General features: G+C 37.9%; 64 protein-coding genes, 8 long non-coding RNA genes and 1 other non-coding gene across 196 annotated transcripts; 35 read left to right on the forward strand and 38 right to left on the reverse strand.

Annotated features, from left to right (window-relative positions):
• Positions 1-6,939: 6,939 nt before the first annotated feature.
• On the reverse strand, positions 6,940-16,235 carry LOC105837957 (late secretory pathway protein AVL9 homolog). 2 transcript variants are annotated; one of them, XM_028191365.2, is made up of 10 exons: positions 14,628-16,235; positions 14,319-14,516; positions 14,003-14,231; positions 13,719-13,908; positions 13,361-13,511; positions 12,983-13,282; positions 12,763-12,897; positions 12,297-12,685; positions 12,072-12,160; positions 6,940-11,798 (listed from the first exon to the last, which is right to left on the reverse strand). In XM_028191365.2, the coding sequence occupies exons 1-10, from the start codon at positions 14,694-14,696 to the stop codon at positions 11,593-11,595; spliced, it is 1,956 nt and encodes a 651-aa protein (XP_028047166.1). In that variant the 5' UTR covers positions 14,697-16,235; the 3' UTR covers positions 6,940-11,592. The 2 variants fall into 2 exon arrangements, with proteins under 2 accessions (XP_028047166.1, XP_012538627.1); XM_012683173.3 differs by having other exon boundaries at positions 12,983-13,511.
• Positions 16,236-16,393: 158 nt separating this feature from the next.
• Positions 16,394-18,744, reverse strand: LOC105837956. The gene is made up of 4 exons (XM_012683172.3): positions 18,201-18,744; positions 17,712-17,776; positions 17,335-17,509; positions 16,394-17,257 (listed from the first exon to the last, which is right to left on the reverse strand). The coding sequence occupies exons 1-4, from the start codon at positions 18,723-18,725 to the stop codon at positions 17,066-17,068; spliced, it is 957 nt and encodes a 318-aa protein (XP_012538626.1). The 5' UTR covers positions 18,726-18,744; the 3' UTR covers positions 16,394-17,065.
• A 4-nt stretch (positions 18,745-18,748) lies between these two features.
• LOC105837953 (VPS35 endosomal protein sorting factor-like) lies at positions 18,749-23,760 on the forward strand. Its single transcript, XM_012683167.2, has 18 exons — positions 18,749-18,887; positions 19,002-19,089; positions 19,205-19,417; positions 19,520-19,682; positions 19,815-20,023; positions 20,116-20,246; positions 20,365-20,541; positions 20,612-20,956; positions 21,036-21,136; positions 21,230-21,411; positions 21,499-21,642; positions 21,724-21,887; positions 21,953-22,115; positions 22,225-22,417; positions 22,501-22,640; positions 22,704-22,865; positions 22,962-23,228; positions 23,315-23,760. The coding sequence occupies exons 1-18, from the start codon at positions 18,871-18,873 to the stop codon at positions 23,396-23,398; spliced, it is 2,943 nt and encodes a 980-aa protein (XP_012538621.1). The 5' UTR covers positions 18,749-18,870; the 3' UTR covers positions 23,399-23,760.
• LOC105837954 (4-aminobutyrate aminotransferase, mitochondrial) lies at positions 23,265-28,397 on the reverse strand. Its single transcript, XM_012683168.3, has 10 exons — positions 28,334-28,397; positions 26,447-26,571; positions 25,966-26,133; positions 25,656-25,742; positions 25,374-25,569; positions 25,120-25,292; positions 24,895-25,035; positions 24,649-24,806; positions 24,305-24,573; positions 23,265-24,149 (listed from the first exon to the last, which is right to left on the reverse strand). Exons 1-10 carry the CDS (start codon positions 28,395-28,397, stop codon positions 24,034-24,036), a joined length of 1,497 nt encoding a protein of 498 aa, XP_012538622.1. The 3' UTR covers positions 23,265-24,033.
• Positions 28,395-36,688, forward strand: LOC105837955. Of its 4 annotated transcripts, none has more exons than XM_028191356.2 (9): positions 28,395-32,780; positions 32,901-32,966; positions 33,421-33,547; positions 33,647-33,777; positions 33,939-34,048; positions 34,137-34,282; positions 34,906-35,107; positions 36,194-36,310; positions 36,452-36,688. In XM_028191356.2, exons 2-9 carry the CDS (start codon positions 32,907-32,909, stop codon positions 36,567-36,569), a joined length of 1,011 nt encoding a protein of 336 aa, XP_028047157.1. In that variant the 5' UTR covers positions 28,395-32,780; positions 32,901-32,906; the 3' UTR covers positions 36,570-36,688. The 4 variants fall into 4 exon arrangements, with proteins under 4 accessions (XP_028047157.1, XP_036149326.1, XP_012538623.1 ...); XM_036293433.1 differs by having other exon boundaries at positions 28,395-32,703; XM_012683169.3 differs by having other exon boundaries at positions 28,395-30,093.
• A 3,296-nt stretch (positions 36,689-39,984) lies between these two features.
• On the forward strand, positions 39,985-102,777 carry LOC105837949 (MICAL-like protein 1). 5 transcript variants are annotated; one of them, XM_028191348.2, is made up of 12 exons: positions 39,985-40,104; positions 81,941-82,267; positions 87,459-87,637; positions 91,723-91,811; positions 98,822-99,133; positions 99,233-100,554; positions 100,663-100,888; positions 101,207-101,539; positions 101,702-101,837; positions 101,917-102,145; positions 102,249-102,361; positions 102,442-102,777. In XM_028191348.2, the coding sequence occupies exons 2-12, from the start codon at positions 82,116-82,118 to the stop codon at positions 102,630-102,632; spliced, it is 3,282 nt and encodes a 1,093-aa protein (XP_028047149.2). In that variant the 5' UTR covers positions 39,985-40,104; positions 81,941-82,115; the 3' UTR covers positions 102,633-102,777. The 5 variants fall into 5 exon arrangements, with proteins under 5 accessions (XP_028047149.2, XP_036149318.1, XP_012538609.2 ...); XM_036293425.1 differs by lacking the exon at positions 39,985-40,104 and adding an exon at positions 60,110-60,390; XM_012683155.3 differs by lacking the exon at positions 39,985-40,104 and adding an exon at positions 73,028-73,584.
• LOC105837950 (regulator of G-protein signaling 9) lies at positions 43,637-60,700 on the reverse strand. 8 transcript variants are annotated; one of them, XM_012683164.3, is made up of 18 exons: positions 59,059-59,938; positions 52,751-52,983; positions 52,505-52,601; positions 52,367-52,417; positions 51,176-51,282; positions 50,963-51,079; positions 50,799-50,870; positions 50,464-50,658; positions 50,198-50,373; positions 50,036-50,109; positions 49,825-49,954; positions 49,519-49,740; positions 49,192-49,434; positions 48,936-48,992; positions 47,271-47,608; positions 46,934-47,189; positions 46,463-46,846; positions 43,637-46,241 (listed from the first exon to the last, which is right to left on the reverse strand). In XM_012683164.3, exons 2-18 carry the CDS (start codon positions 52,832-52,834, stop codon positions 46,181-46,183), a joined length of 2,664 nt encoding a protein of 887 aa, XP_012538618.1. In that variant the 5' UTR covers positions 52,835-52,983; positions 59,059-59,938; the 3' UTR covers positions 43,637-46,180. The 8 variants fall into 8 exon arrangements, with proteins under 8 accessions (XP_012538618.1, XP_012538617.1, XP_028047155.1 ...); XM_012683163.3 differs by having other exon boundaries at positions 50,464-50,664; XM_028191354.2 differs by having other exon boundaries at positions 51,176-51,285.
• Positions 102,674-105,293, reverse strand: LOC105837952 (protein-lysine N-methyltransferase EEF2KMT). 3 transcript variants are annotated; one of them, XM_028191355.2, is made up of 6 exons: positions 104,911-105,293; positions 104,147-104,297; positions 103,920-104,063; positions 103,662-103,850; positions 103,044-103,542; positions 102,674-102,966 (listed from the first exon to the last, which is right to left on the reverse strand). In XM_028191355.2, exons 2-6 carry the CDS (start codon positions 104,225-104,227, stop codon positions 102,860-102,862), a joined length of 1,020 nt encoding a protein of 339 aa, XP_028047156.1. In that variant the 5' UTR covers positions 104,228-104,297; positions 104,911-105,293; the 3' UTR covers positions 102,674-102,859. The 3 variants fall into 3 exon arrangements, with proteins under 3 accessions (XP_028047156.1, XP_012538620.1, XP_036149324.1); XM_012683166.3 differs by having other exon boundaries at positions 104,861-105,292; XM_036293431.1 differs by lacking the exon at positions 104,911-105,293 and having other exon boundaries at positions 104,147-104,434.
• A 2,181-nt stretch (positions 105,294-107,474) lies between these two features.
• LOC105829943 lies at positions 107,475-111,104 on the forward strand. Its single transcript, XM_012669030.3, has 7 exons — positions 107,475-107,683; positions 108,125-108,540; positions 109,224-109,444; positions 109,526-109,581; positions 109,668-109,893; positions 109,987-110,195; positions 110,504-111,104. Exons 1-7 carry the CDS (start codon positions 107,610-107,612, stop codon positions 110,580-110,582), a joined length of 1,281 nt encoding a protein of 426 aa, XP_012524484.2. The 5' UTR covers positions 107,475-107,609; the 3' UTR covers positions 110,583-111,104.
• On the reverse strand, positions 110,311-135,488 carry LOC105829942 (cerebellar degeneration-related protein 2). The gene is made up of 7 exons (XM_036293429.1): positions 134,887-135,488; positions 116,702-116,814; positions 116,268-116,416; positions 115,409-115,613; positions 115,040-115,308; positions 114,667-114,820; positions 110,311-113,261 (listed from the first exon to the last, which is right to left on the reverse strand). Exons 1-7 carry the CDS (start codon positions 134,960-134,962, stop codon positions 111,975-111,977), a joined length of 2,253 nt encoding a protein of 750 aa, XP_036149322.1. The 5' UTR covers positions 134,963-135,488; the 3' UTR covers positions 110,311-111,974.
• LOC118647823 lies at positions 118,252-134,880 on the reverse strand. Its single transcript, XR_004964963.1, has 2 exons — positions 128,898-134,880; positions 118,252-121,188 (listed from the first exon to the last, which is right to left on the reverse strand). It is a non-coding gene; the product is annotated as an uncharacterized LOC118647823 (long non-coding RNA).
• A 9,371-nt stretch (positions 135,489-144,859) lies between the features above and the next one.
• Positions 144,860-154,655, reverse strand: LOC105838819 (inositol-trisphosphate 3-kinase homolog). 2 transcript variants are annotated; one of them, XM_012684668.3, is made up of 5 exons: positions 153,853-154,655; positions 146,582-146,905; positions 146,273-146,481; positions 145,703-146,174; positions 144,860-145,614 (listed from the first exon to the last, which is right to left on the reverse strand). In XM_012684668.3, exons 1-5 carry the CDS (start codon positions 153,967-153,969, stop codon positions 145,411-145,413), a joined length of 1,326 nt encoding a protein of 441 aa, XP_012540122.1. In that variant the 5' UTR covers positions 153,970-154,655; the 3' UTR covers positions 144,860-145,410. The 2 variants fall into 2 exon arrangements, with proteins under 2 accessions (XP_012540122.1, XP_036149497.1); XM_036293604.1 differs by having other exon boundaries at positions 146,582-146,921.
• An 8,123-nt stretch (positions 154,656-162,778) lies between these two features.
• LOC118647853 lies at positions 162,779-165,976 on the reverse strand. Its single transcript, XR_004964991.1, has 2 exons — positions 164,535-165,976; positions 162,779-164,459 (listed from the first exon to the last, which is right to left on the reverse strand). It is a non-coding gene; the product is annotated as an uncharacterized LOC118647853 (long non-coding RNA).
• Positions 165,977-166,143: 167 nt separating this feature from the next.
• On the forward strand, positions 166,144-170,027 carry LOC105838821 (probable nuclear transport factor 2). 4 transcript variants are annotated; one of them, XM_036293605.1, is made up of 6 exons: positions 166,144-166,233; positions 166,345-166,572; positions 166,676-166,747; positions 167,443-167,541; positions 167,948-168,068; positions 168,892-169,555. In XM_036293605.1, exons 2-5 carry the CDS (start codon positions 166,465-166,467, stop codon positions 168,059-168,061), a joined length of 393 nt encoding a protein of 130 aa, XP_036149498.1. In that variant the 5' UTR covers positions 166,144-166,233; positions 166,345-166,464; the 3' UTR covers positions 168,062-168,068; positions 168,892-169,555. The 4 variants fall into 4 exon arrangements, 3 of the variants coding, with proteins under 3 accessions (XP_036149498.1, XP_012540125.1, XP_012540126.1); XR_003625974.2 differs by lacking the exon at positions 167,948-168,068 and adding an exon at positions 169,889-170,027 and having other exon boundaries at positions 166,232-166,572; positions 168,892-169,093; XM_012684671.3 differs by having other exon boundaries at positions 166,232-166,572.
• On the reverse strand, positions 169,728-173,731 carry LOC105838820 (4-hydroxyphenylpyruvate dioxygenase). The gene is made up of 12 exons (XM_012684669.3): positions 173,274-173,731; positions 172,965-172,991; positions 172,764-172,826; positions 172,351-172,455; positions 172,029-172,154; positions 171,750-171,839; positions 171,571-171,671; positions 171,213-171,290; positions 170,667-170,901; positions 170,301-170,423; positions 170,099-170,215; positions 169,728-169,957 (listed from the first exon to the last, which is right to left on the reverse strand). Exons 1-12 carry the CDS (start codon positions 173,274-173,276, stop codon positions 169,883-169,885), a joined length of 1,143 nt encoding a protein of 380 aa, XP_012540123.1. The 5' UTR covers positions 173,277-173,731; the 3' UTR covers positions 169,728-169,882.
• Positions 173,732-174,441: 710 nt separating this feature from the next.
• Positions 174,442-182,456, reverse strand: LOC105838818. 2 transcript variants are annotated; one of them, XM_012684667.3, is made up of 12 exons: positions 180,812-182,456; positions 180,385-180,619; positions 179,669-179,899; positions 179,431-179,525; positions 179,196-179,265; positions 178,907-179,074; positions 178,374-178,768; positions 178,096-178,257; positions 177,599-177,927; positions 176,873-177,411; positions 176,500-176,726; positions 174,442-176,155 (listed from the first exon to the last, which is right to left on the reverse strand). In XM_012684667.3, exons 2-12 carry the CDS (start codon positions 180,613-180,615, stop codon positions 175,981-175,983), a joined length of 2,622 nt encoding a protein of 873 aa, XP_012540121.1. In that variant the 5' UTR covers positions 180,616-180,619; positions 180,812-182,456; the 3' UTR covers positions 174,442-175,980. The 2 variants fall into 2 exon arrangements, with proteins under 2 accessions (XP_012540121.1, XP_012540120.1); XM_012684666.2 differs by having other exon boundaries at positions 175,981-176,155; positions 181,354-182,456.
• Positions 182,457-182,689: 233 nt separating this feature from the next.
• Positions 182,690-201,205, reverse strand: LOC105838816 (nucleosome-remodeling factor subunit NURF301). Of its 5 annotated transcripts, none has more exons than XM_036294151.1 (24): positions 200,096-201,205; positions 199,274-199,556; positions 198,967-199,175; positions 198,488-198,850; positions 197,140-198,303; positions 196,818-197,008; positions 195,160-196,633; positions 194,918-195,053; positions 194,018-194,292; positions 193,739-193,876; positions 193,550-193,657; positions 193,193-193,401; positions 192,702-192,938; positions 192,292-192,499; positions 191,820-192,137; positions 191,439-191,642; positions 191,062-191,298; positions 190,357-190,684; positions 187,291-187,498; positions 186,420-186,679; positions 186,020-186,187; positions 185,426-185,621; positions 185,082-185,166; positions 182,690-184,891 (listed from the first exon to the last, which is right to left on the reverse strand). In XM_036294151.1, the coding sequence occupies exons 1-24, from the start codon at positions 201,174-201,176 to the stop codon at positions 184,689-184,691; spliced, it is 8,283 nt and encodes a 2,760-aa protein (XP_036150044.1). In that variant the 5' UTR covers positions 201,177-201,205; the 3' UTR covers positions 182,690-184,688. The 5 variants fall into 5 exon arrangements, with proteins under 5 accessions (XP_036150044.1, XP_036150045.1, XP_036150042.1 ...); XM_036294152.1 differs by having other exon boundaries at positions 193,265-193,401; positions 194,018-194,325; XM_036294149.1 differs by having other exon boundaries at positions 191,439-191,627; positions 194,018-194,325.
• A 1,696-nt stretch (positions 201,206-202,901) lies between these two features.
• LOC105833486 (probable aminoacyl tRNA synthase complex-interacting multifunctional protein 2) lies at positions 202,902-205,487 on the forward strand. Of its 3 annotated transcripts, none has more exons than XM_012675266.3 (4): positions 202,902-203,140; positions 204,351-204,500; positions 204,657-204,867; positions 205,028-205,487. In XM_012675266.3, the coding sequence occupies exons 1-4, from the start codon at positions 202,949-202,951 to the stop codon at positions 205,393-205,395; spliced, it is 921 nt and encodes a 306-aa protein (XP_012530720.1). In that variant the 5' UTR covers positions 202,902-202,948; the 3' UTR covers positions 205,396-205,487. The 3 variants fall into 3 exon arrangements, with proteins under 3 accessions (XP_012530720.1, XP_012530729.1, XP_012530737.1); XM_012675275.3 differs by having other exon boundaries at positions 202,902-203,122; XM_012675283.3 differs by lacking the exon at positions 202,902-203,140 and adding an exon at positions 203,539-203,676.
• A 339-nt stretch (positions 205,488-205,826) lies between these two features.
• LOC105833506 (protein sidekick) lies at positions 205,827-250,504 on the reverse strand. Of its 4 annotated transcripts, XM_036294153.1 has the most exons (34): positions 248,458-250,504; positions 221,890-221,985; positions 221,186-221,365; positions 220,891-221,104; positions 220,577-220,750; positions 220,226-220,434; positions 219,925-220,075; positions 219,674-219,801; positions 219,211-219,321; positions 218,292-218,411; positions 217,919-218,074; positions 217,669-217,795; positions 217,087-217,388; positions 216,634-216,819; positions 216,215-216,520; positions 215,802-216,128; positions 215,429-215,625; positions 215,088-215,297; positions 214,450-214,704; positions 214,085-214,313; positions 213,495-213,797; positions 213,099-213,279; positions 212,613-212,828; positions 212,334-212,530; positions 211,959-212,155; positions 211,579-211,818; positions 211,173-211,370; positions 210,915-211,056; positions 210,314-210,592; positions 209,948-209,968; positions 208,619-208,776; positions 208,279-208,441; positions 207,789-208,111; positions 205,827-207,710 (listed from the first exon to the last, which is right to left on the reverse strand). In XM_036294153.1, the coding sequence occupies exons 1-34, from the start codon at positions 248,555-248,557 to the stop codon at positions 207,468-207,470; spliced, it is 6,639 nt and encodes a 2,212-aa protein (XP_036150046.1). In that variant the 5' UTR covers positions 248,558-250,504; the 3' UTR covers positions 205,827-207,467. The 4 variants fall into 4 exon arrangements, with proteins under 4 accessions (XP_036150046.1, XP_036150048.1, XP_036150047.1 ...); XM_036294155.1 differs by lacking the exon at positions 219,211-219,321; XM_036294154.1 differs by lacking the exon at positions 209,948-209,968.
• A 442-nt stretch (positions 250,505-250,946) lies between these two features.
• LOC105832240 (DNA topoisomerase 2-binding protein 1) lies at positions 250,947-262,676 on the forward strand. 3 transcript variants are annotated; one of them, XR_003626012.2, is made up of 27 exons: positions 250,947-251,456; positions 251,577-251,716; positions 252,144-252,279; positions 252,359-252,466; positions 252,969-253,175; positions 253,674-253,890; positions 255,003-255,140; positions 255,207-255,283; positions 255,370-255,539; positions 255,840-255,981; positions 256,235-256,352; positions 256,551-256,736; positions 256,878-257,059; positions 257,594-257,760; positions 257,939-258,144; positions 258,423-258,547; positions 258,700-258,924; positions 259,013-259,075; positions 259,335-259,513; positions 259,717-259,832; positions 259,916-259,980; positions 260,548-260,673; positions 260,748-260,948; positions 261,145-261,374; positions 261,452-261,515; positions 261,812-262,029; positions 262,543-262,676. XR_003626012.2 is itself a non-coding variant. In XM_012673019.3 (26 exons), exons 1-26 carry the CDS (start codon positions 251,346-251,348, stop codon positions 261,968-261,970), a joined length of 3,858 nt encoding a protein of 1,285 aa, XP_012528473.1. In that variant the 5' UTR covers positions 250,947-251,345; the 3' UTR covers positions 261,971-262,132. The 3 variants fall into 3 exon arrangements, 2 of the variants coding, with proteins under 2 accessions (XP_012528473.1, XP_012528474.1); XM_012673019.3 differs by lacking the exon at positions 262,543-262,676 and having other exon boundaries at positions 261,812-262,132; XM_012673020.3 differs by lacking the exon at positions 262,543-262,676 and having other exon boundaries at positions 252,147-252,279; positions 261,812-262,132.
• On the reverse strand, positions 262,133-265,649 carry LOC105832241 (cytochrome P450 6k1-like). 2 transcript variants are annotated; one of them, XM_012673021.3, is made up of 6 exons: positions 265,001-265,649; positions 264,558-264,790; positions 264,208-264,441; positions 263,780-264,060; positions 262,920-263,121; positions 262,133-262,676 (listed from the first exon to the last, which is right to left on the reverse strand). In XM_012673021.3, the coding sequence occupies exons 1-6, from the start codon at positions 265,405-265,407 to the stop codon at positions 262,519-262,521; spliced, it is 1,515 nt and encodes a 504-aa protein (XP_012528475.2). In that variant the 5' UTR covers positions 265,408-265,649; the 3' UTR covers positions 262,133-262,518. The 2 variants fall into 2 exon arrangements, with proteins under 2 accessions (XP_012528475.2, XP_012528476.2); XM_012673022.3 differs by having other exon boundaries at positions 262,920-263,109; positions 265,001-265,648.
• Positions 265,650-266,828: 1,179 nt separating this feature from the next.
• LOC105832242 lies at positions 266,829-276,447 on the reverse strand. The gene is made up of 12 exons (XM_036293834.1): positions 276,325-276,447; positions 275,238-275,809; positions 274,414-274,638; positions 273,765-274,039; positions 273,147-273,327; positions 272,349-272,507; positions 269,588-270,047; positions 269,144-269,382; positions 268,766-268,999; positions 268,338-268,618; positions 267,736-267,925; positions 266,829-267,195 (listed from the first exon to the last, which is right to left on the reverse strand). The coding sequence occupies exons 1-12, from the start codon at positions 276,381-276,383 to the stop codon at positions 267,038-267,040; spliced, it is 3,033 nt and encodes a 1,010-aa protein (XP_036149727.1). The 5' UTR covers positions 276,384-276,447; the 3' UTR covers positions 266,829-267,037.
• Positions 276,448-278,128: 1,681 nt separating this feature from the next.
• On the reverse strand, positions 278,129-310,998 carry LOC105832237 (helicase domino). 11 transcript variants are annotated; one of them, XM_012673016.3, is made up of 34 exons: positions 309,298-310,601; positions 307,637-307,842; positions 306,377-307,190; positions 304,811-304,939; positions 303,785-304,008; positions 303,081-303,407; positions 302,348-302,558; positions 301,728-301,942; positions 301,421-301,558; positions 301,250-301,334; positions 299,966-300,162; positions 299,587-299,688; positions 298,640-298,955; positions 298,020-298,194; positions 297,572-297,758; positions 297,262-297,398; positions 296,917-297,103; positions 296,489-296,813; positions 295,637-295,723; positions 294,815-295,072; positions 294,316-294,629; positions 293,785-294,077; positions 293,204-293,576; positions 292,762-292,958; positions 292,420-292,534; positions 291,744-292,103; positions 291,354-291,575; positions 284,934-284,969; positions 284,231-284,396; positions 283,250-283,740; positions 282,771-283,055; positions 281,792-282,613; positions 281,310-281,678; positions 278,129-281,007 (listed from the first exon to the last, which is right to left on the reverse strand). In XM_012673016.3, the coding sequence occupies exons 2-34, from the start codon at positions 307,829-307,831 to the stop codon at positions 280,597-280,599; spliced, it is 8,763 nt and encodes a 2,920-aa protein (XP_012528470.1). In that variant the 5' UTR covers positions 307,832-307,842; positions 309,298-310,601; the 3' UTR covers positions 278,129-280,596. The 11 variants fall into 11 exon arrangements, with proteins under 11 accessions (XP_012528470.1, XP_012528469.1, XP_012528463.1 ...); XM_012673015.3 differs by having other exon boundaries at positions 281,792-282,640; XM_012673009.3 differs by lacking the exons at positions 278,129-281,007; positions 281,310-281,678; positions 281,792-282,613; ... (3 more) ...; positions 284,934-284,969; positions 309,298-310,601 and adding an exon at positions 310,631-310,998 and having other exon boundaries at positions 286,196-291,575.
• Positions 310,977-314,067, forward strand: LOC105832236 (DNA repair protein RAD51 homolog 4). The gene is made up of 6 exons (XM_028191579.2): positions 310,977-311,099; positions 311,640-311,797; positions 311,933-312,040; positions 312,411-312,623; positions 312,838-313,011; positions 313,260-314,067. Exons 2-6 carry the CDS (start codon positions 311,654-311,656, stop codon positions 313,584-313,586), a joined length of 966 nt encoding a protein of 321 aa, XP_028047380.2. The 5' UTR covers positions 310,977-311,099; positions 311,640-311,653; the 3' UTR covers positions 313,587-314,067.
• Positions 314,068-314,249: 182 nt separating this feature from the next.
• Positions 314,250-316,102, reverse strand: LOC118647956. The gene is made up of 3 exons (XM_036294072.1): positions 316,086-316,102; positions 315,053-315,708; positions 314,250-314,500 (listed from the first exon to the last, which is right to left on the reverse strand). Exons 2-3 carry the CDS (start codon positions 315,680-315,682, stop codon positions 314,300-314,302), a joined length of 831 nt encoding a protein of 276 aa, XP_036149965.1. The 5' UTR covers positions 315,683-315,708; positions 316,086-316,102; the 3' UTR covers positions 314,250-314,299.
• Positions 316,103-316,951: 849 nt separating this feature from the next.
• On the forward strand, positions 316,952-321,119 carry LOC105836936 (U6 small nuclear RNA (adenine-(43)-N(6))-methyltransferase). The gene is made up of 7 exons (XM_012681328.3): positions 316,952-317,075; positions 317,146-317,291; positions 317,577-317,793; positions 318,115-318,255; positions 318,355-318,712; positions 318,854-319,049; positions 319,143-321,119. The coding sequence occupies exons 1-7, from the start codon at positions 317,066-317,068 to the stop codon at positions 319,626-319,628; spliced, it is 1,554 nt and encodes a 517-aa protein (XP_012536782.1). The 5' UTR covers positions 316,952-317,065; the 3' UTR covers positions 319,629-321,119.
• A 791-nt stretch (positions 321,120-321,910) lies between these two features.
• On the reverse strand, positions 321,911-335,166 carry LOC105829127 (clustered mitochondria protein homolog). Its single transcript, XM_012667785.3, has 17 exons — positions 334,538-335,166; positions 328,267-328,541; positions 327,510-327,935; positions 326,897-327,263; positions 326,601-326,737; positions 326,150-326,430; positions 325,946-326,072; positions 325,677-325,851; positions 325,402-325,604; positions 325,130-325,286; positions 324,668-324,873; positions 324,326-324,532; positions 324,142-324,240; positions 323,620-323,964; positions 323,152-323,424; positions 322,858-322,983; positions 321,911-322,684 (listed from the first exon to the last, which is right to left on the reverse strand). The coding sequence occupies exons 1-17, from the start codon at positions 334,647-334,649 to the stop codon at positions 322,043-322,045; spliced, it is 4,158 nt and encodes a 1,385-aa protein (XP_012523239.1). The 5' UTR covers positions 334,650-335,166; the 3' UTR covers positions 321,911-322,042.
• LOC118647978 lies at positions 329,556-333,390 on the reverse strand. The gene is made up of 2 exons (XR_004965122.1): positions 331,469-333,390; positions 329,556-330,875 (listed from the first exon to the last, which is right to left on the reverse strand). It is a non-coding gene; the product is annotated as an uncharacterized LOC118647978 (long non-coding RNA).
• Positions 335,167-335,362: 196 nt separating the features above from the next.
• On the forward strand, positions 335,363-337,169 carry LOC105829128 (density-regulated protein homolog). The gene is made up of 5 exons (XM_012667786.3): positions 335,363-335,624; positions 336,153-336,237; positions 336,305-336,487; positions 336,814-336,953; positions 337,029-337,169. The coding sequence occupies exons 1-5, from the start codon at positions 335,523-335,525 to the stop codon at positions 337,071-337,073; spliced, it is 555 nt and encodes a 184-aa protein (XP_012523240.1). The 5' UTR covers positions 335,363-335,522; the 3' UTR covers positions 337,074-337,169.
• Positions 337,095-338,427, reverse strand: LOC105829129 (DNA-directed RNA polymerase III subunit RPC9). Of its 2 annotated transcripts, XM_028191719.2 has the most exons (5): positions 338,280-338,427; positions 337,950-338,192; positions 337,765-337,860; positions 337,428-337,692; positions 337,095-337,312 (listed from the first exon to the last, which is right to left on the reverse strand). In XM_028191719.2, the coding sequence occupies exons 3-5, from the start codon at positions 337,770-337,772 to the stop codon at positions 337,202-337,204; spliced, it is 384 nt and encodes a 127-aa protein (XP_028047520.1). In that variant the 5' UTR covers positions 337,773-337,860; positions 337,950-338,192; positions 338,280-338,427; the 3' UTR covers positions 337,095-337,201. The 2 variants fall into 2 exon arrangements, with proteins under 2 accessions (XP_028047520.1, XP_012523241.1); XM_012667787.3 differs by having other exon boundaries at positions 337,950-338,391.
• A 43-nt stretch (positions 338,428-338,470) lies between these two features.
• On the reverse strand, positions 338,471-338,542 carry Trnaw-cca. Its single transcript has one exon. It is a non-coding gene; the product is annotated as a tRNA-Trp (tRNA).
• Positions 338,543-338,585: 43 nt separating this feature from the next.
• LOC105829124 (structural maintenance of chromosomes protein 4) lies at positions 338,586-346,102 on the forward strand. Its single transcript, XM_012667781.3, has 8 exons — positions 338,586-339,766; positions 339,881-340,072; positions 340,170-340,346; positions 340,958-341,250; positions 341,363-341,642; positions 341,779-342,375; positions 342,481-344,843; positions 344,981-346,102. The coding sequence occupies exons 1-8, from the start codon at positions 339,518-339,520 to the stop codon at positions 345,117-345,119; spliced, it is 4,290 nt and encodes a 1,429-aa protein (XP_012523235.1). The 5' UTR covers positions 338,586-339,517; the 3' UTR covers positions 345,120-346,102.
• Positions 346,103-346,489: 387 nt separating this feature from the next.
• LOC105829125 (putative inorganic phosphate cotransporter) lies at positions 346,490-354,930 on the forward strand. Of its 5 annotated transcripts, XM_012667783.3 has the most exons (8): positions 346,490-346,694; positions 350,241-350,374; positions 351,841-352,138; positions 352,652-352,908; positions 353,175-353,324; positions 353,665-354,042; positions 354,234-354,407; positions 354,777-354,930. In XM_012667783.3, exons 1-7 carry the CDS (start codon positions 346,613-346,615, stop codon positions 354,399-354,401), a joined length of 1,467 nt encoding a protein of 488 aa, XP_012523237.1. In that variant the 5' UTR covers positions 346,490-346,612; the 3' UTR covers positions 354,402-354,407; positions 354,777-354,930. The 5 variants fall into 5 exon arrangements, with proteins under 5 accessions (XP_012523237.1, XP_012523236.1, XP_012523238.1 ...); XM_012667782.3 differs by lacking the exon at positions 354,777-354,930 and having other exon boundaries at positions 354,234-354,732; XM_012667784.2 differs by lacking the exons at positions 346,490-346,694; positions 354,777-354,930 and adding an exon at positions 346,703-346,784 and having other exon boundaries at positions 354,234-354,732.
• A 762-nt stretch (positions 354,931-355,692) lies between these two features.
• LOC114254717 lies at positions 355,693-359,414 on the reverse strand. Its single transcript, XR_003626043.2, has 3 exons — positions 359,282-359,414; positions 358,163-358,380; positions 355,693-356,141 (listed from the first exon to the last, which is right to left on the reverse strand). It is a non-coding gene; the product is annotated as an uncharacterized LOC114254717 (long non-coding RNA).
• LOC105829122 (putative inorganic phosphate cotransporter) lies at positions 356,013-361,762 on the forward strand. 2 transcript variants are annotated; one of them, XM_012667778.3, is made up of 7 exons: positions 356,013-356,136; positions 357,892-358,025; positions 358,101-358,401; positions 359,301-359,539; positions 359,949-360,098; positions 360,685-361,062; positions 361,176-361,762. In XM_012667778.3, the coding sequence occupies exons 1-7, from the start codon at positions 356,055-356,057 to the stop codon at positions 361,383-361,385; spliced, it is 1,494 nt and encodes a 497-aa protein (XP_012523232.1). In that variant the 5' UTR covers positions 356,013-356,054; the 3' UTR covers positions 361,386-361,762. The 2 variants fall into 2 exon arrangements, with proteins under 2 accessions (XP_012523232.1, XP_012523231.1); XM_012667777.3 differs by having other exon boundaries at positions 357,892-358,401.
• On the reverse strand, positions 361,428-363,630 carry LOC105829123. Its single transcript, XM_012667779.3, has 3 exons — positions 363,007-363,630; positions 362,794-362,923; positions 361,428-362,447 (listed from the first exon to the last, which is right to left on the reverse strand). Exons 1-3 carry the CDS (start codon positions 363,138-363,140, stop codon positions 361,986-361,988), a joined length of 726 nt encoding a protein of 241 aa, XP_012523233.1. The 5' UTR covers positions 363,141-363,630; the 3' UTR covers positions 361,428-361,985.
• Positions 363,631-364,305: 675 nt separating this feature from the next.
• LOC105828141 (nucleoporin Gle1) lies at positions 364,306-375,353 on the forward strand. 4 transcript variants are annotated; one of them, XM_028191444.2, is made up of 9 exons: positions 364,306-364,780; positions 365,261-365,563; positions 365,825-366,271; positions 366,510-366,600; positions 366,679-366,954; positions 367,171-367,475; positions 367,681-368,059; positions 368,295-368,590; positions 375,044-375,353. In XM_028191444.2, the coding sequence occupies exons 1-8, from the start codon at positions 364,739-364,741 to the stop codon at positions 368,555-368,557; spliced, it is 2,106 nt and encodes a 701-aa protein (XP_028047245.1). In that variant the 5' UTR covers positions 364,306-364,738; the 3' UTR covers positions 368,558-368,590; positions 375,044-375,353. The 4 variants fall into 4 exon arrangements, with proteins under 4 accessions (XP_028047245.1, XP_036149527.1, XP_012521808.1 ...); XM_036293634.1 differs by lacking the exon at positions 375,044-375,353 and adding an exon at positions 371,235-371,368; XM_012666354.3 differs by lacking the exon at positions 375,044-375,353 and adding an exon at positions 368,947-369,260.
• On the reverse strand, positions 369,198-375,014 carry LOC105828138. 3 transcript variants are annotated; one of them, XM_036293631.1, is made up of 7 exons: positions 372,491-374,998; positions 371,576-372,199; positions 371,165-371,402; positions 370,594-370,727; positions 370,316-370,445; positions 369,849-370,031; positions 369,198-369,523 (listed from the first exon to the last, which is right to left on the reverse strand). In XM_036293631.1, exons 1-7 carry the CDS (start codon positions 373,460-373,462, stop codon positions 369,357-369,359), a joined length of 2,448 nt encoding a protein of 815 aa, XP_036149524.1. In that variant the 5' UTR covers positions 373,463-374,998; the 3' UTR covers positions 369,198-369,356. The 3 variants fall into 3 exon arrangements, with proteins under 3 accessions (XP_036149524.1, XP_036149523.1, XP_036149525.1); XM_036293630.1 differs by having other exon boundaries at positions 371,576-372,193; positions 372,485-374,998; XM_036293632.1 differs by lacking the exon at positions 369,198-369,523 and having other exon boundaries at positions 369,889-370,445; positions 371,576-372,193; positions 372,485-375,014.
• An 8,491-nt stretch (positions 375,354-383,844) lies between the features above and the next one.
• LOC105829908 (zinc finger HIT domain-containing protein 3) lies at positions 383,845-385,004 on the forward strand. Its single transcript, XM_012668990.3, has 2 exons — positions 383,845-384,039; positions 384,403-385,004. Exons 1-2 carry the CDS (start codon positions 383,966-383,968, stop codon positions 384,734-384,736), a joined length of 408 nt encoding a protein of 135 aa, XP_012524444.2. The 5' UTR covers positions 383,845-383,965; the 3' UTR covers positions 384,737-385,004.
• LOC105829907 (beta-glucuronidase) lies at positions 384,842-395,251 on the reverse strand. 4 transcript variants are annotated; one of them, XM_012668987.3, is made up of 11 exons: positions 394,521-395,251; positions 390,566-390,757; positions 390,059-390,157; positions 389,680-389,856; positions 389,105-389,337; positions 387,758-388,037; positions 387,300-387,574; positions 386,836-387,097; positions 386,324-386,512; positions 385,667-385,805; positions 384,842-385,357 (listed from the first exon to the last, which is right to left on the reverse strand). In XM_012668987.3, the coding sequence occupies exons 1-11, from the start codon at positions 394,602-394,604 to the stop codon at positions 385,176-385,178; spliced, it is 2,112 nt and encodes a 703-aa protein (XP_012524441.1). In that variant the 5' UTR covers positions 394,605-395,251; the 3' UTR covers positions 384,842-385,175. The 4 variants fall into 4 exon arrangements, with proteins under 4 accessions (XP_012524441.1, XP_012524440.1, XP_012524443.1 ...); XM_012668986.3 differs by lacking the exon at positions 394,521-395,251 and adding an exon at positions 391,492-391,824; XM_012668989.3 differs by lacking the exon at positions 394,521-395,251 and adding an exon at positions 391,492-391,509 and having other exon boundaries at positions 390,566-390,753.
• A 3,731-nt stretch (positions 395,252-398,982) lies between these two features.
• LOC105832008 (matrix metalloproteinase-2) lies at positions 398,983-570,060 on the forward strand. Of its 2 annotated transcripts, none has more exons than XM_036294032.1 (12): positions 398,983-399,340; positions 412,078-413,273; positions 464,583-464,684; positions 465,945-466,114; positions 534,839-534,985; positions 535,513-535,655; positions 543,177-543,335; positions 565,771-566,171; positions 566,640-566,938; positions 567,194-567,297; positions 567,587-567,853; positions 568,270-570,060. In XM_036294032.1, exons 2-11 carry the CDS (start codon positions 413,166-413,168, stop codon positions 567,844-567,846), a joined length of 1,893 nt encoding a protein of 630 aa, XP_036149925.1. In that variant the 5' UTR covers positions 398,983-399,340; positions 412,078-413,165; the 3' UTR covers positions 567,847-567,853; positions 568,270-570,060. The 2 variants fall into 2 exon arrangements, with proteins under 2 accessions (XP_036149925.1, XP_028047240.2); XM_028191439.2 differs by lacking the exon at positions 398,983-399,340 and adding an exon at positions 406,450-406,642.
• On the forward strand, positions 484,110-492,059 carry LOC114254667. Its single transcript, XR_003625987.2, has 2 exons — positions 484,110-486,452; positions 488,877-492,059. It is a non-coding gene; the product is annotated as an uncharacterized LOC114254667 (long non-coding RNA).
• On the reverse strand, positions 547,125-550,675 carry LOC105832010. The gene is made up of 3 exons (XM_012672580.3): positions 550,283-550,675; positions 548,889-549,173; positions 547,125-548,575 (listed from the first exon to the last, which is right to left on the reverse strand). Exons 1-3 carry the CDS (start codon positions 550,342-550,344, stop codon positions 548,299-548,301), a joined length of 624 nt encoding a protein of 207 aa, XP_012528034.1. The 5' UTR covers positions 550,345-550,675; the 3' UTR covers positions 547,125-548,298.
• Positions 570,061-570,185: 125 nt separating the features above from the next.
• On the reverse strand, positions 570,186-571,706 carry LOC105832011 (phosphopantothenoylcysteine decarboxylase). Its single transcript, XM_012672581.3, has 2 exons — positions 571,281-571,706; positions 570,186-570,971 (listed from the first exon to the last, which is right to left on the reverse strand). Exons 1-2 carry the CDS (start codon positions 571,704-571,706, stop codon positions 570,807-570,809), a joined length of 591 nt encoding a protein of 196 aa, XP_012528035.1. The 3' UTR covers positions 570,186-570,806.
• Positions 571,707-571,720: 14 nt separating this feature from the next.
• On the reverse strand, positions 571,721-573,684 carry LOC105832012 (cytochrome c oxidase assembly protein COX19). Its single transcript, XM_012672582.3, has one exon. The coding sequence runs from the start codon at positions 572,555-572,557 to the stop codon at positions 572,294-572,296; it is 264 nt and encodes an 87-aa protein (XP_012528036.1). The 5' UTR covers positions 572,558-573,684; the 3' UTR covers positions 571,721-572,293.
• Positions 573,685-573,959: 275 nt separating this feature from the next.
• LOC105832014 (sulfotransferase 1C4) lies at positions 573,960-576,723 on the forward strand. Its single transcript, XM_012672584.3, has 6 exons — positions 573,960-574,312; positions 574,814-574,913; positions 575,245-575,410; positions 575,705-575,831; positions 575,920-576,014; positions 576,363-576,723. The coding sequence occupies exons 1-6, from the start codon at positions 574,084-574,086 to the stop codon at positions 576,639-576,641; spliced, it is 996 nt and encodes a 331-aa protein (XP_012528038.2). The 5' UTR covers positions 573,960-574,083; the 3' UTR covers positions 576,642-576,723.
• A 420-nt stretch (positions 576,724-577,143) lies between these two features.
• Positions 577,144-601,188, reverse strand: LOC105832009 (restin homolog). Of its 8 annotated transcripts, none has more exons than XM_028191431.2 (17): positions 601,039-601,188; positions 600,308-600,445; positions 591,614-591,682; positions 590,503-590,655; positions 590,169-590,360; positions 588,669-588,864; positions 587,660-587,894; positions 586,928-586,972; positions 585,443-585,583; positions 584,996-585,160; positions 584,265-584,285; positions 582,230-582,413; positions 581,444-582,115; positions 581,040-581,158; positions 580,653-580,965; positions 580,379-580,530; positions 577,144-580,296 (listed from the first exon to the last, which is right to left on the reverse strand). In XM_028191431.2, exons 2-17 carry the CDS (start codon positions 600,417-600,419, stop codon positions 578,113-578,115), a joined length of 4,953 nt encoding a protein of 1,650 aa, XP_028047232.2. In that variant the 5' UTR covers positions 600,420-600,445; positions 601,039-601,188; the 3' UTR covers positions 577,144-578,112. The 8 variants fall into 8 exon arrangements, with proteins under 8 accessions (XP_028047232.2, XP_028047233.2, XP_036149921.1 ...); XM_028191432.2 differs by having other exon boundaries at positions 600,308-600,440; positions 601,039-601,174; XM_036294028.1 differs by lacking the exons at positions 600,308-600,445; positions 601,039-601,188 and adding exons at positions 596,232-596,436; positions 596,738-597,330.
• A 14-nt stretch (positions 601,189-601,202) lies between these two features.
• On the forward strand, positions 601,203-603,565 carry LOC105839686 (histone H3.3). Of its 4 annotated transcripts, none has more exons than XM_036294034.1 (5): positions 601,203-601,294; positions 601,511-601,739; positions 602,044-602,074; positions 602,279-602,436; positions 602,845-603,565. In XM_036294034.1, the coding sequence occupies exons 2-5, from the start codon at positions 601,714-601,716 to the stop codon at positions 603,014-603,016; spliced, it is 387 nt and encodes a 128-aa protein (XP_036149927.1). In that variant the 5' UTR covers positions 601,203-601,294; positions 601,511-601,713; the 3' UTR covers positions 603,017-603,565. The 4 variants fall into 4 exon arrangements, with proteins under 4 accessions (XP_036149927.1, XP_036149928.1, XP_036149926.1 ...); XM_036294035.1 differs by having other exon boundaries at positions 601,215-601,276; XM_036294033.1 differs by lacking the exon at positions 601,203-601,294 and adding an exon at positions 601,330-601,415.
• A 2,419-nt stretch (positions 603,566-605,984) lies between these two features.
• LOC105839687 (NAD(+) hydrolase sarm1) lies at positions 605,985-709,122 on the reverse strand. 8 transcript variants are annotated; one of them, XM_028191437.2, is made up of 11 exons: positions 707,830-709,122; positions 705,997-706,190; positions 627,382-627,522; positions 622,529-622,779; positions 620,916-621,162; positions 619,945-620,112; positions 611,322-611,423; positions 608,191-610,200; positions 607,752-607,918; positions 607,191-607,415; positions 605,985-606,115 (listed from the first exon to the last, which is right to left on the reverse strand). In XM_028191437.2, exons 2-10 carry the CDS (start codon positions 706,039-706,041, stop codon positions 607,223-607,225), a joined length of 3,324 nt encoding a protein of 1,107 aa, XP_028047238.1. In that variant the 5' UTR covers positions 706,042-706,190; positions 707,830-709,122; the 3' UTR covers positions 605,985-606,115; positions 607,191-607,222. The 8 variants fall into 8 exon arrangements, 7 of the variants coding, with proteins under 7 accessions (XP_028047238.1, XP_028047239.1, XP_012541624.1 ...); XM_028191438.2 differs by having other exon boundaries at positions 705,997-706,193; XM_012686170.3 differs by lacking the exons at positions 705,997-706,190; positions 707,830-709,122 and adding exons at positions 648,818-649,043; positions 650,944-651,320.
• On the reverse strand, positions 672,227-680,826 carry LOC105839684. Its single transcript, XM_012686166.3, has 5 exons — positions 674,820-680,826; positions 674,224-674,534; positions 673,703-674,019; positions 673,225-673,467; positions 672,227-673,069 (listed from the first exon to the last, which is right to left on the reverse strand). Exons 1-5 carry the CDS (start codon positions 675,248-675,250, stop codon positions 672,776-672,778), a joined length of 1,596 nt encoding a protein of 531 aa, XP_012541620.3. The 5' UTR covers positions 675,251-680,826; the 3' UTR covers positions 672,227-672,775.
• Positions 709,123-725,672: 16,550 nt separating the features above from the next.
• LOC105835168 (serine/threonine-protein kinase NLK) lies at positions 725,673-808,952 on the reverse strand. 5 transcript variants are annotated; one of them, XR_004965091.1, is made up of 11 exons: positions 807,086-808,949; positions 762,449-762,578; positions 761,674-761,729; positions 747,732-747,838; positions 735,462-735,547; positions 735,024-735,233; positions 734,555-734,743; positions 733,857-734,058; positions 732,561-732,654; positions 729,943-730,173; positions 725,673-726,484 (listed from the first exon to the last, which is right to left on the reverse strand). XR_004965091.1 is itself a non-coding variant. In XM_036294038.1 (11 exons), exons 1-11 carry the CDS (start codon positions 807,403-807,405, stop codon positions 726,430-726,432), a joined length of 1,251 nt encoding a protein of 416 aa, XP_036149931.1. In that variant the 5' UTR covers positions 807,406-808,948. The 5 variants fall into 5 exon arrangements, 4 of the variants coding, with proteins under 4 accessions (XP_036149929.1, XP_036149931.1, XP_036149930.1 ...); XM_036294038.1 differs by lacking the exon at positions 729,943-730,173 and having other exon boundaries at positions 726,430-726,484; positions 807,086-807,153; positions 807,352-808,948; XM_036294037.1 differs by lacking the exon at positions 729,943-730,173 and having other exon boundaries at positions 726,430-726,484; positions 807,086-807,159; positions 807,352-808,948.
• LOC114254666 lies at positions 736,664-739,976 on the forward strand. Its single transcript, XR_004965092.1, has 2 exons — positions 736,664-737,489; positions 739,403-739,976. It is a non-coding gene; the product is annotated as an uncharacterized LOC114254666 (long non-coding RNA).
• A 667-nt stretch (positions 808,953-809,619) lies between the features above and the next one.
• LOC105828643 (ubiquitin-protein ligase E3B) lies at positions 809,620-819,688 on the reverse strand. The gene is made up of 17 exons (XM_012667101.3): positions 819,605-819,688; positions 818,105-818,727; positions 817,462-817,614; positions 817,056-817,383; positions 816,792-816,980; positions 816,519-816,710; positions 816,266-816,455; positions 815,898-816,140; positions 815,650-815,821; positions 815,444-815,562; positions 815,216-815,331; positions 814,798-815,000; positions 814,289-814,589; positions 813,676-814,068; positions 813,201-813,365; positions 812,960-813,071; positions 809,620-812,833 (listed from the first exon to the last, which is right to left on the reverse strand). The coding sequence occupies exons 2-17, from the start codon at positions 818,266-818,268 to the stop codon at positions 812,661-812,663; spliced, it is 3,213 nt and encodes a 1,070-aa protein (XP_012522555.1). The 5' UTR covers positions 818,269-818,727; positions 819,605-819,688; the 3' UTR covers positions 809,620-812,660.
• A 253-nt stretch (positions 819,689-819,941) lies between these two features.
• Positions 819,942-823,433, forward strand: LOC105828644 (protein deltex). The gene is made up of 6 exons (XM_012667102.3): positions 819,942-820,143; positions 820,669-820,861; positions 820,972-821,238; positions 821,317-821,611; positions 821,862-822,180; positions 822,538-823,433. Exons 1-6 carry the CDS (start codon positions 819,971-819,973, stop codon positions 822,887-822,889), a joined length of 1,599 nt encoding a protein of 532 aa, XP_012522556.2. The 5' UTR covers positions 819,942-819,970; the 3' UTR covers positions 822,890-823,433.
• Positions 823,434-823,734: 301 nt separating this feature from the next.
• On the forward strand, positions 823,735-828,278 carry LOC105828642 (PR domain zinc finger protein 5). Its single transcript, XM_012667100.3, has 6 exons — positions 823,735-825,652; positions 826,119-826,311; positions 826,395-826,531; positions 826,609-826,771; positions 826,940-827,200; positions 827,395-828,278. The coding sequence occupies exons 1-6, from the start codon at positions 825,573-825,575 to the stop codon at positions 827,533-827,535; spliced, it is 975 nt and encodes a 324-aa protein (XP_012522554.2). The 5' UTR covers positions 823,735-825,572; the 3' UTR covers positions 827,536-828,278.
• Positions 828,279-828,424: 146 nt separating this feature from the next.
• Positions 828,425-838,566, forward strand: LOC105828640 (BUB3-interacting and GLEBS motif-containing protein ZNF207). 2 transcript variants are annotated; one of them, XR_003625983.2, is made up of 7 exons: positions 828,425-828,637; positions 829,756-829,882; positions 829,964-830,364; positions 830,738-831,101; positions 831,330-831,792; positions 832,887-832,968; positions 836,668-838,566. XR_003625983.2 is itself a non-coding variant. In XM_012667098.3 (6 exons), exons 1-6 carry the CDS (start codon positions 828,597-828,599, stop codon positions 836,778-836,780), a joined length of 1,509 nt encoding a protein of 502 aa, XP_012522552.1. In that variant the 5' UTR covers positions 828,425-828,596; the 3' UTR covers positions 836,781-838,566. The 2 variants fall into 2 exon arrangements, 1 of the variants encoding a protein (XP_012522552.1); XM_012667098.3 differs by lacking the exon at positions 832,887-832,968.
• Positions 838,567-842,875: 4,309 nt separating this feature from the next.
• Positions 842,876-859,194, forward strand: LOC105835385 (protein yellow). 2 transcript variants are annotated; one of them, XM_036294044.1, is made up of 6 exons: positions 842,876-845,772; positions 853,926-854,203; positions 854,579-854,991; positions 855,574-855,751; positions 856,154-856,365; positions 856,842-859,194. In XM_036294044.1, exons 1-6 carry the CDS (start codon positions 845,627-845,629, stop codon positions 857,184-857,186), a joined length of 1,572 nt encoding a protein of 523 aa, XP_036149937.1. In that variant the 5' UTR covers positions 842,876-845,626; the 3' UTR covers positions 857,187-859,194. The 2 variants fall into 2 exon arrangements, with proteins under 2 accessions (XP_036149937.1, XP_012534071.2); XM_012678617.3 differs by lacking the exon at positions 842,876-845,772 and adding an exon at positions 848,526-849,460.
• Positions 859,195-860,582: 1,388 nt separating this feature from the next.
• Positions 860,583-866,371, forward strand: LOC105835382 (cytochrome b5-related protein). Of its 6 annotated transcripts, none has more exons than XM_012678612.3 (7): positions 860,583-860,743; positions 861,732-861,857; positions 863,426-863,673; positions 864,004-864,271; positions 864,533-864,824; positions 865,006-865,221; positions 865,570-866,371. In XM_012678612.3, the coding sequence occupies exons 2-7, from the start codon at positions 861,812-861,814 to the stop codon at positions 865,844-865,846; spliced, it is 1,347 nt and encodes a 448-aa protein (XP_012534066.1). In that variant the 5' UTR covers positions 860,583-860,743; positions 861,732-861,811; the 3' UTR covers positions 865,847-866,371. The 6 variants fall into 6 exon arrangements, with proteins under 6 accessions (XP_012534066.1, XP_012534067.1, XP_012534069.1 ...); XM_012678613.3 differs by having other exon boundaries at positions 860,583-860,733; XM_012678615.3 differs by lacking the exon at positions 861,732-861,857.
• A 261-nt stretch (positions 866,372-866,632) lies between these two features.
• LOC105835380 (myosin heavy chain, muscle) lies at positions 866,633-914,239 on the reverse strand. Of its 28 annotated transcripts, none has more exons than XM_012678610.3 (26): positions 910,998-911,204; positions 906,937-907,080; positions 904,952-905,108; positions 904,378-904,610; positions 903,909-903,972; positions 903,153-903,251; positions 902,543-902,646; positions 896,114-896,251; positions 895,424-895,693; positions 892,451-892,621; positions 887,763-887,942; positions 887,259-887,677; positions 885,606-885,723; positions 883,597-883,860; positions 880,185-880,394; positions 875,210-875,583; positions 874,701-874,929; positions 874,074-874,357; positions 873,007-873,085; positions 871,769-872,498; positions 871,289-871,650; positions 870,766-871,161; positions 870,331-870,675; positions 869,783-870,031; positions 869,037-869,104; positions 866,633-867,421 (listed from the first exon to the last, which is right to left on the reverse strand). In XM_012678610.3, the coding sequence occupies exons 1-25, from the start codon at positions 911,202-911,204 to the stop codon at positions 869,063-869,065; spliced, it is 5,868 nt and encodes a 1,955-aa protein (XP_012534064.1). In that variant the 3' UTR covers positions 866,633-867,421; positions 869,037-869,062. The 28 variants fall into 28 exon arrangements, with proteins under 28 accessions (XP_012534064.1, XP_012534063.1, XP_012534061.1 ...); XM_012678609.3 differs by lacking the exons at positions 869,037-869,104; positions 885,606-885,723; positions 892,451-892,621; positions 902,543-902,646; positions 906,937-907,080 and adding exons at positions 884,687-884,804; positions 891,359-891,529; positions 898,544-898,647; positions 907,149-907,292; positions 914,174-914,239 and having other exon boundaries at positions 866,642-867,421; positions 910,998-911,409; XM_012678607.3 differs by lacking the exons at positions 869,037-869,104; positions 892,451-892,621; positions 902,543-902,646; positions 906,937-907,080 and adding exons at positions 891,359-891,529; positions 898,544-898,647; positions 907,149-907,292; positions 914,174-914,238 and having other exon boundaries at positions 866,642-867,421; positions 910,998-911,409.
• A 102-nt stretch (positions 914,240-914,341) lies between these two features.
• Positions 914,342-916,372, forward strand: LOC105835384. Its single transcript, XR_004965094.1, has 2 exons — positions 914,342-914,573; positions 915,415-916,372. It is a non-coding gene; the product is annotated as an uncharacterized LOC105835384 (long non-coding RNA).
• Positions 916,373-920,697: 4,325 nt separating this feature from the next.
• Positions 920,698-923,169, reverse strand: LOC118647948. Its single transcript, XR_004965093.1, has 2 exons — positions 922,802-923,169; positions 920,698-921,991 (listed from the first exon to the last, which is right to left on the reverse strand). It is a non-coding gene; the product is annotated as an uncharacterized LOC118647948 (long non-coding RNA).
• Positions 921,034-925,717, forward strand: LOC105831105. The gene is made up of 2 exons (XM_012671012.3): positions 921,034-921,239; positions 921,303-925,717. The coding sequence occupies exons 1-2, from the start codon at positions 921,057-921,059 to the stop codon at positions 921,957-921,959; spliced, it is 840 nt and encodes a 279-aa protein (XP_012526466.1). The 5' UTR covers positions 921,034-921,056; the 3' UTR covers positions 921,960-925,717.
• Positions 925,718-926,601: 884 nt separating this feature from the next.
• Positions 926,602-930,629, forward strand: LOC105831102 (ubiquitin carboxyl-terminal hydrolase 30 homolog). Its single transcript, XM_012670998.3, has 6 exons — positions 926,602-926,985; positions 927,388-927,543; positions 927,780-927,943; positions 928,042-928,455; positions 928,710-929,048; positions 929,155-930,629. The coding sequence occupies exons 1-6, from the start codon at positions 926,886-926,888 to the stop codon at positions 929,404-929,406; spliced, it is 1,425 nt and encodes a 474-aa protein (XP_012526452.1). The 5' UTR covers positions 926,602-926,885; the 3' UTR covers positions 929,407-930,629.
• A 1,545-nt stretch (positions 930,630-932,174) lies between these two features.
• LOC105840498 (mediator of RNA polymerase II transcription subunit 18) lies at positions 932,175-934,240 on the forward strand. 3 transcript variants are annotated; one of them, XM_028191661.2, is made up of 3 exons: positions 932,175-932,647; positions 932,729-933,015; positions 933,126-934,240. In XM_028191661.2, exons 2-3 carry the CDS (start codon positions 932,807-932,809, stop codon positions 933,604-933,606), a joined length of 690 nt encoding a protein of 229 aa, XP_028047462.1. In that variant the 5' UTR covers positions 932,175-932,647; positions 932,729-932,806; the 3' UTR covers positions 933,607-934,240. The 3 variants fall into 3 exon arrangements, with proteins under 3 accessions (XP_028047462.1, XP_036149699.1, XP_012542944.1); XM_036293806.1 differs by having other exon boundaries at positions 932,175-932,567; XM_012687490.3 differs by having other exon boundaries at positions 932,175-933,015.
• Positions 934,241-935,519: 1,279 nt separating this feature from the next.
• Positions 935,520-944,654, forward strand: LOC105840662 (RNA-binding protein 1). 4 transcript variants are annotated; one of them, XM_012687979.3, is made up of 5 exons: positions 935,521-935,777; positions 937,213-937,429; positions 937,814-937,906; positions 943,209-943,295; positions 943,761-944,654. In XM_012687979.3, the coding sequence occupies exons 1-5, from the start codon at positions 935,765-935,767 to the stop codon at positions 943,762-943,764; spliced, it is 414 nt and encodes a 137-aa protein (XP_012543433.1). In that variant the 5' UTR covers positions 935,521-935,764; the 3' UTR covers positions 943,765-944,654. The 4 variants fall into 4 exon arrangements, with proteins under 4 accessions (XP_028047142.1, XP_012543433.1, XP_012543371.1 ...); XM_028191341.2 differs by lacking the exons at positions 943,209-943,295; positions 943,761-944,654 and adding an exon at positions 938,833-939,110 and having other exon boundaries at positions 935,520-935,777; XM_012687917.3 differs by lacking the exon at positions 943,761-944,654 and having other exon boundaries at positions 943,209-943,558.
• LOC105840587 (SET and MYND domain-containing protein 4) lies at positions 944,583-949,436 on the reverse strand. The gene is made up of 7 exons (XM_012687594.3): positions 948,253-949,436; positions 947,446-947,983; positions 946,811-947,136; positions 946,263-946,468; positions 946,022-946,146; positions 945,619-945,828; positions 944,583-945,302 (listed from the first exon to the last, which is right to left on the reverse strand). Exons 1-7 carry the CDS (start codon positions 948,560-948,562, stop codon positions 944,981-944,983), a joined length of 2,037 nt encoding a protein of 678 aa, XP_012543048.1. The 5' UTR covers positions 948,563-949,436; the 3' UTR covers positions 944,583-944,980.
• A 302-nt stretch (positions 949,437-949,738) lies between these two features.
• LOC105836461 (aquaporin AQPAn.G) lies at positions 949,739-978,532 on the reverse strand. Of its 3 annotated transcripts, none has more exons than XM_012680506.3 (5): positions 978,038-978,532; positions 976,219-976,345; positions 965,517-965,710; positions 952,318-952,461; positions 949,739-951,080 (listed from the first exon to the last, which is right to left on the reverse strand). In XM_012680506.3, the coding sequence occupies exons 1-5, from the start codon at positions 978,131-978,133 to the stop codon at positions 950,682-950,684; spliced, it is 960 nt and encodes a 319-aa protein (XP_012535960.1). In that variant the 5' UTR covers positions 978,134-978,532; the 3' UTR covers positions 949,739-950,681. The 3 variants fall into 3 exon arrangements, with proteins under 3 accessions (XP_012535960.1, XP_012535961.1, XP_012535962.1); XM_012680507.3 differs by lacking the exon at positions 978,038-978,532 and adding an exon at positions 976,571-976,749; XM_012680508.3 differs by lacking the exons at positions 976,219-976,345; positions 978,038-978,532 and adding an exon at positions 967,730-969,160.
• On the forward strand, positions 970,616-991,800 carry LOC105836462 (aquaporin AQPAn.G). 3 transcript variants are annotated; one of them, XM_012680510.3, is made up of 5 exons: positions 970,616-970,790; positions 988,949-989,206; positions 989,648-989,932; positions 990,200-990,409; positions 991,469-991,800. In XM_012680510.3, the coding sequence occupies exons 2-5, from the start codon at positions 988,949-988,951 to the stop codon at positions 991,508-991,510; spliced, it is 795 nt and encodes a 264-aa protein (XP_012535964.1). In that variant the 5' UTR covers positions 970,616-970,790; the 3' UTR covers positions 991,511-991,800. The 3 variants fall into 3 exon arrangements, with proteins under 3 accessions (XP_012535964.1, XP_012535965.1, XP_012535963.1); XM_012680511.3 differs by lacking the exon at positions 970,616-970,790 and adding an exon at positions 984,787-985,045 and having other exon boundaries at positions 991,299-991,800; XM_012680509.3 differs by lacking the exon at positions 970,616-970,790 and adding an exon at positions 984,787-985,045.
• A 1,098-nt stretch (positions 991,801-992,898) lies between these two features.
• LOC105836463 lies at positions 992,899-1,000,710 on the reverse strand. Its single transcript, XM_012680512.3, has 2 exons — positions 1,000,148-1,000,710; positions 992,899-998,932 (listed from the first exon to the last, which is right to left on the reverse strand). Exons 1-2 carry the CDS (start codon positions 1,000,298-1,000,300, stop codon positions 995,612-995,614), a joined length of 3,474 nt encoding a protein of 1,157 aa, XP_012535966.1. The 5' UTR covers positions 1,000,301-1,000,710; the 3' UTR covers positions 992,899-995,611.
• Positions 1,000,711-1,000,946: 236 nt separating this feature from the next.
• LOC105836458 (sodium/potassium-transporting ATPase subunit alpha) lies at positions 1,000,947-1,008,422 on the forward strand. The gene is made up of 9 exons (XM_012680502.3): positions 1,000,947-1,002,556; positions 1,003,078-1,003,390; positions 1,003,844-1,003,972; positions 1,004,276-1,004,682; positions 1,004,986-1,005,249; positions 1,005,468-1,005,782; positions 1,005,922-1,006,345; positions 1,006,549-1,006,837; positions 1,007,128-1,008,422. The coding sequence occupies exons 1-9, from the start codon at positions 1,002,290-1,002,292 to the stop codon at positions 1,007,696-1,007,698; spliced, it is 2,979 nt and encodes a 992-aa protein (XP_012535956.1). The 5' UTR covers positions 1,000,947-1,002,289; the 3' UTR covers positions 1,007,699-1,008,422.
• Positions 1,008,423-1,008,925: 503 nt separating this feature from the next.
• LOC105836459 (protein obstructor-E) lies at positions 1,008,926-1,012,132 on the forward strand. The gene is made up of 4 exons (XM_012680504.3): positions 1,008,926-1,009,215; positions 1,010,377-1,010,685; positions 1,010,894-1,011,290; positions 1,011,923-1,012,132. Exons 1-4 carry the CDS (start codon positions 1,009,182-1,009,184, stop codon positions 1,012,041-1,012,043), a joined length of 861 nt encoding a protein of 286 aa, XP_012535958.1. The 5' UTR covers positions 1,008,926-1,009,181; the 3' UTR covers positions 1,012,044-1,012,132.
• A 1,736-nt stretch (positions 1,012,133-1,013,868) lies between these two features.
• On the forward strand, positions 1,013,869-1,017,455 carry LOC105836460 (protein obstructor-E). The gene is made up of 5 exons (XM_012680505.3): positions 1,013,869-1,014,419; positions 1,015,203-1,015,397; positions 1,015,760-1,015,944; positions 1,016,643-1,016,875; positions 1,017,276-1,017,455. Exons 1-5 carry the CDS (start codon positions 1,014,371-1,014,373, stop codon positions 1,017,310-1,017,312), a joined length of 699 nt encoding a protein of 232 aa, XP_012535959.1. The 5' UTR covers positions 1,013,869-1,014,370; the 3' UTR covers positions 1,017,313-1,017,455.
• A 1,635-nt stretch (positions 1,017,456-1,019,090) lies between these two features.
• LOC105836476 (protein obstructor-E) lies at positions 1,019,091-1,021,346 on the forward strand. The gene is made up of 3 exons (XM_012680533.3): positions 1,019,091-1,019,602; positions 1,020,559-1,020,976; positions 1,021,220-1,021,346. The coding sequence occupies exons 1-3, from the start codon at positions 1,019,353-1,019,355 to the stop codon at positions 1,021,245-1,021,247; spliced, it is 696 nt and encodes a 231-aa protein (XP_012535987.1). The 5' UTR covers positions 1,019,091-1,019,352; the 3' UTR covers positions 1,021,248-1,021,346.
• The last annotated feature ends 2,325 nt before the right edge of the window (positions 1,021,347-1,023,671 follow it).

Genomic DNA, 1,023,671 nt, shown 5'->3' on the forward strand with positions numbered 1-1,023,671 from the left:
ACAATTTTCATGTAAAACGGGGGCAAGGCTATTTTATTCGTAGTGCCTGGGATAGGCGGCGGACGGCGAACGGCGGACTCGCCGGCGTAAGAAGAGATAGACTCGTCGAGGCGCGCGGGTTTTTAATTGTGCAATCGAAAACAATGCGCTTTTACGACACGTACACACGTACACGGGCGTCGGCGAATCTGTGAGGGGGCAGGCACTTCGATTTCATCGCTCAAAAGTTGCGTGACATTACCGGGGGCCGACGTGCTTAATAATCGTACGCTATGTGTACGTGTGCGCGCAAATAGCAACTTCCCCCAATTGAGAGATTTTTATCTCCGCGAGCGGAGAATAACCTGGTAGCAAACACCTTCCGCGTCGGCTTCGCATAACGCGCGCAATGTACGAACGTACGTACGTACGTACATTTACATCGGGGAAGTGTCACGGCAGAAGCCGACACAACGGCTGGAATTTCATTCGTTCTACAAAAGGCGCGGAGAAAGCGAGGCGCTAGCAACAACAATGTGAGACGTCGCTCGGGATATTTCGCGAGCGGCGCGGCGAATTGCATGCAACGCGTCCGCGTCCGTCCATGCATCGGCCGAATCCGCTCGCATCCTCTCCGAGTAAGTGTGCCATCCGCACGCCGGACAAACGGACGGACGGACGGACAGACACAGACAGGAGGGTCTCCTCTTTCGTCAACGGCGGCATCGCCGCGCGATCCACTTGTTGTTGTTCGCCGGGCAACGGCGACGGAGGTCGTCGTCGGAGAGCGGTGCCATCGGGTTCCATCGCATGACTGGCGACATTCGCGGAGGGATGACCGATTAGACGAGTGCAGATTTCGCGACGGAAATCTCCGCGATGATAATAATAATAATAATAATAAATAAAAAGAAAAAAGCGAGAAAAGCGTTTCATCGCGATCGGTGGACGGCCGAGCGCGCAGCGCGGATTTACGCAACGCGGGGATAATCATCGCGTTTCCACACGAGCGAGTAGTATCTCTGTCCGCAGAAATATACTTTTGTTTCCAACTGACTGTGTCTTCTACCTTTCCCCCCTCCGTTTCTTTTTTTACCATACGTACGAGCTTGCATTTTTCCCCTCCGCGGTAAAACGCGGAACGACGTGCGATAAACGCGCACCGTACGCACGCGGCTAGCGTGCGACGTTGTTGGAAAGTTATCGAAGTTGCCGGTGGTCTTACTCCCGACAATTAGCGGAGATTCTTATTTCCAGCGGGGAGAAAAAGTGACTTTTTCCCGCGGGACGTCCGTGCGGAAAAGAAGGGCAGTTCTTTTGTTTTGAGAGGACGTTGAATATCGAAATGAGAGATTGCATAGCGTTGGACGGACGTGACTCGTTTAGAAGAAAAATATCGAATGTAAGAAGATAACAATATCAATTTAACACTATTATTATCGATTATATGTATTGCGCTCTTTAGATGGCTAGTATAATATTAAAAGATATTTGCTGAAATTTAAGATAGTTAAATTCTTTGAAGATTAAATTATCTCTAAATAAAATGTAAAAACATGTAAAAAAAGGTATGAAACGTATGCACAAAATTGTGATTATTTCTTAATAATCACAAATTATATGATCACATTTATACACGGAGGAAAAAAGTAAATGATTCAACAAAATGTATAATTGGTATTAACATTTCAACAATTATACAAATGTATTATTGTATTAAGTATAACAGTTATACTTAATACAATAATATATGCTCTTGCAATATCAACATACTTGCATTAACAGCAAATATTATTGTATTGAGTATCTGTAGTTGGCAGCCCGCAACCACACATTTTATTGGATCAATTACTTTTTTTTCTCTGCGTATAACACAAGTGAAATGTATTTTTTTAAAAGTATTAAATCTTAAATTGCATTAATTAAAAATAGAATACGCATATATACTTTTTTCTAAATAGCAATCAATATATTCACTGATTATTTGGATATTTAAAATTGATAATTAGTGATAATTCATTGTTTTTCAGCGATTTTGATTTAAGAATTAGTGTATCACTGACACAAATCAGTGTACTTATTTCGCTGATTGATAACAGTGATCAGTGAATGATTGTAAGCATATCACGATTGTAAGCATGAAAATCAGTGTATTTTCACTGATTTCGTCGATTGTATCGATTGTAATTTAGAGAGATTCTTGTACACAATTACTACTTTTAAAAAATATTGTCAAACTCTCTAAAGAAAAATTAAATTACACATAAGCAAGATTATAATTTTTTTCATACATATTAAAGTAAATAGATACTTCTCTTAACTTATACGAGAACATATTTTTCTCGATAAAACTGTAGAAACAAAATTCTTCTTGTTAACACGTTATATCCGTCTAACGCTAATCTCATTTTGAAAATAAAGATTCTCAAAACGAAAAATTTTTTTTTCCGTGTACCCATGCCAAATGAGACTCGCAAACCCGTGATTCATCGAATCCTTCGTTACTCTGGCTATCCTTATCTCGTAACAAACTCTCGCAACAATTGTTCGAGTGATAGCGCGGCCGAAGACAGGGGGTCACAACTGAGACCTTCAATATTATATCTCAGTGGATGCCGAGAAGCGCGTGAAAGATTCGCCGCAACGGAGGAGGTGGCGGAGAGTTTACGGAACTGCCAACTGTAAACTCGGTATAAAAGCGGATCAAAGCGAAAATAATAAAGGCGGCAAATTTAGCGGCGAGATAATCGTTTCCACTCGATTCGCGCGGCGACGAGAGAGAGAGAGAGAGAGAGAGAGAGAGAGAGAAAGAGAGAGAGAGAGAGAGAGATCGATCTCGCGGGGAGAAAACGACGTTATCGCCTTTTAATTTTTGCAACAGCGAGAGATTTCAAAACAGTTCTTCCTCCTATCGCCTACGAACGTTCTCAAGGCTATTTACGTATCTCCGCGCGTATTTTTGCGCGCAAGGTGAATAAAAAGTTACTGCTAACAGCTAAACGCGCACCGCGTACATACGGCACAATACTCGTACGGGGAGAGACAAAATAAGTTTTTGCGGTTGCCGAAGTGGCGGTGTAAGCAGCGCGTCTCGCGTCTCGCTTCGCACAACGTGTGTATATATATATGTATATATATAATATATATATATGTATATGTATATGCATGTAAGTGTAATTGAGCCGGGGCCGAGTGCGTCCGCGCCGCGGTTGATTTATCCTCTCCGCGTTACTTATCTAATCTCTCTCGCGTATTATAAGAGACCGAAATAACATCCGTATTTTCATACACCGGGCGTCCCGATAATCCTCCGTGTAAGCGTGCTCCGGAATTCCTGCGTGCCTCGGGGGAGTCTTCGGCCGCCCTCGTCGCACACTCTCGTTAGTCCGTGTGCGGCGGCGAAAGGGTTAAAAATACAGTGTCGCACCGAGGAAAAAAAAGTTCTTTCTTATCGGGCAAGTGTATTTATTTCACCGTCGTTATCCCGCGTTCAAGTAAACATTGGTGCAAAATAATTCCTCTGCGAATTTAGACATTTCTTCAAATCGAGAAAATGACTCCGAGGCAATTACATTTACAAACAGCAAGTAGCCACCGCCGAGAATTTTAAAGCCGAAGACGAGATTGTTTTGCATCGATCCTGGTGCCGCGTAATAATAATAATTTCAATTTAAAAATACACTTGCCCGATAAAACAAAAAAGAATCCCATTTTTCAGTGCGGGAAAAATTGTAAAAAACAAAACGTCGACACTTACCACCACCAGAGTTCCAGCAATTATCAGTCATCCCTGTTTATCCATCTGCAGAGTTGGCACTACATTATTACGATCGCACTGATCCAACTCGCTCGAATGTCCCGCGGCACGTTGGTCCTTGACTCCTGCGGCGGCAGCGTCGTCGCGCTCGCCGGATACACCACTTTTCATCAGCCCCAGTGCCGCCACAGGAACAAAACTCTCTCTTTCTCTTTCTCTCTTTCGTTCTCTCTCTCTCTCTCTCTCTCTCCTTCTCTCTCAGCTCCGTCGCATCGTTTTACTACACTACCAATGAGAGCACCTGTCTCATTATTGATCTCACACTACACACACTCTCTCGATCGCGGCGATATGTACCGGGTGGACCGCACCGCACCGCACCGCACCACCGCGAAGACCATCCGCAAGGTTTTCGCGCACTCCCGGCCGATCGCGCGCTGCCCGGCCACCCTCGGGTGAGCGGGAGGCGGGGGTGGTGATGGTGGTGGTGCTGCTGCCGCTGCTGCTGCTGCTACTACTACTGCTGCTAGGGTAAAACTGGCTGGATGGCTGGTTGGTCTTCCGTTGAGAAGGTTGGATCCCTCTCACCCCTCTGTAACAGGACGCGCGGTCTACAGCGAAACTGCGTTTCTCGTCCGCGTCCGAACGCGACTGTCGTCGTCGTCGTCGTCGTTGGCGATCGGCGCCGGTTTCGGCTCGGACGCCTCGTCCCGAATCGAAGGTACACGTGCGCGCGCTATTACGCCACGGTTACGAGAACGGCACCGTTATCTTACGATCTTATACGCATAGTCGTAGCCGTCATCGTCGTCGTCGTCGTCGTCGTCGTCGTCGTCGTCGTCGTGGACCCGCGAAGGAAATCGAACTTGGCCGAACGGGATCGATCGTCTCGACGACGGAGGCGAATCGATCGATCCGCGAATCAGTCACGTCCGCACGGTCCGTTCGCCGCGGACGATGTCCGTCTTTTCCGAGGAGTACGTCAACACACCGGGGAGAGAAAATGGGGAAAAGAGACTTGGAGGACGATCGCGGAGGAATCGCGACGCGCGCCACTTCGCGCGATCCTCACCCGCGAAACACGCGCGAGATTTTCACTTCGGGAACAATTTCTCCGCCGCGCCGCGGCCGGCTCATCCGCCGTAATATCGGGGGAAGGAAAGCGGAGGAGAGGCGACCGAGGCAGCGGGAGGAGGGAGGGAGGGAGGGGGAGGAGGAGGAGGGGGGAGGGGGGAACGGACAGGCTGACGTGCCACGACGTAAGAGAGTATACCAGGTGCAGCAATGCGCATAATGGCGGCATGATAAATCAGGGGACCCGTTCCGGAGAATGTGCGAGCGCGAAATTCGAATTCTTTAAAAAACTGTAGCGCACGCGACGCAACCGGATCCCCCCCTCCTCTCTCTCTCTCTCTCTCTCTCCCTCCCTTTCTCTCCCCGTAACGGGCGACCGAACGTCCGCTTCGTTTCGAAACACACGAAATGTAAATCAACTTTGATCTCCAGGTTTCTCCTTGTCCCTTTTTTCTCTCCTCTGTAATTCCCGGAACTAAAATGAGATACGAAGTCGGTTAAACCGAAGTTAAGGTTGGAAGGATGACGGCCCGAGACCCGTCGCGAATACACACGCGAACGAATCCTTACGAGTGAATGTTTCAAGGCGCACGGAACATACCCGAGCGATAAGAGAAACGACAGTTTGGAGTTTGCTGTCGTTTAGGTTTAGGTTAACGCACGAAAGTTCTTCCGACTACGATTGGCAGGCGTTCGCTCGCCGCGACGAGTTTTACCGCGTGCCCTAAGGGCGCCGTTAACATCCGTCGTACCGACGAAACGGCGAGAGAGCCATGACACACAAAAAACTTGCGAGACGTAAGGCTGAGATGAGGTTAGGTGCCGCGGGAGATGTAAACCAAGGGCGCCGGCATTTTCCGCCGCTCCGCTCATCGGAGAGGCGCTTTAAAGCCCGAACTGCGCGACGACGAATCGCAACGGCGCGGCGCGGCGCGGCACGCGACGTCGTCGTACCTTTAATCGATTTCGAATGGAATCTCCGTCGCGTGTAGCCGGGAGTTACGTGGTAACGTAACAGCCGCTCGAATCGGACGAGGAGATCCCCGCATTCTAAAATCTTAAAGATGGCGTTGATATGCCGATAATTGGAACGCCTCTTTCTTTTTTCTCCACCTGCGCCGGGACACGTTTCTTCATCCTCGCGTAGGATCCGCGTTGTAACTCTGTCGCGTTCCCTTATTGGCTTCCCCGATATCGCGGCGTGTCGACAAAATTACAGCGCAACAATACCGACTGCGTAGGCGGCCCCGGCTCTGGCCAAAAGAGCGAGAGAGCGAATTGATCGGTCGTCCGTTCGATCTCGCCGATTTCCCATTTGAATCCCTGGATCCTCGCGCAAACCCTCGCCCGTGCGAGATTCGAGAATCCGCAACACAAGTTCTCGAGCTTCGTCCCCGACGGTACCCTCGACCCGCACTCGAAAGACGATTCGGAGTTTCAGCCCGGCGGTGGACGACGCGTGTGAGAGAATCGAACGTGTGAGGGACGAGAGACGAGGGGGGACGGGACGGAATAAAACAAGGCGAGGCGAGGTGAGGCGAGGCGAGGCGACAACAACGGCAGCAGCGGCGACGACGACGACGACGACGACGACGACGACGACGACGACGACAACAAGGCGATGGCTCGGGTCGTCGAGGCCTGCTTGCCTGTGTTCGCCCGCTTGCCTCCCTCCCTCCCTCCCCCCTTCCCTCCCTCCACCCTCCTCCTTCCTCCTGGCCACCTCCCAGTCTCTCCTCACGATGTCCAGCCGGAGACTTGGAGGTTACACACGGCGGAGTAATCGATTCTCAGAGAATCGAGAGAAGAGACGACATCCCAACGACGACGACAACGACGATGATAAAGGCGCGCGCGACTCACTTGTTTCTTTCTCTTTTTTCTCTGAATCCTCCTCTTACGTACTCCTCCTTTCCTTCTCTCCTCCCTCGTTCCGGTCTTCGCCGCCGGTCTCTCGCGCTCTCGCGAAACCGACGCGATTACGAAGAGGAAAACGCGCGGCGATAGGGGGTCAGGTCTCTCCGTGTTCTTTTCACTTCCGTTTTTCGTCCCCCGCACGCGGTCTCTCTCTCTCTCTCCCTCCGTCTTCCGCTCCGGTTCGCCGTACCGTCCCTTCGGTACACTCTATCTCCTTCCTTCTCTCTCCTACACGCGCGGCGACGGCAGCGGCGAGCAGCGCACTTCCTAATACGTTCTCCGGTCTCTCTCTCTCTCCTTTTTTCTCCTTCTCGCGCTCGCGAAACGAGTAAAGGCTGCCGCTGGTCAAAGCGACACGCGTTTGCGTGAAATTTCGTGGTCGAGCAGCACGCGCGCACCGCCGTTCACCGCATCTCCCGTCACGGCATATGATAGACGGATAGACGCGGACAAATTGTTTCCTTCCTCTTCTTCGTCTCGCGTGCTCCCGTTCTCTCTCTCTCTTTTCTTTCTCTCTTACGATTCTCTCTTCTCTTCTCTTCTCTCTCTCTCTCTCTCGCGCGCGCGCCTTCGCCTTCCGTCCTTCTTCCTCACGGCATAGCGCGCGCCTCGTTTATCGGAAGAAAGGAGGAAAAACTCATCTGGAAGATGGCCGCCGCCTGCCAGTCACCGATTTATCCCTCTCTCGCATGGCGCACTCTTTCGCGAGACGGGGGCCACCGCGCGCGAGCCACCCGGGGAGGCACGCCGCGATTACGATGCACCGGGTCGTTAACTGAGTCGACACTGAGAGGCACCGACGGGGGGACCCGATGCACACGACGTTGCGCGACGATACCACGAAACACGGATCACGGACCACGGACCACGACGGCGACAACGACGACAACGACGACGACGACGACAACGACAGGGAACGATGACACGGGCGAAATCCTAGATCGGCGCCGGTAAACGCGCGAGCGCCGCACTCTCGCTCGCTCGCTCGCCCGACGACGGTGCTCGTACTAAAAAGCTCACCTCTCGCAAGTAGGAACCGTAACGCACTCTCTTCTCGATACACAGAAGCGCAAACACACACGCACACACACCTACGGAGAAACGGAGGAGACACGCGCGCGCGCGCACGCGGCCTCGTACGTGTATGTATGCGCACACAAACACACACACACAACACAACACAACACACTGCACCGCACCGCACCGCACCGCGGCGCGAAGCGGAACGGAACGCAGCGGCGACGGCGGCGGAGCGGTTCCGCACACGGGACACTTTAAAAAGGGCGACTCGCGCTCCTTTACGTATATGTTTTCCTCCTATCTCTCTCCTTCTCACTTTTTTTTTTTATTTACTCACTCTGCCGCTCGCTCGCGCCGAGTTTGTCTCCGCGATCTCGCGCGTCGAATTCGCGACCGACGACGACCGTACACACGCGCGCGACGCCTCGGGGGGGAAGAAGCGGCGGCCCGTCCCGCCTCGACGTCGTTCTCGGCCTGCACTCGCGTCGACGACGGCGACGCGTGTATTTAACAGCGGCGACGACGGCGGCGGCGACGGCAACGACGACGACGACGGCTGTGACGTTGCCAGTCACACACCATGGCGTTCGCAGCACACGGTTCGTTCTGCCTCAGTTCTGCGGGTTCTGCCTCTGTCTCGCTCCCGCAAGCCGAGCGGCACCTTACGGCGCTTCGGCTATTATCGGTGAGCTACGATGTTTATTCGGCGCGGCGCATCGGCCGACCAGTCACGGCTCGCGGCGAGATCATCCCCGGTTCTCGCTTTCGTTTCCCTACACTACTACACTAGCCGCCCGCTCGCTCCTCCGCTCCTCTCCGTGACGCGCGGCATGATTTTAAGGGTGCGTTCACACCGCGCACACGGACGGATAATTAAATTTATTAAATTTAAGAAAATCAAACGCGTAACGTGAACGTATAGATCCCCCCCCTCCCCCGTGTTCATAAAGACGTTGGCACGCTTCCCATCGTCCATTTGAACATAAAACAAGAATGATTTAAAAAAAAAATAAGCGTTTTGAATTACACATAAATTACACAGCAATTTAAAACAAAACTATGCTATAATCAACGAAACGGATTTGATAAATACGCGATTAACGTTCATTCTTCGCGCAAGAAGGAATTACACATTCAGAATTAGATATATCATTTCTTCTTAATATTTTGTGGTGAATGCTACAATCATTAGGATACAATACATTACAATAAGTCATTTCTCAGATCGTCACGCTCCGTCTCCTTACATTTTCGTTAACTGTACAAACTTTCGTTTTATAAATATAGAAAACATTTAATTATATTCAACGTGAGGAGGGGAGGGAGGGAGAGGGGAGAGTCTGAAATAACTTCCCCTCACATTAATGTAATTTTAAAGCTGTGCAAAAGGACCACCAAATCGTTGTTTTTTTTTATAACTATTTTCATATATATCTATCGATCAGCGGATAAATCAAATACAATTCGTGTTTCTGATACTTTGAACGCGTTCGTAATTCGATCGCAGAAAATCTTAACGGCTACAAAGTAAGAGCTTGTAGTCTTTTTTAAAGACGCCGCTGAAAAATAGACTTTGTAATAAATAAAATGTATGTACATGTGTTATGTATAAGTGACATTAAATAAAAATATCTACAAAGCATCTATTTTTTCCTATTTTTTTAAATTTTTTAATAATTTTAAAAGTAGCGCGAGCAAAATTCATTATCCACGTAATTTTTTTTCAACAAGGAATTAAAAAAAAGCCTGTTTATTAACGATAATTTTATTGAACGTTTAATAAACGTTTAATAATATTATTAAACGTCCAGCGCCGATTTCGTTTGTTAGCAGAGCTTGGTCGTTTCGTCTGCATCTGCGTCGCGCCGTTCAACTGTGAAATACACTTCGCCCGATACATCAATATACTTTTTCTAAAAATGTACACGTTCCACATTTGGCACACCTTATTTATATAAATAAAGACATACCCTAAAACTGGATCTCCAGGGAATTTAATTCAAAGATAACAAGATAAACTAAATATCACAAAGACGTACTTACAATAATACTTAATAAACTAGACTGGCAAGAGTGAACAATTTATTCTGAAAACGGTGGTAGTTTTGTGTGTGTGAGTACGCGTGCGAGAGCACAAATTTAAACGAGATAAAATTTGCCACTGAGATTAGATATTCTCAATCGCTTTCAAAATAAACAGCTTTCGCATAATTTCTACGTGTATATCGCCTTCAATTAAGTAACGGCTTAAGATAAGACTTACGATAAAATTTTGCGGATCGATTCTATGTCTGTAACGAAAATCGTTATTTAGCGCCAAATGTGGCCGTTTGAGATTCACTTATTTAAACATAAAGGTGGTGTAAAAATAGAGAGTATTAAGTACGATTAAGCTCTACAAAAGAGGATCGAATCGTAAATTAAGGATACTACTAACGAAACGTTTTTTTTTCCGTGTAATTCTACAAATATTGTGACAGAGAAGAACCTTCTTACTTTAATGAAATATACGTATGTTACCATAATGACTACGCTAGTAGCGCTATATATAAATGATCTACACGTGTGCTCTAAGCTTAATTGAATCGGAATTCTTGCTACGATTTAACGGCAGCTCTTCGTTCCACGAATGATCGTCCACGATCTTGACAATAAAGTTAACAGTTTATTCCGAAGGCTATAAGGATACAGTCAGCTTAACAACTATCTATCGTGATTTAAATCTCTCGTGATTTGCCGATCCATTGAATTGCAAGGGATCGTCGTGTTGTATACGGAAACTAATACGTACGGTGTAATCTCGACAATAAATGGAGGTAGCAATATTGTCAATAACAGGATTAGCCTTAGTGAAATGAATTATGGAACAATGTACAATGTTTACGTCTTGTTACGTCGGATATCGGCTGTCCCAGTTTCGAACTTTCCGCGCATCATCCTCTACATGCAAATCCATCTATTCGCGACAAATACAAAATAGTTGAAACCCCGCAGACGGAAATTTGCCACGATCGATAACGTGCGACGTGGCATAAGTGTCAAACATGCCACTCTCCTCTTGCGTTTCCTTTGCGCGTCCAAAGGAGAGGATACCTCTTCCTCCATCCGAGCGGTAAATTGAGATTTCGTATTAAATAATATATGAAGCTCGCGCCGAGAAATTATAACAATAATACGTGACGTAAATACGCTACATTTTTATGTACAAAGGATACAGGTACTTCTTAAGCCAGAAAATATCTCTATGTATAAAACAATATTACCATACGTAGTACATATGTATATAGCCTTTGAGAGCAGTTAAATTTACGACTGAAAAAAAAAACGCTCTATTATTTAGAGTTCAAAATTGACATTTTTACAGAGCGTCGCTTGATTGAATTCAACACTGAAGTTGGAGATTACTGGCGATAATTACGTCTTTTTGTATATAACAAAATTATATCACATATTTTACAAATATATAAACTATATAGAAATTATATATACAGAATATTCGCGTGATGAAAGCTACAAAAACTTGTACTTAAATTAGCGATATATCGACTTGATTCCTGCAGCGTTTGCCCGGCGGCCTAAAAAAAAATCTCTTCGCGAAGCTGTGTATCACATTAATTGTAGTCTGTTGTACGTACGTGGTTTTAATTTCTTCGTACCTTCTCACGCTAAAACTGAAGTGTTTTAAAAAAGTTCGGCCGTTCGACAAGCACGTGCCACACAAATTTCGCAAGAAACTCTTCGTTTCGGAGTTTTATATGTTTTTCTATTATGCTCCTTGTCCGTGTTTTTAACTTTCATTGTCGTGAGTGTTCTTTCTGTTTGTCTCTGGCTTCTATATTTTCGTATTAGTCAAGGTCTACAGTGAGATCCGCATTATTGGCGGTGGAGATATTCATTTCCTCGTCTTCGACGGATTCTTTATCCGTGACGCTGGACGTGTGATGGTTGTTTGTCGTTTGATTGTCAATCTTTGCCTCATCAACCGGCTGAACTGTCGTCAGCGTGCTCCACCAGTTTGAGAATGCCCCTTTCGCTTGCGACAACGCTCCCCCTTGTAAATTGTTAGTTTCAAAAATAATATTTCCACGTGCACGATTCTGATTGTGTTAAGCAAAATTAAGCTGGACCGATTTAATATTCTTGACTATTTTCTTTACATAATTAGATTTAAAACTGTACGTTTGTAAATATGAATAATATATAATAAATATGAAAAAATATAACACTTAATTACTTTTTAAATAAATATTACAGTTCTTAATGTGAAAAGAATATTCGTACTTAGGAATTGCTTGTACTTAAATCAATAAATTTGCAACCTTACCCACGGCTTTCCCAGTGGTGGCCACTGCGCGTCCAGTCGTCGCCATCGCTTGATTCAACTTTCTGCCGCCTTCTGTATTTTGCATTGTGCTGGAAACAACAGACATTTTTATTATCTAAGCATTATATAATTTTGATCAAATAAAGTGAAGCATAAAAAAACAATGGACTTGATTTGTCTTTTTATTCCTTACACACTATAAACTTTTGTTTTTATTTTACTTACTGCGACAAGCGTAATTTCATATCTTGCACTGACAGCTGACCAGCAAAGGGATGGCCGGGTTCGATGTTGAGTATCTCCGGTTTACTCGTGCTACACCACATTTTGTAATTATTCGTAGTGCGCCATGCGGACATGAATGCCGCATTGTAGTGGTCCGACTGACGAGTATCCTGCTGCATAGAGGTGCGCAGCATGCTCAACAGGTATACCCGAAACTGCGTTCTAATCCACTCGTCGCCGCCCTCCCATCCAACACCATCCAAAAAAATGTCCTTCCGAGGCTCGGCCACATGCCTCACGACATAATCAGCGAACCTCAAGTCCTCGGTGGTGAGATGCAGCTGCCGTCTCAGTTCGGGATCAGTCGCCTCAATCCGCGTATTTTCGACCTTTTTTTTTAAAAAGTATGCAATTTATAGATCAAATAGTTTTGTATTCAATTCTCATTTTAAATATTTATGCTTACCTCAATTAGCACATCAATGAGCTGTTTCTTTTGTTTAAACAACACGTTCGTAGCGCCTACTATATATCCTCTGACATTAATGTCCCCCAAGAGATCCAAGTAGGGTAAAGACAGGTAAGGTAGACAAAGATATCCCTGGAACAAATGCATATTTTTGCAATATGCAAAATGTCTGAATCTAATATGTCTATAATAATAAAAACACATCGGGTATTATTACCTTCGTAAACAGGTCCAAAGGTAAGCCGCACAATTCTGGATTGATATGCGCGATTTGCGTAATGCTATTCATTAATCTCGCGTCGGAAAGCGCGTCGCTACTCGTATCACGTGGTAAACCGTTATCCGCGTCGCCTGTGCTTAACGTGATAGCGTTTACACTGTGTACCCTGTGCACGTTGTCGTTCGGCTTCGGCGAGTACTTGGAATTGCTCTCCTCCAGATAGGACTCGGTGCACTCATGCGCCGATTCTATCTCGATAACCTTCATGTTCAGAGTTTCATTGTCATTGTTATTCTTCTGCAAAGTCATGTGCTGTAATCCGTCCAGGCATTTGCCTTCCATCGACTCCATGGTCTTGTTGTCATTGATGCATACCGAGTTTCTGTTGTCGTTGCACTGCTCGTCACTCGTCGCGTTCGACACGTCTTTCACGGTACAGACTGACGACAGATTGGAATCGTCGACGTTATTCGTCGGGATATCCTCCTCGTCGAAAGTTGGAATAGGAGACATCGGCCTGGATGGTCTAAGAAAAGAAAGATTAGTTGGACTGTTATTTATCTTAATCAATTTACTAAAACAGACTCTTAATATATTATTGCACAATATTTGAAAGTTATACAATATTATTGATCGTTTGGAGGCTATATTAAGTTTGTTCTCCATATCTAAAGAAATTGAATATTATTGAATAGGCGTGTTAGCAGCCACTTAATAATCTGCCTGGTGGTACCTCACACAAGCCGCTTGCTGGAGACCATGTTCAATCATGTCTGGAAACAGCGACAGTAGGGTCAATATTGTGGCACACAGTGGCTGCACTGGTGATTGATAAAAAACTACTCTCTTCTCAAGCAGAAGTAATTTGAATAACAGTAATACTTTGTGACGGAATTGCAAAATAAAGTCTCTCGCAGATAAACCTGTAAACCATTTAAATTTACATATAATATTGGTAAATGTGGTAAGAGATGGAGTTTAATTTTATTAAACAGAGATTCATCAATGGATAATTACCAACAAAGATTTGCGGCGGTATCTGACTCTCGGCGCTCATACACGAATTAAGATGATGATAAGTATCCTCTAGTAAGGACACTTTGCTGAAATCCCCCTCCTCAAAGTATGCATGCGTTATCAGGGCCATTTTCACTTGAATGTGCCCATACAGAGGCAGCGTACTTAGCACGCAGACTGACTTTTGAACGGTGCCTCTCGTTATATCGGACGTGCGATTCTTCAGTTTCTGCAAGTACAGTGACATTTGTGACTTGCTGTTCATCCCGAGTCAAAACACACATGACATCAACATGAAAATAATACTTTTGTATACCTCCACGGGAATCTGACGGAAGCACGAGATGCCATATATCGTGCGTTTCGGATCGTTCAGACTAGGCAGGTGGAAATAGACGGTGTCCTCGTCGTAGTTGTGTGAGCCGTCGGGCAGAGCGAGGGTGGGCAGATACTTCCATCCCAACGGGCACTCGTTGGGCGCGCCAGGCACCAGAGGCGGAAACGAGTATTCTACCTGGAACGATGACATTAACGTCAGCGTCGCGTCATTACAGGACTACGCGATCGGGAACGCGCGCGGATGCGTGCAACGAGCAGAAGGCAAGGTAGGTTAATGTCAGCCTACCTGACAGCCTTTCTTGTGATGAAACCCAACGACGATGACGTGAAGGATCGGCCCACTCGATTCCGCCATCCTTACGACACCGGTGGCGCGACAGCGACGGCGGCACTTCTGGCACCCGAACGCCTATTTCCGCGGACAGCTCATCTCAAAACCGCGCGAGAGATATCTGTCCTACGGGCAGACGAGCTGATAGCGGCAAACGCGATCTGACATGCGCCATTACATACGTACACATGTGTTTGAGCATGTGTACGTGCGCATACATACGCGCGCGGCATTATCACGCTTGAGCGGCAATCACTCAACAATGTAAATTCGTTTCTGGAGTACGGGTAGCCCTCCAAAAGGGAGTTTCCGTCAAGATTTCGTAAATTGAATTGATCATAAGTCGAATTACATTTGTAATTTATATGAATAAAACATTACTTGAGAAAGAATTGCCTTATATTATTATTAAAACCAATTATAAACGTACAATTGCGAAATAACAAAAATTTTCTTAAAATAAAATAGATAAAAAATTAGGTAATAATTCTTGACTTTCGAGATCCATGTTTATATTCATCTGTGTCCGACAGATTTTTATCCTTGAAAATTTTCTCGAAATTTCGCGTAAAAAAATTCTGAGAAACAATGTAAAAAATTCTCTAACAAAATTTCTGAAAAGTTTCAATTCATATAAAAGTTCTAGGAAAATTTTTTACTGGGATAGGATCAGATCATTATCCATAAGAATGTTTGACGATACACAATTAATCAACAAAAGCGCGTTTTAAGAAGAAAGGCAAACATGTGCTTAATAAATATCAAAAATTTTGTATACATGCATTTATGTTGCGTTCCTACTCGGTATTTTACTCATAATCTAACATTTCCTTATTTTTCTCGAAAACCGTAAGTGATTTGAAAAGAGATTTAAGCAAAAGTTATTTGTCTTCTTAAAACTTTAGTCAACAATACTTTAGAGCGAGTTTCGTTTCACGCATGATGCGCATGGTTCATCGGTCATCCTTGTTGTTTGTTAAACGTTAAACAAGGATGAATGACATCATTATGCTTGAACGGAATGTACCCTTACTCAACCTATGTTCGTGTTTAAAATTTCAAACTTGACCCAACAATGCTCTATTTCTGAAGAACTAAAATGCCATTATTGATACAGATGATTCAGATTGACTTTGACAACGAAAATCTTTAACCTGACTCGGCAACTTCCATTGCCGAGAAAAATAAAATACATAGTACAGATGGTCTGCTACACTCCGTATTATATACTGTTAATAAAACTGATACTTAGTTTAAACACAGATTAACTTCAACAAATAATTAACAATCATATTGTTTCTTAGAGAAATATAATTCTTAGTATATTTATAATATAAAATTAATTTTTAATTTAGATTATGCACCGACTAACGATTGTGCTTAATCAACTTTGTTATATAATCTACTAATTAATTTCTTCACACTTGAAGAATACTATCTACATTTTTAAACATTTATGAGCATGACTATCAATTAATTCGGAATTATATCTGTTCGGAACAGCAGTTGAAAAAAATGTAAGCAACGTATGGTACAAGAATTTCAACAATTAAAACGTGTATTTTATCCTTATTAGATTGTATAGCAATTTAGTAAATACGTTCGCCTCAATTTATATTATTTAAAATACGATTTAACATAATCTATTGTAAGAATAATTTTCTCTTTGTCACATTTGTACTTTGTCGTCGTGAACGAGAAAATGATCAACAAAAAGTATCTCCGTTTAAAAGTATCTTTGATTTAATAACAAAACATTTCATATATCGCATACAATCGTCTTACTTGTGTACACGTATATAATGTGTGTATATATATACAGAGTCCTTTTATTACACAGTCAAAAGATACTTATTACACAATCCATTAGATACTTCGTGTTATGATACAAGTTATTATACAACTGGAGCGATTAATCTTTCTTCGTTTATCAGAAATCCACACTTCCATTCTATTGCATTGTTCATGTCGCAATTCCGATTTTATATATATATGTATTGTATGTATATACATACGTAGAAAAAACAATTATATCTGTATGTAAATACATATATACACATATAAACATATAATTATTTTTCTCTTTGTGTTTCTTCTCTTTTTCAATATATAATATAAAAGCATTGCAACAGAAATGCAGCGTTACATTGGTATTTCGTTTTCGCTCAGACAAGTCCATGTTCTCTCTCGATTCTCTAGGCTGAGTCCACGCGTGGTGACGAATCGTAGAACGCAGCTCCGAGTCTGATACCTCGTTATTCATCCTGGTCGGCAGCGCAGGGACGCTACTCCTACCGTATCGACGGCCTCATAGCCGTTCTCCTTTCCCATGGCAGCGAGCAGGAAGGAGAAGAAGATGGGTGGAAAGAGTCAATCGGAAGAATACGGGTACGCTACCTGCGTACGTTGAAGCCCCGGGTGCCATCTGGGCCAGTAGGCATGCGAATGACATTGCTGGGGAAATTATTGCCATTCGGCGTGCTCGACTTTGCCTGTATTTTATTGATCTCTTGCACAGTCTTCTCCTCTGGACTCTTCTCCTCTCCCAGGATCCTCCTGCGTGCCTCCGCATATTCCTGTTCTCGCTAGGAGACAAATTGTCACCTTGTCAGACACGTTTGACAGAAATGAGAACAGAGATGAACAATGAGCAATTGCATACCTGTTTCAGAGATTTAATAGGTTGCTTAGGCTTGTCGTCTGGACCGTCGCCACTGCCCCGTGAGTTTGCAGTCGGTCTTTTTAATATCTTCACCATGGGTTTTGGAGGTACGTACTGAGACCTGATACCATCTTCCCCTAATATGATCATTCTTGTGCCTGCATCATGGCTGGTCCTATATCCAAAGTCATTAAGTACGTAATGTGTATATCAACCTTAAAGATATTAACACTTTTCTTTCATTCCATCTTTGTTCTACATCTAATGAACGACAAAAAGATAGAATAACAAAAAGGAATGCTAACATCCTTAAAAGTTTTGAATATAATCATTGTATATAATGATAGAGATGTTCTAACTCTGAAACGTTTGCCTACCTAGAAGATTCTAACTCATCCTCCACTGTGTGCAGCCGCAGGGCCTCCAGTCTTTTGTCGAGTGCCTAAAATCCATCATAACTTTACATCCCTCTTCCATGCCATGACGTGGCAATATAATAAGTGGTAATTCCAGAGAAACGAGATCAAGCGATAGCTTCGTAAACCAAGGAAGCGGGAAAGATGAGAGAGAAAGAGAGAGAACCGTTCCATGCTCAAAAGCTCAAAAACTCCGTATGCGAAAATATGTCCTTATGGTAACGGCAGGTGCTGCGATTAACGGTCGCGAGTGCGTGTTTTACGAACGCGGGCGCGAAAGAACGAGGAATACGGGAACGCCTCGACGCGGGAAAACGCGACGCGACGAAGAATCTCTCGGATAATCATTGGAGAAAACTCGCAGCGCGAGGAAGAGGTTATAGGTTAGCGCGAGGTTCGCTCTGTCCGATGCGCCTCTCTGGAGAAACGGGACTCTGGAACACTCCTTACACCGGACTCCTCGATCTGCTCCCAGCTCTCGAGAACGTCGTCCATGTGGGAGTCCGGGTGCGGCGCGAATTTCCGCAAAAACTGCCGAAATTCGCGTGCAACGTGCGAACAAACGGTGGCGTGCGGCGAGAACTGCGGGGGAGGGGGGGGGAGCGGTATGTACGCCTCCCCCCCCCCGTGGTCGGAAACGGTGGAAATGAGGACGACGGTGTGTTGCCCTCCGGAGCAAGCAGAACCTGGCAGTTCATTGAAACCTCCCGCCAACGCGTGCGATTTTTTTCGGCGCCGCGCCGGAGATGATTTTCCACGAGACAGGCTCGGAATTTGACCGCGGGGTAATGCGCGGGACGAACCTGTGCGCGGTCGAAGGAATATTTCATGGGGAATTGTCCGGGATTTGGTAAAGTCTCTAGGAAGCTTCCGTCGGGCAACCAATAAGCGCGCTGGGCGAAATTTACTCCGCTCGGATCTCTTTCGCTCCGAGTGCTCCGACCGACGTTGCACGAGGATCAGTTGACGTTTCATTGACGTTTGACTTAATTTGTGTTTGTGCGCTTTTTCCAATGTCAAATATTGGAGTCACGCGATGAACCGCGCGATATCGCCGTAATAGCGAAGGATTTATGATCCTATTTGTAACTTGGAAGAGGTGTCTCGGCGCGCTGAAAATATGACGGAAGTAGAATGGTAAGAGAATTTGTTGCCATTCGAAAGTCCGGTCTCTCATATGCTAATATCATTATTATAGTAATAAGACTTTGCTTACAACATTAAAAATACTATTATATAATCTTATCGCAGGATATCAAAACCCATGGAATATGGGAGCGTGAAGTTTGCCTGCCTAGAAGAAACTACAGATCATCCTTTGAAGCCAGTCGTGATCACTGTAAGAAATAATCTTGTTAATCTGGAGTAAACATTGTAAATGTAAACATTTTAATTTCTGGCTTGTTGAACATATGAACAAATTTCATAGAAATATTTTTCACATTTTTTTGTAGCTAATTGAGGGACGTGGTGCGACTAGGCGCAATGCATTACGAAGTACAAGTACTGGTTCCTCTACTGGAACACCTACACCAACACACACGCCGGTTCCTACAAATCCCCTGAGTGATCCACTGTTAAGTCATTCTTCCCTGGATGGTTCTGACCCACTCACACAGTTTGCACGAGAAGAATTGGATCCTCTCTCTAAAATGGCCGCAGATGAAGTAATATAGAATTTAATGTAGACTTTACAATATATAGACTTATATTTATTATTTTAGAGTTTTCATAATATAATATTATTGTTATAAAATGTTATGTTACAGTGGGACTATTCTAATGTTGCACCTGCAAATGTAAAAAAGTCAAAGGACACGGCGGAGGAATTGGTAGAGCCTTGGTCTGTTAGACGTTCCGCTATACTGAGTAAATATACAACCTCTGAGAAACTATCAATCGTAACTAGTTTTCTGCCAGGTGGAGAGAAAGGTACTTATTTTCCTCCAAAAAATAAACGATTAATTTTACAAAGTAATCTGTTCAAATACAGTATTGTTTATTTCAAATTGCTTGTTGATAAATAGCTTTTTAAATTGCTATCTAAGTGTCGCTTTATCACAGTTGTAGTGAAAGTTCAGCCGAGCGGTCCCATGGTCGACAAGGTAAAAACGCGATTGGAACAGTTGGACGATTTTGAGGAAGGTTCGGTAAGGCAAATGCTGGACCTGTCACAGCAACAGTATACCGCACGAATCGAGCAATTAAACAACGAACTGGTACAAGCGTGGCATTCCGATCAGAGAGTAAAGGCGCTCAAAATTGCAATACAGGTTTAGATTAGTTTTTATTTAGTTCTTACTACAAGAGAGTCTAGGGCAAAGAACTTACAAAATTAACAGGAATTAACACTAAATTATTTCAGTGTGCCAAATTATTAGTAGATACGTCTGTAATGTCTTTTTACCCGAGCAAGTTTGTTCTCATCACAGATATTTTGGATATCTTTGGTAAACTTGTATACGAGAGATTAAAAATGAAGGCTGAATACTACAAGTAATTATTATATAAAAAGATCTTATATTCTTTGATTGCATGTACTTTATATTTTTCTAGCTTTTCGCACAGTTATGAATATTGTTTGCAGTTGTTAACAGTAATGTTTATTTTGTAGACCAGGTAGTAAAGTACCTACGAGCTTGCCTGACAATTTTACGCCAGACATGGTTCCCGAGAACGCGAAGGAAACCTGTCAGAATTGGTTTTACAAGATAGCTTCTATACGCGAACTGGTGCCGCGTCTCTATGTAGAAATGGCAATAATAAAATCTTATAGTTTTCTAACGACTAGGTAAGAATCTCATAACAGACATTAATATCGTAGTGAAAGTTAAAGTATTAAAATGATACATTGATTTTAGTGAATTTAATACTGCTTTGTTACGTATAACTCGTATGATAAGAGGCATCGGAAATCCCTTGATAGCGGTTTACGCAAGGTGTTATTTATGTCGCGTGGGACTCGCGTTGAACAAAACGTCAGATTTTGAGTTTGTGAGGGAGAACTTGTACGATTTTCTTTTCACGTACCAGCAGCTATTTGGGACTGCTGTGAAAAACGAAATAGTGAAACAAAATATCACCCTGCATTCGTATCTCAATTTATATTCGCCAGCTTTAGATTGGATCGTACAGGTTTTGGTGGCGACGTTGTCCGAGAGTCTTCTCGAAGAGGTTTTATCTCGATGTAAAAAACAAGAGAACGGGTATATATATATATTTTTTTTAAACGCGTGTTTTTAATTTGTTCTCAATCTTTAATTTTTACTTGACATATGATTTTAGGTCGTTATTATTAAATACAGTATTGACTGCATTTAAACCGACGTACATTGCTGCACGTGCTATGGATTTTGTTAATTTAATAGTAGCAAGTGAAGACGATGGTATTGAGATTAAAAAATCAGAAAAAGTAGTAGTAGTAGTATATATATATATATATAATTTAGAGATGTTGACAATTTTCTTTATTTTGATAGGATATCCTCAATATCTTTTATATCGAAGTTTGGGAGAGTGTCTTGTACGAGAATCTCCGCCGAAAGAAGACTGTCAGTCGGTGCTTAACGTAATATGGAAGTACATGACAGACCTCACAGATCCCAACAAATTTATGCATTGCATTGAAATCTGGATTCAATTCACTGTTATACACTTTTCTGTAAGTTGTACGAATAATAATAATATTATTATTTTACATAAAATTAAATTATTTTATATTAATAGTATGCGTTTATATGTGTTATAGGTAAACGAATTAAATTTATTTTTTGGAAAAATAATAGACCGGCTACGACCGAACAAAACTTTCGAAAATTATTATCCACAATTGCAGAATATTATTGAAAAAATAGTCGCTCACACACAAGACTTTGAGTCGCTGCTTGCCATGGTAACTATCTGCATATTTTTTTATTTATTTAATAAGTTATTTTAAAGCATCGATCTATTGTAAACGCTTTCACATTTGTAGGACAATTTTTTACCGCTAATTGACTTGTTTCACAAGGAAAGTGTTAAGGTTGAAGTTTGTAAAACTGTTATAGAAGGATTAAGTGCGCAAAGCGGCCCTATTACGGATCCTATTATTATAAACGCTCTGATGTTTATCGCGAGAATAATGCACGATTCCGTTAGGTATGTGAATTTAATTTTGCGATTAAAATTTATCCTGATCTCTAAAATCAAACAAATTAATGCAGCGCTCTGACTGTCGAAGATGAGAAACGACAGATCGGACAGCTAATATGCAACCTAGTGCAACGAGTAGATTATGGTCGTGATTTTGAGAAACAGCTTAGTTTTTATGCAGAGTCCAGGGCGGCGTTTCCTAATCTCGATAGCGTTCACATACAACTTGTACAGGTAATAGATATATAATAGATATACAATAGATATACAACTATTTTCTTACAATATTAATTTATATAATATAAAGTGAGAACATTTAGCAATAATTAAGTTTTTTTTTCAGTGCGTAAATAGATTATCAGTTGATACTAGAAAAATAGTACGTGGCCACCACACGAGGAGAACATCGGCGTTTGTACGTGCCTGTGCTGCGTTCTGTTTCATTACTATACCGTCGTTAACTTTGGTTCACACACGCCTTCAATTGTATCTATTATCCGGCCAAGTTGCCCTTTTGAATCAATGTCTAGGCCAAGGTGCGAGTCGAATTATTACTTTTTTTACGATATTGTTTTATTTATTTGGTTAATTTAACGTGCGTAAACTAGCACATTTTCAGCCGATGCCTGCTTCAAGGCCGCTTTAAGTTTACTTCCGGAAATGCCGAAAACCATCGATATCGATGGAAGACAGAAGAGCTCGCAGCCATATTTGCTCTCATACTTGTCGAATTTCTTGTCAACGTTGTTAGTAGTTCCTGTAAGTATACAGATGTGCTAGATTTTCATTTTATGATTTTAATTTTACTTTGTTGTGCGTTAGGATAGCCCAGAGCATGGTGTCCTGTATTTAATGAGAGGCTTGCTCAACGCGGTTCAACGTTGCTTCGAGGAGAATACCTCAACCAAATCATATTTGTACTTACGTGTACTCGATCTTCTTTCGACGGTGGCACAGGAAAATTATCCGTATCATATCGATAAGGTATTTCATGCATATTTGAAGGAATAAATAAATATTTATGATACTTCAAAATTAGAGAAATTATAAATAAACGTCTATCACATAATGGCTTTTCAGGTCGACTCTAATGATAAATTATATGGATCTGATCAGAAATTCATTGGCGAAGTCAATAAAATATGTTCAAAGATTGTTGAAGAAATCTTAAGTCATCTCAAGTATCTTGGATCTACCGAGCAATTTGACAAACAATCGGCTTTGGCACTTGAATTGTTTAATTGCTTTATTATTCGTGCAGATTTACGGGATGCCGCATTAGCGAACATGGCTGTAAATTTGTGGCACTTGTCACAACGACATGGTTCAGTAGATTCTAAAGTGATGGTAAATATGCATTTGCAATAAATAGTTTCGATTTTTTAATACATTCTTTTGCTTTAATCTTTAATTATTTTGGATATTTCTTTTAGATGAGAACAAAGGCTTACATGATACAGAAGAGTCATCATCGAGAATACGAACATTTTACTGAAATACTCAAAAAAATGAAATGAGATGAATGATATTGGATAACTTGTTGATAGTAACCAAGACCCAGACTTAAACATTTTTTATTGGCAGTTTTTTTTATTGGAAGACATTTTGTAATTGTGCAATAATTTTTCTGACCATGTCAATCAGGTCAAATAGCAAATAATGGCAGAAGTGACAAAACGGAATATAAATTGTAACGATTAATTGTTACAATTTAATAAAAGTTAATATACGTTATAACAATTAATATCGTTATGCATCACTTTATACTATATTTTCCAAAATATACCAAATACTGCTAAAAAAGATATGAAATATATTTATATATATAAATAATCAATGTAAGAATTTATACTCAATAAAAATGCCAATCGGACTTTTACATTTGTACAAGGAATATTTTCCTATTATAATTTTGCACATTTTCTGGAATGTATATTGACGTATATTGAAGTACAAGACAATCAAGTCGATCAGTTTGTCATGCTTCATTGTCATTAATTCGACATTTGTCATAAACTATCCTCATAATGTAACTGCCATAGAAAAATAATGGTTATTTATAGACTTCATGAATCACGCGATGCATCTTTCCGACTACTCCGTAGTGGAAGATGTATCATTTGGAAGACACAGAAAGTCGCCAAGATCCTTCTTATTGTTTTAACACAGAACGAAGTGCATCCAGAAACATGTCAGCGTGACGCTCCGTGAAAGTCAACGCGGGTCTCAACCGCACGGCCTGGTTGCCGCATCCACCTGTCTGAATACCTAACAGCACGAGAAGTACGAAGACGTGAGAGAGAGAGAGAGAGAGAGAGAGAGAGAGAGAGAGAGAGAGAGAGAGAGAGAGAGAGAGAGAGAGAGAGAGAGAGAGATATTCTTAGCGATCGCATTTTACTTCGCAATTACTATCACCATCTTACCTTTCGCCAGAAGTCTCTTGACGACGTTGTCTCGCATTTCAGGCGAGGGACAATTAAACGCCATAAAAGTCCCACGTCCGCGTACCGCGCTGATCACATTGGAATGCTCCTTTTGTACATCCATCAAGTGCTTCAACAGGTAGTCGCCGACGCGCGTAACCCGATCCAAAAGCTTCTCCTTCTGAATCGTCTTCAGGACCGTCTCGAGCAATATCACTTTGCTGGGATCGCCCATCCAAGTATTGAACACACGATACGACTGTTTCGGTCTACAGGACGATCAATTAAACGTTAATGCTTAAAACGCGACATTATCGTTTTATCATGAAGAAACAGAAATTTACTTCAAATCAGCCGAATGATAATAACCGCCCAGTTGCATTTTCTTGCTGAAAGTCATCACGTCGGGTGGGCTGTCTAAATTAAAGTGCTCGTGGCACCACATTTTCCCTGTTGGTCCACCACCGGTCTGCACTTCGTCGATGAGTAACGCGGCTCCGTGCTGAAACAATTTTTTTATATACATTTTTTTAAATATATCGCAATATACTTTTCTCCTTTTCGCACAGTAAGATAATTGGAAGTTTTACCTTGCGCGTCACGCGTTGAAGCTCCTGAAAGAATTCCGGCGACGCGTGATTGTCGCCGCCTTCCGATTGAATAGGCTCGATTATCACGCCGGCCACCGGTGTTTTCTTTTCGTTTTTGTACTTCTCGAATAGTTCCTCGACCTGAAAGATCGTCACATTCTTAAAAATTTTCTCTTAAGTGCGAAACGCTCGAGTGACATTTTAAGAGAAGCAACTTGACGATACCTCCGCGAGACAACGCTTATCTTCCTGTCTGTTCTCTCGCACGTTCTCTTCTAAAGGATATTTGTACTCTGGAAAGGAGGCGATAGGCCAGTCGAAGGCAGGTATATCCAGCTTGTGAATGTACTTGCTGTGAGTTGTCGAGAGGCAACCTAGGGTTCTTCCATGAAAGCTACCTGTCGGTATTAAGCACTTCGTGAAGATCCTCCTAATTAGAATGGAAACTTGCCTGTTCGCTCATCAGACAGTTGACTGACCTTTAAAGGACATAATAGAGTATCGCGGCGAGCCGGGGATTTGGTTCATCATACACGATTCTATCTCTTCCTTCGTGAACGGCGCCCCGTGCCTTTGTTTCTCGGCGTACCAGATAAAAATATTTTTGAAGGCGTTCTCGTTGGAACAAGAGCCGCACATCATCGTTGTGATATGCGTCAATCCGGGTGGCGCAAACTGAGTAAAATAATCATTCCTATTTAAACTGCGCGAAAGAAGGACAGATGATAAAAAAATAGATACCATGTATTACAAAGTGTTACCTCTTTTTTAAGTAGAACATTTTTTAATCTACTAGGCCAGTCTTTTCCTGGAAAGACGCCTAACGCAGGTCGGTTCGCTATAATTTTCTAGAAAGAGAACGAAATTTTTTTTATCTTTCATACTCGAATATCTAAAGCAATAACTCACAATATATCTCAAGAAAGTCGGATTATTGGAATTTTTATTTCGAATCGAGTGTACACTTAGAGTTTAAGTGATGTATCTTGTAAAGGAGATTAGCATGCAAATTCCGCATGTATGAAAAAAGATACGGTACTTCACGGCAGAGAGTGCCTTTATATCACTCACTTGATTAACGGGATCGGCGAGAGCCTCCAACATCGCCGGATGATTGTACCCTAGGGGCATTGATGAGATTTGCATATAAACGTCCAGCAACACGTTCCCGTCAACGTCTATTATGTAATTACCGGCGGATTTTTCATAGTCTGCGAAGAATTGTACGGAAGACGCTTGCTGAAGTCACAGATTTCAACATTGTAAGAACCCATTTCGTTCTCTGGCATATTTACAAAAGATTTCACATTATTACTCATATCTTGCACGTGTACACCTTGATTCTACCTGTAGCGAGTATTTTAGATATCAAATAAATTCTATATACATAGAGCTACGTGGCGCGTTAAACTGAATCGAAATTATGTAGTACGAGGTGAAGCGAGGTTCAAAACATCGCGCAAGATAGCAAGCGGTTTAATTGATAAATTACTACATCGTGGCCGTGACGTCACAACCCAAAGAAGAAAGAATCAAGAGCGCCCTGACGTACTTGTATCGCATTCAATTCCTGCAGCAGGCCGCGCGATCGAGGGCCCGGCATTTCCGTCGTAAGTACCGGCCCTTCTGGTTCCCTCGGCACCGAACCGGTTAAGCATCTCCTCCACGTTGTAGCGCCTGCACGACAACATTATACTCTTATATCTAAACATGTATTCCTAACGCATGTATGCAATTTAAATATATGGTTTCCTTTCGTAGAGAATATATGTGTTTTTTTTTTCGCACTTTCAGATTTTGACATATCATACCGGAGCAGAAAAACAACTTAACTAGCTAAATTGTTCAACAACTCTGGTAATCACTTCTATTGGCGGTAGTTAAAGATGATTACTTGATATATAACTGCGATTTTACGCGTATCTGAACCCCCCTCGTAAATCATTATGTTGCAAATTGCAATTTGCAATGACGTAGGAGACGCGAGCAAAAAAAATCAGGAGACTGAGAGCAAAGTTTTCCAGACATCTCAAAATTAAAATTGAAAAATTAAATTTTTATTTTTATTTAAGATAACTGCGGGATATACACAGAAAAAAAAGCAAGTGTCAAATTAACTCTTATATATTCATATGAACGCATTCATTGTTTTATATTATAATGTTCGATTGGAACATACAGTATTTTCTATCCAACATTTTTTCATTTTCATTCAAGAAAATTATTCCTAAATAACAAGAATATAATTTTCTTGATTAAACTATATAAAATCTTAAAATAAATCTTCATACTTCAAAGTAAATTTTTTAAATTTAACGCAATATAATCTTATTTCAAAATTTTCATTTTGAAACCAAAGGTATTGTCAAAATAACAATATCATTTTTTTCTGTGTAATAAACGTAATTCACAACATGTTTTGGATGAACTCTCTTATCTCAGATCTCAGATATCAGACGACTGGCTTTTGATTGTGAGATACTTTATATCACAAGATAGAAACCAATCGTTCAAATTTGTCAAACAATACAAAGCTGACGATAAGCGTAACAAATGTCTACTTTCCTTATTGTCAAATAGATTAAAAAATACTTTTCGTTTTCTTTCTTTCGTTAAAGACTTTTGTTGATTATTTAAATTTTTCAAGTACAGCGAATATTGACTCCTTGAATCGTTTCGCTAACGCTTCTCGTTTAATTTCTTTTATTCAAAAAAGATCCAAAATCATTCGAAATATTTGGCAATTACATTAATATATACATAACGTTATTTGTGTATCAATATTTGCGATCCAACTTTTACTGGCCGTTACGGAGTAAATACAAGAATATTTATCATTAAACGTTTATTATTAATTAAACTTTATCAAAATAATTAACAAATTCGTTAAAACATCATACATTTTTAAATTTGGAAACAGTTTTCTTTGCGAAAATATGAGAAAGGAAATTTCGTAGTTTTGGTACGCAAAGCAGTGTTTTGTGCGAAGGAGACTTAAAATTAGCATTAGGTCACGACGAACGGAAAGTAAACATTCTTTTCTTAGTTGCGTGTTAAAATTTCGGATAAGATAACGAACGGAACATATTGAAAGATCAGCACTTTTTACTGAATGCGTTGTGTTAAGAGTATCTATCAAAGGCGCACTGGTAACAGCACTGAGAAAGAGAAAGAGAGAGACCTAGTACATTAATTCCTTTTTCGTTAATATATTAATTTCTCGCTGCTCCGCACACACAAGAGATTCAAGATTCGCGGGGAGCGGCAAAGCAGCTGGCAGCCGACATGAATTTATCGATTTTGTGTCCGCACGGTTGTCCACGCAGCAGCATCCGCGAGCACAGAGCGGCATGCTCCCCGGAGCGGATTCCTCGTCACCCATTTTATGTCAACTACTGTGAAACCTGACTGAGGAGAGGCCACGAAGTAGTATAAATACCGTTCAGCAGCTGTCGGAGCGTGGTCCGGCCGCTCAACGCGCGCTGGCACTTGTTAACGAACATTTCCGTCCGGGACGAGAGCACGGGATCCAAGGGCGGCAGCAAACGTCGTCTCCGCCGAAGGGATGGAGCCGTACTGGCCGCTGATACGCGCTGATATCGTTCACCCAGTGAAAAAGAGCCGAGAGTCTCGTGGGGGCGCGAGTTGCTCGAGCAGCCGCTTCTGCTCAGAGAAAGAGAGAGAGAGAGAGACAGATAGAGACGAAGAGAGAAAGAGAGATACTCCTCTCGCGTATCGCTCCTCGTCGTAGGGAATTACGGATTTAATTTCGGAGCGCCGAAATACCACGAGTATCAATATTCCGCTCGGTATTGCGCGCGCGAGAAAAAGAAAAAAAGAATTTTCAGCACGTACCTGCGGCAGCGCGTGTGAAAGGAAAAAAAAAGGGGGAAAAAAGAAAGAAGCGCCGCGTCGGTCTCTCTTCTGACTGCGAATGCGGCCGCCGATTAATGCGAGGTATCAAATTGTCCTTGCTTGCACAACCGTCGGTCGGCCCCGTATATCTGTCTCGTCGTCGTCAAATGTCCGAATACCGTTGCGCTTCGTGTCGGGAATAGTACTGCAGGTTGCCACCCAACGGTTCCACGTGGCGCGTTACGGTGCGAAAGTGAAAGTACAGATACTTTTTCCTCCTACAAATTCGATCGCGCCACCCGAACGACACGAGAGATCGTGCTTTATTTCCCGGGAAGAAGAAACAAGAGGTTTCTTCCCACCTTCCCCAAATGCCCCGCGTGCCTCATCATCGTTTCTGCCTGCGTGTCCTCACGAGCGCGCGTTTTTATTCGCGATCCCGAGTTATAACGAGCAACTAATTTGCAATTTGACGCTAACTCAATGTTAATTGGATGTTAATTAAATCGGTGTACATGATTAATCGAGATGAGCGGGGATTCTATTATCGTCGCGCGTACGTCCATTATATCTTTCGCGAGAGTCGTCGAATTTCGCGGGCGATCGTTATTCGGCTTATTCGACCATCGCCAAACGTTATATGTACACATATATTATAAACATGTATATATCTCTACGGGCACGTGCTCTCTCAGGATAATTCATACAGTTGAAAGTGTTTGCGCTGCGCTTGACCCCCTTGCACAAACGGCGGAAGGCAAATACAACCAGTTTAACGATCTCGTGTCTCTCGTAAAGAAATCGATGACCGGACAGGTTTCGGACGAAAGTAACGATCCCATCCGTCAGCCCCGATGGGTTCCGCGGTAATTTTCTCGAGGCAAAAGCGATCCCGACCTCCGGTCGATGCGATTTCGAGCGGCGGCGGCGACGCGTTTCACGATGAGGATGGACCGACGAAGGATTTTCCAGCTTCCACTCCGATCGTCCCCACTATGTGAGCCGGGGAGCCCATCCGACTTACCTGGAAACCACGCCTCAAGTCCTGTGCCCCACGGATTGGATGGAGGTGGTCGTGTTTTTGGGCAGCTCGGGCCGCGCTCGCGACACATTGTCACTCGTGCGCGTGCACGCACTCGAGTGGAACCGTCAGTCCGTCCGTCCGGTCCGTCCGGAACCGTCCGTCGTGCGCAGGAAACTTCGTCGTTGTCGTCGTCGTCGTCGTGTCTGGGTCCTCCTGGTTGACAGACGAGAGAGAGAGAGAGAGAGAGAGAGAAGGACTGCACCCGGTCTCCGTTTCCACCTGCTTGACAATCCGAACACAGCCCGAGCACGTGCACTCGCGTGAGTATGAGACTTTGCGGTACACCTCTCTAACGCGTCGTCGCTTTGTTTTAACCGGCCAGGCTCTTGGTATCGGAAAAGGCGATTTAGCTTTAAGGATGATTTATTAAGGATTTCCTCCGCCTCCCCGAAAAGGGGGAAAACTAATACAGCTAATTACCGTTGAGTCTACCGGTCATCTCGCGTACATTGTTGCTCCGGGTCGAAGCTGATTGCCTGAAATTGCCCGTCTTTGAGATTCGATTGTATTTGCAATGTCCAGCCTTTAAACGAAATTTGTCCCGCGGCCTTGGCTTCACGTGGAAACAGGAGGCGCCTCGGATCTCCTTTTTTCCTTTCTCTCTCTTATTTTGCTATTCCGAAAACCGGTGTAATCCGGCGAACTCGATTTTAACGATTGAATTTCACGGTTAGGGAGGGTCGTCGAGCCCTCCGCTCGTCGATATCGGCGATAAATCTCCCGTTTTCTTTTTGTTATACCGACCGTACAAGTGATAAGCACGATTCAGCTGTTTATCGAGTTACTAGTAAACGTTTATTGATCGTAAATAATTTTATACCGATATACACATTTGCGCAATTCCTTACCGCGAGGTCTCACGCTTGAGGTTTCCGACCGACTGATATTGGCAGTTAATAAAGCCCATATTAAATTCAGGGAAACAACGGTCTTATATCACGAGAGTTTATTAACTGATTAAGCGAGCTGCAATTCGCGAGTGACCCGCGTAATTTATGCCCGCAACTTTCGAATTGTGCGAGCGACCCAATAATACCCAAGAGAATACGACACGAGGAGGATTCAAATCCCGATAATTTACGATCGCCCGTACGTACGCGGCTTATCCTTACTTTTTTTTTCCGTCCCCTTGACATATTTATGAATCGAGATAATAAGCCGGTCAATAAAAATGTCGCTAGACTCGGTTCGGTACTCGAGTTCGGTAACGGGAGGATCTTGTACAGTTAGAATATGATTCAGAGAGAGAGAGAGAGAAAGAGAGAAAAAATAGATTAATTCTATAAATCTACAAAGTCTAACGGAAGAATGTGGATTCCCCCTCATAAATTCGAGAAGGAATTGATTAATCGTGAACGGCGTTCGGCGCTGTCAAGGTAACGTGAGATCTGAACCGGGAATTGCACCTTCCCGGTCATTCGCTTCGCGAAGGAATCCGTTCGGCTCGATGTTTATCCCCGAAAGCCGGAGTTCCATTCATCTCGCATTTTACGACCGCGATTAGCGCCGCCTGTTTTTCTAAGGATCGTGGGCGGGAATTTCGGTGCTAAAAATCGGCGAAGAAGCGGCGCCGAGGGACATTGTATCGTCCAGGGCCTAAACAGCCTTGCGTTGCGCCGCCCGTTGGATTTACGCCTTCCGTCGTCATCCCGCTGTGTCGTTTTGAATTCCGTCGTCGGACATTTGCCTATCTCACGTGGAATTCCTCTTTCTCCCTTCGAAGGGAATCGGCCGTGTTTATCACTGCGATTTGATAGCACCGGCCTCACGACGAAGGTCAACCGGCTCTCTGTTTTTACATTTCAATGAATCTTTAATTTTATTTGGACCACAGAGCGAGCCTGGATCTCCGTGGATCCCGCGATTTGCGGAGAGCCACTTACGATTGTCGATTCAACCAACGCAAGCGGCAGCTACGTTATACAATGATATAACAATCATAGGGATCATTGTATGTCATATTCATAATTAATAGAATTAATTTGCATATTAATATTAACCAATTTAATGTATCAATGTTTAATATCGATTAATACTTTGGCAGCGTGATAATACATTAGATATTGCATGATTCATGCGTTTGGGGGGGTACAGTTACATCATCGCGTGGAAGAAGGAGCTCATGGGACGTATTACCGTTATCACAATTTTCAAATCGAAGCATCTGTCGCGAATGACGAATCCGCCGGTTCCACCTCATCGGAATTCAGCTTGCGATTCAGCAGCTGATTGAAAGATTGCGACACACTCTAAATGAGCTCCTATTTGAGTCCCAGGCCTAATGGTGGCCGTCACTCGAGATCGTCACCCTCGTATCTCGTCGCGTGTCAAACAGCTGTCAATGACACGTGTAAATGTCAGAGAATTCCGCGTCCGTTCGATATGCTAATCAACGCGACGATAAACGGCGATAAATTTCCTTTATATGAGCGGCCGTTAAACGCAGACCGGACGTTTATTTTAAGCCTTGATACAAGAGTTTCGGTTCTCTCAACCCGAGAGGAAAGAACGATGCCCTTGGCGCCGATCCTAATCCTACGCTACGCGTATCGCTTAATAATACGTGACGTAAGGCGGCCAAACGACACTTCTCGCCATTATTGTTGTCGTAACGACACCATTGGCACAATACGCGTTGCTTCACCTTCTTACGCAAGATTCGGCATCTACCAGCTGATTCAAGGACGACATCCGCCGCGATTTCATTTCATTTCATTGTCAATCTCTTCCCCCCGCCGTTCGGAGGCGGAATACGTTACGACTGGAGTTCCGAACATGAATTCGGCGGGAGCGCGTCCGAAGCTAGACTCTCGTGCCCCTGAAAACACTCTACATAGCACTCGCGAGAATGCGAGACGAGTGCGAAGCTCGTAATTAAGTCAATATATTGTTCTACGTTGACAACTGTCTTATTTATTTCAAAACTTTTAACAAGAAATTTCCATTTGTAAGAATTATAATTTTTTTCCAGACTATATTTTACGTATGTCATTTAAAGATCAAAATTCTCGAACAAGCAGGAATATTAACTAATTATTGTAATATTATAATTTTATTTATATTTCAGGAGAAAATGATCACCAGGCATCGGCGAAACAATATCCTGCTCGTGATATTATACTTCTGCATGCAAGTAAGATTATATACCTTTTAAAAGCGTAATTATGCAAAAACGAAATTATGATTATTAACCGAGAGGATTACCACTCTCTTTTCGATCGCACGGACTTTTACAAATTTACGTTTTAAGCCCCTGAAAGGCCCCTTTTCCTTTTTTTTTTTTTGCCACCGGCAACGAAAGTCCGGCCAACTCGTTTCTTCAATAATGCTCCTTAAATGCGCCCAATAGCCTCGGACAATTCGCCACTTCGCGACAAGAGCACTTTCCCGCAGACGTGCGCCCTTAATACCTCACGCGAGTAAAAGTTAACGAGGCCGCCCATTTAATGGGCACCGTGTAGCGCGGATCGAGGAAGAAAGGCGCGGACCGACGCAGACAGCCTCACCTTCGGTCGCGATTATTTTCGTTCACGCTCTCGCTCTCGCTCTCGCAAACGCCTTACCTTTTGTCACGAACCTCTGAAAAGGTGCCCGGCGCGATCCACGGTCATGGAAGATTGATGGACCCGCCGTCCAGGAACGCCATGTGGAGGTTCGGCTATCCAAACCCCGTCAACTATAACGACAACGAGCTCTTCTGCGGCGGATACGCAGGTACGTCCTCGCCTTTCAGTCCGCCGGCTGTGTAAACCGCTGATTAATCGCGGCTGCTTGACGTTACAATTAATACAACCGACGATTATATTCCGGCAGTGCACTGGCAGCAGAATAAGGGCAAGTGCGGAGTCTGCGGGGACGCGTATCACCTGAGTCAACCGCGTCCGCACGAGGCCGGTGGTGAGTTCGCAAACGGGATCATCGTTCGCCACTACACCGTCGGCCAGGTAATGTTTAAACCAACGTTCTCTGTTACCCTCGTGCAAACCCACGCTCTCTGTAAACAAGAGCGGCGATCACGTCGCTCCTGCGAGACGCGAAAGGAGGACACGCTTCTGAGAGAACTCGTAATAACTTAAGTACAATGTCAGTATAATCTGTTTTGGAGGAAATCGAAGTGGAGATCGAGCTCACCGCCAATCACGGGGGCAGATTCGAGATGTACGTCTGTCCTAATAACGACCCGTCGAGCGCGGCGACCCAGGAGTGCTTCGACTCGTAAGTGTGCATTCCCTACACGTATCCCGATCCCGATACGGTACGGCCGCTCTGTGTCTATCGCTAATGCACCTTAATCGCACCCCAGCTATCCTCTGTACGTGTCCGGCACGCAGGACGTTCGCTTCGAGATACCGCGCGATACCGGAAAGAAGGGCATCATTAGGTACACGGTTACGTTGCCATCGTACTTAACGTGCTCGCAATGCGTCGTACAGTGGAATTATTACACAGGCACGAACGTTTTATCGTGTATTATTAGGTGCAAAAGTTTCGACGGGCTTTCCATAGACACACACACACACATACGTTGTAACCAACGTTTTAACGTTTAATATTTATGCGTAATATAAATACGAGCGTGTAAAACATTACATTTTTGTTTAATAACACATTTTTACGGTTCATTCACTTTATCCATTATCAAAAGTTAAATTTATTTTTAAAAATATATCAAACTTTGTACACGTACTTTAAATATTCAAGATATTTTATAAATAATTTTTGCTTATTTACAATCTGTAAACATTGCAATGAAGCTTTTTACACAAATTTCATCTTGAATATATACTTGAAATATTTATATTTAAAAAATTCAGATTTCTATCATTATTTCTTAATTACATTTTCATCAGAGCACAGTTTTATTTCTTATTAATTTTTGATACGGATAGAAAATTAAAAATGCAATATTTGAACAATTAAAAGAAATTACATTAATATAATTATAATCTAAACGTTGTCTAATATCTTTTTTCCGCGGTTACGTCTATTGATATAGCCCATAAAAAACTTTTGCATCCAATACTATCCGTCTCCGTACGTCGCTCCCGATCTTTCATCTCGATCGTTTTCAGGTAACATGTGGGGCACGTGTGAAAATGGTACGGAAGCGGTCGGATGCGGTAGGCCGGAAACCTTCCGCAACTGTGCGGACGTGAGCATCGTCACCAGCACCGGTGGGATACCGCCGCGGTTTCTGTATCAGAATATTATTTACGAGCTGCATTATTCCGTGGCGCCGAAATACTCGACCGCGCCGCTCGCGCGGCCACTCAGGTGAGAAACGCAACACGTGCTTAAAAGCCCTGCTTGAAATGTTGAATACGATAGAAAATCGGTCTGTCATAATCTACAGTGATTTCGATTCGTGCATTTCACAATTCACTTACAAAGTGATATAATTGCCCGTGATTGAGAAACATCATTTAAGGATTTAAACAATAATCAAAGTATTTATATATATAAACGATTCTTAATATTAGAATAATATTAGTTGATTTTTATCCTTTATGCTCCGGTTTTAGTAATATTAGAAAATGGGAAAAAGTTAAAAACAAACAACAAAGCGTCATGTTTATAAGGATTAATTTCCTAATTATGTGATTAACGGATTAAGAAAATTATATACTGAGGATGGCCGAAATAAAGGCGCCGAAACGTATTGAAAATATAGAATCAAATACATGACAAGCAAATAACAACCTGCTCTGGTTCTATCAGCATTTATCCTATCAAATATCATATAGCTATATAAATTTTTATATTCAAAATGATAGACGAGAATAGTAATATACGATATGGTTGAATCACATAGATACTCTTTTCGTCTACTTTATCCGTAGTTGTCGTGATAGAATAGTATAAGCATTTTTTTCACAAAATAATGATAAAACACGATTCAATATTTTTAAAAAATATGAATTTATTATCCATATTTAGCATCACTGAAAAAAAAGGATCACTAAATATGATCAAAATACATAGAATTTCTATGTCGTGTGACTTCGGTGTTCGACAGAACACATAAATCAATATGGAAATTCTATTCATGTTCAATGATTTTCTATCAAAAATTCAAAGCAAGGAAGAGCACGTGATGCGTGTCGACGATCCTCGTACACTGAGAAAAAAATATTGTTAATTTGACAAAATTTTCCAATTAAATTAAAATTTTGTCAGTTTAAGAAATTATGCATTTAACTTAAACGCACAAATTTCAATTCAAGTATTTATATAATGGTTAATTAAAGTATATATTTGAATAGACAAAATTCAATTTAGTTGGAAAATTTAGTCAAATTAATGTTGTACACTGAGAAAAAATTTTTTCTTAGTGTACTAATTCGGATTTCACGATTTCAGGGTTCAAGTGTGCGAGCCAACCGCGGCTTATCGATACAGGCAGAATATGACCAATTGGTGTCAAGTGAATTGCATTCGCGTCCCGTCCAACTGTCCGCCTGGCGTCTGCCACTGTCTGTGAGTATTAAATTTTGATCGGCGTGCGCGAGCTCAAACGATACCTATATGATAGACCGTCATTGATTCGGAATCGTATTAAAGAATCAAACGGTGCCTGACTTTCATGCGCCTCCCCTTTGACTCCCGGTGTGATTGCAGAAACACATGCGACGCTATTGGAGACATTGCCGACAAACCTGGAGCGGACCAATACTGTCTGCGACGTTGCATGCGCTATCCGTCAAATTGCCCGGCTGATCGCTGTAACTGTTATTGAAACACTGCAGACACTGTGTGACCGGTATTACATTGACATTTCACGTGCAGCGTCATTTCAAGTGTGACGTGTGAATATGTATGTATCGAATTAATAAAAGTCTATATTAATACGCGTAATTTTGCAGCTTACCCACAGTACTGTGGATGTCTCGCCTGTCACTCTATGCGACAATATTTTTCTTACCTTGTCGTGGATGTTTCTTCCTGAAAAATCCTCGAGGAGATTTGCTAAGTGTTAAGTTCCACTTTAGACGATCCATGACTCGCGTCGGACTTTTTAAGACTGAATTCATTTTAATATATATTAATATAACATTTTTTAAACGTATGTTCGGAATTCTTCAAACGTTTTTTTTTCTCATATTATGTGGCGTACAGAGCTGTGAATAGAATTCAATCGCGCGACGTAACGCGAATCGATAGATCGTCGAGAGTGGATTTTAGGATAATGAGACGGAAATGATGCGCAAATATCCCTGCTCCCCGTGAAACGCGAGAGAGGTGAGTGACGGAAAAAGAAACCCGTGTAATGGCACTATAATATTTAATATTAGGACATTCTATTGACAGCTTAAAATCATTTCACGCGTATATCACATATTATATACGTAATCGTCAACGTTTCCCCGCGTTTGCCTCACGCACTATATGTGTGTGTGTGTGTGTGTGTGTGTGTGTGTGTGTGTGTGTGTGTGTGTTTAACGAAACGATGACGGTTCACTAATTTTCACGCGTTTTTGATCTCGCCAACTCAGAGCATTCATATAATAATAATTAATAATACCAGTTTTTGGGGGAAAAACGTACGTTTTCGCAGCGATGCATTTTTTTTTTATGTATATATTATACATACAATCATAAATCTCTCCTCGCTATAGTTAACACTTTACAAAACTATATACACTAAAGCCAGCTTTTTTGTGTGTCGTCTACAACGCTAGCTAGCAACACTTCCTCTTTCCTTTCGTCTCTCATATATATATATAACATATTCTTCTTATGCTTGTATTTATATATTTATATCGGCGCGTCTTCCACGCGCGCATTATATTAATAATAATGATAATAATCGTCGCCAAAGTGCGTCAACATTAGCGCGTCAAGTTAAAACTCCGTGCTACGCCAAATTTCTAGCGCGAGGTGTACGATGATAATACAAAGGTATCGTCTACCTGTCACTTACTGCTAATCGCTATGCAACTAATTAACGTCCGCGATCGGCTGCGGCTTTAATTTTATTCGTGTACTCTCTCCTTCTCTCTTCCTTCCGTTATATTTTCCACACGGATCCTCCGTTTGTTTGCTTAACGTTAATCCTCTCATCCCCGACGCGATACGCATTGTTATGCAATATATATTAGCGGAGCACTTCTCATTTCGACGGATTATTTTTCATGCATCGATAATGAGGTAAAATAAACCACCGTTAAATTATTGTCTTTATTTTGATATAGCACTTAAATCGAAATTAATAATATTGTCTCGGCGTGTTTTATTGCGCTAATTAAATCTAAACTAAAGCTACTTAGATGAAATTAGAGAAAGAGAGAGAGAGAGAGAGAAAGAGAGAAAGAGAGAGAAAGAGGTATAATTTCTAAGAGTGGGAGGATTAATCGCGGAAAGCCGCTTCGGGCTTCGATCTCCTCGTCCTCGGGACACGATGACAAGAGGAGTCGCGTTAACTATTCGCGTCAGAATATACAAAAAAGAAAGAGAAAAGGGACAAAAAAGAATCGCTTAAAGCTCGAACCCTACAACTTGGCGGGAAGTCAGTAGGAAACGATGCCCGTCTCCCCGCAGAACTGCGGAACAGAAGGAAATCCCGAGTACCAAGTGCACGGCGCGGCGTGCATAATTTTCTTCCCTTGTTTCATTAAGCAATAACGTCAAATCATCACGACTGGGCGATGGTAACGGATGCCGTTGCCTCCTCGCCGTCAACGAGGTTCCGCTCCGCTCGAATAATCGGAGCGATCTGTTTTAAAAAATTGTTCGATCACTCGAACATACTTGGCCCGTTCTTTTCCGCTGTGCTGTCGCACTGGTGCGGATAAATTAGAATGAGAAAAAATATATTTGCCTTACTCTAACCTGTTGCATCAGTTGCTGCAGTGCAGCGAAAAGGGACAAGCCACATCTTCCTGGGCTCTCTCGCCCGACGCACTTGGAATGCAACGCGGAAAATGCATGTCGAAAAATTCCAGAGAACCCTCCCCCTCCGTCGACTTTACGCGCCCGAAATGCAAAAGCGGTGGGAAGAGGAAAAGCAGATCGGAAGATATCAATAGAATCAGGTAAGAGTGTTTACGTGTAGATAAAAAACAAATTCGAAATCTTCTTATCGTCAGATATTCAAATTTGAATTAACACGGCGTCGATAAGCTTGTCAAATCGCACAACTAAAGTGACTCTTACATCACATAATACAATTTTTCCTACGTGGACTTCTCTTTTCATCCATATATTAAAAAACAATGTAGCAATAATTGTTAATTAAAAGTTACTTATTTCATCCGGGGTGAAACTTTACTCAATTGGATTCGAGACGTGAAAACACCGTTATTCGCACACTGCTATTACGGTAGATATATCGTCGAAAGTTCAAACGCAAAAGTTAAAATTTTTAATCTCGATGCATTTCACCTATGCATGTAATGGAATTCACTTGAAAAATACCAAGTTATTCCGAGAGAATTGTTTCCGCTCGACCACCATCCTATTATCCGAATTAAATGATAGCGAGAATTTTCGTTCCGGTCGGCCTGAGCGCGCGGCCGTGTTTACATCGGCTCGCGTCGCACAACTTCGTCCAGTGACGATCGCGGGGCAGAGGAGAGAAAAAGGGGCGGGGGGGGAGGGGTATGGGAAGCCGCGCGCCGACACACACACACACACGCTCACTCACACACCGCGCGCCGCTCGTCACGCGTGATCTTCGAACCTCGCGGACGGTGAGTCTCGCGCGCGTTCCTCGCGATGTCGAAGAGTACCCATCCGCGAGTAGACGACGGCGTATCCGGAGTATCCGCGATCGTCGTCGCCGCGAGGCAAGGTCGCGCGTAACCGGTGTGTGAAGTTGCCGTTCGATTCGAACGCTCCCTCCGTAACGGACCGCGCGGAAGTTCGGCGAGTGACCGCGCGCGCGTGCGCGCGCGAGTGGGCGATATCTCCCGTTATTCATCCTGGAGTTGCGTCCCAGAGTGCGTCGTGAACCTGGGTGGATTTCGAGTGGCGAATCGATCGACGGATTAATCGGAGTGACGGATTAACCGGCGCCGCGGCGCCAGCGTCGGTGATCGACGTCGAGCGACGCTCGTTACGTTTCGTCTCCCGATATTCGAGATGGCGTGTGTTAACGGTGCTCGCGGCCGACCGTTGTCGCGTTAATTGGCGAAACGATCGGAGATCTCCCGGGGTGTGCCTACGTCCCACGTGCCCGACGAGGGAATGGAGCCGACGACGACGACGACGACGACGACGACAGCGGTGCAGATCGACGGCAAGGTAGCGGAGGAGCTTCCCCTCTACGGCCGGTGAGTGACTTGACGATTACGATTACAATTTGCGAGCGACCGTTGCGTTTTATTCCGCCATTTTTTTTTTGTCGCTTACGAAATAAGAAATGAGAAATACAGTTTCGCTCTTTTTTATTTTTTGCCTCTTGTCGACTATCGCTCGGCTGGCAGTGCAATTTAAACGCGCGTTTGTGTGTACTCCTTCTAAAAGCGCACATTTTGCATTTCCTGTATTTAACGTAGCAAATAATCGTCGTCGCTCGTTAGGACGCTCGCGGTGAAAGGTTTCTCTAGGCTTTTATCGAAAAGCGTATCGCAGTTTGCGACTCGGTTTCGCGATTTCGAGACTGATCGCGGTCGGCGGAGGCGGAACAATCGGAAATGACATCGATTCTCTTTCCAACGCGACGAGTTAAACGATTTCAGGAAACGAGGAGGGGACGGAGGAAGCGGTCTCGAGAAGAATTCTCGTGTGTATGTGTGTGTGTGTTTTCTCATCATTTTTCCGTTTTTCTTGCAATTTTGAACGACGCAGACTCCCACTAGTATCATCACTAGTGCATTTCTCTTAGCTTAGGCTTCCTGTGAACACTGCGCCGCGTCGTGTGTCGTACGGAATGCAATTTCGGAGAGAAAGAGAGAGAGAGAGAGAGAGAGAGAGAGAGAGAGAGAGAGAGAGAGAGAGAGAGAGAGAGAGAGAGAGGACAGGGTAAAAATGTGTGATCGCGAATCTACGCATGCACGTTTCCGGTCACCCTCAGGTCACCCCTGGCAGATCTCGAGACCGATTTCCTAGAGATCGAGCACCGAACCGACGGAACGATCGTCAACGCCCGTAGATCCGAGATCCCCTCCCCCCACTTCGCTCAGGAATTCGACCTCTCACGAAAAAAGAGAACGCCCGCGTTTTCGGAATATCTTCGTTTTTAGAAATGTTAACTATTGAATCGCAACGACATAAACAGGCATAATTTACTTGGATGAAATTTTGTGCAGTTTTATCTAGAAAAATACATAGTCTCGTTATAATAATAGCTTTTATAAGTTGGGAGAGAAAAAATATTGGAGATAGAAAATAATGAAAAATGAAAATTGTTTAATAGTATTAGTATTAAAACATTGTCATATATATTGTGCTCTTTAGATAAGTATTATAATTGGAATAAATATGTGATATTTTGCCGAAATTTCAAAAAATATCAAATTCTTAAATTAAATTAAATAATTAAATTATAATTGAATTAAATATATAAGCAAGAATATATATATATATATATATAATTTCTTTGCTTATTAAATGGAATATATTAATTTCAATCTGATAACAACTTTTGATTGCTAATTTGATTGATTTAATAATTTGATATCTACCATTTTTTTTCTGCGCATAGTTGTCCGCGAACTTTAAAAAAGCATTTGGATCTCAGATCTAGCACGCGTAATAGATCAACACGCGCAATTTTCACCCGTTTATCTCGCGCTTAGGCTGCGTGTGATAATACGCACTTTGGACGATCGCTTTATTGTGTAACAACGCGTAACCAATTTCGCAATTCGAACAATTGCAGAATCGTACCGCTCGACCAGATCGCAGATCGCACGGCGAAACTCACTCGAGCAACTAGCTCTTAAATTCAGCATAGAAGCGACTGGTGCACGCTGATATCTTCTTTTTCTTTCTTTAATTGGTGCACATTTGTCGTCTAAGTCCCGTCAATGTTTCACACACATCTGACGGATCCGTCTAGATTCTCTCTAATAATAAAAATATCTCGTATCTTATAGTTTTATACCAATCCAAGGGAAATCACGGGCCATACAGTTTGTAATTCGTAGTACATTTGTTTTTATTTCTTCTTTTTAAATCCTTTTACGGCGATAATAATATATTATTATATTTTTCGAGGGGTTGCGAATCGCACAAATAATAATTTTTCGCGCACTTTCGATAATAAACGCGAACGCAGCACTGCGTTTATCACGAGAGCGCCGCACAATTGCTCATCTTTTATATCTAGATAAAAATATAATTGCAATTTATAAATGCATGCGACAGACGCTACATAAATACTATTTCAACAATATTTACAATTCTCTGCTCAAATCGCGAAAACATACTATAAAACGAAAAACGCTTAGAAACGCTGTATAAAATAATGTTATAATATACATATACGGTGGCACCGGATCTTTTTGCAGACTTTTCAAAAAGTGCAACTTGCAAAACACGAATAACTTATGCAAGTTAATTTCTCATTGCGCAATAATATTTTAGCAATATATATATGTATATATATATATATATATATATATATATATATATAATATATTTTAGAAAGATACTCTTGGACTTTTTTTTATTCATTATCTACCGTTTCGCCTACGTACGCTAATTAATTATGCAAACTAATCACATTTCCGCTCCGTTCTACATATCGTACAGTGTACACCCCTTCCGGATTGACCTTCGCACTCGAAGTATAATTGCATTCCCTTCGCTGAGAGGAGTAGTTAATCGCAGTTTTAATCGGAATAGCAAAGAGATTATTCACTTGTGTGTTTCAGAGCTTCTTTTTTTTTCAAATATATATATTAAATGTTATTTAACGATGAAAACTTTCCGACTTGAGAGCTGAACTTGAATAATCTTCCGACAACATGGTATGCTAAAAAATGTAATCGATGTAACGATCCAGAAATGTCGCGGATTCAAGTTTTTATACAAAATGCGGTACGACGGATGCGCTCGAGGTCGGTCGGTCGGTCGGTCCATCGTGCTCCGCTGCCGAAACGAAAGGACGCGTGCGGATGAACGGATCGTGATTCGATCACGATGTGGAACCGAACGATGTGGCTGGTATTACGGCGTGCGATTACTACAATCGCGATTTAACGTACACATTTGAAAAAAGCGTATACGTTTCATTTTGTCACACGATTATGTCATTTACCCGTCCAGCGTGGTACTGTGATTGATTATGACTCCTAAGGCTCTCTCCGACAAGTGTTATTTTTCGCACCAGGTAATTTAAACGTCTACGGTGATCGTTCGTTGACAGTAAAATTGATAGCGGTAAGAACTCTGTCTGTCTCATTTGATTCTCGTTTCTGCGAGGCGTTTCGGGATAAAATTCGTCGTCGGCAGCAGAGCACGAGGAACGGCTCTTGCGAAACTTTTCGCACGCAGACACCTCTGGTTACGTTGTGCGATGCGATGAGAAAGAGAGAGAGAAAGAGAGAGAGAGAGAGAGAGAAGAGAGAGAAGAGAGAAGAGGTCTTTGGCTTTTGCGCGATGAATATAATATATATTTCTCCAAGATTCTTCCTCTCGAAAGAGAGCGAATATTTATATATGTACGTACGCGATGATATCGGAAATTATTTACACACAGAGAATAGCGTCCTCTTAGGCGAGTAACGAGTGTTTTTTTGATTTGCTCCATGGCTCCTCCGCTGCTTAGAATTCGCGTTTTAGCCCCCAGCACTTTTCCGAGTTCTCCCGTCTTCCGTATCTTCCCTTAACAAAAGATCGGACTACGGCGCCGCTCTCTTTTTTTTTTTTTTGCGTCTCGGCTCGTACAATAGAGCTTTTGTTTTTGTCTTTTGCGCGGGCGAATCGAAAAAGTAATTCGCGTTACCGCTGTGACGCGAACGAAACTTGTGAGTCGGTAACCGCGGGTAGCAAGTGTACCACATATTTAATCTCGATAATTATTCCTCAATCCACGGGACATGTGTGTTGTGTTATTATTACTCTAGCCTTATTATCGACTAATAAACCTATCGTAAGAACTTTACGATACTTAATTTGAGCTGCTGAATTTAACAGTACGATCGTCGTGAATACTTGTTTTTTTTTTTTTGTTATTTATCTTTAGAGTCCTTATGAAATTACACACTCGCGTGTCCAGACCGTCGTAACTCCGCGGCGGCTCGTTGCACTCAAAATGTAAATTGTCAAATGGCGTATATCTCGCGTTTTCTTGCGCTTTGTACTCGTACTATTGTACGTAGAAAATAAACGCAGGTACATCCTTAAAATCGAAGGACTTTCAAGATGAATCGTCACCTAAAAATTCGATATTCAGTCGTTAGAAAAAACTAGCATGCATTAGAATCACCACGATTTTTTTTTTCACGTTCGTTCGTTCGTTCGTTCGTTCGTTTTTCATCTTTTCGTGTAAAGTGCGGCATAATTAGGCAATCGTTCTTCATTTTTCCGTCAGTTAAATTGTCCTTTCCTCTCGTTGAGAAAAAAACGAGGATTTGGCCGTCAGAATCGTCGTAAAGTTCGTGATTGAACGCGAGACGAACATGTCGTCGGCAATTAATGCAATAATTGTGTACTATTTCTTTTAATCTTAAAAACTATACACGAAAAGACATCGATAAGATATAAGAGCACGATGCATTTAACTTTTAAGTAGCCTCTCCTTCGATTTTTTTTTTTGTTAGCGTCAGATCGGAGATCCTGGGGCAGTAACAGAATCAGAGATCCGACACATTCCCACATAAATATTAATTCTTAGATTCTACTTAGATTCGCGCGAATATACTTTTTTTTTTACTCTTTTTTTCTCCCCTTTATCGCTAACTCGCTCGACGAGCGAAACACCACAGAATCGCCGTAATCGCTGTCGGTTAAGTCAATGCGACGCGCTGATTACGACAAACTGGCGTGTACTATAACGTGAAAGTAGACACTTAAGTTTTATATCAGGTCACGATAATTTGTCAATAATTAATATCGAACGCTCTCGTAAGACACTGGCGTAAGACACGCTAACTCTAGGCGGTAAATCTAAGAAGTAAGAGACGTGCATTTGAATAACCGTGCCGCGGGATTGGGATGCACGGTGCTGTATACCTCGAGAGTAAACAAGGTAATTGCGATCGCGGTGTCTCGTCAATGACATCATTAATCGCAAAGTTTGGTTAATTAGAGAGAACCAATTGCGTCTCTAGGGATCAAGTCGCGTTCTGCAAAGTGTATACGACGGGTTAATCGGAACGTAAAGTTTCGCGAGTGTGCGTGTGTGTATGTGTGACTTGCGGAAAATGGAGTATCCGGGAAAAGCACGACCATAGAGAGCGGCCAAGGGGCTCAAACTCGGCTGGCACCCTACGAGCGCGCGTTTGCACGTGATACGAACTGAACGTAACGAGCTTCCCAATCCGCGTCGTCGAGTCGATGGCCGCTACTTTGTTGCTCGGCGTCGCCGTTTTGAACATTTTTACTCAACACAGATAGAAAGAGAGACACGATCTAACGCTACCTTGTCACGCGACACATCTTCTATGGTTTCTAAGGTTTCTACGTTAGTCTACGTTAGTCTACGTTGAACTACGAACAACACGCTGGAGACTGCGCTGCTCTAAAATTTTAAACAATAAACGCCCGATTCCCCTCCCCCCTTTTTTTTCCACGAACGATCTTTGCGTAATGTCCTTTTTCCTTCAACGTGACTCGCGCATACCAAGGGTGGTACACAAAGGGTGGTACACGGCAGAGATTAATTAACTCTAGTAATCGGAAAGGAGGACGAAAGAGCTCCGAGTCCACGATCGCGAGTCGAGATCTGCAGGAATCCGTCGGTGCGGATCTCGTGCGAACGAAATCGGATCGTCATTAGGCCATACGTGTAATATAAATAGTGACTCGATGCAAAGAGTTAAAGAGACTAGACGTCGATGCTCGTTTTTTCGTCCCGCGACGCACATATCTTCCGACTATCGGTCTTCTTATCGAACGAACTGCTCGTAATCCTGCCATTGCACGCAATATGCCGTGAAAAATCCGCCCGGTAGTACTGTGAATACTGTCAGTGTATGTACACTTCTCGTGTGACCGCGAGTATGCCCTCGTCTTATTAAAACCTACCACGCTTCCGCGCGAGTATAATAAAAACTTTGTCGCGTCAAAGGATGCCTTGTGTCTTCGCTCAATTCGATCGAAGATGCCTCGTCGCGCAAGGGTCTGGACACGCGAGCTCAGTAAAGTGGATTAAAGTGGAAAGTTCGAATTGTTTTTTTTTTTGTGTGTTTGAATGTCTGCGAATGCAAAATGCAAGATTTTTAATTATCAACGACAAAATTACAGGTAACCTAAAGTCGCATAGGTTTTTACATAGGTTGCATCCACTCTACAGTTTTCCCTGAAACAGACAGTGAGCGTACTCCGTACGAATAAGAACATTATTTAGAACTTGAGGTTTATTACTTGAGTAGCACAATGTGATAAGAGGAGAGAAAGAGAGGGGGTGAGAGAGTGGGGAGGGGGAGAGAAGGAGAGAAGGAGAGAGAGAGAGAGAGAGAGAAACTTTTGGTCGCGACAGCTTAGTAAGCGTGTATAAGCGGTTTAGGGTCGGGTACTTACTCGTCCTCCCACGGGCATACTTCGTTAACATTATTGTCACGCTTCTCCCGAGGCGCTGCCTGCGCCGCCGCCGGTCGGTTCTCCGCCTGTTCCTGGGCGTCCGGTTCCCAGACAGGCACGACCTGCGCCTCATCGGGTAGCCCCCCGGTCGTCGTCGCGGCCTGCTGCGGCTCCTCGGCCACCGGCGACACGTCCGCCCCGGTGTCGGTCCGCGATGCGTCCTCGCCTTTCGCTCTCTCCTCCTCGGAGACGGCGATCTCCCCCGCGTCCTTTGCCGTGCAGCTCTCGCTGGCGTCCTCGTCGGCGTTCTCCATCGTCGAATTGTCGCTCGGTAGATCGCCCACGATCGCGCTGATGCTGATCAACGGCGCTTTCGCGGTCGTTCTGGGGGAGGGGAAAGACGAGAAACTCGGAATTGTTTTCGTTTCTCAGCCGCGTAGTCCCAAGTAGAGAGCCCCGCGAGTAACTTACTTAGGACTCGGCTGGCTCTCCTTGACGACAACGGCTTCCGCAACGACGACCTCCTCCTCGGGCACGATCCTCTCGAGGGACGATCTCTCCTCAACCTTTTCGACCACCGCGTGGGAGTACTCGAATGACTGCTGGGGCGACGGATAGTTGCAGGACGACACGGACGCGCGACCTATCTCGGCCAGTCTGATGCGAGCGCTCGCCGAGCAGGTGGAGTAATTTCGCGTTATCGTGCCGGGACCTGAAGTTGACGTACCTGTGCGCATTTCACAGAATGATAGGAGGGATGGTATTTAGGGATTAGACGATACGCATTGCGACGCTCAAGTGTACTGACCTACGCTACCGCTATGCTGCAAGCTACAGGACTTTCGCAGCCTCTCGGAGACGTCGGTGATAGCGAGGCTGACGTCCGACGACGAACTGCACGAGTCGAGCTGCGCCGAGTTTTTCCGGGAGATCTGCGCGATCGTCGTCGTCGTCGTCGTCGTCGCTGTCGCCGCGTGGCCGCCGCTGTCCCACACGTGTCGGGCCTGATCAGCTGACACTGTCCTGCCAGAGGACACGCCGTCCCCCGGGGTTCCTCCAGGTTCCGTGCTCGGTCCCGGCACCGCCTCCCACGGGCACACGTCGTCCGTAGGGCGAACTGCCGCCACGTCCGTCGCGCCAGCATCCCTGACAACAGGAACTTTATTATATTTAGTTTTCGCCGTTTCCTTTTCGCAGGAGACAGAGGTACCACGCGCTTTTCGCGTGTGCGTGTCTCGTGTGTTCTGCGTATATGTATGTGTCTTTCACCAACAACGGTCGGGTTGGTACATGCATGCTGCTCCATTCAACGACTATAGGGAAAATGTAGAGGTCTTTGAACATATAAATGTTGCGAGGTTGTCCCGGAATTATCGCCGCCTGTAAAGTCCGCGGCGCAGCAGTGACGAGTAATTCCGGGGCATCCGCGCAAGGATCCGGGGCGTTTTGTTTTTCTGTCGTTCCGATGTCCTCAAAGTCCTCAAAGTGTCGAGCGCGCTCGAGTGTATAGAACGTATAGGGTTTTGACATTGTGGAAAAAAAAAACACTCCTGCGAGAGAGACATTAGAGAATGTGAATCTCGAGGGAGGGGAAAAAAAGAAATTTTACAACGTGGAAAGAGTCGGTACATACTTTTCTTGCTGTGCAAATAATGTGCTCGACAAGTATCATATCATATCGTACGTATATAGGTAGAGTGTGTGTTACATAAAATATTACAGAGAGATATATATATATACGAGTATAGGAGGTATAGTAAGCTTGATACGGACGACACAATATCGACATCAAGACAATTATACAGAGTGTCTCAAAATACAGTAACAGGTCAATAGCAATTGTTTTCTTTGCAAAGAAGTAGAGTTGTGTACGTTTATAAGTAATCAAAAGAACGTAAGATTGACGAGCGTCTTTGAGACACTCTGCGGGGTGATGGTATTTGATGTAGTATTCAGAAACATTGAGACTGAGATGGAGGAACAACGGGTACAATATACCATCATACTATTATTAATATATACACGCTTTACACGCGCGCACACACGCGCACACACACACACACACACACACACACACACACACACACACACACACACACACACATTTTGGTGAGCTTTATCGTAAAAATGATCTCTTTGAGAGAAAGAGAGTGCTAGTTTTAAAAACACACCGAGAGATAAGAGGGTTTGCCAAAGTCTGATACGAAGGTACAGGATGGAGCCACGCGGTGCGACGCGGAACGCGTTAATAAACAATCGTACCGGCCTCCCCCTTCGTTATATCTCGGTGTACCGGGCTCGGGTTACGCGACGCTCTCGATCGTTATTTCGAGATACGCCCCGAAAAACCGCCGGCACACGCGAAGGGGGCGCGAGTAGGAGAAGCGCTTTTATTAAGCGTTCCGCGCGCGCCGCGTCCGCTCCTACACTTAATTGAGACAACCGTGGTTGAATTGTATCGGGGGTGACTTACTGAATACTACGTGGACTAGGCCTCGAAGGTATCTTTACGAGTCGTGGTAGATCTCCCCTGAAAATACGACGCGCACGAATAAGCCTGTCATCCACGGTTATCGTTCACCCGCGATATACCGCGCGCGAGTATACGGATAGCATGCTAGAAAAGCGCGAGAGTGTAGGCTCGCCGGATGGAGCGTACAAAGCGTAACGAATTGTTTTTCTTTTCCCCCTCTCGGGGACCGCTCACGGGCCTCCAACCCCGCACATACCTGTATGGGATGTCGGTGAGATTCGACTGGCTGTGGGAGTGCGGGACCCGCGGCGCGCTGGTGACGTCGCGGACGCCGCACACCGCGAGCTCGTGGGCGCTCCCGGACAGACTTCGGTCGCTTCCCCGTCGTCTGCCGCCGCCGCCGGCGCCGCCGCCTATACTAGCCTGCTGCAGGGTGCTGGACGTTGGTGTCGAGGTGGAGGAAACTTTCTTCTTGGCTTGGCCGCCGAAGACGAAAAATCTGAAAGGACGTGGATCGAAATGCTCATCATTTTCCGGCCGTAATACCGCGTGGGCGTAATTCCGCGACGAAAGGGAGCTTTACCTCTTTTTCTGCAATGGTTGCACGCCGGCAGCTAAGAGATTACGATATTGATCGGAACGAATAAATCTAGGGTAACAGTCCTTCTTCAGCAGTAACGTATATACATGCTCCGCGGCGGAATCAAACGTAAATCTGCTCGGATTTTTCATCTCCTGATGGACTTTCTCCATCGTTTTCCCGTCTATGTTGATCTCGCAGGGAGCTCCAGGTGCCAGGAATTCTCTGCGTGACATTTTCCAGCGTTATGAATAGGTTTTTTTTTTTTCTTTTTAAGTCGAGACCAACGTAGCGTGCGGGAATACCTACCTAAAAATTTCGTTGACTTTGTCAGGTATTTGTGCTTGAAAACTATGCCTGAGATCTTTGACCGCCAGCCAAAATCTTATATTCTCATGGCTGTACTCCTTTCTTAAATAATTTGTGAATTCTTGTAAACCTGTTGCGGAAGAATAGAGGTTGTGAGTTCGCTAGCTAGGAATGAACGTAATGTTCTATTAATGCGATCGAAAAGTTTTACCTGTAGGATCAGACATAAGTTCTTCCATCGACAGCGCCCATCGTTTAACACGCTTCTCCGTAGGAACTTCCACTCTAGACACGTAGTGTACAAAGTACGTTATTGAATTTGCCCTCCCCCTCGCGTTCTATAAGCGAGGCCTATCAGATTTTAATTACTTACAAGGGGCTATTCAGCTGCCAAAACGTATGATCGTCGGTGACCCATGGATTGGAAGGTTGCGGCTGTGTGAACATCGGGTCCCATTCCACGTATGTTTCGAAGTACGATTTCAAATTTTCGATCGCGGTTGAAACCTTTATTCTCGTGCGTATCAAACTGTTCCGTAGTAGGGCCACCTAAATTCAAATTACACAGGGACACATTGCGTTAAGTCGAGAGATTCGGAGATTTACGCGATCGACGTTGAGAGAGACCGGCGCTCTCACCTCACGTTGCAGATCGTTGAGAGTGCGTTTGCGTGACGGAGGTCGTGGAAGTCCAGGACGTAGACGAGTGGGTACGGGCACGACTTCCAGGCTACTGAGGCAACCAGGTGGCGGCCGATAGACTCTCCAGAACGCCCGTTCCTGCGAGTCGCTCACGATCTTGTCCCCCTTCTTGCGTTCCTTGGATATGCGTACCTGGACCCACACAATCAGTAGCATTTCAAGGAGTCACGTGCTTGAATGTGCGGAATTGGCGCTTACGCGGGACAATACGCTCTCGGTACGCCATTGTGGAAATTTAAACGCGATATAAAGTATACTAGATAGCTATTCACCTGTTCTTCCGCTTGCAATTGTATGATGTCCCATTTGTTCTGCAGGTTCTTGCGCAGGCTGTTCAAAGCTTCCTAAAGATAGCAGTACGGTTCTCTTTTACGAAACGGAATGTTCAAATGAATTTTTCGATAATTTTCGCGTTAACAACGTGAAATTTACGTACGATCTCATAGTCCTCGAGAGCGTGACGTTGTTTGTTCCTCAGAGTTCGTTTCGCCAGATAGATCGCGTATTCCACGTTGTCGGGGGTTCTATGTTGCCACGGCCAATAATAGGGTGTCTACGCGTATCAATTTTTCAGATGAGGATTGAAAGAATTTCCGAATCGCTTTGGAAGTGTTATTCTTTTATTATATCTTTCGTATACGACACTCACCTGAAACCTATAAAGAGAGCTATCGTCCTTAACAGTAAGTGTCTTGGAGTCGTTCACCGGGAAGAAGTAGCCGTACTGGCATAGTTGATTAGCAATATGGACCGCCTCTACTGTCAAACACAATAATATACGTTGATATCTGAAGAAAATACGCGACTTATATCGACAGTTGTGTCTCTAAGGGTTGCACTTAGTGTTGCCTAGGGTCGTGCGGATCACTCGAACGATGCCACATTGATCTGTATGTCGTATTTTGGGTTGAGTTTGTCTGTTCGCATGGTTTTTCTTGCGAACGTACGTCGAAAGAAATAACGTCCACAACATACGGTTTTGTTATTCTTAGAAAATTGATTGCGTGCGTTGACGATGTGCTTTCTTCGGGGACACCAGGCTCGCTCTCCCTCTACTTGTCTATCACTCCTCGAGTGATTATTAATGAATGACTAATTCGCTCTTTTTTTTTTTTCGCAAGCTCGGTTAATCTATCGTAGATAAAAATATCGATCCGTCCGGTATCTTCGTAAATACTAACTGCGAATTTCCCCCGTTCATTTCGCCGACAATGAAATTACGAAGACATTTATTCTCTGAATTCATTCGACGCGCGCGAGTTGCGCTCACCTCGCGACGAAACGGGACTGTAATTTACGGGTCTTCATTTGCACAGGCCGCGCGCACGCGAGCACGAGGGAAAAAGAAATTCGCCCGGAGGAGTGGGAGAAGGAGGAGGAAATCCAGAAAAAAATCCGCCCGAAATATTCGCCCGTTTCTCTCCGTGAAACAGCTGCAGGTTCGCGCGAGTTCTCTCCTCATTTAATCTCTCATCTCTTTTCAATAACCGGCAGCATAAATAATTCATATTTGAGCGAAAAAGAATATCCTGTGTGTAGTGTAACGTGTTAGAGAGTATGTAAATCGATACTCTTTAAAGGCACCAAGCGGGAAGTATCGATGCAAATGTGCGGATCGGATACTGCGAAGCGAAACCATCGACAGTGTCGTTAGCGTTATCCACAGGCAGAGAGAGCGGTTGTGGTTGCGCGTGTCACGAGGAGGGTGAGAGACGCCCGAGTCGAGCCGAGCCGAGCGGGCTAGTAAACAAACGAGCGAACGAGCGAGCGAGGGAAAGAACAGCAGCGGAGGGCACAGCCGGCAACGGTCAGTAGTAGTGGACATAGACGAAGCCCGTACCTGATTCTTCGATGGCAAGCCGCTCCATCAGCCACTCGATGAGGTCGTAACCTGCAACACGCAGGCAGCCTACTGTAGTGCCCTGGCCGTGATGGCCGCTTACGCTTACGCCACAACGCAGGTACCGATGGCACTCACCCATGAACGCTGAGGGGATCGAGGTGAGAAATTGTTTTTGGCTGCGCACGGGTACCCCGCTCTCAGGGTCTTGCATCTCCCGCACCAGCCCCTCCATCTGCGCCAAGAGAGGGATAGATCAACGATCGATTATTATTACGGCCCGTTACGAGTTCCGGCGAGTCATTTACGTCTTCAAGTATATTAGCACCTAACTTGTTGGGCTAGGGAAATGAATTGTCCGCGCGCGTGAAAAGGAGTGTATACCTTGTCGAAGGCGTAAGGCCTGTGAACGCGTGGCTCCTTCTCTTTTTGTTGTTGTTGTTGTTGTTGATTGCTGGAGGCCTCCATCGCGATCGAGGCGGCCCTCTGCGTCGCTGGCAGGAGCGGTGTCGATATCGATGGCGGAGGGGGCTGGGGAGCTGGGCCGGAGACGGGTCTACCCGAACTCCATGGGGCTCTGGCCCCATCCCATCACTCCAGTCACCCCCGCACGCCCACTGAAACACATCCCGGAAATTGTCCTTTTTACCTCTTCCATTCATCACGTTTAAATTACAGCTAGATGTAGATATAATACAGAGTATATAGACACAGTGAATTTAATTACAAACTGAAAAAACTTTTTGTTCGCGATATCGCGGTACATACAGGTACAACGGCGGTATAGACATGGCAAATCGCTAATTGCGATTCTCGTTTTGAAAGTCGCGATTTTTTTATGCCAAGTTTTCTACCGAGCTTAGCGGGAAAGCTGCTCGTGTATAATTCGAAATTTGCTTATGTCGAGTTCTCTCCAACTTCCCATTTAATTATTTCGTGCTTGTCGTTCACTCATATACAGGCCGCAATTAGACCACAAAGTGACTTTGCAAACAGGATCGCATATATTTTTGATTAAATAATAATTTTGAATTTCGTTGCAGGTTATATCGGGATACATAATGCGCGAAATTGTAATGAATTTTCTCAGGGCTCGAATTTTTAAATTTTACTTCCCCCCTTTCCATTTACACTCGCAAATCTCGCAATTTTAGGAATACTTACTTGACGTTCTTAAATAACTACCTTTCTTGTACATCTCTCTATATATTCGATCAATTTTTAATGCTTTGTCTTTTGATACACTTCGCCGACGAGGAAAACGCGTCTTCGCTCTCTCATTATTTATCAAAGCATATCGGATTAAGGAAAGTCGACGGAAATATCGGGCATTTAACTCGCAAAAACAGAAACACTCGTTCGTATATTAAGGCACGTTTACGTAGGTTATTTTTACAATCTATCAATGGCAAAATAATTTGCCGAAATGTCATTGGCATTGATTGATCCAACACCCCTGTACGGCCGATTCTTTCTAACATTTGGAATGAACGCCGCAGAATTCGGTAGGTCATTTATGAATTCTGGAACCGAGATAAAAATTTTCATGTTGTCAGTGTCAGCAGATATTCAATTTTTTAAGGGGTAAAATGTTAAATTTTGCAATTCAAAATTTTTAACTTGCGCAATTCGAACATTAATAATTTATAATTGCGTTACATTTTTTTTATTCTGGCGGGAAAACCAGCACGAGCTTTTTTAATCGACGGATATTGAGTCAATTATTGATGCAAAAATTATGGAAATTTTGTCGATTAATGCGTTTCAACTTTGCAAGCATCGATTTATTTTTCGCGTCTGCGGCAACGTACACGAGACACTCGACCTGGTATCGCGCATACAAAATCGTTATATGAATAAAGGCATTTTTTGGACAGATCATTTAGCTCGCGTAAAAGGAAGTCGGGCGCATTCTACCGGCATTCATTCTACTTCCGCCTCTCCGCGCGGTTCCGCGCATCGCGCTCATGCAACAAAGTGCGACAATAACAAATAGCGAACGGCAGAATGCGCGCCGGATTCGACGCTGTAAACGCTTTCCCGTCAGTGACCTCTCTGTGCGCGATGTTTTGGGTTGCGAATGAAGATTCACTTCCGCCGCTCGTAGTCGCGGAATGAAAACCCCCCGCATTGTTTCTCGTAAATCCGAAAAAAAAAAAAAAAACGTTTCCCTCGACTCTACCGAATATCAGGAGATCCATAAGACAAGATATAATCTGGATTTTATGATCGGTTTCTTTTTTTTTTTAACGGGAAATCTTCCAGTCGAGAGATTCCCGTCGAGAGAAGAAAACGAAGAGGAAACTCTTTTGCGAAAACTTGTGAGGAGAAAAAATCGGGGCATTATGTTCGGTGCTAAAAGTGTGCCAACGCGGGGTCGCCCGAAAAAGTTTTCACAGCGGCGGAAACGAATGACTCGCGGAAATGATACGGGCTCAAAGTTCAAAGTTTTGTCGTTAAAAATGACGTGGACACCATATATCGCGTTACTAATGGTATCGCGTTACTTGTGATATCGCGTTACCATCCGACTGATCTCTCTCGAACGAAATGCAAGGTCAACGCAAATCACCATCAAGGCCGCTGTGGCGCGATGAAAAAACAAGTGCCGTCCACAAAACGGAGAGACATGGTGCTTTGTGCATGTGCGATCAGGTGTAGCCGGACAGTCAGTTGAAGCCGCTGTCGATATATCGATGTATCTCGGGTTAACGAACCCGGGCCTATTCGACTGACGATAATGGAGGTAGTGTTCTCGTCTAGAGCTAAAGAGAAGGCGTGTTTATGTGTTTGTGTGTGTATGTGTGTGTGTGTGTGTGTGTGTGGTTGTGTGGACGGCGAAGTACAGGGGGAAAGGAAAACGGGATGCACACAAACACAATCATCGAGTCATGCAACACCATGCTGATACTTTTTCGCGCGCGCGTCCAACTGTTGAAATTACTTAAACCAACGTTTTCAAGTTGTTCGTTTCGAGTTGCTCCCTTCGACATTTTCCGGCTGTCGAATTTTTCACGTTTTCGACGAAACAAGTTGTTAAGTCGGTCGTTCTACGGCATCTGTTACAAAACTTTTGCCTCTTTCTCTCTCTTTCTCTCTCTTTTTCTCTCCGTTCTTACTTCCGAGTTTAAAATTGGAGTCGGTTTTTGAGAAGGTGTCGACGATACACTCGAGTTTTTCGGGCGGAGTCGCAAAGGCGCGAGAAATTTGAAAACGCTCACGGGAAAAATAGAGGAGCGGCTGAATTCCGCGATTGGTAAACGCTCGATATAGAAAGGCAGGAAATAGCCAGAATATCAAAATGAATCCCCAAATGACCCGGGGACAAGCAGATGCGTGGGCGGAAACACGTCCCTCCCCTGCACCCTCGCGAGGCCTGCACCCTCCCATCGCCTGCCAATTTACGTGCTAATCTGAAATCGATAAGTTCTCCGGCACGTCCTGAGACTTTGGGGACGTACGTTTCTGCGAATTATTCAGTACGCGGAGTTATTAATGTCCTGCTCAATTACAAGCGAGTTTTCAACGACTGGAGGAAATCAATTAAGCACGCGTGGAGGAAGGAAGGGAAGGGAAAACTCCCTAGTCGCGTATCGTTAACCCTTGGCCAGCCACCGAGGGGCTACAACGGTCTCATTTTCTCTCTGTAAATAATCGGTGTAACGCGCCATTAGTTCGTGTCCGCGAATCTGACATTTTATTCCGTCTATTACTTTGATTCGCGCATCGAGATTTATTTGATTTGCATTTACATTGTGTAATCTCGCGTTTATTTAAAGGATTCCGCGCTGCCCTTCCGTTCAAATTGATGGCGCAACTTCGTTATTTCGTGTCATCGATAACTGATACCAAATACGAAATCCAATAAGCCATTTATTAGTGTTACCCTATTAAAGGAAAAACTCTAACTGACTGTGCATGGGATTCTGTATATCCCATGCAAACATCGTTTCGTAGTACCAATAGTTTATAAATTAATTGTTTCATTCCACAGAAAACCCAATTAACCATTTTATAGTTTATGTCTGATAAGAGATCGATATGAAATATTTTTTAAAGACTACTTAGCAGTTGTACGCTTTTTTGAACTTTGTAAATTATCGAATATCAACATTTTTTACAGTCACTAGTAGTTACATTAACAAGTTGTTAAACGGCTGGAAGTTAAATTAATAAGTTACCAAACTACAAACTGCACTCCGTTTTGCCAGATGTGCTCAATTATCGTCGAATCGTATATTTTTCTTTTCTTTTTTTTTTCCCCTCGCAAAAACGCGATGTAAATTGATCGTACGAAATACACGCGGTACACACATCGGCCAATGTTGTCATACAGATGTCATGTAGGCTTTAGATAAATAAATATGGGAATAATGTGTGCGGCAGTTTCCGATAGTAAACGAAAAGAGAGGAAATATTAACTTTTTATTCTAGATTTTTAATGCACGTTTCATATTTGTTGTTTCGTATTAGCACAATCGCCACTCGACGTCTACGAGACGATAAATGTCACTCTGAAGTTTTATACGGGCTATCGCAACAAACAACCACGTCGTGGAAAGTGCGTGAGGGAAAAATCTGGAAAAATCGTGGCTTCGGGCCAATTCCAAGAAAAGCTCGAATAAGGAATATCACTGGGAGAGAAATAGCCGTCTTGGATGAAGGCCGTCATAAAATTCTAAGGGAAGCGACACTAAGCTCGCCTTTCTATGGGATTAACTCTTGCGGAATTCTCTCTCTCTCTCTCTCTCTCTCTCTCTCTCTCTCTCTCTCTCTCTCTCTCTCTCTTTCTTTCTCGTTTTCCTTGAGAAGCTTTGTATGGCTGATAACGAATTTCCTTGTTTCCTATTCAGACGCGGGACATTCAGGAAACACAGGGAAAGCGTGCGCGGCATTAACCCTTTTCAATTGTAAGAGGAGGAGTGAAATTGTTGGCTCTTCTTGGATTTCTCGGATTCTGGGATACTTGAATTCTCGGAGCCTTGGATTCTCAGATGCTACGCTCGAGTCAGTGCGGGGCCCTTTCAAGAGAAGTCGCGTCGCTCGGTCTCGTCTCTAGCGTAACGATTTAATTCGTCGTGTATACAATTCCGGGGCACGCAGGGTGCACCACGAGCGAGTAGCGACAAGAGCCTAGAAAGATACGGCGGACAAAGGGGATAAAAATAAATAACGTGGTTAGCGTGCCTTTGTCCTTACGGGACCCGCGGTATAATCGGTCAGTTTGCCCGAGTGACGAATCCGGGGGCGAGTGTCACCCCCGAAATAGTCCCTAAATTGATTGAATGAACGGTTTCGCGGAGACGACGCGATTTTAGTCTACGTCTCCGCGAGAGGATCGCGCCGCCGCCGTGCCGGTAAATAAAACGAGGTGAAATCGGAACTCGGCGCCCGAAAGCGCCCAATCTCGCGCCTCGCGGGACAATAGCTGCGATAGATTGAAATTTTAATTGAGTTTTCGCACCGCGCAGCTCCACGCTGCCGGGCAAAAGCAGCGCGATAATCGAGCTTCTTGAGTCGCTCGCAAGCTGCGCGGCTTAGCAACGATCGCAACGTGCGCAACGTTTTAAATCGTAATTCCCTTTTCGACGACGTAAATTTTCGTTCCCACAATAGAATCGGAGGAGAAGCGAAAGCGCATTTCCACGCGCTGTTTTCTCCGGCGCGGAGAGTAAAGTCACAATGCGGCAGATCTGTGAACGTCTTCGGACGCGGGACGCGAAACCCTCCCGGGAGTCGCTCGTGATAGTCCGGCTAAGTGAGGGGATGTAACCTTGACAAACCGTGAATACCTGGTCATTTTAATCCCCTCGGCGTTACACGGCTTTCTCGTCTCTCTCGCCTTTCTCTCATTTCACAGATTGCATGAAAATTATTCATACCGCACGTGCGAGCAGTTGAAATTGTAAACAGTCACGGCACAACTATTACGTCCGCAGCTTCCTTCACCCGCGATCGTTTTTCATCTGTCGCAAATTTAATTCCGTGATAAGCTACGAGATGAATAATCGTGATATATCTTAAATTCCGAAACGTAATCGCGCATAAACGAAAATCGGTTGATGGTCGGTAGTCATCCGTTAATAACGGGCCGCGCGCTCAATCGGGCATGAATTATCAGCCCTTGAAAAGTCACGCAGCAGACAGGTGGATTCCAAAACGGGCGCGTCAATATTGCACGATATCGCGAATTCCAATTATCATCGTTCTATCGACGCTATCCATGTCGATACCAACAAATTAAAACGCGCTTGCACAGCGAATAAAAATCGATCGACGTCTGCGGGATATTCGCCGGTTTAATTGTCGTGCGTTGGCGTCACAATGTCAATCGACGACCGAATTTGCCTCGACCACGATCCGGTCTGACTATTGGATTCCCCGAAATACGAAACGATGCTAACGAGCAATATACTCGGCATGCAAATAAGGAGAGTAATGGACAACGAAAAGACTGACGACACGTGATAAATCGCGCGCGCGCACGCACACAATTTTGGCGCTGACCGAATTTATTTTCTACGTACTTGGGAACATTTTAACGTATTATCTTTGAAGATTCACCCTCGTCTACGTTGGTGATTTGCATCATCCTTGATCGCAGTAAGCGATTGTCGTCGGCGTTCTTTGCGCTCGGCATACGTCTAGCTGGGTACAACTACCGTGTAGGATTACTCTGAATGTAGACGTACCTTAATATGTTAATACTGCGTTAGCAGTGCGGTAGGACATCCGAAAAGTGCAACGCGGCGTCGCATGAGCACCTCACACTGTCACTGCGTCGGCACTGCCATGAGTGCATCATCGTACTACCATGTGTCATCAGTGATTCCGAGGGAACGTCCGTCGACGACGTACACGTTGAAATACCGGGAGATCCACGCTACTACCGATACCTCGAGTAGCACTGCTATAGATGAACCGGCCATAGTTCAATATGATTCACGACAGGAACTATAGAGAATTGATATTATACGTATTTCCACGTATAACCTTCCCCCGAAATGCTATATTTCGTATAGCCGTCGCCGCGCAGCTATAGTCGCACCTTTTTTTTCCACCCTCGCACGTTTTCCCCAGCCCTCGCCCACTCAGCGATTTTTCGAAACAGGAAACCCGCAACGAAAACCACGACGTCCGCCCCGCCGCGCGGTACCGCACCGCACCGCACCAGCGCGTCTCGTCTGAATCGCGCGGAGGAGAACCCTACCTTGCGGCGACGGTCTCGGCGCAAATCTGACCCAGGGGTGCGGGAGAAGGGGGAGGGAGGAGGGGGGCTCCGCGCGCGCTGATAATCGGAAGCGCACGAGTCACCCCTCACCCGGGAAACGCGCACATGTCGCGGTCGTAATGCATCTCGCGCGCCTTTTTGACGACGACGACGACAACGACGACGCCGGGCGCGCTACGAGATATGACGTGGCCCGATCGAATGGTCCACTTTTCGCATCGCTAAGCCTCCACTCCCGTGGTCGATATTTATTGCGCCTCGGCCGAGGCCGAGGCTCGCGGCCGCACCGAGGAAGAAACCGACTTGATCGCCTCGCGTCCCTCGGGCCAACTGTTAATCGGCCTCGAGGAGGAAACGCGCTCTCTCTCTCTCTCTCTCTCTCTCTCTCTGTTTCTCTTTCTCTCCCTTTCTCTCCCTCCCGCCGTTCCCTCCGCCGGCTAAAAATCGCCTCCTCCTCCTCCCCCCCTACTCTCCCCGGCTCTCGATCGACCCACGCCGATTTAACGGCCGCCACGAAGGAGGGACGATCGCAGCACGACTGGGTTGCTGGTGGTGTCGCGCCACTGACGGTCGTCCGTTTTCGGGGACGTGGACTCGCTTGCCTCGCTTGCCGTCCTCGTCCTTGTCCTCGTCGTTGCCGTTGTCATCGCGGTCAGACAATTCACTACGTGCGCTTCCGCACCGCACGGAGAGGCCACTCTTCGGGAGAGGAAGGGAGAGCGAGAGACCGAACGAGCGAGCGAGCGAGTGAGCGAGCGAGCGATCGAGCGACGGGGTACGACACGGCGCGTCCGTGAGTATTTCCCTCCCCTGTATCCTACTACCGTCACCCCGCTGGCTTTCGACGCTGCCGACAACCGTCACCGCGGCGCGAGGACCGAGCGATGAAATGTCACAAACTCTCTAACTCTCTACTCACTCGACGAGTCAGGGCAGTGGAGCTTCATGAATGCGTCTCGCAGTACGTATCAGGCCATCGGAGCACGGCCGAGCTCGCGGCCCTTCTTCCGCAGCTTCGAGTCTAAAGCCACCGTCCGCACCGATACGCCGTTAAGGCAGCACCGCGCGCGCACGCACCACCAGCAGCAACACCGCCGCCGCCACCGCCGCCACCGTCGTCGTCACCACCACCACCACCACCACCATCATCATCACCGCCACCACCACCATCACCACCTCCACCTCCACCTCCACCGCCGCCACCGCCGCCGTTGCTGCTACGTCGAGCATATTTTTGCGGGGGTAGGAGATGCAGGAGGGAGAGATGGGAACGTAGAGAGTCGGACGAGGACGAAACGTCAGTCATGGGTAGGGGAAGAAGCACGAGAGCACGGCGTTTGCGCGAGAGAGTAGAGCGGCAGCGGTAATGGGTGGGTCAGAGGGGCCAGCACGCGGAAAACATGCGCGCGCGAAAGAGAGGAGCGCGAGAGGACAGCCGAAGGGTCGAGCGAGAAGGACCTAATCTATGTACGTGTGTATGTGTGGAGGGGAAAAACGGTCGGGGAACTCGTTGGTGGTGCCTCCGGGCCTCTCCGCCGCATCCTGCATGCATGCATGTATGTATGTACGTACGTATGTGGGAGTTTATATCTGCGTTCGCGCGCGCGCGCGCGCGCGTGTGTGTGTGTGTGTATGTGATACGCGCGCGTGAAAGGATGTACGCGTGTCTGAGTATGGTTGTCTCCTACTCGCGTGCGCTCCCTCTTGCCGGAGGCGAGCGAGTTGGGGGAGTGAGCTGAGAACGGCTGTATCCTCTGTGTACAAACGCAGAACGCCCGCGTGTATTACGCATATGCGCTGGCCCGAGTCCGAGAGAGGGCGAGAAAGGGATGAGAAAGAGGATCCCAAAATACACACGTCTTTCTCACTTTCTCTATCCCGGTCCCTCTGCGGAAGTTGAATCGCTTCTGATCGCTCGTAAAACATACGCCGACCCTGTGCGTCCCTTCTCTCGTAACCGCTCGCCACGTCTCGCATCCGCGCATTCGACCGCACCCTCTCCGCTGGTCGTCGTTTTCCCCGGTCATCCTGTCCGCCTTGTCGGAGAGGGTTGCGCGCGACCGATCGCCAGCGAAGATAGCCGAAGGCGAACGAGCGCGCGAGAGTGGTGGCTGGATGTGGCGGAAGAGGATGGTGAGAGGACCGAGGTCGTCGCGGACGTGCTCGCTCACGGGGGTGAGAGTTTCAAGTTCCACGTACCGTTCGATGTCGTCGGGGCCAAGTTTCGGGGGCCGGTTCTCGTAAACTCTCCAGCTATTGTCCTTCCAGTCATTGGGCAGGCCCGATGGTTCGGGAACGGACGCTACGAATAACTAATATCAGGGTCGATAGAATGCAACTCGACTCGAGTTGCGAACTTTACCCGAAGCGTTAGATAATGGAAATTGCACCAAGAGGAACATCGATACGATCTCGATCGGGGGGGGGGGGGAGGGAGCGTCGATATATAATGGTTTACGCAAGCTTGCGTATACATGTTATGTAACATTTTGGTCTTATCGAGATATTCTTCCGACGAGGGTAACATATGTCGAACATTAGGAGACCGGAATATTAGGTTCAGCCAGAGAATCTTCAACGCCACAGAATCTAGAGAGGGACACCCCGCGTCCCTCTCCCCTCCACCCATTTTCCGCCCTCCTTTCGTCTCGCGCGTCCCTCGTCTTTTCCCTCTCGTACGACTCCAATTTCACCGAGTCTTTTCATTCCTCCCTTCATCTCCCTGCCGATCAACGCTTCTCTCCTCGGTATTCGCCTCCTCTCGAGCCTCCGCTCGCGAGAACAGCGGTATGTTTAATTCATGCCGCGCGTTATGCACGCGAGCCGGAGACCTCCCTGTTTTTCCCCTCCCGTCGCCCTGACCCTCGTGTTTTGATTTCCCGGCACGACGACGATGAACCGGCCCGCCCTCCGCGTGCGTTCCTCCGTCTCGTCCTTCTCGGCCTTTGTTTGTCCGCGACCCTCCTCGACGTACGCAGTTGTGCGACAACCGTTCCCATTTTCTGTCGCGAGTCTGAAATTATTGCTCGCAGCCACACCGCTCTCGTCCCTCCTCTCTCCCTCTCGTACTACCTACATTGTACATTTTGGACAAAGTTCCTCCCTCGTTCTACCGGCCAGGAGGCCGTGCGGTGGAATTCAAGACTCGGAATTCAAGCTTCAGGTGGCTAAATTTTCGTTCGAGTTTGCCGCGGCAATTTAGGGAACGCACGGAATACCGGGATGTTCTTTGATGTTAGGATATTCCGCGGATCGGTTTCCAATCGCGTGACCGAGTCGGAGAGCGGAAACCTTTGCGTGCGTGCCGTCCAATTGCGAACGAGCGAATATGCATATAATTACACGATGCGTTTGCGCTTTCTTTGCGAGCACGCCAGCGGTGGATGGTTACGCTTGTTCGCAATAGCACTACTCTTTTCGCAACAACTCGTCGATATCTCGAGAAGGCTGGATTTTACGATTTGCTGGTATAACTTGATTAATTTTGCGATCGCTGGTATTCGTTCTCGGTCTAAATATCAGCGGCGGGAGCGCAACGCCTCTCGCTATTAATTAAAGATCAGAATTTTCGAGGACCATCGACAATTTTCCCAACTTTAGCGGCGCATATAATGCATAATTTAAACCCCTAAATAACTTTACGCATTATCATGCAATGCGTTTGATGGAGGAGGTAGGAAGTTCCTAAGACCAGGACTTGGTATCGAATAACATGAGTCGCAATTCTAACTGCATTAATAAGTACGTGAACTGCGATACATCATCTCTCGTCTAATATTATAAGTTTTTAACATTTAGGAAAGTGTGCTAACAGTGGCTTTTTTTTTTTTATTAGGTTGCTCTCTCGGTAACAGTGAAACGGAACGAACGGAGGGGAATTCCGGGTATAGGGGAACAAAAGTGTAACACTAGTACACAGGTCACGAAATAATTTGCAACGCATATGATCACGTATTATCATGCAGATAGCGTCGGGTCTTTTCGGTTCAACATTATGCATGGAATCTCATTATTGAGCGCTCTCATATATCAAAGCCTCTAATCGAAATTTCGTCAAGATAAAATTCCGTTTAAAAATAGAAACGCTCGCGTATATGTGCTCTGTATTTGCCCGGAAACGTAATGGTCCATTCGTGGGTCTATTCGATGCCCACGGTGATTGAGAGGCGGCCGTGCCACTTTAGGACATGATTTAAATCTTAATTAACGAAATTCTTGCAAATCCCGCCTGAGAGCGATCGACCGTGATCCTTCGGTAATGGGAGGCAGGGAATTAATTTTCCACCGGGTGGCTTCTCTCCTGCGCAAAATTCGTCCGATAAGGTGAAGCGAGATAAACGCGTATGAAATTCAAATTAACTGTAAAACTCCAATTAACTGTGATTTTACGCAACTATTTATAGTCCCGGGGCGTTCCCTCTCACCTCTTCCAGCTTTAAATAATGCGGGTGACGCAACAAAAGGCCATTAGGTTTACGAGAAACGATAATATCCTGGTTTTAGTCAAGGTTTGTTTACCACGAGGCGTTTATCATAGACGCGGAAACCCCCGATGGAATCTCTCAGAGAGGTCCATCACGCTTCGCGACCAGGAAGATTAAGGATTCCCCCTTCGTCGCATTGGACGATCGAACATATCTTTCCATTTTGTCGTCATAGAAACGGCGTATGAAAGGAGATTTCGCCGATTCGGTTTTCTCCGAGAATAGCAGCAACGTTACACGCGATCGCGCCGAGAATGAGGACGATGTTATAGACAAGAAACCAAAATGACAAGAGTTCGCGATTGATGCATCTTCCGTATTGTCCGCATTAATCTTGTCAAGAGAGAAAAGGAGACACGGGGAGAAACCTTTCGCTATTCTTCTTACCAGCGAAAATCCATTTACCGAAATGGACAACGAATAGAAATTTGAAGTGGCGTGCATCGTATTTTATCTGGAATTCATAGGCAAAAGCCGCACAGTTTGTATTGAATTACACCTCGTAAAGCTCGCTCTACCGCGTATCGCCCACCTTCTCGGGAAGTCGTAATTTCGGCGGAATAAAATGGCGTAACCGTAGCTGCGACATGATCGGCCGTAAAGCGCCGCTGAGAATTGTCATAACGCCGTCGCCCGGATACGATCGCGGGGGATGCGCGCATCCGCTCGGATTTTCTCGCGCTTGACCCATTTTTGTCCCCGGCTCCCGAAGAACGCGCGTGTACCGGGTATTATTATTTCTTCGGAATTTCATTAATTCCCACCTTCGTCAGATTTTCCCAATGGTTTCCTTCGGCGCATTGCCCTCGCGCTTCCTTTCTCCCTTTCGCTTCGCCGATATCACATTTTCATATTTTCTTTTTCTTAATCCCGTTCGATTTACAGCCGCGTTCGATGTACAGTATTATTCATGGGATTTCATGAACTGTTTGCAGGTACTGCATTTTAATTACACTGAGATAAAAAAAAGTTGTTGATTTGACTATATAAATTTTTCAACTTGATTAAACTCCTTTAATTCAACTATTTGTGTATTTTAGTCAAATATATAAATACTTAAATTGAAGTTCAAGTATTTTATGTATTTGAGTTAATTTACGTAAATACTTGAACTGGGGAAATTTAATCTAGTTGAAAAATTTAGTCAGTCATCAATTTAACAACACTTTTTCCTCAGTGTACAGCGATACTGATGAATGGTGAAACTCATCGAGTTCAGTTTCAATCCTTAAGCCATTACATTCGTTTTGAATCGATGAAATTTGTAGACACAAAATTAGCTATCCACCAGTATGGCTTGTGATTGTCATCTGTTAAATACACTATCTACATAAAGTCCTACATTTTGTCACATTTGAAAAAATTTATACTTAACGATAGACGCAATACGTTAGCATCGACCGTGCGCCACTAGAAACTTATTCGTTCGACTATCATTTGTCACCCAGTTTCCCATCATTAGGGGTCGTATATTACGTAATCGGTCCTTTTCCCGAGAGTGACAACAGATTATCGCAAAAACATTTGTAAAATATAATCGCGATCAAAGTTGCTCGCGCGAAAAATACGGATAATATATCATTCGCATTTTTCGCGCTCCTTTCAAATTTTATTTAACGCTGCACAAAGTGCTCCAATTAAATTTAAATCGTTGTTGTATCGGAGGTTGCAGTATCATTTCCCGCAGGCGAGCGGGAACCGTAATGACACGCAACAAAACGTGGCATTATGTACCGGCGCGGTACCGAGATGTCACAATACGGACACGCGGAAGCGCAATAACGGCCTTTTGAATTTACTTCCGGAACGGAAACGCACCAGCTGCACCGAACGGGACGCGAGTTGGGAATTGGAACGAAGGAGAGAAAAAAAAGCATATCAAAGCGAATGCAAACGCGCAGAAATAAATTTATAGAACGGACGCACGTAAGAAAGGCGGGTTCTTTCCCCTCCCCCCCCCTCCCCCCAAGAAGATCTGACGTAACTCGACATTGTAAGTCGCGGCGATAAATCTCGTGAGAGAAAAATAATCGGAAACTTCGAGACCACCACTCTCGCCGAGTTGGCCGGCGGATTAGAAAGCTACGCACACTATAACGCTATACGCTTGCGTTCTGTTGTAACGCGTGCTCCAGTTTGTTCCATTTCGCTCGGCGTGCGCGCGAGCGAGGAATGGAAATCGACCGCGATAACGATCCTATTCGCCGGCCGGCCGGTATACGCCGGTCACTTCCTCGGGTACGTTTCACGTTCCTAGGCAGCCCTTAATAAATTATGCGCGAACTGGAACTGGATAGAAATCGGGACAACTATATCGGGGTATAGCCGGCGCGGCGCGCGCGTGATCGATTAAAAGTAGAGAAAGCCGGGAGCCTGAGAGTCTCTCGGTCGCGCCGTACGCGTCATGCGTGCGCCCCGCGGTTTTCGGCTACGAGGGACGGGAGGACGGGAGGCGATCCTTCGGGCTTCCGTTTCGAAAAAAAAAAAAATGGGCAAATATTTTCAACGTCGGTTCATCGAGCCCCGGGTGCTCGAAACGTCTGAAACGTACGAAAGCCCTCAGCGGCTGTAGAGACTCACCCGGCCCGGAATAATGCATGTCTTTATCTATCGCGCTATAGCCTTACGCAAGCCCGCGATTTATATTCGAGGCTTTTCGTTCGCGACAAGCGCGATTAGCCTTATCAGATATCTCCCCGACCCGCGACGCCGACAGCGAGTTGTCAGATCGTATTTCTCGGTCTCCTCAAGCCGGTCGCCATTTTCATACGTCTTGTACTGTCGCGCATTCTTATTACCGTCGCCATCGGTAAGCCGCTTTTTGCACGCGTCTTACGATTCACGCGCGGAAATTTAATTAAGACCCCTCTCTCGGTCGCGGCTTGAGGTCGGTACCGTGTTTATTATCAATAAATGCAACGCGGCGCCCGATCGGTTCTCGTTTATTTAAAGCCAATTAGGTTCCGAGTCAATTAGGTGTTTGTTCGAAAATTGAAGGGGATGGGGGCGAAACTTTAGCCGGAGAGGAGCGCGCGCGCGAGAGAGTTCGCCCCCGCTCCCAGGGGTTAATTCACTTGTCGCTCGCAGGACGTATAATAACGTAGATGGAACATCGGCGGTGACTTTTAGCGCAATTACGATAGAGCGAGGCTGGAAGAGACCCCGCATCGCCTTTTACTATCGATTCTGCCGGCGTCGTTTCCGCGGAGCGTGTCCGCCGGCTCGTCTCTCTTCTGACCTTTCACAAGTTACGTGCTAACAATACCCCCGGAGTTGCCGGTCGAATTCCAAAGAACGCGAAGGCCTTTCGCTCCTGGAAGAGCGTAGCTTCGCGCGAAGAAGAGGCCACGGACGTTCTCTTGCTCTTTCTCTTGCTCCCGGAAACTTCATTACCGCGCTACGTGCAATTTATTTCGATCTCACTCTGGTAATTTAGAAAGAGGAAAGAGACAAAGGGGTTTGTGTATAAGGGGGATAACAATCGGTAAACTTATCGAGTTTTGTAAACACATGCGTCAGAGAGGGATTTCTTCCGAGAAGAGGTTAAGATCTTTGAATCATCAATTGTCAACTTGCAATCTTACACGCGTCACACTTACTGAGAAATCGCAAGATCTCTCTCTCTCTCTCTCTCTCGTTATCTTTTCTTAATCGAGCTGGCGTTGCGAGTTTCGGATGAAAAATTTCCAATCTTTTTTCTTTGCTACCCTCTTGCGCTTTTCTAACTGCGAGCTGAGAAGCGGACCGATTTTTGAGATAATATTGTTCGAAAGAAGTGTTGATTATCATAATATTACAAAAGGGAAGCGGTCCGCGTTCGTACCAGATTAACGTCGCATACCAAAGGGAATAGCCATTAATGAAGTAGCAATATTTTTCCGTTGAACTCTATCGGCAAATTGCTCCAGACGTATTTGTTTTATAATCACGTCTCCCGTCTCCATCTAGCCGGCACGTGTCTTTCGACACGTGCAGGCAGCATGCGGCACAGAATGCATCATCTTTTTTTGTAGGCCCACAGTCAACGAATTATTGCAGCGCGGGTTTGCAACCTTAACGACGTCGGTTTTTCGCGCGACCATTCATTTTCATCTGCTATCTCGTACGTATGCGTTTTCTGCAAGAAATACAGCAAAGAAATATTTGAACTGATCGTTGACTTTCAAATCGCCGTTATTATCTCCAGTCGTAATTAATCCGTCGATCGACAGGGCTGCACTTGTAATTAGAAAACGCGATTATTCCGTGACACCCTATATATACGAGATGATAATTAAAGAAATATCTCTCGTTTCGATTGGCGACTACCGGATATTAATGAATCCGCTCGACTGGAAACTTGTTATCTGCCTGGTTAATTACTCTTATCATTGATTCCTTTTTAATGCTCCCGATGTATATTTATACACTTTCGAATCCTGTCAGAGCACGACCCAGGTTGATACATTTAATTTTCTCTAAGCTAATATAGCGTGAAGAGAGAGAGACGGACTTTTTTATTATTTGTTATCAAGAGTGTCGTTTCTTTCTCGTTTCGAGAAATCACTCTTCAGATTTTGTTGTTTTTTTTTTTCGAAAGTAAGTTTGCGCTCAAAGTCACTTGGAGACGATCTCTTAACGGATCCGGAAATGCGAGACCCTTAAAATTTTATCGTACGTCCTGATATCGAATCGATACGATATCCGAGCCGCACGCCGTGTCGGAAATGGGTATATAGAATCGTTAGAGCGTCCGAAATAGCTGCGGGAAGTGGGAATTAGAACGTCCGAGCGCACGAGTACGTGCAAATCGATTCGCGCCTCGATAGAGAGCAACGGAGAATCCGAGAGGGAGACCTCGACGATGAATCCGATCGGCGAATTCTTCCTGTTCCTCTCCCGTACTTAATCTATACCCGAACGTGCGAACACAGCCGGTCACGTTTCCGCGAGAGGCGCGCGGAATTACGGCAGGTCGCATCCGTCAACGACGGCAGACGCGAACGATGAGCGTAATTAACGTCGTCGTCGTCGAGGGGTTAAGTGGCCGCGGGCCTAATAAGCGTCGACAAATGGGCGAAATTATGGACGGAATATCCGAGCAATTGCGACGAATTACGAGCAACGCTCTCCGAGAGAGTCTCCGACGTCTCCCACGCGCGACAACAACGGGCACCGAGATCTGGGGCGCGCAGCTGCCCGGTTTTCCCGGGAAAACTCTCGCCTCTCGGGCACACGTCGTCGTTTCCTCTTCCCTTCCTTTTTTTTTTTATTTTTCATTATTCGAGGGCTCGAGAAGGGAGAGGGCGCAGAGATGAGGCTCGCTCTTCGCGGGAACCGCGTGGCGAATTTAAAAAAAAAAAAAAAAAGAAAGAAAGAATCGTCCCGCGTGGTCGCGCGCTTTCGCCGCTTTCGCGGCTTCGCGTCGCGTGCGGCTTATCGTCGCGCGGACGGCAGAGTATTCGCGGTATACGATAAATCACCGGGTAGGTTTCCGCGTAGCGACGTTTACGAGTTAACCTTGTTATCCTGTCCTGGTGCCGAGCCAAATTGACCTCGTTTCGATTTCGCCGTTTCTTTTCATTTCAATACACGCCGGGCCGGATCACGGTCACGCGCGTGCATCGCGCGACAATCGCGATCGCGGTGAAACGCGATCGCGCGACGACGACGACGACGACGACGACAACCACGACGGGGTCACACCGTGCGCGTCACACAGGCACATGTCAAGGTATACATGTATACTCTGTATACGGGAAACGAAAGCCGTCCTCCGCGATCCGTAAAGGAAGTCGCGGCGGGGTCGCCGTTCCGGGCTGCTGTCAAAGGCTCTGCCCGCTTCCTTACGAGGACGACGAGGAGGAGGAGGAGGTGGAGGACGCGCGAGAAAACGGACGAGAATCGCCGCGGGGGCCCCGGTGCGAGGGGCACCCGGAATAGCGGGAAATTAGAGCGGCATAGAGCAGCGCTGCAGCTACTATCGATCGCGCGCCCGGCTCGGAGAGGAGGAAGGTCTCTCGCGTCTCTGATTTAGCGGCGCGAGATCTCTCAAGCCAGCACCAAATTATGCGCGATTCATGGTGATTCGCTCTTTGAGTTCGCTCGAAGAAAAATAAAGGAGTACTCTGCCGGGGCGAACGACGAATGCCGCGCTCGACGAACGTGTCCGCGCGCGGTATTCACGACTTTTTTATTCACGGATATATAGCGAAATATATGAATCTCTCACGGGGTGTCTCGAGGCGAAAGGGAAGAAAAGGCACGTGCAAATTCCGAGGGGAAAACGCCGAGACTAGTTTTCGCCACCTGATGTAAATTGATTTCAAACTCGGTCTATTTTACCTCTTGCTCTTTTTCCATATAATTCTCTAGAAAATATAATTCTCTAGAAAATATAATTCTCTAGAAAATATCGGGGAGTAAGTTAAACGTCGAGTTTAAAGTTAACACCCGCGGTGTAATTTTAAGCCCGGCGTCCAACTTATCTTCCAACATTTTCTATTTCTGAGAATTAGAAGAGGACGGAGGGTAAACCGAGTTTCAAGTTAATCTACGGCCGATTATCACGACGCGAATGGAAACCGCGCTACGGCGATCGATCGATCGTTACTATTAAAAGTATCCCGCGGCCGGCCCGGAGGGGGTGTTAAACGGCCGACAAGCGCGAGCCAGCCCGAGATCGTCCCGATTATCTCGCGCGACGTTACGCGAATAATAGCGGGGAGGGGGGGATCGACAATTGACCGGTATATAGATATACGCGAGCGGCCCGATAGCTCGCGGGTGGGATTTACAGAGCGGCCAACGTCGACCTACACCCACGCCCTGACGCTTGTCCGCATGCCGCGACAACGAGTCACGATCACGCGAGGTGAATTCGATCGGACGGATCGGACGGACGGACGGACGGACGGACGGACGGACGGACGGACGGCGGCGAAGATCGCGGATTCAGATTGGGTGTCCGTTATAACCGTCGACCCTGCGTGTTACCATCGCGAACGCGTGATTGACGGCGGCGAAAGTGATTTGATCGGAGCCGAAACTAGGCGCTCTGTGGCGCGCACACGACGAAAGAAAGATATTAGATATCGGGAATAGAAGTCTCACGGGAACACTCTGAGTACAAGCTACTGCTTGTAAACTTGTTATTTACCTGTAGCGTTTTTTTAATGTCTAATATCTCATTCGTTGCGCTTTACGTCACTTGCCGCGGTATTTAATTTTTCGGAAGGAGGACCGCTCTGTGTTTACCGTCGACTCGGAGAATATTGTAACGTACGTTCGTAACACCTGGTCCCCCCTATAACACCGACGGCATAACGAGGCGGCGTTTTTGCGGGGATTTATGCGGGCACAAAGGCACATCTCTCTCCCGTTTTTCCCGGGAGCTCAGCTACGAAGCAGCTGAGAGAGATCTACGCCGCTCGTGGGCAAGATCTCTCTCTCTCTCTCTCTCAAGATATTCCTGACATCACGCATTGCAACGGCATTTTTATGCATGCAGAACAGAAGTGGAGCGTGTTGCGTCATCCGTGCGAGAGAGGTGATGAGCGGCGAATACTTGTAATAATCGCGTAATATTCCTCCGCGCGTAATGAGATAAACGTAATGAGATAAACGTAATGAGATAACGCGCGAAACACAAGCGCACGTCGGAGCACTCAAAGTCATACGCGTGGTTTCTGATTATCTATCGATAAACAAAGAAATATTTGCGAAATTGAGATCTTTCAAAGTAAATGTCCCGGTAAACCGAATGTGTCGATTTGGTGATTCAACGTCGATTCCATCATCATTTTTTCCTGTCATAATGATGCTGAGATAAGACTATTGAATTTTTTAAACGATTTACTATATAAAATAATGTAATTATTTATTATTATATGAAATATGAAATACCAAATGATATTAATGTATACAAAAAAAAATTTATTATTTCAAAAATAATGAAATCAATATCCGGATAAAACGAATCTGAAACTTGTTTTTAATGTCCTAAATATTTGTTCTTAATTGCGTTGTAGTTAGGATTGAGTAAACTAATGTATTTTTTAATCAAATTAAGTTAAAGTTTTGCAATGACAAAATTAATTTAATCACATTAAAATTTAGTTACACGAAAAAACTAACTCGGTTAACAGTTACATAAAAATTAAAATAATTAAAAAGTTAATTTAATTGTATTATTCTAATTAAAAAAACAATAATATAAATTGAATCATCAAATAAATTGAACATTTTATTTGTACAAATTAAGTTTACACGAAACAATGAAGTAATATTCTTTTCTACGTGAAAATGTATTTCTTTCCATTATGGTTTTATGTAGCAAATTTTAAACTTGGGAAAGAAAATTAATACAATTAAAAATTTGTGTTTTAAAAACTTAACTAGTTAAAACTAGTTAAAACCAAAAGTTATTCGCTCTTTAATTTTATTATTTAACTTTCAACTTTTTAACACTACAGTTACCACCCAACCCTAATTGTAGTTGTATTATTCGTACTGGTTATAGAATAAAAATACAAACAAGTTGTCTCGACAAAAAAATATATATTTAAGATTAATAATGACAGTTTCCAATAGTCAGTATACATATTCGATATGTTGGGATATTTATCTTCCGATACCCGGGAACAGTTTATAGAAGTTCAACGATCGGAACGAAAACACACGAAATATGTCCAACGAATTCAAATTACATTATATACACAGTCGATTTGTATATACAAATTCGATAACGCCGAATAGAGCTACCGGTCGCGTATCGAGGCATGAGTATCCCGTGAATGTATCTAATCTAAAAACCGCCGCAGCAGAGAGGAGGAGAAGAGTCTCTCGCGCGCTGGACGAACGGACGGGGGCATCCGGGGCGTGCGGTGCGAGCGAGAGTCTCGCCGACGAGGACGACGCCACCGCCGTCCGTCCGGCCGCGCCGTTAAAACCGTGCACGCCGCGCGCGGCGTCTCAGTCGCAGCATCGCGCGCGCGCCGTGAACGCGAGTATTACGCGCGCGCTTCTCACCGACTAACGTGCACCGACGTGCAGCACACGGTTACGTATATCGTATACACGGAATACGCTTCGCTGTCGCGTGCGCGCGCCGTGCGCGTCCGCTACTACCAGGCGAGGGAGCGTGCGATAACCCGCGCTCGCTCGAACGAGCCAACGGATCCTGCCGTCACACGGGGTGCCGTTGGGGTTGAGGTTGAGGTTGAGGTTAGGGACGTCGTTGTCCGCGTGTGTATGCGCGTGTGTGTGTATATTCGCGGTTTGCGCGGAGGATCCGCACACGCACGCACGCACGCACGCACGCACGTCGGTGACTGGAGCAGACTGCGCTCACGGTCGCGACTGTCAGTTTCACATTCAACTAGCGGAGGAACCCCGGGGCGAGTCTAAATGGCGTAACGACGACGCTCGTGGACGTGGACAACGTGTTGGAGAAAGAGAGAGAGAGAGAGAGAGAGAGGCTCCGGAAGAAAGGAGTTAGGTCTCTCGCGCACGAGTGACGTAAGGTGAGTAACGGGCCACCTCGCGAATGCGTAACTTTTGCGGGAGGGTGGAAGGGGAAATGGTGCGCGCTCTTAATTTTTGATTGCCTTGCGATTTTTTTATTCGCCGACGCACACTCGCGTTGTTGACGCGGAATCATATTGTATTTGCGCAAGTTTCGCGATTATGTCACTGTGCATATACAACCCTGGCGCCTTATCGTAATTGCCGTTTACGCGTATTTCTCGACGGTAGGATAAGATGTCTCGTTTCTTACGCATTTCGCGCTTGTCCTTTCCTAAATTAACGATCTAGACGACTTTAATATTGTTGCATATATCGTTATTATCGATCGTCGGGTGGAGGCCCGACGTTGAGTTTCCCCGAATTATCTACATGCAACGTTAATGTTGCGCAATATTGTCCAGGGGGTCAACTTAAAACCGAAGAGATCGTAACACACGATAAATGACCGTTGCGCGAAATAAGAATATCCATAAAAAATCAATGAAGGTCGATACTGCACGCACGGATGCACGCTGGGCTGCGTGGTGAAACACGGTGGAAAAGGAAGAGAGAAAGAGAGAGAGAGAGAGAGAGACGCGACTGTCTTACTACCTGTTATGCCGGGACCCGTTCCCACGGTATCCTCGGTTCACGCGTACGTGCGCGCGCGAGCGTGTAGGCGCACCAGGAGGAAGAACAAAGTTATAGAGGCGCACCGCGCCGAATATTGTTCGGCTCTCGCGCACGCTGCACGCGCGGCCTCGCTAGCTCGAGACTACCAAATATACCGGTTTTTTTTCCCTCGACGAGCGCGTTCAGGGAGCTAGCTGGCCACGATCCTCTTCGTTTTCTTTTTAGACGCAGGAGCTTAGGAGAGATAGAGATAGGGAGAGAGAAAAAAAAGAAGAAACCTCGCGTCGTTTCCTCCTCGCCTGTCTGTCTGCCAGCGTGTCACCTCGCCGCTGACGCGGCGCGACGATCTCCGTTCCTTGTAATGGATTTCTCAGGTGACTCGTTTCTCCTCCTTCCTCTCCTCTCTCCCTCCCGGCAGCAGAATTTCCCATGCGTTGATAAATCCATTAGCGGCCGTTATTCGACGTAATCGGTTTTCCAGGAGGGAATATAAGTCTTATCGCGCGTCAGAGAGAGAAAAAGGGAGGGAGAGAGAGAGAGAGAGAGAGACATGGGTCTGGGTATCACACTTTAATTACACGACGTAGCCATACGTATATATTCATATGTCGTGCGTTATGCCGAGGAGGAGGAGTACGTCCGGTATCTTGCAGTAGCTGTGTGTAGAGGATTAGCCTCGCGCGTTTTGCGTCGCGACGCAAACGAGGTCGCCGTCCTCGCCTCGCGACAAACAAAACCAGCGAGTAGACGGTACGTACGCGGCGCCCATCTGGCCGCTGCGCGCGCGCGTTGCTTCGCGTGATGCTAAAATCCCCGCACGCGAGAGATAAATCCTCTCTCCTTTTCTCTCTCTCGTCGAGATCCGAGGAAGAAGATGTCCGAGGAATTTATCGATCGTTGATGCTGCTCACCGTCGGCTCACTTGACGTCTTAAACCGAGTTTCTTCTCTCTCTCTCTCTCTCTCTCTACTCGAACGGTCCCTTTCTACATAATAATATGCGTCTACGCGTTTGGAGAGGCGCCTTTTAGAAACGTGCCGAATTAAGGGTAGACCGTTGTCCAGCGGGGAGCCCGTCCGCCGCGCTATCGGGGCCTTTTCACGGTGATCGGTCGAATCTCGGTTGCACGCACGTCGTCGGAGCGAAAGAAGAAGGTGAGTCACGCCAGCTAAAAACCCGTCTAGGGCTCGTTTGTGCGAGCAAAACGACGAGGAAACCCCGGTTCGGCGGAAATGAGAGATAAAAGGACTAGGCGTGTATGCGTGCGTGCGTGTGCGGTTTACGTCGGAGCCGGTGGCTCCCCGTGGCTCGCTTCGCGCGTGACGATGGACAGGTTCGGTAGGTAGACGACGTGGTGTATCTCTGCGTGAACCTGCGTGAGTCACCGACGCTTCTAAAAGTAGTCGTTGATAAACAGCCTCTTTATGGGCAGGAACGATACGAGGCGGCGACGACGACATCCTTGGTCCATCTCTTCCTCTCTCGTCTCTCTGTCGTGTCGGTACGTCGGTTCCCTCTCGGCGCCTCCGGTCCCGGATGGGCGGATTTTTCAGAGGAGGGAAAGTCCATCTCTCTCTCTCTCTCTCTCTCTCTCTCTCTCTCTCTCTCTCTCTCTCTCTCTCTCTCTCTCTCTCTCTCTCTTTCTTTCGACCCAACACACTACAGCGCTTTCGGACAGGTAGTCTTTAACTCGGTCCGATGCGGAGGATCGGTTCGCTTTGAGCTCGGCTCCGCCGTCTCCTCCACGTGTAGAGACGCAATCGCGTGACCACCTATACCCGCCGCGAACGGGTTGAAATTACCTTCCTGGAAGGAAAGACTCGGCGTTCCCACACCGACGTGTTCGATCGCTCGCCCCTCGCCAATCATTTTGGCCTCCTCCCTCGCCCCCCCTCCCTCCCTCCCTCTTTCCTCTCTTCGGGGATCTTCGGCGCCCTTTTTGGCAGGCGAGCGCTCGCCTTCGGTTCCAGCGGATGTGTCGTAAGTTCTGCAAGCTTTCTTCTTCCCACCTCCCCTCCCTCTCCTCCTTCTTCTTCCTTTTCCTCGTGGCTCGCGAGACGCGCGGGATCGTTCTTTTCTTTTTACGAGATATACAGGGAAAAGTAATCTTGGCGAACAATGGCGCGCGCGCACACGTCGCTGCCTCGTTGCCTCGTTCGACGGGATCAAGGTCGAGTCTCTCGCGGTCTCGGAACTCGCGATCTTCTCCCGTGGATTTCCGCACGGAGGGAAAATGGAACGGCGCGGCGCTTTTATATATATATTTATATACGCTCCTCATGAAAGCTCTGCCCCGGAATTTACGAGCGCGCGGCGGCGGCACAGCCGCCGCCGCCTTCCCCGTTACGTTACGTCCACGCCACTTTGTACCCATATCGTTAGCGCTAACGACGGCGCGTTATTCAGGCGCTTTATGAGGGCGCTTTAAACCGCGCCGGTCTTCAGCCGCGCCAATCTCGGCCGCTCCTCGTTAAAGCTCAGCTCCCGCAAGCTGCGCTTCTCTCCACTTTTTCGCGCCGGATGATCGATATTCCGATCTACTTTGCGACGTACCACCGCGCTCGTCGTGAATTCTAACGAATAAGACGAGAGGACAGAAGTAGGGGGAGGGAGGGAAGGATCCATTTTTTTGTTCTTGTGATAATGAGACACACGTCTCGTTACGACGCATCTGTATGATCGATGCTGTCGCTTGAGTCCGCGCAGCGACGCGGTAATAAATTTCGCACCGCCGGCTGCGCGACGGACGGGCTCTCCTCGATTCCCGTCTAACCGTATTTTCGAGAGAGAACGTTAGCTTCTTGCGACGAATTTTTTTTTTGCGATCGGCTTAATTGCCACGGAGAGACGCGCGAGTTTATCGCCGCGCAGCTCTTAAGTCGTGAATCCGCGACGATAACGGGGGATTTGCAGGGATTAGCAGAGTTCTCCGTAATCCGCGACATTTAAGCTCTGAAAATCAATAGGCGCGAGACTGTGTAAGGATGATTGCTCGAGCAGGTTAAATATTCATCGGTGCTCCTATACATTTAAGAAGGCACATTTGCATGCGCTAGATCGTTGCATATGCCGCCCAGGATTTGTAGTTTCGGACTTGAAATTGAAACTTGTCGGTAATCGTGTCATCTTGTTACCTTCTCGACTTCTTATTAAAATTTTAGAAGCGTTTTTTTTTTTTTGTAATCCCTTGTGAATAATGCGGAAAAATATACTAGACCGTTTAGATAATACATTATTAATATTGTATATTTTTTATTTTTTATCATAATTATAATAAATTTTTATATACACGTACTAATTATCTGATGTATACTGAAAACATACGAACGAATTTGTTTTGTATTTGTTATCACATATATTCATGTATTTATAATATAATTTTATGCGTTAAGAATGATAGTTATCTCGCAATAATAATAATAATAATAATAATATACTTCTAAATAAGAGAAATAATACACGTCAAGAACTTTTAACGATCTCAGACGACTCTCGTCCTTGAGAACGGGCGTTATGAGAGAACAGCTGTAAAGTGAAAAGTAGGAATGGCAATAGGCATGAATTACCGATAATACATTTCAATTTCAAGTTGGAAACTACAAATCCTGGACGGCACTTAGATTCTTGTCGGCGACGCGAGTTAGGCAGGTTCTTTTTTTTCTCCCCGGCGCGTTTTGCCGAGTGAATTTGTATGTCGGTTTCTCTAACCGCGTAATTTAACGTAAGTAGACGCTAACGACACGGAGACGGCGGCGGCAGGCAAATGGTGGAAAGTTTCTCGGCGCTGCTCCGTCTAAATGTCTCTCCCAACTCCCCTCGCGCTCTTCTCCGAAGTGTGCAGAATCGCGTTCGTGGGATTAATCGCGAGCACGTTGCAACATTAACGCTTATAAACATTATCACACGCGCGTTAACTACGGTTAAGAGTTTCTCGCGCGCGCTAGATTCTCCCGGCAAATTAACCGTGTAAGCCGGATCCTAATAAGCCGCGGACATTTAGCGTCTCCACCGAGATTCGGTGCGACTTTCGTCCTCCCTGTAAAAACTACATTGTTCGACATTATTTTCAGGTAAACGAGACAGTTCTGTAAAAGAGATTTAAAGCTACTCTAACAATAAATGCTCTTTGCTTTCTTGCTTTTCTGTTTTATTAGCCATCGTGCCTCTTTCTTTCTCGCCTCTTTCGTCAATTTTTATCTTTCGATGGCGAGAGACAGAGGAAGCGAAGCGCACATTGTAGATTAGCCTTTGGAGCTCGGAGAAGAGAGTGGGTAAACAGTGCGCGTCCAGCATCATGCGTTCGACATTTCTTTTCTTTTCTTTTCTTTCACCTCTACGAGCCAGCGACTGCGCAGTCACAGATCGCGTGTGCGCTTTCGCGCCGAGTCGCGAGGAGCGTCACTCAAGTGTAGCGTCGGAACGAAAGCTTCCCGAGCTTTCGCGTCCTGCTCCCTTGCGCCTCTCGTATCGCCATCGTCCGCGTCAGACGCTCGAGGAATGACGCCGATTTGCGAGGCGCGCGGTTGACGTAACTCGACGGACGACGAGAAGTAGAGCGAATTAAAAAGATCGAGCGTGCTCGCGCTCGACCTCCTCCTCCTCCTCCTCCTTCTCCTCGCGCGAGAAAGTCAATTCGCGTTTCAGACGGCGCGTCGTCGTCCCCGTGACTTATCCTTAACCGTGTCAACCCGGCCGAGAAAAAGGCGTACAAAAGCCGAGACACGTACAATCCACGGGGTTGGGTATGGTAGGCAGCGAAAACAACAGAGCTGGAAGCCCCGCCGATGTCCGTTTCCCTCGATTCCGGGACACGCGGCTAACTGTAAAAATATCGGGGACGTCCTAATCTTCCGTGAAACTACAACTATATTCGGTGGCGCAGGTTACCGCAGGTGTCTCGCAGCGCCGCGGGCCGTCTTCCTCGCCAGCATGAATCTTTCATGAGGCCTCCTCCTCTCCCCCCCCCCCCTCTCTCTGTCTCTCCTTTTCTTTCACGGGGCCATATAGATGCACCTTCACTTTTGCCCGAGCCGATGTCTTTCGAAAGGCTCTCGCGCTTTACGCGCGGCGGCGAGCCCTTCTTTGATACGGCAAGAGAGCCGTGTATGTGTGTGTGTGTGTGTGTGTGTGTATACCTCTAGGCTCAGCCCCGCGGACACACGCGCGATATCCCGTCTTCGCACACGTTAAATATTAGCTTTTCGCGAAAGCCGTACGAGCCGGTGCTCGGTCGCAGCGAGATGTAAAACTCGCGCGAAAGCGATGTATATCCGTCGAATTGTTGAGGAGGAGGAAGTTCTCCTCGATCGCCTCCCGGCGCTTAATATAATTTTCGCTTTTATCTTGTATACTTTTTACTTTCACTTGAATTGTTCTTCGCCGATTCCCACCTGATTCTCCTAGAATAATGGCTCGTAACGCGCGCGCGCGCGTAGCCGTCCGGTTTTCACCTTGACGATCTTATCGCGGGCGTTAACGATTAAACGAGAGGACCATGCTACTGGGTGGGGTCGTCGCGACTTGTCGCGAGATCTACCTATCGGGGAAACGAGCCGTCTCTGATCTTCGCCTGTTTCTTTCGTCGGGGGCTGCGTCCTCGCTTCGCCGGGGACATCCGCCCCCTCTGTCTCGCGGTGCCTCCTCACCTGCTGCAACGCGGCGACGACGGCCTTTGCAGCCTCGCGGCTGCCTGGTTGGCGAACGGTGAACAAGGCCGACCACTTTGCCGCATGTAACTTTTACTTATTTCTGCGCACTTACGTTTCACTCACGGCTGGACCATTAATCACGGTGCGCAAACGTTGTCGGGGGATACCGTTGCAAACGTCGGAGGAGCTTAACGAGCGAGCGGAGAAAAGGCGGAGAGGAGGACAGCGCACGCGGGGTTGTGTGCTGCTTTCCGGAAAACGCGACTGCGGAAACTTTAAAGCTCCCACGGACCTCTAATTGCATCATAATTCATGCAAAACCGTCCGTCCGTTCGACGAGCGGCCGCGGTAGCTCTCTGCTCCTCCCTCCTTTTCTTTCTCTTTCCCTTACGGGAGCGGAAAAGCGAACAGGTTGCGAGGCCTCGGACGGGACTTGTGCTGACTGCAAAACGTTGACGATTTTTGTCCTCCGGTGAAAGCCGACGCGAGAGAGACAAGTGTGTCGCGGACTTGTCTCCCGCGTAGAGAGAAAAAAGAAAAGAAGAGGTGACTACAAAAGCGACGTGGTAACCCCGATGCGTGGTTCCGAGGAATGAGAAAAAAAGTGCGTCGCGACAAAAGCGCGCGTCGCAACGATACAATGAAATCGCGTGGCTAACTGCTTCTTCTCCCCTACTACGATCTACTACGCGCGCGCGCGACAAATAACAGAATTCACCAACCATAGAGCTGCGGCCGCAAAAACTGGAAACTGACGTTTCCCTCCATCCCCGCGCGCGCGCGAGAAAGAGACCCGTGGGATAGTTGGGCGAATAGCGTTGTTGTTACGGATAGAGGAGAGGCCGTCGTAGGTTTAGTAGAAACCGGTCGGACTAGGCTAAACGCGAGGATCGACCGCGAGCACTTTCCCGTTAACTGCCTATCCGTTCCAGTTTTTCACGCCCGTGTGATATCGCGCGCGCGTTGTCGTAATGCGTAATACACGCTGCAACGCGCGCGCGCGCGCACTGCTTTATTGCATCTTGCAGCAATTACGAATCTCATTTAGATGTCGGTGTCGCTCCGGTCCACTTTCGCATTTGCGCTAAAACCGAGCGCGAGGGAGACCGAGGGGGAAGTGGGAAGGGGGACACCTGCCGTTGATCCGCGCGTCACGTGCGGAGCAAGATGATCCCGAATGGATTTCTCGGGAAAAACCGCCTTCTTTCCCCCCTTCCCGTTTATCGACGCGGCGATTCGCGGGAAAGGTGAAAATAGAGTATCAGCGCGATTTCTTTTCAACTTGTAAATATTCCATGCCGTATCCGGCTTTCGCATTACATGGAGCGTCGGTTCCTGAATTTTTAACCGGCACGCGAGATATCGTAACCGCGCGAACCGTTACGACATTATTACTCTCTTCCTCCCCCTTCCCTTCTCATCGCGGCGTTTTTTTGTTTTTTTTTTCGTCGATTTCGGCGAATTGTCTTGGTCTTCGCGGATTTTCCCCTCGGCGCAAGCGACGACGCGTGGAACACACGAATTGGTGTCCGACGCGTGAAACACGCACGCGCGCGCGCACGCGGTTTCACGCTTGATCCGGCGCGCGGTTTCACGCGTCGCTCCCGCGGCCACCCGCTTTCACGTTACGCAAAACATCACTCCGGTCTCTTCGCCGAGTCCGTCGACGAACGGCGCTTGCGATTTTTGTAGCTCGCGCGAGCTTTTTGTTACTCTTTTCTTTCCTAGCGGTCAGCTTTCGAGGACGGCGCGGCGCCGCGGCCCGTTATGACGAAACGAACCGCTCGATCATTCCGGCTCGGCGCCACCGATTTGCGGTGACACTCTGCTTTTCTTCCCTTCTTTCTCACTTCCCCCCTCTTTGTTCTCCCTCTTTTCTCTCTTTCGACGTCCAACAAGTGACGATCGTGACGTTGCAAGAGAGCGCGTTGAGAAAATACCGCAGAGATTTATTTACACGTAACGGGAGCGCAGTTGACGGTTGATCTTGGGACGTAATACGTAACTTTCTGATCGCGTCGCTAGGTAATAGAAACGAGTTTTGCAGCTGCGGATTCTACTACATACGCGAAAATTTGTTTCTCTTTTTCAGAAGCCAGATTATCGTGCTGACGTTATAGAGGCGCTCCATAGAGGAGCTCTGTGGCCGCGAGTGAAGGAAAGGTGTTCGGAGCGACCGCTAAGAGGAAGTCGTCTCTCTCTCTCTTTCTCGCGAAGCGTGAAAGGGGGAGGAAAAAAAAAAGGGAAGAGGCCGTAAGCATCGTAAGATGGGCGAGAGACGCGGTACGAAGGCGCTGGAGCTTTGGTGCCGTCGGATAACCGACGGTTATCCGGGTGTAAACGTGCAAAACATGACCACCTCCTGGAGAGACGGACTCGCCTTCTGCGCCATGATTCATCACTTTCGGCCGGACCTCATGTAAGTTTATAGCGAGTATGTAATCGCCGTTGTAACCGCGGTAAATATCTCGGGGGGAGAGAAAAAGAGAGAGAGAGAGAGAGAGAGACGAGATATTATATTACGCGGATAACGACGTGAAATCATTTTTCCACCGTTTATCGGGCGTGAATTTTATTGCTGCGCTCTTTCCCCCGGACGGTAATAATCCGTGGGAAACGATCGACGCCAATCGTCGATCGTGTTGTAACGTGCTCTTAAAAAGTGCGATTTAATCCGCACATCGCGCTCGATTCTTGACGCGGCTTTGAATTGTCCTCGTTAAGCCGATTGTCTCGTAAATTAAGCGAGAGAGAGAGAGAACCTCCCTCGAGTGCTTGTGCGCCTCATCATCCGACTTGGCTGTGTTTCATCTTAATTATGCGTAAATTAAGTAACAGAGAGCTCGGGTCCTCACGCGTCTCGTCCGACTTGGTCGTATTTCATCTTAATTGGGTGCCATTGGACGATTCTCGCCGGGTTCTTTTTATTCGTTATTTCAACACGATTATCTCACGATTAGGTGTTACACATTAGGCGAGCTGGGAAGTAATGCTTTTTATAAATAAATATAAATGGCGTTTTTGTTAATGTAATGCATTAATTATTCAATTATTTAATTTCTTAATTCCTTCCCTCTCGAAGAAGCTTTTATTCTGCAGCTTGATGCTGCGCAAAATTAGAAAGTGATCACAGAAAATAATGGCGGCTCCATTACCGAATAAGCAATAAATTATATTAAACGGAATGACATAATATTTCCATCGTTTGTAGTGAACGATATTATTATCCGAGATCCCCCCCAATATAAGGTGTAACAAGAAAAAGTTGAAAAATTTGTCTTGGTATCCAAACACTTTTAGTGCCCGAGGAATTATTGAGATACCCGGGAATCTCTGGGGATCCGAAAGATGCAAAGATCCGGAGATTCCGACGCATCTCCGACGAATTGTCCCCCTTCACAGTAATCCCAGGATTTCGCGTCGCCGGCGCTCTCTCGGGCGGCGAAGGAAGGTCCTTCTAAAAATAGAAGTTCAGTGAATTGACGATCGATAAAGCAACAGCAGCCTGCACCCATCACGCGGGGGGGGGAGGGGGGAGGGGGGGAGGGGATGTGGCCCCGGTGTTTTATAGGTGATAACGGAATGCAGAGACCGGGGAATTGTGTCGCGTTACGCAATATGATCGGCGGTCTCGGGGGGTCCTCGGTATTTCCTTCGACAGCTTCGCTCTCTTTCTCCCTCGGAAATATTCTGCTCTTGACCGTGTTCGATAGTGTCTTCGAAACATTTTTCGTTAAATTACAGTCCGTCGACGATACGTGTTAACCCAGTTCCATATTGCATAACGGCGGGGCTCAATGTGTCACGGAATGTAACCTGCTTTCTTCACCAGTCGGACGCGATCAACCTACCCGCTGTCGGCGTTTGCACTTCTTCACCGAATAATAAAATTCATTTCGATTTGAAGTTTCAATTTCGAGAGAAAGAAATCGACAACAACCACGAGATGTTTGAGTCGGCGACGTTTGTTTTTTTTTTTTTCCTTCCGCGTATCACTCTTTTGAACGGATAATCGATAAACCGGGGGGCAAAACGCCGGACAGCATCGCGGACGTTGTAGAGATTTGTCTTCAATTATTCATGAAGACAACACCTCGAGCTTTCCTGGCGGCCGTCCAAATAAATATCCCCTTGGTGCTCGAAAACATGCTGATAATTATTGCAATTCGTTCGATACGTTAACGCGAGCGAATAAACAACAGAATACATTTGTGCCGCTTGCATACACGTGCCACGGAAAATCTTCGCGGGGAAAATCGCAACGTTCGCGCGATTAATTTTTCGATAAGATTAATAATTTTGCGGCTTATTGCGATTTTGAAATAACATTTGAGTTATAAATCGCGAGGAGGATTCACTCGCTCTCCTCGTATCCCCGATATACACGTCGTGCGATAAGATGTGTTCTGTTACAGATTAAATGGCGTTTTTAAAAGGAAATGTGCTCTTGTGTTCGTCGAAATAAGAGATCCCATCCCACGGCCTTTCTTTATCGTCTTTCTACGAAAAGCCTCTTCGTTCCGGCTTCTTATCGAGGTTCATCCTATCCACTTCGGTTTTGTGTCAGATAGAATTAGATACTTTCGCAGTTTGATAGACGCAATATACACACACACACACACGCGCGCGCGCGCGCGTCTTTATCCGCCTTTATCTACCTCGACGAGATGGAGAACGTCGTTTTTAAAAATTATTTGAAGAGGTATATATTAAAAAGAAAAAAGTCGCGAGAGGAAAAGCGAGACGTTCTCTTTGTAGGCAGAGATGTTTGTTCGATGTACGAGTATTCCCTTCAGAAGAGTTCGCTCCAATAGTCAAGGTCTCACGACAGAGGGAATTCGCTTTTTATCGCGAACGAGAGATCGTTGCGGGGCCATTCTTCATTTCTCCTCCTCTTATTGTCTCGGTCAGTCGCCGGCAAAATCTACTCGGACGTAACGCGGCGGGGTGCAATAAAACGGCGAGAAGTTTTCCTTTATTACCTTCCGTTCTCGCGGCGCGAAACGAAATTTCCTCCCTTTTTTTCTGTCTTTCGCTCTCCTATCCCCTCCTTCTCCCTTTCAAAGCGAAACTTCGGAAACTTCACGTCGAGTTATTTTAACTCTTCCGACGAAAGACAAAGAGATTCCGTGTCGCGAAACGCGTATATAATGTTCCCCTGATGGTTATTGTCTGAGTATCCGCGTTTGAAAATTAAGGAGATCGCGTCTCGGTCGAGATGTCTTATTGTGTCGGGCAGGCACTTCGCGAGTCGCGAATTAAGAAGTGCCGGGTACAGAGAATAGTCCGGAAGAGGCGAGTCACGTGAGAATATCTGGGCGATCTCCGACGCGAGTGAAAGTGAAACCCACAGGCACAGGTGTGCACCCTAAATAACCGATCGGCGAGGAGGCAGCTCATAGAGGGGATCTTTGGTAAAATCCGTCAGGGATTACGTTAATTCTATATATATGTATATAATAGATGCGCGCACGAGATATATAGGCGCGAGAATTTATGGGTACAACGCGCGCGCGATGCGCGTTTGAACTTTCGCTCGCTCGCTCGCAGCATTGCGTTGAAAATTGCGGCTGATGCCGCGCGATAATGCGACTCCAACGCTATCTCCGCGTTGTTGGATATCATTCGTTTCAGCTTAGCGCGATTTCTCGCGCGATGTGTAACGTCGCCGCGCTAGATTTCCATCCTACAAGAGCGGAGATCTCGCGAGACCTCACGGCGATTTATATAGCGCGGAATGACGTGCACGCCCGCGAATGAAATATCACCGATATAAGCCGAAAGACGAGTCGACCCTCGTGGTGGTCCTTTTGCGGCTGCGACAGAGAAGGAGATGAGGACTGGGGAGACGAGAATAAAAGGGGTGTGGGTGTGGCACCGGCCCGGTGGAACTCTGACTCATCGTGACCTCGTCCCGGTGAGATGAGAGACCGTCGTCGTCCATCAGATCCCGAATTTATCGCGACGAGTTGTGAGACGAGTCAGGAGCCAGGAGATTATTACAGGAGGAATCGAAGAAACGATATCCCATTGTCTGTGTTATTGGCGATTCTCTCTCTCTCTCTCTCTCTCTCTCTCTCTCCGCGTTCTCGATACAGATCACTTGGAATTTCACGCCGCTTCGATATCCCTGTAACATAATCACGACGCAATTTCGCAATTCTGGAATCTCCGGACGTGTGCAACAATGCGCGAGCGAGGGGAGTGAGTGACGCGTCGATTTCACGCTCTACATAAATCGTAACAAAAGTTTCAACATTTCGCCATGCGCGCGGGGGTTGCCCATATCGCGCTATCAATCGAGCAGCCGAACTCGAGCGTCGAACAGGTGCTCATCTTCCGACCTAGAATTTCAAGTATTACTTCAACCGCCGGGCGAATACGGCCTGTGCCGATATCGATTTACCTAAAAGTGGAGCGCTCGTGGAGCCCGACGTTATAGACAGTTGCGTCAAAAAAAAAGAAAAAAAATGGTCATCGACGCGTCGTCGAAAAAAAAAAAAAAGGAAGCGTCAGGACCGACTGGTAATCCTGTCCACGATAATCTACTGTAAATTACAGGGAAGAAGGACACGCTTGTCCGCCGAGTAGAAGCCGCGATATTGCATTTTCGGCATCCGAGGTTTTCGATTATACCGCCGTTTTCCGATCGGCACTTAAGCTCCCCTTTCAGGCTTTTTGATCCTCGGTCACCTCTCTTTGAAAGTGCCCCTCTGAATAGATGCCGAGACGCCGGGGAAATTCCGTCGGCAATATCGCGGCTTTACTACGAGCCGCGGCAAGTCGGACGGTGGGAGCGTCTGAAACGAGCTCCTCTTAATTTCGTTCATTTCCGTTTAATCAGAATTCCATTACGATTTCATTTCTTTTTAAATAATGCACATCTCGATGAAACGGCCGCCGTCGTCTCTCCTCGTGGCTCACGCGCGGAGATGAATTACACATTCGTTTTGGCACCTTTTCACTCAGCGCGAGAATTTAACTCGCCGTCACATTCCCCGATGCCATCTGCTGATGGCGGTCGCCTACACACGTTTGTATCTCGATACACATACGTCGCATACGGCACGACCTCGATAAGTTGGAAAATCGTACGCGTGTGTCTGTGTGTCTGTGTGTGTGTGTGTCGCCTGTAAAAATCATAAAGTTTTCTTTTTTTATTTCGCGGCTTCATTCCTATTCGATATTCAGCGTCACATCCGCCGTCTATTTTTCAGTTTTATTAAGAGGGCTATAATCTTCGCTCGTCCTTTCTCTTTAATAAGGACTCGGGGGAGTATACTTAACCGCGTCTACAACGAATCGCATATTCAGCGCTTATTTATACTCGCACTTAATGAAAAAAGCGATTCTTTGTACCATACACGCCCACACCCACACACACACGCGCGCGCGCGCGCGCGCCGGATAATCAGCGGTCTGATTTATTCAGGGATTCCTTTTTACGCATTCGACGTTTTATCGAGTGGCCTTCGAAGGGAATAAATGTGACCGAGGGAGGGATCGCGGGCCGAGTGGGGTAACCGATAGTAGAAGATTAATCCTCCTTAGCGGGAGAGATAAAAAAAAAACTCACGGGGGTCGTTCCCGTCTTCGCCTTTCTGTTACAGCGACTTCAACAGCCTGAACAAGGACGATGTGTACGGGAACAACGAGCTGGCTTTCACGACGGCCGAGCAGCACCTCGGGATCCCCGCGCTCCTGGACGCCGAGGACATGGCGTCCTGCACGGTGCCCGATCGATTGTCCATTCTCACCTACCTCTCGCAATTTTACCAAACTTTCGGAGGTGAGTATCCTTCTTTCTCTCTCTCTCTCTCTCTCTTCATGCTTTGGTATATTTCTTTGTTGAAAGCGCAGAGCGCCCGGCTTTATTAAAGAAAGCAACATTGAGAGAAGCTCATCTCGCGATCAGACATCTTATTAAACGTAGAGTAAAACATTCTCTGGAACACGCTTTCGGAACGCGTTGAGGGATTTAATTAAATTCATTCCTCGATTCGCTCGCTCTGTCTCTCCCTCCCCTCCCCCGTCATCGGTTTATTAAATCCCCGAAACTGAAACAATTCAAGCGCGCCTAACATCGGCTCGCTCGCTCGCTCGCTCGCTGGCCTCATTTTTCTTTTTCGGAAAGATATTCGGATCCGACCTAAATAAGCACGTCGCGAATAATCCGAGGAATACACGATGGCGGCGATTGCTAGTGCCAGTTTTTGTTTCCAATCTGACTATCGACCGCTCTTTTCATCTGCTCTTCTTTAGACGACTCTATCGGAGTCCCGCCCCGGGGAGAACAGCCGGAGATATTTTTTTCCTCCCCCTGGTAGAAGAAGAAGAAGAAGAAGAAGAAGCAGAAGGAGCTTTTTTTGTACACTCTCGTAGTCGATCGTCTCTTTTATCATTCAACGTGAATTTTGCGGCGGGAAATTGGTATGCAAACCCAGTTACGCAAACTAGTCTGCGTAATTCACTTTTCTTTCGTCGCGGAAGATCGATCTCTATATAATTTTTACATCGAAACGATGATAAAGTGCAAGTAGATTCGATTGTATATTTACTCGGGCGAACGGTACTTCGCGGAAGGAAAAAGAAAAAGGAGTATCGAAATCCAAGAACTGAGACGACATTTTTCAATTAATTAATTTTTAGCTTCGGGGATTATGGTCTTTCATTGCGCCGTCACGTCTTCGAATGACGTTCCGATTGGTGAGGCATACGGGCTGCGAAAGAAGCATTTTATCGGCACACACATCACGTTCGTTTTCAGGTCGAAATCAAGCGAGTCCGATCGACAGGCGTGTGACGTTCGAAACGTCGCGACGCATTAATGTCTCGCATACACTCTCTCGACACGATCGCGCAGCCCGTTATTAAATGGGCCAAATAGGCCGTCTGTATGTGTGTGTGTGTGTGTGTGTGTGTGTATGCCGATCGACCTCGTGTGTCAGCGATTGGTTTCTAGCTTTCTCCTCAGCGGGCCGGCGGCGTATCTCTCTCGTCGCAATTGTCCCTTCGATTAATATCACGCGCGTGACGTCTGTCGCGGAAGTTGCGCTATACAAGTCGCGCGCGCGCGCGCGAGGTCGTCGGTATATCTGCCTCGACAGTGCGAATCTCCGGTGGTGCGGGTCACGCGCGATACGACCGATCATTTTCGAAATTGCGAGTTAACTTTTGTCTTTCCTTCCACGTGACCCAAAAAACGCGTGTCGCGTTTATTTCGGATGGAATTTCTTTCGTCCGTTCAAGCGAACGCAACCAATAACCACGCCGCAGGTTCCAGAAGCTCGCGCTTCTCCTCCGCAGCCGGTGCCTTCTGCAAAAAGCAAGGCAAACTTCTGTCGATGTTTAATCCGTCGTTTTTATCGGCCCCGCCGGGGAGCTCTGACTATCAGAGGCGCAATTAGCCGTCTGTCCGATCGCGAGGCTGTGGCTTTGAAAATTTGAGTAGCCACTTGTTGAGCCGTTTGCCGTCGTTGCCGCTGCCGCAAGATTTGCATTCCTTTTTCCGCGGCTTTTTCGCCGTTCCCATCTCGATCGGAAAATAGCTGCCGCTAGCGGCATCGACCCTTTAACGTTGTCGTTTACAACCACTTGTTGAACGGCGAACGTTTGTTACGTCGGTTCTCTTCGCGCGATTGTTACGAAATTCTCGTTCTCCTTTGCGACGAGTCAGAGGTTTGCCTCGCGAATTTTATGAAATAAGTGCGGATATCAAGAATGATATTTTACTTTTTTTAACGTGCATCTAAATGCCGGTTTGTGACATAATTATTAGAATTATTAAAATATTGGAAATATCGAACTTGCCGACACGATGCTCATCTATCGAAATATGATCGATACGATTTTAGCAAAAAGTGACTTGTATTATTGAGACCATAACAATTGTTGAAATTTTTACACTATGAGACTCTTGATTAACTAGTAAAATAGAATTTGAATAACTATTGATTAAATTTTTTTGTTTTATTGATGTGATAATGTTGGACGTAACTTGTCGGACAATTAGACTGCAATTAACCTGCCATTTTTCAATGGTTGCCCGTAACTTTTATTAGTTTCTTTGTAGTATTCGATATGAGCATATTAGAAAACTACAATAAAATACAATGCAAACAAATACCCCCAAAAATGCTGTAACTATTTATATAATTTTTGTTTATCGCGTTTTAAAGAGTAAGTGAAAGTAAGATGCCATATAAATCTCTAACTCCAACTTTTTCTCAATTTTCTCAGAAGCTTTCAGTCAATTTCCGGTCAATTTCCATTTGAACTTTCAATATGATATTAGTTTCGCCTCAAATAATATTCTATGTAATCTTTAAACAGATTGAAGCATTTCGATCATAGAATTTCCTCTTTAAGAATTTCCTAGAGTTATACGGCGATTCGATTCTCTCGTGTCAATTATGAAAGCGCCGCCATTCGCGCGATATCTAATTCCCGCTGAAATTTTTGAGAGTTAAACTTCAACGGTAAATTGAAAGGATGTTTCATATATATATATATCGCAATCTTTGCCCGGCCTGTGCCGAGAAGATTGGCGTGAATTATTCGATTTCCAGCCGCTTTGAAACCCGGCGGCGTTTCGTTACGCAAAGTGTCGATGTTATAACGTGCCTCTCGCGTCGTGATCTCTAATCTCTTCTCCCCCCCCCCTGCCCTCCTACCCCTCCCAATCGCGCTCGCCGCAGTCGCGAGAATAGGAGGGAAGCGCGCGATTTGCCCGGGAATATCATTCGAGGGTATTCGAGCTCTATACGCGTCGCTAGAGAGACGAGATATCCGCGCGCCGGATAATCTATTAAAAGTCCGTCTTTTTTTCTCTCTTCCCCCCTTCCTCCCGTCGGTTTCTAATCTCTTGGCGTCTCAGCCTGCAACGTAGATTAGCCGTATACCGTTAACCTTTGAACGACAGTTAATCCCCCGATCCGGTAGGAAGACGATCCTTTCCTCGGCCGCGCGGCGGGAGTAAAACGCCCGGCCGGCCGCGAATTAACGCGATCGTGAGGACCTGTACCGTTCCTGAAATCACTACCTGCAACGAGGAAATTGCCACATTGCACCGGTAGTCGACGTCCTGTCCGCTTTTATAGCTACATTAGGCCGGCGAGGCTCTCTCGGCGGCCGGGATTAGATAGGCACTCTCGGACGATAGCGCGCGTTGGACGTTTGTCTTACATTAGCGCGGCGATGTGAGGGGCGGGGAGGGTGATGGGTACACTGCACTTATCGAATCTCGCCGCTCTGTGCGGAGGATAACATTTCAACTGTCCGTATTACTCTTGCAAGAGCGGTATATCGGCCGCAATAAAACGAAAGAATGGAAACCGAGAGATAGACGATGAGCTTCCTCTCGGGCGAGGCCTGGTTATTATTATTGTAATCCCGTCGCGCCGAGGGGAAGCCACGCGGAAGTGTCACGTGAATTTACACTCTGTATGATCGGCATCCCGGTTTGCCGAGCAATTTCATGCGGATACGTTCTATGTTGAATAACTTTCCTTCGCCTACCGCCTTGCAAAAAAAGTTTGTCAATATTGTCGTTCAAACAGAAACGTATTTCCGCCACCGCTCGCCGGCCGCAATAGCGGTACTTATAGCTCCCCCCCCCCCCGGTGCATAAATATTCACCCCGCGAGGGAAACTTCCAACGAAACGTTTCATAATTCACAACATAATCCGTGCCTCACCGAGAAAACCAAGAGAAATTGAAAGATCAAAACAGAGCCGTTAAATTTCTCGTCTAAAACAAAAGGTCTTTTTACGGCTCTAATCCATCGTAATCTCGTAATTTCATTTATTTTAATAATAATACGAAGCGACTTTTAATCATCGGAGAAAAAATACACATGTTGTGTTTCATCGCAGGATCATCGCCCAGCCGTCTGGCGACGAACCGAACGACCGAAACCGCCGACGAGAGGATCGCCCCTGTCCCGGAGCCTCCTAAGCAAAAGGTACGCATTGTGAATTACGATTACAACACGATCAATCATCGGTCGATCGTTCGTTCGTTCGATCGATCGATCGATCGCGGCAGAATGCTTCTCGTAATTTTCTTTAGCTCCCCGCCCCTCCCTCTCTACGAACGTTATTATGTAATTTTATAGTTTCGTAAGTCCCGGGGACTTGGAAGCTCCCTCAAGCTTTTCCAGAGCGGAGAACCGTCGAGTCGTAACACGTTGAGTGATAACCCACTCCTCTCGTTAACTTACGCAATCGCCGCGAGTCACCTTTACGCGAAGAAGACACGTACCGTGTGTATACCGCGAGACGACTATTCTCGTAAATCGCTTTATTCCGTCGTCGCGCGTCTCTCATCATCTTAACTCATAAACGGATGCGATATCGTGAATTATAGCGGCGATTGGACGGCGGACTCGCATGAGTCACGTGTTTACGTGACTTCTTCGACGCCGCTCAACGTGTTAATCGATCATCTCTTTCTTCCTCTCCTTCTAATTTTTTTTTTTCTCCTCCCTCTCACTAATCACATATTGCGCGTTTATTGCGAGACACCGGTCGACACCCATGAAACTCCGCTGTTCATTCGTTAACTTTTTTTTTTCTCCATAGACGCGTGCCTTTCGAAGCGGAAAAAATCGGATTCAGATTTTCCTCGCGATCGCTGCCGCCTCGAGAATCTCGAGGAAAGTATCCTCGAGTGTGCGATGTATCATGTATCGCCCGTTCACGCGCGGTTTACCTTGACACCGGCGTCAACAACGGCGACGTTGCAACAACAGACCAGCGACAAAATGCCATCGCATTCGTCGCGTTTGCGTAATCACGCGCGCATTATCGACGGGCGTGCGCGCGCGCGTGTCCCCCTTTTCCCATTTTTTATATGTTCGAAAAAATATATACGTATATATATATAAATTCGCCCTTTCTCCATTATCAAGCTCGATGGCAGGTCGAACATGAGAGCGTAGGCGGTGAGAGATAGGTCTGACGCTCGTCCACACGATCGCACACAAGTACACACACAGAAAAATATCACTCTCGTGCCGAGAGGAGCAGTTACTCATTTTTTAGTTTTCTCCTTTTTTTTTTCAAGTAACGATCATCTTCGCAAAGAATCGAGCATACATCTTCTTGACGAATAGTCTTAAAATACATTTTTCATTTACTTGATACAAGTTATAATATTTAGCTGAAATAAACTTCTGTATATACGCGGAGGAAAAATGTGCACTTGAATTAAATAAATGTCGTTTATATTATGTGTCAGATAATTCACAAGTTCATACATCCGTAAATCTATGGTACGTTTGTCACAGGTATTCAAAATATATTCTTGAATCTTAGTAATACTTAATACTTTAATAAAAAATATTGAGCCAAAATAAAAATACTTATGCATTTACTTATACAGTTTTACAACATTTTTCGAAAGAGTATAAATTTCTAATTTTCACGTGTATGATAATGAGTTTCAAGAATTTGTGACAAGTACATCTCAAGACTATTATCGAGAAAATTCTTGGTCGACGATAACCGTTACGTAGAAGAAGAAAAAAATAAATTCAGTAATCGCTTCTCTTGACAAGGAGAATTGATATTTTTCGGTGTGCACGTAGTAGTAACACGCGCACCCCGCACGGACAGTCGATTACATTTTCGTGTCGATTGCATTCCGGTATTCGTCGTTTTTTTTATTTTATTTAATGTGTTTGAGAGAAAATCGATAGCAGTGTTTATGCAATGCGGAGCTGTACGTGCTGTTTGCCTTACGTGGAATACTTTGCACTCTCCGTGGCTTGTGCCTTCTGTGAATGATCAATTGCGGCCGCTCGTTTCAAAATGTGTTTAGTAGTACCTTTTGTATGTGCGAAAAGTTTTGTCCTTCTGTGTCAGTTCATGAGAGTTTGTGGCGTCCGAAACTTTTGCGCGCGCGCTTTTTTTCCCCCTTTTTTCCTCTCGGGGTTTCGTGCGGCGACTCGAAAGAGAGGGTCGCAGGGTCTTCTCGCGGAGATACTCGTAACTGGTTCGCGGGCTCTTCCGTGTGGAAAACGACTCGAGCGGGACACGACGAGGAAGCCGAAGGTCAGCACGGCGGCGGCGAAGAAACGCTTCGCGCGGTTAGGGTTGGCGTGCACGGTATCTATCTGTCTCGGGGATCCGATTTAGCCGGTGATTTCGCGGCCGGCAATGATGACCGCTTCTGTCAGTCATGCCGGCCGCCTTCGTGATTCCGATTCCGGATCCTCTCCTTCTCGCGCTTATCGACTATAGCGTCCGCTATTGCTACCTAGACCGATACGGACCGATCGTCCTTAATAAGCGGTCGGCGGAGAAAATTTGCATTCGCGCCAACGGCGGAGCGAGTACATGAGAAAAGGAGAGAAAGAGAGAGAAGTATATCGGGGGGGGAGGGGGGTCCCCCTGATTTCGGGTCAAGTGAATTGCGGGAAAACGAAGGAGCCCCGTAAGAAAATGTTCGTCCGCGATATTTTTGCGTTCTGCCAGCTCGGCAGATAGTTATCCACTCTCCTCTCTCCTCGCCCTCGCCGGCCCCGAAACCGCCTTTGCCCTCGTCTTCGTTTTCACAGGCACGCGAGCGAACGCTTGGCCTCGAGACACTCGTGCGGCAAGAAGTTACCGTTGTTACCCGGAACGATCGAGGCGTAGTTTGCGCGCTCGCGAATTTCTTCAAGGTCCCCCCCCTTCCCCCCCCCCGTCGACATCAGCGATGCTCCCGAGCGTTATTTCCGAACAGCCGCGCGAACAAAAACTCTCCGCCCTGTCGGGAGCCTAGGCCGCTCCTGGAAATGTTGCCCGACTGCTACTGCTACTACTACTACTACTACTACTACTACTGTTACTACTACTGGCCCGTAGAAGTCACGCGAAACGTAGGTCGGACTTCCGACTTCCGTTACGAAGTTGCGACAATCCCGATGACAAGACGGGGCAGGACAGCGCGGGCGTTTCGCAGGCAAAGTTCGCGTGTCTGGTCCGCCGGCAATAGGGCGCGACGCGACGCGAAATTCCGGTTATTACGAGACCCCCGGTTGTTGTTTCTGCGATACCCAACGCGCATATCAAGTCGGCGCTAATTAGTTGCTATCGCTGCGGTCTCCGCGTTACTCGCTCGCATCGCTCGCCTCGACACACGCGCCGGCTGGCCTCCTCGCTCGAGAGAAGATCGACCCGAACGGTCGTCCGCGCCGGTGCTTCACGCCCCAAGTTGCCGAAAGGCCGGGGCGAGGAAACGACGCGTTTTAACGAGTCGTAATTTCCCACGAGGGGGAATTCACGTCGAAAAGAAACGAGCGCGCGTATCCGTTCTCGCGTGGGTCGAGTTTCGCTCATTACGGCTCTCGCATAATCGCCGCCCGGCCATAGTTAGAGCGGACACGCGTGAGTCACGGCAAACTCACGCTCTGCGTAGGCTTACGCAAGGCGAAACGCTGCGCGGAACGAGAGGCCAAAACAAAGAAAAACGAAAGAAAAATCGTGCTTCCGCCCAAAGCCGCGCGCCCAGGGGTGTGAGGTGAAACGAAATTAACCGAGACGGTACGTGTACACCGCGTGCAAACAACCGGGACACCGCGGTCCGCGCGTTTTTTAAGCCAAACTTCCCCCCCGGGAAATTGTCTCGCTCGTCGTCTCTGTGTCAATCCCATCTCTCATCGTTTATTTTTGTTCTCCAGGAGGAAAGCTTGGACTTAATGGGGCAATATAAACCTGAAATATTCTGCTAGAAGGTAATTTCGCTTTGTCGTTATTGTTTTGCTTGCCTATGGTTGATCGTTGTTGGGTAACTGCATGCTGGCATGCTCCGACATACGCACGCACGCACGCACACACAGAGAGACACATACATACATACATACATACATACATACACATACACGCATGCACGTACAGCGCGAGGATTTAATAATAACACACACGCGCCGTGCAATTTGGAAAAGGATTTACCCTAGCCGGATTATTTGTTTTTTTTTCTCTCTCTTTCTTCCCCGTTGATAACGGCGGAGGAACGTAGAGGTAGCACCGCGATCAGACGCTGAACTGCAAAAGTCCGGAGGCGGAGGAAAAGGGGAGTTCAAGTTCGAAGCGAAAAGCTCCTCATGCAGCCTCCACTTTATATATACGTTTCTGCACACGGTGGACAGCCGGGAATGTCTTATTACTGCTACTCGTAGAAATTGTTACGTTTCCTCGTGTCATGCTAGCTAACGACACTGACGAGCGGTATGGCGTTATTATTCGTCGTGCATTGCGCGCTTTTTTCTTTTTCCCATACAATACCACCAAACTACGCATAGACGCGCAGGAGTCGTCCAGTCGTCGGATCCGTCTGCGTTTTTTTTTTCTCTCTCTCTCTCTCTTGATGGAGAACAAATTCGTATCGTGGAGGGGAAAGGGGCGGCGCAAAAGCCTCGCGAATTTCAACGAGTTGCAGATGCGAACCGTCGTCGTCGTCGTCGACGTCGCGGAAGTCCCATCACGTTCCCCACGGTCGAGCGAGGAGGGGAAGACTATCGTCGGTCTGTCGGAACAAACGACCCATACGATTGCGTACCGAAGCGTTTCGTTTCTCCGCCCGTGCTACTCCGAACGACGACTCCGTCGCACCTTTCGATCTCGCTGCGATCGTGAGCTCAGGCCGGATGAATTCCGATGCCGGAAGCGACCGGGACGAAGAAAAAAAAAAACGGAGAGAGACGCGCGCGCGTCCAACAATAAGCCGAAAGCCCGACCGTCTGGCTCGTCAACCGGTCGGCCCATTTACAAAGTCAATACGTCATTACAAAAAGATACCCGGTGAACGTGGAAGGTAATTAATCACGGGCGGCGGACTCGCCGGTGCGCAACGTTCTATTTATATGTCATTGCCGCCGCTCGTTGCGTGCGTGTACTCGGTGCTCACGCACGCACGCACGCACGTAATGGAAATCGGACGCGCGGTCAGCAGCCTTTCCACCGCGAGTTCCACGCAGTCGAATCGCATCACCAGCGTTTCCCGTCGTGCGAGGTACGTACTACGCGTGCAAGAAAAAAAAAAACGGTAAGGGAACGTCGAAAATTTACTCTCGATTTCGTCCCGTTTCTCGAGACAAAGGCATTAATTAAGGAGATTAATTCTCACGCACAACGATTCTCTGTGCGCGATAAGAGAAGCTCCGAAAAAAAAGAGAGAGAGAGAGGAGCACAATGACGAGGAATACAATAACAAGGTGTCCACGGGGGATTTTCAACGGCGAAAGTTGGCGTTGCACTTAATAATAACAACGCTTATCGCCGATCAAATTAATTAATTCGCGCGCTTAATGCCGCTCGAAAAGAAAAATCGATAGCTCGCGACGGGATTTCTACTTTCCTCGCGAGATAATCGGCGTTTAATTAATCCGCGTCTGATCGCGCGCTAATATGTTGCAGTGGATTTATTAATTCTCGCTTGCGATAACGCCGCGTTGAATGAATGCGTCTGTTAGTAATTGACATATAATATTGCGTTTAAACGCAATGTTTACTTAAAATGTGAGGAGAAAGTGATCGCAATGGAAATCGCGAGGCGAATCCCCCCCACCTTTTTTTTTTGTTGTTCCAACTCGCGGATCGATCGCCGCTTTATTTAACCGCCTATGGAAAACTCATGCACGTGGCGTCGATGAAAGTTTAATGGGGGATCGATCTTGCGGTTAGCAACCCATCATCCACGCAATTTTTCAGCGAGAAGGATTAGCGTGAGGATTTCAAGTCGGATGAAAAAGAAATACTCGCGGAGATATGTAGCCTGATTATTATTCATCGCTTTTTAATTAAATCAATTTTCCTTCAACACGAGTCTCATTTCCATGCGATGCGTAATAAATAATCGATAATGAATTTTTCATTAATTTCCACGCGTCGGCAAAGAGGGTGGAAGAGAGAGAGAAAGATTTCTTTAAATCTTTTATGTTATATACTGAATCAATTTTTCTGTCGGATAATGTCAGAATAACGTTCAATAAAACGCCCGCGTGATATTGGAATATCGTATATAAATTGTTCAGTGCATTGCCGAATGAGCTACGGGACCACCGCGAGCTGCACAAAGAGAATTTCGCTTTGGAGTCTCTCTCTTTCTCTCGCCTTCTGTCCTTGCCTACGTCAATATCTGGAAAGTTCAAAAGGGAATTCTCCAGGAAGAAAATATTCAACACGCAATCGCACCGTATCCCTTTCAGTCCCCATTTCCGGCGAACGCAACGCGCTTCTTTCACTTTTCCGTGACAAGGATTTAACGTGACGCGCCGTTCTTCTCTTATCCCGTTCTCTGCGCGTAGCAAAACGTTATTCTCATTATTACACAGGCGCGTGATACACTACTACTACTACTACTATTACTACTACGTAACCTACGAGACACGTATTCCGTAATAGAAGTCAGACCGATCCGATGCTGCATTATTGGATTCACCGGACACTAGATGCATACCGCGATAATACGGGAGAGATGTATGGCCTGCCGCGCGGCTATTGTGGAAATTCGCTAGCTGTGTAAAAGACCGACACAGCAGTAGCGAGTAGTAGCTCGATATCCAATGGCTCGTTACAAATGCGCGCGACCTACAATTTGCCAATATTTATCTCCGTCTGTGTGTACGCTCTTCCGACCGAGAAGGGAAAACGATTTCCGCTCACCGGAGTGATAACGTCGTGAATTTTCGCGCCACATAAAAATTTATGCCTCCTAACGATTTATGAGGCTCGCTTCGGGTTCGAGAGTAATTATGGGCGAAAACTAATTTAGGGAGGGAGTCTCCGATAAAATCGGTAGTGCAGGTGGTGATGGTAGAGGTTGGCACTAAAATCGCGTGTACTTTACTTGCTGCTACTATCACTACCACTACTATTACTACTATTACTACTATTACTACTATTACTATTATTGCGCTAAAAAATATAATGGACGAAGGAATAATGATGAGGAAGGCCTCGATTCATGTTCTCGACCTGATGAACGCAGGTGGGGTCGCGTCTGGGGATGCGGAGGGATCCGTGCGCCGCATGCGGGCTGCCGGTCTTCCTGGCTGAGAAGCTGCTGATAGCGCGCGCTCCTTATCACCGTACCTGCTTCCGGTGCGCCCGCTGCTGCAATCAGCTGACACCGGGCAACTACTACGAAACCGAGGAGGGCCAGTACTGCTGCGAGACGTGTCCGGACGAGGAGGAGGAGACCGATAGCGCGCGCCACGGATACGCCGAAACGGCGATGTCACATGCGGCGGAAAGGGAGAAGTCGAGGCCGCTCAGTGACGAGGAGAAAACAGAGAGAAAGGTCAGTTTTTTTTTTTTTTTTAAATAAGCTTTAAATTCGAACAAGCTCTTATGTTGAAGGAGAAGTCGATTGACACGTAGCTTCTCGTTGTGTGCGCAGGGTGTACTGGAGAACGCCGCGGTGCCCGATTTGATCTCCCATACGTCGCAAATGCGCAAGAGCTTTATGACCAGCCAGCTTCTTTCCGAGAAGCTTGACGATTCTGTCGCGAAGGACACGAGAGACATCACGATCGATTCGGATCGTGAAAAAACAAAAAGCAGGATCGGCTCGGCATTCCCAGACGACGACGAGAACGAGGAGGAGGATGAGGAGAATGATGATGATGAGGAGGAAGAAGAGGAGGAGGAGGAATCCCGTAGCTCCGTGACGGATTCCCCGGAGGAGTCCAACATTGAGCGATATAATGTACATAGCGCGTTAAATAGCTTAAACATTAGGAGCGACGAGGATCAGCGATCGACTGCCATTTCATTCCATGACATAGGAGGTAAGAAGAGAAGTGAGGAGGATACCAAAGAGTCGCCAGGACGCGCCGGTGAACGAGCCAATCCCGAAACGAAATTATCGTTAGTTCAGATGAGACTCCAAATGTTTGAGGCTCGGGACAAAAGGGATCACGTCGATGGGACGGATCGAAACAAGCAAAGAAGTCCAGTGGTTCAGGGTGACTCCTGGGACCTATCACCGGACGTCGTTCTTCCAGTGAATGAGGAAGAAACAAAACGTCCGGAAAAGAGGCTCGAGGAAGACTCGATAATTAAAAATATTAATTGTACAGACAGCTTTGAGAATGTCGGTAAACAGCAAAAAGAAAATTCGAAAATCACTAGTAGCGAACAAAGCGAGGAAAACTTTTCAAAAGACATTGTATGGGCGAATAACGAAGAGAGTCTCGATAAAGGTAACCCGCTCGAGAGTAGCTCGAAAGTCAAAAGTATCGAAAGACAGAAGGAAAGCTTCGCGAAGATCGAGGACGAACGAATCGAAAGCAATAAGATTAATGAGGAGTGTTGTTTCAAGAATATCGTGGGTAGCAGCGTGCTGACCGCGAAAGGCATCAATTTAAGTGACAACGAAGATTATCCGGAGGACCTGAATCCCTTCAAGAGCGACGAGGAAGGCAACGTTGTGGAGGATAAACTACGGACTGTGATAAACAGCTCTAGAGACAACAAAGTATCGACCAATCCATTTGACAGCGAGGACGAGGACGTCGAGGAACCGGAACCGCCGAGGCCAGCGGCGAGGAGTAAACAGGAGAATCAGGAAACATCCGTGACGAAGCGGGTCCTGGCTGCACCGCAAATTAATCTCAATCCATTCTGGAGCGACGACGAAGAGGAGCACGGTAGCGACGAGGAAAGACGAGACAGAACGCCGCCTGGAAATCTACCTGTACCGAAACCGCGTACTATCAAGTAAGTTTTTCACTTTATTCTAGCAGTGCTATATACAAGAGTATCTCGCTATAATATAAATATATACATATATATATATATATATATATTTGTTTATTGTACGAATAGGACCACTCCCGACGCAAGTGTCGTGTCACGGAGAGTCGATTTAGATCGTGGAGGCGTATACGCGTCCAACAGTTCCTTAACTAGTTCTGAATCAACCACAACTCCTGGTGGGACGTACAAAAAGAAAAAACCTGCACCGCAGCCACCAGTTGCAAAAGAACTGTTTCCGACTAATCAGCGCGAATCGCCTACACTTAAATCGTATAACAGCACATCAGTCTATCAAGTAAGTTTCAATGTATATTTTTTCAGTTTAATTTTTTTTAAATTTCAATCCAGTATTTCAATCCTTCCATTTGATATTAAAAAAACATTATGAAATTAAAAGCATATTAAAGTACACATAGTAAAGTATTATAACGTTTTATAACATATAAAAGTTCATAAAGATATTGGTACGCTTTTTTGTCATTCTATCTTTATCATTCACAATATAAGACCCGAATGATAAAAAATCTAACTTTTCACAAGCGTGTTTTAAATGATCTATATAAATATTGAAAAGGAAAACGTGTTTATTGTTCGATTTCTTTTTCTGATAAAGGATTCATCGTCTCGTACAACTCTACGAACTCGAAAAACCAAACCGGCTCCTCCACCGCCAATGCCAACCAGCACGCCTAGCAAGATATCGATCGGTACGCCAAGTTTCGATGAATCTCCCATAATCAAGCTTCGCAGCGATGACCGTAGTTTGAACATGTGGGAGGATCAGAAGACAAACAAAGACGAGGCGAATCGAAACAGGCAGAGCTTGAGCAGCGTTTCGTGCACCGACACTTCCTCTTATACGTCTTATGTCGATAAAAGCGTGCAAGGAAAATGGAAGAGGAAAAAGGGACCCGCTCCACCGCGACCAATTCCACATAAGAGAAAGGTATGATCTTATCTTTTAGTGTAAAACATTTAGCGTTTGTAACGTAAACTAAATATAAACTTTGTGTAAATTTCTTCGCGCAAATGTTTGGACATTAAAATTTAAATTTTTTATGAAGGACGTAAATATAAAAAAAGGTTTATACATTGTGTTTAATTGCAGATCAAAGTGATATCTATGAAAGACGTGAAATTAGAATTAGATGAAATAGAATTACAACAACAAGGTTTAGAAAGGCAAGGTGTACGATTGGAACAGTTGATACGAGATAAATGCGAATCTGGACCTAGAACAGATGGTAAAGAAACACAAATAAATACGAATAACGTATATATAATATCACAAAGACATAATTTACATTTGATCATTTTTGACAGACTCGTCGCTTGATGCAGAAGTGGAAGAACTGGTTTTAGAGTTATTCGCATTAGTGAACGAAAAAAATGAACTGTTCAGGAGACAAGCCGAATTAATGTTATTACGGAGACAACAAAGATTAGAGGAAGAACATGTTGAAGTGGAATATCAAATACGATGTCTCATGTGCCAACCAGAAGCTACTAAAACAGACTTTGAAAAACAGAGGGAAGAAACATTGATACAAAGGTATTTCCAAAAAAAATATTGTATTTAAGAAAGTATTAAAATGTTAATGAAGAGAGACACGTGAACATATAAATAATATAATGTACTTCTCTTTTTTTTCTAGATTAGTAGAAATTGTAGAAAGAAGAAACGAAATTGTCGAATGCTTAGAGATGGATCGTCGAAGAGAGGTAGAAGAAGATAGGAGCATAAATAAGCATATGGGTTTATTTGCTGGTGAGCACATGTGACAATAGATGTATTAGTGTTACAACATATATATAATTTGTAAACTTTCCTTTAAATTTGTCTTTCAGCGAGGAACAAGAACGGGCTGTCAGGTAAAGATAATGATTCTTCTAACGTGGGGAAAACGAAAAAAGGAAAAAAAGAGAAGAAAGAGATGAAAGAAAAGAAATTGAAAAAGACTACAAAAAAGGATGCCGATAAGGATGTGGATGAGACTGAGGTAAAACTCAAACGCCATGGCAAAAGAAGATGGTTTTGAGTTGCGATAATGTTAGCAGTTAACGATTATGATAGATATAGAAAATATTTTATATTTAATACTTTTATATGTATTTTTAACACTTTGTTATTTATATATGTAAGAATTTATGCTAAGATTATTAATAAACTCTCCCGTTTAATTACTCCTGCTGATTGGTTCCTAATTAAATAAACAAAAACGTCTGCCAAATTATAGAAATCAGCAAGTTTAGAATTAAACTAATGTCAAATCTTCTGAAAAATCCTCAATATTCGAACAGGAACATCAATCGATTGTATCAACATAATTCGTTTTGGTAAACTGCATTCTTCAAAAGCAAGATCGTAATTTACTAAAACAAAAAACATTTTGACATTTAATATCCGTATATGGAAACTCCCAATTTTTAATTGACAATGATCAAATTACCTAAATGCTCCAAAAACTGTGAAATAGTGTCCTCATTGCGAACTGTTGCGGCGAAAATAGCATAATTATTTAATGTTAAGAGACGCTTTAATCCCGACGTCAACGAGCCGAACGAATTGCTTTCGTACAGAATATCGGCAGCAATGATTATGTCAGGCTGTGACAAACATTCTGATAGGTATTTTTCAATATCCTCCCATCTTAAGTCTATCACTTGAACATTGGTTTGTTCGTGTTTTATTTGCAATTGTAATTTCAACATTGCCTCAGATGCATTTAATAGTTGGCATCTCTCGTTTGATAAGAAATTGAGTTTTACATTCTCACAAAGCATATCTAATACTATTGGATGACAATCGGAGAAAATGTATTGCTTCGGAGTACATACGCTAATTACGCTCATCCCAGTCAAACCAACTCCACAGCCAAGTTCTAATACATTTTTTCCACAAAACTGTCCTCTGTTTTCTATGCACCATTGACTCAACACTACAGCACCCTAGTACAGTTGCAACCAATGTAAATACTTAGGTTTTGAATAATTAAAAAAAAGTATTTTCAAATCAGTTTAAGAATATATTTTGAAATTACAAGAAGATATTCGAGAAGATAAAATACCTGCCAGCTACACAAGCCTGTAGTACCTTCGGAGATTAAGTTGGTGCTCTCCTTCAAAGTGATGCAATTTAACATTCCATTTTCTATCAAGAAATGCCGATAATGCACAGACTCATCATCTGGCAATGATAACAGTTTACAATATGCTGTGTATAAATCATCGTGAATTTCATTACCACCTTCCTCAATCTGAATTGCATAATAAAAAAACAATTTCTATCTTCTAATTTTGTATTTTTATAGAAATTAATTATATACCTTTTGCATAAGTAATTTCAAAAATGCTTTCTGATATGAGCCTTTTATCGGATATCGTTTGATCAAATCACTATTTATTGTATTATCCAAAATTTGCTTTTGGACCTCTAAATTGAGATTACAAATTTCGTGTTCATCTGATGCCTGCAATTCATATTATTTACATTGCTAAACCATTATTGTGTAACGATAATTAGCGAAACACAATAACAGTGATATTTATGTACCATAAAATTCATTTTAATTAACGCAGTACAGCAGAGAAACTGCTTTGTCAAATAATTTACAATGCAAGTATCGTAACTCATGTTGCTATTCGTCAATTTTTTAACAGGAAGCTTAAAGTGATGGTCACACACTATTCCCCTCTTTAGATTACTGTAAGTAAGAAATTGCTTGTGAATATATTATTCTTGTAAAAAGAATATATCTCCTAAATAAGAAGCAAAACAGGGAGCGAACACTAAGGTATGCCATGTTGTACACTTGTACAGGCACCGAATCACACGAGGCCTACATTCTTTTCAGATTACATACTTTATCTTGCCTTCCTTTTTTTCTTCAGCGGAGAGAAAAAGAAAAAAGTTAAATTGTGTGCAAGAAATATAATTAAAAAAACATTTCTTATCAAACCACGCATGAAATTTTTTATGTCTAATTTTCCTTTTGACATTTTAACATTCTGCAGTTATAGCATTTTGAAAAATTCGAATACAATTGTCGCTTGTCGCTTGTATGTACAAATAGCCTCAAATTGAAATATATTATATGGACAAAAAGATTGAAATATTTCTGATAAGTATTGAAGCACAGTTGATACTTCTTAATTAACAGGAGCAGAGAGAATTTTCAATAATAATGGAATTTTTAATTAAAGTCATTTAAGCTATCCAACTCTAAAATTGTTGAAAATTCGTCAATTATTAGAAAAAAATACGTACGTATAATACGACAGAAGGAAATTAAGGGGTATCAGGAAATTACGTTGTACCAGAGAGGAACCTGAGAACGGTCATCGCGTCGTTTTAAGAGGTTTGTTCGCGTTGCTTGAAATCCCCAAAATTTTGTGCACTTTCAACGAGATAAATATCTACTTAAGCGCTGGAGAAAGAGAAAGCGAAAATGTCGAGTTCAAAAAGTACAAGTAACGCGAACAAGTCCAAGGTGTTTTTATACATTAGCGCCTCTATGTGCACAAAATGTGCACATTGAACTATGTAGTCAAATACCTATGAATCCCATAGGTAATGTGTATGACTTTTTGGGTCTCTTCTATGCTATGTCCACGTTTATTTGGTTCTGTTTCATGTTATACCCGTAAATTTTACAATTATATGCATTCATATTTTAAATCTGTTTTATGCAAATGTGCATAATCGTGTTCTTTAAATGTGCAATACCACATATACATGATATAAATTTAAATAATTAATTTGATAAAAATTCACTCACCGATATTGCTGTCGCTGCTCCTGCTGATGCTGCTGCTGCTGCTACTACTACATTCCTTTTCCGGTTTTGATTCTGAAAATGTGATAAATATTATTCCTAAACTCAAACACAAAAGCAGGTAAAGAAATGTATCACTTGAAAAAATAGTGTATATTTAATACCTCGAGTCGCTCCGTGGGTGTCGCTTTCTGCTGACATCATCTTGCTATTCTCGAACCGTACATTAATAACGATCGCCCGATACTTTATTCGGCACTTCCGATATTACGGATAATATATCACACACGAGTAAAACGTAAACCACGCGCGAGAATTTCACTTGGCGCGACCGTTACATTTGAGAAAATACGTAAAAAGAACGGCTCGTCTGATTGGCGGCGAAAATCAACATGGCACGAAAGTGCAGGCACGACGTCACGTAACTTCGTGGAAACGCAGGCCGAGGAAAGCGGTCGAATAAAAATTACGCGCCGAGATACAACAAACGGAGACAAATTCGTTTCGAGAATTTCGTGCTTGCACAACGACTAGTAGCACGTACTTCACTTTTAATTGGCACTCGCGATTATCTACCGAACGTCCCCTTCGAGCAAACACTTTGTTCGAACGCGCACGCGACACTTCACTCGTACGCGCTTTACACATACGACCTCTGTTACGTACTCTGTTACGATCTCACATGGCTCGCGACGACACTCTCACAATCTCAACATCGTAGCTGCGCACAATTCGAATTCTGAATACGCGAGAGACACACGCGAGACACGCACGAAGTCGACAGAACGTCCGATGCGTCCGACCGGCGCTGGAGCGCGGAGCAACATGGCGGCGGCAGCGGCGTACGTACGTGACTCGGCGCTACTCGGCGCAGGCGCGGCGGTCAACCGCCGAGTGGCGCCGACTAGCGCCGAGTACCGCCGAGTCTGCCGGCCAACGGTCACGTACGTCCCGTACGCTGCTGCCGCCATGTTTCTTTGCGCTCCAGCGCCGGTCGGACGTTCCTTGAGTCCGTGCGTGTCTCGTGTGTTCGGATTCGAATTGTGCGCAGGTACGACGTAGTGTTGAGAGTGCCGTGGCGCTAACAAACGATACGCGAGCCTTTTGACGTATTTTTTCAAATGTAACGTTCGCACCAAGTGAAATTCTCGCGCGCGGCTTACGTTTTATTCGTGTGTGATATATTATTCGTAATATCGGAATTGCCGAATGATCGGGCGATCGTTATTAATGTGCGGTTCGACAATAACAGGATGATGTCAGCAGAAAGCGGTATTCATGTGGAGCGACTCGGTATTCTGGAAAAGGAATGTAAGTAGCAGCAGCAGCAGCATCAACAGCAGGAGCAGCGACAGCAATCGGTGAGTGAATTTCTATCAAATCAATTAATTGAATTTATATCATGTGTATGTGGTATTGCACATTTATAGAACACGATTATGCACATTTGCATAAAACAAATTTAAAATATGAATGCATTATAATTGTAAAATTTACGGGTATAGCATGAAACAGAACCGAATAAACGTGGACATAGCATAGAAGAGACTCAAAAAGTCATGCACATTATCTACGGGATTCATAGATATTTGACTACGTAGTTTAATGTGCACATTTTGTGCCCATAGAGGCGTTGATGGATGAAAACACCTAAAATGACGCGATGACTGCTCTTAGGTTCCTTTCTGGTCCGTACTCTCGATTGCTCTCGATTAAGAGAAATTTGGAAAATCATTGGAAACAGTTTGTTAATAGAAACACAAAATTTACAAGTTTATTACACTTTTAAGAATATTCTGCATCAAAATATCGAAAAGTTTTTTATTGAAAAATATTTATTTTGAATTAACAAAATTTAAAGAATTTCCTGTTTTTTCAACTAATTAAAATACGTATAGAAATAAAGAGGACAAAACGCGGTTTCAAAGAGCTAATAACAAATATTTCTTTTAATGAAAAGATTTTTTTGTTATAAAATCGAAAATTATTATTTGCATCGACTCTTGATTCACCATTGCGTGAAATGTTTGTTACTCTCTCCGCTGAGTGTCGCTGCGTTTATGCGTGCGCGAAATTATTTCCGTAAATTCCCTAAACCCGCGCGTCCAATGGCGTCACGCCGACAGAAGAGAGTGTCGCCGCAGGACGTGTAACCCGAAATTACAGTTCTTCAAATTTTGATTTGACGGTTCTCTGCGGTGTGCCGTATCTCGCGTACATACACGGACGAGTTGTTTCGTTATGGCCGATGCAGGCCTCAGCCTAGATGATATAATTAAAAAGTCGAAATCACTGGGAATGAGGGGCAGAGGAGGGTGAGGCAAAATTCTGTCGTTTATTGTATCCGGTATAGTGCACCTATCGCTCGGCCTTTACGTTCACGTTGCGTATTTATAACCTTGACGCTCTCGTTCTCTCCCTCATGGAGAAATATGTGCGTGAAAATCCGAATCCGGAAATTCTCGTTCGGATCAATCCCCCCCCCCCCTTTCGATAAATCCCGCGTCGCAAAGTCGTTGGAGTAAGCTGGTGCGGATTTTGTTAGTGGTTGCGTATAACTCTGGAGCAAAATCTGCCGATTGCTCCGCCTCAGTCGGCGTTACGTCCGCCCGGCTCGTTTAATAAGAAATTTGCTCCACGACTTCTGGACGCTAGAAAGACGTTTTGCCACGTCTCCCTGCGGTTTCCGTTTAGCAACAGTTTTAGAGCTTGGATAAAACCCAGAAAATTTACATGTATCTTATGATTCTACACAGAATACGCAGGGGCATCAGCAGAGGGGCACGAGCGAACGGTTCTGTGAGAGGACGTGGCAGCCAGGTGATCACGGATGCACGCTTCAAGATAATACAGAAGAACCGGGAGAAGCTGACTGATGCCAGGGACAAGCTCGCTGAGATAGCGAAGCAGAGCGACGCACGGCTCAAGCTGGACAAGCTTCGCGCGTCTCATTACAAGAAGTTGGACACGCTCGCGGGAATCTCACGCAAGACCGGCCGGAATGGCAGGCTCTCGCTGTCTACGAACAAAGTGCCACACTTGATGCAGCATGTGCTACCGCCGAGTATACCACCAAACAATTATATATCGCCTCCAACAAGAGCGGTCGGGTATAGACCACCTCTTGCCGAACCCCATTACTTAGGAGATATGAGTATGGATTATACTGATGGTATGTGAAGAATAATATGGATCTGTTGCCATTTAGCCGTTATTTGGCAGAAACATTAGGCATTTATATTTTTTTAATATTTGGAATTCTTTTAGCTGTATCATTTTCTGTTGTTACTGGCATTACATTTAAAGGGTTCTTAAAGGATAAAATACATTTTAATTTCTGCTTAAATCTCTGGTTAAAAGTATTTTACGAAATAATTTTAGCGTGAAACATTCGCTCAATATTGGAGGAGTAATGTAAATACAATTTTTGCAATTTTGGTCCAATGTTATAAAGGGGATGCTTTATCTTATTTAACTAATTTGTTTAAACATATTGGATATTAATTGTATCTTAATTTGCAATTAATATTTTATGACCAATATTGATGTCACATAGCGAAATATTTGGAAAACAATGCATTCCCAATATAATCAATGTGTAGCCAATATTAGCCAATGTACTATCAATGCACTTTGCTAGGGAAAGTATCTAATATTTTTGGCCAAATTTGTATTTATATATAATTTTATTTAATAAAAATTTATTTACTTAACGTTAATGTATGTTACATATATTTAGAGTAAAATCCAGAAAAAATATGTTTAATTTTTAATTAGAAACATTTTAAAGTTTTTATTGAAATAATAACTATTAAAGGGAATATTTACATGTTAGCTTATTCTTTATCCTTTTAGATTATCTGACGGATTCTTCTTCGTTGAGGAGGACTGTGAGTAATGAATATGCACCAACACCTCCACCTCCACCTCCTGTATTCAGCATTAATCCGATTTCTCCTTACACTTGGGTCAAGTCCAGGAACACTAATGTAACTAGGGTTCCAGCTCGAAAGTTGGAACTAGAGAAGGAACGGGAAAGGCAAAGAGATTATAAACTTGCTGCACGCTCTGCGATGGTAATTCCATCGCCTTTCATGCAAAATTTATATATAATTTTTGATCGATTTAATTGATATGACCTTTTCTTTCTGTTACAGGTGAAAACTGTTTCACCTCCTTATAAGGAAGATTGGAGTTTTGGCATGAAGTCAAGGTGAATATTTACAGGTTATTTTACAGGATATTATCATAAAGTCTTATTGCAATGTAAATGGACCCTTTTTATGATTTTGATTATAGAACAATTGTAGCAGAGGAAGCAGCCGATTCCAAGTACTACGATTCGAGAAATCTTCGAGAAGTAGGAGTTAAATCGCGTCTCGAATCTTCTGCTGCGAACAAGGCGAGAACGATGGGCGTTTTGTCGCGGCCGAAGACAAGTTCCAGTTCATCATCGACGCAATCGAACGGCTATCGAATTGTAGTATCCAACTTACAAGCTAATGTCACACAAGAAGATATCAAGGTGCGGTAAAAATAAAGAAAAATAATTTCTGAAACTTTTCGCATTTGTGCTGCAAAGTGTTGATTAAAACAAAAATAAAAAATGTCTCTGTAGGAATTATTCGAAGACGTCGGGGAGTTGCTCGTATCGAGACTAGTACGTCCAGGTACAGCAGAAGTAATTTATAAAACACTGAAAGACGCGACTAAGGCAGTTGAAACTTATCACAATCGACAATTAGATGGTCATCCAATGAAATGTCTTCTCGTTAATCCACGACCAAAAAATAATCCAACTGGGCCAGCCGTCCGATCTATCACTGAGTAAGTATTGAAGTATTTTATATTACTGTATGTATTGAGCGTACAGTTTCTGCCGTATTCTACGAATCTATTCTATTGTATGATGGATCGTGTGATTGGTATATGAAAGTCGAAAGCAGCGCAAATTTATTTATTTGGATCAGTATCACATGAAAATCATTATGTGTAATTTCTCACATCTTAATTTCATAATGTATCGTAGCTGCAGAAATTAATTCGGAGTTTTGAAACAGCTGCCTGGAAATATGTCGTTTATAAGCGTTCTCTTGGCTTGAGGGCTTTTTCACGATGCAATTTCTTCTCTACAGGTCGAGACGTAGTATCAGCTCGAGTTATGTACAACCAAGTTTAGGAGCGGTGCATCGCGCATTATTCGACGATTCTTAATCGAACCGTATCCATTTTGATATAAGTCAATACAATATGAAGAAAGAAATGTCTTGTATGTACGTGTAATGGACATTATGCTTATTAAGAAAACGAACGGAGAAACGACGAAACACAGAACACACGCGTTCAATATACGCAACTCCAATTCCCAACTGTATTAATAAACTTGTACCATTCATTATCTTTAGTCTACACGGTCTATGCGACCAATAACACTGGAACGCACGTAAATTTTCATTATTTTTTAGACAATATGAAATATGAGATATTTTAATTTTTTTATTATTTAATTTTTTTTTAATGTTATACTTTAATATACTTTGAACGTAATAACTTACATTAAGAGTCTGAAATAGAGAAGTTTTGATATTAAAGGAGCGTTAACAGAAAAAAATTTAGGCGTTCTGGTGTTAGAATATAGAAATATTCAAAATTAATACGATCGCGGAACCGCGAAAGTATTAGGTGCAAGTTGCTTTTTGTCATTTAATATGTCCGAATAAAAAGTAGTACTCATTCAGAAACTTTGATATTCTTTTCAAGATGTAACAGATATGATATAGATATTCATATATAGTTAACTACGCGCGCGCGTGCGTATTATATGATCGTAGATATAACTTATTTAGTTTTTTTTTATGGATATGTGGCCTTTATAGTTTTAAATATTTCTAAGATTATATTCTGTGTATGTCTATTGATGTCATAATTTTTCATGTTCATACGATAAACTTACACAGGAGCAAGTACCGGATAAATTCGTTTTGAGGATCCATTTTATAATCATATATTTGATAGAACGCGAAAAAGGGAAGAGCGACTTAATATATGATAAAGAATTTATTTATTTATACGTACAACATCATCACAATATTCATACCTATAAAATATAAAAGCTAACACCATGCATGCTGCTGCTGACATGCACTACAAGTTCACTTTCCTGGGGAGAAGGTATAATACGTTATCGAAGAATAGTGCGGAGTTCTTAAAGTTGGGAAGTTGATATTTTGACACGGAGAGTAAATGGCACATGAATGGATTTTTTTTCTCCGTTTAACGACTAATGACGGGGAGAGCGGGGAGGGGGGGTTTATTACTCTTCGTCGCATGTTCACCACGTGGAAGGAGAGGGATATACAATGAAAAATACGAAATATTCAACTTAAAACTAACGCGGACGTGTTAATTAGTGCCTAGACTTATGTCGCTATACATATCCGCGTTGTCAAATATTTACAAGAAAGTACAAAAACAATACTGGATCTCACCGCAGGATGAATAATGCAGGTCAACGCGTGAGATCTCTATCCTACTCAGGGATACAATCCAAATATAAAACTCTACATCTTGTACGCGCGCTTCGCTCCGCCCGTTCACTCGTCCCGTTTAGTTTCTACGGTAGTGCTGATGATGTTGATGATGATGATGATGGTTATTGGCTCTGGATTTATTGTTAGGCGTACGAAGAACCTCTGCGTAAGACAACTCTAATCGCTTCAGCCGAGCCACCTCCTCCGACGCGGTGCTGGGTTTGAAATCCTTGTACTCGAAATTGTTGTGCTGTGGTTGCTGCTGTTGCTGCTGCTGCTGTTCGTTCGAGCCACGTGTGAAACCATACATTTTCCTATTGTCCTTCGATCTCGCGTATACATTGTGCTGACCGTTCCACGCACCGGAATGCTCGTGCTCGGCAGGATTGAACGGTCTGAATCTTCTTCGACCACCGCCGTTAGACTTGGGTGGCACAAATTTCGGATTCGTCGTGGGAATAACGTCCGGCGTGGACCGTTCATAACTCTGCGGCTTTTTAGCAAAGTTCTTCTTCGACGAGGGCTTCTTGCGGACGCGCAAATTAAGAGACATGTAATCCATTTTGCAACTCGCATCCTTCGCAGGCTGCTGATTCGCAGCGGTGCTGCCAGGCTTGCTATCGGACTTTGCTTTGCTTTCTTTTGGATTAGCCGGGCTAGCGGTTTGCACCCTGAAGACCGGTTCCGACACCACCGACGACACCATTGAAGACATGATGCTTTGATTGTCATCCGTCGCTTCGCTCTGCAAGTCTTCCTGAAACGACGCGTCGTACTTGGTCTGCGACGTAGTCGAATCGTCCAGTAACGGTAGCTTCTCGCCTTCGTCCTTCGCCTCGGCCGCCCGTTTCAGAACGCTGAAGATCTCGCTGAAGAGCTGTCGGTACTCAGGCGTCTTGCGGAACCTGCTCTCGAACGGGCTGTTGTCGTCATAAATACTGAACTTGCAATCCTCACCGTCGGCGATGGAGCATAAGAACGAGCCCGGTCTGTCGTCTGTTTGTGTCGCTTTGTTGCTGGTTTCATCCGAGAAACCCGAGGACGATGTCTCGGCTTCAGAAAAATCTGTTGGGGTGGCTGAGAAGGGCTTCTTGCCGGCGCTCTCAGGTTTAGTTCGCGAGGCGGTCTTGATCGTTTCCGGAGCGGTAGCCTCGATCTCAGAAGCGGCGGGATAGAAATTGTTAAACTCCCCAGACATCTCCAGCTCTTCCTGCAACGACATACACGTTGCGGGCGTGGTATCCTTGCGACGAGGCTGACAATGTCTCTGCACCTCCAACAAAGCCTGATACTTCTCTACCAAGACTCGATAGGGATTTGCGCTGTCCACTTCGTCGGTAGTTTCGTTCTTACTGCCTGTATCCTGTGTGCAGGTAATTAATGTGTGTGCAATTGAAATTTGAATATTTATTATATGATGTATTTGATTACGAATATTTAATTGAAATATTTAACTGAGGGAATTTATACGTACGAAGAAAAGCGATCAGCGTTCAAATTTTTCTATCTAAATCTAGAATATCATTACAAAATTATGTATAATTTTTATATTAATATAAAAAATTATACAGAATTTTTACTTATTTTGTCATTTCAATTTATGTTAGTAATTATATGAGACGTTGCGCAGAAGTGGAAGATGGAGGCTGGAAGCAGAAGGGCAAAGGACCTGCCAGATTTATAGGATATTAAAGATTGCAAAAAGTTCCATGAGAAAATGTATTTTATTTAAAATCTTATAAATCTGGCACTTATACATTGTACAAAGTAAATTAATTAAAATTATTCGACTAGACGCAGCGATTTCAATAACAAGAGCCATCATGCTTAAAACAACAGCACAAGCACAGATATTTACATATACTTATTCTAGATTCTTAATATTGCCGAAAAATGAACGCAGTCTTAATAATCTTTGGAAATTAAGCAGTCAATTTAGTCGCAGTATATCAGACACATTGTAAATCCCTTGACATTGATTAGAAAGGCATTTTTACGCTCTAATAGTCTAATAGATAATTAGACAGATAATTTTGTTTTAATAATAGATTGATTTTTCAATAAAATAAAATTATATGAAAAAGGAATAAAATTTTTAATACATATATATGTATAGATGTATGTATATATACATGTGTATACATATATATTAATATTAATATTAATATATATAATTATATAATTATAATTAATATATTATCTATTTATCCTATTAAAACAATATAAAATTCTATAAAATATTAATCAAACGTTAATATTGAATATGTAATAGCAAAGGAAGTCAAGATTATCTTTAATCAATCAAATTAGCATAAAATTGTCGAATTAAAGAATCTTCGATTTCGGATGTCCGAATAGCCAAAGCCTAAGGACAATTAGTGACATTTTGCGCAGAACGAACAACGGTATTTGAAAAGGTGCGAGCATTATCGGAACGATAAAGTTAGCTCTAACATAGACGATCGCTTTGGCAAAATGAAATAACAACAACGGTACTTTCATATAAGTAAATATCCTCCACAACAACCAACTATACCATCTACGTTCTGTCTTTGGCTTGGATTTTGCGAAGTTTGTCACTTCCTAAAGCAGACAAAACATTTATTACTATTCTAGGCGAGCATAACTGACCAAAAGAAGCGACAACGTAACGACAGACTCGAGCAAAAGGAGAAACTCGATTCGTGCAAACGAAAAGATTCACTAATAAGCAGCAAAGTTCGTAAGGATAAACTACGAATTGAAACTAAAAAGAAAAGAGGAAGTACCTGTACAACCAGCTCAGAATCCCGCTGATTCTCGCTGATTAACGACTCGGCCACACTTATGTCGTCGTACTCTTCCTGATCCAGCATTATGGAGATTTCATCATGCGTCCTCGTGTCCATACCGCGCAAGCAACGCCCGCATAACTGACCTCGTCTATAATAAAGATATTCGCGCTTGTTTCACAAATATTGCCACTTTGACATCGTCACGTGGAATATTTTCGTGCCAACGATTACGACAATGCGCAACTTTTTACTTCAATGCTTACTTTTATTCGCGTTAAAGCAAATCTCTTCTCGCAACTTTTAATTGGACATGTGAGGCAGTGTACGTTTAAGAGAGGGAAACGAATGAAAGGATCATCTAACGCACCTGACTTCCTCCAAGGTGTTAATCTCGTCCTGTAGACTCTTCACGTCTTGCGCCTTGTTACGCAACTCCGTTAATTGCTCCTCCAATGCGCTGTTCTCCTGCAACAAGGTGGTCAGCTGCTGGCTAAGCTCGGACACCTTCTTCTGCTCCCTGGCCCTTTGATTGCGCGCGTCCTGCAGCTGTCTCAGCAACTCGGTCATCTCCTCGTCACTCGCCGTGGTCGCCTCAGTGGTCTCTTGGGAGGGCTTCGGCGAACATGGGGCAGCTCTCTGGATACAAAAAACGTAAGTGTTACTGATTTCTTTTCTGAAAACTTGTAGAAGAAGCGAAGAACGATGTTATACATTAGAATGCTCGAGCTATTTGTACCTGTTTCTCGTTGCCACCTTGCGTGTCCGAAGTCTCCCAATTGATACTCTGTTGCTGCTGCATTTGTTGCTGTTGATGATATTGCTGTTGCGCATTATTCCTAGACGGGCTCGCGGCATTCTGGCGCAGTTGTTCGGTCAGGTCGTCAATCTTCTTCTGAAGCTCCTCGCATCTTATTTCCAGATTCTCGATAGTCACGGATTGGCTAGTCAAATTGCGCGCAAATCGTTAAATAATCATCAGTAGGAGTCTCCTTTTACCGCGGAACGTATTACGCTACGCGGTATCGCAATTTCTCCGACGGTCGGACATCTGTTCGAAATGTCGCCCCGTTTGGGAGAAATGCGCAGCGCGTCTCCGGCGAAGTTTCTCCGGAATTTCGGGTCAACCGCGAAGCGATCGAAAGGCGCATTGACCACGAAATCCCGACGGAAATTTCGCGGTCACGCCGTATATCGTTAACAAGAGCGCTTGTTATTATCCGGAGAAATAGAATCCATTAGGGAGATTAGGATGGCGTTAAAAGGGGGAAATTAATACTTAATAACTTTCCATGAACTTTAATTGTATCAGACGGTGCATGAATTATGCATTTAGAAAGGTGAGCTTAGAACGGTTCACATAGCCGGTACACAATACGGAGAGCCTAACAAGATATAATAGCAGATCTCATTATAAGCCGGTACGTTTTCGCGATACAGAATTTTATCTGGTATAAGTTATCTCAAAGCGGATCAACCTTTCTTTCGAACGAGATTGCCAAATTTTTCTTTCTCTTTTCCCCTCCGATTCGAAGATGTTTCGTCCGGAAGATGGAAGAAACGGTGTGAACAAGAAAAGCAAAGATGACGCGCCCTACCTCTTGATCAGCTTCTTGTCGCTCGTGTTCTCGATGACCAGGTGATGATTCGCACGTTCCAAATCCTGCACGCTCACTTCCAGCTGCTCGTAGACTTTCAGCCGCGTATTGTTTACCTCCCTCAGGGCGGCAGTCTGCTTTTTCATGTACTGCGGAACAAACAGGCAACATCACGCGTATTCATCAGGCGGTGCAATTTCGAGGTTGAGCGACTCCGCAAATTGTTGCGACTCGAATTTTTCTGCGCCGCGCGAATTGACGCTCTGTTCTTATATATAATAAAAATGCTCGAATATACGGAAGATGCTGCCAGTAAAGAGTTTTTAGAGAGTAATTAGGAGCGGAGGGGAGGGAAAGAAGAAGGCGATCAGTTTGCCGCGGGTGATAATTATCGAACTATAACGCGGAGAATTTATTGTGGGATTTATAGTAACCTCAATTTCTTGCGTTTGCTCCTCCACGGTAGCCTGGTGCAGCTTGATGATGTTCTCCAACTCCTTGTTCCGTTCCAGCAGGGTCTTGCCGAGCTCCGCCGCCAGTTGTAGATCTGCGCAAAACATAAGACATATTTTTGCATGAGCGCTTCTCAGGCCTCGGAAGTGATACCCCCTACCCCCATTGCGAGCGCATTCTTCGTTTTTGATCCTCCCGGATCTCCGATATACGCGCGGGGACAATAAGACAGAGGGAATCGAACGAATCGTGTGAACGTGTAGTTTTGGTTTTCCGTGCCGTCGGCGAAACCAAGGGAATTCGAGGGAACATCTACGCTGACGGAATCGAAATCGACCCGGACTCGCTCGCGGAATGATAATTAGCCGCGTGAACCTGATGCCGAACGTCGCAGGTTGCAGGTTGCGCTGCCCGCCGAGCGCGAACGCGCTCCGGTTCACTCTCGCGGCACTCCCTCGTTCTGACACCGGCTAGGGCCAAGGACCTTCGCAGCGAGCAAACGACCGAGCTACCGCGTTTCGCGGTACTCGGTGTTGGGGCAACGTGACCCAAGTTCATGGACGGAGTAGGTTGAACTCTTTAACGCAACGGGAGCACGGCGGTGAAATTGTCTCCGGATTTCAGCGAGCGTGATAAATGTGATAAAATAGATTAAAGCTGTAGCTGTCCTTATCGAATTGACCTTTTGGCGAAGTAAAGATACTTTTTATTATCCCCTTTTACTCCTTTTTACCCTCTTCTACTCTTACAACAGTTATAATATTCGACCGCGCAATAATAATTGCAACAATCTGCTGTCTCTTCTGCAAAAAGTTATGCACTTCTTCCGTACGGAACACTATCCTCTTGACCACAACACCACACGATTGTCGACGGCATCGATCAATCTTTTCCGCACGGATTCCAATCAATCTCCTTTCACGTCCGCGCTTACTTACTATTTTCAGAGGAGGATCCCTTAAGGCTCTTAAGGTACGCGAGCTCGATAGAATAATCCCAGCCCTCTAACGAGTTGGTCTGGGTCTGCGGGTCCCAGACCATGTCCACGCTCTGCCCGCTCATGGCTCGCTCGTGGTGGGACCCGTGCCAGCAGTTCCCGTCGTTGCTCTTTCCGACACACACAACCGGTTCCGTCGGAGGCAGCCGGTCTTCTGTGGTACCGTGGTAGCCAGCCCGATCGAAACGTCGTGCGCCCACCGAGAGCGGTAATCCAACTCCCTCCTTTCCCGTTCTCGTCTCTCCCCCCGTCCCCCCCTCTTCCTTTCATACGCTTCTGGGCCCGACTTCTGTCCCCGTCGCCGTTCCGATCGAGGGGGGTCTCACTTCACCACCCGACCACTTTCCACCTTTTTAAATTTTGGACTAGCGCAATAAGACTCGAACTGGCGATTGGACTAAGTTAAATTCCGTCGAAACAGGGAAGAGCATTGACCCTGGGAAGAGTAGCGCTAAATGTAATCGTAAAAAAGAAGTTTGTTCTCTGATTAGTCCGACGAAGAACGATAAATCAAATCTTTCGCCGTTCTCTTTCTTTCTTTTTTTCGAACAGCATTTAGCTCCCCTAAGTGCTCCGGTACTCTCACTCCGGCGAGTCCTCACATCCTTTCCCTTCTGCCTTTCTACGTGGCTCGTTCCCGTCGTTCGCGGGATGCTCCGGCGCGATAAGAGAAGGTGTCCTACTTCTGAGATCTTTCGCGCGCGCGCGTATCTTCCCACCGGAGGGAAATGGGGGCTGTAGGTTGGCGAGACAGGGTGATCTGACGGATGATGAATAGCGATAATCGTCGGATTTATCGCTCGTTTTGAAGACACGGGTGAGCAGTGCAAGCTCGCTTCGGAGAGACTAAGGGGACGTAAGCCACATTCCTATTTTCCACCTCGCTAACAACAGTTCGAAGAATGACGCGCGAGTTTTCCTGATAAGACTAATCATCGTGGTCGTTGCATTGTTTCGAGGTTATGATGTTAATTAATTCGGAGCCACCGGTCGAATAATAGCGATTAAGCCGCACCGTTCCTGTCTATCAGCATTTAGTTACGTTACGTTAATAGCCGGCAAAACCTTGATCCACTTGGACATAATGGCGAATGGCGACAATCAGCGACACGGCATGTAAAAGTTTTATCCGATGTTGTTTGACACGTTCACTGTTCACGATTACATGCATTGAAGAAACAAGTATAAAGGTTCATACGTACATCTATAACGTGTGATATAAAGTTTCCCCCTTTGTCTGAACTTATTCTACATATAAAAGATTGTCAAATGTCGATTTAGGACATCTGGGCAAGTGTTATGAAACTGTTGGAAATGGATTTTAATTGGAATTATACCGTTTTCCCTGGAAAACACGACAGAAATGTGGGAAATGACTGAGTAATTTTGATGGGAATTATTCAGTTATTAACAATCGCCATTATTTTCTCATATTCTTTACTTATTCCTCATTCATTACGTATTAATTACAATATATAACGTAGCATGGTCAATTCACATAAATTTAAACATACTTCTACCGACGAAAAGATTCACAACAATTTTATGTTTGGCAACATCAGATCCGATTAATTCGCGATCGTGAAACGACGAATTATGATTTCTTTTTATATTACGACCTTTCCCACATTACGACTTATCTTACATCTCATTTTACTACGTTTAACAATTATAACTTTATAGTACTGTGTCGCGAAATATTATTTGCACGACATCATTAAATTGTAAATTATGTAATTGTAATATGTAAATTAAGTTCTCAAGTTAATATTCACGCTGAAAGAGATTCCGAGGCGTCGTTCGTTGTTTGTTTAATATTACGAGAAATTGAAGATACCTTTTTTTTAATTATTTATAACTATTCGCTTATGCTGTTGGCCTAAATAACACTTGATTTGTCGATTCTATACGAGCTGCTTAATATTCTTGTTTGCGGGATTATTCCATTCCGAAAAGTTTCGCGATACGCGATCTGATTCGTACCTTTCACGGACGTTCGTGCAGAGTTCGAAATCCGCGAAGTTTGCAAATCATTTATACATTTCGCATTCTATCCGACCGCCGTGGAGCGAAAACCCTATTGTTTCTAATGGACCCGCAATCAGATTGAACCTAGCGCCGCAACGACCTCCGAAAAACATCGCGGCCCGGTGCCCTCGTTACTCGCACACAATCACACACATTACCGCGCCGTAGCATCGCGATCGGCCAGCCGAAAGAAGAAAGAGGAATTCTATTCTATTCCATTTCCCCCTCGCCATTTGACGTTTCGTCATTACGTCGACTTAATGACACGGTCAGCGGTAAACCAACCGTTACGACGCGGAATCGCGCGAGCGATATCCGAGAGGAGGCACAAGCGTATATATGATAAATTTCCGACGTGTGTTTCGTTGACCCTTTAAGCCTTCACCTATTAGCATCAACAAAGCCGTTTCTCGCGTAGGAAACGGGTAATGTGCATGCCCGTATGCACATGTGCGTGCAGGAAAAGTGGTACGCGAGAAATCGATGACAGCTCGTCCAGAAAACGCTCGCTTCTCGTTTCTCGCCTCCTCGTTCCTCGTCCGCGCGCGCGCGCGCGTGCAGGCGGAAACAGGCGCCTCGTCGTCGTCGTCGGGTTCGCGCGCGGGGTCACGGCAGAAGCGAAATTAACGAGCTCATCGTCCTCGTCATTACGCTCGACGAGAGTCCTCATTATCCGGCGTGACTGTAAGGTAAGGGGATCCGACTCGCCGCCCGCGATTAACTCCCTCGAGGGACTCTTCGATAACGATACACTCGATTCGTTTTACTCGCCCGCTCCCGGTGAAAGTCTCCATACATTTTTACGCCGGCCCGGGAGAGAGATTGCGCAACAGAATTTAGAATTTTTCTCTCCTTTCTTTTCGACGGCGAGTTTCCGCGGACGTGGATAAATCGTATGTGCGTTCGGTGAAAAGGCGATCGCACGCCAAATTGGATCGTTCGCCGCCGGCGACACGCGCGAAACGTGTTTCCGCGCGAAATCCGAAGCAGGCAACCAACACCATGGACGTTTCGGGGCTTGCGCTTTCCTCATGCGCTCGAAAGGTCAAGCCGATGCGCCTGCAGTGCGCATTCAGCAACAATAGGTCCCTCGCCTCCCTTCCTCTTCTTCCCTTTTTTTCCGCCACCCTTTCGCCTCGCACCGGCCCGTGCCAGCTCCCCCGATGAAGAGATTAATAACATTTTCGCCCGGAACACTCTCGGGAGAAAGTACCGGTGGACGAGGGGAGGGATTTAGATTCTATTCCCGGGGTCGCCGGGTCATATTCCAGTCGAAATATCATCGGCGATCGGCTTCTCGCGCACGTCGTCCACCACGCGGAACACGCGAAGACCCCGGATCGAGTTCCCTCTCTCTCTCTTTCTCTCGAGTCGGATAACCGTCGTTTCCGACTTTTGATTTTGCCGCCGTGGTTCGCTTCGTTAACAGACAAACTCTTCCGCCTACGTGCCCCGATACCGGTTCATTAGCTCCGCGCACCACGCCCTGCGACCATACCGTACCCATTTATATCGCATGAGAGACAGAACGATCGGTGGGAAATTGAAAGCGACAAAACGTTACTCTCCCTCTCTTTCTCGAAAAGCGATAGTCAACGCCGAGAAAAAATGGTACGATTATATCAACAAGACACATTGACTGAGTACATTTCGGTGAAAGCAAGTAGAATTTATTATCATAATGGGACTCGAGATTTTTTTGTAACTGGAACGTTTGAAAGACTTTATTAAAGTACAGTAATTCCTATAAGATTTCTGATTCGTTTGTTTTTGTTTTTTTTAACAGATAGGTTGCATTCGTCAGATTTTTAATTAATGCAATAATTAAGGCTCCTTTTTCAATAAACAAAATTTTATCGATTTGATTGTCGCTAAGAAGAGGAATCTCAGACATAAAGTCGAACATTATCTTAGAGATATCTAAACAAACGTTGTAAATGCGCTTTACAAAAATATTATTCTAAAGACACATTATGAATCTGACTTAGACTTTGGCCGGTTACTCACAAATCGATTATTATCTTCAGACCGTCTCGAGTAATATCTTAAGATAGTAATATACTCTATGACTGACTGATTGATGACATCTTAAGACAGTAAAGACCTCAAAACGGTCTTTAAATACTATTCAAGTTAAACAGCGGTTTTTGTGTTGTTCAAGATTCTACGTGGGTGGAGAGTGGAGGTCAGACTCGATCTTGTCAGTCAACCGGAGCTTTTCTCTTTACCGGGGACTTTCGCGTTCCTCGGGCGATAATATCGCTAATGCGATAATTAAAGCGCGCGTCGACGCGAAGTTGGGTGCGGGTGCACCACGTGGGTGGAGAGAAGGCGAGAGCGTGACAGACGACATTCGAATATCTCTATATCCCTCTCCCCCCCCCCCCGTTGAATTGCAGTAGCACAATGCCATTCATGCGCGCGTCCGCTCGCTCTCGCCGGGTTCCTCTCTATCTCTCTTTTTCTTTCCTCCTTCGGATCTTTTTGCCCGGTATACGAACCAGTAACTAGAGCCTAGCGGCGTTTAAGCATCCCATGTGGGCCGTGTTCTCGTCATTGTTTCGGGTCGAGCGTAAAAACATTCGGACGACGCGCGCGAGGTTCAACGACGCCGACGTCGCGAAAGCGCGCGCTGAATGAGAGTACACGAGAGTACACACGTGAAATTTCGAGCGGAAACGTGCGCGGAAGGAGAGAGAGGAGATTCCTAAATATACATTAACAGGGAGATTCCGAAACTATCCGATTTTCAGAGCTGCACGAGCTATATAGCGGCTCTTCAAGAACGTGTCTTTAAAATATCAGCTTAAAAGTTATCGGAATTTCAAAGTTGTAGACTTTTAAGATTTATTCCTTTTGTCGAATCAAGAAATGACAAGCAACATTAATGATAAATATTGGAACTTTGACTTTGAAATTAGCTGCAAAGAAAAAAAAAACAGCGAAAAGTTTAGCTTGTAATGGCTTATGCAGCAAAAACGACTATATTTTATATAAATAACTTTTAAACGAATGAGTAAATCTAAATAAATTTTTAAAATATTTATACAAGTTTTATTAGTACATACGTACAAACCTTGATTTAATTTATATATTAGTTTCTCATCAAATTGCAAATACGTACTCGGAAGTGCGAGTTTACATAAGAATCGAGAGTAAACAAAAATGAAGTAACTTTTAATTTAATAAGAAAAACATATGTTCAAAGATGGTTTGGGAATGCATCTTTTGCACAAAATTCTATGTTAAAATATTCTTTCCCCCCCCCCCCTCTCTCTCTCCCTCTCTTTCATATCATCAGATATTCATAAATTCCTATAGGCATTTTTATTGCCGGGTGGTCTTTAAGTGTATTCACCGAAGGCAACGGCTCTCTGCGCCGGGCCGACGAAGTTCTTGACCGGTCCGACACGGTGTACAGTAACGACTACCGGTGTAATAATAACACCGCATAATTTGTAATTACATGTTATTATAATTCCCGAGTAGATACATACGTTTATTGGTGAAACGTATACACTTTTACGATACTCCCGGTGTAAAAGGATTAATTCTCGACGAGAATTTATGCCGTCGTGCTGTCGAAGCACGGGGCTGCAGAAATATCGGCGCCGCACACGCAATTCCGCTGCACAAAACAGAAACTACGAGATCTCCGCATCTCGTGAAGGAAAAGTCAATGCGGGCGAGGGTATATCCGCCTTCGCGTTACCGTGCGTCTGTAACTGCACACTGGTCCAGCTCGCCGACTTGAGTTTCAGCCACCCGGGAAACAAGCGAGCCGCGAGATAGTCGGCCTTTAAACATCTCGTTAGCTGCACTTCTCTGAAGCTGCAGCGTTATGAATCGTCCGAGTCAAAGGCGATGACCGGTCCAATATCGCGCGGCAAAGTTTTTCTTCGGGGAATCTTTTATTTTTTTCCTCTTCGTTCTTTTTTTCGGCAAAACAAGCCGGACCGTGGAGGCGCGCCGGATGTGCCTCTTTCGACAGTGCTCACTCGGCGGAAGCCGAGTGAAAGTATCTCGGGCACTTTCGATCGTCGAAAGAACGACCGGCCTTGGCTATTTCACACATAATTATCAGTCATTATCCCGCATTCGTTCTATTAAGACGTAACCGGTATTGTTGCGCGTGTCGCGCCTCTCTTGTCAGCACCTCTAAACGATCGATCTTATCCCGTCGACGAGGTCCAACGCGAGGCTACGCGCCGCGAGTTATTCTCCTATAATAACGCTAATCTTGTTACGATAGGATTAACACGATTAACGGGAGGGTCCAAGCGGAAGCTGAATTCCCTCCCGATCTACGATCGAATCGATCCCATCGCTCAAGGCCACCCCGATCGTCCGTTTCACCTTCGCGGCTTAATTGGGAAAAAGTGGCCGTCTCTCGCGATGAACGAGGGACGAGATCGCGAGGAAAGCGAACGGAAACTGTCGCGCGGTTTTTGCCCGCGGGTTTTCACGGCAATTTCACATCGTCTTTTTCCATCGTTCCGGCGTCGGCGTCGACACGAGGAAACAGGCCTAAGTAACAACGTGCGAATCTGCTCGACATGTCTGTCGACAGGCCGAGCAATTAGCACGAGACGATGACTGCCGATTTCCCGCGGCGCGCGAATAAATCAAGGAGCAAATCGAGATCGGGGGGTGAGATTTCCAGCGTTACGAAGGACGAGCGCGTATCCCGCGAGAGGTTCCGGAGTAGGATATCGTAAACTGCGCTTCGCGCGGCCGCAGGAAGGAAGGAAGGCAAATTATGCATATTGATATCGTTCCGCGAAATAAACTCTCTCCCCTCGAGAGGGGGGTTTCACTTCCCGGAGGAGGCCAAGCTCTCCGCTCGAGGCGTAGGAGAGGAATTGGAATTCGCTGACCCCGCGAGATTCTGGAACGGCTTTGTAGATCGCAGATAATGCGTATCGCGCGGCCGGTGTGTAACGCTATCGGAAAGCGGTATAGGTATAGGAATAGGCGTATATCTTCGTGGAGGATGAAGAAAGAAGGTCAACGTTACGGGACGCCCGGCGGGCAACGTTACGGGATGCGGGATATTAGACGTTCAGGTCTCGGTATAGAATGTAATCGCTGGATTACCCAGCGATGAGATGACTATCTTCGCGATATGCTAATTCGATTTTCACGTCGGAGGCATTATCAGCCGCGCGCGCGCGCGCGCGCCCGGTAATTAATCCGCTGGTTAACTAGTCGTGTATACGCGGATACCCGCGGTTTGCCGCGGCATCCTTCTTTTTTACTCGCGGGTTTTGTAAGCGAGACGATTGTGTTTGAAACTTGTATATACGGCGAGCATATTAGCGGAAACTCTGTAGAAAACCTCCCTACCGCGCTCGCGCGCCATTTTCCACGCGCCAAGGTAGAATTTAATATCGCGTCTTCTTTATTAGGAGAGGAAAAATGGGGAGGGGGGGGGGGGGAGAGGGGAAGATAATGGGCGGTGCGCGAGAATGTCTCGCGCAATTTGGCACTTCGTTACGGTTGGAGGTCGACGAGATGTGTCTCTCGCAACGAGGAGAAAGAGCGCTCGTTAGCGCGGCGCACACATCCTCTTCGCACGACCGAGACACCTTCCCACGGCGCACACGGCGGTTGCGGGGAATAATAATACCGCGCGTATAACGAGAGCCGTGATTATATTCGCCAACCGACGTCACTCTTCCTCGCCGGCGATCTTCTATGTCGATCTCCGTGTACGCAACACGTGGTGTAACGTCGTCGTCGACCGAGGGAGGTCGTGCGTGCGTGCGTGCATGCCACGCTAAAATCGAGTCAGTGTGCCAAACGTTGATTTACCGGCCACGCGTGCAACGTGTGTTCGCGCGGACTCGAATTCCACGCCGTGGTCTTTTACTTTCACAAAAATTCGCGGGGATCCGCGTGGGACGCGGATCGCGCTCGCGCCGACTGCACACGCGGACTACATACGCAAAACGAGGATTTTAGAATCCTCCCGAGAGCTAGCTTGACCGTTTTCGATTCAACGAATGGATGATAGAAGGAGGCAAGCGCACCCTCGTGACCCTCGTACCCGTTCTACGAAACGATGTAAAAAAGTTATGTAAGGTTACGTAAATGGTAATTTGTAAAATTGCACAATTTACGGCGAAAATGAGCATATGCAGTCTTTGGCGAATAACTTCTGAACAAGTATGTGGGTCCAAGTAAACTTTTGCACGAGCATTTATTAGCGCTTCATTAATGTATGCGTACAGAATTTAATTCGTAATGCTGCTTCCTCATCAAACTTGCAAATAAGCGCCGCGGACCGTGGTTTTACATAAGAAAGGGGAGTAAAAACTTAAGTAACTTTTATATTAATAAGAGAATTATGTTCAAATTTTACAAAAAATATTCAAATGTATATTGTAAAATAATCTATGAAATATGACACATATAATAAATTTTATTAAAGCTAAAGAAATATATATATAAAATTTATTAAAAACGAGAAATCGTGCTTTGAAATAGTCGAACAAAGTTTGTTTATTAAATCTATAAGAAATCATTCTCTCTGTGTACATTTTTAACTGTGTTTGCCTGTTGCAATATGATCTTACGGAAAAATACATTCTCAAAACGGACAGTCTCGCAGCTGAGAATCGTCGACCGTTTAACGAATAACAGATGTTCGGTAGATGCACACAATGCTACCTTGTTTCCGGAATGGAATCTAACGCATCCCCGAGACGCGTCTGCCGAGACAATTAGATATTCCGACAAAAACAACCGTAACAATCCGCGGGCCCGAGGTACCATCACGCGGTATTCATCGTGCGTGACACGACGGTATCTGAACCGAGTCGGAGGATGAGTAGGAGAGAAGAGATTCGCGCCGCGTTTTGCGCGTGGTTTGCGCTCGACAAAAATCACATACGCGAGTGACCGCGTTGCGTGCGAGGATGCACGCGTCGTCGGTAACGAGAGAAACGGGCGTAACAATGGCAGTCGCGGCGAATTATGGACGTGAAATTGCAAGGAGAGAAAAAAAAAACAGTGCGCCGGCACTTCATTTCTTTCTCTATCTCCTCTTTTGTGCACGCGCACACTCGCGGAGCGCGCGCGCGCGCGCGCGCGCGTAAAGCGACGACGACGTCCGACCGAATTGCATTCCGGACTCGATGCAACCAAGAGATTAGAATCAGGGCACGTATTACGGAATTATTCGATTGCTTCCGAGACTTCTGTTGCGTTTTCCGGGGATAGTAGATCCCGATTGGAATTCACTTTTGCGTCGCGCGCGAGATTGACAAGTAAGGGGAGAAAAAAGAACCCGATCGAGTAATTGCCGCTACTGATTTACGGCGGATATCGTGCGTGAAAGAGCGCGAGAAACCGGCGCGGCATTAAACACCGTCCGGAAATGTAAATTGCTCCCGCGAAAATTACATCGGTTTTCCACGCGCGAGGAGGCGAGAAAGCGTTACCATTTCGTGCGCGCTCGCATCGCGCGCAGCCTTGGGACTTTTCTTTTTTTCGCTTTTTTTTTCGCGCGAGACGTCAGGACGGAAAGGCGCGACGTAATCCGGACGTCTCCTAGCGTCGGCCGGCGCCGCGCAAACGAAAAAGGGAAAACAAAAGAGAGAAAGAGCCATCGACCACGATCCCATTATTTACCACGCGCCCTATTACGCGCGTGCGTAATTCCTCGGTTCGCGCAACGAATTCGCGCGCGGCGTACGCCGAGCGTGACCTTCGTGCGTTACGAGGATTTTTTAAATAATTCGTTACACATTCGGCCTTTTCGCGCTGATGTAACGCAACCGCCACACGTACGGTCGGGGAATGTATCATATATATTATACGCGTCTCGCGTGATGGCACGTGGAAACGATATAACGCCCGCGGCGTTGCCTACGTTCGTGTAAGAGAGGTAATAATATGCGCGATTCCGCGCGCCTTTTCGTAGCGCCTGCGAAATCGCCCGTCGGGGACTCCCGTGGAGATACACGCCCAGGAAAACTGGAACAAGTATGCGAGCGGTAACGTGCGAGGTAACGCGCCGCGGGAATGCAACAGGCGCATACCGTACGCTCACCCAGTGAACCGAGTATCAACCCGATGAGGCCCGCGAAGAGAAAAACGTTCGCCCACGTCGCGCGGGTAACGAGGCATGGCGACGACCGGTATTAATAGAGAAGAAGAGGATGTTGGGACCCTCCACGTTTACATCTTGTTACAACAACTTCGTTGCTAATCGATATTTTAAATTGAAACTCCGCGGGATTCAAAATTGCTTCAATAGATTCAAAATATCCGAGACTCCTGTAGCACAATATATTGGCAGTAGATTGTCTGATATTGGCTAAATATTGGTTACATTGGGAGTGCATTGATCAATGTTTTTCCAATGTAACGCCAATATTGGTCATAAAATATTGGTTCTAAATTAGAATACAATGAATATCCATCGTGAAAACATTGGTCCAATTAATGTTGAATCGATATTGCTGCTTGGGCAAATTGGCTAAATAAGTTGAAGCGTCTACTTTACAATTAACATTGGACCAATATTGTGAACATTGCCTTTATATTACTTCCCAATATTACACTAATGTTTTGTGATCAGGATTATTTGTAAAAATATACTATGTAAAATGGATCGAAGAAACAGACGCAGTGATGATAATGTGGTCCCTCCACTAAAATATATTTCAAAAAAACACAGTGTCTCATTATAAAATTGTTACAAAAAACGTTACGTTTAAAGCTGAATGAAATAGTTTCCCAATGTAAATGAACTTTGAGCTAAAACTACAATGCGACATCCTTCCAACCCAGCACCTGCAGGGGTCACAGTACCGCGGTTTTCTCCTCTAACCGGTAGGTGAGGGAACCGATCCGCTCGGGAAGCCGCGATGAATAGCCGTGCCTTACCTCGCGGAGGAGAGGATTCCGCGCGATGAATAATACGTCGTCGCCCGCCGGGTCGCGAGGAGGTGCACGGTCAACGAGAGAGACCATGGTGCAACTGGGTCAGGCTGCGGTCAGTCCGGTCATCGTCGGAATTCGACACGCGAGAAGAGAAAAAAGAAAGAGAGAGAGAGAGAGAGAGACGTATTCTAACGGCCGTTCTCCGCGACGGCAAGGAGGGATTTACTTATTCGCGGGAGACAAATCGACCATATACGCACAGAATACGGTAATTGCGGAACGTGTTACGAGTTGCCGTAACGCGACGCGACGCGCCAGGATAATCGCCCGTAATAATTCTCGCACGAGAGAGATCGTTTTGCGGCCGCGTGGTTTTGCCGATGGGCGCGCGCGATAATATCTGGCTAAGCCTATCACCCTTGTCGGCTTAAGAGACGAATAATTACGCGGGATATATTGTCAAGTTTTATTATGCGCGCCAATCAACGTGTGGCGCGCTATTCTCGTCGCGCACCTGCATCGACTTTCTATCTTTACGGTCTGTCTCTCCGTGCAGGTACTCCCGACCTCTCCCGCTCCTCTCTCTCTCTCTCTCTCTCTCTCTCTCTCTCTCTCTTCGTCGAGTCGAACCGCACGTTATCGAGACGCGGACGTTAAATAATTTCATCGGCGAGTGTAACGGTTACGTTATACTCCGCGGGGAGGGCCACCGAGGCGGGGCAAGGATCTTTGTTGGGCTTAGAAAATAATCCACGCGATCGATCGAGCGATCAACGAGCGATCGATCGGCAGATCCTACGAGCGTAGGATGGTATCCCTTGATATTCCAGACGGAGGAAATTCGTAGTTTCCGTTCCAGGTCACGGAGATTCGCCGGCTATGCATATCTCTCTCTCTCTCTCTCTCTTTCTTTCTATTCGCGAAGATAGGCATCTCTCCGCGAGGAGGGTCCCTCTCGGTCATCGCGCGAGTGCGCGCTGCTGCACCTTGTACCGTTACCGGGCATATAATCGCGGCGCGGCGAGCGAGGAGTCGACGTCCGATCGGATTCCGTGCCGGCGCGGATTAAAATCCAGCGGCTCTCCATCGCTTCCTCCGCATCCCCTGTACATACGACGCCGCCGCCGTCGCAATGTAGTTTCGTCGCCCGGCTTGGACGGAGCGCGGAGTTTCTCACAGCGACGGCGAGCCGCTCACGTCGATCGGCCCCGAAGTGTTACGCGAGCGTAACGATTCCGCTGCGTCTCCCCGTCTCGTGTTTTTAGCCGGCCGATCGACCCGCTGGGTCAGGATCGTGATGCCGAGTTTTAGAGGCCCTCGCGCGTGTTCCTCTCTAAACGCTCCGATTAATCGAGCCGGCATACGCGCGAGAAGGGGAAGGCTCTCACACGCGATCGGCTATGTATACTACATCTCGTTTTTTTTAATGACGAGATATCTCGATGGAAACGACGACGAACGACGTAAAAAAATGCGACGTGAGAGCGCAATAAGCTCACCATGACCAAACGTCCCCGAGGGTCCTTCGATGCGGAGAGGGGGAATCCCGGAGAAATTACGCGTCAAAGTTAATTATACGTCTACCGCACGATTTGACAATAATTCCAATGATTTTGTAATTTGACGTGCGTTAGATGGTTAAAAGTATAGATTACTCGGTGGAACCCCTCTTCCCTTTCCTCTCGCGCGTCATACAGGAAGAAAACAATGTTCGCACAGCAGAGAGAGTCCGGGACTCTCCATCACTTCCAATTGCGCGAGGGAGAGAAAGAGAGAGAGAGAGAGAGAGAGAGAGAGAGAGAGGAGGGGGGAGAGACAGTCGCCCGGAGGCGATAATTATAATCGAATCAAGTCCTCGTCAAAGAGACGCGACTCTCCTCGCGATTAGATAAACATTGCTTCGCCGATCGCCTGTCGCTCGGGAGAACGCTATCGCTAATTAACGGCTTAATCGACAAAACGACCGTATTTATCGCGCGTCAAGATGCGTAGAATGTGCACGTGTTGTACGGACGCTCCACTTGACTTGCCCGCCGCCGGGCAAACGCGAGGGGGTTTCCCGCGACATTGGAAAGTTCGATGGGGGGGACATTGGGGACCGAAGCCTACGTACGACGCGCGATGTCAACGCAGCCGCCGGGTTTATTTTTCTTTCTTTCCCGTTCCGCGTGTTTCTTTTCTTTTTGCGGCCGTTCGAACTCGCACTCTCTCCGATTTCAATAACGCCACTCGAGACGCACCACCGGAATTCCGGTTTAATCGTGTGTCGCGTGTGGGACGTATCTCTGTCCCGGTGTCTTCAAGTCTCTCGCTCCTGACCGGAGAGAAGCTGCAGGCATTTCCTATAAAACGGAACTAACGCGCGTTCGCAGCAGTCTCCATGAGAGAGAGAGAGAGAGAGAAAAAAAACGTAAAAACATATATACCTCGCTCTTTCACTTTATCGATCGATTTTGCACGCGAGTTCCCCGACATTTTCTAAATTTTCGATCTTCGCGCGATTTGCGCCGGGCATTAGAACGCTGAGCAATTGTTTTCGCACTTTGAAGTGAGTCGCTTAACGAAAGTGATGCACGCGCGGCGGCACATTCGGTTTTGAGGGATCGTTTCTCGAAACTAGATCACCTTCCCCCTTTCACCGCGGGTAGCAGCACGAAAGCTCGTAAATCATTTACCGTCACCGATATCAACGTCGTATTTCAGCAAATAATAATGCAAATGCGCGCGCGCGTTGTTGAAGGTGTCGTGCGATTTTGAGAACTTTCTCGAGTGAAAGACTTCACGATGTTCGATTATGTTTCGATTAGCATTGAACGAGCTCGGTAAGTAAGTCAAAAATGATTCGACACTCCGCGGCCGCCGAGTTAAGGGGCCAACTCCGTTGGAAACATTCTTATCACAGAGCGCGGCTTTCACCATAGAAATAAAGGTAGATAGCGGCTGGACCGAGTGCTAGCGACAAAAACACGTTCCGTGCGACGGCAAAAAAAGTGAATCGGACCTAAATACGGGGGATTAAAACCAATCGAGAGGTATATCGGAAGAGAAACGCGACAATCGCGACCAAGTTTAACGTCGTTCAATCGGGATCAGTTTCGAAGTTCTCCGCTCCGTAATATTGTTACAGATCTAAGGAGAGTTGGGCGGGAGGCTATCTGTCTGTCTGCCCGTGCGCAAAAGTCAACAAGAGATCGCGTGTCGGAGTCGACGGCAATAAGCGTGTATAATATTTTGATTACAGGCGACGCGCGACGAGAAAGTTTGATTTCCTTTCTCGTGTTCCGAGAGATTCTTTCCGAGGCGGTGCTGCTGCCTCGACAACAATAGGGACATCCGTATCGCCTAGGTACCTATTGAGGTGTCGGGCTACAGAGGAGAAGATTGCAATATCGATCCTATTACCCGCGAAGCAGATTGCGCGACATCGCTTCGTCTATATGTTAATCGTCAAGGATCTACGGGGAGGTTGTTATTTAGGTGACCTACGTCGCATCGATCGTACATTTAATTAGAAACTCGTTAAAGTGAAACGACTGTAATTCTACGAAACTTTCTCATTCAAAAATTATTATTCGAGCCACTTATTCGTCGGACGTCGTCCGAAAGGATCGATTCGCCGTTTCCGCGACAGCCAGTTGCGTTTCGATCAAACAAAAACGGATGTTCGAGCGCAAATCGTTACGCTGGAATTGTATTGGGTGTGGATATCGTATATTAGGACAGCGTTTGGCAATTTTTCTTCTAAATACTCCCTCACGTGTACAACAACACGGCTATTCATCGGGCCCTCCTCAGTCTAGAAACCGTCGAGACGATCGATACACGCGATATGTATGGAAAACATCGAGAAGGGTGTTTCATGGCAACCTATCGAGTAGGGTTTCGTCCCTTAAGGTGATTAACCTATAGATACACGCTATATACTCACTTTCACTCTTGCAAAGTTTTCCTTTTTATGTTATTACCTACGTACGCAACAAAATGGAAGAAAGTTTCGAAGAGAGATGGAAAATGATGGAGGTAATTTAGATTTGATTGGAGACGTAGGTGAATGGAACAAATTCGCGGAGGCCCTATCCCAGTCAAGAAATTAAAGATACGTACGCGTGTGTATGTGTCTCTCTTTTTTTTTTTTCAACCTTCTCCTAAATGTCAGCTCTCAATCGATCAGCACACTTTTCTGAAGCGCGGCTGTAATTGTCGATTAATCGTCTGTCACTAGCGCGGGCGCCCAAGTCGGTCGGGCCGCATATTATTTGTGCCCCACATACCGTCATTTTTTAAGCCGCGGAGAGCTGCATGCGCGAGTGCCCCGAGCGCCGAGTGGATGGATATAGTCATAAATATGCGCGACCGTCATTTCCTCCAGCCGGTCCGCGAGAGGAAGGAGCACAACCAGAACGCGACCGGCAATGGCGCGTAGTCGTTTGCATAAATCATCGTCCTTTATTTATCTCTGTAGCGCTCCATTATCCGCGTGCACTTTTAATGACTTAATAGCGCGCCGCGGACGAGCGAACGGGGGGCGGGGGGGGGGGGGGGGAATCCCGGAATCGTCCAAGACGAGACGAAGAAACGTCACCGGCGAGTCTCCGTGAATCTCGTCGGTGTTTTCCTGTACACGTTAGGGATTCCACGACGAATTCCGCGGAGCGCGCCGCGCGCAGACTCCGCGATCTAAAATACTCCCGCTGATCAATATCCACAAAACTCGCTCGCGTTTCTGGTGTCTACACGCGATCCTCCCCGCCGCACGTCCCGTCGCGGGGACCTCGTCGACGCGGGTTCGTGCCGACATTTCATAAGGATCGCGTTTTTCCACGAGCGGAGCACGCAACGCGGCGAGGAATCGCCGCCGGGCGTCCCTCGTGCTTCTCGACAACAAAATCCACGGAGAAAGAAAAGAAAAGGAAAACAATTTGAGTTCGACGCGACGGTGAATCGTATTTGATTACAGTTCGCCCGAGGAAAGGTATACGTACGCCACGCTGTCCGACGAATCGTCTGTTGTCGATCAGGTGGAAATCGCCGACGAAAATAACACTAAGGTCACTCGCGGCGATAAAATTTAATCGCGCGTAACGGCGGCAGCTTTTATATCTAAAGCCTCTCTTGTACTTTCTTCGCCGCGATTAAAGGTTGCTCGCGGGCTCGAGGGTCAACGAGAGCGAAAGTTTGGCCCAAGTGCGGGATATTCGCGTGAGGAAAGAAAAAATGCATCGTTCTGTTTTTGGAAAGCACTTTCTCGTATCAACGCGGAGGTCATATGTACATACAGATAATATATATGGAAAGAATCCAGGAAACGTCTTGCGGATATCTAAAAGATATTTTATTAAAAGTGTCTGCAAGATAAATTCTAGAAGAATTTTAGCTTAGGATTTGAAAATAATTTGCATAATTTTATTAGGCCCCATTATCTTGATGGCCCAATGTAAATGTAAATTCTTAAATGCGCGAGCGAAATTATTCATATAAATTCATATAAATACAGATAGAAAATACAGATGAGATTCAGTCCCTTGGCAAATCATTGGATTCCTGGGAAGTGTCGTCTCGAAGACATTCGCAACGATCTGGCGAAGACGCGACCGCAAGGGAATACCTTCAACAGCCGACGAATGTCTTCCACTCACAGCGCCCACACGAGCGCAACGGGTGCGCGTATCGCGCGACAAATCGATGAGTCATGCCGCTCCGTCCCGAGGTGAACACGCGAGAGCAATTCCCGTCGTTTCCAAGGGACGGAGGGACGACGCTCGCGGAGGGGAGGGGAAAAGCGACATTAACGTTATACATTAACGTTCCGTGATCAGCGGCAACTTTTGCTTCGCCGGACCAATTTTTTCACGTACGTTACATACAAGTCTCTGCTGACTTGCGGTTATTGCAATTATGCAAGAGGTGTGACGCCCGATTACGAGTGGACTTTGCGCGTGATCGAAGTTCGCGTTGATTTGTTTCCGCTCGTACGCTTATAATGCATACATGCGCGCCGCCGCACATCTCATCGATCCTCCTCGCGGAGCGACCGTCCATCGAGATCGACCCCGAAAACTCTCGCGACAATTCCGGCGCCGCCGGTCACACCTGCGCGCATTCTTGGCAGCCGCGGCCTTGACACCGGAGCCGCGTCCTCCGCGAGGAGGACGCGACACTTTCGAAGGGCGAGATCTCGCTTCGCCCATTCGACATCGCTTTTTCGAAAAATGTAACGAAAACCGGAGAGGAAAAAAAAGCGAGATTTACCCTGGAGCATGTTCTGGTCGGCGTCCTCGTCCGCGTGGTAGCGGACGCCGCCGATCGAGGAGGACAGTAGGCTCATTCTCGCGACGACGACGTTGGCACCGACGACGTTGGTCCTCGATACAGCCTACCGGCACGCCGGCGGCGGCGACGCGCGTGGGGCCGCCTGGCCCGCACGTTCGCGGGGGCTTAAGCTATTGGCGCGCGCTCGCCGCGCGGCCCCGGCCGAGCCAATCGGCGCGCGGGAACCTCGGGGAGTTCCGTCCGGGCCTCACGGACCCCGGCGAGCTCGCGGAGAGCCGCCGGCCATGGGCGACCACTGCCGACTCCGGAACGTCACTTTCTCCCGACGACGCCACCTGCGACGGCGCAACGCGCCTCCGTCGTCTCCCCGGGTTCGTCTTCCTCGCACCCCGTCCTCCCACGTATACGTCTCTCGGACCAGGCGGCCGTGGACCCGAGAATCACCAGGATGTACCTCGGCGTGGCCCCCCCCCCCGACGCACCACGGCAATTTGACAGCTCGCGCGACGAGACGCGCGGCCCACTCTTGCTCCGGCGTTGTCACTCCGGCTTGACTGGCACCGCTGCTGGCACTGCCCCACCAGGCCGCGGAGTCGGCGTCCAGGCGCACGGCGAGCGTCCGCGCCGCGTCCCGCACCCCCGTTTTGCGCCCGTGAAACACGGCGGCGCACGACGCGCGATCAATAACAGTCGCCGCCGCCGGCGACTGCGCTATCGCGTCATTATCGCCACGCCGATTCAAGATCGGTAAAAGACATCATCCCCCCGAGCTCTCTCCGTCCGGTTACCTTCGTCACGAAATATGAATTCATGAATTTCATGAATCTCTTGAATGAATATGCGCGTTCGAATTCCGAGGAGGCGTGAAGTAGGCTTCTCGTAAGCGCGTGTCCGTGTTTGCTTCTCCACTACCCCCCTCCTACCCCTTTTCTCCTGCGAAATCGCGTTGCGTTGACGCAACGGATTAATACGCCTGTCGAGCGACGTATGAAAATATAGGTAGAAACGTCGTCGATTCGTTTATTATTTCATCGTTGGCATAACTCGCATTGCGCGCAACTTCCGCGCCAAATCGTTTGTTCCACGCAGCGCAAAAGAGATCCTTTGCCTCGCGCAAAGAGATCGGATATCGGAGAAAGTTTCGCTGATCATTTGTTCATTTTGACATTTCGCACAATGAACGCCCGCGTGTATATGTCGTTCGCTTTGTGCTTATACGATTTATGTAGGTCCTTCGCTCCTTAGCTCTCGCGCGCTATATGTCGCATTGCGTAATGTGGTCGCGCATCACCGATTTCTACTACGACTGCAAAATAACGAGAGCCCGAAGAGACTTAGCCTCGAGAATTCTTCGCTACTTTTTATTTTGTACCGCGTGACCTATTACTCCATGCAGGATAATAAGTCATCGAAATTTAACGCTCAGAAATACCTGATGATGAACAGTTTGAACGGTTCAAACTGAAATTTTATAAATGTACACATATATTTAAAATTATTGTACAATTAAGATAAAATAGTTTATAGGGTAAATAATGGAAAATGAATAAAAGTGCAAAACATTTTGTATACAAAAATATAGTTTTTACAAAGAAAATTTATATTGTAGTAAAATATAAAAAATTTTTAAAAATCAAAAAGTTAATAATACCTATATTTTTTCAAACACTAAAAGTCTATGTAAAAAAGACTATGTAAAACTGAAATTCATAATTTATACAGACTAACGTTCATTTAATTTTGTTATGGATTTATGCATTTAATTATGCGTCGTTTCGAAATCTCTATTTAAAGGCATTTTGTTTAATATTGCATCATTATAAGATATATTAAAGTAATATTCATATCCTCTAATTGCACATATCTTTTACATATTTCCTAATTGAATTTTATATATATATATATATACACATATATGTATTGCATTTTTGGTCATGTATTACGTTGTACAATATTTAGTACATCTTTATATCACGTCAGTTTTATATTTGCCTTTATATATTTTCCCGTAGAATGTGCTTTTACATTTATATTTTAACGTAGCGCGGGAGGGAGAAAGGAAATGATTTAGCAAATCGGCGCGTTTTCACCGCGACTTCGACGGCGTTTCTGCATGCAGGCAGCCGGCACCCATTACGCGCTGACATCGCGGCGGCGGCGCGTTGCGTTGTGCGGCGCGTGCATTCATGCATACGCGAGCGTGTCCGTTTCGACCGGGTAATACTCGATAAGTAATTCGCTTGTCCCGTTATTCGGCGCGCCGAACGGGATTAACCGTCTTATCGCATGCCGGCGGACCGACAGCCCGTCTAATCTAATCCCGAGGGAGTCGACGATCGACGACGTCCTTTCTCCCAGCTCGATTGATGATCACGATCTCGCGATAAAAGGTCTGTGATTGTAAAGATCTGGGTTTTCAGGTTTCTTTCGAGAGCACGCGCCGACAGTCTGATAAGCCTGGACAAAACCGGATGCAAACCCTTCCGCGCGAAGCCGAAAAATCGAAACTTTCGAATTCCCGATAAGGAAATCGGCATCGGCCGCGTGTAAGCGCATTTATTATCCTTCGCGTTAACGGTGTGCGTCGCGCGGGACCCGTCTAAAGTATTAAATGAAGTATCGTTTTAATCGCGGATAACCCGCGCGATTATCGCGGGCTGTATCGGATGATTAACAAGCGCCGCGCGCGTAAATAACTGGCGGCCGTCGCGTGCGCGAGTGCAGGTTCGAAAAAAACCTGTCGCCGCATTTAAACGCGTAGGGGACCTCGCGAATCCGCTCACCAGGCGCCGGATAGTTTTAATTAATTGTTCCACCGCGAAAAACCGGCTCCGTCCCACCGGAGACCGATGCCGCGGTGTCAAAGTAGCGTATAACGTGTATTTATTACGTGTGTCTCCGCTGTGCGCAAAAATCGCGACGCGGAGTCACGGCGATCCGTCTTCACCCCGCCGCCTATCGGATGCCGTTTCTTTTTTCTTCCTCGCCCGAAAAGAAAAACGATCCCGGGATTTTCTTTCGCTTCTCACGTCGAGATAATCCTACGCGCGCATCAATCAGGGCTGACGAAGTTGCTCACACAGACAACTAACAGGATTATTCGTGATTACTCGTTCGCGCACTAGTGTTCCTAATTTTTCAAAAGATTAGATTCGAGAGTAAAAAATCGTCTTTCCGTTTTTTTCCGAGCAATGTAGAAAAGACAACTGTTACAATGAGATACTAGTATTTCTAATTAAAAAAAAAAAATAAAATTGAGAATAAAATCAAATTCTTATTTGCGTTTTTCTCCAAAATACATGGGAAAGCGATTGTGATAACGAGAAATTCCTAATTACCAGAAAAAAATTGAAGAAAAACCGAAGCTTGTTTGTTTTCTTAAAAAAAAAAAAAAAAAAAAAAGGGAGAAAAGCCAATGTTATAACTGTATTAGTCCAAACATTTTTTTAAGCCTAAGAACATTGATGCGCACCAATTCCCATCGTCGAAAGTCCAAATCATTATCGTTCACCCAATTTCACGCCGTGTACACGAGTTGCTGGCGCTTCCGGTCGAGCGGCGAGCACGAGCGGGCAGGTGTTCAATCATTGCCGATAAGAGTATCTCACGGATTCGTTTCATTTTCCACGGGTGGGCGGGCTGGGAAGCCGAGGGCACACACCGCAACCGATGTTTACCCGCTCGCTCGGGGAGATTGCACGTTTGTAATAACAATATCTACAATGTAACGTACACACAGTGCAGAAGGAAAAGGGGGAGTATCGAGTTTCAGAGACTCAGGGTTCGAGTCTCTCGCAATTATCGGTAAACGCGTGTTGCCTTATCTCTCTTTCTCTCTCTCTCTCTCTCTCTCTCTCTCTCTCTCTCTCTCTCTCTCTCTCTCTCTCTCTTTCTCTTGCCATATCCCATATTAATAATATACTGGGAGGGGGAGGATCGAGCCCACCCTCCTAACTTCCGCGATCTCCTCCCGGGACTCTCCTTTCGTTGGTCTCTTCCTCTACCGAAGACATGGACCCCTCATCGACGAGATGCGGGAACATGCTAGCTTCCTGCTATTAGAAGAAATTACTATTCCGATACCTGATACCGCGATCGCCGCGCGTTCTCAGGATCGATAGACAATTAGGATTGCGATAGACGAAGGGGGAGTACAATGGAGATCCTCTCTCCGCTTATGGGAACCCCCCGCTTCATCTGTCGCCGAAATTACACGCTTCCCCTACCCTCCCCTGGTATCCCGTAGATTGAGATGGATTGGACTCGATTAATGCCGAATCGCTCGTTTCGATTTGATGAGACAAGCACGCGTTCCCGATCGGTTTCCGTTTCTTCCGATACAGACAGGGAGCTTCGAGAGGAGAGACGAAGGGATACGCGTTTCCATTTCATCTCGCGGAGAGCCGTTTCCACAGGTCGCGGACGATTCACCTCACGCGCGAGCGTGATTCCACGGCGAGAGTCGCGGAAAAGTCGGCCTTCCGTTTCTGCGGTTAGAAAACGATTTCACGTCGCCGCACCGACGTCGGCGATCTTGATCCATCGGCCTCTATCTATCCGTCTCTATCTATCGCGAGCCGCGAACTTTTACCCGAGAGTCGCCGCCGCTCGCCTCTCATCTCTCGACGACCTCTCTCGCGATCGATAGTGAGATCGGGATATCTTTTCCTTCCCCTCCCCGTCTCCTTCCCCCTTGGCGCGGAGGGGAATCCCACGCGCTTTCGATCAGCCGCCCGGGGGAAAAATCGCCGTTTTTTCCGTTTCACCGTTATCGCAAGCGCGCGTGTGCATCAGCTGCGTCCGGACATTTTTTTCTTGTACCGCGCGCTCTTCTCGATCGGTATGCGAGACTAATCGTCGTGGCGGAGCTACCTAACGACCCGTTGCGATCCGATACCGTAATGTTGATGCTGATGCTGCTGTTGTCGTCGTCGTGTCGTCCCGCGGTTACGCTTGACGCTCGCACTATTCAGTATTTATCTGTTAAGCACGTGCATCATCTGGAGCGTGGTTCGGTGAAACACTTAAATGAGGGCAAGATATATTTTAGTTACCTCAATAATATTAAATCTTGACGAGGAAGTATAAGAGTAAAATTGTTAATTATTTTTATAACTGGCGACAATAAGGTTTAGTCTCATTTTTGAATTATTGAATTATAAAATGATTTTAATAGATATTTATACTTTAAGTAATAAAAAATAATTCAATTGATTAATATCCAAGTAATTAAAAAGTAATTATTGTGCGAAATGAAATATAAGATAATTTAAATTAAAATTTACAAGGTTATTTAGTAAATTAATAAATTAAAATAATATAAAAATAAAAATTATGAGAAAATTATCAGGATAAGCTAGTATAATGTAATAAATTATTAATAAGAAAATGTAAATATAAAATATGAAATAAATAAACTAGTTTTTAAATTAAATTTTGAAGATTAAAGGAATAATATGACTTCATCTTTTGAGGATAATTTTTCAGGACGACGAGAAGCTGCGACGCGATCTATCAGTTTTATTGAATCTCGTCTTTTACAGCTTCATCCAGTATCGTACATTGTATTCTTTATGCTCCACTTAGTTCACGTTCTGTTCTGTGAGCTGTATACTTTTCTTGTGCTCTGTTCGCCGTTCGTTTTTGCTTTATAATTTATTTACCGTGTGCTCCAATCGTCTCGTTCTTATTACAGGTAAGGCGACAGCTTCGCTCTGGCGCCTTACATCTTCTTCATTCATGCCGCTTGCAGTTATCCGAACTACGCAACCGTATAAATCAATCTCGTACATACGCCATTAAATTGTCATTATTATTATTTAGAGCGGCCGCGATCGTATTCCGATTAATATAATAGACGATTTAAATTAAATTGAGTTCAATCGAATTCAATTTGCTTACAGCAAAATCGCTTCTGTAAATCATCGCCGTCTCTAATCTAATCAAACAATTAGCAGCTCTATCCATATTAATGAAACGCTGACAAACTTTATTCAGCAAATTAAGAGAGCGCTGAAAAGTCTCAAGTTCTCCGCAAGAAGAGGTAATTCAACCTTAATGTCGGCAATCGCGAAAGTTCATTTCCCGGCGAGGATTTTCCTCGCGCGCCGCTTCGCCCAGTCCGAACGAAACGCTCTCTGTCCTGACTCCTGGTTGACCTCATCGAGGTAACAACGGGACAGGACGGCACGCCGTAAAACCTCCGGAAATCTCCGGCCCGATGAGAAAGTATGGACCGAATATCCGACGACGCGATGCTCTCGTTAGCGAAGGAAAGTCGCGAGCGGGTTCGATCTCCCCGTCATTCGATCTGTCAATTATCCGACGCGACTTGGCAGCGCGAAAACTCGCCGCCGCTGCGCTCGCACGGTGCGAGCCATATTCGTCGGGTTCCACCGAGGGAAAAGCGGAATTCGCGCGAGCGAGCGAGCGAGCGAGCGGACGTATTTCGCGTGACAGAAGTATTCCCGCGAGATCTCTCGTGGGCGACCCCGGGACTTTAGCGTGCTCGTCTGCCCGACACGTACTCGTCTCACCGTGTGAACCATTGTAGGCCTTTTTTTCATTGTCATTAGCATGGAACCTTGTGCAATAATTACTGTATAAGAAATAATTCTTTAATTAAAAACATCGTTTCTATTTTGATATAAACGTTATGCTATATTTATGTAAATATAACACTTCAGCAATAAAAGTTTTACTCAATGTTAACTGATTATCAAGAGAAAAAGATCAAAGGGAAACAGTTTTATCGAAAAGAGACGGCAAGTCAATTAAAAGATAAAGTTTCGAGATTCTATGAACTGATTTTCAAGAGTAAAAAAAAAAAAGGAAATTCCCCGTTCAGAGTCCAAGCCTCCCCGGTTTTCCCGGCGGCGAACCGCGAACCGGCTTATTTCTTTTACGAGCGTTTTCACTCAGCGCGGAGCGCTTTGTAGACCACGCGGGCCGCGCCTTACGCAATCACGCCGGCATAATTTTCAACGTGGAAAGTATATATGCGTAATCGCGACATCCACGGCGTGAGGCGGCGTTGCGGATTATGTGTATAATAAACAAGACTTCGATCGCCGCGCGATTTCGAGGTCCGACCGTCCTTTCCCACGTACGACGCGCGCGCGCGCGCGCGAGGAGCGTCAGGATCCTCCTCGCGTCGCGCCGCGTGGTGCGAAACCTCGCGCCGCGAATGACCGGTCTCTTCCTCTATTAATCGAAAAGAGAGTTACGGGTCCCCGGCGGGCATTAACGGTCAATGCGTCCGATAAATTCCTGCGCGCCTTCTCTTGACTCCGTTTTTTCTTTCCTCCGTCGCGAATCCTACATAGGAACCTTTTACAGCGAGTACCGACGGTATTATTGACCGTGTAAGGTTTCTATATTAAAACAGACAATATGATAGAAGGGGGATACCGTTGTTATCGATACCCTGGGATCAGGTCTTGGGAACGGATGGAACGTTCGAGACTCGTTTTCGCGAACGTCGAGACGTGCGGAACCGAGATCGCCGACTCGTCGACAGTCTCGTTAGAGCCCGAAATGTCACGACGCGCTATCGCACAGTCGCTTTCGTAACGAATGTCGTAATACCCGCGGCTCCTCGTACAATGTCTCGATAATCAGCCGTTTCGCCGAGGAGGAGAGCCCCGTCCCGCGTTCCGACTCGGCTCGAGCGACATCAAAAAGTACCGCTTAATTAAAGAAGGTCGCCCAATAAGCCTCTTAAAGTGACATCTCCTTACATCTCGGAAGCTCTACATTGATATTATAGTAATAAAAATAACAACATTTGCTTAGATAATTGAAGAAGTAAATCCGTAGTTTACGGATTCATGACTTTCTCTCTGTACGAAATCTATTAAAAATTAATCTAACGTAATTTAATCTCCGTACACGTTTAGTCGCGTTACATGTAGTGCCTTGCGGAATGACATAAGATACTTGTATAATCGAAAAAAAGTTTTATATCAAAGTGAAAGGCTTCTAGGCATCTTCAAATACATTAACGTCTAAAGTACAAATAATTAAAATGTTTTTAAAAGGGGAAGAGAAAAATATAGCTTTGCTAATTCAGTTGCGGGACCCAATTTCTCGAATGTTCATTTTATCATGTTACGGAAACATTTAATTATAACAAAATATGAAATGGTATTATAAAAACTGCTGTAACATCTGACAAAAGTCACCTTCTAGTTTACATTTATATTTTCAAAGTTTTAATTTTAGCTTTTATTCTAAAGAAACGCTATCTAAAAACAAAGCGGTATTGGTGACCTTCCTCTGGATCACCGTTCGTGCTTCGCCTCACCGTTCTGCGTCCAGCTGTCCGGATCATGGCAGAGGATGGTCCAGTCGTCCTCCAGGTCCTGGGAGGTCGCCACGACACGCTGAGAGTGGTCCTCGTCCTCGCTGTCGCGCCACGGCATCGCCGATCGCGAGGAATTCGTAATCGCCGGATACATTCCACTTGTCGCGACGAGTCCTGCGACCAGGGAAATTAATCGGCGACTTCACGCACGAAGATCCGCAAGAATCGCAGGAAACGCGGAGGTCGTCGCGCGAGAACGTCAGCACACAAATGAAGGGCCGCAAGCCGAGGTTGGAGTACGTACGCGTTAAAAGCGACACGCGCCTTTCCACGCGGCCTGCAGGAGCACCTGAACGCGAGAAATGCGGCTCGATTCCACCTCTGCTTCGTTCGCACGGTCGCCGAGCGTTTCGCGTTGTTTATTTTTGAAACCGCGTCCTCCGCCTGTCAACGCACGTTTGTATGTATGCTTCCAACACGCGCGACATACGCGTTACATACAGAGTCCAAGAATTTTGCGCCCAAGAATATAAGAAAAGTGATAAAAAGAGAATGAATTCATCACTGCTGATAGATTTTCTTTCACGCAAATTGAAAAATTACTTTAAATTTGAAAATACAAAAATAATCGCACTTAAAAGCGAAAAAAGTAAAAAAATAGCAGGATCTTAGTACCTAAATAATATTTCTTATTTATTTTATATATTCTCTTGGTCGTTTCTCTATTTTATAATAATTGTGTTGTACATATCGCTTATTCCGATTGTAAAAAATAACTATAAGTGAAAAAATAATCACTATGTGTTATATAAGCTATATTAAACTATGATAAAAGAATTTTGAATCTATGATAAAATTTGCAGTTGAATCATTGACAAAAATTATAATTTTTTTTTAATGGCGTAGAAAAATTAATTCGCCGTTCTTTTAACATAAAAATGTATTGCAATAAAATCCGAGATTACATCGAAAGATAATTTTCTTTTATTTTATGATCTTTTTTATAACCTTGGATCAAAAGTTTGTAATCTGACTTGTAAAGGACATCGCTACTTTTGTCACACGATGCCTAATAAGACAAATCGCCTGACAAAACACACCCACTTGTTGCTTCACTATCATTTTTCATGTATTTATTATATCGTTAAGTTTTAAGATTAATTTCTTTTCCCTTGATCACACGTGAAACATTAATGTGCAAAGAATGACATGATAAATGGAAATGATAATGAAATGACAAATTTCCCCTAAAATTTCATAAACAACTTGTAGTCGTAAATCGCGTGATAAAGTTAAATATATTACATTATATGTAATTCATTGGCATGCAACAGTTGTGAGATACAAAAAAGATTTTTGCAAAATTCTCATTTAATCGATAAATTATACAAAAAATATACTATCTTTTTTTCTAAATGTCTTTTTAGGAAATATAATTGAAAGCAAAGATGCTTTTGCGAATTGTTTAATCCAATATCCGTAGATAGACCGTGACTTTCGCATTGAATGATTTTCACCATTTATTATACTTTGAGTATATGTAGAATTAATTATTTTAATTAAAAAGTTCTTGATCTGACGACACGTCCATGTATCTTGTCACAGGATACGTAGTGGTTAAAAAAAAAGTCTGTAGACACAACTACATATATTTACGAAGATTATTTATTTATTTCTACAAGTTCAAACACGAAGCGATTCGAGATGACAAAGTACTCTTTAAAAAAAGTATAAGAACATTATTATTACTCGATGTAAGCACTTCTCATAAATAAGTTTCGCCTAGCTTAGCACGTTAGATTACTTATCGCTATCTTAAAAGCTATTTTTGTACATTACGCGTTTGTACACAGAGTAATGTGTCGCGGATTTCGTTTGGAGATAAGTCTCTTAAAAAATGCAATAGAAAGCAGTCTTTCACGTTAAATGTACATAACAACGATATAAATAACGACGATGAACTTACGACAAGACCGAAAGGTGAGCAAAATATATCACTTTTCAGCGATCAACACTTCACTCACTTGCATGACATCTTCACTTCTCGATATTTTAGTGATACTGGCGCACTTACATTTAAATAAAAATTACTTACAAACGATGGAGTTTGAATACTTTTTCACTCGTTATATGTACATGAGTAAATAATGTTTCGTAATGTTAGAAGTTTGCGAATTTTTTCAATCGTCGACCATGATTTATGGAGAAAGGCGCGCCTCTTCTATGGTCGAAATTAAATTGTCCAATCCGTATAGGAAACCCTCTTCGTGATTGCCTTCCTCCCAAGGACGTCTGTGCGTAAGCTTCCGTCCGTCCGGCACCTCTCGTGTCTTTGCGAAATCTATCAGCCAGACACCTACCTTTTCGCTGTCGTAAATCATAAAAATACTACTGCCGATTATCTGAAAAATAAAATAATAGGATCGAATAGAGACAAATGTGTCAAATAGATTTTATAAAGGTTGAAACGCAACTGATATGTGTTCGTACCTCATGAGTTTCAAAATACTTTGATTGCTCAATTTTGATTCGCAGGTTCCTCAGGCGCGCGAGGATCTTTTGACGAGTGTCTTCGTGCTTGCCGAGGAACTGCTTTATGATGTCGAGCACCTCCGAATGTGACTTGACCTTCTTGAGATCGGTGATCGGTGGCGCGCCTGGCAGCTTCATCGCCTCGATGCGAAAACCGTGGCTGCAGGTCGAGCTCTGCTGCTCGCGGAACTGCATGTACCGTAATTTGGTAACGGCGCGTTGCTCGTGTTCGAGCTCAGTCGGCGCGTCCGGATCGACGGCGATCATCTTCTGATAGAGGTCCGGCCTGGCGGTGGTTTTGGACACCTCGGACTCGAGGAAGGTCCGCGTGCCCATCTTGATGTCCATCACATGCGGATCGCTGAAACCGAAGAGCAGATCCTGCAGCTCGATGAACGTGTCGCCCTTGTACTCGACCTCCCGGTAATATCTGCAAAGGAAGAAAAAAACGATGATTGAGTCTTGTGGTCTGTTTTTCTACTATGATTTACGTCGTCATAAAAGACAGGAAAGGATCATTAAGCAAACCTCGGAATGCAATCCCGCAACGCTTCCTCCTTGCTCAGGGTCTCGTAAACGATACGCTCCGTGTTCTCAGTGCCACCCGTCCGCCTCTTCCAGACGGTGCCAGGACCGGCGGGCGCAAAGCCGTCCGGGTGGCCCGATAATTGAAACCAGGATTTCAGTCGATTTTTCAGGAGCACGTCGCTGGCTGGTGCCGTAAGATCCAGAGCATTCTGTAATACCGGGGAATGATCAATCATGACGCTATCGATTGAATTGTTTCCCGGGAAAATGTGCACGTGTCAGACCGATTAAAGTGCATAAGACACGTACCAGAGCGAGGAATTTCAAAGACAGATCCTCGTCCGGCATCGTCGTGTCGGACAGGACCAGGGGGAATTGCTCCATCTTCCGCAGGGTGGCCGGGTCGGTAGGCAGCTTGGCGTGCGAGCTGGACGATCTGGAGCCAGCGCTGCTGGACCGGTTGCTGTGGGAGCCAATCGAGGTGCTCCGTCGCCATTGACGGAAAGCGTTGTAAGTGCTGCTGCCGCCGCCGCCGCTGCTGCTTCCGGAGCCGGAGCCATCCTTCTGTCGACGGTGATCCTTGTTGCCCATCGAATCATGACTGCTCAATCGCGTTTGCTCCTTGCTCGGGGGCTGCAACCAGAGATGTCTACTAAGAATTTAATCCAATCGGGATTATAGTGCGTTACGTTGTCGGACGCGCCGCCTCGAAATTTCAGTCGTCCGGAACTCAGGAAACCGATACGATGGATCGTCACAGTCGACTGGATCTCGAGATCTCGACAATCAATAATTCTTCGCGAAGAATCCGAGACAATTCGAGTTTTCTCTCGTTACCTACTCCGAAGCTGAGAGAAGTCGCCGCGCGCGAAGGCTATTTATTGTTATTCGCGCTAAGTCGCGTCTACTCCGCGCTTTTCGACTCCGTGAATACTCGATATCGCGATACACCATTCATCTTAATCGTCCGCGGCAAGGTCCGCGGCGCGCATCTCGTAATTCGACCGTGATATCAACCTCGATCGGCGATCCGGCGCGCGTTATCGGGGCGCGCGGCTCGTGTGCAGTAAATGAGCAACGTGGGCAACGACGAGTCCAATTAGTTATTAATTAAGCGGTCGACAAAGATCGTGGGAAAGATATGTCGCAAACACATTAAGCGCCGTGATTTATTCGCGGATCTCGTTACAAAGTCGGCAAAAACGGTGAAACAAAAAAAGAAACAGAAACCACCGCGCGACGATGCCACGCGGCCACCCGGTGTGTGCCTCTCGGGCGCGACAACGCAGCTGGAGGGGCAGGGGGGTGGGGGGTAGAGGGAGGATAGGAAAAAAAAGCAGAACTCGATTGTTTCATAAATACGGTTCTTGTCTACCTATTGACGTCAGTGACTTTTATTCGAGTCGAGCCACTTGTCGCCGCAGGGCCCCCCCGATTCCGAGCGCGCGAGCGGTTCGCGGCGGCGAGCGATCGCGGGGCAGCTGGCTGAGGGGGATGCGGGGAAGAGACGATCGCGAATATGTCGAGGCTCTTTAATGCGAGGCAATGCGTGCGCCGCCTATTTTGTGCGCGCGTTTAAATTTAGATCGGATTTCTTTCTCTGCATTTTTTCGCACTCGATGACGAATCGGTTACAGAAAAAGAAACAGTGTCGAACATCAATATCAATTGATACTAACGCGTTCTATTTTAAATTAGATTCTTGTTTGTGTATGTGAAACAACGATAATTCTATCTTTCCTAGAGAAGTTGGTAATCTTAAATTTTGAGGGAAGTGTTATATTTTTATTTAAAAATTACAATAATCATCTAAACAGCATAATGTACACGATAGTTTGATAATAATAGTGTTAACAAATTCTCTTATTCTTGGTCCGAAGATAATTATTATCCGTTATTTTTTCTCTCAACTCACGACAATGATTATTAAACAATATATATTTTTTTACTATCCATATAAATTTCTTCGTTAAATAAATTGCTTCTGTTTAAAATTATATAATTTCATTTGCAAGATAAAAATGTTTCTTTTTCTGTGATTCTGTCAACTTAATGCCTTATTAATGCGCAGCACGACGTTCACAGGGTCAGGGCAACTTTGTTGAAATTTAATCGGTGACTAACTGATCAAGAAACACCTGTACTATTATGTTAACATAGCATTATTAATATCTTGTTGCTTAACGTGTGAGAGAAAAGAACGAATTATGTGATTAAAAAATTTGTCACTTTCTTATATCTTAAATTAATAAATCGGCGATTAATTCAGGAATTTGATCAAAGTTACCCTAAGAGGAAATCGTTAAAACTTCGTCGCAACTTGTCGTCATAGATTCTACGAGTCATATTGCGAATATGTCAGTTGCGAAATAATAACAGCGATGTTCACCTTTAAAATACATTTGTCGACGATTTTAGAATAACAAAATGTAGTACCGGTCAGTTTAAAGCTCGAAGCAGCTTAGACTTTCCATCCCATAAATTTTTCCCATTTTCAATTAACGCGGTCAAGCTAATAATTTCTGTTTTCTGATTACAATTTCTTCGTTTCTTGATTTCTCTTTACGCGTGTGACGCGTAGTAAAGGTAAACATCCCAGTGAAATGTGGCTACTGAGAAAACAATTTTTTGTTTTCAAGTAAGTGTATTTATTTTACTATCATTTCCCATGTTTAAGTAAGTATTAGCAGGTGTAAAATAATTTCTTTACAAATACTTCTTTAAATTAAGAAAATGACGCTGAGATACATGTATTTATTCGATAATAAAATTTCTTTTCAGTCATGCAAAATTTAATTACGCAATCTTAAATATATTAAAAAATCTTAATAATTAAATTTCAATATTATAATAAAAACAGCATTTGTAAATTGTAAATGTCTCGATATAGGTACATCCGGTCACTGGGATTACCTTATCACAATTTGAATAAAAGGAATTTTTTTGTCGTTAACTTTATCGATATTTTATTATGGGCCATAATAGTCATAGTTACAGCCAACGCACAAAGATCGACATACATACTAGGTATTACGATCAATCTACGATCGATGATAACGGTAAGTCTTTCCGCTCAGGTCCCATGAATAGAATAAATAGAATGAAACGGAAAGTACAGCAATTTACAAATTGCTATTTCAACCGTACGATTTCTCTCTACATTTGGAACTGAAATGTGTAATCTTCTTATCGCACACAACGCGCTCCACCGTAGGTTACCGTAAAATAATGCAAACAGAGAGTGATTGTTCAGCGACTTGATAAGTCGCTCTGCGACGTTTCCATTTGTAAACCGGAGTAACGGAAAAAATTGACGAGAGTTAAAGTGTGTGCTAGTGTGCGGAAAGAGAAAAATAGGCTGAAAAATGTGCCTCTGGAAAAATACGGCGCGGGTACACGATAAGTACGTGAGGTCCGCGTTCGAGAAGGAAAAACAGGCGTAAATGAATGTTAATTGCGCGTAACGACGGCGAGTTTAGCAGCCTCCGTCCGTTAAGTTCCGCCGGACACGCGTTTCGCCTAATACTCGCCGGCTCATCCCGCCTCGAATTGCCGCTAATGGCTTTCGCAAAAAACATCTCGTGAATGTAAGCCACGAGTAACGACACCTTTAAGAATGTACGTACGCGTCACGTTTCAAAGTATATTACGAACATTTTTTTAATCCCACCGATTGCTCTACACCGAGGAGAAAAATGTTGTTAATTTGACTAAATTTTTCAACTCGATTAAATTTCTTTAGTTCAAGTATTTGTTCATTTAACTTACATACATAAAATACTTGAATTTCAAGTCAAATGTTTATACATTTGACTGACGTACATAAATATTTGAATTAAACAAATTTAATTCGGTTGAAAAATTTAGTCACGTTAAACTTTTTTTCTCAGCGTATTATCACATTTAAATATTATCTCTGTAAAACTCGAACGCAAATCCCTTATTTAAAGGTCGCTTAATTTTTCATTCACTCTTGACTCTTATCTGTAAAATCAAATCTTAAAAAAGTAGTATTATAAATTAAATCATTTCTTTACTTGTGCTAATAAAACCCTGATTAATATTCGCGCAAAAGTTTATAACGCAAAATATAATCGTTTCTCATTGTCCTTTTCTCGGCAGCTGGGTTTTCGGAGCCAAAATTCGGACATTTGCGACCAAAACTTTTTGTCGTTAATTCGGGGAAGGGGGGGGGGGACCCGAGAATATTGCAGCTTTCACGTGTCGACGACTTTTGACCGGCATCGCAGAGCTAAAACATTCCTCCGTCTGTTACCTGCGTGTTAGCCGCGCGTTACTACGAGCGCCCGCGATTCCCGTTATTAAATTTACCACGGCGAGATCGTTACCAGCGGCGAAGCGGTGGCTACGAACTCGCGCTGGCGGTTTCGCGAGCGCTCGCGCGAGACTCGGTAACGAGCGTATCCGCGCGCTGAAAACTGTGTCACCGCGCGCGCCTCGAGCGATCCGTCGCAGCCGCGTATCGCTCCACGATAATCGTACGGCATCGTCGCGTTCCTCGCGCGAAGGTGCCGGCGCGCGCCTTTAATCCCCTTCGGTCCTGCCTGAGGTCGTGGCCAGGGTTGCGCTGTAAATTTCAAGATTACCCTCCACATCGGATCGCTTACGTTACGTTCGCACGAGTCTCTCTCGTGTAGATGCAACACGAGAGCAATGGAAACTTTAAATTGTAATATAAAATACTCAGAAAAAGTAATTAATTTATTTAAAAAAAAAAAAATGTTAGTACGTATGATAAAAATATATACAAAAGTAAAAAAAAATAAAATACATAGTTTCCACTATTTCTAGTAACTCTGAGTTTTCTTCGAGCTACTCTCTGAAGTAAACGTTTTTTACGTGAACGACACGTAAAGACATAATTCATAATTATATATACACGTAATAAAAAGTTATTTATATTTTACGCGTAAACGCCCAACCCTGGTCGTGGCACCACGTCGGCGGACATCCCCGTCCATGAGATCGAGACTCTCTCCTCTCTTTCTCTCTTTTTTTCTCTCCCGATCGGCGCCGCGCCGCGTCAGTTTGGTTTTCCAACGGTCCAGCGACATCCGTGTACCAAGTACGAGTATAATCCTCTCTCGGCCGTTCTTTCCTCCTTGTTTTCTCCGCGTCGCGAGACGAGAGCTAGGCGCGAGAGACCGCGCGCGGCACGTGGACGTATATTAATGCCGCTACGTATCATCGTCGACGATGCGATGACTACTTACGCTTGACCGTTGGTAATGCGCGCGTGCGTCATTAATATGAAAACCTATCATTATTTTTCACGCGTATCCCCCGTATATATATCGTGACTCTTCATCATGATTAATCGTCGGTATCCGCCTTTCGCGATTATCGGGGAAGGCGAGAGGACGAGGTGAGGGATTCATCCGGGTCTCAGGTTGGAAAGGAGGGGGGGGGGAGATTAGTACGAGGAGGGAACGAGGCGAGGCGAAGAAAGAAAGTTGGAGAGCCTCGAAAGAGGTACGAAAGAAGGTGCACGTACGTCACTGCTCGAGCGACCTCCTGTTGCGCCAGATGCATCGAGTGCGTTTCTCTCTCTCTCGTTCTTTCTTTCGCGTGTAAAGAAAAAAAAAGTTTTATGCACACGCACTAATGTTTATCAACAAATTAAAAACAGGAAGAGACAGCTGATTATTCGTCACGTTGACCGCGAGCAAAAACGTTGATAAAGTCGCGAGATTACACGGGTTTTTTGCGACGGTGAAGAAAAATGAAGTGTGTTTAGTGCGCGCGCGCACGCGGGAGATATTCATTATATATCATTATATTTTCCGGTTTATTATATATTATCTTCGTGAAAAAAGCCCGTCATTTTTTAACGCTTCTTTGGTTTCTTTGGAACGTTCGGCGGCATACCGCGAATCCGTATGGAGAACGGAGAGGCGAGTCGCGACGGGAATTATTCTTCATCAAAAGATTAATGATTTTCTTATTGTTCTCATACGTGGAGACACGAACGGATGTCATTATTATATTTTGAAGGATTTCTTTTTATCTCTCCTTTTGATTTATCGCCGCGCGCTTTTTCCGTTCTGCCTACCCTTTCTGATGTCTCTGGCGAGCATTCCCGTTTTCCGTCTTTCATTTTACTGTATTTTCTACACGGAAACAACGTTTTTTTTTTTTGCTAAAGTATCTAAATTATTTGGAAATAATTTTCTTGGATGTTAAAATAATTGAAGAACGTTCGAGGGTAATGAGCGACGCTGCAAAATGTTTGGGCACTTTTAGCAATCCGTTTGACGATTTAACCAAATTATCAGATTTGCATTCAGCTCAATTTTTAGTTCACTTTACTTTTTAGTAAAACAATTCTTTCCGTGATGCGTAAGATGATCAAAGCATAAATTAAAAAACTCGCTTTCTACAAGAATTTTGCTGGACACATATCTGAAAACAATTTTGTTGGACCGTTAAAATAATTATGTACACTGAGAAAGAAGGAATTGTTAGTTTGGCTACATTTTTTAACTTTTTAAATATATATATTTCTTAGTTAAATACATAAATATTTGTCGTTCAAGTTTTATGTATTTAAATATTAAGTATTTTACGTTTCAAGTTGAATACTTGAAATGAAGAAAATTTATCAGAAAATTTTGTCAAATTAACAACTGTTTTGCAACAATAGTAAGTTAATTCGACCGATAAATATTTCAAACATAAAGTTAAAATTGTCTATTTCTGTCTGCAGCGGATCTTGATGTGCTGAATATAATCTTTCTATTAATTTAACATCTTTATAGCTCATGAAAACTGCGCGTCGACAACTTTGTCAGTCTTGAAACACATCGGTTACTAGCTAGACATCGATGAGAAGTCTCTTTGAGATTCTCTTTTTTCCCGAAAAAAACAACAATAACTGTTTTCTTTCCTCAGTGCAAAACGTACAAGCTAATACAGTGGAATATTAAAATTGTTTGCGATGACGCTCGAACGCCCTTAAAAATTCCTTTTCGGATTCGGTAAAAAATTTGTAGAAAACTTGGAGAAAACCGTTCCCTCCGTGTTCCCATGTCAGAAATGTGAATTACGGCGTTTCGTCGATGGGCACCACGCCATCAATCCCCGACCCTCGACCGGCGAGCGAGAATCGTCCCGAACGGCGGCGTCCGGCGCAGCCTTCGTTCGGGGACACCCTGTGTATGATACACGGTCTCTCGTCGAGCGAGATGAAATCGTGGGCCTGGTAAGCAAGTGGAGTGCGTGCACAACGTGCAGCAGGTCAATGATCTTCCGTTAGAAACTGACGGGTGGTTGGTCGGTCGTACGGCTTCGACTCAACCGCGCGTAGGTTAGGGCCCTTCGCTCAGGTGTCGCGTGTGTACATTTTGCAAATGACGCGGGCCCGGGTTTATCGTCGATTACGCCAATCTGTGGACACAGCTGCGTAGGCGCCGTTAATCTCACGCTCCGCATTCCGCATTCTGCATTCCGCCATCGGCGGCATCTCGCGCTAGCAGCGATTCAACCGCGAATCCCATCCTCCGAAGAGGAAAACGAAGAGGAAAAGGGAGAAAAGGGACAGGCGCAGGGGGAGTCCGTACCTTGTTGAAGTGCGTCTGCAGAAGCCGCTCATACTGATCGACCGCACGCAGGCAGAGCCTCGTGGTGAACGCTTCCATTCGTGCTGGCAGGGGCGCGTGACACACGCTGCTCGACATTATTTATCCGTTTTGGAGGGCGCGCGCCGCCGCCGCCGCCGTCGTCGTCGTCGTGGACACACGCACGGGAAAGGTACACGGCGCGAACTTCAGGACCGTCGCGCGGAACGCAAACCTAACCTCCGCTGGGCGGGCGGGAAGCCGTCGATGGGCAACGAAGCCGAGCTCGGCGCGGCGCCGTGGCCGAGAGGCGAATCGACGAATGACGCGCGGCGGCGGTGAAACGTCGTGAAACACCACCCTACACGCCCGGTAGACGCGAGCCGCGCGCACCCGATTGGCCGGACTCGGTTGCCGCTACAACGACGACGAGTCCCTCGCTCTCTCCTTCTCGCTTCCGTCGCATTTTCTCTCTCTCTCTTTCTCTTTCTCTTTCTCTCTCTCTCTACGTTCTGCTCGCTTCTTCTCGCTCCCGTTTCAGCTCCGACTCGGTTTCGTCTATCCTTCTTCTGCCCGTCGCGTTACACTTTGTTACACTTCCCGTGTCGCTCTCCCCTACCCGGTCGCCTCATCATTCTCTCTCTCTCTCTCTCTCTTCGTTCGCGCGCGCGCAAGTGCATACGTCACCGCTTCTGAGTGGAACGCTACACAACTATGCGAGACAGCCGGAACTTCGCTCCGTTGCGTTGCGCCCGCGACGACGTCACCGCGCGATGCGTTCGCGTACATATAACACTGAGGCGACGGTAGAACGCGAATGTAGTTTTATCGCCAGCGTTCTCCTCCTCCCGCGCCGCTCCCCTTCGCCCTCCTGCTGCTCGTTGACGTACGGGACGTAGGCGATTCGCGGTTTAGGAGGAGGCCGCGAAATAAATAAATAAATTCGGACGCGTCTTCTTCGACGCTTAGCGAGAGAGACGTGAAGCTTTGAGAAAGTATCCCTTTTCTCAGATCCTCCATACTTTCTTTCTTTTCTTTAGATTCTAGGGAGCGATAATGAGAACGCATGCAAGGACGGGATGCAAGTTCGTCCAAGCTCTGGCTAAAGTAAATATTTCATGTGTCGTACGACACGTAAAATATTAGCCTTACTCGATCCAGTTTTACAGCTTGGTTTAACCGGAGTTTGACCAACAATGTCCAGTAGAGGGATTTGTTTTATATCAAAACAATATCGGATCAATTCCTTCAACGGTGAAGTTGCCCGCAGGCATTTCCAATTCGCCGTCTCTGATCTAATCCTCTTTCTTCTCGTGTTTCAATATTTTGTAATTGATGAAACGGTAATGATGTTGCTTATGTCACTAATACACTTGTTACCTGACACTTAAAGTCAATCGTCAATCACGTATGTTCGTCTTTCTATCAATGTAGATTAACCTTAATATCTTATACTTTATCTTCTAATGATTCTTAGAACTTTGAAAAAAAATTGATAACTTAATAATCGCATTGCTTGATAAGTTAATCGTCAATCAAGTGTACGGGTTTCTCTTCCAGTACTGTAGTGTTACAGCTCTGATCTCCGTTTAGCTTACTCTCTTTATCTTTTTATAATTCTTAGAAAACTAGAAAAAAAGATAACGAGCTATAGAGATTAAATAGACGTTAATCAAGTTAATCAAATTAATCAGAGTTTCGTTGAAACCGGATCGTAATCAAACATCGTGGGGAGGGATAAGAGAGTTGAGATGAAAGGCACGCAAAAAGTTGAGTTTGAATCGCGAAGAACGAACTCATTGTCCGACCCTTTTCCCGCTATGCACATGCGTGGAATGAAAACGTTACGCGAAGAAGATGCGCGCACGCTGGTCTCGCGGCGCCAAAATACGAAGAGGGTAGAGTATGGAGCGCGAGGGGAGGAAAGCGAAAGAAATAATCCGAATCTATCGAGATCGGGGCGGAATCGAGCGGCGCGTTTTTCGCGAAATTCGCAACGTCAACGAACGATCTGCCCCACGACTTCGCCCGGCTTTCCCACGACCTCGCGCGCGTTTTTGCGCGTATCCGAGCGACACAACGGGTGACTCACAAGTGACGCGAACCGAACGCCGGCTTCGAGATTTTTCGTTTACTTGACGTAAGAAGCACGTAAGCTCGCGCGGTCCTCGTCCTTCGACAAGGAGCCGGACTTCGTCGTAATCGAACCGTGCCCGGGACTTTTCGAAATCACGCGCACGGCTGATTCGCTTCCGGATTCGCAATTCACGACGTGAATCGGAATAAATCGAGGAGGGGCCCGCCGCGAGGCACGTGCCGGCCACGGTCAAGCGTGAAACGGAACGATTTTATTTCGGGGTCGCCGTCCTACATTTTTTTCCCCCCGAGAGGATCGCTCCACTCCCGCTCGCTGGGAAACGAGCGTCCCCGAATCTGTTTGTCGGACGCGCCGATACCAATCCGGCTCGAACATTCGCTACCGATCTGCCGAGACCCCCTGACAGTCCTTGCATTGAGAATCTCGGATCAAACTGCGCGACTGATTAATCGATTGATAAATCGATGGTTTAATTGAATTTAACAGAATTGCCGTAGAGCAATAAAACTTTCAAATGTAACCTTAATCTAACCCTAGTAGCGCAAAACATTGGCACAACACTTCCCCTTGGAAAGTAGTGTAAATGCTATATTCCCAATATTGGTCCAATATTGTAAAGCAGACGCTTTACCTTACTTAGTCAACTTGTCTAAGCAGCAATATTGGTTCAATATTGATGCAACATTGGATCAATATTAAACCAATCAATTTTTAATATTGGACATTAATTGCATTCTAATTTGGAGCTAATATTTTATGACAGATATTGGCGCTACGTTGGGAAAACATTGGGAGAACAATGCACTTCCAATATAATCAAATGTTATATTAGCCAATGTACTGCCAAATGAATTCTGCTACTAGGGAATTTTCCTTTCCACGTGGCGAACAGCAAAGAGTTGATAATTTCATTGTCCATGTTACTAAAATAGTGCAGGTATTATCTTTCGATAAGCTAATCGGGGACTTCAGCCGAAGTTACCCCGGACGGTCGATCGATCGGCCGCTATCTCTTCGCGCGATTCCCGGTCATCGGTGCCGCTCGGTGCTGACGTAAGCAATCGCATTATCAGGGAGAAAGTCGACGCCCGCTGATGCCCGACTGTTTTTTACGGTCGCCTTCACGTTGAGTTTTTGGAGAACTAGAAACACCGAACCTCGATATCTCTCTCTCTTTCTCTCACATAGAATTTCTCCGACGTTCGTCCATCCGCCAGAAGAAAAGGAGAAAGACACCGGGCTAATTCTTATTCTCGGCGTCGCGGAAACGTGACGAACGGCTCGCTTTTATTCGCATTCGGCGACAGGGCAGGGGTGATCGACCGTGGAAATACGAAAAAACATGCGTACCTCCGATCGAGGGGTGAGTGCATGCGCCGATCTCACGCGCGTTCTCACGTTCCGCGCGAGGAATTCCGTGAGCCCGAATTCGTCGATCGAGAGGTTCGCCGAAGCAACATCGAAAATCTCTTCACTGACTATTCCTGCTGAAAACAGACGGCTTGCGTCATCTGAAACTACGTCTACGTCTCGGAGCAGCATTTGTGTTTCCGTTGCTTATTTCCGTGGAAATATGTTTCCGGTGTGCTTCTCGATGTTTCTCATTCCAGTCGCCAAAGAAGAGAGGCACAAGAGTTGCCTGATTCTCTTCCATACATTTCCATATAGAAGCGATAAAGTTAAGGGAATTGCGGATGACACTCCGTTTCTTAAACTTGTATATTGCTCGAGTCTAAACGTCCTGTCGCGAAAAAGATAACTTTGTTGACCTGATCTAATAGTAAGTTACGAAAACTTGTTTCCAGCAACAAGAAGTTTTTTCTCTTCTCGATTGGTAAATGCGTAGCTGAAACTTGTATTTCTCTTCCTGACAATTAGAAACATGAAGAAGCATACTGGAAACAGGCGACACAGATGTTTCCGTGGAGCAACAGTTGTGTAAACGCTATGTTGCTCGATGTTCCTCGATGATGAAAACGAGGAGCAGCGAGAAACGTACTGGGACCTTTAAGGAAATCAATTACGAGATAATAATCACCGGAAATTTTTTGCAATCGCGATATACGCACGATTCACGGAACGAATTGCTACGAATGCGAGTCATCACCCTTTTGGAATAAACTTTTCGAGCGTTGCGTCGGCGACACTGTGTCTCATACCCGGTAAAATACAGCTGTGCGTTGTATGAAGACAGACATTTCTCAAGAATTCTATTGTCATTACAGAAAAATGTAGGAATAAAAAGCACAAGTCTTACGACACGAAAGTTTGCCTCAAGCACATTGAGTTTGAAAGAACACGAACATGAAAATGCGTACATTCGTGATGTAAACTGTTAATTCAATTTAATTTAATTCAATTTGTTGCGTATTCACGATAAATCACAACAAAAGATAAAAAAGAAAAATAAAAATATACGCAATAGAATGAAGCTTCGTGATTCTGCTGTTGCAAAGCGCGTTCGAAAAATATGAAGTAAGTTAGGTAATTAAAACAACGTGCTCAAGCTTGGACGTCAACATTTTTTACAGCATTGCTTATCGTGAACATTCTTTAAATTTATTCCAACGATCGTATAAAAATATTTTCAGATCTGTATCTGACTAATGTATTTTTAGCTAAAATATTCTAGCAAACCTTAGCAAAACATGTGAAATACACTTAAGTTCGATAGATTATAATGATACGCTTTAATAGGCTTATTGAAAAAATACATATGTATATTCATCTGCAAAAAGTATAATATGTATTTATATGCTTACAAAATATCTGCATTAAGTTAAGAGAAGCAACCGCATCTCGCTCACATGTGTATATTGTTCTTACACACTTTCTTTCATGAGCTGCAATATTATCCTTTACAAAAAGAGTCCTAGAACTCTAGCCTCTCTCTAGAAAAACCGTTGTTCTTTTAAAATAAATCAGTATTATCGAAATATGCAAATAATGGAGGAGAATATAGAGTTTTCCAAGAAATGTACTTAATTTGTCTCCCATTGTAAATGCACTCGATGTGCATGAATATATACATGCATTTTTTGTCCGATTTGTATCATTCAGGTATGTACGTCGTCTCGTCGTCGCTTTTTTCGTTTTCTTCTTTGCAAAATTCGGGGAATTTTATTGTCGCTTTGGCCTCTGTATTTACATTCGAATGTATTTATAAAATACCTGAGCTGTTGTATAAGGTTCGCTTTTAAATTTACCACTCGAAAACGCGTTTTATGCCTCGGGTATATGTATGTTTAAAAAAATGTGTCATAAGAAGAAGGCAAAGAGCGACCGGGGAACCGATAGAAACTCGTCTGTTTATTGCAAGAAAAACTTGTAAAGGCAGTATGTGAGCATTTTTATAAAAAAAATTGCAATAAAGTTTATTAAGCACGCATTATTTTTAGATTAAACTTAACTTCTTTTCATTCATAAGCGTAATGTAATAAAGCCGAATGTCAGAATTAGAATTCTGTTTAATTTATTTATAAATACTCAATGTGGAAGACGCATCTAATTTTTGTGAGCGGCTAAAAGAAACATTTTATTTTCTCACTTTGGTTTATTTTCAATACCTCCATAAATACAGTTTAAAAGACGAAATAAATTGGGCGGGCCTTATTCGGCTCATTGAGAAAAATTGAACGGCGCGTCGATCCCGATCGGGATCTTTTCGTCGACGTTTCGGTCCAGGGGGAATTAATAAAGCGTCTTTAACGGGACTGTGCTCCCTCTCGAGCGTTTAATCGAGCGCGATTTCTCGGCTCGCCCTTGGACGAGCACACGCCCACGCGTGCAGTCGACGATGACAATAACGATGTCTCCGATCTAGGAAGCGTCCTGTCGAAGCGGGAACACGTTTCGTTCGCCAGTCAATTCTTGCGAAATTAAAATTGAAGATGCAGACAGAGTGACGACGTTCCGCCGGCTGGTCTTAATTTTTTATTCCTCTTGGAAATGTCGTCGTCCATATTTTAAGTTGAATTTTAATACTTCAAATAACGGCATCACGTGGAGGACGGCGATTCGAACGAATCCCCGGAGATGACGTGCTCCAGCATTCCGATGCCGCCACCGTCAAGACAACGCCGGAGGGGGAGTTTAATTAAGGCCTGCGATCGAAACGCAACGATATCAGCACTGACGTTTGTTTTCGAAGAAAAAGAGGCTCGGGGGGAAGAAAAATTATAATAAGGTCGACCGGAACTGATCTCTTGCCGCGCCTATCTGCCGATCGTCACGATGACGACTGTTTCATAATTAACCGCGGTAATAATTACGATTCCACTACTGCCGACCTAATGACCCCCTATATGTGTTTTCACCACCGTTTCCTCTCTTCGACCTCGCTATTATCGAGGGTATACCGGTATGTCGGAGAAGCGAAGTGATAGAGAGATACCCGTAATTTGCGTGATCCGACCGGAAGTTACGTGGGCGGCGGCCAACCGTAAAAAAGTCGCGCGTCTCTTTTCGCGATTGCGTGGGTTCGCGGCGTGCATTATCGCATCGCGATGCACACGGTGCGCGAGCTTATCTTCTCTCTCTTCCTGCCCTAACTTTGCCTTCCTCCCGTTTTATCTAATTCCCCGCGTGAGAGAGAGAGAGAGAGAGAGAGAGAGAGAGAGAGAGAGAGAGAGAGAGAGCTAGAGAGAGGTGACGGAAAACTGACGTACGTGATAAAGCGCTTCCTCCCGCGCGTTTCCGCTCTTCCGAGATTCAGAGCTCTGTATCAAAAAGTAGCAGACTTTCAAAATCGTCGCGTCTGTTCCTAATCTTTTTCTCTCTCTCTCTCTCTCTCACCTCCCGGGGATCGATCGACTGATCGCCCAAGTCGCTCACAAATCGTCGTCGATTCCGCGCGCGTCTATCGTTATTCTTATACGCGTTCAACATGTTCGCGCGCGCGATTAGCAATTTAATGAGGCCCCGGTGGATCGTTGCATCGAGGATGTGTTTTAAAAATAAAAAGCCCCGTAGATCGGAACAGGTTTCCGGGACCTCGAGCGTGCTCGCGCGCGTCGGTCTACACACGTCCGTCCGCGTGTTTCGCGAGCGGGACTCTCGAGGACTCTCTTGGTCGTCGAGATATATTAATAACGGTCACCCGGATGGATATCGAGGAACATTACAAGTTCCGTGGGTACGGGTGGTTATTTATTACGATTATTATTTATATGGAATATACGCGCAATACGTACGGATGCGCTGAACGATAAGGCGCGATCGCGGTGCCGATTTCCGATTCCTATGTCGGCGCCGATACGCGACGGGGTCGCGCGGATAAACCGGCGTCGCCATCGTTGTCGTCGTCGCTAATTACATCCATTGACGTCGATCGCTTACTATTTTTCCTTATTTTTCTCGGCATTATTCACTCGTCTCTATATCTCTCTCTCTCTCTCCCCGTCTCCGTCTCCGTTCCGCGATAAGCGGATCCGCGCGCTGAGCTCGAGAGGGTAAAGCGGATCGCGCGACTCGTCGAGTCGCGAACGAGCGCTAACGAGCGCAAACGCTGGAAATTTTCGAGTGACCGCGTTTTGGGTCGATGGCCAACAACTGGCCGCGCGCGATCCCGTTGACTTTGCCGAAAGAAACGCGCAGTCCCCCCGGAATTTTCGAAAATCGTCCCTTCGTTCCTTGATCGGTTCGCTTGTTCGTAAGCCCGCGAGCGCGCGCGCGTGCACGCGCATAACGCAGCGGCGGCGGCCTGTGGGCGGGCGAAGCGGGCGGGCGAGCGAGCGAACGAGCGAGCGAGCAGGCGGCATGGTATGCGTTGGCCGCGGAGCGCGAGCACTCGGAGGTCACCATTGACGCAAATCTATCCGAGTGTCACGTGAGCGGCGGCCGCTGGAACACAATATACACACACGCGTGGTGGACGACAACGGCCCGGCCGGCCGCGCGCTCCACCATTCCATTAAATCCATGCCTCCTCCGACCGTCCGCGTACATGTATTTATGCGGCCTAGCGATGGGACCGAGCCGGCGACGTCGTCCGAGCGAGATGACAATCTTTCGGGAGGAGAACGTCGTCGACCGCCGCGGTGGAAAATACGAAAGAAGGGTAGAGCGAGGGGGAGGGAAAAGAGGTACCGACGAACGTGTACTTCCACAGGGAGAACAGGGTCGAGGGGCTCGTTCTCTCGCCCTGGACTCGGAGGGACTCGGGAGTCGCGACGACGGTGCTTCGTCGCCCGGGTGTTTCGTGCCCATCGCTATTTCGACGAGGACGTTTCGCCGGACAGAAGGAAGAACGGGGAGAAGCGGAGGTGAATACTGCACTCCGCGGCCCACCCACGTTACGATATAATGGGCAATTAATGGCCCGGTGGACTGGGCCGATCCTCGGCTGAATGCCAATCGGCAACGGGAAGCGCCACGAAACCTGTTGTTTAACCCTTCGCGCACTCTCCTGTACGCTCCATATGGCGACGTGCGATTCGCCGGAGAGCGTCTCTCTTCTCTCTCTTTCTCTCGGCTATAATTAGAATGCCACACTCGTGCAAGGCGCTAAGTCTTTTTAATGCTGTCGACTCGACCTTTAACACGTCTTTCGTCGATGATTCCTTCGATCGGCCCGCGTGCACATTTCTCTGGCGCTCACGTTTTTCTCAGCGTTTCATTTCACTCCTTTTGGAAAAAATCGTTAAAAAGACTCGTCCATACGTATCGCTATAACACGTCAGCAAGGACCTTGCGCTAGCCTAGTTTCCGTCCTGTGAGATAGAACGGGCGAATGTAGCGCGTGTTCGTAATTGCGCGTGCGAGAGGGAGAGAGAGAGAGAGAGAGGAGAGAGAGAGAGAGAGTACCCTCCATTTCTTATCATTTTTTAAAAATTGGGTCAATGTCGCTGCGCGACGATCCGTCGCTTTCTTTAAACAGCCTCGTAACGTCGTTGCGCTCGTCGATCTATAAGTTGACTAATTGATTCGTAAACAAACAAGATAACTTCTTTCATTTAAAATGCACGACGTCTTTAGCATACCCCCCAACCCCCCCAATCTCTCCCGCGCATATTTAACAAACCTAGATATCTATATATGTAGGTTTTTTTAAGTTCTTTGTTATATTTTAAGACATTATTGACGTCAATATAATTAGAGGTTCTTGTTAGCGTCAGTACGATTAAATTATTATCAATTTCATGTTGTGATATTATTCCGATTCGGTTTAAGAACTACGTTCTGAAAAAGTACCGTTGCGCAGCTTAAAGAAACTAAAAAAATATATATAAAATAACATAAAAATTTGTATTGTTTGCAATAAAAGATATTTGCAATTTATGTTAAAATAAGTCCTTACAAATTTTGTGTTAAATTTTTGACACATTCAAATATTGATTTAACGTAGCGAAATTGTGTCCTTTGAATTTTGTGTGTTAAATCGATATTCACAACATTTCTTAGTGTTACAATAATATTATTTATGAGCAAATAAACATGATATAAAACTAATATATAATTCTGAAACGCAGAAAAATGAAATAAATGAGTCCCTGCCAACAAATTATAAATGTTAATTTCACTGAAGAAATATGCTTCTACGATTTATTTCCAAATTATGTCAAAATGTACATTTTTCACATAATATTTGCGTTACTTTCTAACGTATTCATATTATGTTAAATTATGCTAAATGTATACAAAACTTTTTACTACGTGGAATTCTGCTGCGACTTTTCTTTCTCTCCCTCTCCTCTCCATTCTGTTATGCATATCGGTTTTATATCAATTAATATTTACTTTCGTCTCCTCCTCTCTATATATTTTTGCAATTCTCGTCTTTCAGCTTGTTCAATGTCGCACTATTGTTCGCCGATACCGATGCAAACCGTTTAACCCAAGACGATGCGCCTCTCTCTCGAGGAGTCGCGGCTCTTTTTCATCTTCGTCCGCAACTCGCTCATCGCGATGGAACTCTATTAAAGTTTCAGTATTAATAGCTCTCCCGAAGAATGCTCAAGGCAAAAACAAGCGGTGCCGCCGCGATGCAACAATGCCTTCGGCGTTAATGACGCGGATGGCACAATGGTGTTGCAACCATTACCGGGAGGATTATGCAACGATCAACGTTATCGCGTACACGCACACATACGCGCGATTGCGCTACCGGTATTCAGGCTTGTCTGCGGCAGCGAGAGACATTTTTGCAAAACGTAAACGGTAACCGATTGAAGATGACCATCGAAGAGACAAACAACAATTAACGGTGAAAAGGGGAGAGGAGAGAAGATTCTTTTTCTCCGATTCAATTCTGCATGGAGGAAAAGGTTCGAACTCGGCGCGAGTCGGGAGAAAATGCGACGAGCTTAGTTATTATACTTATTCCTTCGTGGATAAAAAAATTATAGTTGTATACGTTTACAATAAGTTGTAAACGTACGCGGGGGACGTACACGACTTAAATCTCGTCGAACGCAACGTGACGATACGCGCGATGTGTCGCACCGCGCGCGACCAGCCAGCTTTGCGCGCTCATCGTAGAAATTAAGTCGCATTATCTTCAATCGTCGTACGCCTGCAAATGAAATCCGAGGAGAGCGCGCGTGGCGAAGGGAGGTCTATTATCTTATTTATTCGTGTGCTTACGTACGATTACGATGCCGCGAATATTCAGCGGCCCCCGCTGGCGATGTTGGATGCGCGCGAACATCACGCGCGCGACTTCCTGCCGCCGCGGAGGAAGAAAGTTCGCGGCGAGATGATCTAGCATGACAAAACGCCATTAGAAGACGACTTCATTACGATAAATTGCATAAACATACCTCGTAGCGGCGAGGAAAACAGACGTGTTTACAAAAAATTATATAATTCCCTTTAATACCTAAGATTTTGTTACGCAAAATAGTAGCATAAATTGCAGATTTTTTTTGTTATTTACAATATTTGTGAAACAAATTCTGTAAATTGAAAGCAAGGTAAAATCAAGAAAAGAGAAGCAAAAATTATGTTTTACCGTGTTACGATACGTCAGAATACAATATAAAGTAACTAAAAATTTCCATTATATAACAATAAAAAGAATTTTTACGTAAAAGAAGTAAAATTTATTTTGTATATTTATTATTCATATTTTACATCCTATCGTAGAGATCTTAACATTCAATAAAATCCAAATTTGATTATTAAATTTTTGTAATCTTCAGCATGTAACTTTAAGAGTTAAATGTAAATTGTTAACAATTTTATCGAAAAATTTATCCATTGCTCGGCAAAATTCGTGATAAATTCTTTAGATTCTGTTTGAAAAACTTTTAGACGGTACAATCGATATGTCGAAAAGCTAAGTCGAAACAGACAATATCGAATCTCATCAGCGATTCGATTCTTCGAACTCGATTAGATTCGATTTGAGAAGAATTCCGAATCAAACGGCGAGCTCTCGAAACGTTTGAATATTCGCGCTTTTTCAATTGTTCGTCTTGCACTTCTAATACATAGAACAAAAAATATTTTTATTGTAATAAAAGAAGAGAAGAAGAAAGAAAATAACGCTCTAGGGGCCGATTTCACCAACTCCGGTTACTTTAACCGGCCGGTTATTCCATTGGAATTGACTAATCGTATTTGTCGTTAAGCAAAATTAACAAATGCGATTGGTCAATTCCAATGAAATAACCGGCCGGTTAAGGTAACCGGAGTTGGTGAAATCGGGGCCTAGCAGTTTTCTTTCAAACGTAAGCTCGAAAGGATATAGAAATGATTTTGTATGAACAACCACATGGCATTACACAAATGGCTCTACTATAATAAATAATAAATAATAAACAACAAGTAAATACCATAAACGTTTCATCCAAAAAGAAGTCGAACGATCGTCGAAAATGTCGGAATGCTGCAGCTGATCGCACCACACCAGCTGATCGTTCGCACCTTCTGCGAGAAAGAGTGCGGCAGAGTGCCGCGGAGTGCAGCAGCTGCGCTGTCGAACGTTCGAGAAATCCCGCGCGGCGTTCGATGTATCGCGAGAGAGGATGACTCTCCCGCCGCGGAACGACCGCTCGCTCGTGCGTTTCCTGCTCGTACGACACGAGGGTTGCCAGTCCGTAACCGTCGGTCTACCCCAGCATCTGGTGGGGAGTCCGAGTCCAAATCGGACAAGCTAAGGAATCTCGATGTCTATATGTACTGAAAGACTAATAAAACAATATTTTTGAAAAATATATTGAACTAAATTTCAAAAGAATCCTAGGCTGTCCATCTAGTGGTCAATAAGCGATTTACTAGACAATGGCCGATATTCATAGACCGGTATTCATACATAGTCGCTTCTTATTTGAAGACCCTTTCAAGTAATGTCTTAAAATGATAATACGGATATTCTGCGATTGATTTTTATGACATTTTAAGACTGACAAGGCAAATATATATATGTCTCATCTTAACTTATTGCACCGACGTAGCAGTGTAGCGAAAAAGAACAGACTAAAGTCAACACGGAGTACACGGGAGCACGACCTAATCCTTATCCCTGTGGTAGTGAGGGCAGTCAGCGAGTCAGCCACACTGCCACAGTCAGCACCATGGCGATGAACGTGCCGTATGAGGCGATCGGCAAGGGCTTCGTCCAACAGTATTATGCGATGTTCGACGACCCGGCGCAGCGGCCGAACCTCATAAACATGTATAATGTAAGTCGCGCGAGCAATCCCGGTCATGCCCTTGTTCCCAGGGCTGACCGATCGGCCGACCTCCTCGCCCGGTCTCGCGATTGATCGACATAACCTGTTTCAGGCGGAGACGTCCTTCATGACGTTTGAGGGCTTGCAGATCCAGGGCGCTATCAAAATAATGGAAAAGTTAACTGTGAGTAAAGTTTCCTCCCATCAGACTAGAATTGCGGTATTTATTCACGTCAATCTATCTCGCGAGAGGTACCTTCTTTCGGACCCGCTTAAAAGGTGCTCTCTCGCAATCAAGTCTATTCTTTTTGCTAATGGATTTTTATCAACTATTGAGATTGCACCAGTAATAGGATTTAAAAGGAATTTATATGTTCAAACAAACAGTCTTTATAGAAAGTGATAATTTTTATAACTTTTAGCAGGCTTGTGTAGTCATCATAGCAGACATAGGTAGATCGAAGCGAATTAGATCACAGGATATATCAGATTGAAATAAGTATTGAGATTATGTTTATTATATTCTGATTGAAACTTGTTATTCTGGCACGTAAACTTCATTCCTTTTTTCCTGCATCTAAAACCATAAACTTAAAACCATATTGATTAATCTTTATTTTAATCCAATTTGCCTTAGGCTACCCTATGCCTGCTATGCATATATATATATGTATATATATATATATATATATATGTAAATACATCACACTTTTTGTATTTGTACTTTAAAAGGTGCTTTTAAAAGATGTTTGGCTTGTATGTTTATCTTTCTATTTTTATTTTTTATTCTTAATTTATCATTAATTATTATTATGATTCTTGAAAGAATTGATACATTAACACATTATGTTGTTACATTAACGTTCTTTTCTTTTTTAGAGCTTATCTTTTCAAAAAATAAATCGGGTAATAACAGCGATTGATTCGCAACCAATGTTTGATGGAGGAGTTCTCATTAATGTATTAGGAAGATTGCAGGTAAGAAAAGTACAGTTAGTAACAACGAATATTTAAAAAGCATTTAAGTCATATATTTTGATTTTAAAAAATATTAAAATTTTACAGTATACATATGTAAAATTTAGGTTTCATATTAAGCCAATCGGTTCAGTGATTTAATTTTCAATTTTTTTGTAGTTCTGCTAATACAGTTTTTACATATATACTTATACAAAAAGAGAAATTTCTAGATGATGTAATGTACCTATTAGAATTATAATTTTTATTTAAATAAGGCGAGTTTTAACATATGAGTAATATAGAAAATGGGAAATATAATAAAATTATAGTAGACATAGACAGAAAATGAGTTCTGTAGTAAGCAGGTTTTGTCAATACTTCTAAACTATTGAAAGATATTTAGTGATTATTGATGATCGTACAGACTGACGAGGATCAGCCTCACGCGTACATCCAGACATTTGTCCTGAAGCCAGTCGGTACCAGCTTTTACGTGCAACATGACATCTTCAGACTTGCGTTACACGACACGGTTTAGGCATCAGGTACCACAAAATATTTGTTGCTCTGTATACCGTGCTTACAAGCAAGCCTTAATCGATGCTTTGCTGCATATAACTTTTGTTTCATCTAGCATATTCTGGCATAATAAAACTCCTCAATAATGTGTCTCTGAATCCCCATAAGCAGTAAAAGTGTTTAAGACTAATAATGATAATTTGAATTAAAAATTTTATTAATATCTATAATTTTCCAGTTCTTACAGTTTGATTTTTTCAATATCTTTGTTACCAATTTTTATTTTTAATTGATATGTATTTCCTTGCATAAAATTCTTTGTATCAATATAACATTTTGCTTTAAAAAAGCATGTACTATATTTAATCTAAAAAGATTAAGTCATAAAATAGTATGAGGCAATTAAATTAGCGTCATTAGTTATATTATTTTATGTTAAAAAATATAGACATATATTGAGAAGCATGAAATGTATATTTAATCTCTCAGAGGTCTCAGACGCACAAACCACAAATTACAGTTGGTTAACTCTTGTGAAAATTGTGCAAAGTCTGGGATTGCTGATTTAATTGAACGTATTACGAACAGACATAGCTTGATAAAAGATTAAATTGCTGAACAAATTGGAACACAATACTTAAGATTAACTGCGCACGCAATACAAATTAACATTTTAAAGAACCACACTGAATTTTTAAAATCAAAACATTAACATCGACATAAATATTAAAACATTGAATCACATAATACATCATTAATCGATGTAATTAATATTGACTGTTTTATCCTTTTATTATTATGTGTTCTTTAATACATGTTGTGTAATATACAGCTTGCGTCTAATTACAGGCAGACGAAGATCCACCACACGCCTTCTCGCAATGTTTTGTGCTGAAGCCATTGGGTAATTCATACTACTGTCAGCACGATATCTTTCGCCTTGGCATTCATGATATTGCATGAACGAAGGAAAATTGAGCTGATTTTCGCGACGAGCGTGTGAGCAGACAGGTTGTCGAGTGACGGATGCTCCGGAGATCACAATTAATAAGTGAGCCACCTAATTTCATCGATAATCCTCTCGTCACAATCGCATCCTACCTATCCTCATTCTTTCCATAGATAATATTACAAGTTTTGTATGAAGAATATATCTTTCCACTTATATTTTGGCCACAATAAAAAAAAGAAATCGAAAATCATCCGATATATCACACAGTTGAAGTAATTTTTCTCCGTACAACACACACACACACACATACACACACACACACACACACGTGCATATATGTGCATATTGTTTCAAAAAACAAACTTACATTTCTTACATGTACTAGCACAATACAAACACATATATAAATGTCTCATTGATCAAAAGATGATTTGATTTCTGGTGACAGATAATATCTTTGCATTACTACGCTTTGAAATGTATTGTAACATATTTTACATTAAAAATGCTGTGTATTTTTGTAATACGAAAATGTTGGCCATTAAATACAAGAATACGGAATTAATTCGGACAAGTTGATTATCTATTCCACAGACGAAAACAAAAAAAACCTTGATATTTTCGTCGGTCGCGACAAAGCATACAGCTCTATTTTAATGTGAACGAATTATTATTAATAATAGTGATGTGTCTAGTAGGATGTTAGACGGTGCTGAATAAATCTCAAGGCGGATTTTATATACATAATGTACTTTTAATGTGATATCTCATTATATAAGTAGAACGATACAATTAAGTACAAAGATACTCGTCCTTTACTCTTTCATAGGATTACTTTATATCGGCTAACGGTTTTAATTTTGCAAATATATCAGGAATATTGATATTCTACAGATTCCCACGTTTTGCTTGCTCCAATTCGATCGCTTCAAACAACGCTTGGAAATTGCCGGCGCCGAAACCCTGAGAAAGAAATAGCAAATTTACGATTACTTAAATATCAGTTAATTTTTTGAGTTTTTTTTAGATACCATATAGTAAAATACCAATTTTATACATTTTTATAGAAAATAATTAGATGTTAGAACTTTTCTCGATACTTACGTCATGGTTGCGTCTCTGTATGACTTCTATGAACAGTGTCGGCCGGTCTTGCATATTTTTCGTGAATATTTGTAGAAGATATCCATTCTCGTCGTAGTCTATTAATATCTTTAATCTCTGCAAAGCGACAGCGCAATCGAATTAATAATAAACACATTGCAATTTGTATCAGTTAATTTTAGTTCGTTATCAATAAAGGTACCTGTAATATATCCAAATCCTCCACGATGGTCACGCCACTGGCTTTCAGGCGGTTTCTGAGCATATCGTAATAACTATCGGGCACGTCAAGAAATTCCATCCCCCTGGCACGCAGATTCGTTATCTGCAAAATGGAGCGCAAAATGGACGTGCGAAGGAATTACTGCGAGCGATATTTTTTTAGATAAATTAAGAATATTAAGCTATATGTTAATTATTATTAATTAGAATAAAAATTATAGAATAAAGTTATTAAAAAAGTTATGACCAAAAAGTTGGTTTTTTTAAAACTGCTCTTTTATACTGCACAGTCGTGTCTTGCAGGGTGTAAACACAAATGTAATTAGGGCATTCGATTATTACTCACTGCTGTAATAATGTCACTGGTATTGAGGGCGATATGCTGTACACCGGCGCCGCCGTAGTACTCAACGTATTCTTGAATTTGGGACCGTTTTTTTCCCGGTGCGGGCTCGTTGATCGGCATCTTCACTGTCTCCTCCCAATTCGTCATCACGATAGACCGTAGCGCGGAGTATTCCGTGTGCAGCTGCGTGTCGTCCACTGACCAGAATCTATGAAACTGTAAACACTCTTCATACCTAAGAAAGACAGAGAAAAATTATTTAACGTAATACTTTATTTTTTTAGCTTAAGAATATTTTACCTGCGAGAGATAGAAATTTGAAAATATTCAGCTTTTATTTAAACTTACGAATCTCATAAAATTCGATAAACTTTATATACTATTACACATTTTATTATATTAATGTAGTAACATACTGATGTCATAGTGAATTATAACAAACGCTACTATCAACTATTATTTAAAATTATGAGGAAAATGAACTAAATATACGATTTCTCGTTAGCATAAATGTGTTTACGTTCACAAGTAGATAAATTTACATACCACTTCGCAACAGGTTCCATCTGTTTGTCAGACTGATTACCCACCACATGGTCCACGAAATTCAAATGTATTTGCGGCCTATAATAATTAAAAAAAATGTCGATATAAACATTTATTCAATTTTCTATTGTCGAGTTTCTCGTTTTTCTTTTGCGCTTAATGTATCATAAATTAATTCTGCATTATTTTAAATATATCTTGGAATTTTAATCAATTAATATCCTTTATTTTTCTAAAGAATAAAGTATATTTTTTTCAACAAGGACAGATATATTGCAAGATATTATTATTAAAATATTCTAGTTTTTTTTTGTAGTTTTGTAGTTATTGTATGAAGAATCGCTTTTTGCATACGTACAATTGTTGGAGAAGAACGTCTTCCGACGCTCTTACGAATCCTGGCAGAAAGAAACCTTTGTATCTTGTCCTATCGATAAGTGTATGGTGCGTATCGCCATACTGAAAACGATGAATGTTAATCAATATCTAAAAGATGATGATATGATAAGTTGTGTAGGAAAGTATTTTTATACTTACAGTTTTTAGAGTGACCATTCTCACGGTACCGTATTCGTCGCTTTCCTCCCATACATCGCGCACTATTTGGGCACCCCTTTTCTTAGCGACCTTTACACGTACAGTTAAAAATATTAATGAGGAGAACAACTTGAAAGTTAACTTGCCATCATTTTCCGATAGGACAAAATAATTAAAATTTAATTATGCTTATTTTAATTTTGGAAAGGACATTTCATCTTGTCACTGGAAATTCTACTAATATTTTCAGATAAAGAGAAAAAGCCCTTGTTTCTTTACCTTCACAATGGTGTCAATATCTTCGACGTTGAATGCTACATCTCGCACACCGTCGCCGTGTCGGGAAAGATGCTCCGACATCTCTTCGTTATCAGGCTCGTATGGAGATTCAAACACAAACACTATCTACGATTACAACATTTGATGATTAGAAAGTTCTTGTAACAGTTCTTGGACATAATCTTCACAAAAGATTATGTCCAAAATTTCAAAAAATCCTTTATTATTAAATAAGTTGTTAAATAAAGTAAATCTATTGAAGATCTTTTTACTAATTATATTTTACTGCTTATATTACATTCGTGTGTGAATTTAACGTTACTTTGTTCTGTCTGACAACGTGCGCGGCTATTTTTCTGGAGCTAGTTTCCAAACCGCGATATCCAAGTGGTTGGAACCCCATTCTGCATCGGTAGAAACTAGCGGCCTATAAGCGACGTAATTGAGTTTTACTTTCACGTATAATCTATATTTTATTTTATTCTATTTTTTTAATATATATTTTTTTCTCTATTTTCTTTGTAAGTGTGTAGCATTTTTTGGTAGAAAATAATCAGAACATAAAACCAACGAAGTTTATGTACATAATGCCTAATTTGATAAACTTGATAAAACTTATAGAGATATAGATAAAGAATAGAATCATTGAATACCACATATATTTATGATTCTTTTTTATGTCGAAACTTATTCTTATTTCTCATATTAAGAAACGTTTTACATATAAAAATTTACCTGCTTCGCATTTCCGACCCAGAATTTTATGTGATCGAAACTGAGGAATTTTCCTCCAACGGGCTGAAAAATGCAGATATTGCATCACATTTTTAATAATAATTCTTTTTATAATTTATATATTTTAAATAATAATATTAATTCTAAACAAAAAAAGAATCTTCTCTCCTCAATAATTTGACAAGGATTTAATTAATTTACCTGAGGTCCTTTATCAGTGTAAGTCGTCTGGAAATAAACGCAAGAAATTTATTACTTAATGAATGAAAAATAATTAACTAATGTTGGATAAACTAAAGCAATTAAAAAGAATATTTGTTAAATAAATATTTGTTAAACGCTAACAAATATTTTACGTGTGTCATATAGAAGCATTTTACAAAAGTTTATCTTATAGCGAATTATATATATTTTTTGAATAATTACGTATTAAATAAACAATTATTCTGTGCGAATAATAGTCAAGTTGAATTGTAAAAATAATTATTACTAGATAGTTCTCCGACTTACCATGATTCGACTGAAATCGAGGAAAACGGTAAAAATTACCTCCTGTGATGATATCGAGCATTCGATTATCGCTGGACGCACATCGGGTTCCGCTTTAAATATCGGGCCCACCGACAGTCCACAGGCTCGTCCTGTTTTTCTATTGGTTTACGACGAGGGCTTGTTTGTGCTACGCATTCTCTGATCAGCAGTTCATAAATTAAACCGGCAACGACGACAGGTTTTTTTTAATTAAATGCGTCATTAAAGCTGTGATACGCTCAACGACACGCATTCGAGGTAGGCTCGCCTTCCTAATTAACACAAAAGAACACATTTCTCTTCGAGTATATATGCATATGAGCAAGGTCTCTGAAGATCCCCAGAATTACGCCACAAAAGTTTCCACTCTATGGAATTTGTAGAGATAAATATTTTTCAAAAATTCAATTATTATTATCAATAAGAAAGACTTCCAGGGGCTTTATATGTTACAGTTAATTGTTACACGACATAAAATTATATGACAAATATATGTCTTCTAAAATATTTGCGATTTTTTAAGTTACAATAAAAAAATGTACAGTTTCAAAATATTATAGTAAAAAGAAACGTAAAGAGAAATTTGTATAAAATTTTTTCTATATTAAATGGAAAAATTAAAAAGTTTTTCGGCATTTATTACATAAAAATCATGATATAAAGAGTGAGCTGTGTGCTAATAATAATAATAAAAATCTCTTCTTTAATATTTCATTCGCTTTGAGGAAATTGAAAAATTTTTGTCACGATAATTTGTATACCTTCGGTATATTAAAATTATTCCTTTAGCATAAACATCTCACTTTCCGTAATAAACATATTTACTCGTGCCTGATGTTAGAATGTAGTTTTTCTGTACACACCCTCTAATGCATTTATGTATTTATACTACGTAATATTAGATTGGAACTTTTTTGCTGTTTACGTTAAACGTTAAGGTGATGCAGTAGCAAGTGTCGTGCATACCTACGTTGTTGTTAATTTTAAATGTCATTTATTAGGAATACTGTAGTATTTAATGAGTTATTAATTCGCAAATAAATTAATTTTAAGCAAATTAAAACTCTCAAGAAGGATGTCTTATATAATAATTATAATTATTTAATAACTGCATAATATAAAAAAACTAAAATTATTTTAAATATAATTATTTTAATAATTTTAATAACATTACTGTGTACAGGACAAGTTTAAAGATAAGATCAAGGAAACATGTAAAGAATGATAAATCATTTATTATTAGACTTCAATCTTAAATAAAACGCAAAACCTATCAAATATAGAGAAAAAGTCAGCGGAGAATGCACGCAATGCATAATATAATATGATTCAACTCTCTGTTCGCCAAAAAATCAATGCAATATGTATAAGCATAAACGTTTAAATTAATCATATAAATCATATAAATATTTGGAAATATTGCAATCACGTATCACGTTGTCAAAAAACCTGTCTCACGGAAGATTTCAACACGAGATTATCGACATTTTTATTTAAATATTACGAGATAAAAAACGGATTTAATATAGAGACAACGATAACATGGCAAAAAGTAGCGCATAAAACGTCGCATAAAATATCTTTACATTAAAATTGACAATGTCGAGCAATCGATCTTTGTAATATTATTATCGTTTCTATTATTTTTCTACAAAAGCAATTCGGGCGACTAGAAGTACTGGACGCAGCGAAATACTGATCTCCGTCTTTCTTCTCGTGGAGAATATATATCTTTAACTATTCTCTATAAAACAACGTCTAATTCGCGTTGACTCGATTAAAATACAAATAAGTTACTAATGGCTCGTTATGCGTATATGTATATACAATAAATTGACTATATATACAGGATGTCTAAGAATCAATGAAGATGCACTGTCGTATCTCATAAAATTTGGTGTCTATTTTTTTCAGATATCAGTACTCTACATTTTAACTTTTAGATAATACAATTATTTTTACAATAATTTTTATAATATATTTTTATAGCAATTGATATAGACGGCAAATTATAATCAATCAAAATAAAAATTTGGTTGATATAAAACTTAAAAATTAAGTTATAAAATGGTTACACTTATTTATCTTTATTTTTGAAGCCTGATTTCCAAAAGGGAATTTTTCATTTCTAATGATTTATAAATCGGAATCTAATGAGATATGCTCCATGATATATTAATAAGTTAAAACTTGGAAAGATTATCTCCAAGTTTTAAAAATAATAATACTATTCATTTTCCGTTGATTCTAAGACATCTTATATACAATTACACATATATAACACAAATAACATTTGCTATGATATCGATTTACACGATTGATGAAACGGTAAAGTACAAACTGGTTGGTCGATTCGCTAACGTAGAAAATGTTTTTCGACCGGTATTACACGCGAGGAAATACATAACTATACTGCAGTGGTATATAAAAGCTCTTTGATCGTAGCCGATCTTCCGGAATTATACTCGGTATATCGGAAAATCACAGATTACAAAAATACACGTAGAAAAACATATATTTCATGTTGTTAAAATTATTTCGTCAAAATTAATTCGATTCTTCTCTCTTATTCTGGATATGATAACTTCTCTTGTCGAGAGTAAATAAGCGAAATCGTGAACATATGCATTATCCTCCTCTCTTTTTTCTGATAAAAAAGAAAAAGAAGTAACGCGCGATCCCAAATTTATAATAACACTATTCCGTGATCTCTTTCTAATCGACGTTTCGCCTTGAGAGCCACGATTCCCATCAGATCCGCCGGGGTTGGAAGCGCTGCAAAAGTACTCGGTGCCACAGCTTGCTGATAAAAAACTTCGACTCCTCCGCTCTGGTTACCATAAACTACCGTGTCCTCCGTTCTGTTCAATAAAAATATTCTTTGATGCCTTTAATTAATCGAATTTGACCTGTGCTATTTTGATATATTCATTTGTCAATTCATGTAATATTATAAGATTTTTAAACTTTTTTCTTAATTTGTATTATAAACTGACAAAAAAACAAAGCACACTACAAAGATCATATTTTAAAACAATTTGAATCATCTGTTAAAAGACATTTGTTTTAAAAAGTAATTCACACAAAACTAAAATTAATTCGTGGATGAGAAAGGCCAAGTCTTTTAAGTAATATACAAATTAAATATAAAATAAAAAGTAAATTTTTTTTCGATTTGTTATAAATTAAGATCTTCGTAATTTACCTGACGATAATGTCTGTCAAATTGCTGGCTTGCGTAAATCTGTCATGAAGGCAGGACACGATGTCTAATTCGGTAACGCCCCACAGCCCAGAACGCTGCACCGTGTCCCACTGCGGATCTACATTCAGAATACTGTACAACTCCTTGTTCTCCGTGGATGGCAACGGTTCCAGACATTGTTGTAGTCGCGATTCGAGTTTACCTAACGTGCTTACGCAAGTATGCCACTGTATAAACAAATCGATTATTATTAGTCTTTATAATTGCGTTTTTATATAAATATGTAGGAAAATATTTTAGATTTTAATTTTATTTTTTATCGTAATTTTTTAAATTCCTAAACCTAACAAATTCCACTTTATAAAACTTTTACCAGAGCATGTATCAAATCCGGATTGTTTGCGGTGCCGTTCTCCATCAGCAACACCAACACCATATTCTGATAGCCACAGAGAAAGAGCTCGGTTTTCACAAGACAGGCAGAAGGATCATCCTTGTTGATCCAGTCTTCGTCCAGCTCATCCTCACCATCGCTCGCCTCCTTCTCGACAAATTCCAGTTTCTGCCTGATCAGTTGATTCGTCGTTGTCGTTGCGGCAGCAACTGTTGCGCCACCAGAAAAACCAGACAAATCGCGAAATTCGCTTGGCGTAGTCTCGCGACTGCAAAACCCACTAGTTCGTTCATCGGCAAGTAGACTGAGCTTCGACATCAACGGTGTCAACTGTAAACCGTCCAACTTTCTCCTCTGCGGAAATTCGAACGTGCTTCCACCACCACACTCCGACGTCGATTTCCGCCGATCGTCGCCGTCAGACACCTCAGCGACGACGTTGAGCGGCTTCAGCGGCAGACTCATTGATCTCTTGTACGTTTCTTGCTTGCTTTTGTCGTACCCAGGCTTGGAGCACTCTAAAAGATTTATATTTAAAATAAAGATTTTAAAAATGTTTCGCATAGAATATTCACGCTATTATTGCTATTGCTATTTTTACAATTATTACTTCTATTTTCTGCAATATTAAACATGCATTCTTCTTTTATATTGACAAAATTTTTTCAGAACTTTTAGTTCACGATTTAAATAACGATTAAATACCTTCACGACCATTCTTCGTAACCGAGTTCTGGCTATTGTTTATCGATAGTTTCACGTTCATCAGGTCACTCGGCAGACTCTTCGATTGCAGATTGTTCTCATCGTCACGATGCTCGTGAATGCCGTCGCTGTTATCACGCAACTCCTCGCAATGCGAGGCGACGTATTGCTCATACAATGATTGCGAAACCGGTAGACCGTCGTATCGAAAAACGGGATAACAAGGATCGACGATAGTGCGCGAGTGTCGCACACTACCTTTGGTCATCTTCCGTCGGGGTGAATTCGGATTGCGATCGTCCGGTGAGGCTTCATTTAATTTGCACAATCTATTGTAATAATAGGAAGTAGTGGTAAAATAAGATAGTATCTATAAAACATTCAATTTATAGAAATTGAATTTGATTACCGTTATTCACTTTTTACAATTTTAAAAATGAGAGAATTACCAACTCAATAATTATATTCGATAATCGGATAGTTATAATATTAATTACATTTTGTCCAATTCTGGCTGATGAGTCCTAGGAATACCATTCAAGCGTGGCTTAATTGATGACGTCAAGTCTGGCAGGCTCACGCTTTTCCTATCAGGATCCTTCTTTTTCATCAATTTCTTCTTCGACGTAGCGTTTCTCAGCTTGTTCAGGCGTTTGCATCTATGGTATATAGTCAAAATTTGATTACTTTATAACTGGAAAATTGACACACATCGCCAAGCCTTACCATAACTTCGACAAGAATTTTTAAAAATTGAAAAATTTGAAACACATACCTGAGCGCTTCTTTGACAACGTCGGGAATGTCATCATCATCGCTTTTCGATGAGCTTCTATGTCCCTCATTTTCACCACCGCTTTCAGATGAGCAGATGAGCATAGCATTCCCAAGTAACACCCGGTCGACGTCTTTTAATGGAGTCGCGCAAACACTGGGCGTAAGTGGATTGGTAATAGCACTGCCTTTGGGACGTTCCGACTTAATCTCTTGCTTGCGTCTGATCGGTGACTCATGACTGATGGCGAGCGGCACGGACGACACGTATTGCGATACCGGCGCGTAATTCGTGGAGTCCAGTTCGCCTTCCTCGGGAACTGTAAAAATCTTCGATGTGTCCCGTTTCATACCGGACGAAATAAGCGGTTCCTTGACCCCAGACTTGGAGACGGTCTGAAAGTTCATCAAATCGAACGGAAAACAGTTCACAAACTGTCAGTTATTACAATTTTTATCAAGATAACAGAATATTTAGAATAATATATTGTATACACTTGCATTTTTATTATCTCTTTGCGCACTATGTTTTACCTTTCTCTGTAGTATCTTCTTGGTCATAGTATCTAGACACGAATTGTAGTAACGCTCGTTATTCGCCTCTTGCATTAACTTTGTAAATTGCTTTCGCTCTATGTACACTTGTAACAATTGAACACCGATCGGCAAATGAAATTCTGTCGAGATCCTTTCCGCAGGAGCCTACAAATTTAATAAATTATGAATTCTTAAATTAAGTTAAATTATGAGTGAATAAATAAAACCTAATACGCGTATTTATTTATTTAAATTTATTTTTTTATAAATCCGATAAAAGAAATACCTTTATCCTGTAAGGATCAGTTATGACTATTTGTTTCGTTAGATCTGCTCCCAGCTGTGTAGAGACTATCCTGAAAGAAAGACAATAAAGATCAGATAATTTGAAAAGATCAAAGTAACTAACAGTAATTAATAACATCAGAATAAACAATAGTCAATATTAATATTTTAAAAAAATATTAGATATCGCGATATTGCAACAACAATATAATTTTACTTATGGATTTGTTTCATACTTGTTATTATAAAATAATGCTCCACCCAAAATGCCATTTATTTCTTGACAATGCTGCAACACTTGTATTCCTTCCAAGAATATGTTGCTGGCACTCTACATTAAAAAAAACACACTGTTATACATTGCAAAAATATATAAAATCATATAAATTCACAATCTTGATATTCATATTTAGCATATCTCTTTCTATCTCTATCTCAACAATATCTTAGTATTTAATATTATTCTGCACTAACCTTTGGAAGTTTAATAACAGGAATGTTGGAAAACAGATTGGCACTATGTTGAAGAATTGGCAGATAGGTCTCAAACATCTGATACAATTTCTCGGTGAATCTATTGCGATCATTGTTGAGAGACTCCAGTATCTGGATGAGATCGCAGTGAAAGAATTTCAATAATGATTCCAGAGTGTCGGCGCGTCTCTCAAGTATCCAGTCATGTATATTCCTATCAGTCCCCACTGCCTAACAAAATTAAGCATACATAATTTATAATTTTTAATCTTATAAACTACCATTGAGTTGTAAAGTACAATGTGTATATTAGCTCTTTATAAATATTGTGTCACCAGATAACATTTCTATCTACTGAACGATATAAAACATAGTTGTATATGTAAAGAAAACATCACGAAATGTGTATGTCTTAACGGAATCTTGAGAAATAATAGGTAACTTTGAAGTTTAATATTAATCCTAAAGTGTTGAAGACTGTGGGTAAATTTTTACCTAAAGGCTAATATAAAAGAGTATGATAGCACTTAGAATTAATACTGATATTTTTGTTTTTAAAATTAATATTATTTAATTTACAAACACTATATTATATTACAGAGATTGTCTTTTTATATATAAATTTTGTTTTTATAAGTTATAAATTATCTTATCTAAAATAGTTCCATATAAATGCAAAATTAGATGCATTTATATTCTTAGTGAAATATACCTACCAGTACATACTGCCCAAACTTTTTTATCACAAACTTTCCACCTTGCAATGTGATAGAGCGTGGCGGTGAAAACGACGTTGTCAGGAAGTGATGCACACCCATCAGCTGTCCTGCCAGAGCCAGTCTCTGTGTGAGAGATACCCAGGCTGGATGAAAATATAGAACTGCTTCGGCAGGGTCATCCTCCTCTTTACAACACTTGGCAGTGTCGTAAATGAATACTATCATCATCTCTCTGAAAGCAAAGGCTTTATTTTGAAATCCAGGACAAACATTGCAATTTAATAAAATGAGACAATACAGATGCACTTTTACAAATAAGCATAGCTTGTAATGAAAGTAAGCTTGTAGATGTGACAAATTATACTATGTAACTTTCATGAGACCAATTTTTTGTTTCAGATCACAAGATTCACATAGCTCTTACCCAGGTCTAATCTGTCGAAGTACACCGGCAACGATCGCAAAGATATTCTGAAGTATTTCATTGTAGAAAATTATACTGATGACAATGTAGGAGAAGTGTGAAGTGTTTTAGTTTTAACGCATGACTGAGTGAATCACTGGCAAATGAATAATCGCCGATTAAGCCCAATAATAACCGATATGGCATCGGCCGGGGGGAGATAAGATTAAATTGCAAGTCGCATATGTCGATTCTCGTAATTCGTGGTCAGTGCTTGCGGAGCATTGAAGCAGCGATTCGAGCTGTTGCTCTAACGGGTCTAAATTTAGAGAAATTTTCGAAGGACAATTTTTGGAAAATCCGAGAGCTCGAAGGAAATATTTCGCGTTTTCCTTCACGTGCCTCGAGGAAGCGACGTCATCGTTGCGCAGTTGCGCGCCAACGTTCGCGAAGAATGCGGGGAAATAGTAAACAGAGAGAGCGTGTGTACGTGCGTGCGTGCAACGTGCGGTTGTGCGTGCTCTAATTAGATAAGACAATGTGATTACGCGCGCGGGACATACTTCGCCATGATGAGGATTATTAATCGTCGTCTCGGCGCGGTGCGTGGTCTGTCAACCAGTCCTGCCTCGCTGTCGAGGTCCCCCCCGCTGCTATCTTGTTCTCCCCGAATTGTTAACGCTTGTTCCGTCAACGTGAAAATGGGGTGCGATCTCGGGCGATCCTCGGCTGTGATCCGGTGGTACGACTTATGGAGATCCGCCTTGGCCGTGTCGTCGACCGGCAAGAAACGTCGCGTGCCATTTTTCCTCTTCTCTCTCTCCGTTAACCGTTGACTACGGACGTGGACGGTCGCACCGTGCAAAGCCGCTCCTCCCGCGCCATACCGATATTGATCTCCTCTGATGATCCGTGTGCGTGTGCACGAATACAGCAGCGGTTCCGTGTGCGTTCGCGCACACTTGCATAGTCTCTACATTTTCTTCCCTCACATGTGTGCACGTAATACGAGATGCATATATTTTTGTTTCTTGTAAAATAATTTTGTGTGTTCAATTTACTAGAAAAAAAGACATTATAATTTTATCGAGTGTGCAAACACGCACGCGCGTGCTCAAATAAATGTGATTAAATTGTAATATATATGTATAATGTTATTATACTCTTATTAAAATGAGATTTTAATAAGGTAAATATTATCAGTATTTACCTGCAGTTGTTACAGAAACATCTTCTATGGAGTGATGGATCCATTTAGCACAACTTGGATTTAAACTCCGATTTCGATTAATCGAAATTTAAATTTAAATTATCTATATATATTACTATTCACCGATAGAATTACTTTTTTGTAAAAAGAAAGATGAGATTTGAAGTAACAAATTCACACAATTAGAAACTTCAATTAAATAATTTTGTTTGACTGAATTGCCAATTAATCAGTGATTGATTACCAAGTAATTTATATTTTGTTAAATCGAATAAAATCATTAATTTTTGTCATGTATGAAAGAAAAAGATCTGATCGGGAACAATGAATTGTAAAGCTAAAAATTTTACCTATATAATTTGAAATAATTACCGATTAATTTGATAAAAATAATATTTCAAGGTTTATAAATGATTAACAGAAATCGTCATTGATTATTCGCTAATTTTCTCACAATAAAAGTACAAGACAGATTATTAATTATAATGTTAAATACAAATAAAATGCTTTTGCATTTTTACTATTAATATATCTGTCTTGCACAATTACATTTATATTACATACATATTTGTTTAACATGCTGAATTAAAGTGTGCTTTTATGAGTTACATGTTTTTATTAATAATACAGCTAAAATATAAACGATAGCTTCTTTCATTATTATTTCATTTAAACGAACTCCTCTGTACTTTTTACTGACTTTTTATTTTCTCCTTGTTTGAAAATCAAAGAATTCTACAATTGCCTTTCTCTTTGAGATAAACTTTTCTTTTTCTTTTCACATCTGTGTAGTTGTGTGGTGTTGTGTATATATACATAAGCAGTCTTTGCTGCCTGTTCCTTACAATCTAAACGCCTAAATGTGAGTCGTCGATTATAAACAATTTCATAGAAAATTTATTTATGTGATTAAAACAACGCATAAGTAAATAGAATCGTAATCGCTAGCTTGTGTGTGAGCACGAGACGATAAACGAATTTGTACAATTTATTATGCGTGTAATCCTAAAAAATAGTCTTACGGCTATACGATGACACAACTGCTTGCTCCTTTTTTCCCCTTTCTTTCGCACATCGGATACATTATAAAGAAATAGTTTAATATGGGATAGCGGTTTTTTTTTCGACCATCTTAAATGTATTCAACAGATGGCCGAGGAGTTTATCCTCCTTTATTACGCGATTCGGACCATCGGATGTGAAATCACGGTCGCACATTGTATGTACATACATAAATAATAACGTAACATGATGTGAATGGCGCGCGAATTCTGAACCACAACTTACGACTACAGCATGAACTCGAATGTGATGTTTTGCGCACGAAACAATTTCTACCTCTGTGGTAATGTATCCTATATAAATAAATATATGTACACATATATATTATACATATATTCTGTATATAGGAAAAGATTTTCAATATACAAAAAAATAATCTTTTAGATATATATCATAATATTGAGGATTAAACCTTCTGTTTCGAATTCCGCCTATTCAAGCTCATATATATTTTGTTAGCTACATCGGTGTTAGATAATCCGTCTTCACATTTTTGAGGGGGAGACTGTTACACGACTTATTCGTTGCATAGAAAATGATACACTTCTGCGTATCGCGAGAACTCACTTTTGTTAAAATTCACTTTTGTTGGAATAAATAATAAAATAAGGTCAATGTTAAAGATGACTCAAAGTGAACATGTTACGATTTTATCTCATCATACTATAGCTACGAATGAGATAGCTTCGTACAATTCAAAAAGTCATCGTTTTTGTCACTTTATATTCATGATAGGTCACGTGTTACAAATTTTTTATTTTTTTCCTTTCTCGAATCGAATTTTTTCATAAAAAATACAAATAGTTGTAACGCGGAAAAGAGGTAAGTTTCATATAGTTTGGATACAGTTTAATAATAACTGTTTATTAATAAATGTTTCACTGTTCGTGAGACATATGCTTATCAACTTATTCTCATCTATACATCCTCATAAAACGCAAAACTCTGGATGTTATTTCGACTTGCCTGAGGTAATTTTTAAAAGGAAATTCTTTCATTCGAAGTGTTGCAGGAAGTGTAAAAAGGGTTTGATGCATTAACTGTGACAGGTTAAATTGGACGGTCAATGAACATGTAAAACAAATCTTATAATCTATCAAACCCTCCATTTTCACATGTGTAAAAAAAGAATAAAAAAGGGCTGATAAACAGAAAAATTATGTTACATAATTATATATTATATTTCAATAACGTAATTATTAAAAAAGTAAACGTTAATTGTGCTATATGGCTTACTTCTTTTTTTCACGCAATATTATAGACGGCAAAACAAAGATATATTCTCGTGGATAAAATCAAATAGCGACATGAGCGCGGTAAGTTCTGGTCTAAAATTCACACTTCGTACAGCACAACTGGAACTGAGAACTCAGTAAATTGCAGTGAGGGAGTGAGAGGGGAAAGAAAAATGTTCACACAACTATAATAAATAGCGGAGACCAGTGCCTTCTCTACTTTTACATATTTAAGTCTATTCCGAGAGTTTCAGTTTTTGCTACGTGTACTGTACTGGCACAAAACCGTTCCGTTTTCTGTTTTTCATAAAACGCACTGCACTAAATTAATCCTTGAGTACTTCCACTTCAATTCGATTTCACATACGACTACATCGATTTTTTGATTGAATTACTTCCCTTCTGAGAACTTCTCCCTCAGACTTTTAATCTTGTGGACGAAGTACGTTTCCAGGGATTCGGCGCATTTGAAAAATGGCGACTCCTTCGGGTTATAATACCGACAATTATCGAATATTTTTGTCATGTCACCGATAAACTCGCTTAGTTTTTTGTAGGATCGATCATTTATCCTCAATTCAATAGTCTGCAAGTCTAATAAAACAATAAAATGCGCATAAATAATTAGATTATGTGTACATTATACTGCTATTAAAAAAAAAAATATATATATATATATATATATATATATATATATATATTCAGCTAAGAGTAACATATTTCGTATTAAATAATTGATGTAAAAAGAGAAATAAATTATTGAAGTAATAGTTATGATACTTACCCATTGGTTCCTTTATCACTTTGTAATAATCTGGCGCTTCGTTGGGATCTACTGGTTCCATAAACGGCCATGCACTTTTATGAGCCTAAAACAATATCGTCTTAATGTTTCCTTTTGAATAAAATTTTTCAAATTGAATAAAATATTTTATTTCAATATATAAAATATTTCCTCTAGTTTTTTGTTTTATTTTTTGAATAGAAATAATAAAAAAAGATCATAAATAAAATTTATTATAAATTTCTAGTATTATTTTAGAATTATCGGAAATATTTTCCGCCAGAGATGAAAAATTAATTTATAGGAACCGTCGATAATAATCTTTTAATGAAGATACTGCATACCTGTATTTGTTTAATTAATTTCTTTAACAAATCAAGGTCTTTTAAGTTAAGGTTCTTCATATTAGCGAAATTGACGGAGGAATTGCGTTGGCAATTTGGACAAACATATTCGTCGATGTTGTCAGCTTCTGATTGAAGTATACCGACGCATCGGCCGTGGAACCAGTCTTGACATTTGTCACAGCATATGTAAAATCTTCAAAAAAGATAAACACATTACTTTAAGTGTATAACTCTAAAGTAATAATGCTTAACTAATAATACAGACATAATAAAAAGAAAATTACCTAATTGTACATAATTTAAGATTAGTATTGCATTTATAAATATACATAGTAAACTTGAAAGTTATTTTACATTATTAAAGAATAGAAATAAAAAAAGAGCAATTAATTTCATTTCTAACTATAATATTATTTTAATTATATTTAAATTATTAAACACATTGTATTATCAATACAACTTTCGGGGAGGTGACACATAATTCTATATAGTATCTATTCTATAGTAGTAATCGTGCATTATAATTCTTTCTCTTTCTTTCATTTTACTTTTATTATTAACATATTTCTTATCTGTACACAATGCACTTACTGAGATTCGTCGTAAGGTTGTTTACACAGACAATATAATTCTTGTGTATCTCTTGCATGTCTGCATTCTGTGCAAACAAATTCCGACAGAGTTTTACTCATTTCTTCCGTTATACCCACGCAGTCACCGTGGAACCAATTATTGCATAAATCACATCCCACGTAAAATCTTTAAAGGAAAAACATTATTTGTGTGATTTGATCAACAATAAAATTTATAATCGATGTCAATATCTAAAATTATTTTTAAATTTAAACATAGAATTAAAATACATTATTAAGATTTTCATTTTTTATCATTTTTTCACAAACACAGACCATAAATTTATCAACTGTATTACATAGATAATCGATATTACATTGATAAAAATTTAATCGAGCTTCGTATAATAAACTCTTACTTGGTCTCGTCGTAAGGAGTTCTGCATAAGCAGTACAATTTCTCTTTCTTGATACGACTTGTAGCTGTTGAGCCACCAGGAGGCGTTGTACTATTACTTTGACTCTTGTGTTTTTTCGGTCTGCTACCACTTCGACTAGTCGGGCTGACCTGTTGAGCTGCTTGAGCATTAGCTTTTCGCTTCGCGCTGCCAACTTTTACTTCATCTTGCTTATGTCTCTCCGCTTTCGTTCTAGTGGCGAGCTCTGCCGACAGATCCTTCTACAAGAATATTTATTGAAATTTTACGAAATCATCTGGACAGTGCTATGGTTCCGAAAGATCGAAATTCAAGATCTCATCTACAAATCACTTTAAATAAAATTATGTCTTAAATAAAAATTCTGCATATACAATGTTATACCACACGATATTCATTCTTTCCTAAGTTTTTAAACATTTAAAATTAAAGCAATTTGATTCTAAATGATTTAATAATAAAGTTATTTTCTTTTTTTCATCTAATACTGAACTATTTACATTATTAAATTAAACTATATTGCAAATATTTTGACAAACATTTTGATATTGCCGTGATTCAGTTGCAACAAGCTTAAGTTCTATAAAGTTATGTTTTGCTAAACGTTACGAAATAAAGTTACAAATTTTATTAAGCACTGTAAATCAAATCACCAACCAACTAAACAAACACATAATTTATAGTAAATTGAAGAAATATTTCAATCTATACTGAAGCAAGATACGATTGATTTAATTCAATAATGTGAACTTGCACGGTTTTAAGTTATTATATTATATAAAATTACCTAACATGTGTAAAATGTATTTATTATTTATTATTTGTTATTAGATATTTGTAATTGGCTAATTACCTGTATATCAATTTGAAGTTCTTTCTCAAGTAAAGCTCTCTTTTTAAGAATGTCTTTTTTAAGGAGTTCCTTATGCCGGAACAATAAAACCTGCATTCGAGAATATACTTGCTGTTTTCTTCGCTGCTCTTGAGTATCTTTCAATTTTGCTGATCGATTTTTAGGTGACGACTCGACGTTATCTAATGCCTCCGATAGTTTCGGTATTCTAGAAATTTTAATATTATTTACATTATACAAGGTGTATCATTGACAAATAATTATTAAAAAATGTTTATTATTTACTTTTACTATGTTTATTATAAATATATGTATGTGTTTGTTATTTAGGTATGTAACTTATTTTAATACTTTCTATTCCAAATTAAAACAGAATACAGTGTTTAAGATTATCCAAATAATAAAAAATTTTGTCATATTCCTAATAATCCCCCCTCATCTACATATAATATATTATATAGATATACGATTATTGCTATGGTTATATACAAATATTGCTACTTTCTTTAAAAAAAAGACATTAAACAAAAATGGAGACAATATGAAAATTGAATGAGAAAAATGAAGATTATAAAGATATAAAAAGTATTAAAAGTTGACGGAAAACTGATAGAAACAAACTGTAGTTGAAAGGATGTATTTGGTAGATTTGAAATATTTTATACCAGCTCAACCACTCTCTGATCCTAAAAGATTTATTTTTAATTAATAATTCTCAATTCTATCAATATTCTTCTATTATTACTTACAAATCTAAAACTTTGTCCAAGTTTTCTCTATTTACACAAGTATTATATTATACACAATTACATTTTGTATTTTTTTTCCTTTCTAAATTTGTTCGTATCGATGCCTTGAGGCCTCTTTTCCGCGACGCTGATTGGTTCTCTCGCTTGCCTCGCTTCGCGTTGCGAGAGTAGTTGTCAGCACGATTGAATTTTGACAGCTGTGAAGTGTTTAATTTTGACAGTCGCGTGACAGTTCGTTAAAAAAGTTAAGATTGTCGTTATAGAAGAGGAAGAGCCTCTTTTCCGCGACGCTGATTGGTTCTCTCGCTTGCCTCGCTTCGCGTTGCGAGAGTAGTTGTCAGCACGATTGAATTTTGATAGCTGTGAAGTGTTTAATTTTGACAGTCGCGTGACAGTTCGTTAAAAAAGTTAAGATTGTCGTTATAGAAAAGAGGAAGATTCTTTTTGGAAAAGGAGAAACAAAAAAAGAAAAAAAGAAATGAAAGAGAGAAACAAATAAAGAAAAAAAGGAAGAAAATTAGGTAATAAATAAAGGTATGTACATGTATGTTTATACATGTATGTATGTATGTATGTATGAGAGAGAGAAGTGCGTGCATCCGTGCGTGTGTACACTGTGGAGTATCTTACTCGAACAAAAATTTTTTAAAGTTAGTTTTCTGTATTGATTTTTCTATTTGGTTATTTTTTAAATTTATTAATTTCTATATGTGCACGCGCACGTGTTACATTATCATTTTATAACTAGCAATAATAGTTAATTAATTAACTATTATTGCTAGTTATCATAACTAATTAATTAATTAATGTATATAAAGTTGCAGTTGCAAAAAATGTTGATCTCATTTTATATAGAAAGGTACATATAACGTCAAAGTATTTAATAATTTATTAACAATTGTAATTTTGTTTTTGTACACTGTGGAGTATCTTACTCGAACAAAAGATTTTCGAAAGTTGGTTTTCACCAGAGCTGACAATTTCAGTGTCAAAGTCATACTGCTTTAAAGAAGATTTATGTATGTTGTATATTTTGTTTTTCTTTTTTTCTTTTTTTATGTGTATAATGTTTTTAAAGAGGGAAAAAAATTAGGTAATAAATTAATGTATGTAAGTATGCTTTCTCTCTCTCTCTTTTTTTTTCCTTTCCTTCTATATATATATATATATATATTTATTTATATAATTATTATTGCAATTATTATTTTCAAAAAGTAAAAAGCTAAATAGCGCGCGTGTACCGTGCGCCTGTACTGTTCTAGTAAAATAAAAAGAGGGATATAGTGTATAAAAAATGCGAAACATTAATGCAAAAACGATAGTAAATAAATGTGAATTTATAATAAGTTTCCTGTGAATAAGTTCATAAGAGTCTAGCCAGGTAACATTAAATAAATAGATTTGAGGAAGGAAGGAGGATGGGTGGATAAGTGATTATTTGCCAAGTCCCTTCTTTGCAATGCAATGACTGAAATAATCAATTTTATTCTAAAATAAAGAGACGGGTTATTTTAATCTCTTGTTTGTATCTGTTTTAAGATATTTTTAAACATAGTTTAAAATATATTTTTTATGCATAAATATATAATGTTATGATGACTTGAATTGTATCTCAAATATAAAAATTGGTTAAAAAGCAAAAAATGTTAGTAATTATGATTATAGTGTTGTTGTGTTCTAAAATGAGCAAAGCGAGTAGATCCAAATAAAATTAATAGTACAGCACAATACAGTATAATACAGCATACAGCGTAATACAGCAGCACAATTTTATTTATTTGAGAAGCTAAATAGAAAAAGATATAAATAAAGAAGATAAGAAAAAACAAAGAATAATCTATATTAAATGTACAAATACAGCATTATTATTTATGTAACAAGGCACTGTAAGATTTCAATTTAGCTCGATCATTATATCAAATTTTTGTGATAACATGATCCTAATAATCATTTTCGAAAAAATTCCTTTCTTAACAATAATATCTGATTAGTAATAAATTCTATTCTCTTTTATTCATCTTCGGAAAAAAAAACTGTGCTACTGCGTTACCGTATTAATACTTTGCGGTCCACATGTATATTACACTAAAATAAATGACTAAACAACTTATGATTACGATACGAATTAAGTAGGTTTTTAAACATTTTATCGGTAAGTCTACCATCTAATAGTTTTGTTTATCGATAAAAAATTAGTAATTTTAATGATATAACAATTAAAATTTGCGCGATATTATTATGCTATTGCAAGTGGACAGCAAGTTAATAGTTCTCGATCATATACTATTTGATCTGCATTTGTTACGTGTGCTCTTACTTTGAGGGAGTTTCGCGATTTTCTTGTTTTACTGCAGGTCTTTTCCTTGGTGTCTCCACCCAATCTTTATCATCTTTATCGTCGCTGGATGATTGCGTATTTATTGGCGTCGTCGTCGTTACCGCTGTTGGAACGTTTGACGATGGCGCTGGCCGTTTGCGCGATGGCGGACGCGGCGTCGTCGCCGTGGGCAAATTATGTGTCTGATTACTAGTCACCGAATTTTCTACGCCACCCTTCATTTGCTTCTCCTGATAACGTTGTAATTGCAACAATTTCTCCTCTATCTCCGGATTCAGATTTTCTTGTTTCAAAGCATTTTTAATCGCTAAAATAAAAAATAAATAAGAGCATTTAGAGCAAGAAACTATTCAAGAAATTTTTCCCGAATAAAAAAGAAAATTCTAAAAAATATTTTTTAACAATTTATACAAAAATCTTTAAAGATTTCCTTGCATAAAATTCATAAAAATTAACTTTTTTATATAAGAAATACTTGGAAAAACTTATGTGTATTACATGTTTTCAAGAAAATTTTATGACACAAAAAATATTCTTAAAACGTTGGCTGTGTTTCAAAATTGCTGTCAATACTAAAAATCTATAGTTTCTGTTACGTACACTATAGATTTTCGGTTGACAGCAATTACACAGCGTTTGTACAAAAGCACACTTTGCATGTATTTTATTTTTTTGTATACTAACTTTGTTGAATATAATCTGGAGTGAGTACAAATTTATTTGACGAAGAATCGTTTCCTTCTTTTGTGGATTGTGACGTTGGTTGCTGACCATTAGCTATATTCATTTTTTGCACATCCTCCTCTGCCGCATTTGCCACACGTCCTACTTGTTGAACGACTACTTTCGGTTTTTCCGATGATTTTACTGGTGTTGTTGGTTGTGGAGTTTCTGGAATGGTTTCGGTGATGCTTTGTGGTTCTAATAAAAGACCAGTGTATATAATATTATAAAATATCAATAATTTTGTCAAAAATATTGAAATCTTTTTAAAAACTTTCAAATATTTGTTTATCATTATTCTTTCAAATAATAATAATAAAAAATAAAAGTTTACGTACCACTGGTAGACGACGGCGGAGTTATAGACTGTTGTTGCTTTGTAATTGACGATGCTGGAGTATTTGTAGCTGGAGAAGCTTGCGAAGTCTGAGATTGTTGTTGCTGATTGTTGGGCGATTGAGCTGGTTGAACGGCCAAATAGATCTTAGTAGGTCCCAAGACACCTTGCTTGCCGGTCGCTGCATGCGCTGATTGATTTAAAACTTATAATTTAATTTAGAACATTGTTTTTGTACAAAAATATCAATTACCAATTATCGTATACCTATCAGTTACCAATCATATACAAACTAACATTTTAGAAACAAAATTTTGTTTCTAATAAAAGAACAAACAATAGAACTTGTAAAATTACTTTTATAAACATTATAAAAACCAACCTTTCAAAAGTTGCTGCTTAACTTGTTGCTGCACCATATTTAATTGCTGCGGCGTGAACTCCGATCCTTGCAAACCTTGTAGCACAATTCGCGGACCCTCAGCTGTATTGATAACTTGCGCTGTTACGCACTTGATTATGGTGCCGGGAGGTTGTCCTGCTAATAAAGAAGCTTCAATACTACCCGGAGTCGGAGTCGTGGCGGAGCTCTGAGTTGTCGTCACTGGTGATGTGGTAGAGGTTGCAGTGGTCGTTGTTGGGCTCGCGTTTACAGTGGTGGTTGATTGTGCAACTGTTGAAGTTTGCATGGTTTGTGGAGCTAAAAATATAAATTTATTCTCAGTGCACATATAAAATTTTTTAGAGTTAGACTTTACTAAGCACTTTTTTGTTAAAATGTAAATTTTTCAATGAGTTCTTAGTTAACTTTTCTCTGAAAATGTGCAGATAATTAACTAGAGTTAGTTACTAACCTTGTTTATTAGCGGCAACGGTACCTTTCACGATGAATCCGCCATTAGCCGAGTTTACATGCACAATTTGGTTGGACGCGTTTCGTATCACAACCTGATTGCCAATCGTAGTCAATTGTGCTTTGCCTGTTGCTAATTGTTGAACGAGGTTTGCGTTCGTGACCATTATCGGACTGCCGCTTATTACTTGTCCACCAGAAGATATTACCTACAATATTTTTATATAACTGTAAATAATGTAAATATATAGATATTTACATTTTCATAATTAATTCTAAGTTATGAGTGCTATAAAAACTCTGCAATATTTATCTTTTCATATGCCTTAAATATTTTTCAAATTTCTAGATAATTTCCAAAAATATTACAACTTGGATATCGGACGGCAAGTTAATCAGAAGAATTATTACCTGCGCGGTTTGCCCTGTATTAGTGACCACGATGGCACTCTTCGTCCCTTGAGTCGTTGTGGCAGGCGTCAGAGTTACAGTTGCAGGTTTAACGCGTTGAACAGCAACTTGTGTTTGTTGTGGCGTTTGCACTTGTTGCACTGTCGAATTTACCGTTGCCTTTGCATTCGGACTGGATTTAGTCGCAGTCGTACTCTCCGTTACCGTTTTAGTGCTAACAGTAGTCACAGTCTTCGCCTAGAATACATCAATCATAATAAATAAAGTTGTTGTATAAACATTTGTATTTGGGAGTTTATATTAATTATAATTCAATTGATTGTAGGTTTCTATAAACGCGAGATTCAATAATTTTATTACTGATTCTATTCAATTATTAATTTCTCTACTGTGTGTCAATTAATATTATATCTTATTTTTATATTCTCTTTTACATTCTGTTTTACAATTTAGAATATTGTTTTTGAAAAATGTGTTTTTGAATGAATTACTTGTGGAGTGGTTGTAGTTGTCGAATTTGTTTGAGCGCCTTGCGCAATTGTAGTGCCTGCAGTTTGGCTTACATTCAGTACATGCAGTTTCCCATCCGGCATCTGAACCAATTGCTGACCAGGTAACAAACCGCGTACTTGCAACTTTCCATCTGGTCCTCTGAGAATTTGCACTCTCTGTTGCACTGGTACAGGTGAATTAGTAGTGCCTTAAAAATACAATTAAAACAAGACATTGAGATAAAACCTTTCAAAAAAGAGAATTTGTACATTGTAATTCAATTTTTTAAAAATGAAAATTTTTTCATAATATAATTTATTGTTATTGTTAAATATAATTAAATAAAATAAACTTACTTGTTGGCGTCACCCTGATCAAGGATTGCTGGTTTAATCCTGGGGTTTGTGGAGTTTTTGGTAAAATACTGGTGGGGCCGGTCACAACTTTGGTAGTTCCATCAGCAGCTAAAACGAAATAAAGCAGTTCGAACAAAGTTAACTTCATCATATGAGCTTCGTGTCCGAATATAAAAGTAAATAGCTTACATTTTGTCATATAAATTCGTCGTGTACCAATGAAAGTTTTATTTTGTGTCGGAGTTGTTAGAAGAGAAGTTAACTGCGACTTCGTGCTATTTGGGTTTGCCGGAATCGGAACTTTCGAAACCAATTTAACTGTACCATCTGAAAGAATTGATTCTTTTAATATAATTACTGTCTTGGTTTATATTAATTGTTTCAACATGTAAAATCAGATAAATATTGCTGTGTATATTCTTTTCTTTTTACTTAGATTTATTTTATGTAGAGTCTTGATCGGCTTACCGTGGGAGGAATTAGCTGTAACTTTGACGAGTTGGGTAGCAGGCGACGTCGAGTTCGTGGATTGATTTTTGATTTCCAAAGCACGCTTTTGCTGGTGAGCTGCTCGTTGTATACGTAATTGTTGTTCCATCTTTTCCTTAATCTCCTCTGGCGTCGCTTTGCCACTGACCAACTGGTCACCAGTTAGACCGACTGTGCCACCCGCGGAGGCGGCATTCGTGGCGGTTTTATTTCCACCGCTGACGACCACCGACTGCGGAGCTCCTGAGCGACTCCTAGTAATAATCTGCGCATTAGCCTTCTCTAACCTGGAGACAGGACAGACACACCAAGCAAAGGGTTAGTTCCCAATGGAAGAAAGCAAGCGGTTAAAGGTTCAGCAGGTTCCACACTTAAGAATATTATTCTCGATATAATAAAAGCCTAAACAGAGACATTTCACACGTTAATTTATTGTAAAATTGAGAGAGATACAAGTAAAATGCATTTTCAAGATTTGATAAACTTACAGAAATACTTTGTAAAGATTGTACTATTGGAAACAATCTCACAAAAATAAAAGTGATAAATATAAAATTTGGTATTTTAAATCTTTCTTTTAATAATCAACTTTTGATTTTCAAACTTAATCAAATTTAATAAACTTTTCATTACAATTCAAAATCTAGATTATGCATTAAAATTAATTAAAGTTTTCAATTTTTTTTACTAAGAATAATATAAAAATCGTTACTTCTAAAATCCTGTAGCTAAAACTTAAGCAGATTCAATGAAATCAAAATGGAATAGAAATTAAAAAAGAGGAATTCAGAGAGAATTTTGCAAACGTTACACAAAAAAACATGCAATGAAATACTTCGTTATCAAACACACGTTATACTAATCGTTTTTTATCTGTACCTGTCACCATATTGCTTAATCTCCCATAGCTCTAGTTTATCCTCGTCAACCCACTCTTCAGTGACTTGTGGTTCAGTACTTTGTGGAGATTCCGGACGCTTTCTTTTTCTCAGACCACTCCTTATAGAGGTTACTTCTGCAAAAATGTTTGATTTAACTTTTAAAAAAGTACTTAATATATAACTATAACAATCTATTAATAAGTTTCTTACAATTAAAAATTTATATAATATTATACAAACCTCTGACTTGCTTTGGAAGTTCGAGTGGTATAACAACCTTTCTACGTAGATATTGAGTCCTATCGAGAAACTGTCCAACGTGTCGATGTTTTAGTATCTCCAGCGACATAATCTCTGTGTCAGTTGTGATCTGATTCTTGCCATCAGTAGACAATGGCTTGGCCGCCATGTCATCCCATCTAAGACACCCCCAGAGTATCCTCAGCTGAATCGCGGCAGATGCCAGAGACTTTAAACCGACTGTTCTGTACAGCCAGCAAGTCTTGAATAAGGGCCTGGGGCAGGGATACGGCCACACCGACATGTTTGCCTTGGCTTGATGATGGAACCCTTGCACGGGTATCTTACCACCAACACGGGATAATTTCCTCAATTCGTGCTGAGGAAGTACCAATATACTGCGCTGCTTGTTCTTTGTGCAGAAGGTCGAGCAGAGTGGATATTTGACTGGTGTGCGTTTTTTCTTACGATCAGCCGTCGTGATTGCCACTTTTTTCAAATACACCTTACCCTCCGTCGACGTTGCTGTGTATACTCGTTCGGTCCCGTCAGCATGCAATTCCTTAACGAACATACTTCGCTGCACTGTTCTTCCTCTACGATTCACGATCATCACTGTTTTAGCACCGCTCTTGTTAGTCATTGTGGTCGTAGTTTCCGATGAGACGGTCATCGAATTACGATTAACGGAAGAATGCTCCTGCGTTACGCCGTCCGCATTCTTTATCGTCTGTTGAGTCGTCGTAATCGTTGTGGTGGTTGTAACGACGTTACTCGTTGTGACAGTGGTCACACTGCTTTTCTCATTAGTATGCTCATTATCTAGCTTGATCTTCTTTGGAGAAGGACTGGCGTCCTTCGTTTCTGTCGCTGTTTTCTCGTGAGTGGTTGATATCGCCGCTGATTCCCGTTTAATCGTATTCTTTGATTCATCTGGGGTTTCCGTTTTCACAGAAGCTGTTGTAACTTGAGGTGACGATAACGAAGAAGACTGATTATTGCTCAGAGTATTTGCCTTACGCAACAATATGATTAAATCGCGCTTGAGTCGCATCTTTCGCATGCACAAAGGTGAATAACAAATATCGCCGATATTCGGAGTGATAACCTGCGCAGCGTTAACTTGTATGGCGTTGTTCTTGTTAGTGTTATTCATATTACAATAGCGCGAGTAACAACCGCCGTTTTTGCAGAGCTTCAAGGCAGCCGAGTATTGCAAGCGCACTTGCTGGATGCGCTTGGTAATTGACAGCATTTCCTTGGACGCAGGGATAGCTGTTACTGGTATTTTTTTCGCTTGCGGTTGCTGTTGTTTGCCAGTGGGCGTAGACAAAATACCTTGCAGAGAACCGTCCCCACCGCCACCAATGGTGCCACTACTATCGTTTTCTTCGTGATTTTCCGTATCGACTTCTGCGGAATCGCCATCTCCACCTTTTTTATTTGGTGTCTGATTTGCTTCTTTTGTCTTCACCTGCAAAACATTGACATGCTGTAAAAATATTTTTAAATAATAATACGGAATTTATATTTTACATTACATATTAACATTATAATTATGAAACCAATATAGATTTTTTCAGATTTGTACATAAAACAATTGCTAAATAAGATATATAATTATGCATATTATTTATATATAATAAAGATATACTCACAGATTGTAATAATCTTCTTTCTTCTAAAAACTTCAAATGTGTTCTACGTGCTAGAAAATCGTCGATCTTCGTCTTTTTTGCAACTTTTGGATAGTGCAATCTTCCAGAAGTGGTTAGTGCCTTATTGATGTTGATCTCTTCAAATTCAGTAATTGGGGTAAAAACTTTTTCGATTTTCATGCCAGCTAAAACTGGAAAAAAAAATCAATTTAGTTCTTCTTACAAATAAAATACAAATTTTAAAACGTCTCTAAATTATTTCAATATCACATTCTTGAAAAATTTATATTTTATGTAAATTTATCTCAAACTGGCTACATACATGACAGATTTGTCTTCGGTTCCTGTTTAATCGATTGGGTTTCTGGTTTTATCGACACGGATGGATTAACGCCTTTAGTTTCGCCATCAATTGTAGGCTCCTTTTTTATATTTTCCGCATTACATTCCTGTTTTATTGTGTCTTTTTCCACACCTTCCTCTTTGATCTCTTGTTTCACAATACCATTCTCTGTCTTACTTGGACAGTATTCCTTGATAAGAAATTCATAAGTGGGTGGATCGAGTGCGAGTATTTTCAAGCCACCTTGATCCTTGATCTGCACCATAATTTTCTGTGGACCGGCACGTAAGCCCATCTTTGTCATATCCGAGAATCGATAACGGCGCCTGGACGACACCCAGAGCCAACCCCCCTGACCGTGCACTCGATACTCTTCACCCTTCTGTTTCCACACTTGATGCTTCAAGCCGAGCGTATACTTGACGAAGTTGAAGAGTCGATTACGCTCCTCCTCGTCCTCTTTCTCTTTTTTCTCTTTCTTATCCTGACGTTTTTTCTCCTCACGCTCGAGCGCGGTCACCCGTTGGAGTTTCACATGACCAAGCTGATCGTGCCACACGCTCGCAAACACGACAGACTTGATGCACGCTTGCAAGACGATAAGAGTACGCGCAAAGTCCCGTGGATTTACACATGCTCCCACCGCCGAAGTCCATGGTTTGCGCAATAGCGGCCAATTGGTATGCATAAATGACGCCTGAATATTGCTCTCGAGCTGTAGAATTGTTTGACGCAGCGTACTGACTAACAAGGCACGGGTACCTGTCAGACTGCCCACCCATTTGAACTCCGACGCCTGCGTAAGCGAGAACTTGTGCGACAAGTGACGTTTCTTATCGCGTTCTTCGTTTCTCTGTGTCTTATTTAACGCGACGATATTAGTGCTGTATTGATTGACGTACGACTTAAAGTTGTTGTCCATGCCCAATTTAAATAAATGTGTGCCGGACGCGATTTGATGTGCTTTTTGACGCGTTACTCTAATATTACTGTCGCTCTCGGAGTCTTTTAGACCCTTGTCTAATTTTTCTTGTTCCTCCTTCGACAATGGTGCCATGCTCCGTCTTTTCACCTCATCCATGTTAAAAGTTCGCGGTTGCAATGAACCAGTCTTCGATCTTGTCACAATAGTATGTTTTTTACCTAAAAGAAAAAATTATTATTATACACAATACAAATAAAATACAATTAACTAATGTATAAAGAAAAATGCGCTTATTCTATAAAAATATATGTTGTGTAGAAAATACACTTTTTCATAAAAGAAGTAATGCTTTTATCAACAAAGTTCACAACAATATTACAATGTTCTATTGTAAAATCTCACCATCTTTTCCAATTTTCTCCTCTCCTTCTAACGTCTCTTCGTCAATATCTTCAGATGACGACGTAGAAGTGCTATTTTTCGTAGTTTTATCCGTATTTGTCGCGGTCGATGATGCTTCGGTAGCATCGACTTCGACAGTTTCGCCGACCACCTCAGGTACTTGAGTAGCTGGAGTCGACTCATCACCAGATGTCTTCGTTTCACTTTGTTCCATCGTTCCTGTCGTACGCTCATCAAAAGCATCTGCATTCTCATGCATCTTGCGTATCATTTCCTCTGCTTCCTGTCTCTGCTTTTCTTTTTTCTCCTCCTCCTCTTTCTCCTGTTTCTCTTGTCGTTCTTTTTGTAACTTTTGTATAAGATCTAAAAAATATTTAAAAGAATAATTATCTTTTAAATATTATTTAATACATATAAACTTTGATATCTAATCAAAAGAGATTTAAAAGCTGATGTTAATTGAAGAAGATTGATCTTACTGTTTTCTATTTCCAAATACGATTTCTTGTTTCCTTTAAACTGATTAGTGAGAGTCTCTGTGAGCTCCATTTGACGAATTATCTCCTCCTTGTAATCGGACAATTCACGATAAAGCGCCACTTCCATTTCATTTTGATCTAATCCAAGCATCAGTTCTTCTAATTGCAAGGGTGAGCTATAATACCACACCTCGCCTTCTTCGCTCTCGCTAAAAAATAAAATTATAAGAAAAAAATTTACCTATCTACACACACGTTTGCCTCTTGTTTCTTATCTCTTGTGTATAGATATATAAAAATGTCTTACACAAAAACTCTTCTTGCGAGAAACCAATATTTTCTGCCATGTCTATCAAATCCTAAATGCTCTTGTCTACATAATGATCCGTTCTTTTCGACATCGGGAATACAGTCTATGACGCCCATCACTTTGTGGGCTTTACATGTACTACACTGCCAATCTTCAGTAGGAACATCGACCAGAGGTGGTTCTACGCATTCTAAATGAAATACAGCCGGGCAAGTTTCACAACACAATAGATCTCCTAGTCGATGGCATACTCTGCAGTGATCATCGTAATGCATAGCTCCTGCAAAACATACATGTTGTCTATTCCATAGTCTCCTCTTTCTCAACCAATTTTAAGCATTCTTTATCACTTTAAAACTCAATTTTATAAGATTTCAAAAACTATACAAATGTATCTATCACACATATATTTAAACAAATAATTCTAATTAATTTAAATAAAACAAACTTTGATTTGAAAATCAGATTTAGAAATTAAAAAAATAATTTTAATTTATAAGAAATAAATTTCTACAAAATAGATAAACTAAATTCTTTGTAAATCTATTGTAAATTGTTTGATAATTAAACTATTGAAACATCAGGCTTGTTAAATAAATCAGAATTATATATTTCTTAATAATGTATATTTTAAATATAAAGTATAAAGTTTAGTTTCATATTTGATTAAAGATATTCACTACTATAAGTACTATCAGCATGGACATAGCAAATTTTTTCCTTGCTGATTTTAAATATCAAGCTATATTGTGGATAAACACATGCAAAAAACTATACAAAATGCTAAACTATTAATTGTAAAATGTATTTTTATTGTACCTTCATGCAGTAGATCCTCTCTCACAGGATTTGTAATTAAGAATTGATCAGTTAAAAATTGTAGGACCTTGATTCTATCCTCGATGGCAGTAAAAGGATATTCAGTAGTAGCTAATATTTGTAAAATGTTCTGATCGAAACTTTTATCACTCTCTACATACGAACGTAACACTTCTGGCCATGTCAGAGAGTCCACAAAGTACAAGCTAACATTCACCGAGTCTTTCTGGTCCAGTGGACCAAAATGTGTCTGTTGTGAATCCTCTTCTCGCAACAGCGCTTTGATAAGCATGATGTGAATCTCCGCCAATAAGTTTGTCTGATCCTCACACATAAGCGCGGCGCAAAAGTCCTCAAATCTAAAGCAGGAGAGGCGTACCAGAGTGCGAAAGTGCCTGAGCACCTCGTAAATGGAGAGCAATGGCATGACCAACTCTTTGGGGACCAACAAATCGTCTGAGGATTTAGGTAACACCAGTGGCGGTAGTTCTCTGTCCTGCAGCCACAATGGTTCCGGGCTGGGTGGTCGCTGCTGGGTGAGTAGCGTTTTTCTAGGAGTGCCGCTGGTGGTGCTGTAACTAGAGAGTGAAAAGTCGCTGTCACTCGAAGGATCAGGTTCCTCCATGCTCTCGGAAGAGTCGTCGTCACTCTGTAATGGTTCCTCTTCAGGTTCGCTCTTCTCGCTGGACTCGTCGCCGAAGTCGGACCCGTAGTGATACTCGGAATCGTGATAGTCCACGTTGGGATTGTAGCCGCGACGCTGGTAAGCACCACCTGTGGCTCCGGAGTGACCGCCCTTCCGTGAGTGTCGATCGCGACCGGTCCGCGATTTACGCTGATTCCTCGTGTTGCGCTTATTGTTGCTCTCCTCGTTCTCGACCGACGGTGACGTCGGCCGCGATGCCGTTGGCGTGCTCGGCTGCGAGCCCGGCGTTTCGGCGCCGCCGAACAAGCCGCCCGTCGTACTTCGATTCTGCAGGTACTTAGGCTTCTTCATCAGGTGATACTGGAACTTTTTCGGCCGCTCCATCACCACAGACTTGGGCGGGCGCCCCCGCCTCTTCGAGCCCCTGCCCGTCATTATTGTCGTATCGCGTCGCCGTGGTCCTCTCGACCGCCAACGTCGTCCACGTTCTCGTCCTCGTTGTCGTTAGTGTGGCCGCCGGCACCGGCGCCGTCAACGTCGTTTTGGAGCACGGACCCCGCCACGCGGGGGACTGCCGATGGGGGACCTACCTGCTTGCTCTTGCCAGCACCCTCCTACCGCGCACCTCGCCCGCCACCACCTCGCTTTTCGACACGCACCTCTCTTCTCCTCTCCTCTCCCAGTCACCTACGTTGTCTCACTCAGCACGTGGCGCGCGTGCTCGCACGCTTGTAAACAAACACAAGTGACATCGCCGCGGCAACGAGCTGGATCCGTCCATGATGTCCGATGCACTCTGATCTTTGCGCCATTTCTCACGGCCCACGGTCGGTTTCGCGCGGTCACGTGACCAAACACAATCGCCGCGACGCGATGCTACCGCGGCGTTCACGCGTCACCGCCGTCGTCACACCCGCCTGCCGTTCCTCGTTCACCGCGCCGTTCGTGCGTACCACGGAAAAAACCACACTCGCCAAATTCGAGATAGCGAAATCGGCGACGCGAATTACGCCAGAAGGGGGTCTCTAGCTGCGCGGTGGTAGTTGGCGGCGATGGAGGGTTGTCGTTGTCGTCGTTGAATGGCGGAGCAGCGCGAGAAAGCGGAGCGGCGATTGGCTCATCGGCGCACCGCCATGTCGGTCGTTTGAGGGCCAGCTTGGATGAAAAGGAGGCTCGAGCGGTCGTGGAGGCACGTTCCACGCGACCGGGAGGGCTTTGAGCTCCTCGGAGGACGTCCTGGTTGATGCGGTTGACGCGGTCGTGGATCGCGTGACGCCTGTCTGCGTGAATTCGCTCGATTCAGCCGAGACGCTCGCGCGCGCCAATCACCTTCACCGTATCTTCCCGTCGCTGATCCCTGTCAAATCGACGTACGCGATAGGTGGCGACACGCGTGTTCGAAAAAACGCAAATTCTAACCGCAATCCAGCGGTGCGAGACGGTGCGGCGATGGAGCTATGCGAGATGCGCATCCGAATTGAATGTGAAAAGTCGTCGATGACGGACAGGACCGGCGTCGATAGCGGCCCGTCTCTTCCCGCGAGCGTCGCGACCGTAAAAACCTCGGAGGCACACGAGTCCGGATGTCGGATGCGCGGCTCGCGAGAGCTCGTTGCCAGAGGACACTACCGACGACGCGACGCCGCCATTTTGCACGTTTCTCGATCGATAACAGTCTCTCGCCCGCGGTTGCGAAGTCGCGTTTCCCCGATCTCAGGAATCTCAATTTTGACAACACAAAATCGCATAATTTCTGTTTCTCTTCCTTTTAACTTCCTCGTGCGATCACTCACGCGGAACGCGTGGTTTCTGAGGCATCCTTGTCGCGCCATCTACCTACAAGGCTCGAATCTCCTCGCGGGGGTGTCTCGATTCGATGGATCGAAATAAACAAATCAGAAAAATGATAATTTCGCTAGAATCTCGTCAATAACAAGAAAATCAAATTCAAGAAAAATGAGAAAAGCGAAGAGAGCGCGCTGACGAATGACAAGACGGAGGTTACCATCGAAGAGTCAATCGCGCGCCATCTGGCAATGCACGGCGCGATTACGACATTCGAATGAGACGCGAGAGGGCGCGAGCGAGCGGCGCGTGTAAGAAAACACAAGTATCTCGACCTCACGTGCGCGGAATTGCTCTCGTTGACGAAAAACGGATACGCGCTGACGACGATAACGATAACGGCGGCGGCGACCTCGACGAAGATGTATTCGATGCGACCGGTGGTTACTCTACCCGCTAAGTGCTCGCCCTCGACGTCCATGTACGAGATGCGAAGCATTCACGAGGACAGGCGTGACGACCGGCGCCGTCGCCACGACGCCGCTGACCCCGCCGCCGAGACGGCCAACATGCCCGACAATGCTGTTGTCACGCAGGTTATCAGCCTTCTGCAGGTTTCCGTTTCGTTTCCGCTTGACCGGGCGACTCGCGACCGACGTATGTACCGCCCGTACTCGCCGCGCGTGGCCGCTGCGGCCGATGACCGCGGCCCACAATTGTCCGATTGTCCGAACGAAAGTGCGACATGACGAACACGTCCCGAAAATTTCCGCAGGCACACTGATCCGCGGATCGACCGTGGAGCGACGTGCTGCGGTTCTCTCTCTCACTCTCTTGCTCTCTCTCCCTTTCTCCGTTTCGAGGGACTTGATCGATGCGTCCCTCCCATCCTGGGATCTTTTTGTGAACAACTCGTGAAAATTGGCCCAAGAGGGCGGAAAGAAGGCACGTCGATTGAAATCAACGATGTGAGCGCACGAGATGAGTACGGGCGAGTATTTCGAGCTGATAATTGTGATGCGATCGCGACTGTCAAAAAACCTCCGAAAGTCGGGCGAAAGTTTTGAAAGCGTTACACCGTTAGAAACGAGAGTTAATCTGATGTCATTTAATGATATGTCGACCCTTCAGGTTTTCGCTCGCCCGAGCAGTTAGTATTCGATATATGGCTCGCTGGATTTTATGTCATGTGATCGTATTTAACAAAAATTTTTACTGCATGATAATTTAGTATAGGGCAACTTGCATGTAACTATTTGTAATATTGCATCAGATGAGCTCCCCGAAGGATTTTGTTCTCCTTATTTCTTGTTGTTTAATAATATTTGTGTATATTACAAGCTTAGACTGTGTTCTATTCCATGCATGATATATCATTCATCCTTGTTGTTTGTCTAATGTTAAACTAGGATGAATGATGTACTATATGGATCATATGTGAAATAGAATGCAGCCTTAGAACGTGTCTTACGTATTCAGCATAAGCGTTTAAACTTTTCTTCTTTATATTTTTCATAATATTAAAAAAATTTTACAGTAGATTTTTAATTATTACTGTTAAATGTAGGTTTTATGGTGAATATCACACATAAATCTAGTTATATTTGCTATACTTTAGGTCTGTATATTATAACGCACTTCTTAAATTTATTGATGCGATGTAAATTTTTTATATATAAATTTTATTTATATGTATTATGAATGTTTGATTAAAATATTGTTGGATAAATGTCCCTATGTAAAACAAAATAAAAACTATGTGTATAGCAAAATGTAGTATAATATAGCAAAGCATGTAACAATTAATGTTTTCTTTTTCTATAGACACCTTTGCCAGAATACGGAGCATTGGAAGCTAGGCAAGAGAAAATTCTTAGCCAATTAGCAGAACTGAAAAAGCAAGTCTCTACATTATGCCATTTCCTGAAACAGTCTAATAAGGCAGAGGCTACAAAAGATTTTGTAAAAGTTCTGGTTAGCAATTAATGCATTCTGTAATTCCTTGTTTTATATTTAATTAATAATTGTAGTTAATGCATTAATTACTATGTCATTTATAATAAAACTGCATTTTTATTTATTTAAAAGAATTGTATCAGAGATTAGTAAATAATTGTTGTGTATTTACAGAAACCAGGCATTATCAGACTGGTGTTGAATGTAAATCCAAAAAAACCGCCATATTGCATACTCGCTTTGCAGAAGCTTTGGAAGGACACCAACATCAGAGTGATATCATACATTCATTCTAATACTAAGACTGATGAAGCGCCTCTTATTTTTCCTGAAGTTTTTATATCGGCCACAAATGTTATAGAATTATCATTGATATGGAAGGAAGGTAAGAAACGAACATTGATTTTCATTAGTTTTAAAAATAAAGACGTCCTTAAAATAATTTATTCTATCTTCTATAATTTATATATTCAAATTTTGGAAAAATTAGATTTCTTACAATCTCGAGCTCTTTACTCCACGTTTAAATTGATTTTTTTTTTCAGTTTCGGATATGGAAATGATTGTGGACACGCTTTCTTACCCCATAAAAGGTGAAGTCAATTTTCTTAGATATTTAAGTAGATTGCTAGAATCACATAATTACGAGAGTACGTGCCTACAACCACACACACTGGACTTTGCACTTGACTATGTTAATTTGTTACATCATGAGCAGTGCATAGAAAAGGGGTTGCTTGTACTAGCTGATAAATTTGAGAAATGGTCATGCAAAGGTGGATTCAACATTGTAGACATTGCAGTGTGGTCTCTAATTAAACAGTTTCCTAAAACAAGATTGCCACCAATTTTTCATGAATGGTACGCATTATGCGAAAAGACTTTTATAGACGAATCTTTTATTCATAAGTAAGGCTTGTTGACAAGAAGTTATTTCTCTTTTATAAAATATTTGATATGTTGTTAAATGTATATAAATACACTGTTTTTCTCATGCATAAAAAAGAGTATTATTAATTTTATACCTTACGTATGTTCATCTGATATAGGAATTTTTTTGCTGGCAGTGTATAATCGATAAAAAAAATAATGAATTGATAAGTGAAGAACTAGGTGTATAAAAATTATAAAAGTAACTTATGGCGAATTTGGTTGGATGCACCAGTGCGCCCTCATTTAGTGTTTTATATTCTGTTAGTTTGTATTCAGAATGGGAAAAACTAAATTGCACTTAACAAGGGTGCACTCAGTGCGCACTGGTGCATCCAACCGAATTCGCCATTAGTCATGTATAAATACATAGGTTTTAAGTAGATTAATAGATCGGCTTGCTAATACAAAAACTTTTCCAAAATGGCATAAATTTTTATTAAAAGATTAACAGAGTTTCTTCTCAGTGTCCTATGCGATTAATATTACGCGCTGATCTTTATATTTTTACGTCGTTATTAATACACGCATGGAAGTATATAGTATAAATAAAATTAAAATTTGCACTAAACGTTCACTGGCAGTGTCGCGGAAACGTCGAGGTGGTTTCCGTGGAAACATTTCTCTAAAAGAGGATCGCTGCATCGCGCGACGTAGAACCTTGTTTTTTTAAGTAATAAAATTATATCTAAATACTTATAGCGCGCGAGCGTAAAATGGATAATCTTATGAAATACAAATCGGTAATAGTCTTACTTTATAATTAACAACTAGATTAGGCTTCTTTTTATCCTGTCTTTCCTCGATTTTTAATCAAGTTCGTTATCCGCATAGTTACGATAAATTTGATATATGCAATCGCCGTAACTACGATTTCTTTTCGACTTTGAACATCCATTAATAAAACTAGAATGTTTAAGAAGATATGAATACTGTATCTCAGTAGCTATGATATATCTACGTACAATAGAAGCTCCATATATATTTGCGCGTATTTGTTATTTGCAGGCTTAAACTTAATCTGCTTATAACAATGAAAATAAAGAGAATAACATTTTTTAACAGTTCTGAAAAGTAATTCTTATTTTAAAATTAAAACAAATTAAAAAATACATACATACGGGTGTGTGTGAAAAATATGTTTATATATGTAAATTATTTCACATTTGTAAAATTTATGACAGTTTAGTAAAATATAAGTCTCAAAAATATGGAGCTTTTACTGTATATCACAAAACGCGAATGCAATAGATATAATTGAATGTATATAGCAGAATTATACAAAATCTACATTCTTATGGAAAGTATATAACATATTTACACGGGTCTGACGTAATGCGAGTACGTCATCGTAAAAGCAGTTTACACAGTGTCCCATAACTCACATTATATCTTCATTATAATCTTCAATGAATTGATAAAATGATATGATAGGCCAACGATTGCAACGTTAAATCTGATATTTTACTTTTTTTGAAAACTTCAATATTACGAACACGCACAATAAGGCGACTATCGTCCGCAAATCGTATCCGATGATAAGTGCCAATTTTTACATCAAAAAATGTAAAAATTGAATTAAAGTGAATTAATCTATATAATCGTGTACCTATAATCGCGTACCTGAATGGTAGAACGAGGACAAGACCAAAATATCTGCTGCAAGAAACGGAATGATATTTAGACTTACACTCCTCTGTTCCACAGGCACGAAATTTGCAAAACGTTCGTACGAGATCCGTATGCTAGCTGTTTGATTCTTAAACTAATCTGAGAAAGTACAAAAGTCTATTAAATGCACTGTCTAATCGAAAATTATAAATAATATATATATATATCAATATATCACAATACAAAGATGCCTCAAGCTTCCTAGTTTGTTATAAGTCTATACCGTCGGCACGCACGAAAGACGTGTTCTCGACGTAAGTCTTTCGCTCTATATATGTATAAAAAAACTTCACTCAAAGCGAAGCAGCTGCGATAATTTTGATATTAATATACAAATAAAAAAGGTTTCTCTGTATCTCGAAGAGAGATTGATAATTCGTTTAATTATACGAATGACGAGAAACCTGGCAGCGGCGCTCTCGATCTGGCCATGTTGTTCATGATGATCTGACCGCCGTTTAGACTGACTACTGCGCTGCCTTCCGGTTCAGAGTCCGTATACGACGAGTAGTTCCGGACGGGTTTCTGCCGTTTCCATGACTGCCTTAACGAGTCGTTCACGTTCGCGTAGTGATTCACAAAGGAATGTGGATCGGATTGCACGCTCTCGTTCTCGCTCTCAGAACCCTGTGACATAAAATGAGATTGCGTGAGATTTTATTTATCAAAGATGTGCACTATCTTATGCTTTACGAAGAATTCTACCTGAGAATCAGTGGAACTAATTTCGGAGGGCTTCTCCGTGACGCTGCTGTCGTCGGGATTTTCGTCGTATCCCTTGAGGCTCTCTTCGTCACTATGGTAGGCGACTGATGCTGGAGAAGGCCTGGGAGGCGATTTGCCCAGCATTGTGGGTGGTGGAGGATGCATCGCTTTCCGGGCTAATGTATTCCTCTTACCCAGAGTGCCGCTTGCCAGATTAACGGTACCGCCTGCACCTTGACGCGATCTGTACAATTCCAGATCCGATTCCTGCCTATCATCCGCATCCATCGCCATCGACTCTTCTAAAGTCTTTTGTGCCTCTTCTGTAATATCATTTATATAATTATATAAGTGATATTATATTAATACATAAATTATATCAAATTATATGTATCAAATTGTATATTATAGATAAATGGTCTACCAACACAATTTTTCATAATTGAGAATCAATTTATATATACATATATGTACATTAAACTCAACTTACGTTTGTATTTGTAGCTTTTACTCTTCACGCATAATATTGCTATAACCATAATAATAATTATAATTGATATAGCAGCTAAAGTGACCATGAACCAAGTCTGCCTATAAAATGGCCTGTGTTGTAGGTATGCGTATTCCAGGTATAGCTTCGACGGCGTTAAAATCTAATAAAATGATATGATACTCTTTATTAGTAAAATATCCTAGCGCTCTCTATAAATTATGTTTTCAAATAAAATAAATATATAAAAATTAATATTATAAATTAACAAATATCCCAATAAGGAAATTAAATGTCCAAATAAACAATTACTTCTCTTCAAACAGAAAAATAAACTTACCGTTTCAGTGGAATACGCTGGATAACTAATTCCATAACGATTGTATGATATCACTCTGAACAAATACGAAGTGGACGGCAGTAAGTTTTGATAAGACACAGAATATTCTGTCAGGGGTCCGTTGCTGGTACGAATTATTGTCTGCCAGCGTGAATCGTCTACAATTATATATATAAACCATATTATAATCTTTGAATTAGTGTCATTTTTTGAAGGAAAAACACGTTATGTTTTATATATACGTATATGTATCACGATATATAACCAAATCTTTTTATACAGGATATCCCATTTATATGACACTTATTTTCCAATAACAGATTCTTCAACTAATTTGAAGTCGATTCCTTAACTATCATTTCAATATTATTTTATAACTATAATTAATCATAACTCAAATTCTGTATCAGAATACAGATTTGTCGCTACTTGTGCATCGAAAATTCGCCTTCAGCTCGTGCGTCCATATTCCGCACTTACGAACAATTAGTCGACTCACCGCACTAGTTGCACAAATATCTATTATATTATCACAATAAAAAAATTTATTTTTTTTATTACGAACTGAAAGATGTAATTAAATTATTCATTTTTTTCGAAAACTATTCGTCAGGAATCTTTCACTTTTAATCGTTAATTTAACAATACATTAACCCTAATTTTTTGTTTAAAAAAGTTGATTTTAAATTATCCGAAGAATGTGTTGTTAAAAAATAATGCGATAAAAATGAGATATTATGTATACAGATGGATATAGGAAATCGTATTATTCTGATGACTAATTTAACACTTTGAGTGCCGGTCATTTTCCGCATGAATTATTTCAAGAGTAACAAATCGATTTATTTTTGGGATTATATTAATCATTTTTATATTGCTATTATATGGCACATGGAAAATACCATGTTTGCATACATCACCTGCACGCAAAGTGTTGAAAAACGAGATTAATTGCGAAGGAAGGGGCTAAACAACAAAAAATTGTTGGTGGTACCAACGGACAATACAACAAATCATCACGCTAATATGACGACTAATCACTGAATCGTTTCTTTGTAAGACAATGTACACGGTATATTACAGCGCTACACGAAGTTAATGTATCTTGAGTGTAATCCTGTTTGAATAAAATGGATTTCTGGCAATGTCATGCTATGACGTTATCATGCAAATTATTAGAAATACCAAACGACCACATTGTACGTGGTACACGTATAATGTACAACGGACTGTTAAAAGCGATATTGTTACGCTAACAGGGGATTTCACTATCAAAACCATCTAATGCAATGACTGACGCTCAGCGTAGTTACGTGCGTTGACACTTACAATGCTGCCATTCTTCCATTGCTATACAGTTATAAAAAAAACGGTATTAGTGTTAGCAGAACCGATGGTCGTTGATCGCAAATGTGAAATGATAAAACAAATTACGCGAAATTTATTTTATAAATTACTCTACAGTCATATTTTGTTTCGAAATTGCAACGTCAATAAATGTTCACAACACAATTATCGAATTTACTTCGTACACTATGATAAAAGAAATTGGTTGTACTACAGTTTTAAATTTTCTGCCTGTTGCAACTTCAATAAATAATGGTGAAAAATGATGAAAAATTTATAATAGGTGCCTTAACAGGTTTTCCTGCTGTATAAATATGTAATAATCGTGTACAAAGATTGTGTATTTACCTTTACGACGAGTCTCAATGTAATAACCGAGTATAGGACCTTTGCCAGAAGCCCCGTTGGTCCAGTCTAGTTCCACACTGGAAACTGTTTTGGTTACACCGAGATTGCTGGGCGCCATCGGTGAACCTTCTTGCGGACCGGTTGTAACATTGCCGGATATCGGCGGTCCGAAGTCAATCGTCTGCGCGCGAACCATGAAAGTGTATGTCACTTCTTCTTCCAGTGGTTGAATCAGGAGACTTGTCTCCGTTACTTTTTGCTTAACTTGTTTACTGAAACCTAGAGAGGACAACGAGTTAGTTCACTTGGCAAGTTAATAAAAGTAAAATAGAAATATATCGTAACGTAATTGCAAAGTAGTTTTAACATGAGTTTTTCTTAGAATAAAATTAGTATATCCATTTATAAAGAATAAGATATATATATAAAAACATTTAAGTATGTGTTAATTTTGAAGTACAGAATGCAGTAAAGAATGACGATTAAAAAGCTGATAATAATACATAAAAAGATAAGTCAAAAACATAAAATAAACTTTTTACGTTTATAAAAACGTAATATTTTTACTTTCTATCGCGAGATGTATATTAATTTATCTTACGGTCGTTCTGTTCTGCCGTTTCATATGTAACGATGTAACCGACTATCTCGCCATTGCGCAACTTTGGTGGTTTCCAAGAGACACGCAGACTGGTCATAGTAATTTCATTAAATTCTAAATTATACGGTGGTCCTGGTATGTCCTGCGATTAATTACAGAATAAGGCTCGTTGTATAATAGTTTAAATATCGTTTGTAAATATTCGTTGAAAATATTATTCGTGGAATATTTACAACATAAAGTCTACAGAAACATTACCTGTTTCGTTCTCACAGTAATTGGCCGAGATCGCGGACCATCTCCGGCTGGATTAAACGCTAAAACTTGTATGCGATATTCCGTATACTTGTCAAGAAAGACTAAGTTGTGCGCCAAACAAGACGCCGGAACGACTTCTATCTCTTCTTCCTGTTTTTTCTCTAAAGCCTGAGGAGAGTTGGTTACTAAGTAAAATATCTGTAATAAAAACAAAAATATCTATTATAATAAACGCACACAGAATCAATACAGACTATATCGATGCAACAATTTGCAACAATCTATCATTTAATAAGTAACGTAAATATTTTTTAATTTGCCGTGATTATAATCTCTAATTGATTTTATAAAACAAAGTTAATGTAAACAATTAATCTATTGCTGATATAACTAAAATAATTATTACCTTATATCCTAATAAATCGCCATTTTGCATATTGGCTTGGGGAGGTTTCCAACGCAATTGAACTTCGGTGGAAGAGATGGATTCAGCTTTTAGATATTGAGGCTCTCCCGTAGGAACTGCCTCGCCCACGTACACAGTAACCGGTGGACTTGGCGGGCCCTCGCCTTCCGAATTAAATGGCAGTACTACAATCTCATAATATCGGTCTTCCGTCAAGTCGCTTAAAACCATTTTAGTTTCCTACAACAAAACGAGAACGAATTTCGTTAGTTTATTTTAATTAGATAAAATGTTACATAGAATTAATCTCGACATTACATTATAAATTTAAATATTATGAAAATAGATATATCTATATTTCAAAAATGTATTACGCGCACCTTAATCCCCCGAATCTCCTCTTTCGGCGTTGTCTGAAGAGGCGTTGGAAAATCCGACACTGGTTGATAAACGACACGATAACCACCAGTTTCATGATCACCGCTCCAATATACCTCGTCGATCATGCTCCAATGAACCTCGACACTGGATGTTGTTATTGGTACAGCTTTCAAACCGATAACACCTTTTGATGGTGCTGTAAAAGATATAATATTTTTGTTAATGTTGAAAAATTTATTCAAAAATGAAAAAAATAGATTTTACAATTATTGAGAAAAATTTCGATTTTTGCTTGTAATCTTGATTTTTTAAATAAACCTTTTCTTTTTAATGTTTCATTAGACGTCTCGAGATGTTTTATTTTTGATACACACCTGCAGGCAAAGTTTGTACTTGAGCTGACTCATTGCTCCATTCTGAAGGACCTATGTCATTGGTAGCCTGAATGCGAAATTGATAGTTTGTGTAAGGCTTCAAATTGTTAGCTGTATAAGACGTCAGTGTGGGCTCCACTCTCTCGGGAATAATTTGGAATGGTCCGGAATTTTCCGATTGTTGCACCGTGTAATATCTATCGGAGCAAAAGATGGAATTGATATGCAGTTTAACAGATAAAAATCGATTTATATGCAAAAAAAGAAATATATTTGTACCTTAACGGTGCAAAACCGTCTCTGCCTGGAGTCCAACTAAACGTTATCTGACGACTTTGAATCTGCGACTTGCTCACTTGCGGTACCGATGGCGCTTGAGGACGTTCTCTGTTGTTCGTAGTAAATACTAGCGCGTAAGCCGTCTTACCCCAACCCAATCTTGTCTGTGCCGTCACAGAGAACATGTAATACTGTTCAGGCTCGAGTCCAGTAGCTCTGCAAGCGACAATTATCGATATTTAATTCAAGAGTTTATTTATTTTTTTGTTAGATATATCTGACTCAAAATAATACTTCAATTTAAAATGCGGAAATTCTGTATTTAAATCGTAAATTGGATATGTTAGAACAAATTTTCAGTTTTATATTTTAGAACTGTATTATATTTTAAAAGATTTTTTTTTATTTTAAATCTATAAATTTTTATGTAAATGTAACGTATCGATAAAGTTTCAATAAGTAGAGATAAATAGAAAGTCTTTGTACCTAAACGTTCTGTCTGATGCAGGAAATTCTTTTGAAAATTGTCGATCTTGGCTGTTGTTTAAATGAAACATCACTTTATATGCGAGTATCTCTCCATTAGGATCCTCTGGCGTGTCCCAGATAATGCGGGCTGTAGTTAAACTCACGTCGGGGAAAGATACATTAGACGGTGGACCAGGAGCTATGAACAAAATATTATACAATATTATGTGATATCATAATAATAAATATATAAATTTTTTAGTTTTACTATATGTTTTACTATATGTTGCATCTCATTTGTATATGTGTAAAATAACTTATTATATTATAATAATTGTATCATTAGAATATAATTTATTTGACATTATATCAATTGTTATTAGCAAGAGATTAAATTGCAATCAATCCACTTACTATCGTCAAAGGTCTGGACTCTCACAGGTGGGGTACTCAGCGCTCCATCGCCGAGTCTCGTGTAAGCTAAAACCTGTACGTGATATTGGACAAACTTGCGAAGCTCCGTCAAGGTGGTTGTGAAAGTGGTGTTACTGGGAATATTTTTGTATTGGAAAGTCGATCTAGAATTAGCGCCGTAATACACTTTAAAACCCTCGATTTGCCCATTTTGATGTTCCACGGGTACGTCGCCCCATCGCACTAAGATAGTTGTAGAAGACGTTGCGTTTGCTTCTACGTTAATAGGTCCCAGAGAAGGAACTGAAAGATACGTTACATATCTTAAAAAGTGTACAAAATGTTTAAAATGACTTTATGCTATCTTTGCAAATATCTGAGTTTTAACAATATAAAATAATTATTTTAATATTAAATCAATTAGAAACAAAGATATATATTAAGAAAAAAAATTATTTTACTTTTAGTTTAAGTATCTTAGACTTTTAGTTCTAACGTGCTTCTTAAATAATTGCATCTGAAAAACTGCATTAAAAATTTTTTTCTTTTTATGAAATTATATTCAATATTATTATGTATGAAAGGCTTACCTGATTCACGAGTTCGTTCAATGGCCTTTGGACTCGTCGCTGAAGAGCCAACATCGTTGAACGCTTGCATCACTATCTCGTAATCGGCGTATTCCTCCATGTTTTCCAAAACATATGAGTTTGCGGTATGATCTTCGATAATACTGCTCTTCGAAATGTTCGATCGCACTTCTGTATAAGTGACATTATATCCTCGTGGATTTCCATACCATTCTATTTGCTGTAATGGCTACATACACAAAATAACATAACTTACATATAAACTCTATAATTTGTAATTTGATCTCTTTAATCGGTATTCTTAGTAGCAATAATTAAGAGAAATTTTTCATAATTCTTTTACATAATTCGATAATGGTACTTACAATCCATCTAACACGTAATTCGGTCGCACTCATCGCGCGGACCGTGACATTTTTTGGAGGATGAGAAGGTGGTGCCTGAATCGTCTGAAATTCTTTGGTCGGTTCGGAAGGCTGCGAGGCACCGACAACATTATTTGCAATCAAACGGAGCTTGTATTGCATGAAAGGAGTCAAACCGTCGACTGTAATCGTACTAGCATCAGGATCAGATACTTCGTAGATATTATACCACGTCGAGTTTCGCGCCGTTTGTGCCTAAGAAATCGACAATACGCATGTTGCTTCTTTCATTTTATTTTGTTTTTTGTTTGTTATATCGTATATATCTTACAAAATTTATTAATTTAGGATTATCCAGAACGTAATACTTAGATGTCAAAATATAAGAGCAAACGGATAATAAATATTTTTAGTCGCGTATATGTTTATTGAATAAATTATATAGTATTAAGAAGATTTGTCTTGGCTCGATATATCGTATTATTTTTGTTTAATAAATATTCGATGTAAAATAAATTGTATTCTAATAAAACTCTCTCATTATATACTTGCAGAAGTTTTATCATATATGAAAAAAATGTAACAATAATAAATAATCTTTGGCTTAAAAAAAAAATATTGACTATTAATTGACCAACCTGCACTGTCCACTTCGTGATGGATGAATTTCCATCAAATCCTGGCGTGAACTGCAATACAATAGAGAATGCATCTATGTTGGATAATGCTAACTTTGTAGGCGGTTCTGGTAGCACTGGTTCAACGCCTGATTGTATGGTCGCTATTTTTGCTTTGCCAGATCCAACTGATGTCCAAGCGGTTACTTCAAATTTGTAGTGAGTCAGTGCCTGAAAAAATAAAAAACAGAAGTATATAATAATTATATCTCTCCTTTTAAATAATCTTTTCTACAATTTATTCTAATTTTTTAGATGTCTTTATATGTCTTCTTAGAATTTTGTGTTGTTTGAAAGGTTACCTGAAGATGCTCTACTTTGGTCGACAACACATCGGCTGTGAAGTTTTCGACGCGCAAAGATTCCGGAATGTCTTTAATCATGTATTTCAGTTGATAATGTGTCAATATTCCGTTGGTTTCTTTGGGGGAACTCCACTTAACCGTCAGCGCACGATCGCTGATATCTTCAAATTGTAGATTTTCCACTTCCTCAGGTACTGTAACAAATCATAAATATATAGATATAAATGTTTATAAAACTTTTTTATATTTATTTATTATTTAAACTAGAAATTGGAAATACGCTAAAAATTATTTTTTATTAATTAGAATTATCTTAAAATATAGCAATATAATTATTAATTTTTAACTAGTTATTATTAAGTAAACGTACCATCTTCGCGAGTGCGAACTTCGACGGGTGAACTCCTTTCACCGTCACCTGGATCGGTGAAGCAAAGCACCGTAATATTATACAGAGTATACTTTCTTAAACCTGTCATAATAGCGTTCTGTTCGGCGAGCGGATCGAATAAACTCGGTGGCACAGTCATCGATTTGTATTCATTCGCTTCTGTAATATTACCACCGATCCAAGCTTGCAATTTGTATCCCTGATTAATTCCATTGATTTTCTGAGGATTCGGTGGCTTCCACCAAACTTTCACCGCCGTTGAATTAACTGCCTTTGCTTTTATGTTTGTCGGAGGTGCTTCCGGAACTATAAACAATTATTTTTGTTATCTTTGACTGATTTATAACATTTAAAAATATAATTTATTTCCTACGTTAATTAACATTAATTACCTCCTTCCTTAGTTTTTATTTGCAAGCCCTTTGAATATACACCCACACCCTTCTCGTTATAAGCGGCTATTTGTACTTCATAATCTTTCCATGTGATTAAATCTGTAATGAGATAATTTCTTTGTGCTTCGTTGGTGATATTTTGCATCGTCCACGGGCTATCATTGTATCCGAAAAGCGTGTATCTCAGTATATATCCCAAAATGTGACCATTTCGGTATTCTTCTAACGGAGGTTGCCATTGTGTTATGATTTCTGATGATGAACGTGCTGAACCGACAAAGCCGATCGGTGGACCACTGGGTGCTAAAAGTAAAAATAAAGCATAAAATACAACTCAATTCACAAATCAGTTCATAAGTTCACTCGTATTTTGACGAAAATGCAATACAGAGTGACTAATTTTTTTCATCACTTACGTTCTTGGGGCAAAACGACGATGTTACTGGGTGCTGATGATGGACCCTCACCGACGCTATTTTCGGCGCTAACACGAAATTGATAAGACGCCGCGGCTTTCAAATTATTCAATAATACCCATCGACTGGTTGCGGATACATTATCGCGTTCCGTTACCCAGTTTAAGTACGGGTCGTGTATAGGTCCTATTTACAAACACATCATAATATATCTTACAAATAAATTAAATACATTATTAAAAAATATAAAATATATTTATTTATATAGATAATAAAATATTTGTAATGTTTCGATGCACATAAGAATAATATTTTTATGTAGTACAATTTTATAATATAACATTATGTATATTCAAGAAAATATCATATGTATAAAAAATACAAATTATAATTTTTAATTATATTATACAGTATAATAAAAAATTTTTATTTCACTTATTTTCTTATACTTACCCAGATCGGACACCTCTCGTCTTTGGACTATAAATTTTTTTGTAGGACTGTTGCCGTCGAAACCGGGCACCCACGTAACGTTGATTGTGCGCGGCGAGATCCTTTCGACTCGTGTGGCCACGACGTTGATCGGTGGGAAAGGCAATTCGATCACGCTCAGACGAGCGGATCGCGTTTCGTTACCACCTGGTGACACTACGGAGCATGTATATTCGCCAACATCAGAAGCTCGAACGGTAACGATCTCAAGAGTACCGTCTGATCGCATCTTCACTCTTTGGCTTGCTTGTGTGTTTATTACTCTGTAACAAATACAAAACGCATTACTTTAGAATCTTCAAGTGCCGAAATAATTCCACTTGATCCAAATTATTCTTTGGAAATATGATCTAATCAATAATTACATTAATAAAATTACCAAATTCAAAGATACGTAAATAAGTCTTAAATCGATCAGATTAATTCGAAGAAAAACTTTAACTATAAGTAACTATAAGTTTAAAAAAATATTATATTTATTAAATTTTTAATCTTAAAACTTTAAACTGACGGCATTTGTGTTATATTTCTCCTTATACGTACTGTCCATTGTGAAACCATGCCATATCATACACGACGGTGGGATCATTCGAGACTTTACACTGCAATTCGGCGGTGCGCCCGAGAAGCACGGAGGTATCAACAGGTGGTTGGACAATTTGAGTTCGTACTGTAACAGATGCAGACAATATACGACAAACTGCGCAATGCACCCATAACTACAACTTAAACAAAAGAACTGATTCTTATCGTTTTACTCGAGTCTTTCATAAATATTTGTCTCAATAATCACCCATAACAATTAAGTATGCCGATCCGTTGACAGATCCAGCCTCGTTCGCGCGGATGCAAGTATATTTTCCCGCGTCGTACGGTTTCACAGCCGCAATTAAAAGATCGCCGTTATCCAAGACTTGTACTCTTCCGGCGATTTCCACAGGTATCGTATCTGTTGTAATCAAATGTAAACATTTCTCATATAAACGCACGAGATAACACTTTATAATGATATATATTAATCTTGTGTCTTATTTTTATAAAAATCACACACAATTTTAGCAATCTAATTAAAATTTGTATAATATATGTATGTAATTTACGTTACATATTTGTATACATATAATATTACATGGAAGATAATAATTGGTTTAATTATTATTAATTACCGTTATAATACCAGGTGGTATTTGGTTTGGGAGCTGCGATCGCGTAACAACTCAGAGTCGCATCTTTGCCGTCTAATACTGTCAAATTCTGTGGTCCGTTCTCCATTATTGGTCCAGATGCTGTAAATTACAGCAATTTCCTCATTAACATCAGATCTATTTTCTTACATTTTCTCACAACGTGCAGTGAAAGAAGGGTGATCAATCGTCGTTTGCAATATATATATTAAACCCATTTATAATTCTCACCTCTTCTCTATCTCTTTATGCTGATGCCAAAAAACAAGCTTTCTTTTAAGCACAACACAAACACATATTTAATAGCAAAACTACGCAAACTTATAACTAAGTACAGTCACGTTTCAAGATAAATGCCAGAAAAAAAGTTTAGCTAAATGCTGAATGTCAATGGCACTTATCATGAGACATCCGTAGAATCCAGAAAAATAGCTCTTATTTGAAATATATTTCTTATATATGGAAAAAAACAAGACGTGCATGTCAGTGTTACTTGCAATGTCGCAAACGCGTGCTAGAATTATCATTTCATTACGTCAAAATATGACAAATCGTTCCACTTAACATTTTTTTTCAAAATATCGTACATTATTATTATTACAATACATCACTACGAGAGATATAGAAAAATACTAAACTATATATAATTAAGATCACTAATTACGTAAAAAAATCGCATAATCGGCCAATGCCTTCTGCTAAAATTCTATCATGGAATAATAATAAATAATTTTCTAAAACGTCGATTTAATATGGTGCTGTTTGCCTTATCAGAATTATGCAAAAATTTGTCACTAGAAGCAAAAATCGTGAAGTGAAATTTATACGCAATCTTCAAGCATGTGCCGAAAATAATAATAAAAAAGAAAAGTGTGGAAATCTCGCTGCAATATATTCTTACTGTTTGTATATTGAGAGAACATAAAACGGCGATCAGACTGGCGAATTCTGACTACATTGTAGCCAGCCGCCCATCGGGCAACTCTGTTTCTCAATCCGCTTCCTAATCCTTCTGTGCCGCACACAAAAAACACGTCATTTATATTAACTCTGCTTGCGACATTATTACGCGAAGTGTCCGCGAAAAACGCGATCAGCTTTGAAATATTTCCCTTCAAATAATATTTTATAACATATTTATGTTGTATATTTTAAACCCACTTCAAATTCAAAACTAAATTACATTTGTAAACGTTATATTTATTTCCCCAATATTTTGCTCATGAAAATCTTGACTTATATAAAATAAAAAGGATTGTATCGGTATTTTAGTTGCGTGTTTTGCGAACACTTTATGTACGGACTAAGTAATACTATTTCTTGAATTTTGTGGAACATTACAAAAACTGTAGAAAATTACTCACTTTTCGCTTTCAGCCAAGTATAACTGGACGATTCGCCGGCTTCATTGGAAGCGAGACACTGAAACATCCCCGAGTCATCCATAGTTAGTTTCTTAATCGTCAGCGAGCCGTCTTCCTCCATCAAATATCTGTAACAATAATTAAAATAAAAATAATAAAAAGAATTTTTTCTATTTCCCTCTGTCGTCCTTCCCTCCTTGCTCCTTTAAATTCTAATAATTCTACAAAGACAAATATTTGTCGAAACGTACCTGGTTTCCAGTAATTGATCGACAGGTTCGGCATTACGGAACCAAGCAATTTTAGGAGGCGGCACGCCATTAGCGTCACACGGTAATGTTACCATAGATCCGTAATCACTTAGAGTTTCCCTTTTTAATTCTGTTATAAATGTCGGTTTTTCTAAAAAAAAGTAACAAGAATTTTAAAAAAGGTTCAAGTCTGTTAAAAAATACTCATTGTATTTTAATTTTTTGAAATGTAGTTACAGAGGATTATATTATCATTATTTTAAGTTACGTATTTATTATGTTTATTATTGTTAATGTTTACCATATACAACAATTTTAGCGCTCGCATTTACAGTTGGATAACCGCCACTTCGCAAGTCCACGTGGCAGGAATAAATCCCTGTGTAAGTTATGTTGGCTGAGATCAACGCAAGCGTTCTGTTCCACGAATCGTTAAAGCTATAGGATATCCTGGAGTTTTCGATTGGAATGCCGTCTTTCATCCATAAAGTTCTTAGCTCGTGAAGCGATCTGAAACGATGTAATATCGAATACTAAAACTTCAATTTCGAATCTTTTCGAATTGAGAGAAAATATTCAGAGAAACATTGTTCATACATTAAGAAGAAAAATCATATGCAGTAAATGATAGGACAAAGAGATTCACGAATACCTGGCATTCGCGATGCAATTTATGCGCGTGACATCTTGATCCTTGATTATCTGCGTGTCCTGCGGCTTGACGATTATGGTAGGGGCTACCTCCGCGTATGGATCGCCGGTGACTTGCAGTTTGAAAAACGGACTGATCTCCTCTCTGCCCAATTGAGTGTTAATAGCCTTTGCTCTGTGTCGTCGCAAAGAAACGTCAGAGAGATATAAGTTTAAATCTCGTTTGTTTCGAAATTTTAAAAGTGTGATTTTATACGTCGCGCAATCGAAACATTATTAACCGTGACGAGCTGTTGGCGCATCAATTATACGAACCTGTATGTGCCTTCGTCGTTTTCCGAAGCGTTTAGTATGATCAATGTGTTTTGAGTCGTAGCGTACTTTATACCGTAAAGAAGAGTCCCGTCCGAGGAGAACCACGTTACGTCAGGACTTGGGTGGCTTTCAATCGGGGGTAGTTCCAAAATCGCGGCGCTACCCGACTCGACGGTCACCACTTTCTCCGTGAGATCATCGAACGTCCCCATATCTGCAAAGCAACGAATTGGCAGCGTTAAATCCATAATCCGCAATGCGAACGTACTAGTGCGGTGTTTGGCTAGGTACTTACAGGCTACGGCGAAGGCGAGACGATCGCTGAATATGGATCCCACGTCATTCGTCGCAACGCAATGATACACTCCCGCGTCCTCCCGCCGGGTACTGTGAATACGGAAGTAAGGCCCCGAGGTGAGCTCGTTGCTGAGAGGCATCCCGTCTTTGAACCATTTGTACTTTGGTTGAGGATTGCCTACGAAGATGAAAGTTGCTCGTGTATACTTGAACAGCTTTTGTTAATTGTGTAGCTTGAGCTAATTTAAAAAAATAATTAAAGAAGGAAAAGTATCTAAAAATTGTGTAAAAAAATATCAAGAAACAAGCTCTGTTTCATTAATGAGTATTATACTTCCTTTGAAATGCGATTATTCAAACGATTTTGAATAAACGTGCAATTTAACGTAAAGAAACTCGTGAATGATTCAATACAAAGTCACGGACGTTCGGGACAGCTATCTAATACCATTAGCACAGGGTCATATGATTGAATTACATGGCGTTGAAGCATTGGTACGGCTTCATCTGGCCAACGTCTCATCCGCCTGTTACCCGATATTTCTTGCAGGACAATAAAACGCCATGCGGCAAACCTTATCCTCGATTGCGCTGTTGCGATCCTTAACTTTCTCTTTCGTTCTTTTTATATTTTGTTGCTTCAATATCAATGCAATATCGATTGTCTGCATAAGCACTAAAAACTAAGGATGCGATCCTTACCTCTCGCTTGGCATTGCAGAAACTTGGTGCGATTCTCGCTAAGTATATTGCCACTGCTGGACGGTTGATTGGTGAAGCGCGGCTCTTGAAGTGGTTCTGCGAACAGAGAGAAGCGTTTTCTTCTTCAGCTCGATCTCGCAGCAGAGGCGAACGGAAGCCCTTTGGCATCGCGCTTGCAGATTACAGATTAATCTTATAATTCGCATAGGTCGCAGATTAGCAATATCGTTTTATGAATAATAGTGATAATGATAATTTTATCGAGTAAGATTAATTTATAAATAGTTTGACTAGTTATGAAGAACATAAATAAAAGGTGATATGCCAAACGTAAGATACAAAGCTGTTGCCATGATGTCGTCTATCTGTGGTAAAAACAACAACAGCAAGATCAGAGCGCGAGAAGAATGGATCATAAAACAGAAACACCATAAATAGAACAAAAAAATACATCATAGAGCAGAAATATAAATGAGATAGCTTAACAGAACCTAAATAGGAATATTACAATAATACAACGCTGATAAAATCTATAAAAAAATAAGTTCGGTAAAATAGCAAAAAAAAAGGGGAAAACAGATCTAACGTCAGAACATAGTATATGTATTAAAATATTTAACTGCAGCGTAAGAAAAGGCGGATTTGAGCGCGCGATTTGATTTCCGAATTTGACTTTCGAGCTTCGTGCACGCGCGCAGGGCTAATTTCGACGATAATCCCGTGCGATTACACGTGAAATTCTATGACGGCTGACCGAGTCAGTGAGTCTGAATCATCGTGAGCGCGCGTAAGAGGAGACATAGTAATTTACGGCGCGCTCCAAAAAGCCCGACGAACGAGAGGAAAGAATGCGAGCGAACGGCCGCGGATGCCAAGGTGCCGAGTCACATGCAACGCACGTAAAAGCCGACGCACAGCACACGTGCACCCGCCCGTATCCACCGGACGTTCCACGCTCCGGTGATCTTGACACGCGGGTACACCGGTGTGTCGCAACCTCTCCTCGTCCTCCCCTCCGTCCCCAGTCTGATCGTGAACAGAAAGGGGCAAACGATTCGAAGTCAAAAGAGAAGACTTTGAAGAAGGTACGCTCTGCTATGCAATATTTCAGAGCTGTAATATTCTCTAAATAGAGCTTAAAGAATCTCTGAAGATGTTTGTATGATTATTTTTACAGTAAGCCATCTCGATGCCTTTTTACCGTTAGAGAGGAGCCTTGAAGAAAATACGTTTCCTGATTTTTAAGACATTTAGTTGTGATTATAGTTCATTGAGTAGAACAGCTTAGAAAAAATCTCCGAAGAGATTTGGGTAATTAGCTTTAAAAAGCAGAGTACTTCTATCTATTAAAAATTATCTGTAAATCGAGAATTGTGCTCGAGACAAAGAGTGAACGTTCAGGAAAGTTACACTTAAAGGAAGTGTGTAAGTATCATGTTTCCGAGTGTTACGAAAGCATTATTGCCAGTGTATGCTAAGAGAAAATCGTATTTCTTTCATGTTAATTCGTGTAATTAGATTTGTACTAACTTTGCACGAATTTACAATACATATTTGTGATCTCTGTATTGATCTGAAATATAAATTTACGATTTATGGTTTACTCTCTACAATCAGTGAAAAATCAGTGAAGTCAATGATAGACTTATAACTTATCAGTCAGTTAAATAAATACACTGATTTTTCAGTGATAATATATATATAATATACTAATATCAAAATCGAAATCACTGAAAGACAATGAATGTTCACTAATTATCACAATTATAAGTCTATCACTATAAATCAGTAATAATACACTGATTGCCATTTAGAAAGTATCTGGAGCATTCTTTAGGAAAAAGTTCCTACGGATGTGTAAACAATAACAATTTACGGGTCGTTGATGATCGCGAGCGACAAATGGCAGTTTGTCGCACATAACTCGTCGTTATACCTATGTTTCAACCAATAATTCATTCCGACCTGATGCACTGCGTGATGCACGGGTCCGCGTTCCGATCGCACATACGCAATGCAATCAGTCACGCCGCATCATAGGCAGATTCTAAGAACGAACGATCGTGTAATCATGTCGCACCTGGGCCGCTATAAATATCGATTCGGCCCGATAAGCACCGTCGACGAAAGGTACTTACACATGATATGCCATCACCGTCATGTATGTCATTGTATGTCTCGCGATCATTTCAATTTTTTCCAATGAAATTTTTAGACGACCAGCAAAAGTAAATTTAGCTGATAACTGCGCTAATAGAAAAAAAAACATAAGAGTGACAGAATAAAAAATTAGTATTTTTCCTAAAAAGATCTGTTTCGCATGTTTATTATTCAACTTTTTATATTAAACATCTAATTTAATTATTATGTCATTTCCAGTGTTGTAAACGATCTAGATCATTAATCTAGATCAACTTCTATGATCTATTGATCTGGTAAAGATCTTTTTTTTTACGATAATCTTTGATCTGATCTAGATTTTTTAAATTATATGATCTTGATCTATAAAAAATTAGATCTTTTTATTACTTGACTCGATTTTAGAGAATCTCTATCTATACTGTAACCTCTACTCTAGGTCAATAGTTTCTGAGGTTAAAGTCCGCGATGCTAGAACTTGGTCCTTGTGTCCAACTTTTTCCGAGTTAAATTTTTGTTTAATATGTTTGTATGATTTTTCCGAATAAGAATCTGCAATAAAAGTGCCTCTTACGATTTTTTCTCGAAAAAGTTTAATTTCTTTGTACTATTCAAGTTCACGATCCGGGAAATGTGTAGCCAATCAACTTGCAGATTTTAATTTACTTATGTATAATTATATATGTATACTTATAAATAATTATAGTATTAAAGTTAACGTCACAAATAGTTCCTATCTAAAAAAAAGGCATGTAAAGTCGATTGCTCGCATTTCTCGAAGTTCATTGTTGTCGCTTTTCCGCGATGCCGATTGGTTCTCTTGCTGCGCTTACTTCGTGTTGCAAGAGTAGCTGTCATTGCAATTGAATTTTGACAGCTGTCAAATTTGTATAAATATTACCTATACATTTATTGTTGTAATTTATTTTTAAAAGGTAAAAAATAAAAGGTTAAGTAGCGCGCGCGAAGCGCGCGTCTGTGGTGTTTAGTGGTATATAAACTTAAAATATTTTTTTTATTCTTTGATAATAATGATATAAATATTTATTTTAAATATTTTCATAAATGTTTATCATAATTTTTTTTATATCTGACAAACTCGGACATAAAATATGTACAAAATATTTGGCTTCCGAAAACGACCAATCTCCAATTTAGTTCAAATTTTGGAAATTTCTTCTAGTCAAAAAAACATATGCAAGAAGGATTTTTGGCAAAGAGTGAGTGAGTGAGTGAAGAGTGAGCCAGGAGTGAGCCAGGAGTAAGCCGGGAGTGAGCCGGGAGTAAGCCAGGAGTAAGCCGGGAGTGAGCCGGGAGTGAGCCGGGAGTGAGCGAGGAGTAAGCCAGGAGTGAGCGAGGAGTAAGCCAGGAGTGAGCCAGAAGTGAGCGAGTGAGTGAACGAGGAGTGAGCGAGGAGTAGGCCAAGAGTGAGCGAGGAGTGAGCGAGGAGTGAGCCGGGAGAGGGCCGGGAGTGAGCCGGGAGTGAGCCGGGAGTAAGCCGGAAGTAAGCCGGGAGTGAGCCGGGAGTGAGCCGGGAGTAAGCCGGGAGTAAGCCGGGAGTGAGCCGGGAGTGAGCCGGGAGTAAGCCGGGAGTGAGCCGGGAGTAAGCCAGGAGTAAGCCGGGAGTGAGCCGGGAGTGAGCCGGGAGTGAGCAGGGAGTAAGCCGGGAGTGAGCGAGGAGTAAGCCAGGAGTGAGCCAGAAGTGAGCGAGTGAGTGAACGAAGAGTGAGCGAGGAGTAGGCCAAGAGTGAGCGAGTGAATGAGCGAGGAGTGAGCGAGGAGTGAGCCGGGAGAGAGCCGGGAGTGAGCCGGGAGTGAACCGGGAGTGAGCCGGGAGTGAGCCGGGAGTAAGCCGGGAGTAAGCCGGGAGTGAGCCGGGAGTGAGCCGGGAGTGAGCCGGGAGTGAGCCGGGAGTGAGCCGGGAGTGAGCCGGGAGTGAGCGAGGAGTGAGCGAGGAGTGAGCGAGAAGTAAGCAAGGAGTGAGCCTAGAGTGAGACGAGAGTGAGCCGGGAGTGAGCCGGGAGTAAGCCGGGAGTGAGCGAGGAGTAAGCCAGGAGTGAGCCAGAAGTGAGCGAGTGAGTGAACGAGGAGTGAGCAAAGAGTAAGCCAAGAGTGAGCGAATGAGTGAGCGAGGAGTGAGCGAGGAGTGAGCCGGGAGAGGGCCGGGAGTGAGCCGGGAGTGAGCCGGAAGTAAGCCGGGAGTAAGCCGGGAGTAAGCCGGGAGTGAGCCGGGAGTGAGCCGGGAGTGAGCCGGCAGTAAGCCGGGAGTGAGCCGGGAGTAAGCCAGGAGTAAGCCGGGAGTGAGCCGGGAGTGAGCCGGGAGTGAGCAGGGAGTAAGCCGGGAGTGAGCGAGGAGTAAGCCAGAAGTGAGCCAAAAGTGAGCGAGTGAGTGACGAAGAGTGAGCGAGAAGTAGGCCAAGAGTGAGCGAGTGAATGAGCGAGGAGTGAGCGAGGAGTGAGCCGGGAGAGGGCCGGGAGTGAGCCGGGAGTGAACCGGGAGTGAGCCGGGAGTGAGCCGGGAGTAAGCCGGGAGTGAGCCGGGAGTGAGCCGGGAGTGAGCCGGGAGTGAGCCGGGAGTGAGCCGGGAGTGAGCGAGGAGTGAGCGAGGAGTGAGCGAGAAGTAAGCAAGGAGTGAGCCTAGAGTGAGCCGGGAGTGAGCCGGGAGTAAGCCGGGAGTGAGCCGGGAGTGAGCCGGGAGTGAGCCGGGAGTGAGCCAAGAGTAAGCCGGGAGTGAGCGAGGAGTAAGCCAGGAGTGAGCCAGAAGTGAGCGAGTGAGTGAACGAGGAGTGAGCAAGGAGTAGGCCAAGAGTGAGCGAGTGAGTGAGCGAGGAGTGAGCGAGGAGTGAGCCGGGAGAGGGCCGGGAGTGAGCCGGGAGTGAGCCGGGAGTAAGCCGGGAGTGAGCCGGGAGTAAGCCGGGAGTGAGCCGGGAGTAAGCCGGGAGTAAGCCGGGAGTGAGCCGGGAGTGAGCCGGGAGTAAGCCGGGAGTGAGCCGGGAGTAAGCCGGGAGTGAGCCGGGAGTAAGCCGGGAGTGAGCCGGGAGTAAGCCGGGAGTAAGCCGGGAGTGAGCCGGGAGTGAGCAAGGAGTAAGCCAGGAGTGAGCGAGTGAGTGAGCGAGGAGTAAGCCAGAAGTGAGCGAGTGAGTGAACGAGGAGTGAGCCGGGAGTGAGCCGGGAGTGAGCCGGGAGTAAGCCGGGAGTGAGCCGGGAGTAAGCCGGGAGTGAGCCGGGAGTAAGCCGGGAGTGAGCCGGGAGTGAACCGGAGTGAGCCGGGAGTGAGCGGGAGTAAGCCGGGAGTGAGCCGGAAGTAAGCCGGGAGTGAGCCGGGAGTGAGCCGGGAGTGAGCCGGGAGTGAGCCGGGAGTGAGCCGAGAGTGAGCGAGGAGTGAGCGAGGAGTGAGCGAGAAGTAAGCAAGGAGTGAGCCTAGAGTGAGACGAGAGTGAGCCGGGAGTGAGCCGGGAGTAAGCCGGGAGTAAGCCGGGAGTGAGCCGGGAGTGAGCCGGGAGTGAGCCAAGAGTAAGTCGGGAGTGAGCGAGGAGTAAGCCAGGAGTGAGCCAGAAGTGAGCGAGTGAGTGAACGAGGAGTGAGCAAGGAGTAGGCAAGAGTGAGCGAGTGAGTGAGCGAGGAGTGAGCGAGGAGTGAGCCGGAGAGGGCCGGGAGTGAGCCGGGAGTGAGCCGGGAGTAAGCCGGGAGTGAGCCGGGAGTAAGCCGGGAGTGAGCCGGGAGTAAGCCGGGAGTAAGCCGGGAGTGAGCCGGGAGTGAGCCGGGAGTGAGCCGGGAGTGAGCCGGGAGTAAGCCGGGAGTGAGCCGGGAGTAAGCCGGGAGTGAGCCGGGAGTAAGCCGGGAGTGAGCCGGGAGTGAGCAAGGAGTAAGCCAGGAGTGAGCGAGTGAGTGAGCGAGGAGTAAGCCAGAAGTGAGCGAGTGAGTGAACAAGGAGTGAGCCGGGAGTGAGCCGGGAGTAAGCCGGGAGTGAGCCGGGAGTAAGCCGGGAGTGAGCCGGGAGTAAGCCGGGAGTGAGCCGGGAGTAAGCCGGGAGTAAGCCGGGAGTGAGCCGGGAGTGAGCCGAGAGTGAGCCGGGAGTAAGCCGGGAGTAAGCCGGGAGTGAGCCGGGAGTAAGCCAGGAGTAAGCCGGGAGTGAGCCGGGAGTGAACCGGGAGTGAGCAGGGAGTAAGCCGGGAGTGAGCGAGGAGTAAGCCAGGAGTGAGCCAGAAGTGAGCGAGTGAGTGAACGAAGAGTGAGCGAGGAGTAGGCCAAGAGTGAGCGAGGAGTGAGCGAGAAGTAAGCAAGGAGTGAGCCTAGAGTGAGACGAGAGTGAGCCGGGAGTAAGCCGGGAGTGAGCCGGGAGTTAGCCGGGAGTAAGCCGGGAGTGAGCGAGGAGTAAGCCAGGAGTGAGCCAGAAGTGAGCGAGTGAGTGAACGAGGAGTGAGCGAGGAGTAGGCCAAGAGTGAGCGAGGAGTGAGCGAGGAGTGAGCCGGGAGAGGGCCGGGAGTGAGCCGGGAGTGAGCCGGGAGTAAGCCGGGAGTGAGCCGGGAGTAAGCCGGGAGTGAGCCGGGAGTAAGCTGGGAGTAAGCCGGGAGTGAGCCGGGAGTGAGCCGGGAGTGAGCCGGGAGTCAGCCGGGAGTGAGCCGGGAGTAAGCCAGGAGTAAGCCGGGAGTGAGCCGGGAGTGAGCCGGGAGTGAGCAGGGAGTAAGCCGGGAGTCAGCCGGGAGTGAGCCGGGAGTAAGCCAGGAGTAAGCCGGGAGTGAGCCGGGAGTGAGCCGGGAGTGAGCCGGGAGTAAGCCGGGAGTAAGCCGGGAGTGAGCCGGGAGTAAGCCAGGAGTAAGCCGGGAGTGAGCCGGGAGTGAACCGGGAGTGAGCAGGGAGTAAGCCGGGAGTGAGCGAGGAGTAAGCCAGGAGTGAGCCAGAAGTGAGCGAGTGAGTGAACGAAGAGTGAGCGAGGAGTAGGCCAAGAGTGAGCGAGGAGTGAGCGAGAAGTAAGCAAGGAGTGAGCCTAGAGTGAGACGAGAGTGAGCCGGGAGTAAGCCGGGAGTGAGCCGGGAGTTAGCCGGGAGTAAGCCGGGAGTGAGCGAGGAGTAAGCCAGGAGTGAGCCAGAAGTGAGCGAGTGAGTGAACGAGGAGTGAGCGAGGAGTAGGCCAAGAGTGAGCGAGGAGTGAGCGAGAAGTGAGCCGGGAGAGGGCCGGGAGTGAGCCGGGAGTGAGCCGGGAGTAAGCCGGGAGTGAGCCGGGAGTAAGCCGGGAGTGAGCCGGGAGTAAGCCGGGAGTAAGCCGGGAGTGAGCCGGGAGTGAGCCGGGAGTGAGCCGGGAGTCAGCCGGGAGTGAGCCGGGAGTAAGCCAGGAGTAAGCCGGGAGTGAGCCGGGAGTGAGCCGGGAGTGAGCAGGGAGTAAGCCGGGAGTGAGCGAGGAGTAAGCCAGGAGTGAGCCAGAAGTGAGCGAGTGAGTGAACGAGGAGTGAGCAAGAAGTAGGCCAAGAGTGAGCGAGTGAGTGAGCGAGGAGTGAGCCGGGAGAGGGCCGGGAGTGAGCCGGGAGTGAACCGGGAGTGAGCCGGGAGTGAGCCGGGAGTAAGCCGGGAGTAAGCCGGGAGTGAGCCGGGAGTAAGCCGGGAGTGAGCCGGGAGTAAGCCGGGAGTAAGCCGGGAGTGAGCCGGGAGTGAGCCGGGAGTGAGCCGGGAGTAAGCCGGGAGTGAGCGAGGAGTAAGCCAGGAGTGAGCCAGAAGTGAGCGAGTGAGTGAACGAGGAGTGAGCGAGGAGTAGGCCAAGAGTGAGCGAGGAGTGAGCGAGGAGTGAGCCGGGAGAGGGCCGGGAGTGAGCCGGGAGTGAGCCGGGAGTAAGCCGGGAGTGAGCCGGGAGTCAGCCGGGAGTGAGCCGGGAGTAAGCCAGGAGTAAGCCGGGAGTGAGCCGGGAGTGAGCCGGGAGTGAGCAGGGAGTAAGCCGGGAGTGAGCGAGGAGTAAGCCAGGAGTGAGCCAGAAGTGAGCGAGTGAGTGAACGAGGAGTGAGCAAGGAGTAGGCCAAGAGTGAGCGAGTGAGTGAGCGAGGAGTGAGCCGGGAGAGGGCCGGGAGTGAGCCGGGAGTGAACCGGGAGTGAGCCGGGAGTGAGCCGGGAGTAAGCCGGGAGTAAGCCGGGAGTGAGCCGGGAGTAAGCCGGGAGTGAGCCGGGAGTAAGCCGGGAGTAAGCCGGGAGTGAGCCGGGAGTGAGCCGGGAGTGAGCCGGGAGTAAGCCGGGAGTGAGCGAGGAGTAAGCCAGGAGTGAGCCAGAAGTGAGCGAGTGAGTGAACGAGGAGTGAGCGAGGAGTAGGCCAAGAGTGAGCGAGGAGTGAGCGAGGAGTGAGCCGGGAGAGGGCCGGGAGTGAGCCGGGAGTGAGCCGGGAGTAAGCCGGGAGTGAGCCGGGAGTAAGCCGGGAGTGAGCCGGGAGTAAGCCGGGAGTAAGCCGGGAGTGAGCCGGGAGTGAGCCGGGAGTGAGCCGGGAGTCAGCCGGGAGTGAGCCGGGAGTAAGCCAGGAGTAAGCCGGGAGTGAGCCGGGAGTGAGCCGGGAGTGAGCAGGGAGTAAGCCGGGAGTGAGCGAGGAGTAAGCCAGGAGTGAGCCAGAAGTGAGCGAGTGAGTGAACGAGGAGTGAGCAAGGAGTAGGCCAAGAGTGAGCGAGGAGTGAGCCGGGAGAGGGCCGGGAGTGAGCCGGGAGTGAACCGGGAGTGAGCCGGGAGTGAGCCGGGAGTAAGCCGGGAGTAAGCCGGGAGTGAGCCGGGAGTAAGCCGGGAGTGAGCCGGGAGTAAGCCGGGAGTAAGCCGGGAGTGAGCCGGGAGTGAGCCGGGAGTGAGCCGGGAGTAAGCCGGGAGTGAGCGAGGAGTAAGCCAGGAGTGAGCCAGAAGTGAGCGAGTGAGTGAACGAGGAGTGAGCGAGGAGTAGGCCAAGAGTGAGCGAGTGAGTGAGCGAGGAGTGAGCGAGGAGTGAGCCGGGAGAGGGCCGGGAGTGAGCCGAGAGTGAACCGGGAGTGAGCCGGGAGTGAGCCGGGAGTAAGCCGGGAGTAAGCCGGGAGTGAGCCGGGAGTGAGCCAGGAGTGAGCCGGGAGTGAGCGAGGAGTAAGCCAGGAGTGAGCGAGTGAGTGAGCGAGAAGTAAGCGAGGAGTGAGCCTAGAGTGAGACGGGAGTGAGCCGGGAGTGAGCCGGGAGTAAGCCGGGAGTAAGCCGGGAGTGAGCCGGAAGTGAGCCAGGAGTGAGCCGGGAGTGAGCGAGGAGTAAGCCAGGAGTGAGCGAGTGAGTGAGCGAGGAGTAAGCCAGGAGTGAGCGAGTGAGTGAGCGAGGAGTGAGCGAGAAGTAAGCCGGGAGTAAGCGAAGAGTGAGCGAGGAGTGAGCGAGTGAGTGAGCGAGTGAGTGAGTGAGTAAATAAGAGTGAGCGAGCGTAACTAGATGAATATGTAGCTAGGTAGCTAGATAGCAGTAAGTATGCAAGTAGGTATGTATGTTGGTTTGTATGTATGTATGTATGTATAATTAAACTTTACATTTTTTTATTCAAAATTGCAGAAGACGTTTGATTAATGTAAACGGAAGATAGAGAAGATCAAATTGCAATTATTATTATTTTTAAAGTAAAAAGTCAAATAGCGCGCGCGCAGCGCGCGTCTGTAATGTTCTAGTGTTTAATTAATTCAAATTTTTGTTTTGAAAGTTCAACGTGAATTGTGCAATTTTCTATTGCGCATGTGTATCACTAAATCTTCGAAAAAAAAATCTCCGACGGCAAGAACTTCCTTTTAGAGGCGTACTAGAGTGGGGATAATAAGATGAAACTATCGAAGATTTTCTTCTTTAAAGATTTCTGGGACATTCCTAAAAGCCCATTAAAGAAGCTTAAAAAACTTCGATTCCTACTCCTATCAAATTGTCAAGTAAAAAAAAAAGAAACGATCTTCGATCTAGATCAAAATTAATGTAATCTATGATCTAGATCAAATGTATGAAAAATGATCTGTGATCTGATCTAGGTTTAATATTTTGATAAAGATCTTGATCTGATCTAGATTATTTATTTAATGATCTATTACAGCACTGGTCATTTCCTATATATAAAATCTATTACAAATTTTCTATTTAGTTAAAATTAAATTATTTTCTATTCACCATTTTTAATAAAAATGTTCAATTTTTGCCAACTTTTCCCCCAAAATATCGACTTTTCCACTGGCATAAACTTCATAGAAAAAAAAGAAGTTTTGTTAACTCTGTTTTATAGTAAACTTAGAATTTTTTCAGATAAAAACACAGATCGGTTTTTACTCCAAAGTAACATGATATACTTGCGTTTCTTTTGACATTTTTGTAAAAGAACATTTCACTTCGGATTGGTTACAGTATGTCCCGTGTTTCCCCGGTGTCTCTTGCATTTCTCACCTCGTTAGTATAACGGAGTACTGGAATCTTTAAGAGTCTTTTGGACGTGAACAAATTAAATTTCTGGTATACGAGACAACTCGTTTATCTCAGCAAAGAAGACAGTTTTGTGAGGGAAACGAGGTTTTATTTTACTAAATGTCACCAGCATTTTAGATGTCTCATGAAATACGAATATTTATTTAAGGGATCCAGATTTCCGGATCTTATCGCCTTATCGCGCGTCTCGTGAAACCGCGATAAGACGACACCATGGACACTAACTGCGTACTCTGCAGAAATGCACAATTCATAAAACACACGTGTAAAAAGACACCTAAGAATAAATTCCACGTTTTGCGCATCGCTACTTAACAGCTGTTATTTATTTCAAGCTCGACCGTGATAAAGGGGCGGTAGATTAGAGCCAAAACGCCAGAAAAACTCATGGAATGTGTGCACGCAGGGGCTGAAATAGATTATGCAATTTACTTTGTTAACGTATCGCTAAATGCGACAAAGATAAGATAGGTGGGTGCGATAGATGTTAATGCGAGAAACGGTACACTCCAAACGAGACTCATTTGCGGTCGACTAATTACTGCAGAGGTAAGCTTCTTGAACATTAACAGGTGCAGTTGCTGCAGCACGTGCTGCGCCTGCAATCTAAGCCTTGTGTGGATTTTAAATTCTTTGCACGTGTCCGAACAATTGCTACATCGCAAACTGATATTAGTAAATTCTTTAGCTCTGTTAAAAAAGTCTTTTGTTACAATAACATTCAATTATTATATAAGTTTATTTTATATAATAAGAATTAATAATTTTGAATTACCAATTTCAATATAAATAAATTATTCATTAATTTATTTTAAAACAATACTATTGTATAATGATAATAATGTAATACAGAGAGATTATGACATTTTATAAGTGAAAGCTAGAATCTTCTTCCAAAAAGTAGGAGAAACAATTTCAAAGTTAATAATCAATATTAATCACGCTCGCTTCCAATATAAATATAAAACTAGCGATTAATTTCAGCTGGAATGTAATCGAATCAGATTCTCTCGAGCGAAGGAAAAGTACGTGTTACTCAACGCTTTTCAAAACCGTTCCAGATCCTTCAGATAGTATTGCAAGCAGCGTGGAAAGTTCGAGCATCGTCGAGGATGCAAATCGCGGGCTTAATTAGAAGTAGACTTTTGTGGAATTTTAACGAGAGAGCAATTTTAACGGGGGCATCTCGGCGGAAAACGTTTTGTAAAATCGCTTTCCAAACGAGATTCATGAGTCGAGTTTCCGCCAAGTATTCGATGAGATTCCAGTCACTGCAGCATTTGCGAGAAAAGAAATGAATGTCGATTTCTGCGGTGCGGATATAAAACATGCATATCGCGACATAAAACAACTCTACGCTTTATTTGTCTTGTCAATAAACTCTAAATTTTAACTTTTTCGCTTTCTCTATATTTGCAAAAACCATTTAAAATATAAGGCTTTATTTATATTAATTAATTCACTTACAAATAATAATAAATAAATACATTCTTGCAACAAATTTAGCCTCATTTGTATTTATCCCATGACTCGCTGAAACGAGTAAAGATTATAATTTCAAAATCAATCATACTTTAAAATTACGTTTTATACTCAAAAGGATACATAATACTAAAAAAAAAGACGTTATCTTCTGAAGTTACGAAACTTTTCCGCGAATTTCCTTTCAGACAGGAATATTTCCGTGTTAAATATTTTATGAATATTTAACGTAGGCAAATTTTAAGTGTGTGCTGTACAAATGGTATGAAACTGGGCCTTCGATAAAATAACTGTGATGGCAATCACCGCATGATTCGTCGTGCACGCGAACGTACAAACATACCCAGTACGCACACACATGCACGTGTACAATACGCGCAAGCCGAGACCGCTGAAGAAACCCCTATTTTAAGCGACGCAGCTGTCACCAGGGGTAAAACGGGGTGGCACGTTTACAGAGGGGCGTGGACGCAGGTCGCGAACGAAAGGCTTTGGTCGTCCGGTAAAATGAAGAAACTTCTATTTTTTCGCGTTTACGTGACCCAGAATCCATTCATCTTTAAGCGGTACCCCGTGCCGGTACAATTTTCGTTCGCTGTATGGTAACGACGCGAAGGACATGTGTAATAAACGATATCCTTGCGGGAGGACTCGGAGCCGCACCGGTTTCGGTTAGCGCGGAAAAGTGGAGTTTTATTAGATAGATGAAAAAAATATGAAAACATATTGGAAATAATTTAAAAACTTGAAATAGACAATACAACTGACTGCCAATTAAATATCAACGCAATAAAAGATATAAATGTGTAAAAAATAAGAAATATATTATTATATATAATTAATAGAAATAGAAAAATATTTTACATATTTTTGGTGTTTATTCATATCTCTCTAATTATAATGACGACATTACGTTATTTTGGTGCGTAACTTTTTTTGCAAGGGATTTCTCATTGTCAGTGCGACAATTGGAGTGCGACGGAAAGAAGAAAGCGTTTGAAGAATGAGCGCGTAATACGGAGACAAGCAATTTTGTAGGTGCACTTCCCACGGACTTCGAACGAAGTAGATAGCCAGATAATACACGTCGGTCGGTGGGCGGGGAGAGGCACCGCAAAACGTTGCGCATTGCGTCTTACTGCACGCAGCTAACTATATTGCAGTCGTTGGGGTGCACGACTCCCTCCTCCTCTTCCTCTTCCACTGCAGTCTGCAGGTGGCCAACCTCGGAAGTTTTCGGGTCGCCGTCACTTTGCGGATATTTTCCGCTGTCGGAGATTCTTAAGGAACTTTATCGGCAAACTTCTAACTCCTTTTTTATTTTCCAATTACAAGGTTTTATATTTAAATGCATAAAAGAAATATCACTATATGTGTAAAACTTAAACTCATATGTCAAAATGGTTGTTGTATTTTATATATGTACAAAATATATTTTATATATTTTATACATATATACATTTATACATTTATAAATATATGTTACATATATATTTTATGTATATGATAATTTTCAATAAAATAAGAAATATATATAAGATATATCTTTGTAATAAAGAATTGAAAATATAAACTTATTGGTTTTATTTTTAAGATATAGCATTTGATTATTAATATAAAGAGTCAATCTTTATTTTTCACCTAAATTGGTATTATAATTAAATAACTAAAATGATATTATAATTACGTTTTTCAGGTTTACTCGAGTGACCGATAAAAAAGGGTACAGAAATGCTACAAATTAAAATGCGGTTCTTCAATTACTTCAGGTAGCTATTCGACGTTCCTTTAAAATGACGACAATGGTGGATGCGTTCAGTCGTTTTAAATGACGTAACACGCGAAGAACTTTTCTCGCAACTTTCCAGATACAATGTTATACGGTATCTCAGGCAGAAATTGCATGACGTTACTTCTTGCCAAGTTCCAAATTGATTTCTCTGAAAAACGTTCACATATTTCCGTAAAGTTAGTGGCTCATTTTTAAATTTATTTCCATATAATTTGATGGTCCTTTCGGCTCTTACTCAAAGAATTCGAAAATTCTAAGAATTCAATTAAACATAATGAAAAATAAAGATCCAAATGCATGGAATGTCAACTTTATACCTAGTTATTAAAATGAATAATAATTTGTTTATATCTCCCGATTGTTTTGCCGATTCTAGGATTGCTTTTCAATAAAGGCATCTGAAGTTATGTCTTAAAACACTATCGAGAAAACTCTAAATTGCTATACTTCTTAAAATAAATTTAGAATATTTTTTACCATAGAAACTAGAAAAAACTATTCATTCCTAGTTTTACAATCTCGACTGATGTAACTACTGACGATCTACCTGAAATAAATTCATGTTTCAAAGAAACATATTATCCTGAGACTTTCTGTGTCCATTTATTTCCCACTCGCGAGACGTCGCTCGGTGTAACGCGCTCGAAATGCAGCAATTGCGGTGCAACTAGCATGTGCATGAAAAGTCGGTGGCGACTCAGACACAACGCTGCCGCGGATATTTGGCCATTCGCCAATAAGTCGAAAACCCGAGCGAGTTTCACGGTCGAGACTGGAATCTAGACAGCATCTTTACTAAGAGGCCGTGACCCCACAGGAAATTAACTCCGCGCGAATTTTCCATTATATTGTCAACTTGAAAAATAAAGGTAATATTTTTCAGGCGCGACTACGCAATATTTTCAGGGATTTTCAAGGGAACAACACGCTCGAGCTCTTGCTGCGTTCTTGCTATCGTCTGCCATGCGATATTTACGAAATCTTCATTGTTACTATTGTTCACAGTGAAATGGGGACAACCGTAGCCTTCGAGTACATAGCGGTTCCTTCGGCGTGTGAAGACATTTATATTATCGCGACGCGAGAAGAATCGCGCAAGATCGCGCGAGTAAGGGCACGAGAAAATTGATCGACGCCTCTTGCGCTGCGTGTCGAATAAAACAGAAAAAAATGCTTTCGTTTACGCGTCGAGACGTTTATTTGTCCTAAAGGCACCGTGGGCACCGACTGCAAAAGCCTTGTTCAGATAAACAAGTCGATTTGTACATGTCTCGTTTCTTCTCCATCCCTTCATTATTCTTTAAACTACTTTAGATCTTTCTTGACGATGTTTCGTTTTCTTTGGATGACGCTCTGTCTATTTTGAATTATAAATGTAATCATTTCTTTTACATGTTTACTTTTTAATTTTTGGTAAGCATTGTAATGATAGTCTTGTTGATGCCTTACATTGTGTGTATTTTTAAAAATCAGACACGATGAAAGGAATCACAAACAAGAAACGGGACTAAAGTATGTTGTTGATATATTTAATAATAATTTTTTATGTCACGATAATTACAGTATTTTTTAATTTGGACGAACGGTCTGTGGGATATGTGTACAAGTGCCAAAAATTAAAAAATACAATTATGTTAACAAATTTGCAATGTATTATTAAACATACAATATTTTGCGTGTTTACTATATGATTAGTACATTATTAATAATATAATTGCAAATTTATAATAGATCTAATTATTTTCTTAATTGAGATGGATGACTCGAAAACACCTGTTCATCTTCTATGTACGCTATAAATTATTATTATTATTATTTATACGCTCCAATGAAAGACGATGAGTCAGAGCCTAGAGGAGAAAGGGGTGCTTTTTTTCAGAGGTTTGTCTAGAAATAACCACCCGCCGACGATGAAGTGTACTTACTAGAGTGCAACCAGAAGTGCAAGTCGAGGCGCACATATGGTACCTGAAAAACGCTCGAGCGTGTAAACTCGCACGAAATCGCTGTCACGTGTTGTTATCCGTGGTCGAAGCATGTCCGGGACTCGTAAAAAAAAAGGGCGAGAATTGAGTTAGTCTAAGCATGCCACGTTCCATTGAGCGTAAACAACCTGCGTCCGGAACGCGGTCGTCTTTAACGAGCCCGTTCAAGGGAGATCTTTCCTAATCTGTAAACTTTTCAACCACGGAGAAATGCACAGCGATCGTCGGACTCGATTTCGTCCGGTTGCCTATTTTAATCCCGGACGTGTGAAGACTTCCCAGCTCGTAAACAGTAAAACGATAATGACGACTTTAAGAAAAACAAACGCACGTCGGGCGCGCGCACACATTTCCGTCGTGCTGCGGATAAGGAGGATGACGTTCGAAAATCACAAATGTCGTATGTGTTTTTTTTAAATTGATTTAAAAAAACAGAACATGTGTGACGAAATGACATTAATATTAATTTTCTCATAAACGACCGCGTTTCACTTACTTGTCCGCGCGCTTTTCTCCCCGCTTCGCGTTTTCGCATCCGCGCCGTCGATCACGGCGCATCCCTTCTACGGTGATTAATAGCTGAAGGTGCATCGTTGCGAGAAATTGCAAGTCGCTCTCGTACGCCGGCGAGGTCTCGCCGGCCCGAGAGCCATCCTGTTATCGCAACGGTGCCGGCCGGGCGTTTAAAAACCGCATGTTCAACGAGGCGTAACTCCGAATTAGCACACACAGTCGCATGCAGATTCTCACGGGAGATACACGTTCCCATAGGCGGACCCCGTACGTCTATCCCTATCGCGCATCCCCGTTGTCCTGCAAATCCTTCCCGTAAATTACGAGTGTATTCTCCGGTGCATTACCCTTCTTCCCTACTTATTATTCTCATTTATTTCTAATTACCCACCTTCTAATTATCTCTTTCAACATTTTAGTTCGCGTTTGTATCATTTATCATTATTGTGTTATCGCTTTCAAGGTACTTCCGGCTCTTCCCACCCCCGGTATCCCCTTCACACTCGGAGTACCCGAGGAACATTAACGCGGCCGCATCTAAACTTACCGCACGTAAGTATAATTGCAAGTTCACGAACGGTATTTCGTCTGTGCTACCGTGAGTTTTCGAGGTGCTCTTCCGGGATCTACGCGCGAAGAAGAGTTTAAGGAGTGTATCGCGCAGGTTCTCTTCACGCATTAGCCACGCGCTTTGCTTCACGAGCTTCAGATTAGCGCCGCAAAGTGCACTCGCGACGCGCCGCACCGTGAAACTTTCGGGGGTCCCGTCCCCCGACGCGGATGCGCATCCCTTTCCCCTCCGTTCTTCGTCCCGGATTCTGTTATGCACGCGCGGGTGCGTCGCACCGGGAGGAGGACGCTCTCTCGTGTTCCGAAGTTCAGTGAACAATCTGGGATAGAACGAACGGGCGGGCAGCTGTGCGGACCATGTGCGGATCGTTTGTTGCAGCAGCACGGATGCAAGGATACATTCTTTCTAAAGGGCGGTCCTTCACCCGATTACACGCCAGTAATCATCTCTCCGCTCCGTCCCCTCTCGTCGTGGCGGAAGAAACAAAAAAAAAATAGAATAGTTTCAATCGTTCTCCTGCGGCGGAAGACGCGGAAAACGTGGAGACTTTCCTCGTCCCGGATGTGGATTTCATTGATAACAAACAGCGTAGAATTTCTATTTGCTTGCCGAGACGGCGGTGGATGTAAACTGAGCCGAATTAAACTGCATGAGGAGGAGCGCGATGCACGCGATGCACGCTTGAAAAACGACCCGCGACCCGTGACTTTATTTCTGGCCGTGCGTGCGTGCGTGCGTGCGTGCGTGCAGCCAGACAGTCACGCGGCGTCTCATTATAGGTCTCTGCGCGGTCCATTTTACGGCCTTGAAGAAATCCCGCTTTACCTCCGTCACCGTGACTGGGCGCCGTGCATCGCGAGGAGAACAAAAGTGCATCCACGAGGTGCGAAAGACATCACGCTGCGTGTAACTCTTTTCTTGCGTTACGTCACGCTGCGCGAAGCCAATATTTTCGTTTGATGAAGTATCTATTATAGTTACAGCGAGAGAAAAAAATAATTGCAGCAACCGTAATATCGCTATAGTCATTTTTGGAGCCATCATATTTTTAGATTTGTACAGCAATATAAATTCTAGTTTGTTTGAACTGTATTAAAGTTCTCATAATCATAATATTGATCTATGTATCTTATAATTGCCATAATAAAAATAAAGATTTTAATATTAAAACAATCGCTATAAGCATCAATATAATCATATGTTTATTATTATTAATATTATAATAATAATTACTATAAAATGTATATTCCTGACTTTAATTATTTTACCATGCAATTATAGTCGCGAATATCATACATTTTTTCTCAGTGTACGACAAAAAGAAATTAAACGGCCGCAAAGACGTGATTAGTGACGGATAATCCGACTCTTTTGGTGTCATCCCCGTATGTTGATTATCCAATTACGGTCGTTAAATCAATCTAAAAAATACATAAATAGGTACAAGAGATTCAAAAGGATTACAGAAAAAGAGAAAACTCCCGATTGGGTCAAGTTACATCCCGAGGAGCGCGTTTCTCACAGTCCTTTCCTTCGCGTGATGTCCTTCGTCCTCTGCCCTTCTTCGTCCTCTCTACCTCTCTTTACTCTTATATTATGGATCTCGCTCTCGGCCGGTGCGAGGAAACTCGTCTCCCGTGAAAGGACGTGCAAATCGCCCGAGGCCGGCGATCGCGCGAACGATTTAGCGTATCCACGCTAATTCCGCTCGCACGAAACAGGAAATCGCGGTCAGGTGGTGGAGAACGTATGGTTGATCCGGAGTAGAAAGAGGTCGTGCGAACCTCGGGATGCGATCGATGTATACTCAGATATATTTATGTATACATGAATACACATAAATTTTCCTATCTTCCCAATCTCGAGAAATGTTCCATCTATTAAATTATTAAAAAACCCGCTGTAAATAGCCTTTATTTCATTCGCTCGCGGTTGGGAAAACACAAGGACAAAAAGAAGCGAGAGAATTCGCTTGCGTAAGTCGCGGAAATATCGCGAGAGAAGCTGCTAATCGTTACTTCGCGAAGGTGACTCTCGTCGGCGAGAGTGATGATTAATCCCGAGGAGAGATAGACAATCCCGCATGTTATACGAGCTACGCATTTACAAGTGTCTCCTTTCGCACTCGCGCTCAGGTGAGCGAGAATTTCCGTTACCGATGAGGACCTTGGAGTCAAGCCGCGTTGCGCAAGTGCACGAGCTGCAACTGACTCGAGACGGCGATGCATAGCGTGTGTGCAGCAACAACAACGGGGCGCGCGTCGCTCTCCGTTCACCGATATTTTCACTTTTCATCGAGATTCTCCACCGGGGGAGGGGGAGGGGGGCGGCGTGGTAGTACGCGTGGTCAGTACGCGGAACAAAGGAAACGCGGTGGAAAATATAGCGTTACGAAGCGAGAGGAAAGAGAGAGAAAGGAAGAATTGCACGTGGGAGATGAGGCGCCGCGGCGCGCGAGAAGGGCGTATCGAGAGTCACGGATGCACTTGCCTCACGCGACATGCATATGCGCGGCTCACGCTGCTGGGAAATGTCGCGGACGAATAATGGCACGTAAGGAGGTGGCACACACAGGTAATTTGCCTTTCCTCCGTAGGCGTGACAGAAACGGAAAGTCATGTTTCGCAATTTTTCCACCGCGTGCGCCCGACGCAGCCGGCATGTTACGTTCATCGGGAAAGTGTTTTGCACCTTGACGTTGCACCTATTCCGTATACGCGCGGGATCCACCGCGTATTACACATGACGCACAAGAATCCTCTGTCCATCTCTTCCCTTTCGTTAATTACTTCAAATCACGTGTTGTTTTTAATTATCCATATTAATTAGAAAAAAGCTAATTACAGAAATCAAGCAGTTTTTCAACGGCACGGAAGAAAGAACGATGGAAAGGAGTGTTTTTTTCCTATAGTAACTCGTTGAAAATGCGATTGCCACGCGCGGCACGATATCGGGGTAGGTTGACGAGCCGCGCGGAAATTCAACATTGGCGAGCTACCAAAAAACAATTTGCCGCGCGAAAATTAAGCCAGCTAGACGATTCGAGAATCGCTCGTAACCCGGCGGTGGAATGCATGCCTTAACGAGAAATAAATATCGAGAATTGCCGCGCGAATGAACCGAGATACGCGAATATGGAAAATTCTCTACTGTACCGCGGCAGAGAGAAACTCCTATTTATGACGCCGAGTACATACACACGGTAGACCTAAGAGAATAAAACCGAGAAGAAGTACTACGGAGAGACGGAGAAAGAGAGAGAAACACGAAGAAGAAGAAGAAGTAGAAGCCATGAAAGACGAGAAAGCCTTGCCGAGGGAAGGGAGGGAGCGGTCAGTGGCCCCTGTGTGCACCGGCTACCGCGTATCCCATGGCAGCATCGCCTCGCCGCGTCGACGACGAGTTCCACGGCGAATAATAATGGGAATTGCGAGAGAGGCGCGCGCGGTGTATGCGTGTGTGTGCGAGGACCTCACGCCGCTGCTTTTTCCGTCGTTCTGCCTGCAGCTCCTCCAGTGGAGATAAGGCCCCCGCGAGTCTGACTATACGGTAACGAGGTCGAGACAATAGCGGTTCCGAGGCGGCCGGGCCACGGTTCCCCACGGCATTCTGAACGTTCCGCCTTTCCTTCGAGAGAGGGCGGTGGAAGGGGCCTCCCCTGAGGCCCCTGATGAAGAATTCGCCGCAACGACGGTGGGTCAAAAATTCGAGGATCTTCCGGCTTGCGTCCGATATCTTCTCGCTGAGGAATTTTGTCTTGTTTCTTTTCTTTTTCTACGAACATTCGTCCCCTCCTTTTCTGCCTCGTCTATTCGCTTGCGATCAGTTTGAAGAAACTGCCGGACGTTAAAACAACGACAAACATTTTGTCTCTACGTGCTGTCTCTCTGTTCCTTCAATAGTAAATTTAAAAAAATGCGTTCTTCTGAAATTACATCCGTTTATTTGCTTTCCGTTGACTGTTGCGCTTTGATATCCCAGTAGAAGAGACTCGATGCTCCGATACAATCGTTCGAATCGACGGCAAAAAGTATTTCGAGGAAATGGATCTGAGCTCCGGTGAGAGAGAAAGAAAGATAGAGATACGAGCGAGATATCGAACGAGGATTCCTTCGCGGCACGAAGGATAGGAAAATGACGGTAATGAAGAAAACGACGACGGTCACGGAAAAATAAAAGCAAAAGGTGGCAATGGCACATCCGGTCGCTCGGAACGGCGCGGCGCGGCGCGGCGGCCCCGAGGTCCGTGAGGATAACGGCCTAAGGCCGCTTGAGACCGGTAAAGGCCGCAACAAACGCGACCATCTCCACCAAGTTTGCCGAGTTTTTTGCGATTGCGACTCGTCGTTGTAGAAATCGTCGTTGCGTTACGCTCAACTGTGTCGCAAAAAAAAAATTGCGTGCAGCATTCCTCGCAATGTACAAGCGCACTCCTGTCAAACCGGAGAGTCACTTGATCGATTTTTGTCTTAACTTTTCCATTACAACAATGAGGGTCGTGACGTTTACGTATGAAATAAGAACAATTAACAAATGCAAGGATAACTATTAAAAAATATATACACGGGAAAGAAGTAATATATCCAATAAGATATGTAGTTGCAGTTGTACTCAATACAACAATATATGCTGCTGCAGTATCAACATTGTACTTGCATATATTAACAGCAAATATTATTGTATTGAGTATTATCTGTAGTTGGCAGCCCGCAACTACAAATGTCATTGGCTATATTACTTGTTCTTCTGTGTATACTCCGACAGAGGAAAAGAAACATTTTCAAGTAAATTTTACTTCAAAACTTCGAACGTTTATTTGCAAAAATAATATTAAGAATTACGTGTGATAAAATTGTCATGTGTATGCGTAATAACAAAACAATGACTTTCTTCTAACGTTTTCGCAGAAAATCGTCTCGTACTCCAGTCGTCGTTCTGTGTCTCGCGCATACATCACACATAATTTTTCAATTTTCAAAAGAAGAAAGAATCGACTTGAAACAGATCAAAATATTCGCCGCTGGTGAATGAATAGCCTTTTCGATTTTTACGATTTCCGCTCTTTCCGAAATTCTCGTCGCGTTTTTGTGAATGACTAATTCAGGAAACGGGGGATGCTTTGTTCTCCCCGGGGGAGGATTCGCACTCGATAGCTTTACCTAGCTGAAGAAAGGCATATCCGCTCAATAAAGTAAGTAGGAGGCTATACAAAATGGTAGGAGCGTAAAGGGGGATATAGGGAGTTATTCTACTGGTGAGGGAGCAGAGGGACTACTTGTCGAGGACCAGGTAAAGGCCCTCGTTCTCCATTGTAAGCTCCCGGCAGAGCTGACGCCAGTGATAGATACCTTTCCTAGCACACGCACGTATACTTATTTACGTACGTGTAGGTACATGATTACTACCACGACGACGTCTTCCACGGTGCCTTCCACGCACGCACGTTAAAACGCAAGCCCTTTTTACGTCGGCCAAACGGTACGGTAAACCGGCTCTTATTTTCTCTTCAACGAAATCTATCAGATAACGATAGCGCGATGGCATGGCAACCAATAACCGTGCCATTTCGTTATTATCTGTTTTATTTTCTTATATCATTATTATGTTGTTATCACGCCGTTAAAATTATTTTTAATTGGTGTACTTTTCACAAAAGAAAATCTATTCCGTAGATTTTAATTCGTTTTAATCTCTTCTAAAGTATCTAAAAATTTAGAGATGATAAAGATCCAGTAATTTTGTTAAACAAAAAATAATTATGTAGAACGTTAAAACTGATTGTTAAAATGTCAAAACTTTTTACAACGGTGCTTAAACACCGTTCATCATTATTTTGATGATCTAACAAAATTATTTTTAGATTATTCTTAACTGTGTAATTAGCTATTAAAATTTTAAATACTTGAACAAAATCATTCTTTCCATGTATTTATATTCACCTGCTGCCACATTACAAAAAAGACGGATATTTCGCGGTTTTTGTATAATGCCGCAAATGCCGCCGAGTCAGACAATCTCAATTTTACAGAAGTGGAATTTATCATTCAACTTTTACTCGGAAAAAATAGAATGCGCAATTTGGCGGAAAAAGAACGAGGCCCCTCGACATCGTGGCTCTTATCTCCCTTTATCTGCCAGTCGGCTGGTATCAATGCTCGACGTTGTCCAAAGGAAATTTAATCAATGGAGGTCTGTCCTCATTATGGACTTGCCTGAAGCAAAATTGAGAAGCGAGATTGTCGATTATTTCGTTTTTTTCTTTCCTTCTTTCTTGGGTCTGCCCTAGAAAACCGAAGCGGCGCCGGTGACTTTTGAATTGAAGACTCGGACAAAAGATTCAATCCAACTGCGCGTCGAATTGTTCGAACGATTTGACCAATGTTCGGTAGTTGAAGGACATTTCTTTTTAAAATTTATACCAAAAATTCGACTGCTCAAGTTGTCGGTTCAGTATAAGCTCGAAACTAATTCAAAAGCAGTTCGATAAAAATTGAATGAAGTTAACTACATATCGTAGAACAATTCGGTTTTTGTTAATTTTCCTCTCTCATAATATACACTGAAAAAAAGTCTTGTATCAACACAATAAGACTCTTTTTTTTTCAATGTAATCAAAATAATTAAATAAATTTTGGCTACACATCTAAAAGTTATCTCCATGCAAAAAGGAAAAAACTTTTTCAGTTTAGCACAAGCTTCTTAAGTCTATTTCTCTCCTTAATCATAAAAAATAATTTAAAAATATTTAATTGTTTGATTGAATTTTGGTCCTAAAATTAGCAACAAAAAAAACGAAAAAATTAACTGCCAATTATACAACGAAAGTGGCTATTTGGCTGCAGTTTTAGATAAATAACTTTTAAACAAGTAAATATCAAAAATATTTAAATAAACTTTTGCAAAAATATTTATTAGAATTTTATTAATATAAAATGATTAATTATAAAATTAATATACAAGATTTGATTTAATCCATAATACAGCTGTCTCATCAAATTTGCAAATAAGTACTACAAAATAAAAATTAAATAACTTTTAAACTAATAAGAAAATTACGTTCAAATTTTATATCGAACTCAAACGTAAATAGTAAAACAATCTATAAAATTTATAAATATTTGGTAATACTTTGAGATGTGACACGATCTTAACTATTACTTAACTATTACTATTATATTTTGTTTTAATTAAAGTTCAAATTGTAAATATTTGTCTCGTGAATATATATTTTGCACTTTTCGACGCAGCACTTTTAGCCGCACACTTTTCGTACTGAACGCTGAAGAAGAAACGTGAAAAATGAATAGAAAGGGTTAATTCGGAATTGTCCCCACGCGCGGCACGTGCTTGCGGCTATTGAGCCTTCCTTCTCCCCCCTCCCATCCCCCCACCCCGCAAATGAGATAAGAGAGGTCAACGGTTTAACTTCGTTCGCACAATTGGTCCGGATTAACGTCGTAATAAATCTCAATTAGGGTTCGCTCCTACGCCGCACACTCCACCGCCCTGGGGGAGATCTCGCAGATTTTTCCCCCCGGCGGCGTGTCGGTCCATCGGGGGTTTCTAAACGCCACGGGGCGGCATTTATTGAGAAGTAATCACCATGCGAGAGGCGCGTGCGACGCGTTTGCGTACAGTTATTTATATGCGTTTACGTAAGTTAAATTATTCTCCCATGCATAAATCTCGGTCCCTTCCAGCAAATATCATTTCTCTCTTCGGGGGGTAAACAGATAGCCAGATAAACTAAACCACGTCGTTCAGTTTAATCAATGTAAATATATGACGCGTTTAATAAAATCCTATTTTATTTAACTGTGTTACTTAAATTTACTTTAAATAAATAAGCAAAAATAGTTAACAAATTTTCGTATATATAAAGAAACCATGAATTAATAAAACTGCTTGTGGACTTTGCATCATGTAGATTTCTCGAAGCTTGCTGTCTATTTTTAGGATCGATCATTTGTATACTATTTGTGGTTAATAAATTCCAGACAGAGCGCCCCGAGTAAACTACTAGAAAAGATAAAATTCTCTATTGACCATCAACTTTATTTACATATCTCGCAGTACCATCGCGCGTACGTTACTTGAGAATCTCTCAAAGTCTATCATGATATAAAAGTAGATAGATGTTTAACCCTTACAATACATACTGAAGTCCACCTAACAATATCTGTTTTACTACATATCATGTATAAAAATAGTCTTTGGCCTTTTTTGTAAACAAACTTTGCGTTCCATACGTATTCTAGTACAAATATATTTCAAAAGGTTTAAAGTTTAAAGTTTTAAGAAATGTATCGATGTTACTGACATATAGAAATATGGCAAACTAAAAACCGTTATAATGAGGTCTCCTAGACCCCAATGTGTATGAATCAATAGGAAAAAAAGTATATTGTAAAATTTAACCCAGTGAATTCATTAACCTCGGTGGCATCTTCTTTTCTCTCCTTTCTCTCTCTACATCTGTTTTTCCAATTAGGCAAGAGTTTTTTAATTCATTGATTGATCGACAGCGTTATGTGCAAATACAACTGTTCTGTGAAAGCTGCATTTGCGTACAATGCAACTGTTCAATTGATGAATTAAAGAACTCGTTTGGGACGCATTATGTGCGGAACCTTTCGGAATTATTCAGTTATTTCTTAGATTCCTATTGTGTTTCCCAGGGAATGAAACAATTCTGATAATTCTGAATCTATTCCGTAATTATTCTATAATACTTTATTCTTTTTTTATTTCTATAAAAAAAAAAACATTTAAAGATCACCGTAGCCAATGTTATTTCAGGTTTAGACTCTCCTAAGAGTTTTTAATTACATGTTAGACTAATGAAATGACTTGGCCAAACTCCGATTAATTTAATTGACAGAATTGCTTACTGTAAAATTTCTAATCATTTCTATATTATGCTTCGATCTAATCTTTCTTTCCAAACGACAAAGAAAATTAGAGATTCTACAGAGAAAATTCAACAATCATTATCTCAACTATAAACAAAAACATAAAATCTTCTTTAATGAGTTTAATAAAATTTCAGCAAAGTATTATATTTTATTTCAATTTATCACAATAGTCATATAAAAAGTACAGTATATAATTGTTTTGATAGATAATAATAGTATTAATAAATAATAATTTTCAGTTTGAACATATTGTTATCCTCTATCCGATATTTTTTCTTCTCCACTTAAAATTATTTTTTAATATATTTTTCTCAATAAAACAAGAATTTTTATAAGCATTATACCTGTGTTCAAGACTATCAAATTGATTAAAAATTTTATATTCTTATTTATATATAAGACAACGATTGTAGATTTAAAACCATTTCTTTCCGTCAGCGTGTAACAAAACAATGTAAAATACCTATGGCGTAGTCTACAATGAAGACTTAAGCTTTAAGCCGTAAGAAATTGACTAATCACAATTGAGTATTTTTATAAAAATCGACTGTGATTGATCAATTTCTTATGGCTTAAGGCTTAAATCTTCATTGTAGACTACGCCTAATTCGATGAATTAAAACCATCATAGACGGCAGTCTCGTATATGGCAGTCTCACCGTGCATATACGTTACGGTAAAGTTCTCTCATTAGCATAATCATGACAATGCGAGAAAATAAACATTGCGCAATCGTGGGGCCGCGACTTACCGGTGGCGTAGATGCCGCCGATGATCCAGACGAGGCAGACACCGGCGAGAAGGCCGCGCGTCCTCGCGGAGGCCGCCGCCGCCGCCGGCCGCTGCTCCATCCTCTCGCCTCGCCGTTGCGCGACGTTGACCTCACTCCCTCGTCTCTACCTTCACCTCCTCCTCCTCTCCCCACCTCCTCCTCCTTCTCCTCTTTCTCCTCGTCGTCGTCGTCTTCGTCCGCCGCCTTCTTCTCCGCCGTCGTCTCCGCCTGCTCCTTCGCACAGCCGCCGCGCGTAAGACGCTCCGGAAGCGCGCGCGTACTTACGCCAATGATCGCGATGATCCACGCACACTCGCCGCGACTCACATTCCGCGGTGACCACGCTGCTGTTCCTCTCCCTCCGTTTCCCCCGGGATCGTCCCCGCGTTCGAAGGAGGCTCGCGGACTCGCGTCCTTTACTCGGCAACGAGGTCCGTGGACGAGCAGCGGGCTGGGAAAATGACGGCTCGCGTGAAAGGAGGCACGAAACGGCGGAAGGTGCGCGATGCGAACGTGAATGATGTCAAAACGAAAATCGCGCGTGTCCTCCTCCTCTGTCGCTCTTCACTCCTCGAGCATCGCTCCACACGCCCGTGAAGACTATGATGTCCCGATTCCGTGAGAATCCGCAGGGATTGGCCTCCCGGATGGGAGGCACTCGTATCGATCGAGATCGATCGTTCTTCTCCGCCGTCCTTCGTCACCGCCGTACTGTGCCGTACTTGATTGTCCGCCGTCGCGATTCAATTTTCACTCTCGCTTCGCGTCGTCGGACGACGACGCGTCGCGCGCTCGAACTTGCCGCGAGGATCGCGCGGGATCCTTCTGCGTGAAACACACGCACACGTCGGACCGCCACGGTGTCACAACAAAAAAAGTAGAAACCATCCGACGGCAAATTCTCTTGTTCGTTACCGTTGCGGACTTCCTCCTCGCTTGCCCTGCGAGAGCGAAGGCAACGCGAGGAAGGCGACGCTCGCGCACGTTCACCTGGTAACACCTGGCAACACTCGGCGAAGGTGTTTCACAACACCGTTAAAACCGCTCGCGGTGAACTTCGCGGGGGATAATCGCGGTCGGGTCGACACCGGGAGGAAATGCGACCTCGTTCGCGCGATCTGCGCGAAACCTCCTCGGCCGCCCGCCACCCTCTTTCCGCGACGACGGTCCCTGCGACTCGGGGGCGCACGTCCGAAGTGAAGGATTTCCGTTGCGGTCGACGCGCTTGCACCGCGTCGTTCGGCGAACGCGTTCAGACAACAGGCGAGAAGAACCGAGTTGAAATTGCATGCACGCGCATGCCCGCCACAGGCGCTACTGACCGGCCAATCGTCGCCGCTCGCGCTTCTCGCATTCAACCGCGTTCGACAACGCATCGGCGGGCGGACGACGGTGATGACGGGAGAAGACATCAGCGACCAATCGCACGCCGCCGCGACTGGGGAATTCGTGGGAGCCGAGAGAGCGGATTCGAGCAAATCGTTTGCACCCCTGCGCGACAGTATGCTACTTGTTGAATACAAAGAGAGAGAGAGAGAGAGAGAGAGAGAGAGAGAGATTCGCAAATGTATTGCAACTGCGATTGCCACAATTTCTAGACCGACAAGTCTTCTTAAAAGTTGTAGCGTTGCAAATTAAATACCATACTGTCCCTGAAGAAAATTGTTTTCAAAATTTTTATATAAATTGGAATACGTTTCAAAAATAACCCACACAAACAAAAAGATATTTTAAAAATTTTAAAATATTTTTTTGAAATTTAAAACATTTATTATCAAAATACGCTAACTGTGAATTTATAAAGGAAAAATGTTTAAAACAGATATATTTTTGATTCAACTCCAAAGATTCAAGAAAGTTTTAAAAACCCGTTATAAATCTCACTTAGGGTCTTAACAATTTTAATGTGTTGTTAAGAGCTATGAAAAATGTGTATTTTATTTCTCATTGCAACAAACTCGAGATAAAAGTTTCCTTGAATTTTCGAATATTTCGAACATCAACGAAACTTCATTAAAGCAGTCGTTTATTGCGCAAGTGCGTGACCCCGTACTATTACCGTTGCGTTCCAAAAGCGTTTCTAAAGTGTCGCTTGAGATACAAAACTGTGGGAGTGAATTGCTTTACTTCAGAATCAAAACCGGAAAAGGAATGTATAGCAGTAGCAACAACAGCATCAGCAGCAGGAGCAGCAACAGCAATCGGTGAGTGAATTTTTATCAAATCAATTAATTGAATTTATTTCATGTATATATGGTATTGCACATTAATAAAACACGATTATGCATATTTGCATAAAACAGATTTAAAATATGAATGCATATAATTGTAAAATTTACAGGTATAGCATGAAACAGAATTAAATAAACGTGGACATAGCATAGAAGAGACCCAAAAAGTCATGCACATTACCTACGGGATTCATAGATATTTGACTACGTAGTTTAATGGTGCACATTTTGTGCACATAGAGGTGCTGATGGATGAAAACACTTTAAAACGACGGCGATGACCGGCTCTCAGGTTCCTCTCTCTGATATAATTTACATTGTTGAACTAGAGAGACACGCAGGAGAGAGCAGCCGCGCTGTGTGAGCCGATTATCTAGTCAATTTTACATATTTTAGTTGGTAGTCATAATATTCGTTCGTCCCGCCAATACGTCACTCTCATCTGTTTTGCCGCGCACGAGCTACGGAGTAAAAACGACTGCGTCTGCAAGGAGCATCGGAGTTTCGTGATTTCGATTTCTAGCTCCTCGTCGTGTTTTTCGAGTCTTATGCTACTGGAATGTATTGAATTGTTCTTACGCACCGTGCCCGTACCCTAACCTGTAAAACGTGTGCTTAATTACAATTCAGAACGGAATGACAACCCAGGAAAGCCAGGTCGAATGGGACATAAACATTCACTTTATCGTACTGAGTCACCTGGAGTCCGAGGATGCTTGCAGCGAGCAAATGTGGCTGGCATTTAATGTTTGTACATTTTTGTATCTTTATTGTAGTTCAATTAGAGGTGAACTTTTATGTGCTCCGATATTTTTTCGTTCTTTATACTTTTTTATTGTTTTAAAAAAAGTTTATTTTATTTTTTAGAAATGTAGTGAGCTGGGATTGAATCCAGGATGGGTTAGTGAAAAGGTTTGTAATACGATGAAGCCATTGAAGAAAGATGTATTTGTTATAGAAGAATTCAAAGGTGACCTTTTTGAGAAGTTAAAAAGCAATAAATGCTCGTAAGTTTGCTAGCAGTTAACTTTGATTTCTATAAATTAATTTTTAATTAAGTTAAAATATAAATTATTATTAGTTGATTTTGAATGCTACTATTTATTGTGGATTTTATCCAAGTGCTAATTGAAGTTTAGTATAATTTTTGTTATTGAATTTTTTAAATAGGTATCATAATGATTAAACTAACATTATTTTAATCTAAAAAATAAGTTTTTTAGATTAAAATAATATTAATTTAATCATTATGATACTTTGCAACTTGTAAATATTAAAAAGTATTAAAAGATCTTAATTATATTGTTATTAAAATATGTATAAGAAAACTATGAGTAGCATTCCAAAATTAATGTTTATGTTATAACAATAAATGATTATTGTGTGATTCAATTAAAAATTAATAGGTAAAAAATGTAATTGTTTATATTTCAGTAGAATTGTATCACCAAGATGTCTACTTATTTGTTTTACAAATGGAGAATCAATACCAGAAGGAAAGAGTCCAATATACACAACAGCTATGAGTAAAATGTGCATTTGTGCATCAGGTTTTGATCAAGAAATTAAGGTATAACTATTTTATAGTAATTTTTTGTAAAAAGTATTTTGATTGCTTGCAAGAAATGTAATTTTAATTATTATTATAGGATTGGATACAACAACGAGTTGAATATATGGGAGGCTTCTTTACAAAGAAATTCAGAGGTTGTGTTACTCATTTAGTAGCAGATTCTGTGATGTCTGCAAAGTATGAGGTACTATTATTTATAATTATATAATTAATTTTTTAAATAATATTTATGGAAATTATATATTTTATAACTTTAATTGACAGTTAATTTAATTGTCGTCTAGATAGTTAATTAATGTTGTTTTGATGTTAAATGACATTTTTTAATGACATTTAAATCTTGACTTGATATTAAAATGACGTCAGTTTATTATTTGGGCGATTGAGTTAATCATTAATGAAAGTTAATTAGAGTTGATTTTAAAAGTGGTTTTACAAAAACAATTTATTCTTATATTTGGATATCTTTAGTGTATTACACGAAAAATACATACCCATGCATTTTTGCAACTGTCATAATAAAACAAAACATTTTATAAATTTTTATTTATAAACCTTATTTTTTATAGATTTTGCATTGATGATCAACATATTTGTTTTTGAAATTAATATGCTTGTTTCTGTATATTTTACTTTAAATTATTCCGAGATAATAATGCAATAGACACTTATTAAGAGTTTTTTAGGGTGCTGTAGAAATGAAGATACCAGTCATGACAAAAGAATGGATAGAAGCTGTCTGGGAAACAAATTTAAAAGAAATTGTTAAAGCGGATGATAAGATTTTTGATAAATATAAATGTCCAGTTTTTATGAATCTAGTAGTAACTTCGACAAATCTTCACAAACGTCAAAAGGAAGAAGTGAAATGTTTAATACAAAATTATGGAGGAGTGAGTTCAATTTCATGTAATGTATATGTGTGTGTGTGTGTGTGTGTGCATGTTTGTGTGTAGTAGGAAGCAGGTGAACTATATCAGACATCATCTAGATCTAAAGAATTTTTCAGTGACTTTCACTAAGTAGTCAATCTCAGTTCAGTGTTATGTACTGAGGCTTGTTTACAAGTTTATTGTTCAATCTTTTACTTTTTATGCTTAATCTTGTTATTTTAATTTTAACACATAATCCTGAGTTCGTTAAGTCTAATATAGTTCTAGGTTCTTTGATTTATACAGCACTTGTTTCTTAGGTTGCTGCATTAGTTCTATAGGCTAGATACAATTCTAGGTCTATAGATCTTGACACAAAATATATGTAAGATGAGATCGAATCCGCGACATGCTGGTCATAAGTCGTTCGTTTTTTTATCACGCGTCATCTCTAAGAGTATTGTACACAGTAATAATAAAAAATTATAATTTACTATGTGTTATACTTAATTATTACAGATATTCATGGGTCCTCTTGATGGAACAAAGGTTCGAGTGGTTCTAGCCTCTGAAAACGGTCCATTAAGTGATAAACTAAAGTATGCCATGGAAAATGACATTCCCTGTCTGAAACTTGATTGGATATATGAGAGTATTAAAGTAGGATACGCTCTACCTTTTCGTAATTTTATCATCAAATCTGTAAAAGCATGTTCAACACCAGAAAAAGCAAATAGTATGTATATAATGTAGAGAGTAAGTTATCATACTTTAATAGCTTATGTTACATTAATTACTTTAATAGACTTTTTGGATTTATCTATCAAATAGATAAGTACTGAGCAGGGACTCGGACCGAATGAAGTTAAGGTTTGGTTATGGTTAATAAAACGGTTTAATAAAAAGATTTGAAAACTGATTATGGTTTCAGTTTTCTTGGCAAATACAAAAATCTAAAACCGTTTAAATTCCGTTTTTTTTTTTCGGTTTTTTCCAGTTACGTTTCCGGTTTTTTTAATATTATTATTATTTAATAAGTAATTATTACATAATTTCTATTTCTATTTAATAGTTTATAATATTTAATATATTATTAAATATTATAATATTTAATAATGTTTAATAATAATTTATAAAAAATTATTTACGTATGAAAGAAGGAATTAATGTGAATTGTGCTACCAATAAATCTATTACTTTAAAAAAAGATGATTGAATGAGAGAAATAAGAGAAAAAAGCAAAAAAAAGTAGCAGTAGTTAGATAAGAATCCGCAAAGTTGCAAATAAGAGTAATAAGCAAAATTTGTACAATATTTTTTTATATCTAGAATATATATAAAGAAACATACAAATATGTAGTAGTAATAAGACGAAATGCAGTGGTAATAAAACTAATAAGGTACGCTGTGGTACATCATAAACTAAAAAAGGTTTTTATAAAAAACACTATACTCATGTCATATACGATTGTTGCAATTTCATAATTGCAATCTCAGTTCAAGGATGTCACATTAAGAATCAGTTAGATATAGGAAGCTAATATTCAATTAGATTCGAAGTATTATTAAGTAAAAATAATAATAAAAAAAAACGAAAAAAATTTAAATTAAAAATATAAAAATATTATGTAAAAGTAAATTGAAAACCGAAAAAAAACGTAAACCTAAAAAATTTAATGGTTTCCGGTTATGATTCCGATGCTGTAAATTTAGCAGAATTCGGTTGCGGTTTACGGTTTCGGTCTAGCTAAAAAACCAGTTATGAACCGGTTATCGGTTTCGGTGCGGTCCGAGTCCCTGGTACTAAGTGAATAGTAAAATAAACAGCATTTTTTATATATATTTTAGATCGAGAATTGCTCAACTGTTCTGAGATTAGCTCTATAGCACATTATAAACAACAAAATAATTACATAAATGAGAGTTTTAGTTCGACGATATCGAATTTTTCTAGTATACATACAGTAACTAGTAAATTTTCCGATAGTAAGTATTAATATATATCGTACTTTTTTGTAATTCAAGTAAGCATGCTTGTATTTTTGTGTGTAGTCGCTAAGTTGAATGTCTTGGATCGACTTACTTTTGGCGAAGCAAAGTCAGCTGGACCATTTCTGGATGGATGTAATGTAAATTTTTCTTGTAGTTTCCACAACATATTAGCATAGCACTTTTTTTAAATTTTAACTTTGCAACTATTGTTTTATTTTTGTAGATTTACCTTGCTGGATTTGTAACAAGCGTCAGAGATAAATTGAATAGAATATTAAATGTTGGAGGTGCAACACGTCTCGATGATATATCTGATGCTGTGACGCATGTGATCGTTGGCGATGAGAATAAAGCATCTGTAGAACTGAAAACGATTAAATCGAGAGGTTTATGGTATGTTGTATTTCGAATGAATAAGGCTTACAATTTGCATCCCGATAAAACTTATATATACAATTTTGCTCATAATTAAAAAAATGGATATTAAAATTTTTTTTGTTAAATGTAAAAAAAATTTATTTTCTTTAATTTCATTAAAAGTTTACACACACACACACACACACACACACACACACACGAAATATAATTTATGTAGAAGTTATTCATAAATATACTCTTACATTAACAATCTTTTTTATTTTTATAATTTTAATTATTTATTTTATTTTATTATTTACATTACATTTTGTGCAGTCCTTACGTATTGAATATAGAATGGCTAGAGGAGAGCATGAAATTGAAACGGCCTGCATCAGAAGAACTTTTTTTATTTGAAGCAAAAGATGAAGCATCTAAGAAAAATATTGAAACACCTGCTTCACCGCTTAGTAAGAAGGTAAAATAATATAATAATTAATAACCTATATTATTTTTAATTTTTCAAATGTTTAATAAACTTTTTAAGTTCTTTTTTTTTCTTAATTCTTATTTTTTTACAAGAAATTCCTGCAAAAAATAATCTAAAATTCTGAATTATTTATTAGTAAAATTATATTAATAAATATTATATAAAATTTTTACAATTATTGTTATTTATTTTGGCAAATTAAAATATTGCAAGAATTAACTACATTTGTATATCATTTTAGAATTTACAAATGTTGCAACAGCCGAAGAGACCTCCTGTACCAGTTTTCAATTTCGAAGTAATTCCACACGTGAATGAAAATGAGCAACCTGATCTCGTGCAGCAATATTTACAAAAGGGTAATGATAAGAGTATAAATTTTCTTTTCTAATAATACATTTGCATCGCATTATAATTTTATACACATAAACTGATGAATTTAAAACAAGTACAAAACAATGTAATATTCTCAGATGCCTATTAAAGTTGTTAAAAATAAGCAATTGTTAAGTGAAGGTGTCTCATAACTGATTATAAGTATAGCAACTGCATTACAGATTTATGCAGTATTTCCAAAGACTTTACAAAGCCTATTTCGGAAGACCAAAGAAATTTGGATAAGACTGAAAATGCGCGTACTAGTGATATTTGTTCTTTAAATGTTGCACCGCCCAAAAATATAGAAAATGATAATACTGTGCTACTCAGCCAAAGTTGCACAGTGAACGAACAGTTGCTCAAAGGTATAATTGTAATTGTAATCTTGTTTTTCCTCGTATGTCATATATTAGGAGTCTTGATATTCTTTTGAAGAAATGTTAATAATTTATATATTAAGATCCATACAGATTTTTCTGAATGCAATAGTATAATTATATCTGCAGGTTTAACATTCGTCGTAGCTGGTTTTGATAGCGAGGACAATCACGTAGAGGAAACGATTGTAATGTTAGGTGGACACCTAGTCTCGAGAACTTATAACAGTATCCCAGATTACGGTGTCGTGCCTATGCATGGAGCACCCTTACAACATACAGTGAATGAAATCGTAAACGATTTATTTATTGTACGTATCCTTTATTAATTGTTTGTATTTTTAAATGTAAAATCTATATATTTTTTTAAAGAATATACTTATGTATATTAGAAATTTACAAAATTATATATATGGAATATTTTTTGCAAAATGTAAAATAGAATTTTTTCTTAGAATAAGATCTTTAATTCTTAAAAAATTTTATAAATTAATATCTGGTATAAATTAATATCATAGTTAATGTCTATCATTAGACGATATTAATTTTATATTTACATTATATATCAAGAATTTGTTCAATACTATGGATATTATTCAAGCGACTAGTCTTAAATGACTCACTCTGTGTAATATTTTTGTTTATTTATTTATTTAAATTTTATTTAATTCTGTTCATATATTTTCGTATATATAAGTTTAAAGACATAATTTTGACTACTCTCTGAATTTAATTTACAATCCAATCTATTTTTTACTAATGGAAAAATTCTATAGATATTTATGTAATTTCTTTAAATATACAGCTAATGATATTTATGATCTTGTTTTTTATTTTATTTATAGGAAGATTGCATAAATCAGGAACAAATTGTGGATCTCAAGTATTATCACAGACCACTATCTATTAGAAAACCTTGTAATCCATTATCGGGATGTGTCATAACGATGAGCATGTATACTGGAGTTGAAAGAGTTTACCTTTCAGCATTGGCTACGGAACTTGGCGCCATGTAACGTATATTTACCATATATTATTGACCTCAATAAAATAAAAATCTAATATTAAAATCTACATATACATGATGATTTGCATTATTATGTATACAATATGTATGATTTTATATGAAAAAGATTATCAAAAATATAAACTTTGATAAGTTTTTTTTTTTTTCCCCTCAATATTTTCAGATGTCAGGATATGTTCGCACGGAAAGCTAATGCAGAGAAGAAAACACTTGGCAGTACGCATTTGGTTTGCCCGTCTCCAGAAGGAAATAAATACAACGCGGCTGTAAGATGGAAATTGCCGGCTGTCACTGCTGATTGGCTAAAAACTTGCGCGGATCAATTAATGTTTGTAGACGAAACCCCATTTCTCGTTGGAGAAACAATGGGTAAGTTATAATATTTTTAATGATGAATTATTCTCTACATACACTTTTTCAATTTGCTTTTTTAATAGATTTCAATTTTAAAACTTATATTATACAAACTTATTATATAAATAAGAATACTATAACTTTTAATATTATATATTAGATATATATAAATAATTTCTGCTTAATAATTGAAAAAAAGTTTGCTATCTTAAATTTATATCTAAAAAATTGAAATATAATTTCTAAATTTTTGTTTTTGTGTTTGTATATAATTTAATGTGCATATGTCAAAGCACCAGATAAATCAAATATCACCACTCCAACAAATCTCTCGGACATTTGCAAAAGTAGAATAGGCTCATCAGAAGAAATCACATTAAAAAATATTGTTACACCGAAACATTTACTTCAGGCCAAGGTATTATTGCAAGTATTATTTTAAGATTATTAATATTATTTATCTGGACGATATATTTTTTTAATAACAAAAAATTTATTAAGTGCAAACCATTTAGTGTAAATATACTGCAAGATTTATTTTGGATTATAATTTTAATGATGCTAAAATAGGACGCGTTTACCGGCGAAACTCCATTGAAAAATAAAAGACTCAGTCTCGTAATGAACCAAACACCGCAATCACCATTTCACGTGTCCACACCAGAAACTCCATATGGGCAGGTTTTTAAGCCTAATCCTTCACCAGAGACGCGAAAAGGGTGGATTAAATGGGTGGACAATTTTCCAGATTTACAAGTATCAGAACCACCGTTAAAACGACGCGCACCTAGCACTGTGAGTAGCGTCTTTTTGTATGAAAATTTGTTTTTATTTATGTATTTAAATTTATTTTTAATTTATTATAATTAAGCATCATTTACAGCCGCTTTCAGATTTGAAAAATCAACTGTGGGAAAAACTGAAGAACAAAGGTCAATCTGAAATGGTAAGACAAATATGTTTATGAGTGCATATGTTAATCTTATTACTGCGCTAGATATTTTATGTGAGAATAAAATAAATTTGTATAAAAAAAGTTGTGACATTGTAATATAATGGTCATTTATAACGCAAATGTTCTAACAAAATTATAATAAAGCTACTTTTTTATTGCTTTTATAATTATAATATTTATTAAAAATTATTAAAAAATATTAAAATGCTACACAATTATGTTTATACAAGATTATGTATCTAATTACTAGGAACATGAATCGAATAAAGCAATGAGACTGCAACATGAAGATGATTCCATTAAGGGAAAAGTTGAGAAGCAGGCCGACAATCATTCTAACAAAGTCACTCCATCAACTCCCACATCCATCAATCGAAAACTCGACTTTAATGAAAAAGATAGCCCTATGCCAAATAACGAAATAAACATGTACGTATCTCTATCAATAATATACATTACAATAAAAAAAATAATAAGATAAAATATATACAGTATAAGATAAAAATTTTGAAAATGATTATACAAAACACTTTGTGATTGTTATACTTCTAAAGAGATATTTTTTATTTTTTATATGTTACAATATTTATTACTTATATTAGTGTGAATAAATTTGAAATTGTTACGAATAGGCAAATAGCGCAATTGGATCAAATGCTAGAACGAACGTCGAATACTCCTGAAAATAGATACTCGTCTGGGGAAAATGCGAAGACGTACAACGAAGCTTCTGATTATATACAAAAATGTGAGTATTTATAAATTCATATATTGTTAGACTAATCTTTCCATCTTTTCTATATTTACTGATTTGTTTATCTTTTTACATAGGTATAGTAAAGGATTCACAACCTATTGATGCCATTGTATGGGAAGATCCGGATCATCCAAAACGAGTATGCAATAATGATCTCTTTTAAAAAAATAATATTTACATATTTGAAGATACAAATTTTATTCTTGACATATACAATATTCTTATGATATAAGCTATTCTAGTTACTTACTTACAAATACACAGTTTTCACAATTTTAATGTTCTTCTTATGAAATAAAAAATATAAAGGTGCACGAAAGCATTAAAAAATATGTAATTTGATGTTTATATGTTGTATCAAGCTTATATAATTTTTAACAGAATTTTTTATATTATCTCAAATTTTTTATCAAAGAGATAAATTTTGGTATAAGAATCTTGTAGTGTTGATATTGATTTAATTCAAGGATCGCAGATTCCGGCCCCGGTAGCATACGGCGTATGGGGAAGGGATAAAGAACTAAAGGCAAAAACCAATCATATACTGAGCACTTATTCTTTAATATGATTGGTCTTTGCCCTTAGTTTTCATACCCTCCCCATGCGATCGTATGCTACCGGGGCCGCAATCTGCGATCGCTGATTTAATTTTTTATTTTTTTGATTTTATGGCTATTATTTTTCATAAACATTTGTTTCTTTACAGTCAATCTTAAATAAACGGTCAAGTAAACGTAGCAATGTAATTGACGAAGAATATGTCGAAGAAGCTCTTGAAGATCATGAATGTGAACCAGCGACAACACGAAAATTTATGCTGTCGGGTATAAAGGTATTGTGCTTTGCATATAACGATATTATTTCCATCCAATTGTAATCATTATTTTGATTTGATTATGTTAATAGGAAAGACATACATTCGAACAAGTGATAAGAGATCTAGGCGGAGATGTGTCGATGGACGCAAATTTCGACAATAGTGCCACCCATCTCTTGTGCATCAAGCTTTCCAGAAACGAAAAAATGCTTGGCAGTATAGCTGCTGGAAAATGGGTCTTACATTATTCATATCTACGTGATTCTGAACGAGATGGCAGATTCCTCGACGTTAGTTTTAGACATTTACGATATCAAAATTACGATATTAAAAATCAAAATTGGGGAACTAACACGCTGATCTTTAATGATACATTTTTCTCTTATTAAAAAACCATAGAAAAATAAAAGAAGACCTGAAGATCGTATTCTGATTTGCATTACGTCTATGTTTTTACTTATGTGTCAACTGCGAATATTTTTGTAGGAGGAAGAATACGAATGGGGCAATCCAAGAAGCAAAAACAGAATACCAGAACCAAGTAACGAGATCGAAATTGCAATAGCAGCTGCCGCTTATAGATGGCGATTGAAATTGCAGACAGAGCTGAATGGTCCATTTTCTAACATAGTGGCTCTGTTAATGGTCTCCGAAGAAAAATATGATCAATTTAAGAGACTGATTGAAGCTGGCGGTGGCATGGTTGTGCAAGCAAAGTACGTTATGCATCAACTTTATAAAAAAGAGAATTATCCATTATCCATTATTGTGGTTTTTTTTAATTTAATTGCAGACCACCCTACGATGCTAGTCCATCTGGACGCAGAATCACTCATTGTTTTATTAATGTGAAACAGGTAAGCAATGTTTTATCTCTTAGAATAAATATTTTAAAGTAAAATACAGTTAAGTTAATAGCTTCTCTCCATTTCAGAAAATTTTTTAGTTAATTAGATTATTTAGCTTATATACATACATAACTAAAAGAATTAACAATATAAAAAATATTTTTACAGTTATATAAATATATAATGTAAAATAAATTTATATTTAAAAAATAATTGATTGTATTTTAACGGACAGAAAAATGTATAACTATACACTTATATTTACTGCTATATATCTGTTTGAGGATATTTTATTTTATAAACAGATAAATCAGCCGGTAGACTGGGCTATGCTGGCTAGCAAGGGTATTCTCTGCTTCTTACCGCAATATCTCAGCGATTATTTGACAGCAAAGACACCGCTCAATCCACGGGATTGTGTACTTTTAGAATTTAAGAAATACCTGACGCTACTACCCAAGTAGCCAGAATGGAATCAAAATCATACTTAAATTTACAAGCATGAGCATTTATCAACGATTTGGTAAAATACCATTCACAACAATCCATTTTTGTGAACCACAATAAGTGTACATAGCGAATTTATCAGCTCAAAGAGCTGAAATAAAAGTCTTTTTTATAGAAAATTTAATTGTCTAATTGATATATTTATCTGTTCCATTACAATTATGTTTCATAACTTACATTACAATTATGTATATTTTGTACAATTATTTTATTAAAAAATATTTCGGAATCTTTGTTTCTCCATAATCATGTAATGTTTAACAATCAAAATGTCTGACAGAATTATAAGAGTACATAATTTGTATAATATTAATAAAATATTATATTACAAATCATGAAAAATTATTATATACATAGAAAGTTCGATCATAGCAAATATTTCTAATGCAAAGAACTTAACGTATGTCCTAACGTATATCCAATTCAAATATTTCCAATATAATCCTAAAATAATAAAAACATAATTGTAGCGGTGATATATCTGTCACTACGTATTGTTAACACACTATATCTTTTTAAAATTCAACAGGAATCCTGCTGGTGGCATGCTGAATAGGCTCCGTTGATCGATGGGAATCTTCCATGAAGGATTCAATGCAATCTCGTAATCTCGTAGAACAGCTATCAATCCCACGGCGGTTTGTAAAATTCCCAGTCGCATACCTAACAATTAAATAGAATTAAATCGAAGAGGATCGAGGATCAAAGAAGAAATTGTTGGTTATTAGGTGGATTAAAATCTTTTCTTTTATATTTATATATATCAAAGTGAAGTGTAACATTAAAATTATTTACTTATTGAAAGTTTATTACATAAAAGAAAAAGATAAGTGTCGTTTTTTCTAACATATTCTAGTAGGTCTTATTTAAAATCTATCTACGATGGAATAGAATCGATTTATTAACCTATGCAATTTCGTGGACCTTCTCCAAAAGGCAAGAAAGTGCAGGATACAATCTCGTTCTTCTTTTTGTCACTAAATCGTTCGGGATCAAAACGCATAGGATCTTGCCAGTAAGCTGGATCAGTTTGAATACCACGTAATGCGACATATACCGGTGTCTCCTTTTCGATAGTTATTTTTGTGCCAGAAAACTGTAATTTACTCTTTTTAAATCCTTACGGGTATTGCAAGTCGATTTCTATCCATGAAATTTACTCAATTTTTGATTATTTTAATTAATCTTTTATAATTAAATTGCACATTTTATATTTTCCAAAATAAAATACAAACATTTATTTTACAAATTTAAATTAAAAATATGTACACAAATTTTTAAATATTTATTTAAACTATTTCAACCAGATAAAACAATCTCAAAATATCTTTGTATGAATGCAGTATTTCACATTGCATTGTAAGAGATTACTTATAATTTACAATCTAACACTGAATTATTTTTTAATAGACTTTGAAAATTGAAAGCGAATTATTAAACTCAATTTTTAGGATTAAATTAATTTGAAATATTATTTCTAGCTTCAGTTTACGATTGAGTAACTTTGATAACTTTGTCGTACAATTTATACAATTGAAAACTGTATTAATAATTGGAAATATTAATTATACATTTGTTTTTTAACTGAAAAATTCATATTTCTTGTGCTATTCATATACCTAATTCAATTTAATATAAAATAATTATGTAATTATTTTATTATAAATAAGAAATATATTTCATCATTATTATAAAAAATCATTATTAAAAATGTTTTTTAAGAATAAGTGAGATCTTTTTCATATATATAATGTGCAATGTCTTACTGTGTAATCGCTGACAGGAGTCCTATCGAGGATCGGTGCGGGCGGATAAAGCCTCAGTGTTTCGTTTATAACTTGATGCAGATACTTCATATTGTGGATTGTTTCGTATGTTAAACCATTTGCATCCTGAATTTCCTTAAGGATCTCCTCTCTCAGGCGTTTCTGCATGTCCGGTTGCTTAGCCAACTCGAAAAGAGCACAGGTCATAGTAGCGATACTGGTCTCGCGACCGGCCACGAAGAAGATTGCCGCTTGTGCGAAAAGAACATCCCCATCGTATTCTGAAGAAATTAATAATAAAAATAGATCATTTTTTTGATATTGGAATTTGTGCATAACAATAAAAAAAAGATTGAAATGAATATTCTGAGACTTACGCCATATTCAACACAAAATATTAAATATTTACATATTAATTAAATACTCACGAATATTACTATTATCCGGCTTCTCGCTTTTTAATTGCAAAAGAGAATCAATTAAATCTCCTCGTTTTGTCTTCGTAATGCTTCTATTGTCCATAGAGTCCCAAAAGACCTTGCGGAAGTAATCCGTGTAGTTGCCAAGCATTGCACCGCGCAAATACTTTCCGATATTTGGCAAGAAAAATAGAAAGAATATCTGGATAGTCCTTAGATAATCTAGCAGGACAGCTTTGCGTGCTATTGGTACAAATCAGTAAAAAAATGTACACTACGAAAAGTGTGATATAAACAAAAAAGTAGTTTTTTATAACATTTTGTAATATATATATTTATATGTTTTTAATTTTATTTACAGTTTTCATAAAATTCTGGTGGCGGGGTATTGAAACAATTTGTCCGAATTCCAAATGCCACGGAGGATACCACGTTGGTAGTGTATTTATAAAATATATCTGTTACCGTTATTGGTACAATTTTCTCTTCAATCTGATCGCGTAAATAGTTTCTCATGTTTTCCCCGGACTCTTGTATTAGTAGAAAAAGACTTTTCAATTTGCCGATCGTAAACACCGGTGACATTTTCATCCTGAACGAGAAAATTTTTTTTAATAATTTTGCAATGTTTCTTGATAATATAATTATGATTTAGATTATGTTTTAAATATATTCTTTATCAATTTTTAATTTATTTTGTAGCTTTTCAAAAGAATAGTAACAAAATGACTGAAAAAAATTGCAAAATATTTAACTTGTCAGTGCGACAACTTTCAAATAATCTTTGTTCATTATTATTTACCTTAGATACTTCCATTCAGGATTAGTGATAGTGAATAAAGTCCATTTGCTCATTGTGTCGGAATTAGTTGTCGCCCTAAAGTGATGATTTGGAAACACATTAAAATCTCTAATCATTATCTGTTTTATTAGTTCCGGATTCTTTAGAAGCAGGAATGGCTTGTGTAGAATATAAATCCCTACGGCATCTTTATTCATAGTTTGCTGATGTAGTTTGCTAAGAACTTCTCCTGCCGACTTGCGCAGGAGGATCGCATCCTTGAAATGACCAAAGAACCAATGTGCAGGCAATGTAGGTACACCACGTCTCTGCCAATAGGTATGTTTCCATTTCATCCATAAATAAAGGATTGCGAATAGCAACGAAAGTATCACGAGCATATCCAAAAAGGCACATTTAATTAACATCACTATTTTTATGCGAATCACATGAACTTTTTACAAAACTCCGTATAAAATTCGGATTAAATTGTGAAACTTCAAATCTTAGGCAAAAATTCTCTCCGCAGATCCAAATTGTATAAGATTATGCAAAACTGTGTTTAAATTATTCATAAAATTTATTAATTTAAGAATCTTAATGTACTGTATAATACATACATGCAGACTGCTCCGCATACTGCGTAAGACTGTGCACAGTAAGCAAAGATTATATAATAATTATGAAATATTCATATTGTAGATTTAATATTCAAGAACTTTGTTGAGTCATCTATTTTGAGATCTAAATCTCAATAGAGGTTATATCAAGATATATCAGATGTCATGGAAATTAACGGAAATATAGAAGAAAAGAATTGACAGTGGATTAAATAGTGAAAGTGTATTTTTTATTTTAAACAATAATTTTCTAAAATATAGAAGTTTGAAATTTAATTATGAATTTGTAACTGTAATTAAAGATTTATCTATTGTGAATTACGCATGAATTATATGTTTGATTTTTTGTTTTTGATTCCGCAATTATTATATGTGCAATATGAATTTATAATACTATTAATTTGTAATAATGTAGTAATGTAGTTTAATGTACTTTTATTAACTAAATGGATTTTTATTAACTCTTGCTGTAATATTTCTACATTTAAATTATGTAACATTTTACTTATTTCATAAAAATACTTGAAAAGAATATGCATTATTTGATGATACTAAATGATATTAAATGGCAGCTAAAATAGCAACTTATTGATTAAAAGTTTCTTTTATAGAAACAAATCAATTGTCTGATTGATAAATTAATTTATTTGTTTGTTATTTTTATTATAATTTTATTTTGCACAAATATTGAAAATAAAAACATTTCGAAATTATTTGCTCTCGGAAATAGTTATGAAGTACAGTTATAAAGTCTTGTAGTGTCATAAATTTTCTTGATAGAATGACAAGAACACATTTGTATAATATTATTATGTTAATATATTTTAATTACACAGGACGTTAATTATTGGAAAAAATCGGGAAAATTTGGAATTTTTAGGAAATTAATTTCTTTTGTCCTAAAATTATGCAATTTTATACGAGTTTATTGGTATAGTCAGAAAAATTTTTGAAAAACTATTTTTAAATTTAAATACTACCTCTTTTGCTGATAAAATTAGTTCTTTTATTTTTTCTTGATAATTTAAATTTAATAAGTAAAAAACATAGCATACACATCCATGTACATTCTTTTGTATTTCTTGAGTTTTTACAGAAGAATTAGCAACAAGAAATAACAATATTCTAAATCTATCTTTCTAAATTTAATATTTAAAACTCAAATTTTCTTTGTGATTGTATAATTAAAAAACACATTAAAGGCGTAATTAAATATATTTATTTTAAAGCTATATTTAAAAAATTTTGCAATTTTATTTAGTAAATATCTAGTGTAATAAATTGAATAGAAAATGATATAACACAGGAACGTTGTTAATAATTGTAGCGATTATACAGAAAGCCATTTATGTCCTAACATCCATCAGTCCAAATATTTTTCAAGCATATCCTATAAAAACAAAAAAATTATAAGTATAATACATTTATTACTAACGCATTATATCTTCTTGAAGTTCAATTGAAATCCTGCTGGTGGTGAAGTGAATATATTTCGCCGATCGATGGGAGTCTTCCATGAGGGATTTAATGTAACCTCATAATCCTGTAGAATCGCTATTAATCCCACGGCAGTTTGCAAAATTCCCAGCCGCATACCTAACGATCAAATATAATTAAATTGAAGAATATAATAAGAAAGAGTTTGTCGATTATTAGATAGATTTAAAACTTTTCTTTTATATTAGGATGGCACCATTAAAACTATTTACTTGTGACTTTTTAAAATATTAATGAGTATTTTTTTAAAGAGTATCAAAATTTTGAACGAGGTTTATGGTGTTTAGAGAGAGTCAAATTATTTTAATCACTTCTGTACTGCAGAAGCCACAAATAGATAAATGTGTATATTTTATCTCATGAAAGTTTATCGTATAATAAATATCAAAGAATAATATTCTTATAAAAATGTAATATTGGACAGTATTAAATGGGCCATTAATTAATCAATTATTTTCAGTATTAAATGTACTGCTGTTAATACTTGTAATACTAAAAATAAAAAATAATATTACTGGCCAATTTAATACTGCCCAGTATTACATTTTTATAAGGATAAATGTTGCTTTTTCCATTAAATTTTATTTTTATCATTTTATTTTAAATTTATATTTACGCGAACGAAATCGATTCACTAACCTATACAATTTCGCGGACCTTCTCCGAAAGGCAAGAAGGTGCAAGGTACAATCTCGTTTTTTTTCTCATCACTAAATCGTTCGGGATCGAAACGCATAGGATCCTTCCAATAAGTTGGGTCAGAATGAATACCTCGTAACACAACATATACTGGCGTCTCCTTTTCGACAGTTATCTTTGTACCTGGAAACTGCAAGTTACTTTTGTAAGTACAATTTTTTTTTTTTGTAGAAACAAAAGTATTCCGATTGGTTTTTAAATTTTTACCTAGGTTTTTATTAATTTTTGATAACTAAATTTTATTATATTTTATCTTTTTCCGAATGAAACAAACATTTATTTATATAATAATCGACAAATTTGAAAATATGTTTATTAAATTTTATAGATTTATGGAAATAGATGAGATGAAGATTGGGCTCGAAATACTTTCGTTTATAAGGTACCGTTTTTCGCATTGCATTGTAAGAAATAATTTATAATTTGATACTATGATTATTTCTTAATAGATTACAAATTGGTTAAAGAATTATTACTAAAAGAATTTTTTTAAAGATGGCGAAATCTTTTTAATATGTATTATATAATATAGAGTATCTCACTGTGTAATCGCTGACAGGAGTCCTATCGAGGATCGGCGCGGGCGGATAAAGCCTTAATGTTTCATTTATCACTTGATGCAGATACTTCATATTGTGGACCGCTTCGTACGTTACACCATTCGCATCCTGAATTTCCTTAAGGATCTCCTCTCTCAGGCGTTTCTGCATGTCCGGTTGCTTAGCCAACTCGAAAAGAGCACAGGTCATAGTAGTAATACTGGTCTCGCGACCGGCCACGAAGAATATTGCCGCTTGTGCGAAAAGAACATCCCCATCGTATTCTGAAGAAATTAATAATAAAAATAGATCATTTTTCTGATATTGGAATTTGTACGTAACAATAAAAAAAATATTGAAATGAATATTCTGAGACTTACGCTATATTCAACGCAAAATATTAAATATTTACCTATTAATTAAATACTCACGAATATTACTATTATCCGGCTTCTCGCTTCTTAATTGCAAAAGAGAATCAATTAAATCTCCCCGTTTTGTCTTCGTAACGCTTCTATTGTCCATAGAGTCCCAAAAGACTTTGCGGAAGTAATCCGTGTAATTACCAAGCATTGAACCGCCTAGATATTTTCCGATATTTGGTAAGAAGAATAGGAACAAGAACTGGACAGACCTTCGGATAGTTTGCAAAACAGCCTTACGTGCTAAAGAAATAAAAAGAATATATATTTGCAAAAAATTTGATGTAAACAAGAAGACGCGAAGCATGCAATTTTTAAATACTTAAATTATTAATTATTATATACTTTATAATTACTTATTATAAATATGTATATTTTGTTATTTACAGTTTTCATAAAATTCTGGCGGCGGGGTATTGAAACAATTCGTTCGAATGCCAAATGCTACGGAGGATATCACATCGGTAGTATATTTGTAGAATATATCTTTTACAATAATTGGCACAGTTTGGGATTTTTCTCCAATTTGTTCGCGCAAATGGTCTTTCATTTTTTCTCCGGACTCTTGCATCAGTAGAAAAAGGCTTTTCAATTTGCCGCTCGTAAACACTGGTGACATTTTCATCCTGAACGAGAAACAATCTCTTGGTAATTGCAATGCCTTTATTTGATGATATGATTATGATATATTTTAAATACATTTTTTTCAATTTTAAATGCTTTTTTTATAGCTTCAATATTCAACAGAATATTTGCAAAATGACTAGCAAGATGACTTGTTATTATGTCATTCAAATTTGATCATTATTATGACTTATGTAACATATTTACCTCAGATGCTTCCATTCAGGATTTGATATGGTGAACAGAGTCCATTGGCTAACTGTGTCGGAATTGCTTGCTCCCTTGAAGTGATGATTCGGGAACACATTAAAGTCTTTGATCATTATCTGTTTTATTAGTTCCGGATTCTTTAGAAGCAAGAATGGCTTGTGTAGAATGTAGATCCCGATAACATCTTTGTCAGCAACTTGATGATATAATTCACCGAGAACTGCTCCTGCCGGTCTGCGCAACAGGATTGCATCCTTAAAATGACCGAAGAACCAATGTGCAGGCAACGTAGGTATACCACGTCTCTGCCAATAGGTATGTTTCCATTTCATCCACAGATAAAAGGTCACGAATAGTGATAAAAATATCACAAGCGTATCGAAACAGGCACATTCGGTTAATATTGCCATTTTCGTGCAAGCAACACGAAATTTTCTACAAATTTCGGCGTATAAAACTCAGATTAAATTGTGAAACTCTTCAAATTTTATGCAAAAATTTTCTTCGTAGAAAACTGTATCTAATTGTATGAGATTGTGCAAAATTATGTGCAAACTATGTATAAAATTCAATAAAAAGTTTAATGTATATTTCGTGAGAGCGGTATGTGTGGACTACTACAAAGACTACATCCAACTGAGGAGACTAAAGAAAGATATTAATATAACTGTGTATTATCAAGGAAAATTGCCTAGTCATTTATCGATGAACAGAGTTATTTTTTGTCGAATATACTAGGTGTCATAAAAATTAACAGTAATATTGTAGCATAAAAGAATCTGGAATTGTGGTAGTAAAAAGAATTATTAAAGAAAATAAAAATGAGTAATTTCAATATTTTTTTAAATCTGGAAGTTTGAAGTTTGGTCCACAAAATTTGAGCTGTGATTAAAGGAATTGTGAATCAATTGTGAATAAGTGCATATTAATACTTGATAATGTATTTCTATTTTTTCTTTTTGTTTATTTTGATAATAAATTATACATTAATTAGTTTTCCATAAAAATAATAAGATTTATCGTTTAAGATTAAAAATAAAATCAAGGAAATAAAACTGAAAATTATATATTGTTTTATTATACATAATATATGTCACTTTAATATTGTGTGTGTGTGTGTGTGTGTGTGTGTGTGTGTATTTGTGGTGTGTATTTATTTAGTAAGATCCAAAAGTTTTCGGTTAGATTTTGAGATCTTGAAACTAGGTTTAATTCCGTTCATCAAACTATCATTTACTGTTATTATGTGTACATGCAGCCTTATTTGAAGCGGTGTGATTTTAGCCTTGAAAGGAAAGCCTTGAGTGGAAATAGACATGTCACTTTTAACATTTTTCTACTCCGGGCCGGAAACTTTTGGACCTTGCTGTATATAATAAGTATAATGGAGAATTCACATCTTGGCAGAAAGCAGAAAAGGAGAAAACCAATCAGAACTCGTGTTAGTAGTCGACAGTTTCTGAAACAGAAAAGCAGAGTGCACTGTTTGCTACCAGTATAAATTCTAATTGGCTTCTGCTTTTCTGCCAAGGAGTGAATTCTTTTTAAGATTAAAAAAGTTCTGGCTTGAAGTAGATAAACGTTGAAAGCAACATGTCTTTATACCACCAAGTACTATTTACAATTTTAAGACTTAAAAATAACATTTTTTACAAAAATGACTACTTTCAATAAACTAAATAATAATAGATATATACTTATAACAACACTTGTTATTAATACAAAGTTAATATTATTTTGTATACAAAAAAAAACAATTTTTGTATGCATTGTTCTGAATTGAGTTTGAATCTATCGTCTGAAAATTTCTATCAGATCGAGTTTTTAAAATATATCAATGTTTGTTTATAAAAATAACGCACAGAGCTGTTTTAGTTTATTTTATAACATAAAAATGTCACGAAAGTTATAAAACTACTCCAAGCTCTTTTTTCCATAGCAGTTTGGATTAGTTTATATATATTTTATTAACATAATTATATATTATAATAAAATATAATTATACTATAATATAAATATATTTATTGGAAATACATTATTGGAAAAAATTATGTTTTTATTAAAAAAACACAAATTAAATGTCAATCAATTGTTTATTTGATTTTTAACTTTAATAAACTTTTTACTATATATTAGAAAGAAATGTCTTTTCTTATATCTCAAAAATCAGATAAAAATATTACAATGATAAATTCAGGCTTGAGTGACGAAATTTACTCTGCAAATATCTTCGTATACTCTTGTGCAAAATCTTGCAAACCAGCATAAATAAATTAGAAAGAACATTACTTTAACATTACTTTAACATATGATGGATAATGTTTAGTTTCTGCTGTGTAATATTTATAAAGATGATAAAATCATTATGAGTTCAATCTCATCTTGAATAGGTTTCATATTTATTATTTTATATATGTATATATACATTTATTATATATAAATATTATGTACATACATACATTGGATTATATAAATATTATTATGTTAAGTCATGTAACATTTTTTCAAGATAAATTCTTGAAAAATCCTAAATAATTTAAATTTTTTAATCATTTAGGATTTTTTTTAAGAATTTATCTTAAAGAAATTTAAATGACTTAATCTTTACATATCCGTCAGATATATATATTTGGCGTGTTTTGCTATTTAAATTTAAACAAAGTTTGTTGTGTAAAATTAAATTGTGAAATTCGTTATTTTAATTTATCAGTGACATTAGTAATGATTTTTCGGTCAAATGAAGAATTTAATATGTGTTATTGTATCTTCTTGAAGTGTAGATTAATTCCATTGCCTGCAGCCGTGAAAGTTGAACGCGGGTCCAGATAGCTCGTATGCTCTTTGATTTGCCAAACCTCATAATGTCTCAGTAACAAAGCTAAAACGACCTTAGCATGTAACTGACCCACTTTCATTCCTACAAACAATTTATATAAATGATTACATAATTAACTTAATTACAGTGATCAATTAAGAAATAATGAGTTTTCTAGTAGTGTTTTATCAAACCGGAAGTTAATTTAGAGCTCAGGTGAAAAAATCCAGACAACATATCTAAACGATACGATTATCATTTGGGGAGTAACTGCTTCCAAAGATAATAAATAAAATGTTTTTTTGAAGATAATTAATATAAAATAATTGTAGAAAATAATTAAGATAAAATAATTGTAGATTGTGATAGATACGCTTAAACATTTATAGACGTATTATTTTTATGAAAAGTTTTTCAGCGGTTATACCCGATGAACTTAATTACAGACCTAGATCAATTATATAATGATTTTGCATGTACAAAAAATTATTTATCATAAATCTGTTTATCAATCTGACGTAACTGGTAAATTATTTGTCAATTTCTTATCAGAAAGTGGAAGTTTTAATTGATATTTCAATATCAACTGACATAAGATCTTGATTTCTTTTTCTTTTGGTATCTTGATTTGACAGTTATTTTTCTTTATTTCTCTCTTATGCTTTTATTTTTAAGAAAAAGTATATTTCTAAAACAGATTATTTTTGTCTATACATTATTGTTGTTGTTACTATCGCTTACCTACGCACATCCTAGGACCAATCCCAAACGTCATGTAAGCATCGGGAATTTTATTGCCTTCAGTGAATCTGTCGGGATTGTATACTTCCGGTTCGTCCCAAAATCTGGGGTCTACTCCAAGTCCATATAAAGAGATATATATTGGCGTGCCTTTTTCGATAATGACATCAGTATTAGGAATCTATGGAATTTTATATATATTTTACATATAATATATAATAATATTTAATATATATTTATATACAATATATAATAATTATACATGTATTTAATGGCTTTGATCGTTAAACATTTGGGAAATAGGATTTGTTAGGAAAACTGCTTTAAAAAATAATTAAAAATGATTTATTATATTAAATTTTAATATTTAATTGTTCTAAACACGTTTAAGTTTAAAAAAGTTATTATATTATCCCTAAAAAGAGTAAAAATGAAAAGTTTGAACAAAATATATGTGAATGCTGCAACATTTTTTTCTGTCTTATCTTATAAAAATTTATAATTTTTAGTTTTTCTCATGTTCAAAATTTATGATTAAGATATTCTAGATTGAATTAAAAATATTCTGAAATAAGATCGGGTTTTTCTAAAAGCATGATGATTAGATTTCAGATTTACCTTGTAATCCTCACGAGTGTATCTGTCGATGGTAGACACAGGTGGATGCAGCCTGAGGCCTTCGAGTATAGCTTGTTCGAGATACTTCATGTCATTGAATGCTTCGTATGTCCAACCATACTTATCAATCGCCCTGTTAATATCCTTTCTGGCCAGTTCCTGATACTCCGGATGTTTCGCCAATTCCATGAGGGTGAAGGACGTGCACGTAGAACTCGATTCAAAGCCGGAGAAAAAAGTACCCGACTGATACAGCAAATTATCCCCCTCGAATCCTGTAGTAAGCATTTGGTATTTATTTAGTTTCATTATCTAGTCTTTATCTATAATATAAGTACCGGGTGTCTGTATGTCCGTATGTCCGCGATTATTTTCGTTATTTGATGTCCGACCCTCGTTTCAAACGTTTCAAACGTAATTTGAAAAATGAAACCAGAAATATCTTTAGAGTAGATATAAAAAATTTATGTAAAAAGAAATTAAAAATTAATAATGTAATAATGATAAATGCTACGTTACAGATCGCTAAAATCGCAAATCTAATTGCCAATTTTAAATCAGTAATGTAGCTGATCTATCCGAAAAAAAAAATCATGAATTTTTTTGGCCTTGCATATCAGTAACATTTACAAGATGTAAAATCACTTACTGTAAATGGGATTCTGTTCGCTATTCTTTATTTGAAGCAACGAGTCGATAAAATCGCCTCGCTTTTCACCAGTTTTCTCGCGACTTTCCATTGCATTCCAAAAGATTCTTCTGACGAAGGCGGAGTTGAAAAGCATCCTTGTACCGATTACCTCCACTAGTTCAGGCATAAAGAAGACTGTCACGAGGGCAACCATCCTCTTGAATCCATAAAAGAATTCCTGAACTGCAGAATTATTTTTGAGTTACATACGAATTGTTAGTATTAAAAATCTTTAATCTATTTGAAGATAAATCGATGATCTTACTACATCTTAAAGCAAAAAACAATTGAGCGAATTATAATTTGTAAAGTTGCAATTTATAGTAAATTTTTTAAAGAAAAGTATAGATTTCTTATACGTAAAAATTAAAAATAATTTTATTAAAGTGGATTAAGATTTTTTGTACTAGACATTTAAATTAAAAAATTTTAAAAGCAAACACGTGTTATTGATTTTATATTCTAGATATCAAATTTTTTATTTATATTTTTTTATTCCTTTTCCTTTTATATACATACTAATAAACTAATATAAAAGTTTAAGCTAGAACGAGTTTATATTATGAATTATTTTATTATAATATATTTAGTTTTAAGATAAATAAACAGAATTACGATAGAACATTTTATAGTGAGCAAATGTGTTACAAACAGTAATAATAGGATCGTTATTTGATATGATTATCTCACTATCGATATATTAACGCTTTAGTGTTTACTTGATTTCATTCACTTCTGTTATCAATGTTTTAACACGTTAACGTTAAATCGAAAACAAATACCTGCGGCCGAAAATTCCTCGTTCGGACAATAGAAGGAATCTATCTTTGTACCCAGCGCAACTGAAGCGATTAGATCGGTCGTATATTTGTAATTGAGATCTTGAGCATCTAACACCTTCACATTATTGTATTTCGTCGGCTGGTCTTCTATATACTTCATCATCGGGTCTGCGATCTCCATCATCAACGGCAACATTTGCTTTAACTTGCCCCTCGTCAGGGTAGGCGTGATCTTAGCTCGCAGATATTTCCAGGCCGGGTTCTTCAGACCAAATAAGTTTTTCATGCCAATACTGTCTTTCTGATTAGAGCCGGCAAAGTGACGGTCGGAGAAATTCTCAAAATCGCGGATCATGAAATGCTTTATGATATCTGGATCGCGTAATAGCAAGCAGGGCTTGTGGAAGATGTAAAAGCCGATAAATGGTGCATCCGGACGAGCCATTTTGTGCAAATCGCCGAGGTGCCATCCCGGCGCGGAACGGAAAAGCACAGCATCCTTAAAGTTGCCGAAAATTAGATTGGGAGTGAGGTATTCGACACCGCGCCTCTTCCAGTAGCTCACCTTGTAACTATGTAGAGATCAATATTCAAATTTTATATAATTGTAATATAATCATTACACATTTAACAATACTTTCTGTTTTTAATACTAAAATTAAATTGTTTTCTAGTTTTTTGGATACTGAATACGAATCCAATTGTTCCATTACGTTATTTTGAGAAATTTGCAATTGAGAAAGTTGCAAAAAAGACTACTTTTTTATAATTCTACTTACAAGTTTCTCAACGTCTAAAAACTACAAAAAATAATTAATTCTGTTTTGGTGTTATTATTTTTCTAAACTTAAAGTGTTATTTTTTTATGTTGTCAACTAAGTTGATAACACATTACCAAAATCTGGTTTGACTTATAACTCTATACTTTCACATTTTGAATAATATTTAACGTGTATTTACAAATACACAGGAAACCAGCAGGTCTTTTAAGATGATTTATTGGCTTAATTTCAATTTGATGTTTGAATGATGAAAATTACTAATAAATTAAAAAATATATTTTTAATGATAAAATCTAATCGCTGACCTGGCATATATCCAAAAAAGTACTATCACCGCAACGACGAGTGCAAGACTGATCAACATGATATCTTATTTGTTTTCTCTAACATTTGTTCTGATACTCTTTAAGTGACTGACTAAAATGGGCTCTTCACCGGCTTTATAAATGATAACCGATAGCTTACCTACTCCGTAGTTCTATCTAGATGATGATCGAAACATCCACCGAAGAGGGAATCAATTATGAGGAAGCAAAGTACTCGGAAAGAAATTTATTAAGCTACATAGCTACATGATTATGATTGATAATTATCTACGTATTCTATGTAATCAATGAAATCGACAACGTTAGTTTAATTTCGTTAAATCGACGTAACCGATTTATAATATTTCCAGATATGACACTAAGTGTATATATAATTTAAAATATGTATTTTCAATTATGCGGAATAGTAGAACATGTGCGATATAATTTTAACTAATATTACTAGTTTTTTGTCATAAAAGCTATAAGAAATGACATAATTAATATTTTAATTTTTTTGTTATGCTCGGAAAAAAAATTAAAATGTCATTTTTTAGTTTTTATGATAAAAAAATACGAGTATTAGATAATTTTTAATTTTTTTCCGAGCATAGCAAAAAAAATTAAAATGTCATTTTTTATAGTTGTTACGATAAAAAAATACGAGTATTAGATAAAATTCCCAGATAACCAAGCGTGATGTAGCATTTTGAGCAAACTAATGCAATGCATGCGTTGTTATAGATTTGCTATACATTTGTTGACATCGAAATAAAACACATTACGAATTCAGCAACATGATTACTTATACATGCAATCAGTCGAGGACATTTAAAAAAGGAAACAGTCAGCAATAATGATACATTATATTGTTTGCAATATAACAACAACATGGCAACAATAAATGATTGATAACAAATTAAAATGCTGATAATGTTGCTATCAATTTGCCATTGTTACTGCACGATTATTGGCAACATAACTGCAACATCAAGACATTTGGCTATCTGGGTTATATCGCACGATGGAAAATTTAATACTACTTGATATTACATTTTTATAAAGGTTTATTCAAGAAAATAGAGAAAAGATTGAGAATTAACATATTGACAATTTACAATTCAAATAAATCTTTCTTTTTCTATAGCAAATAATTAACACGTTCAGTGCGGTGTCAGTTCTTTGGGAATGACAATAAACTTTCTCTTTAATCGGCGTTAGTCCCTAAGGACTGACATTATACTTCCCTTATAAAAATGTAATACTGGACAGTATTAAATTGGCCAGTAATTATTACTTATTTTGAGTAAAGTATTTTGATTAGAAGTATTAACAACAGTGCTTTTAATACTCAAAATAAGTTATCTTTCGTTTATAAATTGTACGTCCCAGCATCCACTGGGCACTCTATGTCGACTGAACGGAAAGTTCTAAAATCGGCTCCGCGTCGAATATACTTTATGTATTATATTTAGAAAAATTCTTTATCGTTTTGTTTCTCAGAACTATTAATCGTGTGTATCGATAGTACATATTTGTGCAATGAGATAATGTACAAAAAAATATTCCTGACAACTGTTTCACATAACAAAAAATAAATTGTTATTATCTTTTATTGTATTATGTAGTATTAGTATCTTCTATATTAAGGTTTTTTTAATTTTTTCAAAAGTCAATAATTTACTACCAATCATAAAGCAATGTTTTGAAATACATATGTCTGTCAAATTTAATAAATCGACACGTTTATGTTACGAGTTTGGTATTAATAATTTATATTAATTTTACTCAATAGCAAAATAAATTCTTTGTTTTATCATTTAAGAGGTTTATTTTAGCACGTATAATACACAAATTATACATACATATATACATACATATCGTACATACGTACATACAGAGAGTACCGCAGAAAACAAAAAAAAGCGTTATTAAAAAACCGAAACATTTCTCATACAACGCATCTAAAATCGATTCTACGAATTTGTTTGTACATAAGACGTTCTCTTAATCGACATCAAGCGTATAAGATGAGCGTTTAATCGAGAACATATATCATCTTTCTCGCTTATAATATAAAAAAACGCTTTTTTTCTTTTTTTCATCTTTACGCTTATTTAATCGAACATCAAAAAGATTAAACATTCACATTTAAACGTTCATCTTAAGTAAACGTAATTGAAACCCTGTATTGTAACGTATGTTATAATTTTTAAAAACGATCGTAGTATAAACGCCGCATTCTTGGAATAAATTTACTATATCCTATGGTCAATCATAAATACAGAGTCGCATACAGAGATGCATCTCATAACTTTTCAAAAGACGTCTAAATTATGACACACTTGTTGTCTTTTCAGGCCTCCCTTGTATCAAAGAATTACACTATTTTTCAATTTAAAAGATTTGTTAAAAAAACATTTAAACTTCATATATTTTAAAGATCCCTAAGAAACATCTCTCAAATATTTAAAAATATTTTTAGATGTCTAAATTATTTTACAGATGTCCCAAAATCTGCGCAAAATGCCTAGTATAATTCTGTGCTGAAAAAGTTCGGAAAAAGCTTTTTCTTCTCTAACAATATGTGTTCGAATAGTAACATCTTAAATAAGAGCAATTCAATTTTAATGACCGAATGTTGCAAGTTGCGTACAAGTCACTTGCTTAACGCTATATGCTGTTTCCCTATTTCTTTAAAGATTTCATTCCGTACTTCTAGGACTATCTGTATATAAGTTTCCAATTTGTTTTAAATTTCTACTAGAGAAGAGCAAGAAGAATGTCTTAATTTCCTAATTCCTCTCCTAGGCTTTTAGACGTCTTCTGAACATTGTGTTATTTGGATTAATGATGTGTAATTTTGTCGAGTTAAGCGTATTTTTTGAGGCTAACGGTCCATTTCCTTTCTTCATAAAAAAAAAGAAGAAAACGGAAAAATATATTTGTACAGTGCAAAAAGCATTAGAATACTTTTTCGCAAAAAAATGTAACGGGTTCTAATATTTAACACTATATTATTCATACTTAATGCGGAGAGAATTAGCTAATCTGACAACCTGAAATATCTATAAACAAAAAGCACAAATATTCTAATAAATTGAACGATTTTACTAAACGATTGAAATGAGCATAACCATAAATTTAATTTCCTACAAACGAAATCTTGACTAACAATTTGTTAATCAACCAAATATATACAGTCAGATAATCCAGTTATAGAAAATTTTTCCTAAAATTATTTAAACGTTTAGTCGTGGAGGTATAACATTTACTCAGGATTCAAAGCCTCCCTTAAAAAGGAGGTACACTCATTTTTAAAGAAGAAAAATCTATTATCATTCTCGCATATAAATATGATTTAGAAATCATTTAAATTAATAATATTCAACTTAATTTAACCATTATTATACATTTAATTTAAAGATCCTATAAACATGTTTATAATATAAAGCTTTGAAATAATGTTTCTACAAGTTGTACAATACATAACAACTCAATACATAATAACTCAATGTTCTTAAAAAGATAAGTAATCTTTTACGAAATTATTTCTTTTTTCATTGTAATTTGTTTGTTCTCCCAATCAAAAAGACCATTCAGTATTTGTTTCATCATTCAATATAATATAAGAGCTCATAATTGTGAAAATGTAACTATCAATTCTTTGTGCAATCAAGAATAAAATGGCGATATTGGTTGGCTAAAAAAACTATTTATTATAAATAAACGCCATTTGTTAAATTATACAAATCATACTATTAAAATTACAGCTATTCGCAGTAAAACTTGGAATGGTTTAGTGTGTTATATTATCATTATGTTAAATTTTACTGTCACCTACCAGGACTATTACATTGAAAGAGAAAAACTGAAATTCGAATGTGATGTTAAATTGAAACTGAATCAGGAAAATCAGAAATTGAGATGTGTATTTATAGAAAATATTTTGTTTGTTAATAATTGATTCAAAATATTCGAATATTTATTTTTTATTAAAATTTTGTTTTGTTGATCGATCTAAGATTTTTCTTTTCCTATAGGGACAGTTAATCAAAAATAATAAACAAATATTTCACTATATGTTCGTGTTAATTATACACCACAATATTGATATTTCATACCTTTTTTTCTACGTATATTTTAAAGAAAAATATTCTGAACTAACTTAACATATCTACAAGATTCTTTGTTTTTTAACAGGCCAAACCAATCTAATTTCTGAGTTTCCCAATACAATTTCAATAATCGCCATTCAATCGTGACACAGAGCTATTTTGGTTGAGCATCCTGTTGAGTCTGTTGTTGCTGTTGCTGCGTCTGCTGTTGTTGCGTTAAAGTTTGCAATCTAACGTGACCAAGGACAGACGAGGAGGCCAAATTCGAGGTAGACGCAGAAGCACCTACGCCAGGACTAGTACCGGTAGCAACGGTGGAACCGGAAGCTGCGGCACTTGGGCTTGTACCCGAACCAGGATTAGGACCAGGACTTCGTCTCACTGCACCAACAACCGGTTTTCCTTGAATAGGAGTAGATTGTCGTAGCTGAGAATTGCTGGCCGTCACTACTTGAATAGTTTGTTTTAAACCTGTAGATGCAACTGGTATCACACGAGTTTGCAACTGTGGTGATTTAGCTAGAACAACTTGACTAGCCTGAGATACCGATTGCCCCGTGGAGCCCTGCAATAAAATAGCATCCTGTTATAAAATAACATTATTCGTTAAGCCGTACATTCTATTCAATCGTCTTTTCCCAAAAATGTTCCAAATTTTTTGTTTATAAAATACAAATTTAGTTTCATAAAAATGTTCTATAATATTTCTTTAATAATTGTAATAAGAATTATATTATAACCTGTAAATAATTATATAATATAAATTTCTAAAAAATCTAATAAAAGTAGTTTCGGTAGAAACTTTCTTACGAGTCAAAACAATTTTACAAAAATTAAAAAAGAATTTTTTAAAATTCCTTTGCATACATGACTAAATTGCTGCATTGTTGAGGGCTGCACGTGTTTCATCACTTGCTGAATTTGTTGTACAGTCATGGTCGTAGGTAGCGACTTAGTGGGTTGCACGATTAATTGCGTTTGCACGCCACCTTTATTTGCGACCTGAGTTAGTTGTGCGACTTTCTGTGGTAATTTTCTTTGCGAGAGAAGATGTGGATGAAGCGCGAGTTGACGAATCTGTTGAGGCGTTGCGGTGCGAACCCCCGCCACATTGGCCGTCTTCACAAGCGTCGCTACTGGAGCACCTGCGGAAGTCCCTGTTTGCTGCATTTGCAGACCGGCCTGAGCGAAGAGTTGCGCCGCGGCCGGCGTGATTCCTGTTTGCCCGGCGGGTACCTATAACATAGTCGTAGCCGATTATTACATTTATGATAAAAATATAAAATACTTTTTCTTCATTTCATTATTTGCATTTTTTTTATCTTGCTTCCTTATGTCAAAACGCTCACCTGCACTTGTGCGACTGCTGCAGCAGCAGCTGCCTTTGCTTGTTGCTGCACTTGTCGTTTCAATAATGCAGCCATTTCAGTGTCGGACATTGTCCTGGTCATTGTTGGTTTGCTCACAGCAGCCTGCGTTGTCACAGTGCCCGCAGTTCCCACTGCAGCAATACCCTGTTTCATCAAGGTAGCCGCTGCAGCTCGCTGCTGCACTTGAGCCGCCGCCGCTGCTGCTGCCGTCGCTGACACCGCGACGGATACTTTTTGACCGCCAGCAGCTTGAGCTTGTAACACTTTCAGCTGCTGTTGCCGCAACAATACCTGTTGCTGCTGCTGCCTGTAGTATTGCACTTGTGCTGCCGTTGGGGTTTTACTTCCTGATACTGCCGTAGTCATTGTGACGCCCACCAGACTTCCCTTTTGACCACCCACCGCGCCGGCGGAAGTTTGACTCGCGGACACCAAACTAGCCGTAGCGATTCGTTGAACGGTCTGCATCGCGTTTGCCGATGTTGTCCTCACGTCCTGAATGGCCATTTGTCCACCACCAGGTCGAGCCTTAACTACTGTAGTGGCTGTTGCCGTTGTAGTTGCTACGTTACTTAAACTCACGCTAGTTGCAGCGGCTTTCGCGCTAGTTACCGAAGGAATCGCCTGTGTCAATTGATGAATTTGAGACGCAACGGAGTTTGCGATCGCTTGCTGTCCAGCCTGTTGTTGAGTCTGTTGCTGCTGTAGCTTCAACTGTTGCTGCTGTTGAGCGGCTTGTTGCTGATGTTGTAGTAGTCGTGCTGCAACCTGTTGTTGTTGTTCTGGTGTTAAAACCTGTGACTGTAAACTTCGGTTAGCGAATATCTCCTAAAATTAATATAAGAATTATAAGAATTATTATTCGAGGCAAATTAAACGTTGTATCAAATATAGCTCTTTTTTATTAATTTTGATATACTGAACAAAGATCAATTTTAATTTTGTCGCTTATACTAACTGCCTTATTCAGCTTTTCTTTGGCGATTCTATCAGCGCGTCGCATAGCAACTTCAGTCGGCGTTACTGAATTGTCACTTTGTACTTTGTATTCAGCCAGGACAGCAGTGTTCGTAGGATTCCTCATTTGATTTACGCTGGATGTTGGTTTCACAGTGGGTGTTCGCTTGTTGGACACTGATTTCATGATTTCATACCTTTGACCGCCTGTTGATGAAAAGGAACTGTTTTTGTCCTGATTGTGCAATTGTGATGTTCTCATCGACCTGTTGCTCTTACTTTGTTGCTGAAAACAAATGAAACAAAGATAATATAACCTATCTATATTAATATATTTTCCTTTTTTTCTATAACAAAATATAAAACGTTCAGAGCAAGATAATATATGTATATAATGTATATAATCTTTGCAAGGAACGTATAAGATACTTTGAGGCCAAGATATTTTTTGAACTTGTCGATGTCAGAACAACTACATACCTCGGAGACTGGCAGCGCTTTGTAAACATTCCCCTTTTGTTTCTTCTGTTTTTTTGGCGTGGTGTCGTATATAAGTTTACCCTCCTCTCTGGGCACTATCACGGAGTCGTATCTGCCCCTGCACTCTTTGGGTGATCGGAATAAACGCGAGCTATTGTTGAGGACATCGGCAACCATGTCCCAATTGGGTGTGTGACCAGGTGAGAGGATCATCGTGTTCAGCGGTAAGCTTTGGTAGTTCTGTATGGAATGTAACAGACTCCATTCCTCATAGACCAACCAGTTTATGGCTTGATCCGGTTCTGGCGAGGTCTTTGTTACATGCGACGAGGTTTTCAAAACCGGTATCGGAGGACGCACGATTGCACGATACTTGTACAGCTTCATATCGCGGCGCATCTTCATCAATGCCGGTGATGGCCGATCAAAGAGCGATCTTGGCGCGTATACGGATTCTTCTTTGTGCCGCATTATTTTTGCTGGTCGACAGCCTATAACAAAAAAAGCAGCATTAAACTGATAAAATGAAAGAAGACAGATAAACTGAGTCTTAATGCCATTACTACGTAGTAGATAAGAGAAATCATTAATTTATTTAAATGTAAAAAATAATAAAAAGTAGTTGTTAGATGATAAGATTAGATAAAATAGCAATTAACATTAAATTAAATTTACATAAGAACAAAGCAAGTGACCTAAGTGATTGTAATTGTCAAATGCAATGGCAAACTGCATAATTATAATTATAATAACAGATGTGTAATTGTAATAAATATGAAGTTTTCCTGATACCTAGATTATTTAAGTTTAAATTTATTATAACTATTGTTTCGTTTATATGATAAATTAAAGGGCAATTTTTATCAATTAATTTATTGATTAATTGAGAGACAGATAGAAAAATTCTTTAAAATACATACATTAATCGCCATTCTTTAATTTATTAAAAACAGAATTTTTTAAATCTATAAATTAACTCACCATCATCAGTGATACCAATTTCAATCCTGCTCCTAATCCGTTCTTTCTTTACGTAAATCGGTGGCAGCTGAGCCTCTGTCATGGGAACATTTTCATACAAAAATCCAAGAGAGTAATCGATATATACATCGTTATCTGTCGTAGGAGGAGTCGGTGGGCACCACATCTAAAAGAAAACTTAATTAATCATACTCTCTCTCTCTCTTTTTAAAGAATAAATTCAATAATTTTATTATCTTCCATAAAAATGCATATTGTTATTAACTGAGAATATTGTATTTTTTTTCTCAAAAAATATACACACACACATACAACAGTGTAAATCAGAAATTTATTTTAAAAGATCAAATAAATGCAGCATACATTAAGATTAAAAAAAGTATACGCGCACACGCACACACACACGCGTATATTTATTTAATCTTAATATATGCTGTACCTATTCGGCTTCCTAAAATAAATTCCTGATTTCATATCTGTCACAAAATCACAAAATTGTTCTTTGTTTAATTATGTACAAATAACAAAATTTAAAGAGATTAATAGGAAATTCGAAACGAAATCAAAGATTAACAAAACATATCAATCATCATAATATAAATTATAAAATGTAATTAATGATGAATAAATAACAATGCGTCTTTTTTGTAATTTTTTAAGTTTGTATAATAAAGGTATTAAAAATATATTATTTTGCACTTACTGGCATTTGCTCCATTGTGTGTTTCGATAACCAAATCTGGAAGATGTTAAAATTATACGTGAGATATAATGAGATGTATGAGAGAATCCTCACTCTCATATTAAGTCCGTCTCGCTATGAAGTCTGTATTCGTTAAATTTATGATATATTATCACGGTTTTATGTCTTTAACTTTTCTATGCCTAACAGATCTGCTTTAAAATATTATTTTTAAATCACAAATAATATTAAAAATTAAATTTCCAATAACTAATACGTATGCATAACAAAAATATAATAATAATAATAATAATAATAATAATAATTTTGAGACTGCAGAAAGACGGACTCGCGCGCGCGACAAGTAAATTTTAATAAATAATAAAAATAAAGAAAGAGAGAAAGGAGGGCGATACTATGTCCCGAAATATTTTCATTCATTTTTCTAAAGAGATTTAAGAAACATAAATTCATATAAATTCGAAAAACTTTAAATTGAATAGTATAGAAATATGAAATTTTTCGTGTTATCCAATAAATTTTAATAAATCTTTAATTATAAATTTATCAAAACAAGTTTAAATATATTCAAAATTTTTTATCTCACTTTTTTAAAGTTTTTGGTTCAAATTTAATTTGAGAAATCTCAAATTTTAAAAAATTGCAAAAAAATTAGTAACATATCCACAAAATTTTACTGAAATAACGTAAACTTAATTTGCCCAAAAATTCATTGCAAAAATGAAGGGTAAGATATCCGTAGACGCTCAAAGGTTCTCGTTCCTCTCGTTCTAAATGTTCTGAGAAAGAGTTCTTCACGATATATTCCTTTACATCTGTTACTGCGTCCTTTTTCTTATATTATATACGTATAAGAGGATGAGAGATACATATATAAAACATAAATGCATAAATAGACGCAGTAATACGTATAATGTATCTCACTCATGTGCCTGCTCATATCTTGCTGCGGACTCCAAGTTTGGAATGGCAAAGGCAGTGTTTTGGTGCCATTTTAATGGAACAATTTTATTGGAGCTCTTTTTCTCTTTTCTTTTTACGCGTGCTAAGATACATATTCTTCTCGAAAAATGTGCGGTCATGATAGCCTTGCCACACCAAACCGACATATCGAAAGAAAAAGAAAGTTTCTCATTCTTCGCGTTAAATCGCGATTAAATATAAACAAGCACATTGAGCTGAGAATGATTTGACACCAAAACGGAACTGAACCTTTGATCGACTTGGAAACGCATCAAGAAATAAGGGTACACATTTCGATATAGTAAGGAATATTTCGTTTATTTTTTCTTCTTCGAACTCTCGCTCGATCATACAAAATACAGGCACGCAACTTAATTATTACTGTGTGTTTGTGTATGTGTGTGTATGTGGCGGAGGAGAGGGCAAGTGGAAAAGGCGAAGGGAGCATCCTTACGCATACACAATAATATACATAATGTATATTATACATACATATAATATGTATATATAATATAAATAATCAGGTCATTATCCTGTGATTACGTAGCTTAAGGGGGCACAATTAAAATCTCTTGTGTTAGCCGATACTTTCTTGAATACCAAACAAGTACCAACTAGAATCATATAACCGTCTCCCCCGCCCCACATTACTTAAAATAAATTATTATCATTATGAAACCTCCCTTCAAGTAAAATTCGAATCACTGTGAAATAGCGGAAATAGATCAAATGGAATTAAACTACTGCGCTTCGTCCTGTAGTCTTTATATTATTCTTTTTTTATCACGTTTCTTGACTCGTGATACCTGTCATATACGTGTATAAATTAGTTTTGTGACGCACTAAACAAGCGCACTAAAGAATCGCTTGACCGAAATCATTTCGGTTTACATTTCTAATATAATACACTCGTCTATTTTGCTCGTTTATATAAATCACTAGACATACAAGATTGAAAATCCACCTCTTGCTGCCAGCACTTTCTCATGCGGTTTAAAATAACGCAGAGAAAATAAAAAAGAAAGTTGAAAATAGTAGAAAGTGCAGCCAGCAGAAACGAATCCGCTGATATTTTTACAACAAATAAAGTAAATGAGATAAAGGGAGGAGGGAGGAGTGGGCAAGCCAGAGTACAATTTACAATGCTACAAATATTACACGTGTATTATCCGGTACAACCCGGAGGAAATAGATTGTTTATCGTAATTATATCGTGATTATGTACAGGGGGATGCGTACTCGTGTCCCACATTACCGCTGAATTATCTATTTGATTTTATTTCATTTCTCTCGTGTGACTTTTTTAATATCAAATTTTCCTTATTTTTAATCTAATTTCACAAAGAACTTCCTTCAAAATTTTCCCTTTTTTGCATAAAAATTCTAATATTTTCTGCTTACGGAATTCATCTCATATATAATTCTAGAGTTAATTTGAAGCTTTTCTAGCGTATGTTCTGTTTATAAAATTTTCTCTTTCATAAAAATCGCACGATTATTCTGTAGAGAGAATCAAGTAGCCATTGAACGATAAATATAGGATAAGTACGGGTACACGCATTATCAACGTGATTAATTGCAGGCGTTTCTAAAAACCAGGTTTAGATTCATCTTTATCTCATGAAACTTCTTACTTTATGCGTCTTTCATTAGAATTCTCTCAATGTTTATTTTTAAATTAACTTAATAATTAAATAACAATTTCTCACACTTATTTGTAACTTACATTTTGTTTCTCTAAAAGAAACAAGCTGATAAATAAATAGAAGCTCTAACAAATAATAACAAAACATGCAGTAAATTTATCTCAATTAAAATATGCGAGAAGCATATTTTATATTATCATAAATTTTCAAAGAAAAAAGAAGAAAGATAAATTGTTCTTACAATTTTTATTAATTACCTTTTCTTAATCACAATTTTGTTTCAAAGACCGTTATTCATAGTCAATCCTCATACTTAAGACCATCTTAAATGTTATTTTAAGATGTCATCAATCAATCACAGAACCATATTGGCATTTTGATATATTACTGAGAGGGTGTTTTACTTAACGCTCGCAATATTCTCGAAATTATTTCACCCTTGTTGTTATCAAATATTAAACAAGGATGCTCGCGAGCGTTGCGAGTGTCAAATAAAACGCTCTCTATGATAGTCTTAAAATAAGAATCGACTATAAATATTGGCCACTAAATTTTTTTTCAAAAAAATTTTTTTCATACTTTCTATGCCATAAACTAATTATTTAATTTTTTTCTATATCTATACAAGATCTATTTTTTTTTCTAAATTTACATGTAAGTAAACTTTCAATGTTATACCTAAAATCTTAAGAAAATTATCATTTTATATCTCTTACTTCTTTTCAATTATATATTGTAATGCACAAATATTGAAAAATGTGCACACATTTTCATTGATTTTACTACTGAAAGAATCTTAATAAAAGAAGCACCAAGATAAGAATATCACGCGACAAATGCTAAACCCTGCATCACGCACATAGTAGGCAGATTGAATAGCAGACGCAGTAGTAGAGTAATAACATTTGACTGATTTTGTCAAATAACAATTGTATTCCCGACCGAATAACTTGCGTTCTCGACAACGATTACCACAATAATACTTCAGCGTGGCTCAAGATACTGTGGTACCTTTTAGTTTTTCGGATCGCGTTGTTGTAACAGAGGAGGAGGGCGAGGGAGAAATCTGCGAAGAGCGAGATCTCCTCTGCGATGGATCTTCGTCGCTAACGTCGTTAGAGCCGTTTTCGTCTTCCAACGAGCTTGATACAGTTTTACAACGTTTCGTTTCCCTACGCAGTTTCTTGGATTTTACGTCAGACGAGTCACAGCTCTCATGATCGACTTCCTGCTGTTCTTTCAGTGAGTCTGATACTCGAGACATGGAAAGTTCCTTGTCTTGGACCTTCATCTCGTAATTGACGTTGGGTTTAGATTGACCTGATGAGATCTTGCTACTATTATTTCTTGTGTCTATAGTGAGAAGGGCCACGACCTTGGCCGTTCTTTGAGGCTTCTCATAAGCCGACGAGTTTGCGATGTTTTCGCTCTCACTGCTCGTTGACGGGGTTCGTATCTGTTTGGCGGTCGTCCTAAGTGCGGAGGAAGAGGAAGATGACAATGGCGATGATAGTGACTTTGCCGAGAGAGCGGAACTCAAGAGCAATCCTGAGCGCGTCACTCTAGATACTTGTTCGTTGTTATGACTAAGCGGTATATTGGGTCGGGGTGTGTCTGGCCGCCGTTTCGCTGAGACCACCGTAATCGTCATTGGAATCTCTTTTGAATCTGATTTTATAGGCGGTAGCGATTTATTATGTCTAAACGGCATTGGAGAGCTGAACAGGCCATTATCCTGGCACTGCTTCGAATTCCGAGTCGTGTATTTTTCGACTCGACTGGGCAATATTGCATCGATTCTCGCGGGAAAATTCACAGTTGTAGATCTCGTGATTGGTCGCGGAAGAGGAGTGTCTGGTCTTCGTCTCGGTGTCAGTTTCGGTAAATTTTGTGTCGTCTCATCATTGCTAACTGAAGGTGGAAGCGGAGGCGTCCACGAGTGACTTGTCGAACGTGTGATTCTACTCTGTTCCGCAACTAAATGCTGAGAATTGTCTGTTTTTCGCGTTACTTGGCCCGTTATTTTCATTTGCGAACCATTTTTATTCTCCGATATCGAATCGATCTTGTCGTTCATCAGTTGCATGTTATTTTCCTCTATATGATTAATAGTTGAGGGAATTTTTGAGCTACGAGTTGTTACGCTTCGTTGAACCATGCTGTCCACTTTTCGTATTTTCGATTTGGGTTCGTTTAAATTAAATTCGCTTTTTACCATAGGCATTAAAAAGTCGGTCGCGTTTGACACCATATCGCTTATTTCTTTTTCCGATATTTGTGTATCTAAATTTTCGCTTTTCGAATTAAATCTCTGACCAGACTTTTGCGTCGCGGATATTGCCGACTCGACGTCATCATTAGCTTCATCGCAATTATCTTTATCTTTATCCTCGATCGCGTTATCATAAGGTTCGTCAGTACTTATATTAGTCTTGGAATTTTTCGGTACAGTGGAAACACGGGATATCGGGACTGGTTTAGAGATTGTGTCAGCCGCGTCAGGACTTCCGTTTCGCAATGTTTTCGATCGTAAAAGAGGAACTGAAGAACGATTCGAAGGTGACTCAACGCTTTTATCTGACTCTTTCGGCGCAACCAATTTCCCTCGCACATTGTTACACAAAGAATTGACCGATGTGCTGAATTCCGATTTGGGCTTGGCTATCGTAGTCTCTTTCGAGCGCTTCAAGGACGCATCTGGCTGTACTGTGCCCGAAGAAGATCGAGAATCCTTCGCACTGACATTTACATCGAGATTCTCTGCATCCTCGTTACGATTTATCTCGGGTTCGAGCTTCTTGTAGGTCGTGGACAATACTTTATGCGAACACCGCATCACCTGAACGGAACAGACTAAATTAGTACCGTTTGTCAGTTTCTCGTCATTCTTTTCTTTTTCTTTTTTAACACTTTGTCCATCCATTGCGTCACTAGAGATCAATTCCGACGTTTTCGTTTGGTTCGACTGCGCTTTGACAACTGATGTCGAAGAATCTACATAATCGTCGATTGATCGCTCCGCATTAGAATCGGCAATATATCGCTTCACACTATTCGAATTGATCAAGGACGACGCGAGATTCGGATCTCGTTTGTTCTTCGATAAACCTCGATCAACTTCCGTCTCAATAATCTCAGTCTTTAAATTCTGATCAGAATTGGAAACCTTGGTGTTCGTATTGATTCGAATGGTTTTTTTACGACAAGTGTCAACTGATGACGGCGAAGAGGTTTCCTCGGACTTCGCGCGATGAAATTTCTTACGCTGCCGGCGAAAATTTGGCTTTACACCAGGTAAGATCGGGCTCACGTCTAGGGTCCAAAGATTGATTTGAACATTTCCACGAGATCTGGTACGTGGACTGTTCAAATCAAAATGATTCCGTGTGCAGGACCCAGAACCCGCTAGGCGACCCTTTCGTCTTGAGAAACCTCCTCCTCGCTCGGAATTGTCACGATTATTCGCTCTCCCATCCTCGTTTCCTTCACCAGCCTCCTCTTCATCGCTCTCTTCTTTTTCTCCACTTTCCCCTTCGTCATCTTCTCCTTCCTCCTCTTCGCCCTCATCCCCTTGACTTTGACTTTCCGTATGACTCGATTCTTCATCAAGACTATCCTCAACCACATCCTCCTGCGATTCTGAATCTGATTCTGATTCCGTGCTAGTAGTCTCGTTTTCGCTCTCCGACGAAAACTCACGCACGCGTCTCTTTCTACTACCGCCACGTCTACGCAAACTTCTTCTACTCGGTACTATTAATCTCTTACTAACTAATCGCCTGGAACCGCCTTTGGCGGTAGTGCTATTAACCTGATTCTGCGCATCCTCGCGGCCAAACGTCAGCGGCTTCTCGTCGTCGTCAGCAAGCCGCATGCGTCGTTCCTCCTCCTCGCGTAGCGCCCGCAACCGATCCAGCTCCCACTCCTTTTTCTGTTCTTCGAGCTCCCGTTCGGCTGCGGCCAATTGTGCTGCGGAGAACGCACCTTCGGACTCCTCAACAAATTTCATCGCGTATCGCTCAATTGGAGTCAGCTAAATAAAAAATTCATTATAACAAAATTATTAATCAAAAAGTTAACGAAAAAATTGTTTTACAAGCGACATAAGAATTAAATAATATAATCAACAAAGTAAGAAAGAAAACTAAATTAATTTAACTAATCCAGTAAATCGACGTAATTTTTAAAATGTTTAACCAACCTGAGAAATCAGATTTTGAACATCCTGTTCTGCCTTGCTGACCTGCGTGTCGTCTTTGTCAGCTTCCTCCAGGGGAATGTTCTCATCGAACTCGGCAAGATCGGCAACAGCTTCCGCTTTTGCTGTCTTCGCAGCCTGAACATCAAGATCTTCTTCAACAGCTGCGAGAGCGCTTTCAAGAGCGCCCATTGCTGTTTTCTCTTCCGTATGCTGTCCAGAAAGAACACCTTGAAATGTTCCTGCTGTCACATCCTTATTCCAGGCTTTCTCTCGATCCCGATTTTGCTCGAGCACTTCAGCCATTCGCGTTGACGCATCGTTTTCCGTTTGATCAATGTTAAATAGATCTTGAATAGTAGACTGCAAGTAATCTTATCGTTAAATAATATACAAAAAATTAACTCAAATAATGCTCAAAAAACATTTCGTTTTCAGGTATTATATCGATCCAAATACTGTAGGATACTTTGTAAACCAAAACATTTTGTAACAAATATCATGTATTTTGTTGAGCTTGAAATATGAATAACATAATTAAAAATAATTTAAATTAATAAGCTAAATAAATTTCTTCAGTAATTTTATATTTCTTATAAGTGACAAAAAATTGTCTATAATAAATGCATCACAAGTAATATAATGGTATAAAGTTACTCAAATTCTCCTGATCACTTACGCTTTTGAAGTACGCCGTAGTAAAATTGCCGCCTTCAATAGCAAGATCTCCTAGCAATCGTTTCTGGTTCGCTTTCTTTAGAATATTCTCTTCAACAGTCTTTTCACTAACTAATCTGTAATATAATTATAATTACGCATAATCTTACAATCATTTGAGTACAATTCAAGTCTTTTCTTCACAAGTTTTAATAGATTATTTTTATTACGATTTATTATAATTTTTATATAATAATTTTTGATACAATAATATAATTACATATTTTTATATTAATAAAATATGAAAAGTTATTAAAAATGATTTCTTCTATTATATATTTATATCTTTATTTGCTCCACGTACCTATAGATATGTACGTCCCGCGTTTGTCCTATTCTGTGACATCTGTCTTGTGCCTGAGCATCCATCGTAGGATTCCAATCGCTATCATAGAATATTACAGTGTCCGCGCCTGTCAGATTCACGCCAACACCACCAGATCTTGTCGATAGGATAAAACAAAATATTCGCTTGTCTCCATTGAACCTCTCCATTAAAACCTGTACATCAAATCATCATCCTTACTAATATCCATTCACATTGTTTTTATTTAATCTTACAAGATATTTGCATATATAGAATTGCTTACATTTCTTGTCACACTTCTAAATTTAACCGTTATGTAAACTTTAGTAAAAAAATTGATATCCTCTCAATAATCGTATTAAAAATTCCAAACGTCAACAATTAAATACTGTTGTAATGAATTGCAATATTATAGTATCTTGTTAGTAAATCAAATTACCTGACGTTGATCCACTCTGGTAGTGCCATCCAGTCGCAGATAAATATGCCCGTGAAAATTCAAAAAGGCTTCTAATACGTCCAGCATTCTGGTCATTTGCGTGAATATAAGAACCCGGTGATTTTCGGATTTCAGTTTTCTCAATAGATGATCCAGCGACTGCAACTTGCCGCAGTCGTATTGAATCAGTCTGGGATCGGGAAACTGTGTAAGCATGAGGCTTGAAATTGGATGGAACAAGGACAATTTCGGCGACAGTTGCTGCTGTAAATCAGTCCATAGACGACGCGCATTCCATAGTTTATGCGGCGACGGATGAGATACGTGAAACCGAGGCACTGGTGCCCGGACAGCTGGCACGTAGATTACAAATCTGCATGTACATTAAAAAACAAACAAAAAAAAAACTTTAACTTTGAAATAGATAATTATCTAAACAAATTTCTTTTTCGCTTAATTTCAAAGAGTGTTATCATTTCAATAAAACTTTAAAATTTTAAACTGCTAGAATATTTAATATTGAAAATCAAGAAAAAAATTATTTTATATATATTGATTATATTTATAAATTAGATATTAACCTTTCGAAAACCTCTTTAAATTCTTCAACAATCTGTTCCGTGCTCTTGATAGCTTCTGCCAACGCTTCTGTGCGTGAAAAAAACTCTTTCCGAGTGTGAATATTCTCCTTAGATGTCGTACAATGTACCCAACCATTGTGCCAACGACAGGCTGTCGTAGGCTTGCCAATTCTCAAAGCCATAAAAAGATCTTCACCGTAAAGCGGGCACGCCGCACATCTTCGTTCGTTGACATTTGCTAAAAGATGCAATTTAGTTTGTCTCCTCTGTCTCCTTTCTTCTTCTAATTGCGGCTGTAAGATGATTAAAATCTCGGTTAATTAAATAAGAACAAAATAATTAAAATTTTAATGCAAAATTTATTAAACAAGATTAAAAGTTCATTTTTTGTCAAAGGTAAAAAAAAACAATTAAAATATCGAATCAGTTCAAGTAAAGCTTGATATAAATTTTTTTCGTGAATTAAATTATCAGATTTTCCAATTATCTCTGAAAAAGTTTAACTTATTGATATATCTGACATGTAACTACCAAATAAAATTCGGATTTGGGTTCCTCTTTGTTCTGTGCTTTCGCGACTTCCTTTTGAGCCTGTCTGGTAACTATACTACGTATCGATTGCGGTTGTTGCTGACTGACTATCTGTTGGCCATTGTTTCCGCTTGGTGATTGCGAGGCAGTTACATTCAAAGGAGGTACTCTCATGACGGGTCGACCGCTTGGCGTTGTCACTACTCCACTAACGACCTTGTTCACCGTTGTGGCACCCGATGTGGACAGACCCATCAGTGATTTAGATAACACCGTAAAACGTGGTGTGCTTGATGTCATGACTGGAAAAGAAACTATCAGTACAAAATGTGTTACTTCTTTTTTTTATCCATTTGTCAATGCCAACAAGCTTTTAAGTCTTATTTCCACAGTGTTAGAAATCGAGTTCTTGAATTAATTTCTAGCATCGTGAATGTAAAGTTTTACTAAGTTTACAAAGAAAAATAGTAAAAAATGTAAGCAAATTGCAAAAACAAACCTGTATTAGTGTTCTGTTGACTCGGCGTCAAAATGAAGTGTCTACCAGTAGAAGTTTGAACCAGTTGCGCAAAACCAGGCACTGCTATTCTTTGGACGGAATCGCCTTGTTTGACCGTGACGGTTTGCGTTGCCAGTCGTTGAATGCCATCTCTGATGTTAGCATTTCCCACTGTAATTCTTTGCGCGTTCGTCGACGCCGTGGTTGATGTTACGGTGGTACTTTGCGGATTGTGTCCCAATGTTGCCACAGGAATAGCTATTTTTTGAAAATTTACAATTTATAATTTTTATATAAATATATTTTTAGTATGTTTAAAATAATAAAGAAATGTTCTAAAACTCTTGAGTTTCAAATATTTTATATATTTTATGGTTAATTTTGCTATTACTTATACAAAAATAAAATTTTCTTAATTTTTGTCAAATACTCAAACTTTAAAAAATTGTAAACACAAAATACAGCACATAATAAATATAGCAAATATGTGCATCCAAATATATGCAATTTGCTTCAAGAAATTAATTTTTTTACAAATGTGTCCTTAGTTCTAGAATGCTTATAAACGGTAAGATTATAAACAAGCTGGCCCAAGGAGCAATTAATCTAGCATCACTGCAAAAGAAATTGTCTGGTGAGAAACTCACAGCGACAGTTACTGATCTATGATGCATAAATAAAATGATATAAAATTTAATAAACGATATGTTCGGCTGTATCATAATATTATAGATACAAATTTCGAGAATGTATTACAAGTTAAAAAATTAAGAAATCCATTTCAATGTAAAACGTTTTTTATTATCAAAGTTGTGCGCTTACCTTTTACACTACCTTGATGCGGCACTAGTTGCAGAGAATAACCTTGCAGTTGTTGACCACTCGCGACTCTCAATGTAACCCCTGAGACTAATAGTTATTGCTTTAACTTTAATCATATCAATTAAATCAGTCAATTAAAAAAAAGTAAAGTTACTCATTAAAAATTTGCTTAATACAATCGGATGCATTAATGGTATTTAAATTTGTATTCACAAAGATACAATCTAACAATTTTTTGTCAATATAAAGCAGTTAAATAAATTTAATAATGTAAATGTGAAGAGATACTTCCTTAACATTATAAAGAACTTTAATTCTATTTTATTAATCTAAATATAAATTTTAATGGATTCTTTTGCATCTTTAATTACAGCTAATAAAAATAGTTTTTAAACGTAAAATTATAAGCAAAAATTAAATTGCATCATACATAATATTAATAATCCTGTTAAAATCCTCCCCTCGTAGCCCGGGATAAGGTTTTCTCATGTTTCTTCACAATAAATTCCATGTATTCAATTGCGTTAATTCTTTCATGACTAAGTAAAAACACTTTTGTTTATAGTATTAGATATGTCTTTACATAATTCACAATTATGTAAAAAAACAAAGTTGTTTTCTTCTTATTTTATAGTCAATGCATTTATTAATTCTAACGATCTTAGCATGTATCTATGTAATAAATACACTATATTTCTTGCTTTTATAAAAATAATAATAGCATAATTATTGCTATTTAAACTTTTTAATATCTATATCTATTTTAATCACAGATCATTATTTCTCTATTAATAATGAATTGGTCATGAAAGTGTTAATGACTAACCCGATAAGATGATAGCCTGAACCTACCTTGTCCCGGACCACTCTGGCTGGTATTTAATGACTTTATCAAGGGAGACGTACCCACTCTTGGCGTGGGTAATACGCCAGCCAGATGTTTTATCCTGGTCTGCGCTTGTTGTTGTTGTTGCTGTTGTGGCTTCGCTTGATTCGATAATCTAACGTTAATCTTAATACGACCAGATGGACATCTCGGCGCTGGTTCCGGTTGACTATCTATTTCTTCTATAAGTTTTCTGGGCGTCCGCAGACGATTTATTCTATGCGCAACGAAAGCAGTGAGTGTCACCTCTAGATCTAACAGCAAAAGGTTCAAGCTAGACAGTTGGATGTGCTGTAAAGTCAAAACCACAATTCACAAAGATCAAATAAGTTGATCAATTTCAATATATAATCAATAAATCAAATAAAAGCACTTGAAAACAGAATCATTTTACCTTAAAAGGATCGTAATCGAGCGCGTTCCAGACTAACGAAGCGGTCACGAATTCGATTGCTTCCATTTGAAATGGCGAAACGGTCGGTCGCACTTCGAACAAGTTTGGATGATTACACACCTTCCGTAATTGCATTAATACGTTAATTACACTTAACAGATTCCCGCTGGCGAGCGTTTCCTTCGTTCTATATAAACAATATAAATCATAATTAAATACAAGTAATAAATATACTAATATTTCAACACAAAAGAAATAAAAAATCTAATAAAAACATTAAATTTTAAATAAAAGTAAATTTCCAAACAAAAAATTTTTTATTTATAACATTAAAAAATTACTTACTTGGCTCTCGACATAAAATCATCATACAAAAATCTTTGACGCTTTGATAAACGGCACATGACCACATGCTCATATTTCTTCGGTAATTGCTTTTCCACTTCAGTTTTCAATCGTCTTAAAAGAAATGGCCGCAACACCTACGAAGAATTATTTATTAAATATTAGATGTATTATATGTATAACAAACGAATCTATGTGTATATATTTTTATGTTAAATAAAATTTAAAAATTTCTTCGATAATGTTATAAATTAAAAATATAATTTAAAAAAAAAAGAGAAAAATGATGGGCAAAAAACTACGTACAAACCTTATGCAGACGACGGATTATATTCTCGTTGTATTCGCTGTTTCCTTCGATCATGCCTGTGACAGGATTGCTAAACCACTCTTTAAATTCGCGATGAGACTGAAAAACGTTAGGCATAAGAAAGTGCATAAGCGACCACAATTCCATTAAATTGTTTTGAAGGGGTGTGCCGGTAAGAAGTAATCTCCTGCAACAAATAAATCAATAAGATATAATATAATGATATAATGAAGATATAATTAAATTATTAAAGTGTAAAATTTCTTTAAAAATTTAGAAAATATTAATTTTTATGATTTAAGTTTCAAAGAGCAAGAAACTCTAAAAAATTAATGTTATATAACTTAATGTTTTTTAAATCGTATATATTATTGTCTCAAAGCGTAAATTGAAATACCACATTTAACGTAACTCCAACCATAGAATAATGCTGTAATAAATTAATTACCGCTGAGTTTGGAAATTTAAAAGCAACTGCCATCTCTGTGACTTAAAATTCTTGATATTCTGTGCCTCATCCAAAATAAGATATTTCCATTTTTTTCGTCTAAAACTTTGGTGATCTTGTATTACTAATTTATAAGACGTAATGCATATATGGAAAGCATTTGGTTTCGTCCACCCTACAAATATAAAAGAGAATGTTACATTTTAATATTATTGTACAATTATAATAGAATAATAAATATTAATTGTTTCTCCAGACAGGTATCGTATGTCAAACAATGATCAATCTTTGACATACGAGTTTTAATGGAGAATTTTTGCTATCTCGCTGTTTAACAATACAAACATCATCACTTTAAACTAATGCTTGTTGTCGGCAGCGAATAAGATTACAAATCAAGAAGATATATATATAAACAATTTTATATAAAATAAATATATCATATTTTGATACTTATCATCATTGCAATATACAGAAAAATTAGATAATAAAATTACAAAAAATAACAAACGTTTGTACGACCAAACTACTAACAATTGCCAGTTTAGTAATACCAAAGTTCTTTTTTTTTATTTATCACAAGATTAAATTTTGTATTGTTAATAAAACTACATGGTTACCTGTTCTCTTTTGTTTCCTCTCTTTTTGTGTGCCGTAGTATGTTAATATTTTAAATCCGGGACACCATTTTTTGCATTCCATTTCCCAATTAAGCATCACAGAAGTCGGCACAATTATAAGATGTGGCCCCCAATTTCCCTTTTCGCAGGCCAGATGCGCCAATAGCGCGATGGTTTGTATAGTTTTGCCTAGACCCATCTCGTCGGCCAGAATGCCATTTAATTTTCTATCATACATTGTAACAAGCCAGTCCAATCCTATGTGTTGATACTCTCGAAGAGAGTGTTTCAAAAGAAAAGGTATTTTAGTGACAACCTGAAAAGATATATAATATTAATAAATAAACTTTAAAAAAACAAACAATAAAAACAATTATTCTACAACAAACTTGGTTTTAATGGTTTTTCTTAGCAAAAATTAAAGTATTTCAATGTAATTGTTTATTATAATTTTTCTATTATTTTTATACAATGTCGTATTTTTGTTCTCACTTGTTTCCAATATTTAATAATTTTAAATATTTAATTCGTAAAATGTTCTCGTTAATGAAACCCATGAACACATCAATATTTAAAAAATTAATTAAAAAATATTAAAATGTAATATTATAATAATAAATATTCTGCATATAATGTATAAATTTTAACGTAGTTAACAATTTTGTAGTGATTATTTCCAAGAATGTGTGTTTATTCATAAGAAAATTATCACTGTTAATTTTCCTTTCGTAAATGATGATGAGTAAAAATGCTGTTTCACCACCTTGGATAGAAAGGATTATTTATCAAACATTTAAACTTTTTAATATATTTCAAAAAACAATAAAAAAATAAAAGAAAATTGCATTTGCAAATTTTCAGTAAAAAAGTAAGTTAAAAAATATCTACATGTTTGTGTGTGTGTAAAATATTTGATAAAACAGAAACATAAATGGAAGCAAACTTACACTAGTGGTGAGTAATGTATTTCCCTTAGGCTGGATGCTCTCAGCCAATGCAGCAACATTATCCATTTCATTATGAGCGTCCGAATGATCATCTTCTGCGACCTGTAACAAAAAATCAAAATTAAACATAAAAAATAATTACGTGTCATGTGACAAATTAAAGATACTTATATGTAGTGACAAAATAGAAAAAAATTAATCCAAGAATAAAATGTAACTTGAATACGTTCTGTAATATAAAAAAATTATTAATTTGTAATAATTAAATAAATGTTTACAACAAAATTCAATTGTTAATTTTTAGTGGGTCGCGCGCGCGCGTGTATTCGTGCCTGTGTGCGTATATGTACTATGTAACATATAAAATAAAAAGACTTACTCTATTGTCCGATTGTTTTTCTGCGGAGGGATCTTCGAGAAGAGATTGAAGTCCCACATCTGTTTCGGTATCACTTTGAGTTCGAGTCTCTTCCTCATCACTATCATGATCACTCTCTTCGCTTTCACTCTCGCTGCTAGTTATCTGATCTTCGATCTCCGCCACCGCTTCTTTGTCGCTGCTTTCCTTATCTGTACCTAAGAAGAAATAATATTCAATTAAATCAACTTGCTTTACCTTTTTAGTAAAAATATATAATTTTAGAAATTTTCTCAGACAAATGCCTCATTTCACAACACGGATATAGTTGAGATAAATGAAAACCAAATACCTCATACTGTCAGTTAATGGTAATAGTATCATCACTGTAATAATTTATGCAAATAATAGAACTTCTACGTAATAAAAATTATTTAATAATCAAGATAATTATCATATAAAATAATTGAAGTAAATTTGATTAATAAAAAAATAACTTATTTATAATTAAAAAATTATTGGCTTTATTAATTTTTTTATAAATCAAAACAACTCGAAGGTAATTAAGGGAGTTCCTCTGCTCAAGCCCGGCACAACAATGAGCACAGGAATTCAAGTAAAGAAAAATATTCAAATGACTATTTTGTTGCGTTCTTTTTTTTTTCTATATATGGTCTAAAGTTAATAATGATGAATATAAAAAAAAATCGGCTATAAAGTACCTTCAATACTGAAATAATTTTTTAAAAAATTAAGAATAAACATTTTTACTATTATACCACCCTTAGATAACTAAATACAACAATTTGAAATTCATGTTATATCACTAGCACACATTTACCACACTTACGTGCTGTATTACTTTGATTATTGTAAACTTTTTTTTATCTTATCAATTATTTCACTCAAACGAGCAAGTGCATAGTTTCAAAAATTTAACAGTACTTTTCTGGACAGTTAAGATGTATTATTGTAAAGTTTCACTAACATCTGTTCATTACTTCTATGTTTAATATGACAATAAAAACTGAAAAATTCTGAAAATTTATCGATTCCCATAAAAGGCCATGTTAATAAAATATTAAATATCTAAATAACTAGCTAGTTCAGCTTTCTGAAATTTTGACAGTCAATTTATATCACTAATTTGAACTTCTCTACAAAGTTTCATGAAAAACTGTTTATTTTGATTTAGCAGCGGAACTCCCTTAAATAGCTTACAGACAAAAAAAGTATAATCTGAATTTTATAGAGTATTTTATATATGTATAAATAAAATAATTTATTTTATTTCGAAAAACTTACCTTCAGTTTCCTCTACGTTCATCAACATGTCCGACATATTTGCATATTTGGCAGCAAGTTCATCGATAGACATTTCATTATCAGCCTAAACAAACACATTTTTATTTTAATTTGACGAAAATGATTTATGATAATTGTTATTTCTTGATATTAAAATATAGAACTATGTACCTTAAGTTCATCAAGCTCCCGTTTGTGATCGATTTCTCCCTCGAGTCTTTCTTCTTCCATAATAGTATCTTCTTCATCTGAAGATTCGCCAGACGCCGCAATGAAGTCTGTATCTGCATCAACTGCTTCCTCATTTTCCTATAACAAACGTCTTAATCTTATTTATCTTTTAATAGATTCAAACTTTTAAAAAAACAATTTAGTAACTTCTAAATTCAAAATTATCACTAAATTAAAAAATAATTTAAATATTTTTTAATATTAATTTACATGACATATTTAAATATTTCAATTTAAAAAAACATACATGTTCTTCATTCGTTGCAGTTTGCGGCGACAGACTTCTATTGCGATTTTCCAAATAATCTGGCGGCAAATCCTTTAGGAGATCTTCTAAGGGTATTTCCGATTCTCTTTTTAACAACTCTACTTCCTCTTTATGATTAGTCGCTTTCATTTCCTCTTCGGCCTTAGCTATAGTCTCCTCATCATCATCTGAACTCTGATTTGGCTGGAATTCCTCTGTAATAGTATTGTACAATAAAATTGAATTGTTCATACAACATCATAATAAATTCAAAATACAATGAAAACAATACATAAAACAATATCTAAAAATTTTGCTATTGTGTAAGCTATAAACACATGTATTTCTTATAAATTAAGAATGATATAATGTCGCATATTGTGCTACTATCAAGTATTGTAATAATATAATATTTAAGAATTTTATAAATTAAATTAAAATTAACATTTTATCATGCAATATTTTGTATCTTAGACAATGACGGCATTAAAATCCCTTTAATAATGCTATATTTTAATATTATTCATTAATGAGTTTTATTAATTATATGCATTAATCAATGCATATTTATTATCATAAATAAAATTAACTACATTTTATTATATAAGTTGAACGTATACCATCGGAATGGCATTTTCCCAGTGGAACTGGCGAAGAGATACGTGAACTATTTATGGAAGCTGGAATACTCTGCGGACCATCGGTCTTGTTAAGACCTTCCGTTAGCCACGTGGAGTATTTTTCCGTTTGCCCCACAATAAAATTTAAATGTTGATCCAATGCTTTTTTTCGCTTTTCTTCTAGCCTCGTGTGTTGCTTATACTCCACCAACTGTCAACAAATTGAAATTACAAAAATTATAATAAGATATTGATAGATACTGTTTCATAGTTTTGTATTTTTTCTTTTATATTATAACATTTTTGTCCATATTTATTTTGCGCATATATTTTATTCTCTTAAACTGTGTAAATGTTATGTATTAATGTCTATATTGCTAATAATTATTAATAAAAAATATTATATTTATATTCAAAAACCTTTGTGAGGTTTTATGTAATTGCTATATAAATGTAATTAAATATAAATGTCCTGCGCTAATCTTTGGTTGAATATAGAAGAAAACCAAACAACCATACACAATGCGCAGACTTTGCTGTTCCCACAACGAGCTCACGCTTTCGATAAAGATACATCGAGAAGGTCGGCTTAATTAGTGTGGGGTAGAATAAAATAGAATTAATGTAGCTTTTATAAAAAATAATACAATAAAATATTTTTATCGAATCAAATTGATAAAAATTCCATTGTTTTATCAGAGTTTCTAAATGTATATTTTAGCGTTTTGCTTACTTTCTCAACATTTGCCCAAAAAGTCTTGATTTCCTTAGCAACCAAGCTGGCGATCTTCTTCAGCCGAAGCTCTTGCGATTTCTCAGCTTTCTGCGCTTGAATTGCCTTTTCTTGAAAATACTTTTGCACCATTCTCGCGCATTTCTTAGCCGCTGCCTTCTTCCATTTACGTTCCTGGGCGAAGTCAGCGGCCAACCAGACCATTTCCTCCAGCAAATAATCCCAATGGGCTTTGGTTCGGGTCGGCTCTTGTACTTTGGGCAATCGCCGTTCTGACCATAATCCCTCACGTTGTAACTCTGCAATCCTTTGCATTACGTACGCCTCCTATATCCCAATAATCACAGGCATTAACATAAAATGTGAAATGCAAATACACGAGTATACAAATATATAAAACGTACACGAGTATACAAATATATACAACAAATATAGAAAACACGTATATTAAATAAAATGTATATACACATTATTAATCCACAATAATGTAATAATTTAAATTAAAATATTTTACATATATTTAATGAGAACAAAAAAAATTATTCAATTTAAAGAATAATTGACCGTTTATAACAAAAATTGTAAAAAAATATATTCAATAGATACGAGCTTACAAACATGTATTTACTGAGATACTGACGTAAATATTTCTGACTTTTACACCACAAAGAAATAATACTTAAAGAATTAATTACGGCAATTACCTGCTTAGCTTTTTCTACTATTTGTTCCTGATTGTTTGTGATATCACAGGAAGTAGTTATGGTAGTGGGTGTAGATAATTTAACGAGCTTAACGATAGGTTGGGGATTATTAAGTGAAACTGATGTTATAGATGTTCTCGGGGTGGCGACAGTGGTTATCGATGACTTTTCCACTACTGGACTGTTTGTAGTTGTAGTCGCTTTTGAGTCCACCGACGTTCCACCTGAAACAATAACATCGCTTTGAAAATGCTATAATAATAATTAATGTGAATTATAATGTGTAAGTTGGAATATAAATCGAAGAGCTGGATGCGATAGCAACACGTACTAATTAAAAATACTTTTGTATTGAATTAATACAAGTAAACACAAAATATTTTACACTTCACGTAAATAATGACGATTAAATGGGTAGACAACAAATAACGAATATCTCTGACAACATAATTCCACAGGACAAGCAAGAAAAGAGATGATACATATCTATATGGTCGACAACAAATAAAAGCAAGAAACGAAAACAGCTTCAAATATGATTAAATTAAATCGCTGCCATTTGTATCTGAGATGTACATATATGTGTATACATGATATAGCAAGAGACATATACTGTTCTTACTAAGCTTCAAACATGCGTTTGTGCTTAATAATGATTAGATCAATCACCAGAGTATCATTGTAGATCTATATATGACATGCTACATATTTGTCTGACTCGTTCTATAAAATTGACATATAAACAAACATAATATTATGGTATAAAAAAAATGAAATGTTATTCTGCATGAAATTTAATAACAGTTTTAACAACAGTTCTTTGGCGAGCGTCTCCTGATCATCGTTCCAACAATTCAAGTCAAGAAAGTATAACAAATATAATACAACATTTATAATACAGAAGTATATAACGCGAAAATAATAGTTTATGATGAGAGCTTTATAGAATCTATCTGTTGGGAAGCAAAATTAATATGGAGCGGCTAAAGACACGAAGAAATAAACGGCGCGATCTGCGGTAATCACCTATAATGAATGTGGGTGTTACGGTAGAAGCGGATGGAGGGTGAACGGTGACTGGCGAAGACTGGATTGCCGCTCGGAAGGCAAACACCATGCCATGGCGGCCTCCTTGAGGCCTACCTGGTACTTGTCCTAGATGCGCAAATGGTCATTTATACAAGCCGAATTTCAATTCGTTATGGCAGTTAAAGTTGAACACAAATATAAAGAAAAACTGTCCTTGGTTGCAAACAGTAAATGATAAAAAACTATTTTCCTAAATGATATGAAATCTTTCCTAATGTAAGGTTCTAAAGCTACATCTAATATTTTTTTCATTGTTTTTTCCTGCTGTTTGATTCCGTGATAAATATAATATAGTTGTTGATAAAATGATATGAGAATTTATACAAGATCATAATCATTAATACAAATACAGGCTGTGTTTCGAAATTCAATGCCAGTATTGAAAGTCTATAGTTCATGTTACATGTACTATACATTTTCAGTACTGGCAGTAAATTTGGGAATGCAGCCAGAATGATGAAGATCCAGAGTGAAAATTCAAGAATACGAGTCATTATTTACAAAAAATATTGAAATAAATTTGAAAATAATTGTTAAAGCTGTATTTATAAACAGCCATCATAGATTGCCTTAATTATTATAATTTTTGCAAAATTTTTATATATATCGTAAATATGATGTATTAAACACGAGTTGGGATACGCAAAAAAGAGTAACCTATTTCAATGTAGAATGAGAAAAAGATTACTATTTTCGCCTATGATGTCATAATCCAATAAGGCTGCAATAATATCCAGTTGATTTTCTGTTCTGAGAACTCGTATTCTAGGCTTTCCTCCATCTCATGTAAGTTTTCTTTCATGTGAGAATGAACCAGTAAGTAAAAAACAGAATACATAACATTCTTATCTTGTATTATTAAAGAAATATTCAAATAAAACAAATTCTTTCATCTTAGAATAAAAGAAGACGACTACATATTTGAGTTCAAATAAACGCTTGAAATTGAGAATATACTAAATAAACAATAAACAATAAACAACAAACACAAACTTTACAATTTGAGAAATATGTATGGATGCTGACAAGACATTTATCGGAGTTCAATTAAAAACATATATTAAGATAGACTGTTCATTAAATAAGGGAGGGTATCCTCCACAAAGAAAAAGAAGGAACAAATTAGTAGAGCAGCTTCTCACTTTAATCTACTATGTGTCAGAGATAAGTGCCCTACTAACTTGTTCCCTCTTCTTTTTTGTAGGACACTCCCACCTAGGGTTTCAGTCCTCACAAGTAATCTATCTTAATATGTTTATGGATTAGAAATTGAATAGATTAGCTCATAAAATGTAACATATGCTCGCATACAATTTTAACAATATGTAGTTTTTTCCGTTCATAATAATATTCATTTATATACATATAATAAGTACGTAAATGATATCAAGGTGTCTAAATACTTAACGAAATATATTATGATAAAAATATCGGCGCATAGTTGCTTATGAGCAATAGCGGAGCTGAAGAGCTCTTTTGTTACTGTAATCGGATTATAGTTACCTTGAGTAAGCTGGGCTAGAGCTGCAGCAGGTAGAGTGGTGGATACCGCAACTGGCGTACTACCTGCCCCAGCAATTTTAACTTCTGCTCTTTGACTCGGGATCTGGACTACAGTAGAACCACTGGACGTGACGGTTGTGACAGCGGTGGTAGCGGTGACAATAGCACTGGTAACGGTTGTAGTAGTGGTGATAGTAGTGGTGACAGCAGGCAGCTGCGAGAATTCAGGTATTGACGACAATGGCGTAGTCAGATCCTCGTTTTCGTCATCCGGATCGAGTCGATGCTGACGCAAAAAGTGTACAAATTGCGGCGTTGGAGATCGCTTTCGCCAAGTATAGTAATCCATTATGTTGCCACCGGCATGCAGGAAGAACAGCTCTGACGCGTTCTCAGTGTACTTCTCACGTACGCTACGCATCCGCCGCATCTTATGCTCCATTATCCGCCTGCGATAGCCGGTGGCGTCGAATGGAATAGATTTCTCCGTAGTTTCCGACAATTTCAGCCGTTTCCTCGCTGGTGGCGACGGTGACTGCACCTGCACCTGCGGCGACGATACCTGCGATGGCGATGACGACGACATTGGCGCCACGAATATGTTGCTTATGGAGGTGCGTACAAGTTTCGGCGACGTTGTCAGCATAACTTTCGGGGAATTTTGTGGCCGCGACACTGGTGACGAATGAGGCGATGTGCCAGCGATGCTGACATTTCCAACAGCATTGCGCGGTGGCGTGATGTTAACAAACCTTGTAACACCAACTTGTTGCGTTCCACTCGCGTTAGTCGTGGCATTGTTTGGTTGTATAACCTGTGAATAAAGATGTCAGTGCTACTCATAAATAAAAAAAATTTTATTACAGAATTATGCCAAGTAATAATTGCTGAGTGCAAAAAAATCAATAATTAAATAATCAGTAATATTTAGTAAGATTAATTGAGATTTAAATCCTCAGTAATTATTGACGAAAAACTTATTGGTTAATTAAATTAATGATAATCATGGTTACGGAACATTATATTAATAATGAACAAATAATAGTTACAATAGAGATTGAAGTGTTCACATCAATTGTGATTAGATTGATTATATTAATTATATTAATCAAGATATTTCAAATAATAAAACTAAACAAAAAAAATTTTGTATTTTATAAGAAAAATATTTTTTATTAAAAAAAAATGTAAAATGTGTATTCAGTTCATAAAACATAATGTGCTGTAAAAAACTTTGTCTATGCAAATATAGATACTCACCTGTAAACCAGGAATTTGAGTTGTAATAACAAACTGTTGCCCACTGGTAGTGGCAAGCACATTGAGGCCTTGAGGGGTGGTAAGAACCTGCTGCAGACTGACAGTCTGTTGAGCCGAACTTCCATTATTTCCGCCATTATTAGCTGCACCCCGATTAAGGGGTGGTAAAATAGGTGCACCTTGTTTATCACTCATTGCACATTACGCTGAAAATCCAAAACAATGCTGTATTATACAGTGACACATATGATGACATGTAAGTGATGCATAAAAATGCATTGCTTTACAAACTTGAAACAAATTGAATTTCTTTTTAATAACAAAAGATAAATTTATTCCAATGTAAAGTCATATTTTTCATATTTTATAATTCTTAAATGGTCAATTGTTAAAACTTAGGTTTAAACATAAAAAGCTTTTGCAAAGTTAGTTATCAATTTTTAATTCAATAAAATAAGAATAAAAAAACAAAAAAGATGTAAATAATTAAGAAAAACATGTAAAATATATTTAAAAATTAATTACATTATTTTAAAAGTACATGAAGTATTCTCAAACTCTATTTGAATATAAAATAAGAAATGACATGAAATAATATAATACAGTACTGAAGTTAATTCCCTAATTGAATAAATAAGTACAAGTTAAAAATTTGATTAATTTACTGGATTGACAAATTTATAATTTAATAAGTTGTATTCTTTCTTTAAATAATGTATAAAATGCACACTTCATTCAATTATAAAGAAAATTCTCTCTCCCTCTTAAAAAAAAATTGAAAAAAATTGTAATAATTTTTTTTAAATACTAAATTTAATACTAAAATATATTTTAAAGAAATATGCACATTAAGAGAAAAAAATCCCAAGGATATCTCTTAATGAACAAATGCACAATTTAATATCAACTTAATTCTTCTTTTTGGAAACATAAAACACCTGTAAAAACAGCCATGAAATTTAATTAAACTACATATACTATTTAAAAAATAAAAATAAAAAATAAAAAAAATGTTTCAAATATGATAAAAAATGATAGTGAAAATGGACAAGAGACGAGATCATATCGTCGAAGAAAGGCAACATTGATCGTTTATAAACATAAATGAAGAGAAAGAGCGAGAAAGAGAGGCGGTGAATTCGACGAAGGCACGGTCTCGTTGATTTGGAAAAAAAAGGGGAAGCAGCTATATCGTATTATACGTACGCGAAATTTGAAATTTTTGCATGACTATAATGTCGGAGACCGGAAGGACCGCTAAACGAAAAGGTATGTCATCGTGACTGTCGCGAGATTCCGGAACCGGCAAAGCGGAATAACTCCCGGGAAGGATTCGGGGGGCTACCCGGGAGCGTCGTACGTTCGTGCGTGCGAGCAAGCGAGCGAGCGAGCGAGGAACCGATGTGCTATATCGAGAGACGAGAGCGCCGGTGACGAAATACGTCGGAGACAGAGATTAGTGGCGAGACACGACGGAACGGTAACGCGAAATCGCCCGGATCGCGTCGCGGCCACTGTAGGGGCGTCGCGCGAGGAAACGGCCTCGCCGACGACGCTCGCGGGGCGCCGACGGGTGGGGAAGCGCGGTGGCGGCGGCGTGATACAAAGGAAATCTCCCATCCGCCATATTGGCGTTGGTTCCGAGACGGCCGAGGACTTACCATAATGTAATCACAAATTATCGTGACGTGGGCGCGCCATCCACGGGAATGATCGTCACGCCCGTGTTCCGCGTGAGACAACTCGCAATTGGGTACTTCACGTAACATATGGCGCATGAGCTATATCTAATATTTTACGATACATCGTCACACCGCACGCCCAAGGACGCGTACACACTTCTAAACATGGCGACGGCTGCAAGACGAGTTTTGGCCACGGTCTGAAACGGGCCATTCTCGGCCATTTTCGCGAGTCGTGCACAGATGGCGCGCCCACGTCGCGCCGGCTTTCGATTGGTCGGATGCGGGCGCTGCGCGCGGCAACGTGGCATCAACGGAGCCACGCGATTGGTTGGTCCGTGCGTTCGAACATGCGGTTAAAATATGCCAACTCACATCCCCGGGTCTGTTCGTTTTTTCACCGTGCTCCTCACACTCCGAACGCTCCGGGTAACGCTAAATATGGCCATTCAATTTCAAGGGATTTTCTCATACGACGATGAAAATCGCGCGTGCACTATTCTGGACACGACACATAGAATATTTATATACACATATAGAATTTTCGGTTTAATTTTTTTAAAATTATGCTTCCTTTGATTATCTATAATTAATCTAATTTATCTATAAGACAGACAATTAAATGACACGTGAACGTGATTTCGTACAATTAGTGCATGTTGTAAAATATAAATGTCAATGTAATCTCAATTTATAACGTTAATTTCAATTTACCTCTCAATTCAACTTATACTCCTTTTTTTAGTTCTAAGCATTAATTTAAAAAAGATAAAGAGTAAGTAAAATAGAAATTAAAATTAATCTGCATTGATAAAGGTGAACCACGCATAAGAGATTCAATGCTAAAATTTTGTTCTAAACCTAAAAAAATTGTTCGAGAATTCGTTCGCACATCTCGACTGATTTCACAGCATTAATTTTTTGATTTCTTTATCTTAAAGCAATAATCTAAAAACATGAGAAATTCAATTTTTATTACTATCGCACTCTTTATACTTCGTTCTCTTTTTCCAAATCCAAATTCGAATTTATCTCATTTAAAGAGAAAAAGTATGGAAGATGCAAAGAGAGCAACCTTTCAAACAAAGCGCATGCATTTAGGTATTGGGCAAAAAGAGGATAGGGCAATTTCTGACGAGGAGGGTGCCGAAAGTCAATCCCAAGAGAACGAAATTTCGGAGGACGAGGGGAGAACGAAGGGAGAGGAGACGCCGACCGATCTGAAGTACACGCCACGTGGCGCACGGCGTTGCCGTCTTGCCGTTCCCCGTCTCGTTGCGAACAATTCGATCGGTGTGTATCACATACGTACCCGTGCATCGAGCCTTTCCTTATTCACTCCATCCTCGTAGGCGCCACGTGCTGCCGTGTCGTCGCGATCTTGCGTTGCCGGTGCCGACGAGTGCGGGCGACGTTGCGCCGTTCGTACGTCGATTCACGTAGCGCGCACGTGTGTTGTCCTTCGCGAACGGCGAACGCGGAGGCGGGCGCGAGCCGCTGCCGGCGGCGGGCGGCATTTTCGCGCGCGGGAACCTCGATCGCCATCTCGTCGTTCGCGCGACGGTGGAACTCCGGATTACGGATTCCCCGTTCGTCGTCGTCGACACGATCAAGGAATGCGAAACCGTCCGTCGAAGTAGGAGAGACGATCGACACCACACTGGACCACACTGGACTGGAGTAGATGAGCTGCAGCCTGCGCTGGCGCGCCTCGTCTCGATTGGCGGCAATTGGCGGTGCGGGTCGCTCGATATCGCCGAGGAGCGCTCGAGACGTATCGCGTGAGCGTGCGCGTCAGAAATAATGCTTTTTAAAATATGTGACGAAAATTCGATTTAACTTCGACCGAATTCGACGTACATTTTCGCGCGCGGAACGCATATATTTTTCTGATAAGCGCCTAACTTCATTAAGATATTAATAATTGATACTCCAAAAACCTTTTCAGCGTTTTGAAGTTAGTTGCTATCGGCCGCATCGCATGTAATAACACTACGCGCTCGGTTATAAAACGATATTATCTTTATCGAGAATGAATTTTTAATATTAATATTTTTATATTAATAATTTTAAATATTTCATGTAATTCTTGTAATTATCTTTTATTTTGTGTTTAATCTTTCGTTTAAATTCCTAACATTTAGAAATTACATAATCTGAAATATATTATTTTTGTGAAAATATTTATATATTTTTTCTTCTTGCGCAGTAGAAAGTTGCAAAATTAAAGTTAGAATACAAGATGTTTACATTTATTTATTGCGACATTTTTCCTAAGCTTTGAAGGGAAGACTCCTAAATTTAATTTTCTGATTTTACAGGTACCCGATAAAGGATGGTTAAATTGAACGCAAGTGTTCATCCGAGTTTGTCAGAGATAGTGACTGAGAATTTACGGCGAAGAAATGTAGTCACGGTCGTGGATTTCGTCTCGACGGATCCGATTAAATTGGCAAACTTCACCGGTCTTTCGCACATGGTGGGTGTTGTACTTGACTTTTCTTTAAAAAGTACAAATAAAATATATATAACTAAAGAAAATTAGAGATGGTTAGAAGATAGTTACTTGACTTGTCCAATATTCGCAAATTCATTACCTTATTACTATTTGTAGGATATATTACAAGTGAAGCAGCACATGTTGAAAAAATTCGGCGGCGTGAAGAAAAATGCAACGCAATGCCTTGCGATAGAACGTAATCATATAATTCCGACTGGCGTGGTACGTTTTTTTGTCGTAAATTATCTCTTATTATTAGAATTGGAGACTTTTTTTATTCATTCAAAAAAGCAAGCAAATAAATTGTTATGAAAGTTAAGTATATACGATTGAAAACCAAAATATTTCATCAGTATAAAAGGATATAATTATTATAAAGTCAAAGAATTTCAGAATCCTGTTATTTACATGTGAAATATAATATTAATCAGAAGATAGAAATTGTCAATGATACAGTAATGATCGATACTTTTAATATTTATCGAATTAATTAAAAGATTATGATTAACAAAAATATCCCAGAAACTTGAAATATTACACTGCTTTTGCAGAAAAAGAGAAACAAAAAATTATCTCGTCTCATTTTTGATAGGATAGTTTAGATGAATTGCTGAAAGGTGGTCTGTATTCTGAACAGTTATGTGAATTATGCGGGCCCTCATCTTCTGGAAAGACTCAATTATGTTTCACGATAGCAATTAACGTTGTCAGGTCGGATGGCGTTGTATGGTATTTTGACACAAAGAGAGATTTCTCCAGGTTGCGATATGAAGAGATTATGAAGGCAAGGAATTTCAATAAAAAGGTGATAATATTATCTATAAATAAAACTGAATATTAAAACTAAATATAAAACTAATAAAAATATTAGCATTAGCATAATTAATATAATAAAAAAATAATTTTTTTTTAATAACTGAATAAAATCCAAATTTGAAAAATAAACTTTTTATATACGATTATTTATTGTCTTCAAAAAGGCTGCTAAGTTCTGAGAGAGCGGGTTTTCTTTCTCATAGGTCATAGAAGATGCATTGCGTATCACAAAGATTTGTCGTGTCAATTCCTCTTGCGAATTGATACGAGCCCTGCGACAATTGGTAACTCTTTGCAAACAGGAGCAGAATGGTACGTCTTCCGAGAGAAGAAAGGTCCTTGTAATCATCGACTGTTTACCAGCAGTTATTTTTAAGGTATCTTTATAGAAAAATCTGTTTTGGCGGTTTATATAACTTTACAAAAATATTGTCTATTATATTTTATATTTTATCAATGTCACAGTAAAAAATTTAAAAATATGATTGTTTCAACTTATTAAAATTAAATCATGAATTTATGACATTAATATTCATGATATATGGTATTTGTAACATTAAACTTAATGTTCAGAGATGCTTCATTTTCTTTCTTTTTTAAATAACCAATTAATGTTTTCTTTGAGGTAACGCGAAACACGCAACAAACTGATTTCGAGACAACTTACGAGCTCGATGATCTGGCCGAAGTATGTCGATTCCTCATGAAAGAATGCCAAGCAATTGTAATTACTGTAAATTCAGTCACCCGATGGACGTCTCCAGGGCAAACAGAATTCGCCGATATAACACCAGCATTGGGAAAATATTGGTCAAAAATACCAACTACAAGATTGCTGATAACGAGGCAATATGATGAAATTCGAAAGATTATCGTTTGGAAGGATCTAAGATTAAAGGAATACTCATTCTGTATTGTAAGTGTAAATAATAGTGGAATCACATCACAGTAAGTCGTGGTCAAATCAGTATTTATATTAACTAATTGTTACGTTATAAAATATTTGTTAAATTATTATAATAATTGTTATAATCGATGTTTTTATCAATTATTTTCTATAATAAATATTTTTTATATATTTTATTGTATATCTTATATGTTTCCCATATACAGTGATTATATTCAATTGATGATCGGTTTTACATCTCAACAAAATTCTCGCAATTCAACATTTTAACTATATATAATGTATATATTCTATATACTTTATTTTCTGAGATAATAGATGTCAATAATTTGCTCCCATAATCAACTTTTTTATTATTATATAACAAATTGTTTGGTAGAATTACTTTAATTCTAAATATGAAAATCCGAACAAGTTACTTTATCTTCAATGCATAAATGTGCATCTTTCAATATACTATATAATGCAAGTTTAAGAGCAGTCAGCGTTTACTTATCTGAGATATGACAAATATTACAAATCTTGCCAAGGAAAAAGAACAAGAAAAAAATCTTGATTTTATTAAATGCTATTTAATTATAATTTTATGCAATTATCAAGTATCTAATTTAAATAATTATATTATTATAAATAATTATAAATAATTTCAATAAATTCAGCAAACACAAAGAAATTAAAATAAATAGTTGAATAATTTATACATGAATATCAAATAAAATGTGTTTATTTATCTTTATAAAATTTGATATATTTAATTATTATAAGATGGTCCATACACACCCAATAGAAGAAAGTGGAATAGCAGATGAAACGCTGATGCTATTTAGATTAAGCAGCGTTGTTTCCCTAAACACACGTTTATATTCAGAATTATATATATCAAATGGTAGCTGCACATCTCTTATGGTGGTAATTTCAAATTTATTATCGAACACTTTCATTAAATGGGTATGTTCCGTCTGCAAAAGAAATTGTCATAAAAAAAGTTAATCTAACTGAGGTATTCTTCATGATAAATTATTTAGTTTTTTTTTTTTCAGATAAGGAGGGATTTTAAAGATGCTTCTTGAGCATCAATTTTAGCTTAGTAATTCTGTTTCAAGATTGACGAAATTGTCAGCCCACAGTTTATATAAATTAAGAATTTTAAATTAATAGAAAAATTATATTGAGCATCAAGATTCGCTGTAGAACGAATAGGCGATCTTAACTTTATCTATATGTTTAAAAAAAGTTAAGTTTGAATAGAGAAGTCTAAATCGATAAATGAATGTACATATATAAGTTTTCCAGTAAAAAATTATTAAATTATTGAGACATGGTTAACATAATGAATGTTATTAATCATTAAAAAATTAATGATAGCAATGGAAAATCAGTTGAAGTATTAAATTAAGGAATTAATCAACAGAAGATCTAAAACAGATGTGTAACAATTGATTCCTTTGTTTCTATCAAGAACAAAAAAGATATGATAATAATATAAAGCATGTACGAAAAAGCATACGTACCATTTCCATCCCTATCATGAAATCGGTAAATTCTCTTGAATAATTACATTTCAGTCTGTTCTTCTCAAGATGTACATTTATGTTGCCTTTATTTTTGAACTCTAAAAATATAACTTGGAAATGAGGAAGTTTTTTTATTTTCTCATTCTTCTCTTTTTCTATCTTTATATTATAACAGGTATCGCAACGACCTAGTGATATCGTTTCTTGTACATCGAATGTAATATATTCTTGTTGGCCATCGACGCGAGGATGTGTTTCTTTTATATGTACCTTTAACTCATTACCTATGTTAAATAAATTACCAATTTCTTTCATAATATCTTCGTTTGGACTTCTTCCACATGTGAAAATTTTATCTACACCAGTCGCATTAAACTTAATTCGAAACGACGAATTGAATTTGATATTCTCTTGTATAATATTAGTTGGCTCAGTGAGAGTTTTGTATCTCAAGGATGACTCATATTTGATATTGTACAAAAAACAAAAGAGGGAATCAAAGTCATCATCGTTACGACATAATAATGAGGCAATAAGTTGTATAGTTTGGAGGGGTTCTCTAAATACTACAGTGGTTTTGTTCAGACTATAGGTATATTGTAACCCAAAACTCTCATGATAGAACATTCCTTGTGGAAAAATTGCGTTGATACCTAAAAAAATAAATAAAACGTTTAGTCAAATACAATATTGGAATCTCGTCTCACATATTGTTTAAAAAATTATTCTTTGTAACCGATATTTCAAAGTGTGATGTATTTAATTTTAAATTAGCTACAAGATTGTAACTTCTACAAAAATATATAAAACATTGTACGTAGACGTTGTCTTATTCAAATATCCATGGTTCAAAAGAAAATATTTACGACACAAAGATAAAATCTTCGAGAAAAGTCATGAACGAGCACAATACTTGAACTTGATAACTCTCTTCATTTGAGATTCTTCATTATAGTATATCTCTAATTAATTTTTTAAATAATACTGTTATAAAATTGAGAAAATGTAATAACTTGTTAGCAGATTTTACCAAAACTGATGCAAACAGTGATTCAAACAGTTGTTAACTTACCCAATAAAAATGGAACAAGAGTAAAGCTCATCATTCTGAAACGTACTTTATACTTTATATACATTAATAACGCATACAATTAATTTTTTATCGTTGAAAAAAATTTTTTTTTACATAAATTAACGTCCGTTAATATATTAGTTTCTTCGTTTGCAAGCTGCTTTATATGAGAATGTGCTCCCCTTTAATATTGTTTCGATTTGTTTACCGTTACGGATATGTAATTCGATCTTAGTGCTCTCTATGTAAACAAATTTGGCGATGATGTTTATATCTTGCTACAAGACCTTGTATAAGAGCATTATACTTTTCCCAACACAAGACACATCTGAAATCTTGCGCAACACTATTAGATTTTAATTTACGTAAAAAAAATATTTTTTAACGATAAAAATTAATTTTATGCGTTATCAATACATATGTATAAAGAAACATTTGTCGAAGATTCAAATTTATTTTATATGATCATAGAAACATATATTTTTAAATAATTATTAATTATAATAATATCAATAATTATTAATAATAATATTTTATTATATAATTTTTATATTTATATGATAACAGTAATGATCATCGAACTCTTTCAATTATTCTTCAAACTTTATTATTATTATAACAATTAATATAAATCTTTCAACGTTTATAATAAAGCTTTTTAATAAAGCGTTTTCGAAATGTACGAATTTTTTCATATATTTCAAAAATACTTAATCTTATTAATTGTTTTATAAATTGAGCCCTTTCCAGACATTCTATACATAATTTATAATATGCCACCATAAGAGACGTTAACTGTCATTGGCTATCATGTTGCGCGGGAATTGATTTACAGTATGGCTGACGACGGCAAAAGATACAAATGAAATCCACGTTCTTGATATTTATCTTTTCAATGACGGCAACACGATTGAATCTGATCAATCTCAATCAATCTGATGACGCGAGGTAAACAACCCTAGGTACTGCGTTTTACGAAAAACGCCTAAACTTATCGTGAATAATTTATGTTATCTAGTGTTTCGAACAAACGAACAGTTTCTTTCAATTAGAATTAGGATGAGCGTAAAGCGGTACATCCATCCAAGGAACAAATACAAACGACCACCAGATTATAAGCAACTTGCGATCATGTATCCGGAATTTCGCGAGATCGCGATGATGGTACTATATTCTCTGCAATTTATAAATTACATCTGTAATGTAAATAAAATTTAATATGTCATATTATAATCCAATATGTCATATTAAACTTTGTTATATTAATTTTCCGGCGCTGACAATAGATCTTGTTGAGTCCATCGTCAATCATAATCTTAAATTATTGTTATTAAAGTAAACTTAGTATATTCATTCTTTTTTTTTTGCAAGTTTATATATTTCTTTCTTTTTGATGTTAATTGAGATACCAAGTGATCAGAATACTTTCTATCAATGTTGATTCCATAGGATCTTACTGGAAAGATAAGAATCAATTTCAAAGAGAGGAAGAGCCTACAGGTACTTACGGAGACGCTTCTAAAACACGATTTCAATCTGCATATAACCATTCCAGCGGACAATCTGAGTCCTGCAATCCCACTGCGTTTAAATTATATTTTATGGATGGAAGACTTGATGACTCATTCCAAATTGAAGATGGACAAGATTACAGGCATTGACATCGGTGATTATAAAGTTCCTTTTGAAAATGTTTTCCTAAAAATCAAGCATCTAAATGTTGCACTCAGAAAATAGAACAAAGTTGAAATTATTATATCGTGATTATATTAACATAAATATTGCAATGTTAATCTTAAGTGCAATGGTAAAGATAGTTTTATAATGAAATAATGCTTTTTAAAATGTAACAATATTATAAACAATATTACATGTACATGTTTGTATGTGTAGTAATATTATATACCAGCTATCTTGCAATGTACTTGCATGTTTAATATATTTTAGATTGCTACATACAAAATTTGAACAATTTCGTTTCAAATAGGAACAGGAGCAATTTGTATATATGCTTTACTGTTGGCAAAACTATACAAATGTCAAATGATTGGCACAGAAGTGGACAAGGAAAGTGTGGAGTATGCCCAGGAATGCATAAAAAGAAATAAATTAGAAGATCTAATTGAAAGTAGGTTCCATTAAACATACTCATACTGAAGCAAAAGATAAGCTAGTGATATTTTTAAAATTAAAACTTAATTCTATATAACGGGATTTTCTAACGTAGTAATTACAGTAAACTCCAAAAGAATTTTTAAGGATGTAGTGCGAGATGATAGAACTTACGATTTCTCGATGTGCAATCCGCCGTTTTTTGAAAGGGATGACGACTTCGAAAAAGTTGAGAAGGCTCTGCCACCAAGAAATGCGCCCACTGGAAGTACTGGCGAGCTGAAAATCGAGGGTGGCGAAATAGGTTTCGTGACGAGGATGATCGAAGAAAGCGTCGAAATGGGAAATAGAATAAAGATTTACAGCACAATGATCGGCAAGAAAGCTGATTTGATCAGTTTGAAACGATTGCTAGCATCGAAAAATATAAAAAATATGACATGGACAGAATTTTGCCAGGGTCATACAACACGGTAAAGGATATTAAAATAATTATTACACATCAAAATTTTTTAATACAAAATATGTTCATACAGAGTTAATTGAATTATTAATTTATTAGCTAATTATATCATTATTATTTTAGAGCTTATTAAAACTATGTTTGTTAATAGATGGGGTTTGGCTTGGAGCTTCTTATCGCAAAACATTATAAACCTAACTACAGCACCTGTCATCAGAAAACGCGGAAAATCCATAGTGCGATCGTTGAAGAATTATAAAACTTCAATAACATTTCCTATGGATGACAAATTTTCCTGTTTAGACGATGTAATTAGTTTTTTGAAAGCAACTGCAGAAGAATTAAACGTAACGTATTATCTTTCTCTTTGTATGTTACATTTATGAATAATCTGAAATTAATTAAAAAACTTGTTAGCTTTAATTTTTTTACTGCAACAGATAAAACTGCAAGATGTACCTATTCCTGAGGATAGTTTCGATTGTTGGGTCTGTCAAATAACTACTGGAGAAAGATCATGGGAACATATGCGTAGAAAGCGGCGTTTAGCGCAACAAGCCGCATTAAAAAGAGCGAAAGGTGACGACAGCGAATACATTGAGAATGTGCATACTGAAGAAACTTCGATTATTGAAAATGACACAAAAAGTTCGCATGGAGAAAATTCTAATAAACAATTACCTGACAAACACAGTCCCTTGCTTGTCTGTACGTTGTGGATAGAGACTGAAAGTCTTGACGATTCTCAAAATGTAATTACTCAACCTAACGAGGTATTCAGAATATGGATGGTGTTTGACAACGGGTCTGGTGGTTTGGACGCGTTACATTCGCTGCGACAATACTTGATAAATAAAATGGAAATAAGGGAAAAGATTTTAGACAAACCATTAAAGAGAAAGAAAAAAAAATTAAAAAAAGAATGATGGAACAGACGCTATTCTAGTCAAAATCTGGTAGAAAGGATTAAGCAAATAAACAATGCAGAAAATTTTCCACAAGGATCTTAATTAGATCACTATGTTACATATAAAACAATTTATTCCATGCAACATGTTAAAGAAAATTTGTAACAGGATGATATATATGTAAACAAAGTTCGTAACGTTTCTTTATTTCATGATATATGTAATTCGTGTAACTTTATTACTACTAGCTTTAAAAAGTTCCCGGAATTAATTTATCATACAGAAATAAGTAATTTTACATCTTTCACATTATTTCAATGTAAAGAGTAAGTATAGTAATATACTTTTCTCTGAGGAAATTACTTTAAAGGAAATATTGTATAGAGTATTCTCTTGTATAGAGTAATATAGAGATGTAAAGTATTTCTGTGTAATAAATCAATTTCGAAAACTTTTTGAAATTAGTATATAGGACTCCCTTTTCAATTATTATTATTTCAATTACTTCTTTATAATTTGGCTAAGTGCAATGCGATAATTTATTACGATTATTATTGCAATGTGAAACTGAATCCTTCGAGAGAAACGAGGGCAGAGATTTGACTAATTTAATCGATCGCATTTTTACTATCGCTGTAAAAAGATTTCTGGTGCTCTCTTTAGATCCGATCTCGCATAAAATCTATGAGGGCTACAACGAAATAATCAGCACTATTTTTATTCAATAATCAAAATCAAAAACCTATTATCGGACTACCGATATCGCGGTATCGTTCTTCGGTCAAACCGCGGTGAGAGATTCCAGATCTGGCCATGGATAGATTCATAGATATAATATATATAGACCGAGCGTAAGGCGCATAAAGCAGGGATCAGATAGAGAGAGACAGGTAATAGAACACGAGCACTTCGCTCTTTCTAATGAGAGAGTGAGAGAGAACGCTTGCTTATTTTGCGCTTTTTGTCCTTAACTATCTGATCCTCATTCTCGTTTTCTGGATACGCTCGGTCTAGATATACTATGTCTATGGATAGATTCATGAAGCGAGCGTGAAATGAACTATAATTTATATTAACAGTAGAATAACAACTGAGTCTTTTGCTTAAGGCCCTAAATTGCGAAATCGGCTACGATTTGCAATGACTCGGTCGATTAACAATTGGTTACTGCATATTTTAATTACATGATCAAATAACGATACCATTCGCTACATTATACTCTTTTCTCGTCACCATTCTCTGTATTAAATTAGAGATGCATATAGTATATCTCTATGTCAAACAAACATATCAATTAGGTAAGAAAATCTGAATTTAAGAATAACTATAAAAATAAGAGGAAGCACTTCCTTGTGAACCACTGTAATAAAAGAAGATGAAAGAAGATGGATCATGCTCGTAAAGGATTAACTGTAAGTGATACCTTCTTTCTTCTCATCGGTAGCAATTTAGGTAGTATAATTCATACCTAACAAAAAATCGTTATCTTGTAAAAAGAAAGGAAAAAAATGAAACGTTACTGAAAACAAATACGTAATAATGATTGCATGCGCTAATGTATATTAATTCATTGAAGCCCATCTGTCCATATATCTAACATAATTGATAAAATATGTATTTTATCAATATGCTAAATTATATTCAACCTTTTGTAAATTCATCATATTTATACATGCAAATAATTCGTGTACGATAGCTTTAATGAGTACTAATATATATATCCAAGAAAAAAGTATCTGAAAAGAATATGAATTTATCCAAAAGTAATAGGGAAAAAGAAGATAATTAATTTCAAGTCTAATACGCAAATATAATTAAGTCTGAACTTTGTAATATAGATGAACGTTACTTAATCTGACAAATTTAATGATCGATATAATTATTGTATCATCGGTATTTTGCATGGATAAACAATTTGAGCCTTAGAAACGCATCGTTCGCACGCAAGAATAAAGAAATCGTATTGCTTTTTGATTTTATTCGCGATGAGAGAACAACCTCTTTTATGTCTTAATCTTCTTGAAGATTATTCTCTTCAAGCGAGACATGGCACCCGTGTTCTTATATACATTCGATTTAACAGAAATGTGCGTCTTGCATGTAAATTCAATCACGGTGGATATCCTTTCTTCTTTATTTTCATAAACACACTATCAACGATAACAATCTTACGTCTCGTTTCTTTTTTTCTCGTATCCTGATTGTGTTTAAACAATATAACAAAAAACATGCAAATATCATATATATGTATGTATGTATATATATATATATATATATATATATATATATATATATATATATATACACACACACACATATACATATATATATCGTATGCGATGATCCTCGCGCGAAATCGTCATTTTCCGGACTAGGGCTTAAAAAAAAAAAAAGGAAAGACTACTAATATTCGTCGTCGGCGGACGAAAGACTCAGCTCTTCGTTGCCACGATCGATTCCAAAGCGCCAGTTTTGTTGGCTTCCAAGTCTTTTGTTATCTTTTGCTCGACTTCAACTTTTTTCTCTACTATTTTTTTAATTTCCTTATTGTCCTTTTCAGTGATTGCTATAACGGTTTCACCATTCTCCGGCGACTGTTCCTTTTGCCGCTTTTCAATTTCTGCTTTGAAGTTATCAATATCTTGCTGGCTAATTTGCACGAAAAGAATGCCATTGATTACATTAAGCATATCCAGCACTGAACCCATACTGGGCGGTTGCACCTGAATCGGTGGTAGGCTTATGCCTGACTTGCCCGTGTAGATTTCATTCATCTTCTTTTGTAGCACGACCGCTTGCTGAGTCAGATGACGTAAGCAATCGCTGCTCTCCTTCGTTTTCTCGTGTTCTTCACCTAGTAGCTGCTTATAAATCGCGTAAGTCTCTTTCTCGTTGTTCAGCGCTGCTCTGAAGTCGCCCATGCATGACTGTGTGCGTGCCACTAAATGATACGATACCGCAACCTTCAACGAATGAGGACCGTGATAACGTAGATTCAAGGCTAATGCGTGCTCTAGGAAACGCAACGATAGCTCATATTCGCCAACCGCATGCAAAATCAGCGAAATGTTGCTCTGCAAGAATCAAGCATCACGTTATTATTATAATTTAAAAGTTAATTTTTTGGAAAAAATTTATGATGCTTTAAAAATATATTTCTTTATAAATTATATGTGTATATAAATATAACAATAACTTCGTACAGGAAATTTCTAAGTATTTCTGAGTATTATCTGATTAGACTTACATCGAGCAAGGCCACTTCCGGATGATCTTCACCACAGACTAATAATGCAAGATAACGTGCTCTGTATAGTAATCTTAATGATACAGATACTTGTCCATTGGCAAAGGAATATAAGGCGAGATGTATCTGTAAGCAGAAAATAATACATTATTATTATGTTATATAAAGAATATTATTAATTTTTATTTTCTGTATATTTTTATCTAATATATAGATGTATCATATATAAAATTACTTTATTTTAGATTTCTCTTACGTTTCTTAAAATAATTGATATAACTTGATATAATTTACATATTCTGTGATGGTGTACGGATGATCGATGCCATTAACTCTTTCCGACATGAGAACTGCCTTCTGCTGAGTGGCAAGTGCTTCCGCGTGATCACCCATTATGTAATTCAATCTTGCCAACATTCTAAGACACTGCGCAATTTCAGGATGCATAGCACCATAGACATTATTGAGGAGATTCAACGCCTCGCTGATCAACTCATATCCATCCTTTAAGTATCCTTGTGTAATCTTGTTTTGACCAGTAGTGTAAAAATTGTACGCATCACTAGCCTGAAAAACGATGAGATTTCAAATTATCTTTAATGTAATTTGCAGTTTAAATAAAAATTACTCTTCACATTTTTAAAGATTTAAAAGCTTTTTATATCCGAATATTAATTTAAATTTTTTAAAAAGTATTTTTTAATTTTAAATTTTATAGCTATTCTATATTAAACGTTTCGTTTGTATTCAATTAGGACTTACTCTAGGATTGATATGTTTAACGACAGGGAAAATGTTCAATATATCTTCTTCGAAGAATGTCGCTCGATTTTTGTTTTCGAAGTTGTATTCACGCAACAGTATCTGAATGCCAGTCTTGATGCAGAAGCTGCGCAGCAGTGAAATTTTTTGTAGATGGAAATGTTCTATCGTGGCTTCGAGAGATTCTGGGCTCGGAGTTTCCCAATCGTAGTAGGCCTTTAAATCACCCTTAATTTGCTGCCATAGCGATTTAGGCGTCAACGATGCCCACTCTACCTCCGACTGCTGCGGTCCATTGTTCCTTCCCTTGCGTTTATTGCGACGTTTGGCAGTTTTGCTTTGAAGCTGAAATAAAAAATCATGTCAAATTCGCAATTTATTAAAATTTAATTGACTGAAATCTTAGTAACTATTACTTATCACTGTTTTTATTATTAACTTGTAATCTTAATTTTTTATCGTTACCATTAATTACTTAATTAATTATTACGAATCATTATGAATTATAAACTTAGATTATACCTCTTCTAGATTTTGTTGTGGATGTATAATCTGTGCCGAGGACAGTAAGCAATTCAGAAAGTGACTGACGGCAGCGGATAGACTCATTAGTTCCGTACCCTGTAAAATAATATATTTGCAACTTACTTGTGTACATTTCTTAAACATATTGTGATTTTTACACAATTAAATTGTAAAATTGTACCTGCATGTAAGAAGTAAAAATATGTTTGGCCGATCGAAGAATTAGTTCGGATACGGCAATGCGATTGAGATATTGCAACTGCGGTACTGCAGCTAACATAGCCGCCAATTTACCGAGATAACGAACGTTAATGCCTCTACCATGGAGAGCTTCCACTAGTGTACTGCCATCCATTGCGGCCCCCGTGTGATCCAGGCACTCCCGAATCTGTGCAACAAAGATTTATTTTAAAAAAATACGATAATTGTATATAATAGTAAAGACCAATTCATATTTTAAATTCAGTCGCAAAAATGAAGTAAAAAACTGTACTATTAAATCACAACCTTGCGATAAACTTACGAATGTCGGCAGCTGTACTGTAAGCAAGAAGTCCGCGGCATCCTTCACCAATTGCTTTTGCTTCTTCAGGTCAGAGCCATTAGGATCTGGATGCTTGACGCCGGGTGAGAACACATCTGGATTGAATCTCACATCGAATTCGGCATCTCGCAGACTACCCACCGCTGCCGCTGCTCTTCGCACTATCTCCTTTGTGCTCTCCTCCACTATCCTCGCCCAGAAATAAAATTTGTTACAAAATCAATTTTCGATCTTGTAATAATTTCTTTGAAATTCATGCTCTTTACTCTTTCTTCTTTTTTGCAATATTTATTATTTCTTTATTCTTAATAAAATTCTGATAAATTCTTGTCAAATCCTGATAATAATTAATAAAATTTTGAAGACTATTTTTCATATGTATTATTTTATACAGACGCATAATCAATGCGTTTAGAGAAAAATGAGAAATATAATACATACATTCTTGTTTCTCACCGCCAGTGATTGAATCAGTGATGCTCTCGACAATTTTTTTAGCTTCATCAGCTTCTATTATAGATTGTGCACAATCTTCCTTGTTACTATCCACTGTTACAACGGCAGTCGAGTCTTCCTTTTTATCTTCCTTCTTATCTTCCTAACAATATTAGTCTTTATTATCTTCTGCATCTATACTACCTCAAGTTTTTTGCATTTTGAGCACAAATACAACAAAAATGAAATATAAAAAAAATATCTATTTATGTGTATACCTTGACAGTTGCCTCTTTTTCTTTTTGAGACCTTCTAGCTGACGTAAGCTGTTGGAGATGAACAGCCGCATGCTTGATAAACTGAACATATCTGGACTCAACGAACGAATCTATGAGCTCTTGCCGCAAACAGGCCAATCTGTGTTTGTGTTCTATTGGAAAACCTAAGGCTCGTGCTTCTTTGCTCAACTCCACACCTTCAACTGAATGTGAAAAATGTTTCCCAAATAAATAAAACAATCTTTTTACATAATTCTAGATAAGATTCAACTCACGTTTCAAAAAATTAACATCGGGTGGGAAAGTCCTCAACAGATCAAGCACATAATGTCGCGAGTCATTACCAATGATACCCTTGCATTCTACACTGCTGCAAAGTTCGATTTCATCGCCTGCGTCATTGATTACTTTGTGCGGAAGGATCTTTAATTGCTGCCCAGCTTTGTTTAACTAAACGTTTTAAATATATGAGTTTTAAATATATTAAGTAACAAATTATATTAAATAATACAGCATTTTTTTCAATATAGAGAGATAATTTTACCAGTTCAAGATATTTAGGATGTGTGAGAACTGTTTTTCCAAAATCGATTGATCCATAAACTACTGATTGTTCTTGTTCGCGTTCCAATATACCTGGTATGATAGATTGCGCGGTTACGCGGTAGCCTCTAGAAGAAAATATTTACAAAGAAAAGATTATTAACCAAGAACGTGTTAAAAAGAATAAGAAATTCAAGAAACACACCTATAATCAATGACGACGGTGCCGAGAGTATAGAGACCATGTAAGTCCACAGCCGCGTATACTCGGACGCCCTGCAGGTCATTACGAGGCGCAATAAAAGCTGCGGCGTCACCACCTAACTCCTTATAATGATCGCGTACATCGAAACCAAGTGAAAAAAAAATGTTGTTCCAGATAAACATCTGCATTTTGGCCTCTTCGCCAGGATTAATTGCCATCACGTTGCCGTCAATAACGGCCATTGCTCCACGAGTGGCGGCCGCCACGAAATCGCTGTGGACCTAAACAAAATAAAAATATTATTTAAGAATAATTAAAAATTAAAAAAATTAAAAAAAAATAAAAATTTATTAATAAAATTACTAAAATAATAGCATTTATTTTCACTAGTATTATTACAGTTTAGAAATGTACTGTTATATATGTAGTGTCTTTGAACTAAATAGCATACCTTAAAGATAGCGCGCTCTCGTAGCAATCTTTCAGGAAGATTTTTACGTGGTAATTCCCTTGTGGTTTGCAGTTCCTCGTTCCAATCGCGAGTTTGTCCCGGAATATGTTCCTCGTATCCCAGCTTAGAAGAAAAAGCTAAAAAAAATTAATTAACTTTCTGTGACAATTCCCACAGCATTATTAATTAGTTGTCGAGTGATTAAAATCAAGTGACACAATTAAGAAAAGTAAACTTTATTTACTTTTTATTTGCTAAATATTAGAGAACTTTCTTTTATTTTTTCTAAAACTTACTATCTTCCGCGCGAATGGCGTCAATAGTGTGCTCAATTTGCGGCGCGCTCCAAGCATACAGTTGATAAGGTGTGGCTACTCGCTCAAAAGGATGCCTCTGAGTTCTGCGTCGTTGCATAGAGGCGAACGCTCGTTTAAAGCTCGGACTAAGCTGATTTAAAAGCTCGATTAAACTGTGACATAAATGGCTAGGCGTAGCTGGTTTAGGATTAAACACTTCTTTAGTTGACTGATTGACAAAGAAACCTCTGGCGCACGCGGTCAGATAATATTGCTTATCCTCCAACGTGACCACATGTAAGTACATCAAATCACCGTGAAGTTTTCGGTGGCCAGGCGGTGGATTCCATCCTGACGTTGTTAGAACCTTAGAAAAATGGAAAAGAAATCTTTTGTCTCTCTTGGTAAAAAATACAATCTAGTTTCTAATCTTTTAAAAACAGGCATGTTTGATCTTTGAGTTATTTTCTTCAAAGCGATTATTTTTTATTATTTCGAGTAAAGTTAATAATAGTTAGTATATTTATAGTTTTTTTCTTATTTCATATTTAATTTATAACAATTATTAAACAATTATTCAATTTATTATGTACTACTATATAATACTACTAACTTTGAGGCATGGTGGGCACTTTTGTTCCTTTGCCTGCGGTTGGAGGGGCAACAGGGGTCTGTCCCTACTACAACCGGGTATGATGTAATCGGGTGGCGTGCAATCGACTGAATCCGCTCGGGTCTTCTTTTTCTCCAGAATATCGCCATTCGTAACAACATTGAGAAATGACAGGCTGCTGCACTCGACGCCGTTGTAAGCATCCGCTGGATCCACAGACTTGAGCAGATCGCGTACGTGTCGCACGTGTATGCGTGCCTCCCGCATCGTATACGGCTCCTCAACTACCTTGATGATCGAGCCGTCCTTCAGGCCTTCGATATTCTTCAGTTCAGCGAAGTTGTCTAACGTGTTGCCATCCAACTGCAGTGAAAAACACGTGCGATGACACGTGTCTTCGCGGTCCATGAGTAACTGATGTATCTCCTGCAAAAGAAAAACGCGTTAGTAAAATTCGTACAAAGATATTGATTTATTTAACTATTAATTTCATCAAAATACTTTTTAGAAATCTTGCAGTAACTTTAATATAAACATAATATAACAGATGTGATACAAAGCAATAAATAAAAAATATTAACAAAAAATAGCTGAATGCCATTAAAAATAAAAGAGCTTGAAAGTAAAATTATGTTTAAAGTAATGATATATGAAAACGATTTATTAAGTAATAATTAACAATTTAAACTATGTATCGTTAGACAATGTACACATGGACACCTAAAAATTTTGTTATTCGGAAAAAGCAAACAGTTACCTGAACGAGTTCCATGCTAGACACCTGTATGTCAAAGGGTTCAGAACCAGGGCTGACAATTTTGACGGTGAAGCCCAGATCCTGAATGAGAACAACTTCCTGTTCATTCGAGGTATTTTTCTCCTTGTCAGTTTCTTTTTCGTTCTTATCACTATCTTTATTGTCTTCATTCTTTTCCTTTTCACCTTCCTTCGTTGCTTCAACCTCTCCCTTTTCCACAACATTCTCTGTGGCTGTGCTCGTGCTTCCACTTTCTTCTGACTTCTTTTTCACTTCTAGAAATAATTCACCGTATATAAAAGGCATAATTCCACGAATTATGTTATAACTTCTTAATAATGTTATTGTAAATTTATATATTTTATTAAAGTACTATTAAATTAATTACATGTATTAAATTATTATTGAATTTTAGCAAAACAGGAAATCATAGAAAACACTAAATTCAAATTCATGTAAATTTTTACATTTATCAATTTCTTTTAATTTATTTACAGAATAAGAGACATTTGTTACTACATTTCTACTTAATATATTTCATTTTATGAATTCACATTAGACAAAACAGTCTTAAAGATAAGTACAAAAATAATTAAATTGAACGGAATGAATTAGTACAGAATATAAAATGACTTGATCTCGCCCTGACACTGAAAGAGACACACGACGCGCGCGTTTATAAATACATCTCACAGTCCAAGTAGTTTCACGTTGTCAAGCGCACCTTCCGATGCACTTTCAGACGCACTCTCTCGCCACTCGCATTCATCGATGTGCTTATAAATAAGCAGTAAAGTAAATAGTATGCGTACTATTTATATTGAGGCATGTGTTTGCAATATTGACTTTAGAACGCCAGCAACGATCTATGTTAAGAAGATATCCATTAAATCGTTTGTAGCGATAATAATTATATTATTTTTTATTACAATATTTAGTTTTGTCGATTCTGTTTCTTAATTTTTGATATATATATATATATATATATATATATATATATATCACATATTATTAATTTATTCCTCTCATTAATTTCATTAATCTTTTCATTCCTCTTTACGTTATTTATTAAAACAATCTAATAATTGTAATCCTTATTAAAACTATTGTAATTTCTACTAATATAAATCGTTTTATACGTAGTGTTTTATTTTATTTCCTATTTCATTCTCCTCTTTCTTTCTTAATTGCTTAATTATTATTATTATTAAAACTAAAAAAATTATTAACCATATTAATTTTTATTAAAATTAATAATTATAAATTTACATATAGATTCTTTCTTTTTAGTTAAGAGATATTCTCACTAATAACAAACTCTATTTTCTACGATAATCAAAACGCATATTTATTATGATCTTTCCTAAATTGGAATGTCCTAAATTGGCAGTTCCTAAATTGGAATGTCTAACTACTGCATAATTTTATACAGGTAATCATAATTAATTTTCCGCCGTTTTAAGCCACGTTTCATAAATATCACTCATCTTGAGTCGTTAACGATAGCAAGAAATTTGTACGACTGATAAGAGAACTATTCCATAATTCAAGTACCGAGGAGATTATATAAAATCAGAGTACGAAGAAAAAATAACTAAGATGAAAATCAAATTCTCTAATTTAAATTAAAAATCCTTGATTTTTCTTAATAATTTTTTCTATGGGTGGATGCTTGAATCGAGGTAAACTTAATTAAATGAAAAAAATGATAAGGAGACGTAATATGTGCGTAAAGAAATGTAATGTTATTAAATTTCTTATGTAGGAAATGGAAATATCCTTGGCAATTAGATAACAAAATTTCAAAAAGTTTGAAATATTTTGTAATACTTTGTACACAACTTTTCGTTCTCATATTCCTTTAGTGGCGTTTATCGTCTACTTCGCCGTCTTATCATCACGTTTATCATGTAGTGTTCCATCGCTATATTCTGTGTAGAAGCATTGTACTCCTGTTACATAGGTAACGCGATGCAGATAAGACATTTTATCACAAAATAACGTGATAAATAGTGGGAAAGATGTATACAGGCGACGACTATGACGATTACTACGAATATTATCGAGATATCTGTTTAGAAATAACGGATGATAAGAAGATATCGTTAAAACATGTCAAATTTAAACTTGATATTTTTAACAAACACTTAAAAAAGATGCCATTTATATAAATTTTTACTTTAAAGATGAAGCGTTGTAAACAAGAGTAAGAAAAAAATTTGTTCTAGTTGAACAAATCAAATAAAAATATTGACTTTCGAAGAACTCACAAACTGTCGCGTATGTTTTACTTGGTTATTATAGTTATCTATTGTTAGATAACTGAGTTTCGAAATAAAATGAACCTATTAAAAAGATGCACTTACACGGCGTAAACCAGTGATAACAATATTCACGACTCACGCATAACTGATAAATAGAACGATGTCCATCGCCGTAATATTATTAGAATGTTACTGCTAATAACTATCGAACACCAGCATCGATTATTATTCATGCATCTTGTGTTTTCCGAGCGGAGCACGTTAACAAACGTAATTGTCAGTTTCATTCATGCGGTATAACATGAAAACCGCATGGCTTTAAAACATCTCATTCATAAAACGGTCCTACAATCATATAACCACAAATATTAGCAAACTGCCGAGCTTTTCTTCTCGCCATTAAACTACCACATAATTTAATTTGCCGACGCGGTGCCTATAACGAAATCGCAACGATGCGGTATCGTCATCAGTTGATCCTAGTGATCAATTAGTTATCACGTTTTTATATAATTCTATAAATTTCATACAGTTTTTCAATCAAATAAAAATTTTCCCCTGAATTTTATTGTATAAGCGTTCCAAAAATTATTAAATATTTTTGAATAACAAAAACTATGTAAAATGTCATTAAAAAATAAAAGTTATAACAGATTTATATTATATTAATAACAAAATTAAAAAATTTATTAGATATTAAAAAAGTAAAAATTTACAATATATGAATTAAGAAAAACATATTTCTTAAATAGATAAATAATATTTAAACTAAATAATAAAAGATTTTTTTAATTTTGAAAGAAATTTTCAAGACTCCTAATGTTGCAGACGTATCTATTCAAACAGCAAAATCTGTGTCAACTGTCAAGAAATTGAAAAGACTTGAAAAGAATAAACTTAAGGATAAAGGATGAGCTGTAGGTAGCTATAGTATTTACTGCTAAATATAGAATCCAAGCGACGGGTTTACTGTACTGAGAGTTATGCGAGTTCACGTTGCGGCGGAGACACGTGAGGAGGATCGATTTAAACACGCAAGCTCAAAGGTGAAAGTACGAGAACATCGCAGCGTCGCTCCTGCAATTGCGTCAGTTGGTTCGATTCGATTATCATCGAAGGATGTTTGTTTGATGTAGAACTCGCCGGCACAATAATATAATAGTCGGCGCCGATAACCCCTGCTATCGACACTCCGCGATCCCGCCGCACGAGCATTGTTCCCTTGTGGTACACGTGCATAAGAGACGGATCGTTAACACAAGGCTCTCTCTCTTTCTCTCTCCTCCCTTCTAGTTTCTAACTCAACCTGCAAATATACACGAACGGTTATGCACAAAACTTTCGCATCTTTCGCTCAAGTTTCTCCTAGATTTTTTCTAGAATTCTTCCAACGCAACTCTTAAAAGTTCTTAAGTAGCCGAACACCATACAAACTGGAGTTTAACAGAAAATATATACTTGTAAAATATACTTGTTGTCTAATCCAAAAGAAATTGTTCCCTAACAATTTTAGAAAATTGAAGCTTTCAAGCCACACACGTGCCATTCATCTGTTCCACATCCGAGAAGAGCAAAGCGTATCTCTTCAGAGGGAAAGTCTCCTCGTTGACGAGTCACATCCTTCGTGCATAAGTCTTTTTCCCCATCAATCAGCGTTGACCTTTGAGAGAGAAGCATGTGTTTCATATTATTTCTCTTCCACCCCTATAATTTTTCCACTTATGTCAACCTGACAAAAAGAGCAATTCCACTACATGGAATTGAGAAAATTATTTAAAGTTCAAAATCGATTATCCAAACGCTTTTCGTTTTCTTATAATACAATAGTCAATAATTGCCATATAATTGCCGAAATCTTGCAAATCATTCTACATCCTTGGTCTTGAATACCCAACTCGTCGTCCTCCCCTCCTTCCAACCACGAATACATTGCACCATGTATTGACATCACTCATCGGTGTTGCATCATACACAATTTATATTTATCTTTCACCATATTATCATCTCAATACGTTAGAATGTAAAAAATCATGTACGAATACATCCATCATATGTATATGAATATGCATCTAATTTCAAAGATTTGTTACAATCCTATCGTGCCATCGTCACTCATCCTGAACGTTGATGTTACGTCATGTTGTTTCCTACCTAAAATTCGAAATTTATCATAAATGCTGATGATGCGCGTGAAGGCTTCTCGTTCATACGGAATCGATGTTTTTGTCGAGCACAGCTGGAGACGTATTACGTAAACGTGATTACAGCACGTTTGTGACGCGTTGCCGGTCCTAATGGGGCGATTTATGGATGAGCTATCACAGATATCCCTTATAAGAACCTTACAGTTATTAGGGATCAACAAATACTAACAGTATCATTGATCATACGTGATTAATAATTGAAAGATTGATACGAAATTCATGATGAATTGACTATGATCCAAATTTTCTTATTCTTGAACATTAAAATCGCTATGTGATAGAAATATTGACAGTGGTAATAATTCGATATTAATAATCAGTGTTATCATAAAGCCCAGGATTGGGTTAATGTTTTTTTTAATAAATTAAATAGAAATTAATGGTTTCTGAAACTAATTTAGTTACATGAATAAAAATCCCAGTTAGAAGTTATTTTAAAATCAAATTAACTTAAGTTATAAATTAAAATTCAAGTTTGAAAAGCATTATTTATATGAAATTAGATAGTCGTAATTTAAAACAATCATAATATATGTAGATCATCAGATAAATTAATATTTGACTTAATTGTAACTTAAGTTGTTGAAATAACAAAAAAATTGTTTGTCATGTATTTTTTAAAATTCTTTCCTTTTACATAGATAAATTTTTAATAATTTATGAAACAAATAAATTAAAGTTTATGTGTTTTAACTAGTTAAAGTTAAAAATTAAATCGTTTAAAATTCAAAATTAAATAACTAGTTGAAATTGAAAACTAAATAATTTAAAGTTCAAAATTAAGTTAAAAGTTATTAACATTTTAACTTTATTATTAACTTTTAACTTTTTAATTAGTTACTATACAGCTCTGTTTTCCCTATCGAGACGCTTGTCGGAGGACTCATCGCAGATTCATTGACCGAGGTTACTGAATTATCACTTGAAGTTGCAGGAAAATTCCAACAATTCGCACCTCCGTCCTAAATGCTCGAGGGTTCCTTGCGCTCGCGTGCTCTGTGGGATGTCCTTCGCTAGTGGTTTAGGGTTTAGAAGACAAACATCGGTTTCTCAATTGTATCGTTTATCGCATAGAAGGTAGAACCTAAAGAAATTGGTGTCATAATCCCGTTCCATCTGTTGATATTAATAAGAAAATTCGAAAACTTTGAATACTTCAAGTACTTCGAAAGAGAGGTGATCTAAAAAGACCTCGATGAAGTTCCTGGTTCGAATCTTTTCTTTGAGAGAAATTTAACTGCGATCGTCACAGGTATAAAGAACGGTGTAGCTCGGTTACGAGTTGACAAAAAAGAGAGGGGGAGGGGGGAGAAAAGAAACATACAGATAAAAATCACTTAATATTCGGTTCTGGTGAAAAAGCACCTCGCAGACCGGCGAGTACCGAGGACATTCGTCCGTTGGCGCCGCGACGCGTCTTCTGCTAGGCCATCCCCTTCCCCCTCGGCGTCCCTCTTCGTGCTACTTGCGGCTCACATGACCCCGTGCGTCGAGATTCGCGCAATTCGCGGGGTTACATAACGCGCGCTTCGTCTCGCTCCCGGTCGCACACACATACATTCTCTCTCTCTCTTTCTCTCCCACGCTTCTCGTCAGAGGCCGGCTTCGCGCACGACGAAGCGAGACACGGTCTCGACGAGACTAACAAGACGTCCTCGTCGAGACCCGTAGACCCGCGGCTCCGGCGTCGCGTCCTCGTCGCCGGAGGATTACATAACGCTCGCCGGAGCGCGCCGCGGATTAACCTTAAAACCCCTCTCGTGAGCGCCGCGCGCGAGAATTTAGTTGATCGGTAGTACTGACCGGTAGTAGCCACCCTCGTGGCCTCGTGCACCTCGCCGCCGTTCAGCAGGGGTATCTTCGCGTCGCCGCTGGTTTCCCGCTCGGACGTGTCGATCTGTGCGCCGACTGCCATTTCGACGACTCGAACTATCACGATGAGGAAATAAAACGGAACGACGACGACAGTGACAGGGTGTACCGCAGTTTTCCTAGTCCTTCCTTCTGTTGCCCCTCCGCTCCCTCTCTCTCACGAGATCCTTGCCACGTTTCGTTCGTTCCGTCCGTCTCTCGCTCTCCTCTCGCTGTGAGGATTTACGGTCACGCGCACGCACACCCTTTTGAATCGTTCGTCCGGGACGGAGAGCGACGACGACGTCCGACTACCTTTTCCACGGGGCGGCACACTACTCCGATCCGGCGCGCGCGAATCCCGCGGACTCGCACGTGCGTTTCGAAACGGGGTAAAAGGCTTGCAGCGCGGCCCGCGATTGGCCCACAGCAGCACGGCTCGCGATTGGCCGTTCTCCCACCGCAGTCCAATCACATTTTCGCGAACTGATAAAGCATTTTCATATTATTAATTACATATTGCCTTAGTTTTTAATTCTTCTTTAACGTACAACTTCTATGCAATTAATAATAGTTGTTTGATTTATTGCTTCTAATTTTTTAAATATGGTTAATAAGAGAATTGACAGAATTACAATTGAACGATCGACCGATGCGATTGGTCGAATTCTCTCTCGGGGTTTCGGAGCGATTTCCGGCATCGTGAGCACGAGGCTTTAGAAATCGATCTTTAGGTTTTCTACGTCCCTGGCGGTTTCTAACCTAGCGGTGCGTGCGCGGTGCGTGGTATTTGTCGGTAGTGTTTGTACGTTTGAAAATAACGAAATAGTGTTACGTTTCCGGAGGGATCGGCGCGACGCGAAGAAACATTCCTGAAACGACTCTATTTGAGAAAGCTATCCGACAGGACCGCGGAGTAAGGTTAGGCGCCGCGAGGATGTCAGCTGAGGAACAGCCGGAGTTTCGACTGGGACCAGATCCTAATGTCACGTATCCTATTCGGGTTCAATATTGCGGAAACTGTTCGCTACCCATCGAGGTAAATCGTTATTTTTAACCCGTAAAGAGTTATCCAGTTTTTTCTTCGTATAAACGATCATCTGAGGTGACATTTATGTCCGAATTGAAAATCACTATTGTAATAATTAAATATCAGATATTATTGATTGTATCACAATTCACTGGGTTTTGAGATTAGTTTGTAGATGGATTTGCTTAATGGATTTCCTAAAAAAAAAGTAAAAGTAAATAATATAAATATGAAACTTTCAGTAAAGAAAATTATTAGCTAAACTTTATTTTTTTGATGGAATATAAAAATTATCCTAGATGATTGATTTTCGAATTAACAGCTACGTAAAAAAAAATTCATGAAAATAGAAGTTACAATTGATAATTAAAATTAATTTGTAACTGAAAATCATAACACTATCTTAAAGAAAAAAAGCTGAACATTTTGAGTTATTAGTCTTTTAATGATATAATGTGTAATTTATAAAAGAAAAAAATTAATAATAAAAGAATTAGTATAACTCCTATTATAATCTGACTGATCATTGATTTGCAGTACTGTGAATACTACCCGGAGTATGACAAATGCAAGCAATGGCTGGAGAGAAATCTGCCTACCGAATTTGAAAAGATGAAATTAGGTAATTATGAAGAATTGAATCAACTAAACCCAAGGTTTTAACTGAAGGATTTTGTTCCTATCTTCAGCTACAGAGGATGGCACCACTGAGGTCAGCACAGGAGAGGATGAGAAGAAGCGACAAAAGCGAGGTGGCAAGGGTATGCTAAAGACCAAGAAGAAGGAGGACATACCACGGTTGGTAACCATCTCCAGAGCACCTAGAGGAAAGAAGAAATCCGTCACCGTTGTAACTGGTCTCAGCACTTTCGGTAACACATTGAATTGACACTTTAATGTAGTCTTTAGACACTTGATAATAATGTACAATAATTATCAGAGATAATACTAGAAAATTCAAAGAAAAAACTTAATATAGTCTTCAAACGATCAATAATGTGCAGTATTCAAGTACTGTACAACATTGAGTATTTAGGAACCGCTTAAAGATTTGTTCTTTTTCTATTTGTTCTTTTTTACATTGAAGAAAAAAAGAGAAAAGATTGTGCAAGAAGTTTGGTGCTAGGGTGTGAAAAAAGAATAAATCTTAAATGAATTAACTAAATAAATGATCCTGATGGAAATGTTTTCTCTACAGATATTGACTTGAAGGTAGCAGCGAAATTTTTTGGCAGTAAGTTTGCCTGCGGGTCCAGCGTGACCGGAGATGACGAGATCGTGATACAGGGAGATGTGAAAGATGATCTGTTCGAAGTGATACCTGAGAAATGGCCACAAGTAAGTCATGGAGGAGAAAAAAAAGACACATCAAACGTAAAAATTTCTCAATGGAAAATCTTGCTTTGTTTTCAGATTGATGAGGACTCTATAGATGATCTTGGAGATCAAAAGAGATAATAAGTCTATTCTATTATGCAAGCACAATAATTTAATTATATACTATATTTCCAGTCGTGTTTATTATATAAAATAAAATGTACATACAAAAAAATATATTTAAATAAGTTATTTTTTAAGGTCTAAGATTAGGTTGTCTCTTGTTCTGCGTCTTGTTCATCCCCCCGTACATTTGCAACAATCTGAAGCAAGGTTTCTACCTCTTCGTCCGTTAACCGTTCCTCACTCTCTTCCACCATCTGCATGTATAAATGTTACTTCAGAACTATCGTCAGTTGAAACATTTCCCAAGAAACGTTAAAACTCTATTTCCTAACTGATTAGAATATTAATAAAAAGAAAAAAAAACCCTACCAATTGTATCTCGAGCTGTGTGGTAGGACACAGGTTGAGAAGAGTAAGCTTTTCAGCCTTAGTCAATTTGAAGGACTCCATTGCTTTCAGAAACTCGTGGATTTTTTCTGGATTCTGTTTTTTACATGGCATCTCCTCCAGATACTTGATCGTTTGATAAGAGATGGTCGCGAGTGGCGTCATCTTTTTCTTGTACGAATTCGTGTTCTGCAGGATATCCAGAACCTCATAATTGCTTAAAAGAGTGTTCCAGTTTCCTTTTATGCTGAAAAGTTGGAAAAATTGACAGTGAGGCCTAATGATTCTCGCAACAAATGAAAAGAACCTGACAACTTACACTTTCATGCTACGAATTCCTTTTCCTGAATTAGACGGGATTTATAATGACGATTAAAGTGACTGCAAATAATGTTTCCTCTTTAAAGTCTCCAATCTGTCAATACAAAATTTAAGGTTAGAACGCTCAGTGACTAATTATCGTTATCAAAACATCTAAAACGCACTGATTCTTCGCTTACGTACAAAGATTAAAAAATTTTGTTCTACTCAGACTTAAAGAAATTGCTTCTCCTTGGATGTGCAATCTCCTCGATGTTCTTCACCTTGCTTCCTTCGTGTTTATATTCGTCTGCAACACACCAGTTTTCGCGTGCACTGACATACACCTGTTCAAGTGCAGTCGTGCTCGTAGATGTCCTTTTCCTTGTAGTCTTTATATAGCTCAAGTTAGCTGAAGGCGCTCTTCCACTCACAAGGAAGGAAAAGCTAAAAAAAAAAAAAAAGTCGTGCTCGTATTTCGCGCAGCTGATTCCGGATTCTTTCTCTCTTTCTCTCCAATGTCAAATCATATACCCGTCTCATTTCGACATGTAAAATATTGTAGAAGAATGCGACTACAAGGAGACATTTTAAGAAACAAATTTATTTAATATTAATATTTTATATTTAAAAAAAGTAACGTCCGCGTACGTTTTCAATAATAATAAAAAATAATGCATCTAAAAAGACTTATATAAAAAATAAAAAAAAAATAAAAAAATCTTTGACCCCGACGTGATTTGAACACGCAACCTTCTGATCTGGAGTCAGACGCGCTACCGTTGCGCCACGGAGTCTTACGAAAATGGGAGTCGAATTGTACTCACTTCAGGCCACTGAACTCGATAGCATGGCTGAAACGCTTATCCCGCATGCGCACTTTCTCTCTTTTCTCTCTTTCTTTCTTTCTCTCTCTCTCTCTCTCTCTCTTTCGTTGTCCTCTTCACTCGGAATAAATTTTTCCCTTTTTTTTTTACTTTAATTTCCTCGTTCCCTTCTTCATTTATGAAAAATAAACAAAAATCCTTCTTTCTTCGATCGAACGAACCAAAGAAACGGAAGATTTCAATTTCCAGTATCGCGAATCGTGGTACGAAACGGACGAATACGTTTTGCCGCCATTTTGATACGTTTGGTGTCTGTCGTCCGGACGATTTTTGCGTCGCAGTAGCGTACCTGAAGGAACTCAAACTACTCAAAGGTTCACAATTGTACGAAGTGACCTGGGGACTCGTCCGCTTCGGATGAGTTCCGCAAACAAACGTCGCGCGGCGACGTATTTCCCATTTCATTCCGGACAAATTCCGTTAGGCGGGATTTTGAATTTGCAACGTAACACGATGGTGGACGTCGGAGACGCTGAAGTGCAACGGTGATCTCGATCTCTCGCCGTCTCGCAAGTCGCGCTCTCCCGGTTCGATCGTAGTGATCGCACGTAGCGAGAAACGTGAGGAAAACTTAAGCGCGGCGCTCCGCGCTCCGCGGAGTTGAGGTTTGCGTCGACAACAAATTTCATTTTGCCAACGAATTTCGCGCGGGAAAAGTAGGAACACGACGCGAGTATGGGCGCGCGTTTCGATATCATATTGTGGCTGTGAAAAGAATAAGATAATTTATTTGACAACGTGTTTCGCGAGCTGCCGAATGAACCTACGTTGACGATCCGAAGAATAGATCGACCGGGCCGACCGGCGATGTTGTTGGTGAGCTAACCTCAAAAGGCGCCAGAGTTACTGTGTTGTTAGTGACCTGCGCGTGAAAAAGCCGTCCGGATGGCCAGCGACTCCTCGGCGAGAGAGAACGCGCCTAGTGAGGTCGACAAGGATGTCGACGCGCGGGATACGGGATATGATACTGACGAGGAGGGCGGTCTGAGGGTGGACGATGAGATATACATCCCGCCGCCCCTGAAGAACTTTAATGAGGTTGACGAGACTGGATCGAGGCTCATGATCACCAAGATCGTCAACCAAAATTTTAAGAGCTACGCCGGCACGCACGTAATCGGCCCCTTTCAAAAGGTAAACAATCCAATTATTTGTTCTTATTTAATATTTGATGATGGCTGAAATGCGTTGCAAGTGTTAAGTGAAGGCATCGCAAAGATGATTCTCGAATTGGTTTCTTTCCTTCAGAGCTTCTCAGCGATAGTGGGACCCAACGGCAGCGGCAAAAGCAATGTGATAGACTCTATGTTGTTTGTGTTTGGCTATCGTGCCAGCAAGATAAGATCGAAGAAGATCTCTGTCTTGATACATAACTCCAGCGAGCATCCAAATGTGAACAGTTGCACCGTTTCTGTATATTTCCATAGAATTATTGATAAGGTAGTGACATTTAATAATGCAGTTTATTGTATAAGTGATAATTACAATTTTGTAGTAACAAGTTAATATTAATTTTTAATCAAATTGATTTTTTAAGCCTGGTGAAAACTATGAAGTTGTTCCGGACAGTGAGTTTGTCATATCTAGGACAGCATTCAAAGACAGTTCATCCTATTATGAACTTAATAAGAGGAAAGTACAATTTAAAGAGATTGCCAAGCTTTTAAGATTTCATGGAGTTGATCTGGATCACAATCGTTTCTTGATATTACAAGTAAGACACTTTATTATTGATAAATTTAAGATTAATTAAATTAATTAGTAACCACAACATTATGAAGATATTAAAGAAATAAATTAGAAGAAAAACCGCACTAATTACAGTACCCAACTCCTATTGACCTAATTAATGTTTATCTTTAGATTAATTAAATTTAACTCTGAAAGGTGATGAAAAGTTCATATATTTTCTTGTTTTCAATATGTTATATGTTTATATAAACTTTTTTTATATCAAGTTTTTACAGTGTACAGTTGCATTTCTTGCAATTGATCAATTAATTAAAAAACTCACCCATTTGTGTTTATTTGATCTTGAAACTTTGGTCACATTTTTGTTTTCATCTTTTTAAATAATTCTTGATGATAAATGAAATCTATACAAATTGATTGATTATTTTTTAAACATATTCAATAATTTGCAAGTTTTTCTAGAGTTCTTTTTTTAATTGAATAATAAAATATGTATAAAAATTGATTATTAAAATATTATATATATTCAAGTTTTATTTATTTTATATATATACCATATATATATATTTATTTATTTATTTAGTTATATTAAATTTGATCAATAAAAAATTATATGAAAATCAATTTCTGTAGGGTGAAGTAGAACAAATTGCACTGATGAAACCCAAAGGCCAAAGTGAAAATGATACTGGAATGTTAGAATTTCTGGAAGATATTATAGGCACATCTCGCTACAAGGAACCCTTAGAGAAATTAACGAATAAAGTTGAAGAATTAACAGAACGTAAGGTAGAGAAGTTACATCGTCTCAGGGTTGTACAAAAGGAAAAGGAGGCCCTGGAGGAGCCTATGCAAGAAGCAGTGCAGTACTTAAAGACGGAGAATGCAATAATTAGGTTGCAACATCAACTTTATCACTGCAGAAGGTAGGTTAAAATAATTATTTTATGTTATTTGATTTTAATTATGAGAATATTTGGGACATTTGTGGTTAACTTACACAGATATAATTGTTGAAAATCAATATATTTTTATCAGACATGAGGCAGCAAAGGAGCTTAAAGTGTGTGAAGAGACAAATAATAATCTTAGCAAGGAACAAGCTGCATTGGCGGACGAAATGAGTAATATTCGCAAACAGAAAGAAGAAAAAATCAATGTTATCAAAGAGAAGAGCAAGAAGTGGGACAATTTGCAGCGGAAAAAGGATGAAGTCACGACGAGGTTTGACGAAGTGCGCAAACAGGATGAGTTGCTGCACGCTGAACTAGTTGAGACAAATAAGCGACGGAAAGCCAATATGGCATCTACTAAGACGGTATATCTTTCACTTTATTATTTTAAGTGATTTTTGTAAAAAAAAAAATGAAATTGAATTTACATAAATTATAAATATTGAAGTTTTTCTGTTTACATCAAATTATAATTAATTATTTGTGATGTGATGATGACAGGAGAAAAGCAAGTTAGACGAACTACTGAAGGTGCCAGACAAAAATACAAAAGATATCGAAGAATGCGAGCGTCTGATCGAGACATATGCGACCAACAAAGAAAAGGAAGAAGCTTCATTAGCAACTTTGATGGCGAATCTGCGGAAGAAAACAGAGCCATTGTTGAATGAGCGATCCGAGTTGGAGAAAGAGCTAATATCTCTTAGAAAAAATGTGGATCAGGCAAAAGCGGCGTACGATATAGCGCAGTCCGAGCTAGAACTTTACGTATCGGTTGAGAAAGTCGAGAAGGAGAAATTTGAAAATCTCCGAGAGTCTCTGGAAAGAACTGCAAGTACTCTCAAAGAGCGGCAAAAGCAGTTGGCATTGTTCGAGACGAAAATTCCGGCAACAGAGCGTAGTTTGTACCAAGCCCAGAGCGAATTGAATGAAACAAAGGCACTTGAGAGGGAGAAAACTGCTCAGTTGCAAAAAATGCGAATTACTTTTGAGGAGCAGCGTTCTGCAATGCAACAGTCAAAATCGCGCAACCGCGTTCTAGACTCGTTGATGAGACAGAAACGTGAAGGGCGGATACCTGGGATATTTGGTAGACTGGTTAGTACGAAACTTTTCGAAGCGTAAAATAAAACAAAGTTATATTGATTATTAAGACAAAATTGATAGATTCTGATAATTCATACGAATTTTTTTTCTACATAGGGCGACTTGGGTGCTATTGATGCCAAATATGATGTTGCTATATCGACGGCATGCGGTCCACTAGATGATATCGTTGTGGACACAATAGCCACCGCACAGGCATGCATCACTTACCTGCGACAACATGACATAGGACGCGCTACGTTTATAGCTCTGGAAAAACAGCAACGATTCCGGTCAAAGATTGGTAGCAAAATCCAAACACCGGAAAATGTGCACCGACTGTTCGATCTAATCAAAGTGGAGGATGAACGGGTGTTGGTGGCATTCTATTATGGTCTGCAAGACACTCTTGTTGCGCAGGATTTGGATCAGGCGACACGCATCGCCTATGGTAGAATGCGTTATCGTGTGGTAACATTGAAGGGCGAATTGATTGAGCTGTCGGGCACTATGAGTGGTGGTGGGCGCACGGTACTGCGAGGTCGAATGGGTCAGAAAGTAATGCGGAACGAACCATCGAACGCTGATGTTGAAAAGTTGCAATCGCAGCTGGATGTTGTGTTTGAAGAGTGCAATAAGTTGAGAGCGAAACAGAAGCCGCTGGAAGAGCAGATCCACGTGCTATCGACTGCCTTGAGAGATATGAAGGTCGATAGGCAGAAATTTGGTATCGAGGTACAGGCGTTAAGCGAGCAGGAACCATCGTTGCGAGCGCAGCTGAAGACGCAAGAAACGACTGTTGCTAACTCGGTGTCAGATCCAATGAAGGTCGAGCAATTGCGAAAAACGACGGAGAAGGCAAAATTACATCTGGATGAAGTCGAAGAGAGTTCCGCTTCGGTAGAGAAGGAGGTAGAACGCATTAATAAAAAGATAGACGAGATTTCCGGTAGTCGGGTGCGGGATCAGCAGGCGAAAATTGCACAGTTAACTAAATCGATAGACAAAGCTAAAGCGGAGATATACCGTCTGCAGGTAGCTATCAAAACTGCCGAGAGAAACGTTAAGAAGACGGAAAAGTACATAGAAACGTTGGAAAACGATGTGCATACCTGTGAGGAAAGATTGAGGAACATTCAGAAGGAAAAATCGGAGCTCGAGGAACATGCTAAAGTAATTCTAGAAGAATTAAAGGAAATCAATGAAGCGCTAACGGAGCGAGACGATTCTACATCATCTTTGAAAGATGAGTTGAACAAACTTCAGACTTCCGAGGATAAGTTAAAGGCGGTGAAGATCGATTTGGATCAGAAATTACAGGAGAGTAAGAAGCTGTTAAGGGGACTTAAGCAGATAATTCCTGAATACAATCAAAAGATAGCAAATTTAAAATTACGTGAAATTCTTCATGAACCCGTGGAACCGCTTAAAGATCTGATGGAGGAAGAGGTTGACCAGTTGGATGTGACCGTGGTGATACAGAATTTGCAAAAGGTTAAGAAGAGGCTACCCGATCAGATACCCAACATGCAGATTATCGCAGACTATCAGGAGAAGGACGCGTTGTACATGAGTCGCGCCGCTGATCTGGAGGCGACAACGTCGGCATGCGATAAAATGCGTAAAATTTACGAGAGCGCCCGACGACGCAGAATTCAGGAATTTTTGCACGGTTTCAGTCTGATCAATACCAAATTGAAAGAGATGTACCAGATGATCACGCTGGGCGGCGACGCGGACTTGGAGTTAGTGGACTCGTTGGATCCGCTGAGCGAAGGTATCGTGTTCAGCGTGCGTCCCCCCAAGAAGTCGTGGAAGAGCATTGACAAACTCAGCGGCGGCGAGAAGACCCTAAGCTCGCTGGCGCTGATCTTTGCCCTTCACCATTACAAACCCACACCGGTGTACTTTATGGATGAGATCGATGCGGCACTTGACTTCAAGAACGTCTCCATTGTCGGCAATTACATTAAGGAGCGCACGAAAAACGCACAGTTCATCGTTATCTCGCTGCGCTCAAACATGTTCGAGCTGGCCGATTCTCTAGTGGGTATCTACAAAACTTTTAACTGTTCCAAAAGCTTAACTCTTCAACTGGCGCGTTATTATGAGAACAACGATATCGCGCCACCCACGCAGCTCACCTCCAAGACCTACGCATCCCAGGCCTCGCAGAAATCGCGGTTGCCCCTATCGCAACGCACCCAGACGAACTCGCGCAAGGAAAATACCGTACCCGCGAAGAACAACAGTGCGAAAGAAACGGCATTGAATCGGAAAGAAATATCGCCGGCGAGGAATAGTAACGCGGAGAACACCGCGCCCACGAAAAACAATAACGCGAAAGAAACGTTATTAAACAAGGAAGAGACATCACTCACAAAGAACAATAACGCGAAGGAAACTTCGTCTGAGGAAACAAATACAGAAAACAATACTGCAAGGAAGACACCGAAGCGACTGAAAGTCGATCGATTAAGGTGAGTACTGAAATTATTTTTTTCTTTTAGATTTCTCACTGCAATTATATTACATTAGATCTCTTCTTTTTAACTGGATTTGTTTGTAAAAGTTTGCATTGGATTGCGTTATTGCATTGTCGATGTTATTATTGTAGGCCTCCGGAACTGGCAGAATGTCCGACGCCGCAGCAAACTCCAACTCGACGTTCCGCCAGAATCGTAAGGAAAAGCGTGGAGAGCGAAGAGAACAGCGTTAACAAGGAACCGGCTAAAAAAAAGCAGAGGTCGAAGTGACTGGACAATTCCAGAATGGGCGGATAACACGTACAAAACAATTATGCGAAGCTCTTAATGTAATTTTATAAATTATATAAATTTTTGCCTCTCTCACAATGCAATATGATTGCAGTGAGAAATATAGAATCTTAAAGAATAATAACCTCAGTACCTACCTTCGGCTGGTGTCCATATCACGCTACAAATTCTTCTGCTAGCTTTTGTAGTGTTAAGGAGACGCCAGCTCTAGTCTATCGATTTTTAGACGCTTCTCATTTGATGTCTTCTTACTGTTTTTCGTGCTTGTTTTCTCATTTAGAAAACTCTTCGTGTTATTGTTCTCGGATACTAGTATAAATACGTATAATAAAATACTACTAATATTAGTAATTTATAATAGGTATTTATAACAGTATTCACAACATCGACAAAATACTATTATTATATTTCTGTACAGTAAATTGGTTGTGCGACTTTGTTTCGCATTCTCTTAGTCATTTAATATTGGCTAAGAATGAAATATTCTCCGAAATTATATTTGGGGGGGGGGGAGATGAAGGGGGGGGGAGGTAACATACTATGTAGAAAGTTAACGTAGTGAAATTACAGATAAAAATATAGATAATATAGTTATAAAAATATAGATAGTATAGATATAATTTTATGATTTGCAAATTTAATGTATACGCTAATTTTGAGTTCTCTCATTATTAAAGATTTTTGTGTAAATGTGAAATATTGGGAATACTGCTTGTGTAACGGAGTAAGACAGAATCTGCTCCTTTTATCTGTACTTTCTAGGTTTCCTTATGTTTCATTTTTTATCTTTTCACCCTTAATGCCTTGGATATCTATATGTATTTCATTTAAAATACAGATAGTAACTTAGTTCAGTTAAGAGGAGCGGAACTATAATTAGTGCAAAATGCCGCAATATTTTTATACGTTTTTGTACATGTCGCCAGAGACTATATATTAAAATATGATTACTATTTAAACAAGAACTGAAGTGTTTAATTATATTGTCCGTTGAACAGTCCTATTGTTTTGAATCTTACTTACTCGTCATAATTATTTTTCATAATTAAGAAAGTACGTTTTTAGTTGTAATAATTATTCACGTGTTTGTCGATTAGTCTCTCGTTCGGGCATTCATCCGAAGTAGCCACGATTATGTTAATATTACAGACAAACGAATGGTACACTTGAAAAGCCGGAAAAATATCTCAAGGTTGGTCACGTCTGCTTCCATCGCTAAACGATCTCTTCAGATTTGTTTTGTACTCTACTAGGAGTAACGCACTCTTAAGAAAGATCGCGAGTTTAGGTATCAATGATACCTGAATCTGCAAAAGAAATAAAGTAAATCATGATGACGATGACGGCGCAACAACGACTACGGTGGGGAGAGCAGAAACAAGACCTAGAAGGAAGGGGATATGTCGTATAAATATCGCCACAACCGGCGAGATAAGGATTTTAATGAAGTGTGAGGAAACGCGGCGCGCGAAATGACGGCTATCGGAAAGGAAGACGACGCCGACGTCGAAAAAACATCGCGGAAGATGCCCGGTCCGACCCTGCAACAGAGCTGTAAGAAAACCGTCAGTGACTGTGGATAATACTTGAATTTGATACTCGAATGAGGAATCGGCGACTAAAGGATTTTGCGATTGATAATCGGTAGAGCTTATCTTGATCGGATTTTTCTTAAATCTATATTGCTACTGATAAATAAATTTTTGTAAAGAAAAGAGTAAGTTACGTGTCTAGTTAGGCATGTGAAAAATTTCAATCCTACAAAACAAATTTGTATAAAAGAAAGATACACGAATATTCAATGAAGGTTGAGCAGGAGAAATAAAAATTTATAATTTAAAAATATATAAATTCGGAGATTTTTAGATTATGAGTTGTGAACTTGAACTGTTTCGAGTCGTTTGAATGAATCGTTTATCTATACGAGTTTCATTCAAAATTTTGTGTCGAGATATGTCTTACACGCGCAGGGAAACATTTATATAGTAGTTACTTCATCAATTCAAAGCTGTCGAGTTTAATTAGATAATTTACATATTTGCTTGTTTTTTACTTTGTAATGGGGCAAACTTGCAAATTGTGAATTAACGTATAGAAAATTAGTGTATTTGTAGCAGTTGTATGGAGTACGTTAAATTCTGAATTCTGTCAGTCACGACCGATGCTTCAGGTGAACCATAAGCACCTGGTATCGCATCAATGATCGCAAAAAGACGTTAAAGTAAAGAGAGAACACATGAAATAACCATCGTGTTTCTTTTTTCTTTACAAAAATTTATAAAAGTGCTTTAAAAGAACACACAGTGGTAGTGGAAGAGCAACTTATCGTTCGTTACTTGTGACATAACGAATTTTGCTAGAGTTCATTTACGTATGAAACGTGCTTTCGGTAAACATACCGATCGGAATAATATCGCAAATTCGTCCTTTTTTTTATCGCAATTGTGCAATCTCCGGAATGCAGATGCTAAAGCAAAGCACGGAAGCGCTTCCTAATCGTTTGTATATATGTGATATAGTGTATAATTGTGTTGTTGCAAGATCACCTTGTAGATAGCGTAGCAAAATGGAATTGATTTTTTAAGCATAAAAAAAACAAACCTTTATAAAAATACTTTATAAAATTATTTTGAGTAAGATCGCAGAGAAAAAGTAATTCTTAAAATAAATTTATTACTTGTTGTACACTGTCTTCGGTAAATGATCCATTATATTTCTAAAAACGATAATAAAAAGAATGAAATAGTAAAGTAAAAAAAGTGTAAAAATGATAATTAATAACAATATTTATCACTAATAACAAGAGTTATGAGATAGGAAATATCACAGTCTTGCGCTCAGAAGTCAGTGAGGAATAATTTAATAAAGTGATGTGAATTAAAATTTTTCGAAACTTTTCGAATCTTTTGCAATTGGTTCGGCTGTGTTGCAAGCCGAGTCTTCTGTAATTAATCTACAAAAGATATTGAAAGTGTTTTCCTAGCTTGCATTCGATAACTCTCGTGTTTATCATTGGGTTATTTTATCTGGAATTATCAGGCGCGCAAGTTTTAAGTTTTGCTTCATTTAGACCGCAATAAAAAAACCGATTCATCGTCACCACGCTATCGACACCCGGAGTGTGAGTTGACGTCCACAACTCGTAATCGACGATCCAGACGTATAGATCACGAGCGCGATCGGCGGGTCCACATTTCACTGTGCATTATTTTTCTCCCTTTAATGAGTAATCACGTTATGAAAATAAATGTATTTGTGTGTTTTAGATTATCATAATATTTGTTTTATTTCACATTTTCATTGCGAATCACCGCGGCTTATCTCTGTGCGATTGTTCCCGCATCTTATCGAATTTACTATATCGATTTGTTATCACCTAATTTCGTTGAAACGAGAAATTTAATCCACCGGTCGCGCTTGACAACTCACATTTTTTTATACACGTGACTTACATGTTCTTACTACTTACTTATCTTACTACTTACTTATATATACGCTACTTTCTGAAGAACGCTTACTCATGATTGATAATATATTTTTATTAAACCGATAGAAAAAGTGATGTTTCTTCAAGTTTTCCGCAATTCTTTGCTATATTTGCTTGGCAAAATCTTTGCGATAACAAGTTAATTAAAAATCTTGAAATAATTAAGTGTTTATAATATTGATAAAATATATATCAAATTTATAATAATAAGTTTCAAGATAATTTCTCTAACAAACAAATAATGCTTTTCGTATGCGGTATACATTTTTCAAATCAAAATTTGAAGTTGTTTTTTCTGTTTTGTAATCTACAAAAATTTGAAGAAACAATGTATGCTTTTTTTCGTATCCACACGTTTTCTTCCTTTGTGTTATTATCTCATCGTTAATGCTAATTAGGTATCATCTGTACCTGTGTAATTATACATGTTTTGTACAATTACGTGATGATTAGTAACGACTTTATAATGAAAATTAGTATACAGGAATTATTATCCAATTTATCATAAGCGAAAATTAAATCAATCGGTTTGTAAAATAAAGAATTCTCATGCAAAAATGTCGATTAAATAATTTTGTAATATCTTGTATTAAATAATTGATCTCGATGCAAATTGATGTTCGTTTTAAATTAAGAGTTTATGAGCAATATATAATCTCATCGCAGAATGTTCCGTTTTGATAGAAATTCTCTTTTGAACATTGGCCTACAGAAGTACGACCGTGATTTATTTGTTTTTATAATGCCACGAGCGAAACTCGCTTTCGAGACTCGATATGTATTTGTAATTACACTATTCGGATTTTACCGCTTGTTATCGCAAACGGAATTAACATAGATTACTCCTACTATAATTGCAGCAACTGCGCATGAAATATGACTCTGTAATTTCACATTTATCATATTTATGTTTTCTCGGCAAGGAAATTTCCCCGAAAGAAATTTTAAATTAGTTTTCTTTCAAACGTCAAAAATTATTCACTTTTCATTGAATGAGTCATAATATCCTCATTGTTCTTGTGCATTCTTTTTTTCTTATTATTATCACAACTCACTTCTCTTACATTTTATCATTATGCCATTAATTATGATTATTACTGCAGTTAACATTTTAATTTCAATTATGCCGTTTATAATTTTTTAAGACCATGTAATTCTAAGCATCCGCTTATCATTTACATTTATTCGACATTCTTGTTATTATTTACTTAATTACCGTTAATACTTAAGATTTTTGATCTATAATTAATCTTAATAACATGACCACATCATTTCAAATCTAAATTTATTTTAAATTTCAATATTGAGCAAAAATGATGGGCTTTTATTTCGATTGATCAATGCTCGATCGGTTTTCTTTCATTCGCCGAAAATTCTCAAATTTTATTTGAAGAACAAATAAAATTTGTAAATAAGCTTCGAACTCTTTATTTTTTTTTTAATATAATGAATTTCTATTTAGTGAGGAATTTTTTTTGCTGCTATATAAAATTAATTTTTATAAAAAGTTTAGATAATCGAATAACAAAATTTGCGAAAATTTTGCAAATTAATATTAATCAATTTGTTTTGTTTGTTATTGGAATAAGAATAAAAGAATGATCTTTTCTCAGGTATCTTCGGAATTAGGCACCTGCAGGTGCTGCTGCTCTTTTTGGGTATGACCATCGGATACAGTCTTAGGGTTGGGATGTCAGTGGCCGTGGTACCGATGGCGAATGCAAGCACCGCGAATCCAGATATTAAGGTAAAATTACGTAATGTCCTTTTTCATCAGCTTGAAATCGGTGACTCGAACACACCGGCGCGCGACGCTTGGACAATTTGAAACACTCGAGATTACATTCTAACGATTGTCAGATAAACGTACCGAGCATGCTACATTATATAACAACTCGGTGAACTGCCTGGGAAAATCCTGTGTATGCAATATCAAATCTTCGCTTATATTCCTTAAATTCCTTAATCCTTAGTTTTTTATATTCGCTATTTTTTATGTTGTTATTTACTGTTGATTTAAACTATATGAATCTCATATACAGTTTTGCATCTCTGCTTAAATTATCGAATTTGATCGAGAGATCGGGAAATCTCTAATCTTTATAGATATCTCATACAGCAGACGACTTACAATAATTGAATACTTTCTACTTATTTTTAAACGTTTACATTAAATTAAATTTCGGAATGTCAAATTTTGTAGCAGATTTGTCATTATTGTAGATTTTTATATTGGATGGCATATGCTACTATGAAAGAGTTATTTGAAGCTGTTGAATTATTAAATTTCGATCGAGCGTAACTGCTTACGTCGATAGATAGTTTTTTACCAGCAGAATGTCCCGTAGATCGACGATCGCGCCGTCATCGATCCGGAATCTGTGTCGGAGGAAGGAAATTTTCCTCTCGATGTCAATGGCATTAGGGGAGTAAAGTGCATCGGGTTGCACGCAACAAAATACTTTTCCTCTTTGCTTACAAGATTAATCATGTTAACCAGATAAGTCTTCCCGTGTGGTTGACGAGTCTTTAATCGATTTTCTTCACATTGACCCGACCGTAGAATGTAGCGGAGCCGATACATTCACTCCTGCGCGACTTCTTGCGCGTAAATATACCGATCTTGTGTGCACATAACAGCTGCCGTTGTTTTTACAAGGCCAGGATCGACAGATGATGAATTGCCAGATTGCAATCACTGTCATTGTCTCTCTGATTATCGTAATAAACTTAATGAATTTATCTTGTATTATCATTTTCAAATTCTCATTTTTCCTGAAAGATCAACAAAGGACTACAATACCATGTGATGATTATTAAGATTTAAACCGTCAAACAGTTGAAAATTTTTATAATTACAGGAAATTATGTATTTAACATATAATTGCACACACATACACACACACACACACACACACACACACACAAAATTGAGTTTAATTAATTAAAAAATGATACATAATATAAAAGAAATAGTTCCTGCTACAAGCAGAAATATAAGTAAAAAGATTAGTTTTAAATTTAGTTTAGATAGAGATTAGTTTTTTATCATGGGATGTATTTATATTTCTTTAATTTTATTTCATAATAAATCACTAAATTATTTTAAACATCTAAATATCAATAATAACTTTTCTGTCAAATAATATTGTTTTATTAAATTGTAGACCGAGATTTAAAATTATTAAAAAATTGTATTAATTATGTTATCAGGATTACGGTTGGAATAAACAGGAAAAGGATTTAGTACTTAGCTCGTTTTTCTGGGGTTACGTAGTGACGCAGGTGCCAAGTGGCTACATCGCCAATGTCTGGAGCGGTCAGAAACTCCTCGCCATCGGGATGCTTATATGCGGAGTTTTAAAACTCTTAACACCGGTTGTCGCTTCATGGGGTCTGTGGGCTGTCCTGGTTTGCAGGGTAGGCATGGGTCTCACTCAGGCTTGCCTGTTACCTTGCATCCAAACCCTCCTCTCTAAGTGGGCGCCACCCGCTGAGAGAGCACGACTGGGTGAGAATAGATTCAGATTCTGCGCCTGGTTATATTTCAATCATATCAGGAACAATTTCAAGCTGTTTTGTGAAAAAAATTAAATACTTGACATAATAATTATTGAATTATTAAACACTAAAATTAAATCCTTTAATTTCGTTTAAATGGAAATAATGATTGACTAAAGAAGCTTATTAAAAGCTTTGTTCAAAGATTTAAGAAAATTTAGTGATTATTCACTAAAGTATTTTGGAGACATCAATTGTCGTTTATATTACTTTCGATTTTGTTTATTAAAATAAAATTTAATTTATTAGAATTTGAATTTTTACATGTTATTCTTTCTCTTTCCTTTTTCTTCACATTATTAATTTTAAAAGATTATTGATAAACGAGTAGTTGATAAATTTGATGGAAAAAATACATTTTACAATTTTAAAGCATAACAATTAATTACTTTGTTTGCAGCGGATTATTAATTAATTACGATGATATGTCTTTGCAATTAAATTAATCTAATTTATACCTCAGGAACATTCGCTTATGCGGGCGGCCAGTTTGGCACGGTAATCACTATGCCGATTGCTGGACTTCTCGCTGCATCGAGCGCTGGTTGGCCTAGTATCTTTTACTTATTCGGTGCGTTAGCGATCGTCTGGAGTGTAGTGTTCTTTTATTTTGGAGCAGATGCGCCTTCGGATCATCGTAGCATTTCTCAAGAAGAGAAGATGTACATAGAAGAAAGTTTGAAAACAACTGAAACGAAAAACGATGACGAAGTCACGCAGGTAAAATTTTATTATTACAAATCTCAATCAATGATGATTTTTATTTTACATGTATATTTATTTTTTCTCAATATATATAATTTTCTGTATCGTAGGATGTGAAAAAAGATTTTCTTTAATTTAGAACTTAAACATATTTTTTATATTGTAACACAGTTATACACAACAAAAAACTTTTTTTTTTAATTTATATGATAATTTAGAGCTATACGTGCAATAAGAATAATACAAAGTGTTTACATTTAGGATTATTTTATACCTTTTAGAAGATGAAAACTCCGTGGAAGGAGATCTTCACTTCGGTACCTATGTGGGCTCTTATAATAGTTCATTGCGGACAAAATTGGGGATACTGGACCCTATTGACAGAAATACCAAGTTACATGACAGGCGTATTGAATTACAAAGTTGAAGCGGTAAGTAATGAATTTTAGAAAACGAATACAAAGACAGTTTTTTCGAGGAAAGATCTTAATCTTTGTTAGCATCAAAATTGTTAAATTATTCGTCAATTTAATTTATGAATTAAATATTTCAACATCATGTAAAGATTGTTTCAAATTTGACGAATATACGAGCGGAGTTTGTCTGAAGATTATAAAAATTCACACAAAAATTATTTAGGCACCAAGAATTATTTCTTTTATAATTATTTAAATAAATAAATAAATAGAATTAATTTTGAATTAAATAAATAAAATTTAATTGAATTACTTAAATAAATATATTAATTAAATGTTTTTTTCTTACTTTTAGAGTGGTGGACTTTCCGCTCTGCCATATTTGGTGATGTGGATCCTTAGCTTTCCTATTAGTTGGTTATCTGATTATGCATTGAAAAAAGGTGCGTCCAGAGGTATGGTCAGAAAGATTTCTAACACGGTGGCTCATTGGGGTCCGGCTCTCGCTTTAGCATGTATGAGCGCAATACCCAAAGATGGTGGCCCTGAATGGGCAATCTTCATCCTCACCCTGGCGGTAGGTTTGAACGCTGGATCTTTATGTGGTTTCCAAATCAATCACATTGATCTTAGCCAAAATTTTGCTGGAACCATGATGTCCATTACCAATTGCTTCGCTACTGTTACCTCCATTATTGCACCACTAATATGCGGTGTAATCGTCTCCGATGAGGTAATTATCCATTCTTTCTTTTGTGTATAAAATATCTATAAACAGCAATCTACTTTGTTTTAACAATATTTTTTAATTCCATCTGTTAAAAATTAATGTATTTGTTTAATTACTTCTAATTCTTACTTTTCCATGAATTTATCTAATTATTTCAAGAACGAAAGTTTTTATCAAGTTACCTCGCTTTTCAGAGTAGTGTGTACCAATGGAATATTGTGTTCTACGTTTCGGCGGCGATCTATTTCCTGGGTAATTTAGTGTTTATAATATTTGGCAAGGGTGAGGTACAATGGTGGAATGACCCAGAGGCACAGAAGCAGAAACATAGAAGAGACGAAGAGAACGAGACGCAGACCTGAAATAAAGTTAATTTTGATACTTTTTAGAATTTTTGTAATTTGCCACGAGAATAGTGTGCGACTTAAAATCAGTCTGCTCGAAGTTAGGACTGGAGTTCATTTATATTAAATTTAAATGTATTTCTTCAAATCAGAATTACGATCGCCTATAAAGTCGTTATTTATTGTTATCATTGACGAATTACTGTATATATATATCATTGTTTCGTCATGGAGTATATAATGTAATCTTTCAATTCTGTTATATCAGTGTGTTCGCTACCCATTTTTTTCATTCATCAGCATTGTTATAATTTTTAATGTCACCAATAAAAAAAGTCTGTAAAACTGACTTATTCACGTTATTATGAGAATAAATTTTTTATATTTTTTTAGGTCAGACTCTTAAAACATCTCAGATATTGTCGCATGAATATTATATGCGTAATATGATATGCAGTTTTAAAAATTGCGCATACAGTGTTTAAGATTGCCTCCAGCAATGAGATTGAAAAATGTCTTGTATATGAATTTTTTAAATTTTTTAAAATGTAGAATAGAAAAACTTGTAAAAGATAATTATCATTAAAAGTAATTATAAAAAAATGTGTCTGAAAAGTGAGTGTGAAAAGTACATAGAAATTAATTTATTTTAAAACAAATGCCGAAAAATTTATCATGAAAAATGTTTTAAAATTTATGTGTAAAAATTGAATACAAATATATGTTTATGATTAAATATTAACTTAAAAATAATTAAAAATTTATCGTAAAATATGTTTATGTTTAGAAAGATGTACAGATAATTATTTTAGTAATCATTATTAATTTATTATATATCTATAGATTTATTATATATCTATAAAGATGCAGATCTTGATTTGTATTTAACATTATGAACAAAAGCAATACACATATACAGCAATGTAAAAATGAAAATTGATTAATTAATCTATTTTATATCCGTTTTAATTACCTAAGTGCCATAGAATTCCTATATCTTTTGGCAATATTATGTTACATTTTTCTGATACGTATTGATTGATAGATATGATGGTAAACGTTTTCATCAAAGCTCTAGATACTCGAGAACGAATCTTTATCTGATGAAAATGTAAACACCAACCAATGTGATGTTCGAATTATTAACGTTTGCATTAAACATATTATCTTTATAGGGCGCAAAAATATCACGAATGTACTCATAAAAGTTTAATACACACACAACACACACACATCCACACACACACACACACACACACACAATCATTAAATCAATCATTAAATTAATGAAACCGCATTGGTTTTTTGTGATTTAAAACAAGTGATGTAATTGATGCTATTCAATTACACAATTATAGTACAATGATTAAATGTTAATTTTATTCGACAATTAATGAAAGAAAAAGCAGACCGAGAAGAATATTGAACAGATGTACAATGACAGAGAATTAATTGTACTTTGCCATATATAATGATGTCAATGTTAAAGTATTATTCGATTGTTAAAATGGCAGCAAAACGTGCCGTCATTTAAAGCATACGTTTGAGCGTAAAAGGGTGGGAGAAACGGTTTTCGGTGATAGTATAAAGCTACGTGGATATGGTCGATGGGTCGTAGTCAGTTTTTGTAATTTGCTTCACAGTATCAGCTTCATTAGAAGATTCACTATCATGGCGTCGTCTCTGCGGAGGAAGAGAGTCTCCATCATATCTCTCTCAGAAAGGATGAAAGTCCCACCAAATAAACCAAAAGGTAATCTGTTGAATAATAATATAAATAAAATATATTATAAATGTGTAGGATCTATAAATTAATATAATTCTTACTTCTGAAATAATTCTTCACCATTCCTTAGAAAGATTTTCAAAAACTATTTCATAAATAAATCCAATAAGTTTAAACACTTACAAGATTTGATTGATTATAATTATTCTATATGTACAATGTTTAAAAATATAAAATATTAAGATAATATAAAGCAATAATGCAATATATAAAGTTAAAAAAATTTCATCTTTCTCATCATAGATATTAAGAGTTTGAATAATGTTTGGATAATATCAAGATTTTATCGTTACAAATATTCTGTAAATAATTAAAACTTAATTCAGAATCCGTATTCGAAACGTGCTTATAAGATGTTAGCATAATTTTTTATCATTCTGTCTTTGTTTTATATTTAATGAACAATAGAATGACAAAAAAAAGCGTTAACATTTTTCAAAGCGCGTTCTGAACACGGACAAATATCTTCGATTATACGTTTCTGATAACGATAACACAGGAGATGTAAAAAGAAACAGATAGCTCGATTGTTATTTAATGATTGAATTATAGATAAAAAAAAATTATAAAACACAATTATCACAAATTGTGTTAAAATATGATGCAAATCTAAAATTAATATTGTGCATACCTTATTGTATATAAAGAAATACAATTTCTTATATATTATTCCCTAAATTTATTATATATTAATCCTTCCGATAATTTCTGGCATAAGTATATTTATATTTTATATTATATTGATGTTTCAGATTTCTGTTACTTTGCAAGAAATGATAAAAGATATTATATTTCAATAATTCAATAATTAGTATAAAACATAAATAAAAAATAATTTTAAAAAATTGAAATAACATTAATCAAATTTAACGATAGTTAATGTATCTTTTTGAGAATATTATTTTAAAACTAAAAAATATTACAATATTAAATAAAATTAATCTTCTTTCTATATATATATTATATCTCTCTGTACATTATAATTTCAATTTTTTAACATCGCATTATTATTTCTTTCTTTTAAACTACTCGTTAGTTTTTACTTGATCTACATTTGGCTCAAGACAATCTGGGGAAAATACGTTTTGCAAGTGAAAACAGCATTATATAATTATCGATTAGAATTAATTCTACGCATTCTACGAGTAAACGGTTTGCTTCTTCGGAATAAAGAAAAAAAATCATGAACACGGTTACTAAGATTTTATCGATCGCACTCGCATACCAGCAACTTTTGTGACGCAATGAACAATTGTTGTTGGATTTCAAGCGTAAACACTAAGCGATCAGTCTTACTGACGCAGCGCGGTCTTGATGACAATGACACAATTTGTATTCGATTCCGCGTTTATACGTGACGCCCATGTAAACTTCGTCGAGGGCATCGTAATAAACGCGCTACAAGAATAAAGAACACAAATTACAATTGGAAATAAAAAAATATGTCATGTTTACATTTCCAATAGAAATTGAACTTGGATATTAAGGCATTTGTTTCCTCATAATCAGCTGTGTTCTATTAAAGCATATGATTATATAATTTTCTTCTTTTGCATTAAAATAAATTACTTTTTTTCACCCCAGTAGACACAATTTAACTGCTACATAATTTACAATATACAACAATACTTTACACAACAAATATACTTCTTTTTGTGTAATAATAAATATACCATTACTCGATTTTGATTTAACATCGAAGACTATAATTCCTGCTTGCAGCATTGTTCGGACGTAGGCATAGCCAGGTGGTGCTCATGTGCCTGGGATTTTTCTGCTGCTACGCCATCCGAGTGACGACGTCTGTGACCTTAGAGGCGATGACCAACGCGGTCAGTGCCAATCCAAATTTCGAGGTACGTGTCAATACCGTCGACTATCTTCTCTATTCTCGTGATCTAAAAAGCAAGCGCCTTTCCGCTCTTCCAAAGGTGTTCCACTGGGAGGAGCGGGTGAAGCATTTGATTCTCAGCTCCTTCTTCTGGGGCTATACCTGTACGCAAATACCTGCCAGCATCCTCACTCAGCGATGGTCCGCCCAGGGATTATTTTCGGCGACCTTGATCATCTCCGGATTAGTGACCCTCAGTACCCCCATGGCCGCCCATTATGGTGGTTGGGAGTTAGTGATCGCCACAAGGGCGATATGTGGTCTCGTCCAGGGTTCTGCCCTACCGTGTCTGCACACCTTGCTGTCCAAATGGTCGCCACCTGAGGAGCGTGGTAGATTTTGTGAGTATATGCTTTTAGTTAAATATGCAAACCCAGATAGCACAGAGAGTTCAAAAAGAACTCAATTGTATGTCATCAATTATGAATTCTTTTTAAGATGCAAAAAGAATTCGTAATTGGTAACATACAATTGAGTTCTTTTTGAACTCTCTGTGCTATCTGGGAATATCTTTCATCTTTTGAATAAATAAGTATTTAAATGAATTTGAACATTCGATAGTCACTGCTGTGATTTTATTATATTTATCGAAGACTTTCAAAGACTGCAAGTGATTTTAAGTTGCTTGATTACAACGAATCCGTTAACGTGCTACATGATTCTAAAATAATTTGTTCGGAGTTGCTTAAATATTGACATTTTAAAGTCAATTTTGTTTATTTTACTTTGTCGAGCAACCGTCGCAATTTTTAGTTCTTTGTTTCAATTTTATTTCCAATTTATTTCAAATTTTTTTTTTTAATTAAATAAGTTGACAAACTGGTTACATATTCGCTTTTGCTTGACATTGCAGAAAAGTGATTTGAGTAGTCGACACGTGCAAGTTTGACGCATATAGATAGGAAAGAATTCTTATCGCAGTTTGAAGATATCGAATTGATTAAGCACGTCAAGATTCTCGCGTAAAAGGCTTTTTTTGTGATTAATATCCCACAATAAAAAAAATTCCTACAATTTTCAAGTTTCTCGGACTCTCTTCTGAATTTTTTTCCATTGATAAAACAACCTTCAAAAATTTTCGTACGGTTTGATAACGAGATTAATTACAGCAAATATATAGTTAAAAATTATCGAAAATTCAAAGAAACATTTTTTTTCAATAATTAGGGATGAACAATAATCGTATGGAATTTTGGCACAGAAGAATCATGGTTGCGATACATTTCACATATTTCTCCAGCAATGTTTGTTTATTCTGGCGGCTGGATCGGCAACGTGGTATGCTTGCTGAGCTCCGGCTTCCTCGCGGCATCGTCCATCGGTTGGCCTAGTTGCTTTTATGTTTGGGGCAGCCTCGGCGTCGTTTGCGGTATCTGTTTCTACTTGTTTGGGAAGGATTCACCCGCTGAACATCCAAGCATACCTCTCGACGAGAAGGAATACATCGAAATGAGTCTGGGAGTAACTGAAGTCAATGAGGTAACACATTCTTCCAATGTATCTCAGTGAGAGAAAAGAAAAAGAACAAGAAAAATCGTATCAGTTAATCACTTGAAATACGAAAATTTAAAATATAAAATTGAATATATTTAACAATATTAAACTACACACACACACACACACACACACACACACACACACACACACACACACACACACACACACACACACACACACACACACACACACACACACACACACACACACACACACACACACACACACACACACACACACATATATATATAATATTAGATAAATAAAAGATTTTAGATTTAAAGAATCTCTCTCAAAGTTATTTTATAAATTTTATTTTTAAGAAATAAGAAATCACATCTAATTAAGTTTCGTTTTCACATTTCTCACACTGTTCTCTCTTCGCTTTCAGAAACCCTCCACTCCGTGGAAATCTATACTGCTAAGCGTACCGGTCTGGGCACTACTGATAGTGCAATGCGCGCAATCCTGGGGATTCTGGATGTTGTTGACAGAAATTCCATCCTACATGACGTCAATCATGCGTTTCGATATTAAGAAGGTCAGCATTTTTGAAGAACAACTCCTGATATAATTTAAATTCTCCTCTTTTGTTTTACGTTTTTACAAGATTTCGGAAAAAACCTTAGAGTTAGCCTTCGAATCAAATCGTACGTGTTTCGATTTTAATAAATCGCCGCGTTTGGAATATCAATTATTCGATGCGTATATCGACGAGATCACGTTGGAAAAATGATTAATATGCCATTTAAAATTTAGGTCAAGTTTAAATCTTTGAATCATCAGAGAACAATGTGAACATCAAACCATTTCAATGTTACAATCAACGATTGAAAAAGAATTAATGAAACGTCAGAGTATTTCTTATAGATTGCTCTTCGCATATAATTATATTTTTTTACATTAATGTTAATATACATTTTTAAAAATTGAACTTGATATAATGCTCTCTTTAACATCCTGCAAAAAATTTAATTTTTAAATTTTATTAATACATTCAATATAAAATATTTAAAAATCAAATCTAATATTACTAAATCAGTCGATACATCAGTCAATCTGAATAAGAAATATTTTACTAAATTTTTATTATTAACTAATAAATATTAATTACGTATTTTGCACAGAACGGTATGATGACGGCGTTGCCCTATTTTTCGGCGTGGCTCTGCGGCTTTCCGATCAGTTACATATCTGATCTCTGCATCAGGCGAAACATCGTGACAACCGAAATATCTCGGAAGATCTGTAATACAATCGGCCACTGGTTGCCTGCGGCTGCGCTGGTCGGGTTGGGTTATGTGAGGCAAGATCAGCCGGAGCTGGCCGTCGGCATCCTCGTGATCGCTGTATCTTGTAACGTCGCCGCTTTCTGCGGTCACAACGTCAATCACATGGATCTCAGCCCGAACTTCGCCGGTCCGCTTATGGGATTCACGAATACAATTGCGTCCGCCTGTGGAATCATTGCGCCGCTGGCCGCCGGGTTGATTATCAATGACTCTGTTCGTAACATTCTTCGTGGCATTGTCCTGTTTCGATCCTTACAATTACAAAACAATTATTTGCATTGCTATAAATTTAATTTTTTGTTTCATCGTTTCTCTCTTTTATTTAGACTAATATACTGGAATGGAGAAGCATTTTCTTCCTGTCGGCCGTAATATACACGGTGGGCAACCTAGTCTTCATCTTGTTCGGTACCAGTAAGGTACAAAAATGGAACGATCCAGTTAAAAGCAAGCGGGACAGCGCTGAATGGAACACATCGAAGATGCCGGTGACCATCGCGACGATACAGGAAAAGGAACTCGAGAAAATTCCATGACAAACAAAATAGAGAGACTTACGCGACACAATACTTGTTTCCTTTTTTTTATATTTTATTTTACAAATTATTTGTTTAGTTATCTGTGTGGATGTGTAGTTTGTATGGTGACAAACTTCTGAATGACTTAGAATATTAATGTTATCTCGAAAGCGTGTGTACAAAATACAAAACGCCTTGACTAGAAACTGAGTGTAAATATCGCTCGAATATATACATAATTCGATTATGTATGTAATTGCATACATAGAACGTGTCGAAGCCGTTTCTTTTTAATTTTGCTTCAAGATAGGAAGCTGAGGAATCAATTCCTGTAATTAATTTCAATTTTGGATTCTGCGGTCATGGAAATGTATCGCAACTCGTATTGAAGAGCATAGAATTTAGCTTAATTTAAATAAATTCGCATTTCATGTAATAACAAGATTATTTGACCTTATTTAAATAGAAAGATGTGCTAAATAGACTGGCGAGCTGCTTAATTCTATGTCTCATACAAAAAGAGTCGACAGGTATCAAATCTGCCTAAAATATTTGTCGATCAAAGCCTGATGTAATTGTACAAAAACGTATTGCCCCTATTTCGAAATCTGGGCTACCTCAGTCTTCCTTTGGATGACTCTGCGAGGTCGCGTTGGTCCAAATAGCATGCCCGATGAATATCGCGCCAACGATCGTCGTCAGCAGTGTGGCGCAGGTAACGAGGAGCGAGAGGGAAGAGTCACCGACCGGTATAGGCCAAACGTAGTCGTGATCGTTCAACATGCGATACGGAATTTCACGCCACTTAGCCATCAAGCCGACACATGGCTCACATAGGTCGATCTTCGATACTCTGTGGTCTCGGATCCGCTGCTGGCATCCCAGCAGTAGCCTCGCCAACGGCAGAGTAACGTTGACGTAGCCGCCGGTTTCGCGTGCGTATCGGTAGCGTTGGTGAATTGGAATTGTCAAGCTGCAGGAGAATGATGAGCTTACGGATGTGCAAGTCGTCACATTCTGACAACCTGCCTTTTCTGCGACTAGCTCGACATCGGTCTCGCCGACGGAGCATATTGTGCTCTATAATATTGGCAATTAAGATGATCAAACAATTAAGGGATTAATCTGTCAAATAGTAATATATATATTTGTATCTGTTATATGTAATATAGACTTAATATAGATATAATATAGACTTAGATAAGTGTAATTTTTACTTTCAATATAAATTGAGTTTTATTAAACAATAAGAAATTATAGAATATTAAATCAACATGCATAACTTCAAGATTTGCAATATTAGAAAATAATGTTAATAATTATCTTCCCATTTTGTGCTGAATATAATAATCAAAACTCGACTAATTTAAAGTATAAAGTTCACGATATTTTCTTTTAGTTACATTAATTAACAATTAAAACGTACCGTTTCTCGTCTCCTCAGCTCTGCTATTTCGTCCGTATTGACGTACAATGCCGACGGCAATTCCAAGTAAATGGCAGCTTGACAGCCGTCTTGGGTGAGATTCTTGAAGCGTACGCGATAGTTCAACGTCCTGAAAGAAAGGGGAAAACGTCAGATATTTGCGCACATGCAGGATCGCTCGTTGTTTACACACAAGTCTACGGTCTTTCTAACCTATGAAACCCGTTTCCCTCCACGTCGAGATCGATCTCGGCCTCAACTCCTAAGCAGACCTGCACGCAATGCGTACCCAGAAGTAGTGCGACGACGACTCGCGAAAGATTTGTTCTGCGGACGTGTGCTGTCATTTCTGTCGTAACTCCTAAGATCACCGCATACCCTTGATATTTATGTTTTACGTACGCGAGATTCACCGGCCATCACTACTGGTCATTACGACTCATTACTGGTCATTGCCCCGATTGCTCCGTGTCTCATCGCGGTATATACGATGTATACAAATCCTATATATTAGATCAGAGAGGAACCTGAGCCTGAGAGCGGTGACAAAAGTCATCGCGTCGTTTTAGATGTTTTCATCCATCAGCGCCTCTATGTGCACAAAATGTGCACATTGAATTATGTAGTCAAATATCTATGAAATATCTATGTAGGTAATGTGTATAACTTTTTGGGTCTCTTCTATGCTATGTTCATGTTTATTTGGTTTTGTTTCATGCTATACCCGTAAATTTTACAATTATATGCATTCATATTCTATGCTATGTTCATGTTTATTTGGTTTTGTTTCATGCTATACCCGTAAATTTTACAATTATATGCATTCATATTTTAAATCTGTTTTATGCAAATGTGTATAATCGTGTTCTATAAATGTGCAATACCACGATATTAATTCAAATAATTGATTTGATAAAAATTCACTCACCGATTGCTGTCGCTGCTCCATATTCGCAAATTCTGTTCTTACAGAAAAGTTAAAAATTTGGCTATTGTATGGCTTTTAACCAATAAACTTGCAACTTTTCTGTTAAAGCGAGTATTTGCGCATACGTTTTCTTGCGAATGAATTCAAGAATCGAGCCCTTGGCCTGCTGCTGATGCTACTGCTGGCTACTGCTACATTCCTTTTCCGGAATACCGAATCGCTCCATGGATGCCGCTTTCTGCTGACATCATCCTGCTATTCCCGAACCGCACATTAATAACGATTGCCCGATACTTTATTCGGCAATCCCGATATTACAGATATCACACACGAGTAAAGCGTAATCCGCGCGCGAGAATTTCACTTGGCGCAACCGTTACATTTGGAAAAATACGCACAATGAATTCTGAATACGCGAGACACGCACGGAGTCGACAGAGCGTTCGATCGGCGCTGGAGTGGCGTACGTGACTGGAGCGCGGAGCAACGGAGCAACATGGCGGCAGCGGCGCAGGCGCGGCGAGTCAACAAGTCGGTCGCCTAGCAACGCCGAGTGGCGCCGACTAGCGCCGAGTCTCGCCGAGTCTGCCTGCCAGTAGTTACGTACGCTACTCCAGCGCCGGTCGGACGTTCTGTCGATCTATTTTGATCTTTCTGAATGTCGTGCATCGTCCATCGGTCGCAATTTCGGCGTTGCGTTGCTCCTCCGTGGATTCCGTTACATTCATTTCCTTTCCCTCCACTCAGTTGCACTCAGTTCAACTCAGTTCTCTCCTTTGTCAATATCACAACGTTACATCACAACTGCTCCGTGAATGAAAAGGTTATTGTCGAAGATTGCGACAATAACAAGTGAAGCGTTTGAATAGCACGATGGATAGACAATGATGGTGTGGGCTTACTATTATTTGGTCGCAGACTTAAATGCGCGCACTCTGATCTCTAGAGATAGGTTAGGTTCACGGATAATCAAGGGTGGTTCATGATCGCACGCTTTTAATCCCGCGCAACAGAATCATGTCGTTTCACTGGGACAGGCCGAAAGTGAAGACCGACAGGGTGAGTCAAGAGAAACACATTGTCCCGGTCTCGGACTGAAAAGATAAGGATTGTATATTGGACATGCAGAAATTGAGATCAACTTTTGCAGATTCCTTATGCTTTTCGCGATTTTATCACATGTTTACCATATTAACGCATTGCTTAACGAGACTTAAATCAAATTCTCCTTAAAATAAATGTGAATTAATAACACAAAACCTTTATTTGTATTTGTGTGTCTGCATTTTGGATGCTCAATTATTAAAAGTCTTTCCTAACAACTAGGTAGTCCATGAGGTCTATTTTGTAACTCTTAATGATAGCATTATTAGGTTGTGCAACGTTTTGTCATATAAAGTACTTGTTCAACAGTAGTATTATAACACTGACACCATCTTCATAGAACAGAAATCTGTTTAACACTTTGATGAGAGGTCAAGAAACCTTAGTCTTGTTTCTTGGATGGCTTTAGATTCAAGTATTTGGCTGTTTGTACAGGTTAACATGGACATCACATCAGATTTCACTCGCCTCAAGGTGTCTGTGTTGGAGAAGGCGTCACGCATATCGGCGACTACAAAGATGGATCGCATCACAATTGGGACCCAGTCGGACCTGTATGAGAAAGATTCTAACAAAGCGGATAACATTGAGAACGAGCAAAACTCCTGTAATATTAAAAGTCTACAGAGAACTATTACTAGTCCCAAGCATAATATGGTAGCTACACAAAAAGGCATTAGCTTTTCATTGAGGAAGATTATACTGGAAGGCGAGCTGCAACGAAAAGAAGAAGTCAGGGTAAAATTTGATTATAAATAATCGACAGAATAGAGTTTGAATGAGACGAATAATTTGAAACCAATGTCATTGTAATGAAATTATATTAAATTATAATTAATGACATAATTATATATTTGCGAGTCGATAAAGCAACAAAGTCTTTTTGTTGAGTGATTGAACACATCTTTATCCATGCATCCAACCATTGTTCAATTGCTTGGCAGATTTAACTTGTTGAACTCACTCGTTGATTGACTCTGGTCATTTTTTGTGTTGCAGAAAGAAATGGAGCGTCGTGTTCAGCATATGAAGGAGAATGGTCGTGCCATTCAGGAGCAAATGGCAAATTCACGCTTGTTGATGGCACGTGAACGCGAACGTCAGAGCAAGGAGAGGCTGGCATTCTGTGTGGCTGAACAAGATCGAATAGCGGAGCAAGAGGAGATCAAGAGACGACACAAGCAGCAATTGCAAGAGCAGCGTGTTCAGGAGCAGAAAGAAAAGGATAAACGAGAAATAGAGGAATATTGTAGGCGTGTGAAAGAGGAGGAATTACTCCAGACTATGCTAGTTCATCGGGACCAGTTCACGGCAAAGTACTGCGATCTCATGGCAGTATTCAAGACATGCAAAGACCAGCAATCGTTCAGTGTGATCTCTGCGACGCATATTGCGAGAGTAAAGGATCTCATTCAAGGAATCGCAGCTTTAGACGAGAAAATCAGAGTAATTATTTAAAAATTAAAATGTAAAAAAATGTAAAAATTATAATAGATATTTTTATAATAGATAAAATTATAATAGATTTTGTTAAATGTTGAGTTACATTTATTAACTGAAAAGAGATAACCATAAATTTTTACAAGTTTTTTCAGAACATTCTGCAGATTTTTATATATATAAGATTTTTTTAATAATTGATAAATAATTAATATAATAATTAGTATTCTTTTTTTCTTTGTAGAAAGGAGAAATATTAGCTGCGGATGTAAATATTATTAAGACTTTGGTTTGTGATCTAAATGATCTACTGAATGTTTTTCATCTAGAAATAGGTCAGTCAAATTATTTTATAACCTCATATTTTTTATCTTGAATAATTTGCATAAAATATATTTTATTATAAACTTTAGAAAAAATAAACGCTCAATATGAAGCAGAATTGGCCTGCAAAACGCAAGTTGCAAGCGAGGTACAGAAGGTCGAGGAGACAGACAATGTTTCAATTAGTTATGCAATGCCTTCTCAACAATTAAACGAGAGCAATGCTGTAGAAAATAAGGACGATCAAAGTTCTGGCGTGATAACAAATCAAGAAATTGCAGTCGCATCGGTTAATGAATCGATCACACCATCCATATCTGAATCCAGGTCGGAAGAAGCAGCTAAAGATTCTGCATGCAAAAAAGGTGCATTAAGATCTCTAAAAATCTGCACATAGAATGTATTTTAACTCTTTCTGTTTAAATTTTATTTATTTGTAATATCCTCTCCCCCACATTCCGTATTTATATCTAAAAAATAGAATAATTAAACCTAATGTAATTTAATTTTTTTATCTAAATTTAGATTTTTATCCAAGTAAAAGATTAATTTTATGATGTATTTGTGATATAAATTTATAGGAAATCTTTCTGAACACGTCGACCAGGAATCATTGCAGATTTACATCAGAAGTCAACAAATCTTGCGACTTTACAAAGAAACTTGTAAGGACTTCTTACAATCAGTAGCTACAAAGAAATTTCGCTTAGAGTGTCAAAAGGCAATCAATATCCCTGTAAACGCTATTTCCGGGGTAAGCGAGCAACATCTGAGAGACAAATATGACAGGCTGCAGAATCTTTTGATTGGAAAATTGTCTCCCAACGTGACGCAATATCCGCAAGGAGCAATCTTCTGCAAGAATCATTTGGCAAAAACAATAGTCGTATGTATATATGTAGTTTTTTAAAATTTATAATTATAAAAGGTGTTTTCAATTATGTGCTCATGATCAGTCTCCACTCTTTTAGAAAAAGTCTAAACTAAATTATGTTAAAGTTTATATTGTTTATTAAATTGTTTTATTATTAGTTTAAATGCATTTTATTATTTTTAAATTATTTTTTAATGAATATTCTGATTATATCTAGAGTCAAGGCGAGACGTTGGTGTCTAGCAAGCCAGAAAGTGCATTTCCTGTGGCGATGATTGTTGTTGCTCTTTGGAACGAGCATCCAGATTTTGGCGAACTTTTCCTGGCGCATCTTCACGAAGCTTGCCCGTTCATTGTACCACTTTTTCTGCAACAGCAAGAGGGTCAGTCTAACGAAGATTATTATAAATCTCTTGGCTGCAAGTATTCCGAAGACGGCACTGTCGAGAAACAGGACAAGTTCCTAAAGAGAATGTCGGGATTGATGAGATTATATGCATCAATCACTGTTACGAGACAACGAAGAGGTATCACCAAGATTCATCCCCATGGTCTTCAGTACACTTGGAGATGGCTGGCGGCTGTTTTGAATACCGGTAGGCGCATTGCACTTAATAAACAAATATTAATGTTCTGTATTGGAAAGCTTTCTTGTCAAAAATAAAAAAATTGGATCTAAAACTATAATAGAAATAAATATTAAAGATTGTAGATCTATATTAAAGATTTTTTATAAATTTACCAATAAAATAAGTAAAATTTTTACAATATTAAATTACATAGGTTAAGTATCACATACGATAACAATTTCTTTTAACTTTTAATTTTTAGAACCACGGGCTGACATTTGTGATTTATGTGCGACTTTGATACTGGACATGCTCGAGGTCGCTGGTAACGTGCTGTGGACCTCCTATCCGAAACAATTCCATAAATTGTTGGCGCTACTGATGGAACAATATTTTCCGCGTATGCGTAATGTTGCGGTTCAAGGCAGTGGACCTCTGTCACGTCTGGAATTGTTTTTGAGCAATGCCTTGAGGAATGGTATTATACGTCCCGCCGACGGAATGCTTCCACCTAACTTTTTGTGATTTACCTTGGGCTCACAACGTAATGACTTAAATGTAAGTTAATACTTGTTATACAAGTCTAACAATAAGGTAAGAAATATATTTGAATTATTTCGATTATATATGATGAAAATTTTAAATTGTTTCGAGCATTATTTAAAAGTGATTTTATACATTTTGAGAAAAATATGATAATTTCAAGAAAAACTTTTCAAATTTTGAAAATTTAAAGTTTAAAGATTATAACATGTTAGAATTTTTTTTTATTTTATCAAAAGTTTGAAAATTACCATATTTTGGGGTACAATTTATTATCAAATAATCATATAAAAAATTTTATAAAAAATCTTATCTTTAACTATATATAACTATATATAATGAATCAAAACAATTTTAAATTCTGCAAACAGAACTACTCAGAAAGTGACAAGAGGAAATCCAATGCCCATTGACATACAAATCTCGTCGAATTATTTACAATATGTTTCAGACAATTTGTACAATTTATGGAGAAATTTTGATAATATTTATGTACTATATTAAACGAATTGATTTGGTATAAGTTGGATCGTGTGTCGTCACAGAAAAGAAACGAAATCGTGTGAATGGGAGAAAGAATGGGAGGGATTTTTTTAACGATTCATAAATATGTATAAATTGAGGAAAATTTGCACGTTGTATTTATTTAGATTTAATAAAGAATCATATTACATGAAACAAAAAAGAGAATGTGTACATGTGTATATGTATAAAATGTTAAAAAAGACAAAACCAAGGAATAATGTAAAATAATTGATATAAGGAATGATGTAAAATAATTTTAATAATAAGGTATGTCAGTCCTTATCACAAGTTTCTCAGCCTTATAGTTATCCTTCGAATTATCGGCAAAACCAATGCAGCCGAAGGGCCATAATCTGTCCAGCCATTCCTTGTGCTCAGTTGCATTCTTCAGTTCTTTGGTGAGCGTTTCGGCCATTTTATTGTCTGAATAAAATGCGAGAAATGTTTATTAACAAAGAGAAATAAAACGAAAAGTCAAAAGCAGAACGCGTATTTTTTTCTTTGCTTCATTCTTTCCGATCTTAATGTTAAAAGGATCTTTTTTTTTTATTTTTAACAATGTTATTGTAATTTTATTTCCTTGATAGATTTTTGAAGTTTTTATTTGAATTCTGAAAGTTTCTTTTTCATAATTTATTATTTCCGTATTATTTTTTTATTAGTTGTGAAAGTGAGAGATCATAAAATCCTTCTAATTTTTAAGAATATCTTTTCTAATATATAGTTAAGGATATATCTTTAGATATACCTTCTGGCGTCTTTTTTATCATAATGCGATATGGTGGTATAGGTCCCAAACTAGTGAGGATATTTAGAGAATCCGCACCGGGTATGTTGTGCTGATGGCATCTGATCACTGGTGATTCCAGAACTCCTATTTCTGTTTGCTTGTCGGCGACCATTTCCAGTACATCGAGCTCTGTGCGTCCTTCTGATAATTGAAAAAACAATTAGAAAGCTAAAAAATTTTATGTGTATCTATTACTAAAGGAAAATTATTCTGATAGGTAATTCAACATTATTTCATATTTGAAATTTGCTCAACAAAATAAAATTCTTTCCTAATGTTATTTCTTCAACTTAGCATTTTTGTTTATATTTCTGATGTAATGAGAAGTGATGTGAGAATCTTGACGAAAATAGATATTTAGCTAATAGATGTATCATTATTAATCGTCTAATCATACATAGATAGATAAAATATATTAAGCTGACCGATTAAATGGCCAAAAAATAAAAGGTTTTCGCCTTTCACGTGTAACTCTTTGAAGAGCGCTCCGGCGGCGGTGAATTGGCCTCGATTTTCCGTAATGGCGCATCTATGCCCTCGAAAACCCGCGAGGTTCTACAATTAATATCAATATTTTAAAATCATGTTTGAAAGAACTTACAATTATTGTTTTTAATTAAAGACACAAATTATTAATATATAATTAACAATATTAATTATAGACTGGAAGGAATAAAAAATTAAAAACATCAAATTTATTTACTTTAATGCGATCATTTCCAACGATTACGTCAGCATATACTTTTGGTGACTTGTTCTTATTCAAATAATGTTCAAAGACGAAGCTTACAGGTAAAAGTTCACCGTCTTTCCAATTTTCGTGCGCTGGCAAGACAGCTGCAAGGATAAATGAATTAGAAAAATAAAATTTGGATTTGTTTGTTATTACTATTTTATATCTTGTAACAGGATAATGTGCATTTGATTTTCTCTGTCACGGACGTTGAACAACGTCCCCAAAATTTTTATCTACTTAAAAAAAAAAAAATTATATTATAGTTATCACAGTTATCACAATTAAATAAAATTGTGAAGACCACGAAGGTGGTGTATTTAAAGCGTAATATCAGAACTATTATATCATTCTATCTTCATCGATCATTAGAAGTAAAATAAGAATAGAATGTTGCAATAGCTTTATAACGCGTTCTCCTAATGCAGCCCTTGAAAGAAAATAATATCTAAATTGACTTTCAGATGTTTTTATGAAATTTTTGTTCGTTTACGTTTCGGAATATTATAGAAGCTTTCTTAAAAAATTCGTTTAGATGTACCTATGTCAACGAATTTCGTAATAGGTCGGTTGATTTTGCACTCGTGTACTAAGACGACCGGCTTTTTCAGGGCAGCTTCGATCATTTCTGCGAATACCTCGAAGAATTGGATCGGTAGTGAGGGTACCAAATGTTGCGTTGCCAAGATCAGAGGACGTTCGTCCAAATTTGGCGCATAAATGGGCGGCCAACATTTACGTTGTAACATATTTATCTCTCGAGCTGATTTCTTCGGCATCTTAAACATTCAAAACTTTAGTTAACGTTCTATCTAGTTTAATCGTTATAGTCTATTTTAACTTGAATTTGTAAATAAAATTTGTTTAAGAAATTTAATTAAATTTAAATGTTAATTTTTTTTGATTTATTTCAATTTATTCAATTATATTTAGAAGTGGTTTAAAAACTTACTAATTGTCTGATAGGTATCATTTCTGCCTTTACATCCTCAATTGTTTGCATCATAGCCTTGAAAGGATTTTTTTCAAACTTTTCAGTAAGCATTTCTATATCATCTATAATATTTTTCGCAGATTTCATCTCATCTTTATATTCAAAAGTATGCATCGTAGGTTTGGACGTTTCATGTAATTGTACAGCTTCAGGATTTTTTAATTCGGTGGAGACTGAGGGGCTTTGGAAGGATACAGGTTTACACATTTGGAATTCATTTAAAATTTCAGACGGCTTAAAGGAAACTTTGGACATACTGCACATTTGGCGGACTTCTTCAATTTTATTTCCCTTGGAAGTGGAAGTATCGGATATAGTCGTGGGCATTTGGCATACTTCAGGTATACTAGAATTTTCAGGATTAATGGATGTGAATGTATCTTTGGATACTTCTCGAACTTCTTCAAATTTTTTTTCTTTACAAACTTCAGATTGTAAATCCTTGCAATTTTTCGACATAAACTTGACCGTTGAGTATGCATGTGGAAACTGTGAATAAGTCGTAAAGACAGAGGTGGTTTCTTCGGGTATAATTTTGAGCACTTTGGTAATATTTTCTTCCAGAACTTTAGAAGCCTCGAGTTGTATAGAATTGGATTTTTCGGATGTATCTTTAACCACTTGACATACTTTTGTAGCTTCGTCATCAGACTTGATGGAAGTAGATTTTTCGGACGTAGTTTTGGACATTTGATCTATTTCCATATCTTTAGAAGCCTCAAGTTTCGTGGAGGTGGATATTCTGGACGTATCTTTGAGCACTTTGCATACTTCTTTAGCTTCATCAGAATCATCAGGCTTGTTGAAAGTAAATTTTTCGGACATAGTTTTGGACGTTTGATCTATTTGATCCAGAACTTTAGAAGCCTCGAGTTGTATAGAATTGGATTTTTCGGATGTATCTTTAACCACTTGACATACTTTTGTAGCTTCGTCATCAGACTTGATGGAAGTAGATTTTTCGGACGTAGTTTTGGACATTTGATCTATTTCCATATCTTTAGAAGCCTCAAGTTTCGTGGAGGTGGATATTCTGGACGTATCTTTGAGCATTTCGCATACTTCTTTAGCCTTATCAGAATCATCAGGTTTGTTGGAAGCAGATTTTTCGGACGTAGTCTTAGGCATTTTGCTTACTTCTGAATCTTTAGAAATTTCAAGTTTCGTGGAAATGGATTTCTTAGGCATATCTTCGAGTTCTTTTTTAATCTCATCAGAATCATCAGGCTTGCTGGAAGCAGATTTTTCGGACGTAGTCTTGGGCATTTTGCTTACTTCCGAATCCTTAGAAATCTCAAGTTTCGTGGAGATGGATTTCTTGGACATACCTTTGAGTACTTCTTTAGTCTCATCAGACTCATCAGGCTTGCCAGAAGTAGATTTTTCGGATGTAATCTTGGGCATTTGATCTATTTTCGTATCTTTAGAAGCATCAAGTTTCATGGAGGTGAATATTTTGGACGTATCTTCGCATACTTGGCATAATTTTTCAGCTTTATCAGAATCACCAGGCTTACTGGAAGTAGATTTTTTGGACGTAGTCTTTGGCATTTCCGCGTCTTGAGAAGCCTCTTTTATGTAAAACTCTACTTCGGACATAGTCATTTTGGATATTTCTGCAACTTCAGGATCTTCAGGTTTATTAAAGACAGACATTTTAGGCGTAGTTTCATCACTTTGAGAAGTTTCCGCATTGTGCGTTTCTGTTACTTTCTCTGCCATCTTCTCGGTATTGTCCATCTTTTTGCTCGAGGTTTGCTTTTTCTTTTTGTACTGTTCTTTTGATTCGGTCTTCTTTAATGCCACATCGATTTTCGTGACAACCGTCGGAAATTTTTGACTCATTCTTGTGAATACGGAGAAAGCACTACACCGGTATTAGAATCACGAGAAGAAAAGGACTGCTACGAGAGACAATAAGAGACTCTCTTAGAGAATACGTTTCGAATCGATCGCAAAGCAGTTACAAACTGTCGATCGGCAGAGAGGTCGTTCGAATATGATATGATATGATCCTTAGTACGTGTCGCGTATGTACATGCGAATGTTTATCATCAGTCATTGCTCGCGTGAGAGCCGCGTGTACCACAGATCGTTTCACTGTCAGAACAATATTGGTGTAGAGAGAGATCACAGGTCTAGAAGTTTTTTTTCTTTTTTTTTTCCTCAACAATATTTTTCTCCTTTTACGATACAGTTTACTTAACGCATTTTAAACATATGAGACGCCAAGTATCGGACTTTTCATGACTTTCAACAATAATTCTAGAGGTTGAAGCGAGAACAAGGAAATTCAATTTGTTTGCAAAGATGCTTGTAAATATATTCCCTTGGCTGTTAATGGTTGTAAATAACACAATTTATATATTAAAGATTTTCGACTAAACTATTGAAATATTTTTAGAAGAAATTGTGTAATCATGATATTCATAATCAGAGAAGATACTTTTTTAAAGTATTTGCAGTATTTTTTATGTTTTCGTCCGAATTGGAATTTTTCTTCTCGTTATAAATTTTAAACATATACCTATTTTACTTTAAGGATGTATGTGTTACATCTTGAAGTTTTATTGAGAATTTGCAAATTGTTTTATTATGTTTGAAGCTTTAAGCTGTAAGCTTTAAGCATAATTTTACTTTAGTTTAGTATAATAATTCTCTTATTAGATTTATTTCATTTTTCTCTTGTAACTTCCCATTGAATATAATTTCCCGTTCGTTGAAAATTGAAGGCGTTAGTCTCCTTGAATTGTATTGAGATTTTGACAGTTGTTTGGCAAGTTTTGCAAACGGACGAAAGTCCCACCGACCCTATTTAATGTGTTCACGGCCGATGAAGACTTCACCCGGACGCATCTCTTGCTCTCGACGATCGTCATCGAATCCGATTTTTTTTTTCTGAGGATCTTTCGCGGTTATCCTGGGCATTGCAATTCAAAAAATAGGAGCTGCGTTTTACTTGCAATTTTGAAATATAATGTTTACGATGCTAAAAATCTCGCTGCGAAATTTTGGGTGAAGAAAGAATTAATAAATTACATTCTTTGATAAATTTGACTAATTTAGCGAAGAATGTATTCCGTTTCATGCGCATCATGCGTGAACGCGCATAATGCCTAATACGAGTGATCCATTCTTTTTCTCTGTTCGAGGTTCATACTGATTTTTAGTGTCATCAATGTCATGGACACAAGACTTTAGTCAATAGTTTCTAATTCGATCAACTTAATGTTTGCAAATAAGAGCGGATTATGATGAGTTGCGAAAAGAGTAATCTACATTAAGATAATTTAAATCGAGTTAATTTATATTAAAAAATTAAATTTAAATTAAAATGTATTCACAAAGAAAATGTGTTCTAAATTAAGAAGCCTTTTTTAAATTTAGCTGTTATTATTTCGGCTTTTTTTCTTTTCTTTCTTTTAGTACTTGTAGTGATAAGAATTCTGCGAAACTTAGAGCGACAATACCCAAAGAGAAATATAAATAACAAAGAGACACCGTCGCAATACATGTAAGGCGTATCGATCGACTTTCCTTGTGTGAAGGAGTCATGTTCTTGGAGGCCTTTCAATTGGAAGTGTGCTATCATGGTTCACGATCCCATGGAATGCACGATGACCGCTCCGCGCCATCGCAGGTGTAATCCGTCAGGTGATGTCACCACGCTCACTCGAGCATTCCCGATCGAACGGCGTGTGTGTCGCGAGTTTTTCATTCCTTCTGGAAAAGGAAAGAAAAGAAAAAAAAATTAACGCAATGATTGAATCTATCTGTCCTATTCAGCGACGTTCGCAGTTTTACATTCGAGAGCACGCATAGACGTAGAAAAAGCGTAAAGCCAGAAGAAGATCTGAAGGCTTTAGAAAGATGTAAAAAGAGATGAAAAAGACGAAAAACGATTGCTAATATAAAAAAAAGAAAGAGACAATTTCGCGAATCAGAGAGAGAGAGAGAGAGAGAGAGAGAGAGAGAGAGAGAGAGAGAGAGAGAGAGAGAGAGAGAGAGAGAGAGAGAGAGAGAGAGAGAAACATATATGCGGATTATTTTTCTGTTTCTTTTCTACCTGATCTTTACTATCAAAGTATTGGACATGCTCAGTCTATTTTTACTATGTCTATAGTACAAATGTAAAGTGCAAACATCTTAAAAAAAACGGAAAAGAGATGTCAATTCTGTGCAGTAATAAGATTATTGTATCAAATTGATTTAAATTAATACATTGAGTAGGAGAGACAAAACGCAAAAACGCATTAATGTAAATAATGGACATGACACGTAATTAAATGCAATCTTTCGATAAGTTGATGAAAATGAATTGAAATAGATGTAAATACAAAAATGTAGAGATTTCAGGGAATAAAAATTGTAGAGTAAATTTTTTTTTTATTTCTTTAGTTTGCTAATATACGACAGGAAATTTGGGTTCGTCAAGCACTTTGATAATTCTTCTTTCGTGAAAATTTGATCTGGTTAAACTAGACAGAATTTCGAGGTCTGCGCCAGTGCGCAATAAAGATGCTTATCTGGGAGCATATGTCACAAAGAAGTTTCGAGATTTGCGGAAAAAGTGTGGATATCGTGTCTCGGTCGCTATATCTCCCCGATATAGGGAAGCGAGAAATTATTGAGAGGGGAGCAATGCTGAACTTAAAACCAGACAATAATAGAATTTAGAAAAAAATTGTTGACGATTATGTACTCGTGATACGATTTTAATTATAAAGCAAACGGACGAGTAAGCATACGCCAAGAGAGATAAAAGAGAACAAGCGATTGAGGGAAAGCGATTCTCGAATTTGTAAACTATTTTAAATGCTCGAAAATCCTCTGAAAAATTAAAGCTTGAGGACTAAAGTCATCGAGGGAAAGATTGCGAGGTGCAAAATCTCCAGGATCCGCGAAAAATTCGTCAGAGACGAGACTGTCCGGCACTGTCGCCGATGATGGGAGCGGCATGACGGTTACTTACGTGGAGACCGATCCCGTGACGGCTTTTTTTTTTGCCAACGTGAGAAAAAGAGGAGGAGGAGGAGGAGGAGAAAATCCTTCGCGCGTCTGACACACGGCGAACGGATAAAGGGCAGAGGACGGTCGACGATCAGACGGCGACGGCGACGCGTTTGGCGTCGCACATTCGCGTTATCGCACGCGAGGCGAGTTTATATTACAAGCCTTTCACGAATTCACGTATTACGTAAATCCGTGCAGGCGCGAACCAATTAACGACGGCCGTCGCTTTTTATCGCATCGTCACGGTTCAAGGCGGGCGGCATGCAGCCGTCGTGCGCCTCTCTTTTCGACACAATTGACGCGCCGAAAATCCGAGAGACTCCGTAGAATCTCCATGACGGATGTCCTTCGTCGTTGACGGAAGAATCGAGAGGAGATCGTGATTAAATTAATAAATCGAGTCAAACGTTGCGCGAAATCAAATCCAATTACAGAGAAAAGAAAAATTAGGGTCAGAGTAAAACTGAAAGATCAGTTACCGATTCAGTGGCTGCGTCTCCGTTTCGAGAAGTATAAAGGCTGGATCGCTCGGTTATGACTTCTTAACGCGTGCTTTATTATATTATGTATATAGGTGTGTAGAGATGAAGTATGTTACTTCAGGGGAACGTAGGAAAGGCATTCTGACTCGTGCGATGTATTTCCGTCGATGAACTCGAGTGCGCGAGTCATTCTCCAGAAAGACAGAGAGAGAGAGAGAGAGAGAGAGAGAGAGATGAACTTTGTCCTGATCCTTCGTTAGTTACGGCAAGACGTAACGATCCCATAATTTAAGAAATGTGAATGACGTCTAGAAATCTCGCGGAGAAAATACGCTTTCCTCCGCAAGTAGAAACAACCGAATTAATCAGTCGCACTCAAATAAAAGGCAAAATTCTTCTCTCTACTTAAATTTACAAAATTAATTGGAGCACCCATATTGAAGTTACATACCCGATAAAAAATTTTTTTATATAAAAACATATATAAATATATATAAAATATGTCCATGTAGTTTTCTTTTTTTTTAAATAAAAAACGTTTGTTTGATGTTAAAAAAATCACATTAAAAAGACAAAAACAAATTAAAAGATAATTTTCACATTGTTTCTTTTATAGTTATAAGTATTATAAAGAAATAAAAAAAATTATCTGTGTATAATCGTATTTATAATTTATTACATGGGCAATTTTTTTAAATTTTCAACTTAGCTTTTTGTAAAGGAAGTTATTGCGAAATATAAATGCGAAATTGCGATGTAAATGCGAAAATTATCTTTTTAATTAGTTTATGTCTTTTCAATATAACTATTATTTTTTATACTAAACAAAAATTTTACAAAAAAGGAATTAGTATAAACAAATATAGATATATTATATATATATATATATATATATATATATATATATATAATATGTCTATATTTGTTATATATATATATCTTTGTTTTTATATGAAAAAAATTGTAATGGGTATACCATTTAATTTTGATTAATTTAACAAGTTGCGCCGGACGCTAGTGACAGTTAGATCTGTTAGAACGAAAATACACGATAAATAAAGGCGATAAGCCTCGCTGCTTTTTTCCATTCTTCCAAACGCGAGGCGACGCGAGAAATAAACAAGTCCGGAAGGATTAACACATACTGTTTACGTGCGGTACCGCGTGCGCGTGTATTCGCCAAAAAATTTGCATGTTACCTCGGTTCTTTTCGGCGAGAGAGAGAAATAAAAAGGCGACGTGACGTGCCGTATAGGATCTCGCCATGTATTGGAACAAGTGTTCCCCGCGCCACCATCACCTCCAAATCTGGCACGCGGCGACATAATGCGCGACTAAATTACCGCCTTCCTGAATTCTACAAAGTTCCTTCGCCCGCGGCGCAAACGTGCCAGTGGAATCTTCCTTATTATCGGACACAATTTGCTCACTGATAATTTAACAGCACTGATAAGAATCTAATAGTATAATAAGACGGATGCAACAAATGCATAAAAAAATAAATTTTATGTATATATCATTATTAGAGGCATGATCAGATTTTAATTACATAATTCTGTTACGGCTGTTATTATTATTAATTGTAGCTTGTAATGTCTCATCTTTGAACGTAATGCTTCAACACATGTATATCACGTAGATATTATTTTACTATATATTGTACTTATTAACATATTTTTTTATTGCAATTACATGATGTAATTAATAGACCGTAGTTTTCGAAATAAATTTCTTATTCATTCGTTTTGGTTGCTACATCCGCGTTTCTTCATTTGACATTCATTTCCTGGCACTGCGTCTTCTGAATAAATCTATGTAAATGCAAATATAGATATATTATTGATCGCTACTTTTTTTCTGTCTTTTTTCTGAATTTACATGTTTTTCTTTGGAGCCATTCCGTATAAATTATTATAATACGCAGATCGTATACTTTTCTCGTCAGATTTCGAGTGTTCGCGACACTCCAGTCTCGAAAACTTTCAGATCCGCCATCGTGCACGACCAGTCGTCGGGAAAGAAATCGTTTCTAACACAAACTTATCATATTATGGCTCGAAATCATTTTCTCACACGTCACAGTAAAAACCCACGCGTTTTTACCGCACTGGAAAGAAAAACGTTTAAAAATGCCATATTTGCTCAGTGTATGTATATAAAATATATTAGCCCAAGCTAATCTCGATCGAACGTAAGTTTGGAGTGCATCACTAATCGATTTGAGTGCATCACTAATGTATTAATTATCGTCCGGCACTGAATCATCGTCGCGCGATCTCGCAACCGAGTAGACGAGATTATCTAATTCCCGGTGCCGGTGATGATATTGCGATGATAACAGCGCTCTATGATTAGTGTTAAACGAATATAGTGCCAGAAGAAGCAAAAAAAACTTATAACAAGAAATTCAACGCTTAGATAATTCTCCATTTCCATAAATACTGAAACGTCGTTCTAATATCAGATAGACATTTAACTCAAAATGATTTATTCGATGTTAAAGTTGTAAGCATGAGATTTAATTACGTTCAGAATCAAAGACGATCAATAAAACTTCAAGTTTATTTTATTAAGCATTAAATTGATAACTGCGCTTTGCCGCTGACTACATTCAACCGTCAAACACGGGCATCACTTCAAAACCCGCCGCCGTCAATTAAATATAGCTTAGGCCGGGATTAATATAAAACGTGGCTCTCTCCAATTCCATTCAATTTATCCTATCCGTTGTTCCATTCGTTCACTTTTTTCATTATATTTGTTACTTACAATTTCACTTGTTCAACAACTCATTTGGGATCGCACTCGATCGAACGATCGTTCAAGCAGCGTTATCACCGTTAAAAACGGAGAGCGTCGTGGGCTCGGGGCGAAATGGCCATCGAAAATCGATACTTTGCGCACTTGACGTTAACCGTCGCCGATCGAGAGGGTCCGATGTACACGTTCTTACACCATTTCGATCGGACTTGATCGATCCGCGCGATTCGCCCGACCCATTCGTCGGGATTACTGTATCGCGGACCGTAACGCGGCATACCGGAACCGCGGTATGTGGGTCACTGTCATGTGCCGACGGCGGCGTCCGGCCGGCGGCTGTGACGGCGTCGCGGATCGACGACCGGCGGCGCGGCGCGTCGTACGGAATCGCGCCGCGCGAATCCGAAAGAAGTCGACGACACGGCGATCTGGAAGGAACTGGGCCCCGCGACGAAACGGTGCACCGTCGATTCCTGGCCGACTCGCGGGGCTCAAGCTCTTTCCTCCTTCTTCTCCTGCTGCTGCTGCTGCTGCTGCTGTTACCGCCGATCTGCGATCATCGCCGACGTCATCGTACACGATCATCGTGACTGTAGCCGCCACCGTCGCCGCCGACGCTGCCGCTGTGTGACGTCATCGCCGGATGCTGTCATCGAGCTCCCGGTCGCTCCGAGATGAGGTCTCCGACGCGCGCGAGTCATCCTGAAGTGCTTGCTCCGGCTTCCGTCAGCGTACATGACACACACCGTGTATACATATCTTTTCCAGAGTTTTTGCAGGGCTTCCTTCAAATATTTGATATTTAGGCAAAATATCAAAGACTTGCAAAAGTAATTATCATCGATATAATTGATTGTAAAAAACTTGATTTAATAACGTAAAATTGTCCATTTTATGTGGTTAGTATTGAGTTTCCAGATTTTTACGAGTCTTCTCAGCTACAACACCTACTACTTTTAAACAGGAAATGATTGTTTCGTTAAGTTAAACGCATTTGAAAGTATAGTAATAAAGTAACTTATTATCTAATCTCACTTAATGCTATCAGTTTCATTTGATACAATTAGAAACTATACGGATCTTATCGTATATTACATTTGATACATAAATTTACGTTTTTTAAAAAAATGTTATGTTTGAATTTACTATTAACTTAATAACATTTATGGCGTGCTACTATTACGTAATGCTTTCGTGCGCCGTGTACAACCGGGATAATCTGAGTTTTGAGACACGTATAATCGCGATTCGGCACGATCGGTAGGTGGATTTCCCGGCGTTGGGTCATCGTCGCATTCTCTCGTCTTCACAGATGGGAAGAAGAAGCAGAAGCGAACGAGACTGGAAGACGCACCGCGACCTCCTCAAGGTAAACCCGCGCGCCGCGTCTTCGGGCACGAGCTCGCTTTTGTTATTTGCGTTTTGTCTGGCAGACAATTAAGAGCCGTTACTGCTCGAATCACGGTCAACCACCTCGAGCGCGCAGAAGTTCAGCTTTGTCATTAATAAACGACCAACTCCCAACAATTCTCGACTTGTCTAAAAAAAAAAAGATTGATTACAAAGCCGGCGAGAGTTTGATTATATCCGGTTCTTTATCCCGCTATCGAGAATTAATTAACCGGTTACGATTAGAGTCTCAATCTACTCGTCATTCATTTAACGAAGCGCCGAGTGCCTGTGAAACTTTTATTTGTTCGCGCGCGCGTGCGCGCGCCTTCCAAGAGTTTTGGAAACTCTTCTAGGGTCACTTTTAGATCCCGAAAGGATTGAATTTCGTACGTGTGCCGCTGCGTCAATGCCCCGCCGTTGAACGGGGACTCGGACGTGAATGAACGGCCAACTCGCTCGTTGCTCTCGCGCGGCGGAATGTTCGCCGGTGAGAAGGCCTCGATGGTACCGGCAAGGCCGTAATTCACGCATTCAGCTAAGCGGTCTACGAGGTTGAAACTCGATAGAATTTATATTTACAAATTGTTTCATTAGATTGTACAGTGATCTTAATTGGACGATCAGTTTACACTCTGGACTCGTTTTGAGAGAGAGAATTCTGAGGACTTGGATCGTTCGCGACCGGGAACATGAAATCGCAGCCATCTCTCAGTTGGAGATTAATTAATATCTCATAATCAAGTTTAATTGTTCGTTAATTGAGGGGAGAGAAGGAGGACGACTCTGGGAGGCTCGTACGCCTTCGAGTCCGTCGCTGAGTTATGCCGGGTGCTTGTTACCGGTCTGCCGTATCGGGCCGAGTCGACGTCATGGCGAGCGAAGGTATTCCGGACGTCGCCGTCGCGGACGGGACCGTCGGTTAACCTGGCCCAGAAACCGAGCCGGAACTGCCGGTGGAATCAATGACCTTGGCGAGCGCGAGCTCTACTCATGGTCACCGGCCCCGGAAAGAAAGTCTCAGCGTCGAGAGCTTTCAACGGCGATGACGATGACAAATTACGTCGATCATCAGTCACCGCGTTTTATAACTAAATATTAGATTACAATTAAATACTCAGTCGTACATTACCGTGAATTAAAATTTATTTTAGTTTAGCCCTCCGCGCGCTGACATCAAAATAAATACGTCTCGTCTCGCGCGACACCGAAGTCGCTTTAGAAGCAAAAAATATTCAGATCGCGTTGGAGCGAGCGGTAAATCGGTCGAAACGACGGAGAGCTTGATTCGGCGTTTAAGAATCGGCGCGCCGCCGCTCCATTCCGCAGGAATGTGGAATTTCGTCCGCGTCTCTCGGCCGCGAGGGGCCAGAAGAAATTCGGATCGCGTCATGAATCTCGAAACGAGATCCGCGTTTTCCCTGCCCCCCTCCCCCCCCCCCGGTGTGCGGCGCGAGGTGTGAGGATCGTTAAGGCGGGATATATATACTCGGTTTCTCGCGTGACGCGAAATGAAATCACGTCGTGTGGGATCGCGCGCGTGCACACGGTTGACGCACCGTGTCCGGCACGCGGCGATCGTGACGTATACGTGGTATATACACGTATGCGTGTACTCTCGCGCCGCAAGAATGCGAATTTCTATCGCTATCCGCCACGAGATCGCGTTTAGAGATCCAGGCCAGTTCCGCCTCCTCCTGCTCCTCTTCCTCCTCCTCTCTTTCTCCTCGTCGAAATACGGCGTCGTCCCGCTCCGTAATTTCTCTCGCGCGAGGAACGCTACTTTCCTGACCGCCATCGATTTCAATGGTTTACAGCCTAATAGTTGAATTAGCTGGCTAAACGGAAGATTAGATTAGATTAGCTGGCCATACAAAAGTCAAATCTTCAGGAAGATTGTCAACGATACGTCTCGACGACAGACCACTTTCAGATCACTTGAGACTTATTAAATTTCTACGGCAAGTTCCGCGTTCGAGTTAAGGAATGTTGTAACAAAGAGGAACGACAGACGGATGAATAAATGGAGTAGAATCGTTTGGGTAATTGAGGATTAAATGATTTATTAATCCCTAGGAAACATGCAAAGAGAATTCTCGAGAGTTATCCGTTTGAAATGAGAATTATTATTTTATGATCATTTTCTTGTTTGTAATAATTGTTTAATTATATTATTATTGAGTCAAATTTATTTTACAAATAAAATTTGAAGAAAGTTTAATCATGATTCTTAATAATTAGAAAAGTCAGTTAAAAATTCCAAAGTCACTTCTTATGTTATTATAAAGCAACGGAAATAAACGGGAAAATGAATGGCAGAAATCCATGTTAATTCTATAGTATACTTATAGATATGGCTTTTACTACACGTGCTACAAACATTGTGCGTTAAACGTGTTAGAAAGAAATAAAATAAACGTATTCATTAAAGTTTCCGTATTATTTCTTAATAAGTAGCTCAATAAAGAAGGATTAATGGTAATAAATGAAATTTATTTGAGATTTAAATTTTAAATCCCCCCTGAGAACTTTAAATTTAGTTTCTTCATCGACTCACAGGTAGCGACACAAGAAAGCGTTCGCATGCGTTCGCAGACCACGTGGTCGTGGAGATAGATTCGTGACACGGTGACACGTGGTTGCGCTTGCTCGCGCTCGGATATTTTTAAATATCAAACAGCGTACTTGCTAAAGTAATTAAGTCATGCCAATTAAAACATGTTGTGTTTGCGGAAAGGATGGTGCATCCTACAAATGTCCGACGTGCAGGGCACCTTAGTAAGTGTAACTGCTTGCGGATTGTATTTTTTGAGGTTATGCGAAGAATACGAAAATATTCTGTACAAATTTTAAATATTTCTTTACAAATTGTTGTCTTAATTGTTGCTAATACAAAAGAACAATAGTAAATGTATCGTCTTTGATATAACTTATTGGCAAAATGCAATGATTATTTTAACAAGTGACTGATACAGAATTTTTGTGGAATAAATTTTACTTGGACTTTTATTATTTTTCGACTACAGTTTAATCAACTTTTATTTATTCTTTTGTATTGCATCAAGTGTTAACTGAATAACTTCGTATTTTTTACGATTAATTAGATTCAATATTAGATCAATGTTTCTTTGCTGGTTTTAGTTGTTCCATAGGATGTTGCAAAGAGCACAAAGTTCAACCTTGCAAACCTTCAGTCTTATCTGAGAGAGCCAAGGAATCTCAAATCAGTGAACGAAAGTATGAATTTCCAACGGAAGACACAGTGCCCGTGGAGAAGCTGCAGCAGTTACGTAATAGTAAGGAATTGATAAAGTGTCTCGAGAATCCCCATTTACATGACATTATGAAGGCAGTTGTGAATAGTCCAGATCCTACTGAGATGATTGCATTAGCCATGAAAGAACCCATATTCGTGGAGATGGCCAATGCCTGTCTAAAGGTCGTGGAACCATCGGACGATGATAGGCCGTATTGAACAGCTTCCAAGTATGTGGTGCAAATAAGGCTGTGATACGTTAAAGAAAGACATTCTACATATTTTTAATACAACCTATAATTGACTGAGTGTATAAAAATGTTGAGACGGAAAGTGGTTTTTTTTTATTTAAATATTTATGTACATTGTAAGAGTATACGGAATATAAAAATTTGTGCCAGATGGAAATGCAAAGATAATGTAAAGTATTTTTTTTTATACGAACGTGAACGAGAGATTAGATGAATAAATGAAGAATTTATATTTACCTCGTGGGCACACATGGTTTCATGAATATACATACATTAGGTGAATAACTGTATTAAGTTACTGATGCGACTTTTATGTATTAATGTATAAAACGAAATGCAGTTTTATCAAGAATTAAGATTTTGCGAAACAATTCTCGCACTCCAATTTTTTCTCTTTTTAAATTTAGTTAAAGTTCTGAGTGTTGAGAATAATAGGATGAAATATAATCTTCAACGTCTTCTGGTGTCTGCGCGCCATCCAATTCGATTGCGAGAGCATGGTATCTTCTTCTAACGTGGTGGGCTGCCATTTTCGGCTGTCTGTCTCTTGTAAAGATTCCCTTCTTATTGCCGCCCACTCTCGTATAAGCTATAACGCCACGGTGAACATTGGTGAATATTATTAATAAAAAACTTTTGAGTTACAGATCAAATATCTTTGAGGTCAAATTGATATTTGAATGGTGTCTCTCTTAAATTATAAATTATTAGTTCTTGTAAATTGAAACTTATTTTAATTAATAAAAATATATATTTTTTAATAAGAATTATTGATAAAAATATTGAAAAATATGAAATAATTTTTTCGTAATAATATCGACATCAAATTGTTAAGGAGGAGTAGTAGATATAATAATAATAATACATTAATGAACGTGATTTTATATTTGACACTTACTTTGTGCGGTACGAAAATCGGCAAAGTTCCAAATGAATTCACCAATGAAAAAGCCCTCGTGTCGTAATCGATCGAAGGCCGCAAAGTGTCTAGAGAGTAATTCCTTCTGGTACTCCTCGCTCCATACATATTCCGGTAGCTGGAAATAATCAATGTAGAATGTGTAGATAAAAAATTAAGTAGAAAATTAGTTGCGATATCAATAAAGTAAATGTTTATTAAATAAAATTTGATATTTGTTTTATACTTCTATTTTATTCTTTTTAAAAAATCTATTTTTCATTAATTTATTAATTTGTTTTACATATTTATATAATAGTTTTTTCCTACATGAATCATAATCTATTCTTATATTTATTTTCTTATATTTAAATTTGTCTTAAGTACAATCTCATAAATCAATCACAGAACTGTATTGGCATTTTAAGATATTATTTAAGACTATATTTTTAAATAATACTATGTAACTATTGGCCCTAAATGTATTTGTTTTATAGTTTTGTTATTTTTGAATTTCATTTTTTACTATATATTTACATTTTCGTAATAAGATTAAAGTGTGATGAGACTAATACGTATTAACTAAATGTATATAATTTAATATATATATACACGAAGAGAAAGAGTGTTTTTTTGTGAGTATAAAGTGAGTTTTACCTCATGTAGACCGGGCATAGTATCGGCGCCATACTCCGACATAAGTACCGGCTTGTTATATTTTCTGTGCCAGGCCTCAGCTTCCCCTTGAACCCTGTCAGTGATCATATCCATTCTGCCGGCGTTACTATACCAGGCATTGTAACGATTGAAGCTGATCACATCGAGAAATTGACCAGCTTTATCCTCCTACAATTTTTTACAGTATCTTTTTATCGATATATTTTTCATATTAATTTAATTGTGGCAAAAAATTAGAAATCTTAGATAAATTAAGATAATTAGATAAACATTGCATCAATATTTCACTTTTGTTAAAGTATAACTTTAGTTTGAAATTTAACTATGAAAATGTTTAATGTTGAAAATTAGACAACTATCTTTTTCTTTTTCGTTTAGAGGATGTTAAGGAAGAATTTTATGTCTTTTTTGTAAAATGTTCAAATCAAAATAATTATTTATTTAAAAAATTTTATTTATATTATATGTTTTTATGTTTTCTCATACGTTACCTGCACTCCACGAGCCAGAGCAATAGTGACCGGCCTGGTAGGATCGATCGCTTTGGTGTGATGGGCGATCTGCTTGAAGTATTCTTCGGCCTGGGGCAATTGGGTCCTCGGTTCGTTGGCCAAGGACCACATAATTACGGAGGGTCGATTCTTATCTCTGCGGATGAGCTCCGACAGCGAATCCTTGTGACGCGAGAGTAACGACGGCGAATAATTCTCCGTATCAACGGAAGGGCATTCGTCGATGACGAGAAAACCTAATCTTTAAAATAGAATTTAATAAAGTAAAATATAACGAAATAAAATACAAGAACAAAAAAGGAAAGATATAGAAGATAAATTTTTTAAACGTAATGGACCATTTGAGTGTTGCTGTGGCACGTCTTTAAGTGTGGGAAGATTTATTTCTTATTATTAAGTAAATCTTTTAGCATATTAGATAAGACTAGGAAAATTCTCGATACCTATCGGCAATATCAAGGACCTCGTCGCTATAAGGATAGTGGCTGGTCCTGTAGGCGTTAGCACCGACCCATTGAAGCAATTCGTGATCTCTGACAGCAGTGACGAGATCGAAACCTCGTCCTCTGATAGCCGAGTCCTCGTGTCTGCCGAAGCCACGCATGTACACCGGTCGATCGTTCAACAGGAGACTCGTATTGGTCCACGCGAGTGTCCTGATGCCAATTGGTAATCGATAGATGTCCGGTTTCGTGACGTTAACCAACGACAGTCCTACCTAAAAGACGACACGTCGGTTTGCAAATCAATCTTAAGGTATTTAAATAATTAATATTAATTAATATTTTAGTCAGGCGCGCGTATAATTTTTTTTTCTTTCAGTTATTTTAGAGTCTACTTTAAACAGACATCGAAGTACTTGCAAATATTTTTTAAAGTTTATCAACGATTGAACAAATACCTCTAATGTATATAGATATCCTGGCTTGGGGTCCATGCCTCTAGGCCACCAGAGTCTGGCGAGTGGGACCTTCAGAGTACCGGACAGTCCATAAACAGGCTCCTTGATGGCTAAGGTATGTTCAGCATCGTGCAACGTGACTCTGCAGATGGGTATCTCTCCTTCGCGTAAACCAGCCGGCTGTATAATGTACTTGACAATTCCCATATCGCCAACCAAACTCGTCCTCACTGTGATGTCCTCGACGTAGACGCGCGGAGTGGTGTACAGCAAAACGGGCCTTCGGAAAAGTGTTTTAATGAAATTTATTGATCAGGGAAAAATGCACCATTTTTAAGGATTAACGTTATCTTGATTGACAAACACAGGATTTCAAAAAGCAAAAAGTTAATAGATGTTAAAAGTTAATAGATGTTAAAAAACTTAAATTTTAATTTGTTGAAAAGATTATTCAGTTAAGTAAGCTTAGTTTCCTGTATAATTATCAACAAATGCAGAATACACTTTTGCAGAATAATAAATTAATAATAAAAATATCAAATATTTTAATCCATTTAAATATTAGAATAAATAAAATATTCTCTGATAGAGATGTTTAATTGATGAGTGTTATAAATTTTCGAGTGAATAAATCTTTTGTATTTCATTTTATTTGTATTTTTGCATCAACTGTGATCCGTTCCAAATTATCGGAACTGCTGTATAATTATCTCAAATTGTCATGTACGATTAAAATGATCAAACCAGTCCATCTGTATTTTTCTATGCTATGGGAAAATACAGATGTTACCTATAGAAACTTTTTCGTGGGAGAACAAAAATCTCGTGATCGTGTTTCCCATGACCTCGATTGTCGCGTAACGCAGTGAATGTTCTCTCTAGTTTTTCAAAGCCCTTGATAGGGATCTATTTGTGGTGAGTGAAATTTGCGCGTCGCTTCAGAGGACTTGAAAGGTCCTCCGTAACAACGTAACCGAGAAACGAGACAACGTGATTACACTCGTCACGTATTTTCTATTTACTCTACACTTGTACTAAGCTTGTATTTCTACACTGATTATACTTTTGAGAAGTTGAGATTTAAAATTCTTTCAGTCCTTTTAAATTTCTATTTACTTTCAGATTTTAATTTAAGAAAAATAAATTAAAAGAGAAACTAAGATTATTTTTTTTTTTGGACAATGTTAATTAAACGAGAAAGAAGTGTTAAAATTTTAAAAATATTTGTAATATTTGCATTTGCATTAAGAGCGTTGTCAAAATAGAATTTAAATAAATAGTGTAGAACACAAAATGTTGATTTGCAACAAATTTGATTTATCTTGTTTTAACTAATTAAATTTTTACCTGTGTATACCGGCATAGTTGAAGAAATCGAAGGTATAGGTCTGCAAGTGTGTGGTGCCGTTGTCGGTGATCACCTCCACGATCTTACCCTGGGGTACGCTAGTTTGCAGCAGAGTGTTGTCCACTGCAACGGTAATGCGGTTCTTTCCACCGAAGGTTACGTACGACGAGATCTCCGCTTCGAAGGGCAGGTGGCCCATCTCGTGATTAGTCACCAAAGCATTGTTCACCCACTACGTCAAAGCATACACGAAAAAAAAATCTGATAAATCACATAATATGCATTTTGTAAATAATTTAAATTTAAACTTTATGTGCATTTCCGAAAAATTACGTTAAAATTAATATTTCTTTCGGTATGTCTCTTCAAAATTCAAATCAATGTATTTTTTTATTTATAAGAGTTTAGCATCTTGCTGAATTTTTTTATAATCATTTTTCATCTCATTCTCTTTTATTTTAATTTTTATTCTTTTTTCTTATTCTCGAATTAATACAATAAGTTTTTGTTAGATTGTACTTTAGGAAAATCTTAAAGTTTGGGACTGGACAAATTTAGGATAATAGACGCTTACCACTTGTGCGAGATAGTGGACCGAGCCGAATCTGACGAAAACGCGTTGGTCTCGCCAAGAGAAGGGCACGAAGAAGGTTCTCTGGTACCATACAGCACCGACATGATCTCTGAGGTTTCGCGATGTCGTAATGTCATTATAGGACGAGGGTACTGGCATCTTCATCATCTCGCCGAACTGTAAAGTCAGTCATGTCGCGAACTAATAACGGAATATTACAAATTACGGATAATGTGTAAGTATTCGAAATTACAAAATGCAAACGACTCTTACGACATGAATAGAATAAAAATTGACTGTGAGAGATGCCTATTTAGTTTATAATTTTTGAATCTGTCGTTATCAGTTTTTATTTCGCATTAAGTCCTGGAAACGATACCTTCGATAAATCATCGTTGAACCATCCTTCCGTGTAACCTTTTAACGCATCTCCTTCAGGCGATACGACGAAATCCCATAATCCATCGAGCGATCTTACCTATAGAAAAAGATCGAAGAAATTGAAGATCTAGAGTCTTAATGTTCACATTGTATTGTACTTATTTTCGTTATAAAAATTCTTATTTCTAATACAGAGATACATTTTTAAAACAATGTAAAATTGTATCGATTACTTTTGGCTTATTATAATTTGGTTTATAATATTGTTACATTTTGTTTTTACACTTACACATGTTTATTACATTATGTAATGAATTTTTCATTGAAAGAAGTGTTTAAAATTATATTTTAATAAGCAAAAAGTAAATAATATGTTGAAACGTTGTGGATTAGAAAACTTTTGAATTCGCAATAGAAATGTGAAAAAATATAAGCCGGTTATCTCGGGATTCAGCTTCGAGTGGCATTAAGAGACCAGCGTGTTGTCGCATCACGTAAGTTTTACCTCTCGGGATTCACTTTCTCTGGGATACAGCAGACCAGGAAGCGGAGTCGGAAACGCCTCCTCGTAAGGTAGCGGTGCTTCGATTTTGATCGTCGTGTCGGGGAATTCCGGCGACGACTCCGGCCCGGACTCGCCGGCCATCGCGCTGCCGATTAACAAGAAGATCAAGTGCCACATCCCTCTGCGGCCTTCCTAAACAAACGAATTAGCATCCGCAAGTCGTAGTCGAGATCTTGAGATTTCCACTCGAAGTTAAACAAATCTCTCAAAGCAGATCGTTAAAATACAATTCTCAGAAAGTTATAAGAGTTTCTTTTTAATTAAAAAACGCAATTTTTTTATCTAAAAGAAGTCGACACACATTTAAAGGACAGACAGTAGTTCCGTATAATACAAAGGACATATAATTTTAAAAGTTGCTATAAGATTACTATAAGAGTTCAATTTTAATTAATAACAATTAAAAATGCTTACTCGCGAGGATTATTCGATTGTTTCCAACGTCGTCGCATTCGCGTCATTTTCTTTAAATAACGGATATTATTTTCTAATTACGCTCGTACATACAAAGCTGGCCTACGACATAAGAGTTCAGAGGACTATGCTTTTTTACACGAATTTGTTTAATGCGACGGTCTGTTGCTTATCGTTTAACCTTATGCTACGTCACACGCTAGATCTGTCAATTATCGCTCGTTGCCTATTTCTCTATGACGGATGGCTATGACCCCCTTTCTTCTCGACGGAATAGTCATGGACTTCTGGTTGTGTAAATATCACGCGATTTCCTCCGAAAATATCCTTAGAAAATTGTTATCGAACTAACGATTTGCCTCAACAAGGCATTCACGACATCCGTTGTGCATATTACATAGATTTTACACCACTACAAACACACAATCGGCGCACAATTGGCGTGCACTTACGTTTACGATGCGGCCGAATCGACCAGTCGCTCCTGCTGACCGCAGTCGACTGATACATCGGACGAACCCCTTCGATAAGGAATTAGCAAACTCGCGCATCTGATTAGGGATTCGTGACACGTAACTTTTACATCCTCGGGCATCGTTCGCGCTTTGCGATAATATTTATCTCCCTGACGATGCAAGTGATATTCAAAGCGGAATATCCAGTGTTCTATCGCGTAAACATGGTAATGATTTGATATCGCCGCAAATTGCGCGCAGATAAGATGAAGACGCTCGATCTATGATTATGCGATTATTGGAGAAATTAAAACATAAAATTGCACAGTACGATTAGGAAAATAACTATTTTCAGACGCGGTATTCTACGAATCAAAATTGCAAATTTGATTTACAATCAGTATGCATTATGTAAACGTACTGTTAGTCTCTGAAATAAATCATTTATAGATGTCACGATGCGACGTGTGCTGAAACCGCACGTTAAACTGCTTGAGTACCGACTTTATTTTTCCATTATATTTGCATCCTTTTCAAGACTGATAAAGTATGTTTAAAAACAGCGTAAGTCAATAATTTGCCTAATAATTATTCCTCAAGGTTGCGCGTAAGCCATCCTGCATATATCCTTTTTCTCTTTTAATTTTATTCGACACCCACAAAGAGAGGAAGACCGGTCTTCTGGCATCCGTCCTTTTGTATGTAGAGATTCTAAGGAAGACCCTTCGACTCCACTACGAAGAAATCACAGCGACTTGCGTCGCTTCTTGCTTTAACATTTTTTTTAAGAGGAACTTTTAAATGTTTCATAATTTATGAAAAAGTTACACAAAAATTGAATTCAAAGTTTTTATAGAAATCTGATTCCCATTATGAATTCATAAATTTATAAAAGTTTTACATGAATAATTTATTGATTAAATACTTAAAAAATATCATTCTTAAAAATGTCGAAATAAAAGGAACTAATTATGACTTTCTTCGACTTTTGTTAACATTGAAATATCACCTTCAAATTTAAATTCTAGTTCAAAAATTTCAATGTAGTGCACGATACATTCTGTGAATCGTAACAAATCTTATATGAATCATTAAAATTTTGTCAAAGTAAACTTTCAAATACTCTAGATTTTCAATGAATAATTTTTATTAGTAAATGATTTTTGGCGATCAGTTTCCTATGACCTTTCGACGAAAGTTAACTGTCGGGCAATGAGCCGGTCGCACCCCACATACACATACATGCACACAAACACACTCCGCGGGGTCTCGTTCGCAGCAATATCGGCTTCCTGGCACGGTGCCCTCCTACGAGAGCAGACTTCCCTTCCCAAAGCATCAAATCGTTTCCTCGTGTCGCGCGTATACAGAGATATCACGGCACCGGTGTCCTTAATTCCTCGAATAGCCACTATTGTCCAGGTCTGAACTTAACACCCGGTGATATCTAGCCATTAAGAATTTCACCACCTAGTCGTTTCGAAAATTAATTTTTCTACGAGACAGATTCCTCTTCGACATTTATTTTGGAGATTTTATTTGTGACTAACAATATTAGTCAAAGAAGATGATACAAGGGTGTCAGATCTGACAAAAAAGAAATAGTATCAGTTTTAAGAGAAAAACAAATTGAAATTAATTAATGATTCTTGATTAACGTTGTGGCATAGTTTAAAAAGTTGGAAAATTTTCGTCTTAACAATTTTTCACAGACAAATGATTGAAATAAATATCGCATTTAACCTAAATGCTTCTCGTGGCATGCAATTCGAATATAAAACTGCTGCTGATTGTTCCAATTGTCTATGTTGGCGATATCGATAAGGTTTCTAAGTGCGACCTCGTTTTGTCGTTACGATTTCTCTCGATTTGCACAAGCATAGATAATTCGTGGACTCAATTTCGCGTGAAAAAATAAATTGATCCGTGAAAAGTCGTGAGCATTTAAAATATACGATCCCAAGCTGGTGCTTTCCGGTACGCGCATTTTCGTAACACCCGCGGTGTAGTTTGAATTTATTAACGCACCGATATATATTCGTATCGAGCGTAGCGAAGTGTAAGAGACACGATTACCAGAGATGATAATGGCGCGGAGTATAATGATATAACGATGCTAATATTCCATCATTGCAGAGTACAGACGAGATTATATCTCGTGCGGTTCCCTTAGAATTTCCTAAGTATGGCATAAAATTAAAATTACAAAATCAGAGCAACTGGAAATTCAACTCGCGTAAAATATTCTCTTTTAGTTTTATTTTGTTATATATATTTTATGAACTCGTGGGTAAAGTTTGTAAGATGATTACGGCGTTCTAATAGACAGATGTGCACCAATCGATTTTCCGTGTTTGAGACACGCAGGAAATTGCATTGGACGGCATCTGGAAAATGAAGTATTGTCTGGCCGCCGGAATCACGGATTTTCGTTCGAAATTTCGAAACGGATTGCCAATACATCGTAAATTTATTGTTTCCCACAGCATTGAGGAGATAAATTTTTTTAACTGCAAAAGCGGAGGAAGTTGACGAACACAGATCCGCAATTCCCAATTAATTTATTCATATACAATGTTGTTGTTATACTTTTTAAAAAAATGCCAATGCCTAAACTACAATTTAAAAATTAAATTTATCTTTGAGTGTTTTCTTATTATTTCTTGAGACATATTACTTGATAACAAAGTGACAAGAGGTTGACTTAATCGTGATGGAAAATTCCATTGATATCTGTTGGTGTTTTATTAATCAAGCGAGCGAACCTTCCATTAATTATTATAGATATTAATTAATTATTATGAATAACTTATATATTAATAATTATTATATCGTGCGTTAAGAGTGCAGAGATGATTTTAACTGCTGCAAAATTCTTTATCAAGATAAGAAAAAGTAATTATTAGACGTCACACATAAATTCGATAAAATGATTGAATTTTGTAATCAATAGATTTCTAATTGTCAATCTTTTCATTTATCTCTCAATCTGTAAATCTGTCACACGTTACCACGAAACAACAAACCTTGCAACGATCGCCGCGTTCTACTGCGAGTCTGGTCACAGCGTCCGAAGAGTAGTTGCCAAAAAGTGGAATGGCTCCTGCCATTTCGGTCCGTCCAACAAATTTTAATTGTACGTTCCAATTAAGTCAAAGTAAAAAGAAATCTCTTTTGCAAAGGGCGCTTTGCGTTTCCGTTTCTTTTTAAAATCACAATTCCTCGCGCTTTTTTTCCCCACTGCGGTGTTTTTATTTATCTTTTTCTTCGTTTCTTTCTACACTATCGTTTTGTCCCGTATTCACTCTTTTGTATTTTTTCTCAAAGTTTAGCACATCAAACCAAAAATTTCTGTCTCACATACACTCGCACCTGATGCGATTAGTTCCACGCGAAGCAATTCTTTTTTGTTCCTCCCCACTTTTTTAAATAACTATATTATTTTTACGACACGCCTATTACAGCTAGAATTATACAACATTAATTTCAGTTAATTGGAGCTGTAGAGATGAACCAAGAGAGAAAGAGAGAAAGAGAGACGGTCGTCGCTAAACTCGAAATCAATCGCGCCTCGCGGACGTATTTGCGCCACTCGTCGTCGATCGGTTACGCGTTAGATTTTCTCTTTTCGATTCAGTCATAGCTGACGGCACCGAGTGTTTAAATCCGCGTTAACCCGGAGACTGGGCACTGCCAGTGTGCAACACTCGAGCCTGAGCCTCGGGCTCGCCGAGCGTGACTACTCCGCTCCGCTCGATGCCAAGCGGAGCGGAGGCCCGCAGGAAACCGACCCGAAAATCTCGCGCGCTCCTCTCCTCGCTTCCTCGTGCTCTTCTGTCCTCATTGTCGGTATCATCATCGTCGTTGGTAAAGAAATTCGAAAAGTCGTGAGATCACGGAGGGTGAAAATGCAAAATGCTATTAAAAAAAAGAATTGCAAGGAGAATTGCAGTTTATTATTAAATTATCGAGAATTGTTGAACATCCCGTGGTCACTTTAATATTACCCTACATATTAACACGTTTATGCATTATAATTTTGTTTGCAGGTAACTTTTAAATAAGTTAACTTTTCGACGTCAAGTTTTATCGTGCGTTATTTAATGCGTATATCGTCTTCATATGCGCCAATCTTCATCTCATTTTGAATGAAATCGTCGTTGTAATATACACGCTATCGCAATTTCTCGCATATGCCTCTCTCGTGCTTCTTCAAATTGTAATTGACGCTCTTATCTATTCATGTTCACATATTTGTCTTTACAAAGCTTATTACCTTGCTAGAATAAGAAAATGAGAAGAGACAAAATGATGAACCAACCCCGTAAATTGGCAGAAATTGCTGTTGGTAGAAAATTACTAACTTATAGACAGAAGAAAAAGTTCATCTAACTGCTAAGAACAATTTTACATTTTAGAAACAAATCATTAAGGAATTACAAAATATTTTGATAGCAGGAATCTGTATACGTACGTTTGACAAGAAAATAATTAAAAAGTTCTGCATATGATGAAATTCTGGCAAATACCTCTCACGATGTAAATTTGATCGCAGGAAATCTTACGTGGCTTAACTTTTTTCTCTCCACCGTTTCTCGGAGGTGGAATATCTGTCCTTAGAGACTATTCGATGGACGATCTCAGCGATTGTGGAAAAAAGTCGCGTACGAAGGGAAGGTGGAAGGAAGGAAACGGCGAGTACCTCGAGGGTTAACGACCATCCGATAAGACGCTAGGGAGTTCGACGGTCGATAGTATTGTGCATCGCATAGCAAGGTATACGTGCTTGCACCTGTGTGCGCATATCTTCTTTATACGACAAAAATCAAGCAAAAAGCGAGGAGACTAAGCTGTGACTTGTAATGTCGACCACGGTTTTCTAATCGCCCCTCATAATTCTGCCGAGATTTATCAAGTCTGGCAAGAGTCCAAACTAGATAGTTCTTATTCAACCGGATTTTTAATCGGTCATAGTATGCAATTCAGAATGCAATTAATTACATATAGAATATATTTACGACACAGTTGGATTTATATATAATGCAATGTATAAGCAAAAAATTTGTTTCCATATTTGTAAAAACCTTGAATTAAAAAATTTCATTTTACGTTATAGTGAAAAAATCAACGCTAAATTCAATAAATTTTTCAAGATTTATCATAAATTTTTATTGTGGTTAAAAAAAACTAGTATACATTTTGAGTAATATACCAAGATTTGCTATTACTATATGCTTTTAGGTAATTTTTATAATACTCAATATATTTTAGTGTTCTAAACGTAGCAATTTATTGCAAAAAAATCTGCTCCCATGCCTTTTAACAATTCAGTTTTAACATTATGTATTAAATTATATAATAAAACTATGTAATCGTATTACGCAGTCTAATTATATTAAAAGATTAAATAAATTATCGCTAGCACTTTAATTATCTGAAAAAGTCATATTTAGCTAATGTTTCTTTAAACAAATTAAAGTTTTGCGAATTTTGGAATTTTTACGGAATTCAAATCTGGAACTTGAAATTTAAATCGCGCGTTTTGATTGGTCACCTCTGTGTCTCGCCGACAAATAGGAGACTTCCTTTATCGACGGTCTGCCGTTCAAATTCTCAGTGAGCAACCGGCAGCCGACTCGCGAGCATTTCGACTATTTCAATGCCGATAATGTGAGCAATTTTCTAATTAAGTATATTCTTTCGTACGACCTCGTCCGCTGTATCTTATCGCCATGCGCCAAGAGAGTCGTTCTCCGCGTATTATGCGTCGCATTCGTCATTGGCGTTTTCGAGAGTCGCTCAACGGAACTCCTAACCTTAGAATTCCCGAGAGGGCTCGTCGCACGTCGCGAGATCGCAATGGCATCGTTACGGTCGATTAATTTCTGTAACGAGAATGATCTCCGGTCCGTCTTCGAATTGACAGGCGTAACGAAAGGAGTCTGCGACTCTTGAACCAAGTGGAACCGAAATCCTCGCGTGAATTCTCGTTCCTGAGATCGCCGGGCGATCGTTACAATCAAGTTGAAACGTCTGATCGTCGAGTAAGAGTTGTCGTAAAATTCATTATGCGAGTCGATTTGGCCATTCGAAGCGATTCGACAGCATGCCATCCATGTCGTTCGTTAGACGTAAATAAGGATAGGACGCCAGTGGCACGTGAATCGGATTGCGACATTGAATATCGCGATTAAAGGATGAACGGGAGAAGCTTCCTCCTAAACTAAATGCGCGTCCGATAAAATCGACGCGTTGTGTCGGTAATGTGTCTAAGTTAATACTCGTTACAGAATAACGCAAACATAAAATTGTCATTCGAAATGGGTCGTAAGGTGTTGCAAGACGCGGTTGTATACGTCCATTTCGATCGACGCAAATTAACTTTAATCTCGGGTTTTCTTACTCCGAGTAATGAACCGAGATTAAAGCTGATCTGCGTTGGTAGAGATGTCCGTGTAACTGCAACTACTTATGGCTACATTCACGTTATTCCAGAAAGACTTTTGGATACGAACATTCTCTTGATTCAATGGAGCAAATAAAAAATACGTTTAAATCGATTGAAATATACGATTATCCAAATATGAAAAAAAATTCGTAATGTTATGCACACAGGATTTTGCAAAATAAAATATTTTGCTATTCTGATAATTATTTATGGATGTTTTATACACACACACACACACACACACACACACACATACACACACACACATTTACTGTATTAAATAACAATTAAAAGTTTAGAGATTTTTTTAAATATATTTTTTCAGAATTATGAATTTAAAGAGTTATTTTGTAAATAAATAAATATTGTGTATGGAACAATTAATCTGTATTGCAATACAATATTATATATTTATTTCATCTTGAATACTTACTTACATAAAAAATTAAAAAAAAAAATTTGTATTATTTTTATTCTAAGTGGAAAATTGCCAATTTTTCGTATCACATTACTTTCAGACGGAATATAGGAAGGATCTATATTTTTTCCACAAATTTTTTCATTATCTAAAGTTTCTAGAAAAATATGCGTGTAATACATCTCTAATTAAAGTAAAATCAAATATGCCGCACTCACGCTCGTGTTGCTCGGTCGCGTCTTCTAATGCACCGTCTTTTCTTTCGATAGGTGGAATCCACGTCGCGCCCCGCAGCGCCGCGTCGCAGCGACATCTGGACCGATCTTCAGCCGCTGCCGGCTGCTTCCGCTTCGTCGCGCGGCGTCGCGTCGGGGTGGCGTCTGCTTCGCGATGTGTCGCGTGCCGTGCGTGTGAACCCCGTCGGGCTCGCGCGCCGTCGTGTTCGGATCGCAGCCGTGTCGCGCGCGAAGTTCATCGTGTTCCTCCACCCGTCGCACCCGCGCCGGCGAGTCGTCTCCTTCAGCTCGCCCGTTGATCGAGACGATCTCGCGGCGCGGCGCGTCCGGTCGAGGGCGATCGGCCGCGCTCGGCTACTTCGCGGCTCGCGACGAGTCGCGATCGAGAGTCCCACTCGTCGTTCGAAGCCACCGGCCGCCATCTTCGTCGCGTTCGCGGTGCTTTCGCGCGCTTCACCCTTCGTCGTTTCGCCCTCGCCGGATCATCGCGGACTGATTCACAGTGACGCCAGGTTGAGGTTTTACGTCACCGGAGGATGAGATTCGGATCGCCGGTTGACATCCGCTTTCCGCGCTTCCAGGGTGAATCGCGCGGGATGAACGATGGCGAAAGTTGAAAAACGTCGCGTCATGTCGCGGAAGAGTACATGTCGTCGTGATTACTTCAGGAATTCTGATTGAGGACCGGCTGCTTTGCCCGATGAAAAGGACGACGGCGTCGCGATGATGATGATGCAGCGACCGGTGAGTGAGACAATATTTTGAGGAGAGATATATACATAGAGTTTTTAATCACTTCAGAAATGCAACGTTCAACAAGAATATTGAATGCCGTTAATTTTTATGATTGTAGAAATTTCGATTGATAAATTTATGTATTTGGAGGTGTAGTTTTTTTCTATTAATTTAGAACAACATTGTTTTAGCAAATATATATGTAAAGAATCAATGATTTGAGGTTACATTTAAATGAATGCCTTGTTTATAAATTTATAAATTGATTGTTGTAAAAAAGATTTTATTTAGTAAATTTTATGACTAGAATAGAGTTTAAAGAATTAATTAATTCACATTTACGTTTCTTTTAAATTAATTACATTATTTAAAAATTTATACAAAGTTTATTTCATATAATTTTAGTTTTTTTTAACATAATATACATAATATAATATTAGGGTAATGTCGTTTTTGTCTTTTCGATAAATTGATTTTGACTAAATAATTGAGATTTTTTTTAAATAAAGAAAGATAGCATTAAATATACAGAGACATATAATTAATATAAAATTGAATTCTCTTACTGTATATATATGTATGTAAATTTTCTTAGACCAAAAATCAAATATAAAAATTGTTTAATGTAAGCTGATTTTATACGAAATCAAAAATTGAACTTCATTAAATGTAAAAGAATTTTTAATTAAATTTCTTTATCATAAAAGCCACTTTTGTTCGAAGAGATTTAATATCGGTTCTTAAATTTTTTATAGACTACCTTGTTAGAAAGAAATAAATGTTATAAAAGGTATTTATAAAGAATTAATTTACATTTACATTTCTTTTGAATTAATTAAATTATAAACAAATTACAAAGTTTATTTTTTTTATAACTTTAGTTTTTTAATATAACATAAATATATAATGTAATATTAGAGTAATGTCATTTTTGTCTTTTCGATAAATTGATTTTGACTAAATAATTGAGATTTTTTTTTAAATAAAGAAAGACAGCATTAAATATACAGAGACATATAATTAATATAAAATTGAATTCTCTTACTATATATATATATGTATGTAAATTTTCCTGGAACCCAAAATCAAATATTAAAAATTAATAAATAAATTTTGCATAATTATAAACGCAATAAAATTTTCTTTTGACAAATACTCTTAATTTTTTTTAAATCGACGTGATTACTTTTGGATTCTTTCAACCCAAAATGTTCGTTAAATTAGAATTTATTTCTCTTTTCCGTTCTATAAATTGTAATTTACGGGATCGATCGTTTGCGACATCTTTATGGTCTCATAATTTTCGATTTATTGTTAAATTACTTTTTTTACGAGCGATGCCATTTCCCGAGAAACAGATTGCATTTCGATAATTTCGCTCATTAAATTCATTGACGTTTCCTGCCATTGTTACGATAAGCATTAATATATATATATATATACATATGTATTCGTTGTCGAATGTAGCACGCGTATCATCTGTCATAAAATATTGATGCTGTGCAAATATTATATTTCTCATTTGCAGATTTAACGATTGTATCCGTTTTCATTGTAAGCTCATCAGGATCATATTATCATTTTACAATATGCCTCTCCGTCTAGCCGACAATTTACTGTTTAATTATATTCATTTCGTTGCGTTGTGCCTTATGGCGTTGCATGTAAAATGTAAAATGTAATTAGCTCAGGTATCCTGCAATTTAAAATTCGTTAATTTTCCGTCGTCGCTAAAATTTCGTGCAACTGATCTCGTTTAATTGGCAAAAAGGCGCTTGACCCATGGCAGGAGTTCACCACCCTTCGAAACAATCAGTGACTTCCGGCGTGTCGCGCCTGTCTGCCTGTGTGAATCATTTTGATACTTCTGTATCAATGTTTTTATCCGCCTGTTTTATTTAATACACTCATCAGGCGATGCTTTTTTTCACCGTGTCATTCGTCATTGCTCGCGAAAGCAGTTTACGGGGCACCGTGTGGGCAGTTCATCTGACTTATTTATTATCTCTTTCTCTTTTCCTTTTATTTGAAAGATATTTTAATATCTAATAGTTATGTATTGATTTAACTATTTCGCACGGTTTCAAGAGGTCATATTTATAATTGAGAAACTTATTATATTAATATAAAGATGTAAAGTAATTATATATTTGCATCAAAGTTAAAAATTGTAAAGTAATTGATCATTTCCCTCCCTTTACGAGAAAAAAATATTGATACATTAATTAAATAAATTTACTTGATCTTTAATTAACTTTTAATTATAAAATTAACTTTAATTTAAAAAATTAAATAATTAAAGCTATAATAATTTTTAGAAAATTTATATTATATATTTTTAAATTGGGATCAGTATATTATTTAATATTTTTTCTGCTAAAATAATATTGTAAAGTCAATAATATTTTTTTTTTAATATCTTCTGGAAGAATTCAAATTTAAGAGAGAATATAAAACTGAACTAGATTAACCTAAAATAACTGAAGTAACCATATAAGAATTAACCATGCGAAATGTAAGCGCTTTTTCGACCATTTCTATTCTACCGAGAGGGATAGATAAAAGGGTTAAATTTAGGTTTCGCTATCCGCGAGAGTCAGTGTCGTGCCGATTGCCGTGGTGGCGCTCTACTGGAAGGGCGGGAGGGTCTCCTCTTCCGGCGCAGCACCCACACGTCTTAGGCAGGATGAATTCGTCGCGTGGCTTATCTTCCAGCGCGTACTTTTATCTCGCGCGGGAAACGGCTGGTCGTTGGCACACGATGCCCCGTTTGCCTCAGCCCCGGCCATTCATCGCGTGCCGTTATATTACACATTGCTGATGATGCGACTTTTAAACCCCGGCCGATAATACCGCCGAGCGGTTTCAGGTTCGACGAGCTTTATATACATATTAATTAGCCGATATCACCGGCCGGTTATCAGGCCACTGCGACGACGCAACTTCGCGTAACTCGTCTTCCTAACGCGGTCCATTACGATTAGTTCAGCCTTTTATCATGTAATTTGAATCTCGTAAATTTTTACGTAAGGCCCATCCTTTCAGATAACAGCTTTATTTAGGAAATTAAATTTAAACATCAATGTCATAGTCACGAATACGTCGTGATATTCTGATTAATTAATTAATTAGTTTTGTCACGATTGATTTAGCCATCAAATTTAGCTGTAATTTAATTAAATTATTAATTACACTTGGTTGCATTGATTTATTTGTTAGGTACTTGTGAAAAGTATATTGAAAGCTTTTTAAATTAATAACTATCTATTAAAGTGGTATTTATAATAATGAGTGATATTTATTATAATGAGATGCAACGTAATACATTAATATAGCAGAATCAAATTATGATTGCATTACTAATTATGATATGAATTGAATTATTATCACTTGTGGTACATCATTTTCGAGTTCTCTAATTAAGCGGATTTTAAAATTAATAAGGGAATTAATATGTTTCTAAAATATATGTTTCTAAAATATATAAATGTAATTAATTATCTATATATTCATAATACGTTTATTTTTTTCTTTCTCTTGTGTAATTAATAAGTGTAAAAAAAATATTATGTCGGCGGATTTTATATTTTTTTAATTTTTGCATTAATTTTTCCCGATAAACGAAAAGAAATAAAGAGAAAAATTCAAGACAGGATACTTTAATGCTTCGAATATAATTGCTCTATATACGTAGACATTTAGTCAATACGTTTTCTGCGATACACAAGTCATTACTATCGACCGTGTTCTAATTAACATGCGATGTAGAATTAATTTCGCCTTGTTGCTGTATCGATCGCGAGTGAAAATGGGGGAGGGACGGAGAGGAGGGGAAGGGGGGCAGGGAAAAGGACAAGATCTCCTGCGAGTATCGTTAAGGAAGGGTCAGGTGCGTTCGGCAGCCGTCTGTTATCGGATTCGTGCACATTCCCATGTACATATAGGACAGAATTACGGAAAATGTCACGTATTGTATTAAGCGCTGCACCCTCGTTTTTCGGACGCACGCGCTCTGTGTGCTCTCGCATTTCCATTTATTTACATCGGAATTACTTTTTTTCCGCGGGCGAATTTTTCCCCGTCTTCCTGCGCGATATATTTTCCATGCTTTAATACGTTTGTCACGTTACACGCCGCGGCTGACACGACAAACGCATTTATTTCTCCTCTTTTTGTTTTGACCATAAGAATAAATACAAAATATTAGAATATTACGTGGCATAAAAAACTGATCTCTCAAAAGGATTTGAAATTATATTATATAACTAAAAGATGAAAATTACGAATAAATAAAGAAAGGATTAAAAAGTAGAAGAGTAAGAAAGAGATAACAAGATGCAGATAAAAAGAAAAAAGTAGTATACATAAAAAAATTTTAAAGAATTATTGTTCTCTGTTTAGTATATAATTTATTAAAGTATAATATTACTTCGTAATAATTGTACACATTCAATACATGATAATCAACGAAATTGAAACAGTTATTACAAATTATAACAAGATAAACAGTTATCACAATTACACAAAATTGCTCGTTTGAAAGTGCATGTTAATTAATAGCTCTATTAATCTCTATAATGTATATTCTCTAATGTTATCGAAAGAAAGAAGACAAACAGAAATTTCGGGAGGATGTTCGGGGGAGAACGTATTTCAAAAGGACACGTCTAACGCGAGGAAGGAAAGAATAGATCTATTATAGAGCCCCGCAGTACTCTCTTTCGTACAGCCTCATTTACATTAGCACTTTTGTCATCGTGCCAGACTTATCTTTTTCCACACGTGCGGGCTAATGAATTTTCCGGACGATGTCACGCTGCGCGATCCCTCGCTCACCGACGCGACGAGTAATAGCTCGGACTCGTGCGCGGAGGGCACATAATTCCCCATTTGCATTTCCAGGGTCGTCCGTTTTAATAGAATCGATCCTAGGTAGTCCCGGGTGAGGGCCACGCTGTTTATCTTGTCAATTCAACAAATCGCTTTTACCATTTTCGAGCGCACCGCGCGACACCGGAACACCCGCGTGCCACCCGAAATACCCGTTCGCCAACGCTTACGAACACGGGCCCTCCATTCTGAGGACAAATGAGAACGAGTGGGTGTGCGGAAGGAGCTGGAGGCGACGAGCAGCGTGCCCCCGGAATCATTAAATCTCTTCTTTTTAACAAGCTCTCATAATTTATACAATATATGACAACTCGAGTTTTTACAGTAAAACATAGTGTATTTTTTGTACTAATATTACTGATATCTCACAACCGGTTTTTTTTTTAGAAAACCTCTTATAAAAATTTAGCGCCTTACTTTTTACGAAGACATGGATTTCGTTTGTTACTAAAATTATTTAAAAAATATGCGTGTAATTCGAGTATAAAGTTAAAGGATAGAAAATTAAGAGAATGGAATAGTGTAATCTCTGACATATCTTGGTAGGGAATTTAAATAGGTAGGATTAAGAGAAGGGTAAAATCTCAAAGAGGATGATCAATGTTGTAGTACGAGATCACAGGAGATAAAAGGCGACGCGAATAAGTCCGCGTTCATTTTACCCCGATATTTGTTTCTCCTCTCTGCTCGCTTTCTCTTAAATTATGGAGGAGGAGAACGCTAAAGCCTCCGCGTCGGGCAAAATTACTTTCGCGGTGACTGGAATACGGAAACTTCGAACTTATGTAAGTCATACGTTCCCTTTGGCGCGGTAAAGAAAGATGCCACTCCGGAATGAAAGGGCGAAAATTCTTGGGCAACCGCCAAGATACACGCGAGACTTCTGCATTCGTGTCCTTTTATTTGAATTCAATTTGTTTTAATGGCATTAATATTCAACCTAGATTCCGCATCATTTCCATGAAACATACCGACGCGAAGTCTCCCGAAGATACGTCGAGAGACCGTTCAATTTTGCAGCGTAGGCGGGCTCTTTTCTGCTTAATTGTGACAATTATGCGGACTATTCTGGATATTCGCGCCGCTTTTCATTCGGTTTTTATTCGAATTTCTCGATGAAGTTAATATTACCTTTTAACTATTCAATTTTTTGCATTAAATTACCTCAAAGTTTTATTCTGCAATGTAATTTTTAATATCTTCGAATGACTTTCTTGGACAACGTGCATATAAATTTTTCTGCATAACTTTTTTGTCTTCCGAAATCTAACATACTTTTTGGAAAACACGGGCTGGAAATGTTGGTTTTAAAATTTCATACTTTTATTACTATCACTGAACGTGTTCACCAGTATTATTGCAAGTACTTGCACATTCTTATTAATTATCATACCATGAGATATAGTCGACCTTAAATTGTTATTATAATTTTTCTAAAAATTAATGATAAATTTCCACAAATGATATACTAACTCAATAAGAAACAAGACGTTATGTATTATTGTGATACAAACATTAGTTCGGTTGTATAAACCTATATAAGCAAAATTGATTCACGCAATATTAAACATGAAAACAATAAGTGATAACAAATCTGGTAAATGTTATAGTACATGCAATAAATGTATAATAATAATAATAATGGAGAAGTAGTTATGCAAATAAAAAAGCAATAATTTGATAGAACTTTGTTAAGTTTTACAAATGTTGCGGATCTACTGATTTAAAAATAAATGAAGCAGAAAACGATGCAAACGTTATTATCAGTCTTTCATAATAACAATAATTGATTTTAATAAATAATATTCTCTATATTACCTCTTGCGTTAAACGGATTGATATAAATTACTGATATAAATTGCAAATCAAATTATCCAAGAAAATCTAGAAAATCTGCAGTACTTTCTGCATAAGAATAGTTCTTTACTCACTAGTGATCACAGGGACCAAAGCATTTGCACGTGTGTTGCATTATACGTTCGATCCGATAGCTCTTTTACAGAACAAGATAGAAATAAAGAGAAAAAAGGCTGAAAAAGAGAAGGATAAATAGATTATTATTTCGCTGCCTGGTGTAGGAAAAGGTTCGTCCTTCTCTCTGTCTTTTTGCCTCTTTGTCTTTCTCTTTCTCTGTCTCTCTCTCGACCGCGAAGGGGACGAGGACGGATTCTCGTAGAGAGAGGGCAGTGAGAGAGGTGGAGGTACCATAGAGTGGGCCCTCGAAGGAGACGGGCGTCAGTCGCGCGGCACGCGGCGCACTGTTCGCATGTGGGTGTTTCTCTCACCGAAAGGGGTGCACAAGTGCGTATTCGCGGTCCTCCTGGGATTAACGCGATTGATCTCGCCGCCGGCAGCAGGAAATGACGTCGTCGTCGGCGGCGGTGCGGAGATGATAGCGCGAACTGCATCGATTGCAGCATTGTACGTTCTCGACCTTTGTCAGTTGATCCCTAGTGCAATTGCAACGTTATCGTACCGCCTGCGAATGTCAGGATCAGTAATTCTAGTTCCAAGATGTGGAAATTAAAATCGTGACGATTAATTCAACGACGATAAGTCGATTCTCATAGCATAGTGTTTTCCGCTATTGTCCTCAAAAATCTTCTTTTTTTTAAATTCAAGTGCGCAAATTGATCTCTGAGTTTTTTAATGTGTTTTTATGACGGCAAAACGTAATTTAAAATTCCGCCAAAATGTATGTAGTTTTGCGTGTAATAATTCTTTGACATTGATTTAAATTTAATTTTTGAATTTTATAAATAAATAAAATTTTTTTATTAAAGAGTTAAAAGAGAGTAATTTGAAAAGAAAAAGATATATTGCTTTGCATCGCTTTTGTTTTTCTACGAATGATGATTAGGAGAAATAAAGAAATGGTACGCATGTGAACGTGCGCATGTGTGTACGCGTGTCTAAATGCGTGGGTGAGGAGAAGGGAACGGAAATGGAGGGAGAACACGTACTGGATTTTTTGTGTATAACGGCGATGTGTGTGCGAACGGAAGTGCACGACGCTTGAATTTGGGATCGAACCTTTTTTCGCAATGGACGGAGGACACGTTGCCGAATTGTGCCGTGTCACGGTTTAAAATTGCCAGCCAAAATCAAAGTTTAGCTCCCTCTAAATGAAAACAGTCTGTCGATGACGAGAGTTTAGTTTGTGTCAATATTCCCCCAAAAAGAATGGAAATCGCAATTTTGAAACGCAAATAGAATTTCTTTTTTAGAATTTCGCGGGCACGCAGCGAATGGAAATTCGTTTCGCAAATTAAATATAACACAAAAAACATGTGATCCGACTGTGAGTCTATCTGATATTTTTGATTTTGTTCTGTATTGATTCTAGGTGGTATTGATTTTAGAAGATGGATTGACTCTAAGATATATGTACACGTATACATTTTAATTAAAAAAAAAGATAATTAAACCATTAAACGGGCCAATCTGGCCAATTAAATTTTAGAAATTCAAACGAAAGCCGTATAACCTCGTTTAGTGGTTAATTTAAAATTTGGATAACTATTCCGCTTCAGGTTTTAAACATGATTTCAAAGCTATTTAGCGTGATTAATTAAGGACTTGAGAACGGAGAACGAGCGTTAACTCGGTTACCGATAAATGATTTAAAGTCGGTCTTCTAAAAAACCGACTGCTACCAAAGTGAATAACACTTAATCGTGGAGGTATAATACAATTGCCAAGGAGCTACAGAGAATTGACTTAGAGCTGCGTTCCGATATTCATTGCCAGTACTGAAAATCTATAGCTTACGTCACGTACACTATATATTGTCAGTACTGGCAGTAAATATCGGAACGCAGCTTAGATCATATGCGCGGATGAGTGTCGAGAGATACTCGTTGCAACAATTCAAATGAGAATTTTTGTTCAACAATGGACTTACGTTGTAACAGTATCTTCAATATGGCCACGGTAGTATGCGGGAACAAGTCATCGCTTTAGACGCGATTAGCATATGGCGTGAATTATTAGCACTGATTCGCGCTCCGGAAAATCCCTTGAGTAGTGGGACCAGGTTGATTCATGCCGCAAGGTGCGCGCGATATATTTTACGGTCTAGGTTCAAGAAACGAGTACAACTTTAATGCAGGCAGATAGATGGTCCGTTTAGGAGAATTCTCGCGATCTATAATATAGCATTGTATCGCAGTGCTTTATGTACGTCTTCCCTAATGCACGCTTTTCTTTTTGATTTTTTCTTAGGAATTTTTTTCTAGGAATACGGATATTTAAAATTAATTTCGAACACACACATACGCTATAATAAAGAGACCAATGCGATTCCAAGTATTTGTAATTCTGAACGTCTTTCTTTATATATATAGATATTTACAATTTATGTTAATTAAATGAAATGCATGAGTAATAATAAATAAAATTAAAGGTATCGTAGTTTTCTGACTCATATACGATAAAAACACGAAAGCATATAGAATGAGTTTCTTTAATAAATTTTTTAAAATTATTTGACTAAAATAAGAAAGGTGCATTCAGATAGTAGTTGCTCAGAGGATGAACAAAATTTTTTGTTCGTTAAATCCTTAGGATTATTTCGGAATATAATTGTCAGTAGTACTGTAAATCATCAAATGCAAGGATAAGAAAGAAGGAAAGAGCTTTACGATTCAGAAAATATCTGCGCGAGTGGGTAGTGGCATCATGGCCGACCTCCCTCTCTCTCTCTTTCTCTCTCGACTTGTTTTTCTTTTGTATTGCTTTTTTATTTTTTTCATTGAAAGTAAGGAATTTCAGAACACATGATCTAAAGTGCGCGCACAGATTTTCATCTAAATACATAAACTAATACGAGAGTGAATAGAGAATAACATGTTGATTAGATCTACAAATAACAGAACTAGTTCAGTCAATAGATTAGATAAATTATTGTACGTTCATTCTGACAGTATTTTGAAATCGCTTTGCTTATTGGCCTTTGAAGAATTTAAAGGCGCGCTTTAGTCACTTTTATATAATTGCAATGCGAGAAAGCAATTCGGTGTTTTATAAATAATAGCTAATTCCGAATTTATCAAAACATTAATTTTTAATACTTGTCCCTCCCTTTTTTGATTTTGTGTTAGATATCTATTCAAATTCAATAAATATTGACAATTTTTCCGCACTAAAGAATATTCGCAGAAACATTTAGAGGTTCTTTTATCTGTATGAGAAATTTAAAGAATATCGTATATTGGCAGTCGTATAACATTGCGTGTATAGGATGTCGTTGCACTTCGTTTCATGACATTACTTTATCGTGTTTCACTGTGGTTATACGTAGTTAAATAAAACTCACCATTATCCGCTTCCACGTAGAAAATGAGATACTGCGGCTTTTACGTTAAATACCGTCGTTTCCTCCGAAATTATTTCTCTGCTATTAATTGTGCACTTGTTTTTCTCAACTACGTTAACAATCGTATCTCTAGAGTACAATTTCCATTAATCTATTCTTTGTTTTTTGCGCGATAGTAATTGATTTTACTGCAGTTTTACGATTTTACGATAAAATGTAATTTTTTTTAAGCTGTAAAAAGTTTTAGAGGTTCAATTATTGTTAGATTTAATTTAAATTATTAAGAAAATTAGAAATAATGTTTGCATAAATATTTAATATATTATTATTTAATTTGCTAATATTTTTTAAAATTGTACTTATCAAAATTTTTGTCAAATAAAGTAATGCACTTCTACTTTTTCATATATAAAGTTTAAAATTTTTGCAATTATTTCACAGTAATTTATGAAGTACACAATAGTTGGAATATGAATCTAGTCGATCAGAAGACTACGTAAATAAAAATACTGTTTCGATGTATCTCATCAGGGTCTTCGACCGAGTCCCTCTCTCTTCTTGTCCCTGCACTCTTTTATCTATCATGTTTACTGTGGAAAGAAAGAAAGAAAGACTCGCGTCAATGCCCTGATAGGGAGATTGCGCAGTTTACTCGATTGTGTTCCACCTGCATTCATTCGGTAAGTTTATTTAAATGAAGTGATTATTAAAATCTTAAATAATCTTTAAAGGATAGCATCAGTTCTTATTCGTTTTACTATTTCTATGAGTCCTTATACTTTTGTTTGAAAATTCATTAATCATCCTTTTCAATTTCCCCTTTGACAGAATAGTATGTGTGATGTTTGAATTTTAATTTTTTACCCGAACTTGCGAGACTTTTTATCATCTTTGAACTTGATCTGAAATGTGTTTACACTTTCCGGATTTTACGGATCGCGAAAGCATCTTTGCAATCTTGCAAGATTGATGTTTTCACTTTCTTCCTCCCCGAGAACTCGTTTCTTATCAGAACATTGAGTCGCGAAGAAAAATCGTCGTTAAGGGCTAAAAATGAAAATGGCAAGCATGTCACAGGCAGGGGAGCAGGCAGGCAGGCAGGCAGGCAGGCAAGCAGGCAGTTATACGGTGAAGAATGCATGGTGATTATCGAGACACGGCGAAACGAGGTCAGCCAGCTCGCGTTGGCACGTTCCCGGCGATAACGATCCTCTCATTTCTTTTGGTCCCGCGTGTGATCTTCTTCCGGTTTCCGGTCGTCCGATCGGCTTCCCTTTATCTCATGTCCCCGTTCCCGGCATTTTTCCAACTATCGGCCGATGATGATCTGTTTCTTCCCCTCGATCGGTCGCCTTCGCATTTTCGCGGCCTTCACAAGATAACTTGCGTGAACCTTCACGTTTTAACTCGTTAACGGTCTATTTATTACACCGAGTTATCATGCGAACGAGAAAGACGTTAGTTAAGACGTATACAACAGTCGATATAATTCTATCTAATCTAATCTAATATTATGCATATATATTTATACATACATGTATAAAATTAATGTTGTAACGTAAAGTATGTATAATAAATTGCAATGCGTATATATTAAGATAATAACTTCTTTAAACTGTAAATATTAAAAAATTTTTTTTGATTTAACGTATGCGTGTATTTCTTCTTCTGTATTTTAATTGTATTCCTTTTGTCCTCGTTGTATTAATTCAAAAATAAATTTTTGTTGCATTTACAATTTAAAGAATCTATTATCATTAATATATATGCGTTGCAATTTATTATACTTTACGACATCGATTAGCTTTCGCGTGCGTCACTTGTATCTGATTCATAAAAGTCTATACTCTTCCTCGGACTTCCCCGGCTGAAAATCAACACTTGATCCTTTTCTCTCCCTCCCGTATCTTCTAATATTTCTCAAAGGTGACGAGAAATCTGGGCTCTTCGGGACCATTAAGCCTGGCAATCGTTTATCTGCTGAATACAAAAGAGCACTGTTTCGCGCGAGTCGTCGAATGGTTCTTCTGGAACTCATACTCAGAACTAAAGGGTCCGATACTCCGATGAAGTTTGCATACTTTTTATCCCCACTGCTCTTCCCTCCTTTTCTCCTCTTCTCCCAGACAGTTTCTGTCGAGGATGAATCTTGATTTGTAGCCGACATTTTTTTTCTTATTCACTCTTTGTCGCGCAATAATGATACCGTGTCTTCGGTATCTAATACTTCGTGTGTTTAATGGTTGAATTACTTCTTAAACAAATACAATCGTAATTGTGAACGCAATTTCAATTTGATCCGGTCACTAGGTTATTTAATGATTAACTCTACAAACGAAAAATCGATACGCAGTATTCATAGTGTTTTTTCAAGTTAAATAAAAGGTGTGATTTGTTAAATAAAGAATTTAAATTAATATTGTAGGACACGCAAACAGATGTTTGTAGTGAAAGATATAAGAAATGAATTCTGCAAACATTAATGATAGGGTGATTATTTTTTTTGTCCTTTTCTAACGAGTTATAATTGTCACGTTAGGTTGGCGGATGGACGCGCCAGTCGCTGGAAAGCCCGAACCCGGAGGAAAGTACGAAAAAGTCGGTAATCACTGCCGTCGTCATCATCACCGCGGGCGGCGCAGGACTGCCGAGTTGACGAAAGTCGGTCGAAGAAGAAAGAGGGAAAGGAAGAAGCGAAACAAGGCAGCGACGCATCGGTTAATCACCATCGTGGTCAGTCAAGACATAGAAGAGGAAGAAGAGGAAGTGGGGAAAAAAAAGGAGGAACCAGGAGAGGAGCACACCCGTCGGTGGGAGGAACAATCGTACACAGCGAGGGGTAAAGTCTCGGTTCACCACTGGAGACGTGGACGTTAAACGTAGACGACGTCCGGTCACGCGAGCGCCGATAAATTCGACATCCTAATCACGGAATCCTATTCATTCATCGATGGAACGCTTCTTCAAGAAAAATATGAGACGTCGATCGCGACGCGACGTTCCGCTGTCGTGAATTATCGTGAATTACCTCGCGAAGGATATTTCGAACAGGTCGATGAGCTACACGGCGTGGCGTGCCATTTTTAGAAATTTAAAATACGTACCTTGGATCTCGAGAGAGTATTCGAGGAGACATCGAAGCCAACGGATATTTATATTTTCGATATAATTCGCGGACACTTCGAGGTGACCAAGATTCCATTTTGGCGACTATCCCGACATGGTTGAGAAATTATTCGAGTGAAGTTTCTACTCGAGCGCTGCTTCATATTTTGATCGTTCGGAACAGATTCTTTGAATCACTCGTTGATATCTTCAATTCGATTGAAGAATATCCGACAGACCGGATCCAGTGGGATCTCGATCTGTTCTACTACGCGCGTCTTGAGGAAACTCACCGGTGAAAATTTTATCCCTGCACGAATATTCCACGAAGGTAGTTCACGAAGGTAAATTTGAAAAGTCGTCGATAGCCGATAGCGAACGGTATGTGAGGAGAAGTTCAACTTTGGTATAGTGCGGTTTATCATTGTTGAATTTGCGTAAAACTTTCCCCGCGATCGTGGCGAGCATCGCGAGTGTTGCAAAATCGGTGTTTGTGATCCTCTCCTTCGGGAAGCTGGACAGATGTGCTCCGTCGTGAAGATGATACGTTACATAGCCATCGCCGCCTTTCTCACTGTACTCGCTAGCGGAGTGCCGAGATCTTCGAGCATTTACGCGGACGACAACGTGGTGAGTAGACATTTATTATTTGCGTCGATCTGGATGAAGCAAAGGATAAAAAAATGTTTTCCCGTCCGCGATGAAATATTCAGTCAAGCCATTTTTTTCTTTACTTTTATGCGAACAATAATTAATTGATTGATACTATTTAGAAAAAATTGTAACATTTGTTAAAAATAATTCTTTAAAAAATTTTTATCAACATATATATTGACAAAATATAATATTTAAGTACAGAAAGTAAAAAGATATACATTTTTCTTTTATTTTTCTTTTGATTTATATATTACGTGTTATAATTTTTATTAGAATAACTTTGAAAAACATTTTTACGTTGTTAATTTATTGAAAAAGGTAATTTTTTAATAAATTGAATAAAATATAAAAAATTATTATTGACTGAATTATATTAGAAATTAGTTTAGTCTCTTAATTTTTTACAATACTTTTAATTTATTTAGCGCATAATGCATTTATCTACTTGTTGAAATAAAATTATTGTTCAATATTTCTAAATATTTTGTTGCATGAGCAACAAAGTTCCGCTTACTGTAAACTGAATATTTTACAATCGCGGATCCCAGAAGATTTTGTGATTCCGAGCCGAATTATGATCATATCACATTTGTGGAGAGATTATGAAGCTCATGTCGTGGAATAATGTAAATGGCACTCACGCGGGTAATTAATTATTACTATTCACGGACGACCAAACGGGTCATTTCATCAAAAGTATCAAGCTATTATAAACATTTATCTGAAAAACAAAAAACGAAATTTATGTACTATTAGTACAAAAACATTGAATGTTTTATAAAATAATGTATTTTTTTGAATGTGCACATTAGAATTATAAAATAATATTTTTAATAATAATGTATATATTCTGTAGAGAATATTTTTAATTTTTAATTTTTTAATTAAAATGAGGAGTTCACATTTTTATCATAATTTTAGTTATTATATCATTAGTTATGATATTATCCTTTATGTATAACTTTTATAATATTGGAAATATGCTAAAACTTTTTACATAAATGTAACTTTGAATTTTTTTGTCATAGGTATACTAATTTTAATGCCTTTATTTACCTAGTTTTTCGAGGATTGTACTTATATAAATTGATTACTTCGCGCATGTATCTGACACATACGTATATTTACGCTTGTGTGATACCAAAATGCAGGATTAATTTTTCTTGCAGTTTATTATTTAGAAGGCACTTTACACTGTATTTTAAAGAAGAGTAAATTAGAATCAATTTTATCTGTCGTACATTTTTTCTGAAAATATTTGCAATTTTTCTAGAAATTTTGCGATAAATTTTCTCTTTGAATTTTGGAAAAGCTAATAATTATTTTGCTATTACTGGTACTCTCTAAATCATAATCAGTGAAAACTCGACAAAATCAGTGGAAATATACCGACTTTCAGTGACATACATATAATCATTTACTAATTATCAATCAGTGAAATAAATATACTGATCTTTCAGTGACTATACACTAATTCTCAGGTGAAAATTACTGAAAGACAGTGAATATTCACTGATTAAGATTTAGAGAGTATTAAATATTTTATTTATGTAAATTCATTTTTAAAAATATTTGTTTTAATTAAATTAACTCTCTGTTAAAAAAAAAGATATTTAAAACTGTGCTATTTCAAACCAGAATAAATGTCCGATTTTCAATTATTTCCATGAAACAGCGAGTCCAATTAATTGTGAGTAAATTTGTGAAAACGAATTTACTTTATTTTTGGGGAATAAATATCATTTCAACTATGTCTTTTGTGATGTTAAACTGCGCAAAAAATTTTATTTTCTTTTGTTTCTAAAATTTACATGAATTATTAACCAATATATAAAATGGTGAATAAAAATATCACGAGTAATAATACTTCAAAAATTTTTAAAAATATATTAAATATAATATAATAAAAAATATTAAACATTACATATACGTAATGAATATCTAGAAGAGACGCTGTTCTTTATATTCCGGATAATATGAAGAACCCAAGCGTTTTTAAAATAGAAGACAATCATATTTTTAACTTTACTTATCTGCAAGCATCGATCACATTAATTCGTAAGGCTATACGTATGCAGATAGTACTTTACATGTGTATTCGTATTCATAAGGTACTTAATATTAAGCAGAAGCTCATAAAGCCGACTGCATGTGTATGGGAGATCCCGCAAAATAGCATCTAGATCTCTCTGTGGGCTCTGTGGTTCTACCAGGGACAGTCCTACAGTTTTCGACGCAATGTAACATTCCATTATCTTAATACGTTAATTACTCGCTCGTGATTTGCTGGAGAAATGATTCATAGACCTATGTATGAATTTAAGCCTTCGGCACACAATACGATTTTCCATGCTAGATCGCATACGGGCTTACGATTGGTGACATAATCATCCGAGCCAATCAGGACACGTATTAAGACACCTCGTATGCGATCTAGCATGAAAAATCGTATCGTGTGCCGAAGGCTTTATAGGGTGCTTTCCATTTAGTAACACAAGTCGACACAAGCATCGTTCTATCTTTTTTTATGTTCAATGAGTAACAAAGATAGAACGACACTTGTGTCGACTTGTGTCATTAAATGGAAAGCACCCATACTTGTACAATAGAATTGCGTCAATGGTGTATAAATATTTGATCGGAATGCACAGCTTTGCACTTTAAGCTCCGATTTGTCATATAAAATTTATATGGTTGATATGCACAAAATGGAAAATTGTAAAATATTTTTTACAGTTCTGAAATTAGTTCACTTTTTACACGGAACGTAATAATTGTGCATTTCACAGTGGATTTAATCAGGTCCCCAGTGGGACAAATTGATCTTATACATTTAATTGGTAATCCTCTCCTCGATATAGGACAGCTTTTAATGGAATATAAATTTAACAAATATAAAAAAAAACATGTTACCGGTATGTGCAGAAGCAGGGTTTTCCATCGTAAAGGTTGGCCGCTAGGGAATTAATGGTACCGTGCGTACATCGCGTTCCGCGGCATTAACTTTTTTCGTCGGTTTCGTGCACGGCTATATTGCGATATTAATGACTGGTAGGCGAACGAGCTTTCGCTACGTAACAAGTGCAGTTCCCTTTTTGCACAAAAAATATTTTCTCCGACTCGCGTATGCTTCATTTCGCCGATTTATTAATCCGATTGATGTTTCCGTCATGCATAATCGCTTATATGCGGGTTCGCGCGATAATTATCCTCGTTAATTATCAAATTTCAATTTTAGTCGGGGAAGCGAAAAGGTTGAATTTTCAATTTCACGAGCGGCCGATAAAGGGAATTTATTATCTCGGGAAGAACTTTGCGCTGAGGTTAAGAGGCTAAGGCTGGAGGACTTACCATGTCGCGACAAGTTAACATAGGTCCGCAAAGGGAGCGGGAATTAATTGCACTCGGTGACACTTTAAGGTCTTAATACACCGTGCCGCACATTCCTTTTTTTTTTAATAAGAGCGAGGGATAGAAGTGCCATTTTCTGTCTCCTCTTTTTAACATTTAATATAATTTACGTAACTCACCTCTCCGTTTTTCACGAGGCTCGACTGTAATTGTAATTTATCCTTAATCGGCACTTAATTCAATTTTTATTCTACAAAGAAAATCTATTATCTCATCCGGTACCTTTCGCGATCTTACTGGTGCGTTTCGAGCGTGGTAAAACAATGGCGACGACTATAGGTTTGTTTTTTTATTTCTACATTGCTGCACTAGTATAATAAGTTAGAATGAGAAAAAATATATTTGTCTTACTATATTCTAACTTATTTGCATCAGTGCAGCAGTGTAGGAGTAAAAAACAAACCTAATAGCACACGCAGCTGCGTTAGTAAATTGGCAGTTATAGAACGAAGGCGATCTTGCGTAAATAACAGCGCGCTGTGCGGAAAAACAACGAATGCCGAGCAGCTTCCGATGAAATATTTCAAGGAATATTTTTCGAATATTTCGTATTACATATATTTACCTTGGCGTTCGACTGTTACGTCGAAAGAAAAACCGTGCCACCATTCTTCGCATATATTGCGCCACTCGAACCGAAAGGGCGCGAACATTTTTCTAGAGGTAGCCCAATCAATGTCGTTCGTTTTCGAACGAACTTCATTGCGGTCGTAATTCGCTTGCTGTTTTTTAAATCGAAAGCGCGGAGTTATGCACGTCGAACCAGAGATAATGGATACAGCGATCATTTTTTTTTTTTAATATACGCTGACTTTTGAAAGATTTATGCATTCGGAATATATATCACATCGTATGTAAAACTCGAAAACTTCAATCGAACGTTTTATGACGGTTTATCGCAGTTTAAAAGCTATGAGCTTGATTTATTCGTCGTACCGTTCGCAGTGTAGCCATGACAAAGTTAGGTTGCGCGCCGTTTCCTCGCACCTTTTACCGTCATTAACGAAACTTCGTAGATTCGTTCTCGAGTCGCGACGCGACGCGTTTAACTGATAATGAGTACGACAGTAATTACGACCCCGTACTTTATATATCGACCGCGTGGTACAAACTTCTCGGTCATGCGCGATCGGACTTTTTTTCGCGTTATTCTTTCACGGTGTACGATATATAAGTAGAAGCGAGAATATCGCGTGCGATTACGTCGGGAGCGTGGCGCGATCGTATTCTCGTGTGCGATTAGCGCGGGTACGATCATAAATTTTGCGGGCAACAAAACGTAACGGAGAGGGGCGGAGGGGAACAAGAGAAAACGGCGGGAGGCATCTGGTGACAGCGGAGATATTATGAGGTATTTATTAGCTTATTTGTCATCTGCGAGATTATCTCAGGATTTACATTGTATCGATGCGTGGGAGAATGTAATATAACGCTTTATGCGATATCATTAACCATTCTCGCTTACAATTCGAAAACTATTGTGACGTTTTCGCGTCATAATTCTAATTAATCATCGGAATGAAAGTGTGGGTAATTGTGGGTTACAAAAGCCTGTGGGTTGCAAAGCCCTGTTACAAAAGCTACGTGATAAACAGTGATAATCGTATTATGAAATAATAGTATTATATAATATATTCACGGCATTTTTTAAATCTGATAAATACATTATTTTAATTATTTTCAGTCGGATACATAAATGTTAATTTAAAAAACTTACATTTTTAAAATTAAATTTATACTCTTCATCAAATCACTGCATGTACTTGGATTCTATGACGAAGACTAATGAAAAGTAAAACTGTTAGACCGAGATTACATAATTTAAAAATTAATTTATATTTAGTTTAAATTGCTCTTACGTGATGTTGCGTTATCGATGCGGATAAAAGGTAGAATTTTTCTCGTCGTATAGGTTAGATATAAGGAAATATAAAATATTTGAAATGCTTTATATATGTTCGAAAACACAATGCATTTTCTATAAAAGTCTCGAAACGCGTTGCTTCCGAGAAAGTTAGCGGGAAAATGCATTCTTGCTGTCGGATACGTTATCCATTCGGTTTATTTCCGGCAAACACAGCGCACGATACACGTTGTATTTTCAATTCTTTCCGTGTAGCTCTCTGGTATATATATCTCATATCACGGGATATATCTTGCGAATATTTAGTTGCTGTCGCGTTGAAAGTTTTTGATTTTTCTTTATCCTTTTCTCTCTCTCTCTCTCTCTCTCTCTCTCTCTCTCTCTCTCTCTCTCTCTCTTATTCGCTGCAATACGTTAGTACGGTATTTACATTCCAATAACATCCGTAACGATGCCTCACAATTCCAAACGAATAAATTAAATAAACAAAAAAAAGACCCCGACGCAAAATTGCTTCCGTAATCTCGCTTCGGGAAATCTATATACCTACTTTAATGCATTTCATTTAGCTGCCGCATTGCGGGACACGCCATTTTGTTGCAAAAAACATGAATAAGGTTGAAGCAAAAGTAGCCTATAGTTTTAGAATGCCGTAGGAAGAAAAATTCCAAATGAAATCTTTATCAAATAAATTTATTATAAATTGTACGAATTCACAAAAATATTTAAATAAATCTTATTTCGAACTTGATTATGTGTCTTTTGTAAAATCTTAAGTATACTATTATTTTTAAACGCGATTATTTATTATAATATTAGGACAATTTATTACATCTTGGATATTGTCCATTTGATTCAATTCGCTGTAGACAACGACGGTTCTGCAATATTCCAAAATTCCCACATGCAATTTACGTAGGTAGCAAAGTGGCCACTGTAACAGGGTGTCTCGTCATCGATCGGCAATGCGAATCTAATTTTTCTGAAAGGCTGTTTGTCGACCTCTGCAACTTCTGGCGCAGTCACACAGGCTCGCGCATAATTCTGCGTCAGGAAGGAAAAGACGGAATCGTATTGAGAGCACTATCGCGTAATTCCGCTCCTCCGATCCGCGATCGGGGGAAACAGGATATATCTCATGTTGCTACAGATAGAGTAAGAAAAACGAAGGCACGGAGTGCATTTCCATTCGGCCGATACGACCGGCTACAGGTCGTATTGCTTCTGCACTCGCTTACATTCGCGTTCGTTTGCATACTTCGGCGGGGCGGATAGGATGAAATGCATTTCTGTCGGTGTGCGCGGCGCAAATTCTTTCTCTTTCCCATCATGTTTTCGCCCCGTGACTCGATATCATTGAAATGATGGAACGAGCTTTGTTCCTGACTGCCGTGAAATTTTCGCGGCGGAATCTTCACAATAATAAATCGCATCGGGAAGAAATGCAACTTGTGTACAGAGGGTCTCTTTTGATTTTTCGAACGATTGAGTATTTTGTTATGAGAATGGCTTAAATCAGGTACGAAAGTCTTGTCGGAAATTGAAGACTCGAATTGTAGATATGCATATATCGATGCATTATGCCGATGTTATTATTTTTATATTTATAAAAGAGCTGTTAATATAAGTATAAGAAAATAATGTTGTTTTATCATAGTACTTGAATAATTTATTAATTTTTTATTCCCTAATTTTTTTGATAGCTTTTTTTGTTCATTTACAATTACTTTTTAGTTAGTTTTTTTATTTACTTTTTTAACATACACGGAGAGTATTTTCTCTTAAAATTTATCCTCAAAATATGATAATTGTGGGATAATGTGTGACCTGGAGAAATTTTACTATACTTTTTAGTAAAATGTAAAGTTTTAATGTACTAAAAGTACAATAAAATTTACTATACTTTTAGTAAAATTTACTAAAAGTATACTAAATTTTACTAAGAAGTATAGGCAAATTCTTCGAGGTCACTCGTTATCCCACAATTACTAGATTTTGAGGGTAAATATTTAGAGAAAAAATTCTCTCCGTGTATATTTTCAATGTGATTGTAAAATATATATTTAAGCCACAGCGCTACATGATCTTTTGATATGTAGGATTAATGTATCGTTAGTATGTGTGCGTCGTAGTTTTGAATTATGGTTTTATGAATTAAGGCCACCGTTTGTCCGCGCCTTATTAAGTGCAGCTCTCGTCGCAATTCGGATGCACGTGGCGTTTCATTTTCCGTTTACGTTTTCGCGTCCGGCGGTGCGCATTATTAACTTTCCTATTATCTTTAGAATTTCCACGCACTCTTGGTCGCGCGCATATATTAATTTCTACTGTCGAGGCCACCGTTTATTATACGTTTTGCGCGACGTTGTTGCAGTGTTCGCTTCCCCACTTTATCCTCTTTTCCGCGGTTGCACGCGCTGCAGTTAGAATTAACCGACTGCCAGTTACTGTCGCTTTGTTTTTCCGGTGTGTTCCACCAGTGACGAGATCCGCTCAATAAATCGTCGATTATTATTTGAGATTTTTTAACAGTCGAGATTATGTTTAATTCTTTAGATTACATTGTTAATTACATCACGTTATGCCACACATCTTCTTGATTGTATTACTTAAGAAAAAAAAAAAAAAATTAAATAAAATAATAATAATTATTATTAATATTTTAAACGAGAGAAATCAAAGAGTGTTTAATTTTTTTTACAAAGTTTTAATTAACAAGTCGATAATATTTGCTTTTTTTCCCGATCGATCGATTAAACTCAAGTTAAATTAAACTTTATTTAATTTGTCTTTAAAAGTCTTCCGATCTTCTCGCGACGCGCATATCACTTAGACGTCGCGAAATGTACACGAGTTACAGCGTTATTTCGCTTTTGACAGTAAACGAAGCTTCATGAACGTTTCTCGGTTCATTCGCGATGCAGCTCCGTTTACGAGCGCCGCGCGACGTACCGTTTGCAACCGTCAGTTAGTTGATTTGGCGGAGGCTCCTGCGGAAACTTCTTCGGGCTGCGGATGAACGTGAATGGAAATCGGAATTAACCGCCGGGCATAACTCGCGCGCGCGAATAATTATGGGGAGTTCGTGGGATGCACGCGATTTGTGGATTTACTTAGGCAAACAGCAGGATCGCGCGCGTACCTTCGCCGACGATCGGCAAACATAAATATGCAGACGAGCAAATGATGGGCAAATTCTGTACTGCGAGATTGCAGAATATCTCTCTGTATGCATCGCGCTGAACTGGAGCTTGATGACGGCGAGATAACGGAGAGATTTCGCTCCGGTGTGCGCGAAATTAAGAACTAAGATGCGATCTCTGATTTTATCTTAAATAATTGCAATGCCTTAGAAATGTTACGGTAAAAAGGCACTCGGTGAGCATATTTAAGTGGAGCATAATTGTAATGAAATTATGATTTTAATCTGGAACGAGTGATTAATCCGGAGCGACATTAAACTCACTCTTACAGCGTAATTTCGAATAATTCAAATGTGTTTCGGTACAATTACATCTTTCTCTAAAAAATGAAATTATGAAATATCGTCAGTAAAATATTTTCTTAATATTATTACTTTTTACGTTTGTTAAAATTGTTAGATGAAACTTTTTCCACTGAAACGAGAGAGAAGTATCATATATTTATCCTCTACGTAAAATCGATAGCAGTGAAAAGTGGAAATCTTCATCTTTTCGGATATTGAAGAAGTTAAGATTTCACGTATGATCTCGTATATCACGCGGTTTGCGCCTTGCGTGGAGACGTGCCTGGAATCAGCAAACGACTCCCGTCTCGTTACTGTACGTTTCTGTGCGTGCATACGTGCGTTCGTGGGTGACTACCGCCTCGCTCTATTCGTGCTATATCACTACGTACCTCTGTATGTCGTGCAGACACGAGGCGGATGACTAAGGGCGCGCACGGTCGATCCCGAAAGTCGCTTTAGCTTATCGACTACACGCGCGTGCTGCACGCGTATACTTGGAGCGTCGCGGCGCCTGCGCTGCTCATGTCTTTCTCCTCCCCTGCAGACGAACACGAAAACCATTTTCTGTCGCTTGTGCTCGTGTTGTCTGCCTCCGCGAGAATCCACCCTCGTTTCCAAGGGATGTTTCGAGGGCGATGCGGGACATCGATAATACCATGAAAACCGTATACACGGTGCTCCCCTGACTATTTCGTACAAAGGCTCACTTTGGTAGAGTTCTCAATTCTTAGAAATGAGAAAAGAGTCAGATTGATTTTATATTTTGTAGGTCATTGTTGTATCAAATGCTTAAAAATACAAAAAGACGAAAAATTTATGAAGTATCGGGGATTTTTAATCCGCAATAATTTTAATTTTCTATACATAAAAATGACATACAATAATTAATGCGTTTAAAGAATCTTGTAAAAATTTAAGGATGGGTGAGGGAGAGAGAGAGAGAGAGAGAGAGAGAGAGAGAGAGAGAGAGAGAGAGAGAGAGAGAGAGAGAGAGAGAGAGAGAGAGAGAGAGAGAGAGAGGAGAGAGAGAGAGAGAGAGAGAGAGAGAGAGAGGAGAGAGAGAGAGAGAGAGAGAGTTTCACAATACGAATTAAACGAGCATTTTGACATTCTAAGAACATCCCGGCAAATATTGTAGTTGATGTTTAACAGTCAGAAAAGATCTTAGGATCAGTCGAAATGGAATATCAAGGGAAACGTTACGGATGTCTCGAAGCCGCACAAATTCGTCTCTCCGCGAGACGTGATGCATGTGATTCCAATTGAAATCGTTAAGTCCAAAGGGATTGAAAGCACTTAGGTTGGAAGCTTTTCGGTAGAAAGCTTCCAACTCGGCCATGCAACAATTTGAATTTCGTCGTCTTTCGTAGATCCGCTAGACAGACATGACCACAGGCAAAATTCTCCAGGTGCTTTAAGCATACGTCGCAGTACGATCTTGCCTGATTTTTATCGAACATTTTATCCGAAATGCGATTACGTTACATTCCAACCGCATGTTTATTAGAACTAGAATTTTCTTACACTGAATGGAATCAAATCAAATTTCAGTTCTTTGTTATTTGAATTTAAATCAAATCGAATCAACAAAATTTTACTCGATTTCAATTGAATCGTTGGTACGAAATTTCTTAATTAACAATATAATTATTGTTACGTTGGAAATATTTATACATAAAATTGAATAATTAAAAAATTTTATATTGTAAGAAAAATAATATTGAATATAATATAATGTTATTTTAAATAATTTTATAAGATTTTAATATACATGAGTCGTATTCGAATCTTTTAGATTCAAAATTTTTGAATAATTCGAATTTGAATCATAGAGGCTCCAATCCGAATCGAATCGAATCAGATAAGATTCGTATTCGGATATTCGCACATCTCTGCTTATTATGTGCGATTCTGATATATCAAGAGTTAGACCATTTTGTGTTTAACGTTAAACTTTGTGTACACTGAGAATGTTCCTCGAGCTTACGGGCCACATTTGCACTGTTCATTTAGTGCTAAATATGCTTGTTCCTGGCTTTCGCCTCATATACGCATAACGCGATCTTCGTGTTTGGATAACTGAGTTTCTCGCACAGTAGTTATTTACATACGCGTACAACTTATCTCTTTCTACAAATTAATTATTAAACGTGCATTTAACTTAATAAGATAACTCAATAAGACGCTGCACTGTAATTAACTATACAACAACTATATAATTTTTATTGCAATTAGAATAGTTATAAAAGAATAGTTTTTTTCTTTATGCTTAGGCACTTTGTTTTTATGTTTTTTAGTTTCTTTTTTTATTTTTCTCGAATATATTCTAAGAAATAAATTTTTTTCCTCAAAAGAACGAGGCATATCATGATCGATTTTTTATTCTACATTCAAAAATTAAAATATACATTATACTGATTGACATTTAGATTGATGAGATTTTTATTGGTATTCTAATATTTCGAGATTATATCGAGATTGAACTAACGCAATGATTAAATATACACAATTGATTTCTGAGGGGCGATATCCCGAGTTAATCGATGATTTTGTCGCTATTAATCGTGTTAAAAGCGTCCTCGCGGCATGACAGAGGATGACATCCTCTTACCCTAGCTTTCAAATTATTAAAGACCAAACCCTTCATCATGGCATCGTATAATTAACGAATATATGGGTTTCTCCGGTACTTCGGGGATATCACATTTCACGGAACTATCGAGCGAACTTACAATTTAATACAATTTAAATATTAATGATCAATTTTCTGAACAAAATTGAAGCACATTAAATCTTCGCTTTCTTAGTGAAGTTGGAAAGCGATTTGTGAATCGTAATTGAAAAGTTTTATTAAAAAACTGGATCTTTTTCGAAATGCACTTTTAGATTAATTGAGAATTAAAACTTCGTATGAAGTTATATGAAATTGTTGCCGTAATACTACATAAACCACTTTATATTACGTTAAGTTTATAATGTCAAGTAGTTGCACGCAGGAATTTCTAAGGTCTTTAGCTAGCTGAAATAACTTCACGTATTATACAATGCTTTTATTATACTGGCAATATATTTGCATAGTTGTTATATTTTATATGTTTATTATCTTCCAGAGAGATTATTAAATCGATACTGTTGTACCGGAATTAACTACTTCAGAAATTGAAGGAAAGTTATTCAAATAATTGCTTCTTCATCTCCAAGTTCTACGATAATAATGTAATTTAACAATAAAGCACGAGTATATAGTAATACAATAAATTGTACATTTATATGTCGGTTTTTTAAATATTTGATTTTAATCGATAATTTAACAATTTTATATGCATATATAATATCTTACATATGATATACACACTTTATTTATGTATATAATAATATATTACGTACACACTGAGAAAAAATGTTGTTAATTGGACTAAATTTTCCAACTGAATTAAATTTTGTCTATTTAAGTATATTTCAATTAATTATATAAATATTTGAATTGAAATTTGTTAAGTGCATAAATTCTTGAACTGACAAAATTTTAATTTAGTTGGAAAACTATATCAAATTGATAATATTTTTTTCTCAGTGTATTAATAAAAATATATAATATGTAACGATTCTGAAACACATACTTATTGGGTCTTGCCCACGTCAGTATTTGGTCTCTCTCTGCCAGTATCGTCAACAGTATCGTAAAAAACATATTTGCAATGATATATGACATTTCAACTTCCAAGATATCGAGAGCGCTCCAATTCCGCGATATTGACATATTGCTACTCCGAAGCGAATCTTTCTTTTTTCTTTTTTCTTTTTTTGGTGGGTCTGAACTACATCGGCCTCGTCGCTCGAGAGCGTGTAGTTTATCAAACGCCGGGGGCCTTCGGTCTTACTTCGAAACCATTAAGCCGGGCATTTATATGCGATCGAGGTCGTTAACTGCAGGAAGCGCCGACCGGCACGCGTACACGCAGAACCTCTTGAAAGTGTGCGTAGCAACACGCGTGCGTGCATTCGTGCGTGCATGCGTGCGGTGCATATCGTCGTGCCTCGCATACCCGGTATCGTCGATATATGATATTCAATCATAATCATTCGTCGAAGGGACTCAACTTCGGCTTCGCGGAAAAAGGGAAAAAAGTTAGCGCCATTAACGCCCACACGTATTGCATTCACGCACGTCTAGACGCCAATCAAGAGTGCGCGTGTACGCGTGTGAATACGTGTTTCGTGTACCCTCGCTCGATTCTTGTTCCTCGAGCAAGGGAAAAAGCGCCACGGTTGACACACACATACACTTTGACGCGCTTGTGAACGATAATTCAGCGCACGATGCGACGAGTCCGTCGCAATGATGCATCTTTGGACGCTGCTATGGCGCCGGCTGTCGTTCATTTAATTGCCACGGTATTTAATTAACTTTCTGTGTGGATTTATGCTCGAGTATAATTCCTGTCATCTCCTCGTGACCCGTTTTTTCTCGAGTTTTTCCAGAGTTGGCTGTGATTAATTTTATTTCGACGCTCAGAGAGATTTTTGGGGAGTGATGTGCACGGATAAATAAATGAATAAAAACTGTAATTAACTTTTTTTTGTTAAACACGAATTATTTTCCGTTAATGTTTTTTTATTGTAAACATCTTTACCTTTTGATTCGAAATATAAAATTTTATCACGAAAATGTGATCTATGAGAGAATTTTTAATGCAGGAATAAGTAAATTAATATTATGACTCTATAACACAACTAATATATTCACCATATAATATATATAATAATGTTTTGACGTGAGGATTAAGTTTGCTATACTATCGATCTTTGTAAAATGTCTTGGTTGAAATGCCTAACGGAGGAAAAGTGTTAAACGACACTCCTTGTAATTAACAGCGCCTGACCCTGACCGGTGACTTGATATAATTTCCTGTCGTCGTCCCGATGCGTGTTCACATGCGAGAGTACATTGCCGGCGCCATGCAACGTAATTACGAAGATAACCACGTCCTTCGTTGTTCATTAATATTTGCCCATTGATCCTTAGAACTGGAGATTTCCAGAATCCCAGTAAGCCGGGAGATTTTTTCCCCTCCGTGTTGTACATTTCTGATATTTATCTCTTCGCGATCTCTCCGATCGTTAGAATCTAGATCTTCTTGAGATCGCGCGCGGATGAGAGATTCCTCCTTTGCTGGGCTAACGTCCCCCGGTGCGGGATGTATTTTCTGCACGATTTCGCGCCGTTCTCGCAGGATTCCCACCGGGTTTCTCGCCGCGCTCCTTCTTTACCTCGGTCGCAAGCCGATCGTGGGTAAGATCGCGGTGCGTGCACAGGCGTGACTCGCATCGCACGCGTACGGAGCCGCCGTCGATTCCCCGCAACGAGACGTAATTAGTAACACATGTGGCGAACGTCGTTGGAGCTGCGAGCAACCCCACCCCATTGATAGATCGTGCCAATGTTCTCCTTGAATCTCATACGGTGCTGCACTACAAAGTCAAAGGTTGCGCACAATCGGGTTGTTGCTCTGCGTTGCTCCAATAACAGTTTCGCGATTTTGTAGTATACCTGAGGTGTTAAAGCGAGAGCTATTGCGCTACAGTGTAACAGTAGCAACTAAATTCATGGAAAATGTGGCTTGGAAATTTTGTTTGATACACGTCTCACTCTATATTTAATTAAGCTTGTTTGAAGCACAACATCGAGAAAAAGGCGATATCCTTTTCTTTGTAATGATCGAACGATGTTGAGAATACCTCTTTGTTTTACTCGAGACTCTATTGTGTTCTTTGCCAAGTGCATTTTTTACCAAGTTCCTCCGTAATATCATCATGGAAAAAAAAAACGGCACTTCAATTAGGCTAGTTAATTATCCGAGCACGGTTACACCGAAACCCGAACGATTCCGGTGAATGCCAAGGTTAGATCGAGTTCCTGAAAACCGGCGTTTTAAGCGTTCCTGGCGATTATCCTAGTAACCGTGGAGCCAGTCCATAAAAACGACGGCTCCTCCTGATCGCGCAGCTGTTCTCGTCGTCATGTATCTCAATTAACGATGAGTCCCCATTAGTCACTCTCGACTAGGTAGGTAGACAGGCAGACGGTCGCACACAAGGAACTTCTGGACCGTGATGGAAGTCGCTTCGATGATAGTCATTGTGAAAAAAATATTGTGACTCGTTTACTCATACTTTTCGTGTCGTACGTGACGTTTTCCTAGCTCCGGAATCGCGCGTTCGTGCTTTTCTTTCGCCGAAGTCCTTTTGGAGAGGTTTTTTTATCGGGAACGGAATCAATTCGTTTAGCTTTACTTACGCCTAACGATAACTTGATCACCGACGAGTCAATCCTCATATGAATCATTCCTCGAGTTAAGATTTATTAGGATGAAATATGGTACAGTTTTAATGACAACACAATAGAACGCGAAGTTTTAAGATCAAGGCTATTAATATTTGATATAATTTACATGTAACAATTTCTCTTTAATATATTAAAGATATGGATTATGATAAAATATTATCATACACATACAAAATGTATTATATATAAGAAAGAAATTGTTGATAAACGATAAATAATGTATAATATAATTAATTAGACAGTAGATAAGGATGTTTCAAATTTTTTGTAAATTTGTTTACGATTTAATTAGAAAAAAGATATTTAAATACGTAATAAATATTCTAATAATGAAAAGACAAAATTACTTAACAGGTATAAATATAACGAAAAATTATTTAAAAAATATAATTGTTATGACATTTAATATATTTAAAGTAAAAAATATGTATTAGAAATTAAGATGCATATATGGACGGTATTAAAATAAATCTTTTAATCTTGCTACAGTGAGAAGACCCAATCTTGCTAGATTAAATCGATCAAGAAGTTTACGTAATCTTGGAGGGCATTAAAGGATGAATTGCGCCCGCCATCATTTTGGGCAACCAATGACGTCACTTTGGGTACGATCTCCTTGGCGTCTTTGCACAAATATACGTGCACGTGCATTTCATGCACGTGTTTGCACGCATATGTGCGCGGGTGTACGTGGCGTATGTGGGGCAAACAAAACGCTCCAGGGGAAGCGGGTTGACGCCATCAATTTCACTCGTGCAATTGGGGGGTGTAGTCCCGCGTCTCTGTTACATCCTTCGTCGCGTCGTCTCTCCTTGCCTCTCTATCGTGTTTCCAGCAAACAAATATTTACAACCGCCGAAACGAGCTACAATAAGCATGCTCGGTGCACAACTGAATCTAAAGTCTAAAGTTAATTTCGCATAGAAATAGAGAAACCGATTGCAAATGTTGGATGCTACGATTTAACTTTATTCACCGCACACATGTCAATGCTGCTTTCTGAACAGTGTTTTACAGATGTCGATTCATGTTCTCAATTTAATTACGTTTATTAATAAATAAGTACATTCAACTATAATCATTCGGATTCTGCCCTGTTTTTCAGAGATAATTAAGGTTACTATGTATTTTTCAAAGAGTTTTTGGGCTCTAAAAAATTTGAAAATGTATGCTCTTTCGAAATTTAAAGATACCTTTATACATTGTATGACTCGAAACGTTTTTTACTCTATTTGTGCTCTATTTACCCGAATTTGAGGCAAAATTTACAAAATAATTGCAATCAAAAATTTATAACGTTTTTGTACACGCATAAAGAAAAAAAATCCTTTTAGCTTCAAACAGTCCAAGGTTAATACTTATTAGAAAAAAATAGTGCCTTTTTTAGAAAAGTAATATTACTTGATAATTTAAAAATCTGTAATTTTGATTTATAAAAAAATACAAAAAGATAATAAAAAAGAGGAAAAATTATATTACGCAAGAAATCAGTATTTTTCGTCTATCGAATAATTCCGAATCGAAAAATTACTGGGGTACTTGCACCTCGTAGTTTGCGGAGAATTAAAGGCGCATTTATCAATAAAAGTGAGTCAAGTCATTATTTTTTAGTACATCGTTTTTCTGTGTCTTCGAATGGGAGGAGGATTATTGAAAGTAATGTTCTCATAAATTCATTAATTTGTACGTTTCGTTGTGGCACACGATTTTATAGACCGCGATATATTCCGCGAATTGTTGCATTCGCGTCATTCTTGTTTATTGGAGCTATACATGTGACATTGACGTCAATTATTCTGTTTGCCGGATGATCTCGGTTTAGGATTTCCCTTTCTTTTTTCCTTGGAAAAACCACGCTTTTAAGAGATAACGTATGTATTGAAAAAGGAATTAAACTGTGTTTCTTTAAGATTTCCGTTTTTTGCGTGAATAATACTATCTTTTCTTTATCTTTGTAGCTTTTTACTTTAACGTATACGTTATTAATTGATGGAGATAACGCATTAAATTCATATATACAAGAATTGTTTTTAAATTTTTTGTTGGATGAAGTAAGTTAATAATTATTAATTTAAACCTCAAGGTTTAGATTATATAACATAGATTCATAAAATAGATTTAGGGATAAATAACAGGGAATACAAGATCGTGGAAAATATAAAACAGGAGAATTTTAAAATAGCTATGAATGTTATTTAAACAATACTTGTATATTAATATATATGTATACATATACAGGGTGAATAAAACGTGTACAATAATTTATGGGACAATAGAAGGAATTGAGATGAACGTAAAAGTTTAATATTGTTTTGAGATATTCGCAATACTAACTGAGATATTCATTTTTTAAATTATACGAATGGGAGCGCGCCGAGGATAGTGCTCGAAAAATGAATATTTTAATTAATATTTATTGCCAATATTCCGGAACAATATTGGACTTTTACGTGTTCACCTCAATTCCTTCTATCTTTCTATTATTGTACGTGTTTCGTTGTTTTCTCCGTATATTTATAAATTTTTATATACGTAAAAAATAAAATTTATATAAAGTGGAATTTTTGTTATGTTTATTGTACAGTTACCGTATATATTTTTAAATTTCAACTATTTACATTGAAAACGAAAGTTATACCATTTTAATTTAATTTAATTAAATCGATGTCATCGTGTGAAATTAGTTGTTTCATTAAATTTACTGTAAATATTGATTCTCCATAATACTGAACTGCAATCTATTTTTCTTCGTTCTTTCCACTTTTATCATGTTGATGTCTTTCTTCATCTCCTGCTGAAGGTTATAATACAGCGTACTTTCCGCGGTAACAAAACGGTATCAGCTCTCAGCGGTAGATTAAACCTCTCCGCACATACAAGGTGTTCTTACATTTTTTCTAGCTCTTTAAATAATTCTGCGTTTAGATAATTTTATCACGAAACAAATGTGTCTTATTGTCAGTATTAATTACTTTATGATTGCAATTATTAGAAATAAGAAATTTTTGCGCGAATTAAGTTTTTGAATAGGTATAGTATAATTGTTTTAATATATTAAAATATATTAATGTGAAATATGTAATATATCAAATTTTATATGTATTGATACACACAAAAAGAAGGATATACTAACTAAATAATAATACATATACTAATTAAATAATATATACAAAACATTTTATACTGAAACACGACACCCTGTACATTTTATGTCAAATAAGTTTTCCGAAAGAAAGTCGAGTAGCAGTAGCTAGGAAGGTCGAAGTTCGACGTAGTATCGGCCGCGTTCAATCAGTAAGTAAGACCGGGATTTCTCATCGTCATCTCGTTTCTCACCGACGGGAATCGATCCGAGGTGTGTTGTGACGATGTGCTTCACTGTATTCTCGCGCGAACTTTCCATTCGCTTCTCTCTTCTCTCTCTCTCTCCTTTCTCTCTCTCTCTCTCTCTCTCTCTCTCTCTCGTTCGATAATTCGAACAGGACGTTAGCTCGCCTCCGGGTCTCTTTGATTATCTGAGATTAGACTTACATGAAGACTTCGGTGATACGATAGTACGATAGTACGATAGTGTAATTGGTAACATTATAATGTAACGAGGAAAGTTTAGATCTGGAGTATCTTAAGTACAAGGAATCATATAGCATGTTTGAAATTTACATGCTAAAACTAATTCGATTTTGAAGTGAGTTTGGAATCGAACATTTAAATAACTTTGATTCTTGCATAGGTTTTTGTTTCTTTAAATTAATTGTTTACGATTATCCGTGATACTCTTGTAAAATCAAATTTTATATAATTGAGAGATTTTAATGATGAAAAGATTAAATTAAAAATCATTTAAAAATGCTAGATGTATTACAAAAAGTGTATTAAAAACATTAAAAATATTTTAATACTTTATTTATAGATATGACTTTAAAATTATTAAATATAAATATAATTTAACAACTAAACCTTGCTGTTGAAATAATTTTACATTTTTTAAGTGCAAAAATAAGGTAAATATTTATACGCATGAATATCTTGGACTAAATGGAATCTACGGATTTCCAAGATTCAATTCGTAATAAATTTTTTTTTTCTAACGTGCTTAAAAGCTTAAACATTGTTTTCACATATATATATTATACAAGTACTTATGCGTACTTATGAAAAATTTTATAAGATGAAAAATTTTTATTACTTAAACTTTAATACTTATTTAATTAATCTTTTAATAGATTTTTAAGTTCTAGATATTGTAACACTTCAAATTTTACGTCAATGTGTATTTAAAAAAAAGATATAAGATGAAATTTTTAATTACTTTTATTATATATATGCAACTTAACTTTAATAATTACTTAAACTTTAATATTCAATTAATCTTTTGAATTATTCTTCTTAATTGTTTTTTTTAATTATTTTTCTTAATTATTTTTCTTAATTATTTATTGAAATGTTAGAACTGCCACATTAATAGTTGTTAATCACGATACATTTCGATGTTTAATTGTCAGATAGTTGATATTTACTCTAGCAACACAAAGTGAACCAAGCAAAAGAAACAATTAAATATCGCAAAAAAACAGGCTTTATCACATACATTTTTTAGAGAAAAAGTTACATAGGAAATAAAATTTCCTTTATTTCAGTTACTTGTTTTTATCTAATTTTGATATTTAATTTTATTTTATGAATTGTTCTTTTTGTTTTTGGGTAGATGTGCTTTATGTTGTATAGTGACGTTATTTTAAATCTCATCTTCCTTTCTAAAATCGTCTGGTAAATTCCACGAGAATTGTTACTTCTCTGTGACAGCCTTGCAAGGACTCTGTGTGCCTTTCCCACACGCTTGATCTCTAATTATTGTGTAATTTCGCAACTCCAATTGGAGGCGAGTGGAGGCGAGTCGATTCAATCGCTACTCTGCTATTTCGCTGCCACAAAGCACAACTTCGTCTCTGTTTTTGACTTTCTCCGCATATATTCTTTATAAAATATATTGATTTAATCGTAAATTCTTTTTAGAAGTACTAAATTTGTATTTTTGTATATTTTTGAATAATTCTTACATCTTACATTAAATATGAACATAAAATCTCTCTTTTTATAAAAATATTTATATTAATAAAAATTAATTGACTTTTAAGTTTTCATTTGTAAATAAAAGTTGCGAATAAACATCCTTTTCTAACTAATTGATAGTTTAAAGAAGTAAAATTAAATGTTACTTTTTTTGTTGTTTGTATCTCATTTGTTGTACTACTCTTGGCGATTATGTTTCTTTTGCGCCTAACATTATTCCTCCACACAATAGAGATGCTATCTTTTTCTTCTTTTTTTTCCTTTCTTTCTCGTATTTTTCGTTGTTTTCGTTGCGGTGTTGCAGCAGAGTCTTTCGAATATTTTCCAATAACTTGCTCTTTGTTATTGCGGAACTTTCTCGATGGATATTCCAAAACGAACTACTCGCTGGCTGCAAAACATTTCAAAGTTGTGACGGCTGTCCGGCAAAACTTCGTAATTTCCTAACGGAAAGAGAACCTTGTCGGAAAGAATTCCCTGTCTTTTTCCATTTACCCGCCAGCTTGACCCCAGTCTTTTTCCAGTCCTGCTTCAGCTGCATCAGTTCACAACGATTTACTATAATTTAAATAATATTACAATATTTTTTATAAGAGCATAATAAATAATTAAAATAATAAATGAAAATAATAAATAATTAAAAAATTTATTTAACATATTAATATAATGAAAAGTACAATTTAATATAATCGTACAAAAATAAAAGTAAAATTTTATCTAGAATTTTGTCCTATATCATTCTTAACGAGTTAAATAACGATAAAATTATAGGAAAACTGGATAACGCGGTATCTAATTTAAAAGGGAATAAAGTTACTCCGGCTTATCGGCTATAATCAAATTCCATTCATAAACTTTACTCGTCCCAAATTTGATTTTGCCGCATTGAAGAAGAAAACTTGTTTGTAAGGAGAAATCTTCAGGAGCTCACACGCGAAAACTTGGAAAACAGTTTTATGCAGTCTGGGACGTAGTTTGGCGTCAAATAATTCTGCTTTTTGCACGTGTATCCGCATTCGAAAATGGCTTTTGCAAACTCCGATAATGAGGTTGCAAACAAAAGTTATACACGCTTAAATCTGAGTTTCCTCGCAGGAACTCTATGGAAAACGATTCAGGCGTCAAACGATTTGAAAGGTGTGGAATCAATTGAATTAATTTCTTGGAGTGAGATAACAAGCGCACTATATTTTTTTGAATTTTATATTATTTGTATTTTCCAAACATTTATGTGCATAATTATTTCTTATTATATAAACATTTTTAAAGCTTGAAACGCCACGTCTCGCAAGTGTCGCTTACATTTTACATATTTTGTTGTATTTTGTATTCTTTGCTTTGTCAAGTGCACAAGAGTTAAGTGGCGATGTCGCAACACCAGTGTTATTTCGCGATCTTTCCTTTTCTATTCTTATCTATCCTATAATCTCCGTGAGGTATTTATTTCTCGATTATTTCTTTTTTGTCTTCTTCTGCGCTGAAGCTTTTCTTCGCGCAATCTTTCAAGACGCGTAATCACGCTTTAATGACATTCGGAGACATGAACACGTTTAAGGTATGCGGGTCAGCCGAATGAGCAATCGCGAGATACCTTCCAAACCTGTTTCTTTGTTCCACAACGGTCAGATTGACTTTCATCAAAGTATAAATATGGAAATGTGGGAACTTCTTTTTTAAATAAAGAATTAAGGTAGAGTTAAACATGTAATTGAGCGTGATATAGAAAGTACACTTTCGTCGTTTCTTCATTAAAAAATTGCATTAAATGTGATTATACGAATGATTAATATTGTTAAACAAAGTGGCTGGCCGATTATGCATTAACATGTCTCTTACGCAGGTAATTGTCACGTGTACGTCGCACGCAGTGTTGTTTATCATACCCATGACTTAACTTCCAGGGAACAGTTAACCATTCCGGCCGTTGTTGCGTAAACTTATTTCGCGTTTTTTCCTCCAGCCGCGGCGAAAAATAATTGAATTATCCGAGTGCATTAACGAACGAAACAGAAACTTGGAAGCGCGGATACCTCTTTTTCTTTATCCTTCTCTTTCTCTTCGAAATCTGTATCTCCATTATATTCACATACGTTTCGTTAAGAATATTTTCATGCCACAGAGGGAAAAATAATCCTGCTAAGTCCGTGACTTACTGCTTTGAACGCGATAACAGTAACATTTTTTCCATTTTTTATTGCAATGAAAGTATAAAGATATATGAGAATTTCTAGCGTACAAACGCAAAGCTACCTAGTACAAAAATAAAATGTGTACCAGCATAAAAATGAAAGTTCAGAGTTCTGAAAGAAGTTAATATAAAAAGTAAAAATTTAATGCGTCAGTATAAAAATGAAAATTCTGTTGCGGATAAAGTTCGAACATAAGAATCTGCTGCGCAAGTGCGAAAGTATATAAAAATATTGTGCTCAGTATAATAATAAAAATTTCGCTGCATAAAAAAAGAGGAAAGGAGGAATAATATAAACAAAATTTCCGTTTTTTATACTCGATAATATGAAATGTTATTTGATATTTCGTATTCTCTTAAAATAATCGCGGAATTTTTATTTATCAGGCAGACTGTAATTACATATCCGTTCATCCGTTGGCGGTGAGTCGTAGCTCAATAATGTTGCTGTTGAAATGCGCAGGGTAGATGAACGTGCTAGTTAATCGGTACGGGGCGATGATACGTTATAATCGAAATAAAATCGCGTATTTTATCGTTATCCATTTATTGGGTGATAATTCAACGCGCGATGTGATGCGTGCGAGATAATATTCGATCGCATGCGAAAAGCGCAGTACGCTTGCGGCAGGATGATCGATGGATCGCCTCGATCTGTGAATTCATTTAATTGCTGCACAGCGGCCGCGTAAATTTCGGGTTATTGAAAACGCATTAATATGCGCGGCAATAATAGAGCGCCGTTCGCAAAATGACAAAGAAAGATGCCTCCAAAGGCACCGGAAATTGTGTTTCGGCACAGTCGATGCTTCCTATCGTCGCCATTAGGTGCCGATAAAACGTTACGCTCATTATCTTGTCTTGATGAACGTTTCTCGATTGCGAGAAATGCGAAGATTGAACGAAATAACGAGATTGAAAGTACAGAAAGTAGAACGAAATAATTAATATTGATTTCAATTTGTATATAGTATTTTAATAATAATCTTTGTATAAAAAGAAATAACAATAGAGAAATCTGCGAAGTGTATTTGTGTGTGTGAAGTCTCGGACCGCTACTGCGGTTCAATCCGCAAGAAGATACTTAAATCTTCGAGTTTACAAAATTTAATTTAGAAGATTTAAATTTTAGTTTAAAAGACGGTCCGCGTGGAAAATTCGGAAGATTAAATTGCTTCAAGATTAAAGGGAATGATTCACAACCCCGCCTTTCTACAACCCCCAAGGGAAATAAATTCTGAAACTCAGAAAGAAAACGTTTAAGTTTAAAAGATTTTAATTTAAATGCATATAAGATTTATAATCTCAGACAAGACAATTCGCCGAACTCCTCGATCGCGTCGCGCGAACTCTCTGCAAGAAAAACCGGTTTTCACAGTTCCACCGGAACTAGTCGCGGTCTCTCTGGATACGTCACTGGACCCTGGCGCCGTGTTGTCGCCCTGTCCAATTACTCCCGCTCTCTTGTTTCTTTCCGCACTCGGAAACGCCACTCAGGCCAGTCTCGCCACCCATCCCCCGGTATTCCTTTGGCCCTTTTCGCAAGGGAGACAGAACGCTCATCGGCGGATCGTTCGTTACCGATAAAAGCACAATGGGAGCGCGGCGTGCAAGCGACGTAACATACCGCTATCCTGCGCGAAAAGCGATTCGCACGCGTTTAGCGATGACTCAGCGGCGCGCGATCGATGCTTCCGCAATCGTTTACCTTCTCTCCTTCATATTTCATTCACTTTTTTTTTCCCCTCCGCGCGGTCGGACGCAGAAGTCCGACCACGATGACTGGCGAATTCAGGTTTGCTGAATGACGAGTCGACCTGAAACCACCTTGGAAAATTGAGTATAAAGCTCTGACTCACGGCAAACCGCAACGATCCCATCCGGATAGATGATGCGTCTGCTAAAAATCTTCCGACGCGGACGGTTTCATCACGCTGTTTCGCCTGGTATTTTCATTATAATTGCGTATACCGCTATCGAACCTGCACAAAGAATCAAAGGATTTACGTCATGTTCGCGTGTGAATATAGTTGACGAGGCAATTTTTCTTGAATTTCATGGAAACTTTACGCGGTATTAATTGATTTAATCTATTTTAATTTAATACTAATCACAAATAAATTAATACATAGGGCTCGGTTATGCAATACAATAAATATCAAGAAACGGATCGATTAACGAGCTATAATTGTTATCATATCAAAATTAATAATTTATTAACTAACATAATTAAACCAATAAATGCAAAACAACTCGTGACATTTAACATTATATTACTTTACATTTTTTAGACATTTTGCATTTATCGGTTTAATTACGTTACTTAATAAATTATAAATTTTGATACGATAACACGATTGTAGCTTGTTTATTGATCTGGTTCTTAATATTTAAAAGTAGATTATCAAGTTATTTTTTATACACATTGAGAATAATAAATAAAAATCTATATATAAGTATAAGAATATTCGCTGTTTTGTTTAGTAAGTTTATTGGTTGGCCTGACGATTTAAACCAAAGGAAAGGTATAATAGTTATTGAATATTAATAGTTTTACGTTACACATTTAATTTATGCGAATTTAAATCCAATTATAACGCAATAATTGATTATGTAACATTCTTTCGATTGTTAAACTTGTATTAAATTCTCTATTTTGACACTTTTCTGTGTTTGATGTTGTTGGATATCAATCTTACGAACCCGTCTCGTCGTTGACGCAAAAGCGTTCCGGTCTAATTTCCTCTAACCTTCATGTCTAAGTCGATGATTCACATGACACCTCCGTTGAATAAGAAAATTAATGTCGCAACGGTTCGGCGGCGCGGCGCGACTTGGAGGGTAAAGAGCAGCCGAAGAGAGAGAGAGAGAGAGAGAGAGAGAGAGAGGCTGCTCTCTTCCCGACAATGATTCAGGAAGGCGACGAACGCAAGCGTTTCAGAACTTTAAACCAAGTTCTCTCGACGAGATTCCCTCGACTTGTTAGAAACGTCGTGCGGGGGTCAAGTGGCCCTTCAATCATCAATCTCTCGCTTTCGGACTTCTATCAGGTCATTCAGCTGAGAGAAGTGACCATCAAATTCAGGTCGTGCCCATCCATCGCTCTTAATTTCATGTACTCTTCTGCGTTGCGCGCGTTCTCTCCCTTCTTCCTCCTCCCCCTCTTCCTGAAAAGTCCCTCTGGATTGTCTCGGGATCCACTTAGCGAACGTCGAACCTAGCTCGGGGTCTCCTATTCTTTTCTTTACCGCGTAAAGAGTACGATCGTATGAGCGAGGCGCGATTTTTACGAGCGCTTTGCTCGAAAGCACGGAGAGCGGCGTTTCGCCGGCACAAGGAGCTCCGTTGTTCGCCCCAATCGTACGAAGGAGCTTTCTTACGTGAGTAGAAAGACTTTCCAGTCTCCGGCCCGGAGTGTGTGTATGTGTATGTGTACGCGTGCGTTTCAGGGAGAGATTTTTTTCGTGAGTTTTCTCAAGCACCGACAATGACGGGTTAATTAATGAACTCCCGTCGTCCCTCATCCCCCTTCACCCCCTCCGCTCTTCGAAAGTGATGAATAATATACCGTGGAAAATGAAACCTCGGTGCAGCCATACCATATTTCACGCGTGTATGAAAGACACGGTGACTGCTTCCTAGCTGGCACGGGTGCCGATAAAAACATGAAGCCGTGATACGATTTCCGTGAAAAACGGCGCATTCATTCGCGCGACAAATAATTCCGCAATTACGCAAAATTAGCGAGTTCGATTTTTGCTCGTTTAAAAGGTTCGCGAACGAAGCGTAAAACATGTCAGATTAATATTTCTCGATATTAATCACCGTTGAATAATTTCGCATTTTGCAAATCGCGTCCGATCCTCGTGAGATGAAATTACGTTTTCATACCAATGACAATGCCGAATTGCGAATTTACACATACATACATCTGCTAAAATGGAATTAATAAATAATTATGCAGCTCACACCGTCGAGAACGATTTTGCCGCGCAATGAATACATTTTATTGCAATTATTTCCCATTCCTCAAAATTATTATTGCAATTGCTTTTATTTTAATGCATATCAAATTCAATATAATACATTAAAATTTAAGCTTTAATAGATGCTCAATTTATTAAATTTTCCAATTTAATTTTAATTTTTATTTTTATTTCATTTAACTTTATATATTTTTTGGCCTGCCCTTTTTTTTTTTTTTTTAATCGGTTATTTCAATTTTCAAATGTATATAATGCACGCGAGTGCGCTACCACTTTGCTTGATAAATACTTGTTATGAAACTTCACGCGCGGCATAAATCACACGGAATCAGTTTACGTCTCCAATTATGAATTTAGACATCTCGATGATTTCGCGCGAGATCGCTGCGGATCGCGCATCTCGCATGGCAACTGTGCTACTCGCTGCTACGATTTCGTCGCGTGGGCAATGGACGGCGACGAGGATGACACTTGACCCTTGGAAGAAGTTGAGTCGTCCCGGGAACTGGTGGACTCTAATGATTAGTCACCGTCGGACGGCGCTCGAGAGGTCCTGGTCTTATTGGCGACATTAAACGTGCTCAGCAGGAATGCATTTGACCCAGGAAGGCACGTTAGTTAATTTCGTTGTCTGTTGACGGTTAGTTGGGAACAAGGCAGCTCACAGTTCCCTCGATCCTCCCAGTATCAGAGAGACTTTGAGATCACATGGGAAACAACGTTCGGTCACATACAAGTCTACCAATTAATCAGGCTCTATCAATATTGAATTAAAGTTTCTCGTTCAGTCGAGATTTTAATTTGCATGCTTTTTCCCGATTTAATTTTCGGCGATAAATAATAACGGTCTCCCTTCCGGCGGCGAATGCTTGGCGTAAGGCGAAGATGAAAAATGCGATAGAAAATCAGATAGAAAAACAGATAGAAGATGGCACACACGTGAGGCAGGATATTTAAGTTGTCGTGAATAAATCTTCCCTCGGGGAATAATTTATGAGATTTCGAGCTTATACGGCCGTACGGCAAGCTCTCAAATTCATCCTACGTAGTATACCGTTGCGTATATCTCGATTAGATGTAGATACGTATGCCGAACGTGCACGAGTCATCATTATGCATCTCATCTCCTTACCCACGTTCGAAGGGATGCAACTTGAAATTGCCGTGACGGCCGGTATATGCTTTACATCATTTCGCAAAGCGACACTCCTATTTCCAACGACGTGTCTATTACGGTAAATCAAAGTTGTATCTCGCGAAATCCTCGACGTGCTGGATACGCTCTTCTTCGCTGGATATATTGCCGGGGCGAAATTCCTCGGCAAACTTGCGACTCTTGAATTTTTCCCTCGTGAAATTTCGCAATTTTTAACATTTAATACGTCTAATATCTCATCAATATCGAATCAAGATTCTTTTTTTTTCCTAAAAACGTCTTACAACTGGTAATTTCCTCATAATTTTTCACGCCCTTTTCTTTCTTATCCGCATCTTCTTTCGATAAACGAAAGCGAGACGTTCGTCCTGCGTTTTATTCCGGCGGCAAGGCTTGTATAATCCGAGCAGCCTGCGGTTACTCCAAATAAATGCCTGGCGCATTCGTGCCGCGGCGACCCGTAGCGTCGCGAGAATTTGCGAGACGAATGTCGAGGGTGGATGCACTCTGTGAACGCATCAACCGGGTGCCGCGTTGCATGCCGCAACGGGCGGCGGAGTCGCCTTTTTCTGGACACGACTCGTTTGCCGGCGCTGGGGCGAGATCGCATTTACATATACACACAAAACGGAAGGCGCGGTACTCCGCGCGTGATTTCGTCCGGTGACCCGATGCAGCAAGCTGCTCTTGGAATAAGTTTCGGCTAAATATAGGCCTTTACAAAAATAGCCTCTCTCTCTCCACCGGGATGGGGACGGGGTTGACGACTAGCCCGGTCTACGGGAGCTCTGGACCGTCGGCGGGAGAAGAAAAAGAGGGGCAGGGAGACGAAGGAGACGACGAGGAAGCCTCCACGAATCGGTCGATAGGAATCGTTTTTTTTTCCGGCGCGTCCACGCCCAGGAACATGTGTGAATTAAATCTGTATGATAAATGAATCGAATTTTTAACTGCATCCATCAATGGATATTGTGCAGAAGAAATTCTTGATCGATAACATTTGAAAATCTAGCTTCTAACGACACTACTTATAACATTCATTTAAAAGTCTATAATAAGGTAATATTTTATCGATAAATGTGAAAGTGCTTTACCGATACATATCTTGAATAATTGAGTATAAGTAGCTATTGTTTTATTTTCTGGGGGGGGGGGGGGGGAGTCAGCTTTACAGCGGCAACGAACCCAGCTGTTATGCTGTGGATTTGCAATCACATCGTGAAACGCTGATCTCTTTATCGCGATCGAATTTATCTCGCGTTACTTCGCTCTACGCTTTACATAATCGTTCCAGACGAGCGCTCCGAAATCTGGTTATAGGCTCGTAAATATTTCATGTTGATATTATCGGGATCGATTCTGATTGAGCCCATTTAAATCTCGCAAAGTGCAAATCGGAAATAGGAATTAATGATGTGTGCCATTACTGTCCTGTTATCGTAAAGTTAATCAGGTATTAACGCGTGCGCGTTTAGTAACAGCACTGACGAGTGAATTTGCAAAATGCAAACTCGCTTAATTACATTTTCATAAAATGAGTTACGTCCGCCGGTTTTATGCATGTTTGATGGATAACGGGTGAGCCTAATGAAAGCAGTGTTAATTTGACTTTGACCTATTAATGCTTTATATTGCAAAGATAATCATCATAAATCTCTTATTCCGTCGCATTCAAGCTAATGGTATTTCGACAAGTTAATCATGCTCTCAATTAAAATTTTATCGTCTCTTATACACTCATGTTCGATCAATTATGTATCATATTATTTTTTTAAAGCTCTCACATTCTCATTACTTTTATCACATTTTATTCTTCAGCGTTTAAACGCCTTTATGACCGTTTAAATAATATTTTACTGTTGCGTCGCGATGCATACGAATGCAAACGCATTGCGAAATGCAAATTTTCTTGCGAGTCCTTTTCTCTCGGGAAAATTTTTTTCCCCCTTTTTCTCGCGGATTTTACACCTCGTGGAGATTCGGTATATTGCGCGTATTGCGCGGATGCGTGTATACGTTTCGCCAACGTTGACGGAATAAAGATGACGGGATTTCCGGTGGTCGGATGCATCCGATGCGATGTGACGTCGGCTCCGCATCGACGGCGAGCTCTGCAAACAGAGGCATAAGGCATAAGGCTATTCACTGGAATCTAATCGGGTCGTCACGATAACTCGCTTTACATACAGCCCCTCGTTTATACTCGATCTAATTAAACCGAAGGGGGAGAGGAAAGTCCAATCCATATCCATCTGATGGCGATTTGCTGTTTAAATAACAATTTCTCATTAAATAAAATTTGTAATTACATCATATGTATAGTTATTTAATATACATTATAATATAATATCTAATAAATTATATATACAATATATCAAATATATACACAGTTTATTATATATTATATATTATAAATAATTTACAACTTTCATCAATTATTGATTGGTAATAAAGAGATGTGTGTGTAAACGTGGGAAGTTTAATCGAATTAATCTAGTTAGCGTAATCTAATTAAATCTCTCCTATTGACTGGAATTAAAAACTAAGAGATTCTTGGAAACGATTCAAGTAGTTTAATTTAATTGGGAAGGCCGTAATTAGGCTGAGATGTATTCTAATTGCGGATCCAGGTGCGCGAATACACGGTTTGAAAATGTAATGTGTAAATACTGACCAAAGTAACTTCGTCGAACTAATTTAATTTTATCGAAAGTTTTCTTCTCTCTCTCTTTCTATTCTCTCTCTCTCTTTCTCTTTCCTCTTTTATCTTTCGGTTAAAAAGTTGAAATAGTATTTAAATGAAAGACTTATATGTAATAATTAATCAAAATCGTTTTAAAAACATTATAAAAATTAGTAAAATTAACTAATTTATTATATCTAATATTACATACTGAAATATAAACTATCCTAATATAAGTTGAATATTATGTATATTAGAGGAAAAAATTTAATGCTTTCAGTAAAACTGTTTAGTTAAGACATTTTTTAACACTGAATATATATTTTGCTTTTTATAATGTAGTTGCTTCTGCGAAATACATGTAAATAAAAATTATTTAAAGTATTATTTGTTTATACTAAATATTATAGATTATCTAAATTAGTTTAACGAAATAATTTTATTCGATGCATTTTAATCAAATTATTTTATTGTTACAGTAAAATTTTGATCTATAAAAGACCAAATGTTTCTCTTAATAATTTTTTCAAAATTAAAATATAATATGTAATAACAATTAGTTTTATATTAGTTTTAAATTAATATATATTGAAAGAAAAACAAAGTTACTGGACTGTCAATTGTAGAAACAATCGTTTATCAATTTTTTTTGTTGATCCCGTGGACATTTTTTTGCTACTTTTAATTGTTGCATTTATCTGTATTATTTCTTGTACATATTATAAGAAATGCTATTTAATCTCGATCTTAAGGGTCTTTTTGTTCTATTACGCGCGCGTATTGTATCAAATTAATGACGTCCGACAATGAGAGTCAGACAACAATACCGACTTGTCTACCTTTTCTCTCCTCGTCGTCCTAACAGGGTAAATTTCAATATTCATTATGAAATAAAGGCTTTGAGGCAATAACATACGAAACTATAATCACTGCAAAACACATCCGCTCTAAATTCCGCGAAACTATAATGGAAAAAAATGACTTTTTTTCCACTTTAGATAAGTGTGAAATTAAAACGGAATTATATATGCAGGACATTGTCTTTAATGTCCTTCATAAATAGAACGGACTAATGTCCGCCCTAACGGCTGCCCTCCCCTCAGTTGCAATAAACATCTCTATTGCTAACCGTTGGTGCCAACACGGGCACTGATCGACGAGGCAACCACCGCGGCAAATGCACGGCATGCGACCGCGACGAATTTGAGTTGTCTCCCGCGGATGACAACGCAAACGTGTGCTTCTTTTCTCACACGCTCATAGGCGAATAATGCCCGCAAGAGCACACACCCGCGTCACCATCCTCGGGAAGCAACCCAAATTCGCAATCACATGCCGCATACCCACCGCGACGGCCACCGCGCCGATCGACACCCACAACTAGCACCAACAATTAGCAACAAAAACACTCATCACAACTGCGAAGAGAACGGCCGTCAAAGCAGACAAGCTAACAGACTGTTGTAACAGTGAACGACAAAGCTATCGCTACCGCTCGCGCCATATTGCGTTGCCAGCATAGTTTTGTTTATTTCGTCCGCTTTAATATACATGACGGACCACATCCTTTATAATGTCCGGACCACATCCTTTATAATGTCCGATTTAACGTCTATTCTATAATAATTATTTTCAGTCCTATTTATATAAAAGACATTGTCATACATAGATAAAATGTCACATTAAGAATTGCGCCAGTCACGCTTAAGTAAAATGGACACGTAAGAAATCCGTTCTAATATTGTATATTCCGTTATAAAATATACATGTCCTTTATATATAAAGAGGATATGCTTTGCAGTGATGCAATAACGTGTTAATAAAACTGAATTTTAATATTTATTGGTAAAATTTTCTCACTTGTATTAACATGAAAGGCTGTGTTTTAACGATACTTTTAATAAATGATTTTTAAATACTATATTTTATATATATAATTAATCTAAAAATATCTATTAATTTAATAGAAGAATATATAAATTTTCTTTAAAAGTAATTATAAAATAATCAGGTCGGCTAAATATTCTAAGATTTGAAATTAATGGCACAGTGTCCAGTTTTATCTCATCAGTTATTATCTCGTTATTTCTTTATGTTATTATTTTCTTGATTAATGTGATAATCGTGACAGTATCATCAGAGAGACATTTAATCTCTTTTGCGAAAAAATTGGCTTTCTCTTGGTGATTTTTCAATTGGGAATACTACTGGGGTCCAATTAAATTGGCGCCGCACGTGAAATGAATTTCGATCAATAGAACAGCACATCGAATGCGTCATCAAAATTAGTATAACTTAATCGTCGTCGTTAAATTTCCTGCATACGATTTGTAACTACTACGATACTATAACACATGTTGCATTTATATTATTCCATTTCCATATATCGTTTTACGAACAAAGCAATAATCAAATGAATTGTAGCTAAACTAGATTATGTTTCTGAATTATATAACGTTAGTCATAAATTGCAATATGTTATAAATTATTAGCGCATAACTTGTGTGATTGCACTATTATGAATCTCATTTCTTTAGATTTTAATTAACTTCTTATTACAATTATTTCATGTTAGATGTTTATTTATTCTATTGTGTTATAATACATCTTAGCTTTACAATTATAGCTGATTTTTCTCCTGACCTTATTTACTCGAGCTTAACTTATCCCTCACAAATTCATGATTCAGGACAAACGAAAATAGACATGTGATCTGTTTTTATTTAAAAATAAATGGTCTATTATTACGATAGCAAAGACAAGCGACAGTGAAAAATGTGGTCTACTTTTCTCTAGAAAATTTTTGATATGTCGGTTTTATTTATTTATAAAAAAAAAACTGCACGTTTATTTTTGTATAAAACAAATTGACTTTCTCAATGACTGGGCTGTGCAATGTCTCGTCAAAACGATGGCATTAATCCTCGGGAATGCCGAAAAAAAGATTTAATCACTGAGAGTTTAAAGTTTGTTGTTGCTATCATTAAACTGCGAAACCCGAGTTTCATTCCGGTGAAAATGTAGGTATCTATTCGAGTCGAATTTACGGTAAAATTTCTGGGCGAGGCACGTGGATCTGAATCATTATTTTGCGAAAATTCATAACGTCTGTTCTCGACGAACTATTAGTCAGACAGTGTTTCATACAGAAAATATTTCTTTATTTCTCAAGTACTTTTTAAAGAAAATTTAGAGAAAATATAATGACAGCCTCTTAAATCACTAAAACAGTAGGAGAATGAAACGTGAAAATGTAATAGCAATAGAAATATATGAAACACAGAAATGTGAAATTATAAAAAACTTTAATGATAATAATATTAATAAAAAATTTAAAACGAGAATATTCAATAATTGTTTTAAATTTTTATATTTTTTAAAATATATTTTATAATAATTTGGATATTACGTGATGTAAAATGTTTACGCTTTATGCTTTATCTATGCTTTTTTGTTCATCAAGCCAGGGTGGGCGCAGCTGATTTGGGGATTAACCTAAATACGCCACATGACGAGATTCTGGCGTGGATTTGCACGCACGCACAAATGTCCACCCACGTCGCGTCGCCGCGATTGTTCGCCCGTATTTCGCGATAAGTTCGCGACACGCAAATTCGCAACAACAACGGTTTAACGAACCGACCGACGACGGCAACGCGACGCCAGGTCGACAGCTTTGTTGTTTAAATTGAGAGCCATTCGCGAAAAATCGAACGAGTCACACTTCGTTGGAAGCGGGAAAATCCGAAATAAACTCACGAAAGTGCGAAATAACTAGAACCGATGTAACGATTGAAATAGTTTACTTATTAAAGTATTATTTTATTTTAAAATAATTTGAATCCTTTTGTTTAATGCATACACTGAGAGAAAAATGTCGAAGTATTGAGAACCAAATATTTCTTAATAAACTAACACAGGATATGATTATTTTTTTAGCAATTTTGCGCGACTGAATAAGCGAGCAAAAAGCATGGGACAATGTGGGCGAATTTAATTTGATCGTGAACAGAATTGAATCAGTTCCTATTTTTAGAGTTTCGCGACGTGTATATGCAAACGTATGTACCACATTTAATTGAAATCGCAGAAATATTCTTTTCGCATTGTAAAGGTTTTAACCCGACGGGCAAATGCGAACCGTTAAATATAAAGTTAACGGTTTATATTTAATTTTAATGCACACGTTACGTCATAATACGTGTTTCACTTTTTTCGCAGTCTCCCTTTGAATTTTAATCGGCTTAACTATCTTGTACGTTATCTTGTTTAAACATAGTAACGAACCAAAGACTGTCTTTGACACTTTTCACCGGTGTAACTACCTCTTTGTTGTATAACTGCGATGAAATGTCGCGTGCTGCCAACGGGCAAGGCTTTTCGTGCCGACATCGCAAAGCACCGTGAAACGATTAATCTTCGTCCTTCGTAATCTTCGCTACGACCGCTAAAGGCATGTCTATAAATGAAAAGGGTTGTCGCGTTCTCACGTGAGAATCAACGTGACTCTGCTTACGGTTCCACATCTAAATCTCTCTGATGCGGTCACATCCAGATTCTCCGAGTCCTAACTGAAATTTATAAATTTATAATAAACACCCTCTCACAGTAAGCGTAGTATTTAAGCTAAACAGATGTCTAAAATTAAAAAGTGCGGGATATAAAAATGAATTTACTTTCTCGAATATAATAGAAAAATTTTTAAATTTTATATATTTAACAATGAAGGACACTATAAACACTATATAAAAAAATATGAGACTTTAAAGTGTTTTATAGAAAATTGAAATACTCTCGCATTGTTATTGTACACGAATAAATAAGAGATAGCTTATATATCGATTTTAATATGGTGCTTCAAGGCGCCATATCAGCAATGATTCCGATGGCGGCGGCGTCGCGTTTACCTTTTGAAAGGGGTTTATCGCTTCTATGAGACGCGTTATATTTTCTCATAGCGTTGCCGGCTGTGCCGCGAAGAAAAGATCGCCGGCTTTTATGAGGTAATCGCTTAACTGTTAGCTTATTTTCCCGACATATACAGCGTGTACAAAAGCGTATACACATCCTGACGATAAAGTTACGGTAGTAATATGACATGTAACGTCCCGGGGGTTAAGCTCCGTTTCAATCAAAGCGGCAGTGCGTCCTGAAAAAGTAATATTATTAAAGAAAAAAACTATGGCTTTATCTTTTTTCATTACTTTCTCTTTCGATATATTTTTATAACTTTAATCTTATTTTATCATTATTCTAATATGATATAACAATATTATTTTGTATTACGTGGTTGTATTATGTATTTTTAATTATTACTAATTAATTGCAAGATCTGTCAATATAAATTTAGATAAACGAGTCATTTAATTTGTAGATGACGGAAGTCATACTTTTTATGATATAGCCAATAAATGAAATACTTTAACTGTCTGTCTTTCTTGAAGGCTAACATGCAAATTAGCAAATCAATCTCGATAGGGAATGTGGTCTGTTAGGTTACAGCCTGGACCGTATGACGCCGTCTGAATTACGTGTGACACGGTTGTCAGAAACAAGCATTAAACTAATTTCACATGTGTACGCTGTGCGAGCACCGAGAGCATCGATTAAATCATACGTCTGCAGAAAGGGCATTTTGCTGTGGAGTTCTATTCTACTACGAACATTTGAACATTTATTCTGCAAATAAATCGGGATACTAAAAATTTATTCGTGATTCAAAAGATTTATTAACTATTATTCATATATAGTAAAATGTAATGAATTTTTATTAACAGCCTTTAACTTGATCTTTCATAAATTTTAAGAAAATTCAATTCAATCAATTACGTGTCATTAAACATAAAAGTTTCTTTATATCATATTAGAGATTTTTCCTCAACAAACTTAGATTATTTAAACTTGTTTAACATTCTATTTAAAACTCATTTGTTTAAAATTGACATACGATTGTAATATTTTATTTTATCTGTTCAGAAATATATTAACTTCCCCTTCACAATTTCCTTTACATATTTTTATTCTTTTTCTTTCTAGGTATTTTGTGCAGCCCAAGTTTTTTTATTTCTAGATCGAAAAACATTTGGAAAAATTCAGGATTATATTTTAACATTTCTATTATATTATTAAATAATTTTCTAATTCAAATGTTAAAATCTTCGTTTAATAAAAATTGAAATTTAAGAGTGAAATTTTGCTTATATTAAAAGAGAATCAGATAGCAGATGAATAGTTAAGTTTTATTGTAGGTTAATTGGATTTTATTTGAGATATATTGTGTAATTGTTGTACAAAATTTGAAATACCAATTGATTACTTTCACGAAAGCAAAGAGGAGAGAGAAATGTTCTTTGGTTGTTATGAAAGGGAAAAATCTTTTTACGTGTACGAAGGGAATTAATGTGTACTTCGGAACAAATGCTCTTTAAAGCGGATTTTAAGTTCCTCTACTTTCTTGCCTGCGGTAAAGTGTCTCAGCGACAAGACAATACTTCGTCCGTATTGCCGAGATAAAAGCAATTGTGTCCATAATCGTCTCAAAAGACGACATACTTTTGAATTAAAAAGTTTTAAACATAGATTCCTTCATAGAAATTAGTAAAATATATTTTACTAATAAGAAAATTAATTTTACCAAATTTTTGTGTATACATTACAGTAATTGTTATAGAGATGGCGGTTTTTTTTTCAAATGCGACTGGACTTTTCACTTGATTTCTCTTCACTCATTTCTCTCAAACGTCTCAAATGAATTGCAAAATTTTTCACCGCTGACGAGGAAGAAAAATCAAATGTGCGAGGGAAAATTAATGGCTCGCCACGGTGATATCTTTCGTGCTTATTTTGCGGTACGATGTAAGATCAATGAAGGAATTTCTGCCCGGCGTTATAACGCTTCTCTGCGTTCCTCGTCGCGGGGCGTAGAATTTAATCCTTTCCCGGCACTATATCAGAGAGGATGTAACTGAATTTGCGTGGTTCTAGCTGGCTTGCTCGCCCGCGGTTTCGCCGAGAAACACAGTCAGTCGTCCTTGCACCCGATGCAAATTTATGCAGCGGTTTGTGAAACCGCCTACTAAGAAAAGATGCTCTCGAATCATAATATAAATTCTTTTGCCTCTTTCTTACAACAATATTAATAATCGAGAATAATAATAATAGTAATTCGCAATATAAATAATGATACAATAATAAATGTAACTTTTGCTAATTAGAAACGTTTTGAAAAATTTTACAAGTTTTATGTTTTGTAATTAAAAATTTGTTTTCCCTCCATTTTTGGTTACATATTTTTTTACTTTATATTCCCCTGAGAGACTACGCTCATGGCTGACGGTAGAAGTTACGAGGTGGCTTCTATGGCTACGACTCGCCACGAAATTACACTCATCTACCGAGAGAGAGGGAGAAAGAGAGAGAGAGAGAAAGAGCGTATTTATGCGAGTCGGACTTACATGCAGGGTGTGGTCGGCGCACCCTCACGGTGTTGAATTTTCTCCCTTTATCCTGCCTGGTTTTATCCTTTTTGACCTTCTTCTTGTATCCCCTCTTGTCCATCGCCGATCCTCACTTCACTTAGACCCACGAATACACATGATAAGGGATTAAAGTTGTTACAGTATAAGCTGAAGAAGATTCTTCTCTCTTTTACTATAATAGTAGAGATACTGAAGTTATATTGTAAATTTATTATAAACACTTTTAATTACATTCATTCATTCAGTAATTGTTAATAACATATACTCTGTTTAAAACAAATATTTAGAGGCGTATTTTTAAAAGGTTCAATGGAAAAATAAATTCGCATATGTTTGAAAAAGAGTTGAAATATTTGTTATCTAAGGTGAAAGAAACACGAGCGTTTTCCATACATATCTTTTAAAGATCTTTGTAATATGATCTAAGTTATACGATATATAATCCTAAGTTTAGCTCACACGTAACACTAATCCGCGTCGGTATGCACGTGATGCACAAGCGAACGCGCGCGAACTTCCTCATCTTTCGCGGTTTCAGATCATCGATTGTTACGGAAGCGTGCGTGCGAGTATTAATGGATATTTGTTGGCTGTAGACTCTGTAGAGGTATAGGAACGCGGTCGAACGTGTCCGACGGATGCAAACGAAATAACGCGCTCCTGTGTATAACTTGCGCTGCTGCAAATTCCGCCGTGCGAAATGTCGCATTTGCTTCGGAGGAAACATCGCGAGGAGGAATTACGTCCAATAGTTCCATCGTACGCGTTTGTTTTGTCCTCTTGCGTGTCGGGGATAGTTGCATATATCGATGCAATTCGTCCTCTTTCCCTTGTTCCCTCCCCCCCCCCCTCTCTCTCTCTCTGTCTGTCTCTTTCTCTCTTTTCCTATCTCTGTTGTCATCTGGAATTTGCATGAAAATTTCGATCACCGCCGAGCGTTCATGCATCGCGGATGAAAGTTTAATCCCTCGCGGATGACATGGTGTTTGCTGCCGGTATGGCGAACTAAAAAAAAAAAGAGAGAGAAAGAGAGAGAGAGAGAGAGAACTTTCAGCAGTCCGTTGTTGCACATTCCGCGGTAATTTCTCGTTACTCCGCCATCAACGGCGGTTTAGCATCGCGATCTTTTATCAGACACAGGACAAAATATTCTAGTTTGTACCCGTGTCGAGGTGATAATTAAATTTTGTTGAATATATATTGTTGAATATATATTCAACAAAATTTAATTATCACCCGTCTACAATATATATTTAACCTCGTGCAACAAAAAATATTGTAGAAACGAGAAAAAGGGATCGGAAGTAGTTCAAATATAAAGAATTAAGGATGGCAGACATAATAAAACGTTTTCCTCGCCTCGATACCAAACATTATTTTTACTAGATTCATAAAAGTCGACGAATCCGAGATTAATGGTGCGAGATGACTAATGAATGAAATATTTAAGAGAGGTCGCTTTCGTCCGCGGCAAAATTTCGATCTCGAGCGGGATGCGAGAGAATCGAGGATATATTTTATTGCGGCATTTGTCATGCGCCTCTGACTTGGCAGTCAGAATATTTCCCGGCTTTCCGAACTGGCACAATGTTGCGCCATAAATTAACGCCGGTCGAGACGCATGGATACTAATCGATAATCGCGCGTGGAAATTTCTCATTTCGCGAACCGGTGGCTACGCTTTGTTTCCGCGACGGTACGTTCAATAGACTTCACGCTCCAACGAAAATGTCTGAATTGTATATGGGCATCGAATGAGAATTAATTTAATAAAGACGCTCGGCGCCGATGCAATCGCGCGAATTTCAGCTATCAAAATCGCCGCTCATCATTTTCACTATTCACGGAATTTCAGCGCGCGGACGTTTTCTTGACGCAAAGTCGCGTATAATTTGCGCAAATTCAACGGGAAATGAATTTACTCCTCGACTCGTTGAAGTTTTTGCCACGTGAAAAATATTGCGGACGCATAAAGTTTCTTCGCCGCAAGAAATTAACGGAACGTTGTAAATTGCTGTTGCCGCAGGTTTGAATTATGGATTATTAAATTGATTCAACACTTATCAATGTTGAAGTTAGATAATTATGTTTTATATTTAATGCAAAAATTTTGTATTCATTATACATATATATTGCTGTGATGTAATTTTAAAATTAATTATTGTTTTCCCTGTTCATAAATATGACGTTGTATTTTAATTATCTGCCCATGATAATTATTCAAAAATAATTTTGCGATAAAAGGGTTGAGTTAAATTCTTATGTTAAATATTATTAATTTATAATCAGTAATTTTATAATTTATTACATACATTCTATATTATAAAACATTTTTGTAATATACTTTAACCTATGAACATAAGTTATTTCTGTTTGAAAAGAAAATATCAGAATTAAATTTAGTTTTCGAAATTTGAATTTAAATTCGGTGAGCCGCAGTTGCGAAATTACTAATTTACGTTTTACGCACAAGGGTTCTTGTTTTTATTTCTTTCTGCAGAATGTTCAAGCATCCTTGAATCTTGGTATCACGAATTTTTTCGCTTGAACGCGCTATCATTGTGTCGATTGTCAAATAAAGATGACGGCGCCGTGCTCGGCATTTAGTCTTACTTTGCAAAATGCAAAAGATCTAGGGATCCCGTACGACATTGAAAGGGCTTTCCGGAAGTCCCGAGGGAACGTGATCGGCATAGAAAATTCGAGACATTTCCACGTAAACTTTCTCATTTATTAGGAAAAATAGTGATATAAAATATTTAGCTCTTTGAATATATGTATAATATTAAATTATCGAGAAAGAGAGAGAGAGTGGGAATGAGAATTATTGTCATTTATGTGCAATAGAAAATCTAAGATAACAACGAGCATAAAAAAATGAAAAATTAAAAAAAGAAATAAATGTTTTTAGTTTTACTTTATGTTTTAATTTTTTAATTATCTCTGAAATTTATTTTATTTAAATTTATTTTGATTAATTTTTTGATCAATTGAATTGTGTTAAATGTATAGGCAATTGAATTAAAAATTCAATTGTAAAATAAAAAACGTACTGAAAAAGTTTAATAGAATTGCTTGATGTGAAGCAATCGCCAGCATTGTCGAATATCACTTTGAATATATATGTATAAATCTTGAACATATATGTATAACTATACAATTACACTGTACAAGAATGACCGTGGACTGCAGGCTTTCTCTCTGGCAGAGTTCAGTCAATTAATTGTCACCGTCCGCCTACAATAGTCAACTTTGTGTCGATTAACTTCCTCTAGCTAGGCTACGTATACTTACGATGTCTATTGAGCGTAATGGTTCCCAGGTCAACGGGCAGATGCATGGCGAAGTGACGCAGCAACGTGTTTAGCGTGTTACAATTACTGTTCGGAATGTCGCGAATTATCATTCCGAAACAAATAAAAATATATCTGTGTATGTATTCGTGAGAAAAAGACAGAGGGAGAATATGTTTTTTTTTAGCAAAATTTTAGGTATAATTTATACGAAAATTCGTTAGAAACGCATTTGGTTTTGGCTAATAAATTACGTCTACGAAAATATAACTCTTTGTCGAGGAAAATTGCGAGTAAGGTCTTGACGTTGGATAATTTTTGATTACGCTGACGGATAATTAACGACGAGTACTAATGTAGTAAAGTACATTCGGAAGCGTGTTATCATGCCTCATAATGCGCCATTATTTTCAACGAGCCCGGCGCGTATACGGCAAATATTTTAGAAGCACTCTCGCTCGTGTGAGCGAGCATCTGTTTGACATACACTGGCGAAGCCAACGCAGTGCGTTGTAACGAAGGGCCAGTTTTAATTTTATGATGACACTGTATAATACACGGCCGGCAGCATATTGCTGCCGTAACAATAAGTCGATAGGGAGTTTGCAAAACAGAAGATGCAAGCGCGATGATGACGCACGATGGGCGTGTGTTATCGATTATTAACAATAAATTTATCGTCAACTAAAACAATAAAATCATAAAGTATAATATCGTTATTGCGAAAATGTGGAACGTTATAATTTACGTAGAATAACAACCACGAAAATGGAGAAGGGAGAAATCGCCATTTTGATTTCGCGATCTCACGTTGAAATGTTGAAACATTTCAATTGCAGATTTTCTATGATAAGTACCATTTTCAGCATCGTAAAACGCGAACGTTTTGGATGTAAACGGCTCGGGAGTGAGTCCGTATGATGTTACCAGCGTAAACTCAGCGAGATGAAAAACAGCGGGATCACGCGATTAGGTTTGTTGCTTTAGGATCGCGTTGCTGAGGGAATAACGCGTCGTGGTTAGTCAGAGCTTCAACCACGACAGATGGTGCAGCCTAAACAATGACAAATGTTCAACCACACGTTTCTGCTGCTGTCTTTCAGGCATCGCCGATGTTACACCAAACAATTTTTAACTTCACTCGGAACCCCGTGTTAATCATTCTTCGAGTTGGTTAAATGTGTATACTTGATTTTTCCTTCACCGTCAATCACTTTTTTCCGCGTACGCCGGTCGTGCAAGCATTTGTGTTTTTTGCAATGTTCACTAGTCAAATTTCAGCGTGCTTTTGCGAGAGGCGGAGGAACGTAATTAAATATGTGAATCATATATGAGAGAATTGCCATGCCATGTGAAGGAAAAGGCGAAAGGGTTGACCGTGGCGCAAAACGGCACGATTAATGCGTGGCGTTCCACTTTCTTTTTTTTTTTTTTGGCTATTGACTTTTTTCCTCACGCAGTTATTCCACCCACGTTTTGTTTACCGTACCACCGAACGCTTGCGTAACCGGAAATGGATCGCGCGATCGACAACGGGTACGGAAAGAGAGAGAAAGAGAAAGGTAAAAAGAGACATACGGGGCCATGACCAAAATGCAAATTGCATTGAACACACGTTAAATCGCAATTGCCGCGTCGATTTTTATCTGACAGTTTTATTTTGCGAAGTTGTTACGAGCTGTGTCCCGAACAGATCTGTACAAATTAATTACTGCAAATTAATTACTGCAAACGTGTACGGTACAGACGTAATAAACAGATGTAATGAATTTTTTTTTAAAGAGCCATTTAAAAGCCTGGCCGATGTAAAGATAAACGCAAATAAAATCTGAGAACATTTCGTGTTGGATCTTCCGGTAAGAAATGGAACTGTCGCGGGCCGACGGTGACGGGCTCGAGGAAGGCATCGAGGACAAACCGGAAACCGGGTCAACGAGGTCAAGTGGCCGGCCGGGTGATCGAATTGGTCCTCGTTAATAAACTTTAATACGCGAAACTGCAGCGATGCAAGACGACGAAGGAACACGCATTCAATAGACGACGCTTGCCGGCCATAGGTTCCCTCTCTTTTCTCCTTTCTCTCTTTCTCTTTGCATTTCGTTTATAAGCCTCCATTTCTCTTTCTTGTTTTCTATGTACACACAGACGTCGCATTCACCTACTCGCGAAAGCACGAATGCGGCGCTCGTTAAGTGAAGCATCCGACCGCGATGATATTGCGGCAAATCGCAACAACCTTATACCTCTCAAAATTGTAGCTTATTACGGTGACACGTTGCGGTTATTTACGCTGTTACATGTCAGACGTACGTATACGTATATGCATGTAATATATACGTATTTGAAAAATGCTTGATTTCGGAAAAAATCTTTCCCTCCTCCAGAAAGTTAAGTTAAATATATATGTTTATATCCGCGCAGAATAGAAACTAAAACGTTTAAGAAGTATTATGTGAGAATCAAAAATATTTCATCTCTAATTCTCGACGTAGAAATTAAATTAATCATGATAAATACATTAAGAATAATTCTAACTCCGAATGATTATAATAATATAATCACAATCGTTTTCCTAGCTCAGAATGGTTGCACAATTATACAGTCATTCAAGCTGTAATGAATGTAACGATAACTTTAACTAGCAGGAAACACCTGTAATAAATTGAGAAAGATGGGGGCAACTATAATTGCGCTAAATTAGTTATGATAGATATAACTAGTTGAACAAACGCAAGTTAAGCGCGGTGAATTCAGACAGCGGCATTATTAATGGCCGTATATCACGCATTAGTGTAATTCACTGATTATTTTATTTTGTTGATTTTTCCCGGAGTTTTCCTCAAATTACAGCTCGCGGTTAAATTTAGCGCCTCCATTCGGACCCGGGAGTTCAATAGATATGTATTAACCGAGCTCATTATTTATAATGGAATTTTCCCCGCGGTGAACTTGCGTGCTCCATAAATTTTATTGTCCCAGGAACCTCGAAATTATCTTCCCGGAGTTATCGATTTGTGCGGCCGGCCGTGCGTTTTGTACTTTGCTTTTATCGTCAATTTCTTTCCGTCGCCGCGAGGCCGCCGTCGCATTTCTTCCGCGGTTGCTTTATTAGCGGCGCTCGCGCAATAAAATGCAACACACTGTCCGACCCGCGCCGTCTTTATTACATTCTGTACATTTCGAAAATCATATCGGGCAATCATAAATATCCGCGAGAGATTCATAGCGGCGTTACACGCCACATTTGTTCTAAAAATCTATTTTAACGATGTTAAAATGCAGTAACGCAGTTTCGTAGATTTATATGATGTTATATAAATGAATTATTTGACGCCAACATAATCTAATGAGAAATAATTCAGAGATTGTAATAACCCGGCGGAAAATTATTTGAAAAAAAAAACGAAGCACCGCCACGTCACTTTATCTCGGAAAGTCCAGTAATTCGATTGTTCGTTTTGATCATGAGGTGAAAAATCAAACGACGCAGCGGATGTCTGCATGGATGCTGGGACATCGGGAGCGCAATATACCGGTGTGTACACGATTAACTCGATGCGATCGACTTTGCGGACGCTTCCGCTTCGGTAGCCTTTTGCCGTCCCGTTTTTCCGCTCATGTGCCACACGTCGTTTGCCATCCTGTCGTTTACGGAAGCACACGGACGTCGAAAGTCACGCCTCGTATGCAGTGCGGTGAAAAGGCTGAGGAAACATCGCCGTCGACGGTTCAACGGTGTGGATGCGAAGTCGCGTAGGAACGTGCATGCATGTAGTCGCGCGCGCGTTTTCCAGAAAGGACGAAGAAAAATCAAACTTCAAGTTTGACTTCTCCATTACCGGGGAGCTGTTAGCCCTGAAAACGGTAAATCGGCGCGCGATTCCGCGCCCCTCTCGCATTTATACCGCGCGAATCATTTTTCCCTTTGAAAGACTATAAACGTTTCGATGCATAATAAATATAATATTATTTTATTATATATCGTCATTTCGAACTTACCGCAAGGTAAATTGCGAAATATTAATGTCGAAACGTTTCAACAAGTTTTGCGAAGTTTTAATCGCGTGTATTATATTTATTACGTTAATTTAAACAGAGACCTCTCCTTTCTTCGTAATGTGGTTACAGGTTTTAATGGATATGTTTGTTGTAAAAACAAACGTGTGTTTTCTCTCAAATGTGTGGAATATAAATTATTAATATTAAATGATATTATAATTGTACAGAATGTACTCTCTCTCTCTCTCTCTTTCTCTCGATTAACGAATGTTAAACATATATATTTTATTATAATTTAAATAAACAACGTCATCATACACGGACTATTAATTTTAAAATGAATATATTATAAATGCAATATGTTCCCTTAATGCGCGATAAATATTAATTACCATTAACATATTCGATATACAAATACGTAATTTGTTCTTTGTCAAAATACAATACCATTATAATTTGGCATGTTTTTGCCTCCTTAAATGCGAAAGGCCAAACGAGACGAATGGTCGGACGACGTCAAAGGCAAACGCTTTCCTTTTGCACGCTCACGTGGATATGCATGCGCGCATACACTTTGTCTTATAGGTACAAAGACGAGAGAGAGAGAGAGAGAGAGAGAGAGAGAGAGAGAGAGAGAGAGAGAGAGAGAGAGAGAGAGAGAGAGAGAGAGAGACTTTTCCAAGAGGCGACCTACCATCCGACCGCGACTGTGCATCTCGACAGGAGTATTGTGTTATGCTGCCGTAAGCAAAGTAACTGGCGTGCGTTCCTCACGCTCTCTCGAGAAATTTAGTCTGTGAAAGAGCAAGGGAAAGGAGAGGAAATATCGCCGCCGTTTTTGTAATTTTGCACCCTTTATGACTGCCGGTGCGATAAGATTATTTTCTCTAAGATTGCCGTATCTCAAGATTCGCTGTTACGGTACTATAGTATACTATAACGCTGCGTAATTAAAGGAGTAACAAATGATGTAATAATTGATGAGTGCGACAGCGTACGTAACAGACTCCTCGAGTCTGCCTATATCTTCCGAAACGCTTGAATTTTAATACCTATACTCTGGTCTATTGGTCATTTTTGTTCGAACAATTTCTAAGAGTATCAATTTTCTACTTCATATATTTACAATGAAAATATATTTAAGCAAGTTATTTTTTTAATTTATTATTCCAATTTTTGTTAGTCCAATTGTTCAGAAAGTTCGAAGAAGGTTATATAAATTAAAAAAAATTTTTTAAGTACGTTAGACATGATTGGTCCATATGTACGTTCTGAAGATGCCAAAAATAACAATACAGAGTAAAAGTGTTAAAATTAATTTTTCAGGGAAGTGAGACGGACTTTTAGTCAATCACTTGGTTATTCGTAATCAATTTTTAATTAAACTGATAAAATATTTTATTATTTTAAATATTTCAAATTTTATACGCGTTTTCTGTCTCTATCGTAACTTTGACGTGTACGTTCTTTGTATATCGAGGATGATCTAAACGTGTCTGAGAAACGCGTTTTCCTCTTTCTCTCACTTACCTCTCGGAAAAGAGATTCTTCTTTTCTCTGTCAGTACTATCACGGGAGCCGTGACCGAGTTCCTTTACCGCGCGACTTTTCTTCTTACCGCGAGCCGATAAGCGTGTCTTATGTGATGCCTGGGGAGGAGAACAAACGACGCGACCTTGCCCTTTGTTCGGCGGCTTCAGGGTTCATTGAGTGCCGCCGATAACGTTTCTAATGGGAAGCGAACTTCATGTCATCTTTAATTCATCTTTCCACAGCCGATGACTTGCTGCTCATGCCGCTCGTGACAATAAATCGCGCCGTATTGCTGTTTCCCGCATAATTAGAAAAATTGCTGCAGCTCGATAATCAAATTTTTTTATCGGTCGGCACTTTTAATTTGTACATTTATCTTTTTTCTTATTTATTTTTATGACTAACAAGATCACGCGAGGGAGGATCGTGAGGAAAATTGAAATCCGCGAGAAATATCCGGGAGTCTTATTAGAGGGACATCGACGGCGCGTTTAAGCTCAACGGGGCAAAATGGGGGCTAGAAGGGGGAGCCTCCGAAAATATCTCTTTGTTCGAGACATTCCACGATATATTTTATCCGCCTTAAATGGCGGCGCGAGTAAGGAGTGACGTGGTGCGCGGTGCAACCGGTTCTCTAAAGCAAAGGGGATCCGCGAACAATGCGGGAGAAATCTTGCGTGCTCGATGACCAAACACGGCCTAAGTCGAATGGACAGTATGGACACCCTCCGCGGGCCGCTTGCGTATCTCCCTTCGTGGACGACGCACGTGCGTATTCTCGCGTTTACAAGCCGTTCTTTATATGACCTCGGCGATAGCTAGAGAAGAACGCGCGTAATACGCCGTAAAAAAATACTTTACGATCGAGGTAGTTAGGACGATCCAGTTTGAAAAGATATACGCGGCAAATTTAGGAGCGACCTAACTAGAACAATAGAAAACGCACTAATTTAGTACGCCGCTGGATTTTCTAAAATTTAATAGTGACATACGTCATTGATAATTTAATTAAAGGAATAATTGTAGGAACAATACAGAGTTTGTATTAAAACTGAAAATTATTTATATTTTTATATTTTTACCCCTGAAGCAGTTTTGAAAATAAGTCTGGATATAATCGTCTAATATAAAACTATATTTTTCAATTTTTGTATTTCTTTTCTTTTATATATTTTTTTTGTAATATTATTTATTAAAAAATTTTTATACTTTGAAAGAAATCACTTTTTTCTCATTTTTTAATAAATACTACTATATACATGTATATATAGATTTATATATGTTTATATAAAAACGTTTATTTTATGGTTAAATGTTTAGATTACACTTTAATTGCAAGAAGTTTCTCAGCAGTACTTAAAATACATATTTTTTTCCCATATTTATTTTATATGATTTTTCTTGAATTTAGTGTTGGACAACTTGTTTCAACAGATATTTTATTAAGTAACGATGATTACGTTAATGTCTTTTTCCGGTCTAACATTATCTTCTTTGGCCCTTTTGATTATCGTTGGCCCATTAGGTTTTTTTCCGTAATCATCTCTGGGTAATATGTAATATATAGGATTTAGAAATGAGAAATATAAGTGAAGACAAGAACACTCTTGCGAAACATCTTCAAATAAAATATATGAAACGTTTCTTTTACAAGATATCGAGAGAAACGATGATAATCAGAATCTTTATTACCAATAATATTAGTAAAATGTAAAATTAATGAAAACTCTCGCATTAGTTAGCTTTTAAATTTAAAATTGAATATATATTTAATTTTTGTTTCGATATTGTAGGTGAGAATGGAGTTAGTAATAATAACTTTTTCAACAATTTTTTTTTCACAGAGGTCAATTTCTGTTTCGCCAATTTTTTAGTTTTTAACTTTTATATAAAATTTATACGCTTTTAAAATATTTTGCCCGTAGTTTTTATATACTATTTTTATAGATTTTTATTTCCTGTGGATTTTTCATGCTTGAGAAATTGTCGTCGGAAAGTGTCGTTTCCGTTAGATTGTAAATTTTCAATATCATGAATATTTTATGAGAAATTTTTACGAGACTATTTCTCAGCTCATATTTTCTTGACCCATTTTTTATTGTTAAGCCATAAATATTATTTTTTATACGTATAGATACATATATTTGCACGTTAAGAGATAGAGATAGAATTGAAACGTCTGAAAGCAGACAGATTGAATGAGAAAAGAGGATCGAACATCAATCGTCCTAATGACATCCTACGATTTCAAAGGCTCTTTTGTCGAGGACATCGGAGGACATCACATTTATCGCTGGTACTTGAGAAAGGCTTTAGGGATGCGAAGACAAGCGAAATTGTTCGCGTCGTTTATATCCGGTAATTTTTCCTGTATCTCAGAAACTCTATAAATTTATCTACGAAAAGTTTTGATAGAAATAAATTCACAATTTCACGTAAATGTGAGATAAATTTGCTGAGGTTAGGTCTTAAAAAGGACACAGCATTTATTGTTCATAACGTTGTTAGAAGATAATTTAAATATTAGTATTAATTAATATATACTAATATGAATTACTAATATTAATTAATTATTATGATTTAGCAAGCTAATAAATGGTTAAATTGCTAAATTTTGCGTTTTTCTTGCTTGTCAGTACTATCGAATGTTCTTTAGCCAGGAATATAGTTTTTTATCTTTTATTTTTTCCTTTTTCTTTTCGCCGAAAGTCGGAACAGTGCGTGAGCTTTTTTATTTCCTGGCACGAATCGGAATTCGTTCCCGTGGCGGGCGGCGCGGCGGCGCGCGGCGGCGGCAGTCGGGAACAAGACGCTTCCTACGTCTGGAGCGATACTCGAGGAACCCCTAAAGATAGCGACGCTCTGCCACGTGTCGACTAACAGACTTCCAACCGTTTCGTCATCCGAACGGACGCTTTCCGCGAAATTTGCGGCGATTTTAGTACGCCAGCAATCCGCGACATTATGTCCACGGTGATCCTTTTTGCACTTCAGGCGTGAAAAATACTAGCTCATTAAATTAGGAAAAGAAGATTAAAGATTAGCAATTTTTGTATTATAAGAATCCAAAAGAAAAAAGTAGAATCTCTAAGAAAATGACTATTATGAAGGTAAAAAAAAAATTATTTTATATTATTTAGATCTAATTTATTAGCTTATTTAGTGATAATTGGTTGGATAGAGATATGTTAATTGTATATTATTAAAAAATTTATATGAAAATGTTTTTGTACGAATTATTATTATTCTAGCAATGATGATGTAACTTGATAGCAATTTGACTTGTTTCTGATTAATTTCTCGTGCCAGTAATGTGCATATTCCACGCAACTTGTATCGTGTTTAACCGATATATTCGTGTACAATATTACACTTACATTTGATGTAAAATGATATATGTTCCGTAAACTCGAGTATGGTCTTGCCTGATCTTGCAGTCTGTAATTTAGCGTTTACAGCCGCGCTCGCGTGTAACAATCTAAAAAATATTTAACGCGGAATAATTGACCATGACTCTCGACATGCGAATGAATACGTTTATGTCTTGGGAGTTTCCATGGATTTATGGTCTTTCACCTCTCTCTTGGCCTTCTATTCTGAACTGTATATCCGCAATCTTCGCGTTAATCTACTTACAAAATTATTCGACGAAATCATGTCTTGATAACGTTGTGATTAACAGGCCAGCGTCAATTTTTTTATTGCGAATAAATAAGCAAAAAAAAAGATTAATAAGTCGCATCTAAAGATACACACTTTTTAAAATTATATTGTTTAAGTTTGAATTGTTTTTAATTAAAATTCTATGTTTATTCTACTGGTCTTTCCACGCGATTTTTATACGACGCATATTTGTTAGATAGAAAGAATAATAAAATAATATTGACATAGAGGTAAAAAGTCAATAAAACACACAAAACTAGTTTTATGAAAAGTTTTATTGAAAAATATTTTTCCTTCGTAGTTTCGAGTGCACTGAATATTGTAGCCCCATGGCAGCGCCAATTGGTTTTTATAATTTTTATCCCAGTATAATACAATAAATCGATACAGTTAAGCGCAAATAAGCACTTTGTGTGTGTACGCACACACCCGTAATACCTTAAACGTATATTTCGGGATTACATAGTGCACGTTTTATCCTCGTTACGGTAACGATCTCATGTCACAAAATAATTTCCACTCTGATCCGCTTGCGTTTCCGCGCTCGTTAGCAGCGTGTAAAGAGAGAAGAAAAGATTTTGCAGTGATTTCTATCAACATGCGACTCAATAAATTGTCGTGCTAACGAATCAATCGAGAAATAGAGAGAGAAAAAGAACGGGATTATTATTTTGGTAATAATCGGCGCCGCATGCGCGATCTGATAACGCGTACTTGCTGAACTATTTCTCATTAAGTTGGTCGATAGGTAATCACAGTAATGTACATAAATTAACAGCCTACCGCACGAGAACACAAAATGGTTGTAAATTTGCAAACATACATAGGTTAAATTTACTTCTCAATTGCGGTGTATAATAGATTTCCGGCCTTAAATTACGAGCAAATCAAGAATGTTTCATTGATTTCTTATTGAAGGAAGTGTTTTGCTTTATTATTATGTGACAAACAATTTGAACGATTGACTATTTGATAATATGAAAATTTTTGTTAAAAGATTAAAGAAACATAAGAAAAGTATTTTTTAAATATACAACTAACTTTAACTATTACACACATGAGAACACATATTTTATATATTTAATATCATTATCTAATAATTTTTTTCTTTCTCTGTTACAGCAAAATTATCTCATGAGATTCGGTTACTTACCTCAGACCGATTTCGAAACAGGAAATCTACGGACGGAGGACCAACTCAGGGATGCTATAAAAAATCTGCAGGTAAGCAAAATTATGATATGAAAGAGAGATGGAATTTTAGCGCACAGCGAGAAACAAATGAGGGCCGTGTAGTAATTCAATATTTTCAGTTTTATTATTTTGAATATAAAATATCTTTCTTCCATGTGTTTTGCATAAAAATTTCTATGCAATTTACGTATACAAATTTTGGAAACATTTCGTTCTACAAGCTTCAAACAAAAAGTGTACCAACTTTCTTTTTACAATTTGAGTTGAGATTAATTATCAGTGTCGTTGCTACTTATGTAATATAATAATTTGAGATAAGACGGGAACTACCAAAAAGAGCTCACTGACGCCATCGGAATTCTTTTATTCCGCCGGAGTATTCATCTCGAAAACGCGATCCACCGATTCCCCGGAAGCTGTCACGAAGCGATGGGAATTCCATCGAAAGAAATAGGAAAATGGGGCAAATGTCCTGAGGGATTTTGTCGAATGCCGCTATATATTCTCCTTATTCTCGATTCTCATGTAAATCTTCATTGAGTGAGCGCGAGCGGCATTCTTACTATTTTTCCTTGCAAATGTCTGCATTCTTAACTATTGTCTGAGAGTAGTGGAGCCGAGTAGGGGAGTTGCTGATCGAAGGGATTAAACTCAAACGCGAAATGAAACGCATCGGAATGCTTCGGATATTCTAATCTCAGGTTTAAAGCTCGGGTTCCGTCCGTAGATTACGTCTTTCGATGGTTTTATCGATAATCGTGTTTGTCAGATTCCGGACGCGTTTCTGGTTGAAGTACTTGAAGCGTTTATCTCTGTTCAAAAAATAACAAAAAAAAGAACTCAGACATTGGTGAAAGCGATTATGTTTCAAGGAAGAGCTGTATAAACGATGAAAAGGATATCGATTCTTGAGATATCGATGAAAACAGTGAAACAAAGATTCCTTAATTATTATATTTCGAGACTTATCTAAAAAAAATGGGCTATACTAAAGTTTTATATTTAGAAAACAAAATAAAAAGAAGAAAGATACATTTTTATTATAGATATTTTTATACTGCACATTTTGATTTATATAACAAGAAAAAGGGAAAACTAGCTGGAAAAAAATAATATTGTTATAAATAATTATATTAAAAATTCTCAGCATTCCTTGATTTCTTTTCAATATTGATTACAAGTAGCATGCAGAATAAAGTTTTTAGTTTCCAATATTTGTTTTTAAACAAAATTTTATTTTTATGTGATTATGACAAACCTTGATGAATTATGTGTATTTCTAATTTTTAGAAATTTGGTGGTATTCCCGTGACGGGGGAGATCGACGAGGCGACAAGGAAGTTAATGAAGGCTAGGAGATGCGGATTACCGGATAAGCCGGATCTCAAATTCACGAAGACGAGGCATAAGCGTTTCACTATTCACGGACAACAATGGCCGTATCGAAATCTCACCTGGAGGTAAGTATCTTACCTCACCTAAGTACAATACTTCATTATATTGGTGGATTGGAGTAATCTTAATAAAAGTGTATTACTCCGGGAGAACAGTAAAATACGATGTAAATCAGATCTTAAATAAAATTAGAAGTAAAGAAAAACTTTTTAAATATAATGTATTAACTGCGATGAAAGGATAAAAACGCAAGTTTATTGCTTTTGTAAATCATTATGGGTAATATTTGAATAATATTCATAATGTTGTCATAAAAAGCAGTTTGCCTCGCGCGTTTGCAACGATAATCTTAAAGTTTTTTATTTTATCTACTATTATATTACGTACTGAGTTTTAAAAGTTTTTTATCATTTTTAAAGATTTTTATATAGATTATATCTATTATATAGAAACTTTTTTATTATTTAATAAAACTGTAATCGTATTCTTACGATTGATATATAAAATTTTTTAAAATCTGGATCTCTGTCGTGAAGCTCGTTGTCTCAATTTTCGTTTGTGAAAATCGAGAACAAAGTCATGTCATTTATCTTCGGTTGAAGATCGTTATTCAAAAATTCGTACAATCCGTACAATTTCGTCGACGAGGACGCATGTCGGAACGAGTTGCAAGTCACGCGAGATACAGCAAATGTGGCGACGAAAACTCGCGGACGGATTTATTTGCGACGCGGCATGTCGCGAGAAACGATGATAATAATAATGTCCCCGTGTGTTTCTTGACGCGACGATAATTCATCTACAGTAGGATACCTGTTGGTCTGAGTCGCTCTAAACAGGACGTCTGGCTCCTTAATTGCGGGCTTCCTCGTGTTGGGGCCTCGCCCCGCATTAACGCACTAACCCGACTCGGAAATGCCATTGACATTGTTGGTACTCGGCCAACTGGCAAACCTTAGACCTCTCGCAAATTCTAGAATGACGAAAATGCTGCACAAGCATTTTCTTTAGAGGATTAGAAACGTTTTAGCGCGCTATTTGCACACTCATCTTCTTGATACGCGATTCTCCGTTAATAGAATTAGAATTAGAACATGCTATTAACTTTAATGTTTGAATCTTCGAAAGCACATGTTTCTCATTTTTAACATGTAATATTTTCTTTGTTTGTGTTTCTAAATTTTACATAAAATGCATTTTCTCACAAATTTATGTAGCATAAATATTTCGTATTAATGTTTTAGTACCATGATGTTTTTGAAAAATATGTAAAAATAAAATAATATAACTCTTATTTTTTGCCAATTTAAATATTGAAAAGGAGAATATTTAAAGGAGAAACTAAACATGTATGTTTTGATTTTTGAGATATTTAATGACCGTGCGTGTTTGCATGGTTTCAATTTATCAACAAGTAGCTAATTTAAAGACTTGATTATTTTTGATATTTTTAATGTATTATTTCTAATGCAACTATTAAATGGCAATGATAAAACAGGTCTCTGTTGATTTGACTTGAATTGTGCCGGTACCACAGAGAACTAACGGATTTGCGTTGATACGAAGAATAGCTGCAATATCGGCTCTATTGCGATGCGTCATGTGGCACCCTCTAGCTTCTAGCCAATAACTGACAGACGTAATTTTATTGATTTATAATAAAACAAAGAATCGAATTATGAAATAATCGGCATTTACATTTATTCGTCGAAATAATTTATATACTATTTATGACATTTTAGTTTTATTTTTATATAAGCTTGCCTTTATAATATTATAATATTATCATTTATTTTCATTTACTGATATAAAAAACAAACTTGTTTAGCTAATATTGTTGCTCAATTATTTTCTGGTAATTAGTGTTTCAAAGTAGAAGATGAAATAACGTAGAAAGTTAAAATAATGTTAAAAAATTTACTTTTGCACACCGAAAAAAATTGTCAAATTTTTTTACGGTTTATAATTTATTATTGTTAATTAACTCTGCATTGTTCCAAGTACGTATGCCCAAGTTGCGCTCGTCGTGATTGCTGTTTTTGATTAATATTTAGTATAACCGCTAATATTCTCGTATGTTAATTAGCGCTATACTCTTACAGCGAGCTAGTTAATTAGCTACCTTAACGAACCGGACCTTCCGACAACAGAAGGGAAGGATTTGCGCGCGTGAAAAAGCTCGTAATTTCACTCTCGCCGGAAAACTCCGCGGTGACCGAGCCTGAATTAAAGTGCGTGCCGACATAGATTGAACAGATCGAGCAATTAACTTCGTTATCATGCTACAATTCCCTCGTGAATTCAGTGAATCCTGCAAAAAAGCCAGTGCCGAACAACCGGCCCTTTGTGTACGATTTCGATCGATGTAAATTTGGCAGATTTTCTCGCGCGCCGAAAACGAGGGTTCGTTTGCCTTTCTAACTGGGCTTTATTTGTTCCCACCGGTGCGCCTGACGTCAAAGCAGGATACGGGGAGAAGCTTGCAAAACTCTGTGCATTTTAAAAGTGCAGTTTTACATTAATCATTCGTATTTTTATTTCTTATTTGAAAAATGAATAGTAAAAAAATACCAACGGTGTGCGCTTCATCTACGGTAAGCTTTAATGCGATACATTTAATAATTTATGTTGCGATTTGTCTTGAAAATTTTATCCTCTCGGTTATGTATCCTTCTATCCAAGAATATACTTACTTTCTGTTGTTTCTTAAATATAATTATTTCTGCGATTAGTAAGGATAGTTCTGGATTAGTCGACAATTTACAGATCTAGTTTAAATTATATTTCTCTTTTATTTGCAATTAAGTACTGGGTAATTTTAAGAGCGAGAAAAAATTGGAGTAGCTACGAGTGCTGCGTCTTAATGGCTAGTGTGGGGTAAGAAATTAATGGCGACAGCACTTCCGCTAATTTTCCCCACGGTCTTCCGGGCGAGTAGCTCGTCGAAATTAATGACATCTTTGGAGCTTCGAATGTGAATTTTATGTGAGCCTCATTCTCCATATATTTTGTTTCCTTTTTTGGAATGTTATTTAAGTAAAGAACGTTAATGAAATGAATTTAAAACAGATTTTTAATATTTATACGAGTTATTAAATCTGAGAAAAATATTTAATAAATGTTCTTAAGAAAATATCAATCCTCATTTGTTTTTATGGAAAACAATTTTTTAAAATAAATATAGGCGACTTTACTTTTATCTTTATTTTTTATAAATATTGTCATATTAAATTTGAAAGAATGTATTCATTTTTATATATAAAATATTTTATGTACCGGGCTCTCACGGTATTCATATCGTGGTGCGGGAATACGGTTACAATACGAAAACTTGTATCTGGTTCACTGAACAGAATGTCGTAGTATTGGCTTAAGAACTGTCACTGTTTACAGGACAGAATGTTTCCACGGTTGACTACGTGATCCGCGAAAGAATAGTAGGATTCGTTGCCGTGTTACGCGACAGTTCATGCAGTCAACTGGACTTTAAGGAGATAAAGACGAATCCCCAAAGCTGAAAGTCTAAAGTTGATCCATCGTGTTTGTCTTTAGGAGTATATTGAGTAAACGTCTTTCCATAAAACCGGGAGGAGACACATTTTCAACGTGATATCAAAACGTTTTGCTCGATCGTGTTGGGATAAGAATATTGAACAAAGGAAGAAATAAAAACATTATTGATTTTATTTGAAAAATTTATTTGAAAAATTGCCATTTTATATTATTGATATATTTATATTTGTTTACCGAAGAAATTATTTTATTTCTTCAAATTTCTATTTTATTGTAGGATGTTAAATTAATTTTTTAAATAAAATATACAAATTTTGTTTGAGAACATACAGAACGTAAAAAATATATATATTTACTAATAGAACATAAAATTGCACGTATTTATTTTGTTTGAGAGTTACATTAGCAAAATATTTTGAATGTTTACATTTGTCTTTTGCTCTTTCAAAAGTGGGCTTCTTGAACTACTGCTCTTTTTATAATGAGCACCGCAAATAATTAGCGCAAACTCCATTACTGTAGCGCAATAAAAACACTCAAGAGCCATAAATAAATACTTTCCTAATGACGGTTATAAACGTTAAAAAAGAAAAGTTTACGAATTATTTAATCAGTCTTGTCCGTAAATTTTCTAGATAAAAATGAAACAAATAATCACATAAAGAATATTAACAAATATGACGTCATACACTGTTTCGGCGCATCACTTTGACGAATCACCTTTTTCAAGTGACAAAAAGTTAGTTTTCTCGCGAAAAGATCAAAGATTAGTCTGTATTTTTACACACACACACACACACACACACACACACACACACACACACACACACACACACACACACACACACACACACACGCACACGCACACGCACACGCGCACGCGCACACGCACACGCACACACACACACACACACACACACACACACACACACACACTCTCTCTCTCTCTCTCTCTCTCTCTCTCTCTCTCTCTCTCTTTCTTATTCCTTTCTTCCTTACTCCATTTAACTTTATTCGATATTGGGTGCCAAACTTCGAAGTCGAATGCATAAAAGAAGGCGACCTGACGGCAGGAGAGTAGGAAAAATTTCGGACGCTGCAAGCAAAATTAACCAAGTTAGTAGAAATTCGTCCTTCCTGGAGAGTTCTTCTGCAAATTTTTTGTAACGTGCAATTTTGTGTAATGGAATATTTAATGTCCCGGAAAACAAACGGATGTCTGAAAAATTTAGAAATTTTCTTCTTTTCCTCCAATTATTATAGAAAGTTTTAAATTATATTTAACTTGCGTTTTATTATCTAGAAAATTTATACGGGCTAATGAATTTAATTTATCTAACTCAAGTGTACGAAATGCCTTTGTTGTTCTTAAGACATTCTCTTCCATACTTTATCCAAGTCCATTAAAGTGCTCTGTGACAGAATCGCTATATTAAGTCGCTTCTTAACAAAAGCTCCATATGATTCTCGCGTTTGAAATATTACGCGCGTTACGCGGAAATGGTAGTTCATTCTACTCGTTGTAAGCGAAACATTTGCGCGCGTTTTACACGAATGTGTCGAAATTTACCAGAAACTGGAGCACCGCCGTTTTATGGCGTATTTCTCCCATATGTTGCCGGTAGAAGAAAGAGAACCGGGAGTGTAAATTGAATCGGAAATACGAGAAAATTTTTGCAAGAGTGTTCTCGAGATTGAAGGCATCAATCAAAATAGTGATTGACATAAAAATGCGATATATGTTAAACAACACTTAAATATACATAAATGTGCAATTTGTATTATGAGTTATCCATCTCGAAATTTATCCATTAAAAAGCGTAAAAACTTAATAATTTTAAGTACAAAAGTATGCATTACAATGAAAGTAAAATAAATGAAAAAAACTAGAAACTGAGAAGCGTAGAAAATTAATTTAACAAAAAAAGATTAATATACACATTTTTTATTTTAATACGAATATTGAAATAAAAAATTAATAGTGTAGAATATTGATTTTTTCTGATGTAGGTATACAAAAATTTCTCGAGTAATATATTTAATAATGATATAATAATGATTTAACATTATGTATATTTTATATCTTTATACTATTGAGAAATATGAGAAATATAATATTATCACGATGCGTCCGCATTCGATTTCTCAAGACGGTACAAACTATCGTTAGGTATTCGAAATCGAAAGAAAATATCTTGTCGATATTGGTAATTCGGATATGGTTGAGAGATTGCCGAATAATAGGCTCATTTGTAGGAAAATATACGTAGCACCATTTCCTTTTCTACATGTGTTTTCTTTCTTGTTTCTTTCACCGCTTTTCATGTCACCATTTAGTTGGCGGTCGTCCAGCTAACGGATATTCAATTTGTTAAAAAGATGAGAGAAGTTATCATTATATAAATCTTTGTGTTTTTAATTTTCGCGTTCCAATAAAAGCGTTATTCGTCACACGGTTTCTGTGTTAATATTGAATAATACATTAAGAAATTTAATATTGAAAAAATTGTATATAAAAAATATAATGAAACAAATTCAAATAGTATTTTTAACTTTATAGCGTTTTTTATTTTATTTCTGCAAAATTTACTTAAAAAGTAAAGTTTACTTGGATTTATTAATACGAAAACTACCTCACTAATAGAAAGAAAAATGATTATATTTTTAAGTTATTATAAATTGACTTTTAATGACGTTTTTAGTAGATTAATTTATGTTTAGAAATTACATATAGATTAAATTTCTAGAGAAAACTTTTAAACCGAATTTTTTGTGTATTTTCCGCTACAATTTTTCGGAAAAAAGGAAATATCTTTATTTTGCTATTGCAGCTTGACATCTATAATATACGCGGAAAATAACAGGCGTGTTCTTTCGAGGTCAGATGTCAACAGTTTTAAAGGGCAATTGGGCTAGCCGTATACTCACAAAGGACGGATTTTTATACACATGGTTTCATCTCAAATTGATGAGTTTGGATCGACCGCGCGTTTCGTCATCGGCGAGAATATTTTTCTTGATATCCGATCTGGGAAAAATGAACCTACACGATATTCGCGGTATTCGCGGATTATGTTGCGCATCACCCTCCAGATTTTGCGAATACTCTCTCTCTCTCTCTCTCTCTCTCTCTCTCTGTGTGTGTGTGTGTGTGTGTGTGTGTGTGTATGATTCCATTTGTTTGCACATTTGCTCATACATTCGTGACGTTTGAATTATTTACAATACGAAATGCGCGAGTACATCGTGATTATATTGAAACCTTGTGAATTATTCTAATGGCTAAATGTTTTGCAATTAACCCATTTGAACTATTTTGTCCACATTTATGATACATCGCAAAGTATTAATCTAATAAACTAAAATTTAAAACAAATAAATTTAAGAAAGTGATAAAATTATTTTTTTAACTACATTTCTATATGAGTGATGTGCAATTTCTTAAGAATACCGTGACCTGTATTTTAGCTACACATTTTTGAAGATAAGATACATACTTAGACCGTAGTCCCCGAAGAGTTTAAGACAAGATACCTTGTATTTTTTTTAAGATAAGATCACCTTGTATTTTTAGATGTATTCTGAATACGTGAAAAAATTTGGATTTTTGTGTACATTTTGTGTCGTTTTGTTATTCTTTCACAGTCATGTTAGATTCAATTTTATTTTATTTTAATTCTTATATTGAATAAGATTAAAAGTTTCATGAAGACTGAATTTTTGAATAAAAATCTGTTAAGATTTTGTACATATGAAAAGCTTGAAATTCTGGAAAGGTCAATTTTGAATCAAAATTGCCAAGATAAGATGATGTAACATCCAAATGCATTCCTTGCGTGTCTCAAAGATTTTACTACTTATTTGAATCTCTATGTAAATGAAACAATCAAATACGGAATGCTGATTTCGGCGGCATCTTGAACAATGGCCGTCTTATGATGCATTCCATGATGAACGACTGGGTTCTGCTGTCTATGAAATAAAGCTCTTTAGCCTGTCGCACATCATCCTACAACTAAAATTCTCGACATATCGCTATTTACGTTCACGAGAATAAATGCAATCGCAACTGCACGATTATATATTTTATCAGAAACTAAAACAATTTAACCAGATCTAAAAACAATTTTATATTTTAATAAGTTTTAAAGCAGATTTGCTTTAATATATTACCAATGCAATTACTGATTACCAATAATTGAAAGAATTGTACATTAAAAACAAAGTAAAAAACACGTGTGTGAAGTTAGCATCTCAAAGTTTAGCATCTCATAAAAATACTGCAGAATTACTACATCCAGCACAGTTCTACAGTTCTTGATAGATTTCAACAATAGTTCCGTTGAATTATATATTTTGAATTACGTATTTTAATTAAAATTTTATAAATGAGATGCTAACTTCCAAAATCACATAATAGCATCTCATCGTATTTCGAATATACGACCACAGAGAAGACTAAATCTATAGAGTTCTATCGTTTAGAGACGTCCTGTCAATAGTTCTGATGATTAAATTAATTAAAAAAAATTTTTTGTTACAAAACATACGTATATATGCGTATATACATCTGCGCACGTGGATTTGGTGTAACTGACATCTCAGATAGACAAAATTAATTAATTTAAAAAATTTAGAAAGTATTTTTCAACAACTATCTTGATGGAAAACTTGTATTTATAGGTCTAGACATGAAATGCTGGTCGAATATCGACAGTTCTATTTCTTTTAACACAGTTCCCATATAGATACGGACGCGTATAATAATTTTCTAAAGAGTTCCTGTGATATAAATAATTAAAACATTTTTTAAACAATTATTTTGCCCGAAAAATGTGAATTTTGAGGGCTAGACGTGAAATGCTGTTCAAATATCGACAGTTCTATTTGTTTTAACGCAGTTCTCATATAGTTTCGGACGCGTATACAATAATTTTTTAAAAAGTTACGGTGATATAAACAATTAAAACATTTTTTAAACATTTATTTTGCCCTCAAAATTCAAATTTTTCGGGTGAGACCGGGAGAGACGGGGAGAGATCGGGAGAGACCGGGAGAGACGGGGAGAGACCGGGAGAGATGGGGAGAGACCGGGAGAAATGGGGAGAGACGGGGAGAGACTGGGAGAGACGGGGAGAGACGGAAAGAGACCGGGAGAGACGGGGAGAGACCGGCAGAAATGGGGAGAGACGGGGAGAGACCGGGAGAGACCGGGAGAGACGGAAAGAGACCGGGAGAGACGGGGAGAGACCGGAAGAGACCGGGAGAGACGGAAAGAGACCGGGAGAGACGGGGAGAGACCGGGAGAGACGGGGAGAGACCGGGAGAGACGGGTAAAGACGGGGAGAGATCGGGAGAGACGGAGAGAGACCGGGAGAGACGAGGAGAGACCGGAAGAGACGGAGAGAGACCGGGAGAGACGGAAAGAGACCGGGAGAGACGAGGAGAGACCGGGAGAGACGGGTAAAGAGGAGGAGAGACCGGGAGAGACGGGAAGAGACCGGGAGAGACAGCATCTCACGTCTAGCCCTCAAAATTCAAATTTTTCGGGCAAAATAATTGTTTAAAAAATGTTTTAATTATTTATATCACCGGAACTTTTTAGAAAATTATTTTACGCGTCCGGAACTATATGAGAATTGCGTTAAAATAAATAGAACTGTCGATATTCGATCAGCATGTCATGTCTAGACCTATAAATACAAGTTTTCCATCAAGATAGTTGTTGAAAAATACTTTCTAAATTTTTTAAATTAATTAATTTTGTCTATCTGAGATGTCAGTTACACCAAATCCACGTGCGCAGACGTATACGCATATATACGTATGTTTTGTAACAAAAAATTTTTTTAAATTAATTTAATCATCAGAACTATTGACAGGACGTCTCTAAACGATAGAACTCTATAGATTTAGTCTTCTCTGTGGTCGTATTCGAAATACGGTGAGATGTTATTTTGTGATTTTGGAAGTTAGCATCTCATTTATAAAAATTTAATTGAAATACGTAATTCAACGAAACTATTGTTGAAACCTGTCAAGAACTGTAGAACTATGCTGGATGCAAGTAATTCTGCAGTATTTTTATGAGATGCTAACTTTACACACGTGTTAAAAACCACGTAAAAACAAAATAATAAGAAAATAATAACGAAATAAAATTAATAAATAGTAAGAAATTATAATAAAAATAATAAATACATGTTGTATACATGTTTCATGCGCAAACATTAAATTTTTTTTAAAGTTTACATTTTAACTTTTTTGTACGTACATGCATGCATATGTTACATATTACAATATTTTTATAATTTAATTTTCTTTATGATATATAATGATAATAATTAGTACTACATTAGTATTACATTTTTTATTAGTCTAATGTTTCAATAGTTTTTTTTTAATTTTAATGTTAGTCTACTTTGTTTCGCGCGAATTGATTTTTTCTAAACTATAATTAGATACCAAATAGAAGAATGGATGTTGATTAAATGAAGGATGAACGTAGTTTAAGGAGTCTTGCCAGTGTACTATTTTAAAATTCTCTTATTCTCGTGCGTATATACGGCGAGAATGTTTCGGTGGAACTTCTGCTACGCGGTAATTAAAAACTCCCGGAAAATAAAGGTCAAGCCTCGAGTAAGTGCGCTAATTTACTCGACTTCGCAACGGACAATCGCGTTTTACTCACCGGGACACGAACTTCTCGACTTTTGCGTGCTCGCCTCGGGATAAAATCTCCCATTTCGGAGAGATACGGACTCGACAACGAGTATGTATTAATAAACCAGTTTGGGGTTTTAATTATCTAAAAGTTTACGGCACTTTACGGATTATTATTTTATGCTGTAAATTTACGGTCGCCTACTTTTCCACGCATGACGGAATCAATTTTCCTTGCAATTTTCATAACACTTGCTTTCTACAGGTCCATCTGTAATTACAAGTAATAATATAATAATTTATATAAAATTATATGGTAAAAGATTCTAACTTTATCATCTTTTTAAATATTATTCGTTTTATGACTTTATTTTTTCTTTACTTTATCTTATTATTATTTTATTGATTTTATTTCATTTCGAGATTTCTAAAGAGGAAAAATTCTCAAGTATCATTTCACTTAGGAAGTCGAGATTTGAAATCTTTACTGGAGAAATTTGGAGGCCTAATTTATCCCGCAATTGCACCGTAATAGTCGGAGAATCGTAATCAGTGGTCGGAAAACAGATTAGCATGGTCGAAACAGCCGTAATCATAGCCACGAGATCCAATAATTTGAATTCTATCGATCGAACACGTCGGTCGTCAGTTCTCGTTAATTATTCGTTAATTTTGTTTGAAAATTTCGATTAATCTGTTTTCTGATATAAATTAAACTAATAAATCTTCATGGAAAACATGATATTATACATATATATATTTTTCTTGTTTGTTGTAAAAGAGAAAAGAATCTTGAGAAGAATTATAATACTGAGTGGGCAAAAATATAATGAAGAAAAAGTTCTTTTTTTTTAACAACTTGTTTCCGAAGAACTTTTATATTACAATGATAAATTTGTTAATACACTTGAAATTTTTTATTTCTACTTAAATTCCTTTTCATATTAGAGATTGTGTGAAATAATTTCCGATCGGAAATGCTCGAAATGGGAGGTAAATGCGAAATGGGGATACTTCGTGGATTACAGTAAAAGTATATAGCGAGGCGAAGAGTCGATTTCCCGCGGACAATGAGGTCGTCGTCGAAGACGCTTTGGCGAGAAGTGAGAAATACGTGAGGAGATGGCAATCGTTACGTACCTTGTTAAATTCGGTAGAAAACGAGGCACGAAATCGCCGCTCTAAGTGGATCGGATTTTATGTGTATATGTGGAAAGTCGAAATAACAACATTGACAATCTAACATTTCATTGCAATACTTATACGATTCTATGACTTCAACATGGTGCAACATACTGTCTTGTATAAAAATTCCATTGTCTTTTACAATAAACAGCGAGCAAATAATACGTCAAACGTTACATCGCAGACTCAAAATTTAAGAATTTAAAAACACAAGGATTTAATAGATAATTAGATTAAATTAATAAGATTTAATAAAATTAAACAGAAATAAATAAGCACAATTTGAAATTTTGCTACAAGATAAAATAACGAGTTCTATCATAAATTAAATACTATAATATTTTTTATCCCCTTCGTAAAGTTACAAGTTACTGGAGGGGTTCGTAAAATTCAAAAGAGGGATCATTGATCGTGAAATATGAGTGTAGAAACGCCGAAGGAAGGGAGCAACATTCGCGTGAGTGCGATAAAAAAAGACGAGGAAGTGGCAATCATACTGATGAGGGACGAACATATCGTTGTCCGGAGGATGAATGAATCCTTCAAAATCTGACAATTTCTGACGGCTCTGCGCCGCGCCGTCTCATGACTTGGGGTGGGGGAGAGAGGGTGGAATTGATAGACTTCGAGAGGAATGAAAGATCATAACCCGTTTTTATAGATATAATAAACCATTACTCCCGGCTATTGCCAATCGAAAACTGGAGGAAAAACAGACAGAAAGATAAAAATTTATGACATTTTACAAAAGTTATTTCGAACGAGATAAAAAAATACGTTGCAAGTATTTAAAAAAAGTATTAGAATATTGAATATTGAAGAAAGAAAATGTAAGGAAACAAATATAATAAGTGCCTACAAAGAAAAAAAGATTTGTTAAAATTAATATTTAAAAAAAAGTTTGCGCTACAATAAAATTAAAGCAAAGATATTGTGATTATTGCCTTTATTGTCGTTGACATTAATTTTTTTGATTTTAGTACCTAGATAATTTTCAATAATTATAGTTAACATTATCCGACATTACTGATATTATTATCACAGCTAGAAAGGGAGAAACTAGGCAAGTTTAATTGTTATCGGTGAACCAATGATATTTACAACCGTACCTCATTGCACTTCTCGGTATAAAAAAATATCTCGAGGATATCGTGTTCCTTCAGAAACCACACACCCTCGGTTGTTACGTGATTTAACCATGTGGGCAGGATAATTAGACAATTACGTAACTATTAACGGCTGTTAACGCGTTGCAGCGCGATGTGTCGGTTGCGAGGGGACTCTCTTGGGAGAGAGAGAAAGGAGGCCTTCTGTGTTCTGCGGGTCGACCACAATAATCTCCATTGTTTCTGGCAATTAAGCCTCGCGTCGTTCTGTTAGAAAATCCTATTGCAAGAATTGAAGGCTCTCCCTTCCCTTTCCTCTTCTCTTCTCTCTCTCTCTCTCTCATAAATGGATTACGTCTCTTGATCGCGCGCGACATATGATTGGCCGCCATTGTTCGTAGGGTCCACGGCGATTTCAAACAAAGGACTCGTCGTCGACGGTCTGTCATGGTGCTCCATTGTCTTTCAGCTTGTTTGCGTTATCCGCGAGAGCCTGGTTTGCGTTGCACAAACTTCGACCCTTGACACGAACCCTCTTTCTCTTTCTCTCTCTCTCTCTCTCTCTCTCTCTCTCTCTGTTTATCTTTGTCTCTTTTGCTGCATTTTGCTGCACCCTGTGTCTCTCATCTGTCTCTCAGTTCGTCTGTAGTTGGTATTTCGCTTGTACTGATCCTTACATGCGTCCTCCGCATTTCACTGAACAACCACCGGCGACTCAATTAAGCTGAGCCGGCTTTAATGCAATTATTACAAATTTTCCAAGGATTGCAACAAGTCCGAAAGGGCGGATTAGATGATCGAAAAGAGTGAATGAATTGCTGTGAGAAATTTAATTTAATTTAATTTATTGTGTAACGATAAGTAACGGCATAAAACAGAGAATAGTAAAAATATTTATATACACAAAAGAAAATAACTGTATGATTCTAAAATTTGCTAAGTTATTAAGGAAAATTATTTTTAAATTTATGAAAGTTAAAATTTGATTTTTGGAGTCAAAATCTTGAAGTTTTCAAAGTTTGAAAAATCTTGATTTAAATTTTTAATATTAAAAGAGTTATTTTGTAATAAAGAATTTCTATTGGTTATTTGTTTTAGAAAAGTTTAATTCTTAAAGATATCAATGAACGATCCGCACGTGTGTATAATACACGTACAAGTAAATAAATGAAAAATGACAGTTTTTTATTGCAATTTAAAAAAATACATGATGCAAGAAAATAAATAGCGCGCGTTATACGTGCACGCCTGCTGTGTTTTAAAAGGGCAATTTTTTTCGATTATATACACGTTACGTCGCTACTTTCATTAAAATGGCGTCAAAGAGCTGGAGATTGCTGTCAAGTGAAAATGCGTGCACACGTCATTTTACTCTCGCCACAGCGAGATGACAGTAGGATGCAATAAATTTCCTTCCGCCTCGTCCTACCTCCTTCGTCGTTCTCTATATCCTTCGTCGTCATGTACCACTGCTTAGTTGTTTAAGTTCGCTCCTCCGGTGGATGATTTATTAACTGTGCAACGTGACCCCCGTGCAGGATGTCAGAAAGTGGAAACGTTCTTCCTGCGTCTCACTGCGTATCAGACCTTATCTACGTGTTCCGCTTGTCGCTCTGTGCACTCGCGTATAATCGTCCTAGCTTGCGACGCAAGTTTCATCTCAAAATCGTATTTGTTACTCCGTTCATTGTCACTTGCGCCGGTGGATTGTTCAGCAAATTGAATTATTTGTCGATATAAATCTTTTTTCCCCTCATTTTAACTTTTCTATTCGCAGTTTAATTTTATCAGTTTTCGTCAGAAATTAATATTGAAATTCTTTGCGTGAGCAAAACGAAGCCATGGATAAAAAATATTGGAATGTTTCATTCTAGCGGAAAATTAACCAGTGTATTTATAAGATTGCGAAACTTGCGAGTATTGCATTACAAAAGGGAAGGCGTTACGAACGGAGCAGAGAATGAGATCACGTATATCTCTTACTGTGTTTCTGAAAATTGAATTAAAAAAGGAAAGAGGAGATCTTCTCAAGAGATAGAGAGAGATAAAGATATGGCACGTAATGTGACAGTTTACACGACGGAATTTGATAGATCGCCTGCATACGAACAATCTCCATATGCAGAATTATTCCGTCGATGGAAGAGAGATATTTTAGATCTAGAAAATCTTGGAAAATGAAGACGGTATTAGAAGATACCGATGAATCTGTTACAGATGAAAATTTTATCTCTCTCTTTCACGTCCAAATACGAATGGAAACCATCTCGTGAATATTCGAGAGCGATATTAACGGGAAGATTAATCAGTCCTTCGATAATATTGCATAATTACGATACAATGTAAAATATGTAGAATAATTTTCCATAATCGCGAGTATCGCAAACCATAAATTGTTAATTCAGGTCATCCCAGATTAGCGGGATATTTAATTCTTTCGAAATTGACTTTTCTCCTCGGATGAATAAATATCGCCGGGGCATCAGTGTGTGATCGACGAATTCTTAATTATATTAAAAGTGATCTTTTCTCAAAATAGGAAGCTCCGTACATTAGTAACGCGACTTTATTCTTATCCCGATCAAATTAACTATTTCTAATTTTACTGTCAGTTGCTTATCGCGAGTAAATCTACTAAAGATCTAAATCGAGATCTAAATTCGTTCATTCCTTGTTAAGTTCCATCGGGGCAATCCGTTATTCTTGTTAACGTGAAAATTCTCGCTAATGCTACCAGTTGCGGGAGAGTTAATAGCGTCGGTGCAATAATGCGCGAAGGGGTTAATAAAGGTGACGTGGCGAAAAGAAGGAGAGAGAGAGAGAGAGAGAGAGAGAGAGAATGTATCTCGCGCGAGAGAATTATCGCGAAAAAAAAAAGAAATAACGAGCACGCGAAGGGGCGTATGTACGAGAATACGTGCGAACGCAACGGACGCGTGTTTCGCCACATGTGTTTCGTATCAGTTGAGCTTGCAGCGCGACAGACGAGAACCGGCGATCCGTCAGCACCACATACAAAGAGCTCGCGCAGTGGTTCGCAACCACAGTGTGCGATGTATTTTTAGATGGAAAACGCATTGGAAGATGTTCTCTCTTGCGCGATTTGAATTAGTGACGAGTCTAATGATTATTAAAGCAACCACTCCGCGAAAGTGTATTATTGTTGAGCCAGAAGCTATGGATGGAAGTTTTAATGATTCATGTGCCTTTAGTAAAGTAGCAGAATCCTTTCAGTATCTTTTTCTTTTTGAGATAAACAATATGTAAAAAAATTCTTGTAAAATATATATATATATATATATATATATATATATGTATATATTGCCGGCTCTCTAACAAAATAAGGTTTATAAATTTTTTATTTTTTTTCCTCACTCTCTTGGTGCCTCTGTACAATATTTCCATGTGACAGTCTTCGTTAACGTTTGCGGCCGTTGTTGACTGCGCGTGCAGCCGATATCTCGCAGACCACACGGACTAGAAATGTTTAGCGACGATACCGTTTTATCATCTCGCATTCGAGTCTGTTATTTATCGCTGACGGTATCGCCGACGATATCGCCGGCACCGCCCGTCGCCTTTCGTAGCGCAGCATCGCGGTTGTATCCGCCTTTTCGGTAATATCAAAACTACATCAAATGCAATGCATGTGAAAAAGGTTTTTTTCCCCTAAAAAATACTTTTTTTAGAGAAATATATTTTCGATCGCGTGCGACATGGGATTTGTAAAATTGCACGGGATATGTGTTGATAACATTTAGTCGATTCGCAGTTGTCATTTTCCGCCTCTGCGGAAACACATACGATAAGTCCATTACATCTGTTTTCAATGAGATGATTAAATGAATAATTAAGAGGGACTGTTTTGGAGAAAATATCGAAGATATTTTCGATCGACGTATAATTATCTAAGTGCACAGGCTACTGACGCAATGCCGGATGACATTTTAGGACTGCGTCAATGAATCAATAATGAATTATATATATAAAAGCGAGAGATTCTAGAAAATTCAGAATTTAGAATTAGAAGCACACGACATCACTCGATCTCTCATCTATTCTCAACGTTTTATTCCAATTACATTTTTATTAAATTTTTATTTTCCTTATTTGCTAACGGAAATGTATTCTTTGAAATTTTAACAATATAATTAGATTTAATTTTTATGATATACTCAATAAAACAAGGCAGAAAGGATTTGGAAACATTTTGGAGGGAATGATAAGACATTAACCATTAGTTATCTATCGTGCGAGGTAAGCTGTATAATACCGCGATCTAAGTTGCCTGCTTTTCCGAAGCGAAGCAAACTCCCTCGCAGAGATAATATCGAGGACGCGTCGCTTCGGGCTTTGATCTGTCGTCATGTAATCCGCACCGACGAGACGCGCAGATTCGATGATGCGATAATTTCGGCATCTGCATCGGATTAAGAACGACGTTAATTAATTACAGATTTTCTTAAAGAAAAATTCCTCCATTAAATGTGCTGATAAATCTCCAATAACCTATAATTATTTGTGCTCTCTTGTCTAGCGTAAAATAAAGGGATGATAATTAATTATATGCTGAACCGAAGAATAAAACAATTTTCTACTTGAAAACTTGTATTCATTAATCGTTGAATGAATTATGAGTTGAAAATAATTAACGGTCAACGTTATCTGTAAATTTGCTAAAATATAAGTTTTATTTATATTTTGATATTAGGACTTATTCGATCATATGATAGGAAATTATTAAAAATAGCATCGCTAATTTTTTATAGGCATTGTCCTGTTTATATAAATTTTTAAAATATCGTCATATTTATTAAATTCTTTCACGAAACGAGCATCTGTTGCCGAAATATATTTTTTAGTCGATAGAGAGCGTTTTATTACGCCGATCCCTGATTACATGCGTCTGTTGCCATGTATCGACTGGAAGGAACAGACATCGGTAATTTCGGGCCTCAAGTTTCCTTGGATGTTGTCACCCATTAGGAACACCTGTACGGCGTGTAATCACAATACGACGTCGCCGTAAATGAAACCAGATGCAGGAGAATATGCATTGCGAATGCACACACGCGTGCGCGACGTCGCAACGCAAGGTAGCTGTTTCGGAGGATGCACCTTGACTGTCAGTGCTTTTCAACCAGCACCTTGTGCGAATGTGTCTCTACTTTTCTGACAAAATTTCCGAGTTTGTGAGAGAAACAGTTATCCGCTAGTTAATTGCAAAGTTAATTACTATGGAAATGAGATATGTTCAATCGTAATAGTTTTGCGTACACATATAGAAAGTATGTGATATTTGCAACTAAATTGCATAATAAAATAATTGTAGTCAGGAATATCACTTTTATAGTAACTAATACAATAATATTAGTAATAATAACCATATATATACTTATAATAATGCCAACTATGAAAAAAGTTGTACTTGTATTAAATTATGCAACTTTAAAATATAACATATGATGACTTATAATGAACAATTATTATAAGTATTCCAGTAATAATTGCTATATAAAAATGGTTTTTCTGAGAGACTAAATATTTTACTATGCAATTATAGTCGCAAATATAATACATTTTTCTATCAGTGTACTGTAGACGATGTCCTACTGACAGTATCCTGTTACTTTATACTTTTATAATGTTTAAATGACAACGGTATTTTTCTCTGCATTAAATATCCAAGATTTTTCGATATTTTAACGGCATAAGCTTAAGTTTGAAATATTTTTTCGGATAAATTTTTTGTCCTCTGTTCATTGGACGCCAAATCGGCGCGTCAATTAAATTCACGCGCGCGACTGGCGAGAAATCTCCCATTGGTCCGCGCGTTAACAACGCGTCAGAATCTCTAGCATGCTGGTCTAAAGCGTGTACGGGGCGGAGGGGCGAGGGTGGGCGGTGAATAGCTCGAATCGACATCGTCGGTGTGTTGATCTTATACCGTGCTAACTTCTAATTGCACACATGCTCGGGCGTCTCGCACATTCTCTCTTTCGATAAGGGACGATTATCGCCGATAGTCGGAACAACACCCCCTCACTCTCTCGAGTGCATACGTGTGCGCCGGGTGTTGCGAGCGAGTGAACGGGCGCGAGACAATAGTCCCCCTTGTCGTCTGCCGCACCTTAGGAGCCTTTGTGCCGAAAAAAAACACGCCTCGTTTAGCCTCGACCCGGCCCGGCGCACAGTGCGGAACGCAGGAAACGCTGTTATGTAGTTAGGACAGTATATCGCTCCGATTTTTTAAATGCTTCAGACGAAATATTAAACGGAATTCTCTTTTGAGTCTTTCGAAACTTTAATTCTTAAATTTTTATCTTTATTAATCTTAGCATCACTTTATCACGAAAGTAGAATTACACCTGTTGTGTAGAGTTACAATTAAAATATATTAAACATAAAAATGTAATGAAACGTAGCATAAACATAATCATTTTGCTACTTTAATCAAATTACATATCTCTGTAAGGTGAAATTTATTTATAATAACTTCCGGAATATTTCTTTCTGATCGCAATCCGCAGATTTATGCAAAAAGGTGCTTTAATATAGGATTAATAAGTTATTGACGAACATCACGTCGCGGAATGGTGATCTCGTGAATTTTATCAAGAGACCATGACGAAAGATTGCTCTCCTCGGCTGGACGAGCTGCAAATCGCATTAGAAGATCTCTGCGAGATGCGACGGATGTAATTATACGAAAGTTCATTTTATTCCTTCGTCTCCGCTGAGGTACGGAATTGGCTTCCTGAGATAAAGAGAAGGGGAGGAGAAAGAATCGCGGGAAGAGGGTAGCTGCGAGATTCCTCACGAGGATGCAACTCGCTGATGAGAGCGAATCGTCGACCTCTCGATTACATAATCGGGGATTTAATTGCGAAGGAGGAGACTGCGAAGAGTTACTTTTACTGTTCTCAGCTCGTAATCGACACTCGCGATTTATTCAGTGTTGACAAGGTATCTTAATTGATATACATAGTATTTAACTATACATTAAGTTTAAATATTATATAAATTTTTTATAAATTTTCATTATACTTTTTAACATTATTCAACATTATAGCTCTTTTCCAGATGCTTAAAATTTTAATTAAAATTAGTTATTTGTGTATGAACATATAAACATTCCTGCGTTATTTTTAAATTATTATAATATATGCATTTATTATATTAAATTACATGACATTTTTCACATTTTTACTTTTATAACATTTAAATGATAAATATAATATTTTTGATGCCACAGAATTGAATAAGAATCATAAAGTATGAAAAATTGTCAAAAGATTTGAAAGAAGCTCAATTTTCTGGAAAATAAAAATCGGATGTCCTCTTTAAGTTTATTATATTTTACGATTGTTATTTAAGATATTATTGAGATTCTTGTAAAATTTTAATATCGTGATTATAATCAGAGTCGGAATTCTCGGAAATCGAGAAACGCGGGATACGTTGATACTTTGGAACAAGGGTGAGTCGAGGAATTTTGCAAATTCCGGAGTGTTCCTCCGGGGTACATCGGAGGCAGGAACGAGGGATCCTCCTCGCGGATCTCGCGAACTACCCAATCATCTAATTCCACGATGTAATCGCGACGCATGCGCGTGTTTCTCTCACCCTCCCTCTCCCTCTGCTGGAAGAGCGCTCCGGAGTGACCAGGCCTCGTTCCGGTTTCGACTCAGTGTCTCGGCGCGTTTCGTATCGCGTGCATCGCGTCCGCCACATCTCCCCCCGAGAGCGATGCAAGAGGAGCAGAGGGCACCGAGGATGATCTCGGAGGCGGCAATTCGCTGGAAGAACGCGGGTCTTACCCGCGTTATGACGCGGTCTAGCTCGTTCCGAGCTTACCGTAAATTCAGTGAGCCGTTTTCTTTTTTCGAAAACAAATCGAGATGGCGGACGTTGAGCTTCTCTAACAATTGAATAAGTAAGTTGACCCCGAATTGTTATAAATATAAGCATAACTAAGCATGCCAGAAGTTGTTCTACATTGATTAATTAATTTCCAAACGAGAGATGCATCAAATGTTTTCCTTTCATTATTATATTTAATAGAGTGGAAGGTAGTATGTACGTGTACGTGTTTGTGTGTATGTTTGTTTTATAATATGTGAAAAGCAAATTTGATTTTTCACAGAATAATGATATGAAATTTTAATTCGATATTATCCTGTCATAAAATAAAAGGATCTGAATTATTGATATTTATTAAATGACATAGAAAATATTATCAACAATTAAGAATATTCTCAGAAGAATAGAATTCTGTATTTATTTATAAAAAGATGGAGTATCTAGATTGTGTAAAATTAAAATCATGCATATGCATTTATTATTAATAATACATTTAATATTTTTATAAATCAATTTTATAAGAAAAGAGTAAAAATTTATTTCTCTTTGTCTCCGCGGCACAAAGTCAGTTTAGCTTTGTTTGGGAGGGAGAAATTATAGTCGCAAGATTACTTATACAATGTATGCGCGTTGCTCTGCTAATGTAATCCCAGCTATAAATCCAATTTGAGAGATTTACACGTAGGATCGGCGAGAATCGTTTCACGGCGATAAGTTATCTATACTAATGAGTATAATCTTGCAGTAGCTTGCGCGAGGTTTCTTGCGAAGTAACGACAGCGGAATTACATGCGATACGTCGCAACTTCTCCACGCGACTTACCTCTTTGCCTCCTTTTAACGGCCGTGAAATATTATTACTTATTGAACGCTTTCGTGGTCACGCGTGACACCACGGACACACCGATGGCGATTCCGTACCCGAGCAACAGCTCGGTTTATCTTTCACGGCCACCTCGCTTAAATTCGATCATGGTGGTCTTTTAGTAGTTTTAAATCAGCTCTGAGACCGAGAAATGTTCTTCTAAATAAATATTAAACTCCGGTTGGCGGGAATGCTATTTGATTGTGAGCAACAAATGAACCCAGCTGAAACTGCGGTTGAAATGCATATTTTTAATGAAATTGTTGCACGATCCAGATTTTAATTCCTTAAAATTAAAAAAGGGATTTTAAAAGTGGCGCTAACCATACTACCGTGAACTTGGCGCACCACATTCAAAATTTTTATTTTAATTAATTTGGTAGAACTATTGATATAAACTATTAGAACTGTAGAACTATTGTAAAAGAAGCTAGAACTCCTAAGAAATAATTGATTTTTACAATTCGGTGCACTGCGTGAACTAAGCGCATTATATTTTTTAATTCAATTTTTTAAATATTTAATTAACGGAAATCTTGAAAATTTTTACAGAGAACTCGAACTATTCGAAAGGATACTAGAACTCTAAAGAAACTTTTGGATTTTTGAATATGGTGCGCCAAGTTTACAGGAGTGCTAATCATTTACAGAATATTTATTAAATGTATTTTATTAAATTTATGAAGAAAAAATTTGTTGAAATTTGCGTGCATTCTATTTTTGCAGAAGTATATAATTAAAAATTGAAGATTTGACATTTATTTAAAAAGTGCAACGAAATCGTCCCTCGAGATTTTTTCAAAAAAAGAAGTATAATTTTAAAATAATTGGTAGAAGAAGGTCACTAATATCGATATTATTTTGTTTTTGAATTGTACTCGTAGCCATAAACTGAAAATAAAATTATCGAAACATAAATGCAAACTATAAAGTGTCTTTTAGTTTTATTTTTTTGAAAAATTTGTTTTTTGTAAATTTTATATAGAAAAAGGTTACGAATATATGAATTGGGAACTTCTACTTTCTTAATTATTTAAGTAGATCATGTTTTTATTAGAATTAATAAAAAATGCAACATTTTGTTTCTGAGAAATAAAAAGATGTTACTTTAGGAGGCCTATATCGATATTTTGACTTCTTTCTAATAATTTTAAAAGAATAAAATTCTAAAATAATTTTTCTTGAAATTTAGATCGATACTATAATTAATTCAGTTATTATTAAAATTTAAATCAGATAATAAAGATTAAAACATTACATTGTAAAGAGAAATGAATATCAATCTCTGAGAGATCGATGAAGAAACAAATATAAATTAAGATTGAAAGAACTATCTCTTTCATATGCATTTTATATAGCATGAATTTATAAATATATTTATATATGTTGAATGTTCGATGATTTATGAAACGGTTGGCTGGTAGATCGATTCTATATCACATTCTTCGGTTCTGTACCATTGCAACTGTAGATGCGATCGAGAGCATTTTTATGGGAGAAGAGATAGGAGCGTCCGATAGTTCCGGAAATGTTTCACAAAACATATTTCCTCGATCTTTTTCTTTATCTTCCCGGGTCTCTTTGTGGGAGTCAATGGTCCACGGTGATTCATCGTTGCTGTATTTCCCGTAGACAGAAAGAGAGATAAGAAGAAACAGAGGGAGAGCGAGAGAATCGCGTTGACAGGAAGTTACGCGAATTCCCGGCGAAAATTTCGGGCTTTACGACCCTTCGGCGAGTTTCCCCGAGGAATCGCGAGGATGCTGAGGAAAAGGGAATAGGTAAATAACGATGCGGTCTCGTTGACGACAAGACTTCGTTGACACTTTGACTGCTGTAGCAATTGTATAGCAAGTAACAGATGCGCATGTTTTTGTAATAGTTGGGCATAGAACAAAATTGTTACGCTTATACACAATACACACACATTTTCTTTTAAGTATTTTAAAGATAATACAAATTTATTCATATAGGGTTATTACAATTATTCCAGAGATTGTGGTTGAAAGACAGATTTTTATTTTCTGTTTCTTTCGTTATACATTTGCATTATGTGTATTTGTTTAATCCTTAATTAGCGACTGAATAAATATAAAGAAGTGAAATAAAATCGTAAAGTCGTAAGAGAGCAGAATCGTAAAATACACAGGTATTTTATAAAAATACGTAGTTTTTAATAGAAAGATTCGTATTCATACATTGCATCAAGTAACAGTTTTTACAGACGAGACCTTCGTTTCCATGAAAGTAGTGCCCACATTATCGCCCGGCTTACATTTCCATTTCTTATCGCACGAATTTTCAACTTTGTTTTTTTATGCACCAGCTGCTGAATGTAATCGCGTGACAAAGTGGCTCTCCTTGTAAATGGAATTTTCTGGAAGAATGGTATTTTCCTGTGCAGGAAATATCATTGGGATTGCATTCATTGCTGCAGAAAGTCAATATTTCTGCGAATCTATATACATAAATTATTGTGCAAGATATTACATTTAAATTATAATATGTAGTTATTGTATTACTGCAGAAACATTACAATCTTTTTCTCTTAATTACCATTAAATCTTGCAGTACGAACGCTGCATAGCAACGTTAGACTTACTTCAAACGATCTATAACTTGCGTCAGAACTATGAGAATATAATTTTATTTATAATTTTATTCGACATGCAATATGAAAATAGAAGAATTTACATTTGAAAAATCGAAATGTACCTAGATGAAATGCATATATTTGTATGCATTAAATGTATTACTTTATTTGACACACACACACACACACACACACACACACACACACACACACACACACACACACACACACACACACACACACACACACACACACACACACACACACACACACACACATTAAACTATGTAACATATATGACAAAATACAAAACATATAAGTAGAATTTGTCTTGAGTTGTAAATTACCAGTTTGTTTAAATATGACTTAGGAAAATGTGAAAAAAAAAAAAGAATTTTAAATTACTTTATTTGAAGTTTTCCGTCTTGTTTTGCAAATGCGAATCGCGCGACTCACGCAAACATAATGGCGCCATGTTGTAAACGTAACAATCATAAACTGTACAAAGATTTACAATGCGCGGAGATTATATCGTCGTGATATTTGCGGTTATTACAATTTGTCCTATTATTTTCGTTGCCTTTTGTACCACAAGAGATGAGCGGGACCGGAAATGCGTTCTCCGGAAAGCGTTTTGACAAAATCCTGCAGGATCCTTTTAAAGGAACCGTCCTCACTGTTGTTGGTACAGTTATGTCGTAGAGGAAAGTTCAGGTCGTAAAATGGATGCCCGTGTCGTTTTATCGCGCTCGTAAAGAAGAGCCCGCTTCGTTCTGCAATGACTGTCAAAATCATTACCCATCTCACCGAGAACTAGAAAATAAAATCAATACTTGATTTAAGAGAGGTACAGATTGGAGAAGAATTAAAAGGGATTTTTTCATTATATTGTTAGTAAATTTTTGTTTATATTTTATATTGCGTTTTTTAAATACATTTTACATATCTTTTTTAGTACAATATCTACAAATGAATGTTATATTTTTTTAATGTTCTTTTATCTCTTTTTGCATTTTTGATATTTTTACAAATTATATGAAATATTTATATAACTATAGTAAAACTTATATTGTTTTCGTTATTATAATGTCACCTGGACCATAATGGACTCTCCGGGATATCGTATAATAATCGATAGCATATTTTTAAATTAGAGATTCGCTAATGTTTTTTTCACTGTTTAAAAATTACAATTTATATTTGTGAATTTCAGAATTTTTTAATTATTTTAATTTTATCACACACAAACACGGTTATATCCAAATACCAAAGGAAACGTTCGGTGCATACTAAGGCAATTAACGTGTCGTTAATATCGCGGATTTACAGTCGCCTGTATTACGCTTTGTTCGTTCGTTTGCTGGTCACTTGTAATGTTGCGCAGTATATACATCGTCCTATCATAAACGCATAAAATCTAATATACGAGCAGTCATGCTTGTCGACGACATATTTCACGGGGAGAAGAATTAATCTCGGAACTATGAGTTTTGTCAGTAAAAATAAAATTGTATTGGTTTGCGTCATAATTTTTCGCATATTTTCTTTCTTATTTAATGCTTATAGGTCGCGAAAAAATACGTAGTCACTACACAAAGCACCATTTATTCATATACTCGATATTTTATTGCACAATGTATATAAATCTTGATTTATATTTTTTTTCTTGTCCATTCTTTTTTTCTTTCTTTATCAAGATGAATTTGTGACGTTGCGGCTTAATAATAGAATGGAGCGTCTAAATAGTCGGAGTGTTCTTTTGATACACTCTGCGGTGCGCAAATGTCGCAGCGGCATGTATGCGCGCGCGGGCGTATTTGCGGAGATAGCGGTTATCTCCGCCAAATACGCCTCCGCAATATCTCGCTCTTCCAGAGCGGGGTATAATTACGATCGATGCACGAATTAATGGGGGCTTGCGTAACGAATTTCGCAAGCACGATTGTTAGACTCGAAACCTCACGACACTTTCGTGAGGAAAAGTCCGCGAGGGGTTAAAAAATGTGAAGTTTTTTCTCCCTCGTCAGAACAACGATAAATCTCTGGAAAAAAATTTATTTTTCATCACACAGTTTCTTGGTATCTTTGAGCTGTTATTCTGAGTAGTTAATTAAATTTGTTTGCCATGTATAACATGGTAGAGCATTTTTTAAAAGCTTGATTAATCCTACTGGCACGCACGTGCATACAACACACATTGAATCACTTTTTAGCAAAAAAAATTGTTCCCTTTAATTCGTGCGCCAATCGTGTATGGTATATCTTATGCTCTCTTATGCTCGACAAATTTCGATCGTGTCGAAAATTTTGTGCGCGCAAACGTGAGAATTTTTATTGGCAAACGTGGAAATCAGATTCGCAAGTAGAAATTCCATTAAAGCTTGTATTTGCTCTCGGATATCGCTGACGAGCGGATACTTCGGCTCTCTCCGGCTTGGTAATTCTACAAAGTGGACAGGCGAACGAGAGAGATGATATCGAGAGCGAGTTCTCAGGGATCATGTGCTGTCGAAAAGAGAGAGAGAGAGAAAGAGGAAATATTGTATTTTGTTACTATTTCTGTAGGAAGTGTAAGGTCTGAGAATTTCCAGCTGGACAAATTATTATCTTAGGCTAAATCATAGTGAATTTATGTTTCACACGGATTGTTTGATAAATTAATATTTGGCACAAGCTCTCGGGCAAGTTAAATATTTTTTAAATAAATAAAATAATTGTAATTGAAGTAATTATTTACTTTTTCAGTTCATGGATGATTACAATTTAAATAAAGATCTAAAAAGATAAACATTTTAACATTTCAATGGAAATTTCATATTTTTTATGAGCTTTCTTTCTTTTTCAAGATACTTTTGAAATAGAAATCTACATTTTATACTTATATATCTTATACTTTATATCCTTTTTATTTTATACTATTATATTTGTTCATATAATCATATTTTATTAAAGTAAAATTATATATGTATATAAATATTTTATATAACAATTAATGTACCTTGAAAGAATTTGAATTTGAGAGACTCACGGTTATAATATGCTTCTTAGAATTTATGTATTTGTCTTTCAGCTTCAAACACTGTGTCGTGCTGGCATTTGTCCAGAACCGTTCAATGTCCGTTTGACAATCTCGTTCTCGGTATTGGCATTTTTTTTCTCGCTTCGCTGCGAAAAAAGCTCGTTTCGATCTCAAAGGAGTGCGCAACCTCAGGACCCCGTCGCAATTCTCTGCAGTTGAATGAAGCACTTGAAATATCCACAAAGCACTCTTATTGATATCGATTGACGGGAAGATTTTGTATTTCTTAATACGGCATTATGTAAGAACAGTTTTATAATTATAGAGATTTTCAAGATAATTTTTATCTAGAAATTAATTTTTCTTTAAAAAAAAATTTTTTATTTTTAAAATACTTTGTGCCCGCGTGCACGTGTTGTTTGTTAAAATCAAGATTAATTATTGCTTTTAATCTATTATTTATATTTTAGATTAGTTATTATTTACAACAAATTAAAATTATTGTTAACTGTATTGAGATACATACATATATATATTACAAACACCATTATTCTGATATTTAATATTTACAATATGTTATATGTTATATGTTAATCTATTTCTCATCGAGTTTACTCCACTACCACTTTATGCCCATTAAATCGTCCCTTTGGTATAATAATAAATTCTCTCCGGCCTTCTATTGTCGTGTGTAAGGCAGAAAGCTTTTAATAATACCATTATTAAAATCAGTTGCAAATGAGAAGTGAAATTACAATAGCTATCTGTTGGTGCAAAAACAAATTAGAAATCGATTTCTCCGGGAGAGAATTATGATGCCTGTAATGTAGACGGCGCAGACAAAATCACGGCGAGCGATTGATAAATAAATTACGATGCTTTTAATCATACGGAGACTCGAACAATTATTTTATTAAACAAAATCAACTTTGTCAATATTTATTGACATTTGTATTGTAAATTAAAAGAAGAAATAATTAAAATTAATCTCTATATTTTATTTGTTGCTAATTAATTTTTTTTATTTATTGCAATATTACTTTGTTACGTGATTAATTTATCGTTAATTATTTATTTAAAGACTTATTGTTAGTTTTTTTTCAAAATTAGTATTGTTATCAGAATCATTAATTTTGTTTTAATGAATAAAAAGGAAAAAGTTATTTTTCTTATTTTATTTTGTATTTTTATTTTTGGGGGTCATAATAATAGGTTCTGTTACATTTTTTCGTTTACAACATCTACTGGACAGCTGACGCTTAGCTAATTGTCAACATCATATTCAGGATTTTTAATGTAAACGCGTTAGTATTTTTTTTGACCGGCACGACGAATAATTTTAATGCTGTACAGACTTGGATAAATATAATAGCTTAGAACTAGAAACAAAAGTCTCGTTCTATGTCGCTATCAATTCTATTTTTCCACGCGGAGTAGCAATTTTTTCAAGATTAGGTATATGCTTGTTGATAAAATCTTTGAAGGGTCATCATCGTCTGAGATCATTTAAAATTGAGTAATCGTACGATACAACAATCCTTCATGTATTCGTTAAGTTTTCATGAAGGTATAGCATTTTGCATCAATATTAAAGATAATCGACTATTAAAATATGAAGATACGAAAGTTAATGACAAACATAAATTTCTGAAAAGAAATTAAAGAATTTTAGTTTTATTAATTAATATAATAAAAATGGAATAAAAATTTGCATGTTATCAAGAAATGTATTTTCTTACGTGCAATAAATATTTTTTAATATTTATAATATTTTGTAATTAGAATATTTTTACGTATTTTTATATTTTTGTTTATATTTTCGTATTTTATCGTCGACTGGAAATTTAAATGATTCGGATAAACTAAACTTACTAGTTTATTTTTCGAGTTGGTTTTTTTTTTCGCTTGGTCACATAAAACGCGAGCGCGAACATTAACGCGTTAGCAGTATTTTCGCGTAGCGCGGTTAATTGTTTTATTAGGGCAATTGCCAGAACTATTCGAAAATGATACGTCGGCTGGTTTTCATTTCGCGGCTCGTTTATCGAGTCCATCATCAAAGGATGATCCATTTTTGAAAAGGAAACTCTTGTTGCTTAGTAATTGCTGAATATAGTTTATTTTCATGTTTTACAATATTACATTATTTACGACATTTATCATCGATTAATTTCTACAAAGAACGTCGGGTTGTATTTTGATATTATAAATTAATTTTTAGATATTAAAAATTTAAATAATTTTTGATATATATGTAATAATTGCTGAATATAGTAATTTATTTTAGAAGTTTATACAAAGAATTCTAAAAAACTGATACGTGATTTTATTTTTTTATAAAAAGTAAACATCTTTCTTCAATAAAAATAATAAAATATGTTGAAAAACTATTCAAGAATAAAATTATTACGGAGTTATGGAACGCGAAAAATAAAACTATTTAAAATTCCACAAACATTGCAAACTCTCGAATTTAATTAATGTTGCGTTATTACAAAATTATACAAACACACAATGCCGTGAAATTCCCATTCTTTGTGAAAGCGCGTAGGAGAGGGCGCATTTTTCATCACATTCCGCTGCATTTCTCTCCGCAAGGTTAATAGCAATTAGCGTACGAATAGCTGCTCGTCGTTAAATGCCGCTGGTTGTTGCCGTCATGTAGTCATTATCCCAGCAACGGCGGTGAAATGACAACTGGCATGGAATGGCACACGCGCGTGAGAGATGAGATGAGAAGACGTTAAACGGAGCTTCGAGACCCCTCGTCGCGCGTAAGGGATGAGGGATGAGGGAATGCTCCGGGATTTTACCGTCTTCCACCTCTGATTCCGAGATTTCTCGGACGTTTTCCGCATACGTTCCTTTGCAGTGAAGCCTCCACGTGTCGAATCTAATGCGTTAATGTGATATTCACATTAAATTGTGATAATCGAAAATTGTGATATTCACATGCGATTAACGCGATCGAAAGGTTTAGAGCAAGGGCGGGAAATAAGTCTTTTAATTTTTATAATTCAACTTACGTTAATTCAAAATGTAGTTTTGAAACTACATTTTGTTTGTACAGCAATGTTCTCTTCTTTGTTAGAAACTATTTTGAATCTAGAGATTTTAGACATTTTTTCCCCCTCGCTTAAAATTTTTACAAGTCTGAACATTATCTAGTATTTATTTCATAGATGAAGATACACTTTCAGTTAGAATTAACGTTAATTATAGTGTTAATTAATCCGCGAAATACCAACGTGTCGGTTCAGTCTCTCACATTCCCTCAGCGTGAAATCCGGAAGCTATCGATACTTTGACTCTTCTGACAAATTACGCAACACACTGTACGAGCTATCGTGATATAACGTTTCAGAGTGAGATAGGAGAGGGGGGTGTCTTCTTGCGGGCGGACGACCTAATTACTTGAAAGCCTATGGGAAAGCGCCCGCGAAGGATCGTCTGCCACCGAAGGCTTTTAATTTAATTTAGTCGTTAGTTATTGCGCATCTTCGAGACACGTGGCTGCTGCGGTCACCCCTCGCCTCTCCTCACTTGTGAGCCCCCGACTGCATCCTTGTTGCAAAACCTTCGGTCTTTTCCCGTCCTCCTCGCACCGCGTGAATCCGCTTTCGACGACAGCGTCGTCATCGTCGCCGCTCGTACCCATCAATTTGGGCGCCGCCCTTACACGCTTTCAGAGCTTAAAGCGAGAACCGTTCGTCCATTAAGCTCCGTGCCGCCGCTGCCGCTCTTTGTGAGACTCTCGATTCAATTATGTATGTCGAATAGTGATACGTGTCGGTGCGTAATAGCGTTCTCGTCTCGCCATCGCGAAAAAGCTCCGCGAGCCGGAGTTTTTAGTTTGGGGACTTACCTTTGAACGAGATTTTTTCAGACTCTGATCGAGTTATTTGACTATTTCGATAGTATGACGTTAAGTAAAATTGAATTTCTTATTTAATTCTCCATTTACATTATAAAGCTCTTCCGTTCATAGAAGATGCTGAAACTTATAACGTATATTTTTAAAAAGTATATAATCTTTGCATTACGAAAAATTTCTATTGTTAATATTATCTCTTCAAATGAGAACGTCTTTTTGGGAGGATAATTATCTTCGGAATAAAAAATACACTGAAGGTAATAATTGTAAATTGTAATTTTCCTCCACGAAAGAAATTCGCAATATTCTCTTTGTACAAGTTCTTATTTAATTAATTACTTAATTTAACTTGATCGATTATTGTTTTATATTGTTTTAAATACGCTTGAGGATAGTTTTCTTTTTAATTAGGATATTTATTGAGCCGTAACTCCCGTGAACTCAATCTCGATATTAGAAAACTGGAAACTAAGAGCACTTTAGGAAACGTTCCAGAAAGCTTTGGAAGATCGATACTCGAAGCTAATATTTTCTCGCGAGATAAATAAAAATGTTAGTATCGCTTCGCTGAAATAGCGCGCTTTCGCAAGCGAGTCCATCACCGGGCGCGGCGTAGGAAGCGATCGAGTAGCTCGAAAGTTTTCTCCGTGATAAAGATGCTCTTGCTACGGAATTATTAACGGCGATTGCTTCTGTAAACCGCTCGTGAAATCCACCGAAGCCCGTCTTCCGTACATCGGGAATAAAACCGCCCGCTGGAAAAAGTGTATTTCGCCGTGAGTGTTGACACGTGTCTTCCCGCGAGGTTTCCGATTATTGGCAACGCCTTCGTCGGCACTACGTGGCGATAATAAAAAGTCGACGTAACAGCTTCCGGCTTTTGATTTTAATATTCAAAGTAATATTTTCTTTATGAAACAAGTCGGCTGAAAATCATAAAGGGAGAACGTTTTCAATCACTGACACATATTTACACGTGTGTAGCTCAGTACACCGTTTTGCCGTTTATTTCTGCGCGGGAAAAATAAATCACGCCAATGAGGCATTTTTTTACACACTTGGGATTTTCAGTGTGGTCCAGATAAAAAATGGTGGCTCAGTTTTTACGTTAGACTCTATATTTTGTTTACATTACCGCATTACCGGTTATCACAAATTATCTCCTCGGTGAAACGCAGCGAATATCGCCTTCGTGTTTGCGGTACGGCGTTGATGACGGTTCGTTCCATTCGGTAAGACATAAAGCTCTTTAATAGGCGTCTGCGGTTTGCGAGCGCGGTACAAAGCCTCGATAAAACATCGAATATTACGGCGGTTGCGAGTCGATAACACCTCTCGGCGATGGACGTGAGCCTTTATGCTCTTCGTACCCCGTCGGAAGATTAAAAATCGTTGCGCGTTGCTTTGGCGACGCGCCGAGTGTGGGAAGCTGCAGCGGCGGCTGCGGAGCATCGAGGGGGGACATGAAATAGTCATCTCGCGTACCTTCGCTCTCTCCGGATAGAAAAGGTATCAAGTGATATCTTCTTAACTTTTGATCGCGCGTCACCCCGCGCGACACCGACACGCCGTCCTGCATCCCCTATCGCCCGCCCGCTCTCGCTGTTCTCGCTCGAAAGAAACTTCTTCATATGCGACAACGCACATTGCAATATGTAGCGGCACGCACGCATCAAGCCTAACATCGCGACTCTCGCCGATCGGACCCGAGAGACTTTTTTTATGCGGTTGTATCGTATCCTTTATTCGCTCTATATGTATGTAACACTTCGTGACGCTGTTATTCGATGCAAGCAACTTTTCAGCTGACATCGATATATGCGCTGTCGAGATGTCAGATACAGGATGTGTGTATATGTATGTGTAAGATACAAATATTTTTTCTGGATTTGTCATTCTATTGCTCTCACTTGAAAAAAATTTTTTTTTTTACTGTTATTTGTGGTATTTAACTTGCAAACAAAAAGAGAGAAAAAACTTTCTGAAAGAAACAGCCGTGACTTTGATTAATTTCTATTTTTATCGATTTGTTAAAAGGTAACGGATTTTTTTTAATGTCAGAATCGCTAGAACGAATAAAATTAGAATCAATTGCTATTACTTTAAATAATTGGCCGCCATTTGATGCAATTTCTCTTGAAATAGAGAGCATATCACATATATCTTGTATTTCATCGATTTGGCCTCTGAACTTCATGACGTTCTATTGATTGTCCGTAGTTTCGACATCTATCTAACAGGTCCGAAGCTCCAAAGCACATGACCCTCGTCCCCTGCGTAACTTGGAGAAACGGGAGGGGGGAATTTAGCGCCGGCGGCGAGAAAATTCAGTTGAACTTAATGGATGGATAGTTTGATGAATTATCGCGAGTTTGTCGCGTGCGGCGATTTCGCCGGCGTTATCGCTCTTTGGATCGTTCTGTACGATGGGATGGACGCTGACCTTATCTCGCCGCACTTAATTCGCTTACGGCTTCGAACTCCTTACGGAGTTTACGAAGTTCGCCCGTCCGTGGAGCGGTTAAAAGCGTTAGAAAAAAAAAAAAAATTACAAACTACCGGTAAATAAATCGCCTTAAGCGTCGTCGCGGCAACTTATCGTATTTATGGCCACCGTAACGTCTTTCTGGATACCGTCGATTAATCGCCTCCGTCCGAATACTTGGACATTTATCGTTATCTTTTATTGCGAAAGTTGCCGTAAAGTTTTTCGCGTTTTTTTTCTCAGAAATTAAAGACACTTGACTTTAAGTGAAAAAGCGCAGAGAAGGCGCAATTTGACAAAACTTATACTTTATCCAGTATGATTTATATGTGCAGCATATAAATTTAACACAGATTTAAACCTCTATTTTCAAGTCAGCTTGAATTTGGAAGTGGAAAATTTGGGCGGATTAGAGAGGAGATATACGCAGAGGAATAATATTGTATATAAACCCTAGTTTCACGCGAATGCATATCGTACACGTCGTTGCAGCCGCCATCTAATACAACACACCGTAAAGCACGCATATAGTAATCTAACACGATGCGCGTCCTTTTCCCTCTATATTTTTTCTCTCTCTCTCTCTCTCTCTCTCTTTTTAGTGGATTTACGTTCCCGCGGAGTCATTCGGGCGAGCATAATTTCAAAGAGACAGACACAATTTCCGGTTACAATAACGCGCCGGTCGAGCAGCCAGCCATCTACAGCCAACCTGCGAAACGCAATACACGTTACTTGACAAAGAGCTTTCATGAGGGCTTATAAGCGATCCGCCCGCGCATTGTGCATGGACATTAAGCTCGGATTACGTGGCCGGTTACCAGCTACGACGCCGCGATTCCGTCGCGCACTGCAATATCGCGCGATAGCGTTCGTGTCTCGGAATTGCAATTACCCGTGTAAATTTTGTAATTGTTTCGTTACGTCTCAAAGAAAGACTCGATGACCAAAGAGCTGCCATTTGTACCAGGACTGGCGCCGCTAAATAACAAAAAAAAAAAAAATGTGCCGCATTTGTTCATGTTAAATACATTCCTTTCTCGTCGCAAAAAGGAGAGACTCCAAAAAGATAATAACACACTAATAACAATTTCAACAATCGCGCGGGATAGAATTTCTTTTAATGGGCAAAGAATCACTTGCGCATTAGTAATGGCATTAGGTTCTGTAACAAAAGGCTCACAGAGCGCGAAAAAGAAAGCGGCTTTTCCCGGGAAAGCCACCATTGCGCGCGGAAAAGTTAAGCGCGCGAAATATTTTAAAGAAAAGAAATCACGTTCTCGTTTTTTCGAGTGGTCTTTTTTCAGTTGCTTTGTTCCTCTTGCTTTCTTTCGAGGCGACGACTTCCCTCGCATACATTCTCTCTCTCTCTCCCTCTTCCTTCTTTTCGTCTCGATTTCGCATGTATACGTGATATCATGTAATAGCGTTCCAAGGCTGTCGGCGTGCCCTTTAACATTAATTATGGAGCCGCCACGACTACGGCGGTCATTAAACTCTTCTACATCGATGCCGGTCGCCTTCCGTTTAACTAACGCTCTTCATTCTTTCGACTGTCGATTTTCGTATGGCGATTATCGCTTCATCGGAAATCGAGAACCCTTCCCGAGGGTTCCTTTTCATGGGATCGCCAGATCGGTAGAGTCGAATTACAGTTCTCTCGTTTCCAGGCGAATTGAATTATTCATTAACATCTGGATAATTAAATAACCGCGGAGTTCTCTGAAATTACAATAGTTGATTATTATAACCGCCGAGCGGCTCAATTCGTCGAAATAATAGGAATTATTTACGAAAAGCTGAAGAGCTTCGTTCTCCACCGTGAAATTTCGCGGGACACTCGTCGAATATTCCAACCGGATTTAGCCCGAACGATGGCCTGGATCGATCGTCGAGTAGTACGTGGAAAATACCGCAATTCCTGACGAGGATACACCTCGACGGCTCAATGCAAACTGCCCGGCGAGACGTAGTTTTTTCTCCGGTCACGCTAATGTGACATTCTCGAACAATGGCGGATGACGTGATGTATGCGACTTCTGTGATCACCGTGAGTTCATTTTTTGTTATCTTTTTTTTTTAAATAATAAATGAGCCAACGTTGGAGCGATGTTTTTGTCGCTATTTTTTCGGTCGCTGCGATTATTTTCAGGAGATTCTCTTGCCTGTGCCGAGTTCATTGTATTTTTTTTTATAGTATGAATAATTCTGTAATCTATATTTTTCAACGAATATATATATACACGACGACCGCATTCCTTTCCCCATTTAATAAAACACCAAATATTCAAAGTTATCGCTCCAATTTCTTTTTACAAAAATAACAGAAACAATTCAATAATTGATTATTTCGGAAAAATAATAATACGCCACGTTTTTATTTGTCAAGCATTGACCGTTACGTTATTTATTTTATTAGTGATTAACACGTCAATGATACATCTTTTTATTTAAATAACAAAAGTTATTTTGTAATATTTTTTAAATGTGAATGTAAAAACAGATTTGATGATATATTTATTCAAATATGTATTGAATAAGTTTCTTGAAAAATATCCACGTTAGCTTTTAATCAGATAACAGCAACATTATTGAATTCAGTATAAATTTTTAATAGTCGTAATTGTTATTACAATGTTGCAAACACCGGGTAATTAGCATGCCCGAGGGTTTTGCATGTATTAAACGTTGCTGCATTTAGTTTAATCCACTTTTAGAAAATTAATTTTGCAAGCTGTGGCTTTTTAATTTGTAACTTTCGTGCGTTACGACGTTACAAATGAGCGCCAGATACGGGCGAAGGGGCATTTAGCGTAGAGCCGAGACGCAAACGCGCGGACGATAGTCGGTAAATCACGTCGGTGGCGCGAGCGTAATGACAAGCGTAAACGCAATATTGCGATGTCAAAACACGACGCCCCCAACATTATTCAATTTCGTCGCATGCATAAAGCATACGAAACGCGCGAAACACACGCAGAAAGTACGCGCGAAGCGTAAAATCTCCCTCGGCTTTTCTTTTTACGCTCTGGTCAGAAACGCGCGAAAAATCGCCAACGTTCGCTCACCGCTAGACGACGAGGGGGAGAAAAAAAAGAACCCTTAGCCTCTCGATGCGTACGGTATCGCATTTCGTCTCATCGACAAAATGCATCTTGATCGTGCAACACGCGGAACTTTTTGCAGTCGAAGCAGACGAAGCGAAATGACGAGGGTTCGAAGTCGGAGGGGGGCTCGAGACACGAAAGCTGACACCCCCTCCTGGTCCTCGAAGAACTTGAAGGGCTTTCGCGACCATGTGGGCTTCTCGTGGACGAGCTTTGATGCTAACATTAACTGAGAACATATGGAATTACTATCTTTTGATCAGAAACTTCAGTGCCTGTCGAACATTGCGTTTTTACGAAGTTATAATTTATTAGAGAATATAAAGCTCTTAACAAAGTTAACTTAATAAATTGCTGATTAAATATGTTTCTATTAATTTGTAATTTTTGAAATATTGAAACCTCTAATGTTTCTAAAGCACAATAATTCGAGCAATGAGTGATTAAAAATAAAATGTTTTCTGCGAATTGAATTTCAGAGGCGAAACCTTGCAATGAAACAGTAATTATCCTTTGATTTGTGAAGCACACGTTTTGCATGTGTGTATAATTTTTATTTAATTTCTTGAAATATTGAGATAATTGTAAATCTCTCGCGCGGGCTCTTCTATATTTTATTCCGATTTACGGAACGAGCTACGTGCTCACTTTCCGCGACATTGCACAAATGTCACGGATTGGTGGATGGTACTTGTGACATTTCAGCCTCATCCAATTAACGATCCGTGCTGAATAATGAGGAGGTGTGTCTCAAGCTGACGGCCGCGGTGCGACGTGGAGACGCGCGAGAAAGTGCAACGGCTGGCTGCGACAAGTACCACCGCCGTGTATATTCGCGTACTCAACAAAAGCCGCAGAAATATCTCGCTATTAACTATTCCTTTGTATACGTAGAATCTGGCCTATTTGACCAGCGACTACCTTGCTCGTTGAAAAGCCTTTGTAACCTCGGCCATTTTAGCAAGGCGACGTCATCCTGTCGCTTCTTGTTGCTTCGATCTCTCTAACTCACTTTCGAATTAGCATATCTAAGGAACACGCAAAATGTAGACCGACTATACCTTTACCAGGCCTTCAGTTATTATTCGCTTCGTCGCACTAATGCTCTGCCTGCGTTGGTACGCGCAGATTTTCCTAATCGACTTTGAGAATAGATATGCCACTCTATGAGATAAAATGAGATTTTTTTTTAAAGCTAAAATAAATTTTACGCGCTCAAAGTTTTCTTTTGAAAGAAAGTTAATTCCGCACGACGTTTCTTTGATGTAAACGTGAGTTTTTACGTAAGCAGCAAAATTGTAAAAAATATTTTTGAAATCTAATTCTTAAAAAATTTGTTTAAGAGAAATATATACATGTTAAATAAAAAAAAAGACTTTAAAGCAATTATAAATTGATATCTTTAAATTTGATTTGATTTTTCTTGGAATAAATTCAATCCTCGGATGACGGCAAATATTTCGATGTGCGTTCTATTCTTCTATCCATCTTCCATTTCTAACTGATTAGATGGCGAATGTTATCAGCGAGAGCCAGCAATGAGATTTTCCGCAATCTTAAGAATATCCCAATTTCTCGGCGACTAATTATCGTAGAAAAGAACGCGACCGATCAATCTCTTTTATCCCTAAATCCCACAAAGTTCTCTCTTTCTCTCCTTCCGTAATCCCTACGTCTTCCCGTCATTGTCTCTGCAGTTTCCTTATCAGCTGCGAGACGTTCAATCACTTTTGCCTCAAAATAGTTTCTTCCTTTATTGGTCTTGGATAATTAAATATTCAACGGAAGAGAAAAGATTAAAGATACATTTTGAATTATATACATTTTTTTATAACAATCGATTACTCGAAGATAAAACACTAATTAAATTAATTTATTAATTAACTTTAGAATAGATGTTACACTCTTTCGTTCAAAACTCTGAAAATCTTATTCTATGTAGAAAGCGAACCTTCATTATCTTAAAGAAATCTGATAACATCTTAATGAATTACTTCTGATAATGAATCTTTACATCACTTGAGGTAATGAGGTAAAGATTATTGAGAAAATCTTTAGTACGTTGTTAGGAAACGGAGTTTTGAGAGACGGAGAGAAGAGAAAGAGAGAGAGAGAGAGAGAGAGAGAGAGAGAGAGAAATTCGCGACTTTCTAATTAAAGCCGAACCTAGATCTATTTTACAATGAAAACAGAATTAAGCTGTGTTCCAAAAGTTTCGTCTTCACTAACGTTTGCACTATTTTTCCTGAAGTTAAATTAGTCAGAGACGCACGTTTTTATCGCGAAGTGTGTACGTTTATCAGACGATCCGGCACAACTTGAAGGGCTCTCTCTCTCTCTCTCTCTCTCTCTCTCTCTCTCTCTCTCTCTCTCTCTCTCTCTCTCTGTGTGTGTGTGTGTGTGTGTGTGTGTGTGTGGTATTCAAATAATCCACATATCTCGAGTATCGCATGGCCGTAAGGCCAATTTGCGAGGATTTGCATAAAACGCGCTTTCGGCATTTGCTAGGAAATTCCTAATCCCTGTGAGGCTTTAATCCTTTTATTCGGTCTCAAACGCGCAACCACTTGCGGAAATAGAGTACCGAGCGAGGTACAGTCTCATCTACTTTAATTTAAGGTCTCTTATCTTTAATTTAAGATTACCTTTTTCTTACGTTGCGGTTCGGAAAGCTGTTAAAGAGAGATTATCGAGAATAATCCGAACGAGGCCAGGCATTAGACTGAAATTATTTTTTAACTGGCAGAAGCACGAGAGGGATTTGCAGCATCCCAAGTTGTTTTTTCTGCTCGCAGTATTCTAGTAACCATCGTAGTCGTAATTTCTGAGGCTGGCGAGAGACGCGGGAGCATTCTCGTCATGCGCTGCAGCGACGAGAGGAAAAGATAAGAGGGCCTCGAAACCGGAGGAGAGTGCTACGTGACAAAGATGAGGAGCAACAGTGGCGGAGTAATGGCGATTGCGTGGACTCACTCAACCTGGGTGTGATGCTTGCCTATTTACCAGGCCCTAGTGGTCATCACAACCTTTTTGAGTGAGCGAGCGCGAACGTCGCGCTCGTCGGCTACCAACGAGGGACGAGGACAAACAACGGGGGATGAGTTTCGACACGGGAAGAATGCTAATCGTCACATTCACGTCGCTTTTCTACTGTAATCTTTCGTTATAATTTAACGATAACATTATTGTATAAATAGTACATAAATCAGGTAAATTTACTTGGAAATATTTCGTTATTATTACAGTTTCCTCATTTAAGAGATAAATCTATATTTCAGAGAGCATTCAAATTAGATGTTGATTGCCGGGAAAATTAGATTCGTTTGGCCGTGAAAGTATTTCCCGGCGAGTCCGGGGTGCTCTTATGTCAAATTGCCGGTGGAGATAAGATTGTTGAGTTGGGGAGGAGGGAAGGGGGGGGTCGTGGAGTAGACGCAAAATTTTTCCGGTCGTCACGTTTGTTGAATAGCGCGTCTCTGCTCAAATACGAAATCGCTTATCGGTTTCCCTCTTTTCTCGGCACTCGTTAGTCGGCCGGCTGATTAATTCCGGCGCCGTGGGAGGAGATTCAATATTGAAATATTTCTTTCGTATTTAAATTGCGTATGGGTTTACGGTCGACCCGTGCGAGAAGGAAGAGAGCTTCGGGGCGGAACGAGAGACGGTCACGTCCTCACCGTGCGATGAGACGCGCGTATAAAAGACGAAAGAAGCACCGTACGTCCGAAGATACGTACGGTTGAAAAGTTCAAATTGCTCACGACGGTTTTCGTGAAACTCGACACGGACTTCCGGGGACTACAGGTGTCGTCGTTTGTATCGATCGCCCTTCGGTTCATATTATTTGCTGACGATCACGCTACGTAAGTGAAAAATAAGGTTCCTTACGGAAATTGAATATGGCACACGTGTTGCATTAAAAGAACGTGCGGATTTGGGGGATAATTATATGGAAGAGAATTAACTATGATATTTAAATAATTTTAATTGCATCTAACGTCACAAGAAAAAAAAAAGAGAAAAAGAAACATACGCTGGTTCAGTTCGATGCGTTCGTCTGGTTTTATAAATTGGCGGGGAAGAATATTGAGCGTCTCTCAGTTATGATGCTCGTTCAGCGAATCGATAAAAATATATCTGTCCCATTTAAAAGCTCGCGATACGGCTCCTCGAAGGGTTAATTGCGATCGCCCGAATGAATATTCATCCCGAGATAAGATCGGTCTCGCCTTAAACGGCTCGTGTCGTCGGGACGCAAATATTTCATAGTGACGGACGATCGGCGGCTGTTGAATTTTTATTCCTCCTCAAATTTCTTCGAACCTTTATCTTTTCGCTCCCGATTATACGTTTCCATCAATCATGGATGTATCCTGCGGTTGTCCGACCGCGCGAACATGCTCTATTTGCACACCGTAAATGATGATAAACGATACGGCGTTGCAACGCCGGTCACGCAGCGTAATTAGCCCCGTTTTTTAACAGATTAATAATTAGCACCGTTAATTTTCTTTGTAATAGAAACAATTTATCGCGATAGTTCCGATAACGCGACGGGAATAATCCGGAATAATAATTTAGATAATAATAGCAAATCGAAACTGTTTTTAATAATGAATAAATCGTTTATTTATTAATTTGTAAATACGTGTTGCAAAATACCGGGCATCGATATATCGCGCATGTAGGATACATAGGGTAAATCTTTAATAAACTTATAAACGTTCGTGCGTCAAGTAGCGTTTTCATCAATTGAAAGCGAATACTGTTTGTTCATTCGAAACTGATTGAATGTCATTGATGCGCCAGTTACGAGGACATCTCTCGAAACGAGATACAGCCGGTCGAACGTCGGTATTTCGTGATTGCTCGCATCGTGACCCGAGAAATTATGGGAATCACATGCTCGCGCATAAATTGACAGAAATGTCCGTCCATTCGACCGGTTGCTGATCGGAGTCGAAGGTTCGAGGCCGATCGATTGTAATAACAAGCTCAACGACGGCCGGCTTGCGCGATTGGTCGCATTATGGTACGTCGGCAAGTTCGAAAGACGCTGAATTTAATTAATTACTTTAATTTGGTAGAGAATTAAAAAAAAACAAAGCGCAAGTCGTTTTAGACCCTATACGCCGGATATATGTAAGTAATCAGTATGCAGTAACAGGTTTAAAATCTATTAATAATTCGTTACAATCAAAAGAGAAGTATTTCACTATTTTATCAGAATTTGAAGATTAAATAAAAGAGTTGAGTGCATCTTCTCATTGAAAAACAGAAAATATACAGTTTGTTTGTCGGAAAATAATTCTTCGTCTTCGGAATGCGCAAGAGTCGTGTGGCGCCCAATTGCACGGACGGACAAACACATGTTTAAATGCAGGTGCTTAAACGGCGAAATTAGAGGAACTACGAAGGAGAACGAGGACAAAGATGAGGACGAAGCAACGCGTGCACGCCAATTATCTTTAGATTTCTTGCCAATTTGTAGCGTTTATTATCGGACTTTCTACTCGGACGAATCGTGTCGCGATCATTTTATCGTTGTCGATAATGTTTAAAATTACATCAATTAGATTATAAACATCCTAGAAATAGAAGAAAGATGAAAGTACGCGTATCTAAAGGCTGACGAGATCAAAGAACGTTAGAAAATTGGTATCTTACAAACTTCCCGTTTTCCCGTACCTTTATAAACTTCAATAATAATTAAACGCCAGTATTTTCTATCACGGTAAGGTAAATTAATAACCTCATTTATTACTCTGAATCTTTAAAAGATCCGAGTTTACGAAGTACATTCTGCGAACCATCTTTATAGTTTAAAATGCTTCTTAACAATATTTTAATAATAAAAAACTGACGAGTTTATTATTGGAAATTTTTACAAGATCTATGTTTGAGAGAGAATCTACGAAAAGGCGCAATCGCGGAAGCTCGATAGTTAAGGTGCAATGACAATTCGTAGTTTAGAGGAGAGCGATAGGTGGTTTTCTTTTTCGAAAAAAACTGAAACAGTGGCGAGCATTTATTCGTCGCACAAAGATGCATCTGATTGTGAGAAAACGGCCGGCGGCTAACCGTCATTCAACGAGGGACGCAAAGGAGACTAGATATAAAGAGATATACAGGAAAAAAAAGAAAAAGAGGGAGAAAAAGAAGGGCGAGAGAGAGAGAGAGAGAGAGAGAGAGAGAGAGAGAGAGAGAGAGAGAGAGAGAGAGAGAGAGAGAGAGACGCCAAGTGGAGTCAAGTGGCATAGGCTCCGGCGAGGCGCCTTGGCTCTCTTCAACTTATGCATCTGCTCGCAGTGCATCTTTCATGTTGTCCAATGTCGTTCTCTATCGTGTTCTGTTCGTTCGTTCATCACTATGAAATCCGCGAAGAACCGAAGAAACCAGAAACCAAATACAGCCGCTGCCGCACATTTATCATGCACATTTTTCAGTTATCCTTGAGCTTTATTACAATGTAAAAATCTTTTGTTATGTTCAATATTGAAAATCAGAACTCTGAAAGTACACCCTTCTAATATCATTATATTATTATATGTATACAAAAAGCTTGGTAACAGTTTCATCGAATTATCTCTTGTCATTCTTTTATCTGCTTGCTATGGTTTTCATTAATATTTCATTCCGTAGTATCGCGTTTCTTTTATATTTACAGCAACACACACAATGCTCACGTATATTATATATGTGTATATTTGCAATGTTGCTGGAATGATTCCAGCCAGGAAGTTCACAAATGTTATTATATCATTTCTATGTCTTGTTTCATTTGAAATGCAGAGAAAAAGCACACGTATAAAGAGAGAACGCCTCTCTCTGTCTGCATCTGTCAGATCTCCTTGTCCGTTTTTTTAGCCTTCCGACATGACGTATGCAGCTGAATGCGACGACGTACATTATTTACCTTTATAAGTAATTTAATTTATTTAATTTATTCTTTTCATTCTTGAATCATTATCATCTGTTTCTCTATGATAAATAAATGATTTCCTTTTATTTTACATAGACTAGAATAGTCAGTAATCTGTATTTTCAACAAAATTGTATCTAGATAGTTTTTATTTGGGTCCGGCAATTTTTTTTGGTGGGGGGAAGAGCGAGGCAGTACATTCTTTATTATTATTATTTTTAACATCATTTGTTCATCCAGCTTGCACCTTCTTGCTTTTAATAAGTTTCTCAGAGAGGATTTTATTTCATGGTAATATAAAAAATTTTCCTTTTTTTTTATTCTTATACGAACTTCTGGCGAACTTTGCGTTCGTGGCTTTTACTTTTTTCACGTGAATCTTGTGCGATACCCATGGCCGCCTTTGTTCGCCAGCCACACGTATAATGAAATGCGTCACGTCGCTTCATGGATGTCGCCTGATGCATTCAATGACGGACACGCGTTGTAACATCTGCATCGTGTTGAATTCTCAAAGGCATTCCTGTCTTTGGTATTGCGCAAGTACTTTCCGACTCAGCAATTCGGATATTTGCAAAAGAATAATTCTGCCGGTTAACATCAATTCCGTTTAAAGTAAATCTTGTCAACATCCTGGAATTAGAGTAATGCATATCCGTCACGGAAAAACATCTCATTTTCGAAGGCAACTGGCATTTCAAATCGTCGATATTCAGCGAGTTTTATAGTATATTTATTTATTTTAATAGTTATTGATAACTATAATTATTATATTCTGTTTGCATTAATGACATTAAAAAATTTAAGTAAAAAATATATTAATATATACATATAATTTATAAAATGCAACATTTTTTTATTATTGAAATCTAAATAGAATTTGTATTTGAAAGTAAGGAATTTCATATTTTAGAATATATATTACATATATACGTATATATGAAAAGTTCTATACGTTGAATTTGGTTCTCGAACGTATCTTCTGACTTTCCGAGTTGACGTGCCGAAATATCGGCATCACGACGTTATCATAAAGAATGGTTGTGTGTCTGGTGTCAGCCTGGTTAGGTATCGTCGGTCTGCCAACGTTTGCATTTAATGCATATCTTCCTCACGAGCTCGTCCTTGGTGAATATTACGTAATAATGTTTTCTTATTGTATGTGTCGCGTAAGTCTCGGGGAAGGTTTAGCGTGCAATTTAGCCAGCTGGAGTTAGCGCAGACGACGACGATTGGTATTCTGATGCGCGGCGGACGCGGGGAACAATTGCCATCAATTTGCAGGCCGTCGTGGACACGCATTCTCCGTCGTTTCACATGCGGAAGGCATCTGCCTCCGCGTTTTGAGAGAGAGAGAGAGAGAGAGAGAGAGAGAGAGGTGCCGAAGAAAAAGCTCAGGGGCTTGCGCTCGATCCTCTCGTGCATACAATTTAATCACTGTAATAGCGACACCGGTAAATCGCACGATATATGTCAAGTGAAAACTTCGCATTGAATACAGATGAAAATTGTATGCAGTGTTTTCCTTCGCGCAATTAAACGAACATTTGAAAAGGTTTAATAAAATTTGTAGAAGGACAAAAAAAATATTCTTTATACTATCAATGTATGACGTTTATTGACTAAAATTTATTCATACAATAAACTTTGTTAATAGTATAAACATTACATTGAACCTTTTCATTAGCCATAATTAAATTTATTAGTATAATGAATTATTCTTTGTTACAATAAATAAAACATAATAATAAAATAATTCATTGGACCAATTTTAATTAATTTTTCATTAGTAGAATGAATTTTTCATTGGAATTTATATAGAATTTTGGTTCAGTGTACTGGAATGAAATCTTTTATTTGATGGGATACAAATAATCTATTTTTGTAATAAATTAATTAGTAAAATTATACGCATCTCTCTCTGAAGCATTGTTACAATTTTTCGAAGAACTTGGAAAAGTTTCCGATCGATTTCGTGAAAGCCGCATAGAAAACGTTACATCCAGAGTCTCATGCGCTTGTCGTTACGTCAACGAGAGAAATGAGGCCCAAGCTGCCTCTATAATTAATTGCGGGAGTTAATTAATTTCAAAACAGTTGCCGTCTGACGACGAATTCCAGGCGTAACATTGTCATCGGTACGTAAGCGCGTCATCCGTTTCTACGGCCGTTACACAACGCGGCGCGCGCGGACGTGGAATAGAGGCGATAATCTAGTCAGGCGTAGCCCGCCTGCCAATCGTCGAACACAACCCGAACGAATCTATTCGGTTATGCAATTGAAGGCAGGCGGGCGGAATGCAATTCGTGCGAATGCAACGCGCGTCGCGCGCGTACGTATACGTATATGTATATATACGTAAGGCAAGCGTTGCGTTATTACGCGGTCGCGATGTTATGTGTTTATACCGCGCGCGCGCGCGATGCCACAACGTTAATGCGCGTCGTCGCCGCGCGATCTTCGTGGGTAGCGAGAACCGCAGGCAGTCCCGTTAATGGAGGATTGCGAATGGAGCAGCGGCTTAATTACCGTCGCCCAAGAAACTCGCGCGACGCATACGTACGTGGCCGTTTTTTTTTTCCCCGCGGGTCCGTCCATTCCCGCGCGATGCGGAATTTTTGCGCAAAAATTTGTGCGCGCAACGAAACCGACAGCATATAACAGCGGCACCCGAATCGTCATGGTGTTAATTATTGATTGTAAATCCTTTGTTACCTAACGCGCGATACTTTTTTAATTAACTGTAAACTTGATAAACTACAAATTCTCGCATCCAATTTGTTATTTTACACAACTTGTTTGGCTCTTTGAATAATTAGTCTTTGACGCTTTAAATTCGATCTCCATTAGCTTCCTTTCAGCTGCTGATCATCAACTACTCAATTTTTTTATATATATTCTGAATTTTATCTCTTCTTTCAAACACTGTCTTATTAATTTCTCTTTGTTGCTTGATGTGCGTGTAATTATTTCCGTCGAAGGTTTTTTAAATCTTTCTATAATAAAATAAATAGATATATTTTATTATTGCAACTTTTTATTATTTATTGAATCCGATGAACTTTTGAATGCACAATGCATTATATATTTCCACTGCAATTGTCTCGCAAACATTTATTCTGACACAGGTACATATCATTTTTTCGAAAGTTTTCTCTATATGATTTCTATAAATTCACACATGTGTGCGCACAAACACGTATATGAGAACATACTAAAAAAAAAAGTGTATTTGGTCAGACACAGTGATCAAAAGTGATGAAATTTTTCCTCGCCGCCGAGATACATTTCTGTGCGCTTGCGATTATATTGAATGCAATTTCACAAATCCGGGATTTTTTTTTCAAAATGTGATCAAACACGTTCCAAGCGAACGCCGACAGATAGAAGAGCCTGACGATCGAAAGCCGATATGCTCCTTTTGATGCAGCGTCATGGAAGCGGGACACATGAGAAAAGTGTTAAAAAACAGGGTACGATTGACGGATGTAATCGATGAACGAACAAACGCTCCATTTTTATTTCATTCTGATTTCAGTAAGCACAATGTATTGAACGTAACTCTTTTAATGGATTACTATTTTTTTAATAAGTTTTTTTTAATGAAATTATGGAAAAAGACTATGAAACACTTCTTATAGCTGCTCAAAATTTTGCAGAAATTTATTTAACTTATTAGACGAACTAAAAAATAAATATTAACATTTAAATTAAAAAAATGTACTTAGTCCAGAAAAAACAATAATTTTGTAGTGTTTAATTAAAAAGTAATAGATCGAGTATATATATATTTTTTTTTCAAAAGATATAAAACATAAATTACTAAATTATAAATATATTCTATTTTTCGTCGTTTTTGTCTTTTCCTAAAATATAAGATCTTAATTTATATACAGTATTTCAACTTTGTAACAATTAATATGAGAAGGGAATTGTTACATTTTTTTATTACATTAGGCACTACAGACGCGTGCTCTGTGCGCACTATTTAACATTTTATTATTATTATTTTTTAAATAAATTGCAATCATAATTGGATAGATAACCATTTATATAAATTATTATTTGTTAACGCGATAAAAGTCTCTCACATAATTAATGCTACAGAAAACCATTCAACGTCGCGAAAAAGCGGTGACTACATTTTGATAGCTTGGACTATCGATTTCATGTCTTATTCTTAACAAGGTAAAATGCGAGAAAATTTCCTAAGATTATATAACGTTAGAAAAAATACTTTTTACAATCAAATCTCGAAAGCGTTCCGTTTTATTCAAAGTATTCATGCGCAAAATGTATAATAATTTGCAATGATAACAAATATCAAGTATATATGAACATTTAATTAATTGTGAACAAACTTTGTTTGGAAGTTGCTGTTTGTTGGCTGTGGGTTGGTAGTAGTTAGTTGAGTGCGATTGGCTAATGGTTGTTGGTTAGTGGCGGTTGATTGGAACCCGTTGTTTGGGAAAGCAAAATGAATAATTCCTTCGGTAACTGCTTCTGCGATTTGTACCAAAATGTACAAATGCGAAGATCGTCTCAGAAAACAATGAACGTTAGAAAAGATATTTGTTGTATTTCTTTGATCTCCAGTGTCGACTGAATACTTTGGGTCGGTTGTTTCAACTTCTTGGTAAACTTTATACCTATCGATAAATATATGTTTGTCTTTATTTATTTAAGAAAAGAAATGAACATAGACACATGCTTACCTGGTAGGTAAGTTTACCAAGAAGTTGGAAGAACCGACCCTTAGAGAAATTTAATAGTTGAGTTCTCAATCAATGAAAATAATTATTCCAATTATTTTATAAATATGTATGCTAAAAAAGATCAAGTCAAAGAACAGGGGAAAAGGTTTCGCTGCTAAATTCAATGTTCAGATCATTGGCGACGGCAACAATATTATTTATTAACATTCTAGGCGCGTAAGTGTTTTTTGCTTACTCCAAAATACAATCGCGTTTTTTAATATATTAAACATCACGTGCACTTCACATCCACTATTTAGTTTTTATTTTTTATTTTTTACTTTAATAATAAATTGCATTGATGATTGTACAAATAATAATTTATACAAATTATTATTTGCTAATTCGGCAATGACAGCTTCTCACGCAATTAGCTTAACAAGAGAACAATTCAGCGTCACGGTAAAGCGATGACATTTCGATAGATTATCGATTTCATGCTCTTTTTAGAAATGGATTTACTTTTCCAAATGCGATATGAAATGCCGTGAAATGTGACGTGAGATATGATTTCTTGCGGCTACGTCTCACTGCATAATCGGTACGTTACGTTGCAAAATGTAATGCAAAAATCGAGACGCTCTATCATGATGTCAAATTATTGGTGAGTCATCTCTAAGAGTACGAATCATTGCGAGGAGCAGGGTCGCCCTCTTTTCTTTCTGAAAGGCCATCGAGCCCTTTGGTTCTTGGCGAAATTACACGATCGCGGGCTGGTGGCTGGCGTTAGCTTCCGCTCGAGGTGCATCGTAAAGTGCACGCCAGCGAAGCTTGAGTGCAACCCCTTAAAACACACTCGAAACAGGGGCGCAAGATGTTACATGCCCGCCGCCGCCGTTGCAGCATCCCTTTTCCTGCGAGGGAAGCATCCCTTCTTTCGAGAACACTCGTGGTTTTTTCGTCCCTCTAGTAGAAGGGCTGAGAGTACGTCTGGATAAGGACAAGGGCATCCAAACAAAGAAATTGACGCCATGCACGAGGGCACCCTTTGCGCTGGCAGACCAATCTTGATCACGATCTCGCTTTCAGGTGTTTCCGCTTGAAAGTCATTTCCTTTTTTAATTCTTTTCGATCTATGACAACATGAATTTCGAAACGAATCTCTGTATGTAGTCTTTATTAATTTAAAAATTAAAAAAATTTAAACATTTAAAAGAAATGTTCTGAACATTTTTAGATAACTAAACTTATGAATTACTATAAAATTAAAGTTAGTAATATTCTGAAATAATTCTATTTGGTAGTGATTAATTTTTATAGTTAACAATTTGCCTTTTTTGGAATATTATTTCTTGATTGTCCAGGACAATAATAACATTAAAACTATAAAATTATGAGAATATTCCTACAATTTTTTTTCTGAAATCCAATAAAGTGATATTCAGAGTCGTGATGAAAAAGGGCGAACTGTTTCATTTACTCGACGGAAGGCAGTAAACGCATCTCCCGCTCTAATAATTATTTAATCTTTTTTCACGTTCCGTCGACGCCTGCCTTCGCCTTCTTCCGGCCCCTCAATATCCCGAAGGGCGGGAAATGAATTTTGCAGGAAGTGCCGCAGTCATGTTAGGTGTCTCTTCATCCCCGACGCGCCGTGCATCCCTTATTCCCGATTCCAGATCGAATCAGGCGGAGTCGTTAGAGAATCACGCGATTCCGCGAATCGTGCATCCGGCAAATAAAAGGCTCGACTGAGGGATTTCTCGGGGAAGTTCGATCGATTGCAGGAGGAGCGGTTTTCCGTATCGTGATCTCTCATCCACTAGGAAGTCCCTTCGTGGAATCGACGGAAAATTGCAATTCAGTGAATCAGTTAAATATAATGTAGAATCTCATACTTCGAAGGAAATTATTTTGCATTCAAATGAAAGAGCTGGAGATCTCTCGAGTTACTGTAAATTCATGTGACTTTTAATAGGAAAATAAAGAGCATTATCATTTCAAATTTATAATGCATAGATATTTTTTACTTTTAAATTTATAATTATAAAAATGTTAGTAATATAAATTATTAAATAAATATATTAATTTAGTCATATGAATTATTTAAGATAGTTTTTCACATTTTTACATTTTAAATAATAATATTTTAAAATTTGCATTACAATTAATATTATAATTTGTCATAAAGCTAGTTTAAAAGGATGTTACAAGCATTTTATGGGTTTTTTAATTATTTAAGCTTTATCCAAATACAGAATAAACTTTTCGAGTTTTTCTAAAAAAATAAAATTACACCACGCGAAGGCGTAATGCAGTGACTTTTTTCAAACACATTACAACATCAGTTTTTCGCACGGATTGCTTTTTTCTCGTAACAACCTAATAATAAACATAATTTTTTCTGTCGGAGCTTGTGTTACGTATACGGTGCAGAACTAACCGCGGACGAGACGACGGATTAACCGGCGGTCAAAGTCGAGTCCTCAAGGATGTCGTCCTTGCTTGCGCAGGGGCTTACACGCTCTTAGGGTCGTTTACACAAGAGACAAGTCACACGATGGTAGGTCGCGTCGTGTGTGCTAGTAGTAGCCCCTTTTCTCATCCAAGTTGTATCCCAGTCAGGAGAACCGTCGTCCTTCTCGTTGATCACCGACCCCATTAACTTGTACGGTGGTATGTACCATGTCACCGATCCCGTGACCGTATCCAATTTCCCATTTTCACCGGCGGCTGACCGCAGATAAGAGAGTGCCTTCTTAAATTGGGTTACAGCGCGATTAGGATCTCCGCCGCGATTATGCCGTACGAAAGGCTAGAGGAAGCCATAAATCGATTATCTAGATAAGAAGAGAAGATCAGCGATTGAGATTGTGCCTTTTCTCCTGAGAGGAATGTCGATTCTTCTTATCAAGATTACGGCAATTTAGATTACGGCCATTTTCATTTAATTCCATATTAACGCAATGTATTATTGTTTCGACGGAATCTCTCGTGAGGTAAAATGAAAATTTAATTTCCAATGAAGATTAAAAGCAAACGACGACAGGTTATGGTATTATTTATTTATAATCGGAAATTATGTATTATACTATATTACATTATATTATATTGTCAACAAAATTATTTATTGATATAGAATCTAAATTTTAATATCGCCATTTTCATTATATGAGAGATTTTACAAAAAGTAATTGTTGTAATATATATGTATATGTATATGATGATAATATGTTTAATATATTTAATAATTTATAAAATTAAATAACAATTTGTCAAACTATTTTTCAAATTATTTATCAAATTATTACGTAAAAACAATATATTAACGTACGTGTAATGTATATCGGTCTATATAGTTCCGTGGAGCGAAGATCCTCTGGAATTTTGAACGTTTATTCTTCGTAGGCTATTTTCTATTCAAGAAAAAGGATAACTTGAAGAGAAAGGTAGATGTCAAGCGGTAGCGATTTATGGCGACGGAAGCGATTCTCCATGACAAACGACCACGTTAGAAGCACCATAGTATGTTATTCTCCTCGCGTGTCATCCTTTTTCGCGGCTCCCGGTCGATATATACACCACCGGTTTTCTCGACGCAATTGATACGCGAATTTTTCCAAGGAATAGTAAATTAAGTAGGAAGAATGCTAGTGCGCTTTTTGTACAGCAAAACGATGTCGGGGAGAAAGGGAGAAAGAAGCTCGCGACAGATGTTTATTCGAAGGAATTTAATTTTTTTTAAATTAGCAAAAATTAATGATTTCAATTTTTTATCTGTAGTTTTTTCTGAAAAAAAAAAAAAGAAGAATTTAAAGGTAATTAGAGATATTTTAAAGATAATTATTTGTAAAAGTGCAAGAACTTGCTATCAGCAATATAATTTTTATAGTAATTATTATTATATTTGTAATAATAACTAATAAAATTATTGTAGATGCTTGTACTAATTATTTTATGACTTACTATATTAAAATCATTTTGGTTATAGCAACCATTTCACAAATTGTACTAGACCAATATTATGACAGTGACATTAAATAACTATAAAAATACAGTTGGGTTCAAAAATGCCTATAAATTATACTGATATTATGATTACTGCAACAATTTTTTTTCTCGGTGCCTCGCGCAGACGACGAACATCTGCGTCGCTGTAATGCAATGGCGATTACGGGAATTTTAATAACATGTAATATTATTCACATGACTAGAACAAAGGTCCGTTGGTGTAATTATTATTGACTTTATTGCTTTGTTGCATCGCCATATTTGTGAACAGTCGCGATAATGATTTATTATGGCGAATAATTGGTGCAAATGCCATCGGCTATAATTAAACAGAACGCGCTACATGACACACTTATCTGCCCTATAATTTGTTACAATCGATATCGGTATTGCTGTGATAATTCAAAAGGATTGTTTCGTTTTGTTTGCCTAATTACAAACTTTCGGTAACTTATCTTTGAAAGTTTCAATAATGGAACATCTAACAAGTATGGATGAGTTGTAAGTATGGATCTATTTGACATCGAAAATTTATGCTAAACATTTTAACTGAGGGATGAATTAATTTCCAAGACTGTAAGCAAAATTCAAGGCAAATTAATATTGAATGCAGTTGTGTAGAATATTTAATTTACTTCAAGTTTATTTACTTAAGTAAAGATATGCATAGCTTAACTTATAATATTAAATTGTTGAGGAATACACTGCAAAACCATCAAGTTTTACATTAAGTATAAAACTATACTTTTTGTATAAAATTTTCAAGTCAAATTTAGAACAGTTTCTTTCCTATATAAGAGATTTCAAGCATATATATAAATTACAATTATTCATTTAAATATAAAAATATAATTACATAATATTACATAACGTCCAAATTCTCGAGGAATTTTTTTCGTAACTGCATTTATTAGAATTTTTTTACGTATAAATTTTGCTTTGAGAGCAAAAATATGATAAAATAAAATATGTAAGGGAATCGAATTGGAAAAGATCAGACGCTCGACAACGTCTCTCTTTCTTTTTCTCTCTCTTTCTCTGTGAGTTTCCTTTCTCTTTCTTCTTTAATTTTACAATCGTTTCGAATGACCACACCAGCAATTAGACCGCACCGCTAACTTTTAATATCTGCCGCTAATAGTCCTTTTAACGGGGCGCGTAATCCGATTTTGCGTTTTTACATCTATACGCGGGGACGCGGAGGTTAATTGCGCTAATTGGATGTACGGTTGCGTTTAGTATCGCGTAGAGCTGTGCTCACGCCTAATTTCCCTTTTCTATGTTCCTCTCTTCCCGCCCCTCTCCCCCTTTTCACTTGCCTTCGGCTTTTTGTCCTGCACCGCGTTGACTCGATTAAAAGTCCCTTTGTCGGGGCTTGTCGAGTAAAATGGACCATCTATACAGAGAGAAAAGGGGGGAAAGGGAGGAACAAGCGCGTGCAACAAAATTAATTTAACGTGATATCGTATTAGCTTCTCGGGCTCCAGCAGCGTTAAAATCCCACGCAAAAGTGCACCATGCGTTGCTGCACCGTAGTTTCGAATGGCAGTATCGAATGGCTGCAGATAAAATCTCCCGTTGCGAACAGAGGTTTAAACACTGTCACCTTGCTGTCGCGCGCTTGCGTGTAATCCCCCAAAGATTATCATCGCGCGTTTCACGCACCGATATACACACGCGACAATGGAGTAATCGCTTGCTAAGTAATCACTGTCTGTGTTCTTATCTTTCTAAATTTTACATCGATGAATGGAAAACCTCTCTGACGTGAGAGTTTATCGATAGTTTATACAATATTCGTAACGAGCCCGAGGAATATACGGATTACTTTTTGCACACATATTTCGAAACAAAGAAAAATAAAAAAGGCAATCTTTTCGCGATTAAAGAATAATATATTGGATCATTGTTTTTGTAGAAAACGTGTAATTCTGTTACGGTATTAAATTTATTTGATTATTGGATTTCTCAGAATATGTTAATTTTCTTTAAATTTATTTATCTGATTTAATTCTTTTAACCTTCTATTCAATATATTTTAACGTTTAATAATCTATTGATTTCCATAAATTATAGTACATATTGCGATTATATTGTGAGAAAATTGAAATGACAAAAGACCTGAATTGATGAAAAGAAAATGAACAGATTTGAAAAACACCGTCAAAAGGTCAATCGCATTAAACTCAATCGGAATTTGGAAGCATAACGAACACGCCCCTGATGCCGAAATACCTCGATACCTCTATTCATCTCTATATTTTGAACTTAATACCATGAGGCGTGATAATTCCGTATCGTCGGCATTTTGCTCTAGTGAGGAAGAGAGAGAGAGAGAGAAAAATAGAGTGCGCGAAGGATAGGTAACAGGAATTTACATAATCCCATTCCCTCGCGTCGTATAATACCGTCAGGTGGGGAAAATTTTTGCCGAACTTATCCGAACAATTTTGTTACCTCATAACTCTTTCGATCTTCCGATAAAGAGAAAAAATATGGGAAATCCGTAATCCGAATCATCTTTGCGCTGTCCTACCTTTTACGGTAGATTTTGATTTATTATCTTTAAATTTTATTTTTGCCGAAGAATTGTGACATTGCAATCTGATATTTCTATTTTAACCGTGAATTCTATCCTGATTCTTAAAAACGACGAAACAGTCGACGTGTTTGTATAAATTTCGAAAGGCGTTTCGAAAACGTTTTCTGAAAAAACATCCTTTTATGAAGAGGGGGGGGGGGGTAACAAGAGCAATTTTAAAATACGCCTTATATCCCCTATGGAATTTCAAGAATCAACACATCTCGTTTTATTTATCATAGGTGAAACCCTCGGGAGAGAGCTTTATTCGCCAGGGAATATTTCGACAAAAAGACGTGTGAGACGTGCAAAAAGACGGGATCCCCTGGAGAAGTGGGTTTCATTAAAAAAAGAAAATCGCAGACGGCGCTTTTCTTTTTGTCGTAGAGACGTAAACGCGATCACACGACTCGAGGACTTTTATGAGCGCCGCCATCGGCCATGCAGAGCCGCTTTGCGGGGAAACACGTTTTCCGGTATTACCGTATTTACTGCCTTCTTTTTTTATGAGTCCCAAGAAGTCCCGGGGCTTTTCCGTCTCGCGACATGCAACGGCGAAGGCGTACGGCAGATCGATACGGCGTCGTCTTCCATCTCGGCTCTGTCTCTCTTGTCGGCAATTTATCTGTTTAGAGACACGGTGTTTGCTCTCGCAAGACAAAACATCGCGCTCAGGGTAAGGAAAAGCGACGGCGGCGGCGGCGGCGGCGGCGCGCGCGCCGGTTTTCCGCGACGCGTTTTCGTCGGGCTCGTTTATTTCCTCACGTGAGAGAAGGATCCCAGTCTTCGAGATACACGCGACGAAATTCGCGAATTTCCTCTCCGTTTGCCGAGGAAAGCGCGCGGTTGCGGAAAATAAGGACACATTAAACACCACCTATGCACGACGGTATCGTTACATTGTGGCGTACGTTTATGTATCACGGGATTTAAGTTAAAAGCGCAAATATTAATTTTATCTCGATATATATTGAAATTTAAAGGAGAGGAAAAAAATTGCGCCGAATTAATATTCTTGTGCAGAATAAAAAAGTATAATAATAATAATCCATCATTAGTCTATTAAAACGTAACTGTTTATATATTGGTTATATAAATGGAGCACGGATATTTTTCCTCTTTATATTCTTATATTTCCTCTTGTACTTCGTCTTTTCTTTATAAAGACTTTTAAAGATTTAATTGAGTGCTACGCTTAATTGTATGCAATTGTCATCATTGATTGTACAAGTGGGTTCTACAGTCTCACGTTTATCCCGCTGTTACTATCCGACACGTGTCTCTCTCTCTCTCTCTCTCTTTTTTTCTCATTCTCTTTTCGCAGAGATCAACTTTTTCACAGATATTTCGCTCTCGACCGCCAAGTCCTTGAAAAGAATCTGAACTTCTTGCAAGAATATTTTATTATCTCATTCGCGAACTCCAGAAACTCATCTCTTTCAACTTACCTCGTACATTCAGGCCATTTTTTTATTTTTCTCTCTCTTTCGTCGTCCCTCATTTTACATTTCCACAATCTTTTTTTCTCGCCTGCCGATAAGACCTGCCGTTTCTTATCGTACGTGTAATGCTCTCTCTTCTATGAAATCGCGCCGAAATTTGTTCAAGAACGAATCCTGCAAAACACGATCCTTCTCTTCGTACGCGACTTCAATATTTCTGTAGAATATTCCATTTTCCTCCATCACTCAGCTGTATATTGTATTTCCCTATGGAAATATAAGAAGAGGAAAGAAAAATGTTCTCTCTGCACTTATTTACGCTTATTCTTGGAAGAATTAAAATATTAAATATTTTTCTGCCAAAAATTCAAGTTAGTAATATTTAATCGATTATAATTCAGAAAATATAAAAATCTCAAGTGATTCGAATAATCACTATTTTTCTCATTTTAGTCTTTAGTGAAAATGTAATATCTGTAACATTTTTATAATTGCGAGACTATATTCAATGTTATTATCTATTTTGTAAATAACGGAAATTTATCTCCAGTAGTTTTAACTTGTATCTTTCTTTTTTTTGGGTTAACCACATATTGTATTCGAAATGTGTTTAACTTTTTCTCACAAAGAAACGTTCGGGCATTTTCCCTGAGGACATCCCTGAAATTACTTTTCATATATAGAATCTTTGTTTTATCGGGAAACACTTTGTCAAGAGATAGCGGCTAATCGCAAAAGTTCAGCATCTTCCTTCTGGTTGAGAAAGAACATTAATCGATCGAGTTATCAATGAAGGTAGTGACAATGAAAGGATTTCTCAATTCACATTACCCGAGTAATTCATAGAATTTACTTTTTAGTGTATAATATATGTGTGTGTGTGTGTGTATGTGTGTATAAAACTCATTTTACTCCCATTGAACTGAAAGCTGTTTGCAAAGAAGTAATAAAGCTTATCTTATGAACGCTGTAATACCGGATAAGAGATTATATTACGGTGTATGTATACATATATACGGTATATATATCGTGATCGAACTATATTAACCTAATTAACTTTTTTTTAACAATTAATTAAGAAATATATAAATACTATTTGACAAATATGAAGAAGGTATATTATTTTGATAAAATAAAATAATCTCTTCCTTGTAAATATATCTAACATTTTCTCTCTATGACTTTTTATTTGACGTTAGATATTACAGAGAGATATTCTCCGCAGAGTTATTTAGATTATTTTATTTTGCCTCGGAAGCCACAAGGGAAATAGAAGAATTAAGAATTCTCATTTTTGCGGATTACTTCGTATAGACCGGGAATATACTGCAAGCTGTTGTAGAAAGGTCTGCTCCTTTCGATTACGAACGTTCCTTTCGGTCGAAAGAGCGACAATAAAGTCTGCCCGAAAGATCCGAGAAAGATCCGGGTGAAAGATAATAGGATGGCTGAATCACGTGTTACGGACGTGTTCGAATTTTCCGCCGACCTTGGTGGATTAATTTCAGGAACTGAAACATCGCCGATATCATCATCGACTTGATTGCTGTGAAAAGATAGAATCATACTACCGTCGATGTATACACTCTCGAATAAATACGATTTGCCGACGTCAATAAATTTGTTTGCCATTGTGGCTTTGAGATGCCAATTAATTTTCGCGGAAATGCGTTCTTTTATTACTCTCATAAGTCTATTCACATGCAAAATGTGGAAATCTCTAAGTAAGCTCTCCGTTAAATTTCGAGACATTATTTCTTTATAATTTCTGAACTTATAATTCCTTCGCTGATTTTTAGCATAAGAAATATGGTTCGTTAGGTATTCAGTGTTCTGAATTATATTTTTAATTTAACGTTATGAACTTATTTATTCGGTGTTTATTAAGAAATACATGAGAGTGGGTTTTTACTAATTTGAGATATAACTTTATACAAAAGAAATAAATTCAGTTATACAGTAATATTCAATTACACTTTGAGCGATGCTCCAATTTTGACATTAATTTTAATTACATAATTTAATTTAACCTTTCTAAAAATTTAAGAGTTAAAGAGAATTGTAATTTTTTAAAGAAGTCGAGATTTTTATTCTATTACTTTTGTACGGTTTGGACGCAAATATTCAATATAGTTTCGCAATGACAAGATCGATGACTTTCTCTCTTCTTTTTTTACGTACTTATTAAACGCTTGTCTTGTTACCGTCGTGTAACGCGACAGCAAAGGATCAACGACACACAGCACGACATGGGGGTGTCTGTAAACTACCGCACCGAAATAACGATGGGTTTTCGTTCCGCCCCGAGCAATTCGAGGACCCACCGACCGATTCGATTCAGCGTGACGGACGACCGATCGGCCCGATTCGATTTGACGCGCTTTTGTACGAGGACGAAATTTGTCCCGCAGGATCTCCACTAATTAACTCTCTACCGCACTGTTAGCCTCGAACGTCTACCCAAATAGTCACTACAAGCCGTACTTCACTATCCTGTTAAATTCCTGTTAAAAACATCAAGTTAAAAGGTGAATTGAATTAGCAATTTGAACGAGCTGCTATTTTATTGATTTTAAAATCAATCGAGATATTAATTTCGATATCGATTATTAAATAAAAGAGATATACTCTGAACTGTTAATTGTAGAATTGAATTGTACGTTAGCAATCTACGAATAAAGAGCTCGCTGTAACTTTTGAAGGTACATTTTGTTTGCAGTCTATTATTTTATTTATTTTTTTTTATTAAACATCGGAGCGGAGTAATTGCGGTGGGAGGATTTGAACAGTTTGCAACTCCATTTTCGCATCGTGAAAAGCCCGGCAGCAAAGCTTCGAATCGATGCAACTTGACTAATATGCGGCTGGTAATCGCATCACTCGCGCGGAAGATTGATGTGGCTGATCGTGAAGGCTCAAGGTAAATTCCCGTGGCACACATAAACGCAGCGGTTTTAAAATCCTGACATGATCGGACAGAGTCCGGGCGAATGAGCGAATTAACGGAAAAAAAAAGAAACGGGATGCGGTCGACAGTTCCGCGCTCGATACGAGAAACGTTTAATATTAACAGTTCTATTTTACATTCGCGCACATAGTAATTAATTCGAGCACACGTAGTTGCGGAAGCGGCCCATAATCGCGATTATTATCTGCACAATTGCGGTCCGTAGCACGTGGACGCGGAGTGGTGGTGGTGGTGGAGGACGGAGAAGGAGAAGGAGAAGCAGGATCCTCCTAATATTGTCTCGGGATAATTGGATCGGCTCTCGTAGAATCGACAGGAGCCACGGGATATGGATGGGAAGTTGTACCGATCGCGACACGGAATCCCGCCGGAAAATTCTCCCAGGAAGATGTGGAACGTTTGGAATAAGGTCGGAAATTGAGGTCGAAATCAATCCTGCAAATTTATACTCTTTGCCGTTGTTTTTTTTTTTTGCAAAAAAAATGAAAAAAAAAACCGAAGGTTACAATCGCGTGATCCGCGAAGGGACCTGCAATGCGAAATTGTCGCGGATTTTTATTTTTTATTTTTAATCTTCCACGAGAGAGTAGTCGTGTTACGTCGAATATATTTTATTTTCTCGTGAAATGATTAAACAGCGAGACGTGAAATCACGACGGGACTCGAGAGTTTGCACTATCGAACCTCTTCGAGGCCCGTCATCCGCAATACATTCACGACGGAAAAGCGTGTCAATAAGCGCTGACAGTGGCACACACTCGTGCTGTGAACGAGATTATTGACGGAGTGATCGCGGGACAGTTTAGGTGGGCCCTCTCTCTCTCTCTCTCTCTCTCTCTCTCTCTCTCTCTCTCTCTCTCTCTCTCTCTCTCTCTCTCATTACCTTTCTCCCTTTATCCGTTCATGACTCTTCGAGTACGCCCTGAATAGGATCGCAATCATTGTCAGAAGTCCTCGAAGCCGCTCGTGGCACCTGTCGTTATCTCCCGTTATCGCCGTCTCGCTTTATTTCTTTCGAGAGGCCTCTACCCGTCTCTCTTTCTCTCTCTCTCTCTCTCTCTCCCTTTCAATCGACGATTCGCCCGATTTATGAACTTCTCCGAGCCGTCAATTGCGCTTCGATAGTGAAGCGAGATACTTGACCACTTCGGTCTGTCGTCCGCAAATCCGCGGCGCGCGAGAAAGAGCTTTCGACATCACCACGAGAGAGAGGAGAACCCCCGTGGAAATAGGAGTCGAAGTGAGTGTCGAAATGAATCGAGTGCCGTCAGGCATCATGGTCGAGTGTCGATTGTAACGTTATTCACGACCGCTTGACAATGTTGCATTTAATCTATGAATTGTATAAATTGTAATCTTTCACATGCGAATGTTCGAGTTCCATCGTTCCTCCGAGCGTGTTTCAACAGTAAATTCGGGAATCCCGGGTTGCGAGTAAAATTTTCGGAGAACTCTATCTCTCGCTTACCTACTTCGCAACGATGTCATTCTTTTTTTATCTAAAACACAAGGGAAATTCGCGGGATCCACGCGACTCTTGAATTTTCGACCGTGTTTCCTGAATAAATGAATTAAATTTTTCGCGTAACGTCCGTCATTGATCGTCGAGTGCTGTCATTGCCAATTTCCGTGGCTGTCACCTGGTCCGGACGATCCGCGAAACGCTTCGCGGTGACAATTGCCCGAATATCGGGAGGTGAAAGGGTGGGGGAAGGGAGGAATCCCGCTTTGGAAATCGGACGATGATGCTTCACAAGCTGTCGCACGCACGATCGCGGCAACGACTTAAACATATCATATCTCGCTGACACCGGAAGAGACAGTGAGTGAGAGCCGCGTGTCGTATCATGAAACATTTTTCCCTCGGTGATTTGTGTACGGAAAGAAATAAAAAAGTACTGGGCAAAAAATTGAGGGAAGAGGAAAGAGATGACGAATTCGTAGCGCCCAGAGATAATTGGAAATAAACTCAATGAATTAAAATGAACGCGATTTGCAGTCTATTTGTATAATAATAGTAATAAGAGTAATAAAATTTGTATAATAATTGTAATATACAATATTAGAATTTATTATAGAATTTTAGAGAATTTTATTTTATAATATAATACTATTTGTGATGATTGTAGAGATCTGAGATTGTAGATTATTGTAAATGTATATCTAAGAATTAAGGCGTGATTTTTTTTCCCTTTAAACTTGCACTTATCATTAGATTTATAGTTTTCAGCTAATGGAAATGGCGAGCTTTCGTTTCTTTTATTTTTCATACGTTACTATCATACGCGCTTGTATGCGATCGACATTTCAATTCCTATCATTTCCTATTGTAAATATCAGCCACGAGGCATTGACATTGCTTTATAGCAACAATTGTTGTGCTGTCAAATACGCTACAAACCTTCCTGTGTCATTGAAAATTAATGCGAATGCTGCGGTGTGCGCGCCAGCATTAATTAGCGATACATTGACACGAGTGCTTTATTTGCGATTGTTCGAATCTGTCTGCCCGAAGAACCGCGAAATCGAAAGTGCTCATGAATGCAACCCAATGACAGCTAATTACCTATGTTTTTGCGTTCCCGTTTCGCACTATTGTGCCTTTATCTTGTTCATCTTCGTTTTCAACTTTGCAGCTCGTTAGTACACGCATTAGCTATTCTCTCGCCTTAGCTTCCTTAGCGCTCAATAACGCCACGGAACAAAAGACTTCGCTTACGAAAAATGTATTGTTGTTAATTTTACCTAACGTAACGCTCTCTTATAAAAAAAATACCTAATGTTGTTTTTATCTGTTTTTTCATTTATACAACTAATAATGTTTACGAGAGCATTATATGTCCATGTTTAACATTTGATAAATAACAAAAATAAAATTATGTTTAAAGCACTATGAGAGCTAAAGCAAACACAGCCTAAATCTCTTTATAATATATTGTAAAAACATTTGAATGAAATTTTAACATAGTCTAGTAACCATAAAATTATTACCATACTGTTAAAATGACATTTAATGTTACATACATGTAATGTTTTCAAATATGTATTTAATGTTGCGTACATTAATATACGTGAACAAATTTTGATCATTGTTATTTGATGGTAATGTTTTTAAAACATTTCAACAATGTTTTGAAAAAAATAATGTATTAAATGTATTTATCTATCGAATAATCTCTCTCTCTGTTTATACAATATTATTTTTAAAAAGAAATCAACGTTTTTATATGTTACTATAATACTTTTTGCTTACTAGAAATTTAATCTTCAAACGGCTGAAAAAATTAATCCAGATGATTAGTAATTTTTTAATTAGCATCTTTCGCGTGTAAAAATAAAAAAAATACAAGTAAAATTTTTAATTCTCATTAAGTAGAATAAATCGGTGCTGTCTGTATCGTATGAGATATCAGCGGATATGTGTCCTCGTTAATTAACTCGTTAATTAACTCGTCGGAGTTAATTATTCACATTACATCGTCGACTTTTGCGATAAAAAAAGGGGGGAGAAAAAAGATTGTATGTCTCGTGCATCCGTTGGCTTTTTCTTGTTCATTTGCGTCTATGCATTATTCTTGTTATATCGGGCAAATGTAAAAGCACCACGAGGACGAAGCCAGCGAAGTACAGTTGAAAGTGGAAAATTAATATCCTCGGATGATCTATCCATTTCATTTTACGGTTTATTCGTTATGCCGCCGACTTCTTATTGTCGCGCGAGTAAATTTAGTTTGCAATTCTTTCAGCTTTCCGCTTCGTGAGTATAATCTTGCCATTAAAAATTATATTTTGTAATTTCAGTTACTCGTCGGTTCGAATTATTTATAAATGAAATTAACATTTTAACAGCTGCATCTTCTTGAAACGGCTTTTTGCATCTTATACGTGTGACTTAACGTTTTTATTTAACGTTTTAATAAATCTTTTTAATTTATTTTTTATTTTATTTTCACACAGAGTTACACTTCAAAAAAGGTTTGCTTGTATTTCAAAAAATCACAAAAGTCTATACTTTCGTTTATGAGATACGCGTCCGAGTACCGGATGGGCCATATCTCTCTCGCAGATAAATCATATTAAAGTTACGATTTTATATGTTGGTCATGGCGCCGCGTCGCTTTGCCTCGAAATTTACGAACTTGTGAATAAAGAAAATTGCGAATGGTGCAGCTGGGACGGTTACGAGCGCGTTGGGCCGCATTTTTCGCACGAAAATTTGTGCCCATCGTTGCGATAAAAATTGCTCATTCTTAGAGAATGTATCTTTTCTCAAGGATTGAATTTTTACATATTTTGTAGTGTAGATCATGAAAGTGAGTAACTGTACTCGTAAAGTGCTATCACAAAATATAGCTCCCTAAGGAAATTTCTTGAAATAAATTTGACATAAAAGACGTTTTATCATACGTTTATATATATAGTAAATTATCGTGCAAATTTCAATTTTACATTATTAGCGATTGTTTGAATATGTCAAATATATTCTTTTTAACGTTAAATATTATTTTGGATTTGTTTGTTAATTATGCAGCAAAATGAAATATTACTGTTGTAACTTTATAGTTACGAGAAAAGAAGATTCAGCGGTATGTTTTACTTGTCTTTTTTTACATGTTAAAATCTTTGTCTCTTCTTATTAGGTACACTGGAGTTTTTAAAACTGTGTCTCAACTTTTTAAAAGTTAAAATTACGACTTTAAATTTACGGGCTTATTTTAACAGCGGCAGCACAAATGTCACGCGTAATTATTATTAAAGCTGCCAAAAGACAGTGTATTACGACGGCGGAGGCAGCGAACACGACGTCGTGAAGTCCATTCATCAAAGTTTGGAAGCAAAACACTGGGGGACGCTTATACATGGGAGAAGGAGGCAGGCATTACACGGCCGAAGTTTATCCAAATTTGCGTTGCTCTCGGTGGCTTATTGTCACCACAGAATTTGCATCGTTCTCTCGCGTTGCCTTCTTCAACTACTAAGTCGTTTCGTATGCAGTACGGCGTTCTTTTTCCTCCCCGTGAAACATCGAAACTTCACAAATTTAATACCAAGATAGAATTATAAATGCACATCGAAATTAACGAGAAAGCGCGAGGAAAAAAGTAGTCGAATAAGAAATGTATGAATGCGCAATATACATAAGTAATAAATATTTAAAACACGCAATAAGAAGAATATGTTCAAGAATTTAGAAATACTTGGAGTTTTTAAAAAGTTATGTCCATTTATTTTAAGTATTTTTTATTTGAAGTTTATTTTCAGTCAGACTGAAGTCAGTGAAGAATTCGTCGTACTCTTTTATCTAAATTAATGAAATATTTTACAGTAAGCAGATTTACTTTCATACGGATTAAGAGTCGACGACAAAATTTTTTCGTGCGCACGTACCGGTAATCTCCGGATTGCGTCCGGCAGACCGCGCGCTTTTGATCGCACGGGAATTCAGCGATTAAAGTTTGATGAAATATGCGGTCGATTTTTCCGAGGATAATCCTCGGAGAGGGACGGGCGAGCTGTGCATGCCGTAGCGATAATTCAGTCGAGACTCGTGTTGCCCACTCTCGATCGCGAGCCATTAATAAAGTAAACGCGCTCTGAAATGCCTCGGCGTGTAATTTTACGCACCGCGCGCGCCGAGTTTCACGCTCTCTCCTTCCTCCCGGTGCTGTCTATACTTTATCACAGTATATCTCTCTCGCCTCGCGATGTTCATTACCGATTGGTCGCGTAATGAATACGAGACGATGGGTGAAGGCGCGATATTAATGGTACATGCGGATGTGGTTACTCCCGCGAAATTAGATGCGCCCGAGTGCACGTGGCTGAAACTGCACGAGGCAAATTGTTTCGTACAGGCTAATTGTGGATGCATCGATAAATGATCTATTAAATATCGAGCGAAACGCGATAGCTTTGCGTCAAGCTTTAATTAGGTCACCAAGAAATCGAGAGAGAGAGAGAGATTTGTGACGATGGCAGCATTATTGCTGCACACGCGCGTGCATATACGTATACGAAGCAACCTTATTTGAAATTATCACCGTAGTATATTTGTTTAGCTCTCTCTCCATTACGCTTTTCTTATCTTTTTTTTCTCTGTTTTTTCAGTCCTCTTTACCATTTTCTTCCAGTTAAATACATTTCGACGGTGTCTTGTGCATTTCTCGTTAAGTACGTTCTTTCTGCTTCTGAGGAATTTTTTCTCCGAAGCACCGAAGGAGAATCCTTTCGAGACGAGAGCCAACGCGGCGATGATTACTATCGATGTCTCGTATCGATCTCGTATCGACCCGGGGATTATCAACGTATATAGACGAACGCGTTAAATTAAGGCGGATGGCGAGAGAAAACTCGCGTCTCGCGCGCTCGAGCGAAATATTCTCGCCCGTTTTAAACTAAACGGACGCCTGGCCCATTTTATACGAGTCGAGCCGTAACTATCAATTTACCTATTTGTCCGGACGCCTATTCGTCCATTAATCTCCGTCGGTTGTCTAACAGGCTAAATCGCCCATATGTGTATATGTGCGCGTGTGCACGCGGCGTTGATTCCTTTTTCTTCATTTATCCGTTAGATAGGGTACCATTTCTAACGTATTACGGTCAACCGCGACGGGCAACATTTTTCCACCTACAACTAATGGAATTGCAGTTGAATTTAATTAATGAAATGCGGTTTCTCGTCGATTTCTTTAAATATACGAAATACCGAGAAAGAGAGAGAGAGAGAGAAAAAGTTTTCAAAAACCCCCGAGACTATCAAGCTCGTACAACGCTCATTGGAAAAACGAGCTTTCACTTCGCTGCACAGTTCCTTACGTCAGCATTCGTATTACATACCTATTTCAATTTGTATTTCAAAGAGGAGGTTATTGTAAATGTTATTTTAACAAACATTACACAGAAATATGTTTATCTTGGCACGCGGTTTTTCCCCTCTCTTGTTCTGACTTTCTTCGCGCAATTATGTCTTAGCTTCGCTCACAGTTTCTTCCCCCGATTCTTTCACGAACATCTATTATTCTGGTATATTACAAAACGTGTTACGCTAGACTATGTAAAGACGATGTGTACGTGGTATGTGTATGAATATATGCGTGCGCGCGCGCATGTGTGTGTGTGTGTGTGTGTGTGTGTCGTTTGCCGAGAAGAGAGAGCCGATCCACTCGAGGACGACGGAACGGGTGATCGATAGCGAATTTGCAGGGAAAAATAATATCCTTCCGTCACGCGGGGACTACGTCTACCCCTGTGCGTCCCGACGCGTATTGCGCGTTGCAAAATCGAAATACATTCGCTGTCACGTTTAATCGATTTAAATCGATCGTCTTTTAATTCCGCGCGTGAAAGATATTCCGGTGATCTTTCACCCGTGAAAACGTTATTCAGGCCACGACCGACGTTAATTTCACTATTACAACGTGATACGTTCGCAAAATTACAATGGAGAATTCACGGCTTCACGCGAACTTTATGTGGGTTACGAGAATTTTGTGAGATTTAAGACCGGAATCCAAGGATATGTAACGCAGGGTAACTTCGAAATATCCGCGTACATGCAAATCTAACGTTGAAATTTAGAACGTATTCAGAAATTGCGCGCGCGCTAGAAATAACTTTTCAAACTATTCCATGTTATATTCTGAAATTCGAACTCTCGACATTTCGAGACACGCAGGTTACGCTCGAGTCGTCCTGTACGTTCGCCGCAAGATTTGGCATGCGTTATTATTTTCGCCCCCGACGGGTGCGCACCGTGAGAAGTCGTACGATATTGGGCGATTCGCATCGAAAATGTTGATCTTGCCCGCTCGAAAAGTGCTACCGACACATCGATCAGTATCGAATCGGTTTACCTAATTAAGCGATATGTTCATCGTTTTAATAAAACAGGCACGTAAACGCGGGCAATGATGCGTCCCGGCGATACGCGCAATCATCATCGTTGATGGTTACCGGGGGCCCCGTTTCCCATTTCCGATATTACCCACGAGCGGCCGTTAATAATGTAAATTGTCGTGGCCGGCTTTCCGTCGACGTAAATCGCGCGTATTGACGTGAATCGGATCGCTTTATCAGAAGTCGGGCGAGAGTTAATGCGAGGATCGTTACATTTAATATTGACATGCGCGAGCGGCATTAAATGGACAAAATTATGAATAATTAGGATAAATTTGCAGACAGGAAATTTATTTCACGAAGGTAATGCGACAAAATAAAAATTATTTTCAATAAATTTTCAATAATTTCGACAATGATGAGTTGTAGAAAACAGGTAAACAAAATCGGACAAATAGGTAATGCTGAAGCAGAAATATTATATGAAAATTGTATGAAAATTAAATTGATAATTCAAATAGGAAAATAAAAAAGGGCAAAGAGAATATGTAGCAGTAATTAAATATTTGGAATTTCTCGCAAAATTATTATACATTAATGTTTTATATATATATATGCATTTATAAATTATGAAAAGAAATATTTAAAATGAAATAAAATTTGAATAATGTCAAGAAGTACAGTGTGAGAACTTTTTTTTTACGTTTGCGAATTTCTATAAGTATTAAGTAAATAATACACATACATGAAGACATCGAATAAATAAAGGAGAAACGCGCGAATATAATAATACATAAACAGACATTTCGTGCAGGAAGCGCAGCGTAATTATGCAGTCGCGACTACAGAAATAACTCAGCGGTAGTCGCCATTGCGCGAAATGATTAATTCCGCTTGCATGTCAAAGTACTTCAAAGATACTAGAAGTCTTGACGCGGATTCTACAGAAGTCGGCGGTGGCGTAACTTTAGAGAAAAAAGAAAGAGAAAGAAAGAGAGAGGTACTTTTAATTAATTTATGCCGAGTGCTCACGTAATTTCGTGTATTTGGAGTATTTCTCATCGACGGAAAAAAAGGGAGATGATTCATCTCGAGTCGTGAAACTTTTCGTATCCTTCGCGGACTGAACTCGCGGCCGTCATGAGAGAAACTTAAGAGAGGCTTGTTTTACTTGTGGCCTAGCTCGTGCAAATAACAGCGAGCACACCGAAAGCGAGACAGCGGTTTCTTATACGCAAAGCATAATTGCGGAGTTTCACGGAAAGACGACTTAAAACGGGAGAATTGTGATAGCGAATAAACAAAGATAAAAGATTTTTGCTCTTAGTAAGATTTAATTGTTTCCAGAATTTATTTATGAACACAAGGTAACGGGCAAGCACTTTATGAAATTAATGAAATTAATTTAACAGTTTGTATTTTCTGGCGGAGAATCATTGTTAAATTAGGGTTAATTAAAATTAAATACGGTTAAATAAGATACAAAAGTTTTACACATTGCAGAGACAGGATATAAGTTGGATTGGCGAGTCCTTCAAAGTGAAGTAAATTGTACTCTGACTATTGTATAAATTCACACACACACACACACACACACACACACACACGTGATTAAAGTTTAAGAGATTATTTCAATATTGTACAACGTACACTATATAAATTAAAATACATACAGAGGTCGCTGTAATGTAAATTTGAATAACCAAGTCGCCATACCATCGTGCGATTAATCTAAAGCGATTAATCTAAAGCGACATTATCCCGATCATTGATCAAACTTAATATTGACACAGTCCTAAAATATTGCGAGCACTGACGCATTTCTACCGCTCTTACGCGACGATCGCGTGTTCCAAGTAATCAGTAATGGGCAAATACTTGAACCGTGCGGGTACAATCGATCAGCGAGGTTTATTTAGCGTTTATCGAAGCTGGGCGGATCGTCTTGGCGAGCGTTGCGTAAATATTTACCGTTTATGCCGCGGCTTGTCCCCCGCGCGATGCCGGATCGATCGATTGATCTCTCACACGGGAATATTCCCTTCGTTTTTCTTGCAGCCTGAGATCCGAGCAGCCCAGCGGTCTGGACACGGGCGGGGTCCGGTTAGAACTGAGCAAGGCCCTCGGTCTCTGGGCCAGGAACTCGAAGCTCACCTTCCAGGAGATCAACAGCGACCGCGCCGACATCCTGATCTACTTTCACCGGTGAGTTTAATTTAAATTGAAACTCAATCAATTTATTCTGCTTAATGTGTTTGTGTACTTTGGATTCTGCGATCGAAATTTGCTCGGCGATGAGAATGCGCATATTATACTCAAGAATGATATTTTATTACAAAATTTTTTTGTACAAAATGCTATTGAGAGGAATTGAAATTAATTATATTATTACATTATGTTAATATAGATTAATTAATAATTAACAAAAAATTATATTAATTAAAATTGAAACTATTATTACCATTATTATTATATTATAAATGAATATAATATAAGTTAAAATTGATCCTTCAAGCTCTAATGCAAACTAAGGAAATTCAGCAGCGCTGCACCAACGTCCGAAATTACACTATATATGTGTACATGATAGTAATATAACACGGCATTGCGCAACATAATCATGTGAAATCAGAAACACGCGATATATATACGTGTATATATATATGTTAATTTCGATGGCAGCTGATAATTTTGTTTGACAGAACGCCAAATAATATTCATGGATTATTCAGGGGTTATCACGGGGACGGATATCCGTTCGATGGCAGAGGTCAGATCCTGGCGCACGCGTTCTTCCCGGGGAAAGATCGCGGCGGAGACGCTCACTTTGACGAAGAAGAGATATGGTTGCTGGAAGACGAGAGCAATGAGGAGGGTAAGTAGGTCGGAAATTTTTCGGTGGTCGGAAGAAAGGTTTGCGCTTCAAATTAATCAGATTCGTCATGCGAACAATTGAAGGTATATAAATTCAGATGAAACGGCAAACGAGAGACGAAAGAAAGAGGGACAGACAAAAGTTACAGCTAAAAAATATACTGCTGAAAGAAAGACACTTAAATATTTATTTATTTGTGGGATATAAATTTACATCGCCGAAATAAATCTTTATTTAAATAAGGCAAAATTGTAGTCCTAAAAAATAATTAATAAGAAAAATGATATATATTTTACAGAAATGTATATCTTGTCATCACAATTCAATTCTTTTATAACCATTACATATCAAATTGTTTCCTCTAATTTTTTTTCGTGACAAATGAGCTGTTTACTCGAATTCTTCTCAGTATGTCTGCTCGACGTGTCCCAAACGGTCGAATTCTTCGGGCGTTGCGAATTGGTCAAACATCAGTTTGATTATATGTTTACACGAATGTTCAGAGCTCAAGCGTTTCCGCGTCGAATTTCTTCCCCAGCATCTCGCGGGCTGTTGATTTTCGCGCAATCGTCTTATACATTCGCATTTTGGTGACGCGCCAACTCGGTCATCCGATACAAGGCGCGGTCACGCCTGTGGAAAAGGGGGTTCCGGATGGCTCCGAGAAAGCAGCCCTCTCGATTCCATTGAGCCAGGACGTTATAACGCCGGATCGATATAAAACGCCGGATAGCACATAAAGGTATTCACGAGCACAACGTATGTGGGTGTTCGAAGAATTGTTTGCGCGCTTCCCCTATCTACTCTTTCGAGTCGTGTTTTCTCTTTTCTTTTAATGCTATAAGAACCGCTTTGTCTTGAGCTTTTCAAACAACGGCACGCGTACGATATGTTTGCCAATATTAATTATCAATAGCGCGGTTTTATATGGAAAATTCGATTCCAATTCCACATATCCCTTTAACGCAACGGAAATGTAAATGTCGAATTTTCCAATTTGCAATGTATTATCAAATATATGTTTGAGTAAACCATTAAAAATAACATGCGACTGCATCATTATTTTTACTCGGCTATTCTCATGTAAACAAAAGTTTCTCTTTATGCGAAATTAATTACAGCATTTTTATACAAATGGCTAGGTAATTTAATATTTAATCTACAAAATAACGTCGCAGAAGAATTTTTTTTAATTGTTGAGGTTTGCGTAGTTTTATTTTAATATTTTCGAAAAATGTTTACACATTATATATGTGTACATGTTTGTACAATTGATAAAAATAATCTTAAAATTACAGGTTGTCTTGAAGAATAATTTTAAACAGAATGTCTTATACGCGTTTTCCTCTTCTTTAGTAAGTCAAACTTTATAATGCATTATCTTCTTTGGCCGTTTTGTTTTGATATGTTAATTGATACATTTAGCGGCGATTTCTGACAAAAGTTAGCAGAAATGTATAAACCTTAGACAAAGATAGACAACCTGTTGAAATGATTAACAGCGTTTCCTTAACGGGTTGACACCGCGTGTGCGTTTAATTAGCGCACAATCGAGACAACGTAACGATGTTACACTTGGCAAAGGCGGCGAGGAGGGAGAGAGAGAGAGAGAGAGAGAGAGAGAAGCCAATTTCCTCGTATGGAGTCGCGAGGCTCCATCCCTTGTACTCCCATCAAAATTGCTTAATTACGTAATTCGCGTCGCGAATCTCGTGATTACAACCTCGTAATTGCAACAGTTAGCCACTTGCACCAAGCGACGTGCCATAGTGCAATAGTTAAAGCTGTCTGCTTCTAGATATGTTGCAAGCTTGTGTTTGCTTCCGCACTTTATGTGCCATATGCTGTTGATATCCGCGATTTTTTATTTATCATTAAAATATTATGCTTGTATTTCTATATTGTATTTAACAAACACGTTATATGATATTAATAAATATATATATATTATACGCGTTACTGAAATACTGTTAATAATAGTCCATTAAAAGTAATTTGTTTTCTAAATTGGAAGATTTTATCAAGTTTATTATATCTGCTTTTATATTTAAATATTACACATAGAATATACCAAATGTATCACAAAAATTCAAAGTAAAAGGATTATTATACCTATTTTGCAAATATAAATTTTTCATCAAACAATTAATTTAGATTTGCAATTTTCTTTTTGTACGTAAACAGAAATTTATACATGTCGGATTAATACGTATTAATTAATTAACACGGAGCTTTAAAGAGCTGGATTTATTGTTTTGTATTAAAATAGGCGAGGCACTCACCTTTGTTCTTGGTCACAATCGCTTAATTATTTCTCATTTCCGCTGAGTAAGTTTTATTCCGTTGATTTATTACCGGGAGGAGTAATTAGCAGAGAATAATTAGAGACAATTTGTATACACGGTTGACAATTTATCGCGGTGGAAAAGACGGCGCGAAGTATTTCAGTCGATAAGCTCGTCCTCATGTAAATCGAGCATCGTAACAAAAGTCCGTCATCTCGTTTCTGCCGTCACGAGTATTTCTGCATCGCCGTTGTAACGTTCTGCATAATACATTTCTGCACTTTCTTCCCGCGCCACACTCCCTACATCTCATGAAGGTTTCAAGCAACGGAGAATGAACATCACAGAATACAATTCGAAGTAGCAGCTTTTTTCTCCGACGAGAACTAATTTGCTCGCACAAATCCGCTTTACAAAAAAATAAAACTGCTGAAACGTGAGAAGTTGGTTGCAACGAAGGGAAACGAGTCTTGGAAGCCTCGACTTTACCAGAGCATCATGATTCACACAAATGTAGCTCTCAAGTTTATAATTTTCATACTTTTACATCTTGATTTATTTCTTAATTTTAATACTAAACTTTTTTAAGAAATGGTAAATAATAATAATAATAATAATAATGATGTGTGTGTGTGTGTGTGTGTGTGTATTTGCAATTAAAGTTTTATTTTTCAGTTAATTTCAAACGGTGATTTCTGCAGACAAAATTCGACAGAATTTTGCGGAAAAATTTCAACTACGAAATAAAAGATGATAAAATTTTTACTGCGAAAAACCCGGTGGCAAAGAGCACAAATACTCCGAGAAACGCAGATTGAATAGAGATGTGTCTGTGCGAGTGCGTTTCGTAACGTTCGACGCTAAAGAAGAACCGAAAAACGTTTTTTTATCGAAGAGTTTGTAACTCTACTTTTTTTTTCTTCTCGCAATTTTAAACGCAATTCTTCCCCCCCCCCCCGGGAGATTTTCCTAGCCGGACACTTGAAACTCTCACGTTAACTTGCACGTTAAGCGTTTAATGTGGTTAAAGTTCATTTTACGCGTTCTCGTAGTCACGAGTCGAGGAATTTTCTCTCGGCGAAACTTTAATCGAAACTCTTAACAACATCGTTGGCCTTATCGCCGGCGGTGATAACGACGCGCGTCCGTCCCTCCGTCCTGTAATCCCCTTCGCGTCTGGTAAACGTGGTTTCCTTGCACTTCGCAAAGCCACAGGCTAATTTTCTCGTCCCGTCAGGGAGAGACTGATTTAATCACTGTCACGTCCCGGCTATTAATTAGCCGTATTAATTAATCGGACTATTGTTCCGCTATCGGAAGTCGAGCTTGCTTCGCCGCGGTGCGATTACTCGCGGCAGATTATTATTTGGGCCCGATCCCCCGGCGCTCGGCATCCCGATTGGCGTTGTTAATATTGTGCCGACTTAGTTCTCTGGCGCAGCCAGCCGCATTCATAGTGCACATTAGCATAATTATAACCGTACGTTACTGCAACACCACTACTAGAATTCTCTCTCTCTCTCTCTTCTCATTATCAACTGCTGTATGCGTACTCAAACAGTTAATTACGGTGGCCTAGTTAGCAACAAGGCGTCAACATGACGTTGCTTCAATTGGACTATTTTGTTCGAATACGATGAGGTTGGATGAAATATGTTTGATGTCAGAACACGTACATCTGTTCTTTTCTTAATTGTTTTAATTTCTATAAATAGTAAATACAAGGAAACACCATTTCAAATACTTGAAAATAACATATTTTACATACTTGTACAATTTATTTTTTCAATCCTGACCATAAGCTTCTTATTAGGACTTTGATTTTGTTGGCAGATTTAAAAGATCGAATATTAAAGAAATATTACAGTTAAGAGAGGAATGGAGAGTACGAAAAATTTTAATCGATGAGATAAAATAGCAAGTTGTTTGAAAGCCCGGAAGAGAAAAGCTAAAAGGAAGAAGCGAATAGTGGTTCTGGCACGTATACAAGTTCTTGATAAACGGTGAGTTTGATTTCGGTAAGATAGTTACTGGAGTTGGTTTTCTCGTTGGCTGTGCCAGAAGAGCTCTCTCTCTCTCTCTCTGCGGCTATCGATGTAACGCGGCTAAAGGAATTAAAGCTCCCCGTTGGCGGCCACCGTGGAGCGGATGTTTCGGAGTAAAGGGATTAAAATCCCGGAGCACGCGCGCGCGTCCTTTCGCCGAAAGAAATTAAGGTCCCTGCGATCTTTGCTTTTTTTGCATGCATTCCCTTCGCTTCTTTTCCTCTCTCTCTCTTTTTCTGTTTTTTTTTTGTCCTTAGAGGAAGACTCTGAATTCGTGAGATTCAAGGCATTCACGAAAAATTCTGTAAAATCCACGCGCGTCTCTCAGGCGTTGCAATTACTGGAAATAAAAATCGAAACACACACGTACACACACACACACACATGAAGAGAACTAAAGTGCTCTGAGATACGTTATAATGGGAAAATGAAATTAAATCGGGAATTGAAACTATTAGCCGCAACACGTTCGTTTGCTGTTAGTGATAGATGCTTCGTAGAGCGAACTCTTCCCCCTCGGGACGTTCTATTACTATAACGTGATTCGCAAACCGCCGCGTCTCAGTTTCTCGCTATTTGCGAAGACAGTGCGACAGAATTCGCTCATGGGAGAGGAACGTGACATCAGCGACGCGCCGTTAGCAATTCATAACTGACGTAACTGCGGTTGAACATCGCTCGCAAATCGTTACATTTGTTCTCCAACCAGAACGTGTGTTGTCTTCTCTTTCTCTTCCTCTCCCTCCCTGTCCCCCTTTGGACAGAGTTAATTTAAAGCGACGGCCGCTGCGTCATTAATTGCATTTGCCTAACGAGAATTATTAACCGTTGGCGTGTAGGGCGATACCACTTACGACGATCATTTGGGTTAATGGTTTTCGAGTGTTCGCGCGTCAGTCAGAGTGGTTAGAATCATGGATCCACAGTCAGAGTTGGCAAATCCCAACCAAGTGTACCTCGAAACATCCACGATCAAATACCGATCTTCTCTGATCTATAAAAAACGTATCCCGATACGAAATCATTTCGTAAAGAGGCAAAAAACGTCTTTCACTGCTTTCCTTTCGTTGATTACTATTCGCGATCGCCTGTCAATTAACTTTAACAACGCTATATCGTATAGGGCATTAAGTTTCTCGCATGCATTAGAAGTTTGCGCAACACGAAAGTCCCGTTGTCTCATCTTCAGTCACGTCTCTCCACTCATTTAGCTTGCGAGAGACGAATACGATGCGACCCGAGAAGAGGAGATTGTGTCTCTCGTCGAATATAACGAAAGTTTTCCCGTTGCGACGTAACGTGTATTGTCCCAACAATATTTCGGTATTCAGTAAAACTCTTGACGCAATCCCAGGGTAACGTGCGTAAGCCGGATCAACGATAACCGATAAACGCCCAGCAGTTTTCGAGCTATTTTCAAGTTTTTGTAGTCCGATTTTATCGTTTCGCGTTTCATAAGCTCGCATGATAGAAACAGGATGTGGCGAATAGGTATCCTCCAGTAATTCGCAAACACCCTTTATAGGTTCATATGTGTTTGATACTTATCGCTTTACGTCCCCTGTGTGGGATCCTTATATCTATACTGCGCTTAAACGAATGTATCTTGAAATTACATTGACTTTTACTGGATCTTGAACGAACGTGTGAAAATAAAAAAAACTATAAAGAGCAATATAAAAAATTTTTATTGCTTTTGGATTTGCTTCGCAACACAATGGGAATTTGCGCAAGTAAAACTCTAAATTCTGATAAATTTTAACCCATAACGTTCACACTTCATGAAAATTTCATAACGTTCACGGGGGGGTCCTTTAGACCCCAACCACTTACTGTATTGAAGGTATTCGTTGTTTTAACTGGAAAAAATTACTGGATGATCCATGAACATTCTTTTTTAAGATGCAATTTTCTTTATAAAACTTAATGTCGAGTATGAAAAGAAATTCGAGAAGCGAAAAACCCGAAAAAATGACTTTTTACTAAAAATTTATAACTTTTACAATTTTTGATATTTTAAACTAAAAATTTAACGAGATTTTTTTAGATGTTATACTTTGAAAACAAAAATTGTTCAGTTGTGTCCGTTAGTTTAATGTTATGGCACGACGAATGCAACTTTTGCGTAGTACTTTAAATTGAAGTTGAACTTTCTCGGAGTTTTTTAGATCCCACAGTGAACGTTAAGGGTTAAATTTTTACAGAATTTTTTAAATATAACTTTTGGGGGATATATGCAAAGAAAATAAGAGAAATTATATATATATATATTCTACATTTTTTCTTAAAGATTTTTTCTTTATTTGATTCAACAGTTTTACAAATAATTATATTTTTCATAATGATGGAATTTTACAAAGTTTATAGCTTGAGATTTTTTGTAAAATTTTAGTATCAAAATTACCGTGGAAAATTTTCTCTTCTCGGCAATGCAAGCAACGATTCGCTATACTATCAATTTTTCCGGCGACAGCAACCGCCCTTGGAATCGGTGATCGCTTTACGATCCTAACCCATATCTAGAAAAGTAGTTCCTCGATGCGGGTTGGAATCGAATCGCGGCGAAACGAAACGAAATGAAGGCGGAGATTCCACGGCGGCGGCGGTGGCAATTCCCGATGCAATTGCCCGGAAAACTCGGCACGCGAACACTCGAACGCGAAAAAGTTTCGATACACTTTTCTTTACCATGACTCGGTGTCATTGGACATAAAAAGGAAAGGATGAAGATATCGAGGTCATAAAATTTAACCTTTATCAATGATAAAGGTTAAGTTGTATAGCTTAGATAGCAAAGATACAACTAAATTTTTATAAAGAATAAAAATTTGAGCATTTTATATAAAAAAAACATTTCACCTAAGTGTTTGAAAAAAATACAGAGAAACTCAATTGCATAAATATTGCTATCGAATAATTTTTAAAGAACTGCACCTTCAAATATTATTTTATCTTTCGGAAAATATTTTTCTCTATATATAGAAAATAGAGAAAAATGGGATAGTAGATTATAATCTATTTATATATTTTTATTGTTGTTTTATTTGCATTTTATCAAGAAATGTTCCCCAATAACGAATCTATATGCAGCTCTTGTCTTGCGCAAGTATTGCGGTTGACATAAAACGTGAAGTGTACTGTGCGGATAAAACGAGCGCACTGATTTTGAATACTTTCCGTGCTTCTTCCAGGCACCAGCTTGTTCGCGGTGGCCGCTCATGAATTCGGTCATTCCCTGGGACTGGCGCATAGCTCGGTCCAAGGTGCTCTCATGTATCCCTGGTATCAAGGACTGAGCCCCAACTATGAGCTACCGGAGGACGATCGCCACGGGATTCAGCAGATGTACGGTAAGTCACTCCTTTTCTCGACACGTTGATACTCTCTAATACTCGTTAATACTCGATCGTTAAACATGCGGGATTTAAATATATATTACATATTTCCTTCGTGAGTTTGGAACGTGTTCTGCTTTACGTAAAACTGTAAAGAATCATTAACGTCGACATTTTTGCATAATTTATTTATTCAAGTTAAGATTGAATTTGAGTTGCGCAAGTCATCCGAGTACTAGAGAGCTATTGGAATTGTAATAAAAATTAAATATAATATAAGATAATATTTAAAAAAAAAAATTATATATTCTTATAAATTTAAAATTGAATGCGAGAAAATAATATGTTAATACGAAACATTACCTAGCTTTAATGCTATCATTAATTTAATAAAATAAAATTTAATTATGATATTTGGAATAAACAAAGAGGTCAGAATTATCAAAAGTGATAACATAATTATAAGGAATTATAATGATAAATTGTAATCATAAAAAAAATCGTTATAAAAGAGCTCTAAAAAGATTCAAGTATTGGTGCTACATTAATTTTACTATACGTTAATTATTGCAAATTAAAGCAAACAGGGAAACTGATCGCGTCGCAGGTTCTTCGAATTTTCTTTGTATTCACGCAGTGTGAATCGAGCGAGCGGGATGTGCGAGCGGTTTATCTCGATCGTAAAACTTTCGGTGAACGGCGATGTAGTACGAGGTGAGATTTATAGCGCGCGTTATCAGCGTGGGATCGTGGCGGTAGGCGGGCGGGTGAGCGTGCAGTGTTTCAATTTCGGAATTTCGAGCACGCCGTCGAGGCAACCATGAGCATTAAGGCGATACCGTTGCAGTTGGCTCAGCTCGTAACGCGCGACATAACGCTTGGCGTGTCGGCCGGCAATCGAGTATATTAGAAAAGTTGTTTGCTCTTTATGAGCCGGCGAGTCCAGCGAGGGCATAGGGGGCACGTACAGAGTAATTTGGCTAAGATAGGGCTTGTAATGGATGATATAAATTCGCCACTTAAATTTAAGAAAAGAACTTCCCCCAGCCGAAAGGGATTAAACAACTTAATCCGAAATTAAATAAATTTCAGAGATATTTAACATCAGAACCGCCAAAAGTGCCAGTTTAGTGATTTCCTATTCTCGATCAGTGAAAATTAATTTTGATGTTATTTGCATCATTATTTTTATTATATTCATACATTTTTAAAATATATTATGTATATTTGTATGTATGCAAAAGAATTGAAAAAAGAAAAATGATCAATTCTAGGGTTATTTAAAAATATTAATACTAACTATATACACACTTTGGAAAATTAGGTAAAGTTAAACAAAGTAAAACAAATAGATATTATTTAAGATTTATTTTATATATATATATATATAATTTGATCTGTAAGTAGATATAAAGAAAATTTCAAAGTGGATATGCATGTAGTAATCGATAGCAATCTTGACTGTTTTGCTTATACTAAAATTACTCCCATTATTGTTGGAATTACCCGCATGATTTTGCCCGTATAACGGAATCACAACTTGAGCATGTCGAGATTGGTTTAATCGCGCAGTCATAGGAAACAGCTTAGTTATATTCACCCAGCTAAACTGCACGGAGAAATCTGCAGTCCGCTATACAGGGTGTCGAACATGTCGGTACAATAAGTTCCTAAATATTTGTTTAACATTGTAAATATAGAAAATCACGTCTCTTTTGAAATTATTCTCCTTTATAAATCTCTATTAACGAGGAATTTAATCTGAATTTACGAAATATATGAGGTACACTTTAAAGTCGCGCGAAAGCGGAGAGGGCAGGTCGAGGTTGAGACACCCCTTAATCGAGATTACGGGCACTGGTGCGCCGGCAACATCGGAAATTTGAATTTCGGGCAAGGATCTATATCTCGCGGTACAGTCTCGCAGTAGATAGGGCACTTTATAGTCCGGCGACGGGGTAAAGTTGGCCTTTCAGTAGCAAACTCGTTCGATAGTCAGCCGGTGCAGAAGCGAAACGCAATTGCGCTCGCCAAATATTTCATTGTGAGCAGTCCTATGACGTTTAATGCACACCTGTGAGGCGTGAAAACCCTGAAAAATGTAGGGTTTCTCGAAAGCGCGTAAACTAAAAGTAAACGCGCGCAAAAAGAACTATTGTTCGCGAGTATTCTCTGCGCGTCACAGAATAAATAATCATCAAGGGGAAATTCCTTTGTTTGCGAGTTTCTCGGATTTCAGTCTAAATATCAAGCTTATTATCTCATATACTATTACAAATACATATCAAGATTACTGAATAAATAAATGTACGATAAATGAAATAATTCTTTATTTGTCTGTCAATATTAAATTGCTCGAGTGTAATGAAAGTTAAAAACGTAAATGAGTTTTTCTCTGCGACATACAGCCAAACTTTTTGCTGCAAGCTTAAAGCTGCCACTAAGATCGACAGATGAAAATGATACATTATATTGTTGGAATAAAATTGTTGAAAGGACGGACGAGTTTCCGGCTTGTTGCGACGTTGGAAATAGAGGGAAGCTTTCGATCCATCTTTACTGACTTTATGACGCAATGTTATAGAACAAAAACGCAGATATGTGATACGTGCGGTGAAACATACATCCTGTTTCCTTGGCCGAAGCGACAGGCACGTTTTGTTCTACGTTTTTCGTCCTTCGTGTGATATCCTCTTTGAGATAAATTTTATAGAAAGTTTTATGTGATTTTCTAAATGTTATATGCTTTTCTTTCCGAGTTTACGTTATTACTTTTATTGTTCGCGATCTTTATCGCGGATTCTTGAGATATTTCTCAATTTTCGCGTGTAATGTAGAACACCGACCCCGTTTCTCTATTTTTATAATCGTCTTATATACATATAAATATTATGTTATAACCGCTACAACAAATTACTAATATAATATCTCTTGCATTTTAACTATAAATCATCTTAACATTTTTGCTTATATTGTTACACAATTAAAAAACAATTCTATATTTATGATATAGAATTTTGTTTTAATTGTGTAACAATATAAGCGATGTGAATGTATACAATTTCATTATTTATAATTACCTCATGTAATCCTTAATAATTTATACTCAGGTTTAATTGCACATTAGATATGAAAATAAATTATTGTAGAAATTATCACTGTTTCTTCAAAGAGAAGTTATCGACATTTCAATCAGTCTGCCTTCTTAAAGAACAAGGTCACAAGAATCACGGTGGTACATCATCGCACATTGCATACCTATCTGTGGTTGCACGCGAGACTGCATCTCGCACGACGAGATGCACTGTCGCTCTCGTTACGGGCCGCGTCCGCTCTTTTTCGGCTACGTACGTAGGTACATAGAGGCCGCAGGGATGAAATGAAACGTGAATAAAATATAAAGAATGACCGGGCTCACGCGCACCACTCATCCCCCGTCGTCCCGCGGGGTTATACGGGCTGTGTACCCGCCGGGGGATGGTGATTTAGTGTACTGCGGTAGAGCTTTGCCGAGGTGGTTCTCCGGGGGATCGCGAATGCATTTCGATCCTCCCGCAATCCTCCCCCGCTCCCCCGTGCTGTGCCTTCCCTACCGCCTGTTATTTTCCATCTGTCTATCAGCGTTATCCTTTTCTTGCCTTGATCTTCCGCGCGCTTGCTTGTTTCGCATTGCGCTGCAATCTCGGAAATTCCGTACCGAGAGAGGCGAGTTAACGTGGCGGAAAGACGATTTTTACTTAACGTTCGAGAAACGTTATTTAGTATCAGAAACACGAAAGTTTCATTAATCGATTTTCAAGATAGTTTTTTTTTATCATGGAATAATATCGAGAAAAGTTAAATTACCAAATTTATTTACGTAAAGTTATGTGATTATTTAGTTATCGTGCGATGCAAATATTTATTTTAATTTAAAAAGTGCTTAGAACGAAACTAAGCTGATTCCCGCTATCGTGCTGTTTACATTCGACAATACGAGCAGAGAAACGCTTCTAACTTGAGTTTAATTAAATCTTAACATTAAAATTTTTAATAATACTTAATGATATTATTCTATATATATATGTATATTATTTTCACTTTAGAATCTTTCACGTGGTGCCAGCTCAACACAGATACTATTATTTTAGCTTTTGCTATTATTTTATCAGTATTATCTTTTAATCAAGTACGTAGCTTCACCCGAAAATGACGAATATAACGAATAAAACGGCTTTACCACTGCTTTTGTCTTTTCGCTCTCGCTGGCGCATCGCTCTCCGTTTTTCGCCTGGTAACCTCCCATTTCTAGTTTACCTCCCGTTTCATCCCGCACATTCTCCACGATTGCTGTCGGTGGTAAACGTATTACGTGCGCCACGTACCACTGTTACGGGGGGAGGAGAGGACGTGAATGCGAACGAAGACTCGCTCGCATTTGTCTTCTGTAAAAGGATCCGCCATCGACGAACGCATTTGCTTTTGCTAGGGCGCGTTTCTCTGCTCGTATAGTCGCATTGTCGAATGCAAACAGCACGACAGCGGGAATCAGCTTAGTCTCGTTCGCCATAATGAGAGGAAAGGAGGACGGATCTTATTCGCGGCGTAATTGCGGTGTTTCCGCTACCGTTTGAATGTCTCGTGTTGCAAATAAATAAATTAAATACGAAATAGAAAATGTCGTAATGTTTAACAAACATTAAAGTGGCTTACAAAGATTATGATCTCGTAAAATATTTATTGTAGATATAATTTTAAAATTTTTACCGTCAGAAGAAAGAATTTCATTCGCAGTCACTCGCAAACGATTAAAAATCGTATATTAAAGAAAATTGCAAGACATTTTATTGATACTTATTTGTACTTTCATTAATTTTACGTGACAATATTATTTAAAAAACTTAAAGGACATTATCATTTACAAAACGTGAAAAACTTAAGCTAAAAAAATATTTTGCCGCAAAATTTATTATACAAACGTATAAATGTACTTAAAAATTTAGGAGAAATCGTTGGCAGTAGTCTCTGTCTTCTTTTGTGTTTTCAACGTGTTTTTGAGTTTTTGAACGATTGCACTAAGCTGGTGGACCTGCGCCTGGAGATGTTTTATCTTATCGTTGTTCTCCTTGAGCTCCTCCATTGCTACCTCCCAGACAATCTTCGCCTCTCCTGGTACTTTCGAGATCTCGTCCCAGTTGACGCTCTTAAGGTAACGTACGTGCTTGAACGGCTGTATTTCCACTTCTTCCTGCGGCAACATGCGAGTGCGCCGTCCCCTTGAAAAAAAAGCAGCGTGTTAGTTGCGTACGATACCGGGAAATCTCAAAGCTAAATTAGTACGATTAAGATATGGGGTGCGAGAGAGATTAGTCATCAGATCGCTTAATTAATTTCACCAGAAATTAAATGCGAATTACAATTCCGCAATTTTTTTCGTGTATTCTTTTTTTTAATAAGCCCTAATTGAAATACAAATTTAGGAGACGCGTATCTTAAACATAAGAAGGTTCTAGGAAACTGTTTATTTGAATTGTGTTAATATATTGATTGCAACTTGGCGAACATTTATTTTAATTAATTATTCTTTACCTCGTGATGATCGGTCGCCTGATCGGGAACGGTGATAATGGCGAGGGAGATTGTTCGCTGTCTGACTCCCTCTGCGGTGACGATCGATCCACTTCTGCGGCTTTCGCGATCGAGTCAGAGGAAGTTGGTGCCAAAGTAGGAGCGGCATTGTTCGTCAGAATCAAGCCTGCGGAACAAGCTTGCGAGAAATGATGCGAGCATAATGACAATTGAGTGAGCACCTCTTCGTGAGCCTTGCCGATCGCCTCAAAACACTTCTTCAAGTGATCCTCGTCCTCTATAGATCTGAGAATCAGAGAGTAATAATGTAAAAACCATCGGTTTTATATTTTTTAAGTGTTTTTTTTTTACATTCTTTAGATTTGTCTACGCGTCATTATAATAAACGATTCTACACGTAGATTTATAAACGAGGAGCAATGAATAATTATTTGGATCGTATTTGAACGTGCAATGTTTAAAAAATAGAAATTATAAACCAATTAAAATTTTTCATAACAATTAATTGAATAATTAAAGCAATAAACAAAAAAATAATAATTTTTGCTCCTTTTTGCCTTTTCCTTTGAAAGCAATGTTTATTAATTTCAAATAATTAAAGTATATTTTTATTTAGAAAAAACAAACAAATAGGTTTGTGAACAATAAGTTCTTTGATTGATTCGATATTTAAGAGTAAATCGAACTCCGATTAACTTAGGGTCGGTTGTTCCAACTTCTTGGTAAATTTACCTATCAGGTAAATATATGTTTGTCTTTATTTATTTAAGAAAGAAAAAGAAGATAGACACATGCTTACCTGGTAGATAAGTTTATCAAAAAGATGGGAAAATCGACCCTTAACAGATTAACCATCAGAATCGCTGTAAAATTCTTATTAAGAATCTTTCTTTTCATTAAACAGAAAAAAAAAGAATTATTATTTTTATCATGTTAGCAAAATAGTATAGATATTGATTTCGATAAATTAATCGCCGTTTAATCTAAATTCAATCGAAAAGTTGTTCCGAAGAGTCAACAGTTTATGATCTCGAACTATCACTGAAAAACCTACTACCGCGCCATCTCTGATAACTCCAGTCATAATCATCGTTGATGTTCCTTCTCTCTTTTTCTTTTTTATCTCTTTATTGTTTATCTTTATCATAATGAAGCTGACAAAAGCAGTTTGAATATTGTCTTACAAAATTTGTATTGTTATTGATCCGTCTGGACACATCAAGATATCTTGCCGGATTATACCTATCGAGGTACGTCATTATAACGCAGGCGCGTATCAAACGCATACACACACACACATACGCACGCGCGCCATTGCATACACACAGTATACATCGCACACACCTACGTGCGCCCGTGTGTGCGTGCACGCATGCGCCATGCTTAATTCTTACACGTCAGATGGTATCTCCTGCGCGCCTTCGGAGCGTCGTTGTTCGCAGACGTAGCAACTCATCGCTATTTCGAAGCTCTCGTGACGCACAATGTCGTTTCCACGATTGATGCGCGGTTTGAGTCATGAAAGCGGACTGACGATTGTACTAAAGCGAGAGGACCGAGAGGGTCTCGATACGCGTCGTCCTCGTCTCGCACTGACACAATTGGTCGCAGCCCGCTGCTACTGCAACCGACATGTTGGAACATGGCATCGTGGTGGTGGAAATTGGCGCGATATTACGAATAAGGGGATCTCGACTTTAAGGATGAGGAAAGAGAAAGATAGGAAAAGAGGAGGGAAAAATTGATTTTAATTTTAAGTGTGTATAAACAGACATAAAATATATAAATTAATTAAATGAAAATTGTAAATATTTAATTGTAAATCGTTGAACTCTTATACATTTTTTAATGAAACTTACTTAAAAATTAATTATTGGGTTTATAAAAAAATATTGTCTAATTTTCGTTAAATTTTAACTAATATTTTTAATTAATGAATTGTTATTACATTTGTTATTAGAATTATTAATAGAGATAAAGGGTTGGAATAATATAAAATCGCAAAAGATAGGTTACTTCAGTTTTATGCAACGCAGAAGGAAAGCGAGTTCATTCTATTCGTGTAGTACTTCGGAAACGGATGCAATCTGTTTTGAAATCCCACCCGCGAAGCGGCAAAAACGGATTTTCTGGCGGATCGCTCATTTTTGCAGCCATAAAGTGCGCGATAGTTCCGCGCGGGAATAAAAATTGGTTGCCGGTAACTTTTGTGATGTGCAGGGGTAATAAAATACGCGATACGTGCGTCACGTGAAATATTTACGGCGGGCTATGCTCGCGCCTCACGTGAATTTAGATTCAGAAAGATATATACCGCCAGGACACGGGAACTGCGAGCTATGCGAAAGGAATTTTAAAATTGAACGCGATTGCGTGCATGAAAATCCTGCGTGCCCTACCGTTTTGATTTTGGCTACAACTCGTTCGCGCTTCGCTTTCGTTCCCATTGTTTACGGTTTCAATATTTGCGCGCAACGCAGCAAAATATGACATGGTGTTGCACGTGCGGAGTGATACAATAATAAACGAAATAAATGAGAAAAGGGGGAGGGGAATAGCGAATACTGTTGCTGAAACCAATGGCGTTTTACGTTACAATCGTTATGCGGAGAATCGCGACTGCCTGCCTTCTAAAATTATAAACGGAAAGTGTTTTCTATTCTTGGCGGACAAAAGCAAGGCAGAAATTACAAGTGAGCTTTGCAACTCGAGAAAGAGAGAGAGAGAGAGAGAGAGAGAGAGAGAGAGAGAAAGAGGAAGTTTCTACCTCTGAAGTGAGAAGAAAGGTTCTACCTCTTCCACACTGCAGTAACTTCTAATCCGACGTGCTCAGTTTTCCTCCATGCTCCAGTTACGATTCCAAAATTGTTTGAAGAGACATTAAATTTTTCTACACAATGCGCAATCGAAATCGAGGTTCTAATAGGATCAGCAAAATTACGCGCGCACGTTCGATTTATGAATGAGGCATTGCGTGCGCGCGAGAGAGGGTGGAGGGATGGAGAGAAGTGGGATAGGTCGCGCTTACGCGCATAGTAATGCACAGCTGACACGTTTCGCGCGACGGTAGTGTCCCACTATTTCGCCGATTTCTCCGATCGAACAAAATCACAGCGCGAATCGTAATAAATGCCGAAAGTTTGGCATGTCCAACGAACCTGCAACTTCGTTCGCCGAAACGATTGTTTTATTTTGAAAGCATTAATATCAAGTGAGAAAAGGGAACGATTGCTTATTTTAAAATTGAAATCATTAATGATAAATGACGTAATAGAAATTGTAATATTTTTTGCATGTCTTTTAGTTATGAATAATGCAAGCAGCTGACATAGAGAATGTATGAAAGCTGAAATTTTTATGCATCCAGTAGAAACTTGCAATGCAGCATTGGCAGATAGATGTTGCAAGACACCGTCGAATTGTAGCCCATACGAAAGCAAAATTGAGAGAAAAAATCGAAAATGTCATTAAAATTATAAACGTTTTTTGCGGCAGTACTGCCGTCACTACACTCTGTGTACTACACTATAGTCTTTATACGACAAACAAAGCTGCCACGACAATAGTAAACAAAAAAAGCCATGAGTTTCCTGTTGTGTGTGTTTATACGTTTGGTGATAAGCTAAAATTGTTTTTTGCCACGAAATTTCTAGCAACAAAGAAGAAAGACATATTGAAATAGTTTTAAAAATAAGATTTATTTTTAAAAACAAATTTTATGTTATTAGAACAATCATAGTAATTATCTCTAGCAACTTTTTTAGACTAATATTTATGGAAAAAAATGAAAGTATTATTTATATTACTGCAACTGTATTCTTAGAATTATATAAAAGCGTATTCTACACAAGTAATATAAACGGTAAAAAATTTGGAATTGTAGTCTTTAAATTTTGCATATATATTATATACATATATATATATATAATTTATATATGTATATGTATATATAAATTATATATATATATATATATATATATGTATATATATATAATTTTAAAATTATATATATATTGAAATCTTTATTAATTACTTAAAAGAATTAATAATTATATAATTTATTGATAATTATAATTTAATTATAATTTACCTAGTAAATCCGCCAGTTGTAACATTTGTTTAAAGGACTTCACGACTATATACTTCCTCGAGAAACGCAGAGCCGTGTTTTCCACGGAGCCCTCCGTTTACACCTTCTGCTTGTATTCCCGTCGCAATGAAACTCGCGCCTGAATTTTCCCCTTCGCTCTTCGTTCGTCGCATCGTCGCCTTTGTATCATCCCTTCTTTCTTCTTCTGAACCACCGAGCGGATGTTTCCGACACTCGGTCGTTTCGTCGTCTTCGAGGGATGAAGGCAAGTAGTTTCTCCCTCGGGCTTCATTCTCTTTTCCATCGGATTACACGGAAATGCGAGCCGCCTGTTTCCCCAAAAAGTACATCCGCTTTTTTTTTCTTTCTACTTTTTCTATGCGTGAAGAAAAATACGTTCTCAATCAGCACAAACGAACCGTAATTGTAGCCTTATGTATCGGCTACGATTGATTCTCCTTTTCAGCGATTGCTCTATCGTATTGTAATAATGAAATCGTGCGTGCTTTAAAAATTTCTGCGAGAATCTGTGTAGAGAAAGATAAAAAAAGTTGTTGTAAAAAAAAATTGTTTGCTTATTTTCTCTTTTTGACGTTATAATTTCATCGAATTTACTCGCTTGCAATTGTATTTCGTTATGTATCTATCGTTTACTGATATGCCCAGTTTTTATTAACAATTTAACAATAATTGCTTTTACAATCTTAAATATTAATGATATTTTAAATATTAATATATTTTGAACACGCACATACATATACATACACATTTTAATTGTTGTATAAAATTTTGTTTCTCTCAATTTTAATTGTTTTTACTTCCTTTATTTTTATTTTTACAATCATGTTATTTTTTAATAGTTATCTTGTTTCTTTAATGACAAGTGGATTTCTCATGTATTACATTTCTATATTTTTCGCTTTATTATTACTTTCTTCATTTCCATATTGTTTAGTTTTTATATTCCGCAAAAGAACTGTTTCCGGAGCGTGCAATAAACCTTATTCTGCTTTATTTCTCTTCTCCTCTCTTTCTCTCTCTCTCTCTCTCTCTCTCTCTCTCTCTTCCTCTCTCTCTCTCGGTTTATTACCATCGCTAGAGCAATTCACTGCCTGCAAGAAGAAGAAAGACAAATACGTTTCCGTGGGGGTGCACGTTGAAGAAACAGGTCCAATAAAAAAGCTCCCACGAGAGGAAACCTGCGAGAGGGATGCGGTCATCAAAGTATCATTTGGATCCTTCAATTATCGTTCCTCCCGCGTCGCCGTCCCGGCGAAACTGCCTCGTTAACCCATCTGAGTGGCTCTCGTCTAACATTTTTTTTTGTGCTACGTGGCTCCGTTACACTCAAATGCAGGGATTCTTATTTTTGATGCCACAGAAACTATAATAATTTTTACTCCTTAAAAAAAGCGCTTTAATTACGTGACGGTAAAATGTATATTTGTTGTCACTGAAATCTTTAAAAAAGAACTTAAATTCACATTTGTAACATGATGCAAAAATATGGAATTTAATATTTAATAATGTCAATTTATAAAAGGGTATTGAACGCTTTTTAACAAGTTAGAAAATTGTTATTTGTTTTGTGCAAAATAAAAATTGTTCAATTTTATTAATGTTCAACGATAATATCGTGTTCAAAATACTGTGCTCAAAAACAATAAGAGCATGACTTAATTACGTTAATACGCCATTTATCTCTAATATTAAAGGGAAAGAGAGAGAGAGAGAGAGAGAGAGCGAGAGAGTAGTAGTATTTCGTTGAGACGTCGTTTGCAGTTTAATTTCGTAAGTGCAAACAGTAATAAAAGTTAGCGCTAATAAATAACGCAACGTCGGCGAACGCGGAATGTTTCTTTTCGATCGGTCAATTATACTTATCGATACATCTCGCGATTAGCTCAAGCATTTCTCTTTTTTTTTTTATTTCCCGCACATCGCGATTCTTTATTTTGATGCAATCGAGCGCGGTAATCTATGTTCGTTGCGAGCTCTCAGGACTTTCCCCAACGGACTTCTTAATCTCGCCCTCTCGAAGCCCGAGGTATCCCGAACAAAAAAAGAGAATGAGGAGACCGAGCTGCGGCGTAGGCGGAAAGAAGTTAGTCGGAAATCTGCAAACTTTGACGATAGCCGTGTACAGGCCGGCGTTGTGTTGGCGATAGGCGCTTGAAAGCGAAAAACTCTGTTGTTGAACACGAGATAATTTCTCCTACTCCAGCTGCTGCAACAACAACAACAACAACAACAATCTGAACCGAGAACTTTACTGCACTGTAAAAACGAACGAGGAAATTTCACCTGCAGTTATTGATCTCTTGGTTTTTTCTGTCCAGAAAAACGTTTTATTTGATGGATTTTTAGAGGGAAAATAAATAAGATTTAATTTAACATTTATAGAAACATGAATTTTTCCTTTCAAGAATTATCTAAATTTAATTTTATATTTATTGCAGTTTTATTATTTTGTTTTCAATCTTAATACAATAAAGATTTATATGAATTCATTTAAATTGTCCAAAACTCTTGTAAAATTGTGATTTGAATTTATCTAAAATGTTAACAATTTGAGCTTGATTAAAAAAAAATAGCGTATTTGCATTTCTGAATTGAAATAAAGTGAAACTAGAATTTCTTGAAGTGAGAAATTTTTGTGCTTGGAAAGAGGAAAGGGAATAAAAGAGGGTGTATTACCTTACTATAAGGTCGAAGGAAACATTCGTTCTGGAGGTGCGAAATACGGTCGAAGTTTGTGACGCGGAGGTTAAAATCGAGAAACGGATTCAAACCGTACTACGGTAATGGTTTATTCCAGGCACGCGGGCAAAGGTTGTTGGTACGGGGTTTCGCGGGCGGAATTGCGATGGTTCGGTCGGTGGTTTATGGGCGGGAAGTGTGCGTGTCGATGGCGTACATCACGCCGATGGACTCGATGGTAACACGGAGCTATGTGTCTCTCATTCTTCGCAAGGTCGTGTTTAATGTTTTATCTCGTCTACTTCTACTCTTTTCTCTATTTTATTAACACTTCTTGAGAGACTGGCAGAAAGAAGTCTTTTCTTTTTTGTATTTTTGATAAAATAAGTAGAGGAGGTAAAGGTGCTATAAGTTTGGATGACACAATTTTCTGAAATAATAGGATTAAATTACGTGATATTTTTTAGTCGTGTAATTTATCAATCTATTTAATTATAATTATGATTTAAATACCCTCGTGTTTTTGAGGGTTGTTGAAAGTATACATAACAGTACAAGAAAGTGTTACATTTGCAAATAAAAATACGTTAGGCATCGGTTGCAGTAGGATTCTTAGGTTGTTTAACACAAGAGAGACTTAAGTTCTCAGGCTTCCTTAGGTGTTTAACTTCCGGTCACCTCTAACACTCCCTCGCGAAAATTTACGTCACTTCCCTGCTAGTTGGTATGCTCCTCGCAGCTGTTTTCCCGCTGCAATATATCTCCTTTGTTCCATAAATTGGATCTGTTTGTTAAGCCTGTTATGGGGTTGCTTTGATGTCAGATAAGTTTGGGTACTTTAGTCTTAAATCAAAGTTTGATACCAAGGATAAATTCTGTATTGTCAGGTTACTCAGAGCGGACATGCGCGGAAAGGGAAAATCTAATTCATAAAAGGTAAATTGGTTCACGTCACAATTTTTAATAATTTTTTATTGAAACAATAAAAGTTAAATTCTGTTAGTGACAAAAATATTTATTCAGCACGTTCCTGCGATTACGACATATATATATATAAACAAAATATTGTTTTTCAGAAATTGGAAATACGATGCGAAATAGAAAACGCGAAATGTCAATGGGATAACATCGCTGTATGGAAAATTGTTAACAAACAAACTCCCGTCACGAAACAAAAATAAATACGAAAGCACTCGAATTTCGGGTGCAAGTACGTTACAAAAGCACGGCGTAAGTGGATGATTATCATTTACGCGGTAAATAATGCGGTAATGATCAATGGCTTAATCGAACGGTGGAATATTTTCGGGGAAAAATGTCTTTCTCCAGGAATATTTTTCGCTAGGAACGCATTCAGTATTCACAATCATGTGTCTCCAAGGAGTTAAACCCGTGCGATTTCATGGAATCGATTTACGAGTGAAATATCGACAAAATCGCGAAAACAAATATTTTCACCGCTTCATCAAGCCTTCATAAATCACGCGCCCGATCTACAACAGTTTTCTCGTGGCAAACAATCCTCCGCAAACCGCAACAATTCTCTCTCTCTCTTTTTCATTCCTGCTCTTTTTCTCTTTTCCTCTTGATTGCTCTATTTGACGGGAGGGCTATATGATCTATCGATCTGGACGGCCCGAGGCTTCCATCTCCATTTTCATCTCCGCTCTTTGGGATATTCCTCTGCTTCTCATTTGAAGCGAGCTTCTCGTTTGGTGCTCAGCAACGATTCCGTTGATTGCGCATCCGTTAGATTAGCGATCAGGAATCTAAGGTAGTCATATATATATATATATATATATATATATATATATATCGTTGTAAATTTAAGTAAAAAATTTTATATAAACGTTAACTAAGTAAAAGACATATATTAATAACGTAAATTACAGAATATTTTCTTAAACGTAATGAAAATGCGTCTAAATATTTTTACACTAAAAAAATGCAATATATCCAATAAGATATGTAGTTGCGGGCTGCCAACTACAGATATACTTAATACAATAATATATGCTACTGCAGTATCAACATTGTACTTGCATTAACAGTAAATATTATTATTGTATTGAGTATTTTATGTAGTTGGCAGCCCGCAATTACATATGTTATTGACTATATTACTTTTTTTCTGTGTATGTAGTCCAGATTTAATAAAACTGTTACTATTACTAACCTATTAACTGTTTCTAATGTTCGACGTGTTTTGACGATCCAAAGTATCATCTTTTATTACTTCTCAACTGCCTTTTTCTTGCTTCGCTCTCATAAAGTACACAAAGGTTGGAGAGTATCGAATCGTATTGTACTCGTTGCAATATAATCGTTTTGACCAGCGGCGTTTCAAAATTTAATCTCGTAAGTCCCTTAAACCACCGAGCCGCAATCCGCAGATTTTTCCGGTCCATCCTGCATTTCCCGCGAGAAATTCCAGGAAGGAAACGAGGGGCCCGGTGAATCAATGCGGTGAAACCACTTCCCGTGGAACATACGAAAGTGCCTTTGTCAGGGATAATGAAGGACGGACCAAAATACACTTTTCTTCTTTATGTTCGCGTAAGCTCGTGCGTTCCGCAAAAGCACGTTGCCCGCAAAGCTCTCTCAAACTTTTCAATCCACGACGGCAAGAAAAAAAAAGATCCGTCTTCTCTCGCGAATTTCCTTCAATCCTTTGACCTCACTGTCAATATATTAAATTACGTGACGTACATATATGAAACGTTTTCATTCCGTATTACATTGTTAACATATCAAACTGCTCGATTCGATAAAATTCGCTTTTCTCTTCTCTTGCGTTCTCTTGCTTAATCTTTTAATTATTTTTATTTTATTAATTCTCGACGAGCACGTCAAATTTTTTTATCTGTATTTTAATTAGTTTTTGATGCAGAAATTTCCCTTGGGGAGAACTACCGTTGCTCGTTGCAACGGAAACTGATGTATCTAGCGTTCTAATGGTAGCTTGAAATACGCTTGTCTTCATTTATACCAATTACTTCCGGTTTCATCTATCACTTTCCTAGCTTCGAGCTTACTCTCTCTCTCTCTCTCTCTCTCTCTCTCTTCTCTCTTCTCTCTCTCTCTCTCTCTCTCTCTCTCTCTCTCTCTCTCTCTTCTTTCTTACGATAGCAGACGTTAAATTAGACTCTAAATTAGACTCTGGATTTCCTTTTTCAGTAAACTCACCCGTGCTTTTAATATATTATATTTCGTATTTTTGTATTTCTTTAACTGTAGCTTTTCTTAAGTATTTTATGTGCTGTATCTAAAACTTACCTGCGTCTGCTTGTTCTTACCTGTTCTAAGTCCGCGTGTATACTACCGTTCTTTTGACGATACCTTTATTGTTATCTTTGCGTTATTTTTGTTTCTTATTCTTTTTTAATTCTTTTCTGTAATATTTTTGTTATCTCTTATTGTTACTCATACCATCTTATCTCAATGTATCTATTTTCACTCTGTAAGTTTCTAGAAGGCTTACTCTAGAACATTTAATAGATCCACTTTTCTCCTCTCTCTCTCTCTCTCTCTCTCTCTCTCTCTCTCATACAATTATAGTACTTAATAATGAAGGATGAAGTAAGTCAGCTGTAATTCAGAATACATGAACGCACAGTATTAACAATTATTAATTCGAAGTTTAGTAATCTGTTCGCGTCCGAGAGCGAGAAGACGGCAAACATTTGTCCGAAAGCGTTTTAAGTCTCATTGAATAGAAGTACTTCCGGTTCCACTGGGGATTTTTGTGTCAGCCAGCTCGTAGCGCGATCTTATAACGCTGTAAAGAGAGATGGTTGTGTTCCTTCATTTTTATTACACGCGCAATATACCTCGCGCGTACTCACGGCAATAAATTCCGGTGTTACTTCCAAGTTGGACGAAAACATCCCTTCTGGTAGAAACCTGCAGGAATAAAGTTGCGTCGAGGCTTGATGAAGATGTATTCTCGAATGACTTCGTATCATATTCATCTACGTCGTAATCTTTTCCCATCCAGCGAAATCGTTATCGCGTTGCGCTGTTTTCCGTCCGTTTATCTTTTAACTGGCGCCAAGTTAGATCCTATTGTCGCGACTGGGTCGTATTCGATTGTCAGACATTGTCGTAACTTCTCGTCGTTGCACATGCAGCGTTGATGCGCGATCGTTTATAATAAATTCACTCGAAATGGATGTGCCACGTGTGTGAAGTTAGCATCTCAAAGTTTAGCATCTCATAAAAATACTGCAGAATTACTTGCATCCAGCATAGTTTTACAGTTCTTGATAGGTTTCAACAATAGTTCCGTTGAATTTTTTTCCGTATTTTAATTAAATTTTTATAAATGAGATGCTAACTTCCAAAATCACATAATAGCATCTCACCGTATTTCGAATATACGACCATAGAGAAGATTAAATCTATAGAGTTCTATCGTTTAGAGACGTTCTATCAATAATTCTGATGATGAAATTAATAAAAAAAAATTTTTTGTTACAAAACATACGTATATATGCGTATACGTCTGCGCACGTGGATTTGGTGTAACTGGCATCTTAGATAGACAAAATTAATTAATTTAAAAAATTTAGAAAGTATTTTTCAACAACTATCTTGATGGAAAACTTGTATTTATAGGTCTAGACATGAGATGCTGGTCGAATATCGACAGTTCTATTTCTTTTAACGCAGTTCCCATATAGATACATACGCGTACATTAATTTTCTAAAAAGTTCCGGTGATATAAATAATTAAAACATTTTTCAAACATTTATTTTGCCCTCAAAATTCAAATTTTTCGGGTGAGATCGGGAGAGACGGGGAGAGATCGGGAGAGATCGGGAGAGACCGGGAGAGACCGGGAGAGACCGGGAGAGACCGGGAGAGACGGGGAGAGACCGGGGTTACGGGGAGAAACGGGGAGAGACCGGGAGAGACGGGGAGAGACCGGGAGAGACCGAGAGAGATCGGGAGAGACGGGGAGAGACCGGGAGAGACCGGGAGAGACGGGGAGAGACCGGGAGAGGCGGGGAGAGACGGGAGAGACCGGGAGAGACGGAAAGAGACCGGGGTTACGGGGAGAGACCGAGAGAGACGGGTAAAGACGGGGAGAGACCGGGAGAGACCGAGAGAGACCGGAAGAGACGGGAAGAGACCGGGAGAGACAGCATCTCACGTCTAGCCCTCAAAATTCAAGTTTTCCGGGTAAAATAATTGTTTAAAAAATGTTTTAATTATTTATATCACTGGAACTTTTTAGAAAATTATTGTACGCGTCCGGAACTATATGAGAACTGCGTTAAAATAAATAGAACTGTCGATATTCGACCAGCATCTCATGTTTAGACCTATAAATACAAGTTTTCCATCAAGATAGTTGTTGAAAAATACTTTCTAAATTTTTTAAGTTAATTAATTTTGTCTATCTGAGATGCCAGTTACACCAAATCCACGTGCGCAGACGTATACGCATATATACGTATGTTTTGTAACAAAAAATTTTTTTTTTATTAATTTAATTATCAGAACTATTGATAGAACGTCTCTATAAACGATAGAACTCTATAAATTTAATCTTCTCTGTAGTCGTATATTCGAAATACGGTAAGAGATGCTATTATGTGATTTTGGAAGTTAGCATCTCATTTATAAAAATTTAATTAAAATACGTAATTCAACGGAACTATTGTTGAAACCTATCAAGAACTGTAGAACTATGCTGGATGCAAGTAATTCTGCATTTTTTTATGAGATGCTAAACTTTGAGATGCTAACTTCACACACGTGGATCTGCCCTTTTAGAAAATAAGACGCCTTGTGCCGCGGGAATAAAACCAGCGGTTCTCTCTCTCTCTCTTTTATTTAAATAAAATTAAATTATTAAACAAGAGTTACATGAAATTAATTTTGAGATTGTGAATATTAAATATTCGAGGACGCTTAAAAAATTTATGAAGCCAATATCTGCGGTTTATGAATATCGTTTCCCTAAGTTTCATGAAAATAGCTTTACTCAAATTAATGTAATAAAGTTTGAGGCCAAGGCGACAGGAAAGGCAGAGAGGGAGGGCTAACTTCTTTATTATAATCGGAAATTACTCGGCGCATCGCAAAGATCAAGTTTGTAGCCTAGAGAGAGAGAGAGAGAGAGAGAGAGAGAGAGAGAGAGAGAGAGAGAGAGAGAGAGAGAGAGAGAGGAGCTAAATAGACAGTTAGAATATTGGAGGGTGCGAAGGCAGCGACAATTATCGAGCACGTCATTGTAATTACATCGACGGTCTGAAGTCGAGATTAGATTCGGCGTTCAGGAACCAGCGGTTTTCCTCGTTCTATCTAACTCTCGCTCTATATCTTCTATAGTCTAGATTACGGTAATTGGTAGGTCAATAGCGAATATTAATTATCATTTGGCTGCAGAACCATGCAGCGCGCCGTTATGTCCTGCGAGCTATCGCATCCTCGTACCGCTCGATAAGCTCCGGCCGATTTCCCGCTCGAGTTTCTATGCAAATGGCACACAGAACACGCCAATTGCTCGCAAAAACCGTCGAGAGGTTCGACCTTTTAAACCTGCATTCGCTCGGACATAAAACACACGTGCGCGCGCGCTCGCAACTTTACATACTCACACATATACAAACATACGTGCGCATACTTCCGATCGCACGTGTTTAAAAGAATTCGCATAAAAAGATTTTTAACCATTTAAAACATTTCTCACATTTCCGTACTTTTTTTTAAATATTCTTTTATGTGTTCTAAAATATTTGTAGAAACGTGTTTTAAAACGACGTTTTAAAATGTTATAATATTATTTTGTTTTTTCATTATAAATTTATCATTGATTTTATTGCACACATATTACTGTTTGCATCATTTGCATTATATAAATTTACGCAGCATATGAGAAAATCACATAATACAATCCTTTGTATAATAAATTTTTTATATAATTTTATATATTTTTACTGTAATATAAATATTATAATATAAAAGAGATATTTACAAAAAAATATTTACATTAAATATATATATATATATGTCTTAAGATTAAACATATCTTAAATCTTTGAGACGATCTATATAAAAATTTTATAATTTCTTATTTGTATATCATTCTTATTATTCTCTTTTTTTCTTTAGGATGTTTCTTAACTCCTTAACTTCTCACACGCAAACATTTCGTGGTATATATAAAATTACAATTCGTACTTAAAATTCCATTCTAACACGTAAATTTCGGATCGCGTAGAGTGAGTTTTAATCTTCTTACCGCGTTTCCCGTTTCCCTTATATTTAATTCACGCTTATCCGTAGCGCGCGACCTGCGTGAATTTATTGTTTCATCTATCTAATCGGCGTCCCTCGACACGAGTTACATAATACCACTTCACCCGAACAATCAATAACGTAAATTTTGCACAGCGCCAATGTACTACACGTGTAACGCCGCACGCGATGGGAAACAGAGTAAATTCGTGCGCCCGCAACAGCGCGTGTATTATATGCGTTGCATGCGAGCAAGATCTGGCACTCGTAATTTTGCCAATTCTGTCAATCCGGCGCTTACTCGTCGCGCCTCGCGCGGAATTAACGAGCGATTTGCCCGCGTTGATAAACGCAACGCATCGGCAGAGGGAAGGAACGCAGAAATATAAAACGCACCGATAAAAGCGAATTTTAACTGTGCGCGTTTGTCATCGAGAGTTTACTGCTCCACGATGGCAATTTGGTATCTCGCGAAGTATCTCTGCCGGCGATATGTTTCCTCCTCCTTCTCCTCCTCCTCATGCAACGCGAGCATGTGATTTATACGTTTACGTACACTTAAATCACTCGTCTCTTTCACTTTTCTCTAAATATACGTGACACAGATTCAAAGATAGCGTTGCGTTTATCGCTGTGCATACAGATGATGCAGTTTTATATAATACTTGTCCGTCAAATGTAATAACTAAATCCATGTAGATGCACAGAAGACTAATCGACTCTTTTTTTTTCGTCTTTTTTTAACTATTTTTTTTATTGGCAAAATTACAGTGCTGTGCGTTAGTGCACATTCACTTTAGTAGCTGAATTTATACGGACTTTAAACGGTAATCAATCATACATTGTTTGATTTTTGCGCTACGTTTGCCTGTCATTAAATCGAATACACGTCAATCCATATGAAATTGAATGCCGATTAAAAGAAAGCAAGTAATTGTCATGGCATTCCGAGTCGCTGTTTAAGCTCGATTACACGAATCGCCGTAGACACAACTTATTCGTCAACGAAGAAACGAAAAGGAAAACAATGATCCGATGAAAAGAACCAATAAAAATATTTTATTGGTTCTATCGGATCTTTGTTTCCTTTTTCGCTTCTTCGTTGACGAATAAGTCGCAATAAGTCCGATTGTGCCGTGTAATATATTCGTATATGTAATACCGAGAAATTCTATTTCCAAGAGTAGATCGGAAATTCTGTGGCGCAAAATCAACCTCTGTGTATGAAGAGGTATTTTAACCTTCTCTCTCCCTCCTTTGCCACCTATCCATTGTCAATCACATAAAGTAAAATAATGCTCGTATATCAGCGAGAGTCAATAGTCGATCGACGAATTGCAAACTCACTCTATTTGACCGATCCGATATTCCAGTTGAAAGTGATTGGACGGGCACGGTTTGCCGAAAAAAGAAAAACGAAAGCTTGCCCCGAAGCTAGCAAATAGTCTCAATTGGCTAATTAAATTCGCGGCAATTAATGGTACATTTTAGAACAATCACAACACGGAAAAAATCGATGCTTAAAAAAAAAACAACATTATTTTTCTCGCAATAAGTTCTTCATAGGTTTTTCAAACGTTTGTAGCATCGTTATTAAATTACGATTAATTCAATTTGAGATGTTAGTCTAGTTTTAGTCCAGTTGTATTTTTCGACTATTCGTATCGACACGCACTTTATAGAATTGGAAATTATTAAACATCAAGATCCGCTTCGACTAAAAATGTACTTTTTTTGTTGTTGTATTTAATATTCATTTTATTATTGTGAAATTATTGCTTTCCGATTGTTTTGATTTAATCAATGCAATGTTTTAAACATGTGATATTTCGAGGCAATTGCCATCATCAAACGCATTATAAAAATAAAATTTGTAAGAATTACTTTTATATTTTTTTAAATTTTATACATACAAATTTTTATACTTTTATCAATATTTTATCTAATAGTATGACTTGCGTAAAAATGGTTGGTGCTAATTAAAATATTCTGCTGTATAATATCGTTGGAATTATGCGAGCACAATGTTTGAACGAGTTTACCTTCTTTTTATAACGGCTTTTTGCGAACACTACTTGTTACAAATTGTGCGGTATCGACCGCACCCGCCCCAGAATTTCTTTTCACGGAGGTGGCCGTCGTGAAAGGCGACGAGATAAATTCATCGCATGAGGATGTAAAAGAGCAGGAACGGAATCAGCTTTTCTTGCCTCGCATTAACGTATTCGCGCACACTCGTCTTTCCTGAAACGATTTTGTATATGTTGATGTATTCGTTGGTCAGCTTTTTCGGTCATATCAACCTGGAAAATTTTCTCCGGAAAAACGGAGAACCTTTCTCGCGATAATTTCGCGCTCACGAACTTTTGAATTGTATTATAATATTAATTCTTAAATATGCTGCATTATGATTTTTATAACAAGAAATTGCAAGATTATTATACTCACAACTGACTTATTTGAGAACAATTTTTATTGTTTGTTATAAAATATAAAACAAAATTATGATGATTAATGGAAGCTTTGTGTCATGGTATTTAATCTTTAAATATATATTTTTTATACGATACAATAATGCTAAGATTATTTAATATTTTTTTACTCAATTAATAATTTATGATCTTTTCAGTCAATTTTCATTCTCGTGTTTTGATGTACTATCGTTAAAGGAAAAAATTTCAATAAATTCTTCTGAATAAATTAATCGTGTTTTTAATTACTAATTATTTTTAATGGATTATTTTTGCGTACTTCCGAATTTTTATTTTACAGCAGACTTCTAAAAGTTGAATGAGCTATAATGAATAAAGACGAAATGGATGAGCAAAATAATGGTCTTTTAGGGGCTCCTGAAGATAAACTTTGGGGCAATATACCAGGTGGTCCACTGCCACCGGAGCAACCGCCTCCACCACCTCCGACAACTACGGCAACGACGACGACGACGACAACGACGTACAGGCCCTGGAGAACGAGACCTACCAGGCCGAATCATTATCCAGATGATGGCAGACCTCGACAACCGGGTCGTTACCCGCAGAAACCCGAGTATCGGCCGCACAAACCCCATCGACATCACACCACATGGTCGACGACGACGACGACAACAACGACGAGGAGGCCCACGCCGAGGGTGAGATTTCGATGGACTCCGCCACAGCGGGATGACGTGCCCGACAAATGCGACACGAGCTATGACGCTATCAGCATTATTCGCCGAGAGGTCTTCGTCTTCAAAGGACGAGTAAGCGGCAATCAAATTTAAAAAGGGAATAGGAGATAACAAAGAATTATGAAAGGAACATCTCGCTGTATCTCACGCAGAACGATATGATAATGAAATATAACTTTTTCAAGCGCTATTATTTCACTTTACTGATGTAAAGGAGAAGAGTCTCGATATTTTCTAAGGGCAAAAGAATGTATTTTATATCTATCTTCTCGATCCTCTGAAGCATAAAGATAAAATAATTTATAATATATCTTCAATCATTATATATAATATATTTGCTTTATACCGTTTATTTTGTTAAGATCAAGGTGCTATGTATTTATATGAAAATAATTATTACGTACATCTATATATCTTTTTTTACAATTTAAATTATGCAATGTTTTCTGGAGCATAGTTTTCTAAGAATATAATAAATAAGAAAATTTTTTAGAGAGAGAATTTCTTTATTGAGGAATCCTCTTTGGTTCCGCATTGCAGTATCTGTGGCGAATAGGCGATCAGGGAATCTATGAGGGATATCCGGCGGAGATCACCAGGTTGTTCAATCTGCCACTGGACATCGATCACGTGGACGCTGTGTACGAGCGACCGGATAAAAAGATAGTCTTTTTCATCGGCCGTGAGTACTACGTCTTCGACGCCAACAATCTAGTACCGGGTTATCCGAAACCCCTTACAAATCTAGGACTGCCAGAGTCCTTAGAGAAGATTGACGGCGCCATGGTGTGGGGCCACAATGGCAGGACTTACTTCTTCAGCGGTTCCATGTATTGGAGGTGATTGAAGAGTTCATTTTTCAAATCACGGATTTGTAGTCTCACTTCTTATAAAATTCGTTGTACTCCTAAAATTTTCAACATCTAATTTTTGCCGGATATTAAAATGAAAAATAATGTTAATCTGATTGAAATGCGTTTGATCTTTGGACATGTAACGAAATTTTTTTACTTGTAATCCGATTTATATCGGATTCCTACTCTTTTTAATCCATAAATAAAATTTAATTCTCCAATTTAATCTCCTATCCGCAGGTTCGACGAATCTGTTAATTACGTGGAACTCGATTATCCCAGGGATATGAGCATGTTTGCTGGCGTGGGAAACGACATTGATGCCGTTTTTCAATGGAAAAATGGTAAATTTCGTAAACTAACATTCTCAGACAAATATCATTTTATTATAGAAATAAAATTACTTAAATATTCATTTCATTCGAGACAATCTTGTTACATACATATAAAATTAATTTAACTTTTAACGTTAAATACAATACATTTTTTAATAATAAAGATAATTTATTTCTTAATATTTCATTCAATTTTGATTTTAATTCCCAGCTTTTTTAACATTTTATATAAACAATTCTCTTTAATTTCTAACTTTGTCTCCAACTTTTTATCGTAATTCTTCCACTTTTTCGGCAGGTAAGACGTACTTCTTCAAAGGCAAAGGTTTCTGGGAGTTTGACGATCTCAGGATGAGAGTAATACATGAGAAACAGAGATTGTCGGCACCATTCTGGATGGGCTGTCCGCCGCCGGAAGTAGAAACCAATGACATCGAGACCCATATGCCTAGGAAATCGAGGATTGTCTCAGCTTCCGCCGCCGTCGCCACAAGAGCAATCACGCCAATGTTTGCCGCGATCGTTGTGAACTTTATCATGAGGATAATATACGTGTAAAAATGAGGTATTTATCGCATTGATTAATTTTTAAAGAGTGATGTAATTAGAAAAGAAACTTTAAAGTGATATTTATAATAAAGATAATAAAAATATAATTTAATATATCGTCACAATCGTCATAAAATGAAAATTATAACATTACACAATTAAAATAATTTAATGAGGTGTAGGATTTTATTCAGTTTTTATAGTAATTTAAAATCGAGCTGAGCATTATCTCACTTATAATTCCATTTATATATAACTACACATTTTATAAATGCAATTATATATAATATATATAATTTTATTTAAATTATTTTACAAAATTTTATATGGCTCGAGTAAAAATTAATAATTAAATTTTAAATGCGATAAATCAAGTATGAAAAAAATTAGAAAGCAACTGCTGTCACATTTTTTGTCTTCATATATTTTCAGATAATGACGCACGTGTCTTTCCAGCAGACAATGTGCGACGGGAAGCATTTTGTACCTCACATTGGAATTTCGCGTGTGAAATACGAATACCGGAAAGTCAATCGGATTTTTAAAGCGCGAACGTCGATAGATCGGCGAATACAGGGGTTGGAAGACCATTCGTATATCGATTGGAATTTCAAAGAAATGCCTGCGGCACATTCGTACCCATGGACTTCAACTTCCTCGCCGAGCCTTCCGATGGAGAGATCGCGATTGCAGTTTAAACGAAGCTCTAGGAATGATATCGAACCAAGTCGCGGAATCATACGTCTTCAAAAAAGATATATTATACGAAATGATTGACGAATATTAAAATGTTAAGATATTACGAGAAAACATTTTTCTATACACTTTTTACTTTTATTTTTTATCTCGGTACCTAAAATGAAATAAAATTGTATTGACATTTAATTTTCTTTTAAGAGAAACGTGTGACTTAGGTCGATATTATCAATCCTGGAAAAACCACGCTATCGCGTTACACAGGAACATATTTTTGTATATTGTCTTTTTACATGGCCGCATTTACATGCGAAGTAATTAACTTAAGATGTAACTTTTTTTTTTATATCGCATGACGAATGAATGACGGATCCTCGAAGATGCGAAAAGAAATAAAAATCTTGCGATAAAAATTTACAAACTACCACTGCCGAAAATCCATCCAGCGTTTTTCGATATTCTTTTTACAGGGGCCTTTAAATTGAGATAGAACTTATATACATATATCCCTTCTAAGGGTCAATATGAGCCACAAAAAATTCCGTGATCCTTCCGTAAATTGCAATTATTAGTTGGAATCGACAATCTCAAAACGATAAAATAATCGATTCCGACAGAGCACATATTTTATATAAATATTATATTAATTATTGATACCGTATAATTTAGCAAAAGAGGACACGGGCAAACTGCAGTGTCGCCAGTTTTGTAAACTGTGATATTTATATACCGCGCGCAAGCAAAGTAGTTAGTGTAATATCAAGGAATTAGCACAGAATCAATCTCGAAGATTTATATACAGAGCCGGTGTACCAGAGATGCTTGCACGAACTTTGCGGGCGTTGCTCCCGATTTTTTCAAACCGATTTCTTCTCATGAGACACCATTTTTAGTCTTCTCTCAAGAGAGAATGAAATTTCAATCCAAATTTAATCTTAAATGTTTTTTTCCACATAATCTTAAGTTGTAGCTTTGACAATTGAGAAAATTTTAAAAATTGAAAAATAAAAAGTAAAGATGAAGAAATTAAATTTTTGCAAATAAGAAATTGACTGCAGTTTTAATATACGTGCGATACGCCTCTGCGAAGTTTGTAGTATTTGTATTTCCAATATACATCTCTGTATATATATATATAAAAACATGTTTTATAATTATGTAATAGGTCGCGCGTATTGCAGAACTTTGTACTGTATGTTCATGAAACGCGCAACATTGGAAAGAAGACAAACGATATAAATGATATTATGTATTTCAGAAATATATAATTATATTTTTTTTCTTCGATTACAACTTTGACAATTTTACTTCTGGTTGAGTAAATACTTTGTTATGGAAAAGCAGATGCATCAGAGTGTTCTACTAGAAAGCGACAACTTCTCCAATTCTTTTTTAATTCCAAACTTAAATTAATGTAATGAGAAAATTAATGTAATATGCCGATCTAATGTGTTCTCTATACTTATTTTATATATTGTCAGTTCGTGCTTTATTTGTGTATATACGAAATAAAGTGATTTTACCAAACGTACTCTATGACACAATGCAAAAAATTTCTTCGTGTAGCTTCATGTACGCATTACTAAAAAATACCAAGATGGGAAAAGCAGAAACATTTTATATATTTATTATTCATATATATATATATATATATATATATATATATATATTATATTGTTCATATATTTAACAAAAGCATTGTACATTTCAGCGGATCAACTTTATAGGATATGTCAACAGAACTTTTTTTCATTTCTTTACAGCATTTTTATACATCGCATTTCATCAACTGGACAGATAAAATTACGATTATCTTATTTGTTCCTCACAGTACGGTTGATTTATTCAGGGTTGAGCAAGGGATATGACGACCATGATGCGTTCAAACTCATATTTCGCTATTTATATAGATTCTAAATAACAATGATTTTATAACGACACAATTGCTCCTACAAGAGCAAACGAAAGAATAAAGTTCTCGATGAACAACACAATTCGAGAACATTTTATAGATGATTTTCACTAATAAACGTAAACTCTTGATCACATGATGATCCATATACAGCCCAACAGATTTGGGCCTTAGGCTCGTCCCCCAATTTTTATTAGTGATAAGCAACATTAGCGTGTATCTTATTAAGCGTATGTTCGAATCGCACCATAGCGCGTCTTTGGAGATCTCTTTGGATAATCGGCACTCCCGATGTGACGAAGCTTCATCGATATTCGCGTCGTCGACGATGCTCGCACGAAGAGGCCGATCTCAGCCGCTGCTAGGGATACAAGTCCATTCCCTCCATCCAGGGGTTCAAGGCCCGCAGAGTAGATCGCACAATCGTGTCTACCTCAGCCATTGCACCTATTCCCATGTCACCGCACATCAACGTCTTGGACACACAATGCACCTCCTTGTAGCCCCAGGATTTAAGCAGTGATACCTGAAAAAATAAAAAAAAGTCCCATGAGTGTTAAAAAAAGCAACAGAAAGGACAGCAAAATTTTAATTATATTTATTTTTTATTGCTGATTGTTTTCAATATTTTCATTAGTTTTTGAAATCTTGGTTTTCAACAATGCAATATTAACATATAAATGTGTACAGATTAAATTAATTTATCTCATAATATGTTATTGTTGTCTCTGAATACAATAAAACAATATAAAAAGGATCATCTTTTTACTTGATAGAAAATTCTTGACATTCTTTTATTTTTCTTTAATTTTTAATATTATTCTTTTCCTCTTACTTGAGGCATCGTAACTGGATGCTCCCACATCTTGGTGTTCATTGCTGGGCAAAAGAGGAGCGGCTTCATAGGGTCCCATGCGCGTGCCACGCAGGTAACGATATTGTCGCATATGCCACTGGCAATCTTGCCCAGGGTGTTGGCATCCAATGGCGCTATCACGAATACGTCCGCCCACTTCACTAGGTCAATGTGCAGCACTGGATCGCCACGATCCTGCCAGGCGGCCCACTCCACTGTATCGGAAAGGATTTGAACCTCAGGCGGCAGCTTAACATCCTTCAAGAAATGCTTTGCTCTCTCCGTCACGACCACCCTCACCTCCAGATTATTCTGCCGTAGCATCTCTACTAACTGCGGTAGTTTGATCGTTGCTACGCTACCAGTGCAACCTACCAGTACCCTTTTCCTGGAGGAGCTCGCCATTTTTTTCGCCTTTACGTTTATCTTTCGTTCTCTATATCAGTTTGCACAAACCGCGATAGACTTCTCAGCTTTCAACGTGTGATATAAATATCAGAACTCTTTTTTATTTGTGGGATATTTCTTCTCTTAGGCCACTTGGGTTGCAACACAATCCAGCTGTACGAGCTACACAAGGATGTCTTTATATTAAAGCTCAAGAGGCTCGACCCAACGAGCGATACAACTTAATTTACAATCTTTCTTATATGAAAATAAAAGGTAAATACATGGATTTTTAATATCGTTTCAGTTTCTCTTTCTCTTGGTCTCTTTTAATTTTTATTGTTACTTTTTTCTCAATAACACTAACATAGAGGAAGTCCTTGTTGCACCTGGCTGGCAGTGCGTATTCTCGTTTGAACACACTAAATCACCGAATTGTCGTTACGGCGTATCCTATTTACATCGGAAAGTTCCAAGAGCACCAAGTAACCAGAGAGTGCACCAGGCACTCTCGAGAGGACAGTCGAAACGAACGACAACAATTACGATAAGGATGGGACCTTCCCTTCCCCCTCTATTTGTTCTCGAAGACGACGATATTGACGTTACGTTTCTTTGGCGCCCTCGACGTTTTCGGTGAAGCCGAGGTTGGACCAGTCCTCGCGCGCCATCAGCTCATGATCCATGCGGCAGCCGAGGTACTCCTTGGCGATGTCGCGGCACATCGTATTCTGACTACGATTCTCGGCCAGGCAGCGCATATACCTGATCATGGTGCTCTTGCAACGGCCCTCATGGTCCAGCGGGAAGCTGCCGCGCTCCGGCGGCGTTGGCGTGAACAGCCTCTGCGAGAACGTGTACGAGGACATAATAATACGCCACTTCACGGAAGCGAACACCCCCAGATACTGCGACGAACGAAGAAGACGCTGGTCAGGCCCCCTCAGCCCCCACGACAACTCGCCATCTTGGCTGACCGTGATCCACAACGATCCAGGCTCCTTCTTGCTACCCCCTCACCTAACCTCCGCGGTCCATCGACTCTGAAAACCTCGAAGCGACATCCCTGCTACCCTGCACATACCAGCAGCAGATGGGCTTTCGACTCTCAGCTCTCAGCGCCGCCTATTAACCAACGAGTGCCAACGTTCCCCTGACGAGGAACGCGGGATCAGCACAAACTTTGAACAGCTTGAGTGGTATTTTTATTTCTATATCAACATGTTATTTACAGTATATGATAAGATTATCCTTTTCTGTTTTGTTTGTTGCCACGTTGATTTTAGCTGAACGTGATTCGTAGCGATACAATGTTTTAATTTGACATATGATCGATGAACTACATTTCTATAGATTAGATAGGCTTTTCTAATCTACAAGTATATATATTGTAACTTTAAACTATCATTATATGCCACGTTAATAATTCCTGAAATCTATTAAGTCTCAATTTGCTAGAGAATATTAAAATTTACAATAAAATAAATAATGATGAAAAAATAACTCTGTAACAGATTTTCTATATAGAAAGATGTTTCTTATATTCAATTACAACAGGTTTATATGTGTAATTATCGAGTGAAATTTATTTATTATTAATAATGTATTTGATATAAGAATTTAATGTTTAAATATATATATTATTAACCTGTTGTGATTGAATATAAGAAATAATTATCTCTTTCTTTACAGAAAATCGGTAAAAGAGTCATTTTATATCATTATTTATTTTATTATAAATTTTAATATATGTATATGACTCGATAAATGAAAAATATTTAAAATACAAATATCAATAAAAGAAGAAAATTACGTAACGCACACGAACGTGAACATAGTGTTGTTTACATAAAAAATTTTCAGTTTGATTAGATTAAAGCGCTGCCTAGTTGGAAGTTAAAATACGATCGAGCGCTAAATTTAGCAATGCAATTATTAAAAACTAAGTTATTTTTTTTTAAACATAAATTGATATGTATAATTAGCCGACATTTCCTGTTCATAATAAATCTTATCTAAATAAGAAAAATATTTTTTCTTGAATATTTCCTCTTACAACTTTCCTGTATAGATATATTATAAGTCATGCATCCTGTATGCATCATATTTTTATCTTAAATTTCATTCTACACACACATAATTAATTTTTATATCTTACTATAATATTTATCGACGCGCAGCACTCAGTGATAACATTACTATGATATTGATAATCTCTGTAATCATTTACTTTTCCACATTTGTACAAGTAGATTACGTAATAGTCATAAGCAGTTAGTCACAAGCAACAGATAAGTTTTACTTCCAATCATTAGTGGAGTAGGGATCGTGAAGACTCTCGAGCGAGATTTTAAATATTACGATCGACTTCTGAGAAGATCGTTAACAAAGCAAGATGTTGGAGGACCTTAAGGACTTTTCTTTTAAGGACTTGAAAATAGAACGCGTCGAGGATGAGCTGGCGACTGAATTATTAAAGTCATATCCGCTTCACAAACGTGGGTTCGTTAAAGTTGGTGAAAAAAAGTGGTTCCTGCCGTATAGATATGTCGAGGAAGGCAACAAAATATATAACTTTGAAATTCGTCCGGATGATACATGGATCGTTACTTATCCTAGATCAGGTAATTTATTTCCAACATTTAGACATTATATTATCTTGTAGTTCTCTTTACTCTATCAGTTGAAAAAAAAATGAGGAAAATATTGCCGCGTATTCTTCAAGTGTAAATAAAAAATTTTTAATTTTTTATAATAAAAAATAATATAATACGAAAGTTAAGAGATTTTAAAGATTATGTATATATTTCACAAAATTGTTGTATATACATTCCACATAATTTTATTTTAAAAGTAATAAGTTCCAAGAATATTAATTCGCATAATTATAGTAGTATAATTTTTTTAGTCTAGAAATCTTTAGAAAATATATTAAGAAAAATCATTCAAATAAAAGTTTGTCAGATTGATATTCTTTTTATTTAACAAAATAAATTTAATCTTCCATTTGAAATAATTATTTTGCAAGTTTTTTTATCTTAAATTGTTAAAAGATAAAATTGTTTAAAGATATCGTTTCAAAAATTATGATGAACTGAAATTCGATATGGCATTTTATATATTAGGTACGACAGTGACGCAGGAGCTTGTGTGGCTGGTGGCAAACGACATGAATTTCGACGAGGCACATCGAAGATATTTATTAGAGAGATTTCCCTTTGTAGAGTACAGTATAATATGTATATATATACGTAGAAATAAATTTACATTTTCTTTTACGTTATAGAAAAAGTTTCTTACGCGCGTAAATGCTGATAAAAATTAATTGAAATTAAAATGGAATCTGCAAATATTTATTTCATTATATATCCAAAATGCATAAAAAATTTTATTAGATTGTATTTTATTATATAAAATATAATAGAATATAGAAAATATTGTTAAAAAACCCTATAAACTATATCCCTCTTCTTCTTACGCGAGATAATGATTATGGAATAAAGTTATTTTTTTCTAACAGACATTTTACTATATTAGAAATTTTTGTTTCTTTTAGAATAGGAGCAATATTAGATGGCAATATCATGGTGAAAGATGTTCCTGATAGAGTTAATACGGAAAAAAATAGTGTCGAATTCGTACACGAAAAGCCTTCGCCACGTTTTATCAAGAGCCATATGCCTCTCGAATTGTTGCCAACAGTCGTAAATAGCACTTGCAAGGTATATATGTTACATTCAAACATTTCGTAAATTAAATGCATATTTATTGTATAATAATAAACACTGTATTTATAAAAACAAGAAGAAATATGATAAATTCGTACGAAAAATATTATAAAACAAATAGTTGCTTCGAGAATTCCATTTAAAAGATTTTTTATTCATGTATACTAAAGTCCATTTCAATTAAATAATTTTTAAAAACAAAGTTGTTTTAGCTTAATTCATACATCAAAAAGATTCTATCTAAATTTGCAGACAAATCTTTTATAGATGTATTAATTTTGTTCCTAGATTATCTACGTTGCAAGAAATCCAAGAGACGTGGTAGTGTCATGGTATAATTTTCAGAAAACTTTGGTACATTTCCAGTATCAAGGAACTTTTGAACAATTTTGTGATAATTTCATGAATAATCACAGTAAGCTTTGCGAAATGTTAATCCTTTTAATTTAATTTAATCTTTCTAAGTTGGCGTTTCAAGATGGCCTTATCTGTCGTAATTTCAGCATTATGGAGTCCATACTGGGAACACATAAAGGAAGCTTGGGGGATGAGACACAGAAAAAATATGATGTTCCTCTTTTACGAAGATTTGATAAAGGTAAAAAATTTTATTATTGCACATTTCATATACGAGATGCAAATTTATTAATTATCTTATTAATTATGTCTATCTATGTCAATTTGTTCTCTGTAAGAGAAATGGAAAATTAAATATTTCCGATAATTTTTTAGAAATATTATTTAAAAGTGTAGTTCTTAACTTTCGTTTACTTATACCAATAAATTAAATACATTTAAATTTAAATCTCTTAAAATTTGATCACATGATTTAGAACATCTATATTTTATACTTCTGATAAAGACATAGATAATTAAAAATATTACATACATTTAACTTAAAGATATATATTTCGATATTCTAGTTAATGTTTTTACTTTTGTTTAGGATTTACCTAGGAATATAAAAGAAATTGCTACGTTTTTCGATAAGACTTACGATGACGAACAGATCGCCAAGTTAGTGGAGCATTTGAAAATAGAGAATTTTCGTAAAAATCCTATGGTAAATCAGCCCAGTCCCGACGTTGTGATGCAAGCGGAGATGTTTGTCCGACAAGGAACAACGGGTGGTTGGAAGAAGATGTTTACGCCACAAATTGAAGAAAAATTTAGTAAATGGATCACTGACAATTTAAAGAATACAGATTTGGTTTTTCCAAGTTAAAATTATTAATAAAAACTTTCTAAAAATGAAACTATAAAGTTGATTTGCATATTCTTATTTAATTAAAAGAATCAATACATCATTTGTTATTTTGCGCATTCCTTTTCGCACTCCAAATCCATTATAGTCCATCTGTCTTTGCAGAAATTTAATCTGTTGTTTTCTGTTATAAAATCTTTTAAAAATATACAAGCTAAGTCTTTGCTGTAACAACAATGAATTTTTCAAACAAGATTTTAAAGATGTCATCTCTTACAATATTTATGATATGTTATATATAATAAAAATTATAATTTCATAAATATGCGATAATACTGTTGTAATTTTTTAAACCTATACATAATCTAATGTACAAATTATACACGACTAAAGTCGAAACACGCACGTACATGCAATTTATGTATTTTAATCTATATTATATATTTTTTTTAAGCATAAAATTAATAGTGGAGAACAGACACTTTCCGATAAGGGTAAAGGATTTATAGATCTATAATCATTATTTTTCGTAAATATTTTGTTTATTCTTAACTACAAAGCATTATCTTCAATGCATCACATGTTACAACAATATAATCGACTTAGAAAATATATTTCAATCCTAAGATTTATAACGGAAGGCAAGATAACAGCAGGCCACGATATTTTTATAAATTAGCTTCAAATGTATTCAAGAGTTTATAAAGTTTAAAATCTTTCTTCTAGCTCCTTTTTTACTTCCTGTTAGACAAAGATTATAAATAATTTTGCGGAGAGTATTATAAGAATATTGTATTGGAAGAGAAGGCGTAAATTATGAGAGAAACCTCACGTCTAATATTTCGCTTTTTACCAGCGTGCATTACAGGAACTGTCATCTTAAAGCGCGCAAACGCGAATAAATATTAAATAAAAGAATAACTTGTTAATTCAAGTACCTATTATATACAAAATTACAATTCGCTACAAATGTTATAAAATAGATATTAAAGCTGAAAAACAAATTTATGTTCCCTTCAAATACACATTTATAAACGACTAACAATAAATTATTATGTTTAATTGAGTATTAGTAATATTGATATCTTATCATTTTTAAAATTCCGTTGAAATAAAATAAAAAACTAATATAATATATAAATTAGATCTATATTGTCAAATTTTGTGGCAATAAATTGCGCTAAAAATAAGTTAATAAATCTAATATCCTAGTCAAACTGCAAAAAAATAAGACATAAGAATAATTATTTATATGTACATGATATTCAAACTATTATAAATAGTATTTTAATTAAATTACATCATTTGAAGGGAACACTAATTTTTACGATGTTTTTCGAGCGCGCCCGTTTTACGCGGGAAGACTTATGCTCGAATTTAAAATCCAATTAAAAAATCCGGCATACAAAAATATACTCTGTAAAATTCAACAGATCTCTTTACAGCTACGGGACATTTGGCAAGCAAACGGAATAAAGCTACGGACGTAATATTAAAATGTCTCGGCGTCATCACAATCGCGCGTGTCGTGGCCGAACATTTCGCAGTTTTCGCAATATGGTCTCTCCATGGTTTGTTTTTTCGAAGTTTTCATCGTTTTCATCGTTTTCATCGTTTCGGCACTTTCCGTAAAATCCTGAGCCTGTCGTGGACAGTCTTCCGTCTCGTGCAGATCGAACTGATCGCAAATATCACAGAACATACGGGGCGCCGCTGTTCGCTTGTCCAGCGTGCTTCGAGTGTAGTCATCGGCCTCGTTCGCGGGGACCCCCATCTCGAGAACCTCGATCTTACATTTTAAACTCTCGTTCTTACGTTGCATGTCAACTATCACGGAGTTCAGGAAGTCTATCTGGCTCTTCGCGGTATCGTTCTCCTCTTGCAGTTTCGCAATGTCAATGTCTCTCGTAACGATGTGCTGTTTCGTGTCGCCCGTCCCATCATAAGTATTCTTCAGATTTTCGTGCGACAATTTTAACTGATTCGTCGCCTCCATCCATTTCGCAGTTACTTGTTTGTTCTCTTTCTCCAGCCGACTCAACTCGCCCAGAAGTCGTGTTTCTTCGACTTTGGCGACGTTCAGCTTTTCCTGTAAGTTCTGCACGTTCTTGTTCACCTCTTTCTCATTATTCTCCATGGTTCTCGCCAGATCAGCCGATTTCGATTCCTGTTCTCTTAATTGCTTTTCCAGCATGTTCACCGTGTGTTGCAGGTCGTGGATTCGCTTGTTCGCGCCACTCAACTCATTCTGTTTCAACTTAATTTCTTCGTTCCGCGACTGTTGTTCTGCTTTAACCCTTTCTACTTGCGCGTCCTCCAGAATCTTTATCTGCGTTTTTAATTTTTCGATAATAGCTTTCTTATCGTCTAAATCGACTTTGTGTTTATCCACAACATTTTGTGATAATCGCAGCTTTTCCTCCAATTCTCCATTTTGCCTATTTATCTCTTCAATCTTCCTCTGTTTGATTGCAACTTCATTCTCTAAGGAATTCCGCAGTTTCAATACTTCTTCCTGTTTGGAAGACTCCGATTCTTTTTTCTTGGTTTCTGTTTCTTCCCATAGCTTCTCCTTTTTGTCCAACTCTTCGCGCAAATTCGATAACTGAATCTCCAATGATTTCACTGAGTTTTCTAAAACAGTCTTGACTTCGGACAATTCATTAATTTTACTTTGTTTTTGTGTGATAGCTTCTTGTGTGTTCTTCAGTTCGTTGCTGTTACGAGTGTGCTCTTCTTTCATGGAAGAGATTATAACATTCAACTCAGCTACTTGAGCCTGCGATTTTTCCATTTCCGTTTTTATCTTCAATTCTTCGTCTGTCTTATTTTTAATTGTTTCTTCAGCGTCCTTTAACTTATTTCGTAATTCTTCTACCGTGCTAGTCATGGTGTTTAAAGACGTTGCTAAATTTTTATCGGCAGTTGCTTTATCATTAATTAAGGCATCATGGATTTTCTGTAATTCCGATAATTTATTTTCCACATCCTGAAGCTTTGAATCTTTTTCCTGAATCGCGTTCTCTAATTTCAACGTTTTGTCCGACTCGGATTTCAATTTTTCAGTCAATTCCTCGATCGACCAACGATTCGCGCTTTGATCAGCCTCAAGTTTGCTCTTGCACTTTTGCAGATTCTTTATTTCATCGCGCGAAGTCGACAATTCGGTCGATAAATCCGTAATATTTTTCTGCAACGAGGATGTTTCCTCTCGGCCAGAATTTTGCAAGGTTTCGCACTCTCTATGAAGACTAGCAATTTCTTCATCTTTCTTCGTTAGTCGTTCTGTAAGGTTGAGGACTTCGTCAGACTTTTCCTTCAAATTTTTCTGTGCGCGTTCACCTTCCTCCACTTTTATCGATAATTCGCTCTTTTCTCGTTCGTGTCCGTGTATCTTCTCGATATAATCTGCATTTGATTTTGTAGCTTTATCTATCTGCGACTCCAAGTTCGAGTTCTCTGAACGTAGTTGCTCGACTAATGTCGTATTCTTGTTTAATTCCGTCTCAATGCTAGATAATTTCCCCCCCATTTGTTTCAACGCGGTTTCCGTTTGAAAAATCTTTTCGCGAGCTTCGTCCAATTCTTTCTCTTTTTTTCGTAAGTCTTCGTTGTATCTCGATAGTTGTTCTGACGAATCGGCAGAGGAACTAATCGCACTTGCTATATCAGATTCCTAAATTGAGATCATTAATTCAACAAATTAGTCATTAATAATAAAGATAAAAATAAAAAATTAATAATAATTCTTTACTAACAAGTTTTTCCTTTTGCGATGAAAGTTGCGATATTTTTTCCTCTGCTCTTGCAATTTGTTGATTCAATTTCTGCACGTTTGACTCAAATACGCGAAGTTCGCTCTCCAAATTCGTTTTTGTTTGCTCAGATAATGTGAGGGCGTCTTGCAATTCTAAAAGATTTAGAATAAATTATATTACGTTTACATTAACGCATAATTAATTTGTTAATTGACAAATTTTAATTGAAAACTGAGCGTTTCGAATTTCAAATAAATCATCTCTTTAACTTTACCTGAAGTTTTCTCGAGAAGATGTTTAATCTCCTCCTCCTTGCTCGCTATAATTGCCTTCAAATCGACGATATCTTTCTCCAGTTTAACGAGTGTTAAGGCTTTTTGCGTAACATCTGCGTTTATCTGATCAATATATTTGACTTTTTCATTAATTTGGGTCTCAAAACGTTTAGTTATTTCTTCTATTTGTGCCACAGTAGCATTTCGCAATGCCTCGAGTTCTTTGTCCTTTACCTTCAGTTCCTCGCTCAATTTGTTTAATTGTGCGGCGGATTTCTCCTCCGAAGCGATTAAACTAGCTAGATTTTGCTCCTGGATTAATTACAAACATGAAAATAAAATAGTAAACATCACATCCGTACGAAATAAAAAAGAAAAGTATTTACCAATCTTTGTTTCTCATGGATAATCATGACATTGTCGTCACTCTTGGACTTGTAATCTTGAATTTGTTTTGACAACATATTGTTGCTGTCTTCGGCCAATTTAAGTCTCGTGTTTAGTTCTACAAAGTATAAAATCAATGAGACTTTGTCTTGCCAATTTGTAATTTATTTTTTTTTATTATGTATATTTTAATAAAAATAAAAGTTATTTAATAGTATTATAATAATAATTATGATAATAAATTAAATTATCAAAAATATTTATTGAAAGCTATTTTCACATGCCAACCAATATATATATATATAATATTGTACAAGCGTATAACTAATGAAAGAAATTCAAGTTCTCAATTATCCGAATTTTTTTAATCGAGTTTGTCGATTTTTATTTTTACGAAACAAACCTTCCAATTTTCGAAGAGCGCTAATCAGTTCTTCATCCTTCTTCTTGCAGAGTTCCCGCTCAGCAGCTAATTCAGCTAATAATCTTTCGGTCTCAGACACTTTTTGACTGAGTTGTTGCGAGAACTCCTCGATTTTCGTATCCTTTGCTTGCAATTGTTGCTCGAAAGACTCTGAAAGTTCACGGATACGATTAACGTTCTCGGTCTTCAAGCTTTCTAAAGCTGTATTTTGTTGTTCCAACAGCTTCTTGGATTCGTTCTGCAGCTCCTCGGTTTTTACTTTGATCAACCGATCTCTCTCTTCGATCGTTCGCCGATATTCCGATAGCAGCGAGTCCTTTTCGCTCACATTCTCTCTTTTCATCGTTTCAATCGTCTCCTTTGATTTTCGCAGTTCCTCGCTCAATGCATTCGTATTCTTTTTGAACTCTTGTTTCATATTCTCCACTAATGTTTCTTTGTTTTGCAGGTTTTGTTTGGCAGTTTCCAGTTCTTTCTCCAGACGACTCTCGGACTCTCTATACGTCGTACTCTCCTGTTGCGTTTTGCTCAAAACAAGCTCCAGTTCTTGGATACGCTCCACGCATTCACTCACCAGACCCGATTTCTCCTGCACTTCCTTCTCCAAACTGCTCTTGATCTCCTCCAAGCTCTGATTTCGGCTCTCCAAATCTAAAAACCAGCCTCGAGATAAACAAGGAGAATGAAACTCTCGCGTAGATCTCAAATCTAGGAGATTTAGAATTTGATGGCGCATAGATATAATGCATTGTTAATCGCGGGTACCTTGAAGCTGCGAGTTTTGCGAATTTGTTGCGCAACTGAGCTCGTTACGTAGCCGTGCTAATTCCTCTTCAACCTCAAAGAGTTTGGTGCTGTCGCGTTCCATCTGAATGGCGCGTTCTCGTCGTTCCCCTGCGAGCTCATCCTCGAGCTCTTTGATCCTGCTTTCATTTACAGTATTTATGACCTAGTGTGATAAAGATAGCCGTTTAGTCTTTAAGGAAGTATCAGATACACAATGTATCCGTCTTTTGGGTATTAACATGTAATTATTTTTTCAATTACAAAAAATATAAACCAACAGTTGAAATTATTTAATAATTTTTTAAAATATTAATTAAATTGTAAGAATCATATTTTCTTCTGTTTAATAAGGTTTTGCAATAAATTAATCGGGAATGTTCATTATTATAAAGAAAATTAAATTACATTTGTTGTAATAACTTTTATAATATCAAAACAAAAGCATAAATATATATGCTAAGCATACATATACGTGTTGTGTGTGTACAATAAAAGATCATATGTGATTTAGTTGTAAAGTTTGTATTTGTATTGCATCATTTTATTTTAACGAAATAATTTTCCATAAAAAAGACTTGTTTTTAACTATATAAGTATGGAAATAATAAGACTGTTAATACCCAAAAACGTATATGTATATGTATCAGAATTAGAAAGCACAACGGATATGCGAAGCACAATGATTATAGAAATGTATGAAAATAATTTATCAGATGGAAATAAAAAAAAAAAAAGTAACAAATCAACAATTTTACGCGTGTGTATGTGCCCAATTCACAAGAAACATATTATTCACTTTTAGCATTCGTGCATACAAACATATACAAACAATCGAAATTATTAATTAATTAATATAAGTAACTTTGAAATACAAAAAAGCAATTAAAAATAATACAATGCGATACAAATTAATAGAACAAATAAATAAATAAATAAATAAATAAATAACCAAATGTGATATAAAAGAGTATATCAAAATAAATAATAATACAAATACGAGAACATCACGCCTACGATAACATTTTTGCATATTTTTGTGCATACGAAGCGTGTGTAATTTGTAAAATTACATTACTCCATTACACAATAGCAAAGCGTAACTAACAGGACACGATCAAGTGCTTCCCTCTTTTTAATTTTAATAAATTTTTGGATAAGTTAAAATATAGGCAAAAATAAGAGGCACGTATTAGAGAGGATAAAAAACTCCTTTAAAAAATCATTTTTTTTCCAAAGCAAAAACATCAAAATTATGAAAAGTAGAAAAAATGTTCTGAATGAAAACTGAATAATTTCAAAAGTTTTATAGTAGCAATTTTATAGTAATTACTAAAAATAATTTTCTTAAATAAAAATAAAAGTTTTTTCAATAAAGATTTAAAAAATTGTATTATTATAATAAAGTACTCTTAAAATTCATCTTTTATTTAAAAACTTTTTTTAAATTTCTTATAGTTTTGACAATATTTGCTTCGAAAGAAAATAACTGATTTTACTCAAAAAAGTGTTTTACCTCTTATCGTGCAATTCAGCACTTATAAAAAATACATCTCTTGTTTTCTTTGTCTAAATTTTAACATATCTAAAACTTATTAAAATCGGAAAATGGACGGATAATTGTGTTCCCTTGTGAGTTAACCATTGTTAATCCATATTTCTATATAAAATTAAAGTCGCGAGATACGAAGCTGCTCGTAAACGTGATAACAATTTCTACAATTTCGAGTTGAAAAATGTTCGACGTGGAATCATCGCGCGCGAATTCCATTTTTCAAGCTCGCGCAAAATTAATAAGCGTTTACAATATGTAATTTAGTTTTTATTAGTATGTCCGGCGCAAAGTTAGTCAGCGACAGCGTTTCTTAGTGTTTTTTTATTGCGCGTTCCATGTCAGATGTATATATCTGATAGTACTTTCGACGAAATGCAAAATGACATGGAGAGTGATGATTAGGCAAGCGGTGCCGAAATACTGCGTCAATCCTTCCACGGGTCCGAAGCATCGGATACTCACACTTTGCTCAGATCTCTCTTTCTGAAAATAAATGATAAGTTTGCCGGATTAACAGAAAAACTGAATGTGTTCTTCTCTCCTCCTAAAAACAATTAGACTCAGGATTTGCAATCAGAATAATTTTCTAAGTTTTAAATTTTCGCTGTATTTAATTCTGATATTGATGTAAGCCGTAATTAATATATTAAAATTTTTTTATAACAAAACATTTCTGTGCAAGATTTTCTGGTGTTAAAAGTTGCTAAGCTGATATTCTTCAGATTTTTGCCAATTCGATGGAGCTAAGCGCGCGTCGTAACGTACATCACCCGCCACCGTTATCCCGTGTGCGTCCCGAATTGCGCATTTCACGACGAAAGCGTGTACAATATTTGTTTTCAAACAGGTACCATACCAGGATCTCTTAGCATTGTGAATGAGATATTTATGATAATTATAAAACGGAAGCACATATTTGAACAAATCAAAGTAACATAACAAAAATTTAATTAGACATTATTCGTATAAAATATCGCAATTCCTTCTTATATCAAGTGTGTATTCATGAAGAAAAATATTAATGATATGTAAATTTACTAATATCAAAATATAAAAAATATAAAAACGGACAAAATGATAGAATGAATGAATATACTTACTCCGGATTCTAAGTATTAATGATATTCAGCATTTATTATCAGATAGACGGTTATACTTAAATTGTATACAATTAATAATATAAATACACATACCTGCATGTCGTCTTTATTCACGGATTCTTCCTCGAAGCGAAACAGAAGATCCTCACACTTCCGTTTCTCCTCTTCCAGCTGCACCACCAACGCGCTCTTTTCATCGAGGAGCTTGGCGACGGTAAGTTCCGCTTCGCTGATTGTTTGCTGCATCTGCTCGCGATACTGAACATCGTCAATAATAAAAACGTCGGATAAAAAAAAAGAAACGAAAGAGATAGGGACAGATTTCAAAACTAGGACAAAACTTCGCGGATTCGACATAGCTTGATTTATCATATTGATAAGCAAGATATTTCAACTCACTGACAATATGTTGCAGGATCCCTGCAAACAGAGATAAAAGCTAAAGAAAAAATGATATTTTGCGTTCAAATATTTGTCCCCGTTTGAAGGTCCGTCCGTCAACACGAACTAACTTTGACGATTTTTTTTGCGAGTATCTACCTTCTCGTATTCTTGCTTGATCGAAAGCGCCGATTGCTCCGCTTGGTCAGCCTGATTCGCCGCTTTGGTGACTCTTTCGCGTTCCAGGTCCCGCTCCTTTCGCAGGAACTCGATCTCTTGCTGCTTCTCTTTCAAAACCTCCTAAAAGTACGAGTTGGGTTCTAACTCAACGTCACGAGGCGAATAGTTTTGGAAACGGGAAGGTTTTGGGGAAAGAGGAAACTCTCACTGCAATATTAGCACGCAATAAAGTACACTAGTAAAGAGTTTTATATTTAATAATATTATTGTGATTTGCGATAAAATAGCCTCTGTACATTACTCGCGGTAGAAAAAAGAAACGCACAACTAAAATAATTTATTCTTTCATTTCTTCCATTTTTTTGTAAAAGCTCAAGCAAAGTGAAATAAAACGAGATGCTTTTCCATTTGCATCATATTATTAAAAACTGGCAAAGCAAGTGTACGCTTTCAAGGAGTAATTCATTTTTATTCTACATGTCCTTGAAAAATTTTTGTAAGAGCCGTAAAATAATTAATACGATTCTCTTGATGCATCGTATGAGTTTTTACAAAACACGAGCGAAAAAAATTAGCAGCACTACGCGCTTATTGGCTTTTTACTCGAGTTAATATTAAGTTCCAATAAGAGATGTGACGCCGATTGAAAATTCACCGATCGGTCATTTTATTTGCGTTGCATTCCACATTATGCAACAATTCTGCCAAGCTCGCGTAATCGTCGAGTTTTTTTTTTTTAAATCGACGCGAGACAGTCACGGACATACTACAACATTCTGAATCAATCAGAAGCGATTAGCAATACAAGTCGACGGTCAATACTTTAGATCGTATTATGCGAGCGGCGAGGTTTAATTAATCGGCTCGGTGATGCCGGTCGACGTTTTTCTGCCAACGCAGATATCGATTTGTGTTCTATTATGCCGCGGAAAATCCTTAAAAAGATGAATTGCTCGAGCAATTGAGATAATCTCGCGCGAGGAAAAACCAAAGGCAATAATGGCTACCTGTGTTAATTATGACTGCATGCGTGGCTAGAGCGACGTAGGAGACATACTCACCTAGAACCCGGAGGACATTACGAGGGAAAGGAATACGTGGGATTTTATTAACATTATATACAGAGATCTCGTCATGTATATTACAAGCATCGACGATGCAACGGACGGTAACAATAAATTAACGGCAAACAATAAATAAATAAAAATCGCAGTCGGCAATCGTTAACAATTCGCTCGATCGAGCCTCGCTAATCAGCAGAGCAAATGTATCGCTAATTATCCTAATTAACGTACGTTCACGTCGCAACGCAAACCTGTTATAATCTACATCTATATGTACATTTATTTCTGCAGGGTGTACGAACTAATTAGGATCAATGGGAAATTTCGTGGGATGACTTATCGATGATCGCTTCTAATTGGAGAGGATAATTAAACAGCAATATCAGAGTTACGGTCTCACCTGCAATGAACTTCGTGCAGGTATCGAGGTGCGCATGCCAGGCCTCTGGAATATCAGGGCGTAACGAAAACACAAGAGAAAAAAAATAAATAAACGTAAAATCTCGTGCAATCTTACAATCTTAAATAACCATTAATGCACCAGTCACAAAGTCACGTACGCTAAGGTATAACAAATTTCGATTAAAGAGTCAGTGTTAAAAAAAAAATAAAATAGGCTGCCTAAAAAGCGGCGAGCAATAACTACAACTCACGGCGGGATTGACCCTTAAGAGACTCTCCGCGAGAAATGAATTTAAACCACAAAGGATTCGACGCGACAAGGAATATTTAGATACGACAGATTAAATAAAGGAGCAACAAATTAAAGTTGGAAATTTGGAAATTTAGTTTAAATAAGTCCCATGCAAAAACGAGCTTGAAAATTGCGAGATCTCCATGCAACTACATATAACTCCCCGTAATCACAATACATAAAAGTTCCTTCAATCAGATAAAAGAGCAACTCGATCGCGTCGAATCCTTGTGTCATCGGCTTCCTGAAAAATCACAGTCGAAATCGAGCTTCTCTTTCCTCAAAGAAGACTTAAGGGTCAATCGCTCAGCACCAATAAGACAACGGGACAACAAGAACAACAACAGTACGTTCTACGGTTAGGCTAATATAGGTAGAGGACCAACGTTGGCGGCGAGATAGCTGCACATCCTCTCATTCCGGCATGGTGAACCTTACCCTCGCCGTGGTGCCGCCCGCCGTGGTGCTCGTTCTCGCGCTCACGCTGACGACGCTCGAGGCGAGGCTAGAAGCGAGCGATTCACGCGAACCGCTCTTCCTCTGGAGGCTGGTGACATTGAGGGCGGCGCCGCTCGGCTTGTGCACCACGCACAACGGCTTCTTGTTGGACGGCGACCTGCTGACCTTGTGCACGGGCGCGAACAAGCCGTGCTTGGGCAAGCACTCGAAGTATCTGGATCAATGGGTGGGTTAGTTCCGCGGGATCTCAGGAACGCGAGTCGCGAGTGTAAGGGAAGATTATGCGAACTATGTCTCGCAACGCATCCCAAACGTTTCGCGAGTATTACTCATCAACGGTAACTCAATAGATCAGCGAATTAAAAGGAAAAAGATATTTAAAGATATTTAGAAGAATATCTTATCATATTGAAAAATATTTTCTCTTTTTCCTATAGAAAATTAAAAAATAAAATTCCTTCTCTCTGCAATATTTTAATCTTCCATTGCTTTAATAGATAAACGCACAGTTCACATTTGATTTCTTTTTAATTGCACAAGTTGACTGAAACTTCCTGACAATATCAAAGTCAACTTTTATGTTACATTTGTGCAATTAAAAAAAAATCAAATGTGAATTAAGCGTCATATGAAAGCAATAAAGGATTAAAAATTTAATATCAATAAATTAAACATTTAATAAAAATTTTCAAAGATTTCCTGGAATTTACATCATTCTGGCAGAAAAGTTAAATTCATTAATGTGATACCACTTAATAAAACAGGACATAAAAACTCTTAATAAGTAATATGCGTAATTTTTAAATAAATTAATACGTTCCTAATGTATACAATAATTTCTTTTTTTCGGAATTGATTAAGACCTTCGAGATTGCTTTAAAATCTTTCAATGATCAAAGATATGGAGCAAGTTTAATATTCCTTCCTTCTTTTCTTTTCTTTTTTTTTTGTAAAGATATTATCGAGATTCAACGAGGAAGATGCACACCTTTTGTCATTGACGGAGCCATCATTCTTGCCAATTGGCTCGTCCAGTTCCACGCCGCACCATTCGCCCGCAGCGAATTCCGTGGGACCCATATACCTGAGTACGCCGGTTTTGCTGCCCTGGCTCGACGACACTATCACCCGATCACCTATCCTCAGCTCGCCCCTCGTGGACGACAGGCTTGTCGTCGATGCATCTGCATTCACAGTTATCAGCGATATGCGCAATCAATTATTTACATATCACTTATAACCAGTTAAGAAACCACGAGCGAGTCGGCTCTATTTCATTAAACTTAAAGTGCCTTTTCGTATTTTACACGACGACGAGATTAGATTGTTTTAGATTTCTGTGATTAAATTGTATCTTCCTTTTTTCTTTTGATAAAGTTAAATCTATATCTATGATTTATATTTCTACAAAAAGATATTCCCCAACCCTCCGTTCATATATTTTTATTATATTTCCTTTTTTTTATTATAAATCTTTTCTTATTCTTTCGGTTAAATTAACCTTGTGACTTTCAGCACGAATTAGAGTAGTTGCTTTTACTGTATGTACATATAAAAGAGAATTAATTGTTTCTCTATCCTATAAAATAACAAGAATAAAGCAGGATTTCTTTTCATATATGGATACGTCAATTTGTTCGTTCAATATATTTTCAATTGATAAACTTATTAACTCTCGAGATTAGATTATAGCTTTTTTACTCTCCTTTTGAAAAATATTAAATTACTTTTATAATTACGAATGTCTGTAAATAACGTTTGTTGGATATATCTTCTATTGCTAAGCGCGTTACTTATGAAATTAAATAATTAATACAAAAATTAAATAAAAAATCTTAAATTACGTCACACACGTCACGCTGCATGCTAGCAAAATTCAATTATTTTCGCCCTACGTACTGAAAAACTAAATTACTTTTCTTTACTTTCGTGTTGTTTACTTTCCACAGTAAAGAGCATTCGTCAAGCAGTATCGCATTACCATAATTAAAATAATACTAACTAAAAAAATAATTTGTGCTTAAGCCTCTAGGCCCACATAGCATGATCAACTACTACAATTAACTCTTTCACCTCTTTCACTTTTTCTATTATTTAATTTTAATTATGTTATAATTAACCTTTTTCACATAAATATTTGTTATCGTGATTATCATGAATAGAATTTCTCACAGAGCAAGAGTTTTTTAATGTTAAATGATATCACTGAATTATAATTATAAATCTTGTAGTATAAACTCATAGTATAATTTTCTTATAACGAACATTCATCCGGCTTTAAAAAAGATATAATATTAGAGTGAAATAATTTCCTTCTAATATTAAATCTCATTTAATGAACCGTGAAATATATTTATCTTACAGCGAGGGAGGCGAAAGAGTTAAAAAACTAAATGAAATCTGTAGACGGCGTTTGGCGTGCGTTCGGGGGTGCAGCGCTAATTAGAAGCCTACGGGCGTGGCGAGTATCTCTTGTAGCGATCCTTACTCAATGACGATGACACGGATTTGTTGAGAAAACCGCCCCTGATGCTGTCGGACGGCGATGTCGGCGAGGCGATCACGCTTGTATAATGATCGCCCAACGGTAACCTGGTAAGTCTAGTGAGTCTCGAGAAGATCCCTCTTTTCGGCTCGCACTGAAAGTACCGGCTACCGGCCACCGATCCATCGTTCTTCCCTAAAGTTTAAGGTTCACGAACTTGAAGTTCATCTTCACTGTCTTCTGCCAATTTATCTCTCTTGTTTTTGTCTTTTTTTTCTTTCAAATTTGATATTTTACAACTCTTACGATTGGCCAGAATTATTACGGTGGTCCTTACCAATGGGTTCGTCCAGGACGACTCCTGCCCAGTCTCCGGGGGCGAATTTGGTCTCGCCGATATAAGCGATTGTGCCTGGTTTCGTGCCGCCGACCCATACTCGGTCTCCAATCTTAAAGCTGTCTGTGTCCTCGGTTAGGACAACGCTGGTATCTACGCGGGGTCGAAGAGAATTCTCTTTAAAATATCGACTGTTGACAACGCTAATTGTAAGTTACACATATTTTACTTCGAAAAATCTCAAAAAAAGTTAGAGGTGAACAAATTACACAGGACGCAAATTTAATAAAATTGACGGTATTATAAATGCAGAATGTTTTGCGATTCGCTTTGTAATAAAAACTTTTGAAGTGCATTCTCTTCTCTTTGCTAAAATATTTATAGTTTTCGAATGTAATTAAAAGAAAAGATTCTAGTTCTAAAAAATTACAAGAAATTATAATATAAGAAATTATTTATTCTACTGTAATTTAAAGTTTCAAATATTTAGTCACTTTAGAACACACTATAATCCTTAATGTTACGTTAAGATATACTGTTAACATAAGCTAATAAATTTCAACGATAACACGTAATACTATATTTACTAATTGATATCACTGTGCAACTTATATTACACATACATATATATAAAATACATGTAAATAAAATATATGTATATAAAATACATGTATCACATAAACGTTACCTTATCTAATAATAATATAATTCTAAATGCAAAGCAAAAGCGCCATTAACACAAATACAACGTACACTACTATAGAACAATGATATAAACTTACAGCTTATGAAGGTTCATACATATGAAGTACACTTCATATTGTGAAAACGATCTAATTTGAAACAATTTCGTATTTCAATGTAAAGTTTAGTTCTATAGGATATATATGTAGGTTTTATTTTTAAAAACTCTAAAACACATTTTAAATTGCGTGAAACTGAATTAAAAGACAAATATTAATTAATGGACCGTATCAATCTTAGGTTTTATTTTGCAAAACTAGGCTTCTATCGATCGCGAAAGATAATCCACTGTTTTTTTATGAATAGCTTTACAAATTGCGATTCTTGAGTAAGCTTCAAGAAAAAAACTTAATTGAATGCGGCTTACCTGACCCTCTTCGTAAGCTAGCCTCGTTTATTTGACGGCCTTGCAATTCCCAGAGAGGCTCCATCTGATCTGCAGTTGTCATGCAAAATAATGCACATCGTAGGCAAAAACGAAAAAAAGGGGGGAATAAAGCGTACCTCGTTTCGCTTTGCCGAGAGTTCATTAAAATTTCAGTTTTAATTGACAATCATTGCATTAATAATTTGCAATTTATGAATCGGTACGATTCAACATAATTATAACAGCGGCATAACATTAGTTTACGTGCAAGCTAATAAATCAATTGCAACAATAAAAGAAATTAAAAATTAATATTAAAAATTTTAATTACAAATTAGTATAAATAAGTATAAGCACGTATATGTAGATAATATATTAAATGTATTTAATATCTTTAATATTTATAATTTTTTAATATAATAATTTTTGTCACATTTACTTTTATTTTAAATTTACTTTTTTTTCTCTTTCAAGACCAGCTTGTACGATAATAAATTTTAAGGACACGTGATGACATCGGTGTGAAGTTGCCAAGTTGATTATATAGTACGCTAAGTTAATTACTGATTATTATGAAGCGACGTTGAAGAGGGACGACGCGAGATGATTCGGCGCGAATCGGATCAGGGCTTGGTTCTGTAATTGCCGTTGCGATAATCAGTATCGGAAGTCAATCACAATCGGCTCAAGACAGAGAGTTATGTAAAACGCATCATTAATGGCGAATCGGGGTGTGTTCAGATGACGCCGATAAGATCTGGCGATTTCTATGCAGTGCAATATGCAATCATGCGAGATGTTTTTTTTTTTTAATGGAACGATTGTATCATATTTATTTTAATAAATACTAGCGAAAAGATATGTGTGTATCTCAATATATATTCATAAATAATAAATTGATTTTGCTTCAATATTTCAACTCGTGTTATATTAACAAATAATTCGTATTTTGAACATTTATGTAATTTTCAGAAATTCGTTATGAATTCCTTCTCTCACTTCCGCAATGTTGTTGTTCTAGCACCGCGGTTTCCTTGTATAGGAAGCTAAGCGACGGCATTACAAAGCTCATCGTTCACACGTGTGTCACCGTTGTTCCCGCGGCGTGAAAAAAACTCCGCAAAAGGAGTCGCCGGTATGTCCGGGTATCGCGACGATCCGCGATTTAATTAATTACTTATGGAAAATCGCGTGGGCGCGTGCCTTGTCGTAGTAGGTCGGTCGCGTGGGTCGAAACCACTGTGTTCGACGAGATGAAATCGCGATTACGCGGCCGCAACCGTCGGAGGTATCTCCGCCGCCGCCACCGCCGCCGAGAGAGGCGTTTTATGTATCCCGACGATTTTATCGCCGTGCAATCTGCATTTAATGCGCCTTTTTTTTTTATGTCGCTCTCAATGACGCGCGGTTACGCACGAACGGTCGGTCGACGGTGCCCCGATCCCGAAACGTCAGAATTAAAAGATGATGTAGCCAGGCGCAGGCACTCTATTCTTAAGGTATTCTTAACAATTGTCGTTAACAAATGCTATTGAAGTTTTTTAAATAAAATTAGTTTGTTGAAGTAATTAAAGAAATAATACAAATACAATACTTTAAGAGGGCGACATTGTTATAGCGAGTATTAAGCTTTCATCTAGAAACCTTAAAAACTTCAAACTTTATTCTAAATTTTTCGAAAACCGTGTTTTCGTGATCGATCATTGTAATTTCACTTGTTACGTTTTATTGACCGAAAATGTCCAGTACGTGGAAAAAAACCCAGTAGAATCGAATCGAATAAATTTCGATTTTTACTGTCCCGGACTTGGATCCAATGCCAACGAGTATTCTTGTGATCTGCATTGATAAAGAAAAGGTTGTACGTGCACGTGAATGTACAAAATCGACACTCCATTAAAATTCAATTCGTTCGGTCCCCGAGACATCCAACGATACTGCGTAATAATTTATGCGAAGCCTTGCGCGACGACGGTACATGATTATTAGAGCCATACGCGACGTGCACGATGACAGAATACACTGTACTTTTTAATTCGACCGTGTTGGCCGTATGTATACATACCGACATGATCTGACGCGTAATCGTGGCGCCACGATTCGTTCGCGAGTGCCTGTGAATTATGCATCTCACACGATTAATCGCTCTTCCATCAATTCTTACTCATATCTTGCATTAGTCGTTTATGTCATGAAATGATCACTAATTAATTATGCCTTATTTAATTACATAAATTATATTTTAAGAACATAATTGTTTTAAAAACAATAGACTTCAAAATCTTTTGGTCATCGCAGTTAAATTCCTGTATCGAACTGATTTTGCTTTTATTTGCTCGAAATGTAAAAATTCCAGAAATAGTCCTGTTACATATACAAAAATTTTTTAATTTCAAAAATGTTTCTTTTATAAAAATAATTTTTATGAAAAAAATAATCTTTCAATTTTGATTGAATTTTCGGACAATATAGGAATAGAATCTGTTCATTCTGGTCAAAATTTTAACGGACATTACCGAATTATCCCGTCGATTATCCTACGTTTTGCAGGGTTAACAGAGTGTCAAGTACCCCGATTATTCGATACGACACGACTGTAATTGAGGCAGATGCTGCCATTGGGTATACGGGTACTTTGATCCCTCATGCGTAACGATACGTAAACAAGATTAATATCTATATAGTAGAGAGGTGTCGTTATATAGCTGTTACATATAATTCGTCCCGCGTTATAACGAGATTATGACGTGACAAACATGATTAAGCAGTAGTAAACTGCGTCGATAATTACAGTAATTAACAATATTATTTTCTGCCATTATATTTAATATTATTTAATATCAGTATATTTTCGCCTAATTGCAAAAACACCACAGTGTTGAAGAACTTGAAACTTAAGCCAATTGAAAAAAAAAATTGTATATTCTATGCACGTTCACAAACGAAACAAGTAAAACGAGTTGTACTCGGTCGTGTTACGCTACGTGCTACCTGCACTTTCGTAGACGCCGCCGCCGCATACGTAAACCCACGGTTTTTCATATTATACCGAAGACTAAACGCGGACTTTCGTCAGGCCGCGGAATTTGAATGGATGGCCTTAAAACCGGCTTCACCCGCGTCCCCGTACAAACAGGCGAAGCACACGGCAAAGCACAGCCCGAAACGAACGTAAACACCGGTAAACGCGCTCTCTCTCTCGTAAGCCGTTTATCTCTCCATATTTAGCCGATGGTGTCACAGTTACCGCAGAACACCATGTCGACGACGATTGCGTCAGCGCAAGGCGCCGCTACCGTGAGGGATCCCTTGCCTTTCCGTTGCCTTCGCGATTAATTGAGTCCTTGTCAAAAAAAAAAAAAAAATCGGCTGATCGGAGCGATTAGAAAATAACGCCGCCGCAAGCCACATAATCAGCAGAATATTCAGTAATTACGTGTCTTAATAATAATGGCCCGTATTTTTAACGCGCTCATAAAGATGTTAGCACGCTTTCTTTGTCATTCTATTTTTGTTTTATGTCTAATGAACGATAAAGGTAGAATGACAATTTTGTGAATATTATTATTTTTATTTTAATATATTAATGCTTAGATATATTTCTTTGTAATTATGTCTAAAAACTTGTATTGTTTTCACAAACTTTTACAAATATTTATATGACAATCCGTTTAAATTATTTAGAATTAGCTTCTCTGTTAGTTAAGTTAGCTCTTCTGTTAATTTTAATTCTTGATTCGATTCTCTTGATTTTATTGAAAATTTTACTAATTATTGACGACTCCATATTCCTTCTTCATGGGATCTTGCGTGAAACAAAAAGCGGAGGCTTTGAGGGCTTTCAATCGAATTGCGAAACTTGGGACGAGATCGATTAATCTTCGAGGCTCAAAATGGAGAGCAAAGGGAACAAGAAAAAAAAATCGAAGAGGAAAGATGCAACGGGCCAGGATGAAATCGCGGGCGCCGAGATAAACATTAACGGCTTGCATAATCGCAATGCGTCAGCCGACGCCGTGCGATTGTGCAGCGAAGGCAATTCAATGGCGTTGCACCAATAAGGTAAGATACGTGCCCTGGATGCGACCAGAGGCGATCGCGAAAAAACGCACCTCGCCGGTTATGCATCACCGAGAGGCGCGCCGAGATCTGCGCGGCAGAAAAATAAAGCGATACAAAATATGTTTTCGCGTCTCATATTCTCGTTTGCATTCTACGTATTTAGAAAAGGTTCTCACAAAGAAAAATCCAAAAAGACAAAAAAATAATGAAAAAGTAATAAAAAAGAAAATTTTTTTTAAATCAAACTTTAGGAAAAAAGGCAGACATAATGAAAAAAAAATTTAGATTTTAGATAAAGAAAATAAAGACTGTAGTCTAGAAAATGTAGTTCAAAAAAATAAACTTTCAGTTTAAGGAAAAATTGATCTGATGTTCGATTATTATGCAAAAATTAGTATTAAAATGATAAAGCAATGTATCATGGCAATAAATTTTCTATGAAATTAATTATTATAATAAGCAAGAGTATAATTATTAACAGTATTTTTATATGTTATAATGTTAGATGGACAATGCTGTATTTCAATTATAAGACAGAGATATATTAAACAAATACCAATTAAAATATTTAGAACCATATGTCTACGACGTTAAGATCGAAACTCTTTAGAAATTTGCGAATTATCTGCCAATTATGCTTTGCAGCGAACAATATTCTTTTCGAAGAACGATTTAAAAATACATCCCGAGCGTTCAAAAAACGGACTCTCGATTAATCGTGATAAGTCAAGTTGATCGGCTTTCGCGTGAATGAAGAATATCTATAAATCACAATCGATTTGAACAATTAATGGAGTTATAAAATACAATAAAATTCAAAATAATTATTGCCATTAGATTAAACCGAGTGATTGTTGAATTATTGTTGAACGGATCTTCAAAGCGTACTCAATATTGACGATTAATTTGACTCATAGCAATTTACCCTTTCAACACAAAGCAGAGAAAAAAAAATTTCTTTCTCTTTCTCTCTATTCCTTCTGTTGAGGAGACGGAATAGTAAGCACTCGCGACAAGCACTCGCTATTAATTCTCGTGTGTTTCTCGTGAAAAAATATTTACCAGTTTTCGTTTTTCTCTCCTTCACGAGGGATGCGTCGTCGCGAACGGCCGAGAAACGACTCGCGCGAGGAGCAACTCGCGCGCGACTCCGGAGCGCTCGCGTTCACGCTCTCGCACGTTCACGACCTACCCGTGGGCGTGTACACGGTGTTCCCGGTGTGCCGGGACGAATTAACGTGACACTCGCGTAGTGCGAGTCGTAATAACGTTCACGCTAACGTAATATGCTCGTTAAAACAAATAATCTTCACGCAGCATAAGTAAATCAGCATTATAAAAGTAGATTAACGATGATGACGTGAATGTTTACTTGTTGTTCACCTATCACCTAAATTGTTAATTTCCGTTACAATTCGTGTGTAGGAGGCAATGGATCTCCCTTTCTATGTAATAAAGGTAATAAAGTAATTATGGAGAAGCGTATTCCTCGTAAAATTCATCTTATCTATCGGTGTTCTAAGAATTAAAAGCGGAATCAAGGGAAGCATAAACATTTCTAAAGCACTGTTATCAGTGTCATCATCACTTGTACAGATAAGAGGTGTTATACAAAAAACAGACACGTTCAAAAAAAAGAGGCGTTTAATTTTAAGATATTAAAACGTTTTTCTGACGTGTGTGAAGTTAGCATCTCAAAGTTTAGCATCTCATAAAAATACTGCAGAATTACTTGCATCCAGCATAGTTCTACAGTTCTTGATAGGTTTCAACAATAGTTCCGTTGAATTTTTTTCCGTATTTTAATTAAATTTTTATAAATGAGATCCTAACTTCCAAAATCACATAATAGCATCTCACCGTATTTCGAATATACGACTACAGAGAAGATTAAATCTATAAAGTTCTATCGTTTAAAGACGTCCTGTCAATAGTTCTGATGATTAAATTAATTAAAAAAAAATTTTTGTTATAAAACATACGTATATATGCGTATACGTCTGCGCACGTGGATTTAGTGCAACTGGCACCTCAGATAAACAAAATTAATTAATTTAAAATATTGAGAAAGTATTTTTCAACAACTATCTTGATGGAAAACTTGTATTTATAGGTCTAAACATGAGATGCTGGTCGAATATCGACAGTTCTATTTATTCTAACGCAGTTCTCATATAGTTCCGGACGCGTACAATAATTTTCTAAAAAGTTCCGGTAATATAAATAATTAAAACATTTTTTAAACAATTATTTTGTCCAAAAAACTTAAATTTTGAGGGCTAGACGTGAGATGCTGGTCGAATATCGACAGTTCTATTTCTTTTAACGCAGTTCCCATATAGATACGGACGCGTACAATAATTTTCTAAAGAGGTCCGGTGATATAAATAATTAAAACATTTTTTAAACAATTATTTTGCCCGAAAAATTTGAATTTTGAGGGCTAGACGTGAGATGCTATCTCTCCCGGTCTCTTCCCGTCTCTCCCGGTCTCTCCTCCTCTTTACCCGTCTCTCCCGGTCTCTCCTCGTCTCTCCCGGTCTCTTTCCGTCTCTCCCGGTCTCTCTCCGTCTCTTCCGGTCTCTCCCGGTCTCTCCTCGTCTCTCCCGGTCTCTCTCCGTCTCTCCCGGTCTCTCCCGGTCTCTCCCCATCTCTCCCCATCTCTCCCCGTCTCTCCCCATCTCTCCCGGTCTCTCCCCGTCTTTCCCCATCTCTCCCGGTCTCTCCCCGTCTCTCCCGGTCTCTCCCGATCTCTCCCGGTCTCTCCCCGTCTCTCCCCGTCTCTTTCCGTCTCTCCCGGTCTCACCCGAGAAATTTGAATTTTGAGGGCAAAATAAATGTTTAAAAAATGTTTTAATTATTTATATCACCGAAATTCTTTCAAAAATTATTGTACGCGTCCGTATCTATATGGAAACTGCGTTAAAAGAAATAGAACTGTCGATATTCGAGCAGCATCTCACGTCTAGCCCTCAAAATTCAAGTTTTCCGGGCAAAATAATTGTTTAAAAAATATTTTAATTGTTTATATCACCGGAACTTTTTAGAAAATTATTGTACGCGTCCGGAACTATATGAGAACTACGTTAAAATAAATAGAACTGTCAATATTCGATTAGCATCTCACATTTAGCCCTCAAAATTCAAGTTTTCCGGGCAAAATAATTGTTTAAAAAATGTTTTAATTAATTATATCATCGGAACTTTTTAGAAAATTATTGTACGCGTCCGGAACTATATGAGAACTGCGTTAAAATAAATAGAACTGTCGATTTTCGATTAGCATCTCACGTCTAGCCCTCAAAATTCAAGTTTTCCGGGCAAAATAATTGTTTAAAAAATGTTTTAATTAATTATATCACCGGAACTCTTTAAAAAATTATTGTACGCGTCCGTATCTATATGGGAACTGCGTTAAAAGAAATAGAACTGTCGATATTCGACCAGCATCTCATGTCTAGACCTATAAATACAAGTTTTCCATCAAGATAGTTGTTGAAAAATACTTTCTAAATTTTTTAAATTAATTAATTTGTCTATCTGAGATGCCAGTTACACCAAATCCACGTGCGTAAACGTATACGCATATATACGTATGTTTTTTTCGTTTTTATGCATTACAACTTTTAATCAGAAGTATAAATTAGAGATAATCTAAGCTATCAGAAAAACTACCTTCTACAACTCTTACAAAAAACCTGGGCCTAAAGGATTAAAATATTTTCATTTTAAATAATGTTTAAATTTAAGATGATTAAAGATTTCAATTTTAAAACATTTTAATGTTTTAAATCTAAACTATTTAAAACTAAAACATTTCTAAGTATTTTAAAAAGTGAGACAAAAATAAGACCTTTGCAGATTTTAATATCTGAAATTTAAATACTTATTTGAGTGTATGTACATTTATTAATATAAATAACGAGATCTATTTTTTTATTTAATAGAAGACACCGCTAAACATTTTTATATCTCTATTAATATTACGTATTTGTATACAGGATTCCTGAATTCTCCATACAAAATTCAACAGCATGTTTTTTATGTTGTCTTTATAAGATAAAATTTTAAAAAGTTATATAATCACAAATCCGAAAATGCTTTATTAAAAAATTAAAGCAAAAATATGAAATCTGTAAGAAACAATTTCTCACCTACGTTTACATTTCAAAATGTTATCCACATAAGGTTAGCATTGAGTTAATATTAAATTCAATCGTCTCAAATATTATAGTAAACACAACACTAGAAGAAACGAACAAGATAAACATCCAATGATATCATTTATCGTGTTATGTTTATCTTATGTCGCATTGTTTCATATAGTAAACAGTTTATTGAACACAATTCATGTCACAAAGTGAACTAAGTTAAAGATTATCGATGCAACAACAATTTTTGTTATATTTTTTAAATAAAGTATTTTAAGGTCTTACATATGTAACATTTTTTTCAGCTCACAAAACATGAGTTAAGTTTGTATGGAAAATTCAGGATTACCCTCTATAATCATAGTGCAAAGTACATCATTTCATAAACAGATATCAGACAACATACTGTCAAATAATATAAAAATACAATACGCATGCAATAAAAAAAAAAGAAAATGGCATGCAATTCTGTTAGACTCACTGGACGTTGGTCTCATCGGGGAAGGTGGTATTGCTGGTCTGGGAGGCATAGTGGAACAAGGCCGGCCTATTTTCGAAGGCGGTCTCAGTCCCGATGGTTTTGGCTCTGCCATGCTTTATGTCTCACTATTACACTGCACTGAAACAATATTATATATAATATATATTGTTAATAAAAAGCGACACATGTAAACACAAAAGCAACAGATACAAAAAAGAAAAGTGAATTAATTTGACAAGAAACTTTCAAAAGGTACAAGCAAAAGAAGAAACAATATATTAAAAAAGATGTTTAAAATGTAAATAAACTAAATTTTTACTTTCTAGCTTTACTAAGTTCACTGGTATTTATGCATTTTGCTACACTTTGAAATAAGGTAAATAAAGAATGCTGCTACGTTAATCTTCAAGTTAGAGCAAAGTCGAACTTAGATAAAGCTACGAAAAGAAGAATTTCGAAGGATTGAACGAGTTGAGTGCCTCAGCTTTGCAAAGCTAATTAAAATTTAGGATTTCGCCAAACTGGAAACTTGTCATCGTCGGTTTCTCACTCACAATTGTGAATGTATGCTTGTTAGCACCAGTTCAAGAGACGACAACGCGTGTCTCCTTTAGCAGGAGGAGCGAGAGAATTCCAGTTTGACGAGCGAGAGCTAACCTCAAAAGCTACCTTCGCGCGAGGGTCTTGCGCTCGTGCGCGAAACATTGATTTCGAAAAAATCGCGGCCTTACCTAAACGAAACGCTGTCCGGGACGATCCGTGAAGTCGATAACTAACGCATTTTACGCGCGACAACACGGGGAAAACACTGAGGACGAGCGCAACGCGAAAATCACCCAACCGTACTCACGCAAAGGGAATGACAACTGTTCGGTCTGTTCGTCGCAGTCAGGCTCGCCAATGCGTCAACATGACATATTCCTAACTTGGAGTTCGCGGATTCCGTTGAAAGTTCCTGACGTCGTCAACGTGCGCGTTTATTTCATCGTAACGATTCATCATTTTATTATGATTATATTATTACTTCATTACTTCATTACTGTTGTTGTCTATTGTTATTTAAATTGCGGCAATCTTGTTTTTTTTCTAGTTTTGACATCGACAATCTGTAATTCTAGTAATTTATCGTTGTAATTTTTTCCGCACGTTTATTGGTTTATCCTCTCTACGTCAATTTGACTGCGTGACGGCGATTATTTACAGTTTGCAGGTTAGATTCACGCGAAATTGGCGCCAACTCTCTCGTGTTCACGTCCAACCAATGTCGAGTCGGACTGATGTTAAATCTGTCACCACGTTTTTTTCAAATTTATGACTGAACTCCATACCGAAACGAGTCGTAGGCTGTTATTCGTAGTATCAAGAATTAGCTAGAGTCTGCAGTTTCGTGTATTCGCTAAACAACTATGGTCCGACGAAAAAACATACCGAGGTATCATTTCCATTTAACTTCCTCATTTTTTCTCGCAGTTATTTTATCACAATTATTTTATTTATTAATGAATTTATTAATTAGAGCCACGTTAAGAAAATAATTTGTATGTCGGTAATTTGTAACATTGCCATTTAGTTATATATCATATTATATAGTTATTTATGTAATAGCAATCTAATAATCTATTATTTATGCTATAATCGTTTATTAATTAGTATTATTTATTACATTAATTTTTTATCTAACCCTATTTCTGCTTTATAAATATATATGAATATTATACATATGAAATATATTTCAGATCCAAGCCGACAGCAGCCAAAAGAAACAAAGTAAGTGACACTTGCTAAATCAAATTTTACATAAATTTAATTTTAAATTTATATAATTTAATCAAAGTTAAATTTTGTATGTTAAACGTACATGTATTGAATGTTATGTGATATAAATTGTGCTATATGTACTTTTATATGTGTACACTTTAATAAACTTAATAAGTTAAACTGTCACGTTTGACTTTTATAATTATTCTTCAGACAAATGTAATAGTGGACAAAAGTAAAAGGACAAGCCGAGTATTACAGGAAATTAGACATCTGAGAAGAACAACACATTTTCTCATTCCTAAATTATCTTTTGCACGTTTAGTTAGAGACATTATTCGTGACATATTTCCAAGAGACGAGATCGCCAGGTAAATAATCCTATTTCGTAATTACAGATAGACAGAAACCACAGATTTTCTGTCTGCTATCATAACATTAATTATACATTTATTTAAATTAAAATTAAATTTTATTAAGATTATACACAGTCGTATAAATAATTAAAAGCAATTTTATGTTTGTACATATTGAAAAAGAAAGTAACTCACGTATAAAATATTATGTAATACAAAAATCTATGGTTTATTATATGAATTTTGTAAAATTTTTGCAATATGCTTTTGTTCCATTTTTTCAGTATATACTTTAATACTTTAGTATATTTTGCTGTATACATTTTTTTAATTAGAATATTATAGAATGAAATACACTACAAAAGCAAAATGGGATCCTTACAGTATATTTATTAGATAGAATTCATTAAAATTAATTTACAGGATACAAGCCACTGCTCTCGAAGCTTTACAAGAAGCGACAGAGATGTACATTGTACAATTCTTTGAAGATGCAGTATTGTTAGCATTGCATGCTAAAAGAGTCACTCTTATGCGAAACGATATGATTTTAATGCGCAGGCTGAGGGGCCGCAATGATGTCATTAATAGATAATAATTTCATTTTATATAAGTATTAAAGTAATTGTGTTTTAAATATGTTAAAGTCAAAACTAACTTTTTTTTTAACTTTGTAAGTGACGAAAAGAGAGATGTATATAGGAGTTTGATAATGTACATACATGTTGTGTCCTTATCCTAAATTTAAAACACATTGCCTCTGTGATCGTCCTCTTAATATCTCTTCTCCCTCTCATACTTTACCCGAACAAAATCTCTCACTACCATATATAAATATAAAAATATAGTATATAAGTATAAAAATATAGAAAATATTTTTAAATTTTAATTTGGAGACAATCTCGTTGTATTTTACGAAACAATAATCACAAGTCAAACTGAAATCCAAACACATCGAAAAAGAACTAAAAAACGTACCAAATTCATGTATTATATAAATATTACATTGTTAATTATGTTCTATGTAATGTGAGAATTAAGTGACTCAGATATATCCATTATTTTTATATTCAATACTATTAATAAATCATATGTATTCATTATTAGTATTATTTTTATAAATATCTTATACTTTCAATAAAAACTGAATGGTTTTTTCACATACCTTTTTTTCTGCGAGCACTGAAAGAGAGGCTAAAAAAAGTATAATCTTATGTCGCTAAATAAAATTTATTTCTGAGAAACATTTCAAACATTTCGATAAAATCCGTAACTTTACGAAACTTTGGTAAAATATACAATTTTACGATAATCAGGACGAATTTCTTAAACTACGAATATCGAAACGTTGCCGTTCCGACTCTCTGCGAGAGTGTATCGGCAAATACGATAAAAAAAACAGTGTTAAATAGTAAAATACCATATGACCTGGAAAACGGTCACGGCTATGTATCAGGTGTTCGGCTTTGAGCACGTTTGTATAACGATATTCCTTATTAAAAGCTGACACATTTTTTACACGACACATTTTACACGAATAATTCATGATCAATTAAAAATATATATCGATTTTAGAACAGAAAGGATAAAACTAAATTCTGTGGTTAATTTTAGGATTCCGTTTCTCTTGATATATAATTAAGATATTTATCTGAGATTCTAAATGCTACGAAAAAAGACATGCCATTGAATATCTATTCGCATTACATGTATAATATAGATTTTCAGTACTAAGTTGGCAATATACCTATCAGAACATGATCAATAAATAACGTTGCATTTATTTAAATATTACAAGAAAAATTAATTTTCTAACTTTAACATATGGTCTCAACATTCAAGAAGGGACATCGCCGAACCTCGCGCGGTACCGAACATCCCATACAATTGTGTATAATGTATTTTCGGTGTTAGCTGCAATAAGAACAACCGTAATTCGTGGCCATTCGAGCGACATGCGTCTTTAAACGTGATCTAAGAGAAAAGAACTGCTTAGAAAAATAGTATTACAAATAACGACTTAGCCGCCTTAGCTTCTCGATTCGTTCGTTTTTCTACATATACAATATATAATGTATACAATACAATTCAACGAGAGAATATACAATACAAAAAGGCACCTGGAAAAGCAGGCTAATTCGCGTAAACACGCGTATCCCGAGTCAAGTCTCGGGGTTTCTATGAAGACACTTGTCTTTAGGCACAACATTTCACTATATACTTTCATGCTGCCTGTCGTACGCGAAATGGAAATCATGAAATTCATATCATACTTTCACATTGTGACATTAAATACATGAAATCCAGGAATCACCGATTGTTGAAAATTTTCATAAGCAATTATCTGAAATTTTTTTCAAATAACATTTAAAGATATTTAAAGACAAATAATTTGCTCGATTAAATTTCTTTTAAATATTTTTTTAAATGCGCTCTTTTGATTTTTAAGACAATGATTTCAATAATTTAATTTAAGAATTTAATAAATCTTAATCACTCAAGCTTCTCATATTATATTTTAAATGATTTCTAATCTCACTCTCAGGGCATCTAAAATTTTTTCAAGGGATCCTAAAACCATTAAAGTAATTTTCTAATTTTTCTAAAAATGTTCAAACACTTTCAAAAAAAAATAAAAAATTTTAAGTAATTATAAAATATATTTCGTAACTATCAAATTATTTTCAACAGCGTCTTTTAGACTTGAACTTATTATTGCGATTCATGCGTTTTACTTTGATCAACTTGCGGAATTAAATAACAAAAAGTCTCGTCATTTCACTTTTTCATGAACGCCCGCACTTTGTTCACGCACTTGTCCATGAAATTCCGTTTACGCTTAGGTTCCGCGCCCGTCGGCAACGATAACAATGAACCTGGACCCTTTCTCGCACGGGCTCTGTGCCCGTTGTATTCGTTTGACGAGACGCTCCCGTCGGAGTCCAATCCCGCACCACAGCTTCTTGATGCTTTCAGTAGCATCGTCGATTTGTCGTTGTCGTCGTAGTCGTCATTTTCATCGCCGCTCATCAATCTCTCCTGCGCTGTTTTTCTTATCCTTTGCTCTTCCATTGGTTGCTCCTGTTCAACACACTGCCTGCTGGAACACGTCGAAGACTGTTCTTCCGAACTGGAACGTCGGCTTGGCTTCGGAGGACGCGTCGGCAAAGCCTCTTTGTCACACTTATCTTCATTCAAGGATGTTCTCGTATCTTTTGTCTCGAATTTTAACTCGTTGATAGCGTCAGGCACTTTCGGCTTCGTTCTGGGAACCGGCGTAGGTTCAACGTTAGATTTAATAGCCTCAGCTTTAAGTTCCTTTTGGCTCTCTTCTGAAGCAAGAACAACTTTGTTCTCTTCTGAGCTTATCGAAGGGCATTCTCGACTCGTGTCGCATTGCACTTTGTTCTGCTCTTCACCACTCTTTGTGTCTTCATCCAACAGACCATCTAGGCTACGCGATCTTGGTCTGGGAAGTGGTGGCCGTTGGACAATTGCGGAAGAGTTCGACTCTTGGTCCTGTTGGTCTAATAGTTCTAGCGAGCGGGATCGCGTCGACGGTGAGGATGGTTGCCGTGGTGGTCTGCAAGGCACCACCAGGTTACTGCTGGCCACCGGATGTGTGTACATGAACTTAAAGCGCGGCGACGTGGGTGGCAGGCCCATCAACCAACGAGATGGACTGGACGACTTTCTAAGTTTACAACAAAAACAGAACTTATTGCAAAATCACGATTCAGCGAGAAGTGCGTTTCTCATATAATAATGTGCGTACATACTGTGTATATAAATATTGAATTTATGTGTAGAAAATTTAAGTTGTATCCATCAGTATACATTTTCGGGAAAGTTATCGCTGTTAAAGGAACCAATTTTAACATCATCAAACAATTTTTATTAAAAGATCGACATAAAAAATTTTAAAGTCAGTTAGTTTATCATTTTTATTAATATTTATGAATTTATTATCTACTAATTAAAAAATTTAATCAAAGATTAATTTATTCTACACATACATTGCAATAAAAAAATCCTCACCACCCAGATAAATACAAATTTATCTAAATCTTTACTACAAACTATACGTCTACGTCTACAGCATAAGCATATATATATATATATATATGTATATATAAATCTACACACCTTGGAAAAGTACAACAATATTAATGGCTACATTCAGCAGACTCAACAGTTGAGCAACATTACTAGATTTTCCGTTAAATAATGCCGTTGATTTGTTGGTTCTATAAGTCAGAACCAATCATGTTCGATTGCTACTTAGCTGCTGAATCTACTGAATGCGCCGAATGTTTGGGATTATCAAAGATTGATTTAACACAAGGGTTTAGCAAAAGCGACGAAATAGTGATAAATTAACACCATTTAAACATAAAGAATTTGTATCGCTGACTGACCTAGTCGTGATTGTCATAGAGCGATTCGCAATCTTGGCTGCGTGAAAACAAAAATTAGCGTTGCGTTAGTAGAGCTCACTTCAAAGTCGCACTATAAATCGATTCGTTAGCGGCCAGTACAACAAATTTACATACTTCAGATCTTTAAAGACTTATTATTATCTGAAGTAGCGAAAATTATTCACAGTAACTAATCTAATATTAGATCATCGATATTAAAATCGAGATTTAATTTCTGATGCTGGAGTTTCTGTCGTTAATTCTGCAAATTTTAGATTTCTCCCTGGACTTTGACGAATCGATTTGCTCATCAAACTAATGCTTATATGCTAAATTTTCAGGGATAACTACCTGTTCGATATAGCTGTGGGCGGGCCATCTAGTCAGTCTCGCCCGCCTGTGGAATCCTTGTCGCTGCCCCTGCTTTCATTGCTGTGCATCCGCTGATAGTTTGGCGGCTGTCGTATATTCGTGTTGCACGGTGTGCTCGGTTGGGTCACGTCCTTGGTAGCCATGCTGCGCGGAATTCCGCTGGACAACATATCAGATCTCACAGGTATCTCACCTCGCATAAACCTGCACAGTTATGAAAAGCAAACACCGAAAAGTTATCTTACACAATTATCGTGCATACTCTCTTTTTAGAGAGATACATATATGTGTTTTGTTATTATCACAATAACTAAATACTTGATGAAATAATTATTATAATAACTTTGTATCGTATAAGAAATACAATTATGTCTCTGTTATTATATTTAAAATAAAATTATCTCAGAAAGCTACTGTTTTCTAAATATTTCAGCTATTAACTTGTGTTAGAAAACAAAAAAAATTTTTTTTTTGTTTTAAGACATGTTCTTTTAACAAAAACTGCAAAAATAAAATTTAAAAAGAGATTGGTTGCTTTACCTTTCTAATTTGTCTACGCAAGCGTCTTGGTAGTCGTGAATCCAGCGGACACCGTTGAAATGGCACACCGCTCGCATGTCTTCAGGAAGTCTCTCGGGTTCCGGCCATTCAAAATTGTCGATAATTGGAATTATGTTGCATTGCGATTGTAAAGCGGCAACAATCTCCTACAAAGTAATCAAAAGTACAAATTGAGACACTGAACATCGCTCTAATGAAAGATATTTTTACAAAGCAATTTCTTTCTTGATTTCAAATTTTCTAAAAAATATATTGAATTGACAAAAATTCGTTCTTTTTTTGCTTATATGGCCCTCGAAACTTATAAAATAAATGAACAAATAAACACTTTTTATTAATTTAATAGCGTACAACTGAAGATCACAAAAGTTTCTCAATATTTTTCTACAATAATAAAATAAACTATCCAAAGACTCACCCTGTGTACCCAGTCCTTGCACTCACTATCCTGTACACACCTCTCTAAAGCCTGTGGCGTGAGCACAAGAAGGAAGTGTTTGGCTTGCCTGATGCTCTGCAACAGGTTGTTGTCAAACTTGCCGGCCTCGAGCCTCTCGACGTCGATGAATACCGAGAAGCCGCGCAGCTGCAGGTGAACCTTCAACAGACTCGCCAGCTGCGAGCCGTTCGATCTACGGTAACTAACGAAGACGTCGAGGGACTTGTCGGGCGACTCGTACTCGCACGAGCTGAACTGATTGTGCTGCATATTCTTGATGGCGTCGAGTATCCTTAGCCGATGGATGCTATTGGCGATGCCGCACTCGGTCAGCAACTGATCCTCCGAGAGATTGCGTATCGAGTCCTTGTCCACGCCGGCATTCAGCATACTGTACGTGTAAATGGAAAACTCCTGGCCGATCGACTGCAGGAAGCTGTTCAAGTTACCGGTGTCGCGGCTGCTGTAGTCGGCCATCTTCTTCAGGTTCTGCAGCTCGCGGGCGAATCTGCGGCGCATGATACCGTTGGTCAGGCCGATATCCTCGCGCAGATTTTCCTCCGTCAGCTGCAGCAGTAGATCGCCGTCTACTCGGCTCTCCACGAAATTCAAGGCCACGTCGGCGAAGCCGATCTGCTTCACCCACTCTCGGACGTCCTCGGTGGACCACAGAGGCACTTGTTGGCTTAGTTTATGCGGAATTTCCTCGCCGATCAATCGCAAAGCTTGTGCCGCGTACTTGGACGCGATCGCGTTCGGACAGCTGGCTACCTTCTTCAACGGCTCGATCGCGCCGATTGTCCGGAAAATATCGGTGTTGCCCTGCTGCTTCTTGATGCCCGCCTCCATGCAGAAGTGGAAGGCCGCCAGATTGCGAGCCTCCTCCCGCTTCGAGCTCAAGACCGGCACGAGCCTCTCCAGCCAGTTCTTACTCTGACCGTGTGCGTGAGCCAGGTTCGATTTGGCGAATTCGTAGGGGTTGTGCGACGTAACGAAAGGCTCGACGAGGTCGAGGGTGCCGGACTTTAGGACGGCCGCCTCGATTTCCTTATTGGCGACCAGCACGGCGATCGCCAGGCACGCGTAATATTTAATGTTGTCATCGGTGTGGAAGGCAAGCGGGAACAGCCACATCGGCACCTTACGCTTGATCATCGCCTCTTGATTCTCGGCACCGCCGTACAACGACAGATTCGCGAGCGCGCCCGCGCAATGGCGCAGAGTCTCCACGTCGTTTTTCCGGCATTCGAACAGCACCGCGTCCAAACCGCCTAGCCTGATCACGTCGCTGCAGGTGCCCTCGCTGTGCTTGAACAGATGTTCGAGTATCCCGGTGCCGATGCGCGCGTGATCCACCGAGTTGGCGTTCTTCGTGCACACGCACGCTACGTTCACCACCTTCTCCAGGCCATTCTCGACCACGTGGGCGCGATTCTCCGTGGTCAGGCATTGCTCCAGCAATCGGGCCGACGAGAACTGCAGTTCTTGATCGTTCGCCACGCAATTCGACATGAGGAGGTCCAGACCGCCGCGCGTTCTCAGGGTGTTGCACAGAGTGTAACCCAACTCGTGACCGTGCGTGGGCACCGCCCAAGCCTTTCGGATTATCTCGTTCACCCTGTTCAGTAGCTGCGGCGCTTTGCTGCTGCTCTTGTCGGCGCCTGTCTTCAGCCGCTCGACGAAGCTGTCGAGCAGACTGCAGTACTTGGCGATCGCGCAGTCCACGTCCTGCGGATTCGACTTGGAGCATAGCAGGTCCAAGTCGTCCAACGGTAGGGACAGCAGCTCGTCCTCGGCTGTAGGCGGCCGCATACCGTTCATCAGCTGATTAACCGCGCTCGCCGCGGTGATCATCGACTTGGACGAGCTCACGCCCGACTTGGACGCGATAGTGATGCTCGATTGCGAGCTCGACGCCATGTGCTTCTCGTGATTAAAGATGCCGGTCGAGGTGACTGTCTGCCGTTGCTGTTGCGCCGCCATCGCTTTCTGCAAACGACGAAAACATCCGTACATCGATCATTTTTGAAGTCTATCTACCGAACAAGTCTTGAGGAAAGAAGTTGAGGACATTGTTCAATTTAACAAATGTTAAGAATATTGCTTGTCGATGAAAAAATAGGTAAATTTTAGACTTCTGATGTTCTTCAAAATAATCTTAATGATGTTAGCGTGTGGATAGTAAAAAAAAGTAAAAAATGTTGTCGGAAATGTTAATAAAATTTTCCATTTATCGATATTGTTCGATAAATATCAAAACTCAAGTTTATTAATGTTTTTTATTAAATACAGTGCTATGTCATAAAAAATAGATGCAGATTTTTCATAAATATGGGAGAAAATTGAAAAGATGAATGAAAAAATTTACGAAAAGTAGAAACTTTAACACCGAAAAAATCTACTCTAAAATTTTCTTCTACTTCTTTTTAGCAACTGAAAAAGAGTTTGTAAAGTCAAAACGTTTGGTTTTTCAATTGCACAAATATAAGGTTTTATTATTTTCAATCGCTCGTTTATTTCAACCTACGTTGTGAACATTTTAAAAGTTTAATAAAAACATATAAAGTTTACGCGTATTTTCACACATAAAAATAAAATACTGATAAAAATCTGACGTTAGTGGTATTTTTTCAATTCTGCAAATTTTATGCTTTATTTACCATTCGCGAGTCGAGGCTACACTTCCTCATCCCGAACGATTGTACATATAATTCTGACGCTTTACACCTCTTACGAGCTTCTCGAATCACTCAAGTCCACTTTTCGACTGGGGTCCTGTCGCGAACTCGTCGGCATTTAAATCATCGCTCGTTGCATCGCGGAAATAGCGCTAAACAGCGACGCGACCTCGCATGCCAAAATCGCGGCGCAATCACCGATTCTTCGACGTCGTTAAGAATGGCGATTTACGATTTAGGCTGTCGGTACGCGGACATTTTAACGCGCGTTCCTTGGTGAATCGCCAGAAGCGCAAACGTGTAAAACCAGGAAAACTGCGCCTAGCGGTTTTCCGCAAAACGGATTACACGATCCCTGCGTCGAACCGGTTGACAAGAATAGTTCTCCATGCCGTGATCTTCGTGAGAAAATAAATAATGATATTCACTTACTTTTTCAGAGGTAAAAGAGTCGCTTTGAAGTTTCATAGTGGATGCTGCCATGTTGTTGCTCTCCTGATGCGAAAGATCGCCAGCCTTCAAACTCCTTTGTTCCTGAAAAAGAGAAAAGTATATGATAAAAAGCATTTGATATTTTTGTTAATATTATTACGTAAACTAATTTTGCAATCTTATTTTTTAATCTCAATTATAATAATTTCATACATCAAATGGCATAAAATCACTCTTCCAAAAAATCACGCAAGAAACTTTCTACATTCCTTCAATTGTTTCTGCATAATAAATAATTATTTTACTTATCGCACTGTTTATCGTCATATTACACACAAATAAAATCAATGTTTGGAAGAATTGTCTACTGTAAATGTAAAAGAAACAGTTCTTTGCAAATAAAATCCATTAAAAAACTTTTTTTTTCTTTTACTGTTTTAATTTTATATTTTTAAGAAAAAAAAGGATTACTTTTAAGCTCGGCCATATAAGCTACGATAAAGATAGACATTTGGCAGCTCTATAAAACGCCACATAACATTGCGTCGCGCGTTGCAGGGAATTAGCGCATATTATCGGAGGCCCACTTATGGCGCAATCGCTAATTTACAGTAGCAGATAGACGATAGCGTCTCGTACCGAGAGAGTACAACTGTTGCACTGTATTCGAGATGATGGGATTTTTTTTTCGATGTTCCGACAGCCAGCCACAACACGCACTTCGCTAGTAGCGTAACGCGTAATGAGATATGCGTTTCTGTCATTCTAATCTTTCATCCGACCAGTCATTCGACCCGAAGAATCTCAGGAATCGCAAGGAATATTGCGCACGCAAAGATTTATTTATAACACGTGTGTATAAATACATCATGAAAAAGAAAGAAAGCATCTAATAAAATCGCGAGTCGTTTTAAATATTAAATATTTATCTTATTATTTCTTTCTACTTAATTAACGTAATAAACTTCTTAGAAATTAAATTAGTACCATGGAAAAATGAGTACATATATAAGACGATTATCTAAAAATTATTTTAGAAGATAATACATATCATAATTTGATCATTAAAAAGATTACCGTCACGTTACATTCATTCGTCATACTTAAAAAAAGAATACCTTATCGTTGCAGGGAGTAAACGAGAGCGGGAGTATTTTAATCTGAGTAATTGTGTTCTGACATAGATAGACAAGTATCCAATTATATTAAACAGTATTCGATACCCGATGGAACATGAATGTCGCGTTTCTTTTTTATCACTATCACTGTTCCTCTCCAAGTATCAGAAAAGCGGTACTTTCCCCTCGAGACTTCGCGGTACAATGATCAACATTGTCGAAGAAGACTCGTCGATCCCGCTCCGTTTTGTCTCCTCCCTTTGCCGCCCGATTGTCCCAATGTATTTCTCTAAATATAATTCGAATATGTCGTCACAGCCGCCTGTTACACGGCGCAATAAGCTCGATCTCGCTGCTACTCCGATCTTACCTATCTGCCACCTTATTTGTAATTCATGACGTCTATGATAATGCCACGAATGGATATATTAACGGACGAAAAAGAATGTTGTTTTGTCGCGAAAATCATTCTGGATTCGACGCAGTCGAATAATATAGATCTGTCAGAACAATTAATTACACGTAAGTATCGCGATTTTTTTTAAATTTGAAATTGTCCTCGAGAAGCAGATCTCATTCTAAAATTTTGACACTGATTTTCTAAAATCGAGTAACAAAATTTTACATAAGTTTAATTAAAAAAAAATATATATATAATGCTGTTTTCTATCCTTGCCCTAATTAAATAATTTTTAATCTCGTGTGTATCTTTTTTATTAAAAAAAATTTTTTTTGACATATTCGCGCAAATATTCAACAAATTTGATCAACTTTCCGCTTATGAGTGACGAGTATTTAATCACGCAAGGCCAGCTTTGTCTTATTTTTAGTTCGGTCGGTATTTTGAAAAATCGCGCGTGTGACACAAACAAATCCTCTATTTTAAATCCACAGCGTTCCGAGTGTGATGCGCCCGTGATGAATGTTTTCCAAAGTATAATAATATATCAACGCGACGAACATGGTTCTACACGTTCTCTTTAAAATATCTAATTCTATAGAATTGTTTAACGAGACTATCGGTTCATTACGATTTGATAATTTACCGAGAATATTATCGAACGTAAAGACTAAAGATGTGCGAATCGGAACTTTCTCAAGACTTACCAATCGCGATTGTTCGAATCGTTTTCGATGCAATATTCCACGATGTACTGGCCACGGTGCGCTCATATTTTAATTGAGATTCACATCACTTTTTTGATACGAAAACAAAATCGATGGCGATGATTATTTTTCTTTCCTCACGTAATTCATAATTTTTCGAAAGAACTTAATCGCCGGTAATTTCAATAAAATTGTTCCTAATTATTCTTAATCGAATTATATCAATTTACACTCGATCAATAAATTTCTATAAAAAATATTTTTTTAATCTTTATGAAATTATTTCAAATTCTTTTTAATTAATCTCAAGAAAGTCATTTTTTCAATTGTTTTGAACCAAATCACTTTCAATTAAATGTTAGTCTACTTGCAATTAATCCAACATTAATTACATGCATTCGATGATGCACTTCAAGATTCAAACTCAAAAAATTCACTAGAAGTTAGTTATTGAACTGTAATAATCGCGAGATAAATAAAACGTTTCCGATCGAGTCGTAAAAAGCGCGAGAGCTTTAGATCACCGTGGCCGCGAGTGTGATGGCAGCGCGACGCAAACTAATCTGGACTGTACTTAAATGTGATTCACTACCCGGCGAGAGAGTTTAATTTCGTTACGCATGAAGCAGAGAGAGAGGGAGAGAGGGAGAGGGAGAAATGCATTTCCGCACGTCGATCGCGTAATCGGTGCACTGGCTTTTTAATAGCGATCCCACCCTTGTTGCTATTTTTCGACTAGTCTAGAAATAGTTCGCGAGCGAATCATTCTTGCGAATGACGGGTTTGCTCGCTTTTGAATTTCGCACTCGCGGATAGACGGCACTAAACACGTATTTTGATATCTTGTTCGTGATTTTAACGCTCACGTCCGCATTCTCCGTGAAAAACCACCGTGAACGCACATTTGCGATTAAATACGTTGAAGATATTACGGGTTGAATAAACTGTAGCAGTTTAACTATGTGGAACGGGATTTCACAATAAGATTGATAATAATTTATAATTAACATAATTAAACAGATTAATTAAAACAAATGTAAAATAATGTAATAAAGTTTGATATAATTTTATGACGATTATTAATTAAAGTATCTTTAGTAATTCTGTAACTGTACTTGTTACTTTCCACAAGTATAAGGATAAAGTACGCGTGATTTTTCTCTATTATGTAACATTAGACATTCGAATTTAAAATACCGCACACGTTTTTAATGATAAGTCACTAAACAGCTGCAATTCGACACGTCATCGTACTGACATATCAACGTTCGATGATCCGCTCTGCATCTTTATCTTAAGTGTAATGAGGCCAAAGTCGAGGTTTCCGCGCGATTGTACAGTGTATACAATAAATCATTGGTGTGTACGACACTCCATTATTCCGCAAGTTATCCTCATCGTAAGCTCGACAGCAAAGCCAAGTTTTCCGCGAATAAAAGGAGAAAAAATCCCATCAGCTCATATTTTAATCCCACTAACTGTTCGGCTACGGCTGCTTATCGAATTCCTATCAGTCTCTTATCATTCGCGACTTTTATCACGCGACTCGACGACGATGGCGCTGATAACCACGATTTTTCGGGAGGGGAAAACCCTCGCGTGTTTCCGTCGACGTCGCGTCCTTGAAACCGCGTCGTCGGCTGGTTATTTAACACTACCGCTCTATTTCGGTTTACCGATGTATCGGTGACACCCGGCAGCATTCGTAATCGCGTCGTCTTTTGGCACGACGTCTTCCGACGCGCCTCACCGAAATCTGAACGATGATCTCACGTCGCGTCACACGTCGCGTCGCGACGCTGAATGAACGGCGAATCCTCTGTCATCGCGAGCAAGATGCGCGACTCTATTTTAACGCGTTCTGCTATTGTGACACGTCTCTCTGAGGTCCGGGACGGTCTTGAAACGTCAACTACGTTTTGAGACAGCTTGAGGCTAAGTCTGGTGTGAGGGTCAATAAGTCTTTTCTTTCTCGGCGTCCCCTTCTGTCGTGTTGATTACCAGAGAAAAAGACCACTTCGCGTGATCAACGGCGATAACGCGTATAGCTGTCCGCGGCTCGACTGGGTAGTACAACGTTCGATTTTAAGAATCAGGATCGACGTACCATTTGCGAAGCAGCACGGTTGTCCAAGTTATGCTGTGGATGAGGACGATCACGTGGCATCGCAGTAGTCGCGGAGTCTCAAATTCGGGAAAAGATCCCGCGCTAGTAACCTTGATAATTGCTGCCCCATGCAACATGCAAATAACTAACTTACTGACCGACCTACCGACCAACTGGCAACGAGCAATGCCGCGAACAAACTGCTCCTTCGCGGGGGTGGCGGATTATCGACCCGGGGGTTGCTTTCGCACTCGGTCAGCCCCGTGACACTACCGTCTCTCCCCTCTTTGTTCTATTACGTTTTGCCATGGAAACGAGAGTTATATCTTTGCGAAAGTAGGAAAGGAGGTAGAGAAAAGTAAGGCAAATTTCGAACTTTAATAAGAATAGTTGGAATTCTTTGCGCTTTAAAAAAATCTTAAAAGCAAGTACTTTCTCCCCTTCTATTTTCGATGAATCTTTTTAGTTATATTTTGCTAGAACAATGCGGAATTTGCGACGATTAAAAAACGCGTACTCACCCGAAAACGTAGCGAAATTACTGATACTCATGTACTCTAATTTTGTCTCTAAGATTCTAACTAAATTGCATATTGAAAAAATTACTTTTATTTGCTTTATTGTATTTCATAAAGTTAGATATTATAAACGTCACATTGTAATCTAAATTACTTGTGTTATTTGGGAAATCCTTCTTGGGTGTTATTCTCTTCAGACAAGTTGACGCAAAATTTCCAACCTCTTATATAACGAGATACTAACACTATATAATAAAATATAAATACAAGTGTAAAGACAGATATTTTTGTAAATTCAGATTTCTAGACTCCTTCCTAGCTCTTGCGGTAAATAAAAATTATCTCGCAGCTGCCAAAAGCGCACAAACTCAAAGGACATAAATAAATAAATAAATGTTACAGTTCTCAATCAATAGACTTTTTATAAAGTTCAGTATTTGTTTGCTCTAACAATGAGACAACATCGAAGACGTTGTTCTTCATTTAATTCTGGCGGCATCTGTCGGGAAAGCTTTCAAGCCAAGAATCGTGTAGAGATAAGTGTTACGAGACTGTACTGTGCTTTTATCAAACACATATATACAGGGTGTTCTCCAATTTAATTTATTGCACGCGCGTAATAATCACACTCGCGATAAATAGTCTCCGAAACATAGGACAACTCTCGACACAACTCTCGTTCGAGGCACGTTCAGCCGTGCGATCGTTGCTCAGGCGTAATTTCGTAAATTAAACAAATAATTTGTGATAAGATTGCAAAGTGCCGAGAATTAATTCTCGTACTGGCACACCCGTCGCAATACTTACACGTGAGGTCAGGGACGACGCGTACAAAAAGGAGAAATAATAGCCGAACACACCCACGAATAAAGTGGCACGCAACAGTTCGCGATTTTCGAATCGAGCACGCACCTTTTTGTCCTAGGTAAGACGACGATTCATCTTCCCTCCGAGCCCAGTCGGGCTTTTTTGTTGCCGGCTAAATCTACCTACGCGATTCACGCAAAGATGCCATCAGCGAGAAGAAACGGCCCGTGTGCTTAGAAAGATTAATTATTCTTCTTCTCGTAACCTTTCAAAATAATGCAAAACGTGGTATTTAAAAGATTAACAATCTTCCAAAGCTAAAGTAGAAAATACGTAATTTAGAAAAAAGCTTCAATATTTCTTTGTATATGTAGTAGCAATTTAAATAATTCGGAATATATATGTGTAACATATGAAATATTAATTTTTTACATAAATTTAAAACTATGCAAGATACAATACTTGTGATTTTTTGAATTCAATGTAAAAATTTTATATTTTAATCATAAAAGAATTTTCTGTTTTAAAATTTGAATAGTTTAGAATTTAAAATTTGAACTGCATATCTAGTCATATCTTAAAAATGTACATACATATATAAAGTGTATCATTTAAAATGATTGCTTCTTTTTATCTTTTCATTTTCGAAATAAAAATATGTTCCTATATATTCATTATATGATATGTATAATATAATATTAAATTAATTTTTCGTAATGATTTTCTTCCGAATTCATAAATTTTCCTCTCTAGCATAATTCTCTTTCATTTCTCATTTTTCATTCACAGAGAAAAATCACGGGTAATAAATCTATAGGGATGAATCGTCGAATCGCAAACGTGGAAGCTCGAGTCTACCGGGTGACCTGTATCGCGCGGAAGGAGCTTTAGTTTCATGATTATTTACGCCTGGCGGCGTGTCATCTAAATTTAGACGAATTCAGCTAGGTCGGCTACTACGTGGCTCTTGAGTCAGCAACATGCGAATTTCTGAACGCAAGCCAAACCGATTCTCTCGTGTCGAACGACACGTAGTCTCACGATCACACGATACCGTCCGCGAATCATCCGCTTGTCCATTCGTACCTCTCGAGACGGTAGCAAGCGTCTCTTTTGCAAAATCATCGCCTTGGCTGATAGTCAAGGCTGCACGATTTGTCATTGAATGAGAAATCGTATCTTCGATTGTGTGACATAATGCACTTCAAATGCAACTTGATTTATTTAATCCCTTCGATATTTATCCTTGCAAATTGAGAAACTATCAGCTGGACGATACAAAAAAATATATGTATCCTTTCTCTCCTTATTTTCTCGCCAAAAAATGTGTACACTTAAATACTAGAAGCAACTAATTAATGTTAAATTAAATATTTCTATCAAGTCACAACTGTGAAGCTGCATTTAAAAATCATTTCAACGAGATGAGCAGCGCGATGATTCAAATTAATTCAGTTATAACACATTTTAATTTTGTTAATTTTAATTTCGTCACGTGCAAAAAATTCCAACACTCGCCTCGAAATCTCTACGGATTTCGCGTTCTCGTATCCTCTTACCCCTTTCGTACTTCGAGAATTCGCGTCGGTCCTTTTGGAAGTCGCGGGGATAAATCGAGCGACTTTATTCGCGTGTTGCATAGCGCGGCGGTTCCATTTTAACATGCGACAAGGCCCCTGGATACCATTGCGGAAAATACGCAACGTACGCGCGTGTCAACGACCCCCACGATCGCGCCTTTACTCGCGCGCGAGTTTCCGCACGCTGCTGCCCGCGAGCTTCGTGCCAAATTATTCGACCGCGCCTACCGAGTCTTCCTCTCACGGTCCTTTCGTCATCATCCAAACGAGAAAGGTCAGGCTTTCGAAGCTAGGAGAGTGATAGCGCGGTTCCTCCTCCTCGACGGACACCGAGGAGTTTTTTTTCTACATTTCCACGACGTTTTAATTCGGACCATCGCGTTGTTTACGAACACCGCGGGTCTTTGATCACGGGAGGAATCGAGAATACACAATTCTACCGCGTGGCGCGGATCCGCATGTCCGTATACACGCCGGAAGTAATAAGCATGGAGAGCGATGTAGCTTAGGCCGCAATTGCGGTCTCTCAGCAACCGGCATTTCTGATGTTTATTTTCAACGAAATAATATTTATTCTCCGTGTTTCTTTAATATCTATTATTTTCTATCTATAATTTATTTAATTTATATATATGTGTATATATAGTATATATTTTGAGTTGTCGGAAAAGTCATGACGTATTTTGCTATATTTTTCACCCAATATCGAGCTTGCTTACGTATCCCAGCTTCTTGAGATAATCGTGAATGCTCAAATGATGGATGTTCAATGTTTTTGCAATCTCTCGTGTCGCATGTGGATTTGACTTAATCAATGCTTTTTTTTGTCGTCATCAACCTCGGTAAGCCTTCCTGACCAAAGAGCGTCGTTGAAATCAAAATCACCAGCACGCGGAATTTCATAAACCATTGTTGGCACTGATGTTCTTGTAGAGCATTGACACCGTAAACTTTACGCAACTTTTCACAAACCTGACGCGCGTTCTTGACTTTACGGAAGTAAAACAGTAAAATATAAAAAACGAAAAAAATATATATATATACAGTTTGGTCTTTCATCTTCAATCTGCAGTAAACTTTCCAAAACTCAACCAAATTGCTCAATTTTTTTTTAGAATGAAGCTAGAACTGTCAGCTGTTAAATGACAATGCAATAACGAAGATACGAATAACTCTAGTACTTCCACAAATAAACTAGCGCCATATGTTGCAAAAATGCGTCATGACTTTTCCAACAACCTAATATATCCACGGTCGTTGACTTATTTCTAACGCTTCTAAAAAAAGTTACATGTCTTTTATTGAATCTTATGCAGCAATGTAATGTTACAGGATCGTTTAATCGAACACTTTTCCATTTATTCGAGTACAAGTGTCATCACTCACCCGCGCAGCAGCGACGCTCTTCTCCGCCGACACGCCGTCAAGTTCGACGCGCGCCCTCGCCGCCGTCGCGGCGCTCTGCTCCTTGTATGAGACGTCGCCGGCCTGCAGGGCCTTCATCTCGGCGCTGTTTGCCGTCGCCTTCTCGGCGCTAAATCCATCCGTGACGACCTAGGAAAAAAAAATGAGTTGATTATTAGATGCAAAAGTAGAAAAAGAAAAAAATAAATTAATTTAAGGTACTGAGTCTCGACGCTTTCCCACGCATGATACCTAAGGATAGGACTCGCAGTCCTTGACCTAGACTACCTGGAGGAAGCCGCACCTCAGTCGCTAGCCTCGTTCGCTGCGCGTCTAACATTATCGCCGATGTTCGCGACGTATCTAATGCTGCGCGATTTGCTCGACAAATCCGAATCAAATCAAATTGCACAATTCTTATCAGATACGTATTTTTAGGCATGTGTTATTTTGCGAACAAACTCGCTGAATGGTTTGAGGGCACGTGCTGATAACGTGCGCGAGATTGACTTTTCAACATTACGAAATTCAGTGTCGTAGTAAAATGGAAAATTATTCTACATTTTATTGTATGTACTTTATTAACATTATGTATTACTTTATTTCATCTTTATTTTATTGTTACATTTTTCTACACAATTCTCGATCTTTTTTAGCCATATCTTTAAAACCTGAGAAAGCTCTCACAAATTAAAAAAAAAGTTTTTTATTGATTTAGAAGTATAGATATATAATTATCAGTTATATAATATTATATAATATATTATCAGTTTCTATTCATAATAGGAATAAAAATGGTATTCACAGACACACAGATACATTTCTATTTATACCAATTATAGTTGGCTACTATTTAATAATTAATCTAATAAAAACTATAAAAATTTAACAATTATTATCATAGAAGTAATGAATATGTGGGAGATATAAATTTAAGATAAAAAAAAGCTCACCTTTGTTTTCGATGCGCTGGTCATTTTCTTCTGTTCAAACTTCATAGTTTCCTGACCGGCAGGTAAGTTTGCTATGTTTGATATATTTATCGGCGGGCTCATGCTGTGATGAAGATTATTCAGCGAGTTCAGAGAACTCAACTGGGACGGAGAACCGCCTGCCAACGTTACAGCGTCGTTGGGCGGCGGCGTGTCCGGATCCGGAAAAGTTACCAGCGGCTCTGTGAGATCGGCCTCTTCCGGTCCGCTGCAAAATCCGCAAAAAGAATTCACAAATTATAGTATTTTTAATTGATAACATATTTTTATTCGTAGAAAATTTAGACAAAATTTAAAAAATTATATGTTTCTTCTTTATTAAAAAATAAAAGATACATATTATATTTTTTCTGCTTTACAAAAATATAATATGTATCTTTTAATTTATTTTATTTTTTTTAGAGAAGCCTTTACACAAAGACTTTTTGTTTTATGTTATAGATTTTTTCATGTAAAATAACATTATCCCTATTCATATCATTTTGTATCAATAATAATAAATTACCTTACAATGACGTCATATCAATAAAAATCATACAATAGTGTATTATAAAAGTAATAGTTCATTCAAAACATTTTAATGTTATTTTATGCAGATTCGTAAATTAAGAAATTTGCGTACATTGTTCTTTATATATCGTTTCGCTGTGATATAATCGCAACAGATATTATCTTATATTCCGAAGTACGTAAAACGACACGTGAGCAATGCGTTAAAAATATCTGACTACCGCAAAAATAGCATGCAAATCGAATTATGCGTACACAAATATTCGCTGTTGACGCGCTTTAAAGCTTTCAGTTGTGAAAGTTTTAGTCACAAAGTCTAAACGTGTGTCTGAAATTTTAGAAATCAGACAAAATGAATCACTGAGCTTTTAGTAACCAGAAGTTGAAGAAATAACTAAAAATTGAGAAATTTCCAAATTTTCACGAAAAAATAAACCCAATGATTCTTTAACTTACTGTTAACAATCTACATAAGTTATGAAATCATTTGAATCTTTTCATTAAATAAAAATTAAGATAAATTCTTAATCAATCAAAAAATCTAATAATCATTAATTAACTTACGTCAGAGTGTTATACTCTTATAATATTTTAAATATATTTGATACTCAACATTTTAAATAACAAAATATTATAAAAATTAAATTAAAAAGCTTTGAAATAATATCTGTTATTTAATCAAAATTAAAGATATGTCTTTATTATGTACCAATAGTGAAGTAGAATTTTTTAACACAATTTTAAAATATAACTGCGTCAAAACAGCAAGGAACATATCGCAACGACATTAAATTCGTCACGCTGGCAAACTTGAAGATACTCTAAAAATACCAATCATTTCTATAAGAAAAGCACGAGAAATGACGCGTCGTTTTTACGAAACACTCGTGTTGCATGCATCTATCAAATCTTCTCACATTCAACATCGTTTTATCACCCCCGAACGCATCGATAATTCAAAGAACAGTCCATAAATTCCAAAATTAAGTTTATCTCTTAAGGACTCTTTCAAAACTTTCAAGAGTTCTATCCTAAGAGATATTAAATTTTGAGAATAAACCAACCTGTCCACGAGATTCTCCATGCTGCTGCGCAGTCGTTGTGAAAAATTGGTCGAGATATTCTTCATTTCCGAGATGCCGCGTTTAAGTTCCGTCAGATCGCTCTTCATAGAGCTCGCCTTCATCTCACTCGATGAGGACGAGGTGAGAATCCTCTGCGAGGACTTGGCCACCCTGCTGCTGCTACTACTGCTGCTAGTACTGGTACTAGTACTGCTACTACTCTGGTGTTGGCTCTGATTTGTCGTCAGCATCTGCCGAGTCAAAAGCCGTTTTCGTTCTATTTAAGATCCACGTAAGATGACTCACTAGTTTCGGTCCTCCCGCCCAAATTCTATCTCTATCTCTTTCTCACTCTTCCGTCTTTCTATTAAATATACCGAATTTGTCATACAGCTAGTTTATTTATTGAGCCTTCAGATTTTATTTTTTAATAGGCCTAATATTTGGATACAACATAATAAAACTTTTTAGAAATAAAAATTATATGACAAATATTTTATATACAGATTGTTCATTTCGTGTTATAGCTATTCTTCCTTTTTTCTAAACTAATTATTATCAATATTATAATAAATATTCTTTCGTCAACTTTGTTCGTGACAAGATTTTTATATAATCTTTTTATTTTACGAATTAAAGATAGAGAAAAAAATATTTTATACAAAGATTTAGGAAAGTACAAGAATCGAACGAACAATTTTCGAGAGAGCGAGTTAAAAAGGTTTAGAAGGAAAAATGTAAGCGCAGCATTCGCAGTAGCACCATAGCAATGATTGCTGGCGATGGGCCAGCAATCATTACGAGGTACGAGATGACTCGGGACGAGCCTCGTACGAAAAAGGGCTAGATAAATTTAGAAAGAGGCAATGTTCTCTCGAAACGACGCGACGAGACAAGGGACCTTGAGACATGGTACCAAGTTTCACCGAGATTGCGCGGGATTAATCTTCAGCAGAAAAATATGCACGTGGGCGGCTGCGCATTGCGTAGTAAATGCTTACAATCGTTCGAGCGATCACTTCTGATTGCTCGATGATCGGAGATGGTCTGACAAGTGGTTTTGCTCGCGAGACGCGCAGCCACTATGATCGCGACATATGTTACACACGTTGTCAGCATAAAAATTCATACACACACAACGCATTTAACGTCAAATGCCTAATCCGTCTTTTGAATCTGATTGAAATCCGATTTGCGTTTGAATTTCATGCAACATAAAAGAATCGATATAAAAATATTCCAATTTATTTCAGTTGTTATTTTTAATCAATGCCCAATTCTCATATTTCTGTTCTCAAAAAATTTGGATCAATATGTCAACATCAAACATTTCATTTCCATAAATAAATCGTTAATATTACACAGCATTGCAATCAACTTTTATTATCTTGAAGGTTTAAAGTATAATTTGTAAATAATTATAATCTTCCACTAAATTTTTAAATTAACAATTAAATATTAATAATCAAGATATTGTGATGCAAAATAGAGAAATAAATGCGGTAAAAATGTGAATGGAAAGCATCGCCAGTCAGACGAGCAGGTCGACTTGCACGAACAGTGCCAGCAATTAATATCTTAGGCGCTTTCAGCAGATCGCTACGGTGATAGAAGCGTGAAAACGGGTGAGTAATTCCAAATTTCAGCATCAACTTTCAGGAAATTCGTCTCAGATGTGGGCGTCGAAGGCGCCGCGACATCTTCATCCAGGCTGACGCAGAAAAGAAGAAACGGGGTGGGAAGACAAATTAAGGCTACGTAATCTTCGCGCATACATCTCAAATTAGTAAAGACGATCTGTGCGAGGAGGAAGGTGACGATCGTGTTTTCCCCGAAGCAGCGAGGTCAAGTAAATACGTGTGTGAAGTTAGCATCTCAAAGTTTAGCATCTCATAAAAATACCGCAGAATTACTTGCATCCAGCATAGTTCTACAGTTCTTGATAGATTTCAACAATAATTCCGTTGTTTTTTTTTCCGTATTTTAATTAAATTTTTATAAATGAGATCCTAACTTCCAAAATCACATAATAGCATTTCACCGTATTTCGAATATACGACCACAGAGAAGACTAAATCTATAAAGTTATATCGTTTAAAGACGTCTTGTCAATAGTTTTGATGATTAAATTAATTAAAAAGAATTTTTTGTTATAAAACATACGTATATATGCGTATAAGTCTGCGCACGTTGATTTGGTGTAACTGACATCTCAGATAAACAAAATTAATTAATTTAAAAAATTTAGAAAGTATTTTTCAACAACTATCTTGATGGAAAACTTGTATTTATAGGTCTAGACATGAGATGCTGGTCGAATATCGACAGTTCTATTTATTCTAACGCATTCTCATATAGTTCCCGGACGGTACAATAATTTCTAAAAAGTTCCGATGATATAATTAATTAAACTTTTAAACAATATTTTGCAAACTGAATTTGAGGGCTAGACGTGAGATGCTATCGATATGACAGTTCATTTTTTTAACGTAGTTCTCATATAATACGCTACATAATTTTCTAAAAAGTTCCATTTTTAAACATATTTGATTAATTTTGAGGGCTAGACGTGAGATCTGGTCGAATACGACAGTTCTATTTCTTTTAACGCAGTTTTCATATAGTTCGGACGCGTACAATATTTTCTAAAAAGTTCCGTTGATATAATTAATTAAAACATTTTTTAAACAATTATTTTGCCTGGAAAACTTGAATTTTGAGGGCTAGACGTGAGATGCTGTCTCTCCCGGTCTCTCCCCGTCTCTCCCCGTCACTCCTGGTCTCTCCCCGTCTCTCCCCGTCTCTCCTGGTCTCTCCCCGTCTCTCCCGGTCTCTCCCCGTCCCTCCCCGTCTCTCCCCGTCACTCCTGGTCTCTCCCCATCTCTCCCGGTCTCTCCCCGTCTCTCCTGGTCTCTCCCCGTCTCTCCCAGTCTCTCCCGGTCTCTCCCCGTCTCTCCCGGTCTCACCCAAAAAATTTGAATTTTGAGGACAAAATAAATGTTTAAAAAATGTTTTAATTATTTATATCACCGGAACTCTTTAGAAAATTAATGTACGCGTCCGTATCTATATGGAAACTGCGTTAAAAGAAATAGAACTGTCGATATTCGACTAGCATTTCACATCCAGCCCTCAAAATTTAAGTTTTTCGGGCAAAATAATTGTTTAAAAAATATTTTAATTAATTATATCACCGGAACTTTTTAAAAAATTATTGTACGCGTCCGGAATTATATGAGAACTGCATTAAAATAAATAGAACTGTCAATATTCGACCAGCATCTCACGTCTAGCCCTCAAAATTCAAGTTTTTCAGGCAAAATAATTGTTTAAAAAATGTTTTAATTAATTATATCAACGGAACTTTTTAGAAAATTAATGTACGCGTCCGGATCTATATGAAAACTGCGTTAAAAGAAATAAAACTGTCGATATTCGACCAGCAATTTCACATCTAGCCCTCAAAATTTAAGTTTTCCAGGCAAAATAATTGTTTAAAAAGTGTTTTAATTAATTATATCAACGGATCTTTTTAGAAAAATATTGTACGCATCCGTATCTATATGAAAACTGCGTTAAAAGAAATAGAACTGTCAATATTCGACCAGCATTTCACGTCTAGCCCTCAAAATTCAAGTTTTCCAGGCAAAATAATTGTTTAAAAAATGTTTTAATTAATTATATCACTGGAACTCTTTAGAAAATTATTGTACGCGTCCGGAATCTATATGAGAACTGCGTTAAAATAAATAGAACTGTCGATATTCGACCAGCATCTTATGTCTAGACACTCTAGACCTATAAATACAAGTTTTCCATCAAGATAGTTGTTGAAAAATACTTTCTAAATTTTTTAAATTAATTAATTTTGTCTATCTAAGATGCCAGTTACACCAAATCCACGTGCGCAGACGTATACGCATATATACGTATGTTTTATAACAAAAAAATTTTTTTTTATTAATTTAATCATCAGAACTATTGATAAGACGTCTCTAAACGATAGAACTCTATAGATTTAGTCTTCTCTGTGGTCGTATATTCGAAATACGGTGAGATGCTATTATGTGATTTTGGAAGTTAGCATCTCATTTATAAAAATTTAATTAAAATACGGAAAAAAAATCAACGGAACTATTGTTGAAACCTATCAAGAACTGTAGAACTATGCTGGATGCAAGTAATTCTGCGGTATTTTTATGAAATGCTAAACTTTGAGATGCTAACTTCACACACGTCAAGTAAATATTGCAGGCACGTCGCGATTCGCTGAATGTCCACAAAGATGCAAAGTGTGCGAAAGTGCGTCAGGTACAGGTCTCCAGATTTCGATTCTATTCTAAAGAGTTACAGTCGCGCGATAAAAAACTCTATTTCCTCGAAGTTAATGCGATCAATTTATTGCGGACAAATTAATTCGGTACAACTAGATTCTGTAATAATTCGGTAATAGGAACAGCGCGAGAATGTGCAAAAGCAGTTCGCTATTTAAATTCAATTCGAAACTTATGATCGTTTTAAACTCTTGTTTCTCTCACTCATTTTTTTCGTTCGTATATAAAAATACCCGTGAGAATCTGAAGTTTACACAAGTGGATTTTAAATTCGTTTCAAAGAGAATCTCCCCGCATCTCTCGCGTCAATTAACAGCAAATACTTGGAAAGTATCGCGAGGGAACGTGTATCGTCTCCAGCAGAAATACGAATGACGGAAATACATGTGACATGCCGGTCCCCATATCTTTCGAAGAATCGCGACATCGCGTCTCGGATGCGGCAACGTCGCGGAGCACGCGCAAATATTTGTAATAGTCAAAGAAAAAGTCTCTTCGCGTGCCGGAGATAATAATCACCTGCGACGACGTGGTGGTGACCTGCGGATGATGAGTGACGTGGTGCGTCCTACCGGTCACCAGATTGTTCTTCTTCTGGAAGTTCTCCATGACGGTATGCATGTCCCCGTTCTCGCCTCCCTCCACCGGGAACTCCGACATCTGTATCACAAAAAAAAAAACGTATTATCATTAAATTAAATCGCAACAAAATCAAAATAATATTTTAAAACTTATTATAATTTAACCGAAGTCAAAGTTGTAATCAAGCCGATGGGAAATTTTATCATAAAATCAAATGGGTCGACTATAAACAATTTTGACTTCGGTTTTTTAAGTCATTATGGCGACAAGAAGATTCTTGATTGTTTACTACAATTTATTGCAATAAAATTATATATGCACACATTATTATCTTATTTGTAACGGAGATGTATTGACGATTGGGCATGCGCGCACGGTTCTAATTGCGCGTTAATTAAGCCGGCGCAGGAATTCACCGACCGCGAGGGCCTAATAATAGGCTTTGGGAAATAATTGGCAGCCCGTGCTTGGCGAGAGGCGAGACAGACTGACTGACTGACGAGTCTCGTGTCGACCGGATCGCGAACGCGAAAGTTACGCGCGCTGCGCTGCGCGCAGAAACGGGGCGAAGTATGCAAAGCCCACGCGCGCACGCTTCGTTAATAAAAAGCTCGATCGAGAAACGGCGCCGCGCGATCGAACCCGGATCTCTCCGGTAAAACACGCCGATTCCTTTCGGGTTTTCTCCAGTCAAGGCGCGTCGATTCCCGGTGCGCGTCCGCGTATACGATAGAATACTAAGCTCGCCGACGGAAATACCATCGGGAACGCTCGAGGCCGCTCGAGGTCGATATAAGTGTTCGATAAAACTCCGTCCGATAGCTGCACTTCGCCATTGTTCAGCCTGCAATGCGATTATGTAACTCGAACGAATGGTTCTAAAAAAAACCAGCGAGAGGATTTCGCAGGAGGATTTTACTACGCAAATAAATGATGGGACGTTTAAAAATGATCCTAAATAAACGCCATATTTCTGATAATTTTTTTATGGTCAGTGCCTGTGTGATTTTGTGTAACTTTCACGTGCCACATAAATTGAAGGCAGTCGATAAAAAAAAAAAAACAAGATAATTGACGTCACAGAAACATTTCGAATTTCGAAAACTAACTGCATTTAAATTTGATAATTCCCAGAGAAAAGTTACACATGCTGTTATTGCATCGTTTATGTGCGGTTACACAATGCTCAGATAATTTTACGATATAAACAATGGTATCGCGTAACTTTCATGTTTCTAGGAAGAAACGATATACGACGATTCGAAGGAAGTAAACTTTGCCCAAGTGTTTCTCACAGCATACACGTCTCGTACACAATCGACCAAATCTTTTTCTCTTAATTTTAATTATCGAGTAAGGGTGATTTTAATTCCTTCTGGTTAACATTACTTCGTGTAACATTGTGTAAATAAGACAAATAATGGTATGCACGAAGATCGCCTCCTTGGTACAATTACGAGCAAACGTATGTGTCAAAATGCATCGGCAGCACACTGTGGCACCGTCAGTTGTTGCGCACCGGGGAGCTCGTTTCACGGTATGAATGCGACTATACAATCGGCACAAGTGCAACTATCGCGAGACGTGCGTGGATGGGCGATATACGTTGCATTCCGTCCATTCTTTCGATAATTCCGTGGGATTTGCATAGGCGTGGGCACGTAGAACTCGAGGCGTGTGATACATGAGACCCAGTTATTCGGCATTTTTCGGAAAACTGATCGAGCCGGTTTAGTCTTGTCGGCATTTTTTGCACAATAAAATCATTTTCTTTACGCAACGAGAACTTGTACAAAAATAACCTTTCAGCCGTCTCTATTTCTATTTAATATTCCCTTCTATTGATATCTGGTACGTCTTTTCAAAATAATATTGCATTAAATTATCTGGCGTATATTTCAGATTTATAAATATTGAAAAGGTTACTAAACTCTCACATGGTATCCATAATGTATGGAAGATTTTTGGAATCAAGTACGAATGCCTAAAAGCAGGTGGCACATCCTTGACTACAAGAACCGTAATTCTTTCGAATAACAAACGGATCGGAACCGGTTGTTCTAGCTAGACTTTCGATTCTACTGTCGAAGTGCCGGGGACTGAATCTCAAATCTAACTTTTGTCACCTTGCAATGCATATTTAATACGTTACGACTAACGCGGTAGGATTACAGATTGATTAAAATGTTAGAAATAAGTAAAAAATTCGACTGGTTTGATGAAGCTTTAGAGCGAGTGTAATTATTTTCTTTGTTTTTTAGCGCGAGTTATTTCCCGAACGTACGATCAAACGCGCACAGAAACCAAACGCCGCGCATTTGTTCCGTGAAATATTTCCACCGCGTGTCTTTGTACACGCGAACGGCCGATTAACGTGCTGTTTCTGAGACAAAGACAGCCGCCATGGTGTACCACGTTGAAGCAAGGACGACTGCTATCGCTTTACTGTCTTCAATATAATGGAAAAGAAAGTTTGACGAAATTTTTCAACTTAATTAAATCCCTTCAATTCAAGTAACTTGAACATTTGAACCTTAAAAATTTAATCAAGTTGAAAAATTTCCTCAAACCAATAACCTTTTCCTTAGTGTAGCGCGACACGCGGTCTACCGATTTTCGTTTCCAAGATCTACGCCATTAGAAACGTAGAAAGAGAAACGTTCGGAATTAAAGAATCTCAAGGGTCGAGGTCCTCTTTGAAATATTCGCGCCGCTATTCGACCTCGTTGAAGAGCTCCGCGACTTTTCCAGCTGTGAGGCTGTGTTTTCCGATCCTCCTGCAGGCACGACACTCTGCAAAAAGACAAGGAAAAGGAGAGAAAGAAAGAGAGAGGTGCGCACCCAGCTGACACTAGGCTGGCGTCCGATTGCCACGTAGCCCACGCGTCTTCACGGCGGTGAGAGATCGAGGAGAGGTCCGTCCCGAGGACGAGCCGCCGCCGCCGCCGCCGTCGACCGCGTTACAACGAGCGAGAAGAGTCGAGGTCGCGCGGACGGATAGTACGTCGAGTTTCGGCGTGCCGGCGACGACGGCACGACTGGCACGAGGAGCAACGACACCAACCCCACGATCGAGCATCGCGCGCGCCGGTCGCGCTTGCACTGAGAGGAGCGACGGTACGTCGCGCGTACGACAGCGACACACGCGCCGGTCACGTGGAACCGCGTCACGTGACGCACGTGACGCCGCCGCCGCGAACTTACAAACCGCGCGAGCACGTGACCGCCGGCGAGTTAAAGGGACTGCGCGAGAGTACGGAGATTTAAATGGGAACCGTGGCGACCGTTTCGCCGTGACACCGCCCTCGCCGGTCGTCCGCATCGAGACGCCACCAAGTTAAACGATTAAGGTCTATTTCTACGTAGATTAACTTTAATCTTGGATTAACTTATTCTTTATCTCTTTCTAATTTTTGGAACTAGAATGAGACAACAAGTAAATTAAACAGAGAAAAGTTAATCTACAGTTAGAAACAGGCCTATAAGTCGAAAATGGATTTAACAGATCTCGATTGAGTAGAGCGATAAAATTTGATAGATCTCAATTAGATAGAAACGATGAAATAGGTTGATTACATTGAAGTGGGGTTAAACAGGTTGTAGTAAAACTTCGTTGCAAATTAACGTTAACTCAGAAAGGGATAAGTGAAAAGAATATAGATTGAAGTATAACTAATAAAATACAGATAAACGATTAGCTTTTTTCATTGAACTCTAAGATAAGATTATTTAGAATTAGAGTGGTTAGAGATTAATACAAGAGGAAATGCATCAGACCAATAAGGTTTTATGCGCGCGTTTAAAGAAATCAAAACGAAAACTGATGACCTCAAGAGGATTAAGAAAACGTTCTAATTAACGATTCCGGGAAGTCCTTGTGTGTTCCGCAAAAATAATAGATTTTTCGATCTCGATTAGGAGCATAACCCCAGTGCGACAAGTGGGACAATGATAAACGGACTCGATTCCCCGAACGATGACAGTAAAGAGACGACGCTTTTTGTCAGCGCCGTCTCTCGTTGCGACGTTACGTAAGAAGCTCGTCTCTCCGGTCGAAAGTGTATCTGTCAAAGTGCTTTGCAGCGAGCACTTGTGATGGAAAGTTTACGAGAGAGCGATCTGAGAGAATCATCAAGGGAAACTGTTGCTTCATTCACTTTTCCACGCCGTCTTTCATTGATCGAAAGAAACGCGGGTCCGCGTACGTCAATTAAAATCATCATTCCATCATCCCACCTTATTCCACGAAATAGATAAAAGTCGTTGCAATTATTGGATACTTTTTAATAAGCATGTACGTGACACCCCTTGAATAATTTAACAATTAAAAGGAATGCCGAGACCTCATCTCTTTAGTTCGGGGCAAGGCATAAAGCACCGGTTGAAAAATTCAGGTCAGATACTCCGAAATGTCGAGAGTACAAACAACTCATCGTGGAATCTTTAGTGCCATGCATTAGTCAAAATTATTCGAGACTGAAAAATTTTACAGTTTAGAAACTCAAAAATTCTTATCTCTAAGTCACAGGAGTAACCATCGAAAGTCGCTTAAAGAGAGTATCCTTGCGGAAACCGTTTAGCTCAACCGTCATAAATCATCAGCATCGACCGTGAAAGGAAGAAGCTTGGCACTGTCTACGAGAAAAGAGGGACACAAAGAGTGGAATGCAGTCCGGCGAGGTGCGTGAGGAAACTCGCAGTCGCGGAATTTCGGCGAAAGTATACCGGGTGTCCTCGGTATGCTGGAGACCCTATTTCGCTCCGACACACGCGCGACGTTCGCGTAGTCACGTAAAATTAACATTCACTTTTGATCTACTAATATTAATCCATTTAAATTTAATTTAAAAAAGTGCTTTGTCAGCATTTTCACGAATATTTGTATCGATATCACATCATTTTAATTTCTTATCGATACTATCTAATCTTATCAATATTTAAGTAATGTAAATATAATTTTCGATAAGTTATTGTTAATATTTTCAATTAACACAATTTCGTGAATATATTACGATAAAAAATATGTCATAACAGACCTCTCGAAGTTTCATTTCATGTTTGGATCGAGAAGATTTTCGATTTCGATCCCGGAATGTCAAGAGTCCCTTCTCGAGTTCCAGGTCGCGACGATTCTGACGTTGCTGAACTCGTTGAAATAAATGCACAAGTGTGTGAGAGAAAGAGAGAAAAAGAGAGTCTCGAACGGGTTAGCAAACGTGGATATATTTCGCGCCTCTCGTCGCGTCGCGTCGCGTCGCGTTTCGGCGGCGGCAGCCACGCGTTCTTCGGCGCCGTTTGATTTACGACGGCCATAAATAGCATTCGCGAGTGGCTTTTTCCTGTGCCCGGCAGCAATAACAATTTAGAACGGGCCGCTTTGCTGTGATATTGCTCGCGCTCCTGCTGGAGATCAGTCGTCTCATTAGCCAAACATTATCAACCGATCGTCAGTACTCGACGAGTGACTGTATATACAAAGAAGTCCAAAAAGTTCCATCAGAGGCAATGTTTTTGTAAAGATGTCAAAAGAATTATAAAAAGGTAAATTTTACTATGTACATTCACTTACAAATTTATAATACATTCACAGAATTGTATTGATTATAAGCGTTAGCAAAATAATTTAATATAAAATATTGCTCGAAAGAAAACAGAGTCTCTCAAAAAATTTCTCCTTTATCTCGTCTGTATTTTGAAATATGTAAAAATAAATTAAAGGGAAAATTCAAATAGCATATTATAATTCAATTTGATGATATCTAGTGTCGTTTTAACGGTGTATTGAAGTTCTTCTTCGGATTCTTCCGACTATCAAGACTGATAATAAAATAAATTTCCGACAACGAAGGAAAACACGTGACAATGAATACATAGCGTGAAATATCACAGCGAGAATCGATTTCTTCGTATATATTCCATGTATACCTCTGGGCGATCGAGAGTTGCTATCGCTGAGAGCATATTGGCAGACAGCCGTAGGCGTCTTGGTTCTCGCCAGACACAAAGAACCGATTCGAAGACGACATCGTCGGCACTGTGTATAAAGTCGCGTTCACAACTAGCGATCTTCTTTATCCTTGCAAATAAAATAATAATCGAAATGATATCGATCAGGAAAACTCGGATAGTCACGTTTCATTAAAAAAAAAAACTCGCTTCGATTGTTGTGGTATGTGTAAAAATAGTAGAATCAATAAATGTATTATAAATAACTTAAAAATATATGCATATATAAAATGTAAAAAAAAATTTATTATGAAGAAGAGTAGTTCATTATGAAAAATTTAGGGCAAGAGAGAATTGACCGTTTTATGAAATGAATTCGTGCCAAGTCGTTTGATCGGTGAACTATCAATCGATGTTTTGCAATATCATCCACGTGTGAAACCGGCCCTTAAGACCGGTAAGATTCGTTACCGTCCATATATCGGATTAACCTTTAGCGGCAGTGGCGACTTCTTTCGCATTCTGCTTTATAATATATGCTATGTATATATACTTGTGTGAGAATGCGAAACATTCTAGAAATGTCTTGAGAACTCTCTTAAAAAGATAAGATATTTTCTTCTGAGCTTTATGTGTCTGTAAATTTTCGTTTTTGCATCTTCAGTCTTCTTGATTTTAGAAATAATCGTCATCGATTTTCAAGAGTAGAGTGCATTACACATTATTTGATGTTATTCGTAAAACGAATTCTCCGCGATAAAATATACTCGCAGCATCTTAAACAAAGGCGCCTTGTGCGGTCGAGACACGTTTCCACGCACACGTTCCATCCATCGGTTACGAGGCATAAAGGAGGCCAGCTGGTACAACTAAACCAACGGCGGCAATTTCTGAACGCATTACATGACGTTGTGTCGCCTTGAAAACGAGAATTTCGGGTTTTTAATTTTGGAGCAAATTAAGAAATCCATTTATTCAATGTCAATTTATTTTGTTTCCATTTCTTTTCTTTTTCATTCAAAACTTATTTCCCAAAAAATGTAAGATTTACATATTGTTGTACAATCGCAATTCTAATATGTTACAGTAAATATGAGATAATATGCAGAATAACAAAATTATGTTATACGTATAAATTATTACATTATGATAACTGATTTTCTGTTAATTTTTTACTTTATACTTTGTATTAATAAAAAAAGTGTCCATTCATTGCTGATTATTTTATTTCATCCCTTCCTTCCAAAAGTCAAAGATAAAATTTAATTTCTTCCTTATCACGTCTAAAAATAAGAAATGATAAAGATTAGATCAAATAAAAATTACCCAAGTAATATGTGCATAGATAACAAGCATGAAAAGCTATCTCCAAAACGATTCAGTCCTCTTTAAAACGTAAATCTCTTTATAATTATCTCTTATTGTCATTAGTACTTTTACATAAAATCACAGATATATTTACATCGCTTTTAAAAATTATTCAGTCTTACGTTATCACTTTGATAACATACGTTTATAAATATATCTCTCCCAATAAAACCTTTGAAGGTGTTTAATAAACAAGCACGCCGGTTGAAAATGATTACAGAGTCAAATAAAGGTGGCAGAAAAATTTAATAACTTTAAAATAATTTTGGCAGAATATAAAATTTAATCTATGACAAGTCTGAATAATCTATGAATATTCTGATTAATTTATGACAATTCGGTTAATGACGGACGTTCACAACAAATATAGTAAATAACACATATGGAATTACACACATATAGAATAGAATACATATAAGAATACACAACAATCAGAAATTACTAGGGTTAATAAATTATAAAATTATTCATACAATAACGTCAAACGGTTATTCAAATTAATAATCATGCATTCCATACCATAAGCTTTATGCAATCATATTATAATCGTAATATTTACAAATGAATCATAAAATTAGTTGAGAATGATAAGCGTAATGAGAATTACGGAACATTACAGTGATTCTAGATTTTTACATCAATAGTATTTCAAATGAATTTACAATATTTCAAGTAATTAACGCATATGCAGAAGAAGGTTACACTAAAACTTTTGATTCATACATGTTTAACATTTATCAAAAATGTCTCTAAACAGTTGATTGAATACGTCTGATAGTGACGCCAACATGTGAACGCATCTAAATAGATTACGTTCGAAAGTACGACGGTATGAAAATGTCTCTGAATAATTGCTGAATAGTACAGCTGAATGGGAACCTCTGAATTGAGTTCTGTCCTGTCGGTTCGCCGTCGTGCTAATCCGAAACAGGATGAAAAACTTTCTCAAGAACTCAATTGAAAACTCTCTACAGAGGTTCCGTGTACCTGGAGCTCGATCTCCTGGTCTCTCTCTCTCAGCAGGCCGTAGAATTTAGAGTCGAATGTCCCTCTCTCTCACTCTCTCGATAGGCCGTAGAATTTAGGGTCGAATGTCCCTCTCTCTCACTCTTTCTGCTCGTCGTGGTGACTGCAGGAATTGAACTCGAACTCTATCTTTCAGCAACCCGTAGGGTCTGCAGAAACTGATTATGCAGTGTACTTGGCCGTGGTAAGTCTCTACTTTGAATGTGCAACCAATTTGCACGAGATACGTGGCACGTACGAAAACCTTTACAATACGTGTGTATTGTAATCTGAATGAACGTCTTACTCTGACCCTCGTCTCAGAAAGAATGAATGAAAATCTGACTGTCTGTTTGTAGCGTCGTCAAGAGAAATTGGGTCAAACAAAGCAAGATCAGACGTGAGTCGCGTCGAGGAGTCGGTCAACGTCCTCGGTATCAATCATGTACGAATGTACACAACTACATAGAAACCTTCTCATGCATATGCGTCCTTTAATTTTCTGAACATTACCGCCCGCCTTCATTAACCTCCGTTAATGAACAAATTAGAGATTATCATTGTTGATAGGTAATGGGCAGAGTTTTGCAATTGGTCGTTTTAGAATTGATTTTTGTGTCCGAATGGACACGACTCGTACAAGACCATCAGGGCCCGGGTGAGTTTGAATTATGCGCCCTAGAGGCCATTTAGACGGAGGGTAGCGCTCGTCAATGACTAGCACAAGGGAGCCATTTGACAGAGATGGAGATGGTTGATTCCACTTATGAATAGAATAGTAGCGCTGCAGACATTCCCTGGACCATCGCGACCAGAAACTATCCAACATTTGACGGGTCAATTGCCATCGAGAAAGTCGTGAAGACTTTACTGTCTCCAACGATGGTTCGGGAATGACTGAAGGTGCATTTCCCACGAGAAAGTGCCCAGGAGTCAAGGCCTGAAGGTCATCAGGATCATCCGTAAGAGGACTCAAGGGCCGTGAATTGAGTACTGCCTCAATTTGAGTTAGCAACGTATTCATCTCCTCAAACGTGAGCAATGTATCTCCCACTACGCGTTTTAAATGATATTTGACGGACTTAACTCCAGCCTCCCATTTTCCTCCAAAGTGAGGAGCAGCCGGAGGATGAAACTTCCATTGAGTGCCGTCGTTCGCTAGGACGGATGCCAACTCGCCTAGTTCCTTTGTTGAGGAAGAAAATAATCTTTTCAATTCGCAATCTGCTCCTGTGAAATTTGTTCCGCAATCGCTAGTCAACGTCGCACATATTCCTCTTCGAGAGGTGAAACGTTTATATGCTCCAATAAATGCCTCGGTGGTATAATCAGTGACCAATTCTAGATGAATTGCCGAAGTCGAAAAAACAAACGAACAAAACCATATATGCCTTATACGTTTTTGGCATTTTTTCCTTTCCAGGTTTTTATAGTGAAAGGGCCAGCATAGTCAACGCCTGAGTGCAAGAAAGGACGCGAAGGTGTGATTCGTTCAGATGGAAGTTGTCCCATTAGTTGTTGAGCTCGACTTTGTCGATATCGAGTGCATTTTACACACTTCAAAATAAAAGAGCGTATAGGAGCCCGCCCTCCAACGATCCAATAGTTGTTTCTGATATAATTAAGCGTGAGTTGTGTTCCTCCATGCATTGTTCGTAAATGGGAGTCTAAAATAATCAACGAGGTTAACGGTGACTTTCTCGGAAGAATCAGAGGATGTTTTGCGTTCGGAGGTAATAATGAGGCCTGAAGGCGACCTCCTATTCGTAGTAATCCGGTAGCGTCAAGAAAGGGAGTTAGTCTAGCAAGTGAATGAGATTTAGGCAATGATTGTCCGCTCGAAAGGAGTCTTTTTTCTTGACCAAATGAAGAATTTTGAATATGTTTTATCCAGAAAAATCGTGCATTGTCTATTTCTGTGTGGTTAGTGGGATTGTTAATGATGATTGTGGATGCTTGCGCATTCGAGCAAGTACACGCTGACAAATGGCAGTAATGCGGAACAATTTCATTACTGTGGAATATTTATGAACAAGATCCCAAAGTGGTGGAGGCGTGAGATTAGTTGTGAAAATCTTAACTGGACGTTCTACAAGGTTTCGTTAACAGAAAGTGCCTTGGGTGGCTGTGGCCACTTTGAGGAATTTTGTGACAGCCATGGGGGTCCGGTCCACCATGTTGGGTGTTCCGATAATTGAATGGGAGTCAATCCTCGGGTAGCAAGATCAGCCGGATTCTCATTACCCGGAACAAATTTCCAACGTGCGGAAGGTAAGGTTTCCTGAATGTAACACACTCGGTTGTGAACGAATTCTTTCCATCGAGATGGATGATTATTAATCCACGTGTATGTAATGGCAGAATCCGTCCACAGATAAATAGGAATATTTCCAATTTCAAGTACCTTCAATATGTGTGAACTTAACTTTACTAACAGAACAGCTCCGGAAAGTTCGAGTCTGGGTATCGTAAGTTTCTTTAATGGAGCGACTTTTGTCTTTGAAGCCACAAGATTTATTGAAATGATGCCATTTGAATCTGTAGATCTAAGATATACAGCGGCAGCAGCTGCTTGTTGGGAAGCATCACAGAAACCATGAATTTCGATTTTATCCGTTGACTTGCATCCAAGCCAACGAGGAAACGTGAGATGAGTCATTTCTTGAAGAGTATTGAGAAACGTGGTCCACTTGTTGGTTACCATCATAGGAAGATGGTCATCCCAATCGAGTTTAATGGCCCACAATTCTTGAATGAGTATTTTTGCTTTAATAGTGATTGGAGATAGCAAACCTAGGGGATCGAACAATGTTGAAATGGTGGACAAGATAGATCGTTTCGTAATGTGTTTTGTAGAAGGAAGTTTTAAGGTAAATTGAAAGGCATCAATTGCTGGTTGCCAGCATAATCCTAATGCGTTAAAACTGTACTATCTTTGAATTCTAGCGATGTGAGGTTCGTTTGATGTTCAGTTGGAATGTCTTTAAGAATGGAAGGATAATTACTTATCCACTTTCGGAGAGTGAAACCGCCCGCCATGCAGAGTTGATTTAATTGAGTAATGATCGGTTAAAACTTCGTCGATGGAATCTGCGCCTCCAAATACATCATCGACATATCGCCCTTTTGTCAACGATGGAATGGCACGAGGAAAGTTTTGACCTTCGTCTTCAATAAGTTGAAGTAAAGTACGAAGTGCCAAAAAAGGAGCACAAGCTAGTCCATATGTGACGGTAGTTAGTTCATATGTACGAAGACAGTTGCTCTGATTGAACCACAGAATACGTTGGAATTTCCAATCTTCTGGATGAACCTTGATTTGCCTGTACATCTTCTCCATATCAGAGACAAAGACACAATGAAATTTACTGAACCACACGAGAACATCAAATAGATTTGTTTGGAGTTTTGCTCCTGTGTGAAGAAGATCATTTAACGATACGCCGGAGGTAGTTCGACTGGAACCATTGAAAACAACCCGGAGTTTGGTGGTGAGACTGTGCTCTCTCATAACTCCATGATGGGGAAGGTAATACACAGGTTGAGGTTCAGGTTGAGATTCAGGGACTATTTGCATGTGTTCTAAGCTTTCATATTCGGACATGAATTTTGAATATAACTGGGCGTAAACAGAATTAGTTGAAAACTTGTTGGATAAGTTTGTACTTAATCGAACGGCATTATTTCGTGAGTTGCCTAACTGATCAGGAGACCGTTTGAACGGTAGTTTAACGATGTATCGACCATGAGCGTCTCGACTGTGTGTAGATACGAAATGATTTTCGCACTCTTGATCAGCGGAAGATAAAGATGAAGTGTTTACGGAAGGAATCTCATCTATTTCCCAAAAACGATGTAATAATCTGTAAAGTTCATCATCGACAGATACATGGTAGCTGTGCGAGGTATTACTAGAAACGTTAGTGTCTGTTGGACCGGACACAATCCATCCAAGTTTTGTGAATTGAGCAGTGGGTGAATGTGGGGGTCCCTTGATAACTTTATTTTCAATAATATGTCCATATATATCGGCGCCTAAAATTAAATCGATGGACCGAGGGGAAAGAAAATTCGGATCTGCCAATTGCAGTCCTTTTAGGTGCGGCCATATTGGTTTGTTAATTTGAGTAGAAGGAATTGATGTAGTAAGTTTACGTAAAATGTGTGCTTGAATTGAAAAATCAAACTTATTAAAACGATCTCTTAATTTAATAGTTGTGACACCCTTAGTTTTATTGGAATGTTGTGCACCGATTCCTACCAAAGAAATTGATGAGTGATTTCGAGGAAGTCGAAGTTGCTGAACGATACGTTCTGAAATCAAAGAGATTTCCGATCCTTGATCAAGTAAGGCTCGGATTTCGAAGGTTTCTTTGGTAGGTGATATAACCAGCACCCTCGCCGTAGCAAGAAGAAACACACGGAATGTTATTATTTAGTCAACTGGAATGAAGAGTCTGAGCTTCAGAGGAAATTGAAGGTGTCGAACTATCCGATGATTCGACGGATTTTTTAGTAGTGTCGTGTTTAGATGAATTAAACTTATTATATTCTTTATGAATTGATGTATGATGACGCCGTCCGCATTTCTGACAGCGCTTTGTTATTTGACAGGCCGAGACTCGATGCGTTCCTAAGCAATTGAAGCATAATTTGGTGCTTGTTGATAAGCGCGACTTTTGCGGAACAGATTTCGAAGTGTACTGTGAACATTTAGATACATAATGATTTGATGAGCAGATAGGGCAGATGAATGAACTATTTACTTTATTTTCGGTTGACTTTCCTTGATAATGAGATTTGACTGCTTTTGAATTTGGCTGTAGTGGGAGTAAACCAGATCGAGAATTTTCAAATGCTTGAAGAGTTAACAATTGAGAAATGAGAAATTCACTAAATTGTTGCCAAGTAGGCGGCTCCTTGGATGATCCTAATTGTTTCTCCCAAGCCTTAACAGATTCGGAATCGAGACGTTGCACCACGACAAAAATAAGAAAATCATCCCATGTCGAGACAGGGCGTTCTAAACTTTCGAAATTTCGGTAAATTTGCATAACTTTGTATATAATTTCTTTAGTTCCACGGCAGATTCTTTCGTCATGCGCTTGATTGAAACAATGAATTCATTGCTGCGTGAACGAGAAGACGTTTATTTTCATAAATGAATTTAGTGCATCCCATTGATCTCTGAAAATTTTCAGCTGATAACGTTGTATTTTTAATATTGAGCGGCGGAGCCAGTGAGACTGATTATCAAATACTGAAGCTTTTCTACGGATGACAATGTCGGATTTGAAATAACAAGCGATTGAAATAAATCTTTAAATGAAAGCCCAATCCGACGGCGAGTTCCGTTAAATTTTGGGAGATCAAGTCGTGGGAGACGCGCATGATGAAAGAATGCCGGAATTGTTTACAAAAGCACGCCGGTTGAAAATGTTACAGAGTCAAATAAAGGTGGCAGAAAATTTAATAACTTTAAAATAATTTTGGCAGAATATAAAATTTAATCTATGACAAGTCTGAATAATCTATGATATTCTGTATTAATTTATGACAATTCGGTTAATGACGGACGTTCACAACAAATATAGTAAATAACACATATGGAATTACACACATATAGAATGAATACATTAAGAATACACAACAATCAGAAATTACTAGGGTTAAAATTTAAAATATTCATACAATAACGTCAAACGGTTATTCAAATTAATAATCTGCATTCCATACCATAAGCTTTATGCAATCATATTATAATCGTAATATTTACAAATGAATCATAAAATTAGTTGAGAATGATAAGCGTAATGAGAATTACGGAACATTACAGTGATTCTAGATTTTTACATCAATAGTTTTCAAATGATTTACAATATTTCAAGTAATTAACGCATATGCAGAAGAAGGTTACACTAAAACTTTTGATTCATACATGTTTAACATTATCAAAAAATGTCTCTAAACAGTTGATTGAATACGTCTGATAGTGACGCCAACATGTGAACGCATCTAAATAGATTACGTTCGAAAGTACGACGGTATGAAAATGTCTCTGAATAATGTCTGAATAGTACAGCTGAATGGAACCTCTGAATTGAGTTCTGTCCTGTCGGTTCGCCGTCGTGTAATCGAAACAGGATGAAAACTTTCTCAAGAACTCAATTGAAAACTCTCTACAGAGGTTCCGTGTACCTGGAGCTCGATCTCCTGGTCTCTCTCTCTCAGCAGGCCGTAGAATTTAGAGTCGAATGTCCCTCTCTCTCACTCTCTCGATAGGCCGTAGAATTTAGGGTCGAATGTCCCTCTCTCTCACTCTTTCTGCTCGTCGTGGTGACTGCAGGAATTGAACTCGAACTCTATCTTTCAGCAACCCGTAGGGTCTGCAGAAACTGATTATGCAGTGTACTTGGCCGTGGTAAGTCTCTACTTTGAATGTGCAACCAATTTGCACGAGAATCGTGGACGACGAAAACCTTTACAATACGTGGGTATTGTAATCTGAATGAACGTTACTCTGACCCTCGTCTCAGAAAGAATGAATGAAAATCTGACTGTCTGTTTGTAGCGTCGTCAAGAGAAATTGGTCAAACAAAGCCAGATCAGACGTGAGTCGCGTCGAGGGTCGGTCAACGTCCTCGGTATCAATCATGTACGAATGTACCACAACTACATAGAAACCTTTCATGCATATGCGTCCTTTATTTTCTGAACATTACGCCCGCCTTCATTAACCTCCGTTAATGAACAATTAGAGATTTTCATTGTTGATAGGTAATGGGCAGAGTTTTGCAATTGGTCGTTTTTGAATTGATTTTTGTGTCCGAATGGACACGACTCGTACAAGACCATCAGGGCCCGGTGAGTTTGAATATTGCGCCCTAGAGGCCATTTAGACGGAGGGTAGCGCTCGTCAATGACTAGCACAAGGGAGCCATTTGACAGAGTGGAGATGGTGATTCCACTTATGAATAGAATAGTAGCGCTGCAGACTTCCCTGGACCATCGCGACCAGAAACTATCCAACATTTGACGGGTCAATTGCCATCGGAAGTCGTGAAACTTACTGTCTCCAACGATGGTTGTCGGAATGACTGAAGGTGCATTCCCACGAGAAGTGCCCAGGAGTCAAGGCCTGAATGTCATCAGGATCATCCGTAAGAGGACTCAAGGGCCGTGAATTGAGTACTGCCTCAATTTGAGTTAGCAACGTATTATCTCCTCAAAACGTGAGCAATGTATCTCCACTAAGCGTTTAAATGATATTTGACGGACTTAACTCCAGCCTCCCATTTTCCTCCAAAGTGAGGAGCAGCCGGAGGATGAAACTTCCATTGAGTGCCGTCGTTCGCTAGGACGGATGCAACTCGCCTAGTCCTTGTTGGGAAGAAAATAATCTTTTCAATTCAATCTGCTCCTGTGAAATTTGTTCCGCAATCGCTAGTCAACGTCGCACATATTCCTCTTCGAGAGGTGAAACGTTTATATGCTCCAATAAATGCCTCGGTGGTTAATCAGTGACCAATTCTAGATGAATTGCCGAAGTCGAAAAACAAACGAACAAAACCATATATGCCTTATACGTTTTGGCATTTTTTCCTTTCCAGGTTTTTATGTGAAAGGGCCAGCATAGTCAACGCCTGAGTGCAAGAAAGGACGCGAAGGTGTGATTCGTTCAGTGGAAGTTGTCCCATTAGTTGTTGAGCTCGACTTTGTCGATATCGGTGCATTTTACACACTTCAAAAAAAAGAGCGTATAGAGCCGCCCTCAACGATCCAATATGTGTTTTCTGATATAATTAGCGTGAGTTGGTTCCTCCATGCATTGTTCGTAAATGGGAGTCTAAAATAATCAACGAGGTTAACGGTGACTTTCTCGGAGAATCAGAGGATGTTTTGCGTTCGGAGGTAATATGGGCCTGAAGGCGACCTCCTATTCGTAGTAATCCGGTAGCGTCAAGAAAGGGAGTTAGTCTAGCAAGTGAATGAGTTAGGCAATGATTGTCCGCTCGAAAGGGTCTTTTTTCTTGACCAAATGAAGAATTTTGAATATGTTTTATCCAGAAAAATCGTGCATGTCTTATTTCTTGTTGGTTAGTGGGATTGTTAATGATGATTGTGGATGCTTGCGCATTCGAGCAAGTACACGCTGACAAATGGCAGTAATGCGGAACAATTTCATTACTGTGGAATATTTATGAACAAGATCCCAAAGTGGTGGAGGCGTGAGATTAGTTGTGAAAATCTTAACTGGACGTTCTACAAGGTTTTCGTTAACAGAAGTGCCTGGGTGGCTGTGGCCACTTTGAGGAATTTTTGTGACAGCATGGGGGTCCGGTCCACCATGTTGGGTGTTCCGATAATTGAATGGGAGTCAATCCTCGGGTAGCAAGATCAGCCGGATTCTCATTACCCGGAAAAAAATTTCCAACGTGCGGAAGGTAAGGTTTCCTGAATGTAACACACTCGGTTGTGAACGAATTCTTCTTCATCGAGATGGATGATTATTAATCCACGTGTATGTAATGGCAGAATCCTCCACAGATAAGGAATATTTCCAATTTCAAGTACCTTCAATATGTGTGAACTTAACTTTACTACAGAAAGCTCCGGAAAGTTCGTCTGGGTATCGTAAGTTCTTTAATGGAGCGACTTTTGTCTTGAAGCCACAAGATTTATTGAAATGATCCATTTGATCTGTAGATCTAAGATATACAGCGGCAGCAGCTGCTTGTTGGGAAGCTCACAGAAACCATGAATTCGATTTTATCCGTTGACTTGCATCCAAGCCAACGAGGAAACGTGAGATGAGTCATTTCTTGAAGAGTATTGAGAACGTGGTCCACTTGTTGGTTACCATCATAGGAGATGGTCATCCCAATCGAGTTTAATGGCCACACAATTCTTGAATGAGTATTTTTGCTTTAATAGTGATTGGAGATAGCAAAATAGGGGATCGAAATGTTGAAATGGTGGACAAGATGATTCGTTCGTAATGTGTTTTGTAGAAGGAAGTTTTAAGGTAAATTGAAAGGCAATCTCGTCTGTATTTTGAAATATGTAAAAATAAATTAAAGGGAAAATTCAAATAGCATATTATAATTCAATTTGATGATATCTAGTGTCGTTTTAACGGTGTATTGAAGTTCTTCTTCGGATTCTTCCGACTATCAAGACTGATAATAAAATAAATTTCCGACAACGAAGGAAAACACGTGACAATGAATACATAGCGTGAAATATCACAGCGAGAATCGATTTCTTCGTATATATTCCATGTATACCTCTGGGCGATCGAGAGTTGCTATCGCTGAGAGCATATTGGCAGACAGCCGTAGGCGTCTTGGTTCTCGCCAGACACAAAGAACCGATTCGAAGACGACATCGTCGGCACTGTGTATAAAGTCGCGTTCACAACTAGCGATCTTCTTTATCCTTGCAAATAAAATAATAATCGAAATGATATCGATCAGGAAAACTCGGATAGTCACGTTTCATTAAAAAAAAAAACTCGCTTCGATTGTTGTGGTATGTGTAAAAATAGTAGAATCAATAAATGTATTATAAATAACTTAAAAATATATGCATATATAAAATGTAAAAAAAAATTTATTATGAAGAAGAGTAGTTCATTATGAAAAATTTAGGGCAAGAGAGAATTGACCGTTTTATGAAATGAATTCGTGCCAAGTCGTTTGATCGGTGAACTATCAATCGATGTTTTGCAATATCATCCACGTGTGAAACCGGCCCTTAAGACCGGTAAGATTCGTTACCGTCCATATATCGGATTAACCTTTAGCGGCAGTGGCGACTTCTTTCGCATTCTGCTTTATAATATATGCTATGTATATATACTTGTGTGAGAATGCGAAACATTCTAGAAATGTCTTGAGAACTCTCTTAAAAAGATAAGATATTTTCTTCTGAGCTTTATGTGTCTGTAAATTTTCGTTTTTGCATCTTCAGTCTTCTTGATTTTAGAAATAATCGTCATCGATTTTCAAGAGTAGAGTGCATTACACATTATTTGATGTTATTCGTAAAACGAATTCTCCGCGATAAAATATACTCGCAGCATCTTAAACAAAGGCGCCTTGTGCGGTCGAGACACGTTTCCACGCACACGTTCCATCCATCGGTTACGAGGCATAAAGGAGGCCAGCTGGTACAACTAAACCAACGGCGGCAATTTCTGAACGCATTACATGACGTTGTGTCGCCTTGAAAACGAGAATTTCGGGTTTTTAATTTTGGAGCAAATTAAGGAATCCATTTATTCAATGTCAATTTATTTTGTTTCCATTTCTTTTCTTTTTCATTCAAAACTTATTTCCCAAAAAATGTAAGATTTACATATTGTTGTACAATCGCAATTCTAATATGTTACAGTAAATATGAGATAATATGCAGAATAACAAAATTATGTTATACGTATAAATTATTACATTATGATAACTGATTTTCTGTTAATTTTTTACTTTATACTTTGTATTAATAAAAAAAGTGTCCATTCATTGCTGATTATTTTATTTCATCCCTTCCTTCCAAAAGTCAAAGATAAAATTTAATTTCTTCCTTATCACGTCTAAAAATAAGAAATGATAAAGATTAGATCAAATAAAAATTACCCAAGTAATATGTGCATAGATAACAAGCATGAAAAGCTATCTCCAAAACGATTCAGTCCTCTTTAAAACGTAAATCTCTTTATAATTATCTCTTATTGTCATTAGTACTTTTACATAAAATCACAGATATATTTACATCGCTTTTAAAAATTATTATATCTTACGTTATCACTTTGATAACATACGCTTATAAATATATCTCTCCCAATAAAACCTTTGAAGGAATGCAATCAAATGCGAAGATTTTATCAATGTGATTGAGAGATATTTGGGGATCGATGCAAATAAAGAAAAAAAAGTTCTTTCTGAAGTTCAACCCAATGAGTCAAGCGAGGAAATGACTAATTATCTGATATTCCGCCAAAATATCGGTGATATAATCATACGTTCGCGAAGAATGAAGCATGTACAATTGCTTTGATTAAATTTATTATTATCGATAATGTAATTTCCAACGAAGAATAGACGTCGCGACTAAAAATAGCCTGCCGATATATTTATTATACACTTGACGTTTCCTGGCATTTCCGCGCTGCGAAAAGTATTCACACGTGCGATTTAATCACGTCTGATAACGTGGTATGCGATAAGTAAGTACAATAATATCAGTGCTATTGTCAGCGTCCACGCAATACTCAAACGGTTAAGAATGTATAAACGATATAAATGGTATAAACAAAAAAAAATATTTATCATCAAATAAAGAAACAATTTGCATCAAATCGATATTAGTTGAGACAAATAATTAATTGAATAAAAATATCGAGGAATAAATGTGTAAAATTGTAAAAAAAGATATTAAAAAATTAATGTCTTCCGTAAAACAATGTAATTTTTGTTCTCACGTGTGGATATATATCATACAATGTTTCGATTACGTAAGAAAGCGCATGAAAGGGCCCGGTTTATCGCGCGCCGAATCCGAGAAGGCGACTGGCAAAGGTGGAAGCTCACGGCGAGCTCCGGCGGATTCCGTTCCGAGAAGAACAGAAATGGAGACCGAGGCGATTCGCTACCGAGAGGTGTGTATGTACATGTTCGAGAGACTCTTCGCGGGGCCGATTTATATCGTGTCGCGACGTTCAAACGAGGTTTCGGGGAACACGCGCGCGAGTGCGTGTTAAGTGTGCTGTAAAACGCACGTTACGAAATGTACGAAAATATTTTCTTAAGCCCCGACCATCATCGATTTGTAACATGAACCAGGCATTTCCGTTCTTTTCCCTGAAAAAGGTGTATTTATGTGTCATCTGGAAAAAATTGTTAACAATTTGAAGAAAATTTTCGGAAACGTCAATCTTTAATACTTAACATAACAACGCATCAAGACGTGTATATTTTTTACAGATATTAGACACAAAATTCTTTTTAGCTTTTTAAGAAGCAATAACTTGCCAAACATAATTTAATCAAATACAAAAAACATAGAATATAACTGAGGCTCATTGACATCAGGCTGTTGAAGTACAGCTTGTAACGAATAGCTTCTTTCGATTTTTAGGGGGCATCAAATTTTTCAAAATCTCGAATAAATGTCTTGTATATTTTCGTTGTGCACGTTCGTCAAAACAGAAGACGATTCATTAATCAAATCACAATACGACTGCATTAATCATCTCTTCTCTCAATTTATTCATCGAAAAGCTTCTAGCATTCTTGTAACGATTGAGACTCATTGATAAAAATAACAGCATTATTCTATCGTAATCATTCGTAACATTTCGTTAGAAAAAAATTTTTTTTTTTCCATTTACAGTCTCCAGAAAAGACGCGAAATTATTTGTAAACGAATAAAAACGTTCCATTTCGAGATTGCAATCCCGGAAGCTTCTGGAGGTGCGCGTTTAATGAAATGCAGAGAGTGCAACGATCGAAACGAGTATCGGCGTGTCCTGCACTCGATTCGCAATTCCGAACGTGGGAAGCCGGCCGTCATCACAACAATCAACAACGATTAGTCATCGTTACGAGCGCGCGGAAGGTACCTGACGATTCCTCGGTCTCTACGAGTTCACATGTACCCGGCGCACGTGCAACTATCGGGAGATCGGACTCCCAGAGAAGTCGATACGTCGCCGGGCATGACATCGTCCGTCCATTTTAGCACAATAATGTCACAAGTCTCTCTCTCTTTCTCTTTCGTTGTAACGGATCGTGACGTGGCGCTATTACGTCCGATATTACGTCCGACAGATATAACGAGACGCGCGAATCTCGTTTGAGATCCGTGATGACGCGCACACACGTGACAAATATGTGTGACGTTATTGATTAGATACCGGCGCTCGACAAAAAGATCGAAGAAAATTGAGAAATTGGGGAGAAAAGTAAGAGAGAGAAAGGAAGGGGGAGCAATGGACAGTCGGGATAGATAAAAGCGCGAGATGGAAGTGAGCTTGCACGCATCTCTAATGACTTACGGATTTCAGAAAAGCGCCTCTGCCTCTATACGCGGCGCCATGCGGCATGCTTCCATGCTTGTGCAGCATGTTTAATCCTCTGTCGACGCTCATTCATGAAACCACACACACAGTGGACACTCTCAGTTCTTTCTCTATGGAATTCAAACACACGAGCAAGTTCACAGCACACTCTCAGTGTCCTTGCGCGGACGTTCACGACCGCTGACGTTCACTCTTGTGGAGCCTGAGTTTATACATTTATTTATACAGATATTCAAATGTTCTATTCGTTATCAAACTTTATTTAATCGCATTTAATTCTATTTTCCCTTCAGTTATCATTGGATTAAAAAATATAACAAGATAAAATAAAAATGATAGAAACAAATAAAGGAAAGTGACACAAAGTAAAAAAAAATATTTTTAAATGCAAAGTTAAATAATTCTAATAACTAATATAATTAAAAGAGTAAAATAAAAGATAAAATAAAAGAGGTTGAAAAAGAATATTAAAATATAAATCTATTATACAAGTCTATTTCGAGTATCTATTTTAAAACAAAATTATTACCAAATGACTGTCTTAATTTTGAGTAATGCAGTGTATAATTAGTCGACAATTCATCTTGCCGGATTCTATAAATATCAGACGGCATTGACGTAAAGAAACTGGGTCAGGCAAGTTTCTCACGACGCACACAAGATCAACATATAGAATGATCTTTCACGAAGATATCTCTGCACTATAATTTGTTGACACGACAGAGAGCGAGCGACGATAAGTTGTCTCATAGATCGCGTTATCGATTTAGCCCGATTCAAATATCCGTGATTTCTCGGAAGCTCTGTTGGACGAGAGCCAAGATCGCGGGAATCCGCTCGATTAAACTCCCGAGGTGATGTCGGCGGGGCGTTTTATCAAAGCGCGAGAAAAGATCGCGAGTAATCACCGATAAGAATATTATCGCGTACGAGTTCCGGCGTTTCGGTCAAATACGTAACGCGTGACTAATTCTGGAAGAAAAACATTTCAGAAATAGAAGAGAAAATATTTATACAGCTGTAAAAAAAAGCACAGTGTAAACCGCCAAGCAAAATAGTTTAACAATTAATAAATTATATTGAAACGTGTCTTTCGGGATTGTAGCAATTTTCAAGGACGGAAGACGATTCGCAAAAGTGAAGGTAACTCCAGAACTATCATCATTCGATATTTGCATTTTGGAGCAACAATAAAACATTCGTCACGACAGCTGTTTAAATACCCCTGGCTTATTTACGCAAATAAAGAATTCCCGCAATGCGTGCAAACGCGTGCACCAGACGTTTTCTCAAGTGCTTCGGAGAAACTAATCTATAATTGCCGTGAGTGAATTTCGGCGCGATTGGCGATCAAGTCCAGACGAATGTATTTTAATAAAACTTTGCCGATATATACCAAGCGGAAATAATATTTATTCTAAATTCCTATTAATCATATTACTAATATATAAAAAATAATTCATTAGAAATTAACAATTCATTTAGTCCGCATTCGAAAAAACAGGAATATCATATATATAAAATTTTGTATGTAATATATGTTTCGACGAATATCGTAAATTTTTTTTGTCACAAATGTAATGTAATAAATTTTTAAAAGATGAGTACCAAGCACGAGCCGTTCAAAGGAACTCGAAATGTCTGTTTTATTTCCGCGAGGAAGTCACGTAGCGACCAGTGCCGTAAATGTCGACGAGTTACGCATGCACATGAGGATTGTGAACGCATTAAAAACACGTTTTCCTCTCTGTCTCGCAAATTCCTATCTGTTTTTCCTCTTAACGATGAGACGCAGATTTTCACGCGACACGCGAGGTCACATTTCTAAACTGTCTGCGAAGTAACTCCGCCACTCTTTAATTTAACAACGATTATAAGTACTGTTGACATCTTAATTAATTGTCAAACCGATCTTGATACAACATTGTGCCATTTTCCTTTGTATATTAATTTCTGGCAAATAAATGTATAATGTTTGAAACACTATTTATTCACACACTGGTCAATTGTTACGTCTCTATTATTTATTCTACCATTAATTATCCTATATTTAAGTATTTAATTAATTTATAAAAAGTAAATAAGAAAGAGAAGAGAAAAACCTAAATGGCAAAGGTCTGTCATTTGGACGCAAGCACCTCCGACAAAATCGCGAAAGACGTCTCACGAAAGTATAACGTTGTTCACCGCACGGAACTCACGATTATACTGTCGATTCGCCGGCGCGATCTCTTGATATCTTATCATCAGCTCGGCCCGATGATTCACGCATCTACTGTCAACGGAGTTGGCGCGTCTACTGACGACCCAACGATGACGAAGTAGTCCTCCCCCCCCCCCTCCCCCGCCATCGGTGCGACGATGGTGGGTCGGAAATCAGCTGGCTGCATGAGGAGGAGGAGAAGGAGAAGGAGGAGCAGTAGCAGGAGAAGAAGACTGAGGTAATCGAAGGGAGGGCAAAGTGCCACTGGAGGTAAGAAGCCGGATTCAAGGAAGAACCAACTTCAGACATTTTTTACATTCCGGATTGCTCACAAAGAAAATAGAGAAAAATTGAAAAAAAAAACGAAGCTATGAAACAGAAGAGAAATGATTGGAATGCAAACCTTTTTAAAAACGAAAATTATATTCACGTTAATGCAAATCTAATTTCTTGGATCATTTTCTTCTCTCTTATTAATTGAAAATTAGTATTACACATGATCGTGCAGAAGGAGAAAGGGAAAATAAGCTTCGAGTTTTCCTTCAATTATAATAGTCGCGGACTATTCGGATGAGTAACTGCTCCTTTCATTGGCCGATGACGTAACCGCGACGATACTATTGCTCTTGGGTCACTGTTGCAATCAATTTGTCAATTGTATTTGCATTTTAGACAGACCGTGAATCTTGCCTGAACTCGCCACTTAATGGAGGGATCCTCGTAATAGCGGTACACGTAATAAGAACTGTCTTCCGAGAATTGTACGTACGCAATGATTCATCATGGGTGTGATAGTGGGGAGAATAGAATGACGTTCTCGAGAAAGGTATTCGGTGTGTAAATACGGGCAAAAGTACGGCCATTTCGTTGAAGTCTCCCGAACGATTCTCAGATTCGCGGACCGGTAAAGAGCCCTCCGGAAGTGGGACTTACATCCGGTTTCTAAGGAAGAGAATGTACCGTTTCATTTTCTTCTTTTTTCTAAAATAATTTGCCGCATATTTTAACAATTATCACGCGACATTTTTATTTAGACAATGCAATATTAACTTCAAAATTATTAAATTGAAATTTGTTAATTAGTGTTTAATTAGTAATTAAGTAAGTTAATTAGTAATTAACAAATTTAACTCAATTTTTCTTTTTATTATTATTTCTTCTAACAATTCATATACTTATACAATTTTTTATGTGTAAGCTTCTCTGACAACTTTAAAAATATTAAAAAATCAGACATAGTTTCTAAGAGAAGTATCAATTCATTATTAATTACATCTTAATTAATTATATTTTTTCGTGTGTCCTTATATATAAACTTTAACTCATGATTTTACATAATTTATTGAGACTTTAAATGTGATTTTTGCATGATTCCCGATATGGCACCGTCGAATGCTAGAGTGGCACTTCGTTAATCATGCCTTCGTTATTCTTGAATACCGGGAATAACGAACTAATTAACATTCGGTTATTCTTGTACACGTTTGTGCCGTCGTCGACGTAATCGATATCGGCCGACCTGCGTCGATGACGGCATATAATCTTTCGCCATATAAAGTCATGTAAATCATTACCGGCGCACGACGTGTACGATCGTTTCCTCTTAGTCAAAGTTAGCTGTTCGAGCCGGAATTACGAGTTATCACTGGTCCATTCATTCGACTGATGATGTAATTGCAACGTACTACTACGTGCCGCTAAATTGGACGGACAAAAGTAGGGTCGTCACTGCGAGATGCATCATCGATGATGCAACTGCTGTTATGCAATATTCCTCATAATATAAATTTAAAAATTTCTTGCAATTTTTTGAAATTTCTAAACGTCTCTGCACTAAAACATTTTGTGCTTGTCTTACATATTTTGCGCAAAGAATTATATTTTTGCGGTATTTTCTTTTATACGGCTTATATATAATTTTTGAGTTTAATTTTAAAAAATTAATATTGTAATTAATTAATATTGTACAATATTAAAATTGTAATTCGTAAAATATAGCAATATTTTCTGCAAAATATTTCATAATAATAATACAATGTTGCAAATTGTTAGGTTCTAATTCTAACACACATTCTTTGTTCTTATCATCCGTATAAATATTCATAACTGTTCGTAATAAATATTCAATAGAAATGTATATTAAGAATTCCAGGTTATATTTGCGATGGCGTCCGGCTATTCAGACAAGCTGAAGCCTTGAACTTGGACTCGAAGAGGACGAATAACAAATGTGATACGATCGCCACAGCTCGGTCTAGTGACTCACTTTCGTGAGTCAAGGATGCCACGCGATTCTTGTCAAAGCGCGATCTCTGGGAAGTCGTAAATCGCCGGTTACCCAATGAAGTTTGTAACTTCGCTGTATACTGAAGGAGAGGAAGGGAGGAGAAAGCAGCTTCCAATACCGACAACGACGAGATATATTTCAACGTAAGCGAGCAAGAGCAAAATTGGGTCTCTCTCAAATAGAATCGACTCATCTATGAAGTGGAATTCGAACATTCGTCACTTCCGGAAATATTGACTATACCGTTTTTGATCTCCTGTTATTTATATCATCGATCAATAAATATCTGTAAGATATACGTGGTAAACGTCTTTCTGCAGCTTGAAGATCGCAAAGAATTGAAGTATTCGTATAGTAAAAACAGTAGTTTACATAAGTTTTGTATAAACTTGTTTCATAAATAAATTTACTGCTCTCATTACGGAGGAAATGTGAATAGTAATAGTTTATTAAATATTTTTCGTGTTGTTTTCTATTTCACGTTACAAACGTTCCTTAATGTAAAAGAAATTAAATTTATTGCTCTAAATTAAGGGCGATAATCGGCAGAATATCCTGCGCATCTCGACCGTCTGAATTGATTTAACGATCTGCGTATAGAGCCAAATAGCGACGTAAATATCCCCGTGAGAGAGGAACGAGTAAAAGATTAAAGAACTCAAGAAAGAGAAAGAAAAAGATAATTAGAGTACACAGCTTCTCAGGTTCGATTGGTCCGAATGTTTCGCATAGCACTCGGTGCATCGAACCTCTCTCTGTCTTGTCGATCTCGCAAGCGAGGCAGGCTTGTTCTATTAGGATGCCGGACATAACGATAGAGATGGCTCAAGGATGTGCCTGGTTTTCCTTTTACTATCGCTGCGCGCGAGGCGTTTACTGCCTCGAGAATTTTCATTCTCGGTCGGATAATTATCTCCGTACCGCACCGGCCGGCATGAATATCCTCGCGATCATAAAAGTATATGTGCTTCTCCCCCCTCTCCCCCTCCCACTTTCGCAAATGAAAATCGTAGCCGTACTGCGCCGTGCTAGTAATATACATTACAGGAATAAAATGGTATATGTAACAAGCAATTAACAAAGAGTATAAATAGCCCGTTGGAATAAACGAGCGTAATAAGAAATTAATACAGAATAAAAACAATGGATTGAGGGAGGAAAAGAGGGCGAGCGGATGTAAGCTGCGCAATATTCGAGCGATAAATTCGCCGCGGACGTGCTCGGCGGGGCCTCTCACGAAAGTCTAATTTAACCATCGCGCACGTCTGTGCGGACTTGAAACCGCATCGACTTCCTAGCCGGTGCACATTGCTTCTCTAGACGCGTTGCATCTAAATCGAGATGCACTTCAACCAACCAACCGGTGCAACGCGCCTTGCAAACTCGAATGCCCCGACGAACGCTGCGATCATGAAAATGATCACGATGGCGATAATCGTTCCAACAATATAATCGAAATTCTCGACAACAAAATTTTGTTGCAATTTACGTAACTTTTTTTATTAATTATATTGGTACGTAATAAAAAATACGTAAACCTATTTTACGTTTAATATTTATAACCTACACTTTACATTCCACATTCCTAAGGTCTCTATATTCCTATTCTTTAACGTTTATCTTGCTTTCAAAGTCCGTATTATAGTCTTAGATATACAATTGTTCTAATCGAGCCGCGTACAAACAGATTGAGCAGCGACGTAATGATGCAAAACGAGTCTCGTAACCGGTTGCACGCGTAACTCTATCTTGTCGCGAGGGTCGTGATGATTCACGGCTTCTTATCGGAGGAATACTTACACACGTGGTTTCCTTCGCGGCGATAAGGCAGACGTGCGAGCATGAGAAAGCGAATAATATTTTCATTCGTGTCGGCATTTACGGCGAAGGCGGCGGCTCTTCCGTGGAAAAAGATGATCCGTCTTCGCGCGCAGCTCGCGGGAGAATTGCGAGCGTGTGAGAGAAAGGCCGAAAGTGAGTCATTAGACATTTTTCGTTAATTATTCCGCTATCTCGACCGACTCAATTACCCTAATTGCCGCTCGTGGCGATAACGCATCGCGCATTAATCTCAAATATTTGCACCTGGAAGAATCATTCATACCTAAATAGATATCTCAATATCAAACGTCGTATTTTAGGAAGCTAGATATGTCGTATACTAGTTATTTTGTAAGATAATTTATTCATATTATTGTGTCTTTATAAAGCGTCGAATCAAAAAGTAATTATAATAAATCAAAATTACATTGAATGTTAAAATATTTTAAAATTAAAAAAATTTTTTTAAGAATGTAGCTAAATTATGCGAGTTTGTGAGATCCACCCTGCGCGCAGGTGATCGTACAAGTTGTCAGGTCGATGAGTCACAACACATCTCTAGGATACCTTCGCATACTCAAGGAGGCAGTTGCAGAACAGGAGATGAGTGATTCATCTCGGTCTCTCTCTCTCTCTCGATCTCTCTCTCTCTCATTCTGTTATCTGTTATGTAAAAAATTTATTGCAGCCGCAATTATCCAAATATACTGAAAATATACATTATGTAATATAAACACAAGAAATCATAAGTAAGTTTTATTTATCTACAAATCAACCGCAAAAAAATCATCTTATTTCTACAGTAATAATCGCGAAAATTTGTTAGAATTTTCTAAATGTGCAAATGAATCATTGCAGCAAAATAACAACTAAGCCAAAGTAACGAGCTAATTTTAACTTAATCGACATATCAAGAGCATCCATCTCAACTGTGTATGTGTAATTTATATAGTCTCATTTCTTAATACTTCACAAATTTAATCTCAAATTTAAATTCTGAAAGATTTATTTATTAATAACAAGTCAAAAGTAAATGGATATATTATTATCTAGAAAGCAATGTGCTGATAAGATTATTATCTTATCAATACTTTACGAATTGACAATTTTAAATTATAAAAAATTATTTATTAATAACAGAAATCAAAAGTAAATGTATATATTATTATCTAGGGATGTGTTAATTAAACAATCTTTAAAGCACCTTACAATTTCTCCGCAAAATTTGTTTAAAATCTTGGAACAATGTTTTTTAATGTTCTATGGAAGATAAAATTTTTGTAAGGAGTGTTTTACAATATTATTAGAATATTTATCAAAGATCAAAATCTACTGTCAGAAATCAGAATGAAAGCTACTTTAAAGCACATCCTGTACACATTGCATGCGAACTTGAATGAACGAGTGAATGAATGAAAGACTCGTGAATCATTCGAACAGGAAGTTCAAGGCCGCCCGTTACGATACTGAGAGAGACGCACATCTATATATCGTATTGTACGTTATCAAGAGCACGCAATGCGTGCGGTCATTCAACATCCTTCTGTCGCGAACTCTGGGAAAAGGTCGACGTCCTCGTCACCAGTTTCCAGAGGAAAGAGGAACGTACTCGCAATTAGCGACAACATAGCCACATCCTCCAGATATTCTGCGAATATTTTTAAAACATGCTCCTTGAAAAAAATCTGAGGAATACTGGCAAAACAGTCTAAGAATATTCAAAGATTTTTTTTTTTTCAAGAAAGTTTCTCGAGGATATTTCTAGAAAATAAAAATGTAAAGAATTATTTTTATATTTTTGATAATTATGTTGGATAAGAAATCTTATATTTTTTTATAAGAAAAATATTTTCGGTAGAGAAGAATCTTTAATTATCATTTCTTATTTTTCAAAACTATCAAATAATACTGATTTTTTAACTTTTTCTTAAATTCTATGAAAAACTTGAATAGAAAAAATATTCTGTAGTGTATGTTTCAGCCGTGTAAAATTGAAAATAAAGAATCTTTTGTCCATCTTTCACGTTGCATGCGAAAGAAGGAGGTCGCCTTCGTCAATCTCAATACCGATCGGTTTCCAAAAGAGGCTCTCGAGAAGGATGATGATGATATCGAAAGGGCAGAAATTCGGCCGCGGTGACTCATGTTCCGCTCGTGCGCGACATCACGCATGGAAACGCGAACAAGACCACGGGGTCCCGTAAGTTCCCATAACCGAGGGCCAAGGTAACCTGGGCGACGGTGAGTCACGAAGGAATTCCAGCTGTGCGAGCACGATCAGGCCTTGCAAACAGAGACAGAAGAGAGAGAGAGAGAAAGAGAGAGAGAGAGAGAGAGAGAGAGAGAGAGAGAGAGAGAGAGAGAGAGAGAGAGAGAGAGAGAGAGAGAGAGAGAGAAGGCCCCGAAATCCCCCTCTAGGTCAGTAGACTCGGGTTGTTGCATATCTACTCGCGTGTTTTGGCGACGATGCGTGCGCGTACGTGCTCGCATGCGTGATCGGTTCTGCAAGACATGGCCTCCTGCTTGAAAATATTTGCAATTGTTACATCTTATCCTCTTCAGCTCCTTTCATAACGTACCCAATTCATATCATTTTTATTCAGTTGAACGACAAAGTGAGTCCTTTCAGAACGACTTTTTTAGGCTCACCTCTTGCGGGGAGGCAAATTTTTTCTAAATTACGCGGGAATCCATCGAGATTACATGAGAGATAATAATTCTCGATCGAGAAGATTGAGACGCAGAAGAAAAAGATGCCTGAGAAGTACACGATGCATCTCGGGTGCACTCTTCCCGAAGGGGCGCGGATGTATGCAGAGCGCATCGCCATGACTCATCGCTCGGCGGCTTCACGAGCGGTGCGTAGAATGCGAAAGTCGAGTGCTGCCCATCTCGTCTTGCGTGTCGTTATATTGCGTGCATGACAATACACGGGGATATTGCACTACACCACTGCACCGTTATAACGACCAGACAACGTAGCGATGGCCCAATGGCTCTCACGTACAAATACAGCGCAGCTCTTCTCGGATCACATGGAAACTCCGTACTCAGACTGAATTACGCGATGGACTGACGTGATATCAAATATGAACTGCACTATATTATTTTATGTTACGATTATGATTATGATTATTACATGAAATGAGAATCCCCATGCTTATTTCCGCAACAAGAAACTGAATTAAATATTCATTTAAATTTTGTAGAAAAATTTCAGATAGATCAACAAAATTTTTTATGTAGCTTTAGAATAAATTAATTTTATTACATGTCTTTATGTATTTTTAAAGTACAACCACAAAAAAAATTTAAATGTTGAATATTAAATTTGAGAAAATACTAAATAGAAATAATATAAACTAAGATAATTTGTCTGAATTACATAGACCTAATTTATCAAAAATACATAATTTAGAAACAATATATTGTTGCTAATTTTTCAAATAAAAACTCACGAGTTACACGAGAGTTTGGATAATATATTTATTACTAATCAATTTAGCATTATCAAAAAAAATAAAAATATAAGTTTTAGAAAAAGAAGATAGAAAAGTAGAATTTAAAAGTAAAATTTTGAAGGTTTTCCTGGGTACAAATAAAATCCCATGAAAATCTACAATTTTCAAAGATAAATTCCCATGGGAAATCTGCAAATTTTTACATTTTCCCAGTTTTCCCGATAGTAAACGTTCTGTAAATTTTTATAAGTTATAAAATTGCGTTTCTGAAAAAGCATTTGTGTATTTCGGATCATCCCGCTCGTGAAGAGGAAATTTATTCTCGCCGATAAACCCACAATCGGGTCGGGCCAATGTTCGCAAAAAGATACGTGTTTGTACAAACCCAGACGGCGATATGCGATACATTCAACACAAAGGATTCCCCGGAGGAAAAAAAGTAGCGGAGATCCAGTCTACCGGCAATTCACATGGAAATTAAAAAGAGCACTCACCTGAAACAGAGAAAAAAAATATTTCTTTAGTCACACGATCGTCGCGCAACGAATTAGAATATGAATAGACGAGGCAAGATACACCGGACCCCTTTTAATCACGAATCCCCGACGTGTCCTACGCCCACTGTGTGTCCTTTACCGACTGTCATGCGACGCGATCAAAAATTTAACAGATTAGTAACCGAAAGAGTTTTTCCCGTCTTCTTCTCGCGACTGAGTTATCGCAATAGATAATCAGCGATTTGATTATTCACTTGCGAAACGATACAATTGTATATGAAATACATAGATCTGAATAAAAAAACATTACTGAAAGGTAATAATAGGCTTATTATTTTTATCAGATCTCTGAAAAAGCATATTTTGAAGTAACAAAAGCTTTTTAAGCATTTTATTATAGTTATAAATTTTTGTATATTAATTTTGTCAGATTTTTATTTGTTCAATGAAATTAAAAACTTCGCCATCTTCGTTTTACAGTACTCTGTATGAATCCAATATAAATCACTCAGTGAGAAAAAAAGAAGAGATAAGTGTTTACTAATTATACTTAAAAAGATAATTATAATTATACCTCTCGATAAAACGGCGCTCGTTATTCGGGTTGTTTCTTTAATTGCGAATAACAAACGCGACGGAATAACGGTTGTATCATTATTTACCAAACGTCTCGTATTTATCGGATGGAGGAAGAAAGTGGAGGCTGGATAAAAGCGGAACGCCGGGGAGAAACGACGAAGACGAGGAAAATGCGTGGGCATCGTTAATCAGGAATGGCGCCACTCGAGGCGGATTATCAACCTGCAAGTCTGCGAGGTGCGCCGGTAAAAATGCGCACGAGAGGACCAGGGGAAAAACCAGCGAGAAACAAGATCCTGTAAACTCGACTCGATGTAAATGACCGCGCGATCGCAATCGCGATCGCACCCGCTTACATCGGGGATCCGCTGCTGCACTCGTGGCGCACATGTAACGAGACACGCGATAGAAATATGATTCACAGCGTTCGTGTAGAGTGCGCCTAATTTCTATTCTAGAGAGAGAAGTTCGAGATTTCGTAGAAATACAAAAATCTAAATTACCATAAAATAAGAAAATTATTATTCCTCTAAAAAAATTATAAGTTTTGTTCCTAAAATAAGCAAGTCGCAATTAATGTTTATTTCTTAAAACAAAGACGTTTTATTTGATAGCTCAGAAAATAAAAATACATAAATTTAATTTTCCAAACGATAAATTAAAAGGAAATATATTACTTTTCCTAAAGCGCGGGTTTTTGTAACTTTTACCGTCAAATAGTTATGTAACTAATAAAGAAGGACATATGCCAAATAAAACATTATAAAATATTGCTTTTGTAATGACGATCGTAAAGTCCAATTTGACTTTTTTAAAGCAATAAATCTTTCTGTGTTTTCTATAGTACTTTTATCTAAATGTCAACACGTAATTAAATGAATCATTAAGTAAAAGAAACTGATAGCGCCTGGAAGGCTGACAAATATTGGTCGCAGGAGAAAAAAGTGCTACAAAATGGGTCGCATGTGACCGCATTAGAATGCTAATTCTTGTAACGAGCGCCTGTAGGATCGTTAGTCCTTACAAAGTACAAGATAACGCGCCGCTAAATGACTCTTCCGCCCGCAAGGACGCAAGTCAATTATCTTTTTTTTTCATTAATTTGCATCTTTTACTGCCGTACTCTACGTTTATAACACCGGTGACCATTGCAGATATAATAAACGACATAAAAAGGTTCTTCTCTCGAAGGAAATAACGTCCATGAATTTTTTGCGGCTGCCAACTGTGCAATTAAAATAATTAAAGACACAATAAAGTTTGTAGACGCAATAGCATTTCAATTTAAAAAAGAACGATGAAGCAATAAAAGGCAAAGATTATAATATTTTAAACTTATGTACATACAAAGTACATGTAAAACATTTTTGTGAAATTGCAAATGATTCGCTGCAGAAGTGAGTAATTTTGAGACTTACTTCTGCAGCGAATATTAATGTCGCAATGCTTTAGTTAATAATTGTCACTAAATGCGCGATTATTCGACCGAATTTTTAGACTGTTATTCGAAACTTCAAACGCATTATTATGAATTCTTTAATCGCGTTTTAATTGTTAAAAATAAATTATACGAATTATCTTTTGCCGCAAAAAGTCCCGGGGAATACGGGAAATTCTTTCAGTTACAGAAAAAAAAATGCGACGAAGAACAGCCTTGGAGTTCTAAAATCGTACAACGGTTTTCAATGTTTGCATCTAGAAATAAAGATGCAAATACGCAAAGACGGTGAAGGCGATACCTGAATTCCTTCAGAAATTCTACTTTGAAGCGCCGCGACGAATTGGCCGCATTCCATTATCACACGTGCAATTCTCATAAAATTAAATGATCCAAGCGCCAGCTGCTACGCGGTCTAACGGAATACTTTAATATGAGAGAAGCTTCTCGCTCCTATAAAAAGGATTTCATAATCACGTCAGTAAAAAAAAAAAGATGCCGTACGTACCCGAGTTCAATTAATTGAACGTCGTTTCGATAATGCTCTCGTGCACCACTAAGCGCGTGGATTTACAAAAAACGTTCGATACCACTCGACGGAAAATCGATATGATCGAAAGTTCAAACAGACTTCGAATCGCTTATCTTAAAAATATATGTATATTACACTTGTCGTATAATTGTAAAAGATTATGAGATTATATCAAGTTTTCCCCGAGTAAAAACATCTGTTCATGATACTAAATTAAGTTGATGCTCGACGGCTTAAAGATTAAACATAGAAAATAACTTTTATTAAAAAAAAAAAAAAGATTTCTTTAAGTAAAATAATAGAATACTGCACAGATTCTATTGTCTAATTATCGTACATATCCTACTTATGTAATATTTACGGAACAGCCTGAGTAAGCAAGATAAAGCGCCAAAAAACATAAATATTATTATCGGTAGCATCTTTTTTTTTTCCTGTTCTTTTTCTGAAACCGATGACTCAGGAATGACATTTTCTTCTTCGGAGCCGGAGAGGCGCGCGCGTGTCGCGTTGCATAAGATTTGCGTGACATTTCTGCGACAACAGAAATACGATTCGATGGCTAGACTACGTCGTGAAGGCGTTATTCGATACGCCACCACGGTGACCGGCCAGTCAAGTTTACATCCCGGTACGACGGTACCTGTACCCAATGTGCGTAAGTGAGCCCGTGTAACTATGCAAGCACGCGAACTCGCTTTCATCGAAATTAATAATTGATGAAAAGAGAAGTGCCGATTTCAGAAGAAGAAGCAATCCAATTATTCCGCTTATATCGCTTTTAAGACAACATTTGCACAAGTAACCTGTAAAAAAAAAAGACTTTATTTTTCGACTAGTAATGTGTATATCTACTACTGTTAATATGTTTCCATGACAGTTTCGAATTTTATCGTTATGAAGAGTTATGACGTTGTTCCGCGCTTGTCCAACACGGATATTAATTATTCTCTATTATAATGAGATACCATTTGCTCGAAATAGCTCTTGTCATCCAAGAAGATCGGATCGAGTGCCAACGATTGGATAACACTTAAGATACCGTATTTATGTAAATAACGTTTAACGAGGATCAAGATTGCGTATTAAAACCCTGGTAACGCTCTTACGCGTCTCACGTGACCGCCTCTTATCGGTGATAATTGTAGCATTAAGTCACGCCATGATTACTGGATCTCCTGTTTCACTCTGGGGAAATGCTTCAGCGAACCCGGAATTCACTCACGACCACAACTGCGCGAATCCTCGAATGTGAATGATACGTATTGTTAGGCTAGCCGGTCTCTAGCCCCGTCTCGTTGTATTACGACCGCAGATTAAACGCATCCGGTCTCCGGTTCGGCATGCGGTAAGCTTTGGTGAAGAAAGTGTGCTACGTCGATTCCGTACAAAGCGACCCATTAGTTGATACTCGCGTATTAACGATGTATCCTCTTCGAACGACAAATAAATGGGATAAGATAATCGTGCCTGTAATAGGATCTCCGTCGCTCTAATGAAGCCGTCTAGCAGCGAGAGCTCTTAGCTCCAACCGGCCATGTAGCAGCCAACTGATTCTCGTTTTGTACGCAAATCTCCATTAATTATCCCTCATTAATTACATTGTACAAAGGCAACAACAAATACAGGGAGAATTACTAAGACTGAATGAGCAATCCCTAAATTATCGTTAAGAAGCAAAGAGACGAGACGAGGTAGTTAAACAAATGTAAATTTCTCCGACGGCGTCGCACGAAAACAGTATTCTATCTCCCAACTCTCGGCAATTTAATGCGAGTTACGCTTAATGACCAACCGCTTGATTGTCTTAACAAGACCACTCCTTCCCTCAACTTGTTTTTTTTTCCCTCTTTTTTTTTGTACGCGCTTACCTCGAGGATAAAGAATAAAAAAAGGAGGATATAAAAGTTAGAGATATAACTGTAAACAAAATTCGAAGAGGCTAAATATACTAAATAAACTATAAAAAATATATATGTATAAGCTTCTAATTATTCAATATTGTCTTTTTCATAGGATAGAAAATTAATAACACGTAAATTTCAATTTGATATGGAGTAAGTTCGGTTAAAAATAGATTAAACATATACTAGGGCGTACACACGATAAATTTCATCTCCGCGTAAATAAGTTCCCAGGAGAGGCGAGATAAAGGTCAATTAGCTAATTTAATTTCATAATGAAGTTATCAATTTAGAATATTCTGTATGAGACTTGAAATGCCAAGTCTCACGCGTATTGAGGATTCTTAATATTAAAATTCTCGCGTATGACTCTAGTTAATATTTCTGAACGAAGACAAGGAACGGAAAGGATCAGAGAGACTGAAAGGGAGAGGGTGAGGAGGGAAAAAGATCCGAGAGCGCCGCCCACGGAGAGCGGATGCCGGGTCGGCGGGGTCACTTCTCCAGCAAAATGAATCTTTTATGCCTCTCTTATGACGGAGTCGCTTTTACGACGCTCCTTCGCGTCCTCGCGCACGCACGCGCGCGAGAACGAGGCGTTCTTTCTCCAGACTCAACAAGGAAAAAATCGACCCCGGCAGGCTCGTCGTTTCACCCGCACGTTAAAGTGACTGAATGGGATCGGAGCATGAATCGGATTAATCTTGCAAAACAAAGTTTAATTGCGCGAACAAAACATTTAATTTTAAACAAAATTACATTTCTTGTCTGACTTTACACTGAATTTGTGTTTAGCACGAAAATTACATCAAATGATATAAACTTTTGAAGAATAAAAAAAAAAATAGCACGGAATCAGTTGGGAAATATACATAAAATTATATGTTGTGTTTTCTATAAAATTAAATTTATCTGCGTAAAGTATTTGCTTAATCAGATTTTTAATATTATACGAGTTGAAAACAATGATTTATCTAGGCCTCGGAAAAAAACGGTCGTGGCCTATAAAAATTCTCGACTTCCTTCGGGCTATTTCAGACATAAGCCGCAGCAGCTTTCCTAATGCGAGGTCTTATACACGTGGAAGAACAAAATGCCGCCGCCGGCATCAGCACATCAACGTTCTCTCTCTCTCTTTCTCTCTTTCTCTCTTCTTCTCTTTCGTGCGATATATTGATATTAATGTCCCAACGACCATGGAGTATCCGCTTAATGGGAACGATCGTTGCTCGTGCCACGAGCCACCCTATTATTCAATTCAACAACGCGACCCCACGTGTCTCGTGACGCCTTCTAATTGCCAACCGGAAAAATTCCTAGACGTATCCTTGGACAATTACCAGCTCTCAAAATTTTCAATAAATTTAGAAAAATTAACAGTTCGTTGAAAATTATATATAATGGCAAGAAAGACTTTTTGTACAGCTAAAAACTGGATAGATTAGCTAAAGAATTAAATCAGGCTATATTCAAAGTCGTGAAAAAAATAGCGTGTAATTAAATTGTCGATAATTTTATATTAAAATATATTTTAAAAATCATGCGTGAATCTTAAAGTCTATCTCATTGCTATTTTAATAAAAACGATTAATGCACTCGAAACCATTATTAACGACATGTCTGTCTTGGTTAGTCGCGATAAAACCAAATAGAAAATAATGGAACGTGAAAGATGCATTAACGAAACCGAACCAGACGAGACAAATGCTTTTCTATTACGAGGAAACCGTTCTAAATATAACGAAACTTAAATACCACATTGCATAGAGAGAGAGAGAGACAGAAAGAGAGAGAGAGAAGAAAATGCAATCGCGAATTTTACAAGAAAATTGCGCATTTGAAGAACACGTCCTATAATTTTCTCAGTACTAGAGTATTTCCGATCCTGACGTAATTAATTCGGCAATGCTGATACAGATTTGGCTAAAGGTATAAAGTGTCTTTCATAAGTTTTGCTAAGCTAAGGCAAACGGTAAAGTGGCAACTTAAATACAAAGATTTTTATAGATTGGAATTAATACATCCTAATCAAAATAAAACATGTCGAAATACAATTAAATATTCAATAAATACAGTAAAAAAATATTAAATCAATTCTGAGAGACGTTAACAAATATTAAAATATTCCAAAATATTTTATTTTTTATTGAAATTCATTTTTAATTTGTAGGTATTCATTAGTTCAATTTTCCACGATTTACCAAAAATCCTTCAAATCTTTTGCTAAAAATACATTTATAGAAAAAATTTGCTTATTCTTCATATTCTCTTTACAAGAATCGTATAAAGATAAGTCGTTTCGAATCGCGGAAGACCGTTTTTGCACATTAGCATGCATATATCAGGAGGAAAAAAAGTTGTTTTGTATCAATACAAAAGATAATTAATAGTTTCCATTTCGCAATGAATAAAATGACACGCATGTGACGTTCGGCAGAAAAAAAAATCGTTTCGCAGCAGCACACGAGAGTTTAATAAACCAGAAGAGCTCAGTTAGTCGTCATTACATAAGTCAACGCCAGCTGTTCGCGAGATTCGCCCACCGACCAGAAAAAGATTGCAGTTCGTCTGAAACGTCAGGCATAAACGTGGCGACGCGCCAGGAAAGACGCCACGAAAAATATACGTGGCAACGCACTTGTTATGTCTCCCGTTTTTATTTTCCTTCCTCCCCAAAAAAGTTTCTCGCGTTTTCGTGCGTCGCGCTGACTGAAAAAGACGGTCATATTCACGGCCAAATATTGTTCGATTTAATCCCAAACATGAATTACAATCTTACCCGATAAGGGCAATAGCTTTTAATCCAATTGTATCTATTGCGGATAATCCAAGATAAAATTAATCTTAATTCTGCGATTGTGCCTACGGAGTCGAGTCTTTCAAAGATACAAGATCAAAAAACGCTGATGCGAGTTATAACACACAAAGGCAATATAAAATTAAAATTTATACTTATAAGCGCAATTTACAATTATTTCTTAAATAATTCTCACGGGCTAGATTACATCTCAAATTGCAATTACTAAACTTGTAAAGTCAATTCAACAAGATCTGCGTTACAATCGGTACTTTTCCTCGAGTTAAATTGAATGATGAGGAATCATCTGATTAGAATGCGATACGAGAATTTGTGTAACTGTTCGATGATAGGTAGAGCTTTTACCTTCGTGTGAAGACCCGAGAAGAAGGTACGCCGCGGCACGGAATACGACGACATGTTGATCTTATTGACGACCATTGTCATGCTAGCTGGCAAATGGATTTCCCTCTCGCGGTACGTCAATTCGAGGTCCGAAGTCTTCTCTCCTTCTTATCCGCTTGTCGTTCTCCTTCGACGTGCAGCATCGACGTGACACCTCGCGTCGAGGACAACACGTTCGCGCTCGTCTCTCTACTATCAAATGTACTCATCCGCACGTTCCGTTTCGGACAAGTACTGCTGCGATCATTTCAGGATTTTCGCCGAGTTACAGTCCGCTGGGGAAAACTCGAAGAGTTTCTGGGCCACTCGCCGCGAATAGAAACGCGGACCCGAAGAGGCAATAAACGATTCCCGTTATCGGAGTCCCCGTGATGGCGCAAGAACTCTCCTCGCGTAAAGATCTTCTCGAGAGCGATTCTCAGAGCGATCCTCTAGCTATTCGGTGTGTAACAATAATACCGAGTAGAACCCACCGAAAGTCGAGTATATTTTCGAAGAGTTCAATCGTTCTCTCTCTCTGAAGATTTATATTTACTTCCAGATTCGACACAACGGCGCCGAATAGATCTCCCTTTCCGAACGTTCAGCACTTGGAGATCCCGTTTACTTAGGCAACGCCCGTCAAATTGTCGTTTTCAATTTTGACGCGACATGGAACGGAGCGACGTCGTGACGTCGAGGGGATCTCTCGCCTCGAGAGCTGTCGTTCGAAGTATATATCGCTGAGAGCGGGCACACAGTTTCTGCGTTTCGAAATCTCTACTTATCTTCGCGCGTCGCGAATCCCTTCGCCAAGGAAGAAAAATCCTAAGGAGGACCTGGCGCAACAGCGGAGAACCGTCGTGCCACCTTCGAGCCGAACGCGCGCGAGAACACTGAGGGAGCGCTTGTCGGCTGTGCTATATATAGCCCCCCCTACCCCTCTGGTTCTCTAAACCGAACCGAGGCCTCTTCAGGTTCTCGGTGCACCGCGGGACGTTGGACGGCGCGGCATCGCCGTGACCTTCGAACCCGGAGGGATGTGTCGACGGACACCCCGAGGAGGGATAGAGCGCTGACCATTGGAGGCTGGACAGGAAGGAGATCGTGGTAGGGTGGCCAGAGGCCGGTCGCAGCGCGCAAACGATGACGAGATCGATTCGCCACTCGCTGCGGCGACGTCGATCCAATGTAGCGCGAGAGAGCAACCAATGTCAGCGGAGCGGAAGGTGGAAGAGCGAAGGAGGGAGATGTTACGCTAGTATGGGTGACGGGTGTATTCCTTACTTTGTAAGCATGTGTAGAAACGACGATCGTTAACTAAACGCGCTAAACGTGATGAGATAATTTGCGACGGTGGACAGGTACTGGCTGTATACGACATCGATTAACATCGACGCTGTAACAACGAAAATGTAGTTACGGCGGAGGTGTAACAGTTACTGGCGCTTTTATGAAATCAGCGATTATTCTGGGAAACCGTCGGCTACCTCAAGGCGGTGCACAATTTCAAAATGTTAACAAGCTCGCATTTCTGATCACTTGAATTTTTTAAGTTCAACTTGAATTTCTTCCAGCATCACCAGTTTTGAGGATTTGCCACGGCTGTGAAGGGGAAGAAGGACCAAAAACAAAAACCAATCATATCACAAACTCAGTGAGCACACTCTCGGCGATTCTTTAATTTGACTGGTTCTTGCCTTCCGCTCCGCAACCGTGGTTTGGTGGCAGATCCCCAAAACTGGCAGCACTAATTTCTTCTTCGTTACGCGATTTCATTTGTGACATTAATCTGATCTTTTCATGTCTAAATCCAATCTGAAATTTAATTCGCGCAGCTTCCTGCTTTCGTAACGGCGCATGATTTCGTCTGAAGAGTAAATTTCCTTTCGGTCACGCTTTCTTCGAACCGCACGTACTTACTTATATCAAAGAATTGCGAGTGTGAACACGCAACTTTTTTGCGACACTCTGAAAGCTAAACGAGCGTCAAGCGGTTTTTCATCGCTTTTCCCCGAAACCTTTCCTCGCGGGTGTCGCAACAGGAGGATCCCAGGAATCCTTGAGGGAACAGCTGACGGCGCGGCGCGGCGTCGAGAAATAGTGACGAAGATCCGATTAAGGAGGTCAAGGAATAATGTATGTTGCGAGAAAATAGCGCGTCCACGTCGATGTTTTTTTTTCGTCAAGACAAAATTCCGGCGAAGCACCGCGAAATTGGAGCGGAAGCGAATTCCGCCGTGGTCAGCGACATGGGCTGAATGGCGAAATCTGGAGAGACAATAAATACATACGACAAATATGTGTACATACAACCTACCCCATCTCTCTCTTTATATATAACAAATAAATAAATAAATACATATATGTACATTAATCTAATCAAAATAATTTAAATAATGATTATATGTTACTTTTACGTAATCTTAGCTGCGTCTATTTTTAATAAAAACTAATATTCATCTGATTAGTTCGTTGCTTTGAGAATGAGGACACAAGTTGTCACAAATAAAACATATTGCGAAAAAATACACTTATAATTCTTATAAATAATTTTATCGCGTGTCGTCTTATTTAAACTCGAATTAAGAAAAATCTTTCTCTCGCGGCAAATCCTGTCATCGAGAAGATCGACTACGTAGACGATTAGTAGGCGTCGATGAATCAGGTTCGAACGTCTCGACGCCATTAATTCCGACGCGACGGCAACGACGACGGCTTGCGACGAGAGCTCCGGAAAGAAAACGATAAGCAGCAAAACGAAAAGCGAAAAGGAAGTACGACGACGGCGAGCGGAGCGTGCATTTATTTTCGCTCCTACGTGCATTTGAGAGTACGGAATGTTTCACGATCAGCGAACGTTTCTCCAGATGACAGAGGCATAAACGAGAAAAAAAAACGGATATTTTCGAACGGAATTTCGAAAAATCAAAGAGCACAGCATCCGGTGTCTCTCGCGATTCCGCTGTCGGCGCGCAGTTTTCGACGCGCAAAATTATTTCAGAAAAATCGCGATTCTGATTTGAACAAAACATCCGCAAGGTAAAAGCAGCAAGGTCCGGAATGTCAAATCGTTCGTGACGATTGGAGGCTGTTTTGTTTCCACGACGATTACGTCTGCTGGCACGATGTCACGAAGCACTCGCCCCGTCATTCGCGTACTTTCACATCGCTATTATTGTTCGAATTTCGCGCTCGACGCATAGTTGGAGTCGTCAAATCAATCACGATTATCCCATGAATTATTTACTCGGTGACGGGTGAACAATTGCGGCGATAATTTCATCATTGGATAAAGAAGTGTTCTATTGAGAGAACAGTTATTTCCAAGCGGGCCAAGGCCTTACTTTTCGAGCAGTCATGATCCTTTTCTCGCGCTTTCCATTTGTCAATTTAGGTACGTTTTCGACATCTTGTACGGTATTATGACAGTGCAGTTCGTAAAAATATAGTTCCTTCATATGCCATTACGATGTGACATAAATTAAAACAATTATTTGTTTCTTATATCAATCGTTTTTATAATTATGAAAGATAATCTTATATTTCCTTTTTTCCATCATTTTGATTTATATACCAATGTCAATCACTTGTAAAAAAAAGGTTGTATTATATCAAATATAAACTTGAAATTATTTCTTGGCGACTATAAAAAGAGATTGAGATTTTAAAAATAAAATTATTATTCATATAGAATTTTCTCCATTAAATTTTTTAGATGATTATTTTGTTACGTATATTACATTGTCACGCAGATCTTGCAAGTTTATTGAGAAAAATTTCTTCGTTCGATGGATGTCATATTTTCTATGAACGCGTCTTTTTTATACATAAAAATTTAATATCTTAAGTATCTCAAACAAAACGGTTAATTACTCGAATAGAAACCGAAGAACAATGCAACGACAGAGAAAGAAACAGAAAAAAGCAGATAAGAGATGATTGTTAATCACATAGAACACGCGTGATGAATGTGAATTGCTCCCGGTGGCAGTAAATTGCGTCTTTTTTCCTGTCTTCTCTTTTGCTTCCTCGCGGTGCTGCTCTTCTCCCTCACCTGCTCGATCCATCTGTTGGCTTATGTAATGCTTGTGCAATAATCAGTGGCGTTTAAGCAATTGACTGCCCGCGGCAATACCATGGCGGTCCTACGAGGATGTATTGAAGAAAAAAAAAAAGAAAGAACACGAAGCACTGTGTTTCGTCCTTTCTCGACCAACTTGTCGAGCTTGACATTGCCGGGGCAAGATTTATGCTGTCGAGTTAATCTACCTCGTTTCCGCTTTGCATTTCTCATAACTTCTGTGATATGTTGCATACGGCAATCATGTCAGATATATGACAAAAAAGAGAGAAGATATATCACAAAAATATTCCATATAATCGTTTCAGTAATTAAAAATTAAGTTAAGAAATTCAATTTAATGATTTCTGTATCATTAATGAAAAATCAATAAAGAATCTTCATAAATTCTCAATCTTAGATAACATTTTTACATAAATATAATATAATGATAGTAATATACAGGGTGCAATCGGAGCATTGTGCGTTTATTCATAAAAAGATAGACGGGATCAAGATGAACGTAAAAAAGTCTACTTGTAAACTAATAAAATATGTGCGATAAAACGTAACAATAGAGCAGATAAAATTGTAAATGTAGATTTTAGAGCAAACGTTAAAACACGAAATAATAATTATAAATTTGTGATAAAGTACGTAAGATAAATCAATCATACGATCTGAACGCAACTGTACCGTATTATTTCATAAAACGATTTTATTATCAATAAAAACCGGTCAGGAGTTTACCTTTCTGCGTATTTCTGAAAAGAAGGCAGAAGAGAACACGCGAAGGTCATAAAAGCAACGGAAAACCTAATTGCGTTCTCTGTGAAGTAAATGCATTCATAATGTTTATTGGTTAGATTAATCGGAAATCGAAATTACGAGAAAAGTGACATAAAGCAATTTTTTCCGAAGACTCGATGCAATGAAAAAAAACTCAAAGAGAATTATTTTATCACAAAAAGGCGAGATTTACTTATTGTCATTCACATTAGATTTACAAGATTACGCGTGAACATTACGCAAAGCACAATACTCGACATTTATGAATGGTCTAATAGTAATTAATGATAGCAATATAAAATTTTTTTTCTTTCGTGCAGATATAGCGAAGGAGTTTTGTTTTGCAAACCGATTAGAATTGTATTCTTTTTTTTAATAATATACTTTTGTTTCAATTAAAAATTAATAAAATATGAAATATGCAAATTTATATATTCTAAATAAATAAACGAATCTAAATAAATAAATAACTATTTACTTATACATAAAAACTCAAATGCATTTTTAAATAATACAGAATATATATAAATCTTCGAGAAATTCAAATTTTTTAAATTATAGTAAATTGAAATTTATATAAAACTTAAATCGCGCGAATTAAATATTAACTTATGAATTAAAATTTAATTTAAATTTAAAATATATAAATTAAGAATTAAATTACACTTAATAAAATTACATATTCGTCAATAATATTAAAATAAGGTTTGAATGATGATATATGCTAAAAGGAAAACAAACATAGGAAATCAGTGTATTATAATTTCAAAGCTGAAGATTTCGACGATGCATTTTTGTTGGTTTTCCTCGCGCTTATTTTTCTTGCGAGTATTTCGGTGCATTTTAAACGGTATTAAAATTGGCAACAAATTAGCTGCATTTATAACTTCCACGAGTTGGCTTGGTACCTCGCCAAATTTACGCAAACACGCCGTACCGTACGGCGAGTAGCTGAACATTGGACGATAGCTGCCAAAACACGTACAGAATGTAAGCGTACGAAACGCGAGTCACACCATATGGTGAAAATTTTTATAATTCCTTGCAATTTTATTCTTCTCAAATTTTAATTTTTAGATTATCATAAATCACATCACTAAAAATTATTTCTATTTATAATTCTCCGTCTTTTTTTACAGAGGCAAAAATTATAAGAGTACACGATTAGATACTTTTTGATCAATAAAAAGGAAAAACTGTATCTTCTTCAAATTCCCCTTCGTCCTCCTCTTCGTAATCTTCTTCTTCCTCCTCCTCGCGAGCCTCATCCTCATAAAGCGCTTCCTGCTCATCCGATACTAATGCTGTCACATCTACTGCTCCTTTAGGAAAATACTTCGTTATCATTTCTTGAGCCTCCTCATCAACTTCTGTCACAAAGAACGGCTCGATGCCAGCAAAAGCCAGAAAGGCATCTTCGTTGATCCTTCGAATTATCACTACGAATACCTCAACGCCAGTTTTGTACTTCACCTTTTACAAACAAATTTGATTTATCACAATAATAATAAAACAATATTTAATTTCCCTTTAGTTTATCAAAGATTATTATGGAGAAAACATTTATATGTATTTAATCTGATTAAATTTCATCGAATTAATTGCATAACTAGAGAAAAATAGTGCACCTTCTCGAAGTCCTCGGGTGAAGACGCAAGACGTCTCGCGTGAGGCGGTCGATCGAACTCGAAAGCGCCGAAATGCTCAATGGCTTCGTGATTCAATTCATAAGCGTCTCGCATGACATTGAATTTTGACGCGTCAAATTTGAAAGCGCACAACGGCAGAGGAACTGCCGGCTCCTCGTAACGATGAGCCTTCTCCATGTAAGCCGGGAACAGCGTCTTGTAGACGTGAACTTTACTTCTAGCCTACGAGATTCCGCATATCGTGCTTATCGAGTAATGCTCTTGCTTACCATAAATTTTCATTAACAATAAGTAATACCTCTTGCAAACGTAGTTATTAACAATTATTATGATTCAATATATAAAAAGAATCATTTGTAATAATTATATCCTAGAATTTTACTTGTCTTTGTATTAAATTTAATCCGATATTCTACTTGAGTTTCAATTAATTTTCAAGCATTCTCTAGTCAAGTACCTGGGGAGGTACCCAAGCCGCGGGATGCACGCGGCGCACGTCACCCTCAACTTCCGGATCCGGCTCGTGCACGTGCACGTGCCTCTCGATGTAAGGTGCATCGTAGGTCGGCCTGATCGCAGGCACGTCAGTTTGTAAAAGAGGCGGCGGTCCCTTCGTGATGATGCTGACGAGATAATTCTCGACGTCGTCGATCGCACGGATCGGCAACTTCGCCGAGTTGCGATCCGGGGCGCCGTAAGGATAATGGACCGGCCAGTCTGGATGGGGCGGTTTACCTTTCAATCTCATCGCCATGCACTTCCCGTCGGTTAGCCCTGCGGAAGCACGTTCGTGTATCCTTTTCTCTCTTTACTTTTCTTTATTTTACTTTTAGAGAAAAGTTTTTCAATACATAGAAATATGACTGTGTACAGCGAGTGAATATCATGAATAGTAAATTATAGCGTGACATACAAATCTGTCAGTTATTACATCATACGGGTCTCACAGTTATTTCTGTGATCATCCCGGTACCGCACCTTTTATCAATTCCTCGGTAATGTCGACGCCGCTCTCGACAAACATCTTCTCGATCGTGTCTTCGTCCAGCTGGATCCGCGCTTCCTCCTGCACGTCGTAGCATTGTCTGAAGAGATCTTGCACAAGCTCGGCGTACGGCGGACTCTGCATCTTATCCCGGGGCCAGCCGCGCTCGTCCTTAAAGACCCACGGATAAAGCACCAGCGCCGTGTGCTCGCACAGCTCTACCATCATTTGCTCCATGAATCGCTCGTATTTCGCCAGCCTCTCCGCCTCCTCTATCGCTCGCTTCTCATCCTCCAGCGCTCGCCTTTTTATCGAGATGGCTTTCGTGAATTATACGCGACTCTTTCTCGAGATTGCGCTTTATTAGCCTCACGACGCGAGATTGTCGCCGAATAAAGTCGCCGACAATATGCCCGGGTAAAAATAAAAATATTCAAAGAAAGAACTTAGAAAGCGCACGTTATATCGCGTTAAGTTTATTACACTATTACTGCTTCGCGTTTAATGACTCAATCTTTTCGTCAAAGCGTTAAAAATCAAAAACGTAAATTGCTCCTTAGCTCTGCAAAATTGACTTTTCTTCAATCACCTAATGGCTTCTCGCTTCTGCCATCGAATCTCCTCTTCGGGTGCCCGTTCGTGCGCATTCAAATACAACTTCGGAGCCTCTAATTGCTGCACCCTCTTTATCTCGTTTGTCAGCAGCTTCCGCAGGGTTGGACAGTGCGCGCCAAACATCAGATTCACCATCTTACCGTCCTGCAGGAACATCCAGGTGGGTTCACTTCGCCCTCGGAATCTCGCCAAGTCGTCGATGTCGTCGTTTCGTGCGATCGCGAACTCCACTGCGTCGCCGCCTATCTCCAGCTTGATCTTCCTCAGGGTGCTCACCATACCGGAGCAAGGCCCGCTCCAGTCCGAGTACACGTCCACGACGATCAAGCCCGGACGGCTCAGTAACTGTTGCCATTCCTCGTCGGTGCTCACCTCGATTTGCAGGGCCACGGGCCCGGTTTTCATGACGCTATGACGTTTCACGGATCACGATTACCGAGGAAATGTTAACCTCACGCACGCAAAGGACAAGTGCTCTGTGGCTAATCGTGTGAAGTGTCGCCCGAGAGATAAATGCGGGATGAAAAATGACGTGAGAGCGTCGACAACGATCTTCGCCAGATTCTTTCGAAACGCTGAGGTGTTCTTCTTAACATTTCGACGATATTTTTAATTATAAATTAGATGTTGCCCTTCTTTTTTCTTCTTCTTTTAACAGTAGCTAATTTTTAGAATCAATTTCTGTATGTATTTACTTGTAATTTTTTTTTAACTAAAATTTGTAAATATTTCAAAAGCTAATTATGTTTCAATCAACTGTTCGTGGGGAAATTTTTTAATTTTTATCATAATGTGAATGATCTTTAATACATACTTTTTCATGCACACGTGTATTTATATCTATAAACGATCGAAATTAAATAACACGTCAAAATGATGACTGCGGCTCCTTTATGCGCTCTGCTCGCTCGCAGAGACGCAGTTACAAATGCAAATTGGTTGAAACGACGCCTGCCTCGCGAACGGCGCGCGAGATAACGAGCGCCGCTGGCTTGTTCGAGCGTGAAGAGGCCGACATGTGTCTCTCGCGCGAGCGTAAAGAGAGAAGAGAAGCAGGAAAGATTGGGAGCGCCGATAGTGTCAGCGTCGGCTCCGCGCTCTTATGGCCGCGGTGGCGGCAACATCGTTTAGGTTTACGGTCCTAATTCACGTCCAGCCGTGATAATTAGTCTCGGACGAGATCGCGAGACGACTCTTGACACATTCAGCGCCCTTCTCCGGCGCAAATCTTCGACGTGACTCACAGCGAGATACGTCGGGACGCCCGAGAAAAATCCCGTCGTGTTTCGCAAAAGAACTCTTTGTCGATAAATTGAACCAAATTAATTTTAATAAAGAAAAAAAAAACCAGAAAATAAGCATTTTGCTATGGCACGCAGAGAGGGCGTGAATTTCTTGCGAGAGCGAGCCGTCAGCGCTTTCATGATTTTATCCGGTCCCGTCGTCGGGTGAACGATGATTCACAAAGAGAACGATCGGCTCAACGATCGTTGTTACTCATTCCGTTTCCAGAAATGCTCCCGCAATTTCGCGGGACGCCAACCATTGTGACGTCATCCTCCCCGCGACCGGAAGAGCGACGAGATCTAAATGAAAAATTATGACCGCAATTTGCGAACGCTCGCTCAAGCAGGGGTAATGAGCGCGACAAAAATAGCCGCAAATAATGTGACCGCGAGAATGCGACGTGGTCGTTAATTACTTTCAACGAGAGACTTTTTGCGATTGTCAATGCTTTGATAGATAATTACATAAAATGTTCCGCATACAACAAATGCTGAAAGAATGTTTTCAAGTAAGTACGTGTTGTAATTATTAATTAGAGGGTTAATCCTTAATTCAAATGCATCCTTGTTTCTTTAAATCAAAATTGCCTTGGATTAAAATTCGAGAGAATCTAGATTTGATCCGGAAAACGAATTTTTACCGAGTTTAAATCTTTGTGCCGATTGTCGCGACACTGGTGTAAATTATCGCCTCATTTCACGGTTTCTTTTTCTCCAATTCAATCTATTTCGTATAAATCGAGGTAAAGTGCGCGGAAGCTTTGCGAATTAAGCGGTGTTAATTGAGGTCGCCGCATGTGCCGCCAAGTATTGCACCATCGATCCCTATATTTCTTTTTTTCGCAACGTCCAATAACAAAACACAGACCACCGCGCGAGAGTGCCCGACGATCGAGACCGTCAAGACTCGATTTCCCGCAGAGCAGCACATTTCAATCGTTCGTCGACTATCGACAGCAAGATTCCGGTTTGCTGACGAATTAAAACGACATGGAATTTGTCGTATTGTGAAAACCCGATTCTGAGGTCAACTGAGTTCATTCGCGCACAAATTACGCGAAGCGTAAGCTGAAAGATTGTGACACAATTGCGCGATATGTCGAAGCTGCAGAATGCAATCGTTTGTAAAATCATATTTATAAAGAAAATTGTATCTATGAGCGTCAACACAAAAACAGCACACTTATCTTAACAAAATATATGTGTAAAATTAATATATAAATCCCCCCCCCCAACTAAAGAATAATACTTCAATAAATTAAAAAAAAAATGTATCTCGTTTTCCCTACGAATTTTACTTTTATTTTACCTAAGTAGAATAAAATAAATTATCCGTGCAATCTTCAATTCTATTCTATATCTGAATTAGATGACCAATATACTGTTTTGAGATTACGCAAGTTAACGTTTCAATTAGTATGAAATTTATGTGTGCTTAGCATCGTAAACTCACAACGAGTCTTGAAGTTTATGAGTATACGAGTCCTCGAGCGAGTCGTTCGTCAATTCCGTTTCAGCATAACAACACTGAGCAGAGAGCAAAGGATAAGGAGATCTAAACGCGTTCATCAGGCTAACGGTCGTGGTATCTTGTAGGAGCGTTTACGATCGCACGGAGTGTCACGTTGTTTCGCGGTCGCGATCGACCGACAGTGGCGAAAAAAAAACCTCGTGTTCTTTATGTAAAGAGAACGCTGCGACGTTTGCCACGGAGAGCTATAAAGACAAATAGTAGCAAAATGAGCCCAACGAGGCCTAATGACGGCACATTTGCATTGGTCATTAAGACCGGCGGGAAAGTCTGATGTGGTGTCGGCTGGTTTCGCTTGACAAACCTAAGATTAGATGAAAGTGACGCTTATCTCACCGTTTTCTTGCTTTTCCATGCTGCTCCTACGCTTTGATGTTATTTCGACGTGACTACCGTATCTCACGTTTAAACGACGTGAAAATGTAAGAAGTATAATAAAACTCTTGGAAATTTCACTGAAACGTTTAATCAAAATTAAGGTAAATTTAAGATAGAATTTATGTGATACCAAAGTAGAAAATGTGGAAGAAATAATAATTATTAAAGCGTTACAAAATAAACAAAGAAAAAATTCTTATTAAAGTGGTTCAAAAAATCAAAAAACCTGAATATTTTAAAAAATAAATTGTGCATTTTACTAAAAATAACGAAAAAGAACTAAAAAGAATAAACTTATAATTATTCTGTATTAAAAAAAAAACTTGTAAATTGTTTCAAGGCATTGTATTATGCAATGTTCTTATCTGAAATCTCGAGACTTGAGTTCTCACGGTGGACTTTTTTTAAAATAGCGCGACATGTAAATTTTCTCAATGCATCTGTCACGTTCCGCCTACGTGCACTAATTTCATCGGCATTATGCGATGTCACTTCTCGATCAAAGGCGAGTTCATAGAAACGATAAAATACGATTAATCCCAATCTCGTTGATTCCCTTGAATTGATTTCGCGATATTAAGACTTCGGTAACCAAGAAACACCCACATATTCTCATAAAAACTTTGCAAAATGATCGATTCTTATCGAGAATGTATCACTGCTAACCTGTTAATGCGTTCTTAAGTTACTGCGCTTACGTAATGAAGTGTCTGGAAGTTATGGCTGGCGCCAAGCAAAGTGCGTTCTCAAGATCAGAAGAGAATATTCAACATCCTCTGTACTTATTTTCCGATTTGTAAATTCTTCGAGTGTTTTGGAATAAAACTTTATTTGATAAAAATGTAAACAGATAAACTATAATAATTTAAACCATACAATTCAATTATTTATACATGATGATACAAATAATTCAATACATTCATGAGTGTGAATATCAATAGTTTATCTTTTTATTTAATTTCAATTCAAACTAAATTAATTTAGTAAAATTCTAAAAATATTATATACACATAATATTTTTAAAAATACAGTAAATATTACATGTTATTAAATTTTTTCAGATGCACTGAGAAAAAGTTATTGATTTGACTAAATTTGTCAACTTGATTAAGTTTCTTCAGTTTAAATATTTATATGTCTTAGCTAAATCTATAAATTATGCTTGAATTGAAGTTCAAGTATTTTATGTATTTACGTTAAATACATAAATGCTTCAACGAGAGAAATTTAATTAAGTTAAAAAATTTAGTCAAATTAACTTTTTTTTTTTCTCAGTGTAAAGTGATGTACGCATGTTATCTTGTTTCATTAATTTGTCTTTCTACTCCTAAAAAAATAAAATAAAATCGATAGTCGAATCTATCGAGATGTCACCACTTTACCGAGTGACGCTTATTCTCTTGCTGAAAGGTAACTTCGTAACAGACCGTCATTGCCAAATTAGCAAATAATAATTTGTATAAATTATTTCTAGAATTATCATTTTAATTTATTTGTATAAAGTAAAAAATAAAATGCTAAGTAAAGCTCGCCCGTGTGATGTCTAATATAATTAAATATAATTAAAAATTTATTTCAGTATTATAATATTTTATATATTTTATTAAAGAAGACTTTTTCAGATCGTTGTTTAAAATGTTAATAAAATTTCTTTTAATTTTTAAAAATAAACTGTACTCTTATCATATAAATACGTGTGCATTCATGCCTTCTCGTTTATACCCGTATCCGGTTTATGTACATCCGGCTTACTTTCTTTACCCCGGATCAACTTTACGGGGGAATTCTCAGTACTGATCCGTGGGACTTTCCTCCTTTCGTCAACCGAGTGTGGCACAAATCGTGTCAAACGTGCAATGCACGATAATCGCGGATCTGACTCACAACACTTCTTATGGCGTAGCCGTCGTAACACACAAGCATCGCGTTCATAAGTAATATGTTCTTAAAATCTTATCAATAAAAAATATATTCTACAAAATCTTCTCTTAAAAAAGAACTCCTCTTTTTAAGATACTGATCGATCCTCTTGTGTTTGACTCATGTCAAACGTTGCTAAAGTAAATGTCAACTATTTGACAATGGAACATTGAGACTATTAATGTGACAGTTTGATAAATAATTACGGAAAATAATTTAAAAAAAAATAATTTAAAAGATTAATTAAGTATTAAAAATTAAATGTGTATTAAAATTTAAAAGTAAATAAAATTTTGTATCTTATACAAGTACATATGAGTAAAGAAAAACATTTCCTTTACGTTTTTATGAGACTCGCATCGCCAAACATCGTTTTGGCTTGAAAGATCTGCAGTGCGTTAAATTAATGCGCACAAACGCACATATTTCGCGACGTTACACAATTAAACAAAGACGCATTCGATGTACACAGTAAGACTGCCTTTGCAAAGGGCATGTATTCGTTACACGAATCGTTGTTTGACGCGAAAGAGCAAGAGACAAGGATAATTCGTTCGTTAATTAATGCCATCATTTATCTAGCTGAGAAAATGAGAATGAATGAATAATGAGAGTGTTAGAAAAAATCAAAATGACGCTTCTGTTCCTGATTAATTTGTAAGTTAAATCTTCATGGAGGTTCGACGAAACCTCGAGTAACAAAGAGATGATAAATAGAAATCAAAATGTTTAAAAAAAAAGACGTATATTAACTAAATAAAAACAAGCTAAATCCCGTAAATGATGCATTGAGTTAAATTTTGCAAAGTGAAGTTTAACTTTTCAAAATAATCACAAAACATTTATTCGTTTTAATCAATTGTTTATTTAATAATTTGTTTTAATTATTAATTTATATCTAATTTATGTAAGATTTACATCTAAAAATATTTAAATTTATGTTTTACGTTAAATGAAAATGTATCGCAATTTTTGTACACATAGTTTTATTTCTCCATTTTTTTTAATTATTAATATTATATAAATTTTATTTTTACAATTTATATAAATTTGTACAACTATTTATTTATTCATTTAAGCAATAAAATCTTGTCTTAAAATAATTAAATAATTATAAATTTGACATTAAGTAGATCACAGCATTACAATTGGCAAAATTAGTTATGGTCGTATATAGTTGACTATATGTAGCTGAAACTAGCAGCCAAAGGCAACAGCCTGCGCCGAACAGCCAGGGCCAACGTCATATAGGCGTATCCAGGAGACACCATTCAATCAAACGTTAAAAATTCCCTGGTTATGAAACTTTCATTCGCAATCGATATTAACTGTTTAGTGGTTTTTTAAATTGTTAATTACGTTAGTCAAATAAATTCAAAGAACGCTGTCTTCAAATTTCTACAAAAATATTTTTTGAAGTCTAGAACGACTTAATTAACCGTATATGAAAAATTTTTATGAAAATGCGTTTTTGCAAAACATAGTTGATTACCAGAATAATGCAACGATTTTTTTTGTAAGGTACATTACCGCTTTTTGCCGCACCCAGGGCCGACGATGAAAACGTAGCGGTTTCACGGCTCCAAACAATAAAAATTATTTAAAAAAATATTTATAACAACGAAAAAAACGCACGTCCTCCCGTGAATAATCGATCATTCGATTGTACGTTACGGAAAGATATTTCCAGCCAAATTTGGAGGAAATCGTACCATGCGTTTAGGCGTGAGGCGCAAAAAACAATCAAAATTAATTTTTTAATTATTTATAACTATTAGGAAAATGCACGTCCTCTCGCGAATGATCGATCAGTCGATTGTACGTTACGGAAAGATATTTCCAGCCAAATTTGGAGGAAATCGTATTTTGCGTTTAGGGGTGAGGCGCGGAAAACGATAAAAATTAGTTAAAAAAATTTATAACAATTGGTGAATTACAAGTCTTGTCGCAAATGATCGATTATGTATTATAATGACTAAACTCTATGCAAATTTTTCAAAGTTTGTTAAAAATCTCATAACCAGGGAATTTTTAACGTTTGATTGAATGGTGCCCCCTGGAAACGCTTATATGACGTTCAACCCTGGCCGCTCGACGTTTGGCTGCTGCCTTTAGCTGCTAGCTTCAGCTACATGTTGACTATTATTTAATCCGCGAGACCTTGTTATCGCACTTGTATCAGTAACTAGGATCGCACGGGTATGCCATTATTACTTTGTCAACAAAGTACGCAACATTTATGTGTCCCGGAAGTAATTAATCTCGCGGGAGAATATCGCCAGCGGCGACTGAAATTAATCGCACTCTTCGTCTTCGTCGAGTTATTTGTCGTCCAATCACCAATCGACTTAAGTAATCTGTGAATTTATCAAGCAAGCGTTCAAAAAAAAAACAGATTGATTTGTATCTTTAAAAAATCAAACAAAACAAAAAAACTCTTATTATAATTCAACAAAAATACTGTATAATATAATATATCTTTAAAATGTAGTTATAATATTTACACACAAATTTTATGTGTAATGATGTAAAATATTAATTAACGAATCAATTTTATAATATAAATTTTTATTAAATAGTCAAAACATCATATCAATTAAATAGAACATAACTTCTATTTTAATAAAATATAATTTCATTAAACTGTATCAGCTTTCTTCAATTTATAATTATAAATGTCTATTCATTGGAATATATAAAACATCCGGCGGATCATAATCTTTTATCTATTATTACTAACTGTTTTACTCGATTGCAATACGTTTAAACGAGTTCGGTATGCGTCATGGAATTGTTTGGCCATTTCTCATCTCCGCGTCATGCAGACTAATGCATATTCGATTTACATCAAGTAACTGATATTAGGTCAAACGTGCGAACTTAACTATCAAACTATGACTCCAGTGCAAGATTTACACAAATTAAAAATTTTCAGCATACTTTAGAGATAAAAATTTAAAAAAATTTATTTAGCCATAATTCTTACCTCATTTAATTATGTATATATTTATCTATTTATTAAATAGAATTATCTCAATTTTAGAAACAAAAATATTAAAAGTGACAAATATCAAAGAATACAAAATAAAAAATATAATAGAGGAAGATCACCAAACTAGCCTCCTAAAGCGGCACCTCTTTATTTTTCGAAAACTAAACCTTACACTCTATTAATACTAATAAAAATATAATCTGTTCAAATATAAAAAAAATAAAAACTTATGTACTTTTATCACAAAATTAGTTTATTAATTTATTTGGTAGTTAACTCTTGCATTACGGGACCGAGAGTGTAGCGGGACCGGCGTCCGCATTCGGTGGCTCTAAATCTTTACTGCAAACAACGTGTCGTGAGTCTGATAATTCTGAATCAATCTCGAGACGGACGTGAGCGAGAATGTGTAAGACGATTTCCGTCTTCCAGCGAGGAAGAGGAGCGTATTAAACGTAATCGTCGGAAACATCAATTCTCATTAGAGCGTAGGAGACGCATATCGCCGCCAACACTCACCGGGACGGTGGCAGATTGTAAAACGTTAAACAATGTAACACGTGCATGCTCGTTAAGCATTTGTGTGCGTAAGGTCAGGGCGCAACGCGTGTCGTCGCACGCCTCTGACATATTCATTTAGTTGCAAAACTATAACGTTCTTAATACCCAAACAATTGGAGATATTTCAATAAAAAATAAATTACTCGAAATATAACAAATTTTTATGTCAATTTATATATTCAATATTTCTAAAAAAGTGTAAATCACTTCTAATATTTCTAAGTATGATAAAGTATGCTTAAGACCGGAAAATCATACATCTTAGTAAACCTAATACTTCCACCACTAAAAAAAATTTGAATTCACATAATTATGTGCTAATTTATTGCTCTAGTCCCGAATTTTGTACTTTTATCCGTTCGCAGAAAATTAAAAACAAAAGTGAGGATGCTAGATTAGATTAAAATATAATGATTTGAAGTTTCCAACTTGCACAATAATTTTAAAATTTTCAAAATGCACAAAGTTGCAAGAGTAAAGTACCTAAAAGAAATTAGGTGTTGCATCGAATTTGGTATCAAAATAATTTATTTTTTATTTTTGGTTCCTACCATATACGCCGTTTTGCATGCAATTACATATCTCGTGACATATCGCATTCATAATGTGAAATGTGCGGAAAATATCGCCGAGATTTCGCAGCCGCGAACAAACTGAAGATAGTTCATTATCGCTGGACAGGATACGCGATTTTAACGAATCTTTTCGTGCGCGTCTCTCGCACGAGCGCACGCACGACGCGACGCGAGGATGCAATGCGACACGAGTAAAGGTTGATTAATTGACGATTAATTCCGTAGAAATATATGCGCGGCGATGATTAATGGTCGATGTGCGGGATAGAAGAAGTCGGTAATTAAGGGAAATTTTACCTGGGATTCTTCTCGTTCAATTATTGACGTGATAAACGCGTATACACGTGCAGCACATTATAATAATGTCAAATTAAAATCTCAATCTAGCAATTTGTTTATACATTATAATATAGTATATTCAGAAAATGTCACGATTCTCAATATAGAAAGACATATCAGAATAATTGGCATGTATTTAAATGTAATATAAATCACAAGTTTTTTAGTAAATGAGAGTATCCGGGTTCTGGTACTCGGGAAAAAAGAGGGAAGTTTTACTCTCAAGGAGGGAGGAAATTTTTAGGACGCGTGGTCAGAGAGACTCGCGCAGGATTCCCGTGGGAATCGCGGAGTGATATACCGAGGTGTGGTGTTAGACAAATTTATTAGCATTTCAATGGAAAATACGCTAGACACGCATAACGTGGCTAAGCCGCGCGCAAGAACCTCAACGGCGATAAATAATGCTGCATGGTGTCGTATGTCGAGGATACGCGGGGGGGAAGGGGGGGATTAGGGTAGAGAGCTCGCGTAAGTAACTTATAAATATAAATGTAAGAACGGACGAATCCCTAAACAAATGCAGAAGTAAAGAACGGAAATGTAAAATATATATTTATTTTGCAAATTATATTATTAGAGATAAAAATGCAAGCGTGAAATGTCAGTGTAAAATAGAGTTGTTTTACTCGAATCATTTCATACACAATAATAACGAGATTGTAAGACATAGTGCAATTGCAACATGGTACGAAATATTCGCAGTTATCTCGACGTGAGATGCCAAAAAACCTGTTATCTTCGACGTCGCGAATCGCGACGACGGTGCGTTAGAAAAGATTACACGTTGCAGCGGGCGCGAGGCAACCTGATCGCGCACGCAACTGCTGATGCATGTGCAACACGCGCAAACGTTGTGGCGCGCCGCGTGCGGTTCACATGCGCTTGAAACCTGCAGCCGTTGCGGCAGGAATGCGTCCATTACACCCAGGTAGATCTAAGTGGAATGTCAATGAGGCGCATTGCGGAAATTTGCTTCTACGGAAAACCGTAATTCAACTCTCCTCCGAGCGAACGAACGAACGGCGACGTCGTTGGTCGTTCTCGCCTCTCGCCGTGCGTTATTTTCCTCGCGCAGGTTAAGTTGCAACAATCGTTGGGCGTGTGAGAATAGGTGCAACGGTACAGGCTTTATACCTCGCGTAAATATTTGTCGCCGTAAACGTCGTCGTTTGGGACTCGCGGAAACGCCGCGTATACTTACGCGCATACGTGCATTAATTGTTGCAAACGGCCGATAAAGATCTCACGAGATATATTCACCGGGTGTTCAAGAATAACCGGACTATCATAAACTGTTGTAGGAAATTCTCCGTCGGTTTATAAAGTAGTCTCTCTTGATGAATATATCGTCGGATCAACGACGTTTGAATGATCGGAAATAAAAAAAACGTCGAATATGAATTTAAAAAATTAAATATTAGTTTCCGTTTGATATTTGCTAATGTTTAATGGGATTTTCAATAAAATAGATGAGATTTAACAAAAAAATTGACTTCCAGAAAATTTTAAAAGAATCTCTGAAACAATCTATATTTTTGATACGCAAATGCTCGTTTTAAAAGTGATTTATTCGAATCGTTAATCATTACTGACTGAACAGTTTTTTAGTGGTCGTCGTGATGTGAAGAGACGATCGTTCTCGCTAATAGGAGAAATGTAGCTTATCTTGTACAAGTCGCGCTGATTTACGCGGACGCTTTTATGATCTCTCCAAAATAACAAAGTAAGATGTTGAAACAGAAACGAGTGAATGTCCGGAAGAGCCTACAAAGTGATGCGAAAAGAGTATTATTCAAGTATTCTCCTCAAATTTTACCAAAACATCTTAGAAAGTGTTATCGATATAGCAATTTTTATGAAAGAGTGATAAGTATTAACAGAAAAAAAGGCATCTAATTAAAATGTATATATATTTAAATTTACAAATATAACGAGAAAGATTATTTGACTGATTAATGTACAATACGATTATCTTAATTTATTCTTCCTGTAATAATAAATTCACTTACGACAGATTTTTACGACTCAGTTTCCTAATAGGATATGTCGAGCAATGTTGCAAATTGCTACCCGCGTCGTCGGTGGCTCGTAAGTTAATAAAGTTTTCCATTAGATGATTGATTGCATAATGCAGCAACAACGGAATGATTGTTAACGCGGTGGTAGCGGGCGATTATGAATTATGACGGCATTGCAAGCAATTTCAACAAGTTTATATGCAGCCACATCGAGGGCAGACGTCAATTTCGCCTTCGTGGAACGCGTTCCAATTGCAAGACAAATATGTTGCGCCCGCAATTGCAGACCGCTCTCGTTGCGAATGCAACGATTTTAACCCCCGTACACTTTTTCTCACGTCGTAAACACAAACTATCCGAGCTCATCTGCAATTACTAGAAAAGCGCTCCAGATAGTTGCGTACAGCAGTTATTTTGTAACTCTAACAGTGTCCAAATCTTAATGTATTTAATCTGTTGAGATATTTCAAAATAAATTTACTACTACTAAATTTACTAATTCAATTTATTATTTTTATATATCACAATAATTAAAATCATGTTGTCATTCCTAATACCTACAATCTTAGCAACACATTTTAAATGTAATTAAAAAATCTAGAATCTACATTATTATTAATTATAATGAGCATTGCAGAAATTCTTTATACTGTCAATAAACAATTATTTATTAACTTGAAAATAAATAATTATTTATTGATTTGGAAAATTAATATAACATTTTAATATTGCAAAATAAATTAGCTAATTAGCGGTAAATTTAATGGTCAAATTTATCTTACAATATTAAAGTGTTATATTAATTTTCCAAAATTCATTCTCGCGTCTGGCTGCAATGTGCTCAGAGTGCATTCCTCGCTCAGCAAGTGGACACTTCATTCGGCAGCCTAATCGCGTCTACGTGCGAATGCTTTAATATTACATCTTTAAACACGACAGCGAGTCTCTCGGGCCTTCGGCACGACGCGAATTGCGAAACCTGTAATTTATGAGCGTGCCGCGGCACACTGCGGCCCGTTGTTGTAGGTGGCTGTTTGTATAATGCACGTACGTAGGTAAGCGGCAGCAACGGTACATACAACCACGACGGAGAGGAGTGGCCATCGTTCATTGTTGCAGCAACAATGCACCGACATATGTCGCGACGGCGACACGCTGTCCTTGCACCGCGAACGACCCACGGAAAAAAAGAGGCGAGGAGGGAGGGAAAAAAAAGGGAGGAGCGGAAAGGAAGGGAGGAGAAGAAAACCGGGTCCTGTCGCGCGTCTCTGTGCGTTGACCTTAATCACGAGAGGCTTTCCAGCCACCCACTGCGACGGCGGCCCGATTACGCGAAAATAACGTGCTTTCTTCGCCGAATCGCGCGTTGCGTAAGAGAAACACGAGCCAACACGAACCGAAACGCCGCCACGCGAAAGCGGTGCAATGAATGCATTATTTCACGCGGGGCAATATATCTCTCGCGTTCGCGCGAAAGATGAACTCCCGCGACGAGCAGATGGTAAAATCAACAAACTGTCCGGCAACTGCTGAACGAACTTAACGATAAATAATAAATTAACGTATCGTTACGTGCAACTAGTGGTGTCCTATGCAATTAAATATAATTTATATAAAATCCAGGGGAAATTATGTCAAAGGTTCGTACTTGATCATCGAACTCCCTCAAAATTTCGTACTATTTGAGTGAATTGTAGAATGTCGTATGGACAAGCGGACTTTTGTAACTTTTGTAACGATAATTACACGTTTTAGTTTTGTTTCTGGTATTTAAATAATTTGTATATTTCAATCTGGGATAATAGCAGCAGGACCGATTGTTTTAGCAGGACGCAGCGACGCTGTATCGCCGCGCACGTTTCACGTATGTACCTAATGCATACTTTGTCGTTACGTAATGCATGCGCCTCTCCTCCTCAAGGTTGGCTCCACGGACCCGATCCGGTGTTCCCGGGGCCGTGTGTTACGCTTTGGGAATTACCGCGCTCATTAGTGTACGAGAACAAAGCCGAAGTCCATGGATACGTTAATGTTTCCGGTCTCTCGACCGCACCATTAAAAAAAAAATCTCTATCCTCTTTCAGGAGACACGTGCTGATTCTAAACAATGTTTTCGAGACGAAGAGAAACAACGAGCAGGAAACACGCCGAGTTTGTTAACGCAAATTTTACAATGTTGCGGCCTCTGTCTTTTATCGAGCAAATTTTTAGAGAAACGTCATATCTCATTGGAATATCTGGAAAAAAAAACCTGAACTGGCAAAATGATCGAGTGCAGTTGTTTAAGGACGAAAGAAATACATTGGATCTCTGGATTTCGTCGCGAATAGAATGAGATATGTTTTTTGGGAAAGACTTTATACATCTTTTGTTTAATGTATCTTTTTCCTTTAAAAATACTTTCAACGCTTCGTAACGCAAAGTTACTTTCAAACACAGATCAGAATTCATAATTGTCAAGAGTAATAGGAGATAATTTTTCAGACGACCGTAACAAACTCGAGAAGATCCTGCGCCACGGAATAGTTTGCCGCCATTGATGATAAGCGACGCGTGCAATAATCGCATAATCGCATCGTATTTACACTGACACGAGCGGGGTCCTCAAGGATCTTTAACCACCTAAATGACACTTCGTATATTAGTCCACTTTGTATGCCACCTTTAACCGCTATCCCTTAAGCACGTAATCTGGCTACGTGGGCAGGGAATGCGTAACTAACTTATTGTTTAATTCTAAGGAGCGTGACGGCGAAATGATTCGATCGCCGATTCAACATTAGAATGTTCACGCGCTGCTGCTGCGTGTTTAATATAAAAATTGCGGACTGATTGCAATCATTGTTTAAAACGATCACGTTGCGGAGCAATGTTAAACAATTATTTGACAGAGAACATTTATAATTTTTACATCGTGTACCTAACTCCTTTACGCACCGAAAGAAAAGTTTGGTAATTGGCCAATTAAATATTTGGTTAATATGACTAAAAAATAATTGCATTTTTCTAAATGTGTAGTGAGTATTCTCAGATGTGTGATTATATTTTATTGGCATTGTTTACTCAACATTTGGTAGTTACATATTATTATACTTTTTTTCTGCATTAAATTGCTATCGAATAAAAAATTAATGAAGAAACTATAATAACAGAATCAACTCTCATTCGAATCGGTAACAAAATAGCCGAACGGCAATTAAATTGCGCATGAAATTTACGCACATGATAAGAAATCAACAAACTAATAAGATTTAATGATAGTGTCGAGAAATCGCGTCTATCATGTAATCGAAACGGATGTGCACAGATCGATTCCACACGATCTTCCTTGGATCGGAGAAATAGTCGGTAGTCTGTAATTGCTGTGACGAGGTAATTATCGTCGAGATAATCGCCGTATAAGAAAACACCGATGGTCTGCAGGCAAACGGGTTCATTACAGTAGCGATCTCCCGCGGATCGAATTTACGTAAGAGTCTGGGAACTCAAAAAATCCTTGTGCGATTTATGCGACGCGTTACGCAAAAAAGAAAAAGGGAAAATGGAATGCGCGGTGAAACGGCGAAATAAATCACGTCGGTGTACCGATGTAAGTCGCGCTAGGAGTCACGGATAATGGGACAACTGATGAATAGCAATTTTTAATTCTGGAACACCGTTTGCAAAACGCAACTGTACTCGAAAGAAACTTTCCAAAGACGCGAATTAACAGAAACTTTATTCATAACTATATTATAATTTATCGTAAGTAAATTTGAATCATAATTTCCGTTAAAATAATATGTAAATAAATTATGTGCACACGAGCGTAATTTCTCGTTTTCATGTATATTATTTCTTATTTCTCTTGAGAAATAAACGATTGGCCAAGGTGTCACACCTTCGTGTACCATCTATGCGCCTCGATGCCGCCGTTGTACGTATGTATACGCGTATTTAAAAACGGCACCGTCGCACATTACGAATTATGGATTCTGGGCCCGATCCTACGCAGGCCGGTCACGACGCAAATAAACCGTACGCGCTTTTCCGCCGAGCCTAAGGCTCGATTCCGAAATTTGACTTGCTAATAACGACGGCTGGTTGGTTAGTGCCGGTACACCGGCGCACTCCGGTACGCACGTGGACATGCCGGTGCTTTGCAAGTCTAATTCTGGCAGCGCGCGCTTGCACGGTTATTAATTACAGCGCCGCCTTTCACGAATAGATTCCGGCGTGGTTTTGGAAAATTCCTCGGGTTGGGGGAAATCGCGAAATTGGTCTCCCCGCGAGAAAAGAATCCGCGTTCTTCGAATATACATTTTTTTTTAACAGTATAAAACCTGCAATCATTATATGAGAGAATATAAAGTTTTTTTTAACTCAATAAACTTAAACAAGCATAATTTGCTCACGTAACAAAGTTTTGTCAAGAAAAATACATTTATCTTTATTCTCTCAAAAATAATTTTTATTATAAATAAAGAGAATAAAATACCGCGCAAGAGGAAAAATATTTTCAAACCAAAAATGAGAATTGTTTAATATTATTATTATCAAAACGGTCATATTGTGTCCTTTAGATAATTTTATTATAACGTTAAAATAAAAATATTATGTTTTGCATGAAATTTAAAATGATCAAACTCTTTGAAGAAAATTTCCTACTCTTGCTCACATGTGAAATAATAATGCAAAAATAATAATTTTTTTCTGTGCAGTCCGCACAGAAATATTATTGTGTGCTTTTTTATCGCGGTTCTCAATACCCGCACGTGTAATTCTTGTCCTGCATGAATCATCCCGTGTAAACGTACCGCAGGACTTGCAAAAATAATCGCAAAGAGCATCGTCACATGCGTTAATTTGCGTCAGAGAAAATCGCGAGAAGACGGCACCACTTAGCGCGGCGAACAAATAAACGGACGTCGTATCGATCGGGAAAATAATAATCACTGTGAGCTCGTCTAAATCGCGTTACTGCGTTTCGTTGCCGACCTTGCGATCCTGCGGGTGCATTCGCATCACAACAAATCTGAACATCCTATCCAATTTGAAATAAATTCTACGTAATTCTTTAAAATTCTTTAAAGAATCTACAAAATTTCAATATATTCTGAAATAAACTTTTTAATTCTTCGATTTCTATATAAATTCGTAAAAGTATTATTCTGAAAGTAATAACAAGAGTTTGGATTAATATTCGCTGCAAATACTGGAATGGCGAGGCGTTTATTATTGGCCGTACAATCTCGCACGCGTGGCTTTCGATTGCGCTCTGTGAAATGTCAGTTGCTGCATTTTCCCGCGCGTATGATGGGTTTATCGAGATCTAACAACTACTGTTACAATGTTACCATACCGTATCCCATTATCCAATTCCATTATTTATGTCAATTATTATGGCTAATAACTCACAAAGTGTCCAGCGTGACCTGGATAGCACAGAAATGATTTATAACTATCCGAGATAAATGCTACGAGAATCCAAGATATATCGCAGATTGATCGACTCGATTTTTGCATCAAATGTTCATAAATTATAAATCCTTTATTCAAAAGAGTCAATCAAGATAAGATCTTTAAATGGCACTTTACTCTTTTCATTTATTTCTTCTTTTGTATCTTATTCAATTACATCTTCTAAATATGTATTTTCAAACATTCCTATTATTTTTATTAAACAGTGCACGATTAATAGATTATATAATTATTAAAGAATATAAAAGAAACAGAAAGAGAGAGATAATGTTTCAAAAAAATCTGTGTAGAATTATAACAAACCAAAATATTAATTTTTCATTTAGACATAAGACTGTATATGAGAAATTGATATAAATTAATATCAAAATATCAAGTCAAGGATTGAACTTGTGAAGGTTTCCTAGCGCAACCTCGACAGCGCGATAGTGACGAAACACTTTTGTAAGCGAGCCAGAATCACGTTTTTCCGTGATTATTTGGATTATTTGGCGGACGATGTTCTTGTGTGAACAACACTAACATAAACACTCATCTAAAGAGCAGCTTTACGGCTTTACGTGAGAAATCTCCTTCACGAGATCCGCAGTCATGCGAGCCGGAAAAAGGAGGAAGGCGCGTTAATCGACAAATAATTGATTGAAGCCTCGCATGGGAAAATCACCGCGATTTTTAAATACATTATGCAAAAAGATATAGCAAGACATTATTTAAAACTCCTTCAAGATTACGTTATTACTACGCTTTTTTTTAAATAAAACCCATAAACGTGAGTGACAATAAACATTTTGCAAAAAAATGCCGAAAGATAAATATCAAACTACGCAGAACTTTTAACTTTATCGAATAGAATATTAAAAATTATCATTGCAGTTATCTGTTTATTACGTTCTTCGTTATGTTCCCATACTCGTTAATGATTCGAAAAGCAGAGACACGCTAGACATGGGATTGAGCCTGATTGGCAGCGAGTGTAATCTCGAGTTTCCCTGCGACATTGTACAAACAGAATGACGAAATGCCAGACCGATGCCAAGAGCATCTTTGTTCTTCGATTATTTCGGACCTGGCACGTCTCAAGAGATCGAAAGCCATCGTCTCGAACTCTTCCGAGAAATTCCATCTGTCATGTCATAAGACACGCTCTTAATCTTTATTTGATTATCATTATTTGATTGTCTTATCATTCGCTTTATTTTTAATTAATGCAGATATTGAATCAACGAAATTAGGTATAATGTTTGTGATTTAAGTTTAATATTATGTTTCTAAAAAAAAATATGTATTTTTATATTATAAATATTAATTCTATCACTATTTGTTTGAAAGAAAATAAAACTGTCTACATTATTTTCTATTATTGTTGATAACAACCTAATGACGCGTGGTTATATTAAATAATCAAATTCTTATTGCTTTTTATTTGATAAAGTATCTTCCATCTGTCGTTTATGTTGTTCATGTAAGAGAAATGCGTATCTATTACTAGTATATGGTTCCATTTGTTTCGCAATGCATTGACGTCTTCTCAATGAGGTCACAGACGTGCAATTTCAATTCCGTTGGCACACTAGGTAAGAGAGAAGCACGATACATATACCGGAAACTCTGGCATGACGTCCGAATCGACGCAGCCCACGTGCCCCTCGAGAAACTTTATGTAACATTATGTAAAAGAAAGAGAGAGAGAGAGAGAAAGAGAAAGAGAGAGAGAGAGATGCAAAGAAGTCAAAAAAAGAAGGAAGAAGCGGAGGCATTGTATCTTCTTGAATAGCAAATGCAACTAATAAGTATTCCTATGCAATCGCACATGTGAATTATGTACGCGTGTAAATTCATTCGAATCTTTTTTCACGTAATATATTTTTCATATAAATAATAATATTAATAGCGTTTTCGACCGACCTGAGTTAATCGCTCCGGAAGCGACTAATAACGTCATAAAGCCAATTATTTTTCTGAAGAATAGTATAACTCTGATTGGCCAGTTCTAGAGGAAAAGAACCTGAGACGAATTAATCCAGCTCCGGTCGAAAACGCCATAAGTTTATATACTTTAAATATTAAAGTCTATAAAAGATAAGATGCAAAAGTCAAATTGTGTCGCTTGAGAATATCTATATTTGCTGACATGTATTCACAAAGCAGAAAGAGAAAGAGAGACACAGGACCCCAGTCCAACCCCTTTAAAATAGATTCGTCTTCTCTCATCGTGGGACGGCGTCTATTTCAGTATCGCTTTGGTTCTCGAAATAAAGTCCGTGATTCACGCCATTCTGTTTGATGTACCCCGGTAATAACAGTGACGATTAACATTTTCCTCATCACCATTACGTCCAAATTCAATTCTTTACAACTACACAATCATCTCGTAACGATAAAACTAGCATTATACTGATAATTGCATACTAGTTTTATAATTCTATTTTATAGTTTCGTATCAGTTACATAATTCTAAAGTAATTATAATTCTAGAATAATTTTACCACGATAATTTTATAGCGTTTTGATTAAGAGATTATCTTGTTCGATATGAAAAAACAGTAGCAACGATGTAACAACTGATAAAACGAAATGTCAACGATTAATTCTAATTATGAATCAAAGCCGGCTGCGTGACAGTATATCGAATATCTCGAATATTATCGGCGTGTCAAACGGAAAAGAAACGCTATCGATCGCGAATTAATTAACGTCAATACGAATGTCGATGAGAATTGAGATCATTTAGAAACAGGATCTCGCCTTGAGATGCAATCGCAATCGAATTTATTAAATCGACCGACTTGTAGATTTCATAAACGAGAAAAATAAAAGAAACGGTAACACGAAACGTGAGAAACATCGCAACGTTGTCACGCACATCCCGCACGTGTTCGCGCGCATCTGCGTGTGCACTGACATCATTTGAATAGACGTTATCAAACAAGCCCTAAGAAATTTAAATATTAATCATCCAATTAACTTTAATAGCACAAATAAACAAGTGAAATAAGATTAATCCACTCATTAAGAAATCTTGTAATTTCGTTAAATAATCTCATTAGATCTCATAATTCAAATGTCCTGAATTTCATGTTGGGAGTATTTAAATTCTAACTTAAATATCTAAATTGCAAGTTAACTTTTCAAAAACCAAATGCAGAGCGTCGAAAAAGTATGCATTATTTAAATAAAATCATCAAAAAAATATTTTTTTGTGCCGTTATAAATTTCCAAGTTAAACTTCATCCCAGTCCCAAGTCTTTTCCGTCTCCGTAAAGTAAACGGGAGCTAAAAGAATGCCGGGTTCGCAGACGGAAAATTCAAGCTCCGTCGAGAGTCGATTTGTAACCGGTCAACCGCGATCGTTTTAAATCACGTCCGGTCGCCCACGCGAGAGTGAGCGTGTAGTATGCGCGCGAATGAAACGAAACGGGCGAGCACGATTTCATTCATGCGCGACCCACTTAAATTTCATTCAACGATCGACTCGGGCCTTCTCGCCGGTATATACGGTATGCTATACCTGTCCTTTCTCTCGAACATGATGTCTGTTTGCCTTCGGAACCGTGGAATTACGAGTCAACGCGATATCTCTCAGTTCCAACGAATTTCAAACGCATCTAAAAGTCCCCATTTATTTTTTATTCTATAAACTATTTCTGTCTATAATCTAATATTAAGGTACTTTAAGCAACAGAGAAAGAGAGAGAGGGAGACTAATAAAAAAAAGTTACAAATAACAGTAATTAATTGTACATAACTTCTAGAATTTAATAAATTAATAATTGCATTTTAATCTGTTTCATTTATATCCGTTAATTTAATATTGATTGTTCCGGTCGTCACCGATATCACATTTGTGTGCGACAATAACTATGATTCCATTTGTCTCGACTGTCGCCACGATAAGACACTGTGAACGGCATTTGATATCGTGAATCATTTTACTAAAAAACCAGATGCTGATAGTGCAACAATGTTCGAGAACATGACGCAGATAACCGATCGGAGGTTGTTTAAATCGCGGAAATGGTCCACGCCTGGTTTCATGCACGTGCATACGTAACAAAATAAGTAATTGAACATAAATACTAAATTAATAATTTTTTAATGCATTATTAATAAAACATTATTAATTGCTCAAAATAATAAATTTCTTGTAATCATAGAAGCTGATAGATGATATACAGAAATTACGATAATTTAATATACTATCTGAAAATAAACTTTTTTATTTATTCGCTAATAATGATGACTACTGTAAGGTCTTCGAGACTGCGCGTGGAAAAAGAAGAAACATCTGACTACATTCGATTGCGAAATTCGGGATCGACGATCGTCGAGATTGCAAATCGATGAAGCGTGGTTAATCTTAATCCCCGATAATTATGGCGATAATTATCAGGGATTGCGCGTGAATTGTTCATAGTTATCTGTTATGCAGCTACTTTCACTGTCGCCGATACGGCAGCCATTGTATGTATATAACCCGCGACATCTCAAAGACCGGTATTCTAAGTGCGATTTGCATAAACTATCGCGGCTCTCCGGAAAACGCATTCCAGCCACTTAAAATAATTATTCCTATATTTATTTTTTTTTTTTTGCTTGAGACGCTACAATTTGTCGCTATTAGCGACGCTATTACTTATTTCTCCGGCAATTTTCTCTAGCTCAAATCCTGCATGGATCAATCGAACACGTAAAAACTCGAACTCTCTCTCTCGTCGACAATTCTTCATTCTCATTAAAGAATCCTGCTACACTAGGTATAACTGCTAAATCGTAATTCCATTATAATATTAAAGACTCATTTTCTGCATGCAGCAGCCTGATTTATATGCTATTAATAATTATCATCTAATAACAAATTGTGATTTCGTATAATCGAGAAATATCTGACATACCGTAGCTCGATCATTATCACATTTGTATTTGAATTTGAAATTTAATACTAATTTTAATACTAATTTTAATTATAATTTTCAAACAATATAACTGAATAGTAATTATTTTGTAAAAATTACTTATATGTTCACACATACAAAATGTTCTTCAGATGTAATTGTAAAAGTTAATTTAATCGATTTAATCTGTAATATCTAATAATACTTAAGTATTATTGTTGATTGATTCTACAGATTTTACCATCGCCACTTTATACCCGGCGATCATGAGCAGCTTAAGCAAATATTAATTATTAAGGCAAGCGTGTATCGCGATCGTATCTCTGGGAAAAATCGACTTCATTACAACGTACGCTCGTGCTAAATGGAAGCTTAGATGCAAGTTTATCTGATCGTACGTTGCGTTACAACGTTCAATCAGCGTTGCATTAATGCCCGCCAATGCAACCTTTTAAGTCTCACATCTCTCATTAGTATAATTTCAGACTTCGCGTTAAAATCGCCGCGCAGTTATGTCGACGATGATCGAAGGATCGTCATTGTTCGACGACGGTAATCATTACTGGCGATCGAGAGATCGAGGCTCGATACGCCATAGACCTCCTTGATTTCTTCGTTTGTCTTTCTCCCTTTCTCCCTATCTCTCGAGATACATTTCTCGCTCGAAACGTTTTGTCACATGTAATCTCGTCATCATTTCATTACACGATTTACGCATTAAACGGTCGGGATGTATTGACGCCACAAGGACAGAGTCTCGTAGCTTTAGCGCCGAAGATAGAACATAAATCGCAGATTAGGTCGAAGGTCGGATTACTAATCGGCTTTCCTTTTATCGATTTATCATCGACGGTACTCCAGACCACTTACCATCAATTATATCAGCTGGTGTTTACAAGCTACTAAGATAATTCACCCCTTTCATTAATGCGAGATTTATGAGAGGAGGCATTGGCATTTGACATTAATTAATAATAATTTTGTAATATTAATGTTAAAAAGCAATATATAATATCACGGATTCTGGAATTTAAGATGTATACATTAAAAAAATAAAAATTTGTGTATGTAATTAGAAATACGTACAATCAACATTCGATTATTGTTTTAAGAACATTGATTAAAGAACATTTCTAAAAAATCACCCTAAACGCAATTCTGTTTCAATACCTATTTTCTGTCATATATCTACCACGTCTATTTTTATTATTAAAAAAAATGTTCAACTCCCAGTTTAGAGGAAATAATTTTCTAAAATATTCCTCGGTAGTTTATTGTGAAAAAAAAATTATTCGACTACCATAACAAATTATTTAAAATGGATCTCTTAAGTAAGATTTATGAAGTCTAAAGCGTCTATACGAATAAAATCACTCGTCAATCACAATCTCCCGCCATTCTCCTCGGTGCTAAAAGTCATGCAACAATCACGTACACACGTCGTTCGTATAGCGACACGCATAATTTCATAACGTTCGCGGGGAGTCACCGGAGGAAAAATTGTCATTAGCGTTTAGCCGTCGCGTTTCCATCCCGAATCTCATAAATAATTCAAGACGCCGCGGGCGCGATCTTTATTGGTTTCACGTAAAAAAAAAAAAAAAAAAGAAACGGAAAAGTAATAAACGATGAAAATGTCGGCCAAGGCTGACGCTGCCGCCAGGCGTGGGTGGCATGTTTGCAACGTTAAATGCGCGTTAATGACGCATCGCCGGCGGCTGCATCTGCCGATTTTGAAAAATCTCCGACGCCGGTAGATCTGCATGCATAATGCCGGATATCGTTGCGAGGAAGCAGAAAAAAAATTGCGACTCGCGGCATGAGTTTCTGTTTGTTATCGCGCACGATAACGTCCGCATTTCATGAACCGCCTTGCAAATATCGCGAATATTGCGCATACAAAATCGAAGTTCAACCGGATAAAAAACGATATATACATTAAAAGTATTTTATATTCTCTATTGATCGTATTAAAATAAATATCATAATTTAGTAAATTGAATTAAAATTTACCGCCAAATAAAATATTCTCGAATTTAACCGGACTCTCTTACTTAATTTTTCCGTCACAAAAATAGCAAGCGCGAATAAATTTCAATCAATATCTAGGTAATAGAAAATTTAAAGAATTGTTTTCGGAGTTTAAACGTGACCGATGCAAATAGATAAGGAAATTAAAATCGTACAGATTGAAATTCCAAAGTTTAAAATGTAAATTTATCGGTCACGTACGGAACTCATTTGATTTCTTAGTCGTTATCGATAAATCTGTAGTGTTGGCAAGTCATTATTCTCGCACGCGTGAAAAGAGCGAAATGACCGGCGTTAATAACAAATCGCCGTCGGTAATTTTTGAAAACACGTACGCCATTTACATGTCGATATGCATAGGTTGCCACATTAGCTATTCCAAGGAGACATCGCAATCGTACGTGTAACTCTAATTCACAATTTTATTCAATTATGGTGTACGAATGCTTCTCTCTCTCTCTCTCTTTCTCTCTTTTTCTCTTGGCTCGTTTCAGATCGTTATCGTATAACTGTTCGGTCAGTCGCATTTGCCACAATCATGATTGATATGATCTGTATGATCTAACTTTAAAGTCTGACTTTCAACTTTAAAATTAATTATTTCACATCAATTGTACGTAATAAAGATTTTTTACGAATATTACAAATAGATATTTCAAAAAAAGTCAAACATATTTAATTTTAAGACGCACTTATGTTCAATGCATTTAGTTAAAATGTTTATGTTATTTAATAACTTCTCACCAAATTTATTGAGTTATTACAAAATAATGTAGTTACTAGTGAATTGTCGTATTAATTTTTTTTATGCCTATGCAGATGACTCGCATAATTCTTACATCGTGGCGAGATGAGTTTGTCTTGTAAATATTGACTGTGACTTGACGTAACAATGTTCGGTCTTCGCGCATTTATAGTCGACAATTGCAATCGCGAAATTAGATAATTAAGTCGTAAAAAAAAGGTAGTCAAGTTTTCGTCATCAGATAACAATAATCACAGACGAGCATATGGGAAAAATATCAGACAAATATAAATCCGACGGTTACCTTCTTTTTTTTTTTAGGATGGCTTAATTGTCGAAGGTGCTGAAAAAGTGTTTGCGAAAGCGGAAATAAATACTGACATTGCGACGAAATAGCTGTGAGTTATCGCAATCGTCTCGCCCGGGATTTTCCCGAACGTCTGTTTACTATCTGTACACGAAGAGACAGATTACGATTAATCGCAAGCGATCCGTAAGGTTGAGCTCGATAAGAGTCGACCTATCTTTTATGTACACTGATATTAACAAAATATTCTAATATAAGCAAATTATTGACGAAATGACAAAAGTAATCTTTACTTATCCTTATAAAAATATAGAAATGAGCAGAGAGTATGAAATTGGCCAGCAATTAATACTTATTTTAAGTATTAGAAACATTGCTGTGAGTACTTTCAATACACAACATAAGTAATAATTACTGGCTAATTTAATACTGTACAATATTATATTTTTATAAGAGTTTTTATAAGAGATGCTTTGTGCATACGAGTGTATGGATAAATGAATCCTTTTAAAGAATATATACACATTTTAAAATGTATGTATAAAATTCAGACCTTACTCACACACAAAATATTATTAATATAATTGTCGGTAATTATGAGAATAGTCTAACAATAAGTCAAAAATCTAAAAAAAATAAATTTATCCTACATTTATTATTTTAATGAAGATTAAAAAATGCAACACACAAAATATGAGATAAATTTCTTTTAGATTCTTTATTTAAACTATTTTCATAATTACCAACAAAATTATTGTAATATTAAAACCACTGTGGTTTGCGGATTTAAATCCTCCGGATTATTTCTTTATGAAATCAAGAAAAATCAGTGGTTCCCGTCGATCAATCCAAACCATTAACGATTGCATTAAAATAATAACATTAGAAGTGATGAGTTAGTTTTTCCTTGTCTTGTGTCTCTACAATACTACAGGTTATCCAACTTACAACCTTCAATCTGTACAATTTTTAAAATTTTTGCTAACACTTTGAAATGTGACTCGTGCACGCTTAAGCACAGATTTTCTGCATAACGCATAATCAATCAATCAGAGTTGTCTATTTCCTTCTCCGGGATAGAAGTAAAGGCCTCTGATTGGTTGATTTTTTTATGCGTTATACACTATGCGTTATGCAAAAGTCTGTGCTGCAGCCTTTAAGGGCGGGAGCACATATTTTCGCGTAGCGCATAATGCATAGCACAAGATCGCTAAACCAATGAGCGATCGGCATAACGTCGCCATGTTGCTCTCTGAATGAGACGTCTTCTGCTTGTGCTTACGCGTTACACAGCCCTGAATGTTGGGCGATTTAATTCCACACACCCCGTCGCGAGCGTGTTGTACACGCGCGCGGATTCGGATAATGCAAAAAAATGTTCTACCTATCTCACGCACGAGCGACGCCGATAAGTCTCTCCCGCGGAAGGTGAAAGGAAACCGCATGTTTAAAGCTTACAGGAGGAAGAGAACCGGTTCCCCTCGCTCGCAACGGGGGCCGTACGTTGCATCGAGCGTGCGCGCTCTCATTTGCCTGGGCTCGGAAAAGAAACTCGAGATCGTTAAAAAAATACGCCTCTAAACGTACGACGACGTGGTCCGTTGCGGCGACGACGTACGGCGCATTCACAAACGAGATTTTGCAAGTCGCCCCGCGCTTTCAAATGATAATAATAATTTAAATCGGCAACTGTACCCGTCGTAATTTTAGACGTTACGTAAAAAGCGTGCCGTATATAACGTAAGAAATAAGTTTGACTCAGTTAACCTTAAATCAAAGCTTAAGTCAAAACGGAGAGAATGGCGAGAGAGACGCGGGGAAAGGGAGTCGAAAAATATATACGAGCTGTGATAAAGTTTCGAGATATAACCTACGTACCAATCGATTCCTGTAGTTCAGGGGAGCATCGTGACCGATGTTCCTGCGATGGAGCTGCTTCACAGTCCTCGGTGGCGCCGTGGTACGCATTTTCGATGTGTGTGTGTGTGTGTGTGTCTCTCTCTCCCTCTTCTCACAATCTCTTCTCCGATTCACCGCCACATCACACGCGACGCAACGAGCACTGTCGATTATCGGTACTATTGCCGGTATCAGCCGAACGCGCGCACTTTGGCCCTACTGGAGGAGAAACGACGATCGGAGCGGAGCAACGAGAACGCGCGGGAATCGCGAAGGAATGAGGAACGAGACACATTCACGCGGATTCACCTGTGGCCGTGCGCGTGCCGTGCGCCACACAACAAACGTCGAAGCACTGATCTCCAATCCGCATAAACAACGCGCGCGCGAGCGGAGGCACCTCCGTTGGCAACACGTAATTCGGCGGGGACAATAAACGCGCGCGGTGTCCCGCGCGCCACCGGAGTGTGTTACGTCACGTGAGCGCGCGCGCGCGCGCACAACTCCTTCCCTCCTTCGCCGCCTCTCGCACGCCTACGTGTTGCGTTCCGACGAGCGAGCGAACGAACGAGCGCCTGCGAGAGATGAAAACAAACGAACGACCTATCCCCCGCACGCGTGCAACAGGCGAGGATTACGACGCCGTCGCCGATCGGCGATTCGAAGCGTCGCTGCTGCCCGTTGTCGCGATAACGTCGCGGTCGCTCGCGGGACACGGTACCACGGCGTAACTGGCACCGAAAAGTCGAGTCGTCGATTTTCGCCTCGCGCGCGGAATCGCGCGAATCACTGGCGAACGCGACTGACGAGCGAGCGAGCGAGCGAGCACACGGGCTAGCGAGCGTACAAACACGATGCAGCGGAGACGAGATCGAAACGCGAGGATCGGGAAACGAGAGAAACGTATACGATTTCGTCTTTTCGACGTGGCCGCCGGCATCGCACTGAAGTCGGCGGCGACGCGCGATCCGTCCGCTCCGCTCTCGCGGCTCACTTCGCGCGGCTCGCGCCTGCTGGCTTCCCGCCGGCCGGCTGGCAATTCAAATCCGTTGGCGCCCGCGCGACGACCAACGCGAATCGCCTACGAGTTGGCGTTGACGCGACCGGCGTGCGAGTGCGAATAATGATTAGAGAGGAGCGTACATACAACGCATTTAGAAATAAATAAAATATTCTTCCGGTTGGATTGCCGTAACAACACACGCGCGCGCGCGCGTACATTTGGCTAGTGTGTAGTATTTATTAAATACATGTATAGAGAATAGATTTTTAGTTTTGCAATACTTGAGGAGCGTCATTTATATTTAATATTTGATAAACAAGAATTAAACGATTCCAAGAGCGTTGCGAGCGTTAAGTGTAACGCGTTCAGAATATCATCTCATGTGAACAGATCAACAGATACATTAACGCAATCGTTCTTACGAATTACTTTTAATTTACGAGCAATATCGCGTGTTATGCATTATGATTGAACATGGGCATTTAGTAAACTGCTTCTCATGGCGTTCGGGCAACTTAACCGTAGCTTAATTTTAAATTGAATTCAATTTCCACGTCGGATTCGTATCTACTTGGAAATAAAAATAATTTACATCTGTATATTCATGTTATATTGCGCGAAATGTAAAATATATATTTTAATTTAATATATAAATGTTAATTAAGTATACTTTTCTTCGCTACCTTTCCTTTTCGCCGCCGATTTTTACGCGCTTTCACCTGGCCGATAATACGGGTATTAAAGATCCTGGCAGAAAATTAATCGCGTGCGAAATTATTTGCATCAATTGCCAATTACCATAAAGAATACTTTACGACGCGGCGATAATTTAAAGTTACTAATATTGGTCAATGCGATTGACAATATTGATAATTCCATGAAATGCTATACGATAAATGCGAGATTAACAGTAATTAAACCGGCGCTTTAATTTATATTAATTTAAATAATACATAATATTCGTACACAGGTGAAAGATCGAGACTTGGCATTAAATCAACGTTTAATAGATAAGCAGAGAGTGAAGCAGAGATATAATACAAAGATGCAAGTCGAGACAGGTAAAATGAATAGAGAGCTGGAAGTAAAACTGCATCAACAGCGTGAACATCTTCAGGTAATTATTTATATTACCAGAATTTATTAAGAGTTTTAATCATATTGTTTTCAAATTTTAACAGAATTAGGTATTGTTAATTCTTATTTTTCCGAATTGAACTTAAATACGGTAATAATAATGCAAATTTCGTGAAATGAAGTAGTGAAGTTGAAACTTTTGCCAAAAAAGTTTCCTGTTCGAAAACGAAGGATGTCACAAGAATAATACAATGCGTTTTCTTTCATAAGCCTTCGCAACATCACGCGCGTCATAAACGCGTTATGCGTAAACAGAAGGTGTCGTAACAAAATTATAAACAGGCTTTATCACTGGACATTAAATTTATTCGGTGTCGCGGGTTTAATGGAACAGTTGTTCAATGTTAATTACACCACTGAACGAAGGGGAAACTTTTTAGAGAAAGTCAAGTCTTTGGCATATAGCATGTGATAAAGTGTCGTGGATTTTCACCAATATGTCAAAAAATGTATAACGACCATGTAACTTTTTCGCTAGGAAGAACATACGAAAAGTAAAGAATTTCTCCATTAACTTCAGTGATAAAAATATTCATTTCTCACACTTTCGCTCTGGAGTTAAAGTTACATAATCGCTCAAAAGTATTATAAAATGTTTTTTGCGCAAGTAAAATTTTTTGTATAATTTATTTAAAAATTTAACAAAGTTAAAGAAATAAAATACCGATGATATTTCTACAATTTGTAGAATATATATTAATAACTATTTATCATTACCTAAAAAGAATTTTTTTTATATCTACATATAATAATTTCTTTGCATAGCTCGTAACGTCGAAATATTATTAGCTACCACAACAGCTAGCTATTTATATATTAAACTTTTATTATCATTAGTTTAGGATTTTATTCGAAATTCATATGATAATTTCTTGGTATATCAGAACTGCTAATTAACTACGAGCCATCGGCGACTTTTAGCATTCCATAAATTCGATGATGAATTTTAAAGAACTTATTTTAGTCGACGTCTATTTTCAGAGATAGAGATCGATATATATCGTACGCCGTGCGATCACTCGTTTATTCTCGATTCGAAGGCCACGTGCCCGTTCCGTCGCGCGCAGCAGTTGCAAAATGCATTACGATGTTTATCGTAATGAAAGCTAGAAGAAAACCGGAGTTCTTTCCCTCCTCTCGTGGGGGCGCCCGTTTATCCCGTTTCCCATGGGTATCTCCTTATATAACGTGCGTTTTTTGCGCTCATACGCACGACGATAGATCTAACGAAGCCGCGATCGACAGGCTGCGCAATCGATCGTTACTAACTACCGGCGGATTCCTCTCTCGTCGTGGAAAAAAAAAAGTAACGACCGTAACACATTGCGTACCGGTGACCTTTAAACTCTCGTCCTTCTCCCACAGAACTTATCCGCCTCTTTCGCGGAATCGCGAAAGGATAGACTGGTCCATTCGAATTAGCAGGCAGACGATAATTAACTCTATAGACCCTCGTGGAGATCCCAAATAATTTCGATTGGAAAATTTTAGAGAACGCAATTTGCGGGAAGTCGAGAAGGAAGGCACTTCACACTTCGAACGTGTAAAGAATTTTGCCGCAGAACCGAGTCTGAATCCGGTGGATTCGAGAGAATCTTAGTGTTTCTTATGCAGAGTTTATAATGGCAGTAGTAGTAAGGTTGTCAATAAAAACTGACCAATTATACTTGAGTGTGAGAAGAATAATCGAATATAATTGATCAATTCTTATGGTTTACGGTTTACAACTTTACTACTACCGCCATTGTAGACCTTGCATTAGGGCCTAAATGCAATGCCAGGCAACAGGCAATAGGAACAGAAATAATGAGAGAGAGAGAGAAAGAGAGAAAGGATCTTCTTCTCTCTTTCTCTCTTTCTTTATTTTTTGTTCCTATTGCCTGTTGCCTAGCATTGTGTTTAGGTCTTTACAGGTGCTAAGTATTTATAATTGCGGATCTCTTATCGCAATCTAGTATCTTGCTTCAGATGGACAGCGTGCTGCCATCTTTTACAAATACTAGGAAATACCGGCGACGAGCGGGCCGTTCGCGCGTCTTATCAGCGTCACATCCCGAATACTTGCCCCACATACCTTTTTGTTGCGATACGCGCAGCAGGACGATGATCCGTTGCCCATGATTCCCGCGTTCGATCCCGATCACCCGCGTTAGGCCGCCGCGACTTTTTCATCTGCGCCGCTCCTCGTAGCATCACCCGGCTCTTCGTCGGCAGCTTCCCTCCTCGCGGGTCTCGTCCTCGTCATCCCGATCACGCGCGCATCAGAACCTGCTTCGTGAAAGTTGTCGTACATCAGCGTCTTTTTTTTTCTTTCTTATCAAGAATCACAACGCCGAAACTTCAATCCTTTTCGAACGCGCAAAGCAATCGTTCGTCTTTCTCTTTTATCAGGTTTTTTAAATTATTTTTTTATGTTGTTTGACGAAATATATGAAATCTTAATAGAAAAAAAGAGAGCGAGGGAGAGCGATAGATTAAAAAGGTGAAAAAATGTTGGCGTGCGCCATAAACGGAGCGCGGCTACTATTAAGATCTTAATCGCATGGCTAATTGATCGCGCTTGCAACATTTTAATTAATGTTCCCCTTAATTTGCCTTGCCAGTCGCGCTATTTGTCTTAATATTCTGCACAACGCACACGCAACACTTGCCACGTTTTTTTTAACAAACATCACGAATTAATCAATAATATTGATTTAACGCAAAGCAAGACGCAAGGCTATTCGTATCAATAGAGTTTTAATTAAAAAAGCAAAAGAGAGAGATTTACGTGTATTTTTTAATGAGAAAGTTATAAATAAAAGGAAAAAAACTAAAATTTATTACCTTAATTTTAATCTTATAGAGATTTAAAAAAAAATTAATTTACAATGCGAATGAAGCATTCAATCAATTATATTACATTACGTTTTCAATTATAATAAAGCGCAATCATATTGTTTTATTATTTGTATATTATTTGTATATTAATTTTGAATAAACTTTTATAATAATCGCTTGGCAATATTCTTACACATCATCCAATCATTTTTTTTTACCAATGTCCATGATTAATGATCCACAAGTATTGACAGCTGCCAGAAACTTCTTTTTTTGTTCAATAAAAATAGAACGTGACGGGATCTCTAAACTCTTTTTAAACTCAAAGTCTTTTTTTGCGTTCTTTGATTAAAATATCACTATTTATTGCCTCTTAAAATATTCTACAAATAGTGATGATAGAGTCCTTTGTTAGTTTTCTTTCTCTGAAATTATATATTATTATCTTATGCTTTCTTTTTTAATGGAGACATCTTGTTATTAATAATAATATTATTTATCGCAAGTTTGAGGTGCAAAACTACTACAACTGATCATTCACAAGTTGTTCTATTCTTTTATAACTCGCAAATTATAAAAATGTTTGTGTATCTTTGCACACTTCAATGAAAACTGTTTTCAAAAGAAAAAGGAAGAAAAATGTTTAAAAATAAAAAGAGACAATGTGTGTGCCGTTCTATTCAATGATAATTGAGATCGCCCCTGTCTTTCTATATTTCAAAATATTGCGCTCAGACGGAAAGGTCAAAAAGAGAGGAAAACATACTAATCCGAGTTGTAAAATCGATCGGTTGTAGTACCTACATCGATTCCCAACTTGGAGCTGGGAACAACATCTTTATTATTCGCAGATAAGAGTATCGCGTGTATTTAAAAAAAATTCCCTGATAAAATCCGAATAATAATCCAGTGTACAGAGAGCTCAATGTTGATTCCTACCTATATACGTTCACATAATCTTTACTGGCATGCAGGCGAGATTTTCGCTTTCATACATACTTGGTATACTAAAATCGCAACTCATAAGTTAAAACAATGCAGCGGGGAAAAACGATTAATCGTTATATTTCGTTCAATTTTCAGTTACCAGTGAATTCATTTGTCTCGTGTCCCACGCAGCGATGATCCTACTGGAACTATAGTTAAGAAGTCTGGAGTAAAACACAGGCACGATTCGATCCGCGCGATTTCGGATTAATCGCGCGCGTCCGCGAACCGACGTGACGCAACGCAATTTTCGAGCACGCGGTGCCACGCGATAACGGTACTCGCGTGTGTCACGCACGTGTGTCGTCTCGCCGGACGCGCACGACGACGTCCCGGTACGACGCGGCGACTTCCAAAAACTGCCGGCCGCTGCCGAATAATCGTAAGAAGGTCCTGGTTCCTCGCGCGCGCTTCACGGCAGGCCGACACGCGCGTGTTTACGCGTGCGCGCGTGCGAAACGGCCGGTCGAGCGCACGGTACCAATATCGCCATACTGGCGAGTCACCGCTTTATTTTCCACCGTTACATCACTGTACGTCGCGTCGCGCCGGCGATGGCTTATTAGCATAGCGATGCTTCGAGACATCGGGCAACGAGTCGCGCGGCCTCACGACGGCAACGCGTCGCTCTTATCGCACGCACGCGAAATAAACTCCTTCCCCGCGCACGCGAAACTGCAAGACTCGCACGCGTACAATAAATCTGCATAGGATGCAGATTGCGATTCGGCGCGCGACACGACCGGCCCGAACCGATCGGAAGTTGTGCGCGTCATGAAACTCGATGCCGAAAGACGATATCTTTATTTTTGACAGGTTTTAATTTAGGAAAAGATAACGATTGCGCTTAATTCCGTTTTGGTAAAAAATTCATCATCGTTGTTCTCACATTTTATAGACACGTAACGTATTTTTTTTTTTTACAATACCTTAAAACTCATTAAAATTGTCAGTTTTTCGAGGCTGTTGCGATCAAGTATTGTTTTGAATGGCGGATGAACATTGGAATTACAAATCTCGAAAAAAATACCTCGGAAAAACGGACGCGCAATTTCAGAAGAGACACGACGCCACAACAAATGCATCATGCGATGCGCCCGTCGCGCTACTGACACCGCTGCATCTCGCGTTCAGCCACGTGCTGGCCGTAAACATCGGCTTACGTCAGGCGCGATACGAAAACCCGTTTTGTCAATGAAAGGATCACGATGGCGCGGTAGCATTTTGCATACGCAAAACAGTAGTCGCGTCACGTGGGCGAACTGTTTGAGGAACACGAAGATTCAGATCAAATCGATGTTCGTGGGCGTTTGACATCGCGGATTAACAACTTCATGTCGGAAGTCACTTCGTCAAACATCGAAAGAAAAAAAAAAAGGAAAAATGACAATAATTATGTCAAAAGTACTTTTTTTTAATGATATAAGCGATTTACATTTTCTTAACTGATAATTTAAAATATATTAAATAAAATGGCGATAAAAAATTCTATACTATAGCCAAAAGTACGCAAACTGTATTTCTTTAAATAAAACTTAAAAGAAACCAAAGCAGGTGAGCTCTTTCATAATTGAAAATTGTATTGTCTTCTTTATTCAGTAAGCATTTTTTCAATATTTATAATTACGGTAAAGATCACCGTAAGATCTTTTACAATAACACGAATGTCGTAATTTAAATTTGCTATGCAAGCAGACTTTCAGAGGCGGGGGATAATGAAAGAACGGCAGACATTTTTTATCAAAACATGTATAACGATTTATTGAGGATCTATCCAAGCATGTTAAATTTCTTGAAATGCAGGTACCTATCTATATCTACTCGCTAATATTACACCAGACGCGCAATTTTACTCGAAAAATCGACCGTGCGTACGCATACGGTCCGTGCCTAATTTAGAAGGAGAGTTGTGTTTTGTGGAGTCACCTCTTTTTTCCTCTTTTCCTTTATTATTTTCACGTCGAACTATCTTTTTCGCCGGCACGATCGACGGCCGTGTATACGTGTGTGTATGTGTGTGACATGTAGAAATGGACGACGGCTAAAAAACGACGATATCTGTTTGCCTGTTGGCTCCTGCTACGGTAATGATAATTCTGTACATTACGTTTAAGATGCGCTACAAAAGTGTAACTTAATTCTTTCCCCTTGGTCGATATCGCGGAAGGAAAGGAACAGTCTTCTTCGTGGCTCTTTTTCGCGACCGCGAAAAAAATTGGCCAACGGCGCGCTTACATTGCACGATTTTCGAGCGAGATCGTATAACATCGATTCGTATAAATTATGTTAATGTCCGCTAATTTTCTCGATCAATCGAAAGTGTTTGTACAAAATTTTATGATAACGTTGATTATTTTTTTACCATTCATTTGCTACGATAAGAGATCATTCGTAATCGTTTGGTTTTGGAAGGATAAATTATTATAATCCGATCTCGCCTGATGCTCCATAATTTTTTAATCGATATATTGTTAACGATATCGCAGTACAATCGTGCGGTATAAACGCGCCATTATCGAGATTGATCGCCGATCGCGATCGTGCCGGCCGCCGCAATAAATCTGCGGGATGGATCAGCTTACAATAGTTTTGATTGCCAGTCTTCGGTACTATGTGTTTTCCTTTGTATAATCGTTTCTCGGATATAGATGTTCTCTGCGTTCATCGAAAGGCCGAATACTGTGATTGCCGGATGGCCGATTAAACTCTCGGCAGATCTTCGTCACATTCGAATGACATCAAGTTTTTCACAGTTACATAGAAATTGGTCTCAATTAGTACATGGCAATAAAAAACACGTTTCTTATCAAATTTTATTTATAGATTCTCAAACAAAAAATAATTAATTTATCTTTAATTTTATAAGTAATTAATAAATTTATCAAATAAAATTTTATGCTAATTTAAATTTCTCTTTATTATTTCACAATATTTATAGCAAAATGTCATATGAAATGACAAAGAAACAAGATATTGAATAACACAAAAAGTACAAATTTTAATATACTTTAATAATTTTTTTATATTAAAAAAAGAAAATATGTCGATGTAATTGATGCGCGAGCTACTCTTGACGAAAGATTGAGAGTTACGTCGATTCGGCATCATCTCCTATGTTATTCATCTTTTTTGATTTGGAAAACACGTGCTTTGATTTCACGTCATTCGTGACGCGACTCATAAATGACTCAGCTCGATACTTGGTAATCGATAATTCAGAAAGGCTGGGGATCGGATATCCCGATGGGATAAGGTTCCGCTCTCCACGACGATGCGAGAGTGCATCACGTATCGAGAGAGACGTGATCGACCGCCCAAGAGAAACAAACCTTTCCGACAATCCGAGCGACGAAGGGGCAGTTTGTTTTGCAATTCGATTCAATTCAATTATCGCAATTATATCCGCTCGATTAACGGGATTAATGAATGCGTCGATTTATCGGATTTGGTATTTTCAAGTGTGACTTCCTCCACGAAGATTTACAGCTAGTACCAGAAGAAACGAGTGCCCGGGATCGATTCTGTTTCTTGCGTCTTGCAACTAATGTTCGGGTAAGTATAACAATTAACGGGAATGTCTCCGGTTGGTTTGCAAATTTTCTCAGGTTTTGAAATTTAAAAATTACAAAGAACCGAAACATTGTACGTTTTTTTTTACGAGGAGAGAGAATATAATATCCCACGATTTAATCCCGGATGAATTAAGTACAGCGTGATAAATGATACTAATATACAGCATATTACAAATATCAGTCGTTTCAATTATTAATCTGTTATTCTGTACCCCAAGCAAGTTGTAACGACAGCTTGTTTTAGAGTAGTCTTTTTTTGCACGCAACATTCTCAACAGGCAGCATTATTCATTTCGGAAAATTGTTGCGCGATTTTTTTACGAAACCGGTCCCTGGCACGTTGGTGCGTAAACACATCTATGACATGTGCGCGACGAACTTTCGGTATCCTGTCACAATCGACGATCGAAACAATACCCGAACGATCGGCAAGGGTGGCATCGATTTTTGAATCTTATTTCTCTTGCCAGACATTCGACGCTGGCTAACTCGTCTCGTCGCGATAAAAATTACACGATAAACGCGTCGACGAGTTTTAAAAGTTCATGAAACGAACGCTCATTCTAAATTTGAGACGTTCGATTAATCGTTTACGGGTAAGAAATCGTTCTCGATCGCCGAATGTGACGCGTAAGACCTACTTAATTGTGAAAGACACGATTGAATCTACGATTCAAAAGATCGATCTCGAGAGACTCGAGAATATATTGCGCAAGCAGAAATCCGAGAAGTGCAATTATTCGCCTTTACTTTGTACACGTCTTATATTGAATACTAATCTATTTTTTATAATTCCTTTTAATGTAATACTTACATTTATAACTTCGTCATAATTATTTAATAAAATTTAATAATGAAAGCAAGTTTCGTCTCTATTTTATATAATAAATGATTTGAGAGGAAAGACAAAGACGAGAGAGAAATCGTATCTTGAGAATCTCGAAATCGATCGGCTGCATTATACTATTACACGGAGAAAAAGCTGATACAAAATCGATGTCCAATCAGAACCGACACATACAGATAGGATAAAACTGCATTTAGTCGTTAATATAGCGATTAGCAGTGATTGGTTGCTTCCTCTTTTACGTTACGTAGAAGTAGAACTGTGATAGGCATCGACGTTACATATTTTTTTTTTTTACTTTGTTTCTCTTTACAATTTGTCTTCTATTTACATTACTTCACCGACTTACGGCGGCTTATATCGAATCTTATATCACGCGTGTTACGTATAATCTACAATACATAGTGTCGAGGTATAATACCGAGAGATCGAACGGCGAACCTCGTGGCTTATCGCTCGCGAAGAGATTTCTTCGCGTTATTCGCCAGGTATAACTTTTCGCGTATCATTCCTGCCATTACCCACAATATCAGAGTATATAATATACTATATAATATGCGCCGTCCTATACTACAATGTGCTGTACATTATATAAAATATGAAGAAGAAATATGTCCATATGTCGCGAAATGTTAATTCTCTATCGGAAGAAGCAACTTTCTCTTTTGTTCTGTTACACAGCAAGCGATTTTTGAAGATAAGATAAGTATAAAACTCTTTTAAAAATTGATTATTCCAATAAGATAAGAGAATACAAAAGTCAGATTAAATGTATATTAAAATTAAAGGTTTTTGAACTTGAAATGAGAGATATATAAGTAATAACTTACAATTTCGTGAAACATACTTTTATATCTTATACCCTCTGTATGCATTTAAACTGAGAGAGATAAATAGGGTTGTCACAATTTCGGCAAATAAAATTTTAATGTTCTCTACTGTTATTTGAGTTAATTCAAGCGAGGATTAAAATTTCGCGAGTTTTTGCGAAAATTTATCGCGGAAGTGTCTTATCGGTCATGGATCGTCGAAATAGTTACCTCTTGTGATTTTCGTTATCTTTCGTCTCTTGCGATTTTTCTGCCGAAGAACCGCTGCGCTTCCACGATACTTTTTCTATTTCCCGATGCAATTACAATATTATACAGAGCGTATAGTGTTGGGCTCTACTTAATATCAGTGCAATCAATATCGCGACGAGTTGTACTGTGCCATGATAGCAATAATAATAATCTCGTCGGCATCGCTTATCTCGAATTGTTCAAAATACAAAAATTACACGGCGGAGATCAGCCTCTCTACATCTAGATATATATTTATATATACATAAATTTTTTCTTGTCATTCTCTAGCTGTGGTACGATATACTATATGTATATTACACGCTCCTCGTCGTCGTCCCTTACTGTTTTGCACGAAATATTCTCTTTTTCTTTCAATTATACTTTAACGTTGCGGCAGAGACCGCAGCGGTCTTCGGGTGATTAACGAGCTTCTCTTCGTGAGCGATTTGTGTACGAAATTCGCCTCGAGTTGGTTAGAGGAAGAAGAACGCCACTTAGTATATTACATAAGTGTATCGACAGGCTGCCACAATTAATCGCGTGCTGTAACGAAATTGATTTTGCTCGCGTTAAATTTGGAAACCAAAACTCGTGAATTGTTGAAGATCAGTATAATTATAATCGTTCGATTAAGAAAGCTCTACGTAATTTAAATAACGTAACGTCGTGAAGTATCAATCTTTGTACAATGCTCGCTTTAACAAAGGTTGCAGTATACCCTGTATATGTGTTTTTGATCTTCCACGATCTTTAGACAGACGGTCAACCAAATAATCGTGAATATCTTGGGACCCGATTAATTATCGGGCAGTCCGTGTGTACGGGGTGTGTAATAATGTGTGTGTGTGTGTGTGTGTGTATGTGTATGTGTGTATGTATGTGAGAAGACATATCCAAAGCAGCTTCTAAATTATTTTGGCCATGAGTTTAGGGTGATTTAGACACGGTCTGCGCCACCCGGGCCATGGATATTATTACGCACGCACGCACGCACGTACGCACGCACGCACGCACGCACACACACACACACACATATATCGACTAAATCGCAAGAGGGCTAACGTCTACGTGCAGTACAATGGCGTCGTCGACACGTTGAGAAGAAAAAATTCCGTTAGACGTTAGACACGCGAATACGAATATTAATCTTAAGAGAAAGACGCGCGATGCTAGAAAGGGAGCTCATTCATTTTTTACCGATTACCGCTTTACACGCACGAGTACACACTGCCGAAGATCGTCGATTTCTATTTACAAGATTGCATTAACTGCGTTGGACTTAATGGTAAGTAGTAGTAATTAGACACACGAGCCCACTGAGAAGTCTATTTGAGTTAAGTCCTTTAATCACGGATACGGGAATTCGCAAGCTCCCGATCGATGATTAAGATGCTCTCGCAACTCCGCAAATCTACATTTTTTAATATTAAATAATTATTAATTACTAATCAATTATCTTATATAATTATTTCAGTGGTAATTAATGAATAATTTAGCTTATATATTTAAAAAATGTACATATTAATTTTTTAGATATTAATTAGTTAAAACATTGATTAATAATTAATTGATAATTAGTTTTTAAAATTAGCGTTTTTTTAAATTTTGTTATTGTAATGTGTAGTAAACACCAATTTATCTATTTATTTGTAGAATTATTAACATCTGACTAATTAATTTTTCACAAATCAGATCAAATAATGATAATTAATTATCTCATTGAGTTTTACAATATACGTGCGAGAGCATCGCAGACGAGAACTACAATTCTACTTACGCAGGAAACACCAAGAACGAGAAACACACAAAACACGAAATCGGAGGATCGATGATCGAGCGTGTCCGCGCTTGAAACTCCGTCTCCGATTCTCGTCCAGTAATATTTATAAAAAATAGCACTCCCGCCGAAGCTTCTCTGAAATATCTTACAACCGCCACTACTGTGATAATCTCAATTTTTTTCCCCAGTCGTAATCGCGTCTGAGGCGAAGGCTCGATCAGCGATCGTTTATCTTAGAAAACACTACGTTGTTGTTTAATCTACGTGAATATCGTCGCGTGAAAAAAAAAATATATAGAACACGCGTCGTCGAAAATTCTTCTTGAAATCGATCGCTCCTTGGCATTTTAATGTACATGTCGATCAATCCCTTAGTATCATATCGAGAATTAATCGTTGCCCGATATCGAAAGATTAGCGAAGTTGCACAAGGTGCATTTCCAGCCCGTAGGCTTATTTAAAAGGTAGAAGGGTCCTTAAATTCTAAAACGTGAATTATCCACTTATCTCACAGCGAGAGCTCTTCCGCGTGCCCTTTGTAAAAGCGAAGAAGCGTCTACGTTTCTATTTCTATCTATGTACATCGACAGCCTCGCGATCGCTTAAATGCTATATCTGTGACAGTCACATGGAAAGAACCTTCGGGCTACTTTCAAGGTACACGCCAATATCCCCTCGAAGTCCTCCGCAGAATCGTTGAGTATTTATACAACTTCTATCAGGCTTGTCTTCGTTTGTATGCAGGATGTTCGGTAACGAGCACGTTAAATAAAAATTACGTGTTATGTGTGTACGTGTTACGTCGATCGTAATTTGAAATATTTTCCGTGATTTTTAAAATTTCCACAATTTTAATTGTTATCTAATTTTATAATATTTTAATCGGGAAAAGAAAGTGTTTACTAACAATTTGTTCAATATATCAACATGTGACTTATCTTGATTAAATTTATATTCAAAGATTCAATTCGACTTTTGAAAACTGTAAAAGAAGATGATATTCTGAATTTTATACTTTCTGAAAATATACTTAAGAATGTATGTATCGCATTATAAAATATTAAAAATTTTATTCAAATAAAATTATTAAAATTTTTGATAAAAAATGGTATAAAATACATAAAACGTACATTTCCAAACATCCTGTTGATTTTGGTGTGTGTGTGTGTGTGTGTGTGTGTGTATCGAATTATGAAATACACATCTGTATGTTTCTGAAAAGACGTAATCTGTACAATCAGACGACTTCGTCTGATTTCGCGCAGAATTTTAGCATTCTTTATTTTATTTCCGTTCTCTAATTTTAATTCCATTTAATTATGACGTATCAAAAAATGACTTCAAATTTATATTCTTTTTCATTTCTCGTCCTTCGAGAATCAGGAGAATACAAGATTTTAACTCGGTAAATTGAATTTATTGCGATTACTTTCTTCGCAAAATACTTTTAGTTGCCGCGATTAAGTATATGTTATTGATTTGCTAACTACATATCCTTCGCGCGGATCGTCATTAATCCTTGGCCCACAGAATCTTTATTGCGTATTCTTACGTAAACATGACATGCTTTGCCAATGGCATAGTTATAATTCTGCATAGATTGTGCATTGTCTGCATTTATTAACGATAAATGTCATAAATTTGCAAGATTTATATTATGTATTATTACTATACATATATATAACATTTTAGAGTATATATTAAGTGTTTAGAAACGAAATTTACATTAAAATTTAATTTCTTATTTCACTTTTATTTTAACTTAATTTATACTTAATTTTTATTAATCTTACTTTATTTTCAACTTTTTTATTCTTTTTTTATTATATTTTTTAAATTAAAATTAAATATTTAAATATCGCCAATGTAAGTAGATATAAAAATAATTAAGTTAATTAAAATAAAAAACAATAGTTATAATATATTACTATAACTATTAATAAAAATACAAAATATAGGAACTGAAAAGAAATATGTAATAAAGAAATTAGCATTGAAATTAATGATCTAGACATTATTAATTTTTTTTATGTAAGTATTTTTATTTCAAAATTTATTTAATTTTTTGCTACGTCATACGCGAATAAAAAAAAGGTTGCTTTTACTTTCGCACTACCATTTGCTTATACATTCAATTTATCTACGGTCCTGTATCGTGAAGCTTTAAACGTGGCTCGTAAAACGTGCGATTGCGACAAACACGTACAACACACGCATGGTTCGTTTGCCGCTTTATGACTCGTAAGTACCAAGTAACTGCACGTAATTGCCTTCCCAGTCTTTTCGCACCCTTTCGGCTTCTTTCTGGCAGTCGATGTCAATCTCTCGTCGACTTTTCGATGCCTCAAACTTTCACAAGTATCAAGGAAATCATCGAATTTCAGAATATCGAGAAACTGATCTATTAAAAAGTCACATTCTGCAGAATTTTATAGATCGGATAAAACAGATTGTGATGAATTATTATTTTATCTTTGTAACTTAGAATAATAACAAAATGAAAAAAGTTAGTAAATAAAATTATATGTAAACTAAAGAACAAAGTAAATAATGTCTTGAATAATTAAGAACTAATCGAATTAGTTTAGACCTTTTTAAAATTAGAACTTGAAGCTGCATTTATAAGTTTAAAGTTCAAAAATTTTAATCTTTACTACTTAGTGCTTTAATATCCTCACAATGTCGATAATTTTTAAATGTTATAAATATATTTATTCCTTTTTTTATTTAAAATTTTTGCAGAAGGTCGGATTTTAATCTCGTTTAAGTATCGCGAGCAAACGATCGAAGTGCAAGAAATCAGCGAAAAATCAAACGAAGTCGCGCTCGATCCGAGCAAGTATGTATAATCGGTAACGCTCATCATCGCACGCGCGTTACGTTTCCTTACATATTCACCTATAATATGAACTACGCTTAAATTGTACCAACGTAGAATAATAATTGTAAACTTGATAATATTAAGGCCTCTTAGTTACTAACGACAAGTCGTCACAATTTTATATCTCTGACCGCTACAACTACACTACCGATAGGAAAGCGACAAGAATCGTTTTTTCATTTCGTCCCACAGTCTACAGAACCGCCGAGTATCGACCTGTGTCGGCCTTCGTGTACTTTCATTTCCAAAATGTCGAGAATAAAAAATACGGTCATCGCAAAATAAATTTTTCCTTAAATTCACCCTCGTATAAAATAAAAAGCTGCAGTGAGTCGTGTTTCTCGCGATTCGTCTATGTATTTGCATTTTGTAACTGAACATTATTACAATAAGCGATGTATAATATCAATTTCGGAAGAATTCATTGAAACGTCTCATTTTTACAATTCTCTTATTTGTCGTTATTTTCGCATAGTCTTAAAACAATCTTCTTAATATTCCGTCACTTCGGATGCGGTGGCAAGATGCAAGTGAAATCTTTTGATACTAATCGGCATAGTTTCTTGGTCCACTTTGAAGATATTCAACGAATCAATAATACTCACAATCAGCTCCGCAGCGGAACGTGCCTAAATAAAATCTCGCATTAGCAAGACATTCCTTGTCGCGTGTTCGATATCGGCGGGTTTCTGTCTCGAGAGATTAGAGTTACTTACAATTTGTACAATCTCGCGCGCTGGCGAATCCCAGAGGGGAAATCCCCGATACGGCAATATAATTGCTCACCTGCTGCCTCGATTAACTGGCAACGAGATCGTGCATCATTAACAATCATCGCGCAACTTACCATTTCGCCATACTAGTTACCACACGCGCGGTTCTGACGCGATAGAGAATTTATTTAAAATATCGAAAAAAATCTGTATCCGCAATGTTTCTCTGTGTTGCAACAAAATCGAAATGAAGAAACTTGCGCTAGTGCGAGGGACGTTGACATGTGAGCCAGAACCAAAACAAATTGATCGAAATTAATTAATTCAATTAAATCAATCGCCGAGTAACGCGCTCGTGCTCGCTGCTTATGCAGAGCATTGCGGGAACTTAATTGAACGTTAAAGAAGCCAGGAGTGGAGATGTGAGAGAATACGGGATTTGGGTACGTGCGTGTATGCGTGTGCGTGTAGGACTGTGCTAAAATCAAAGATAAGAGAACCATCGCTTTCGATCTTTTTCCTCTTTTTTCTTTTTTTTCCGTAGCAACTTTATTGTTCGGTGCATCTCTCGTGCCAGAGCCACTTTCCATAATGAAGGCATATTCGCTAGTGTGAAGTATATGTGGACTTGTCTATTTTATGTTTTTTTTGTCACTTAATTACTCATTATCTCTATAACGTAGGTACCTTAACACCTAGCCTCCGCTATCGCAATTCATAGTATTCATACGACGCATCATAAAATGCATACGTGCGTATATACCTTCGCATCTCAAATGCAACGTGCGCGCGCGCGCGTATGTGTGTGTATGTATAAGAGGACACAAATGCATGTATAAGAATGCGCAATTGAATTTTGTATCGAAGTAAATTGTTGTCAGATGTTCGACTGACCAGCTACAGCGAACCTATGTATTTACAATCTTCGCCATTTAATTCGTCTACTTTTAATAGGAAACATTAATCGCATATTCCTTCCCTCTTTAATTTTCTTGTATCAGAAATCAAAATCGGTACAATTTTAATCAAAACTTAAAATTTCCATTTCATACGTACATACATACATAAGAATTATCTCATCCTCGCGATAATCGACAAACAATATTAAAATTGATATTAAAAGTTAGATTAAAAGTAAGATTTTAACATGTACATTTAAAATAAAATTTTAAAATCCTCTGTATATCTAGATATTTCTATGAAAAATAGGGGACCTACAATGATTCTACAATGCTTTGAAAATAATTATCCATCGATATTTTCTTTTAATTTTTAACTTGACTTAACTCAAGTTTTTTCAATTAAAAGAAAATAAAGAACTTCAAAAACTAAAGAAGCATCGTCAAGTCGGCTATTTTATTACTCCAATCATTTATAGAAAAATTGAATGAGAAAATAAAAGTTAAGTTGTACCGATTTTAATCTCCAATTACATTCACATATACACGTTCAGTCTTACTTCTGGTTTGCTGTCTTTCTCGTTCGCTCGTTCTTGATTGAGCTAAAATAAAATCATAAATCATTTAGGATCGAATTACTCGTCTTTCTCGGCGACGAATTGCAAGTATAAGTGAATGTTTACAAAAAAAATCATTAACGCTTTTTCGAATATATTATAATTCGATAATAGTGTTATAAATTTGACGAAACGCTGGAAATTTGTAATAAAAATGCTATTCTCCAAATTCGGACTTAAACGAATCGAATTGAACATATTAAAATATATGTACGTAAATAAAAATCGAGTTCGATCGCTAGTTGTTATTAATTATTGTCCACTAAAATGTAGAAAAAGATAGAAAATTAGAAAGATAGAAAAAGTAAGAATTATCACTTCCGAGCAAGAATTTAAATACTTGCTAACTCGGGAGCGTGCACGCGTTTGTGTATGTTTGTGTATGTATATACCATGTATGTACCATGCATTTTTGTCGATTTATTACAATAATTCCGAATACTCGAAAAGCTCCAGCTTACGCTTGACTCGCATCCGGATCGATCTCGAAAACATTTGTATTAATGCGCATTTTGCAATCGCGACAAATTTCTTGATGAGTTGCAATTTATGTACACGATGAATACGATGATAATTTATTTACAGATGATGAAGTGAGAGAAGTGCGCTACGCTCTACATATCTCAAAAATGATAAGACGGTACACGTTATTGTAATAATTACAGAGAGGAGGAAAGAAGCGAAGAGTTAACATTGTTACGGAAGAAAGAACATACTGTCTTTTTTTATGAAACACATGTACTTTCACAAAAGTCTACTACTGAATTCTGTATAAATCGCATATAAATTTATACAAGTTACGCAACTCGAAATTCTATACATTCAGGATGCAATTTTCGAGAAAATTGTATTAATTGCTGTTTTTCAGCGTCATTAAAATTATTTTTGACGCGCAAACGTCTCTCCTTTGACGTTATATCTAGGGCTCGAGTTAAAGATTGGAACTTCGTAATGAAGTATCGAGCATTCGCAACACGTGACGTTAACACTTCACGTTGTCAACGAAAAATACGCAGTGTCAGACGTTATTTGCAAAATCGACGAGTATACGATTGTAATATCGGCATGACGAAAACGCCTAGTGACAAACGCATTCTCCTCAGCCATAACATATCTGTGTACGTTCGCTATCGCTATGAATATAATAACGACAGGCATCGCAAATCGCGTACGCGTATGAGGAAATACTTATACATTAATTAAACATAGAAATATTTTGAGAGACTCAAAGAACGCGGCTCAATTCTTTATTTCTTTAAAATTTTCAAGTCTACACATCTCGCAATTAAATAATATTCTCAATCGGTATCCAGCGACGTTGTCGCGAACTAAATAGACGTTATTTTAATTTTCAAAATATTCCTGAACATCGCAGCTTTTCTAGTTTTTTATTTTACCTTTTCAACGCGTCCGCGTTTATCACCGTTTCGAAGAACTTGTCTTTTAGTTCTATATCTTTTCCCTGTACCTTTTCTACAAATTTTCGAAATTAAGTTTACAAACAAATACATTTGCTCTAAAAATTAATTTGATGATCTTTTCTTGTATCTATATAAAAAGAACAATTTTGTTTAAGCATCTAAAAATTTAACTGGATACAGATCTGAAAATAATTTATAAGATTATTCAAATATTTATGTAGGACAAAACTTTTTGCAGTATTGCTTATCATACTTGAATCTCCATCACAATTATTCTGATTTCAACAAAATTATTTTCAAACATATATTTAAAATTAAATTTTTAGATACTTCAACAAAATCATTCCTTCTATGTACAAAATCAAAGTTCTCCCCATGTGATTTAATAAATCTAGGGATGTACAAATAAAAAATACATCCTTTATGTAAAATATGAGTTTTTGGCGAAATAAATCCTGAGATAAAGAAAAAAAATAATGGAAACAAAAGAAAATATATTCGTAAAATAAAAGAACATTAAAATACCGTGGGATGGACAGTTAATATTTCCACATGTTGTGTCGCAATTTAATTTTGCGATAATATCAAGCAGACAATCGCATATTTTTCATATTATCGGCGAGAGTACCGATATTGGAGAAGCTTTCTCAATTTAATTCTTAATGTGTTCTCCTTCGTGTGCCACACACGGCGTCTCGTTCTTTAATGTTTAATTAACGGTTACAATTAATTCACGCACGGCTGTATTTCGAAACGATGAAATTTCATGCTTTTCCGATTGGTCGCGAGCGAATCTGCGTAAAAAGAAAAAATACATCCGTTTTCTTTTGATGAGAATCAAACGCGAATATCCCGTTAAATTGCCGCTACTTCCATTTTTCTCTCTTTGTCCTAAAAGTATTTCATCGGCGGAGCTACTACTGGCTATCTAAAATCCCTTAATCTAAAATCACACTCAGAACATAATATATGCGCCCTTCCGTTTTCCCGTTCATCCCAGTCGTCCCTTAGGACATGAGACATGCGATAAAATGAGCAGAAAAAATATTCAGAAGTAAAGAACAGTATAATATTTTAGACTAAAAATTGTAAACCGTCTGTAGTCACGCAGAAAGAATAATTGTATTCGCAAAGAACGAAATAGCATCAGAAAACATACAGTTGTTCCGAAAACATACAGTTGTATAAAATTCTTTTAACAAACATTTAAGTGTTTTTAGGAGACTTTGGAAAAAAAACCAAATTAATGGCAAATAATTATTTCTTTAGTTTTCTTTATATTATTAGTATCCGATTAGACTTAATCGAAAGATCGATAATGGTCGAGATTCGCTCGAATCGCTTGGATTCGCGTGTCCAGTTACTGTCGTACGGCAGTGACGCTTAAAATATAATCGAAAATAATACCGATACTTATCCACACAGAAATGACTTCGATCTATCACTCTCATCTATCTCGAGCCTCCGCGAAGATCCTTCCTAACGAGGATTTAAACTAGACGTAAAATCAATGGATTCGGATTTCCGCTTCCTATCGCCCGTTTTACGCGTTTGCTTCTTTCTCAAATTCTAAGAATTGAGCACGTAATATTTTGCTTTTTTTCGCCTTTTTTGCTTCGGAGATCGAATTTAAAGAAATTACGCTGATTCCGATACCTGGTTTTCATCCTTTTCTTGTTTTTTATTTACCTATATTTCTCTAGCTATCTATTTACTTATAATTCTCCTATCCCTTATATTTTTCTCTTTCTTTCATTCGTTTTCCTGTATCGATACCATCGCGTTCACGATAAGTCGGCAGTGCGTTTATTGGAATAAATCGCGATTCTACGATCGCGCGAGGGAAACTCGCGTTCGCGAGATAAATGAAAGAAAATCATCGTCGCCGAGGTAGACGAGAATCGTTTTCTCGACGGGAAAATTCTCGAGATTTTCGAGATCGATCGGCGATGAGGAAGGTCGCTGAACATCGATACATGCGACTTGCGCATACCTTTGTTCTCCCTCCTGCCGCGCGGCGGGACTGTGAAAGTCCTGCGGGACGTCCTCCCCTTTTTATTTCTTAGTCTGAGATCCAAGGTGTCCCGCCGTTCGAGATCTCGATCTTGAGAGAAAACGAGAACAAGCGAACGTAGGATCGGGACAGTCACGAAAGAACAGGATTCGAGTTCTTCCTTTCCTAAGCGGCAGCGAATTGGTCGGTAAACGCGGAAGAATCGTTAAAAATTCTATTCTCATCATTCCGACAATAATTCTTACAGAAATCCTTCGATTTTTTTCAAATTCGTCTAATTTTTTCTTCGTCAAAATCACAGTCAGTGTCGAGTCGTCTCTTCAAAGTCGTACTTTAAAACCAATTCGCCTTTACGAAATTCGCCAATTTTTGCTCCCGAATGTAAAGTTTTCGGAAGCAGCGAGAGCACTCGAAACCCGATCATTCTATTAACGTAACGGAGTTCAATTGCGTTTTCCTTACGAATTTACGATCTCAACGTCTGCTTTTGCGATTCGTGCCGCCGTAACTTTCCAACATTTCCCGTCCTTTTCGCATTTTCGTTCATCGCGCATGTTCACCAGAATTTTCGTCTACCTTCACCCCCTTTTCCTCACGCATTCCGCTTCAGGAAAGACGTCTCCATCTTATTAAGTCTTTATTTCCAGCGAACGCGTTGATCGTTTATCGGAATTAAATGCTTCGTTACCAATGCTAACGCTAGAGAGGAAAAGTGCCAATTGTACTATCCATTATCTCTACGCTCGTTAACAGTTGCCACTATTTCATCGCGAAGAATCGATAGCGATTTCTTCAATCCGTCGACCTTCTCTCTTCTCCTTGCCTTCTGTTCCTCTTCATAGCCGATTTGCTGCTGACTTCGAAACTTAACGGATACATCTCGATGAGTATCCAACGCCCGCGATGATCGATTCGTTCGCACGAAGTTTAACTCTTGCAAATTTTTGGCAAATCGAGAATTTTATACATCAGAAAACAATTCCATTTTTCCGAAAAGATTTTTCGAATTTCTGCCAATCAGAGAGAGAACAAATCGTGCGAACATCCTCGAACAAACATTTTGCACTCCGGAGATATATATACAAATCCGCAAATTTCGCTAAGGACGATACGATTCGTCAACAGACATCCTCGGATATTCATGAACGATACACCTCGCCAAGGATTAATTTTCTCGAGTATTCTCGCGCAACCATCCTCCAGAGATGTTTTCTCGTCGATAAATTAACCTGAAAACTCTATTCTCGAGAAACCTATTAATGATTACTCAATTCGGAATCATAATTCTATCATTGCTGAAACGATGTCCTCGAAAGTGATAGCCTTTCGAGGGATGTCTTGTCGATTCGCAGCTATCTTTCCGCTTCTCGCGGCGTCCTCGAGCAATCTCCTATCAAGGAGACTATTCGATTCGGAGCGAATAATCTCGTCGATGCGAACGACGTCCTCGATGGATATCCTTTCGGATGATTCGATTCAGCATTCGAGAATGACATTCTCTCAGGGATATCTCTCGCCGTCGGAGGATCTTCGATCGGAACGAGAAGGATTTTGCTTTTCCTCTCCCGGCACTTTCTCCTCTCTCGCGCGCGATCATAATTGGCCAGCTGACCTCGCGCGACCTGTACACGTGTGTAAAATCTAAGAAAAGAAAATATGGACTGGCCCGTCTTTTCGACGCTTGCGTTTTTACTAATAGCTATTAATTATCACCCACCCTCCCTCCCATTCGCTCTCCCGCCCTCACGGTATACCCACGATTCCAATCCTCGGGAATCTCCCACCGCTCTCTATTGGAATTAATTGGCTACTTTGTGTTGTGTTTTAAATTGGCTAAGTGTGCGCGCTCGTGTATGTATGTATGTATGTATGTATGTGTATGTATGTATGTATGTATGCATGTATGTGTACGTAGATGTGTCCACCCCCCTCAATCATGTGTATACAATGTATATAATATGTATAATATATTGCTATATATACATGCAGGACGTAGTGAGATGCGTGGAAAAACGGGGTATGATTCTATGAAGTTCCAAGTCAGTCTTTTCTTGGTGAATGTTTGACGAATACATGTGACACTGTTATGTTCTTTAGTCCTTAATATCCTTAGAATCTTTTATTAAACTTTATAATTTTTTTTTTTTTTTCAAATCTTGTAAGCATCATTAAAGTTCTGTAAATAATCACGATATTTCATGTACCATATTTAAGACAAATGTAGTAAACTACTAAATTTTTTTTGTTTAACATGTAAATCTAAATTCGAATATCATAAAACAGAACCTTATTGTTTACTTGCCCATCAATGTCATCATTAAATAATTTTTTAATTAAATTACGATTGAAAGTTCCAAGGAGAAAGCTCGTCAGGGAAAGATCTAGAAAAAAGTATCTAGAAATGCATTTCTAAAAGAAAATTTTATATCAAATTGTTATAAGTGCTGAAACAATTTAGCACCTCGTACGAAAAATATATTTAAGTTTAAAAAGGAATGGCACGGATAATTGAAATCATTTCTAGCGTCGTTGACAAATGCATTTCTGAGATAAATCGAAGAATAAACTCTTCAAGAGTAAATTCTCCAAATTCCTCGGATCGAAATCTGCTACCATTTTTCTACGCATCCCTCGCGCGATATTCCATGCATGTATATGTATCAGCTAGTCGAAAATTGAGGCTACAGTGTGCGGCAGTCTATTGTCTCTCTTGGCTCTTCTCTCCGCAGCTTCCAGTTCCCCGTTTTCCTCTTCCTCCTTTTCTTTCTTCTTGTTATCGGTGACTTACTATCTTCCGGTCGGCGAAGATCCTCCTTTCTTCTTGGAACGCGGAGTCGTCACCCTCGAGCCTGACGGTCGGTCTATCTCGGGAACGGGAACGGGGAAGACTTTTTATTCCCACTGGTGTGGAGAGGGTGGCAATTCCGAGGGGTGAGCCACCGTGGAGCTGCAAGTCGTACGAACAAGACATTAGAGAGACGACGAAGGGCAGAGGGGATGGGGCCGAGAAAGCTAGGCTAGGGAGGAAAGGGGGGGGGGGGTACGTGCGACCCTTCTGCGGTAAAACGAGTCGACCACCCTGTATAACGGCCAACGGTATTTTATCCGAAACGATCTCGATAAAATCGCTTTTCCGTTTATTACAACTTTAATAATTTTTTCTACATAAATTTTTTTCAAGTTATTATTAAGCGATAATGATGCAATTACCGTGGAGTAGTTAGGGCAATCGATCGCGGGGCGAGTGAAGGGAGAACGGGTACAACTACGTGCGAATCGTCGAGCTAACATGTTTACGGCCGAAAATCAGAATTTCCAGATTTAGCAAGGCTTAATGTAAAAAATTGGGAAAATTTTTAAAAGCTTTTTTTACATTGTTCGGCAAAAGCATAGCACCTACATAAAGTGATCAGTTCAAACAATTGGATATTCAGCTGATTCAACAGTTCTTATCTCAGACTTTATATATTATAATCATGAGTTGATAATAGGTATACATAATTATATCAAAATTAAGCCGTATCAAACGTACTCTTGCTCGGCCATTCGCCTTCTTTAGTGATCGAAAAAAGCAAAGTACGAAACACCATAGAAATAATTTACAACTATCATTTCGCACTTCGATATTATCGATCGACTAAAATCGTAAGAACTGAAATCGTCAGCGAGCAGTAATAGTGCGTTGTGCTTTTCTTTCTCTTTTTATTCAAATCCGTTAAATGTAGCATTACCGTTTTCTATTCTTTATCGTAATTGTAGGGAACACAAGGAAATTATAGATACAACTAAAAAAGCGTATGTACAATAACAGAAAAAAAATCTTCTAAATTTGTGTAACATGCCTATGAACGTAACAATCTCTACACACCGAATCAAGCTTTCTCTTTCGCTCGTCTTTGATGATATATCACTTTATATCTCTTGGCATTAACTTAATCGCCAAGTGACAGCCGGCATACGTAATTATTAATTACCGTTATCGAACTGGAACACGCGCTACTCGCTCGTGACGATTATTCCGAAGAATTGATGAATCTCAAGTCTCAATAAGCAAAATAATAAAATCATCTGATTTCCATGCAGCTGTCAGCACGCGTGACAGCCGATCGTCTCTCTTTTAAATTTATCTCTCTCTCTCTCTCTCTTCTTCCTTAGATACGTTTATTTTCAATATAGATCTATTTCCGTCTCTTCATTCCGTCTTTGTTTCATCTAGAAGTTAATATTGACCTAATATCGGGTAGATATTATCTATGGAATAGGAAGGTCTTGCAAAAACCATCAGACTACATGAATTCTAATTCCAGGTGAATTTTGAGGGAGGCTGAGGAGTGGGAAAATATATGCAGATCTTCGAAAGAGAGTTTCCATTTTTATATTCTTTTTTTGGCGCATCGCGACGTCAACGCTTGTCTTTCTCATTGATATTTCTCTCGACTGAAGGCTGCATGGTGGATCAGGCCTTCTTTTACACTCATAATGTCAACGGCAAAACAATGTGCTCTGTTCAGGTATATTTCCTCTGTTCTCTTTTATGCACAAGTAGCGGAATGGCGAAACAATGACGGCGGGTGTGTCGCACGCGCTTGCAAAACCGGGGTGACCGCTTGCAAATTACCGTATTAATACTCAGATGTTGCGTAGCAGAGATTATAGTGAATTAAATCTTCGATTTTTTAATTACAGTTGAAAGAGAAGCGGAAATTCAGTCTACTTACATTTTTCTGACGAAGGTGAATTCTAAATATAATTTTTTTCAATCTTAATTCAAATTTTAAAACATATCTTCATATTTCTTTTATTATTAAGTTACTAATGTAAATAATATATATATATATATATATATATATATATATATATATACGTATCTTCTAGTGTATTAATGTTATATTAATTATAATAATTAATATTCCAAAAGATAAACAGGAAAATTTAAAACAAAGTTTTAGTTTCATTTGACGGATGTTCCTCGAAGATCGTAATTGTTTCCTTTTCAATCAGATTCCTTTGGATTCGCTTTTAAATAGCCGCGAAAGTGGGCCAGCAGCGATACGATTTCTCGCTTCAGCAACGTTCTCGCCCAGTCGAAACAGAGAGAAAGAAAAGAGACACACACACACACACACACACACACACACACACACACACACACACACACACACACACACACACACACACACACACAGAAAGGATGGAAACACTAATCGGACAAAGGAACGATATCCTGCCGAGTAATGTCGGGTATATTATCGTCACGCGGATGTTTAAGGAGCCCGTTAATTGCGCGTACGCGAAACTACCGCACTAATTAGCATCGCTAAACGTGCCTCGCTAAATGTCTGTCGTCACTTGAGCCACGTCGCCGAAATCCGCGAAAACCGACGTTGAATTATCCTAATTTCCGCGCGAATTAGAATTTCTGCATTTCCGCAGAATTTATTTCTGAAACTCATTTCGAGTAATTGTATGCACTTGCAGGTTTTTCAATTAACTCAGCTGTTGCAAATGAACACAAGGTGTTGCTGTTCTAACACAAAATAAGCGTGCAGTTGCACTTATAAACAATATAATTATTTACGAAATATATTGAAATACCGCGACGAATATTTTGCGGCAAATGTTCGGATTGTATTCGACGAATATATAATCCGTTTCAACAATTCTGATAATAATAATCGTTAATTTAATCTACAATAATTGAATACGTGTCATATTTTATTTAAAAAAATTATTTTGCAATTCGGTTTTAATCATTTTTAATGGGTTTTAATTCAGAATTAATACCTTACCGTGGATATTGATATTGGATTGATATTATTATAATTTTTCTTGCGAAGTCCCTAACTGGGAATGTTTTTACCGAGTTTATGGAGATCTTCGAGGAGTTTTATTTTTCTCTCTCTCAAAAATGTTTCCAATTAACCACTCGTGGTGCGGTGGTAACAATATCAAATTCATCTGTCATTATATTTAATTATAAACAAGCATGTCACCCTGTTTCGAGCGCAATTAACCCGCCTTGACATGAAATACGCGACGCGACCGATCCGATTCGGATGAGATGCGACGCGCTATACAGGTCGCTTCAAAAAATCGCCGAGTACTCCCCTTCTAAATTTCGAACACGTATACAAATAAACGCGTTCGTGATATAGTTTCACGGGTGTGATCGTTGACGAGTCCGCATTTATTTGCACGCGCATTTATCTCTCGAAAATCGAAAGAGGATCGGCGATTCTGAAGCGATCGTTTCGCGCGACAGTGCTCTCGACAAAATGTCAGAGGCACGGTGTATGTACATCATGAGGTAAACAAAGGATGGTTAGAGAACCCAAGGTGAGACAGTTGTAACGCAAGCAAAAGGCAATATACTTGGTATTATAAAAAATAGGCTGGATCATGTACCTCTGCGAGCGAGGTCGCGCCGACTATAGCTGACTCTCGGTTCGTTCGGTTCGTTCAGGAGGAGGCGTAACACGATTGGTAGTAGTAGTAGTGGTAGTGGTAGTAGTAGTAGACGATAGCGGTAGTAGTCGATAGTAGCTGACAGTGGTAGATAGCTGAGTCGGTAGTGGTAGTAGTAACGTGTACGTATACGCGGCACAGGGCGCTGGTTCGGCGATCGGCTTGCTCTAACTTGACGGCAGAGTAAGCAAGACGTACAATTGTTACACATCCAGCATCAGTTGCAAGTAACACTACCCAACACAACACACACCTTGTAGAAGTTGGACGATAACGGTATGTATTGAGTATAACATTGACAAGCCGAGACGTATTTTGTAAATGTCCCTATTCCCAGGGTCCCACGCGTATTAAACAATGAGAAGACAATGGAAACAATGAAATCTGAACCGATTTCGTACCGTAGGAGTAACGCCTAGATTTTCGAACCTTTCGTTTTTAATAATTTTGACTTTCGAGATAATTCCAAACATCGATCAATTGATATACGACATTAAATTTCAGATAACTGCAAATATATATTCGTTATTCGTGACAATTGTTTATTACATTTTAATGCACTAAATTTTTATAATATTCCTTTTTTAGAATATACACGTTTAGTCTTCGCGCGCGTTAAACGTATTCATAAATGCCATCAATTTGTAAAATATAAAAAAATCTAGACGTACTGATACCTTCAATTTCGAAATCAGGAAAGTTCAAGATTTTACATTTCATTTTTTGTTAGACTTCTACAAAAGGAAAGTTAAATTTTGTTGAGTAGTGTAATCTGGGAAAAAATATTATATATATCTGTTACTATTAGACATATCTCTTCGTCTCAATGTCGCAGAGAGAAAATTAGAACGATATTATAAAATACAAGCTTAAAAATTGTCCTAAATTATACAAAACCCACTGATTAGCAAAATAAAGTTAAATTATATAAATATTACAAAGTATGATAGCGAAAAGAAGTTTTTTGATTTTACTGAAAATTTTAATAAAGTCTAATGAATGAAATATCTACTTGAGTATGTTTATTATGTCTCTTTTATGTGTTACGCCGTGTAATTTTCGTTGTTTTCATCAAATTTTCTGTGTGTCATACTGAGAATTTATAATATTAGTAAACATCATAAAATATTATCCCATCATTTTATGATGAGATAAATTGCGTGCTCCAATTGATTATTCCGTCATACAGTGCTTTTATTACCTTTAATAATGTGAATTTTTCTCTCTATTCCAAAAACCAATAATTATAATTTTAAACACGTAAATGTGAAACTGTCTCCTTATTTATCAATCAACACTATGCTTTCTGAAAATTTATAGAGAATAAATAATAGAAATTTCACACAAAGTACAATTTTAATAATTTTATATTTCAAAAACATCTAAAAAGATAAATATTATTAGAAAATATATATATTACTAAAAAGATTTATATTATTATAAATTGGAACAAAAAACGATAATATTCAAATCACTTCGAGAAGTACGCTACAATTTTATTTTGCCAAAGAGTGTACATGTGAAAAAAAAACAGAGAATATGGTAAAGGCTTCCTATATGTTCTTTTCGTATCTACAACTCTAAAATATCATTCTAATTTTCCGTTCGGCGGTACTGAAAACTATTAATTCCTTATCTACTTGATTTTTATTCCTTCGCTACATCGAGAGATCGCATACAGCGATTATATCACAGTGGGCCGACAGGGTTACGTGAAAAACATATATTTTAAACCTTACAATCTTTACTCTACTTCGAAACAACATCAAAAAAGTTACACAACGTCCTTTTCGGACGTTAGCAAGAGGATCGCCAGGACGAAAGGCCCCTCTTTCTTTTCCCTTCGACTCATCTCGAGTCCCATCTGATCGATTTTGAAATCTACTTTCTCTGTTACACGTGGAAAGACTCAGCCAGACTCTAGTCAGTGCTACTCTTCGAACACCCAGTACATCCCGCTCGTACTACTCGACTGCTTGATAAGAAACACTGTGCGCCCCTCTATGAACTCTCATGGGGATTATTAATCTGTCTTTTTTTTTTTAATGTAGGATTCAGGACATAGGATCGCGATGCGGGAGATGGAGATGCGAGGGAAGGGAAATATTGATTTTTTATTAACGTTAATCTCGAGGGACAGTAAAAGGGGTAGTGTTGCAAATATTTTCTTTTCTTTTTTTTCACTCTTCTTTTTTAATTCTCTTGGGTATTTTTTTCGTCGATCAGTTCTGGTGACTTTACTGTATACGAAAGGGGAATTTATGTAGGTCGGGTCATGTCATATCGCATGTTCCAAAAATACAGAAGCGTTCTTACGTATTACAGCTATATATATCAAAATGGTCCTTCGATCCTAGCCACAATTTTCCAAATAATCTCACACTTACTATAAATGTAATGATAACATAATAGTCCGCCGAATTGAACTTCATTCAAAGCTGATATTATAAGCAAGCTGCAGACTTTTCGGTCGTGTTTTTTTACCTCCTCCGGTAATTTTGGAACAAGACACGTATAATACCGCTCGGCCAAGGGCGACCTGCGTGAAATCGTCTTACCTCGCGAAGCTCTTGAACGCCGCGGACTGCGGATTAATGCAGAGCGGCACTCGCGACGTGTTCAACTGCTCCGCTATAAATTTATGCATCTCCTCTGAAACAGACAAACCGACGTATCGGGCGTGTAAGTGAATGACGAGAGGCGGGACGCTGATGGCGCGATGTAATTTCTCGCGCTCGAGATAACGACATCGTGAATAACGCCATGGTTCATATCCTCATCGCGCGGTCAGCGATATAAACGCGGCTAAACTGTCGCTTCTCCCGTCAACGTTCGGTACGTAATTTCATATTCTTTTTTAAATTTTATTATTACAATATACATTCATTATCGCAATTGTTATCAACTAAAAAAAAAAGAATGAGAATTGTAAAATAAAACTTTTCCATGCGAAAGTTACGACGTGTTTTTAAATATCACGAAGCTTTTACGTGTCACACATGCCGTATGTACATACATTTCTCTGTATACACTTCTGTTATTCGTTATAAACAATCAAACTCGCAGCTAGGAACTGAACATCGATTTTAATGTAAATACCATACGCGACTGGAAGGAACAGCGTGACAATAATGATGACACACAGAGCGGCATTTTTTTTTACATTACTCATCAGGATAGCGCCGTTCCTCGCTTCATTCGTTGACGATTATAGCAACGAGGAGGAATGATACACGAGAGGTTCTCAGCCAGGCGCAGCTGAGATAAACCATAATCGTGAAACATTTATCGTGACACGCACACATGCGAGCGTGTTTATCGCGGTTATTGTTCTCGAATAGCGCAGGCACGTGTCTGAGATATTTACGGTGCACGTCACTACCCACGATACGCGTGATATGCTCTCGAGACAATATTATTGAGTTTCGTTCTTACAGTTTGCACCGCAAAAACGAACGTCCGATCTGTCGATCGCAGTTTGCGGTAAAATTCGATGTAAAAAGTCAACGAAATGTTGACATATAAAAACCGTCAAATCGCTGCATCAAAAATTTTTAAATAGCATTCCAAATAGATAATTTATAAATTTAACTTTTATCACAAATATAAACGTAAACTTTACGCATCATCGGAAACAAATTAAATCTATACCAATCGTTTTTATCACAAAATACAGAAAGATATTTTCAATATTCGACTGTTGCGAAATTCGCGTTGTTATCAAATGTTACGTAATACTTTTGTATATTTTCTGCCAGATATAAAATGCTCCGGGAGCACGACATGCGCGAATTCTTTTCTCCCGTTTTATATTTTCTTTCACATTGAATCTTCGACGCGGTGGAATTTCTCACCTTTCACCTGCTGCACGCTCGTGAGCTTTCGCTCCCAGAGATCGTCGAACGGATGGGCGGCCGAGGGCTCAAAATCCACCCTGTACTGTCTCATACCGGCGCTCGTCGTGTAACAGCATGTGCACATGCACGAATGATATCGCAGCCGTCCCTCGTCCAGATAAGGATGCGCCAGGGCGTCCACCACAGTGATCCTCTTGTCCTGCGTAACAATTCGTTGGAAACGACATCAATAAACAATATAAAATTCTTCAAATTCAAACCAAACGAAAAAAAATCTCAATCAAGAGTCGGGATTGGTCATTCGTTTTTACTATCGATGTATATAAATAAATGCCACAGAATTGATAGTTGATAATAAAACGAAATTGAACGAAAAATAAAATTCGAGAGACTTTATTAATTATTCAAGTGATAAATGAATTTTACGGGGAGAAATAGCATAAAAAAAAAAAAAATAGCGGAGAATTGATAAATACAATTACGAAATATATTGCTGTCGATAAAACAAACTAAACTAAACGCTGCCTGCGTCAAAATAAAAAAATTTAAAGAGTTTTTGAAGAGTTTGTTGTATTAAAAAAATTTATAAAAATTCTCTAAATTAAAATTAAAACCTATTTATCCAACAAAAGCGAATGAAATCGGAATAAGTGCAAGATCTAATGTGAGGAAATGATCAATTTCTGCAAACTTACGGGATCGAAGACTAGCATCTGGCAGAGCAAGTGGACGGCCTCGTGCGTCGCCTGGCTGCTAAGATTATACAGAGTCGCGAGCGACGGCGGCTTGTGCGCCCTTCTCAGCATATGGGACTTCGCGCCCTCGCACGCATACCTCATCTCCTCGAGAGTGGGCGAACCTAGTAGCTCCGTAATCAATTCGAGCTGAGAACCAAGATGGAAAAGGCACATTTTTCTTTCTCTCTCATTAGCTGAGTTTCGAAACAATCCTATCCGCGAATATGACGTAAAGTAGCTACACGCGGTAGCTCTTAATTCCCGAGATATCTTTAAATAATTGAGCCAGATCAAATTTAACTGAATATTTATTGATATCTCTCGTATTAATCGGAATTATATACGTCAAGTTCGACGTTCGTTTCAACGCGAGGTCTCTTCCTGGAGAGAAACGCGAGCCGGATTCTGCGGGGTCCGTTCCGCTCACCTGTTGAACGGGACTTTGGGCCTGGAAGAGGATCCGCCGGCGTAGAAGCTCGCCGAAGATACAGCCGACGCTCCACACGTCCACCGCAGCGGTGTAGTGTCGCGCGCCCATCAGGATTTCCGGTGCGCGATAATACTGTGTCACCACTTCCTGGGTCATGTGGACGTTCTGGTCGGGCTCCGCCACCCGAGCCAACCCGAAATCACAGATCTGGAGAAAGAGGGCACTCAGTCGCGCGCTTGGCCGTTCGAAGCGTAAATAGAATACTCTAGATAGTCTAAGTTTAGAATAATTGCTCCTATTCAAGACGAGACATCTATGTTGGACAAAAAGGTCCTCGCAATCTATTATTCTCTCATTGTCGAGTCCAATCAAAGAGAACATAATATATTCAGGAGATTAATATTTGCATTCTCGGATATTTAAATCGAAACTCACTTTCAGTACGCAATTGCTGTTCACTAGGAGGTTCCCGGGCTTGATGTCCCTGTGGAGAATTCGGGCCGAGTGAAGGTACTTGAGGCCTGAAAGCAACGACAAGTTGCAAATTATAAAATTGTTCTAATTATAATCACTTAAAATTTCAAAAACACAAGACGTCAGTTATTTCTTTATTATCAGATAAAAAATACATGATTTATAAAGAAAAAAAAATACGCCAAAAAATTATTGAGAATCATCAAAGAATTTGCTGTCGAGTTGTACTCGAATAATAAAAGATATACTTCCAAGTTTTGTGTAAGAAAAAAAAACTCGTGAGAGGTAAATTCGATTCGCTCGCTATGACTCAATTTGATGGGAGCAACAGCGACGCCGCAAAGCGAACCGATGGAAATTAATCACGAAAAACGCGGGGTTTTTTATCGATCGTGAAAATTGACACGAGATCTTGTACGAGACTGCGAAAATGATAGTGACGGAAGAATTTTTCTCGGCAGCGTGACAAGCTGACAAAACATCAGAGACACGACACGTCGTCGATCGCGTCAATGTGAACCCAATTTTCGATGCCGATGAAAATTTGCGCCTGGCGAAATGCAGGTCGGCTCTCTCCCTTGCCCCCCCCCCTCCCCTCATCTCACTATGAAAATTCGAAGCACTTCGAAACAGTTATTATATCAGGCTTAATCAAAAATCGGTTATTATTTTGTCGAAAATGCCCGTCGATGAAATTCGGGCCGCGCACAAATGCGATGAATAATAGCCGAATTTACTCCCTTTAATGGAGCAACGTGCGGAACGTAAAAGTTTTTGTGAATTCCTTGCAATTTAATCCATCTATTATGCGAGTATACATTTTACATTTATGAAGAGAAATATAATGATAAAATGTAACAAAAATATAATAATATATATATATATATATATATATATATATATATATATATAATATAATATAATAATAAATTGGAAGTATAACACTTTATAAAGCGCATCGAAAAATTCAAGAACATTGACTTCACAATATTAAGATTATTCCACATAAGATGTAAAACGTGACAGTCAAAATAAAAGCATTAATAGTATCATTGACGTTTTCGATTGGCTGTTCCATTCGCAGTTGCATCTTTACAATATCGTATATTAATTTCACGATATTGTTGAAAAATACATTCGTGTATATTTAAACTGTCCTCGATTTTCTTGATGCTTCTTCAATTTCAAAATCATATTTAATTTTCGAACTTATTACATTAGCTTTTTAGTACATAATATTACGCATAATATCAGTACGTTTCGTAATCGGAAGTGTAACATTATATCTACAGTTTACATTTTCAAGATAATAATAGTGACAACGATAATGATCGCGAGTGGAGGGTAGGTGTCTTAAAGCTCAAATTAATTATTTATAGCACACAGCAGGAATTTAACAGCCGATAGGTTTGCCCCATAGCGGGAAAGGTCGGGCGAGTTTAACATGTAAACCATAGCGTTGCCCCCATAATATCGGTCGACAAATACTGTAAAACGGGGGGTAGTGTCGATCGAGGCGTTTCGAAATCAATCAAGCCATTCTTCGCTCGTTTTATAAATACGCGAGTGACGCACGTGACGCTTTAATTAGTCAGCGCCGATTCAATCAGTCGACGTACGTACGGAGCGTTCGAGAATACGACGTGATCTCTACTGAGAATTATTTCTTGGATCAGTTTACGGTGGGGAATAGTTTACAGTAGGAAATCTCGGGATAACTCATGGGGGTTTCGCGAAAGCTCCTTTTCCCCCTTTGTTTCCCCGCCTTACTTTCAGGAAGCGATTTATCTGCCGCGCGAGAACGCGGCGAAGAGGTGAGAAATGACGCGAGGGGGCGAAGGGTGGCGCGGCCGGAGCAGGGCTGTAACGAGATTCCTTCAGTTGTTTCCCGATCCATCCCCGTCAACAGATCGACTTCGCCGTCCGTTTTACGGTTGATTCAGAAAATACTACCAGTTGAAAAAGGCACACCGGAGGTGTATTTTTAAGGTATTGGCAAACGCATATTGGCAAGTTAGCTCGCTCCGAACGTTCGATCACGCGCGGTTTCAGCCTCTTCCCCGCGGTTTCTTTACCTCATCCCGCGATGTTCTCGTCTGAAATTGAAAGAAGCCCGTCATGGAACAGGGATCGTCGCGATGCAACAGCAATTTATCGCTATCGGAGAATTGATTACTACGAAATATCCTCGCAGAGACGTGCGCATGACGAGATAAAATTAGAGCGAATGAGAATTTACCGAACTCCGGGTCTCCGGTCTATTTGGATTTCCAGATTATATTTGGTAACTTACATATGATCTGTTATACGCACGTACGTATGATGCTGTAGGATATCATATCCGGAATTGCGTCCAATCAGTGTTCTGAATGTAAGTCACGCCCGCCGCGAGCGCATTCGGGCCTCGGTCTTCGCGGCAATAAAACTCAGCAATATTACCGGGGGTAATCCGTCGTTTGGGAAGGGGAGGGGAAGAGGGTGGCTGCCCGGGAAGACCGGGGAGTCCGCCTCGTCGTAATTAAAGTCCCTCGTCCGGGTTTGCTGTACGGCCGCTCTTATTATCGTATCCGTTCGCACGCGATTAACTCGCATCCCGAAAGCGTTCTGTCTCTCTTTATCTCTTTCTCTCTCTCTCTCTCTCTCTCTCTCTCTCTCTCTCTCTCTCTCTCTCTCTCTCTCTCTCTCTCTCTCTCTCTCTCTCTCTCTCCCGCTCGTTGAGTCAGAATCTTCGCGTGCGCTTGTTTAAGCAGCGTGAAAAATTCATTTAGCTGCCAAGCTGCACCGCAGTTTAATCGAATGTTAAATTATTACAGATGAATTCATATCCCTTTCCTTCATCTTTCCAGAGGAAAATATTCCATATTTAAAAGGAAAAGGGGTGACTACTTAGTGAATAAATGCATCCAAATATTCAGACATCAATAAGTCTTAAAAAAGTATTCTAAATATATATATAATACATAATATATGCAATATCTATTTATGAAATCGCTTATAGATCTGTAATTTCTAGTTGAATGGCAAGAAATCAGAAGAGACAGAAAAATTGAATATTTTATATAATATAGTAATTACAAGCGATCAAAGCTAGCTAAAAATATCGTGTAGAATTCGCACATTCAGGTCTCTTAATTAGTTTCTAGTTAATCTGCAAAATTCGCTGTTGCATTCTGTTGAAACATTATACGGCAGAACGTTCTGTTAGTCTGCATTTGTAGCGATATTGTGCCGATCACGCATTATAAGTCAACTTTGAAGCTGTTCACTATCGATAAAATCCAAGCGAGAGAGCCGAATAAATGATGAATTCAGTTATATCGGGCAATTAATTAGCCGCGCGCGTGCGGAAACGCCTGCTAATTAAAGTCCATCAGCGAGCCACTTATGAATATCCCAATTATTTAATGTCCTTTATCAACGAAATTAGCCGACTCGCGTACTTCCCTCATAATCAACGTGATTTCACGTACGCGTTACATCGCCACCCCAATAACGCGACCGAGATAACGCGAAGCGGGAATGTATTTTACCGATTAATGCAAAAGAAGAAAACGTGACAAAAGAAACCAATTAATGCTAACCAGCTACGAATGAGTTTTCTAACGAGACGCTACAGTTATTTTCATTTAACTTTGTGTGTATTTGATCACAAACACGCGCGCGCACCTCTCTCTCTCTCCTCTCTCACATCCCATGTAAACTGAATTAATTTAATTGGATATCGTGTTAATTAATCGAAGTGTGAACATGACAACACGTTCAAACGATTTTGAAAAAATCAATAGTTTCTCACAAAAGAGCCACCAAATCGATACAACCAAAATCCCGACGCGATCTACTAATTAACGTTTTTATTTTTTTAAGTATCCCAGAGATAATAATTGTCATCATTATTATTACAGCTTGTTAACAGAAGAGCAACTCTTAAAAGGAAGAGCGTGAAAAACCGGTCAGGTGGGTTCATATATTCTCGTCTAAAGTGTCGACATTTCTTTTGCAACTATTCACGAATTACCGGTACGATCCGTCTGGTCCGTCGGCTCATGTCATCCACTGGTGGAGGAAGGTTGCCGGCAGCCTTGGAGTCGATAGCCGAGACGAAACCGGGTCTCCCGAAGAGAGGCCTTGACTTTCGTACGTCTGTAATCGAGGAGTCGCCGCGACCTCGCTTGTCGGCCGAATGGGAGAAGAAATAAAGAATCCCACACCGACGAGAACGCCATGATGCCGACGGTGCGATGAACCCGACAACGGCGGCCCGGCCTAACCAAAAGCTTGAGCCTTGACCATCTCAGTGACGATCCTCGAATATTAGCGTATCCTCGAATACTCGCGAAAAAAGTACTTGACCGTTTCATCGAACATAATTATTCTGGCTTGATTTTTTAATGTTTAATTGGATAAATTATCTAAATTTTGTATATATTTAGCGACGGATTATTTATGGAGTTGTATTCTGTTTAATAATAAATAAAATATGATGAGAAAGCTCGAATATTGCAAACATAATTTCCCATTGCGTAACACGACGTTGCATCATATTTTATAGAAATAAAATAATTTATACAAATAAAATTTCATACATATAGATATTTAATATAATTCCAGTGTATTAAGTTTTTTTTTTTTTCAAATATTCATCGCGAGGTCGCGAGTATCCGAACGAACGTCGGCGCCGTGCGTCGCGACGCCCTACTCGCGGTTAATTTTGATACCCGCCGTGTCTCGTCGCCACGTCACCGGACTCGCTGTAAACAAGAAGCCTCGCACCACCGCGCGAACTTATTTTCAGCGAGGCCGATAACCGCGCGCGCGACCACCTGAGAATCGCCTTTGGCACGGCGCGCAGTCGAGCTGCCGTTTACGCGTTACGACCGGGATATACGTTCGTATTTCCCTCGTATCGCCTTGAGATTTGCAAGAACGCGGGGATTCATAAATCGCGCGCGAGAATCGGCGTCTCTCGGAGCGCCTACGTTCGAAGAAAAACGTTCCCGCTCGCGGTGAGAACTTGGAGAACGGGCCCGTCCGTAGAGTCCTCGTTAATGGGCAGTAATCGGCCGGCGCGCGATTAATCACCCCGTCGAGTAATTTATCTCGCGGAGGGAGAGGATATGGAAAAGGATTCGTATAATGAGTGAGCCGTGCGCGGCTTCCTGTCACGCGTCGAAGTTCGCGAAGAGTGTCTTGAGTGTCGGACGACCCTCACCGTAACAACGTAAGCGCAATACCGCCGCTACGCGAATATGCGAAAGCGATGTGCTAGTGATCGCAAGCTTTTGCGCTTCCATCGAAATTTCGCTTCGTCCGCGTAAAGTTCCTTCGCTTTTTCACCACGAACCGATGCTTTCTATTAAATTTTGCAATTTCGTCGTGCGTGCAACCAAGCTACCATTTCGTAAATTAGAAAAATGAATTTAATATGTAAATTAACCAAAAAATATATAGTTGAAAATCACACGAATATATAAGAACAGAAATCGAAAGAATCTTTGAAGAAAAAGAAAAGAAAAAGTCCTCTCGATATGTACAATTGATAATTATGTCACTCGCTGTGCTCGTCCTTGAAAGAACGTAATTTCCGATTTTCTTTTGTTCGTGCAATAACGTGTTTTATCATTGGATAATCTTATCTGTTCTCGGATAACTGATACACGTCGTATTATTCCATTTAATGAAAATGTGTAATTTATTACATCATGGTTTCCATCGAGCGCTTGATTAAGGATTCAACTTCGTGGCGTGAGTATATAGCCGTGTCGTTCTCAGAATATTATCCTTGATCGATACACCTGTTGTCGATTAAGTCAATTCCGATCAGACGTTGAATTTAATTAACAACACGCGCGCGCGTGCATGCACGTACTTAGGTACGTTACATCGGCATCGACCCGCTTCCGGCATACGTCTCGCCTTCGTGTAGCACATTTACCGTCAAATTAGATCGTAGACTGCATATCATGAATTAAGTCGTACCAGAGGTTTCGAAGATGAAGAAGCCCATTGCGTACGCGAAAAATTAAACTGCACGTGGATGAGAGAAGAAAGGGAACCTTGAGAAAAAGTTTTTTTGTAGCTACACAGAGAGAAAGATTTCTTTAAATTTTATAAATATTAGATATAAAGAAATCTGTTCAAAATTTATTAAAAGAAATATATGCTTTGGAATAGTCGAACAAAACTGTTTATTAAATCTAAAGAGATCTTTCTGTGTACAACTAAAGTTTATCTACCAAATACGGATTCTTACTGGTGCAACTAATTTTTTTTTTTTCGTGCGTAGTTGTTTACTTTTATTTTTTGGCAATATATAAAATTATTAAAATACTTTTGAGGAGAAAAAATAAGATGCCACGTTTTTGATATAAATTTGATACCACTCTACGTCGCCGCTGCATGTGGCTTGCATACGTGCAACGAAAACTTAAAGCCAAGAGGGTTCGCTTTGGCGAAGTTCCAGCCGATTTAATGTCGGTGCTTGTTAATGTACAATGTAGAAGAATGACAGGCGACTGAATGTGAGCTAATATTTGCTCTCAAGAGCGGGACTTTGAATTATTAACTTCGTCGACTTCTGGCTTCGACTTCAGGCGGCGATTCGGGAGAAATTACAGTTCTCGTGGTTTGCGAATTAACGAGTACTAATTATAACATTTGGAAACCATTCCGATAATATCTTGACAAAGAAGAAGTTGATCTATTGATCAGTTGTATCAATATAAAATTTGAAAGTTGCCTTTTTAAAATTTATAACTTGTAATTAATTAATATATCGTAATTGAAATTACAGTTACAATACACAATAAAATTATTAAATTTATAAAAATTAAATTACTAAAATTACGGAACTCATAATAACAATTGCAATCGCATGCAAATTCAGTAATCATAAGAAATCATACAATTTTCTCGCAATCACAAGTGTAATGATTAAAAAATAACAACGCCGGATTTATCGCGACAAATAATATCCATTTAATACGCATAATGGTAATTTCTTGAACTTCTTGAACTTCATAGTTGAAATAAAAACATTACCTCGTTTGCTTATGCGTAAAATACGCCGGTATTTAATTAAACTGTTTTGTTTTTTTCTTTCTGCTTTCTCTATTCCTCGCTGTCTCTTTATATCAAGCGTTACACTTATTCGTGAACGAAATAATATGCCGTATAATCCGCTCATTAAGATTCGTTTGACGTCGATCGCAACCACTAGCAAGTAGTACGAGCGTACAAATCGACGAAGTCAGACACATCGCGCGACACCTGTCATATTATTACACGCGATTAATTACTATTACTTAAGTGTAATTACAAATTTCAAATTAAACATATCATTAAAGTGCAACTGTCTAAAGAAAAATTAATTTCATAAGATAAAATCTTGTGTTTTCTCGAGAGGTGTTACGAAATACATATGTAGAAGTATCATTTGAAAAGTAACTTCATTGAAAACAATGTCGAAAATCAAAGGCTAAAGTATTTACATATTGTAAATGACATATTTTATACTCTTTATGTTCGAATCTTTCTTAAAATTTTTGTATTAGTATAATTTCTGAAACAATTATTTTTTGGCGAAATTGTAACGGAAAGAGAAATGATATACCGAGAACAATTTATTCTGAATTTTAAATTTAATTAAAAATCATATTCTACCTTTAATGATAAAAAATCCTTGATGAATTAAATTAATAAAGTTAGTTGATTAAAAAGAGTCAAAGTTAAATCAATCAATTCAAGAACAAGTAAAAATATTCACAGTTTTTATGATGCAGTTCTTGTCCAAATTAAATTCAATTCTTTACTAAATCCTCCGATAAACTGTTTATCCGGCTAAAAATACATTTCCCTTCCTCTTTCGCTTTCATTCTTCGGAACGATATCGGTTGCTCTTGTTGCCAAGATATCGATTTGTTGTTACACAATGTTCGCCCGTCTTCGCGATAGATTAAAAAGGGAAACGCCGCGATTTCTCTTCAAAAAGATATTGCTTCTTAATTAAAACGTCACGACGGGCAGAAGGGGGACGGCGGGAGAAGGTAGGAGGACGCAGGACGAAGGAGCAGAAGTAGGCGAGGTAGTTAGAGAGGAGAAGCCAGAGTCGACCGGATGACGGGGGTCCGGGGTCATGGTTGGGCGGCGGCAGGACTGGTTTCGAATCAGTCAAGAGAAGAAGAGGAATCCGCTGCTCTCTCTCTCTCTCTCTCTCTCTCTGTTCTATCCGCTGAGCTTTACGCGTCGCGGCGCTATATTGGATGGAAAAGTCCGAAACGGATTTCGGAATAGTCAAATCCCCGTGAGAAGATTATGATACAGAATCTTCTAAAGAGAATCGTTTTCTTCATATTTCTATCGACATAGGCACGTCATTACGTTACAAGTAGCTATCCTCTTTCATTTCTCAGACTAAAGAAATTAATAAAGAGCAACAAAAAGGATACTGTCACGTTGTGTAAACGAGTGATTGATGAAAGGACCCGTTTACCATGTTTTTTTCAGAACGCCTTAAGTTTAATCCGAAAAGCTAAAACGCTCCGAGAGCCAAAACGCTGGAAATTTCATATTGAATGCGCGACGTTTGAAAGCGGCGAGTCGCGCGGACTCGTGGGAACGACGGGCGGTCTTACCGGAAAACGTGTGTCGCTCGCTTTCCGGCGTCTCGAAATATGTACCGTTGACGTACACAGAAGCTCGAACGAACCCGCATGACGGAACCCGGATCTAACTCGAACGTTGACCTACATACACGGTCAGGAGAGCGGTCCTGGCCAGCGAAGGTCCTGATGAACATCGCGCTTACTTTAGCAGTTTATTAAAAAAAAAAGGGGGGAAAATGATCACAATAAAGGAACCTCAGCAAACTCGTGATAATAAACACGCGATTATCTTAGCAATTTTGATTCTTGTGTTGTGCGAAACGAATAAAAATACACATGATTTTGAATTTCAAAACAAAAGGATAATTATACGTTGGACAATAATTTTATCTCTGAAAAATTCTTATTAATATCGTGCTATAGAAATTAAATTCAGTTCAACGAGATTATCGGTATTTACATTAAGAGTATTATAAAATTTCATTTTTTATTTTAATTATATAATTGTCAATTATATAATTATACCATGGCTAATATATTTTCGCCATTTTTCTTTTTTACTCCTCAATTCATTCATTATTTACATTAAAAATCCCTGTTATCTCCAAGATAATTCCACGTGACTCATAACGCAATTTCGTCCTGACAGTCATTCCAATCACATTACGTTACATTGAGACACTATTTCTTCTCGTGCTTGCTCACGCGAGTATCGAAGACAGTAATTTCGAGATGTAACTCGATCTTGACGGGAGAGAGAGGAAAAAACGAAGGGGAAAAAACCAAAGAAACGAGACGCAAAGACGTCGCCGCGGCGAAAAAGAAAAGATCTTAATAATGAGAAACCTATAGAGGAAAAATTATTATTCGCGGCAGTGCGCCTCGGTCGGCTAGCGCATAATGATCCGGTGCACTCGCGTTGCTCGTGCATCGCAATTCGCGTTGCACTAGTTGCGCCACAAACCTCCTTTCGGACGAGAGCGGAAGCGAAGGGATGAACGCAGCGGGGTCTCTCCTTCGGCTCCGCTGCTATCGCGCGCGATTCGAGTTGCATCCTTTGCGAGGAAGCAGGAGAAGGGGAGAGAGGATGAGAGACGCGGCGGAACCTGTCGTGACAAATTATCCTCGAAAACAACCGGCTAAAGGAGAAACAAAAGTGACGACATGACGAATGATGAATTAAGGTGGCTACCCCCTTTGCGCCTCGTCCGCCACGTCTTCCACGTCCTTTAATAATAGAAGCCGAAGGATACACTCGGCCGCAGAAGAATGCATTCGCGAGAGGGTGCAGCTCTCTAACTCGATCACCGCGGTGGCACACAAAAATATTCTCTCTCCAGGGAGTCGACAAATTCGATCCGATTTTTTTTTTTTTTTAATTAGATTTTCTACTCCGCGTCGGTTTGCTTTCAATCTTACTTTGATTCGTTTGACTGCAACTAGACGCGAATATATTTTCTATTTACAAACGTCGACTTTTCCGCCCGAGTTTGCGATCTACAAAGTTATGCAAATTCCCCAACGCAACCGTGAACATCGCGGTCCTTGGGGAAAAGTGATTCAATCGGTAGCGAGATTTTATCTATCACGCACGCGATAGATCGCAAGATGTGCTCTAATATCGTCCAGAGCCACTGTATGTGCAAAAAGAGAAACACGAGTAACAAATTTAGCGCATATCGTAGCTCGCCTCTCGTTTTTTTTCTTCTTTCATCCTCTCCTTCCATCGTCGGCCCTTTTTCTCTCTCTCTCTCTCCCTCTTTCTCTCCATCGACGATTTCATTTCGTCGAGTGCCGCATTCGGTCGCAATATAAGCAAAATCGATCATATGAAAAGATGACTTTCTCTCTCTTTCCCTATATCTTTCTCTCACTTTCTGCTACTATTTTTTTCGCATTTAATTAAAAATCTGCGACTGTCCGTTGCAAATAATTGTCCATCGTGCATTCCAATATTTCGTTAGATCATGTGAGAATTCGAATTTTTCGAATTAAACATGCAAACACAATATATTATAGTACATTTAATACTCCGAATTAGATATTTGAAAGTATTTAACAAGAGCAAAAAAATTCTAGAATTAAGGTGATTTTTAAGTAAGCAGTTTTTAACATTCGGACAACGACTTTCATATTTGTCTATTATCATCATGGAATTTCATTTTCAGACGATGCGCACCGCTTTCCTTTTTTCATTCTCATGTTGTGTCGTGCCGTGTCGAGACCCTTTTAATCCGGCGCACACCCTTTGATCTTCTCTCTCTTTCTCTCTGTCTCTCATTCGCTCGATAAGAGAGATGTTTATCCCACGTTTTTGGATAACCAAATCGCGCGAACACGAAATACAAAGGGACGGTAGTCTTCTAATAAAATTCCGCATCCATGAAATGTAATTACGTGCACTGTGCCTTTGATTAAAATTACGCTCAACGGTACAATATGCAATGTCTAACGCGCAGAAAATCTCAAAGTCTTTTTCATATCTCTACAGAGAGAGAATATATAGAATTGTAAATATTGTACTTATCTTATCACGTGTGTCCTTCGTACGTTGTCGCGTTAAATTTTAACATAACCGACATTAATTCTGCAAGGACTGCTGTTATCAGTAAAAATTATTATCCTTCATATAATTTTTATTCAACAAATTAAATTTCAATACCGATCACACATAGTGAAAAATGGGTCGCGAGAGAGTATATCTTCACGAGTTTTTTTTTTGTATACGAAAAGAGAAAAATAGTGATGGAACCGACCGAAAGAAAAAAAAAATAAACGAGACACCACGAAAAAGGTAAACGAACATTTTTCAAGGGAAAGGGATAGATCGACGGAGGGGCAAGGACGAGTAATTCGGCAAGCCAGACAATGTAAGGACGATATAGTAGCGTCGGGATCCCGGGATGATCCCGAGGGATGAATAGAAACGATGCTGTTTATCCCAGTTCTCCCGCCCCTCACTGCTCGACTCCCAGCCTCCACCCCCACCTAACCATCGCCCGACGACGACGACGCAGGCAATATGCCGCTCGTGGATTTTTATAACCCCACCGACTTTTCCTCCTTCTTCGCCATTCTCATCTCGTTCCTTGCACCCTGTTCTCCCCCATATCCTGTTCGCCAACCCTTCCCCCCTGGGGGGGGAGGGGTTCTTCTACCTGGCAGGCTATCTCGGAATCTCGACCTCAACGACTCCTGAGAGGTCGTCTAAGGAGACTGGACCAGCATCTTCGCCGTCCTGGGACCTCTAACTTTGAACTTTCTCATCCCCTCGTACCTTCTTTATGGGCTTTCGTTTCTCGACGAGGACACACACGTTATGTCTTAATCGAGTTTACCCGCTAGTTATCTACCTGCATCGCACATCTTCACTATATTCCTTTAATTTAACTTTCTGCAAAACTGTCATCACCTTGTAAAAAATTATAATATGTAACACGAGAATGTACGATTAAATTCACAAGGCTGTATATATACACGTATATTGTTACGTTAAAATACACCGTTGTAAATTTTAAAAGCATCAGGTGATATACCTTCGCCTTTTTTTTTATTTAAAAAAAAATTTCCGCTCGTATCGTTACACGCGCAATAAAAAGAACGTGGGTACATTAAAACTGCTGTTACTCACCTCGTAGGATCTGATAAAGGAAGACCTTGATGTGGTCCGGGCTGAGATGCTGTGGACTCACGATGATCTTGTGTAAGTCGCTCTGGAGCAGCTCGGTGATCACGTATCTGTGTTGGGTGGCTCGTTAAGGAATTTATCGATTATGATCGCTCGTATTATGCTAAATTGTGTCGCATGTGTCGCACCAGCGACTAGCAATTAACAGGTGATTCTCCTTTCCATATCGTTACGTCGCACCCGTAGAACAGGCCGACTAATTTCACATGCGCGCGCGAGATGACAACTTTATTTAATCCCCTTAATAATCTTCCAATTTCATTTTTGGCACGCAGAACGTAAAAGTTTTCGATATAACGTCACGAACATATAAAGTGCAGTTAAGTGGAAAAACTCTTCGCCAGAAGTTATTAAGCATAATTCTTTTTTTTTTACAAATGTAAATGTCCGCAGCGTGTAAAACAAAAATGTTAACTTACAGTTTATTATGTAAATATTAATTTTAATATACGAGATAAAATATCAAATTGTAATGTTTTCAGAATATTAATTGGAACATTAATATATATATTAAAGCAAATTTAATCAGGTTGTCGTTATTTTATCTCACGGTTAATAATTACTTTACCGATGTTTATCATGAATATCATAATGATAATATTTATCTTATTATTATTATTATTGCGCATACATGTTACAAATATCCTTCATTACCAAATAATTTTCTATTTCCTTACTGACCGAATAATATTTCACTGTCCGCTTAATTGTCGCGGGTTAAAATAATAATGATTGGCCGGTCTCTTCTGAAGAGGAAAAATTTTTATCGGAACAACCGCCACCGAGCGAATAATCCGTCACCGAGTTATACCGATCCATCAACGTCCGAAGTAAAACTGCAATCGCGCTGTAACGCGGTGTAAAGTAACACGCGTGCGATCGCTTCATCGTGAAATATCCGTGTCACGTGTGCGGTCGAGAGAGTTAATATTTTCGCAGCGGTTGATTTATAGCATATACGAATGCATTTGGCGAATGACCGAGCACCCGATCGCCCGGGATAACGTAATAGATAATGAATATCGATATATGGCTCTCGATGGTATCTACTTGCCTGCTGCTGACAGTGATCGAATCGGCCATAATGAATACGATTGTCGATGTCATAATGCCGGGAGAGACAGAGGGAGGGAAGATGAGAGGATTCACATTACACAGAATCGATGTTTGCTACCGGGAGACTTTAAATCATAGCAAACAATATCAGAAAAAAAAAAAACATATCGACAAAAAGATCGCGGTACCAAAAATCATCAATAAGCGAAGTTGGAATTTCCTTCTGCTTCGCATCGCGACAAAAAGTTTATTCCTTTGCCAATGTAAAAAAGCATCGTGATACAGAAAATCTAATTACTTTGATCTGTATGTGATCCTGTAACTATAATGTTCGCACTTTACATCGAAATGTTTTTTTCTTTTCGACGATAATTTCAATGATAAGCATATGGGCCCCTAAAAAACTATGAAAAATACGTTTATTCCGCATTTCCTGACCAAGATCGTAGAAATGTCGGGGAAACGACTTCGAATCGCGCAATATCAGGGACGGGGCGCGACGTCGCGCGTGACATAATTTCGGCCCCGAAAACTCGCTCTCGCGCGAACAAACGCGCGGGAGATGTTCTAGGGAACGCGAGATAGTCGAGAGACCGAACGAAATAGTATAATGGCGGAATGAGGTCGACCGGGTAGATTGGAATGCAGGTAGAGGCTGCCCTGGTGCGAACCTGACGCGGTATGCAAGTCGGGAGGGAGGAGGGGGGGGGGAAGGAGAGAGAGAAAGAGAAAGAGAGAGATTGCGAGAACTCAAACTGGCTTTGAAAAAGAACCTGGAATCGGGATTTGAGACGGTTGCAATTTTTGTGACTCCGTATTTCTCGACGTCGTTAGACACACATGGCAAAAAAAATATTATCGCCGCGCTCTTTACATTCTGCCGCGTTCAAATTATCTATTGTCTGAAGGCGAGTATTGATTTGAGAGCCTGTGGCCGCTCCTAACTGCGCGCAACGAAGCTGAAGCGCCGATCGATCGATCGCGATCAAAGACCGAAGAGCGGGCACATCGGCTCCTTTGAATTATCAGAAGCTCGACGTTTCGATTTCACAATATGAAGTGGGATAGGGTATTGCGCTAGTCCATAGTGTTCGTGACGCATAATTACCGTTTAATAATTGAAGCGTTGAGAAGGATACACGAGGGGATATAGAAAGCTCCGGTAACGGCGAATGAATGTGCGAAAAAGAGTTTCCCTCGAACTGCCGTCGGTAACTTTCAAATTACGAGCAATCGAAATGACACTTTCACTGCACCATTCAATAAAGTACGTAAAGTGCAAATGATTAAAAAAGAACATGGATCACATTCAATAAAATTTCGTAAAATAAGCTTCGCGACAGAAAACAAGTCTTTATCAGCTTTCAAAAATCGATTTTGTGATTAAATTTTGTAATTTGGTGTAAAAGTTGACGTTTAAGCAAATGAATAACTATGCGCAATGCTTTGGGCTTCATCGCGTACAAGATTCGTACATCTAATATCAAGGATTATTTTATTTGAAGAGGCGAGAAAGTTCCACGCTCCCTGTATGTTATACGTCAAATATAAAAAATGTACAATGCATTGCTCACTAGAGCAACTTTGTGCGAGGAAACGTGAGATTTCGTACCTTTTGCCGTTCCAAAAAGAAATCAGCAAAAAGCGATTTATCTGAACAAGTGCTCCATTCCAAATTGAACTTTGCGTTTACAGGAATACGATATCTCTTCGCTACGTCGTAACATCTCTATTGCTATTTCAGGGCCATGATTGATGACCGTGAATGCCTTCCGACGTAAACGACTACAAGATCCCATCAGAAAACTCGTGCCGCGGACGCTAAGGAGGGTAAATTTTTGACTATGTACTCTCTTTCGATCCTCATCCGAAGATATTTTTCTTTATTGCTTATTATTATAAAATAAAAGGAAAAAAAAAGAATATTTATCCTGCATTCTGATTAGTAAGAATATTCAACAAATATAAAATAAAATTATCTTAATTAAGCAACAGAGTCTGGCAAAAGTAACTCTAATTTTCCTTTGCTATATAATTTTTACGACGATCCTTTCTCACGGCCTTTTTGTTCAAGAAACACAAAGATCCTCCTAACTATCGGTAAGGAAAGAAGAGAATCGTCCTTTTTGCGATCTACGGTATACCATAAAGGCGAGAATGCGGGAGACGGAAAACAATAGCCGAGGGCGACTTTGCCGGATACATTTTCAGAACTCTAGAGATTAGAAGGATCGACGCTTGGGGTGTTTTTCCCAGGACAGGGGCACTCAATGCGCGCCAATTTCTGCAGAATCCGATACTAATGTCACTGACGTCTAGACATTTTCGTGGAAGAAAAAGATCAATTCCAACTTAATAATGGAGAATTCGCCGTAAGAAGAAGTCTAGCTTAAAATTAACAGTGCGTGATAGAAATGAGGTGTGCAATTATAAAAATACGTTAAAGATGCAACGATGTCAACGTTAGAAAACAGAAAAATCGAGATGGACCGCGTACGCTTTCCCCGAAAGCTCTCTGCCATTGTCGGCATTGTGCAGCACGCTTAAGGCACCGCCGCACGGCGGATCGATGCATGCCTGCCTGCCTGCCTGCCTGCTTGCTTGCCTTGTCTGCCTGCCTGCTTGCCTGCTTGCCTGCCTGCCTGCCTGCCTCCTAGTAGGCACGTCGACCGGTTCCTGGACAAAGCGAGAGTTGCCCCTAGCATCATCTCTCTCCCAGCTCTCTGCTCTGCGCCGCGCCGAGCGAGTGAGCGCGAAGGGAATTGAGTATCCTGCCGCTTTCTACCGTCTTCCCTTCCCTTCCGTACCCTTCCTATCTCTCGTCTTCCCCCCCCCCTTCGCACCCCCTCGTCTCTCTCTCTCTCTCATCCGGTACCGGTCTAAGGAAGAAGAATCTGGAGGTCTCTAGATGTGCGGATTCGCTAGGAGTCCTATATCTCGCGCGAATAAGCCACGAGACTCGCGACACGTCGGGAGATCATATGGGGAGGACGAAAAGACGCATGTCTTATCTCTTCTGTAATTTTCAACCACGTGAATCCATTCGGATCAAATAAAATGGAATCGCCGTTCTGCGGTTAATTCTTTCTCGTCGTAAGTCTCGGCGAAGGTTGCGTCATTGTTCGAAACCTTAATGTGCTTTCAACACATGGCATCTTCGCGTCTAGACCGCAAATTAAAATTCGGTGTCGAGCAAGTGTCGAACGGGAGGAGTTAGTTGCACATCTCTCCACAGCTTCTGCAGCTCCAGAAGAGATTGAATATCGGCAACATCCTTTTAGAATCTTTGTTGGCTGGATGACAAAGAAGTGGCCATCGACGACGACGACGACGGAGATAAGGATAAGGTTGATGATGATGATAATGATGATGATGACGACGACTTAAACTCCGAGGTGTTCGAGGCCGATCCGGCTCGTTCGACCGGTCAACCGAGTTCGAACTCGACTCGCGCGAACGACTTCGGATCACCTAGAGAGAAAGAGAGGGGTACTCTCGGTGATACTGTTCTCTCGCGTTGCTTAAAAAAGGCGCGAACCTAAGTCGCGACGATTTGAGAAAGAGTTTGCGGCATCCTGAACGGAAATTCGCGTTCGAGTTTGGTATGCTTTCGAATGAACCTTGTGGGAAATAACTTTTTCAAACATATCAGTTAAAAAATACGTATATGACCTATAAATAATAAACAATTCGTATTTGAAGGTATTTGAAATAAATTTTTTTACGTATGAGACAATGATAAAAATTTGAATCATTATTTCATATTACTTTGTTAACTTAAATAAGACGTATTCATCATATAATTAATATTTCTACATAAATATTTCTACGTACTATCTACATTTCAAATTTAGATAAGTAATAATTTCTAAAGTAATATTTTAACGTGACTTTAAAAGAATGATTGTTTTTCGTAAACGTAACGAATTGCGGTGGGCAATTAATTATACCTGCGCGACATACTACGTGCGCCGTTTAAAAACCGAGAGAAGTGCATTCAGAATAAGTTTCCGTGACTTTTCCTTCCGACTCTTTCCCCACGGGGAGTCACGTGTTCACTTCCGATTTTGCATACATTTAAATACTTTCGCGATGAATCTCGTCGAGGATCCGCGACCCGGACACCCGGTATAAATTTCGAGTCGCGGTGTATATTTAGCGCGAGCAAAACGCGACGAGATAAACTGTTTCGCGTGTCCCATTCAATCGCCATTTCGTGTCTCAGGATTCGCTACTCGATTTCCGCGCTAGAATATTTGCATTCGAGGAAAGGCTACGTCGACGATAAATCCCTCGCGAATCCGAAGCCCCTAAATTAAAAGTGTCCAACGTCAAAGTCGCGGGAAGATGCTCCGTCATCAGGACTTTCGTTTCGTCGATACGTACTAGGAATCGAATCGGGACATTTCTCGCAATGTCATAAAAAACGCAAACGATCCCAAAGTAACGATCCCCTATATTTCTTCCTATTTTTGGCCGAGCAAAACCCATCCAGATAATACAATTAACCTCGTTTTTCGTGAGGGTATACAAGATACAAAGTTGCGCTCTTTCTTTTTGTAAAAAAGCACAAAAAGTGCTTGTTTCGAAGTAAAGGTAAAACATAAAATAGAATTTTAATTAAAACAAAATGGGGAAAAAATATCGGTTTTAGTTTTAGTTGCGACCGAAAAAGTCACACGTTATCGAAGACATTATCGAAATTCATTCTCGGAAGTGGAAGTTCTTTTTCAGTAGAAAACTAATAAAAAGCGTCATTAAAAATAGCTGCTTCTTTGCTCGTTATTAAATAAAACTCGCTCTTTTCGTAAAATTGTAAAGTTTCTAAAAACAGCTGTTTGCGAATTTCTGTTTCCACGTCAGAATATATACCATTATTACTATTATCTTAGCATCACTTGCATAAAGTTTCCATTCTATTATGTCGACAAAACAAATTTGTTACTCCTACGTCATCGCAAAATAAGAGCGTCAAAAGCGTCAAAAATCAGAGAAATCAGAGAATACTGTACACATCACCGCAGAAACATTGAATTTCTCATTCGGTTAGGAGATAACGCGGTTTTTAATTAGCTCATTATTCAGAGCTAATTATCTCTTTCTCTATCTCTTCTTCTCGCGTTCGTGTAACCGGATTCTAATGATTACGCCACGGATGACAGCTATTCGATGAAAATTTTACGTACGCGTGTCAAGCGAGGAAGGAGAGAAAATGTAGAAAAAAAAAAAACGAGGGGCGAAACGCGAACAAAGGACCCTCTGAACCGGCCGAAAACTCGTGCGGTCGATAAGTCCACAAGGCGCGATGTTTAATACGTTTGGAAGAGGCAGCGAATGCGGGAGGATACTGCGATCAATCTCGGAAATATGAACCCAAGGAATGAACCTCAGATAAAAATTATCGCAAACTCGTGACATTGCCCAACCTCTTTTTTTTTTTCTTTCGACGTAACCCGTAATTAATGTATAAAGTTGAAAACGTACTTATAACAATGATAAAGTGCAACGCGATAAGGTATCAGATCGATCGGGAATCAAGTCTCTCTTTACGTCGTCGTAAAAGTCGCGGGAAAACAGACGGACTTCTGGATCGAGACGTGATGTGCTTCTATTCCGCCAGATTGGATAAATTTGGTTTTATTGGTTTGGAGATCCTTAAAACGAGATATAGTTTCACCACTGTGTCCCGACGACGCCTTAAGCGCCGTTCACAACGTCTGACCGCGGATAATCAATAAAGAGTCCTGCTACTCTCTTTCTCTTTCTCTCGCTTCCAGCGTCGCGACGCCGACGGCCTCTTATACAGCGACGCTCGTCGATCGTCGACGATATTCCAGACGAGACGACGAAAAAAGAAACGTCCGCGCCAGCAGGCGGACGGTTTATTTAAAAAAAAAAAATGAATCGCTTGAATCGGAGTCGGGAAAATCTCCTTCAAACCTGCCGGGAAAGCCCGACTTCTCCAATTATTCGTTCATTAATCTCGAATTTCTCTACTTCTCTCCTTGTCACTACGGAAATTAATTAAATCAATAAAACGCGAATTGCATGATTGAAATAATTAATAAATACAATTAGATTTAAATTAATGGAAAAAAAGCCGATGTGGCTTTTTGTACGGTTTTTTTTGTTTGCAATATTTGCATGCGTGGTTTTATCATTTAACATCGTGTCGTGCACGTTACAAAGTGCCCTCATTAATAGCGCGCGTTCTAAATACCGCGCATCGATACTCAAAGGGAATACTCGCGTAAAAAGGGACCATCAAAGGATGAGGTAGAAAATTATTCACATCCCGCGTTAGGTGGAAAAGCGTCAAAAAGAATGTTGAATATCGCAAGTGCGTCTGACGTTTCGCCTAAATTCCGTGAGTTTTTTTTTCCACATCTTGAATCTTCTTATAGCCCTTAAAGTCGGCTTGCGCGCACGAAATGATTTATTTAAGTATCCTCTTAAAAATTTCAGCTCACCGAGAAATTGAAAATCTTCTCTTTCGTAAATATAAATACAAATCGGAAATGGAAGTTGATGTAAGGGTAAATTTTGAGGAGCAGAAGGGCGAACTTTTGTGTGTCTTTCTTTTCCTGCACTTTCCAATTGCAATTTCCTCGACAGTCCTCTTTCGCAAGTGAATAACGGCGTGGGAATCCGCGCGCGTGTATGCCCACGCGCGCATGCATATGATTCGCGTTTTTCCGGGGGAGGAAAGGGATAGAGATAGAAAAAGAGAGAGAGAGAGAGAGAGAAATCCGCCTCCGCGTGCTCCGTCGGATATCCATTCGTTAATAAACAGCGTAATAATACCGATCCCCCCTCCGATGCCGCAAGGAACGGAAACGTCGTCACCCGTCACCGTGTCACCGCCGAGTTAATTACGCGCGAGCTGGATCTCCGAGTAAGGCGATAATCGACGATGACAGCTGACATCGCCGATCGAGACGAGCTGAAATCCGCGAGTCGATAACGCGCGAACGCATTGTATCGTAGACATCCGATTGATTTGCGATACGCAAGTGCTGTCGTGCAACAATAAGAGTCGCCACGCATCATCCTCCAAACTTCACATCGATGATTCATTCATCTTTATCAGGACAAAAAGATAAGCTGCGACAAGAATACGCGTGCAGCAGCTAAACTTTAGTTGTATGCAGCTAACATTGTGAAGAGCTGCTGTAACTAATCGCGATTAATCTTTTTCTTTCCATGAAGCAAGGAGCTGTGATCTCCGGGAAAAATAGAGATGTACTTTTTTCGAGGTGGACCGACGAGAGGGCGACAGCGAACGAACGAGGATTTGGCGATTATCGTAAGGGGACAATGAGAGACACGATCGGAGCGAGCCGAACCTCGTTCGAGCGCACCTCGTTCCCGCCGGAAACTCTTTTTCCGCGCCGGAACCTATCTAGGTCGACGAGAGACGTTTTTCGTTCTCACCCGCGATTGTCCGCTCGCTCGCCTCCGATTTTCCTCGGCGATTTCCCCGCCGCGTATTCTCCCGAGTGAAACGTGGGAGGTCTTGGCGTGTGCAACGTGATGCAACCGCCGACGCGTATTGGAAACTCGAGACATCGTGGTGGCATAGGTGCTCGAAACACCGACCTCCTTAAAAACCCTTATTGAGAAAAAAATATCGAGGCACACGGGTCCCCAAGATAAACTCGATATTAACAGAATATACGTCTTACACTTATAATATTAATATACTGATACACAAAATTGTTCGAGATAATTAAATGACGATAAACACTGCGAAGAACGAGATTTCCTTAAAATGTATAATAATTCATTTAACCTAAATTATTTAATTTACATTTCAAAATCTTTGTTTTGCACATTATATAAACGTTTGTTCTATATATATTTTTTTTTTCTTTATTGATTCCACGAGAGAGACTTGAATCTATTGAAGTGGTAATTTTTTTCGATGCACTAACAAAGAACCATGCAACGATATCAATTTCCAGTTAAAATCAAGTAATCGCGAGCGTTACGTTGATCAAATACATTGGATATTGCGAAAAATATCGCAACATTAACAAAATAACAATCACGTGAACGATGTATCGTTAATGAATTAAAGAGAGTAAGCGGTCGTATGTATGGCACATAATATTAATCGCTGAAACGAACTCGTGAAATCGTGCAATATTCCCATCCCGCAGAATCGTGAAACAGACGAGAGTTTCTCGGTCAATTGTATTTAAATTGTGACGCGCGAGAATAATAATTATTTGTACAAGAAACACTTCGTTTGTAAAGATGCTCAAGCTTTTCAATACTAATTGTCTTAATTAAAGAAGGGGAATAATTTTTTTAATATCGCAGAAATTAAATGCAAAGATTCAATAAAAAATTGTCCAAGATAAAAATCGTCAATCCTTCCTACATATTTTTTTTACATTAATTTATATATTAAAAATTGAATAAACTTTTCAGGATTTTTCTATTGAAAAGATATATGTCGTGATATCCTGCGTTGAAACGTTTACGATCTTCGTCAAACAAGAGATAGATAACACAAATTGATTACGAAAAATAAACATAAAAATAAAAATAAACGAGATAATAAAGATGGTTAATGGTAGACTGCATATTTATTTCGCCCGGAGGATCCCGGATGCTGTAATGGGATTTGACAAAATAACAAACTTTGGGTCTCTCTTAGATCAATGTGAAAGTGAGAAATTGCAATATCGGCAATGTGCGTCGATTAATTATTAAAGTCGTGGTCTTAATCATGGCGTGAAAATACGAGCCCGGGGATACACGAGGGGAGAGTTTTCGCGTATTTCAGTGAGAGCGGGAGAAAAGCCGGGTCCTCTACGCGAGGACTTGTTGACTCGGAAGACAAAGAGCCCCCACGAAGGGAGAGGGGGGGGGGGGCGAAATTAGTTTGCGGCCACCGAGAACTTAGATCAAACCGTCAAACTCGAGCTCGACGTAACTGGTCTAGCGCGCAATTAAAGCGTCGACGGAGCCTCGAGCCCGAAGAGGAAAAGCTTGGCTTTTCTCCCGGAGGGAGCCGAAAAGGAGCCAACGCCGTCCGTGGAATTGCGAGGAAAAGTCGCGTCACCGCCAACTCGTGATTCTCTAATTACAGAGAGATTCGATTCTCCGCTTTGTTCGTAACGCGCAGCAACGGGGACATCCTTACGATCATCGAAACTGAAGCGCTTCGTGCATCCCGGAGCGCAACGAAAATCCCCACTGTTCCTTCTCAGATACAAAAGGGCTTCGAAAAGACCGCTCGACACAGCCGATGATCTAATAATCGTAGTCGTAACGGCGATCTGCGTGCCCGTTGAGCACACGTGTGCGAGCACAATGAAGCACGCCGCCTGAAACTCTTTTGCCGTATTGTTTCCCCCGACGCGATACGGGCGGATGCCGGCGATCGAGAACGCGACGTGCGGGCCTTCTTCCCTTTCATTCGCATCATCTCGCGTCGCCTCCTCTGTGCGGCGAAAAAATTACGAGGTTGCCGACGCGTAATCAAACCCCCACCCGGGTTGTGTGTTCCCCAGCCGGCGCAGCCGGAGAGCAACGGATACACAACGGAATATCGTGCGATCGCCTCGGGCGATTTTGTCGTCCCGCTTTTCGTCCGAGAAAACGGAAAGTAGGTGTATTAATCGCGAGTTTGAGCTCACTTTCCTTCGGCCAGCAAAAAACTACGGCTTATACTCACGATTGCATAAGAAAAGAGACTTCACTTGTCGCGAGACGATATTTTATGAATAATCATAATGATGAGCGCTAACAGTAATGCATATTAATTGACACAACTTCGATACTATACGATTCGGTGTTATGTATTATGCAGTTAATGCTCCAACACGAATTATTAATGTTAATTAATTTAATGCACTACGTTATCGTAATGTATGTAAACGCATACGGTTATGCCATCATTATCACGTTTGGTTCGGCCACACTGAAAGATCGGCAATTAAAATTCCGTTGCCACGACGTCGCCGCAAGACGAGGAGAGGACGAGCCGCCGCATTGATCGGATACAGAAATTAAGAAGCGGTGCTCGCGAATCAGGGCGATCATTGCTGTTACGGAGAAGAGGGTGGGATAGTTCGCATCCGCGAAGTTATGTACAGTTATCAGTTACGCGCGACGATTGTAAACGGCAAAGGGCGAGGATGGGCGACCGCAGCCGCTGCTAATGGCGCACTATCGACGTATCAATGGCGCGCTGCGGCTTGCGCATTAATAATATACGTGATTACCATCGAGCGAATCCGTCCCGGGCGCGCGCCATGGCGTATTCATGGCGTTCACCGTCCGTCCCGGATGGAAACCGCCTCCTCCCCCATCCCCACTTCATCAGAACCGGAACTGTCGTTTCAATAAACAATTAAAAATCATAATCCGGAACCCGAGGGTGGCGCAAGCTGCCCTGATTAAACATAACCGGAAATCTGGCTAAAGTTGCCACGGTAATCGATTAAGAAAACGCATTGCTTTGCATCGTTCGATACAAATTTTTTTCATCTCCTTGAAGATCACGGATTTTAATGGGATTTTATTGGTGTTCGGACACCCTGATATTGTTTTAATAATAATATTGCGATTCGGCGTCCAACAAGAAGTTCTCATCTCCGAAAGACTCGAAATGCAGTCACGAGAGGCGGACGAGGATTTAGGATCACAATTAAGGTGTGAGAGAATTTAAAGGAATGCGTGTGTGAGACGTTAAATAATATGGGATACGTAAATAGATACACATATAGGAGATTGATGACAGCGCAATGACGCGATTGCGATGCAAATGCAATATTAGAGGAGGGTTGGCAACATCATCAACGGTAATCCCTTCCGCCTCCCTTTCCCGCGGTTCCATCGGGGTACTGTGGTCACCGGCGATTTCTGTGTTCGTGGCTGCGCAAGCTAATCGGGAGTCGCTCCTTAATTAGAAATTAGGCGGTCTCATTCGATGGCTCTCTCTCTCTCTCTCTCTCTCTCTCCGCCAACCCGACCCGGAAACTCTAGCGTCGGGGAGCCGCGCTGAATTTTTCATGCGGGCGAAATTAGAATCGATCGCCGACGGCCGCGGAATTAAATCGCGGGATAGCGCGAAAGGGCCGAAAGAGGGGGAGGGGAGGAAAGGGGTAAAAAGTCAGTGTGGTGGTCCATCGACGGGGTCCGCGACTACGCAATTTACGTCCTGATTATTTATTTGTCGGCGCAATTAACGTCGTTCCCGCTACGAAAAATTTATCGATCCGTTGTAGTTTGTTTATCAACGAAACATTCATTCGTTCGTCTGTTTATTGATGGATTTATGATATCATTTATTATCTCGGTTATCCACTTGTTTGTTTACGGATTTATCTATTTATTTAATTACGTGGGGTGCGCAAGCCACTAGAGTGGCTAGTCAACCGACCAATTTGTTTATATTTTACTTTATTTATATTTATTAATAACTTTTTTCTATTTTTTTAAAGTACAGTGATTTCGCCTCTAAAAAAGTATATTTGTCGAAATATCTATGTCCATATTTATCGAAATTCTTTGTAGATCTTGTCACAGTCAGGACAAGCTTAAGCAAAAGGAGGGGAAAAAAGGGAAAATTTAGAAAGAAAAAATAATCGCGAAGAATAACACAATGACTTAGGGCCGGTTGTTCCACTTTCTTGGTAAGCATAAATCTACCTTCATTTTTTTTATAAATAAAGACAAACGCATATTTACCTGATAGGTAAGTTTACCAGGAAGTTGGAACAACCGATCCTTACACGATTAAAAGAGCGCCAAAAAGCGACAAAATGCGACAGAAACTTGTGAGAGAAAAAAAGAAGAATGGAGGGAGTACGCGTGTGAGAAGGGAACTGATTTATCGCTCACACTGATCAAAATTAACTCGGAAGATCTCGTTCGCCTAAAGACTCGTCGATCGATCAATCACTCAATCATGCGACCGCGCTGAATAGCACTTGCAAGGAGACGAGTAATCCCGCAGGAGCTTTGTCCTGGCTACTGTAATAACTTCCTGCTTTGCTGTCGACCGGAAAATTATCTCGTAATGTCCACTGCTTTTACGAAGAACGGGTATATCTCATAGAACGATTTTTCATGAAGCAAAATTTCCTGATATTAATATGACGTATCTTTAGTGAAAAGTGTTTTTTTTTTGTTGCGAAAACAATTATTCGTGCCGTCGATCCTTCATTATTTTTTTCAAAATCTTATTTTAATCAGAAAATATAAAATAAAGATATAGAGGAAGGAATGAAAGAAAAAAAAGGCTTTCTTAAGCATAGATAGAATTTTTTGCACAGCTATAATTTGAGATGGAAGAGTTTCATCTCTCGTAAGAATCTCTCTGGAAAGCGGACTTGAGGAGAATCGCGTTCGTGACCTGCGCAAGTTTTAATTGCTCGGCGATTAAAAGTTTCCATGTCGTTCGAGATGCTCGTTCCGAAAGATCGAGCGTTGCGTGAGAGCGAGAAAGAGAGATCGATACTCTCTCGCGAGAGTCCAGGAAAATCCGTGGAGAGTAGAAATACCTTCGAGGCGTCCTATCGAAACATCGCAAACACACCGGAGACTAAAGACAATCCGGAAACTTTAGATTAAAATCGAGTAAATTAATTAGATTCAGATCGCATTCGATTTTACTTCGGGAAATTATCGCATCCGTCGTATCCGATCGTATTAATTCGGAGTCTCGAGAAACGTGAGAGAACTCGGCAGAGGAGATGAGAAATAAAGAAAATACCTCGACCGCCGGTAGGAGAATTCACCTGTCTGGAAATCTCTATGCTGAGATTTATCTTCCGCGTGTCCTCGAGTACGAGTGTTTAGAAAAGGATACATCTCTTGGAAGAAGTCCAGATGCGGTGGCTGAAGGATATCCAGCGCGGAAAGGACCTGCAAAAGAGACAGGAAGAGATTGAGTGTCCCCATCCTTTGACTGGACGAAAGAGAGAGCGCGATTGATCCCGCTTTTTTTCGCGCAAAAAGTGAAATCCAGCAGGCAAAAAACTACGAAAGGGAAGACAACACAGCGTCGTCCTCGGGGAAATAAAACGCGAAAATTTCCGAGACACCCATCGTGCAATTTATATACCATTCATTTCGTATATTCGTCCAGATATTCAATGCAAAATGATATAATACAACACGGCTATATAAAACAAAATCTTTGATTATCATATTTCATTATTACAACAGTAATTATTAAATACTTTTTATCAAATATTAAAAGTACTATATAATAATTTAATTTTAGCATTTATTTATCTTTTGAATACCAAAGAATTTGCTGATATTTAGAAAAATAAATTTTTAATTTATTATAAAACGAAAATCTATAAAAATCCACTTTCCAGTAAAATAATAGCTAATTATTGTATGTAATGGCTTAATAATTATTAAAATTATTACAATGGTTCGATGCAATAAGTAATTATTGTAAAATATTCGAAAACAGTAGAGACATAAAGAAACTCGATATCGACTTCATTTATTATCGACAGAATTACAGCTTTTTATTTTCACGCTTGTTCCTATCGGTATTTTTCTGTCTTTTTCTGTATTTGTTCATCGATCACGTATACATTTGACGTGACAAATACAGTACCACTCACGTTATCGTGTTTGAAGAAGCAAAGCATTTTCAGCTCCCTGAAGACTCGCTTGCTGCTCACGAGACTTTGAAAGACGTTCGGCAGTTTTTTTAAGGCTACTCTCCTACCATCCCTCGGATCCGTGACAGCCCTGGAAATCACAGAAACAATAAATTTAAAAATATGTTCTTCCATCTTGTTGACGATTGTAACTACAAAAGATACATTTTGACAGGAAAGAAATATGTCTCCGCATTTACTGTATTTATTAACGTTTGTATAAGAAAAAAAGTGACTAAGTAGCTATCGTACAGCCTTATTATTATGGATAACAAGTCCATTTATTTTAAATGATAAATCACGCTCCTTTCTTTTTACTCTCTCTTTCTCTCATCATCTCATTATTTTATTTCTCCTTTATATATTTTTTTACCATTTATATATATTGATTTGTAAATCAACATGTCTTCATATTCGCATAAACAAGTAAGACAAAAAAAAAACTGAGTCATAATTGAAGAATTTTACATCCAAATATTATTTTGTATTCCGATCTTTTGTAATTCCAAAATTAAGAAAGCAAAAGAAAGAAACAGTATCAATCAATCTCAATTTTAATTCGAGAAAAAAGATTCGGGAAATATTGGCAAATGATCGGCTAAATAATGTCCGGAACTCGCGTCGATGATAACCCCAGAAACACAAGCGAACGACAATCTAACCCCTTCACCCTTCCTATCGGACCCTCCCAGCCCTCTAGGCCAGTTTCAAGAATAATTATTATCCCAGCAATTAGTCCGTTTACGGCTACTGGTTCGATTTCATTGTTGAGTGTTGTTGTTACCGCAAAACCGACGATTCCGATTCACGAATATCGAAGAGAAAAGCAGAGTGAGAGAGAGGGGTGGAGGGCTAGAAAGAGAAAGAGCATCCAATGTTGCCGAAATCCTATTTTCGGTCGTGTGCCATATCATATCTGCCCGGCTAAAGTAATTTTCCGTATTTGAAGGGGGCGAAAGAAAGGGAGGCGGTGAAAACGATTTCACAATTACACTGCAACAATTACACCAGCGTATCAATATGACAAATAGTATGCGACACAGATACGTCTAAATATATTTCTAGATTTAAACAACAAAGTACTTTTTTTTTCATAACAAGCATATTTATAATTGTATTAATCAATAAAAATTAAATATACAAAAATCAAACGAAAACGTAAGGTTAGAAACACATTTCTACAATAAATCATAACAATTGACAATTCTGCGATTATCATTATGTCGTCGCAGCAGCTATCAATATTTTTTATTATTTATTATTATTCATGTTATCATATCAGCGTTTATGCTTCATACCGGTTTTACATAAGGTTTTATGTAAGGTAGACGGGGAATGACAAATCTCTCGTACTAATCAGGTCGAAGTCGTTAACTTCGTTATGGCACGCTAAATCGATTCGTTCGCACGAGACGGCCGACTACTCGTGTAGATTTGCGCGACACATTTATGGACCGGGACTCGACCAAATAAACGAGGCTGTCGATGAGCCGACCAAAACGGGCCCATTACCTCGAGTGCCGTCTCTTCAAGTCCTACTCGTATGTCTTTCCAACCGGTCAGATCTGTTTGTTACGCCATCTCTATCATTTCGCGATAGAACGAAGAAGCAAAAAATCGCGTAAGTTCTTACGTTTGAGAATGTTGGATTCGTCAATGTAGGGAATGCAGGGTGCAGATCTACACAGAGTTATGAATTTATTAATCTTGAAAAGATCTCTTGTAAAAGCCAAAAAAAGCTGATAAAAACGCAAAGCAAACGTATATCTCAATTATAATAGTGAGAGGAGAAAAAAAAATGATAACCGAGATCTCTCGATTATAATTGTCGTTGCCATGAATAATGTTCCTGCATTTCCATTTAATTCATTTACTATAATTAATGATATTTACAAAGCTCGCAAGTCTGTAAGCTCAAATAAATAATATTTCAAATATTGAACGTTATTGCCTGTATTAAATATGCATGCATTAATTAATTAAATTCTAATTACTTGACGATACTCTGACAGAATTTCGATTTTCGGTTCAGCCAGGAAAACATTCGACGAGTGCAGGACGATCAAAAAAAAAAAGGAAACAAAGCTAATACACGTCTATAAGCCGCAGGTGACAAGATTAAAATTGTCATCGACGAAAATTGCTACATGTCATTAATTAATTAACGCAGGTTTCCCCCGAGAGACTTTCTGACAAGAGTATTTCCGAATCGGTTCACCTGCGAAAATTAGCGTACGAGGGCGCTAATTACATCATCGAGCTTCTTCGAATAGCCGAATCGAGGGAGGGAAAGGGAGGGCGAGAGGGGAGGGAAAAAAAAAAGAGGTGAACGAGCCGTCGCGAACTGGCGAGAGATTAAGGTCGATCCACGAAGCCGAGCGAGTCACGAACGTAGAAAGGTACGACGACCTTCGAAAAGGGTCAACGCACCCGCCACGCGGCGGTGCGCCGAGCGTAGTAGTAGGCGGAAGTGAAGTCACGAATTTCGGAGCGGAACGACCGTGAAATGATGCACGGGACGGCGGGAGGGAGGGGGGGGAGGGCACTACGTGCCCCCGGGGACCCACTGTCGCGGTTTAGACAATGTTTATTCATTCGAAATCCCGACGAACCGACGCGACGACGGGGACCGCTTCTGTGCGCGCCCATACACGCGCTCGTCGGTGGTTTCGTTACCGGAAGCTGCGGAGAGAAAGGGGAGGAAGATTATCGCCGAAACGGGACGTGTTCGCTTTAGGTAAAAAAATGAGCTGGCGATGGAGGTGAAAATTAGAAACGAAAAATTGGGAAACGCTTTGTCGCGCCGGGTCGTGAAAAGAGGAATTCACTTCGCGAATAAAAGGACAAGTTGTCGGGAGAAACTGTTTAGTCTTCTTACCTAAAAATTAACGCCAGTACTGATGAAACGTGTCTGTCGGATTCATAATAAGATTCCTTCGAAAAGAAAAATACGGTGATTTATTCGATTTTCCTTGCGCTCGCACAGACAAATGGAGCGATTTCATAAATACGTCATGAGCTTTCTCGAGAGACGTCGCTGATCGCTTTACAGGCCGATAACGAAGTTACCGTCGTGAATCGGATCACCTCGCCGACGGATTCCTCCTAGTTATTTCAGCTCTTCGTGCAACGAGGTCATCGAACGAAATCTCGCGAATGATTCACCTGCTGCCGCGAGGACACTTTAAAAGTGTCAATGTAGCCTTTTTGCCCGTCGCGGGAACAAACGATTGTCCGCGGATCTTTTGCAAACACGTTATCGCGACCGATAATGCGGCCTTCGTCACAAAGTGGTGTTCCTTGATCTTTGTCGCGCGCTTATCGTACGTGCGCTTGCGTGTAAGAAACGTAACTGGTAAAAGTAAAAGCTTTCAGATTCTGTTTGAAAAAAAAAACGCAAAAGCTCTCCCCAATCGTCGCGCAACCGGATGCACTCGAAGAAGCGCATAAAGCCCAAAACAATGGTGCTTACTCGCGCAGCTGGGATGATATCGACTCGATATCTGATCGATTTTGTTTTATCGGCTGCGACCTCTCTCACGTGGAGCAAAGGGAAAATAACATCGCAATTCGGTGAGCGATCAAATAAATTAATTCGGAAGATAAAAAGAGAAAGAGAGAGAGAGAGATTTTCCGAGCCTGAATATTTCATTCTGCAATGGATTTCGTTCGTTGTTTTAAGTGGTATTATTAACACGATTAAAAATACCGCGTGTAATCGTTCGTAACGTCGACGTTTTCGCACTAGGCAACACGAGCATCGTGAGAATATCGTGTTTCGCAATCGTTAAGAACAGTTAACAAATGAGATAAGTACGTGCGTGCCTAGAAGAGCAAAATGATATCTGAAAAAAGTCTAATACGTTTCAAAAAAAAGTCTTGCGAATGGCTGCATTCTATTCATGCGATTCTATATCTATGTAATTTATTGATTGTACGTGTGTGTGTTAATAACTTCCGAGCGAATAGCATTTTGCTTCGAAATTCGACAAAGGATTCGCGGCGGAGAGAAAGTGTACGACTTCTGGCGTATTCTGTATTTTAAAAGGCGGCAGATGTTCCGCAGGGGGGCCCTCAAAAAAACTGGGCCCCGAACACGATCCCCGGCCACGTGGCAGACGCCGATACTACACCTCGAGGGGCAGACGGTCGATGTACCGCTTTTGTATGTACAGGGTGCTCCAGAAAGGAAGATAAATTTCAGATCGGATCTTGCAGATGTAACGAAGTTATTTACGATCTCATTAGTTGTATATTTCTACAACTAGATAATGGACAATAGTAAGCAACTTTATATCATATCTCCGTAGTCTAAGTCTCAAATTGTTAAACTCGATGAATCGCATTCGAACGGCGAGGAATTGTGCCATCTGTTCTCATCGTGCGCTTCGCGAAAGAGATCTCTTTCATTTTGCGATTCGAAGTGTCTATTCACGTGATACTTTCGCCATGAAAAAAATTGCCTTTGATCTGCTCCTAAGAACCAACGTATCCGTTCTTCATCGGTTCTGGAACACCCCTTACAGCACCGGTGAAAGAAGGACTTTCCGTCTGTCGATCTGGCACCTGGCGCGTTCTAAAGGGAAAAAAAAAAAAAAAATTACAGTCTCTTGCACGGGACTTCGCAGGATTCGGGGAAGCCCAGTCGCGTCGGAGTCGGACCGGGCGCTGAAAAGAGGCTACGCGCGTAGCTGCAATTTGCCGAGGTGCTCGCCGACCGAATGCCGCATAATTACGACATTTCCTGAGGAAAGCTCGCGTGCAACGCGCGCGCTGCTGCAACATTGCAACACGTGCATCCCACGACAAAGCGTCGCGGCGCGGCGCTTCGAGGGAAAATTGGCGCGATGTAAATGCGTTTCCCGTCGCTTGAAAGTAAAAACGACAATTTGAAAGGAAATTAAGGGGTTCGGGCAATAACAGATTGTTCCCACGGGAAACAACGACTTGGTCTCTCTCTCTCTCTCTCTCCCTCTCCTTCTTTCTCTCTCCCTTTCTCGCTCGTGCATCGCAGTTCAGAAAGAAGAATGCAAGAAAATTAATTTTAAGTTGTGCATAGTTGTGTTTGTATTCGTCTGCGAATCGACCTGGGGGGTTCGAAAGACAAAAGAAGGGAGGAAAGTTATCGATTTCTCACACGCATGCCAATTACCGTCTGCACATAAGCGGCGAGGAGTTACACCGCGTAATTTCTAGAGCTCTTCGGAAATCTAAAAAAGAATGTGAGAAATATTGAAACACAAAAATACGTATAATACAGTTTTAGAGAAATGCGATAAGGATATCGCGAATGAATATTAGAACAGATTAAATTAAAATTCCAATAAACGGCAATAATATTCTGCCAGAGATTTATTCAGAGACTGTAATCACTAAAAAAATTAATCGTCGAAATTATTTGAAGCTGCGAAACGAATTTCACAGATGGGCGACATTAATATCGCGCGAGGAGACATAAAGAATTAAGTGTCGTCGAGTAACGAGCAAGTTCCTAAAGAAATTACAACTCCTTTTCTACAAAAATCGCGAATTAGCGAGAGTGCGGATGACAAGAGGAGCTGCACGCAACTGATATATCGAGCCCGTATCGCGAGTCAGGGAATTGGCCAGTCGGCCGGTAGGAAAAACGCTATTAAGGCTGGCAAAAAGACCCGACGATCGCCGTCTCTTCGCGCGCAAAGTCGACAGCTGCTGTCGGCGGGCTCACCTGCAGCTGCACCTGCGCGCCCGCTCGGCGTGCGTACCTACTCACCTGCGTCCCGCAAGTGACCCGCGGCGAGCGCGTAACCAGAGTAACGACCGCGAGAGGCCCGCGAGCGAGCGCGAGCGTTTAATAATATCGCACTTCCGGCTGCGCGCCGTATTGAGATAGGTCGCAAGGAGCCGTCCAGGAAGGCAAGGAGGATTTCGTCCCGTCGCGAAAGCGGATTTAATAGGCGAGAGCGCGCATGTATGTGTGTGTGTGTGTGTGTGTGTGTGTGTGTGTGTGTGTGTGTGCGTATGATCGACCGACGACGAGACGACAGTCGCCGGTGCCATTCGGCGAAATTTATCGTTCATTGATCCCCTCGCGCTCGCTGCTGTCGGGCTGATGATGCACTTGTGCAAATCGGTGTGCAATGACGCTTGCGATTGTGTCGCGCCATTCATTATGAATCTCCACCGTGTGTAGGTATATATGAGCGTTGCGTTCGCAATTGAAAAGTGTTACGCGTGCGAAAAAGTGTATCGAAGAGCGGCAGATTAAGATTACAGGTAAATAAAGATGAATTAAACGGACATGGATTTCTTAAATTTATATCTAAGACATTTACATCTAATTTCGCTTATACTGAGTTTAAGTACTCGAGTTTGATTGAAACTCGTATCCTTGTTGTTCGTTTGTACTACGTTCGACTGTCAAGAGTACCCAGTGCTCTTGTCAATCGTCGATCGCAAACGCCGTTTCGAGTCGCAATGAGAAAATCCTCAAAGGCGCTGAATTTCGGAGCAAAACCGTCCGGTTTTTATTCGACACCGTCATAAGTCGATTGAAACGCGCCCGCGGCTTCCTCTTATTTCGATCGCCCACGGCGAAAGCACGAAAAGCACTTGCCGTGAAACTCCATTCGCCGCGACGGCGTTCTTTGCATCAAAGCGAACGCGTGCTTCTCGGCTTCACTACCAATGATATTTTTCCTTCCCCCCCCTCCACCCCCGAGTCTGCGAGCGAGGGAACACCACGAAGAGGCAGCGTGACGTCGAGAAGAGCCAGCGCTATGTGTTTATGAGGGATTTTCTTTCGCGTTTCTCAGATTTTTCCGCCGGAGCTTCGAGTTTTTCTCTCCCAATCGCTTTTTCAGGTAAATATCTCGCGGAAGGCTACCTTTTTATTCATTTACCAGAAATTCTTGATTCTGTTTAATCTATTTTTCTATTTAACTTACCGGAATTAAACAATCGTTAAGTTTATGTTGGAATTAATTCAAGTTAAGTTGCATTAATATCAATTACAATCTCAATCCATAATATAAGTCCGATATTTGTAATCTTTCCTTATTACTGCGCTCATTTGATAATCTTTAAGTTGTTACTTAAAAAATCTTTATTCCAACTAGCTTTCTCTTTCTCACTTTGTTATAAATCGCGGTCGCATTGAATTGCAAATACGTGACAATGCGATTAAGCGAAAGATAATTAAAATCATTGCAAGATACTTTTTAAAGGCGTAAAAATTCGAAACGCACAAGATTTTTTCGCCAGCTTCGCAGAATCGATCCTTCGAATTAGCACAAGTGCCGGGACGTATTTACGCTCGCAAGCTTGAGCGCGCGGACGGAAGTTCCGTCCAACTAAGTTTAAATTTAACAAGGAGAAACCGCGGCTCCGGGCGGAAACTGCGAGGCGACGTATCGTGAGACTTTGCGCGGGACAGAGAGAACGTTTGCGTAATTATTCCGTGATAGATCCCGGACTCGAAGTTAGTTGCGCAGAATCACTTGCGCACAAAGAGTTCTCAACGTTAACATATATCGCGTACTTTGGCACGAAAAATATGCGAGTGAAAAATGCACGGCTTTTGTTTTATATACCGATATGGGAAATACATACTTTCTATTAATTTGTTTCTTTAATTTGTTTGAAATTCGAGTCGAAATTTTTTTAATTTCCATATTAATCGGAATATTTAAAAAATTTCTCCGTTTCGCTGCACGATATTTTCTTAAAATCATTTAGAATATCGCGATTGTCCGTTTAAAACGTGTTTCTTATTACTTGACTCGTATAAATTCAAGATGTTCTAATTTTATTTATTAATTTGATCATCAGAATATAGTGTCCAAAGGCCACAAAATGTTTCCAACATATCACGTCATTTTACAGTTTCATTAAAACTATTTTTGTATTTTTAAATTTAGAATAATTAAATTAAAAAAAAATTTGTCAAAAACTCCCACACATTTTCTATTATTTTGTTTTTATTTAAAAAAATATTATTTATTCTTTTGTATTTTTTTGCATTTCAAGAAGTGACATAAAAGTTTCAATTTGACAGTCCCATTTCTCGCTCGACATTCCTCTTCTAATTTTTCGCTATCAGTGTGCGCATGGCAAACTTTTATTCGGAGAAATGCGATATCCTGAATCGCTCCCAAAATTTGTGCGAAGGAATTTTCGGGCTTTCACGGCTCGTTTCCGCTTCGATTTTCCATTCTTGGCTTCCGGTGGCGGATCAATTGATATCCTCAAAAAGAAAGAGAAAGAGATAGAGAGGAAGAGAGGAAAGAAAAGGGAGAGGTTCGACGAACCACGGCGAAACGTGACCCAGGATCCCCGGTAAGAAAACTGCGGCTACGGGAACACGCTCGTCTCCATTCCGCAGCAGCTCGCTGCGAGGAAAACGACGGATCGCGAAGGTAGAGAGAGAGAGAGAGAAAAAGAGAAGGAAAGACAGAGAGAAAGAGAAAAACAGGCGAGAGAGAAGAGGAGGAAGATGAGGAGGAGGAGGAGGAGGAGAAAGAGAAGATCCGTGGAGCGAAACCGGATGGAACGCCCGGTATATCTAGATGATTCGCCTGCATGCTTCGCTCGGCGCCCTTACGAAACCGGATAGCAGCCCTCCGCACAGAGATAACTGATCTCTATACGCTTCGTTTCCCCCGAACCGCCGCGCGCACGCCGCCGCGTTGTTGTTACCGCGTTGTTGCTAAATGCGCAACATTATTGCCTCTAACGTTGCCGCGACTACTGAAAAATTAAAGACAATTTAATCTCTCCTATGAGACGCATCGTCGAGCAATACCCCGATAAATTTTATCGGCAAATTTAATTGGGTACACATATCGGCAGGCAAACATTCGCACGCCAAATAAAAATGTTTGCCGTGGGCGCTTTTTCTCTGCGACTCGATCGGTACGCGCGTTTAACTTCTGCCCTCTCGCGATGAATACTTCGCGACACATGTATGATTACATTTGATATTCTTTCTTGCGCGTTCTTTATGCGTTTCGCGTCGAAGGAGCCGCGTGAGTGCCAGTCGATTAATCAAAATCAGTTCGGAAGGGACGGAGATAACTCGTGCTAATCCGTTAAATAGCACACCCGATTTCTCGGCCCCCATACGTATACCGAGTATTAAAAAGAAGAAAAAAAGTCTACGCCCAACAGGTCGTTATCGCGACGTACGATCGCGATAGGAAGTGATAACGTTCTATTTCCATTGTATATGCAGCGACGTTGTGTGTCCAGGTTGCGGGTTCAACCTTTTGAACCCCAAGCTCGTTTTCAGCTTCGTGAAGCCATCTATTGTTCCCGAAATAGAATTCCCGAAAAGGACGGGGCCTCCTCCTTTCTTCGGCGAGTTAGGAAAAGAGATCAGAAAGTGGCGTGCGCGAGCGCTGCGTTGTACATTTCACAGCGAGGCGGCAATCGATAGGATTCGAGGTCGACCCGATAACCTTTGCTAATGGAGGCTCTCTTAGGCGCCGCGCGCGAGGAGACGTCAGAATCGTGGGAGCCCACGTGTCGGGGTCAACGGCACGCATAAATGTGCGACGTAGCGATCTGCGAACCGCGATTCTAACAATGAGTCCGGAATGAAAGTAATTTGCCGCTCTGTCGAGATTTACAAGAGTCGAGAGAGAGAGAGAGAAAGAAAGAGAGAATTAATTTCGTCACTTTGTGGAGCTATCAGTAATTTAAACGTGTGACGATTGACTGAGAAATAGGATACACAGAATGGCAAACGAAAAGTTATTGAAACTAGATAGCTGTTTGTGTAAGGTAAACCGAACAAAATTAACCATTATTCTACGGGAATGGAGAAACGTCTACTTCATTTTTAATAGCATGCGATGCAAAAAGAATATACGTTTACGAGTTCGTATACCATGAATGTAAAAGTATGCACACTCGTTTTTCGTTATTTATTTACCGGTTAAACGTGGCGATTTTTAAATAAATAGGTAATTAAGGAGGATCACTTTGTACATTTCTATTAATTTAATGAAAAGTAGACTGAGAAGTATTTAAGCGACTTGTAGCGTTATAGCAGCTTCCTTAATTAACCTGGAGAGAGCTTCTAAAAATAAATGCAGAAACGAGCCACGGAATCTCGTTTTGTTAAAATGCTTATTAAATTTCTCTTACTATATTATTAAAACCTTCCGCAATAAAGTTCAGTAACAGTCGGCCCCCACTATTTACAGCAAATTGAATTATTAGTGAGCCGATTGGCTGTCTCTCTCGCCAGGACGAGATCAGACGGTTTTTCTTTTTCTCCATTCGTGCCTACAAAATTCCAAATAATTGTCGAAATGCGTCGGTAATACATACGATAACGCGCTTCAGCTTATCTTATTACGTATATCGAATCTCAAATCTCAAACGATCCGATAGTTCGTTTTGCGGTGGTCCGATTTCAACATTTCCCCATGCGATTCCATCAGCGTCGAACTCGGAAATTAGTTTGCAAAACAATTGGCCAGCTTTCGCGACAAGCCGGATCAACCAAACGGATCGGATCAGTTGATTGGTCGTCTTTTCCTTTGAGTTCCTCTGTAGGATCGAGAATTTCCAACTCGAACCGCGATAGTCTTTGAGGTAACTTGGGGAGTCCAAAGAGATCAATGTGGATAATTATTCGAAAGATCATTCCGTGTTTACGTTGGAATTATTAATACGATAACGTAACCGATCTAACTTGAAAAATTAGTGTATTATGTCATATATTTTAAGGTGTCGAAGTTAACCCTCCTTCAATATCTCTTTCGTTCTATAGAATTAATTAAACGAAATGGAATAAAGAGCACAATCCATTCGCAAGTTTGCAAATGATTCGTTTTAGGCCGTAGACTTTCTGGCTATTCAGTTTCCGCGTTTCGAGAGATCCTCCTGATCGCCGCGGGTCTTCGCTCATTATTTTGAATGTCGAGCCTCTTTCCGTTGAGTTTCGCATTGAGGTCGAAATTCCCCCGTGAAGAAAATCCCGTGATCCCGTAACCGACATCGACGGTGACATCGATGATTTTCCCGGCGATTTGCATCGTTTTTCTCCGGTGACGAGCGACGTCACGCGAAACCTCGATATCGCATCGTGGCGGCGCGATTGCATGTGCAATGCATGCACTAACGCGTGCACATGTGTCGACCGACGGCGACGACGACGACGACGATGGGGAGGAGGACAAAGATACTCGCCATCTGCGCTACGACAGCTGCAATGTTGCGACGGATGAGTACGTGGGAGAGGAAGGGGGAGGAGGAAAAGGAGGGGGCAGGAAAGATGGGTGTGTGCGTGTGTCTGGCGATGTAATATGTGTACGCGAGGAAAGGGGTGTGCTGCCACTGCCGCTCCCCCGTGCGCGTCGTTAATCCACTTTCATTATATTTTCGCAATTGGCGCATATACTCTTTATTTAACTTTCAACTGTGCGTCGCGCACGCCAGCCGTTGCAATTTTGCCTCGTTTTTTTTTTTTTTTTAAATGCCTTTTCTCCTCGCGACTTTTGTCCCGATTAGTATCGCGCGGCCATCTGCGCGACCGCTCCCCCGAGCTGACAATTCAACATCCAGCTTAACGGAATTCGTTTTCACGGTTTACGATTTATTTCTAGATAACGTCCGACCTTTCGGAACGGAAGTTAACAGTTTAATCGTAAAATTGGAAAAGTGGTCGATTAAAAAAAAAAAACATGCGCTCCGTGAAATCTCTCAATATATTGTTTTCATGAGCGAGAGAAACAAACAAAAAAATTTCCTAAACTAAAGACTACAAAGGGTACTTTGTCGAATAACTGAGCTTCACAAATTTCCGTTGATTCCCAGAAAATTCCGGTTGTCGAAAAGAGAGAGGAAGGTAGAAACTAAAATATCCACTGTAACACTTGCCGATCGCGCGCGGTCGAGGAACGCACCGCGAGACAAAGACCTAAGCTACGCTCGGAACCGAACAGAACGGACCTGTTTCACGACCGGGAGACCTTCGTGCACTCTCTCTCGCTCCGTCTCTACCTCTCTCTACCTCTCTTTCCATCTCTCGTGCGCGCGCGCGCGTGCGTTCAGACCCGATGCCAGATCTGGTACCCGGGACGAGTATCGCTGCGGCTGGTCCAGGTCGCCTCGGGAGGAGACTGCTCGAGGCGAAACGCGATGAAGGGGAAACCGGCAACGCGCGCGAGATTATTTAACAACCGACGAGCTAAAACCCGTCGACGGTACTCGACGAGGCACCTGCGCGAATGATTCCGCTGTGTCTTATTAAAAAGATAATAGTTTTTCCCTATTTTCGTCCACGTGTTCTGTCGAGCTCCAACGATCGGTACAACTGAACGACATTTGCAAACTTGACAGCTAAATAATAGGAAGAGTTTGCAGTTTCTTTTTTTTGGGGGGGGGTTAAAAAAGAGCACTTTTCGATGACAATATAGAAATTTCGCTGCGTTACATTTAGAATTTCTCTAATCGCGATCTTGTACCGCGAAATCATGTCAACCATGAAATTATATCAATTAATAGACAATGCGTTTAGATTAATTTGATCCTATTACAAGGCTGCTGCGACACCGAACTGTGCAGCCGCGCAACCATAAATCAGCGTCGATTCATCCATTTATTGGGTTGCATGACGATAAAACGATATTTCGCGATTTTTCGACGAAATTCGTCAGATGCATAAATGCGCTATAAACAGGAAACTCGTATTAGCGAATGTCATATTGCACTTCGTAAATGATTATTTTTTAACTGGAAACATCTAATTTTGCTGAAAATCGAAAACCAAATATTTATATGTATATGCATGTACATACGTATAAAGGTGTCAAGTATAGGGAAAATTAAAATACGGTACAAAAGCTTTTTGCACATTATTCGATTTCGTTATTTAAAAGTATATATAATCGTGTTTGTTACTTGAAAACACATTTTCTAGTGAAACGGAGATACATTTTGCGTGTAAATATTACCTTATGCCGTAAATTAGTGAGCGCACTGAATATCCCATTTCTTCAGATTATCCGAACCCGTGTTCTGAAACCCAGCCGCCGTTTTTTTTTTTTTTCACAGCTGCGCTGCCGTCTTTTTCTCCGCTCCCGCCCGTGCGCGATCATAAATATTCATCCGGGCAATCCTGAACAAACTTTTGTCTCTCCTCCCGCGGTCGGCCTCTCTACACGCATATAAATCGATATTGGCATCTATCGGTATCCCCCCCAACCCTGGTCTCCCTCATACCCTCGCTCACTTTTCAACAGCCGGAAATGGGTTATCAATTCGGCTCGCGGTTGCTCTTTCTTTTCCCCCCCCCCCCATTTTCGGCATCCCGTTACGGTTTTCTCTCTTTTTTTTTTTCTACCGCCCCGGTGTATATTCCACGCAAATCGACCTCGAGATCGTCACTCTGGCTCGACTCGTCGGTTTCTTGGACGGCGTGTCGAAAAGATAATTAGCGCGTACATTGATTATCTGTGTTATGAAGGAACTAATTAATTTTACGTGGATTTCTCTCCGATAGAATTTTAATTGGGCGAGGCTCGCGTCGCGCCTTATTCCGGTCACCCGTTACAGCACAGTCAATAACCATTAATAACAATCTGGCCTATATCCAAATTTGATAACAAACCGGAGGGAGGGGAGGGGGAGACATCCGAGGGGAATGCAATTGCGACATAACTAGTTTACTGCATAACGGAGCATCGCGAGTGCTCCGCGTTGTTGCCCGTGAAAAATGTTAATTAACGTTCGAGTGCGCGGACACTTGAAATTCGCGCAGGTATTTCAAATCGTCCTCTTATCGGGTTTCGCGCTCCAATTACCTCGAACAAAGTTCGAAATTCAAATAGGATTGCCGAAAAAAAAAAAAAACCAAAACCTTCATGAGTCACTCAACTCCTTCAAAGGGACACGTGTATTTTACATGGTTCGTGACGATACAACCCCAGTTTCAACTAACGCAAAGATTTTGTTTGTTTTTTTTTTAAAGTCTGCAGAGTTTTTAATACACATTATTACTTCTCTAAACGTACCATTACGTATTATTACTTCTCTAAACTTGTAACAAACATTTACCGTGATAGCCATAAATTGTAAAGTGCATAGATAATTTTTTCTCTCTTCTGATTCGCATTTATAATTTATATCGCTATACATTTTTCAAGGAAACTACGAATTACGCTGCATAATTTCACAGCAGTGTGAATTACAACTTAAAATCATCTTCTCCGATCTCGAGCCGGCTCCGAGACTCGACTGGTCCAGCGCGCGGCCGCTCTCGTATCTCGGCTTCTCCCTTTGAGAACGTAACGAGGCGTCCGTCGTCGTCGTCGTCGTCGTCGCTTAGGTTTGTTTTTAGCATTATCGAGCGCACGAGTAGCTGGCTCGAGTCGTCGTCGTCGTCGTCGTCGTCGTCGTCGTCGCTCGAAGAAATTTCATTCCGTACGTAATCTCGGTCACGAACGACCTACATCCGCGCGCGTCAAAGTTGCGGCAACATCCAGATAAGGAAACGGCGTGTTCGCGGTGAAGTTCGAGCGCCGCACTCGAAACAAGGGGATTTTCTCGAACGACTGACGAGTTCGAGTATTGCCCCCCGCCGAACGGGAGGCCGAATTCTTGAAAATCAAGCGCCCGAGGACGAAACGTCGACGTCATCGTCCCCTCGACGGGAAGGAATCTAGATAGAATCGTCACGGAGACGACACGCCTTCGAATAGAGTTCCTTATTGAAGTTTAAGATGTTTGCCCTGATTTCAAGGGAAATTTGGATTTGGTATAATTTAGGGCAAGTACCTTGCTGCAAGACGACGAGGGATTAACTGCCTGTCCGTTAACGACGATCAAAATTACGAATTTCTTCAATAATTCTCGACGCGTTTCGCGAGGAAAAACGTACCACGCACTATAATTTTTTATTTCATACATGTTTTTCCATAGTATTGCATAATTTGATTAAAAAATCTCAACTTACACATACATTTAATAGAACTGAACTTTGCTTTTTAAGATTCAATTTTAAGGCCAATTTACCAAAACATTGGTATTTATTTATTGTTTTTTTAATAATTGAAATTATTAATTAAAACTATTAAATAGAAAGATATCTAGTAATTTGTAGTTTACGTTTACTTTTTGATCGAAAGTCCCAGTGCAACTCAAGCACAGAGATTTTTTTTGTAAATAGTAAAAAGTGTAATTATAAAATCGCACAAATGTATCTGCGCATGGATTAGCCTTGATTCGATTTATTACTTCTCGCAGCTAAAGATATCTGAATACGATGAGACGAGCGCAAAATAACAATTCAGCTTTGCAAATCAATGATTTCATAGCGTCGCAATAATGCGATCTCTTCAGCAAAAAAATATTTCCAAGCTCGAGAAAAAAAGATAATAAAAGCTCCGTATTTCTTCTAAGCAGAATTTCAGCCTATGTTTCATTCATATTGTACCGATTCACAAATCGACCAAAGCAAGCGTGAAGATTTCACGTGTTTCCGACAAACGGAAAGAGAAAGAGAAATTCACATTATCGCGTTGAAGTCGATAAAATTCTGGGTGCTGGCAATAAAACGGAATCGAAACGGATTTTGACGGGATTCGTCGTCGGGATTTAGTGTCCGAGTTTTCAAAGATTCATATACATTTCAGTCTTGACAAAAAGCTTTTGCTCCTAAAAATCGCCAGTACCGTCGTGGCGTATCATAAAAGACTTTAAGAAGCACATAATTTAATAATAACATTAGATATAACTTAATGTTATTATTGTAAATTTTTTTATAAATATACAACACGCAGTGTATAAAATTTAAGCTGCAAAGATGTTGATATTATTTCCTTTAATTTGCTGATTTTCAAATTAATCTTTATAAAAAGCATACACGTTCTAAACCTTTCAACATTGATAATAATAACCCCAAACGATAATAAACTAAGTGAACGTCCCCGGTAGTTGCACACTGAACATAGTTATGCTCTTACCAATTCCCGACATGTAAAATACAACCGGTGTCTAACTGTTATTGACGTCAATCAGAAGTCGATAATATTGCCGTAACACCGCCGCGTGTCGATATAATACACATTTATTAAACGCATATATGCGTACACACGTACGGACGCGTATGCATATCTACATGAAATAATTACCGGCGTGTTTTGCTAATTACATTAGCGTTGCACTCACGTAAGCTGCTTGGCGAAACGTTTAACGCTCTCTCTCCCTCTCTCTCTCTCTTCCTCCCCCCTCCCCTCTCTCTTTCTCTCTCTCTCTGTTTCAAATAAGTGTCATCTCTCTTTGTTTCAGGTAAGTTTCTCTCACTACTCCATTCGCTTGGACGATCTGTTCATCTGAAAGGTCAGGTAACATCCAGCAGCCACGTCATATTTTTTACGTATATGGTATACTTATCGACTACTTATGCAAATTGCGATATAATAAGGAAACATCCCTCGTGACAGATTAATCGAGCAAAGAAACGGCAAGTTTGATTATGATTATAAATATTTGATTATGATTATAAAAAAAAAAACTATTTAGCTCGATTTATTTAATTTACCTTCGTGAAGTCGATAAAATTCTGGGTGCTAGAAATAAAATGAAACGGAAACACATATCAGAACTACCGAATTTTAATGTGTGGGGATTAACTTAACACACACTCGCTGAGGCGTCCTACTTTTATAATTTTATGTCAATGCAATATCGATGATATTAAGAAATCATTAGTCACATCAATCATCGTTAGTCATTCGCGTCATTCGTATAAATTTTAACAGGTTTACTTCGTCCGATCCGAATCTATGTAATGAATGATACGTAATGTAAAACGAAATTTGACATTTCGCTGGTAAGATTTAATTTTTTTAAATAATTCTATGCAAATCAATGACATCTGTAATTGGCGACGTCGAGGTTTTTGCAACACAAATTCCTAATCGCGAGAAATATTTTATAATTTCGCGTTATGATATGTTTGTCCGACGATACCCAATATTTTTCTAAATATTTAAATCTATTGTACAGCTCTCTGAACTTCTGGATAACCGAATCCGGATGCGATATACTGATTGCTTTTCTATTGTTTGCTGAATCAATAGAAATGCAATCGATATTAATCACAGAGAATTCTTAGTTTCCAAGTACTAAAATGCATCCTTCTCGGCGGAGTTCACTGCTTCGGTAAAGTTGCTACACTTCAAGGCTAAACTTCAATTTTATCATCCGATATCAATAACATCGCATTTTAATCACAATTAATTTAATAATTACGATAAGCATATCTCATAAATACATTAGTATATTAGTTATTATATAAAAGTGATAAGATTATGTGGCGTTCATTCTCTAAAACGATTAATACGTAAGAGTCATAAATCAGTAAATAAAATAATCTTTTATGAATTTCTAACAAATCAAATTTGATTATTTTTTAAATTCAACAGAACTGATATTGTCGAGATATTATCTAACAAAGCTATTAAAACAAGTTGGAAAAAAAATATTTTAAAAAACTAAGTTCTCTTGCCTGCTCTTTTTGCATGAAAATCGATTATTTTAAAATAGAAATTGGAAAATGGAAATAATGGCCGTTTCAATTACAAAATAATGCACAAATTAATTTAGCAAGCGTTAGTACGTTTCAGTTCACGTTAAAAATGCATGACTCAGAAATAATTCCTCATTGTCCCTTCTTTTCAACTTATAAATCTGCACACTTCCGTTATCATGGCTTAAAAAGTTATCGCACAGGTATGCGAATGCGCCCGTGTCACTCTACCAGTACCTCGTAGATTATGAAGTTAATTATCAGTGCCAGTTGCTCCACCGAGATAGCGAGGCAATCTCTTCCTCCTTCAGATGATAAATTCTTATTGTAAATCGCAAATGCATCTCACTCGACAGTACCAAGCTCGGTGTATCGACTTTCTCCTCTCTTTGGTGCAATGATGATTCATCGAGGCCGAGACCCTTATCGAGGCAATCGCGATACCAGATTATACAGGGCGTCTCTAGAAATTGTATCCGCGGGAAGTCCCGACGAGACGGATGAGATAAGGACGAGACTAAGGAAATACGACGATTATTTCGAGAATTGTCGAATTATAAGCAGCCTTTCGCAAGCTTATCTCAACGGGATATCTTTATTGAAAGAAAACTAACGCGTCCATTACAACTACCAAATTATTATACATTTTTGGGATTAGAAAAAAAAGCAGTCAGAGATAATCGGTCGGACGTAACTACTTCATTTCTGCTATTTTACTTTCTTTTCCTTGTAAATGATACGCAAGATTAGTTTAGTGGCGGGAAAAAAAGGTTCGAGATATCGAGGGCGAGGGCGCGATCGAACCGACCGCGGGTTCTTTCAGGCGCGCATGTCGTATCTAAACTATACGGGATGTCCTTGTTGCCATGGCAACCCTAGCGCAAGGCGGGACACGTAGGATCCGCCAGTGAGGCGGAGACAGAGGGATACGGTAGAGAGGGTGCGTAAGCGTGTCTGGACCACCCTAATCCTCATCATCGTCATTTGTTATAGCTCGGGACGGACGGGGATTCGCCAAATGCTCCAATACTTCTCACCCTCTTTATCGTATCTTATATCTGTGTATATAAATCTAGAGATACGGTAATGGTAATATTATATAAATAATACGACATACAATAATACAATAATGCAGATACTTCTGTATTCACGATGGTGTTACGTTCCGAGACTTTGATCGCAATCGAATTAATCATAAAGTCGATTAGCATTTTACATTTCATGTGAATAAAACATTATGCAAAACAATTATTTTATTATTAAAAACAATTATAGATTTCTATTTAGAAAATAAAAAAATAAAAATTGTTTCACAGATTATAATTCTTAATATAATATTTAGTAAAAATATTTAATTAATACTTAATTTGAGTCACTAATTAACAATAAGTGTTTAATCAGTTTTGTGTAATCTAGTAATTAATTTTTAATTGACAGCATGCTGATCGTAAGTAAATGGCTGTAGAGATACCTATAATACAATAAAAAATATGTTATATTATGTACCGGCAAACTTTTAGAAATAAAAGTAAAACTCTTATCTCGGTATTTTCAAAGCATTTTTATTTGTTCAAAACTTTTCGACGTGATGAATAATCGTTCAAATTAAAAGATTTCTTTTTTTTTTAAGGTCAAGGTGTTACGAAAGACGCGTTACACACTTTACGTCACGGATTGTAAGAATAATAGGAGAAATCGCGCGGGAGAGCAGCTCGCATAGGAGCATCCTCCCGTTTTCCCACCCCGCGTCGGTCCTCCTCCCTCGTCCTTTCACCGTTCTGTCGGATTCTGCCCTTGGCGGTTTCGACAGACTCACCGTCAATCTTCACCTCGTAATTAGTCAACCCACTTTGCAACGCGCGGAATTTCTCGTTGTCGTCGTCGACGACGCCTTCCCTTTCGCCCCCCTCCGCCTCTCCCCTCTTCCCTTTCGTCATTTCCTCCTCTTTTCGATTCATCGAGTGGAACGTTCGCTCACTCGTCCCTGCCTGCCCGCCTGCCTGCCACTCGACACGCTCGATAGCCAGGTTAATGGAATCATACTCGAGCTTCGCTCTTTTTTCCTCTCTGACTGTCTTTCTCCGTCTCTCTTATTCCACGGTTCTCTCTCCCCGCCTCCCCCTCTCTTTCTCTCTCCTTTTCTCTCTGTGTCTCTCTCGCTTTTGCTCACCACCCGGAAGAGGTGGAGACAAAGAGAAGTGCACCAGATATTGCATAGGATGCAGTTCTTGAAACTACGGAACCTCTAAATCTTAGCCTCATCCAATCCCTTATATTTCCTACAGTTTTCTTCCTATTTTTAATATTTGAACCTAATTAAAGATGTAGAATATAACAAATTGTTTAACATTAGTAAATATAATTAGATAACAGTACATAGTAATTTTAAATAGGCAATAGACACGCGCGTTAATAAAAAATACTAAATTATAATTCGAACCAGGAACCCGGGCCGTTTGGAACTGTTCCAATCGGTCCTCGTTTCTTTTTTTCTTTTTTTCTTGTGCAATGACTTTATGACAATTCAACTCAGCCTTTGTTTCCTCTACACTCTACAATTATTTAAATTATTATTAAATGTTATTAAATAAAAAATCTTAATTCAAGCGGTTTTCGATTTCTCTTTATTTGTCAAGAAATTTGAACCCGTTACACTGAAATTAAACCTGTACAGTTTTAAAATATTTTATTAAACCGTAACCGAAACCAAACCACAATTTGATTTCGGTCCGGGTCCCTGATCCGAACATAATTTTATTATGACCAAATATAATTTTATCTATAAATATATTCGTACTCTGGTACCAAATCAAATTTTGTCTCTTCGTCCGCTTTTATCTTTATCTTTATTTCTTATTACCTTATCAATTAATTATTCCATTAATCGATTTCCTTGCACTTTGCGATTACTTCGAGTAGTTTTTTTTACTAATATGAATTTTAATTTTCGACTTTTCTCCTCTCCTTCTCGCGACGCATCCGGTGCAACGTCACCCCCAGGGACGCTCCCTTCTTCCCGTCAGCTTCTCCCTTTTGCGCGTCCCCCTGCGATACATTATGTAACGCACGCACCGCACGCATCTGTGCACGTGCGCTACGACTCGGCGCAGGATATGCTAATTGCGCGCTGTACAGCCCGGATAATGCAACTCGTGGACGCGTGTGCGCGTGCGTGTATGTGTGTGTGTGTGTGTACGTTTGCACACCCGTTATATCACGTATAACTTGCTTTACTTTGGTCGATGGATTTCAAACGGACGTAATTCGCGATACATACAGTTTCATTTAGACAAATGAAAGTGAGAGTCTTACTAACGATTTCTGTGACAATCTGATGATACACTAACGTAATTTAAAGGCACCGGATAGGATGTACCAGTTTGATAAACTAAATTTTACTAACACCAGAAATCAATTTGCACGTGCCTTTGATTTTTCACAATTTTTTTTCACGATCTTTCTCGAAAAATGCAAAAAATACAGAAATTATTGATTCGCTTGTTTTGCCTTCTCTTTCTCTCTCTCTCTCTCTCTCTTTCTCTCTTTATATTTTATCTTTCCCGTTTTCCCTTGAAGCGCAAACGAGCGCTCGTTTCATTTTGAACGCCGAAAGTGCAGAAAACCTCGGCCGAGAGCGATGAGCGGATCCCGGGCGTCGACGTCGAGGTGAGGAAAAATGGTAGTCTGCTGCGTAGCGAGTCGCATAACTGCATTAATCTCCTCGGCGGTGCGGCGGCTCCTCGGGGCTTCTCGGATTTGCGTTTACGTCATCGTCGACGCTCCGGTTACGTCGGCAACGTGACAGCCTGACCTTAAAGGCGGTATCGCATCCCCGAAGAGCCCGGCGTGCTTTTATCATACAGCTGCATATTGCCACGCAAACGAAATGATGCGATCACCATGTGACTGCATAATACCACGGGAGAAATTTGGATGTCTCTCAAAAGATATTTCTCCATGGATCTCCATGGATTATTATCATTAAAAAAAAAGAAAACCCAATTTTGTTCATTGCTTCCGATATGTAAAGTGCATTTTTTCCAGCATTCTTTTTTGAGAATCAGAAAAGCCGATTCAAGATAATGGAACTGTTTTAATGGATAATGAAAACAGCAGAAGCAATATAACGTCGAGAAATGCCGTTGTTATCAAACGACAAACGTGATGACAAATCACCAAATATCGCCTCTAAATCCCCCGTCTCGGAATCCCCGCGTGTAAATCCGCGCGTGTAATTCGCCACGACAATAACTTCGGGGTATTACATTTCCGGTTCTCCACGCAACGACGCGTATGCGTATATACGCACGGCGTTTAGGAACACCCCGGGGAATACACGGCGACTCGCGACGGCGAATCGGGCCGATCGCGAACGCGAAATCACCACCGTGAGGTCACGAAGATGCCCCCGGAGGGGGTGCACGGCCTCGCCCACCCGCCGTCGAGGGCCTCGGTGTCAGAATACCGCTACGATCGCAGCCGCCGAACGCGATCCTATCGGCGCGCGATGATTTATTAATTCTCCCGAAGAGGCGCACACGCCCCTCCCTCTCTAGCCCGGTTTCACCGTCGTGCTCTAGCGGAACCCAGAATTTTCACGCGCCGTTACTTCCGCCTCGATATCTACGGCGTGACCGAAACGGGACGACGACTGGCTCTTGAAAAAAATTTGCGCGCGCGGGGGAAGAAACGCGTAGAAAAAATAAACGGCCGTGTAACGACCAAAATGGAGCAAAGTAATTGTACGGTGTATCTTGCTTTCGTAGGAATCTCTTTTTTCCTTTCCATAAATTTTCTCCCATTGTGCAATCAATGCGCGATGATACGATAATAAATCTTATTAATCTCTGTAACGGTATATCAGGTTGCGCATGTCGAGCTTATTCCCCGATCGAGCCCGTAGATCAATCGCTCTCTCTCTCTCTCTCTCTCTCTTTCAATAATGAAGGAATTAAAATCGGAGACTCCCGCGGGAGAGATCGCGTTTACCAGAGATAGGCGGATTCGGTGCCAGTTTTCAGATAAAATAATCGTGCCACGATACCTGCAATTTAGGTGGAACTTGCAGACTGAGATTTCGACAGCACGTCTGGCCGACAATATTGTCGAACTTTCGGGCTGCTTTGGGCGAACATAACAGAGATAATAGGATAACACAGATAAGACCCTGTTGTTAATCGTTAATTTGATATTTGTAGATTGTATTTATAGACTATATTCATAAAATAATTCTAATTATTAAATAGATGTAACGTTCGTTCGTAAAATGACATTTAATTATGATGTGCATGCCTTAATTGTTCGTATAATCTGTATTATATATATAAGAAATATTATGTTTAATGGATATAATGTGCAGTTTCATCAAGTTGTTATGTACTTTGGACAAGTGTACATATTAATTATGTATTTATTGCATATTTCGTTATATATATATATATATATATATATATACACATATACGTCAAATATATTTATAAAATAAATATAATCTGTCGATTGCTCAAATTTCCTGGTTAATACACGACAGACATGCAATAATGTGGATATCAATAGCTATCGTTAAAATGGATGTTTATAGGCGATTGAGTTATTGTATCATTACCCTGCTTGCGATAATCATATTAACGTTTCGCGTTTCCCAATAACGTTCAATACACGTGTTGGTCTATCGAGACATTAAATTTTAATTCTTATATGAGTTTTTCATCACATACATACACGAAATCTCGTTTATACAAATTCTCGATATTGAATATTTCGAGTTTTCTCTTCCCTTAAAACCTACTTTCTTCCATTTCCTGCATTTCTCTGCATTTCTGAATCACACACACGCGCGCGCTGGAATACATGCACATAAGGCACGTAAATTATATTTAAAAAAAAAAAGAAATATATTTCCATAAAATCGTAGCGCTTAAAATTATAATTACAGGCACGTAATACGTAGCTATTAGTTTAGGTGCCCGGGCGTATGGCCGGTTGAAACAATTTTGCAAACATGCTATTTTAATCATTGCGTTAATCTCTCACGGATTAATTAAACATGCACACGATGGTACTACTCGCGCCCCCGATGAGGGCCCGTGGCACGTGAATACACGCGCACGTGTGCGTGTGTTCGGTATGTTAATCTAATCGATGTTAAGCCGAGGATATAACGTTATGTGCACGCCAGACGTATATGAGCCACGGCCGTTGATCGGCCGTTTGATGACGCGCGAGTACGACCAATGTCCAAACTGTTTTGCGACGCGTATTCTATCGATCGCGAGACCAGTACGTGTGTACGTAAGCGTATATATATGTATACGTATACGTAAACGCATGCACACGCACTGTACGGATGTGTAAAACGCGCAAGTATACGTGTACACTTGATATATTTTATTTTCGCGCACGTGCACCGAATCGAGAACAAATTTCCCAAGCCGCGACCGAAAATTTTAGAAATCTTAGAAATCTCTATAAATTTGATTGAAATTTGGAAAGTAATGAGATTGCGACTTGGCATTAATTTTTTCCCCTGAAAAACTGAAATGTTGAATGTTCCTTTGTTTAGAACAAAGGAACAACTTTAATTGGTGTAAAAGTACTATTTTTCAATTTTATTGAAAATATTGAATTTGATGATATTAAAAAAATATTGAAAACACTGAATTTTCGCGAATAATAATTTCAAACATTTTCCTTTCATGTATATTTTATTATAAATTTAAATTTTGTTTACAATTATTAATTATTTCTCCTGCATAATTTCTTCTTCGATTAATATGCGAGATATTGCTGCCGGTTAAATAATGTTTACTACAATCGAGATTAATGGGCCGCTTGCATTTTTCGGTCTCGTTACTTTTATTGCGAGATTTCAATTTTTCTTTTGCTTTTTTGGTGGTGTGCCAAGAAAGATTAATCGCTGCGGAAGATTTTCAGGTAGCGCTTCAGCCGCCAATTCGCGACAGACGTAAATGTAACGCAAAACGGGAAAAGGCTTAAAAAAAAAGGAGACTCCTTCCTGACGATCGCGAGAATTACGTCGACGTAACGTGCGCGAGTTCCTTTCATGAAACTTCACTCATAAATCATCCGTTCCGGCTTGTCGAGTTACCTGACACGTTTGTACAACCTTGTTTATCGTCTGCGTATACCCAAACGTGCAAACTCACCCCCTCCCCCCGCTCGCATCGGCTCGCTAACCTCCAGGTGCCTCTCCGCGCGACCCCCCTTCGTTGCATTGTCCGAACGGGGTGGTATTGTCTAAATGGCAGGCTCTTGTTGCCGCAACCAGCTAGTCGCAGCGAAAACATTAATTGGTAGCTTTACTCCTGCCAGCCAGTCTCGATTAATACCGAATAATTAATATACTAATATATATACTAATTAATGCAATTAAAAGTCGCAGCGCTAATCATCATCACTCGTCGCGTTGACGTCTGGATCCGCACGTGTTTGACTCCGGCCACATTTGTTAGGATCACTAATGTAATCGAATTAAAATCGAATATTCTTTGGACTGATTATACGTTTCTATTTAATCAAATTGTGATATAAAAATATAATATTACAAATACTATATTCGTTTAAATTCAAATATTATGATTAAATAGAATTATAAAATATTATAAAATAATAAAATATTTAGGTCACATAATTATTAATAAAATTGTAAAATTAGAACGGATTAGAAAACGATTCCGATTTCACACGTAATTCTTGCCGTCTCACAAATAAATTTTAAATTGCGTAAAAAAAGAATACACACTGCCGTGTATACGTTTGTCTACAAAGAGCTAAAGATTTCTTTAGATTTAACGAAATTGATTAAAGACAAAAAAAAATGCATGCATTCAAATAATCGAACAAAACTGTTTATTTGAAGAAACAAATACTGTTATTTGATTATTCATTAATAACTGTTTGATTCAATGAAACAATACCTATCAATACTTCAGTCAATAAATATAATATTTCGTATAATATGCCGTTTGAATAAAAATATATAAAACAAGATAATCCGAACACAAATGGAGAAAAAAAAAATTCCAAGAAATCGTTCCCTCTGTGTACCTTCGTTCTATTTTTCCAGATCGATCGCAAAAGTCATGCCGCGCAGGTGGAGGGCAGAAGAGGGGGAGGGGGGAAGAGGAGTTTGTAGACTGCGCGATAATTACTTCTACCGATATACAACGTAACGAGGCCTTACGTAAGTAACCGGTGTGGTCACTTCTGTGACACCTCCCGATGCATCTCTCGTGGCGCACGGCGAGAAACGTCCGCTCGCTCCAAGAGCGTTCCGCCCGAGTCTCCGTTAATCATAAGCTTCGCACAATATGCGCCTCCCGGGAGCGCGCATCCATCTTTCGCCGTCTAGATTCGCGATCTTTTAATTTGACGTCAAAATCCGTTTAATGCACGGAAAGTTGGCGTAAATTGTGTGCCTATCGCGCTCCCTCAAATCCCTACCCTTCTACAGCCCGGAGAAAGGCTCGATCTGATTTTACCTGTCTACACGAAATTTCAACGACTTCGTGCGCTCGTCTCACACTAGAAAATTATGAGGTCAACTTGCTCGGCGTGTCGTAAATCGAAATAAAAGCCGATCAGTTTAAGAATCGTACAACCGAATCTATATCGTTTCCGCGTCTGTCTATCTCGAGAGCTGGCTTCTTCTTTCTCGTCACATTTTTTTTGCAATTCTCGCACACATTCTGGGGCACATTTCTGCTCCTGAAAAACCGGTCCCTTTCCAAGAATACGAATCATTTCTTTCGCCGTTGCCCGCGCGACAATGGTGAGCGTCTCACTGAATGCGTTACACGCATTCAGAAAGGGAAATCTTTTCTCGCATTGCAGCTTGTCGCTGGAGCGGCCGCTCTGGAACGGCCTGTAGAGCGTCGTGCCGTGCACACGACGACGTCGGGAGGGTCGTTTCGAAATAGCGGCCAATCGGAGCTCGGCGCGCGCCGCTTTGGCTCATTCAGCCCATGGTCCAGGTCATCGTTTGCCCGGAGCTTTTATGGTCGCCCCCTCGCACGACATGACGAGCGAACGAAGGGGGAACCTCGATCCGTTCGTAACGCTTATCTCGCAGGGATTAAATAAGCGGATATCGCGAAACAACGACAACGACGACGGGGGCGTATCGTCGCGTCCCACAAAAGCGCGACAGAGAATCCGGAGCGAAAAGACGTCCGTCGCAAAATTTATTCGTGAAAAAAAACTCAATCGATTCGCGAGTCACGATCAAACGGTAGATTTCGTAATCTTTCGGCGAAGGACAGACGCGCGATTGAACTTGACTCTCGGAAAAGAGTAGATCGATCCAAGGTTAACGCGGGAGGAAAAACCCTCCTCCAGGAGATATAAACAAGAACTTGGCTCTTCGCACGCAAACATCTTCGAGCCCGAAGATTATGAAATTTCTTCGACTCGATCCCCTTTTATATATAGATATACGTCCAACTCGGCGCGAACAGTTGCTAGAAAATTCATCGGGGATCCTTTTGTCCTCTGAGTGGTGGCCTCGCTTTCTCCCGTGGGATCTTCGCGTTTTCGCGACGCGCTCGTAATGCAATAAACGGAAAGTTTTTACGTCGCCTTTCGACGGAGAGTCGCGGCAAAAACGGTTTATCAGTAATCCGCGCAGCATGGTAGCGCGTTTCACGAACATTCGTATCAGCGTTTACGAGAGAGAATTGCGAAAGCCAGCCTTCCTCTGGCGCTCCTCCGCTCTAACGTTCTCGTGAGTCGCTGAATATGTAAAAACGAAAAGCCCTCTCTCTCTCTCTCTCTTTCCTTCCGCCACCGCGGCTAAATTTTTGTCTCTCCCATAGGGGACATCGTCGACGTTATTTCTGTACGTGAGCGGCTTCCACGATAAAATCGATCGAAGGCAAAAGAGCCAATTTACTTGTTGATTTCTTGTATTTTAACTATTTCAAGAATTGACTGTTCTAACAGCACAACTGGACGTGAAAAATCGTATGCGTGAAAACGCGATTTTCCACGGCGACTCGATCGCCGATTTCGCATAGCACTTTGCGCAACCTTCGTTTGTCGTGCGCGACGGGGAAATAAACCGTACGATCCGACAGAGAGCTGGCATAATCTCAAGGCGATTCTCTCGATTGTGACCGCGAAAGGAGTTCTCGCGCGGGAATTTGTTAACAAGCGACAGACATACGTAAAAATACTAATAATCACGTACACATCGATGTAAGATGCTATAAGTCTCACACACACACATACTACATTGATAATGTATTTAAATCTACAATATAATCTAACAACTTAAATCGTATGGATGTGAAGGAATTCTCATGTACGCATAAGGTTTTGAGGTGAACGTCCTCGTTCGGGAGGCAAGGTTTTTCCTGATCGCGATCGACCGGCAGGATCCGAGATCCTCGAGCACCAGCTGGCGATCGTCAGGTTTCAGCAGATGTTCTTGCCATTGCGACCACATGCAGGGCCCACCCTCGCACCTCTCGGGTTCCGACAAGGGAACCAGGTCGCTACCTGCGTGTTGCTACCTGTGACCCCGTAATACCTCACCTCCTTGTTCCTTTTATCAGAATGAAACCCGAGGAATGCGAACAAGCTAGGCTCGAGAATGGAGATTTTAATTTAAAAAAATAAATTTTTATCATTTGTTTAATTACAACTATTTGTTTCCTTATCTCTCGGACTCCCCTGGCGGACTCTTTTTCCCTCCAAATCACAATTTTTTTCGGGAAAAAAATATCGCTCGGCATAATTTTGCGTTAATAAATATATGATCGCGACCGACGGATAAAACACGAGAGCGAGCGTTCTCCTCGTAAAACACTAGCGTGAGGTTATATGGCCACGAACGTTTATCACGGTGGGATATAATCTTTCGGCGCTTTTCCGGAAACCGCTGAAACGTAAAACGCATAAATAACGGTTCAAGTAAACCGGATATCATAATGTTCGAAAACCAATGGTGATTAACATTCTCGCTCTTTAGCTATCCTTTGATATTTTCTCTCTTCAATTCTCTCGGCACTTTGCCTGCAAAGATATGTTATCCTAAAGTACGTAATATCTTTTTTTATTAAAATTGACTTTTGACGGAAATCTATTTGCTTAATTCCCTCGTGTTATTTAAACGCAACTTAATTATCTAACTTTGCAACGTAATATTTTTTACAGCACTCGAGTACCGAGTTTTTCGATTCAAATAAATGAAATTATTCTCTCTTTTTTTTTCCAGCATTTCTCCCGTCTACCTTAATAAATTTAATTATTTTGTTGCGCCGATCTCGAAATGCATGGCGCATTTGAAGGTTGAACAAACACGTCGGGCATTTCATACCGTTAATATCCGTCCGTGTGCAACGTCCGCAGTACAAATCCTCTTTGATCCCGACACCGAATCGAAATTTCGTTTCGTGGCCATCTGTATCGAACGCCAGCGAGAATCGAAACGTCTCCCCTCTCCCTGCTGCCGGACTCCCTTCCCGCGCCTTCCCGAAAGAGGGGTCGCTTTCAGAGCGGAGAATATTACCCCCGTGAAAATCACACAAGGGGGAGGCGGCGGCGGCGGCGGCGGCGGCGACGGCAGCAGCAGCGAGAGGAGGAGGGGGCACAAAGAGCGAGGAACTCTTTGTGCACGCGTAAGTGTATTAAGGGTGAGAACGTAATATACCGGGTGCACGCACAAAACAACCGCGAGTGGCGGCCGTGCGTGAGAGAAGCGGCTCCGGCGGATGGCGAGAGGTAAAGAGGAGGGGAAGGGGACGATGGGTTGTATTATGACGATGCAGTTCTCTCTCTCTCTCTCTCTCCCTCTCGCGAGGATAAAGGTTCGAGAGAGGTTCGAACGCGGAGTTTAGGGTTGCCGGGGATTTCCGCGCGCCGAGATACAATTTGCCGCGGAACGAACAATAAGCCCGATTAACATTGACAATGCAAGGTAGGAGAGACACAGGCAAAACAACGCATTCGTGAGAGTGACAAGAGCGATAAATTTCCAGCCCCGCGGCTCGGCCCGCGCGCGCGAGCTGGATTCGGAGTTCATTTCCGTTAATTATGCGAGATAGCTCATCTCCGATGCGAAAATTAAATTACGAATTACGCGCGTAGAACTCGGGAGAATTAGCCTCGCGAGTCTTAAATTATACAAAAGGTATCGAAATCACAGCGTGCGTCTCCTCGATACATATATAATACGCGTACGCGGCGTAAAAAGATACTCCAAATCGACATATTCCAAAATTGCCGGAGGGTCGAGCGACGAAGTCGCTCACGAAAATCTCCTCCCGCGTCGAAATTACATTTGCGCTTCCCGCCGCATTTTTCTTTTCCGTTCCGCTGCTCGCTAAAATTTAACTTCTTCGTGGTCTCTCGTCGAACGCACGCCCGAACGACCATTACTCACGTTTTCGTCCTACAAGAGAGAGGGGGGAAAGAGGGGGAGGTGTCACGTTGAGGCAAAATTGGGAATGAACGGTAATTGAACGTGCGTCTTCATTAAGATCCGGTCAACTCCTGGTCGAATACCAGGAGGAGGTCACGGTTTCCTCTCTTCGGTGACCATAAACAGTCGCACCCATCCTCTACGTTCCCTCACCCCTCGCGCCCTGTTGCAGAGTGCGTGTCCCACCTTCCGCCGCGGGTGCAATGCATCTCGGTTGGCGCGGCACGTGAAACAAGCCGGCGTTCTGATATCGCTCTGATTTATACACGCATTACCATCCGGACCGGATTATACGCCGCGTCGTTATTATTATGCGCACCGCGCCGTACACCGGGTAGTCGAAAAGTATGCGTCCGCTAATTATCGCGAGCGTGGCGCCGTTTCGTTTTTGCGCTATCGCGGATGTGCGTAAGTGCGGATGACAGAGTGGCTGCTGTCATCTAAGTGCAATGATCGAGCCAGATATTAATTAAGTCGACTGACTGTAGATCAACGCGGTTAGGTAAACGCAAAAGTTAAATGTGATAGAAATTGGATTTAAAGAAAATTTGAAGAAGGGAAAGTATCGAAAAGTGTCGCGAGAAAATTTGCTGTCCTCGGGGCAAGGATCGCTCGCGTTTCACGCCGATCCGCGTAATATTTCTGGATTAACCGGAGGCTATCCCGAATCATCCCTGTTCCCGTTCTCAATCTCCCCGTGTCATCCCGCAACGAAATAATTCCGAGCGACGGTGTGGCGCAGGTGGCGTCGAAGAAATTGATTCCGACTTTAGATGCCTGGAAAGAGGGGAAGGTTGGAAAAGGTTGCCGCTATCTCTCTTGCCTCCCCCCCCCCCTCTTTCTCTCTTTCTTCTCGCACCCTCTCGTCCACATCGCCACCCTCTTGATGTACATTCTCAGTCCAGAAATAAATGCGACGACGCAAACGGCGTTGCATGCATGCAAATAGGGCGAACTTCGTTCGAGTTCGATCTACTTTATTAATCGTCACTTATAAGCAGGGCAAAAAGAACTATATAATAAATTCATAAACAATTAAAGATTATAATAAAAATTATTGTACAACATATTGTCACTTGTAATTTAGAAAAATCGAAAAGCCGAGACGTTCTGTGATTCGCGTTCTCGGATTCAAAATGATTTTTTAAATGTTGCAAGTAAATCCATTTTTTATTGTCAGAGTACGACTTAAAGTTTATCGTTACTTTTAGCTTCATTTTGATATTGTAACAAGAAAGAACTGAAATACAAAAGTACATCGACGTTCGCGTACCGACCTAGACGGGATTTTTTCATCATCGTCTTCGCGTCATCCCGAATTATATGTTGAGGCACAATGCAACGAACAGATATTAAATAAATTTCTTCTTGGGGCGAACTTTTCATCCGTGACTCCTGCGCTTACGGCCGAATGAAAAACGCGCAGTGTTTCAGAGTTAATGAAGCCGCGGGTTAAGTTCGGGACGATATTAAACGCCAGCCGGCGGTTGCGCGCGAGTAGAATTAATAGCCGCGCGTGTAAACGGCGAATTAGTGCAGCGACGACCAGGTAAAAAAAAGAGAGGTAGCGATGAAGGAGAAAAAGAGTGAGGCGCGAGCAAGGTCGACGCGAATAACTAACGACAAAATGAGTAAGCACTTTGCGCGAATATAGTGATAATAACTAACGATCAACAGCTTATATTATATACAGTTCGTCAATATGTAGTTCGATAATAATTTAATGTGATATAACGTAATCATCGCGCTTCTACATTACGCGGAATATCTTTTGAAGATCATTTTTTACATAGACTATCTCAATTTATGTATCGTGATATCCGATTTAATATTTTCACCGTCGGCAATTCGATCGAGGCTTTCATTCCTCTCCTTTTATGTATTTTCTCTTATATAAAGTATTCCTTGAGCTCACGTTGAGATTTTTATTACACAGAGTGGCATCTTTAAAGATTTATCTTTCCCAAGAATGTCCCGGACGTGTCTTCTGTCACGTTTCACACTCCCACGCGAGTTTTCGATAAGAAGAACCGTTTACCGGGACGGCCAGATGCGGGAGGAACGCTCACGAGCGTTCGCTCGTGAAATTGCATTGTTAATTCATGCGCCTTGATTGATAATGTACACGCACGTCGGCCGTCTCAAAGCCCAGTTTACCCAATCAGCCGGAGGAACAGTTGCCGGATCGCCTCAAAGACATCCTCCGCGGCTGCATCACCGGAGGGGGCACCCTGTACGGCGTCTCTATACAATTGATATTAGGTCTGCGGCACACGTCTACGGGATGCCGCGGTATGTGTGCGCGTACATACGCGTGCATATACATACAGCGTCGGCGCGGGACCTTTGATTAGCAATTAGGTGCATTATGCACCCGCGATTATCGAGCCGTCGCAGATCAGACTGCGGTCCAGGGCAGGGGGAAGGGGGCAGGAGGGAGGGGAAGACGCAGACAGACCAGATAGATAGGTAGATAGGTATGTTTCATGGTCTCTGGGCCTGACGCGGTTGGAACACATCAAGGAGATTAGATACAACGAGCCTAGCCTATTTTACTGGCTTTCTAGGACACGCTGTCCTTCCTCTTACGCTCCTCTCTTTTTACATCCCCGTCTACGCGCAAGTCCATTCACTGTGCCAATGCGATTCCCCATAATTAATTACAATTAATTATATCCGAAAGTAAAAGATTTTTAACGCAAAAGAGACGTGAGAAAGCCGCAGCTTTTACTTTATACAAAAATTTCACGCGGCTTTTTCGGTATACATACGCGATACATGATACATTGAGCATACAAGTTTCATCGCGACGCGTTTCATAATTGATTTCGCTGAGAAAATCCGTCGCGGAAGAGAGAAGAGATACCGTTTCGCGGTGCGAGCCCAACGCTGATACGTATGCCGTAGCTAATAATTAAATTAGATAGTCAACTAGTTGTTTCCAACCGTAAATCAATACTCGGTTACTCGATGGCGTAACTATTTTGTAATTTGGCGACTCTCTTTCCGTTGTAGCAATAATTCGGTTCCGACGTGCGTTTCAAGAGAGAAGCGGAGGGAGGGGGAGGAAGAGGGTATCGGCGACCGCAGCAGTGATGGGGCGCCGGGGCGCTCCAGTGACGTCACTGGATGGCACGGCTGCTGGAAGGGGCGGGGCCCCTGGAATCGATGAGCGTCGCGACGCCGGGGGCGGCGTCGTCGACGGCAAGGGTAACGAGCCGCCACCGCCGCCGACGCCGACGTCGGCGGCGGCGTCGGCGTCGACCGCGACGTTTCGACCCGAAGGATTCGCGGAATCGCAAAGCGCACTCTCGCAAAACTGCGTCGCCGGTGGCTATTCCTGCTCACCAAATACGGAGAGCGAAACAAGAAGCTTTCACATATAAAAATATGATTTTACGATATATTCCAAATGTTCATTAATTAATATGGCCACTTATTATTTCAAGTAACATAATTTTTCGTGTAATTTTGTTTTTAAAAAGATATATATATTTTTGTATTTATTTATATTAAAATGTATAACGCAGGTATCTTATAATTTACAGGTGGTTTGGAAACACACCCAAATACATAAACTCACGAGCTTTTGTTTCTTGATCTCGATCGAGAGTGAAGGACTATAAGGAAACGACACTACTCTCGTTTCTCACGGTTTCAAGATTAGACTGGAGACCAGCCGTAAAATACGAGAGGAGAGAGAGAGAGGTGCAGGAGAGAAGGAAAAAAGAGAGAGCCCCCGCCGAGTCGAAGCGGCGGCCTTCTTTTCTCTCTTCGTAGAAGCTCGACATGAATGCAAAAATGCTCTACTTTGTAAAGTATTCAACAATGGTAATTTTTATCAAAACTAGAAAAACAAGAAAATCACACTGACCGAAAAAAAAAATAAACGTAGAAAAGACTTGGACTTCAGATTTTCATTGTTTCTTAGAAATTGATATTATAGAGATAAATATAAACTTTAATTTTTAACCCAGCAAAACTAAAGTTAAAATCACATAAAAATAAAAGAAAGTATAAAAAACGTTTTTTTAAAAAATATAAAATTCTTATTGCTTTAATATATTTCACCGTGGAGTATGTTTCACAAAGTAGAAAGTGATTACGGTAATGGATTATGAGAAATAGTCTTGTAGGCAGTTATATGTAGGCAGGCCGAGAAAGATGCTTTGACCGTGAAGAATGAATTGAAAGTTCGGGGTGTTCCTGCAGTCAAGAGAGGACAAAGAGAAAGATCAAGGAGCCAAGAGTCGTCGTGAAGGAATAAAGAGCGGCGAAGAAGGCCAGTGGCCGTCACGGTATTGCTTCCGACGCGGCTCGCTTTTCCCTCCTTGTGCACACAGCATATATATATATATATATATATATATATATATATATATATACAGTGGGACTTGTGAAATCGATTCTAAATCGCGCTACCGATCTTACTGTCGCTCAGATGAGAATCTCAATTCTTTCGCGAGCTAAATTAAACTCAATTAAAATCCAATATACGTAACGTCATAAAAATCGAATTACTGCACAATGCTCAAATTCAACTTGATAGTCAGATAATTCATTTTTAAAAGACTACCTTTCAAAAGATGTCGATTTGACATGCGAGATTTCGGAACTCTCGGGAAGTGACTTTTCTCCGAGATTTGCAAATTACTCAAAAATTGTCAAAATAAATTGTCCAAAGCTCGAAATTCTTTCCTGTTAGCTCCACGGCGGTTTGTCCATTTCGCAAATTACAATTCCGATTACATTGGATTACAATTATTATTGTTATTAGTCAGTTGTTATTTCGAAGTGATTTGTTTCGAGGACCGCTTTTACAATTGATTCGCAGTGTTCTGAATTACAAGCGCACCCAGTACAGCCTGTCGGGGCATACACAATGTGTGCGAAACGGAGTTGTGGCCTCTCCGCTCTTGTTGTGCTCCCACCGTCCGCAAATAACCTGCACAATCGCGAACCAACGAGGGAGAAAGAGAGAGAGAGAGACAGAGAGAGAGACCACAAGAGATCTTCGCTCTCGCTCTTTATTAGAGTTCGCTTGTCCAAACCGTCGTTGCGGCTTTTACCCTTTCACCTCCATTTTCGGATATTTAGCGCTCCAAGAAAACATCAGCTGCAACGTCTCTTCGGGATATAACATATTCTCTCTTTCCAAAAAAAAATTTGAATATTCCAATCTAAATTTTAACATTAATGCCCTCTGAACCGTTACTTTACGATGTAGATTCTAATATTGCGTGTCAAAGAGCACCCCATGTATCCTTCACGACGCTTTCAGCGTGACGCGAGCGAGTCGTGCGAAAGTTGCATCGTGATCGCGCGCGGACCAGCAAATGCAGGTGAATCTTCGCGATGGACCTTGCGCACCTGCGTTGCGCGTTGCACCTGCAAAACGACGAGCGACGCGAGAGACGCTCTCGCGGAGCGCGAGACCTGACACTGATTTCGCTCTGTCCCTTTTACGACCAGATTATGGAACGAGCACGAACGAGCATCATCGCGGAGACGGACGCTGCGTCAAGGTCACCGTTGACGCGCCAGGTAGGTCGTCCAGGTCCGCCGGGCATCGAGAGCTGGCCAGCGACGTCGCGTGTGACGAGGTGTTAAAGAGACGAGCGGGCGAAAGGAGGGAGAGGGACGAAAGCGGAGGCTGTGCGAATATTTTACGCGCTCAATTATGCGAATAACGGCGATTTATTGTCGTGTCTGCCTTGCGCGGAGATTTCGGGTTTACGCGTGTGCAAAGGCGAAATGTTCGCGCGAGAATAAGAATTATATTGCGAGCATTGATGTGAAAGATTACGAGCGACGTTTGAGACTCTAAAAATCGGACTCCAAATTGGACAAATAAACTGGAGGATGATATCGCGGGAAAACGAGATTCTCCAGCTTTCGGCCTGACATGATTTTCACGGAGATCAAGAGAGTTTGGAAATAAAGAGGAGAGCGGAAATTCATATCGCTTATATGATCCTTCATATTAAATCTGTCACAAGTCTCTTCTAATTGTGACATTTTGCAACATTGTAAAGGATCTCGTCGCGAGTTCCACGGAGAAGAGAGAAACGTATTTTTTTACGCAAAATACTTGGTATTTCCGGAATAAATTCGAGGATTACCGGGCTCGACGAGGTATCCGTTGCTGCAGTTTTTCACCAGGTTTCAGATATCTTGTTTAGCGTCGTGTTGCCTTTCCGCTTCCGTCGACGAGGGAGAATAGACGAGTCAACAAGCTTCACCACTGATGTACAAAACATCGAAATGATGAAAATCGAATCGCGTATCGAATTTGCGGACAAGTACCGCAATTGGCTGATATCGACGCGCGCGTTGTTTTTGGATTTGTAACTTTTTTTTCCCCCCATTAACCGAGCGCAATCTAACGCGGCAGAAACGACCGTTTTGCCGGCGACAATGCGTTTCGACGAGTACTCTCACTTTTCGAATCGCGGGGTGAAAGGCAAGAAAAAAAAAACAGGAAAAAAAGGGCAGAAAATCAAAGGGCCCCGTTATGGTCACGGCGCTCGGTTGTAAAATGGATTTGCGAAACCCTCGCGTTTTCCGCGAGAATTTCTCGCCGACGACGACAAACGTAAATACAAAATACGATATTCTCTCCGCGAAAATAATACACGTTTTCCTATTGTATAAATTATATTAAACAGATACCACAATCATAACAAGTAATAAGCGGGGAAATCAGAAATATGAAGTGTGTAACAACATAAATATAGATATGAATATGTACGCGATATCGAAGCCAGCCTTCAGAAATAACGGTATAAAAGTATCGCACTTATATAATTGCACCGTCGTTTGCTTCACGCCCCGCCGCTAATATCCCTCAATACTGCTAATTATCATTATTACCGGTATCGGTTTTTCTATAATTCGATATATTCGTTTTATCTGGCTGGGGTAACGGTGCGCCGTGCGAAATCGCGTATCGACGGATCGATACGAAACGAACGAACGAACGAACGAACGAACGACGACGCGTCGGAGGATATTTGTATTTTCCTCGTCGTTTTTTATATGTTCTAACAGACGCGTGACACCCGGAGCGCGTATTCGAGGCGCGATTAAGTGAATTATATCATCGCCGTCTCCGAAGCTCGGCCGAACACACACATTTTCGCCCTCTCTCTCTCTCTCTCTCTCTTTCCCGGAGGATTACCAAATCGCGTGCGACGTCCGTGTCAGACCGCGATTTCCGGGGAGCGGAGAGCGAGCGTGAAATTGAATTTTTTTCGCCTGCCAGCGAAACGATTCGGGCTAATTCAATGCGTTTCCCGTGGATTGAATCGCGCGCTCATAACGGCGACCGCGAAAGCAGGCGCCGCGCGCCCGAAATTCCGATATTAAATCTTTTCCTGATGAAACGATCATCGCGCTCGTGAGGCAACCGTACGCGCTCCACTCGTACTCGCACCGTGATATGATCCGCTTGCCAAATGCCGTGCGGAATCTATCCCTTGATAATACGTTTGCTGCACGACGCATTTAAACTGTAACTGTCTACTATCTTTTATTAAATTGTTCATACTTTTTAATTCTCTCGCTGAAATTTTTAATAACGATTTTATTGCAATTTGACTCTCGTCAGTGTTTTATTAATTGATTGAATAATGAGATCTCTTTTACTCTTACGTTAATCATCTATTATTTGTGATTTTTTAATAAATAATAAACATATATAAAAGAAACAACGCTGTACTATATTTTATACCTCTTTATAGACGTGTTTTTATAGACAAAAAATTTGTTTTTCAGATTGTATTTATAATTCTCTCCGAGCATTTGACTTTACTTATTTTATTAAACACTTACTCGATTTATTTTCAATAGCGTCGACAAAGAGAAATATGTTTATAATATATAAACGCGATTAAAATACGTCGACATCTGGAAGAGGCGAAGCAATTAAAGGGAGCGCGTTTCGCGATCGATCGCGCGAGGTTTTCGCCGGCGCTACTTTTTTCTGGCACAAGAGAAAGAGAGGGAGAGAGAGACAGAGAGAGAGAGGGAGAGAGAGAGAAACCATCGATCGATCCAGGACGAGAGTGGTCCAGGACGAGTGGGGGATCGCCGACGTGCTTGCTGGCAGCTGCGGCATCACCTGCTTGGCGGCAGCTGGCCGCGTCGGGTTCCGTCGACGCGGGTTGGTATAGGGCCCACCTGCGGCCCGTCCGGTTAAAATTAACCCCGATACGCGACCGACCGGGGGTTGACCTGCCTCGCCGTTTTATCGCCTCGCACTTTGATAACATCGTTCGTATAATTAGCGAAAACTGCGAAGAAAATCTTTTTTGCTCCAATTCTTTCTAAGTATTTCAATAAAGTCTGCGTAAGAATATGAAAAAAGTCTCGATAGAATTGATAATCTTAAATTTCCGCAAAACAATATAATACTTACAATGTTAAAGGAAATTTGCCTGCACGCGTGCGCACGCACAGACAAGCGCCTTCTCAATTCATCCGGATCCTAAAATCACGAGTACAAAACGTGTTAACGATGCGGCGGACTGTTATCAGTGCCCGGATATCAAGGCGGCGATTTCACGTCCGGCCGAAGGGAGGAGGAAATGTTTTCAAAACGCGCGTAAAAACGAGAGACGCCGAATGCACGCGCGTCACCATACGTTACACGTCACACGTCAGCGACGGACCTTTGCGCGAATAGCGTGTTCCGCTATCGGGATTCAATCGCGGCGCGGCGCGGCGCGACGCGACGCGACGCGACGCCGCGAACTCGATCGCGGAAAAACGTAAACGCGCGCGGTGCTTTCGTTACCGCGGTTTCCGCCGACCGACGCTTTTTCTGCTTTTTCGCGCACCACGCGAAAAAGCACTCGTCGCTGTCACGCGTTATGATATAAAAGTTCGATTGACTAGCTATGAATAGAGAGACATCCGCGCGCGCGCGCGCGCTCGCGCACGATATCTCGATAGTGCAGACGCGGACACGCTCTCCTCTTCTGCACCTTTGTAAATGTATATTAATTATTTGCAATATTAATACATTACTTCTAACCGATCGTAATACGTTAAACATATCAATGAGTTGTAAATCGCCTATAACGGTCAAACATCGGATCTTAGTGATGGACGTGATTTTTTCTCTATTAAATTTATTTTTTTTTTTTTAGCTTTCATTTTAAACTGCGCGCCGACAGGATTCATCAGATATAAGACACAGTTAATAAATTAAATTTCGATGCCGGAGAGCATCTTAAAATCCCCCCCTTTCTATCTTCCCCGAAAAACTGTAAATTAATTTATCGCGAAAAATAATACCTCAGCCGGGGGAAGAGGGGATTTGATGAACTAACCTGATTTGTACGATGCCGGCAACGTTTCTCCACTTGTTAACTGATCATTAACAAATAACGTGATATTTAAATACCGACGTAACGTTTAGGCGCTAATTCCTTAATCTCATCTCCATGTTTGATCGACACGTTTCCCCGATTAGTTCCGGATTATTCCCCGATTAGTTGGAGAGCCTCGCGGTTTTTGCGCGGCGACAGCGCGAAGGTGGGATTCCTTCGAGCTCAATCAATTCGGAACGCAAAAAGACCATTTCCATCCCTCCCTTTTTCGCTCCCCGGGCGGCTCTAACATTGACTCTAATTTACAGAAACGCGATCGCGCACGGCACGCGATGAAGATGGTCTCGTGTTTCTTGCACCTGTGAGTGCACCAGCAGTACCAGTCGCCATCGCGTATACGCTCCAGGAATGCATCGGGTTAACTATACACGGTGTGCCGGATTCACGCAGCTCTAGTTGTGTGTTAGAGCTTCCGGTAAACTTTGGTAATATGCAGATTCATTTTCAAAAAAGATATCCGAAAAGATATACAAATATATATAGGTGTCAATGAAATGTTTTTTCTCTCCGTTCGGTTAAAATTATTAACTCGACATTAGAGCTTGAAAAAAAAGAGAACAACGATTTCTCTTCTGGAGGCTCTTTTCAATCATAAACTATTAAAAAATGCAGACCTACGTCTTATGTAAGTTTAGCAAATCGATAAATCAGTTTCTCCAATATAAAAGTAAACTTCTTGATCTATTTATTCGAGGTTTTATTGCGTATATGCGCGATAGTGAATTCAACAAGAAGTAGAAATATCGCTCAAAAGGATTATCATTTTAAATTTATCGATTCCGAGTGCCTAGAGCTTCGAACGTTTCTCATAAATCCTAAACTATGTAGATTCTGAATTCTGTCGAGTCGCAGTTTCTCGAGAAAATGTTTTCCTTCGGCGAAACCTCTATCGCACGGATTCCCGTTGCTGCGAAAGAGCGCCGGTGCACTCGCTCGAGACACCTTGTGTATTTCAACCAAGTCCAGATGTTAGCGAGTAACACGAAAAAAAAAAAACAGGTATCCGCGAGTCGGACTCGTTACGCATTCCAGCGCAAATGGATATTAATTACGGAAGCCATCGGCGAGAACTTGTCGGATTAACCCTTACATGAATATGCACGATGGAGGGCACAAGGAGGCTCCTAAAGGACAAGGAAGCGGTGTCTCGTCGTAAGTTCGAAACGGTATCGTCGAAGTTGGAACTGATGCGATTCCGTACGCATTCTACGCGTACGCAATTAAATCGCGACCCCCCCCCCCGAGAATCAATAATTGTCCGATATCAAAGCGTCTCGAGAGCGCGTGAATAATTTTAAACGAGCGCAACCAGTGTTTCAAGCGACAGAACATTTTCCATCGTTTATCCATCCTTTCTAAGATAAATTTCTGTATCTCCCAAATATGTAAAACTCGTGTTTCACACAGAAGAGTCTGTGACGGAACTGAAATATTAGATTAGAAGATTTGGTTACGATAAGAATGTGGAATCAATAGTTCCATTAGCTGCGTCGAATAAACTGTCAAGAGTCTCACACGCATTGGCAGTGAACGAGAGGCGAGCTCGTGCAATTTACTGCAACAGCGCTGTTCGGAGTCAATGCTAGGACCTTGCCCTCCACGTGCACGCGTATATTATTACAGAACGCACATGCCATATCAGCGAAACGATGAGGAAAAGAAGGCATGATTATATTTCGTTATCAACATATGTTTTAGCACATTCAAGTGTTTTCTGTTTTAAAGCATTACATCCTCCGTTAAGTTAGGTACTTATTTTGTAAAAATCTCACGCGTCTTTTATATTTTACAAAGAAATATTAATAATCGTAAAAAATTCTATGAGAGGACTCCACAATCGATTAAAATATTTAAAATCACATGAGACTACCATATAAATCAAAATCATATAAATCAGCAATTAAGGATTGGTGATACTTTGTAAAACATTCGTTCATTCGTAATAAGATTTTTTTTTAATCTGTATAAATAGCAATAATGAAACAATTAATAATAAGTTGATAAAAACTTACTAAGAACATATTAAAAAATGTAACTATATAAGCAGTTAGTGGAAATATAAATATGTATTTATTATAACCAAATATTCTAATCACATTGTGTTTCAATCCATTATAGTCTTCAACGTGAAACAATTTTTATATATTTACATTATATTTTCGAAATAGAAAGAAAAATGAAGAATGTCAAAAATTTATTATATTTACAAAAAATACTCAGCAAGGGCGACAAATAAATGCCGACTAGCAAAATCGCTAAAAGTGCGTCTTTTGCGAAGCTTGTTCGCTCCTCCCTTCCTCCCTCTCTATATTTTCCAAAGTCAGCTCGATAGAATAAGGTCGGGATACTTTAGCTTCATCCATTTGTGCACCGAGCGATCCACTCGGCTTGCAGATAGACGAACTTATCTGATATTAAGGAGGGATAAACCCCTAATTAAGACCGTCGATGAAGTCCGACGTGCGCTCTCGTTGCCTATCGATCGCTCGATTTTGATACCGCGCGAACGCCGAACGAATCGACTGCATCGAGATAATTTTCGTAGCTTCCAATAGGATTTTCATACAGTTCCACGGCGAGACGGTTGAAAATAACGTTATCATTCTTCGAAGTTATTCGAATAATAAGCGATCGCACTTTATACAGTTTCAAATAAAGTTATTATAATTTTTAGCAATTGCTTTTCGATTTCAAGAACTGTAAAATGTAGAATTTGTAACTTGGTTATTTTTGAAAAATTAAAAATTTTGAAAAATGAACTCTATGTATAAAATCAGCAAACTACACAAGAATTTTTTTCTCTTTTATAGAGAGTTATCTAAAACATTCTTTTGATCTGCTTTGACAAAGTCTTAAATACTTATTTCCTGGCTTCTAGAACCTCGTTTAATTAAGAAAAAAAACTTCCTACATAACAATGCAATCAGTAAAATCTATATCAATTGGAATGTTTCTATATGGCAAAGTAGTCAATGCAGTCTATTATCAATTTAGAAACTGAGATCTAACATGAATTTTGAAGCACTTTCCACACAGCTAAAGCAGTCAATGCAGTCTATTATCAATTTAGAGAAACATTGCTTACATACCAATGTTTTACGAAATAAGACATTTTAAAATGAACACCTTATACTCGAATGCAAGATTGAGTGCAACAGCTGTGTGTGTGTGTGTGTGTGTGTGTACTGCTTAAAAAGTAAAGATAAATCAAGTAAACGATTTCACGCGACAACACAACGTTACGCTCGTCGCATTGAAAACATCGGTATTTCACTATGACAAAAGTGTTTAAGATCCAGACGCCTTTTGTCAAGCTGCGGAGGAAAATCTGCTGTCAGGCGTCTTCTCTGCATCTTCGCGGAAAGCACGGCAAAAGGCATTTTCTTCCGAAGAGGGAAAGAGGGCGGGAGAGGGGTGAAGCGGAAAAACGTCGGCGTAAATATTGCCGACCGTACACGATAAATATAGACAGTGTCGTTATACAAATATTGTTATAGCGCGGGCTCCGTTTTTTTTTTTACCGCCTGATTTTCCGGTGAAAGAGAGAGCGGCGAATTTAATTCATTCGTTATAAAGTGCCAATATTGAAATAATCCAACGTTATCGACGTCGCCGTTACTTCCCGTGTTTCTCGAATGTACTTTACATTTTTAACACAAATTCAGCAGATAATCGGCGATGAAAAAAAAAGTAGGATAGGACATTTGACCCTATTTTTTTTTAAAGCGAGCTCCAAGTAGAAAGAAGCGGTAATATCATACGTCCTCGGCGTTGTTGAAAAGTTACGTTGAAAGACGATAATGGACCGCGACAGACTAGAATAGCAGAATAGTTTCGTATTATCTAAACGTGTGTGCGAATGTATGCAAGCGCGCGTAACGTATAAAAAATTTACATACAGTCGCATATTCAGTTCACACATAATTCATGCGTTATCTCCAAGATACGTTCTATAAAACCTGTGTATATTTTACAATTACGTTTATCTGTTTCGCGTAGCGTCGAGCTTTCGAGTGTGACGCCCCGCCGCCGTGTCGACTTTGAGTGTGATTTATTGCCATTTTCCGTGAAAAAAGAGGCGAGAGGAAGAGAGAGGGGGAGGGGGACAAAAATAAGCTTTCCAGACGACGAAGCGAGCTCACGTGCTCTCGAACCGCGACCGTGACTTTTTCACGTGTGAGTGTTTTCGTTCGTGAGAGATGCCGAGGAGGGAAAGGGAGGGAAAAGGAGGGGAGAGAAAAACGGAAGCCGGGAGTCTCGCAAAAGCGTGGAAAAGGGCAAACGAGTTTCCTCTACGACGGTGAAGAGGAGGTTCGCTCTCACCTAGCGGAATATATATACTATCTCGCGCGAGCGGCGCGGGTGATCGCGATTGCCGCAACTCGTCGCTCCACTTTCTACCAGGACGTCGCTCACGCGCGCGCACCACACCGGCGCTTCGTACACCGGAGCGATAACGCTATCTAAATCTACGTTCGTGGGGCGGCGAACTTTTCGGAAGCGGGGGGAGGGGCTACCCTGGACGGGACGCGGAATAACCGATTTTCCGGAACACTTGTCCGGAAGAGTCCGCGATATAATAACGATATATATTTTTTTTTTCGCAAGGATAGAATTTTTTTGCAAAACGCGCGATTACGACACGCATTTCGTGCGTGCCGATTTATACACATTGTTGCATCGATCAGCAAAAAAATCAGCGGCGTCGTAAATTAACGAAAAGCGGTTTCGTCACGCGGAAATATCACTTGCTCTCGCAAATTTAAAAAGCAAATTTTACTCGACTCTCGTCTCGTTTGCGGCGAGCAAACCGAGGGCTTACCGCAGAGTTTGAAAAACCGTTGATCAATTAACTTTTTCATAACCTTACGTCCAACGTCAGTTGCAGAGCCATATTTCTTTCTTCCCGGAGCATTCCCATTAAAAACTTGAAACGCGCCATTCATGCACGAATGACAGAGTGCAATTTTGCGAAAAGTCAAACACTTTTGTGCTTTCCCTCGCGATTCCTTTTCGTCGCTTCGACGTCTACACTCTTTCTTCAAAAGACGAGGGGGCTCGCGAAAATTTGGCGTCGTTCGGCATATGAATGACGCAGCACTCTAGCGGAGTACAACATGAGAAAAAAGAACTTGTTTACGTATAAATTACTGAGTCCAGTGACGTGGCATCAGTAAACATGTAAAAAGAAAATCAGCTGTTCGGCGCGGAAAAAGGAAAAAAAGTGTGACAAAACTCACCAGACGACGCCGAAGGCCCCGTAACCAATAGGTCGGTCCGGCTGGACGGGATCCTGGGCGGGCGGCGGGGGCGGGGGTGCAGGTGCCGCGGGGTGGTAGTAAGTGGGGGGCGCCGCCTGAGCCGCGGCCGCAGCGGCAGCGGCGGCGGCGAGGACCGCCTGGCCCGGATGGGCCCCGGCGGCTGCGGCGGCGGCGGCGGCTGCGGCGGCACCGGCGCCCCCGCCGCCGGCGCCGGTCGCCCCCGCCCCGCCGCCCTGCATCAGCGGTATGGACACGCTCATGGACACCCGCGAGTGCCGGCTGGGCCCAACCACTGCCATCAAAGCACTTGCTGGCCCCGTTCGCCCCCACTTCACGGGCCGCGCCTCCTCGTCCTCTGCACGACGGAGCGAGCCACCGTTATCGTCGTTGCGCCGTGGAGTTTGATGATCGCGGTCGATGAGCAGCCACACGTACGATCGGCGCTGCTGGTGGATCACTCACGCGGCGAGCGTCATTGTTCCTCTCCTCTTCTCTTCTCGAGCGTTGGTCAGCGCCAGGTGTCAGCGTCCAGACGACGACGACGCGCGTCGCCGTCGCTCCGTTGCTCTTCCTCGCACTATCGCACTCACAACCCGGAGGATACTACACGCGCGCGATACGCGACGACGCGCCGAGAGATAAGAGAGAGACGACGTGTCGTCCTCCACCTGTCCTGCTGCCGCTCCCCCTCCTCCGGCGCACCGCGCTTCCGTTATATTATCGCCGTGTCTGCAGATTCCGATCCCGAAGAGCAGCAGCCTGTCTCCGCAATCCCGATGGGAGTACACGCGCAGCACATCCGCATGTATATACACACACCCCCTTCCGTCGCGCGCGATATCGCGAGCGTGACAGGGAACGGCACTTGCAGCGCGCTACAGGCGACGGTAAGGTTAGGTTAGGTTACGTCGGGCGCACGCATCCATTCACGCGCGCACGCACGCACGCACGCACGTAGTACACACACATACACACACACGCGCACACACAACAAACGTACGCACTTCAATCGTATCGTTATTCCAATCACGGTCCGTTCCCGCACTCTCTCCGCCGCGCCGCGTCCGTCAGTCGCACTCGGCGACGGCGAGTCTCATAACCAACGTCGTCGTCGGGATTGCCTCCTGGATGTCGCGCGGAACATCCGAGACGCGAAGGAAACGTCGTGGCGTTGGAGGAGAGCGGAGGAGGAGACGACGCGACGACGATGGGAACGCGACGCGAGGTAGCCGTGGTCGCGGTCGCTCCGGAAAACGGTGGCCGGTTGTCGCCGTTGTCGGGACCCCGATGATATTCCCTCGATGCGTCCGCCCGTCCGCCCGCCCGCCCGCACGCACGTATGCACGCACGCCACGCACGGGCTCTCTCTCCCCCCGCGAGAGAGCCGCCACTGTCGTTTTGCCACTGCGTGGCTAATCGCCTTCTCGCGCAGCTAAAACCTCTCTCTCTCTCTCTCTCTCTCTCTTGCCCGGAGCACACGCGGGACGGGAAGCGCAGCACCAAGAACACCAAAGCTACCCGGGAGTCACACGCGACGGGGAGAACGTTTTCTCTCTCCGACCGATGGAGCCGACGACAACACACGCGCGACGACACACGCCGCGGAAACGAGGGGGAGGGAAGAGGTGACAGATAGCGACAGATGGACGAAAAAGAGAGAGGAGGAGGAGAAGGAGAGAGACACACACACTCGCGCCCAGCGGAGACAGAGGGAAAGGGAGGAAATAAAGGAGCGAGTCTTTCGCGTAGCCGCGACGGGAGATCGAGCCGCGCTCCGCCGACGATGCACACGTCTTCCCCCGATCGAAGCTTGCTGGCCACTGATCACTGATGTCGCCAGCCGCGCTGTACCCAGCGCCACCGTAACTGCACTACGCCGCTGGGCACAAAGGCGATCACGTGATCGGCTCGTTGTCCACCGCGCAGGCGCGTGTGTGCGCGGGACATTTCAACCTCCTTCCTTCGACTGTATCGTCCTCTCTCTTCTTCTTTCTCTTTCTGCGTACGTTCCTGCGTTTTAGATGAAACAAGTATCGGAAAGAGCAACAAAAAACCCTGTCATTTTAGCAATTTTTTTAAAGAAAATCAAACTTCTCTCCTTTTTCCTAAATTGAATTTTGTTATGTTAACAAAATTATACGTATGTATAAATTTTTCCCCCTTTCTTACAATGTATTCATCAAAACGGGACACTTTTGTACAGTATAGTATGTCAGCATTGAAACTGTATATCGCTAAAGTGTAACGTAAGTGTTTTTCCTTTTTTTTTTTTAATATATTTGTACGTGCGAATGTATAGTAATAAATTTCCAAATGATAATCCGTCGTTATAGAACGGCCGATACTGGCTATTTGCAAAATCAAAATTACTTCCGGGAATTATGAACTTTTATTCCTCTTTTTGGCAATGGAATTTCCGGTTCATCCTTTTTTATGTTTTTTTTCGTTTACAGGAAGGGATATGGTTATGTAATGAAGGAAAGCGAATGCACACGAGACATTAACGCAACACCTTTTGCGACGTGTGTATATATTTACACGATTGTTGCCAATCTTCATCGTATGAAATTAGCGGATCTCTCCCGTTCTTATACAGAATCTCTCCCCTCTTTATTACACAGAATCTTAATAATTTAAAACCATCGATTACAAACGAGCGAGCGTGGCGGCCGTTGCGTAACCGAAACGAGCGATTTGCACAATCCGTCGTCTTCGTCTGCTTTGCAATTGTAAGAGAAACTCGTTTCACGGCGCGTTGCTACATTTCCTGCTTTTCCGTAGCCATTTTTTTTCGCGATAAAGAGTATCTTGCGGTCTCGTTAATTATTAAATCTCGTAAATGCACAATTTGTTATCGCAGAGATCGTCTTACAATCGCAAAATTTCCCGCTGGATCACGCCAATCTTAAGCCTACACTTACACTGATAGCCGTCCTCTAAAGTTTATCGCTTTTCTTACGACGATATATACCCATGTATGGAAGTATTCGCTGCTCCATTTTAATAAACGTACACAATCCCACGCTCACGCAATGTCTTTAATAGAGCCAACACAACACCCACCGGTAACATTATACAAGTATAATGGCGTCGATGTAAATGTATTATGTAAATAAAATAACAGTCAATTAAATTGTATATTCCGTCGAGACCAATAGATATTGCACAAATTGAATTGTATTGCACATGATCGGTTTTAAAAAAGTCAATGATATTATTTTACACGGTTCGAAAGGAGAATCTTTGTGTTGTCCGTCGACCTAATCCTCGAAAAATAAAAATCATACAAAAAATAATCCAATGCCTCTCCTCTTTTGCACTTTAATTGCGTTTCGTCGATCTAAATCGATTGCGTGAACGCAGGTTTACAGCACATGAATGCTTAATCACGTAGGAAAATATGCAAAGATTACATCTCACGAATCGTTCGCCCTTATCTTTGGTCTGTCATCGAAATTCCCCACCGTCAATGCTACTTGCACTGTCCGCCAGAAGAACGCGTCCCGAAAGGAAAGAGCAATAATAATATTACATCATTACAGAGGCTTCGCTTCTCGCGCAGAATATCGCAGTTCTTTTTTATATTCTTTTCCTTTTCTGCTTTATTTATAAACACATATACGTGTTGTTCTGCACGTGTAGCGATCACGGCGAATTTCAATCAAAGGATGAAACCTTCGTCGACTTCATGTTGTAACGCCGATTGAAAAAAAATCTCGCACCACTCTATCAAACTTGAGTCAAACAAGATTAGATTGTTTAAGCAATTGGACTATTCGTTAAAAATCTCAACGGTTAACAATTGCGATAATAAATTGCAATGTAAAAGTATAAAAAGATAAAATTTAATCGTTAATGTATATTAATGTAAATTATCAGTACAATAAATTCCATTTGCCTACATGCACTTCAGTTTCTTTACCAAAGTATTTCTCGTTTACTTGTCACGACGGTTAAGTTTTACTAGAGATAAATATAAGAAAAATATGTATTATTCCAAAATTAAGAAAATACATTTCTTTTTGTTTTTCACCTTTCCCACTTTTCTCTAATCTCTTATTATTCAACCAGCTTTTTATTACGGATATTCAGAAAACTTTTCAATTGCGTGAAGTACGACGAGAATATTGAAATAATCTCCTTCAATCGGAACGAACCCCGGGGACTTCTCATCCGCGAGCGCCCGTGGGAATTGTACCTTTAGATCGTATTAAATCGATTAGACGGCACGTCGCGCCAATAGTCCGTACAAAAATCTTGAGAAAATAGCTTTTAAAATAGAATCACGATTCCTCCCCGGTTGATTTTTCTCTTCATGTCGGGGAAAACTTTTAGAAATTCGCAAGTCGTTTTTTGATTGCTCACAGAGATTTATTTTGCACGCGCGCTGGTTCGTCGACAAGACATCCCCAGCTCCAAGGATGTTCCTCTGCTTAATACGGCAGTGGCTAACCTCTTTCAAAGTGCAAATGCAAATTCAATCAAATCAATAAAACAGTATAAGATCACAACCTTTTGAAATTTTTATAAAAGATCATGTCCATGATGTTTGAAACATAGTAATTAAAAAATATGTTTATATTAATTTTCTTATTTTTATAACTTCTAGATTTAAAAAATTTAAATTATATGTAAAAAATTTTTTTGTAAAAGTATAAACTCATAAAAAAATACCTAAATTATTTAAATTAATTATTCTAAAAAACGGAATAATAATTCTAAAAATAATAAATAATAAATCATTTAATAACTTATAACTTTGTAAGATATTACAAACTTTCAGAAACGTGATTATGGATGTGATCTTTTCTCCTGCTTATTAATTTAATTTTCGAAAGTTGATCAATGAAATAACGAATGTTATTTATGAAAATAAATTTAAATGTTTGCCACTCCAATCTTAATGTAATGTTTGATCAACGATTCTATCCACTAACAAGCGCACAATTATCTCAGCGATATTAAGCTCATAAGTATGATGTACTTCAAATTGATAGTGTGTGCCTGTATGAATATATCGAACCGCAGAAACAAACGTCGTAAACAGGCTTCACTCTAAAATACTTAATTTTCGTTATACGATAAAATTTATTTAAATATATATATATACGTATATGTGTATCTAAGTTATTTATTCGCAAAACTCGTTATTGTGTACCTTTATGTTGTACGTTTTCATGTTGCTCACGATACCATTAATCCCCGCACAATACTGAGGTTACTGTGTTTTCCCAAAGAAACTTCCGACGAATCTGAAATGTTCGTGTAATTTAAAATTCAACAGGCGACATTTAATCAGGCTGTAGATTATGCAATATATCTGGATAGGGATAATGGCGGTTTAGGCATCACTTGACATCACTTTAGACTGCATCGAATCTGAGGTATCAATCGTGTCAGTCGATTTTTCATCCCTGCGAAATTTCACGGCGTAATCTGATCGAATTTCATTTTGTTCTAACTGTTGAAAACTCGCGCACAATGTTCCAACAAATTGCACAATCCTTCGCTATCGTTACTTTTCTCCTGGGGAAAAATGCGCGATCAATAACACTTAGGAGAGTTCAAAACCGGTATTGCTGGTGACGGCATAGCGCAACTTCTCTCGCAGCGTGCTTTTTTTCTGATAGTTCGGCAGTTTGAGCAGGTTGAAACACGTTGACGAAGTGGGCAGTCGATTCTGTGGGTCTTTCTTGCGAATCGTGAAGAAACCCCTGATCACACTGCCTGAATTGCAAAAAATTTTTAAACAAGTTAAATTTACAAAAAATTTTAGTTTTTCCAGTTTCTTGATTTTATTATTAATAATGAAAAGACTAGTCTTTTCTTATGGAATCTACTTCATAATTATACCAATAGTGTCGCCAGTGTCTTCATCGTCACACACTTCCACGCATCGTATGGAGAAAGGTGGCTCTAGGTGTGCGAAACCCAGTAAAGGTGACTTCGAGCAACTCGTCACAAACTGTCATAAACGTCATTATTATTATTAAGAAAATTATTAATATGGGATCAATATCAGAGATTCGCTATCTCAAAAAAATCATTACAGAATTGTTAATTAGGGAAAAACTATTAGTATATTAATATAAACCTTTAGGAACAAGCCTCTTTCTTCTTCCGTAAAATCCTTTTCAAGGATATCCCACAGCCAGCACACCACTCGATGACTGTCATGAAATCCACCGTAGTATTGCGTATGTCTTCGTAAATCTCGCAAGTCCAAAGGTACGTTATCGCCCGAGATCAATCTCTGTAACTGCGAAGTCATGTTCCATACTTATTTAATTGAATGTGTACAAGTGTATAAACAGTAATATATAATATATATAAAATTATGTTTTATTTAAGGTTTTTATTTCATCTTAAATTTTCTTCGAAATATAAAGCTTAGATTTCAACTCAGAAAGTCATTGAAATAATTTATTAATTTAATTATTAAATCACATTTAATTATATGATTTAATTATATGACTTATCATATTTCAATTAATAATTCTACGCTATTTAATTATGATATCTCAGCCATAAGTTGCACTACAAATAAATATAAGTACATGAAATCTTACTTCAGGTGTTGAAAATAACGATAGCCACTCGGGATTAATAATCGAGCGGAATCCTTTGATAAAGGCTGTTGTTTGCTCTTTGATCTGATGATACATTCTGTAGTGCGCCATATGGTGGATATACTGAATTTTGTTCTGATTGGTCACGGCAGTGGTGCGCCCGCCAGCTATCAGCTCGTGCGTGACTAGCTTGCCGAGCACGTCTTCGTCGAGGGAGAACGTCAACTCTAACTGACGAATATCACCCTTGTAATGTTTCACTAAAGTCAGGCTACGATAGAGATCGCGATCTAACGAGGCAAGTTCGTCCAGCCAGCTGTACAACGCGCCGCCTGTTTGCCCAGAAAATTGGGAGACAAAAAATGACGCGAAAGGCACGTCTACGACGATACCCTGGAAAGCGATAAGAGATCGATTGTTACGAGAAAATCTTGATTTAGAGACTGGAATTATATCTTATTTATTCCGTTATTTTAGAATTATTAAGACATTGTAAAATCACATAAACAATAAAAGATAATACAATATTATAAATAATTAAAATAACTATTTATTTATATTTCTTATGTCTACAATATTTAACTTCGCATTTATTCGGTATAGATAAGTTTACCTCGTAAACCGCTTTGCCGAGCATCCGTCCGACGAACTCAAACAGTTGTAAGTGATTGTCCTGCATGAAAGACGTGGGAGATGGGTAGAGTCGGTTTTCGCTGGTGGCTTTGAATAAATTCAAAGATGGGTCAAATACTCGCTTTATTGTCTCTTCTAAGAACTCCTTAAAAACTCCGTCCTGATCAATACCGGCCTCGGCTAGACCTTGCTCGTTCACGAAACGTACCCTGATTACACCTTTCAATGCCTGCGACGGTAACATGGCTAATTGTCTATATCCATCTTCAACTATTCGTGTTCTGCAAGATATAAAAGAATACCTTATATATAATAATTAAAAGAAATAGTAAACTATGAAGAACCGTGAAATAATATTAAATTATATCGTACTGAAAAAAAAAAATGTTTAAAGCAAGGAAAAATATCAAACTCTATCAAAGTAAAAAAAAATTGTAGAAATTTTATTTGAAAGAATGAACAAAAACATATAAGAACATATCAATAGACCTGTGTACGACGATGAGAGTGGTCGGTGGACTGTTACAAGCACTCTCGGTTAAACCCATCACTGCTTTCTCATCAGCTATATGCTTGCGAAATAATACGACTCGTTCGGAATGAGGGATAACATGAGGCATTTTTGAGAGTAAAAGCGCTGCGCCACGTCGTCCCTTTTCCAAATCGGCCAAAAAGCCAGATACACGTACTTCCTGTTTAGAAAAAAAACTGTGAATTATGATATCATATATTAAAATTAATGTAGTAAATGCAGATATTTTAATTATGTTAAAACTTTTTTAATAAGAGTTTGTTTAGTAATGTAATGAGAGGAAAATTTTTATAATAAGAATTATTCGTAAAATACTGAAACTAAATAATACGATTCGCTCATAATCAAATTGGAATAAATCCAAGATATACTTAACTTGGCTAACCAGTGACCTTCTGGACAGAATGTTCTGCGGCAATCACGTCGATAAATTGCCATTAGAAGTATGTAAAGTGAGATAAACAGAGGATTACTGGATACTGATTTCACATCTGTAAATTAAAAAATGCGCTTCTAAGGCATCTCTACATGTATATTAGAATTCTTTCAATGTCTTCTTTTGCATTTTCGATAAACGATTTAATAAGACAGAAACTGACTTACCGAATAAATTAGTGAGAACAGCTTTGTACAAGAATTGATTTAAAAAGTATGACATAGAGATGAAGTCCGTGAGCTTGAAAGGATCTTGCTGCTCATACATCTCCATGTCATCCAAGATACTGAAAATACGAGAAATCACAGGATCAGATTCTAAAATCAATTAAACTTAATTTAAACATTGTTTGAAAGAAAATTACATCACTTACGTAACATAGTGAGTCATACAATCGGCGAACAATATTAACATCTGGAACTCGGGTGCCGTGCATTTAGTGTTAGCCGCCAAGAGATCTAAAAACGCTTTCAGACCACAGTGCGGTCCCAGGGTAGTCAGAAACAGCCACATGTGATATAGAATTTTGCCTTGATAGCATAGTCCTGTTTTGATGCGTACATATCGTTAGTCGATATATAATTTGCACGTATCTTGCATGATTATGCGTTAATCTATTACCCGTCAATATTTCGATTTTCATCTGCGTGAGCGTATGCAACGCCGTTTGATATAGAGAACAGATCAGAGCTATCTTGGTAGCTTCTGGACTGCCAAGCTTCCTGTAATTCTTGGTGCTGTTGTTTCTATTAGTGCGAGCCTCGAGAAATGCTCGTCGGAAAATATTGGCGCCTATGGAAGAGGTACTTTGCTGCTCTACTGGAGAAGGTACCTCTTTCTCAACAAATTCAGTTAGTGGCTGCTCTATAGAGAAAATAGAAACAGAAAATGATAACTAGAGAAAGCAAACTAATTTTTACTGGATATCACATTTTTACTGGATATCACAGTAAACGAATTATAGTATCTAGGATAAATTGCTAACTCACCGATTAAATGCGTAACAATCCTGCCTGTCCAAAGACATGCAAGTTGCAACTTCACCGAAGGAGTCGCATCCTGCAATGAGGTATCAATCGTCTGTGCGAACCAGCCTAACACTGGATGCCAATGCGTCAAATTACTCCGTTTGGCGACTACGTATTGTTGACATGCTTCCAACATTCTCGTCACGACAAACTGTGAAGAATTATCGAGATATTATCGATAACGCGTAACAGAAAGATTTTCGTCACAACTTACCGTAAAAGAAGGAAAGCACAGCTCTTTTAGTACTTCTTCCCTTTCAATGTTCGCCAACTGTATCAAATTAGCGAGCAGACAAAGTGCGTAACTGCCCTCCAGAGCATTAAAGACAATCCTCAAATTCTGCTCGGAATTCAGCAACTCCAAACTTCTTGCAAAGAGATTATTCGTTATGAACGATGAAATGCACTGTAAATACACATTAGAAACTGTACATAGACTAAAGAAGAAATACTACAATATATAATCAAACCTGTAAATTTTTGTTACCTCTGGTGACAAGGTATTGAGGTGATAGACCAGAGCTGGCACGCTAAAGATGTTAATTAGGAACAAAGATACCAGCTTGTCAGACATTTGCGAAGAGATCAGTGGTCTCAATGTCAGAGTAACCGCTGCTGAGAGTGTAACTGGTTTCAGAGCGATTTTTGCTCTACCCAATCCCTTCATTAAGAGAGCCTAAAGTGGAGAATACGACTTAGAAATCAGACAAAGAATCAAAATTGTCAGGAAGTCTCTCGTTATTGTCATTACCTGCATGGTAGCATAGAATCCATTATTAACTAAATGACCCATTATGTTGGCGCACAGTTGACTCATACCGGTTTTTAGCTGGTCCATGCCCTTTACCTTCTGTATGGCCCATGTGTTCGGCGACGTGAAACTTACCAGCGTGTGCAGTCGCAAAAGTATGGATTTGTGATCTGATACCCTCTCCGGTTTCAGGCTGTCCAAGCCAGAAAGACAATGATACAAAACTACCTTCATTTGCGATATCCATGATATGTAGTGATCCTTATTCAGCGCCACGCCAACATAAGATATCTTTGGAGACTCGGAATCGAGAGTCAGTACAAGGTATCTGAAAAATTATAGATTGAACTATGTTCTAAATCTTTTTTGAGGAAAAATAAAAGTACTCGGAGCTTCATGTACTTACCTACACAATCTCTCTATTCTCTCTTGATCCCTTTCTTTCTTATAAATTATCAAAAATCTAGAAATTATTCTATACACCTCCAGAGCAGGTTTCAATTCCACCGTCGCATTCTCGACGCCGGCGTCATCAAGGAAATTGTTATCAAATTCCTCTCTAAAAATAAAAATAGTCTTGTCAGGTGGCTGGGATATTTGCACAAAAATATGCATTTAATATTGTATACTGATCTGTTTTTATGCTACCTGTGTAATTCAATTCAAATTTACTAGTTAAAATGGCATAACAAACTAAATAAAAATGCATCCTATACTGATTACCTTAAATAAAACAGAGAATATGAAACTAATATGTAAAATCTCTCTCCTAATGATTTGATTTATCTTCATGTTTGCCTAAAGTTCTTAACTCTAACCAATTATCAACAGTATTTATTTACATTGCGGAGATAACTGCATAATTTTTACAGTTATTCTGCAATATTGATTAAATTCAATATCAACAACGCAGCGACTGTTATTCACACAGTGACATACACATATTCTCACATAAATATACAGCTATATATATATATATATATACACGAGCGTGTTTACAGCTCCGTTTCACGTGAAAAAATTCTAGACTTTGTTTGTCTCGCACTTACAGTATCCGCTTGGTAAACCGGACACGGGTCAACCAGGCGCGGACATGGGCCTGGATCAGGGTAGCTGCAGCTTCCCGGCGCTTCTCGTGCGCCCGATCCTCACGCGCAGCCTTCTTCTGCTGCAGGAAGCTGCCCTTCGACGACGATCCCTCCGCGCAGAACATCCTCGAGTCCTCGATCACCGCTTACACCCCTCGCAGGGCTGCCCGAACACCAACCCTCGGACGTCTACGCTTCTCCAACGTTATCGCCTCGTCCTCCTCCCCCTCCTCGTCGTCGTCGTCGTCGTCGTTCGCTGCTAACCGCAAGACATCTCCGAGGCATCCTCATCAGCTGACGGGCATCTACAGGAATCTCCCCCACCACGTATTCGTTTCTCGTCCACGATGTATCGCTCGACGGCGTTGAGATGCGCGGAGTGCAGACGAAACCACGTCCTGACCGCCTCCTTCACGAGGGATTCACTGTCGTGGCTTCGGATGGAACGTCGTGCTCCGATGTCGTCTTTCTTGTTAGAGATACCCTGGTCAGCTGACGGGTATTTACAAATTCCTCCCCTCCCCTTCTGTATCCCCAGAAGCGAAAAATCGCTCGACAGTGACGGACTGGAGGCTTCGAAGTCCCTGAAGCATATCGGAGCATCATATATAATAGACGATGAAGAAGTAATTTTCGTTCAAATTTCGATGAAAATTTTCTCACTCCGTAATTAATTTACAATAATTGAAAGAAATTTTAGAATATACTCATATATATATGTTTGACTGATATGACTGAGATGTACTCATATATATGATTTTTTCAATGTAAAAATTTGTTTGATGAAACAATAATTTTTAAAAATATATAGCAGTTTTTCATAGACTTTAACATGAATGGAATTACACATTCTTTAATTGTTGCTTAATATATATGAAAAAAAGATATTAGATTATAAAATTAGAAACTTTGTTTTCTGTATTCTCGTTAAATGACGATTGAATCAATCTACTTAATTATTTCCCGTTAAAGTGGAGAATTATTCATTTTTTGTTGTCGTATAATATATAAACAAAAATGAAATTGGAAACAACAAATTGTGAGTTAAAAATTGTAAGCATTTCTAATTTAATTAATCGACAATTAAGTTCGAAATTTAGCCGAGGTTGGCCTGGAACCTGGAACCGTCGACGACGTCGGCCTTTCTTGGCAGAGCTCGAATCATATCAAAAATCATATCTATTGGCAGAGAGGAACCTAAGACCGGTCATTGCGTCGTTTTAAGGTGTTTTCATCCATCAGCGCCTCTATATGCACAAACTGTGCACATTGAACTATGTAATCAAATATCTATGAATCCCGTAGGTAATGTGCATGACTTTTTGGGTCTCTTCTATGCTAGGTCCACGCGGAGCAACGGAGCAACATGGCGGCAGTGTGCGCAGGCGCCGCTGCCACTGTTGCTCCGCGGCCCGTGTGGCCCGCGCTGTGTATTCTTCCACCATGGCCGACCCTCAGTACCAGAGTGCGCGTTGATCTGTGTATATTGTTTCTCCCTCTCTCTTCTCTTCCCGTAAGAGTGTAGGTAGTCCCGAATTTCCACAACGTCTGTTTTCGTCTCGCAATCGTGGGAGCGGGAAGGACACCGAGCGTTCGTGCAAGCGACGAGAAGGGAAGAAAAAGTAGATCAATTCGCCGTTCGTTCATTCGACTCGCGACGATCGCGAGTGACCGCAGTGGTGACCGTGGGAAAACTCGAAAATGTTCCCACGCTGCCGCTACGTTGCAAGTGTGTGTCGCGCGTGCGTGTGAAATTCCACAGGGAGAGAACGCGGTGGTGAGCGGTGAGTGCGGCGCGACGGAGGCACGACAGCTACGTGAGAGAGGATGAGCAGCGCCCAGGGGCAGGAGCATGGACATGCGGTGGTCGTGTGGGAGTGGGAGAATCATCACGGACGTTGGAGGCCCTACAGCCCGGCCGTGTCGCAGCATCTCGAACGGGCCCATTATAAGAAACTCACGCGGGTCTTCCTCAATGACGCGGATCCCACCCTCGACAGGTCCGAACGAAATACGACCGCCTGTAGACTAGTCTGTCCGCTCGCCTTAATTGCACTTGCCTCGCGATAAAAAATGTGGCAGGTGTATGTTTGGGTTTTGCAGAGAAAAAGAAAAAAAAAAGAAAGAGGAGAAAGAGAAAAGCTGAACAGATGTATATGGCAAACACTTGAAAATTTTATTTGTGAATTGTTTAACACTGATTATTTTTTAAATACTTATTATTTTTATATATGAAAAAAATAAAACCATGTACATTTTTATTTTATTTTGTATATTGTGTGCATTTTATATACACACACATACAATAAACATAATTACTTTTAGAAATATAGCAATACATATTTTTTGCTGTTATACCAAATAAAGATAAAATCATACGTATTAATACATTTTTATATTTTTTATCAACTCTTATCAATAATTTAAGTAAAAACTTTATATGAGCAAAAAATAAACATTAGATTTAATTACTCCAATCCTCCAATTTACAGATAATAATATATGTTGATTTGTTTGAAAATTAGGTATTACATCAACTTGAAGACAAAAACACAATGCAGCGACGATGGCGACGAGACGCACAATGTAAGGAGAAAGTTTTATCTACCAGGTTCACCAGCCGGCAAAGGTGCCAAGTGGGAATGGGCAGGTGATTCAGATGATTGGCACACTTATGATATGGAAGTGCAATGTCTCATAGAGGAAGCATGGGCGAGAGTAAGCAGATAAATATTGCATAATACAAAATAAAATATTTTTATGCTTGAGTTTAATAAAATAAAATTTAATAAATTTTGATAAAATTTTAATAAAATATTATTTTGCAGGGTGACAAAACTATCGACATTTCCAAGACCTACTTAGGATTCCCCTACATCATCAACTTCTGCAATCTGACACAAGTGAGATGTTGTACGGGCTATGTGAGGCCGATAAGACGCATACAACAGGCGCCTTATCCACTGGTCAAAGTCGCGCTGGAAGAGTTGCAAGTCACTTCTGGGAGAAGATCCGCATCAGTTATGGTCAAGAGTTCAACCGTCAAGGTTACGCATAAGAAATCGTCTAACGGAAGTACAAAGAAAAACAAGAAAGTGAGTTCCAACTTGTTTCGACACGATATTGTTTTTATGGAGATTAGAAATCTCTCACTCGTAAATTTTTCTTTTCAGGGTAAAAACGGGGAGACGAACGAACCGACGAATATCGCGCGCGTTATTCTTAGTAACTTCAATATATTCAGCAGCAAACATGGCATCGAGAACAATCCCACGGCAACGAATGTGGAATCTGGTCAAAAAAGAAAGACCTGGGATACGGTGCTCGACGTCGATTCCAGCAGTACTAAGAGTGGTCGCAGACCAAGCGTGGATACTGTGTCTACATACTTGAGTCACGAAAATCCAGTCGATTTGCTAGATAGCAGCATAGGAAGCGACGACGCGGGTTTCAAGGATTCCATTCTCGGTATGCGCTTACAAAAATATATTTAGGATTGCTGCATCAGTCAGTAAACTAATAAAAACAATATAAATACATTTTTAATATAATCACAGGAAAATTTTTTATGAAACCTATCTGAAAATTTGGTCTAAAAAATATCAATTAATTTCCAATTCATTATTTTGAAAGCTTATTTGCAAGTATTGATATATTTCAATTTTAGAGTGTTTTCAAACGTACGATATCAATACATCAACGTTAATTAATTTTGCAGGGATGGACGCCACGTCCGATGTGATATCCCAGTACGTGAAGGTGGTGGAGAGCGATGGTTCCGATTCGTGTCCCGTATGTCTGGGTGCTCCAGAGCCATTGACGGTCGAACTGACGCGTTGCAGGCACAGACTGCACTTGGCGTGCTTGAACGCGATGCTCAGCTGCCAGCAGCCGCCCATGTACATACAGTGTCCAGTTTGTCGTATGATCTACGGCGAAAAGAGGGGTAATCAGCCGCCAGGCATGATGAACTGGACACGAATACCGCGGGCATTACCGGGCTTCCCGAATACCAATACCATACAAATTACTTATGAGTGAGTATTGGAAAGAATAAGAATTTGTCTTCGGGAGAAATTTAAATAAACTAGAAATATTATAAAATTATAAAGTGCTTTCATACTTTTTAGTTTTAATTTCTATAAATCTTTCTATATAAATCTTATAATTATTTCTCTATTCTATATATATCAACAATTTTTTAAAAGAATTCTTATTTTAAAAGAATAGATTTTTTTATATTTTAAAAATAAAGTAATGTAATTTAATTTTAAATAAATTTAGAAATCAATTTAATAACAAATGGATTATATCTTTTTTAAAATAAATGTAAATATATATCTTTAAAAGAAACAATTGGAAACCGAAATCAATTTTAATTTTAATTCTTTCAGCATTCCATCCGGAATTCAGGGTAACGAACATCCGAATCCGGGCCAGGCGTATTACGCCGTGGGCTTCCCCCGGGTATGCTATCTGCCAGATAACACTCTTGGTCGTCGTGTACTGAGACTACTGCAGATCGCATTCGAGCGCAGACTAATTTTCACGATCGGCCGATCGGTCACCACTGGTCGCGAAGACGTCGTCACATGGAACGAGATTCATCACAAAACTGAGCTCGGACCTTCTACGTCTGGCCATGGTTACCCCGACTATAGTTACCTCGAACGAACGCTTGCGGAACTGGCGGCGCAAGGTGTGACAGATGGGCAATCGTCGCCAATATATCAACAACTGCATTAATTGCGATCATTAATATACAAATGAAGTGCTCATCTGCAAAAATGAGCTGATCCACTGTTATTTCAGGAAAAGAAAGAGACTCGACTAGTTGAAATATTCATAAAACTTCAGAGTCTTGTTATTAAGCGCAATAAATCTCTTAATTTTGTAGATTGACTCATTTTTGCATAGCGTATAAATATTCGCGATAAATTTAAGGTCTTCATTAACACTTTGTCAAATTTTTCAAATATATGTATACAAATTTTTTTCGAAAGTACATGAATGCGTATTACCAAAATATGAAAATTAGTTTTTAAAATTTTTCTCAGTTTCAGTTTAGTAAATCTTTCATTGGCAAAGTGTTAATATAAACTTACGACTTAGAGATAAAAACTAGCACGAAGCATTGGAAATGTATATTCTAAAACATTAATTTGATCTTTATTCCGTGCTAAGCAAGGAACTGATAGATATATTGACAATTATTGATAGATGTATCCTAGAAAGCTAAATCTTAGATTTTTATCCTCTACTTCCTCATGTAATGGGCTTAAGGGTGTATCGGACATATAATCTTAAACAAAAGTGCATGACATTTGAAATACTTAAATATCTATGCCTAACGCATAGTAAATCTAGATGTAAGAAACTTGAATGAAACGATAGTTGGAGTCTTATTTTTACTCTTATAAAGGTATTTTTTACATATTTGCGATTTTTTTCACTTATGAGTTTAAACTTTTGACAGTGAAAATGCACAATTATCTCAAGTTATATTTTATTTCTTTAAAACGGTGTAGTGAAGACAATTGGCAGATATTTTCATCTATTCATATACTAGATGTACAAAAAAATTCAAAACATTGGTACTATTTTTTCTATATTTTTTTAGCTGTTTCATCCGTCAAGATTGTCCTTTTCCATAAGATAGAAAAGGATACCATGTAAAACCAGTGAAAATTAAAATAGTTATAATTCAGCAACCATTTAGTGGATGCATTTTCAATTTTTTGCAGTGTATTAGGGAAACTAAAAGAACAATTTCACAAATTTTTAGCAACTTTGTACCATTTTGAACTTCAGTCCGATACATCCTTAAAAGCCTGTTTTCTCTTTTACATATCTATGATGCGCATATAGATAGACATACGTATGCGCATTGTACATAGACATACGGGACATAGACTTACAATTTAACGCCGGTTGCGAATGATTAAGGTAGAGAAATCTATGGGTATAGAATACTCTTTTGATGGTCTATCATGCCATTGAAGAAGAGAATGAGTGTATAACAACCATCAGCCTAAAGAATGGACTGGGCATTGCGATAAACAGACGAGCATTGCGATAAACAGACGGGCACTCGTTATAGAAAAAAATATATTATATATGAGGCCTATGTTTGACACTTTTCAATTTCATTCATCAAAATAATTAATGATGTGCTAGAAAAGAGACAAATATAAGCCTCATGTAATAGCTCTTTTTCTATGGTGAGCGTCTGTCTGTCTATTGCGATGTTCAGTTCATTCTTTATGTCGATGATAACAATACAAGTTTTAATATACGATTTTGGTTGGGCTCGAATCCGAGACCTTCGACATAACAGACCAAATGTGCTATCTATTAGTACACCACACTTGTCTCTTAGGCCAGTATTCATAGTCGAGTTTTATATTTAAGATCATCTTAAGTACTTTCTTAAGATGTCATGGCCTAATCACAGAGCCATATTAGCATCTTAAGATATTAAGATGGTCTTAAAATAAGAATTAACTACGAATACCAGTCTTAGTTTTATATATATATATATATATATATTCCATACTAAAGAGTATACTACTACTAAAAATAGGAGAATTTGTCAAACGACAGTATTAAATTTATTTTATAGATCTTAGTTGTATGTATATATATATATATATATATTTTATATAACATTTTATAGGAAAAAATGTCTTCCGTCAGAAACTTGTGAAGAAAGAAATATGAAAATTACATTTGCATAATAACCAGATAAATACAATTATATCATGGCAAATAATATTTTTATGGAATACTCTTACTTTTTACCTGAATTATATTAATTAGAAGTAAAACTTAATTTTGAATAAGATAAAGATTATTGTTATTATAATCCGAATTTTATTTTCAAAATTATCTGTATATTCTGAATTATAATTACAATTTCAAAGAAAAAAATCTTTTACATTAATTCCTAAAACCTCAATTACGCCACGTGACGATGATTAAATTCCTATACTTTTACAAATATATATTATTTGTGCGTCTCGGTCGCGTATCAGTCAGATGGCGCGTCCTTTCGACGCCGATTAAAATGGCTGAAAATTGATATTTGTCGTGTCTCCCAATCCACAATTCCCTTCTTTCTCTTGCTCGTAAGAACAGGTGTTTTACCGACGACGAGGTGGACGAGGCTGGACCTTGGGAGCACAATTTACTCCTACGATTGCTGCTCCAACATTCTGTGAAATCGTGGTACTGTGCCCCGAGAGGGACAGAAAACCATTGAGTTAAGAAGGCTGGACCTGGCAACGACGGATTGGATTTGACCGGCTGATCGCGCCGAACGTGACAATTTGCAGAGATCTCAGCGTTTCGCGCTCGAATCTCACGTTCAAATTGTTCAATACTCACTTTCGTTTTTACGTGTCACCTTCGAGTAACTCCGAGCGTCTAAATGAGTACCCGGGGCGAGTACAGTTGCGTTTTGTGCGAATTGAAGATGGATTCAAAAGAAGCGTTGAAAGAACATTTTAGGTACGCTCGTCGCCAAGTCATAATCAAGTCGCTATTCATGTGACTCACTTTTGAGTTGATTAATCGTGACTTCGCAATGTTATCATGAATGCGTCGTCGACGAGACTCTCATTCAAAACATGAACGCATTCATGAACTGACATAAACATTCACGCGCGCGTACAAGTAGTTGCATCGATATAGGCAAAAATGCTTATTTACAAAATATGAGGCAATAAAAATGATATTTGGAGATGGAAATTAATGATAGATAAAAATTAAGATGCACGGAAATTTGACTTGAATGAAACTGATTTGGAATTGATTTGTCATTTTTACTTTGTTCAATTTATTATAGAAACAAGTTTAAACTTTTTGCTATTATATATGTATATTAAATTATATATATATATATATATATATATATATATATATAAACTTTATTATTTATGATCTATATTTTAAATAAATTTTCTATCTGGCATAGAAATCATGCAAATAAGAAGATAGATATACGTGGACAACCAGTGAAACATATAAAAACTCCAAACACTCAGTGCGACATATGTACTCAGTCATTTGAGACAGTACGGCAGACAATAAGGCACAGATTTAGGATGCACTCCAATTCACTGATTAAATTCCATTGTGCCTATTGTGGAAAACAGTTTCCCTTAAAGGTAAGGTGCCCTGTAATACTCCATTTCTCTTGTTTTTTTCTTGTTTCTAAAATAATGTTACAAAAAGTAATGCATTTGTTCAGAATCACAGGGATAATCATGAACTCTCGCACGATCCAACTGAAAGCGAGAATAAGGATCAACATAGAAAATGTGAGGAGTGTAACTTGATATTTTACAGTGAAAAGGCACTGGATTATCATTGTTCCATTCATAGAAGGTAGCTGCTTATCAATCAATCCATCTTCTAAGAATGTATATTTAGAAAATTATCTGACTGCTTGAAATATTTTCCAGACATACATACATGTTTAAACCGATAGCCACTCCTCCACCTAGCAACAAGATCAAATTGAACTGTAGGAATGAAGCATTGAGCGTATATTACTGTCACTTGTGTGGCGTCGAATACGTTATAAAGTATAATTTACAACGGCACTTGGAGAAGAGGCATACACAAGTAAGGAATACATATATAGTGTTGTTGATAGTTATTTACTATTTTAAACATATGAAAAAGTATGAGTGATTAACGAGCGTAATCAATAATTTTTATATAATTTTGTTGAATGTTTGGAAATTTAATTATATTTCAACGATACTTGTGTGTGTGCGAACTGTTTTGCAGAAAGAGAGAGAGAATATGCCGGATGATTTTATCAAATGCACAGTATGCTCGGCGTTGTTTTGCAACAAGAAGGCCTATGACTGTCATAACGCTTACCATAATTCCGATGATTTGTATGTAACTTCCGAGCAACAAAGAATACAAACGGTTTCCAAGATCGATCAGGACTTCGACATTAGGAGAGTGGAGTGCACGGCCAATAGATATATATCGAGACATATATCTAATTTAGTTAAGAGAACAGTTAATCACAGAACACAGGTAAACTATAATTTTATATCCTTAGTTCTTTACTTACTATCTCAGCACAATTTGACACAATATAAATTTAATACGATATAAGTATGATTATGCAATAATACAAATATTTACATTAGTACGATAATAAATTTAAAATAATATAATTTAATATGTAAACTCAGTCAAAGATGTAATTTGACATAATGTAAATTTAGCCAAATAAAGTGCCGAAGACAGAAATTAAGATGGAAGTAAAGAGAGAGAGGTCCGTATCCTTGGACGATCCTGACAGTATCAGTGAGTCCAACGATTTCGAGAGTGACATTCCCTTGGAACCAAGAATTGGAGCCTGCTAACGGAAGTGTTCTTTCTGATCATGGAAAAATTATTAATTCCTATCCCTGTATTTTATTGTAACAGAGAGAGGGAGATTTATGAATTGCTGCTACAGTCATCATGATTACCAAACCTTAGCCAGGATTCTGTATACAGCTACCAATAGTTTTTGTTTTTATAAGTGTCATCGCGCACATATTTGGATATGTGAAATGTATGCATAACAACACTTATCGAATCGAGAACTATTGATAACCGTGTACAGAATCCCAGTCCTGATTTGGAGCTTTCTCTTTACAATGTAAGTTAGAAAAATGTAACATTTCAGAACGTCAATTCTATATTTATTTTTAATATTGAATCACGTTCAGAAAGTACATCAATAATTGTGGCGAATATTGAAGCACATAAGAAGTCCTATAATAAGAAAGAGTATAGTAATTTGATAGTTAATTCTTGAATATTTTTTATGGTGTGTTTCTACATATATATACACACACATGCATGCATATTTTATATATATATATATATATATATATAATATGTATATGTATAATATGCTATATACACATTATATAACATATATCTTCTGAGCATTATATTTTTTTATATTTTTATTATGTATACGTGTTTAATGCGCGCTACATACAAACAAATTTCAAATATAAATTAATAATTTGCAATTTTCTTTGCCCTCTTGATACGACTTGTCGAATACGATCTCACCAATTTTTATGTATAAAAAAATATACGTATATAGCCGTAAATTGAGTGAAGTTTACTCTCGATTTTCACGTATAGTTCAATTTGTAAAAATCCCGCCATCCCTAAGAAAACCTGTCCGCCAGAAAGTTCCCTAGATTCCTCTAGGCCTTGGAATCTTGTGGTGCGCCACGTTGGCGACTTCCGGCATCCGGCCGCGGAAAAGGCACGGCGGCCATTATCGGTTTTCGCGTGTGTGCGTGTGTGCGGTGTTACGATCATCGAGGTCCTGCACCGCGTATACCCGCACTTCGAGGATCGTCTTAACGGAGGAGAGTCACTGCCGATAGCGAAAAGTCTCCGGTAATCCGACGGAAAGATGGGTCGCAAGAAAAAGAAGCAGTCGAGACCCTGGTGTTGGTATCCTTTTTGTTTCCTCCCAGGACTGCGACAATGACGACACGGCGATGATCTGCAGCGGTCGTATTTACGTAACCATATATTCGGATTGGGCTGGTTGCGCGATCGCGATCGGCCAGTGATTTTTAAACAGTGGGTGATGATTTTCTGCTCTGCCGAGGAGAAAACTCGATCAGAACCGACCTCAAATGTGTGCAAGCGAGACGTTCGTGGAAGGCGTGGAAATCGATACGCGATTTCCTCGCGTCACCGCGACACACGACATCTCTCTTTGTGTATACGTGTGTACGTGAGAGAGCGCAGCTGTTTTTCCACTGTCCTCGCGTTGACGCGGTGCGATGATGTAACGCGAGCGAGGGGCTTCCACGCGGAAGCACCCTCGGACCCTCGGATCGATGTTTCCCATTTCACGTCCCACGAAGTTAGGACTAATTTTCGATTTGACGCTCCTCCCACTTAATTTTTTCACTCGGCTGTTTAACTGTTTGTTTGTTTTTTTTTTTTTTTTTAAATAGGATTGAAAATATGAATCTTTTGATTTTGAAAAAGTTATTAAATAACGGGATACTTTATGAATTAAATTTAAGTCTTTTGTAAAGAATTAATTAAAAATCAGTCAACAGAATTTATTTTGTGAAATCATGAATAATTTCTTTCTGATGAATAGTTAGGGGATGGAAATATATGTTTCATAATGACTTGCAAGTGTTGAGTTAATCAATTAAATAAAAAGCTTGTTATGACTAAATTTTGACAGGGCATTTTGTATTTGTCTTGTGTTAAGAGTAAGTTATATTTAGTTGTTTGTTTGCATTATTTGAGAAATAAAAACTTGCAAGAAAAGTTTTCTGTGATACTTTGCGGTAAATTAAATAATATAATATTTTTTTAAGTATAATAAATTTAAAAAAATTTTTTTTAACAAAAAGATTTTGAGGAATCCAAATTTTTCAGGGACAAACATAAATCTCCAATAATTTTCTGCATTGTTTTGCAAATTATAATTTTTTTTAGGTTTATTGATGACGTTACTTATTTAAGAAAGTCGACATATATAAGAAACTTTTTTAAAATTTAAATCTTATACTGTAAATTTCCTTAATACCATTCTTCAAAAGGTATTGCAATCGTGAATTTGAAGATGAAAAGATTCTCATTCAACATCAAAAGGCAAAGCACTTTAAATGTCATATCTGCCACAAGAAACTGTATACTGGACCAGGGCTTAGCATACATTGTATGCAGGTAAAGTTACATTCTTGTTATCTTTATGTTTTGTCTACTTATAACATTGTCTCAAGATTAATACAAATTTTCTCTTTGCAGGTGCACAAGGAGGCAATAGACAAGGTACCGAATTCATTGCCAAATCGTAGCAACATTGAGATAGAGATTTATGGGATGGAAGGCATACCGCCGAACGATGCAAAGGAACACGAGAGGCAACGAAATGGCGGTAGGCCGGGCTCGCCGTCATCTGGCGAGGATGAGCCTGTGCCGAAAAAGGCAAAACCCGAGGGTCTGTTAGGTTCTGCGCCTGGTGCAATGCCTGGCATGGGGGCTGGTTTACCCGGAATGCCACCACAGCCAGGTATGCCGCCGCTACCTGGTATGGCGCCACATCCAGGTATGGCTCCTCATCATGGAATGCCACCACATCCCGGTATGCCTCCTATGCATCCTATGATGCAGATGGGCCACGTAGGACCTCCCTTTATGGGCCCAGGGTATGTATTAATTAACTACTATATCTTGCATATCTCTAATTTCTTTTATTTTATATGTAAATTTCTGACTATAAATATCCAACATCTCAATATTAATTTATCTAGAATCTTATAGAAAATCCAATAAATTATCATTCTTTTATAGATTTTCAAATGCTCTTTGTTTTTTACGTTCTTACATACCATCTTTGATTACCTTTATTCAAATTAAAGTCTTATTATTTAATTATATTTAGATTTAGTTAAATTTAGTAACATAGCTTATAAATTTTATTGTCAAATATTGAATATTTATAAACTTTTATGAAGAAAAACAAATAACGAATTATAATTAAAATTGTTCACGCGCGTAACTTGATTTTTTCTTTTCTAGCATGATGCCTGGCATGTCAGGCATGCCTTCCGGTATGCAACCACCAGTCTCAGGCGCATCGATGCCGCCAGCGCGTCCGCTGTTCCCGAGTGCTGCTGCAGCTGTTTCGACAGTAGCAGCATCGACAGCGACATCGGTCACTGGATCTGCACCTCTTGGCACAGACTTTAAACCGATCACGTCGGTGGCCAGTGGTGGCGGTTCCATAGGCCCAGTAAAGCCTACATTCCCTGCTTACAGCAGCGTTGGCGAATCTGGTGCAACTGGTAATAGTCTCGCTAGCAGCGGTGATCAGAAAGTGAATCTTATTGCGACCACTGGGGCCGCCAGTAAGATCATTCATCCTCCAGAAGATCTTAGTCTAGTAAGTTTTAATTTTTATTTCTTAATTTTTTTATGATTACCTCTGTTCTTAATTATAATCATAGATGTAATATATGTATATAGAGCATAGCATATGACATAATGTATATATGAAACGAGTAATTTTAAAAATAAATAGAAAATTTTGATATCCCAAAAATTATTTGGAAACTGTTATGGAAACTGCTAAAGCATATAGTAGGTTTTAAACAAAGCATTCGTTTTTTAGGAGGAAATAAGGGCAAGACTGCCAAAGTATCAACGTCGACAAACCGATGAGTCTGGACGACCGACGCAATCGGAGGCAACGGTAGGGACAGTGAGCCAGCAGCAGCAGGCCGTTGCCTTGCAACAAGCGGCAGCACAGCAGCAGCAAGCGGTACAGCAACAGCAACAACAGCAACAGGCACAACAACAGCAGCAAGCGGCCGCGAATGTGGCAGCGGCCGCGTTTCAGGCGGATCAGCAGCAGCGGCAGCAGCAGGCGGCGGCACTGAATGCGCTGCAACAACAACAGCAGAGGTTCCAACGGCCGCCGCAGGCGGTCATGGTACCAGCCTCAGCCGCAGCAATGCCTGTCAGCTCGGTTGCATTGATGGCTCCCCTAATGCGACCCACTATGACTCTGGCCGCACCTGCTCTCATTCATGGAGGTAACATGATGCGACCGCCCCCCATGGGCCTGCCGCCAGGTAAGTGTCTGCGGGTTTGAGCTTTACGAAAAATTCTCCCGCCGTATCCCCTTATCCTCTTTGCCACCGCGTACTCGTCGAACGGAACTGTTGTCTTTTTTGTCCCCTTTTATTGTTGAAATCTGAAAATTTCCCCTTAGTACTTTTTTGTCGATTTCTTTTCAATTGTCCCTGCCCTTCCCCCCTTACTGGCTATTGAAAACGGTAACATTAATCGGCGCATGAAAATGAATCGTATCGCGATTAAGTTTTCTTTTTTTAACACGCGTTAAGTTTTGGATGAAATATATTGAATTAAAAGTCTTGCTCTGTTTTCTCCGTTTTTCGAAAGCGACCTCTTCACTGTCTTTTTTTTTTTTACTTTGTGGATATCGCATATCCGTGATCTAACAAAATCAGTTTGTTACATTGTTCTAATGTAGAAAGCATTTCCGATAGAGCGTTTATATTTAACGACGATTCATTAATTATTGGAACTTTATCAATATATTGTGCAATATGAATTTGAATTAATCAAATAGTTTCGTTGAGTAATTTAAATTTATCGACGTTCAGATTCCATCGGAAATGCCGATGTATATCCTTATACTTTGTCTCCGTGAACACTGCCCTTATATATTTACTTCTACCCAGTCCTTTACTCGGTCAACGACCGAAAAGGGATTTTTTTTTATATTTACGAATGAGGAAAAATGTCAATTATTAACCAAACTATACCTTGACATGCCTTAGTTTAATTCGATTGCACGTTGCACAGCAATTTGCACTAATTATTTATGTCAGCCATTTTTATTCCTTGAAAAAGAAAGCTTATATGCTAAAGAAAGACAATGAAAGCATTGAGACAGAAATAAGAAACAGACTTGACATTTGGGGGGAAGGGGTTAGAAAAATTGACAACGTGTGCGAAATTGCGTATATATACTGACTCGAGACGGCAAAGAAAGAGAAAGCGAGGCGGGAAGAATATCATGACTATTCAGAATAGAAACTATAGAGATCAAGATTCTCGACCGAATGATACGCCACAGAATCTCGACGACACAGCGTCTTGTAGTCCTTGTTCGTTTATACGTTTAACGGTGCGTTTGCAGGGCGCCCGGTCACTCCTCGATGAGTGTCGAACGAACCCAGTCTGGTTACTAAAACCGTGTTTTACAATACAAGCGCTACAAGGTTGGTCCTTAGCAATTAGCATGCGGTGACATGGCCTATATCTATATACATATATATATCTATATATATCTTGTTATATTTATTATTATTCTTATATATTGTTGATTAATCTTGTCATCACTGTCATTAATACACCTACATGTATATATACGTATATACGTGATATATATACATAGTGACTCCCGAAAACTTAGAATGACAGTGTAGGGAAACTGTTCGAACAGCTTTCGCGAGCTACTGTGCATATATTTCTGTATATTCGTAATATTTTGTCACTGGGCAGTTGGGTCGAGCGGCCAACGATATGTTCTTCTTTCATTCTTAACGTCAATTTCCTGAACCAATTTGCCACATTTTGAACACGTTTGTTTGTCCTGATCTGAAGAATGTCTATAGCAAAGCGAAGTAACGAGACATTGGAAAATATGTAAAAAATAGCTGTATCGCTGAACGATCGCTCGTATTAGGTTGATCAAAATAATTGGTTACTATGTTGATCAATACGTAAATTTAATTAGATGGAATTGTTATATGGTTAATGAATATGGATACTTTGTGTATGTGTGGTGTAAAACTGATAAATAGTAAAAATAATTGTGAAGCGGAACAAAAAGCATTAGTCTTATGAGTTAAATTATTTGAAAAATTATTGTATTTTTTATTTACTAAGGTTACGCATGATTATGATTAAGTCCACAATTATTACGCACAGATTATCATTTTTCCTTATTAATTGATTGTTATTTGAAATAGAACTTGGATAATTATTTCGTTAAGTTATTCATTTTTGTTTCTAGAGATTTTCGATTCCAAGAGATAATTTTATGTGACAAATTTTTTTTTTAACATATTAAATTATTTAATAGATTTGTTTCGATCGTTCATTGATATACCTATCTGACCTGTCATATTACATTTCTAAATTAATATTAACTTTTTGGTACAGCGTGACATTTGTTTTTCCATTTACGATTTCACAATTTTATAGATATATTTAAAAAAATTTTTGCAATTGTTTAATTCCTGTGCAGTTTTTTGTGCAAAATTTATTACACGGAAGATAAAGAGAGACTTTCCGGCCGCTCGGCCGTTACAGTTTTTATACATCTCTTTCATGTATGATTTCTTTGTTTCCTTTCCGTTCCGTTTCTCAGCTTCTTTATTCACACTCTCTCGATTTAACCATTACTCTTCTTATGACTCACATACGCCATTATTTACCTCGCCAGCAGCCGTGTTACCATCTTGTCTCTTCAGTATTACTTATATATTATATATAGCTTGGAATCCTGGTGTTGTGATACAGTAGTGGAGAAACTGCTTCCTTGGGCACGGTACTGACAGTCGTTCGAAGTTGTCGTTCCAAAGTGATACGAAACGAATGATTAATTACAAACGATGATTATGTTTCTCTCGCGATTTTAGTCCCTTCCTTCTTCACGTTCGATCGATGATCACTCTTTTTTTCATAAATCATATTAAAGTGGTAACTTTGGTGATTTCAACTTTTGACATATAAAATTTTATAGATCTATCGAACTACTTTTTTTTATCTACGGATTCTTCCTATTTACAGACTAATAGTCATTTTTCTCAACAGCATTATGAAGAACTTAATAATCTCTTTAATTATGAATAAGATTGCAAAACTGTGCTTTCGAGATTTACAAAAATAGCAATTATTTTGAAATTTTGAGATTTAAATAAACAACAAGATTTTTGTCCCATGATTTCAAACAGACTTTCTGTCAACAGATTTGCGATGTGAAAATTATAAAGATATCTGATGTTTAAATTTCTTATTAAGAACGAGGATATTTTTACTTAAAAAAAAGATTGATTTTCAAAATTGTTCAAAGAAACCGCAAGTGAGAAATAACTCGCAAGTGAGAAATAACTCGTCTGTAGAAATATTATAAATATAAATGGATTAACAAAATATTTTGAAGAGGGAAGGGATCGAATTGAGTTCTCACCGTGCTCGTCGGTGGATTTTGTTTTATTTTTAATTTTTTTCTCATAAAAAGTAAGAAACTAGCAACGAGAACGAACGTAATGTATCTCCCTCACACCATAGCCTAGCTTTTGTGTTACACAATGAAAGATTTTAGATTAATTGAGCCGAGCAACAGTAAGTAAACGACTTCACGTTACCTAGTATATCTTTTTTTGCGTTCAATCGAGGGTCCGTCCGATTAATATGGTTTTTCTCTTTATTATGCCAGGCGATACTCGCACTCGAGTATTGTCGTACTAAAAACATACGAAAGAGAAAGAAGACATAGTGCAAGTAAAAGAGAATTTGATTTTATTAATTTTAATTTTGCATCGGGGTTAACGCTCTCGAGAATTTCAAACCAATTATATTACACTGCTCAATTATTGCTACACACAAAGAAAAAAAAAGAACAGAGCCGTAGTTCGAGGATCTCTCTGAGTGACTAAGCGCGTTTTTGGCGGCGATGTCCTTGGAAGAAGTCAGCTGACAGCTGAACGATCTCCGCGTAATGCTTCCGTATAATACGTTCCGCAATATCGAGCCCGATGTTGCGTCTTCTTCTCCCCCGAGTGATGAGACTCGTTCCTTGTATGGTGTGGGATTTTTTTCTCTGTGTGGTACCACCTTCTTGTCAGTTTTGTTTGTGATGTATTGCGTATGCGGCGCACTGCATGCTGAGCTGAGTTCTACGTACGTTATGTACCTATCGTATATACGCATATCTAATTAGTTTGGTGATTCGTATTGATCAGCAATTGCTGAGTAGATCGTAGAGTACGTGGTATGTCGAGAATAAATTGACCGGGTGGCACAGTCCTTATCTGAAAAGAGGCAAGTGGAGACTCGTCGCGAAAAAGCGTACTTTTCTTAGAGATCGAACACATGAATTCACGCTCGGCTGGCTAACGCTTGTCTCAGCAATCAGAGGCGGATCGCTCGTGAGCGCGCTTCTAACTAACTGAATTGATAATTCTCGCGGAATTATATTCCGACACTCCTTTCGGTGCTGTGATAATCGTTCGGCTGTCAGACAACTTCCTTTTCAGCGGAACATGGGTCTAAATTGTGGCAAACTTTGAATCTGAATAATATACAACAGTATTATCTATACAACAGATATAGGAAACTAAAGCAGCACAATTGGAATTTAATAGTCTAATTTAGAAGTTTTATAAATTCAATGTTTATTACAATTTTCATTTAAAAAAATTACATATTTTTATTTTCTAAACCTAAAATTATTTTGGAGAATTATTTTCATAGAAAACCGTCCACAATTTCACTTACGCCACGACAATTCTGTGACTTATTTTGCGCTGAAAGTCACGTAGTCCTCCAAAAACGAGCACGGTATATGACACAGTAACAGAAACTATCAGAAAAAAAAACATTTTTTTTTAATCGTGTGAACTGCACATTAACGCAACACGCAGGACCCATTCATTATTATTACCTTGTAACGTGAACAGTCACGACGTAAGTATACCTGGGGATCCTGATCCCCAATTAAGAGAGAATGAGAGAAAGAAAGAGATATTTTATTGTGGAATTTTGCGAACAAGACGTCGTCTCGTTCGGCGGCGTCGGGCTCGAGTAATCAAAAGCACGTGTATGCCGCACGTGGGCAACGTACTGTTTTCTTTGCCCTCCACGAGATCCGATTGCGGGTAGTACTAATCTCCCGCTGCGTTGCTTTCCAGGCATGATAGGGGCTCTACCACCGGGTGCGGCGATGCATCCGGCCTTCGCCGCCGCGCCGATGGGCTTTCCTGGACCGATGCTGACGCCGATGATGCATCCGCGCTTCAGATGATCGCCCCCCATGGACGGGCCCAACCCCCCGCCGCTGCACTTCGTGCTATGGGCCCGCCCCTAATTTTCGCTGGGGTCTGGACCTGACCGAGCAAGAAACACATACATAAATGAGAGAAAGGGAGAGAGAGAGAAAGAAAGAGAAGAAGCAGGAAATAATCTGCATGTGGTAGAATTGTTCCCCGTCAATTCTCTCTCACACAATCTGTTTTTTCCTTTTTTTTTTTTTAATCATATTGTTGAGAGACGGAGCAACAAAAAACACTGAAAGAAAGAGAATGAAAGAAAGTGTGTATGTGTGTGTGAGAGAAAAAAAGAAAAAGAATGAAAGAAAGAGAGAAAGAGAAACACACTCACTTAACATCATTAATATCTGAGTGAGTTCCTTTGAAAAAATCAGGTGCGCGCTGGAAACGGTCGGCTTTTTCGTTTTTTCTCATCCTTTACGCTGCTCTATGAAAAAAAGACGCGAGTCACTAATCGATTGCGAATGCGTATGCGTATGTATACGCACTCACGCTATGTTGATCGTGTAGATGAGCTAACAAACTCGAGCAAGTGTCATCATCTTTTCTACAGAATGAAATCAAAATAATCGCTTTGTAACAATACCGTTTGCGCGGAAATGCCATCGCAAATCATCTATCTATTTGTCTGTCGACTTAACTCACAATTTTTTATTATTCATCAGACAGCCATTGTATCGCACTGCTGTTCATCGAGATAGCGTTTTCTCAGTCTCGTCACGATGACAACGCGATACGTAAAAGACAACTTCTCTTATGGGAGTCAATCAAGGACAGTCCGAGAGTTGGATGAGTCCCGCAGTTTGCGAGGCCAATTCAAATAAAAATCACGTGTAAAATAAGCCTTACAAATTACGAATTTACTTCTGTAACAATACTCCAATCATGAACGCGGGATAATTACAACATTGCTGAAATTTTCAATGATTAAATTCTTATGTACAATTCTTTGTAATTCTGATCTGACTTTTCTCGAATATTCGGCGAGTATATACAGTTTTCTAAACATAATTGTACAAATAATGGATACTATCTACTTGTTACGAATTAATATTTTATGAAATTTTAACAATTCGGAATGAAAAAGATATTAACATATTTAATATAATAAAATGTTAAAAAAAGATATATTTATTTGAAAAACGAAATTTCTTTAGAGGAACATTATTACATATGACATAATTGTGTTATTTTTGGCTTGAAATCTCCAACTTTTCCATTTAAATACGTGAATTAATTCTATCGTTGAAAAATTTGATTAATCATATTTAATCTCGTAAAATTGGTGATTGACTACGCAGCTCTTTGGGAAGTTGTACTTTTAACAACGGCAAAATGCTACGTATTATTCCTTAAAAAAAGCTTTTCCTGTTTCGTGCATTAGACCGTTTCCATCACGTGCTGTTTCCCCCTTCAGCTTCCGTGCACCTGCAGTGTTCTCTTGGAAAGGCGCAATCGCAGATAAGGTGGCGCTTCACGCTGCAGCTGGATGATGATTCACTTGACTAAGTAGATCTCGAGATGAGAGAGCACTCTCGAGACTAGTTCCGTTCCGTAATGTTCGAAATTTTTTTTGTTGATTTACCGAGTAAACTCGAGGTAAGGATTCCCGGAGGGATCGAAGATATGAAAGTACCGCTCGACTCTTTTCTGAAATGAAGAAAGGAAATTAGATCTGAATTTTCATTATTTAATGAGGAGTAAATATGAGTAAACATTAAGTAAGGTTTATTTTATGTAATACTTTTGAGAATTAAAAAAGTAATATGAGTAATATGAATAAAATAATATAGAAAATATTTCGAAAGACTTACAGGTAAGTAGTCTCAATAGGCCACTTAAAACTATTTATTATACATATTGAAAATTAGATTTGTAATTTTAAATTAGTTTTCAATTTTATAATTATCTGTGATTTTGTTTTAAAAAAAATGTCTTATTTTGGGTCTGTTTTTCCACGCGACGCGTCTTCGATCTTTCCGTGAAATGTGTGTGTGTGTGTGTGTGTTTTTGAAAGAATAGATTAAATCCCTGATTTTCTGAAAGATGAGGATGATGACAGAGAATAGTCTCGGTACGATACACATTTAACTTAGCCGATCTCACTAAATTGCAGTATCATAGAATCAAGAGCATAAATCAACGCAAAAGAAAAATCGGGTGTACACGTTACAGTTTAAAACGCATTTGCTAGCCGCAGTGTGAAGATTCGGTCGCCTCAGGTTAGTCTGTCGCAAATTTTATTTTGTTCATATTCCGAGTCGAGCCGAGGCATCTTCGCGATATCCAGTAGTCATAAAATTAATCTATCGAGGAAAAAGATGTGAATTTTTTTATAAAAAAAATTTTTATTTCTAATTTACAATATTAATTTTCCAAAGAGTTTCCAAATTGTCTCAATGAAATTTTTTATGCATTATTAAACATTAAATTTAGAAGAGAAAGAGAAGTCAATCTCAAATATTGTATGCCAATTTCGCAAATTACAATAAATGAAGATCTAAATATAGAACACTATATAATATACACACAAATAATTTATATTTATGAAGAAGTCTAAATTTTAAGTAAAAAATTAATTTGCGAAGTTGATCGACTCGGCTCAAAGCAATTCCTTTTTTCCTTTGTCAAAGGAACAATGTTGGCGACGCATGAGTGAGTGGTAAGTACAGAGGGTGCTCACGGAATCGAACACCAGCTCTCTACACTCGACTCACGCCGTTTTCTTCACTATTCCTTTACCATGTCTCGTCGATTCTCGTACCGATTGTAGAGCGCATTCATTCCCAACGCTCGGATTAATTTCATCTCACGATTATTTTATTTTTATTTTAAAATCTTTTTATTTCTATCTATAGACATTCAAGCGACTCGCAAATTATTCGGTAGTATAGTCTATATATATATATATATATATATATATATATATATATATATATATATATATAGCCTTTATGCACTTTGCTCTATGATCGGACAAGCTCGATTCCTTCTCGTTCTCAATATAAAAGTTTGCAAACTTTTCTGCTCTACCTACAAAACTTGGCACTTCCTGAACTTCTTTTGCCTATTCTCTCATCCACTTTACCTACTATCTTACCTACTGTCTACTACTATCTACTCTCTTATCAATTTTTATTCAGGGTGTCTATTGATAACGCTGATCAGAGCGCCCGTGGAGAATTTTTGTTGCTTCTTGTACAGTTAAGTCCATCTATAAGATGCACTGTTCCTACAAGGTGTACAAAATTGTCCTAAATTTTTGCAGTTAGTTGAAAATAATTGTATTGTTTTAATGTCGTAGAGCAGTTAAAACATATTTATCGCTCGATATCGAGTTAATTTTAATCTTAAGTCGTCGTTTATCGCTTTCCGGAACTTAGAACCAAACTGGAGAAGCAATAGATCGAAGTAAAATGAAGAGTGGATTCATGTGAGACGAGAGCGACTGCATAAAATTTATTGACTCTATTCATGTCGATTAATTTTCCAGTTTAACTCGTCGTCTATCTCTTCTAGAAAAGAGAAAAAAGTGAATTAATTTTAAATTAGTGAAATTCGATGTATGTGTCGTTCACTGAATTAATTTTTTTGGTCAACTTTCGTTCTAGGTTCGGATCGACCGATCGTTCCGTGTACAGACGAGAAATCGATCTAATCGGATCGAGATAACGTTTAAGCGAACGATAACGAAAGATCACGCGCGATAGAGATTGTTCACGTCGTAATCATTCGTACGTGGGCGCGTAACGAAGATTCGATTGCTTTCTGTGTTGTCTTCAGTAGGCACCCTGCTGCTGGTTTTCGTTCTTTCGATCACCACTCTCGCCCACCGTCATCGTCCGGTACTACTGTCGATATTTCTTCGACCAAAAAAAAAAGAATGCAAACAAAAAATAGAAATGAAAATGATACACCATTGAAAGCGCGCCGTACAACACGTGTACGTACCAAAACATGATCTACGCATCGTTATTATAATTCCTTTATTTTTCAGGGGTTGTCTTTCCGAATCTCCACCGCGAACACTATTGTTTTACTCTCTTGCGAATAACAGCGCCTCGCTCGCGACGGTCCCAGGACCAGGGATTGTTGACTGCTCAAGGATGCAAGTAAAATTATTAAGATTAATAAGAATATTGACATTTTTTTGTGAAGTGCCTGTTTAGCTAAATATCGGGCTTGAGAGACGAGGCTTTCTAAAAGAATAAAAAAATGGGCGACAAGGTGGACGATCATTTACGTAATATCATATTTATTGTATTACGTAAAGATGCTTTTAAATGGCCAATCGAGCCACAAAAAATTGTGTTGGGTTTTGATCGCGCAAATTTCTTTTAAAAATATGTATATAATTTTTATATAATTGTATATACATATAAAATATAAAAGATGTATAATTATATAAATAGAATATATATATATATATATATATATATATATATATATAATTTAGTGAATATAAAAAAAATTTATACAAATTTCTGAGATTTATAATGACGTGTAATTTTTTTCATAGAATAATTAGTTTGAGATAAAATCGATAATCGCGCGAATCAAAACCGGAAATTGCCCTTTCATTTCTTTGTTTTTCTTTTTATCTTCGTAAAGAGAGAAGCGCGTTCACGCAAAGCCTCGCACTCCGGCGATTCGGCAGGACAATCTGACAGCAGAATTTGGAGATGTAGAAGTTCTGTTATTTATTGAGTGTCATATTATCGACATGTTCCGAATAAAATAAAGAAAACGTTCTGTGGAAAGTTTTGGGCATAGTCTGCTGTTCTGGGATATGTCAATCTCGCAATTAGTTTCCTCGACTGCGTCTATTTCGTTGTAAGAATTTCACATGTGCACTTATTGCATATGCATAAATGTTTCTAATATATTACGCGCTTTTGTAACCTTTTGTTTTACTCGGAAATTAAAAAATGATTATGACTTTATCGCTGGATCCGTATCCCAAAATTGCGGGCGACAGCCACATATTGTTTCAACCAATCACAGCAATCTCATCGCTGTTGGACCTATTAGGTCCCTTGCCTCAAGGCAGGCGATTGTTTGGACCTACCGTCTTAGAGTCGAGGCAACCGAGTTGCAACCTCCTGATTTTCTCCAATTGGAAATCTATCGATTCGGAAAAAAAAGTGATTAAGTTCTTCTCCGAGATTTTCATTTTTAAGTTTTAGAATTTAAACAAAAAGCTAAAAGAAAATTGCAGCAAAAATAGAGATTTTTATTTTATTTAAAAGTTAATATTATCGCATGTTTTTTGGTTTAAAGTAATTCAAAGTTATCATTATTATGACATCAATACATTTATTTTATTGACTGTTAAAATAACTTTATATATTTTTTTACGCGATAAAATATTTTTAATGTATTTTTATCAGGTTATTTACACGTTTTCTTTCAACCAACAGCTTAAATCGGCTTTTCGAATTGCATTTGAAAAAAGAAATCAAGGAGGTGTGACGGTTCTCGGCTTGGTGGACGCGTGGCTGGACCGAGAAACAATATTAATAAACGTAATAATCGGTTAATGAATCGCGGGTAAATTGTATTAACCGATCGATCGTTCGGAACGTCGAAACGAGAGAAGATTGTGTTCAGATGTGTAGAGCGATGCAATTAGCACGTATCTCTTGTCGAACGAATTTTAATCCTTTCAAGACGCTTTCTGATCGCTTGGCTTCTGTAGAAAGACACGCATCCCTAATTAACACTACCGTTAAGATTGACAATTATTTAGGTGTTATCTTTTTAATTTGCGGCAGTGAAGACACCTTTTTTCAGATTCAAATTATTAAAATTAGTATACTTTGTACATTTTTAAGAGAGGGAGTATTATTCCATAAAAGTATCTTTATTTTGTTTATTTTTTTTATTTGAAAGTATATATTAATACAATTTATGTTAAATAAAATTTTTATTTTTTATTACACTCTCTTATGTTAATTTTATTAATTTTGTGGAAAGAAGTTTTTTTCAAAATACGATGAAAGAATAATGTAATAAAATTTATTTTTAAATAAAAATATTAAAATCTCATTGATTAATGATTAAATAAAATAAATTATTATTTTAGATTAATAATCTGGCAATTATCAACTATATTATTTGTTATTGTTATCTCGATAGATTGATTTTGTAATTAATAATTTTCTAACATTTTTCATATATTTTATTTTATTTACTGCATTAGCTCCAAAGTGTCGAAAGGATTAACGATGCATAATTGCAACCTGACTGCATTATGGAAGAATTGCGAGTGTTTTCAAAACTGCCTACACTCGGGATTTTTCCCTTTTTTTTTTAACCAATTTAGTTGACGGCAAGATTTGCGAGGGCGAATTTTTGCCGGACAAGAATTTCGCGGCTCTCGTCTTCGACAATTCGATCGTATCGTAGAATGCTTAGCTGGTTCTCTCTCTCTATATATATATATATATTATATGTGTATACCGATATCATCCTATATTTTTTGCGCTCACGCGCAAGAACCATGCCTTTCCTGTTTTCCCTTTTAATGTCCTTATGTCCCTCCTTTTACGCTAATAATATCTTTACACTTGGTGACAGCGGATGCACGATATTCGCTCTCGTGGGGATCGCTTTTGCTCGACGAACCGGTAACACGGTCGCTCTTTGTCATCCTAATACTATTATCCCGCGGTCCGGTCTATTCGGAAATAAAACGCGTCTCTTCGGGATCGCTCCGACGTCTCCCTCCCTCATCGTATGTTGTAACAAGTGGGACCATCATTCTGTAATGAGATTAAAATAAAAAATCACTGTCAATCTGTTTTCTCGTCCGGGCATGCGATATAGATTTTTTAAATGTAAATTTCTTGTTATGACCTTCATAGTTACATCATTGTTGCAATTTATATACGTAGTTGTAGAAAAATTGAGAAAAAATATCTAGATAAAATCGATTTATTATTTTAATACATTTCTTATTCCCGAGTGAGAAAAACTGTTTACATTTCGCGATTTTATTTCAATGTTCATGACTCTAATAACACTTAATGATTTTTTAGGAAGTGTAATTTCAGCAAATTTGTTCTTAATGTTTCTGCTATTTTGCGTATCAATAAGAAATTCGCGCAAATCGCGTGTGTAATTTTCCGTTGCAATGGCTCAATGATGCCACGATCGTCGACATGTTTTATCGTGTGTTCATTTGGGCATTTAGCGGCGCGATGTTCCGAATCGCTTAGCCAGCTTCGCTTAATAAACACACCGACGTATTAGAGAGCCGATTTACGCGCAATTTCAACGGCTTTACTTTAACGTTAGAACGTGCTGAAAAAAAAAAAAAAACACTCTTTGCGAGAAAGCGAGGCCGACTTTTCGCGAAGAACGCCGCGAGATCGTTAGCGAGAGGAGGGCGATTTTGCGGATCAAGGAAAGAGACGAAAGTCTCTCGTCCCTGCTCGTCGCTTTATTTCCGAAGCGAGGACCGACCGCGGGCGTTCTAGACGTAGCTTTCTATCCTTCTACAACCTTGTTGTTTTCAGCCGACTGCATTACGAGCAGAACGGACAATAATGATCGAGGAAAAAAGAGAGAGAAAGAGATAAGAGAGAAAAAGTAGCAAAGTGACACGAGTGTGTGTATCCATTCAGACTGATCAATAAAAAAGGAATTCATTCGAAACAAGAAACACATCGAGCGATTTTACGATCGAAATCACGGCGTGTCGCGATCGATCGGCGAGAAACGACGATCGATTGAAAGAGACGGAAGGGAGGAGAAAAAAAAATAGTGATTGATCGAAGTGAAAAGATTAGGAGGAATCAGGCTGTGACTTCGAGCGTGACAGCGCTCGTCTATTTTATTTTAGCTTACATGATCCTTGACCATAAGTGAGTGTTTCACCGTTAGATACAGCGTTAGCATAACTAGCGGAACCGCATCTAATGCAACAGATTAAATTCACAATTGAGATCCTGAATTGAACAAGTAAAGAATAAAGTTATATTTATAATTGAAAAAATTCGATAAAAGGACTTAAAATTATAAGAGGATTGAATTAAATGGGTTATGTCAAATTTAATTTGCGATTAAAAAAACAAACGAATTAAATTCGACTTTAAGTAAGTTATAATTAAAGTTTACAAGTAAGAAAATCCCATCAAGTGTGTTACATAAGACTTGTAATTATGAGAATTGAATTGAATCGGATTGTGAACAGCGGTTGTAACGGATTTATCGTTTCGCGCGAATAAAGCTACAATTAAATCAAGCCTATGTAGTTCGCGCGGAGCTCTTACGAGGCTCAGGGAAAAAAGATCGCTCTGATAACTCGACTTGATATAACTTAAGTAGATAATCTCTCCTGCGAAAGTGGTTCACCGCGGTGTAACTTTCTATGAGACCTGTGGTTTCTCATCGCTTTCGCGTTCATTTCCCTTCCTTTCTCGTCGGAAAAATCATTTTCTGCGATTACGAAAATTTATGGGATTTTCATTTCCACCGATTTTCATTCCGATCGGCAGAAATCTCATTGGCGATGTATATCACATGTAAGAAGTTCACTTTTATTATAACCGCAAAGAAATCCGCGCAAAAGTCACGAACGTTGTAAACGAGAAGTATCCAACGCTCCGAGAGAGAGAAATGATCGCGGGTACGCGAATGTTGATACAACGGATTAAATAGTTTTGCAATTTTTTTTTTCTCATCCCGATAGAGGATCGATAATTGAAGCCTTCTCACTTTCGAACCGTCTCGAGGATCGTGCCTTGCATAATGTGCATTGTTGGTACCAACGGCCAACACGGAGACGGTTCGGGAATAAACCGTTAGAAATTAATAGATGGATGCGACGCGACGTTCAGCCGCAGGCGGGATTATACAACGGCGGCTCTGCCATGGACGAGAGCGAGTTGCAGACACTCCTGCGAATGTCGATGGCATAGTTCGAAAGTCAAATGCCATGCTGCCTTTTCTGCGGATTAATAGGTAGGTTCTTCGCCAGGTAATATGTGTTGTATCGATCTGCCAGCGCGGTATCTAGGCCGACGAATTTCCCTTTGTTCCACGAGTCACCAGCGCTCGATTGCATGTCATTGGACATACGGTGCGATGTCCTCCCCTCTGTAGTTAAAAGGACATCCGGTTTATCGCCGAGGTCGACGCTCGCGTTAGCACGATCGCATAATGTATCGCGACTGGTGAATGAGGTGCAACTACGAGCGAAGCTGTATTTTTCATTCATCCGTGATCTGTTCGCTTTATATCGTAAGTCGCCATAAATGATAAACACGAGAATGTAATAGTTAGCGCCTCGTAACTTTATCAATTTATTTTCGAAACAAATATTTTCTCGCGCCCTTCTTTCGTTCCCTTTTTTTTTTTACACGATTAATTTTCTTCTCGGTTGATACAGTGGAGTTAATTTTTCCTTTGTTTTATAACTATTATAAACAGTCATGTTTATCTCCACGACGGTATTTTTTGCCGAAGACACTTGATTACGATAATTTGAGTAACGCGATGACATTGAGAACATTAATTACACGATTGCCGGAGGGAAGAGCTGCTTCCCCGCTGATCGAACATTTTGATTAATATTACGAGACGAATTGAACGTCGGTCTGAAATGAGTTTTGCTTGCGGCGCGTCTTTATCAGGATTATTTAACCGACCGAAAGAACTAGACACCGCGATAATTGCGCAAATGTAGGCACGTTTTCCGGGTGTTGCTGATAAGATTTGTACGACCGACTTTCGAAAAACCTTTCAGGTTGATCGAATGGCCGAAGTCGATTGAATTACGTTTTACGTTTCACGTGTCTTAAATGACACGTTAAAAAGTAAAAATATTTTAATTGGAGCTTCAGACTTGAACTATAGAAAAGATTGAAGGTTTTCATTCTCGTTACCGTATTAATATTAATAGAAGATTATATGAGGAGAAAAGGTGAGAGGAGAGGAGACGCGGCGAAAGGAAGATCAGGCAAGGTCTTGGAATCGACTAGAGGATGAATCCAGGTGAATAGGTGAACCGATCGATTACCAGTGAACGGCAGGACGAGCTAATCGACAGTGCTGAACGTTATTTTAACCCACAACCGTCATCTGCGCCCGGTGCACAAAAAAAAAATCAAATAGAATAATTGAGACGGAAGAGAAGTCCGATTGGTATCATTAATTATTTACAAGTTTTATGGATCGCAAGGCACGAATACATAAATATGAATACATATATGTATATGAGGTGAGCAACCCGGTTTTGTTTTAAATAAATTTCTGCGATGATTCAAATAGAAATTCTAAATTTGACGATTCCTTTAAGATTAAGGATTTATATCGCGGATAAACTCGTCTAAGAGTCAAACGATTCAGAAACAAGTTAATGAATCATATACAATACTATAAATCGCGAGATACTATCGTCGAGAATAAGAGTCGAACTCCGAGGACGAGTAAACTCACCATTGAGACGGACTCGCAATATTTATCGTGGCGGACGAACTTTTATCTTGAATTTTAAATTACGTTTTATCGCGCTTTTCCTGTCGCAACGTAATGCGGGCCCGAACCGTTCGGCGTACGGCGACAACGAACGATGACGGTCGTACGGCACTGACAATCACGAAAGTGAAAGCCAGGTGTAATACACCGCCAATCGACCTCGAAAACGCGTAACACTCCCGCGAGAGTAACAGCCGCTAGTAGAACCAGAGAGATATTGCGCGATGCTGAAAAGGCTAGAAAAAATGCTCTGGCGAGAACCACAAGCGATAGGACGGACAGATTCCTCGTTCGCCGTTCGTTCTCGCGCGCTCTTCGCCGCATCGAGATGCAAATAACGCGCTAATCTCACGACGACGACGACGACGTTTTCTTCATTGTGCGCTTGGATAATCGTCCGCGGACTTGCTCACCCGGATGGGAAGACGATGGGGCATTGTTGACTCGCAACAGGAGAATTTCCTGAATCCGCGTCCGCGCGTTCTTCCAGTATTGCGCGTCTCATTTCTTTTTATTATCTGTCATTTTATTCACTCGCGTTTACCGGCGATTTTGCTTTTTATAAAGTAAATTGTCGCTGTAGTAACTGAAGAAAGAGAAAGTAGTGAATATACTTTATTGTTATAATAATTAATATAATTAATAATTAAATATAATTAGAGTTGGCAATAATGACATAGATAATATGTTGCATGTAATCTACGGAAGATGCGTTGTTGTATCTATAAAAAAACATTAAACGTATTAAACATCAAATTAAACCAATATGATCTATTTAACAATTATTATTTTACTATATGTAAGCAAGAAATTACATTTTTGCTTATATATAATATAATTTTCTTTAAAGAATTTTATAATCTTAAATTTCAACAAAATAATATTCCACGTGATAACGTGGATGTCACGCATCCTTTCGATATAGAATATAATAATATTCTCTTATTTTAATATTATAATAGTTGTCTAAAAAGTAAAATATATGATTATTTTGGTAATATTAAAAAAATTTAATTCTTAAAGATGTTATTATTTACTTGATATATTTTTCTTTCAACTTATAAAGATTATTAATAACGATAACATATTTATGAAAAATTATAACATTTTTAATATACGCAAGTTGTGTCTGTCTAATTATAAAATCTCATTTTAATCTTTAACATTTAAATTATAATAAAAAAATTAAAATATCCTCAAAAACGAAAATGTGCTTTTTTTCTATGTACATTATTTTTTAAATCTATTATTGAAAAATAATATAATATGAAAATAATATACTGTATGTATTGTACGTATGTCATTCAAAAATTTGCGTCATATGACGCAGATAGTTTTTATAAATGTGATGCCATTAATATGTCTCATGTTGATTACAGAAGCATATTCATCATTTTTCTAACTTAAGCGTCATTCGAAGAATTCCAAATTTTTATAACAAAAAAATGTAATTTGTAATTTTAGAGTTTGAAGGGGGGGAGGAAGAATAATTTGCGCAGCACTTTTTAATGGATTTTCCTTTTCACAAAAGAGAAAATTCTAAGACAGCCTGAAGAACAGTTTCACATTGTATACAGATTTCATTATCCTTCGATAAACTTTTTTGTGATCGTTCTTACCTTTTCGTTGTTCTCGCTAGATCAATGTAATTTCCAGAGGTATCGACCCTAAGGTATATCTCAAGGAGTGCGGGTGACAATTGCGTCACCTGCCGATTACATTATCAATCGAATTTCTTCGCGATTGCTGCTTGTCCTTGCTCTTTAACACGATTAATAAGGTCGGCGCTTTTCGACGAAAGGATGCGTGACATCCACGTTATTACCACGTGGAATATACATAGAAATATGGATTTCACGTGGCAATAATGTGAATTTTACATATTATTATTACATATATTATGTTTTATTAGGATTCTCCCCTTTTCGCGCGAATCTTTGTCGCGGTGGATTGACGCCACCGTTAGGTTTGTCGACCGGATCTCCAACAGTACCGTAGAGCTCATACCCCCGGGAAACCGAGCTCGGCACCGGTCAAACTCGCGCCGGCACGCCGTCGAATTCCCAGTTTGTCGTGCTTACTCGGTGCGCGTGGTCCAACCTGTCGCGCCGTTCTCTCTCTCGCGGAGAAGCGATCACAGTGCGGTGGTAGCCCAGGATCGAGCGAATCGAGTGTAAATAACCGATCTTTATTAATCGTACCTTTCTTCTACGTACTACTTTTCTGTGCTACGTGAATTACTTCCAAAGCGTTAATATAAAATTATGAGAAATTTAAGAAAAACCTAAAATATAAAACGTACATGCAAAATATACATGCAAAAGATCTGTTAAAGATAAATGTATAAAAATGAATTTAAAAAGGGTGTGGAAGGATGTCTTCAAAAGTTGCATCTCAAAAATTGTATTTAAAGAACAGACTAAACAAATTCTTTACGTAATATTACTACATAAAGACAATTGATTTAATATTTGATCTTCAAGACAAATATGATCTTCAAGTTTACTTAGGCATTACTGCGAAATCGGAATATTTCGAAAATAACTTTATTACTTTTATTATTATCTTACTGTTTACATTTTTTTCTAATATTTTAATTATTTAATTAAAAATAATTGGCCCTCTCAAACAAATTGTTTGCCATTCGGAGTAAGTAAAAGTTCGCCGTATTTCTATTCGGTAGAATTGTCGCTTTTCGATCGGCTCTGTTTCCGTCGAGGAATGAGACAAGTTTGATCGCTTCTAGTACATTTAATTTGTGATATAATATAGGCGCGGAGACAGAACGTAGTTCTGCAAAGCCGCGCGCTCGTCAAAAATTGCGCGTAAATGCCTGTAAGACCAGCAGCTTTTTACACAGAAACTCTTATGACCTGACAGAAAACTTTGTTTCGTTGCAAGCATTTTGCCCTATAAGGCTGTGCCATTAGCTCGTCGTCGTACTTTCTATTTGTAGGCAGAAATCGCGCGTGTAATTTGAGGCGAAACTCAAGCAACGCGAAACCGCGTTTTGATGTGTTTTTTTTTTTTCTGTTACCGCGATGTACGATAATCGTGATTGTACTGAAAATTCTTATCCGGCACAAACGATTGTGATTATTGGTAACACAGTTTTGTAAAACAATACCTAAACATTTAATTGGATGCGGATCTAAGAATAATTTTGTTGGATTATCAAATAATGAAGAACGTTCAAGCATGATGAGCAATACTAAATAGTTTTTTGACATTCTATATAGTAACCGTTTTTGAAACTAATTATGCACTTTCTGCATAATTATGATAATTTTTGATCTAATAAAATTATTTTCAGATCTATATTCTTCTAGCTTTTTCGATACTTTCAAAATTGTTTTTTCCGTGTTAATTAATTAATAAAGAGAAAGGATTAATATTGACATTAAATTTATTATTGGTAGTGCTATGATACCATAAATGTCAAATGATATATAATAAATTAAATATTTGTTTTATAATAATTTATAAGTAAAAAATAATTTATGAACAACAGATCAACGTGCTAAGATAATAGTATCGTATAAAGGGTAGAGTTTAACGACGCGAAAATGTGTTGTACATATGTTAACAATCGGATACATTTGGTGTTTGGAAATATCCTGTCGAATGTGAATAGTTGAATGAATATCATATGGAACGTGCAGATATGTATAATGCCTGTGTAAATTATATAGCGTTGCGTACAACGCTGAATATGTAGGTAACTCTCTGGGTATGAAATAACATACATACATATGTATATGCATGAGAGCGCGGTCGCTGTATGATTTAGCGGGTCGAATGTAAAGCGGTCGAAAAATTGATTGCTTTCTATTTTTCCGTTAACCGTGTTACGACTCGCCTGTTAAGCATAGAAAATCTGTCGCGGTGATTCCAGCCGCGTTCCACTAAAACGGGATTGCTCTTCTCTTCCGAGAGAAAGGACGTTGAATTTTCATGGGATACGAATGACATTGTCTGGATTTAAATCTGTCATTTTGTCACTTAAGTAATTAAGTTTTTTTTTTTTTTTTTTTTTTTTTTTTTTTTTTTTTTTTTAATAAATGCTTCTCTTGTATGTAAATTTGATGCTATTACCGGAGAATTATAGTTTTGTTTATATTAATTATTAATATTATTAATATTTAATGTTGATTTTCATTTTTAATTTTAGCTTCTGGTAAATATACAAATGCTTCGGTGATAATGAATCATAATAGTATGTTTGAACGAATCTCAGTACGTAACGTTACTTAAAATTACAAATGACGTCCTATGAAAAAAACCGGTATTAGGTCAGCAATAACCTTGGACAGTTCTTTAGCGATCACTCGATGATGGTAAATCTAATCATAGTGAATTATCAGTTTCAAGTGTAAATAGTATGTTGAAATTCCTAGTATTCGTGTTCAATTTTCATTTGATATTTAAGATCATCATAAACCAATTACGGAGGCTCATTAACATCTTGATACTTAAATCTTAAAATAAAAATTAAACTATCGATATTTCAATCTTTTTTAAATTATCCTTGAGTCTTTTTCTTTATAAGTATGCAAAAGCTAACTCGAGTTTTTAAAGCATTTATAAAACGTCTGTATGGAAATTGTATTTTTAAGATTATATTTAGAAATTTCTGTGAACGCGAGACTTAAAATAAAATTATTAGATTATTTAAATTATCTTTTTAAAAAAATACTTTGGTTAAGCTATCGAGACACTAAGAATTTTTAATTAGGTAATTCAAGATTTAAGGATTTCTATAAATAAAGTTTTTGGAGAATAATTAGGAATACTAACTTTCCTGATTTACATAATTAATGTAATTAATAATTATTTAATATAATATATAATGAAATATGTATATATATAAATTTAATTAATGGAATAATTATTAATGTTTTGTGAGAAAAACTTGATTTTAAATATAGTTTATTGTACTTTTAATTCCTAATATTTTGAGGATAGGTTTTACTAATAACTTATAATATTGAAGGATTTAATCAAAGAATTTGTCAAACAATATTTAATGAAATTGGGTGATTTATTTAAAAGAAACATCTTTAATGATTTTTGCTTCTCGGTGTATATACTTCTTCATACATTCTCATTCATTACGTACTTTAAACTTGGAGACCTCCTAATTTCTAAGTACCGACTTGAGTACCGTTGTTTCCACAATCTGTTACGTCATTGAAATGGTATGAAAGAGTCGAGACATTTGTAAACTTCATGCAAGATTCCCTTAGCTAGAATAAGCTAGAATAAGAAGAATCAAGTTTCTAACGTAAAGAAAAGAATAAAAATCATTGTTGCGTCAAAATTTATTATCTTGAATTATAAATCACAAAATATATGTTTTAAAATTAGAAATCTAAAAGTTAAATTTTTAATAATTTAAATAAATAAGTCGTGAATAACAAATTGAATAAATAAATTTATTGTGATACGAAAATTATTAAATACGGAAATAATTTATTGTGATATAAAATTTTGAATATAATAAATGTAAAATAATAAATATGTTGCAAGAGTAATATTTTATTGTCGGCACTTCTGATATATGCAAATCAAGAAATTTCTCAATATTTATGTTGCATAAATACATTATTAAATACATAAAAAAATAATTGAAATTTTTACAAGTCTATTTAGATTTTAAGCATTTCCTTTAAATAAAAGTCAAAACGAGCCCAAAAAATAAATTCGTGCGTTCATCAGTATCGATTATTCATCATTTATCATTCATTGTCACTTTCATTGTCGCGGTGTCTTTCACACGTGGGCGTTGATAGAAAGACCCCATTTCCGCCACTTTACAATTATTTACGCGTACGTATTAATTAACGAGTCGCGGTAACTATGTATCGCGAAGGCCATCAGCTTTCAAGGAGAAACTGGAAATGTAATTGCAATTTATCGCCTTTTTTAAAGTCAATCTTGTCTATACTTTTAACAATAAAGATTGTTACGTCTTGCGCGGGTTGAGCGTGATTATTTGTCTAATTGCTGAGCGGGAAGGAGAATTAAAATAACTTTAACGATATAGTTTTAATTTGATTTGAATTTACTTTAATTGATCGCTGTCACTATATTATTAGAATGCCATTTTATAAATGAAATTAACCAGAGTGAATTTAGATCGAAAACGTTTGCTGCCTTCCGTAGTTTGTCACGCGATGACTTTAAGATAATTAATTATGAATCTATAACTTCCGATGCGTGACGAGGCGGAGAAAAGAGATAAGAGAAAAGAAACAGCGAAATTGTAGCCGGACGTAATAACATAATAACTATATATAGACACTGAAATATGAACGCTATAAACAAACCAATCCTAAAATTTAACTGAATTAATATTAAATCCACTGAACGCTATTTATTATTTAATATAAAAAAATAATTACAATGACATTATTAATTAGTGTAATATACACTGAATAATTCATACATAATTGGAACTCAAATGGCTCAAATTTTTTAAATTTAATTTCTAATATTTATTTCTAATATCTTAATTAAAAATGTCAGACTTTTAATTTTTTAATTAAAGATACTTCCAACAAAACTAAAAAAAGATGGAGAGATCTTTACCTCGTGGATTTATAGGGAGATAAACTAGATATGATTTTTTTTATCAGAACAATGACAATGCGGTGCCGGATGTCGTCGATCGTTATCGGAATCGCGTTTTTGGTCGTCCTGCTGGACGGTGCGATTGGCAAACTGCGGGTCGCTTACCGATGGAAGCAGATCGATTACGAGTGGTCGAGCAACGACATTAAGAGGCTCTTCCCGGATTACAAGCAAGAGGACAATCTGCCCTTGGGTTTGGAGGTGGCCGGCGATCGGCTCTTTATTACCGTGCCGAGATGGAGACAAGGAGTTGCCGCCAGTCTCAATTACATTAGGCTCAATGGTGATTAGTCCTGTCCTCAAAATTAGAATTTCAATAGCTTGAGAGACATCGTAATTGCTTATTTCAATAAGACGCTTATCATTTTATTCATCAGCAATTATATTTATTTTAATTATAAATATTTATATTGATAATATTCTATCTCTTGAATAATAGATTTCAATAATCTTCTTTATTTTTTTTATTTTAACAATGTTAAATTATTTGCCCATAGCTATAACTGCCATTATTAATTATTGGAAATAACTTTGCACGTGAGAACGTTCAAAGATGACCATTTCAATCGAGAGGAAAATCAAATTGACTTAATTGACGAGTCTCCATTTTTCCCACTGAGGGTTGGCGTCGTCGATATCAGAATTCGTTGGCTTTCAGATACACGCGAATCGCCACCCCTGATTCCGTATCCCTCCTGGGAGGCCCATCAATACGGCGCCGCCGGTGTACCGGAGATCGTCTCGACGTTCCGCGTACGCGCCGACCGTTGCAATCGGCTGTGGGTCCTGGACACGGGACTGACGGACATCCTGGGCAGCCCCGAGCAGCAGGCACCACCGGCATTGCTCATCTACGACCTGACGAGCAATCGCGTGCTGCGTAAATACGCGATACCGTCCGATCAGAGAACCGCCGATTCCCTGTTCGCCAACATCGCCGTTGAGGACTACTCGTGCGAGGACTCGTACGGCTACCTGGGTGACCTGGGCGGCCCCGGTCTCATAGTCTACTCCTGGAGCCTTCACAAGTCCTGGCTCGTCAAGCATCACTCTTTCCATCCAGATCCAATGGTCGGTGGAATTCAGAAATACATACGTTTATCTCTCAATCAATTCCAATTCCGTTTTCATGAGCCTGATTAACGCGAAGCTGTTAATTGTACATAAACAACCACTAATTTTGAGGATTTTTAATTATGTTAGTAGCAGTAAATTCATTAGTTTTATACATAATTAATTAATGGAAAAATATTCTTTGATGTACAATGAGCGGAAATTGTTGATACGCCGAGATAAACATTGGCCGGATCGTTTGGCCAAAGTTTCACAGCAAGTTTAAATGATGTCGATTTGCTGACTCTTCACATGTTAGACGTATTTTATATTTGGGATCTTTTACATTATATAGTTTACCATCTTATTATTCTTAATTTTATCTGGTGTATAAATGTATTAATTGACTTTGGACATAACTTGCTTTATATTTCGTTGGTCCGAACATATCAAGTCGTTATGTCGTAAATTAAACACATGTATATATACTTGAAAAGGACCAAAATCAATGGTCGAAACGTTGTTTTTCTAATAAACTAATTTGCCAGGAAGTCGATTTGACTAATTTGTCTATTGTTTAAATGGTGTTGTCTTTCTCAGGGCGGAGAATTCAAGGTGTCGGGAATATCGTTCCAATGGAATGACGGCCTGTTCGGGATGGCTCTCGAGCCGACTGGTGATGGTTACAGCACCATGTACTACCATCCACTCTCCAGTGGCATGGAATTTTCCGTCAGTACAAGGCTATTGCGCGATCCTTTGCGCGCTAGTGCGGCGGGTATGTCTTTAAAAAATATATCACGTACTTACGAAAGAAACATAATAAAGTGCAAAACATTTAATCTGCCGAATAAGTTCTTACTTTATTTTGCGTCATTTTCTGCGCGGTTTCTTAAAAGAATTTTGAAAATTACTTATCTTTTTGTCTCTTACATTACGTTTGCCAATAACATTTCTAAAAAAAAAACAAAAAAAAAAACAATGATTCGTTAGAATAATTATTCTGATATCATCTCGACCTTTCAGTGAAGAAAAAGTCAATTTAAAGAATTCCAAGGAATCTGTCGCTTAGAAAAGACAACGTATAATTCATTATTTTACACGTCGTGTCTGAAGGACGAATATTTTATGTGAGCCATTTGCCAAAGTGTTAAGTTCATTTTATATGTTTGTTCTATAGAAACGTCCCACGAGTTCCAAACGCTGGGATCGCGCGGGCCCAACGGCCAGAGCAGCGTCAGCTTCCTGGATCCGAAAACCGGAATTCTCTTTTACGCACTTACCAATCTAAATGCCATCGCTTGTTGGAAACCGCAGAATAAATTCACCATGCAGCAACAGGGCTACGTCTTTCAGGATAATGTCACCATGGTTTTCCCCAACGATCTTAAGGTAATCACAAATCTGTTGAAGCTCGACATTACTTAATTACCAATAATAATTTATTAGTATTGCGTTAATTATAGTGACTCACACATATAAATTTTAACGAATTCCATGTCATCATCACGTAGTGATGATCATCAAAAATTGTCAAAGCAATCGCGATAGGAAAATTTTATGTTTGAGTCTAATTAGTTCCGACATTTTTAAGAGAAAGAATAGAAAAACGTAATGTTAGAATTATAATTGGAAATAGTCGCTTATTATTGTTTTATCTCTGCAAAAATGCAATATTAATTTGTAACAATAGCAGTTAGCAGTTTGGCATACTTCTCACGCTTCTCGCGGTTTTTTATTACTTGTGTAATTTCCGGATAAATATTGTCTTTGACAGAGCTCTTTAATTTTTATTGGTGTGACTTTTCTTTCCACATTCTTCGTTTTATTTATTTCCGCTTGTAATATTCGTGATCTTACTTTTACAGATTGATCGAAACGGCAATCTATGGGTTCTCTCTGACAGACTGCCTCTCTTCATGTATTCGCAATTGGACTTACATGATTACAACTTCAGGATACTCGTAGGATCGACCGAAGATCTCATTAGAGGCACGGTTTGCGGGTCGACGTCGTCTTCGATTTACTCCACGACAACAAAGATGTACGATCTTTATGATCACAGAGATCATATGGATCACATGGATCACATGAATCACCTTGATCACAGAGATCACACAATGCCCAGGATTACTGGAAACTCTGCCGGTTCCGTAAAGACGGAGATCGCGACAATGATGTTGCTGATATGTTTGAGCAAAGCTTTTATTTGAGGCGTGGCTGTTGGAAAATTTGGAGATAAGAATAAAAAATAGTAGGATTAAAGATAAAAGAATTAAAGTAACATTACAAACAAATGTAGATAGAAATAGAAAAGAAGAGAGGACGAGGAAGAAGGAGAAAGGTACGGAATATTCGTTACATTAATGTTATTTCTTTTATAAAATTGTTTTTGTAATTCAGAATAATTTTGAAGTGAAGTAACAAATAATCGAACAAAGTTTTTGTTGATAATATATATAATTGCCCCTTGTTATAAAATTATGGAAAATGATATATATTTATCTAACCGCGGTTACAAAATTAAAGCTATTAATTTATTGTCGAAAACTTATTTATTATTCCGTCTAATTGCTTCAATTCGAGCCTATTTTGTAAAAAATCCAAAATGTATAGCGTATACTGTTAATTATCTTAATTATAATTATCTTTTTATTTTATTATTATAAAATAATTATTATTATATATATGTATTTTTGGAAGAGTTCGGATTGCAGTAAAAAGAAAAAATACGGCAAGGATTGGTACAAATTATTTGGATCGCAAATTAATGAATAACGAACCGATGATAGTTGGATGACTTCCTTGCATAGTACAAGAGCGCTTTCTCATTAGATGTTCACTTCCTCATTCATTTATCTCTCGAGGAAGCACTTCTCTCCTCGAGTACATTACCATTATCTACTCATGCTAAAACTGCCATTATCTTTACATGTCAGATGTAATATATACCATGAGAAGAAAGAAGAGAGTCTCCAATAAAAAATGTTTCTATATTTTTTTATTTCTCTTATCGTTTTCGAATATTTTATTTTGCCACAATATTTTATTTTGATTTGCTGATTCATCATGTATCATGTTATTCATTCTGTTTTTTATGAGATAGTCTTTATTTTGCACAATTTGTCACGCGCGGCTCAAATGCTCGCGCAATGACTGCAAGAACGCGTGTTGCCCAACGTACAGATACAATCTCTGAAGATTGTCAGAAACCTATTGGAATCGTAAAATTTCACCGCAAAAGAAAAACGATGATAAAGTCCTGCTGCGCGATAACATCTGCAAGAAGTCCCGACAATTTTTCCCGTGGAAGATCGGCTGATGGCATGCCGTACATGATGATCGAGATAAGTCGTGCAGAGTCATCGCATACATATTTACGCACCTGCTGCGTGCATCACGTGGTCGTCAACCTGCTGCACCCATACCTGCACGCGTGTACCTTGAATGTCGCAAGTCGAATGTGAATCACGTAAGAGCGAATCGCGATGCGCATCATCTTTTCGTAGCGCTCATGATTGGCAGTCTGCCAATTTTTTCAACTGGTGAACAACAATTTTTTGCGAGAATCGTATCTATTGCATACAAGACTCTGTGTTTCAGTATAAGTAGTAATTTCGCTAAAAATCAAATGTTATTAAATTACGATTATTTTATTCATATCATTGTAATATCATCAATTATATTATCAAACAATAATTACTGAATTTAAATATTACAAAATTGTTTGGTTTATATGCGTTAATACATTGTACATGAAATTGTTTTATTACGTAAAACGATTTGTAATTAAATACATATAATTAAATCATGTATTTATATAAATATAATTCATAATATATTCAATGTTATTAAAAATTTCTTTTAAACAATGATAATGTAATATTACTTTTTATTTACTTTATTTTTTTATTTATTACTTGTCGGACGTGATTTCATTAAACAAGATTGTTGTCTCTTTTAATAATTTAATATCACGTCTTTTATTTCAAATGCGCAAATTTCTGGACACCCTATTTAAACAAATTGTTGCGTGAAAATAAAGAATTATTACGATAAAACATTATTTTACATAATTAATCTTTTCGATTAATAGATCATAGATTTTTGTAGCAACCTGTACTGGTTCTCGTGTTTGTTCCTCGTAACAATTATTCTTTATTATTTATTAGATCTGTTTTTTTTTTGGAAAGATAAAAACAATACAAACGGAGAATACATCGTTGATATTGAATATATTCTACGACCCTAAGAGCCTTCTTTCAAGGCGTGAATACTTTTTATGTTACTTTATTAAGAAGCGCGCAGTCGAAGCTAGGAGTGCCGATTTTCATAAACCATTCACGATGACAAATCTTATTATGGATTCCTTAGTGACTATCACCTCTATATTAACTTTTGTGGCCGCTTTCGCCAATTCTTATGTCGTTGAAAAAATGTTTTGTACGAAAGTTTTATGGCATTTTATATTTTTTATAATGGTATACTTATATTTTTCAAAAAATTAAAATTTTTTTAATTTACCTCCATCCCATTCCACATTAAATGTTGAACTCATATTAATAAGAGCGCGCAGAGAGGCAGGCTCGGGCCTTTTAAATTGTAGCACAGTTTAGTTAGATTTAACTACCTTCTATCTTTTTACGAGCGTTAACCCACATGTTTTAGGACACCCTGTATATGTTATTTTAACATTAATATAATATTATTTTAACAAGTTATATATGTTAATTTAACATATCATATATGTATAATAATAATTATTTTAGAAATGCTGAAAAAATTTTTTACAATTGCATACATAGATTGTTTCAGGATTATCGATAAAAATTTTATGCGTGCTTTCTAAATTTTTTGAAGTAAACTATTTTTTGTTTGCCTTGATTTGTTGCGCTGTTGGTGGTTTTTATGTAGAACGTTGGCTGCATTTTACTCCCAGGAGAGTTAAACCGCTTGCTCACCTATCAGCGTCCGCTCCTCACTCAACTGTTGATCGGAAAAGAAAGATAAATGTATAAGTAGTTCGACCCTGAGCGCTATATAGATAAAAACGCATATTTATTTACTTCAACCTGCTCTCTTGCGAAATCTACTTGTCGGACGTGATTTTGTTAAAGGAGATTGTTGCCTCTTTTAATAAGAAATATCACGTCTTTTACTGAGAATGCGCGAATTTCCGAACACCCTATATAAGCAAAATGTTGCGAGAAAATAAAAAATTATTACAATAAAATATTCTTTTTACATAATTAATCTCTTCGATTAATAAATCATAGACTTTTGTAGCAATCTTTACCTTCTCGTGTTTGTTCCTCGTAACAATTATTCTCTACTTGTATTATTCATTGGATCTGTTTTTTCTGGAAGCATAAAAACAATACAAACATACACAGAGAATACATCGTTGATATTGAATACATTGTACGACCCCGTTCTTTCAAGGCTTGAATATTTTTCATGTTACTTTATTTATAATACGTTTCGATGTGCATTCGAGCTAAAGGTTCTCGAAATTAAAATGAAACAGTAGGCCTTGAATTGGACCGATCTGGTTTGACCAGCTTTTATCAACTTATCGCTTCCTATATGAACATTACAGAAATAGTGGATATCGCAGTCTTTCGCGGTAAGTGGTACTGGCGCTGAGTTATTACGAATCATTGCTTTTAGAGAACGCGCAACATTAAGAAATTTTCATCTTGATACAGTTTTATCAATTGTTTAATATTCCGTAGTATTTGTCATCATTCCGAACAGCAGGTATTAACACGTATGTACCTTTAGAATATGTGTTATTGACAAGAATTTTCCATCATATTTTTTAAATGTATGTATCTATCTATCTATATATATATATATATATATATATATATATATATATATAAGATTTTTTTTTGATAAATAAAGTGATTATATGCTGACGCGATATTTTTTTACATATGCAAGTTAAAAATTATTAAAATAATAATGACTAAATTCAGATAATTTTTAACTGCTTTTTGAATTCACTACATAATTATTTACGTATTGTATTATTTGTAACTGTAATTTTATTGTTCCTGTTATTATCATTATCGTCATCACCATTATTGTTATTATTATTATCATCTTCATCATTATTATTATTGTTATTATTATTATGTTACAAAAACACGTTACTCTTAATATATATAGACAAGCAATATTGAAACGTCTTACCAACATTTTGCTTAAACTATTATTTGAAAAGTGAGGAAGGGTAATAAACCAATCACAAAAATCGTATTTAACTCAAAACATTTACTTTAAATTTAAGGTTCTTAAATTTAAGACTGTATTAATGGCAATCCATTACATGTCTGTGTGACATATAATGAATAGACATAGACATTTATCCATTAAATAAATTACATAGTTCATTAAAAAATGGGATAATCGGTTTTTAAGTACTTAAATCAAGTAAAAAAATACAACTAATAATTAAACTACATTTTATTAAGAAAAAATGTGCAAAACAATGCAATTTATTTCACTTTGTGGCCTTTGAACCTGGATGATACATTATTAAACGGTTTTATATATTATTATTAAACATGTGGCTATAGCTAACGCAGTATAAATAGCGCTTTTATGCTATCGGACAATAATATATCCTATTTAGATATGATATCGACATAATTATGGACTTTGACGGGAATAAATATACATGAGTGATTTGTTTGGTAATTAGTATCCCTTCCACAATCTCAATGACTATGATATTCCTGTCTTGACCACAGCTTGCCTCGTAACCAGTGAAGGATACTGTGCAGATCGGTAAAAGGAATTACATCAAGAACGTAGTTTACTTAACGAAAATATGGATACGTTACAATTGAAAGCAAATATCGTCGATGTGTTGCGTTGTGAGTAAAAATATGGTGATAAAATGGTGATGGGACACTTACACGCTTACAAAGTATAAGCAGATGAAAATTAAGACTCGATGTTTGTTTTTCTGAACGTGTGTGATATATCGATATCGTGATAGCTGTGACAGTGGAATAAATCTTCTTTATACTTTGTTATATTTTGCAACGACTAATACTTATAATTATATATTTTATATGATATATAAATTATTTTACATTATTATAATATATTTTATCATATATTATTATTATATATTATAAGTACTTGTAGTATTTTAAAACTTTATAATATTAAGTATTGTACACACACACACACACACACACACACACACACACACACACACACACACACACACACACACACACAGAAAGAGAGAGAGAGAGAGAGAGAGAGAGAGAGCAGACTTAAAATGTCATGATTAATTTCAGAAATCGTATTAGCATTTGAAGACATTACTTAAAATGGTTTTAAAATGTGAATGACTTACAATCCATATAGCACATCATCTTTCAGAAAAATTTCTGAAAGATATCTGACAGAAGATATCTTTCCGATATCTTTCAAAAAGTTTTCTGAAAAATGTGTGCTGTGTGGGAAACGTTGATCATATACAAACATTTATTCATGTTATATTTATCTTATTAATCTTATAATACTTATATAATATTTAATCGAATCTTATCTAATGCCGTCAGATAAATAAAATATCACATTGTAAATAAATATTTCAAGGGAAAAATTATATATATATAAAAGAGACTTTTAAACACGAATTATTACATAACTCTCTTATCATTAAAAAGCAGCTTTGACTTATAATTGATTGCTATTGCTTTTCATAACTACTGTAGCTGCATAAGTGTAACATTGCATTTAAAGAAAGCTTATTGGAAGTCATATAAACTGTTTTAATAAGAAATATTAAACTGTTGCAAAAATAGTGATTGTGAACAAGAAGTTTGAAAATATAAAAAGGTATAATATATATAAAAATATAGTATCTAAATTTAACTAAACGTTACATCATTTACAAGTTATTCCACAGATACGATAGTTAATCTGAAGAAATATTAAACATGGATAGCTTTTATCAGTAATAATTTTATCTTGAAATATATTATTGTTTTTAGATGCTATCTTTTACTAGCCACAATTAGCGAAATGTAATAGTAAAACCTGAATATTTACACTAAAGTATATATTAATCGGAGAAAATCTCTGTGTTACTATTTTAATAAATAAAATAATATAAGATAAAGTTTTAAGAATAATAATTAAATTCAAAAAATTGTTATAATATACCCTTAATAATTTACACAAAAATAACAATTTAGTTTAGACAATTTTTTTATTTAATTAATAAAATTTTGATGATCGGGTTTATGAGAATAGTACAAAAAACTTTTAATTGTGAAGTTTAAAAGATTACAATAGTCAAAACTAATAATAAGATTAATATCAATGCATATTATTTCTTGTGCATATGCAAAAATTATTGTAATAAATCCGCCGTGCCATTTACCACAGTTAGTCAAAATCTTGTGTTTTATTTTAATCACAGCCGAAGTGGAAAAAACCTTTAAAATGTCAACAACCAGCACGATACCTGGCTTGGCTTATTTGCCGGCGAGAGAAGAACCAAAAATTGCGTTAAATTTTCTGGAGGCTAGAAAAAAAATAGATGGTGCAGAAGGACTATGGAGGATCGGAAATAAGCTTTACAATTTGGAAACTTTTATAAAATCACATCCGGGTGGAGCTGAATGGCTTTTACTTACGAAAGGAACCGATATTACCGAACTGTTCGAGGTATTAAAGTAAAGCCAGAGTTATTCATTTTAGTCGACGTTGTCATTATTATTCATTTTTTGCTTAAAAGTATTAATCATTGTCTTTTTTCGTTATTATTTATTATTATATTATTATTATAAACATTTCCATTATTATGTTTATTATAATTAATTTTCAAAAATTTTATATATATTATATATAAAGAATTTTAGTATTTATGTATATTTACTTTTTATATCTATTTCTCTTGTTTCTATCAATTTACAGTTTACAATATTCCTTGAAAAATTTCGAATTATGATTCTCTGTAGGTAAATTCGGAAATTTTATGTTGATTTTGTCAAATAGAGCCACCACATCACCGACAAAGCTGAACAGCTGCTGCCGAAATTCTACATTCGCGAAGCCGCGACTCCTCGGTCAGTGCCTCTGACCTTTCTACCAGACGGTTTCTATCGTACATTCAAGAAGCGCGCAGTCGAGGCTTTAAAGACCGTCGATTTTCATAAACCATCCACGACGACAAACCTTATTATAGATTCCTTAGTGGCTATGACCTTTACATTGACTTTTGCGGCCGCCTTCGCCCATTCTTATGCCATTGCCGTTCTCGCTAGTGAGCATCTACGAAGTTATTTATAATTAAGATAAATAATTAATTACATAAGAAATACAAATAATAAATAATTAAGATACAATTTATGTATCGCAGATTTATTAATTATAAAAATAATGACAATTGCATGTGAAAAACTAAAAATAATATTAGGTATTGTAAATATATTTATTAATTAATTAGCTATGTTAATTACAATTATCAATATGTGATTGTATTAATCGATTAGTTTGACTTAATTCTAGTTCGAGTTAATTCTAGGTGTTTTTTTGGGGTGGACGACCGTCGCGGCACATAATTACTTCCATATGAGAAACAACTTTCGTATGTATTATTTTGACCTCAGCATGCTATCTTCAAAAAATTGGCGCATCACGCACGTGATGAGCCACCATATGTACACCAACACTCTATGGGATTATGAAATCTACGTGGTCGAGCCGTTTCTGCAATGGATCCCTCGCAAAGATAAATCCTACTTAGCGGGAATGATAAGCAAGATTATCAGTCCCATTGTCTGGATGCTGCTGTTCCTTAGAGAAGGCTTGGCACGGTAAAAAGAACCATTGCTTTTCAGTTTCAAAATTAATATAAAAATTTCTTGCTTGTATCTTTATTTAATTTTAATTAAAAATCTGGCTTAATTTTGATTCCATGTTCCGCTTGTTTACAAAAGATTTACTAAGTAAATTTCCAACTCTGTTTTCTGTACTAAAAGATTCAATTATTTTTAGATACTATGTAGTAATCAAGGTACATAGAGTCTTCGAATTTCGTGACATCGTACCGTTTTTGCTGCCTCTGTCAATGTATTTGGTGACAGCCAACATTCTTGTTGTTCTCAAGTTGTGGCTGTTAATGCTGTTAATCAGTAGCTTTATGTTTGGTTTGATCGGCTTCAACGCAGCCCATCATCATCCTGACATCTTCCACGACGGTGATATTTACAGGTTACATATTGTTCGCATTTCTTGCTTTTAAATTATGTAATCATTTTTTATTAAATCTATTTTGTTTTCTTGTCTTTGTAAAAAATAATTTTTTGAAAATTACTTATAATAAAATAACTTTTAGTTAAAGAAAGAGAGAAATAATAATTTAACTTTAACCTAGATTATAACTGTTCAGCGCTAATTCAAATTCGACTTAATCTTTGTACAATTTTAATTTTAATATGTGTATTAAATCTAATCTCAACATGTAGTTATCTTAATTTTTTAATCGCAAAATGTTTTTGCTTTATCTCGAAAATTTAAATAAACTTTTCGTAATTTTCTCATTATCATAATGTCTGTAAGGAATGATCTGGATTGGGGTCTACTTGAGTTGGACGCCGTGCGCGATCGCGAGGTGATCGACGACTCGATCTTCCTTGCGCTCACGAACTTCGGCTCGCACACGTTGCACCATCTGTTACCCACCGTTGACCATCATTACCTGCAATTGTGCGTGCCCGCTTTCCTGCAGACGTGCAAGGAATTCCACGTCAGCTCGGACAAGTGGACGCAGTGGGAGCTTATAAAAGGACAATTCAGGCAGCTCACGCGAACTGACGCAAAGAAGAATCACAGGTAGCGCTTATCTTCAGTGAAACGTCCTCGATTGCGGATAATACCAGATTTTTATGAAATCTTTAATTTTTTTACGTGTCATTTTGTAACGTAAGCGTCCCGGGCGAATAACGATATGTACGAGATTATAATTGAAGTAGGTAGAAACTTGCTAAATTGTGCACGTAAATTTTACAAGTTGAATTAAAATTATATAGATGTGATATAGAAATAAATTGATAATCATCTTGTTTCAAGAAATAAAAAAAAAATTACAGGAACATTTATACAGCACAAATTTCCAAGGAATATTATAAAATGTTTGAATATTTTAAGGTCTAAAACATCCTTAGGAAAAAGTGTAATGTATGTATCGATTATGTGAAGTTATTTATCTGTTAAAGCCGAAAATAATTTTGTATAATTATTTTATACATACAATTACTTTATGTATGACTATTTGTATTTCAATTATAAAAATTTGGATTTGAATTTATAATAAATTTAATTGACAATTAAACAAATAAATCTCTTCGCTTTATAGCGAGAATCGTGACGCCTAATGGATTCCTGGAATTCTTGGTTTTGCGAATGGCTGAGTGGATGCGGGACAGTTTAGTTCTTATCTTTATTTATTGCTTATTTACTTTAATAAATACATACTTCGTCTCTCTTTATAAATTACAATTAAGTTTATAGGATACGATATCATTCGGATGACACATGTAATGATACGCGCTGTTGATCAAATCGTTCGTCGCGACTCGCTTTCGTTCTGCTCCCCGCGAGTGTGTCCCCTTTTCTTCTTTTCTCAACTTCGTTTTCAATTTGCGTTCAACTATTGCCACTACTCGTATTGTGCAACTCGCGAGAGCGTATGTGTGTATTTCGTCGCTCTGTCTCCCCCCCCCTTTGTCTTCTGTATATGCGTGTGTGTGTGTGTGTATATAAATATATATATTATATTAATATATCTGTCGCGCTGGCTCTCGCCCTCTCATCGTCCGCTCGCGTGTCCTCTCGCTCGATCTCTCTCTCGCTCACCCATTCTCACTCTCCCAATCTCTCCCTCCCTTTCTCTCTCTCCCTTTCTCTCCCTCGATTGTCAGTTCGAGTGGTGAAGAAACGCACCCCCGCCTCTCCTCACTCTCAATCTTACAATCCTCTCCTTCTCGAGCGAGCGCTTTTTCTCCCCTTGAATAGAACTGAATAGAAAGAAAATTATTATCCGAGAAAGATGACGAGAATTCTATGATCCGAATGTGATGATACTAGTTGATTGACAGCTCGATTGCGAGATGACGATGCCGTTGAGAGCTCCGAGCGAGCTCTCGGATTCGTTGCATATATCTAATATATTCGTTCGATGATGGACTCGATGAGGACGATGATGTTCTTCTTTCTCCTCCTCTTCTTATGCTTTTTCTTATCTCTCCGGATGTTTTCTGCTGTTAAATTTTTGACTTTTTTTGTTTGTTTTTATTAATTATTTACGCAAACCTCGGAAGGAGCTTTACAGTTCACCATCGGGCATGTCGAAGCCGGGAAGACGGCGAGGGAATGGGGCATCAAAATCGGGTTTTACCATAGGTCGGTGTGGCTGAAAGAAGAAAGATACGAAGCACAAATCACTTGTGAGTCGCACAAAAACATAAATATAATATACGGAGAGAGATTTGCGCGGGTTTTAAGAGATTTTTCACGGATACAAAAGAAAATAAAATTTTAAAAAGAGAAAGAAGAGGAGGGGGCGATTGACACGTTTTTTGTGTCGTTCCTACTTATCTAACTTATTTTATTAACCTCTTGCACTCGGAATGCACGAGTGGGATGACAATGACGCACATTGAGGGTCGTGACACCTCTATTTTGTCGCATGATGAAACACGACGTATGCACATTTTCTTGGAAAGAGATTTATCTCGGACATTTCGTAACTAATGAATATTAATTACATTTTTTTTTTCTTTTTGAAAAATCAAAATTAAGTCACAGTTCCTGTTGATGGCAAACTATGTTGTTAGATACAGAGATCAACAATGGCAATGTATATCGGCTAGGAAACTGAAGGAACCTTCCTGGATAAAAAGAAAATCACATAAACGGAGAAGCCTAACTCAAATTAGAGCGTCATGAAAACAAAAGAAGTTTAAGTATAAATCATAGACATAGTAAGTATAGACCGAGCATTCCGCTGTATAAGCGTTGATGCATACGAAAAGAAAGAGAAAAGATATAAGAAGAATTTCTTTCTCTTTTTAATGCCGGAGAAGTGGGGAGCACTTCTCCTCATCTCCTCGCGTCGATTCATCATTTCCCCTGTCAGGCTCTCCCTACTACGATGATGTCAGAGAGAGAAAGAAGCTCTTTTTACATCTTTTCTCTTTCTTTTCGTATGCATCACGCTTATACAACAAATGCTCGGTCTATACTTACTATGTCTATGGTATAAATCATGAAAATCTGAAAATATCAATATGCACAATTAGTATCTTTTGTATAAATTTTTGTTCAAAGGAAAATGTCGAATTTTCATGGATCATTTAGCAGAAAATTATTTATGTGAAAAAAATCTAATTTTTATAATTAATTACCAAGAAATAATTAAAAGTATTGAAAATGCGCTAAATATTATGCTTTGGAAATTGACATGATACAATAATAATTTCACACCATATAGTAGAAATTAAAATTTCTAACTTATCCGTATATGTAAAAAGCAGTAAATTCGTGATACATTTACCTCTTGGATTATCTATTTAACTTTTTGTTCAATTATTAATTCAATCAATATTCTATAAATAAATAATCCAGTTTAATTTATCTCTTAAAGACTGAATTCCGTTAGCTACTACCTCACATATAACGTTGCTCGATCTCTAATTGCTCTAATTTCTAAACCTCTAAACGGCGTCTACCAATTCGTAAGTGAATACTGTATAGAGATAAGGAGGTATGCGAGTTACACAAAGTTAATAATGATGAAGAACAAGCTCGGGCCCATCCGAGAGGGTGTTATCGGACACACAAATACAAACGAGACAGTAACGGAAAAGGGAGTCTCTACCGCGCGTGTTCCTCTCGCGTTTCGTAAACTCCTGCTCACGTTAACCTCTAATCACTCTCTTTTTCTCTAGTTATCCAGCCAACTATTTTGACTTTCTTTCTAATCGTCACACAGATCCCACGCGTTTACGACACGTGCACGGACTTACATGGACCAAGCGCGATGTGTATGTGTCTACTCCATCACGGAGGGCGCCGCCTTACGTTTCTGTTGCGGCTGTACACAGGAAGATACAGATCGCTAATTAGACACTGTTATCTTCGATCTGTTTCTCGCAATTCCTTAATCACTCGATCAAGTTTTAAGCATTCTTCGATCTCATGTCCCGATCGCGCGATATCGATTTGATGATATTAATCCAAACACGATCAAAAGCTAATAATCTTTTTGATCAAGATTTATTTCATTTCTGTTAGACATCACGATGTAATGTAAACGAGTCTCGATTTAATATGATATATTTCGTATTCAAATTTGCAACTTTGAACAATAGTTAAACAATAATTAATAAAGTAAAATCTGATTTAAAGATTAATTAGAATTAACTGAAGATTAACCATTATTTTAAATAAATAAATATATCCATTCTTTTATTTTTTTTATCGTTAACTTAATATAAAAATCTTTTATTGTCAAGAATAAGTTCAGAGAGACAACAATCGATTGAAATCTTTTTTTCAAAATGTTCGTGTTAATCTTTAATTCGCATTACTCTTCTTCTAAACTTTCATTTTTGTCATATTTGTAAAGTTAGATTTTTAGCTAAGTAGATATTTGTGAAAAATATTCAGCGATAAAAAAAACTAGAAAACAGAAAAAAACGTTTATAATATTCCAATTTCGACATCGAATTAAAGATTAAATGCGAAGATAATGGTAAAGTTAATAGTTTACCGCTGGGCTGAGTCCGCGCGCGGCACTTCCGCCGCGTCCCTTGGTGCGGAACTTGGTTATTGCCTGCTCGGCGAGGTCCGCCCTTTCCTCGGCCTCCTCGAGTTCTTGCTGTGCCTTGCGGAACTTGGCGAGATTCAACGCGGCGATCTCTTCCGCCTCCTCGATCTGCCTCTTGTACGTCTTGATCTTCTGCTGGAGCTTGTCGACTAGATCCTGCATACGTTCGTGATTCTTACGGTCCTCGTCCGCCTGGAAACAAAAGTCGAAAAAAGACATTTTAGTAAGAATCCTTTATGTTCCGCGAGTGAATCAAATTGACAATAAAACGATTAGACGAAGCAGAGAAAAAAATAATAAATGATAAATTATGAATAGTTAAAAATTAAATAATTAAATTTAAAACATAAAAGATTCAGTATCCCGCGATTTAAATGTTAATTTAACGTTTCTCTGGATTAAAAATATTAATTTACTTTGCAAAAAAAAGTACGTAGATTATATATAGACTTCCTGTTTAAACAGATTGACATAATAAGTCGAGATTCTACCTGGAAGCTCAGCTCCTTGATACGACGCTCGGACTTGCGCAAATTCTTCTGGGCGTCGGCGTGTCTCCTTTGTTCGCCATCGAGTTCGTTCTCCAACTCGCGCACGCGCTGTTCCAGCTTCTGAATGGCCTTCTTGCCACCCTTGAGGGCATTCGCCTCGGCCTCGTCCAGGCGCACTTGTAACTCCTTGATCTGTGTTTCCAGGGCCTTGCGCAGCTTCTCTTGGGTCTGGGCGTGATCTTGTTCGGCGCGCAGTTCGTCGGCCAATCTGGCCGCATCTACCATCGCCTTTTTCGCCTTCTCTTCTGAGTTCTTTGCCTCGTTCAACAGCTCGTCTAGATCGGACTAAGAAGGAAAGAGAAACGTAAGACAATATGCAATCATTAATTTCTTTGGGAAATGTTCCATTGAACTATCATAAAAATCGACACTCACGTGGAGGGTTTGCAGTTCGGCCTCGAGTTTCCTCTTGGCGCCGGAAATAGAAGCGTTCTGAGCGCTCAGTTCGTTCAGTTGTTCGTGACAGTCGGCAAGTTCCTGTTCGGCCTGGCGGCGACCGCGATCCGCCTGTTCGAGGAGCGTGCGGCTTTCTTCGAGCTCGTTCTGTAGAGCGTTGGCGCGACGTTCCGAGATGCCGAGGAGTTCCCGGGCCTCATCGCGCGCTCTCTGTTCTTCCTCGAGCGCTGTCTGCACGTCCTTGAGCTGCTGCTGGTACCGCTTGATGTTCTTCTGCGCCTCAGCGTTCGCTTTGTTCGCGTGGTCCAACGCGATCTCCAGCTCGTTGATGTCCGCCTCCAGTTTCTTCTTCATGCGCAGCGCCTCAGCTTTGCCCTGAGAATCAAGTTATATTCCAAGATCAGACATGATTGACATTAATTTATTGTAAATTATTACATGTGTGCAAAATTTTTGTTCAGCCTCAAAAAAACAAGGCATTATATTCTCTAGAAATACTCACCTTGGCCTCTGCTTCGAGGGAAGCCTGCATGGAGTCGAGAGCGCGCTGGTGATTCTTCCTGGTATTTTCAAATTCTTCTTCTTTCTCCTGGATACGGCGGTCAATCTCTTGTCTGACCTGGCTGAGTTCAAGCTGGCTGCGTAGCACCTTGTTCTCTTCCTGTTCGAGAGCAGCTTCGGCCTCTTCCAGGGCTGCCTGGAGCTCATCCTTTTCAGCCTCCAGGCGCTTTCTGGCCTTCTCGATCTCGTGAATGTTGCGGCCACCCTCGCCGATCTGGTCCAAGAGATCTTTTACCTCGTCGGCGAGGTTCTTGTTCTCGCGACGTACTGCTTCCAGCTGTTCTTGGCCTTCTTCGTATGCGCCTGATCAATGGAACATCAATAATCATTAATTGTGTAATTACAACGATAGTAATATAATCAATAATAAGATAATAATTTATACCAACAGATACAAAACAAAAAATCACTTTTCTCTCACCTCTGAGCCTGAAGAGCTCGGTGCTGTAGTTGCGGCATTCCTTCTGACTGGCATCCAACTCGGCAGCGAGATCGTCGACTTTGAGCTTCCATTCTCCGATGATCTTGTCGAAGGCCTTCTGTTTCTTTTCGGCAGCGTTTGCAATAGCGGTAGCGCGATCCACTTCGATTTGCAGGTCCTCTAATTCAGTAGATAGCCGTTGCTTGGTCTTCTCCAGAGCGATGACCTTCTGGTTGAGAGACTCGATGGTCTCCTCAGCCTCAGCCAGCCTGGCTTGCAGCTTTCTCTTTGCCTCCTCGAGCTCTTCAGCCCGGGCGACACCTTCGGACTCGTATTTGGTGCGCCAGAGTTGCGCCTCGGCATTGGCTTTGCTGAGCTGACGCTGAAGATCGGCCTTACCTTCGGCCTCCTCCTCCACTTGCTCGCGGATGTTGTCCAGATCGTGTTCCAGGTTGCGGAATTTACCGAGGAGAGTAGCACGTTCGCGCGATTCTTCGTCTGCAAGCCTCTTTGTATCCTCCAATTGTGTCGTAAGTGAGATCTTGATCTTAGACAGCTGGCTGACCTGCGATTCGGCCTCCTCCAACTGGCGCAGCAGATCGCTATTCTCAATTGACAGCTTCTTCTTCGCGGCATCGAAGTCATTCAGAGTGCGGTTCACTTCCTCAAGTTTGCCCTGGGTCTCGTTCAACTGATGTTGTAGCTGCTTGACGATCTTTTCTTGGGCAGCCTAAATTTCGAAGATAGTTATAACAATAAGTGTTTTTTTTAGATTAATGCAAGTATTTTTATATCAAGCATGTCGTTAGATAATTATAATGCAAGTTTAAAAATATTATCAAATTTTTCGCCGATCTTTTCAAATATGTGGTATCCAGCTGACAATATAAAACTTGGATTATAAACTCAACAGATTAAATAAATTACTCAATAAAGTAGACAAAAATAGTTAAAAAGTTCTGATAGAAAATATATTTTGGGTCACTAAATTTTTTATTTTTTATAATAATACATAAAGAAGAGATCGTCGAAAAGCGAGCTTCAAGTTGTTTAATAGGCACACATACGAAAGCGACGCTGAGCAAGCAGGGATTATTAACTCACTCATTAGATAAATGATTCGCGAATAATCCTGAGAAGAAAGGGACAATCCATAGATCTGTTTCTGCGTGTCTGCACCTAGCGGAAGCTGTTAGTCGCATTAATCCGGGTATTGTTAACGTGAACCGCGATCTTACCTTCTCATTGCTCAGGTGGTCGAGGGACGTACGCAAGTCATTCAACTCGGTATAGTACTGCACCTTCTCCTTCTCAACTCTGATCGGACACGGAAACAGTTGAAGGGATTACAGATGAATGATAATGGCACAAATGACGGTATCGTTCGATTTGCATAACGAAATGTTGGATTAAATCACCTCACAATTTCTTTTTCATGCAATTAATAATCAGAATAATAGTAAAATAATATTAACATTGTTGCGAGATTTTACTTCCAAATTTAATTTTAATAAAAAATTAGAAATTAATTAATTTACTTTAAAATTTAAAAATAAAATAATGCACATTTGTATTTATTTTATGAAATATGTTTATATCCAATTAAAAATAAAGACTAAATTTCTCTTGCAGGATAAGGGATATTTAATCCAGCATTTCGTGACACAACATGACAATTCGAGCGACAAGACCTGGCAGAATATATTATTTCTTCGGAAGGATGATTCCATTCTGGTAATCACATTTTTTTTATCAAGGGGATATCGAGGAGACATTAACGATTCATGGAAAACTACGTTATGATAGATGCACGAAAAACACTCCGATCATTCCTCTTTTTCTTTTTCAAGTACCTTCTCCCGGGAGACCTGATCCGTGAGAGCGCGCGAATTGTTCAGCTCAGCGTGGATGTCATGTCGGCCCTTTTCGGCTCTACGAAATATTACGTTATAATCCTACTGCTTAAAAAAAAATTGTTTTCTTTTTCGTTTTAACAAAAGTCTAATAGCCGAAAAATTAGAACTTGTGTCTAATTACCGAAATTCTTCCCAAATCCATCTTACAATTAGTATTATGAAATTATTTCTTAGATTATCTATTTTTGATAACTATATTACATTTTGCATTATATAAAATTTATTACATTTTCTGTTGTCGAAAAGCTCAAGCAATTGTTAATAAAATTTTCAAACTGCTTTATTCCCCCCGTTTTTTTTCAATATTAAATTTAAAAAATAATTTGTTTTCTGTTGTTCATATTCTACTATTTCTCTTTATATGAGAAAAAACAATATCAGTCACTCACCTAGCCTTAAGTTTGTTGAGGGTGTCGATTTGTTCGCCCATTTCGGCCACGGCATCGTTGTGCTTTTTGCGCAGACTAGCCAACGAGGATTCGTGCTGGATGTTGGCCTCCTCGAGGTCCCTGCGGAGCTTGCTGAGCTCAGCTTCTCGCTTTTTGTTCAGCTCGATCTGAGCGGAAGTGGCACCACCAGCTTCTTCCAGACGTTCACCGAGTTCCTCGAGTTCGCGAGCAAGATCGCTGCGTTGTTTTTCGGCCTTGGCGCGTCCACCACGTTCCGCCTCAATCTTAAAAAAAGGGAAAACATATTCTATCAACACACATTTGAGATATACATAATAGTTGACATAAGAGATAGCATGTTTTCATTATCAACAATTAATTGTCGTATTTTATTTAGAAATTAATTAAGATAAATTTTCTCGAGCTTGCAACTATAGATTTCTTAGAAAATTAGAAATTTAAAAGTGCGTAAAGATAACAAAATATTAAAAAAATATTAATTTACCTAAATGTCGACATCAATTGAAAAACTTCAATTAAAATGTGTTAGGTTAAAATATTCTTTTATTTTCTTTTCGAGATGAAAATTCTGCAAAGAATATGTTTTCTTAATTGATTTTGTCGTACCTCTTCCTCGAGTTCCTCAATGCGAGCTTGCAGCTCCTTAATCTGCTTCTGCAGTTTGCCAACTAAAGATTGCTCGTCTTCAAGTTTGGCAGTTAGGGACGAGAGTTCTTTGTCTTTGCGTTGGATGGTCTGTTCGAGTTCCTTCTTATTTCTCTCGAGATCGGCAACGGCTTCCTGTGTGAGCTTCAAGTCACCTTCCACCTTTCTCTTCGCCTTTTCTACATCAGCACTGCAAATTAAAATTTAACATGTTGTGTAACATCTACGTTGTAATATTTCTCTTTATTTGTATAAAAAAGTATATTATATAATTATATTGTTATACACATAATTATTTTCGGAAAAGAATATTAATTTACTTTATTTTTTTCAGAAAAACTCGAATAAAAATTAAAGAATTAGAAAAATTGAATAACTACAATTTTTTAATCTTAATCTTACATCAGTCTTACAGAGTCAAATTATAATTTTAGATAATCAAATAAAATAGTCAAATAAAATTTGCTTACCGTGACTTCTTCTCACGCTCAAGAGAATCCTCAAGCTCGTCGAGAGTCTGCTCCAATTTGAGCTTGACTTTGTTGAGGTGGTTAACTTTGTCTTCGGCGGCTTGGAGCTCCTCGCCAGTCTTCTGGTTGACTTCACTCTGGTTCTTCTTCTCCTTGTTGAGTTTATTGATGAGCTCGTCTTGGTGAGCAATTTCATCGTTTAGATTTCTGATTTGATGATCTTTCGTCGCCTTATCTTGCTCGGACTTTTGCAAATTCAATTCAAGGTCCTCGATATCTTTCTTCAGACCGGCTACTTCTTGTTCAAGTTTCTTCTTATTCTGGAAGAGGTTGTTTCTCGCATCTTCCTCTTCCTTGAATCTGTCACTGAGATCCTATGTAAAAAATATGTAAATAAGTATCGTCAATGTTTTTTTAAATATACATATAATTAAATATATAATACATTCAATATTGTCAAAAAATATATCTATGCATTTAGGTATTTTAATTATTTGTTGGTATTTCAAAATTTTTATTTTAGATTGTTATTTAATATCATAGTATTTTTCGTTATTTTTCGAATTATTCAATACTTTATATATTATTTAAATTTTATTAACTTCAATTATTTCTACTGCTTCCTTCACTGCTCTATTTCAATCTCATGTTAATATTCTATTAATGCTTTACTTTAATACTATTATCATATTTTCTCTTTGACCTACTTTATTTAATATCCTATTTACGATTGCTATGAAATATCATTATTGAATTTCGTGAGCACTCTCGATAAGGCGATTTAAAACGTAGCCCGCTATTAATTTATCTTCTTTTTAAGATGGCATAATCCCCGAAATCTTGTTTGCCGAAGAGGTATTTAGGTCGATGACAGGTCTGCACGTGGAATTTATCTCACGCTGGAGTATCCTTTGGCGTGCGCCAAGTGCCTCGTCGGGCATGTCGAACACATCTCTTTTCCTCTCTGCATAACCACGCGATTAATTGGCATTGACGCGCAATTACGAGATGGTCCGTACGCACGGGCGCCTAATATTAGTTGATGCGGGGGCAAAAAATATTGGCACAACCTCTCGCCCGGCCGGCGCGATCAATCTTCCCGTTCATCGCGTTTATCTCTTCATCGCGCATCTCGTTCGGGGATTCAGCAACCCGGTCTATATTTGATGATAGAAAAGGTTCCGCGGAATGTTTTATTTTTAAAAATTCGGGAAAGGCACTTTATAAGAGAACAAATAGAAAAGATACAAGAGAAAAAGAAAAGAATGAAAAGGTGCTAGTCAGTTTTCTTTTATAATACAACGATATTCTAAAGAAATTGACAGAAATGTTTCGAGAGAGAAATAATCACTATATAATTAATAAAAACCTGATTAAAAAATTTATAGAAAACAGAGACGAAAGCTAGAACATCAAGTTAAAATCATTTATATCTCCCTCCCTCCCACCTCTCTCTTTCTCTCTCGCTCTGTCTCTAATTGAAATAATCTAGTTCAGTGTACCGGGATCATATCCAGGCAGGTGGAAGACGAGGTGGAAAAATTAGTGATGACAGCGAAGAAACGACATGGTCTCGTCGGCAATGATGAAGAGGCCACGAAGGAGATACGGCTGTATGACTATGACGCACGCATGCACGCGCATGCACGCGGTATATGACGGCATATAAATACACCCTACACCTGTTACCTCCTTCGTTTTCTCTCGCCTCCGCTCCAGCGAGCTTAAAACCGCCGCCTACTTTTAATAACCTGGAATTTAGGATCTGCTAAATTTATTGCCGTTGCTCTCTCTCTCTCTCTCTCTCAATCTCCCCTGTTCTCTTCCCATCTTCCTTCTTCCTACATTGCCTAACCGTAAATGGTGGCGTTTAACGCCGTAGTCTTCCGGCTGCCTTTAATCATGAGGGGATCTCCCTTAACACCAGCCGTGCCAATCGCGATGCACTCGATGCGAAAGCTTTTAATAGGTGCACCTCGCGATATTAACTCACTTAATGAGCTAAAAGAGCCACTCTTAACCGCTACGACCATTTGATGAAATTAAAGATAAATCAAAGACACAAAAATCTAATCTAATAAAAAACTATAATCAAGTCAATTACAATAATAATGATTAAAAATGTAGTATAAACAAAGTTAACGAAAAATAAAACAGAAATTAGAAATAAAATAAAAATTAAGCAAAATTAAATTAAAATGTAAAGAAAAAAAAATTATAATTTAAAAACTCGTTATGATTGATGTGTGAATGCGGGCGTGCTCGAATAAAATCCTCACTAAGTATTCAATTAAAAGTCTTAAGTAAATACCAGACATTTTTAATAACTTCTTCAAGAAAAAATTTGAGAAGGCAATTATTTTAATCGATTAGACACTGGTCTAATAATTTGAAATGGTAATTTATAAAGGTTATCACAGCTCTTGAATTAATAATTAGTTAATTTAAAATTCATTTTTTTTACTTAATAAATATTTTTTATATTTGATTTTTAGATTAGACTTTTTCATTATTTTATTATTTTATATCGCATGTTTTATTTAATCGCTGTATCTATTCTAATTCCGCCAAGATGGAGTATCGAGTTGCTCGTTGGAGAACAAGGAACGGTTACGAACTGAAGACGGGCGTTGGAGGGTGGCGTGATGACAAGCAATGACGTGTAGCCGCGGTTCCAAGTGGATGTTTAAAAAGTACTGTTAAAAATAGTCATTCTGGAATCCAGCTAAAAAGAAAACGAGAGAGAAAGAGAGAAGGAGAGACAGAGAAAAGCTGGAATTCTAGTCGCGATCACGACTCGTCTATTTTCTGCGGGCGCGACGCCTTCGAGAAATTATTACCATTGCTTTTTCTCCAGCGCGCATTTCTGCGCGTGCTTAACAACCGGTTAAAAATACTGATGTTCACCATGCTGATGCGATCGTTCAGAATTTCAACGACTCCCAGATTCCTCCGGCGAGTCGAGTATTATATTTATGACGAGGGAGAACAATTGTAAGAGACGACGATCGCATAAAACGGTCGTGAGGAAATCTTAAACATCACAACGAGCTCATAATGTTCGAATTTCGAAGGAAAATTTTAGTGCTATTACAAGGAGATCTATTGAAACAATCTTAAAGAAATAGTAAGAAATGGAGACAAACGCAGTTACAAAAAAATGGAGCAAAAATGGAGAAACAGTTTTACAAAATAATTAATGCATATTTTATTAGAGATCGAGCATTAATTATTTAATAAAGAATTTATTCAGAATTTCACCGGCATTTGTGAATTTCCCGTGGAATAAAAATAAAAAAAAAATAAAAAAAAGATTAATAATAAAATATTAATTATAACTCAGTAGCCCTTGTTTTGTGATATCATAGATGATGTTCAAAACTGCTAGAATATATTGCTCAGAAATAAATTTGCACAAAAAATCTGCATTCCCTCAGGTAAAACTGAATTCCTAAATTTTCCTTAACAATTTCAAAAAAAGTTTGCAAAAATATTATAGAAAACATCTGTCCGTTAGAATCACTCATTATTTCTCATTATTACGCATTACTCGTTATACTTTGTCATTTTCAGAGAAGACGCTTCTCCTTGAAGAAGCAGGAGAAAACATGCCGGGTAGCAACGCGCGGTTGGAGTTCTCATGGAGAACATCGTCCGTGGATGACGTTCCACGAAAGATGTAACAAGGTTGCGCGCAAACGTATGCAATAGGGTGTGCAACGTAATTTTAGCAGCGCGAAATGAACGAATATATAAACGTCGACCGCGTAACCGGATGAGTTGTCGTCCACGCCGCGCTGCCGCTCGGCTCGAAGAAAAATAGCGCGTCTGACTAATTCCGCGCCTCCACTACTTTGTCGCGCTCGCGAGCTTGCGAAATCGCGCGCCACGCGTAATTCGAGCCGATTTAAATCAAAACGCCCCTCCACCCGCTGACAGTTAATGTCACTCCGACTTAAAATCGTGCTTCTTTTATCTCTCTTCGCGAAGAATCTCTATCGCTGTCGAAAAACCAGGAAATCCGCGACGATGTGAAACGATTAACTTCAATGGGAATAAAAAAAGATTCCAGGAAATATTTTTTAAATTCTTCTCAAAACAAACGTTGTTTTTAGAATCCTACTGTAAATTTTTGAATTTGTATTATAATCTTTTAAAAAATTTATTTTATGTAAAAGTATTAATATATTGATATTAATATATAATATAATTTAATCAAGAGCTGATTAATAAATGTAACAAATTATAATTCTATGACCAATGATGCTAATTATATGGCTTTTCGCCCTTCGACATCGATTCGCGCGCAGCTTGCGCCACTGTGCTAATTATGCCGCTAATTATATTACATTCTGCCCTTCGCAGTTGACTGACTTTCGCAGCTTGCGCCAAATAGTCGAAAGTGATTTTATATCGCGATTTTTATGACTTATCTTATCTGGAGAAATTTTTTCTTGTGATTTTATTCTAACTCGTGTAATTACATTCTGTCTTTTCTCGACAGCACAAAATTGCCATTTTTTAAATCCAATGATGTAATACCCTTTAAATATAGTTAAAATATTTAAGAAAATATATGCACATATATTGTTTTCAATTAGTTATTAAAACATATCAATTATTAAAGTTAGAAGAGATAAAAAACTATTGTAGAGAAAAAATATTCGCGAATTTGAAACAAAAACTTTCTCCTCGACATAAATTAAAATTTAATATAAAGGAAACTATTAAAACAAAAATATACGATAATTCACACTTAATTTCTTTTATAAAAGAAGAGAAGACAAGTTTACAACAATTAAAACTAATTGAAATTTTAACAAAGAAGCTGTTTTCTGAGCTTATGACGACCTGATATGTTAATAAATTTTAATATTCAAGAAAATTTTCGAGGTTTGATTAATAATATCTATTAATAAAATAAAAAAAATTTTTTATTAAAAAAGAATCGACTTGGAACAACTGGCATTCTCACCTGAAGCTGTGATTCGAGGTCGGCCTTTTGCGCGGCTAGTTTCAAGGATTTTTCCTGGTACTCGGAAAGCGAACCCTTCTCACCGTCCAACTGGCGCAGCAGATTGGTCTTTTCGGTGAGAAGCTTGGTGTTCATCTCCTCCAGCTCCTTGCGCAGTTTCTCCTCCTTCTCGAAGGCCTCCTGCGCCTTCCTGGCTTTCTCTTCCAGCGCCTGTAACGCGATTTCACCTTCGAACTTGCCGCCGTTCACCAGCGGGGTCGGATTCTCGATCAGCACCGTGTCGCCCATTATTATTGATCACTCTCGGAGAAAAACCGAGGAACACACACGCGAGCGCACTCGATTTCGATTCTTTTCCTCGTAAGTATTGGGGGATTGGGGGATCCTCGCCGAGAGAGAAGGAATTCCCGGGAAGAATCAGTCGATCGAACGTTGTGAGAAGCCTCGGCTTTTAAGAAGGGATCGTCCGCTCGATGATCGCTCGAAGACGAAGGAAACAGCGTGCGGGACTCGGGAGTACGACCGGTCCCTACTTCGGTCTCGAGGTATCGAAGAGAGGTATCGAACACCTGCGTGAATATGTATGTGTCTGTGTGGGTGTGTGTGCGTGTGTGTGTGTGTGTGTTCGTACACGCGTACGAGGGCGAGGCTTCTCCCTCTTTGTTCGTCGAGCGGATTCGCGTAGTTTCGAAGGGGTCGGCGCGAGGTCGTGGGTCCAACTGGTCCCGGATTCGGTCGAAGCCCAACTTTTCTACCCGTACCCGTGGTCCCTCTACCGTGCCCGTTTCCGGCAGCCAGTAAGGAGCGAGCGATGTCGATCTTGATCGTGGGCGTCCCCACTCCAGTGGCGCCTCACCACTGTACGTGTAAAAATATTTATAACCGATCGGATACTACTTTTCAGAGGGGTGAGAGCAGTGGAGGCAAGAAAGCGGCCCATGTCCGGGGAGGGGGGAGGGTCGGTCTTGGACGAAATTAGAAGCGATCCGGAAGGGCCGCCCTCTCTCTCTCTCTCTCTCTCTCTCTCTCTCCAGCGACCACCCCCTTTTTGGCTCCAGAAAGTGCAAAGTGGATAAGTAGATCGCAGAGATCGTTCGAGTGAGCGAATATTTGTAAAGATACATCAGAACGGAGTGAGAAATTTTGGCTGTGCAAGTTGGAAAATTTATTTGAGTTTGTGATAACGTGACCTCATCCTTTTCTTTGCCGTAGATCTGTATTTCTTTAATTAAATTTTATTATTTATAATCACAAATATCTAAAATTAAAAGTTTTATTTTCGAAAAGATAACTATAGTAAAAATTCATTTTTCTATAAAAATAAAAAAAAATTAATTTAAATTAAACTATTAAAAATAAAACTAATGAAGAAAAAATTAATTACTTTATAAATTATAAATTATAATTAAAACAAATTTATTACTTTATTGAAATTATGATAAATTAATTAATAATGACTAGACAAGACTAACTTTTACTGCTTTGAAGAGAGTGAAAGAAATTTAAAGTTGATATTAAATTTCTGCATAGAAACTCGGGCCAAATTTTAAGAGAAATATTAAATTTCGTCGCTGCATATCAAATTAATGATTCACTCTCGAATCAGCAGTCAAGTGTCAGTATTGTGACGTAAAGACAAATAGACGAAATTAGAAGCGCCGGTATTTCGGAGAAGACAAAGCGCGATTCAAAAAATACGAAGACTCCATGTCTCCAAGGTGTCTCTGAAGGACGAATAATTGTATAATCCTTTTCAGAAGAGCCATGTCTATTAATAAAAAGCCGCTTCGGTAACATGATCGAACGTTGATTCACCGCCGGCTGTCTTTATTATGCTTCTAATTCGGGCCACCAGAGCGGTATCAGTGAACTGAACTGGAGAACGGGAGCGTGAACGGATTCCCCTAATCCTTGTTAATTTGGGAATATACAGTCGAAAATATAGATAGTTCGAGAGCGGAGGGGTATCAGGTTGACAAAATTAGCATTACCGTTCTAAAAGGGTCGACCAGTTTTTCTTTCCAAATTTTTGGAGATTAAGTAAGCCCTTCGTCATCACATATTAATACATAATTAAATTTAATAAAATTTGCTTTCTGTGACGAAAATACGCGTGGAGAAAGTTATATTTACAAAAGCAACAATAAAATTGAATTTAATAAATAAATTAAGAAAGATGAATCCGTGTAGATTTTGTAAATCTAAATTTACTAAAAAAAATCTAAATATTTAACGCTAATTTTTATTTTCATTAATTCCCTAAATTTTGTTTACAAAGCTAAATTTGACAAACGTATGAAGAGAGCAAAGTGTGGCGATTCTGACGAATATAAATTCAATGAAGAAATACGTGTTTAAAAACAAAGATGTATGATGCATTCCAGTTGTGAAAGTATTACGTGAATAGAAAAAATATACGTGAAAAAAGTTCGTTTTCGAGAAAATTTTGATTGGAAGACTGGTCGAGAGTTTGTGCTCGAACAAGCCAAGAAAGCGAGAAGACCAGGCAGCAGATAAATAAACGTATGCATCTGGAAACTGGAGCCGTTACCATTTGCGCAAAAGAAGAAACAAATTCCATGGGCGATTTCGAGCGGACGGCACGAAGTTCAGGTCGTAAATCACCATCAAATCGCAGCTTTATTTTATCAAGTTCCCCGATCTTTGGCGAGCTTTAGATTTTCGCAGAAGGAACATTTCAATTTTGCAACGTTACTTACTCACTTTTCTCTCTGATGTAGCGAGTGTTAACAATCATAATCCGTCATTTTGCATAAGTTAAAGTTCTCTTTGAAGTAATACAATTTGATCAAGATAATCAAAGAGTTCAGAGTAAAATTACAAAAGAAACATGACACTGACTTAAAATGCACAATGATCTTATAAATTATCTTATAAATTATGCTAAAAAAATATTTAAAAAAATTAATTTATAAATTAAGATGAAGAGAGATATATAATTAAAAATTGTAGCAAAAAAAATTAACACATAAAATCTAGAAATTACAACAATAAGAATAACTTCTGCTCTGAACTAATTAAAATGTGCGAGGAATACACAAAAATCCTCATTATTATAATCAATTCACAGGGTGCTGATCGAGAATCGTATCTTATTCTCTTCAAGCTTAAAATAGAAAGATAAATTTACCGACAATATATTGCTAAATATATCGTAATTACTACATTATATAAAAAAAGATTTGAAAGCAAAGACTCTGTTATGAAATTTTCGTGCAAGCACGTATTTTTATATACATAGAGAGGACATTTTAATTTTAACATTAAATTAATTTTTTTCAAACTTTGAACAAAATAGCATCTATTAAATTAATTATTTTAATAATTAATTTTGCCTTTAAAATATTTTTAAGCAAAATAATTGGTTGGAATTTCGAAGAGAGATACTCACAGCCATCTCGTCCTCGATACGAGTGACATTGAGCAAAGGCTTGATCTTCTGCCACAACTTCCACCACGGCCAGGTGCGAAGTTGGAGGTATTTCCTCAGGTTTCTCTGGACGACCACGAGAGCCAGGCGTTGCTCCTGGAGTTTCTTATAGTCCTTACGCGACAGGTAACCTCTAATGTAAGCTTGCATCCAGGACACGATCTTGCCAAGACGCTCGTCACGAAGCTCCTCCATCTGACCCAGGACTCCAGCACGGAAGAACACCTATTTTTTCCGGAAGCAAAGAGAAAATGAGAATGTTGAAAGACATCACTCTCGCCGTAACGGATCTGCGAGATGTACCTCGATCATCGAACACGATAATAAAATTGACTCTGATCGATTCATAACTCGCAATACCCGAGGAAATACATAATTATTAATTTCAAGGTATTCAACAAAATGAATAATTAAAGCTCAGAAAACTATATTGGTTCAAAACTCTATATAGTTATTATACAAATACAAATATATATAATTTAATTTTTATTCACTTTATGATAATCATTGGAAGATAATCGCGGTACATCGCATCAACGTTTACAAACTTGGCTTTCAAAATGGCCGTTTTTAGCTTGGAAAGAGGGTCGTTATTCGACGATAGGAGGTAGACAGAGATTGCCTCACGCATCTCGAGGGATTACACCACGCTGAAAATTGATCTGGCAAAGTATCCTTTGTTAGCGCGTCTGATGATAGCTCGTCATTAATTTGCTCGAACAAGGTACTGTAAGCGGTTAATCGCCGAAGCCACGCGGTGTGTTAAATTGATACTCTTCGACGTTTAATGGCCAACATTTCTGAAGTCCGTCAATAGATTCTTTGAAAACTGAAGTATTTAATTTTCTTCTTCTCTCGATCTTGGCCAATAAATCGTCGGTGTCGTAAGAACAACGCGGAGGCTCGTGAAACATCTACAGGACATCTGTGTGACGTATCCTGCAAAGGTCTTTGAGACTCTTCGCGTTGTCCGTGATAAATCTGCGATAAATAGCGTTTGCGCGTCGTGACACCATTGTCACAACGTGGGACCACAGCAGGTATCCAATACCTTGGTGCGACCCATGCGGTACTGATCACTCTCCAGATTGATCGCGTCCAGGATGATCTGGGTGGCCTTTTGCGGCTCGCAAGGCTCTGGCACGGCATTGGCGCACAGAATTTTGTATCTGCGTTCGTGGCCGACCGCGCCGTCAAGTGTTTTGCGGTTCAGTGTGTTTGGTGATGGTGGTACGTATTGGTATTTGATGATGTGTATGTTCACAAAACAGACAGAAAAAAATCACCACGCCAAGTTAGAGGCTTGTAATATTATTGCTTCTCGTTGCTGTAGAATCGAGAATACATAGGGGAAGGTTTGAGGAAAAAAAGGTCCAAAGGACTTAACAAATAGTATCCTTCGAAGATACTTTGATTGGCGAGATCCATTTCATATCGATCTCGGAAAAAAATAAAACGTCAGTTAAGGCGCGAGATCTTCGAAGAGTCATTTTGCTAGCAACAATTTGTCAAATTTTTCTGTCAGTGACAGAAGAAGGATCACAAATACACAAAATAAAACAATTAATTCGGATCAAAAGTTAAAAACGTGGTAGTGCTCTTTATTTTTAAATAAACGTCTAAATAGATAAACTGATTTTCCCGAATACTCGCGCTTTAAGACGTATCATCCTTATGTCTACCGCCCAGTCACTAAAGGGCATCGACGTATCAACGTTCAAATACATCAACGACAATGGACGGACACTCACGATGTCGACGACGTTCGGATTGATCAAAACAGTCTCTAAATTATATTATCAAGTATTTTTAATATGAAAATATTCTAAAACAATTTGAAATTAAAACGAGTGTCTCGATCCTCGAGCATCGTCGATCGTAGTCAAAGCCGCACTACAAGATTGTTGTCGGCAGGAGGCAAAATAAATATATTGCGCTCAGGGGGCAGGGTGGAAAAGGGTAAAACGTGCCTTGGTATGTCCAAGACGGTACATATCAGGGTCGAGGCCTGTGGATTCCAGAATAGCCGCGGCCGCATCTTTGGGCTCCTTCGCCTTGTCGACTGCCGCGGGCGCCAGGATCTTGTATCTAGAGGGGTATCGGGGTACACGGGGCGGGAGCAAACGTGCGAACTAATTAATACAGAGATTCTAGACACAAATTTCCGTAGATTTATACTTCCTCTCGATCAGCTCTCGCTCCTCCTCGATCGCTAAATCATTTTGACTTTTTAAAGAAAAATCCGGGGTCCACTTCACTGTGTAACACTGTTCGGGAATCATTGATCTTTTAAGTTAATCGGAAAAAATCGGGCAACGAATTCGGACATCTAGTTGTGGATTTTTATCTGTTTTTACGAAACAACTCACGGGGCAGGCAAAACTTAACGGCATTCGAATATACACGTTACATTCAATGAGGGCGGGAGGACGACGTGCTAAATTCACGGGGCAAGATTTCAATATGGATGGTCCTTAGATTTCGCCCATTTGTAAAAACAACTTCGAGTCAATTAAGAAACTATTTATTGCCTAGATACATAAAGTCATAGTATAAAAAACTTAAATAATAAATAGATACCATCTCGAAGTAACAAAGATAAAAATTCAATATTTTATGTTGATATTTGATATTTTATCGCGCTGTAGATGCTCAAAAGAATATTTTCATCGCGGTCTCTGAACGAGAACCTCTGGACCATCCATACATGGAGCAATCTGTCTCTAATTCCTCGAATGTAGAGTACGAGAAGTGGCTAGTCCACCAGTTCAAAAATAATGGAACGGTAGAATCGTAAAATCCATTCTTATTGAGGGGTACGTCAACTAGCCTTAGTGTGACCGATCCTATAGCTGTCCGGATCGAGACCGATCTCCTCGAAGCACTTAGCCGCAGCGACTTTGGGATCGCTTTGAGCCGCCATTGCGGCCGGCGCTAGGATCATGTAACTACACGGTACACAAAATAAAAATCCGATTACTATGTCGAATCCGAAAAGAATAATTCTACTCGACGCTACCGTTCACAAAACACATGGTTCAAAAATGTTTTTTGTTAAAAAATTAAATAATAAAAATATATTTAAAAATATATATAGATCTAGTGTTTTCAACTAATTTCATAATCACGTGAAATAAAGAAGTTAATGTAATTAAATAATCGCATTAAAAGTTTTCGCTGATAAAAATAATATAGCTATTAGAAAAACCTGCTATGTTTATTATGCAGAAAAATATTGAATAAATTATATTAGTATAACAATAAAAGTAAATTTAATATAATAAAATTATAATAATTTTTTTAATAATTTAGTAATACATCTTAGTAAATTTTAAAAAATCGGTAGACATTGCAGATTTTTGAAATCTATAATTTGTTGCGAATGTTTGAGAATTGAAAAGAGAGACAATTTCTATACATAAAATATTAAAATAAAAGTTCAGATCATATTCTCAACTTCTAAAAATAAAAAATCTTTGAAAAATAAATTTGATGCGATAATTATATATTAAAAAAAACATATTACGTACTTATGGAAGATTTAATTCCTCGTACAATCGGCTCTCTTGCATTTATCATAAAAATAACAAACCGCGAAAGAAAAATAAAAGGAGGATTCTTACCGTAGCTTGAAGTCAGGATACACCATTCTGTTAGGGAAACCTTTACGACAGATACGGATGCCTTCAAGTACACCGTTACAGGTGAGCTGATGCATAACCAGATGGGAATCAATTACACCCGGCTGCTTCAACTCGTTGGGGATGATGCAACGGACGAAGTGAGGCTGGGTAGCACGCAGAGTGGTCATCAGATTATTCAACTGCTCCCTATAAGAGGACGACACGGTGGAGAAGCCACCGCCCTTCTTGCCTCGTCCGCCTTTGCCGCCGCCGCCGCCGCCGGCGTCACCGGACTGACCGGGATGATCAGCAAAGATCTCCACCAGTAGCTTGTTACTGGATTTCTTGTACTGATCAACCACTGTGTCGTTCAGCGGGTCCTTGTTCTTCTCCAGCCAGCCGGTGATGTTGTATGGTACCTGAAGGCCAAAAAGATTCTCAGTACTGTTCCTTCTTAGGATTAATAGTCACTTTTTATATAAAAGAAGATAAGAAGCTTCGTACGTTGCCAGCATAATGGCCGATAGCGAAGTGAGCTGCTTGCTGACCCGGTTTGGGTGGCTTAGGTTTCAGGAAATTGGGACTCTTGCCGAGATGGTTGTTGTTCAGTTTCTCCTCAAAGGTCTTGTCGGTGGCCTTGGGGAACATAGACTCTTCCTCAAGAATGGAGAGGATACCCATAGGCTGTGTCGCGAAAAAAAAGAAACGAAGAAATGCATCAGCATGCGTCGCGTTACGAGATGTTTCGCATTTTCCAAGAGTAGCGTTATGCAAATACTAGATGATATTTTCTTTTTTCCCACCGTTAATTACATGAATATTTGTTCTGTTAAATCGTGACTGATTTTCAGCGCCAATATTTTATCAATAAAAAAAAAAAGGAAACGGAGCGCTATTGCGATATGCAAAACATTTGCAAAAATGTCTGCAGAATATTTCGCGCGTAGCAAATTCGTTAGTGTCTCAACTTTTACTGAAAACAGATTCTAAATACTTCATGGATATGCTCTATTACCTACTTGCTCGATACTGCGATTAATGTACCTTTATTCTGCGACGGTTAATCAATACTTTCGAGCGTAATATCAGATTCATATAAATTAATTGCCAATTAATAATTAATCTTGCAGACTACATAAGGAGGAAAACCTCAACGCTACTCTTAGTATTGCGTTAACTATAAGTCTACAATATTGGATTTATCGGAGCGATGTTTCGATAATGTTCATTACACTTCACAGATACTTAATTTTCTCTGTATTCTAAAATTGTACATCTTAAAAGCTTATTTTATCCGAAACATTGATCTTTTCATCCATTATAAGCTGTAATATGTGATATTCCGGGTCTACCGTATAAATTTTAAATCGTAAATCGCAAAATTTTATTTAAAAAATTAAGATTTTAAACAAAAAGATGATAATTCTAAACACCGTTTGTTTAATAGAATAATAAAATTCATTTAAACTTATAAAAAAAGAAATTTAGTTGACTTTATTTAAACGTAAAAATACAGGACCTTGCGTAATGCTTAAAATAATTGCTTCAATTTAATTTTTTGAACAAAAAAGAATTTTAACGTTAACAAAAAAATCTGCAAATTTTTTATGCGCTAGACCCATGGCATGTAAAGAAGACGATACGTACGTAATTAAGTAAACACACGCAGGCAAAGGAGACATAACATTGGCAAAAGGCAATATAGCGTTGGCAATACAGCTGCAAACTCAGTGGGCAAGCTAAACTCAAGCGTGAATTGCTGCGTTACTGGATCACAGCCTTGTGTTCGAGAATATCGAGTCCGTGTCCCGCGCGGACCCGTCGGTTTACCTTCTCGATCAGATTGATCGTCGGCTCCAAATCCATGCCGAAATCGATGAAGGTCCACACGATACCTTCGCGCTCGTACTCTTCCTGCTCGAGCACGAACATGTGGTGGTTGAAGTACTGCTGCAGTTTCTCGTTGGTGAAGTTGATGCAGAGTTGCTCGAAGCCGTTGAACTGCACTCGTTCATGCACCACGACGCACACAGGCACACAGCGAAGAGACAGATAGAGAAAGAGGAGGAGAGAGCGAGAGAAAAAGAAAGAGAGAAAACAGTGAAGAAAAACGGGACGAGGATGTACGCGATCTGCAGGACATCCGTGTCCAATCGGTTAGTCCTTCGATCTTTAAAATCGGTTGGCTCTCTTCTCGCAGCGTAATTGAAGGTGGAATTTAAAATTGTTTGGATAAATCGATCGTTGCAAGGAATATAAAAATTTATTTCGTAAGTCAGATATGAATTACAGATTTCACGCGGTGAAATATTTCATAGGCAAATTGTTCCATTCTTCGACTGACGCGGCGAGAGGCGAAAAAAATACTGTGCTTAAGTAAAAGTGTTGACGGTAGAAAGTAGTGTTAGTTTACGATCGAGCAGACAGACAATACAGGAACACATTTAGCGTAATATGTCTCGAGCGTGTATGCGCTATTCGGAAAAATCCCGAGTCTCCTTGACGATCGAGCCTGCGATCTGTCGATCTGCCTCGGCCGGGTGGTACCTTCTCGAGCAAATCGATAGTCTGCTGGAGGTCCATGCCGAAGTCAATAAATGTCCACTCAATGCCCTCGCGCTTGTACTCCTCTTGCTCGAGGATGAACATGTGGTGGTTGAAGAACTGCTGCAACTTCTCGTTGGTGAAGTTGATGCACAGCTGCTCGAAACTGTTGAACTGCTCGACCGAGTAGCGCAGCGGGGTGGACGGGGGCCCATGCGAACGGGGGGGTTTAAGCGAAGAACAGAGAAAAAAGAAACAGGGGGGAACAGCTGTCATTAATGCTGTCTGATGATGCGAGAGGAGAACGCTCGACCGATGACTTCGACTCGTAACTTTCATCGTTCGATTCCAGGGGCAAAGGGGCAAAGGGGCTAGATAGTGAGGGTGTCAAGGGGGGTATCAGGGTGCACTCGATGTGCCCTTGGGGGATTTTGATTCTCGAATGTGCGATAAACTCGAAAAAATTATGAGGTACTAAAATATTTAAATTATTTTCAGAAAAGTCTAATTTTCAAAGAAAAATTAAATACTGATCAACGTGTTCAAACTTTAACATGGTTCAAATATAAGTGGATAACTGTACTTTCAAGTTTGTCGCACCAATCGAAAAAAAAACACTCGCTTGTGCCTTTATATGATAAATTAAAAATGGTATTGTGTAATGACACTGACAATTTATTTATTATTCAACATAGAAATTGACGAAGTGGATAAACTTTCAAGGTAAGTTTTAGGACCGACACTCAATGTGCTTTTGTTGCGTGGAATATAATTGTTAGGTCATTTAATATTGATGAAATAAAAAATATAATTGTTAAGTCATTGAATATTGATTATTAATGAGATTAACTATCACTTCCAAACTAATTTTTTCATTAATTTTAGCGTCTATTACTTCGTATGTGATCTTTATTTTATAACTCGTTGATTAATATCACGTTGAACTGTGAATTCTTTAATCATCGAGCTCTCATATATTTATTAAGTTGACATTCAGTTCTCGTTGTAGGAGCTTTCCTGAAGTCCGATAATCCCTGTAATCCGTCAGTCGTAATTAATTCGGCATAATAAATATGTCAATAATAAGTTTTGTTGATTCTTCAAATTTTTCTTTCTCTTTTTGCTTCACGTTTCGTCCCAGTCTCTTTGGGATTGCGAACCAAATCAGTGATATCGATGAAGAAAAAACAATAATGTCGCTCAATCCGTTGAACGATTTCAATGAAATTCTTCACGAGCACGATATTAGTGCCGTTGAGGACATTACGGAACATCATAAGGGATAAAAGGAAAAGAATGATTTAAGCATCTATATTAAGCATCTTCGGAAGTTGTGTCTTTGTCATCTCCGAAGAGCCAGAAAGATTATGACAGACACAAAGCACGAGAAACCGGTCAAAATTAACCGGAAAGCAACACCAACATTCGTGATTCTTGCGAAATCGTTTAGCTCAAATTCGTTCGATGTCTCGTTCGTTCGTCATCCATGGGATCGATCAACTCCCAGGGTGCCAGATCGATGTGCTCAAACCTTGACTCAGGGTAATTGATAATACCTTCTCAATCAGCTCGATACAAGCTAACAAGTCCATGCCGAAATCAATGAACACCCAATCGATGCCCTCCTTCTTGTACTCTTCTTGCTCGAGCACGAACATATGATGGTTGAAAAACTGCTGCAGCTTCTCGTTGGTGAAGTTGATACAGAGCTGCTCAAAGCCGTTGTACTGCCATTTTTTGCATTTGCACAATGCGTAGGCGAGTGACAGGAACAAGAGTGACAGAAGACGGTAGACAGACGAACAGAATGAGGTAAAAGGAGAAAGGGGGAAAAGACAAAAATCATTATCAGTGAGACAAATACGACAGAATCAAATAAGTGTCTGTGTCGTATGTGTGTTGAACTTAATATTTGCCTATATAATCCTTTTTAAATTCTAATATTTCTAATATCTAATAGAAAATACAAAATTTATTACCTGAAGATTGCAGATTTTGATTTTAATCTCCGTAAATAAATGTTTCAAATAAATCAAATAAATTTTATATTTTACAATTTTTAATTTTAATAACATATATAATTCTCATTTAAAATATGTAACTTTTACAAGATCCAATTGAGAAATACTCGTAATTTTTTTTTCACAAAACTATAGGGTGATTAGAAAATGTGCTTTCTTTTAACTTAAAATCCACGTATTTCCCCGATAAAAATTAAACTTCGTTTTTGATTTCAACGTTAATATTTTTAATAAAATTTTGTCTTTGACGTAGAGGAGGGAACAAGAACTAGCCTAAGTGGAATGCGTCAGGAATGCTTGTTTGTCGACACACTACGTGCGGTCGAAACCGCGAGATCGACGATACAAAAAAAAAGAAGGAAGAAGGATCAGGGTGAATGGAGCAATGGCTGACGATAAGAAAACAGTGGACGATCACTATGTTTTTAGTGTGTAAGCGTTAGAGTGGCGGTTTCCTCTGATCCGTGATAAGTCGTCAGGGATTTCCGCGTGCTTAATAGTTATTTCAATTTTCGTATAGTGACATTCAGCTTTGAACTATTTCGTTCTCTTTTGCTTCCAGCCGTACCCCGTCTGCCGGGTTTTTTTTATCGGCCAGGAATCGATCGATCCATCGTCCTAATGTACCTTCTCGATCAGATCGATACATGCGACCAGGTCCATGCCAAAATCTATGAAGGCCCACTCAATGCCCTCCCTTGTATACTCTTCTTGTTCAAGGACGAACATGTGATGGTTGAAGAACTGTTGCAGCTTCTCGTTGGTGAAGTTGATGCAGAGCTGCTCGAAGCTGTTGAACTGTTCGAGAGCAAGAAATAGGCATGCGAATGGGTATGTCAGTTTTTTCTTTCTTTTTTTTCCTCTTGACATTTTTTAACTTTCGTAATTCTTTTGTCCTGTGTTGCTTTTAAGGATTTCTTACACACATCTACATGTAGCATCAGAATTGCAAAGTTATCCGAAGTTTTGTCTCGACTTGGTTGATAAACGTAAAGCTATTTTCGATAAAGTTTCTTTTCGATGTAATTCTGACATTTTTATCTTTATAATTGATATTTTATTAATATACTCATTAATTACACCATTTAATTTTTTTCTACTAAAATTATTGAAAAGAAATATTCGTAAAAATTCGAATTCTATTGTTGGTCGATTCAAAACTTCGGATTAATCAAACTCTCATTTTGAGGGATTTTGCACGCAATATGAATCGGTGGTGTTGCGCACCGTTTATCGCGGGACGGATTGGTATCAATCGCATCGCGATCTAGCACGAGCGTCGTTCTTTCAGGTTTCATGTTCTTCAAACTTATTATATCAGAGAATGTTCTAGTCTCGATTTGGGATCGGTCGACTCATCCATAAAACACAACGTGAAAGAGATTCAAAATCAGACTAAATTCAAAATAAGATATTATGCTAAATGCTTTAAAAGTTAATTTAAAATGTATCGTACATCTCTTTATCCATTTTTTATTTTTATAGAAATATAATTCATAATTTTGTAGATTTTTTCTTTAAATAATATAAGATGTCGGTTCATAGATAAAAGATGAGAAAATTAATACAATCTGTAAGAAATAAAAATCTATCGTCAGAAAAATTGTAAATTATGTTCCCTTCTTGGCAATGTAAAGCTAAAGAGAATAAAGATTATTATTAAAAATATATTTATATTCAATTTCAATTTTGAATTTAGTCAGTTTTTGTGCGTGGCTAAATACCTTTATGAATGTCAAATATAAAGGGTTCAACAATATTAGTCTACGAACAACTACCAACTCTGTCAATTGCATCAATGAGAAAACCATTGTAAAAGGATAGTTCCTGCACAATTTTTGACCGTCCTGTTTGCTAATGGACAGTTAAACGTACTCAATTCAAGAAAACGGGGCAAAGGATGGGCATATGGTTAATCATCCTACATCATATTTACTCTACGTGAGGTCCACTGTTTCGATGATGACAATGATGATAATGAATTCCATCCGATGATTGTTTTAGATTAATGAAAAGATAATCTCTTTACCTGCACGCTGTCTCACTTTGAACCAGATAGAGTAAATGAGCGTTTTTCGGGGAGATCTAAGAGTATCTAAGAGCATTCTCGATAAAAGGATCCCTATCGCGAATCATGCCGTTTTGAAATTTGGGTTTTCTAATTAAAGAAATTTCGCTACTTCTATAAAGGCGTGCAGAAAAATTTGGGGTAATCGAAGAGGGATTTTACGAAATCATGCGTTTTTATAAGACAACAAATAATAATTCATAATTATTTCTATTAATACTCAGACTAATAATTTTTTCTCTACGATGTTATGATTGATAACATAATAAATAACAAAATTGCGAGAATATTAATAAAAATTAATCATTACGTCCAACACAAATTCGCTCAGGGCAATATGAAATTATTCAGGAAATCAACGGAGCATCTAAAACTTACATTGAGGTTCACAATATCCCAAAAGGGACATCTAAGGAATTGTCGATGAAATCATTCAATAAAATTCTCGAGTCCATTCAGAATATAATAAAAATCCATTCAGGGGTTCTATAACTAACGTCTAAAATTATGTTGAGGTTTATGGCAACCTCTAAGGGTCGATGATACATATCTAGGGAAGGGACAGTCTACGAAGATCTAAATCATCCTATGGAGAAATTCATACTTCATCGAGATTAACAATAAAATTAACGTGCGGGACCTAAAAAAGATCTCCTAGAGAGATCGAAAAACGAAGGGCGGGAGGGATCGATCGTTCACCTTCTCAATTAACTCGATACAAGCTAGCAAGTCCATGCCGAAGTCAATAAATTGCCAGACGATGCCCTCTTTCTTGTACTCCTCTTGCTCAAGAACGAACATGTGATGATTAAAGAACTGTTGCAATTTCTCGTTGGTGAAGTTGATGCAGAGCTGCTCAAAGCCGTTGTACTGCGAGATACCGAGGTAACAAGATATGATTATGGATTTTTCGAGGAGTTTTCTCGACGACTTGTTCGACGGAGGTTCGAAACGCCTCGTGAATCACGATTCACTTCACGTCATGCTCGATTTCGAGTGTCGAACTTTCCTGTTTTACTTCGTCGTGGGGAAAAGTGAAATCTGTATCTATGGAGCGAAGATGCGAAGAACTTTTCGCATCTTCGGTATCTCCTTTTTTCGTGTATTTGATTATTATATCTTCGTTCACGTCGACGATTCGAAAAAGAAATCTCGAAGACATTTGCTTTCTCTTTTATATGATACAATTCTCTTTTTTGACACTATAGAGCATTAAAAAGTTGTATAATAATGACCAAATATTATGTCATATTATTAAATTAAATACTTAGATAATTAAAGTATAAATAAATTATAAATTTTAGGTGAATTTAAAAAAATATTATTTGTCATTATACATTTTTTAGAACACTATATAAGATTTATTAGTAAAAATTTTTTTATTTATTCGGTCTAATTGACAACATAAAAATAATGGAACGTAAATTATAGATTTTATAGTTGCGAGAATTTTGTAGCAGAATCGTCGACGATCACGTTGCGTATACGTGTGTCTATATAAATATGTGAATCGCGACTTGAGAGAAACTTACGTCGAAGATCTCAAAACCGGCGATATCTAGTACACCGATGAAGTGTTGTCTCTTCTGCTTGGTATCCAGGGTCTCGTTACACTTCTTCACCAGCCACTTGAACAGCCTATCGAACATTGCCTTCGACATGGCACCAACGGAATAGGATACCTGGTCCTTGTTACGACCCTGGGTGACGAACTCGTTACCGACCTTGATCCTTGGCTTCAGCAAGTTCTTATAAAGATCGGCACAGTCGCAGCCAAGCAGCTTAGCCACGCGCTCACCTTCCTGAAATGCGAAACATGATCATTCTTTCTTGCAACGTTTCTTTTTTTTTGCTTAAAAAAAAGCAATGGTAATAGCGTTTTGACAAAAATAAATTTCAACACTTCTAACTAAAGAGAATAATAAATTTCAGTATGTAAAAAAAGAAACGTTGAAATATAATTGTGTGGAAACACAGACGGTTTGAAAAAATTGATTGTATGTTTTTTTCAAATTATCTTCCCAGAGATAAAAAGTATACACTGTACAAAAATTTGAAATAATTTTACGGCTCTGTAAAATAAATTTGGAATAATTCTTAATTAAAATATTGCTTTTTATAAAAAAAACAATCAAACAAAACGATTAAATCATGTTAATAATAATAATTGTGTAATTGCTAATGATTTAAGTAGTTTTTAGTGATAATTCGAAGATACGTACTTCAGTGCCATCGGCTTCAGCCTGTTCTTCACGACCCCTTTGCTTGAATTTCATGCCACCCATGTGCATGACAGACGCGGTGATCTTGTAGATGTCATCTTTTTCTTCCTGGGTGAAGCCCAGCACGTCGAAGGCTTGCTATTATCAAAAAAGCCTCGTTAAACCTTTCTCGTCAACATAGTTTATGCGACAGAAATTGTTTTAAATTATGAGGAGTTGATTCGCGTGAAAGATGTAAATTTTTAGACATGGTTTAGACTTTAGATATACGTCTCTTAAATCTTTATTTAAAACTCTGCCTCAAAATTTTATTGGACATAAAAAAGACATAATATACAGTTTAAACACTTACTGATAGACTTCAGAGACTTTTAAGGAATAATCTAACAACTCTTTATTATTCATCGCGAATCAAATTCAGAAAAGAGATCATCAGACAAGAGTACAACGATCGCTTATCACTCCTCTAACGTGATTTTTATTATCACTTTTAGTAAACTTACGTAGACAAGCAAAAGTTAATGGAAACATACAAGGACAATACAAAAATTATTTTAAGCATAACAAACAACCGACGTTGCCGACGTCGATTACGATTAATTGTTGTAAATCGTACTACATAAAAAAGAAGAGAGATAGAGAAAAAAAGCCAGCGTAGTATAAAGCTCAGTTTCACCACAATATCAATTAATTAAAACTATTTATTTTACGATCAATTGAAGAGTTTATTTTTGTTTTGGAAAATAGAAATTGTATAAGAATGTTTCCAAAACGATTTTTTACTTTGTACCTTTATTTCTTTTGGTATGAATTTACGTACAATTTGATATAAACTCTTAAATTTATTAACTATCAATTATTACGATCTCAAATAAATTGAATTAGCATTAAAATTAATCGATGTCAAAATTGATCGTAAGAATTTAACTTTAATCGCGAGTCAATCGCTTTATTTCTAATTATGTAATTAAAAAAAAATCAATTGACATCAGCGAAACTGATCAGAAGCCTTTTGCAGCAACAACAAGCTGAAAAGCGGAAGCAAAGCTTGTGTTATATGGCGATAGCTCCTCTTTTCTAAGCTCCGGGTGTCAACGCCAATTAACACCGTCTACGTAGCCTTTTAGGACCACGAAGTGCTAATAAAAAGAGAAGAAGAAGAAGAAGAAAAAATTTCGAAGAAAATGACAAACTGCGAGCTTGATCTCTAGATCGCGCTCGTCGCGAATTGCCTTCTTTAAAATAAAGAAGTCTTCAGGGTCAGCCTGAACAATTCCTCGTGATCTTGCTTCCAACCCCCTTGCTCCTTTAAGGGGCAGTTAGAATCTTCTTTACGAAATTTAACGTTGCTCTCAATTGATGAAGAATCACTTCCTCGGCTGCATTTCTGATCAAATCTACCAAAGTTTCAACCTGGGATCGAACTTTTCACAAAAAGGGTAACTGTCATAGAAAGAGAAGAAAACTGGGGAATCAACGGGATTACAAACTACTGGGACATGATGTATATTTCTCAAAAAATCTCTTCAAATCGAGAAATAATTTCCCGAAATTTCTTAAATCGCTCCAAATTAAAAAACTGGAGTAGATACCAAAGAGAGGAAAAAATACTTCTACTGGAAGAACTCGAAAATATTGTACTATTATATACATAGTAGTTGCGCAGATATCTATAATGTAGCAACAATTATTATAATTATTTTTGTTAACATATATACATACGTATATTTAATATTTAATTAAATTTTATTTTGGAATTTCAGATTTCTAAATAGTATTAAAACTTGGTTTATAAAAACTATTAACGTAAAGAATATTGAGAGATATTAATTTTGTATTAAAAAATGTAATATTAATTTTATTGAAATTTATATTTGTTTAAAAGTATTCAAATCATTAATAAATTAAAATAAATAATTTCAATCTATTTATTTCGATATTTTTAAATTAAAAGTAAAAAATAAAATATTAAAAACAATGTCAAACATATTAAATTTATTAAAAATATTATTTATTATTACAATTTAAAATACACATTTAAAATTATTTTTAAGGACAATTTAATAGTAATTAAATTATTCAAAAATTAATGATCTGTAAAAATAATTTTAAATAATTGTATGATATTGTATATATATTGTTGCTCATTATTATCTGCATTTGTATAAACCAATATCTGGGACAGAAAAACAGCAACGATGTCGATCTAAAAATCTCGTTCATCTTTTTAATATTAACGAATCGTTGTTTTATTGATTTTCTTTATAATCATTTTTTAATCTGTATTAATTAAACATTCAGATATAGTATCATGATCGACATCGTTGACATTAAAGGTATATAATTCAAAGATACAGGATCAAATTTTTTTACAAAGTGAACGAGGAAGGGACATAATTTTTACAATTGGGATGATATCTAAGGACTTACGTCCGTCAGCAAACATTCCTCGCCATCGTCGACGTTGGGGATCGTGATTTTTCCTTGGGACACGTTGACATAGTCGTATATGTTGTTGGATAAGAAACACATTTCTGCGAAGCATTTGGAAGAATAAAATTTCTAGCATTTTGCAGAATAAAGTTTCAAAATTTGTTTTAGTCTCAGGATAGTCATTTTTTAGACGCTCTCGCGATCTCTGAGCACTTTCTCGATCCCTTGATCAGCGATTGTAAACTTGCGACATCGAGCTTTGATCATCAATCAATCGTTATACTATCATTTCTTGAGATTCAAAAATTCATGGCATGAAAAACCATTCACCTCTTCAGATTTTTAAAGATTTAATTAAATCTTAGATTTGAAATAACACTCCATATTCTTGGAGATAAATTCTTCCTCAAAAACATATTTTCTCAAATAATAACGATTGCTCTCTAAAAAAATTACGAATAATCATTTTTTTTAGATTTTTAAAATTCTTTCATTTTTTTATCCTTCAAAAAATGTTTCTGTTAACATATTTATATTCTGAATTAAGAAATGTATCTTCCAATATTTTATCAAGAAATCATACTTTTATAAGGAATTTTTTCATTTCTATTTAACAAGATAACATATCTATCTTTTTGGAAGATGACTGGGCGAAAAAGAAGAGATTTGCATTTGCAAGCATATGTTTCCAACAGCTTGGCATGTACGAGGACGGACGATAATAAGTGAGATGGGCGTATCGGGGAGCGGGTAAACGGGGGCGATGAATTCCTATCTTGACGGAAGAGAATACTTCTTCAGCGTGAGAGAAAGTCTCGCGCTCCCAATCTCCCCGCGCCCCGATTGCGGCGGCAGGCAGCTTTCGCAGGCGGGGGGCGAGGGGGGTGGCGAATTCTCGGCCAAACTGCAGCCTCACTTTGCTCTTGTTGCTCAATAAGTAAAACAAAAAAATAATTCTTATTTATAAAAATTACACCAAGATTTAAAATTAAGTCCAAAAAAAAAATTTTCTAAAGACACTATGGTTTTATAAATTATTTAAATATGTAATTGTGATTATGTAATAATTAAAATAATCACTAAAATATTTAACTTCTATCGTTTGAATAATAATTATAGCACGATAATCTTTTTCGTATTAATATTTTTAATATTTCTTCCGTGACAAAAAAATTGGCTAAATATATAGTTATAAGTTAATATTCTTAAATAATTTCACAAGAAGCCACAAGGGAGTCTGAATTTCGCTGAGGCTCGAAAACACCCTAGGGGCTGGACTTACGTCCGTTGTGTCCATTCCTCTGGTGTCGTTGACTCCCGGAATTCTGGTCTTACCCTGGTTAATGTACCCGTAGTCGCCAATTCGGTTGCTCAGCATGGTCATTTCTGTATTAGTTCGTTCTTTTTTCTATCCACGTTCGATCTCATAATTGGCAAGCGAGCGATCGTGATCATCGTCGACATCTTAAATCCCTTTGCCATTATTAAAAAAAACTTTTCCTTTTTATAAGAAAATATTTTCTTATATAAATTTAGTTGGTAATTAATCTTGCGAATTGTTAAATGACTAACGATAGTTATATTGACAACTAAATTATTCAATAATTATCTCTCATAGAATTAATTTACATACTTAAGGTCAAAAAGTGACTGATCGTCGATGCTCGCGATAGAAAAAATAATAGCAAGTTATTGGCGGCTAATATTCGCTGAAAAAATGATAGTGTGCAATAAAGAAGAAGAAAAGAGAGAAAAATAGAGAAAAGAAAGAAAGGAATTTTAATGAAATACGATGTCCGTATGCTGTAAAAATATATCTGGTTAATCACATGGCACATTGAAGAGCTGTAAATGAAAATACAGAAGAGCAAAGAGAAAGAGAGAGAAAAAGAAAAAGAGGGAGAAACATTAAGAAATATAGATAGCATAAGAAGAGATAATAGCACAGATAAACGTTTTCATATATGTATATATAAAATATAGAATATGTAAGTAGAAGCCGACAAAAGTATTCAAAGTGTGCAGAAAAAGAGTCGTCACTCGGTGTAGTATTCAATGAGCGATGACACTTTTTCGGAAGCGGTCACTGTATACGGAAAGGCAATTACATACATAGAGGAGCTAGTGCTTAAAGAGTTGGACCAGCGGGCTTCGATAGTTTCGTATAAAGTGAAACGATTGATTATACCAATTTCAGATATAAAGATACAAAATTAATATTAAAAATTGAATAAATAAGTAAAAACTGTTTTCTTTTATAAAAGAGTATGAGAAGATTCTTCACGAAAATTAACATTTAAAAATAAAATATAAAAAAAAACGCGTAAATACTAGTTACGTAATATTATCTTTATAATAAACATTTATAATATTTCTCACTACGATAAATAATATTAATATCATGTAAAATCTAAAATGCAACAAAGCGTAAAAATATAAAAGTACATATTGCATAAGTATATGTTATATCATTTTTCATATAAAATAATTTCAGAGAAAAATAGAAGTTCATTTAATTTGTTCATCTCAAGTAGAATTTTTTAATTAATGCGATTACTGGCGCCGACTGGTCCAGATCGTTGCACTTACATCTGTAACCAAAAGCTCTTCGCCGTCATCGAGACCGGGAATCGTTGTCTTGCCTTGCGATACAAAGTAGTAGTCGGTGATGTTGTTGGACAGCAGACACATCGCTACAGGGTGATAAAAAGAAAAAAACATGCGGGTGGTTAGAACCGATGGTGGGCCATGTTTCCTGGTGGCTTTCCATCGTACTACCTAAGGGAGATATCGTATCTACAGGAAATCTATGAACCCTAGCGAGTTCGCGGGTTCTCTCAATTGCATTGTAAAGTGAAGGAATTATTTGCGAAGGAGATAACAACAAGGAAGTGCCACCTGTGTTCATCAGGGGTTTTAGCTCAACGAAGAAACCATTAAACCACCCATCTTTTTTCTAGACTTTTCAAAAAATTCCTTTATTTTTAGTTATAATTAAGATGTCTTTTTTGAAAATGTTTTGTATATAAATTTTTTTGTATATAAATATTTCGTATGTAAATTTTGTATATAAATATTTTGTCAGCTTTTAAAAATTACTTTCATGTAATGTTTCTGTAAATATTTTATGGCAATCCACTTTATTAAATTTTTTGAAAATTTAAACGGACTTACAAAATGGTTTCTTTGTCTACACATGATGTCAATGTCGGTACTCAGAATACTCGCTATGCTAAAAATACGTTTTTACGGTATAGCTCTGTAAAATACCGCTGCTTCCTTTGCGTATTACATCTTGCTAGGAGAATGAAATTATATACAAAGTGTAGCTCTCTCTCTTTTGTAGCAGAGAGATCTACTATACTAGATCTACTATACACGCTATTCTACGAGAGATACGTGCCTATCGTTATCGAATTTCTACTGTGGAATAATAATTCTGTTTCATCTTTCTTCTGAAAAATGTTAATAAATTATAAATAAAACTTATTGCATTCAAATAAAATTTCTCCAATTTATCAGACTAGCTTTAATTTAATGATGTCTAATTTATCTTTTTTTTTTTTAATTAATTTAATTCAAAATTTAAAAAAAATTGTGAATTTCATTAATTTTGGAATCAGCAATCTTTTTTACTGATTAAAATTTCTGTAATCTTGCCAAATTCTTATATCTTCTTTATTTCAAAGTTATTAGCAAAACCAAATAGATGATTAAATTTCTTTCATTTGAGATGGACAATAAATACAATATAAAATTAATAAATATTAAATTACATTGTCCAATCGAGAAAATCGGCCTCGACAGACACGCTTCTCCAACAATACCCCGTCCTAGAGGCGTTATAAATTGCCTGCTACAGTTCCTTCAGGCAACGTAATATACAGTTAATCCAAGAAAACCGCCAGCAACCGGGTCTAGGGTATCATGTACAAGGATAATAAAGATAAACGAGAGGCGAGAATCCTGCGATATTCGTCATCGTCAGGTCCTTACGTCGGTCAGCAGACACTCCTCGCCGTCGTCGACATTCGGGATCGTTGTCTTGCCCTGAGATACGAAGTAGTAATCGTTGACGTTGTTCGATAGGAGGCACATCTCTGTGTGGAATGAGGATAATTTGATAGTGAGAAGTTATGCTGGTACACGGGAGGAAAGGGACGACCCTTTAAGCGATTACATCCCGGATCGTTCACGAAACATTTCTCTCATCCAGGCTCCGCAATACCTGTCTCACCTTCCTGATCTGATCTCGTTAATCGACGAGCATTTACGAATGCTCCGAAAAAAAATCGCTACCTCGAGAAAATCAACATATTATCTCTGCCTGGTTAATTAATCATATCTATATTACGTTTAATTCAGCGAAAGAAAAATTAATTTCTTTACCGATAATATTATTGTATCGTTATCGATATTGCTACGTCATATACAAGTATGTGTAATTAATTTCCTATGTTTAATTATATTAATCTTTTTCTTTTTCTCGAGGTAGCAGTGATTCGTCAATCCTAGGTGGAAAATATAATTTGTGAAAATAGATGTGCAAATTCTGTTTAAATTTCAAATTTGAGTTTTTTGTCTCGCGGAATATTGGCGATCTTACCCTTCAGCCCCTTGACTGATCCGGACATCATCTGATAGAAGATGTGGTAGGAACGTTCGAGGGTTTGTTGAGAGATGACACGAGCCTTCTCCAGCAAATCTAAGAAAAAGGACATTATATTTAAGAAATATATTTTTTACATGAAAAGAAATATGTTCTATGTCTCTTTGTAAAAAAAATTATACGAAAGAATTCACTAAGAACGAAAGAAACATTAACAAAGAAAAAAAGAACATATATCTCGTAAAGATGTCAAATGAAATTTCAATTAAAAATTAAAAAGTTAATTACGCAAAAAAATAATTAATATGATAATTGACCACGCTTATTAAAAATTGAACGAAATTATTTCTTCTTAGTGAAATAAACACGAGTTAAGATATATATGTGTGTTGTGTGTCGTTACACGCGCCATTCATGTCGTTTATAGCGCGAGGATTGAGCAAGGAAATCACGACGATGACGCGAGCGGATTTTAAGCCAAACGATACGAAAAGGGGCGGTCGCAAAAATAACCGGATGCAATCGAAGAATGAGTGAACGACGGTGTAAATCGTGAATTGACGCCAACTACGCCTCCAAAGCGCGCATTTGCATCGTGACGATAATAAATGCGTTTCGCCTTCCGTCACCTTGACGTGACTATTAAATGCCGGACGTGATTAACTGTGCAAAATTAACAACCGCATGACGATTTCTTCCTCGAGATATAAGCCAGCAAATTCTCTTCGAGAATATGTCGGATGGATTACTCACATGTTTCAATATCGGCACCGGCCAGTTTTCCAGAAGGGCCGAAGTGAATACGGATGAATTTACCCTATTCAAAATGAGACAACAGAATAATTAATTCATATTTAATTAAACAAACGATATCATCGTCGTAAACAATATTCTCTATATCTAACAAATGTATCTACTCTCTTAAAAATTAAAACATATATGTATCCAAAAGTCTAATTAAACGACAAAGTTAAAAAACAGTATCAAAATAATGAAATAATAATTGTAAGATTGTAATAATATAAAAATTGTTTATATTTTCAAATTGAGGGATCCAATCATTTTGCAATCAACTGCCCTCTTATCTCGTTTAGGTCTTTCAAATCGTTATTGGATTTTCTCGTACGCAATTAATTATTTATCTCTCAGTTAGATACAGTAATGGCCATTCTATCCTATTGAACGCTTCGTACGTTAGGCGCGTTAAAATAGAAACACTTACGAAACGAGAGGAGTTATCGTTACGGACGGTCTTGGCGTTACCGAAGGCCTCCAGTACAGGGTTGGTCTGAACAACTTGGTCCTCCAGAGAGCCCTTCTTCTGACTCGAATCTGCCTCCTTCTCCTTCTTGGTTGAGGCGCCGACGGTGGCAAAGTACGCAATTACCTTCTTCGTGTTCTCAGTCTTTCCGGCACCAGATTCACCGGTGATCAACATAGACTGGTTCTCGCTATCTGTTAGGGATGACAGACGTACAGATTTTACATAATACGCAAAATGATGCAAAAATCAGCAAAAATTTATCTTTAAATCGTAGCGCATATTATAAAACTTTTTAATGATATTCAATTATTTAATTATTATTTTCCATATTCTTCTATTGCGTTTTCTAAAAAAAATTGAAATCTATTCCAATTTCACGAGAAAAAATCTTTAAGATTAAATGAACTGTTTTAACAGTTCATTTAATTGTTTCAAAATAATTAATTGTGTAGTTTAAGTGTGTTATTAGGATAATTAATTTAAATATTTCGATTTTTTTTCAAAAGCAACGTTAATGTGCATTCTTACGTACTAGTGAGCATGTTAACATAGGCTCCATCAGAAATGGCGAAAATGTGCGGTGGCACCTCGCTACGCCTCTTGCCGCGGTACAATTTGGCGCACCTATGGGTGTACACGGGGAATCTTTTGTAGGGATTAATAGCCACGCAGAACAGGCCGGAATAGGTCTGCAAAGATCAACGATCATTTAAAGAATTAAATCTAGTAAAGGCATCAAGCAACGTTCCATGGCCGGTCTCTATGGTTTGCCGGAACGAAGATTTCTTGAATCTCGGCGTGCGATCAGTCTCGCCCGTACAAGAGTCAATCGTAATAACGTGCACAAAAAACCTGTCGCTAACAAATTCAAATTATTCGAATTTTCTAAACTCGGCAAAAAGGTTTACATATTGTACAATCAACATGATTTATGAATACAACGTAAAAACATAAAATTTAGATATTAAAAAACTTATAATTTCTTTATATAACAATAAAATAAATAATAATACAATAAATAAAATATTATTGTGAATTTTGTAGATTGTTCAATATTATAATTTTAGAGAAAAAATTCTTTTTTTAATTAAATCATATTGCATGACATATATAAGATTATTTATTATAATACAAATTTTGCCTCGAATTTCGAACAGTTAAAATTTATCGTCTGCGAAATGTGTCGTCGATAGTTTCTGATTATTTTTTGTTCAAATTTGTGCAAAAATAATATATATTATCACGTCGTATATATAATTTAATATAATGTCTGTAAAGCTTATAAAATTTCTTTTAAATTCAAAAGATCGATAAATATAATTTAATTTGATGTACTATAACTCATTATACTATATGAAAACTATAGTGTATTATAACTATAATGTATTATAACACTAATATGTTATGTTAATTTAACAAAAAATAATCCGGCATCATCGATGGCATTGATAAAATTTATGTACATATATATAAAAACAAAAAATTAAAAGATTAAACGATGCAGAGGAACAGTCCATCTTCCATCGCGGATGCGACCTGCGTCTCGAAACAAGAGCATCCTTCGGGATTTCCACTTTGTGAGCATGTGGATCCTGGGGCGTGGTTAAATATAGTGAACGTAACATTCAGGAAAGAAACACAGAAGAACAATCTGGTGCACATCTTGTACGAGTTAAATCGAAGAGAATATCGTGACCAAGTAAGAAATACTCCCCAATAGAGGACAAAAAAATGTGTGGCAAGGCATAAATATGTCTTGCTTGACATTTTTTTTATTCGGAGAGATCTCTCTCGGTAACCGATCGAAAATTTCTATTCGAAAGGAAAAAGATAACTTTCACAAATATGGAAGAATCACAAAACGTCGCGGCACGTCAGTGTGTTTTACGCAACGATGTTATTCCCTCAAAAATAAAAGAAAAAAAATCATGCATCTCCAGATGGAAGTCTGGAGTAAGCGCAAAATTAAAAATAATTTTTTTAAATCGATAAAAAGCCAGAAGACGCCGTAGCATGTCGCGGTGCTTTAATAACGGCGTCATCCTCGCCCCAAAAAAAAGAAAAAATAAACGAGGAAAAAGTCATGCATTCTTTAATGGTGGAAACGTCGAACGAACAAAAGATTCTCATTTAGCAGAGGGAAAGAATTATCCAAAAAAAAAAAAAAAAAATAGAGACGTCGTTGCATATTGTTCTGCGTTGCGACGACGCTCCTGCACAAGATCCGTGCATTCTGGCGAGCCGTTTGTCGCCGATGTCGAACGGAGTGTAAAGCCGAAGGACCCTTCGGGACGTCGCGGGACGCGTCCTGGCGTTTTGAGCGACGAACCGGATCCTTCGAAACAACACGAAAAGTTTGAGGAAAAAAGGGTAATGTCGCGAGAATAACGCGGCGACAAGCTCGCAAGTAGAAGAGGGACACTCGAGGCCAGACAAAGCCAGACAAAGCCCTCCGCATCCTCGGACAGAGAGGAGGGAGGGTGCGAGCATCTCCCCATTGCGAGCGAAGAACCTTACGTAGATAAGCTTGGCGTAGTAACGTTGCTTCAAGTTGTGGAGGACCGAAGCATCGTTGAGGTAGGTTAGATTGGACATGTCCTCGGCTTTCTCGTACTTGGGTGGGTTCACCTGCTGCAGCTGGTCCTTCTTGAAGTCCTTAGTCTGTCATCGACCCCCCAAGGAGAAAAAAAAGCGCATTAGTGGCATAGTGGTCACGACAATCGACTTACGTAGATCAGTTTGGCGTAGTAACGCTGCTTCAGATTGTGCAACACCGACGCCTCGTTCAAGTAGGTCAGGTCGGCCATATCTTCGGCTTTCTCGAATTTCGGCGGGTTCACTTGGGACAGCTGGTCCTTGCGGAACTGTTTCGTCTGCGCGAGCATTTTCTTTTTTTCTCTGTCTCTCTTTTCTTGTCATTTTTACATATTAGACAATTCTGTTATCGATCTCTCGCAATTAAAAGCGAGAGATAGAGAACACGCCAAAAGTTGTATATTATTTTTATTGAAGACATCTTTTTTTATCTTAAATTTATAAAATCAAGATATCTCAATCTTTTAAATTTGCGAGGGTAACGGAGAATTAAAAAACTTAAATTGAATTGATGAGTAATAACAGAAATTGACAAGAAAATAATTATAGAACTTTCTTAATAATTAAAATAAAATATTTATTGTTCTTTTTATTAATTTTGTTGTTCTACGTCTTCTTGATAAAAAGCGGAAAGACACGCCATTTTTCTTCAATGGTTGCATTGCGTAAAAAGATTTTTTGGCAACGACCAACGACACCCCTATTCTTCACTTCTCTCTCACTCTCTCTCTTTCTCTCTCTCTCGCAGCGTTTTTCTCGGTCCCCGCGCTGCTCTAAAAATACGTTGACCCGCGTTTCGAGAAGTGGCGTTTCGGCTTATCATTACGCCAGGCGCTAGCAACGATGATTCTAACAATAGCGTTTGGGCATATAGTCGTAACGAGGCGACGTGCACGGCGCGACACGGGTTTGCTGAACCATTATGTAACCGACGTGTGTTACGCAGAGATGCGGATATTGAGGCCGTTTGTTCGTGAGTTTATCTCGGGGACGGAATGCGAAGGTGAGAATAGCGGGATGATATCTTCGTTCAAAGTAAAAAAATTAGTAAATTTAATGTTGACTAATAATTACAAAACAATTTATATTTGGAATGTAGAACGTTATGATCGATAACATATAGAAATTTATTTATTTTTTAAATATGGAATTTAAATATAGACAACAAGAAAAGAAAAAGAGAGAAAAACAATAATAAATAATATCTAAGCTGTAGCTAATAAAATTATGTATAATTATATATAATTTTATATTACTTTTAAAATGGAGATCTCTCGTTAAAGACGTTTCACAACATTAGATTATCAGATTACAATGTAGTCGAAGAAAGAGAGAGAAAGAGAGAAAGAGAAAAGAATAAAAAGTGCCATAAAAATCTGACAAACATTTTATGCTCAATTTCTTCTTTAAAACAATTGCAAATTAATTTTAACGTCTGAAAAAATAAATTTTTCAATTTTCTGCCTTGCAACATTCAATGCAGAAAAAATTTGAAAGCCTCGAAAAATGCTGAAACTTTGTTAGGTAATATAATTAGAGTCTATTGAACAATATATCAATATGATTTAAATTTGATGAAAAATATTCTGGCAAATATCAATATAGATATCAATCATACGTCTTCCTTTCATTTATCATTAAAACCTTTTATTTCTCAAATTACGTACTTCTTAAAACAAAAGAAGAACTCTTTGCACAGAAAATTTGCAAAATAAAATATGATATAATATTGATTATGAAGATTTCAATATTTCAAGGAATTAAGATTTTCCAAATAAAAGTTTTCTTAGGAATTTTATCAGTCGCTACATTCGCCAATTTTACTAACAAACATGTATTTGTTCTAAATTTATTTTTTTTAAATAAAATTTACATTATTGCCATCTGTATTCTTCCAAACGGAATTAGATTGCAAAAACTTAAAGTCTTTTCGGTAAAACAAAAATATAGTATGCAATAAAATTCTCCTTTCAAGTTAAAAATTTTCACGAATATAAATTCTCGCTTGGTAAGCAAGGGAAGGAAGTTCTAAATGAAAAGAAAAATGCGTCCCGTCTAAAGACAGATCGTCGTTGTATATTTCCGTTGCCAGAAATGATGGCGGAAAGCTGCGCTTTACGTAATGCACTTTTTGACAGGCCTCAAGCTCGAAAGAGAGACTTTATTTCCGTCCGAAAAGAAAGCCTACACCTTCGGACCGGACCGGGTGATAGAAGGTCGTAAGTGCTTGACGTTGTCGTCATCGTCGCCGTCGTCGACCACGACGACGACGACGGTGGCAGCAGCAGCAGCGGTTTGCGACCAGTTTTCTGTTCTCCGAAAATAGATCGTCAGCGAGATCCCCGTTCCTCTCCCTTCTTTTTATATATATAGAAGCCAGCAAATCCCCCCTCTCTCTCTCCCTCTCTCTCTTTCTTTCTTTCTCTTTCTCTCCTTCTGTCTCCCTCGGTCGAGCCGGCTAAAAAATCGTCCAAGCGGAGGGAGAGATCGCGCCTCGATCCTTCCATGGCGATCGATGGAAATCACCGTGCCGTAAACAGACGTCCCCTTCCGTCGGCCCTCGGCACCCCAAAAATCATGCGAGCGGACGAATTTATCCGGCAAAATCGGAACGCACTCTTGAGTTGACGCCTTCTTCTTAGAGCGTACGCGAATCCCGCGTGAACGTTTTTTTTTTGTTTTGTTAAAAGTGTTACGTCACTTTCGGGGTCTAGTTCGAGGAAGCGAGAAAGAGAGAGAAACGAGGGTAAAATGGAATTTGGCAAACAATTTCATTGAGTAATCAATGTATTTCTTTTAAATTAATTTAGATCTTTATTTGATGAATTCAGTTCATATTTCCCTTTTTGTGATATTTGCCATTTCTTACAAAATTTATGTAACATGCAAAAAATTTGTTGACGTCTACATATATGATGTAAGATCGTGCATTTAAATGTTCCAAATCCAATTTTCAATTAAAAAAATTTATAGAGAATTTATAGAAAAAGCGATGTTATATACAGTACGAAAGGAAGACGTTTGGACGGATGACGTTATTTTCTATGTAGACTGATCGCGAAACGGTTGTTAAATTACCATTCAACGTGTATGTACTATTTAATTAACAACTGTGTTAGAACAGATAGAAAAAATGATAAAAGTATAAAAATGATAAAGCAACCTTTCACTAAAAAATATTTACCTTCTAACTCATAAAAAATATCTGAATCGAGTATGTTAATGGAAATAGATAATCAACTTATGATTATTGTAGCTTTTAATTAGATATGATTAATTAGATAATTATTTAATTAGAAATATTTAATCAAAACTTGAATTATGTTATTTAGGATCTCTATTATACGTAAAATATTAATATCATATATTATTGTTAAAGTGATTTCAGAACACGAAATGCAACTCTAGTTTGATAAACAATAGAATTGTTCATCACACTAGAGTTAAATAAGATTATAATAAAACTTACAATGTAAATACAATTACACCCAAGATTTCAAAACGTTAAGTATATAATTTAAATATAAATTTAATTAAAAATATAAATTTAATATTTAAATATAATTTGATTTGAATTTAATTTAAATATAAATTAAATATAGGTTTAATTGTATCCAAGAATTTCGCTTCTGCTAATTTCGCCAAACAAATTTCTCTATCTTCTGTATACCAGTATCCAAAAAACACAAAATCATGTAAGATCCCATTTCAGATAGCTTAAAAAATGAGTATTGCCTGAATGACATTCAATATAGCCAATTTTTAATTTTAATTTTCTCTTCTTAGGATTGCGTGCTCTTTGAAATGTTGTGTCACATTGTGACTTTCATAAATTTAAATTTTCGCAAAGTTACAAAATAGAAAGTTACTACAAACAGCGAGTTCTATTGGGATCAATTTTCCAAGCAATCTAATGACTGTCTGGAGCAATAGGAAAAAGTAGGTCAGGGATGCGTTTGTGCACGGCAATATCTAGTACACACCTCGCCGCCAGGCAAGCCGACGCTGACGACATCGCCCTTGGTGGCTTTGATCTCGCCGAGGAGGTAGCCCTCCTTCTCGTCGGGCACCCAGCATGCTTTCTTCGCGTCGTAGGGTTTCGTCTGATCGATTCTCTTCTGCTCAAGAGAGACGAAGAGATATGGGGTCGGATCAGGATCCTCTCCCTCCTGGGGCTTCGGGGCTGGCATCTTCGGTTCTTCTTCTGGGCTCTAACGGCAGTAAACTGATGCCGTGGCACTCACGGACTTCCTCCTGTGGTTTTGCTTCTTCTTCTTCTTCTTCTTTCACGTTGGGAGGGGAGGACCGTTCCTCTTCTTCTTGTCGTTTGCCTTCGGGGCTTGTTGTTGGTTCGGCGGCGGACGGACTACTTCTGGCGGCACGTTCTGGGCGGCCCTGGGGAATGATCGGTTAGAACATTTCGGCGCACCCGATTTATCCGGGGTTCACTTTATGAAATCACGGCCTGTTATATATCAGATCTAATGCAAGAAACTGCCCAACATCGTTAATTTCTTTTTTAGTTTTCAATTTCTTTTTTAGTTTTCAATCTCTTTTAGTTCTTTTGAGTTTTTGAAAAAGATTTCTTTTTCGTATAAAATAATTGCAATTAATTATATTATTTAGATTAACTAAGATTCGATTAATTAAAAGAAATTACTTTTAACCATATGTAAGTTCCATTCTTAATTTAATTTGACAAATACCTTATATTTTAATTATCTTGTGATAAACAATATTAAAGAAATATGCTCGTTGTAATTTTTTAATATATCTTTGTACCTAATGTCTAAATAAAAATTATTCGTTTAAATCTTTAAATGTTTATTTAAATTAAATTAAATAGAAATAATAAACACATAACGTGATGAAATAAATATTGAAATAATTTATAGTTTTAAAACTAATTTTTGAAAAGCTTTTTGTCTCAATCAAATTCTTATAAAAAATTTATTAATACATTTATTAAAAAAAAAAAAATTAGTTCAAAGTTAATCAAAATATTCATAAATATTAACAAATATCTAAACATATTTCTTTAATAACAATCACATACACTTTTTATTATTATTTAATTATTAAAAATAAACGTGTCATTAAAATTAGTGTTACAAGATTCGAATAAGATTTTAGACGTTTATCAATGAAAAAACTAGTATCAAAACTAATGTGACATTATTCAAATTGATTGTGTCGCCATCAGCTGATATTGCAAGTCTCGTAGTTTCATAAAGTAAAATTTAATGATTTTTAGATTTTGTTGTAGACAACCGCCGGCTTTTCTCTTTCACTAAAATGTTTTAGAAACGTTGCAAAGGCAGTAAAGAGCCTTTTTATCGAACACGATACGATGTCGGTATGTATCACTGACACTACTACTCGACGCAACGATTATGCGTGCACCACGGAAGAAGAGTCGCGAAGAAGAGTCAAGAGAGTACGATAGGATTGCATAATCAGATAAGAATACAAAATGGAGCAGACATGAAGCGACACTGGCGATCGGACCAAAAAGAGCGATGTATCGCGTTACAAGAAGTTCGATATTTTCGTTTCTTCGAACAAGTGGATGTGAAACACAAGGAACATGCGACAGATGTATACAAGACATTCTCTCGTAAGTTTTAACAAAATATTGTGAAAAAGCGTGAGAACTTTAAATAATAAACGAAATAAAACTTAGAAACATGAATAATAATGGAAAACAATATTGTCGAAGAAAAAAATCAAAAGAAACATTAAAATGTTAAACTTTAAATTAAAAATTTTCAATTTTTATATTCAACGAACAAAACTTTCACTAGAATCAAAGAATAAAAAGAATAGATTATAAAATTTATAGTTTTCTAAAATTAAAAATAAATTTTTGAAACAAAAATAATTCGTGTAGAGAAAATTGATTTCATTTTTCAACCTTTTAAACGATAACAATTAAATTAATTTTTCTGCTCCAATTTTTGATTACATTTTTGATAAAATAACATAAAATTCTTTAAAGAAATTAGGATATTTCTTACAATCAAAAATTAAAACAAAGAATTTTATAATTTCTTCTATTGTTGAATAAAACTGTCTAAAAAAATAAAGTACAACTTTTTTATTCCTAAAATGAAGACAGTAAATTTTTAATAAACCGATTTTTTAATTGTATTTGTATCAATTTAATTAACTTATTTAATAATTATTTGAACATTTATATAATGCTATAAATTACAAATAAATATAGAAAAAAAATTTATAAAATTAAAATGCACAAGCACGAATAAAATTTTGTTTAAAATAAGATTGAATCAAATGCTGGGAGATATTTTATCAAACTTAACAATGGTATCCCTAGTGTTTGCATATCGTTGGTTCCAAAAAAAAACCTTTTGATCGGTCGACTTCCTGATCGACACCGGGAAATTTGCTCTTCCTTCCTCCTGTCGAATCGGAAGACGGGGAATAAAAAAGGACAAGAAAAAAAGTAAAAAGAAGCAACACTATATCCATACACCGTCCGGGGGATCGTAAGCACACACAGGTAAAAAGCTCCTCAAAAATAAGTTCCTGGCACAATTCTCCCAGTCGCACCTCGTCGTCGGATTCTCACACGAGTACTTCACCAAGAGTCGACGAAGCTCGAAACTCACTCCCTCGAAAGATCACCAGGGTCCGTTCTCCAGCCACTTTCCGCTCACTTCCGACGATTTCCTTGCCCAATCTCTCAAGCGCACACGCACACACACATACACACACACACACACACACACGATTCTCCCGGAGAAGAAAAGAAGCACGACCATCCAAACTCGGTCCTCTCGCGAGTTTCTTGCGGTCCTAAGCCCCAACAATCTTAACTCCGCTCGTTCGTTCCTTATCATCGGTACCGTGTGCACACGTGTATGTGTGAGTTTGCTGCGTGTCAACCCTTAGTGCTCTGTGAACGAGCGCGGGGGTAAGTGTACGAGCTCCGATGTAGCGATGTCGCGATGACGCGTTTCACCCTCGTTTATCACGCAGTTCCAATACACGATAAGAATCCACTTCCGTTCTTCACGTATTCTCGCTACTTTCCGTCTTCTGTCCTTCGAGAGGAAAGAGAAGAAAGGAAGAAGAAAAGAGAAAAAAAAAGTAGAAGCCGGCGGCGTCGCGACGCGATGCGACGTGGTGCACTTACGTTAGAGAGCCGTTCTGTCGGGGAAACGAGCGGGGGCTCCCAATATAAGCGCGTGCAACGTGATCCTAGAGTGTAACGCCTTGGTCGATTGGCCCAACGGGCCGACGAATCGCATATCGCGTTACTTCCACAGCCAATCTACCTTTTTAGGCGGACGATGATACCGAGAACGCGGTGCGACAAGGGGTGGCCGCGACGCCGACGAGTGAGATGAAAATAGACGTTGAAGCAAGAGGTCCTATCGCTGTCCGGTCCCCTCTCTCTCGGCCATCCCTCTGCTGGGTACTCCGGGCTGCCCCCAGCCATGGCGACCGTCGCAAACCTCGAAATGGAAGAAAGAGGTGGCGGAATTTTGGAAGGGTGCGCTCGCTTCTTCACTTCGGCTCCTCCATCGTTCTTGGTGATTGTCGAGGAGAGACGAACAAGGGGAGGAAAACAGAGAGAAAGAGAGAGAGAGAGGGGGAGGGGAGAGAAAAAGGAAGGGAAAGAAGAGCGAACCACGTGGAGGGCGCACGTGGTAAACGTGAACGTAATTCGGGATGCGCACTGGTGAATAGTGATGATTCGCTCGTGATCCATTACGTCAAAATGAATCGGACAGTCGATCGATCGAGATAAATGGTCAATGCCGCTTCCATTTTTCTTTTGTTCTTTTTCTATTGTGTTTTGATTAATCTGTATCGATGTCGACAATTATTGAACGAGCTTTCGCATAATGTCTCTTCTAATTCCTTGCAGTATATTCCAATAGCCAATACTGCATTTTTTCATTATCATTTGCTTTACCCTGAACAATTTAAAACTTAATAGCCATCAGCTATTAAAAGTTTTATTTAAATATTTATATCAATTACAAATCATTTCTTTTTATTCTCTCTCTCTCTCTCTCTCTCTCTTTCTCTCTCTCTCTCTCTTTATATATAATTTTTTAATAAAGTATTTCAGAATATTTGACTATTCTGAAACTGATTATTTGAATCTTAATATAAAAAAATTTATTTAAGAAACTATCTAAAAGAAAAGATTTTTTTTCTTTTTTCTAATTGTTTTTTTCTCATTTTTTTCTTCAATTGCTGGTAGACACTTTTGATCAATATTCGGATATGAGTATCTACGACGAGAATGGATGACATCTCAAAAAAGATCGTTAAGATAAATTGAAATGTCTGAGAATAAAAACTTGGCGCGTATGACATTATATATGTACATACAAGTTGAACGTGACAAAGTTTTTTCTTCAGGTGTACTGAGATCGAGCATAGAGCGCGAACAAACGTGAACGAACGTTGCTAACTTCAATGAACGTGAACGACTCGCCACAAGTACGAACCTAAGGTTTACAGCGATGAATGCTTTCCGTCTCATATACGTCAAAGGGGTCAAAGGTAAAGCGCTCACTACATTAATCAAATCGACAAATATTCATTTGTAATCGTTCATTTTTGTTTAGTCCGTAGGCATCTCTTCATTTGCACTCGCACGGTGGTCGCGCGGCGGGCCTTGACGTTTTCCACATAAAACCGCCGCAGGAATAATATTTACGCTTGCCGGGCAAAGCTATAAACCGAATTCCATCCCGTCCATGCCGTCATCGTCCCGATCGACACGATGCGCCCAAGTGCATTGAAATAGACGTCAATCGAAAGATGTATATACGGCAAAGTAGTATAAACAAATTTTTCTTATTAATGTCGGCAAGAAAATATTATTATGACATTTATAGAAAAACTATGGTATTAAAAATAATCCCTTTTATACAAGAAACTTTGTAACCATTAGAACATTTTTTAATAATAAAAAAAATTAATCTAATTAGCTAATATAAATTCCAGTATAATAATTTAATTTTTTAAGATTTATTCTAAGGCAAATTGCAGCGTTTTTCTCTGCATTTATGTGACCTCGAAATGTAATGGTTCAGTGTAGTGCAATAATTTTCTTGCGGAGAAATTGGACCTATTCCAGTTCTCATTAACGACAGGAAGAAACGTGCCGAGGACGACGATCCTTGGGCGTATGACATGTGTCGTAAGGTCGAGAAATTCATTGCTTCCGTTAACTCATCATAATCAATGAGAGTAGCTAATTATTTGCAAAAATTAATAGCATAATGTGAAATATCGTTCTGAAATTTTATTCTGTACGATATTTTAATAATTTTATTCTGTAAACGTTTCTTGTTTGATATATTTGTAGAATTTTTTAACTTAATTTATAACTGAAGAAAAAAAGAACAAAAAAAAAACAAAATGGACATTTATACGTTTTGCATTAAATAAATATATTTACTAAAATTTAATTTATATGTTCTAACTTATTAATAGTATATATTTTCATTAATAGCTTTATTATTTTCAATATACTAGATATACATATAATTTCCATTTGCGTGCCGATAGCCATTTTCGCGCGAGAGACCCGGGAATTTTCATTCATGCGATGCTTATCATCTACTCGCCCAGGGCCGCGGCGATTGCTCGCTCGATTATTACGTAAAATCATTATGGACGATCGCGCGTCATTAGAACGCTCTTATTCCACGGGCGTGGGTGACCGACGTCGGCGTGCCAGGAGAACGACAATAGTTACGATCGGACAGTCGGTGCGTGCCAAGCGTGTGCGAGGCTAGGCGAAAAGAGCGGAGCTTCTGAATCATTTAAAACCTTAGGTCCATCCCCACTCCCTCCATCCGCCGCTTTAATCCCCTTGTTGTCGCATGACTTATCTCATGATGCGTGTAAAATTAGCGGATGAAAGATAGTACAAGAATTCTCAAGTGAAAAACACGCGTGTTTTACGTACTCTCATAGACAGATATCTAGCTTCGTAAATTATAAAAGAAATGTCTATAAAATTTTTATCGCTCTTTAGTGTTCTCTTGTTCTCTCTCTCTCTCTCTCTCTCTTTCTCTCATCCATTCTGTATAATGTAATACTGTTTTTAATACTTAATATTATTTAAGAATACGTTAAATAACATTGTCTTTACATGTCTATATTTTCATGCATTAGGTATTTAAAATTTTGTAATTTTCCATTCTATTTTACTCTACTCTATTCTACATATTTTTCTCAATTTGATTTTATTTTATGAAAAATCTATTTCCAAAAGAGATCACCGCCCACACAGAACAAAATATCTAATAGATATCTAATAAATATCTACATATCTATATAATGTCCATATCTATTATGGATAACTAGTAGACATCTAATAGATGTCTTAAATATCTATATCTTCTGAATAACTAGCAGGGATATCTAATGGATATGCACACATTATCTACATATCTATGTCCACCAAACAGCTATCCATTAGATATCCATGCATTGTCTACATATCCACGTCCACCAAATAGCTACCAAGGATATCTATTAGATATCCACGCGTTGTCCACATATCCACGTCCACCAAATAGCTACCAAGGATATCTATTAGATATCCACGCGTTGTCCACATATCCACGTCCACTAAACAGCTACTAAAGATATCCATTAGATATTCGGTCGCCGTGCACTCGCCAGCCGAGTAGTGCGCGGCGTCGCCGATAGAGCGGCGTGCAACTCGGAAGTAAGATGCAACAATCACGCTATATAAGGATCACTCGCAGTGCAAGAAACAAGTCTAAAATTAGACTTCCCCAGCGACGAGAGTGTTTCTGTGGTAACTACAGGACCTCTCAGAGCATGCTCGACGGGCCTTCACCCACTTTTGATGATTTTTTATGACATCCTCCCACACATAACGTAATATGTATTACATATCTAATGGATATCCTTGACAGATATTAGGGATATCCATGAATATATAGAAAATATCCATTAGACATGCTATAAATATCCAAATGTCCGCAATATAAGATCTAGTAAATATCCATGGGATATATAAATCAATATCCAATCGACATCCATAGCAGTATCTAGTGGATATTTATGTAGATATCCACTGGATATTCTATAGATGTCGACTGGATATCGATCTACATATTCTATGGATATTTATTAGATTGCATATTGCGGACATCTGGATATTTATAGCATGTCTAATGAATATTTCCTATATATTCATGGATATCCCCAATATCTGTTGAGGATATCCATTAGATATGTAATACATATTATGTTCTGTGTGGGCGACAATGATCCCCAAAACGGCCAATAATTCATCATAATTGGAGCATGATCTTTCTTTCGAATTTAAACCGGATTTCCTTAAATCGGATCTTGGAATCCAGTAAGCAGAAGTGATGAAAAATGACATCATCCACGCTTGGCAAATAAATGTGATTGAAGTCTCGCATGACTGAGACTTAAATCATCTAGCGAACGGCAATTTGCGGGCGCGCAAGGCGCGATTTATCGATGGGTTTTCTCGCGACGTCTGGCACGAGCTCAGCGGTTTTCGAACAAACGGTAGCTACCCGTTAAACTAACGATACAATTTTGGGGGGGTGAGAAGATCGAAAACTAAACAAACAAGTTGGTAAATCTCGCGCCGACAGAATGGGAAACTAAAATGTGGAAACGAGACGATCCTCATAAAACTTTTTTTTTACTCAGAATATCTTCTTGTTTTGTATATAATTTTATCTTTTTCTTTTAATTATTATAATGTAATAATTATTATTGTTCTATAAATTAGAGAAAAAGAAAACTAAAAGAAAATTAAAATTTTTATTTTATAACTACCTACTAAATATTATTACCCTCTTGTAAGTAAACAATAATAAATGGAGCATTACCGATACATAATTTATGGAATATCATATTTCTTGATCAAAGCAAATCTTCATGGTAAATAACATCAACATCAATTATTAAATATATTTTTTCAAATATATATAACTACATGTGCCAATGTGGGTAGTTAAACTTGAAATGCAATCACAGTTTGAAGGTATAGAATTGATATCTCAAATTAAATTGATCGTCAATTTAATTGTGATTGCGATATTACAAACATCTCAAAAAATTATAAAGATCAGTCATTGTGAAAAATATTACCCAGTCAGAGTAATATTTTAGTAATATCAAATGTTACTGCGAGATAAATTCGTTTATGCTTCATCTTTACTCGTAACATGCGCTCATATTTTGCTCAGCATATTTGCAAATAGGCACCACGTGCCTGAAATAAATCTCTACTCTACTTCTCGCATTCTCTGCTCGATATCTATGATTTTTCGACGATTCGCTCCACTTCAACATGAACGATCGATTCAGATGACGTTGGCCGATGTTGGCTGCGGTTTCGAGCCGTACTTCTCCTAGCGTACTTCTATAGTCAGAGGTCGTAGGTATGCGCGACGAAGACGTCGAATATGAAGAAGAGATACGGTAGGGAAGGGTCTCAAAACACGCGTACACACACGCATACTCGGCGGAGACCGAAGCGAGGAGCAGAAGAGACCGAATCTAAAGATTATTTCGGGATCGGCGGAGATAAACCGGGCCAACATCGTGCGTGTGTGCAAAAGAGAGAAGGAAAGAGGAAAGAATGAGAGAAAAAGAGAAAGAAAGAGGGAGAGAGAGAGAGAGATCGGGCACAAATGAAGCGAGCTTCGCTTCGCCTCGCCTCGCCTTGCCTCGTCGAAAACGTGAACGGAGCCTTGGAGGCTTGAGTCACCGTCGTCGTTGCGGCGATCGTGAATCTGGTATTACACAAGCGTAAACGTAATGACAACCAAGCGACGTGTCCAGGTCTCTGGATAATCCTACTCTCGTCATATCGTCTACCTGAATTATACTTTGGCGACTTCCCATATGGACGATCACGTCCCACCTCAAAACGCTCGAGTTATCTTGTATTTGGTCTTCTCTTCTGAGGGATCTAGAAGTCAAGCTTTCCTCTTAATTTTCCTTTGATTAGAATTTCTCTTAATTTTTTCAATAAAATTTCTTCTAATTTTTCCAATGTTTCTATTTCTGTGCAAAATGTTTGAAATAAAGCTATTCATTTTGCTTATATTCATTTTTGCACATCTCGTTCGAAGGTGGAAAGATGTGTTGGACACGGGCAGGAAAGGCACGGTATGGTAGATTAAATGCGGTACATTGAATCATATTCAAATAATTCGTCGTTAATCTGGGACGTCTCGGTGTTTTATTTATCGCACCGTTTAACTTTTGGATCGCTTTCAATCGCGGGTAGAAGATATTAAAAGCTTCTGTAATGGATGAACGCCCGAGGAAATAAAACTAAGGAAACAAACCAGATCCCACATATAAAAAGTTTCTATCATGGACACATAAGCTATGTCAAAATAACTTATTAGAAATTTAACTGCAAAGTTTTGAAATAGAAATATTTTCTTCAGATTTTTTAAATTTAACAATTAACAATTAGTTAATTTATAAATAACAACTCTTTGTAATCATAATCTCTTTTTATAACTGTAAACTTTTGTGCTTGCACGTTTTTTAATATATTTTTTCCTCGCGTATTCTATTTTACGTTATTTATTTGTATATTATAGTATATTTTCTTATCAATCTCTCTCTAATTTCTTTCTAGTTCTCACATTATTCGTTTATCAAAATTAAACATTGAAATTTTAGAATTAACGACGAGCGTTTTTCAAGAGGATTTTTTCAACCGGAAAAAGAAACTCTTACAGTTGCTTAATCAGAAAGAGAAACAATGTTAGAGAGACGCAATGTTAAATTGGTATTGCATTATGTCTCGTCGATCTTGCATCACGCAACGTGCCGGTGCGTCAATAAGTATTAATTTTTATCATTGCCCGGTCCCCGAATTAATCTGAAACAAATTCTTGGATTTAAACAACCGATACTCTATGTTCCGCGCGTTAAGCCGTACGAGTCACCATGTATACGCGTGCTAGTTTACTACGCTTCGTATATTTCCGCTATATTCGCGTTTGATGATCTTAGCTCGCAAGCGAGCGAGCGAGCGAGTGCCTCGCTCACCAATAAAGGAGAGCGCCCGAGAGTTTACGACGCGGCTCGATTCAATAAACGTGAGGCGAAACGACTCGAGGAAAATATTTGAAGCTGTTGTACGGAATATTTACGCGTCGTCGTATTTACACGGAAAGTTGCAAGAGGTAAGCAAGACCCGACGGTCCAGACCACGAAGATTAATAAGTCTCAATTCTTTCTTCCCTCAGGTTCGTCGATTCGGTCGGAGTCGCGACAAAAATGGTCCGGTTTCTTCCACCGGAAGACAGATATGTAGAATACAACCGAAGATGGTAAAAACGTATCGAATTGAAACATTCCCTCTCGAAATCTCCCGAGATCCGACATCACCTTGTGGACATCACCGTAAGAGGGTTCCTAAGACGTATGTGAACGCCCGGACACACGAGATATCTCCCAAAGCATATGGTGGTCTCCAAGGCAAAACCGACTTTCCTGAAAGTCTCTTTGACCGCGATTCCTACGAGGAAAAGCTCGCTCGCCGACCTGTAAAAGTGGAGGACCAAGAATACCGCCGCTGGACCAGTAGCAGCATCTCGCGGACTCCGCTCCGTCGAATCGTGCCAAGCGCACGCTCGACGGCCCGAGATAGCTTCGCTCGGGAATGCGCGCTATCGCTATCGCGAGGCGCGGTTAAAATCGGCGTTTTCCCTTCGCTCTCGCAAGCGCACGCCCGAAAGAGAGACGTCGTTCATCGTCGGCGGTCGGCGGCATTGGCGTTCGCTATTCGCGAGCGGCCCGGAGTCGTCGGGGACGGCGTCCGTCGTGAGGTGCGTATCTCACGCCAGAAACGATCGTCAGCGTCGTCGACGCGACGACGTCTCAGAGTAAAGAATGGGCAGTGAGCCTTCCATCAAGCGAGCGACGAAAAGAAATTCTGAAAAAAAAGAATTTCGTTATCAAAATACGTTCTTGACGAGAGCAGAGGCTTCGCCGAGGATAAATCAGTTCCTTATCAAGTAAACCTGTTTGTTTGCAAAAACAGAAATTTGCCACTGTAATAATTTCAACCCTGGCAAACGAGTCCTTGTATTGGGAGTAGAATGAAAAAAAAAATGGGCCGGCCGTACAACGAGTAATAAAATCAACATTCCCAGATCCGTTTTCCGCAATCGGCGAAGCTCGCTACGATCGCACGAAGCGAAAGGATTCTACGTTGGCGAATCCTTTTCTCCTGGTAATGAAAATCGAAGAGAAACGCGATCGGTCGAGGACGTGGTATCAAGTCCAAGTTCACCGGAACCTGCACTCCGGTTCCCTCCGCTTCTTTCAGGACGCACCTGACCGGAAATTAAGTTGGCCGCTAGAGGAAGGCCCGCGGCTCGGTATCGTCAATTGGCGTTACTAATCGGCCGTCGCGACGGCGAATGGCGACGCATTTCCTTCTTCGACGCCGAGAGAGAGAGAGAGAGAGACTCATCTCTTGGCATCCGTCGCATACGTCTCGCCGGGGACAATAATTACGAGTTATGTTGTGTAATTTGCGGTATATTTGCTAATACAGCCGACGCCGCGGTCTAATTCGGGCGAAAATATTTGGACGGGATCCGCAAAACCACGATAATTAATCCCGATAGATGACGGCTCAATCAGTACGAGTGAATTTTGCTGGCATTCGAACGACGCGCAGCGTGGCGACAAGATAAGTCACACTGCCAGGGAGATTACATTGTATTACGTTACATACCGACGAAATTCTTGCCGTTCGTTAAACCATCGTCGGCTCACTATCGTCGAAAAATATATCTTGTAACTTGTAATATGTAGCCAGATTAATTTGCCTGATGTGAATTGTCTGCAATTAATTAAACAGCTTAACAACTGATTTGTTGAAATATTAATAGCCTTAACATAACTAAATGTCATAAATTGTTGAATATTTGTAATATTTAATTGATATTTGTAAGTAATCTATCTTATGCGTATTTATCTCTTCAAGATCTATCTCGTTGCCACATGTTTTCACGCATAAATAGATCTTCAATTTCTTCGAAAAAAGAGTCCCAATTCTTATAGTTTCAATAGTTTTAATAGTTTCAAGTGTGAACCAGCAGATATTAATTTACAACCCTTTCTTATTTCTTTCGAGAGTTTTATTCTCGATGCTTATTTTCATTGTGTCATCGAGTTTTCAATCTCTCGCGTGTGAGATTTGAGATTAGCTTTAAAGCTCGAAGAAGAAGAAGAAGAGGAACGAGAAAGAAGAAGAGCAAGAAAAGGAGGAGGAAGAAACGTTACGTAAGGGGGAATAAGTCCGTTTGGCCGGGTTCTTCATTCCAGGTTCTATACAACATCCTCTTCGTCGCTTCTCCTCGTCGCACCTTCGTCGCCGTCGAACACCATGCACTGCCATGCCACCTCAGTGATCCTCCATCGTCGGCCTCCTCACCTCCTCGCCGCCATGGCTTGCCTGCTTGCTTCTGGGGCTGACAGCAGCTATTTTCGTTTCCCAGCGACAATATAGCCACGACTTAGGCCGCTCTTGCTGAGCTGAGCTTCGCGGTCCACCTCTCCTCGGCTCTCTTTCCTTCGGCGGTTTCTGCTTCTTATTTATGGAATCCCTTACCTCTTCTGAAATTATTCCTTCGCCTACTACATATCGCCGCCACTGAATCATCGTTACGTCGATGCTGAAGCAAAGAATGCCGCCGACTAAGGTAACCAATTTTGCATGATCGTAATCAACTTGTGTTTCGTGAAATGCAGTCGTAACTTCGGAGATGAATTTAGCACGCAGAAATGTAAGAGAAAGATTTCAGCAAATGCGTTGTTTCTTTTCTGACCCAGTTACGGGCAACTCGTGGTTTAATAATTCTCGTAAGTCGGGGTGGCATAAGCGGAAAGCGTTGAAGCAAAAACAGAAATGGGAACGTCTTAGAAGTGTCGTTTGCCTAGTTTCTGTTTTGGATACCTCCGCATTCCTCATTTATTCTTAAACATACACTCGAACATATAGCTAAATGAATTTTATTGAAGAATAAAGGAATATATTAATCCAATGAAATACGTAAATTCACGATAAATTTTTCTAGAACTTCCGCTGAAAGGAATACGTTTCATTTCCGTTGTGTATTTTCTTTCCTTCTATTTCTATTTTCATTAGCTTTTTCTACAGTTTATTTTTTTGCGTTGGTTGGTTATACTTAAGCTTGTGAGTCGTGACAATGTTCTTCGCGTTCGATCAGAAGATCATATAGTTACCGAAGAGGATACAAAGATAAAAATAATTAAAACTTTGACTCGTTTTTCTTTGTTCTCCAATAATACTGTATCGTGATCGAATGAATATTCAGACGCGTTCAGCTCGAAAATACCTGTAGTAAACTAACGTTACGTGGATGAATCATTGTTCGGTTAGCGCCAATAATAATTGGAATTCCTCCCTCGCCGATATCGTTCCGGTTTCGCAGCTGCATGCAACTGGGTGACCGCGTGACGGATGTGAGCGCGTTACCTTATTCGTGTACGTCTCGCGTTTTCGTGAAGCGTATATTTGCGTATATGTCGCGTTAAACGCACATTCATCCGCTCTGGGCCGACTACATGCGAGCGAGCAAACGCAAATGACGTCAAGTGATACAGTCATCGTTGAGAGATGTAATTTCCACAACTCCCTTTTTTTCTTTTACTTTCTCGTGAGATGCACGTCCTCATCCTTCTCTGCTTCCGTTTTGGCAAAGCGAACAAGTGATTTATGGTCTTCCTTCCTTCCTTCCTTCCTTCCTTCCTTCCTTCCTTCTTTCCTTTTCAAAGTCGATGTGATGACGTATCGTTGCATACGTGCAATCATCAAAGACCGGATGTATTCGCCAGAGTACACACTTCGTGCCACCTAAAACTGTATTTTCGTGAGACCCCGTTACGTAAAAAATAAATATGTGGCCTCTTTAATGTCAGTGGCAATTTAATACTATTACTAATTCTTTTGTATTACAGTCAAACATCTTGCTTCCAAACATTAGATTTTTTTCGTTATTTATTTTATTTTCTTTCTTTAAAGAGCTCTATACTCGAGAAATATTTATTTCGTATTCAAATAAATTGAATAAATTGATCAATGGATCATCAATTCATTCAATTCAAACTGACACAAATTTTTTGCAATTTCTTTATCGTACATAAAAGTTAACTTGATAAAGTGATAAAACATTAAGCTGAATTAGACGCGTGTGAATAACACGAAAAATGTAATTTCTCGATACTTAATAATATTCTTGTTTCAATTATTAAATATATTTTTTAGTTCTATAACTAAATAAAACTATCTGGCTCTGCCAGACTTAAAACGCAATCGTAAACTGAAACTAGAAATTATAACAATATCTCTAAATTAATTTTTAATCGTCAAATTTAATAATGATGTTAAACATCTTAAAAAAATGTCAAGAGCTTATAAGATAAAAGTTATGGCAAAATTACAAAATACAAGACATTCTCTTCCATAATATTTAAGGATAAGATTAATTTACTGCAGGAATGACTGGTCTGTGCAGTCATTTTGGCCGTTTAGCGCAGCAGACCTAATTAAGTTAATTAAGAAGAGAGACGTAATCATAATCTTTGATTCAATCGAAAAATCTTTTACTTCCCATCGAAAAAAAAAGAAAAGATGAATCATGCAAGTTCAGCAGAAAAGAACAGACATAAAGAAAAGGTTCAAACCTCCGTGAGAAAAGGTGACCGGGAATGACCCTAAAAAGTTAGGTTCGGCATTTCGATCGGGGCCATCTTTAAAATGTGAAAAGGGTTAGAAAAGGAAGATCTTTAGTAGACATTCAATCAAATTAATTTCGAATTATTAAATCCGATCGGATCGAGTTCCACTCTACCCGGAGTGCGGTTAACAAGTTTCTTCCCTCGTAAAAAAAAATAAAATTTAAATGCTAGGCATCATAAAAAGAATAAACTGAAAGAAAAAAATAAATATTAATTTTATACTTTGAAATTCAATGTCTAATTCCGTATTAGTTCAAATATTCACTATATATAATCATCAATTTTGCAATTTGTTTGCAATTAATTGATTAATAATTTATAAATATCCCGTATAAACTCTAATTTTTTCTTACAGACCTGCATTATCTTACGATTCTACGTCTTTCTCAAAATATCCCAGGAGAGATCGCTAGCGCACAGATGAGTTTTCGCTTGATATTATGAGATATACAGAAATATAAACAGTACTTGCGCTAATTATTGTAGTACGAGTCCGAATTAAACTCCGAAAGAGCAAACTCCAGATCGCAGACATTCCTGATATGCCACAGATATTGTTCTTGAAAACTGACGTATTTGCATTATTTTCCTTTGCCCTCTTCAATAAAACAGAAGCATACGACTTCTCCAATGATCCACGATCTAATCCGACGATTATCTGTCCGGTACTTACAGACAGAATCGAAGACGACACTCACCATACTCGCCGTTTCGTTTCGTTCTGTTTACCGCTCGTCGCGCTCGTCGATCGAACATAACCTGCAAATCGTTCGCCGAGTGATCTCGCGCACCCGACCGACTCACGACCTTTGCGGGAAGGGTAATCGCTTCCCCGGCGATTTTTCGGCGGCACTTGGTGTTGCTTGTTGTCTCGTCGTCTACGTAAAGCTCGTCATCGGGGACACGTCTCGGGAAGAAGGAAATAAGTCGCGAAAGTATGACCGAACGAAGGTCGGGGGCGAGCTGCATTAGCCGGAACGTAAATTAAAGCGTATAGCGCTCCGTCGTACTCAGGGACTCTCGGTGGAAAAAGTAACTGATCAACTCGGTACGCGATGGACGTGGAAAAGATCGCGATGTTCGCCGGCGTGGGCTTCGCCATCGCCGTCGGCCTCTTTGTCCTGTGGGGTCCGTCACCCAAGCCCAGGAAAAAAGGTAACGAGCTACGTTCATTAGACATTCAGCGAATCTTTTCATTCTTGTGTCTTTTTTTATCTTTATACTGAAACTGTATGGAAAAAAAAACATGTATTTGTGCATATCAATTGTATCATCAATGAGGTCTTTTGTGAATGCAAATATATTTTTATTGTGTATTTGTAATATGTGTAAAGAGTAAATTTATTATTTCTTTATTATATATTTCTTATTTTCCTTTTTATAGACATATTTTCCTTTTTTCTTTATTATTAAATTATTATTTTTAGTTTTGTTTAAAGTATTTTTTACACTTGATTACTTTATATTTCTCTTTTTGTTATTTTTAATTTCAATCGAGAAATATGATATACTTAATACAAACTAAATTTTATTACTTTATTTTACTGTCTACCTTAGGTCAAGTTGTTGGGATCAACAATTTGGGATACACATGTTTCCTGAATTCTCTTTTGCAAGCACTAGCTGCTTGCCCCTCATTTATTTTCTGGCTTCAGAAACAGCAGGAGAAGAAAGATAGAAACTTTGCTGACACACTAGTTTCTGTTCTTAAAAGTATGACTCTTTGATCTCATATTATCTTCAATACTTTAATTCTTAATTTAAATTGTAGTTTTGAATTTAAATAACATAGTTCCTAAATGTTACATTTATTTCTAGGTTCTTTATTACTTAACAATCCCATTAATTTAAGTTTTATATTAATATTTAAAATTAAAACAAATTATATGTAGTTTGTTATATTTTTGTAACACATTATTGTAATGTACTGTTCTATGTCTGTCTGGCAGAAATCAATGGTTTTGCCGACGACTTATATGGCAATGTGACACCCGTCGAGATTATTTCTTCCGTTGGCTCATTATGGAATTTCGGGCCTGGTCATCAAGATGCTCATGAGTTGTTTCACGTGGTTCTTAGCGCATTAGATGCTGAAATGCAACCTACAAATAGGGTATGCAATCTAATAATGCAATATTGTTTGCAACAAATTCACAACAAAGATTTTTGCATTTTTACTAATTATTGGAAAATTTATTTTTGTGATTTCAGAAAGGTTGTTTGTCCGATGCACTACCACCAAGTCCAATTATCAAACTAGATGTAAGAGCAACGGGCGATACATTGAATCTTAGAAGCGCCTCTTGCAATGATATCGCGTCAGTAAAAAATGATTCTGACAACCCGAAGGGTTTTGATAAGAATTGTAACAATCAAATGATGACTTCAACCTCGTCCATATCTAGTACATCTCCAAGCACGTGTAAGCCTGGTATGATCCTCGCTAGATCTTCGGAGCTGTTGTCGCGAAGCATTCAAAGCAACGGTGACTGCACGAGCCTCTTCAGATCGTGGAAGTCTCTGTGCACTATGTCGTTAACAAACATTCCCTTGGTGTCACTGGAAACGCATCCATTCTCAGGTCTTATCACTAGCCAAGTTCAGTGCAGCAACTGTTTGTGGAAGGTATCGATCGCAAAAAAAATAAAAAACAAATTTTTCTCGTTTTACTAATTTCTTTTGTGCGATTGATCAATTTAAATAATTGCATTTCTTCTAAGTCGATATAAATACTAAATACTCAATAATGATATTTTATTTTTCTCCACATCATATCTTATCAAAGAATAGTTTTAATAATCTTATTTTAATTTCAATAATGCACTAAAAGTTTTTATTCTTAATAGTGCCTAATTTTAGTTCTTATTTCTTTTTTGCAGTCGTCAGTGCGTTACGATAAGCTTGAAACTTTATCGTTACCATTACCGCCGCTTACTTCGTCGTTCGTGTCGCAACATCACACTTTGGAGTGGCTGCTGTCGCATTTTGTAGACAGCGAAATTGTGCGCGATGTGCAATGCGACGGATGCTCATCGCGTTGTACTGCCATCAAAACTCTTACCCTCGGCAAACTGCCAAAATGTTTATGTTTGCACATCCCAAGGACCACGTGGAGCTCCTCGGGCATGCCAATTAAAAGGGATGATCAAATCACGTTCCCTGAATTTCTGGTGCTAGATCCCTATACTTATACAGAAACAAAAAAGAGAAGCGCCCAGGTGATTTATATAAAAATTTGCAATAAATTTATGCAATCCTAGATATAATTCTCTGAGTTTATGATATTGGCCAGGTAGTATAATTAATTTAATTCTCTATTTGTAGGGCGATGCAAAGTATCTTGGTAACAGTTTCATGGCGATACAGGGTAAACATAAATATCGGTTGTGCGCGGTAATTGAGCACCGCGGCCCGGTGGATTCCGGCCACTTCGTCTGCTTCAGACGCGGAAACAAGACAGATCAATGGTTGTACACGTCCGACGTTATTGTCGAGAGTGTATCGTTGACGCAGGTGCTGCTCGCCAGCCCGTACTTACTCTTCTACGAGCGTATCAACAGCGTTTATTCTAGCTAGGAACAAATTTTTTCAAGTAATAGGCAATCTATAGAAATTACGACAAAATAACGTGAATTAATTAATAACCAAACCGCTCTTTTTAGCCATGCTTTCTCTCTTACGCTTCCGGCATTTCAAGCAAAGCAATTTATATAAATAACGGAAATATGTACGGAAGTAGAGTTGCAAGGAACTTATGAATATAGAAAACACAGCTGGAAAGAACGGAAAATTTGCGAAATACAAGAGACTGTCGAATTTTCCATAATGATTTTAGTATCGTTCGATGTTGCGCGATATTACTTTGTTATAATATATGACTATAAAGTGTGTGGTCCCTAGGTAATATTTTATAGCAACAACAAAATGTATCAAGTATATATAATCTAATTCAGAAGTATTTCATTCGCGACGGATGCGTTAATAATTGCCATTATTAAACGCTGACAAATCAGCCGGAATAGTATAATGGAACGAAAATTTCTTGCTTCTATAATCACGTAGTGATTTTTTAAATAGATTTCTACTAGAAAAGACTGTCAATTCTTAAAAATCATTTGATCAGTTTTTCATTATATCTTTATTTTAACGAAGACTAAAATCGTGCCAAATTCGAAATCGAATTAAATTTATTGAGGGAGTTAATCGCGATCTTGTATTTTTTATTACGTTTATATTTGGAGCTCTTTGAGCTTTCGCGTATATAGTGCAATTGTTAAAAATATTACTAGTATTAAAGACTGCGAATTTGTTATAATTTGTATATATAGAAATTTTTTTCCTTTCTCTTGTTGGCATAAAGGAACATGCGAATTACCAGAATAAATTTACATTAAGAACATTAGGTATATGAATGTAATGTAATTTGAAGTCTTATAAAAAATATATTAAAATGAAATAAAATTTAAAGTGTAAAACCCAGATATTTATCCAAAACTCCATAATGATTTTTCTTTTGTCGCACTGATGACATATAGCAAAAATTATGTATTTTATGCAAATACATATATTTTACTAACTTCACATTTGATCCGTGACGATCCGTCAAAACCCTGTTCACAGTGTATTTAATAGACGTACGAGACAGCTTCGTATTAGCAAAATCCATCCATTAACATTTTTGTGTGACCGTAATTTAAGACGTTGCGCGTCTTGCGATTGCAAACCGATGTATTATCGCTCATTGTTATTATATATAAAGCAAACTTAAAAGTAAATATAGATTGTTAATCATCGTAAAACTCACGCTTTGTGTTATATCCTAGCACTCTGTATCTTCTATCTCTGCGATTTATTAATCCTTGCAATTGTATGATTTATATATACGGTAAAATAGTACATATATATATATATATATATATATTATTTTATATTTTATCATTATTTAAAATATAATCTACTATAAGTCTTTTATCGCCATACTTTGCGATTTGACATTTATAAATTGAATTGTATTTTTTGCAAAAGTTCTGTAATTTTTAACAAAATATCACAAAATAATGACCAAAAGTTCACTGGAAATTGTCAGCCTATTGCAGTAATTATTTTTTGCAACATTCTGTGTATTGTAAAAATTCAATAATTATTTTCCGCAATGGTCAGCCTATTGCAGAAATTATTTTTTACAATCTTCTGTGTATTGTATCAGCGCCTCTATGTGCACAAAATGTGCACATTGAACTATGTAGTCAAATATCTATGAATCCCGTAGGTAATGTGCATGACTTTTTGGATCTCTTCTATGCTATGTCCACGTTTATTTGTTCTATTTCATGCTATACCCGTAAATTTTACAATTATATGCATTTATATTTAAATCTATTTTATGCAAATGTGCATAATCGTGTTCTATAAATGTGCAATACTGACATTGTACAGATATAGCATGGAACAGAACCAATATTTTATCTCACATCACGTTTGTCACATATCATTTTGTTCCACATATACATGATAAAAATTCACTCACCGATTGCTGTCGCTGTTCCTGCTGCTGATGCTGCTACTGCTACTGCTACAATTTTTTTCCGGAATACCGAATCGCTCCATGGATGCCACTTTCTGTTGACATCATCCTGCTATTCTCGAACCGCACATCAATAACGATCGCCCGATACTTTATTCGACACTCCCGATATTACGGATAATATATCACACACGAGTAAAACGTAAACCGCGCGCGAGAATTTCACTTGGTGCGACCGTTACATTTGAAAAAATACGTGAAAGGGACGGCTCATCTGATTGGCGGCGAAAATCAACATGGCACGAAAGTGGCGTGACGTCACGTAACTTCGTGGAAACGCAGGCCGAGGAAAGCGGTGAGAAAACCGTTTGAAGGAAAATTACGCGCCGAGATACAACAAACGGAGACAAATTTGTTTCGAGAATTTCGTATATGCTCGCACGACGACTAGTAGCACTTCACTTAATTGGCACTCGCGATATTCTACCGAACGTATCCCTTTCGAGCAAACGCCCGAACGCGCACGCGAACACCTTACTCGAAACTGAAGGCAAACGCACGATGCCGCGCTTTACACATGAATACGACGTATGATCTCACATGGCTCGCGTATCGTTTGCTAGCACGACAGCACTCTCAATACAACACCATACCTGCACAACATCGCACAATACGAATTCTGAACACGCAAGACACGCAGAGACACGCACGGAGTCGACAGAGCGTCTGACCGGCACTGGAGTGGCGTACGTGACTGGAGCGCGGAGCAACATGGCGGCAGCGGCGCGGCGAGTCAACAAGTCGATCGCCTAGCAACGCCGAGCGGCGCCGACTAGCGTCGAGTACCGCCGAGTCTCCCTTGCAGTGATCATGTACTCTCGGTTCCTCTCTGACTTAACTATCAAAAATTAAGTAAAAATAGATATAAGCATAAATAAGCAGAACATACTTTTTTAATTCTACTCTTCCTATTTTTCTTTTAATCCCAACCTAACCTGTCTTCAAATCGCAGTATTGCGATTTGCGAATTGAAAATATTGAACGATTTGATCTTTATCTTAGCTATTTTTTTCAACGTTGAATATGAATTATAAGATGTATAAAAAATGTACATAATTTAGATTTATTGAAATAAAAGTGTGATATTTCATCAAGTGATACAGTCATAAAGCTACAAATTGATAGTGTGACCCTGAGGTTATGCCGACAAAATGTAAGAATCTTTTTCTTCTTGAGAAAAAAGAACATTCAGAAAAACGAAAATTGTGTATTATAAATAATACATAAAAACAGGTACAAAAATCAGTGTACAAAAAATCAGATATAAAAAAGTTGTATACAAAAGATAACAAGTATCAATTTCTCTTAAAACAGGATTCTTCAATTTTTCCAAACTTGTAAATAGTTTTTAAAGTCATCTGTTGTTCTTTGTCGAAATATATATAAGTCAGCATGACCGCTCCTATCAGCACCCTATCTCATATGGATTTGAATGGTGCTTTGAGCTCCAACTTTATTCCCAATCGGGAGTATCTGCTACTAGGATCTGTACTGGATACTTCTGTGGAAGTCCTATTGCACAGACTTCGTGGTTTGTGTGACAACGTGGACCATGGACCGGAAGGTTTCAATGATCATGAGATGTCTTTTAGCATTCGCAAGTAATTAATTTCTTTCATTCCAATTTTGTGTTTTGTTAGACGTCCTAGTTATGAGAAAATATATAGTCAATCTTTGTCTTGAGTTGCAAGAATATGATTGATATTTTCAGAAGCGATCAGAATGAACAGCCATTGGTGCTGCGAGTGCGACGTTCCCTGGATCCAGGCTATGCAGACCATCCATGGCAGCTGCGATACATTGGCCAAGAGGAGCTGGGCGACAAATCTCGGCCTACAATTGTTCGCAGCAGCATTGATGTTGCCACCAGCAATACCGTAGTGGATTTCCTTACTGAGTTGGGCTGCAAGATGGACTTTGAGTACATTACACGTGGCTACATGTTTCGCAAAGGTCGAATGAAGATCACTGTGTCAAAGATCTTCAAGGTAAACCAGAATAAGGGGCCAGAAAACATACATACGGATATGATTTCGCAAAGTTATCTGGTGGAACTCAGTGTGATAGCCGCGACTGGACAGGACGCTGTAGCCGATGACATGAGGATATTCGCGGAGCAACTACGACCTTTGGTACAATTGGAGAAAGTGGATTACAAGAGATTTGTAGATCCAACTCCTAGACCTCAGTAAGATTTTCCTATTGTTAAGAAGTACTTTTACATGAAAGAACTTGTGTGAATTTTAATCATCGAAAGCGTCGAAAAATGTACATTATATGGCGATTTGAAAAGAAGCGAAGAACATTTTTAGAATATTATTTATTTATCATAAATCATTATTTAACTTAAAAAAAAAGGCTTCTTAACGCAATCATAAATAACATATCCAATTTTCTTTTTTTATCTATTTAAAGTGATTAAAAAATCTTTAAAAACTCACGAACATACTTTTTAATTTTTAAAATAAATGTCTGTATTTTGCTTTAAAAAAATAAAATGTAATATAATTTAATTATCTTTAAAAGTTCGAGAATTTTTCATGGAAAAAATCGGACCAATTACCTATCGTATTTCAAGGGTTGTTATTCATCAATATAAGATTTTGATCTGTCGTACACACACACACATGTGTATACATAACAAATGTATATATATATATATATATAATTCTGTACTTATAATTAGACTCGCGATTTTCCATATTCATAGCTTAAGATATGATGTGAAAATTATTTTATTATATAAAATATGTAATTGTTAAATTAGAATAAGAAAGTGATTACGAGATTATTATGTCAAGAATAAACAATTTTTTAATCTTTTTATCATTTTTTTAGACCAATATGATCTAGAGCTATCAAAATATTGTCAAGTTTGTATTTTTTATATTAAAAAAATAACAATATTTGCTTGATGTAAAAAACAGTGAATTTACAAAATAACATAAACAAAGAAATAACATCAAGTTCTTAGAATTCTTCTTAGTATGTAGAAACTAATGTTTTATTTTTTTCTGAAATAGACTATTCTAGATTTAAAGTATAATTTAATCAAGAAAAAAAATTATAAAATAATAAAAAGTAAAGGTTTGGCTGAATGCAGTCAATTAAGTTTCAGAAGAGGCAGTTAGAGAAAGGCGCTTGCTAGGTATTTTTATTTCATATATGTATATATAATACATAGATTCTATATCTTCATCATTAAGGGTCACTTCGACTCTGATTAATTTTAATCGTTAATTAAAGGGTTGCAAACGCAACAAAATACGATGATAAATTAATTGTATTTTGTTACGTTGGTAACTCTTTAAATCGACGATTAAAGTTAATCGAATTGATCGAACATCGAAATGGCCCTAAGTTTCAGAGTGCCATACAATTTTCATTTTCATTATATATCAATGTGTGTGTGTGCGCGCGCGTGTGTGTGTGTATGATGCGCACAATGAATCGTTCATCTTTGTTTAACATCAGACAAACAACAAAGATGAAAACGATGTATTATGCGCATCAAGCGTGAAACGGAACGGCAGCCTATGACCTAGTTTACACCGAGCACTTGGTACGCGTATCAAATAGTAAATAACTAGTGAATGTGTTTAATCATTGGCTGATCAGCTTAAATTCACTACTTGATACGCGTACCAAGTGCTCGGTGTAAACTAGAGCTATATGTCAAAGGGTTCTCATGATAGAATACTCTTGATAGTTTGCCTGCTCGGAACAAGAACGGAACCAATCACGAGCGTTAGTCCACCTTTAGTCGCTTCCATGAAAAGTCACTCTTAAGCCTCGTCTACAAAAGTCGCAAGCAGCCAGTTGCGACAGCCAATGAGCGCCTAGTTTCTAGTTAAAGCTCAACAATCATTGGCTGTCGCAAGTCGCAACTGGCTGCTTGCGACTTCTGTAGACAAGGCTTTAGCCCTCGTCTACAATAAAGATTTAAGCTTTAAGCCGCAAGAAATTAACCAATCACAATCGAGTATTCTTATAAAAATCTACTGTGATTGGCCAGTTTCTTACGGCTTAAAGCTTAAATCCTTCATTGTAGACTAGGGCTTAACCGCAAGGCGAGAGCGTCGCAATTGTCGCATGCGTCCAGACGTCATTTCTGTATGAACGGCCATTTTCAATCTTACCGTTGTCGAGGTTCTTGAATCATCATCGATTTTTAAGCAGAATACCACTTGTACAACAAATCTCTCGCAGGTAAGTATCGTGAATACATCGCATCAACGGATCCTCACGCAGAGCTTCCGTTTGCTGGACGACCGACCGTGAATGTTCGGATCAGCATAGAAAAGGGGTTCGCGTCAACCACAAACCGAGCCGTGTCAATCCGCACACAAAATGGAGGGAAAAGGTGATCAGATGGGAAGGGATGGGCTAGCTTACAATGGTGATCCGTTTCGGAACGGAGAAGCCATAATTACAAGAAATCATTGAGAAAAAAGCGCGATCATTCCTATCCATTTCATTCTGCGCGGTTAAAATTGCGACGAAATTAAAAATTTTTTTTTCTGTTAAAGAATTTTAAGAATTCCCTCATGTCGCGCGTTTGCTAGTAATTAAGATTAATAATTGGCGGCATTCGACAAAAGATAGCATTTAATAAGCGGCTTTGCGCTGCGATTAGATTATATTTTTATACCTAGAGGAATAATCTTCTTTATGGAGAAGAAAAGTACTGAACGCAACTAATAAAAAAATTGTTTAAAGCGTGGTCTACAATACATGGAGTAAGCGTCGGAGTAACAATTTGCCATATAATTTTCTACGATTTTATGAGACTAATGGCATTGTTTGCATGGTTCGCAGCTATTTCTACGCTTTAATTGGCCGATCGTAAATGTAAAAGATGGAGTAAAAGTAGGAAATAAAATTAATTTATTTTGCTTACGTCCTTATGCCTACTGTTACTTCTTACTTCACGTTTACTCCATGTATTGTAGACCACTCTTTAATCATTGCCGCTTAATTATTTTGATTGATTGTTACACTTAAGGCTGGAACATAGAAAAATTTAAGCAGTAATGGAATACAAAAATTTGGATTTGCTATTTATATTATTTCTTAAGTTCTTGATTTTAATTGACTGATTTGTTTACTGCTTAAGTTTTTATGTGTCCTAATTTTTAATCTTTGATGCTATGTTCCAAAATTCATTGCCAATACCAGAAAATTGATACTTCATGTTACATATAAGTACTCTAAATTTTTCAGTATTGACAGTAAATTTTGGAATTCAATTTAAATAAGTATTTATAAAAATTTTTTTAAGAAACGTTATCTTGACCAGAAACATTTTTCATAAATAATTAGCAAAATTGTTACAAGAAAAAGTAAAAGAATGTGAGTCTGACATGTTATTGGAATTCAATGCTATTTCATTTTTTCATAATGCTTTAGAACTTCATATTTTCACTTTTTTTTTTTTAAAGAAAATAAATCAAACAAGTTTTACAATTATAAATAGATGTTACTTTATATTTATAGGACACATATGTTTAGCTGCATGGTTAAAATTGTACAGTTAAAATTATAGTGATGAATAATTTGTTGAGAAATAGAGATTAGGATTGAGGATAACATAGCTGATTTATAAATCATGTCTTGGTTTTACTTATAAGGATATCAAATTTATTGTCTTTCATATAATTTCTATTGAGAATTTATTTAAGCTAAGAATACATAAATAGGAGTCTCTGTTTCTTCCTATATTTGTATTATATATTTGCATCAAATAATAAATCTTTGGATTGCATCATTGTATCGTCATTTATGATATATGTTTGCAGGTAAAAACATGTCTCGCTATCGTGAATGGGATCTATCCTGTAAGGTTTATGTGGGCAATCTGGGTAGTAGTGCTAGCAAACACGAGATCGAAAGTGCATTCAGTAAGTATGGCCCACTAAGAAATGTGTGGGTAGCCAGAAATCCACCTGGCTTTGCATTTGTGGAATTTGAAGATCCACGAGATGCTGAAGATGCAGTTCGAGGATTGGATGGAACGTAAGTTTTGTCGTCTTGTGTCGTTTGTTTTGTCTTTATTGATTTTGTTGATGGTTCTGTACAAGTAAATTATTTAATTTAAGAAAAAAGTTAATGAGTTAAAATCTTATATTTATATTATATTTACTTATATATTATATTTTAAAAGATAACTAATTGAACTTAAAAAGTTTTGTCTATAAATAACTAAATAAATAATTAAAAGTTATTAACTTTTTTAATTTATTATTTAACTTTTTAATGAGGCATCCCAGGTTTGGTTTATCTAAACTTTAGATAGACCTAAACCTGGTGCCTCATTTCTTTAGATTCTAAAGAAAGAGAGAAATAATTTAATTATTATTTCAAAGCTGAGAGTCAAATATTGTATTTTCCATATTTCAGTCGATGCTGTGGTACTAGAGTGAGAGTCGAGATGTCATCTGGAAGAAGCCGCCGCGGTGGTGGCGGTCGTAGACCTGGTCCTCGGTATTCCAGGTAAGAGATTTTGTAACATTTTGTTATAATCGCGATACATATAACTTTACAGCGAAAACAAACGTTAGAACTGTGAGATGGCTTAGTGTTCCTCGCCAACGTAGGTATTGGTGCAAAAGAGCTTTCTCTCTTGCCGTCAGAGCAAAGAGTGTGCTCTTATCAGCAAAACAGGCAATGCACAAGTCTTTTTTTCATCTCAGCGAATACCTTTTCGTGCACTCACCATCGCGAGACTTGATATTTTCCTTTATTTATATTTGTTGGGAATATCGATATATAACTAGACATTATTTAGTTTACACGTATATATATGTATGCGTATATATATATATACATACATACATACATACATACATATATATATATATATATATATATATATATATATACTTTCTCTAATCGTTGTATATCTGGCTAATCCTCCTCCTCCTCCTCGTTCACGATTGTAAATTCACAGTTTGAGACTGCCAATTGTCCGAATTTAAGTTAGACCGCACAATGCTTCTCATAGAGATTGCACTACTAATAGATATTAAGTTTGCATGGGCTATGATGGAAGGTTAATTCTGAGGATTAGCCAGAGCGCGGCTAATTCCACATTGCATGTTCGCGCGAACAGGGAAGTATTGCATTATCAGATTCCAGTTCCTACGTACTAAGACAAAAGAGGAGAGAAATTATGAGGAATATGTAACTGTTTTTCCCTTAAAAAATTAATTATACATATGTAAAGTATATGTTTTTACTTTGTTAAATTTTTTAAAAATTCCTTCTAGTCTTTATCCTCGACTGTCTTGCGTATTATCGCTCATTTTTCTATTTTTTTTTTTACTTGCCATTTCTCTTCTTATTGCAATACTCTCTTTACGCTTTAGAGAAAAATCGGATTTACGTACGATCTTTTCTTTTTTTTAACAAATTTGGAGGTCCAGGTCGCGCAGCCCTCATAAGAAATCTCTTGGTCGTTACCCAAGGTAAGACTCTATCTGTCCTGGCTCCTCTTAGCTCCCGGTTTCCTCCTTACAGATAAATCTGTTCTGCTTTTTTTCTCTGTCCCATTTTGCTGTCGATCGAAATTTTCAGGGGCTAAGACAAATGAAATCTCTCAAAACGTGGCGATCAAAACATTTAACAGACATATATTAGTTATTCTTAATCTTTTGTAGATCCTGGTCGAGAAGTCCGAGGAGATCATCAATTAACCGTTACTCTAGGTAATTAATTTTCTCTTTTAACACCACTGTACGACTATTTTTCGTATTTCTCGCTTCGCAAAAGTTTTCAGAATCTACGGTCCTGACGAAACAGGCTGGCAATCAGTAGGTATACATATTGCTTGCTGTGCGTGTACATACATATACATAAATTGCACGCATTATTTATATATCATGAGATAGTAGTCACTATATTCACTAGAAGCGTTTTAAGAACGGAGAACAATGATGAAAATTAATTAAGCAAAAGAAAATAAATTTTTATATTTGACTTAATAAAATTTAACACATCGACTTACTTATTTTTTCATTGTTCTTTCCATAAGCGGTCGAAACTTGGATTTGGAAAACTAAAGAACACCTTAAGGGAATACTAAAATTGGCTTATTTACCAATCAATGTCGTCATTTTTAATTTATTAATTTTTTAATTATCTTTACAGAATTAAAAATCCTTTTTCATAATTGAAATACAGACAGTAACATAATGCGCATGTAACGATTTCATAAAAAAAAAAACGAAAAAAATTACAAATTAGAATTTTTTTTTACGAAATCGTTTTGTGCGCATTGTTGTGTTATTGCCTATATTTTAATTGTGGAAAAGGATTTTTAATTTTGTAAAGGCAATTAAAAGATTAGTAAATCAGAAATAATCACATTGATCGATAAAACAGGACAATTTTAGCATCCCCTTAAAGAATAATTGATCACAATTTCGGTGAATTGTGTGGCGATAAAAAAAGAAAGAAAAATAGTGCTTGATTGGCAGTCAAGTTGAATGTGAGAGGACAGACTTGAACAAACTATGCGATGATAATAACGAGGAGGGACTAGAAACAATGTGATAACAAAGTAAGGACAGGGTCGTGAATTTTGTCAGAAGCAATAAAATTATTTCGGAACTTATTTGTGAACTTGCGTACCATTATCAATTTTACTCTTTACTTCAAAATGGGGGATCTTCTCGGTGTTTGAAATCGCGAGTGATAGGAAATAAATAGTATTATTAGAAAAAAATATATAGTATTATTAAGAAATAATATAAAATTTAATAATATTAAAAATCAAGTAGCGCGTTTTATAAGTCTTGCACTTTTTTGATAACTTTTAATAGATTGTTGAAACTGCCAGCATAGATTTATTTCTAGTAATAATAATAATAGTTTAACGAATAAGTTCTTGTTAGTAAGAAGTATAATATATGTGTCAGATAATAGTTGAATTAATTAGAATAAATTCTTGATATTTATTAATATAAGGTCAAAGATTTTTTATTAATATCAAAAAGTAGGTTTTTATTCTGTTAGATGGTGTATATTTTAAATATACTTTTGCTGCTTATATTGGAACTTTTGTTATATTGGAACTTTGTTATCGAAAGAAGTTAGGACGAACGAACACCGCTTTCATCACTTCTCATCGCACACGCACCGTGGCATGGATGAAGCACGCAATAATATGGAAATGTGATCGATGTGAACTTACAATTTGTCAACTCATTTCAAAGAAATCGACATAATAATATACATGCTTGATGCGTCGCGACGAGAACGTGGTGCGTACGGAAACGATATATACATCCATATCATATAAATATCCGAGTCTATCAGCACGGAGCACAAAGAGGTTCTCCCTTCTTCTTTTTTTGTCTTTTTTTTTCTCTTGTACGTACTCGAGTGGGCAGTCTAGGATAAATTAAAAAATGCAAGAATATCAATCGGTGAAAACGGCGAGAAGCGAGCGCGCGTACAATTATACATCTCGTTCTTGATTCGCAAATTCTTATTTTTCCCTCCTGAAATGACGTGAAAAGAAATTGAAACGTAAGAAATACGCGATAGTGGCCAGGAGTATGATAACGTTGATTATATTGCTAAAACTGACGTTTGCAGATTCTACCAGCGTCAGCTCCTAGCTCTACTCGTCTCCCCGCCACTACTACTACTTCTACTACTACTACTACTACTACTGCTACTACTTCTACAGCCGCCGTGAAAAAAGCGTATGCGTACGCGGACAAAAAAAGCGAATCGTCAGTCTCGCAATCGTCAATCGAACAAAACTGAACAAAAAAATATATGCCTGCCTGCCCACTAACTTCCCAACCAAGTCACCATCAGTCACCACCAAGTCACCGAGTATATAGGAAGCCGTCCGTACGTCTGTCACGTCACGTCACGTCACGTCACGTCGCCCGTCGATGTTGTGCGTTGTGGTGTTGCGACGCGCACACAGCACACAACGGCGCAACAACCAAAAACAACAGTTTCCGTACGCCGTCGCCGCTGCCGGAGTACCGCCAGTGCCCGAGACTGCCACCTTCAGAAAAAAAAGAAAAAAGAGCCAAAACTTGCTTTCTTTCCGTTGCTGTCCCCCTCCCCCATCGTTGCACTGCAAAAAATCGTCTTGAGCCGAAATACAAAAAAAAATCGTCTGTCGCTCCACTGCGGGACTCTCCCCTTCGATCACCACGATACTACTATTACTACTACTCTTCCACCACCACTACCACCAACCACCAATCGACCAATCGACCAACCACCGGTGTTGTGATCTACCTTCTTCGACTCTTCGTTTCAGCTTTCGTCGCCCGGGGGACGGCGGCACACATCGATTCAACCGCCAAAAATATAATTTGTCACCGTGAGAAAAATGTCACCCACAACCGGCCGCCATCATCAGTTCGTGAACAAAACAATCGCGACGCAAACTATATTAAAAAAAAAAAAAATTAAATCGTCTACATAGTAGTTCACCGGCGCGACTCTCCGTTTAACTACGATCGACTATCTTCCCGACTGTTCGTCGTTTCGAAATCGACTGTTTCAATTCTGCCACTGCCACTAGTATTACCACTACTGCTACTTCTACTGCCACTGCCACTGCTCGTCGACCATCACTTAGGGACGTGTTTTAGCCGCAACGACAACTGAACGCGCGAGTTGCCACCGAGAGATCTTCTCGACCTTCGACTTCTCGAGCGAAATGATCACGCAAAATAGCGAAATGATCACCACCTACTACACACCATCCCACCACCACCCAACTACCACCACCAACCACCACTACATGTTCACAATTCTGGTATCACAAATTTTCAAAGATTTTTTATCTATCTATTTTTATTTTTATATAACTTTTTTACTTCATTACAGTTTTTGTTTTGAATTTGTGATCGTTTCGGCGAGGATGTCTCTCTGATTTCGTGAAAGAATTAAACAAGGACTTTGAAGAAATTGATTGATTTTAATTACATTTTTATAAACAAATAATAGATGTTTAATTACATCAGAGGACTCCTAGCCGGCACGTATAATAATATAAATAAAATCGATATATACATCAAGATATAACATTTACTGATAAAATTGAATGATTTCATTACTAAAGTTAATCCTGTACTTTTTTTAATTGATTCCATATTCGATTGATGAGACGTCATTTTGTATTAATTCATTATTAATCATGTCTAACTATATAGTTTCGATATATCACCCTTTAGGTAAAATAGGAACTAGATAATCCTAATTCTTTTACAGTTGCCTTGTGATGATTTTTCATACCTGTGTTCTATGCGCCGCTTCGCTCCATTTCGAACAAAATTCGATGTTTTAATTTTACAAATTACACAAATAATACTAATTAGTAAATGATTAATAGCGTTAAAATAGCATTAAATTTGATATTTATTTTGATTATATGATTTAAAAATAAGTAATTAAAATATAAAAATTGTAATTATTAATAAGTAATTTTTAAAGGAGGGTAAAATAATTTTTTTATCATAATTGAATCATTTGAAAATAAAAACTAAATTCACTTAATTATCATTATTACTTTAACAATTATACTATATATTATATAATTGGTTGTTTATTAATAATTAATATTGTTAGATTAACATTTGCTAATTTAAAATAGTTGATATCAATATATTGAAACATTACTGTCTTTTGGAAATATTACAAAAAATAATGTATTTCTCCAAAGTTATTTGCAAAGTTCGTAACGGAGTGGAGAGACGCGTTCTAATCTCATTTGTTACCACAAAATGAAAATTATGTCAAACTACTTTTAATTTTTTAGGTCCAGATCTCGCAGTCCTCGCAGGAGATCATTGACCCGGAGCCGTAGCCGAGATCGTCGCTCGCGTTCGGATTCCCGTGACAGACGGTATTAATACATTAACCCTTAAAAAAAGAAATAAAAAAATAAAAAGGCAGACTTTCTCACAGTATTTCAAAAGCGGATGAAACTATATTAATCTTAAAACGCTATCTAGAAAGAATTCCTCTATGACTTGGTCACTCTATGACTTCTAAAATAAAAATTTCTATAATTCAAAATTTTTATTAATAAATGTATGATAAAGAAACAATCTAAGAATTAATGTATGATAAAAACAATAAAGAAAGAGTACAATAATCGACCTATAAGATTTGGTGGAAATTAGTATAATTAAATAGATTTAAAAAATCCCGTACCATTATATGATACGACGAAAAGTTTGTTCGCGCGCCATGAAAATTCATCGCGAAAGAGACAATATTGCCTCTCTTGCGATAAAAGCTGCAAAAAATATATCTACCGCACGATACACTCTTTTGTCTAAGCTTTGTATTCTTTATCTAATTGCAGTTAGATGCTAAAAGTTCAAGAGAGAGAGAGAGAGAGAGAGATATAGATAGAAAGAAAGAGAGAAAACCGATCTACTTTATGTGGCGGATGGAAGACAGAAAAAGAAATAAAACGACAATTTTGTATAAGATTTGTTAACCACACATACATATACTACACATTCATGTTTTAATTTAAACGACCATGATAAAAAATGCAATAATAAGCAGAGTAAAAGACATTTCGACGAATTTTATGCAGATTTAGTTTTCAAGTTGTAAGTTTCTAAGTTAGTTTTTTCATAAGGGTGCATTCAGATTAAGAAAAACAAAATTCAAGCACTGATAATAGAATATGAACAAGCTATTAATATAACTTTTGTTTGGTTTAAAATTTGCTTTTCCACTCTTTATGTGAATGCGCCCTAACAATATATGTACACATACATGGAAAATTATAATGCACATCATAGCATCTTAATTGTAATTGGTATCCATTATATTGTATCAAGATGCTATGTTATTTATAAGATTACAAAGTAAGTCCAATATTATTACTTTTAAGGTATTTCACAAGTAATAACAATAATAATAAATAATGTGATGATAATAATTAGGACTCGAAAGTTTGTGCATCCTGTGTCGTTGAGTACTATTCCGTGCAAGTTGTGTGTATGTATGTAATGACTGGCTGTCGAACATAAATACACACAGCGCGCGTGTTCAGTGAGGGATTTCGTACGAACTTTCAAGCCCTAATAATAATTATTAATTATTATCAATATTTGTTCATCCAATTGTTCTATTATCTGTACTATTTGGTAAAAGGATGAGAAAAGAGCGATTTTTTTGACATAATTGTTTTGTATACTTGTATTAGAAATTTAAGACACAACAAATAAATTGTGAATAATAAGTGTGCAAAATTCGATTAAATTTCCTTTGTATATTGTGAATACGATATTTGCACTATCTTCATATTGGCGAAGAACAATATTTGGTATGTTTTTTCCCAAAAAAGCTATGGTAACGTAAATTTATTTTTTTTATAAGGAAAATTTTGAAACATTTTATATATTTTTAAACGGGATCTTTTGTTTAATATCTTTGAGCATTCTGGTAGAAAATTAATTTTAAAATTAATCAAATTTGTTATATTTAATTACCGAAAAAATTTATATTTTATTTTGCAGCAGAAAGATTAAAGTCTAAAAAATTTTTGTAGTTTTTTCTATGATGACGTTAAATATAAGCTATATTGCCTAAAGCAAGGGCACATAATCTGACTCCTTGCTGACAAACGTGATAATCTCTAATAGGTAAAGCCAAGGTCTCGTCCAGTAGCTTCAAGATCTCCAAGTACGCTTTCAACGCGTGTTTATTTCTACCTTCCTCGAGATTCGTTGATGCGACTCTGAAAAGCACGTCCGTGTCCTGTAGAGCTTTCAAGCCCTTCAGAATGTTCGTACTCTTGCCACACTTTGCACATCCGATCATAAATTCATTCGTGTCGTTTCTGACTAACAATACATTGCCGCAAGATGGTCCAGTCTCACATTTAAATCTGGAAAAACAAGATCAAGTAAGTTTTTTTTAATAATACGTTTTTAATGATATAGAATGTAATTTGTAATAGTTTTTATTTTAATTTTATGAAGGATATATTTTGTATTAAGAAATATATTTTCTTATATATTACTGTTATAAAGAATTAATACCAAATAATAGTTGTAAAAGATAACATTGATAATTATTCAATGTCAATATCTTTATTATAATTCTGTTAATGATAACACTGCTTATTTTACACAATCGAAAAATAACTTCTTTTACGCATACGCTAGAATAATATTAATATTTAAGAAAGTTGATAAATATACCTGAGTATTGTTGGATCTAATTCGTCGAGAAGCGGCCAGTGCCCCGAGCACGCCTCACAATTGCAATCGAACCAATATTGCACCCTTAATTTTCTTTTTCGTTCAATCTCGGGTGTGGTCGTAAAAATAGGGCCATAATTTTCGGAGATCTCTTCACCTGCGTTGATCGTACGAATAGCGCGAACAATCATGGTAGTACCGATGAAATATCTAGATGATTAAAATTTTATTTCAGTTTATTCAGGCTACGATCCACTTAACGCTACAAAGCAATCTTTGACTGGTCAATTAGTAATTTTTTTATTCTGATTGGTCAATCAAATGCTTCGAAGCATTTATAGCGTCAAGTGAAACATAAGTTAATAATACAATTTATCAAGGAGGAATAGACCATTAACTTTACCGAATCACGCCAGGATTACACGAATGATTTAACATCGCTACTGTAGGATAAACTCCACCGCCTATGAACATACTCTTAGCTTTAGCGAGTGTCTTTTCTCCTTTCGGCCTTACCAGTTCTGAAATCTAATAAAACGAGTTACACTAATTGTGAGAACAAAAATACAATAACGTACGTACATTTTTAATGCAATAGTTAGATACGATCGAGCAAACTATAATGTTGTATACGCCATCCTTACTTCGTGCGAGTTGAATTGCAATAACTGCAAATTGTGTAACAGTAGCTCCGCGATAAATAACTCTTCATCTGACAATTTACTGTCCGCTGAGTCGGCGGTTTTTATATTTTCCAAATATTCGCCAGCTCTTAACAATCTAAGCAGCCAGGCCGCCATATAAGCCCTGTGAAAAATATCCTCGGACAATCTTTTATCTTCGTGGGTAACTGTTAAAATACGTAAAAAATATTTTTGTATCAGCACATCGAGAAAGAAAATAATTTATACACTCATGAGCAATTCATTAACAAACTCATTAATAAAAAGAAAAGAAAATTATTTTACAAAGAGTCTAAAATAAATTTTTTTATTATCTTAATATAACAAGCTTGTACAAAAAAATCATAAGAGTGAATAAGCATGTAATAAAATGTTTGTAAGAAAATTTATTTTTGGATTACAAAACCAGACACAATCCAGAATTTTATATTCTTTTTTTTTATCATTAACAGGTACACAGTTATATTTAGGGAATATTATTTATATTTTTACTGTATTCAATTAGTTACCTAAATTATAAAAGGTATTTGCATAATCAGCCCCTCGATATGGATTCTCAATGGAGATCTTCGACGCACTTTCGGAATTTCTGAGCCGTTCCTTTAGTCTCATAGTTTCCTCGAAAGATTTTTGCGTGATCGCCCTTAAAGCCAGGAAGCATGTGACCGAAGCTTTTGAATGCCACAAAACCGGTAGCAGCTTGCACTCCCGTGAGTGCACTTGGGCGTCCGCGTCTCTACAGCGGCGGCTGCAGTATGCAATGCAACTGCAAGTGCGGCAAGCCGCGGGTGTCGGCACGAAGATCCTCGCGAAGCACAGATGACAATGCGTGAGCCTTGAAAATCAAACGTCGCGCGATTTTAGTTAACAAAAGAAGAAACGAAAATAGGATAGAACAGAAATAGCGAAATAAAAAAAGATAAGATTGCGCGACTTATGTCCAAGATGAAACACATTCGCGACAACTATGAAACCTTTATTTACAATCTGAATTCACAAATTCTTGATACTGCAGGAAATTAAATTCCAAAATTATATTTCAGTTAAATTACTAGTAACAATATAATTAAAAATGGCATTAATAAATAACGTGATAAGTATAGATCTTTAAAAATATGATCGAGTCCATGATACTTTGATTTACCTATTTTCTGCTAGCAGAAACGCGCAATGCGGTCGTTCGACGATCACGATCTCGCCGGGTACTATTTCCCTGGTCGCTACGGCATGTCTACCTATATCACCCCCGTCGTCCCTGATCTCCACCGCTGTGCTGCAAGCGGGATACAGGGGATTCCTCTTCTTCTCCGGGATGACTCTATCCTCCGTATTAGACTTTTGTTTTTCATGAACACGCGAAGAATTCTTCGCAGCGGCTTCATTGAGCCGTTTACCCTTGTCCATTACTGCGAGCATCACCCTGATGTCCGCCTCGTACTTCTGCTTACGCTCCAAGGGTATCCTAATGTTATCTAGGGCTTGGAGAGCCCCCCTAAACGCCTCTATCGCATCATCGTGCCTCTTCAGACCCAATAAACACCTAGCCCGTCGCTCTTCGAGTTTATAGAAAAGATCCTTCGGATATCCGAGCTGCAAAGCTTCCTCGATGTCTTCCAACGCGTAGTCGTGATGCTCCAAGTGGTACAATGTAGCCGAGCGATTTGCCAAAATGACGCTTAATTCTAAACATTTAGACATCTCATTGTCGATAACCACGAATGGTGTAGTTATTAAATTAAATAAACGAGGATAATTATCCACAGAGATTTTTAGGTGAGTTACCGAATTACGGAGAAATAGGCGGCAATTTATTACATATATTTGATAGATGCATTATGATTTGAAATATTATTTTCCTATTTTACTTATGTGTATATTAACTGCATGTTAAGTTATATAGATGTAATTTTATAAACATTATAACGAATATGATACGAATATTATATACTACCTGTTGATGGTGCTAGAAGAGCTGCATTTGAATACGCTTCCAAGGCCTTCGCAAATTCGCCGCGACCAAAAAATGTGTTCCCTATGCTCTTCAATTGAACAGCAGCCTCGTGATCCTTGACCATAGGTTTCTCTACCTCCAGAGGTAATTTATGAGCTTCAGAATAGCTCAAAATAAAAGCCACCCTTTCGGCGTTTGATTCGAGGGCGGCAAATTTCTTGAAGTCTTGTTGACGAATCGCCTTTCTCACCGCTAATAAATTCGAGCGGAAAAATCCACCAATTTCTGGTTCCAGCTCATTTCCCGACATGATTTTTTTCTTTATTACTTTTAGTTATTTTTCTTTATTACTAACGCGTGATAACAATTAAGAATTACACGCGTTGAACATAATTATAATCAATGATACTAGAACACTTGGATGATCTTATACTCTGATAATATATTAATATATTTATTTTTATAGAATTAACTGTAGAGAATTTTAATTACATATTTAATATATCTCTATATTGAGTATGCAGAATCACATTTAGCAAGAATTAACTAGTATAGATTTTCTAATATTAACAAAATTATTTTATTAATATCTATACAATAACCGTTAATATTTACTTTCATATTTCACAACATAAATTTTCTTTATTAATATTTTGCGATTAATTCTTGTATTAATTACTCTGCATTTCTTGGCAAAATCATGCACAAAGATAATATAAAATTAATTATATCACTAATTGGAGAACATACTCCCCTGGTCACAGACTCGAAGTTACTGAGTTCTGATGGTGTGTCTACGTTTAGCGAGAACTATACGCACGGCTATTTCGGCATACACTATTTTGAGATACCTACTTTCCTAGTGTGGGTGCGTACCGCGCCAAGATGCGAACATGTAACACCTTGTCACCGTAGACGACAATGTAACATTATCGATGTTCGGATTAGAGAACCAGATCACATCGGCTGTTTGCTTTGTCCCCCTTGAATTTTCAAAGCTTACGCGTCTTTTGAAACTTATAAGTGCTATATTATTATTATTTTGAGATGAAGGAATCCATATCTATATAAATAAAAATGTAAATGTTCGTTTGTTAGTCATCTAAGATCTCTGTAAGTTTTTCACCGATTGCTTTGAAATTTTGACACAACGTTGCATTCGTAACCGGGGGAGAGACAGGGAGAGACGGGGAGAGATCAGGAGAGACGGATAAAGACGGGGAGAGACCGGGAGAGACGGGGAGAGACGGGGAGAGACCGGAAGAGACGAGGTGAGACCGGGAGAGACTCGGAGAGTTATTATCGGAGAATATTAAAGATAGATAAATGCTTATTCAAAAATAAAATAAAAAGAGCAACAGTAAAGCAAGGCTCTTGAAAGTTAAACAACAAAAGCAAAGAAAATTTGAAAAAAACGTAGCATAAGAATAAAGAGCCACAGCAACGCGTGGTAGGGCATAGCTAGTTAGAAATAAAAACACTGGTACTAATGGTAAAGAGTATATTTGTTAATGTTGTCATCCGATGCGCTGTTATAAACTAATTAAATGCTAAACTACGTTACACTTTACTAAGTCGATAGATAATACGTTCGGTATATCGCTACATAAATTAATAATATATACAAAAACTCAGATTGGCGATGTACAAAATAGCAGATGTAAGATTCATACAAGACAAGGATGTTGATAAATGATCTTGATATCGGTGTTCACTATATTAATAGTAATGATTGAAGAAATCTCTCTGTATGTTTCAGAAGAATACTTTTACTAATTTTTTAAGAGAAAGGGAATCTTTGAGGAAGGGCTTCAATATCATATCATATGCATTATTTCTGTAATGATATCATACACATCTCTTGTTCCGCAGTAATATTTAGTAACATTACCGAGATATTAATATTAATATAATATTTTGCAAAATTTTTTGTACATTTTGTATATTACGCAATAATGTCGATGTATTTCTGCTTTTGGAGGCTTTTGCTGATTAAGCGCTGTCAATTAAAGGCTCTATGCTAAACTAAACAATATTTGTTTGTTGTTGTGATACTAAATGTAGATATGAAAAAATTAATACAGATTTCTATATAAAATAAAACAAAATTATAAAGAGATTGTTGTGTATAAATAAAATTTGCAAAAGAGAAAATTTACAGTGAAATAAATTTGATAAACGATTTCCTTCTTTAATGTGTCGATATTCTTTAACCAGCAGCGTTCAATTCAGAAATATTCCTTGCAAATCCCTCGCAAACATAATCTTGTTAAATGCAACGAATGCAAGGATCGCGAAACCGTTTCGCGATCGTTACATCATCATCATCCTCACAATTCTACTTTTTTATTTACACCTAGGAGACCTCTCGTCTTCGTGAGATATTATTAAAGTCCATCTCGCGTGTCCGTCGGATTTAGAAGTAGTCCTCAGAAGTCGTACGAACCCTCATCGTCGTCCTTGTTGCCTCTCAGGCCCATTCTGTACACGAAACCGGCGATGCCGCCGCCGACGAGCGGGCCTACCCAGTAAACCCATAGATTCACGTACTTGTCGTCTACCACGGCCGGGCCCAGACTCCTGGCGGGGTTCATGCTGCTGCCGGTGATGGGCACCGCCGCCATATGGGCTACCGCGATCGTCAAGCCAATCGCGAGCGGGGCCCAGCCCTTCACGTCGGTCCTCTTGGGGTCCGTGACGGCGTGGACGATCAACACCAACAGGAACGTGATAATTATTTCCAGGGCTACGCCCTGACCCGCGGTCACGTCGGGATGCAACGCGGTGGCGCCTAGGCCTTGAGCAGCTTGTGCTTTAGGTATAATTTGCTGGACGAAAAAACAATTTGATTAGATCGATCGATGAAAAAACTTTTACGATGATCGGAACTATACTTTCTAAATCGGAATCGATCAAAATAAAAATTACATTGATTTCAGGGCTTATAACTATATCAGTAAAATGTGCACTGTTTTTCAATGATAATACATTGATTCCAATCAGTGAAAGTACCTTGTATTTTCTTAACCGGAATTGTAAAAAAATAAAACAGTGAATACTCATTGAAGAAATCACAGTTATGATTATAGCACTGCAAATCAGTGAATAGTACACAGATTTAGAGAGTAATAGAAAAACTATCCTTCGGATAGTTTCAAATTGTTCACGGTAAATTCGATCGCAAACTTTCCTAGCAATTCCACTAATTATCGTTGAATCGTGGCATGACGCGAAAGAGATAGCGTTTTCCAGTTTCTCCCGTACATTATTAGGAATTTCTCCTACACCACAAATCACTACATTACATTACCTACACTACATTAGATTACAGTAATGGGGAGCGTTGTTAAAATGAAAATAAAGTAATTGATGTAGGTTTATTCGTCAGAATTAATTTGGGCTTCTAAAAGATACGCAAATTACTATCGTGCACGCACGTGCGCGCTGTCGCTGTCCCCTCGCGCCTGATCCAGCTGGTTGGCCGCGACCAGTTTCTGATGTAACGGTCGATCGGGAGGAAAGGAGAACCTTGACCTTGCGCAACGGCGGTTTAATTGATACGGGCAAGACGAGGCACTTTCAGGGCCCCGCGCCAAATCAAAATGACAGGCTATCAACGATCAATTTCACGCTGCGGCCGGACAATCATTGTGATTACGCGCGTGTAAGAAACGTAAGCGCACGTAATAAATGAAAACGTCGGACGAGCGACGCGCCGGCGACCTCCCCGAATGCGTTTTATGCGACTTGTGCAATGTCGGCGACGCTCATGATTGATTTAAATTCTAAATAATTTCAATTAGTTTCAAGAGTAAAATAAGAAAGAATTCAAATTTATGTGAAGATCAATTTAATACGATTCCCTCTTCTAGCGGCCTAGTAAAATAATAGAATCGGATGAACTTAAATCGTTATCTAAGCCAATCATTTCTTCACGTTTCTACTTTTCGCGAATGTTTTTGGAAGATAAGAAAATTGATTTTGAAATTAATAAATATAAGATTTAGATGAATTCTTTTGAAAAAAAAAATAAAGAGTTGCGGGAAACTTTGAATTTTACGGTACCTTGAGAACAGCGGATCCCGCAATAGCACCGCAACATTGGCAGACCATATAACAAATGGTTTTGAGAAGACTGCAATTTCCGCTGATCAACAGACCGAGCGACACAGCCGGGTTTACGTGACAGCCGGAAATTGGACCCAGAGCCTAGAGAAGTAGAAAAAAAGTACACGACATTGTTAACAAATTTTTATAATCTCTCTTAAATAAAATTAAAATTTAATATAAAATAATTATAATATTAATTACAGCATTAACGTTAATGACAGTTACATTATAATCCATATAGATTGAAATGCATAGATCAGGAAATAAGATACTTTTTGTCGTAATCTTCACATTGATAACTTTATAGATCGCTACTTTCTCGGTCTTTGTCTTTGGTTACGATTACGATTATGTTACGCTATTGTTATGTCTTCTATTAGAGACTATTACGGGAGCGGTTTACGATCCACTTCTCGATCGGCGAGCTTGCGACCAATAAAACCCAGACCGTGAGAAAATTTCTAAAGCCTCTTTCGTAATCGCTCAGTCTCACGCCCACTATAGAGAAAGAAAGAGAAAGAGAGACAAAATTCATTTCTCAAATTTCTCTCGGACAGTTTCTTAACGATCAACGTCGCCACGGCGTTTTGACAATCCCGCATCGTATGTTACGCCTGTACTTGTTACTTGTAAATTTCTCTTACGTATCCGGCGTGTAATTACACAAAGATCGCATATACGATTCAAGACGATCTCGAGCACGTCCGACCTTCTCGTAGATAATTGGATATATTTTTTGCAGGAACGTCTGTATATATTTTGCGAATATATTTCAGCAAAGACGCAAAGACTATAATACGACATCGTACATAAATTAATCCAGATAATAAAATAAAATAACAAACAAAATTTGACAGTAAGGCAAATGATAAATAAAAATATATAAAAATATATAATTTCACAATTATTATTATTGAAAGATATAATTATAAGTTTTGCCGATATTATGTTTACCTTTATACGTTAATTAATGTATAAGATACTTTAAGCCAACAACGTAAATATAGTGCATCTAGAACAATCGATGTTTGATTTATAGCAGCATTGCGTGTTGCTAATTGATAGCAGATGGTAAACGCGATAGGTGAACGCGATATAATTCATTTGTGTGTGCACGCAATTAGCACACATAAATTGCGTGTAAACCCACTTTGAAAATTACTCTTTCATCTGATATATTAACGTAAACATTTTCCTAATAATCATTTATTAATAATAATGTTGATTATAGCACGCGATGTAAATTGTATAATAGATTCGACACACATAATAATCGATCATTTTGCAAATAATATGTAACATGATCGATCAAAATGCTAGTCTGATGAAAATTCCGGGCTACATCGGTTTTCAGGTTCTTTTTAATGTTTGATCGACGAGAAAAGAAAAAGATTCGACACACATAATAATCGATCATTTTGCAAATAATATGTAACATGATCGATCAAAATGCTAGTCCGATGAAAATTCCGGACTACATCGGTTTTCAGGTTCTTTTTAATGTTTGATCGACGAGAAAAGAAAAATTGAATCCTTAGAATATTTCACACTTATTCATTTATACCTCGTATAATATATATGTTATTTTACAAATAACATACATAATGAGATACGATAAAATACGGTCGATTTATAAAAATTCCTGCATACATCAGATAATTATCTCGAAACGGTACGAAAGCAGTGCCTCATTTTTTCGCGAGCAAACGTATCCCGATCACGTAATTCTTCGGATTAATCCGATACGCAAGACTCGGCAGACTCTGCGGCGTCGTCGGACTCGTCTAAGTCCCTCGGCTTGGACCTGCTGGGCCCCGACGCGGCCCAGTTCTCATGCACGCCGGCAAGGTCTCGGGTCGCCGCGGGCGATCGGCACACATATGCGCCGACCACCGATTACGCAAGGGTTCTCTCTCTATCTCTCTCTCTCTTTTCTTTTGTCCCTTTATCTCTCTCGATCCTCGTTAACGCGATCGTTCGCCACGCCGATCCGCAATTTCCGACGATCCCGTCGACGCATCTGTAAGAATCCTGAATTTGCGTCGCCGTTCATTCAAAATTCGCCTAAAAAACTCTATATTTAACAATAAGATTCGATCGATGGGAAAGAAAAAGTATCGCGAACGAGTATACAGGGCGGCCCTGAAGCGGCCGCTTTTAACTTCGACGAGAGCCCCTCTTTAATGAGAGTCTCCTTAATAAAAGATTTTGGCCGAGAATTGATTCTTTTGTGTGTGAGTCCCGAAGTATCGTGGCCTTGCGCGGGTTGCCAGACGAAATGAAAAATCCCTGTGTCGCACGGCTTTAATTGACACGTGCTCGCGTGACACGCGGGTCCGTTTTTGGGCCCTATGGAATACAGACGCGCATAAAGCGCGTCATTTTAAAGCGCGCTCTAAAAGGGAAAGTTATATATGCCACTTTCCGCGACTCATCGGCCTTGTCTTCGCGACGTTGTTCCGAGAAAAGTAATAAACGGAGCCCCTCCGCCCTCCGGACACCCGCACGAAATTCGCGTGTATATTTCGGCGGGCCTTATTTCGCCGAAGCTTCACGTGCACATCTATCCTCACATCAATCTAACGCGACTGTGTGAAAGGAAGATTGTGGCCCACGCAGATTTTAACTGATCTCGGATTTTTAATCTCTCGGTGAAAAATTAAATAAAAAGATCCAAGTTTTTTTTTTCTTTTAACGGTTACTTCAGTCAAATGCTGCGTTCAGAGGCCTATGCAGATTTTAAATCGTCACCGAAAGTGAAGTCCAAAATTGAGAAGTGTGGCAATCCCGTTCCAAGTTTCTTTCGGACGGTCATTTCGGCCAATTTGCGGGATTGGATTCCTCGTGGGCCTCACGCGCGCTTGTGGTTTCTTTAACGTTCTCAAATTAGAGGTCAAACGAAAAATAAAATTAATTTCCAACGTCCGTTCCGGTCCGCCGGTAGATCGCACAATCTCGAATTATCTCGCGGTTTCGCGCCCTCGGGGCCTCGCGACCCACAGCCCGCGGTCATACGCTCCCGCCTGCGAAGCGCGCAGGATCGGATTCGAAGGGGACGATGCCGCAAAGTATGTGACAGGATAAATGATGAACAACAATAAAAGAAGGGCTAATAAAGTGAAATAATAAAGAACGATATGACGTGACGGCACAGCGATCATCGCATGGATAAATGTAAAACGACTTGGTATTATGCAATTATATTCTATTATTATCAAATCAATTCCATTTGATAATATATAATGTGATATCGAAATGAAATAAAATTATGAAATCATGAGCACATTAACGACGGATTGTTCTGATTCGATGAAACTCGCGTTTGGCGGACGGGAATAGATCCGAACCTGAAGATGCATATCCGTCGCATGTACACGTGCCGCGTTCCTTTTTCGCGCGAACGAGCGTGCACGTGTAACACGCGTTGCTCAAGCTTCGTCACGAATTAGCCGGCGAGCAGGTGCAATGAGGATCGTGCGCGGTGAATTGTCCCCGAACTCGTTCGTAGGATATGATAGGCAAAGCTGATCGCCTTGAATCACTTTACTGTCTCTCTTCTCCTCATCTTTTATTGTAATCTCTAAGCGGCGGAGAGAAGCCGAAGGCTGCCGAATTCGCAGTAAAACCACAGACTTTCAAAGCCACAAGCGCGCGAAGTGGAAAAAGCGTTCGATCCCACGAGAGCCGCTGACCCCTTTCAACTTTACCCTTTCGAAACTGGACAACAGCGAAATGTTGTGTGGTGTGATACCAACGATGTGAAGTAACACTGATAAATTGATAACAATGATAACAATTATATATTCACGGTACAATTAAGCAAATTACATTATTATTCATTTGAATCTCGATGAGTCGCGTCGGGCATTATTATCTTTTTTTTTTTATTATACGATTGAAATCACACGACCATGATAAGCATGCTGTGAAACCTAAGATGATAATGATAATAAATATAGTAGCGAAGAAATAAGAATTGAGACGTCGAGAAAGTGTTTCACGCCAATAACGTGAGAAGGGATCGAGGGATCGAGCATTAACGAGGAGATGCGTGCAAATTTACGACGCAAATTACGCGTCTCTCTCTCCTTTTCGAGAGACGGACCATCATCGTCCGTCGACTCGTTCGAGAGTTAAATACGACGGAGCGCGAGCATTAAATAATGGGCCCCGCCAGCGTATTGTCAGTAATTACCGTAAGGTGTCTGGCCCCGCTGTTCCGTTACAAATTTGTACACGTTGTCGGCGGCACTCCTGCAGCGCGAAGCCGCAGGATCGGATCCGGCGACTCCTCGAAGAGAGAGAGAGAGAGAGAGAGAGAGAGAGAGAGAGAGAGAGAGAGAGAGAGAGAGAGAGAATTCTAATCCGCGAATTGTTTCAATATATTATATATAATGTATAATAATAAGAATTAATAAAATTAAATTCAATAAAGATGATAACGATTAAAAATAGTATTTCTTAACAATTAATTAATGATCATTAATTGACAACAGCAACTGAAAGAACTTATAATCTCTCTTATTAATATTAGTATTTGTATTTAATTAAATTAATTTTTAGCTGTATGTAGGTCCACTCAAACGTTTCTTTTACTTTACACATTGCACATCACAATTTATGATTAATTCAAAGTACACTGCAGAGATTGTTTTTGGATTGCACAATTATGATGCGATTGTGAAATCAATATAATTATTTAATTAAACGAATTTATTCGACTGTCGTGTTTTCCGTTTTGCGGCTTGAATTTTTTTTAAACAATGTATCGGCGATTAAATGATTTAAAGATGCATACGATCGGCGAGTATCAAGCCCATCAATCTCTAAGTCCATCAATCTCTTCTTATCCTTTCCAGTGCGGGCCTGCGTGTGTAGAGACGTAATTGGGCTGCGTGACGCACACGAGTTGCAAGGCGTAGGACAATGATCTTTCGCCTGTGGGTCTGACTTACGCAACGACTCCGCGTGCACGAGGGAGCGGTCCCTCTCGGGCCCGAAAAGGCCCCCAGCAAGATGACTCTAATGTTTGTCGAAGGATACGTCGCTCTTACCGCGGGAGTCAGATATTGTCTTAGATAAAGCTTACGCCAAATATTTCGCACACTCCACCATAGTCATCATTTTCCATCTATTGCATCATGTTGAGATTTATCGATTTCTCCTTTATTCCATCTTAAACGTACATGACAGAGAAGATTGACGAATGTTATAGAAGGATAGGTTGAAAATGATATAAAAATTTTTCAAATTTTTTGCACATTTCTCAAGAAGATATTTATATTACTTTTATAATTTTAGATTTTTTGGATCAATTTATCTGATTTACCTATTATTTTATTTTTATATTGTTCCTCGTATTTTAAATTTATTACATTTGATAATTTTTTTAAATATTAGCAAGAAGCAATTAATCTGCAGTGAAAAAAAAGTTAATTTGACTAAATTTTTCAACTTGATTAAATTTTTATGTATTTCAGTCAAATATATAAATAGTTAAATTAAAGTTCAAATATTCTATGTGTTTAAATTAAATGCATAAATGCTTGATTGTTAAATTAACATTTTTTTCTATGTATTGTTTAAATACGGTTTTTATTTTGTATGGCTTGCTAAACAAGATCGTTGCAAGAGCAATTTTGAAAAATATGACGAACTACCGAAAAGAGTCGCAAAAATGTGATGCAAGATTGCGCGTAACGCCCGGGAGAAAATAAAGTATCGAAACTTAAATGTGCCGAAAGCCTTGGCCCGGCTCTAAAATCAATATTGGCGGGCACACGAGTTTTATGCAAATTCTTACGAAGGAAAACAATGCGGCGTGTCACGGCACCGTATTGCACAAAGCTGGCGGGGGATTCGAGTGAAGAGGTAGAAGATTACAAAGCAAAAAGTTCAACGGTGATCAGCGAGGCATCGATGATGATCTCGGGAAAGAGAGAGGCTATCGTTAATTTGACGTCATGCGACGAACGTAAAAAAACATAAGAATTGTTCTCATTGCTCGCGTCTATCTCGCTTTGAAAATGGCAAGACGAGTGATCTAAGACGCGAAATAATGGCGAGAATAATTTTTTTGCTCGTTACAAATTTGAGTTCGTGCAATTATGCGAACAAACCCAGATGCTTATCATCTGCGCGTGCGGATAATTATAATAATATGAGACACTCCTTTGAGTCGAAAAAAAACCTTTTTGTTTCAACTAATTGCATCCGTTATCTAATTCCATGTTGTTATTCATCTAATTACATTGACTTCATTAAATTAAAATGCAATTTTAATTAAGCGAGCTCATGAATAGATCAAGCATCAATTTGACTGAATGAGATGTAATGTACGCTGGCAACGCCTTGAAAAATAATTTGTACTTCTATTAGTCTTGATGAAGAATACTTTTAATCATGAAATTTTTATTAATACTAGACACCAGATGCGCGCTTCGCGCTATTTACTATTATATTTTTTAATTTTTAAAAATAAATTGTAATAATAATTAATATAGATAACCATCTACATAGATTATTATTTGCTAAATCCGCGAGGACAACCTTTCACGAAGTTAACGCAACAGAGAACTAATCAGCAGTCGCGGAAAAGCGATGACAACATTTCGATAGATTCGACTATCAATTTCATGCCTTAATATTAATAAAACAAAATGTGAGAAAATCCCTTAAGATTAATAATATTAGAAAAAAAATTATTATTTTTTATAATCGAAACATTTCGTTTACTCCAAAGTATTTAAGCGCACATGAGAATAATTTGTAATAATAACAAATATCTAGTACACTTTTAATTAATTGTGAAGAAACTTTGCTGGGAGGTCGTTGTTTGCTGGCTGTTGGTTGGTAGAGATTAGTTGTCGGTTGGCGATTGGTTGAGACTCTCCCCCCTCCCTCTCCTAAAACGTCTGTCAAAATTCATGACTTTATCGTGAGTATTACGCGAGTATTACTTAAAATATGTGCGAATTAAAGCAGTCAAGACAGAGTGAACAGAATTTTATTTAGATTTTAACTTTAATTATCAATATAATTATTTGAGATGCTTAATAAAATCGGTTAAGAATCGCAATTTGTCAACGAGATCCTTCAGAATCTCTTCTCTCGTTTAACGACACCAACGACTTGTGCTTTCCGCTGCTGTTGCATCTTGCATTGCACAAGAGCAAAGCTGCTCTCGCTCTTCTCGTTTCGCACGTTGAAGAGCCGCGCATTTGCGTATAATGCGGGGCGAGATGCGTGTGATTTGCATTCGAACAGAACAGGATCGACTGTGACTTTGCAGATCTGCGTCTCCTTCCCCTTTTTTCCTTTCTCTCTCTCTCTCTTTCTCTCTCTTATTCTGCACTCTTTCCATTCTCTTCGCTCTCTCGCTCTCTCGTCCTTCGACCTCGTCCCTTTCGCGACGTCCCTTTCTTTCTTTCTTTCTTTTTTTTTTTAATATCACCATTCTTAACCGACCCGCGCAAAAAAGAATGCAGGATGAGGAATGGCTGAACTGCACGAAGTTGCATATGAACGAGAGGATTTTAATAATAACGTTTGCGCAAACGTTTTTCGCGAGCTGCTCTTTATTTCCTTTACAAATTTCAATTGGATCGTTGTGCAGCAATATCGTTAATTGTCAGATTTGTCGAAGGGAGATTTTAGTTTTTTTTAATTAATAAATATTGGCCAATTAAATTTTTGAGGCTGCTAATAAGTATTTGTTACAATTACGTATGTATAAATATTACATTTATGATTAAAATTTTTCTGTGTAAACAACTTTTCTTCAAATTTGAGAAAAAAATCGAAAATTTATATTAACAAAAATAAAATTATGTAATTTTAGTTAGGTGACAGTATTTGCGAAAATTTTTATTCTGATTAGATTTGATTAAAATGAATAATTAGAAAACTCTAATTAAAATAGGATTACAATTAAATTAGATAAAAAAATTATGAAGAAAAAATTCTAAATGTATAATCGAAAAAGAACTATAAATGTTTAATAATTTGTTTGATTTAGTTTTATAAGATTAATTGAAGCAAAAAATTTAGAAAAAGAAATTTGAAATGAACGAAGAAGTAGAAAAAGACGAATGGCGCTGGCGACGCAAGGTTGCACGATTTTAATCGCGGCGAATTGCGAGTTTCGCAAGCTAATGAAAAGTACGACGTGCACAACGGCTCTTATGCTTTTTGCCAAGCCTACATCTCAAGGGAACACCCGTGCTGCGTGGAAGAATACACGTTTCGCGAACATGTATTAATCTCTAAAAGAAATATTAGCGTATTCATGTTATTTACGGCTCGTTATAACGTAAGAATTATTACACAAACAAAACGAGCTTAAATAAAGAACGAAAAAGATTGTCTTGTGTTACCTTGTGTTGTGTGCAAATCATAAATATATTAAATTGCTTTAACGTTTCAATTACAACTAAATAATGATGTAATGTGCATAAAAAGTAACGTCCACCATTTTTCAGTCCAAATTTGATTTTTAAACATTCATTGGATTAATATTAAATTTAATATATAATACATAGAAACCACAGTATGATTTATCTCAATTCTTGATAACCGATATATTCTTTTAATAATCGTGAGCATACTAAGCCACACTGTATTGATGCAATCGGTGTGCTATGCGACCTCTCATCGCGCACTAGATCCACGATAATTATCTTGTACAATTATTTCATCTAGATAAACATGCGGACTCTCAAATATTTTTTCAGCGCCAACACATAATACGTCGTTTGTCCAAGTTTCTCCCTATCTCTCTCTTCTTACTGCTGAGAGAAAAGTCACTTAACGTTTCTCTATCAATAGCTATTTTATTGAACGAGGATCAGTCGTGCATAACGCACTTGTATAAATTATAACTTTTATCCCACAATAGAGAAAAAGAGACAACCGAGCTATAAATAATAAGCGGCTGCACAAATGTCATCAACGTTTGTTCTTTACACCGGCTGTGCAAAGCGATTGGTATGTGCAAAACCGATCGCTAACATCGAAAACAATACCATCCGTTAGAGTGAAGAGACTTTTGGCATTTATTTCTCGTTCTGAATGGAGCTATCGTATCGAGAACATGTCTTAGATCTTAAGCAGAGAATTTTCGATTCAGTCGCCATTTGAACGAGACGACGCGTGGCTAAACGATGCTATAAGATGGTTATGGCGCGATTAAGACATAATTGGATATCAAAGTTGAAAAGAAAAGAGGATATCATTTTATTAACATTCTAGTATTCAAAACATCAATTCAAAAGCTTACAAAGACGTAAGTTGTTTAAAAGGAATACATATCACATAGAAATATCTGAGAAAGTACAAGTGACTTTTTACTGGAAAACGTAATTGTCAAATAAATTGTGCAACTTATGTTCTAACTCAAAATAAATTCATCGTTAACCATTGATTTTTCAGAGAAATATATGATTAATTTGAATTTATTTATTCCGAAAATATAGAAAAATTAAAAAAATAATCAAATATTCTAAATTCAAAATTATCTAAAAAATTTTATAAAAATAACTAAATATGATATACATACATATACATATATATACACATATATATACACAACGCAATTATCATATAATATTTATCATATAAAGTGTAAAAATAACATTGATTTAATGCAACTGCAGAATTTCAAACAAAAATAATTTTAAAAATTAATAAAATAATATATTGTATATAATAAAAATTTAATAAACTAAAATCAATTTAAAAAAATGTTAACGCAAATCTAATTTTACCAGACTCTTACTTTGAGAAAGATCAAATTCTCTTGAGATTTCAAAAGAGTAAATTTTCGCGTCCTTCAATCGTCGCTCTCAATTAAAAATTGAATTCGAATCTCATTATCTGCCTCCCTCCCCGCCCCCTCTCTCGCGAGGAGAAGAGAAAGAACTCTCCACGCAATTTTTACAGCATCGTATAGACGGACGGTCATATCCGCGCCGCGAGCTGTCGGAAAGTGAAGTATCAAAAGGGCGACTGGGCACAATCGGAATAATAGTGAGCGCTAGTCTCTCTCGACAAGCTTACCAGCTCCGGATCTCTCGAGTAGGCTGTCAGAAGCCCCCGGGGCACAGTTGCACCATCTCCGGACGGAGTTAGACCCCCTTGGGCGAACCAGCGGCCTTATTTACCCTTCCACCACGCGAGACCCGGGCGGCCCACACATGTGCGTCTACGTGCGTCAATTAAAACGTCGCCGCGGCTAAGCCGAAGTTCACGATCCTTTCACGAGAGGAGTACAAATCAACAGCGGGAAATATATCGAGTTCTTAGGAAAAACGGTCGGCACAACGGACGATCGATGTCACTGGTCTCGAAATCAGGGAATAATTAAATTTGCGTTAATCGGCGTGTTAAATCAATTAGATGATATTAAATACAAGAGAAATATATTCTGTGCTAAGATCATTGATTTTAGACATGTGCAGCTTTTTCAATTAATCCTTCTCAGAGAAAGGACATCGTAAGATTAAGGAGCCAACATTGTTGTGATGATGCTTATTAATGTCAGTAATAATTACAACGACCGTTTCACTTTCGTTTTTGCTACGTCCACGAAGTCCGAGATGGCGATTCATCACGGTCTTCCCACGCCCGACTACAATCGTCAGCGAAAAATGTTCGAGCCAGTTAACGAGGTGACCATTCATCTGCCCCGTGATCGCGTCGCGTGGATTCTGATTGATACAAAGGAGGCCGCACGAGTGCTCTTCACAAATCGGCCGGCCGCTCGCCGAAAGTTCGCGTGTCGACAGAACAGCGCTATAAACTGTTTCGAGGACGAGGTCAGCCCGCGAATTCGAAAGGACGAATCACGAGCGCGATTTAAGGATGATTCCCCTCCCGTCTGTTCCTTCTCTCGTCTATTTATCCGTCTCAATGAACCGACCGACGGTCCCTACTTACCGTACGCAATACCGCATATCGAGAGTGCACTCGCGGTAGAAGTGCGCAGAATTCTAAATGAGAAATTTGTTGCGAAAATTTGCCTCTGGACGCTTCTAAGAATCTTCGGGTATGCTTGCTAGCAAAGCGAAACAATAAAGAAGAACGTCAATATCCCGATTAGTTTTATCTAACCGTGATACCTTTATTAATTAAAAATTTTCTTGTTATGACATTTAGTTATCAATTTTCGCCTTTTAATATATTTTAATATACACTGTCCGACACGTTTTTTTGCTTTCGATTTGTAATATACAAAAAGTATAAGCACAAGAGAGTTAAAACAGCATAATAAAAACAGATATATATGTGATGTACAAAACGCCGAGAGCGCAAAACTACGGAAGATGGCAATGGAGAAAAATGACTCTCGAATGATGATTTCGTAATTTCGTAATGAGGCATTTCAGACGATCGCTACCGATAAGAATTAATCATCCGCAATATAACGTAGCAGACGACCATATCCTTTACGATATCCAATCTTGATCCGAACGTGATTGGAGATTATCTTGTTCTACCGCAGTGACTATCTTATCTCTATTCCTATTTAAACTTTTACGGAACGGTGATTTCGTTTGGGATCACATACCTCACGCTTTACATAAGCGGATTAGCGCAAGTACGATCGCGAAATACTGCCCGCGATTCTTTTTACAATAAAAAAATTTGCGATCGAACAAGGTAGGATCTACAATTTAATTTTTGTCCGCCGCACGTGAGAGGCGGTTGGAGAAAAAGAAAAGGTTAAAACTGCTACGAAGTATGTTAATTAAGTATTAATCATGACGTAAAGCGAGATGATACCGCGCTTGTTTCTTATACGTGTGTTTCTCCGTTAAATGCAAATTCCCGAGCGAATGATTGAAATGTCGTCGTATGGAGAATAATGCTATTTCTTTTTTCGGCATTTTTATTATAGAATCTCCCTGTACTCCGCTACGCTTCCTGGCTCCGCTGCGCGAAGTTCCTTTGCGGATTTCTTTTCTACAAAACTACGTCGCCCAATATTTTTCTAGTTGGAAGAGTATTTTTCGCAAATTTTGCGAAACAAATTAATTAAAACGTTCAAATTGTAATTAATGAAAAAATGTTTTGCTTTATGTATTATTGCTTAAGACAGCTTTTGTATAGTCGACAATTTTTTTTACAATCTCTTATAAAAATGTAATACTGGGAAGTATTAAATTTTTATAAGTAATTCTGTTTAAAACGAGTATTTTGTATATAGATTTTGTACATTACTTCGCTAAATATAACGTTATATATATATATTGAATTTCCACTGTCATTTAGATGTAAAACGTCACAACTTGATATTGCAACAAAGTTTATGTTCATGTAAATTATTAAATTAATTATTAATTAAATAAAAGCTAAATTTTAAATCGTGTGTTTCTCTTTTCGTATACATAAGACAGAAAACAGAAGACAGTATACAGAAAACAAAAAATAAAAAATATTCAAGGAGACGAATTCAATAAGCTAAACGTATGTGCATCTATATACAAATACATTTACGAGCAAAGATAAGAATTTACGTGGAACATAATAAAATGTACGTAAAAAAATATGTAACGAACAAGTCGTAGTCGGCATACAGCTTTATATATGCTTGTCACAATTTTTTAATTGTGTTTTATGTATAAATTCGTGCTTATTTCGAGAAGAATACTCAAGTAAACAAAATGACCGCGAAAAACAGGTTAAAATGTGAAAACCTCATCGTAATTCTGACAAAACACAACTTCTACTTTTCAATGCGCTAAAGTATTTTAAAGATAAATCCGTTTTATCAATTTTTATCGCAATGTATTCGCGAGGTTACTTATTTGCTAATAATTTATCATTATGGTATTACCTACTCATATTTATCACATTTTTAACGATTAAAATTAGAAAATTAAAATTTGATTTATATTTTTAAACCCGCAATTAAATGAGATAAATTTCAATTACGTTATAGATATAAATTTGCATTAAAATTTTGAATTTATTCACGAAATTTTTCAATTTATAACTCTTTTAGTTCAGAATTTTCAAATCAAAAAATTAAATATTAAATTTAGAGTTTGCATTTTTTATTATTAATTAGACTATTAATCATTTTCTTCTATATATGGGATTGTTCATTTTTGTGTTTGTAGCATTATATACTTTTGACGACAGTGATGACTCACCTGCGCCAGGCTTGCTACCGCGAGGCCGAAGGTAAACGCGATGTGCAAGACATTCGGTGGCATCGCCACTATCCACGAGATGCAGGAAGCGCAGCCTATGAGGACCAGCAGAAACGTGCCCAGGATCTCGGCGAACAACATCACCAGGAAGTCGAGTTTGGTGACCTCCTCCAGGCCAACGAACTCCTTCATGCCTGCGAAAGAAAATCGGAGAGTCAACTCCAGCTGCGATCTGATCCGTTTCTTGAAGAAAGAGAGGAAATCAATCTGCGTCTAACTTTCGTAACTTCAATTTTCGCAATGACAACATAATCTACTTGTTTAAGAAAATTAGCTTTCGTCTAATTTCACAACGCACGTTTCTTGCGCTTTCTGCACATTTATGGTGAGTGAAAGAGAAATAAGAAGAGATGAAATTAAAAGAAGCGCAATTAAAAAAAAAACAGATTTATCTAGAATTGTAATGCAATTAAAAAGTTGATAGAATATTGATTTAGTTTGTAACCTGATTGTCTCTATCATTAATTGTAATTTTTTATAGTTTTTTTTATTAATTTAGACTGTAATTTCTTTCTTCTATTAAATTAATTATATTTTCTATAAATGTTTTAAAATTTATTTATAATTATAATTTTTATTAATTTTATTATTATTTTTATTATTATCATATTTTATTATTTACAGCTTAGTTTATTAATATTATTATTAACAATAGTATTCATAACTATTTCTTTATTCAAAACTTATAAAGTTCAATTCAATCTGTCAATTCGCGGCTTAAATTAATTTAAATGAAAAAGGCGGAGCAAATTCAAAAGAAAAACTATATAGTATTTAAATTCTTATTACATCGTTATCAAGATATCGTTAGAAACATGTGTTTGATCGCCTATTGAAGTACAGTAGAGTAGATTACAGTTGTGATTAAAAGGCGCGATTAAAAAGCGTCTGCGATAACGTGTCTGAAATAATGTGTTTGATATTAATTAAAGATGAAACTTAAGACATGTTCGACACATTATCGCGAGAAATTTCCTAAAATATCTATGGAGGTCGGACTACTTTTAAGTAGACCGACAATTGCGAAATAATATTCGTTCGCGAGTGATAATTCCATAAACGTTAATTTTTAAATGTTAATTCTTAATTTTATGGAGTATATCTTAAATCTTAATCTTACTGTATGACTTGTGACTTATTTTTTAATTTACTGCATGTTTAACATTTTGATATGTAAATTTTCTTGATATATAACTCTTTTATCTGATTACTAATTGTATACACTTCATATTTCTTTAAAATGTAAATAATTCACAACAGTCTCCAAAATATATTTTTTCAAAAAATAATCTTTTTTCTTCAAACTATTTTTCAAAACTCAAACATTTAAAATGTTTTATGTAATAAAACTAAAGCCACGAAAAGAAAAACCATAAAATTTTTGTTCAAAAGCAGCATTCAAATTAAAAAAAGAAAAGATCGTAAATAAAAACGGCGAATCTTTCGTCTCGTTTGTGTTTTTCATCGTAATGATAGGAATCGCACGCGATTTGCCTGTGTAATTTACTGTTTAGCCAACAATCGGCGCATATCTTAGCTTACATGCATCGTCACGACATATGCTACCTTGAATCTCATTCTTGCGAAGGTAACATTATTATCGAATAGATACTTTTTCCTTTTTATACGACAGGGTTGAGATAAAAAACGATTGTAAGATTAAAAAAAAATTTCTAATGCATAAACTTTCTACATCCTTGAGACACACTTAAGAAATTCAGATCAACTTATCGTTCGTGAATAATTAACACTCGTTTTGTCTTATATATTTTTAGAAAAGATATTTATGAAATTTCTTCGCGACATCAATCTGTGCGGTAAACAATTTTTACTAGATTATTATCTAACTCCACACTTATAGTAAAGTTCTATCTATTCCCGATTAGATCGCAATCGTGTATGTCCCTTGAAAATAAAACGCACGTAAGTCTCTTAGAACCAGCACACTATAATAATATTAATTATTTAAATGTAACTCCGATCTGATAAGAATAATCAATCAAATCCATCTAGAGCACATTCTCGTTTCCTGATTCTCGATATAATATCCTCGATGTAATCTCTCGATATCACGAATATTTAACAAGAATCTTTCATCACCATCTCGATTCGTTCTTAAGCTTCGTTCAACTCTCTTTTCGATAGTTATATACCTTTCCACGGTTTGCTCATGATCACTTCGATAAGAAATCACTCCCGAGTCACCACTTCGAATTTCTCTCGAGCACCCTGGAAAAATTGACGTTCTCCACTTCCTCGACGACCTCCTTCACGTGGGTCTCCTTTTTTTCACCGACCCTTGACGACAGCGGTGTATTCGCACAACGTGGAAAGGGTGAGACTCGGAAAACACCCCGGCACGTCGATGAGCCACGGAAAGCGGTAGACCGCACTTCCTACGCTACCCGCGAGTGGTGCACACCACGTGAGAGAGTTTCTGGGCGACGTGCGCGAGTTTCGCCTTCATATATCGCTTGCGATCGGCGGTGCGGGGTCCTCTACTCCTCCCTCTCTCCCCGAGAGGCGCGCGCTCGCGTACCCCTCTTGTCACCTCTTCCTTTGACTGAGGCCCCCAGCCGAGCGTGCGGGCGATCCGCGTTCGTTCGAAAGCTTATCGAGGAACGAGATGAAGAAGAAAGAAGCACTTGTGCAAAGAAGGGATACAACAACCAATGTCGATCCTGTCGCTCTCAATCCGTCAGGACGCGCTGCCCGAAACATTATCGCGTAATCGCGGCGCGTGCCCTTGACACGTAATTAATGTAAATCCTATTAAGTCACTATATTAAATGGTTTTTTATTAAGTCACAATATATATAACTCTTTACTTACGCTAGAATAATTATCAGTCAGTGTTAAGTGTGATTGATTAAGTTTAAAATAATTTATATTATTAATTGTATAATTTACAAAATAAATATTATTTCAAAAGCCTTAACAAGAAGAATTACCAGGTTGTATCTCACTATAAATTTATTTCGTAAATTAAAACTCGCGATTGAATGTTATTGAATTTTTACGTAATTAATAATTTAAACACAGCATTATATATATAATATGTAATTTTTTTTAAACTTCTTTTCCGTTAAAGAAAATTAATCTTGAATTTCGAATTATTTACTAGATACATTCTAGATCGTTCTAATTGCATGTTCTAATTACACGACATAATCCACAGAACGCATCCGTCCTTCGACACCGCATTGTCTGGGCTGAGTCGAGACTCTTTTGTTCACAGACAGAATGCGTTTCTGCGTCCCAGTTTTTCACCAAGATGCAAGTTCCGTTCAGGTACATACCTCTTCCAATTAATCGTCGTAACAAGGATTTAATTTGTATTTATTATACACTTTCGGACAACGGAGGCTCCGAGAAAAATGCACGAAACTGTCCGCTAACAAGTGCCACGCGTAAACGTTCGACGCGTGTGACGCACGTGCGTTACGCGCGATGAGGTAATGGAGCGGCGTGGCGCGTCGCCATCTGCGCGCGCGTTTGCGGTACCATTCATAAATTCGCAAACCTGATTTAGCTGATAGATGACCTTTAACGAGCAACAACACGCACGTCAATTTGCAATTTATATTCTTATATAATTCGGCGAAATTATAATTGTAATAAAAAAAAAAAAAAAACGAGCAACTTCCTTCAGTTCGCTTCTACTCATTCGGCGGTTACAGATATCTTCTATTCATTTATTTAGAAGCCACCTTCTGTTTATTTACGAAGATCACTTTAGCGCGCATATGCAAAACAGACACGTTAATAGACAATTTGCAGAACAGAACCTAATAATAGGTGCCAAGAAATAAAAGAAACCTAATGAAAAGTATCAAGTAACGTATGCAGATATCATTAATAAGAATGACGGATTAGCACACGTTTAAAGGTGCGTTAAGAGATACCAAGTGAAAAAAGATGCGGAGTCGAATAACTAAGGAAACCAAGCCGGAGACTTTTTGTAAACCAGTTTAATATACGTGCGTCTTTTAAATCGGTGCAATATATTAAAATTAATGAGTCGGTTTGCGGATCTCTTTTTTTTTCTACTCCCGCTCGTGTTCGCGAATTTCGGGACGGTATCGTGTGTCAGTGAACTGTCCAAGTCGGTTTTACGGGATATCCCGCTCTCTTTCCTCGCTTTCGTTTTCGCCGTCGCGTCGGATAAAGAGGCGCGTTTTTACGAGGCGCGCATTTTAACGCCCGCGTTGAAAAATCACTCTCGCGTGGGCGTGACAACGAGAGAGGCGATCTCTTTCGTTACAAAAATTCAACATGACGTGCATTAAGTCAATAACGTCGCGCCGTAACAGCGCAGAACGTTATAGAAACACCTGCGAACTTTTGAAGGCCTCGGGGCGCACACACATATTCAGAACGGAGAAAAAATAAACATATTTACCGAGTATGGAACCGAAAGCCGGAACGTGCGCGAAATTTTTGTCGCGCCTCATTTCGTTTTTTTCCCCTTTTATTTGCGATGTGAATATCATTGTATATACAAATGAATTTGTCGAGTAGTTTGCAACAAAAATTGAGACTGTAAGTTTTAAATGTTGCAAAGAATCTAATTCTCTAAATAAATACATACATATAAAAGAAATAGAAAATATGTAATAAGCAAATAAATAAAAATTTATTTTTATTTCTCAATAACAAATCGAAAGGATTAGTTTGATTTATGCATTCTAGGGACACTAATTTCTATTTTGCAAATTTACTTCACGGATTAAAATAAAATTCTTCTGCTGTTTTTTAATCTTTACGGCTTTGTAAAAAATAAACATTACGCATGATTGCGCGTTTTTATCATCGCGTTATCGGTATTTATCAACGCTACCTGCACACGGCAGATAAACATTGCGCCGCCGTGCCGAGGATAGACCGCTCCTGGTCCTCTCGGCACGGCGCAACGACAAGAGATAGTAATTAAATGGCATTAATTGGGTCATTGCGCGGTGACAAAGCGACTGCGCGGTAAATAGCTTCCGCAATTAATGCCGCACATTCGTCGTCGCTGCTGCACTCGCGCGTTGCATTCTCGCGCGCCACCAGTACAAGAATAATTACGCCTGTGCAACTTACATACGTAACTCCGTGATAAATTCACCACCATTCGCGCTCATGTTACACGGCATGTCGCGTGTGTTACATCTCGTTCCCCCATACGTTGATTGTGACGGCGCTTGCTGAGAATAGTCAAAGAACATCGAGGTAACCGAATGCATTACTGGAGCTGAGTTTTATTTAATTATGATAAACGCATGAGTGCAAATTAACAGATTAATATAATGAGATATGTAAAAGTTTTTCTTTGATACCTGTTGCAGTATCTTGCATTCGATTGCAGATACGCGACAGAATATCTCGTTGTATACAAAACCTTGTGACAGCGTGCTTCGTCATAATAGGTAGGGCCAAGTTATTTTTACAGTGATAATAAAATTTAATAAACATTGAGTCACTTTAAAAATTGATCAATTTGAAAATTGATCAAAGGCATAATATGACTTTAATGTCTCGTTTGAAAGCTGAAATTACTGTAAGAGCCGATGAGGTGTGGCTCGAAGTCCGGAAAATATTAGAATCATTATTGATAGTGATCACACTCAATTATCATAATTGATATCATATCATTGCGGTAACTGTAAAAAAATTCATCACTTAGACGAATTAGTTTGACTTGGAGAAATTCCTGTACTTAATCAAAAACGCAATTGTTCAATTCAAAGGTTAACAAAATTAAACAATCTTCAAAAATCATAACATATAATTATAAATATAATAAAAACATAACGAGAAATAATTTAATCTAAGTTATAAAAAAGTATTTAGGTTGCTTCTTAACTTAATGCTAATTTCAAATGTTGATTACAATTTCAAGTAAAATTTTAATTTCATTTTTCATTCAATAGATTAAATAGATTAAAAATAGATTAATTTAATAATTAGACACATACTTAAAAAAAACCATAAAATTAAAATTACGTTTACTAAAAATTGAAAAACAAGACATATTAATTGAAAAAAAACGGAAATTGTAAATTTAAATTCAAAAGATATGCATATTACCTTGATTACTTTAATATACTTCAATTATATTTCTCTTATGATGAATGTTTTTCTGATTAGAATTAATGCGTTTCCGTGATTAGAACAATCAGTTTCATTCAATTTATTTCACGTATAAAGGAATGAGTTATTCAAACAGGCAAAGAGCAATGTAAAAAAATTGCGATAATATCGAAAATGCATTTTCAATGAAAAATAGAAAATTTCTCATTTTACTAACGAGCATTTTTTGGAAATAATTGAATAGCAATTTATATTGTACATACATAAAACTGTGTGAAATTAGGCGAACAATTGTTGTAATTAAACAGATTCGTCATTAGATAGCGCAAATGAAGGACGATTGTACGTTCTTCTGGGAAACGGAAAAAACGCGCAGGATTATGCAATTCATGTTCGGGAATCTGCAGGAACGAGGAAAACATTCAATGGCAAGGCACGCCGTAACGCTTTAATGACATTGATGTACCATGCATCGCGACCGAGGAATCACAGCAATGATCATCGTAACATTGATCATTGTTGAGATCACATTGATTGCTCTTCGTTTAATTCTTTCATCTTTCGCAACTTCTAATAAATTGCGCACTACTGTACAAGCGCAATAAAAAATTACGCATCTCTAAAAAGATTAAAGTCTAAAATTACTTTTGGATGTCCCGCATATAAGGTGTATATATAATATCATCTTCCGTTTTCCATATTTTTAAAAATATTTATTTTTTAAATATTTTCCTTTTTCGTTAATTTCTAAAATGCTTGAAAAATGAAACTAAGCGGGATACATTAATACTGATTTCATATGGTAATGTTACGCGGGGGCAGACTGTTTCTTTCACTTAAACTACATAGTTGAGTTTCGATCAGTGGAAAATCTCCCCTGGAATTATTATTTATTTGCATACTGTATGGAAAATTTTTAATTTAATCGGCTTAAATCGCTGTGCAAATATGTCGTGCAACACACCGCTTATAAATTATATCGCGCACGATCATCTGTCTGACCGTTCTGATTAATCACTTTCGCGATTTACTAGTATTGCGAAAGTATGACATCGTACGATCTAGAGGAATATCATTCCTCTCTCTCTCTTGGTCGTAATCATTTTATTTAAAAAGACCATTAATTTATATTTAACGACCGATAAAAATCACGATCTAGTAATGATAATAATTTTATTCTTGCATGATCTTATATATTCTTGATTTTTCTTGTTTTTTCATCCTAATTTTATATAACATTTGTTCTTATACGTTCTTAATTTAAATGACTCTTGGAACTTAACGATGTATAAAACCGGAAAAAAATAATAAATCTCTGGAGAGAAACAAACATTAATAAAGTTGATGTTAAATTCTAATAATAAGTGTTATAAATTAAATTATTAGCTTAGGCAAAAACTACTAAATATTACATAGCAAACTCGTATGTATAATTAATATGTAATTAAAATATAAGTTTATAACAACTTAATACAAGTTGATATACGAGTTCGAACTAATAATGTTTATTTATTGGTAATAGTTATCCCATTATATATTTAATATTAATAATTAAAAAATTATTTTTTTTTACGCCTATAAACAACACTTTTGTTGAAGAAAAATTGATTTTGTGTTATTCAAGAATCCTCGAAATAAATCCCGTATGTTACGATACAATGAGTATAACAAAACGATGCGTAGTAAAGGATAATAATTGAATGCTGGCATAGCGGAAATTGTTGAATCTCGACAAGCGATCGTTTGTAATGCGAAACAAAAAGTACCGTGAGAAATCTTGTCTATCGGACTAGCGGTTGCCATCATTTTTTACGTTCAGTCGCGCGTCAGTGAAATCCTTGTAAAGTTTGTAAAGTCACCTTTTATTATCGTAATTATAAAAAATATGTTATAAAATTCATTCACCTTTCTATTTATTTAATTTAATTTAATTCCGACGCACGCATTACACAGGATGAGTTTTTGCACTTCAGAACAGCAGATAAATAACAAAAGCCAATCATTTTTCATACGCAAATAAATTTCAGGGAGAATTTTAAATTCTAATTTACGGCGAGAATTAACGCGCCATATACCTTGTTTATTCGTCTCACTATAAAATTTGATTGCATTCCCGGAAGACTCGTAAAGTAAATTTTTGCACGATAAAATTATCGATTTCAAAACTACCTTAAATTGATAAAAGTTTTTGCGTATTTAATATCATTCCTATTTCTTTCACGGAAATTCTTAGTCTTTAAAAAAAGATCCTTTGTCAGCGTGTCCAAGAACATACTTGATGAAATAATTAATGACCTCTCTCGGCGAGAAAAATAATGACGGAATGAGGGATTAGAGTAATGTGGGATTAAAGAACACCTTCTTCTTGCATGAAACGATGAATCGACAGCACGTAAACACGTATCGTCAGATTATCATGATGATTATCGAAATCGTTAGGGTGTAATTTCTCGAACATAACATTAATAGTTGATGCTAATCGCGCGTGCAGAAGTCGCCGCCGTGAGCTAGTCGTGAACACTGTAATTGCCGACGCATAGAAAATGAGGCACGCCAACCACGTGGCGGAATGCAAAATTTTCCGCTTCGCCCGACTCGTCGTTTCCGGCCAAGCACGATCGAGATCGCTTTATCGAATAAAATTAATTTTTCTGTTTCCGGAAACTTTCAGAAAAACGAGGATGAATTAGGGGAACTTATAAGCTAGCGGAATTTTAAACAAATTAAGCAATTTGATATAATCTTAAAAATATTGTAAATTATTAACACTTGCATAAAATACTATGTAAAATTTTTAAGTTAATTCTTGAATTAATTTATCTCTTTTTAGAAAATTCGAGAAAAACAAAAACAGAATAAAAAACTGTAAAATGAATAAGAATTGTAAGAAAACAAGCATCGTGTTTTGCGCGATAAGTATTGGTCATTTGTATTGACAATTATCGATATAATTACAATACAAAATGGAATGTAAATGTTTCGTAACTCATTAGTTTTGCCTGAAGCTTTTTCGCGAAAACGCCGATAGTAACTTCGCAGAAAAAAATTTTAAACAAATAGAAAACAAACTAAAGAAATTCAACTTCGCAAAAATATATTTACAAGAAAATGATAATAAAATATAAATTTCTAATATCCTATTAATATAATTTAATACACGGAGAAAATTTTATAGTAAAAATTACTAATGTACTATGTACGTAGTCACGAATGATAAAAAAATTTCTAAAAATAATACCATAAGTAATGTAAATACTATGACAATTTGATAAAAAACATAATAAAAATTTTCAAAATTACTTGCTTATTCCGTGCTTACTATTTGCCATATTAATTTTTACCGTTCGATAACTGTTCCTAACTTAGTTCGGACTAAATCTACCGTCAATATCCACGATTATAAATTTATTAAACAGTTGTTTTATTTATTAGAGAAATTTTATTTGAATAAAATAATAACATTAAATTTATAGTAAATAAATATATATTATATTTTGGGTCGTATTTTTTTCGTGAGTTGCACGTCAGTCGCGATCTGTCGAGAGCAATTTAAAGCGCTGCAAAATTAAACCTGTATAGCACAGATACAGCTATACCTGCCCGTCGATAAAATAGGAATTTATTATAATCAGTAAATAAGCAAATAGTAAAAATTATTGTATTGAAAATGTTAAAAATTAATTTAATAATATTTTATTATTGTTGTAGAATGCTCTATAAAGGTACTCAATTATAGTGTCTAAAAGTCTACAATATTTTACAAATTATAAAGTTGCAGTTTTTTTACCGTGACAAAAACTCTAATAATAAAAATATTTATATTAAAATAAAAAATACTTGGATACTGTATTTTGTCCAATAAATATATCGATTATAAAAATTTCAATATCGTAATTTGATTTAAGATTTCGAAATAAAATAATTAAGGATTATGATCACGAAATAAATTGCGTTGATGGTGCGTGACGCCGTTTTTATATGCTTAATTCTGAATTTTCTGGAAAGAGGCGGAAACTTTATTAAACAGAAAATCGCCTCGTAATCTCTTTTCTAAGATACGACACCATTTAATTAGATAATTGCATAATGAGCATATGCACCGATGCATTCATGTAGATACATTGTCAGTAAACGTCGTACATACAAAATTCCGGAAACGCATTCCTTTGTGTTTTCATATATTTACGCACATAAGTAAATGTTTTCAAAGAACTTCCGTGAGATTGATAAATGATACGATTGCCTGCACAGAGAAACTGCATGAAGCGTATCATATCGGATCGAGGTTTAGCTATTAAATCAGTAACTCATCCGTGAATTCGTATTGATTTAAAAGCATAGAATTATAGATGTAGTGTCTTATTTAATGCAAGACACATTGCACAAAAATTAGAGACAAGTGACGGAATAAATTAAATTAAAAAATTAAATTTAAATCTTTAAGAAATATCAATATATTAATCATATTTTTAAGCATTAAAAAGATTTCTCTTTTTATTTTTGTTCAAAATTAAATATAATTAAATAGAATTAAATAAAGATTTAAAAAATATTGTAATCAACTCACGTTGATGCCGAATCTGGCTAGATCTCTGTTCGTTCTCTTTTGATATCGATGATACATGACGCGGCACTCGATCATTTTCCACGTACCCCTCGGGAAACACTGTGGAAATCTTCATCCCACCAAGTTTCTGGAATTGCAATGAATTTAATTGCGATTACTAATCCTTAGTCCTTGAATCAATAAATCTTTCTCTCACTACTCATACTTTTCAAATATTTTCAACTTTACTCATTTGCGAGGTTGTAGAGACTTTTTAATAATTATTATATTATAATAAAAATTAAAAAACGCTCAAAGGGATATGTAAATATCGACCGTTATGCATGTTTTATTAATTGTCATACGTCATTACCATTTTTTCATTCGTGCGATCTGTGAACTTCAGACTGCCCTTATTTCTCATCTCGAGATGCAAAATATTGCCGAATTGTGAACAGTGCGTTACTGACGCAAACAGAAACAAAAAAGCGATATAAATTAATGATGCACTTTGATTTACTGCGTGTGACTGAAATTTAAGCAAGAAACGATTACGACTATTTCGTTGATCTCTCGCGACGTAACTGCATTCCTTATTGAGGTCCCGATCGTATTGGAATTAGTTGCTAATTCGTCCTCTAAATTCAACTCCATTAGCGTGTCTTTGTCAATTTTGTCATCGATCATGCATACAAATTCAATAAAGAAAAAAAAGTGGAGGAATTCTTTTATAATAAAGTAATTTTTACAAATTGTTTTTCACATTCTTTATTATACTTTAACACTGACATATATTTTATTATTTTAAGAAAACGTTTACCGACCAAATAAAATATGACAGTTTATTCACTCTTCTTTCTCTTTGTAGTTAATAAATTATAAATATAAATAGTAAAATCAAGTTTGTGAAAATAATTAATATAAAAATTATTCAAAGATGGATTTGCAAAGTAAAACATGATTTGTAGTAAGAAACAAACAAGAGAGTGACAAAAAATTTTTATCCTCGAAATATTGTCCTCATTCTACTTTATTGTCACGAAAATTACCATTATCCACACTCGAGTGACTTTAGAGTTCATTAGTTGCTTGGTGAAAACTTAGTTAACGTATGTCTTCTAGTTCAAGCAGTATCGTTTCTGTCACAGAAAAATAAAAGACTAAACTTTGCATAAATGTGTAAATCTTGGAAATTGCCCGAATTATACCTAAAATTTGCATAAGTGGCGATGCCGAAAACACGTTTCTCCTTGTTTATCATATTTGGATGCAGATCAAATAAAATTATATACATATATATATCGTAAGACATAAATCCTGACTCAGAATTCAGGTACGGCGATAAGATGCTTCATACTGCTTTTTTTCATTGCATCATAATTATCTCGGCCACGTCATGGCCTGCAAAAGTCGGCATTCGAACAAAAGAACATAACTTATCTTTCGTTTGCGAAAGCTATGAAAATTGTGTTCAAGTACATAATAATGCAAACTGATAATAGTGACAGTCCATTTCGAGATACGACAAATTATATTTAGCACACATTTAAACACAATTTTTTAATCAATATATACAACTATAATTAAACAATATTTTATTTTTGTACGTTCTTGAACAATTTCTAAACTTTTATAATTATTTAGTAATTATAAAATGTTAAAGTCATTTGTAAAATATTAGTATTTTACAATACATGTAAAATAGTACAATTAAATTTAAAAAATCAAATATTTAATATTATTTAATAAAGAATATTTAATTAAAATAAATTATCGTATTCTCATTCGTAGACTGTCAACTACTCAATCCCTTTTCAATCAGAAAAAGAAGGAAACTTACTCGGTTCAAGCCGAATCTCCTGGCAGTTGAGTTGTAGATCAAAAATTCACGCCATAGACTTAGATAAGAGGGCCTATTGCCACCAGGACGCGACATCCCCAGACAACCAGACTTTGCGGTCCAGAAGCCACCACCTGCTGCCTCCGTCAGCCATTCACCTCGCCACAAAATTGGTTGAACCAGCAAACTATCCTCGTCTCAGATTAACTCCACGAAGGCGACGACCAGTGAACGGTCACTGAAAGGATTCGCCAGGGGTGATCATCGGCCACCCCGAACCCCTCAATCTGACGTAATGTCCAGGTAGCCAGGGTGGTGGTGGTTGGTGGTGATAACAGTTAGTGCACGTGACGACCTTGGTAGCGACTTCGCTGAGTTGCGTGACGCTATGGTGATCATTCTGCTCGCAACATTCTGGTTACATCGGTCTGCTCGTGCCGACCTCAATACCGTTACCATTGTTCCGCTTAATCGCTAATGAAAATCGGAAATTAAAGCAATTATGGGTTTTTGGAGGCAAGGAACACCTGTATCGCTCATTTAATTAAGGATTTCTTAATACAGCGACATTTTTGAAAGTATTCGTCCTCATGAACCTATTATAAATGTACTTTCAATCTTCATGCTTCTAGCATGCAACAGTCTACAATTGTACATTTTTTCTGTGGTAAAATGTTTTCGAGGAAAAGACATTGAATGACGAGACAATACGAAAGTACTCTCGCGCCTAAATCATTAAATAATATGCTGTTTTAACATCAATACCAAGAAGAAAAATATGACCTGACAGTAAATGTAAGATATTATTTTTTATGCCCTGATCTACTGAAACATCACTTTTATTTCCATAAGCTTCAATATCTATCACAGGATTCTTTACCTAACAAATGGCTACATAAAATAAGAATTAATTACATTAAGATAATAAATACCTTAATATTATTATTAATGCTCCTAAAGCTACAAACTTCCTGAAGCTTTAAGAGCTAACAATAATGACATCTTTTCTATTGTTTTATTATCGTACATTTCTAATAAATAATATTCTAGTATAACGAAAAAAGAGATCTTTATCATTTTTTTAAAGTTTTTTCACTATAATTGAAAAATTAACTAATCTTTGTAAATTAACAGGGCAAATCTACTAACATTATTTTTATTGCAATTGTTAATTCTATTCGTAACGCTAAACATGATAATAGTGAAGTAAAATTTTTTTTAGATATTGACATGTTCCATTAAAAAATAGTATCTAAAATTTTGTAATATAAATATAAACGCTTTCTTATATTATATTTGTATCGATTATGCGTTTAATATTTATTTCTAATTTTCATATTTAATATTTAACATTTCTAATCCTAATATTTCTTCCTATTATGCACAGAATCTTACATTTCTCTTCTACCATCGTGCGACTTTTGGCCTTTCACACAAAGGAACATAAACAGAACACTATCAAGGTCGCAGATAAGATTCCGTTAGAAATGGCGAACTTCAACTGCGGACTTCCGCTCATTGCCTGCAACGGGCAATTACTTTCACGGTTTATTTAGATTACGCCTATTTAGATTACGTGATATCATTTGCAACCGAGCCGAGAGTTTTACACGATTTTTACGATATTAACGGTATCAAAACGAGCTCGCTTTTCCCAAGTGACGTCAAAGATTATTTCAATTCTTTAATCGATTGCAGACTTCTTTCAAATTGATTCAATAATTTAATTTAATTCACATAACACAGAACATCTTTCTCCAACGCTATCCACACATTCTATTTTAATCATAATATTTTATTGAGTTGAGAGTATTAATCAACGCAGATTTTCGATATTGACAGAACATCTATATCAAAATATGTTAGCTGTACCGTTTTTAGAATTTGCAATCAAGGCCGACAGAAGGATTCGCTGTCAAAAGCTATTTGTTATTTCAAGTCCCTCTCGATTCTCGCGCAGTCCTTTCTGGCGTTCTATTTCGCAACCGTTAACCGGCATTATGGCAATATGATGAGCTTGCGTGCAGATAAGACCGCGACAATTAGCATACGTGAGGTCAACCAATGGACGCGAGGAACACGGCCTCCGTCATACCTGCAGTTTCTTGCACCCGTAACGATCGCAAGAGAGCTTGCGAATCGTATAATTGCATATGCCAATCCATTAAAAAATGCCACGTGTTATCTTTTTCATAATAAAAAATTTAATTATTTGCTGACAGATTTGCGTCGGATACCACTGGGTGCTTTTTCAGATGTAAGAATCAAGACCATCTATCACATTCAAGTTATAACGAAGTTCATTTGAGAGGCAAATATATCTCTTCGTCACTCTAATCGAAAGAATTTATTTCTGGGATTATTATCTATGACTTCTCATGTTGCGGCAATCAGGAGAGAATAATGCGGGCAGATCTATCGATCTTATGTGCGCCTATTTCTTTGAGATACAATGAAGATTGACACGCGTGTTCGAATGTCTGGTTTCCTTCGAGCTGCTGTCTCCTTAAAATCTGACATGAAACAGTGCCTGTTTTAAGCCATATAAACTCTTGCATCTGCACCCGATATCTGTCTAAATCAGAAATGCAATTCAATCATTTTTTTTTTTTTAATAAAGAAACAAACGAAAAGACGTGGAAAATCAAGCAAAATTATATAGCATTAATTAAATAAAATATGGAAATACAGAAAATATATTAAATATAATATAGAAAATTGTATATAATAATAATACAAATGTTATAAGCGTTCTTCAGCGAATAATATAAATGACAAACGGACGCAGTGCCTTCCGGATTTCGATTCGCCTGCAAAAAGATATCGATCGCGGTCTTATTATTGCGATCAAGGCGACTTTTTTGATCTAGAGCGATGTCACGAGGTTGGCTAGAGACAAAAAAAAAGAATTGCTCGTTCACGCAAGACCCATTAATAGTAAGAAAATTGGTGTAAAATAATAATTAACAACTGATAATAATTTATAATAATACACTCAGTTAGCTACGTTTTTTGAATGCCACTTTCTTCAATCTTGTTAATATAATATATGTAACTTGATATTATTTCTTATTTTAAAAATTATTTGATATATAATGTTTCATATAATATTTAAATATGACGATATTAACAGATAACTGACAATATTAATTGTTTACCTAATTGTAATATTATTAATATTAAAATTAAAGTTCCTTTGTTTCCTTCAGATATTATTATTATAGAGAATAAAGTGTAATGCGCTGGTAAATTCACTGGTACATAGAAACGTTGACACGCACCTCACGTGCAACTCTTGCTCGGCGGAAGGACAAAACGATGAGGTAGTTGACAGCGCGCGACGGTCATGTGAAAAGAGCGGTAATGACTCTGCGATGACGATGACGATCCTGTTGTACCGCTTCGCGCTCGAGAATGTGCTCGAGAAACGTGAGATGATTCATCCGCTTTTGACGGACGACAAATCAGGAGATCGTGTACGTGCCACTGAACTCACGTTATTATTTCGCATCTTATCTATTTATAGTTTATATTTATTAATAGTATATATATATAGTATATATTAGTTTATATTTATTACTAGTCTTTAGTTTATATAATTAATTGTGTAATTCAAATAATTTAAGCAATTAATTCGCAATTAACAAATATAATTTTTTTGTGAAGTTAATTAGTGCGGAAAAATTTAACTTTTTAAATCTTGTCGGATTTTTATTGGCTATCTTTCTCTTTTCCTCTTTTTCTGTCATACTCTTTGAATTGTAACAAAAAAAGGTGAAACGACGTTTGGGTCGGCTTTTGTCGCTACGGAAATGGAAAGCGATCCATAATACAGTCTCTTCCCATTCTCTTGATTTTTTTGCAATTACTACGTATATTTTTGTAGTCTTTGTATTGTTATTTCTAACAAAAGTGTTTTTTCTTAACGCTCTCTCTTGTCAGTCTCCTCCGTCGCGACAATGCGTGCATTTTAATACACAATAAATATGCGCACTTGTGGTTGAGCTGCATAAACCTTGATTCAGCGCCCAGATGACTATGCGGCCAAGATCTCAGCTGGCCAGTAATGACAACAAATTCTAACTATACGACTCTCTTACGCGACATACGTGCTGTCATGTCTGCATTATGCTGCCCCGAGCGCACTGCCACTCCGTGTTGCACAATTTCTCTCTCTCTCTCTCTCTGTCTGGTAGCGTGGTGTAATTATAGTTCTGCTTCGAATGAAAACAATATGCAACTTGAAGGAACGCTTTGTTCGAAGCCGACGCTTAATTCCCCCCTTGGTTAATTGGCTTATTCGCAGTAGTTCTGCGCATCGCTACAATACCGCTAAAACAATTGCGAATAAAAGGGTCGCGTGTTAATTCCGGCATCATTGTCGCGGTTACGTCGTATCAATCATCGTGCGAACAGATTCTACGAAGAGAATTTTTCAATATGTTAATTACAAATTACACGCGTGTTTAATTTTTACACGCATTGTTATAACCAGCTACATTCGAAAGACGTTCAAAGATATCCAGAAAAGTGGATACAGCCAATTCCATACTCTCTAAATTACAATCAGTGAAAATGCAGTGAAACCATTGAAAATACACTAATCTTTAGTGCTATACTTATAATTTGTCAATCAGTGAAATAAATATACTAATCTATCAATACACTATTTCTAAAATAAAAATCACTAAAAGACAATGACCTCACTAATTAACACAGCTATAAGTATACCACTGCAAATCAGTGATAATACACTGATTGTAACTTAGAAAGTAAAAAATCTTATGGATATTTTTAAATTATATCCGCTCTTCGATTATGCGTGAGCGCATAAGATTCATCGGCGGATATAAGGATGATTGCGGGATGAATCGCGTTTCAGATTATACAGATTAATCGAGAAAACGGCTATTTACAATTAGCATTTTCTTGCATTGCGCAGCAGTTCGCCCCCGCGTTTTCTGAATGCCGATTATACGTCAATTGTCTTAATAATACTTGGCTTACTCACGCGATTAGTTTAACAAGACAAAAGGGGAACACGCTGTGCAAAACTAATATTTCATGAATATTGACGTTAAGCGTCAAAAATCTTTATATTTAGAATCTCTCTTTCAATCATTTCTACTATTCGTATTTTATGCAAAAACTGTTCATCGGAAATTTTGAAAGTAAACTTAGAGAGAAGAGATAGACAGAAAAACTGAAATGAACAACAAAAATAAAACTAAATGTATTATAAAAAATAAAAATATTTATATAGGTAAAAATGAGTAAGAAATACAATTAAAATTAAAAAAAAAATTAAGTAGATAATTAAAGAAAAATAATTAAATTAAAGCAAATGAAAAATAATGTAATTTAGAGAAAAACGTAAAAAAAACTTACGCTGTTACTTTTCCAAGCAAATCACTTAGCAGTTAAGAAATTTTAGTTCAAATTAAAAACAACTACATGGAAAAATAATGATTAGAAAATTTAATGGAAAAAAATTAAATCGTAGGTTAAGGCTACAATGAAATCATCTACTTCAGAGTAGTCGTCGTCGCGGTTAGATGATTCCCCCTTCGTTATGCATCGCGTGCACCGCAAGGAAGTACCGTTGAAACCGTACTTTCCTTTTCCTACCGAGAAAACGCCATTTCCGATTACACGTCTCGAGAAAGGTACGATCGAAGAAGTGCTAAAAGGAAAAAAGCTATTTGCTATTTTACATTTTCATTGGAAATCATTTAAAATATCTTAATATCTTTACATGTACATTTTTTTATTTTTATGTAAAAATTAATTTATGTATTAAGTTGCATCAAAGTATTATCTATGCGACATTTTAGATTATTTTTCATCGATTCATATGCTAGAGTATTTTAGGCGATGCGGTCGCCTCAAAACAAGTTTAGCTCCTTCCTCTTTTAACTTCCTGAAATAATCACATTTTACAATGGACCGATGTAAAAAAGATTGTGACGCAAAAGTCAAGAGGTGAATCGGAAATAAGGAACAAAGTACTTCATAATTACATGGTCTCTCAAAAATCATAATCTTGATCAAAAAATTTCACATTGATTTCAAAAAGTACATTTCAAAATTAAAACGTACTTTTCGGTGACAGATAAATTTTTTAAAATAATTTTTTTTAATTTAGATCCTTAATTTCGAATTGATATTTGGTTTTTCTCAAGTTGGAGTTGCAATTTTTTCAACATTGCAAATTTAAACATAATTTCTATTTCACTTTTGTTATCGTCTTACTGCAAAAGATAAAAAAACGTTATTTTTATCATAGAGTACAAAAATAATTTTTTGCACTCGCGCATAAATTATTCTTCCAAATAATTTTCCATTTATTCGAGAATTTTGTTTGAACATATAATTTTAAATCTCTCTCAACAATTTTTTTAATACCTAAAATCTAAGCTTTTTTTCAACTGCAAATTTCATGCGCTGATTAGATCAGTCTTCGAAAGACCTCGAAGGAATTTCTCGTTTTACGCGAAATTTATCTTGCATCCGAGATCATTAACCGGCACTTTTATCGGCGACACGTTTCCGGAAGTAAATCCTCTCGCGCAGTAAACTTCTTATTTATCAAAACGTGTATGTACATACGCATTTCACGCGTGGACTCGTCCACGTTGTTTGTACTCGTGCACTCGCCACTTTTAACCGTGATATCCCTACTACCTTGCTGTCCGCCATCCAGCCGGTAGAATTACCAGAACGGATACCTATCTACGTGAGGCCCGACCGGCCCGAGAGGCCAGAACTTGCGACAGTTGTCGCTCGGTCGCTCTCAGAGAGCCATCTCAGTTCCGCCGTAAGCCGGTTCCGTTCGAAGGGTTTCTAATAAAAGAATCTTTGGAGGTATCTCAAAGGAACTCTCGAAGAAAGTAACATTTAACGCACTCCCAAGTACTTTCAAGGGTCTCTCGGGGAACTCACGAGGAGCTGTCGACGAGACTAGGAAGAATTTATTAATCAGTTTGACGTTAGTTGCAAGATTTCGGGGTGAGTCGAATTTAATTTTAATTTTATTTATGCATATTTTTATTATTTCTTACTATATTTGTTATGATAATTTTTTAAATGTATAATATGCGATAATTTATTGTATTTTTTGTTTAATTTGTTTGCAAGTTTTTAGTCGCGAGTTTTTTTGAGCATAATAAAGAAACATGAAAAAAAAAATAGATACATAACTTTTAAAATTGAAAAACTCAATACAGGCTAAAGTTAATCGGTATCTCAAACCTGCATGTATACCTATATGATATGAAATCTATATATGAGACGGTAAAATCTGTCGATAAAGCTCTGGTACGAGTAATAACAAACATGTAAAACGAGTTCTGAATCGGAGGAGCATGCCTGGATCGCAATTTTAACCGCGTTGAAAGACCGAGGCACAAATCGCGCTGTTAGACACAGAATGAGATCGTTTACGATTCGAATCAAACTAGCATTTAACGCGACGTACGTATGCCAATCATGGTCTCTTCTAGTAAATACGTGACGTTCATACGTGAACGACTTAGCTATTTTCGCTATTTTATCGCTGTTTTTACAAAAGTCACGCACAATGTTTTCCAATTACTCGTAGTATCTCCACCATCGGTGAAACATGCGTCGCAATACGCGATGCCGTTTAAGATTAAGTTTTTAAAGAAAAAATCGTATAATTGGTATTAATAAAAAAAATTGACAATTGTTGTATGAATTATGTAACATTCTTTGTTAAAGCTTATTTCATTAAGTCAATAATTAAATAAATTATCCCCTTTTTTTAATTATTGGTCATGCAGTTATTGTTGTGTAACTTAAATATTTTGGAAGTAATAATAGATAATTGAATTTAAGTAGATATTAAATAAAAATTAAAACGATGTAAACTCGATTAAAAACTGCGAATAAAAATTGTAAACAGAGATAAGAAATAAAAATTTATAAAATAAAATTATATAAATTTATAAATATAATAATGCATGTATATATATGTATGTATGTATGTATGTGTGTGTGTGTGTGTGTGTGTGTTTAAAATAAGAAAGAGATAAAATAAATATTAAATTTAAATCTAAGCAATTTCTGAAAAATCTTAGATCTCAAGATAAAATTCCAATAATTTAATTCAAGCCAAATTAAGCTTTCGACGAAAAGGCTATTGATTTCTAAAGTGAAACGAGCGGATCGCCGGCCGGACATGGTCAATCGCCGATCGATCCTTTAAAGGGGTCGAGAAGAAGTCGTACAGTGTCCACCGAGAAACGGAAAACTAAAGTGAGTAGAGGGGAAAAATCCTGAGAGTTATCCCCATATAGGGATAACGATCTCTCTAACGGTCGCCGATAAATCACTGGAGATCTAACGGGTGATTTATGCTTCCGAATCGATCGGTCTTCGCTTTCGCGGAACGATCAGCGGCAATCGCAAAAGAACAAATCCGAAGTGGATTCTCAGATGAACGGAGGGGAGTTTTATTACCGCCAGGTGGAAGGCGATATCGATAATCACACAGTGGAGGAACGACCCTCCTTTTTTTGTCCGCCGTCGAATGTAGCGAAGCGTGTGAAAAGGAAGTCAGAAGGGACGGTATGGGAAAATGGCAAAAACTCATGATAGAAAAACCAGAATGGGAACGCGTTGTACTGGAAACCTTCGAAGTTTCATTTATATTACTTCTATTTATAGTACGTTCATGTTGCATAGTTTGAACAATCGTTTGTTCGTTGACAGAGAATTGAATAATTGATGCTGAGATTGCTCAGTATAAAAAAAAATCTAAATATTCAAATGAAATTATTTAATTGAATCATAAAAACACATATAATCTTTAAATAATCGTAATATAACTATGCAGATATAAGTCAAATTAAAAAATTACATCTAAAGATATTTAAAACAAATTAATAAACAATAAAATTACATTTTTGAATATAATTTATAAATGTGAAAGTATATAAGGTTGAATAGCAACAAACAATAAATATACACAAATAATAAACTTATATTATGCAAAATAAATAAAAAAAGCATGTAGTATATATATATCCGCATTTCCACTTTTTTGTAGAAGTTTCCGGAAAATTTTTAATAATCGTTATCAAAGAGATTTACGGTTTTGTAACGTGCAGAAAATTGTCAGCGCAAATAATAAATAATTATTCAATTTATTAGTGCACAATTTTCCAACAACGTGGACTCGTATTTGATCAATGCTCACGGAAAAAATACATTTGCAAAAGCATGAGCTCTGTGATCGTACGGTAATCAAATAAATGGAAGGAAAAGTAAATAAACGATGGGAAATAAAGATTTAACTCAAATTTCGCAGAATTCTAGACACACTGTCGCACGCCTCTATATTAACGTGCGAATGATAATCGCGCTTTTACAAGCCAGTGAAATTGCCGGCCAGGCGGAATTCATTAATTCAGCTGATGATGCCACGCGGATAAAATGCAAGAATAGTGACAGAAAGTCCCATAAAACTTTAAAGAGAAAATTATATATATATATATATATATATATATATCTCAATTATTGATGCACGTATCTTTTAAAATATTTTACTTAAATTTATTTTAAAATTAAATATTTCTTTAATCATTATTATGCTCTCTACACTATTTATTTTTTTAGTAGATATAAACTGTCATCAAAAAGGTTCACACGCGCGTTTCTTGTTTCTTCTAAAATTGGTTAACATTTATCTCACCTATTTTGATAAAACATTGTGTGAAGAGGCAAAAAGGCAATAGGTAAAAGCAAGAAACAGGAAGTAAAGAGCCATATTGTAGATTAACTTTTAGCAAATCGGCCGCGTAAGCGACAAATAGTTTTATGACAGTCAAGCGGACGCGAAGGAGGAACAATCTCGGGCTGTGACATCATCTGTAGGATCGAATCATCTCGGCTCACGACTTTAGTAATGACGCCTGTGTAATTGCGTAATCTGCACGTCAGATTTTGGAAGGGAAGCCGATTTTGTCCCTGACGACAGTGCCGCTTGCATTTATGGGAAAAACAAGTCGCGTAGTAAAAAAATATATAGACGAGTAAGACATTAAAAATAAATCTGCACAAATTTAATTTTTTTCAATTTTTCTTGATAAGATAAAATACTAAAAAAATAAAAATAAAAATAGTCATATCTCTCTAACATTGCAATTATATTAAAAAAAATTAATTAAGAATATGATTTAAAAATATTAATAAAATTTATATATGTAACAAAATATCTATTCTTTTAGAATTAGTTTTATTGAAAGATGTAATAATTATCATTCTTATTAATTTGCTATTTTATTTGTGTATTAATAGATCAAATAATTTTTATTCATCAATGCAAGCAAATATTGCAATAATTTTCAAATTATGTTTCGCATCCAATTTTCCTTTCTTTATCCAAAGAAACTATTTATACTCTTGTAACATAATAATACAACACAAATAATAATATAATTATAGAAATTATAAAATCGTATACAAACGATTAATATGTAAGCTTCTCATTTCGATTTGAAAAGGAAAACATGGCTGTTTTTAATTAAAACGCGTAGGTGATGATTAATGAGCTTTGGCGCGATTAGGTAATTTGAATCGATCGTTCGAGGTGAGGATGTGACGATCTGCATACGTAACGCAGGCAAACGAAGCTTTCGGATCCGTCGCGCTCATAAAACGCCACGTCCTCGATCTAGATCCACTAGTCGTCGACGAAGCCGCTAAACACCGCTAAAGAAGAGTGAACTAATCCTTGCTATTAGTCTTATTGCTTTAAGACTTCATTAACATTTGTTATTTCGAGATAAATATTTTTATTTTTTACCCGAACATGACACATGCCTTTTTTAACCCCTCTCATTTCCCAAATTTTATTTTTTATTTATTTTCTACGTACGTATCTTTCAGATGGTGAATCTGAAGAACGCTCTGGGCGCTGACGAGCTCACCGATAAGAAAGTCGGTCTCCCTCGTGCCCTTCTGGCGGAATTTCTCGGCACCCTGTTACTCAACTTCTTCGGCTGCGGTGCCGTGGCGACCGAAAATGTCGTCGCTATTAGCTTAGCCTTCGGCCTTGTGGTGGCGGGTGCAATTCAAGGAATAGGTCACGTTTCCGGAGGTCATGTCAATCCAGCGGTCACGTGTGGTCTCGTCGTCATCGGCAAGGTATGATACGTTATGTATTGATATGCAATGAAAATTTTTGTATCTCTAGGATGCCTCTCTTTGCTCCTCTAAGACGTTCTTCTAGGCGCATTTGTTCCGTCCACTAGAATCTCTATAACTATAAATCGGTTTCAATTTTACATGTACATGCGTATCACGTGTAAACCGAGAATCGTCTGTTATTCCACAAATGAAATCTATCCTAGAAGAGCCTTCGAAGAATTTAATATCCCACAATGAAAGTTGATCATCTATAAGGAATGAAGCTATCCAGATCTCAAAACAGATCCTACAATAATTCTTAGAAATCGAGTACTACTAGAATTAATTATATAACTTATTCGAATAATTTGATATTCGTTCGTTCGTTTTTTTTCTCCTCTTGCCCAGGTATTTCTCACTAATTAACTGCGTTAACAAGATCCTGATTCTTGATCACAGGTACCAATTATCAGGGGTATTCTGTACATCGTGGCGCAATGCGCGGGTGCTATCGCGGGTTCGGCGATCCTGCGGGCTCTCTCGGCCGACATAATGGAGCCTTTCCTAGGCGTGGTGAGACTCTCCCACGGGATTAGTCCGGTGCAAGGATTTGGCGTGGAGTTCTTCCTCGCGTTGATCTTAGTGCTGGTAGTTTGCGGGGCGTGCGATGCCGCTAAACCGGACAGCAAGGGCATCGCGCCTCTCATAATCGGTCTGACGGTCACCGTCAGTCATATCGTTGGCGTACGTACTTCGATTTTTATCACAAAAACAATTTTTACTTATTTTAATTATATTAAATTACAGTTTCAATGATCTAAATAAGATTTATATTAAAATTATATTTTAGTTTAAATTTGGTTCAAAATTTTTGTTTCCAAGTTGATAAATTAATAATTTATTCTTGTAAAATAATTAAAGTCATAAAAATTATATAGAATCTTGAAAGTTAAATCTATTTTCTACTTTCATAATTATTTTATGTTTTCATAACAAATTTTTAATAATCAGATACCGCGAACCGGAGCGGGAATGAATCCGGCACGTTCGTTGGGTAGCGCCGTAGTGATGGGTATCTTCGACAACCACTGGGTGTACTGGATAGGTCCGATTATGGGCGGTATCGCTGGTGCACTCATCTACGTACATGCAATTGGACCCGCTAAGCAACCGGAAGTGCCTGCCAGAACTTACGCTTCTGTCGCAACCGAGGAAAAGGAGGTATATTATTTGACAAAGATGTAAGATTACTTTCAGACACAAATGAAAAATATCCTGTTGTTGAGATAAATTCTCAATTTTCTATAAACTTTTTAATAAATGTTTTAATTCTCAAGAAATTCCTTAATTTCTGTGATATATATTTCACAATTTTCTTTAACTTTTTAAGTAATGAAGATACGATATATTTTAACTACATTCTTTGATATTTTTTATTTCTTTAATTTTTTATAAGCTCTTGACTCGTCATTGATCAGTTAAGTATTTTAAATTTCTCAATAAATAAGATTAAATATCAAGTTTTCGATTTTTGTTTCAATTATTAGTGTCTGAAAGTGGCTTGAAAATATAATTTCTAGATACAATGTAAGTCTGGCATCTTCCTATGCATTAACAAATTTAATCCGCATGAAAGTCGCTGCACGCGCATTAACTTTCTACTTATAAGTATTATTGATAGAATTTCGGTATCTTATTATCGACAATGGGATTTCATTTTGCAGTACAAATATTTACCAGATTCTTACGAGAAAAAGTACTTAAAAAATTAATCTATGCATGTTCATCAATATGTACATGACGGTAAAATGCAATAGAAATATATTCTTATCTTCTGACAAGTAAGATTTCCTTCAAAAAATGTTTATTTTTAATTTTTTCATATCTTTACACCATATTAAAAAAACTCGAAAAGAAAAAAACTAAACGTCTAAAAATATTTCAAGAAACGATGGAATACAGACTTGTTTCTTATGGACTTCTCTGCACTTTTCCCTTAATTCTTTACTACAAAGTCTCGCAATTGCCTCACACAATAAATCTGAGTGCACTATTTCTTCCGGATTAAGATTTTTCTACTCTTAAGTTCAGAACCGTCTCTATCCCACAGAGGTTCGAGTACATTGACAGCGGACGTGGCGGACTTTAAAATAAGAAGATGCCCAGACATACAAGAGCGATCTAATAATTCGCCTGTAGAATAGAACTTCTACGTAATAGTAATAATAATAATAATAACAAAAAGGGGACCGCCAACATGAAAGAATCGTTGTTTTGCAGCTCCAGAATCTTACCAGCAGGAAAAACGCCAGTCCCGCTTGATGCACTAACAACTCTGTCTTTCTCTGCCAACTCGCCAATCTTACATCAATAATGTGATAACAGCTATTGGCTTTTACATAAAAACTGCGCGTATATTTCAAAACTAAAGTTTATAAAATTGCATTGCTTTCTGACGGGATGATCTTAAAAAAGGCGATCGTGACAATGTCGCTTTTTACTGATCGCCGAGAACGTAGGACGATCTCAATTAAATGTAATGTAATTTTAAAAATACTTCTTATACGAAATAATTTAAGAAATAATTACAAAACGTATCATCAGAAAAAGAATTAAAACTAAATGAATTAAATTAATAGATCAATCTCTCAAGGAAATTCCAAATTTTTAATAAAAATATTAAGATGTTAAGAGTTTATGCCAATTTATAACAATATTTTTTATTAAACAAATTAAACTTTTAAAAATTTGATTATATGATGCATTTTTAAATAGATCGTCCTATAATCGTGACAGATAAGAATGTAAAGAAAGCCAAAGACATCTTTCGAAATATTTCACTTGCCGATATCTCATGCCACATTGGGTGACACATAGTTGTTTATAGCAAAGATGCATTTTGATAATGCCTTTAATAATCAATCGACCTAACAAAAATAACTTTGCTAATTTTTTTCATACTTCAATCGATAACACTTGAATAATCACGCAATTTCCGATCAATAAGATTAATGCAAGTACGTTTTCATAAATATTACACATAAATTAATACACAGATAATTTTCTATCGATATTTCGTACGCTGTCATGGTAGATTCTCTCTAAAATTTCAACCTACTCATATGCACGAAAACTGATTTTTTTTTTAATGTGTAAGATATTTTGTTAAAAGCTACTAATCTCTTAAAAACGTGTTACAAAACACAAAATTGTTTTCAAGTGTAATCATTACTATTAATTCATATATCTATTTTATATACTGACAACAAAAACATGCATTTCCTTCACAAGTAAAACTACTCGTAAAGCAATCCCTAGATACTCAATATTATTGCTCGTCTGGAGACGACCTATATTGAGTTTGGTTTGTATTATCTAGAAATACTGTACAATATTATTGAGCATCTAGAGGCTGCTTAAAATTAATATTTATATGTTAATAATAATCATCGGAATACATGAATATTATCATAAATGTAAGTATTATATGTAATGTATTGTATGGAATAAAATATCTACGTTTTTATATAAATTTTACCGAGTATTATTATTCTCTTGTTAACGATTACTATATTTGTATATTATATAATTGTTACATAATTATACACTAAATACCCCTTACCTCTGTCTCTCTTTAAACTACCTGTTTCAATATATGTTATTTGGAAGAGGATAGGACGAAGAAAAGGCGCACAATAAATATCACGATGTACTTTCTACACTTACACACTTTTGTATTTTATATATGATTTCAAGTATCTTGCATATCTGGATAACCTACATATTATTATGTAACTAATTTAATTTAACGAAATAATATTCTGAATATTATTACTGTAAACGTATACCTCTATAATTCATTATTTTTTTATGTTCCCAACATTATAAATGTGTTGACTTCAAGTCCGTTGCACCAATAAGAAAAAGGAAAAAAATTATAATTATAATATCTATAATTATTCTAAAAATCATGCAAAAAAATCGTATTATATTAGATTATATTGATCGTCTTTAATTAGCAATTCGCATTATTTTCAAACACTAAAATCGATTAAGCTAACCGAATGTTAACTTAATACAGCACAAATTATTACAGTAATATTGTAAAATGTTGTTGCAACATTGCTAAGATATTTTGTAATATTTCTGTGTTAGACGGACAATTTTTTACCGTTTTAAAAATAATAAAGCAAAACTATATAATATTTAAAATATTTAGAATACTCATATTCTAATATTTTCAAATATTAATATAGACGTTTCAATCACGTTGAATTAAGTAAAATAACTTTCTATTGATCGTAGTTAAAAATAACAAAAGCGACTTAATTGCTCGAGGAGAGAAATTCCGAGCAAATGACAATCAGTTGATGCAACTGGCCCTGGCTACACACTAATCCTTAACACTAAAAAAAAGAAGACAAATTTAATAACTGCGCGAGCAGGGGAATTTTTGTCTTGTGACATTTCTTTTCTTATTTTATTTGTTTTATCAGCGAAAGCGAACGTGCGCAAAAGTAAAGGAAACCGTCAGGAGACACGGTATGTACATATTTCTCACAGCTGTGATACAGTTCGCAAGATTGGGCCAATAAAACTATTTGGTTGGCTGACCATATATTTACAACTGTCCATTCATTGCGGATGTATCGAGTTAAACAATAATATTCAAAGGAAAGATAAACGAATAGAATTGAAGCTCCTTTCCAATCTAGAAAGTGCTCTTGAGTTCGAGAATGAAATTTTGCGATATCAGATATTGAGTAAGATAAGATATGGTAGGATCAATAAGACACGTTAAAATGTTGCAACTTTGCGAGTTATTCGTAGGAAAAAAAAAATAAAAATAATTGTACAGCTGCAAAAAAATGTTAAATTACAAAACTGAAGCTCTGAAATGTACATAATAGGTACACAATTCCAATGTGTTAAATAATTAAAATAATTAACATTAATCATATTTGCACGATAAATAACTCGATCGAATCATTTATATCTTCATCAAATCTGTTCGGACAGAAAAAAAGTATGAAAAAGAAAAGAAATGAGAAATTTAGATGTGATCTTTTGATGAAACGGGCACGATCCGCGATGCGAATTCCATTACCACCGAATACAAGTATTCGCGCTTCAATAATAGAAATGCAATAATTATTTTTCGTAAAAGGGTTTCCGCACGATTTTAATATCTGTATACATTAACAGAATATATATTTGTTGCTATCAATTAGCTCGCCGAGATTCTCGTCGAGATTCTTGCGCAATTGGGAATTACTATTTTGAATATCAATAGTATTGTCGAAGTCAAGTTGCATTAGAATAAGACATATATTTAGAGTCATATTTATAGTATTTCAGAGAATAGATTAATAACCTTAATCGACAAATTTTTTTATCGCAAATAAAAATACAATTTTAAGCCAATATTCATAGTCGATTCTTTAATTTGAGATCATCTTAGGGACTGTTTTAAGATGTCAACCAATCACAGAGCTATATTAACACCTCAAGACATTACTTAAGACAAATTTGAAATAAGATTCGACTATGAATCAGCCTAAATAATTAAAAAAATTCAAGTTACATTGTTAAAATAATAATCAATTAAATTTAAAAAAGTAAATTTTTTAGAGCCTTTCTTATGAAGCTATGGAGCAATATTTAAATATATTATAAAGTATATATTTATATTGAATATATATCTGTATATAATATATTATAATGTATTATAATATATATTAATATTAAACATTAATACAATATAATATTAATATATGTTATACTCTGTAATAATTAAAATAATGTGACTTTAATATGTATTTCGAAAAACTTACTTATGTTTTAATTATTGTATAATGATAGTACATATTATATATGATTTTAAAGTTAAAACTCGAATTAAGGAATAAAACTCGAGCCTTTCATTTCTTTAATTGCGACATGTTCCAATTAAATACCATCTGCTGTATGCAAAATCTAATGCATATATATGGCTTTTTTTATAAATGATTGAAGATTACCCAAGTAAAAAGCTACTTTTCCTAGGTGTATGCACACCTTCTGCACTTAGTGTTGAAATATACATAATTTTGAGCCTTACTTTTGGTATTAAATAATTTAAACTCATTTTATACAATTAATTTAGTGATACAATTTTTTATTGTTTCATAATTGCAACGTTATCATTTTTTAAAACTCAATCTCGATTGTACAATATCAGTACAGTATCACTAATACGGTCTACAACCGCAATGTCATATTGGCATTATCCAAATTGAATAAAGACTTAATTTTAATACTACTAAAAATCAAAATTAATTACCAATAGTGCAAGAGATCTCGGAAATCTTAATAGCGAATTCGAGAGCATGATTTTTACTTGGTACAGCACCTCGACCGGGCAAAAAGAAAAGACAACCTTCTTCAACCCTCCATCTGCGAAAGTTTATCCTCCAAGCTATCCTGGCTATCATTAGTATCGTTCAGATTGATAGTGTCATTACCCTGCGACAATTCGATGACAGAGTCGTTCAGATTGTCACTCGCCGATTTTCGGACCTCCAGCATTTCGTCCGCTGTTTCGAAAATAGAAGCGGTTTCAGAGAGATCTTGGCTAATTGCGGATTCAGGCTGACTCTCCTCTTGCACGATCACCTGCGTAGGCTCCTCCATCTCGGGATCCAGCTTAATTTCCTCTTGCGCGACTTCAACCTCCATCACTGTCTCCTCCTTGATATCTTTTGTATTCACTTCGCCATCCACCTGCTCGTCGACCTCCATCGCCGATTCGGTCGACTTTTGTTTCACATTTACGTCTGACGTTGACGACGCTGCGATACCAGAAATTTCCGAGAGGTTGCTCAACACGGTCTCCTGCATCTTTACCACGTTGTCGGTCGTTTCGAAAATACTGCACAATTCTCGACTCATTTCTTCCACCTCCGATGTATCACTAGGCTTTACAATCATGTAACGCTTATTCGAATACACTTTGTTGCCGGAGATTGTCGGACCCTTCTTCGGAGCCAGTGTGCTACTTGATGTGGTATTACTGTTGCCGCTCACCGTTGATTTTACTGTTATGCTCTGTACTTCTTTTTGAACATTTTCCAATGTCTCCTCCACGGCAGGATTAACCTCTTCCTTCACTTGCTCCGTTTCAGTTTTCTCCTCTTGGGCTGGATTACTTTTTGTCGGCGCCGTTTCCGTGTCATCATTGTATTCTCGCTCCTCGTCATATATACTTTGTTTTCGCTTCACAAATACTCTCTTGAGCGGTAGCTGCTGTTCATCCTCAGACTCGTCATGTCGTTCCGGTAGCATCTCATCTGCAGCCTCGTAATCTTGCTGCGCTTTCCTCGCCTGCAGCTCTTCGATCTTCAATCTCTGCTGCTCTACTCGCTTCTCCAACTGCTCCAATTTCTCCTTGGTTTCCTGATCTTGACTTTGGGCGACCGGCTGCGTTTTCTGCGAAGCGGCCGCCGAGCTGCTCTTCGATGTAGAGCCACTGGATGATGCCGAAGTCTTCAGCTCAAATTTTTCATTTGAAACGGTATCCTCTTCTACTTTTTGACGTTCTGTGCATTGCAGTATCTTCTGTACCAGATTCTCACTCTTATCGAGCGGTCGCTTCACCACTACTCGCTTCACTACATTGCCGGTAGGCAGTTTCGCCAGCTCTGCGGGATCTATCGCCGTGCCATCCGGATTCATAATAACTTCACGAGTAGTGTCACCCTGACGGATAATTCTACGAACGATCACTCGCTTCACCTTGTGCGAGCCAGGAGTGCCGCTCAGAGACACGTCCCCGTCTTTGATAGCGACTGTACTGATTGGCGTACTACTTTCACTGCTGCCTCCTGCCGGTTTCCTCAACACAATTCTTTTAATCACTTTGACGGTGTTGACCGTTTTGCGAGTTGCTGCCTCCTTATCGTTGTCCTTGTGACCTTCTTGGGAAGTGTTCTGGGATCTCGTCACAGGCGTTGACGATTCCTTAGGCTGATTATCTTGACTGGCGTTCTGCTGGTGCTTCAGTGGGATCTTGTGTTCCTTGAATACCGAGGCGACGATTTTCTGCACTTGCGCCTCGGTATCATCCACGCGGCTACCCTTAGGACTCTCCTCTTTCTGCGATGACGTGGAGCCTTTCGAGCTGCTCTGCGACGAGGAGCCAGTCGTAGTGGCTTGTTTCGCAGCTTTCTGCTCTTGAACATCGCGACGCTGGATTGGCATTAGCGTCTTAATGGTCTTTTTCAACATGTTACCATCTTTACCGCGCACATACACCACCTTACGTTCTTCCTTCTCCTTCCTCTCGGATTTCTCTTCCTTGTCTTCCGTCTCATCTTCCTCTTCTTCATCATCAGTCTCGGAAGGCGGCTTCGGCGGTTTCGGCAACTTCTTTACAATGTACGCCGGCGGTTCGTAATCGTCGTCCCCATCGGAATACTGATCTTCCTCCTCCTCATCCTCTTCAGAATCTATTTCAACAGTTTTTTTGTTATCGGGTTGCAGACCGTCCGGACCCATTTTCTCGCCTGCCTCGATATGCTGCTTAATGTGAGTGACGTAGTCGGCGCGATTGCGACAGGATTCTTGACAGACATCGCAGGTAAGACCCATTCCCGTGCGCTTCGTGTGCGTCAACTGGTGCACCTCCAGGCTCTCCTTGCGTTTGAACGCCTTGCCACAGTCCTCGCACACGTGGCGTTTCTCCACCGAATGCGTCCGCATGTGCCGAGTCAAATGATGCGATAGTAGGAACGTGCGCGGGCACAATTTACACACGTATGGCCGATGGCCAGCATGGGTAGACAGATGCCGAGCCAGTTTCGTGCTGGTGTGAAAGGCCTCCTTGCAATAGTCGCACGCAAACGTCTTGTCCTCGTTGTGCAATACCTCGTGCCGTTCCAGACCTTGCTTGTATTGGAAGCGCTTGTTACAGATATTGCACTGGAATTGCTTCTCCTTCTTGTGCGACGCCTCCTCGTGCTTCTCAAGATCCTCCGTGGTAAAGAACTCGCGCTCGCACTGCGTGCAAGCGTAACGCGGTTCGTCCCTGTGCACCTTCTCGTGACGCTGCAGCAGATTCACCCGCGAGAACTGTTTCTGGCAAACCGCGCACGAGAACGGTTTCTCGTCCGAGTGCGTGGTCATATGTTTGCTCAGATCGTACTTGGTGAAGAAGTGCCGGTCGCACTCGGTGCACTTGAAGTTGCGATCGCGATGACCGCGCTGAACGTGCAGCATCAGTGCCTGACGCAGAGAAAAAGTGCGTTCGCAAAGATCGCACGCAAACACCCTGATCTCTCCCATTTCTAATTTCCTCTCCTCCTTGGCGTTGCTCACCTCCTGCTCACCCTCGCTGCCTCCATCTTGATCCTCTTCGGAAAGCTGGTCGCTGCTGGCCTTCTCTCTTTGTTTCTCGTTTTGTCGCTCTCTTTCTCTGGTTTCACGTTTCTCTCTCATATCTCTGCTCTCGTTATCGGACATGCGTTGCTTCTTGTTAGAAACTTCATTCTGCATCCTAGAAGAATTCTCAACGGACCTTTTGACACCAATTTCCGCTGGCGGCTCGTTGGGAATGGGCGGAAAGGGTCTCGGCAATACTCCGGACAGGGGATAATCTCGCAACGCCTCGTCGGCCTTCTTGCATTGTAGCTTGAATTTGTACGAGCGGTCCAAATTCCAGCGGCACATGTTGCAAATCATCTGTGGCATCCCATCCGCGGCGTACACCTATCAAGAACGAATCATTAGCGATGTCGTGCTCATCGGGGATCCATGAAAGGAGTCTCGTCTCGTCGACGTTGGATGTTCAGGAGAGTTGCAGGAGAGGTAGTTTCGTTGGATTTGTATAATTTTCGATGTCATAAATTTTCGTAAATTTAAAGCCATACTGTAAATCTTGTAAAGTTACGCACACACCATTACAAGTAAAATGTATGAAAACACATACAAATATATGTGTAATATTATATTTTGTATATAAATGTAATTTAAAACTTGGTTGATTAAAACATTATTTGGAAAGGTATAATAACTTGGATAAAAATAATAAAACATATAATAAAAAATGCAATAATGAAAACATATATAAAGATAAAAGATAGAAGAATGATATATCTTCTCATCTATCTTCAAAAAATCGAATAAAACGGAATGTTACATTCTTTATATAAATTAAATATACATAATTCCTTCGTATAAAATTTTTGTTTGATTAAAATTTTGTAGTACATAGCACAATATGAGAACAGAGATAAAATAAAATAATTTTTCATGTAAAAGAGTTAAAAAATATGCAAAGGGTAAGTGATAGTTTAGTTAAATAATTTAACATAAACAATTTCATTAATTCATTGAATTATTATATAAATGGAGTCAATTTTCTGACATATTTATGTCGCGTAAGCTTTCAGTTTCTATTAAAAAAGTGCTTTAATAAATTAGCGGATAAAAAAAATCAATAAATTTCTTATAAGAACTAAAATTGGTAAAATGATAAGAGAGAAATTTTTCTTATAACGTAAGTCATTTATCCATTAAAATGAATTATTATCGGCGCTTGAGAAGCTCCGAAGGAAATCACGCGGGAAACGCGGACACAAGCGGGAACATCGTCAACCACACGTCCTCTCTTCGCGATCGCTAGAAACCGCGCGACGCCAGTCCGATCGGCAACATCACCGCCTATGTTATTGACGCCGCGGCGCAACTATATATCAATCAACTTGTTCCGCGGCATAACAAAACACCCCTCAAGTAAACTCGTCCCTACCCCTTCCGCTCGCGCATCGTAATTAAACAACCCCTCCTCTCGAAGGCGAGGACGGGATCCCGCGTGAGTGTGTTACCACCCGCGAAGGGAACTCGACGGGCCACCTCCGGCGGTCGATGCCGCCAAACGGCGATGGCCCGTTGAGGGTATCATTAGCGGCGGGGGCCACTCACCTCGATGGCGACGCAGGACATGATCTGCAACGCGAGCGGCACCTGGAACGGCTTGTTGTGATCGCGCTCGTAGATGAAGCTCAGCGGCTCCGAATCCGACAAGCAGAATCGGCAGACGCGCCGCGAGCGTAGCGGCGCCGGTCTATTCTCCATGTCTGCCGGCGTCTCTTTTCGCCTTCGCCACCTCCTCTTTCGCCGCCGCCGCCACCTCCTCCTCGTCTTCCACTCGCGCCTCTTCCTTAGCGTGTTCCCGTGTTCCAATCGCGCCCTCGATGCCCGTCCCGCTCGCTCGGCCGCCCGCGCTCGGCAATCGTGCGCGCGCGATTAATTACTCTACCGAGCAGCAACACCAGCAGCAACAACTCTGCTGCCGTCCGACCGACCAACCGACGAGACCGCACGAACGAAATCCGCAGACAGCTCGCGTGGTTGCTACCTCAACTCACTCGTTAGTTGCTCGCTCGTCCGCTCGCTTAGCTCGCTCGCTTGCTCACTCGCTCGACGACGCCGAGCGTCGGTAAGGCGTCGTGTGTATACGTCGCCTGCTCTCTCTCTTCTTACCGGAGAATACCGGGGGAATACGCCACTTCGTAATGGCGGAAAAACGCGGAACAGGCTGGCCAAAAGCGCGCGTCGCCACCGCTGCGTAGAGAAGACGCCGTCCGTCTTCGCACAGTGGCGCCGAGGAAACGCTCGCCGGACACGTGGCGCGAGCGAGTCGCGCGACCGGTAAAGTAGAGAACGCGTTGGCCGCCGATCGGCCACCGACCCCGCGACTTTAGTGGGATTCTCTTTGGACAGATGACGCGTCTATTCTCGTTGAAGACCCCTCGAAAAAGGATTACATATATTTCTTTGGCGCTTTTTGACTTCCATTTTAAATATCCATGCATTTCTTTATAAATTATTACTTGCATTTAAATATAAAATCAGGAATGTTTACATCCTGTTAAAATATAAACGATCTAAATTATGTGTATACAGTACAAACAATTATACATCATAAATTCAACCTTTTTAATGTTATATATGAATTTGTATTTTTTTCCACTACTCTAAAGTCAGATATTAAGATTAAATATTTTTTTCTAACTTAATTTCTTTCTTTGTATTGTGTTATCGAATTTCTAATAATTGCTTATCTTGTCTATGTGATTCATGTAAATATATAAAATGTAAAAAGACATAAAATTTGTTTGTGGGAGCTTAGTTAATCAAGCGGCACGATAGTGTACGCGCGCGAGACACTGCCATGCCTCTATTTACGCGAAACGCCGTTTGAGAAAAATTTTTATTAACATTTTTCATCTTATTTTTTTATAAATTGAGGCATACATGAGACGAAGGACAAACTACAAAATGATTACAAATTGACTTTTCAAATATGGAACAACACACGTTATCCCATATTTTACTTTTCATTCTGTTGGTATCAATTTAATATGGTATTATATTTAATTATATTTATTGCTATTTTACAGTGAAAATGTAGTTAATATATAATTGTTCATTTATAATTATATTTATTGTTCTTTTACAGTTATTGATAATCAACCTGTTTGTCAATGTTTTAATATTTAATTAATGGTGTTGACTTTTATTGAAATTGTGAATGTGGTCTAGAGAGAACGTACGCACGCATAAGAGATTGAGATATTAAAAATCGCTTCCTTTTAAGGTTATATTACGATGTAATATACTAAATACACACACACACACACACACACACACACACACACACACACACACACACACACACACACAACATGTTCAGATGGACGCACAAAAAAAAAAGAAAGAGAGCTAGTACATTATTCGGTTTCGTGGTTGAATATACTTTAAGTGTGAAAAAATATATGCTACTTGCATTTAAACATAACTATAGCTCATTAAATATTTTCTTAAAAAAAAGTTTTAATGTTTTTTCTCTTTTCTACCATTTAGCGGGTTACGAATCATCCAAAAATGACAGCAAAAAATAAATCGATTATCAAAATTAAATTTGCTACGATTTAAACTTCACGTGTGTCTGATTATGACACGTCTTTTTAAATACTCATTTTAATTTTGACGATATACATTTTTTTATATAAAAAAAGACATTTTTTTCTATGTAATTCACTTAAATGAAGAATGTGAGAAATGTGGCGTGTTTTGCACAAATCGCAACAGCAACGCAATCGCGATCTAGATGCTCTTCGTCGGGATATCGACACCGACGTGCACATTAAATCGCCGGAGGATTTACTGCTAAGCCTACAGGTGGATTTTGAACGGGGTTTATCGACAACCGTTGTGAGAAATCGTCTACGAGATCAGGGACCAAATGCACTGACTCCGCCAAAGAAAACCTTGAAAATTGTGAAGATTTTGCGTCGATTCTGCGGAGGACTTTCTTTGTTAATATGGGTAGCAATTTTCGAAGAATTTAATTATTACAAGTATTTTCTATTTTAAAAACAACATTAAATTAAAGACAAAGAGAGAAAAAGCAAAAAAAAGAGAAGGGATGCATACGTTATTTCTTTGACATTCTTCCTACAAGTTCCCGCAAATGTATTTTTATTTAAATGTGATAAATAATTTACCCTTTTTTAAATTTTCTATAATTTAAAAATAATGTAATGTGTGATATCCAGTAAAGTTAATAATATAATAACTTCAAACTTTGTACGTTTGTATCAGTATCTATTTGTTCATTATTTCTAAGATTTTTTAAAAATTGTTATTTATATTTTTATTAATCAAGAAATTTCGTTTTCTTAAATTATAGTATATAAATGTTGTATGTATTGTAACTTAAATAAAAAATTAACAACTGAATAGAAAAGAAGTAGAGCAATCTGTGTTAATTACCACAGATATGTTAGCATAAACATTTCTCTAAGAAAGTTTCTTTAAAAAGTCCATCAAAAAAATTTAATTCTCAGGTAGGCGCCATTTTATGTTTTGGCAATTACTTCTTGGAGCTGGAAACTTACGGTGAAGCTTCCGAAGATCACCTATGGCTCGGTGTAGTCCTGATTGCACTTATCGTGATCATCGGCGGGTTCAATTACTATCAAGACTCTAAGAGCTCGCGCATCATGGAATCATTCCAGCAGATGATACCGCAACGTGCCAAGGTCCTACGGGATGGCGAGAGAAAGGAGGTGCTGGCGACCGAGCTGGTGGTCGGGGACATCGTCCTGCTGGAGACCGGCGACCGGGTGCCTGCTGACATTAGGGTCCTGGAATGTCAAGGTAAAGTGTGTGTCCTGCCACCGCATCACGCGTAGCCTTCTTGTTTTCCTTAGACGGAAGAAACAAGCCTTTCTCCTCGCGCGGACTCGCACTCACGATTGAAATCCGCGACGATTTCTCGCTTTGTCCAATCTTTCATCGAAAGAAAGTTGAGAGAAGAATTATTTGAAAAATATATTAGCGTATCGAGATTACACGTTGTGATACAAAACTGAAACTGAAAAATATAAATTTTTAACTCAATCAGTTTCATCTATCTTCTTTGTAAATTATTAATTTTTTATTAAAAACTATTTAGTACTTTAATGTACCAGATAATACTTTTATCGCGTTTCCAACTTGCATTATAGCATAAGTGTTAATACAACAGAAGTAATATTCAATGAAATCTTACAAAAATAGAACGGCAATTTTACAGTTCGTAGAAATTTATTCTTTAATTTTTTAATAAAGCTTTAAAGGTCGATAATGCATCAATTACGGGTGAATCGATACCATTGATACGGACGGCTAATATGCCGCAAACCGGAAGTGTCATTCAAGCAAAAAACATGGTATTCTTTTCTACAGACATTGTCGAAGGTATGTTATTCAAAGAAAATGAAAATATATTCTACTGTAATATAATCTGAGAACTCTGTTCATCGTGCAAAACATATATACTACAATTTAAGAATTTCAATTTTTAATAATTATTTAACTCTATATGTGCCACATTCTACTTATTCATTTTTTTTAATATATTAAATCCTCTATATAATCCTCAAATTCTGATTTAGTAAACAATTTTTATTCCGTTATAAAAAATTTGCTGTTTGAAAAATAAATCGTAACCAACATTGTTTTTTGCTGTATAAAACATTTATCAATTATTTCCTAATATAGGCAGTGGAAAAGGCGTCGTAGTGGCCTGTGGCGATCACACGGTAATGGGCAGAGTGGCCAAGCTAACTTCGAGATTGCCGACCCGACCAACGCCTCTCTCTAGAGAAATACATCGCTTCATGAAACTGGTGTCATGCTGGGCCATCTTTCTAGGTGTTTCCTTCTTCTCCATGTCTATGGCGATGGGCCACGACTGGATCGACTCGATAGTATTTCTGATCGGCATCATCGTGGCGAATGTGCCGGAGGGCATTATTGCCTCGATGACGGTCAGCCTGACCTTGACCGCTAAAAGGATGGCCAGCAAGAATTGCCTGGTGAAGAATCTCGAGGCCGTCGAGACTCTGGGATGCACTGCCGTTATCTGCAGTGACAAGACCGGCACCCTCACGCAGAATAAAATGACCGTACGATTCATTGTTTGTTTTTTGCGAATAATCTTTTTCAAAGATGTCTGTAAGTCCGTTTGTTTAGCTTCTTTCATTTTCTGCATACAATTGTAACATTTCAAGTACATTTTAGATATAATTTTAATTTTACTTCATTATATAATTGTAACTAAATGTTCTCTGTGCAACATGGAAAAATTGTACGGCGTTATCTTTTATATGTAAACCACACTTCTCTCGCCTCAGCATCGATCTTTTCATATCTCTTGTCATTTTTTGTACGATCAAGTTATTTCTGTCATTGCGATTGTTCAACTTCAGGTGCGACACGTGTGGTATGATGGCCAGCTGCACGAGGTGATGGCGTCGGATACATGGCGGAAATATGCTAACAATTTAGGTTTTAAAAATCTAGCTAGAATAGCGAGTCTCTGTAATCGCGCCGACTGGGCACCGATGAACAAACCGCTGCCACCGTTAAACAAAAGAAAAATCTTAGGAGACGCCTCGGATGCAGCTTTATTAAGATGCATGGAGATTCTCGTAAAGGGAGGAGCTAATTCTTTTAGAAAGGACTACATCAAAGTAAAACTATAATTACCTTCGAATTCCACAAATCTAATTAAATATATTAATTTAAAATTTCTAATCCTAGTCGGCAAATTTTGTTAAAAATTATATATTTACGTCTATATAAATTGTAATTAATTAGAATTTTAAAAATAAAAAATAAAATCTTGGCGCGTAAATAAAAATAAGGTTTATCATCACCCAACATTTTGAACATTTTTATGGTCCTTTAGGTATTGGAAATTCCTTTCAATTCGACTGACAAATTCCAAGCAAACGTGCACTTATTTCGCGGCAAATATCTCGTATGTTTCAAAGGCGCTCCCGAACGTGTCCTCGAACGTTGTTCGACGGTGGCGTTCGATAACAAAACTAAAGCTTTAAACGAGGAGACAAGAACAGCGTATACGGAATCTTGCTATATCCTGGCGAATAACGGAGAACGCGTCCTTGGCTTTGCCGATCTCGAACTCTCGACCGAGGACTTTCCCATGGATTATCATTTTGAGGCTGATCCTCCAAATTTCCCTCTTGAAAACTTGAGATTGGTATATTTCTTCAACATTTAATTCCTTATCTGCAAGTATTCACGTTCGCGTTTTTTATTATTCCAGAATCTTCAATCCAATTTCCGGATTTTTAATTTCCCTTAACAATCATTTTTTAAACGAAAAATTTTCTTAATAGATCGGCTTAGTAGCCATGATGGACCCACCACGACCAACTGTTCCCGATGCCGTGTACAAGTGTCGTTGCGCCGGCATCAAAATCATCATGGTGACCGGTGATCATCCCGTCACCGCCAAAGCGATCGCCAAATACGTCGGCATTATTACCAGCCACGATAACCATGACAATAACAATAGCAATGCCAGAATACGAAACATCGTGGTGACGGGTGCACAACTACAGGATTTACCACCGGAACAACTAGACCAGCTGATCAGGCAACATCAGGAAATCGTGTTCGCCAGAACGTCGCCGGTGCAAAAGCTGCAGATCGTTGAGAGTTGTCAACGATTGCATCTAATCACTGCGGTTACTGGCGACGGTGTCAATGACTCCCCGGCTCTGAAGAAAGCTGACGTCGGCATCGCCATGGGTATCACAGGTAAGTATATAACAATTTGTATTCTTCTATGAAAAGATGGAGAAAAATATGAACGTATTGGTGACGAAAATAAATTTAAATATTTCTTTTTGATTTTAAAATAGAGATGTTATAAAAGATTTAAATTTTCCAGCATGCTTGAAATATTTAATTTAAATAAACAATTGTTATCAAGACGATCTAGTTCTAGTTGTGATCGTCAGGATCGGATGTGAGCAAGGAAGTGGCGGACTTGATATTGCTGGACGACAATTTCGCGTCGATAGTAACGGGGATCGAGGAGGGCCGGCGGATATTCGACAATCTGAAATCAAGCATTGCGTATACTCTGGCGAGTAATGTTCCGGAAATAATGCCTTTCCTGGCATTCATCATGCTTGGGATTCCTTTGCCGGTCGGTATAATTTGCATCTTGTGCATTGATCTAGGGACGGACATGTGGCCGGCAGTCTCTTTGGCTTACGAAAAATCCGAGTCGGATATAATGTTGAGGTATCAAATATACATGTAATTCTCATATCATACAAAATCATAAAGAAAAATGTGTTCCAATGTCAATATTAAGTCTTTAAAAGCAATAAGTTTTAAGAATGAATACTTTGAGAAAAATAATTCAAGTGTATAAAGAAATTCTCTTTCTTCATTCATTTCACAATTTTAATTAACCGGAATTTAGTTCAAAATTATAAAGATGTCTAAAGTAAAATATTAATAAGCATATCAAATTTTTAAATATTTATTCGCATCTTTAGTATGTATTCCTATCTTCTTTAATATTTCAGAAAACCCAGAATACCCCAGAGCGATCATCTGGTCAGCCGGCGGCTGATCTTCATGGCGTATGGTCAGATTGGCATAATTGAGGCGTGTGCGGGCTTTTTTACGTATTTCGTGGTAATGGCCGAACACGGTTTCTTGCCTAAACGATTGTTAGGTCTAAGACAACAATGGGACAGCAGGATGGTGAACGATCTGGAGGACAGTTTCGGACAAGAATGGACTTACGAACAGCGCAAGATCCTCGAATACACCTGCCACACCGCCTTCTTTGTCAGCATTGTAATCGCTCAATTAGCGGATGCAATGGTCTGCAAAACTCGCCGCAATTCATTACTACGCCAGGGGATGGGCAACTGGGCCCTAAATCTCGGCCTGCTTCTTGAAATCGTCCTGGCCTGTGTAATTTGCTACGTACCCTACATGGACCGCATTTTGAAGACGTATCCCCTGAAGCCAGAGTGGTGGCTACTCGGGCTACCATATGCCATCATAATATTGATTTACGAGGAGTTGAGAAAATGGTGGATTAGAAGGCATCCAGGCGGCTGGTGGGACAGAGAGACATCGTACTAGGTGAGATGAAAAAATTCTCAGAATAAAGATTGAAGAATGAAGAACCATAATTAATTTCATCTTCTTAAAAATGTTAGAAAGTTGAGCTTAAAGCCGAGCTCTAAAGAGATTAAATAAAATTGAATAAAAGCAAACTAAAATTATTCCTTAAGTTTATAAAAATTTTAGTTACTTGCTTAAACATAATAATTTAAAGAACTATTTATATTATTGAAGACTAAGAAATATATTTACATTGTGCATTGTTAGATGATGTACCAACCGCAAAAAAAAATAGTTACATAAATAACGACCTTTAACGGCTATTCAGTCGTGATTCCTTGAAATTATGCTGCAAGCAACCCTTCACCTTTTCTAAATAAATTACCGCGAATATACCACAGATTGTGTGCAAAACAAGCAAATGGATTGCATTGTTAAAAGAATATTATATTAGATGCTAGAACAACATTTAGAAAAGGTTAAAAAATACTGTCAAAATTTAATGAATACAACACACACATTTTATTTAAATACGAATTGTTATTTAGAAATGATTATATATTCTTCTGAAATACTTTTATCCAAGTGTCTTACTTAATGTAAAATGGATAGTATTATCATTGACTAAGTGCCATTATCATTTCCCGAAATTTTTACACGGCTAATAACGATAAAGATAAAAACCGGAAACATAAAGGGAAGAAACTGGAATTTTAGTTGTTTTCTTAATGTGTGGAAGATTTTAGTATGCTAAAAATATCTCGCAGGTAAAGTTACCAGAAAATCTTGATTTTCGTGAAATTGTTTACTGCTTTCGTAGCACGTTCTTTGGGTTTTATTCCAGTTCAAATTTTGTTTTGAATTACAATTTTATTATAATTTAAAAGAAATTAAGATCAATTTATATCATATGATAAATAAACAATTATATAAAACGCATAATAATTAAAAGTGCATCATAAAAGCAATAAAATATATTAATTACGTAACATAATACACATAGATAAATATTAGAAATAACATTAAACTTATCAACAGTATTATGTGATACTATGTCAAAATAGTTGTATCGGAGATACATATTAAACATATTAGTAATAAAACTAAAAAGTCAATATATATAACAATTAACGTTTACATTAATAAATACATATTATCAATGAAAATAATATGATTTATCAATAATTTTAATATGCATTTGTATTTGCCAAGTTAAAAATTATGGCATATAAAATTTATCACTATTAGTGAATGAATGGTGCAGGTGCACATGTGTATACATGTACATGTAAATTGTAGAAGATTGTTTTCCCCCCATAGACTGTACGTGATCACCAAGTGTTGTAATCCTGAATGAAGTGGGGGTTGCATATAAGACTCCGACATTCGAAGAGGCCCAGTAGTCTCTAGTCATCGATACGACAGCGTTACTACGACTGGATCATTGTGCATAGTGACGTCACACTTTTTCTCTCTTTCTCAATCGCCATCTTTCGTCAGGATGAAGACGGTCTTTCTTCTCCTGATTTGCCTCGGTGAGCTCTTATCACGGTCTAATTAATTCAAGACAAAACTGCGAGTGATTAATACGAGACGGAATTTTGTCGATAATACTTTTAAAATCTTGTTTTTGCATATAAGTGTAATAAAAATTGTTTAACTTTTCAATTCACAATTTTACTTTTTCCATTTGTCAATTTTAACTAACTACAAATTAATATTAAAAAGTATTAAAAATATAAAAACTTTTTAACATTTACCATACCTAATAATGTATCGAGTTCACATATTTGTAAATTTACTTAGATGTTTAATTTCTATAATTTTATATAGATTAAAACAAATAAAGTAGTTTAAGAAATATATTTATTTTTATTACACTTAAACATACGTATATTATGATGTAAAATTGAAAAAAACGGTATTTTTATTTGTATTTTCTATACGTTCGCGTATTTTTATTTTCCAGATTATTTAGAATGAATAATAAAAAGTTTTTAATTTACAATTTGTGAAGCTTTATCGAAATTTATCGCATTCGTCCAAAATCGTCTTCAGCTATTATTATCCGGTTAAACTGTTTATATCGGAATCGAAATGTACTAGCGCGTTCGAAAGCCACCAAGTCGAACTGATTAAGCGACATTTAGGTTCCGAACGACCGAGTACGTACGAGAGCTTGGCCACTTTCTCGCTTTCTTCGCTCACGCTCGCGAGGTCGACCGGCATTTCTTCAGGGACGCAGACAACATGCCGATGCCGCCTTGAAAACATGCCGAGGGAGACCAGTTGACCCTCTACCTTAACATATTTAATCTTTGTCTTTATTTTTTTTTCTTGATTTTACTTTCCTTTCTGTTTTATTGAGCAAAACTTGTAATGTAAAGTATTTCAGTAGATACAAAGATTTCAACACATAAAAATTCACGAATATTCGTTTTAACAAAAATGAGACTGAAATTTCATATAATTCATTATTCGATAATTCTTCCCTAAAAATGATTTCCATTGATTAGAAACTAATACATTAAACAAATACAAAATGCATGGATTATTTCTTGTGACACAACACTGATAAAATAATCGAGATAATTAGAACTAAAAGTGTTAAAAAATTTAATTATAATTCTTGTTGTTTCTGTCGATACGATAAAATCTCTAATTACATTATATTTCAATAAAAAATTTTGTCACAGGAGCTGCCACTGCCCTGACTAGGAAGCAAGAAGCCGCCGAGCAAAGTCGTCGGAAGGCCGCTTCGGCCACGACGCCAAAGAAACCAGAGGAAGAAGAATACGAAGATGACGATGAGCTCCTGGACCAATGTCCGGAGCCCAACGGATACTTTCCGGACGCGGAACAATGCGATAAATATTACGACTGTCAAGACAACAAGATAACGGAAAAATTGTGCCCTGACGGTCTCGTCTTCAATGACTTCAGCCCTCAGCACGAGAAGTGCGATTTGCCGTTCGGCATCGATTGCTCGAAGAGACCCAAGCTACGTAAGCGAATTGTTCCATTGTTTATATATTATGTAATGGTTCACGAAATCAATCAAGTGCTTTAAGAGTGCTACTTAACAAATTTTTATGTTACATACGTGTGTTTTTTCAATAAAACACAAGTTTCGAAAATTTATTTTATATAATAATCCGCATCTCGAAAAATTTTATTTTTTACTCTATTTTGATATATATCTTTCTTTCACAGAAAAACCGCAACCATCGTCCCACTGTCCCCGCATGCACGGTTACTTCGCTCATGAGGACCCTAGGAACTGTAATACCTTCTACTATTGCGTAGAAGGTAAGTTTAACATGATCACTTGTCCGGAGGGTCTGGTCTTTTCCGAGAAGACTGGTATCTGCAACTGGCCGGACGAGGCCCAGAAGAAGGGCTGCGGTTCCCGCGAGCTCTTCAACTTCACCTGCCCGGTAGTCGACCAATCCGTGGCCGCGACGCACCCGCGTTATCCCGACACCGAGGACTGTCAGTATTTCTACGTGTGCGTTAACGGTGAAATACCGAGGCGAAGCGGATGTAAACTCGGCCAGGCGTTCGACGAACGCACTGGAAAGTGCGACTGGGCCAGAAAAATACCTGAATGGTATAGCAAAACTTGATTTTTCTATTAAAGAGTTCTGAAGTAGAAATTTTCATGTACTGATAACATTTAATTCCTTGAAAATGAGAAATCGACAAAAATTAAAAATAATTAACATTTAATATACCAAAAATTATCTCTTTTTTAATAGGTTTTTGTCGTGCCTTTTATTAATATAATAATAAATTTATAAAATTTATATAAATAATAAAAATATATTCAGATTTCAAAAGTAAAAAGTATGTATTAATAAAAAATATGAACCAAAATTTAAAAACCAAAATTTAAAAAAAACTTAATAGAACATTTCAGAAAAATAAAGTAAATAAAAAAAATTAGATTTACAAATAAAACCATAATATATGTACAACTTAAATAAAACGCCGCAATTGCTACAAAAAAAAATTTATTTGCATGTCTTTTGAATTTATTAGGTAGATATTTTACATGTATTCTGAATTTATTTGCATTATTTTTAAAATCACGCATTCTTTATACTAAATCTGTCAAAAAATTAAAACAGTTTAATTTAAACACAGTTTATGAAGTTTTATAAACAATTTCTAAAGCTTTATATACTCTTTTTTTCATTTATTATTAAATATATGTGTCTAAAGCAAATATTTTAATTACAGCAAAGACTGGTATAAGGGGCAATTGACCGACGAAGAATTGGACGCTTTGGAAAATCCACCGCCCAAGCCTAAGCCCACAGGTGGACCAAGCAGAAGAAAAGGCAGTAGACCAACTGTATAGAATCAAGATTTTAGATTAAGCATATAGGTTTATAAGTTCTTTATTTCTAAAACCGCCGTATTGTATAATAAACTTATCTTTACTACAAACATATGTCTTTTGAAATATATTTCGTCGTAAATCCTATCTTCAAAATAATTTGCTTAGCCAAATGATAAATCATGAATCCAATTTTTAAAAAAGCTGTTAATTTCAAAGAAAGATATACGAAATCTCTACTCCTTGAACTATTCTTACCATGAACTATTTTTATATTTTTCTTAATTATTACATTACATTATACAGTAAATTACGATACTATTTTTTAATTATTAACGTTTATGTTAATAATTTTTATTTTGTCGAGAATAATTTCTTATCTATTTTCTCATATAATACATCGTGATATTTCCATAAAATCGGGAATCTGAACTGTTCTGCAATAAATCGAGTCTTAAATTTGCGTGAGTAGTGAAAGTACGACCAACATTCCTCACATTTCATACTTGGGAAACATTTCCGAAATCCAGCTCTAACGTAATGTTTCCATAAGCCTAAAGTTCATGAGACGATCTATTCCATTTTAGATAAGTCAGAGAATAAACTTTGTTAAAACACGGATATTAAGCAGAATACATAGATGAAAGTAAAAATACCTATAAATCGTAATATTAAAAAATGAAACAAGCAAGAAATAACAATAACATATTAGCATTTAGTCAATAAATTAAAATTTAGTTTTATTCGCTTTATCAGCAAATATGTTCTACTAGAATGGAACTATAAACGGATCAATAAACTATGAATCAAATATTATAATTCTCACTTTCCCGCGGAAAAACCTCGGAAGACGTCGAAGCGAGAGTGAGAGCGAAACGGGAAGAGTATCGTGATGCATAACGAAGAAAAACTTGTAATGGAATGCAATGAAGCATCACGTCACTGCGATGTACATTCATCATCTAAAACTAATTAAACCTTATCTAAATTAAAATAAATATGTATGTAATATCTTTAATTGATATGCTTAATCTCAACTCGATAAAAAATATATTTACATTTCATGTTAGTATACTAAAGTAGTTTTAATTTTATTTCTTATTATATATTTATATACTCTATAAAAAAAGTAAAAGTATAAAAAACAAGCAGTAATTTTTTCTATTCTTTTATATGTTACAGGGTTTAATACTTTATATAAATGTTTATTTGTTATGTTACAATGTTAAAAATGCTCGTATAAAATTTTAGTTTTTATTTTAAAAAAGAATAATATTTTTATTCAATCTAAAAATTTTAATTTGATAATTGATGATAAAGAAACTTGTGTCTCAAATTTGTTGTTAAATATTTTGCTAAATTAATAGATACTATCAAGAACATTGTCACAGAAATCAGAACAATCGAAGCGAGAGCGAAGGTGAATGTTAAACGACAGTTAAGAGAAGAAAGCCTAACAAAAAGCTGTTATTTCCTGGCAGTCAGTGATGCGTAATTTATTATCCATTTGAAATCGTTTAGAAATGCGAATAAATAGTTCTCCAAAACATTAATGCTTTCTTAGATTTTGAAACCATTCGTTCTCTTCATTTTGATTTTTCTAAACAATTTTTCTCGTTGTCAAAAACTTCCAAATATTTAATGAAAATAATATTTAAAAACTGCAAAACCGTTTTTTTTTCTTTTACTTTCAATATTTTAATACATTATTTTATTTCTTATCATATATCTTTTTTCTTTATATAATTCATAATTCTGAAATTTGTTTTTCACATATATTTCTATTTGTTCAATTGTAGTCACATGTATTATATTTTTATTCAAAGCACAATAAATTTTATTCTGTTCATTTACCTTGAAAAATTATTTCCTCTTAGATATAAAAAAGACAATATAATTAAAATATTGGCAAAATTTCTCACCGTCGTTATTGCAGCGCGATTGCGATTTTGCATTTTTCTCATCAAAGAAAAACGGGACGAAGGACGTCGAAGTGAGAGCGCTGGAAGGAGAGAGGAGAGTAAAAGTCTCTCTTTCTTTCTTCCTCTTTCTTTTTCTTTCTCTTTCCCTCTCTTGTCTCCTCGATCATCATTCTCGACGAGTGTTCGTCGATGAAAAGTGATGGCGAAAGTGGGATTTGCGTGTGGTAATAGTGGGGATCTGCGTGGTATACCCAGCGGACGAGTAGCCGAAGAGCTGCAGTTTCACGAGGGCGACCTCGGGTCATTCCAAAGAGGGACCAAAAATTTAATAGCCTAATTTAGCCGTCCGCTCGTTTAAGTGAATCTTAGTGCGATCTAGGATCATCTCGCAACAAACCTAACAAGAATTCAAGCAAAACCGAAAGAATGTTCACGGTTGGAATCGTCACGTTGATAAGCGCAATCGCGCTGACACGTGAGTATCGATCGTTCAAAGGGAAAAATAAAAGAAATGTTTAAAATATTGCAAAAACAAAATACATCGTGTTGTGATAAGAACATACTCTCTTGCTATATCAAAAATATTTAACATTGTTGTTATAAAAAATTAAGATAAATTTAAATATATATTGCATATAAAGTTTTTATAAAAGAACAACTTTTATTACTTTGTGCAAAAAAGTGTCTAGCAATTTGATGTTACAGGAATAAAAAAGTAATACGCATACATCATATAAATTATACGTTCTATAATTTCTTTAATATTACTTTTTATTTTTATATTAGCGGCTACACTCCTACTTTTATTAATTATTATTTAATACTTTATTAATTTATTTGATACCAAGAATTTTATCAAAATTATCAATCAGTTATGAGATTGTTAGTTAACAATATATATTAATAAATTGGTTAGTATTAGTGAGTTATTTGTTGACCGGCAGAATTGCAATAAGGGTAAAGGAGAAAAGTGCGAAAAAGAGTAGCTCTCAGGCTCAGGTGGAAATGTTAGAATTAGCGCGGAGACAGTGCGAGAGCGAACTTTCTAAATCGTAAATGTCAGTTTTCTCGTTCGGTGAGTTGCATAAGTAGCGAGGTCGAGCGCGGCCACGACAAAATTATATAACGAGCGACGAAATAATGCCGATCCGAGAATTCGACGGCAGGACGAGTTCAACCACCTTCGTCCACCGGAAACACAAGAGCAATTTCCGCCTGCGATAAAACCGCGATTGTATCATCATCGGCAATGTTACAGATGCCGCGTTCAATTGCCCGAACAAGGACGGTCAATACGAGGACAGCAGGCAATGCGACAAGTATTACGAATGCATCGACGGTGCGGCAACGGAGAAGCTGTGCCCGGACGGTCTCGTGTTCGATCCTTTGAATCGCAAGGTTAATAAGTGCGACCACGTCTTCAACGTCGACTGCGGCGACCGTCTCGAATTACGTAAGAACGCACGCTAAAACCATAGAACAATATTTCATGCAGAAATATTTTAAAAAATAAATGCATTCATTGCTGATATTGAATAGAATTTCCAATTTAATAATTGTCTCTTATAATATCTGAAGTAACAGTATCTTTACTGATAATTTAATCAATTAAATTTATTTTTATCTTGTTAAAAAAAAGCATTCTTTTCAATTGTATAAAATTATTTAATATCTTTGCTTATTTGTATATCAATGAAATAAAAAAAATCACGTTTTATATTCAACTTAAATATAGTATTCAGCCTCGTTAAAATATCGAATAGCACTATGTAAATAAAGTTGCATGATTGATTTGATGCTCGTCCTCGTTAATAGAACCTCCACAACCAACAAAAAAGTGTCCACGACGTAACGGTTTCTTCGCCCATCCCGACCCGACAGTGTGCAACGTCTTCTACAATTGCATCGACGGTGAAGCAATCGAGATTACCTGCACCACCGGGTTGCACTTCGACGAGTACAGCGGAACTTGCGTGTGGCCGGACAGCGCGGGTCGCGAGGTGAGAAAAAAAGACTGCTCTACTTTGTCCATCGATTACGATATGCGTGCGCTTAATAAAAAAGTTCATTCATGTTAAAAATTTTCGAGAAATCTTGACTTTACGTTGTAAGTCGTATTTCAGGGGCGATTCTATAGTTACCTCGACGCAGAGATTTAGAAGAATCTATTTGGAACTGTAACAAAAGTTAAGAACTTCCCCGAAGTTAAATCTTTAATTGAGAGAAAGTACACACTTCTATAATACACCCCACAGCGCGTATACTTTCTCCCAATTACAATTACAGATACTTGTAAGTCTCAGATATTTCCTTGCAATTAGCGGAATTTAACGATCCAATTCTGTTAGCATCTGAACTCAGGAGACCCCGACAAATAGCGTTCAACCTACACGAGCGATAAAATCTTCATCTTCGGTTAATTATATTACAGTACATGTCTCTTCAATCAAATTTCAATATCGTGCTAAGTTCCTGTTATAAAATGTTATGTACACAAAACGAGTCTAATAATTAGAAATTAAAAGTTGTAAAAAAAAATGAGAAAAAATTAGAACACTTAATATTGAAAAAAAATTAAATACCTAATTTAGCAAAGGAAGATCCAATCACTAATTCACTAAGAAATCGACTGGGAAGTATTGATCAATGTTCCTTGACAAAACAACACGCTAACGTAGAAATACGCTGTATGATGCAGGGCTGCGGAGTCTTGGGCAAGAAGCTACAGGATGGTTTTGAATGCCCAAGTGAGAGCCAGGTCGATAGCAGAGGCATGTTAGTTGACCATCCCAAATTTGCGCATCCCGAGGACTGTCAGAAGTTCTACGTATGCCTGAACGGTGTGACGCCGCGTGAGCAAGGCTGCAGCGATGGCACTGTCTACAATGAGGAACAGCAGAGGTGCGATGCACCCGAGAACGTCCCCGGATGGTATGAATTACCCCCCATATTATTATTTTCTATCATTATATATTAACGATCTCGCAATTGATACAATTATCAAAAGTTCGCGTTTGCGTAAACATACCAAAATCGTCTAAATACATTAAAAGCAGCACATACATACATAATTGATAACAAACATGCTATAATATATTAAATAAGAGATTTTTAATAAGCTCATCTGCTTAATAATTTTTTCAATTAGTTTTCGAATATAATCTTTAAGATTTGATTTCTCGTCATTCGTGCAACGAAATTGTATAAATTATTGTATTTTTATATTATTGTTGCGCTTTTATCTTTTATATTTCAAGTTAATTAAATTATTACGACGTTATTATTCATTTAATAGTTCAAGGATTTTAATAATCGTCGGTTTACCTTGCAGCGAGGACTGGTACAAGGACGACGACAAGAAGCCGTGAGGAAGTCGTTCCACGCTCATCTGTCCCGCATCGGGACGCCGCACATTCACTTTAATCACGTGTCACCCCCTTCGCCCAGAGTGTAACTCCATGTGTGTGTTTAGCCATTTGAATGTCTTGGAATACATTTTATTTTTACTTTATTAGTCTTTTATCAGTTAAATGAAACCCGATTTCCTTTTCCCAGTTTTCTGTTAATTAAAACGCTGCATTAGAATTCAGATTGTTTTCTCACAAAAATCGCTCAATTAATTTAATTAATCTAAAATTACATTTATTTCTTTTTATTTCAACTGCTTAAATTTTCAAGCTTCAAACGAAACTCAATGTGTGTCATATAGTAAGTAAAAAGAGGAAAAAAAGAAAAATGTTATTAAAATTAACTATAATGCCACATTTCATCGATAAAATAATCTGAATATTTCTCAGAAAAACTTATTGGTGACTCAGTCACCGATCGATTTTCGAAACGGTATTCGTGGAACGTGCAAAAGGCCTTGAATCATTACGAGATCAGTTGACTATCACTTTCTCTCGAACTGTTCTCTTATTTTTCGTTCTGCGATTCACTTTCTCTCTCTCTCTCTCTCTCTTTCCTTCATTTTTTTCTTACATTGTACATTAAAATGTAATTATCAACGAAAGATGCGCCTATTCCACTACTTCAAATATTCGTCAACAAAAGAGGATGAGTGAAAAAAAAACAGATAAAAAACAAAATATGCAATAAAATAAATTAAAAACCCGCGGAAAAAAGAAAAAAATATTAGAAACAAATCGTCACGATTCTAAGCGCTTTAGTAAAAATCGTAAAAGACAGAAATTTTACATTCATAATGTTAAATTGAATTAAAGAAATGCCGTTACTCTTTCTCGGCGAAAGATCAATTTATTTCATTCACACGGCAGGTAAGTTATTATGCACGGTATTCTTCCATTTAACTTTCCAATTCACGAACATTCGTCGCAAATGCCACTTGCTGAATACTTTTTAAAGATTAAATCTAGTCGTCAGATAAAAACTCTAAAATTTTGCAACGTAATATTTGCAATATATTATTCAATTACTGTAATATTTGTATTACAGTTGTTGCAATCATTTGCAACAAATATATTTTTGTTATATAGAAATAAAGATTCTTTGTACAATAATTAGAAAATTTTTAATAGGATATGTGTGCCCTGACACTATCATAAAATCAAGCAAGGTTTTACAAATTTCTTTTTCAAAAATATGTATTTCAACTATTCTTAAATTCATGATATCGTACTTTTCTCGTTTAGATTACGAAAATAATTAATTAGTGTATACAATTGATACGTTAATTTCAAAATAATTACTTTTGTTTTTTCCACAACGGTGCACAATGCAGAAAGATAGCTCTAACTAATTAATTGGCGCTTAATAATTGGTCTAATAACTTAAATAAACAAATAGATAATTGTTTCTCTTTGAACCCACAATTTCTCTCGTTCCGCTTTCAAAAATATCTCGGTTTGTAGACTGATAAAATTGATTTAAAATAAACGTAATACGGTAGCCGCATTTGGAACGCGGGTGAGGGATGCAAATCGCAAAACGATAGCACAACAGCAACGACCCGGTTACGCTGTCGACACCCGGAAGTGTCCGGAATTTATATGCACCGATAATAACGCAATGCAATAAAACTTGCGTCTATGCACCCATTGCACTCATAACGGGAGAAAAAGAAGTAGCAAGACCACCGTTCGAAAAAGAAAGAGAGAAAAAGAGAAAGACAGATCTTTCGGCGAAAGGGGGGCGAAGCCGGGAGAAGGGAGGGTCGGGAAATGCAGCAAGGACCTACCAAGGTGGTGGCGAGACTGCCGAGCGAAACAGAACTCGTTTCGAACTCGCAGTCACGTTTTATCAGCGTCGCAACACGCTGCTGCCGACGAAGTCGAAGAGGAGAACGAGAGAGATAAATAAGAAGAAAAAAGATAGGAGAGGAAGCTTCCTCGGGACGGTAGCTTTAAAAAGATCTGAAAGACTTTGTAAATCTCTTCGGGACTCCCAAAATGTTAGAAGTGGGAAAGCTTCTTTTGCCGCTGATGATGCTGGCAACCTTGAGTCGGGCGCAGTTCCGATGCCCGGAAACTAAAGGCTTCTTCCCTGATCCGGAGCAGTGTGATCTCTATTACGCTTGTGTGGATGGCCAGCCCGAGGAGAGAATTTGCAAGGATGGACTCGTTTTCAGGGACGACAACCCCAAGAAGGAGCTCTGCGACATACCGGCAAACGTACCCTGCGGCGACCGTACGCTTTTGCGTAAGTTACGAATCGTTAGATTACCCAAACTCATTAAGTCTTTCTTAATTCAACAGTTTAAAAGAATTGAACTGTTAAATTAAGAAAAACTTAATAAGTTCTTTTACTAGATTATTATAATTCTAATGAATTAAGGATGAATTAAGTTTCTCTCTTCTATTTATTAAATTAGAAAAAGATTAATTAAGATTGATAAAAAAATAAAATGCATTATATGACAATTAAATAGTTTCATACATAAAAATATTAATTAGTATTTAAAAATAAAGATATATTTATTTTTATATGGATGTTATTTAATTTTAGATGTATAACTTTATATCTATTTAGGCTATTTTTAAGTTGAGAAATTTTTCGCTTAAGAAATTCTTATCAATAATACTCAATTAAAGGAAGTAAGTTCTGCGGTTATATATGAGATTTCTTTTGTTTTTTTTATATTCTCCTACAACTTGACAAACGAGAATAGTTTGTCGATTGGACTGTGTCGCAAAAATAGAACTCGTTGTGAACCGGTTTTTAAACGACAATCGAATTTTTCTCTCTCTCTCTTTCTCATGGATTCAACTTTTTTCATGTTTCCTCATGAGTAGTCAGCTATAATAAGTCATGTACAAAAAAAACTTTAATAAATTTTGATGAAGTAAAAAGTCCATTAAAGATAAAAGTGCAAAATTTATATAAATTTAATAAAACTAATAAAATTTAAGTTGAATAGTTTTTTTCAATTTTACTATAAAAATTTATATTTATACATTAAACATCAAGCATGGCTAGAATTAAAAAGAATAGACTTTAGGTTTAACACAAATTCCAAAACATAGATCTCGAAAAAAAAAAACTGACACCCAATTATATAATTAATATATGTAATCAATATATGTAACTAATATAAAATTTACATAATTATACGCATGTATTGATATTATATAATAATAAATCATGTAACGGAACAGAGGAACCGCAACCTAGCAAGGGCTGCCCGCGCGCGAACGGACTCTTCAGCCACGAAGATCCGGCCGCGTGCGATCGTTTCGTCAACTGCATCGATGGAGTAGTACAGGTGGTACCCTGCCCGCCCGGACTAGTATATGAGCCCAAGATGTCAAGCTGCGTCTGGCCGGTAGACTCCAGTCGTCTATGCGAAAATCAGAAACGCGACGTCCTGGATGACGGCTTCGTATGCCCGGACGGCGACGTCGCCGGCCCGTCCGGCGCGATCCTGCCGCATCCTACGTACCCGCATCCCGAAGATTGCGCCAAGTTTTACATTTGCAAGAACGGTGTAGTACCACAGAAGGGCCAATGCGACCCCGGCACTGTGTATAATGAAGAAAGTTTCAGATGTACGGAACCCGAAAACGTGCCGGGATGGTAAGCAAGCCTTCTTTTTTCTCTTTTTCTTATCAAAAAATTTCTTACGATACATGTATATAGAGTAATTTTCTTAATTATTCTTATCTTTAATTCTTGTCTTATCTGTAATTTTTTATCTTATTATATCTTGAATTGTTAGTTTTAATATCTCTATTTTTCTCCATACTTTTAAATTAAAAAATTAGCTTATTTTTAAAAACATCAGATGCATCCTTTATATAATAAAATGTTATGTTTCAGCGAGAACTATTACAAGAGTAAGAACTGAGTTAGAAAATCGAGGATGCCGCAGTTAATCACAGCTACGTGTGTAATGCTCATCATTTTACTCATAGGAACAATAAACGCATGTGATATGCACGTTTACATAAAAACCGCTGCGTGATCTTTGCGACTGCGATCGCGCTTTCGCCCTCTCCGCGACGAATTACTACCCCTTTCTCCTTTTACGTAAACAAATTTGCCTTCGGAAAATCCGTAATAAAACCGTCGCGGATCATTAACCCGCGAAAAGAAAACCCCGCGAACCGATGATATCAAGTTCTATATAACGTTCGTTAGATAAACCCTCCGCTCGAACCGGTCAGATTTTATATAATTATTGATTATGTCAAAATTTATTGTAAAAGCGCGTGCATACAAACAGTTGCCCGCAATTCCGCGATTAAATAACTAAAAGAAATATAATTTATTTATTATATTCAAATAAGGAAATAAGGCTCACTCTATACACTGTTTTAGATAATATCATTTTTGCTAATGTTGCAAGACATTGAATTATATATTGTTACGTCTCGATAATTAGATATATTTTATGCAATGTTTCCAGAAATTTATTTACAAATTTTTTCACTAATCTAAAGTTGATTTTATTTTAATCAGCTTTTTACATAATTATAAAACAAAACTTTTTAAATTATTATTTATCTTTTGGATATTAATCTTTATAATTAAAATTTATTTGATATAATAATATATTATTTGAACATATAATTTAATGTTCATTTTCATCCTGTTAATTATAATATATTAAGAACAATAAACTTAAATTCTTCTAGTTTTTACGGATAAAAATATAAAAAAAAGCCGACATTGTGTTAAAATATATACCTAATAGTTTTTCATTTGGCCAGATATTTTTAAAGTACTTTTTTGCAAATTTTATCATAAATAAGTATCTAAAATAAAAGAATAATAAAATAATATATCAAATATTGAAAAATAATCATATTACTATCCTTGAAATAATCTAATTATTTAATTTTAAAAATGCATACAAATTTAGTTTTCTAAAATTGTATTTTTATTATATTAAACCTAATATATTACACACACATTGAAAACACATATTTTAAAAATCGTCAAAAATATAAAATAAATAAGATTGTTATTAAATTAGAAATAATTATTAGATATAAAAAAACATTGTTTACTTTTTAAATTTGTTTATGTTAAAAGGAGACCAATAAGAGAAAATATTTCAAGTAATAATCCAGAAATTCAAGAGAATTAATTAAGCAAAGTGTAATAATTGTATTCAGTATTTCTATTAAGATAATCAAAAGCATATTATAAGCGTTCGTAATGTACAAATCAAATCGTTAGTATTTATCATGTGTTACAATGAGCATGACTTTCTCTGATGCGAAAGATTGCACGTCGAAAATATCCTCACCCCACAATACTCCAGAATACATCACGAAGTGCATTTATGAGAGATCATGAGAGATTACTTCTTCAAACACGTCTTGAATTTCACTCCGGTAAGTTAAATGTCAGCATGAGAATTAATTAACTCATTCGTCAGATTACATTGCAACATCTGACGTTACAGATGTTATATCTTAACAAATTACAAAATAATGATGTTTTTCGTAGTTTATTACATTCGCCTCAATTTTTTGTGAATATAATGCATATTGCATCACTCTTTAAATTTTTTGCACTTTCAAATATTGGAAAAGTATAAAAATTACTCGGCAATTCGACGCAATTTACGGTGCACAATAAATAACATGCCACGGTTTTCCGAAGCTAACAATTTCTCTTCGTTTTACTTGATAGTAACCTTTCTCTTTACATAATTCGCAAAGTGCTCGACGAAATATATCATAATCATTAATTTGCATTTCATTTGCAATAAATTCGGTTAAAATAAATTTTGAATTTATTTCTGGCACTTTTATGAAATAAAATGTAATAAGAAAGTAAAAGTATGATATGTACAATGTATATCTTTTCTTAAACAAGAAATATTTCCTTTTCTTTAAATATTTCTCTATTATTTCACCATTAATATCGACAAATCAAAGGATATCGCATATGTCTTCTTAAGATTAAACAAGATGTTATTTTTCTCTTCTCTGGCGTTATATTTTAAATAACTCGTTCATAGAAAGTCTAAACTAATTAACTGGCCGTCATCGTGACGTATTCAATTCGAACGTCTGATCGATCTGTCGACTTGTCCGACTCGCCTCGGCTGCTTTCACTATCCGGCAATCCGGTCCCTCCTCCGTGGGACCAACGTGATGGGTCTTGCGTAAGGCTGGCTAAAGCCCCACGGGTCTCACTGACATGCGCATGCATCGCGTTCGCACCATGTTACAATACTACCGAGAGCACACATCTATGTGCGTTCGTGCGTGCACATTTTAGTTATTATAGGCGTTCGTCAATTACAACGCATTTA

The sequence above is a fragment of the Monomorium pharaonis genome, chromosome 11, assembly GCF_013373865.1.
Source record: "Monomorium pharaonis isolate MP-MQ-018 chromosome 11, ASM1337386v2, whole genome shotgun sequence".
NCBI lineage: Eukaryota > Metazoa > Arthropoda > Insecta > Hymenoptera > Formicidae > Monomorium > Monomorium pharaonis.

Coding starts and splice junctions, on each gene's coding strand:
- LOC105836936 (XM_012681328.3), top strand. Junction 317,794..318,114: donor GATTACAGGCATTGACATCG/GTGATTATAAAG, acceptor CGTTTCAAATAG/GAACAGGAGCAATTTGTATA. Junction 318,713..318,853: donor TGCCAGGGTCATACAACACG/GTAAAGGATATT, acceptor GTTTGTTAATAG/ATGGGGTTTGGCTTGGAGCT.
- LOC105837954 (XM_012683168.3), bottom strand. CDS start 28,397: ATGTTCGTTAACAAGTGCCAGCGCGCGTTGAGCGGCCGGACCACGCTC. Junction 25,570..25,655: donor ATGTTCTACTTAAAAAAGAG/GTAACACTTTGT, acceptor TATTTTACTCAG/TTTGCGCCACCCGGATTGAC. Junction 24,150..24,304: donor CAAGAGACTTCTGGCGAAAG/GTAAGATGGTGA, acceptor TCGTGCTGTTAG/GTATTCAGACAGGTGGATGC.
- LOC105832009 (XM_028191431.2), bottom strand. CDS start 600,419: ATGGCAGAGCCAAAACCATCGGGACTGAGACCGCCTTCGAAAATAGGC. Junction 591,683..600,307: donor CCCGATGAGACCAACGTCCA/GTGAGTCTAACA, acceptor TGACAACTGCAG/ATCAGATGGAGCCTCTCTGG. Junction 590,656..591,613: donor TAGCTTACGAAGAGGGTCAG/GTAAGCCGCATT, acceptor GACCCCGCGTAG/ATACCAGCGTTGTCCTAACC.
- LOC105829129 (XM_028191719.2), bottom strand. Junction 337,313..337,427: donor CACAGCTCGAGATACAATTG/GTAGGGTTTTTT, acceptor TTATACATGCAG/ATGGTGGAAGAGAGTGAGGA.
- LOC105837955 (XM_028191356.2), top strand. CDS start 32,907: ATGATCACCAGGCATCGGCGAAACAATATCCTGCTCGTGATATTATAC. Junction 33,548..33,646: donor CTTCTGCGGCGGATACGCAG/GTACGTCCTCGC, acceptor ATATTCCGGCAG/TGCACTGGCAGCAGAATAAG. Junction 36,311..36,451: donor CCTGGCGTCTGCCACTGTCT/GTGAGTATTAAA, acceptor GTGTGATTGCAG/AAACACATGCGACGCTATTG.
- LOC105829942 (XM_036293429.1), bottom strand. CDS start 134,962: ATGAGCCTACTGTCCTCCTCGATCGGCGGCGTCCGCTACCACGCGGAC. Junction 115,309..115,408: donor AAGGTGGCAACGAGAAACAG/GTACAAATAGCT, acceptor TTTTGTATCCAG/AGAGCTGCCCCATGTTCGCC. Junction 113,262..114,666: donor ATTCTGAGCTGGTTGTACAG/GTACTTCCTCTT, acceptor ACCTGCACACAG/GATACAGGCAGTAAGAACGA.
- LOC105832014 (XM_012672584.3), top strand. CDS start 574,084: ATGTTGGAGGACCTTAAGGACTTTTCTTTTAAGGACTTGAAAATAGAA. Junction 574,914..575,244: donor GAGAGATTTCCCTTTGTAGA/GTACAGTATAAT, acceptor TGTTTCTTTTAG/AATAGGAGCAATATTAGATG. Junction 575,411..575,704: donor TCGTAAATAGCACTTGCAAG/GTATATATGTTA, acceptor TTTTGTTCCTAG/ATTATCTACGTTGCAAGAAA.
- LOC105836458 (XM_012680502.3), top strand. CDS start 1,002,290: ATGTGGCGTGTTTTGCACAAATCGCAACAGCAACGCAATCGCGATCTA. Junction 1,002,557..1,003,077: donor GACTTTCTTTGTTAATATGG/GTAGCAATTTTC, acceptor TTTAATTCTCAG/GTAGGCGCCATTTTATGTTT. Junction 1,006,838..1,007,127: donor GAGTCGGATATAATGTTGAG/GTATCAAATATA, acceptor TTAATATTTCAG/AAAACCCAGAATACCCCAGA.
- LOC105839687 (XM_012686170.3), bottom strand. CDS start 648,910: ATGAGCGTCGACAGAGGATTAAACATGCTGCACAAGCATGGAAGCATG. Junction 622,780..627,381: donor TCACCACCACGTCGTCGCAG/GTGATTATTATC, acceptor TTGACTCGGCAG/ATGCTGACGACAAATCAGAG. Junction 621,163..622,528: donor ATGGAGAATCTCGTGGACAG/GTTGGTTTATTC, acceptor CGGATTTTGCAG/CGGACCGGAAGAGGCCGATC.
- LOC105829123 (XM_012667779.3), bottom strand. CDS start 363,140: ATGACAGCACACGTCCGCAGAACAAATCTTTCGCGAGTCGTCGTCGCA. Junction 362,924..363,006: donor GAGGGAAACGGGTTTCATAG/GTTAGAAAGACC, acceptor CCTTTCTTTCAG/GACGTTGAACTATCGCGTAC. Junction 362,448..362,793: donor AGCTGAGGAGACGAGAAACG/GTACGTTTTAAT, acceptor CCAATATTATAG/AGCACAATATGCTCCGTCGG.
- LOC105835168 (XM_036294036.1), bottom strand. CDS start 807,405: ATGGCAGTGGTTGGGCCCAGCCGGCACTCGCGGGTGTCCATGAGCGTG. Junction 761,730..762,448: donor GCTTCTTCAAACACGATAAC/GTGAGTGGTACT, acceptor TCTCTTTTGCAG/GTCCTTTCCGCGCTGGATAT. Junction 732,655..733,856: donor GAGCGTGCAGCAGGTGAAAG/GTGAGAAATTCC, acceptor TGTCTGTTTCAG/AGGAGATGCATAAATTTATA.
- LOC105828138 (XM_036293631.1), bottom strand. CDS start 373,462: ATGAGTCAAAAATTTCCGACGGTTGTCACGAAAATCGATGTGGCATTA. Junction 370,446..370,593: donor TTGGAAATGATCGCATTAAA/GTAAATAAATTT, acceptor TATTAATTGTAG/AACCTCGCGGGTTTTCGAGG. Junction 369,524..369,848: donor GATAAAAAAGACGCCAGAAG/GTATATCTAAAG, acceptor CATTTTATTCAG/ACAATAAAATGGCCGAAACG.
- LOC105829908 (XM_012668990.3), top strand. CDS start 383,966: ATGCCAATTAAAACATGTTGTGTTTGCGGAAAGGATGGTGCATCCTAC. Junction 384,040..384,402: donor CCGACGTGCAGGGCACCTTA/GTAAGTGTAACT, acceptor TGCTGGTTTTAG/TTGTTCCATAGGATGTTGCA.
- LOC105835380 (XM_012678609.3), bottom strand. CDS start 911,204: ATGCCAGCCCCGAAGCCCCAGGAGGGAGAGGATCCTGATCCGACCCCA. Junction 903,973..904,377: donor ACGATAACTCCTCTCGTTTC/GTAAGTGTTTCT, acceptor CATTTTGAATAG/GGTAAATTCATCCGTATTCA. Junction 884,805..887,258: donor TATCCTGACTTCAAGCTACG/GTAAGAATCCTC, acceptor CCACGAACGCAG/ATACAAAATTCTGTGCGCCA.
- LOC105836463 (XM_012680512.3), bottom strand. CDS start 1,000,300: ATGGAGAATAGACCGGCGCCGCTACGCTCGCGGCGCGTCTGCCGATTC. Junction 998,933..1,000,147: donor TGTCCTGCGTCGCCATCGAG/GTGAGTGGCCCC, acceptor CGTTCTTGATAG/GTGTACGCCGCGGATGGGAT.
- LOC105839686 (XM_036294034.1), top strand. CDS start 601,714: ATGGTCCGACGAAAAAACATACCGAG. Junction 601,740..602,043: donor CGACGAAAAAACATACCGAG/GTATCATTTCCA, acceptor AATATATTTCAG/ATCCAAGCCGACAGCAGCCA. Junction 602,075..602,278: donor CAGCAGCCAAAAGAAACAAA/GTAAGTGACACT, acceptor ATTATTCTTCAG/ACAAATGTAATAGTGGACAA.
- LOC105838818 (XM_012684666.2), bottom strand. Junction 179,266..179,430: donor GCATTATTTTATAATAACAA/GTATGAAACAAA, acceptor TCTTTCTTTCAG/GATAGTCTCTACACAGCTGG. Junction 177,928..178,095: donor CAGCCAGAATTGGACAAAAT/GTAATTAATATT, acceptor TTATTACAATAG/ATTGTGCAAATTAAATGAAG.
- LOC105837956 (XM_012683172.3), bottom strand. CDS start 18,725: ATGAAACGTCAACTGATCCTCGTGCAACGTCGGTCGGAGCACTCGGAG. Junction 17,777..18,200: donor AGCAGATCGAGGAGTCCGGT/GTAAGGAGTGTT, acceptor GATGGATTTTAG/GCACTCGACAAAAGACTGGA. Junction 17,510..17,711: donor GATGAGTTAGAATCTTCTAG/GTAGGCAAACGT, acceptor CTTTGGATATAG/GACCAGCCATGATGCAGGCA.
- LOC105829124 (XM_012667781.3), top strand. CDS start 339,518: ATGGCCAGCGACTCCTCGGCGAGAGAGAACGCGCCTAGTGAGGTCGAC. Junction 340,073..340,169: donor TCCATAGAATTATTGATAAG/GTAGTGACATTT, acceptor TGATTTTTTAAG/CCTGGTGAAAACTATGAAGT. Junction 341,643..341,778: donor ATATGGCATCTACTAAGACG/GTATATCTTTCA, acceptor TGATGATGACAG/GAGAAAAGCAAGTTAGACGA.
- LOC105832011 (XM_012672581.3), bottom strand. CDS start 571,706: ATGGCGAGCTCCTCCAGGAAAAGGGTACTGGTAGGTTGCACTGGTAGC. Junction 570,972..571,280: donor ATCCAGTTACGATGCCTCAA/GTAAGAGGAAAA, acceptor TTATTTTTTCAG/GTATCACTGCTTAAATCCTG.
- LOC105840498 (XM_012687490.3), top strand. CDS start 932,807: ATGACCGCTCCTATCAGCACCCTATCTCATATGGATTTGAATGGTGCT. Junction 933,016..933,125: donor ATGTCTTTTAGCATTCGCAA/GTAATTAATTTC, acceptor TGATATTTTCAG/AAGCGATCAGAATGAACAGC.
- LOC105838816 (XM_036294148.1), bottom strand. CDS start 201,176: ATGACGGGCAGGGGCTCGAAGAGGCGGGGGCGCCCGCCCAAGTCTGTG. Junction 193,402..193,549: donor GATCAGGGTGACGCCAACAA/GTAAGTTTATTT, acceptor TGTATTTTTAAG/GCACTACTAATTCACCTGTA. Junction 186,188..186,419: donor ACTCCTTACGACGAGACCAA/GTAAGAGTTTAT, acceptor TTTCCTTTAAAG/ATTTTACGTGGGATGTGATT.
- LOC105829127 (XM_012667785.3), bottom strand. CDS start 334,649: ATGGCAGTCGGCGCACAGATCGACACGTCCGAGCGGGAAACCAGCGGC. Junction 328,542..334,537: donor CACGAGGGTGGCTACTACCG/GTCAGTACTACC, acceptor AATTATTTCTAG/AAGTGAAAAAGAAGTCAGAA. Junction 323,965..324,141: donor CACAACAAAATCTAGAAGAG/GTATAATCTAAG, acceptor TTTTTATTTCAG/CTTCAAAGCAAAACTGCCAA.
- LOC105828642 (XM_012667100.3), top strand. CDS start 825,573: ATGAGTACCCGGGGCGAGTACAGTTGCGTTTTGTGCGAATTGAAGATG. Junction 826,532..826,608: donor CATTGTTCCATTCATAGAAG/GTAGCTGCTTAT, acceptor AATATTTTCCAG/ACATACATACATGTTTAAAC. Junction 826,772..826,939: donor TGGAGAAGAGGCATACACAA/GTAAGGAATACA, acceptor ACTGTTTTGCAG/AAAGAGAGAGAGAATATGCC.
- LOC105828643 (XM_012667101.3), bottom strand. CDS start 818,268: ATGTTCTGCGCGGAGGGATCGTCGTCGAAGGGCAGCTTCCTGCAGCAG. Junction 816,141..816,265: donor GATTGTTACGCATTTAATCG/GTGAGTTAGCAA, acceptor TTTTCTCTATAG/AGCAGCCACTAACTGAATTT. Junction 814,590..814,797: donor ACTCTCATCGTCGTACACAG/GTCTATTGATAT, acceptor TATATCTTGCAG/AACACGAATAGTTGAAGATG.
- LOC105832010 (XM_012672580.3), bottom strand. CDS start 550,344: ATGAGTTGCTACGTCTGCGAACAACGACGCTCCGAAGGCGCGCAGGAG. Junction 549,174..550,282: donor CAGGAGATACCATCTGACGT/GTAAGAATTAAG, acceptor TCTGATTCTCAG/ATCTATAGAGGACGAGGATC. Junction 548,576..548,888: donor AGGCGACCGATCATCACGAG/GTAAAGAATAAT, acceptor TTTTTTTTCAAG/GGGACGGCGCACTCGCATGT.
- LOC105828141 (XM_028191444.2), top strand. CDS start 364,739: ATGTCGTTTCACTGGGACAGGCCGAAAGTGAAGACCGACAGG. Junction 366,272..366,509: donor CTTTAGACGAGAAAATCAGA/GTAATTATTTAA, acceptor TTTTCTTTGTAG/AAAGGAGAAATATTAGCTGC. Junction 367,476..367,680: donor ATTTGGCAAAAACAATAGTC/GTATGTATATAT, acceptor GATTATATCTAG/AGTCAAGGCGAGACGTTGGT.
- LOC105836476 (XM_012680533.3), top strand. CDS start 1,019,353: ATGTTAGAAGTGGGAAAGCTTCTTTTGCCGCTGATGATGCTGGCAACC. Junction 1,019,603..1,020,558: donor CGGCGACCGTACGCTTTTGC/GTAAGTTACGAA, acceptor GTAACGGAACAG/AGGAACCGCAACCTAGCAAG. Junction 1,020,977..1,021,219: donor CCCGAAAACGTGCCGGGATG/GTAAGCAAGCCT, acceptor GTTATGTTTCAG/CGAGAACTATTACAAGAGTA.
- LOC105832241 (XM_012673021.3), bottom strand. CDS start 265,407: ATGTTAATTAAATGTGCCTTTTTGGATATGCTCGTGATACTTTCGTTG. Junction 264,061..264,207: donor GCCGGATAATAGTAATATTC/GTGAGTATTTAA, acceptor TAATTTCTTCAG/AATACGATGGGGATGTTCTT. Junction 262,677..262,919: donor AGGTCCACGAAATTGCATAG/GTTAATAAATCG, acceptor TTTAATTGTTAG/GTATGCGACTGGGAATTTTA.
- LOC105837952 (XM_028191355.2), bottom strand. CDS start 104,227: ATGAGTTACGATACTTGCATTGTAAATTATTTGACAAAGCAGTTTCTC. Junction 103,543..103,661: donor CAGGCTTGTGTAGCTGGCAG/GTATTTTATCTT, acceptor CAACTGTACTAG/GGTGCTGTAGTGTTGAGTCA. Junction 102,967..103,043: donor ACAGTTTTTGGAGCATTTAG/GTAATTTGATCA, acceptor TTTTTGTTTTAG/TAAATTACGATCTTGCTTTT.
- LOC105832242 (XM_036293834.1), bottom strand. CDS start 276,383: ATGTTGATCAGTCTTGCACTCGTCGTTGCGGTGATAGTACTTTTTTGG. Junction 267,926..268,337: donor CTCCTGTCAGCGATTACACA/GTGAGATACTCT, acceptor AGTAACTTGCAG/TTTCCAGGTACAAAGATAAC. Junction 267,196..267,735: donor AGGTCCGCGAAATTGTATAG/GTTAGTGAATCG, acceptor TTTGATCGTTAG/GTATGCGGCTGGGAATTTTG.
- LOC105836462 (XM_012680510.3), top strand. CDS start 988,949: ATGGTGAATCTGAAGAACGCTCTGGGCGCTGACGAGCTCACCGATAAG. Junction 989,933..990,199: donor CCGTCAGTCATATCGTTGGC/GTACGTACTTCG, acceptor TTTAATAATCAG/ATACCGCGAACCGGAGCGGG. Junction 990,410..991,468: donor TCGCAACCGAGGAAAAGGAG/GTATATTATTTG, acceptor GTTGTTTTGCAG/CTCCAGAATCTTACCAGCAG.
- LOC105831105 (XM_012671012.3), top strand. CDS start 921,057: ATGATCTTAGCTCGCAAGCGAGCGAGCGAGCGAGTGCCTCGCTCACCA. Junction 921,240..921,302: donor TACACGGAAAGTTGCAAGAG/GTAAGCAAGACC, acceptor TTCTTCCCTCAG/GTTCGTCGATTCGGTCGGAG.
- LOC105840587 (XM_012687594.3), bottom strand. CDS start 948,562: ATGTCGGGAAATGAGCTGGAACCAGAAATTGGTGGATTTTTCCGCTCG. Junction 946,469..946,810: donor AAATACCTTTTATAATTTAG/GTAACTAATTGA, acceptor GTATTTTAACAG/TTACCCACGAAGATAAAAGA. Junction 945,303..945,618: donor TTAGATCCAACAATACTCAG/GTATATTTATCA, acceptor TTGTTTTTCCAG/ATTTAAATGTGAGACTGGAC.
- LOC105837953 (XM_012683167.2), top strand. Junction 22,116..22,224: donor TTCACATACAACTTGTACAG/GTAATAGATATA, acceptor TTTTTTTTTCAG/TGCGTAAATAGATTATCAGT. Junction 22,641..22,703: donor CAACGTTGTTAGTAGTTCCT/GTAAGTATACAG, acceptor GTTGTGCGTTAG/GATAGCCCAGAGCATGGTGT.
- LOC105836459 (XM_012680504.3), top strand. CDS start 1,009,182: ATGAAGACGGTCTTTCTTCTCCTGATTTGCCTCG. Junction 1,010,686..1,010,893: donor CTCGAAGAGACCCAAGCTAC/GTAAGCGAATTG, acceptor TTTCTTTCACAG/AAAAACCGCAACCATCGTCC. Junction 1,011,291..1,011,922: donor GCCAGAAAAATACCTGAATG/GTATAGCAAAAC, acceptor TTTTAATTACAG/CAAAGACTGGTATAAGGGGC.
- LOC105838821 (XM_036293605.1), top strand. CDS start 166,465: ATGGCGATGAACGTGCCGTATGAGGCGATCGGCAAGGGCTTCGTCCAA. Junction 166,748..167,442: donor AAATAATGGAAAAGTTAACT/GTGAGTAAAGTT, acceptor TTTCTTTTTTAG/AGCTTATCTTTTCAAAAAAT. Junction 167,542..167,947: donor ATGTATTAGGAAGATTGCAG/GTAAGAAAAGTA, acceptor ATGATCGTACAG/ACTGACGAGGATCAGCCTCA.
- LOC105833506 (XM_036294153.1), bottom strand. CDS start 248,557: ATGGAGCAGCGGCCGGCGGCGGCGGCGGCCTCCGCGAGGACGCGCGGC. Junction 211,057..211,172: donor TTACTGTGAGAACGAAACAG/GTAATGTTTCTG, acceptor AATTAATCGCAG/GACATACCAGGACCACCGTA. Junction 209,969..210,313: donor CATTGAGACTCGTCGTAAAG/GTAAATACACAA, acceptor ATAACTGTATAG/CAATGGAAGAATGGCAGCAT.
- LOC105832008 (XM_036294032.1), top strand. CDS start 413,166: ATGTGCTCCGTCGTGAAGATGATACGTTACATAGCCATCGCCGCCTTT. Junction 534,986..535,512: donor ATCCTGATCTACTTTCACCG/GTGAGTTTAATT, acceptor TGGATTATTCAG/GGGTTATCACGGGGACGGAT. Junction 566,939..567,193: donor AGCGGTTCCATGTATTGGAG/GTGATTGAAGAG, acceptor TCCTATCCGCAG/GTTCGACGAATCTGTTAATT.
- LOC105837950 (XM_028191352.2), bottom strand. CDS start 52,834: ATGGAGGCCTCCAGCAATCAACAACAACAACAACAACAAAAAGAGAAG. Junction 50,871..50,962: donor CTCTCGAGGACTATGAGATC/GTACGTAAATTT, acceptor TGCTATCTTTAG/GAAGCTTTGAACAGCCTGCG. Junction 47,609..48,935: donor CCTAGTCCACGTAGTATTCA/GTAAGTCACCCC, acceptor TCCTGTTGTCAG/GGATGCTGGCGCGACGGACG.
- LOC105838820 (XM_012684669.3), bottom strand. Junction 172,827..172,964: donor ACACTGATAAAGGACCTCAG/GTAAATTAATTA, acceptor TGCATTTTTCAG/CCCGTTGGAGGAAAATTCCT. Junction 172,456..172,763: donor GGGTCGGAAATGCGAAGCAG/GTAAATTTTTAT, acceptor CGTCGCTTATAG/GCCGCTAGTTTCTACCGATG.
- LOC105829943 (XM_012669030.3), top strand. CDS start 107,610: ATGGCCGATGCAGGCCTCAGCCTAGATGATATAATTAAAAAGTCGAAA. Junction 109,582..109,667: donor AGTTTTGGCATGAAGTCAAG/GTGAATATTTAC, acceptor TTTTGATTATAG/AACAATTGTAGCAGAGGAAG. Junction 109,894..109,986: donor TCACACAAGAAGATATCAAG/GTGCGGTAAAAA, acceptor ATGTCTCTGTAG/GAATTATTCGAAGACGTCGG.
- LOC105829907 (XM_012668986.3), bottom strand. CDS start 391,590: ATGCGCGAGTTTGCTAATTCCTTATCGAAGGGGTTCGTCCGATGTATC. Junction 387,575..387,757: donor GATATCTATATACATTAGAG/GTATTTGTTCAA, acceptor GTCGTCTTTTAG/GTAGGACTGTCGTTGGTTAA. Junction 386,513..386,835: donor CTCTGGCTCGTGGAGTGCAG/GTAACGTATGAG, acceptor AAAAAATTGTAG/GAGGATAAAGCTGGTCAATT.
- LOC105835382 (XM_012678612.3), top strand. CDS start 861,812: ATGGATACGTTACAATTGAAAGCAAATATCGTCGATGTGTTGCGTT. Junction 864,272..864,532: donor TGCCATTGCCGTTCTCGCTA/GTGAGCATCTAC, acceptor AGTTAATTCTAG/GTGTTTTTTTGGGGTGGACG. Junction 864,825..865,005: donor CTTAGAGAAGGCTTGGCACG/GTAAAAAGAACC, acceptor AATTATTTTTAG/ATACTATGTAGTAATCAAGG.
- LOC105833486 (XM_012675266.3), top strand. CDS start 202,949: ATGTATTCGATGCGACCGGTGGTTACTCTACCCGCTAAGTGCTCGCCC. Junction 203,141..204,350: donor AGGTTATCAGCCTTCTGCAG/GTTTCCGTTTCG, acceptor CTTTTTCTATAG/ACACCTTTGCCAGAATACGG. Junction 204,501..204,656: donor AAGATTTTGTAAAAGTTCTG/GTTAGCAATTAA, acceptor GTGTATTTACAG/AAACCAGGCATTATCAGACT.
- LOC105839684 (XM_012686166.3), bottom strand. CDS start 675,250: ATGAAAACCGGGCCCGTGGCCCTGCAAATCGAGGTGAGCACCGACGAG. Junction 674,535..674,819: donor CAGAAGCGAGAAGCCATTAG/GTGATTGAAGAA, acceptor CTCGATAAAAAG/GCGAGCGCTGGAGGATGAGA. Junction 674,020..674,223: donor TACCGAGGAATTGATAAAAG/GTGCGGTACCGG, acceptor GTGCTTCCGCAG/GGCTAACCGACGGGAAGTGC.
- LOC105828640 (XM_012667098.3), top strand. CDS start 828,597: ATGGGTCGCAAGAAAAAGAAGCAGTCGAGACCCTGGTGTTG. Junction 828,638..829,755: donor CAGTCGAGACCCTGGTGTTG/GTATCCTTTTTG, acceptor ATTCTTCAAAAG/GTATTGCAATCGTGAATTTG. Junction 831,102..831,329: donor CTCCAGAAGATCTTAGTCTA/GTAAGTTTTAAT, acceptor TTCGTTTTTTAG/GAGGAAATAAGGGCAAGACT.
- LOC105832240 (XM_012673019.3), top strand. CDS start 251,346: ATGACAACCCAGGAAAGCCAGGTCGAATGGGACATAAACATTCACTTT. Junction 253,891..255,002: donor AACACCAGAAAAAGCAAATA/GTATGTATATAA, acceptor TATATATTTTAG/ATCGAGAATTGCTCAACTGT. Junction 256,737..256,877: donor GAACGAACAGTTGCTCAAAG/GTATAATTGTAA, acceptor TTATATCTGCAG/GTTTAACATTCGTCGTAGCT.
- LOC105832237 (XM_012673009.3), bottom strand. CDS start 307,831: ATGAGTGATAAACAAGGTGCACCTATTTTACCACCCCTTAATCGGGGT. Junction 301,943..302,347: donor GGGAAAATGCCATTCCGATG/GTATACGTTCAA, acceptor ATACTATTACAG/AGGAATTCCAGCCAAATCAG. Junction 292,104..292,419: donor CTACGGCGTACTTCAAAAGC/GTAAGTGATCAG, acceptor GATTACTTGCAG/TCTACTATTCAAGATCTATT.
- LOC105835385 (XM_036294044.1), top strand. CDS start 845,627: ATGGATGCGACGCGACGTTCAGCCGCAGGCGGGATTATACAACGGCGG. Junction 854,992..855,573: donor CTTTCCATCCAGATCCAATG/GTCGGTGGAATT, acceptor TGTCTTTCTCAG/GGCGGAGAATTCAAGGTGTC. Junction 856,366..856,841: donor TTTTCCCCAACGATCTTAAG/GTAATCACAAAT, acceptor TTACTTTTACAG/ATTGATCGAAACGGCAATCT.
- LOC105831102 (XM_012670998.3), top strand. CDS start 926,886: ATGGACGTGGAAAAGATCGCGATGTTCGCCGGCGTGGGCTTCGCCATC. Junction 927,944..928,041: donor AAATGCAACCTACAAATAGG/GTATGCAATCTA, acceptor TTGTGATTTCAG/AAAGGTTGTTTGTCCGATGC. Junction 928,456..928,709: donor GCAGCAACTGTTTGTGGAAG/GTATCGATCGCA, acceptor TCTTTTTTGCAG/TCGTCAGTGCGTTACGATAA.
- LOC105832236 (XM_028191579.2), top strand. CDS start 311,654: ATGGTTAAATTGAACGCAAGTGTTCATCCGAGTTTGTCAGAGATAGTG. Junction 311,798..311,932: donor TCACCGGTCTTTCGCACATG/GTGGGTGTTGTA, acceptor TACTATTTGTAG/GATATATTACAAGTGAAGCA. Junction 312,624..312,837: donor CAAGGAATTTCAATAAAAAG/GTGATAATATTA, acceptor TCTTTCTCATAG/GTCATAGAAGATGCATTGCG.
- LOC105829128 (XM_012667786.3), top strand. CDS start 335,523: ATGTCAGCTGAGGAACAGCCGGAGTTTCGACTGGGACCAGATCCTAAT. Junction 335,625..336,152: donor ACTGTTCGCTACCCATCGAG/GTAAATCGTTAT, acceptor ATTGATTTGCAG/TACTGTGAATACTACCCGGA. Junction 336,954..337,028: donor TACCTGAGAAATGGCCACAA/GTAAGTCATGGA, acceptor CTTTGTTTTCAG/ATTGATGAGGACTCTATAGA.
- LOC105837957 (XM_012683173.3), bottom strand. CDS start 14,696: ATGGCGGAATCGAGTGGGCCGATCCTTCACGTCATCGTCGTTGGGTTT. Junction 13,909..14,002: donor ACCGCCGCAAATCTTTGTTG/GTAATTATCCAT, acceptor AATGGTTTACAG/GTTTATCTGCGAGAGACTTT. Junction 12,898..12,982: donor CTTTGGACCTGTTTACGAAG/GTAATAATACCC, acceptor CATTTGTTCCAG/GGATATCTTTGTCTACCTTA.
- LOC105837949 (XM_028191348.2), top strand. CDS start 82,116: ATGGGCGAGAGACGCGGTACGAAGGCGCTGGAGCTTTGGTGCCGTCGG. Junction 87,638..91,722: donor ATTTTACCAAACTTTCGGAG/GTGAGTATCCTT, acceptor GTTTCATCGCAG/GATCATCGCCCAGCCGTCTG. Junction 102,362..102,441: donor GCATATGGGTTTATTTGCTG/GTGAGCACATGT, acceptor TTTGTCTTTCAG/CGAGGAACAAGAACGGGCTG.
- LOC105836461 (XM_012680506.3), bottom strand. CDS start 978,133: ATGTCGCGTCCTGGTGGCAATAGGCCCTCTTATCTAAGTCTATGGCGT. Junction 976,346..978,037: donor GGAGATTCGGCTTGAACCGA/GTAAGTTTCCTT, acceptor TTGCAATTCCAG/AAACTTGGTGGGATGAAGAT. Junction 951,081..952,317: donor CGGGATCCGCTGTTCTCAAG/GTACCGTAAAAT, acceptor TTTTTCGTCCAG/CAAATTATACCTAAAGCACA.
- LOC105832012 (XM_012672582.3), bottom strand. CDS start 572,557: ATGTCCTCGTACACGTTCTCGCAGAGGCTGTTCACGCCAACGCCGCCG.
- LOC105836460 (XM_012680505.3), top strand. CDS start 1,014,371: ATGTTCACGGTTGGAATCGTCACGTTGATAAGCGCAATCGCGCTGACA. Junction 1,014,420..1,015,202: donor AAGCGCAATCGCGCTGACAC/GTGAGTATCGAT, acceptor GCAATGTTACAG/ATGCCGCGTTCAATTGCCCG. Junction 1,016,876..1,017,275: donor CCCGAGAACGTCCCCGGATG/GTATGAATTACC, acceptor TTTACCTTGCAG/CGAGGACTGGTACAAGGACG.
- LOC105829125 (XM_012667783.3), top strand. CDS start 346,613: ATGACGGCTATCGGAAAGGAAGACGACGCCGACGTCGAAAAAACATCG. Junction 353,325..353,664: donor TGAATTACAAAGTTGAAGCG/GTAAGTAATGAA, acceptor TCTTACTTTTAG/AGTGGTGGACTTTCCGCTCT. Junction 354,043..354,233: donor GTGTAATCGTCTCCGATGAG/GTAATTATCCAT, acceptor CTCGCTTTTCAG/AGTAGTGTGTACCAATGGAA.
- LOC105828644 (XM_012667102.3), top strand. CDS start 819,971: ATGAGCAGCGCCCAGGGGCAGGAGCATGGACATGCGGTGGTCGTGTGG. Junction 820,862..820,971: donor TAGAGGAAGCATGGGCGAGA/GTAAGCAGATAA, acceptor ATTATTTTGCAG/GGTGACAAAACTATCGACAT. Junction 821,239..821,316: donor GTACAAAGAAAAACAAGAAA/GTGAGTTCCAAC, acceptor TTTTCTTTTCAG/GGTAAAAACGGGGAGACGAA.
- LOC118647956 (XM_036294072.1), bottom strand. CDS start 315,682: ATGTTCTATCATGAGAGTTTTGGGTTACAATATACCTATAGTCTGAAC. Junction 314,501..315,052: donor TCATGATAGGGATGGAAATG/GTACGTATGCTT, acceptor TTTCTTTTGCAG/ACGGAACATACCCATTTAAT.
- LOC105838819 (XM_012684668.3), bottom strand. CDS start 153,969: ATGTCGAGCAGCGTGTGTCACGCGCCCCTGCCAGCACGAATGGAAGCG. Junction 146,906..153,852: donor TGCAGACGCACTTCAACAAG/GTACGGACTCCC, acceptor CTCTGGTTGCAG/CCCCCGAGCAAGGAGCAAAC. Junction 145,615..145,702: donor AGTATTTTGAAACTCATGAG/GTACGAACACAT, acceptor TTTATTTTTCAG/ATAATCGGCAGTAGTATTTT.
- LOC105829122 (XM_012667777.3), top strand. CDS start 356,055: ATGGCGTCGTCTCTGCGGAGGAAGAGAGTCTCCATCATATCTCTCTCA. Junction 359,540..359,948: donor GAGTAACTGAAGTCAATGAG/GTAACACATTCT, acceptor CTTCGCTTTCAG/AAACCCTCCACTCCGTGGAA. Junction 361,063..361,175: donor GGTTGATTATCAATGACTCT/GTTCGTAACATT, acceptor TCTTTTATTTAG/ACTAATATACTGGAATGGAG.
- LOC105840662 (XM_012687847.3), top strand. Junction 937,430..937,813: donor GTTCGAGGATTGGATGGAAC/GTAAGTTTTGTC, acceptor TCCATATTTCAG/TCGATGCTGTGGTACTAGAG. Junction 937,907..941,014: donor CCTGGTCCTCGGTATTCCAG/GTAAGAGATTTT, acceptor TGACGTTTGCAG/ATTCTACCAGCGTCAGCTCC.